This window comes from Pleurodeles waltl, chromosome 4_1 (genome assembly GCF_031143425.1).
Source record: "Pleurodeles waltl isolate 20211129_DDA chromosome 4_1, aPleWal1.hap1.20221129, whole genome shotgun sequence".
NCBI lineage: Eukaryota > Metazoa > Chordata > Amphibia > Caudata > Salamandridae > Pleurodeles > Pleurodeles waltl.
Window position 1 is genome coordinate 992338622 of NC_090442.1, and position 1153433 is coordinate 993492054.

A 1153433-nucleotide genomic window follows, 5' to 3' on the forward strand; every position below is an offset into this window, starting at 1 on the left:
CTTCTGTTTGGTCATCCTGTAAGAGGACCACTTGCCCTTGTTAAAGAAGGCTGGGAGAGACCTCTCCATGAGCCTAAACAAGACATAGTGGACTATGTACTTGGCCTTCGCTCTAGAATGGCAGAGTACATGGAAAAGGCAACCAAAAACCTTGAGGCCAGCCAACAGCTCCAGAAGTTTTGGTATGACCAAAAGGCTGCACTGGTTGAGTTCCAACCAGGGCAGAAAGTCTGGGTTCTGGAGCCTGTGGCTCCCAGGGCACTCCAGGACAAATGGAGTGGCCCTTACCCAGTGCTAGAAAGGAAGAGTCAGGTCACCTACCTGGTGGACCTGGGCACAAGCAGGAGCCCCAAGAGGGTGATCCATGTGAACCGCCTTAAGCTCTTCCACGACAGGGCTGATGTCAATCTGTTGATGGTAACAGATGAGGATCAGGAGGCAGAGAGTGAACCTCTCCCTGATCTTCTGTCATCAGACCCAAAAGATGGTACAGTAGATGGAGTGATCTACTCAGACACCCTCTCTGGCCAACAGCAAGCTGATTGTAGGAGAGTCCTACAACAGTTTCCTGAACTCTTCTCCTTAACCCCTGGTCAGACACACCTGTGTACCCATGATGTGGACACAGGAGACAGCATGCCTGTCAAGAACAAAATCTTTAGACAATCTGACCATGTTAAAGAAAGCATCAAGGTGGAAGTCCACAAGATGCTGGAATTGGGAGTAATTGAGCGCTCTGACAGCCCCTGGGCTAGCCCAGTGGTCTTAGTCCCCAAACCTCACACCAAAGATGGAAAGAAAGAGATGAGGTTTTGTGTGGACTACAGAGGGCTCAATTCTGTCACCAAGACAGATGCCCATCCAATTCCAAGAGCTGATGAGCTCATTGATAAATTAGGTGCTGCCAAATTTCTAAGTACCTTTGACTTGACAGCAGGGTACTGGCAAATAAAAATGGCACCTGGAGCAAAAGAAAAGACAGCATTCTCCACACCTGATGGGCATTATCAGTTTACTGTTATGCCCTTTGGTTTAAAGAATGCCCCTGCCACCTTCCAAAGGTTGGTGAATCAAGTCCTTGCTGGCTTGGAGTCCTTTAGCACAGCTTATCTTGATGATATTGCTGTCTTTAGCTCCACCTGGCAGGATCACCTGGTCCACCTGAGGAAGGTTTTGAAGGCTCTGCAATCTGCAGGCCTCTCTATCAAGGCATCCAAATGCCAGATAGGGCAGGGAACTGTGGTTTACTTGGGACACCTTGTAGGTGGAGGCCAAGTTCAGCCACTCCAACCCAAGATCCAGACTATTCTGGACTGGGTAGCTCCAAAAACCCAGACTCAAGTCAGGGCATTCCTTGGCTTGACTGGGTATTACAGGAGGTTTGTGAAGGGATATGGATCCATTGTGACAGCCCTCACTGAACTCACCTCCAAGAAAATGCCCAAGAAAGTAAACTGGACTGTGGAATGCCAACAGGCCTTTGACACCCTGAAACAGGCAATGTGCTCAGCACCAGTTCTCAAAGCTCCAGATTATTCTAAGCAGTTCATTGTGCAGACTGATGCCTCTGACCATGGGATAGGGGCAGTTTTGTCCCAAACAAATGATGATGGCCTTGACCAGCCTGTTGCTTTCATTAGCAGGAGGTTACTCCCCAGGGAGCAGCGTTGGAGTGCCATTGAGAGGGAGGCCTTTGCTGTGGTTTGGTCCCTGAAGAAGCTGAGACCATACCTCTTTGGGACTCACTTCCTAGTTCAAACTGACCACAGACCTCTCAAATGGCTGATGCAAATGAAAGGTGAAAATCCTAAACTGTTGAGGTGGTCCATCTCCCTACAGGGAATGGACTTTATAGTGGAACACAGACCTGGGACTGCCCATGCCAATGCAGATGGCCTTTCCAGGTTCTTCCACTTAGAAAATGAAGACTCTCTTGGGAAAGGTTAGTCTCATCCTCTTTCGTTTGGGGGGGGGGTTGTGTAAGGAAATGCCTCCTTGACATGGTTGCCCCCTGACTTTTTGCCTTTGCTGATGCTATGTTTTGAATTGAAAGTGTGCTGAGGCCTGCTAACCAGGCCCCAGCACCAGTGTTCTTTCCCTAACCTGTACTTTTGTATCCACAATTGGCAGACCCTGGCATCCAGATAAGTCCCTTGTAACTGGTACTTCTAGTACCAAGGGCCCTGATGCCAAGGAAGGTCTCTAAGGGCTGCAGCATGTCTTATGCCACCCTGGAGACCTCTCACTCAGCACAGACACACTGCTTGCCAGCTTGTGTGTGCTAGTGAGGACAAAACGAGTAAGTCGACATGGCACTCCCCTCAGGGTGCCATGCCAGCCTCTCACTGCCTATGCAGTATAGGTAAGACACCCCTCTAGCAGGCCTTACAGCCCTAAGGCAGGGTGCACTATACCATAGGTGAGGGTACCAGTGCATGAGCATGGTACCCCTACAGTGTCTAAACAAAACCTTAGACATTGTAAGTGCAGGGTAGCCATAAGAGTATATGGTCTGGGAGTCTGTCAAACACGAACTCCACAGCACCATAATGGCTACACTGAAAACTGGGAAGTTTGGTATCAAACTTCTCAGCACAATAAATGCACACTGATGCCAGTGTACATTTTATTGTAAAATACACCACAGAGGGCACCTTAGAGGTGCCCCCTGAAACTTAACCGACCATCTGTGTAGGCTGACTAGTTTTAGCAGCCTGCCACAAACCGAGACATGTTGCTGGCCCCATGGGGAGAGTGCCTTTGTCACTCTGAGGCCAGTAACAAAGCCTGCACTGGGTGGAGATGCTAACACCTCCCCCAGGCAGGAATTGTCACACCTGGCGGTGAGCCTCAAAGGCTCACCTCCTTTGTGCCAACCCAGCAGGACACTCCAGCTAGTGGAGTTGCCCGCCCCCTCCGGCCCGGCCCCCACTTTTGGCGGCGAGGCCGGAGAAAATAATGAGAATAACAAGGAGGAGTCACTGGCCAGTCAGGACAGCCCCTAAGGTGTCCTGAGCTGAGGTGACTCTAACTTTTAGAAATCCTCCATCTTGCAGATGGAGGACTCCCCCAATAGGGTTAGGATTGTGACCCCCTCCCCCTGGGAGGAGGCACAAAGAGGGTGTACCCACCCTCAGGGCTAGTAGCCATTGGCTACTAACCCCCCAGGCCTAAACACGCCCTTAAATTTAGTATTTAAGGGCTACCCTGAACCCTAGAAAATCAGATTCCTGCAACTACAAGAAGAAGGACTGCCTAGCTGAAAAACCCCTGCAGAGGAAGACCAGAAGACGACAACTGCCTTGGCTCCAGAAACTCACCGGCCTGTCTCCTGCCTTCCAAAGATCCTGCTCCAGCGACGCCTTCCAAAGGGACCAGCGACCTCGACATCCTCCGAGGACTGCCCCTGCTTCGAAAAGACAAGAAACTCCCGAGGACAGCGGACCTGATCCAAGAAAAGCTGCAACTTTGTTTCCAGCAGCTTTAAAGAACCCTGCAAGCTCCCCGCAAGAAGCGTGAGACTTGCAACACTGCACCCGGCGACCCCGACTCGGCTGGTGGAGATCCGACGCCTCAGGAGGGACCCCAGGACTACTCTGATACTGTGAGTACCAAAACCTGTCCCCCCTGAGCCCCCACAGCGCCGCCTGCAGAGGGAATCCCGAGGCTTCCCCTGAACGCGACTCCTTGAACCTAAAGTCCCGACGCCTGGGAGAGACCCTGCACCCGCAGCCCCCAGGACCCGAAGGACCGGACTTTCACTGGAGAAGTGACCCCCAGGAGTCCCTCTCCCTTACCCAAGTGGAGGTTTCCCCGAGGAATCCCCCCCTTGCCTGCCTGCAGCGCTGAAGAGATCCCGAGATCTCTCATAGACTAACATTGCGAACCCGACGCCGGTTCCTACACTGCACCCGGCCGCCCCCGCGCTGCTGAGGGTGAAATTTCTGTGTGGACTTGTGTCCCCCCCGGTGCCCTACAAAACCCCCCTGGTCTGTCCTCCGAAGACGCGGGTACTTACCTGCAAACAGACCGGAACCGGGGCACCCCCTTCTCTCCATTCTAGCCTATGCGTTTTGGGCACCACTGTGAACTCTGCACCTGACCGGCCCTGAGCTGCTGGTGTGGTGACTTTGGGGTTGCTCTGAACCCCCAACGGTGGGCTACCTTGGACCAAGAACTAAGCCCTGTAAGTGTCTTACTTACCTGGTTAACCTAACAAATACTTACCTCCCCTAGGAACTGTGAAAATTGCACTAAGTGTCCACTTTTAAAACAGCTATTTGTCAATAACTTGAAAAGTATACATGCAATTTTGATGATTTGAAGTTCCTAAAGTACTTACCTGCAATACCTTTCGAATGAGATATTACATGTAGAATTTGAACCTGTGGTTCTTAAAATAAACTAAGAAAATATATTTTTCTATATAAAAACCTATTGGCTGGATTTGTCTCTGAGTGTGTGTACCTCATTTATTGTCTATGTGTATGTACAACAAATGCTTAACACTACTCCTTGGATAAGCCTACTGCTCGACCACACTACCACAAAATAGAGCATTAGTATTATCTATTTTTACCACTATTTTACCTCTAAGGGGAACCCTTGGACTCTGTGCATGCTATTCCTTACTTTGAAGTAGCACATACAGAGCCAACTTCCTACATAAATCACAGAAGGTTTCCTGAAGCACACAAGAAGTCATGGAAGAAGATTATGCAGGAACCAGAAGAGACTGCAAGACACCAACAATGGATTCCTGGACCTGAAGACGTGTGGAAGAAGGGAACCAAGTCCAAGAAGCACTGAAGAGTCCAGGGAGAACAGGAGCCCCTGCTAACCCTGATGAAGGTGCAAAAGAAGAACCACCGGTGAGAAGACAAAGGGGGTCAGGGCCAACGACCACGAGAGCACCGCCAACAGGCTGGCGGTGCTCTCAAGGGCATTCTGACCGCGGCGGTTTGGCCGCGGTCAGAAAGGGAAAACCGGCGGTCTCCCGCCGGTTTTCCGCTGCCCTATGGAATCCTCCATGGCGGCGCAGCTTGCTGCGCCGCCATGGGGATTCTGACACCCCATACCGCCATCCTGTTCCTGGCGGTTCGCCCGCCAGGAACAGGATGGCGGTATGGGGTGTCGTGGGGCCCCTGGGGGCCCCTGCAGTGCCCATGCCAATGGCATGGGCACTGCAGGGGCCCCCGTAAGAGGGCCCCCAAAGAATTTCAGTGTCTGCCTAGCAGACACTGAAATTCGCGACGGGTGCAACTGCACCCGTCGCACCTTCCCACTCCGCCGGCTCCATTCGGAGCCGGCTTCCTCGTGGGAAAGGGTTTCCCGCTGGGCTGGCGGGCGGCCTTCTGGAGGTCGCCCGCCAGCCCAGCGGGAAACACAGAATCACCGCAGCGTTCTTTAGACCGCAGAGCGGTGTTCTGTCGGGGGAACTCTGGCGGGCGGCCTCCGCCGCCCGCCAGAGTTAGAATGACCCCCAAAGTCAGTTATGCACCAAAGAAGAAAGATGTGGGTTCCTGGTTGGTGCAGAAGATGTCCCAGATGGATGATTAAAGTCTGGTTTGCATCGCTGGATTCTGCCAATAAGCCTTGGCACACAAAAAACTCACGGTTGGCGGAAGATGGCGCTACCTGGGACCAGGAGGGACTTAGTGGTCTCTTCTAAAGAGGGGGAGACAAAGGGGGCTCTGAGCAACTCAGAGAGCCCTCAGAAGACCAGGCAGTGTGCATAGGAAACCAACAGCATGGGGACAAAGAAGGTGCAAATGGAGGCCCACTCAGCATGACACAAAGGGATCCCATGCTGCCGGAGAACCACTCAGGAAGTTGGGCGTCACAGGATGGAGTGCTGGGGATCTATGCTGTACTGTGCACGAAGAACTTTGTGGAAGGTTGCACACAAGTCTTGTCAACTGCAAGTCATGCAGTACATGGGGTACTGTCTTGCGAGGGGAGGCAAGCTCTTATCTCCACCAAAGTTGGACAGCTGGACCTTGGGACTGTAGGGGTCACTTTAGTCCACCACCCTCGTTGCCAGATCCACTCTCGTCATCTGGAGAGGTGCCTGCTGAAGCAGGGAAGTGACTCCGTCACTCCACTGGAGATTCCTTCAGTTCTTCTGGTGCAGGCTACGCAAGTAAGCACCTATCAGGTGAGGGCTCTGACATCACCTGCTGGCACTGGCCACTCAAATGCTCCCAGAGTACTCCACCACCTTGGAATCCAAGATGGCAAAACCCAGGGACAATCTGGAGGAGCTCTGGGCACCACCCCTGGGGTGGTGATGGACAGGGGAGTGGTCACTCCCATTTCCTTTGTCCAGTTTCACGCCAGAGCAGGGACTGGGGGTCCCTGCACTGGTGTAGACTGGATTATGCACGGAGGGCACCTTTTGTGCCCTTCAAAGCATTTCCCTCCCATGCCTGTAACACCTATTTCCAAAGGGAGAGGGTGTAACACCCTCTCCCAAAGAAAACCCTTTGTTCGGTCTTCCTGGGCTTCAGCTGCTCAAGGAGTAGGAGGGTAGAAACCTGTCTGTGAAGTGGCAACAGCTGGGGCTGCCTGGAAAACCTCAGAAGGCAGTACTGGGGGTCCATAGTGGAGACCCCAGAGTGCATGGGATTGTACAACCAATGCTAGAATCAGCCCTGGGATACAGTTCCCAGTTGTCCGGCACCTTACATGGCCATATTTAGGGTTACCATTGTGAAGCTGGACATAGGTATTGACCCATGTCCAGTGCACGCGTAAAATGGCGTCACCACACTCACAAAGTCCGGGGAAATGTTCCTGGATGACTTGGGGGAACCTCTGCTAGTGCACAGGTGCCCTCACATACAGGTACTTTGCACCCTGCCCTCAGGGCTGGAAGGCCTGACATACTGATGACTTATAAGTGACCTGGTGCTGTGTAAATGGTGCATGCACCATTTTACACAGGCTGCAATGGCAGTCCTGTTGAATCCTTTGCATGGGCTCCCTATGGGTGGCAAAAGTAATGCTGCAGCCCGTATAGATCCCCTGGAACCCCAGTGCCCTGGGTACCTAGGTACCATATACCATGGACTTATAAGGGGTGACCAGTATGCCAATTTGCAGTGAAATACTGGGTTACTGTTATGTAGTGATCAATTTAGGAACAGAGAGAGCATGAGCACTGGGGTTCTGGTAGCAGGACTCCACTGACATAGCCAAGCATACTTTCAAAAACAGTGAAACATACTGACAAGCAGGCCATAAACCATAAGCACTGGGGTACTGACTAGCAGGATCCCAGTGACACAGTCAAAACACACTGACATCAGGCAGAAATTGGGGAGGGAGGCATGCCAAAAAGAGGTTAGTTTCCTACAACAGTGTCACTATGGTGACAGATTAACTGGTTTCCCCAGGACAGTATTTGGTTGGACAGACACATCCATTGACCAATATTGACAATATAACTAAGTTCCATCCCATGGCTGTTGTGACCTTAGAATGGGGAGGGGTTACTGTCCTGAAACAGGTAGTGGTCTCTTCTACAATCCCAGTTGACTGTCTGCTAGGGAATGACCTGTAGTCCTCAGCTTGGGCTGATGTAGACCTCTAAATCCATGCAGCCATGCTGGGAAACCCTGAGATGGTGTGTGAAGACTAGAGCACAAAGCATTGCACAGGGTGAGAAATAAGCATTGGAGCTGGAATAATGCCCAACAGTCCAAGAGAAAGGGCACAAAGACTGGGGGACCAACTTCTGTACAGCAAAAAGCACAAGCCTCCTCTTCTCAGAAAGAAGTCTTAATATCCTCTGAGGGAACTGAGTCAATGGAACTTGAACCTTACCAGAGAAAGCTCTTGGGCCCAGGAAGACCCTCTAGAGACCAGCTGTGCCAGGGACAGATGACCTGTTCCACTTCTGAAGGCCTGCGGCAGCAAGCTAGCTAAACAGTAAAGGGAGATGTCAGTAGCTCCCACAGGGTCTATTGGGAGGAGGGACTCTTGTACACTGAGGCCAGCGACCCCAAACCTGGTGCCACAAGGCGAGTGGTAGTGTCTCAGCAGTTCAGGGAATTTCATCCTTACTCTAGCACATGACATCCCCCTAGCTGAGCATCTGGGTCAAACTAAAACACGGAATAGGCTAGCCAGCTACTTTCTACTGGCCCAACATGTCACCCAAGGTGAATGGGTTTTGCAGCTCCTGTGTCACCTGCCAAGCCAGTGGCAAGGAAGGTAGCCACCCAAAGGCCCCTCTAATTCCACTCCCAGTGGTTGGGGTTCCCTTTGAAAAGTTTGGTGTGGACATAGTGAGTCCACTTGAACCACACACAGCTGCAGGAAACCAATATATACTGGTAGTAATGGATCCTGCTACCAGGTATCCTGAAGCAATTCCCCCTAGGTCTATTACAGCAGTAGCCAAAGCCCTCATTGGTATCCTTACAGGGGTAAGGTTTCCTAAGGAGGCGGTTGCTGACAAAGATGCCAACTTCATGTCAGCTTACCTAAAACACATGAGGAATGACTATGGGGTAACTTAAAAGTTCACCACACAATACCCTCCACAAACCAATGGATTTGTTGAAAGGTTCAACAAGACATTGAAGGGCATGATTATGGAACTCCCTGAAAAACTCAAAAGGAGTTGGGATGTCTTTTTTCCATGCTTGCATTTCACCTAGAGTGGATCTTCAGAAGGGAGTAGGATTTTCCCCCTTTGAACTTCTGTTTTTCCACCCTGTTGGGGGACCACTTGCACTTATGAAGGAGGGTTGGGAGAGACCTCTCCACAAACGTAAGCTCGACTTGGTGGGCTGTGTACGAAGCCTCTGCTCTAGAATGGCACAGTACATGCAAAAGGCATTCAAAAATTGTGAGGCCTGGCAACAGCTCCAGAAGCAGTGGTATGACCAAAAGGCAGCACGGGTGGAGTTTAAACCAGGGTAGAAGGTGTGAGTTCTAGAGCATGTGGCTCCAAGGCACTCCAGGACAGGTGGAGTGGCCCTTACCCTATCCCAGAAAAGAACAGTGAGGTCACCTACTAGCAGAACACCCAAAAGGGTGATCCATGTGAACCGTCGCAAGCTTTTCTGTGACAGGGCTGATGTAACCATGCTGATGGTTACTGGCGAGGATCAGGAAGCAGAGTGGACATCTCCCTCACCTCCTCTCTCACAAACCTAAAGATGAGTCAGTTGAAGGAGTTGTCTACTCACACACCCTCACTGCCCAACAGAAGGCTGACTGCAGGCAAGTTTTCCAGCAGTATGCTTAGCTCTTCTCCTTAACCCCTGGCCAGACACACCGATGAACACATGATGTGGACATTGGAGACAGTTTGCTTGTCAAATCAAAGATCCATTGGCAGTCTGACCAAGTTAAGGAGAGCATCAAAGTTGAAGTCAACAAGATGCTGGCTTTAGGGGTTATTGAACACTCTGACAGCCCCTGGGCTAGCCAGTGGTCTTAGTCCCCAAAATTCACCCCCATGTTGGAAAGAAAGAAATGAGGTTTTGTGCGGACTACAGAGATCGCAACTCTGTCACCAAGACAGATGCTCCCCCTATTCCAAGGCCTGATGATAGACAAATTAGGTGCAGTCAAGTTTCTCAGTACCTTTGACTTGACTGCAGGGTACTGGCAAATTTTCAGGGCACCAGAGGCAAAAGAAAATGCAGCATTCTCTACACCTGATGGGCATTATCATTTCACTGTTATGCCCTTTGTTTTAAAGAATGCCCCGGCCACCTTCCAAAGTTTGGTGAATCAAGTCCTTGCTGGCATGGATGTCCTTCATTGCAGCATATCTAGATAGTATTGCTGTCTTTAGCTCCTCCTAGCAGGATCACTTACTCCATCTGGGGAAGGCTTTTGCAGGCTATGCACTCTGCAGGCCTAACTATCAAGGCATCTAAATGCCAGACATGTCAGGGCACTGTTGTATACTTGGGCCACCTTCTAGGTGGAGGCAAGTGCAACCCTTACAACCCACGACCCAGACAATTCTGGACTGGGAAGCTCCTACCACCGAAACTTAAGATAGGGCATTCCTTGGCTTGACTGGATATCAAGGAGGTTTGCAAAGGGGTATGGACCTATTGTGACCCACCTCACAGAACTGACCTCTAAGAAGATGCCCAAGAAAGTAAACTGGACAGTTAGTTGTCAAAAGGACTTTGACATCCTGGAAGAGTCAATGTGCTCATCACCAGTTCTCAAAGCTCCAGTCTACTGTAAGCAGTTAATTGTGCAGACAGATGCCTCTGAACATTGGATAGGAGCAGTCCTGTCCCAAACCAATGATGGTGGCCATGACCAGCCTGTTGCTTTTATTAGCAGGAGGTTACACCCCAGGGAACAGCGTTGGAGTGCTATTGAGAGGGAGATATTTGCTGTGGTTTGATCCCTGAAGAAGTTGAGACCTTACTTGTTTGGTACTCACTTCAGTGTTCAAACTGACCACAGACCTCTCGTATGGCTGATAAGGTAAGAACCCTAAACTATTGAGGTGGTCCATCTCCCTACAGGGAACAGACTTTACAGTGGAACATAGACCTGGGACTGTCCATGCCAAAACAAATTGACTTTCCAGGCTTTTCCAATTAGACAATGAAGACTCTCTTGGAAAAGGTTAGTCTCATCCTCTTTTGTTGGGAGGGGGTTCTGTAGGAAACGGTCCCTTTTGGCATGGTTACCTCCTGATGTTGATGCTAACTTGACTGAGTGTGTGCTGGGATCCTGCTAACCAGGCCCCAGCACCAGTGTATTTTCCCTAAAACTGTACCATTGTTTCCACAATTGGTACAACCCTGGCACACAGCTAAGCCCCTTGTAAAAGGTACCAGTGGTACCAAGAGCTCTGTGGCCAGGGAGGGTCCCTAAGGGCTGCAGCATGTATTATGCCACCCTAAGGGCCCCCTCACCAAACACATACACACTGCAATAGCAGCTTGTCTGTGCTGTTTGGGAGAAAAGGGTAATGTCGATGTGGCATCCCTCTCTGGGCGCCATGCCTGCCAACCACTGCCTGTGGCATAGGTAGGCCACCCCTCTAGCAGGCCTTACAGCCCTAAGGCAGCATACACTATACCACAGGTGAGGGCATAGCTGCATGAGCAATATACCCCTACAGTGTCTATGTTCATTCTTAGACATTGTAAGTGCAGTGTGGCCATATTAAGTACATAGGCTGGGAGTTTGTCATTATGAACGCCACAGATCCATGATGGCTTTACTGAAGACTGAGACGCTTGGTATCAAACTTCTGAGCACAATAAACTCAAACTGATGCCAGTGTTGGATTTATTGTAAATTGCACACAGAGGGCATCTTCGAGATGCCCCTTGTATTTCACCCAACCTTTTAGTGTAAGGCTGACCAGTCTGTGCCAGCCTGCCACCAACAGATGAGTTTCTGACCCCATGTGGTGAGAGCCTTTGTGCTCTCTGGGGTCAGGAACGAAGCCTGCTCTGGGTGGGGGTGCTTCACACCTCTCCCCTGCAGGAGGCTCAAGCCTCCTGTTACAGTGGCCCATGGCACTCCAGCTAGTAGAGATGCCTGCCCACCAGACCAAGCCCCACTTTTGGCAGCAGGTCCGGCTGGAAAGTTAGGAAAAACAAGAAGTGACCACTGCAGCTTGGACCACCCATAGGGTGTCCAGAGCTGAAGGTGACCCCCTCATCGCAGAATCCTTCATCTTGCTTTGAAGGAGAGTAGCCAATAGTGATAGGAATGTGCCCCCGCCCAAAGCAGTGGGCACAGGAAGGGTGTAGCCACCCTTAGGGACAGTAGCCATTGGCTACTGCCTTCTGACCCTTGTAACCCCCCCCCCCCCTAAATCTAGCATTTAAGAGCATCCCTGAACCTTGCTCTTCAGGTTCCTGGCAACCTCAAGAAGAAGAAGAAGAAGAAGAAACACTGAAGAGCCCCAGCAGTGAAGTCTCCATACAACAAATGACTTGTCCCCAGCACTACTGGCCTGTCTGCAGTTCAAGACTCCTGCTACAAAAAGGCAATGCAACCTGTAGGACCAGCAACTCCTACAAATCCCCAGAGGAATGCCTGTCCAGCACAGAGGACAAAGACCTCCAGAGGACAGCTGCCCTGTCCAGAAGAAACATCTAAAAAGAACTCCACAGCCACGCCAGACCTGAAAGCCTTGCCCACTCTGCACCTGATGCCCATGGCCCGAGTCCAGGTGGCCCACCGGTCCAGAGAAGGTCCCCAGGGGTTCCAACTTCGAGTCCACCCTGGGTTAACCCCTCCTGGCCAACACGACAACGCCTGCATTCTAAATTCGGAGGACCCCCTGACCGTGACCAGATCCAACAAAGATTTCTGATGCCCAAAGACACCCCTGCATCTGCAGCCCCCTGGCCTTGGGGAATCCAACCAATGTTCCAGCAGGCTCCTCTCCTACCTATTCAGCCTTTGGGTTTTTGCAGCTGACTCTCTGGCCCAAACCTGCATCATCTTTGTGGCCCCCGAGGATACCCCATTGAAAAGCATTGGGCGCCCCACGCTGTGTTTGCACCATGCACCCGGCCACTCCTGTGTCACTGAGGGTGTGTGGTTGGTGCTGACCTGTGATCCCCCGGTGCTCATCTAATCTCCCCAGGTCTGTGCTCTAAAGTCACGGGTACTTACCTGCAACCTGTTTCTTTCCGAGTGTCCCCAGTCCTCATAGGTTTCCATTGAAAACCCAACACCAACTTTGACCTCTGCACCCGGGTGGCCCTGTGTTGCCGGTGGTGCACTTTTGGGGTCAACTTGAACTTTGACCTGTGGACATCCTAACCTCCGAAGACTGGGATCGTAAGTAGAGTACTTACCTGTAAACTGTGCTAACACTTTTTCTCCCCTAGGACTTTATTGGTTCCTATGAGAAATTGCACTAAGGGTCCGATTATGAGTTTGGTAGACGGGAACACCCGTCCACCAAACTCCCAACCAAGTGGTTACCGCGTGCTGGCTACCTCCCTGCTGGCCCCATTTAGACTTTCCAGCTGGGCTGACCGGCGGAAACCAAGGTTTCTGCCAGTCAGCCCAGCGGGAAAGTGGCAGCAGCATTGTTGCCAGATCATAATCGAGCCAGCGGCAATGCTGTCGCCTCCAGGGGGCACCAGCACCCTCTGTGCAGTACTAGGGTACTGGGCAAGGGGATCCATGCGCTGGCCATGCCACGGCATAGGCAGTGCAGGGGCTCCCCCATGTGAACCCCTGCACCTGTTCTCCACCAGTCTTTCATGGCAGTTTCACCTCCATGAAAAGGCTGGTGGAGAACCAGGTTGTAGTCATCAGGGTGGCAATGACTTCAGAGCCGCCCTGGCTGACTCCAACCTGCACGTCAGAATCTCCACAACCTCTGCTGTCCGACAGCCACCGCCACACTCATAATTAGACCAAAAAATGTCTACTTTTGAAATTGAAAAGTGTTACTTATTTGTAAACTGTTTTGTCTGAAAAACCTAAACAAACTGCATTTGATATATAAGCTTGATACAAACTTACAAGTGTACTTAGCTGCAACACAAATCCTTTTGGTTTTAGAAATAAAGTAGCAGAATATATTTTTGCTATATAAAAACATTGGCCTGGAGTTAGTCATTGAGTATGTGCCTCATTTCTTGACTGTGTGTACAACAAATGCTTTGCACTACAATCTGATAAGCCTAACTGCTCGACCATACTACCACAAAAGAGAGCATTAGTATTATCTACTTTAACCTCTGTTAAGCTTTTGAGGATCCACTGGACTCTGTCCTCACTATACCTCATTTTGTTATAGTATATATAGTCAGCTTCCTGAAGGTATCATTCCTGTCCTCAATATTTTCATTTTGGGATACCAGGACAAGAGCAAACTGAGGGGACAGACACGTCTGAGTTGAGCATGATATGTAGATTGCTCACTCCTGTGTGAGTGAACATCATTTGCGAGATGGTACACAAATGTGTTTGGGCAAGCGCAAAATGGCCTGTTGGTTTGAGTTACAGAAATAGGGCCTCCTGGTAGTTGTAGTCATGTCACTTGCTGACTCCCCACACTACACAAATGTTAAACTCCCAAGGGAGGGTACATCATTTGAGATATGGCACACAACTGTGTTTGGGCAAGTGCAGAATGGCCTGTTGGTTTGAGTTACAGAAACAGGGTCTCTAGGTTGTTGTATGCATGTCACTTTTTGGCTCCTGGCACTACACAAATGCTAAACTCCTGGGTGCATGAACATCAGTTGTGAGGTGGCAAACAGGTGTATTTGGGCATGTGCACAAAGACCTGTTGGTCTGAGTTACAGAAACAGGGCCTCCTGGTAGTTGTAGTTATGTCACTCTCTCGACTTCCCAACACTTGACAATGTTAAGTCTTCAATATCTGTTGCCACACTGCAGTTAGGTTGGACCATACAGTTACATGTTGACTCATACCATGGGTCCTGGGATGATCTTTTGATATTTAAACACTTGCAGACCCCATTCCGTGTAATGGGGATTGATACATATGATGTTATGTACAACAATACACATTGACAAGCCTAAATCTCTGCTACTCTGGGTATTGCATGATAGGAAGTAGATGAACAACCCAGTGGCAAAAGATGTGATGTGAGTATCCAGGACACTGCATGTTTGTGTGTTTTAACTTACCAGACTCCGCTCCCTCAGGAATTCCTGTCAAGGCCTCTGGATCCATGACGGCCGAGACCTTCTCCTCCCAGGGAAAGAGTTGTAATGGGACACTGGGAGGACCATCACCAGTCTTATTGGCCTCCATGTGTTGCCTGGAGGCAAAGAAATGTGCCTTCCCCCTCAGGTTGTTCCACCTCTTCCTAATCTCCTCCTTTGTGTGCAGGGTGGTACATACAGCAGTCACTCTGCGGACTATCCTTTGCCACATTTCCATTTTCCTACTGAGAATGGTATGCTGGACTTGGGCTCCAAACAATTGTAGCTGTACTCATATAATTTCATCCACCATGACTCGCAACTCATCTTGAGAAAAACAGGGATTTTTATGATGTGACATGGATGTAAATAAACGTGGGTGACAGGGACTTACTTAACAAAAGAAGTGATATAAGGAGTAAATGGTCAAAAGTGTGTGAAAGGTGTTAAATAGGATGGTGAAAAAAGGAGTATCTTATCTATCAAGAATAAAATGGTCTCTGGTTTCTTTCTGGCAGTGCTGTAGTTGAGAGGAAAAGGATCATGGTCTGGGAAAGGGGCGTGTTTTATAGTGTTATTTGCAGGTGTCTCCACTGAGCCAGTGTATGTCAGCTGTGTTGTTTTTGACTCCATCCAATGGGCACTTGTCTGTTGCTTTGCTGAAAGTGTACCGTGGCGGCCAACCGCTGTTAGCTAACCGCCGCAAGGAGACCACCAAGTCAAATGGGCTGATTGGGTCCCCGTGGCCATCACGGCGACGGACTGCACACCTCCAATATGACAGGCCGCTGCACAGCTGGCGGGCTGCCATTTGTATTGGCATCTGGCAGTTCAGCCCGGATACATCATAATATGGCCATCTGGAGACCGCCACCACAGCAGTCTTTCTATCCTACCGCCAAACTCATAATCAGGTCCTTACTATTGTAGGGAAGGAAGGATCAGCATATCCTCAGTCAGTAGATAACTAAGGGCCTGATTCCGACTTTGGCGGGCGGCGGAGGCCGCCCGCCAAAGTCCCGCCGACAAATGACCGCACCGCGGTCAAAAGACCGCGGCGGCCATTCTTACATTTCCGCTGGGCCGGCGGGCGCTCTCCAAAAGAGCGCCCGCCGGCCCAGCGGAAATACCCCTGCAACGAGGATGCCGGCTCCGAATGGAGCCGGCGGAGTTGCAGGGGTGCGACGGGTGCAGTGGCACCCGTGGCGTATTTCAGTGTCTGCATTGCAGACACTGAAATACTTTGTGGGGCCCTCTTACGGGGGCCCCTGCAGTGCCCATGCCATTGGCAAGGGCACTGCAGGGGCCCCCACGGGCCCCGCGGCACCCCCTACCGCCATCCTGTTCCTGGCGGGAGACCCGCCAAGAACAGGATGGCGGTAGGGGGTGTCAGAATCCCCATGGCGGCGGAGCGCGCTCCGCCGCCATGGAGGATTCTGTAGGGCAGTGTGAGACCGCCGGTTTACCCTTTCTGGCCGTGGCTGAACCGCCGCGGTCAGAATGCCCTTGGGAGCACCGCCAGCCTGTTGGCGGTGCTCCCGTCGTCGGTGACCCTGGCGGTCACCGGCCGCCAGGGTCAGAATGACCCCCTAAATGTCCTTTGATTTGAAAGATGGCTCCTTAAAGTCCAGGGCCACTATGTGGTCATATGAAAAAAAACTTTGAAGCAGGAATATACTTGCTAAATGAAGTAGTTTTATTTTCCCCTCTGCAAAGGTGTAATTCCATTGTAGCATGTACTTATGTATGTATTTATGAATGTATGTTTGTAGTATTTGCAAATTGTGAATGTGACTAAAATGTAGCAGAGTGCTGTATATGGCCAAAGGCAAAGGTGTCAGTTAGTGGCAGCTGGATTCTGAGAGAGAATTATACGGTTACCCCACCATAATGTAGTGTTTTTTAAAGTGGTGTATCTTACTCTATTTCTCTAAATTGAAGCAGGATTGGGGATTTTTTTCCCAATCCTGAGCGCATGGATGGAGAAGGTATTTTGCCTTGTTTTTCCTTCTTTCCACTTCTTTGTCTTCAGCCTAATGGTATCCTGGCAACAGGTCTGCCAAAAGCAGCCAGGGGAGGGCCTTTGTCAGCCAGATAGACAGAGGAACTGGTCTTGATAGTTTTGTAGAAGAAACAGATGGTTTTGAGGGTGTTATGGTCTGACTAATGGAGCCAAAGGAGTTCCATAAAGATGAGGATGAGGTCTTGTTCTTCAAGCTCTTGGTGAGACATCCAGTGACATGTAGAATATCTTTAAGAGAAACCATAACGGAGTTTGGGGGACATGGAAAAGGTATTTACCACCATCCAGATGCAAGAAGTTGAATGGAAAGGAGGACAAGCTGGAAGTTTGTGGAGCTCTGTGAATGATAGGAATATTCTGGAATAATGAGGTGCCCCTGTCAATGAACAGATGCCTGTTGTATAGTTAAACTTAGAACTAGTAAAGGACATTGCCATTGAATGACATTCTGTACTTCAGGGTATGGATGAGGGTGGGATGGTCAAAGATGTAAAGGCATTGGAGTGGTCCAACAGCATTAGAAGATAAAGGTTATACTTATCTGTGGTGAAAAGGGTATAGTCTTTTATTTGTCAGATTAGATGTGATCTTGGAGTTGTGCATAGTACACTTTTTCGATGATCTTGCCAATGAAGGGTAGGTTAACAATCAAAAATATTGGGGGATGGAGGCCTACCTATAATGGTGTAGTCTCTTTTGTACACATGTAAAGACTAAGGCGGTCATTCTGACCCTGGCAGTCATGGACCGCCAGGGCCGGGGACCGTGGGAGCACCGGCAACAGGCTGGCGGTGCTCCCAAGGGCATTCTGACCGCGGCGGTATGGCCGCGGTCAGAAACGGAAAACCGGCGGTCTCCCGCCGGCTTTCCGCTGCCCTGAGGAATCCTCCATGGCGGCGCAGCTTGCTGCGCCGCCATGGGGATTCCGACCCCCTCACCGCCATCCTGTTCCTGGCGGTTTTGACCGCCAGGAACAGGATGGCGGTGAGGGGTGTCGTGGGGCCCCTGGGGGCCCCTGCAGTGCCCATGCCAATGGCATGGGCACTGCAGGGGCCCCCGTAAGAGGGCCCCTAAAAGATTTTCAGTGTCTGCCATGCAGACACTGAAAATCGCGACAGGTGCTACTGCACCCGTCGCACCCTTCCCACTCCGCCGGCTCCATTCGGAGCTGGCTTCCTCGTGGGAAGGGGTTTCCCGCTGGGCTGGCGGGCAGCCTTCTGGCGGTCCCCCGCCAGCCCAGCGGGAAACACAGAATAACCGCGGCGGTCTTCTGACCGCGTAGCGGTATTCTGTTGGGGGAACTTTGGCCGGCGGCCTCCGCCGCCCGCCAATGTTAGAATCACCCCCTAAGGGCCTAATTTATAATATGGCAAATGACCCATTGTTCCACCAGGGGATCGGCATAAATTACTCTGTCCTCATGGTGGACTGCCCACCAAATTTATAAATGGCCACCAAGCAGGTGGAAATTTATAATGAATTGACAGGAACTGCATTCACTGTGGTTCCTGTCACTGTATTTCGCTGTTTAGTACAGATGTGTATCAGCATAATGAAGCCCTACATCAAACAGCTTTCTTATTTTATTTTCAAAAAGAAAATCCCGAAATAGAGTTTTCTTTTTGAAAATAAAACAAGTGATGTTTCCCATCTCAAATTGAGTCATCTCCTATGGAGAGGGGGGCATTATTTAAATGTTACTGTCTCTCACCACCAGGGTTTGTCTGGTGGTGACACAAAGTAATAAAAATAGCTGCATGTCCACCTATCCTGATTGGGTGGGTGGACATATAGCCATTTCTCCAAATTCCCATTCCCCGGCGGGCCATTGGAGATGTTTGGTTATAGTGGTGACGGAGTAGTCACCGGGATTGCCAAATTTATGGTCCCCTCATCTAATCCAGGCAGGCAAACCATTATGTTGATGGTAAGTGTACTCCGTTGCGACGGAGTATTCTTACTGCCAACATATAAAGTAGGCCCTGAGATGTCAATGTATTATTGGAGGCTGGATTTTTTGTAACATCTGAAACAACTTTGCCACAAAATTACGTTGGGTATGAAATTGGAAGTCAACATGGCTGCTGGTCGGAGGTGTAATAAATAGTGCGGGGAGGGGGGGGGGGGGCAATACAAAGAAAGTGGATTGCGGTTCTTTCTTTAAAGACCGGTTATATTCTTGCAATGGCTTAGACTCTAAGCAAAAGGCAAATCCTTCCAGTGTGGGCCTATTCGGTTCAAGCTTAGGTGGATCCCGACTAACATTTGGAGTGGCTTACAATATTTATTACTCACTTGACCTATGAATTGTATCAAATTTAATAAAACAACATAAAAACTAAACGTTCACAAGCACTCCCAAACATCTTCTTGAAAAAGAAACAAAAACACATTGCACACAGATGGTCATTCTCCCTGCGGATCTCCATTGCCAAGTGCAAGGTTAAGAGTGTGAAACTCGCTTCAAATTAAGGCTTATTTTACCAAATGTGTACAATGAACAAAAGAGTTTAATGTTTAACTTACGAAAACATCAAGAGCCTGCAGCTCTCCACACCCAAGTATTTTATTTCCTTACTTTTAGCCAAGGTTAACTTCCACATGTGCAATACAATTTGAGCCTGTTTAAAATAAAATATCAACTACAAATAAAGTGTTGTGCATGTCACACCTCTCTAACTTTCATACATTTTACAACGTAAACTGGTGTTCACATATGGGAAGGATTCCCGTGGTATCCATTCAGTGCCTGCCAAAATAAATTACATTACACGCTTTCTCACTCGCCCCTTTCAAGGAATGTTATGGATTCCTTACAGTGAAGGTCATAGTTGATGAATGAAATGGAACTCTGCTTTCAGGTCCAGTTGGAATGTTACAAAAAGGCATAGAATGAATGTATAATGTATTCTTTCACAGCAGCAAGCAGGCAACAGCTGTAAAGTATCTGATCATCCTTGCACCCAGAGTTCAATGTCAATACAAGCAATAATATGACAAAGAAAGTACAACTGAAAAACACATTACAGAGAACTGCGGCTACAAAGGAACCAGAACAACATCTGTTACATTAGCATTAGAAAGCCCGCCTAAACAACTGTTATAATCAATTCATTCATTTACATCGAAAATGTATTTCATAATCCCGGTTTTTCCATGAACAACCTAACAATAACCGTGACCCTAAACTGTGACCTTATCATTATCCCTTATAATACTGCCTAACCTCCTTAGTTGTAGCATCCTTAATACTTACAGTGGCATGTTTATTCGTTTTAACTATTTCCAGAATAAATATGCATTGTTAGGTACAGCAAAATGAATTCATTGTTCTTTTATAATAGAGATGTATTTTCTGTTAAAGATTTCATTATAATGGCATAATATCTCCCCCAAATGCCTGTATCTACACTTTGATATCTGGGAAATAAAATGTTGTTTAATAATGCTGGTGTGCCTGTGCTAAAGGAACGCCAACATTAAATATATTTATGCTGAGGAGTTATGAGTCTGCATTACCCACTGGCAGTCCCCACTGAGTAGTTATACTTAAGATCATGTTTCCATAGGAAATGGAGTTCTTACTTTGCTAATAACTTTGGTGCGTTTGACAAATTTTCACAAAACTTTACCCAAAACGTCTCCTCGACCTCAGATTACCCCCAAAACATTCCAGGAATGAGCTGTCAAACAAGGACTGAGAGAAAGGAGACATCCATGCAGTTTCCTGTAGGAACTTTAGACATAGCTACAGCCAAAATGGCTGAACAGAAATACACTGGATTTGAAAGAAATCAAGATCTTTACCCAGATAGCGTGCTTTTTTGGTCTGCGTTATTCAAGACCTTTTCATTTTACAAAAAATATATGTATCATATATTTATTTAAAGGGACTTTCAGCCACCACTCTGTTGTATTGCAGTTGCCCCCACCAAAGGATGACACAGGAGATGCGCAGTAGAATTTTTGCATTGGGGTTGCCATAGAATGTGACCCCTGCGTGGTGGTCTGTCAAGAAGGTGTATGGCTTCCCTTAGATAAACATGAGGTAGTGCTTGCAAGCCCAGGCTAACCCTAGGGTTTCTTTCTGCAGTTGGGGGTTTGCTCGTTCTACTTCCAACAGGTTGCTGCTTGCATATGCAACGATGTGCCTTGGTGAGTCTCTTCCGGGCTTGTTTTGTGTGAGAATGGCTCCTAACCCCACTAGACTGGCATCTATGGTGAGCTACGTGCATAGGGATGCATAAAAAAATGCTAAGTGGTCCATGGCTGTGATGGCCTTCCGAATGTTCTCAAACACCTTGTCACAGTTCGAGGTCCAGCAAAATGTCTGCACTTGTTTGATCAGTTCACAAAGTGGGTGGCTCACTGTGGCAAAATCTTTGTAACGAGCACAGTAGCTCGCCAAACCCAGAAATTACCTCACTTCTGCTACATCCACTGTCCATTGCAGAGCGTTTCTACCTTGCTGGGGTCTGGCCGCATCCCTTTCTGGGAGAAGATGTGTCCAAAGAAAACAAGTTCTCTCTTTCGCAGCTCGCATTTGTCTTCATTCAGTGTCAGGCCAGCAGTTTCCAACTGCCTGCATACCTCCTGCTTTGCCGAGTCGTGCTCATCATCTGTGCGACCAAATACTAGGACATCACCGCTATAATTTAGACAGTTCTTTACACACCGAATAATTTGTCTCACCATGTCCTGAAATATTTATGCTGTTGATGACACCCCAAAGCTTAATCGTTTGTAACTAAATAGTTCTAAGTGAGTGGAAAATGTGGTGATGTAGTGGGACTGCGGGTCTAATTGCAGTTGATGCTAGCCCTTCAATAGGCCAAGATTGGAGAATACAGAGGCCCCAATGAGGCAGCTGATCATGTCATTTAGGTGTGGGCCTTGGTGTTGTTCTCTTTCAATGGCTGTGTTCAGTAGGCACATGCTAATGCAGATTCGGATTTTCTACATGTTTTTCTATGGCACAGCCAAAATGGGGGACACTCAGGGAGTTACTCGATGATGTCTTGCGCTGGCAGGCTCTTTAGTTATTCCTCTACCTGCAGCTGTAGGTGCAAAGGGACTCAGGGGGGATTTGGAGCCATTGGCTTGATCGCTTTGTTGACGTGAAGGGTGACTTGCGTGTCTTCAGCCTTCCAAGTCCTTTGAGGATTGCAGGGTGTTCTCGTAGGATGTTGTGATGCTCAGCCATGTGATACATCATGGCTAGTAGGCCCATCACTTGCGCAGTGACATTGCTGAGCAGACACAGCGTTGGAACGTGTCCCCATAGGACATGTACCTCTTCTCGCACAGATGTGTCATTATATGTGGGTGTCTGTGTGAATTTCCCCCCGTTTGCTACGGGGCATCTCGCACCCATGTAAAAATGTCAACAGTGGAAGGCAACAGCCTACTTCAACGTGCATATAATGTTGCATGTGGCTCCAATGTCAAGAACAAAGCGTACTGTGTGATTCCCGACCTGCAGATCTGCTGTTGCTGTCTTCTTTATTTGATATTTGTCAACTATTGATGTGTCGCGCATGATGACTTGATGTCATTCTTAGCCAGGCAGGTTGCCTCTTCTCTGTCTTGATGTGTCCGCTCATGCAGACGCTTGCAAAGTGGTTATCGTGGTTGCATTTCTGGCATTTGTGTCCCGTGGCAAGTACCAACATGCGGATATTCCAGGTCCCAGCAATAGCACGTCCCTTCTTGTTTTACCTTCTGAGTAGCAGAGGTTTGTCATGTCTACTGTGGCTGACGGCCATGCAGTGAGCCTGTTCCATTGTTCGTACTCTGTATGGCATGCAATGTGGCCCTGGCTTCTGACCTTGCCAAGGTCAGTATTTTGTACAACATGTAAGAGAAGAAGAACCACGGCACATCCCAGGATCAAGATGAGAAAACTTTATTTCTTTGTGTTACAACAGGGTAGAAATCCTCTGATATCATGAAATGCACTGGATGAATGATATGGAAGCACTATACAACTTTCATATTTTTGTACAAACAGCCGACACGTGTTTCGTCATCCTTGACTTTTTCAAGGCTTTGTAGTGTGCGTACTGGATGGTCAATCCTGATAAGAATCCAAGAAAAAACTGAACCGCACAGGATGGTGTGTAAGTTGTAAGGTGGTTAAAGTTCAATGACTGGGACCATGGTAAGTCTAGAATACACTACTTCTTCTCTTACATGGACTGTGACCCTTGGGTGACAGCTTACTGCACCCTGTGGCTGGGTGTATTACCACTTGAGCATCTCCTCGTGTCTAATTGGACATACCATCATGAACTTTTAATATTTATGACAATAGAAACTTTGGATGTGCGCACCGTATATACACAGCCACAAAATCACTGTTGATATCCATTTTGTACAACATGTATGTTTCTTTCAGTATTTTTGTGTGGAATCCAGTTAAGTGGCATCCTTCGATGATGCACACCCCGATGGCTGCCTCATTGTCGAATTTGTGAAAACTAGTCACCTACTGCAAATCTGACAGTCATAGCAAATTTGTCAAGTGATTCATCTGCTCGTTGACATGCTGTGTTGAACATGTAGCATTCGAAGTCAGCATTTCGCTGGGGGTCGAAACTGTCCATGAGGCATTTTATTAGGTGTTTGTATGTAGTGATGGACTCAGGCGGGAAAGTAGGGGGCATATTTATACTCCGTTTGCGCCGGAATTGCGTCGTTTTTTTTGACGCAATTCCGACGCAAAACTAACTCCATATTTATACTTTGGCGTTAGACGCGTCTAGCGCCAAAGTCCATGGAGTTTGTGTCATTTTTTAGCGTGGACACCTACTTTGCGTTAATTGTATGCACGGTAGGCGTTCCCGTCTAAAAAATTTACAATACGGCATGTGCGCCGTATTTACACTCACGGGCAAAATTCACGCCCGGGAGTGGGCGGGTCAAAAAAAATGACGTACGGCCGCTTTTGTGCCGTTTTTTAGCGCCTGCAAAAGGCAGGCGTTAAGGGACCTGTGGGCTCTGAAGGAGCCCAGAGGTGCCCTCCCATGCCCCCAGGGACCCCCCCTGTCACCCTTGCCCACCCCAGGAGGACACCCAAGGCTGGAGGGACCCATCCCAGGGACATTAAGGTAAGTTCAGGTAAGTGTTTTAAAAAAAAAAATGTGTGGCATAGGGGGGCCTGATTTGTGCCCCCCTACATGCCACTATGCCCAATGACCATGCCCAGGGGACAGAAGTCCCCTGGGCATGGCCATTGGGCAAGGGGGCATGACTCCTGTCTTTGCTAAGACAGGAGTCATTTCTATGGGGGTTGGGAGTGAAAAAAAAATGGCGCAAATCGGGTTGAGGCGAAAAAATTGCCTCAACCTGACTTGCCCCATTTCTTCACGCCCAAGCCCCATATCCCCCAACGCCGGCGCTGCCTGGTGTACGTCGTTTTTTTTTTACGCACACCAGACGGCGCCGGCGGCTAACGCTGGCTAACGTCATTCAATAAATACGGCGCCCGCATGGCGCTTCAGAATGGCGTTAGCCGGCGCTAATTTTTTTTACGCAAAACTGCGTTAGCGCAGTTTTGCGTCAAAAAGTATAAATATGGGCCTAGGTCTTCAACGTCATCCCGTACCAAATTTAGAAACTGGTCCCTTGTCTGTTCATCTGTGTGATTTTTGCAAGTAGCTCGCAGATAGTGTTCAAACTGCCTGATTCATTTCTCCCAGCAAGCACCCTTTATTTGAGAGTCAGAAAGGTCAAACGGCAGAGGGCGCCTGCAAATTACACTCGGAAATCTGCCTTCTTTGCATTTATCAGTCATGGTCAGGGAGGCTGCTTTTGTCGAGGCTGCAATTTTAGACTGCGTGATGGTGATGTACAGCTGTTGTCACATTGCTCTTTGCCAGGGGTCTCACTTCTACTGATTTTTTTAGTCAATGTCTGTACACACGCTGTGATACAGCAGTGTTTATATAGATTTGTCATGCATATCCTGCGTTCATATAGCCACAGGATGTTTGTTACTGGCTATAAGTGCAGATTCTTTGGCATGCCTGACTTCAAAATGGCTGCTGCAGTAGTTTCTATTGCATGCCTGATTTTAAAATGGCAGCTGCAGTAGTTTCTATGATGTGCCTGACTTTAAAATGGCCGCTGAGGGTTCTAGGGAGATCATTGATTAACATGCCTGACTTAAAGATGGCTGCCAATGAGGCCACGTTCTTGTGAGATCTCACGTAGGCTGGAGGTCATACACGGGAGAGACGGGGGAGGTTTAATGACAGGTACAGTCTAGCGGTGCTTACCATTGAACTCCTCAGTTGTGGACGCATAGCCAGAGGCATTCAAGGTTGCGTTGATGTCTGCAGAACAAATCAATCAATCAATCAAAGATTTATAGAGCGCACTAATCACCCATTAGGGTCTCAAGGCGCTGGGGGGGAGCTACTGGTCGTAGAGCCATGTCTTGAGGCGTTTCCTGAATGTCAAGAGGTCTTGGGTCTGACGAAGGTGGAGCAGTAGGGAGTTCCAGGTCTTGGTGGCTAGGTGAGAGAAGGATCTTCCTCTGGCGGTAGTGCGGTGGATGAGGGGGATGAAGGCGAAGGCAAGGCTGGCGGAGCGAAGATTGCGGGTGGGAGTGTGGAAGGTGAATCTGTCTTTGAGGTAGGCTGGGCCTGTGTTGTGGAGGGCCTTGTGTGCGTGGATGAGGAGTTTGAAGGTGATCCTCTTTGATACTGGTAGCCAGTGAAGGTCTCTGAGGTGGGGGGAAATGTGGTCACGGCGTGGGATGTCCAGAATGAGGCGGGCAGATGCGTTCTGGATTCTTTGCAGTTTTGTTAGGAGTTTGGTTGTTATTCCTTCATATAGTGCGTTTCAGTTGTCCAATCGGCTGCTGACTAGGGCGTGGGTGACAGTTTTCCTGGTTTCAACGGGAATCCACTTGAAGATTTTGCAGAGCATGCGGAGAGTGTTGTATCAGGAAGACGAGATGGCATTGACCTGCTGAGTCATGCTGAGTGTGGAGTCCAAGATGAATCCTAGGTTACGTGCGTGGGTGGTGGGTGAGGGCACGGTTCCTAGGGAGGTGGGCCACCAGAAGTCATTCCAGGTTCAGGGGTTTGTGCCAAAGATGAGGATTTCTTTCTTGTCTGTGTTTAACTTAAGGTGGCTTGATTCCATCCAGCTGGCGATGGCGTGAAGTCCGTTGTGGAGGTTGTTCTTTGCAGTTGTAGGGTCTTTCATGAGGGAAAGGATGAGCTCAGTGTCGTCTGCGTAGGAAACTATGTTGAAGTGGTGGGTTCGTGCGATGTTGGCGAGGGGGGCCATGTAAATGTTGAAGAGCGTGGGGCTGAGCGAAGATCCTTGGGGAACGGTGGGAGGCAGACACTCTGGGTTCTGCCTGAGAGAAATGACGAGATCCAGTTGAGTGCCTTGTCGCGGATTCCAGCGTTGTGGAGGCGTGTGCGGAGAGTGTGATGACATATTGTGTCGAAATCTGCGGAGAGGTCCAGGAGGATGAGTGCTGCTGTTTCTCCTTCATTGAACATGGTCCTAATGTTGTCTGTGGCAGCAATGAGTACAGTCTCAGTGCTGTGGTTTCTACGGAATCCGGATTGGGAGGTGTTGATTACCTTGCTGTCCTCCAGGAACCGGAATATTTGGCTGTTTACAATTTTTTCGATGACCTTGCCTGGGAAGGGGAGGAGGGAGATCGGATGATAGTTTATGGGGTAGTCTGGGTCTGCCGTTGGTTTCTTTAGCAGGGCGTTGATTTCTGCGTGCTTCCATCTTTCTGGGAAGGTGGCTGACTCGAAGGAGCTGTTGATGGTTTTGCAGAGGTGGCGGGCGATGATGATGTTTGCCTTATTGAAGATATGGTGTGGGCAGGGGTCCAATGGTGATCCGGAGTGGATGGAGGCCATGGTGGTGGCAATGTCCTCTATGTTGACGGGGGTCCAGGTATGGAGGAGGTGGGTGCTGCTTGGAGTGTTGGGCTCTTGGGTGTTTGGAGTCAGCTGGTGGGTCTGGGGTTTGAAGCTATTGTGGATTTCTTCTATCTTTCGACGGATGTGGGTTGCCAGTGAGTTGCAGAACTCCTGTGATGGCGGGGGTTCGTTGGAGCAGGTCCTGGGGGTCGAGAGCTCATTGACGATGCTGAAGAGCTATTTAATGTTGTGAGCGTTGGCGTCGATGCGGTTTTTGAAGTCTTTCCTTTTGGTGGTGCGGATCAGTTGGTGATGTTTGCGTTGGGCATCCTTGAAAGCGATGTGGTTGGAGTTGGTAGGGTCAAGGTGCCAGGTTTTTTCCATTCTGCGACATAGCCGTTTGGATTCCTGTAGTTCTGGGGTGAACCAGCTGGCCTTGATTCTGTGGGAGGTGTTTGGGGTTTTTTTGAGCGGTGCGAGGGTGTTGGTGCAATCTTCTATCCAGCGATGCAGGTTGGTGGTGGCTATGGTGGGGTCCAGGGTCCCAGGGAGTGGGGCCCGGGAAAGAGTGGAGATCAGTTGATCCCTTGTTATTTTGCTTCAGTTGCGTCAGGGGAGTTGTGTGCGGTGGTGGTGAGTGAGTGGTTTTTGGTAGGAGAAGTGGATGCAGTGGTGGTCTGTCCAACTGAGTTCGGTGGTGTGGCTGAAAGAGACGTGGTTGCCTGCTGAGAAGTTGGGGTAGAGTGTGTGGCCTGCGGAGTGGGTGGGTGTAGTGACGAGTTGCTTGAGGCCGAAGTTGTCAAGGTTATCGATTAGGTTGGTGGTGTTGATATCGTTGTTATTTTCTAGGTGGAAGTTTACGTCACCAAGGAGGATGTAGTCTGTTGAGGTGAGGGCTTGGGAGCTGATGGCATTGGCGATGTCGTCACAGAACTGCGGTCTGGGTCCAGGGGGCCTGTAGACCAGTGTTCCTCTGAGTGTGTTGTTGGCGTTGATGTGGATTTTGAAGTGGAGGTGCTCGGCGGAGTTGATGGTGTCATAGGAGTTGATGGAGACTCTTATGGTGTTTTTGTGGACTGTGGTGATTCCTCCTCCTGGTCTGTTGATTCGGTCTCTTCTGGTGATCTTGTAGTTTTCAGGTATGGCTATGGCTACGTTTGGTTCTGAGGCCGAATTCATCCAGGTTTCGGTGAGGAATGCGACGTCGGGCGAGTATGTGGTCAGGAGGTCCCAGAATTCAATTGCATGTTTGTGGACGGAGCGGGTGTTAAGTAGGATGCATCTTAGGCAGTTGTCTGTTTTGATTTGGAGTTTGGAGGTTAGGTTGCAGGGGAAATTGCAGGCTTTGCAGGAGAAGGGTCCTTTGGTGCGCGTCGGTGTGGACTGGAAGCAGATGGAGGAGCGTCCTGGATTAAGGGCGTGGAGTTCGTTGGCAGTGTAAAGGTGTTTGGTGGCGTGGGAGGCGTGTTGGCCAGGGGGTCTGGAGCTGGGTGCGGTCTTGGCGCGGACAGGCGCAGACGGGCTTGCCTTTGGTGTGCCTTCGATGCGCCAGCGGCACGTCCGCACTGCGGCCAGCATAAGAGGGGAGGTAGGAGGGAGTGGCAGCTGGGAGGAGGGAGCGAAACCTCCAATGGGAGTGCGGGGCGGGGCAGCAGGAGTCAGGAGTGAAAAGAGCTCCGAGGAGGAGGGAGGGGGGCGGGGCCTTCCAGGAAAGGAGAAGCCAAGAAGCCCAAACAAGCCCAGACAAGCCCAAAACAATGGCAGCACTTACTGGAGCAGTGGTGAGGAGGAAGCGACTTGCCTGCAAGGAGGAGCATGTCTTGGTTTCGCTCCGATGCAGGGAGTGTGTTGTGGTGTGCAAGTCCTCCATCATCGCCAGTTGTCATGTCGCAGTTGCCCCCACCAAAGGACGACATAGGAGACCATAAGGGGTGCAAATTCTGTATTTCTTTCTTTCTCTTTTCTGCCCCTGGCGGGCACATCTGTCATCGCCTAGTGCTGGGCCAGTAGTGCTGTAGTTGTGACCGGAATCCTGCCTTGGTCTCCAGTGACCAGAAGCGGTGCCCAATGACCACACGTACACCTGGTGTGCTGTGGTCCTAGTGCCCTGTGTCGACACGCTCTTCACCCATTGGTCTGTTGTTCTGTAATTCACATAGCATACCACACTGGGCAGAGGTTCACCCTTCTTAAGCCTCTGGTTAATGTCACTTTGAGTGACTGCATTTGCTCTTTCACAAAGTGCACAGTCGCACACAAGGAGTTCCCTTTAGTCCCAGTGTTGCCTGATGTGATAGCAAAGCGATTTTGAAGGGAGCACAGGGCATATTCCAGCTTTATCTGTTCCTATCTCTTTCCAGTGCTGTTGTAAATTCCTTTTGAAGTGAACTGCTGCCATTTCACAGCATACCATTTTGTATTAGTGGACTCTGTTTCACCAGACATTCTTTGATAAACTATGTCCTGGAAGAAAACCAAACTTTATGGTGTTTAGTTTGTAGCACACTTGTTACAGTTTTAGTTAAACATAAATGGGGTGTCATTTGGGTTTTAGTATCCAATATTTTATATTGTGAATCATCTTTCCTTCTTTCTTTTTCACATTTTTCTTTCCTTCTGCACTTTTTTCTTTCTTTCTTTTTTGCCTTTGTTTTCTTTCCTTCTTTCCTTTATTCTGCCCTTCTTTTTTCTCCTTTCCTTTTTTCTTTCTTTCTTGTTACTTTCATTCTTTGAATTTTACCTTCTTTCAGCTGTTGTTTGATTCTTTCTTTTTTCTATTTTCCTTTTTTTTTCCTTCTTCCTTCCTTGCATCCTTCCTCCTTATCTACTTTCTTTCTTTCTTTCCGGCAATTTGTTCCTTATTTCTCATCTTCCTTCTTTCCTTCCTTTCTTTTTTGCCTTCATTACTTTTTCTTTCCTTCTTTCCTCTCATTTTTTGCACCTTTATTTATTGTCTTCCTTACTTTCCCCTTTTCTTTCCCCTTCTTTTTTTGCCCTATTTCCTTCTTGCTTCCTTTCCTTTTGCATTATTTCTTTCTTATTTACCTTGTTTACTTCTTTATGTCCTTCATTATTTTTTTATTTCTTTTGTCTTTTTTGCCTCAAACCTTTTGTCTTTCCTCTTTTTCAGTTTTGCCTTCTTTTATTCTTTCTTTCTTTTTGCCTTCTTTCTTTCTTTTGTGCCTTCTTTTGGTATTTCTTTCCTTTCTTTTTCTTTTCGTCTTTTCATTTTGACTTCTTCCCTTCTTTCCTCCCTTCTTTCTTTCTTTTTGGTTTCCTTTCCTCCTTTTTTGCCTCCCTCCATCCCTTCCTTTTTTGTGTGCCTTCCTTCTTTTTTTGTGTGTGCCTTCCTTCAATGTTAGTCCATTTTTGTCATTGGTTGGCTTCACTGTGAGTTATGGCATGCTGTCTTTTCACAAAGAGCACAGCCACAGAGAAGGTAGTTCCCTTCAGTGCTGGGTGTTTAAAGGTAATGTGTATTTTTATGAAACCAACAAAACACTGTTGCCTTTAGCCATTGTTTTTTTTTGTTGATTTAACAAGAGCAAGGCAGCTTCCCGAAAAATGTTTTGCAAAGTCCATGACAAAAAAAGAATTGCCAAAAGGCTGCTGGCCAACGCCAGACTTATAGACTTTGCTAATGTTTGTTGTGATTTAGTGTAAAGCCATTCAGTATTTTTGTAGAAACTAAGGGGCATATTTATACTCTGTTTGCGCCGAATGTACGTCAAAATTTGTGACGCACATTCGGCGCAAACACTGCCCCATATTTATACTTTGACGTCCGACGCAGCGGGCATCAAAGTTCCACCATTTGCGCCATTTTTTAGAAGGGTGAACCAGCCTTGCGTTAATTATATGAAAGGTAGGCGTTCCCTTCTAAAAAAAGACTTTAAAGCCTGTGCCCCATATTTATACTGTGACGTCATTTTGACGCACAGGAGGGGGCAGGCCTTAAAAAACGGCGCCCAGCCTGATGGGCGCCGTTTTTTAACGCCTGGGTCAGGGCAGGCGTTAAGGGACCTGTGGGCTCAGAAGGAGCCCAGAGGTGCCCTCCCATGCCCCCAGGGACACCCCCTGCCACCCTTGCCCACCTCAGGAGGACACCCAAGGATGGAGGGACCCATCCCAGGGAAGTTAAGGTAAGTTCAGGTAAGTTTTTTTTTTCGTTTTTGTTTGTGGCATAGGGGGGCCTGATTTGTGCCCTCCTACATGCCACTATGCCCAATGACCATGCCCAGGGGACATAAGTCCTCTGGGCATGGCCATTGGGCAAGGGGGCATGACTCCTGTCTTTGCTGGAATGGCGTTAGCCGGCGTTAAACTTTTTGACGCACAACTGCGTTGGCGCAGTTGTGCGTCAAAAAGTATAAATATGGGCCTATGGTTCAAAATGTATGTAAAAAGTTTCAATTTGATTAGATGCCACAACGTCAACAAAGACTCATTTCCGATGTCCTTAAAAAAGTATGAAAAGAAAAGGTAGGGAACGCGCCCATCTCTGAGGGACAAACCATTATGTTTATTTTCCTTTTAACAGTATAGTGGATCCACAGATCCATGATAACATTTATAAATGAAGGAAGGCAGCTCTCCTCAAGTAAGAGCTTCCCGATGTGAGTCATAGCCTGGGAGGAGGGGGGCAGTCCAATTTTGTTTTAGGGAGGAGGATACAGCACACCTTCCAGGGCCACTTGAAGCCCCAGGGACCACATCCCTTGGGGCTGCTATAATATTTTTGGGTAGCGTATCGTGCAGCCTCCCTCCTCGAGCCTTTTGAAGGCTCTGTGCTGGTCCCCTCCCTGAACCTTTTGACGGCCCCTGGGACCCTTTCCCAAGAGGTGTACTTCAATCATGAAAAACCAAAAAACAAAATGGTAGCTGGCGTTTTCTTTAAAAATATTATGAGCCTGGAGTGGGTTAGGCCCTGGGCGTCATAAATGTTTAGGCCCTTATTTATACTTTTTTAGCGCCGCATTTGCGTCGTTTTTTGACGCAAAATCAGCACAAACTTCCAAAATGCGGCGCTAAAAAAGTTAAGGGGCATATTTATACTCCGTTTGCGCCGAATTAGCGTCGTTTTTTTCGACGCAAATTCGGCGCATAACTAACGCCATATTTATACTTTGGCGTTAGACGCGTCTAGCGCCAAAGTATGGGCAAATAGCGTCATTTTTTTGCGTGAACGCCTTCCTTGCGTTAATGAGATGCAAGGAAGGTGTTCCCGTCTAAAAAAATGACGGCGACGCAAATGCGTCGTATTTATACTCCCGGGCAAAAATCACGCCCGGGAGTTGGCGGGGCCGAAAACCCCGCATTTGCGCCACTTTTTAACGCCTGGGTCAGGGCAGGCGTTAAGGGACCTGTGGCCTCAAAATGAGCCCACAGCTGCCCTCCCATGCCCCCAGGGACCCCCCCTGCCACCCTTGCCCACCCCAGGAGGACACCCAAGGATGGAGGGACCCACCCCAGGGACATTCAGGTAAGTTCAGGTAAGTATAAAAAAAAAAATTGTAATATTTTTTTTTTGGCATAGGGGGGCCTGATTTGTGCCCCCCTACATGCCACAATGCCCAATGACCATGCCCAGGGGACATAAGTCCCCTGGGCATGGCCATTGGGCAAGGGGGCATGACTCCTGTCTTTACTAAGACAGGAGTCATGTAAATGGCGTCTGGGCGTCGTTTAAAATGGCGCAAATCGGGTTAAGACGATTTTTTAGCGTCAACCTGACTTGCGCCATTTTTAAGACGCCCTAACGTCATTTTTCCCTACGCCGGCGCTGCCTGGTGTACGTGGTTTTTTTCCACGCACACCAGGCAGCGCCGGTCTGCTTGCGCCGGCTAACGCCATTCAATAAATACGGCGCCCGCATGGTGCTTCAGAATGGCGTTAGCCGGCGCAAAATTTTTTTAAGCTAAACTGCGTTAGCGCAGTTTAGCGTCAAAAAGTATAAATACGGGCCTAAATACGGTTAATATTTGGGTGGGGGGCATGCATGCAGCACCACTCCCGAAGCCTAATACTGCCTCAGAGACCTCATTAGCCGAAGCATTTTCTTTAATGTAGGGGAAGTGGGTATGCACCCCCTCTCCCTTAGTGGAATACAGCCACAGATTCCAAGCCCCTTAGGCTTAATATCTCAGCAGAGGCAGAAGAAAAAACTGTTCTTGCCAGGAAGCAAACTTGAAATGCCGGCTTCTGCCAGTACCAAGAAGCGTGCTGGCAGGGGAGCAGCCCCAGGTGCAGAGGCCATGGGCCTCCTGCGCAGTCTTTATGGCAGCACAGGAGTGGGCTCTCGGTGCTCCCCCAAAAAAACAGAGCTGTTGGGCAGAGCACTTTAGTGACATATATGTTTTTTTTTAAATATTTTTGTTGGGTGATGCTCTATCTTTAAAAATACTTGCAATACAGTACAGTGGTCAGCTATGTGAACAAGGTTCTTTAAATAACCAAAAAGCGTCAGGGCAGCACGTGGCAAAAACGAGCAAGTTAGCAAATATAGCACAACTCTGGTGTGTTGGTAGCTTTTTTCATGAGCAGTGGGGAAAATAAAAAATAATATATATGTAGGGAACACAGCATGTGAATTAAAAAATCTAATTTTTGACACACACAAACAAATAAGAGCAAAGACAGAAAATATCCAGTGGCGAGACACTTAAAATTAAAACACAAGAGTAAATTGACACAATTAAAGTTTTGTGGAATTGATATGGGGAAGAAAAAGAAAATAGAAAAAAAAACGCAACCACTGGGATCATGGTATATGCACTCAATAAGGCTTGAACCAAGGTGTGTAACCTTTTGTGCATTTGATGTTAGAAACAATGGGTTAGAAACAAGACTATGGCATAGCAAGATCTGTGATGATCCTGGGCTATGGCAAAAACAATCTTAGGAAACAAATGGGTTTCAGGAACGAATGGAGACACAATGGGGGTATACTTCCTAAAATCTTGCGCCGGGTTCGCATAACAAAAGTGATGCAAATCGATGCAATTTCTTTTAATCTATTTTCTTTCCAGCGCGTCATTTTGTAGGCACAAACTAGTGTGTTGTGCGTGCCAACAAAATGACACCGCCAGTTATGTCAAAAACTTTATTTTTAATGTATTAGCCATGCGGTACAGCATCGGCGATGCTGCGCCGCATTGCTACAACATTTGTAAAGCCAATAGGCCAAAGGGCGAAAATTTTTGACCTTGCCAATGAGTGTTTCCCCTTTTGTCACCATGGACTTCATTCTGTAATTCTAAGATGCTTATTATTGGTGATTGTTAGACATACAGAACTTGTTGAACTGTTTTGTCATCTTCACTGTATGGTCCCTTTTATATGAATGCCAACAAACATGCCTTCTGGCAAAACCAATACATTTTACACACAAGGTCAAAGCAGGTGGTGGCTTTACTTCGTAATGTCCATTTATACTTGCATCTCTTTAAATCAGATTCCAACACAGTTTTCTTGTGTCATTTACCTGACATGCCAGCTGTGGGGCCATTCTACCGTAGGTCACTGTCTGAGCATTTTTAAAAGAAGCCTCTATCTGGGGCAAAACAGTAGCGCTGGTTTTGCTTGATACCATAGATCATGGCCACTTGATTTATGCAATTCTGCGGTCACAGCTTTTTCCACGTTATGGATCAGCTACACCTGCCATAAAATCCATCATCCGATGGATTATGTACTTGCAGCTTTGAAGCAAAAAAATGTAGAAACAAATTTATCATTATTTGAGACAACAAAGCACACCAACCTTCTACGCTGCATCAAATGGAGTGTGCAGGAATGGGCCATATTTGTTAACATATGGTACATTCCTGCTCTCTCACTATGCTAGTGCATTAAATGCTTCCTAGCACTAACACAGGCACTCTTGCACCATGATGCAAGGGTGCCTACATTGCAGGCAGGATTGTTTTTATGTATTAAGGGACACCTCCTGCACACAAACAATCCTTAGAGGCTTTTTCCTCTTTCTAAGTGTGCTGCAGAATTTCTCCTCATTGCACCTCTGTTGGGAAGATGTTCAATTTTGACACATTCCCAGGTTTACTAATCTTGAAAATCTGGGAGTGCGGCAAAAAGCATGGATGAGTGTGTGGATACACTCACTGTACACCCATGTAACGTCTTCCCCGCATAGACTAATGCAAGGCAGTGACTTGCACTATCTTGCATTATTCCAGATTTACTAAGCCACGCAGGGCCTCACAAGGTGGCTTTGCATGGCATGGTAAATCTGATTTAAGGATTGTGTTGCCCTCGCGTTGTCGCTTAGGTTCTCATTATCCTAATGAGACTACTGGATTAGAGTGGCAGAATCACTTGTATTGCAGGGGACTGAGTCTGATCCCGCACCATGTGACACCAGTCGGACAAATCTGGGTTTCTTCTGGCTAACTAGCAGTGCCACATCTCCACCCAAGAGCAAGGATGACTGGGGAACTGGGTGCATAACATAAATTACTCCTCAGGGGAATTGTGGTCACTCAGATCGCATCCATATCTCTCAGTTACTTTAGTGTCACATATGCAAGGACAATCAGAGGCAGAGCATAGTTCAATAAGGTTTCATTGAAGTAAATGTGTAGGAAGTTGGCTCTGTATGTGCTATTTCAAAGTAAGGAATAGCATGCACAGAGTCCAAGGGTTCCCCTTAGAGGTAAGATAGTGGCAAAAAGAGATAATACTAATGCTCTATTTTGTGGTAGTGTGGTCGAGCAGTAGGCTTATCCAAGGAGTAGTGTTAAGCATTTGTTGTACATACACACAGACAATAAATGAGGTACACACACTCAGAGACAAATCCAGCCAATAGGTTTTTGTATAGAAAAATATCTTTTCTTAGTTTATTTTAAGAACCACAGGTTCACATTCTACATGTAATATCTCATTTGAAAGGTATTGCAGGTAAGTACTTTAGGAACTTTAAATCATAAAAATTGCATGTATACTTTACAAGTTATTGACAAATAGCTGTTTTAAAAGTGGACACAGTGCAATTTTCACAGTTCCTAGGGGAGGTAAGTTTTTGTTAGTTTTACCAGGTAAGTAAGACACTTACAGGGTTCAGTTCTTGGTCCAAGGTAGCCCACCGTTGGGGGTTCAGAGCAACCCCAAAGTCACCACACCAGCAGCTCAGGGCCGGTCAGGTGCAGAGTTCAAAGTGGTGCCCAAAACACATAGGCTAGAATGGAGAGAGGGGGGTGCCCCGATTCCGGTCTGCTTGCAGGTAAGTACCCGCGTCTTCGGAGGGCAGACCAGAGGGGTTTTGTAGGGCACCGGGGGGGACACAAGCCCACACAGAAATTTCACCCTCAGCGGCGCGGGGGCGGCCGGGTGCAGTGTAGAAACAAGCGTCGGGTTCGTAATGGAAGTCAATGGGAGATCTCGGGATCTCTTCAGCGCTGCAGGCAGGCAAGGGGGGGATTCCTCGGGGAAACCTCCACTTGGGTAAGGGAGAGGGACTCCTGGGGGTCACTTCTCCAGTGAAAGTCCGGTCCTTCAGGTCCTGGGGGCTGCGGGTGCAGGGTCTCTCCCAGGCGTCGGGACTTTAGGTTCAAAGAGTCGCGGTCAGGGGAAGCCTCGGGATTCCCTCTGCAGGCGGCGCTGTGGGGGCTCAGGGGGGACAGGTTTTTGTACTCACAGTCTTAGAGTAGTCCTGGGGTCCCTCCTGAGGTGTTGGATCGCCACCAGCCGAGTCGGGGTCGCCGGGTGCAGTGTTGCAAGTCTCACGCTTCTTGCGGGGAGCTTGCAGGGTTCTTTAAAGCTGCTGGAAACAAAGTTGCAGCTTTTCTTGGAGCAGGTCCGTTGTCCTCGGGAGTTTCTTGTCTTTTCGAAGCAGGGGCAGTCCTCAGAGGATGTCGAGGTCGCTGGTCCCTTTGGAAGGCGTCGCTGGAGCAGGATCTTTGGAAGGCAGGAGACAGGCCGGTGAGTTTCTGGAGCCAAGGCAGTTGTCGTCTTCTGGTCTTCCTCTGCAGGGGTTTTCAGCTAGGCAGTCCTTCTTCTTGTAGTTGCAGGAATCTAATTTTCTAGGGTTCAGGGTAGCCCTTAAATACTAAATTTAAGGGCGTGTTTAGGTCTGGGGGGTTAGTAGCCAATGGCTACTAGCCCTGAGGGTGGGTACACCCTCTTTGTGCCTCCTCCCAAGGGGAGGGGGTCACAATCCTAACCCTATTGGGGGAATCCTCCATCTGCAAGATGGAGGATTTCTAAAAGTTAGAGTCACTTCAGCTCAGGACACCTTAGGGGCTGTCCTGACTGGCCAGTGACTCCTCCTTGTTTTTCTCATTATTTTCTCCGGCCTTGCCGCCAAAAGTGGGGCCTGGCCGGAGGGGGCGGGCAACTCCACTAGCTGGAGTGTCCTGCTGGGTTGGCACAAAGGAGGTGAGCCTTTGAGGCTCACCGCCAGGTGTGACAATTCCTGCCTGGGGGAGGTGTTAGCATCTCCACCCAGTGCAGGCTTTGTTACTGGCCTCAGAGTGACAAAGGCACTCTCCCCATGGGGCCAGCAACATGTCTCGGTTTGTGGCAGGCTGCTAAAACTAGTCAGCCTACACAGATAGTCGGTTAAGTTTCAGGGGGCACCTCTAAGGTGCCCTCTGGGGTGTATTTTACAATAAAATGTACACTGGCATCAGTGTGCATTTATTGTGCTGAGAAGTTTGATACCAAACTTCCCAGTTTTCAGTGTAGCCATTATGGTGCTGTGGAGTTCGTGTTTGACAAACTCCCAGACCATATACTCTTATGGCTACCCTGCACTTACAATGTCTAAGGTTTTGTTTAGACACTGTAGGGGTACCATGCTCATGCACTGGTACCCTCACCTATGGTATAGTGCACCCTGCCTTAGGGCTGTAAGGCCTGCTAGAGGGGTGTCTTACCTATACTGCATAGGCAGTGAGAGGCTGGCATGGCACCCTGAGGGGAGTGCCATGTCGACTTACTCGTTTTGTCCTCACTAGCACACACAAGCTGGCAAGCAGAGTGTCTGTGCTGAGTGAGAGGTCTCCAGGGTGGCATAAGACATGCTGCAGCCCTTAGAGACCTTCCTTGGCATCAGGGCCCTTGGTACTAGAAGTACCAGTTACAAGGGACTTATCTGGATGCCAGGGTCTGCCAATTGTGGATACAAAAGTACAGGTTAGGGAAAGAACACTGGTGCTGGGGCCTGGTTAGCAGGCCTCAGCACACTTTCAATTGTAAACATAGCATCAGCAAAGGCAAAAAGTCAGGGGGCAACCATGCCAAGGAGGCATTTCCTTACACAACCCCCCCCCAAACGAAAGAGGATGAGACTAACCTTTCCCAAGAGAGTCTTCATTTTCTAAGTGGAAGAACCTGGAAAGGCCATCTGCATTGGCATGGGCAGTCCCAGGTCTGTGTTCCACTATAAAGTCCATTCCCTGTAGGGAGATGGACCACCTCAACAGTTTAGGATTTTCACCTTTCATTTGCATCAGCCATTTGAGAGGTCTGTGGTCAGTTTGAACTAGGAAGTGAGTCCCAAAGAGGTATGGTCTCAGCTTCTTCAGGGACCAAACCACAGCAAAGGCCTCCCTCTCAATGGCACTCCAACGCTGCTCCCTGGGGAGTAACCTCCTGCTAATGAAAGCAACAGGCTGGTCAAGGCCATCATCATTTGTTTGGGACAAAACTGCCCCTATCCCATGTTCAGAGGCATCAGTCTGTACAATGAACTGCTTAGAATAATCTGGAGCTTTTAGAACTGGTGCTGAGCACATTGCCTGTTTCAGGGTGTCAAAGGCCTGTTGGCATTCCACAGTCCAGTTCACTTTCTTGGGCATTTTCTTGGAGGTGAGTTCAGTGAGGGCTGTCACAATGGATCCATATCCCTTCACAAACCTCCTGTAATACCCAGTCAAGCCAAGGAATGCCCTGACTTGAGTCTGGGTTTTTGGAGCTACCCAGTCCAGAATAGTCTGGATCTTGGGTTGGAGTGGCTGAACTTGGCCTCCACCTACAAGGTGGCCCAAGTAAACCACAGTTCCCTGCCCTATCTGGCATTTGGATGCCTTGATAGAGAGGCCTGCAGATTGCAGAGCCTTCAAAACCTTCTTCAGGTGGACCAGGTGATCCTGCCAGGTGGAGCTAAAGACAGCAATATCATCAAGATAAGCTGTGCTAAAGGACTCCAAGCCAGCAAGGACTTGATTCACCAACCTTTGGAAGGTGGCAGGGGCATTCTTTAAACCAAAGGGCATAACAGTAAACTGATAATGCCCATCAGGTGTGGAGAATGCTGTCTTTTCTTTTGCTCCAGGTGCCATTTTTATTTGCCAGTACCCTGCTGTCAAGTCAAAGGTACTTAGAAATTTGGCAGCACCTAATTTATCAATGAGCTCATCAGCTCTTGGAATTGGATGGGCATCTGTCTTGGTGACAGAATTGAGCCCTCTGTAGTCCACACAAAACCTCATCTCTTTCTTTCCATCTTTGGTGTGAGGTTTGGGGACTAAGACCACTGGGCTAGCCCAGGGGCTGTCAGAGCGCTCAATTACTCCCAATTCCAGCATCTTGTGGACTTCCACCTTGATGCTTTCCTTAACATGGTCAGACTGTCTAAAGATTTTGTTCTTGACAGGCATGCTGTCTCCTGTGTCCACATCATGGGTACACAGGTGTGTCTGACCAGGGGTTAAGGAGAAGAGTTCAGGAAACTGTTGTAGGACTCTCCTACAATCAGCTTGCTGTTGGCCAGAGAGGGTGTCTGAGTAGATCACTCCATCTACTGTGCCATCTTTTGGGTCTGAGGACAGAAGATCAGGGAGAGGTTCACTCTCTGCCTCCTGATCCTCATCTGTTACCATCAACAGATTCACATCAGCCCTGTCATGGAAGAGCTTAAGGCGGTTCACATGGATCACCCTCTTGGGGCTCCTGCTTGTGCCCAGGTCCACCAGGTAGGTGACCTGACTCTTCCTTTCTAGTACTGGGTAAGGGCCACTCCATTTGTCCTGGAGTGCCCTGGGAGCCACAGGCTCCAGAACCCAGACTTTCTGCCCTGGTTGGAACTCAACCAGTGCAGCCTTTTGGTCATACCAAAACTTCTGGAGCTGTTGGCTGGCCTCAAGGTTTTTGGTTGCCTTTTCCATGTACTCTGCCATTCTAGAGCGAAGGCCAAGTACATAGTCCACTTTGTCCTGTTTAGGCTCATGGAGAGGTCTCTCCCAGCCTTCTTTAACAAGGGCAAGTGGTCCCCTTACAGGATGACCAAACAGAAGTTCAAAGGGTGAGAATCCTACTCCCTTCTGTGGCACCTCTCTGTAAGCGAAAAGCAGACATGGCAAGAGGACATCCCATCTCCTTTTGAGTTTTTCTGGGAGCCCCATGATCATGCCTTTTAATGTCTTGTTGAATCTCTCAACCAAGCCATTAGTTTGTGGATGGTATGGTGTAGTGAATTTATAAGTCACTCCACACTCATTCCACATGTGCTTTAGGTATGCTGACATGAAGTTGGTACCTCTGTCAGACACCACCTCCTTAGGGAAACCCACTCTGGTAAAGATACCAATGAGGGCCTTGGCTACTGCAGGGGCAGTAGTCGACCTAAGGGGAATAGCTTCAGGATACCTGGTAGCATGATCCACTACTACCAGGATATACATATTTCCTGAGGCTGTGGGAGGTTCTAGTGGACCAACTATGTCCACACCCACTCTTTCAAAGGGCACCCCCACCACTGGAAGTGGAATGAGGGGGGCCTTTGGATGCCCACCTGTCTTACCACTGGCTTGACAGGTGGGGCAGGAGAGGCAAAACTCCTTAACCATGTTGGACATATTGGGCCAGTAGAAGTGGTTGACTAACCTCTCCCACGTCTTGGTTTGTCCCAAATGTCCAGCAAGGGGAATGTCATGGGCCAATGTTAGGATGAACTTCCTGAACAGCTGAGGCACTACCACTCTCCTAGTGGCACCAGGTTTGGGGTCTCTGGCCTCAGTGTACAGGAGTCCATCTTCCCAATAGACCCTATGCGTTCCATTTTTCTTGCCTTTGGACTCTTCAGCAGCTTGCTGCCTAAGGCCTTCAAGAGAGGGACAGGTTTCTTGTCCCTTACACAGCTCCTCCCTTGAGGGTCCCCCTGGGCCTAAGAGCTCAACCTGATAAGGTTCAAGCTCCAAAGGCTCAGTTCCCTCAGAGGGCAGAACTTCTTCCTGAGAAGAGAGGTTCCCTTTCTTTTGCTGTGTTGTAGTTGGTTTCCCAACTAACTTTCCTGTTCTCTTGGTAGGCTGGGCCATTCTTCCAGACTCCAGCTCTACTTGTTCACCCTGTGCCTTGCATTGTGCTCTTGTTTTCACACACACCAGTTCAGGGATACCCAGCATTGCTGCATGGGTTTTTAGTTCTACCTCAGCCCATGCTGAGGACTCCAGGTCATTTCCAAGCAGACAGTCCACTGGGATATTTGAGGAGACCACCACCTGTTTCAGGCCATTGACCCCTCCCCATTCTAAAGTAACCATTGCCATGGGATGTACTTTTCTCTGATTGTCAGCGTTGGTGACTGTGTAAGTTTTTCCAGTCAGGTATTGGCCAGGGGAAACCAGTTTCTCTGTCACCATGGTGACACTGGCACCTGTATCCCTCAGGCCCTCTATTCTAGTCCCATTAATTAAGAGTTGCTGTCTGTATTTTTGCATGTTAGGCGGCCAGACAGCTAGTGTGGCTAAATCCACCCCACCCTCAGAAACTAGAATAGCTTCAGTGTGGACCCTGATTTGCTCTGGGCACACTGTTGATCCCACTTGGAGACTAGCCATACCAGTGTTACCTGGATGGGAGTTTGGAGTGGAACCTTTCTTGGGACAGGCCTTGTCTCCAGTTTGGTGTCCATGCTGTTTACAGCTATGACACCAGGCCTTTTTGGGATCAAAGTTTTTACCCTTGTACCCATTGTTTTGTGAAGAGGCTCTGGGCCCACCCTCCTGTGCAGGTTTTTGGGGGCCTGTAGAAGACTCTTTACTAGTTTTAGTTTTGGTTGTCTCATCACCCTTCCCCTGGGGAGTCTTTGTGACCCCTTTCTTTTGGTCACCCCCTGTTGAAGTCTTGGACACCCTTGTCTTGACCCAATGGTCCGCCTTCTTTCCCAATTCTTGGGGAGAAATTGGTCCTAGGTCTACCAGATGCTGATGCAGTTTATCATTGAAACAATTACTTAATAGGTGTTCTTTCACAAATAAATTGTACAGCCCATCATAATTACTTACACCACTGCCTTGAATCCAACCATCTAGTGTTTTCTCTGAGTAGTCTACAAAGTCAACCCAGGTCTGGCTCGAGGATTTTTGAGCCCCCCTGAATCTAATCCTATACTCCTCAGTGGAGAATCCAAAGCCCTCAATCAGGGTACCCTTCATGAGGTCATAAGATTCTGCATCTTTTCCAGAGAGTGTGAGGAGTCTATCCCTACACTTTCCAGTGAACATTTCCCAAAGGAGAGCACCCCAGTGAGATCTGTTCACTTTTCTGGTTACACAAGCCCTCTCAAAAGCTGTGAACCACTTGGTGATGTCATCACCATCTTCAAATTTTGTCACAATCCCTTTGGGGATTTTTAACATGTCAGGAGAATCTCTGACCCTATTTATATTGCTGCCACCATTGATGGGTCCTAGGCCCATCTCTTGTCTTTCCCTTTCTATGGCTAGGAGCTGTCTCTCTAAAGCCAATCTTTTGGCCATCCTGGCTAACAGGAGGTCATCTTCACTGAGAGCATCCTCAGTGATTTCAGAAATGTGGGACCCTCCTGTGAGGGACTCACTATTTCTGACTAACACAGTTGGAGACAGGACTTGAGGGGTCCTGTTCTCCCTATTTAGGACTGGAGGAGGGACATTGGCCTCCAAGTCACTAATTTCTTCCTCTGTGATGTCATCATCAGAGGGGTTGGCTTTTTCAAACTCTGCCAACAGCTCCTGGAGCTGAATTTTGGTAGGTCTGGAGCCAATGGTTATTTTTTTGATATTACAGAGAGACCTTAGCTCCCTCATCTTAAGATGGAGGTAAGGTGTGGTGTCGAGTTCCACCACCTGCATCTCTGTATCAGACATTATTCTGCTAAGAGTTGGAATACTTTTTAAAGAATCTAAAACTGTTTCTAGAATCTAATTTCAAACTTTTAACAAACTTTTAAACTCTAAAAGACAATGCTAAACAGGGACTTAACACACAAGGCCCTAGCAGGACTTTTAAGAATTTAGAAAAATTTTAAATTGCAAAAATGAATTCCTAATGACAATTTTGGAATTTGTCGTGTGATCAGGTATTGGCTGAGTAGTCCAGCAAATGCAAAGTCTTGTACCCCACCGCTGATCCACCAATGTAGGAAGTTGGCTCTGTATGTGCTATTTCAAAGTAAGGAATAGCATGCACAGAGTCCAAGGGTTCCCCTTAGAGGTAAGATAGTGGCAAAAAGAGATAATACTAATGCTCTATTTTGTGGTAGTGTGGTCGAGCAGTAGGCTTATCCAAGGAGTAGTGTTAAGCATTTGTTGTACATACACACAGACAATAAATGAGGTACACACACTCAGAGACAAATCCAGCCAATAGGTTTTTGTATAGAAAAATATCTTTTCTTAGTTTATTTTAAGAACCACAGGTTCAAATTCTACATGTAATATCTCATTTGAAAGGTATTGCAGGTAAGTACTTTAGGAACTTTAAATCATAAAAATTGCATGTATACTTTACAAGTTATTGACAAATAGCTGTTTTAAAAGTGGACACAGTGCAATTTTCACAGTTCCTAGGGGAGGTAAGTTTTTGTTAGTTTTACCAGGTAAGTAAGACACTTACAGGGTTCAGTTCTTGGTCCAAGGTAGCCCACCGTTGGGGGTTCAGAGCAACCCCAAAGTCACCACACCAGCAGCTCAGGGCCGGTCAGGTGCAGAGTTCAAAGTGGTGCCCAAAACACATAGGCTAGAATGGAGAGAGGGGGGTGCCCCGATTCCGGTCTGCTTGCAGGTAAGTACCCGCGTCTTCGGAGGGCAGACCAGAGGGGTTTTGTAGGGCACCGGGGGGGACACAAGCCCACACAGAAATTTCACCCTCAGCGGCGCGGGGGCGGCCGGGTGCAGTGTAGAAACAAGCGTCGGGTTCGTAATGGAAGTCAATGGGAGATCTCGGGATCTCTTCAGCGCTGCAGGCAGGCAAGGGGGGGATTCCTCGGGGAAACCTCCACTTGGGTAAGGGAGAGGGACTCCTGGGGGTCACTTCTCCAGTGAAAGTCCGGTCCTTCAGGTCCTGGGGGCTGCGGGTGCAGGGTCTCTCCCAGGCGTCGGGACTTTAGGTTCAAAGAGTCGCGGTCAGGGGAAGCCTCGGGATTCCCTCTGCAGGCGGCGCTGTGGGGGCTCAGGGGGGACAGGTTTTTGTACTCACAGTCTTAGAGTAGTCCTGGGGTCCCTCCTGAGGTGTTGGATCGCCACCAGCCGAGTCGGGGTCGCCGGGTGCAGTGTTGCAAGTCTCACGCTTCTTGCGGGGAGCTTGCAGGGTTCTTTAAAGCTGCTGGAAACAAAGTTGCAGCTTTTCTTGGAGCAGGTCCGTTGTCCTCGGGAGTTTCTTGTCTTTTCGAAGCAGGGGCAGTCCTCAGAGGATGTCGAGGTCGCTGGTCCCTTTGGAAGGCGTCGCTGGAGCAGGATCTTTGGAAGGCAGGAGACAGGCCGGTGAGTTTCTGGAGCCAAGGCAGTTGTCGTCTTCTGGTCTTCCTCTGCAGGGGTTTTCAGCTAGGCAGTCCTTCTTCTTGTAGTTGCAGGAATCTAATTTTCTAGGGTTCAGGGTAGCCCTTAAATACTAAATTTAAGGGCGTGTTTAGGTCTGGGGGGTTAGTAGCCAATGGCTACTAGCCCTGAGGGTGGGTACACCCTCTTTGTGCCTCCTCCCAAGGGGAGGGGGTCACAATCCTAACCCTATTGGGGGAATCCTCCATCTGCAAGATGGAGGATTTCTAAAAGTTAGAGTCACTTCAGCTCAGGACACCTTAGGGGCTGTCCTGACTGGCCAGTGACTCCTCCTTGTTTTTCTCATTATTTTCTCCGGCCTTGCCGCCAAAAGTGGGGCCTGGCCGGAGGGGGCGGGCAACTCCACTAGCTGGAGTGTCCTGCTGGGTTGGCACAAAGGAGGTGAGCCTTTGAGGCTCACCGCCAGGTGTGACAATTCCTGCCTGGGGGAGGTGTTAGCATCTCCACCCAGTGCAGGCTTTGTTACTGGCCTCAGAGTGACAAAGGCACTCTCCCCATGGGGCCAGCAACATGTCTCGGTTTGTGGCAGGCTGCTAAAACTAGTCAGCCTACACAGATAGTCGGTTAAGTTTCAGGGGGCACCTCTAAGGTGCCCTCTGGGGTGTATTTTACAATAAAATGTACACTGGCATCAGTGTGCATTTATTGTGCTGAGAAGTTTGATACCAAACTTCCCAGTTTTCAGTGTAGCCATTATGGTGCTGTGGAGTTCGTGTTTGACAAACTCCCAGACCATATACTCTTATGGCTACCCTGCACTTACAATGTCTAAGGTTTTGTTTAGACACTGTAGGGGTACCATGCTCATGCACTGGTACCCTCACCTATGGTATAGTGCACCCTGCCTTAGGGCTGTAAGGCCTGCTAGAGGGGTGTCTTACCTATACTGCATAGGCAGTGAGAGGCTGGCATGGCACCCTGAGGGGAGTGCCATGTCGACTTACTCGTTTTGTCCTCACTAGCACACACAAGCTGGCAAGCAGAGTGTCTGTGCTGAGTGAGAGGTCTCCAGGGTGGCATAAGACATGCTGCTGCCCTTAGAGACCTTCCTTGGCATCAGGGCCCTTGGTACTAGAAGTACCAGTTACAAGGGACTTATCTGGATGCCAGGGTCTGCCAATTGTGGATACAAAAGTACAGGTTAGGGAAAGAACACTGGTGCTGGGGCCTGGTTAGCAGGCCTCAGCACACTTTCAATTGTAAACATAGCATCAGCAAAGGCAAAAAGTCAGGGGGCAACCATGCCAAGGAGGCATTTCCTTACACAACCCCCCCCCCCCAAACGAAAGAGGATGAGACTAACCTTTCCCAAGAGAGTCTTCATTTTCTAAGTGGAAGAACCTGGAAAGGCCATCTGCATTGGCATGGGCAGTCCCAGGTCTGTGTTCCACTATAAAGTCCATTCCCTGTAGGGAGATGGACCACCTCAACAGTTTAGGATTTTCACCTTTCATTTGCATCAGCCATTTGAGAGGTCTGTGGTCAGTTTGAACTAGGAAGTGAGTCCCAAAGAGGTATGGTCTCAGCTTCTTCAGGGACCAAACCACAGCAAAGGCCTCCCTCTCAATGGCACTCCAACGCTGCTCCCTGGGGAGTAACCTCCTGCTAATGAAAGCAACAGGCTGGTCAAGGCCATCATCATTTGTTTGGGACAAAACTGCCCCTATCCCATGTTCAGAGGCATCAGTCTGTACAATGAACTGCTTAGAATAATCTGGAGCTTTTAGAACTGGTGCTGAGCACATTGCCTGTTTCAGGGTGTCAAAGGCCTGTTGGCATTCCACAGTCCAGTTCACTTTCTTGGGCATTTTCTTGGAGGTGAGTTCAGTGAGGGCTGTCACAATGGATCCATATCCCTTCACAAACCTCCTGTAATACCCAGTCAAGCCAAGGAATGCCCTGACTTGAGTCTGGGTTTTTGGAGCTACCCAGTCCAGAATAGTCTGGATCTTGGGTTGGAGTGGCTGAACTTGGCCTCCACCTACAAGGTGGCCCAAGTAAACCACAGTTCCCTGCCCTATCTGGCATTTGGATGCCTTGATAGAGAGGCCTGCAGATTGCAGAGCCTTCAAAACCTTCTTCAGGTGGACCAGGTGATCCTGCCAGGTGGAGCTAAAGACAGCAATATCATCAAGATAAGCTGTGCTAAAGGACTCCAAGCCAGCAAGGACTTGATTCACCAACCTTTGGAAGGTGGCAGGGGCATTCTTTAAACCAAAGGGCATAACAGTAAACTGATAATGCCCATCAGGTGTGGAGAATGCTGTCTTTTCTTTTGCTCCAGGTGCCATTTTTATTTGCCAGTACCCTGCTGTCAAGTCAAAGGTACTTAGAAATTTGGCAGCACCTAATTTATCAATGAGCTCATCAGCTCTTGGAATTGGATGGGCATCTGTCTTGGTGACAGAATTGAGCCCTCTGTAGTCCACACAAAACCTCATCTCTTTCTTTCCATCTTTGGTGTGAGGTTTGGGGACTAAGACCACTGGGCTAGCCCAGGGGCTGTCAGAGCGCTCAATTACTCCCAATTCCAGCATCTTGTGGACTTCCACCTTGATGCTTTCCTTAACATGGTCAGACTGTCTAAAGATTTTGTTCTTGACAGGCATGCTGTCTCCTGTGTCCACATCATGGGTACACAGGTGTGTCTGACCAGGGGTTAAGGAGAAGAGTTCAGGAAACTGTTGTAGGACTCTCCTACAATCAGCTTGCTGTTGGCCAGAGAGGGTGTCTGAGTAGATCACTCCATCTACTGTGCCATCTTTTGGGTCTGAGGACAGAAGATCAGGGAGAGGTTCACTCTCTGCCTCCTGATCCTCATCTGTTACCATCAACAGATTCACATCAGCCCTGTCATGGAAGAGCTTAAGGCGGTTCACATGGATCACCCTCTTGGGGCTCCTGCTTGTGCCCAGGTCCACCAGGTAGGTGACCTGACTCTTCCTTTCTAGTACTGGGTAAGGGCCACTCCATTTGTCCTGGAGTGCCCTGGGAGCCACAGGCTCCAGAACCCAGACTTTCTGCCCTGGTTGGAACTCAACCAGTGCAGCCTTTTGGTCATACCAAAACTTCTGGAGCTGTTGGCTGGCCTCAAGGTTTTTGGTTGCCTTTTCCATGTACTCTGCCATTCTAGAGCGAAGGCCAAGTACATAGTCCACTATGTCCTGTTTAGGCTCATGGAGAGGTCTCTCCCAGCCTTCTTTAACAAGGGCAAGTGGTCCCCTTACAGGATGACCAAACAGAAGTTCAAAGGGTGAGAATCCTACTCCCTTCTGTGGCACCTCTCTGTAAGCGAAAAGCAGACATGGCAAGAGGACATCCCATCTCCTTTTGAGTTTTTCTGGGAGCCCCATGATCATGCCTTTTAATGTCTTGTTGAATCTCTCAACCAAGCCATTAGTTTGTGGATGGTATGGTGTAGTGAATTTATAAGTCACTCCACACTCATTCCACATGTGCTTTAGGTATGCTGACATGAAGTTGGTACCTCTGTCAGACACCACCTCCTTAGGGAAACCCACTCTGGTAAAGATACCAATGAGGGCCTTGGCTACTGCAGGGGCAGTAGTCGACCTAAGGGGAATAGCTTCAGGATACCTGGTAGCATGATCCACTACTACCAGGATATACATATTTCCTGAGGCTGTGGGAGGTTCTAGTGGACCAACTATGTCCACACCCACTCTTTCAAAGGGCACCCCCACCACTGGAAGTGGAATGAGGGGGGCCTTTGGATGCCCACCTGTCTTACCACTGGCTTGACAGGTGGGGCAGGAGAGGCAAAACTCCTTAACCATGTTGGACATATTGGGCCAGTAGAAGTGGTTGACTAACCTCTCCCACGTCTTGGTTTGTCCCAAATGTCCAGCAAGGGGAATGTCATGGGCCAATGTTAGGATGAACTTCCTGAACAGCTGAGGCACTACCACTCTCCTAGTGGCACCAGGTTTGGGGTCTCTGGCCTCAGTGTACAGGAGTCCATCTTCCCAATAGACCCTATGCGTTCCATTTTTCTTGCCTTTGGACTCTTCAGCAGCTTGCTGCCTAAGGCCTTCAAGAGAGGGACAGGTTTCTTGTCCCTTACACAGCTCCTCCCTTGAGGGTCCCCCTGGGCCTAAGAGCTCAACCTGATAAGGTTCAAGCTCCAAAGGCTCAGTTCCCTCAGAGGGCAGAACTTCTTCCTGAGAAGAGAGGTTCCCTTTCTTTTGCTGTGTTGTAGTTGGTTTCCCAACTAACTTTCCTGTTCTCTTGGTAGGCTGGGCCATTCTTCCAGACTCCAGCTCTACTTGTTCACCCTGTGCCTTGCATTGTGCTCTTGTTTTCACACACACCAGTTCAGGGATACCCAGCATTGCTGCATGGGTTTTTAGTTCTACCTCAGCCCATGCTGAGGACTCCAGGTCATTTCCAAGCAGACAGTCCACTGGGATATTTGAGGAGACCACCACCTGTTTCAGGCCATTGACCCCTCCCCATTCTAAAGTAACCATTGCCATGGGATGTACTTTTCTCTGATTGTCAGCGTTGGTGACTGTGTAAGTTTTTCCAGTCAGGTATTGGCCAGGGGAAACCAGTTTCTCTGTCACCATGGTGACACTGGCACCTGTATCCCTCAGGCCCTCTATTCTAGTCCCATTAATTAAGAGTTGCTGTCTGTATTTTTGCATGTTAGGCGGCCAGACAGCTAGTGTGGCTAAATCCACCCCACCCTCAGAAACTAGAATAGCTTCAGTGTGGACCCTGATTTGCTCTGGGCACACTGTTGATCCCACTTGGAGACTAGCCATACCAGTGTTACCTGGATGGGAGTTTGGAGTGGAACCTTTCTTGGGACAGGCCTTGTCTCCAGTTTGGTGTCCATGCTGTTTACAGCTATGACACCAGGCCTTTTTGGGATCAAAGTTTTTACCCTTGTACCCATTGTTTTGTGAAGAGGCTCTGGGCCCACCCTCCTGTGCAGGTTTTTGGGGGCCTGTAGAAGACTCTTTACTAGTTTTAGTTTTGGTTGTCTCATCACCCTTCCCCTGGGGAGTCTTTGTGACCCCTTTCTTTTGGTCACCCCCTGTTGAAGTCTTGGACACCCTTGTCTTGACCCAATGGTCCGCCTTCTTTCCCAATTCTTGGGGAGAAATTGGTCCTAGGTCTACCAGATGCTGATGCAGTTTATCATTGAAACAATTACTTAATAGGTGTTCTTTCACAAATAAATTGTACAGCCCATCATAATTACTTACACCACTGCCTTGAATCCAACCATCTAGTGTTTTCACTGAGTAGTCTACAAAGTCAACCCAGGTCTGGCTCGAGGATTTTTGAGCCCCCCTGAATCTAATCCTATACTCCTCAGTGGAGAATCCAAAGCCCTCAATCAGGGTACCCTTCATGAGGTCATAAGATTCTGCATCTTTTCCAGAGAGTGTGAGGAGTCTATCCCTACACTTTCCAGTGAACATTTCCCAAAGGAGAGCACCCCAGTGAGATCTGTTCACTTTTCTGGTTACACAAGCCCTCTCAAAAGCTGTGAACCACTTGGTGATGTCATCACCATCTTCAAATTTTGTCACAATCCCTTTGGGGATTTTTAACATGTCAGGAGAATCTCTGACCCTGTTTATATTGCTGCCACCATTGATGGGTCCTAGGCCCATCTCTTGTCTTTCCCTTTCTATGGCTAGGAGCTGTCTCTCTAAAGCCAATCTTTTGGCCATCCTGGCTAACAGGAGGTCATCTTCACTGAGAGCATCCTCAGTGATTTCAGAAATGTGGGACCCTCCTGTGAGGGACTCACTATTTCTGACTAACACAGTTGGAGACAGGACTTGAGGGGTCCTGTTCTCCCTATTTAGGACTGGAGGAGGGACATTGGCCTCCAAGTCACTAATTTCTTCCTCTGTGATGTCATCATCAGAGGGGTTGGCTTTTTCAAACTCTGCCAACAGCTCCTGGAGCTGAATTTTGGTAGGTCTGGAGCCAATGGTTATTTTTTTGATATTACAGAGAGACCTTAGCTCCCTCATCTTAAGATGGAGGTAAGGTGTGGTGTCGAGTTCCACCACCTGCATCTCTGTATCAGACATTATTCTGCTAAGAGTTGGAATACTTTTTAAAGAATCTAAAACTGTTTCTAGAATCTAATTTCAAACTTTTAACAAACTTTTAAACTCTAAAAGACAATGCTAAACAGGGACTTAACACACAAGGCCCTAGCAGGACTTTTAAGAATTTAGAAAAATTTTAAATTGCAAAAATGAATTCCTAATGACAATTTTGGAATTTGTCGTGTGATCAGGTATTGGCTGAGTAGTCCAGCAAATGCAAAGTCTTGTACCCCACCGCTGATCCACCAATGTAGGAAGTTGGCTCTGTATGTGCTATTTCAAAGTAAGGAATAGCATGCACAGAGTCCAAGGGTTCCCCTTAGAGGTAAGATAGTGGCAAAAAGAGATAATACTAATGCTCTATTTTGTGGTAGTGTGGTCGAGCAGTAGGCTTATCCAAGGAGTAGTGTTAAGCATTTGTTGTACATACACACAGACAATAAATGAGGTACACACACTCAGAGACAAATCCAGCCAATAGGTTTTTGTATAGAAAAATATCTTTTCTTAGTTTATTTTAAGAACCACAGGTTCAAATTCTACATGTAATATCTCATTTGAAAGGTATTGCAGGTAAGTACTTTAGGAACTTTAAATCATAAAAATTGCATGTATACTTTACAAGTTATTGACAAATAGCTGTTTTAAAAGTGGACACAGTGCAATTTTCACAGTTCCTAGGGGAGGTAAGTTTTTGTTAGTTTTACCAGGTAAGTAAGACACTTACAGGGTTCAGTTCTTGGTCCAAGGTAGCCCACCGTTGGGGGTTCAGAGCAACCCCAAAGTCACCACACCAGCAGCTCAGGGCCGGTCAGGTGCAGAGTTCAAAGTGGTGCCCAAAACACATAGGCTAGAATGGAGAGAGGGGGGTGCCCCGATTCCGGTCTGCTTGCAGGTAAGTACCCGCGTCTTCGGAGGGCAGACCAGAGGGGTTTTGTAGGGCACCGGGGGGGACACAAGCCCACACAGAAATTTCACCCTCAGCGGCGCGGGGGCGGCCGGGTGCAGTGTAGAAACAAGCGTCGGGTTCGTAATGGAAGTCAATGGGAGATCTCGGGATCTCTTCAGCGCTGCAGGCAGGCAAGGGGGGGATTCCTCGGGGAAACCTCCACTTGGGTAAGGGAGAGGGACTCCTGGGGGTCACTTCTCCAGTGAAAGTCCAGTCCTTCAGGTCCTGGGGGCTGCGGGTGCAGGGTCTCTCCCAGGCGTCGGGACTTTAGGTTCAAAGAGTCGCGGTCAGGGGAAGCCTCGGGATTCCCTCTGCAGGCGGCGCTGTGGGGGCTCAGGGGGGACAGGTTTTTGTACTCACAGTCTTAGAGTAGTCCTGGGGTCCCTCCTGAGGTGTTGGATCGCCACCAGCCGAGTCGGGGTCGCCGGGTGCAGTGTTGCAAGTCTCACGCTTCTTGCGGGGAGCTTGCAGGGTTCTTTAAAGCTGCTGGAAACAAAGTTGCAGCTTTTCTTGGAGCAGGTCCGTTGTCCTCGGGAGTTTCTTGTCTTTTCGAAGCAGGGGCAGTCCTCAGAGGATGTCGAGGTCGCTGGTCCCTTTGGAAGGCGTCGCTGGAGCAGGATCTTTGGAAGGCAGGAGACAGGCCGGTGAGTTTCTGGAGCCAAGGCAGTTGTCGTCTTCTGGTCTTCCTCTGCAGGGGTTTTCAGCTAGGCAGTCCTTCTTCTTGTAGTTGCAGGAATCTAATTTTCTAGGGTTCAGGGTAGCCCTTAAATACTAAATTTAAGGGCGTGTTTAGGTCTGGGGGGTTAGTAGCCAATGGCTACTAGCCCTGAGGGTGGGTACACCCTCTTTGTGCCTCCTCCCAAGGGGAGGGGGTCACAATCCTAACCCTATTGGGGGAATCCTCCATCTGCAAGATGGAGGATTTCTAAAAGTTAGAGTCACTTCAGCTCAGGACACCTTAGGGGCTGTCCTGACTGGCCAGTGACTCCTCCTTGTTTTTCTCATTATTTTCTCCGGCCTTGCCGCCAAAAGTGGGGCCTGGCCGGAGGGGGCGGGCAACTCCACTAGCTGGAGTGTCCTGCTGGGTTGGCACAAAGGAGGTGAGCCTTTGAGGCTCACCGCCAGGTGTGACAATTCCTGCCTGGGGGAGGTGTTAGCATCTCCACCCAGTGCAGGCTTTGTTACTGGCCTCAGAGTGACAAAGGCACTCTCCCCATGGGGCCAGCAACATGTCTCGGTTTGTGGCAGGCTGCTAAAACTAGTCAGCCTACACAGATAGTCGGTTAAGTTTCAGGGGGCACCTCTAAGGTGCCCTCTGGGGTGTATTTTACAATAAAATGTACACTGGCATCAGTGTGCATTTATTGTGCTGAGAAGTTTGATACCAAACTTCCCAGTTTTCAGTGTAGCCATTATGGTGCTGTGGAGTTCGTGTTTGACAAACTCCCAGACCATATACTCTTATGGCTACCCTGCACTTACAATGTCTAAGGTTTTGTTTAGACACTGTAGGGGTACCATGCTCATGCACTGGTACCCTCACCTATTGTATAGTGCACCCTGCCTTAGGGCTGTAAGGCCTGCTAGAGGGGTGTCTTACCTATACTGCATAGGCAGTGAGAGGCTGGCATGGCACCCTGAGGGGAGTGCCATGTCGACTTACTTGTTTTGTCCTCACTAGCACACACAAGCTGGCAAGCAGAGTGTCTGTGCTGAGTGAGAGGTCTCCAGGGTGGCATAAGACATGCTGCAGCCCTTAGAGACCTTCCTTGGCATCAGGGCCCTTGGTACTAGAAGTACCAGTTACAAGGGACTTATCTGGATGCCAGGGTCTGCCAATTGTGGATACAAAAGTACAGGTTAGGGAAAGAACACTGGTGCTGGGGCCTGGTTAGCAGGCCTCAGCACACTTTCAATTGTAAACATAGCATCAGCAAAGGCAAAAAGTCAGGGGGCAACCATGCCAAGGAGGCATTTCCTTACACAACCCCCCCCCCCAAACGAAAGAGGATGAGACTAACCTTTCCCAAGAGAGTCTTCATTTTCTAAGTGGAAGAACCTGGAAAGGCCATCTGCATTGGCATGGGCAGTCCCAGGTCTGTGTTCCACTATAAAGTCCATTCCCTGTAGGGAGATGGACCACCTCAACAGTTTAGGATTTTCACCTTTCATTTGCATCAGCCATTTGAGAGGTCTGTGGTCAGTTTGAACTAGGAAGTGAGTCCCAAAGAGGTATGGTCTCAGCTTCTTCAGGGACCAAACCACAGCAAAGGCCTCCCTCTCAATGGCACTCCAACGCTGCTCCCTGGGGAGTAACCTCCTGCTAATGAAAGCAACAGGCTGGTCAAGGCCATCATCATTTGTTTGGGACAAAACTGCCCCTATCCCATGTTCAGAGGCATCAGTCTGTACAATGAACTGCTTAGAATAATCTGGAGCTTTTAGAACTGGTGCTGAGCACATTGCCTGTTTCAGGGTGTCAAAGGCCTGTTGGCATTCCACAGTCCAGTTCACTTTCTTGGGCATTTTCTTGGAGGTGAGTTCAGTGAGGGCTGTCACAATGGATCCATATCCCTTCACAAACCTCCTGTAATACCCAGTCAAGCCAAGGAATGCCCTGACTTGAGTCTGGGTTTTTGGAGCTACCCAGTCCAGAATAGTCTGGATCTTGGGTTGGAGTGGCTGAACTTGGCCTCCACCTACAAGGTGGCCCAAGTAAACCACAGTTCCCTGCCCTATCTGGCATTTGGATGCCTTGATAGAGAGGCCTGCAGATTGCAGAGCCTTCAAAACCTTCTTCAGGTGGACCAGGTGATCCTGCCAGGTGGAGCTAAAGACAGCAATATCATCAAGATAAGCTGTGCTAAAGGACTCCAAGCCAGCAAGGACTTGATTCACCAACCTTTGGAAGGTGGCAGGGGCATTCTTTAAACCAAAGGGCATAACAGTAAACTGATAATGCCCATCAGGTGTGGAGAATGCTGTCTTTTCTTTTGCTCCAGGTGCCATTTTTATTTGCCAGTACCCTCCTGTCAAGTCAAAGGTACTTAGAAATTTGGCAGCACCTAATTTATCAATGAGCTCATCAGCTCTTGGAATTGGATGGGCATCTGTCTTGGTGACAGAATTGAGCCCTCTGTAGTCCACACAAAACCTCATCTCTTTCTTTCCATCTTTGGTGTGAGGTTTGGGGACTAAGACCACTGGGCTAGCCCAGGGGCTGTCAGAGCGCTCAATTACTCCCAATTCCAGCATCTTGTGGACTTCCACCTTGATGCTTTCCTTAACATGGTCAGACTGTCTAAAGATTTTGTTCTTGACAGGCATGCTGTCTCCTGTGTCCACATCATGGGTACACAGGTGTGTCTGACCAGGGGTTAAGGAGAAGAGTTCAGGAAACTGTTGTAGGACTCTCCTACAATCAGCTTGCTGTTGGCCAGAGAGGGTGTCTGAGTAGATCACTCCATCTACTGTGCCATCTTTTGGGTCTGAGGACAGAAGATCAGGTAGAGGTTCACTCTCTGCCTCCTGATCCTCATCTGTTACCATCAACAGATTCACATCAGCCCTGTCATGGAAGAGCTTAAGGCGGTTCACATGGATCACCCTCTTGGGGCTCCTGCTTGTGCCCAGGTCCACCAGGTAGGTGACCTGACTCTTCCTTTCTAGTACTGGGTAAGGGCCACTCCATTTGTCCTGGAGTGCCCTGGGAGCCACAGGCTCCAGAACCCAGACTTTCTGCCCTGGTTGGAACTCAACCAGTGCAGCCTTTTGGTCATACCAAAACTTCTGGAGCTGTTGGCTGGCCTCAAGGTTTTTGGTTGCCTTTTCCATGTACTCTGCCATTCTAGAGCGAAGGCCAAGTACATAGTCCACTATGTCCTGTTTAGGCTCATGGAGAGGTCTCTCCCAGCCTTCTTTAACAAGGGCAAGTGGTCCCCTTACAGGATGACCAAACAGAAGTTCAAAGGGTGAGAATCCTACTCCCTTCTGTGGCACCTCTCTGTAAGCGAAAAGCAGACATGGCAAGAGGACATCCCATCTCCTTTTGAGTTTTTCTGGGAGCCCCATGATCATGCCTTTTAATGTCTTGTTGAATCTCTAAACCAAGCCATTAGTTTGTGGATGGTATGGTGTAGTGAATTTATAAGTCACTCCACACTCATTCCACATGTGCTTTAGGTATGCTGACATGAAGTTGGTACCTCTGTCAGACACCACCTCCTTAGGGAAACCCACTCTGGTAAAGATACCAATGAGGGCCTTGGCTACTGCAGGGGCAGTAGTCGACCTAAGGGGAATAGCTTCAGGATACCTGGTAGCATGATCCACTACTACCAGGATATACATATTTCCTGAGGCTGTGGGAGGTTCTAGTGGACCAACTATGTCCACACCCACTCTTTCAAAGGGCACCCCCACCACTGGAAGTGGAATGAGGGGGGCCTTTGGATGCCCACCTGTCTTACCACTGGCTTGACAGGTGGGGCAGGAGAGGCAAAACTCCTTAACCATGTTGGACATATTGGGCCAGTAGAAGTGGTTGACTAACCTCTCCCACGTCTTGGTTTGTCCCAAATGTCCAGCAAGGGGAATGTCATGGGCCAATGTTAGGATGAACTTCCTGAACAGCTGAGGCACTACCACTCTCCTAGTGGCACCAGGTTTGGGGTCTCTGGCCTCAGTGTACAGGAGTCCATCTTCCCAATAGACCCTATGCGTTCCATTTTTCTTGCCTTTGGACTCTTCAGCAGCTTGCTGCCTAAGGCCTTCAAGAGAGGGACAGGTTTCTTGTCCCTTACACAGCTCCTCCCTTGAGGGTCCCCCTGGGCCTAAGAGCTCAACCTGATAAGGTTCAAGCTCCAAAGGCTCAGTTCCCTCAGAGGGCAGAACTTCTTCCTGAGAAGAGAGGTTCCCTTTCTTTTGCTGTGTTGTAGTTGGTTTCCCAACTAACTTTCCTGTTCTCTTGGTAGGCTGGGCCATTCTTCCAGACTCCAGCTCTACTTGTTCACCCTGTGCCTTGCATTGTGCTCTTGTTTTCACACACACCAGTTCAGGGATACCCAGCATTGCTGCATGGGTTTTTAGTTCTACCTCAGCCCATGCTGAGGACTCCAGGTCATTTCCAAGCAGACAGTCCACTGGGATATTTGAGGAGACCACCACCTGTTTCAGGCCATTGACCCCTCCCCATTCTAAAGTAACCATTGCCATGGGATGTACTTTTCTCTGATTGTCAGCGTTGGTGACTGTGTAAGTTTTTCCAGTCAGGTATTGGCCAGGGGAAACCAGTTTCTCTGTCACCATGGTGACACTGGCACCTGTATCCCTCAGGCCCTCTATTCTAGTCCCATTAATTAAGAGTTGCTGTCTGTATTTTTGCATGTTAGGCGGCCAGACAGCTAGTGTGGCTAAATCCACCCCACCCTCAGAAACTAGAATAGCTTCAGTGTGGACCCTGATTTGCTCTGGGCACACTGTTGATCCCACTTGGAGACTAGCCATACCAGTGTTACCTGGATGGGAGTTTGGAGTGGAACCTTTCTTGGGACAGGCCTTGTCTCCAGTTTGGTGTCCATGCTGTTTACAGCTATGACACCAGGCCTTTTTGGGATCAAAGTTTTTACCCTTGTACCCATTGTTTTGTGAAGAGGCTCTGGGCCCACCCTCCTGTGCAGGTTTTTGGGGGCCTGTAGAAGACTCTTTACTAGTTTTAGTTTTGGTTGTCTCATCACCCTTCCCCTGGGGAGTCTTTGTGACCCCTTTCTTTTGGTCACCCCCTGTTGAAGTCTTGGACACCCTTGTCTTGACCCAATGGTCCGCCTTCTTTCCCAATTCTTGGGGAGAAATTGGTCCTAGGTCTACCAGATGCTGATGCAGTTTATCATTGAAACAATTACTTAATAGGTGTTCTTTCACAAATAAATTGTACAGCCCATCATAATTACTTACACCACTGCCTTGAATCCAACCATCTAGTGTTTTCACTGAGTAGTCTACAAAGTCAACCCAGGTCTGGCTCGAGGATTTTTGAGCCCCCCTGAATCTAATCCTATACTCCTCAGTGGAGAATCCAAAGCCCTCAATCAGGGTACCCTTCATGAGGTCATAAGATTCTGCATCTTTTCCAGAGAGTGTGAGGAGTCTATCCCTACACTTTCCAGTGAACATTTCCCAAAGGAGAGCACCCCAGTGAGATCTGTTCACTTTTCTGGTTACACAAGCCCTCTCAAAAGCTGTGAACCACTTGGTGATGTCATCACCATCTTCAAATTTTGTCACAATCCCTTTGGGGATTTTTAACATGTCAGGAGAATCTCTGACCCTATTTATATTGCTGCCACCATTGATGGGTCCTAGGCCCATCTCTTGTCTTTCCCTTTCTATGGCTAGGAGCTGTCTCTCTAAAGCCAATCTTTTGGCCATCCTGGCTAACAGGAGGTCATCTTCACTGAGAGCATCCTCAGTGATTTCAGAAATGTGGGACCCTCCTGTGAGGGACTCACTATTTCTGACTAACACAGTTGGAGACAGGACTTGAGGGGTCCTGTTCTCCCTATTTAGGACTGGAGGAGGGACATTGGCCTCCAAGTCACTAATTTCTTCCTCTGTGATGTCATCATCAGAGGGGTTGGCTTTTTCAAACTCTGCCAACAGCTCCTGGAGCTGAATTTTGGTAGGTCTGGAGCCAATGGTTATTTTTTTGATATTACAGAGAGACCTTAGCTCCCTCATCTTAAGATGGAGGTAAGGTGTGGTGTCGAGTTCCACCACCTGCATCTCTGTATCAGACATTATTCTGCTAAGAGTTGGAATACTTTTTAAAGAATCTAAAACTGTTTCTAGAATCTAATTTCAAACTTTTAACAAACTTTTAAACTCTAAAAGACAATGCTAAACAGGGACTTAACACACAAGGCCCTAGCAGGACTTTTAAGAATTTAGAACAATTTTAAATTGCAAAAATGAATTCCTAATGACAATTTTGGAATTTGTCGTGTGATCAGGTATTGGCTGAGTAGTCCAGCAAATGCAAAGTCTTGTACCCCACCGCTGATCCACCAATGTAGGAAGTTGGCTCTGTATGTGCTATTTCAAAGTAAGGAATAGCATGCACAGAGTCCAAGGGTTCCCCTTAGAGGTAAGATAGTGGCAAAAAGAGATAATACTAATGCTCTATTTTGTGGTAGTGTGGTCGAGCAGTAGGCTTATCCAAGGAGTAGTGTTAAGCATTTGTTGTACATACACACAGACAATAAATGAGGTACACACACTCAGAGACAAATCCAGCCAATAGGTTTTTGTATAGAAAAATATCTTTTCTTAGTTTATTTTAAGAACCACAGGTTCAAATTCTACATGTAATATCTCATTTGAAAGGTATTGCAGGTAAGTACTTTAGGAACTTTAAATCATAAAAATTGCATGTATACTTTACAAGTTATTGACAAATAGCTGTTTTAAAAGTGGACACAGTGCAATTTTCACAGTTCCTAGGGGAGGTAAGTTTTTGTTAGTTTTACCAGGTAAGTAAGACACTTACAGGGTTCAGTTCTTGGTCCAAGGTAGCCCACCGTTGGGGGTTCAGAGCAACCCCAAAGTCACCACACCAGCAGCTCAGGGCCGGTCAGGTGCAGAGTTCAAAGTGGTGCCCAAAACACATAGGCTAGAATGGAGAGAGGGGGGTGCCCCGATTCCGGTCTGCTTGCAGGTAAGTACCCGCGTCTTCGGAGGGCAGACCAGAGGGGTTTTGTAGGGCACCGGGGGGGACACAAGCCCACACAGAAATTTCACCCTCAGCGGCGCGGGGGCGGCCGGGTGCAGTGTAGAAACAAGCGTCGGGTTCGTAATGGAAGTCAATGGGAGATCTCGGGATCTCTTCAGCGCTGCAGGCAGGCAAGGGGGGGATTCCTCGGGGAAACCTCCACTTGGGTAAGGGAGAGGGACTCCTGGGGGTCACTTCTCCAGTGAAAGTCCGGTCCTTCAGGTCCTGGGGGCTGCGGGTGCAGGGTCTCTCCCAGGCGTCGGGACTTTAGGTTCAAAGAGTCGCGGTCAGGGGAAGCCTCGGGATTCCCTCTGCAGGCGGCGCTGTGGGGGCTCAGGGGGGACAGGTTTTTGTACTCACAGTCTTAGAGTAGTCCTGGGGTCCCTCCTGAGGTGTTGGATCGCCACCAGCCGAGTCGGGGTCGCCGGGTGCAGTGTTGCAAGTCTCACGCTTCTTGCGGGGAGCTTGCAGGGTTCTTTAAAGCTGCTGGAAACAAAGTTGCAGCTTTTCTTGGAGCAGGTCCGTTGTCCTCGGGAGTTTCTTGTCTTTTCGAAGCAGGGGCAGTCCTCAGAGGATGTCGAGGTCGCTGGTCCCTTTGGAAGGCGTCGCTGGAGCAGGATCTTTGGAAGGCAGGAGACAGGCCGGTGAGTTTCTGGAGCCAAGGCAGTTGTCGTCTTCTGGTCTTCCTCTGCAGGGGTTTTCAGCTAGGCAGTCCTTCTTCTTGTAGTTGCAGGAATCTAATTTTCTAGGGTTCAGGGTAGCCCTTAAATACTAAATTTAAGGGCGTGTTTAGGTCTGGGGGGTTAGTAGCCAATGGCTACTAGCCCTGAGGGTGGGTACACCCTCTTTGTGCCTCCTCCCAAGGGGAGGGGGTCACAATCCTAACCCTATTGGGGGAATCCTCCATCTGCAAGATGGAGGATTTCTAAAAGTTAGAGTCACTTCAGCTCAGGACACCTTAGGGGCTGTCCTGACTGGCCAGTGACTCCTCCTTGTTTTTCTCATTATTTTCTCCGGCCTTGCCGCCAAAAGTGGGGCCTGGCCGGAGGGGGCGGGCAACTCCACTAGCTGGAGTGTCCTGCTGGGTTGGCACAAAGGAGGTGAGCCTTTGAGGCTCACCGCCAGGTGTGACAATTCCTGCCTGGGGGAGGTGTTAGCATCTCCACCCAGTGCAGGCTTTGTTACTGGCCTCAGAGTGACAAAGGCACTCTCCCCATGGGGCCAGCAACATGTCTCGGTTTGTGGCAGGCTGCTAAAACTAGTCAGCCTACACAGATAGTCGGTTAAGTTTCAGGGGGCACCTCTAAGGTGCCCTCTGGGGTGTATTTTACAATAAAATGTACACTGGCATCAGTGTGCATTTATTGTGCTGAGAAGTTTGATACCAAACTTCCCAGTTTTCAGTGTAGCCATTATGGTGCTGTGGAGTTCGTGTTTGACAAACTCCCAGACCATATACTCTTATGGCTACCCTGCACTTACAATGTCTAAGGTTTTGTTTAGACACTGTAGGGGTACCATGCTCATGCACTGGTACCCTCACCTATTGTATAGTGCACCCTGCCTTAGGGCTGTAAGGCCTGCTAGAGGGGTGTCTTACCTATACTGCATAGGCAGTGAGAGGCTGGCATGGCACCCTGAGGGGAGTGCCATGTCGACTTACTTGTTTTGTCCTCACTAGCACACACAAGCTGGCAAGCAGAGTGTCTGTGCTGAGTGAGAGGTCTCCAGGGTGGCATAAGACATGCTGCAGCCCTTAGAGACCTTCCTTGGCATCAGGGCCCTTGGTACTAGAAGTACCAGTTACAAGGGACTTATCTGGATGCCAGGGTCTGCCAATTGTGGATACAAAAGTACAGGTTAGGGAAAGAACACTGGTGCTGGGGCCTGGTTAGCAGGCCTCAGCACACTTTCAATTGTAAACATAGCATCAGCAAAGGCAAAAAGTCAGGGGGCAACCATGCCAAGGAGGCATTTCCTTACACAACCCCCCCCCAAACGAAAGAGGATGAGACTAACCTTTCCCAAGAGAGTCTTCATTTTCTAAGTGGAAGAACCTGGAAAGGCCATCTGCATTGGCATGGGCAGTCCCAGGTCTGTGTTCCACTATAAAGTCCATTCCCTGTAGGGAGATGGACCACCTCAACAGTTTAGGATTTTCACCTTTCATTTGCATCAGCCATTTGAGAGGTCTGTGGTCAGTTTGAACTAGGAAGTGAGTCCCAAAAAGGTATGGTCTCAGCTTCTTCAGGGACCAAACCACAGCAAAGGCCTCCCTCTCAATGGCACTCCAACGCTGCTCCCTGGGGAGTAACCTCCTGCTAATGAAAGCAACAGGCTGGTCAAGGCCATCATCATTTGTTTGGGACAAAACTGCCCCTATCCCATGTTCAGAGGCATCAGTCTGTACAATGAACTGCTTAGAATAATCTGGAGCTTTTAGAACTGGTGCTGAGCACATTGCCTGTTTCAGGGTGTCAAAGGCCTGTTGGCATTCCACAGTCCAGTTCACTTTCTTGGGCATTTTCTTGGAGGTGAGTTCAGTGAGGGCTGTCACAATGGATCCATATCCCTTCACAAACCTCCTGTAATACCCAGTCAAGCCAAGGAATGCCCTGACTTGAGTCTGGGTTTTTGGAGCTACCCAGTCCAGAATAGTCTGGATCTTGGGTTGGAGTGGCTGAACTTGGCCTCCACCTACAAGGTGGCCCAAGTAAACCACAGTTCCCTGCCCTATCTGGCATTTGGATGCCTTGATAGAGAGGCCTGCAGATTGCAGAGCCTTCAAAACCTTCTTCAGGTGGACCAGGTGATCCTGCCAGGTGGAGCTAAAGACAGCAATATCATCAAGATAAGCTGTGCTAAAGGACTCCAAGCCAGCAAGGACTTGATTCACCAACCTTTGGAAGGTGGCAGGGGCATTCTTTAAACCAAAGGGCATAACAGTAAACTGATAATGCCCATCAGGTGTGGAGAATGCTGTCTTTTCTTTTGCTCCAGGTGCCATTTTTATTTGCCAGTACCCTCCTGTCAAGTCAAAGGTACTTAGAAATTTGGCAGCACCTAATTTATCAATGAGCTCATCAGCTCTTGGAATTGGATGGGCATCTGTCTTGGTGACAGAATTGAGCCCTCTGTAGTCCACACAAAACCTCATCTCTTTCTTTCCATCTTTGGTGTGAGGTTTGGGGACTAAGACCACTGGGCTAGCCCAGGGGCTGTCAGAGCGCTCAATTACTCCCAATTCCAGCATCTTGTGGACTTCCACCTTGATGCTTTCCTTAACATGGTCAGACTGTCTAAAGATTTTGTTCTTGACAGGCATGCTGTCTCCTGTGTCCACATCATGGGTACACAGGTGTGTCTGACCAGGGGTTAAGGAGAAGAGTTCAGGAAACTGTTGTAGGACTCTCCTACAATCAGCTTGCTGTTGGCCAGAGAGGGTGTCTGAGTAGATCACTCCATCTACTGTGCCATCTTTTGGGTCTGAGGACAGAAGATCAGGGAGAGGTTCACTCTCTGCCTCCTGATCCTCATCTGTTACCATCAACAGATTCACATCAGCCCTGTCATGGAAGAGCTTAAGGCGGTTCACATGGATCACCCTCTTGGGGCTCCTGCTTGTGCCCAGGTCCACCAGGTAGGTGACCTGACTCTTCCTTTCTAGTACTGGGTAAGGGCCACTCCATTTGTCCTGGAGTGCCCTGGGAGCCACAGGCTCCAGAACCCAGACTTTCTGCCCTGGTTGGAACTCAACCAGTGCAGCCTTTTGGTCATACCAAAACTTCTGGAGCTGTTGGCTGGCCTCAAGGTTTTTGGTTGCCTTTTCCATGTACTCTGCCATTCTAGAGCGAAGGCCAAGTACATAGTCCACTATGTCCTGTTTAGGCTCATGGAGAGGTCTCTCCCAGCCTTCTTTAACAAGGGCAAGTGGTCCCCTTACAGGATGACCAAACAGAAGTTCAAAGGGTGAGAATCCTACTCCCTTCTGTGGCACCTCTCTGTAAGCGAAAAGCAGACATGGCAAGAGGACATCCCATCTCCTTTTGAGTTTTTCTGGGAGCCCCATGATCATGCCTTTTAATGTCTTGTTGAATCTCTCAACCAAGCCATTAGTTTGTGGATGGTATGGTGTAGTGAATTTATAAGTCACTCCACACTCATTCCACATGTGCTTTAGGTATGCTGACATGAAGTTGGTACCTCTGTCAGACACCACCTCCTTAGGGAAACCCACTCTGGTAAAGATACCAATGAGGGCCTTGGCTACTGCAGGGGCAGTAGTCGACCTAAGGGGAATAGCTTCAGGATACCTGGTAGCATGATCCACTACTACCAGGATATACATATTTCCTGAGGCTGTGGGAGGTTCTAGTGGACCAACTATGTCCACACCCACTCTTTCAAAGGGCACCCCCACCACTGGAAGTGGAATGAGGGGGGCCTTTGGATGCCCACCTGTCTTACCACTGGCTTGACAGGTGGGGCAGGAGAGGCAAAACTCCTTAACCATGTTGGACATATTGGGCCAGTAGAAGTGGTTGACTAACCTCTCCCACGTCTTGGTTTGTCCCAAATGTCCAGCAAGGGGAATGTCATGGGCCAATGTTAGGATGAACTTCCTGAACAGCTGAGGCACTACCACTCTCCTAGTGGCACCAGGTTTGGGGTCTCTGGCCTCAGTGTACAGGAGTCCATCTTCCCAATAGACCCTATGCGTTCCATTTTTCTTGCCTTTGGACTCTTCAGCAGCTTGCTGCCTAAGGCCTTCAAGAGAGGGACAGGTTTCTTGTCCCTTACACAGCTCCTCCCTTGAGGGTCCCCCTGGGCCTAAGAGCTCAACCTGATAAGGTTCAAGCTCCAAAGGCTCAGTTCCCTCAGAGGGCAGAACTTCTTCCTGAGAAGAGAGGTTCCCTTTCTTTTGCTGTGTTGTAGTTGGTTTCCCAACTAACTTTCCTGTTCTCTTGGTAGGCTGGGCCATTCTTCCAGACTCCAGCTCTACTTGTTCACCCTGTGCCTTGCATTGTGCTCTTGTTTTCACACACACCAGTTCAGGGATACCCAGCATTGCTGCATGGGTTTTTAGTTCTACCTCAGCCCATGCTGAGGACTCCAGGTCATTTCCAAGCAGACAGTCCACTGGGATATTTGAGGAGACCACCACCTGTTTCAGGCCATTGACCCCTCCCCATTCTAAAGTAACCATTGCCATGGGATGTACTTTTCTCTGATTGTCAGCGTTGGTGACTGTGTAAGTTTTTCCAGTCAGGTATTGGCCAGGGGAAACCAGTTTCTCTGTCACCATGGTGACACTGGCACCTGTATCCCTCAGGCCCTCTATTCTAGTCCCATTAATTAAGAGTTGCTGTCTGTATTTTTGCATGTTAGGCGGCCAGACAGCTAGTGTGGCTAAATCCACCCCACCCTCAGAAACTAGAATAGCTTCAGTGTGGACCCTGATTTGCTCTGGGCACACTGTTGATCCCACTTGGAGACTAGCCATACCAGTGTTACCTGGATGGGAGTTTGGAGTGGAACCTTTCTTGGGACAGGCCTTGTCTCCAGTTTGGTGTCCATGCTGTTTACAGCTATGACACCAGGCCTTTTTGGGATCAAAGTTTTTACCCTTGTACCCATTGTTTTGTGAAGAGGCTCTGGGCCCACCCTCCTGTGCAGGTTTTTGGGGGCCTGTAGAAGACTCTTTACTAGTTTTAGTTTTGGTTGTCTCATCACCCTTCCCCTGGGGAGTCTTTGTGACCCCTTTCTTTTGGTCACCCCCTGTTGAAGTCTTGGACACCCTTGTCTTGACCCAATGGTCCGCCTTCTTTCCCAATTCTTGGGGAGAAATTGGTCCTAGGTCTACCAGATGCTGATGCAGTTTATCATTGAAACAATTACTTAATAGGTGTTCTTTCACAAATAAATTGTACAGCCCATCATAATTACTTACACCACTGCCTTGAATCCAACCATCTAGTGTTTTCACTGAGTAGTCTACAAAGTCAACCCAGGTCTGGCTCGAGGATTTTTGAGCCCCCCTGAATCTAATCCTATACTCCTCAGTGGAGAATCCAAAGCCCTCAATCAGGGTACCCTTCATGAGGTCATAAGATTCTGCATCTTTTCCAGAGAGTGTGAGGAGTCTATCCCTACACTTTCCAGTGAACATTTCCCAAAGGAGAGCACCCCAGTGAGATCTGTTCACTTTTCTGGTTACACAAGCCCTCTCAAAAGCTGTGAACCACTTGGTGATGTCATCACCATCTTCAAATTTTGTCACAATCCCTTTGGGGATTTTTAACATGTCAGGAGAATCTCTGACCCTATTTATATTGCTGCCACCATTGATGGGTCCTAGGCCCATCTCTTGTCTTTCCCTTTCTATGGCTAGGAGCTGTCTCTCTAAAGCCAATCTTTTGGCCATCCTGGCTAACAGGAGGTCATCTTCACTGAGAGCATCCTCAGTGATTTCAGAAATGTGGGACCCTCCTGTGAGGGACTCACTATTTCTGACTAACACAGTTGGAGACAGGACTTGAGGGGTCCTGTTCTCCCTATTTAGGACTGGAGGAGGGACATTGGCCTCCAAGTCACTAATTTCTTCCTCTGTGATGTCATCATCAGAGGGGTTGGCTTTTTCAAACTCTGCCAACAGCTCCTGGAGCTGAATTTTGGTAGGTCTGGAGCCAATGGTTATTTTTTTGATATTACAGAGAGACCTTAGCTCCCTCATCTTAAGATGGAGGTAAGGTGTGGTGTCGAGTTCCACCACCTGCATCTCTGTATCAGACATTATTCTGCTAAGAGTTGGAATACTTTTTAAAGAATCTAAAACTGTTTCTAGAATCTAATTTCAAACTTTTAACAAACTTTTAAACTCTAAAAGACAATGCTAAACAGGGACTTAACACACAAGGCCCTAGCAGGACTTTTAAGAATTTAGAAAAATTTTAAATTGCAAAAATGAATTCCTAATGACAATTTTGGAATTTGTCGTGTGATCAGGTATTGGCTGAGTAGTCCAGCAAATGCAAAGTCTTGTACCCCACCGCTGATCCACCAATGTAGGAAGTTGGCTCTGTATGTGCTATTTCAAAGTAAGGAATAGCATGCACAGAGTCCAAGGGTTCCCCTTAGAGGTAAGATAGTGGCAAAAAGAGATAATACTAATGCTCTATTTTGTGGTAGTGTGGTCGAGCAGTAGGCTTATCCAAGGAGTAGTGTTAAGCATTTGTTGTACATACACACAGACAATAAATGAGGTACACACACTCAGAGACAAATCCAGCCAATAGGTTTTTGTATAGAAAAATATCTTTTCTTAGTTTATTTTAAGAACCACAGGTTCAAATTCTACATGTAATATCTCATTTGAAAGGTATTGCAGGTAAGTACTTTAGGAACTTTAAATCATAAAAATTGCATGTATACTTTACAAGTTATTGACAAATAGCTGTTTTAAAAGTGGACACAGTGCAATTTTCACAGTTCCTAGGGGAGGTAAGTTTTTGTTAGTTTTACCAGGTAAGTAAGACACTTACAGGGTTCAGTTCTTGGTCCAAGGTAGCCCACCGTTGGGGGTTCAGAGCAACCCCAAAGTCACCACACCAGCAGCTCAGGGCCGGTCAGGTGCAGAGTTCAAAGTGGTGCCCAAAACACATAGGCTAGAATGGAGAGAGGGGGGTGCCCCGATTCCGGTCTGCTTGCAGGTAAGTACCCGCGTCTTCGGAGGGCAGACCAGAGGGGTTTTGTAGGGCACCGGGGGGGACACAAGCCCACACAGAAATTTCACCCTCAGCGGCGCGGGGCGGCCGGGTGCAGTGTAGAAACAAGCGTCGGGTTCGTAATGGAAGTCAATGGGAGATCTCGGGATCTCTTCAGCGCTGCAGGCAGGCAAGGGGGGGATTCCTCGGGGAAACCTCCACTTGGGTAAGGGAGAGGGACTCCTGGGGGTCACTTCTCCAGTGAAAGTCCGGTCCTTCAGGTCCTGGGGGCTGCGGGTGCAGGGTCTCTCCCAGGCGTCGGGACTTTAGGTTCAAAGAGTCGCGGTCAGGGGAAGCCTCGGGATTCCCTCTGCAGGCGGCGCTGTGGGGGCTCAGGGGGGACAGGTTTTTGTACTCACAGTCTTAGAGTAGTCCTGGGGTCCCTCCTGAGGTGTTGGATCGCCACCAGCCGAGTCGGGGTCGCCGGGTGCAGTGTTGCAAGTCTCACGCTTCTTGCGGGGAGCTTGCAGGGTTCTTTAAAGCTGCTGGAAACAAAGTTGCAGCTTTTCTTGGAGCAGGTCCGTTGTCCTCGGGAGTTTCTTGTCTTTTCGAAGCAGGGGCAGTCCTCAGAGGATGTCGAGGTCGCTGGTCCCTTTGGAAGGCGTCGCTGGAGCAGGATCTTTGGAAGGCAGGAGACAGGCCGGTGAGTTTCTGGAGCCAAGGCAGTTGTCGTCTTCTGGTCTTCCTCTGCAGGGGTTTTCAGCTAGGCAGTCCTTCTTCTTGTAGTTGCAGGAATCTAATTTTCTAGGGTTCAGGGTAGCCCTTAAATACTAAATTTAAGGGCGTGTTTAGGTCTCGGGGGTTAGTAGCCAATGGCTACTAGCCCTGAGGGTGGGTACACCCTCTTTGTGCCTCCTCCCAAGGGGAGGGGGTCACAATCCTAACCCTATTGGGGGAATCCTCCATCTGCAAGATGGAGGATTTCTAAAAGTTAGAGTCACTTCAGCTCAGGACACCTTAGGGGCTGTCCTGACTGGCCAGTGACTCCTCCTTGTTTTTCTCATTATTTTCTCCGGCCTTGCCGCCAAAAGTGGGGCCTGGCCGGAGGGGGCGGGCAACTCCACTAGCTGGAGTGTCCTGCTGGGTTGGCACAAAGGAGGTGAGCCTTTGAGGCTCACCGCCAGGTGTGACAATTCCTGCCTGGGGGAGGTGTTAGCATCTCCACCCAGTGCAGGCTTTGTTACTGGCCTCAGAGTGACAAAGGCACTCTCCCCATGGGGCCAGCAACATGTCTCGGTTTGTGGCAGGCTGCTAAAACTAGTCAGCCTACACAGATAGTCGGTTAAGTTTCAGGGGGCACCTCTAAGGTGCCCTCTGGGGTGTATTTTACAATAAAATGTACACTGGCATCAGTGTGCATTTATTGTGCTGAGAAGTTTGATACCAAACTTCCCAGTTTTCAGTGTAGCCATTATGGTGCTGTGGAGTTCGTGTTTGACAAACTCCCAGACCATATACTCTTATGGCTACCCTGCACTTACAATGTCTAAGGTTTTGTTTAGACACTGTAGGGGTACCATGCTCATGCACTGGTACCCTCACCTATGGTATAGTGCACCCTGCCTTAGGGCTGTAAGGCCTGCTAGAGGGGTGTCTTACCTATACTGCATAGGCAGTGAGAGGCTGGCATGGCACCCTGAGGGGAGTGCCATGTCGACTTACTCGTTTTGTCCTCACTAGCACACACAAGCTGGCAAGCAGAGTGTCTGTGCTGAGTGAGAGGTCTCCAGGGTGGCATAAGACATGCTGCAGCCCTTAGAGACCTTCCTTGGCATCAGGGCCCTTGGTACTAGAAGTACCAGTTACAAGGGACTTATCTGGATGCCAGGGTCTGCCAATTGTGGATACAAAAGTACAGGTTAGGGAAAGAACACTGGTGCTGGGGCCTGGTTAGCAGGCCTCAGCACACTTTCAATTGTAAACATAGCATCAGCAAAGGCAAAAAGTCAGGGGGCAACCATGCCAAGGAGGCATTTCCTTACACAACCCCCCCCCAAACGAAAGAGGATGAGACTAACCTTTCCCAAGAGAGTCTTCATTTTCTAAGTGGAAGAACCTGGAAAGGCCATCTGCATTGGCATGGGCAGTCCCAGGTCTGTGTTCCACTATAAAGTCCATTCCCTGTAGGGAGATGGACCACCTCAACAGTTTAGGATTTTCACCTTTCATTTGCATCAGCCATTTGAGAGGTCTGTGGTCAGTTTGAACTAGGAAGTGAGTCCCAAAGAGGTATGGTCTCAGCTTCTTCAGGGACCAAACCACAGCAAAGGCCTCCCTCTCAATGGCACTCCAACGCTGCTCCCTGGGGAGTAACCTCCTGCTAATGAAAGCAACAGGCTGGTCAAGGCCATCATCATTTGTTTGGGACAAAACTGCCCCTATCCCATGTTCAGAGGCATCAGTCTGTACAATGAACTGCTTAGAATAATCTGGAGCTTTTAGAACTGGTGCTGAGCACATTGCCTGTTTCAGGGTGTCAAAGGCCTGTTGGCATTCCACAGTCCAGTTCACTTTCTTGGGCATTTTCTTGGAGGTGAGTTCAGTGAGGGCTGTCACAATGGATCCATATCCCTTCACAAACCTCCTGTAATACCCAGTCAAGCCAAGGAATGCCCTGACTTGAGTCTGGGTTTTTGGAGCTACCCAGTCCAGAATAGTCTGGATCTTGGGTTGGAGTGGCTGAACTTGGCCTCCACCTACAAGGTGGCCCAAGTAAACCACAGTTCCCTGCCCTATCTGGCATTTGGATGCCTTGATAGAGAGGCCTGCAGATTGCAGAGCCTTCAAAACCTTCTTCAGGTGGACCAGGTGATCCTGCCAGGTGGAGCTAAAGACAGCAATATCATCAAGATAAGCTGTGCTAAAGGACTCCAAGCCAGCAAGGACTTGATTCACCAACCTTTGGAAGGTGGCAGGGGCATTCTTTAAACCAAAGGGCATAACAGTAAACTGATAATGCCCATCAGGTGTGGAGAATGCTGTCTTTTCTTTTGCTCCAGGTGCCATTTTTATTTGCCAGTACCCTCCTGTCAAGTCAAAGGTACTTAGAAATTTGGCAGCACCTAATTTATCAATGAGCTCATCAGCTCTTGGAATTGGATGGGCATCTGTCTTGGTGACAGAATTGAGCCCTCTGTAGTCCACACAAAACCTCATCTCTTTCTTTCCATCTTTGGTGTGAGGTTTGGGGACTAAGACCACTGGGCTAGCCCAGGGGCTGTCAGAGCGCTCAATTACTCCCAATTCCAGCATCTTGTGGACTTCCACCTTGATGCTTTCCTTAACATGGTCAGACTGTCTAAAGATTTTGTTCTTGACAGGCATGCTGTCTCCTGTGTCCACATCATGGGTACACAGGTGTGTCTGACCAGGGGTTAAGGAGAAGAGTTCAGGAAACTGTTGTAGGACTCTCCTACAATCAGCTTGCTGTTGGCCAGAGAGGGTGTCTGAGTAGATCACTCCATCTACTGTGCCATCTTTTGGGTCTGAGGACAGAAGATCAGGGAGAGGTTCACTCTCTGCCTCCTGATCCTCATCTGTTACCATCAACAGATTCACATCAGCCCTGTCATGGAAGAGCTTAAGGCGGTTCACATGGATCACCCTCTTGGGGCTCCTGCTTGTGCCCAGGTCCACCAGGTAGGTGACCTGACTCTTCCTTTCTAGTACTGGGTAAGGGCCACTCCATTTGTCCTGGAGTGCCCTGGGAGCCACAGGCTCCAGAACCCAGACTTTCTGCCCTGGTTGGAACTCAACCAGTGCAGCCTTTTGGTCATACCAAAACTTCTGGAGCTGTTGGCTGGCCTCAAGGTTTTTGGTTGCCTTTTCCATGTACTCTGCCATTCTAGAGCGAAGGCCAAGTACATAGTCCACTATGTCCTGTTTAGGCTCATGGAGAGGTCTCTCCCAGCCTTCTTTAACAAGGGCAAGTGGTCCCCTTACAGGATGACCAAACAGAAGTTCAAAGGGTGAGAATCCTACTCCCTTCTGTGGCACCTCTCTGTAAGCGAAAAGCAGACATGGCAAGAGGACATCCCATCTCCTTTTGAGTTTTTCTGGGAGCCCCATGATCATGCCTTTTAATGTCTTGTTGAATCTCTCAACCAAGCCATTAGTTTGTGGATGGTATGGTGTAGTGAATTTATAAGTCACTCCACACTCATTCCACATGTGCTTTAGGTATGCTGACATGAAGTTGGTACCTCTGTCAGACACCACCTCCTTAGGGAAACCCACTCTGGTAAAGATACCAATGAGGGCCTTGGCTACTGCAGGGGCAGTAGTCGACCTAAGGGGAATAGCTTCAGGATACCTGGTAGCATGATCCACTACTACCAGGATATACATATTTCCTGAGGCTGTGGGAGGTTCTAGTGGACCAACTATGTCCACACCCACTCTTTCAAAGGGCACCCCCACCACTGGAAGTGGAATGAGGGGGGCCTTTGGATGCCCACCTGTCTTACCACTGGCTTGACAGGTGGGGCAGGAGAGGCAAAACTCCTTAACCATGTTGGACATATTGGGCCAGTAGAAGTGGTTGACTAACCTCTCCCACGTCTTGGTTTGTCCCAAATGTCCAGCAAGGGGAATGTCATGGGCCAATGTTAGGATGAACTTCCTGAACAGCTGAGGCACTACCACTCTCCTAGTGGCACCAGGTTTGGGGTCTCTGGCCTCAGTGTACAGGAGTCCATCTTCCCAATAGACCCTATGCGTTCCATTTTTCTTGCCTTTGGACTCTTCAGCAGCTTGCTGCCTAAGGCCTTCAAGAGAGGGACAGGTTTCTTGTCCCTTACACAGCTCCTCCCTTGAGGGTCCCCCTGGGCCTAAGAGCTCAACCTGATAAGGTTCAAGCTCCAAAGGCTCAGTTCCCTCAGAGGGCAGAACTTCTTCCTGAGAAGAGAGGTTCCCTTTCTTTTGCTGTGTTGTAGTTGGTTTCCCAACTAACTTTCCTGTTCTCTTGGTAGGCTGGGCCATTCTTCCAGACTCCAGCTCTACTTGTTCACCCTGTGCCTTGCATTGTGCTCTTGTTTTCACACACACCAGTTCAGGGATACCCAGCATTGCTGCATGGGTTTTTAGTTCTACCTCAGCCCATGCTGAGGACTCCAGGTCATTTCCAAGCAGACAGTCCACTGGGATATTTGAGGAGACCACCACCTGTTTCAGGCCATTGACCCCTCCCCATTCTAAAGTAACCATTGCCATGGGATGTACTTTTCTCTGATTGTCAGCGTTGGTGACTGTGTAAGTTTTTCCAGTCAGGTATTGGCCAGGGGAAACCAGTTTCTCTGTCACCATGGTGACACTGGCACCTGTATCCCTCAGGCCCTCTATTCTAGTCCCATTAATTAAGAGTTGCTGTCTGTATTTTTGCATGTTAGGCGGCCAGACAGCTAGTGTGGCTAAATCCACCCCACCCTCAGAAACTAGAATAGCTTCAGTGTGGACCCTGATTTGCTCTGGGCACACTGTTGATCCCACTTGGAGACTAGCCATACCAGTGTTACCTGGATGGGAGTTTGGAGTGGAACCTTTCTTGGGACAGGCCTTGTCTCCAGTTTGGTGTCCATGCTGTTTACAGCTATGACACCAGGCCTTTTTGGGATCAAAGTTTTTACCCTTGTACCCATTGTTTTGTGAAGAGGCTCTGGGCCCACCCTCCTGTGCAGGTTTTTGGGGGCCTGTAGAAGACTCTTTACTAGTTTTAGTTTTGGTTGTCTCATCACCCTTCCCCTGGGGAGTCTTTGTGACCCCTTTCTTTTGGTCACCCCCTGTTGAAGTCTTGGACACCCTTGTCTTGACCCAATGGTCCGCCTTCTTTCCCAATTCTTGGGGAGAAATTGGTCCTAGGTCTACCAGATGCTGATGCAGTTTATCATTGAAACAATTACTTAATAGGTGTTCTTTCACAAATAAATTGTACAGCCCATCATAATTACTTACACCACTGCCTTGAATCCAACCATCTAGTGTTTTCACTGAGTAGTCTACAAAGTCAACCCAGGTCTGGCTCGTGGATTTTTGAGCCCCCCTGAATCTAATCCTATACTCCTCAGTGGAGAATCCAAAGCCCTCAATCAGGGTACCCTTCATGAGGTCATAAGATTCTGCATCTTTTCCAGAGAGTGTGAGGAGTCTATCCCTACACTTTCCAGTGAACATTTCCCAAAGGAGAGCACCCCAGTGAGATCTGTTCACTTTTCTGGTTGCACAAGCCCTCTCAAAAGCTGTGAACCACTTGGTGATGTCATCACCATCTTCAAATTTTGTCACAATCCCTTTGGGGATTTTTAACATGTCAGGAGAATCTCTGACCCTATTTATATTGCTGCCACCATTGATGGGTCCTAGGCCCATCTCTTGTCTTTCCCTTTCTATGGCTAGGAGCTGTCTCTCTAAAGCCAATCTTTTGGCCATCCTGGCTAACAGGAGCTCATCTTCACTGAGAGCATCCTCAGTGATTTCAGAAATGTGGGACCCTCCTGTGAGGGACTCACTATTTCTGACTAACACAGTTGGAGACAGGACTTGAGGGGTCCTGTTCTCCCTATTTAGGACTGGAGGAGGGACATTGGCCTCCAAGTCACTAATTTCTTCCTCTGTGATGTCATCATCAGAGGGGTTGGCTTTTTCAAACTCTGCCAACAGCTCCTGGAGCTGAATTTTGGTAGGTCTGGAGCCAATGGTTATTTTTTTGATATTACAGAGAGACCTTAGCTCCCTCATCTTAAGATGGAGGTAAGGTGTGGTGTCGAGTTCCACCACCTGCATCTCTGTATCAGACATTATTCTGCTAAGAGTTGGAATACTTTTTAAAGAATCTAAAACTGTTTCTAGAATCTAATTTCAAACTTTTAACAAACTTTTAAACTCTAAAAGACAATGCTAAACAGGGACTTAACACACAAGGCCCTAGCAGGACTTTTAAGAATTTAGAAAAATTTTAAATTGCAAAAATGAATTCCTAATGACAATTTTGGAATTTGTCGTGTGATCAGGTATTGGCTGAGTAGTCCAGCAAATGCAAAGTCTTGTACCCCACCGCTGATCCACCAATGTAGGAAGTTGGCTCTGTATGTGCTATTTCAAAGTAAGGAATAGCATGCACAGAGTCCAAGGGTTCCCCTTAGAGGTAAGATAGTGGCAAAAAGAGATAATACTAATGCTCTATTTTGTGGTAGTGTGGTCGAGCAGTAGGCTTATCCAAGGAGTAGTGTTAAGCATTTGTTGTACATACACACAGACAATAAATGAGGTACACACACTCAGAGACAAATCCAGCCAATAGGTTTTTGTATAGAAAAATATCTTTTCTTAGTTTATTTTAAGAACCACAGGTTCAAATTCTACATGTAATATCTCATTTGAAAGGTATTGCAGGTAAGTACTTTAGGAACTTTAAATCATAAAAATTGCATGTATACTTTACAAGTTATTGACAAATAGCTGTTTTAAAAGTGGACACAGTGCAATTTTCACAGTTCCTAGGGGAGGTAAGTTTTTGTTAGTTTTACCAGGTAAGTAAGACACTTACAGGGTTCAGTTCTTGGTCCAAGGTAGCCCACCGTTGGGGGTTCAGAGCAACCCCAAAGTCACCACACCAGCAGCTCAGGGCCGGTCAGGTGCAGAGTTCAAAGTGGTGCCCAAAACACATAGGCTAGAATGGAGAGAGGGGGGTGCCCCGATTCCGGTCTGCTTGCAGGTAAGTACCCGCGTCTTCGGAGGGCAGACCAGAGGGGTTTTGTAGGGCACCGGGGGGGACACAAGCCCACACAGAAATTTCACCCTCAGCGGCGCGGGGGCGGCCGGGTGCAGTGTAGAAACAAGCGTCGGGTTCGTAATGGAAGTCAATGGGAGATCTCGGGATCTCTTCAGCGCTGCAGGCAGGCAAGGGGGGGATTCCTCGGGGAAACCTCCACTTGGGTAAGGGAGAGGGACTCCTGGGGGTCACTTCTCCAGTGAAAGTCCGGTCCTTCAGGTCCTGGGGGCTGCGGGTGCAGGGTCTCTCCCAGGCGTCAGGACTTTAGGTTCAAAGAGTCGCGGTCAGGGGAAGCCTCGGGATTCCCTCTGCAGGCGGCGCTGTGGGGGCTCAGGGGGGACAGGTTTTTGTACTCACAGTCTTAGAGTAGTCCTGGGGTCCCTCCTGAGGTGTTGGATCGCCACCAGCCGAGTCGGGGTCGCCGGGTGCAGTGTTGCAAGTCTCACGCTTCTTGCGGGGAGCTTGCAGGGTTCTTTAATGCTGCTGGAAACAAAGTTGCAGCTTTTCTTGGAGCAGGTCCGTTGTCCTCGGGAGTTTCTTGTCTTTTCGAAGCAGGGGCAGTCCTCAGAGGATGTCGAGGTCGCTGGTCCCTTTGGAAGGCGTCGCTGGAGCAGGATCTTTGGAAGGCAGGAGACAGGCCGGTGAGTTTCTGGAGCCAAGGCAGTTGTCGTCTTCTGGTCTTCCTCTGCAGGGGTTTTCAGCTAGGCAGTCCTTCTTCTTGTAGTTGCAGGAATCTAATTTTCTAGGGTTCAGGGTAGCCCTTAAATACTAAATTTAAGGGCGTGTTTAGGTCTGGGGGGTTAGTAGCCAATGGCTACTAGCCCTGAGGGTGGGTACACCCTCTTTGTGCCTCCTCCCAAGGGGAGGGGGTCACAATCCTAACCCTATTGGGGGAATCCTCCATCTGCAAGATGGAGGATTTCTAAAAGTTAGAGTCACTTCAGCTCAGGACACCTTAGGGGCTGTCCTGACTGGCCAGTGACTCCTCCTTGTTTTTCTCATTATTTTCTCCGGCCTTGCCGCCAAAAGTGGGGCCTGGCCGGAGGGGGCGGGCAACTCCACTAGCTGGAGTGTCCTGCTGGGTTGGCACAAAGGAGGTGAGCCTTTGAGGCTCACCGCCAGGTGTGACAATTCCTGCCTGGGGGAGGTGTTAGCATCTCCACCCAGTGCAGGCTTTGTTACTGGCCTCAGAGTGACAAAGGCACTCTCCCCATGGGGCCAGCAACATGTCTCGGTTTGTGGCAGGCTGCTAAAACTAGTCAGCCTACACAGATAGTCGGTTAAGTTTAAGGGGTCACCTCTAAGGTGCCCTCTGGGGTGTATTTTACAATAAAATGTACACTGGCATCAGTGTGCATTTATTGTGCTGAGAAGTTTGATACCAAACTTCCCAGTTTTCAGTGTAGCCATTATGGTGCTGTGGAGTTCGTGTTTGACAAACTCCCAGACCATATACTCTTATGGCTACCCTGCACTTACAATGTCTAAGGTTTTGTTTAGACACTGTAGGGGTACCATGCTCATGCACTGGTACCCTCACCTATGGTATAGTGCACCCTGCCTTAGGGCTGTAAGGCCTGCTAGAGGGGTGTCTTACCTATACTGCATAGGCAGTGAGAGGCTGGCATGGCACCCTGAGGGGAGTGCCATGTCGACTTACTCGTTTTGTCCTCACTAGCACACACAAGCTGGCAAGCAGAGTGTCTGTGCTGAGTGAGAGGTCTCCAGGGTGGCATAAGACATGCTGCAGCCCTTAGAGACCTTCCTTGGCATCAGGGCCCTTGGTACTAGAAGTACCAGTTACAAGGGACTTATCTGGATGCCAGGGTCTGCCAATTGTGGATACAAAAGTACAGGTTAGGGAAAGAACACTGGTGCTGGGGCCTGGTTAGCAGGCCTCAGCACACTTTCAATTGTAAACATAGCATCAGCAAAGGCAAAAAGTCAGGGGGCAACCATGCCAAGGAGGCATTTCCTTACAAAATGCATCTTAAATAATAAGGCATGTATTACAATAACTAGGACGTTGAAGTACAATAAGATTAAGATTGTGACAAGGAAAGTAAAACACAAAAATTACGCTACCATGTTGTCACTAGAATTTATAAGGATAGTTCCTACCTAAGCTATGTTAGAACACAGCATGTTAAGTTCTAATTCTGTCTTTCAGGTTCCCCATGGAGAGACATCATCCCTCATACCTGAGCAAGAGGCCTGTAGTGTACATAAGCAGCTGCAGCAAAGCAATCAGCATACAGTCATGGTCACCTAGCTGGAATCTCCCTCTAACGTACATGGGTCAAAGTAGTGTTTTTATAATAAAACATCTGATGTTCCAAGAAAGGATACCCACATAAGAGTGTGTATGTTTCTGTGAACATTGGAGACAAAGCGTACCACTTTTGCCGGCAACCTATCTTACTGCAGCCTTGAGAAAGCAGAAAGTGAAAGAAATGTCTTGTTTAAGAACGCAGTGCTGACCTAGGCGAAGAACACCATAGATAGAGAAAATAAAACAAGACCACAAATGTGGCTACTGTTAAAATAATATAATAAAGCTGAATAAAACATATCTAGGTTAAAGTGCACAGCGGCAGGCCTAGTTTGCTAAAATAACGTGTATAAAGTTATAGCGAAATTGGCTACACAACAGCGCCACCCTGTGTGACGCAAGGGCAATGCATTCCTGCAGCCTGGTGGGTTGATATGAAATGACTCAGGCTCATTGTAAGGGTTAACCCGGCACCTCTCATTCGCTCAACCTTGTATTAAGGAGTTAAACTGACACAAGTGAAGTGAAATTGTTGCCCAGACAGTGTTATCATGTGCAAAAATCACAAACAAGTAACAATACTGCCACAAAATATGCCGTGTTACGCCATCTTTTCTTGCCGCATGATTTAGTCAGTCGTTCTGCATAATTTGGCCCTCCTTTGCTGCATAATTCCAGAGACCCCGCCACAGGCACAGTGAGATAGTAACTATGAGGTGGGGTGGGACACATCTTTCATTACCCTAGCACAGTGGTTTTCAAACATGTTCATGCCGCATCCCTCCAGTGAGAAAAAATAAATCATCGGGTCCCCCCTTCAGAATTTTTCAGAACTATTCTATTAAGCTGGCAAAGTTTAAATAAGTCTAGACTTACTTAAACATTGCAGTTAAGTCTGTTACCTTTTTACAGATGCAATTAAAAAAATTCTGCTTGAAACAAAGGACTATTATCTGCATAATCTTTCTTTTGGCCAGAGCCTGGCACCCCCCCACCCCCACCCGGGTTCACTTGAGGCCTCCCAGTTTGAAGACCCCTGCCTAGCACCTAAATCTGCAAGAGCGGGTGCAATTGCAGGGGGACGCATCACTTTAGTTGGCTAAAGTGTCAGTTGGGCCCAGATGTGGCTATAGATGCGATCTGTTCCTCTGCAGCAAGGCTGATCAATGTAGACTCAATTAGCAACTCCTGTACCCTCAATCCCTGGCATTTTTACATGAGGGATTTGACCTTCGACCCTCGTGGATGTATTATAAATCGCTGTGAATTCCTTCTCAGGTATTTCACAGCGATGCTCTAGGACAGCACATGTTACCACCTAACATGTGGCATTTATATTCCATACCGGACCGATGCAAGCCTGATCAAAAATTAGTTGTCAAAATTTAAAATGTGGTGGTCAAACTGTGTGGAGATTTTACGGTGTACTAGACTGAGGAAGCTGTAAGAAATTTTTTGCTTTGTCAAGAGAAGAGAGCTGCACTCCCTGGTGGGTGTGGCCAAAGACCTGGTCCTTAGTCCACGATCTACTCCCATGAACTATTGGAAGGGGACAGGCTTCCGTTCTCGCTCAACGTGAGAGCCTGTGACACATTGGTGTCTATTTTAAGGAGACACTAGGATGATACCATCATCTGCACAATTGGTCTCAGATATTTGTAATCTATAATTAAGAAATGGTTTCAAACTAGTAACTCAGTTGGCCCTCAAATAAGCCCGAATATTCATTGGGGTAGGTAGATGTTACCACCGTCACACAGCCCAACTCTAACGCCCAGTGTGACAAGTGAAAAGTGACTAGTCGACTTTTGCAGAAGGTTCCACTGCGTGGCAACATACGCAGCTGCTGTAACGTGTTAATTCTTTTGATATAGAAACAAAGTATTTGTTGTTAAACTCTGAAAATTATAAATTATGTGGCAACTAAGAACATGATGCAGTCACCGAATAACATAACTCCAGTGGTCCGGTTATATAACACGCTAGCTTCTGGGGGTGAAGGAAAGGGCCATGTTAGGTGATTCTTATGTGGCCTGTGTGCTAGGGCTTGAATTAGGTCTGTATATTTATGAATGTTGGTTATCCGGTCATGTGATGATATGTACCTCAGTTTGTATGCATCTGATTATTTGAGATTCATGAAAGACCTGGGGTTTTGTGCGTGTTATTTGTGAGGTATGTTTGTAATATGCTTGTGATTGAAATATGACTGTGTGAAAGATTCGTCTGTAAAAGGAGCCCTGAATGTGCATCAAGAGCCATATTTAAACTTTTTTTTATGCCACATTTGCATCATTTTTTGACAGAAAAGTGGCGCAAACTTATAAAATACAATTATGGCCCTGATTTATACTTTTGACACTAAACTGCGCTAACGCAGTTTAGCATCAAAAAGTATACCGCCGGCTAGTGCCATTCCAAGATGCCGGCCGGGTGTCTTAATTATGGAATGGCGCAATCCCGCGCAAAGGGTGGGCTAAAGTCATGGAGAACAACATTAACCAGGTGGGGGTTGTGGTATGGGAGAAGGGGGGTTTGCACCAAAAAATTACATTAGGCTGATTAGAGTAAAAAAAGATTACTCTAACCAGCCTAGCGTCATTTCTTGATGCAAAAGCTACCATACCACATGACTCCTGTCTTGTACAAGACAGGAGTCAGGCCCACCACCCCAGTGGCCAGCACAGGGGACAAGGGACCCTGGACATGGTCATTGCACCCAGTGCCATGTATGGGGGCACATTTCAAGGCCCCCAATGGCACTTAAAAAAATATTCAAAACTACTTAGCTCTACTTACCTATGCTTACCTGGGATGGGGTACCCCATACTCTGCTGTCCCTGTGGTGTGGCTGAGGGTGTCCTTGGGACCTGGGGAGGGCACCAGTGGACTTATTCCATGGTGTTCCACCATGGGAATAGGCCCACAGGTCCCCTAACGCCTGCCCTAACCCAGGCATTAAATAATGGCACTAAACAAGCTTAGAGCCATTATTTAGGCCCGCCTCCCTCATGTGCAACATTTCTGCACGGGAAGATAAATAAGGCACATGGGGCCAGATGTAGGAAAGGATTTGCAACTCGCAAACAGCAAAAACTGCCGTTTGCGAGTTGCAAATCGCATTTTCCTATGCAGAAATGCATTCTGCGAGTCGGACCGACTCGCAAAATGCATTTCAGAATCGCAAATAGGAAGGGGTGTTCCCTTCCTATTTGCGATTCCTAGTGGTATGCAATACCATTTGCGACCGCATATGCGGTCGCAAATGGTGTTGCAGTTACCATCCACTTCAAGTGGATGGTAACCCACTCGCAAATTGGAAGGGGTCCCCATGGGACCCCTTCCAGTTTGTGACTGGACCCAAAAACATTTTTTCAGGGCAGGGAGTGGTCCAAGGGACCACTCCCTGCCCTGAAAAAATACCGAAACTAAAGGTTTCGTTTTTTTTTTTAAGTGCAGCTCGTTTTCCTTTAAGGAAAACGGGCTACACTTAAAAAAAAAAAACTGCTTTATTTAAAGCAGTCAGGAACACGGAGGTCTGCTGACTACAGCAGGCCTCCATGTTTGCGAGTGCCCATAGTCGGTATGGGGCCGCAATTTGCGACCCACCTCATGAATATTCATGAGGTGGGTCATTGCGACCCCATAGCGACTCGCAGACGGTGTCTGAGACACCGTTCTGCATAACATTTTGCGAGTTGCAAATAGCGAGTCGCTATGACTCGCTATTTACAACTCGCAAAATGTTTCTTTGCTACATCTGGCCCATGGACCTTAGAGTAATTTTTTTGTCTAGGAACGCTTACATTGCATCTCATTGACACAAGGAAATTTTCCACAGGAAAAAAATGACTTTATCTCAAATATTTTGACGCTAGACGGGTCTAGCGTCAAAATCTAAAATATGGAGTTCAGTTTGCGCTGAAATAGCATCAAAAAAATGACACTATTTCAGTGCAAACAGAGTATAAATATGCCCCTATATTTTGTAAGTTTGCGCCGCTTTTCCGTCAAAATATGATGCAAATGTGACGCAAAAAAAGTTGAACTATGGGCCCAAATGGGAATGCACATGGCACAATTTGTAGGAATAGGTGGGTCGGTATGGGAAACGATGATAAATGAGTGGTCCACATTTGCAACAAGATCTGTGCAAAATAGGAGCCTGCAAGCAAAACGTGTGTGTGAGATGTGTTTAATGTGGCCAGATGTTGAAAGGATGTGAGAGGCTTGGATTTCTCATTTGAAAAGTGGATGAATGTTTGAGTGCGTGCACAGTTGGGATCCTGGTTTCTGTGTATGTGTTTAGAGATGCAAATGTCTTGTGATATGTTTGAGGAGAGCCTGTCATGTGGCACATTGGTTTGTGAAAGTTTTATCTTTCTAAGAAATGTCGTTCAGTGGTATATGTGGTATATGTGAGAGACAGTGGACAGTGTGTATTGGGTTTCAAGTTGTAGAAGATATTAACTTGATTCAAATTGCAAGTGCATCCAGTGGCTCGTGCTGCAGAACTAATATGTGGTAGTACTCCTTTCAAGTGTTTTTTCAAGGCTGTTCTCGAGATATGCTTTGTGTAGAGTGATATATCTTTTAGCAGGATAAAGCCCAGGCACAAAGAGATGTGCACCTGACTGTTATCAGCCCAGCTGCAAACTCGAATCAGGTGGGCAACACCAAAGGATCCCTTTCACCTTGCGCAAGAAACTCTTCAGTCCCAGACATTACCCCTACCCTTCACCAAATGGCAGTGCTTAGGAAAACTAATCAGAAAATCCCTGCTAATAAAAGTCCACATGTAATTTCTAAATGTATCCCTGTGTCCATCCTCCTCGCTTCATGTCTCAATTTCCAACATTCACAAAGCAATGAAGGCAATACACATCTGTCTGAGAAAGCAATCTTAATCCTCCATCTTGCACCATTTCACACCAGGAGCATCTAAGTGGATCTTACTTTATTTCTTTAATGGTTTACCATCAGATGACATTTGCATTGGTATTTTCAGAATCTCCTTTTGATGTGTGTGTTATTTACCCCATAGAGTTTCTCTTGTTGCTATGATCATGAGGTGACTGCTTTCTTCAGGCTCAATGTAAAGTTCTCTTTATTTCCCTCCGCATGTGCCCAGCAATTACGTTATGCTTCCAACCCTTGAGCTCATCAGATCTCCTTATTGAATTGGTGGTCTAGCTGTAGGCTTGCAGCAGACAGACTGTTCGCTTGATTCTATATTATGTACTAAAAATTACGTAATATAGAGCTATCTCATATGCAAATAATGTTTCTTTCTAGTCTTGCAACCTCAGATTGCATGCTGTGTCAAAAAGCTTTCTATATATCCCTAAAACCCCCCATGAAAAAAGTATCTTCCCTTAACACTTTTAACTGTTGCCTGTCCTTTTTTCTTTGCAATGACCCTTTCTTTCCCTTACATCCTTGGAACACCTCCTCTATCTAAGCACAGCCTACTCTAAATTACACATATGTGCCTTAATCTCTACAAATGTATTTTTGCAAATTGGTCATGCCTCATTTCAAAGAACACAACATCTCCATATTTGAAAGCCATAGCCCTGCAACCTAACAATACATAATTTCCTCTAGTTTATCTATTAATCCCACCAACCAGCTGCATGAACTCCCATACCTCCCCACTAATAACATGATCTACCACAAATGAATTGGAGTAACCAACATTAACCAATACCCACTGGATTAAACACTAATCTTGAGTCCCAAAAACAGTGCTGCCTGGTATAATGCATTTAAGTGTTTTATCAGGGCTAATTAGTGTCATATAAATGCAATTACAACACAATACAATATGAAGCCCAAATCAGAGTTCTACAGCACCATGGAATAACAGTGTCAAGTGTGCATGCAGAACAAGCATGTTTTCCTCTGGCCAAAGAAAGTGCTCCATGCCAAAGAGTATATGGCACACGTGCTGTAGTATACCACATCACGACTGACTGCCGGGAGGCAGAGTTAGTGTTGGAATGAGATGTCCCAGCATGGTAAGCAGACATTTACCCTTATGCTAGTGAGTCACCTGCATGTGATATCTGGTGTTCTGAATTTTGTGGTGCAGCTCATATGCTAACCCAGCATGTTTGCTGAAGCACAGGCATGTCCTTTGACTCATGGGTCTACATCCTGGCTCTGAGACTTGGAGGGATGCACCAAGCTGACAAGGGGCGCCTGTCCAAGTCCTGGGTTGTTGGTATTATGAGGTAGTGGCAGTGTACTGTTTTTATAATTCTCGCACTAAACAAACATTTTTTCTCCAATTTTAAAGATGTGTGACACATACTGTCCCCACCAGTGCAAAGTTCTGCTTATATGAGACATCAAGACGCTTGCACTGATATTTTATGTGAATGTTGAGAATGTGTTGTGTAAAGCGTGTATGAATGTTGGACTCTGCAGGATATGAGTGTGAGATTGCTGAGAGTGGTGGGGTCTTCAAAGGATTGCCCCTGATTTTCTCTGGCACAAGATGAAGGTTATGGCACAGCCTCTCCAGACAATAGAAGCGTTTAACCTGCTTTCTTGGTCGGGAGGGTGTTACCATAGACACAGAAAGACAGAGACCGGGCTGCCTTTAGAAATTCTAAGGTGACCATTTACCACAGGATTGTTGAGTAGTCCTTCCTGAGCACAGCTGTTTGTGTTTATGGTGGGTAAATTGGTCTGAGGCAGCAGATTTGAACACAGGAAATGTTCACGGCTGAGCTTGGCACTTTTGTCTTTCTCTGAATGTTCCTTCAGAAAGGCTGATAATACCCAGGTGCAGAGGTTTGAAATGTCCTTGTGCTTATCACCGTTTACAAAGACTGTGTTTGCACTGCTGAAAGAACAGGTGATTTAAAAAGAAACTATGGCAAACCAGATGCTGGGCATGACAGAGGGATCAACATACATTGTCTGGAAACTGCATATAAAAGTGGGACCCAACCTACCCCACTGGGTTCCAGTTCCTAGTTCTTCAAGACCTAGCAAGGAAGTACTGCACAATGCGCCCGAAGGAGTGCTAAGATCAAAGGTTGATGTCTACCTGGTAACCTGCAGTGGCGGCTCCACTGCTGTGGCGGAGGAGCGTCACCTCTCTGCCATCAACAGAGATTTCTTAGACCTTACACTTTATACTAAAGGCGACAAAATCTGCTCTAAACTATACAAAAAAAAACACAGCATGTAATGCCATCCTACATGCAAGCAGCTCACACCCGGCCTCTCAAATCAAGGCCATACCATATGGAGAACTCACCTGAATCAGGAGAAACTGCAGTGAAGATACTGTCTTCCATGAGGAATCAAAAGGAATGAACACACGATTCCTACGGAGGGGCTATTCACCTAATACTCTAGCACGAGCTAGTAACAGAATCAATCATGTTAAAAGGTCAGATCTTCTGGTGACATCTACTAAAAAGAGTGACTCACCCAGACCTCCATCTTTTATTACCCCCTTTAATGCACTCAGTTCCAACATATAAAAGATTTTTCACAAACACTGGCCCTTTCTCCTGGCAGATGGTTTTCTCAAAACCAGTCTCCTACTTAAACCTAACATCACTTATAGCAGGGGAACGGCCTTATGTAATCACTTGTGCCATAGTTTTCTTCCACCTAAGCAAATAGAGACTTGGATACCGACAGCACCACATGGTTCTTACAAATGCACCACATGGTTCTTACAAATGTGGTAACTGCAATATGTGCTGTTTCATCAAAGATAAGCTTACTGAATTCCAATACAATACACCAGTTACGTACAAGATTAACACATTTATCAATTGTAACACCAAATTTGTTGTTTACTGTATAATCTGTTCTTGTGGTCTCATCTATGTGGGTAGTACCATCCGACCACTTAAGGAGAGATTACAAGAACACATCAGGGCCATCCGCAATAACAATGTCAACTATCCTTTTGCGGTCCACTACAATGCCAAACATGGACGACAAGAAATACTGGGCATTAGCATACATGGTATTGATTCAGTTAACACACCACCCACAGGTGGTAATAAAACGTTACTGCTTAGACAATTAGAAAGCAGCTGGATCATTAGACTCAGAGCGGTGGAGGAAGGCATTAATGTGGACAGAGATCTATATACCTTTCTTTAATACCCTTTTTTACAATACTCATCCGATTACACTCTTGAAACTATGGTATTTGTCTGGATGAGTCTCTGACTGGTCACCACTGTTTTATTCTACTTCAAGAAAACGAATTGACATACAATGTGTTTCTTTGCTCACCTACATTTTTGCCAGGAGACTGTGCCTTGTTGGATATTTATTTACTCTTGTCTTACTGTTTGATTTCCACTGTTACTTCTGCATTGTTGTTAACAATTCATTGTTGTATCTCCAATAGTACATCTATGATGCTCTGTATTTATTCTCATCACTTTTACATTTGACTTCTACACCTCTCTTGGGCCACCATACTATTTGTTTGTATCATTATTCTCTATGTAATCATACTCTGTTATAAAATGGCCGCCACTTTCGGGCTTTCAAATCTCCTGACTTTACACACGGAGTCTGTTCTCCATTTCTACCTAGCCTGTTTAACCAAGCACAGCCTTTAAATAGATTCGGACACACTCACAGACATACACACTACTTTATCCCGACGCGACCAGCACGGGTGTATTTCAACAACACTTGAGGTAAGAAACGACAATGTTTGCTGGTCTCTGCGACTACCGGCTTACCCACAGGGGGAACCGTTACGTTTTTTCCACGTCTAAGGACTTAGTGGTTTGGGCACCTTCACTCGTTTCCCAAGCCGATCCTCTCATTTTACTTAGTGCCGTTTTTCTACACGTAACTGCCGTTACCCGCCTTATTGTTATATTTTTTACTTGACTTCTCTTCCACTATTTTGTACTTGACTTCTCTTCCAATGCTATTTAATGCTTGGGCACTATTAGGTTTTTGTACCGACACTAAGAGTAATACGGACGCCGCTTTTTCCAAGCGGCGCCAGTCGGGCAGGCTCTGGCTTAGTAACTTTTCCATGCCGAGCCTTGATTTATAACAACACGCGTTTAATTTTACTTTTTCGCCTACACGTGGTTTCTGGCATTTCAATCGGCTTCCAGTATGCCTCACACATGGTAACTTTACCACAGAGGCCATTACGGGACCTCTACAGATTCCGCTGCTTATAAGTGGCTTTAGTTGGGCAGGCTCTAGCTCAGATACATTTTTTTGCTGAACTTGGATATATAGCATTACTTTTTATTCTTCCTTTTGTTTGGTTTAGCATTTCTAATGGCATCTCATTTGGCTTTCCCCGGATGCCTATCACATGGAGACATTCATACTTTAGTCAACATTATGTATTTTTTGTTGTTTATTACTTATTAGACACAAAGGGGGTCATTACGAACTTGGAGGGCGGCTACCGCCGCCCGCCAGGCGGTAACCGCCGTGCGGCAGCCAATGCGGCCGTACTTACGCGGCCCCCATTCCAACATTCCCGCTGGGCCGGCGGGCGCAAACCAAGTTTGCGCCCGCCTGCCCAGCGGGAATGAGGCCACAACATAGGAGCCGGCTCCTAATGGAGCCGGCGGTGTTGCGGCCGTGCGACGGGTGCAGTTGCACCCGTCGCGCTTTTCACTGTCTGCTATGCAGACAGTGAAAAGCTGTCCGGGGCCCTGTTAGGGGGCCCCTGCACTGCCCATGGCAGTGGCATGGGCAGTGCAGGGGCCCCCAGGGGCCCAGGACACCCCTTACCGCCAGCCTCTTCCTGGCGGTGCAAACCGCCAGAAACAGGCTGGCGGTAGGGGGGTCATAATCCCCAGGGCAGCGCTGCTTGCAGCGCTGCCCTGGCGGATTATCACCGCCGGGGCTAAAACGGCGGGAAACCGCCGGCCCCGGCGGTGCGACCGCGGCTCTACTGCCGCGGTCGTAATAAGGGCCTCCGTACCGCCAGCCTGTTGGTGGTACGGACGCCACATTACCACCTAATTGTTGTTTGCTCCATTTACCTTAGGCTTATCATGGCCACCATTGATCTTTGCAACGTTCATTGACTGCACCTAGAGAACAAAAATTACTACCACCAGTCCATTTTATGGTTTAACCATATCCTGGTATACATTACGCAAATCCAAAGGTACCTGACACTTTCTTGACATTCACGTTTTAATTAACTTTCACTTATAGCTCAGCGCAATTCGCACTTTTATTTTTTCTCTAGATCATGATGCACCTGCACGTTCTCCCTTGTACCTCCCCGTATGTTCCTACTATTGGGTTGACTTGGCTGTCCTCCTTAACAAACCTGATCTGATCAGCTGGTTATGGGACCTTTATGGGCACTCTAATTTTTGGGTTCTTTCTTCATATGTTATCTACGCATCCCTCCATATAATTTATATACTATACACTTGTGCACACTTTCTCGGGTTCTCTTTCACTACCATTTTGCAAAGGATAAAGATATCTGATTATTCCATGTACGATGTCCACTTGATCGATTTATAACTATTGTTCATCTATGTTTTCACAGCCTTGACAATGTCTTGAAGACGAAACATGTGTTGCCTGTTTTGCTGTACGGACTTTTTGTTATTTGTGGTCATCTGATTGTAACCTTGACCATTCATTTTCATCTGGCTGCTCTGGATACATGGACTTACTGTACAACGTTCTCTTTGTGATTGTGACTTGGATGACCCATTTGCATCTATAATAAATTCCTCTGCACCAACTTTCCTGATCGGACATCTACTTAATTCCTGAACATTGTCTGGATTTACGATACGGGTGTGCCCTGGCCACTCTGTTCTCGCTAATTAGGCAACCACCCACTCCTCAGTGTGTGGCCCTCCGACACCTGTTGGTGGCAGGTGTTTAGCTAGCCTGGCACCCACCATTGTTTCACCTATTTGACTTTGTTCTGAACAATCATTGGATATACTTTGTGCTGATGTGCGAGCACCTGTTGGCATTCTCCACCTCCTGCTTTTGACTTGCTGAGATATGTGTCTCCCTTAAAGCACTCCCTCAGATGACTGACAAGCCGAACCATGCCTTGGGTAATGTTATGAAAAGCTACCAAGACATGACAAAGATGCACTAGGAACATCTACACCTTGGCAGTGAAGTTGGTAAAGGCAATAAGCAAAAAATGCCAAGGTTACTCTTCAGGTTAATCTATATACACGATTCTAAAGAGGCATCTCAACCTCGGAGAGATACACCAACTGGCTACCTCACACCTCTGCCACAACCTCCTACACCGCCTTAAGCTCCACCTGCTTTACCTGTACCACCATAAAAGCAACTTCCACCAACTCAATCACCGACAAGACAAGCATACTCTCAAACAATTTCACCACCAGTATTACTCAGGAGGGGAGCTAGGATAAAATATCCTTTATTGTACAATTTGCAAATTCTATCCCTAACTCAGCGCGTGAAAACCACTTTGAAAAATAAATTACTCTCTAACATTTTGGTGCAAAACCTGTGGCATATTTAATCTATATTGAATGTTTGAGTTGGAATTTACAACATAGTATAGACTTACCTATACCTTGGTCTTTGTTTACCTTTAAAGTGCATTTGATGTAAAAACATCATTATGAGTTATGGTAAATTCAGCAACCAAACTAGCAGCTCCATAAAAACATGAGTTAAATAGTCGATCCTGCACTTGCATACCCTGACCTCTGTTCTGTACCCTACTCCGGATACCTGGATGTGGGCATAGATCATTACCAAGTTCTAAATCTATATGTAAGCCATTTTACATGGCAATGTAGTGCTACATGCAACAGGCTACAGCAATCTTGCACGCAACTTCCAGGGGGTACACAAGCTTCTCCCTGCACAGTAAAGACACCTGAATCGTGACTTAAGATTCCCAAAAGTTCATTCAATTTTGTCTTGTGTACATATGTGTGCCCTATTGTACTTCTGTTGTGGTGCTGTGGTTGGACATCTGTATGGTTTGAGGAGGTGGGGAGAGAGCATACACAGCATAACCTGCAGCAAAGGTGTAATTTTTTTTAAAGTGGCCTTTTTACTAAATGCACGTCATGTGTATCTGCATACAGTGGGTGTGAGGGTAATGTGTGTGTATTGTGCTGTAGGGATTAATGAGTATATTTCAGATGCCACTCCAGCTGTACATTTTGCCCCAGTGAAAGAAGTCACTACATAACAATGAACCACATGTCTGAATCCCCAGTAATCAAGCAATGTGCAAGAGGTGACTACTGGAAGATGTAGCTTTTGGGTGTGCTTCCAGGAAAGGCAGCATATGCATCTGTGAAACAGTCCCAGGCGTTGCAGACAGCTTCTAGGTTGATGGAGTGCCAGTGGTGTCAGCTGCAGAAATGGTGTGCTTTGTGGTGAGATGGCTGAAGTGCCACATGGGTACAGCCAATGGCCCCTACCTCATGATGGAGGTGAGCAAAGGCATACAATTTCTTTGCCTTTCCACTAGTGACTTTGGTAGTGAATAGATGGAACTATGGGTAACACCTGAAAAAGTCAAGGCAATGCCCTGAAGGGTGATGCAATCAAGCCACTCTAATATTTCATGTTTCTGATAGCAAGCACGTACATGCCCCACAAAGGGAGGCACGGCTAAGTGAGAGCACTCCAGATTTCAGTAACAGCATCCCCTCCCCAAGACAGTCGAAAAAGGGATGAAGAAAATTACATCAATGTAGAATATCATCAATCACACCCCTCAAATCAAGACTGTAGGCACTGAAATATAGCAATATTGTTATATTGATGTCACCCATCAATAAGCAGTTTTCTGCAAGAGCGTCAAAGCAGCTGAGCTAGTTGAGAGAATATTTATTCTGTATCCAGCAGTGGTGTTTGGCCTGCATCAAGAGCTGAGTCTCCAGTTCCAGAAAACCCGGACAAGGCCAGCTCATTCAGGATTGCTACCTCAAAACAAAAAAAAAGTAGCTCCTATGCTACCAGCTGTTGCCACCCTTCCAGCCCATCCCAAACATTCTCAGGTGAGGTAAAATGCTATGACGTCTGTTCCACCAATATTCCGAGTAGAGCAGGGAATCACATCATACTTCAGGCCCTTCTTCACCAATTCTCCTTTCATCTTCAAAGGTTATACATTGATTGTACACAGCCTGCATAAAGTACAGAAAAAATGGAAAAATTGTGTTGTGTCAATTGTGCCAAGTTTCAAGAGTTCACAAAATCTTTCAGCAAATAGAATCATATGATGTCTCGAAAGTCAAGGATGTGGCTTCCTATCACTCTGGGTTGTTCCGTAGGTCTCTGTGGTTGGACGGTACTCATTAACTCCACTCCACTGAGAAGAGTTTTGACAGTTATTTCATCATCAGGTGGTCAAGGATAAGTGGTTCAACAAGCAACTCTACCACAGTCCCTCTGCCCCTTCAGGTACCCCCACCAGGTGAATGTTATTCATTTGGGTGTGATCCTCTGCATTCTCAAATCAGCTTGCAGGGCATTAGGCATCTTTTTTAAGTTGCTTGATTTCTGTTGATGGTCAAGTTGCTATAGATTTTGATATGTCTTTGATTGGTTTGTCTGCAATTGGAGTGATTGTTCATAGCATATATTTTGTTTTATGCCCTTGCACGATTTCAGGACTCCTCACTGGCTAATACATATGTGTGTATATACGTTGGTTTTCAGATAGTATTTTCTGCTCCCACAGGACTGCACTGATGTAACATTGTCACAAAAAGAAAAGGTAGACATTTTGCTGAATGTAGTGATGTTTTCTTTTAAAAACAAAAACGTTGGGGAGAGGGTCAATATTATGAAAATACTAATAATAATTGGTGTCTACACAGGGTAAATTAACGACATTACCTGTAATGCATACCTTTTGGCATGCCTAAATCCAACATGGATTATTATGCCCAATTGGGCTTTTAATGTGATGAATATGTCTGTGCAATAATGTTAGAAATGGGGTCTCTAGCTGGCAGAGGTGTACACCCTTGTCCAAATAGGGATCACAATCCAAGTCAGGGTAAATCACACACAATCCAAATGATCCTGTGCCCACCCTCTGGTAGCTTGGCTCTGAGCAGTCAGGCTTAACTTAGAAGGCAATGTGTAAAGTATTTGTGCAATAAGTCATGCAATAACACAGTGAGAACACTACAAAAAGACACCCCAGAAATTTAGAAAAATATAGAATATTTATCTGATTAAATTAGGGTCAAAACGATCAAGGTTTGATCATCACAAGTTGAAATATCACTTTTTGTAATGATAAGAGTGTCTTTATTTCTTAAAAACAACGACTATCTCTTGCAAGCACAAAGTACCTGGTTTGCGTCAAAATTACACGCACGAAGATGCATGACGAGGAAATGCATGCAAAAAGGTAGGTGTGCATCAGATTTCCAGGCGCACACAGACAATGCATGGATTCTTTTCCACGCGGCAAGGGCTTTGCGTTGAACTCCGGCACACAGACTTGATTGAATCCTCATTGCGATGCGGGATCTGTGGACGCCCAGGGACGATGTGTGAAAATCCTTGACATGCGGGACAAAGTCACAGCTGTTGCATCGATCTGGTGGACGATGTGGTAGAGGTTCAGCTGCACGGTTGGCGTTGCATCGATTACTCTTGCAGGAAGTTGGGGTGCCTCATTTCGGCTCGGCAATACGTCAATCATGTGGGCTGTGCATTGAAGTTCCAGTCGTAATATTGACGCTGCGTCAATCTCCACTTGGGGAACTGAGCTGTGGTGTTCCGCTTCGGCAATGCAGTGATTTTCTCACCGCTGGACAGGCTGTGCGTCGATTCCAGCAGGCTATGCATCAATTTTCGCTGCAAAAGGAGTTTCTTTGCAGAGATGAAGTCTTTTTGACCCTGACCCTTCAGGAAACAGGAGGCAAGCTCAATCCAAGCCCTTGGAGAGCACTTCTCAGCAGAGCCAGAGGTCAGCAAGGCAGCAGGGCAACAGCACGGCAGATGTCCTTTTCAGCAAAGCAGTCCAGGTGAGTCCTTTGGGCAGCCAGGCAGCTTCTTCTGAAAGATTGCAGGTTCTGGTGCAAGAAGTGTCTGATTTGGTAGGGTCAGGGACTCAGTTTATATACCCAAAAGTGCCTTTGAAGTGGGGGAGACTTAAAAAAGTGGTTTTGAAGTGCACAAGGTCCCCTTTCATTATAACCCTGTCTGCCAGGGTCCCAATAGGGGGTTTGCAGTCCATTGTGTGAGGGCAGGCCACTGTCCTTTGAATTGTGTGTCAGGTCCTCCACCCTTCCAGCGAAGGAAGCCCCATGCAGTATGCAGATGTCTGCAGGTATGATTGAGCATCCTGTGTATGTGATTGTCTGGGTGAAATGCACAAGGGAGCTGTCAACCAGCCCAACCCAGATGTGGATTGGAGACAGGTTGTACAAAAGTGGCATTTCTAAAATAGTAATATAAAATCCAACCTCATCAGTCAGCAGGATTTTGTATTACCATTCTGGCCATACTAAATATGACCTGTCTACCCTTTTCTGATCAGAATCTACCACTCAAACAATATATAAGGGTAACCCTAATGTTAGCCTATGAAAGAAGCGGTCCTCACAGCAATATAAAAAGGATTTAGGAGTTTTCCACTACCAGGACATATAAAACACACAGGTATATGTCCTGCCTTTTACCTACACAGCAGCCTGTCCTATGGGTTGCCTAGGGCCCTCCTTAGGAGTGACTTATATGTAGAAAAAAGGGTGTTTAAGGCTTGGCAAGTACTTTTGAATGCCAAGTCAAAGTGACGGTGAAACTGCCCACACAGGCCTTGCAATGGCAGGCCTGAGAAATAGTTAAGGGGCTACTTATGTGGGTGACACAATCAGTGCTGCAGGAACACTAGTAGCATTTGATTTACAGGCCTTGGGCACATGCAGTGCATTTTACTAGGGACTTACAAATACATTCAATATGCCAATTGGGTATGAGACAATGTCACCATGTTTTTAAGGGAGAGAGCATATGCACTTTAGCACTAGTTAGCAGTGGTAAAGTGCGCAGAGTCCTAAAACCAGCAAAAACAGTGCCAAAAAAGTGGAGGGAGGCAGGAAAAAAACTGGAGGTGACCACTCTAAGGCTGTCAGGTCTAACAAATAATATTTGCTATATTGTGTGAGAGTAAGATTGTTAAAGAGCATGCTTAGAATTAACTTATGGCATAAACACCGACCTCTAACCCAAATAATAATTATCATATTTTAAATGAATTCACCTGGTAGTGTTGATCTAGGAACTGATGTGTTGATGTTTTCAACTCCAATCACCACCTGTGGCTGGAGGGTTGACTCAATTAGGACTTTGCTAGGTGAACCAGTTTGGATTCTGTGCTGAGGCCTCCTCCTGTAGTCCTTTTATCTTGCCTCCTGCTCACTACTCTCTGGCTGGTCCTCCTGGTGCCCTTGTAGCATCCCTCCTGCTTGCTTCTCTGCCTTTGGTCTGGGGGCAGAGGTTATATCATTACTTCCTGTTTGTTACCCTCATTGCATTTGTATGGTATTGTAGCTGCTTCTATATCTGTTTTTAGTGGCCACGTGTATTGTCATACAGGCCTTCCCAAACGTTTGTAATTTTCAGCTACACACTGCTGAACCAGGATCTGCCCTTCCTGGATGCTAAAATCACGTATTTTTTTCTTCCTGCTACGGTTTACCACTAGTTAGGTCAAGTGCGCAAGCGCTTTTACCTGTAGTAAGCATTGTGGGCTTTTAACCATGGCCACCCATCACTTTCACTCATTCGTGGGCTTGCTTTTCAAAAATCCTTTGTTATCATAGGTAAATGCTTTACATTTGTCCCTCCTTGGGGCAGTTTTGTTACCGCTTTGCAGACTGCCCGTTACATGGATAATGGCACGATTGCAGATACGTCTGACTGAGAACAGACTTCTTTATCTTTTTGTGTCTCTCCTCCGCGTTCATGCTCATAGTGGCGATAGCGCTTCGAATCGGCTGGCTTATGTCAACTTTTCTACTTTTTATTTTCAATTTAAGTAGCAAGAAAAGTCCAGTTAGGAATTTACAACGCTTATAGCTCTATCCCTAGCAAACGCGAGACCCATTGCATTGCAAATGCTTGTTTTGATTTTGTCTTTATGCTGCTGTGGAACTGGACTTCTGCTTCTCCCATTGGCTCCCTGACTCCCTGTCTCTGCAGCAGTGCTCCATGCCGACTTCCTATTTGCAGCTAAGATTTGCAATTTGCAACTTAAATTCCACAAATTATCATCCATACCGAACACCAAATTTAAATTTGCCTAACAAATCCTATAAAATCTAAATTTGGTAATAAAGGGGAGTTGTACATATTATGTTGTGCTTCAGTAATTGCATTTACTAAATCACACTTTCATGAATTTATAAATCAGATACAAAACTCAAGCCAGCAATGCAGATATGTAGGAATAAAGGCCCTCATTACAACATTGACGGTAAAAGCCGCTTACCGCTGTGCAGAAGACCGCCAACACACCGCCGCGGCCGCGGAAATCCGCCACAGCTATTATGATCCACAGCTCTGAATCCGCCAAAATTCAGACACCCATAGAAGTCCGCCACACCAAAGGTCAGTGATAAACTGGCGAAAAGAAAACCTCCACCGTCACGCCAACAGAAATACGCCCACACTATCACGACACACGAATCCACACGGCGGTCTTTCAACCGCAGTATTCCATTGGCGGTACACACCGCAGCGCTCAAAATACACACACTTTTACAAAACACAGCCACATTGGACAATTCAAAATACCCACACCTGATACACATACACACACCACTCCCACACACCCATTACAATATAAAACACACACCCACATCACCCACAAACCCCTACGATGCAATTACCGAGAGAAGGCCAGAGAGAGACACCACAAACAACTTCCAAACATCCACAGGCACACAATACCATCACCCACATAACTTCCACGCACCTCACACAACACACCACTAAATATCACCCCACTTATCACTACACATGCCACCCCACACATCACCCACACCACCCTGTGGCACGGCAAAGACACCCCAGGTTCTCTGAGGAGGTGCTCAGGGTCATGGTGGAGGAAATCGTCCGGGTAGAGCCACAGCTATTCGGATCACAGGTGCAGCACACCTCCATAGCTAGGAAGATGGAGCTATAGCACAGAATAGTGGACAGGGTTAACCCAGTGGGACAGCACCCAAGAAATCGGGATGACATCAGTGTAGGAGGCTGGACTGGCTTGTAGTGAGTACCAAGGGGTACTTGCACCTTGCACCAGGCCCAGTGATCCCTTATTAGTGTATAGGGTGTCTAGCAGCTTAAGCTGATAGATAATGGTAGCTTAGCAGAGCAGCTTAGGCTGAACTAGGAGACGTGTGAAGCTACTACAGTACCACTTAGGGTCATATGCACAATATCATAAGAAAACACAATACACAGTTATACTAAAAATAAAGGTACTTTATTTTTATGACAATATGCCAAAGTATCTTAGAGTGTACCCTCAGTGAGAGGATAGGAAATATACACAAGATATATATACACAATAGCAAAAATATGCAGTATAGTCTTAGAAAACAGTGCAAACAATGTATAGTTACAATAGGATGCAATGGGGAAACATAGGGATAGGGGCAACACAAACCATATACTCCAAAAGTGGAATGCGAACCACGAATGGACCCCAAACCTATGTGACCTTGTAGAGGGTCGCTGGGACTATTAGAAAATAGTGAGAGTTAGAAAAATAACCCTCCCCAAGACCCTGAAAAGTGAGTGCAAAGTGCACTAAAGTTCCCCTAAGGACAAAGAAGTTGTGTTAGAGGAATAATGCAGGAAAGACACAAACCAACAATGCAACAACTGTGGATTTCCAATCTAGGGTACCTGTGGAACAAGGGGACCAAGTCCAAAAGTCACAAGCAAGTCGGAGATGGGCAGATGCCCAGGAAATGCCAGCTGCAGGTGCAAAGAAGCTTCTACTGGCCAGAAGAAGCTGAGGTTTCTGCAGGAACGAAAAGGGCTAGAGACTTCCCCTTTGGTGGACCGATCCCTCTTGCCGTGGAGAGTCGTGCAGAAGTATTTTCCCGCCGAAAGAACGCCAACAAGCCTTGCTAGCTGCAAATCGTGCGGCTAGTGTTTTTGGACGCTGCTGAGGCCCAGGAGGGACCAGGAGGTCGAAAATTGGACCAGCAGAGAGAGGGGACGTCGTGCAAGACAAGGAGCCCTCTCTAAAGCAGGTATCACCTGGAGAAGTGCCAGAAACAGGCACTACGAGGATGCGTGAAACGGTGCTCACCCGAAGTCGCACAAAGGAGTCCCACGTCGCCGGAGACCAACTTAGAAAGTCGTGCAATGTAGGTTAGAGTGCTGTGGACCCAGGCTTGGCTGTGCACAAAGGATTTCCGCCGGAAGTGCACAAGGGCCGGAGTAGCTGTAAAAGTCACGGTTCCCAGCAATGCAGCCCAGCGAGGTGAGGCAAGGACTTACCTCCACCAAACTTGGACTGAAGAGTCACTGGACTGTGGGGGTCACTTGGACAGAGTCGCTGGATTCGACGGACCTCGCTCGTCGTGCTGAGAGGAGACCCAAGGGACCGGTAATGCAGCTTTTTGGTGCCTGCGGTTGCAGGGGGAAGATTCCGTCGACCCACGGGAGATTTCTTCGGAGCTTCTGGTGCAGAGAGGAGGCAGACTAACCCCACAGCATGCACAAGCAGGAAAACAGTCGAGAAGGCGGCAGGATCAGCGTTACAGAGTTGCAGTAGTCGTCTTTGCTACTATGTTGCAGGTTTGCAGGCTTCCAGCACGGTCAGCAGTCGATTCCTTGGCAGAAGGTGAAGAGAGAGATGCAGAGGAACTCGGATGAGCTCTTGCATTCGTTATCTAAAGTTTCCCCAGAGACAGAGACCCTAAATAGCCAGAAAAGAGGGTTTGGCTACCTAGGAGAGAGGATAGGCTAGCAACACCTGAAGGAGCCTATCACAAGGAGTCTCTGACGTCACCTGGTGGCACTGGCCACTCAGAGCAGTCCAGTGTGCCAGCAGCACCTCTGTTTCCAAGATGGCAGAGGTCTGGAGCACACTGGAGGAGCTCTGGACACCTCCCAGGGGAGGTGCAGGTCAGGGGAGTGGTCACTCCCCTTTCCTTTGTCCAGTTTCGCGCCAGAGCAGGGCTAAGGGGTCCCCTGAACCGGTGTAGACTGGCTTATGCAGAATTGGGCACATCTGTGCCCAAGAAAGCATTTCCAGAGGCTGGGGGAGGCTACTCCTCCCCTGCCTTCACACCATTTTCCAAAGGGAGAGGGTGTAACACCCTCTCTCAGAGGAAGTCCTTTGTTCTGCCATCCTGGGCCAGGCCTGGCTGGACCCCAGGAGGGCAGATGCCTGTCTGAGGGGTTGGCAGCAGCAGCAGCTGCAGTGAAACCCCAGGAAGGGCAGTTTGGCAGTACCAGGGTCTGTGCTACAGACCACTGGGATCATGGGATTGTGCCAACTATGCCAGGATGGCATAGAGGGGGCAATTCTATGATCATAGACATGTTACATGGCCATATTCGGAGTTACCATTGTGAAGCTACATATAGGTAGTGACCTATATGTAGTGCACGCGTGTAATGGTGTCCCCGCACTCACAAAGTTCAGGGAATTGGCTCTGAACAATGTGGGGGCACCTTGGCTAGTGCCAGGGTGCCCTCACACTAAGTAACTTTGCACCTAACCTTTACCAGGTAAAGGTTAGACATATAAGTGACTTATAAGTTACTTAAGTGCAGTGTAAAATGGCTGTGAAATAACGTGGACGTTATTTCACTCAGGCTGCAGTGGCAGGCCTGTGTAAGAATTGTCAGAGCTCCCTATGGGTGGCAAAAGAAATGCTGCAGCCCATAGGGATCTCCTGTAACCCCAATACCCTGGGTACCTCAGTACCATATACTAGGGAATTATAAGGGTGTTCCAGTAAGCCAATGTAAATTGGTAAAAATGGTCACTAGCCTGTTAGTGACAATTTAGAAAGAAATGAGAGAGCATAACCACTGAGGTTCTGGTTAGCAGAGCCTCAGTGAGACAGTTAGGCACCACACAGGGAACACATACATATAGGCCACAAACTTATGAGCACTGGGGTCCTGACTAGCAGGGTCCCAGTGACACATAACAAACATACTGAAAACATAGGGTTTTCACTATGAGCACTGGGCCCTGGCTAGCAGGATCCCAGTGAGACAGTGAAAACACCCTGACATACACTCACAAACAGGCCAAAAGTGGGGGTAACAAGGCTAGAAAGAGGCTACTTTCTCACACAACCCCCCCCCCCAAACGAAGGACAATAAGGCTAACCTTGGCCAGTTGAGACTTTATTGTCTAAGTGGTGATAAGTAGAGAGTAGCTCTGCAATAGACTGGTTACTCCCTTTATCATCCACTATATGGTTACTTCCCTGTGGGGATGTAAACCACCCTGTTTGAAGTTTTTTAGCTAAGCAACAATGTGAAGATGTATTTTCAGAGTTTCTATCAGTAAGTTTTAGTTTAGAGCAGTGGGAATTGTCCACTGAACCTATTTGTAGTGATGGAAATGCCAGACAGGGATGCTGTCTCAGAAAAGCCATAGCTGGGCAAAAACTTTGTCCATATGGCTGGAAGAGAGAACAGGGATGCTGTTTCTCTTGGGTTGGAGCAGGGCAGGGATGCTGTCCTATGAGCTCCACACTAGGGCAGGGATGCTGTCCTAAGTGTTGTGAGGCAGTGCAGAGTTTCTGCACTAAAGTTTCTCTGGGAGGGTTGGAGGGATGCTCCATGTTAACTAAAATGGTGCTCTTTTTGTCACCAATGTCAGTTATCCCACAGAGAGGTACTTCTACCTCAGGGACTACAGTTTTGCCAACTGATGATTCCCTTGGAACAGGTGCCACCCCAGGAGAGGTTTCTCCCACCACAGGAATGGTATCCTGAATGGTAGGGTGGTTAGGGGATACTGTGATACCCTTTTTACCTGTTGTTGGAGAGGGATCCTGAGTTTTCAGGCCTTCTCTCCTTTGCTTTTTCATTTCAGTAGAAATGAGAGGGAACAATTCCTCTGGGATGCCCAGCATGGCTGCATGGGCATAAAACTCTACATCAGCCCAACCTGAGGCCTCTAGGTCATTACCTAAGAGACAGTCTACAGGTAAGCTAGGTGATACCACCACCTGCTTAGGGCCAGTAACTCCACCCCAACTAAACTGAATTATAGCTAAGGGAAGAAACTTAGTGGAGTTATGGACATCAATAATCTTATACTGTTGTCCAATGATGTGTTGATCAGGGTGCACTAGGTTTTCAGTCACCAAAGTGATACTGGCACCTGTGTCCCTGTAGGCCAAGGCCTCAACACCATTTATTGAAACTGTCTGCCTGTACTTATCCATTGTAAGGGGACAAGCAGCCAGTGTGGCAAGGCCAATGCCACTAGGTGTGACAGAAACTGTCTTGGGACTGACTACCCCAGTTTCTATGATGGACCCATAAGTGAACCCAACTACACCCTTTGCTTGACTGTTGCCAGCAGTCCCACCACTAGTACCACTACTGCTAGGGGCACTAGAGCTTGATGTATTAGTGGTGGTAGGCTCAGGGGGTTTACCTGGACAGGACTTATCCCCTGGCCTATGGCCTCTATTTTTACACACAAAGCACCAAGGCTTTTTAAATTGTGTAGGTTGAGAAGAAGAGGAAGAATTTGTTTTATCTCCACCCCCTGAAGAGTGTTTAAGATTTGAAGTGGGATCTTTGGTTTTACCCTTATCCCCATGCTTATCTTGAGATTTTTCACCATCTTTCTTCTTAGTGTTCTCTTTGTCACCCCCTGTATGAACTTTTCTGTTCACCCTTGTTCTGACCCATTTGTCTGCCTTCTTTCCCAATTCTTGGGGAGAGGTCAGATCAGAGTCTACCAAGTACTGGTGCAACAAATCAGACACACAATTATTAAGAATATGCTCTCTCAGGATCAAGTTATACAGGCTGTCATAATCAGTAACTTTACTGCCATGTAACCACCCCTCCAAGGCCTTCACTGAATGGCCAATGAAATCAACCCAGTCTTGTGAAGACTCCTTTTTGGTCTCTCTGAACTTTATCCTGTATTGTTCAGTGGTTAAGCCATAACCATCCAGGAGTGCATTCTTAAGAACTTGGAAATTATTAGCATCATTTTCTTTCACAGTAAGGAGCCTATCCCTACCTTTTCCACTAAATGATAGCCATAGGATAGCAGCCCACTGCCTTTGAGAGACATCCTGTACAACACAGGCCCTCTCAAGTGCAGCAAACCACTTGTTAATGTCATCCCCCTCTTTATAAGGGGGAACTATCTTGTGCAGATTCCTGGAATCATGCTCTTTTGCAGGATGACTATGGGGAATACTGCTGCTGCCACCATGGGTTTCTAAACCCAGTTTCTGTCTCTCCTTCTCTACTTCTAAAGTCTGTCTATCCAAATCCAGCTGTTGCTTCTTGAGCTTCAGTCTGGTTTGTTCCACTCTCAATCTATTGAGCTCCCTTTCTAACAATCTGTCATCAGGGTGGGTGGGAGGGACATGCCTTGAAACAGAAGTATGGTGAGAATGGACAGAAGGAGACCTGTCCCTTACAGAAGCCACCCTAACAGCTTGGCTAACAGAAACATCACTACCAGTATGGTGAGAATAAATGCTTTTGCTATGATGTGAGACAACACTATTTATATGGTGTGGCTCATCATCATTACCAACTATGCTAGACTGTCTAGTAATGGGCAGGCTAGGAAGTTTCTTTCCTGAATCTTTTCCTGGGGGAGTCCCTGGATCAGATTGAGAACCATTAGCTACTTTTTCAACAGATGGGGCACTTCTAGCCTTATCCTGTTCTCTAAGCATGTTAAGTAACAGTTCCAAGGAAGGATTCTTCCCTACACTCAAACCTCTCTCTACACAGAGACTCCTTGCTCCTTTCCAGCTAAGGTGGTCATATGCAAGTTTGGACAGATCAACATTTTGGCCTGTGCCAGACATTTTTAGAGAGAGTTAAAGTGATAGTAAAAGATAAAAAGTTTGTCAGAGCTTTTAGAAAGACAGAGAAAAAAAACTTTTTAAACTTTTTAGAACTTTTTAGAAAGTTAGAAGTACTTTTCAGCACTTAGAAAAGAGTGAAAAGAGGAAATGCAAAACTTTTTGGCTATGTGTATATACACTGACCTTGTTTTGTATATTTTTCTTTTATGAAAAGTACAATGACAAGAGTGGTAAGTAGTCTCAAAGCACTTATCCCACCGCTGCCACCAATGTAGGAGGCTGGACTGGCTTGTAGTGAGTACCAAGGGGTACTTGCACCTTGCACCAGGCCCAGTTATCCCTTATTAGTGTATAGGGTGTCTAGCAGCTTAGGCTGATAGATAATGGTAGCTTAGCAGAGCAGCTTAGGCTGAACTAGGAGACGTGTGAAGCTACTACAGTACCACTTAGTGTCATATGCACAATATCATAAGAAAACACAATACGCAGTTATACTAAAAATAAAGGTACTTTATTTTTATGACAATATGCCAAAGTATCTTAGAGTGTACCCTCAGTGAGAGGATAGGAAATATACACAAGATATATATACACAATAGCAAAAATATGCAGTATAGTCTTAGAAAACAGTGCAAACAATGTATAGTTACAATAGGATGCAATGGGGAAACATAGGGATAGGGGCAACACAAACCATATACTCCAAAAGTGGAATGCGAACCACGAATGGACCCCAAACCTATGTGACCTTGTACAGGGTCGCTGGGACTATTAGAAAATAGTGAGAGTTAGAAAAATAACCCTCCCCAAGACCCTGAAAAGTGAGTGCAAAGTGCACTAAAGTTCCCCTAAGGACAAAGAAGTCGTGTTAGAGGAATAATGCAGGAAAGACACAAACCAACAATGCAACAACTGTGGATTTCCAATCTAGGGTACCTGTGGAACAAGGGGACCAAGTCCAAAAGTCACAAGCAAGTCGGAGATGGGCAGATGCCCAGGAAATGCCAGCTGCGGGTGCAAAGAAGCTTCTACTGGCCAGAAGAAGCTGAGGTTTCTGCAGGAACGAAAAGGGCAAGAGACTTCCCCTTTGGTGGACGGATCCCTCTTGCCATGGAGAGTCGTGCAGAAGTGTTTTCCCGCCAAAAGAACGCCAACAAGCCTTGCTAGCTGCAAATCATGCGGTTAGTGTTTTTGGACGCTGCTGAGGCCCAGGAGGGACCAGGAGGTTGAAAATTAGACCAGCAGAGAGAGGGGACGTCGAGCAAGACAAGGAGCTCTCTCTGAAGCAGGTAGCCCCCGGAGAAGTGCCAGAAACAGGCACTACGAAGATGCGTGAAACGGTGCTCACCCGAAGTCGCACAAAGGAGTCCCACGTCGCCGGAGACCAACTTAGAAAGTCGTGCAATGCAGGTTAGAGTGCCGTGGACCCAGGCTTGGCTGTGCACAAAGGATTTCCGCCGGAAGTGCACAGGGGCCGGAGTAGCTGCAAAAGTCGCGGTTCCCAGCAATGCAGCCCAGCGAGGTGAGGCAAGGACTTACCTCCACCAAACTTGGACTGAAGAGTCACTGGACTGTGGGGGTCACTTGGACAGAGTTGCTGGATTCGAGGGACCTCGCTCGTTGTGCTGAGAGGAGACCCAAGGGACCGGTAATGCAGCTTTTTGGTTCCTGCGGTTGCAGGGGGAAGATTCCGTCGACCCACGGGAGATTTCTTCGGAGCTTCTGGTGCAGAGAGGAGGCAGACTACCCCCACAGCATGCACAAGCAGGAAAACAGTCGAGAAGGCGGCAGGATCAGCGTTACAGAGTTGCAGTAGTCGTCTTTGCTACTATGTTGCAGGTTTGCAGGCTTCCAGCGCGGTCAGCAGTCGATTCCTTGGCAGAAGGTGAAGAGAGAGATGCAGAGGAACTCGGATGAGCTCTTGCATTCGTTATCTAAAGTTTCCCCAGAGACAGAGACCCTAAATAGCTAGAAAAGAGGGTTTGGCTACCTAGGAGAGAGGATAGGCTAGCAACACCTGAAGGAGCCTATCACAAGGAGTCTCTGACGTCACCTGGTGGCACTGGCCACTCAGAGCAGTCCAGTGTGCCAGCAGCACCTCTGTTTCCAAGATGGCAGAGGTCTGGAGCACACTGGAGGAGCTCTGGACACCTCCCAGGGGAGGTGCAGATCAGGGGAGTGGTCACTCCCCTTTCCTTTGTCCAGTTTCGCGCCAGAGCAGGGCTAAGGGGTCCCCTGAACCGGTGTAGACTGGCTTATGCAGAATTGGGCACATCTGTGCCCAAGAAAGCATTTCCAGAGGCTGGGGGAGGCTACTCCTCCACTGCCTTCACACCATTTTCCAAAGGGAGAGGGTGTAACACCCTCTCTCAGAGGAAGTCCTTTGTTCTGCCATCCTGGGCCAGGCCTGGCTGGACCCCAGGAGGGCAGATGCCTGTCTGAGGGGTTGGCAGCAGCAGCAGCTGCAGTGAAACCCCAGGAAGGGCAGTTTGGCAGTACCAGGGTCTGTGCTACAGACCACTGGGATCATGGGATTGTGCCAACTATGCCAGGATGGCATAGAGGGGGCAATTCCATGATCATAGACATGTTACATGGCCATATTCGGAGTTACCATTGTGAAGCTACATATAGGTAGTGACCTATATGTAGTGCACGCGTGTAATGGTGTCCCCGCACTCACAAAGTTCAGGGAATTGGCTCTGAACAATCTGGGGGCACCTTGGCTAGTGCCAGGGTGCCCTCACACTAAATAACTTTGCACCTAACCTTTACCAGGTAAAGGTTAGACATATAGGTGACTTATAAGTTACTTAAGTGCAGTGTAAAATAGCTGTGAAATAACGTGGACGTTATTTCACTCAGGCTGCAGTGGCAGGCCTGTGTAAAAATTGTCAGAGCTCCCTATGGGTGGCAAAAGAAATGCTGTAGCCCATAGGGATCTCCTGGAACCCCAATACCCTGGGTACCTCAGTACCATATACTAGGGAATTATAAGGGTGTTCCAGTAAGCCAATGTAAATTGGTAAAAATGGTCACTAGCCTGTTAGTGACAATTTAGAAAGAAATGAGAGAGCATAACCACTGAGGTTCTGGTTAGCAGAGCCTCAGTGAGACAGTTAGGCACCACACAGGGAACACATACATATAGGCCACAAACTTATGAGCACTGGGGTCCTGACTAGCAGGGTCCCAGTGACACATAACAAACATACTGAAAACATAGGGTTTTCACTATGAGCACTGGGCCCTGGCTAGCAGGATCCCAGTGAGACAGTGAAAACACCCTGACATACACTCACAAACAGGCCAAAAGTGGGGGTAACAAGGCTAGAAAGAGGCTACTTTCTCACAATCAGGAAGAGGTGGAATGACCTACGGGGGAAGGTGCGTTCCGTGGTCTCAAGACACCAACTTGCGGTTCAGCGGACTGGCGGCGGACCCCCACCTCCTCCCCTACAACTAACAACATGGGAGGAGCAGGTGTTGCCGATTCTGCATCCTGAGGGCCTCGCAGGAGTATATGGAGGAATGGACTCTGGTAAGTCAAATCTTAACTATTACATCCCCCACCCTACCTTCATGCCATCACATACCCCCGCCCCCACCCTCACCCTCACCTTCACCCCCATCACTCCAACTCCTCACAAATGTCCCAACATCACAAACCACACATCCTAACACCAAGCCCTGCATGCAACAACAAAGCATGGACACCCATCACCAAAGCATGGCCACTGCACATACCCACACACACCCCTAAACCACCATCACTCAAGGTCTCACACAGGAATGCAAGCACTGGGGTACACGGTCACCCACCTATTGCACACCATGGCACACACACATGTAATAAACATCCTTTTATACCCCTGCAGGACCCCTACCCAACGTCAACGGACAGGAGGGTTCACACATGTCCACACCACCAACAGAAGAGGCCCACAGTGATGACAGCAGCTCTGTCCAACTGGATCTAGATGACCAGCCCGGCCCATCATGGACCTCGGGACAGTCGGTTCCCCTGACACAGTCACAGGCCCTTACAGAGCTTCCCCCCTCTGGAAACACCAGCACAGCACCCACCCAGCGGGCCCATAACCTCTGTCCCCAGGACACGTCAATCAGCAGTGTGTCCACCACTACAGGGAACCCAGGCTAACCCACCACCCCAACAACAACAGGGACCTGGGGGCAGTGGTAGTGGGCACACGGTCCAGGGGACAGAGGCCCAGGAACATAGGGGAACTGGGAGGGCTGCTGTACGAGAGAGGGAGGACAGGCCAAGGGAACCCACTCTCCAAGAGGACCTCTCCAACATCATGGGAGCCTACCACCACTCCCAGGAGACAATGGCAACGGTACTGGCCAAGTTTTAGGAGACCCAGCGCCTGCAGGAGGAACAGTATTTAGGCTTCAGGGAGGAACTCAGATCCATCAATTCCACCCTGGGCACCATCGTAGGGGTGCTGAAGGAAGTACTCAACACCAGGAGGGACACTGTGGCACAACAAGGGACCCCTGACACTAGCCTGGACGATGAACTGCCCACCACCTCTGCTGGCGCTAGTGGACAGGAGGCACCGCCACAGGACCACCACACCAGCACCCCACCCCCTGCAGAGGGAGAACCACCCCGCAAATGGTCCCTGAGATCCAGGACAAAGACAGAGAACGATGCCAAGACCCCCGCCAAGAAATGAGACCATCTTTCTGTCCCACTTTGTCACCCTGTCCATCCTCAAACTGTCCCAGCTCCGCTTCCTATGCCCATTTGGGCAATGCACCTGTGAGACTAATAGACTGGACTCTGCCATGGACATTCCTCCACCATCACCCCTGACCATTTTACAACCCCCTCCAATATTGAGCACTTAAATAAAGTCCCTTGAAGCACAAAACAATCTGGAGTCATTCTGTGATTTCGAAATAGTGTATTAGCAATTACAGTGGCAAAATGCTATATCAAATGTAATGTCAACATACCTATGTCACACAGCTCTAGTCCATGAGGAAACAAAGCAGATGTCACACTGTGGGACACACATCTGTGAAATCGTAAGGGAAAGTGACAACTCAGTGACCATACACTGGGTGAAAATGACAGACAGTAGAGAGGTAGTAGTGTTAAAGTACATGTAGTAGGCAGGTTTGTATGCTTACCTGTGTCTCACTGGAAATATTGCAGGATCACAGAGTTCCTGTTGTCGATGTCCTCTTCTTCTGCTTCCTCGTCTTCACTGTCCACAGGCTCCACAACTGCAACAACACCGCCATCTGGACCATCCTCCTGCAGAAAAGGCACCTGTCATCGCAAAGCTAAGTTGTGAAGCATACAGCAGGCCACGATGATCTGGCACACCTTCTTTGGTGAGTAGAATAGGGATCCACCTGTCATATGGAGGCACCTGAACCTGGCCTTCAGGAGGCCAAAGGTCCGCTCTATTATCCTCCTAGTTCGCCCATGAGCCTCATTGTAGCGTTCCTCTGCCTTTGTCCTAGGATTCCTCACTGGGGTCAGTAGCCATGACAGGTTGGGGTAACCAGAGTCACCTGCAAATGGCGAGGGACAACTGTTAGACACACACTAACCTGTTGGGATATCCCCAGACCCAGACAACCATTCCCACTGACTTGCTTCTAGGTGCTCACCTAATAGCCACACACGGTGCCACTGGAGTTGACCCATCACATAAGGGATGCTGCTATTCCGCAGGATGTAAGCGTCATGCACTGAGCCAGGGAACTTGGCATTAACATGGGAGATGTACTGGTCTGCCAAACACACCATCTGCACATTCATGGAATGATAACTCTTCCGGTTTCTGTACACCTGTTCACTCCTGGGGGGGGGGGTACCAACGCCACATGGGTCACATCAATGGCACCTATGATGTTGGGGATATGTCCCAGGGCATAGAAGTCTCCTTTCACTATAGGCAAATCCTCCACCTGAGGGAAAACGATGTAGCTCTGCATGAGTTTCAGCAGCGCAGACAACATCCTGGACAACACGTTGGAAAACATAGGCTGGGACATCCCTGATACTATGGCCACTGTTGTTTGAAATGACCCACTTGCAAGGAAATGGAGTACTGACAACACCTGCACTTGAGGGGGGATTCCTGTGGGATGGCGGATAGCTGACATCAGGTCTGGCTCCAGCTGGGCACACAGTTCCAGGATTGTGGCACGGTCAAGCCTGTAGGTGATGATCACATGCCTTGTCTCCATTGTCGACAGGTCCGCCAGCGGTCTGTACACCGGAGGATGCCGCCATCTCCTCACATGTCCCAGCGGACGGTGCCTATGAAGGACAACAGCGAGCACAGAGTCAACCAACTCAGAGGTACGTACCCACAGCTTACACAGAACACGAATCATAATCCGAAATTTGGCCTGTATGAGTGTTGAGGCAAGGCCTAGGTATGTGTGACACAGTTAAAAATCAAGCCATGTGGGCCCCTGAAATGGCGGCTGCCTGACCTGTAAAGTGGGACAATGGGATGTGAGGTAACTGCGCTGGTGTGGAACACCGTCGCGGTAGGCGGGCGAAGACCGCGGCGCAACGCTGCATTGGTTAACATTGGACCCTATGGGTCCCAGGAGCCAATGGCGATGTACGCCAGCGGTGACGGTACGCACCGCCGCGGACGTGACCGCCATTTTCTATCTGTTCAATCACACGATATCTGATCTTCGATAGGAGAGGACCTACACTGCAAGTGCTGCTGTGACCTCGGTCTGGAAGAGACAATGGCTCAAGCATCTGGGGAAAGGGCCCCTGCCTTCTCATCGGAGGAGTTGGAGAAACTCGTGGATGGGGTTCTCCCCCAGTACACGTTACTCTACGGTCCTCCAGAAAAACAGGTAAATACACTGGGAGCCTGCTGTATGGGCTATGCCTGTGTGGAGTAGGGTGAATGAAAGATGGGGGGGAGATTGAGTCGTGCATGAAATGACGGTGAGTGCATGTGCATCATGGCAAGGGTAGGGATGGGGGCCAATGACTGTGACGGTGCATTTGGTAATAACTTTTCTTTTCACCCTGTCCAATTCATGTAGGTCAGCGCCCACCAGAAAAAAGATATTTGGCATGCCATTGCCAAGGACGTCGGACCCTGGGGGTCTACCACAGACGGAGCACCCACTGCCGTAAGAGATGGGAGGACATTCGCCGCTGGAGCAAAAAGACGGCGGAGGCCCAGCTGGGGATGGCCTCCCAACATGGGAGGGGTGCCCGTCGCACCATGACCCCCCTGATGTTCAGGATCCTGGCTGTGGCGTACCCGGAGTTGGATGGGCGCTTGAGGGCATCACAGCAGCCACAAGGGGGTGAGTACACTCTCATTCTGCTGATTTTGCGCGCAGTGGAGGTGTCTCGGTGGGGGAGGTGGGCTGTGGGTTTCCTAAGGCCAGGGCGAGTGTGCTAGTTAGGTCCACTTGTTCTGGCAGACCTTGTGGCAACCCACCCCACCTGTGTACAGTGCCAAGTACACCTAGTCAGGCTCCTGTGTCATCCATGTGTGCAGATGTTGTCCATAGCCTTGTAGGCCAAGTCCCAGGGATTGAACAGTGGAGCTCAAGTGTGCGGCGTAGTGCAGGGGGCTTCTGTGTCTGTCGTGTCCGCCAACGGTAGCGGTAATGCATGCACTCAATGTGTCTTTCTTCTGTGGTTCCCCCCCCTTTTTGTGGTCTCCCTGTTCTTGTGTCCATTAGCATTATCAGATGGAGGAGCAGTGGCACCGAAGCAGGAGGGTTGCTGCATCCCACATGGCCCTGGAGGGCGACACTACGGACTCGGAGTTCACGAGTGTGACGGAGGGGGAGGGGAGCTCCATGGCAGGGACAGGAGCTGACACCAGTGACACAGATTCGTCCTCTGATGGGAGCTCCCTTGTAGTGGCGGCAACATCTGTGCCCCCGCATCTACAGGTACAGCCGCCACCCCCTCTACCAGCACAGCCCTCCCAGCAGCCCCTCAGCCTTTGCTCCGTGCCCGCTCACCCAGGAGGGTTGGCATCACCTTCGCCCCAGGCACCTCAGCCCCTGCACCAGTCACCCCTGCTGCCCTCAGTGAGGAGGCCATTGACCTCCTCAGGTCCCTCACTGTTGGGCAGTCTACCATTTTGAATGCCATCCAGGGTGTAGAAAGGCAGTTGCAACAAACAAATGCATTCCTGGAGGGCATTCATCCTGGTCAGGCGGCCCTTCAGCGAGCTTTTCAGACTCTGGCCTCAGCACTGATGGCAGCCATTGTCCCTGTCTATAGCCTCCCCCCTCCAACTTCCTCCACCCAGACCCAATCTCCTGTACCTCAGCCAATCCCAAGCACACGTTCAGACCAGCATGCACACTCGTCAATACACAAGGGAAGCTCTGGCAAACATAAGCACCACACATCCCACAGGCACTCATGCAAGCATCACACACATGCAGACACACCAACATCCACTGCCTCCACTGTGTCCCCCTCCTCCTCGTCTCCCTCCTCCCTCCCAGTCTCGTCTACACTCACACCTGCATGCACTACATCTACAGCCACTACTTCCATCACCAGCACACACACCACCACACCCCGCTCACCTGCAGTCACCACCCCCACTGCCATTCACACGTCCCCTGTGTCCTCTTCCAGTGTGTCTGTGACGCCACCTCCCAAGATACACAAACGCAGGCACACACCTACCCAACAGCCATCCACCTCACGACAGCCTCCAGCGCATGCACCTTCACCCAAAGTCACCAAACGAACACCTCCTACAACCACAACCTCTTCCTCCACTCCCAAACCCCCTCCAGCTACCCATCCCAGTGTTCCCCAAAAACTTTTCCTGTCCAAGCTTGACCTCTTTCCCTCACCTCCCCCACCCCGTTCATCTCCTAGGGCCCTACTCTCCAGGTCCCAACCTAGCACCTCAGCCACAACATCTCCGGGACCAGTGGTGCCTGTAGTCACCGGAATCTGGAGTGCACCACCCACCAGGGCAGCCAGTGTGGCACAGAGCCACAGCACGGACAGTCCCCCACCTGTCAAGCATCAAAAGTTGGCCAGTGCCCGGCGGGAGAGGGGGAAGACTCCAGCCACCAAAGCCGCTCCCAGGGGTACAGGTGGGAGTGTGGAGTCAGCTGCGACACCTTCCAAGGTGGGGAAAGGCCACAAGAAAGTCAGCAAGTCTGGGAAGAGCAGCACGGCAGAGAAGACCGCCAGGAGGCCACCGCCACCAGCCATGCTGCCCTGGAGGCCACCGCCACCAGCCCTGCTGTCCAGGAGGCGACCACCATCATCCCCGCTGCCCAGGAGGCCACCGCCACCAGCCCTGCTGCCCAGGAAGCGACCGCCACCAGCCCTGCTGCCCAGGAGGCCACCGCCACCAGCCCTGCTGCCCAGGAGGCCACCGCCACCACCAGCCCAGCTGCCCAGGAGGCGACCCCCATCATCCCCGCTGCCCAGGAGGCCACCGCCACCAGCCTTGCTTCCCAGGAGGCCACTGCCAGCACCAGCCCAGCTGCCCAGGAGGCGGCCGCCATCATCCCCGCTGCCCCGGAGGCCACCGTCACCAGCCCTGCTGCCCAGGAGGCCAACGCCACCAGCCCAGTTGCCCAGGAGGCCAACGCCACCAGCCCAGCTGGGCCATGAAGGACCGCCAGCACCAGCCCCGCTGGGCCAGACAGGACCGCCAGCACCAGCCCCGCTGGGCCAGACAGGACCGCTAGCAGCTGAGTCACTACAAAGGACCCCGCCGCACCAAGCACCGCTGAACAGGGCAACGCTGCCACAAGCACCGCTGAACAGGGCACCGCCGCCACAAGCACCGCTGAACAGGGCACCGCCGCAACAAGCACCGCTGGACAGGGCACCGCCGCAACAAGCACCGCTGAACAGGGCACCGCCACAACAAGCACCGCTGAACAGGGCACTGCCGCCACAAGCACCGCTGGCCCATGAGCGCCAAGGGCACTGATGCTACTGAGTCCGTCACGAGCAGGATGAAGCACTCTGGGCACAAAGCCCCTTCCAGAACCAGTGGAGTATCACATCCACTACCTCTGTCCTTGGCAGGATGAAGCACTCTGGGCACAAAGCCCCCTCCAGAACCAGTGGAGTATCACATCCACTACCTCTGTCCTTGGCAGGATGAAGCACTCTGGGCACAAAGCCCCAAAGCCCCCTCCAGAACCAGTGGAGAAAGGCATCTCCTGAGAGACTGTGGCTTTGCACTCCCCAGAATGGAGCAGTGGGCAACCCACCCACTGTAGAGACTTGAGAGACTGTGGCTTTGCACTCCCCAGGATGGAACAGTGGGCATGTGGCCCCCTCGTGGATTTGGTGTTGTGCACTCAACCGGCTGAGGTGCCCCCCTTTCCCTTCTCCCTGAGGTGCCTGTTTTATTGCTATCTGATGCCCCTGCAGTGTTCTCTCCGTCATATTTGGGGTTTGAGTGTTGACCTCGCCCATACCGTGTGGACCCAGTGTTCCACAGACTTCAATGGAGCACTACCTGGACTGGTTCCATGGCGTCCTGATTGCTTGTGGGGTGTGTAGAGGTGAGCGTTTTCCCTTCGAAGTCCTGTTTCCGCCGTGTTTTTGTCCGCGGTGAATCCGCCCCGGAAAAGGTGGCGGATTGGTAGGTTGTGATACTGTGGGAGGTACATTGTCCTCCGCCTGTCTGTTGGCGGTGACCGCCAAGCTGTTTGTTTGTACCGCCGTGGCAGTCTGAGTGTTAAAGTGGCTGTCTTTGTTGGCGGTTTCCGCCACGGTCGTGATTCCATTTTTTCCGCCGGCCTGTTTGCGGTTTTACCGCCGCTTTAACACCGACCGCCAGTGTTGTGATGACCACCGAAATGTTTTAACTCAATCATACAATGTAGATATTTAAGAACAAAATCTGCCGATTTCAGTGGAAGCCAACCTTATAATAACAGATTTTAAGTCCCAGGAGTGACAATCGTTTTTTGTGTTAATTGCATTTTCCAGGGTTTGTCTGAAAATATTGTGGGATAGTGAGCAGCAGGAAAAACAAATTAAAACGTGCGTGAGATTACTGGAATGGCAGAGAAATGTAAAGTTCACCTAATTGTGCAGACCGAAGATGAAAGGCCCAGACGGACCATTTAGAACAATAGCCAGCATTTGAGGATCACTTTTAATTACTGTCAAACTTTAGAGAAGGAAGTCGTCTAGACAGCGTTTTACAACATTGGAGACGTGAATAAAGTTTAGTTTGCTGCTGAAATACAAGCAACCTGCAGAGACAACTGCAAGCTGGAACTTCCCAGCAGCTGGATTAAAGAGATGAAGTCATCAAAAACCACAAACACATCAAATCACATCACAGCTCTAAATGGTGCATTTTTGGAGCACATTATCAGATTTAGGTAAATTATTCCACAGAGTCAGGTATAAGCTTTACTGTTTTAGAAAACACAAGATACTACCACTGATTGCATTCTCCAGTCAGTTGTTGTACGCAATGACACAAACGTTCACTGCACGTTTGACAATCATTGTGCAGTCTTGTACGCTGCATTCGTCTCTCCCAGAAATGCGCAAAAAAGAAAGACAGGAAAACCTCTGCAGATCCAGCTGTGCAACCGCTGAGTGCCTGCTGACAGATTTTACCACCAGATGTTCTTTATAAAGGGAATGCGAGGCCCTGGGAACAAATGTCAAGAACATCTAAAGCTTGCATACTTTTCCTCTCATTTCTTTACCTTCCGCCACAAGTGTAATGCTTAATCATATAACTGTAACTCAAGTTTAGAGCTGCCTTCTGTCATCCATGCACCTCAGAATCATAACCACTAACCACTTGTTTGCCAAGCACTTTGGAACTTCAACAAGAGGTATGAAAATATAATAGAATTAATACAGCACAGTCTTTGTGGGGCAGTGTGGGGTCTGCGGCGATGACATTTTACTGCTAAGGACATTCAGCCTGCACACTCCCATGGCACACAGCGCTGCTCCTTACCTGCAGGCGGCTCAAAGTGCAGTAGGGCTCAGGCTTCTGCAGTCCACATGTCGAGGACGCCCTCAGCTGCTGCGCTGGGCCAATGAAAATATTCTTTCAGTTTTCAAGCCAACATGTATTTCACCAGGGCTGGATAGGAAACCCAAAGCAGCCCTGGCAAATTTTGTCCGACGAGACCCCATTGGGTGCATAGCGAGAAAGCCTGACCACTACAATGGGGTTTTGGGAGTTCTCCTCCCCCCAAGAAAATGTGGGAAAAATGGCAAAACTTTGCATTCTACAACACATTTTTCATTTTATATTCAATTGTATCAGTTTTTAAAGCACAGTAAATGTCGACCTTACAGAGCACCAGAATACAGTAAGCTTTATTGGAGTTCTTCAATGATTCCATCATCATCACCCACTAGCAGTGCCTCTCATCTCTCCATAGCGCATCTCATTAGTTTTATAGTGCCTTTCTTAACCGCCTAGGGTGTAGGAGCATTTTACATTGTGCGCACATACAGAAACAATGAATCAGACATGTGTAAATCAATGTATAGAAAACGCTGACAAAGGGGACTACAAGATGTAAGATTCACGTCATCCATAGTGGTAGGCATTGTTTAAGAGTGCTTGGTCTGGGGAAGCATAAACTCAGGATTCAAAACATAACACTGTTGTTAGGCTTGACTTTACTGATAGCAATCTATTTCTATGCAAACAAACCCTTTTTAACAAAATTCAGATAATCAAAGACTGGGAAAAGCCTAATTTTCAAACCTGCACTATTCAGTTTGTATGCACCTCTTTGACGGCAGTTCATAGCTCACTGTGCTAGATTATGATTGCAACCTATGAACTTCATCGTAACTAAAAGAGCTCTGTGACAAAAGCAGTATCCCACTGAGCTACGAACATAAAATACTGCTCTGTGATCCACATATTATATGCTGTTTGCAGCAGGCATATTAACTCTCTGTGCTACCTGAAATGAGTCAAACCTGTTACTAGACAAAACCCGATCTCTCTCCAGCAGGTACATTAATCTCCAGATTTATCTTGGGACTTTTATAGTTGCCTGAAAACTGTTTGGAACACTACAGTGCTTTGAAAACTGCTGCACTGCTACAAAACCAGTCCCCAGTAACAAACGTGACCCCCCCAACTTTCCAGCCTCCCGGGTAAATGCCCGATGCCCGGTGCAGCCAGTCCAGCCTTGACAATCACCCACCATCAAGCAGGACATACACTGGACCACATTCAAGCAAAACCTAATCATGTAATGATTGATTCCATTATGGAACTTCCCTGGACAGGTCACAGGGTGATATTTTTTCAACTGCTTTGGGAAAGGCTAAGACTTTTTATCAATTCGCTATTAAAGCTTCTTAAAGGTCATGGCCCAGAATCAACACTGATTAATTAAAAAGTCTTCTTGAAATTACACAACTAGACGTGCAGTTAAACAACATTATCTGCTTTATAAGTAATTTCAATAACTTCTCATTAAATCAGTATATTGTGTCATGGGAACACCCCATTCGAGTCAGTAGGTTCAAGGGAACACAGGCAATATGAGGAAATATTCAAAACCTGTTTCACCTGATCCAATATTTATGAGGAAGTGTTGTCTTGACCTTTTATACTGATCATCTACCTCCAGAAGGGGCAGCGGGCTCCATTCCATTGACTCTTTCCAGCCCACTGCCCACCCACTAATGCTGACACAGCCACGCAATGAACTAACCAAACAGTCTCACTGCCAAGAAGGCCATCCAGACCTATTGAGTGATGAGGTCATTGAGATGTGTCCCACTTCTGGGGTGATTAGCCGTGGGCATAAGTAGGGACCTTATGTTAAGTGCCCCTGTAGGACATGTTTGTAGAGGCACATACTCTCTATTTAGTAAGTTCAGGTTCTTCCAATACTGTAGTCTGCTTGCAATGTAATGTTTGGATCCAGATGGACAGTCCTCAACACATTAGAGTGGTGTTGGTGTTGAGAAGCACTTGATCCTCACCACCTGGGTTGAAGCAATGATATTATCTATTGAACCATCATGTGCAACCAATTACTGGTTGGAGGTCGTGACAGGCTTCAGATGGTTTGGTGGCAGTGCTTCTTGTACCTGAGAATGGAAACTATTAAGGCATTGGATCTTTTGCTTTCAGCATATTAAAGTCACATCATTAGATAGGTGCAAATAGAGTAATGCTGGGGACACTAGTGGGTGGGCAGAAGAATCATTGTCCTGCTCTCTAATATATCCTGAAAGCTTTGCCTACTCCTTTGGCTAGGAATGGGTCTCATTGACATAATGGCTAAAGGTATTTTTTTCATGCCATTTGAGGCCTGTTTCCACAAATATTTTCAATATTTGTTTTTTCAAAGTTCTATTGAAATGTTAAACTTTCCCCAAAGATGTGAGATCAGTGTGAAAATATTATGGATGTCTATGACTTTATGCAGTTTCTGGATTATTGATGACACAAAACGAGTCCCTTTGTCACTTCTAATCATAACTGGTAATGTGAAACTTAGGATAATGTCCCACATCAGTCTTTTGCAACAGTAGTTGCATCAGCCCATTCACACGGGAAAGCTTCCACCCATCCTGAGAACATAGCGACAATAACCAACATGTATTGATAAGAACAGCAATAGATCATGTGAATAAAGTTGTTATGTCTTTAAAGGGACCCCATATAGAAGGATGGGCTGCATGGGTTGTTTTGATACTCTCTGCAATATTACATTCTTCACAATAAGTGCAGCAATGGCAGTATCGCTGAGAAAGAGTGGGAAAATAAGGAGCAACCCAAGGAGTAGCAGTAGCATGAATCAGGTAATTCCTGCTAACATGGGCAATGTTGTGATACAAATTAAGTAAATTGGCTAACACACATCTTAGAGCATCAATTTAACCATTCTTGATTAATCCTAGACCACAGGTAGACCATCATGATGCCTGAGTCACCCATCTCTAGATTTTATTCCCACTTTCAGGTGTCTAATCCTGTATGATCGAAAGGTCATGTAAAGTAGGCATAAGGGTGCCAGTAGTTTCAAACAGATACAATGTTACATCAGAATCAGGCTGCGAGGTAGCACTTTTCCCTTCAGTATCAGCCATGGCATTTCTAGAGACACCTCATCCTGTGAAGTCTGGAGAGCAGCACATTTGACTACTGCTATCTCCCCTGGAAGCTAAAGAGCAGAAGGCTTTTTTTCATACACCCCATTATTTGGTTGTGTTCCCCGTGAAGTAAGGCACCCCCTCTGCAGCCTGAGGAGTCCTGCATAGCTCCGAAGGCACATTTAGGATGGTGAAGCTTGAGTGAGTGAAATCTGGGAGGAACATATCTGAGGTAAACATCAGCTTTCTACTCCTTCATGCTCTGTTCATACAATACTTCCTACCACCAACCTTCACTCATTATTTCTAAGGCAAGATCCATCAACATAGAACCCAGTATCATAATCAGGCAGAAGTATGTCATTGAATTACATTTTATCCTTAAATTGGTGGGATGTAGTCATGAACCAGTCATGGAGTTCGCCACCCTGTGAAGTAAGGAACAACGAGAGAGCATTTAGCACTGACATTTTAGAACTGTGAAATTGAGACAGACACTAATAACATTTCATATTTTGACAATCTCGACAAAGAAAGATGTTGCATTTTAGTTGTCGGCTATAGAAGGACATCGAGTGTAAATCTGGTTCAGTGTTGGGTGATCTTACTACAATATTTTCAGGAACTTCAACCAGGTTGGCTGCAGCCTCCACAATACATAAACATTTGGACACTCCAACAACTACAGCACCCAAAGCACATGAAAAATCAGCAATCAGTTTCTTTTTGTAATTTGATCTTGTGCTAGTACCCTTAGGGCAAAGCCATCGATTTCATGACAATACAATGTGAGTGCTTTGGAATAATGAGGCAAACCTAGGGCTGAAGGTGAAAACAAAACTGTTTTAAGAGGCGAGAGCATTTTCTACTTCTATGGATCAAGGCAAAGGCTGGAGGGGGTGTGTTCTTTTGGAACCCTGAAGTGGTTAGAAAAAAACTTGCAGTGCCCAAAATTCTTTGATGACAATAGCCTGTCACATAAGGGTTCACAGTTTTAACAGGACAGGATATATTACAAATAGCATAGAGGCAATTAGTGGACAGATTTCAATCTCTGGCCTAAATATTGTACACAAAGCGGAATAGAAATATTCTTTTGATGTTTATGCCTATGTTTAGCTAATTCACTGAACAAATACAATGAATCATATTTTCATTGGTTCACAAAGTCTGAAGCAACCAACAGATTGTCTAAATGCTGGATAAAGGTAGTACCACATGGAAAACTAGAATGTCTAAATCTTTTTTAAAAGATGGTGAAAATATGGAGGGCTGCTCATTATACCCCTGGAGTAGTCAAGTCTATGTTATCATTTTCCCTCAAATGACAGAGCAAAGAAGAAATTACTTTCAGGGTGTTTAGGTGAACGACATATCAACATCAGTAAAACTGATAGGTATGGGCAGGATGCATGTAAGTATTGAACAAAGTTAAGAACAGCAACAAAACTAGCTAGTATAACAGAATTAGTAGATCTCAGATCTTTCACAAAACAATATGATCTTTCACAAAACAATATGGGGCATATTTATACTCTGTTTGCGCCGGAATTGCGTGGTTTATTTTGACGCAATTCCGACGCAAAACTAACTCCATATTTATACTTTGGCGTTAGACGCGTCTAGCGCCAAAGTCCATGGAGATTGCGTCATTTTTTAGCGTGGACACCTACTTTGCGTTAATGATATGCAAGGTAGGCGTTCCCGTCTAAAAAATTTACTCCGAGGTATGTGCGCCGTATTTACACTCCCGGGCAAAATTCACACCCGGGAGTGGGCGGGTCAAAAAAAATGACGTCCAGCCGCTTTTGCGCCGTTTTTTAGCGCCTGGTCAGGGCAGGCGTTAAGGGACCTGTGGGCTCGGAAGGAGCCCAGAGGTGCCCTCCCATGCCCCCAGGGACACCCCCTGCCACCCTTGCCCACCCCAGGAGGACACCCAAGGCTGGAGGGACCCATCCCAGGGACATTAAGGTAAGTTCAGGTAAGTATTTTTTTTAAAGTTTTTTGTGGCATAGGGGGGCCTGATTTGTGCCCCCCTACATGCCACTATGCCCAATGACCATGCCCAGGGGACAAAAGTCCCCTGGGCATGGCCATTGGGCAAGGGGGCATGACTCCTGTCTTTGCTAAGACAGGAGTCATTTCAATGGGGGTTGGGAGTCGGAAAAAATGGCGCAAATCGGGTTGAGGCGAAAAATTTGCCTCAGCCTGACTTGCCCCATTTTTTGGCGCCCAAGCTCCATATCCCCCTACGCCGGCGCTGCCTGGTGTACGTCATTTTTTTTCACGCACACCAGGCAGCGCCGGCGGCTAACGCCGGCTAACGTCATTGAATAAATACGGCGCCCGCATGGTGCTTCAGAATGGCGTTAGCCGGCGCTACTTTTTTTGACGCAAAACTGCGTTAGCGCAGTTTTGCGTCAAAAAGTATAAATATGGCCCTATGTTTTCTTCCCACGCTTTTTAGTTGGTAAAATTCAAGTGCTACCAATGCTGGTACAAACAACTAATACACCATGCTCTAATAGTGAAGCAATAACGGGAAAACTCTCCTCTTCAGTTTCTTGTTGGATGGGAAGTTTCTTCATAGGGTTTGGACAACTTTTGACAGGGTTAGTTACAGTACATCCTACTTCACTGGTATAAAAGAGGGCCTGTTCTAGAACATTGGGCACTTCTTCAGAAGGGACGGACTTTCAGCAGCATCAGTAATATGAGAACATAAATTTAGCAACATCCAAAAAAGACACCATTGTTAGTGCAATATATAGTGCAATTCAACTTACACAGATAGTCCTTCCCTGTAAATTGGGAGCGTGGGTAGGGCCCAAAAGGAATGTGTGATACAGACATAACACTGAAATCATGGTGTGTGTTTCTGTGATTCGTAATGCCAACTGTATCAATGTTTTGCATGGGTGAGGAAGAAATGGAAAATCGATTTTTTTTTTAAGTAGATTGGCCGGAAAGGCATTAGGGAGACAACCATTGATACCATACTGAATGTATGTCTTTTTCTGATCCACAGGAATTAGGGTGTGCATGAGGAAATTTGCTTCTCTGCTATCTAAATAGGTCAGGTACCGGTTTTGATAAAGGGGGGGGACATTTAGGAGAAGGGATACTTGACTGCTTGTGTTGATCAGAGGACTTCTGAATTTGGTCCAAACAGTCCCTCTATCGATGCCACAAATACCCTCAGATAAAAAGGGTCTCTCTCCTGGTGGGCCAAACTCTCCTTCTCTTTCTCCTGCCCTCTCCCAACTCTTTCAACTCCTTCTCCTTTCCCCCACTCTTTGATGCCTTTTAAAAAGATTGCCACTTAAGGCACATTAATTTAATTTCTCTAGCATCTTTAAGTCCCCAAACTGGAATTAACTATCAAAACCAACTTTCATACATGTTATTATTTTTACAGCCCACACAAATATTGTGCAGTTGCTTCTGCAAATGTTGCAACAACCCTTGAGCAAAAGCTGCCCTACAACCCCAGTGGCAGTTTCAGTCGCATAGACAATCGTAGATGTTGGTCGAGGATACCATTCAATAGATCCAAATAATCAGCAAGTGATTCACCCTTATTTTGTTTACAACTATCCATTTTCACCTAGCCTTTCTTGGTGAGATATTTGTCAGTTATTGACCAATGCATCTGTAGCAGTGGTCACTTAGCTTTGGTTGTTACTCTGTCTCAACCTTAGCAGATGTTAAAACTCAGTCATTGGTTAATATGAGCACAATTGGAATTATATAACTCAAACTTTGTTTATACTTCCTCCCTAGACTTAGAAGGATTCTCTCAGATTTTGGGGAACTGTCTAATGATGTTTAGAAGGTTGGAGGGGAACAGGTTATATGAATGGTAACCTGTATCCATCCTCCAGGTGCTGCCTTAAAGATTTCAGTGTGTCTGGAGCATAATCTAAAATATCTACATTAGATCTATATCCCGTTTTTGGTTTCTGGCTCGATTCTCTCATGGAGACTGTCTTGGGTAATACTCAGGTCAGTCATATGTCCCACCTGTGAGTATAAGTGGGCTGTTGTGGTGTTGCACTTCTGTCTTTCCTCTTTCTCTCTGCACTACTGTTCCCCAAGCCAGCTGTGCCCACTGCCCCCATCCTCCTAGAACACCATCTACAGTCACCAGAGAAATCCTCTTCTGTATTGTGCTTGACCTTAGCAGTGATTTGAGTAAAAAGGGAAGGGTAAGGCTATAGACTCAGTAAGCAAGCTTTAATTCTACCCTTTGTATGACTGATTTCATAGGTCAACTTTTCTTGATTGTCCTTAAAACCCCCAGCTTCAGATGCTTGCCAGTGTTTCAGAGCTTCCTCACAGCGATCCAGGAAGTCTGCCATTTTCCTGGTGAAAAGTTGTTTGTAGATGCCTCCAATCTGCTTTTAAGGTTAGCTATTTGTTCTAAATAAAGGTACCTTCATCCGGAAAACACGTTTCTGTCCTCCTGTCTTCCTCAATGCACTTATCCCAGTTCTGTAAATACTTGCACATTTATTTTGCCATACTGGAGATGCATAAAGTCAGTGGGAGTTTCCTTTTGTGGGATCTTGGCGGTTTTAGATATACTGGTTGCCATTTTTAGGTCTGAATATGCTTTTCTTTATATTTCTTCACCCCATACAATTATTCTGTGTACATCATATACAGATGAGACATGCTTTGTGAAGAACAACTTACAAACTCCCCATATACCCTCTTTCCTCCCATCCTGACCTTTTTTTCCCCTGGCCCTCCCAGTGCTCCAAAACTATGCAGTGTCCCAATTTTAGTGTTCTTGAGTTTCTCTGGCAGCCCAATTCGGGTCCCATTGGGGTGCGTTGTTAGCGAACAGTAGTACAATAGTCCTCCAGCTTCAAGGAGTATATGGGTTTTAGTCCTCGAAGATGCCTTGGGCAAGTCAGATCTCTAAAGCCTCTGCTAAAGTAGGCTAACATGGTTGCCATTTTTAGACTACTTTACCAGGTGCGGCCCGTCCTTTAGGATGGAGGGGCCAACCCCCCCACCTTTTGCCCCTCAAGAAGAGTGTCTATCAGGCTGAAAAATGGTTGATGCAGAAAGCATCAGCCATTGACACTCTCCCTGGGCGCTTCAGTTTTAAGCCCTGAAGTGCCCAGGGCGAGTGTCAATCAGTGACACTTCGTCACAGAGTGGGGTGGGGTCAGCCAATGAGGGAAGGCAGCAGTCCCAACCCTCCTGGGACCTGGAGGCTGAAGGTAAGTGTGTGTGTGTGCGTGTGAAGTTTTAAATTGAATGTTTGGTGCGCGCGTGCATGTTTGAGTGTAATGAGTGTTGTTAATGGATGTGCGTGCGTGTGTGAAAGAATGAGTGTGTGCGATCTCTTAAAATGAATGTTTGGTGCGTGCGTGCATGTTTAAATGTTATGAGTGTTGTTAATGGATGTGCGTGGATGCGTGTCTGTGTGTGAAAGAATGAGTGTGTGTGTGTGTATCCCACCTGTCCCCCTCCCTCCTAAAGCTGCCGGCCGCCAATGGGCAAAAGTGACGTAACACGTAAGAACGTAGTCCCCAACAAGAATGATAAATAATGCAAAAAAAGGCAGAGAATGGGCTGAAGTGTGGACTATCTGGAAGTATGCTTGCAATGGTAGGTAAGAATAAACGTTCTGTTTTTAAAAATTATTTAATCACTTAAGAAAGTTGGATCTGAAGTTAAATGTAAATTTTGCCTCAAAGGCAAATGATCCAATCACTCTTTATTCCGAAAATGCACCTGTTGGACCTGGCTTTTTGACAGGGTCATCCCCAAACTTTTTGCCTCCTTCCTCCTATTTTTTCTGACCTGTTGTTGTTGGCTTTTGACCTCTGGGCACTTTACCACTGCTAACCAGTGCTAAAGTGCATATGCTCTCTGTGTAAATGGTACTATTGATTGGGTTATCCATGATTGGCTATTTAATTTACTTATAAGTCCCTAGTAGAGTGCACTATATGTGCCTAGGGCCTGTAGATTAAATGCTGCTAGTGGGCCTGCAGCACTGGTTGTGCCACCCACTTCAGTAGCCCCTTAACCCTGTCTCAGGCCTGCCATTGCAAGGCCTGTGTGTGCAGTTTCACTGCCACTTCGACTTGGCATTTAAAAGTACTTGCCAAGCCTAGAACTCCCCTTTTTCTACATATAAATCATCCCTAAAGTGTGCCCTAGGTAACCCCTAGAGCAGGGTGCTGTGTAGGTAAAAGGCAGGACATGTACCTGTGTAGTTATATGTCCTGGTGGTGTAAAACTCCTAAATTCGTTTTTACACTACTGTGAGGCCTGCTCCCTTCATAGGCTAACATTGGGGCTGCCCTCATACACTGTTGAAGTGGCAGCTGCTGATCTGAAAGGAGCAGGAAGGTCATATTTAGTATGGCCAGAATGGTAATATAAAGTCCTGCTGACTGGTGAAGTCGGATTTAATATTACTATTCTAGAAATGCCCCTTTTAGAAAGTGAGCCTTTCTTTGCACTAAAATCTTGTTGTGCCCTTCAATCCACGTCTGGCTAGGTTTAGTTTACAGCTCCTTGTGCATTCACTCAGACACACCCCTAACACAGGGTACTCAGCCTCACTTGCATACATCTGCATTTTGAATGGGTCTTCCTGGGCTGGGAGGGTGGAGGGCCTGCCCTCACACAAAGGACTGCCACACCCCCTACTGGGACTCTGGCAGACAGGATTGAACTGAAAGGGGGCTTGGTGCATTTCTTAGACACTCTTTGAAGTCACCCCCACTTCAAAGGCACAACTTAGTATAAAACAGGGCCTCTGCCCTACCTCATCAGACACTTGCTGGAGAAGAAACCTGAACCAGAAACTACATCCTGCCAAGAAGAACTGCCTGGCTGCTCAAAGGACTCACCTGTCTGCTTTTCTACAAAGGACTGCTGCCTTGCTGTTGGCCTGCTGCCTTGCTGAACTGCCTGGCTGCTCAAAGGACTCACCTGTCTGTTTTTCTACAAAGGACTGCTGCCTTGCTGTTGGCCTGCTGCCTTGCTGAACTCTTGTCTGGCTGTAAAAGTGCTCTCCAAGGCCTTGGATAGAGCTTGCCTCCTGTTCCCTGAAGTCTCAGGACCAAAAAGACTTCTCTCTTCCACTTGGACGCTCCGTGCGCCGAAATTTTCGACGCACAGCTTGTTCCGCGGCAAGAAAAACGCCGCACACCGACGCTGATCGACGCGACGCCTTCGGGACGACCGAGACTTTGACGCACGGCCTAGCAAGGACAACGCCGCCCGACTTCCTTGGAGAAATCGACGCAACGCTTGCCGTGGGATCAAAACTTTGACGCACGGGCTCGCAAGGACAACGCCGCCCGACTCCCCAGGAGAAATCGACGCAACGCCTGCCGTGAGATCGAAACTTCGACACGCAGCCCCTCAGAATGACGCGCAGCCGGAAAACAAGCTGGAAAATCCACGCACAGACCCGGGACATCTGGTACTCCCCGCGATCCACAGAAAGAGACTGTCCGCGCGCCGGAAAACGACGTATGACTTCCCGCGTGGAAAATAACGACGCAAGTCCGTGTGTGCTGAGGAGAAATCGACGCACACACCAGTTTTCCACGTATCTCTTCTCCTGTGGCCCTCTGAGGAGATTTTCCACCAGAAACCAGGTACTTTGTGTTTGAAAGAGACTTTGTTTGCTTTCTAAAGACTTAAGACACTTTATATCACTTTTCAGTGATATCTTTACAAATTCATATTGCAACTTTGATCGTTTTGACCTGCAAATACCCAGATAAATATTATATATTTTTCTAAACACTGTGTGGTGTATTTTTGTGGTGTTATATTATGGTATTGTATGATTTATTGCACAAATGCTTTACACATTGCCTTCTAAGTTAAGCCTGACTGTTCGTGCCAAGCTACCGGAAGGTGAGCACAGGCTGATTTTGGATTGTGTGTGACTTACCCTGACTAGAGTGAGGGTTCTTGCTTGGACAGAGGGCAACCTGACTGCCAACCAAAAACCCCATTTCTAGCATTGGTGATCAGCGGTGAGGATAGGACTTGTGTTTGTGCAGTGACATACAGTAGCTAAGTATTTCACTACCTACCCACAGTTGAAGGTCAACTTGATTTTTCATCTTTTTTGGCTTTTGATTCTCTGATGTCCTCCTGGATATACTATTGATATTTTGGACTTTGGATTTTGGTTTTTGCTGGTAAGATCTTATCAGAATGGGATTGCTTACCTACTCATTCTTTGTTCGTACTGACCACCTCACTAAGGCTGACCTAAGGAAGCTTTGCAGAAAATGGGGCCTTCCTGTAGCAAGGAGATCTACTAAGGCGGAGATGCTACATAACTACATAGTCTGGGGGGAGGAAAGATGGGCAGAGAGAGAGGCAGCAAGAAACCAAATGACTAAGTACCCCTCAGATGAGGAGGAGGACTACGCACATGAGGAGGAAGACTGCTCACATGAGGAGGAAGACTACTCAGATGAGGAAAGAGACCCAGAGATAGATGAATGGCTCTGAGGTCAAAGGCGACAGGAGCAACAATTAGAGGAGTATCTTGCAAGGGTTGAGGCAAAAAGACTCTTAGCCCTGGAAGAAGAAAAGATTGCAGCTCAAGAGCTGAGCTGTAAAGAGCTGAAACTGGAGGCGGAAGGGCTGAGTCCAGTTCAGATGGTGGCAGCAAAAATCTTGCATCCGGTACTGCTGAAGAAGGGCACAAGCCCAGAGATGTGGTGCCCAACTTGAAGAAGGGAGTTGACACACCCCAGGTGGATCAAGAGTATGAGGTAGTTTCCGTTATGCACAGGGTCCCTGAGAAGGATTGGGGAACTGGCACAGGGAGTCATATTCCTACTGGGGGGAGGGACACTTTCCTGACTCTAGCAGAGAGTGACAGAGAAAAGGGTTCCCCCCTGGTGGACGTCCTGGATATAGAGTGTAGAGACATCCCAGAAGAGTATGGGTTGAGTGTCAGAGACAGGCAGATACTGTCTCACCAGTCTCAGGAGGGTGATGTAGAGTGCTTTTCCAAGGCTGAGTTACTGGATGGTTGGGTGAAGGGTACTGTGGTTAAGACATGTGAAGGGCAGAGGGATGTAATTGCTGGAGAGCATATGTCTGGTCCTTATTTTCCAGAGCTACGCCAACACCAGGTGGAGTGTGAGTTCTCTGACCCCAGGGAACTTACAATGGAGGCAGACTTCTGGGTGAGTACCAGAGAGTCTGAAGAGGCATTTGGGGGTGCTCCTGAAGGGAGTGGTCTAGGTGGTTCCCAACTGAGTGAGGTGGGAAAGGATTGTAGTGTCCCAGGTAGGTCCCAGGTCCTAGAGGGTTCCATGAGGGAACACTAGGAGGGAAGCCTAGCCTGTACCGTAGGGCCACCTTTTGAGGGAAGCCCCGCAGTGTCAGAAGAACTTGGGGGGGTGACTGTAGCCAGCATCCCAACAGTTCTGGTGTCTGGCAGTACCACTCCTAGTGAGGGGGTGCAGAAGTCCAGACATAGGGTTGAGAGGGGGTTCCAGACCCCAGTGGAGGACCTTGAGAGTCAGGGGTCAGCTCTGAGAGCAGAGCCCCCCAGGAATGACCCAGGTGAAACTGTTTCTGGTTTAGGGGAAACCCAGACTCTGCCGGATGGGCAGAGGTCGGGAGACCTGCGCCAACCAGACTCTTGTGTGGCCCTTGGGGACGGTGTGTCCCTTGTGGGGGGTGAGAGTGCCCCCCAGGAAGTCCTGGCATGCCAGGCAAAGATTCAACCTCAGGGTGGTGACTCTGGGTTGGATACCCAGGTTCAGAGGTTAAACTCTGACCTGGTGGGAGGTAGGTGTGCCTCCCAAGAAGTCCTGCTGTGCCAGGCAATTGTCCAACCTCAGGGTGTTGACTCTGGGTTGGATGGCCAGGTTCAGAGGTTAAACTCTGACCTGGTGGGAGGTAGGTGTGCCTCCCAGAAAGTCCTGGTGTGGCAGGCAATTGCCCAACCTCAGGGTGGTGACCCTGGGTTGGAGAACCAGGCTCAGAGGTTAAACTCTGACCTGGTGGGAGGTAGGTGTGCCCCCCAGAAAGTCCTGGTATGCCAGGCAATGATTCAACCTCAGGGTCATGACTCTGGTTGGATACCCAGGTTCAGAGGTTAACCTCTGACCTGGTGGGAGGTAGGTGTGTCTCCCAGGAAGTCCTGATATGCCAGGCAATTGTCCAACCTCAGGGTGTTGACTCTGGGTTGGATGGCCAGGTTCAGAGGTTAAACTCTGACCTGGTGGGGGGTAGGTGTGCCCCCCAGAAAGTCCTGGCGTGCCAGGCAATTGTTCAACCTCAGGGTGGTGACCCTGGGTTGGAGAACCAGGTTCAGAGGTTAACCTCTGACCTGGTGGGAGGTAGGTGTGCCTCCCAGAAAGTCCTGGTGTGCCAGGCAGTTGCCCAACCTCAGGGTGGTGACCCTAGGTTGGAGAACCAGGTTCAGAGGTTAAACTCTGACCTGGTGGAGGGTCAGTGTGCCCTCCAGGAAGTCCTGGCGTGCCAGGCAATTGTTCAACTTCAGGGTGGTGACTCTGAGTTGGATGGCCAAAGTCAGAGGTTAAACTCTGACCTGGTGGAGGGTCAGTGTGCCCTCCAGGAAGTCCTGGCGTGGCAGGCAAATGTTCAACTTCAGGGTGGTGACTTTGAGTTGAATGGTCAGGTGCCGAGGTTAAACTCTGACCTGGTGGGGGGTAGGTGTGCCTCCCAGAAAGTCCTGGTTTGCCAGGCAGTGATCCAGTCTGAGGGTACAGACCCTGGGCTGGAAGACCAGGTTCAGGGTGTCCCCCCGGACCTGGAGGGAGGGGCTACTGATAACAGTGCCCCTACCATGTTGTCTTCTGAGGAGGCCACTCCTAGTTGGAGGGTGCTGGACCCCAGAAGGGAGGGCAGGGGGAGGGAAGCCTCACTCCGGGCCCTAGTCCAACCTGAAGGTACAGACCCCAGGTTGGAGGGCCAGTTGCAGGTTAACAGCCCTGCACTGGTGGAGGAATGGTACAGGGTGACTTCTATAAGCACCCTGACCATGTTGGACTCTGGGGGTACCGCTCCAGGAGGGAGGGTACAGAGCCCCAGAGGGGAGGACCAGGTTCAGGCTGTCATCCCTGACCTGGTGGAAGGGAGAGTGGTTAAAGGGTGCCCAGCACCTGGGGCTACCGCCCCCACTCCCCACAGCCACAGTGGTGGGAGAGCTTTGAGAGGCCTGGGGCCTGGCTCTCATCCCTGGCAGCTGTCAGTAACCACTGTGGCTTGCTGTCCGGGTGGACAGAGTTATCCCTGGGGGGGGGACAAGTGTGACACCCCGGGGGGTAGAGTGGGCAACACCACTGTGTTGGTCATGGTGGTACTATCCTGCTCCTGGGACACATCTGTGAGCAAAGTAAGGTTAGGTGCTGCACAGATGGGATCCGCAGGAAAGGAGAAAGGTTCCCCATGGGTTGGCTTAGTGGGCCCTGAGAGTATGGACAGAGGGATCCAATTGGAGTCAGGAAGGCGAAGAACTGGAGCATGCCCCTGCTGTTGTGGGCCTGGGTCCTTGTTCTGTCGCCTCAAACAGGGAAGTACATCAGGATAGTGATTGTTCTCCCCTGGCTTTAGGCTGGTAGGGGGTCATGTTGGACCTGGCTTTTTGACAGGGTCATCCCCAAACTTTTTTGCCTCCTTCCTCCTATTGTTTCTGACCTGTTGTTGTTGTCTTTTGACCTCTGGGCACTTTACCACTGCTAACCAGTGCTAAAGTGCATATGCTCTCTGTGTAAATGGTACTATTGATTGGGTTATCCATGATTGGCTATTTAATTTACTTATAAGTCCCTAGTAGAGTGCACTATATGTGCCTAGGGCCTGTAGATTAAATGCTGCTAGTGGGCCTGCAGCACTGGTTGTGCCATCCACTTCAGAAGCCCCTTAACCCTGTCACAGGCCTGCCATTGCAAGGCCTGTGTGTGCAGTTTCACTGCCACTTCGACTTGGCATTTAAAAGTACTTGCCAAGCCTAGAACTCCCCTTTTTCTACATATAAGTCATCCCTAATGTGTGCCCTAGGTAACCCCTAGAGCAGGGTGCTGTGTAGGTAAAAGGCAGGACATGTACCTGTGTAGTTATATGTCCTGGTAGTGTAAAACTCCTAAATTCGTTTTTACACTACTGTGAGGCCTGCTCCCTTCATAGGCTAAAATTGGGGCTGCCCTCATACACTGTTGAAGTGGCAGCTGCTGATCTGAAAGGAGCAGGAAGGTCATATTTAGTGTGGCCAGAATAGTAATATAAAGTCCTGCTGACTGGTGAAGTCGGATTTAATATTACTATTCTAGAAATGCCACTTTTAGAAAGTGAGCATTTCTTTGCACTAAAATCTTGCTGTGCCCTTCAATCCACGTCTGGCTAGGTTTAGTTGACAGCTCCTTGTGCATTCTCTCAGACACACCCCAAACACAGGGTACTCAGCCTCACTTGCATACATCTGCATTTTGAATGGGTCTCCCTGGGCTGGGAGGGTGGAGGGCCTGCCCTCACACAAAGGACTGCCACACCCCCTACTGGGACTCTGGCAGACAGGATTGAACTGAAAGGGGGCTTGGTGCATTTCTTAGACACTCTTTGAAGTCACCCCCACTTCAAAGGCACAACTTAGTATAAAACAGGGCCTCTGCCCTACCTCATCAAACACTTGCTGGAGAAGAAACCTGAACCAGAAACTACATCCTGCCAAGAAGAACTGCCTGGCTGCTCAAAGGACTCACCTGTCTGCTTTTCTACAAAGGACTGCTGACTTGCTGTTGGCCTGCTGCCTTGCTGAACTGCCTGGCTGCTCAAAGGACTCACCTGTCTGCTTTTCTACAAAGGACTGCTGCCTTGCTGTTGGCCTGCTGCCTTGCTGAAATCTTGTCTGGCTGTAAACGTGCTCTCCAAGGGCTTGGATAGAGCTTGCCTCCTGTTCTCTGAAGTCTCAGGACCAAAAAGACTTCTCTCTTCCACTTGGATGCTCCGTTGACGCACAGCCTCGCAAGGACAACGCCGCCCGACTTCCCAGGAGAAATCTACGCGACGCTTGCTGTGAGATCAAAACTTTGACGCACGGCCTCGCAAGGACAACGCCGCCCGACTCCCCAGGAGAAATCGACGCAACGCCTGCCGTGAGATCGAAACTTTGACGCGCAGCCCTGCAGAACGACGCGCAGCCGGAAAACAAGCAGGAAAATCCACGCACAGACCCGGGACATCTGGTACTCCCCGCGATCCACAGAAAGAGACTGTCCGCGCGCCGGAAAACGACGTACGACTTCCCGCGTGGAAAATAACGATGCAAGTCCGTGTGCGCTGAGGAGAAATCGACGCACACACCAGTTTTCCACGTATCTCTTCTCCTGTGGCCCTCTGAGGAGATTTTCCACCAGAAACCAGGTACTTTGTGTTTGAAAGAGACTTTGGGGGTTATTCTAACTTTGGAGGAGGTGTTAATCCGTCCCAAAAGTGACGGAAAAGTGACGGATTTACCACCAGCCGTATTACGAGTCCATTATATCCTATGGAACTCGTAATACGGCTGGTGGTATATCCGTCACTTTACCGTCACTTTTGGGACGGATTAACACTCCTCCAAAGTTAGAATAACCCCCTTTGTTTGCTTTCTAAAGACTTAAGACACTTTATATCACTTTTCAGTGATATCTTTACAAATTCATATTGCAACTTTGATCGTTTTGACCTGCAAATACCCAGATAAATATTATATATTTTTCTAAATACTGTGTGGTGTATTTTTGTGGTGTTATACTATGGTATTGTATGATTTATTGCACAAATGCTTTACACATTGCCTTCTAAGTTAAGCCTGACTGTTCGTGCCAAGCTACCGGAGGGTGAGCACAGGCTGATTTTGGATTGTGTGTGACTTACCCTGACTAGAGTGAGGGTTCTTGCTTGGACAGAGGGCAACCTGACTGCCAACCAAAAACCCCATTTCTAACAGCGCCTGTGTGCTATTTACACCTGCTACCAAATACTGAGTTTTTTTTTCTCAACTGTTATTTAGCATGAGTTATAAACCCTTTTTTTTAACGTGTAGATGAGCTTCTTGTTCAATATGGCTGCCAAGCCACTACCATTTGGAAATATAAAACAAGCGGCACAGAAGGAAAGCGCCCGATCAGGCTTTCGCGCTTATCTTGTAATGCCAGGAGAGCGAGACGAACAAAACAAAAGAAAGTTGTGCGGCATCCCGAAGCGGCATCCATGATTAAAAATGAAGCACGGTGGCCGTGAATCGGACGTCGCACTGATGTTAACAAAAAGTAACAATGGGACTTGTGCACAAAATAACAATTAATACGAATTAATAAAAAAATTGCAGCTCAGCAACATGGTGTAGGAAAGTAGCATCTTTTTAGCATGGTTACCCGCACTTTTTGCCTGATGATACTATGTTTGGACTGTATTCGCTGAGATCCAGCTAAACAGGACCCCCGTGACTGTGCTCTCTCCCTTTAAATTTGATTGTTTGGACTTCACACACCCCACCTTTGGCATACTAGTGCCCCCCATATAAGCTCCTAATATATGGTACCTAGGTATCCAAGGCATTAGGGCACCAAGGGTTCCCCATGGGCTGCAGCATGTATTACGCCACCCATGGGAGCCCATGTAAAATGTGTCTGCAGGCCTGCCATTTCAGCCTGCATGAAAAAGTGCCTGCACCAGGTCACTGTAAGTCACCCCTATGGTAGGCCCTCCTAGCCTAGAGGGCAGGATGCAGGTATCTGTGTATGAGGGCACCACTGCATGAGCAGAGGTGCCCCCACGGACTCCAGCTCCATTTTTCTGGACTTTGTGAGTGCGGGAAAGCCATTTTACCCTTGTACTGGACATAGGTCACTACCTATGTCCACCTACATTATGGTAACTCCAAACCTGGGCATGTTTGGTATCAAACACGTCGGAATCATACCAGAGTACTGTTGCCAGTATTAGTTGTATTATTCCATGCACTCTGGGGGGCTCCTTAGAGGGCCTCCAGCATTGCTACTACCAGCTGGTCTGCATTGGTTTTAAATTGAAGTGTAGAAACCAATTTTAGAATTACTGAGCTGATCTTGCAATAATTCCGCGTGAATTCCTGTCCCCTAAAGCAGGCAGAGGTTAAGGGCAAAGTTGCCAAATAGAACTGTCTTAACCTCCCAAGGTACAGAAGATGTACTTACATGATATGTGTGGCTCAGCTTTTTGATTTTGGTTGTTACTGACAGAGATGGAAATGGTGGGTGGAAGACTCACGCATAAGCAGATTTTTGTGTAACTTGTGAATCTTTCACACCTACGTCATTGGAGAAGGGTTTTGGCTCCGCCCACTTGTTGGGATCCACGAGTACATATTTCGATTGGGCAGAAGTTGTGTTCCACAAACAAAAGTGCCTTCTCTCCACACATCTATGATCATTTTGTACATTTATAAGCTGTCTGAGGTTAAAGGGGCACCAATAACATTGTACTGATATTAAAGTGTTTTAGATAACTAGATAATGTATAGTGTTTTTGTCCAGCAGCAGCACAGATGGGAGAACGGCAGTCATTACCCTACATGAATTTTAAGTCTGGCTTAAAAGTACATTCATAAGCTAGACCTATTGGCATTGCCAAGATTTGCTTTTATATAGCTTTGTCTGCCCAAAGGATGTAAAAGTGATTTGCTCAGACAAGATCACAACAATGGAGATGAGTACTTGACTGGCTCCTGAAATGGTGTCTCTTCTGGAAAGCTGAACTTGTTGCACGGTGAAGGTTAAATCATCACTGCCTCAGGTACTCTGAGTACAGGCACTGAAAGTTCCTGCTCCCCTTTTACGTCAGCTTTGACCATTTTCATCGTATATTTCATAACTCCCCCGTCTGACTCGTAAATACCATTTGTAGTTTTCAAGAAAGGTTTGTTAAATATTTAGGAAACCTTACATGCGTAGTGAAGGTCATAGGTCATAGATCACACTTAGAGAAAAGTTGAACACGTTAAATATTTTTGAGACAGTCTGAACCTGGCCCTTCACAAAGAGAGAGGAGAGCTTCTCCATGTGTAACTTCCTCAGCAGAACACCATGTCGCATGAAATTGTAGTTCCTTAATTAATTCTGTATTTTGATGTATTCTCTAATGCATGTTTACATTTTGAATTCTGGCATAACAGGATCCTAAATAAAGTTAAATTAAAAACCTAACGTTGTCGTGAAAGCTGGTAATGGAACTACTTTTAATACTCCGAAGACGTGGGTTCATGCATGATTAAGCTCCCAAATTTTACTGTTTGGACGGCTTTGTTTTTGGATTCCCGCTGGGAGTGAGACAGCCAAATGGAGACACACTGGTGCCCTACATGTGGGGTGGGGGCAGGCACTCATAAAAAAGGTACTTGACAGCAGGTTTGTATTGGTTACAAGAAAGGGTAGGTTTTGAAATCATCAGAGCTGCATCAAAGGTACACGAAGTTTCCTCTATAGCTTTCCTGCGCGTTCGTATTTTTGCACATTTGTCTCATGGTGTCCTTGGAGGTCAGAGACATTACAGCAACCTTCAAGTTATGCCAGCAGGCTGCCAGGTGAAGTGGTGCCTCCTCTCTATCCCTCTGTCCATAGAGTAAAGGAGCTCTGGTCAGTTTTTTGGGAACACTGTCCTAAGTCTCCTAGGCATGGGAAAAGTGACCTCTGGTGAGGTGTTTGTGAAGATTAAGGCCCATATTTATACTTTTTGATGCAAACCTGCGCTGTCAAAAAGTTTAACACCAGCTACCGCCATTCCAACGTGCCAGCCAGGCATCCTATTTAAGGAATGGCGGTAGCCGGCGATGCGGCCTGGTTAGCATCAAAATAAATTACTCTAACCGGGCAGCGGAGGCGTAGGGAAGACTGGGGGTTGTGCATTGATAACGCGTCCCAACCTAGATAATTTACTCACTCAGGGACTCGTTTTAGGCCAATGAATCTTTTGACCCTGATTGAAGTCTCCTTAAGACGAGATAACTAATCAACATGTCAATTAATAGGTCAATAACCTCATCAATATTCACAATAGCAAATCAATCGAATTAATCAGTGACGTCAATAAAATTGAAACACACCATGACCTTTCAGTCATGAATAACCACACAATATTTTGTAAGATTTATTATATTTATTCCCTATTGATTACACTCTACTAGCAAGTTTATTAGTCTCAAAACCAGAAAACACATCAACAATGTCATAATATGGCAACTCGAATAAGATTTCATCAAAGCTCAGATCATAAACATTAGAACATAGCACGACGTCAACATGGATTAACTTTAGCAGAGTATCATTAGAGAATTATTCAACAAAGCATAGATTCAGTCATTTGTCTATTTGCGTCTGGTTAGTGAACTCCTTAACTAACCTTGAATCAGCATTAGCATGTTGGGCTTCATGCAAAACAATTTAGCAACACAAATTTTGAATATATCTAACTATGGTCTCTATCAAAAGAAGCAGTTGGTACCTAGAAAGAAAGGCAAATAGACAATTACAATTTCATCATCATATAGTTACCCTCCGTAATGAGTCAGCATACAGAGTCAGTCTTCGTGCTCAGGACATCAGTTGATTCGCCATCAGCCAGAAAACACAGCAAAGTTCAGCAAGACCGGCAATAAGGAATACCTCCCTCATAAGGAGGAAAAGTATAGAACGGGCTAGGCAAAGGTGAGGATGGTTTGAAGAGTCAAACAGCGAAGTCTTTAAGCAGAGTAACAAAGTGGCTGGGTGATAGCAAAAAGGCACGTAATGGCTAAGGCAAAGGAATGGCATGTAATGGCTGATTTCTCCTCTGGTCATGCGGTTAAATTAAAATTGTCGAACAAGTCTCTAATTTCCAATTGTTCAATATTTGGTGCATCATTATCTTTATCCAATAGTCCATCGGTCACCTCATTACGATTGTCACCCCATAACAGTTCTCACGTAGATTATTGGTTCCTGGGTTTGACGCCTCCAACGGGTAGAATGTCAGGTGAGGAATAAGTGACATTTGTTACTCAAGTCAGTAGTCCCATTGTCTTCCCTAGTCTAAATGACCTTGTACCTGTTGCGAATTACACTGTTGCGCTCCACAAGAATGTCTCCTTGAGCACATCGGGTTCTCATGAGAAGATTTACTACGGTTACACACACATTTCTAACTTCTCGAAAAGTACAGCTTCATGTCCTTCAGCAAGTCAGCACATTGCACGTTAGAAAAACACATTTAATATGAAACCGGGTAGCTAGGCCCGACTCATGCTAACTAAGGCCTAGTGATTAATTAGCAAAACCTTAACATATAACTCTTAATACTAATACAAAATCATACATTAGTACATTAATATTTCATTATTAGTCAATTTCATTAATCATCGAATACAATAGTGGCCACTCCCCGTGGGCACATTTCATACACATGCGTTAGCGTTTACATTTTCTATGCAATTTCACTAAGCATTATATTGCAAGCTTCTCATGTTAATTATTAGATTTTAATCACACTCCATCAGCGTCAAAGAATGGTGCAAGTCAGGTTAGAGTAAAAAAAATTACTCTAACTTGACTAGCGTCATTTTTTGACGGACAACCCCCATGGAAATGACTTCTGTCTTAGCAAAGACAGGAGTCAAGCCCTCCTGCCCAATGGCCATGCCCGGGTAACTTCTGTCCCCTGGTCATGGCCATAGGGCACAGTGGCATGTAGGGGGGCCGAAGTTAGGCCTCCTTATGCCACCTAAAAAAAAAAAATTACTGACCTCCACTTACAGTAGATGGTTCCCCCCATCCATGGGTCTCCTCCAGGGGTTGGCGAGGGTGGCAGGGGGTGTCCCTGGGGGCAGAGAAGGGCACCTGTAGACTGCTTCCATGGTCAGAAACCATGGAAATAAGCCCACAGGCCCATTAACGCCTGCTCTGACCCAGGCATTAAAAAACAGTGCAAATCCGGCTATGCGCCATTTTTTAAGGCCCGCCTCTTCCTGCGCGTCAAAATGACGTGGGAGGATAAATAAGGCGTACATGCCTTAGTAATTTTTTGCACGGGAACGCCTACCTTGCATGTTATTAGTGCAAGGTAGGTTTTTACGTACAGAAAATGACTCAAACTCCATAACTTTTGCGCTGGATGGGTCTAGCGCCAAAGTATAAATATGGAGTTAAGTTTCCACCAAATTTGCGTAAAAAAAAGACGCAAATCCGGCACAAACAGGGTATAAATATGGGCCTAAATACTTTTGGAGTTAGAGCTCTCATATGCATGAACCTTTGTGGTTAGGTTCTATGAAGTTTCTAGATAACTGTGTTATGTTCCCATGGAAGACTTATATTCTACTCTTGAACTATATGATAACATTCTGACAAAGCAAAGCCTAACTTTTCATTAATGCCTCTCTCAAGCTGTGTCAGGCCCATAATATAGTGGTATTGTGTTTTAAGGGGTTAAGTCTTGCTGGTAGACAGGCTGCCATCATAGGGGTACTGCTCTGCCTTAACACGCTGAGGGTGAAGTGTAGAGGGTAGTTGTTTCTCAGTTTGGAAGTCCATATTAAGGATTCTCAGAACAATAATAGAGAAAAAGACCCAAATTGTTATAATTGGTACGAGTACCTTCTGACTGGCCTCCAACCCAAATTTCTCTCACAAATACCCACTCACAATAAGACATTACTTCTTTCATGACGAGGCTAATATTTCACTAACTTCTTTCGTACCTTTTTTTGTAAAATGAAAGGGATTCTTTAAATCTTGAAAAAGGAAAAGCTGAGTGAAGACTTCTGAGCAGGTGTTTTAAATTAACATAATCACCACCCTGTCAGCCATTAGCGTGAGAACTATTCACACTATCTGAGAACTTCCAGAATCTAAGTGTCAGGAATAAAGACGTCACCGTTTTTATGAGAATGTTCCTCTTGGGGAGGGGAAGAGGAAGAGAACTTCCTGAGCCAATTGGCACGTGGTAAAGTGATTGTGAAGGCAGACTCAATAGTGTGACACAGAGACGAAAAAATAAGAGATTACTCTGGTTAATCCTCTCTGAGCCTTGGTCCTCTTGAGTCCTAAATAACAACCAGAGAGGTGGCTCAACTCGTAACACAAAACTTATTACTGTGTGTGCAACCACACATACCAGTATTTAATGCTCTTTGGGAGCTTTGTAGGCTAAGTACACTTGTTTTCAGAAACGCACCACATTGGCAGTGCTTCTTGGTCTCTGCCATATACTCTGACAAAACCTTATAGAACAAAAAATGCCTTTATGGGATTAAAAAATGTTTTTATCTCCTCTAATGCACGGGTTATAAAACAGTAAAACCTTGTCAGTGAAATATTAAATTACAGCTTCAATCTGTGGCCATACGGGGCGAGGGAAGGAGGGAGCTAAGCCCACTTGACCAAACCCCCTTTGGAGAAAAGACAGAAGTAAATACCGCTAACGTCCTTATTGTTGACTAGTTGTTTCAAAGCTCATGATACGTTCATCAAGTGCTTGGTCTAAAACTTATGATTTTGTAAGAAGGAAAGATTCTCACCTGAAACTTTAAGACCTTCTTGATCCTGTCACTCAGTCGGCCAGCCTTTGCTGTCACTGGTGCTTCATGAAACCAACATGAGTGTCTCACAAAGTTCCTGTTATCTAGGTCTTTCTGCTGAGCTGATTAACAGACCTTGGTTTCCAAACCTAATGGACAAACAGGCCCCACCCGAGTGGTCAGGCCGGCAGATGACATTTAGTCATTTTAATTGGACAGGCTACGCTCAGTGACCTCTGAATCATTTTTGAAAAAAGAGATCTTGCATCCCACAATTCTTTAGTTGAACCAACTTTAAGGTGTCCACATCATTCAATGTCAGTGCAGCTTCATGACACTGGGCATCCCATAGATGGCAAACAAGGGCAAATGAAACAGTTACCGCTCAACAGGATTTGATGACCATATCTCTGAACTTTATCATCAATTACCCCAAATTCTTTAAAGATATACACTATATTTATATTAGTGTTTCCCAAACTGTGGGTCAGTTGATTTTTGTTGGATTGCGAAAGCCCAAGAAACAGATAAAGATGACTTTAAATTCTGTATTTATCTTGTCACATTCACTACACTTCAAAGACAGAGGTCAAATTTCAGACTGCGTTCCGGCAAATTGCTGCTTATTTTTTTCACATAGGGATTGGTGTTTACAAACTCCTTCCACTTTGTGGTCAGACAAAGAAAAGTAAAGTGAGTATTTTGTGACAACCTCGCTTTTTTGTAAGACACAACAAAATGTAAACAGTATATGAACTGTACACATTCAGCAGTTAGGAAAGCAAAATGAAGCACATTTTTTGTAATCCTGAAGTGTGGTGGAAACAAAGATTAAAATAACATCAAAACAGAATCAAGACACTAGGGCCTGATTTATACATTTTTATCACTGCATTTGCGTAATTTTTTTATGCGAAAGCGGTGCAAACTTACAAAATATAACTAACTATTGTAAGTTTGTGCCACTTTTGCATCAAAAAATGACTCAAATGCGACACTAAAAAAGTAAAAATCAGGCCCTTGGTGATGCACTTGTGATAAATATTCACTCAAACCCGAATTGCAGAATTATAATTTATGAGCAACATAGTTTAATCAGTAAAACTGTATGTCTGCAGGTTTAGTGGCAGTTTCAATAGAAAACTTGCTGTCTGTAAATGACAGTGCGCTACCACACAAAACTTTAGTTAGATTAAAAATGTGTCTGTGTAATTTCCATTAAAACTAAGTGAGTCGTGAAAGTTTATCAATCCAATAATTGGTTGTGGTTTAAAAAATTTGGGAAGTGCTGATTTATATGATGTCTTCTGTCCCACCTTCATCCAACTAGGAATCATTGTTTTAACTAAAAAACGTTTGACATATAAACCAACAATATGGTTTTAACAATATATTGCTCTATTGTGTCGGTTTAGAAAACTATTCAAGAACCATTATTTTCATCTTATTTTTGCTTGACCTTTTTTTGCTTTGCAACATGTCGATGCAAATTGCAGTGCAAGTGCACAATTTCTTACTGATCCACATCCACTTACAGCTTGCAAAAAATGAAAAATGAGGCAAACTGCAGCTGGTGCAAAATTACCAATTGAGTCTGTGGTCTGGGAATGTTAAGTATAGAAATGTAGTAGATATGAAAAATGTTCCTTTTGTACCACTGTTGTGAATGGTCCTCCCTATGGAGTCACATCCAAACCTTTTTCCTTCCTCCTCCTACTTTTGCTGGATGTTTTGTTTCTGTTGGCCTTAGGAGTATGTGCACCTTACCATTGGTAACCAGTGCTAATGTGCTGGTGCTCACTCCATAAAAGATGGTTTCATTGGTTTATACCCAATTGGAATATTTAATTTACTTGTACGTCCCTTGTAGAGTGATATTAAACCATCTAACAGAGCTTGTAAATTTAAATGCTACCAGTGGGCCTGCAGTGCTAACTGTGCTACCCACCTAAGCAGCCGTCTAAAAGGTGTCCCAGGCCTGCCATTGCAGCCTGAATGCAGTGTCACTCTCCCATGCCGACTTGGTATTTAAAACCCCTTGCCAAGCCTTAACCTCCCCTTTTATTACATATAGGTACCTTTTATTACAGGTAGGCCCCAGGTAGCCCAAAGGACAGGGTGCTGTCTATTTAACCCTTTCGCTGCCAGGCCTTTTCCCCCCTCAGGTGCCAGGCCTTTTTTTTGGCTATGTGGGGCAGATCGTGCTTAGGCCCTCATAACTTTTTGTCCACATAAGCAACTGTAGGAAGTTGGCTCTGTATGTGCTATTTCAAAGTAAGGAATAGCATGCACAGAGTCCAAGGGTTCCCCTTAGAGGTAAAATAGTGGTAAAAAGAGATAATACTAATGCTCTATTTTGTGGTAGTGCGGTCGAGCAGTAGGCTTATCCAAGGAGTAGTGTTAAGCATTTTTGTACATACACATAGACAATAAATGAGGTACACACACTCAGAGACAAATCCAGCCAATAGGTTTTGTTATAGAAAAATATCTTTTCTTAGTTTATTTTAAGAACCACAGGTTCAAATTTTACATGTAATATCTCATTTGAAAGGTATTGCAGGTAAGTACTCTAGGGACTTTGAATCATTACTTTAGCATGTATACTTTTTACATAAAACACAATAAGCTGTTTTAAAAGTGGACACAGTGCAATTTTCACAGTTCCTGGGGAAGGTAAGTTATTGTTAGTTTTCACAGGTAAGTAAGTCACTTACAGGTTTTAGTTTTTGGTCCAAGGTAGCCCACCGTTTGGGGTTCAGAGCCACCCCAAAGTTATCACACCAGCAGCTCAGGGCCGGTCAGGTGCAAAGGTCAAAGAGGTGCCCAAAACACATAGGCTTCAATGGAGAGAAGGGGGTGCCCCGGTTCCAGTCTGCCAGCAGGTAAGTACCCGCGTCTTCGGAGGGCAGACCAGGGGGGTTTTGTAGGGCACCGGGGGGGACACAAGTCCACACAGAAAGTACACCCTCAGCAGCGCGGGGGCGGCCGGGTGCAGTGTGCAAACAAGCGTCGGGTTTCCTTTAGTTTTCAATGGGAGACCAAGGGGTCTCTTCAGCGATGCAGGCAGGCAAGGGGGGGGCTCCTCGGGGTAACCACCACCTGGGCAAGGGAGAAGGCCTCCTGGGGGTCACTCCTGCACAGAAGTTCCGTTTCTTTAGGGGCTGGGGGCTGCGGGTGCAGGGTCTTTTCCAGCCGTCGGGAAATGGAGTTCAGACAGTCGCGGTCAGGGGGAGCCTGGGGATTCCCTCTGCAGGCGTCGCTGTGGGGGCTCAGGGGGGACAACTTTGGTTACTCACAGTCGTAGAGTCGCCGGAGGGTCCTCCCTGAGTTGGTTGTTCTCCACCAGTCGAGTCGGGGTCGCTGGGTGCAGTGTTGCAAGTCTCACGCTTCTTGCGGGGAGTTGCAGGGGTCTTTAAATCTGCTCCTTGTAACAAAGTTGCAGTTCTTTTGGAGCAGTGCCGCTGTCCTCGGGAGTTTCTTGTCTTTTTCGAAGCAGGGCAGTCCTCAGAGGATTCAGAGGTCGCTGGTCCCTTGGAAAGCGTCGCTGGAGCAGGTTTCTTTGGAAGGCAGGAGGCAGGCCGGTAAGTCTGGGGCCAAGGCAGTTGGTGTCTTCTGTTCTTCCTCTGCAGGGGTTTGTCAGCTCAGCAGTCCTTCTTCTTGTTAGTTGCAGGAATCTAAATTCTAGGTTCAGGGAAGGCCCTTAAATACTAAATGTAAGGGCGTGTTTAGGTCTGGGGGGTTAGTAGCCAATGGCTACTAGCCCTGAGGGTGAGTACACCCTCTTTGTGCCTCCTCCCAAGGGGAGGGGGTCACATCCCTAATCCTATTGGGGGAATCCTCCATCTGCAAGATGGAGGATTTCTAAAAGTTAGAGTCACTTCAGCTCAGGACACCTTAGGGGCTGTCCTGACTGGCCAGTGACTCCTCCTTGTTGGTTTCTTTGTTTCCTCCAGCCTTGCCGCCAAAAGTGGGGGCCGTGGCCAGAGGGGGCGGGCAACTCCACTAACCTGGAGTGTCCTGCGGTGCTGTGACAAAGGGGTGAGCCTTTGAGGCTCACCGCCAGGTGTTACAGCTCCTGCCTGGGGGAGGTGTTAGCATCTCCACCCAGTGCAGGCTTTGTTACTGGCCTCAGAGTGACAAAGGCACTCTCCCCATGGGGCCAGCAACATGTCTCTAGTGTGGCAGGCTGCTGGAACCAGTCAGCCTACACAGATAGTCGGTTAGGTTTCAGGGGGCACCTCTAAGGTGCCCTCTGTGGTGTATTTTACAATAAAATGTACACTGGCATCAGTGTGCATTTATTGTGCTGAGAAGTTTGATACCAAACTTCCCAGTTTTCAGTGTAGCCATTATGGTGCTGTGGAGTTCGTGTTTGACAGACTCCCAGACCATATACTCTTATGGCTACCCTGCACTTACAATGCCTAAGGTATTGCTTAGACACTGTAGGGGCACAGTGCTCATGCACTGGTGCCCTCACCTATGGTATAGTGCACCCTGCCTTAGGGCTGTAAGGCCTACTAGAGGGGTGACTTATCTATACCTGCATAGGCAGTGAGAGGCTGGCATGGCACCCTGAGGGGAGTGCCATGTCGACTTACTCGTTTTGTTCTCACCAGCACACACAAGCTGGCAAGCAGTGTGTCTGTGCTGAGTGAGGGGTCTCCAGGGTGGCATAAGACATGCTGCAGCCCTTAGAGACCTTCCCTGGCATCAGGGCCCTTGGTACCAGAGGTACCAGTTACAAGGGACTTATCTGGATGCCAGGGTGTGCCAATTGTGGAATCAAAAGTACAGGTTAGGGAAAGAACACTGGTGCTGGGGCCTGGTTAGCAGGCCTCAGCACACTTTCAATTCAAAACATAGCATCAGCAAAGGCAAAAAAGTCAGGGGGTAACCATGCCAAGGAGGCATTTCCTTACAGCAACCCACACCAAATTGGCACCCTTTTTTGTTTCAACATCCTAGGGATTCCAGAGGTACCCATAGTTTGTGGGTTCCCCTGGAGGAGACCAAGAAATCAGACAAAATGTAGCAAGAAATTATTTTTATTTTATTTTTTAATGGGGGAAAAGGGCTGCAGAAGAAGGCATGTGTTTTTCCCCTGAAAATGGCATCAACAAAGGGGTTGCAGTGCTAAAATAACCATCTTCCCAGCTTTCAGGAACAGGCAGACTTGAATCAGAAAACCAAATTTTTCAACAGTTTTGGCATTTTACTGGGACATACCCCATTTTTACTACTAAGCCTCCTTCCAGTTAGTGACAGAAATGGGTGTAAAACCAATGCTGGATCCCGGAAAGCCAAACATTTCTGAAAAGTAGATAAAATTCTGAATTCAGCAAGGGGTCATATATATATAGATCATACAAGGTTTCCTACAGCAAATAAAGCTGAAATAAAAATATTGAAATTGAGGTGAAAAGAACAGCCATTTTCCTCCACGTTTTATTCTGTAACTTTTTCCTGCGATGTCAGATTTTTAAAAGCAATGTACCGTTACGTTTGCTGGACTCTTCTGGTTGTGTGGATATATACGGCTTGCAGGTTTCGTCAAGAACCCTAGGTACCCAGAGCCAATAAATGAGCTGCACCTTGCAATGGGTTTTCATTCTCTACCGGTTATACAGCAATTCATTTGCTGAAATATAAAGAGTGAAAAATAGGTATTAAGAAAACCTTGATATTTCTGAAATGGGCACAAGCTAAGGTGTTGAGAAGCAGTGATTATTTGTACACCTCTGAATTCTGGAGTCCCCATACTAGCATGTGAATTACAGGTAATGTCTCAAACAGATGTCTTTTTTACACACTGTCTTACATTTGAAAGGCAAAAATGTAGAGAACCAAATAACACTTGTTCTTCTATTCTGTGTTCCCCCAGGTCTCCCGATAAAAATCGTACTTCCCTTGCATGGGTAGCCTAATGCCCACAACAGGAAAAGCAACATGAACACATCACATTTTCCTCACATTTCGGTGACAGAAAGTTCTGGAATCTGGTAGGAGCCACAAATTTCCTTCCACCCAGCATTCCCCCAAGTCTCTCAATATAAATGGTACCTCACTTGTGTGGGTAAGCCTAGTGCCCGCGACAGGAAATGCCCCAAAACACAATGTGGACACATCACATTTTCCCAAAGAAAATAGAGCTGTTTTTGGCAAAGTGTCTAGCTGTGGATTTTGGCCTGTAGCTCAGCTGGCACCTAGGGAAACCTACCAAACCTGTGCATTTATGAAAACTAGACACCTAGGGAAATCCAAGATGGGGTGACTTGTGGGGATATCACCAGGTTCTGTTACCCAGAATCCTTTGCAAACCTCAAAATTTGGCACAAAAAAAACACTTTTTCCTCACATTTCGGTGACAGAAAGTTCTGGAATCTGGGAGGAGTCACAAATTTCCTTCCACCCAGCGTTCCCCCAAGTCTCTCGATAAAAATGGTACCTCAGTTGTGTGGGTAAGCCTAGTGCCTGGAACAGGAAATACAACATGGACACATCACATTTTTGCATTGAAATCTGACATATTTTTTGCGTAGCTGTGGATTTTGGCGTAGTGCCCGCGAAAGAAAATGCCCCAAACACTATGTGGACAAATCAAAATTATCAAATACAAAACTACCTGTTTTTGCAGGGTCACCTGCGTTTTGGGTCCTGGGCTCAGCAGCCATATAGGGAAACCTGCCAAACCCAAACATTTCTGAAAACGAGACACCTGAGGGAGTTTAGGGAGGTGTGACTTGCGTGGATCCCCCAGTGTTTTCTTACCCAGCATCTTCAGCAAACCTCACATTTAGCTAAAAAATCACATTTTTCCCACATTTCTGTGTGGGATCACCGCACCGGGACAAATTTCCTACCACCCAACGTTCCCGTCAGTCTCCCGATTAAAATGATACCTCACTTGTGTAGGTGGGCTAAGTGCCTGTGACAGGGAAGACCCAAAAACATGTCAAAATTGAGGCGGAATCAAAGCGGGTCCAAAAGGGCAGTTTGAAAAAAAATTATTTTAGGCTGACAATGGGGCAGAATTTTTATCGGTACAGATGAGACAATGCTGGGTGGTAGGAATTTTGTGGATTCCTGCAGATACCAGAAGGTCCCATCACAAAAATGTGGGATAAATTTGTGATTTCTAGCAAAGTTGGAGGTTTGCAGGGCATTGTGGGTAAGAAAATGGTGCTGGGTGCATCTGAAGCATACCACTCTGGACCCACACAGATGTTTAGTTTTCAGATGTGTCTAGGTCTTGTGGATTTTTCTACATGACAGCGTCCCAAAGTCCAAAAAGTGCAGACCTCACCATTCCAAGTGGTATGATTTTGAGAGTTAGCCAAGCTCTCATGGCCCAAATGTAAAACCAAAACCCAAAATAATCAAATGTCCTCTTGCTTGCCATGGGATAAGATGTTTTAGTGTGCGGGGAAAGAACTAAAAGACTGTTACCCCCTTCAGTTGGGGTGGGGGCATAACCATGCCCATACTGGTTGGTAGCTACACCCCACTATTTTATATATTTTTTTAATTCCCTGGCATCTAGTAGGCTTTCAGCCCCCCCACCACCGGGGAGTGGATTAGGGGTAATTGTCCCATCTGCCCACCAGTGGGCAGAACAACTTTGGCCCCATTTATTTGAAGTGGGGGTATGGACATCTCCACCCTCTTTTTTGGATAAAAAAATCTTCCCTGGTCTCTGGTGGGGTATCTGCCCCCTTTGGGGGCAGATGGACCTTCACAAAATAGTCCGATCTGCCAGCCAGGTGGGGCAGAATACAGATAATGTTTCCCCCAGGGGAGCGGCCCTTGCCTAAGTGGTCACTTCCCACCTATAAAAAATAACCGATCTAATTACAATAGGCTGATCGAGGCAGCAATGGCCTAAAATAAATTTGCCCCCCCAGGAGTGGGACCCTTGCCTAAGGGGTCGCTTCCCTCATGTGAAACTGACCTAAAAATATCCCTGATGTCTAGTGTCCCAAGAGGGGCAGAAATTGCCTAAAGACAATTTGCCCTAAGGGAAAGCGACACTTGCATCGCAAACAGGCAGCAGAAATGCAGACAGAGACATGAAAGGAAAGGAAATGACTTTCCTTTCCTTTCATGCCTCTCTCGCCCACTCGACGTGATCGGAGGAAAAATGCTTTTGCATTTCTCTTCCAATCCGAGGGGGCAGCCTCTGATGAAGTCAGCGTGCGATCACACGCTGATGTCATCAGATGCCACAGTGGGGTTGGGGGTTCCACCCCTGCCCAGGGGAGGGGGTGCCAGGCCCTCAGGGGGAGTGCTAGCGCTTCCCCCAAGGACCCCTACCAGGACGTAAGGGTTATGTCCTCGGCACCCAAGCGGTGCTGCTGAGGACATAACCCTTACGTCCACGGCACACAAGAGGTTAAAAAGTAGGACATGCACTTTTACTTTTTATGTGTCTTAGTAGTGAAAAACTCCCTAATTTGTTTTTCACTACTGTGAGGCCTACCCCTCCCGTAAGAAAGCATTGGGGCGTCCTAATTATTCTTAAAAAGCTGTCATTCTTAATTGAAAGGAGGTAGATATGTCATGTTGGCACCTATGGACTTGTAATGATAAAACCTATTTAATGGTAAGGTCAAATTTATCATTAAAAGTTTGAAAATGCCACTTTTAGAAAGTTGGCATTTTCCTGCCCTTAGCCCTCTGTGCCAGCAGCATGTCTTAGGTCAAATGACTGGGTGTAACTGACAGTTAGGACTTTGTGAATTCCTCCTAGACAGTCACACAATAGTGAAATTAGCAGAACCTGAATGGCCCATTAACTGGCTTGATAGGGGGAGGGCATTGCTGAGCACAGCCCCACTGGCACCTGAATGGGCTGTGCCCAGTCTCCTCACAATAGGCCTAATAGGCCTAACAAACCTGTATTGTCCCTGTAGCCACCATGGAGCCAGGGTAGGGGAGACAGGAGACTCCGAGAACTTCAAAGAACCTCTCTGGAAACATCTCCCAACTTCTAGAAGCAGGGCACCAAAGTATAAAATAGGGCTCTCAGACCCACTCTTCAGTTCACTACTGGATCTGTGGAAGGTCTCTTAGAGGACTGCCTGCTGTTGTGACCTGCTGTATACTCTGCCAGACTTCTGCTGTTCCTGGAAGGGCCGGGTTGCAGCCTGGAGCCTGCCTTGAACCCTCAGAGGCCAACCCTGCTATTGAGCCCTGAATCTTTACCTGCACCCAGGACTTCGAGAAGAGACTCCAAGGGTTAGTTTGCTGGCCTCCTGTTCAGAGCCACAGGGACATAACAAGCTCCCACCATCTTGAACCTGCAACTGGACCCAGCCTGGGTGAGCCCTGTACCCCCACGTGGTCTACATACACACCTGGACCCTTGGTAGTGGTGCTAAAAGTGGCCAGGTGTCCGTGGTTGGCACTTTTATCGTTTAGGTGCTATTTTAAACCTTAAAAATTATAAATTCGTAACTCTGTTTCTACTGATTGGATTTTTGTTGTTTTGTTGTTAAATAATTTAGTAACATTTACTTGATTTTTCTAAATTGGTTTGGGATTTTTCTGGTTTTGTCACTTTATTTCTGTTTGTGTGCTACATAAATACATTACACATTGACCCTAAGTTAAGCCTGACTGCTTTTTGTGCCAAGCTACTCAGCGTTAAGCACCAGTTCATTTAGTGACATTTTTGGTCCTTCCTGCTGAGAAGAGCTGAGGTTGACAAAGTCCTGGCAGAGATGAGGAGAAGGGCTGAGGCTGAGAGAAACCTGCCATGGAGGTAGAACAAAGAAAAGCTGAGGATAAGAGAGCCTTGGAAGAGAAAAAAGTTCTTGCTGGCTCATGAACAGAGTCTTATTGAGCTGGACTTAAGAACCAAACAGCTGTTAGAGTTCAGCAATAGTGGCAGTGATACCCCAGTGTCTACAGGACAGCAAGTAGATTACACACCCTAGGACCTGGTGGCTGACTTTAATGTAGAGGAGTGATATAGGCAGGTGGTTTGAGGCATATGCAATAGCTCTAGAGGTACAGAGAATCCCTAAGTAGGATTGGGGAGCTCACCATTGGAGGCATATTCCTGGTGATGGTAGGGACGCACTACTTGCCCTAAAGAAGTGGGACAGGTTGAGATATTCCACCATGAAAGTGACCCTTGTCAAGAAATATGGATTCATCACAGAGAGTACAGGTTGAGGTTCAAGGGCAGTCAGAAACTGCTTACCGGTCCTGTGGAGATTTTATGGACTATTTTTCCAAGGTACTTGGGCCCATATTTATACTTTTTGACGCTAAACTGCGCTAACGCAGTTTAGCGTCAAAAAATTTTGCGCCGTCTAACGCCATTCTGAAGCGCCATGCGGGCGCCGTATTTATGGAATGGCGTTAGACGGCGCAATCAGACCGGTGCTGCCTGGTGTGCGTGGAAAAAAACCACGTAGACCAGGCAGCTCCGGCGTTGGGAAAAAATGACGTTAGGGCGTCTTAAAATGGCGCAAGTCAGGTTGACGCTAAAAAATCGTCTTAACCCGATTTGCGCCATTTTTTCGACGCCCAGACGCCATTTCATGACTCCTGTCTTAGTAAAGACAGGAGTCATGCCCCCTTGCCCAATGGCCATGCCCAGGGGACTTGTGTCCCCTGGGCATGGTCATTGGGCATAGTGGCATGTAGGGGGGCACAAATAAGGCCCCCCTATGCCACAAAAAAAATAAAAATATAAAAAAAATTATACTTACCTGAACTTACCTGTACTTCACTGGGATGGGTCCCTCCATCCTTGGGTGTCCTCCTTGGGAGGGCAGGGGTGGCAGGGGGGGTCCCTGGGGGCAGGGGAGGGCACCTGTGGGCTCATTCTGAGCCCACAGGTCCCTTAACGCCTACCCTGACCCAGGCGTTAAATTCAGGCGCAAATGCGGGTTTTTTTGACCCGCCACCTCCCGGGCGTGATTTTTGCCCGGGAGTATAAATACGACGCATTTGCGTCGCCGTCATTTTTTTAGACGGGAACGCCTTCCTTGCATCTCATTAACGCAAGGAAGGCGTTCACGCTAAAAAATGACGCTCTTTCTTCATACTTTGGCGCTAGACGCGTCTAACGCCAAAGTATAAATATGGCGTTAGTTTTGCGCCGAATTTGCGCCGAAAAAAACGACGCTAATTCGGCGCAAACGGAGTATAAATACGGGCCTTGATGTTCGGGTGAAGGATAGTGATTTAAACACCTAAGAGGAGCTGTACAATTTGATTGCCAGAGAACACGTTCAGTCACTGTTTTCCAGAGCTATGCCACCACCTGGTTGATTGCAGGTTTACTGACCCCAGGGAGCTTGCAAAGAAGGCAGACCACTGTGTGAGTACCAGACTGCCTAGGAAGGCATTGGGGAATGGGCTGAAGGAGGATTGCTCAGGTTCCCCCTATCAGAGTGGGGGGGATGTTACACAGTGGCCCAGACAGCTCCCGGTATAGTGTAGGGGAAAGGGGTCCCATGAGTCTTCCAAGGACAGGAGGGGAGGTTATGGTGGGCAGATACCCAGGATCCCCCATTTCCAACCCAAGGGCTTGGGCTACTCCCAGAGGGAGGGCAAGCAAGGGGACCTGGTCTATACCAAGGGACCATCCACTGTGGGGGTTCCAGTGTCAGGAGAACTGGGTGGGTGGATGCCAAAGGCATCCTGCCAGTTCAGTTTTCTGGAGGTAAGGCTCCACAGTGGGGGGTACAGAACCCCAGAAGGAGAGATAGAGGAGGCAGGACTCGCATCTGACTCCTATTTAGCCTCAAGGTACAGATCCAGGGCTGAATGGCTGCCAGTCGCATGATACCATACCCAAACTGGTGGGAGTGACTGTTGAGAAAGGGTGCAACACTCCTGGGGCTACTGCCCCCCACTCTGAGAAACCACAGAGGTCAGAGACCCCGGGATGGCCTGGGGCCTGATTGTTGACACTGACAGCTGTCAGTGGCCTCTATTGGTTGATGTCCTTATGGACAGAGATTTCCTTGGGTTGAGAACAAAAGTCAGATCCAAGAGGCGAAATAGGCCACATCACTTTGTATGCCATGGCAGTTCTCTCTGCCTACTGGGATGCATCTGTGGGCAAGTTAGGGTTAGGTGCTTCACAGATGAGGTCCACTGGTGAGGAAAAGGGTTCCCCATAGGTCAGTTCAGTGGCTCCAGAGAGTACAGACAGAAGGGTCCAACTGAGTTCAGCGAGGTATAGAACGAACAAGTGCCCCTGCAGTAGAAGGCCATTGTTCACGATCTACCACCTAATAGGGAAGACCATCAAGGTATTGATTAGTCTCCCCTGGCTTCAGGCTGGAAAGGGGGCTTGTTGGAAGTGGCCTTCACTACAGAGTCACCCCCAAATGGTTTGCCTTCCTCCTACTTTTACTGTTTTTTTTGCTTTGGTTGGCCTTAAGACTCTGTGCAAGTTACCACTGCTAACCAGTGCTGAAGTGACCTCTCCCTAAAACATGGTGTAATTGGTTTATGCCCAATTGGCATATTTAATTTACTTGTAAGTCCCTTGTGGGGTGGTATACCATATTCCCAGGGCCTGTAAATTAAATGCTTCCAGTGGGCCTGCAGCACTTATTGTGCCACCCACCTAATAGCCCTCTAAAACTTGTCCCAGGCCGACCACTGCAGCCTGAATGCAGGGTCACACTGCCATGTCGACTTGGCATTTACAACCCCTTTCTAAGCCTTAACCGCCCCTTTTATTACATACATGTCATCCCTAAGGTAGGCCCTACGTAGCCCATAGGGCAGGATGCTATGTAAATAAAAGGGAGGACATGTGCTTTTATGTTTTACATTTCCTAGTCATGAAAAACTCCCAAATTTGTTTCTTACTACTATGAGGCCTACCCCTCCCATAATTAACATTGGGGATTCCTTATTATATTTAATGAGCTGTAATCCCTAAATGAGAAGAAGCTGATATATTATCTTTAGTACATATGAACTTGTAATGATAAACCCTCTTTAATGGTGAAGTTGAATTTATCCTTACTATTTTGAAAATGCCATTTTTAGAAAGTTGGCATTTTCGTGCATTTAGCCCTCTGTGCCTGCAGCCTGTCTTAGGCCAAATGTCTGGGTGTAACTGACAGTTAGAACTTCCTCCCAGAAAGACAGTCACACAATAGTGGATTAGCAGAGCCTGAATGGCCCATTATCTTGCTTGATGAGGGACGGGGCTAAGCACTGCCCCTCGTGCACCTGAATAGGCTGTGCCCTGTCTCCTCACAATAGACCTAACAACCCTGTAGTGTCATTGCAGCCAGCATGGAGCCAGGGCAGAGGAGACACAAACTCCCAGAACTTCAAAGAACCTCTCTGGAAACTTCTCCCAACTTCTAGAAGCAAGGCACTAGGGTATAAAAATAGGGCTCTCAGATCCACTTTTCAGTTCACTACTGGACCTGTGGAAGGACACTTAGAGGACTGCCTGCTGATGTGACCTGCTGTGTATTATGTAAGACTGCTGCTGTACCTGGAAGGACTGCTTTGGTGTCTGGAACCTGCCTTGAACCCTCAGAGGCCAACCCTGATGCTGAGCCCTGCATCTTTGCCTGCGCCTAGAATCCCCAGACGTGACTTCAAGGGATAGTTTGCTGGCCTCCTGTTCAGAGCCACAGGGACATAACAGTCTCCCACCATCCGGAACCCGCACCTGGACCCATCCTGAGTGAGTTCTGAGCCCCCAAGAGGCCTCCATACACTCCTGGGCCCTGTTGTGTTGTGCTAAAAGTGACCAGATGTCCATGGTGCTTTTATTGTTTAGGTGCTATTTTGAACCTTAAATGTTGTTTCATTGTTAAATAGTTTAGTACAATTTACTCTATTTTTCTAAATTGGTATGGAAATTTTCATGTGTTGTGTTTCCACTTTATTACTGTTTGTGTGCTCCATATAAAATTCACACATTGACTCTAAGGTCAAATTACCCCAGAGATGCTACCATCAAATGATCCGGTTCACCAAACGTGCCGCTCTGGCTGACTGCATCAAAGACAGCAACAACACAAGCAAAGAAATGTACATCATTGTGAAAGATTTCACCTCTCAAGTGACCGCACCCAACTCAATGACCCCCCCCCTTGCAGGACCTCTGCAACAATCTCTCTCAATTCTTCAGCAAGAAATTCACTAGAGAAACAGATGCCTCATTGAATACCTCAATGACCACCAACAGCAAGAAAACTGCCCTCATAGCCAGCAAAGATGACTATTGACAGAGAGGATACAGTGGCACTCATCCTCCTGGACCTCTCCTTCGTGTTTCACATGCTCTCCTAACCCATCCTCATCCAATGCCTACATGACATTGGAACTCATAGACACATAGGCCCATATTTATACTTTTTGACGCAAACCAGCGCCGGCGCTGGTTTGCGTCAAACAAATTACCGCCGGCTAACACCATTCCAACGCACCAGGCGGGCGCCTTATTTATGGATTGACGGTAGCCGACGCCTGCGGCCTGGTTAGAGTAAAAAAAATTATTCTAACCGGGCAGCGCAGGCGTAGGGAAGAATGGGGGTTGTGCGTCAAAAAATAGTGCAAGTCAGGTTAGAGTCAAAAAATCATGTCACTAACCGGACTTGCGCCATTTTTTCACGCACAAACACTATTGAAATTACTCCTGTCTTAGCAAAGACAGGAGTCATGCCTCCCTGCCGAATGGCCATGCCCAATGGACTTGTGTCCCCTGGGCATGGCCATTGGGCATAGTAGCATGTTGGGGGACCAAGTTAGGCCCCCCTCTGCCACTAAAAAATTACTTACTCAACTTACCTGTACTTACCTGTGCGCCATTTTTTAAGGCCCGCCACCTCCTGTGCGTCAAAATGACATGGGAGTATAAATAAGGCGCACGGGTGTTTAAGTCATTTTTTGGACAGGAACGCCTACCTTGCATGTCTTTAACGCAGGGTGGTTTCCCGCATCCAGAAAATGAAGCACACTGCTGAATTTTTACGTTTGCGGGGTCAGGCATCAAAGTATAAATATGGTGTTAAGTTTGCGGCAAATTTGAGTCAAGAATTTTTACTCAAACTCGGCGCAAACAGAGTATAAATATGCCCCTTACTCCGATAAAACGTTGCAGTCAGTCTTGCACTGTACATTCCGCAGAGTTCCGTAAGGAACCTCCCTGAGCCTGACCCTCTTTAACATATACATGATCCCTCTGGCCAGCATCACCCACGCTTATCTCATCAATGTCAATATGCAACTCATTCTTTTCCACACAGATAAGATGCCCAGAATCCAAATTAAGTTCCGTGCCTCCATGACTGAAATCGCACAGTAGGTGAAGGCCATCTGTCTAAAGTGCACATCGACAAGACTGAAATCATAATCTTTGGGAAGAGCACTTCAACCTGGGACTCCACCTGTGGGACTCCACAAAGAACTAGAACTGGTTTCCACCTCTACTACTCATGTCAAGAATCTCAGCAAACTTGACGTGACCACCCCAGTCAATGCCATCACGGAATCATTCTTCCATACCCTGAAGATTCTGAGGAAGATTTTCAAATGCCTCCCAATCAGCACCCGGAAAACCATCACTCACGTCCTCTATGCCGGTATCAGTGAAAACTCACTAAAATGCTACAGACCATTTAGAACTCAGCAGCCAGAATGACACTCAACCTCCCATGACACACTCACATCTCACCACAGCTGAAGGAGCTCACCTGGCTTCCCATACACAAATGAGCAAAATTCTAATTCCTCACCCAAACTTTCAAGGCACTACATAACATTTGCCTAGCATACCTCAACACTTGCATCTGCTTTCACAAACCTTCCAGACACCTCTGCTCATCTGGTCTCCTACTTGCACACATCAAGCCTTCTCCTACATCACTCCTGAAGTATGGACCAACCTTCCACTACACATAGGAGCCTCTTCCTCACTTCTTGAATTCAACAAAAAGCTTAATATCTGACTTTTTGAGTGGTCCTAACTCACACCTTCTCCACACCAGGATAACCTCCTGGGTGAGAGTGCATTCTACAAATCTGCACAACATAAAAGAGAAAATCTTTAAGTATACTTTTGTAAACTGAATCTAAAGGGGGATCATTAATATAGTCAGTAGTTACCCTGAAAATCTGGTTTTGATCTGGCTCTCCTGGACAACGTTGGATTCCTCTAGTTCTAAAGCTGTACAGCATATAGTAGTCTTTAGTCTCTCCTATTTTCCTCCTGAACATATTAGCTGCACCAGTTCTTGTACATGATTTTACACTTTAGGCCCAAACTATGCAATTTATGAATATGCAAGTATTTGTGTAGAATGCAAAATACTTGCGACCTCTTAAGGCTTCTTCCCTTTTACTGATTACTGTTTTGGTAATACTTATGAGAGAAGCTACGCAGAGTTTCAAAGTTAAGATTTACTTGGGGAGGTGGAATGCAGTCAGGCTGCGGAGGCAAAATTATTTTTCATAAACATTAAAAAAAGGCTGAAAACACAGAATCCCTATGTTTCCATAAAACCTTTTTCATCATCATCACGTTCTTTCTCATCACTCTAGTAATTCATGCAGTAAACGTATATATTAAAGGGCTTCTGTTTTAAACGAAACCTGAAAACTGTAAGAAAATAAATAAGTGAAGAAGAGTTTCAAAAAAAGTTCACTTATAGCCAGGCACACATTCAATATACTGCTAAAACACGCACGCTAGTCACCTAGATGGTACATGCATGTTTATGTTTCCTCAACAGAGTGATTTTTTTTTTAGAAAATTGAGGCCCTGTTTACCCAAGATTACCCGCCAGGCTCCAGTAAAGCACGGATTAAGCGAAATCCCTGTTTTCAAAGCTTTTGGCAAATAACCCTCATTGATTCCACGGTTTATGTTTTAACACCTGTTACCGCAGATTGCAAGAGGTGACAGGCAGAAGACCACCAGCACGTAGTTTCTCGTGGAATGTGTGCTTTATCAGGAGATAAGCTTGGAATTCCAGAGTCTTTGGCTGGGACTTTATATATTTTCATTTGAAATCTGCTTCCCTTAAAACCTTTCCTACTTTTTAACCATTTTATCTTTCTTAGGCGTCTGTAGTTTGTATGTTTAACTCTGGTGCTGTTTCTTTTTTTAGGAAGCAGTCTTTAATTGTTTCTTCTTGTTTGCAACATACGGTTCGGTATATTTAATAACTCTGTATTGCAGTGAGAGAGCTAGCTTATATAATCTATATTAACATGAAATGTTTAGGAATTAATGTGTGATAATGCCGCATAGAAACAGATGTAGTGAATTTTGCTTAAACGTGCACTTGAAATGTGACCACGGGGAGTGGCCGCTAATCTATACGTGGACTAATAATGATAACTAACATGTTTATAAAATGTTATACTGAATAAGTTTTATACTAATTATTAATGATTGCGTTATTAAATTTGTGCTGAAATCCTTGTAGGCCTTAACCTAGCATGAGCGAAGCTTAGTTGCTTGGCTCTCATATTAAATGTATTTTTCCTATCTTGCAGTGTGCTGACTCGCAAAAGGACATGACCCCTTGTTTTTCTTCAAACTAGAAGCTGAATGTAACCATAGTAGATCCATTCCCACGAATTCCTCATTGCTTGTAGAAAATATTAAACAAAATGCAACAGTGTAGATTAATGTAATGTACAAGGTCGTTCAAACCGGTGAAGACAATGGAACTACTGACCAAAAGATGTGCAAATAATTACAGAAAGAAAAGATGAAATCATACCGGACGTGCTACCTCTGAAGACATCGAACATGAGAACCAATGAGAAGCTTGTAAAATAATATGGGGTGAAAGAATAATGACATAATCTGTTTTCCAATAGGGTAAAGATAGTGGGGTATAGCAAAGGTCCAATAGAATTTTGGGGGAATGTACAACGAAAAAGGGATAAAAACTCATGACACAGGGAGCCATTTAGGTGGCTTAGGGAATGCTATTGATTTTATCCAGAAACTTTGTCACTCTGTTTGGTGACTTACTGGTTCGTTTAGAACCATCATCATCCTTAGATTGCCCATATTACACTTTACCTCCTTATGAGGGAAGTGCCCCTTTTTTGCCCTAGAGCTGAGTTCTGACTGATGGCGATTTGACAGATGTCCTGAAGACGAAGACTGAACCAGTGTGCTGACCTAAACCTTGGAGGGTAATTATGACAATGCATTTGTGATTTGTCTGTTTGCTTTTCCTTTCTAGGTACCAACTGCTTACTTTTGACAGAGACCATAGTTAGATGTTTTCCAAATTGGTGTTTTAAATTGTTTTGCATGAAGCCCAACATGCCAATGCTAATTAGCGGTTAGGACAGGTGTTCACTACACTGACGCAAATAGACAAACGACTGAATCTATGCTTTGTTGAACTGACGTGTTATTGACACTCTGCTAAATTGATCTATGTTCACGCCGTGTTACGTTTTGATGTTTGTGATTTTTACCTTGATGAAATCTTATCAAAGTTGCCATATCGTGACTATGCTATTATGTTTCTTGGTTTGGAGATTAACGCATCTGCTTTTAGAATTGTAACCAATAGGGAATAAAACTCGTAAAATTCTATTAAACTGGTGTGGTTATTCATGACTGCAAGGTCATGGTAGTGTTTTGAATTGATTAATGACTTTGACTAAATTGAAATGTATTGTTGCGATAAATACTGATGACATTATTGACGTATTGATTGACATATTGATTAGCTATCTCGTCCTAAGGTGTCTCTCAACTGGGTCAAAAGATTCATTGGCCTAAAACGAGTCCTGATGAGTAATAAATTGTCATAAAGGGACGCGTTACCAGTTCTGGTAGCAGAGCAACGGTTTGGCCCTTTGGGGCCCTAGGACGGAGAATTATTGTTTAGATTGTTTTTCTGAGATAATGCAAATTGGAGATATGATGTGTTTCTAAATTCACCATGACTTTCCTGGGATCTCAGAGCCTGCCTAAGTGAGTTGGGAATGTTCTCGGCATCTTAGCATGAGTGGTGTAGGATTTGCGCTTGCTCAGCTTATGCATTTTGCAGGTGATTTGTGAAGTTTGTGTGTATTTAGGTCAGGTAATGTTCTTTTAGTAGGAGTGGGCGTACTCCGCAGTATGAGAGTAGAGAAGTCGGCATACTTCATATGAGTGTGGCGCTTTGGGCTCAAAATTATCCACGTGGTTGGTTGTTAATGTACGGACCCTTCGTGGTCTAAGACTCCAGAGTATATTGATAAGTGTAGGAGACACTTGGGTTTATGTTGTAATTTGTGCGGTTTAGTAGGTCAATTGGGCGTGGTTGACAAGTCGAGTTTGAGTCAATAGTGTGAGTGAAACCTTCGATGGAGATTTGGCAAGTTCTAAAGTGCACTAGGACAAACCATTGACAAGTCGAGAGTAGGATTTGCGGGTCGAATTCTGCTTGCGGGTGCGGGAACTGAGAAGGAGAGAGTAGCGGCCGAGGCTTCAAGTGAAATCTCTGTAAAGTTCTGAAGCGAATGTGCTACCCTTCCTGTAGTAAACCGGCAAATTTGAGTTGTTGTTGCTAAAAGTGCTTGCAGTAATTTTGCATTAGTTTCGTGTGAAACTAGTGAGGGGCGAACGAGCCGCAAGACTTTGTCAGCTGCAGTGTATGAGTGTGACGTCAGTGGTGCCGCGCTGAGATAGGTCAGTTGCCGAGAGGGGTCGCGCACGGATTTGCTGCCGTCCGTGAGAGACAATAGGTTGAGAAAGGTGGGTGAAGAGTATCCTGGGAATTAAAGTCACTTTCTGATTAAATACAAACAAAAGAAAAGACGCAAAGATGAACTTTATCAAGGCTTTTAGAAGCGCTCTGAAATGAGACGCATACATTTTGGCGAGTGAAGGGGAGCCTACAGCGCCTGAGGGTACTCCAGCTTATTTAGTCATGGAGGAAAAAGGTGTTGCGCCTTGCTTATGGATGAAACAGTGGCACAAACTGACGGAAAAGGAGGGATGATTGGCGTTTCCGGAACACGGAACGTTCAATACGAGAGTTCTAGAGAATGTGAGGTGGATGTTGAGTGTACAAAAGCCACCTCCGAGGCCGGCTTAGTACGAGGCTTTAGCAGTGGGGGATTTAATGGCTATTAAACAGAGACAACAGAAATTCAAAAGGAAAATGAGAAGGTCAGAAAAGACTTTAGCTGAGGCTAGGTGGCCAAATGAGAGCAAAATGTTGAGACGAGGAATAGTTGATGGACTTAAATTGTTTCCAGCAATAGCACAAGGAGACGAGACGCAGGGGAAGAAAGCCACCTGTAAGACAGACAAAGACTCTGTGTTGGACTTTTTGCCTTACGCAGGGTCATCCCCAGTCTTTTTGCCTCCTTCCTCCTGGTTTTTCTGACCTCTCGCTGTTGGCTCTAGGACTCTGAGCACTTTTTCACTGCTGACCAGTGCTAAAGTGCAGGTGCTCTCCCATCTAAAGTTGGTATGATTGGGTTATACCTAATTGGTATATTTAATTTACCTATAAGTCCCTTGTACAAGTGGTATCTCTATACCCAGGGCCTGTAAATTAAATACTACTAGTGGGCCTGCAGCGCTGCTTGCGCCACCCACTGAAGTAGACTTTCAAACCTGTCTCAGGCCTGCTAGCGCAGGGCCTGTGTGCGAAGTTTTCTGCCACAGTGACCTGGCATCTAAACTTACTTGCCAGGCCCAGAACTCCCCTTTTACTACATGTAAGTCACCCCTAAGGTACGCCCTAGCTAGCCCTATGGGCAGGGTGCCATGTATGTAGAAAGGCAGGACATGTGCCAAGTTGCGTGGCTTGTCCTGGTAGTGACAAACAGCCTAACTGGTGTCACACTGCTGTGAGTGCTGCCTTCTCATAGGATTGCATTAGAAATGCCCTGCCTTATGTGTAAGGGGTATTGTCTGATTTATGAGGGGTTGCGTAGGCGTGTTTGGTATGGTTGTGATGGTGATAATAAATGCTGCTTACTGGTGTGGGTGTATTTTTTATTACTATCACAGAAATGCCACTTCTAGAAAGTGCGCATTTATCTGTGCTTATGACTCTGGTGTTTTGCAGCTTGACTCCAATCCACGTCTGGGCAGAGTGACAGTTGGGGCTTTGTGCATACTTTTCATACAGCCTGTACACAGGGAGGGTGGAGGTGTCACAGAGGTGCATCTGCATACTGAATAGTTTTCCTGGGCTGAGAGAAGGGAGAGGCGTGGCACACCTGCATTTGTAAAGACTGTGCCCTGGCCTCACACAATAGGGTTGTTAACCCTCCACTGATGTTTGGAGCCTGTGCTGAAAGGAGAGAGGGGGCACTCCCAGAACCAGTTGTAACTGGCTGGAACCTCCTCTCCCTACCATTGTAAAACACTGTAAGAACTGACTATGAGTACAGGGGAATTTTCCCCACAATTTGGAGACTCTTGGAATCATCTTGGAACTGGACACCAAAGGCTGAAAGGACTCATCAGGAACCGCCATGGACTGCTGCTGCTGTGCTGACCTGTGACCTGCCTGGTCACTGTGAAGGACTTGCCACTTGCTGCCTTTCCCTTGTGCTGGCCTGTAGCTGGGCCCTCCACCTGAGGACCTTTGTAAGGAAATGCCTCCTTGGCATGGTTACCCCCTGACTTTTTGCCTTTGCTGATGCTATGTTTTGAATTGAAAGTGTGCTGAGGCCTGCTAACCAGGCCCCAGCACCAGTGTTCTTTCCCTAACCTGTACTTTTGATTCCACAATTGGCACACCCTGGCATCCAGATAAGTCCCTTGTAACTGGAACCTCTGGTACCAAGGGCTCTGATGCCAGGGAAGGTCTCTAAGGGCTGCAGCATGTCTTATGCCACCCTAGAGACCCCTCACTCAGCACAGACACACTTCTTACCAGCTTGTGTGTGCTAGTGAGAACAAAATGAGTAAGTCGACATGGCACTCCCCTCAGGGTGCCATGCCAGCCTCTCACTGCCTATGCAGTATAGGTAAGACACCCCTCTAGCAGGCCTTACAGCCCTAAGGCAGGGTGCACTATACCATAGGTGAGGGCACCAGTGCATGAGCACTGTGCCCCTACAGTGTCTAAGCAAAACCTTAGACATTGTAAGTGCAGGGTAGCCATAAGAGTATATGGTCTGGGAGTCTGTTTTACACGAACTCCACAGCACCATAATGGCTACACTGAAAACTGGGAAGTTTGGTATCAAACTTCTCAGCACAATAAATGCACACTGATGCCAGTGTACATTTTATTGTAAAATACACCACAGAGGGCACCTTAGAGGTGCCCCCTGAAACCTAACTGACTATCTGTGTAGGCTGACTGGTTCCAGCAGCCTGCCACACTAGAGACATGTTGCTGGCCCCATGGGGAGAGTGCCTTTGTCACTCTGAGGCCAGTAACAAAGCCTGCACTGGGTGGAGATGCTAACACCTCCCCCATGCAGGAGCTGTAACACCTGCGGTGAGCCTCAAAGGCTCACCCCTTTGTCACAGCACCGCAGGGCACTCCAGCTTAGTGGAGTTGCCTGCCCCCTCCGGCCACGGACCCCACTTTTGGCGGCAAGGCTGGAGGAAACAAAGAAAACAACAAGGAGGAGTCACTGGCCAGTCAGGACAGCCCCTGAGGTGTCCTGAGCTGAAGTGACTCTAACTTTTAGAAATCCTCCATCTTGCAGATGGAGGATTCCCCCAATAGGATTAGGGATGTGACCCCCTCCCCTTGGGAGGAGGCACAAAGAGGGTGTACTCACCCTCAGGCTAGTAGCCATTGGCTACTAACCTCCCAGACCTAAACACGCCCTTAAATTTAGTATTTAAGGGCTCCCCTGAACCTAAGAATTTAGATTCCTGCAACTAACAAGAAGAAGGACTGCTGAGCTGACAAACCCCTGCAGAGGAAGAACAGAAGACACCAACTGCCTTGGCCCCAGACTTACCGGCCTGTCTCCTGCCTTCCAAAGAAACCTGCTCCAGCGACGCTTTCCAAGGGACCAGCGACCTCTGAATCCTCTGAGGACTGCCCTGCTTCGAAAAAGATAAGAAACTCCCGAGGACAGCGGCACTGCTCCAAAAGAACTGCAACTTTGTTACAAGGAGCAGATTTAAAAACCCCTGCAACTCCCCGCAAGAAGCGTGAGACTTGCAACACTGCACCCGGCGACCCCGACTCGACTGGTGGAGAACAACCAACTCAGGGAGGACCCTCCGGCGACTCTACGACTGTGAGTAACCAAAGTTGTCCCCCCTGAGCCCCCACAGCGACGCCTGCAGAGGGAATCCCCAGGCTCCCCCTGACCGCGACTGTCTGAACTCCATTTCCCGACGGCTGGGAAAGACCCTGCACCCGCAGCCCCCAGCCCCTAAAGAAACTGAACTTCTGTGCAGGAGTGACCCCCAGGAGGCCCTCTCCCTTGCCCAGGTGGTGGCTACCCCGAGGAGCCCCCCGCTTGCCTGCCTGCATCGCTGAAGAGACCCCTTGGTCTCCCATTGAAACCTGAAGGAAACCCGACGCGTGTTTGCACACTGCACCCGGCCGCCCCCGCGCTGCTGAGGGTGTACTTTCTGTGCTAATTTGTGTCCCCCCCGGTGCCCTACAAAACCCCCCTGGTCTGCCCTCCGAAGACGCGGGTACTTACCTGCTGGCAGATTGGAACCGGGGCACCCCCTTCTCCCCATTGAAGCCTATGTGTTTTGGGCACCTCTTTGACCTTTGCACCTGACCGGCCCTGCGCTGCTGGTGTGATAACTTTGGGGTTGCTCTGAACCCCCAACGCTGGGCTACCTTGGACCAAAAACTGAAACTTGTAAGTGATTTACTTACCTGACAAAACTAACAAAAACTTACCTCCCCCAGGAACTGTGAAAATTGCACTGTGTCCACTTTTAAAACAGCTTATTGTGTTTTATGTAAAAAGTATACATGCTAAGGTAATGATTCAAAGTTCCTTGAGTACTTACCTGCAATACCTTTCAAATGAGATATTACATGTAAAATTTGAACCTGTGGTTCTTAAAATAAACTAAGAAAATATATTTTTCTGTAACAAAACCTATTGGCTGGATTTGTCTCTGAGTGTGTGTACCTCATTTATTGTCTATGTGTATGTACAACAAATGCTTAACACTACTCCTTTGATAAGCCTACTGCTCGACCACACTACCACAAAATAGAGCATTAGTATTATCTCTTTTTGCCACTATCTTACCTCTAAGGGGAACCCTTGGAATCTGTGCATGCTATTCCTTACTTTGAAATAGCACATACAGAGCCAACTTCCTACATTGGTGGATCAGCGGTGGGGTACAAGACTTTGCATTTGCTGGACTACTCAGCCAATACCTGATCACACGACAAATTCCAAAAATTGTCATTAGAAATTGATTTTTGCAATTTGAAATTTTTCTAAATTCTTTAAAGTCCTGCTAGGGCCTTGTGTTAGATCCTGTTTAGCATTTCTTTTAGAGTTTAAAAGTTTGTTAAAAGTTTGAATTAGATTCTAGAACTAGTTTTAGATTCTTAAAAAGTATTCCAACTTTTAGAAGCATAATGTCTAGCACAGATGTGAATGTGGTGGAACTCGACACCACACCTTACCTCCATCTACAGATGAGAGAGCTAAGGTCACTCTGTAAAATAAAGAAAATAACAATGGGCTCTAGACCTACCAAACAACAGCTCCAGGAGCTGTTGGCAGAGTATGAAAGAGCCAACCCCTCTGTGGATGGCAACACAGAGGATGAAGATAGTGAATTGGAGGAAGATTCCCCCCTACCAGTCCTATCTAGGGAAGACAGGGCCTCTCAAGCCCTGACTCCACAAATACTAGTCAGAGATGCTGGTTCCCTCACAGGAGGGACCAACTTCTCTGAAATCACTGAGGATAACTCCAGTGAAGAGGACATCCAGTTAGCAAGGATGGCCAAAAGATTGGCTTTGGAAAGACAGATCCTGGCCATAGAAAGGGAAAGATAAGAGATGGGCCTAGGACCCATCAATGGTGGCAGCCACATAAATAGGGTCAGAGATTCTCCTGACATGTTGAAAATCCCCAAAGGGATTGTAACAAAATATGAAGATGGTGATGACATCACCAAATGGTTCACAGCTTTTGAGAGGGCTTGTGTAACCAGAAAAGTGAACAAATCTCACTGGGGTGCTCTCCTTTGGGAAATGTTCACAGGAAAGTGTAGGGATAGACTCCTCACACTCTCTGGAAAAGATGCAGAATCTTATGACCTCATGAAGGGTACCCTGATTGAGGGCTTTGGATTCTCCACTGAGGAGTATAGGATTAGATTCAGGGGGGCTCAAAAATCCTCAAGCCAGACCTGGGTTGACTTTGTAGACTACTCAGTAAAAACACTAGATGGTTGGATTCAAGGCAGTGGTGTAAGTAATTATGATGGGCTGTACAATTTATTTGTGAAAGAACACCTGTTAAGTAATTGTTTCAATGATAAACTGCATCAGCATCTGGTGGACCTAGGACCAATTTCTCCCCAAGAATTGGGAAAGAAGGCGGACCATTGGGTCAAGACTAGGGTGTCCAAAACTTCCACAGGGGGTGACCAAAAGAAAGGGGTCACAAAACCTCCCCAGGGGAAAGGTGGTGAGACAGCCAAAAACAAAAATAGTAAAGAGTCTTCTACAGGCCCCCAAAAACCTGCACAGGAGGGTGGGCCCAGAGCCTCTTCACAAAACAATTCTGGGTACAAGGGTAACAACTTTGATCCCAAAAAGGCCTGGTGTCGTAGCTGTAGTCAGTCTGGACACCAAACTGGAGACAAGGCCTGTCCCAAGAAAGATACCACTTCTAACTCCCATCCAGCTAAAACTGGAATGGCCAGTCTCCAAGTGGGATCAACAGTGTGCCCAGAGCAAATCAGGTGCCACACTGAAGCTACATTAGTCTCTGAGGGTGGGGTGGATTTAGCCACACTGGCTGCCTGGCCCCCTAACATGCAAAAATACAGGCAGCATCTCTTAATTAATGGGACAAGTGTAGAGGGCCTGAGGGATACAGGTGCCAGTGTCACCATGGTGACAGAGAAACTGGTTTCCCATGGCCAATACCTGACTGGACAAACCTATCCAGTCACCAATGCTGACAATCAAACTAAAGTACATCCCATGGCAATTGTAACTTTAGAGTGGGGAGGGGTCAATGGCCTGAAACAGGTGGTGGTCTCCTCAAATATCCCAGTAGACTGTTTGCTTGGAAATGACCTGGAGTCCTCAGCATGGGCTGAGGTAGAACTGAAAACCCATGCAGCCATGCTGGGTATCCCTGAACTGGTGTGTGTCAAGACAAGGGCACAGTGCAAGGCACAGGGTGAAAAAGTAGAGCTGGAGTCTGGAAAAAGGGCCCAGCCTACCAAGAGAAAAAGAAAGTCAGCTGGGAAACCAGCTGCAACACAACACCAAAAAGAGAACCTCTCTTCTCAGGAAGAAGTTCTGCCCTCTGAGGGAACTGAGCCTATGGAACTGGAACCTTATCAGGTTGAGCTCTTAGGCCCAGGGGGACCATCAAGGGAAGAGTTGTGTAAGGGACAAGAAACCTGTCCCTCTCTTGAAGGCCTTAGGCAGCAAGCTGCTGAAGAGTCCAAAGGCAAGAAAAATGGAACACATAGGGTCTATTGGGAAGATGGACTCCTGTACACTGAGGCAAGAGATCCCAAACCTGGTGCCACTAGGAGAGTGGTAGTGCCTCAGGGTTTCAGAGAGTTTATTCTGACCTTAGCCCATGATATTCCCCTTGCTGGGCATTTGGGACAAACCAAGACGTGGGAGAGGTTAGTCAACCACTTCTACTGGCCCAATATGTCCCAGAAGGTTAAGGAGTTTTGCCTCTCCTGCCCCACCTGTCAAGCCAGTGGTAAGACAGGTGGGCATCCAAAGGCCCCCCTCATTCCACTTCCAGTGGTGGGGGTCCCCTTTGAAAGAGTGGGTGTGGACATAGTTGGTCCACTAGAACCTCCCACAGCCTCAGGAAATATGTACATCCTAGTAGTAGTGGATCATGCTACTAGGTAACCTGAAGCTATTCCCCTTAGGTCGACTACTGCCCCTGCAGTAGCCAAGGCCCTCATTGGTATCTTTACCAGAGTGGGCTTCCCTAAGGAGGTGGTGTCTGACAGAGGTACCAACTTCATGTCAGCATACCTAAAACACATGTGGAATGAATGTGGAGTGACTTATAAGTTCACTACACCATATCATCCACAAACTAATGGCCTTATTGAGAGATTCAACAAAACATTAAAGGGCATGATCATGGGGCTCCCAGAAAAACTCAAAAGGAGATGGGATGTCCTCCTGCCATGTCTGCTTTTTGCTTACAGAGAGGTGCCTCAGAAGGGAGCAGGATTCTCACCCTTTGAACTCCTGTTTGGCCACCCTGTAAGGGGACCACTTGCTCTTGTTAAAGAAGGCTGGGAGAGACCTCTTCATGAGCCTAAACAAGACATAGTGGACTATGTACTTGGCCTTCGCTCAAGAATGGCAGAGTACATGGAAAAGGCAAGTAAAAACCTTGAGGCCAACCAACAACTCCAGAAGTTGTGGTATGACCAAAAGGCTGCACTGGTTGAATTTCAACCAGGGCAGAAAGTCTGGGTTCTGGAGCCTGTGGCTCCCAGGGCACTTCAGGACAAATGGAGTGGCCCTTACCCAGTACTAGAAAGGAAGAGTCAGGTCACCTACCTGGTGGACCTGGGCACAAGCAGGAGCCCCAAGAGGGTGATCCATGTGAACCGCCTTAAGCTCTTCCATGACAGGGCTGATGTAAATCTGTTGATGGTAACAGATGAGGACCAGGAAGCTGAGAGTGAGCCTCTCCCTGATCTCCTCTCATCAGACCCTAAAGATGGCTCAGTAGATGGAGTGATCTACTCAGACACCCTCTCTAGCCAACAGCAGTCTGACTGTAGGAAGGTCCTGCAGCAGTTTGCTGAACTCTTTTCCCTAACCCCTGGTCAGACACACCTGTTTACCCATGATGTGGACACAGGAGACAGCATGCCTGTCAAAAACAAAATATTTAGACAGTCTGACCAAGTTAAGGAAAGCATCAAGGTGAAAGTCCACAAGATGCTGGAATTGGGAGTAATTGAGTACTCTGACAGCCCCTGGGCTAGCCCAGTGGTCTTAGTCCCCAAACCTCACACCAAAGAAGGAAAGAGAGAGATGAGGTTTTGTGTGGACTACAGAGGTCTCAACTCTGTCACCAAGACAGATGCTCATCCCATTCCTAGAGCTGATGAGCTAATAGACAAATTAGGGGCTGCCAAATTCTTAAGTACCTTTGACTTAACAGCAGGGTACTGGCAAATCAAAATGGCCCCTGGAGCAAAAGAAAAGACAGCATTCTCCACACCTGGTGGGCATTATCAGTTCACTGTTATGCCCTTTGGTTTAAAGAATGCCCCTGCCACCTTCCAAAGGTTGGTGAATCAAGTCCTTGCTGGGTTGGAATCCTTTAGTGCAGCTTATCTTGATGATATTGCTGTCTTCAGCTCCATCTGGCAGGATCAGCTGGTCCACCTGAAGAAGGTTTTGAAGGCCCTGCAATCTGCAGGCCTCTCTATCAAGGCATCCAAATGCCAGATAGGGCAGGGAATTGTGGTTTACTTGGGACACCTTGTAGGTGGAGGCCAAGTTCAGCCACTCCAACCCAAGATCCAGACTATTCTGGACTGGGTAGCTCCAAAAACCCAGACTCAAGTCAGGGCATTCCTTGGCTTGACTGGGTACTATAGGAGGTTTGTGAAGGGATATGGATCCATTGTGACAGCCCTCACAGAACTCACCTCCAAGAAAATGCCCAAGAAAGTAAACTGGACTGTAGAATGCCAACAGGCCTTTGACACCCTGAAGCAAGCTATGTGCACAGCACCAGTTCTAAAAGCTCCAGATTACTCCAAGCAATTCATTGTGCAAACAGATGCCTCTGAACATGGGATAGGGGCAGTTTTGTCCCAAACAAATGATGATGGCCTTGACCAGCCTGTTGCTTTCATTAGCAGGAGGTTACTCCCCAGGGAGCAGCGTTGGAGTGCCATTGAGAGGGAGGCCTTTGCTGTGGTTTGGTCCCTGAAGAAGTTGAGACCATACCTCTTTGGTACTCACTTCCTAGTTCAAACTGACCACAGACCTCTCAGATGGCTGATGCAAATGAAAGGTGAAAATCCAAAACTGTTGAGGTGGTCCATCTCCCTACAGGGAATGGACTTTATAGTGGAACACAGACCTGGGACTGCCCATGCCAATGCAGATGGCCTTTCCAGGTTCTTCCACTTAGAAAATGAAGACTCTCTTGGGAAAGGTTAGTCTCATCCTCTTTCGTTTGGGGGGGGGGTTGTGTAAGGAAATGCCTCCTTGGCATGGTAACCCCCTGACTTTTTGCCTTTGCTGATGCTATGTTTTGAATTGAAAGTGTGCTGAGGCCTGCTAACCAGGCCCCAGCACCAGTGTTCTTTCCCTAACCTGTACTTTTGATTCCACAATTGGCACACCCTGGCATCCAGATAAGTCCCTTGTAACTGGTACCTCTGGTACCAAGGGCCCTGATGCCAGGGAAGGTCTCTAAGGGCTGCAGCATGTCTTATGCCACCCTAGAGACCCCTCACTCAGCACAGACACACTGCTTACCAGCTTGTGTGTGCTAGTGAGAACAAAATGAGTAAGTCGACATGGCACTCCCCTCAGGGTGCCATGCCAGCCTCTCACTGCCTATGCAGTATAGGTAAGACACCCCTCTAGCAGGCCTTACAGCCCTAAGGCAGGGTGCATTATACCATAGGTGAGGGCACCAGTGCATGAGCACTGTGCCCCTACAGTGTCTAAGCAAAACCTTAGACATTGTAAGTGCAGGGTAGCCATAAGAGTATATGGTCTGGGAGTCGGTTTTACACGAACTCCACAGCACCATAATGGCTACACTGAAAACTGGGAAGTTTGGTATCAAACTTCTCAGCACAATAAATGCACACTGATGCCAGTGTACATTTTATTGTAAAATACACCACAGAGAGCACCTTAGAGGTGCCCCCTGAAACCTAACCGACTATCTGTGTAGGCTGACTGGTTCCAGCAGCCTGCCACACTAGAGACATGTTGCTGGCCCCATGGGGAGAGTGCCTTTGTCACTCTGAGGCCAGTAACAAAGCCTGCACTGGGTGGAGATGCTAACACCTCCCCCAGACAGGAGCTGGAACACCTGGCGGTGAGCCTCAAAGGCTCACCCCTTTGTCACAGCACCGCAGGGCACTCCAGCTTAGTGGAGTTGCCCGCCCCCCTCCGGCCACGGCCCCCACTTTTGGCAGCAAGGCTGGAGGAAACAAAGAAAACAACAAGGAGGAGTCACTGGCCAGTCAGGACAGCCCCTAAGGTGTCCTGAGCTGAAGTGACTCTAACTTTTAGAAATCCTCCATCTAGCAGATGGAGGATTCCCCCAATAGGATTAGGGATGTGACCCCCTCCCCTTGGGAGGAGGCACAAAGAGGGTGTACTCACCCTCAGGGCTAGTAGCCATTGGCTACTAACCCCCCAGACCTAAACACACCCTTAAATTTTGTATTTAAGGGCTCCCCTGAACCTAAGAATTTAGATTCCTGCAACTAACAAGAAGAAGGACTGCTGAGCTGACAAACCCCTGCAGAGGAAGAACAGAAGACACCAACTGCCTTGGCCCCAGACTTACCGGCCTGTCTCCTGCCTTCCAAAGAAACCTGCTCCAGCGACGCTTTCCAAGGGACCAGCGACCTCTGAATCCTCTGAGGACTGCCCTGCTTCGAAAAAGACAAGAAACTCCTGAGGACAGCGGCACTGCTCCAAAAGAACTGCAACTTTGTTACAAGGAGCAGATTAAAAAACCCCTGCAACTCCCCGCAAGAAGCGTGAGACTTGCAACACTGCACCCGGCGACCCCGACTCGACTGGTGGAGAACAACCAACTCAGGGAGGACCCTCCGGCGACTCTACGACTGTGAGTAACCAAAGTTGTCCCCCCTGAGCCCCCACAGCGACGCCTGCAGAGGGAATCCCCAGGCTCCCCCTGACCGCGACTGTCTGAACTCCATTTCCCGACGGCTGGGAAAGACCCTGCACCCGCAGCCCCCAGCCCCTAAAGAAACTGAACTTCTGTGCAGGAGTGACCCCCAGGAGGCCCTCTCCCTTGCCCAGGTGGTGGCTACCCCGAGGAGCCCCCCCCTTGCCTGCCTGCATCGCTGAAGAGACCCCTTGGTCTCCCATTGAAACCTGAAGGAAACCCGACACGTGTTTGCACACTGCACCCGGCCGCCCCCGCGCTGCTGAGGGTGTACTTTCTGTGCTAATTTGTGTCCCCCCCGGTGCCCTACAAAACCCCCCTGGTCTGCCCTCCGAAGACGCGGGTACTTACCAGCTGGCAGACTAGAACCGGGGCACCCCCTTCTCTCCATTGAAGCCTATGTGTTTTGGGCACCTCTTTGACCTTTGCACCTGACCGGCCCTGAGCTGCTGGTGTGATAACTTTGGGGTTGCTCTGAACCCCCAACGGTGGGCTACCTTGGACCAAAAACTGAAACTTGTAAGTGATTTACTTACCTGACAAAACTAACAAAAACTTACCTCCCCCAGGAACTGTGAAAATTGCACTGTGTCCACTTTTAAAACAGCTTATTGTGTTTTATGTAAAAAGTATACATGCTAAAGTAATGATTCAAAGTTCCTAGAGTACTTACCTGCAATACCTTTCAAATGAGATATTACATGTAAAATTTGAACCTGTGGTTCTTAAAATAAACTAAGAAAATATATTTTTCTATAACAAAACCTATTGGCTGGATTTGTCTCTGAGTGTGTGTACCTCATTTATTGTCTATGTGTATGTACAACAAATGCTTAACACTACTCCTTTGATAAGCCTACTGCTCGACCACACTACCACAAAATAGAGCATTAGTATTATCTCTTTTTGCCACTATCTTACCTCTAAGGGGAACCCTTGGACTCTGTGCATGCTATTCCTTACTTTGAAATAGCACATACAGAGCCAACTTCCTACAACCTTGTCTTAAGATTCTTCTCCCCCATCAATTTCTTCACGAGGGGTGCTTCTCCGTGGTTACGGCTGCCATAGCACTGATTGCAGCGCGCTTATGGAGACTTGGGAGCTCGTAGGCGCCTTGCTGCATTGTGCCCCTTTAAATAAGACTACCGAAGCAGCCCGGGAAGCTGGAAGAACACTCGCGCACCGCATCGGGTGCAGGCGAGTGTCTGCTCAGGCCCCAGGAGGGGTCTGATCTTCTTGTGGCTTCACGGCAGGACCAGGGGAAGGTGCGGGGAGTGCCCCCTTCCCCCTGGCCTCTGCGTTAGGAGCAGGACGCTCCTTTTCCTGCTGTTAGGTAAAACAGTCATTATTGTGCCCCCCCCCAGCTTGGTGGAAGGGCCAGTGGAGGCCCGGGGGGGCCCCCAGAGATCACGGGTCCCGGGAGGGGCCTGTCATTAAACCGGAGGGGGTGCGTGGTGCCCCCCTCCTGCCCTAAGTTGTTTTTGCTGGCTTTGGCCCCCCTCGTGAGGGCCGGTTGAGGCCCTGGGGGGCCCCCAGTAATCACGGTCCCCAGAGGGGCGCTGTCTATAAAAGAGAGGAGGTGCATGTCGCCCTCCTCTGACCCCAGAGTATAAGGGAGGCCCCCGTTTTGCGCATAGGAGCGCCGGGGGCCCCATTGTTCGCCTTCTAGGCACTGGAGGTGCCTTCATCCAACCAGGTACTGTTTAAAGGACCAATATAGTTGCAATCTAAAGTTCTTTCTACACACTTTTGTTTGATTCATATATTACCTACCTGCGTTTGATGTTTTTACATATGTGTATGCAAATGTTCCTTTTATGGACATGCTTGCTAATATGTTTTTCTAACTTGCCATATGTTTTCTAATGTTTCTACTATGGGCATTTTATGATATTCTTATGACAAGTGCTGTGATGTAATAACGTGTTTTCCTGACTACTGCTTATGTTGCAGAATACTGAGTAACCTGTGTGTAATGTGTGACTACTGCTAGGTTGCAGAGTAACTAATGTGTAACGTTCTGACAACTGCTAAGGTAGCAGGATAGTACTTGTGAGAAGGTAGCCTCTTTCTAGCCTTGTTACCCCCACTTTTGGCCTGTTTGTGAGTGTATGTCAGGGTGTTTGTCACTGTTTTCACTGTCTCACTGGGATCCTGATAGCCAGGCCTCAGTGCTCATAGTGAAAACACTATGGGCCTGATTCTAACTTTGGAGGACGGTGTTAAACCGTCCCAAAAGTGGCGGATATTCCACCTATCGTATTACGAGTTCCATAGGATATAATGGACTCGTAATACGGTAGGTGGTATATCCGCCACTTTTGGGACGGTTTAACACCGTCCTCCAAAGTTAGAATCAGGCCCTATGTTTTCAGTATGGTTGTTATGTGTCACTGGGATCCTGCTGGTCAGGACCCCAGTGCTCATAGGTTTGTGGCCTATATGTATGAGTCACTGGGACCCTGTCACACAGGGCCCCAGTGCTCATAGGTGTGCATGTATATGTTCCCTGTGTGGTGCCTAACTGTCTCACTGAGGCTCTGCTAATCAGAACCTCAGTGGTTAAGCTCTCTCATTTCTTTCCAAATTGTCACTAACAGGCTAGTGACCATTTTTACCAATTTACATTGGCTTACTGGAACACCCTTATAATTCCCTAGTATATGGTACTGAGGTACCCAGGGTATTGGGGTTCCAGGAGATCCCTATGGGCTGCAGCATTTCTTTTGCCACCCATAGGGAGCTCTGACAATTCTTACACAGGCCTGCCACTGCAGCCTGAGTGAAATAACGTCCACGTTATTTCACAGCCATTTTACACTGCACTTAAGTAACTTATAAGTCACCTATATGTCTAACCTTTACCTGGTAAAGGTTAGGTGCAACGTTACTTAGTGTGAGGGCACCCTGGCACTAGCCAAGGTGCCCCCACATTGTTCAGAGCCAATTCCCTGAACTTTGTGAGTGCGGGGACACCATTACACGCGTGCACTACATATAGGTCACTACCTATATGTAGCTTCACAATGGTAACTCCGAATATGGCCATGTAACATGTCTATGATCATGGAATTGCCCCCTCTATGCCATCCTGGCATAGTTGGCACAATCCCATGATCCCAGTGGTCTGTAGCACAGACCCTGGTACTGCCAAACTGCCCTTCCTGGGGTTTCACTGCAGCTGCTGCTGCTGCCAACCCCTCAGACAGGCATCTGCCCTCCTGGGGTCCAGCCAGGCCTGGCCCAGGATGGCAGAACAAAGAACTTCCTCTGAGAGAGGGTGTGACACCCTCTCCCTTTGGAAAATGGTGTGAAGGCAGGGGAGGAGTAGCCTCCCCCAGCCTCGGGAAATGCTTTCTTGGGCACAGATGTGCCCAATTCTGCATAAGCCAGTCTACACCGGTTCAGGGACCCCTTAGCCCCTGCTCTGGCGCGAAACTGGACAAAGGAAAGGGGAGTGACCACTCCCCTGACCTGCACCTCCCCTGGGAGGTGTCCAGAGCTCCTCCAGTGTGCTCCAGACCTCTGCCATCTTGGAAACAGAGGTGCTGCTGGCACACTGGACTGCTCTGAGTGGCCAGTGCCACCAGGTGACGTCAGCGACTCCTGCTGATAGGCTCCTTCAGGTGTTAGTAGCCTATCCTCTCTCCTAGGTAGCCAAACCCTCTTTTCTGGCTATTTAGGGTCTCTGTCTCTGGGGAAACTTTAGATAACGAATGCATGAGCTCAGCCGAGTTCCTCTGCATCTCTCTCTTCACCTTCTGATAAGGAATCGACCGCTGACCGCGCTGGAAGCCTGCAAACCTGCAACATAGTAGCAAAGACGACTACTGCAACTCTGTAACGCTGATCCTGCCGCCTTCTCGACTGTTTTCCTGCTTGTGCATGCTGTGGGGGTAGCCTGCCTCCTCTCTGCACCAGAAGCTCCGAAGAAATCTCCCGTGGGTCGACGGAATCTTCCCCCTGCAACCGCAGGCACCAAAAAGCTGCATTACCGGTCCCTTGGGTCTCCTCTCAGCACGACGAGCGAGGTCCCTCGAATCCAGCGACTCTGTCCAAGTGACCCCCACAGTCCAGTGACTCTTCAGTCCAAGTTTGGTGGAGGTAAGTCCTTGCCTCACCTCGCTGGGCTGCATTGCTGGGAACCGCGACTTTGCAAGCTACTCCAGCCCCTGTGCACTTCCGGCGGAAATCCTTTGTGCACAGCCAAGCCTGGGTCCACGGCACTCTAACCTGCATTGCACGACTTTCTAAGTTGGTCTCCGGCGACGTGGGACTCCTTTGTGCAACTTCGGCGAGCACCATTTCACGCATCCTTGTAGTGCCTGTTTCTGGCACTTCTCCGGGTGCTACCTGCTTCAGTGAGGGCTCTTTGTCTTGCTCGACGTCCCCTCTCTCTTCAGGTCCAATTTGCGACCCTCTGGTCCCTCCTGGGCCCCAGCAGCGTCCAAAAACGCCAACCACACGATTTGCGTGTAGCAAGGCTTGTTGGCGTCCTTCCGGCGGGAAAACACTTTTGCACGACTCTCCAAGGCGAGAGGGATCCGTCCACCAAAGGGAAAGTCTCTAGCCCTTTTCGTTCCTACAGAAACCTCAGCTTCTTCTGTCCAGTCGAAGCTTCTTTGCACCTGCAGCTGGCATTTCCTGGGCATCTGCCCATCTACGACTTGCTTGTGACTTTTGGACTTGGTCCCCTTGTTCCACAGGTACCCTAGATTGGAAATCCACAGTTGTTGCATTGCTGGTTTGTGTCTTTCCTGCATTATTCCTCTAACACGACTATTTTGTCCTTAGGGGAACTTTAGTGCATTTTGCACTCACTTTTCAGGGTCTTGGGGAGGGTTATTTTTCTAACTCTCACTATTTTCTAATAGTCCCAGCGACCCTCTACAAGGTCACATAGGTTTGGGGTCCATTCGTGGTTCGCATTCCACTTTTGGAGTATATGGTTTGTGTTGCCCCTATCCCTATGTTTCCCCATTGCATCCTATTGTAACTATACATTGTTTGCACTGTTTTCTAAGACTATACTGCATATTTTTGCTATTGTGTATATATATCTTGTGTATATTTCCTATCCTCTCACTGAGGGTACACTCTAAGATACTTTGGCATATTGTCATAAAAATAAAGTACCTTTATTTTTAGTATAACTGTGTATTGTGTTTTCTTATGATATTGTGCATATGACACTAAGTGGTACTGTAGTAGCTTCACACGTCTCCTAGTTCAGCCTAAGCTGCTCTGCTAAGCTACCATTATCTATCAGCCTAAGCTGCTAGACACCCTATACACTAATAAGGGATAACTGGGCCTGGTGCAAGGTGCAAGTACCCCTTGGTACTCACTACAAGCCAGTCCAGCCTCCTACATTGGTTGTGCAGTGGTGGGATAAGTGCTTGAGACTACTTACCACTCTTGTCATTGTACTTTTCATAAGAGAAAAATATACAAAACAAGGTCAGTGTATATACACATAGCCAAAAAGTTTTGCATTTCCTCTTTTCACTCTTTTCTAAGTGCTGAAAAGTACTTCTAAACTTTCAAAAAGTTCTTAAAAGTTTAAAAAAGTTTTTTTTTTTCTGTCTTTCCAAAAAGTTCTGAAAACTTTTTCTCTTTTTCTATCACTTTAACTCTCTCTAAAAAAATGTCTGGCACAGGCCAAAGTGTTGATCTGTCCAAACTTGCATATGACAACCTTAGCTGGAAAAGAGCAAGGAGTCTCTGTATAGAGAGAGGTTTGAGTGTAGGGAAGAATCCTGCCTTGGAACTATTACTTAACATGCTTAGAGAACAGGATAAGGCCATAGGTGCCCCATCTGTTGAAAAAGTACCTAATAGTTCCCAATCTGATTCAGGGACTCCCCCAGGAAAAGATTCAGGAAAGAAAATTCCTAGCCTGCCCATTACTAGACAATCTAGCATAGATGGTAATGATGATGAGCCACACCAAATAAATAGTGTTGTCTCACATCATAGCAAAAGCATTTATTCTCACCATACTGGTAGTAATGTTTCTGTAAACCAAGCTGTTAGGGTGCCTTCTGTAAGGGACAGGTCTCCTTCTGTTCATTCCCATCATAGCTCTGTTTCTAGAAATGTCCCTCCCACCAACCCTGATGACAGAATGTTAGAGAGGGAACTCAATAAGTTGAGGGTGGAACAAACCAGACTGAAGCTTAAAAAGCAACAGCTGGATTTGGATAGACAGTCTTTTGAATTAGAGAAGGAAAGACAGAAGTTGGGTTTAGATACCCATGGTGGCATCAGCAGTATTCCCCATAGTCATCCTGCAAAAGAGCATGATTCCAGGAATCTGCACAAGATAGTTCCCCCTTATAAGGAGGGGGATGACATTAATAAGTGGTTTGCTGCACTTGAGAGGGCCTGTGTTGTACAGGATGTCCCTCAAAGGCAGTGGGCTGCTATCCTATGGCTATCATTTAGTGGAAAAGGTAGGGATAGGCTCCTTACTGTGAAAGAAAATGATGCAAATAATTTTACAGTTCTTAAGAATGCACTCCTGGATGGTTATGGCTTAACCACTGAACAGTACAGGGTAAAGTTCAGAGAGACCAAAAAGGAGTCTTCACAAGACTGGGTTGATTTCATTGACCATTCAGTGAAGGCCTTGGAGGGGTGGTTACATGGCAGTAAAGTTACTGATTATGAAAGCCTGTATAACACAATCCTGAGAGAGCATATACTTAATAATTGTGTGTCTGATTTGTTGCACCAGTACCTGGTAGACTCTGATCTGACCTCTCCCCAAGAATTGGGAAAGAAGGCAGACAAATGGGTCAGAACAAGGGTGAACAGAAAAGTTCATACAGGGGGTGACAAAGATGGCAATAAGAAGAAAGATGGTGAAAAATCTCAAGATAAGCATGGGGATAAGGGTAAAACCAAAGATCCCACTTCAAATCTTAAACACTCTTCAGAGGGTGGGGATAAAACAAATTCTTCCTCTTCTTCCCAACCTGCACACATTAAAAAGCCTTGGTGCTTTGTGTGTAAAAATAGAGGCCATAGGCCAGGGGATAAGTCCTGTCCAGGTAAACCCCCTGAGCCTACCACCACTAATACATCAAGCTCTAGTGCCCCTAGCAGTAGTGGTACTAGTGGTGGGACTGCTGGCAACAGTCAAGCAAAGGGTGTAGTTGGGTTCACTTTTGGGTCCATAGTAGAAACTGGGGTAGTCACTCCCAAGACAGTTTCTGTCACACCTAGTGGCATTGGCCTTGCCACACTGGCTGCTTGTCCCCTTACAATGGATAAGTACAGGCAGACAGTTTCAATAAATGGTGTTGAGGCCTTGGCCTACAGGGACACAGGTGCCAGTTTCACTTTGGTGACTGAAAACCTAGTGCACCCTGATCAACACATCATTGGACAACAGTATAAGATTATTGATGTCCATAACTCCACTAAGTTTCTTCCCTTAGCTATAATTCAGTTTAGTTGGGGTGGAGTTACTGGCCCTAAGCAGGTGGTGGTATCACCTAGCTTACCTGTAGACTGTCTCTTAGGTAATGACCTAGAGGCCTCAGGTTAGGCTGATGTAGAGTTTTATGCCCATGCAGCCATGCTGGGCATCCCAGAGGAATTGTTCCCTCTCATTTCAAGTGAAATGAAAAAGCAAAGGAGAGAAGGCCTGAAAACTCAGGATCCCTCTCCATCAACAGGTAAAAAGGGTATCACAGTATCCCCTAACCACCCTACCATTCGGGATACTATTCCTGTGGTGGGAGAAACCTCTCCTGGGGTGGCACCTGTTCCAAGGGAATCATCAGCTGGCAAAGCTGGACTCCCTGAGGTGGAAGTACCTCTCTGTGGGATAACTAACATTGGTGAGAAAAACAGCACCATTTTAGTTAACATGGAGCATCCCTCCAACCCTCCCAGAGAAACTTTAGTGCAGAAACCCTGCACTACCTCACAACACTTAGGACAGCATCCCTGCCCTAGTGTGGAGCTCATAGGACAGCATCCCTGCCCTGCTCCAACTCAAGAGAAACAGCATCCCTGTTCTCTCTTCCAGCCAGATGGACAAAGTTTTTGCCCAGCTATGGCTTTTCTGAGACAGCATCCCTGTCTGGCATTTCCATCACTACAAATAGGTTCAGTGGACAATTCCCACTGCTCTAAACTAAAACTTACTGATAGAAACTCTGAAAATGCATTTTCACATTGTTGCTTAGCTAAAAAACTTCAAACAGGGTGGTTTACATCCCCACAGGGAAGTAACCACATAGTGGATGATAAAGGGAGTAACCAGTCTATTGCAGAGCTACTCTCTACTTATCACCACTTAGACAATAAAGTCTCAACTGGCCAAGGTTAGCCTTATTGTCCTTCGTTTGGGGGGGGTTGTGTGAGAAGGTAGCCTCTTTCTAGCCTTGTTACCCCCACTTTTGGCCTGTTTGTGAGTGTATGTCAGGGTGTTTGTCACTGTTTTCACTGTCTCACTGGGATCCTGATAGCCAGGCCTCAGTGCTCATAGTGAAAACACTATGGCCCTCATTCTGACCTTGGCGGTCTTTTCGCAAGACCGCTGAGTTACCGCCGCGGTGAAGACCGCCGACCGCGGCGGTGTGCCGCTGTGCGCATTCTGACCGCTGGGAGCGTTCCGCCGGAAAACCGCCAGCAGCCACACTGGCGGTCGGCGGGAAAGTGGAGACTGGTCAACCTCCACCGCCACGCCAGCAGAACACCGCCCACAGAATTACGACCCACATTTCCGTGTGGCGGTCTTCTGTTGGCGGTCTTCTGTTGGCGGTCACGTCCCTATGGCTCCCGTCGCCTCCCGGAGGACCAACGCACAAGGTAAGTTGATCGTCCGTGAGGGGAGGGGGTGGGGGGGTGTTGTGTGATGTGGGCGTGCATGGGGGTGTGCGTGTGAGTGTGTAGAGGGGGTGTGTGAGTGCGTGTATGCGGGCGGGGGGTGCTGCTGTGTCTATGGGTAATGTGTGCTGTTCGGCAGGTGCGCATGTCGGCATGTATGTGTGCGGGTATGTGTCCCCGTTGTGTATGTGTGTGTAGGGGGTGTGTATATGTGCATGTTGGGGGTGTGTGCATGTCGGGGTACATGTATGTGCATGTCGGGGTGGGGGTGGGGAGGGGGTTCGTACCACCTCTGGGGGGTGGCAGGGGGGTGGAGGGTGTGGGGGGAGGACTCGGGTGGGTAGTGGGGGGTGGGGGAGACCCCTATCAGTGCCAGGGAAGGAATTCCCTGGCCCCGATAGTGCTTACCGCCATGGTTCGCACGGCGGTTCCCGCCCGCAAGAAACCGCGGCGGTAGGCAGGGTCATAATACCCTTGGCGGTCTTGGGACGACCGCCGGGCCGGAGTGCGCAAACTCCAGCCCCGCGGTCATGACCGCCGTGGCGGTCGGAGTGGAGAAGTAGCGGTCGGTCGCGGTGGGGACCGCCGCGGTCAGAATGCCATTTTTAATACCGCCGGTCTGTTCGCGGTCCGACCGCCGTCTCTCCGCCGACCGCCAGGGTCAGAATGAGGGCCTATGTTTTCAGTATGGTTGTTATGTGTCACTGGGATCCTGCTGGTCAGGACCCCAGTGCTCATAGGTTTGTGGCCTATATGTATGTGTCACTGGGACCCTGTCACACAGGGCCCCAGTGCTCATAGGTGTGCATGTATATGTTCCCTGTGTGGTGCCTAACTGTCTCACTGAGGCTCTGCTAATCAGAACCTCAGTGGTTATGCTCTCTCATTTCTTTCCAAATTGTCACTAACAGGCTAGTGACCATTTTTACCAATTTACATTGGCTTACTGGAACACCCTTATAATTCCCTAGTATATGGTACTGAGGTACCCAGGGTATTGGGGTTCCAGGAGATCCCTATGGGCTGCAGCATTTCTTTTGCCACCCATAGGGAGCTCTGACAATTCTTACACAGGCCTGCCACTGCAGCCTGAGTGAAATAACGTCCACGTTATTTCACAGCCATTTTACACTGCACTTAAGTAACTTATAAGTCACCTATATGTCTAACCTTTACCTGGTAAAGGTTAGGTGCAAAGTTACTTAGTGTGAGGGCACCCTGGCACTAGCCAAGGTGCCCCCACATTGTTCAGAGCCAATTCCCTGAACTTTGTGAGTGCGGGGACACCATTACACGCGTGCACTACATATAGGTCACTACCTATATGTAGCTTCACAATGGTAACTCCGAATATGGCCATGTAACATATCTATGATCATGGAATTGCCCCCTCTATGCCATCCTGGCATAGTTGGCACAATCCCATGATCCCAGTGGTCTGTAGCACAGACCCTGGTACTGCCAAACTGCCCTTCCTGGGGTTTCACTGCAGCTGCTGCTGCTGCCAACCCCTCAGACAGGCATCTGCCCTCCTGGGGTCCATCCAGGCCTGGCCCAGGATGGCAGAACAAAGAACTTCCTCTGAGAGAGGGTGTGACACCCTCTCCCTTTGGAAAATGGTGTGAAGGCAGGGGAGGAGTAGCCTCCCCCAGCCTCTGGAAATGCTTTCTTGGGCACAGATGTGCCCAATTCTGCATAAGCCAGTCTACACCGGTTCAGGGACCCCTTAGCCCCTGCTCTGGCGCGAAACTGGACAAAGGAAAGGGGAGTGACCACTCCCCTGACCTGCACCTCCCCTGGGAGGTGTCCAGAGCTCCTCCAGTGTGCTCCAGACCTCTGCCATCTTGGAAACAGAGGTGCTGCTGGCACACTGGACTGCTCTGAGTGGCCAGTGCCACCAGGTGACGTCAGAGACTCCTGCTGATAGGCTCCTTCAGGTGTTAGTAGCCTATCCTCTCTCCTAGGTAGCCAAACCCTCTTTTCTGGCTATTTAGGGTCTCTGTCTCTGGGGAAACTTTAGATAACGAATGCATGAGCTCAGCCGAGTTCCTCTGCATCTCTCTCTTCACCTTCTGATAAGGAATCGACCGCTGACCGCGCTGGAAGCCTGCAAACCTGCAACATAGTAGCAAAGACGACTACTGCAACTCTGTAACACTGATCCTGCCGCCTTCTCGACTGTTTTCCTGCTTGTGCATGCTGTGGGGGTAGCCTGCCTCCTCTCTGCACCAGAAGCTCCGAAGAAATCTCCCGTGGGTCGACGGAATCTTCCCCCTGCAACCGCAGGCACCAAAAAGCTGCATTACCGGTCCCTTGGGTCTCCTCTCAGCACGACGAGCGAGGTCCCTCGAATCCAGTGACTCTGTCCAAGTGACCCCCACAGTCCAGTGACTCTTCAGTCCAAGTTTGGTGGAGGTAAGTCCTTGCCTCACCTCGCTGGGCTGCATTGCTGGGAACCGCGACTTTGCAAGCTACTCCGGCCCCTGTGCACTTCCGGCGGAAATCCTGTGTGCACAGCCAAGCCTGGGTCCACGGCACTCTAACCTGCATTGCACGACTTTCTAAGTTGGTCTCCGGCGACGTGGGACTCCTTTGTGCAACTTCAGCGAGCACCATTTCACGCATCCTCGTAGTGCCTGTTTCTGGCACTTCTCCGGGTGCTACCTGCTTCAGTGAGGGCTCTTTGTCTTGCTCGACGTCCCTTCTCTCTTCAGGTCCAATTTGCGACCTCCTGGTCCCTCCTGGGCCCCAGCAGCGTCCAAAAACGCCAACCGCACGATTTGCGTGTAGCAAGGCTTGTTGGCGTCCTTCCGGCAGGAAAACACTTCTGCACAACTCTCCAAGGCGAGAGGGATCCATCCACCAAAGAGGAAGTCTCTAGCCCTTTTCGTTCCTGCAGAAACCTCAGCTTCTTCTGTCCAGTCGAAGCTTCTTTGCACCCGCAGCTGGCATTTCCTGGGCATCTGCCCATCTCCGACTTGCTTGTGACTTTTGGACTTGGTCCCCTTGTTCCACAGGTACCCTAGATTGGAAATCCACAGTTGTTGCATTGCTGGTTTGTGTCTTTCCTGCATTATTCCTCTAACACGAATATTTTGTCCTTAGGGGAACTTTAGTGCATTTTGCACTCACTTTTCAGGGTCTTGGGGAGGGTTATTTTTCTAACTCTCACTATTTTCTAATAGTCCCAGTGACCCTCTACAAGGTCACATAGGTTTGGGGTCCATTCGTGGTTCGCATTCCACTTTTGGAGTATATGGTTTGTGTTGCCCCTATCCCTATGTTTCCCCATTGCATCCTATTGTAACTATCCATTGTTTGCACTGTTTTCTAAGACTATACTGCATATTTTTGCTATTGTGTATATATATCTTGTGTATATTTCCTATCCTCTCACTGAGGGTACACTCTAAGATACTTTGGCATATTGTCATAAAAATAAAGTACCTTTATTTTTAGTATAACTGTGTATTGTGTTTTCTTATGATATTGTGCATATGACACTAAGTGGTACTGTAGTAGCTTCACACGTCTCCTAGTTCAGCCTAAGCTGCTCTGCTAAGCTACCATTATCTATCAGCCTAAGCTGCTAGACACCCTATACACTAATAAGGGATAACTGGGCCTGGTGCAAGGTGCAAGTACCCCTTGGTACTCACTACAAGCCAGTCCAGCCTCCTACAGTACTGATATGTGATGTTTGGTCTGATAATTGCCTTGTGTACAATACAGTATATTTTCATATAATCTGGTGTTTTGTTTCCTTTGTGGCGGGGATATTGCATCACATGTGTTGTGTGTGTTGTGCAAACGCTTTACATATTGCCTCTGGGTTAAGCCTGACTGCTCGTGCCAAGCTACCAAGGGGGTGAGCAAGGGGTTATCTTGGACGTGTAACTCCCTTGCCCTGACTATAGTGGGTAAGTTCTGCCTGGCTGAGGTGCATACCCTAGCCAACCAGAAACCCCATTTCTAACATTGGTCGTCAGCGGTGAGGATAGGACTTGCGCTTGCACAATACCATTGTGACTCATTATTTCACTACAAGGATTGCGTTTCGACCATCACATGTTTGGCTTCTCTTAACTTTCTCTCTTTGGTCATTTTTCCTGTTTTCAGTTCTCACGCTTGGGTATTGTGGTTGTCACAGTTGAGTTATTTGTACCTTTTCAAGATGGGGCCTACCTTTGATTTAGAGGACCTGCCGTTTTACACGCAGGAGGAATTAGAGGGGTTCTGTAGAGAGAGAGGGCTGCCTGTAGAAGGGGACCTGAGGAGATCTCTGAATTTTTTTGAAAGGTTTGTGACATATACCCAAGGAGGGAGTGTGCTTAGGGGGTACCCAGAGGATCCCGAGTGTAGCAAGGGTTCCCAATGGGAGGGCTCCCAGACCTCATCCCTAGAGAGTGCTAGAGAGACTGATCAGGAGGGTGAGAATGGCCGGTTGGGGACGCCAGTTGACAGAGAAGGCCCCAGTGATAGGGAGTCCCTTGCTGGGTCCAGTGTAAAAAGCAGGGATACCTCTCATTCCTTGACGCCTGATGAGATAAGAGATAGGCGGGAAGAGAGGGACCTGAAGTTGCAGTTAGCGCGCCTAGCTGTTGAGGAGAGAAGGGCTGAGTTAGAGAAGGCCTTAGTACAGGAGAGAATGGCAGAGGCAGAGAGGGCCTTTGCCAGAGAAAGACTCGCTCTAGAGCGCAGTCTGAAGGTTCTGGACTCACCAGCACTGCAGGTGGAGTCCAGTGGTGGCAGCAATGTACAGTGCTGTAGCAAAGATGTTCCTCGCATACCCATAGATCTGGTACCTAGGTTCCAAGAGGGGGGTGACATACGTCAGTGATTAAAGGAATATGAGAGGGCTCTGGTGGAGCGCAGGATCCCTGAGAAGGATTGGGGAACTGGCCTAGGGAGCTTTATTCCTGAGGAGGTGAGGGATGCCCTACTGACTCTAGAAGAGTGTAACAGGGAGGGGTACTCCACTGTAAAAAATGCACTGATTGTGAAGTATGGTTTTTCCCCTGAGGAATACAGAAAAAGGTTTAGGGGTGGTACGAAACTGTCCCACCAGTCTTGGGAGGAGTTTGTGGAGGATTGCTGCATTGCACTAGATGGATGGGTGAAGGGTAGCACAGTAAACAATTTTGAAGGGCTGTTTAATCTGATTGTCAGAGAGCACCTGCTTCGTTGTTGTTTTTCAGAGTTACGCCAACACTTGTCAGTGTGTGAGCTCTCTGACCCCAGGGAGCTTGCAAAGGAGGCAGACTTCTGATTGCGTACCAGAGGATCTGGTGTGGCATTAGGGGGTGTTCCTAATGAGAGTGGTCTAGGTGTTTCCCAACCAGGTGTGGTGGGAAAGGCTTGTGTCCCAGGTAGGTCCCAGTGTATTGGGGGGGGTAAGGCACACCATGTCCAGTCTCAGAGGAGAGGGAATGGGGTTGGGCTGAGGCTCAGGGTACCTGAGCTCCAGTCCCAGGTCCTGGAGGGTTCCATGAGTGAACGCCAGGAGGTAAGCCTAGCCTGTGCCGTAGGGCCAGCTGTTCAGAAGGATCCCATTTTGTCATTAGGACTTGGACGGGTGGCTGGTGATAGCGTTCCGCCGGTCCTGGTGTCTGGTAGTCTCGCTCTACAGCGGAGGAGCCGGAAATCCAGGCATAGGCTTGACAGGGGGCTGCGGGCCCCAGTGGAGAACCTGGAGGGTCAGGGGTCAGCTCTGAGAGCAGAGCCCCCCAGGAATGACCTTGGTGAGGCCATTTCTGGGCTGGGGGGAATCTAGACTCTGTCAGATGGGCAGAGGTCAGGAGACCTGCACCAGCCAGACTCTTGTGTGGCCCTTGGGTAAGGTGTTTCACTGGTGGGGGGTAGGTGTGCCCCCCAGGAAGTCCTGGCGCACCAGGCAATGATTCAACCGCAGGGTGGTGACTCTGGGTTGGATGATCAGGTTCAGGGGGTAAACTCTGACCTGATGGGGAGTACGTGTGCTCCCAAGGAAGTCCTGGTGCGCCAGGCAGTGGTTCAACCGCAGGGTAGTGACTCTGGGTTGGATTGCCAGATTCAGGGGGTAAGCTCTAATCTGGTAGGGGGTAGGTGTGCTCCCAAGGAAGTTCTGGTTCGCTGTGCAATGGTCCAGTCTAAGGTGTCGTCCCTGGACTAGATAGACAGGTTCAGGGGGTAAACTCTGACCTGGTTGGGGGGGTGGTTAGTGTGCTCACCCCCCCCTGTGAAACTTCTGGTGGCTTCTCTCGAGGTGGGGAGACGCAGGACTCTGGAAGTGGGGTTCAGGGAGGGGGAAGCCCGCCCCGGACCCCAGTGCAACCCAAGGGTGTCGTCCCTAGGTTGGGTGGTCAGTCGCCAGGTAGTGATCCTGGGCTGGTGAGAGAGTTGTGCAGGGCTGCTGTACCCAGCACCCTGGCAAGTGTGGATTCTGGTGATACCCCTCCTAGGAGAGGAGGGCGGGATCCTAGACGGAGGGGCAGAGGGAGGAGACCCTCACCTCTAGCCCCTGTAGAACCTATGGGTGCGGACCCTAGGTTGGCGGATCAGTGGCAGGGTAGAGCCCCTGAACTGATTGGAAATGGAGTGGAGACAGGTTGCTTTGCACCTGGGGCTACCGCCCCCCACTCGTTATGGTTTCAGAGACCAGAGGCTCCTAGATGGCTTGGGGCCTGGTTCTGGCCATTGGCAGCTAGAGAATCCCCGTGGGTTGGTCTAGGCTGCCTGGGAAGCATTGACAGAGAGATCCAAGTGGAGTCAGGAAGGTGTAGAACTGGAACATGCCCCTGCTGTTGTGGGCCTGGGTCCTTGTTCTATCGCCCCAATCAGGGAAGTACATCAAGGTATTGATTGTTCTCTCCTGGCTTTTGGCTGGTAGGGGGTTGTGTTGGACTTTTTGCCTTACGCAGGCTCATCCCCAGTCTTTTTGCCTCCTTCCTCCTGGTTTTTCTGACCTCTCGCTGTTGGCTCTAGGACTCTGAGCACTTTATCACTGCTGACCAGTGCTAAAGTGCAGGTGCTCTCCCATCTAAAGTTGGTATGATTGGGTTATACCTAATTGGTATATTTAATTTACCTATAAGTCCCTTGTACAAGTGGTATCTCTATACCCAGGGCCTGTAAATTAAATACTACTAGTGGGCCTGCAGGGCTGCTTGCGCCACCCACTGAAGTAGACTTTCAAACCTGTCTCAGGCCTGCTAGCGCAGGGCCTGTGTGGGCAGTTTTCTGCCACAGTGACCTGGCATTTAAACTTACTTGCCAGGCCCAGAACTCCCCTTTTACTACATGTAAGTCACCGCTAAGGTACGCCCTAGCTAGCCCTATGGGCAGGGTGCCATGTATGTAGAAAGGCAGGACATGTGCCAAGTTGCGTGGCCTGTCCTGGTAGTGACAAACAGCCTAACTGGTGTCTCACTGCTGTGAGTGCTGCCTTCTCGTAGGATTGCATTAGAAATGCCCTGCCTTATGTGTAAGGGGTATTGTCTGATTTATGAGGGGTAGCGTAGGCGTGTTTGGTATGGTTGTGATGGTGATAATAAATGCTGCTTACTGGTGTGGGTGTATTTTTTATTACTATCACAGAAATGCCACTTCTAGAAAGTGCGCATTTATCTGTGCTTATGACTCTGGTGTTTTGCAGCTTGACTCCAATCCACGTCTGGGCAGAGTGACAGTTGGGGCTTTGTGCATACTTTTCAGACAGCCTGTACACAGGGAAGGTGCAGATGTCACAGAGGTGCATCTGCATACTGAATAGTCTTCCTGGACTGAGAGAAGGGAGAGGCGGGGCACACCTACATTTGTAAAGACTGTGCCCTGGCCTCACACAATAGGGTCGTTAACCCCCCACTAATGTTTGGAGCCTGTGCTGAAAGGAGAGAGGGGGCACTCCCAGATCCAGTTGTAACTGGCTGGAACCTCCTCTCCCTACCATTGTAAAACACTGTAAGAACTTACTATAAGTACAGGGGAATTTTCTCCACAATTTGGAGACTCTTGGAATCATCTTGGAACTGGACACCAAAGGCTGAAAGGACTCACCAGGAACCGCCATGGACTGCTGCTGCTGTGCTGACCTGTGACCTGCCTGGTCACTGTGAAGGACTTGCCACTTGCTGCCTTTCCCTTGTGCTGGCCTGTAGCTGGGCCCTCCACCTGAGGACCTTGTCTTAAGATTCTGCTCCCCAGGGGCAGGGTGCTGTGGCCCCTGACCCCTGCATCCATTTCTTCACGAGGGGTGCTTCTCCGTGGTTGCGGCTGCCATAGCGCTGATTGCAGCGCGCTTATGGAGACTTGGGAGCTCGTAAGCTCCTTGCTGCATTGTGCCCCTTTAAATAAGATCACCGCAGCAGCCCGGGAAGCTGGAAGAACACTCGTGCACCGCATCGGGTGCAGGCGAGTGTCTGCTCGGGCCCCAGGAGGGGTCTGATCTTCTTGTGGCTTCACGGCAGGACCAGGGGAAGGCGCGGGGAGTGCCACCTTCCCCCTGGCCTCTGCGTTAGGAGCAGGACGCTCCTTTTCTGCTGTTAGGTAAAACAGGCATTATTGTGCCCCCCCCAGCTTGGTGGAAGGGCCAGTGGAGGCCCGGGGGGCCCCCCAGAGATAACAGGTCCCGGGAGGGGCCTGTCATTAAACCGGAGGGGGTGCGTGGTGCCCCCCTCCTGCCCTAAGTTGTTTTTGCTGGCTTTGGCCCCCCTCGTGAGGGCCGGTTGAGGTCCTGGGGGGCCCCCAGTAATCACGGTCCCCAGAGGGGCCTGTCTATAAAAGAGAGGAGGTGCATGTCGCCCTCCTCTGACCCCAGAGTATAAGGGAGGCCCCCGTTTTGCGCATAGGAGCGCCGGGGGCCCCATTGTTCGCCTTCTAGGCACTGGAGGTGCCTTCATCCAACCAGGTACTGTTTAAAGGACCAATATAGTTGCAATCTAAAGTTCTTTCTACAGACTTTTGTTTGATTCATATATTACCTACCTGCGTTTGATGTTTTTACATATGTGTATGCAAATGTTCCTTTTATGGACATGCTTGCTAATATGTTTTTCTAACTTGCCATATGTTTTCTAATGTTCCAACTATGGGCATTTTATGATATTCTTATGACAAGTGCTGTGATGTAATAACGTGTTTTCCTGACTACTGCTTATGTTGCAGAATACTGAGTAACCTGTGTGTAATGTGTGACTACTGCTAGGTTGCAGAGTAACTAATGTGTAACTTTCTGACAACTGCTAAGGTAGCAGGATAGTACTGATATGTGATGTTTGGTCTGATAATTGCCTTGTGTACAATACAGTATATTTTCATGTAATCTGGTGTTGTGTTTCCTTTTTGGTGGGGATATTGCGTCACGTATGTTGTGTGTGTTGTGCAAACGCTTTACACATTGCCTCTGGGTTAAGCCTGACTGCTCGTGCCAAGCTACCAAGGGGGTGAGCAGGGGTTATCTTGGATGTGTAACTCCCTTGCCCTGACTAGAGTGGGTAAGTTCTGCCTGCCTGAGGTGCATACCCTAGCCAACCAGAAACCCCATTTCTAACACTCTGGTAAACCTAAAGAGACTAAGAGATCTTGGATAGAAGAAGATGATTCAGACGATGAAGAATTCCTAAATCAGATATTACATGATCGCCCGCCACCTTATGCGGTAAGCGACAATGTCCCGAGCACTAGTGCGGCTCCTGGGAACCAGACGCAGGGGAAGGGAGTTACCGATACAGTACAGACTAGTGATACGGGTTTGATAGAGAATGGTGTCAGTGTACCCACTGCACCAGACATGCAGATACAGTTGCAACCTCCACCGCAGATACAGAGAATCTACCCAGACGTCCCAGTACTAGAGACTACTACAAATCTGAAAAATGCCGCCTGACCCAATATATACAAAATCAAGGTTAGTGCAGCTTGAGACAACTCCACAATTGCTGCCCCAGCCGCAGCAACAGCTGATACCAGGATATAATCCAGCAGCAGGACCTCCATTAATACCTGCCCCGGCTTCAGAGAATCAAACTTTTGGAGTTGCTACTCCACAGAGTTTGGGACCAGGTCAGACACCAGCTGCCATATCATTGCCAATTACTGTCGGTCCACCGGTGCCATTGTATGTGCAAGGCAAGCCTGGCATGTGTGATCAGGGAGTAATGACCCAAGATGCAATAAGAGGAGGGTCCATAGGAACTCCCCAGTTAATGGCCCCAGGAGAGCAATTAATTGAAAGACCAAGGTCTTTACTAGACCTTAGCCCGGTTGAAGCACCGTTGGAGGTAATGAGACAGGCAGGGCTAACTCCGCAGTCAATAAGTACAAATGCTTCACAGTCGCCAATGATGCATGCAGGGAATATTTCACTGCAAGGTTTTACGGTACAACAAGTGAATGAGTGGTTCGAAAAAACTTACGCTCGAAAGACCGCAGCAACTGTAAAGAAGTTAGAAAGGTCTGAGAAAGATGAGTACCTGAACTTTATGAGACTGGCCGTGGAGGCTGCTGGGGGTGAACAGATTAGAGTCATACACAAAAGCAGAATTGAGGTATCTGTGCCCTAAAATCACTAAAGAAGTAGGTAAGGTACATCAGAGGTTGGCGAATCTGGCAGACAAATACAATATTGACATTGAGAATACTAAACATTTGAAGAGAAGTTACAGACTAGACTTTGACTCAAAGGACTTCGAGCACATGAGGTCTGCCGGAATGAAAGCACCTCTAAAAGAAATACTGCAAAGTGCTCAGATCTGGGGAGCCTTAGAAAAGTGGAAAGGCAGATAGGCAAAGAAAAGAGACAAGGAGAAAAGTGACAGTCCGGGATCAAGTCAAACTAAAGCTTCACCAGATACAGGATCAGTAAAGATGTTGCAGATGAGAGAAACAGCTGGTGGGGTTCTGATCCATGTACCGTGGACTAGGGGAGACATTCTGTAATTCACAAATGATTATCCCCGGTTGAGGGAGAAGCCGATAGAGTGGTATCAGCAGACAGATAGGTTTGTGAAGCTTGCGAAGTGTCTCTGGGAAGAGTTAAATACCTTGTTTGAGATCATTGTTCCGCCCGACTTATGGCTTGAGTGCAAGAGAGGTGTAGACTGGCTGACACAGGAGCCGGCAAGCGATAATGCGACCGGAGCACCCTCTGAGGAGGTGATGAAGTACTATCACAAAGTGATTGAGTTTTTGAAGCAGAAAGTGTCGCCGAAAGTGACAGATTGGCAGAAAATCGACTGGACCTATCAGGAGGTTAAAGAATCGATCCATGCTTACTATGAGAGGTTGTTGATAGCGTTCAACCATTACAGTGGTACTGAGACTATTGAGCCGAAAGACATGAACCATCTCATGTTCAGATTTGTTGAAGGGCTGAGACCAGAGGTTAGCCAGATGATTAAGAATCATTTGATCTGTTGGCAAGTGAAGCCGATTGATGAGGTGTTGCAATATGCGAAATACTGTAGTGACGAGATTGAGCTGAAGCAGAGAAAGTTGAAGGAGAAAGTGATGGTGATGCAGATAAGGGCAGCACAGGTAGGTATGCAGGGAAATGGAATCCAGCAGATGATACAGCAGCAACCGCAAGGGAATGGTGTGTTTCAGGCGCAACCGAGAGGTCGAGGTTTTGTGAATAGCGGTCCAGACTTGAACACTGTTGTAGTCCAAAATGACGTACTAGAGATGAAAAAGATGTCACCATGTCACACGTGCGGGGGCGTGGGGCATTGGAAGCGGGAATGCCCGAATGTGGTGCATGATGGTGTCGTTCAACAAAGCACAAATGTTGGTACATTTAAAAATGTGAGAGGTACAAAATTGAGAAGTCAAAATCCGAACTTCCAAAATAACATGGTTTAGATGCAGGGGTTACAGCCCATGCAGCAAATGCAATTTCAGTGTGTTCAACCAGCACAAATGCAGCAAGTACCACAGCAGGTTCCCATGGTACCTAGACAGCAAATGCAATTACCATTAACTCCAATGGGACAGCAACAGGTGATGCTTCCTCAGCAGGTCACAGGTCAAGTAATGAGCCAAAATAATACAGTACAGCAATTCCCATTGTGTGGTGAAGATGGAATGAATGGGGAATGATCGGATGAGAGTTCAGACAGTGAAGAGTGCAGGCTTGCAGCGTCCTTAGAAGAGGACCAGAGGGGACCCTATGTAGAGGAAAAGGTGATGGGTCACAAGGTTTCATTCTTGGTTGACACCGGAGCTACACGCTCTACAGTCAGAAGTGCAGAGGTTCCGAAATTGCCACTTTCAGGCCGTACTATAAGGGTGTTAGGAGAAGCAAACCAGTATTTGACAAACCCGACCACAGATCCGGTGCAAGTTGAGATTGGCAACTTCCAGGGACTGCATAAATTTGTAGTCTGCGATTCAAGTCCCGTGTCCCTACTGGGAAGAGACTTATTGTGTAAGACGAAATGCTCAATTACCTGTTCCAATGATGGAATTGAGGTGCAGACAAACAGTGATGATGAAGGGGATGATCGTCAGTTCTCAGAGTTAGAGACAGAAACCGCAAATGAGGATTACCCTTTGATAACCTTATTCCCGATGCTTACAGTGACTGACTTACCAGCTGAGTTACAGGGAACAGTGACCGAGAAAGTGTGGGACTTGACAGGAAAAGAAGTGGGGCTGATAAAAGGAGTGGAACCAGTTAAAGTACAAGTGAAACCAAATGCAGTGTTTCCCCAGGTGCCACAGTACCACATGGCACAAGATGTCCTTATTCAAGTGTTGCAAATAATTGTGGATTTTGTAAAGCAAGGAGTTCTGTTAGAGGTATTGAGCAGCCCATGTAATTCACCAATAATGGGTTTGAAAAAGCCTTGTGGGAAGGTTTGAATTGTGCAGGACTTGAGGAAAATAAACGAGATTGTAGTAAAATGTTGCCCCATAGTGCCGAACCCAGCAGTGATTTTGTTTCAGGTTCCGTGTGATGCAGAATGGTTCACCGTTGTAGACTTGTAACAAGCTTTCTTTTCGGTGCCTCTTTATGAGGACAGCCAGTTTTTATTCAGTTTCAAATTCCTGGACAAGGTGTACAGTTGGTGCAGAATTCCTCAAGGGTTTTCTGAGTCACCGTCCATCTTCAATCAGATATTGAAGAAGGACTTGAAGTCATTGGAACTGTCTTTCAGTTCGACTCTGGTGCAGTACATTGACGACTTACTGATTGCGTCCAGAACAAAAGATGACTGCAGGAATGACACAATTGCCCTATTGAACCATTTGGGAAAGAACGGACATAAAGTGTCTCCAAAGAAGTTGCAGTACTGTCAAAGAGAGGTGAAGTACTTAGGACACTTGATTGAGAAAGGGTCCAGGAGAATATCAAAGGAAAGGGTGACAGCTATTTTGCAGATGAACCCCCCGACAACAAAGAGGGATGTCAGGATGTTTCTGGGAATGGTGGGCTACTGTTGCCAGTGGATACCCAACTTTTCAATTATCTCTAAACCATTGATAAAGCTGACAGGCAAAGAAACTAAGGATGAACCGTATACCAAAGCTTGAGTCATTCATGGAATTGAGAGAGTGCATGTGCAGGGCACCAGCTTTGGGTATGCCTGACTACACAAAGCCTTTTCTACTGTTTTGTCATGAACGTGATGCTTGTTCTTTGTCTGTCTTGACCCAGGTCCATGGAGGCGCAAACCGTCCTGTAGCATATTTTTCAGCTACCTTGGACCCAGTCGCAGCAGCCTTACCGGGTTGTTTGCGCGCAGTTGGTCAAAGCCTCACACAGTGTGAAGGCATAGTAATGGGACATCCCTTAACAGTAATGGTTCCGCATTCAGTTGAAATCCTGTTGACTCAAACTAAAACTCAGCACATGACAAATGCCCGACTTACCCAATATGAGACAATTATTTTGGGGTCACCAAATGTCTCCTTGAAGCGATGTACTGTATTGAACCCGGCAACTCTACTTCCTGTTGAAAATACTGAAATTAATAATGAAGAGGAAGTGGAGCATGATTGTCTTGAGGTAACAGAACTATGTACCAAGCCCCGACCTGACATTCAAGATAAGCAGTTAAAAGAAAATGACTGCATTATGTTTGTTGATGGATCCTGTTTGAGAGACTCAGTCGGAATGCTGAGAGCCGGTTATGCGGTGTTTACAATAGCTGGTATTATTGAAGCTTGCTGGCTCGAGAGAGTGTATTCCTCACAAGTGGCAGAGTTCATTGCCCTTACTAAGGCATGCCACGCAGCTGAAAATCTGAAAGTCACTATCTATACTGACAGCAGATACGGATTTGGAATTGTACATGATTTTGGCCAATTGTGGTCACAGAGGGGTTTTATGACCTCTTCTGGTTCTCCAGTGAAAAATGGCGAACAAATTAAGGATTTGTTACATGCGATTCAGTTACCTCTTGAAATTGCCATTGTGAAATGCAATGCTCATGTTAAGTCACAAGACTTTGTGTCAATGGGAAACGGCTATGCAGATCAAGTCGCAAGGTTTTGCGCATTGAACTGTATATCATTCAAGGATCAGTGGGAATTGTTACCGCAAACTGAAAATGAAACATGCTTGAACTTTGCATTAAGGGTGGTTGATACACTAGATTAGTTAAAATCACTACAGGGTCGTGCTAGCAGAGAGGAAAAATGCTCCCAGCAGAGAATGCAATGTGTAGAGAGAGATGACGACTTGTGGGTCTCAGAGGACGGGAAGCTGGTTTTGCCAAACAGTCTTCTATAACAATTTGCAAGGCTTTATCATGGACAGGCCCATCTTGGGAGAGATGCAATGATCAGGTCATTCAAAATTGACTGGTTTAACCCTAAATTCAGACAAGCCGCAGAGGTTACCTGTCACAGGTGCATCATCTGTCAACAGATGAATGCCTTAAAAGGGACTGTGGTAACGTTGAGCCACATAGGGAGAACTGGTGGTCCATTTAGCAAGATGCAAATGGATTTTATTGAGATGCCTGTTTGTGGAGGATTGAGGTACATGTTGGTGATTGTGTGTGTTTTCAGCCATTGGATTGAAGCTTACCCCACACATAGAAGTGACAGTCTCACAGTTGCAAAGCTGTTGCTTAGAGAACTAATACCCAGGTTCGGTTTTCCAGTCTCTTTAGAATCAGATAGGGGCAGACACTTCGACAATGAGGTGATTAAGCTCTTGTGTGCTGCATTAGACATTGAACAGAAGCTGCATTGTAGCTACCGCCCTGAAGCATCAGGAATAGTAGAACAAATGAATGGTACCTTGAAGTTGAGAATGGCAAAAATGTGCGCAGCTATCAATATGAAATGGCCAGATGCATTGCCCTTAGTGCTGATGTCGATGAGAAACACCCCTGATAAGAAGACAGGACTATCACCCCATGAGATCCTTATGGGCAGAGCTATGAGGCTGCCCGCAGTACCTGCAAATGCTCTTGTGAATATCACGGATGATATGATGTTGGACTACTGCAAAGATTTGGCTGATGTGGTTCGCTCTTTTACCCACCAGGTGGAAGCCAACAAATTGCCACTGATCAGTGATCCAGGTCACACCCTGCAAACCGGTGACTGGGTGGTTGTCAAGAAACACGTGAGAAAGTTGTGTTTGGAGCCACGCTGGAAGGGGCCATATCAAGAAATACTGACAACAACCACAGCTGTGAAATGTGCAGGCGTTCCAAACTGGATACATGCCAGTCACACAAAGAAGGTAACATGTCCGAATGATGAGAAACTTGAAGTTTCCGACTCAGCAATTCCAGAGAAGGAAGTCTCAGGGCCAGAAAATAGCCAAGGGGGAACTGAAACTGCAGGAGAAACCACTGAGAACAGCCTAGTCCCTCAAACAGTAAATGAGTTCGAGAGAGGTGACAGTGAGCTTATCTCAGTAGAGGCAGCAGGAGAACTAAATCAAGGAGAGGTTCTCCCAGAAGTAGACGGATACGGGTTAGAACTTGAACCTATTACAGACCCAGAAGAAGAAGAAGGGGAAATAGTAGAGAGAGGCCAAAGCACACAGGCATCCCCTGAGCCAATTGCAGGTCCGTCAAGAGAAAACACCATAGCACAAGAGGAGGGTGCTGTTCAGCATCCTGAAAGGCCAAGCAGGAAGAAGACGCACAAAGGTGATAATTGGCCAGAGAAGCAGGCTGCGAAAGAAAAGGTTGTGCCAGGTGAAACAATAGCAGAAGAAACTGATACATCCTGAGTAGAGGATCTAAGTGAAGGAGAATTACAAAGTGAACGCAGGTTGAAAAGAAAAAGAACTGCAAATAGAAGGTACGCAGGTCCTGAATGGGCATATGCAACGACATCTGAATGGCAACAAGAATTCCTAGCGTTCTGTTTTGATCGAGAAGTACCAGGCCAATACTACAGTACCTGAAATCAATCAGAGAAAGAGACTGTGTTAAAACTGAAAATGAAAAAGAAAATTGAAAGCTGAAAAGCTGAGAAAGAGACTTATAAATTACCGGATGTGACACTGATAACCTGAATTGACTTTGAAACCCGATTATGACAAGCTGCTAACCTGATTGACAAAAGGGTCCCGGAGTGAGTGAAACGCTGTGAATACACGCAGAGAGAAAGAAAGACTTTGCATTAAAAAAAAAGGAGCTTTTAGTTTTCCTCAAGTTGATTGTTTGTTTTGAGATATTCTGCTATCTGATTCTTTACAAACCATGGCTCATAATAGAGGTAGTAGCAAGAAAGGTAAAGTGTGTGGTTGGTTAAGTGTTATATTAGGTATTGTGTGTGCAATAATATTTGTAGGTGTGATTGCGGGAATGCCGTGGTTGGATAAGAAAGCGACTAACAATGCTTCAAAACCTGAGACTACAACACTAACACCGTGGGAAAGGTTTGAGCAAGATACAAAACACTTGCATGAGGGAACTAACTCAAAATGGGAACTCTCCACTAACGTCTTCTATCGCTTGCTGAATGAGTATGTTGAGACCATGGATGCGAAAAACTGTTATGTGTGCACAAAGATTCCTTCATCAGTGCAGGAAGGGGTCACATATCAGAGCCTTCCACTGGCATACGGGATAATTTGTAGCTTGCTATTAACAAGATTCTATAATCAAGAGCATGTTCAATACTTTTATTCAAATTTGGATGTGGTGTTTTCTTTTGTGCCAGTGATTGAGTTTCTGAACAAATTGGCTAAAGAGCATAGTATAAAAATAGTTAGAGGCTTCTTCGAACCGACACTTACATTTGGAACAGCTTATGCACACCGCAACAATCTGACTTGCTTATTAACACCTGTAGCGAAAAGCTTCTTAGATCACACTGATGATAGACGCAAAGCTTTGAAAGAGAGACTAGAAAAGGGGCTAGAGAAATGCACATATGCAAATAAATATGCTTACACAGCAATAAAAACACAAGGCAAATTAGCTATAGATGCATTACATGTAGGAAGGCTTTGTATATATAGGCCGAAATCTGAACATGACACTTTATTTGTGGGAACGAGTGAATGCAGGCATGTGTTTTTGTTTCAGAGTAAATGGACGTTCATGTTAAATGGACAGGATCCAGCGATCCCTGGGATCTATTATATCTGTGGACTTAGGGGCATATTTATACTCTGTTTGCGCCGGAATTGCGTCGTTTTTTTAACGCAAATCTGACGCAAAGCTAACTCCATATTTATACTTTGGCGTTAGACCCGTCTAGCGCCAAAGATCTTGGAGTTAGCGTAATTTTTTTGCGTGGACACCTACCTTGCGTTAATGATATGCAAGGTAGGCGTTCCCGTCTAAAAAATGACTCCAAGGCATGTGCGCCTTATTTAAACTCCTGTCCAAAAATGGCGCACGGGAGTGGGCGGGTCAAAAAATATGACGTCCAGCTGCTTTTGCGTCATTTCTTAACGCCTGGTCAGGGCAGGCGTTAAGGGACCTGTGGGCTCGGAAGGAGCCCAGAGGTGCCCTCCCATGCCCCCAGGGACACCCCCTGCCACCCTTGCCCACCCCAGGAGGACGCCCAAGGATGGAGGGACCCATCCCAGGGAATTTAAGGTAAGTTCAGGTAAGTATTTTTATTTAAATTTTATTGTGGCATAGGGGGGCCTGATTTGTGCCCCCCTACATGCCACTATGCCCAATGACCATACCCAGGGGACAGAAGTCCCCTGGGCATGGCCATTGGGCAATGGGGGCATGACTCCTGTCTTTGCTAAGACAGGAGTCATGTCAATGGAGGGTGGGAGTAAAAAAAATGGCGCTAATCGGGTTGAGGCAGATTTTTTGCCTCAGACCGACTTGCCCCATTTTTTTACGCCCAAGCTCCATTTTCCCCTACGCCGGTGCTGCCTGGTGTGGGTCTTTTTTTTTTACGCACACCAGTCAGCTCCGCCGGCTAACGTCGTTCCATAAATAAGGTGCCCGCATGGCACTTTGGAATGACGTTAGCCGGCGTTAACATTTTTGACGCACAACTGCGTTGGCGCAGTTGTGCGTCAAAAAGTATAAATATGGCCCTTAATGCTTATTACTGTCTCCCTAAGGGATGGTATGGGACATGTTATTTGGGGATAGTTTTCCCAAAGATTTACCAGATCGATGACTTAAAGCAAATACCTAAAGAGTCTGAATTACAACATGCTAGACAAAAACGCGAGACAGCGGCTGCTGTCGTTGGTAAGATATTTGGAGCCATAATTCCTTCAGTAGGGGTTATCTTAAACTCCATAAAGATTCGAAAGTTGTCTACTATTGTGGATAACATGCTGACAAATTTTACAGGGGCTATACTCCTGATGGATACTGAACTTGCTGCGGAAAGAGCTATGACTCTTCAAAATCGGCTTGCTTTAGACATTCTTTTAGCAAAGAGCGGCGGAGTCTGCAAGATGCTCAACGAGCGTCATTGTTGCTCATATATACCAGATAATAGTAAAAAGAAGAGAGGTATGCTTACTAACCTAGAGATAGTGCAGATTTGAAGCATTTAAAGGAACCTGGAGTGTGGGAGAAAGTGGGAAAAGGAATTGCCAGAGTAGGGAGCTGGTTTAGCAACATTTAGAATGGGGTTCTAGCAGAAATATTAGAAGGTCTATTAAGTGTTCTGGCCTGTTTATTAAGTTTATGGGGAAAACTTGCAAAATTAATGACAACATTTGAAGAAATTGGACAAAGAGAAATAAGAAAAATTAGGAAAGTGAAAGGGAGAAAATGTTTAACAAAATTTGGGAAAGTTCACACAAGGGACAAGATGTTGAAATGCGCATTATGCGCAAGGTGAAAAATTAAAGTGTAAGGTCGAAAGGGAAAGGTTTGTGTGATGACGAATGTCATCAGAGGAGAGACTGAGAGAGCGTAGCTTATATAATCTATATTTACATGAAATGTTTATGAATTAATGTGTGATAATTCTGCATAGAAACAGATGTAGTGAATTTTGCTTAAACGTGCACTTGAAATGTGACCACGGGGAGTGGCCGCCAATGTATACGTGGACTAATAATGATGACTAACATGTTTATAAAATGTTATACTGAATAAGTTTTATACTAAGTATTAATGATTGCGTTATTAAATTTGTGCTGAAATCCTTGTAGGCCTTAAGCTAGCATGAGCCGAAGCTTAGTTGCTTGGCTCTCATATTAAATGTATTTTTCCTATCTTGCAGTGTGCTGACTCGCAAAAGGACATGACCTCTTGTTTTTCTTCAAACTAGAAGCTGAATGTAACCATAGTAGATCCCTTCCCACAAATTCCTCATTGCTTGTAGAAAATATTAAACAAAATGCAACAGTATAGATTAATGTAATGTACAAGGTCGTTCAAATCGGTGAAGACAATGGAACTACTGACCAAAAGATGTGCAAATAATTACAGAAAGATGAAATCATACCGGACGTGCTACCTCTGAAGACATCGAACATGAGAACCAATGAGAAGCTTGTAAAATAATATGGGGTGAAAGAATAATGACATCATCTGTTTTCCAATAGGGTAAAGATAGTGGGGTATAGCAAAGGTCCAATAGAATTTTGGGGGAATGTACAACGAAAAAGGGATAAAAACCCATGACACGGGAGCCATTTAGGTGGGTTAGGGAATGCTATTGATTTAATCCAGAAACTTTGTCACTCTGTTTGGTGACTTACTGGGTTGTTTAGAACCATCCTCATCCTTAGATTGCCCATATTACACTTTACCTCCTTATGAGGGAAGTACCCCTTTTTTGCCCTAGAGCTGAGTTCTGACTGATGGCGATTTGACAGATGTCCTGAAGACGAAGACTGAATCAGTGTGCTGACCTAAACCTTGGAGGGTAATTATGACAATGCATTTGTGATTTGTCTGTTTGCTTTTCCTTTCTAGGTACCAACTGCTTACTTTTGACAGAGACCATAGTTAGATGTTGTCCAAATTGGTGTTCTAAATTGTTTTGCATGAAGCCCAACATGCCAATGCTAATTAGCGGTTAGGACAGGTGTTCACTACACTGACGCAAATAGACAAACGACTGAATCTATGCTTTGTTGAACTGATGTGTTATTGACACTCTGCTTAATTGATCCATGTTCACGCAGTGTTACGTTTTGATGTTTGTGATTTTTGCCTTGATTCAATCTTCTCAAAGTAGCCATATCGTGACTATGCTATTATGTTTCTTGGTTTTGAGATTAACGCATCTGCTTTTAGAATTGTAACCAATAGGGAATAAAACTCATAAAATTCTACTAAACTGGTGTGGGTATTCATGACTGCAAGGTAATGGTAGTGTTTTGAATTGATTAATGACTTTGACTAAAGTGAAATGTATTGTTGTGATAAATATTGATGACATTATTGACGTATTGAATGACATATTGATTAGCTATCTCGTCCTAAGGTGTCTCAACTGGGTCAAAAGATTCATTGGCCTAAAACGAGTCCTGATGTGTAATAAATTGTCATAAAGGGACGCGTTACCAGAGGCATATGCTGAGGTTACAATACTGGTTAGTAAACATGAGTATCCAATCCTCACGTGCACACTTCTATGTAATATACCTTTTTCCGTCTCAAAATGTTCCCGAAGGAACCCCAGATCTTTCACTGTTTATTTGGGACCACTATTGCTATGTATATCCCTGTTCCGTGTATCTACACCTATTCATTTCTCGAAGCCAGCCTGTAAATTATGGAGTTCTGTAAATCCATTGGCGGGCAGTGTCCCTTTTTGGCCAGTAGACATCCTATCCTGATTAGATTTTCTGTGTGATGTGTGCCCCTTATGATTCTGTGAGGGCAAACACCATCATTTAGACACCCCAAAATTTATCTTATTTGGATCTCCCACAGTTCACAGGATCGGAGATGGTGTCAACCTAAATTTCATGAGGCAATGTAACCATGCGTTAAGGCACCTTTCCAAAAATCAAATCAGCAGAATAAAATAGCTCATGAAGAACAGGGTTTAGAACTGAGTTCTAGATCAATGAAAATGTGAAGGTTTTTTTTTTTTTTTTTTTTTTTTTACAAAAGTTTTTAATAAACAGTACAGAGTCAATGCCGTGAAGGCTCTCAGGTGCAGAGTTATACAGAGTAGGCAAAAATCAGGAAAAGGGAAGTCTTTTGGTTCACCCCCAAAATCAAGGGGTTCTTATGCACAATTCTTGAATAGAAAGCTAGTAATACTACAGACTAATTGTGGTGTGAGCAAAAGTATAATTTATTTAGCACATCACAGCACAAGTAAATAAACTTAATTGCTTTAACACATAAGCTTATACCATTTTCTCCATTGACTATTCGTCATCCTCTATGCTACTGTCATCCGCATCTTCCTGCACAAAAGCAAAATATGAAACATTGACAATAAGACTTTCTTCAAGTTAATAGGTCCAGTATAGAAACAGAAGATTATGGTTACAAGCAGAAATTTCATATCCACACCATGGAAAGTTAATTGTGTGCAAAACAATACAGCAATGAAAATAAACTGCGACCTCAACTTGAGTGTTAGCTGCGGAGCCTGTGTAGAGAGGATTTGCGCAGGGGGGGAAGCAGGAAGCAGTGACAGAGATGTCATCCATATTCTTCAAAGTGGACTTTTCACAGATATGTAATCTAGCTAAAATACATTGATAACTTAGGGCCAGATGTACCAAAGGTTTGCGACTCGCCAACGGGCAGAATCGCAATTTGCGACAGTGCAAAATCGGAAATGGGATGCAAAAAGCCCATTTCCGACTCGCAAAAAGCGATGGGACCCGTTTGCGAGTCGCATCCGTTGCGACCCCATTTTGCGACCCGCAAATAGCAAGTCGCAATTTGCGAGTCGCAAACCTTATGCAATTGCAACTCGCAAATTGCGACTAGTCGCAAAAAGCCCAGTTTGCATGTCCCATTTACCACTAACTCAGAGCAGGTGGTAACCATTACCAAAGTATAAAAGGGGACCCAGAAGCCATCTGGGTTATTCAAGATGGCGGAGATATACCTGATAGCAGTGAGGAGGAGAGTCTACGCAGCCCAGCAGAGGAGGAGGAGGGGCCACAGACAGGAGAAGATATATAGAACCAGGCAGACTCTTTTTCAGCAAACTGAAGAGGAGATCTATGACAAATACCGCCTTAGCAGCGCAGCCATTCTAGAATTAATAGATTTACTCAAACCACAGCTAGAACACCAGACTCTGCGTGGCTGCGCCATACCTACGCATGTGCAAGTACTATGCTCACTGCACCTCTTGGCCTCAGGGAGCTATCAGGGGGTCATTGCTGTGGCAGGTGGGGTATCCCAAAGTGCAGTGTCAAGGTTCCTCAGGGCCTTCCTAGATGCCTTAGTCACGCACATGTCTCACTTCATATACTTACCAAGGAATGAGGCAGAAATGAACAGCACCAAGCTGGACTTTTACAGGATTGCCCACTTTCCCCATGTCATAGGGTGTGTAGATGGGACACACATTCAAATATGCCCCCCTGCAAATCTGGAACACATTTTTCCGCAACAGAAAGTGTACCCACTCACTCAACATACAGGTTGTTTGTGATGCCCATTATGTCATCACGGACATCGTAGCTAAGTTTCCAGGCAGTACCCATGACTCATACATTTTTAGGCATAGTGGGATACATCAACGCCTGGAACGTGGGGAATTCGGAGACGGTTACCTCCTAGGTAGAGCCACAGACACTTGCAGACATACACACAGGTCACTGTGCACGACTATCTGGACTTCCTAACAGTGTACTTTTGTGCCCAACAGGTAACAGTGCCTATGCTCTCAGGCCTTGGATCATGACTCCGTTTTTAACACCCAGCACTGAATCAGAGAGGCAATACAACAGTGTGCATAAGAGGACCAGGAACCTGATAGAGCGCACCTTCAGACTCCTGAAGGCAAGATTCAGATGCCTCCACCGCAGTGGAGGCGCCCTCCAATACACCCCCATTACCGCATTCAAAATTGTGGTCGCATGCGCCATCCTCCACAACATAGCCACCCGACGTGGGCTACCTCTCACCCCTGCAGACCCAGATCCTGATGATGAAGAGCAAGAACAACCACATCGCCATCATGGGGATAGGAGTCTAGCTAATCAAGGCAGACTGAGACGGGAACACATTGCAACACAATATTTTGGACGGTACGTGTCAACTCCCACCATACTCACCTATTGACCAAAAACTCCATTTGTTAAGTGGAACAAAAATAACTGTTTTATTACTGTAATTAAGAAACTATATACAAGTCGAAATTGTCCATGGGCAGGAAAATGCCAACCAGTCATGTGGCACATTAACGCCATGTGCCACATTTAATGGTCCTGGGTGTTCTCTATGATCTTCTGCCCCTCCTGCCAGCCTGGCTGGTCCCTGCTGCGTCCGTGGTGCTCTGCCTACCACTCTTGAGCACCCTGCTGTCAGTGGCAGAGACACTGCTCACTGTTGAGCCCTCCTCACTGTCTTGGGGTGTTTCCCCTGTGGCCCTCGACATTTCCCGTGTCTCCATAAGTTCGATGATGTGGGTGAGACGTCCCAGGCCCCTGGCAACATCCCCAGCAAAATGGCCCATCTCTACTTGCAGCCCAACTGTCCTCCTCGACAGGCCTGTTGTATTCATGGCGAGCCTGCCGATCGATGTGGCCATCCTGTCCAGTCTGTGCATTATCTGCCGATCTCTGCGCCGCCCAGCCTCTGCCTGGGCCAGCAGTCCTCCCGCCAGTTCCCTAATGGCAAGGGCAAGGTCCCCAGTGTTCTGGCACATCATGTCCATGCGTCTGTTGAGGTGCTGCATGCTTGCATGGTTGTTTCGCACAAAGCGGTGCAGCACACCACTAATCCTGCCCAAAATTCTGTTCTGCAGGCGCTGACCACGCAGCAGATGTGCCTCACTGGTGGTTGGAGGAAGTATCCCGAATGCAGACTGCAGCCCAGATGGTCTTGACCTGCGACGCCTGCGCAGCGGTGGCTGCCCTGTGCTCCCACCTGTGTCCTCCCTGCCTGTTGCTGGGGCAGCTTCTTGCGTGATTGTTGCAGCAGGTGTGGCTACTGCAGGGATGCTGCTGACCGTGCAGGTGGGGGTGCTGGCGGGTCCTGGGGTGTCCTCCTGGGCCTGGGTGCTTGGGGTGTTGGGGTGTCTTGCTGGAGACCTGTGGGACATGGGGAACAGACTGTCAGTGTCTACTATCTATTGCACACATCCTAATAAACATTTGCCTATGAACTGCCTATTTGACTACATTTCCCATAATGCATCATTCTGGCAATTTCTACGCTGAAATGGAGCTATTTTGGTTGTGCATGCACCTGTGTACATGGTGGGTGGGGGTATGGCATTGATAGGGGTACAGGCTTATCACATGGTACTCACCGGTTGATGTGCTGGGCTCTGAGGTGTCCAGGTCCCCAAATCCACACACTGCCTCCTGCTCCAATGTTTCTTCCACCCTTTCTTCCAGGGGTGTGGGTGGTGGCACAGATGATGGTCCCCCTCCTGTGCCTCTCATCTCCCGGAGCCTTTCAGCCACCCTCTCCTTGGTCCGGGAGCGGAGGTCATACCACCTCTTCTTAATGTCCTCGATTGTCCTGTGGCTCACACCCAGGGAATTGACTTTATCCTGAATGTCCTGCCAGAGTATTTTTTTTGTGGCCTCAGGAACATTGAGGGCTGCTCTCCCAAAAAGCTCATCATGGTGCTGACAGCATTCCTCTGTCAGCACCACCAGCTCCCTCTCAGAAAATTTGAGCTTCCTCTTTCTTGGGGTTCCCTCCATGGCAGCTGCTGTTTGTTGTGTGTGAAGACTGGCAGTTATAAAAGGGTGTGGTCCTCCCTCCTCCCAGGTGTATTTGTAAACTTCCTGGCTGTGATGTCATCATCATGTGCCAGGAAGTGTTTCCAGAGTGTTCTGGTGTGCTTTCTGGAGTGTTCTGCTGCACCTGCAAGCAATTTTCAAGGTAATCGCAATTTGCGACACCTACTCGCTAATTGCGAGTTCGTTTTTTGCACACTCGCAAAAAGCGACCTCGCAATCTGCGGACTCGCACACTGCGTTGCGAGTCCGGCTGCGAGTCGCAAATTCGGATCGTTTTTTTTTCTGGCATTACATATTGCGACTCGCATTTTGCGAGTCGCATCAACTCGCAAAATGCGAGTCGCAATTTTTATTTTTGCTACATCTGGCCCATAATTTCTATACATCAAAAGAAATTTGTTTGAAAGACAATTACTCTATACGAGTCTGTAGTTGTATAAACAGAGTGAAAGTGCACATTAATCATTGATAATGATATGCAAAAATATCTTTTAAATACTTTAGCCAATCCCAAATGGACCACTTTCAGGAAAGCATCTCAGTGCTTGATCGGCACAATTGAGCAATCTTTGGGTACTTCCTTGAAACATGGAAAAATTGCAGTTATCCATTCTACATATGGGTCAATTTCACAATTGGAATTTAGTAAACCACTTTGGAGGGATGTCATACCTTATAGGTGGAACATAACCTGGATTAGAAGGTAGTATAACAACATTACTAATTTGTAAAAAGCCATCCTGCCACTCCTAGTCCCACCCTGGTTCTCACCTCCTCCTCCTTCTGGGCCCGTAATGTCCCAAAATGATCAGGTCACTATTACTGAGTGGTACATTTGCGATATTCTGTGCCTGCCAATAGGATCTATATTTACACTTCCAGCAGGATGAAGTCTGGGAATGTAGTGAATTTACCTTGGCATTCTAACAATGCATGTTTCAACTGAAGATATCAGGAGATTTGGAAATCGTGAAGACCATATTCATTTGACAGTGCCTCAAAGGATCCCTAATGACCCCAAATGACACCCATTCTATAGATCCTGGTTAGATCCCACTGTTGGAATCCCTTCAATGCCAGCACCTCTGGGAGCTGCATTCCCTGCCATGATGGTGTTTCGGGTGACGTACTGTTATTGATTGAAGAGACAAACTAATACCTCTTTCCAGGAAAGTAATGATACTCTGGTGTGCACAGGAAGAGAAACAGGAACATGCAACCCACAGAAGGAGTCTATTAATATAGGACACATGAATTAATCCAACTCCAACTAGATCTCGGGGTCATCCCTAGGCCCAAATATTTAATCATTTATAACTGGCAACTGAGCAATCTTTTGAATAAATATGTGTCGGCCAGGAGCAGGCCACCATAAAACAATGACCAATGCAATTATTCCTGGACATTCCTGGGGCTTTCCCACACCATAGAAAGGGACAAGCACCAGCTCTAACAGCAACGAAAAAAGAGATCTGGAATTTCAGATGGGTGGTTTTAAAGGACATATAGAAGCCTCGTGAGAGAGATCATCTTGACCATGCCACTCGGCCCAGAGCAGAGATTGGAAGAGATATCCCATGTGCTGAGGTCCTTTCTAAAGCCAGTCAAAATGGGAGTTATATTGAATTCCCAACAAGTTTTGGGGGTCATGGTGATTTTCAATGGAACATTCCTGTAACTGAAGCCAGCGCCTTCCCAGTACTATCATTCCACCCTCTTCTGATTGAAATTAGGGTACATCTGTCCCAGTTCACCCTGGGCCGGAGGCCTCCCATACAGAAAGAATTGTGATCAATATCTCACCCGGTGACTGTAGGTGGCAGAGTAAGAGCAGCATGTTGTCTTGAAGCAGACATACCTTTTCCTTCCTTCTAAAAGGTGTGTATTCAGCAGCCCTGAGGTTAGTTGGGCTTCAGCCATCTTCCTACGATCGTGCTTGACGTCCATGAGTCTTCGACCTGTTACTTTTTAGGCCGAGTGTGCAAGTGCTTTGACCTGTTGTAATGTATCTGTGGGCTTTTATCCACACCCACCACACTCCTATCACTATCACTCATTTGTGGACTTACCTTTCAAAAACCCTTTGTTATCATTGGTAAATGCTTTACATTTGTCCCTCCTTGGGGCGGTTTTGTTACCTCCCTGGACAACAACCCTGTTACATGGATAATTGCACGTTTACTGATACGTTTGACTGCAAGCGAACATCTTTCTCCTTTTCTGTCTCCTTCGTGCTCATGCTCATGGCAGCCATGGCGCTTTGAATCCACTCACTTATGTCAACTGTTTTACTTTTCATTTTCAGTTTATGTGCAATGAAGGTCCAGTTAGGAATGTACAGCACTAATAGCTCTAACATGAGCAAACACAAGACCAATTGCATTGCAAATGCTTGTTGATTGTTTGCAGAAGGCCTCATCTCTCATTGCCTCTCCTCGCGTGTCTGTCAGTTAGTCAGACGTTTCTCATATATAGAACTGCTTGCCGTCTATCCTCTGTAGGAGCTGGCACACCACATGTTCTCCATCCCAGGCCTCAGTTAGCAGTCTGAAGTCCTACCATGGCATCCACCCCTCATATTCGCTGCCCCAAGCGGCACCTAAAATCTGAGTCTCTGCTCACAGTCTGCCTTAATTTTAAAGACATTTAAAGTGTGCAGTTCTGCCAGAGTGCCCAGGCTGGATACACATACCTCCTTCTCCGATTGCACCTTTACAGAGCACCAGCGTATATCGGAACCCAGCAGTAGTTCAGGACATGGCAGTCGCTTTTCCTCCTCTAGTGCCATCCAACATGGAAACATGAGGCCCTGAGAGTCGATAGGCTGCAGCCAAAAGGTGATCCTTGTTTCTGTGCTTTCAAAGAATCCTGCATCACAGCAGGCATCATCTCCATACAATGGGTCATATTTATCAGATTTTCACGCAGTGCAGCAAGCCACCTTGCTGCACTGTGCTGCATGAATGGGAAAGGGCAGGAATGTTCAGTATTTAGCATTATAAGGCGTTTTCATGTCGTTTCCTTGTGCTTGCGGCCTTTTGGCTGCCTAGCGCCAATGCAGGCTCCCTTGTGCCGTGGTGCAAGGGTGCATGCGATGCTGACAGGATTGTTTTTGTGCAGGGAGAGACACTTTCCTGCACAAAAACACTACTCTGAGTAGTTTTCCTCTTTCTACGTGTGCTGCAGAATGTTAAATAACTAGGAAAAATAGAGATATTTCCACTCGTTACACCTCACCTGGGGAAGTGTAGGATTTTGACGCATTCCTAGGTCTACCAGTAATGGTAAAACTGGGAATATGCCAAAATCCATGGATGGATGCATGGGAACACCCATACTCCACCCATGGAATGCCTACCTGGTGCAGAGTAACGCAATGCAGCAATTTGCGTTGAGTTACTCCTGATTTACCAAGATATTCAGGGCCACGCAAGGTGGCCTTGCGTAGCTTGCTAAATCTTACCTAGTATGGCGCAAGTGTGTTGCAACACTTTGATAAATATGCCCCCATGTATCTGGTCTTATCATTTTGGGCCTTTCTGCCATCCAGCAATCTCAAGCGGACGCACCATTCTTATCTTATAGCACTGATCTCATGCGGGACATTTTCGATTTCTTCTTCCAAAATAAAGTGCACACTCTCACCACTGCCTCAGGTCTCACTTGGGTCAGATTGTATTTTTGGGTACAATAATTACAGGGATTGGTATAGATGGTTGCAGTGCTTAATTTGTAAATAAAAAGGTGCCGGTGCCCAAAGCCCTTATCTTAAACATGCGGCTGCTGCAATTAAATGTGCGAACACGTAATTCTGAGGCAGCGTAATCCTGAAGCCATCTCAGGCCTTGTCAATCCATTTAAAGCCACTCCCGGTCCCTTCAGCTCACCCCTGCAGCTTTCTATCATTGTGACGCTTTTTCGTTTTCATCTTCCCCCATCTTTCCCAAATGTGTCTTTTGCTCACAGCAAATGTTTGAGGCAGAAGACTAAGCCCCGGCCCTCAAAAATAAGTGCCGGTGCTCAGCACCGGTAACAACAAGCACAAATTAAGCACTGGGTGGTTAGGATGTCGGGTAGGAGATGTGGCAATACGTGTCTGCCATTGTGGCTTGATAGCTACGTCCCTTTGATGCCAGTTTCAACTAAGGAATTATGAATGCATTTATGAATTCTCTATCCTACTCCCATATATGTTAATACAAGAGAACATTATAAATATTCATCCGTCTGTAAAAAATGCTACACTTATAGGCGGCCTGATTCACAAAAGGTTTTAATGAAGTGAATAATTTAAAACCTAAGGCCTCTGGGCACCTGTGTCTCTAGGAAAGTCGTAGATATCCATAAGAGCTTAAGGGCATATTTATACTCTGTTTGCGCCGGAATTGCGTCGTTTTTTTTTACGCAATTCTGACGCAAAACTAACTCCATATTTATACTTTGGCGTTAGTCGCGTCTAGCGCCAAAGTCCATGGAGTTTGCGTCATTTTTTTGCGTGGACACCTACTTTGCGTTAATGAGATGCAAGGTAGGCGTTCCCGTCTAAAAAATTGACTCCGAGGCATGTGCGCCGTATTTACACTCCCGGGCAAAATTCACGCCCGGGAGTGGGCGGGTCAAAAAAAATGACGTCCAGCCGCTTTTGCGCCGTTTTTTAGCGCCTGGACAAGGCAGGCGTTAAGGGACCTGTGGGCTCGGAAGGAGCCCAGAGGTGCCCTCCCATGCCCCCAGGGACACCCCCTGTCACCCTTGCCCACCCCAGGAAGACACCCAAGGATGGAGGGACCCATCCCAGGGACATTAAGGTAAGTTCAGGTAAGTATTTTTTTTTGTGGCATGGGGGGCCTGATTTGTGCCCCCCTACATGCCACTATGCCCAATGACCATGCCCAGGGGACATAAGTCCCCTGGGCATGGCCATTGGGCAAGGGGGCATGACCCCTGTCTTTGCTAAGACAGGAGTCATTTCAATGGGGGTTGGGAGTAAAAAAAAATGGCGCAAATCGGGTTGAGGCGAAAAATTTGCCTCAGCCTGACTTGCCCCATTTTTTGGCGCCCAAGCTCCATATTCCCCTACGCCGGCGCTGCCTGGTGTACGTCATTTTTTTTCACGCACACCAGGCAGCGCCGGCGGCTAACGCCGGCTAACGTCATTGAATAAATACGGCGCCCGCATGGCGCTTCAGAATGGCGTTAGCCGGCGTTAGCGCAGTTTTGCGTCAAAAAGTATAAATATGGCCCTAGGTGATTAGAAAGTGATGAAGATTTCCGTAGGGATATTTTCTGATGTGAGATTCCTGTGGAATTGTGTGTCCTTGCTTGGATTTTATGCAACTGTGCTATAAAAAGCGTTCCTGTCAGCTTTGTTGTAGGATTTTCTCCATAATGAGTCAAGTCTTTTCAAGAGAATTGTTTGCGTTTTAAGGGTACGGGTATATCATTTGTTTGAAGGATTTTTTATGTAGTTTTTCTTTCTTGAATAGAGCTTATTTAATTTAAGTTAAGCCCACAGGTCCCTTAACGCCTGCCCTGACCAGGCGCTAAAAAACGGCGCAAAAGCGGCTGGACGTCATTTTTTTTGACCCGCCCACGCCCGGGAGTGTAAATACGGCGCACATGCCTCGGAGTCAATTTTTTAGACGGGAACGCCTACCTTGCATATCATTAACGCAAAGTAGGTGTCCACGCTAAAAAATGACGCAAACTCCATGGACTTTGGCGCTAGACGCGTCTAACGCCAAAGTATAAATATGGAGTTAGTTTTGAGTCAGAATTACGTCAAAAAAAACGACGCAATTCCGGCGCAAACAGAGTATAAATATGCCCCCTACTATCTTAGCGTTGGGAAACACTCACATTGTGCCCTCACAAGAACTGCCCGGCACTTATTAATTTGTTTCTTAAGAAAATCTTTCAAAAGAATAGCGCTAATTTAGATGCGGGCTTAACTTTGCCAGAGGCATCGAAAAGTGGGAGCTCATTATCTAGCTGCCATAGCCTACTGAATTTAAACTACAAATGAGCATTGTGAAAACCTGATAGCCGACAACAAGCCTTCCAGTACTCACGAATGCTAGCTGTGTTCTGGAAAACAATCAAAGAGCAGGCAGCACCATATTTAACAAAAATCATAAATACCGCTCTCTCCCCAGGGACTCCAACTAAGTGCTCTAAATGAGTCACTGCGAGGCCTCTATTGAAAAACACACTGGATCCTATTGTCCTGCTAACTACAGACGTATTTCTACATCACCTTATATTTCAAAATAGAGGAAATCCATGTTCCACCAATGACAAAAACCTGTCGTGACTCAAAAGCTACTTTACGCCATGGAAGCCGGTTTCGGTCAGATACGGTTACAGAGCTGGTTTTCGCTTCCCTCACAGACAATATAAGGATGATGAACAGAAGTGATGCAAGAGTTTTTATTCTTTTGGACCTCTCTAACACCTTCCGCATCATCGACCATAATATCCTATTACATGTCTTAGGCTCCTAATCTTTTTTTCTGGACATGTTTTGGTATAAATGTCTTCATTTCTTACTGGTAATCTCAAAACAATTCAACTAGGCTCTTCCACTCCTCGTCTACGCCTTCACTATCGGCAATTTGTTCTTACCTGTGCTAATTTGTATATACTCTCCTGCTCAACACGTTTAATGTCAAATCATTTTTTTACACTGGTGGTACCCAACACATCATCAACCTTCAGGACACCATCATTGACTCTGCCTCTTAACTTCCCAGCACCTCTCGAAGAGACTCAGTTAAGGGTGACCAGGAACATTTTGAAATTGAATCCCTCCAAATCTGAAACTCTGTCTATACAAAACATTAGTACTTCCTGGACAGTCAAGTCTTACCACCATTACAAGATAAATGTCCCAAACCTCTTTAGGCAGTTTGCAACTTGGTCACCATTCTAGACTCACAACTGACCCTCGAAACACATGCTGCTTGTATCTACTGTACTTTGGATTATAGCAATTTAATCCAATTATGGTTTCCTAAAAATATCATTGTCTACAGATATCTAAAATACTGTTGTAATTCTTTTTGGGTAAAAAATATTCCACCAACTACACTGGGTAAAATGATCCTATTCAAATCTGTTTGCATTCTCCATGCAGTACTGTACAATAGAGCCCCGATATTTGTAATAAGTAAATGTCATAAGGATGCCCCTTATCTTCCTAGGTTGACAATTTGCTGGTGAAAAAGAGAATCTCCACAAATGGGGTGGTGGTTCTACCAGTGCCCTCCGGAAGCAGTGGGCAAAGGAGGAGAAAATAATTGCCTTGGTGTCCTTAGTTCTCAACAGTGATTCCATCACATTGGCAACTGCCCCCTCTGGTGCAACCAGCGATGATTTTGCCAACAAGTCTGCTATCTAGATTTGGACGAATCTGAAGTTTGTAATAATCTTTAATGCTCAATTGGTGACATCAATAGTAAATAATCAATAAATTCACCTTAATATTTCATATAATAGCATGATTTAAACATTCGGCAACCATGTCTACTAGTGCAATATTATTGTAATAGTATTTATATAGCGCTTACTACCTCTGACGAGGCGTCGAAGCGCTTTTCGGCGAGTAGCACACTACTCCGGAACCCAACAAGAATTAGTGATGGATTAGTATTGGGAAATATGAGTACAGTTTTAGTATTATTATGAGTTAATTTGAGCCGCGGATATGAAAGTTTGTTAGTTAGATTGACTGGAATAATGGAGGGGTGGAGGAGGAAAGAAATCCAGTAATGTTAATTGGGAGTATATCCCTCATTTACTCATCCCAAAGACTTGGGATGAGTAAAGGGGGATGGAGGAGGGAAGAGTCTGTGGAAGGGTTAGGGAAATCATAGTAGCAGGGTGAGATAAATGAGGGCGAATTTAGTAGGGTTGTTTGGGAGGTCATGGTATAGAGTGAGGTTTGGTGAGTTAGATGTGGAAGCGGAGGGAAGAGCTTAGGCAGAGTAATTTAGGAGATGAAAGTAGTAGAATGGATTTGGGATGAGTCAGAGTGGGAACGGAGGATAGATTGATAGAGGCATGACATATGATGATGGGTAGATAAGTGTGATAAGATGAGAACAGGGAGTCATAGATATCTAGTATAACAACCCACCCAGGAGCCATGCAATGACCCACGAACATGCCAAGCACAGAACAACATACACACATACATACATACATATATATATATTTATACATACACACACACATACATACATGAATACACACACATATGCAGATACAATACATAATTAGAATTCATGGGTAAATATACTTAGTCAAACAGGTTTAAAGAGTGTGTGTGTGTGTGTGTAGTTTATTGTTATGACATAGTAGCGATACATATTTTCAAAAGAACAATACATAACTAGAAAAATACACATAATCAGAAAAAATATTTATCAACATAGGCATATGCAGTCCATACTTGTTTGAATATGGTGGTTATGAAGGAAAGAGCCAACTCTTGAGTAGTTTCTGAAGACAAGAAAGTTATCTGTGGCTCTTATAGTTGGGGGTAATGAATTCCATAGTTTGGCTGCTTGAACGGAGAAGGATGTTCCACCTATAGTCTTTTTCTTGTATGGTGGTGTTCTAAGGCGGGTGCCAATCTTGAGCGGAGGTTTCTTTGTTGGATGTATTTGGTTATTTTGTTTCTGATAAAAAGCCGTCCTGTTCCATGTATAGCTATGTGAGTGATACAAAGCAGCTTGAAAGTGCATCTTCTGGCAACGGGTAACCAGTGTAGTGCTCTCAAGGCAAGGGAGATGTGAGCTTGCGGCTTTACATGTAATAGTAGCCTGGCTGAGGAGTTCTGAATACGTTGTAGTTTTTTCATAATAGATAGAGATGATCCATGGTAGAGGCCATTGGCATAATCCAGTTTGGATAGTACAAGCGAGATAGTAGCTTGCACGTTGTGTGGAAATCCGAGGTGGGGAAGATGCATCGTAGAGTCTTCAAGGTGATGAAGCTTGTTCATGCTAATTTGTCCACTTAGGCATCCATAGTTAACTTGGAATCCATGGTGATTCCAAGGTTTTTAACTTCCTTGGATAATTGAGGAGGTGGTCCGTGATCGTCAGGCCAGAAGCACAGAGGGCCATAACTTTTCCAGTCACCACATGAGTATTTCTGTTTTGGAGGTATTTAGTTTGAGATGGTTCCAGATCATCCACTGATAAACGGCTCTGAGGCAACTGAAGATTTCTGAGTTTTCAATGTTTTTGGGGCATTCTAATTTAAGTAGTATTTGTGTGTCATCTGCATAGTTGTAGCATGTGAGATGGAAATCATTGGTCAGTTCTGGTCACGATATCATGTAGATGTTGAAAAGCAAAGGTGAGATGATTGATCCTTGGGGGACCCCTGTTTTTGTGAGGTAGGGTTTGGACGAGAAGGGGGCGAGTAGATGATATTAGATCTTTTTTGAAGATAGGAAGTAATCCAGTCGAGAGCTGTCCCTTGTATGCCGGCTTCGTGGAGTCTTTCAATTAGGGTGTCATGGTCAACCGTATCAAAGGCAGCCGAGAGGTCCAAGAGAAGTAGTGCAGCAACTCCATTGCGGTCGACTGTGTTTTTAAGATCATCCCAGATTGCTATGAGTGCCGATTCAGTGCCTCTTCCTGGGCGGAATCCAGTTTGGCTGTCTGAAAGTATAGAATTGTCTTCAATGAATTGTGACATCTAGGCGAATGCTGCTCTTTCTATCAATTTGCCCAGGAAAGGTCCATTTGTGATTGGTATGTAGTTGTTGGGGTCTTGCAGGTCTAGGTTTGTTTTCTTTAATAACAGTCATATGTATGTCTTTTTCAGGTCTACAGGAAAAGTTCCTGTAGTTAAAGAGTTGTTGATGATTCTTCTTACAGCTGTGGCAGTAGAAGTAGATAAAAGAATGTTCTTGAAGATTTGTGGTGGACAAGGGTCAGCAGGGCAACCGGAAGGCCTGCTTGCTTTGACCAAATCCATAAATTCACTTTGGGATATTTGTTGGAAGGACTGTAGAAGCTGGGTTGGTTTATTCTTAGAGGGTATTTTAGGAAAGGGGTTGGTGCTGATGGTTTTCTTCTGTTTTAAATAGGAGTCTAACGTGTCTGCCTGGGTTGTGTAGTGAGTGGCCAATTTGTTTGTTAAATTTTGAGTAGTGGGATGACTTCCTTCCATGCATGTAGGTTTTCGAAATTCATTGAGAATTTTATAAAATTTGTTGGTTGTAGATTTAACATTTTGAATTCTGTCTGAGTAGTACCTTTTTTAGCTTTTTTGATTGATGATTTGTATATTCTGTTAAGTTTGTGTACCTGCAGTTTGTCTTGACTATTTGTTTTGAGCCAGGACCGCTGCAACTTTCTGATTTGTTGCTTTATCTTTTTAAGTTCTGTGTTTCTCCAAGGTGTTGGTTTTCTTTTGTCGTGTTTAGTTTTTCTGAGTGGTATTAGGATATCAAAAGCTTTCTGTAGCCACTCATAACGTTTTGGCACAGAATTAATTGTATCTAGATCTGTGCTGGTTGTTAGTTGTGTTTCTAAGTCATCCAAATTGAGTTTAATCCATGGTCGATAGGTGCATGTATGTAAGTAGTTGTGGGGTGTGTTGATTTGTGGAGTTTTATGTTGGAAAGTTATTAAATGGTGGTCTGACCAAGTGATTGGCGTGATGCTATGAACGGTAACTAGTTCAGGCTTAGCAAAATTGACATCTAGGATGTGTCCAGTGATGTGTGTGGGATTGTGTACAATCTGATGTAGGTTCAATGCGACTAGGCCAGTGGTGATAGCTTTTGGATGGGGCATATTGGGTTTGTCAAACCAAATGTTTAGATCCCCCAAGAACGCATAGGTTGGAGTATTGTGCAATAAGGTTTGAGCATGTATCTAGAAAAGCATCTGGGAATGTGGAGTTGTTAGGTGGAGGTCTGTAAAGGAGGAGAAAGTTACAGGAGGAAAATGGAGTAGGGTGGCATCTAGCGTGGAGGGCTTCATAACCTTGTATGGAAATGTTGTCTGTTTTACTGAGGTTTGTTGCCTGTTTGACTATAATATCTAGTCCACCTCCTCTCTTGCCTATACAGTTTTCTGTGATGGTTTGATAGCCCGGAGGAAGGGCTTCGTGCAACACTGGGGCCATGTCATCTCCCACCCAGGATTCAGTTATGAATAGTAAGTCAGGTTGTGTGTCTGTGAGCAGGTCGTGGATGTGGTGCTTGTTTTTTGAGAGTGATCGAGCATTTATGAGCTGGCCGTTTAGAAAAGGTGTGTTAGTGGTAGTGTTGTTTTGTTTAGGAGAAGGGTGAGTAGTATAATATGAGCTTGAAGCAGGAGTGTGCTTGTGGTAGGTGTTTGTGAAGAGTGAGAAAGTAGGGGTAAAGATAGGACGGGACTTGTATTCTTTGTGTAGTCCTGAGGGTGGGAGTGGGTGTGACGATAAGTATAATGAAAGTTTGTGTTGATTTGATGTGCTGATGTGTGTGGTCTGTATTGTTTTTGTGGAATAGTGAGAGGGGGTATTGATGTCGTTGTTTTTGGTGAGGGATTTGTATGTGAGATAGTGCTGGTGAGTGGAATTAGAGTGTTAGATGGGGTGTTGATGTGTTTTGGAGATGAATGTGCGAGGTGTGTAAGGGGCGATGGATGTGTGTCAGGGGAGTTAGTGTTAATTGTGGTGACTGGAAGAGGTAATATGTGTGGTGGAGTGAAGTGTGGGGATTGTATGGTTATATGGTATTGGTGAACAGAGGGGAAGGGTGTTTGTAGATGGTGTGTTGGAAGGCTGGGTTTGGGCATTGTTATGATGAAAGGTGGTCTGTGTGGAGCAAACAGTGGAAAGTGTTGTTGGTTAGTATGAGCAGGGAGTGTGTATCTGGAAGGCTGAGACTGAGAGAAATGTATAGTGTGGTTTTGTGTTGTGTGGGTGATGGCAGGTTGTGTTAGTGGGTGGACAGAGTAGTCTTTGTTGGGAGAATGCAGGTGTTTGACTGTTGTAGTTGTGGAGGATATGTGTATTTGTATTGTATAATGGGTATTGTGTTGAGTGATGGGACATTGCAATCTCTCTGCGGTCAGTTTGTGATGCATGAGTTGGATATCTTTGCAGATAATGTGTTTGCATGTTGATGGATGTGTAGGGACTGAAATCATTCCGGGTCAATTGAGGATTGGGCAGCATTTGTGTCCCTAGTCCCTACCAGGCCCAAACAGGCAACTGCCCTTGTCCTCGATGCCCGTCTGAGACGCCCTGAGTCCTAGGCTTAAATAGCCCTACTGGCCAAAAGGAACCTGGTCATAACCCTAACCAATCCGATTTCTAACCCTGATTCAGACAACTAATGGGAGACCCAGCCCTAATCACCAATCATACCCCTAATCCTGGCCACCAATCACAGCCCCAGCCCTAGAACCAGCAGCCAATCAGATTCTCAGCCCTATCCACCAATCACAGCCCTAGAACTAACAGCTAATCAGAATCTCAGCCCTATCCACCAATCACAGCCCTAGAACCAACAGCCAATGAGAATCTCAGCCCTATCCACCAATCACAGCCCTAGAACCAACAGCCAATCAGATTATCAGCCCTATCCACCAATCACAGCCCCAGGCCTGGAGCCAGCAACCAATGGAAAGACCAGCTCCCAACAACCTATCACAACAACATATGCAACAACCAATAGGAACTTATATAAGGAGCAAGTTAACTGAAGTCCAGTCCCTGTGGCCAGGGAGGAGGCAGCTGCTGCTCTATTCGGAATCTCCTTGGATACAGACAGGCTGAATCCACACTTCCAAGCTAGCAGAGTCTACTTTCCAGGTAAGGGAGAGATTGTTTAAAAACCAACACTGAAATACTGCTGGTCGCGCGCTCAGAAATAAAATATTTTTAAGGCAAAAAAACAGGGGGAACAGACAGTTTCTAAACACAATTTAAATCACAGAAACAGATTAAAACAGCCTCCTAAAACACACTCTGCAAGGTGTATGTAGCCTTTTTACTTAGAAAGGGGGGGGGGTGATGAAGTAATGTGCCACAAACTAGAAAGGTAATTCGCACAGTCACAGCAAAAATGAAATTGAAATTAAACACCACTTTAAAAGGCCAAGCTTCCTGAAACCCAGAAAAACAGGCACAGGTAGCTGAAATAAACACCTTTGAACAAATAATACTATTTACCCAGAAACGTCTGGAGGCTCCTTACCTAGGCCTTTTAGCAATCCCGAACACTGGGCTGAGCTGGTCATGAATTGATCACGCTTTTGGCAAAACATCATCCTTCCACCTGTATTCTTGATGTGTGTGAAGCTTACTGCCGTGAAGTACCAATTTTATCTGTAAAACGAAGCTTTAACTGCCACTGCACCTGACCTGTCCAGAGTGACAATGCTTTTAGTAGTGTTGCACATTCTTTTATTAGGTAGGTGAAGGAGAGAGGGTATATATCTGCAGTGGGCACAGAAAGGTTTCAAGTGTTACTTTCTATACTGAAGGGACCAAATGTCCAGGAATCATCAAGACTAGCCTGGAAACACTGTGACCAGTCTTTAAGTGATAGGGGCTACGGGTAGTTTGCTTTTTCCTGTCTGGCAGGTATCAGCAGACTTTCGTCCCCTAATGCTGATCAAGGCAGATTGTGGTAATATCTTTGCAAAGGGGAGGGTCAGTAAGATGGTACCAAGTGCCAAGGAATCAGGAAGGCTAGTCTGAAACATTGTGACCAGCCTTAAGGTACTGAGCAGTAGATTTATTTATCCCTAGAATGTGGCCACAAGGCCAAAGGTCAGACTTCTTGGATGAACAAGACAAGCAAAGGCTCTGCTCTCCCAGGGCAGACCTGAGCTGCAGTATCCAGCAGGCTTAGTCAACAGTCTCTGTTGGGTGGAGGCAGGAGTTCCCTAGGACAAGAAATGACATCTAATGGCACTATTGTTTCAGATTACAGATCTTTTGCTAGAGATGAGAGCAGAGTTAATGGGGGGGGGGAACAATTGGACCAGACAGAGAAGATCTAAAGGAAGTTAGCTTGTGGAGGCACATATTAAAAAGTGTTTTTCACAAGGCTCGCAGGTCAGAGTTATAGTTGGGCTAAGACTGAACATAATGGGAACTACTAAATCTGTGCCATGCTGCTGTCCTAGTCGACAAAATGGAAGCAGGATAAGTCTCATTTCACCAAATTGCCTCTTTTTAACCCAGAAATGTCATTCAATACTAACAATGATAGTATACAGTGTCTGGGAGAATATGTTACAGGGCCAGCAGGATGTCTCCTTATGTAAACTAGAAAGGGATGGGGTCTCTAAGATAGATAAGTATTAGGCCCACATGGAGGGATGACTACAGAAGCGTAACATGAGGCAAGCCAATCCACTCTTGCATTGTGAGGGTAGTAACCGAACAAGTGTGTTTTGTCTCTCACTCTTGCCTGTGCAGCGTGGGAATTTGGCTAATGTCTAAGCCAAGACCAGAATTTGACTCGCCCAACTGGTGTTTTCTGCTTTTTGGGTGTTTTGCGAACTTGAGAGGGGCCTCAGGTGTGAACCCCTGCTCAAAATGTTGGCTTCCTTTGGCCTAGCACTTCCGTCCTCATTCATGGGGTGTATGTGTTCAGCAGTAGGCTGTATCCTCGCCTTAAAAAAACATAACAAGCGAATGGCTACTGCTCAAAGCACCAATTTTTCAATTCTATTACGCGTTCAGCAGCATCTCTACTTGGCATGTTGCATTTTGTATTTCATAGCCTTCTGTGATTACCCCTTCATTTTTGGCATACATTCACTGAGCAGCCTGCTGCAGGTGGTATCTGTATTTTGTTTAATCCTTATTACAGTTATAATTATGATGATAATTATCTCTGTCACATGTCACATAGTGTCACCCATCACACCTCCAGGCACTGGGTCCCATAAGATGATAACTACATCGTGGTGATCATCATGCACAGGAAAACAAATCCCACATAGACCCAAAACTAAAACAACACCCTTCCAACGCCATACCCATCATACTGTAGCTTACTATTCACATGGGCAAGCACTTCAGTGAGCACATATGGCTAGTAAGCTCTATATAAATATTAAAACACAATACAAATACAATAAACAAACAATGGACGTGGATGTAAACAGAAGGGTCTTTTTGTAATCTCGAGTCCAATAGGAAATGGTATTAACCTTGAATGCACAATATTGAGTGCAGTTGTTTGGAGTATTTCTTTTATCAATGAGTGGTCTTTTATATCAACTTCACAAAAACAAGTACTTTTTTTTGTTAAATACCAAGTTTTATTTATTTTTCCATTGCCTTCCCATTACCTTTTATTGGGAGGTTCTCCATCATGAAACTCCTCTACGTACCAAGAATATTTACCCTTATTGCGGCATAGCCCCAAACTCATATATGCTGCCTTCGCACATTATTTTGTTTTGCTTCGTGTATGGCACTGTTGTTTCCTCTTGTCCAGTACCCCCATGCATCATCCCTTTCCTTTTCACAAAAGCCTTGCACAGCCTTCCTTCCATTCCCCCAAGCTTTCCCCAACCAGTCTGTACTTCTCCCTCTGCAGTACCATTGCCCCTTTATGGCCAATGGCTCCGTCATTGATATCTTCCTCAGAGACTAGACAGTAGACAGACTCTCAGCTCCAGTGTCTCCTGGCCAACTTCGCCTCGTTATCTGGGTCATCTAGTGTAAATGTTCAGCAGTAGGCACTATTCCCGCCTAACTCATGCTCGCTCATGTTACCAAAGGAGTGGAATACCCTCAATGCATGTTACCATCTCGAGTACTGGGCCTTCAGTTGTCAGACACACATAACCCTTTGGTGCTTTCTGGCAGATTTGGTGCCGTGCGGAAGCCTATAAATAAGAGAGGGACCACCAAGCAGTAACGAATGCAACAGCAAAGGTACCAATAAGCACACCAACTTCCAACACAAGAAATCAGACAGAACATGTTACTCTAAAAGTATGTCTAGCACCCAATCTACTGGGGTCTCTATAGGCACTGATATGAGTAAGGCAGAGAATTATCCCTACAGAAGTTACTGGTATACCAGTTTGAACAACCACGTGTCGAGGTCCCATCTAAACCTCATCATGGAGGTACGTAGGTACGTAGGTGGACAGTTTCACAGCTTAGGTGCACACACAGAAAAGAAATGCCATCCTGCTCTAACTTTCCGAAAACTAGGACTTTTAACAAATGGCTCCTGTAGATCTCAATCATCTCGCAGGAAGGAAATCATCCGTTCCTCCTTAACGAATCAAGCCGCCTTACAATGTAAAGGTTTGTGTACAAGAGATAGGACTTAAACTGGATCTTCGGTTTAATTAGCTGTCTGTAAATGAGACAGAATAGGGCGGTATGAGCTGTGCTTTATTTATAAAATAATAAGTGCTGAGTCTCCAAAGTTCTGCTGATGGGTCAGAGGCTTGCGCTATCCTATGTCAGGAGTTCTGGATGCCAAGGATGCATAACCTTGATTCCTCCTTATGCCTCTTTCATCCACCCCCAGACATTCCCTAATCCGTTATCCCACTCTATTAGGTTCTTTTCCACTGCTTTCTTTATTACTATTTTTCTGAATTTTTCTTCCTTCTTTTTCCACCTTTTATGTTTTTCTTTCTCTAGAGCTGCATCAAAGTCTGATGAGGAAAAATAAGCGCCGGTCCCCAATTATGAGTCCCGGTGGACTCTGCCTGCAAACCACCAGCTAAAATTGAGCACCGATATGATTACATTTTCTGCCGTCTGCCACACAATGAGCTGTGGTTTCTGTGCTGTGTGCAAACTTTTGATTAGGTTCAAGGCATTTCCAGATAAGCCACATTGGCATACTGGAGCCTAAATCCGATCAGAGCCTGCATTCCTGATCCAGGCAAGGTGACATTTTACACCAAATGTGCAGTTGGTGGCAGCATGCTGATACGGTTGCGGATACATGGTTGACCATGGATAGTTGTGAATCTATCTTCATCCCCAAGCTTTTCACCACTGGATGGGGGCGAACCCAATTCCAGAGGTCAGTACTTACTGGACTAGAGAGCACCACGATTATTCCCTACATGGACCTCAAGGTTTTTTTTGTATTATGTTTCAGCATATTGGTCTCCATTCATTACCTGATGAGCAGCAGTTTTTGTTGGTATTCCAAAAGAAAATCCGGTTTGTTGTCCATCCTCAACAGAATATGGGTATCATCTGCATATATGCATGCTTTAACTAGTGCTATTAGTCTTCTATTCATTTTAGAGAGATAGGGTGAGAACAGGAGCCTTATTGGTCCCCATAAGATGTACTGACTGTCTATAAGATATCAGGAGCAAACAGCATTGCTTGGAAGAGCTCAGACAAAAATGAGCTAAACCACTTTAAGGCCGAGCTCTCTAATCCTACCGTCCTAATATGCTCCACAAGAATGGCATGAACCACAATGCAGGATTCACTGTGCATACCTACAAACTATGTTCATAACAGCACTGACCACCATGACAAGCTACATGCTAACATCCATAAGAACACACTGGGAAAGAATTCTGAACACTATTATTATAATTAAGCATTTATATAGCGCATGTTTCACCCAAAAGGTATTACGGCACTAGGGACCTTAGGAACCAAAGAACAGTAGTAGCACAGTCCAACCAGCCAGGAACCGAGCTTTTTGACACCTCCCCCCCTCCACACTGTGGTTACCCAATAAACCGGCGTTTTTTTTTTTTAAGTGCGGCAACTGAACAAGACTACATCTTTCTCTTTTAATACTCCCACTACGTTTCCAGTGAAGGAATTTATAAATTGCAACACAAGGTACACTGTGTACGTGATAATATGCGTATGTGGCCTTATATACGTTGGCAGTACCATACGCCCCCTGAAGGAACGCATACAGGAGCACATCAGGGCTATAAGGAACCTCACACCTAACTATCCACTGGCTATACACTTTGCCTCTGCACATGGAGAGTCAGACATCCCTAGGATTAGATTTTTCGTATTCAAACATATCACCCCTTCTCCCAGAGGGGGAGATAAGACCAAAGAATTCTGAAAGTGTGAGGCTAGATGGATTCTTCAGTTACGGGCTGTTGAGAAGGGTCTAAACACGGACAAGGAACTACATGTTTTCCTCACCTGAATCCATTTACCATTTACTATACAGTGTCTTAACTGCCTCCCGAGTTCATTTCAATAAATTACGGGTTTTGTTGCCGTCTTCGTCTCTTATATACAGATGTAACATCATGTCCTATACAGTTTCCACTGATGTACTAACTATTACCTTTCACTTTACAATGTTAGCGTATCTGACTCTGCAGGCATACTCTGTTTACTCCCATCACTGTACAATGTTGTCTAAGTTACACCTTCTACATCTCTATGTTGCACTTACTATGTTTGGTTACCATTTGCGGACTTTATTGTGCTTTCTGTATGTTACTATGTACACCATCTTGGCTCCGTCAACTTTTCCAGTTCTATATACGATGTGTTCTTCACACTGTGCTGCATTTTTACAACACTTGGCATCTAATTTTGCAATGATGTACGGGCCCCTATATTGGTACTTTGTTGTAACATCTGATCCACACTTAACATGTTCTTTGATAACTGTGTGTTTATTATTCTGATGACACACTCTGTTTATACTCACCACTGTACATACTGGCTGGATTCACTATCCACGTTTGGTACTGTTAAGTTTTACCCTCGTTTATCTTTGCTTTACTTACTATTGTTATCACCATATTTATGACACAATGGTCTGTAATATATTACAGTGTACACTTCTTGGCTCTGCTGATTTCTGCAAGACTTGCATGTATATACTAATACCAGAGGTTCTAGGTTTACTATATATCTCTCCATACTGCTTTTATATGCACAACAATTAGCTTACATTTTACACTGATATACGGGCCCTCTAGGATGAGCCCCAGTGTGACGTCTGACCCACACTTAGCACATGCCCCTATGACTGTACATATATGTTATCCACCCCTAATTCCCATGGTTTCTTTCACACATAGATAAGGGTGTACTTTTACTTTCATCCACTTCTATGTTGCTTAGTGACTGTTCCGACTTATTGGTCGTTATTTATCTCACCATGGTTCCCCCAATATGGCCGCCACTTTCTGCCTCTATGGACTTTTCGGGGTTCCTGTGCTACAATTTTGGCATAGTCACGGGACCCCACTCCCCTCACCCCCTCTTCTTTCACAGTATTCCTCTCCTTATTTAAACCCCGGCTGGTGTCTCCCCGGACCGGCACCACTTTGGACTGTTTTGCACATTTCGTTCACTCGGTGAGTAAGACTTGCATTTCTCATTAATCTTAAATTTATGTACCATAGACAACGCGCCGTCTCACTGTTACTTTTTCTTCGGTACATTTGGTAGTCTATGTACTCCATTTCTACTGTTTAATGCCACACAACTTCCATGAATTATCTCGTCATTCCCCTCCATGTACTTTTCGAGGCGCCGGTTTTCACCTCATAGCCACCTCCGCACGCTTTACTTTTTACCCCCGCATTTCCTACCTTACCGGCTTTGTATATGTTAGCAGCACCTACAGGTGGCTCCAAGCCCCACCTTTTCATCTCACTTCCTAGGACGCCCATTTCGCCACACATTCCCCAAGCCCCACCTTTTCATCTCACTTCCTAGGACGCCCATTTCGCCACACATTCCCTACTGCATTTCACCGCTTTCACTGGCACCCACTCTACCTTTACTTCCCACACTTATACATTAACGTTCTTGCCCCCGAGCCTCATGCAGCTTATGATTGGACGTAGTTCACTGTTATTAACTCCAGCCTTGCAACTCAGGCCTTTCAGCTCTCACCACACTGTATTGTCCTTTGTTACCCACCATTATCCGTGTCTTACACGTATGTATTCACTTCTGTATGCGCTTTTCCTTCACCTGCTCAACAACCGTTGGCTTCTTACTCACCTGTGTGCCCATCTCGTCTTTCCACTCTCACTATCATTCATGTTTCTGTTAGAACTATCTATGGCACCTTTCTTTTATCACCCACACTCTACCATTCATGACAACAATTTTTGATACATTCGTGCCTTTCACCTTTTTAGGACTTACCAAAGTCCACGTCTCTCCCTCAACGTGGGGCTGTACACTGATTACTGCCGGTTTACACCCCCGGGGACACTTTTCCTGTTACCTACTGATCTTCCGAGAACTTGGATTTACACTTGATATCAGTACTTAAAGGTACCTTTGTTCTTAAGTTACCCCTTCACTTTCTTATCACTTACCTCATGGCGAACAGCATTTACTTATTTATTCTTTCTATGTTTCCCAACATCAGCTTTCCCCGATACGTCTTATACGCACTCCTGGGAATTATCGCTCATTTCTACAGCCTTTTTTAGGTAGGCGTTTCTTCCTTTTACTCTGTACTTACCCTTTTCTACCTACTGTCTGACCACCGTTCTCTACCTTTGCGGCTTACTACCGTACTCACTCCTGGTTACGACTACGCTTATCTGGGGTCTTACATTTGTTCTATACTTTATAGGTCACCTTGGTCTCCACATGCTATTTTTCATCAGTCTTTTGATACCATCACACATTTGACTAGGGGTTTTTGATTCACCTTTTCACACGTGTGTAGTTTGCCATGTTTCTTTACACTAATACACTGTTGTATCACTCTCTTGAATACCTCTGTTCCAGTATACGTGTACATCTCATAAAAGCGATTACTATATGTATTTTCAGCCTTGATAAAGTCACAAGTGTGACAAAACACGTGTCGACTGAATATATTGGGATTGTACTGGCTGTACCTTTTGGATGTAACTGTGAAGTGATGACTACAGTCCAATTAAATGATCTACTGGAACTCAACAAGGACTCTGCCTTACTTATTACTGGATTTACGACATGCAATGTGCATATTTATTATAATTGAGCAATACGCTATATGAGTGCGGTGGTTTTCTTTGTTTATACCTAGAAACTATGTTCATAACAGCACTGACCACCATGACAAACTACATGCTAACATCCATAAGAACACACTGGGAAAGAATTCTGAACACTATTATTATAATTAAGCATTTATAGAGCGCATGTTGCACCCAAAAGGTATCACAGCACTAGGGACCTTAGGAACCAAAGAACAGTAGTAGCACAGTCCAACCAGCCAGGAACCCAGCTTTTTTCTGAGGGACAGCAAGTCCTCCACTATTCTAAGGGGGACCGGGTGCTGATTCCATAGTTGTGCTACACTGAGAAGGCCCGCCCTCCCATTCTTGATTAATTAACATTGGGAACGCAGGCTAGGAGTTAAGATTCCTCCTCTGGACATATCTGGAGAAAACAATTCTGCAGAGGGACTGGTCCAAGTTCATGTAAAGCTTTAAAAACAATACTTTAAGATTTGAAAGCTATTCTCTGCTTAATCAGTAGCCAGAGAAGCTACTTTAAGGCATCTGAGGTTAAGGACCTTTTGGCACGATTCAGGGCCAGCTTTGCCTCAGCAGTCTGTACTCTATATAGTCTGTTTATTAAATATTCTGGAGCCCCAAGCAGAAGAGGGTTGCAATAGTCAAGCCTGCTCAGGGTCACACTAGAGATAATTAAAGTTTTTGCATCGGGGGCATGGCTTTGGCAGTGACCAACATGGCCGCTCAGTGTTAAAGCTCCCGTCGGATCGGAGCCCACATTTGGCAGAGCCTTGTAATTGTGAATGAAAAATGCCCATCCACTGACTCAGCTCAATCCTGATCGACTGGTGGGGGCGGTGGTGCGGACCGAATGCCCACTGACAACTGGCAGAGCCGTGGATGATCTGTGGCCTACACCCAGGCCCTGCACCTCAGAAGACCCACAGCAACAGGGCTTGAAGCACAGGCCATAAGAGCTGCATGGTGCAGCTCATATTCACAACCAGCTCCCCCTCTCCCCGCTTTTACCAGTCTATGGCCCATATTTATACTCCCTCTGCGCCGATTGTGCGTCAAAACTTTTGACGCACAATCAGCGCAAACGTTGCCCCGTATTTAAACTTTGACGCCCGAGCCCGCGATCGACAAAATTCCACTGTGTGCGCCATTTTTTGGATGCGGCAACCCGCCTTGCGTTAATTATATGCAAGGTAGGCGTTCCCGTCCAAAAAATGGCTTAAACGGTCGTGCATCGTATTTATGCTTTCGGGCAAAAATGACACACGGCCGGGAGGCGGAGCCAGAAAATGACGCACAGCCCGGTTTGCGTCAAATTTTAACGCCTGGGTCAGGGCAGGCGTTAAAATGGGGCAAACACACCTGTATTTAATCAGAACACACAGAACAAACAGCAGAGGAGCAGAGCAGCAACAGGGAGCCATGGAGGTGATTCTAATCCAGCGTGCACGCAGACGCAGAGCCCAGCAGCAACAACAGCAGCAGCTACAACAACACCAGCAGGGACCCCAAAGGCAGCGCAGAAGGCAGGAGAGGATATTCCGCCCAAGAACAACCCTTCAGGGCCTCAGGGAACACAACATCATACGGAAGTACTGGTTGAACTGGCAGGCCATTCAGCAGCTGCTACAAAACATTGAACAGCAGTTGGCCCCCACTTTGGTGACACCCCGCACCATCCCAACAGAAACAAAGCTGCTTGCCATACTTCATATGCTGGCAAGTGGCTCTTTTCAAACAACTGGTGCCCTGGTTGGCGGAATATCACAACCATCATTCTCCGCCTTTTTCCCAAAGTACTGGATGCCATCATTCAACTGACACCTGCCACATCTTCTTCCCTAACACACTGCAGATACAGCAGGAAACTAAACAGGGGTTCTACGCAATCAGTGGCTCCGCACACGTCCTTGGTGAAATCGACTGCACACATGTACGCCTTGTGCCACCTGCTGCAACTGAACACCTCTACCGCAACAGGAAGCACACACATTCCATCAACGTGCAGGCCATAGTCGATCACCGGGGATTGATCATCAACATCGTGGCTAAATTTCCTGGGAGTGTACATGACTCATACATCTTCCGTCACTGCACCATCAATGAATACTTCCAGGATGGACGGTATGGCAATGGACTACTTGTTGGTAAGTACAAAAACCTACATATACATACACTGCACAGCAACCCTCTAGGACACACAACACATACACCACAACAGCAACATGTGAACAGGAACACACTGAGGTCGTGACATTGCTAGCCATGTTTCTTAAGTCACCATGGAACCTGTCACACATTGGAAATTACTGTACAGCCTAATGTGAAGACGTCAATGAGTGTGGTTGCCTAAATGTCACCTTGCAAATTGTAAGTGTCCCAATGACCTTTACATTAATACATTGCCTAAGTCTAAAGGTATGGGATGTCCAGGGTACTTTGATATGAACGTGTTAACAACACTTTAAATTTTAACTGTGCATGGAACTATCATCTCACCCCCAGTGAAGACACACGGACACCTGTATCACAAGTCACAATGCTAGGGAGGGCACACTGTACTGCAAATCCCAAAACATACTGCTGACAAACGGTTAGCAGACAAAAACTCGTTCAGCCAAGGAAACAACACAATGCAGATGGTATAGCCTACAAGCATAGGATGTCACATTAGTACACAAAAGAGTCACAGACAACACAAGACAACTACTGCCATTAAAGGTCTTTTCAATAGTGCCAGCTACATCAACATGATCCCATTCATTTTTTCTTGCAGCTGATCAGGGTTATGGCATCCAGCCATGGATTATGACACCATTTGGCAACCCGAGTACAGCTGCAGAGCGTGCATACAACGAGGCCCATAGGAGGACACGCAGCATTGTCGAGAGGACCTTCGGCATCCTCAAGTCAAGGTTCCACTGCCTCGAGATCACTGGTGGTAGCCTCCTATATTCCCCCGAGATGGTCTGTAGGATCATCCTCACATGTGCAATATTGCACAACATTTGCATCAGAAGAAACATTCCCCTCCTGGAACCAGAGCCACACATGCCTGAAGAGGAGGAAGAGGAGGATGCTGGCCTGCAACAGGAGGGGGAACTACAGAACACATCTGCTGGTATACGCAGGCGGCAACAGATTGTAAATAATTTCTTCTGAATATGATCACCTTCACCACTTTAGTTAACTAATTTAAAAAAACACCTATTATAATCACCATATCATGGTCTGGCTATTCCTTAATACACACTTTCATCTCTACTTATCAGAATAAGAGTGTTGCCTCATGGAGCATTGCTGAGATACTGAGTAGGACATGGAACATCCCAGAGCTTATGTGATGCCTAACATACAATGGTCACATACACACACACTCTTAATGACATATATCATGTACATATCTACTTTGAAGGCCTATAGCAGAGGACCACAACTATTTCACACATACATGTTGAAAGCAAGGTCCAACACAGCATGGTGGTGTATGGTTTCTCACTTCATCAGATTATTCCCTCAGGATGGGCAGAGTATGATGCAATCATGGTCACTGTGCAGATTTCTCTAACTACATAATAGCTGGACAGTTGTATTGACAAGCTACGTTATTTGACAGTAGGGACATTTCAATTATCTACAGCGCAGTTGATATGTCACATTACCCAGAGACAGATTTGTTGTGTAAGTGCTATTTATTGAAAAGTGCTGTAGTGCTATATGTACATTGTTCATGATTGTGAGTCCATTACAGTGATATCTTCCAGTGTGATCCAACACAAGGGTTTGCCAAAATGCTTTTGTCATGCTGGGGTTGCTGTTTCAGACAGTGCAGAGGGACAGACTTAGCCAATGAGTAGGAGAGAGACAATCACTGGGCTGGGTGACAAGTTATACAGTGGTTAGCAGAACAGTGCTTGAGTACAGTTGTTGTAAGACTGTCATGTTTCAAAACGCAGGACTTTGGTAATAGTTGGCCATGTGGCAGGGACTAGTGCTTCCGGGTACTTTTCCTTGTGAATGTGATCTGTTCCATGTCTTCTTCTTCTGATGTGTGTGTTGCCTGCTTTGTCCTTGTTGTTGTTGGTTGTGAAGGGGCAACACACACCTCAGTGTTAGAAGATGTGGAGTCAGACATCCCAGTCGCTGCTCCCTGTGAAGGTCTTAAGGGCAGTACTGCTGCAAGGAGGGCCTGCTGGTTCTTGAGAATAGCAGCCATATCCAATGGTAGGCAGCCAGGTCGGCCCTGAGGGGTTCAATGTTGCATTTGTGCACGCGTTGACAGGATTGCTGTTGTAGGTGTTGGGCCAACTGTATTACAGCTGTGCTGATTTCCGTCTGGGTTTTATGCAGTTCCTGCAAGATAGATGTTAGGGCTTGCATAGCTGCTGCCTGATCTGCAGATGACATCATGCACAAACGCATCCCCTCAAGGCTGGCTGCCATAGTTTGCATCCCCACCCGCACCTCCTTGGCCAACTCCCGCTGTACTCCATCTACAGTTCTCTCAAAGCTGGTGCCAGTGTCGTCTGAGTCCTCAGCTGTATTGGAGCTGGCAGGTCTTACAATTGGGGTGGTGGGTGGTTCCTCTGCGATGGCTGCTTGTTCTGTGCTCCTCCTTGTAACTCAAGGTGGGGTCTGGAGGGTTTCAAGGACCTTTTGGATAGTCTCCTGGGGAATGCTTATCAGCTCGTCATCCATGTCATCAGGGAAATCTGGGACAGGCATATCGGCAGGAAATCCATCTTCCTCTGCAATGAAACAGGGTACAATTAGTGTGTCTGTGTTGTGACAATTTTGACGTGACGTGGTTGCCTTTTGATGAATTCACTTTGTGATCTTGTTTTGTATTAATATCTGCAGTCCTTCAGATAGGCATTGTTTCAGGCCTATGGCCCACCTGTGTGTCACATGTATGTTATTGAGTTATCAGACTTGTCAGCCTCATCGCCTCTAGGTGTTGGTTTATGCCAAATAGAGAATTGCCACCTTCTTGTCCTACTCGACCCTCCGTGTAGATCCATTCTCATGGTGAGACCTTTCACTGGCTGTGGGTGTTCTGATGGCACCAGCAGCACACTTAACTATCAGGACCTGCCCCAATCCCTGATCGTTCACATCGACTTAAATGTAATTGACATGTTGCATATCCTATGCATGGCAATGTTATGATCTGATATGGATGTTGACATTGTTAATGGGTCCTGCTGATGTTGGGTAATGTGTGTTACATTGCATTGCCCTGATAGTCGTATCAGTGTCCTATTTCGTCCTCTGACTGTGCAGGTGTTTTTCAGTGACCAGTTACATGTGTCCCCTCCTGAATGCTGTTGTCTGAGCAGTATGACATTTGGGATGTTGCCTTGTTACCCAGGCACAGGATGGACCCTGACATATGCAGCATGGGTGTGTCCTTAGTGCTGTGTCGCTCCTATTGTTATTTACTTTGGCTGATGTTTGTGACAACTATGGGCATTGACATTTGAGTGCTCTGGGGCCTTTGTCTTGTTTCAGGGGATTGTTGCAGATGTCATCCTCACCCCCTAATTTAGGTGTGTATGTTCCATGGGGAGGTTACTGCCATTGGCTACTTGAGCTGCACACAGATCAGAGGTGGTTGTGGCAACTGTTGTCGCAGTTACATTGCAGTTCTCGGTTTGACTAGAGGATTGCTAATAGGGCCCTAGTTAATGTAGGAGGTATGTTGGCTGACGAGTGCCAGGATGTCAGTTTGACGTAGTGACCTTCCCTCCTGTCGTGGCTTTCCTTTTGCTCCATCGTTGTCATGACAGCATGCCCCCATGGGACTGTTGTTGGTGTTGTGTAATGGTGTGCCCCAGGTCTTCTCAGAACGGGCCATACTCCCATGCCGTGCCCCTTTACCCATGCCACTCCATGTATTAGATGACTTCCATGCATTTAGTGGTCGGTATCCCCCCCCATGCTCACAGTTGACATTATTGCATTATAATTCCCCATGCGACTTACCCTGCATGTGCGTTGTGTCCTGGTAGTCTGCGCTGTCCTGTCCTTGAATCCCTGTGACAATCTCCTCAGGGATGACGGCTGCGACCATCTCCTCCATGTGGTCCAGGGCCTCCTGGTGTGCTGGACTCCCCCCTCCAGTCTGCAGTGCTGCCTTCCTTTTCCAGGCCATCTTTTCCTTGGTCCTGCGTTTGCAGCCATGCCAGCGTTTCTTGCACTCGATGACTGTTCTGCGTACTTCTGCCACACTGTTTATCTTGTCAACAATTTGTTGCCATATAGCCTCTCTCCTACTGATTGGCAACTTTGATGTGACAAACAGTTGGTGCTGGTGTTCCGTCACCTCTTTAACCAGGATTTCCTGCTCCTCTGCACTGAAGCAACACTTTCTTTTCTTCTTAAAAGTGTCCTGGTTCTTGTGTGGGTCCTCCTGGCTGGTTCCTGGTCTGCTGTCATCTTCCTGGGGTCTGTAGTGGCATCTGGGATCCATTTTGGCTCTCCTCTGGTGAAATGGCTGTGTTTTTTTACGCTATTGCGTCAAAAAAAACGGCGCATATCCGGTTTGCGGTGTCGTAAATCGACCCACAGTCATTTCCGCCGCATTAACGTCATTTTCCTTTACAACTTGACGCCGCGGTGTGCGTAAAAAATAATGACTCCCACCTGTTGTTTGCGCCGCTGTGCATCAAAGTATAAATCTGATGCCTGCACGGCGCACCAAAATGGCGTTAGCCGGCAGTAATATTTTTGATGCAAAACTGCGCCAGCGCAGTTTTGCGTCAAAAAGTATGAATATGGGCCTATGTGCTTTGGGCCAGCTGTTACTTCAGCTTGCCTTCTGACAATGCTGGGAAGAGCTGATCTTTGGACCCGCCACGTTCCTCGCTGGGCCCGCTGACATGGCGGCCTGCATCTGGGCCGGCTGCCTCCTCTGGGACACACCCACCCAACTTCATGGGATGACTGGATTATGGAGCCCATGCCCTCGCCCTAACAGGTATGGACTCCTCACCTAGGCCCCCGTGATGAACATACTGCCATTATAGTGCTGTGCGACCAAGGGCACCTTGGTAACCATCATCCTGAGGAACGCATTGTATAATTACCCTGCTTACCCCCTGCTAATGAGACGCTCACATAGCCTCACTGCTGCACTGCTACCCGTCACACAGACAGCATGGGGATCGCAGCCTAAACCTCTTCTAGTCCGAGGGGACCAGATTGCCTGCCGACTGTGCCCACACGACCGGGCACTGTGACCCGAAGTGGGGTCTGCACTCACTGCTATGCTGGGGGCTCGTTGGAGGGCTACATGAAAGATTGGGCACCTAAAAGCTCTCCACCTTTATCTCACACAGGCTCAAAAACGCTCCATGACAGAACAATAAAGGGCAAGGGGGATTCCAAGCAACACAAACCCACATTTGACAGGCATAAACAAACACTGCAACAAGGGGCGCCCATGATGGTGGAGCCGGAGGCTCATGGGGGAGAAAGCCACTACGATAATGATAGAACTTCATGCTGGCTTTAAGGCACTAGACGGTAGGTTCTACAGAATAGCTTGCCGCCTTGACTGCATGGGCTAGCGTCTTGACAAACAGGGTGCGCGGTTGGTGCATGCAGAAGACCGGATATCCAAAACCGAGGATGCTTCTGTCGCGAAAAGTGGAGGCCTTAGAATCCCAACTGCACACAGTCGCAATAAAAACAAAGACCTCGAAGTATGAAGTTAGCGCAACAACATCCGTATCTTGGAGGTTCCATAAACAACAAACAAGGGCACATGGACCTTTCTGTTGAATGCCTGCTTACTGACCTGTTCGACCAACCCAACTTCTCCTCCACATATGTTGTAGAACACGCCTACAGGTCACTCATGGCGTGTCCGGTGCCTGGAGCCTACCCATATCCCTATGTCGCCTGCTTTCTGAACTTCAGAGAGCGTGACACAGCACTCTGCCTGGCTCGCAAAGAGGCCCCATCGCAACATCAAGGTGCTACAATCTCCATTTATCCCAATTACACAGTGGCAGTGCAGGAGGACAGGTGGAAGTTCTAAGATGCTAAATCTGCTCTCAGGAAACATGGACTCCGTTATGACATGCTGTACGCTGCCAGGCTGCGTGATGATGTCCAAGATGGACTTTTGCAAGAAATACTCAAGATTATCCCCGCATCAGGACCGTTTGTCATCCAGTCACTCTCCGACGCACGCCCCTGGCGCACCTAGCCAAGAATTTATTTGCATGACATGAACTTAAACTGAGAATGCTGACCACAGACAACCAGCGCCCTCTTTCCCAGTGGTGGGTCTGATGCTGGATACACACTTTACAGCAGCTCCCCAGAACACACTTGCTTTACTGAGTCAGAGTGTCTGGCCTATTCAACATGGGATCCATCCACGGTAGCGTTGTTACCCCTCCATAGTTGACACCATGTTATATGATGTATTGGGTTTACTTTGTTTAGTTGTACTTTGGGTGTCACCTGTTTACTTCTCTGTTGTTCACCCGTGCACACACGCACAACATCTTCACACCACTTTTCACCAACTAGATGACTGACACACCACAGACACCACTGCCAACACTGGATGTTACCCTACTGTCCTGGAATATCAGGGGCCTCAACAATCCGCATAAAGGAAAGGAGGTTTTACAGTACTTGACCCATCATAGCACACAGATCATCTTCTGACAAGAGACCCATACCACCCACTTCTAACTGTACATTTGCTAAGCAATGGGGACTCCACCGTTACTTTTTGAATTACAGCTCTTATTCCCTCAGGGTTTGCAGTCTGATCCATCAAAACCTGCCCTTTCATCATCAGCACACAATAATGGACGCAGAAGGCAGATATCTCCCAGTGAGGGGCATCCTGGCATGCCACAAGTTGCTCTACTCAATATATATGCACCTAACATTGCCACCCCTGAATTCTTTCACTCAATCCAATCCCACATTCACAGAGAACCAGCTGACCATTTGATACTAAGGTGGGATTTCAACTTGCTTCAGGATACAGACCTGGATACCACATCTACCCACCCATCCACAAAGAGGCAATCTCAGCTAATACGCTAGGATATTTGCAAAACTCACTTGCTGTGTGACTCCTGGTGCCTATCCCCACCAAAACACACCCATATACATTTTATTCTGCCCCACAGTACCATGCATCCTGCTATGTGGTCTGCAATGCCTAAATAGGGGTGGCTTTTTAATATTTAAAGGATGTTTTTCTCCTGTTAAAAAGGGTTATTGTGGCAGCTGGGACTGCAGGCTTTAATCCGCAGTTGACAGTCTACCGTGGTAGGCCTGGAGTCATGTTTGCCTGGTCACACTAGTGAATGCCACAGTGATGTTGTATTAAATAGGTGGCATTTAACTTTCCATGTCATGGGTGTATTTTGGGCACCATATACTACGGCGCATAGGAAAGGTAGACGTGCAAATTAGGCAGTAGCCAATTTTGACATGTTGTAAAGGTCAGAGCATATGCAATCTGTAGGTGGCTGGTCCAGTGTGTGGTGGACACCTATGATGTTAAACCTTATACTGGGTCCAGGGAACCCTTATTAGATAGTGTTGCAGTGTCTAGGTAGCCAGGGCTCTCTAGTGGTAGCTGTGGTGAGCAGCCAAGACTTATCTAGAAGGAGCATGAAGCACTTGCAATACCACAGTAGTCAACAGTAACTTATCACACATGAAAGGAACCACACAATGTTGCAAAAATTACAGGAACCCCAAACTAGATTTCTATAGGCAAGCCCCCTTATAGAGGTAAGTACACACAAAATATACACATGTAAGTATTAGGAAATAGCACAAAATAGCAAGGATCCTATAGGGCAGCCAAACCATATACTAAAAAAGTGGAATGCGACAATGGCTCCCCCACCAAAGGATATGGAGTAGTTAGCCATGGGTTGGGATAGAGTGGAACCCCAAGAGGTAAGTATCTAGAAGAACCTGAGCGACCAGGAGAGCAGGGGTAAGTTACCTGGTCATCCCATAGGCTAACATAGGGACTTGTAAATGAAATATTGCAAGAACGGGATCAGGCCAGTGGAATCCAATGGTAGATTCTGGATAAAGAGGACCTGCAAAAGACTGGGACAGAGTCCAGTCCACGCAGGAGTGTCCAGGTGGGGTAGGAGGCAAAGCCTAGCCTTCTGTGGGTGAAGATCCTGGTCAACGGTGGTGGATGAAGTCCAGCTGCGAAGTCCAGGAGCTGCAGAGGAGTTGAAGTCAAGAGCTGTCCCTCGATGGTCGCTGGATTGCAGATGAGTCAGTGATCAGGAGGACTACCAACAAGCAAATGGAACTGTTGGAGATTTGCAGCGCTGAAGAGGACCAGCAAGGTCTGGGGGACTCAAGCCTTGGAGGGGAGTCTGGCCTGACCCTCAGAAGACAGAGGAGCTAGCAGTTGGAGCCCTCACGAGCAACCCACTGGCAGCAGGCACAATAAGTTACAGTGAGGCCCAGGCAGCACACCTGAAGAGGAGTTCCATGTTGCTCGAGCAGAAGTGTGGAGACTGTCCTTGCAGAGGTAAACTCCTGGGGGCCGGGGCTACTTGGAGCCTGGAGATATCTCAGAGCAGGAGTCAACAAGCCTTGGTTGCTGCAACAGTTGTGGTGCACAGGGTTTCTGTCTTGGCGGAACACGGAAGGACTCACTGTCTCCCAAGTTGGACAGAAGGCAGGGAGGATCCAAGGGACCCCTCAGAACCACCACCTGTGTGGGAGATGCTTCACAGGACAGCAGATCCCAGCAGCCAGATGTTGTTGCTTAAGGAGCCTGAAGATGCAGGAGAGTGACTCCTTCACTTCAAGGGAGATACCTTTTTGCTTCTTTTGTGAAGCTGAGAGGATGCACACCCATGGAAGTGTTGCAAGGTGCTGACAGGAGCTGTGGAAACAATGTTGCAAAGAGAGGTCGTCTTGGTTTTGCAGTGTTGCTCGGTTCCAGTGAAGTCCAGCAACAGTTCTGGCAGCCAGAAGCAGGCAAGGTCATTGCAGAGGAATCCTGGTGGAGTCTTGCATGCTGAATCGGGGGACTCACTCACAAGGGAATCCCTAAATAGCCCAAAAAGGGGCTTGGTCACTTTGCAAGGTGACCACCTATGAGAGGGGGTCACTGATGTCATCTGCCTAGCCTGACCAGTCAGATGCTCCCAAAGGCCTCTGTCTATCTTGTTGTCAAGGTGGCAGAATCAAGTGGCCACATGGAGGAGCTCTGGGCACCATCCCTGGGGTGGTGATACACAGGGGAGTGGTCACTCTCCTTTCCATTGTGCAGATTCGAGCCAGAGCAGGAATGGGGGTCCCTGCACTGGTGCAAACTGGATTATGCAAGGACAGCAACAGATGTTCCCTTCAAAGTAAACTGGTGGCATGGGAGGCTACCCCTCCCAGCATTGTACCACCTATTTTCAAGGGAAAGGAAGTTTCACCATCTTTGTTCTGCCTTCCTCTGCTTGAGCTGGTCAAGCAGCTGGAGGGTAGAATCCTGTCTGAGGTGCTGCAACAGCATGGGCTGCTTGCAGAACCTGAAAGACTGGTAGGAGCAATACTGGGGGTTCCTCTAGGGAGCCCACAGAGTGCATGGAGTCATGCCACCAATACTGGCGTTAGTATGGAGGTATGATTCCAACATGTTTGATACCAAATATGCCTAGGTTTGGAGTTACCATTATGTATCTGGACAATAGGTAGTGACCTATTCCCCTCACTTACGAAGTCCTGGGAATTGAAACTGGCATTCATAGGGGCACCTCTGCTCGTGAAGGGGTGCCCACACACACAGGGACCTACACCCTGCCCTTAGGACTGGAAGGGCCTACCAGAGGGGTGACTTACAGTGACCCAGTGTAGTGAACAGCAGTGAAAGGGTGGTGCATGCGTTGAGTGCATTTCCATAGTCAAGTCGGCTGCTGATGAGGGCCTGCATCACTGTCTTCCTAGTCCTGATGGGAAGCCACTTAAAAATCCTGTGGAGCATGTGGAAGCAGGCTGTGGAAATGGCATTGACCCGGCGTTTCATATAGAGTTTTCTGGCAAGAATGATTCTGGGGTTGCCGGCGTATATTTTTGGTGTGGGTGGTGGGGTGGTCCGAGCTCTGCTAGACAACTAGGAGTTGTTGCAGCAGGTTGAGTGTCCATGTTGAGCTTCAGGCAGTTGTCCTTCATCCAGGCGGAAACGTTATTCATAAAGTTGTGGAAGTTGGTCTTTGTCTTAGTAGAGACTGTGGAGAGCGAGAGGACGAGCTGCGTGTTGTCAGTGTAGGAGATGATGTTGATGTTGTACGATCTCACAATGTCTGCGAGTGGTGTCACGTACATGTTGAAGAGTTTTGGGCTTAGGAAGGTATCTTTGGGGACAACCCAGATGGTGTGCTTGACCTGTGAGGTGAAGGCAGACTCTGTGGGTTCACCTCCTCCTGGCATTTTGCTCGGTCTGATATTCACTAGTAAAAAAATAAAATTGAAGGTATTTTTCCTTTGTTTTCCACTATGAAAATTCTTAATCCTCGTTTGCCTCAACGATGCCTTTTTTTGTTCACACTCAAACAGTTACACTGTTGAGGTGACAGAATACCTCTGTGTGATGAACAACTTTCTGAGGAAACATTTCAGTGAAGAGATCTCTCAGCTTGCAATGCCACTCATCCTTACTTCAAACGTATTTACAGTTTTCTTTTTAGTTGATATTGTACCAATGACATACATGTGAATAAAAACAATAACTTGGAATGCTTTCAAATTGTTAATACTGCATCACAAGCATTATGGGGGTCATTCTGACCGCCGGGGCCAGGGTCGGCGGGAGCACCGCCGACAGGCCGGCGGTGCCCCGCAGGGCATTCTGACCGCGGCGGTTCGGCCGCGGTCAGATGCGGAAAACCGGCGGTCTCCCGCCGGTTTTCTGCTGCCCGTGTGAATCCCCCATGGCGGTGGAGCGCGCTCCGCCGCCATGGGGATTCTGACACCCCCTACCGCCATCCTGTTCCTGGCGGGTCTCCCGCCAGGAACAGGATGGCGGTAGGGGGTGCCGCGGTGCCCCCGTAAGAGGGCCCCAAAAAGAATTTCAGTGTCTGCCTAGCAGACACTGAAATTCGTGACGGGTGCTACTGCACCCGTCGCACTCCAGCAACTCCGCCGGCTCCATTCGGAGCCGGCTTCATCGTTGCTGGGTCTTTCCCGCTGTGCTGGCGGGCGGCCTTTTGGCGGTCGCCCGCCAGCACAGCGGGAAAGCCAGAATGGCCGCCGCGGTCTTGTGACCGCGGTGCGGTCATTTGGCGGTAACCGCATGGCGGGCGGCGACCGCCGCCCGCCGCGGTTAGAATCACCGCCTATGTGTTTTGTGCTTTTCCTACAGCACACTGTTCACAAATTCTTTGGTTTTTTAGAAAGCGGTCTTCGGTATATTGTTGCTAGTCATTGTGAGTTTGATCAACATTTGTTCCTTGTCTCCTTGAACTGAAATATATTTCTCCCGTTCTTACTCCGTTTCTCTTGGTGTCTAGACCCCTTTCTGAGGGGCATATTTATACTCCGTTTGCGCCGAATTTGCGTCATTTATTTCGACGCAAATTCGACGCAAAACTAACTCCATATTTATACTTTGGCGTTAGACGCGTCTAGCGCCAAAGTTCATGGAGTTAGCGTCATTTTTTTGCGTGAACACCTTCCTTGCGTTAATGATATGCAAGGTAGGCGTTCCCGTCTTAAAAAATGACTCCGATGCTATTGCGTCGGATTTATACTCCCGGGCAAAAATGACGCCCGGGAGTGGGCGGGACTAAAAAACCCGCATTTGCGCCGGATTTTAGCGCCTGGGTCAGGGCAGGCGTTAAGGGACCTGTGGGCTCAGAATGAGCCCAGAGGTGCCCTCCCAAGCCCCCAGGGACACCCCCTGCCACCCTTGCCCACCCCAGGAGGACACCCAAGGATGGAGGGACCCACCCCAGGGAAGAAAAGGTAAGTTGTGGTAAGTATTTTTTTTAATTTTTTTTTGTGGCATAGGGGGGCCTGATTTGTGCCCCCCTACATGCCACTATGCCCAATGACCATGCCCAGGGGACAGAAGTCCCCTGGGCATGGCCATTGGGCAAGGGGGCATGACTCCTGTCTTTGCTAAGACAGGAGTCATGTTAATGGCGTCTGGGCGCCAAACAAAATGGCGCAAATCGGGTTAAGACGATTTTTTTGCCTCAGCCTGACTTGCCCCATTTTTGGACACCCAAACGCCATTTTTCCCTACGCCGGCGCTGCCTGGTGTACGTGTTTTTTTTTCACGCACACCAGGCAGCGCCGGTCGGCTAACGCCGGCTAACGCCATTCAATAAATACGGCGCCCGCATGGCGCTTCAGAATGGCGTTAGCCGGCGCTAATTTTTTTGGCGCAAAACTGCGTTAGCGCAGTTTTGCGTCAAAAAGTATAAATATGGGCCTGAATGTCTAGTTTCTCACTTACCAGCCCAGTGTCCCACTGCACCAGAATTATCTGGCACAATGCCCTCAGTACCACTGTTGTCCCTGTTACCAACGCTAGGATGCTCCCACTCTACCAATGGAGGAGATGGGCCAGTCTAGACCCCTACATCGAAAACAAACATTTACCTCTAAAGCTAAGCATTGGATAAAGAGATGGGAGGAGGGAGAGTCAGGTGACAGCCAAGGCCAGCTTTTAGCAAGGGCAATCTGGACCCAGGCCCAAGGCGCCAACCTTTATAGGGTGCACTGAGTGGTCTGTATGAAATCAGTCTCAGGCATGCAGTCAGGCTCAGGCAGCAGTTTCTCTCGGACATGGCTCCAGTCAAGGCTGGACTGGGAAACAAAATCAGCCCTGGCAAAAATTTTCAGCGCAGCCCTGCTCCCGTCCTCCTTGCTCTCTCATCTCTCTCTCCCACTTTCTCTTTCAACAACCCCCCCACACACACACCTCCCCTTGCTGACTTTACCTAAGGAAGCTGAAGAAAGTGGCAGATGTGCCAACAGTAGCTCTCTTCCCTAAAAAATGGCTTCTAAAGTCTCCAGCCAAAGGGGGAAATTCCAGATGAAAAAACAGGCAGCCCGGGCCTGACTCCAATTATTCTGCCTAAATTGTTTTTAATCTTTTTCCTTCTAGCATGCTGTAGGCAGAGTGTTTAACATCTAGCACCCCCACAATCCCCCTCCTACCTCCCTCCCACCTCATACCATCGCACATGTTCACACCTTATTTTTCATTCACCGACAACAACTGTGCACCAGTGTGAAGGAGGTGAGATTTTGGGCAATTAAAGTGAATTGAGGGAGGAGCAGAAATTATTGTATTCATAGGCCACTCACTGCTGTGAGCTACCAACTGACTTGTGAACAGAAAAGGGACCTAATTACTAGCTGGTGTTTGGGTGTCAAATTTGATTCTGCCCAGGGTGCTATCTATGCAAAGGGCAGCTCTCCAGCTAGATATGTGCATGCCCTGCCCATTTCTTTCGGAGCGCTGAGATTTTTGGGAGGAAGGTGACCTAGGGACTTGAATGAGATGTTCTCATTGGCATGCTGAAGGGCATAGGCAAAGTGGGCCATTGTCCAGGATGTCCACCTTTCAAGGTCCCCCTGCTAAAGTGAGTGGGATAGCTGAAATGTTTGCCATAATAACACTGCTCATAAAAAGCAGCTCAGTTTTCTAATTTGAGAGCTGAGCAGGCTTACTAGAAACTTAGGGCTCGATTTACTAAGGGTTTGTGCAGTGAAAAATCTAGCAGAGTGACTCAAAGCAGCACAAACTCCTGCAAAAGTATTTACTTTCCAGTATAAAAGCTATTGTGTGCTGAAAATGAGCTCTTTTTCAGCAAAATAGCAGTTTGCCCTGTTTTGTACCACCTTGCGCCTAGAGGGGGAATTACTTGGATGTTACTTGGTCAAAGCACAAGACCCATCTAATAAGATAGCCAATCTTGGCTTGGTGTCAAAAACATTACGCCTCCTCAAAGCAGGCGTTCACATGGAGAAATGTTTTCATTTATCCAAACATTCCACACATTGAATGTGTGCTGTACTGTACAGCACACACAATGTGTGACTATTTAAGAATTTGTGTAAGAATAGAACTTTGACTGGAACGATATGGTTCCACTACAAATTCTAATAGATAACCCACATGCACAGCTTCACCATGGTTCAAGAGTTGTATGTGGCTCTAGGCAGCCTGTTTGTATTCTGGCATGGAGGAAGTGAGCAGCAGCTGGTCATTGTTAATAATGTAATGTAATAATGTATAGCTTTTTCCCCCTTGCACAATGCAGCTTAGCAAATTCATACTTATCCCAAACATGGTGTCCTAAAATATATCTTGCGTTGGGTCCTACAAATTCTTAAAATGTAACTGCCCAATCATTCAACATTCCCTAGGCACTCTGGCCTACAGTGAGAATTTTCTGGGCCTGAGTCCACGTTGCTGGTGTGCCTGCTCTCTTGAGGTGATTTTTGTAAAAGCTTTGATAAGGCTATGTTAGTGAGTTGTGATTGGGTTAGAGTCATGATGGAGGGCGCAGGTAACAAAACTATCTCTTTCTTCTGAAGAATAATTTGGAGAACAGAGCAGAGCCTATAGTAGAGTCCTCTATTCCAAATGCTAGTCCACCTTTGGCGCACAAATGCAACCCTATTTTAACACTGTTCCCTCCGCTGATGGTAACAATCAGAGGCCTTGTAATGCCAGGTTTGCTTGAAAACATCAAAAAGCAACTGGAAAGGCCTCCAAGTTTTTCAAGTAGTAGATGTGGTTTTCAACACCTGGATCGGGGGGGGGGGATACTGCGCTTTGTGAACATGATTGATTTCAGACAACTGGAAGGAGAATGAGCAGTAAATTACAGAACTACCGGGAAGTGGGAGTTTTTGCCTGAGGGGCACAGCTGAGACCTTTGTTTGCCTTAAGAGAAGTACTCTTCAAATAGCTCTGAAAGCTCTCTTTAACTTTATCACACAGAAAGATATAATTGTAAAGGGCACATTGTAAAATCCTCTACATTAGTAGCATCCAAATGTATGTAAAACTATGAGTACCTAGGATAATGTGTAGTGCATATGTCAAAACCCACGTTTTCACGTTTGATATGTTATAAAACTCATTTTTTATTAAGAGTAATCCAAAATCCAATTAAAATCTAGTATGACTATCCGAAATAAATGGTATTTTATGGTAACATATTAAAGTATAAACCAAAGCAACTTGTATACACCTCCCGTCATACAACAAAATGTGCATGTGTTCAGGTTCACACTACCCCAGAGAGAAGGATCTTGTTAGAAAGGATTAGAAACTAAGTGGCGTTTTGTCATCTCTTGGACAGGGGATTCAAAACACACGTTTTGAAGATGTGTTTTAGGATGCCTGTCCTCTGCTCCGGTTGGAAATAGCTGTGTCGTCATGCACTTTAGGTTTCTTCTTAATAAACCAATGTCTTTTTCCTCCAGTAAATCGACATTCATGAGTCCAGCACAGACATAAATTCACAAACGTGGCAGGGGTAACGAAAGTGAAGTTACTAGGCATGTAGGCCTACGATGGCACTATAGGAAGTTATCCTATGTGACCTTTGACTAGGATGACATCACATGGCATGATGTCATGTGTCACTTGGTCATGATGCCTTCACAGGATTTAACCTCATGTGACCTTTAAAAACGCGTCTAGTGAGGGTTTCCTCTAAACAGGCACATTTTTTCATATTATTAAAAAACCAACATGGCAAAGCCAACATGACTCGCTTTGGAGACCTATTGATTCTGCCAACAGCATGAAAGCAGATGCTGTACAGCATAAAGAAAGATTAAAAACGATAACCAAAAAGACGCAGCCCCTAGTCCATGTCATTTTGTAGGAGGGTGCATGCATTAAACACACATGCGAGCCTACAAAATAACGCTGCCCAGTTGCCACGTCTTCGCGTTTTTTTGTTTTTACCAGAACAGGTCTGCTCAAACAATGAATACATGCATGAACTGTAACTGACTTTCATGCCTCTATTTAAAATGAAATATCTGTAAGTGTGTACAGTGCAGTAATATAGGGATCCGAGTACCAAAATAAAATACTGATCACAGCTTGGATGCGACAGTCATGACTTTTAAAGTGCAGTAGTAGTAGTAGTAGTAATCTTTAGTTAATAAAAACCATAACAATCAGCACTTAATATTCAATATATAATATTCTATAAAATTCCATAAAATAATTAGTACTAAAATCCTACCAAAATAGTGCAATAGTCATATTTATAAAACTAAAGTGCAACGTGCTGACTTTTTGACAGCTTTCAATTCTAAAGCAGTACAGGGACAAGACTAACCATTGACATACTTTTAAAACACATGGGTGGTCATTATGACCTTGGCGGTCCTGCACCATCACGCCTGTGGTCGCGGTCAGACCACTGACAGGGTGGCGGTGCAGGGCCACCAAATAATTACATTGCTATTGAACTGGCTGCATCGCAGCCAGTTCAACATTCTGTACTGCCAGGGTGGTGGGACCGGCTGGCCGAAGGTTGACCACCTTCGAGGAGGCGGTCCAATTAACATTGCCTGCGGTATTTTGAGTATACTTACCACCAGGGATTCCGTGGCAGCAACCCTGCCACGAAATCCCTGGTGGTACGGATACTGGCAACAGGAATACTCAAGCAGCGAAAAAAGGCCCTCCCTCCCCCCCGTTCTGACTCCCCCATCCACACATCACACTTTCATACATACACGCACACATCCACACTCTCCCTCATTCACACACACATGCACACACGGCCATGGCCCCCTCACCCTCCACATACACACACACATTCTCCCCCCACCCCCTGCATGCACGCATTCACACAAGCACACAGACACTTGAACACACACAACACCACCTGCCATCCTTCTCCATTCACACACACACCCCCATTCATGCACACAACACTCAACCCCCCCCCCCCCCCCCCCCCCTGTCGGTCGATCACCTTATCTGGTGGTTGTCCAGGAGGGTACGGGGTCCATGGCGCTTGCTCCACCGCCAGCGCCCCGCCAACACAACACTACCACGCCGTCTCCAATGTTGTAATACGCAGGCGGGGTTGTGGTGACGTGGTGGTAGCGACGGAGCAAGCTCCACTACACCGCCGACTGCCAGTATGGCTGCTGGCGGCTTCCCTGCCAAATAGTGGCAGAAAGCAGCCAGCAGCCATAATATGGTGGTCTAAAGACCGCCAACACTGGCGCTCAAGTCGCAGCCGTGACTTCGGCAGTCCACGAAATAGACCACCAAAGTCATAATGAGGGCCATGATGTCCAAGACCTAGTTGATACTACAAACTAAAACAATACTTATATCAACTCTTCAATGTAAGCTAAGATTGAACAAAAAATAGTTGCAATAAGTTTTATTTGCATAATGTGTTAGCTTAGCTGGTTGGCTTTATTAGATTTTTACTGCTGGATTGTCGGTGCATAGACTAAAGGTGTTTACCTTTGTGCTAGTTTAGCCTATACCGCAATATTAAAGATGTCTAAAACAAGAGGCCGGATAAATACCGCCCAAAGTCCTGCTATTATGCCTATGGAGATTAGAAATGTGTCTGTATTTAATTGATTAGCTGGGTCATCTTTTAATTGTCCTCCTACGCACTATAATACAGCATGCAATTTAACCTTCTGTCAGCATTACCATACTATTATACCTAGGGGCTATTTAACCAGGCTCGTTTTTTTTTTTAATTATGACACACTACGCTACTGAGAGGTGCCTATACTTAAGAAATTGCTTGCTTGTGTATGAAAAAACAAAAACTTAACCAATCTCGTGTTCAGTTGGGGATTAGCTGGGTTAAGGCTTCTTATAATTGCCCCTCTACATGTTCTAATACCACATTCAATAAAAGCTTTTTTCAACAGAGTAGCCTGGAACATATACAACTGAGGACATATACAGATCAGATGTATACGATCTTCTTGCTTACAACCACGGAGTTTGCATGAAACATCACCACTGTATCTTCATGATGGCTGTTCGGCCAAAGTTGGAAGCTCACCAAACCTAATTAACATCAGTTTTCTTTTCAACTATGTCAGGAAAGTTAAAGACAAATACACAGCAGGTTTCAAAGTTTCATATTGTTTGATTACCATCCATGCATGTGAACGGCTGAAGTGCAGTAGCATTCAGATATTACTAGAATGAAGCACCAATAGTAGTCAGCGGCTCGGGGAGACCAGCAACATGGAGATGGGATAGCATGGAGAAGAGCCCTAGGAACAGAAGCATGCAAACAAACAAGAGGAACATAGGGAGCAGGGGCACAGAAGCACATGCCCCTGAGATGGCCACACAAGCCAAGGTTGATGCCAGAAGCACACAGGTGAGAGTCAGTGATGCAGGGGGCACAGAGGCTTATGGGTGAGAGTTTGGGTAGGCATAAGAGAGAGAGATACAGAGCATGGAGAGGGAGATAAGCACTTGAAGAAGCACATGAGGGAGACAGCCTGTAAACAAATGCACTCTCATGGAGGGCTTCAACAAAAATAAAAAAGTAGCACCTAGAATGTGAGCGGTGGAATTACACAAGTACTTCGGAAATGCTCCAGCAGGGGGCCAAAGCAAGAAGAGGAAATGATCCCAGCACACGCTGATCAACGAGAAGCAAGCAAACGCAAGTGATCATTAGGCCAACCAGTGCTAAGCAGCTGGCAAGCTCTAAGCCCACTATAACCTAACAAAATGATTCATAAGAAACTGTTGATCTGCTGTCTCAGGCAAGACCTAAAAATCACACTTAGGTATTTAGTAAGGATTTCTATGAGAGGACCAGTCTGAATTATAACCACTCCCTCCCTCTGTCTGTGCCCCTGGTCAATATGTCCTTGTGTCTCCAGTTAACTCATAAAAATATAGATATGGTAAGTTAAACTACTTTATGTTTGGCAGTATCGGGCTTGGGTGATCAGTGCAGATCAGCATTTCGTTTAGAAGAAAATTTGACCTATCAATGTAGAACGAAACATTTCGTGCTGGTCTAAAGTAGTACGGCACATGGTGTTGAAAAAAGTCTATAGCTAATTAGTACATATAAACAGGCAGATATTACCCTTATTGGTCAGCAGCTGAGTGGGTATTATATACAACAAAGCTGTCATTTTTTCATAAATGTAATACGTATTTCTAACTTCATGTACCACTTAGTGGCCACAAATATAGTTATAGACTGCACATAGGTTTGGAGCTTGTGTTTCCAATCCATGATGTTCCTAGATAGCAAAGGTCTGCTGTCATCATAACAAAACTACAAGTTGAAAAATAAGACATTTTAGGGTGACGTTGTCTAATATGGGAAATAAAAGGGATGTTTTTGTAATGCTGCATTTTTCTGTATACTATGGATTCCTCACAGACTTTTTAGGCTTCACTTGGGAATGCACTGGCATACCAGCCAGTGGTGGCCAGTAGTGAGATGATTAGTGCTAAGTGTACCAAAAGCAAAAGGAAAGCCAGAGGTATTAGCCCTCAACATTGGTGACCACTATGCCTTTCATAAAGCCCATGGAGGTGATCTTTCTTCATTTTGTTTTGTTCATCATCAGAGCTGTTTTCTAATGGCTGGGTGACATCCTCAAAGTGTAATTCTTTTTTTTCAATGAGCATGACTTACGCCTCACATCTCAGAAAATGTAGCAGTTCCAAAAAATGTGTTTGTCCGTGTGTACGCCCATTTTTACTCATACTCCTGTGTGGCAACTGCCTGTGGGTTCTTTCCAGTCCACTCATCACAAATTGAGTCATTGCCTTAATACTTTCTGGGATGGGGAAATTGAGGATGGGCTTGTGTTTGTGTGTATATGTGTGTGTATGTGTGTCCTTATTTAATACCAATAAAATAGTTCTGTTTAACATACTATAAATAAAGCACTCCTTGTTGTACATTATAAGGATATTGTAAGTCACCAAGGAGTTTTATAACCATGTAAAGGAATAAGTTCAAAGATCCTTTATAAGGTTATGGAACTTCGAGGTAACTTGCAATATCCTTATTATGTATGTCACGCTACATGGTCACGTCATCGCCTTTCCCACAATCCACTTAAAACCTTGGTGCATAGTTCTTTCATGCGAAAGAATGAGCAAGTTTTTCAAATATGAACCTCTAGTGCAAAATGAAACCCTAGTCTTGCTGACATTCCTTTATATGGTTATGGAACTCCTCGGTGACTTGCAATATCCTTATACAACAGGGGGTACTGTATCCCTTATTTAATAGTCGAGTTCAGACGTCTTTTCTTTATATTCAGCAACTGGGTGTGAAACAAGTGGCCGATTATAAAGAAATTAGATACTGCTTTTTATACAGAAATTATAGAATCTCATGTATTATATTTGTATAAAAAGGCTAGTGTTCTTTTTTCTGTGCAATGTCAGTGTGCTTACAGAAGCTTCACCAAAGGTCAACTTGGTCAGAAAAATCCCGCAAGCGTTTGCCATTTTTCAAATAGAACAAAAGTAAAAAGTAAACTTTCCCAGAAAACAAAATTTGATACATTTTCCATCTGGGCTGGGTTTAGTTAGACTAAAAACAAGGAGGAACTGGACTATGCTTAACAGGGGAAGCAGATATTTCAGGAAGAACTGCAAAAGGTTCACTTGACGGAAATAACTGTGTGGAGGATGCACTGTTGGACTGACATCACTGAGAGCCATGAGAACCCAGAAGCGCATCTGGTCAGGAGGAGAAGAGCAACATCTAGGTCATGAAGCTACATCGTTTCCTTTCATCGTAAGAGAGTATTGCCCCCGAACTATCAATCAATCAATCAGTACTTGCAAAGTGCGGCTTATCACACATAAGGTTATCCGGGTGCTAGGCTGCTAGGCTAATTTGAAGAGCCAGGTCTTGATTCTCTTTCTGAAGTCCGTCAGCGAGGGTGATGTTTGGATAATGGAGGGGGAGGGCATTCCAGGACTTGACCGCGAGGTGAGAGAAGGTGACTTGCAATATCCTTATATAACAGGGAGTACTGTCTCCCTTATTTAATAGTCGAGTTCGGACGTCTTTTCTTTATATTCGGCAACTGGGTGTGAGACAAGTGGCCGATTATAAAGAAATTAGATACTGCTTTTTATACAGAAATTATAGAATCTCATGTATTATATTTGTATAAAAAGGCTAGTGTTCTTTTTCTGTGCAATGTCAGTGTGCTTACAGAAGCTTCGCCAAAGATCAATTTGGTCAGAAAAATCCTGTAAGCGTTTGCCATTTTTCAAATAGAACAAAAGTAAAACGTAAACTTTCCCGGAAAAAAAAATGGATACATTTTCCATCTGGGCTGGGTTTAGTTAGACTAAAAACAAGAAGAAGGAACTGGACTATGCTTAACAGGGGAAGCAGATATTTCAGGAAGAACTACAAAAGGTTCACTTGACGGGAATAACTGTGTGGAGGATGCACTGTTGGACTGACATCACTGAGAGCCAAGAGAACCCAGAAGCGCATCTGGTCAGGAGGAGAAGAGCAACATCTAGGTCATGAAGCTACATCGTTTCCTTTCATCGTAAGAGAGTATTGCCCCCGAACTATCAATCAATCAATCAGTACTTGCAAAGTGCGGCTTATCACGCGTAAGTTTATCCAGGTGCTAGGCTGCTAGGCTTATTTGAAGAGCCGGGTCTTGATTCTCTTTCTGAAGTCCTTCAGCGAGGGTGATGTTTGGATAATGGAGGGGGAGGGCATTCCAGGACTTGACCGCGAGGTGAGAGAAGGTGACTTGCAATATCCTTATACAAAAGGGGGTACTGTCTCCCTTATTTAATAGTCGAGTTCGGACGTCTTTTCTTTATGTTCGGCAACTGGGTGTGAGACAAGTGGCCGATTATAAAGAAATTAGGGCCAGATGTAGGAAAAAGGGAAATTGCGACTTGCAATTTGCGAGTCCGTGCGACTCGCAAATTGCAACTTGCAATTTGCCATGCAGAAAGGTGTCTCAGACACCTTCTGCGACTCGCAATGGGGTCGCAAAGACCCACCTCATTAATATTAATGAGGTGGGTCGCAGTTTGCGACCCCATTGCGAGTATGGGCACTCACGGGGATGGTGGCCTGCTGGAGACAGCAGACCACCATGTCCGTGACTGCTTTTTAATAAAGCAGTTTTTTTTTTCTATCTGCAGCCCGTTTTCCTTAAAGGAAAACGAGCTGCACTTAGAAAAAAAAAAACGAAACCTTTTGTTTCGGTATTTTTCAGAGCAGGCAGTGGTCCATAGGACCACTACCTGCTCTGAAAAATTGTTTTTGTGATCATTCACAAAGGGGAAGGGGTCCCATGGGGACCCCTTCCCATTTGCGAATGAGTTACCATCCACTTGAAGTGGATGGTAACTGCGAGTTCATAGCGTTGCGAGTCGCAAATAGGAAGGGAACACCCCTTCCTATTTGCGAGTCGGAAACGCATTTTGCGAGTCGGATCCGACTCGCAAAATGCATTTCTGCATCGCGGAGAGGCTTTTGCGTCTCGCAAATGGCGTTTTTCGCCGTTTGTGAGTCGCAAAACCCTTCCTACATCTGGCCCTTAGATACTGCTTTTTATAAAGAAAGTATAGAATCTCATGTATTATATTTGTATAAAAAGGCTAGTGTTCTTTTTCTGTGCAATGTCAGTGTGCTTACAGAAGCTTCGCCAAAGGTCAACTTGGTCAGAAAAATCCCGTAAGCGTTTGCCATTTTTCAAATAGAACAAAAGTAAAAAGTAAACTTTCCCAGAAAAAAAAAATTGATACATTTTCCATCTGGGCTGGGTTTAGTTAGACTAAAAACAAGAAGGAGGAACTGGACTATGCTTAACAGGGGAAGCAGATATTTCAGGAAGAACTGCAAAAGGTTCACTTGACGGGAATAACTGTGTGGAGGATGCACTGTTGGACTGACATCACTGAGAGCCATGAAACCCAGAAGCGCATCTGGTCAGGAGGAGAAGAGCAATGTAAGGAAATGCCTCCTTGGCATGGTTACCCCCTGACTTTTTGCCTTTGCTGATGGTATGTTTTGAATTGAAAGTGTGCTGAGGCCTGCTAACCAGGCCCCAGCACCAGTGTTCTTTCCCTAACCTGTACTTTTGTTTTACACAATTGGCACACCCTGACATCCAGATAAGTCCCTTGTAACTGGTACCCCTGGTACCAAGGGCCCTGATGCCAGGGAAGGTCTCTAGGGGCTGCAGCATAGCTTATGCCACCCTGGGGACCCCTCACTCAGCACAGACACACTGCTTGCCAGCTTGTGTGTGCTGGTGAGAACAAAACGAGTAAGTCGACATGGCACTCTCCTCAGGGTGCCATGCCAACCTCACACTGCCTATGCAGTATAGATAAGTCACCCCTCTAGCAGGCCTTACAGCCCTAAGGCAGGGTGCACTATACCATAGGTGAGGGCACCAGTGCATGTGCACTGTGCCCCTACAGTGTCTAAGCAAAACCTTAGACATTGTAAGTGCAGGGTAGCCATAAGAGTATATGGTCTGGGAGTCTGTCAAACACGAACTCCACAGCACCATAATGGCTACACTGAAAACTGGGAAGTTTGGTATCAAACTTCTCAGCACAATAAATGCACACTGATGCCAGTGTACATTTTATTGTAAAATACACCCCAGAGGGCACCTTAGCGGTGCCCCCTGAAACCTTAACCAACTACCCGTGTAGGCTGACTGGTTCTAGCAGCCTGCCACACTCGAGACATGTTGCTGGCCACATGGGGAGAGTGCCTTTGTCACTCTGTAGCCTGTAACAAAGCCTGCACTGGGTGGAGATGCTATCACCTCCCCCAGGCAGGAGCTGTAACACCTGGCGGTGAGCCTCAAAGGCTCACCCCCTTTGTTCCAGCACCACAGGGCACTCCAGCTAGTGGAGTTGCCCGCCCCCTCCGGCCACGGCCCCACTTTTGGCGGCAAGGCCGGAGGAGATAATGAGAATAACAAGGAGGAGTCACTGGCCAGTCAGGACAGCCCCTAAGGTGTCCTGAGCTGAAGTGACTCTAACTTTTAGAAATCCTCCATCTTGCAGATGGAGGATTCCCCCAATAGGGATAGGAATGTGACCCCCTCCCCTTGGGAGGAGGCACAAAGAGGGTGTACCCACCCTCAGGGCTAGTAGCCATTGGCTACTAACCCCCCAGACCTAAACACGCCCTTAAATTTAGTATTTAAGGGCTCCCCTGAACCTAAGAATTTAGATTTCTGCAACTTACCGAAGAAGAAGACTGCTGAGCTGAAAACCCCTGCAGAAGAAGAAAGAAGACACCAACTGCTTTGGCCCCAGTCCTACCGGCCTGTCTCCTAACTTCTAAAGAAACCTGCTCCAGCGACGCTTTCTCCAGGACCAGCGACCTCTGAATCCTCAGAGGACTGCCCTGCTTCAAGAGGAACAAGAAACTCCAGAGGACAGCGGCCCTGTTCCAAAAAGACTGCAACTTTGTTTCAGAGGAGCAGATTTAAAGACCCCTGCAATCCCCGCAAGAAGCGTGAGACTTGCAACACTGCACCCGGCGACCCCGACTCGACTGGTGGAGAACCAACACCTCAGGGAGGACCCTCCGACGACACGGAGACTGTGAGTAACCAAAGTTGTCCCCCCTGAGTCCCCACAGCGACGCCTGCAGAGGGAATCCCGAGGCTCCCCCTGACCGCGACTGCCTGACTCTAAAATCCCGACGGCTGGAAAAGACCCTGCACCCGCAGCCCCCACCACCTGAAGGATCGGAACTCCAGCGCAGGAGTGACCCCCAGGAGGCCCTCTCCCTTGCCCAGGTGGTGGCTACCCCGAGGAGCCCCCCCTTGCCTGCCTGCACCGCTGAAGAGACCCCTTGGTCTCCCATTGACTCCCATTGGAAACCCGACGCTTGTTTGCACACTGCACCTGGCTGCCCCCGCGCTGCTGAGGGTGTACTTTTTGTGTGAGCTTGTGTCCCCCCCCCGGTGCCCTACAAAACCCCCCTGGTCTGTCCTCCGAAGACGCGGGTACTTACCTGCTGGCAGACTGGAACCGGGGCACCCCCTTCTCTCCATTGAAGCCTATGCGCTTTGGGCACCACTTTGAACTCTGCACCTGACCGGCCCTGAGCTGCTGGTGTGGTGACTTTGGGGTTGCTCTGAACCCCCAACGGTGGGCTACCTTGGACCCCTATCTTAACCCCGTAGGTGGTTTACTTACCTGCAAAACCTAACAATATTTTACCTCCCCCAGGAACTGTGAAAATTGCACTAACGGGGTCATTCTGACCTCGGCGGTAAAAGGCGCTTACCGCCGGTCAGAAGACCGCCATAACACCGCCGCGGCAAACCGCCACGGTCATTCTGACCCGCAACTGCCAAACCGCCGAAAACCCGACATCCTCAATAATCCGCCACACCAAACGTCAGCGAAAAAATGGCGCTGACCAAACCTCCACCGTCACGCCAACAGAAATACTCCCATACCATTCCGACCCACAAATCCACGCGGCGGTCTTTCAAACGCGGTATTCCATTGGCGGTACACACCGCCGCGGTCAAAATACACACACCCATAGAAAACTCAGCCACATTGGTCAGTTCGAAATACACACACCTGATACACATACTAACACCACTCCCACACACCCAACACAATATAAAACACACACCCACATCACCCACAAGCCCCTACGACCTGAAATCAGGAGGAACGGTACATGGGGTTCAGGGAGGAACTGAGGAACATCGGTTCCGCAATGGGGACCATCGTCCTGGCCCTTACCCAGATCGTCACCACATTGCGGGACCATGTGGCACCCCAAAGGGCCACTGTCACTAGCCCAGGCCAGGAACAGCCTACCACCTCCGCCGGCGCTAGTGGACAGGAGGCCCCCACACAACGACAGGCCACCAGAACCCCACCTCCTGCAGAAGAAGAACCACCCCGCAAGCGGAACCTGAGATCTCACAAGAAGACAGAGTAGGATTGCAAGACCCCCGCCAGCCTAAGATACCCCCTGATGTCATCCCACTGTCCCACATTGTCACCCTGTCCAACCTTGAACTGCCCCTGCTCCATCCTTCCACAGGCATATGGACAATGCACCTGTGCGACTGAGAACTGGACTCTGCCATGGACATTACTCCACCCCCACCCATCCCAGCTTCCCAATCATTTACCTATATCTAGCACTTTAAATAAATCACTTATTCCACTTAAATAAACAGGAGTCTGCTTGTATTCTTAAATGTATTACACATAACGGTTCAATAATGTCCAGTTACTTTGTGATGACAACATACCAATTTCAATAAGCTTTAGTCCATGGGCAAACAAAGCTGAAGTCAGGCAGTGGGTCATACAGCTCTGAAAAGGGAAGGGATAGTCACAAATCAGTTAACAGGAACTGGGGGGAAACAGACAGTGGAGACACATGAGGCCTTAAGTAAATGTAAATTGGGGTGGCTGTTTCTTACCTGTGTGCTACTGAAAGTATTGTTGTATGACTGTATCCCTGTTGTCCGTGTCGTCCCCTCGTCTTCCTCCTCTTCACTCTCCACAGGCTCCACAGCTGCAACAACACCACCATCTGGACCATCCTCCTGCAGAAAAGGCACCTGGCGTCGCAATGCAAGATTGTGAAGCATACAGCAGGCCACAATGATCTGGCACACCTTCTTTGGTGAGTACATGAGGGATCCCCCTGTCATATGCAGGCACCTAAACCTGGCCTTCAGGACCCCGAAGGTCCTTTCTATGATCCTCCTAGTTCACCCATGGGCCTCATTGTACCGTTCCTCTGCCATTGTCCTGGGATTCCTCACTGGGGTCAGTAGCCACGACAGGTTGGGGTAACCAGAGTCACCAATTAGCCACACACGGTGTCTCTGTAGCTGTTCCATCACATAAGGGATGCTGCTATTTCGCATGACATACGCGTCATGCACTGACCCAGGGAACTTGGCATTTACATGGGAGATGTACTGGTCAGCCAAACAGACCACCTGGGCATTCATCGAATGATAACTTTTTCTGGTTCGGTACACCTGCTCACTGTCTTTGGGGGGAACCAAAGCCACATGGGTCCCATCAATGGCCCCAGTGATGTTGGGGATATGTCCAAGGGCATAGAAATCACCCTTCACTGTAGCCAATTCGCCCACCTCAGGGAAAATAATGTAGCTCCGCATGTATTTCATCATGGCAGACAACACTCTGGACAAAACCTTAGAAAACATAGGCTGAGACATCCCAGATGATATGGCCACTGTTGTCTGAAACGACCCACTTGCCAAAAAATGGAGTACTGACAGAACCTGCACCAGAGGGGGAATCCCTGTGGGTTGGCGGATGGGGGACATCAGGTCTGGCTCCAGCTGGGGACATAGTTCATGTATATTTGCTCTGTCAAGCCGGTATGTAAGTATGATATGTCGTTCTTCCATTGTCGACAGGTCCACCAGCAGTCGGTACACGGGAGGATTCATCCTTCTCCTCGCAAGTCCCAGCGGACGGTGCCTAGGAAGGACAACATGGAACACAGATTCAAGCAACCCACAGGTTCGTTCACACAGCTTGCACAGTACACGAATCGCTATGCATGGAACGGCTTGTATGAGTGGCAATGCAAGGCCTAGGCCTGTGTGACGCAGTAGAAATCATGCCATGTGGGCCCTTGAAATGGCGGCTGCCTGACCTGTGAAGTGTGACAGTGGGATGTGAGGTCACTGCGCTGGCGTGGCACACCGTGGCGGTAGGCGGTCAAAGACCGCGGCGCAAAGCAGCATTGGTTAACATTGAACCCTATGGGTCTCAGGAGCCAATGACGATGTGCGCTGGCGGTCGCGGTACGCACCGCCGCGGGCGTGACCGCCATTTTCTATCTGATTAATCACTCGAGACCTGATCATCCACAGGAGAGGACCTATACTGCAAGTGCTGCTGTGACCTCGGTCTGGGAGATACAATGGCTGCTGCGACTAGGGAAAGGGCCCCTGCCTTCACTTCCGAAGAATTGGAGAAACTTGTTGATGGGGTCCTCCCCCAGTATGCGCTACTCTACGGTCCTCCAGACCAACAGGTTAGTACACAGGGTGCACGCTGAATGGGCTATGCCTGTGTTGAGTGGGGTGTATGTAAGATGGTGGGGAGGGGAGCGAATGAGGAGTGCAACGCACGACAGATGGGAACATGTGCCACATGGCAAGGTTGGGGAGGGGGGGCCACTCACATCCACCATGCAGAAAAGTGATGAGATTTCCTTTCCCACCCTGTGCATGTCAAATAGGTCAGCGCCCATCAGAAGATCGACATTTGGCGTGCCATCGCCAAGGACGTCCGGGCCCTGGGGGTCCACAACAGACGGGGCACCCACTGCCGAAAGAGGTGGGAGGACATCCGCCGCGGGACCAGAAAGACCGCTGAGTCTCTGCTGGGGATGGCCTCCCAACGTAGGAGGGGTGCCAGCCGCCAATTGACCCCCCTGATGTCCCGGATCCTGGCGGTGGCCTACCCCGATTTGGATGGGCGCGTGAGGACATCACTGCAGACACAAGGGGGTGAGTATCAGCACATTCTGCTATCTTTGCGCGCAGTGGAGGTGTCTGGGTTGGGGAGGAGGGCTGTGGGTAACTCAAGGCCAGGGCGCTTTCTGTAGGCTAGTCCCCTCCGTTAGCCATGGCCCTGTGCCCCCGCCCCCCACCTCTGTAGGGTGCCAAGTACAGCTATCCATGGTCCTGCATCACCCATGTGTGTATTTGTCGTCCATAGACCTGTAGGCCTAGTCACAAGAACTGAGTAGAGTACCCCGATTGCGCAGCGTAGTGCAGGGGGCTTCTGTGTCTGTCCTCTCCGCCAACGGTGTTGCCAATGCATGCACTCAACCGGTCTTCATTTCTCCCCCCACCCATTTTCTTTTTCTTCCTGTGCATGTGTGCATTAGCATCATCAGGCGGAGGAGAAGTGGCATCGGCGCTCGAGGGAGCTGCATCTCACATGGCCCCGGAGGGCCATGCAACCGACTCCGAGTTCAGCAGTGAGACGGAGGGCGAGGGGAGCTCCACAACGGGGACCCGTGGAGATGTCAGCGACACCGACACGTCCTCGGAAGGGAGCTCCCTTGCGTTGGCGTCAACATCCGTGCCCACCGCAACTACAGGTACAGCCGCCACCCAGCGCACCAGCTCCGCCCTCCAAGCAGCCCCTCAGCGTTCGCCCCGTGCCCGCTCACACACCAAGGCGGGCATCTCCTTCGCCCCAGGCACCTCAGGCCCTGCCCCAGTTACCCCTGCTGCCCTCAGTGAGGAGGTCAATGACCTCCTCCGGACGCTCATTGTTGGGCAGTCTACCCTTCTGAATGCCATCCAGGGGGTGGAAAGGGAGGTGCATCGGAGCAATGCATACCTGGAGGGCATTCATTCGGGTCAGGCTGCCCATCAGCGATCGTTCAACGCTCTGGCCTCAGCACTGACGGCAGTCATTGTCCCTGTCTCCAGCCTCCCTCTTCTAACTCCCTCCACCCAGTCCCAGTCTCCTGTTCCTCAGCCTATCCCATCCACACCATCAGACCCGCCTGCACACACCTCAACACCCAAGGGCAGCTCATCCAGACATAAGCACCACAGATCCCACAAGCATTCACACAAACAACATCCAGATGCAGACATGCCAACAGTCACTACCACCTCTGTGTCCCCCTCCTCCTCGTCTCCCTCCTCCCTCCCTGTGACGTCTCCACTCACACCTGCATGCACACCACCATCAGCCAGTACTTCCATCACCAGCACACCCTCCATTACAGTCAGCACACGTGCAGTCACCACCCCCACTGCCATTTACACGTCCCCTGTGTCCTCTACCACTGTGTCTGTCACCCCCTCTTCCAAACCACACAAATGCAGGCAGCCACCCACCCAACAGCCATCCACCTCACGACAGCCTCCAGCCCAAGCACCTGCACCCAAAGACAGCACACTTGACTCTCCTACAACCACATCCTCTTCCTCCACTCCCATACCCACTGCACCTACCCTTCCCATTGCTCCTAAAAAACTTTTCCTCTCCAAAATTAACCTCTTTGCATCACCTGACCCACCCCCTCCATATGGTAAGAGTCCAAAGAGCACCTCAGCCACCACCAGCCCTGCATCTGGTATCACCATAGTGCAGGGCTATTGGAGTCCACCAGATCCTAGGGAAGGAACATCGGCCAGCAGCAAGGGGACAGCCAGCCCACCCCCTGGGAAGAGGACAAGAAAGATTAAGGGCCGGCGCAAAAAGCCTGAGACGGCTGCCACCAGGGAGAGTGGCCTTGCCACGTCACCTGCCACATCATCTAAGGGAGGCAAGGGCCAGAGAGCTGCAGCGAAGGAGGGCAAGGGCAGCAGGGCGGAGAAGACATGCAGCAGCCGAGCGCACCAGGAGGGCCCCACCAGCCCCATACCGGGTGTGACGAACGACACCCAGGGGCACAAGGCTCCATCACAGGAGGGCCCCGCTACCGCAAGGTCGGAGGGCGACTAAGCGGGGAGTCTTGGCCAGGTCTGGCTCCCTTGAAAGACAGGACAAGCACCGCTGAAGAGGGCCCCGCCAAGACAGGCACCGCTGAACAGGGCCCCGCCGTGAAAAGCACCGCTGAAGAGGGCCCCGCCAAGACAGGCACCGCTGAACAGGGCCCTGCCGTGAAGAGCACCGCTGAAGAGGGCCCCGCCGTGAAGAGCACCGCTGAAGAGGGCCCCGCCAAGACAGGCACCGCTGGACAGGGCCCCGCCGTGAGGAGCACCGCTGAAGAGGGCCCCGCCAAGACAGGCACCGCTGAACAGGGCCCCGCCAAGACAAGCACCGCTGAACAGGGCCCCGCCGTGAAGAGCACCGCTGAAGAGGGCCCCGCCAAGACAGGCACCGCTGAACAGGGCCCTGCCATGAGGAGCACCGCTGAAGAGGGCCCCGCCAAGACAGGCACCGCTGAACAGGGCCCCGCCAAGACAGGCACCGCTGAACAGGGCCCCGCCAAGACAGGCACCGCTGAACAGGGCCCCGCCGTGAAGAGCACCGCTGAAGAGGGCACAGCCATCTCAAGCACCGCTCCGCTGGGCCCTTCCTGTCAAGCACCGCTCCGCTGGGCCCTTCATCTCAAGCACCGCTCCGCTGGGCCCTTCATCTCAAGCACCGCTCCGCTGGGCCCTTCATCTCAAGCACCGCTCCGCTGGGCCCTTCATCTCAAGCACCGCTCCGCTGGGCACCGCTGTCTCAAGCACCGCTCCGCTGGGCCCTTCATCTCAAGCACCGCTCCGCTGGGCCCTTCATCTCAAGCACCGCTCCGCTGGGCACCGCCATCTCAAGCACCGCTCCGCTGGGCACCGCCATCTCAAGCACCGCTCCGCTGGGCACCGCCATCTCAAGCACCGCTCCGCTGGGCCCTTCATCTCAAGCACCGCTCCGCTGGGCCCTTCATCTCAAGCACCGCTCCGCTGGGCCCTTCCTGTCAAGCACCGCTCCGCTGGGGCCTTCCTGTCGAGCACCGCTCCGCTGGGGCCTTCATCTCAAGCACCGCTCCGCTGGGCCCTTCATCTCAAGCACCGCTCCGCTGGGCCCTTCATCTCAAGCACCGCTCCGCTGGGCCCTTCATCTCAAGCACCGCTCCGCTGGACCCTTCATCTCAAGCACCGCTCCGCTGGGCCCTTCATCTCAAGCACCGCTCAGCTGGGCCCTTCATCTCAAGCACCGCTCCGCTGGGCACCGCCGTCTCAAGCACCGCTCCGCTGGGCCCTTCCTGTCAAGCACCGCTCCGCTGGGCCCTTCATCTCAAGCACCGCTCTGCTGGGGCCTTCCTCTCAAGCACCGCTCCGCTGGGCACTGCCGTCTCAAGCACCGCTCCGCTTGGCACCGCCGTCTCAAGCACCGCTGGTCCATTGACAGTGCCGGTTCTGTGTCGAGCAGGTGTTCACGAAGCACTCTGGGCACCATGCCTCCTCCAATACCAGTGGAGTCGGTTATCCATCTGATGGACTGTGGCTTTGCACTCCCCAGGATGGTACAGTGGGCATGGAGGCCCCTCGTGGATCTGGCGTCGTGGACTCATGTGGCTGAGGTGCCCCCCTTTCCCTTCCCCCTGAGGTGCCTGTTGTTTTATCATCTGATGCCCCTGCAGTGTTCTCTCCAATGGTATCCGGTCTCCTGTGTGGGCTTTGCTCATGTGTTTGTACACATTGGCCCACGGACTATGGATATTGAACGGACTGTGCAGGACTTATTGACTATGTTTATACTTTGCACTATGTTCATTATTTCTTTTATATATTTCATATGGCATATTTACCATGACTTCAATGAACCTATTTTATACATAAATTTTAAACTTCATTTGAATTATGTCTTTGCATTCTTCCAGGGGGTTTGGGGGGTGTCACTCTGACTTGTTGCTCTGCATTGGTGTGTAGGTATTGGGGGGGTGGGTTGGGGGGTGGGTGTATCGCGTATGTGTGTGCCCGTAAGCTTTCCTCCTCCCCCCTCCCCTGTGTCGTAGGTGCAGTACTCACCATTGTCGTCTGCGCCGGCGTTCGTACTCCTGGTAGATGAGCAGGTAGACAATAGCGGGTAGGATGTGTAATTCGGGCTCCATGCTGTCCTCCTTCCTCGTGGAGTGTGTATAGGTGAGCGTTTTCCCGTTCGTAGTCTGTTTCGCCCGTGTTTTTATCGGCGGGGCTCCCGCCCCGGAAAAGGTGGCGGATTGGTGAGTTGTGATAGGGTGGGCGGTACATTGTCTGCCGCCTGCCTGTTGGCGGTGACCGCCGCACTGTTTGTCGGTCCCGCCGTGGCGGTCGGAGTGTTAATGTGGCGGGCTGTGTTGGCGGTTCCCGCCAGGGTCAGAATTCAATTTTTTGGACCGCCTGCCTGTTGGCGGGTTGGCCGCCGCTTTATCACCGACCGCCAGGGTTAGAATGACCCCCTAAGTGTCCACTTTTAAAACAGCTATTTGTGTTTTATGTAAAAAGTATATATGCTACTATAATTATTCAAAGTTCCTAAAGTACTTACCTGCAATACCTTTCAAATGAGATATTACATGTAGAATTTGAACCTGTGGTTCTTAAAATAAACTAAGAAAGTGTGTGTTCCTCATTTATTGCCTGTGTGTATGTACAACAAATGCTTAACACTACTCCTTTGATTAGCCTACTGCTCGACCACACTACCACAAAATAGAGCATTGGTATTATCTCTTTTTGCCACTATCTTACCTCTAAGGGGAACCCTTGGACTCTGTGCATACTATTCCTTACTTTGAAATAGTGCATACAGAGCCAACTTCCTACAAGCAACATCTAGGTCATGAAGCTACATCATTTCCTTTCATCGTAAGAGAGTATTGCCCCCGAACTATCAATCAATCAATCAGTACTTGCAAAGTGCGGCTTATCACGCGTAAGGTTATCCAGGTGCTAGGCTGCTAGGCTTATTCGAAGAGCCAGGTCTTGATTCTCTTTCTGAAGTCAGTCACCGAGGGTGATGTTTGGATAATGGAGGGGGAGGGCATTCCAGGACTTGACCGCGAGGTGAGAGAAGGTGCATCCTCTGCTGTGGCTACTGCGAATGCGAGGAGTCTGTCCCAGAGCAAGGGAGGTGGAGTAAAGGTTTCTGGATGGTTGGTGGACGTTCAGGCAGTGGTTCAGGTATGCTGATCCTTGGTCATCGAGGGCTTTGTAGATGTGTGTCAGTAGTTTGAATTGGCATCTTTTCTAGACAGGGAGCCGGTGGAGGTTCCTTAGATGATAGGTGATGTTGGACCATTTGGGCAGCATGCGGATCAGTTTGGCAGCAGAATTCTGTATTGTCTGGAGCCTTCTCATAAGTTTGGTGGTGGTTCGTGTGTACCGTGCGCTGCTGTAGTCCAGGCAGCTGGTGATTAGGGTTTGTGTGAATGTTTTTCTGGTGCTTGTAGGGAGCCATTTGAAGATTCTTCCAAGCATGCTAAGAGTGTGGAAGCTGGCAGAGGAGACAGTGTTGATCTGTTGTTTCAAGGTGACTTTGCTGTCCAGGTCATTCCTAGGTTGCGGGCATTGTCTTTTGGTATGGGGGAGGGTCTGAGTTCCACAGGCCACCAGGTGTCATTCCAGAGGGAGGTATGGTTGCCAAAGATCAGCACTTTTGTCTTGTCTGTGGTGAGCTTCAGACAGTTGTCCTTCATCCAGGCTGCAATGTTCTTCACTTGGACATGTCTGAGCCTGAGTTACAAGTCATCAACATTTAGGAGTACCATACAAACTTCCTAAAACATCCTACTATCGCCCTATCTCTACCGATCCGACTCCGTGCTTACAACGCAAGATTCGCGGCATGATAATGGAAGCAGAAGCAGCCGGATGGATTACTCAACAAGAAGCGGAATTCCTTGATACAAAAAATCCTAGGATTCCATACTTTTATTGCCTCCATAAAATCCATAAGGGTCTTCCTCCCCCGGGACGCCCCATAGTGTCTGGGATTGATTCACTTTTAGAGCCCCTGTCTAAATTTTGTGACTTCTTCCTACAACCCATTGTCCAGAAAACATCTACCTTTTTGAAGAACACAAAAGACACATTGGTTTTATTAAATGACATCAATGAAGCAGGTACTACAGACATATTAATATGTCTAGATGTAGAGGCTCTATATACTAATATTCCGCAAGAGGCCACACTCGCCGCTGTGGAGGAGATACTCCTAACAGACACTTGGATCTATAACACCCCTGTGAGCTTTATTATGCAATGTGCAGGTGTGGCTCTCCAAGAGAACTTTTTTCAATTTGAGAAAAACCTCTTTCATCAGATACAAGGTACATCTATGGGGAGCACTTTCGCACCTAGCCTGGCCTGCCTATATATGTTTACCTTCGAGCAACGCCACATTTTGACTCCTGACCAACCTTTCTTTTCCAACATCAAACTGTGGCGCCGATATATAGATGATATCCTAGTGATTTGGAAGGGCGATATGGATCGTGCTATTGCCTTCACCCAGTGGGTCAACACTTTGGATACCCACCTTCGTTTCAGCTCCACCATCTCTGACAAGGAAGTATCCTTTCTTGACCTACAAATCACACTCAGAGATGGATATCTTAACTCGTCCGTATACCATAAACCCACGGATAGAAACAGTCTTTTACTTTACAACAGTTATCATCCAAAAGCCCTGCGAGATAATTTACCTTTTGGGCAATTCCTGAGGATACGACGTAACTGTTCAGATAAAAATGATTTCCACACACAAGCTAACACTTTATGTCGGAAACTTTGTGAACGTAACTATCCTGTATCTAATATTCGACAGGCAAAGAAAAGGGCCAGCAACATCCCTAGGGAAATATTATTGACTAACAATATTCGTACACAACAACCGAGATTAACCTGTGTAACCACGTTCACCCCTCTTAGTAATCAAATAAAAGGGATTGTCCGTAGGCTCTGGCCCATCCTCACTAGTGCAGGCGCTACATTAGAACGCCCTCTATTTGCCTTCAAGAGAACCCCTAACATTAAGGACCTAGTTGTCCATACGAGACCTACGACAAACCGGCCCCTTGACAACACTGGCCCTAGTCAATGGCTGAAAGTGGTCGTGCATTGCTCGACTTCTACAGAAGTAAGTGCCCCCTTTATTGTTAAAACTCTCGACTTTTATTTCTAGAGTCTCGTTGCTACATGGTCTAGTAGCACTAGCCATGTTTCTTTGATGTTACGCGTGTGTGCCCGCGTTTGCATGTGGCCACCTAGGAGAATGCCTCTGGGCGCTTGGGCGCCGTATTATTAGGAGAAACGCGCTATTGAATTTGCGCACTCTCCCATTTCTCCCTGTCAAATTAGTGAGACGCATTGTAACACTCACGCGCTCACTCCTTTTCAGCACAGCCTTTTTTCGTGGCTATGAACGCGTTAAAAAATGGCGCGCGTTCCTAAATTTATACCGCCTACGGATTTTGTGTAGTTTTGGCATGTAGACCAGCATTTCATCTGCGTCGATTTTTTCGAACTATCTATAACTATAACGCACTGTTGAGTTCTTTCCTTATAATACTTATGATAGTTTTGTCTTGTGCCACTTTTGCATTTTTTCCTTTCGTTCTTTGATGTGTGTCTCAATACGGAACTTTCTTTTTTCATAAATGCCTGTGCAATACCATATGGATTTTTGTCTAAACTAATGCTTATGTCATCAATAAGATGGTCGTTACCTCTATAATGTGATTGCTTCCTTTATGATTTATTCAATCTGATGCAATTTACCTGACATAATATGAGGTCTGGTACTATTATTTTCAAAAAGGAGTTTTATCTTGAATAACTCACTCTATCTTTTGTGGTCATAATTAATGTGTTGCGCAAACAAATTTTATGACTATCATATGTAACAGTTATGTTTGTGTTTTCTGTTTGTATAAATAGACCATAGTGGATTTTTAGAGCCTGGTACCACCCCGATGAGGCCCTACCATTAGTTTTTGGAGGGTAAGCAATGTGGAACTCTTTTCATTGCCAAGTTGGCTTTTGCACATTTTCAATAATGTTATCATTATATAACTTTTCTTCGTCACATGGCACTTTTGGGGTCCCTCACCTACGTATGGGGTTTCACAACATAGGATATTGTGAATACATTGTCCTTGAGAATTATGTTATGTTTTAACCTTGGTTTCTTTCTTTCCAAATTTTCTAAGGTTTTGATTTCTTTATTTTAGGGATTATCCATTGTTTAAAGGATTAGGTATGTACTTAGGTCCTGATGAATCGCATAAGATCATGTTTGATATCAGACATGTTGGAATCATGCAACTACACCAATTCCAGTGCTGGTTGCATGATCCTATGTACTTCGGGGGTTCTTTTGAGATTCCTAGTTCTGCCTTTGCAGCCGTACGGGGGCTGGTTGCCATCCCACGCTGCTGCAGATTCCAGACACTTTATGCCCTCCTGCTGATGAGCCTAATTCAAGCAGGGGAAGACAGAACAAAGGATTTCCTGCAATAGGGAGGTGTGACCACCTCTCCTTTTGAAATAAGTGTCTCTGGGTTGGGGAGGAGGGTGGCCTCTGAGCACCACCAGACTGCTTTGAAGGACTCATTTGGTGCACTCCTTGCATAATCATGTTTGAACCAGTTCAGGATCCGTTGGTTCTCACTCTGGCACGAAAACACAGAGGACAGGGGAGTGAACACCCCCCTGTTCAGCTCCTACCCTAGGGAGGTGCCTAGAACTATCAGGTGGATGGTTGATTCTGCCATCTTGGAAAGAAGGTGAGCATAGGCCCCTGGGGGCATCTGACTGTTTAGGCCACATAGATGACGTCCCTGACCCCCTCTGATAGATGGGTCACTAAAGAGAGTGACCAACCCCTTTTTAGGGTTACCTAAGGGCTCCCCCAAGGGTGGGTTCTCATATTCCCAAGCAAGACTCTTCAAGGAACTCTCTGCAAGACATCTTCTGCTCCTAGCCTCCGAAACCGCTATTGTCCCGCTTTTGGAATTGAAACAATGCTGTATCCAATTGGGAGGGCTCCGACTGCAACATTGTTTCTCCAGCTACTGTAAGATTTCTGCATCCAAGAAACAAGAAGGAATCTCCCTTGGAGTGAAGGAGTCACTCCCCTGCATGTGCAGGCACCTCAAGATGAAGACGACTGGCTGGTGGATCCTGCTGTTCCACATACAACGAAAAGGCTCTATTCACAGGTGGTGGTTCTGTGGTCCTCCTTGGGTCCAACTTGTCTGCTGACCAGCTTGGGAGACTGTAGATCCCTGCTCCAGCCACTGAAATGGAACTCCTTTTTACCATGACTGGTGCTCTTGCCAAGGCATGTTGGCTCTTCCTCTAAGAGATCTTTGAGCTCCAAGAAGCCCCAGACCCCAGCACTCTACAACTCTAAGATCAGCTTCCGCTCTGCAGCTCCTGTGATGTGGAACTCCTGTTTTTGTGCTGTTAAGGCCTCTCTGTGTGTTGCCATGTGCCTGCTGTCAGTGGGTCCCTTCTGGGGGCTCCTCTGACTCCGGCTGGCTTTTCTTCCTGCTTTATGACTGCTCTGACTCCCTTCTCAGGGTCGAGTCACTAGGACATTGCTGGTTCTCCAAAACCTTCAATATTCCTTACATCAGCTATTTGCATTTGCCACATCTTGTTGGTGGGCCTGCCGGCTACTGATCCTCCTGCAGTCCGGTGCCCAACGTGGGACAGCTTGTGGCTGACTCCAAGGATCTCTTACATTCCCCTGGACTTCGCCCTTCCCCATCCTGCAGGAACTTAACCTCCAAAAGGGTGGGCATTGCCTTTTTGCACCGCCTGGACATCTCCAAGTGGTTTGGACACGGTCACCTTACTTTTTCAGGTTCTTCATGTCCTGAATCCACGCTTGGGTTCCCCCGGCCTAGTCCACGGGTCGTGACAGCAGCTGGATAACCAAGGCTTCCATTGACTCCAATGAGGGTTTCCGATGCCACTTCATCCCTAAGCCTCCAGACTCCCTGGTGTAGGTACTCTGGTCTTCTGGGTATCCACACATAGGGGCTCTTTCCAACCTTCTTTGTGCCAACTGGTTTCCTTGGGGTCCACTGGAAATGGTCCTGAATCCATAAAAATCCACTGTGACACTCCTGTGTTAGCCTACGGACATGAAGCACTATAACAACGCCCAACTCGGGCGCCTGTGGGACTTCTGGTACTTACCTCTGGTGATTTCTTACTCCTCCAGCCCCTGGAATTCTAACACACTTACCTTGGTTGGGCACCTCCATTCTTAGACCACTTTCTTAGTATATGGTTTGGTCCCCCCATAGGGCCCCATGTATTTCTATGCCATTCCTGTTTGCTTCTCAGTGTATATTCCAATGTTCGTAAAGCATTAGTGCTGTAATAAAGAATTAATTATTTTTGCAACACCTAGGGCCATATTTATACTTTTTGACGCAAAACTGCGCTAACGCAGTTTTGCGCCAAAAAAATTAGCGCCGGCTAACGCCATTCTGAAGCACCATGCGGGCGCCGTATTTATTGAATGGCGTTAGCCGGCGTTAGCCGACCGGCGCTGCCTGGTGTGCGTGAAAAAAAACCACGTACACCAGGCAGCGCCGGCGTAGGGAAAAATGTCGTTTGGGCGTCCACAAATGGGGCAAGTCAGGCTGAGGCAAAAAAATCGTCTTAACCCGATTTGCGCCATTTTTTTACGACGCCCATCCCCCATTGAAATGACTCCTGTCTTAGCAAAGACAGGAGTCATGCCCCCTTGCCCAATGGCCATGCACAGGGGACTTCTGTCCCCTGGGCATGATCATTGGGCATAGTGGCATGTAGGGGGGCACAAATCAGGCCCCCCTATGCCACAAATTGTTTTTAAAAAAAATACTTACCTGGACTTACCTTAATGTCCCTGGGGTGGGTCCCTCCAGCCTTGGGTGTCCTCCTGGGGTGGGCAAGGGTGGCAGGGGGTGTCCCTGGGGGCAGGGGAGGGCACCTCTGGGCTCATTCTGAGCCCACAGGTCCCTTAACGCCTGCCCTGACCCAGGCGCTAAAATCCGGCGCAAATGCGGGTTTTTTAGACCCGCCCACTCCCGGGCGTCATTTTTGCCCGGGAGTATAAATACGACGCAATAGCATCGCAGTCATTTTTTAAGACGGGAACGCCTACCTTGCATATCATTAACGCAAGGAAGGTGTTCACGCAAAAAAATTACGCTAATTCCATGGACTTTGGCGCTAGACGCGTCTAACGCCAAAGTATAAATATGGAGTTAGTTTTGCGTCGAATTTGCGTCGAAAAAAACGACGCAAATTCGGCGCAAACGGAGTATAAATATGCGCCCTAGTGTGGTTCTTTCTTGTGTGAAAGTTACTGACTGGCTACTGTGGTACTGCAAATGCTTTACACTCCTCCTAGATAAGCTTTTGCTGCTCAGCACAGTTACCCCTAGAGAGCTTTTGCTATCTGGACACCTAAACACTAATACTAAGGGTTGCCTGGACTCACTATAGAGTGCCACACCATAGGTGTACACCATAAACTGAGCCAACCTCCTACATTGGTGGTACAGCGGTGGGATAAAACACTTGCATTAGCTTTACCACTTCGTCATCAGTGACTTTCAATAAGAAAGATCACTACTGACAGTTGGGTACATACTGTGCTAGTAACTTCAGGCACTTCTAAACGTTTTGCTTGGGTAGTCAGGGGTGTAGCATAGCCCTTCCTCCAAACTTTGTAAAAGTGTAAAACTTTAGAGTAGGGAGGTATACTACATACACTACTCTAACACTTTGGCCCTCCTTACGAGTTTGGTGGTCTTCGGGCAAAACCACCATGCAAAATGGCGGCACTGTACTGCTAGTGTAGGCGGTATAGCGGTCACCGGATTACGAGTCACAAAACACAAACCGCCCAAAAACAGACACAAAACCAACACCACCAGGACAACCCACAGTGAAAGAGTGACTGATCAACTGCTGGCCCCACCACGCCGACACCATTCTGACCGTCATATTTACAGGCAACCTCCAGCACAGCTGTACATGCACGGTGGTAAACCGCTGGTGGTTCGCACCACGGAGGTACAAAAAGGCACCACCAAACGTAGCCAACACCACATTGGCTACACCTGAAACTCGTACACACACCACCACACACGCCACCATATAAAACCTACACACACACACACACAATCCCTAGCAACAACTACAAGCAGCCACAGACACACTCGACACGAAGCACACCCCAAACACAACAATAACAATCACACAGCACACATTGTACAAATTACCACCACAGCCCACCAGCAGCCATAGCCAAACACCCTCACATCACCACACACCCTGCACTGCACTGCACCCTACACGCACACCACATACCCACCCCACAACATGTCACGCCAGAAGCACCCACTGTTCACTGACAATGAGTTGCAGGTCATGGTGGACGAGATCATCAGAGTAGAGCCACAGCTCATGGGAGTCTAGGTACAGCAAACATCGATATGCAGGAAAACGGGGTTATGCCAGAGGATTGTCGACGGGGTTAACACAGTTGGCACCTACACACGCACAAGGGAGGACATCAGGAAGTGGTGGAAGGACCTCAAGGAGAAGGTCCGTTCTATGGCGTCCAGGCATCAGATAGCCATCAACATGACTGGCAGTGGGCCCCCACCTCCTCCCCTTCAGTTAACATCCTGGGAGGAGAAGGTCCTGGACATCAGCGGAGGGCTTGACTCTGGTAAGTCAACAATACCCCCCATGCACCACCTACCCCTGCCCAGCATGCCTCCCCACCACCCACCACCCTCCAGCCTACTACAACCCACCCCACTGCACCCGAACCAAACACACCACACCCTTCCTCTGCATGCCACACCACCCCTCTCCCACCATCCCTACTCACTCACTCCCAATGTACAGATGACAACCACAATGTGAATAACCACAGCTCCCACAATCCAGCAAAACGCACACAGCAACACACCACAGACCCACTGCACAATGGAACATCTGCATGGACAACCATACCACAGCCCACACCTACTGGCTGCCACGACTTTGTCCCAACACATGGCAATGGCAGCAATGCCAACTACCATCCACAACCCCTCATGCCACATGGAAACCATGCCACAAACCTCTACACCAAATCAATGTCTGCAGTGTAGCAGCTGTCATTGCCATCACTGGAAAGCAAGTTGAGCCACTGCATGCATCACAACAGGGACATAAAACTACAGTAACACAACTAATATCTAGCATTTCCATCCACAGGTACCCCTGCCACTGCCACCCTGCAGAGGATGCCAGGCTCAGACAGCCCTCCCCAGTTTGAAGGCCCCACTGGTTGTCTGGATGGGGACGATTTCCCTAGCCAATCTGGGGCCACTGGACAGTCCACCAACAGCAGACCCACCCTTGACACACCCAATGCCAACAATATCAGAGCCAACCCCTGAACCCCAAACCTGTGCCCCAGGGACCTCACAATCAGAGATGTGCCCCATAGTACAGGGCCAGAGTCAAAGGCACACACCCCAAACAATGAAGGCCCTGCTGCTACTGGGGGTGGGCACACGGTGCCAGGGGCACAGGGGGCCAGGGGCAGTGGGAGGGGAACCATGGTCCAAGGTTCAGGCTGCCACACCAACTGACTGCCCAGGATGCCCTCAACCGAGTCCTGGGTGTATACCAGCAGACAAATGACACAGTGGCCCAGATCCTCACTACCGTGCAGGAGACCCAGAAGCTGCAGGGGGAATAGCATCAGGAGCCCATGCAACAGTGGCAGGCCCACAATGCCACCATGGCCTCCATAACGGGTGCTCAAGGACCTGACCACCATCATTTGTGAGTCCACCACCTAGCAGCAGGCCCCTTCCACTGGCCACATCCCATCAAAGCCCTCCACGTCAACGGCAGCCAGTGGTATGGAGGCCCTGCCACAGGACCTGCAGGACACCAACACCCCTACCCCTGTAACTGAGGGACCCTCACGCAAGCAAGGTCGTCCAACTAGACATCCAGGCGGACATGATGCCAAGACCACAACCACCGCCAGGAAGTGACCCTCTCCTGAACATTCTACCTTGTGTGTGACAAAACCCCTGCTGACTGACCACTCTCATGTCTTTGTTTTCCCATGGCCAGCATACTGGACCTGGACTACCCACAGCTGGCCTCACCACTCCGATTATCTCACCCGCCATGACCCCACTCATTACCCCTCCCAAATTAACACCATTGAGCACAGTTACTGCTTACGTCTTTATTTGTCATGATTACGAATGGAACTGCCAATACATGTGCAACTGGCAACCCATCGCCCAGCACATGCATGGGAGGGTGAGAGAGGGGGAGCAAAACGAAGCAAGGACGATTGTGGAGCAACCAGTAGCTGGAGATATGTGTTACGGGAGGCAAGAGGTCAGGCAGGGACCAGAGTACAACACTACAATGTCCTGAAAGTAGATCAAGACAGAGACAACAATCACTATAGGAGTCACAGATGCCAACTCAACACAAATGCACCAAGGTAGATATGGCAGTCAAATCCACAATCATATGGCCAGTACCAACGCACAAAAACAACACATACCAGCCCAATGGTTCCACCCTCACATCACCCAGCGTCACACCTGACCCCATACTCACTGCCACCAACAACATTGTAGCACTGCCACCCAATGTCGACTGCCAGGATAGATGCTGCACAGATGAAACAACCCTGTGTGGCACACTCATAGCCCTTGAACTGGCAGCTCAGGGAACATTGTACATACATGTTGATGGCACTAGTGTACCACCACAACAGCTGCCTGACTATAGGCCTGACCTGTACACTGTGACTACCTAAATCAGTGGCACATGTGACACCCACCCCAACCCACCCAGAGGCAAAGTTGCAACCAATACCGTCAATGGTCACAGACAACAGGTGGTAGCAGGGACAAGGCAGACAGTTGTAGAGGACACATACCAGACAGTTGAAATATACCTACATCTCAGTAGAAGTACTGTCGAATCAGCTCTACCCTGGAGTCTTCTGCATCCTCATCATTCTCCTCTATATCACTCCCCATGTCCTCTTCATCAGCCACTGGTGCAGCTACCCCTTCCTCTCCATCCAGGCATGGGATGTGATGCATCAGGGCCAGATTGTACAGCATGCATCAGGCCACAATGATCTGGCACACCTTCTATGGGTTGTAGAGCAGGGCACCCCCGGTGATATGCAGACACCGGAATCTGGCCTTCAGCAGACCGAAGCACCTCTCAATGACCCGTTTGGTATGACCGTAGCCCTCATTGTAATGATCCTCTGCATCAGAGGTTGGATGCCTCACGGGTGTCAGGAGCCAGGGCAGGTTGGGATAGCCAGAGTCACCTGTGTGCACAGAGGTAAGAGGCATGTTAAGATTGGGAGGGCGATAGGGCAGGGACACCAGAGTGCAGAGAGCTGAGGGGCACACATATGCAGGGGTACATACCGATGAGCCAGGCCCGCTCCCTCGTAAGTAATGCCATCATGTGTGGGACGCTACCGTTCAACAGGATGAAGGAATCATGCACAGAGCCTGGGAACCTGGCGTCACCTGGGAGATGTATTGGTCTGCAAAACACACCACCTGCACATTAACCGAATGAAAGTTTTTGCGGTTCCTATTGACCTGTTCACTCCTACTGGGTGGCACCGGGCAATGTGGGTGCCATCAGTGGCCCCAATGACATGAGGGACATGTGACACTCCGTAGAACGCAGCCTTGACAGTGGGCAATTCTGCACTTTGGGAGAACTGGATGTAGCTGCCCAGACTTTGAGAAGAGAACATAGTACATCCCTCAGGATGTTGCTAAACATGGGCTGCGACATCCCTGCTGCCAGGCCCATTGTTATCTGTAAGGAGCCTGAGGCAAGGTAGTGGAGGATTGACAACACCTGCAATGTGGGAGGAATGGCATTGGGATGGCAAATGGCAGGCAACAGATTCGGCTCCAACTGGGCCACCAGTTCCATGGTGGTCTCACGGTTCAGGCGATCGGTCTGGATGACATGATGCTCCTCCAGGGTGGAAAGGTCAATTAGGGGCCTGTACACCAGTGCATTCCTCCTCCTCAACCTTACATTGTACCTGGGAACAGGAGAGAGTTGGTATTATATTGTGCACCATAGACTGTGTAGACTGTTGATGTGGCCATAGGTCACCAAATGTCACCCATGACGCACTAACACTTCCCCCATAATACACACTGGACATGTAATAGGGCCCCAGCCTTCACCCAGGAAGATTTGGAGCGGCTCGTGGATGGGGTCCTGCCCCTCTATGGACAGTTGTATGGGGCACTAAAGCAGCAGGTGGGCCCAGTGTCATTGTCCTGTATGTGACTTGTGCGCATGGGGGCCTTGGTAGGGCCTGTAATGTCCAGAAGGTCTCACAGAAGCAGTAGGCAGCTATCCTGTGGCTCTTCTTTGCAGACAAAGGCAGAGACAAACTTTTGGCAGTTAGATAAGAGGATGCAAGCAACTACAAAGACTTGAAGGAGGCTCCGATTGATGGGGTTGGGCTCACAACTGTGGTGTATAAGATTAGGTTTGGGGAAACTCAGAAGGAGTCCTCTCAAGTCTGGGTAGAGTTTGTTGACTGTGCAGTTAAGGCTCAGGAAGGCTGGCTACATGGTAGTATTGTGTATAACTTTGAAGGGCTGTAAAATCTAATCATGAGGGAGCATATCCTTAATAACTGTGTGTCTAACAAACTGCACCAATACTCAGTGGACTCTGATATGTCCTCTCCCCAGGAATTGGAAAATAAGGCAGACAAATGGGTTCGCACCTGGGTGGTTAAGAAAACTCACAGTGGGGGTGACGGGAACAATAAGAACACTTCTAAGTCCCAAGAGAAAGATGGGGAGAAGCCTAGAGACAAAAAGAAAGAAACTCCTTCAGCCCCCAAAAACCTGTCAAAGAGGGTGGGACTCAAGTCACTTCTCCCAATAAAAGTGGGTACCAGGGTAAGAAATGGGATGCCGCCAAGGCATGGTGCTGTGACTGTGAGGAGACAGGGCACCAAAGGACTCTGCCTGTCCTAAAACAAACCCACTAACCAACCCAGGGGTTGCCAGTATAGCCATAATGGATGCTTCCTCAGATGAGAAGGCCCTCATCTTTTCTGATAGTCAGAAGCCTTCTGTTTGCAGGGCCCTAGAAGTTAATGAGAACAAAATAGTACCCCAATCACGTTGGGAGCTGCAGAAAGGTACTGACTGAGTTGAATCAATCAGTACTTGGTCCCTGCTCCACATTGAGGAATGGAAATGATGCTTGGCCTGCAGTGACTAATTACGAGGCTGTAAAGAAGAGTGCCACGCAAACCATCAAATGGTAAGTGACAGATGCTCCAAGCCCTTTACTGTACACAACAGTTTTGCAAGCGAGACGCATGTGCTTGTGCATACCCTTGCAGGCTTGACCTTAAAAAGTAGTTCCATAAAAGTGAGTAGTGGAGATATGTCATCCATTTAAAAGTATGTTAAAGAGGATAGGCTCCAAAAGAGAGACAAACACAAAAAGAGAAAGGCAAGCCATTGAATATGAAGCAAGCAAATGAGGGTGACAATAAAGCTAACTAACAGTAAGGAATGGACAGGAACCATCTTTAAGTTCTTGGTAAGCCCACAGTGGGTCTTTACAACCAGACAGACACCTTGTGTTGCCTGGTAGACGAGATTTAAAAAAAGCAAAATAAAACTGGGATAAAGGCGGTTGAAACACTTGTATACAACAATGGAAAATAATAGAGAAAATAAACAGCGGGACAAACTAAGTAAAAAACGGACCGGGTAGGAAATAAAAGTGTGCTTCGCAATTTAAAATTACATGGCTACAGAAAACTAAGGCAAAATGTCAGAAAAGAAAAAAAAAAACTATGGAACACAAAAAATATGTACCAGGATGTGAAAGGAACAAAAGGATGAAATATGAACAACGACGTTTATAGAGACATCCGAGTAAAAGGAGCTAAAGAATAAAAGAGGAACACCAAATTGTTCCAAAAAGGGTGATGTGTCAAAAACAAGAACGAGTAAATAAGGAAGAAATAGGGAAATTAGAAGAAAATACTGAAGCAGAAACGTCTTAACTGGAATAGAAAGGAGAAGCAGAGATGAAACCAAAACGAGGAGAAAAAATGAAGGCCCACAACCAAAGGGCGATCGAGGGGCCGGAGGGAAACCTCGCCGAGGCCCGGAGTAATAAAGCATGCTGAAACGTGGTGCGAGGACAATGGCGGGGGGGGACCGGAAGTGGTCTCCCCTGGTAACGGCCCCTCCCCCCCCCCCCAACAGCTTGCACCCCGAGCAGAAGCGGGGAAAAGGAGGAGGGCCGCCAAAAGTGTTGGGCCAATGGGGGCCCATGGCAATTTTCAAATCCCCCCGTTTGCACCGGGGGACAGCCTTAAAATGGGGCTGCCCGGACCGGAACCCCTCATCTTTGGGGTGGCCCGTGCAGCGCGAGGAGCAAAGAACAGGACCGACGACCCTGACGACCACCTAACTCCTACCTTGCACACGGGGGACCGCCCAGTCGGGTGACGCGACTCTGGATTTGCATCGAGGAAGGAGCACTGACTTCACATATACGGGAGGCGTTACTGCCGGTGAGCGTGACCGCGAACAGGAACACCCGCTGCCCAAACCTCAGCCCTCCCACCAGTCAACAAAGGAGCGCCGACACCGGGGAGCCACACAATCGGGAGGCGCTACTGCCGGTGAGTGCGACCGCGAGCGGGGACTCCCGCTGCACAAATTTCAGCCCTGCCACCAGGCAACAAAGACTCACCTGCCAGAGCCACACGCAGAGCGTCTGCTTGGGGAAGCCGCCGGAACACGCCGGCTCGTCACCCTGCACGTGGGACCGCCTCCGGGCGGCGCGACCTCGGGCAGCAATTTAATCAGCTGGCGCAAACAAAATAGAAGCCATCCAACACATCCCTAAAAAGAAGCAGCAGAAGGAGCGCCGCCTGTACCGCGTGCCGTTTCCTTGGCAACAGGAGCCGTGCGTTTGGTATTTCCGGCTCCGCTTGGTGTTTCTTTGGCAACAGGAGCCGCGCGTTTGGTATTTCCGGCTCCGCTTGGTGTTTCCTTGGCAACAGGAGCCGCGCGTTGGTATTTCCAGCTCCGGCGTGCGTTTCTGTTTTGATTAGGCGGCACAGCCTACAAGCCCAGCGTTTTCCGCACGCATACAGGACCGGATTAAAACATTTATTAAATAAGAGAGGGGCGGCATAATTGGACCAGTGGAAGGGAGCAGATCAAAGAGAGAAGAAGCCTACAGCACAGTCAAACGCCTTTAAAGTACATTTTGCAACAACTGTAGCAAGGGACAGCCCTCAGGGCGACGCGACCTGGCTACAACCACAGACACCAACTAAAACCGGGGACAGCCCTCTGGGCGACGCGACCCGAGTTACGCAAGCGAGACTGTAACAGGGGACAGCTCAATTGGGGCGACACAACCCTGTTACAGGAGAACCTAAAAGTAGGGCAAGGAAGCCAAGTGCCAACATGGCAAACCACAGCGAAAGCCACGAGATCAACATCGAAGAAATCATAAAGGCGGCAAGAGAAGCGGCGGCAAAGCGCAGCAAAGAGTGGATCCTGAAGCAGATCAAGGGGGACCAAGCAAGCGTGATGCCAGCACAAGAAGGGCACGACAATGTAAGGAAATGCCTCCTTGGCATGGTTACCCCCTGACTTTTTGCCTTTGCTGATGCCAAGTTATGATTTGAAAGTGTGCTGAGGCCTGCTAACCAGGCCCCAGCACCAGTGTTCTTTCCCTAACCTGTACCTTTGTCTCCACAATTGGCACACCCTGGCATCCAGGTAAGTCCCTTGTAACTGGTACCCCTGCACCTCTCAGCACAATAAATGCACACTGATGCCAGTGTACATTTTATTGTGAGATACACCCCAGAGGGCATCTTAGAGATGCCCCCTTGTTGAAGTAAGCCTCAACAATGCCTACTAGTGCAAGGGATCGCCCTTCTCTGCACAAAGTCCTCAGACCATATAGGAAGAAGTTGGCACAGAAACTGAAATAAAAGACAAAGTTTATTAAACCTCATGAGGTGGTACAGTTCAAACAGCACCCTTTGGTAATGTTTGAAGTAGCACACTGAACTAAGAGAGCATGGTCCTTTTATACTCACGCAGGGGCTAAACGAAGGTGGTACAATTATAGAAGCAAGACTTACATACATGTAAGGTCATATGGAAATGCACAGTCGACAGATAGGAGGGGCTAACATTTTCAAGGACTAGTTGACACATTACTGTCTGTTACTGATTACTAACAGCTGCAGATCTTACTGGGCATGTACGAAAGTGGGAGATGCTAAATATAACTTGTCACTAGACAGATTTTCAAGAGTAGTTAACAGAATGGTAGGACAGAGCACATGGCGAGCACATGGCAGAGAAAATGGCTGCCATGAATACAAACTGGATTCCGCCAAATGTTCACAATAGTTGCTAAATACAAGATGTCTTCTGCTAATGCTTAATCTAATCGCTATTAAATTACAACAGATGACCCTTTCAGCATTAGCTGAAGACATTCGTCTTTCTGGGATAATCTAAATATTCATCTTGTATATTTATGCTCATCATTTCAGCTATTTCCTTATCTAACATGTGTTGTGCTTTCATTTCTGTAATATTTCTTTTGGTAGGCATACAAGCAGTAATACACATGGAGCAGAACATTGGACCACACTGAATACAGATACAGCATGTGAAAAATATTGCAATCATTACACACAGGATAGTCAGTAGTTTCCAGTCCCAAGCGGAAACAAGAGCCCAAAACCATCCAGAAAAAGTCCAAGTACCAGTTTCTGTGTGGATTTCTGCCGCAATTTTATGCAATTTAGATATTGCATCATATACTGAAGGTGAGTGCTCTGGAATAAAAACACAGCAACTACTACCGATGATGCGACATGCACCACCTCGATCAGCTAATATCACATCTAGTACCATACGATTTTGGAGCGCTACAATCCTCGCAATTTGGAGCTACTCTGTAATATTCCCAAGTGCCAGAGCTGCCTGATTGGTAACAGCTTCCACAACCCTAGCCAATCGTCTCACTTTCCTACTGTTTAACGCAGCACCCACAAAGGAGAACAACCCTAAATTAAAATCAACATATTGTTGCAGGCTAGTATCTGTTTGGTCTACCTCATTTGTACTTATTGTCCTTTTAAATCTATTTTTAATGATGTCATTGAACAGTTTAAAATCTCGGTGATATGATGCTGGGGCCAAAAACACAGGGGGTAATAGAAAAGATACATAACACACCTGACCACCCAACAGGTAGTTGGTAATATCCATAGTTACCACAAACAAAATATGTTTTATGTGAAGCTGTAAAACTACTATTATTTACACCCTCAATAGTTAAAATCAAGGTACAATCGCTTATCCCTACTGGAATTCGCCCAATGCTACGTATACATAAATCTGCTTTAGTTTTTGTAACAGAAATCACAAATTGTTCTTTCTTGTCAGAGTCTCTTATATTTGTGAAGACATATGGTATTGAAACATTGTCCGGTTGATACTCTTCCTATTCCCATTTAGTTCCTTTGGCTTGGGGATACCCATCTTTGTCTTGGTAGCATACTTTATTAAGGCGAAAAAGAAGTCCGCCTTCTGTACGTTTTCCAGATGCAAACAAAAGCGTATACCAAGCTTGACAAGAACCATTGTGTGAAAAAGGAAGAGGAATGAAAGGTGTTCCTCCTTTCTTTTGATACACAGATATCATTCCACATACCCAACAGTTAGTAGTATTTGTAGCATTATGAGTATGATGCAACATCTGAATTAAAGTATTATTGAAGTACGATTGACGGTGCTTCTGCTCCTGTTAGGGAAGCGTAAAGTAATAGTGATCCTCTGGTACTGGAGTAGTGGCAACAAAAAACTCACGAGCAGGAGCCTTCTTTTCAACAAACCAGGTGATTATTGCTATAACCACCAAAACAACAACAAACCCCATAGTACTAATGATCAGTTTGTTATTCATTTGTAGCAACAGTGATAATCGACCCTTTCAGAAATTAATTAAAAACAATCATTGGAGCTCTTATCCCTGGGCAGCCGCTGATTTTTTCACCACAGGCCAAGACGGGTGTCACTACTCTAATGCATGGCTGCTCCCCCCCCCCTTGCTACATTGGCTCTCCGTTTCACTAACCCAGGGCGGTAGCTCAACCAGTTTTCTCCAGCACTACGGGGTCTTTCCTCGGTCTCAAATTATATCACAACACTCCAGAAATTGTATGGTCCGGGAAGAACTCCGCAGATTCGTCAGGTGATATAGCATGGCCTTTCTCCGTAGTCAAAATCTCTCGATGATCGGTCAGCACAGCAGGTTCCACCAAAGTAGGTAGCACTCTCTTGCAGTGAGTACTATGAACCCAATTCTTTCGGTTCGTCACTCGAACTGCTGTCCTTGTTGCAAGGAGCACCTGTTCTGGGCCTCGCCACCTTGGTTCCAAGCTGCTTGATCTTTCAAAGGACTTAATCATCACCTGGTCACCAGGTTGGAGTTCATGGCCTTCGCCTGTAGATCTGTCAGGAAGTGCTTCTCGAACCTGTTGATTAATAGAAACCAAATTGTCAGTTAACTGTGCCAAATAATCATTCATCAGGACACAAGGTATTTCATTTTTTTTGTAAACAAATTTTATTGCATTTCTTAACGGCAATAAGTAGGAAATTCAACACTTGTGAGTACATAGCAATAAAAAATTAAAAAACAACTTTTACATACTCATAAGACCAGTGATCTCCAACCTACTCATTCCCACTTATCTAGCATTCTATTGTCATGTTATCTACCCTACTCCCCATCCCTCTACCTCCCCAACTGTACCCTCCCCCCAGTGATGATGCTAGTAGTATGCCTAGATTGTCGTTTTGTGTGTAGATGTGATATGAAGGAGTCAGCCCTCTGCTCTTAACGTGTACGTGGTTCTCCGAATAGCCTACACCTAGAATCTCACCTCTGGGTCATCTTGCACTGCAACTATTTGTTGGGACTATTGACAGTTTCAAAATGGCATCTTATCGCCCTTCGCTTAGAGGGACTGGTTCAACCCGGCTTTCTTCTTTAAAGGAATCAAGTATTGCATCCCAGGATTGTGCCGCCCCCAGGGGCCGTCTACCCATTCTCTCCTCACTATGAAGGACAGAGCTCTCACATCCAGCCCATCTAATTAGCTCTCTGGACCATTGGGACAATCTTGGTCCAATCGGCTTTTTCCAGGATATCGCTATTTCCCTCTTGGCCAACACGAAGGCCAGATCCCTGAATCTGTTGGTTATTTTGTACTTAGCCGTGCGTGGAAACCACCCTAGCAAACATTGCCCTATCGTGCAAGGGGCTTCTCTTCCCATTGCTCCAGATACCAGTCTACACACCCCTGCCCAAAATCCTTTCCCAACAGGGCAGTTCCAGAACATATGTCCAAATTCAGCCCTGTCCAACCCGCACCTCGGGCATCCCAATCCCTCCACCCCAAAGTATCTGCTGATCCGTTCAGGAGTGAGATAAGCCCTATGTAGGACATAAAAATTAATCAGCTTAAATCTGGCATTGCGAGTCATCTTAGGGAAACCACCAAGCATACGCTCCCAATCCTCGTCGGATATAGCTGTGCCCAGGTCTACCTCCCAGGACGATTTGAGCTGAGACAAAGGTGTGGCCATATCCTCCCGAATTCTGTTGTAAAGGTTAGAAACTGCTCTGAAGGCCCCCGAAGAGGTCACCAAATATGTACAGGTTGTTTGTGTTGCGGGCCCCCCAGTTCCTGTTAACCAATGTTTTCTGATACTAGCCGCCACAGAGCCAAATAATAAAAAGTGTCCCTTCTGTAGATTAAATTGTGACCGCAGTGCTTCAAATGACATCAGTGTTCCCTCCCTAAACAGTGCTCCCACCGACTGTATCCCAGCTTCCACCCAGGACCGGAGGCCGCCCCAGTCTCCACGATGAGGTAAAGCCCTTAAGGACATGATGGGCAGGTCCGGGGAGTAAGGAGTCCTTACTTTGATTTTACGCAAAAATCTCCTCCAACATCGCGCAAGGACTTCAAACTCAGGGGAGTCATTCTTCCCCATACTCGGGTACCCTAGTAACAGTTCGTATAATCTAGCTTCTGGGGGAGTAAACGCCTTAACCCTCAACCCTGTTGCAGCCCTGCTGGATATCCATTGTGCCAACCATTGAAGTTGCGCTGCCAAGTAATAAGCCTCAAAATCCGGGACTGCTAGGCCACCATCTATTGAACGCCTCTGTAGTTTGGACAGAGCAACTCGCTTTCGACTGTCTCCCCAGATAAATGCTATGACCATGGTCTCCAGTTCTGTAAATATGGCCTTAGGAACCCATACCGGCAGGACTGTGAAATAGTACAGGAGACGAGGCAGTACCACCATCTTAAGGATGGCTACCCTCCCCGCCACAGATAAAGGCAAGGTTTGCCAAAAAGCCATGTTGGATCGGGTAGAACTCAGTGCGCCTCCAATATTGCTGTCGGTTATATCCTGTGGGTCGTGAAAAACCTTGACCCCCAAGTATGAGAGGCATCTTGGAACCCACTGGACATTTCCCAATTCTAATGGAGGCGTTACTGTAGCATTCAAAGGAAACAAGCCGGTCTTACCCCAATTCACCCGTAGACCAGAAAGCTCACCAAACTGCGAAAGCAACTGTTGGGCCCGGGGTAGGTCTCTGTGTATATCGTCTAGGAAAATCAATAGATCGTCTGCATACAACGCTATTTGATGTCTCTTGTCCCCTGCCACTATACCAGGGCCCCCTCTCTCCCCCCGCGCCGCCGCCGCCAACGGCTCCATAGCCAGTGCAAACAACAGCGGCGAAAGGGGGCATCCCTGTCTGGTACCCCGTTCAACGACATAGGGGTTGGATATGATCCGTCCCGTACGTACTCTAGCAATGGGTTTAGTATACAGCAGTCTGACCCAGGCAATGTATTCCGGTCCAAATCGAAGATGGGACAACACTGTATAAAGGAATGACCACTCCAAGCTGTCAAAGGCCTTTTCTATATCGACTGCGAGGACTCCGGGGGCTGAGCTGGACGATTTTCGATCATTCATGACTGCTATAAATCTGCGTATGTTATCCGCTGTGCTGCGCCCCGGGATGAACCCCGCCTGATCAGTATGAATTAGTGTTGTCATGTGGGGGAGCAGTCTGGTGGCCAGAACCTTACTGAGGATCTTGTAGTCCAGGTTCAGCATGGATAGAGGTCTGTATGCCCCAGCTTCCGTTGGATTTTTCCCTGTTTTAAGCAAGGGTATTATTACTGCCTCCCTCGCTGTTGCCGGTAAGATTCCCCTATCTCTGGCAGATTGATATAGAATCTCGAGTCTAGGAGCTAACTGATCTATATATGCGGCATAGAATTCGATGGGAAGACCATCTGTACCCGGAGTCTTTCCCCTCGATAGCTCACTAATGGCCTTCCGAATCTCTGGTTGTGTAATGGGGCCCTCAAGTTGTGGTGTAGCATCTGGCGGCAGTGTCTGCAACTGCAGTCCGGATACATAATTATCGATAGAGCTACCGTCTGTACAGAGAGTGCTTTTATATAATCGTTCATAAAAGGCCATCAGGTGAGAGTTAATTTGCTCCTGCCCGTAAAGGGAATTCCCATCCTCCGAGATCATTTCCAGGATGGGCGACGTCTTATGTGTTTGCGATACCACCCAAGCTAACATCCGACCTGCTTTGTCTCTCTCCTCATGTGCCCGTGTAATATAGTTTTGGTAGTCAAAACATCTAAGGCGCTCCTCACAGTCAGCCACCGTTGCTCTAAGCTCTAAGATAGAAGGCTGAAGGAGCGGATTTTCAGGCCTTTTTTTCTCCATCTCCCGCAGTTCACTCTCTGCTTTTTCAGTATCCCTAAGTAAAGACCTTCGGACCCCCACAGCACCCGCAATACAGCGCCCTCGCACTACCACCTTAAAAGCGTCCCATTCAATCAATGGGTTATTTGTCGAAGCCTCATTATCTATAAAGTAATGGACAATATGCTGTCTTAGCTCTTCCTGAAAGGGTTCGTCTTCTAGGGATTCAATCTTCAGCCGCCAGGTGGGGATGCGGGAAGGGGGTGAACCCCAGCCTATCTCCAATAAAAGAGGATTATGATCGGAGATAGTGCGGGACAGGTATTCAACATTATGCACTCGAGGGGAAATGTCTGGCGAGCAGAAAAACACATCTAAACGGACATGGAGCTCGTGCCAAGGGGAGAAGAAGGAATAGTCTCTGGCCCCCGGGTGCAGCTTTCTCAGGACATCCACAAGTCCCCAACTCGCCTGCCAGGAAGAAAATAATCTTGCTACTCTCATCAACGGAGAATCGTGTAACGGGGGGTGGGAGCGATCTCTAGAAGGATCGGCCACACAATTAAAATCGCCCCCCATCACGAGGGGGAACTGCATATAGGCGGCCAAGTGGCCCGATAAGCGAGTGAAGAACTCCCCCTGATCCCCGTTCGGGGCATAGACATTAATCAACGCCAGATCCCTTCCCTCCAATCGCCCTCGGATTGCTACAAAACGACCCTCCGGGTCTATGAGCTTGTCCAAAAGTTGGAATGGGACCCCAGCTCCGATCCATATCAAAGTACCCCTGGCAAATGCAGAATAAGAGGTATAGTATGTCTGGCCTCTCCACCTTTTCTGCAGAGCAAGCCCTTCAGACTGGGTTAAGTGTGTTTCTTGAAGCAGCGCAATCTGAATCCCCCTCCGCTTCAAATGAGAAAATACCTTATATCTTTTAGCCATTGTGTGCATACCCCGTACATTCCATGATAAAAATTTATAATTGCCTAATGACGCCATAGCTGTGTTTCAAGCCCCATCTGTGTCCAATCCCGTGTAGGGCTAGCATTTACCACTAGGAACCCTGTTCTCACTTCACACACCATCAGTAGATCAGTGATAGCTACCCACCATTCATCACTCCCCCTAAACATACCCCAAAAATTAACACCCCAACTCCCTCTCCCCAGGACAAAAGTTAAAACAGCTCTCATCCAAACGACTCAAAATCTTAACTAGCTTATTGTAATTGGGGTTACTCCAAGTTCTTCGAAGGAGTGGGCCATCCCTCTGATCCCCACTACCGGATTACAGGGTGTCGTAGTACTTGTGGACCCATTTTCTCGCCCATCTGGTGAGGATAACCTCCACAGCAACAGCCAGTGCTCCCTCCTCACTAAGCACCACGATGTCCGCCACTGGAAACCTTCATTACTAGGACAACTGCCACAAGAGCAGTTTGGTATGAGGGCTTTCATATGATACAGTCAGAGGTGCCCGGAGTTATGACTGGTCCCGATCCGTCGGATACCCGAGAGGACTCTGACTCATGCTCTGAATCAGATGGTTCACAGTTCGCTGCAGACTGCACTTGTGACCCGCGATCCGAGCCGTTCAATGAAGCTGCTGCCTCCATGGCTTTTCGCCTCTCCGTTTGCATCTCCCCATGCGAAGGACTGTTTACAGTACGGGCCGTTTTGCGTTTAGCCTCTCTCTTCCGCCCATGACCGGGGACTTGTCCCGGAGGACCATTCCCCTCTTGTGGAAGCTGGTCAAGCCATTGCCATACCTCTTCCGCCGTAGTGAAAAACTGTGTCCCTTCTTTGGTTACTACTCTAAGTTTTGCCGGGAACATCATGCCATATTGCAGACCTAATTGGCGCAGTTTCTGTTTTGCAGCACTGAAGGTGGCCCTTTGTTTCTGAACTTCCCGGGAAAAGTCTGGGAAAATACGAACCTTGTGGTTGTCCATTGTACGATCCCCTTTGGTTCTGCTTTGATGCAATAGGTAGTCTCTGTCTCGGTAATGGAGCAGCTTGGCTATTATTGGCCTCGGGGGGTTCCCGGTGGGGGAGGGCGTGCCGGTACTCTATGAGCCCTTTCAATGGCAAAAAAGGGAGAAAGTCCATCGCCCGCTAAGCCCTCTCGAAGCCATTGCTCGAGGAACTCCGCCAGGCCTGTTTGAGGGACACTTTCAGGCATTCCAATCACCCGAATGTTATTGCGCCGTGACCTATTCTCGGCATCTTCTGCTCTTAGTTATAAGGTCCTAATTCTGGACTCCAGCAATTTTGTGGCCTTAGTAGAATCCTTGACCTCCGGGAAGAGCTCTTTAAGTTGTCTGTCTGTGGTGGACACCTTTTCAGCCAGGCGGCGGTGATCGTCCCGTAGTACTGTAAAATCCGTAGCTAATGCATCAATTTTCCCCTCCAGTGCTACCCGGGAAGCCGTTATAGCTTGCAAGACATCTTGAAGTGTGGGATCGGTATGTTCACCCCCCGAGGCGTCATTTCTGTGTTCGGGCGTATCTGCCTGTGTCTCAACTGTGGTCCCCTCTTTTTGTTCTGTGTCTCTTCGGCGACCGGTTTTACCCATTTTCTGAGGTGTAGCTTCAACAACGGCTGTTCAATGGTCATTAAACATTTATTCTTTCATCCCAACTCGGTGCCCTGCTCCGCCAGGGGGATCTCCAGTCCTTCATTAATAAATTGCTGTTTCCAGCACACTATGCCCGCGTGTGAGATTTATCGCCTCTTGTTACCAGCCATCCTCCTCACTCTAGACTACTGACCATTCCCGAGGGGTATTTCACTCCAGAAGGATGGGCCCCTCACTCCCTCCTCCTAGTCAGGGTGCAATCACATCAAGCCCAATTTCTTCACCGGTCATGGGGGGTACCTTCAAGTCTGACTGGCTCTCATCCTGGATTTTGGGGTCGCCTGCGCTCTTATGCTCTCAGCACCGCGCAATTGGGGGAATCTCTGCAGCACGGGGTCCTTGGTGCCGCTTCACCGTCTCGTCCGTGAGTCAGGGTGCGATCTCATCCAGCCCGATTACTTCGCTGTTCATGGGGAGAACCTTCAAGACGGAGTGGCTCTCAACTTGAATTTGGGGATCTCCTGCGCTCTTGTGCACACAGCGCCGCGTCATCAGGGGGAATCTCCGCAGTACTGGGACTTTTGCGCCGCTTCTCTGTCTCGTTCGAGTTCGCCCCTTCTAACCATTAGCTTCGCCTTTCTCGCTCCAGCCCCCTTCCGGCGGACCAAGGAGTCGGGCCGCACCGGAAAAGGCCCCTCGGATCCACTGCGTCTCTCTCAAGCAGTCGTCGCCAAAGGTAGGTTGTCTCTGGAGCCCCAGGAGAGATCCCGGCGCTATCGCCCCTTATCGAGTCCCATCCGATTCAGCCTTAGGGCGTGGGACGCCGCGCCGCGAATGCCCCGCGGTCCCTATTTGGTCTCCGCCGCAGTACTGGACCTCTCTGTTCGTCGCTATGAGTCCCCAAAAGTATCCCCTAGTGCACCCTTCGTTCTCTGACTCCCGGGGGGATACCCTGGAAGGGAGCAAGAACCTGCCTTTACTGGGTCCTCCGCCTCCAAAAACGCCGTTCAAGTCGCGGCCGCCATCTTCTTTTTTTCTCTCCCTTCCTCGCGGCACTCCGTCGGGCGCTAATTCGGCCCCGAAATTCTCCTTTTTCCGGGGTCGGACCCCGCCAAATGAGTCTCCGGACCCCCCCGACCCTACTGATAGTCCGTGGGGCGTGCAGGGGGTCCACCTCCTTTCAGACTGGACCGGAGTGGGGATCACTGGTAGGAGCCTCACGGAGAGGCTTCCACTGCCATCGGCGTCAGGCCACGCCCCCCGACACAAGGTATTTCATATACAGAATTTGGCTTAGGAACTCCCCAAATGTTCATTGGCCTTCCAAACACTATTTCGTAAGGAGTAAGGCCGATTCGAGAGTGTGGCACTGACCTAATAGACAATAATGCCAACGGTAATGCATCCGGCCAAGTTAAGGATGTGGAAGCCTCTATCTTTGCTAACTTCCGCTTCAAAGTAGCATTATACCTTTCCACCAACCCTGCTGATTGTGGGTGGAAAACCGCATGGAACTTCTGTTTGATCCCTAATCCTTTCAGGAGATACTTAATAACTTCCCCAACAAAATGAGGTCCGTTATCATTCCATAAAAGTCTGCAAACACCAAACCTAGGGAAAAATTATTTCAAAAGCACCTTCGCTGTGGTAATGCCAGTATTATCCTTTGTGGGGTACGCCTCTATCCATTTACTGAAGGCACATACCACCACCAACACATACTTTAAATTGTTGCAGCCTTCAAGCTGAATATAATCCATTTGTAGAACTTCAAAAGGTGCAGTTGGTGTAGCAAACCCTCCCACAGGAGTACGTGTCCCTTTTCCAGTATTGTATTGTAAACAGATCAAACAAGACTGTACTACTCTCGTAGCTGTACTGGAAATTTCTGGATGCTCCCAAACTTGTGTAAGCAACTTCGTTATTGTTGACGCTCCAACATGTGCCAGCCCATGTGCCATCTGAACCATAGGTTGTACACAATCTATAGGCAATTTCCATTTATCCATCTGCTTATTCCGCCAACAGCCCTCATCATCCAATTCTCCTTCTTCAGACCATTGCTCACGTTCTTTCACAGAAGCAGATTTCTGTATATTTAATACGTCTTGTCTAGCATTATGCCAACGTTCAGCTTGTGACTTCACTACATGCATACAAGTAGTACTTTGCTGCATCGCAGTCTCACGTGCTACGCGGTCCGCAAGGGCATTACCTTGCCCTATCTTATCGGTCACTTTCTTGTGTGCACTACATTTCACAATAGCTAGTTTCTTTGGATATGTCAATGCAGTCAAGAGGTTATGCACTAATTCTCCGTGCATTATCTGCATCCCGTGGGATGTGAGAAAGCCTCTCTCCTTCCAAAGCAAACCAAAATCATGAGCCACTCAAAAATCATAGCGGCTGTCTGTATAAATGTTCACACATAAGTCAGTACTAAGCTCACATGCTCATGTCAAAGCTATTAGTTCAGCTGTTTGAGCTGACTTCTGTGGTATACGAGCTGTCTCCACTACGGTGTGTATTGTGGTGATTGCATATGCAGCTGAGGTCGTACCGTCTGGCAACTTCAAACAAGACCCATCAACCCACAATACGACCCTTTGTCTGTTCTTCGGTAAGGAATATACAATCATGTGTTTCTTGTGACTGAGGCTGAGTCACCGGATATGGCAACAAAGTGGCTGGATTAAGTGTTGCACATCTCTTCAGTGTAATGTGAGGAGCCAGCAATGTCAATTCATATCCTGTCAGGCGAGCGCTAGTTAAATGTTATGTCTTTGTTTGATTTAAAAGAGCATCACCCGCATGGGGTACTAACACCAACAGCTTATGTGACAAAACTATCCCTTCACTCTGACGTATTGACACAGCTGTTGCGGCAACTGAACGAAAACACCCAGGCAACGCTCGATCGACAGGATCAAGTACTGCTGAAAAATATGCACAGGGACGCTGCTTATCGCCATATGTATGTACTAAAACTGACAATGCACATCCATCTTTCTCATGTACGTAAAGTGCAAAAGGCTTCATGTAATCTGGAGTACCTAACACTGGTGCTGAACAAAGGGCTTGTCGTAGCTGCCGGAAAGCAGTCTCACATTCATCTGTCCATGGGAGGGGCATTGGAGTATCTTTAGTCAAAAGTGCTAGCAAAGGTTTGACAATGTGTGAAAACCCTAATATCCATTGCCTACAAAAAGAAGTAAGACCAAGGAATGCACGCACATCTTTCTGAGTAGAGGGTACTGGTGTGTCTAAAATTGCTTGAATACGATCTGATGTAAGTGCACGGCCCTCCTTAGACAAAAGGTGACCTAATAGGTTACCTTTGGTCTACAATATTGCAATTTCTTTCGTGACACTTTATGATGGTGTGAAGCAAGAAAAGAAAGTAAGGACAAAGTGCACTTTTCACATTGCTCAGGGGTATCAGCTGCCAACAAAATATCATCGACATATTGTATGAGAGCCACACCTTCAGGCAAAACAAAAGAATCAAGTTGTCATTTTAACCTTTGACTATAAATACTAGGACTTTCAGTATAGCCTTGAGGAACTCTGCAAAATCTATCTGATTATTTATTCAAAGTAAAACCAAACAAATATCGGCTATCAGGATGAATAGGGATAGAAAAGAAAGCATTCTTCAAGTCTATCACAGAGAACGTAGTTGCTGTCGGGGGAACCAAAGTAAGAAGTGTTGTGATGTCAGACACCACAGGATATTGTGGTATCACAATCTTATTGACTTCTCGTGAATCAATAATGATTCGGTAAATCCTAGTATCAGTATCCTTTTTCAGAACAGGAAGAATCGGACATTATACAGAACGTCCTCAACAACTCCAACTGCAATAAGATCATGCACAATTCGTGTGAGTGCTTCTTCGCCCTCCTGTGAAATTTTGTATTGAGGCAAACGTGGCAATATAGCTCCCTCCTTGACACTAATATTTACCGGTGGAATAATCATTTGTCCCACATCAGTATCTGAAGTAGCCCACAAAGTACTAGGGAGTGAAGCTAATGCAATATCCTCTTTAACAAGACAAACTCTTTCCATCACAGGATGATTATCATTTAAAATAACACGCACCCCTTCAGGAGAGCATCGTATTGTAGCCCTGAAATACTTGAGCATATCAAGACCCACAATATTGTCTGGGGTATTTGGAGAAAGCAAAAATGGACATGGAGCAGTAAATTTATCAACATGGAATGCAAGTGGTTGTGACAATGGGCTAGGGGAAGGTGTTCCATCTAAACCTATCGATGTAATGGTTAAGCCAGACAGGGGAGCCCTTGGAATCAATTGTTTAGACAAGGCGCTACGAGTAGCTCCTGTATCAACCAGAAACTGATCAGTAGAACCCAAAACATGTGCCTTAACATAGGGACCCCTCTGATCTACTGGAACTTCAACTGATTCCTTACCCCATCCTAGGCAATCCTATGCATAAGCAGAATCTTGGAAATCAGGCTGCACTTAGTTAGACATCTGGTATTGGTTCCGTGTATCAAAAGTGTTAAACCCTTCCTGCCCTCGTACATTAGCATCAACCCTAGCATGATCATTCGTGCTTCTTCTAGGCCCTGAATATCCTGAGCGATTTCTCATTTGTCCCCGACCACGTGAACACTGCGGAACACGTAGTGCTTGACAATCGGCAGCCCAATGCCCAAATTTCTTACAATACGCACACTGATCAACAGACAAATTCGAACGAGTGTAAGAAGAACCATAAGATCCACGTCCACCTCTATCACTACCTCTAAAAGGCGGACCATAAGCTTGAGCCAACATAACCTTCGTCTTTAATTCTTTAATCTTTTTATCCTCGCTACCTTTTGCTTCTAATTCCTGACGTTCATAATACTGAGCCATAGTCAAAAGAGAAACCAGAGTAGAGGTAGTCCATGAACTTTCACTAGCTTTTAGGCGACTAGCTATTCTTGGTAACAGATTTGCGACATATTTATCGACAAACAAATGTCTGCCTGTATCATCTGACAATAACTGGACGCTAACATCATGAAATGCTTCTTCAAAGCGTGTAAAGAAATCAGAGACCGATTCAGCTGCCTTTTGCTTACAAGACGCTAAAACAGTCCAATCTATCTTTTTAGGGGGAATAATCGTTTTTAACTTAACTAATATGGCTGCGGGAAGATCTGATATGGCTTTTTCGCAGGTTCCCTATCCCCGTCCATCTGTTCTAATTCTTTCCATGACGCCCCAAAAACTACACGATCATCAACTTTACAAACAGTTCTCCACATATCTGGCGGTAATATCAATCCGAAAAATAAATCAATGTCAGCCAAAGTCATAGTACAAGAAATAATTGCTCCCTCAACTTCCTCATAAAAGGCGGCTGGATTTTTCCGCGGGTCAATGCTGTTTTAAGTGCCATTACATCTGCCCCATTCCAAGGAGTATACACCCAATTATAAATAAAATAACCCTTAGCATCAACAGAAGTTTTAACATCACTTGTACCCAATCCTTTAGGAGGAACATACAAAGGCGCGGCCTCCCGCATTGGTTTTGCGTGAACTATCATAGTCTTATCTGTTCCGAAGATGGAAGCTTGTACCCCGCCGGTCTGAGATGTCCGTGCAACTACGTCCACGGCCCTTTTCTCCTCTTGCAAACGGACTGCTACAACACATAATTTCACCAAACGCCTGATTGCATCAGCCACCTGGGAGAAAACATAAAGACCATCACGCATTTGCTTATGATCAGCTGCTACATCATTGGGCTCTAACTCATCAGAATATTTCCGATATAGTTCAATAACTTCTGTGCCAAATGCCTCAGTAAAATATAGCTGCTCCTTTTCAGTCCACCCTTTCATGTTGTCTAAAAGTTCAGAAGCAGAGACAACTCTACGAATTGTTTTACGAGCAACAGATCTAAGCTCAGACGCACGGTCAGCAGGCAACATAGAGCGACTGTCTTGTATCTTCTGTTGCTCCGAACCGGAGACCTTAGCTAACTCATGAGGGGCAGAAGGAACGACATACGGAGGTTGAGGGCGATCTAGTAACAAAAAATCATCGTGTGGTTTATTAAGGATAGGATAGAGAGGTTGCCTAACGGTGTATTGGCCAGTTACCTGTAATTTACGTTATTTCTCTGCTAGCTCCTTTAAGTCATTTATTTCTTTCTTTCTCATTTCCAATGCTTTCACATATACATTCTTCCGCTGCTCTTTCTCAAGCAAGGCTTGCTCACGCTTCACTCGTCCACGCTCTTCTTTCTCCCACATTCGTACACAGTCAAACATATCTTGCCTAGACCTTCGCTTACACATACATTGTTCCACATACTCAATCTTTCGCAAATCAAATGACCCATGCATAGGCCAACGTAACTCAGGATCCGCACGAGTGTATTTATTCCATAATGTGCTGTACATTATAGAAGAAAGACCATGTTTAACATACATATCTCTACTGGGCGTCCCCTCTGGGGGTGCCGGTTGCGATTCTTCCAGTCTCAAATTGGTACCATTACAAAAGCAACACATCCTACGAAGTGCGCTAAAAACAGGCATGCCAAAAATAGTGCAGAATATGCAATATTATAATCAAAGTAGCACTTAAGGTGCCGTTCAAATCAAAATTAAATTGGAGAAAATTCTCCTCATTACCTGCCTATATAAATAGCAATTTATATATCAATTCAAAGGACACAAATTGACTAGTCACCCAAAACACGAGAGCCACAGTAAGTAGTGCTAAACTTCATTACCAAACAAAGGCATCAAAACCCCCCATAAGTGCCGTAAAATGGCTCTTACCAATCACAGGGTGTCCAGGTTCCAACTGCCAAGTTCTAAAATCGACCTAATGGTCACTGCATGATGAATGAACAAAAAGGATCTCAGTCGAGGACCGGTGCCACCTGGATGGTCAAATCAGAAAGAAGGGAAAAACGCAGTGGTTGGCAAGACTCGGGTCTCCTCAGGCATTTATCGTCCGCAGCGAGATCCCAATCCTTCGTCGCGACCAATCCGTCGGGCGTCCGATTAGCTGATGAGTCCCTGTTCGGGCGCCAATTTGTTGAAGTAAGCATCAGCAAGGCCTACTTGTGCAAGGGGGTCACCCTTCTCTGCACAAAGTCCTCAGACCATATAGGAAGAAGTTGGCACAGAAACTGAAATAAAAGACATAGGGGGTCATTTTGACCTCGGCGGTCTTTTTTAAAGACCACCGAGGGACCGCTGTGCGGAAGACCGCCAGTGGTGGCGGTTTGCCGCTCGGCCTATTATGACCGTTGGCAGCTCTCCGTCCTTTTACGGACGGAGAGCCGCCAGCAGGCATACTGGCGGGAGGCGGAGAAGTGGAGGTTGCTCCACCTCCACCGCCACGCCAACAGAACACCGCCCAGCGAATCACGTCCTGTGATTCGCCATGGCGGTGTTCTATTGGCGGTGTGGTGTCGGCGGAGCTGCCCCCATGGCTCCCGTTCCCTCCCAGAGGATCGTCGGACCAGGTAAGTCGATTGTCTGTGAGGGGAGGGGGGTGTTGTGTGTTGTGTGGGTGCATGGGGGTGTGCGTGTGTGTATGTAGAGGGGGTGTGTGAGTGCGTGTATGCTTGTGGGGGTGTTGTGTGTATGGGAAAGAGTGCGTGTATGTCTGTGGGTATGTCTGTATGGATGTGTGCGTGAATGTTTGAATGTAGGTGAGGGTGTCTGACTGTGTGTGTGGATGTAGGCATGTATGTCAGCGTGTGTGCGTGTAAGTGTGTAGGTGGTGCCTGCGTGCGTGTCGTGTGGGTATGGGTGATGTGATGTTGGGGGTCGGGGTGGGGAGGGGGGCCCTGCCACCTTTGGGGGGGTGGTGGGGGGTAGGGGAGGGAGTTGGGGTGGGGGGCGGGGTAGACCCCTATCAGTGCCAGGGAAGGAATTCCCTGGCACTGATAGTGATTACCGCCATGGATTTCATGGCGGTTCAAACCGCTGGAAATCCACGGCGGTAAGCCGGGTCCAAATACCACCGGCGGTCTAGTGACGGCCGCCGGGCTGGAGACCCAGGTCTCAAGCCCAGCGGTCGTTTACGCCCTGGCGGGCGGAACGGAGAACCGGCAGATGACCATGGCGGTAACCGCCATGATCATAATTCCACAAAGTAAGACCGCCAGCTTGTTTGCGGTCTTACTGCCGGTTCTCCGCCTTCCACCAGGGTCATAATGACCCCCAAAGTTTATTAAACCTCATGAGGTGGTACTACAGTTCAAACAGCACCCTTCGGTAATGTTTGAAGTAGCACACTGAACTAAGAGAGCATGGTCCTTTTATACCCACGCAGGGGCTAAAAGAAGGTGGTACAATTATAGAAGCAAGACTTACATACATGTAAGGTCATATGGAAATGCACAGTCGATAGTTAGGAGGGGCTAACAGTTTCAAGGACTAGTTGACACATTACTGTCTGTTACTGATTACTAACAGGTGCAGATCTTACTGGGCATGTGCGGAAGTGGGAGATGCTAAATATAACTTGTCACTAGACAGATTTTCAAGAGTAGTTAACAGGGAGGTAGGACAGATCACATGGCGAGCACATGGCAGAGAAAATGGCTGCCATGAATACAAAATGGATTCCGCCAAATGTTCACAATAGTTGCTAAATACAAGATGTCTTCTGCTAATGCTTAATCTAATCGCTATTAAATTACAAGACCCTGAAAACATACCCGACTTCCACTGTGGGCTGACTAGTTTTGCCAGCCTGCCACACACCACACATGTTGCTGGCCACAGGGGGAGAGTGCCTTTGTCACTCTATGGCTAGTAACAAAGCCTGTACTGGGTGGAGGTGCTTCTCACCTCCCCCTGCAGGAGCTGTAATAACTGGCGGTGAGCCTCAAAGGCTCACCCCCTTTGTTACAGCGCCACAGGGCATTCCAGCTAGTGGAGATGCCCGCCCCCTCCAGCCACGGCCCCACTTTTGGCGGCAAGGCCGCAGGAGATAATGAGAAAAACAAGGAGGAGTCACTGGCCAGTCAGGACAACCCCTAAGGTGCCCTGAGCTGAGGTGACTCTGACTTTTAGAAATCCTCCATCTTGCAGATGGAGGATTCCCCCAATAGGATTAGGGATGTGCCCCCTTCCCCTCAGGGAGGAGGCACAAAGAGGGTGTAGCCACCCTCAGGGCTAGTAGCCATTGGCTACTAACCCCCAGACCTAACCACACCCCTAAATTGAGTATTTAGGGGCCCCCAGAACCAAGGAAGATGGATTCCTGCAACCTAAGACGAAGAAGGACTGCTGACCTGAAGCCCTGCAGAGAAGACGGAGACACCAACTGCTTTGGCCCCAGCCCTACCGGCCTGTCTCCCCACTTCAAGAGAAACTGCAACAGTGACGTGCTCCCCAGGTTCCAGCCACCTCTGAAGCCTCAGAGGTCTACCCTGCATCTAAAAGGACCAAGAGCTCCCAACAGCGGCCCTGTTCGAAATAAACCAAAACTTGCAACAAAGAAACAACTTTAAAAGGACTCCATGTTTCCCGCCGGAAGCGTGAGACTTTCCACTCTGCACCCGACGCCCCCGGCTCGACCTGCGGAGAAACAATACTACAGGGAGGACTCCCTGGCGACTGCGACCCTGTTAATAGCCAGAGTTGACCCCCCTGAGCTCTCCCAGCGACGCCTGCAGAGGGAATCCAGAGGCTCCCCCTGACCGTGACTGCCTGCTTCCAAGAACCCGACTCCTGGTAAAGACACTGCACCCGCAGCCCCCAGGACCTGAAGGATCCGACCTCCAGTGCAGAAGCGACCCCCAGGTGGCCCTCTCCCTTGCCCAGGTGGTGGTTACCCCAAGCAGCCCCCCCTTGCCTGCCTGCTTCACTGAAGAGACCCCTGGGTCTCCCATTGAAACCTATTGCGAAACCGACGCCTGTTTGCACACTGCACCCGGCCGCCCCCGTGCTGCTGAGGGTGTACTTTCTGTGCTGACTTGTGTCCCCCCCGGTGCCCTACAAAACCCCCCGGTCTGCCCTCCGAAGTCACAGGTACTTACCTGCTGGCAGACTGGAACCGGGGCACCCCCTTCTCCATTGAAGTCTATGCGTTTTGGGCACCACTTTGACCTCTGCATCTAAAAGGACCAAGAGCTCCCAACAGCGGCCCTGTTCCAAAGAAACCAAAACTTGCAACAAAGAAACAACTTTAAAAGGACTCCACGTTTCCCGCCGGAAGCGTGAGACTTTCCACTCTGCACCCGACACCCCCGGCTCGACCTGCAGAGAAACAACACTACAGGGATGACTCCCCGGCGACTCCGACCCTGTGAGTAGCCAGAGTTGACCCCCCGGAGCCCTCCCAGCGACGCCTGCAGAGGGAATCCAGAGGCTCCCCCTGACCGCGACTGCCTGATTCCAAGAACCCGACGCCTGGTAAAGACACTGCACCCACAGCCCCCAGGACCTGAAGGATCCGACCTCCAGTGCAGAAGCGACCCCTAGGTGGCCCTCTCCCTTGCCCAGGTGGTGGTTACCCCGAGGAGCCCCCCTTGCCTGCCTGCTTCACTGAAGAGACCCCTGGGTCTCCCATTGAAACCTATTGCGAAACCGACGCCTGTTTGCACACTGCACCCGGCCGCCCCGTGCCGCTGAGGGTGTACTTTCTGTGCTGACTTGTGTCCCCCCCGGTGCCCTACAAAACCCCCCTGGTCTGCCCTCCGAAGTCACGGGTACTTACCTGCTGGCAGACTGGAACCGGGGCACCCCCTTCTCCATTGAAGTCTATGTGTTTTGGGCACCACTTTGACCTCTGCACCTGACCGGCCCTGAGCTGCTGGTGTGGTAACTTTGTGGTTGCCCTGAACCCCCAACGGTGGGCTACTTTGGACCCAACTTTGAACCCTGTAGGTGGTTTACTTACCTGCAAAACTAACAATTACTTACCTCCCCCAGGAACTGTTGAAATTTGCACTGTGTCTAGTTTTAAAATAGCTTATTGCCATTTTTGCCAAAACTGTACATGCTATTTTGCTGATTCAAAGTTCCTATGGTACCTAAGTGAAGTACCTTTCATTGGAAGTATAGATTGTAAATCTTGAACCAGTGGTTCTTAAAATAAACTAAGAAAAGATACTTTTCTATATAAAAACCTATTGGCCTCGAATTGTCTTTGAGTGTGTGTTCCTCATTTATTGCCTGTGTGTGTACAACAAATGCTTAACACTACCCTCTGATAAGCCTACTGCTCGACCACACTACCACAAAATAGAGCATTAGAATTATCTCTTTTTGCCACTATCTTACCTCTAAGGGGAACCCTTGGACTCTGTGCATGCTATTTCTTACTTTGAAATAGTACATACAAGCCAACTTCCTACATTGGTGGATCAGCGGTGAGGTACAAGACTTTGCATTTGCTGGACTACTCAGCCAATACCTGATCACATGACTAAATTCCAAAAATTGTCATTAGAAACTGATTTTTGAAATTGGAGCTATTTTTCAAAAAATTGTAAAGACCTGCTAGGGCCTTGTGTTAGTCCCTGTTAGCATTTCTTTTAGAGTTTAAAAGTTTTGTAAAAGTTTGAATTAAGTTCTAGAGATAGTTTTAGATTCTTAAAAAGTATTCCAACTTTTAGAAACAAAATGTCTGGTGCAGAAGAGAGAGTGATGGAATTCAACCTCACCCCTTACCTGCATCTTAGGATGTCAGAGTTAAGGTCTCTCTGTAAAATCAAAAAGATAAAGACTGGTTCAAACCCTACCAAAGTACAGATCCAGGAGCTCTTGGCAGAGTTTGCTAAAAACAACCCCTCTGATGATGGCATCACAGAGGGGGACACTAGTGAGCTGGAGGAATTCCCACCTCCAACCCTAGATAGGGAGAACAGGGTTCCTCCAACCCTGACTCCAGAAGTGATAGTCAGAGATGCTGCTTCTCTCACAGGAGAGTCCAGCAACTCTGGAAGCATTGAGGACAGCCTCAATGAAGATGACCGCCTGCTAGTCAGGTTGGTCAAAAGATTGGCTTTGGAAAGACAGATCCTAGCCCTAGAAAGGGAAAGACAAGAGATGGGCTTAGGTCCCATCAATGGTGACAGCAACATAAATAGGGTCAGAGATTCTCCTGATATGCTAAAAATCCCTAAAGGGATTGTAACTAAATATGAAGATGGTTATGACATCACCAAATGGTTCACAGCTTTTAAGAGGGCTTGTGCAACCAGAAACGTAAACAAGTCTCACTGGGGTGCTCTCCTTTGGGAAATGTTCACTGGAAAGTGTAGGGATAGACTCCTCACACTCTCTGGAAAAGATGCAGAATCATATGACCTCATGAAGGCTACCCTGATTGAGGGCTTTGGATTTTCAACTGAGGAGTACAGGATTAGGTTCAGGGGGGCTCAAAAATCCTCGAGCCAGACCTGGGTTGAATTTGTTGACTTCTCAGTCAAAACACTGGATGATTGGATTCATGGCAGTGGTGTAAATGATTATGATGGGCTGTACAATTTATTTGTGAAAGAACACCTGTTAAGTAATTGTTACAATGATAAACTGCATCAGCATCTGGTAGACCTAGGACCAATTTCTCCACAAGAATTGGGAAAGAAGGCGGACCATTGGGTCAAGACTAGGGTGACCAAGACTTCCACAGGGGGTGACCAAAAGAAAGGGGTCTCAAAGACTCCCCAGAGGAAGAGTGTTGAGACATCCAAGGGAAAAAGTAAAGAGTCTTCTACAGGGCCCCAAAAACCTGCTCAGGAGGGAGGGTCCAACGCCTCTTCACAACCAAATTATGGGTACAAGGGTACAAATGTTGATCCCAAAAAGGCCTGGTGTCATAGCTGTAATCAGCAGGGACACCAAACTGGAGACAAGGCCTGTCCCAAGAAAGGTTCCACTTCAAACTCTACTCCAGTTAGCACTGGAATAGCCAGTCTCCAGGTGGGATCAACAGTGTGCCCAGAGCAAATCAGGGTTCACACTGAAGCTACATTAGTCTCTGAGGGTGGGGTGGACTTAGCCACACTGGCTGCCTGGCCCCCTAATATGCAAACATACAGGCAGCAACTCTTAATTAATGGGACTAGTGTAGAAGGCCTCAGGGATACAGGTGCCAGTGTCACCATGGTGACAGAGAAACTGGTTTCCTAAGGTCAATACCTGGCTGGACAAACTTATCCAGTCACCAATGCTGACAATCAGACTAAAGTACATCCCATGGCAATGGTAACTTTAGAGTGGGGAGTGGTCAATGGCCTGAAACAGGTGGTGGTCTCCTCAAATATCCCTGTAGACTGTTTGCTTGGAAACGACCTGGAGTCCTCAGCATGGGCTGAGGTAGAACTCAAAACCCATGCAGCCATGCTGGGTATCCCTGAACTGGTGTGTGTCAAGACAAGGGCACAGTGCAAGGCTCAGGGTGAAAAAGTGGAGTTGGAGCCTGGAAAAAGGGCCCAACCCTCCAAGAGAAAAGGAAAGAAGACTGGGGAACCAGCTTCAACACAACCAGAGAAAGAGAACCTCTCTTCCCAGGAAGAATTTCTGCCCTCTGAGGGAACTGAGCCCATGGAGTTGGAACCTTATCAGGTTTAGCTCCTAGGCCCAGGGGGACCCACAAGGGAACAGTTGTGTAAGGGGCAAGAAACATGTCCCTCTCTTGAAGGCCTTAGGCAGCAAGCTGCTGAAGAGACCAAAGGAAAAATCACTGGAACCCAAGAGTCTACTGGTAAGATGGACTCCTCTACACTGAGGCAAGAGATCCCAAACCTGGTGCCACTAGGAGAGTGGTAGTGCCTCAGGAGTTTAGGAAGTTCATTCTGACCTTAGCTCATGATATTCCACTTGCTGGGCATTTGGGACAAACCAAGACTTGGGAAAGACTAGTTAACTATTTCTATTGGCCCAACGTGTCCCAGAAGGTAAAGGAGTTTTGTGTCTCCTGTACCACCTGTCAAGCCAGTGGTAAGACAGAGCAAACGTGTCAACCAGGGGCGAAGTACAACCGCAGACCGAAGCAAAGAAGAGGCAGAGGCACGCGAGCAAAGGGGACAAAAAAGGGGACAAGAAGTAAACGGGCGAGCTTCCCGAGCCTGGACCAAGCAAACGAGCGAAGGCGAATATGGGTGAGCAAATTAACGCAATTGTGCAAGAATGTTTGAAATCAATGGCGCCATTGCTATTTGCGAAGCCAGGGGAGGCGCATGACACAGAGGGGCCTGGGGGAGGAGAACCCAGGGGGGATGCAACCCACAGCGACATCAGGGAAAGGGGAGCCCCAGCCGCTAAAGCAGCTACCCCACCAGATCATTTCCCATCACCCAGCAGGGGAGAAGAAGAAACAACGGCCATGGGTAACAAAACATCCCCAACCCAAGCCTGGGGAGGGGATACCGAAGGGAGTAGGCGCAGGCAGGACAGCTCACGATCAGAAGGTTTAACGCCAGATGCATACAAAAGGGGGAGCCTTGGGAGACCCTACATGGTGGCCAGAGCGCCCGGCCTCGCAAGCATGATACCGTTGGCAGTAAAGGAGCGAATTTGGCGCAGAGAATTCATTGATATATTTTCACTACTAGAAATTCAGGTGGAGGGCTTAGACCTAACCACAGTAGATAAGAAGGAGGAAGATAGAAGGGAGAGAAACAGGGTTAAGAAGGAAAATAATTTTGACAACTGGCTAGACGCTTTCAGGATCATGGCATGCATTACAGTCGAAAAATTCCCTCACTGCGCAAAAGACTTATGGCTCTACGAGTCTAAGATACATGAGGCACAAAGGCAATTCGCTGGGGACGCATGGCTCGATTATGACAAAAGTTTTAGACTAAAAATGCAGGCCCATCCCGAAATGGAATGGGACGAAGAAGATGTGGCAGGATATATGCATAAAATGATGGTAGCAAGGGAAGCCAGGAGCTGGGCCAACAAAGGTGAACAGCCCTTTCGAGGGAGTTTCCATAAAGGTAGACAAGAGAAAGCAAAACCCTTCTATAAAAAGCCACAGTACTCACAGTGGAAAGGGCCTCAGGCAGGGAAAGGTGCAACAGCAATATGCTGTAAATACGACAAGGACGAATGCACTTGGGGGCGGCATGCAAATTTAGACACGTATGCTCCACATGCGGAGGCGGGCACCTCGCAGCCAAATGCAGCAGAGGAGGAGCTAACAGCCACAAGAAAGAAAAAGAAAAGAAGAAATAGCCAGGGCGACATGTCAGCCTGGATGGGGAGAACAGTAGAATTGGCTAGATCCCCCATGAACACAGGCTATTTAAGGCAGCTAGCCAACGATTACAACAACAAAAAAGACGCAACACTATTATGCGAAGGCTTTGAACAAGGCTTCAGAATCCCTTCCAAATGCAGAAACCTCAAAACAGAGCCCAAGAACCTGCGCTCAGTGGGGGACTACCCAGGAATTGTAAAGATCAAGATCAACAAGGAGATAGCGCTAGGGAGGGTAGAAGGCCCGCTAACTGGCCCCCCTCTGCCCGGGTTAATAATTTCTCCTCTGGGGGTTGTACCCAAAAAAGAACAAGGCAAATTCAGGATAATCCACCATCTATCCTACCCCGAAGGCCATTCGGTAAATGACGGTATTGAACCAGACGATTGCGCGGTAGGGTACGCATCAGTGGAGGACGCAGTTGACATAGTGCGCACCAAGGGGCAGGGCGCCCTAATGGCGAAGGCGGACATAGAGTCAGCTTTCAGACTACTCCCTGTCCACCCTGAAAGCTATCACCTCCTAGGTTTCAAGTTTGAGGGGATGACATATTTTGACAAAGCACTGCCCATGGGATGCTCCATTTCCTGCGCATACTTTGAGAAATTTAGCACGCTCATCGAATGGCCACTGCACAAACAACATCCAAGTGGGGGAAACTCCACTACCTGGACGACTTCCTATTTGTAGGTCAGCCCGGAGGGCAGGAATGCCAGAAAGTATTAGAGGCTTTCCAGAAGCTAACCAATAGGCTGGGGGTCCCACTAGCCAAAGAGAAAACCACAGGCCCCACCACCAAGTTAGTTTTTCTGGGCATCGAACTAGACTCAGTGGCTGGTACATCCCGCATCCCCCATGACAAGGTGGAGGACCTAGCAAAGGACATAAGGGGGCTCCTGGTCAAACAGAAGGCAACACTGGGCGAGTTGCAACAGCTGATTGGCAAACTCAACTTTGCAGCAAAGGTCATCCCGGTAGGTCGGGTATTCGCCAGGCGGATTTCACACCTAACCAAGGGTCTGGTGAAAAAGCACCACCACGTCAGATTGAACAAAGGGGTCAAACAAGACTTGGCTACCTGGCTTGACTTTTTGGTGGACTTTAATGGCACACTCATATGGAGGGAAGGCTGGGTGTCCGCTAAACAGTTACAACTGTACACGGATGCAACAGGCAGCACAGGCTCTGGGGCCTCACTAAAAGACAAATGGTGCGCAATGAAATGGCCTCAGAGATGGACAACGTTAGGAATCATGAGGAACATCACGCTCCTAGAGCTATTCTCCATCATAGTGGCCCCAACGATATGGAAAGATCACATGAAGGACATGAAACTCACACTATGGTCAGACAACCAAGCAGAAGAACACGCAGTGAACAAAGGGTCTTCACGATGCTTGCTAGTGCTGAAGCTACTGAGATACATGGTGAGAATGCAACTAGCGGGAAACCTGGATATTAGGGCGAGGCATGTGCAAGGCATGGTTAACAGTAAAGCAGATGCACTCTCTCGATTCCAGATGGGGAGATTCAGGAGCCTAGCCCCCGGAGCGGAACGAGAGATGACGCCTTTCCCCCCCAACCTGTGGGGGCTGGTGGGGGGGACCTAGCAGTACTGATAGCCCATGCCCTAGCGCCCAAACCAGCAAAAAGATATGCAACACACGCAGCGTGAGTACAAGAGGTCACGGGCCTGCAAGATTTCATGTGTCACGGCGAAGCGCAAGAAGCAGAAGCAGTAAAGAAATTCATACACTGGGCTTTCTCTAAGAAAAAATCAAAAGCATGGGCGCAGGCGCACCTATCAGCTGTGGCGCATTTTAGTAAATTAGCAACAAGCAGAGACCCTACCAATTCACACTACATAAGAGCAGCAATGAAGGGGTGGCGCGGGCTAGAGGGGCACACAAAGGACCAGCGGCGTCTGATAGAGTTCAGCACACTGAAGCAACTCGTGGGAGCACTCAAGAGCCTGTGCAGGAATAATTTTGAGTACACCCTTTTCAAAGCGGCATTCTCCCTAGCATTCTTTGGGGGCATTTAGGATAAGCGAGCTGGTGGCCCCCTTCAAAACAAAGAGCTCCACAGCGTGCCTACAATGGCAGGACGTACTGATAAAACAGAAGCACATGCAAATACTCCTAAGAAGATCAAAAACTGACCAATTCGGAAAGGGGGCAAAAATTGAGCTAAGATGCCTGGACGGGCAAGAAGTCTGCCCAGTGTGCAGCGTGCAGGAGTTCCTCAAAATAAGGCCCGAAGGGCAGGGCGCGCTTTTAAAATACGAGAACAGGGAATGTTTGAGCATATTCCAATTCAAAGCTGTGCTCAAAGGGGCGCTTTCCAGGGCTGGGCTCACAGCAAGTGAGTTTGGCACGCACTCTTTCCGGATAGGGGCAGCAACAGCTGCAGCCCAACGCGGAATGTCTGAAACAGGCATAAAGACAATTGGCAGGTGGAGCTACAACTCCTACAAAGGTTACATAAGAAAGCGACAAACGAGCAAGCTGGAATAGAAACCTCTCCACTGTCACCTTCCTCTCACAGGTAAAGAATACAGAACAGCATGGGTCATCAGGCATTCTTTCATGAGGAGGGCACGGGATTGGTGGTTTCAAAGACTTTCCACAATGGAACAACGCCCGAAACGGACAAGGGTATTTTGGTTTGGCTTCCCAGGCATGAAGTGGGGACATCTCCAAGCCAGGCTGGAGGAGATCATAGCTGCACAGGGGAAAGGGCCTGACGTGCTAATAATACATCTAGGGGGCAACGACCTAGCACGACTAGGGAGGAAAAGTTTACTAGAAAGCACAAGGTCAAACCTCACAATGGTTGCAAGGCACCTGATCAAATCAATGTTGATCTGGTCTGAAATTATCCCTAGGCAGAAATGGAGGGGGGGGCAAGTCCATAGGGGCACTGGACCAATCTAGAAAGAAATTAAACATAGCAGTGAAAAAAATGTGCGCCCAAAACGGTTGGGAAAGCATCAGACACAGGCTCATCAACCTACAGAGACCAGAATATTTTGCGAAAGACGGGACACACTTGTCTCCCCAAGGAATGGAAGTGTTCTGGAAAAATCTGTGGGCGGCACTGCAACCCGCAGGCTGCGAATAGAGGGAGCTTGACGGGGGAGCCGCCTGTTGGGCGACAACCCAAAGACGGCGTGGCGGAGAAGGTCAGATCAAAAACATTGAAGGCCACACCCAACACAGCAGGGTGGCAGGGCTACTTACCTTGGGATGCCTCACGGCAGGGTAAGTCAGTCAGGGGAGATACTCGAAACACAGCGCTCGCAGCCCGGGTCCACCGGAGAGCCAGGACTAAACAAGGTAGCTAACGCCAACGCCAAGGGGCAAATAGGGGCAAATACGTAAAGGACTAAACGGGAGAGTGATGCTTGGCTAATTAGCAATGGACAGTTGACATGCAGATATAAAAGATGTGGGGGGGGGGCTGTTAAGATGTAAATGTGTAATGACAAACCGTAATAATGCAATAATAACCCAAGGGCTGTCAGGCTCATGGGTGAAAGATGATTTATGACAAATGCATTACCCTCCCCCACTTGGCACATCCCTGACATGCCCTAATGATTTATGACCCTCATAAAAGCAGGGCAAGCAAGATGCAAATCGATGTTCAGTTGTAAATAAACTGCGGCCAAAATTCCCAAACAGAACCAGTGTCATGTACGAATTATTTATGCTATGTATATTACGGGAATGGGCCGACTGAAAGGGTTTAAAGAAAACAAATGTCTGGGTTCCGCCCCTCCGTGGGGCAAGGGTTCGCACCTGTTGCCTCTATTACACTGAAGTTCCTGTGTATCGCCCTCCTCCGGTTATCTCCTTAACCGCCCACCTATGCTTTACAACTCTGACGACCGCTGGTTGTGGGACTCAATCGACGGTCTCCAGAATTCATCCCCTGAGGGGGTGCCTGCGCCGGCCTCAAGGCGTAACCATCTGCGCGCGCGCGAGACCCTCCCACCCGTAGGTTTGGGGCTTGTGCTCGGGTTACTGTGGACGCGGAGTTAGAGCAGAAAAGAGCTTAGCCCGGCAGGACACAGCGCCCTCTCTGCCACCCGCACCATGGGGCTCCTCCAGGCGCCGCTATGCGGCTTCATAGGTAAGAACGAAGGGGTAAACTATGCATGCACTGGGGGTCCCATAGAGAGGGTGCATGCTGCCCACAGGAGGCCCTGCAGCTGGGCTTAGTCACCATGTGCTTACCTGGGGCAGTGGCTGGTCTACGAGGAGGGTGGGGGGGCGGATGTCTTAGGTGAGACCCGGGACAGAGGCTGTCTGAGTATGCGACCTAGTTCTTTGACTTGTACGGCCATGTGGGGAGACCTGAAACAGAGACTGCTGCTGCCTTTGGGTGAGACTTAAAGAGCTGTGAGCTCGGATGCTGCTGCTTTGTGGACGGATTTGGAGCAGGGGCTGCAGGCTTTGGGTATTGTTGCCTCAGGCTGATATCGGCGCGAGGGGCTGTATGCCTGTGAGAGACCTAGAGTGACTTTGTTACCGGGACACAACTTTTCCAGTTCTAGTTTTTTATTAATATATCATAGCACTCTGGGAGTTGTAGTCTTGGCTCATTTTAATTGCGTCAGTGAATAGGACCAACACAGTGATATGTGAAAGCAAAGTCCAGAAATGGAAAACAGAAGTTCAAGTGACACTGAACCACCTGGGCACACAATGGTGAGACGTGAGGTAGACACTGTAAGTGCCCTGGGTGAGACCTGGTTCAAGGGTTCCTGCTACTGTGGTGTGAAATTGGGACCAGTTGATGCCTTAGAAGGAGCCTTCCTGTAGCACGGCCTTCTGCTGTCTTGGGGTGAGACCTGGAGCTCAGCCTCTGCTGCTTTATGGTGAGACTTGGAGCTGGTGCTGCCTTGGAATGAGACCCTGAGCAGGGACTAGCTGCTTTGGTGTGAGATCTGTATAAGGGAGTATAGGTGTCTTGGGCGGCCCTGAAGCTGGGGCCGAGTTGTCCTAGGATGAGACTGCGATCTGCCGCTTTAGGATAATTCCCAGAGTTTGAGTTATTCTGCTTTGGGTGAGGACTGGAACAAGAACTTAATACCGTTTCCTTGGTGTGAGACTTGAAGCTCGGATTCTTCTACTTTAGTGTGAGACTTGGAAGTAGGAGATGCTGCTTTGAGAGACACCTGAGGCAATTACTGTAGCCTTATAGTGAGATTTGGCGGAGACTGTAGTTGCCTTCGGGGGAGACCCGGAGCAGGGCCGTAGGTGCCCTTGATGAGACTTTAAGTTCTACTGCCTCGTATTGAGACCACGAGCTGCTGTCACATTTGGACGATGCCCGAAGCATCGGTTTTCTACTGGCAGCACGTGGGTGCTTGTTGCGACAGGGCACCTCTTCTACACCCTTCAAGGCAGGACTCGCAGCCGTGGATGCCCCCATTCCCCCACGAGGCCCCCTTTTATCCATATGCCCCCTTTTATCCATATGCCCCCTTTTACCCATATGCCCCCTTTTACCCATATGCCCCCTTTTACCCATATGCCCCCATTTACCCCATCCGGCGTGGCACGCCCACCACATTCAGTCCCGTCGCTGCCAGTACTCACAGCCCATTTCCTGAACATGCCTCTGACCTCCTCCAGGGGTCGTCTGGGTGCTTCCTGCTCTCTTCCCCCCCGTTTCTCCTGGTTGGGGGAGGGAATGGGCATGAGAATTGCCTTTTGGTGCTCCTTAGGGGTGTCACGCAGCGGGGCTAGATATTCCTCAGTGGGAGGTAAACGGAACAATCATATCCGTGCCAGAGTAAGTGAGCTTCCCGTCCCACATAAACAGACAGATGCCAGCTGCCCAAAGATGAGAGACCGTCTGGTTTAACGCTCGGAGCACCATTCCCGGAGCACAGGGCAGCCTTTGTAAGGGGCTCAGGGGTGTGCCCCGCTCCTGAGCCGTCTGCCCATGGGACTCTACGTTCTCCAGCCAAAGCCCCCTTTCACTGATGTGAAGCCATGTTTGGTGTCACTGGGCTAATGCGCCCACTGCAGGGGTCTGTTTTTCGTTTCCTTGTCGGAGTCTCTGCGGATACGTCCAGTCGTTCGTCCTTCAAATGTGAATACCAATGAGTTGAGTAACACATATATTATATATGAGGGTGCCAATAAATCTTCAGGTTAAATGTACACTTTACAAGGACACGTGTGGGCCACATAATCACATTAACACCAGTGTGCAGCGCGCGTCTCTGCACCCGGGAATGAAGAGGGCCCTAGGACCTGGCTGAAGGTCACTCCAGGGTCCAACAGCTCCCTCCTTCCCTCCCTTGGAAGTGGAACATAACTTTCGCCTCACTCGTAGAGCTGACTTTCATGAATGTCTCCTGGAAATGCATTCCGCGATCCTGCAATCAGGAAAGCTGCTCTGCGGGCCCTAATCCCCACAGCAGGCGCCGGTCCCCGTGGGTGCATCTGGCTTTAATCGGGGACATGGGCGGGAGAGGAGGGACACTTAACTTTCTGCATTCCAGCTCGGGGGCTTCTCGGCGCCAAGCGGAGCAGAGAAGTGCACGCTATTACCTCCCAGAATGTTCATTGTTTCAGATTTGGCTGATTTAATTGTATTTTGCTAGAGGTTATAACATTCTTTAACCTCCTGCCTGCATACCTACAAGTCGTTTCTTTCTCCCCTTCTAGTGAAACCTTGTTGCTTCACCAACTGTTATTTGTTCCCCTGCTCGAAAAGTCGTCACCGCTTTTAGATTAACTTTTCATCAATCTGCGCTGCGGGGGCGCGCTGTTATTCATTGTTTGCCTTTGTTCAGGGGCTGAATTCTTGTGTGTTTAGCAGGTTAATGTGTCCGTTGTTTGCTGAGTACGAGCTTTCCTACGTGAGTCGCCTGCCCCATCCCCCACCAAAAGAAGGTGTTTCCCCCATACTCTGCTGTGTCCCCATCCCACCCACTGCTGTGGCTAAAACCCCTCCATCCCATGGTCTACTTTGGTATGTCCCTCCCCCACCCTGCCTGTTGTGGCTACATCCTCCCCCATTCTTCCCATTTCGTGTGTGTGTTTGGGCTTGCATGCCACTCTTTTTTTGCAGGTGGTTGCCTGTTTCCATTTTCGCTATGCGAATTTTAGCAATCTGCGTCCTTTGGGGGGTGTTGCTGTTAGGCGCGCTTTGCCTTTGTGCAGTGTACCTGTTTGCTGCCTTTTGCTTCTTTCTTTGGGGATTACAGCTAGACCACTCCTATGCCTGCCGTGGATTTTATTGTTGTCACCCCTCTCCCCCGTGTCTTCTTACTTTCGCTGTACACTGTGCTGTAGGACCACACTCTGACATGCAGATGTTACTCTTGCATAAACCCCTCCAGACGGCCCATTCCCGTAAATAAAAGTAGTACATGACTCTGTTATTGGTTTGGGAAATGTTGGCCGCAGTTTATTTAAAATTGATTTACAGCCTGTTTGCCCTGCTTTTATGAGGGCCATAAATCATTCCGTCATTTCAGATGCATGTGCAAAATGGGGTAATGCGTTGTCATAAATCATCTTATCACCCATGAGGTTAAAGACCCTTCCCTGACCCAAAGAAGATGAGGGGTTCTGGTCTGGCCAGCCTTTAAGGCCTTAGCCTTGCCCCAGGCGTGTCAGGGGAATTTCAAACAATGCAGAGGCCCCCCATTAGACCACATAAAGTTTATTGCCCCCCTCCTTCTGCTTCCGCCCGGAGCGAGGTGGGGGCGACACAAGGGGAGACCACTTCTGGTCCCCCACCATTGTTTGCGCTCTGCGTTTTGGTGCAAATTGTTACTCGAGGGCCTCTGCGGGGTTTCCGCTCCGGCCCCTCAAGCGCCCTTCGGTTGCGGGCCTTTTCTCCTTTATGCTGTACCTTTACTGAATTAGTCCTGTTCGCCTTTTTTCTGTGTCTTTGGGTGTTTGGTTAAAGCCTACCAGACAGCACAGCTTTGTGGTATGGAAAGACTTATTGGGGACATTCGGAAAGCTTCCCTAGTAGCGCCTCCCGCTCATTGCTTACCATTGACTGTGTGTTAACTCAAAGTTACTTGCCTTCTTTTTGCTGTCTTTATTTGTTTTAGGCTGTCTAGTATGTCTGTCCCTCCAGTTGAACATGGCCTGTTTACTGTATTCTTCCACTAGTGCTTGCTTTCTGTAAACATACCTTTAAAATGTGTTCTTATCTTGTCACATTAGCTGTGTATTCAAAGACTAAGGTCTAAGGTCGGGCTCTGTCTTCTGAGCGAGCTTGGTGTTTACTTTTCTTTTTCTGACTTCAAAGTGAGGCGATTTATGTGGGTTTTGGTGGTGTGCTGGAGGAAGGCTATACAATGTTATTTTATTTTTCTAGTACACAATACATTTTAAATATCTGTAAATGAACTGTGCAACTATTTCGGATGGTATCAAATTTAAGAAAGCACTAGTGCAGCACATTTTATTGTAATTTTGAAGTGTGGTGGAAACAAATATTTAGGTACAATCAAAACAAATAATTTCACTAGATGATGCCATTTCTACACATTGTGCGCTATATAGGTGTATCAATAAAACTGTATGTCCATGCAACTGTAATGATAGTTCCAATAAAGAATGTGTTGTCTGGAGTGGCAGTGCGCTATTACACCATGCGTAACTCCAGTCTACGACACACCACATGACTCTACTCTATGCCACTGCCCTCTGACACTTCACTCTACCCCATGACACTCCACTCTGACACTCTTCACCATTCTACTCCACTCTGTGCCACTCTGTTGTAGAACGCACCACCCAAGAATACTCTTCACCCCTCTGCTTCACTCCACTCTACTCCGCTGCACTCTGCCACAACACCCTACTCTGCTTTATTCCCCTCCGCTCTATGCCTGTCAGCTCTAGAATACTCTACACCCTTCCACTTTACTCCACTGTACTCCCCTCCACTTTGCTCTACTCCACCCTGTGCCACAGCACTCTACTCCACTCTTTCTCTACTTTGTACCTCCACTCTACGCGTCTCCACTCTACCCCGTCCACTCTACACCATTCTACTTCGCTCCACGACACTGTAAGCCACTCCACTGTACTCCAGGCAACTCTCCTATACCAACGTTTAACCATGCTGAACAACAGCCACACACATTGCCAAAGCCAAAAGGTCTTGCACAGGGGAAACCTATTGGCTTTGCCAATGCTTATTCCTTTTTACATCATCTTGTTGGCCAGGGATGTTAAACCTCCAGCCTCTTGTGGCCACAAACTGAGTTCTCCATCTCAACTTTGCGGGACTGGGGCTGCTCTCTGCCCTTACTAGTAGACGCTTTCCTCCCTACACTCTTTCCCTACTGTCTGTCACATGCTTTTCTACGTCCACCACCATCCACTCTGGCCCTTCCTCCTCCCTTCAGAGTCTTCTGTAGTTCCCTCCTCCCCTTCATGGTCTCCTCTCAATTAGGCATCAGGCGTTTCGATGGGAGGCTGGAAAGGTGTGGGGGGGGGGGGGGCGCTTTTATTAAAGGGGGCTGTTTCTGTAGTGGTGCAGCAGTTTTGAATCCTGCTTAGTTCCTTTATATAGCCAACAGTTTCCAGGCAACAATAAAAGTGCCCAAGATAACTCTGGTGATTAATGTACCTGCTGGAGAGAGATCTTTTTGTCTGGTGTCAGTTTTGACTCATCTAAGGTAGCACAGAGGGTTAATATGCCTGCTGCAAAGAAAGTGCACTATGCAGATTACAGAACAATATTCTATGTGCATAGCTCAGTGTGATACTGCTTTTGTCTCACAGATCTTGTTGCTGTGCAGTTCATAAATTACACTCCTAATCTAGCACAGTGAGCTATGAACTGTCATCAAAGAGCTGCATGAGAACTGCATGGTATAGATTAGATAATTGTTTTTTCCCAGATTATGATTATCCTAACTTTGCTAAATAGGGTTGTTTTTTTGGGTAGAAGTAAATAGTCATTAGTAAAGCCAACCCTAACCACAGTGATACGATCTGAATCCCGAGTTTATGTTTCCCAAGACCAAGCAGTCTTTAAAAATGCCTACCAGAATGGATGGCATGTGAATCCCTCTCCTTGTAGACTCCTTTGTCAACATTTTCTATACACTTATTTACACACGTATGATTCATTGTTTCTGTGTGTGTGATGTAAAGTGTCCGAAACACCCTACACTGGTAAGGGAAGGCACTTGAAAACAAATGAAATCCATGTGAGCTAAGGGGAGATGAGAGGCTTTGTTAGAGAGTGATATTGAAGAGCCCCAATAAAGATTACCATATCCTGGTGCACTGTAAAGTCATCATTTTACTATGCTTTTAGTGGTCCGCTCGCTCCTGCTGTATGTACCCGATGGGGGCCGGTCTAACAACATTTTCCAGGGCTGATTTGGGTTCCCAGCAGTGACGTAAAAAAAGCCCCTACGGCACCTGTGCTGCGATTGCTCCCCCCCATTCCACCCGTCACTGTCTACAGACGAATGGGTCCCTGGCCCGAGAGCTCCTGACTGGGTCCGGAGAGTGGGGGCCCACTATATATTTTGCTGCCCCACGGCAAGTTTTGTCACGCCACTGTTTCCCAGTCCGGCCCTTTTCCTTTCCCGCCCTGTGAGGCTCCTAGGTGCTCCTACTTGAGGTCTGATCTCCAGAGCCAGGGGCGTGACGTTGTAAACCTACAACCCCTAGTTTGCACTGTTAGTTCTGTGGCAGCGGTGTGCCTCGTTCTCAGCGCAGAGCTGCAGCGCTTCTGTTATCTTTGGGCACTGACGCGAGACAAGGAGCCGGGCGCAGTTTATAGGCTCCAATAAACTGATTACAGGAACAAACCAGTTAACTGCCACATAACATCAAAGTGCGGAAATAACTGAAGTCCTTCCAGCCTAAGAAGCATTTCTTGTAACTGAAAGGAACGCATACTCTGTTTCTAAAAGTGGAGGGGGTCGGAGGCGTATAAACAAAGTGTACGTTAGAAAAAGTCAGTGGTAAACGTCGACCTGAAAGGTCCCGACCAGAACAAGCTTAAACTCTTAATTTCGCGCTTCGATGCCACAAAGGAGGCCACTTGGGTTAGGTTTGCTGAGCCTACTTACCTTAATTTGCACGCACACATAAAACACTGGTTAACCTGTGCCCTTTTACTGACGCATTCTTTAATGCCCACATTTTGCCACGGTCCCCCAACACAGATCCCATACTGAATGAATATAGTTTTTTTTAAGAACTTTGTTTTTATTAGTTTTTACCAAACACAATACAACCAAACAGTGCCATAGAATTGTTTCAGGTTACAGAAATGGTTGGAGCTCTGAGATTTCCGAGCCCAACAGGTATATAATATGAGGCATCAGTTCTAAGATGTTAAATGAGAAATAGTCATTTATACATAGACCAAATCATCGCGCCAAAACAATATTTCCGATCCACCATAGGAGGTTAATACACATTTGATCGCCCTACTTTACCCCGATTAACACCACCTTTCGATATTTATTCCTCGTCTCACCAGGAGAGTCAATGCTGGACTCTTTGCTATCTGCTAAGCGCTCAAGCAGTTGTCCCCATGCTAGAATCTCAGCAGCTGCCCTTTCATCTGTGCGTGTTTGTTTCATGTGATGTTTTTCTGCCAACCCGGACGCCGCTGGATCTTTCCATTGCTGTACAAGGGGCCTTCGGGTTCCCATCCATCCAGTTGCTACCCATCTCTTTGCAAGCAGTAGGGCCAGCTGGGCAAATTGAATGGGATTTTTCATTCCGTGGGTCTGGCTAACACGCCCAGCAAACAGGTTTTCGGGGTGTACCGGAGTCGCTGGCCTGTGGCAGCCTCTATTCTAGAGATCACCTCCACCAAGAAGTCCTGGACCTCTAGGCAAATCCATGCTAGGTGCAGATATGTGGTCACAGCCTCTCCGCACTGCCTGCATTTTGCTCCCTTCTTAGGATAGATCTTATTCAGTAACCGTGGTGTTGATAATTAAAATGTAGTAGTTTGAACCTGTTATTACTTGAGACTGTGCGGACCAGCTCAGAGGCCTGTCCCCATTCAGCATCTGATATTTCTTCTTGCATAACCCTCTCCCAAGCGCCATGTGCCACACACACTGTTGGTTGGTAGTCGTTCCTAAGTGCCTTATAGAGCAGTGTGATCAGGTGTTGCCCCTCCCTCATCTCAGAAGTCCCCCCAATACTTCTGACTCCATGGGGCATCTGGAAAATCTCTCTATACTTCGTGTGCCACCCTCTCCAGCTTGCCATAGTGCAGAAATTGTCCCTGACCCACTCCGAAGGTCTCCTGCGCTTCCTGAAAGGAAATTAAATGGTACCCTGGGTAAATGTCTCCCGTCAAGATGCAGTCGCCCTCCCTCCATTGTTCCATAAACATGGATTCTTCAATGGCCCTGAAGGGCGCTATGTCCCATAATTTCAGTTCCCTGTCAAAGGGTGTTCTTCTAATGATCCTGTGTACCACCTGCTCCCACAAAGTGGCAGTCGCTTTTACTATAGCGGCATTGGGTGTGACAATCCACCCCCCTTCATCAGGACAATGTATTCCCTCCCAACAAACCCCCAAATAATCTCTTTTCCCACCCATACAATTCTGACAACCACCTGGCCGTGTGTTGTGACCGTGCCTTGTATAATATAGCTGTACATCTGGTACCGCCAGGCCTCCCATCTTCTAGGTTCCTTCTCAAAGTATTGAGGGAAACCCTGCTACTGTGACCAACCCAAATCAATGACACTAGTAGCCCTCCAAGCTTACGAAAAAGGCAGAACCAAATGGAAACAGGGTATTCTGTACAAGGTACATGCAGCGGGGAGAAACATAATCTTTTCCACCATTACTCTCCCCATCATAGAAAGTGGAAGCCTATTCCAAAAAGTGACAGAACTCGACAGACCTCCTACTACTCTCTCCACATTGAGGCAGTGACAAGCTTCTTTTGTGCGAGCAATCCGAATGCCTGTTTATCAGAAACCCTCCACTTCCTTCCATAGCTCCACCTTCGGCGATTGGTCCCCCTCCCCTGAGGGAACATCAAGTATTTTCAGGTGTTTATCTGAAGCCCTGAGTGCCTACGGAACCTTACCATCTTCCGCATCAGTATTGGCACTGTCTCTTCTGGGGATCTGGTATAAATTAGGACATCATCAGCGTACAGAGAGATAACATGAGTCTGCGTCCCCAATCGAATTCCATAACGATTGATATTGCAACACATCAGTATGGCAAGTGGCTCAATTGCTGGAGCGATCAGGAGTGGCAATAAGGTACACCCCTGCCTAGTTACCATACTTGCCTCCAAGGGTGCAGAGAGTTGGCCCCCAACCTTGACCCAAACAGTAGGGTCTGTATGTAATGGGCAAATCCAGGCACAGAAATTGGGGCCCAAATCCCATTCCACTTAATACTGATAACAGGTACTTCCATTCAACCATGTCAAAGGTCTTTTCTAAGTCCAATGACACCACGGCTGAATCTTGTTCATCTCAGATGTCTTGTGAAATACGTGGGCAAAGCACCTAAAATTAAGTGTAGTGCTTCGTGCCAACATGAAACCACTTTGGTCCTCATAAATGAACTCCGGTATCACTCCCCTTAATCTAGTCGCTAGGACTTTGCAAAGGATTTTGACATCTGATGTGAGCATCGTAAGAGGTCTATAAGCGGACAGGTCCGCAAAATACTCCCCACTCCCCCAGCTTATGCATTAGGCAAATAATCCTTTCGAGCTTTGAGGCTGTTAATATTCTCTTATCCAGTGAGTCCTGAAACACCCCTAATAGACTAGACAGGAGCGTAGCTTTGTATGTCAGATAAAACTCCTCCGGGAGACCATCCCTGCCTGGAGCCTTAAATTTATTGAGTGATTTTACCGCTTCTTCCAGTGTGATGTCCTTCTGTAGCTCCTGTCTCTGGTCTGCATCCCTAAATGAATATAGTAAAGTCCAGATTTTTAAGGTAGCGCTTCAAGCAAACCAGAAGGACTGAGAAGTTCATCTACTCAGTGCTTCATAGGTACTAGGCCTCAAGATGTTGAATAACACTAGTCTTAATGTACTGGCCTATACTTTACTGCTACAAACCATTGGCAAAGCTGATATGCCCCAAAAACGCAACCTATTGGTTTTGCCAGTGCTTGTGGCAGAGTTATCAATAAGGGAAGTTCACAATTTTGAGAGCTGCATTCTAATCTGCCCGCAAAGGTGGGGAAATGGTTCCTAAGCAAAGAAAACACTTATTTTTAAAGCCCCGATGCGCTAGAAGCAGAAACCAAAGGCGTCTGTAGCCCACAGGCCCATTTCTCTCAGCTACGTTTTCTGTCTATCATTGCACAGGGCCACCTACTCTCACAGTTAAACCTGAAGTGCTGCTTTTGGCCTGTGCTGCCAGAGGCAGCCTTCTCTCAGGCAGTAGAATTTTGAGACAATGTCGATGCAACATGTTAGCCCAAAAGGCCACTAGGAGGAAAGGAGACAGCAGGGGGAACGCAGAATGAAAAACACTTCACTAGCCGCAACCTTTAGGCAACACTTTTTTTTTTTTATATTTCAGTGAAGGCAAATAACAATCAGGTCCAGGAACCTTTCTGAAGTTTTTTTTTTTTAAAGTTAATGCAACTTGTTAAATTTAAGTAAGCAATATCTCCCAGATCCTGAAGCCTAGCTCCTTTTACATCCGATAGCTATTACCACCCGGAAGTCACAGCCCCTCCTTACTTTGTCCTCACTTTAGCCGTACCAGTCCTATTATTACCCTATCTATCCCCACACACTCTTCTTTATAGTTCAGTAATCATAACCAGGCCCTAGCTGCTCCAACAGCCTCATTGCCTTCTCTTCAACTCCAAAACTACCCTCTCACCTGCAGCGCTGTCACTCTCGAAGTTCCAACACATTCCCACACTCGCCCCCTGCTCAGGAAAGCAGATCTGCTTCTCAAGCATCCAGCTGCAAGGCCCATGATTCACACGCCTACCTATCCTGCCCAGCACCTCATGTTCTTCCCCAGCCATCCTCACTCACCCTTAGACCTTTTATTACCTCGAACAACCCCATCCTATTAAAACCATCCTCTAAGACTACCTCACCTGTCATAACAAAAGACATACTGCAGTTTGGTAAAACTTCTACTGAATTGAAAATCAACGATTTCTCTGTCCTATTCATATCCTTGGCGAAGGATCTCAAGGAGGCGCCTAACATCACCCACCTCATTTCTAAGTTATATCCCATACATCAGCCCAAGCTTGCATGGCACCGCACTCACTCAGCGCCTCACTTCCTCATAGGCAAGTAAGTCATCCATCAATAGCCACACCCAAGACACTCCCTGGATGTTATATGGAGCCCTGCATATGGAGAGCTGTCACTTCTCTCTCTAGAAGAGACATTGAAGAACTCCTAGCTGACTATGGCAAAAGGAACCTGGTCAGAATACTCCATAGTGGCACTCTCACCCCTTCCATTAAAAGAAGAGTAAGAAAACTTCAACCCACTCCTGGAAAACGGTGAAGGCCACCACAGCAAGAATGAAATTCAAACTTCCTCCACAATCGATCCAGCTTCACTCAATGCTAAAATGCCTCCAGCAAAACTGATGACCGGCAGTTAAGCACAATCTAGAAATAGGAGATCTGATTGTGGAACATGTCCTGGACGTCACTTTCCTAAGGAAAACCCGGCTTTATGAAACAATCAACCAGCCCTTGATTTATTGGTCCCAGAAGGATCATCCTTCGGAATTCTCCAAACATGTGGGAAGTGGCAACAATCTTGAACGACTCCGCCAGAAAGATCACTAAGAAACATCTATCATTTGAATGTCTCTCAGTAGAGCTCAAGATGATTGATTGGTGTCCCGTTTAAACTGTACTTTATATTCCCCCCCGCTATAACTCAACATTTGATGATGCTTTCTTCGAATTTATCACTGATAATGTGATCAGATCAGTCAATAACATACCTCAGGGACATTAGTCTCCATTGGGGTAATCACTATGACACCACAGATTCTCTCCTGTTACCTAAACAACAATTTGTTCACTTCTGCTTAAAACAGCTCACTCAACGAGTTACTCTAGAACACATCATTGCAAAAAAGAACACACAAAGACGAAGATCTTCGCAATCCTCTCAACTGACTGTTGTGATCACTCTCCAGTTATAATCTCCACAAACGTGCCGAATATTGTTATCATCAACAAGCAACTGAAAAGACAAAAAATGGAACAGATCCCTAAGAAATCTGGACAGAAACTGGCTCATCTCTGCTCTGGAGTACAGAATTCCTCACATTTCGAATGAATCAGATCTCAATGTGGCGACTAACCAAAACGTGGAATCTGTGTTTAGGATTCCTCACACCCTGGCTCATAAAACATTGAAAAGGCTGAAAACCAAAAATTCTGTCTCTTTGTTATCAAAATAACTAAGCAAAGAAAGAAAAGCCCAGTTAAACGAAACTACATAGCATATCTTTAGGGATTAAGTGCAGCTCATCAAGAAACAGGTTAATCAAGCAAATAAATGCCCTAAGGAACTATTTGCCGGAACGTGAAGTATATTGATAAATAAACGTAGGGAAAAAAGAGAATTAAAAAAAGCAATAATAGTTAATTATGCATAATTGTTACAGACAGTATATTGAATGTGAACTATTTTATTCACTTAAATTATTTCTTCTTGTTAATACATTTTGATTTATGATAATTTCCAAGGCTTTAAGTGTGCAAATCACAAACGTGAAGGTTTTATTCAACCACATAATATTTAGTGTATTTTCAATAATGAAACATGGCAACAACTTTATTTTTTTATAAATATTTGTTTTATAGTCATTTAATTTAATCTGAATTGCAATGCTGAATTTATTTAATTTACAAAAATTAAAGCGCAATGTCCAGGTCCCAGTAATAGCTGCAGAAAGTAAACAGTGCTCTTCAAGATTAACATGTGAATGAATGGAAAAACAAAACTAAGAAATCGCATAGGATGAAACTAAATCACGACAAGCCAATTTTAAGGAAAGATAGTTTTAAGGAAATACAAATAAACCAAACATTAAAGGAAACATTTTAAATAAAAGATAGTTTTAAGGAAAAATACATTAGTGACTAGTGAAATGTTTTGCGGTCCGGGGTTGGTAACATGCAGGGATGATGGGTTTTTGGGAGCCAGGAGTTGGTGCAGTTCAGGCATAGAAAGGGTTTTTTGGGGAGTTTCTTTGGGTATCTGAAATGGGTGGAGTTTAGGGATGTTGAGAGGTTTTTAGGGCTAATGGAGGAGTGGAGTTTAAGGGATGAGTGGAGTTTAGGGCTGATGAGGGGACTTAAGGTTCTGTGATGGGTAGAGTTTAGGAGTGGCGAAAGTTTAGGTGGGGGTGAGAGATTCTAAGGATTCAGGAATGGATGGAGGTTAAACAGTAGTGTACCAAAGATGCACTGGGTCCTATTGCCAGCAAGGAAATGGCCCTTCTGACCGATGTTGGAGTACGGAAATAAAGCATTGTCAAGGATCAGTGAACCCCTCAGGGCTCTGAGCCCTGGTGCACTGCGCCTGCCACACCAATTGTAATTATGCCCCTGAGTTTAAACATAGAAAGGGGTTCAGGGATAGGTAGAGTTTAGGGGTGCTGAGAGATTTTTTAGGAGTCATGGATTTGTGGTGTTTAAAGGTGGTGAGGATTTCTTTAGGGTTCAGGGATGGGAGGAGTGTAGGGGTAGAAAGGACTTTTAGTGTTCAGGGATGGGGGTAGTTTAGGCGTAGGGATGGCTGTGCTTTAGACATAGTCACTTTTTAAAGTTTATTTGGGTGTAGTTTAGGGGCTGTGTAGGATTTTAGGGTTTTGGTGGGTGTAGTGTAGGTGTAGTTAGGGTGTATCATGGTTAGGGATGGATGATGTTTAGGGGTTGTGACGTGTCAGTGATAGACGTTGCTTAGACCTGGTGAGGCGGACAGCAGCAAATTAAAACCATGCAAATTAATTGTTTGATAATGTAAAAGCTATAAATCTGAAATAAGGTCCCTGAAGTAAAGCACTGAAATAAATAACTCCAGCAAAACTGTTAGTGAAAGTAAGACCTGCAACCATTGCATATACATCCTTAGAAAAATAAGAATGCAAAAGCCATTTCGAATAAAAACAAATTCTATGAATTGGTTTCTATTAAATCGTAAATGCCATTCATTCTGAAAATGTTCATTGAACAGTTTTAAGTGAAATGGTTTCGCAGTAATGGTATTCCATTACAACCTTTTTCTATGCAGTCACATGCAACCCATCAAGACATGTTTTATCTTCTGTTCTTGCAGTGTTGGCTGGTGATCTTTGAAGTGATGGGGCCAAAAAGATGCCTTCAATTGTATGTAGAGCGCAAGCAAAGCAAATGAGCCCAGCCTCTTATAGGGAAAGTATTCGAATAAGAGGGTGAAGGGGGATTAGAGAGGAGGGGTTGGGTGGAGATTAACATCTGGTAAGGAAATTTTGAGAAAAATTAGATCCAACAGTGCATTTCGAAACACAAGTTCAACATAGAATTCTTATAAAGCCACAGACTCTGGAAGGGCATTAATTAAATATCTAAATCCTTTCACAGTGTGTGTGCCAGGCCAATAAAATCTGACACCCTAAATGATTTAACACAGTTTTTCCAAAATATGCAGTAGGTGCCCCATAGCTTGTACCAGTATTTTGTCATGAGTGACCTCCCATATGCTATGCCTCGCCAGGACAAAAATGACATACATTATGCCAGAATTGTGCCATTAGTGCAGCCCATACACCACGGGTGTGTTGCCTTTAGCACACATGCCTTTACAGTGAAAGCTAGGTATATTTAAGGCAAGTGTGTTTATATATTAGGGTTTGGGGTGGGTGTGGGTATTGTGTGTTAGGGTGGTAAGTTCGTTTTTATGGTTTCGGATGGGTAAGGGTATAGGATGGTGAGGTGTTTTTATGGTGTATGTGTGGGTAAGGGTAGAGAGTGGTAAGGGTGGTTTTAGAGTTTAGGGGTGGGTAATGGAATAGGGTGGTAAGGCTACAAAAAAAAGGGCAGGGATCTGGGGGGACGCCACTGCTCTCTACACCACTGCACTCTGACACACTCTACTGTTGGAACACAAACACAACACATTTTTTGTTATTTTTGAACAGTGCTGGAAACAAATACTTAAGTATGATCAAAACAAATCATTACACTAGGTCAATGGTTCCCAACCTTTGACTTCTGTGGACCCCCACTTTATCAATACTGGAACCTGGGGACCCCCACTGAATCGTTATTTGAATCAGGGACCCTCCCCCCCCCCACTGGGTCATTACTGAAAGCTGGATACCTAATCTAAGCTGTCGCAGACCCCCTGATGAGGCTTCACCGACCACCCAGGGGTCCCTGGACTACAGCGGACCCCCTGAGGAGGCTTAGCAGACTCCCAGGGGTCCCCAGACCACAGGTTGGGAACCACTGCATTAGGTGATGCCATTTCCACACACTATCATCTGTCCACTATATAGAGTTATTAGTAAAACAGTATGTTTGTGCAAATGTACTGGTCATTTCATTTGAAAATGTGTTGTCTGTAATAGCAGGGTGCTACCACACCATGCATTTTCCACTCCACTCTACATCACTGCACTCTACGCCACTTCAAGCTACGCCATTCCAGTCTAGGCCACACCAATCTACTCTGCACTCCTCCACTGTACTCTATGCCACTCTGCAACACTGCACTCAATGCCAATGCACTTTACTCTATAGCACTCAACTCTACGCCCCCGCATTCTACACCAATCCACAGTACGCCACTCTAATCTACTCTGTACCACTGCACTTTACACCACTTTATTCTACACCATTACACACTCTGCGCAACTGCACTCTACCCCTGAAACAATCTACTCTACACCATTGCACTCCATTCTACACCACTCAACTCTACACCACTGCACTATGGGCTCTTAAATATGCCCCTAAGGGGCTGTAGGAAGTTGGCTCTGTATGTGCTATTTCAAAGTAAGGAATAGCATGCACAGAGTCCAAGGGCTCCCCTTAGAGGTAAAATAGTGGTAAAAAGAGATAATACTAATGCTCTATTTTGTGGTAGTGTGGTCGAGCAGTAGGCTTATCCAAGGAGTAGTGTTAAGCATTTGTTGTACATACACATAGACAATAAATGAGGTACACACACTCAGAGACAAATCCAGCCAATAGGTTTTGTTATAGAAAAATATATTTTCTTAGTTTATTTTAAGAGCCACAGGTTCAAATTTTACATGTAATAGCTCATTTGAAAGGTATTGCAGGTAAGTACTCTAGGAACTTTGAATCATTACTTTAGCATGTATACTTTTCACATAAAACACAATAAGCTGTTTCAAAAGTGGACACAGTGCAATTTTCACAGTTCCTGGGGGAGCTAAGTTATTGTTAGTTTTCACAGGTAAGTAAGTCACTTACAGGTTTCAGTTTTTGGTCCAAGGTAGCCCACCGTTGGGGGTTCAGAGCAACCCCAAAGTTATCACACCAGCAGCTCAGGGCCGGTCAGGTGCAAAGGTCAAAGAGGTGCCCACAACACATAGGCTTCAATGGAGAGAAGGGGGTGCCCCGGTTCCAGTCTGCCAGCAGGTAAGTACCCGCGTCTTCGGAGGGCAGACCAGGGGGTTTTTGTAGGGCACCGGGGGGGACACAAGTCAGCACAGAAAGTACACCCTCAGCAGCGCGGGGGCGGCCGGGTGCAGTGTGCAAACACGCGTCGGGTTTTCAATGGAAGTCAATGAGAGATCAAGGGATCTCTTCAGCGTCGCAGGCAGGCAAGGGGGGAGCCACCACCTGGGCAAGGGAGAGGGCCTCCTGGGGGTCACTCCTGCACAGAAGTTCCGTTTCTTTAGGGGCTGGGGGCTGCGGGTGCAGGGTCTTTTCCAGCCGTCGGGAAATGGAGTTCAGACAGTCGCGGTCAGGGGGAGCCTGGGGATTCCCTCTGCAGGCGTCGCTGTGGGGGCTCAGGGGGGACAACTTTGGTTACTCACAGTCGTAGAGTCGCCGGAGGGTCCTCCCTGAGTTGGTTGTTCTCCACCAGTCGAGTCGGGGTCGCCGGGTGCAGTGTTGCAAGTCTCACGCTTCTTGCGGGGAGTTGCAGGGGTCTTTAAATCTGCTCCTTGTAACAAAGTTGCAGTTCTTTTGGAGCAGTGCCGCTGTCCTCGGGAGTTTCTTGTCTTTTTCGAAGCAGGGCAGTCCTCAGAGGATTCAGAGGTCGCTGGTCCCTTGGAAAGCGTCGCTGGAGCAGGGTTCTTTGGAAGGCAGGAGACAGGCCGGTAAGTCTGGGGCCAAGGCAGTTGGTGTCTTCTGGTCTTCCTCTGCAGGGGTCTTTCAGCTCAGCAGTCCTTCTTCTTGTAGTTGCAGGAATCTAGTTTCTAGGTTCAGGGAGAGCCCTTAAATACTAAATTTAAGGGCGTGTTTAGGTCTGGGGGGTTAGTAGCCAATGGCTACTAGCCCTGAGTGTGAGTACACCCTCTTTGTGCCTCCTCCCAAGGGGAGGGAGTCACATCCCTAATCCTATTGGGGGAATCCTCCATCTGCAAGATGGAGGATTTCTAAAAGTCAGTCACTTCAGCTCAGGACACCTTAGGGGCTGTCCTGACTGGCCAGTGACTCCTCCTTGTTGTTTTCTTTGTTTCCTCCAGCCTTGCCGCCAAAAGTGGGGGCCGTGGCCGGAGGGGGCGGGCAACTCCACTAAGCTGGAGTGTCCTGCGGTGCTGTGACAAAGGGGTGAGCCTTTGAGGCTCACCGCCAGGTGTTACAGCTCCTGCCTGGGGGAGGTGTTAGCATCTCCACCCTGTGCAGGCTTTGTTACTGGCCTCAGAGTGACAAAGGCACTCTCCCCATGGGGCCAGCAACATGTCTCTAGTGTGGCAGGCTGCTGGAACCAGTCAGCCTACACAGATAGTCGGTTAGGTTTCAGGGGGCACCTCTAAGGTGCCCTCTGTGGTGTATTTTACAATAAAATGTACACTGGCATCAGTGTGCATTTATTGTGCTGAGAAGTTTGATACCAAACTTCCCAGTTTTCAGTGTAGCCATTATGGTGCTGTGGAGTTCGTGTAAAACAGACTCCCAGACCATATACTCTTATGGCTACCCTGCACTTACACTGTCTAAGGTTTTGCTTAGACACTGTAGGGGCACAGTGCTCATGCACTGGTACCCTCACCTATGGTATAGTGCACCCTGCCTTAGGGCTGTAAGGCCTGCTAGAGGGGTTTCTTACCTATACTGCATAGGCAGTGAGAGGCTGGCATGGCACCCTGAGGGGAGTGCCATGTCGACTTACTCATTTTGTTCTCGCTAGCACACACAAGCTGGTAAGCAGTGTGCCTGTGCTGAGTGAGGGGTCTCTAGGGTGCCATAATACATGCTGCAGCCCTTAGAGACCTTCCCTGGCATCAGGGCCCTTGGTACCAGAGGTACCAGTTACAAGGGACTTATCTGGATGCCAGGGTGTGCCAATTGTGGAATCAAAAGTACAGGTTAGGGAAAGAACACTGGTGCTGGGGCCTGGTTAGCAGGCCTCAGCACACTTTCAATTCAAAACATAGCATCAGCAAAGGCAAAAAGTCAGGGGGTAACCATGCCAAGGAGGCATTTCCTTACAGGGGCATATTTGAAAAAAGTGGTGCTGCACACAGTGCTGCACCACTTTTCTTGCACCCCTTTTCTTGCACCCCTTAGTGCTCCTCTAATGCCACCATGTGTGTGCTGTATTTAAAATACGGCACAACATGGCGGTAATTAGGGGACTAGTGGCAGAATTTTTACGATAGTCCGGTCTTTGCAGGATTAGCATTAAAAAAAAATGATGCTAATCCTGCAAAGCACCCAGAGGCCCATTGTAACCAGCAGATGCCTCCTTTTAACGCCTGCTCTGAGCAGGCGTTAAAAGTGCCAGAAAAAAAACTATGCACCATTTTTTTGCCCCCCATCAAACGGGGGAATGTCACCTTTGCATACATTATGCTTGGCGCAGGCATAATATAGCGCAAAGGGATAACTTGTGGATTTTAAGAGCTGGAAAGAGAAAAGTGGGGGAGAAAGAAAACATTGAGAGTAAACCGAGTAAAGGAAAGAACAGAGTAAGATGGGTGAAACAGACCCTCCCAAATGAAATGGCAGCTAAAAATAGATTTAATTGGCTCCCCCACGTCCTCAAACAGAAGTCACTGTAGAACTGCAGGGGGCACTGCAGAACAGCAGGAGGTGCATTAGCAGAGTTCTGTGTGAACCCCAATACAGCAATACTGGGGCGTTTCAGATCAGGATTGGGGTATAGACAGAGCTTTGTCCAAGATCAGTGCTAGAATAACAGGAAGGCAGCGGGTGAGGAATGAGAAACGGAGTGCTGTGTAATTCTTGGTATTGGAATAATGGGGCGCTGCAGCTTAGGGTTGAGGTGCACTGACAGTGGTATGTGGGCTGCAGTACTGGAATTGTAACGGGCACACAAGGTCAGAAGTGAGGTATGTTAATGGAGCTATGTGTGGAACCTTGTATTGGTGTGCCAGTGTTGCCAAGTGTTAGCCTGGAGGTGCCCTGGTAAAGCTGCGAGTGGGGCCCAGCATTGGAGTGGCTTGCCTTTGAACCACAGGACGGACAAGATGCGTGTGTGTGAGCCTTAGTACTAAGAAGAATGTGCACTGAATGTTAGAATTGATGGATTCTCTCAGAGCTGTGGTGGTTCCCATCAACAGTGGCATTGGATGTTAGACTTGAGGTGCACTGGCAGAGCTATGTTTTGCTCTTTTGGGTCCAGTACTGGCTTGGCTGTGGGACTGAATATTAGAATTGAGCTGCTGTGACAGAACTGTATGTGAGTGGGGTCCCAGTATAGGAACAGAGGTGACCTCACTGGGGTAGAATTGAGGTGTACTGATGGAGCTGCGCCAGAGGTCCCAGTACTGGAACAGCAGAGTGTACTGACTGTAAGAACTGAGGTGCTTTGGCAGACAGCATGTGTGGGGTGCTGGCACAGCTGAGGGGATTTGAGTGTGTGAACTGAGGTGCACTGATGGCGCTGAAAGTGGGATCCCATTATGGAGCAGAAGTGGGCACTGACTCTAATGATTGCGGAGCCCTGGTAGACCTGGGTGCCTAGGCGATAAGCAATTACAAGCGATCCTCTGCCCTGGAGACCACAGGCAGGCACACTTGGTTAAAAAAATCCAAGCCAAAGAAGGGCGGGAGCCAGGGAGCTAAGTGAGGGTGTAGAGTGCCCACAAAGACCACATGTTACCAAGATAACAGTCTGATTTATAGCCTTGTTTAAATCGAAGCTCAGAGCAAGAATGCTCTTCAAATGAAAAGGAAAGCTTCCCTGGACAGGAGCAGGAAACAAAGATTTTAAGAAAGAAAACAGTTAAACAGGACAAGGCTTAACTATACAGTAGTTGGTCCCTGCTCGCACACAGAAAAAGGAGGGACAAAGAGGCATGACTGACCACTAACAAGCAAGGATTTTTAAATGACACTGAACCCAACAAATGAAACTGCTGGAAGCCCACAGAAGAAGTATACTTAAATGTATACAAGAGGTGTTTACGCTCGACCTCAAAAGTTATGCAGACAGCTGAACTGCCAACCAAGACTGAAACTTTTTATTTTTTATTTTTATTGAAGTGTCAAGACTTTGGATTAAAGTCTTGACACTTCAGTTAAGAAAACATGTTTGTCTTGCTTGGCAGTTTAGCTGTCTGCATGAACTATTGCTAATCATTTCTTTAAAATATAAACAGAGTGGACCTTGGCTCCACCCAGAGGAGTATTTCTCTTTCACCTCATGCTATTAATCGACTGTTAGGTGTAACATTCTGCGTCCTAGTGCTTTCATTGCAATGCATATTAGACTGTTTAAAAACTCAAAAGTACACTACATCATTACACATTGAAATTTTTTATTTCTTTAATGCACTGTAAACAGAAAGCAGTTGTTTTTTTTTTCTTTTTTTTTCCAGTTTTTTCTCCACTGCAGCAGACTTTTTTAGATCTTGACTACGAAGACCTACTGTGTACAAAACCAGTTCTTATCATTGACTTTGGTTCAGCTGAATGCTTAACATTTTTGGGCTTTCTTGTCAATCGTATTTGTTTGCCACTTATTCAGTGGCTTTACTTCCTCGTCTTGTGTTTTCCTTCCAATGAAGCATACCTTCTTTACAAACATTTATATTGAAATGAATTTATTCTTTTACACCATGGGTACTTGCAAACATTTTCCCAGGGGCCAAAAAGTTTGGTCTGTGATGTGACCGAGGGGTGCATTCATGCCAGCCTTCAGGGGATCTGCGTGAAGGGGATGAAGGGTGTTGCTAGTAGGCAGGGTGTAGGGGAAGCAAAGTATAAACATATAGTGGGTGAACAGAACAATGTGAAACCAGAAAACCTAGGATTCATCCCAGCTTCCCCACTTAACCAAATTGTGTGATTCTAGCTAATTGGTTTATTTCTATTTCCCTCCTTTTTCTTCATTATCACACATAAGAGGGCTGTAAAATACAGGACTTCAGGATCTGCGCCCTACAAAACCTTGTCCTGTGTTTGGTTTAATAAACTATGATGGTGTTCTGGTATAATAGGAACCTAGGCCACCCAAAGAGTGCACATAACAACTGTCTTGCGCCTTAGTTCACTAGTCACATTGTTGGCGGGAGGAGGGGAAGAGGTGAATGCTCCTAAATTAATTTTTTAAACTATCACTTAAAGGAATACATCTCAATGCACATATGTAACCTAAGGTGCTGGGGTGAAACGGTTCTGTTTGTAAATTAAAAAAAAAAAAGCTTTGAATTTTGAAGTGACTTTTGCTACAAGATGTTGTTAAAATGAAGCTATTGCTTTCTTTAACTTGGTTCACTTTGAAATAAATGATTGCCTGTTTATTTAACATCTTTTTATGCTAGTCGGGTAAATAGCAGTCTAGTGCTGCTGTTGAGCAGGGGACCGCACTTTGAGTATCACTCTTCTACATCAGGGAATTCGTTTTTTTAATCCTTTTATACCTTTATGGGGGTGTATATGCTTTATTGTTCTCACCTTGGTATGCTGCTCCTTATTCCCATCCTCACTTTGCAATCTGTGCTGCTCCCCACACTTTCAAGGTTGCCTGTTTTGTCCATTCCTCCTTGTCCAGTGGCTTTTTTTAAAAGCTCTTCCGTTGAATGTCTTACCCTCCCTGCTCCGACTTCCTTCTTCTGCTTGGTTCCTTCTCCTGCTTGGCGGCATTTACTTGCTCACTCGGCCTGCTCCACTATTGCTCCCCCATCACGTCCTTTTAGTCTTGTTTCTTTTGTAGCAAAAAACCCACAATACTTTGTATTTTCTTGTTTTGAGGGCCAAGCAGCTATAATTTGCTTATGCTCACGTTTTACATTTTTTCCATTTACTCCTCCAAGATAGCTGTCCGGCATCTTGGAATAGTAAATTATAAAATAAAAATAAAAACATTCTTGCAGTACAATGGTTCATCTATGCACATGTGATGACGCATGCACACATACGCCTAATTGCACTGGGGCTTTTTACTTCTCACATACAGATGACCCAAAGGAGACCTGTTGTCGACAATACCAATAAAATTGACACTTGGGTTAGACCATTGCTTTCCATTTGTTGTCTTTCTTACAATTCCCGTTGCTTTCCTCTGTTTTTGAAAGCTTTCCTTCCTTTTCTTGTGTTTCTTCCTTCCCTGGAGCACAGGTTCTTTACTATTCCTTTGATAGGATGAATTGTATCACACTGCTTACATTCAGGGGACTTATTTTTTCTTTTTCTTTGTGCACTCCCTGCAAGTGCCTGTGTGTTCATGCAAGCTCCCTTGTGTGCTGCTTCGCTTGTCAAACTCCACGATTTCCATGTTGATCCTCCTCTCCTAGCTTGTCTGTTCGCCACACCCTCCCTGCTTGTTCCAGTTTTTATTGTCTTTAAATTATTTTTTTTCTGTACATCTCTCACACACCTGCTTCATTGCTTCCCACACTGTTGCACCACTCATCAGCGCATGCATAACCTCCCCCATACTCTCCAGTATTGCTCCCCTCCTCTCTGCCTAGGTTTAAATTTACTGCTCTAAGTTGGCCATCATAAAATGGTAAATAAAAACCGAATACAAAAGGCTGTCCAATGTTATGATGTATAGGCGCAAATGTGTAATGACATGAACAGGTTTGTGGTGGCACTTGATGATTGAATGCAAAAATTAGGAATTACCAATGTGCACAGCTACTCTGAAGAGTGTCTCTGCGCTAGACCTGCAAAAGGATTGTTGCTGCATTATAACATATATGTGCCCATTGATTGATTATGCATCTGCATCATCACTTTTTTTTTTAAATGTGTCTAATGCTGGGCAACTTTGGGAAAAACTCTTAGCTAAGCCTGGAGGTCTGCATTTCTCATCAAAAGGTGAGATCTATTGGTTTTGACAAAAAGCTTGTTTTTTTCAGACGATACTGTTTAGTACTGACGGTAGGCATTTTTTCTTTTTTTTTTCTTTTGACTAATGCTGAAAAGCATCAACAAAAACCATAGTACACTTTCCTCACTAGTCGAAAATCCATTACCCAGTCAAAGAAGGATTTCCCCTTTAAAGCAGTTTTTTTGCTGTAGGTACTTCCAGAGCACCCTTGGAGTGGTATACGCGTTCAAGTCCAGTTTACAGGAGTCAGCTGTCCACTGTGCTCTGGGCTGTGGACCGAGTCTGGCTAGAGGGGCATTACTCATTAAACCTGTACCTTCAAAACCACGGTTGCGGTTGGGATTTTATGGTGGTAAGTGTGTTCATAGGTTGGAGTAACCCACAATAGGCACATGGATTTATTTAGCGCACTCCCTACTGGTCAGAACAAGGGGGGCATGGCCTCCTTTTTAATCAGCAGTAGCTCTAGAACTGTGGCAGCTTGGTAGTTGGGTCCAACACTGCTAGAATCGGGTAAATCTCTGCCTGCTAATACAAAAGGCAAAATAACAGGTTTCTCCAGGTCTCATAGGGTGGCAGAGGATGGGGGTCCAGACAATGCACAGGGTATGTCTGGGATGATGCGGGCTCCCCTTCTTAGTTGATGATGCTAACAAAGCAGCTCTTTGAGCCAGATACCATAGTGTGATTTCTGGCAGCTGGGTGCATCAGCGTTTCTCTTCATGCTGCTGCACGAGACCTACTGGGTGACTAGTTGAATTTTTGAACACAGTACTTACATTCCTGGCAAGTATTAGAGCCTCCACGTTTGAATTTCCATGTGCACTTCCAAACTTGGGCTGCGATTTCACAGGCTCCCTGCCCTGTTGTTCCTCCAGAAACTGCTTTAGGTTACCTGGAGGAGATGCTTAATGGCCATCTAGACATCCATTTCATAGGACGGATGGTGATCCTTGTACTAAAATTGCATTTCTGTTTACATTCCTCAAAGTCTATAGCACAAACAGTTTTCCACAATCTCTGCCACTGATTCAGAAGGTCAGACAGTTACAAATATTCTAACTTTGTATCTTTCTGTTTGGCGTTTCTAGTTCGAGACTCCGGTAAAAAGCTTCAGATATTAACAGGGCTACTCTGAAGTTCCCTGATTGGTAAACATTGGTCACATGATTATTGTTAGCTGGATTCCCAGGAGCTACCCATAGCAGCAATACACACACACCTGGTGTGCCTAGTGATGCACATGCACCAACTTGACTCATCAGTAATTAACGTTTATTTCCTGCTATGGTATGTCTGACTATGGTGTTCTTCATTGTGGCGAGGTATCCTACAGTGGAGTAAGTAGGCATGATGCAAGACCCAGCTAGACAGGCACTGTGGATTAGCAGGTTTACTGAGTTCCATCTGCTCAGTGCAACAGCAGAGTCCAGCCAATTTTGGGGTGCGTTTCATGCACTCTGCAGATGCAACCTCGACTGTTGCTAACTGTAACAAGGAACAACCAAAGAAAAGTGCTCGTATTTTACAACCACTTCAAGTGATGTCAATTGATAGGCAGCATTCTCTTTGATGAAGTGTCTCCGATCTTATGTCTCTAAAATCCTAAGGTTACCAGAAGAGTCATTGCTAGGGAGATAAGGGGTGTTCATCTGAGGAGTGGAGAACTATATGGCAATCACAAAAGAGGCCGGGTGTGTGGTGTCTGTAGACAATTGGTTTGTTTTTAACAATTTTCTATGGCCAATCTGGAACACACTCAACGCGGTGCCGGTTTTTTTAGGCTTGCTCAATGGATTCAGTTATTCACATGATTGAGATGAGGTGCTGATAACGAAAGAACTAAACCTTTGTCTGTAAACACAGATGTATGCCATGGCTGTGTCTTGGCACACACATGGTTTACATTGCATATTAATCCGGTTGTAGCATTTCAGGAGCATTGCTTAAACGATGCACCAGTTTTAGGTGGAAACAATATTCCAGTATTCTAACCCAACTATTTGCTGATGATCATCTCACAAACATCGAAAGATCTCCAAATTGAAAAACTGAACAGGTTTTCGGAGTTTAAAAAGAGAGAGAACGTGGTCTACAACTGTGTCAATGACCAAAGTTATGGCAGTCCAGCTGTGTAAATCACGTAGGCTTAATGTGAAATGAGAGAAGCCCATTTTGGAAATGATCACTGATATTGATTACCTGGACATTAAGTTGGCATTATACATAAAGCGGCATAAGCAGATTTCTAAAAGTAATGCTTGAAACGCAGCACTGGTGCTACCCTGTGATTTGCAACAAGGCTTGAGAGGGGTAGCGAGTGGAAACCACATCTTGTGGACTTTATAAAGACTTGGCACAAGATATCAAAGCTATATATTGGAGGTGGGTTGAAACTAAAAACATTAAGCAACCAAAGATTGGGGAGGTTGATGCCTTCTTATTGAACAAGTGTGCCTCAGTGAGCGTTACTTAGAAGTTGTTGAACCCCGAGGTGGCTGTATATTCAATTTCACTTTGCCACATTTCCTTAATCCTCATTAACCCAGTTTTGGGGGTCTCAATATTATCACGGTTTAGGTACTGAATTATCTTGGGTGCATTTCTTTGTTTTTCTGCCCTATGTTTAAGCACAGCTTAACGGGTGGCTGCTACAAATCCTAGGCAACATTGGAATAATGGAGTTCCATGTGTCTCTTATAATGCATACATTTGACACTTAAGTGCCGAGATCCGTTGCTATAGCAAGAGACCTGATCTTTGCCTGGAGCATTTGTCGTAGACTTTTTAACCTTTGCCAGTATGCCACTACTGACAAATCTCAGTCAGTCTGGCCTTGATAAACTAATCCATTTGATTATGATTTTCCAAATCATTTTGTTCAATCTTTTCTCCTGGTGATATGTAATGTGGTTTGCACAGTGCACTTAAGTAAGTTTTTTTGTTGTTGTTTTTTTTTTGTTTAAAAAATAACGATTTTTAACTTTTTCAAATAACGATTTTGTAAGGAAATATTTCTTGAATGTTCCATATGTTTTTTATACATTTTATAGTCGAATAGGCAGTTATTACTTGAATTACAAGGTTGCACGTTGATTTCACATGAGAGATGAGATATTACTCAGAAGTTGTTTACTATTCCTAAATGACGGGTGGGGAAAATAGATGCGGTAATAAAACAGGATAGAAGATTTAGGTAGAAGCTGGTGCATTTATTGTTTTACATAATTGTTAAAATATTGTTTTTGATGATTGGTGAGATTTTTGAACAATTGTTTGAAATTGTGAGAATGGGCTGAGTTCAAATTTGTGAGTCTCACCCTTGAAACTGGTGTTTTATTTGGTGCAATTGATATTGTCATTGAAGTTTAAGGAATAAGCTTGCTTTGGTTTAGCTTGGGGAAATATGAGTATTATTTCGAAGGGGATTGAGCTTGTGGCTTTGCATTTTAAATTCTCAAAGAAGTTGTGGAGATGTTTTTAAACAAAAATTCCACTTATTTTAAAGGTAGCACCTTTACTGATTGAGTTGTTTTGTGACTCAAGCGTTGCTAGTTATAGGTGACTCACCTCTGAAGACCAGAGAAAAGTTGTGTTGTGTGTGTCAGAGTTTTGTGTTGCATTATATTACTGGGAGACTGACGTCCGTGATAGTCCTAATGTTTCTAAGAGTGATGCGGGCCTCTAGAGCTTTATAGGTTAGATTATTTAGAAGTGTTTTCTAGAACCCCTGGCAGAAGACAGTGCTGTGGTGATGGATGGTTAACATCCATGAGTGTATTTTAGAATAATAGAAGTAAGTGATAGGATCAGTGAACCTTGAAGTACTTTATGCACAATATCAACAGGCAGGAGATGCTTCGGTGTAGTATATTACTGCCTTTCTACATGGGGAAAAAGTTGTAGGCAAAGTCAGAATGAGTTATTCTGTGAATTGATCAATGAAGTCCGTATTTTGGAGAAGGATGGACAATGATATACAGCTACAATGTTTTCCATGTGGGTAGATGGGGGATTATTTCAGGAATTCAAACATGTTTAAAGTTATGGAGTTAATATGTTTACTTTGGAAATTATTCCTGTATGTCATTACTTGTCTCTTGTGATTTACTTTTGTCTATTCATGAGTAAATTAAGGGTTCTTAAAGGACTATTTGTATGGTTATTTGTTGGGAAAAGTCATATTAACAGGTTCCAGTAACATTACTAAACTTAGATAGATTTGTCTGCTTTGAATATGACCTCCACATAGGTTTCATCCAGGGGTCTGTCCCTCTATTCTGACAGGGCAGTTTAGGTTCCTCCTGCTACAAAGTGGCGAGCTTCTTCAAGGTCCCTGTCCTTGTTATAATGTCCGCTTGTTCTGATGCAGCCAGATTCTAAAGTCCAGAGGAATCCCAACTACTGACTTTAAGCAGGAGGAGGGGTGTATTTATCCTACCTATTGGGGATTCAAAGACCATCCAAGATACTAGCAGTCTTCATAGTCAAAAATCCTCTTCCAGTCAAAGGAAAGTGCCTTGCTTTCACCTCCCTGGGCTTCTGAGACATAAAAGCAGAGGTCTAGCTTTTCAAATTAGTCAATGTTCTCTGAGATTACTCAATTGGCTTAGTCCAACTTTCCCTTGTTGCAAGGCGGTGGTCAGTTCGAAACAGGAAAGAGGGGCTGGCAGGTTTCACTGAAAACTGATTTGCAAGTATTGATTGGCTCGGCTCACCAGATAGCTACAATTTCCGGTCATAAACCCAAAAATAAAGGAAATGCAGGTTATCGTCTTCACAGAGGAATCAGGCAATGGGTGGGGAATCCACCGTTATGTAAGGCTCCGAAAATGCGTCCTCTCTGGACATCATACCATTCAAGTTATGGGGGGGCCTGTCAGATTCCATGGGTGCAGTATCAGAAGGTCCTTTCCTCTCCTGGGGACAGGTAAAACGCCTCTACCCTCACTCCAGTCATCTGACTTCCAACACGTTACTTTGTTGCCTGTATGAGTGGGCAGTAGCCTAATTTGACTATGAGCTGGAGACACTTAGGCTACACTCTCTTACCAGTCGAACTGAGGCTGTACTGTTGATTGTTGTGACAGAATTGCAGACTGTCGACTGTACTAGTGGTAAGTTTAAGGCAGGCCAGGAAAGAAGCTAATAGGACAAGCATGCACAGATCTTCCAAGCCATGCTTTGGACTACTTTCCCTTCAATTTCCCTATAGAAGAGCATTTTGCTAGGTATTTATCCTACTTTCAGCGTGGCTCTAGCTTTTTCTCCTTGCTGGATTTAATGGACGCAGCAACCACATCTGCCACACTAGGAAGATTATAACTAGTTAACCAGTTACAACTGAGGTAATTAGTTGTAGGTGGTTAGCTAGATTGAAAAGTATAAGTTGCTGCATTAAGCACTTTCCCATATTATGTCTTGTGATAATAAATGGTAAAAATTATCTTTTCTATATGGTACCTACATTTACTACCACACTAATGATTTATAGCCAGTGGTAATAATTATCCTGAAACAAGTGTGTATTATTAAATTAATCTGCTAAATCAGGCCCTGAAATAAATCCTTACAGGATTATCTGATACTGTTTGTTTTTTGCCATCTTCCTCCCAATGAAGAGTTTTCTTCAGAAATTTGTGCCTTAATGTAAACACTTGAGGCTAAATACAAAGGGATGTTAATTAACAACGTGATATGAAATATTAGAAATGTCTTTGCTTGTCTGACACAATACCTTTCATGGTAAATAAAGTTGCACTGATGCCCTTTTTGATTTTGCTGGTGATTACAGCCTCTTATATGACACATTATGAATTTGCATTACCAGTAATCCCTCTTACCGGTGAGTCTGTTTTCTCTGACTACTCATTAGTTCTTTTGAAATTTTTCTCTTAAGTTCATTGTTTATTGGATAATACAATTTAAATAAGATTTTTAAAATAATAGTCTGGTAGGAACACTTATATATACCCAGTCCTGACTGGCGACTGATAATCCCATTATTCAACGGCTGTCTTTGCACCTATGATAACTAAACGGTTATTAACTTTCCATCATATGTCAAGTAAGGTGCCATCTATATTAAGATTCTAGGCCACATATAGAGTACATACAACCTCTGACTTGCCTCTTAGTATTTTCATGGCATTGGTGTCATCAAGGGCAGATATTTTTCTAAGTTTATGTTTTAAAACTATTACTTTCAGTAAATTCTTCCCACGGCATTGACATAATATGATGTAGAAGGTGAAACGCTTACACATGTTAAATAACTTTGAATTTTGAGGAGCCTTCATCATATTTTTACATGATGTTTCATGTATGATTTATTTACATGCCAAATCTTTTCAAGGCTTGGCTTGTGCACGGACCTTTATAGCCAAGCCGTACCCTTCGCTCTACAATGCCTATTCATTTGTTGTCTCGCCCAAGTGTAGGAGGCTGGCCTGGTTTGTAGTGGGTAACTTGAGTACTTACACCTTAGACCAGGTCCAATTATCCATTATTAGTGAAGTAGCAGTGTTCTAGCAGCTTAGGCTAATAGGGGTAGCTATAGCAGAGCAGCTTAGGCTGAACTAGGAGACGTGCAAAGCTCATGCAATACCACTTATAGTTACACAGTACTTATGCACAAGTAAAGACAATACTCAGTGTTAAGAAAAATAAAGGTATTTTGGGTGACACAGTACCAAAAATATCTTAGAGACAATACTCCTTCTGGAGGTAAGTATTATACACAATATATACACTAGACACCAAAATTAGACAAGTAAATAATCATAGAACAATGCAAACAGTAGGAAATCCTATAGAATGCAATGGGAGAAAATAGGTCTATGGGCAACACAAACGATATACTAAGACAGTGGAATGTGAATCACAAATTCCCCCCCCTAGACAAGTGTAGTGTGTGCAGAATCGCTGGGAGAGTAAGAATATAGAAAAGGTAAGTAAATTACCCCACCCCAGACCCCAGAAAAGCAGGAGGAAAGTACTGCAAGTTTCCTTAGGACACACTACACCTCGTTTTGGGGATTTTGCAGCAGCCAACCAAGTCTGCAAAGAGCAACTGCTGGATTATTGGACCTGAAGACCTGCAAAGGAAGGGGACCAAGTCCAGAAGTCAAAAGAAGTTCCAGGAAGGACAGGAGCCCCTGCCAACCCAGAAGAGGGTGCAAAAGAAGAGTCCCTGGTTAGTTGAAGACTGCATAAATGCACCCTAGGGAGATGCCAGCGGGTTCCTGTATGATGCAAAAGATGTCCTACAGCGTGAAGATCGTTGCAGGTGAGATTTCGTGTTGGAAGGCGCCAACAAGCCTTGGCTACAACAAAAGTGCGTTTTCCGTCAAAATGGTGCTGGATGGACCCAGGAGGGACCTGGGGCCTCAACTCTGTGTGAGGAGGAAGAGGGGGCTCTCGGCACTTTAGAGAGCCCTAAGGATGCCAGCCAGCACCCCCAGGAGCCACAGGATCCGGGTTCAAAGGAGGTGCAAAACACAGTTGATGCAGCACAACAAAAGGTGGTCCCACGCCGCCGGAGAACAACTCAGCGAGTTGAGCGTCGCAGGATGGAGTGCTGGGGACCTGTGCCAGGCTGTGCACGAATGAATTTTGTAAGAGTTTAGAGGTCTCAGGAGGCGGAGAAGACGCAGTACACAGGGGTACCATCGCTCTTGGAGAAGGCAAGGTCTTACCTCCTCCAAATTGCGTCAGCAGGACCTCAGGACAGACTATGTCGATGATGTCCACCCTCTGTGTCCTTAGGAGCACCCTCGTCTCTGGGAGTGGAGTCCCAGGGTACAGGTCGTCATCTTGGAAGGTGCCTGCTTGGAGCAGGGGAGTGACTCCGTCACTCAACGGGAGATTTCTTTGGTTCTTCGGGTGCAGGATGAAGACAGGGAGTCCCCAGAGCATGCATACTGTGGAAACGGTTGCAGTTGCTGACTTGGAGCTGAGGTTGCTGAAGAAAAGTGTCTCTTGTAGACACTTAGTTGCAGTTACAGAATTTCTTGGAGCAGGTTGCGGTTGATCCGAGTTCAGAAGAGTCTGAAGTTGTTGCAGAGGATTCCTAAAGGAAACTTGCAAGCAGAATCTGAAGAGAACCCACAGGAGAGACCCTAAATAGCCCTGAGAGGGGAATTGGCCACCTTATCAGGTATGGACCTATCAGGAGGGGTCTCTGACGTCACCTGCTGGCACTGGCCACTCGGAGCCCTCCAGAGTGCCCCCACACCTTGCAAAGCAAGATGGCTGAAGTCTGGGACACACTGGAGAAGCTCCGGGCACCCCCCCTGTGGTGGTGAGGACAGGGGAGTGGTCACTCCCCTTTCCTTTGTCCATTTTCGTGCCAGAGCAGGGGAGAAGGGGTCCCTGAACCGGTGTAGACTGGTTTATGCAAGGAGGGCACCATCTGTGCCCTTCAAACCATACCCAGAGGCTGGGGGGGGGGGGCTACCCCTCCCCAGCCTGTAACACGTATTTCCAAAGGGAGAGGGTGTTCTCCGAGGAAATGCTTTGTTCTGCCTTCCTGGGACTGGGCTGCCCAGACCCCAGGAGGGCAGAACCCTGTCTGTTAGGTGCCAGCATCTTTAGCTGCAGTGCAAGCCTCAGAGCTGGTTTGGCAGTACTGGGGGTCCATAGTGGAGCTCCCAGGATGCACGGAATTGGCTCCCCAATACCAGATTTGGAATGGGGGGGACAATTCCATGATCTTAGACATGTTACGTGGCCACATTCGGAGTTACCATTGTGAAGCTACATATAGGTATTGACCTATATGTAGTGCACGCGTGTAATGGTGTCTCCGCACTCACAAAGTCTGGGGAAATGGCCCAGAACTATGTGGTGGCACCTTTGCTAGTACAAGGGTGCTCTCACACTTAGTAACTTTGCACCTAACCTTCAGCAAGTGAAGGTTAGACATATAGGTGACTTATAAGTTACTTAAGTGCATTGAAAATGGCTGTGAAATGGTGTGTGCACTATTTCACGCAGGCTTCAATGGCAGTCCTGTGTAAGGGTTTGTCTGAGCTCCCTATGGGTGGCAAAAGAAATGCTGCAGCCCATATGGATCTCCTGGAACCCCAGTGCCCTGGGTACCTAGGTACCATATACTAGGGGATCTAGTATGCCAATTGAAATTAGAAAATGAAGTCGCTGGCCTACAGTGACAAATTTAAAAGCACAGAGAGCATAATCACTGAGGATCTGATTAGCAGAGCCTTAGTGACCCAGTTAGGCACTACACATTAGGCCACAAACTATAAGCACTGGGGTCCTGGCTAGCAGGATCCCAGTGACACAGTAAAAACACACTGACACACACTCACAAACAGGCCCAAAGTGGGGGTAACCATGCTATAAAGAGGCTACTTTCTCACACCAAGTGTCATTAAATTAATTGTGAAATCACTTAATGATGACTGCTGGGCAGTGTGTGTTGGCTGCCATGTGTAAACCGGAATATGTAGAGCTTTTTATGTTGTTTTTATTGACCACATACCACCACTGTCACTAAATAGTCAACCTCTGGAATGTTTGTTGAATTCATTCTATAGTTCTCAAATTAGCAAATTTCACGCATCATGATATGCCTATTTGCAGGAGTATCCATGTATTTGGTTGTTGAGCTGTTGAAACTAGCTCACGTTTTGATGCTTGCATAGTTTAATAGTCCAAATTTCATTCATTTTTTCATGATTACCAATTCCCTACTACTTCCACCCACTGAATAATTTTCTGCTATTTAACCCGTGTTTCCTCAGTACTGTGCCTCACGTGCCTTCACACACAAGCCCAGGAGCCAGAGTTCAGCTATGGCTGCGCGGAAGGAAGTTGCTACCCAGCTACAGGCGACCTTCTTATTGGCCGAGCGCAACAGCTGACGGCGTCCTCCACGTGCGGACTGCACAAGCCCGAGCCCTACTGTATTGTGAGCCACCTGCAGGTAAGGAACAGTACTGCATCCCTTGGGAGTGTGTGGGTTGAACGACCTCAGCTGCAGCATCTCATCACAGCACCCCCCCACCAGTCTCCCCTCCCACACTTGAGCTTCAAAAATGTTCCCATAGCCTCCCCAAGCACTTTATGGCGAACATCTGGCGGAGAAGCTGTCATCAGGCACTCATTGTTTGTACAGTTGGACCTGCGAGGATTTTTTTCTTTCTTTCCCTTTTGCACGTTACAGTCAACAGAGAAGCCCCCGTCCTTCCCTGGAAAGAGCAGTGGGAGGAGGGAAATATGCTTGCAAGTTTGCACACTGATTGTAAAACGCACAGCAAACAAATGTTTATGCTGTTGTGTCGAACAATTGCCAGAGAGTGCAGCCAGTGACTGTATCTTGTGTTTTCTAAAACAACGAACATTTTTTAAACTTTCTCTGTGAAATCATTTTGAACTACTTCGGATATGTTTTAGATTTAAATTCTTTAACGCTGGAATCGCGAGGTGTGTTTTTGAGGACTTCATCTCTTTAATCCAGCTGCTGTGACGCTTCAGCTTGCATTTGTCTCTTCCGGTTGCTTGTATTTCAGCAGCGCACTTAACTTTATTCACATGTCTCCAGTGTTGTAAAAAACTGTCTAGACGGCTTCCACCTCAGAAGTTTGACAGTAATTACAAGTGTTCCTCAAAAGCTGGCTATTGTTCTAAAATGGTCTCTGCGCGCTTTTCATCTTTGCCCAGCAGCGTTAACTGAAATATTGTTTTTTTCCTGTTCCGAGGTTCTTGATTACTTTTTACATTATTCAGCTTTCTCATCACTTGCCCTGCCGCATATTCAACAACCTAGCACAATACATTTAAAACAGAAGAATCCTGCCTATGGGACCTAGCATCATATTTTTAGAGCGGTAAATGGCACTCGACAGAATCGTTTCTTGAATATCTATGAAACAGGGCAGGTCCCTAGTAGGATGGACAGGCCGCGTTTGTTGGAGAGAGATTTTAATGCACACTGTGAGAGGACTTTGCATCTAGGCTTTCACGACCCCTTCGGAGTCATCTTGCCCAGTTGCATGAGATAGAAGGCATGCCTTTAAAACTTGTGTTTAGAGCAGTAAGGCACAGGAGATAATTTGTGAACGATTCCCTGATCCAAAGGCACAAACCTTGATGTTCACATACTGCCCAAGAACGACTCTTGAGAATTATGGATCTGCTCAGATACCCCTAAATGAACTAGGTTAAACACCAGGGGGAGTAAACTGCTTATTAACCCACTGACGCTAACTGTAATGGTAGAATGGAATTGTTGGATGATGGTTAAAGCGCATTGACCTAGCCTTCCAAGACAATCTGCCCAATGCCGAGAATTTAGGAGTGGAACAGAACCTGCTCCCTCCTTCTGTTATGGCTTATGCTGGAGAGTGGTTAAAACCAGTCCCAAGAGGGCCACCCTCAAGAACTCCAGTAACATTAGACGTTTCAGTACCATTGTAGCGTTGTGATTTTGAGATATCCTGCCCTTGTGCTTCTCAGTGCTGCCCTGTGTTTTTTAGAGAGAGCTCAACAGCATTGAGACTACTTGAGGTTCTCCTTTTTTTTGCCAAAATCTTATTTAACGTATACAGCCAATAACAGTGCATTATCCAGCAAAGATGGAGACTGCCAAACCTCCCTCCCCCCCCCACACACACAAGGGTCAAGAGCAGACATATGGTACAGTATGAATGCGCTTACAAAGATGGATAATACCTCAAAAACAGGTAATGATATTTGTGTTATGTGGTTCGACATAATTATACAATAAATGAGTACATAATGTAGAGAGCCACCCCAACCATCTCAATAATCCATTCCTCCTCTAGATCAAGGAAATGTGTTATGAACGGGATCAAGTATTTTAGCCCATTTCGTCAGGTCCTCGGGAGGGTCTCACTTAACTGTATTTTGTGATATCAGAGCTGGGCCCTGATGTAAGGGGTCACTCAATGCGAACCCCTTTTCTGAGAGTAACTACTGCTGACTTTTACTAGGCCAGGTAGCATTCACCATGCTAGTTCTATTATTCTTCATCAGCCCAAATAACTTTTTTCCTGTACCCCTTTCTATATACTGCTTCATCCTGCAAAAAGTCTGTACAGTCTATGATAACTGGGGTCCCGCATCTTCATCGTATCTGACTAAGTCTTGAAGTAAATCTGTTGATGAGTGAGTTTGTGCTGTCCATTGGACTACACAAATGTGTGTGCTGCACATGATGGGGGAGTCACCTTTGTGCTGGGATATTATCATTTAATGGTTCGCCAGCCTGTATGTCTAAGAGCTACCTCATAGGTAGTTGAGTTAGTCACCACAGACTCCTTTGTGTTTCCTCTGCTACAGTGAAACCCACCCTCCCCAATTTCCTGGATTCTACTCGTTTCCCAGTGAAGCTGCAAGTCTGCAGAAATCCAAAAATACCTATTCACCTGAAACAGCCAAACTAGTCTCAGGGTGGCCACCAAAATTAGTAACCCACTAAAACTTGCCTGCAATAGACAGAAATACTTCTATACTCCTTCAGGTTTAGTGAAAAATTGGAATATCTACAAAAAGTCTTTGACACACATACTCTCTGTAGCGTGTGCCACACAGCAGACTGCCCATTGCAGATTTTGGGGAAACTGCCAGATGTTGCTGGAAACCACACACTAGCTGCAGAAACCAAGACGCAAAGATCTCAAACTCTGTCATTTGTTTTTATTTGTTACAGTATCACAGTTTGATTGAAATTGCTTTGTTTTTTTAAGCAAGCGTAATAATTTTTCATGAGTATAAAATGCATTTTTAGCTTAATGCCACCTTGATTCAGAGTGATGATTGACTTATTGTTCAGCCTGCCTAGGTTACAACCTTGAAACTCAAATGTTGCTGATAGAAACACCTTCATTATTTGCATTTTGGTTTATTTAATGGTTCTCGTTTTGGTTTTCCTGTATTGTTATTGTTGGTGTGAAGTTTTTCATTTCTTACGTCCTTGAATCTGTGATGGTATCAATATTGTTTTTCTTGTTTAGCCATAACTGGCAAGATGATCTTTGTCAGTTGTATTCTGTGTTTATTGTTCATATCCATGTTAGCTTTCCACTGGTTTTATTGGTGTGAAGGCCTTAGAATGCCAAACCTTGGATTCTCTGCTGGCATTTGTTGGTTCCACCATTAGTCATTGTTGGTGTGGAGCCCTTGGAGCCCTTTACAGTCTTGCATCCTCAGGTATTTTTTGGTGATATCCATGTTGGTTTTTCCCTGTTGAAAAATTGTTGGTGTGAACGCTTTTGTTTCTTACATCCATGGTTCACTGGCGCTATCCATGCTGGTTTTCCTCTGTTTGATCATGGTGTAGCGGTGAGCCTACTATGATGATGAAGACTAAGGAGTGGCTATCGATAATGATTCCATCATCCTGAAATTTTGTAGATTCGATGGGAATGGAAAATGTTTTGTAGGTGTTGCGCTTTCTGTACTGAGCTACTTAAATTTACATGTTTTAGCTCTTTTCTAACCCCATAAGAGAGGTTGCCAAGAAGAGAAGGAGATTGAAAGTGTACTTATTTAAAAACAACCTGGACTTCTTTATATCATAACATTGTCGTTAGCAGTAGATTAACTCAGTTGAAAATTGGGTTCCCAAAGTATGCAAGCAATTTTGTCCATTTTTATTTATCTGAATTCAGAAAAAATATAGTGTCTTAAAGTGAGGGTAAGACACTCGAGAAGAAAAATACATTAAAATGATTTTGCAGCTTTTCTGATAAAAGGTGGAACTCGGTACTTATTTGTCAAGAAAAAAGCCCTTAAGTAGTGTTACACCTAAAGGGTTGGTATTATCACCTTTATTGTTCATCTCCTACATGGCATCAGATAGATTTAGTTACTGTAATGGGCATTTTTTTTCTTCCACCGGAAGCTTTTAGAGAGAATCATTTCTACTTTTTCAGTTCAAGAAAGTGTTCAAATTGTCGATTCATTATAACTACTAGATTATACTATTTTAACTGTGCATTTAGTACTTCCAACCGAATCCATTAAAATGTTGCAAATTGTTCAAAATGCACCAACCAAACTAATATTAAACATCAACAAATTCAGTTCCATCTCAGTAGTGTTAGCTTCACTCGATTGTCTGACAGTTCAGCAATTGATCAACTTCAAAGGATTGTGTGTAGTTCAAAAATCGTTGGAGAGGGAAAATATGACCCTCTAACAAGCCGTTTCTCTTTTACTTTCCGAAATGTAATCTGGAGATTCAAACAGGTGTTATTAGTAAAGGTACCCAGATTTTCCAGATCAAGGCTCAGAGACAGTTCAGTAGTTGGGGCAAAACTGTGGAACTCCCTTCTCTCCCCAATTAAAACCAAACGGTTGTTACTGAAATGTAGGAAGCTAATCAAGACCTGGCTTTTCATTCAATAGGATATGAATTATTTGTACATTTTCAGCTGTTACATTGATATTTTTTTCCCAGCACTAAGGTACTTTAGGATGTATGTGCTTCGTAAATATCATAATTAAAATAAGTGTGCTTTCAGTTATATACCATCAAAAAAATCCCTATTGCTTTGCTCTTACAAAAAAACCCTGTGAGGGTTGAGGTGCAACGCAGTGCCAGGAAAAGGGTGAATATTTAACTGGAGAAAGCAGCACACGAAGGACAGAACTAGAAAACACATGCAGTGTCATGGAATGCTTAATGAAAAAGAAACAAAGCAGTAGTTCTAACTGTGAGAAGTGAAAGAACGAAAGACAGCCAATCAAAAGAATCACAAAGTGGCTATGCTCCAGGAGAGGGACCAAAAAAATAAACCGCCATTGACAAAAAGCAACTAAATGACTGATCATAAAGCTCATCAGTGGTAAACAACGGGCGGGCTATATGCCTAATATAAGTTTGCAATAGATTTTTCACTATTAGCTTGCACTATGACTTTTCCATTGCTTGCTAGTCATTGCCTATCATTCATGTGAGATTTAAGCTTCGTACAGGACGTAAATAGTAAGATCCCTAAAAACATAAGCAGTGGTTTTTTTGCATTATTTTTACAGAGGGATGCTTGCATTGTATTAGTTGCAACAGCAACAAAGTGATGGATGTAATGCTTTGAATCATTCTTAAAAGCAAGAAGGACAGATGATGGACGGAATGCTAAATGAGGTAAACTTTCACCCCCCAGTCGCAGATCTAGGTTTAATCCATCATTTTGTTCGCTCCCCACGCCACCCACTTTGGACCCAACCTTATGCAAATCAGTCTTGACCCTGCTCCCCATGAGAACAGTCCAGCCTGAACTGCCAGGCTAGTTCCTCCCTGGGCCAGGAACAAGAATCCAGGACCGGTGTAAGGAAATGCCTCCTTGGCATGGTTACCCCCTGACTTTTTGCCTTTGCTGATGCTATGTTTTGAATTGAAAGTGTGCTGTGGCCTGCTAACCAGGCCCCAGCACCAGTGTTCTTTCCCTAACCTGTACTTTTGATTCCACAATTGGCACACCCTGGCATCCAGATAAGTCCCTTGTAACTGGTACCTCTGGTACCAAGGGCCCTGATGCCAGGGAAGGTCTCTAAGGGCTGCAGCATGTCTTATGCCACCCTAGAGACCCCTCACTCAGCACAGACACCCTGCTTACCAGCTTGTGTGTGCTAGTGAGAACAAAATGAGTAAGTCGACATGGCACTCCCCTCAGGGTGCCATGCCAGCCTCTCACTGCCTATGCAGTATAGGTAAGACACCCCTCTAGCAGGCCTTACAGCCCTAAGGCAGGGTGCACTATACCATAGGTGAGGGCACCAGTGCATGAGCACTGTGCCCCTACAGTGTCTAAGCAAAACCTTAGACATTGTAAGTGCAGGGTAGCCATAAGAGTATATGGTCTGGGAGTCTGTTTTACACGAACTCCACAGCACCATAATGGCTACACTGAAAACTGGGAAGTTTGGTATCAAACTTCTCAGCACAATAAATGCACACTGATGCCAGTGTACATTTTATTGTAAAATACACCCCAGAGGGCACCTTAGAGGTGCCCCCTGAAACCTAACCGACTATCTGTGTAGGCTGACTGGTTCCAGCAGCCTGCCACACTAGAGACATGTTGCTGGCCCCATGGGGAGAGTGCCTTTGTCACTCTGAGGCCAGTAACAAAGCCTGCACTGGGTGGAGATGCTAACACCTCCCCCAGGCAGGAGCTGTAACACCTGGCGGTGAGCCTCAAAGGCTCACCCCTTTGTCACAGCACCGCAGGACACTCCAGCTTAGTGGAGTTGCCCGCCCCCTCCGGCCACGGCCCCCACTTTTGGCGGCAAGGCTGGAGGAAACAAAGAGAACAACAAGGAGGAGTCACTGGCCAGTCAGGACAGCCCCTAAGGTGTCCTGAGCTGAAGTGACTCTAACTTTTAGAAATCCTCCATCTTGTAGATGGAGGATTCCCCCAATAGGATTAGGGATGTGACCCCCTCCCCTTGGGAGGAGGCACAAAGAGGGTGTACTCACCCTCAGGGCTAGTAGCCATTGGCTACTAACCCCCCAGACCTAAACACGCCCTTAAATTTAGTATTTAAGGGCTCCCCTGAACCTAGAAAAACAGATTCCTGCAACTAACAAGAAGAAGGACTGCTGAGCTGAAAAACCCCTGCAGAGGAAGAACAGAAGACACCAACTGCCTTGGCCCCAGACTTACCGGCCTGTCTCCTGCCTTCCCAAGAAACCTGCTCCAGCGACGCTTTCCAAGGGACCAGCGACCTCTGAATCCTCTGAGGACTGCCCTGCTTCGAAAAAGACAAGAAACTCCCGAGGACAGCGGCACTGCTCCAAAAGAACTGCAACTTTGTTACAAGGAGCAGATTTAAAGACCCCTGCAACTCCCCGCAAGAAGCGTGAGACTTGCAACACTGCACACGGCGACCCCGACTCGACTGGTGGAGAACAAACAACTCAGGGAGGACCCTCCGGCGACTCTACGACTGTGAGTAACCAAAGTTGTCCCCCCTGAGCCCCACAGCGACTCCTGCAGAGGGAATCCCCAGGCTCCCCCTGACCGCGACTGTCTGAACTCCATTTCCCGACGGCTGGAAAAGACCCTGCACCCGCAGCCCCCAGCACCTGAAGGAACGGAACTTCGGTGCATGAGTGACCCCCAGGAAGCCCTCTCCCTTGCCCAGGTGGTGGCTACCCCGAGGAGCCCCCCCCTTGCCTGCCTGCGACGCTGAAGAGATCCCTTGATCTCTCATTGAAAACCATTGTGAACCTGACGCGTGTTTGCACACTGCACCCGGCCGCCCCCGCGCTGCTGAGGGTGTACTTTCTGTGCTGACTCGTGTCCCCCCCGGTGCCCTACAAAACCCCCCTGGTCTGCCCTCCGAAGACGCGGGTACTTACCTGCTGGCAGACTGGAACCGGGGCACCCCCTTCTCTCCATTGAAGCCTATGTGTTTTGGGCACCTCTTTGACCTTTGCACCTGACCGGCCCTGAGCTGCTGGTGTGATAACTTTGGGGTTGCTCTGAACCCCCAACGGTGGGCTACCTTGGACCCAAACCTGAGACTTGTAAGTGATTTACTTACCTGACAAAACTAACAAAAACTTACCTCCCCCAGGAACTGTGAAAATTGCACTGTGTCCACTTTTAAAACAGCTTATTGTGTTTTATGTAAAAAGTATACATGCTAAAGTAATGATTCAAAGTTCCTAGAGTACTTACCTGCAATATCTTTCAAATGAGATATTACATGTAAAATTTGAACCTGTGGTTCTTAAAATAAACTAAGAAAATATATTTTTCTATAACAAAACCTATTGGCTGGATTTGTCTCAGTGTGTGTTCCGCATTTATTGCCTGTGTGTATGTACAACAAATGCTTAACACTACTCCTTTGATAAGCCTACTGCTCGACCACACTACCACAAAATAGAGCATTAGTATTCTCTCTTTTTGCCACTATCTTACCTCTAAGGGGAACCCTTGGACTCTGTGCATACTATTCCTTACTTTGAAATAGTGCATACAGAGCCAACTTCCTACAACCGGTTTCTGGGTATGCCCAGGAGTGGGTCCCATGCTCATGCTAGCCTGGCTGATTTAAAAAAAAAAAAAAAAAAAAAAAAACACACACTCAACTTTTACCAATGACTATAAACCTTCTCCATGTAGTGTAGGGAAGTGCCATTTTTCTAGCATAGCTACCCCCACTTTTTGCCTGATCTTTGTGTTAGACTGTAGTTCACTGGGATCCTGCTAATCAGGACCCTAGTGTCTGTGCTCCCTCCTATAAATTTGGTTGCTGGTAAATGTTTAACACCCACAATTGGCATACTGGTGCACCTATGTAAGTCACTAATATGTGGTACTTGGATACCCAGGGCATTGGTACACCAGGGGACGCCCATGCGCTTCAGCATGTATTGTGCCATCCACAGCGGCCCATGCAAACTGTGGCTGCAAGTCTGCCATTGCAGTCTGCGTGAAATGGTGCATGAACAACTTCACCACAGATAAAATACTTGTCTTATATCCTGGTCACTGCACATAGACACTGTAAGTTTCCCCTCTGGTAGGCCCTTCAGCCCCAGGGCAGAGTGCATGCCCCTAAGTGTGAGGGTACCCCTACATATCCTAGCCCCATTTCCTGGACTCTGTAAGTGTGGGAAAGCCATCTTAAGGTATGCAGTGGACACTGGTCAACACAAGTGGTCCAACTACATAGAGGCTTCTCCGAACCTAGGCATGTTTGGTATCAAACATGTTGAAATCATGCAACTAGCACTGGAATCGGTGTACTACTCTGGGGGTTCCTTAGAAGATCCCCTAGTTCTGCCTGTGCAGCCTCATGGGATCTAGCTGCCAGCCCACGCTGCTGCTGACCTCAGACACTTGCCTGCCCTCCTGCTGGCAAGCCTGTCTCAGGCTGGAGAGGCAGAATAAAGGATTCCCTGCAAGGGAGAGGTGTGACCACCTCCCACTGTGTATTATAACTCTAAGGACTGAGGTGGGGTGGCATCTGAGTGCCACCATACAGCTTTGAAGGGCACATTTTGTGCCCTCCTTGCATAATCCGGTTTGCATCAGTTCAGCAACCTGCAGGTCCTGCTCTGGTGCAAAACTGCACAAAGGACTGGGGAGTAACCTCCACCCCCGTCCAGCTCCTCCTCTAGGAAGGTGTACAGAGCTCTCCCAGGTGGCCACTTAATTCTGCCATCCTTGAAACAAGATGAGGAGGGGCCCCTGGGAGCATGTGACTGGTTAGGTGGGTCACTTAAGAGTGTGACCAACCCCCTTATAGGGCTACTTAAGGGTTCCCCTGTGGGTGGGTGTAGAAAGCGGGCCTGGTGTGTGATGGGTACCTATGGTACTTACACCTTATACCAGGTCCAGGGTTCCCCTATCAGTGAAATGTAGGCAGTGTCTAGAAGCCAGGCTTTCTAAAAGTAGCTGTGGATGAGCAGCCAAAACTTATGTAGAAGACATTCAGAGCTCATGCACTACCACTGTAGACACACAGCACTTACACACATGAAAGAAAACACTCAGCGTTACGAAAAAAAAGGGTTTTTATTACAGTAACACAGTACCAAAACACTAGATAGGCAACCCTCCAATAGGAGGTAAGTAAACATACTACATATATACACTAGTAATCAGTAATAGGCATAAAGTGTGATAGAAAACAGTGCTAATGCAAAAAGACAATAGTGACCCTAGGGGGAGCCCAAACCATGTACAAAAAAAATGGAATGGGAATGTAGGACCTTTACCTAGGTACATGGAATGTGTAGAGGGGAGCTGGGGGTACTAGAAAACTCCAAAGATAAGTACCACATTGCCCCCCAGCGACCAGGAACAAAAGAGTAAATAACTGGATTGTCCCCCAACCACCCAAACTGAAGAAAATGAAGAAAATGCAACACCCAGACAAGACTTTAAGAAACCAACAGTGGATTCCTGAAGAGGAAGACCTGTGGAAGAAGGGGACGTAGTCCAGAAGTCACAGAAGAGTCCAGGGGGAGCAGGAGTGTAGGAAAGTATCCTCTTTCTTGGCATTGTTACCCCCCTTTTTTTGCTTGTTGTCAGTGTGTTTGACTGTGGTGGGAACCTGCTAACCATAACCCCAGTAGTTTTGCATTCTCCTGTAAATTGTACCTTTTTCTTCACTCAGTTGGCATACTGGTCCCCCCATGTAAGTCCCTAGTGTATGGTACCTAGGTACCCAAGGCATTCGGATTCCAGGGGATCCCTGTGGGCTGCAGTAGTTATTGTGCCACACATAGGGAGCCCATGCAAAGAGTTCTGCAGGCCTGCTATTGCAGCCTGCGTGAAATGGGTGCATGCACCCGTTTTCAATACAGGTCACTGCAAGCCACCACTATGGAAGTCCCTCTCATCCCAGAGGGAAGGGTGCAGGTATCTGTGTATGAGGGCACCCCTGCACTAGCAGAGGTGTCCCTGTGGGCTGCAGTACTTATTGTGCCACACATAGGGAGCCCATGCAAAGAGTTGTGCAGGCCTGCTATTGCAGCCTGCGTGAAATGGGTGCATGCACCCGTTTTCAATACAGGTCACTGCAAGCCACCACTATGGAAGTCCCTCTCATCCCAGAGGGAAGGGTGCAGGTATCTGTGTATGAGGGCACCCCTGCACTAGCAGAGGTGTCCCCCAAACTCCAGGCCCACTTTCCTGGACTTTGAGAGTGCAAGGACGCCATTTTACGTGTGTACTGGACATAGGTAGTGACCTATGTCCAGCTACATAATGGTAACTCTGAACCTGGGCGTGTTTGGTATCAAGTATGTCGGAATCATACCCCATACTGTTACAAGTATTGGGAGTATGATTCCATGCACTCGGGGGGCTCCTTAGAGGACCACCTGCATTGCTACCACCAGTCTTATAGGGTTCTCTGGGCAAACAGCTGCTGCCACCCCTCAGAAAGGTTTCTGCCCTCCTGCTTGATCTGATCAAGCCCTAGGAAGGCAGAACAAAGGATTTCCTTTAGGAGAGGGAGGTAACACCCTCTCCCTTTGGAAATAGGTGTAACCGGCTTGGGAGGGGTAGCCTCCCCAAGCCACTGGTTTGCTTTGAAGGGAACATATGTTGACCTCAGTGCATAAACCAGTCCACACCAGTTCAGGGGCCCCCAGTCCCTTCTCTGGTGCGAAACTGGACAATGGAAAGCAGAGTGACTACTCCCCTGTCCATCACCACCCCAGGGGTGGTGTCCAGAGCTCCGCCAGAGGGTCCCTGGGTTCTGCCATCTTTAATCCAGGGTTGGCAGGGACCTCTGGGAGCATCTGAGTGGCCAGGTCAGGCCGGTAATGTCAGAGCCCCCCCTGATAAGTGCTTACCTGGTTAGGTGACAAATCCCCCATTCAGGGCTATTTAGGGTCTCTCTCTATGGTGGGTCCTCAGATTCGGCTTGAAAGAGTCCATCAGGACTCTTGTGCAACCTCTTCTTCGACTTTTGGCCACTGGAACTGCAACTGGACCCTACAGGAACCGACAACGCTGCAAACAACAAAGACTTGCCTGGCAACTTTGTTTCCAAGTCTCCTGCCAGCTTTGCAACATTTCCCTGGCCGTGCATCCTCAGAATAAAACCCCAGAAGGCTGGTAAGAGCAATGCTGAGGGTCCACTAAGGAGCCCGTAGAGTGCATGGAATCATACTTCCAATACTGGCAACAGTATTGGGTATGATTCTGACATGTTTCATACCAGACATGGCTAGCTTTGGAGTTACCATTATGTAGCTGGACATAGGTAGTCCTATGTCCAGTACATGCATAAAATGGTGTCCCCACACTCACGAAGTCCAGGAACATGTGACTGGAGTTCGTAGGGCTGCACCTCTGCTAGTGCAGGGGTGCCCTCACACACAGGTACTTGCACCCTTCCCTCTGGGCCAGGAGGGCCTGCCATAGGGGTGACTTATGGTGCAGTGACTTGTAGTAAAAAGGGTGTCTGTATCCTTTCACGCAGGTTGCAATGGCAGGCCTGCAGATAAACTTTGCATGGGCTCCCCATGGGTGGCATAATACATGCTGCAGCCCATGGAGAGTCCCTGGTACCCCAATGCCCTGCGTACCATATACTAGGGACTTACATGGGGGCAGCAGTATGCCAAGTGTGCGGTGTATGTGATTCAAGTAGCCAAGTTTAAAGGGAGAGAGCATAATCACTGGGGTCCTGGTTAGCAGGATCCCAGTGAACACAGTCCAACAAACTGACAAACAGGGAAAAAGTGGGGGTAACCATGCTAAAAAGAGGCTACTTTCCTACAGTGGGTCCTCAGATTTGTCGAGCAAGACTCTACAAAGTACTCTCACATCTTCTCCTGGCTTCCAGATCCGCTGCTGGTCTGCTTTGGAACTGAAACACGTCTGCTTCTGGTGAGAAGGTTCCCATTGCTACATTTGTTTCTCTGGATCTTGCAAGAGTTCTGCAACATCCAAGGCTGTGCATCCTCTAGGGTCACCAGGACTCGGTTTGCCCCTGAAGGACAAAGGAATCTCTTTTAGAGTGAAGGACTTCTTCCCCTGCATCCGCAGGCACCTCAGGACAATGTCAACCAGCTGGTGGGGCATGCTGTTGCACAGATATCAAAAGGCTCTGCTGGCTTCCTCCGAGTCCTGCTTGTCTTCTGACCAATTTGGGAGACTGTGGACCCCTGCTCCTGCCACTGGACTGGAACCACTACTGTTGCTCTTGCCAAGGCTTGTTGATTCTTCCTCCATAAGATCTTCAGGAGTCAAGAAGCCCCAGCCTCCAGCACTCTGCAACTTGAAGATCAGCCCCTGTCCTGCAACTCCTGCGACGTGGGGCTTGTGCTTTGCTGTGCTGCTGACAAAGCAAAAACAACAAGTGATGGACGGAATGCTGAACATTGTCAAACATTCTCCCCCAGTACAGTGATCTGGGCCTAAATCCATTGTTTTTTTGCTGCCCATGCCATTCCAGTTTGGACCCGGCCATATGCAAATCAGTCTTGACCCTGTTCCCCATGGGAACAGTCCAGCCCGAACTGCTAGGCCAGGTCTTCCCTGGACTGGAAACAAGCATCCTGGTACCGGTTTCGGGGTTTCACCCCTCATCAGCCAGGCTAGCTTGAATCCAGTGGCATGGGAAGCACGGGATAATAATGGATGGATTAAACCCAGATCTGTGACTGGGGGTGAATGTTTGATTGGTTCTGCATTCCGTCCATCCAGTTACGCTATCCCACAGCGTTGTGTTTTGCTTTGCTTTTGCCGCCCTAAGTGCGCCGGGTATGCCCAGACGTGGGTCCCGGGCAGTACGCAAGTACTCCATAAACTGGATAGGCCCAAAGACATTCAAAACTCAAAAATCTTCAGTTGCCTCAGTGACCTTGATCAGTGGATGACATTGAGCCCTCTCAAATTGAGTGCTTTCAAAACTGAAATAATCGCATGTGGTGATTGGAAAAATTATGACCCACTCTGCGCCTGACAATTGGGGACCACCTACTAAAGTACCCAAGGACGTAAGCAGCCTTTGGAATTACCATGAACTCCAAATTATCAAAGGTTGATAAGCTAGCAAGATCATGATTCATTACTAAGAAAACTCTTCCCCCCCACCTGGTATTTCCACACAAGGTCCAGGCTACTATCGCTCTTGTACTGTTTAAACTGGATTACGCCAATGACCTCTTGTAGGAGGCTGGTCTGGCTTGTAGTGAGTACCTTAGGTACTTACACCAGGTCCAGTTATCCCTTATTAGTGAAATGTAGTAGTGTTCTAGCAGCCTTCGATGAACTAGGAGACATGCAAAGCTCCTGCAATATAGTTCCACAGTACTTATACACAAAAAAAAAGGTACTTTATTTTAGTGACACAAGGCCAAAAATATCCTAGGGCAATACTCCTGGAGGTAAGTATTATACACAATATATCCACTAGACCCCAAAATCAGGTACGTAAATAGTCCTAGGATAGTGCAAACAATAGAAAATACCATAGAATGCAATAGGAAGAAATGGGCCATGGGGCAACACAAACTGTATACTAAAAGTGGAATGCGAATCACAAATTCTCCCCCTAGTGTGTAGAGGGTCGCTGGGTGTGTAAGAAAACCACAAAATACCCCACCCCAGAGCCCAGGAAAGTAGGAATAAAGTACTGCAAGTTTCCTCAGGACACACTACAAGTCATGAGTAGAGTTATTGCAAGACTGCAAGCAACGAATGGTGGATTCCTGGAACTGAAGACCTGTAAAGAGAGGAGTCCAAGTCCAGAAGTTGCAGAAGATTCCAGGAAGGACAGGAGCCCCTGCCAACCTAGAAGATGGTGCAAAAGAGGATTCTCCGGTTGGAAGAAGTCTGCAGAAGAGCACCAAAGAAGATGGCTGCGAGTTTCTGCGTGATGCTAAGATTGTCCTACGTGGAAATGTTGGATGCAGGTGTGTTGCAGCACTGGATTCGTCCAACAAGCCTTGGTTCAAGCAGTGTCGCAGATTGCGTCAAAATGGCGCTGCCTGGACTTAGGAGGAACCTCGGGGCCTCAACTCACACTGAGGAGGCAGAGGGGGCTCCCAACACTGGAGGGAACCCACAGAGGACCAGGCAGCACCCTTGGTGGTCCCAAGACACGAGGACAAAGAAGGTGCAAATTGCGGTTGCTGCAGCACTACAAAAGAAGGTCCCACGCCGCCGGAGAATAACTCAGCGAGTTGAGTGTCACAGGATAGAGTGCTGGGGACCTGGGCCAGGCTGTGCACCAAGGATTCTTGCAAATAGTGCACAGCGGCCTCAGGAGGTGAAGATGACGGGGTGCACAGGGGTACTGTCACATACGGGGTAGGCAAGCTCTTACCTCCTCCAAATTTTGACAGCTGGACTTTAGGACAGTCTGTCTTGAAGGGGTTCACCACCTGGGTTCCAAGGAGCACGCTCATTGCCAGAAGAGTCCAAGAGAACTCTTCTGGTCTTAGAAGGTGCCTGCTGGAGCAGGGAAGTGATTCCGTCACTCCACGGGAGATTTCTTTGGTCCTTCTGGTGGAGGGTGAAGACCGGGAGTCCCCAGAGCGTGCACACCGTGGAAACTGTTGCAATTGCTGGCTGAAGCTGAAGTTGCAGAGTCTAAGTAGTCCTTCTGGATACTTTTTTGCAGTTACAGCTGTTCCTGGAGCAGTCTGCGGTTGATCTGAGGTCAGAGGATGAAGCAGGAGTTGCAGAGTATTCCGGATGGAAACTTGCAAGCTGAATCTGAAGAGGAACCCACAGGAGAGACCCTAATTAGCCCTGAGATGGGGGATTGGCTACCTAACCAGGTATGCACCTATCAGGAGGGGTCTCTGATGTCACCTGCTGGCACTGCCCGCTCCCAGCCCTCCAGAGTGTCCCCACACCTTGGAAAACAAGATGGCTAACGTCAGGGACACACTGGAGGAGCACTGGGCACCACCCCTGGGGTGGTGATGGACAGGGGAGTGGTCACTCTGCTTTCCTTTGTCCAGTTTAGTGCCAGAGCAGGGACTGGGGGTCCCTGAACCGGTGTAGACTAGTTTATGCAAGGAGGGCCCCATCTGTGCCATTCAAAGCATTTCCAGAGGCTATGGGAGGCTACCCCTCCCAAGCCTGTAACACCTATTTCCAAAGGGAGAGGGTGTAACACCCTCCTCCCAAAGGAAATGCTTTGTTCTGCCTTCCTGGGTCTGAGCTGCTCAGACCCCAGGAGGGCAGAACCCTGTCTGAGGTGGCAGCAGCTGTAGCTGCAGTGCAGGCCTCAGAGAGCTGGTTTGGCAGTACTGGGGGTCCCTGGTGGAGTCCCCAGGATTCATGAAATGGACCCCAACCCCCCAATAACAGATTTGGAATGGGGGGACAATTCCATGATCTTAGACAACTTATATGGCCATATTTGGAGTTACCATTGTGAAGCTACATATAGTTATTAACTTATATGTAGTGCACGTGTGTAATGGCGTCCCTCCACCCACAAAGTCCGGGTAATTGGCCCTGGATAGCATGGGGGCACCTTTGCTAGTTCAAGGGTGCCCTCACACTTAGTAACTTTGCACCTAGACTTCAGTAAATGAAGGTTAGACATATAGATGACTTATAAGTTGCTTAAGTGCAGTGAAAATGGCTGTGAAATAGTGTGTTCACTATTTTGTGCAGGCTGCAGTCCTGTGAAAGGGTTTGTCTGAGCTCCTTATAGGTGGCAAAAGAAATGCTGCAGCCAATAAGGAACTCCTGGAACCCCAATGCCCTGGGTACCTAGGTACCATATACTAGGGACTTATAAGGGGGTTCAGTGTGCCAATTGGAATTGGTAAAAAGTCACTAAACTATAGTTACTAATTTAGAAGCAGAGAGAGCATAAGCAATGAAGTTCTGGTTAGCAGAACTTCAGTGAAACAGGTAAGCACTACTGACAACACACACATTAGGCCACAAACTATGAGCACTGGGGTCCTGGCTAGCAGGATCCCAGTGAGACAGTAAAAACACACTGACACACACTCACAAGCAGGCCAAAAGTGAGGGTAACCATGCTAGAAAGAGACTACTTTCTCACACCTCTACAGTGGATCATCTTTATCAACTATGAAAAGACTACTACTGATTCAGAACTTTGTTGACAAACTTTGCCCCTACATGTAAAGCCACAAGCCCACATCTCCCCTGCCTTGAGGGCCCTACATTGGTTACCAGTTGCCAGAAGATCCACCTTCAAGCTGCTTTGTATCAACAACAAAATAATACATGGCACAGGACCACTTTTCTTAAACACTAATGGACAGCATATCGAGTCCTTTTGTTAGATTGTTTTCTTTCCGCCGTCGGGTTTGGATGTGATTCCTTTCGCTCCGGTAGATCTCGGTTCTGTACTATCTAAACTTCTTTCTTCTTTCTATAAACATTGGTATAGTTTTTGATCGCGTTTTCTCACTTATATTCAATCCGTTTGTAATTGTCTGGGTCGATTAAATGCCCTTTCGGGTGACCGCGCCCTTCTTGGGTCTACTTCGACTCGTGGTTGTCGAATGATGTCAGGCTGATAGATTGGACTCTGTTTCGCTTTTGCCTTGAGTGTCACGCCAAATTCCCATACATCGACCAACACTCGGTGTGCACCCTCTGTCTCTCTCCGGATCACAAGGAGGAAAGCTGTGAAGCGTGTAGATCCTTCTGTTTGAAGAAAACTTTGAGGTATCGAAGAGTGTGCTGGTTGGAGATGGCATCCAAGTCGTCGGAACAAACGCCCAACATTTTCGGAGAGGAACCAGCTCGGGCTGCAGTTTCCATTGCAGATTCTGATTCAGACCCAGTCTCGGATGGGGACAGCCAATCAGTTCCGGCTGTGTGAGTGCATCAGAATCTTCCCATCACCAAAAGGCACCACTGCTTGCCGGCCATGGTCGGGCCTGAAAAATACATACTGATGACCAACCCTCGGGTTTGGCACCGAAAAAGACCACAGTGCATTCAGCACCGACCAAACATCATTCAACACCAGTTTCAGGATTGAGTCAAAGACTGGACACTTCCACCTCGGAGCCGAAACGCCGATCATCCATTTCAGGGTCGAAAAAACTACCATCTATTTTAAAGCTGACATTCTCGGCCCAACTAAAACATACGTTCTCCAAGCTTTTAGAGCTAAAACCTGTGGGAAGAAAATATGCTCCAACTACGGTGGCGTCTTTAAAAATAAAGGCCCTACTTGAAGCGATGGACGCTAAGCAGCAAATCCAAATCCATGAAGATACTGGAAGGATTATTGCTTCTCCTCCTTCTACAACTAAAAGGAAATTAACTTTCTAAGAGACTTTAGAAGCTGGGCCTCCACCTCCCAAGATATTTAAGCACGAGGAGAAACCAAAGGCAGTACATCAGCCTTCACCACCACATTCTCCTTTGCTTCCTGCTTCTCCACCACCAGATACTCCACCACATCACTGTCACCTACACAATTCTCTCCATAATCATCTGTTTCTACACATGAGGATGATTTAGGTGACCCTCATTACAGTATAGACACATAGTATTTATATGATCCTGACCCTGTTCATTCAATGATCCTGATTTATATCCCGCTAGGCCATCTCCACCTGAAAACACCACTGCCTACAATCGGGTCATAGCTAGGGCAGCTGAATATCACAACGTGCAGTTGCATTCAGATCCCATATAGGATGATTTTTTTTTATTTAACACACTATCAACTACTCACAAGGATTATCAGTCCCTACCAATCCTCCCAGGCATGCTTAAACAGGCAGATAACATTTTTAAGGAGCCAGTGAAGGCTAGGATTATTACACCAATGCTGGACAAAAAGTAAAAAACCTGCACCTTCAGATCCACTCTTTATCACACAACAATTGCCACCTGACTGTATTGTTGTTGGTGCGGCAAGGAAGAGGGCAAATATTCAGTCCACCATGGATGCTCCTTCCCCAGATGAGGAAAGCCACAAGTTTCATGCAGCAGGGAAGAGAGTAGCAACTCAAACTGCTAATCATTGGATAACTTCTAACTCTCAGGCTCTTTTAGTCAGATATGATAGAGCTCACTGGGATGAGATGGAGGAGTTCTTACAGTACCTTCCTCCAGACACCAAAAAAGGGCACAGCAGATAGTTACAGAGGGCCAGGCTATCTCAAACAATCAAATTAAATCTGCAGTAGATGCAGCAGACACAGCAGCAAGGGATATTAACACTAGTGTGGTCATCAGAAGGCATGCATGGTTAAGATGTCAGGGTTCAAACCTGATATACAAGAGGCAGTACTCAATGTGCCTTTTGATAAACAGCACTTATTTGGCCCAGAGGTGGATATCACCATAGAGAAATTGAAGAAAGACTCTGAGACGGCTATGGGTTTTCTTTACACTACACCTGCTCGGGGACTTTTCGTAGGCCCCAGTTCACAGGGGGTTTTAAACCATAAAACTCTGAGCCCTCTACATCCGAACAAAAGCAGGGCCAACAATATTACACCAGAGGATTCTACAAGGGAAACAACTGTAGAGGAAGAGGTAAATCCACCACCTCAGAGGTACTTCCACCTCAACTAAACAGTGACTTTCTGCACAGCCCCACACAGTATACATCTCCTGTGGGAGGAAGACTGGAAAATTTCTACCAACAATGGTACAACATTACATCAGATCAATGGGTGCTGTCAATTATCCAAAATGGTTATTGCCTAGAACTCATCTCTACTCCACCAGACATTCCCCCTCACTTGCACATGCTTTCTCTGGACCACTAAAATTTGTTAAAACAAAGTACAATCACTCCTACTCAAAGGTGCAATAGAGATGGTACCTTTACTTCAGCAAGGGACAGGAGTAGATTCTCCATACCCCCTTATACCAGAAAAGGATGGTACTCTCAGACCAATCCTAGATCTCAGACTCCTCAATCAGTACATCCTGTCAGAGCATTTCCACATGGTCACTCTTCAGGATGTTGTTCCCCTACTACAAAAACAGGACTACATGACAGCATTAGCTCTAAAAGGTGCTTACTTCCAAATTCCCATACAACTAGCACATCACAAATACCTAAGATTTGTGCTAGCAGGCAAGCACTACCAGTTCAAAGGCTACCCTTAGGAGTAACAACAGCATCAAGGGTATTCACCAAATGCATTGCAGTGGTTGCAGCATACCTCAGAAGGCAACATATACATGTCTTTCCCTATCTGGATGACTAGCTCATAAAAGCCAGCACCATTCAAACCTGTCAACAGCACACACAAAACACAGTTGATACCCTACACAGTCTAGGGTTCACAATCAGTTACCAAAAATCTCAGCTGCAACTAGTGCAAATACAACCATATCTGGGAGCAGTTCTAAACACTCAGTCAGCATTAGCGTACCCAAACCCACAGAGAATTCAAGCTTTTCACAATCTCATATCTCAGCTATAATACAATCACATTTACACAGTAAGGTTTATCATGAAACTGTTGGGAATGATGGCATTGTGCATAGCAATAGTACCGAATGCACGTCTAAATATGAGAGCCCTACAACAGTGTCTCTCGCAACAATGGTCCCTGGCACAGGGTCAACTTCACAATCTAGTGTTGTTGGACCGCCCCACTTACATCGCTCTGCAATTTTGGAATCACACCAGCTTATCAAAAGGGCGGCCATTTCAGGACCCTGTGCCATAGACAGTAATCACCACTGATACATCAATGATAGGTTGGGGAGCCCATCTCACCATACAGGGAGAATGGGACTCATTTCAACAGACTTAACACATGAATCACTTGGAATTGCTAGCAGTGTTCCTAGCACTCAAAGCATTCCAGCCACAGATCACCCACAAAACCGTGTTGATAAAGACAGACAACGTGACCACAATGTATTATCTGCAAAAACAGGGGGGGGCACACTCATTTCAATTGTCCCTTCTAGCACAGACAATTTGGAAATGGGCAATTCACAGACACATTCAACTACCAGTAGAAGATATCCCAGGGATACACAACCAACTAGAGGACCTCTTAAGCAGGACACAGCAACAAATACAAAAATGGGAGATTCACCCACCAGTGATTTAACAGTACTTCCTCACTATAATACTCATATCTCCCAAACAGACTGGATCTATTGACTCAAAATAAAGGTCAAATCGGGCTTCCCAATCCCAGTATGCTCAACCTGGCGATTTGGCTCCTGAGGTCATAGTTTGGATATCCACAGCTTCCAACAGAATGTATGGACATTTTAAAAGAAGCATGCAAACCTACTACCAGACAGTGTTCTGCAGCCAGATGGAAATAATTTGTATATTACTGTCAGCCCAAAACATTGATCCATTCAAAGCATCAGTACAGGATATTGTCTGTTATTTGCTTCACTTACAAAAAGCAAATCTTGCATACTCCGCTATTAAAATTCATCTATTAGCAATCGCTGCTTACCTACAAAACAGACAGTATACTTCTCTCTTTAGGATTCCTGTAATAGAAAGATTATTTCACCTAGAACTCCACCGGCTCATGCCTGGAATCTTAACTTCGTGCTCACAAGGCTTATGGGTCCACCATTTGAACCCATGAATTCTTTCACTCTGTGCAATTTCTCTCATGGAGGGTTGCTTTCCTAGTAGCAATTTACTTCCTTAAGGAGAGTTAGTGAAATTCAGGCTTTAGAGCAACCTTTCTTTCAAATTCACAAAAATAAAATAGTACTTAAGACTAACCCAAAATTCCTACCTAAAGTAGTTTCACCATTTCGCATCAATCAGTCAGTAGAATTGCCAGTCTTCTTTCCACAGCCAGATTCAATTGCCGAGAGAGCTCTTCACACTCTTGAAATCAAAAGAGATTTCGTGTACTATGTGGATAGAACAAAAGAATTCAGGGAATCTAAACAACACTTTGTAGCTTTCCAACAAACTCATAAGGGTAATCCTATTTCAAAACAGGTATCTGCCAGACTGATAGTAAAGTGTATTCAAACTTGCTGTCTTAAAGCTATTAGTAACTCCTAAAGCACATTCTACTAGAAAGAAAGGAGCTTCAATGGCTTCTTAGGGAATATACCAATGGCAGATATATGCAAAGCAGCTACATGGTCCACACAACACACATTTACTAAACACTACTATGTGGATGTGTTATCTCACCAACAAGCAAATGTTGGTTAAGCAGTGCTTGAAACACTATTTCAAACTACTCCAACTCCTACAGGCTATCCACTGCTTACTTTGGAAGGGGACTGCTTTTCAGTCTATGCAAAGCATGTGTATGAGCAGCAACACATGCCATCGAACGGAAAATGTTACTAAGCCAGTAGATATCTGCTCGTGGTATGTAGTGCTGCAGATTCACTTGGCCTTCCCTCCTCCCCAGAAGCCTGTAGCCATTGTAGTACTTTCTTTATGTAAATATGTATGTTCGATGGCATCTGTCGCTGTAGATACGCATGTTCTGCAATAGCTCGCCATCTGGTGTTGGGCCGGAGTGTTACAAGTTGTTTTTCTTCGAAGAAGTCTTTCGAGTCACGGGACCGAGTGACTCCTCCTTTTGTCTCCATTGCGCATGGGCGTCGACTCCATCCTCGATTGTTTTTTTTCCGCCATCGGGTTCGGACGTGTTCCTGTCGCTCCGAGTTTCGGAACAGAAAAAATAGTTAATTTCGGAAGATTTTCGTCGGTATTGTTGCGTTCGGGATCGGCATACCTACATTCAACACCGCATCGAAGATCGAAGAGCTCCGGTGCCCTTCGGGGTAATTTTGCGATCCTCCGTCGGGGCCTGGTCGGCCCGACCGCGTGCTGAAGAACGCCGATGGAACGGACCCCGTTCCGTTTCTGCCCCAAATGCCACAATAAATACCCCTACACAGACCAACACTTGGTCTGCAACCTGTGCCTGTCACCTGAGCACAGCGAAGACACCTGCGAGGCCTGTCGTGCGTTCCGGTCCAGAAAAACACTCCGAGACCGTCGAGCCAGAAGACTTCAAATGGCGTCCGCACCGACAGCCCGACGGGAGTTCGAGGAACAGGAAGAGGAAGGTACCTTCTCGATCCAAGACTCAGACTCCGAAGGATTCGACGATACACAAACCGTGAGTAAGACGTCGAAAACCACACAAAGAAACATTTACAAGGCCCAGGGGACGCCACTGCCACCAGGCCATGGCTCCACCCATAAATTCGGTGACCGACCGTCGGCACCGAAAAAGGCCAAAACAGTGCCGAGATCGTCCGACTCCGGTCGAGACACCGGCACGCAGCCTTCTCGGGACCGAGAAAGTGCTGGAGACAAGCCTCGACACCGAGATGCCGGTGTGGACACGGCTCGACGCCGAGACAGCGGCACCGAAACAGATCGACGCCGAGAGGTTTCGGCCCCGAAAAGGAAAAAAGTCACCTCGGAGCCGAAAAAACACGCAGACACAGTTTCGACGCCGAAACAAACTGCAAGCGACCCAGCTTCAGGCTCTTATACAGAAGAGCACTCGCTAACCTCCCAAATGCAGAAGCATAGGTTTGAGGAAGAGCTACAAGCAACGGATGCGGACCATACGCAAAAGCGTATCTTCATTCAGCAGGGGACAGGAAAAATAAGCACCCTTCCCCCCATTAAGAGAAAGAGAAGGTTGGAGTTCCAGACGGAACAAGCACCACAACCAAAAGTGGTGAAAAGAGTTACACCACCACCCTCTCCTCCGCCCGTGATTAACGTTTCACCAGCACAAACGCCATCACACTCCCCAGCTCACACCACCATGAGCCAGGGTGACCAAGACCAGGACGCATGGGACCTATACGACGCCCCAGTGTCAGATAACAGCCCAGAGGCATACCCTACAAAACCATCTCCACCAGAAGACAGCACCGCGTACTCTCAGGTGGTGGCTAGAGCAGCACAATTTCACAACGTAAGCCTCCACTCAGAACAGGTCGAGGATGATTTCCTGTTCAACACACTCTCCTCCACCCACAGCTCCTACCAAAGCCTGCCTATGCTCCCTGGTATGCACCGGCACGCAAAAGACATATTTAAGGACCCGGTCAAAAGTAGGGCAATCACACCAAGGGTGGAAAAAAAGTATAAGCCGCCTCCTACAGACCCGGCTTTCATCACAACACAGCTGCCACCAGACTCTGTCGTTGTAGGAGCAGCTAGGAAAAGGGCCAACTCTCACACATCTGGAGATGCACCACCCCCAGATAAAGAAAGCCGCAAGTTTGATGCAGCTGGTAAAAGAGTCGCAGCACAAGCTGCAAACCAGTGGCGCATCGCGAACTCCCAGGCACTACTTGCGCGCTATGACAGAGCCCACTGGGACGAGATGCAACATCTCATTGAACATCTGCCCAAAGACTTTCAAAATAGGGCAAAACAAGTGGTTGAGGAGGGACAGGCCATCTCCAACAACCAGATCCGCTCCTCCATGGACGCTGCAGATACAGCTGCACGGACAATTAATACATCTGTAACTATCAGAAGGCATGCATGGCTCCGAACGTCTGGATTTAAACCAGAGATTCAACAAGCAGTTCTCAATATGCCTTTTAATGAAAAAGAACTGTTCGGTCCAGAAGTGGACACAGCGATTGAGAAACTCAAAAAAGATACGGACACTGCCAAAGCCATGGGCGCACTCTACTCCCCGCAGAGCAGAGGGAATTACAGCTCATTCCGTAAACCGCCCTTTCGAGGGGGGTTTCGGGGTCAAAGCACACAAGCCAGCACCTCACAAGCCACACCGTCCAGTTACCAAGGACAGTATAGAGGAGGTTTTCGGGGACAATATAGAGGAGGGCAATTCCCTAGAAATAGAGGAAGATTCCAAAGCCCCAAAACCCCTACTACTAAACAGTGACTCACATGTCACTCACCCCCTCCACACAACACCAGTGGGGGGACGAATAGGTCATTATTACAGAGCATGGGAGAAAATCACTACAGACACTTGGGTTCTAGCAATTATCCAACATGGTTACTGCATAGAATTTCTACAGTTCCCTCCAAACATACCACCAAAAGCACAAAATTTAACAACACACCATTCCAATCTCCTAGAGATAGAAGTGCAGGCACTATTGCAAAAGAATGCAATCGAATTAGTGCCAAACACACAAATAAACACAGGAGTTTACTCACTGTACTTTCTGATACCAAAGAAGGACAAAACACTGAGACCAATCCTAGACCTCAGAGTAGTCAACACTTTCATCAAATCAGACCACTTCCACATGGTCACACTACAAGAAGTATTGCCATTGCTAAAGCTGCACGACTACATGGCAACTTTAGACCTCAAGGATGCTTATTTCCATATACCAATTCACCCATCGCACAGGAAATACCTAAGGTTTGTATTCAAAGGAATACATTACCAATTCAAGGTACTGCCTTTCGGATTAACAACCGCACCAAGAGTCTTTACCAAATGTCTAGCGGTAGTCGCTGCACACATCAGAAGGCAGCAAATACATGTTCCCATATCTAGACGACTGGCTAATCAAGGCCCATTCGTTAATAGAGTGCTCAAATCACACAAATCATATCATACAAACCCTCTTCAAACTAGGGTTCACCGTCAATTTCACAAAATCCAAGATTCGGCCACGCAAGGTACAACAATACCTGGGAGCCATAATAGACACATCAAAGGGAGTAGCCACTCCAAGTCCACAAAGAATTCAAAATTTCAACACCATCATACAACGCATGTATCCAACACAAAAGATACAAGCAAAGATGGTATTACAACTCCTAGGCATGATGTCATCATGCATAGCCATTGTCCCAAACGCAAGACTGCACATGAGGCCCTTACAACAATGCCTAGCATCACAGTGGTCTCAAGCACAGGGTCACCTTCTAGATCTGGTGTTAATAGACCGCCAAACTTACCTCTCGCTTCTGTGGTGGAACAACATAAATTTAAACAAGGGGCGGCCTTTTCAAGACCCAGTGCCACAATACGTAATAACAACAGATGCTTCCATGACAGGGTGGGGAGCACACCTCGATCAACACAGCATACAAGGACAATGGAACGTACATCAAACAAAACTGCATATCAATCACCTAGAACTTCTTGCAGTTTTTCAAGCACTAAAAGCTTTCCAACCAATAATAGTTCACAAATACATTCTCGTCAAAACAGACAACATGACAACAATGTATTATCTAAACAAGCAGGGAGGGACGCACTCCACGCAGTTAAGCATGTTAGCACAAAAAATTTGGCATTGGGCAATTCACAACCAAATTCGCCTAATTGCACAGTTTATACCAGGGATACAAAATCAACTCGCAGACAATCTCTCTCGAGATCACCAACAGGTCCACGAATGGGAAATTCACCCCCAAATACTGAACACTTATTTCAAACTCTGGGGAACACCTCAGATAGACTTGTTTGCGACAAGGGAGAACGCAAAATGCCAAAACTTCGCATCCAGATACCCACACAAACAATCCCAAGGCAATGCCCTATGGATGAACTGGTCAGGGATATTTGCTTACGCTTTTCCTCCTCTCCCTCTCCTTCCTTACCTGGTAAACAAACTCAGTCAAAGCAAACTCAAACTCATATTGATAGCACCAACTTGGGCAAGGCAACCCTGGTACACAACGCTGCTAGACCTATCAGTGGTACCCTGCATCAAATTGCCCAACAGGCCAGATCTGTTGACACAGCACAACCAAAAGATCAGACACCCAGATCCAGCATCGCTGAATCTAGCAATCTGGCTCCTGAAATCCTAGAATTCGGGCACTTACAACTTACCCAAGAATGTATGGAAGTCATAAAACAAGCAAGAAGGCCATCCACCAGGCACTGCTATGCAAGTAAATGGAAGAGGTTTGTTTGCTACTGCCATATTAATCAAATACAACCATTACACACAACTCCAGAACATGTAGTGGGTTACTTGCTTCACTTACAAAAATCTAACCTAGCTTTCTCTTCCATTAAGATTCACCTTGCAGCAATATCTGCATACCTGCAGACTACCTATTCAACTTCCCTATATAAAATACCAGTCATTAAAGCATTCATGGAGGGCCTTAGGAGAATTATACCACCAAGAACACTACCTGTTCCTTCATGGAACCTAAATGTTGTCCTAACTAGACTTATGGGTCCACCTTTTGAACCCATGCACTCCTGCGACATACAGTTCCTAACCTGGAAGGTGGCATTTCTCATCGCCATTACTTCCCTGAGAAGAGTAAGCGAGATTCAGGCGTTTACTATACAGGAACCTTTTATACAACTACACAAAAATAAAGTCGTCCTAAGGACCAATCCTAAATTTTTGCCAAAGGTTATTTCACCGTTCCATCTAAATCAAACAGTGGAACTTCCGGTGTTCTTTCCACAGCCAGATACCGTAGCTGAAAGGGCACTACATACATTAGATGTCAAAAGAGCATTAATGTATTACATTGACAGAACAAAGAACATCAGAAAGACTAAACAACTCTTTATTGCATTTCAAAAACCTCATGCAGGAAACCCAATTTCAAAACAAGGTATAGCCAGATGGATAGTTAAATGCATCCAAATCTGCTACCTTAAAGCTAAACGACAGCTGCCCATTACACCAAGGGCACACTCAACCAGAAAAAAAGGTGCTACCATGGCCTTTCTAGGAAACATCCCAATGCAAGAAATATGTAAGGCAGCCACATGGTCTACGCCTCACACATTCACCAAGCACTACTGTGTAGACGTGTTATCCGCACAACAAGCCACAGTAGGTCAAGCTGTATTAAGGACATTATTTCAGACTACTTCCACTCCTACAGGCTGATCCACCGCTTTTGGGGAAATAACTGCTTACTAGTCTATTGCAGAACATGCGTATCTACAGCGACAGATGCCATCGAACTGAAAATGTCACTTACCCAGTGTACATCTGTTCGTGGCATCAGTCGCAGTAGATTCGCATGTGCCCACCCGCCTCCCCGGGAGCCTGTAGCAGTTTGGAAGTTACCTTCAATTATTTATATATGTATCATCTCAACCTTAAATAAGTGCATACTTAGTCACTCCATTGCATGGGCACTATTACTACAATTCAACTCCTACCTCACCCTCTGCGGGGAAAAACAATCGAGGATGGAGTCGACGCCCATGCGCAATGGAGACAAAAGGAGGAGTCACTCGGTCCCGTGACTCGAAAGACTTCTTCGAAGAAAAACAACTTGTAACACTCCGGCCCAACACCAGATGGCGAGCTATTGCAGAACATGCGAATCTACTGCGACTGATGCCACGAACAGATGTACACTGGGTAAGTGACATTTTCAATACATTGCATGGGCATCTTCTTTTTTATATATATATATATATATATATATATATATATATATATATATATATATATATATATATATATATATATATATATATATATATATATATTATACACATTTCTTCAGTCTTTACCTCACCCTCCTGTGGGAAACCAATCTAACAAAGGACTCAGTGCTTATGCACACTATCAGCGAGAGGAGGAGTCACTCGATCTCGTGACCCGAAAAACACCTTGTAACACTCAGAGCCGAACATTAGATGGCGGACTTTAGCAAAGCATGTGAATCTGCAACACCACATGCCATGAACAGATGTCTACATTTTTCATATATATATATATATATATATATATATATATATATATATATATATATATATATATTAAATTTTATGTTTAACATTTACATCGGCCACTGCATAGTTTTCATTATAGTTTTATTTATGTCATAATAATATGTAAAACATTATCATAGCTGTTTTGTTCACAAGTGCTTTGCTATTGAAATAATGAGAAAAATATAAAATTAAAAATAGAATGAAATAGTTATTCAAATACACAAGTTCACCTCAAGTACAGCAACACTTGAAGCCTGAGTTTATACACTGCAACTTTAAATCTTGATATATTATCTTCCTTATACACGTATACCCTTTCTATGTGGTTATGTGCCTGTTTAGTTATTACTTTACTCCTACTGTCGAAGAAAAAAAAAAAAGAAAAACTTTGACTCTCTCCAGTGAACTACATTATCTCACCCTACACCTCTCTCACAATATTCTCTGCTTGCTGATTCATTCCAAACCTCATTCTACTACTACAATATCCCAAATAACCCTTTCTCGACTCTTCCCAAATAACGCTTTCTAGAGTCTTCCCTCCTCAGCTCACGTCAAACCTCATTTTAAAACCAGAATATCCCAAACAACCCTTTATAAATTATTCCCTCATGCATCCCTCCGTAGACTCGTCCCAAACCTCATTTTAGATCTAAGACCCTGTAGACTGGCATACAGACTTGGGTGAAGCCAATGGACTGACACCTCCCCAGATATTGACATGCTTTCTCCTCCTACCGTGGCTATGGAAGAGGGTTCTTCATATTCTGTAGTGGTGTAAAGAACAGCTGGTGTCCTAGACCTTGAGCTGCCTTCAGTGGCAGTCAGGGCTAACCTACTGACAAAGGTGCTTCAGCATGGAGCTTCATCTCCCGAATCCCTGCTCCCATTCCCCCAACTCAAATTTCCACACAAGGTCCAGGGTACTATCTCTTTTGCACTGCCTAAGCTGGATTATCCCTGTGACCCACAGTGGATCATTTATATCTACTATGAAAAAACTATAACACATTCAGAACTCGGCTGCCGGACTACTCCTACATGTAAAGCCTCAGACCCACATCTCCCCTGCCTTGAGAGCCCTACATTGGTTACAGACCTTCAAGCTGCTTTGTATCATCCACAAAGCAATACATGGAACAGGACCACTTTTCACCAGGAATACAATCACAAAATACATTCAACAAAGAAACCTCCACTCAAGATTGGCACCCCGCCTCAAAACCCCACCATACAAGAAAAAGCGATCAGTGGTACATCTTTCTCTGTTCAAGCGGCCACACTATGGAAATCATGACCCCCAAATATAAGATCCACAGATAACTATCTTATCTTCAGAAGACTACTCAAGACTTTCCTACATAATCACCATACTCAAACAGCAATGGACTGCATAATTTGAATATATGTTTATATATAGACATGTGTATTTCATTGTACAAATATGTATAAGAACTATTTTATCTTAAAATATATACATACTCTTAAGGCCTGTTTAACACATTTATACATTACTTACGGTTAAATGTATATATGTATGTATGTGTATATATATGTACGTATGTGTATATTATTCTATGCTTAACATGTTTTTAGGTCATTTCATAGTTCCTATATAAGTTGTTTGACTAGATGCTTATGAGTCTCTGTTTTTATTTAAACTATCATAATAGGTAAATAAATATTATCTTAACTATTTATCTGCAAGCATTTTGTAAGGAAATGCCTCCTTGGCATGGTTACCCCCTAACCTTTTGCCTTTGCTGATGCTAAGGTTTAATTGAAAGTGTGCTGGGACCCTGCTAACCAGGCCCCAGCACCAGTGTTCTTTCCCTAAACTGTACCTTTGTCTCCACAATTGGCACAACCCTGGCACTCAGGTAAGTTCCTTGTAACTGGTACCCCTGGTACCAAGGGCCCTGGTGCCAGGGAAGGTCTCTAGGGGCTGCTGCATGTCTTATGCCAACCTGGGGACCTCTCACTCAGCACATGCACACTGCCTCACAGCTTGTGTGTGCTGATGGGGAGAAAAAGACTAAGTCGACATGGCACTCCCCGCAGAGTGCCATGCCAACCTCACACTGCCTGTGGCATAGGTAAGTCACCCCTCTAGCAGGCTTTACAGCCCTAAGGCAGGGTGCCACAGGTGAGTGCATATGTGCATGAGCACTATGCCCCTACAGTGTCTAAGCAAAACCTTAGACATTGTAAGTGCAAACACAAACTCCACAGTTCCATAATGGCTACACTGAAATCTGGGAAGTTTGGTATCAAACTTATCAGCACAATAAATGCACACTGATGCCAGTGTGCAATTTATTGTAACATACACCCAGAGGGCATCTTAGAGATGCCCCCTGAATACCAATCTGACTTCTAGTGTAGGCTGACCAGTTTCTGCTAGCCTGCCACACACCAGACATGTTGCTGGCCACATGGGGAGAGTGCCTTTGGCACTCTGTGGCCAGGAACAAAGCCTGTTCTGGGCGGATGTGCTTCTCACCTCCCCCTGCCTCAAAGGCTCACCCCTTTTGTTACGGTGCCCCAGGGCATCCCAGCTAGTGGAGATGCCCGCCCTGCCAGCCACTGCCCCCACTTTTGGCAGCAAGGCTGGAGGAGATAATGAGAAAAACAAGGAGGAGTCACCCACCAGCCCCTAAGGTATCCTGAGCTGAGGTGACCCCTTGTAAAGAAATGGCTCCCTGTTGCAGTTACCCCCCACTTTTTGCCTGATACTGATGCTGACTTGACTGAGAAGTGTGCTGGGACCCTGCTAACCAGGCCCCAGCACCAGTGTTCTTTCACCTAAAATGTACTTTTGATTCCACAATTGGCACACCCTGGCATCCAGGTAAGTCCCTTGTAACTGGTACCCCTGGTACCAAGGGCCCTGATGCCAGGGAAGGTCTCTAAGGGCTGCAGCATATCTTATGCCACCCTGGGGACCCCTCACTCAGCACAGACACACTGCTTGCCAGCTTGTGTGTGCTGATGAGAACAAAACGAGTAAGTCGACATGGCACTCCCCTCAGGGTGCCATGCCAACCTCACACTGCCTGTGGCATAGGTAAGTCACCCCTCTAGCAGGCCTTACAGCCCTAAGGCAGGGTGCACTATACCACAGGTGAGGGCATATGTGCATGAGCACTATGCCCCTACAGTGTCTAAGCAAAACCTTAGACATTGTAAGTGCAGGGTAGCCATAAGAGTATATGGGCTGGGAGTCTGTCAAAAACGAACTCCACAGCTCCATAATGGCTACACTGAATACTGGGAAGTTTAGTATCAAACTTCTCAGAATAATGAACCCACACTGATGCCAGTGTTGGATTTATTAAAAAATGCACACAGAGGGCATCTTAGAGATGCCCCCTGTAATTTACCCAATTGTTCAGTGCAGGATTGACTGGTCTGTGCCAGCCTGCTGCTGAGAGACGAGTTTCTGACCCCATGCGGTGAGAGCCTTTGTGCCCTCTCAGGACAGAAACAAAGCCTGCTCTGGGTGGAGGTGCTTCACACCTTCCCCCTGCAGGAACTGTAACACCTAGCAGTGAGCTTCAAAGGCTCAAGCTTCGTGTTACAATGCCCCAGGGCACTCCAGCTAGTGGAGATGCCCGCCCCCTGGACACAGCCCCCACTTTTGGCGGCAAGTCCAGGAGAGATAATGAGAAAAACAAGGAGTCGTCACTGGCCAGTCAGGACAGCCCCTAAGGTGTCCTGAGCTGAGGTGACTCTGACTTTTAGAAATCCTCCATCTTGTAGAAGGAGGATTCCCCCAATAGGGATAGGAATGTGACCCCCCTCCTCTTGGGAGGAGGCACAAAAAGGGTGTACCCACCCTCAGGGCTAGTAGCCATTGGCTACTAACCCCCCAGACCTAAACACGCCCTTAAATTTAGTATTTAAGGGCTCCCCTGAACCTAAGAATTTAGATTCCTGAAACTACAAGAAGAAGAAGACTGCTGAGCTGAAAAACCCCTGCAGAAGAAGAACAGAAGACACCAACTGCTTTGGCCCCAGTCCTACCGGCCTGTCTCCTGCCTTCCAAAGAAACCTGCTCCAGTGACGCTTTCCAAAGGACCAGCTACCTCTGAATCCTCAGAGGACTGCCCTGCTTCAAGAAAGACAAGAAACTCCTGAGGACAGCGGCCCTGCTCCAAAAGACTGCAACTTTGTTTCAAAGGAGCAGATTTAAAGACCCCTGCAACTCCCCGCAAGAATCGTGAGACTTGCAACACTGCACCCGGCGACCCCGACTCGACTGGTGGAGAACCAACACCTCAGGGAGGACCCTCCGGCGACTCCAAGACTGTGAGTAACCAAAGTTGTCCCCCCTGAGCCCCCACAGCGACGCCTGCAGAGGGAATCCCCAGGCTCCCCCTGACCGCGACTGCCTGACTCTGAAATCCCGACGGCTGGAAAAGACCCTGCACCCGCAGCCCCCAGCACCTGAAGGAACGGAACTTCAGTGCAGGAGTGACCCCCAGGAGGCCCTCTCCCGTGCCCAGGTGGTGGCTGCCCCGAGGAGCCCCCCCCTTGCCTGCCTGCACCGCTGAAGAGATCCCTTGGTCTCTCATTGAAAACCCGACGCGTGTTTGCACACTGCACCCGGCCGCCCCCGCGCTGCTGAGGGTGTACTTTCTGTGTGGACTTGTGTCCCCCCCGGTGCCCTACAAAACCCCCCTGGTCTGCCCTCCGAAGACGCGAGTACTTACCTGCTGGCAGACTGGAACCGGGGCACCCCCTTCTCTCCATTGAAGCCTATGTGTTTTGGGCACCTCTTTGACCTCTGCACCTGACCGGCCCTGAGCTGCTGGTGTGGTAACTTTGGGGTTGCTCTGAACCCCCAACAGTGGGCTACCTTGGACCCAAACCTGAGTCTTGTAAGTGATTTACTTACCTGCTAAAACTAACAATAACTTACCTCCCCCAGGAACTGTGAACATTGCACTGTGTCCACTTTTAAAACAGCTATTTGTGTTTTATGTGAAAAGTATATATGCTATTGTAATTATTCAAAGTTCCAAATGTACTTACCTGCAATACCTTTCAAAGGAGATATTACATGTAGAATTTGAACCTGTGGTTCTTAAAATAAACTAAGAAAAGATATTTTTCTATAACAAAACCTATTGGCCTGGATTTGTCTCTGAGTGTGTGTTCCTCATTTATTGCCTGTGTGTATGTACAACAAATGCTTAACACTACTCCTTTGATAAGCCTACTGCTCGACCACACTACCACAAAATAGAGCATTAGTATTATCTCTTTTTGCCACTATCTTACCTCTAAGGGGAACCCTTGGACTCTGTGCATACTATTCCTTACTTTGAAATAGTGCATACAGAGCCAACTTCCTACACCCCTGCCTTGAGAAATCCTCCATCTTAAGTTTGGAGGATTCCCCCAATAGGATTAGGGATGTGCCCCCCTCCCCACAGGGAGGAGGCACAAAGAGGGTGTAGCCACCCTCAAGGACAGTAGCCATTGGCTACTGCCCTCCCAGACCTAAACACACCCCTAAATTCAGTATTTAGGGGCACCACAGAACCTAGGAAACCAGATTCCTGCAACCTGAAGAAACAAGAAGGACTGCTGACCTACAAGCCTACAGCGAAGGAGGGAAACGACAACTGCTTTGGCACCAGCCCTACCAGCCTGTCTCCAACTTCGAAAACCTACAACCAGCGACACATCCGACAGGGACCGGCGACCTCTGAAGCCTCAGAGGACTGCCCTGGACTAAAGGACCAAGAAACTCCCGTGAACAGCAGCCCTGTTCAAAACCAGCTACTTCTTTGCAACAAAGAAGCAACTTCCGAAGACTGCATGTTTCCTGACGGAAGTGTGAGACTTCTCACTCTGCACCTGACACCCCCGGCTCGTGATTCAGAGAACCAACACCTCGGGGAGGACTCCCGGCGACATTGAGACCGTGAGCAACCAGAGACGACCCCCCTGAGCCCCCACAGCGACGTCTGCAGAGAGAATCCATAGGCTCCCCCTGACCGCGACTGCCTGTAACAAGGGACCCGACGCCTGGAACCAGCACTGCGCCCGCGGCCCCCAGGACCTGAAGGAACCGAACCTCAGCTCAGGAGTGACTCCCAGGTGACCCTCTGTCTAGCCCAGGTGGTGGCTGTCCTGAGAAGCCCCCGCTGTGCCTGCCTGCACTGCTAGAGTGCCCCCCAGGTCGCTCCATTGTTTCCTATCTAAAACCCGATGCCTGCTTTGCCCTCTGCACCTGGCCGCACCTGTGCTGCTGAGGGTGTGTTTTGTGTGCCTACTTGTTCCCCCCCCCCTCCCTGCCTACCCCCCCCATCCCCAGTGCTCTACAAAAAAACCCTGGTCTGCCCCCCGAGGATGCAGGTACTTACCTGCTGGCAGACTGCAACCGGAGCACCCTTGTTCTCCATAGGCGCCTATGTGTTTTGGGCACCTCTTTCACCTCTGCACCTGACCGGCCCTGAGCTGCTGGTGTGGCAACTTTGGGGTTGCCTTGAACCCCCAACGGTGGGCTGCCTATGCCCCTGAACTGAGATTTGTAAGTGGTTTACTTACCTCCTAATCTAACCTTTACTTACCTCCCCCAGGAACTGTTGATTTTTGCACTGTGTCCACTTTTAAAATAACTTATTGCCATTACAAAGACTGTATATGATATTGCTTTTATTCAAAGTTCCTAAAGTATCTAAGTGAAGTACCTTGCATTTAAAGTGTTTAATGTAAATCTTTAACCTGTGGTTCTTAAAATAAACTAAGAAAATATATTTTTCAATATAAAAACCTATTGGCCTGCAGTAAGTCTTTGAGTGTGTGTTTCTCATTTATTGCCTGTGTGTATACAACATGTGCTGAACACTAGCCTCTGATAAGCCTACTGCTCGACCACACTACCACAAAATAGAGCATTAGAATTATCTAATATTGCCACTTTCTTTCCTCTAAGGGGAACCCTTGGACTCTGTGCACACTATTTCTTACTTTGAAATAGTATATACAGAGCCAACTTCTTACACATTTCACTAAAGAAATATTGAGGAAAGATAAAATGTTATGAAAGTACATAAATAAATTTTACTTCAAATACTACACTTGAAAGTCTGTGTTTATACAATGCTACTTTAAATCTCAATATATTTCATTCTGTACACATATTCCCTTACTACGTAATCATGTATCTATATACTTATTACTTTAGTCCTACTGTACAAGAGAAAAAAATAACTTTCAAAAGCTTTACTCTGTCTCACCATTACCCTATACCTCTAGCAATCTATCTTCTATCTCCACTCTGACTCTTCCCAAACCAATTCTACTACTATGATCTCAAAAATAACCCTTCCTAGATTCTTTCCTTCTCTGCCCCTCCTGGCTCACCCCAAACCTCAGTTTGCTAATATGATCTCCCAAACAACCCAACTAAATTCTCCTTCATGTATCCCTCCCAAACCTCATTTTACTACTACGATCTCCCTAATCCCCTTCTACAGTCTCTTCCCTCCTCCATCTCTCCTTTACTCATCCTAAACCTCATCTTATTACTGTGATTGCCCAATTAACACTTCTGGTTTCTTTCCTCTTCTATCCCAATTGCAGTTTCTGTGGTGCGCTATGTGGTTTGTAGATAACATGCGTGAGAACCAGAGTTCTGCTCGTATTTTGTGTTCTTCTTGACGCCTACATGTGAAACTGAAGGGAAAAAGAAAATGGATAGGATTCTTAAGCATAAATTGCAGCTGGGTGGATGGATAAGAAATGTGAACATGCGTTGTGGCCATGTGGGCAGTGCTTTGATGCTGTGTGTCTATGGCAGAGACTCATGACCATTTTACAGAAAGTATGTAGCTGCCTGCATGCATGTAGGGAAAAGTGAGAATAGATGCAGGCATATATGCATATATCTTCCATCTTTGTGGATTTGTGATATATAGTCAGGGCTACAGGAATTGTGCAGTAGGGGAATACCAAACTATGTGGCAGGGTTGACTACATTTGTTCACAATAGAAGGCAAATTGTGTGGCATAATGTGGCACGTTTAATGAATGTATTGCTTTATTATTTTTTCATTTTTAAATCTGGTAACACTGCCTGGGCAAAGATTTCACTTAGTACCAGTTTACTAAACAAATACAGGAATAAACAATCAAAAGTTTACCAGTTAACCTTTGCGAAGGGCTTTTGCTTTACAGGAGCAAGTGTTGGCATTTTTTAATAACTTTTAGTCCGATTGAACTAGAAGTCATTTTTTTGTTAAAATCTGCAGATTGTACAGCAAATGACGGTGCAAGCGTGAACTATGCAAAACCCATATTTTTGTAAATAACTACACAACCTCAGAATTGCATATTTGAAGTGGCCCTGTAAATAGTTAATGGCAAAAGAATGGGATTGTGGTAAAATACAACTCACCATTGATTGTGTTGTGCTGGGTATGTCGTGGCTTGAGCAGTAAATATTGAGGGTCGTACAAACTATAAGTCATGGTAACTCATAGATGTGGCACAGATCGACTTGCAATAATAGGCTTTCCACATCCATTCATGGTATTTGTGTCGGTGTTTTCTGAGGAAGGACAGAAGAGCATTACAATAGAATTTTAAGTGTAACTGATGTTCTACTTTACACTTTCAGGAAGAAAAAAAATGTTTTCTTTGCGATTCAAGGGAACCCTACAATGAGACCTACAACACAGATAGCCATCAGATAGAAAATGTGGTCACGACATTTGCTCCCAACCGGCTTGACATGTGGTGGCAATCGGAGACAGGTAATATATATTTCACCTTTTTAGTGTACTCCGGGAAGGACATTGTTCTTATGACTTTGTTGGTCAGTAATGTTTTCTTTGGGGTTGCACAGCTGTCTCAACTACTACACTAGAAGGCTTTGGTTGGTCCATGTATTGATATTATTGAAAACCGATTTCTCAACCAACACAAAGAAAAACACATTTTAGATAAACATGTTAATTAATTAGAATATAATAAAGGTAATATATTTAATGAGGCATGTGGAAATTAATGAACACACAAAGAAAAGAGCAGTCAGTCGTAACCGCTTCCAGTTTGTAAGATTTCAATGTAGAGTGATTAAACAACTTTTTAGACTAATTGACTCCCAATATTTCTTCCATGTATCCGTTTTCGTGAATTATGTGTTCTGCTCTATTTTCTTTAAATGTTGTATGTAAGATGTTAACTATTGCAAGTGATAAATCACTTCTGTGGATTTAAGGGCTTTCCTCCAAATAATATATGATAAGGCAAGCATAAGTACACGTAGGTGCAATGGAATCTGATGTTTGCAATGAGACATATTTTCTAAATGTATTATTGAGCTGTCCAGTGTGCAGTTTGGAAGATTCCTTAGATAGCAGAATTAATCTTTTCTGGATTCACATGCTATGCATTATTCCACAATCTAGTGGTTGGGTCTGGAATTCTCCACTATTTAGTAGTCCTTCGTCACTTTTAAGACATTTTTTGTGTGCATATTGGTGGGCATCGTTATCAGCTCCATTTTGTGTCCCTTGTAACATAGTCCCACTTCCTCCAGAAGCTCCCACCTTTGGTCGCTATCTTCAGATTATTTTTTTCCGCCGGAGTCTGGAAGCACACCAAAGGAACTCCAACACAGGTCATAAGTTCAAGACATAAATGTTACAGAAATCTCTGAAAAGTTCACTGGATTTGTTTTTCACCACTAACAGAGAACTGCAAAAGGAAGCCCTTGGGGCTCCCTGAGAGGCCACAATACAGAAAACACCTTTTCAGTTCTGCCAGAACTGCCATCACAAGTTCTCCCAAAGAGATAAGCATCCAGTCTGCAACCTTTGTCTCCCAGTCGAACACCGGAGTAAAGATTGCAACGCATGCTCAGCCTTCATGTTGAAGACGCTGAAAGGGAGAGACCGAGATGGGCACACCACAGTATGCACAGCCAGTAGACACCATCCCTGATGGACCTAGTCCTGTCCTGTGAGGAGAAAGACAATGTCACTGAGGGAGGAAGGATGTCAGATGCATAGGTAGAGATCGTTGACGTCGGAACAGGCGACGAAAAAGAAAATGAACGCGGTAAGGGACACTTTGATCTCGAAAAACATCTGAGTCAAGGAAATTTGACTTGCAGACATTGAAGGGAGCCTTGGCGCCGAAACTTTTCAACTTTTAGTTGAGTCACAATGGCAAGATCTCAAATCGATTTTCACCTGAGGAAGGGGTCGACTGTTATCCATCGAGGCCTTCGCCTCTGGATGACAATGGGATGTATAATCAAGTCATCAAACAGGCAACGGAAAAAACCCAATCGTGCTTCCTGCTGGAAACACTATTGCCCAGTCAGGCATGGAATCCATTTTGACCTATGCTCTATAGCATACTTGATCAAGGTATAAGGGTAAGGAGGCTTTTAAAGATCCTGCTATGTGCAGAGCTGTTACTCCAAGAGCTGAAAAGAATTATAAATACTCATCAAAAGATCCAACATACGTCAAGGGAACTGTCCCTGCGGATTCCATAATAACATCTAAGCCAGGAAGAGGGCAAACATTCCCTAAACCTCAGACCCTCCACCAGATAAAGAGAGCAAGAGAATTGAGCTCATGGGTCGCAGAGTAGAATTCAGTGCTGCAAATCACTGGAAAACTGCAAAGTCCAATGCCCTACTAAATAGACACGCACACCAGCACTGGGAAGAGAGGGGGAAACTCATGAAACACCCTCTGAGCAGTATTGGAAGAGGGCAGCACATTTGGCCGAAAGCAGTAAGAACATCGCTAACACCTGTTTAAAAGCAACCTTAGATGCAGCAAATTCCTCAATTAGACAATTAATGATGGGAGTAACCTTAAGGTGTCATTCATGGCTAAGAATTGCTGGATTTAAGCAAGAAGTCGAGGCAAACATTCTAAACACCCCCCTTCAATGGGGAGCAGTTACGGGGTGCCCTGTTGTCTTAATCAGTGGAAGAAAGACAATGAAACAACAAAGTCTACGCGGGCATTACAATTTTGGGGTGACATGCAAAGAGGCACCTTTGTACCAAAAAAGTCTTCTCAAGGGCGTTTCCAAGGGGGAAGTTACCAACAAACCTTTGAAAGCAGCAGCCAATCTGCATAGTCACAACAAGGCTGGCAATATCAGCAGGAGGGAGGTTAACCCTTTCAGGAAGAGGCAAGGGAAGAGGACAACATAGAGGCTCAACCTCCTCAAATAAGTGACTCATTAAAAGTATGCTTACTTCCACAAATTCCAAAAGAGAAAGTCTCATGTAAGCAGTATAAATTCCAACACAAAACACCTGAGGGTGAAAGAATAAAAAACTTTCTCCAGGAGTGAGGACAGATAACTTGAGACAAATGGATACTAAACACAATTCAATTTGCTTATTGCATAGAACTAACAAAATTACCACCAACAGCAGGACCAAGGTCCAAAGCCTGTTCCAGAGAAGAAACAGCTCTTCTCCTCAAAGAAGTCAAAGAATTACTGAGCAAGAAAGCAATGGAACGGGTCCCAAAACAAGAAATCAGCAAGGGAAACTATTCAATATATTTAAAAATTCAGAATTACAACCTTACAGGAGGTCATACTGCATCTACAGCAAGGAGACTACATAGCAACAAAAGGCCTAAAAGATGGCTACTTGTACATTCTAATGAACAGAAAACACAAGAAATACCTAAGGTTTGTGGTAAACAACACACATTACTAGTTCACAGCTCTGGCGTTTGAGATAAAATTAGCACCTAGAGTAATTACAAAATGTCTGGCGGCAGTAGCAGCTCACTGTAGGAGGAGGGGTATACCCATACCTCGACGACTGGTTATTAAGAACAAACTCTTACTTCAAATGAAAAGAGGACATCCAAGAAGTAATGGAGATCCCTTCACACACTTGGTTTCTCTTTGAATGTAGAAAGGTCCTCACCAGAACAAAAGAAAGTGTTCAAGAATCATCTCCAAAGAAGAGGAAGTGCACCCTGACAAGAAGAGGATTCAATTCCTACTGACAGAAATTCACCGCTACCAGAAGGGGCAAGCTCTGACAGCAAGGACGGTAGGAAAACTACTGGGGAAATTGGCATCATGCATCCCTCTCATTCCATATGCAAGACTTCACGTGAGACCAATCCAGGAATGGCTTCAAAATCTATGGTCACAGGCAACAGGAAGTTGGGAAGATCTGGTGGTTGTCATGCAAACAGTATGACAGAAAATAGCATAACAGAGCACACATTACACAGGGGAGAACGTTTGCACAGCCAGCTCCAACTGTGACGATAACCACAGATGCCTTGCATATGGGATTGGGAGCTCACATGGGCTCGCTCAAGATACAAGGTACATGGAAGGAACAGGATGCAGTGCACCACATCAATATACTGGAGCGGAATACAGTCTTCCTAGCTCTAAAAGCTTTGTCAAGACAAGTTTTGGGGAAAACAATATTGAGTCAAACAGACAACACAACAACAATGTTTTATGTAAACAAACAGGGAGGGACTCGGTCACCACACTTATCAAGGTTAGCTCAGCAAATAGGGAAATGGGCTCTACTATTGAAAATACATTTTCAAGCCATACCTCTCCCATGGATGAACAATGTCAAAGCGGACAAACTGAGCAAACAAGCCTCTTGCTCTCACGAATGGGAACTGAACCAGAAGGTTGTAAAAACAAAATCACAAATGGGGAAGGCCACCAATAGATCTATTAGCAGCTCAACAGAACTCAAAATGTCAAAGCTTCACCTGCAGACAGCCACACCTTCAGTCTCTGTGGAATGCACTATCGATAGATTGGTCAGGGACATTTGTGTATGATTTCCCCCAGTTCCTCTGTTACACACAGTAATCAGCAAATGCAGAAGGAGCTGGATTACTCTAATCTTAATTGCTCTGCAGTGGGCACAATAAACATGGTTCTCAGAACTAGTAGAACTATCACAAGGAAACTATCAAAAGTTACCAAGGTTACAGGATGTGTCGTCAATGAAAAATGAAAGAGTAATTCACGCAGAACCAGAAACTTTGAGTATAACCGTATGGCCCCTGAAGACTTAAAATCTGGGCATCTGGAACTGCTGGAAAAAACAATGGCAGTTCTAAGGGATGTAAAAAAGCCAACTACAAGGAAATGTTACATAAGCGTATGGAAGAGATACTCACAATGGTGTCTAAAAGGGGCATGAAGGACAACTATGCAAGGGAAAAACTATATGAAAATATTTAACTTACCTTCTTGAAGAAAGACTGACTTATGGTTTGCCAAGAGTCTACCTGGCAGTGATAGTAGTGTATACAAGAAGATATATTGGGAGACGTTTGTGCATATCACCAGTAATCAAAAGTTTCTTGGAAGGAGTGAAGAGAGTGGCACCATCAAAAAGGGTACCAGCTCCTATATGAAACTTCGATGTGGTTCTCACGCAATTGATGAAAAAACGAATCGAGCCTTTGCACAAATCAAACTTGCAGATGCTAACCTTAAAGGCAGCTTTCTTGGTGGCTATCTCATCGCTATGCAGTGACTGAGTGAGTTACAGGCATTCATAATTTAAGAACCCTATTTGCATATAAATGTTAGAATTGTCATGAGAACGCACCCTAAGTTCTTACCAAAAGTAATTTCACATTTTCACATGAATCAAACTATAAAAATTCCAAGTTGTTTTTCAAGAACCAAAATCTCAAGCAGAAAGTGCTTTACATACATTAGATGCAAGATTGGCCATTACTACATAGAAAGAACAAAAATTATCAGAAAAACTCAACTGTTTGTATCATTTGCAGATAGTTTCTGAGGAAGACCAGTAACAAAATACACAATTGCTAGACATATTGCACAAACAGTTTAGTTTGTCACACTCATGCGGGATATAATTTAACGGTGACACAAAAGGTACCTCCAACAAGAAAGGAAGGGAGCAACAATTGCCTTTCTAGCAAATAAACCTTTGCAGGACATTTGCGTGACAGCAACTTTTTCTTCAATATCCATGTTTATAAAACCTGTAATGAATAAGGAAGCTCAAGTAGGGCAAAGAGTTTTACAGCATTTGTTTACAAGTCCGTGTTCTTCTTCAACTCATCCACCACAAGGTAAGACACCGCTACAAAGTCAATGTATAGCATGTGAATCCAGAAAAGATTCATGCTCCAAAATACATAGGCCCTCATTCTAACCCCGGCGGTCTCAGACCGCCGGGGCCAGGGTCGGCGGGAGCACCGCCGACAGACCGGCGGTGCCCCGCAGGGCATTCTGACCGCGGCGGTTTGGCTGCGGTCAGAAAGGGTAAACCGGCGGTCTCCCGCCGGTTTACCGCTGCCCTTAGAATCCCCCATGGCGGCGCAGCTTGCTGCGCCGCCATGGGGGATTCTGACACCCCCTACCGCCATCCTGATCCTGGCGGTTCGCCCGCCAGGAACAGGATGGCGGTAGGGGGTGCCGCGGGGCCCCTGGGGGCCCCTGCCGTGCCCATGCCAATGGCATGGGCACGGCAGGGGCCCCCGTAAGAGGGCCCCACAAAGTATTTCAGTGTCTGCCTAGCAGACACTGAAATACGCGACGGGTGCAACTGCACCCGTCGCACCTTCCCACTCCGCCGGCTCAATTCTGAGCCGGCATCTTAGTGGGAAGGTTGATTTGCCCTGGGCTGGCGGGCGGCCTTTTGGCGGCCGCCCGCCAGCCCAGGGCAAATCCCAAAATACCCTCAGCGGTCTTTCGACCGCGGAGCGGTATTTTGGTGGGGGAACTTCGGCGGGCGGCCTCCGCCGCCCGCCGAAGTTAGAATCACCCCCATAGTTTCTTACCTGTAGGCATAGTTTTGCAACTTAAAAAAAATTCTAGATTCGCAAGAGAATCACCCACCTCTACAAGGAAGATAGAGAACAACAAAGGGGAGAAAAAAAAGAATCTGCAGAATGCAACCAAAGCGTAGGAGCTTCCGGAGGAAGTAAGACTATGTCACAAGAGACACCAAATGGAGCTAAAGTCGACGCCAACCAACAAACAAAAATAATTTAAAGTGCAGAAGTTCTGCTAAATAGTGGAGATTTCCAGACCCAACCACTAGATGGCGGAATAATGCATAGAATGTAAATCCAGAAAATTCTTCAAGCTACAAAACTTCACCTACAGGTAAGAAACTATTTTGAAAGATTTTTATTCCCCCCTTGTTTTTCCACTAAGGTTTTGTAGAAGAGCTCTCAAGGAAAATGGAAAGCGGTTGAGAATCTTACTGTGAAATCACAGAATTAAAATTTGGTGTGGTGATGGACGACTGACAAAAGAACAAAATGTGATTTTGCTGATGGTTTTTGAACCGGTTGGAGAATGTTTATTGGGAAGCTCTTTTTGTAGTAGACCACGTTGTTCAAGTTCTGTATGAACTGCAAATCAAAGTTTGCTGTAAAAAACAAATACCCAGTGTGCATACTCTGCCTCTCAAAAGACTATGTAGTCTGAGGATTGGAAGGCATGACTACTTTTCAAACCAAAGTATTAATTCATAAAGAAAAAAATCATGCTGGCACTTCTGGCTAAGATTAACCTGGCAGGTCAAATAAAGCTAGCATCACTAAAAGGAAGCGGTACATCTGTGCCGGGAATAGGGTTTCAGAGAAAGATTACGTTTCAGAAGAAGGTGAAGGAGAACATCACTCTGAATCTTAACTTTAAATTATCACTTCCCAGAATGTCCAGGCACAATTGTTGGTTCCCTAAAATACAGTAAAAAAAGATGAAAGACACTAAGGGGTGATTCCAAGCTTGGCAGGCGGCGGGAGCCGCCCGCCAAGCGGGAACTGCCAGAAGACCGTACCGCGGTCAAAAGACCGCGGCGGTCATTCTGGGTTTCCCACTGGGCTGGCGGGCGACCGCCAAAAGGCCGCCCGCCAGCCCAGCGGGAAACACCCTTCCACGAGGAAGCCGGCTCCGAATGGAGCCGGCGGAGTGGAAGGGGTGCGACGGGTGCATTAGCACCCGTCGCGAATTTCAGTGTCTGCTAAGCAGACACTGAAATTCTAAGTGGGGCCCTCTTACGGGGGCCCCTGCAGTGCCCATGCCATTGGCATGGGCACTGCAGGGGCCCCCAGGGGCCCCATGACACCCCATACCGCCATCCTGTTCCTGGCGGACGAAACCGGCAGGAACAGGATGGCGGTATGGGGGTCGGAATCCGCATGGCGGCGCAGCAAGCTGCGGCGTCATGGAGGATTCCCCTGGGCAGCGGAAAGCCGGCGGGAGACCGCCGACTTTCCGTTTCTGGCCGCGGCTGTACCGCCGCGGTCAGAATGCCCAAAGGAGCACCGCCAGCCTGTTGGCGGTGCTCCCGCGGACCACGTCCCTGGCAGTTTTTACCGCCAGGGTCAGAATGACCGCCTAAGTATACAGTGCTCCAGCTGAAAGAGTTTAGAGGGATGTGGAGAGAGAGAGAGAGAGGCCATCAAAACCCTTAGAAAACCAGTTGAAGCACTATGCAAAAAATAAGGCCCCCCGAAAGCCACCCATAAATGTTAAAAGTACAGTCAGTTGAAGAGCGTGTCCGAATCACAAATGTACCAAAATGGAGTTGCCGAAAAGTGTGGACTCTAATTCAGAGCATAATGGAGTTCAAACGGGTAAAGAGAAGTCATTGATAGAAAAGGAGAATAGCTAAAAAAAACAACTAAAGAAACCATGTAGGTTCTCATGGCAAGGTTGTTAAAAAAAAGCGCTCAATGCTGAGATAGCAGAAATCTTAATAAGAAGCACTTTTTTTTTTTTTTGTGAAGCTGCTTTCACTGCATACGAGTCTTCTAAACCTATAGACATTAAAAGGACACAAACTGTTCCTTCATCACTGATACAGAAGGTATAGGCAGTAAAATACACTTCTATTTACGAAACTCTCCAGCCTATTTCAGACACTAAATATCAGGAAATAATCTGTAATCAAAATGATAACAATCTGTAATACGGAGAAAGAGGAGAAAAGATTTGGCAAGCTATAGCAGCTGATTTTCCACAAGAGGAATTATCCAAGCAGAGTATGCTCCCCAGATAACATATGCTTACCTCTGGACATCATTAAGAGAGCAACGGACACCCAACGAAGTCTGAATGGATCTAGAACAAAGATGACTCTAATTTTCTACTTGAGACACTAAACCCACTATATAGGAGACATCAGTATTTGCGTTACCAGCAGTAGGGAAGTACCCTCTTTCTTGGCATGGTTACCCCCATTTTCTGCCTGTTGTCAGTGTCTTTGACTGGGTCTACTGGGATCCTGCTAACCAGGACCTCACTAGTTTTGCTCTCTCCTGTAAACTGTACCTTTTTCTTCCCACATTTGTCATACTGGCCCCCCATGCAATCCCTAGTATATACCTAGATACCCAGGGTATTAGGGTTCCAGGGGAATCCCTATGGGCTGCAGCAGTTATTCTGCCACTCATAGGGAGCCCATGCAAAGGGTTTTGCAGGCCTGCCATTGCAGTCTGCTTGAAACTGGTGCATGCAGCCGTTATCACTACAGGTCACTTCACCAGGTCACTGTAAGTCACCCCTGTGGCAGGCCCTCTCAGCCCAGAGGGCAGTGTGCAGGTACCTGTGTGTTAGGGCACACTTGCACTAGCAAAGGTGCCCCCACAAACTCCAGATCCATTTTCCTGAACTTTGTGAATGTGGGGATGCCATTTTACGACTGTATTGGACATAAGTCACTACCTATGTTCAGCAACATAATGGTAACTCCGAGTCTGGGCTTGTTTGGTATCAAACATGTCAGAACCATACCCCAATACTGTTGCATGTATTGGAAGTATGATTCCATGCACTCTGGGGGCTCCTCAGAGGACCCCCAGCATTGCTACCACCAGTCTTAAAGGGTTTTTCGGGCAGCCAAGCTTCTACCACCTCTCAGACAGGTTTCTGCCCTCCTGCTTCTTGATCTGATCAAGCTCAGGAAGGCAGAACAAAGGATTTCCTTTGGGATACGGAGGTAACACCCTCTTCCTTTGGAAATAGGTGTGCCTGGCTTTGAAGGGGTAGCCTCACCAAGCCACTGGTATGCTTTGAAGGGCACATTTGGTGCCCTCTGTGGATAAACAAGTCCTTGCCGGTTCAGGGAACCCCAGTTCCTGCTCTGGTGCGAAACTGGACAAAGGAAAGGGGAGTGACCACTCTCCTGTCCATTACCACCCCAGGGGTGGTGCCCAGAGCTCCACAAGAGGGTCCCTGGTTTCTGCCATCTTGTTTTCAAGGTTGGCAGGGAACTCTGGGAGCATCTAGGTGGCCAGTCTAGGCAGGTGACCTCAGAGCCCCTTCCTGACAGATGCTTATCTGGTTAGGTGACCAATACCCCTTTCAGGGCTATTTAGGGTCTCTCTCTTGGGTGGTCCTTCGGCTTGCAAGATTCCAGCTGGATTCCTCCGCAACCTCCACTGTGACTTTCTGGCCACTGGAACTGCGACTGGACCCTCCAGGAACCAACAACGTTGCAAGCAACGAGGAAGTCTATTCTGCAACTTTATCCATCTTTGGTGGAGGTAAGCCTTTGCCTCCCCCCTTGCACAAAGTCCTTTGCAGGCTTGTTGGCATCTCCTCCAAGGGATCTTCAGGTGCAGCAAGCACTCCTTCCTGCAAAGCATAGCCTCCTGCGTGGTTCTCCGGCAGCGTGGGATCCTCTTTTGTAGTACTGCATGGGCTCCTTCATCGCTTCCTGTGTCCCCGTCCTGTGGGACCCCTATGGGTACTGCTCTGCTTCTGTGGACTCTGCGATGCTGAGGGTTCCCCTGTGACTTACCCCTCCTGGGTTAAGTCCTCCCGGGCCTTGCTGGTCCCTGGCAGCACTGCTTTTCCACTAACCACGAGTTTACCTTTGCCAAGGCATGAGGGTGAAATTCCTGCACTGACACCCACCTGCAATCTTTGCTCCAGTGTGGGACATCATCTGCATCAATCAGGAACTCTTTTCCAGCTCCAGGGCTGCAGTGCTGACCTGTTCTTCAGCACCGTCTACCAACTCCTGCAAGTACAGCTGGGTGGGTAGTAGCTCCTACTCCTCCTGGACTCCACTGTGGCTCTTGGACTTGGTCCCCTCTCTACACAGGTCTTCTTTCTTCAGGAATCCACCGCTGGTTTTCTTGCAGTCTTCTCTGGGAGTCTTCTTTTTCTTCTTTTCTTCCTTTTGGGTAGTTTAGACAAAATCCAGTGGTTTACTCCTGCTTTCTTAGTTGCTGGGGGGTGATGTGTTACTTACCTCTCCGGTTTTCTAGTACCCCCAGCTTCCCTCTACACATTCCACTTACCTAGGTGGGGGTCCTGTGATCGCATTCCATTTTTTTAGTATGTGGTTTGTGCTCCCTCTAGGCTCACTTGATTATTGCTGTGTGCACTTTTTTCTAACCTTTTCTATGCCGATTTCTGATTGCTAGTGTATATATTTAGTGTATTACTTACCTCCTATTGGAAGGTTGCCCTTCTAGTATTTTGTGGTATTGTGTTCCAGAAATAAAGTACCTTTTATTTTTGTACAACTGAGTTTTCTTTCATGTGTGTATGCACTGTGTCAATATAGTGGTATTGCATGAGCTTTGCATGTCTCCTAGATATGCCTTGGCTGCCCATCCACAGCTACCTCTAGGGAGCCTGGTTCCTAGCCACTGCCTACACTTCACTAAGAGGGGATACCTGGACCTGGTATAAGGTGTAAGTAAGTACCTTGGGTACCCACTATACACAAGACCATCTTCCTACACCAGCTATAATTCAATGGGACAGAGGATTATAGTAGAAGGGCTAGAGCTGCTGCACCAAGAACTGAGGAAAAAAAAAATTCTTTGTTTCAAGATTCACAATACTTGAGGACACATGAGGGAGCAGACACTCTCATAGCTGTGAATGCAAGGAGAAGGGCAGTCAGTAGTCACGTATGGTCTATAGCTTGGAAAGGACAGTAAGATACTAGTGGCAGTAGGGAGAAATATGGAGGCAGCAGCAGCTACTCAGTGGAGTGTAGCCAGCTCCAGCTGTCTTTTTAAAAAGGTTTATACATCAGCAGTGGGAGGAGGTGGAAAATGAATGAGAAACATCCCAGAAGATTTGCAAAAAAGGTAAAGCTTCAGTGGATGAAGGGAACAATATCGTACACACCTGCCTGAAATCAGTGTTAAATTTTGCAGACACGGCCAACAGGTAGCTAATTACAGGCCTTGTGTTAAATAGTGAAGCCAGCAACATATTTTTTAGCTTCATACTGAACACCCCTTTAACAGGAGAACGTCTTTTTGGTCTTCAACCGTTCCCAAAGAGTTTACCTCCCTCCGTTTCGCTCAGTACCCACCAAGATCATCTGCGGCGTACCCCAAGGCTCATCACTCAGCCCGACACTCTTCAATGTCTACATGAGCCCCCTCGCCAACATCGTACGCAAGCACGACATCATCATCATCACCTCCTACGCCGACGACACCCAACTTATACTCTCCCTCACTAAGGACCGCGCCAGCGCCAAGACCAACCTACAAGAGGGTATGAAGGACGTCGCAGATTGGATGAGGCTCAGCCGCCTAAAGCTGAACTCTGAAAAAACGGAAGTCCTCATCAACACCCCGTCCGCCTGGGACGACTCCTGGTGGCCCACGGCCCTCGGCACCGCACCGGCCCCCGCAGACCACGCCCGCAACCTCGGCTTCATCTTGGACCCTCTTCTCACCATGACCAAGCAAGTCAACGCCGTGTCCTCCGCCTGCTTCCTCACCCTCCGCATGCTCCGCAAGATCTTCCGCTGGATCCCCGCCGATACTAGAAAAAACGTGACCCACGCCCTCGTCACGAGCCGCCTGGACTACGGCAACACCCTCTACGCTGGAACCACAGCCAAACTCCAAAATCGCCTGCAACGCATTCAAAACGCCTCGGCCCGCCTCATCCTCGACGTACCCCGCAACAGCCACATCTCCACACACCTGAGACACCTGCATTGGCTCCCAGTCAGCAAAAGGATCACCTTTCGACTTCTCACCCACGCACACAAAGCCCTCCACGACAAGGGACCGGAATACCTCAACCGACGCCTCAGCTTCTACGTCCCCACCCGCCTCCTCTGTTCCTCTGGCTTCGCACTCGCTTCCGTCCCTCGCATCCGCCGCTCCACGGCGGGTGGGAGATCTTTCTCCTTCCTGGCGGCCAGGACCTGGAACTCCCTCCCCACCAGCCTCAGGACCACCCAGGATCACTCCGCTTTCCGGAGACTCCTAAAGACCTGGCTTTTCGAGCAGCAGTAACCCCCTCTTTCCCCTAGCGCCTTGAGACCCGCACGGGTGAGTAGCGCGCTTTATAAATGTTAATGATTTGATTTGATTTGATTCAAGTAAATTCATCTTCAGAACAAACATAGAGCGCAAGTGAGAAGTGTAGGAAGCTGGCTCTGTGCACACTATATCTCATTTTGATATAGTATATACAGAGTCCAGGGGTTCCCCAGAGGCTTGACAGAGGCAATGATAGATAATACTAATGCTCTATTTGTGATAGTGTGGTCGAGCAGTTAGGCTTATCAGAGGTTAGTGTTAAGCATTTGTTGTACACACTCAAGCAATAGAAGAAACACACACTCAATTACTTAACTCCAGACGGATAGGATTTTATATAGAAAAATATGTTTTGTTTATTTCTAGAACCACAAGATTCAGTTTGCAGGTAAGTACATTAAATGAAAGGTACTTTGCATAGGTAAGTTCAGGACTTTGAATCAAATCGACAGTACATACAGTTTTCTTTAAAATGGCAAAAAGCTATTTTAAAAGTATACAGTGCAATTTTCAATAGTTCCTGGGGTAGGAAAATAAAGTACAGTTTTTAAGGTTAGTAACGAATTTACAGATTTAGGGGGTCATTACGACCCTGGCGGAAGGTGGAGAACCGGCGGTAAGACCGCCAACAGGCTGGCGGTCTTACTGCATGGAATTATGACCATGGCGGTTACCGCTATGGTCATCCGCTGGTTCTCCGTTCCGCCCACCAGGGCGGAGACGATCGCCGGGCTGGAGACCTGGGTCTCCAGCCTGGCGGCCGTCACTATACCGCCGACGGTATTTGGACCCGGCTTACCGCCGTGGATTTCCAGCGGTTTCAACCGCCATGAAATCCACTGTGGTAAGCACTAACAGTGCCAGGGAATTCCTTCCCTGGCACTGATAGGGTCTTCCCCTACCCCTCACCCCCACCCCCACCCTGACTCCCTCCCCTACACCCCCCGCCACCCCCCAAAGGTGGCAGGGCCCCTCTCCCCACCCCGACCTCCAACATCACATAACTCACACACACACCCGACACGCATGCAGGCACCACCTACACACACACACGCACACACCCCGACATGCATGCCAACATCCACACACAGTCAGACACGCACACCCATATTCAAACATACACACACACATCCATCCATACAGACATACCCACAGACATACACGCACTCATTCCCAAACATGCATCACCCCCACAAGCATACACGCACTCACACACCACCTCCACATACTCAGATGCACACCCCCATGCACGCACACAACACACAACACCCCCCCTCCCCGAACGGATGATCGACTTACCTGGTCCGTCGATCCTCCGGGAGGGGACGGGAGCCATGGGGGCAGCTCTGCCGACACCACACTGCCAACAGAACACCGCCACGGCGAATCACAGGACGTGATTCGCTGGGCGGTGTTCTGTTGGCGTGGCGGTGGCGGTGGAGGTAGAGCAACCTCCACTTCCTCGCCTCCCGCCAGTATGGCTGTTGGAGGCTCTCCGTCCGTAAAGGGACGGAGAGCTGCCAACGGTCATAATAGGCAGAGCGGCAAACCGCCTGCACTGGTGGTCTTCCGTACGGCGGTCCCTCGGCGGTCTTGAAAAAAGACCGCTGAGGTCAAAATGACCCCCTTAGTCTCTGGAGCATAGGTGGCCCACAATTGAGGGTTTAAGATAACCCCAAACAACCAGCAACAGGGGGAGGTTAGGTGCAGAGGTCAATCAGAAGCCAAAATAAAGTGGGCCCCTATGGAGACTGGGGTACTCCGGTCTGCTTGCAGGTAAGTACCTGTGTTGTCGGAGGGCAGACCAGGAGAGTTTAGAGGAGCACTGGCGGGGCCCAAGTAGGCACCAATCCCACACCTTCAGCGGCACAAGGGGCGGCCAGGTGCAGGGTGCAAACAGGGCATAGGGTTTCCAATGAAACTCTATAAGGGGTCCCTGGGAGTCACCTAGGCGCTGCAGGTAAGGTACTGGGGGGCTCCTCGGGCAAGCCACCAACTGGGTAGGGAGGAGGGCTGCCTGCTGGTCGTTTCTGCACCGGTGGTCTGTTTCTCTCGAGTCTTGGGGCTGCGGGTGCAGTGCTTCTTCAGGTGTTGGAAATCTTCGTCCTACGCAGTCGCGGTCAGGGGAGTCCTCCGGATTCCCTCTGCAGGCATCATCTTGGAGGGGTGGAAAGGTCAACCCAGGATGAACACTCGGTCAAAATCGCCTGGGGATCCTCTCTGGATGGTTGGGCCACCGGAACACAGGCCGTGGGTGTCGGGTGCAGAGTGGTTAGGACTCACACATTTGGAGTAAGATGGAAGTCTTCAGAAGCAGTCTTCTGTTCTTCTCTTGTAGACAGTGTTGCTGTCTTTGGGAGTTCTTGGACCTTCTAGGTGCAGGGCAGTCCTCTGTATTCGGACATTGGCTGCTGATCCTGCTGGATGCTTCGCTGTTGGTTTGCACATTCTCTGAAGCAGGAGACAGGCTGGTAGGGCTAGGGCCAAAGCAGTTTTTGTCTCCTTTTCTTCTCTGCTGGAGTTTCAGCTTAGCAGTGCTTCTTGTAGGTTGCCAGGAATCTGGTGAGCTGGGTTCAGGGAGGCCCTTAAATCCTATATTTAAGGGCATTTTAGGGGTCAGTGGGCAGTAGCCATTGTCTCTGATGGTGGCTACCCCTGCCTTGTGCCCACTCCCTTTAGGAAGGAGGTACATTCCTATCCCTATTGGTCCCTGTCCTCCAAAACAAGATGGAGGATTTTGCAGGGAGGGAAGGGGTCACCTCCGCTCTAGACACCTTAAGGGTGGTCCTGGCTGGGGTGGTCAATCCTCCCTGTTTTCCCTACTTTTCCCACTAGATTTGCTGCCAAAAGTAGGGCTTTGTCCGGGGGTGGGCATCTCCACTAGCTGGAGTGCCCTGGGGCACTGTAACCCGAGGCTTGAGCCTTTGAGGCTCACCGCCAGGTGTTACAGTTCCTGCAGGGGAAGGTGTGAAGCACCTCCACCCAGTACAGGCTTTGTTTCTGACCACAGAGTGCACAAAGGCACTCACCCTATGTGTTCAGAAACTTGTCTGGAAGTGGCACAGTCCGGTCAGTCCTACACTAGCAGTTGGACTAACATAGAGGGGACATCTCTAAGATGCTCTCTGGGTGCATGTGTCAATAAATCCCACACTGGCATCAATGTGGGTTTATTGTGCTGAGAAGTTTGATACCAAACTTCCCAGTATTCAGTGAAGCCATTATGGGGCTGTGGAGTTCGTAATAACAATCTCCCAGACCATATACTTAATATGGCTACACTGCACTCATAATGTCTATGAATGGACTTAGACACTGTAGGGCCATATTGCTCATGCTTCTATGCCCTCACTTGTGGTATAGTGCACCCTGCTATGGGACTTTAAGGCCTGATAGAGGGGTGACTTACCTATGCCACAGGCAGTGGTTTGTGGCAATGGCACCCTGAGAGGGGTGCCAAGTCGACATAGCCTTTTTCTCCCCACCACCACACACAAGCTACAAGGCAGTGTGCATGGGCTGAATAAGGGGTCCTGTAGAGTGGCATAACACATGCTGCAGCCCTTAGAGACCTTACCTGGCCACAGGGCCCTTGGTACCATGGGTAGCTTTTACAAGGGCCTTAACTGTGTGCCAAGGCTGTACTAATTGTGGAAATAAAGGTACAGTTTTAGGGAAAGAACACGGGTGCTGGGGCCTGGTTAGCAGGTTCTCAGCACACTAGTCAACACTAGGCAAAAAGTGTGGGGGGGTTAATCATTCTAACAGTGGCACTTTCCTACGAGAAGGCAATGGCAGCTTTATAAATGTGGCGTTAGTTTGAATAGAAGCGCTCCTCGTATTGTCTGGGTCGGGGAAATCAACAATCTGCAATACAGATTTAGGATCCACCCAATGCAGTTCCGGTCCAAGCTACATATTCATGGCAACAACTTGCATATTCTAAAGAAATCTTTCAAGGTAGGGGGTAAAAGTAGAGGCCAGGTCTACATAGGCTGTACCTTAAATAAAAAATGCTTTATTCTGCCTCTCTAGCAACAATCACCATTTGGGGGCAGACGGGAAGACTACCTTCTCAAATGATAATGGAATACTGGACCTATTCACAAACTCATCAAAATGCGGGGGTTCCAAACAGAGTGTGAGAGGAAGCAGAAGAGAGGGAGAAGTGACAGAACAGGAGAAGGGAATAATGAGAGAAAAGTGGTAAGGCTAGTGTGAGGGGCAAAAGAAGAGGAAAGTGCAGGGGAGAGAATGGAAGAAGTAGTTTTGGTCATGGAAGAGCCAGAAGAGAGAGAGAGTAACAAAAAATAGGAAGAAGAGGTTAAAAAGAAATTAGGAGATAGGCAGCTTGGTCAGTAAGATTTGGGTGGGTGGAGGGCTTCAGGTTTCCAAAGTATCATGCTGCGGTGTAATGTCACAATCGCTATACGATAAGCCGGGTACACGAGAGGGGCTAAAGGGGCAGTCGAAAGAGAGGAATGTGGATTGGTTAGAGCCTTATAGGAGAAAAAACAATGTTTTGTAAACTAACCAATTTATTGTGGTGCAACGAGTGCACTGACACTAGTGTCCATGGCTGTAAGGAGCACGCGACAATGTTTACAATTTAATACCGGCTGCAGGGGCATATTTTCCTTGTTTGTATTAGGGCCTGTGACACCCGGGTGATGCAGCTGGAAATGGCGGAATATGACGTCTGCATGACTGCAGAGAAAACGAGCTAAAAAGTGATAGTAGCACAAAGATCCAAAGAGCACCAAGCTTTTGCTTCGTTTTCTTATTGCACAGCGTCTTGACACCTCCATCTCTGAAGTTCAATTTCAAGTATTTACAACACAATATAACCAGATCCCTGGATCTTGCTCTCCTGGGCACAAAGAATCAATTTTTTGACCACGTTACCACCATCAGTCTCCTAAATATCCAGTGTACACAGAGAGGGAGAGACACATTTGAGCTACACCGTGTTCATGAATCACAGACACTTGAATTACTTAGGGTGCCGGATTTGCCGAGACAGTTCCGGTTTTTCACCAGCTGACCCAGCCTATTTCAGCAAATTTGGCTCATGTCCTGCTTTTTAGAGGGGGTCAACTGGAAACAGATACTTTTTATGTATTCTAAAGTTGTGCTAGGTAGCAGCTGTTATAAGTAAGCAATTTAATTAACAGGTATGATTCTAGTTTTCATAATTGCATTTTAATTATTTTCTTAGTGCCTCTTCTGTCTTCCTATGTTGATGAAAGCTGTCGTTCCACGCAGCTCCGTTGGTATAACATTGTAGTCCTTCTTCGTTTTTTGCAAAATGTCCCGTTTTTTGGTTCTCAAGACATGGTCACCCTAGAGTAGACTTAATAAAAGAGGGGAAATGGAAGAAATCTTTCATCGCCAAGGCAAGACTGAGTGTTTTATACTTGTAGTAACTATTAAATCTTATTCTTTATTTTATTATTCTGGCACGTTATAACATCAGAGTGCGGGGTGATAAGAAAAAGACAACCTAGCTTGCGTATATTAAGTTATTACACTCGTTTATTGGTGCCATCCACTTCATCAATTCCACTGGTTTGCCACCGGGTTTCAAGGCTTCATCCCCCCTCCCTCCCTCCCCCCTTCTCTTCCCGGGGCCTAGGATAGCACAAATGGAAGGGAGGGAGCTCTGTTATGAGTGACACGCTCTCTAAACTGCCCAGCCTAAAGGCGCCCGCAGCGCCTGCTGAAGCACTGGTGGCGCCCTGTGCAACAGACTTTGTTGGCGTCCCCCCCTCCCCTCCCCCCCCCCCCCACTGACCACCTCCTCGGATTTCCTATCCAGGGGCGTAGGAGACACTAAATTTCTGGGGGGGACAGGGACAACCTTGAGGTGGGCCCCTGCACAAAGTTTGCACCCAGAAGGGTTGTCGTGGTGGGGGGAGATGGGGAAGACGGTCGCTTCCACTCGAGTCCTGTGTGGCCTGCAATTCCCTGTCTGCTGGGCCCTTTGCTGCCTGTTAGGCAGCGATAGGCTCTGTAATGCTGTTCGCCTGTGTGAAGTCCTAAGAGGCCTGTACTGCCTGCTGGGCACAGTGCTTCCTGCCGATTCCTGTGCTGCCTGCCATGCACTGTGCTGCCTGTTGAGAGCTTTCTTTCTAGTCAGGCTGTGTCAGTCTCTGCCCCCCCCCCCGCCTGCCTGTGAAGGCCAGTAAGCCCTATGATTGCTGCTAGGTCCTTGTCTGACTGTCATGTGGCAGTGTCTGTGCTGCCGCCTTCCTGTGAACTGCTGTGCTGTCTGATAGGGCCGTCCTTAGTGCTGGTGGCGCCCTGTGCGACATTGTTTGTTGGTGCCCCCCAGTGACCACCTCTGCCACGGATTCCCTCACTACTATCCATCACCACTCTCTCTCAGATGCATTTCATTAGTTTTATAGCACCACTCATACCGGGAAATATCCCTTACAATGCAATCAATGCAATGCAATGCATTGACCATGCTGCCATTACCACAAATATGGGTCTAGCACACATGCCTTTACCACACATATCTTTACCACACATATGCGTGGTTACAGCATAGATAGCGGTCTAGCTGTCCGGGTGGAACAGGAAGAAGCAGAGGAGAGAGAGGTAAGTAGGGCTGTGGCCGGGTTTAGAGTGGGAGGTTGGGGTCATTTTTAGGGCAGGGTAGGGTCGGGGTAGTTTTTAGGACAGGGTGGGGTAGGTTTTAGGGGTCAGGAGGAGTGCATGGAGTTCAAGTAGTTTTAGGACAGTGTGGGGTAGGTTTTAGGGTACAGGGTGGGGGTCATGTAGTATTTAGTACAGAGCGGAGTAGGTTTTAGGGTTCAGGGTGGGGGCAGGGGCATCAAGGTAGTTTTTAGAGCAGTTCAGGGTAGGTTTTAGGGTTCAGAGTGGGGGTCGGGGTATTTTTTAGGACAGGGCAGGGTTACTTTTAGGGCTCATGGCAGGGGGTTTTAGGGCTCAGGGCAGGGGCAGTTTTAAGTGCCTGGATAGGTGGAGTATGGTATCAGGTGTAAGGGGGCAGGGTAGGGAGAATTTACCACGCATGTTCCTTTACCAAACATGCTTTTACAATGAAATTCGTTGTAAAGGCATGCGTAGTATCATTGTTGAGACCGCGATGTTAAGGCATGCACGATATACCCATGTGTTGTTCTATCATACATCCCTCATACCAGCCTAGGGTGTCAAAGCACTTTACATCACACAGACATTACGCAGAGACAATCATCATATATGTGTAAATCAGTGTATATGAAATGTTACATAAGACAGAGGACTACAAGGTGTAGGTGTCACAGGTCATCCATACTGGTAGCAGGTATAGTTTCAGAGTGCTTTATCTGGAGAAGCGCAAACTCAGAATTTAAAACATAACACCATGGTTGGGGGCTCTCTTTAATAATAAGAACTGCACTCAAATCAACTTGTTTTGCAACATTAAGTTAATCAAAAAGTGGGGGGAAGTCATGACGCTCTAATCTATACCTTGATGTTTGCATGCAGCTCTTTGATGAGTTCATTGCTCACTGTTCTATATTCAGTTTTCATTTATAAATTGCAGGGGACAAAAAAGGAGCTCTCTGGTGTAGAAAGCTGGCCTGGTGTGTGGTGGGTACCTATGGTATTATCACCTTATACCAGGTCCAGGTATCCCCTTATTAGTGAGGTGTAGGCAGTGTCTAGAAGCCAGGGCTCTCTAGAGGTAGCTGTGGATAAGCAGCCAAGACTTACCTAGGAGACATGCAAAGCTCATGCAATACCACTGTAGTCACACAGCACTTACACACATGAAAGAAACACGTGTTGCTAAAATAAAGGTTCCTTATTAGAGTAACACAAACACTAAAACACTAGATAGGCAATACTCCAATAGGATGTAAGTAGCACACTATCATATGTACAGCAACAATCAGAAGTTGGCATAAAAAGCAATAGAAAATAGTGAAAAGAAATAGGCAATACTGAAGGCCTAGAGGGGACCAGACCATATACTAAGAAAGTGAAATGCGAAAGCCGGGTCCCCACCCAAGGAAGTGGAATTGGTAGAGGGGAGCTGGAGGAACTAGGAAACCCCAAAGGTAAGTACCAGAGTGCCCCCCAGAGACCAGGAGAAAAGAGGTAAGTTACAGTTTTTTCCCTGACCCACCAAAAGGACTTCAGAGAAGGATATTGCAAAACGCAGACAAGACTGCAAGAAACTAGAGGTGAATCCTGGAAGAGTAAGACCTGGAAAAGAAGGGCACCAAGTCCAGTTTACGTAGGATGGTCCGGTCGTGGCAGGAGCCACTACCCACCCATCTGTGGATGCAGGAGTTGGTCGACGGGGAGACGAAGATGGTCAGCAATGCAGCACTGGAGCAGATGAAGAGTTCCTAGGTGATGCAGTCGACGTCCCGCGCCAGATGAAGAATTGCAGTCAGTCTGTGGTGTGGAAAACCCACCAACAAGCCTTGGCAAAAGCAAATGTCGCAGTAGGAGAAAAGTGGAGCTACCGGGGACCAGCAAGGTCCAGGGGGACTCAACCCATGGAGGGGAGTCTCAGGTGACCATCAGCAAGGCAGAGAGTCTGGTGGAGGAGAGACAGCCCCCACAGAAGACCTACAGGCAAGGAGCCCAGGAGCTGTAGAGAGGCCCACAGCACACCTGAAGAGAGGTCCCACTTCACAGGCGAAGCACATTGAGGGCTGTGCTTCACAGAGAAGAGTGCCGGGGGTAGCTGCAAGAGATGCAGTGCATGGGGGTACAGTCCTGCATGGGAAGGCAAGGACCTACCTACTTCAAAGTTGGGCAGCTGGTAGAGAGGACCAAGGAGACCACTCCAGACTACCACCCCTGATGCAGGATCCACGCAGCTCAGGAGGAGAGGAGAGGAGATCCACGCAGCCGGTTTTTGTTGCAGTTGGTGCCTGCGGATGCAGATAAGTGACTCCTTCACTTCAAGGAATTTTCCTTCTTTCTTCTCATGCAGACTGAAGACTTGCTAACCTCCGAGGAAGCACAGCTGGGCAAATGTTGCAGTTGCTGGAAGGAGTCGGAGAAACAATGTTGCGTGGCAAAGTCGTCGCTGGAGCTGCAGATTGTAGGTTCCTGTGAAGTCCAGTTGCGGTTCCAGTGGCCAGAAGTCAAAGTAAACGTTGCAGAGGAGTCCTGCTGGAATCTTGCACGTCAAATCTGAGGACCCACCCAAGAGGGAAACCCAAAATAACCCAGAAAGGGGGATTGGTCACCCAGCCGGGTGACCACCTAGGAGGGGGCTGTGATGTCACCTCCCTGACCTGGCCACTCAGATTCTCACAGAGGCCTCTGCCAACCTTAGATTCAAGATGGAAGAATCAAGTGGCCACCTGGAGCAGCTCTGGGCACCACCCCTGGGGTGGTGATGGACAGGGGAGTGGTTACGCCATTTCCATTGTCCAGTTTCACGCCAGAGTAGGGGCTGAGGTCCCTGAACTGGTACAGACTGGTTTATGCAAGGAGGGCACCAAATGTGCCCTTCAGAGCATACTAGTAGCTTGGCGAGGCTACCCCTCCCAAGCCTTGTAACGGAGAGGGTGTTGCCTCCCTCTTCCAAAGGAAATCCTTTGTTCTGCCTTCCTGGGCATGAGCTGCTCAAGCAGCAGAAGGAGGGCAGAAATCTGTCTGAGGGGTGGCAGCAGCGTGAGCTGTTCGGAAGACCCCATAAAGCTGGTAGGAGCAATGCTGGGGATCCTCTAAGGAGCCCCCAAAGTGCATGGAATCATACAATCAATACTGACAATAGTATTGAGGTATGATTCTGACATGTTTGTTACCAAACATGCCCAGGTTCGGAGTTACCATTATGTAGCTGGACATAGGTAGTGACCTATGTCCAGCACAAGCGTAAAATGGCGTCCCCGCACTCACGAGGTCCAGGAAAATGGAGCTGGAGTTCGTGGGGGCACCTCTGCTCCTGCAGAGGTGCCCTCACACACAGATACTTGCACCCAGCCCTCTGGGCTAGGAGGGCCTACCATAGGGGTGACCTGGTGCAGTGGCCTGAAGTGAGAGGGTGCATGCACCTTTTCACGCAGGCTGCAATGGCAGGCCTGCAGACACAGTTTACATGGGCTCCTATGGGTGGCATAATACATAATAAATGCTGCAGCCCATGGGAACCCCTGATCCCCCAATGCCCTGGGTACCATATACTAGGGACTTATAAGGGGCACCAGTATGCCAAGTGGGGGGTGTGTGTGGTCCAAGCAACCAAATTTAATGGGAGAGAGCACTGGGGTCCTGGTTAGCAGGATCCCAGTGAACACAGTCAAAACATACTGACAACAGGCAAAAAGTGGGGTAACCATGCCAAAAAGAGGGTACTTTTCTGCATCTGACAAAAGCAGAAACCCACTGACCTATTCACATTATATACACTTTGTGATCTGCATGTAGACGGCCTTTGTAGCAGGCATAGTAACCCTGTACGTTATGATGAGTCAAAACTTCCACTAGACAAAACTTCAGTCTCTCTCCAGAATGACCATTAATCACCGGAATTATTTTAAGATTTTTATTGTTGCCTGAAAACTGTTGGTGGCAAGGAACATCCAGCAGGTGCTTTTAAAGTCACAATATACTTGCAAACATAGCACCCCCATCCTAAGTCAGCACCCAGTGCGGCAGCACCGGTTGCATCGCCCTAGCTGCCTTACCTTGCCCTGTCCATCTCTTAGGCCATCTGGTTCTTCCTGGGACCCATGCTGTGTGCTGGTCTCTCCGCTGTCTATCCAGCAGTGCCAGGCTCTGTTCCACCATAGCCTGTGAAGTCCTGTAAAGCCTGTGAGCTGCCACAGTGCTGGCTTCGCATCCACAGGCCATTGGCAGGAAATGAGATTTACAGACAGCCCTTGCCCTTCAGAACGGGCTTTCACAAATACCAGGAAGGCTGAGGGAGAGACAGGGGACCGAACTGTTGGGGGGGGCAGGATGTCAACTTAGGGGACAATAATTAGCACTGGGGCAGGCAAGCTGGAGACAGAGGAGAGAAGAGAGTGAGAGGCGCGACAGAAAGGGGAGCCCTAACAAACACTGGCGCACAGGGTGCCACCCGCGCACTAAAGCCTGCCCTGCTCATATCTCACAGTAACTCAACAACACTGTTTTTAGAAAGGGAGATACTCTGCAACACAGCACTGGATTTAAAAAGAAAGGGAGTTACTTAGCAATAGTTTATTTAATTACCCAAACCTCCTTACCTTCTCACATCTTGCTGCTGTCTTCAGGGTTCTATCTTCAAGGGAAAGGAAGGGTCGGGCTCAGGAGGGACGGATGCACACAGCAATCAACAAAGGGCCTCTCCTCTCCCTTTGTTCTCAGAAGTGCAGACTGCAGGGGGCTGTGGGGCAAGGTGAGAAGGAAAAAGATGCAAAAAGATCCATTTGACATTTCCCCCAACGAAATTGAAGGGCTTGAAAAATGTTCCGATTGAGCATCCAATCGCTCCCATCTCGGAGGAAACGAGAGTTCCAGTCCGCAGTCGTATTGATGCTGCCCGGAATGTATTCCGCTATTACTGCAATTCTCTGATTGAGGCAAAAATGCCAGAATTCTTTCGCTATCTCCGCTAGGAGACGAGATCTGGTTCCGCCTAGCCGATTGATGTACCTCACTGCGGAGACATTGTCCATCCGCAGGAGGATGCAGCAATGAGCCCGGCGGGGAGCCAATGATTTTATGGCGAAAGATCCTGCCAGAAGTTCCAGGCAGTTGATGTGATAAGATAACTCCCCCGGGGACCAGCGGCCTCCTGTCTCCACCTGGCCGCACCGAGCTCCCCAGCCCCACCGGCTGGCATCCGACTCTATCACTATGTCTGGAGAGGAGGGAAAAATCGCTCTGCCATTCCATGCATCCATGTGGTCCAGCCACCACGAAATCTCTATCTTGGCTTCCTCTGAGAGGGGAACCAACTCTGAATACTGGAGGCCTCTCTGAAGGTGGCGAATCTTCAATCTCTGAAGAGCTCTGTAGTGTAGAGGCCCCGGGAAGATCGCCTGAATGGATGATGCCAGAAGGCCGACAAGGCGAGCTAATGTCCTCAAGGATATAGTCGGAGAGGCAAGCGCTCTCCTCAACTCCTTCTTGATCAAATTCCATTTGTTGATCGGGAGAATTAGTAATGATGTTAGAGAATCTATCTGAAAACCCAGAAAATCCATGCTCTGCGAAGGAATCAGGCTGGACTTCTCTGAATTCAGGACAAACCCGAGGTCTTGGAGTAATTTTATTGTCCAATTGAGGTGAGTCAGCACCAGATCTTTTTCCTGGGCCATGATGAGAATATCGTCCAGATAAATAATTAGGCGTACTCCTCTTTCTCTCAAATATTGCACCACTGGTCGGAGAAGTTTGGAGAAACACCAGGGCGCTGAGGAGAGGCCGAACGGAAGTACTTTGAATTCGAACCACTGGGAACCCCATTGGAATTGGAGGAAACGTCTGTGGGGAGCGAAGATTGGGACTGAGAGATAGGCGTCTTTGAGATCTAGTCGAACCATCCAGTCCTTGTCCCTCAAAAGATCCCTGAGAAGGTGAATACCCTCCATTTTGAAATGGCGGTACACCATCCAGGAATTGAAGTTCTTTAAATTCAGGACTAGTCTGGCTCCGCCGCCCTTCTTCTGCACCAAAAAGATAGTGCTGGTGAAACCTCGAGGGTGAGGTGATGATTCCACCACCGCTCCTTTCTGAATGAGAGAGAGAATCTCTTCTTTTATGAAATTGTGATCTGAGAGGGAAAAAAGGAGAGGCATAGGAAGGCTCGATTGTTTTGGGGTGGCGTAAAATTCTAGATGGAAACCCTGAACCGTCTGAAGAACCCAAGGATCTTGTGTAATGGATTCCCAAACCGGAAGAAACAAACGAATCCTGCCCCCCAATATGACTTCTGAGGGAAGAATGATTCTCACCTGAGTTTGTGCTGTCTTGAATGGAATTACCTCCACGATATCCTCTTGAGTTTCTACCTCGCCCTCTGTATCGGTTGGGATAGAAATTGCCTTGGTTTGAATAACCTCCTCTGTTACCCTGGGAAGCATACCTGGGGTTCTGGAATCTTCGGCCCGGCGCTCGACCCCTGAAGCGTCCGGCCCGAAGAAAAAGAGCATTGTTGAATACCTTTTTTATATTAGATTGGGCCTTATCCAGAGCTGTGAAAGTAGCCACGTATTTGCTCAAATTGGAGATGAATTTGTCTCCGAAGAGCATTCCATTAGCCGCCGCACCGGCTTCGTTAGTGGCCAACTCGGCAAGTTTCGGGTCCAAGCGAATTAGGAAAGATCGCCTGCGCTCCGCTGACATGGCGCAGTTTGCGTTGCCCAAGAGGCAAATAGCCCTCTGGGTCCATTGAAGAATAGCTTCCGTGTCCAAAGGGGTTTCGGTTTCTTTAGACTCTACCGCTAAGTCCAGAATTTTCGTAAGCGGACCGGATATGTCTAATAATTTGTCTTGACAGCCTTTCCAGGCGCGGTCTAGGCCCTTTTTTGGGTCCTTAGCGAATTTGCGGAGGAAGGATGCCATATTAGGGTCCAGCTCTGGAGTGTCTGCCACCTTGCCCGTAAGGGAGGGGCGGGGGCACTCAGATCTAAGCGTGTTGCGCACCTCCTTCTCGAAACTTTTGCGCAGCCTGTCCTGAACATAGTTCGCAACCTCTTGGTGAGGAACCCACTCAGTAGAGCGAGGGTGAATGATATCCTCCGGAGAGAATAAGAGGTTCTTGCCTTGATTAAAGTCCTCTTTAGGAGAGCTATGTTTCGTCTTGCGTCGCTTTTTGCACGGTTGGGGATCAATTTGTGATTCGTCTGAATCCGATTTAGAGGATGATGGGTCGTGATAGCTAGACTGTGACTGTAGGAAAGTACCATCTTGCCTGGCATGTTACCCCCATTTTTCACTGTATATATGTTGTTTTAGTTGTATGTGTCACTGGGACCCTGGTAACCCAGGGCCCCAGTGCTCATAAGTGTGCCTGTATGTGTTACCTGTGTAGTGACTAACTGTCTCACTGAGGCTCTGCTAATCAGAACCTCAGTGGTTATGCTCTCTCATTGCTTTCCAAATTGTCACTGACAGGCTAGTGACCATTTTTACCAATTTACATTGGCTTACTGGAACACCCTTATAATCCCCTAGTATATGGTACTGAGGTACCCAGGGTATTGGGGTTCCAGGAGATCCCTATGGGCTGCAGCATTTCTTTTGCCACCCATAGGGAGCTCTGACAATTCTTACACAGGCCTGCCACTGCAGCCTGAGTGAAATAACGTCCACGTTATTTCACAGCCATTTTACACTGCACTTAAGTAACTTATAAGTCACCTATATGTCTAACCTTTACCTGGTAAAGGTTAGGTGCAAAGTTACTTAGTGTGAGGGCACCCTGGCACTAGCCAAGGTGCCCCCACATTGTTCAGAGCCAATTCACTGAACTTTGTGAGTACGGGGACACCATTACACGCGTGCACTACATATAGGTCACTACCTATATGTAGCTTCACCATGGTAACTCCGAATATGGCCATGTAACATGTCTATGATCATGGAATTGCCCCCTCTATGCCATCCTGGCATTGTTGGTACAATTCCATGATCCCAGTGGTCTGTAGCACAGACCCTGGTACTGCCAGACTGCCCTTCCTGGGGTTTCTCTGCAGCTGCTGCTGCTGCCAACCCCTCAGACAGGCAGCTGCCCTCCTGGGGTCCAGCCAGGCCTGGCCCAGGATGGCAGAACAAAGAACTTCCTCTGAGAGAGGGTGTGACACCCTCTCCCTTTGGAAAATGGTGTGAAGGCAGGGGAGGAGTAGCCTCCCCCAGCCTCTGGAAATGCTTTGTTGGGCACAGAGGTGCCCAATTCTGCATAAGCCAGTCTACACCGGTTCAGGGACCCCTTAGCCCCTGCTCTGGCGCGAAACTGGACAAAGGAAAGGGGAGTGACCACTCCCCTGACCTGCACCTCCCCTGGGAGGTGTCCAGAGCTCCTCCAGTGTGCTCCAGACCTCTGCCATCTTGGAAACAGAGGTGCTGCTGGCACACTGGACTGCTCTGAGTGGCCAGTGCCACCAGGTGACGTCAGAGACTCCTTGTGATAGGCTCCTTCAGGTGTTAGTAGCCTTTCCTCTCTCCTAGGTAGCCAAACCCTCTTTTCTGGCTATTTAGGGTCTCTGTCTCTGGGGAAACTTTAGATAACGAATGCATGAGCTCAGCCGAGTTCCTCTGCATCTCCCTCTTCACCTTCTGATAAGGAATCGACCGCTGACCGCGCTGGAAGCCTGCAAACCTGCAACATAGTAGCAAAGACGACTACTGCAACTCTGTAACGCTGATCCTGCCGCCTTCTCGACTGTTTTCCTGCTTGTGCATGCTGTGGGGGTAGTCTGCCTCCTCTCTGCACCAGAAGCTCCGAAGAAATCTCCCGTGGGTCGACGGAATCTTCCCCCTGCAACCGCAGGCACCAAAAAGCTGCATCTCCGGTCCCTTGGGTCTCCTCTCAGCACGACGAGCGAGGTCCCTCGAATCCAGCGACACCGTCCAAGTGACCCCCACAGTCCAGTGACTCTTCAGCCCAAGTTTGGTGGAGGTAAGTCCTTGCCTCACCTCGCTGGGCTGCATTGCTGGGAACCGCGACTTTGCAAGCTTCTCCGGCCCCTGTGCACTTCCGGCGGAAATCCTGTGTGCACAGCCAAGCCTGGGTCCACGGCACTCTAACCTGCATTGCACGACTTTCTAAGTTGGTCTCCGGCGACGTGGGACTCCTTTGTGCAACTTCGGCGAGCACCGTTTCACGCATCCTCGTAGTGCCTGTTTCTGGCACTTCTCCGGGTGCTACCTGCTTCAGGGAGGGCTCTTTGTCTTGCTCGACGTCCCCTCTCTCTGCAGGTCCAATTTGCGACCTTCTGGTCCCTCCTGGGCCCCAGCAGCGTCCAAAAACGCCAAACGCACGATTTGCGTGTAGCAAGGCTTGTTGGCGTCCATCCGGCGGGAAAACACTTCTGCACGACTCTCCAAGGCGTGGGGGATCCATCCTCCAAAGGGGAAGTCTCTAGCCCTTGTCGTTCCTGCAGTATTCACAGTTCTTCAGCCTAGTAAGAGCTTCTTTGCACCAACCGCTGGCATTTCTTGGGCATCTGCCCATCTCCGAGCTGCTTGTGACTTTTGGACTTGGTCCCCTTGTTCCACAGGTACCTTCAGACAGGAATCCATCGTTGTTGCATTGCTGATTTGTGTTTTCCTTGCATTCTCCCTCTAACACGACTATTTTGTCCTTAGGGGAACTTTGGTGCACTTTGCACTCACTTTTCAGGGTCTTGGGGAGGGTTATTTTTCTAACTCTCACTATTTTCTAATAGTCCCAGCGACCCTCTACAAGGTCACATAGGTTTGGGGTCCATTCGTGGTTCACATTCCACTTTTGGAGTATATGGTTTGTGTTGCCCCTATCCCTATGTTTCCCCATTGCATCCTATTGTAATTATACATTGTTTGCACTGTTTTCTAAGACTATACTGCATATTTTTGCTATTGTGTATATATATCTTGTGTATATTTCCTATCCTCTTACTGAGGGTACACTCTAAGATACTTTGGCATATTGTCATAAAAATAAAGTACCTTTATTTTTAGTATAACTGTGTATTGTGTTTTCTTATGATATTGTGCATATGACACTAAGTGGTACTGTGGTAGCTTCACACGTCTCCTAGTTCAGCCTGAGCTGCTTTGCTAAGCTACCATTATCTATCAGCCTAAGCTGCTAGACACCCTATACACTAATAAGGGATAACTGGGCCTGGTGCAAGGTGCAAGTACCCCTTGGTACTCACTACAAACCAGTCCAGCCTCCTACATTGGTTGTGCAGTGGTGGGATAAGTGCTTGAGACTACTTACCACTCTTGTCATTGTACTTTTCATAAGAGAAAAATATACAAAACAAGGTCAGTGTATATACACATAGCCAAAAAGTTTTGCATTTCCTCTTTTCACTCTTTTCTAAGTGCTGAAAAGTACTTCTAAACTTTCAAAAAGTTCTTAAAAGTTTAAAAAGTTTTTTTCTGTCTTTCCAAAAAGTTCTGAAAACTTTTTTCTCTTTGTCTATCACTTTAACTCTCTCTAAAAAATGTCTGGCACAGGCCAAAAAGTTGAACTGTCCAAACTTGCATATGATCACCTTAGCTGGAAAGGAGCAAGGAGTCTCTGCATAGAGAGAGGTTTGAGTGTAGGGAAGAATCCTTCCTTAGAACTGTTAATAAATATGCTTAGAGTACAGGATAAGGCCATAAGTGCCCAATCTGTAGAAAAAGTAGCTAATGGTTCTCAATCTGATCCAGGGACTCCCCCAGGAAAAGGTTCTGGAAAGAAAATTCTCAGCCTGCCCATTACTAGACAGTCTAGCATAGTTGGTACAGAGGTTGAATCACATCATACTGATGATGTGCTCTCACATTATACTGGTAGCCAAGCTGTTAGGGTGCCCTCTGTAAGGGACAGGTCTCCTTCTGTTCATTCCCATCATACCTCTGTATCTAAAAATGTCCCTCCCACCCACCCTGATGACAGATTGTTGGAAAGGGAGCTCAATAGATTGAGAGTGGAGCAAACCAGACTGAAGCTCAAGAAGCAACAGCTGGATTTGGATAGACAGTCTTTAGAAATAGAGAGGGAAAGACAGAAAATGGGTTTAGATACCCATGGTGGCAGCAGCAGTATTCCCCATAGTCATCCTGCAAAAGAGCATGATTCCAGGAATCTGCATAAGATAGTTCCCCCTTACAAGGAGGGGGATGACATTAACAAGTGGTTTGCTGCACTTGAGAGGGCCTGTGCTGTACAGGATGTCCCTCAAAGGCAGTGGGCTGCTATCCTATGGCTATCATTTACTGGAAAAGGTAGGGATAGGCTCCTTACTGTAAAAGAAAATGATGCTAACAATTTCCAAGTTCTTAAGAATGCACTCCTGGATGGTTATGGCTTAACCACTGAACAGTACAGGATCAAGTTCAGAGATACCAAAAAGGAGTCTTCACAAGACTGGGTTGATTTCATTGACCAGGCAGTGAAGGCCTTGGAGGGGTGGTTACATGGCAGTAAAGTTACTGATTATGACAGCCTGTATAACTTAATCCTGAGAGAGCATATTCTTAATAATTGTGTGTCTGATTTGTTGCACCAGTACTTGGTGGACTCAGATCTGACCTCTCCCCAAGAATTGGGAAAGAAGGCAGACAAATGGGTCAGAACAAGAGTGAACAGAAAAGTTCATACAGGGGGTGACAAAGATGGCAACAAAAAGAAGGATGGTAAGTCTTCTGACAAGGGTGGGGACAAATCTAAAAATGAGTCTTCATCAGGCCCACAAAAACACTCTGGTGGGGGTGGTGGGCCCAAACCCTCCTCTAATCAGAACAAGGAAAAGAAACCATGGTGCTATTTATGTAAGATAAAAGGCCATTGGACAACAGATCCCAGTTGTCCAAAGAAAGGCACCACAGCTCCTACCACTACAACCCCTACTGCTACACCTAGTGTCCCTACTAATAGCAGTGGTGGTGGGAGCAAACCTACTAATAGCCAATCCAAGGGAGTAGCTGGGCTTACTTTTGGTAATTTAGTTGGGGTTGGTCTGATTAGGGAGACCACAGAGGCTACTTTAGTCTCTGAAGGGGCTATTGACTTAGCCACTTTGGTTGCTTGCCCCCATAACTTGGAGAAGTACAAGCAACTAACCCTAATAAATGGTGTTGAGGTCCAGGCCTACAGGGACACAGGTGCCAGTGTCACAATGGTGATTGAGACACTGGTGCACCCTGAACAACACATACTTGGACACCAGTACCAAGTAACCGATGCTCACAACATAACACAAAGCCACCCCATGGCTGTTGTAAATCTCAACTGGGGGGGGGTATCTGGTCCAAAGAAAGTTGTGGTAGCTTCAGATTTACCTGTAGACTGTCTATTAGGGAACGATTTGGAGACATCAGCTTGGTCAGATGTGGAGTTGGAGGCCCATGCAGCAATGCTGGGCATCCCAGGGCATATTTTTGCTTTGACAAGGGCTCAGGCCAAAAAGCAAAAAGGACAGGGAAGCTTGGATCCTGGAACAATGGACCAAGTGCTCCCTAAAGCTAGGGCTAGTAGAAGCAAACCACTTCCTACTATCCCTCCCTCTACAGTGGATTCTAATTCTGAGGAAGAAGAATTCCCTCCCTGTGCAGAACCTACACCAGAGGAGCTGGAAGCAGACACTGCTGAGCTTTTGGGTGAAGGGGGGCCTGCCAGAGAGGAGCTGAGTGTGGCACAGCAAACCTGTCCCACATTAGAGGGTCTCAGACAGCAAGCTGTCAAACAGGCTAATGGGGATGTCAGTGACTCACACAGAGTTTACTGGGAGGACAACCTCTTGTACACTGAGCAAAGGGATCCTAAACCTGGAGCTGCCAGGAGATTAGTGATTCCTCAGGAGTACAGAAAGTTCCTCCTAACACTGGCACATGATATTCCCTTAGCTGGGCACCTGGGTCAAATGAAAACTTGGGACAGATTGGTACCACTGTTTCATTGGCCTAGGATGTCTGAGGACACAAAAGATTTTTGTAAGTCCTGTGAAACCTGTCAAGCCAGTGGCAAGACAGGTAGCACTCCAAAGGCACCCCTTATCCCACTGCCTGTGGTTGGGGTTCCCTTTGAAAGGGTAGGGGTTGACATAGTTGGCCCCCTTGACCCTCCTACTGCTTCAGGCAATAGGTTTATCTTAGTGGTAGTGGACCATGCCACAAGGTATCCTGAAGCTATTCCTTTAAGGACCACTACAGCTCCTGCAGTGGCAAAGGCCCTCCTGGGAATATTTTCCAGGGTGGGCTTCCCAAAGGAAGTAGTATCAGACAGAGGAAGCAATTTCATGTCTGCATACTTAAAGGCCATGTGGAAGGAGTGTGGTGTAACTTACAAGTTCACAACACCCTATCATCCACAAACAAATGGACTGGTGGAGAGATTTAATAAAACTCTCAAAGGCATGATTATGGGACTCCCTGAAAAACTCCGCAGGAGATGGGATATCCTTCTACCATGCCTCCTTTTTGCCTACAGGGAGGTACCCCAGAAAGGAGTGGGCTTCAGCCCCTTTGAACTTCTTTTTGGACACCCTGTTAGGGGTCCACTCACACTTGTAAAGGAGGGTTGGGAACAACCTTTAAAAGCTCCTAAACAGGATATTGTGGACTATGTACTTGGCCTCAGATCAAGGATGGCTGAGTACATGAAAAAGGCCAGTAAAAACCTTCAGGCCAGCCAAGAGCTCCAGAAGCAATGGCATGACCAGAAGGCTGTTTTGGTTCAGTACCAACCAGGGCAGAAAGTGTGGGTCTTGGAGCCTGTGGCCCCAAGAGCACTCCAAGATAAATGGAGTGGTCCACACACAATTGTTGAAAAGAAGGGTGAAGTCACCTACTTGGTTGACTTAGGCACTGCCAGGAGTCCCCTTAGGGTGCTCCATGTCAACCGCCTGAAACCCTACTATGACAGGGCTGATCTCACCCTGCTCATGGCAACAGATGAGGGACAGGAAGAAGACAGTGATCCTCTACCTGATCTCTTCTCTTCCGCAGAACAAGATGCTCTTGTGGAAGGTGTAGTTTTGGCTGATTGTCTTACTGCTGAGCAGAAAGATAATTGCATAAATCTCCTAGGACAATTTTCAGAACTCTTCTCCATTGTGCCAGGCACCACTTCTTGGTGTGAGCACACTATAGATACTGGAGACAGTTTACCTGTCAAAAGTAAGATCTATAGGCAGCCTGACCATGTCAGGGACTGCATAAAGCAAGAAGTTCAGAAGATGTTGGAACTAGGAGTGGTTGAGCACTCTGACAGTCCATGGGCTTCTCCTGTGGTACTGGTACCAAAACCCAATTCTAAAGATGGAAAGAAGGAAATGAGGTTTTGTGTAGACTATAGAGGTCTCAACCTGGTAACCAAAACAGATGCTCACCCTATACCCAGGGCAGATGAGCTAATAGATACACTGGCATCTGCCAAGTATCTAAGCACTTTTGATTTGACTGCAGGGTATTGGCAGATCAAAATGTCAGAAGATGCTAAACCTAAGACTGCATTTTCTACCATGGGAGGACATTACCAGTTTACTGTAATGCCTTTTGGTTTGAAAAATGCACCTGCCACTTTTCAGAGGTTGGTGAACACAGTCCTGCAAGGGCTGGAAGCTTTCAGTGCAGCATATTTGGATGATATAGCTGTCTTTAGCTCCAGCTGGGACGATCACCTGGTCCACCTTTGGAAAGTTTTGGAGGCCCTGCAAAAGGCAGGCCTCACTATCAAGGCTTCAAAGTGCCAGATAGGGCAGGGTAAGGTGGTTTATCTGGGACACCTTGTTGGTGGGGAACAGATTGCACCACTTCAGGGGAAAATCCAAACTATTATTGATTGGATTCCCCCTACCACTCAGACTCAGGTGAGAGCCTTCCTAGGCCTCACTGGGTATTACAGGAGGTTCATTAAGAACTATGGCTCCATTGCAGCCCCTCTTAATGACCTCACATCCAAGAAAATGCCTAAAAAGGTATTATGGACAGCAAACTGTCAGAAAGCTTTTGAGGAGCTGAAGCAGGCCATGTGCTCTGCACCTGTCCTGAAAAGCCCTTGTTACTCTAAAAAATTCTATGTCCAAACTGATGCATCTGAATTAGGAGTAGGGGCAGTCCTATCACAACTTAATTCTGAGGGCCAGGATCAACCTGTTGCTTTTATTAGTAGAAGGTTGACCCCTAGAGAAAAGCGTTGGTCTGCCATTGAGAGGGAGGCCTTTGCTGTGGTCTGGGCTCTGAAGAAGTTGAGGCCATACCTGTTTGGCACTCACTTCATTGTTCAGACAGACCACAAACCTCTACTTTGGCTAAAACAAATGAAAGGTGAAAATCCTAAATTGTTGAGGTGGTCCATATCCCTACAGGGAATGGACTATACAGTGGAACATAGACCTGGGAGTAGCCACTCCAATGCAGATGGACTCTCCAGATATTTCCACTTAGACAATGAAGACTCATCAGGTAATGGCTAGTCTTATTGTCCTTCGTTTGGGGGGGGGTTGTGTAGGAAAGTACCATCTTGCCTGGCATGTTACCCCCATTTTTCACTGTATATATGTTGTTTTAGTTGTATGTGTCACTGGGACCCTGGTAACCCAGGGCCCCAGTGCTCATAAGTGTGCCTGTATGTGTTACCTGTGTAGTGACTAACTGTCTCACTGAGGCTCTGCTAATCAGAACCTCAGTGGTTATGCTCTCTCATTGCTTTCCAAATTGTCACTGACAGGCTAGTGACCATTTTTACCAATTTACATTGGCTTACTGGAACACCCTTATAATCCCCTAGTATATGGTACTGAGGTACCCAGGGTATTGGGGTTCCAGGAGATCCCTATGGGCTGCAGCATTTCTTTTGCCACCCATAGGGAGCTCTGACAATTCTTACACAGGCCTGCCACTGCAGCCTGAGTGAAATAACGTCCACGTTATTTCACAGCCATTTTACACTGCACTTAAGTAACTTATAAGTCACCTATATGTCTAACCTTTACCTGGTAAAGGTTAGGTGCAAAGTTACTTAGTGTGAGGGCACCCTGGCACTAGCCAAGGTGCCCCCACATTGTTCAGAGCCAATTCACTGAACTTTGTGAGTACGGGGACACCATTACACGCGTGCACTACATATAGGTCACTACCTATATGTAGCTTCACCATGGTAACTCCGAATATGGCCATGTAACATGTCTATGATCATGGAATTGCCCCCTCTATGCCATCCTGGCATTGTTGGTACAATTCCATGATCCCAGTGGTCTGTAGCACAGACCCTGGTACTGCCAGACTGCCCTTCCTGGGGTTTCTCTGCAGCTGCTGCTGCTGCCAACCCCTCAGACAGGCAGCTGCCCTCCTGGGGTCCAGCCAGGCCTGGCCCAGGATGGCAGAACAAAGAACTTCCTCTGAGAGAGGGTGTGACACCCTCTCCCTTTGGAAAATGGTGTGAAGGCAGGGGAGGAGTAGCCTCCCCCAGCCTCTGGAAATGCTTTGTTGGGCACAGAGGTGCCCAATTCTGCATAAGCCAGTCTACACCGGTTCAGGGACCCCTTAGCCCCTGCTCTGGCGCGAAACTGGACAAAGGAAAGGGGAGTGACCACTCCCCTGACCTGCACCTCCCCTGGGAGGTGTCCAGAGCTCCTCCAGTGTGCTCCAGACCTCTGCCATCTTGGAAACAGAGGTGCTGCTGGCACACTGGACTGCTCTGAGTGGCCAGTGCCACCAGGTGACGTCAGAGACTCCTTGTGATAGGCTCCTTCAGGTGTTAGTAGCCTTTCCTCTCTCCTAGGTAGCCAAACCCTCTTTTCTGGCTATTTAGGGTCTCTGTCTCTGGGGAAACTTTAGATAACGAATGCATGAGCTCAGCCGAGTTCCTCTGCATCTCCCTCTTCACCTTCTGATAAGGAATCGACCGCTGACCGCGCTGGAAGCCTGCAAACCTGCAACATAGTAGCAAAGACGACTACTGCAACTCTGTAACGCTGATCCTGCCGCCTTCTCGACTGTTTTCCTGCTTGTGCATGCTGTGGGGGTAGTCTGCCTCCTCTCTGCACCAGAAGCTCCGAAGAAATCTCCCGTGGGTCGACGGAATCTTCCCCCTGCAACCGCAGGCACCAAAAAGCTGCATCTCCGGTCCCTTGGGTCTCCTCTCAGCACGACGAGCGAGGTCCCTCGAATCCAGCGACACCGTCCAAGTGACCCCCACAGTCCAGTGACTCTTCAGCCCAAGTTTGGTGGAGGTAAGTCCTTGCCTCACCTCGCTGGGCTGCATTGCTGGGAACCGCGACTTTGCAAGCTTCTCCGGCCCCTGTGCACTTCCGGCGGAAATCCTGTGTGCACAGCCAAGCCTGGGTCCACGGCACTCTAACCTGCATTGCACGACTTTCTAAGTTGGTCTCCGGCGACGTGGGACTCCTTTGTGCAACTTCGGCGAGCACCGTTTCACGCATCCTCGTAGTGCCTGTTTCTGGCACTTCTCCGGGTGCTACCTGCTTCAGGGAGGGCTCTTTGTCTTGCTCGACGTCCCCTCTCTCTGCAGGTCCAATTTGCGACCTTCTGGTCCCTCCTGGGCCCCAGCAGCGTCCAAAAACGCCAAACGCACGATTTGCGTGTAGCAAGGCTTGTTGGCGTCCATCCGGCGGGAAAACACTTCTGCACGACTCTCCAAGGCGTGGGGGATCCATCCTCCAAAGGGGAAGTCTCTAGCCCTTGTCGTTCCTGCAGTATTCACAGTTCTTCAGCCTAGTAAGAGCTTCTTTGCACCAACCGCTGGCATTTCTTGGGCATCTGCCCATCTCCGAGCTGCTTGTGACTTTTGGACTTGGTCCCCTTGTTCCACAGGTACCTTCAGACAGGAATCCATCGTTGTTGCATTGCTGATTTGTGTTTTCCTTGCATTCTCCCTCTAACACGACTATTTTGTCCTTAGGGGAACTTTGGTGCACTTTGCACTCACTTTTCAGGGTCTTGGGGAGGGTTATTTTTCTAACTCTCACTATTTTCTAATAGTCCCAGCGACCCTCTACAAGGTCACATAGGTTTGGGGTCCATTCGTGGTTCACATTCCACTTTTGGAGTATATGGTTTGTGTTGCCCCTATCCCTATGTTTCCCCATTGCATCCTATTGTAATTATACATTGTTTGCACTGTTTTCTAAGACTATACTGCATATTTTTGCTATTGTGTATATATATCTTGTGTATATTTCCTATCCTCTTACTGAGGGTACACTCTAAGATACTTTGGCATATTGTCATAAAAATAAAGTACCTTTATTTTTAGTATAACTGTGTATTGTGTTTTCTTATGATATTGTGCATATGACACTAAGTGGTACTGTGGTAGCTTCACACGTCTCCTAGTTCAGCCTGAGCTGCTTTGCTAAGCTACCATTATCTATCAGCCTAAGCTGCTAGACACCCTATACACTAATAAGGGATAACTGGGCCTGGTGCAAGGTGCAAGTACCCCTTGGTACTCACTACAAACCAGTCCAGCCTCCTACAGTGACGATGATTGCATAGGGAAGGAGGATGAACTCTGGGGAGGCAGCAGTCCTCCATATGCATGGTCACGCAACACTGAAGTTGCCATTTGTGACAAAATTTCTGCAGAAGAAGTGCCACCCGAACGCTGTACTTTAAGATCCACCACCTCACCGGAATCTCCGGACTGCATGCGAGGTTGGCTACTTTCGCCTAAAAATTCCCTTCTAGCAAAATTAGATAGAGGTTGGGTAAAGGGCTTGAGGGCTTGTATTAATGCCCAGTTCACGGAATCTTGCACATGGAAACCAAGTGCTTCCACCAGTCTTTCCTCCAAATGTTGTTCTGAGGGAGTTTCTTTCAGTTGCTCATACTGCTCTTCCTCATCGGCGTAGTACGCCATGTTTAGGCTATATATAGCTTGGTCTGAAAGGAGGAGTTAACAGGGGGGGGCAAACCCTGAGCAGGTGAAAACTCTTGCAAAAAAGATTTGTATATTGTGGAGGGAGCCACCTGCCCTAAAACTCCTTAAAACTACTCAAAATTCACTAAATTAATTTAAATTAACTAAAGCCCCCTGAGCAAAGCTCTATAAAGTATTATTTCAGCCCCTACGGGCGCTCTGAGGCCGCAAAATGAGGAGAGACGCCACCCGCGAGCTCACGCTGCATCAAGCCGGTCGGAAAACCTTTCCGACCGGCAAAAATGCGTGCGCGCACACGTGGGCGTTAAAAGAGGACAGCGTCCTCCGACACGAGCGAGCGCTCGTTGTTACGGCCTGCTCCCACTCCACATAATCAAAACTTTTGGAGAGTAACGCGGGGAGCCGGAGCTCCGGAACAAGTTTACAATACAATAACACGTTTATAATTACATCGGTAAACACAGCAATTACTGATAAACGCGCTCGGTAATTCTAATCGTATAAACAACATTAGAGCGCAGCGTGCGTGACTTAACTGGCTGCTGGAGCAGCAAAGAAAGAGGAAGGACTGTTGTGTTCTGGCTATTTACGGACTGTATCGTGCCATGATTGGTGGGCTAAGGCTCATGGGATGTGTAGTTTTTGAAAAAAGTAATTATTGGCTGCTGTGTTTGTCAGTAAAGATAAGAGAAGCATAATCCGAAGCCTCCGGTCCTGACATAGAATCCCTTGTGTGCTGCAGCACAACAAAAGGGCAGAGGGCAAGTGTCCTGGAGGCAGGTCACAGGTCAAGTGCAGGGCCATATAGGTAGCGCTTTCATGCGCTAATGGCCCTGCGAATTACAGGAGAAGGGAAAATTCTTCTGTCCCCTCGTCCCCCCCACCCATGTCCCCCGTGTCCCCCCCACTCCAAAATCTGGGGGGGACATATCCCCCGCGTCCCCCACACTTCCTACGCCCATGTTCCTATCACCCGGCGATGTTCCCCCTCATCTCTCTATAGTCACCCTTTCACATACATTAATTTGTTTTAAAGCGCTTGTGTAAAGGCTGCCTTTACTAATCCACTCAGCTATCCGTAAAATATAGTTCTGCTCTTTGCAGCTAGCAAATTAACCCTCTCTGCTACTTTATGGCGAGTCAACGCTGCAGCTAGACAAAACTCCCATCTCTCTCCCTAGTAGGAACATTAATCACAAGAGATATCTTGACATTTTAATTTCTTCTTGATGGCTGGACGCACAAGGAACTTTTCAGCAGGTGCTTTTAAATCGCATGTTTTATAAGTTATTGCTAAACCCAGCGCCCTACTGAGGTCAGTGCCCCCCAATCCAGGCCAGCACCCGGTGCGGGCGCACCACGCACACCGCCCTAATGCCGGCCTGCACAAGCCGCCTCTGACTTCGTACCTCACTGCTCTCACACACCTAGTAGTCTATGAACAGGAAACTGATAAGAGGTGACCAATGGGCACACCACCAGGTGCCCCGTCTGCCCTTTTTAGTGGAGTTCGCCCACGCCTTATTAGACCGGGCCCAGGGGCCTTTACGACTTGGGGGAGGGGCCACGCTGATGTTCACTGGCGATTGTATCTTTGTAAATCGTATTTAGTTAAGGCTTTCTGTGCTGTAGATTCTTTCTATAGCTATTTTTAATTCTGTGTTTGTATTTGCCTAGATGATCAGTTACTTTACAGCTCTCTCGCTATTGTTGAAGTTTACATTGCACATTCTTTGTGTACCTTTTTGTAGGTTTGGAAAATGTAACAATCCAGCTGGATCTGGAAGCAGAGTTCCACTTCACCCATCTGATTATGACTTTCAAGGTAAGGAATCCACAAGCCAGTGGCGTAACAAGGCCCCCCTGAGCTCCAGGGGCCCCTTCAGCACAGTGCCCTGCCCCGAGAGCTCTTGATCGAGTTCGGAGGGGGACCCTCTCCATGTACTTTGCAGGGTAGCCTTCTCAAGCTTCGTTACGCCACTGCAGGAGGCGAGTATAGAAAGTGCGTAATTTATTTTCTTTTGGCATGCAGTAGATGGAGTCCTTAGGATATTGTTGCCATATGTGGGCGCCATTCAAGCTGTAAGTGATGTGACATTTAAACAGGCGTGTTATGCACTACGCTGCAGGAATTTGCAAAAGTTTATTCAATGATTGTACATAGTGAAGTTCTAAATAACAACTAAAAAAAACAAATGAAATAAAATGTTTAGGTAGGGAGAACTACAGACTCTTGACTTCTAAAAGTTAAACATTAAACGCTTTTCTTCATGATGCATATTTTTCCGAAATATGCCGCCTTTTGTAGTGTGCTTCACATTGGCAGCCATTCTTTGGCAGTCGAGTTTTTCAGCCAGGATGAACATCTGTGTACAATGTGCCTTTGTTTCCTTTCCAAGAAGATGTCTAAGAATGCCAGTGTACGTTTAGCTTTTAATATGTTCAATGAAACTCAAATCAAAATTGTACGTCAAGTGAGTAATCACCAGTGGTATTGAGCCTCACTGCAGTTGTGAGCCAGGATCTACCAAAGCGTGAACCAGATTTCCAGATATTTGCAGAATCTCTGGTTCTCCTCTATAATTTCACCCTATATATTGTCCCAATATTTGAAAAGTATATATGTTCGTTAATAATAAAATTTGAAAGCTCTATTCACTGTATTGTCCCTTCGTGTTTGACACCTTGAATCAGTAGAGGTGTTCACCACACCAACACAAATGGCACATACACACAACTCATACTCTCCCTCCCTTCCAGGCATCTTGTTTGTTTTTTCATTTCCCTAGAATAGTTTGCACTTTTTTATGGACGCCTAAATATTTTGGGTTTTCAATACCTTGTGTTCTGTTCATTTAAAGATTGTCTACCTTTTCAGATATTTGTTTCCTTTTTATATGTGAAAGCTCAATTGTTTTCATTTACCCATAGTGAGCAGTTTGTTTCATTTGAGGTTTTGTAGCAGAGAAGCTTAAAATTCTGAACCATCTTTTCTGATTTGAGACACAATACTTGTGCTCACCTTCTATTACTGATTGACGTGAAGCTATGTGAAAAATGTAAGCCTTTCATATTCAAGATCAGGTTCCTCCAAAAAGTAGCTCTGGACCCTTTAGAACTTTTTTTGGTTTGAAAAAAATATACTTATCCCGAAATTGACAAGCATGTATGAAAATGTGTATATTTTTGGAACTCTTAAGTTGATGTTTAGAGAGAAAAGGGTTTCCAAGATATATTTAAAGTGGTATTTGAGTGAAAAATCATGCAATATTATTAGTATTATTACCTTCGTGCCAGGGGCATTGAAGCTAGGACTTTTATGTATTACCCAGGTAGATGCATTCTACATTGAGGACGTTTTATTTTTTTATACTACTGCTGGCAACCTTGCCTGATGCACTTAGATGATCACTGCTGGTAATCTTATATGGGGTTGCCACTAATGTAATCTTGTCTGACAGGTGCCCTGTTACAAAACTAATATTAATAATTGCAGTTGCAAAGTTTTTTATTGAGCATGAGTAGCTCTAATTACAGAAATTGCTGGAGACACATATTCAAGACCCTTATGGTAAGTCACGTACAGATTAAATGAGGATGTAGGTTAAGCCAGTGGTTCCTAACCTGTGGTCCGCGGACCCCCAGGGGTCCGTGGCACATTCCCAGGGGGTCCGCAGGCCTGCGCTGGGAGGAAGGCACTTTTCCAGCTGGGGCCTCTGACAAACACGTAGGTGCGTGTTTTTATATTTATTACTTCCTTTGTTGAGCAGTTTTAAACGGACTGCAAAGCTCCTTGTACTTCAAAAATAAAAGTGTCAAGCTAACTCAAGTGATTAATGTATCTGTTGGAGAGAGATGGGAGTTTTGTGCAGTGGCAGTTTTGACTCAAAGGTAGCGCAGATGGTTAATATGCCTGCTGCAAAGTATGTGTATCATGCAAAAAACAGTATTTTATGAGCATGGAACAGTGGGTTACTGCTTTTGTCACAGAGATTCTTTTGTTACTATGCAGTTCGTAATCATAATTTAGCACAGTGAGCTGTGAACTGCCATTAAAGAGCTGCATGCATACCGCATGGCACAAATTAGAAAGTTGTTTTTTTCCTAGTCTTTCATTTTCCTTATGCTGCTAAAAAAGGATTGCTTGTGTAGAAATAAATTCTTATTGCTAACGCATTGCTCAATTTGTGCTTGTTGTTTCCGGTGCTGAGCACCGGCACTTATTTTTGAGGGCCGGGACTTATTCTTCTGCCTCAAGCATTTGCTACGAGCAAATCACGAGCAAAAATCACATATGGGAAAGACGGAGGAAGGGAAAAACAAAAAAGTGTCACAAAGGGAGAAAGTAGAAAGCTGCTAGAGTGAGCTGAAGTGACAGGGAGTGGCTTTATATGGATTGAAGAGGCCCAAGATTGTTCAGGATTCTGCTGCCTCAGGATTCAGTGTACCAACATTTAATTGCAGCAGCCGCATGTTTAAGAGGAGGGATTTGGGCACCGGCACGTTTTTATTTACAAATTAAGCACTGTGCTAACGTCATCGCTAATCACTGTGCTGTGTTCTGAATTCTAAGTTTGTGCTTCTCCGGACCAAGCACTCTTAGAAAATACCTACCAGTGTGGATGACGTGAATCCTACACCTTGTAGTCCCCTGTAAAGTGCCCTGACACCCTACAGTGGTATGAGAGGTGCTATAAAACAAATGAAGTACATGTGAAAGAGAGGCTAGGGAGAGCTGAGAGGCCCTTATGGTTTATTTCATTTCCACTTCACTTATTTAAATGAAAAAGCTTTCTCAGATCTAGCATCCCTAAAAATTAAAAACAGAAATCGCTCCGGGAATGTAGAATCGGACCTGAGGATTCACCTTTTCTAAATAGAACCCAACATTGAAAAGGTAGTTTCCGAGATGCAGCGTCAACCTTCCCAATAAAATGTTTCGATTTTTGCATCTTTTTTTCAATATAAAAGAATTTTATCTTTAGTAATATGAGTATTTGTTTGGTGTGTACTTGTTATATTTTTTGCGAATTACTGTTTTAATGTTTGAAAATTAAATCGTACAAATTGCTGGAGGTCCCCGGCTCCCAGTAATGATTCATTGGGGGTCCTCAGGAGTCAAAAGGTTGGGAACCACTGGGTTAAGCTAAGTGTTCCCACAGAAGGAGGACTTAGACAATGACATGTTCCTTTTAGTGTTCCCAGTTCTCAGCCTGACCATTCTTTCTCTTATAACTGGAAGACAATGCTCCATAACTCTTAGACTTTGTGGAATAGCAGACCATATAACACATGTTCCTTGCCTGGACCCACCTCTTAAACAACAGAGGCCCAACAAGTTTTCCATCTAATGGAAGATCATTGAGCACCACCTCTACCGGCTACCTTATCCCTGTCCTTCCTGTCTTCAGTCCACTGACAACTGCCTACAACCCATCACACCGTCAACCAGCTATTTTCCTGAACACTAGAAATAGCTCTATACATACCCCCCTGAGGCAAGGGCATTCTCCTATACACTATTCTAGACCAGAATGAGGGTATTCATGCAGGTGCATTCAATTTTGTGATCTATACCGTAGGCTTCTCGAATGAGGGAGAATGACATATCTTTCTTTGGAGATTCTTTTTCAGCTGCAAGGCTTTCTTTACATGACAACATATTGATCATGGATCGCTTCAAAAGGGCAGTCTATAAATCTAGGGACTGCTTAGTCAAGTACATAGTAAGAAGTTGCCAGTCTAAAGCCCTTCTACACCTCCAAGTCCACCTTCCGTTTTTTAATCTGAAATCTTGCAGCTATGTGGGAGAGTTGCCAAGGGTCTGCTTGAGGGGTTGAAAAGTACTTGAGCTAAAGCTGGCTGATTTTCCTCTGGTCCATTTGCCAGAGGCAAATGCTGTCCCTTCCATTACAAAAAAGGACACAAATCTGTGGCTTATGATGGGTTTCAGGATGGTTAGTATATTTTTTTTTAAATGTTGTTGAGAATGGAAAACCTATGGCAGTTAAGGCTTCTACCATTTGAATGAACATTACTGCAGGAATTTAACTGCCTAGCAGTGGTGGCTTCACTTCTCTTTATGGGATGGTCCTCGTGTCGACAGCTTGTTGATTAGGGCCCTTGTTCAGGTATGTGCTCCTTATGTGAGATATCTCTTCATCTGCCAGCAAAAGCAATCCCTCAAATCACTCTTTTGCATCAGACTTTGTGTGGTTTGTCGCGACATACAAATGGATTCCCTAAATCCATTGAAAGGACAACAGAAGAGTGATCTATAAAAATGGCAGAATCACTGAGAATTCCTCCGGATGGAATCCCCTTGCATTGTTTTTACCAGCTTGTATTACAGAAAGGAATCGGCCATATGCAAATTAGTTTTAGTCCTTTTACAAAAAGGTGGGCCAAACCAGACTACTAAGATCAACTGCTTTGTTTGCACTCCCTACGCCGGTTAAACCAAGATTGCCCCCCCTCCCAAACATTGTTAGCATTCTGTGGTGCTTAAAACGAGTATCATCAGGTTTTCCTCTAGTCTGGAGTTGTGACCTGGCTGAGGATGGAGGCCTCACTTTCTATTCTAAAATGTACATGTATTGCATAGCAAGATCTGCATAACTGAAGACAAAAGGCTACATTTGCAGCATCTATATACTGATGATAAACACAAATAATACGATGAAAATAAGTGTTGGTTGCTCTGGAAATATAATTTCATTAAAAGGGTGATGGTTGAAAAAAATATAGAGTAATTCAATTTTTCTTTTTCTATCCTTCAGACTTTTCGCCCATCTGCAATGATCATTGAAAGATCATCTGATTTTGGAAAAAAATGGCAGGTGTATCGATACTTTGCATATGACTGTGAGACATTGTTCCCAGGGATTTCGCCTGGCCCAATGAAAAAAGTTGATGATGTCATCTGCGATTCCCGATATTCAGACATCGAACCTTCCACTGAAGGAGAGGTTTGTATATTGCTTAGTAACATTGTGTTGGCATTCTTGCTTTTACATTTTTGATTATTGTAGTGTTGGGTAAATGACCGTTCATGCAACACATTTCACCCCATATTGTGAATCAATGTGAAAACAGATTTAAAAATACGGAGGTAAGCAGCATTTGATTACAAAAATGTACTCCTGGTTTTAAGAAACATCCTAAAACAAATATAAAGAAATACTTCTACGAAGAGGCATGCTTACATCAAGCCGTGCTAAGAAAATTTAGTTCGAGACCATAAAACATTCTTCCAACCTTGTGTAAGCAGTGTTTAATTTGAGTCCGTGGTTGCCAGTGGGGGGTCACCAACACTCATTTTTGGGATCCAACACTTATTTTTCCTCCTCAAACATTGACGACAAAACAAGACTGAGAAAACAAACAGGGGAAAAACAGTGGAAGAGAAAGATGGCAAAACCATCCCAAAGGAGTAAATGGGAACAAACAAAAGTGAGATAAAGTGATAGGACGTGTCTGCTACTGGATTAAAGAGGCATGAGGTGGATTCAAGGCTACACAGCCATTGAATATGGTGCACTGACCTTTACTAGTGAGCTGGGTTGTGGGTACCAGCACCGATACTAAAAAGTAAGCACTGCTGTAAAGTGAAAAGAGGGGGGCATATCTCACCGTGGATTTAATAGTTATTCTGGTGCGCAGCATGTGTGGTGTTTCAGGATTTACTGACTAACGTGCTGCTAGTGTTGCACTGTATCACATCCTTAATTTAAAAATAGATCCCTTAAAAGTACCTCTCCGTAAGGGCAAAAGGGAGATTTACATATGGACACTCTATACATACAGAATAACTGAGAGATCAATTAACAGCTCAGTGTCTTAATTCATGTAGCCACCCATTTGTTTCAACTTTTTAAATTGCAGTTGTCCAGCCTTGAGTGTTTTTGCATATTATCTGGGCATTGCTCAGAAAGTACACATTAACTCTTATGAGACAAGCACATGATGCTCATTTAACGACTCCCCTAAATATTTACAATCCTTTTAGAAATATCAGGAAATAACTATTGAAATAAAGAATGCAGGTTTTTAACTAGTGTCAGATACTGTGTGTGAGTGGTTAGTAACGTTGATTTTATTTTAATAAATGTAAATTCCAACCTTCCATTAATACATTACCTCACTAGATGAAAGCTTGACACCATTTAATTGATGAGCGTAAAAGTGACACTGGAGCAAAGCAAATAACTTTGTAAACTTCACAAAGCAATGACGCCTTTCTTAGATCCTTGGAACTTGCACACACATAACTTGTCCTTTATGAGCACATGGCTTCTCCTGATAGATTTTCTGGATTTTCTTTCCCAAGCATGACTCCGTAATGGGGTTCCTAGACCCGGTGGCACCAAGGGCTTTATCTACTTTCCTACCCAAAACAGCCAGATGTGCTGCAACCGCCCTCAACCCACTAAGCATTACTTCAGTGAGATGCGTTTTAAGTAACAATCAACCTATGAGATTTCACAGAGATAGTTAATGGAGCCCAAACTCTTTCTTTATGGAAAGCAAACTCAAGAACACTAGGAAACCAGGAATACATTTTCAATATTTAAATACAAAATTCTATCCTTGTGCATAGGTGAATAGTTACTTTTATAGAAAGAAACAAAATAATGGCAATAATACTTATAAGTAGGCTGAGCAATAAAAAAATATTGTAACATTATGATTGTATCATAAAACTTAATTATACTGATACCCCCACCGCAATTTCAGCTAAACTAAATGTCACTAAAAGGGGCCTACTTCTAGTTCCAGAGATGGGGCATGCCCACATGCCTCTTCTGAACAATAGATCCAATGTCCAGTGAAGTAGCAGCATCTGCTATTCTCGTCTTTGTCAGCAGGCAGATGAGCCTACCAAATGGAGGCTAGATGTGCCTCCCTATAGTCTTCAGCGAAGGAAGGTGGTTACAGGTCTGTATGGTCCTGCTGTCTCAAGTCTCTGCTATGAAATTCCTATCTCCCCTATTTCTCTGTGTTGTTAGTTTATATATTGTATCTGAACATTGAAGACCATTTTCAGAATAAGTTAGCAGAAAGGCCCTGGAACCCTTTCACTTTTTTACATTCTGTAAAATATTGCCCATTGTTAAACAATAAATGAAAAGTGAAGTTTTGCAGCATGAATCTTTTCTGCATTCACATGCTGTATATAATTCCGCCATCTAGTATTTGGGTCCGGAATATTCCCTTGTAACCGTTAAATCTTCTTATCTTTTTTTTTGTTGCTGGTCATCAACGGATTCACCATTTAGTACATTATTCAGCCTCCTGTGAAGTCATATGCCCTCTCCCTACGCTGTTTTCGTGGTCGCCGTCTTAAGACTAATTTCTTCCTGCAGTTGTTTCTGGATGCAAAGATGAAGGCTCGCCGGGTCGTGGAACAAAGTTGGAAGACTTCAAAGTTTTGTCAAGAATTTTGGGAAGAAATAAACAGAGGATTACCGAAGTAGGTACTGCTTAATTCCAATAATATCAGCGGGATCGCTGACTGGGTGAAGAGAATACCTGGAGAGGAGGATCCCTGTTTCGCACAATGAAGAAAACACCTTTCAAATTCTGCAAGTTCGCACAAAAAGACCAGCACCAAGTGTGTTACCTTTGTCTACTACTCGAACACCAAAATGAGGACTGTAAGGCGTGCACTTGGTTCAAAGCAAAAGCTTTGAAGGCATGAATGAAGCAGAGGCAGGCACACCACGCCGTGCAGGTGCAGAAACCGGCACCTTCCATGAAACACCTGGGACTTTAAAGTGATAGGATGTCAATATAGCCGAAGGAGCCAAAGGAGTAACCTGGGATGTGGAGCTAAGAATCGTCAACACCAAAAAAACAAAAGAGAAAACATTACATGTGACCCTAAAAATAACCCTGGGGGAGAACCTCTACTGCAGAGTCAAAAGCCACAAACAGAGCCCTGGCACCGAAAAAAACGTGACCAAAGGCAATATAGCACGAAAGATCCCCTCTGGTCCCCACATAGGAATACTGCAGGAGGAAAACAAAAAGAAAAGACTAAGATGTCGAGGTCGAGAATTTGCAACATTGAAAGATTCAAAAGGCGGGGAAACACTTGAAAAATCATTGGCAGAGACCACTAAAGAAACCTCAGCGTTGAAAAGAAAGTCGCAGACGATTGTCTAAGTCGAAGAACGAGCTGCTGAAATAAAGAAAAAAGCTTCTCAAGGCTGAAATGGCAGCATCAATACAAAAGAAGGGTTTCAACACCTCGTTTCGAGAATAGAGAATCCCCCATAAACCTCCTAAACAAAGGAATGAACGAGAAATAGGTTGAGGAGTTAGAACCACCCTTAACTCAAGAACCCCAAGAAGAGGAACAACAATTATTCTTCGAGGAAGAAGGGGAAGGAGGCGAAAGTATCGAGGTATTCCTTGAATATGAAGGCTCATTGGCAGGATGTAGAAACAGACTCTTCAGAAGAGGCATTTGACACATACCCCTCAAGACCTCCACCAGATCAAATCACCATGTACGGCCAGATAATAAAGGGAGCAGCTGATAAATATGGTGTTCAGCTTGAGGATTAGTAAACACAATCATGCTTCCTAAACAAAATACTAAATTCTTGCCCATGCTCCTTAGCATTCTTGGCCAGGAAAACTTTTGCCAATATGTGCTTAAAATCAGCACTGGACGCTGCTGACACAGCAAATCACCAGATGATGGAAGAAACTTCTTATATGCCATGCTTGGCTAAGAATATGCAGTTTCAAGCCTGATGTTCAAGCTAATATTATAAATGCACCATTTAATGGAGAACAATTATTTGGAAATGCAGTGGACAACACACTGCAACAAATAAAAAAAAAAGATAATGACACATGCAAATCAATGGGTGCCTTACAATTCTGAGGAAATGTATGAAGAGGAACTCCAATCAGCAGGTTAAAGGTTCGCAAAAACTGAAAGAGAAGTGTGGATCCCGACAAAAGATTCACGAAGGCCAGAAAGCATCATCGTAAGAACCAACAAAAGACCCCGAATGCAAGGGAGCGAGGGACAAGGCCAGAGTGTCAAAGACACTGGATCACGCAGGCCCCAAAAGGAAAGTTTTGATGTCGGACAAAGCAGACCTACGGGCACAACAGCTCGAAAGAAAGAAGAGAAAGCTCGAGACACAAATGGCCGCTCTCATCCAGAGAAGAAATTAATTAAATGATTCCTTGAAAAATTCCGTATCCCTGTGAAACCCCAGACAACTCCGGCTGTGGAGGATGCCAAATCGGCACTGGAGGCACCAGCAACCCCCTGAACCACACAAGGAAGAACAGAAAGAGTTCTTCAAAGCAGACTACAATGAATACGCTCGGGGTTTTGATGATTCCAGCCATTCCAGGACACATGGCTGGTTTTCCATGTCGATTCACCTGAAGAGAGTATAGATAATAACTATTGAGGCCATCTCCACCAGATGATCTGGCCATGTACAGCAGCCTGGTGAAAAGGGCTGCAGACACCTATGGGGTACAGCTGGTAGAGGAGGAGAAGGAAGCATCATGCTTCCTCCTAGCGATACTATTGCCAACTTAAAAGGGAAACCTTTACTTGCCCATGCTGCCCAGCATCCTGGATCAGGGCAAGGAGACCTTTAGAGAACTATCTAATGCATGGGCACTCATAGCCAGCGTGGAGAAAAAATACAAACACTCAACGTAGGACCCAAAATACATCAAGGGCAATATCCCTGCAGAAACAACGTGTTCACCTCCACGGGTCCACCACCCAAAAAGGAAAGTAAGAGGCTGGACCTGATGGGAAGAAAAATGGAAAGGGAGACTGCCACACAATGAAGGATAGCCAACTCCAGTGCCCTCATGAACCGCTACGGACAGCATCAATGCGATCATTCAGGAAGGGAAGGGCATCGCAAATGCATGCATAAAGTCAGCACTAGATGCAGCAGATATGGTCAGCAGACAGATGTGCACTGGTACCACCCTAAGGAGGCACGCCTTGCTCAGGATCTCAGGATTCAAGCCTGAGGTACAGGCATCTCTAATAAACATTCCCTTCACAGGGATGCCCTGTTCGGACGGGCAGTGGATGACACCCTGCAACAAATAAACAAGCATTTGCAATGCAACGGGTCTCGCGTTTGCTCATGTTAGAGCTGATCGCATTTAAAACGCCTTACCCGACTTTTCATCTATCGGCAAAAGTGCTTTTATGTACGTAACCCGAAAAAAAGAAATTAACTGTGTAAAGCACTCGACTTCTGCCAAGCGAAATCGCACTAGGAAAAAAGAGAAAAAGTAGTCCGCTATCCGACAGAAAACAGCGAGCCTCGCATGTTTTCTGTACTTGGTCGCTGCGCTCGAGGAGGACTAACCACCGGAAAAGGCATGACGTGTGCATGCCTTCCACTAATGAAAGCAAGCAGATTTTACTAGGCAAGCCCACGAACCAATGAAACACACTGACGTGACGTCGACAGGGCTCCGAGCCCTTTTCTAGTAACTAAAGCGTCTCGCTGCGATACGCATGCGCGAGCGCATGCAACGCATGCTCGACCCTAAAAAGGACAATGAAGCAGCAAGGTCAATGGGCGCTCAACAGTTCATGCCTTTTAATACAGAGCAGCAACAGGGATCTTCCTTCCAAACCACACAACCACAGCCTTATCAACAATGGCAGTACCCAGAAAGACTGCCCTTTCGAGGTAGGGCGAGAGGAAGAGGACCCCCTCCCAGGTTGCAGGATTTTCAAACAAGTGACTCGCAGGTCAGGGATGCCAAACACATAACACCTGTGGGGGGTAGAATCATGGGGTTCCTCCAAGAATGGAGAAACATCACCACAGACAAATGGATCCGAACTATCATCCGCTATGGATACTGCATAGAACTAAACAAATAGCACCCCCAAACACCCCCAAAGGCAAGGTCGTTCAATGAAAAATAACTAAAGCATCTCTGAATAGAGGTGAAAGAACTACTCTTAAAAGAGAGCCCTAGAACTCGCACAAACACTAGTGAGGGGTACAGGGAACTATTCACCATATTTCCTAGTGCCAAAACAAGATCTAATCTTAGGGCCAATCCTGGACCTCAGGTGTATAAACAAATTCATATGAACACAGCCCTTCAAGATGACAAGCTTATAAGAAGTAATCCCACTACTGCAGGAAGGAGATTACATGGCTCCCCTAGACCTAAAGGATGCGTACCTACATATCCACGTGACCCAAGGCCACAAGAAATATCTCCGGTTCATATTGGACAAGGAACACTACGAATTCATAGTGCTGCCCTTCGAAATAAAATCTGCGCCAAGAGTTTTTACCAAGGTTCCCTCTGCAGTAGCATCACACTTAAGAAAGCAAGGAGTCCATGTTTACCCATACTTTGATGACTGATTAATAAAGGCTCAATTAAGGAGCAAATGCAAGAGAAACGTACAAATGGTCATGCACATGTTCCAGCTCATGGGGTTTACAATAAACCCGAAGAAGTCATCACCTGAACCAGAACAGGTAAAGGTGTTTCTAGGAGCCACACTGGACTCCAGGAGGGCAAGGGTGTACCTAGTCCAGAAGAGGGTAGAGGCCATTGAGAGACAGGCTCGCCTGCATAAGAGAGGTTAGTCTTCGACAGTGAGGACTTTTATAAAACTCATGGACATGATGGCATCATGCATACCATTGATCCCTCATGCAAGATTATACATGCGACCCATTCAGAAATGGATCTACAGCAAATGGTCACAAGCCACAGGGAGCTGGGAAGATCTAGTGGTGGTCACAACAAAGGTACAAAGGGAAATACAATGGTAGAACATAACAAACATGAGCATAAGGAGAGCTTTCAGGACACCAACTCCAACTGTGACCGTACCAATGGATGCATCAAACAAGGGATGAGGAGCTCACAGCAGCCCTCAGAAGGTATGGGGCCTATGGAATGACTCGGATGCAGTCGAACTACCTAGAACTGAAAACAGTCTTCTTAGCCCTAAAACCCTTCCAAGCACACTTGACAGGCAGAACAGTTCTGATACAAATGAACCATACAACCATCATGTTCTACCTGAACAAACAAGGGGGAACAAAATCCTTTACCCTGTCAAACCTAGCCCAAGACACCTGGTACGGGCCAATACAGCACCAAATACCTCTCCAAATGATTCACATACCAGGAGAAACCACAGAGGCAGACAGTATTAGGAGAAAAGGGAACAGCTCACATGAGTTGGAATTAAAGCAAGAGGTCATCCAAAGAATATTTAACACCTGGGGCACACCAAGCATAGACCCATTCACCACAGCAACAAATGCAAAATGCCACACTTCACCTCCAGGTTTCCACACCCCCAGTCAAAGGGGAATGCCCTGTCAATAAATTGGTCAGGTAAATTTGTATACGCCTTTCCTCCAATTCTCCTAATCCACAGGGTGCTGGAGAAGGCCAGACACTCGAGGAGCAAAATCATCCTCATAGCCCGACAATGGGCAAGGCAGGCCTGGCACTCTGATCTACTGGACCTGTCCAAGGGGCAGATGATCTCATTGAAACCAGTGAAGGATCTACTGACAAAGCAACACAGGGAAGTCTGTCACCCAGAACTAGCCGCACTCAACCTAACAGCTTTGCTCCTGAATACTTAGAATTTGGCCACCTACAACTCCCTCTAAATACAATAGAAATCCTGAGGGAAGCAAGGAAACCAAGCACATGGAAATGCTACACACTTAAATGGAAGAGATACATCCATTGTTGACCAAACAACATCAAGATGGACTTAAGGACACACTGGGACACAGTACTAATATACCTCACACACCTGGTAGACAGTGGCCTCAGCTATGCATCAATAAGGGTACATCTGGTAGCAATAGTGGCATGCATTAGGAGCACATCAGGATCCAGTCTCTTTACATCCACAGTAGTAAAGAGATTCCTAGAAGGATCAAAGAGAGTGGCATCACGAAGATCAGCACCAACAATGTTGTGTAAATTGAACACAGTGTTAACACAATCGACGGCAGAACCATTTAAACCCATGCACAAATCAGATCTAAAGTCACTCCCCCTAAAGGCAGCCTTCCTGATAGCAATACCATCACTACGCGGAGTCAGCAAACTGAAGGCACTAACGGTACAGGAACCTTACGAACAGATACACAGGGACAATGTGGTCCTCAGAACTAGCCCTCAGTTCTTAACAAAGGAGGTAACACAGCTTCATGTTAATCAAAGCATGCTGCTATCAGCATTCTTCCAGGAGCCAAACAAAAGCAGAGAAAGCGCTCCACAGTCTTGAAGTTCAAAGGGCCCTAATATACTACTGACAAGACAAAAGCGTTTGGCAAGGGAAACCAGCTTTTCGTGTCATTTGCCAAAGCAAACAAGGGATCGCCGGTAACCAAAGCAACGATCACCAGATGGATTGTTGCCACCATCCAAATCTGCTTTGTAAAAGCAGGAGAACAGCTAACTACAAGACCCAGAATGCTCTCAAACAGAAAGAAAGGCATTACACTGGCGTACCTGGGCATCGCCACATACCTTTGCAAAACACTACTGTTTTGAACAAGGAAGCACAAGCAGGACAGAAGGTATTATGTCACTTATTTGCCAACTCATCTACATTTCACCACAGCCAGCACAGGAGGGAATACCGCGGTTTGCACAGCATGTAAATCCAGAAAAGGATTCATGCTGCAAAACATAATGGTTTCTTACCTGTAGAAATAGTTTTGCAGCTTAAAGAGTTTCTGGATCCACAGGCGACCCACCCACCTCCCCAGAAGAGGGATAAGAAGCAAGCAGGTAGGAGAAGAAGAACGAAGGAAAAAAGAGAAAGTTAGAACAAAGAAGTAAAAAGAAAAAAGAATCTGAAGATGGAGCCCACTCACAGGAATTCCCGGGTCGCCGTCTGACGTCACTAGCGATGGACTAAGCACCAAATGGTGGTCGACGCCCCAAAGAGTGAAGAAAAAAAAAAAGACTAGAACAACTTTCTTGACCCAACCACTATATGGTAGAATAATGCACAGCCTGTAAATTCAGAAAACCCTTCAAGCTGCAATACTACTCCTACTCGTAAGTAACGATTTGGTTATTGCTCCACAATAGCCAAGACAAACTTGGTACTCAGAACTAATACAAATGTCTCTGGAGGACAATCAAAAGGTACCTAACTGCCAAGATCTGCTGTCAAAGTAAAAGTGCAGAGTGTTCCATCTGGATCCAGAGTCCCTAAAACTAGCAGCATGGCTCCTCAAGACAAAGAATTTGGGCATCTTAACTTGCCTGAAAAGACAATGACAGTGCTAGAAGAGACTAGGAGGTCAACAATGAGAAGATGTTATAGAGCTAAATGGCAAAGATACTCAAACTGGATTCACGATTATCACACCAAATCACTTCAGATGTGGCAGTGCTGAAATACCTTACACATCTCCTAGATTGTAATCTCACTTATATATCTCATTAAAGGTTCATCTGGCAGGAATTGTGGTTTACACATGAGGATACACAAGAAGGAGCTTCTTTACATCACCAATCATGATACGCTTCTTAGAAGAGGCAAAGAGAATAGCACCACACGGGTAGGTGCCTGCACCAACATGGAATCTTACGTTAGTGTTAACACAATTTATGACAAACCCTTTTGAACCTCTACATAAGGTTACAATATAAATACTTAAGTTTAAAACTGCCTTTCTAGTGCCAATGACATTTCTCCACAGGGTAAGTGAGCTACAGGCACTCGGAGTACAAGAACCATACTTACAAATACATAAAGACAGAGTGGCCTTAAGGACAGACACTCATTTCCTCCCAAAGGTTATTTAACAATCTTATATTAATCAAACCATTCCAATTCCAAGTTTTTTTTTTTTTACAAGAACATGAAAATAAAGCAGAGAGAGCACAGAAAACTCTGGATGCAAGAAGAGCAATCATGTATTATATGGAAAGATCAAAGACATTTAGGAACACAAAACAACAGTTTGTTTCCTTCACAAACAACACATTGGGCAAACCAGTGAATAAAGGATCTATTGCCAAATGGATTTCACAAACTATACCAATGTGTAACACAAAAGCAGGAGTACAGCTATCCACCATGACAAAGGCACATTCAAAAAGGAAAAAAGGAGCAACTGTTTTTATTTTTAGCAAATACTCCGGTACAGGACATCTGCATGGCAGCTACCTGGTCATCAATTCACGTGTTAGTGTATAGACATTCAAATGAACAATTAAGGGCAGGTTCAACAGAAAGTATTGAAACACTTATTTACTAATTTAAATCTGTCTTTATCCCAAATACCACAATAGGGAAAAACTGCTACAGAATCAATGCACAGCATGTGAGTTTAAAAAAGATTCACACTGCAAAACAAAATGGTTTCTTACCTGTAACAGTAGTTTTGCAGCTTAAAGAATTTTCTGGATTGACAAGCGACACACCCACCTCCCTAAGAAGATGGGAGGAGGAAGAAGAAAAAAAAGAATCTGAAAATAAAACCATGAAAATAGCATAGGTATGACATCACAGGAGGCTGAATACAGCACCAAATGGTGGATCTGTTGTCGTCCAGCAACAAAAAAAAGAAGAAAAGAAAAGAACAAGGCTACTATGGGAATATTCTGGACCTACCCACTAGATGGCGGAATAATGCACAGTATGTGAATCAAGAAAATTCATCAAGTTGTAAAACTATTACAGGTAAGAAACCATCTCCTTATATGAAACCTTGTTCACTATTTAAAAAAAAAATCACTGGAAAGAAGAATGTGATCCATAGAGAAAAACATGAATATCTATATTCAAGCAGACGTAGGACCTTATTTAGATTTTGGTGGATGGAATACTCTTTCACAAAGGTGACTGATAACCTGTCCGCCATATTACAATGCGCTAGGATATAATATACTTGTAACACTGCAGACCAGATATTAGTCACATTTGTGACGGAATATCCCATCTGCCTATATCTAAATCCGGCCCTTAATTATCATGGTTGTAAGGAAATGCCTCCTTGGCATGGTTGCCCCCTGACTTTTTGCCTTTGCTGATGCTATGTTTACAATTGAAAGTGTGCTGAGGCCTGCTAACCAGGCCCCAGCACCAGTGTTCTTTCCCTAAACCTGCACTTTTGTATCCACAATTGGCAGACCCTGGCATCCAGATAAGTCCCTTGTAACTGGTACTTCTAGTACCAAGGGCCCTGATGCCAAGGAAGGTCTCTAAGGGCTGCAGCATGTCTTATGCCACCCTGGAGACCTCTCACTCAGCACAGACACACTGCTTGCCAGCTTGTGTGTGCTAGTGAGGACAAAACGAGTAAGTCGACATGGCACTCCCCTCAGGGTGCCATGCCAGCCTCTCACTGCCTATGCAGTATAGGTAAGACACCCCTCTAGCAGGCCTTACAGCCCTAAGGCAGGGTGCACTATACCATAGGTGAGGGTACCAGTGCATGAGCATGGTACCCCTACAGTGTCTAAACAAAACCTTAGACATTGTAAGTGCAGGGTAGCCATAAGAGTATATGGTCTGGGAGTTTGTCAAACACGAACTCCACAGCACCATAATGGCTACACTGAAAACTGGGAAGTTTGGTATCAAACTTCTCAGCACAATAAATGCACACTGATGCCAGTGTGCATTTTATTGTAAAATACACCACAGAGGGCACCTTAGAGGTGCCCCCTGAAACTTAACCGACTAACTGTGTAGGCTGACTAGTTTTAGCAGCCTGCCACAAACCGAGACATGTTGCTGGCCCCATGGGGAGAGTGCCTTTGTCACTCTGAGGCCAGTAACAAAGCCTGCACTGGGTGGAGATGCTAACACCTCTCCCAGGCAGGAAGTGTCACACCTGGCGGTGAGCCTCAAAGGCTCACCTCCTTTGTGCCAACCCAGCAGGACACTCCAGCTAGTGGAGTTGCCCGCCCCCTCCGGCCAGGCCCCACTTTTGGCGGCAAGGCCGGAGAAAATAATGAGGAAAACAAGGAGGAGTCACTGGCCAGTCAGGACAGCCCCTAAGGTGTCCTGAGCTGAGGTGACTCTAACTTTTAGAAATCCTCCATCTTGCAGATGGAGGATTCCCCCAATAGGGTTAGGATTGTGACCCCCTCCCCTTGGGAGGAGGCACAAAGAGGGTGTACCCACCCTCAGGGCTAGTAGCCATTGGCTACTAACCCCCCAGACCTAAACACACCCTTAAATTTAGTATTTAAGGGCTACCCTGAACCCTAGAAAATTAGATTCCTGCAACTACAAGAAGAAGGACTGCCCAGCTGAAAACCCCTGCAGCGGAAGACCAGAAGACGACAACTGCCTTGGCTCCAGAAACTCACCGGCCTGTCTCCTGCCTTCCAAAGATCCTGCTCCAGCGACGCCTTCCAAAGGGACCAGCGACCTCGACATCCTCTGAGGACTGCCCCTGCTTCGAAAAGACAAGAAACTCCCGAGGACAGCGGACCTGCTCCAAGAAAAGCTGCAACTTTGTTTCCAGCAACTTTAAAGAACCCTGCAAGCTCCCCGCAAGAAGCGTGAGACTTGCAACACTGCACCCGGCGACCCCGACTCGGCTGGTGGCGATCCAACACCTCAGGAGGGACCCCAGGACTACTCTGATACTGTGAGTACCAAAACCTGTCCCCCCTGAGCCCCCACAGCGCCGCCTGCAGAGGGAATCCCGAGGCTTCCCCTGACCGCGACTCTTTGAACCTAAAGTCCCGACGCCTGGGAGAGACCCTGCACCCGCAGCCCCCAGGACCTGAAGGACCGGACTTTCACTGGAGAAGTGACCCCCAGGAGTCCCTCTCCCTTGCCCAAGTGGAGGTTTCCCCGAGGAATCCCCCCCCTTGCCTGCCTGCAGCGCTGAAGAGATCCCGAGATCTCTCATAAACTAATATTGCGAACCCGACGCCTGTTCCTACACTGCACCCGGCCGCCCCCGCGCTGCTGAGGGTGAAATTTCTGTGTGGACTTGTGTCCCCCCCGGTGCCCTACAAAACCCCCCTGGTCTGCCCTCCGAAGACGCGGGTACTTACCTGCAAGCAGACCGGAACCGGGGCACCCCCTTCTCTCCATTCTAGCCTATGTGTTTTGGGCACCACTTTGAACTCTGCACCTGACCGGCCCTGAGCTGCTGGTGTGGTGACTTTGGGGTTGCTCTGAACCCCCAACGGTGGGCTACCTTGGACCAAGAACTGAGCCCTGTAAGTGTCTTACTTACCTGGTTAACCTAACAAATACTTACCTCCCCTAGGAACTGTGAAAATTGCACTAAGTGTCCACTTTTAAAACAGCTATTTGTGAATAACTTGAAAAGTATACATGCAATTTTGATGATTTGAAGTTCCTAAAGTACTTACCTGCAATACCTTTCGAATGAGATATTACATGTAGAATTTGAACCTGTGGTTCTTAAAATAAACTAAGAAAAGATATTTTTCTATACAAAAACCTATTGGCTGGATTTGTCTCTGAGTGTGTGTACCTCATTTATTGTCTATGTGTATGTACAACAAATGCTTAACACTACTCCTTGGATAAGCCTACTGCTCGACCACACTACCACAAAATAGAGCATTAGTATTATCTATTTTTACCACTATTTTACCTCTAAGGGGAACCCTTGGACTCTGTGCATGCTATTCCTTACTTTGAAATAGCACATACAGAGCCAACTTCCTACATTGGTGGATCAGCGGTGGGGTACAAGACTTTGCATTTGCTGGACTACTCAGCCAATACCTGATCACACGACAAATTCCAAAATTGTCATTAGAAATTGATTTTTGCAATTTGAAAAGTTTTCTAAATTCTTAAAAGTCCTGCTAGGGCCTTGTGTGTTAAGTCCCTGGTTAGCATTTCTTTTAGAGTTTAAAAGTTTGTAAAAGTTTGAATTAGATTCTAGAACCAGTTGTAGATTCTTAAAAAGTATTCCAACTTTTAGAAGCAAAATGTCTAGCACAGATGTGACTGTGGTGGAACTCGACACCACACCTTACCTCCATCTTAAGATGAGGGAGCTAAGGTCACTCTGTAAAATAAAGAAAATAACAATGGGCCCCAAACCTACCAAAATACAGCTCCAGGAGCTTTTGGCAGAGTTTGAAAAGGCCAACCCCTCTGAGGGTGGCAACTCAGAGGAAGAGGATAGTGACTTGGAGGACAATTCCCCCCTACCAGTCCTATCTAAGGAGAACAGGGTCCCTCAAACCCTGACTCCAAAAATAATAGTCAGAGATGCTGGTTCCCTCACAGGAGAGACCAACACCTCTGAAATCACTGAGGATAGCCCCAGTGAAGAGGACATCCAGTTAGCCAGGATGGCCAAAAGGTTGGCTTTGGAAAGACAGATCCTAGCCATAGAGAGGGAAAGACAAGAGATGGGCCTAGGACCCATCAATGGTGGCAGCAACATAAATAGGGTCAGAGATTCTCCTGACATGTTGAAAATCCCTAAAGGGATTGTAACTAAATATGAAGATGGTGATGACATCACCAAATGGTTCACAGCTTTTGAGAGGGCTTGTGTAACCAGAAAAGTGAACAGATCTCACTGGGGTGCTCTCCTTTGGGAAATGTTCACAGGAAAGTGTAGGGATAGACTCCTCACACTCTCTGGACCAGACGCAGAATCTTATGACCTCATGAAGGGTACCCTGATTGAGGGCTTTGGATTCTCCACTGAGGAGTACAGGATTAGGTTCAGGGGGGCTCAAAAATCCTCGAGCCAGACCTGGGTTGACTTTGTTGACTACTCAGTGAAAACACTAGATGGTTGGATTCAAGGCAGTGGTGTAAGTAATTATGATGGGCTGTACAATTTATTTGTGAAAGAACACCTGTTAAGTAATTGTTTCAATGATAAACTGCATCAGCATCTGGTAGACCTAGGACCAATTTCTCCCCAAGAATTGGGAAAGAAGGCGGACCATTGGGTCAAGACAAGGGTGTCCAAGACTTCAACAGGGGGTGACCAAAAGAAAGGGGTCACAAAGACTCCCCAGGGGAAGAGTGATGAGACAACCAAAACTAAAAATAGTAAAGAGTCTTCTACAGGCCCCCAAAAACCTGCACAGGAGGGTGGGCCCAGAGCCTCTTCACAAAACAATGGGTACAAGGGTAAAAACTTTGATCCCAAAAAGGCCTGGTGTCATAGCTGTAAACAGCATGGACACCAAACTGGAGACAAGGCCTGTCCCAAGAAGGATTCCACTCCAAACTCCCATCCAGGTAACACTGGTATGGCTAGTCTCCAAGTGGGATCAACAGTGTGCCCAGAGCAAATCAGGGTCCACACTGAAGCTACTCTAGTTTCTGAGGGTGGGGTGGATTTAGCCACACTAGCTGTCTGGCCGCCTAACATGCAAAAATACAGACAGCAACTCTTAATTAATGGGACTAGAATAGAGGGCCTGAGGGATACAGGTGCCAGTGTCACCATGGTGACAGAGAAACTGGTTTCCCCTGGCCAATACCTGACTGGAAAAACTTACACAGTCACCAACGCTGACAATCAGAGAAAAGTACATCCCATGGCAATGGTTACTTTAGAATGGGGAGGGGTCAATGGCCTGAAACAGGTGGTGGTCTCCTCAAATATCCCAGTGGACTGTCTGCTTGGAAATGACCTGGAGTCCTCAGCATGGGCTGAGGTAGAACTAAAAACCCATGCAGCAATGCTGGGTATCCCTGAACTGGTGTGTGTGAAAACAAGAGCACAGTGCAAGGCACAGGGTGAAAAAGTAGAGCTGGAGTCTGGAAAAATGGCCCAGCCTACCAAGAGAACAGGAAAGTCAGTTGGGAAACCAACTGCAACACAGCAAAAGAAAGGGAACCTCTCTTCTCAGGAAGAAGTTCTGCCCTCTGAGGGAACTGAGCCTTTGGAGCTTGAACCTTACCAGGTTGAGCTCTTAGGCCCAGGGGGACCCTCAAGGGAGGAGCTGTGTAAGGGACAAGAAACCTGTCCCTCTCTTGAAGGCCTTAGGCAGCAAGCTGCTGAAGAGTCCAAAGGCAAGAAAAATGGAACGCATAGGGTCTATTGGGAGGATGGACTCCTGTACACTGAGGCCAGAGACCCCAAACCTGGTGCCACTAGGAGAGTGGTAGTGCCTCAGCTGTTCAGGAAGTTCATCCTAACATTGGCCCATGACATTCCCCTTGCTGGACATTTGGGACAAACCAAGACGTGGGAGAGGTTAGTCAACCACTTCTACTGGCCCAATATGTCCAACATGGTTAAGGAGTTTTGCCTCTCCTGCCCCACCTGTCAAGCCAGTGGTAAGACAGGTGGGCATCCAAAGGCCCCCCTCATTCCACTTCCAGTGGTGGGGGTTCCCTTTGAAAGAGTGGGTGTGGACATAGTTGGTCCACTAGAACCTCCCACAGCCTCAGGAAATATGTATATCCTGGTAGTAGTGGATCATGCTACCAGGTATCCTGAAGCTATTCCCCTTAGGTCGACTACTGCCCCTGCAGTAGCCAAGGCCCTCATTGGTATCTTTACCAGAGTGGGTTTCCCTAAGGAGGTGGTGTCTGACAGAGGTACCAACTTCATGTCAGCATACCTAAAGCACATGTGGAATGAGTGTGGAGTGACTTATAAATTCACTACACCATACCATCCACAAACTAATGGCTTGGTTGAGAGATTCAACAAGACATTAAAAGGCATGATCATGGGGCTCCCAGAAAAGCTCAAAAGGAGATGGGATGTCCTCTTGCCATGTCTGCTTTTCGCTTACAGAGAGGTGCCACAGAAGGGAGTAGGATTCTCACCCTTTGAACTTCTGTTTGGTCATCCTGTAAGGGGACCACTTGCCCTTGTTAAAGAAGGCTGGGAGAGACCTCTCCATGAGCCTAAACAGGACATAGTGGACTATGTACTTGGCCTTCGCTCTAGAATGGCAGAGTACATGGAAAAGGCAACCAAAAACCTTGAGGCCAGCCAACAGCTCCAGAAGTTTTGGTATGACCAAAAGGCTGCACTGGTTGAGTTCCAACCAGGGCAGAAAGTCTGGGTTCTGGAGCCTGTGGCTCCCAGGGCACTCCAGGACAAATGGAGTGGCCCTTACCCAGTACTAGAAAGGAAGAGTCAGGTCACCTACCTGGTGGACCTGGGCACAAGCAGGAGCCCCAAGAGGGTGATCCATGTAAACCGCCTTAAGCTCTTCCACGACAGGGCTGATGTCAATCTGTTGATGGTAACAGATGAGGATCAGGAGGCAGAGAGTGAACCTCTCCCTGATCTTCTGTCATCAGACCCAAAAGATGGCACAGTAGATGGAGTGATCTACTCAGACACCCTCTCTGGCCAACAGCAAGCTGATTGTAGGAGAGTCCTACAACAGTTTCCTGAACTCTTCTCCTTAACCCCTGGTCAGACACACCTGTGTACCCATGATGTGGACACAGGAGACAGCATGCCTGTCAAGAACAAAATCTTTAGACAATCTGACCATGTTAAGGAAAGCATCAAGGTGGAAGTCCACAAGATGCTGGAATTGGGAGTAATTGAGCGCTCTGACAGCCCCTGGGCTAGCCCAGTGGTCTTAGTCCCCAAACCTCACACCAAAGATGGAAAGAAAGAGATGAGGTTTTGTGTGGACTACAGGGGGCTCAATTCTGTCACCAAGACAGATGCTCATCCAATTCCAAGAGCTGATGAGCTCATAGACAAATTTGGTGCTGCCAAATTCTTAAGTACCTTTGACTTGACAGCAGGGTACTGGCAAATAAAAATGGCACCTGGAGCAAAAGAGAAAACAGCATTCTCCACACCTGATGGGCATTATCAGTTTACTGTTATGCCCTTTGGTTTAAAGAATGCCCCTGCCACCTTCCAAAGGTTGGTGAATCAAGTCCTTGCTGGCTTGGAGTCCTTTAGCACAGCTTATCTTGATGATATTGCTGTCTTTAGCTCCACCTGGCAGGATCACCTGGTCCACCTGAAGAAGGTTTTGAAGGCTCTGCAATCTGCAGGCCTCTCTATCAAGGCATCCAAATGCCAGATAGGGCAGGGAACTGTGGTTTACTTGGGCCACCTTGTAGGTGGAGGCCAAGTTCAGCCACTCCAACCCAAGATCCAGACTATTCTGGACTGGGTAGCTCCAAAAACCCAGACTCAAGTCAGGGCATTCCTTGGCTTGACTGGGTATTACAGGAGGTTTGTGAAGGGATATGGATCCATTGTGACAGCCCTCACTGAACTCACCTCCAAGAAAATGCCCAAGAAAGTGAACTGGACTGTGGAATGCAAACAGGCCTTTGACACCCTGAAACAAGCAATGTGCTCAGCACCAGTTCTAAAAGCTCCAGATTATTCTAAGCAGTTCATTGTGCAGACAGATGCCTCTGAACATGGGATAGGGGCAGTTTTGTCCCAAACAAATGATGATGGCCTTGACCAGCCTGTTGCTTTCATTAGCAGGAGGTTACTCCCCAGGGAGCAGCGTTGGAGTGCCATTGAGAGGGAGGCCTTTGCTGTGGTTTGGTCCCTGAAGAAGCTGAGACCATACCTCTTTGGGACTCACTTCCTAGTTCAAACCGACCACAGACCTCTCAAATGGCTGATGCAAATGAAAGGTGAAAATCCTAAACTGTTGAGGTGGTCCATCTCCCTACAGGGAATGGACTTTATAGTGGAACACAGACCTGGGACTGCCCATGCCAATGCAGATGGCCTTTCCAGGTTCTTCCACTTAGAAAATGAAGACTCTCTTGGGAAAGGTTAGTCTCATCCTCTTTCGTTTGGGGGGGGGTTGTGTAAGGAAATGCCTCCTTGGCATGGTTGCCCCCTGACTTTTTGCCTTTGCTGATGCTATGTTTACAATTGAAAGTGTGCTGAGGCCTGCTAACCAGGCCCCAGCACCAGTGTTCTTTCCCTAAACCTGCACTTTTGTATCCACAATTGGCAGACCCTGGCATCCAGATAAGTCCCTTGTAACTGGTACTTCTAGTACCAAGGGCCCTGATGCCAAGGAAGGTCTCTAAGGGCTGCAGCATGTCTTATGCCACCCTGGAGACCTCTCACTCAGCACATACACACTGCTTGCCAGCTTGTGTGTGCTAGTGAGGACAAAACGAGTAAGTCGACATGGCACTCCCCTCAGGGTGCCATGCCAGCCTCTCACTGCCTATGCAGTATAGGTAAGACACCCCTCTAGCAGGCCTTACAGCCCTAAGGCAGGGTGCACTATACCATAGGTGAGGGTACCAGTGCATGAGCATGGTACTCCTACAGTGTCTAAACAAAACCTTAGACATTGTAAGTGCAGGGTAGCCATAAGAGTATATGGTCTGGGAGTTTGTCAAACACGAACTCCACAGCACCATAATGGCTACACTGAAAACTGGGAAGTTTGGTATCAAACTTCTCAGCACAATAAATGCACACTGATGCCAGTGTGCATTTTATTGTAAAATACACCACAGAGGGCACCTTAGAGGTGCCCCCTGAAACTTAACCGACTAACTGTGTAGGCTGACTAGTTTTAGCAGCCTGCCACAAACCGAGACATGTTGCTGGCCCCATGGGGAGAGTGCCTTTGTCACTCTGAGGCCAGTAACAAAGCCTGCACTGGGTGGAGATGCTAACACCTCTCCCAGGCAGGAAGTGTCACACCTGGCGGTGAGCCTCAAAGGCTCACCTCCTTTGTGCCAACCCAGCACGACACTCCAGCTAGTGGAGTTGCCCGCCCCCTCCGGCCAGGCCCCACTTTTGGCGGCAAGGCCGGAGAAAATAATGAGGAAAACAAGGAGGAGTCACTGGCCAGTCAGGACAGCACCTAAGGTGTCCTGAGCTGAGGTGACTCTAACTTTTAGAAATCCTCCATCTTGCAGATGGAGGATTCCCCCAATAGGGTTAGGATTGTGACCCCCTCCCCTTGGGAGGAGGCACAAAGAGGGTGTACCCACCCTCAGGGCTAGTAGCCATTGGCTACTAACCCCCCAGACCTAAACACACCCTTAAATTTAGTATTTAAGGGCTACCCTGAACCCTAGAAAATTAGATTCCTGCAACTACAAGAAGAAGGACTGCCCAGCTGAAAACCCCTGCAGCGGAAGACCAGAAGACGACAACTGCCTTGGCTCCAGAAACTCACCGGCCTGTCTCCTGCCTTCCAAAGATCCTGCTCCAGCGACGCCTTCCAAAGGGACCAGCGACCTCGACATCCTCTGAGGACTGCCCTGCTTCGAAAAGACAAGAAACTCCCGAGGACAGCGGACCTGCTCCAAGAAAAGCTGCAACTTTGTTTCCAGCAACTTTAAAGAACCCTGCAAGCTCCCCGCAAGAAGCGTGAGACTTGCAACACTGCACCCGGCGACCCCGACTCGGCTGGTGGCGATCCAACACCTCAGGAGGGACCCCAGGACTACTCTGATACTGTGAGTACCAAAACCTGTCCCCCCTGAGCCCCCACAGCGCCGCCTGCAGAGGGAATCCCGAGGCTTCCCCTGACCGCGACTCTTTGAACCTAAAGTCCCGACGCCTGGGAGAGACCCTGCACCCGCAGCCCCCAGGACCTGAAGGACCGGACTTTCACTGGAGAAGTGACCCCCAGGAGTCCCTCTCCCTTGCCCAAGTGGAGGTTTCCCCGAGGAATCCCCCCCTTGCCTGCCTGCAGCGCTGAAGAGATCCCGAGATCTCTCATAAACTAATATTGCGAACCCGACGCCTGTTCCTACACTGCACCCGGCCGCCCCCGCGCTGCTGAGGGTGAAATTTCTGTGTGGACTTGTGTCCCCCCCGGTGCCCTACAAAACCCCCCTGGTCTGCCCTCCGAAGACGCGGGTACTTACCTGCAAGCAGACCGGAACCGGGGCACCCCCTTCTCTCCATTCTAGCCTATGTGTTTTGGGCACCACTTTGAACTCTGCACCTGACCGGCCCTGAGCTGCTGGTGTGGTGACTTTGGGGTTGCTCTGAACCCCCAACGGTGGGCTACCTTGGACCAAGAACTGAGCCCTGTAAGTGTCTTACTTACCTGGTTAACCTAACAAATACTTACCTCCCCTAGGAACTGTGAAAATTGCACTAAGTGTCCACTTTTAAAACAGCTATTTGTGAATAACTTGAAAAGTATACATGCAATTTTGATGATTTGAAGTTCCTAAAGTACTTACCTGCAATACCTTTCGAATGAGATATTACATGTAGAATTTGAACCTGTGGTTCTTAAAATAAACTAAGAAAAGATATTTTTCTATACAAAAACCTATTGGCTGGATTTGTCTCTGAGTGTGTGTACCTCATTTATTGTCTATGTGTATGTACAACAAATGCTTAACACTACTCCTTGGATAAGCCTACTGCTCGACCACACTACCACAAAATAGAGCATTAGTATTATCTATTTTTACCACTATTTTACCTCTAAGGGGAACCCTTGGACTCTGTGCATGCTATTCCTTACTTTGAAATAGCACATACAGAGCCAACTTCCTACAATGGTGCAATCAATAATGACAGGGATAAGTCCGCATTTATATTTGACACCTATCTGTAAATCAATTGTGTTGGAAAGTACCCTTGTTTTGGCATGGGTACCCCCACTTCTTGCCTACTATCAGTGTGCTTAGACTGTTTTCACTGGTATCCTGTTAACCAGGACCCAGTGATTGTGCGCTCTCCCTCCAAATTTGGTTACCTTGGACCTTTGTGCACTCCACAGTTGCCATACTGGTGTCCCCTTGTAAGTCCCTAGTATATGGTACTTAGGTACACTGGGCACCGGGACACCAGTGATCCCCCATGGGTTGCAACATGTATTATGCCACACATGGGAGCCCATGCAATATGTGTCTGTAGGCCTGCCATTGCAGTCTGTGTGGAAAGGTGCATGTTCCCTTTCACCACTACACCAGGTCTCTGTAAGTCACACCTATGGTAGACCCTTCCAGCCCAAAGGGCAGGGTGCAGGTCCTTGTGTGTGTGGGCACCCCTGCATGAGCAGAGGTACCCCTACGAACTCCAAGTCCAATGCACTGGACTTCGTAAGTGCGGGGAAAACCATTTTACCCGTGTACTGGCCACATAAAGGTAACTACAAACCTGGGCATGTTTGGTGTATTACTTGCTGAAATTAAACCCCAATAATCTTGCCAGTATTGGTTGCACGATTCCATGTACTCTGGGGGCTCCTTAGAAGACCCCCCAGTATTGCTCCTACCAGTCTTACAGGGTTTGCGGACAGCCCATGCTGCTTCAGCACCTCAGACAGGTTTCTGCCCTCCTGCTACTTGACCAGCTCAGGCAGGGGAAGGCAGAACAAAGGATTTCCTGTAGGATGGTGTAGGAAAGTACCATCTTGCCTGGCATGTTACCCCCATTTTTCACTGTATATATGTTGTTTTAGTTGTATGTGTCACTGGGACCCTGGTAACCCAGGGCCCCAGTGCTCATAAGTGTGCCTGAATGTGTTACCTGTGTAGTGACTAACTGTCTCAATGAGGCTCTGCTAATCAGAACCTCAGTGGTTATGCTCTCTCATTTCTTTCCAAATTGTCACTAACAGGCTAGTGACCATTTTTACCAATTTACATTGGCTTACTGGAACACCCTTATAATTCCCTAGTATATGGTACTGAGGTACCCAGGGTATTGGGGTTCCAGGAGATCCCTATGGGCTGCAGCATTTCTTTTGCCACCCATAGGGAGCTCTGACAATTCTTACACAGGCCTGCCACTGCAGCCTGAGTGAAATAACGTCCACGTTATTTCACAGCCATTTTACACTGCACTTAAGTAACTTATAAGTCACCTATATGTCTAACCTTTACCTGGTAAAGGTTAGGTGCAAAGTTACTTAGTGTGAGGGCACCCTGGCACTAGCCAAGGTGCCCCCACATTGTTCAGGGCCAATTCCCTGAACTTTGTGAGTGCGGGGACACCATTACACGCGTGCACTACATATAGGTCACTACCTATATGTAGCTTCACAATGGTAACTCCGAATATGGCCATGTAACATGTCTATGATCATGGAATTGCCCCCTCTATGCCATCCTGGCATAGTTGGCACAATCCCATGATCCCAGTGGTCTGTAGCACAGACCCTGGTACTGCCAAACTGCCCTTCCTGGGGTTTCACTGCAGCTGCTGCTGCTGCCAACCCCTCAGACAGGCATCTGCCCTCCTGGGGTCCAGCCAGGCCTGGCCCAGGATGGCAGAACAAAGAACTTCCTCTGAGAGAGGGTGTGACACCCTCTCCCTTTGGAAAATGGTGTGAAGGCAGGGGAGGAGTAGCCTCCCCCAGCCTCTGGAAATGCTTTGTTGGGCACAGAGGTGCCCAATTCTGCATAAGCCAGTCTACACCGGTTCAGGGGACCCCTTAGCCCTGCTCTGGCGCGAAACTGGACAAAGGAAAGGGGAGTGACCACTCCCCTGACCTGCACCTCCCCTGGGAGGTGTCCAGAGCTCCTCCAGTGTGCTCCAGACCTCTGCCATCTTGGAAACAGAGGTGCTGCTGGCACACTGGACTGCTCTGAGTGGCCAGTGCCACCAGGTGACGTCAGAGACTCCTTGTGATAGGCTCCTTCAGGTGTTGCTAGCCTATCCTCTCTCCTAGGTAGCCAAACCCTCTTTTCTGGCTATTTAGGGTCTCTGTCTCTGGGGAAACTTTAGATAACGAATGCATGAGCTCAGCCGAGTTCCTCTGCATCTCTCTCTTCACCTTCTGATAAGGAATCGACTGCTGACCGCGCTGGAAGCCTGCAAACCTGCAACATAGTAGCAAAGACGACTACTGCAACTCTGTAACGCTGATCCTGCCGCCTTCTCGACTGTTTTCCTGCTTGTGCATGCTGTGGGGGTAGTCTGCCTCCTCTCTGCACCAGAAGCTCCGAAGAAATCTCCCGTGGGTCGACGGAATCTTCCCCCTGCAACCGCAGGCACCAAAAAGCTGCATTACCGGTCCCTTGGGTCTCCTCTCAGCAGGACGAGCGAGGTCCCTCGAATCCAGCGACTCTGTCCAAGTGATCCCCACAGTCCAGTGACTCTTCAGTCCAAGTTTGGTGGAGGTAAGTCCTTGCCTCACCTCGCTGGGCTGCATTGCTGGGAACCGCGACTTTTGCAGCTACTCCGGCCCCTGTGCACTTCCGGCGGAAATCCTTTGTGCACAGCCAAGCCTGGGTCCACGGCACTCTAACCTGCATTGCACGACTTTCTAAGTTGGTCTCCGGCGACGTGGGACTCCTTTGTGCAACTTCGGCGAGCACCGTTTCACGCATCCTCGTAGTGCCTGTTTCTGGCACTTCTCCGGGTGCTACCTGCTTCAGAGAGGGCTCCTTGTCTTGCTCGACGTCCCCTCTCTCTGCTGGTCCAATTTGCGACCTCCTGGTCCCTCCTGGGCCTCAGCAGCGTCCAAAAACGCTAACCGCACGATTTGCAGCTAGCAAGGCTTGTTGGCGTTCTTTCGGCGGGAAAACACTTCTGCACGACTCTCCACGGCGAGAGGGATCCGTCCACCAAAGGGGAAGTCTCTAGCCCTTTTCGTTCCTGCAGAAACCTCAGCTTCTTCTGTCCAGTAGAAGCTTCTTTGCACCCGCAGCTGGCATTTCCTGGGCATCTGCCCATCTCCGACTTGCTTGTGACTTTTGGACTTGGTCCCCTTCTTCCACAGGTACCCTAGATTGGAAATCCACAGTTGTTGCATTGCTGGTTTGTGTCTTTCCTGCATTATTCCTCTAACACGACTTCTTTGTCCTTAGGGGAACTTTAGTGCTCTTTTGCACTCACTTTTCAGGGTCTTGGGGAGGGTTATTTTTCTAACTCTCACTATTTTCTAATAGTCCCAGCGACCCTCTACAAGGTCACATAGGTTTGGGGTCCATTCGTGGTTCGCATTCCACTTTTGGAGTATATGGTTTGTGTTGCCCCTATCCCTATGTTTCCCCATTGCATCCTATTGTAACTATACATTGTTTGCACTGTTTTCTAAGACTATACTGCATATTCTTGCTATTGTGTATATATATCTTGTGTATATTTCCTATCCTCTCACTGAGGGTACACTCTAAGATACTTTGGCATATTGTCATAAAAATAAAGTACCTTTATTTTTAGTATAACTGTGTATTGTGTTTTCTTATGATATTGTGCATATGACACTAAGTGGTACTGTAGTAGCTTCACACGTCTCCTAGTTCAGCCTAAGCTGCTCTGCTAAGCTACCATTATCTATCAGCCTAAGCTGCTAGACACCCTATACACTAATAAGGGATAACTGGGCCTGGTGCAAGGTGCAAGTACCCCTTGGTACTCACTACAAGCCAGTCCAGCCTCCTATAGATGGGGAGGCGACTCCCTCTCCATTGGAAATAGGTGTTACGAGGATTGGGATGGGTAGCCTCCCCAAGCCACTGGTTTGCTTTGAAGGGCACATTCTGCCCTCCTTGCATAAACCAGTTTGCACCAGTCCAGGGACACCCGGTCCCTGCTCTGGCGTGAAACTGGACAAAGGAAAGGGGAGTGACCCCAGGGGTGGTGCCCAGAGCTCCTCCAGATGGCCACTCGATTCGGCCATCTTGATAACAAGATCTGTCGAGAGCATCTGAGTGGCCAGGACAGGCAAGTGACTTCAGTGACACCCTCTGATAGGTGGTCACCGTGCAAAGGGACCAAACCCCCTTTTAGGGCTATTTAGGGACCCCCTTTCGGGTGAGTCCCCGATTTGGCGTGCAATACTCCACCAGGACTCCTCTGCATCCACTGCTTCTGCTACTGACCAAGGGAACCGCAAATGGTCACTTCAGGAATTGAGAAGACTGCAACTCCAGAGACGACCTCACCTTGCAACATTGTTTCCCCGGCTCCATCCAGCGACTGACACATTTCCACAGCTGTGCATCCTCTGGGGTTGTCAAGACTTTAGCTGCACTAGGAAGCAAGAACAAATTTCCCTTGGAGTGAAGAAGTCACTCCCCTGCATCTGCAGGCACCTACAGCAACGATGACCAGCTGCATGGATCTGCTCTTCTCTGGAATGGCGTGGATCCTGCATCACAGGTGATGGTCTGGAGTGGTCCCCTTGGTCTTCTTTGCCCCCTGTCCATCTTGGGAGCCTTTGCCTGTCCTTGGAGGACAGTACCCATGTGCACCGCAACTCTTGCAGCAACCAAGGCTTGTTGTCTCGTGCTCCAAGGGATCTTAAGGCTCCGAGTAGCCCCGGCCCCCAGCACTTCATCCTTGCAAAGACAGTCATTCCTCTGCTGCTCCAGCGACGTGGGACTCCTATCCAGGTGTGCTGATTGGGCCTTACTGCAGCTTACTGTGTCTGCTGCCAGTGGGTTGTCTGTGGGGGCTTCAACTGCTTCTGCTGGCTCTCCCAACTGCTGGGGGTCAGCCTGGATTACCCTCCAAGGGTCGAGTCCTCTGGACCTTGCTGGTCCTCTTCAATCTTGCAACTCTTCTTTTGCCTCCTCTTGCATTTGCCAAGGCTTGTTGGTGGTTCTCCTAACCACTGACCATCTTGACCTGGCGACCAATATGGGACATCATCTGCTCCAAGGACTTCTCTGCAGCTGATGGCCTTCACAGCTGATCTTCATCTCTCCTTGTTGTCCCGGATCTTCATCCACAGAATGATGGGTAGTGGCTCCAGCCCCAACTGGACACTCAATCGTGGACTGCACTCTGTCTTCTTCTTTTGAAGGTCTTCCTTTTCTAGAATCCACCTTTGGGTTCCTCTGGTCTTGTCCTGTTCTTGCACAATCCATTTTCTAAGTCTTCCTGTTAGTCCTTGGGAAGGCCAGGTACTTACCTCTGCTCTCCTGGTCTCGGGGGGTCACTAAGGTACTCACCTCTTGGGGTCCCGAGTTCTCCCAGGTCCCCTCTAACTACTCCATATGCTTGGGTCGGGGACTTCACTTTGCATTCCACTATTTTAATATATGGTTTGGCCCTCCCCTAGGGCCCTAGCTAATTTCTACAATTCTTGCCAAGGCTTGTTGTTTCCTGTGCTAATTTCTAAATATATATATATATGTGTGTGTGTGTGTGTGTGTGTATATGTGTGTGTATATATATATGTTCGATGGCATGTGCAGCTGCAGATACACATGCTGTGCACATCCCGCCATCTGGTGTTGGGCTCGGAGTGTTACAAGTTGTTTTTCTTCGAAGAAGTCTTTTCGAGTCACGAGATCGAGGGACTCCTCCCATTTCGACTCCATTGCGCATGGGCGTCGACTCCATCTTAGATAGTTTTTTTTCCGCCATCGGGTTCGGACGTGTTCCTTTTCGCTCCGTGTTTCAGGTCGGAAAGTTAGTTAGAATCTCGGAAAAATCGTCAGTATTGTTTGCGTTCGGTATCGGGTTAGTTACAACAGATCGACACCGACTTTGGAAGAGCTCCGGTGGTCCTTCGGGGTTTTCTTCGATCCCCTGTTGGGGCCTGGTCAGCCCGGCCACGTGTCTCTTCAAGGCTGATGGAACGGACCCCATTCCGCTTCTGCCCAAAATGCCATAACAAGTATCCATATACAGATCAGCATCTGGTCTGTAACTTGTGTTTGTCGCCGGAACACAAGGAAGATACTTGTGAAGCCTGTCGAGCGTTTCGGTCCAGGAAGACACTAAGAGACCGAAGAGCAAGGAGACTGCAAATGGCGTCGGCGCCGACAGGACAAGAGCGTTTCGAGGAGGAGGAAGAAACATTCTCCATCCAGGAATCGGACTCGGATGAGATCGATCCCGAAGAAATGCCGAAAACTGTGAGTAAGACGTCGAAACACAAAACTCAAGAAAAAACCACCAAAGCCCAGGGGACGCCACCGCCAACAGGCCATGGCTTAACCCGAAAAATAGGTGACCGATCATCGGCACTGAAAAAGGGCACGCTGGTGGCGAAGTCATCCGACTCCGGTCGAGATACCACCACACAGCAATCTCGGGCCCGAGATAGTAGCTCCGAGCAGGTTCGGCACAGAGATAGCGGCACCGAAATGGGTCGGCACCGAGACACCACGACGCCGAAAGTAAAGAAGGTTTAGTCGGAACCGAAAAAAGCAGCCAAAAAGGTTTCGATACCGAAACACCTGGCCTCTGAACCAAAAACAAGTTCCTACACTGAGGAACAAGGACTGTCCACACAAATGAAAACACATAGATTTGGACAGGAATTAGAAACAATAGAGCCAGACTATACACAAAGAAGGCTCCATATACAAAAAGAAACAGGGAAGATCAGTACTCTCCCTCCAATTAAAATGAAACGCAAACTTGCCTTCCAAGAAAAAGACAAGCAGCCACAAGCAAAGGTGGCTAAACAAGTAACCCCGCCACCATCTCCACAATGCTCTCCGCAACCATCACCGGTAGCCACTCCACCAATGATGCAATCCCCAACTCATACAGGAATGAGTCAAGATGACCCTGTCGCCTGGGACCTTTATGACGCACCAGTGTCAGATAATAGTCCTGAATGTTATCCAGCTAGACCGTCGCCACCAGAGGATAGTACAGCCTACGCACAGGTGGTGTCGAGAGCAGCGGCATTTCATAATGTCAGCCTGCATGCTGAGCCCATTGAAGACAACTTTCTTTTTAACACACTGTCGTCCACACACAGCCAGTATCAAATTCTTCCTATGCTACCCAGAATGTTAAAACACTCCAAACAAGTGTTTGAAGAGCCTGTAAAAGGAAGGGCCATTACTCCAGGAGTGGAGAAAAAATATAAACCGCCACCAACAGACCCCGTGTACATCACACAACAGCTAACACCGGACTCAGGTCTAGTAGGGGCAGCGCGCAAGAGAGCGAACTCACATAGTTCAGGAGATGCACCACCTCCAGATAAAGAAAGCCGAAAGTTTGACGCAGCAGGCAAGAGGGTGGCGGCACAGGCAGCAAACCAGTGGCGTATTGCCAATTCACAGGCTTTGTTGGCCAGATACGATAGGGCCCATTGGGACGAAATGCAACACTTTATAGAACGTTTGCCCAAGGAGTTCCAAAAGAGAGCGCAGCAAGTAGTAGAAGGACAGAGTATCTCCAACAATCAGATACGGTCAGCAATGGATGCTGCAGACACAGCTGCTAGAACTGTCAACACAGCAGTAACAATAAGAAGACATGCATGGCTGCGTACTTCAGGATTTAAACCAGAAATACAGCAAGCTGTGCTCAATATGCCATTCAACGGACAGCAGTTGTTTGGGCCGGAGGTGGACACCCCGATCGAAAAACTTAAGAAAGACACTGACACGGCCAAAGCCATGGGCGCACTCTACTCCCCACAGAGCAGAGGCACATTTCGGAAAACACAGTTTAGAGGGGGGTTTCGAGGACAAAGCACAGAACCCACAACCTCACAAACAAGACCCACTTACCAGAGCCAGTATCAGCGGGGAAGTTTTCGGGGACAATATAGAGGGGGACAATTCCAAAAGAATAGAGGGAAGTTCCAAAGTCCCAAAACTCCTCAAAACAAGCAGTGACTTCCAAGTCACAAATCCCCAACACATAACATCTGTGGGGGGGAGACTAACCAAGTTTTACAAACATAGGGAGGAAATAACAGACACTTGGGTCCTAGCAATTATCCAGCATGGTTATTGCATAGAATTTCTCAAATTCCTTCCAAACGTCCCACCGAAAACACACAATATGTCAAAACAACATATAGATCTTCTAGGACTAGAAGTTCAGGCATTGATACAAAAAGAGGCAATACAATTAGTACCAAACCAACAGAAAGGGACAGGAGTTTACTCTTTGTACTTTCTCATACCCAAAAAAGACAAGACTCTGAGACCTATACTAGATCTCAGAACATTAAACACCTACATCAAATCAGATCACTTTCACATGGTGACATTACAGGACGTAATCCCACTGCTCAAACAACAGGACTACATGACAACATTGGACCTAAAGGATGCGTATTTCCATATACCGATACATCCTTCACACAGAAAATACTTAAGGTTTGTATTCCAAGGAATACATTACCAATTCAAGGTGTTGCCATTCGGGATAACAACTGCGCCAAGAGTTTTTACAAAATGCCTGGCAGTCGTAGCTGCACATATCAGAAGGCAGCAAATACATGTATTCCCGTACCTAGACGATTGGTTAATCAAAACCAACACGCTAGAACGGTGTTCACAACACACAAATTATGTCATACAAACACTCCACAAACTAGGTTTCTCAATCAACTACACAAAGTCACACCTTCTGCCGTGTCAAACACAGCAATACTTAGGGGCGACAATCAACACAGCAAAAGGGATTGCCACTCCAAGCCCACAAAGGGTTCAGGCATTTCAGAATGTAATACAGGCCATGTATCCAAAACAAAACATACAAGTCAAAATGGTGATGAAACTCCTAGGCATGATGTCCTCATGCATAGCCATTGTCCCAAACGCAAGGTTACACATGAGGCCCTTACAACAGTGCCTAGCATCACAATGGTCACAGGCACAGGGTCAACTTCTAGATCTGGTGTTGGTAGACCGCCAAACATACATCTCGCTTCAATGGTGGAACAGTATAAATTTAAACCACGGGCGGCCTTTCCAAGACCCAGTGCCACAATATGTAATAACAACAGATGCCTCCATGATAGGGTGGGGAGCACACCTCAATCAACACAGCATACAAGGACAATGGGACACTCAACAAAAACAGTTTCACATAAATCACTTAGAACTATTGGCAGTATTTCTGGCGTTAAAAGCTTTTCAACCCATAATAAGCCACAAAAACATTCTTGTCAAAACAGACAATATGACAACGATGTATTACCTAAACAAACAGGGCGGGACACACTCCACACAGTTGTGTCTCCTAGCACAAAGAATTTGGCATTGGGCGATTCACAACCACATTTGCCTAATAGCACAATTTATTCCAGGAATTCAGAATCAGTTAGCAGACAATCTCTCTCGGGATCACCAACAGATCCACGAATGGGAGATTCACCCCCAAATCCTGAACACTTACTTCCACATTTGGGGAACACCACAAATAGATCTATTTGCAACAAAGGAAAACGCAAAATGCCGAAACTTCGCATCCAGGTACCCACAAGATCAGTCTCGGGGCAATGCGTTATGGATGAGTTGGTCAGGGATATTTGCTTACGCTTTTCCCCCTCTCCCACTCCTTCCATATCTGGTAAACAAGTTGAGTCAAAACAAACTCAAACTCATACTCATAGCGCCAACATGGGCAAGACAACCTTGGTACACAACACTACTAGATCTATCAGTAGTGCCTCATGTCAAACTACCAAACAGACCAGATCTGTTAACGCAACACAAACAACAGATCAGACATCCAAATCCAGCATTGCTGAATCTAGCAATTTGGCTCCTGAAATCCTATAGTTCGGACACTTAGACCTTACACAGGAATGTATGGAGTTCTTAAAACAAGCAAGAAAACCTACCACTAGACATTGCTGTGCAAATAAGTGGAAAAGATTTGTTTATTACTGCCATAATAATCAAATTCAACCCTTACACGCATCTGCCAAAGATATCGTAAGATACTTACTACATTTGCAAAAGTCAAAGCTAGCCTTTTCTTCCATTAAGATACATCTTACTGCAATTTCAGCTTACCTGCAAATTACGCACTCAACTTCGTTATTTAGGATACCAGTAATAAAAGCATTTATGGAAGGACTAAAGAGAATTATACCACCTAGAACACCACCAGTTCCTTCATGGAACCTCAACATTGTCTTAACACGACTCATGGACCCCCCTTTTGAGCCCTTGCACTCTTGTGAAATGCAATACTTAACATGGAAAGTTGCATTTTAATTGCCATCACATCTCTAAGAAGAGTAAGTGAGATTCAAGCATTTATTCAAATACACAAGTATAAAGTAGTTCTACGAACAAATCCTAAATTTGTGCCAAAAGTCATATCACCGTTCCACTTAAATCAAACAGTAGAATTACCAGTGGTCTTCCCACAGCCAGATTCGGTAGCTGAAAGAGCACTACATACATTAGACGTCAAAAGAGCGTTAATGTACTACATTGACAGAACAAAACTAATTCGAAAAACAAAACAATTATTTATTGCTTTCCAGAAACCTCATACAGGAAATCCAATTTCTAAACAAGGCATTGCTAGATGGATAGTTAAATGCATTCAAACCTGTTATATGAAAGCAAAAAGAGAACTGCCTATTACACCAAGGGCACACTCAACTAGAAAGAAAGGTGCTACCATGGCCTTTCTAGGAAATATTCCAATGACTGAAATATGTAAGGCAGCTACATGGTCTACGCCTCATATATTTACCAAACACTACTGTGTAGATGTGTTAACAGCACAACAAGCCACAGTAGGTCAAGCAGTACTACGAACTTTGTTTCAAACAACTTCAACTCCTACAGGCTGAACCACCGCCTTTGGGGAGATAACTGCTTTCTAGTCTATGCACAGCATGTGTATCTGCAGCTACACATGCCATCGAACGGAAAATGTCACTTACCCAGTGTACATCTGTTCGTGGCATTAGTCGCTGCAGATTCACATGCGCCCACCCGCCTCCCCGGGAGTCTGTAGCCGTTTAGAAGTTGATCTTGAACATTTGTAAATTTGTAAATATATTGCTTTAAACTACATTATGTACATACGTATTCACTCCATTGCATGGGCACTATTACTAGCATACGCAACTCCTACCTCACCCTCTGCGGGGAAAACAATCTAAGATGGAGTCGACGCCCATGCGCAAGGAGTCGAAATGGGAGGAGTCCCTCGATCTCGTGACTCGAAAAGACTTCTTCGAAGAAAAACAACTTGTAACACTCCGAGCCCAACACCAGATGGCGGGATGTGCACAGCATGTGAATCTGCAGCGACTAATGCCACAAACAGATGTACACTGGGTAAGTGACATTTTCCATATATATATATGTGTGTTCGATGGTGTAAGGAAATGCCTCCTTGGCATGGTTGCCCCCTGACTTTTTGCCTTTGCTGATGCTATGTTTACAATTGAAAGTGTGCTGAGGCCTGCTAACCAGGCCCCAGCACCAGTGTTCTTTCCCTAACCTGTACTTTTGTATCCACAATTGGCAGACCCTGGCATCCAGATAAGTCCCTTGTAACTGGTACTTCTAGTACCAAGGGCCCTGATGCCAAGGAAGGTCTCTAAGGGCTGCAGCATGTCTTATGCCACCCTGGAGACCTCTCACTCAGCACAGACACACTGCTTGCCAGCTTGTGTGTGCTAGTGAGGACAAAACGAGTAAGTCGACATGGCACTCCCCTCAGGGTGCCATGCCAGCCTCTCACTGCCTATGCAGTATAGGTAAGACACCCCTCTAGCAGGCCTTACAGCCCTAAGGCAGGGTGCACTATACCATAGGTGAGGGTACCAGTGCATGAGCATGGTACCCCTACAGTGTCTAAACAAAACCTTAGACATTGTAAGTGCAGGGTAGCCATAAGAGTATATGGTCTGGGAGTTTGTCAAACACGAACTCCACAGCACCATAATGGCTACACTGAAAACTGGGAAGTTTGGTATCAAACTTCTCAGCACAATAAATGCACACTGATGCCAGTGTACATTTTATTGCAAAATACACCCCAGAGGGCACCTTAGAGGTGCCCCCTGAAACTTAACCGACTGTCTGTGTAGGCTGACTAGTTCCAGCAGCCTGCCACACTAGAGACATGTTGCTGGCCCCATGGGGAGAGTGCCTTTGTCACTCTGAGGCCAGTAACAAAGCCTGCACTGGGTGGAGATGCTAACACCTCCCCCAGGCAGGAGCTGTGACACCTGGCGGTGAGCCTCAAAGGCTCACCCCTTTGTCACAGCCCAGCAGGGCACTCCAGCTTAGTGGAGTTGCCCGCCCCCTCCGGCCACGGCCCCCACTTTTGGCGGCAAGGCTGGAGGGAACAAAGAAAGCCACAAGGAGGAGTCACTGGCCAGTCAGGACAGCCCCTAAGGTGTCCTGAGCTGAGGTGACTCTAACTTTTAGAAATCCTCCATCTTGCAGATGGAGGATTCCCCCAATAGGGTTAGGATTGTGACCCCCTCCCCTTGGGAGGAGGCACAAAGAGGGTGTACCCACCCTCAGGGCTAGTAGCCATTGGCTACTAACCCCCCAGACCTAAACACGCCCTTAAATTTAGTATTTAAGGGCTACCCTGAACCCTAGAAAATTAGATTCCTGCAACAACAAGAAGAAGGACTGCCTAGCTGAAAACCCCTGCAGAGGAAGACCAGAAGACAACAACTGCCTTGGCTCCAGAAACTCACCGGCCTGTCCCCTGCCTTCCAAAGAACTCTGCTCCAGCGACGCCTTCCAAAGGGACCAGCGACCTCTGCATCCTCTGAGGACTGCCCTGCTTCGACGACGACAAGAAACTCCCGAGGACAGCGGACCTGCTCCAAAAAGACTGCAACTTTGTTCCAAGAAGCAGCTTTAAAGAACCCTGAACTCCCCGCAAGAAGCGTGAGACTTGCAACACTGCACCCGGCGACCCCGACTCGGCTGGTGGAGAACCAACACCTCAGGGAGGACCCCCGGACTACTCTACGACTGTGAGTACCAAAACCTGTCCCCCCTGAGCCCCCACAGCGCCACCTGCAGAGGGAATCCCGAGGCTTCCCCTGACCGCGACTCTCTGAAACCTAAGTCCCGACACCTGGAAAAGACCCTGCACCCGCAGCCCCCAGGACCTGAAGGACCGGACTTTCACTGCAGGAGTGACCCCCAGGAGTCCCTCTCCCTTGCCCAAGTGGAGGTTTCCCCGAGGAAGCCCCCCCTTGCCTGCCTGCCGCGCTGAAGAGATCTCTTGATCTCTCATTGACTTACATTGCGAACCCGACGCTTGTTTTAACACTGCACCCGGCCGCCCCCGCGCCGCTGAGGGTGAAATTTCTGTGTGGGCTTGTGTCCCCCCCGGTGCCCTACAAAACCCCCCTGGTCTGCCCTCCGAAGACGCGGGTACTTAACTGCAAGCAGACCGGAACCGGGGCACCCCCTTCTCTCCATTGCAGCCTATGCGTTTTGGGCACCACTTTGAACTCTGCACCTGACCGGCCCTGAGCTGCTGGTGTGGTGACTTTGGGGTTGCTCTGAACCCCCAACGGTGGGCTACCTTGGACCAAGAACTGAACCCTGTAAGTGTCTTACTTACCTGGTAAAACTAACAAAAACTTACCTCCCCCAGGAACTGTGAAAATTGCACTGTGTCCACTTTTAAAGTAGCTATTTGTGAATAACTTGAAAAGTATACATGCAATTGAAATGATTCAAAGTTCCTAATGTACTTACCTGCAATACCTTTCAAACAAGATATTACATGTTAAATTTGAACCTGTGGTTCTTAAAATAAACTAAGAAAAGATATTTTTCTATAACAAAACCTATTGGCTGGATTTGTCTCTGAGTGTGTGTACCTCATTTATTGTCTGTGTATGTACAACAACTGCTTAACACTACTCCTTGGATAAGCCTACTGCTCGACCACACTACCACAAAATAGAGCATTAGTATTATCTATTTTTACCACTATTTTACCTCTAAGGGGAACCCTTGGACTCTGTGCATGCTATTCCTTACTTTGAAATAGCACATACAGAGCCAACTTCCTACAGTAACTAAATATGAAGATGGTGATGACATCACCAAATGGTTCACAGCTTTTGAGAGGGCTTGTGTAACCAGAAAAGTGAACAGATCTCACTGGGGTGCTCTCCTTTGGGAAATGTTCACAGGAAAGTGTAGGGATAGACTCCTCACACTCTCTGGAAAAGATGCAGAATCTTATGACCTCATGAAGGGTACCCTGATTGAGGGCTTTGGATTCTCCACTGAGGAGTATAGGATTAGATTCAGGGGGGCTCAAAAATCCTCGAGCCAGACCTGGGTTGACTTTGTAGACTACTCAGTAAAAACACTAGATGGTTGGATTCAATGCAGTGGTGTAAGTAATTATGATGGGCTGTACAATTTATTTGTGAAAGAACACCTGTTAAGTAATTGTTTCAATGATAAACTGCATCAGCATCTGGTGGACCTAGGACCAATTTCTCCCCAAGAATTGGGAAAGAAGGCGGACCATTGGGTCAAGACAAGGGTGTCCAAAACTTCCACAGGGGGTGACCAAAAGAAAGGGGTCACAAAACCTCCCCAGGGGAAAGGTTGTGAGACAGCCAAAAATAAAAATAGTAAAGAGTCTTCTACAGGCCCCCAAAAACCTGCACAGGAGGGTGGGCCCAGAGCCTCTTCACAAAACAATCCTGGGTACAAGGGTAAAAACTTTGATCCCAAAAAGGCCTGGTGTCGTAGCTGTAATCAGTCTGGACACCAAACTGGAGACAAGGCCTGTCCCAAGAAAAGTTCCACTCCAAACTCCAATCCAGGTAACACTGGAATGGCTAGTCTCCAAGTGGGATCAACAGTGTGCCCAGAGCAAATCAGGGTCCACACTGAAGCTACTCTAGTCTCTGAGGGTGGGGTGGATTTAGCCACACTAGCTGCCTGGCCGCCTAACATGCAAAAATACAGGCAGCAGCTCTTTATTAATGGGACAGGTGTAGAGGGCCTGAGGGATACAGGTGCCAGTGTCACCATGGTGACAGAGAAACTGTTTTCCCCTGGCCAATACCTGACTGGAAAAACCTATACAGTCACCAACGCTGACAATCAGACTAAAGCACATCCCATGGCAATGGTAACTTTAGAATGGGGAGGGGTCAATGGCCTGAAACAGGTGGTGGTCTCCTCAAACATCCCAGTAGACTGTCTGCTTGGAAATGACCTGGAGTCCTCAGCATGGGCTGAGGTAGAACTAAAAACCCATGCAGCCATGCTGGGTATCCCTGAACTGGTGTGTGTAAAAACAAGAGCACAATGCAAGGCACAGGGTGAAAAAGTAGAGCTGGAGTCTGGAAAAATGGCCCAGCCTACCAAGAGAAAAGGAAAGTCAGTTGGGAAACCAACTGCAACACAGTCAGAAAAAGAGAACCTCTCTTCTCAGGAAGAAGTTCTGCCCTCTGAGGGAACTGAGCCTTTGGAACTTGAACCTTATCAGGTTGAGCTCTTAGGCCCAGGGGGACCCTCAAGGGAGGAGCTGTGTAAGGGACAAGAAACCTGTCCCTCTCTTGAAGGCCTTAGGCAGCAAGCTGCTGAAGAGTCCAAGGGCAAGAAAAATGGAACACATAGGGTCTATTGGGAAGACGGACTCCTGTACACTGAGGCCAGAGACCCCAAACCTGGTGCCACTAGGAGAGTGGTAGTGCCTCAGTCTTTCAGAGAGTTTATTCTGACCTTAGCCCATGATATTCCCCTTGCTGGGCATTTGGGACAAACCAAGACGTGGGAGAGGTTAGTCAACCACTTCTACTGGCCCAATATGTCCCAGAAGGTTAAGGAGTTTTGCCTCTCCTGCCCCACCTGTCAATCCAGTGGTAAGACAGGTGGGCACCCAAAGGCCCCCCTCATTCCACTTCCAGTGGTGGGGGTCCACTTTGAAAGAGTGGGTGTGGACATAGTTGGTCCACTGGAACCTCCCACAGCCTCAGGAAATATGTACATCCTAGTAGTAGTGGATCATGCTACTAGGTATCCTGAAGCTATTCCCCTTAGGTCGACTACTGCCCCTGCAGTAGCCAAGGCCCTCATTGGTATCTTTACCAGAGTGGGTTTCCCTAAGGAGGTGGTGTCTGACAGAGGTACCAACTTCATGTCAGCATACCTAAAACACATGTGGAATGAGTGTGGAGTGACTTACAAATTCACTACACCATACCATCCACAAACTAATGGCTTAGTTGAGAGATTCAACAAGACATTAAAAGGCATGATCATGGGGCTCCCAGAAAAACTCAAAAGGAGACGGGATGTCCTCTTGCCATGTCTGCTTTTTGCTTACAGAGAGGTGCCACAGAAGGGAGTAGGATTCTCACCCTTTGAACTTCTGTTTGGTCACCCTGTAAGGGGACCACTTGCTCTTGTTAAAGAAGGCTGGGAGAGACCTCTTCATGAGCCTAAACAAGACATAGTGGACTATGTACTTGGCCTTCGCTCTAGAATGGCAGAGTACATGGAAAAGGCAACTAAAAACCTTGAGGCCAGCCAACAGCTCCAGAAGTTTTGGTATGACCAAAAGGCTGCAATGGTTGAGTTCCAACCAGGGCAGAAAGTCTGGGTTCTGGAGCCTGTGGCTCCCAGGGCACTCCAGGACAAATGGAGTGGCCCTTACCCAGTGCTAGAAAGGAAGAGTTGGGTCACCTACCTGGTGGACCTGGGCACAAGCAGGAGCCCCAAGAGGGTGATCCATGTGAACCGCCTTAAGCTCTTCCATGACAGGGCTGATGTAAATCTGTTGATGGTAACAGATGAGGATCAGGAGGCAGAGAGTGAACCTCTCCCTGATCTTCTGTCATCAGACCCAAAAGATGGCTCAGTAGATGGAGTGATCTACTCAGACACCCTCTCTGGCCAACAGCAAGCTGATTGTAGGAGAGTCCTACAACAGTTTCCTGAACTCTTCTCCCTAACCCCTGGTCAGACACACCTGTGTACCCATGATGTGGACACAGGAGACAGCATGCCTGTCAAGAAGAAAATCTTTAGACAGTCTGACCATGTTAAGGAAAGCATCAAGGTAGAAGTCCACAAGATGCTGGAATTGGGAGTAATTGAGCGCTCTGACAGCCCCTGGGCTAGCCCAGTGGTCTTAGTCCCCAAACCTCACACCAAAGATGGAAAGAAAGAGATGAGGTTTTGTGTGGACTACAGAGGGCTCAACTCTGTCACCAAGACAGACGCCCATCCAATTCCTAGAGCTGATGAGCTCATAGACAAATTAGGTGCTGCCAAATTCTTAAGTACCTTTGACTTGACAGCAGGGTACTGGCAAATAAAAATGGCACCTGGAGCAAAAGAGAAAACAGCATTCTCCACACCTGATGGGCCTTATCAGTTTACTGTTATGCCCTTTGGTTTAAAGAATGCCCCTGCCACCTTCCAAAGGTTGGTGAATCAAGTCCTTGCTGGTTTGGAGTCCTTTAGCACAGCTTATCTTGATGATATTGCTGTCTTTAGCTCCACCTGGCAGGATCACCTGGTCCACCTGAAGAAGGTTTTGAAGGCTCTGCAATCTGCAGGCCTCTCTATCAAGGCATCCAAATGCCAGATAGGGCAGGGAACTGTGGTTTACTTGGGCCACCTTGTAGGTGGAGGCCAAGTTCAGCCACTCCAACCCAAGATCCAGACTATTCTGGACTGGGTAGCTCCAAAAACCCAGACTCAAGTCGTCAGGGCATTCCTTGGCTTGACTGGGTATTACAGGAGGTTTGTGAAGGGATTTGGATCCATTGTGACAGCCTTCACTGAACTCACCTCCAAGAAAATGCCCAAGAAAGTGAACTGGACTGTAGAATGCCAACAGTCCTTTGACACCCTGAAACAAGCAATGTGCTCAGCACCAGTTCTAAAAGCTCCAGATTATTCTAAGCAGTTCATTGTGCAGACAGATGCCTCTGAACATGGGATAGGGGCAGTTTTGTCCCAAACAAATGATGATGGCCTTGACCAGCCTGTTGCTTTCATTAGCAGGAGGTTACTCCCCAGGGAGCAGCGTTGGAGTGCCATTGAGAGGGAGGCCTTTGCTGTGGTTTGGTCCCTGAAGAAGCTGAGACCATACCTCTTTGGGACCCACTTCTTAGTTCAAACTGACCACAGACCTCTCAAATGGCTGATGCAAATGAAAGGTGAAAATCCTAAACTGTTGAGGTGGTCCATCTCCCTACAGAGAATGGACTTTATAGTGGAACACAGACCTGGGACTGCCCATGCCAATGCAGATGGCCTTTCCAGGTTCTTCCACTTAGAAAATGAAGACTCTCTTGGGAAAGGTTAGTCTCATCCTCTTTCGTTTGGGGGGGGGGGGTTGTGTAAGGAAATGCCTCCTTGGCATGGTTGCCCCCTGACTTTTTGCCTTTGCTGATGCTATGTTTACAATTGAAAGTGTGCTGAGGCCTGCTAACCAGGCCCCAGCACCAGTGTTCTTTCCCTAACCTGTACTTTTGTATCCACAATTGGCAGACCCTGGCATCCAGATACGTCCCTTGTAACTGGTACTTCTAGTACCAAGGGCCCTGATGCCAAGGAAGGTCTCTAAGGGCTGCAGCATGTCTTATGCCACCCTGGAGACCTCTCACTCAGCACAGACACACTGCTTGCCAGCTTGTGTGTGCTAGTGAGAACAAAACGAGTAAGTCGACATGGCACTCACCTCAGGGTGCCATGCCAGCCTCTCACTGCCTATGCAAGTATAGGTCAGCCACCCCTCTAGCAGGCCTTACAGCCCTAAGGCAGGGTGCACTATACCATAGGTGAGGGTACCAGTGCATGAGCATGGTACCCCTACAGTGTCTAAACAAAACCTTAGACATTGTAAGTGCAGGGTAGCCATAAGAGTATATGGTCTGGGAGTTTGTCAAACACGAACTCCACAGCACCATAATGGCTACACTGAAAACTGGGAAGTTTGGTATCAAACTTCTCAGCACAATAAATGCACACTGATGCCAATGTACATTTTATTGCAAAATACACCCCAGAGGGCACCTTAGAGGTGCCCCCTGAAACTTAACCGACTGTCTGTGTAGGCTGACTAGTTCCAGCAGCCTGCCACACTAGAGACATGTTGCTGGCCCCATGGGGAGAGTGCCTTTGTCACTCTGAGGCCAGTAACAAAGCCTGCACTGGGTGGAGATGCTAACACCTCCCCCAGGCAGGTGCTGTGACACCTGGCGGTGAGCCTCAAAGGCTCACCCCTTTGTCACAGCCCAGCAGGGCACTCCAGCTTAGTGGAGTTGCCTGCCCCCTCCGGCCACGGCCCCCACTTTTGGCGGCAAGACTGGAGGGAACAAAGAAAGCAACAAGGAGGAGTCACTGGCCAGTCAGGACAGCCCCTAAGGTGTCCTGAGCTGAGGTGACTCTAACTTTTAGAAATCCTCCATCTTGCAGATGGAGGATTCCCCCAATAGGGTTAGGATTGTGACCCCCTCCCCTTGGGAGGAGGCACAAAGAGGGTGTACCCACCCTCAGGGCTAGTAGCCATTGGCTACTAACCCCCCAGACCTAAACACGCCCTTAAATTTAGTATTTAAGGGCTACCCTGAACCCTAGAAAATTAGATTCCTGCAACAACAAGAAGAAGGACTGCCTAGCTGAAAACCCCTGCAGAGGAAGACCAGAAGACAACAACTGCCTTGGCTCCAGAAACTCACCGGCCTGTCTCCTGCCTTCCAAAGAACTCTGCTCCAGCGACGCCTTCCAAAGGGACCAGCGACCTCTGAATCCTCTGAGGACTGCCCTGCTTCGACGACGACAAGAAACTCCCGAGGACGGCGGACCTGCTCCAAAAAGACTGCAACTTTATCCAAAGGAGCAGCTTTAAAGAACCCTGCAATCTCCCCGCAAGAAGCGTGAGACTTGCAACACTGCACCCGGCGACCCCGACTCGGCTGGTGGAGAACCAACACCTCAGGGAGGACCCCCGGACTACTCTACGACTGTGAGTACCAAAACCTGTCCCCCCTGAGCCCCCACAGCGCCGCCTGCAGAGGGAATCCCGAGGCTTCCCCTGACCGCGACTCTCTGAAACCTAAGTCCCGACGCCTGGAAAAGACCCTGCACCCGCAGCCCCCAGGACCTGAAGGACCGGACTTTCACTGCAGAAGTGACCCCCAGGAGTCCCTCTCCCTTGCCCGAGTGGAGGTTCCCCCGTGGAAGCCCCCCCTTGCCTGCCTGCAGCGCTGAATAAATCCCTTGATCTCTCATTGACTTACATTGCGAACCCGACGCTTGTTCTAACACTGCACCCGGCCGCCCCCGCGCCGCTGAGGGTGAAATTTCTGTGTGGGCTTGTGTCCCCCCGGTGCCCTACAAAACCCCCCTGGTCTGCCCTCCGAAGACGCGGGTACTTACCTGCTGGCAGACTGGGACCGGGGCACCCCCTTCTCTCCATTGAAGCCTATGCGTTTTGGGCACCACTTTGAACTCTGCACCTGACCGGCCCTGAGCTGCTGGTGTGGTAACTTTGGGGTTGCTCTGAACCCCCAACGGTGGGCTACCTTGGACCAAGAACTGAACCCTGTAAGTGTCTTACTTACCTGGTAAAACTAACAAAAACTTACCTCCCCCAGGAACTGTGAAAATTGCACTGTGTCCACTTTTAAAATAGCTATTTGTGAATAACTTGAAAAGTATACATGCAATTGAAATGATTCAAAGTTCCTAATGTACTTACCTGCAATACCGTTCAAACAAGATATTACATGTTAAATTTGAACCTGTGGTTCTTAAAATAAACTAAGAAAAGATATTTTTCTATAACAAAACCTATTGGCTGGATTTGTCTCTGAGTGTGTGTACCTCATTTATTGTCTATGTGTATGTACAACAAATGCTTAACACTACTCCTTGGATAAGCCTACTGCTCGACCACACTACCACAAAATAGAGCATTAGTATTATCTCTTTTTACCACTATTTTACCTCTAATGGGAACCCTTGGACTCTGTGCATGCTATTCCTTACTTTGAAATAGCACATACAGAGCCAACTTCCTACAGATGGCATGTGTAGCAATGTGTTACAATTTGTTTTTCTTCGAAGAAGTCTTTTCGGAGTCACAGGATCGAGTGACTCCTCCTCTCTGTCATACTGCGCATGGGCATTGACTCCATTGTTAGATTGTTTTCTTTCCGCTGTCTGGTTCGGACGTGTTTCCTCTCGCTCTGAGATTTTGATTCCGAAACTTCAGAAAACTCACTCGATCGTCTGTATTGTTTCGATCGCGTTTCCACCTAGCCTCAAAGCGATAGTACAGTCGGAATCTAGATTTTTGCCCTTATGAGCGTGTGCGCCCACCTCTGGCCTACCGCATGGAAGCCTGATGGATCGAACTCCTCTGTCCTCTGTGCCAGGCAAAATATTTCCCTATACAGATTAACACCTTGTTTGTAATCTGTGTCTTTCTCCCAATCACAAAGAAGATTGTGAGGCCTATCACTGCTGGACAGAACGTGAGTATGTCTGCCCCTACGCCCACTTATAAGAAACCATCGAAGGCCTTGGATACACTGCTGCCAGAGGGCCATGGTTCGACCCAAAAAAAGACTCTCGTCGACAGACCTTCGGGTTCGGCACCGAAAAAGGCCACTCCTCCATTGGCATTAGAGTCCAGTAAATCTGTGAAGTGTTCAGTCTCTAACTCGAGTAAGCGTCCTCACTCCTCAGAGTCAAAGCTTCTACGCCCTGCTTTGGAGCCGAAACAACTGACTTTATTTTCGGGACCGAAAAAGCTTCAATCTTCGGAACCAAAGAAATCTTATTCAGGAGAGCAAGGACTTTCGAGCCATCTCAAACAGAGTTCGAAATTACTGCATGAACAATCTTATAGACCTTCTGATGAGGACACTAAGATTCAGCCTATCCTAGAGGTTATCGATGAGAGACAATCCAAGAGTCACATCCTCAAAGAGACTGGCAGAATAGTTCTTGCACCTCCTCTGCAAACCAAAAGGAAGCTGGCCTTTCAGGAACAGTTAGATACTGCTAAACCACCAGCAAAAATGTATAAACCGAAGGAGAAGCCAGCACCTGCCCCTGCTGCTCCCCCTCATTCACTTCACCACCGCTTTCCTTTTCACCTCCGCCTTCTAGCCCACCACCTTTAACTTCACCAATGCATTTGCAGTATTCACATGTTGATACAGTGGATCCTAGTGATCTATATGAGCCAGATCCTATTCCTGACAATGACCCTGATTTATACCCCTCCAAGCCTTCTCCACCAGAGGACACTACTGCATACAAGCAGGTTGTTTCCAGGGTAGCTGCTTACCATGGGGTGCTTTATGCACACTGCACCCCTAGAAGAGGATTTCCTGTTTAACACTCTATCCTCCACCCCCTCTAGATATCAGTGCCTTCCTATGTTACCTGGTATGGGTAAACATGTAGATCAATTTTTTTGTGAGCCAGCCAAAGCTAGAGTAATTACTCTACGTATTGACAAAAAATACAAACCTGCGCCTACAGACCCTGATTATATCACACACCAAGTTCCACCAGACTCAGTGCTAGTGAGTGCGGCTAGAAATAGGGTTAATAGACAGTCATCAAGGGATGCTCCTCCCCCTGATAAGGAGAGTAGGATATTTGATGCAGCTGGCAAGAGAGTGGCCACAGAGGCGGGCAAACAATGGCGAATTGCAAACTCGCAAGCCCTGCTAGCCAGATACGATAGAGCCCACTGGGACGGGATGCAAGAACTCCTACGGCACCTCCTAAAGGAAGATCAAAAAAGTGCACAGTAGATTGTAGAAGAGGGTCAGGCTATAAGAAATAATCAGATACGGTCTGCCCTTGATGCTGCAGATACAGCAGCCAGAAGTGTCAACACTGCCATTACTATAAGAAGACATGCATGGCTACGTTCTTCTGGTTTTAAACCAGAAATCCAGCAGGCAGTGCTCATCATGCCTTTTGATAAAAAGCATTTGATTGGCCCTGAAGTCAATACAGCCATAGAAAAACTGAGGAAAGACTCAGACACTGCCAAAGCAATGGGAGCATTATACACAACACCGTATAGAGGCTGCTTTCACAGGCAACAGTTTAGCGGAGGCTTCAAGCCACAATCCACTGAGGCTTCTACCTCCCAGGCAAAGCAAGGACAACAGCAGCAGCAATACCAGAGAGGGGGATTTAGAGGGTCCCAGGGAGCTCCCTCCATCCCCCGCTCCTCTTATTGCGCAAGAAGCGGATCGCCACCCTGTGGTCAGGAGATCTTGTGTGGCCGCATTGTTGACTGTGGGGGAATACCAAGCAACTTTCACTTAACTTTTGCCATGTCTTGCTGCTCCTGTGAACATAGATCTGTCATTGCAGCAGCGAGCACTTCAAAGGCTGCCATCAGTGGGGGTTTTCTCTGCAGGCCTTAATCACCCCTGCATGCCTCCTCTGCAGATGCACAGCACACAGCAGCGGATAAATTGACTCTTTACCCACACCTGCTTGTACCTTTTCTACTTTCTGGCTCTGGTCCAAAGCCATTACTACATCACCTGTACGCTGTGACCACGCGGCCCCTCCGTGCCACACCATAACCAAAATTTGTGTGTCAAAGGTCGCGTTTGCACGATATTAGAAACCGCAGACATGTTATTACCCCACATTGCCTTCTTTAGACGCGAGGGAGCCTAGACAAGTATCTCTCTGTTGCTAACCACCATATAGAGTGCTGTTCTCTCAACCATCATCTACCTTCCCTGGACACTTGTAACAGCTGCAGCCTCCACTCTGCGCCCCAAATGAAACTTTTGAACCCACCTCTCTTCTGTGACATTCACCTCCACCGCTCAGCTTCTGCCCACTGGGGGTTGCTCGTGCTACCACACTGTACAGTTGGTGAGCATCGGCAAGCGGGCCCACGGCAGATCCATCAACACACTGTAATCACACCAACTACGCACAGATACAATGGGTCGACTACATGCTGGTGCCAATGGCACATCCTCACGCCTTTCAACAAATGCAGAACTGCAAACCGCAGTCACAAGCGAGGTCCATCATCCAGACCTTTCTGCTTCCCTTGGAGATAAACTGTATTCTCTTCTGGAAGCAGTGGAAAAACTCAAGACCTCACTGGCGCATGCATCCTTAGAAGGCAAAATTGCAAAGTGGCAATTGACCGAATGCTATTACACGCTGACCACCGCAAATTAGCTGAAAGAGTTGGTAATACTGAACAAATGATGCGATAATAGGTCACAGCACCAGATCTGAACAAAGGGCAAAAATTAAGTGCTGCACATGTTGCATAAAACATAGATGTCCAGATCGCAAGGAGCTGGAGCCTATTGCTCAAATTTGTGAGAATGTCACTCATTATTTCATCTAAGAGCATTGATTCTGTGTTCTTTAGATCTTGAATATTGGTATATAGATTTGTGTAAATACTTCTATCCTTGAACTTGGCCCAGATTCCGAGTCGGTGGAGTAAAATTAAGCATTGGAATTTCGTTCCATCTGATAATATTGCATTATGTTCCACACCTGGTAGAAAAACCAGACCCAATGCTTCTGGCTGTAATTCTGGTCAGAAGAATCGCATGAGGCATTGGATGCAGTGACAACCAAGCATTTCCCCCCTTTTTTTCTGATAACATGTGTTTACCTTTCCCTGTCCTTTCCTTGAACCCCCTATCGTCCTCCAACCCAACATGAGGTCCCCCACATACATTTACCACCTGCTCAGTGCAGGTAGTAAGTGCATGTGTGAATCCCCAAGGAAATGAGAATTAGATGTTTAACACCTAGAAAAACGGTCCCACAAAGCAAATCCCTATTCCATGGCAATTCAGCAGTATTGGAGTAGATTTACTGCATGCTAATGGTAAATATGCACACACACTTACCTTTCTCCCAGGACTTTATGACTAATAATCATGCCCTTAGAGTGCTAGCCTGGTCTCATATTTTTGTTCTTGCTTGATATTGGTAACTTGTGTGGCACTAACTTGGCTAACTTCATTGTGCTTATGTCCCTAGATTATCTACCGTGTCTTGGATCCAGTTTTCAGAATTGAAGACCCATACAGTCCTAAAATTCAGAGTAAGTCAGATGATTGGCAATGGTTGCATTCCAAACTTGCAATTTTTTCAGAAATATACTACATTAATTTAGGAAATTCACATAATTGTCCATTTTAAGCTTAATGATGCAGTTGCATTCTGGAATTATGTAGCAAAGAGAGTGCACACTTAGTTAATATCAATAATAACCAATAATAGCTTTTTGGTTGCAAGACATTTTAGGCAACAATATAAAATGGTCAATAATCCTTTTCACATGACTCTGAAATGCTTTATTGTAATTCTTGCCTGTTAATGCAGCATGTTTTATATATAAAAGTTGTTTGTGATTTAGCTGAAGCAACATTTGAAAATAACTTTTTTTTGTAATTTTAAGAAGCTAGAATCTTTAAGGGATGGTGTAAGGAAATGCCTCCTTGGCATGGTTGCCCCCTGACTTTTTGCCTTTGCTGATGCTATGTTTACAATTGAAAGTGTGCTGAGGCCTGCTAACCAGGCCCCAGCACCAGTGTTCTTTCCCTAACCTGTACTTTTGTATCCACAATTGGCAGACCCTGGCATCCAGATAAGTCCCTTGTAACTGGTACTTCTAGTACCAAGGGCCCTGATGCCAAGGAAGGTCTCTAAGGGCTGCAGCATGTCTTATGCCACCCTGGAGACCTCTCACTCAGCACAGACACACTGCTGGCCAGCTTGTGTGTGCTAGTGAGGACAAAACGAGTAAGTCGACATGGCACTCCCCTCAGGGTGCCATGCCAGCCTCTCACTGCCTATGCAGTATAGGTAAGACACCCCTCTAGCAGGCCTTACAGCCCCAAGGCAGGGTGCACTATACCATAGGTGAGGGTACCAGTGCATGAGCACTGTGCCCCTACAGTGTCTAAGCAAAACCTTAGACATTGTAAGTGCAGGGTAGCCATAAGAGTATATGGTCTGGGAGTCTGTTTTACACGAACTCCACAGCACCATAATGGCTACACTGAAAACTGGGAAGTTTGGTATCAAACTTCTCAGCACAATAAATGCACACTGATGCCAGTGTACATTTTATTGCAAAATACACCCCAGAGGGCACCTTAGAGGTGCCCCCTGAAACTTAACCGACTATCTGTGTAGGCTGACTAGTTCCAGCAGCCTGCCACACTAGAGACATGTTGCTGGCCCCATGGGGAGAGTGCCTTTGTCACTCTGAGGCCAGTAACAAAGCCTGCACTGGGTGGAGATGCTAACACCTCCCCCAGGCAGGAGCTGTAACACCTGGCGGTGAGCCTCAAAGGCTCACCCCTTTGTCACAGCACCGCAGGACACTCCAGCTAGTGGAGTTGCCCGCCCCCTCCGGCCCCGGCCCCCACTTTTGGCGGCAAGGCCGGAGAAAATAATGAGAATAACAAGGAGGAGTCACTGGCCAGTCAGGACAGCCCCTAAGGTGTCCTGAGCTGAGGTGACTCTAACTTTTAGAAATCCTCCATCTTGCAGATGGAGGATTCCCCCAATAGGGTTAGGATTGTGACCCCCTCCCCTTGGGAGGAGGCACAAAGAGGGTGTACCCACCCTCAGGGCTAGTAGCCATTGGCTACTAACCCCCCAGACCTAAACACGCCCTTAAATTTAGTATTTAAGGGCTACCCTGAACCCTAGAAAATTAGATTACTGCAACAACAAGAAGAAGGACTGCCCAGCTGAAAACCCCTGCAGAGGAAGACCAGAAGACAACAACTGCCTTGGCTCCAGAAACTCACCGGCCTGTCTCCTGCCATCCAAAGAACTCTGCTCCAGCGACGCCTTCCAAAGGGACCAGCGACCTCTGCATCCTCTGAGGACTGCCCTGCTTCGACGACGACAAGAAACTCCTGAGGACAGCGGACCTGCTCCAAAAAGACTGCAACTTTGTTTCAAGAAGCAGCTTTAAAGAACCCTGCAACTCCCCGCAAGAAGCGTGAGACTTGCAACACTGCACCCGGCGACCCCGACTCGGCTGGTGGAGGACCAACACCTCAGGGAGGACCCCCGGACTACTCTACGACTGTGAGTACCAAAACCTGTCCCCCCTGAGCCCCCACAGCGCCGCCTGCAGAGGGAATCCCGAGGCTTCCCCTGACCGCGACTCTCTGAAACCTAAGTCCCGACGCCTGGAAAAGACCCTGCACCCGCAGCCCCCAGGACCTGAAGGACCGGACTTTCACTGCAGAAGTGACCCCCAGGAGTCCCTCTCCCTTGCCCAAGTGGAGGTTTCCCCGAGGAGGCCCCCCCTTGCCTGCCTGCAGCGCTGAAGAGATCCCTTGATCTCTCATTGACTTACATTGCGAACCCGACGCTTGTTCTAACACTGCACCCGGCCGCCCCCGCGCCGCTGAGGGTGAAATTTCTGTGTGGGCTTGTGTCCCCCCCCCGGTGCCCTACAAAACCCCCCTGGTCTGCCCTCCGAAGACGCAGGTACTTACCTGCAAGCAGACCGGAACCGGGGCACCCCTTTCTCTCCATTGAAGCCTATGCGTTTTGGGCACCACTTTGAACTCTGCACCTGACCGGCCCTGAGCTGCTGGTGTGGTAACTTTGGGGTTGCTCTGAACCCCCAACGGTGGGCTACCTTGGACCAAGAACTGAACCCCGTAAGTGTCTTACTTACCTGGTAAAACTAACAAAAACTTACCTCCCCCAGGAACTGTGAAAATTGCACTAAGTGTCCACTTTTAAAGTAGCTATTTGTGAATAACTTGAAAAGTATACATGCAATTGAAATGATTCAAAGTTCCTAATGTACTTACCTGCAATACCTTTCAAACAAGATATTACATGTTAAATTTGAACCTGTGGTTCTTAAAATAAACTAAGAAAAGATATTTTTCTATACAAAAACCTATTGGCTGGATTTGTCTCTGAGTGTGTGTACCTCATTTATTGTCTATGTGTATGTACAACAAATGCTTAACACTACTCCTTGGATAAGCCTACTGCTCGACCACACTACCACAAAATAGAGCATTAGTATTATCTATTTTTACCACTATTTTACCTCTAAGGGGAACCCTTGGACTCTGTGCATGCTATTCCTTACTTTGAAATAGCACATACAGAGCCAACTTCCTACATTGGTGGATCAGCGGTGGGGTACAAGACTTTGCATTTGCTGGACTACTCAGCCAATACCTGATCACACGACAAATTCCAAAATTGTCATTAGAAATTGATTTTTGCAATTTGAAAAGTTTTCTAAATTCTTAAAAGACCTGCTAGGGCCTTGTGTTAGATCCTGTTTAGCATTTCTTTTAGAGTTTAAAAGTTTGTAAAAGTTTGAATTAGACTCTAGAACCAGTTTTAGATTCTTAAAAAGTATTCCAACTTTTAGAAGCAAAATGTCTAGCACAGATGTGACTGTGGTGGAACTCGACACCACACCTTACCTCCATCTACAGATGAGAGAGCTAAGGTCACTCTGTAAACTAAAGAAAATAGCAATGGGCTCCAAACCTACCAAAGTACAGCTCCAGGAGCTTTTGGCAGAGTTTGAAAAGGCCAACCCCTCTGAGGATGGCAACTCAGAGGATGAAGATAGTGACTTGGAGGGAAATTCCCCCCCTCCAGTCCTATTTAGGGAGAGCAGGGCTTCTCAAGCCCTGACTCCACAAATAATAGTCAGGGATGCAGGTTCCCTCACAGGAGGGACCAACAACTCTGAAATCACTGAGGATAACTCTAGTGAAGAGGACATCCAGTTAGCCAGGATGGCCAAAAGATTGGCTTTGGAAAGACAGATCCTAGCCATAGAGAGGGAAAGACAAGAGATGGGCCTAGGACCCATCAATGGTGGCAGCAACATAACTAGGGTCAGAGATTCTCCTGACATGTTGAAAATCCCCAAAGGGATTGTAACTAAATATGAAGATGGTGATGACATCACCAAATGGTTCACAGCTTTTGAGAGGGCTTGTGTAACCAGAAAAGTGAACAGATCTCACTGGGGTGCTCTCCTTTGGGAAATGTTCACAGGAAAGTGTAGGGATAGACTCCTCACACTCTCTGGAAAAGATGCAGAATCTTATGACCTCATGAAGGGTACCCTGATTGAGGGCTTTGGATTCTCCACTGAGGAGTATAGGATTAGATTCAGGGGGGCTCAAAAATCCTCGAGCCAGACCTGGGTTGACTTTGTAGACTACTCAGTAAAAACACTAGATGGTTGGATTCAAGGCAGTGGTGTAAGTAATTATGATGGGCTGTACAATTTATTTGTGAAAGAACACCTGTTAAGTAATTGTTTCAATGATAAACTGCATCAGCATCTGGTGGACCTAGGACCAATTTCTCCCCAAGAATTGGGAAAGAAGGCGGACCATTGGGTCAAGACTAGGGTGTCCAAAACTTCCACAGGGGGTGACCAAAAGAAAGGGGTCACAAAACCTCCCCAGGGGAAAGGTGGTGAGACAGCCAAAAATAAAAATAGTAAAGAGTCTTCTACAGGCCCCCAAAAACCTGCACAGGAGGGTGGGCCCAGAGCCTCTTCACAAAACAATCCTGGGTACAAGGGTAAAAACTTTGATCCCAAAAAGGCCTGGTGTCGTAGCTGTAATCAGCCTGGACACCAAACTGGAGACAAGGCCTGTCCCAAGAAAGGTTCCACTCCAAACTCCAATCCAGGTAACACTGGAATGGCTAGTCTCCAAGTGGGATCAACAGTGTGCCCAGAGCAAATCAGGGTCCACACTGAAGCTACTCTAGTCTCTGAGGGTGGGGTGGATTTAGCCACACTAGCTGCCTGGCCTCCTAACATGCAAAAATACAGGCAGCAGCTCTTTATTAATGGGACAAGTGTAGAGGGCCTGAGGGATACAGGTGCCAGTGTCACCATGGTGACAGAGAAACTGGTTTCCCCTGGCCAATACCTGACTGGAAAAACTTATACAGTCACCAACGCTGACAATCAGACTAAAGCACATCCCATGGCAATGGTAACTTTAGAATGGGGAGGGGTCAATGGCCTGAAACAGGTGGTGGTCTCCTCAAACATCCCAGTAGACTGTCTGCTTGGAAATGACCTGGAGTCCTCAGCATGGGCTGAGGTAGAACTAAAAACCCATGCAGCCATGCTGGGTATCCCTGAACTGGTGTGTGTAAAAACAAGAGCACAATGCAAGGCACAGGGTGAAAAAGTAGAGCTGGAGTCTGGAAGAAAGGCCCAGCCTACCAAGAGAAAAGGAAAGTCAGTTGGGAAACCAACTGCAACACACTCAGAAAAAGAGAACCTCTCTTCTCAGGAAGAAGTTCTGCCCTCTGAGGGAACTGAGCCTTTGGAGCTTGAACCTTATCAGGTTGAGCTCTTAGGCCCAGGGGGACCCTCAAGGGAGGAGCTGTGTAAGGGACAAGAAACCTGTCCCTCTCTTGAAGGCCTTAGGCAGCAAGCTGCTGAAGAGTCCAAGGGCAAGAAAAATGGAACACATAGGGTCTATTGGGAAGATGGACTCCTGTACACTGAGGCCAGAGACCCCAAACCTGGTGCCACTAGGAGAGTGGTAGTGCCTCAGTCGTTCAGAGAGTTTATTCTGACCTTAGCCCATGATATTCCCCTTGCTGGGCATTTGGGACAAACCAAGACGTGGGAGAGGTTAGTCAACCACTTCTACTGGCCCAATATGTCCCAGAAGGTTAAGGAGTTTTGCCTCTCCTGCCCCACCTGTCAATCCAGTGGTAAGACAGGTGGGCACCCAAAGGCCCCCCTCATTCCACTTCCAGTGGTGGGGGTCCCCTTTGAAAGAGTGGGTGTGGACATAGTTGGTCCACTGGAACCTCCCACAGCCTCAGGAAATATGTACATCCTAGTAGTAGTGGATCATGCTACTAGGTATCCTGAAGCTATTCCCCTTAGGTCGACTACTGCCCCTGCAGTAGCCAAGGCCCTCATAGGTATCTTTACCAGAGTGGGTTTCCCTAAGGAGGTGGTGTCTGACAGAGGTACCAACTTCATGTCAGCATACCTAAAACACATGTGGAATGAGTGTGGAGTGACTTACAAATTCACTACACCATACCATCCACAAACTAATGGCTTAGTTGAGAGATTCAACAAGACATTAAAAGGCATGATCATGGGGCTCCCAGAAAAACTCAAAAGGAGATGGGATGTCCTCTTGCCATGTCTGCTTTTTGCTTACAGAGAGGTGCCACAGAAGGGAGTAGGATTCTCACCCTTTGAACTTCTGTTTGGTCACCCTGTAAGGGGACCACTTGCTCTTGTTAAAGAAGGCTGGGAGAGACCTCTTCATGAGCCTAAACAAGACATAGTGGACTATGTACTTGGCCTTCGCTCTAGAATGGCAGAGTACATGGAAAAGGCAACCAAAAACCTTGAGGCCAGCCAACAGCTCCAGAAGTTTTGGTATGACCAAAAGGCTGCACTGGTTGAGTTCCAACCAGGGCAGAAAGTCTGGGTTCTGGAGCCTGTGGCTCCCAGGGCACTCCAGGACAAATGGAGTGGCCCTTACCCAGTGCTAGAAAGGAAGAGTCAGGTCACCTACCTGGTGGACCTGGGCACAAGCAGGAGCCCCAAGAGGGTGATCCATGTGAACCGCCTTAAGCTCTTCCATGACAGGGCTGATGTAAATCTGTTGATGGTAACAGATGAGGATCAGGAGGCAGAGAGTGAACCTCTCCCTGATCTTCTGTCATCAGACCCAAAAGATGGCACAGTAGATGGAGTGATCTACTCAGACACCCTCTCTGGCCAACAGCAAGCTGATTGTAGGAGAGTCCTACAACAGTTTCCTGAACTCTTCTCCCTAACCCCTGGTCAGACACACCTGTGTACCCATGATGTGGACACAGGAGACAGCATGCCTGTCAAAACAACATTTTTAGACAGTCTGACCATGTTAAGGAAAGCATCAAGGTGGAAGTCCACAAGATGCTGGAATTGGGAGTAATTGAGCGCTCTGACAGCACCTGGGCTAGCCCAGTGGTCTTAGTCCCCAAACCTCACACCAAAGATGGAAAGAAAGAGATGAGGTTTTGTGTGGACTACAGAGGGCTCAACTCTGTCACCAAGACAGATGCTCATCCAATTCCTAGAGCTGATGAGCTCATAGACAAATTAGGTGCTGCCAAATTCTTAAGTACCTTTGACTTGACAGCAGGGTACTGGCAAATAAAAATGGCACCTGGAGCAAAAGAGAAAACCGCATTCTCCACACCTGATGGGCATTATCAGTTTACTGTTATGCCCTTTGGTTTAAAGAATGCCCCTGCCACCTTCCAAAGGTTGGTGAATCAAGTCCTTGCTGGTTTGGAATCCTTTAGCACAGCTTATCTTGATGATATTGCTGTCTTTAGCTCCACCTGGCAGGATCTCCTGGTCCACCTGAAGAAGGTTTTGAAGGCTCTGCAATCTGCAGGCCTCTCTATCAAGGCATCCAAATGCCAGATAGGGCAGGGAACTGTGGTTTACTTGGGCCACCTAGTCGGTGGAGGCCAAGTTCAGCCACTCCAACCCAAGATCCAGACTATTCTGGACTGGTAGCTCCAAAAACCCAGACTCAAGTCAGGGCATTCCTTGGCTTGACTGGGTATTACAGGAGGTTTGTGAAGGGATATGGATCCATTGTGACAGCCCTCACTGAACTCACCTCCAAGAAAATGCCCAAGAAAGTGAACTGGACTGTGGAATGCCAACAGGCCTTTGACACCCTGAAACAAGCAATGTGCTCAGCACCAGTTCTAAAAGCTCCAGATTTTTCTAAGCAGTTCATTGTGCAGACAGATGCCTCTGAACATGGGATAGGGGCAGTTTTGTCCCAAACAAATGATGATGGCCTTGACCAGCCTGTTGCTTTCATTAGCAGGAGGTTACTCCCCAGGGAGCAGCGTTGGAGTGCCATTGAGAGGGAGGCCTTTGCTGTGGTTTGGTCCCTGAAGAAGCTGAGACCATACCTCTTTGGGACTCACTTCCTAGTTCAAACTGACCACAGACCTCTCAAATGGCTGATGCAAATGAAAGGTGAAAATCCTAAACTGTTGAGGTGGTCCATCTCCCTACAGGGAATGGACTTTATAGTGGAACACAGACCTGGGACTGCCCATGCCAATGCAGATGGCCTTTCCAGGTTCTTCCACTTAGAAAATGAAGACTCTCTTGGGAAAGGTTAGTCTCATCCTCTTTCGTTTGGGGGGGGGTTGTGTAAGGAAATGCCTCCTTGGCATGGTTGCCCCCTGACTTTTTGCCTTTGCTGATGCTATGTTTACAATTGAAAGTGTGCTGAGGCCTGCTAACCAGGCCCCAGCACCAGTGTTCTTTCCCTAACCTGTACTTTTGTATCCACAATTGGCAGACCCTGGCATCCAGATAAGTCCCTTGTAACTGGTACTTCTAGTACCAAGGGCCCTGATGCCAAGGAAGGTCTCTAAGGGCTGCAGCATGTCTTATGCCACCCTGGATACCTCTCACTCAGCACAGACACACTGCTGGCCAGCTTGTGTGTGCTAGTGAGGACAAAACGAGTAAGTCGACATGGCACTCCCCTCAGGGTGCCATGCCAGCCTCTCACTGCCTATGCAGTATAGGTAAGACACCCCTCTAGCAGGCCTTACAGCCCTAAGGCAGGGTGCACTATACCATAGGTGAGGGTACCAGTGCATGAGCACTGTGCCCCTACAGTGTCTAAGCAAAACCTTAGACATTGTAAGTGCAGGGTAGCCATAAGAGTATATGGTCTGGGAGTCTGTTTTACACGAACTCCACAGCACCATAATGGCTACACTGAAAACTGGGAAGTTTGGTATCAAACTTCTCAGCACAATAAATGCACACTGATGCCAGTGTACATTTTATTGCAAAATACACCCCAGAGGGCACCTTAGAGGTGCCCCCTGAAACTTAACCGACTATCTGTGTAGGCTGACTAGTTCCAGCAGCCTGCCACACTAGAGACATGTTGCTGGCCCCATGGGGAGAGTGCCTTTGTCACTCTGAGGCCAGTAACAAAGCCTGCACTGGGTGGAGATGCTAACACCTCCCCCAGGCAGGAGCTGTAACACCTGGCGGTGAGCCTCAAAGGCTCACCCCTTTGTCACAGCACCGCAGGACACTCCAGCTAGTGGAGTTGCCCGCCCCCTCCGGCCCCGGCCCCCACTTTTGGCGGCAAGGCCGGAGAAAATAATGAGAATAACAAGGAGGAGTCACTGGCCAGTCAGGACAGCCCCTAAGGTGTCCTGAGCTGAGGTGACTCTAACTTTTAGAAATCCTCCATCTTGCAGATGGAGGATTCCCCCAATAGGGTTAGGATTGTGACCCCCTCCCCTTGGGAGGAGGCACAAAGAGGGTGTACCCACCCTCAGGGCTAGTAGCCATTGGCTACTAACCCCCCAGACCTAAACACGCCCTTAAATTTAGTATTTAAGGGCTACCCTGAACCCTAGAAAATTAGATTCCTGCAACAACAAGAAGGACTGCCCAGCTGAAAACCCCTGCAGAGGAAGACCAGAAGACAACAACTGCCTTGGCTCCAGAAACTCACCGGCCTGTCTCCTGCCTTCCAAAGAACTCTGCTCCAGCGACGCCTTCCAAAGGGACCAGCGACCTCTGAATCCTCTGAGGACTGCCCTGCTTCGACGACGACAAGAAACTCCCGAGGACAGCGGACCTGCTCCAAAAAGACTGCAACTTTGTTTCAAGAAGCAGCTTTAAAGAACCCTGCAACTCCCCGCAAGAAGCGTGAGACTTGCAACACTGCACCCGGCGACCCCGACTCGGCTGGTGGAGGACCAACACCTCAGGGAGGACCCCCGGACTACTCTACGACTGTGAGTACCAAAACCTGTCCCCCCTGAGCCCCCACAGCGCCGCCTGCAGAGGGAATCCCGAGGCTTCCCCTGACCGCGACTCTCTGAAACCTAAGTCCCGACGCCTGGAAAAGACCCTGCACCCGCAGCCCCCAGGACCTGAAGGACCGGACTTTCACTGCAGAAGTGACCCCCAGGAGTCCCTCTCCCTTGCCCAAGTGGAGGTTTCCCCGAGGAGGCCCCCCCTTGCCTGCCTGCAGCCCTGAAGAGATCCCTTGATCTCTCATTGACTTACATTGCGAACCCGACGCTTGTTCTAACACTGCACCCGGCCGCCCCCGCGCCGCTGAGGGTGAAATTTCTGTGTGGGCTTGTGTCCCCCCCCCGGTGCCCTACAAAACCCCCCTGGTCTGCCCTCCGAAGACGCGGGTACTTACCTGCAAGCAGACCGGAACCGGGGCACCCCTTTCTCTCCATTGAAGCCTATGCGTTTTGGGCACCACTTTGAACTCTGCACCTGACCGGCCCTGAGCTGCTGGTGTGGTAACTTTGGGGTTGCTCTGAACCCCCAACGGTGGGCTACCTTGGACCAAGAACTGAACCCCGTAAGTGTCTTACTTACCTGGTAAAACTAACAAAAACTTACCTCCCCCAGGAACTGTGAAAATTGCACTGTCCACTTTTAAAATAGCTATTTGTGAATAACTTGAAAAGTATACATGCAATTGAAATGATTCAAAGTTCCTAATGTACTTACCTGCAATACCTTTCAAACAAGATATTACATGTTAAATTTGAACCTGTGGTTCTTAAAATAAACTAAGAAAATATATTTTTCTATAACAAAACCTATTGGCTGGATTTGTCTCTGAGTGTGTGTACCTCATTTATTGTCTATGTGTATGTACAACAAATGCTTAACACTACTCCTTGGATAAGCCTACTGCTCGACCACACTACCACAAAATAGAGCATTAGTATTATCTATTTTTACCACTATTTTACCTCTAAGGGGAACCCTTGGACTCTGTGCATGCTATTCCTTACTTTGAAATAGCACATACAGAGCCAACTTCCTACAGATGGCTACAGTGCAGTGAAGAAACCCCACTGCTGAATACTTGGCCATATCCAGTTGTATACACTAGACTGGTACAAGAGCTGCTTAAAAAACAGCAAGCAGCTCCTTAAAGAATGTATGAGTTTGACCTGTTAATCCCGTGGTAAACTATTTGATTTGTAGATTGTTGGGCCTGGTTGCTCAAAAAGGCCTGCCTTTCTCAACCAATCTATTGCTACATTCTGTAGGATTCCATTTTTTATGCCATGTTGCCTTTGATTTTTTTTTTGTTTTTTTTGTGGTTTATGGATAGCCAGTATTTTTTTTTTCTCTCTTGGGATATTGGACCTGCTAACCACGTTGTAAGCTCCAAGTGACCATTCCTAAACAGGGAAACAGTTTTTACTGTTTAATTGGCATAGTTGCTGGATATGTAAATTGTCTGTAAAGTGGACACAAATGGAGCAGGGCATCAGACTCAGATGTATCATGCATTTTTGCAGTGGCAAACGACCCGATCGGGCCTTTTTCCCCTTCAAAAATGCATTTCACTATGTATGAATTCTAATTTGCGATTCAGTAACTTGTTGGAATTGCGACTACATAACGATTTGGTATTAGGAAAGGGTGTGCTATGGCCGTCCCTTCCTAAAACCGAATCGCAGCAGTATGCAGGAATGTTTTGTGACCAAAATGCAGTCGCAAAACATTTGCATTTTGCCATTCACAAACTGGAAGGAGTGCCAAAGGGACCTCTTCCTCTTTGTGAATACATGCGAAAACCTTTTTTAAGAGCGAGGAAGGGTCCCATGGACCACTGCCTACTCATAAAAAGAAAACTTTTTTTATTTTTTAAACACATTGCGTTTTCCTTTAAAGAAAACGGTCTGCAATAAAAAAATAAAATAAAAAGTTGCTTTTATTTAAAAGCAATCCCAGACCTCGTGGTCTGCTGAGCTCAGCAGGCCACCATCCCTGTGACTTTAACATTTCTTAATGGGTCGCAAATTGCCTCATGAATATTAATGAGGTAGGTCACTTTGCGTCCCATTAGGAAACGCAAAATGAAACTCCATGAGTTTCATACATTTGAATAGTGATTCCCTGTAAAGAAATGGCTCCCTGTTGCAGTTACCCCCCACTTTTTGCCTGATACTGATGCTGACTTGACTGAGAAGAGTGCTGGGACCCTGCTAACCAGGCCCCAGCACCAGTGTTCCTTCACCTAAAATGTACTTTTGTATCCACAATTGGCAGACCCTGGCATCCAGATAAGTCCCTTGTAACTGGTACTTCTAGTACCAAGGGCCCTGATGCCAAGGAAGGTCTCTAAGGGCTGCAGCATGTCTTATGCCACCCTGGAGACCTCTCACTCAGCACAGACACACTGCTTGCCAGCTTGTGTGTGCTAGTGAGGACAAAACGAGTAAGTCGACATGGCACTCCCCTCAGGGTGCCATGCCAGCCTCTCACTGCCTATGCAGTATAGGTAAGACACCCCTCTAGCAGGCCTTACAGCCCTAAGGCAGGGTGCACTATACCATAGGTGAGGGTACCAGTGCATGAGCATGGTACCCCTACAGTGTCTAAACAAAAACCTTAGACATTGTAAGTGCAGGGTAGCCATAAGAGTATATGGTCTGGGAGTTTGTCAAACACGAACTCCACAGCACCATAATGGCTACACTGAAAACTGGGAAGTTTGGTATCAAACTTCTCAGCACAATAAATGCACACTGATGCCAGTGTACATTTTATTGTAAAATACACCCCAGAGGGCACCTTAGAGGTGCCCCCGGAAACTTAACCGACTATCTGTGTAGGCTGACTAGTTTTAGTAGCCTGCCACAAAGCGAGACATGTTGCTGGCCCCATGGGGAGAGTGCCTTTGTCACTCTGAGGCCAGTAACAAAGCCTGCACTGGGTGGAGATGCTAACACCTCCCCCAGGCAGGAATTGTCACACCTGGCGGTGAGCCTCAAAGGCTCACCTCCTTTGTGCCAACCCAGCAGGACACTCCAGCTAGTGGAGTTGCCTGCCCCCTCCGGCCAGGCCCCACTTTTGGCGGCAAGGCCGGAGAAAATAATGAGAAAAACAAGGAGGAGTCACTGGCCAGTCAGGACAGCCCCTAAGGTGTCCTGAGCTGAAGTGACTCTAACTTTTAGAAATCCTCCATCTTGCAGATGGAGGATTCCCCCAATAGGGTTAGGATTGTGACCCCCTCCCCTTGGGAGGAGGCACAAAGAGGGTGTACCCACCCTCGGGGCTAGTAGCCATTGGCTACTAACCCCCCAGACCTAAACACGCCCTTAAATTTAGTATTTAAGGGCTACCCTGAACCCTAGAAAATTAGATTCCTGCAACTACAAGAAGAAGGACTGCCTAGCTGAAAACCCCTGCAGCGGAAGACCAGAAGACGACAACTGCCTTGGCTCCAGAAACTCACCGGCCTGTCTCCTGCCTTCCAAAGATCCTGCTCCAGCGACGCCTTCCAAAGGGACCAGCGACCTCGACATCCTCTGAGGACTGCCCCTGCTTCAAAAAGACAAGAAACTCCCGAGGACAGCGGTCCTGCTCCAAGAAAAGCTGCAACTTTGTTTCCAGCAGCTTTAAAGATCCCTGCAAGCTCCCCGCAAGAAGCGGGAGACTTGCAACACTGCACCCGGCGACCCCGACTACTCTGATACTGTGAGTACCAAAACCTGTCCCCCCTGAGCCCCCACAGCGCCGCCTGCAGAGGGAATCCCGAGGCTTCCCCTGACCGCGACTCTTTGAATCCTAAGTCCCGACGCCTGGGAGAGACCCTGCACCCGCAGCCCCCAGGACCTGAAGGACCGGACTTTCACTGGAGAAGTGACCCCCGAGGAACCCCCCCCTTGCCTGCCTGCAGCGCTGAAGAGATCCCGAGATCTCTCATAGACTAACATTGCGAACCCGACGCTTGTTTCTACACTGCACCCGGCCGCCCCCGCGCCGCTGAGGGTGAAATTTCTGTGTGGGCTTGTGTCCCCCCCGGTGCCCTACAAAACCCCCCTGGTCTGCCCTCCGAAGACGCGGGTACTTACCTGCAAGCAGACCGGAACCGGGGCACCCCCTTCTCTCCATTCTAGCCTGTGTTTTGGGCACCACTTTGAACTCTGCATCTGACCGGCCCTGAGCTGCTGGTGTGGTGACTTTGGGGTTGCTCTGAACCCCCAACGGTGGGCTACCTTGGACCAAGAACTAAGCCCTGTAAGTGTCTTACTTACCTGGTTAACCTAACAAATACTTACCTCCCCTAGGAACTGTGAAAATTGCACTAAGTGTCCACTTTTAAAACAGCTATTTGTGAATAACTCGAAAAGTATACATGCAATTTTGATGATTTGAAGTTCCTAAAGTACTTACCTGCAATACCTTTCGAATGAGATATTACATGTAGAATTTGAACCTGTGGTTCTTAAAATAAACTAAGAAAAGATATTTTTTCTATATAAAAACCTATTGGCTGGATTTGTCTCTGAGTGTGTGTACCTCATTTATTGTCTATGTGTATGTACAACAAATGCTTAACACTACTCCTTGGATAAGCCTACTGCTCGACCACACTACCACAAAATAGAGCATTAGTATTATCTCTTTTTACCACTATTTTACCTCTAAGGGGAACCCTTGGACTCTGTGCATGCTATTCCTTACTTTGAAATAGCACATACAGAGCCAACTTCCTACATTCCCTAATTGCGATTCGCAGGGAATCGCAATTTAAAAAAAATACAACTAGCTATTAGTTTTGTGGGCATTTCCAGCACAGTTGGTTGCATATTACCACTGCAATGGAACAAATATGTCTTGTTGAGACTTACTGCTTTTGCATTTTGAACCTATGTTTAACCAACAAATTGCATTCTGTGTGTATGTATCGGGCAACTTTTTTTTAAACTGGAAAATTTGTGGCAATTTTCTTTATTTACGATTTCTATAGCCAACCTACACATTATTGCTTGCTAAAGCAACAACTGTTTTGAATGGTGTCAATATTTGTCTTGCTCACCCCTACAAAAAAAACGAGGTTTCTGAGAGCCAAACTTAATTTTGTATGAAAAATAAAGCATTACATTTGCTAACTGAAAGAATACAATTTGTGACCATTCAAATTAATATTTGTTAGAAAAGGATTAGTTATCATTCGGTAGAACCAGATACCTGATGGTCTCAGTACACAACATCTGCTCTTGCGTTTCTGCAATAACTTTGAGTGCAATGTGGTATTTCTAATGTAGAAACATTTTCAAAGCCCTATTTCTGGAATATAAAGCATTTAAAAGGAGCTAAACTAATAAACGCAAGTTTGAAATTAGAGGCAAAGACACCGATTTACGAGCTTCCAAATGTCTGCACTTGAAGATTATAGAAATAAAGAGCACAAGCATTCCAAATGGTGTATGACTGGAAGGATTGCTTTGGCTCTTTCCAACTAAATTTCTCGGATAAAACTTAAATATGTTTGCACTGGAATTAAATGTATGTTAGTGTGAAAAAATGCACGAGTAATTTACCTGTTTTTACCTCCTCAGATCTATTGAAAATCACTAACTTGAGAATCAAGTTTACAAAATTGCACACCCTGGGAGATGACCTCTTGGATTCCCGCCTAGAGATCAAAGAGAAATACTACTACGCCATTTATGATATGGTGGTTCGTGGTAACTGCTTCTGTTATGGCCATGCCAGTGAATGCGCACCTGTGAATGGATACGCTGACGTGGAAGGCATGGTAAATGATCTCTCTATTCCACATTTTGAAATTGTATTTGTAATCCCATTTACATAGCATGTATAGGTACTGAAGAGTTTTGTGATGGGCTACGTGCTGCTCCTGAACCCAAGGTTGGTAGTTCATGGTTATTAGTTATAGTTAGTTATTGGGAGGAGTCTTGTGTTCTTAGGACTCCATTCCATTCATTCATTCTGGTGTCCTTGTGCTAGCATACCTTAAGAGGAGTTAGGTGTGTTTATCAGTGGGGCGAGGGGGTTATGTGAGTTTATGCACATGGTTGTTGGGGTTAGTAGATTAGATGACTTTGAAGATGTTAGCTAATGATAGATTGCAGGGTTATGACTTTAAACGAAGGAGAGTTTCTGACCTTTGATATGATTTGTGGGCAATTTTCTGAAATATATTATAGAACATACATATGACTATGAGAAGGTTGAGTTGAGAGAGGGACTGGTGCGGAGGATAGAAAGAGATTGCCATTTGAAAGAAAAAAGGAGTGGTGACAATCAGAGGTTTTACGTAAAGATCATTTTTCATACTGAATTTAGAAATAATGAGGTTTCTTAGGATTCAAGACTGTAGAAGAATCAACATAATTTGTATGTAAAGACAGTGATATATTAGGTACTTCTGATTTTTAGAATCCGGCGAACAGCCTATCTACTCCATGCTCCTGCTAGACCACTGGTCCAGCAAAATCAGTTGATCAGCACAGGGGTTGTAAAGCATAAAGCAATAGCTGGATGCATATACTAGGAAATATCAAACGCTTTTGGCTGTGCTCGGAGGAAACAGTAACCTTATCATAAGAAAGAGAAGATATATGTGCAAATAGTGCTAATAATGGTAAGGAGATTCTGTAACTGCTGAGTGGATTTCTGAGGAAGTTCATCCTCCTGTGTGGATCATGATAATAATTATGAAAGCAGGATCATTTGGATGCCCCTTGGTTGTAGCACATACAACTTACCCAGAGAGCAGAACTTTATTACCTTCATTACTGTTGTGGAGATCCAGAGACCTATATGAGGCGACGATGACTGGGCTCCCTTTAGAAATTAAATGAAGTCCTGGTTAGCAAGGGGTTGCGTAATAAATGTCCTGAAGCACCACTCGCTAGTGAGTTGTAAAGGGAGGGTTGGACTACAGTAAGGTCCAGTCTTTTGTCTTTCTAGATCATAGGCGAAAACAGGGACCTCACACCTCTTTGTGCATGCACCAGGCTGGAGACTGGCCTGCTGTGAGGGACATCACTACACAGACTTTGTCTGGCGAACAGACAGGAAAGGACATTTACATACCACCAACAACTACAGTGTTTTTTTAGGTGTTAATTTGCTCAAAGGCTCATTGAGCCTTTCTATAACGATATCGGAAATGCTAATTACTTCCCTTCATGGGTCCTAGGCAGGTCTTCTAAATTAATTCACCATGTTATCCCCTTGCGGTTTCTACTGGTGATTTGTTTTCATGAACTATTTACATAATAACAGCTTCCAAATAGCGCCTGCGACTAACGTCCTGCTGACTTGTTCTGCTCTAAATAACACTTCGTTTCTTACCTTGTTCTGTGGCAGTATGCATATCTTTATGGACAGTAAAGGGGAAAATATGCAAAGCTGGCAAAATAAAGCCTGCATTTCACAGAAGCATTCAGCAAATAAGGAGCAACCTGTATTTTCTACCTTAGTGAAGGGGTGTAAAACTTCACATAACTTTAAAGCATCTTCTAGCTTGGGCTGAAGATTATTTCTGCGCTTATGGTGCAGTGTGTTGAGGTGGTTAAATTATACTATTTGAACTTAGCAGCCCTTCCCACATACATGTTCTGCAAAGGTTTACCAAAGTGATTAGCATTCACAGAGGGGGTGGACACCTAAACATTTGTTGTTGGCTTATGATGTCTGGGTAGTGCCATGTGCCCAACTTAACAGCTCTCAAACTAAGCACTAGAGCACAACTCCTGTGCAATATGAACTTGTGGAACTGAACTGAAAAACAACTAGGACATAGAATCCTCGTACCAATCACAGGCAAGAAGGCAACACATGAGAACCCCCTAAATAAAATGAATGCTCAACAGTTGGCACAGCCTCTAGTTTGACATATCCCCTTAATATGAGGTTGACGTTTTCCTGGTCCTGGTTTTTAAGCTAGCAGCCCACACATACTGGGACTTAGTTTCATTTTTCAGATTTTAAACCTGTTTCATTTGAAATTCTATAAAGTGGTAATGTGTGGTCTTTTGTAATTGTCAAGGTATTTCTCAAGACCTTGGCCTTTTAGTGACTGTTCCACGCTTGTGTAGTTTAGACATTCAGTGGAATGCAGTGAAATAAGGAGATGCTTGGAATGCACTTCTATGAAGTAATGTATATTTTGGAGCTAACACTTAGCTTACGGGACTCGTATAACAGGTTGCACACTTCGTTGCACCTATATGTAGTCTACCTTCCTGGTTGCACATTGACATGTATTATAACAGAACATCTCCCTGCTCTTTAGGTTTCTAAAAAAACAGACCTAAACAGTATAGCATGCCAAAAATGGCAGTGTAATGATGCATAGGAGTTCCTCATCTCTAAAAGCGCTGCTTGATACGGCTTAGATGTGTTTGTAGTACCACACTAATAGCCTCAAAATTAACTGTGTCACATGCTCTCAGGTTAGAAGTCACGATTTCACATTGTTGAAGCTTTGTAGTTCAAGAAGAACAAGTACAAAGCAATTCTTTAAGAGGCCATCCAGAACACCAAATGGACTTTAGTAGTGAAAAGAACTAGAGAATATGAGCCCACATTCTGACTAGGGTCCAGCAGGTTTTCTGTTTAGATGCTGGCCCTGCAGCCTCTTATGCTGCTCTTTGTTGGTGGTTGGAGATGGAATGAATGATGCTTGGGCCTGGCTCCCTCTCACCTTAGTTTGTAACAGGACATGTCTGAAAGCCTTGGCCAGGTTATGGGTATACTGCTGGCCACAGCACCCACTTACAGTCTACCTATAACCCACACACCATTTATAATGGCATTTCAAAGAACATATGACCAAAAAGACAGTATACCATTTTAGCCTGACGGTACTCCCTTTCACCACTCCATTTGAGGAAAATCTCAAGCTACAAGAGCAAAGTTCCTGATAGTTAAGGTAGAAGGTAAAGTTCTCATCCTGGACCACACCCTGCCTAAATGAGGCTCTAATGCATGTTGATGTTCAAACTATGAAAATCTTGGAGAGACTCTTAAAAATGCAGCCCTGCCTACCAAGTGTGTATGCCCCTAATTAGCATTTCCAAAGGTGTCTTTACTTACTGTAACCCATTTTCTGTGAGGTAACAAATGTGGGTGGAAGTTATAAAAATTCCTGTTTTGCAACATCAAGACTCTTCTACATTCACCTGCTGTCCGGAAGTCCCCTAACTAGTGATTTAGTCTGGACGTTTTAGGCAAAAAAAAAATTTCCTACTTGGTTAGTGTCAACATAGGCAGAGTCTGGGTATGACCTCTACCGTAAGCCCACAAAGTCCCATGACATGACTGATGTTGAGTAGTTAGGTGCATTGAGAGCACTTTCAAGGAAGCCACTGAAGGCTCCTCAAGATTACTCAAGGGAATGCTGAAAACTTTGAAGGACATCTGATTTTGACTCAAGATTAAGATTTTTGGGGGGATTTTTCAGGAAGTACTTCGATATGGTCAGAGAATGACTATTAATATAATAAGGGTCCCGGAAGTTACCTAATGCCATTCTAGCGTATGAGCACTGGTGTTTCCTAAAGCCATTTTAGAGTGTGAGCATGCTGTTAAATTCCCCCAGTCTGCCAGAGGAAGTTCACCCTTCACGAAGAATATCCAGTATTTGTTTTGTCTGCAGAGGGACCAACAGCCTGAGGGCCAAGACTCTAGTACACAGACAAGGTTTTACTTGCCAACTCAGCAGCAACAGATATGGCAGAGCTTTCATGACCTCAAAAGCAGAAGAGAAATACGTGATCAGTGGGTGGGATCTAATGATGATGATGATGTCAAGATTGAGGAGGCTTAGGGAGAACACCTGGACCTCTAGGAAACTCTTCAAAAGTTCTGCTCCTATAAAAGGTTTCTGAGAATGCAGTGCCCCAAAACAAAAAAAAACAGGTACCATCAAAAGACAAGACATCTCAGCTGCCGCTTAAGATGCTGAAGCCAAACCTTCTAGCAAAAAAATCAAGCACAATAAAATTTAGCCCTTTATTGCCTTAAGAAGGATGCAGTGAAAGGAACTCAAAATCCCCCCCATTCCTACCTACAAAGAAGAGCCACCAGTAAGAATCTGTCGAATGACTTTGGCTCTGAGGATGATCAAAAGGAGAATGAAACATTGGCACCACTAAGGTGGAAAAGTCTCATAGTCATAAATGGCTATGCCATCCTCATTGTTGATATTTCTTGTAAAGCTTGCAAATACCAAGCGGTGCATTGGCTCTAGAACTGCAGATACAAGAAAGAGGATACAGAGAAATGGAGCCCGACTGCTAAATCTAACAGAAGAATTAAGAAGAGGAAAGCAACCATGTTTTAAGAAGCTTTCTAAAACCGAACTGATTAGACTGACTTGTTAATTAAAAGGTAGCTTATTCCAGATTAGAGATGAGATATGAAAAAAGCCTCTACCTTCCCAGCATCACTTTCTAAATCTCATAACATTAAGAGACCTAGAAGATGATGAACTGAGAGATTTTCTTGGAATATACCAAGTACAGCGTTTTACAAAATAGGCTGGACTTTTGCCAAGTAGGAATTACTATACGTAGAGCTTTGAACACAACTCTTTTTCATACAGGAAGCCAATGCATCTCCTGCAATGCATCGGCCACTGATAAAAAAAAAAGTTGGACTTTTTTTTCAAGAGTGGTGCCGCTGCATTTTGTACACTCTTCAGTTTATTTAAAGAGTGCTTCTGAATGCCCAGATATAAGGCATTATAATAGCCCAACATTGATAAAAATGTGCCGTTTCATCCATGTCGTCACTGATTGACACCAGAAGGTCTATGTCATCAGCATAAGCCCTTGGCGTAAAGCCAAATGAGCAAATCAGCACAGTCAAAGATGACATATAAATGTTAAAAAGTGTAGGGCTGAACGAAGAGCCCTGGGGAGCACCACAAGGAAGCAAAAAACATGAGATAAAAAACACTTAAGACCCACAGACACCCCAGGAAGTTTAGTTAGATATTGACTTGGATGAGGAAGAATTTGTCCATACACACCAGGACATGGGGAAAGTTAGGTTTAAGTCACTTGAAGATGATTAGATAATATAGACGACCATACAAAAACTTTTAAGAAACAGACTGCCACTCAAGAAGTGATTGACACACATACGTCTAAACTCTCACCTTCATATGATCTCGGGTGGTAAAAAGAGCAGCAAAGGCTTTTAGGGTGCAGATGGAGGTGGAAAAGGAGGATACCAGCTCATTTTAAATACTTTTTTCCTTCTGCATAGGAAATACCAATGCTCGCCTATGCTTCCAAGTATACTGCAACAAGGAAGGGCGGTTTTTAGTAAACCAGCATGCCCCTTGATTGTTATGCCACAAATTGAGTGGTATAAGGCACACTCATAAGATCCTAAATATTTACGTTCTCATATGGCAACCGTCTTGCTCATTATGTATACAACCAGAAAGGGATCAATATCACTGGATTCCAAGGGAGCCCCTTCAGACAAGCTCAGTAAGAAACTGGATGCAGTGGGGAGGAAGATGTAAAGAAAGAGCTACCCAAAGGTGTATCACAAACTGATGTGCTCTCCAAAATAGGCATTCCTATCAGAAGTGAGAACACATGAAAGATCTTCTATCCCACCTTCCAGAAGAAATATCAGAAGGGAGCAAAAGCATTTGTAGAGGAGGGGCAATAATATCACAATTTGGGTTTATAATCTGCTCTAGACTCCTCAGCTACAGCAAGAAGACAGTAACATGTACTATGCCAAGAAGACGTGTGTGGCAAAGCATCTGCTATCACTAGTGTCTATGAAAAAGTCAAATCCAAAGTCGATGGGGGCCCAACTTGTTTTCAGGAACTCCGATTTAGAGTGTTGGAGGCTCAGACAGGAAAGAGCAGGGAATAACACCCTATACTCCAGACACAGGAATGGTTTTTCAACACCCATCTCTGACCGCAAACACAAGACCCCGTCCCCTTTTCTCATGACAGGAAAGGACAGAGGCAACACCACTGGTGGAGCTACCCCTAGTCAGTGATTCACCAATTTACTTCCCAGCACACACAACACCTGTAGGGGGAAGATCAATGACTTCCTAAGCACCTTGGAGTCCATTAACACCAGACAAATGGCTGCTCAACATTATAAGACATGTATATTGTATAGAATTCCTGAAGCCACCACCCCCCATGCCACCAAAAAGAACAAACCTACCAAAAGGATTACGAACAGGTACTACACCTGGAAGTACACCAAATGCTACAAATAAAAAGAAATAGAGAGAGTTCCCTAAGAGGAGATAAACCCAGGGGTCCACGAAGTTTAGTTTCTGGTTCAAAGTAAGACCCGATTCTACAGCCATTACTGGACCTACATTAATAATTGTTTTGCAGCTTGATGTTCTGCTACACTTACATGCAGCCCTCCTGGCTCCACATTTAGGGAACTTTGTGGAAGGGAGACAAAGGCAAAGAAAAACAAAAGAATCCACAGTGGTGGTAAACAAAGCAGGCATTGTTTGCTTATGGTCAATGTCCTATTCAAGCTCCGCCGATGTCCGCATCCACCAAAGTAGGAAAAAGATTTGTACTCTAACACGTCCGGATCCAACAAACAGATAGTGGTATTATGCACAGAATGAGATCTTGAAAATCTTCAATTTGAGGTATGCTGTGTTGTTTAAGGAATGTGTTACAGACTCGCAGGTCTTCCTTTCAAGTGTTTGATTTCTTTTCACTGAACTCCCTTGTTGGATAATACGTTGGTTGTACATAGGACAGAAGAACAGTTCTTTGACGCCTTTTTTGACTTCACCTCCTTGGACCAACTTAATTCTTAATTCCCTTCACTTCTCACCTCCCTCTTTCCTTCCACACCATCTGCCTCCCCCTTATCACCCTCACCCAGATCAGTGTCCATTCTGAAGCTGTCACTGGAAGTTCAGCAAAGTGTTCTGTATTCAGTGATGACACAATACGCTAAGTTACTGACAACTGTTTGGGGTTTCAGATCAGATGCATCTAGATTCCTTCTGGAATTCCAAAGAAATAGACCTTTTAGAATTCTGCATGGTCAATTACCAAAGACAAACACAACAAAAAGGAAGCACGCGGCGCATTTCTGATATTACAGCTATTATACACAACCAGATTCTAACATTTTAGAATCCATCCTTAAAACAAAAGTAAGAGGCATCTGACCACATTAGAGTTGCAAGGCCAGTCTTATGGCACAGGGCACCCTACATAAATTCATCTAATGTAACCCCGGACACCACAGGGTAAGTAAGATGCTGACAAGTCGGGGGATATAAAGAAAAATGTTTTGACATTTTGAAATGAGTTAAACAGTACAGCAATGTGTGCATATGTATTTCCTGCTAGATGAGGTAATGATTATTTTATAAAAAGATATTTCATTTTATTATCCTCTACTTCTGTTTTAATCAAGGTACATGGACACTGCATGTGCAGACACCATACCCAAGGTTTGAATTGTGAGCAGTGTATGGACTTTTACCATGATATGCCTTGGAGGCCAGCTGAAGGACGCAGTAGTAACGCTTGTAAAAGTAAGTTGAAGCCCCCTAACATGTTGTTGGTCTGTATTACTCATTCAGTTAAAAAACTGAAATGTGTTAGATCTGACCTGTTGATTTTTGAAGACCACTGTCTCCATTTGCCCTGTTTGAAGAAACTTGGCATTACTTTAATTACCTGTTTACCCGTTCTGGTGGACTTCCTGAAATACTTCAGAATCTTACAGCATGCAGATCAGGACTTACAAGGTAATTAATTAACCAACCTTTTTTTCTTGATAGAATGCAACTGCAACAATCATGCCGTCAAATGCCACTTTGATATGGCTGTTTACATATCGACGGGAAATAAGAGTGGTGGCGTTTGTGATGAATGCCAACATAACACAATGGGGCACAACTGTGAAAAGTGCAAACCCTTCTACTATCAGAACCCAGATAAAGATATTCGTGATCCTAACATCTGTGAACGTAAGTATATTTTCACCCCAGTTAAAAACAAGGGACGCCACTTACATTCATTATTCTTTTTCATATCCAAAGCCAATCTAGTACTTGAGAGTTAAACAAGCATATTGGGAGCCCTGTGAATCTAGAGTGGTGTGCTGTGTTAAATATATTTTGCCAACAGACATTCTCGGTTCAATTTACAGACATTTTTGCACATGATGGAAAAGCAAGGTATGTAAAAAAAGAAAGTAATCTGTGTCCTCCAAGACCGAGCCCAATTCAGATACTAGTTGGTGCGCATGACTCACTGCCAGAAAATCCACCAGATGGCTGGGTTTTTATTAGTCACATTCTAGTTTGAAACATTAAAGTACTGAGGAATGGATTTGGAGGTGAAGCATGAAAAATATAATAGCTTTTTGGGTGTTCACAAACATTTTTAGTGGCTTTTTGTACCATAATTGAGCACCTAACTTAATTTTGAGTGTTTGTGCGATTAGACAAACCCAATCCAGTCTTTAAAATTGTCTATTCTGGAAAATGGGACCAGGATAGTGCCTGTAGGTATGTAATTGTGGGTCTGCGCTCTTTTGAGATTGTGGTAGCTCAAGGGGATGCCGATTTTTGGATTGCAGTTTGCACTCCTGATGGCTGTAGTTATGTAATAGACTTGTTAGCTTTCATTGAGCAACTGCATGACTGAATAACTATTCCACCATTTGTGAGTAGGGCGGCATTTCGAATAGAACCCCTTGGTCATAGGCTACCAAAGGTATGTGTCTGTAGATGCTACTATGCAATCAGCTCTTCTACTGTTCGAGGGAAATGTTCTCTTTTTGGGAGCTAACAAAGCAAATCCCAGTATGAAACTAAAACAGGAAAGGAGGAGAGCTTGCTTTACAGCAGGAGGGAACCTTGCTTTCATTTCTAGATCAGTCACTGCCCATGTTTTATGTACAGTTATAGAGGAGGGAAAAGTGCTGAACAATTGTTTTGGAGACGGGTCTGAAGACAAGGTCAGAGAAATTCGAGTCCGATAAGAAGCAGGATGATTAGAGTGGTCTATGAGAAAGTTGTATGCACTTATATTTTCTTTCCAAGAACATATTGTATGTGGGCCTAACAAGTGTCTTGTTTGAACTTCAGTGTGGCTGTTGCATTCAGTACCACAAGAAAGTGATCCAGGAGTTAAGTCAAATGAGCCATGTGCTTTAATCTCCTGGGACTCACAGTGGGATTATAGGTGTGCCTGTCTTTTGTTGACTTGAAGCAGAATGTAGCCACAGTAAAAACTATGAGAGAATGAGCTGGTCATTCAGCTATGTCAGTTGTTGTGAACCTCGTGTGACCATAGACAGTGGGTAGATTTGCTTATAGCCACATTTTCTGGGCAGTCATTGGGCTCTATGTTCAGGCATATCCTGAGTGTCTACATGTTTATTAAGATACCAATGCAAGCTGTGTGGTGCGGAGACAGGTGGATGGTAAAGTTAGTCTGCCGAACAAAGAACGGCTGATAGATCAGCAAGAGAGGTGCAGCAAGCGCTCGTGGTAAACTTACATCTTATAGACTGTGTTTTTGGATTGGACAGTCTTGGCCCTGGAGGCTCATTGTACCTATGACCACCACTCACTTCCTGCATTGTGCAAAGGGAGAGCACAATGATCTTCCTTGTTCAGTAAAAATGTATGTGACTGTTGCATCCATTTGAACCAAACAACTCACAGTAAATTGTGAATGTCTGCCGTCACATTTTGTAAATACCTGTTTCCACACTTGATGATGGGCAAGTACATAATATTTGTATTTTTTGTAGGGTGTGACTGTGATCCTTCTGGTTCCCTGAATGGAGGAATTTGTGATGGTTATTCTGACTTTTCTGTTGGTCTGATTGCTGGACAGTGCCGTTGTAAATATAATGTGGAAGGAGAGCGCTGTGACCAATGCAGGGAAGGGTTCTACGAACTGAGCGCTGACAACCCACATGGATGTCAATGTAAGTACAATGTATATTTGTTTTGAGTATTGCAAGGCAGATTAAAATATTTTTATTAAGTGCATCATTTGTATTGTTGTAATTTAATCTAAAAAAGAAAAGCTGTACAGTCTTAAATAAGCAGTAGTGTGACAAAATCTAAGATGGGTGAGAGAACTGTTTCTGAGACAGTAAGCATAAATAGATATTTATAGATTGGGCCAGACTTGTGAGATCTTACACAGCTCTACTCATGAATGTGAGAAGAGCGACTATGCAGTAATTAGAGGGAATAGTGGGGTTTGCTATGGTGTCTTTAACTTAAGGAAGGGACACAGGTGACATTGTTTGCTTGGCAATGGTTCTCATAAAGCAAATAAATGAGTCAAAGGTGATGCTGGATGGTTATTGCACCATGAACAAAGGGTTGTAAAGGGAAGGGTGATATGAAAGTCAAGAGGTTGACATGAGTAGAAAAAGACGTGCCAATACAACATAGCTGGCTATGGATAGCTTGTTATTCCAGAGAGAATGAACTGGCTAAAAGCTTTATTAGTGTGAGTTTTGTAAGAGGTTAGAAGAAGAGTATATTTAGTTAGATGCTGGGGTAGTAAAGACAGCATTTGAGTGTTTCGAAGTCTAGAGATTACATCTGGTTGAGGGCTGAGGTGATGTAGTTACCGCTTTTATAGAGTAGGGCCTTCAAACATGGTGGTTTTTTCAATTTTGTAGATATGAGGCATGCAGAAAAAGATGGATGAAGGCATCCATGGCTGAGAGGGGGCTGGTGGATGTGAAGTTTTGGTTAGCATAGAAAACATTTAAAGTGGAGAGGTTGGCTCTGTGGATTGATTTTAAAGAGTCTGCTAGGGATTGTTCAAGAAGGTGAGATAAGAGGGGGCAGATCTATGAAAAACCAGGGATAAGGCAGTGAGATGTGGTAAACTGTGACTATGGCACAGAGATGGGCATGCGGATGAGGGGGAAATTGCAAGGCATGGGATCAAGTGCTGGAAGGGAGTGGCAGGAGGTGGTGGAGAAGAGTAAAATATTCAGAGGTTTGCTATTGGAATGAATGGTCAAAGAGTGGGTGCTCCTAAGTGTGTAGTTCAAAAGCAGCACATTACGTCAGTAGCTTTTGAGAATTATTATTTTTGTTAAAGTTGAAATCAATGGCCATTATGAAAGATGATAGAGGATTGATAATAGACAACCATAGGTGAGATCAACAAAGAGCATGTGGTAACATGCAGGCGATGAAGATGATGTACTCAAATTAATTTCGGGAGGGAAACCTTAGGAGATCTGGGGTTCTTTGCCAAAACACCAACCCTGACTTTCCAGCAAGCACAAGTTTTGAAAAGTAATTTAGCGGAGTCCAAGTTTACTATAAGACAGAGCAAGGTAGAGGGAATTTGTCCAACTGAGTGGAATAGAGGATGAATATGAAGTGGTTGCATACCCGGATTGTGCTATAGAAGGGAGAAGAAGTTGGGGTTCTGCAAGAGTAGGGATGGTGCTGAAACAGTATTGAATTTCAATGGCTGCTTCCTGGTTGGCCTGGCAGCTAGAGGTAGACCAGGAATAATGTTGGAAGGGTTATTTAGAAGTATGGTATCAAGGGGCATGGAAGGAGTTGTCGCAGAAAGAATTCAATGTCCTGTGGATAGCAGAAAACAAATTACTTGGAAGTAGTATGTCTTTCATATGCATGTATCTTGAAAAGGAGCATACCCTAAAATAAAAGGATATGTACCTAGAATTAGTCGTTGTATATATTAAAAACCATTGTATGGCATAATAAGTAGAATCATTTATGACCTAATAATGCCTTTTCTCTGCCTTTGTAAGCTTGCGAGTGCAATCCCTTGGGAACAGCTCCTGGGGGGAATCCATGTGATTCAGAAAGTGGAAACTGCTTCTGCAAACGTCTTGTTACAGGAAAACACTGTGACCATTGCCTGGTTAGTAACCTTGTTCAAGTATTACAATGATTTACTTACGTTCTTTCTTATTCTGTAACTATGCATGAACAAATGTTACCTTTAACCTATACACTGTAGAAATAATTTGAATTATTGAGAGCGCGGAATTGCCATCCAGTACAGTCTTTTACTGTTGGCTGTGGAGCGCTTTCCCACAGACCAGATTTTGTTCAGCAGTATCTTGTGTGTGTTCTGATCATTATGAATATTGCTTAAGAGGACTGGAAGCCCTTTTTTATAGAACATTGGCGACTGTGTTATGTTTTTTGTTAGTCTGAACCATTTCTGTAGTGCCTTTTGTTAGTTTTGTCAGAGTAAGTGAAAGGTGACTCTTGCAGCACCGTAGGAATGTGATTTTCCATTTCATGGCAAGTAGGGTTAAACTGAGTAGTGGTGTGGAGTACAGGAGGTCACATTGCTGGTTTTGTAGAAAAGCTGAATGTATCTAATGCTAAACATGTACTGTTGCTTAAAGGTGGTGAAAAATGTTCAGTTAATTTGTTTATTGAATCAATCAAGTAAAACGATGCCCTCTGTGTAACCTAAGCACTGTATTATTTGCTTGGCTTCAAGTGCTAATGTAGTCTGCAAGTTCGGACTGCTGTAGCATGCATCCCAGTGAGGGATTGCTCCTCTATCAAGTACTCGCAGGATGTTGTGCATGTTCTGGGTGCTTAGTATTGTTCAAGACTATTTCCCTATTACCTAAATTGCATTTTCATGCTGCATGAAAGTGTCGGATTATCTTTTGAGCATGTTCTTGCAAGTTGTGAATGAGAGTTGTTTACTGTCTACCTGTATTCAACATAGCCCTTTCATGCTGTGATAATTTTTTTAGTATATCTAGTTGTCTTTATGGTGTGTTCAGTGGAGATGCAGACAAGATGGGTTTTGCTAGAGCTTTCTGGCATATGGTGTACTACTTTCATTACCTAATGTTCGATTGTCAGAGGCTGTCTTAGTTACAGTATGTTCACATGTGTTTTGACCTGGAAGATACCCCCATTGTTTGTTTTGGCTCGAACATGAGATTAATAAAGGCATACAGAATTTACAAATTGATAGACTTTATGTGATCCTCTTATGAGACCCGGGTGGATAATGGAAAAGGTCGCACATCTTTCTACCCATATAAAAATACATGCGTTACCTCCTTTACATGGGATTAGTTGTCTAGAATTTCGCTATGGTATGTGTTTTGCACAACGGCAACTTGAAAAAATTCACTTTGCATTATGGCTTGTCATCTTTCCTGTTCAGGCCTGCACTGTGACTGTGATGCCAAACTTCATTTGATTGGTGGCCTGACTAATTCAGAGTGAGGCTAACAATAGTGAATTGGAGGTGTGAATCAGTGACAAGTCAGATTGCTCCAGTTTGGTTCTGTAACAGCCTATGGTTTTCCTGTTTTCAAGCAAACATGCTGTCCATGGGTGGTGATGACATGCTTCAAGATAATTTGAGAGAATTAGGCCAGAAGTGTGAAAATCAGAAGTGTGTAACCATGAGCAAACGGTGGCATGTCAGCTGATGTCTGGATTTTAGGAATCTGGATCCTATTTTATGAATTGCCTTTAGCATTATGCTTAGTTTCCTGAATGCTGTTCTAAAAAAATTATAGGTAAAGTAGTGGATGTAATGTGGGGTGATGTGATTTCATGTTTCAATGAAAAATAAAAGTCTGGCAGCTGACTTTTGTGCATGCTTAAGCCATGTATATCACTGTTATTGTTTTTATAGAGCACAACCTACCATTAGTGTGACATTGCTGGATGCAAAGACTATGTAGAAGCTGTTGTGCAAGACTTATAAAGGGGCAGTGTGTGTCGAAGTTTAGAAGGGACGGAAGTAACATTTAACAACTTAACAACATTGTTTGGTCCATCACGGAGAGGTTAGCACCCAAGTAGATGTGAAGATTCTTTGCTGTTTAAGAGGAAGTCACAGTTTGGTCTGCCTTTGTGGACCACGGACAGGGAGGTGGGATATTGGGTGATACAACCATGGTTTGTTAAATAACATGGTCTGCAGGCAACTTCAAATGTAGTTATTGCTTCCGTTAGCAATATTTAAAAAGTACAATATAACTGCACATTTAGTCCTCCGTGGAGCAAAGGAGGTCCCAATCTTATTTTATTCCACAAGTTCACAAACATCTTCCTGAATATTGTTTTTCAGCTCTTTAGTTTGACTGAAGACAGTGGGTGTGTCTGAACTAGGGCATTCAAGTATGCTCTGCTGTGCTCTGAGCTCAAAGAAAACTGAAATAAAGCTTCTACTTGAAAAGGGGTTACGTCATGTTCTTAACACAACTTAGCAAGCAGAGGTCTGCGTTTGAGTTTCCACCTTAGCTTAGCGTTCAATTTCAGAATGTAACTGTAGGAAGTTGGCTCTGTATGTGCTATTTCAAAGTAAGGAATAGCATGCACAGAGTCCAAGGGTTCCCGTTAGAGGTAAGATAGTGGCAAAAAGAGATAATACTAATGCTCTATTTTGTGGTAGTGTGGTCGAGCAGTAGGCTTATCAAAGGAGTAGTGTTAAGCATTTGTTGTACATACACACACGCAATAAATGAGGAACACACACTCAGAGACAAATCCAGGCTGTACGGAAATGCCTCCTTGGCATGGTTACCCCCTGACTTTTTGCCTTTGCTGATGCTATGTTTTGAATTGAAAGTGTGCTGAGGTCTGCTAACCAGGCCCCAGCACCAGTGTTCTTTCCCTAACCTGTACTTTTGATTCCACAATTGGCACACCCTGGCATCCAGATAAGTCCCTTGTAACTGGTACCTCTGGTACCAAGGGCCCTGATGCCAGGGAAGGTCTCTAAGGGCTGCAGCATATATTATGCCACCCTAGAGACCCCTCACTCAGCACAGACACACTGCTTACCAGCTTGTGTGTGCTAGTGAGAACAAAATGAGTAAGTCGACATGGCACTCCCCTCAGGGTGCCATGCCAGCCTCTCACTGCCTATGCAGTATAGGTAAGACACCCCTCTAGCAGGCCTTACAGCCCTAAGGCAGGGTGCACTACACCATAGGTGAGGGTACCAGTGCATGAGCACTGTGCCCCTACAGTGTCTAAGCAAAACCTTAGACATTGTAAGTACAGGGTAGCCATAAGAGTATATGGTCTGGGAGTCTGTTTTACAGGAACTCCACAGCACCATAATGGCTACACTGAAAACTGGGAAGTTTGGTATCAAACTTCTCAGCACAATAAATGCACACTGATGCCAGTGTACATTTTATTGTAAAACACACCACAGAGGGCACCTTAGAGGTGCCCCCTGAAACTTAACCGACTATCTGTGTAGGCTGACTGGTTCCAGCAGCCTGCCACACTAGAGACATGTTGCTGGCCCCATGGGGAGAGTGCCTTTGTCACTCTGAGGCCAGTAACAAAGCCTGCACTGGGTGGAGATGCTAACACCTCCCCCAGGCAGGAGCTGTAACACCTGGCGGTGAGCCTCAAAGGCTCACCCCTTTGTCACAGCACCGCAGGACACTCCAGCTTAGTGGAGTTGCCCGCCCCCTCCGGCCACGGACCCCACTTTTGGCGGCAAGGCTGGAGGAAACAAAGAAAGCAACAAGGAGGAGTCACTGGCCAGTCAGGACAGCCCCTAAGGTGTCCTGAGCTGAAGTGACTCTAACTTTTAGAAATCCTCCATCTTGCAGATGGAGGATTCCCCCAATAGGATTAGGGATGTGACCCCCTCCCCTTGGGAGGAGGCACAAAGAGGGTGTACTCACCCTCAGGGCTAGTAGCCATTGGCTACTAACCCCCCAGACCTAAACACGCCCTTAAATTTAGTATTTAAGGGCTCTCCCTGAACCTAGAAACTAGATTCCTGCAACTTACCTGAAGAAGAAGGACTGCTGAGCTGAAAAACCCCTGCAGAGGAAGAACCGAAGACACCAACTGCTTTGGCTCCAGACTTACCGGCCTGTCTCCTGCCTTCCAAAGAAACCTGCTCCAGCGACGCTTTCCAAAGGACCAGCGACCTCTGAATCCTCTGAGGACTGCCCAGCTTCAAGAAAGACTAGAAACTCCCGAGGACAGCGGCACTGCTCAAAGAGAACTGCAACTTTGTTACAAGGAGCAGATTTAAAGACCCCTGCAACTCCCCGCAAGAAGCGTGAGACTTGCAACACTGCACCCGGCGACCCCGACTCGACTGGTGGAGAACAACCAACTCAGGGAGGACCCTCCGGCGACTCTACGACTGTGAGTAACCAAAGTTGTCCCCCCTGAGCCCCCACAGCGACGCCTGCAGAGGGAATCCCCAGGCTCCCCCTGACCGCGACTGTCTGAACTCCATTTCCCGACGGCTGGAAAAGACCCTGCACCCACAGCCCCCAGCCCCTAAAGAAACGGAACTTCTGTGCAGGAGTGACCCCCAGGAGGCCCTCTCCCTTGCCCAGGTGGTGGCTACCCCGAGGAGCCCCCCCCCTTGCCTGCCTGCATCGCTGAAGAGACCCCTTGGTCTCCCATTGAAAACTGAAGGAAACCCGACGCGTGTTTGCACACTGCACCCGGCCTTCCCCGCACTGCTGAGGGTGTACTTTCTGTGCTACTTTGTGTCCCCCCCGGTGCCCTACAAAACCCCCCTGGTCTGCCCTCCGAAGACGCGGGTATTTACCTGCTGGCAGACTGGAACCGGGACACCCCCTTCTCTCCATTGTAGCCTATGTGTTTTGGGCACCTCTTTGACCTTTGCACCTGACCGGCCCTGAACTGCTGGTGTGATAACTTTGGGGTTGCTCTGAACCCCCAACGGTGGGCTACCTTGGACCAAAATCTCAAATCTGTAAGTGACTTATTTACTTGTAAAAACTAACAATAACTTACCTCCCCCAGGAACTGTGAAAATTGCACTAAGTGTCCACTTTTAAAACAGCTTATTGTGTTTTATGTGAAAAGTATACATGCTAAAGTAATGATTCAAAGTTCCTAGAGTACTTACCTGCAATACCTTTCAAAAGAGCTATTACATGTAAAATTTGAACCTGTGGTTCTTAAAATAAACTAAGAAAATATATTTTTCTATAACAAAACCTATTGGCTGGATTTGTCTCTGAGTGTGTGTACCTCATTTATTGTCTATGTGTATGTACAACAAATGCTTAACACTACTCCTTTGATAAGCCTACTGCTCGACCACACTACCACAAAATAGAGCATTAGTATTATCTCTTTTTGCCACTATCTTACCTCTATGGGGAACCCTTGGACTCTGTGCATGCTATTCCTTACTTTGAAATAGCACATACAGAGCCAACTTCCTACACAGGCCAATAGGTTTTGTTATAGAAAAATATATTTTCTTAGTTTATTTTAAGATCCACAGGTTCAAATTCTACATGTAATATCTCATTTGAAAGGTATTGCAGGTAAGTACTTTAGGAACTTTGAATAATCACAGTAGCATATATACTTTTTACATAAAACACAATAAGCTGTTTTAAAAGTGGACACAGTGCAATTTTCACAGTTCCTGGGGGAGGTAAAGTATTGTTAGTTCTTGCAGGTAAGTAAACCACCTACGGGGTTCAAATTGGGGTCCAAGGTAGCCCACCGTTGAGGGTTCAGAGCAACCCCAAAGTCACCACACCAGCAGCTCAGGGCCGGTCAGGTGCAGAGTTCAAAGTGGTGCCCAAAACGCATACGCTTCAATGGAGAGAAAGGGGTGCCCCGGTTCCAGTCTGCCAGCAGGTAAGTACCCGCGTCTTCGGAGGGCAGACCAGGGGGGTTTTGTAGGGCACCGGGGGGGACACAAGTCCACACAAAAAAGTACACCCTCAGCAGCAGGGGGGCGGCCGGGTGCAGTGTGCAAACTAGCGTCGGGTTTCCAATGGGAGTCAACGGGAGACCATGGGGTCTCTTCAGCGGTGCAGGCAGGAAAGGGGGGGGCTCCTCGGGGTAGCCACCACCTGGGCAAGGGAGAGGGCCTCCTGGGGGTCACTTCTGCACTGAAGTTCCGATCCTTCAGGTGCTGGGGGCTGCGGGTGCAGGGTCTTTTCCAGCCGTCGGGATTTTAGAGTCAGGCAGTCGCGGTCAGGGGGGGCCTCGGGATCCCCTCTGCAGGCGTCGCTGTGGGGGCTCAGGGGGGACAACTTTGGTTACTCACAGTCTCGGAGTCGCCAGAGGGTCCTCCCTGAGGTGTTGTTTCTCCACCAGTCGAGTCGGGGTCGCCGGGTGCAGTGTTGCAAGTCTCACGCTTCTTGCGGGGATTGCAGGGGTCTTTAAATCTGCACCTCTGTAACAAAGTCGCAGTCTTTTTGGAACAGGTCTGCTGTCCTCGGGAGTTTCTTGTTCCTCTTGAAGCAGGGCAGTCCTCTGAGGATTCAGAGGTCGCTGGTCCTGGAGAAAGCGTCGCTGGAGCAGGGTTCTTTAGAAGGCAGGAGACAGGCCGGTAGGACTGGGGCCAAAGCAGTTGGTGTCTTCTTTCTTCTTCTGCAGGGGTTTTCAGCTCAGCAGTCTTCTTCTTCGGTAAGTTGCAGGAATCTGATTTCCTAGGTTCTGGGGAGCCCCTAAATACTGAATTTAGGGGTGTGTTTAGGTCTGGGAGGGCAGTAGCCAATAGCTACTGTCCTTGAGGGTGGGTACACCCTCTTTGTGCCTCCTCCCTGAGGGAAGGGGGGCACATCCCTATTCCTATTGGGGGAATCCTCCTTCTACAAGATGGAGGATTTCTAAAAGTCAGAGTCACCTCAGCTCAGGACACCTTAGGGGCTGTCCTGACTGGCCAGTGACTCCTCCTTGTTTTTCTCATTATCTCTCCTGGACTTGCCGCCAAAAGTGGGGGCTGGGTCCAGGGGGCGGCATCTCCACTAGCTGGAGTGCCCTGGGGCATTGTAACACGAAGCTTGAGCCTTTGAAGCTCACTGCTAGGTGTTACAGTTCCTGCAGGGGGGAGGTGTGAAGCACCTCCACCCAGAGCAGGCTTTGTTTCTGTCCTCAGAGAGCACAAAGGCTCTCACTGCATGGGGTCAGAAACTCGTCTCTCAGCAGCAGGCTGTGTAGGAAGTTGGCTCTGTATGTGCTATTTCAAAGTAAGGAATAGCATGCACAGAGTCCAAGGGTTCCCCTTAGAGGTAAAATAGTGGTAAAAATAGATAATACTAATGCTCTATTTTGTGGTAGTGTGGTCGAGCAGTAGGCTTATCCAAGGAGTAGTGTTAAGCATTTGTTGTACATAGACAATAAATGAGGTACACACACTCAGAGACAAATCCAGCCAATAGGTTTTGTATAGAAAAATATCTTTTCTTAGTTTATTTTAAGAACCACAGGTTCAAATTCTACATGTAATATCTCATTCGAAAGGTATTGCAGGTAAGTACTTTAGGAACTTCAAATCATCAAAATTGCATGTATACTTTTCAAGTTATTCACAAATAGCTGTTTTAAAAGTGGACACTTAGTGCAATTTTCACAGTTCCTAGGGGAGGTAAGTATTTGTTAGGTTAACCAGGTAAGTAAGACACTTACAGGGCTTAGTTCTTGGTCCAAGGTAGCCCACCGTTGGGGGTTCAGAGCAACCCCAAAGTCACCACACCAGCAGCTCAGGGCCGGTCAGGTGCAGAGTTCAAAGTGGTGCCCAAAACACATAGGCTAGAATGGAGAGAAGGGGGTGCCCCGGTTCCGGTCTGCTTGCAGGTAAGTACCCGCGTCTTCGGAGGGCAGACCAGGGGGGTTTTGTAGGGCACCGGGGGGGACACAAGTCCACACAGAAATTTCACCCTCAGCAGCGCGGGGGCGGCCGGGTGCAGTGTAGAAACAAGCGTCGGGTTTTCAATGTTAGTCTATGAGAGATCTCGGGATCTCTTCAGCGCTGCAGGCAGGCAAGGGGGGGATTCCTCGGGGAAACCTCCACTTGGGCAAGGGCGAGGGACTCCTGGGGGTCACTTCTCCAGTGAAAGTCCGGTCCTTCAGGTCCTGGGGGCTGCGGGTGCAGGGTCTCTCCCAGGCGTCGGGACTTTAGGTTCAAAGAGTCGCGGTCAGGGGAAGCCTCGGGATTCCCTCTGCAGGCGGCGCTGTGGGGGCTCAGGGGGGACAGGTTTTGGTACTCACAGTATCAGAGTAGTCCTGGGGTCCCTCCTGAGGTGTCGGATCTCCACCAGCCGAGTCGGGGTCGCCGGGTGCAGTGTTGCAAGTCTCACGCTTCTTGCGGGGAGCTTGCAGGGTTCTTTAAAGCTGCTGGAAACAAAGTTGCAGCTTTTCTTGGAGCAGGTCCGCTGTCCTCGGGAGTTTCTTGTCTTTTCGAAGCAGGGGCAGTCCTCAGAGGATGTCGAGGTCGCTGGTCCCTTTGGAAGGCGTCGCTGGAGCAGGATCTTTGGAAGGCAGGAGACAGGCCGGTGAGTTTCTGGAGCCAAGGCAGTTGTCGTCTTCTGGTCTTCCTCTGCAGGGGTTTTCAGCTAGGCAGTCCTTCTTCTTGTAGTTGCAGGAATCTAATTTTCTAGGGTTCAGGGTAGCCCTTAAATACTAAATTTAAGGGCGTGTTTAGGTCTGGGGGGTTAGTAGCCAATGGCTACTAGCCCTGAGGGTGGGTACACCCTCTTTGTGCCTCCTCCCAAGGGGAGGGGGTCACAATCCTAACCCTATTGGGGGAATCCTCCATCTGCAAGATGGAGGATTTCTAAAAGTTAGAGTCACTTCAGCTCAGGACACCTTAGGGGCTGTCCTGACTGGCCAGTGACTCCTCCTTGTTGCTTTCTTTGTTCCCTCCAGCCTTGCCGCCAAAAGTGGGGGCCGTGGCCGGAGGGGGCGGGCAACTCCACTAAGCTGGAGTGCCCTGCTGGGCTGTGACAAAGGGGTGAGCCTTTGAGGCTCACCGCCAGGTGTCACAGCTCCTGCCTGGGGGAGGTGTTAGCATCTCCACCCAGTGCAGGCTTTGTTACTGGCCTCAGAGTGACAAAGGCACTCTCCCCATGGGGCCAGCAACATGTCTCTAGTGTGGCAGGCTGCTGGAACCAGTCAGCCTACACAGATAGTTGGTTAAGTTTCAGGGGGCACCTCTAAGGTGCCCTCTGTGGTGTATTTTACAATAAAATGTACACTGGCATCGGTGTGCATTTATTGTGCTGAGAAGTTTGATACCAAACTTCCCAGTTTTCAGTGTAGCCATTATGGTGCTGTGGAGTTCGTGTAAAACAGACTCCCAGACCATATACTCTTATGGCTACCCTGCACTTACAATGTCTAAGGTTTTGTTTAGACACTGTAGGGGCACAGTGCTCATGCACTGGTACCCTCACCTATGGTATAGTGCACCCTGCCTTAGGGCTGTAAGGCCTGCTAGAGGGGTGTCTTACCTATACTGCATAGGCAGTGAGAGGCTGGCATGGCACCCTGAGGGGAGTGCCATGTCGACTTACTCATTTTGTTCTCACTAGCACACACAGGCTTGTAAGCAGTGTGTCTGTGCTGAGTGAGGGGTCTCTAGGGTGGCATAAGACATGCTGCAGCCCTTAGAGACCTTTCTTGGCATCAGGGCCCTTGGTACTAGAAGTACCAGTTACAAGGGACTTATCTGAATGCCAGGGTGTGCCAATTGTGGATACAATGGTACATTTTAGGTGAAGGAACACTGGTGCTGGGGCCTGGTTAGCAGGGTCCCAGCACACTTCTCAGTCAAGTCAGCATCAGTATCAGGCAAAAAGTGGGGGGTAACTGCAACAGGGAGCCATTTCTTTACACAAGCCCCCCCCAGCCCACATGCCAGGAGACTCAGCCCAAGCTGGGAGAGTCTTCCTAGTCTGTCAGGCGAGGAAGAGTAGGAGAAATAGGCTGGTTAGTTGCAGGGCCTACTCTGCCTTACATCCTTCTGTTCAGGTCATTCCCTTTGGGGAACTGACCCACTTCCACAGTGATAGGACCTAGTCTGAATTGCCTCTTGTCTGCCTCTTCAATGTCTCCACCCATTCTTTTTATTTTGGGTTTAGAGGTATCCACCTCTGCTAATCTTATCTTAGCCAGGGTCATCCCTAGCTTACCCAAAGAGGTTACCCAGAGCTGGAGTAACCCCACCATGACCAACAGGGTCAGGGGGCCTAACTTGCTATTTGGCATGGGGTCTGACCACCATGCCAAGGATAGTGCAGCCATAAAGGCTAACACCCAGCAGAGGCCACTGACAGCTGTCAGTGCCCAGAACCACACCTTTAGCTCTTCACCTAAAAGGGAAGGGGCTAAGTTACAGGCCTCTTTGGGTTCAGGTTGCCTGTCTGCTGTATTAGAGTGGGGGGTTACCACATCTTGTAGTAAACACCCTTCTTCCACTCTTTCTTCTGTTAGCTGAGGAGCCACCCACTCAGGTTTAACAGTTGCCTGACTAGCCAGGACTTCTTGTGGGTCAGGTTGGACTTTATCAGGGCCATTTTTGGAGTTCTCCCCTACTGGAGCAGAATCTCCTTGGCTTGCTGTAACCTTGGCTAAAGGTTGTCCACCCTTCCTACTCTGTTTTCTTTTCTTCTTCTTCTGGGGCCTGCTTGCATTTACTGCAGAGGCAGGACTTCCAGAATCCTTGGGAGAGGACTGGCACTGGACCAGTTCCTCTCTTGGGCTCTGACTAACCTCTGGGTAGTCATTTCCAAGGAGACAATCAAGGGGGAGGTCTGTACTGACTACTACCCTTCTCCAGCTAAGAGTGCCACCCACTTCTATGGGTACTAAAGCCACAGGCCTCTTAGTGACCCTGTCTAGGCTAACTCTTACCCTGGCAGTCTCACCTGGGATGTACTGGTTTGAGAGCACCAGCCTGTCATGCACAATAGTGTGACTGGCACAAGTGTCTCTCAGGGCAGTGGTTGGGATTCCATTCACCAGTAGGTGGTGGAAGTGTCTACTTCCCTCTGGAATCTCCAACTCACCTGTTGGGCCCTGTTTCCAGTTGAAGGCTATGAAGACCTCCTCATCTGAGGAGTCATCTCCCATGGCTACACTGGTTACCCCTGGAATTTTGTTCTGGGGTTTGTTTTTGGGACAAGAAGTGTCCTTGGTGTGGTGCCCAGACTGTTTACAGTTGTGGCACCATGCCTTAGTGGCATCCCAGTTCTTACCCTGGTACCCACCTTTGTTTTGGGTTGTGTCTTGGGGCCCACCCACCTGTTCTGGTTTTTGGGGGCCTACAGAGGACTCTTTTTCTTTGTTTCTAGTGTCACCCACTTTCTCCTGGGGAGTTTTTGTAACCCCTTTCTTTTGGTCACCCCCAGTGGAAGTTTTGGTTACCCTAGTCTTGACCCAGTGGTCTGCCTTCTTTCCCAATTCTTGGGGAGAAATTGGACCTAGGTCTACCAGATACTGATGCAACTTTTCATTGAAGCAGTTACTTAAAATGTGTTCTTTCATAAACAAATTATAAAGCCCAACATAGTCACACACTTCATTTCCAGTTAACCAACCATCTAGTGTTTTTACTGAGTAGTCTACAAAATCAACCCAGGTCTGGCTCGAGGATTTTTGAGCCCCCCTGAATCTAATTCTATACTCCTCAGTGGAGAATCCAAAGCCCTCAATCAGGGTACCCTTCATGAGGTCATAAGATTCTGCATCTTTTCCAGAGAGTGTGAGGAGTCTATCCCTACACTTTCCAGTGAACATTTCCCAAAGGAGAGCACCCCAGTGAGATCTGTTCACTTTTCTGGTTACACAAGCCCTCTCAAAAGCTGTGAACCATTTGGTGATGTCATCACCATCTTCATATCTTGTTACAATCCCTTTGGGGATTTTTAGGATGTCAGGAGAATCTCTGACCCTATTTAAGTTGCTGCCACCATTGATGGGTCCTAGGCCCATCTCTTGTCTTTCCCTCTCTATGGCTAGGATCTGTCTTTCCAAAGCCAATCTTTTGGCCATCCTGGCTAACTGGATGTCCTCTTCACTGGGGCTATCCTCAGTGATTTCAGAGGTGTTGGTCTCTCCTGTGAGGGAACCAGCATCTCTGACTATTATTTTTGGAGTCAGGGTTTGAGGGACCCTGTTCTCCCTAGATAGGATTGGTAGGGGGGAATTGTCCTCCAAGTCACTATCCTCTTCCTCTGAGTTGCCACCCTCAGAGGGGTTGGCCTTCTCAAACTCTGCCAAAAGCTCCTGGAGCTGTATTTTGGTAGGTTTGGGGCCCATTGTTATTTTCTTTATTTTACAGAGTGACCTTAGCTCCCTCATCTTAAGATGGAGGTAAGGTGTGGTGTCGAGTTCCACCACAGTCACATCTGTGCTAGACATTTTGCTTCTAAAAGTTGGAATACTTTTTAAGAATCTACAACTGGTTCTAGAATCTAATTCAAACTTTTACAAACTTTTAAACTCTAAAAGAAATGCTAAACAGGATCTAACACAAGGCCCTAGCAGGTCTTTTAAGAATTTAGAAAACTTTTCAAATTGCAAAAATCAATTTCTAATGACAATTTTGGAATTTGTCGTGTGATCAGGTATTGGCTGAGTAGTCCAGCAAATGCAAAGTCTTGTACCCCACCGCTGATCCACCAATGTAGGAAGTTGGCTCTGTATGTGCTATTTCAAAGTAAGGAATAGCATGCACAGAGTCCAAGGGTTCCCCTTAGAGGTAAAATAGTGGTAAAAATAGATAATACTAATGCTCTATTTTGTGGTAGTGTGGTCGAGCAGTAGGCTTATCCAAGGAGTAGTGTTAAGCATTTGTTGTACATACACATAGACAATAAATGAGGTACACACACTCAGAGACAAATCCAGTCAATAGGTTTTGTATAGAAAAATATCTTTTCTTAGTTTATTTTAAGAACCACAGGTTCAAATTCTACATGTAATATCTCATTCGAAAGGTATTGCAGGTAAGTACTTTAGGAACTTCAAATCATCAAAATTGCATGTATACTTTTCAAGTTATTCACAAATAGCTGTTTTAAAAGTGGACACTTAGTGCAATTTTCACAGTTCCTAGGGGAGGTAAGTATTTGTTAGGTTAACCAGGTAAGTAAGACACTTACAGGGCTTAGTTCTTGGTCCAAGGTAGCCCACCGTTGGGGGTTCAGAGCAACCCCAAAGTCACCACACCAGCAGCTCAGGGCCGGTCAGGTGCAGAGTTCAAAGTGGTGCCCAAAACACATAGGCTAGAATGGAGAGAAGGGGGTGCCCCGGTTCCGGTCTGCTTGCAGGTAAGTACCCGCGTCTTCGGAGGGCAGACCAGGGGGGTTTTGTAGGGCACCGGGGGGGACACAAGTCCACACAGAAATTTCACCCTCAGCAGCGCGGGGGCGGCCGGGTGCAGTGTAGAAACAAGCGTCGGGTTTTCAATGTTAGTCTATGAGAGATCTCGGGATCTCTTCAGCGCTGCAGGCAGGCAAGGGGGGGATTCCTCGGGGAAACCTCCACTTGGGCAAGGGCGAGGGACTCCTGGGGGTCACTTCTCCAGTGAAAGTCCGGTCCTTCAGGTCCTGGGGGCTGCGGGTGCAGGGTCTCTCCCAGGCGTCGGGACTTTAGGTTCAAAGAGTCGCGGTCAGGGGAAGCCTCGGGATTCCCTCTGCAGGCGGCGCTGTGGGGGCTCAGGGGGGACAGGTTTTGGTACTCACAGTATCAGAGTAGTCCTGGGGTCCCTCCTGAGGTGTCGGATCTCCACCAGCCGAGTCGGGGTCGCCGGGTGCAGTGTTGCAAGTCTCACGCTTCTTGCGGGGAGCTTGCAGGGTTCTTTAAAGCTGCTGGAAACAAAGTTGCAGCTTTTCTTGGAGCAGGTCCGCTGTCCTCGGGAGTTTCTTGTCTTTTCGAAGCAGGGGCAGTCCTCAGAGGATGTCGAGGTCGCTGGTCCCTTTGGAAGGCGTCGCTGGAGCAGGATCTTTGGAAGGCAGGAGACAGGCCGGTGAGTTTCTGGAGCCAAGGCAGTTGTCGTCTTCTGGTCTTCCTCTGCAGGGGTTTTCAGCTAGGCAGTCCTTCTTCTTGTAGTTGCAGGAATCTAATTTTCTAGGGTTCAGGGTAGCCCTTAAATACTAAATTTAAGGGCGTGTTTAGGTCTGGGGGATTAGTAGCCAATGGCTACTAGCCCTGAGGGTGGGTACACCCTCTTTGTGCCTCCTCCCAAGGGGAGGGGGTCACAATCCTAACCCTATTGGGGGAATCCTCCATCTGCAAGATGGAGGATTTCTAAAAGTTAGAGTCACCTCAGCTCAGGACACCTTAGGGGCTGTCCTGACTGGCCAGTGACTCCTCCTTGTTGCTTTCTTTGTTCCCTCCAGCCTTGCCGCCAAAAGTGGGGGCCGTGGCCGGAGGGGGCGGGCAACTCCACTAAGCTGGAGTGCCCTGCTGGGCTGTGACAAAGGGGTGAGCCTTTGAGGCTCACCGCCAGGTGTCACAGCTCCTGCCTGGGGGAGGTGTTAGCATCTCCACCCAGTGCAGGCTTTGTTACTGGCCTCAGAGTGACAAAGGCACTCTCCCCATGGGGCCAGCAACATGTCTCTAGTGTGGCAGGCTGCTGGAACCAGTCAGCCTACACAGATAGTTGGTTAAGTTTCAGGGGGCACCTCTAAGGTGCCCTCTGTGGTGTATTTTACAATAAAATGTACACTGGCATCGGTGTGCATTTATTGTGCTGAGAAGTTTGATACCAAACTTCCCAGTTTTCAGTGTAGCCATTATGGTGCTGTGGAGTTCGTGTAAAACAGACTCCCAGACCATATACTCTTATGGCTACCCTGCACTTACAATGTCTAAGGTTTTGTTTAGACACTGTAGGGGCACAGTGCTCATGCACTGGTACCCTCACCTATGGTATAGTGCACCCTGCCTTAGGGCTGTAAGGCCTGCTAGAGGGGTGTCTTACCTATACTGCATAGGCAGTGAGAGGCTGGCATGGCACCCTGAGGGGAGTGCCATGTCGACTTACTCATTTTGTTCTCACTAGCACACACAGGCTTGTAAGCAGTGTGTCTGTGCTGAGTGAGGGGTCTCTAGGGTGGCATAAGACATGCTGCAGCCCTTAGAGACCTTTCTTGGCATCAGGGCCCTTGGTACTAGAAGTACCAGTTACAAGGGACTTATCTGAATGCCAGGGTGTGCCAATTGTGGATACAATGGTACATTTTAGGTGAAGGAACACTGGTGCTGGGGCCTGGTTAGCAGGGTCCCAGCACACTTCTCAGTCAAGTCAGCATCAGTATCAGGCAAAAAGTGGGGGGTAACTGCAACAGGGAGCCATTTCTTTACACAAGCCCCCCCCAGCCCACATGCCAGGAGACTCAGCCCAAGCTGGGAGAGTCTTCCTAGTCTGTCAGGCGAGGAAGAGTAGGAGAAATAGGCTGGTTAGTTGCAGGGCCTACTCTGCCTTACATCCTTCTGTTCAGGTCATTCCCTTTGGGGAACTGACCCACTTCCACAGTGATAGGACCTAGTCTGAATTGCCTCTTGTCTGCCTCTTCAATGTCTCCACCCATTCTTTTTATTTTGGGTTTAGAGGTATCCACCTCTGCTAATCTTATCTTAGCCAGGGTCATCCCTAGCTTACCCAAAGAGGTTACCCAGAGCTGGAGTAACCCCACCATGACCAACAGGGTCAGGGGGCCTAACTTGCTATTTGGCATGGGGTCTGACCACCATGCCAAGGATAGTGCAGCCATAAAGGCTAACACCCAGCAGAGGCCACTGACAGCTGTCAGTGCCCAGAACCACACCTTTAGCTCTTCACCTAAAAGGGAAGGGGCTAAGTTACAGGCCTCTTTGGGTTCAGGTTGCCTGTCTGCTGTATTAGAGTGGGGGGTTACCACATCTTGTAGTAAACACCCTTCTTCCACTCTTTCTTCTGTTAGCTGAGGAGCCACCCACTCAGGTTTAACAGTTGCCTGACTAGCCAGGACTTCTTGTGGGTCAGGTTGGACTTTATCAGGGCCATTTTTGGAGTTCTCCCCTACTGGAGCAGAATCTCCTTGGCTTGCTGTAACCTTGGCTAAAGGTTGTCCACCCTTCCTACTCTGTTTTCTTTTCTTCTTCTTCTGGGGCCTGCTTGCATTTACTGCAGAGGCAGGACTTCCAGAATCCTTGGGAGAGGACTGGCACTGGACCAGTTCCTCTCTTGGGCTCTGACTAACCTCTGGGTAGTCATTTCCAAGGAGACAATCAAGGGGGAGGTCTGTACTGACTACTACCCTTCTCCAGCTAAGAGTGCCACCCACTTCTATGGGTACTAAAGCCACAGGCCTCTTAGTGACCCTGTCTAGGCTAACTCTTACCCTGGCAGTCTCACCTGGGATGTACTGGTTTGAGAGCACCAGCCTGTCATGCACAATAGTGTGACTGGCACAAGTGTCTCTCAGGGCAGTGGTTGGGATTCCATTCACCAGTAGGTGGTGGAAGTGTCTACTTCCCTCTGGAATCTCCAACTCACCTGTTGGGCCCTGTTTCCAGTTGAAGGCTATGAAGACCTCCTCATCTGAGGAGTCATCTCCCATGGCTACACTGGTTACCCCTGGAATTTTGTTCTGGGGTTTGTTTTTGGGACAAGAAGTGTCCTTGGTGTGGTGCCCAGACTGTTTACAGTTGTGGCACCATGCCTTAGTGGCATCCCAGTTCTTACCCTGGTACCCACCTTTGTTTTGGGTTGTGTCTTGGGGCCCACCCACCTGTTCTGGTTTTTGGGGGCCTACAGAGGACTCTTTTTCTTTGTTTCTAGTGTCACCCACTTTCTCCTGGGGAGTTTTTGTAACCCCTTTCTTTTGGTCACCCCCAGTGGAAGTTTTGGTTACCCTAGTCTTGACCCAGTGGTCTGCCTTCTTTCCCAATTCTTGGGGAGAAATTGGACCTAGGTCTACCAGATACTGATGCAACTTTTCATTGAAGCAGTTACTTAAAATGTGTTCTTTCATAAACAAATTATAAAGCCCAACATAGTCACACACTTCATTTCCAGTTAACCAACCATCTAGTGTTTTTACTGAGTAGTCTACAAAATCAACCCAGGTCTGGCTCGAGGATTTTTGAGCCCCCCTGAATCTAATTCTATACTCCTCAGTGGAGAATCCAAAGCCCTCAATCAGGGTACCCTTCATGAGGTCATAAGATTCTGCATCTTTTCCAGAGAGTGTGAGGAGTCTATCCCTACACTTTCCAGTGAACATTTCCCAAAGGAGAGCACCCCAGTGAGATCTGTTCACTTTTCTGGTTACACAAGCCCTCTCAAAAGCTGTGAACCATTTGGTGATGTCATCACCATCTTCATATCTTGTTACAATCCCTTTGGGGATTTTTAGGATGTCAGGAGAATCTCTGACCCTATTTAAGTTGCTGCCACCATTGATGGGTCCTAGGCCCATCTCTTGTCTTTCCCTCTCTATGGCTAGGATCTGTCTTTCCAAAGCCAATCTTTTGGCCATCCTGGCTAACTGGATGTCCTCTTCACTGGGGCTATCCTCAGTGATTTCAGAGGTGTTGGTCTCTCCTGTGAGGGAACCAGCATCTCTGACTATTATTTTTGGAGTCAGGGTTTGAGGGACCCTGTTCTCCCTAGATAGGATTGGTAGGGGGGAATTGTCCTCCAAGTCACTATCCTCTTCCTCTGAGTTGCCACCCTCAGAGGGGTTGGCCTTCTCAAACTCTGCCAAAAGCTCCTGGAGCTGTATTTTGGTAGGTTTGGGGCCCATTGTTATTTTCTTTATTTTACAGAGTGACCTTAGCTCCCTCATCTTAAGATGGAGGTAAGGTGTGGTGTCGAGTTCCACCACAGTCACATCTGTGCTAGACATTTTGCTTCTAAAAGTTGGAATACTTTTTAAGAATCTACAACTGGTTCTAGAATCTAATTCAAACTTTTACAAACTTTTAAACTCTAAAAGAAATGCTAAACAGGATCTAACACAAGGCCCTAGCAGGTCTTTTAAGAATTTAGAAAACTTTTCAAATTGCAAAAATCAATTTCTAATGACAATTTTGGAATTTGTCGTGTGATCAGGTATTGGCTGAGTAGTCCAGCAAATGCAAAGTCTTGTACCCCACCGCTGATCCACCAATGTAGGAAGTTGGCTCTGTATGTGCTATTTCAAAGTAAGGAATAGCATGCACAGAGTCCAAGGGTTCCCCTTAGAGGTAAAATAGTGGTAAAAATAGATAATACTAATGCTCTATTTTGTGGTAGTGTGGTCGAGCAGTAGGCTTATCCAAGGAGTAGTGTTAAGCATTTGTTGTACATACACATAGACAATAAATGAGGTACACACACTCAGAGACAAATCCAGTCAATAGGTTTTGTATAGAAAAATATCTTTTCTTAGTTTATTTTAAGAACCACAGGTTCAAATTCTACATGTAATATCTCATTCGAAAGGTATTGCAGGTAAGTACTTTAGGAACTTCAAATCATCAAAATTGCATGTATACTTTTCAAGTTATTCACAAATAGCTGTTTTAAAAGTGGACACTTAGTGCAATTTTCACAGTTCCTAGGGGAGGTAAGTATTTGTTAGGTTAACCAGGTAAGTAAGACACTTACAGGGCTTAGTTCTTGGTCCAAGGTAGCCCACCGTTGGGGGTTCAGAGCAACCCCAAAGTCACCACACCAGCAGCTCAGGGCCGGTCAGGTGCAGAGTTCAAAGTGGTGCCCAAAACACATAGGCTAGAATGGAGAGAAGGGGGTGCCCCGGTTCCGGTCTGCTTGCAGGTAAGTACCCGCGTCTTCGGAGGGCAGACCAGGGGGGTTTTGTAGGGCACCGGGGGGGACACAAGTCCACACAGAAATTTCACCCTCAGCAGCGCGGGGGCGGCCGGGTGCAGTGTAGAAACAAGCGTCGGGTTTTCAATGTTAGTCTATGAGAGATCTCGGGATCTCTTCAGCGCTGCAGGCAGGCAAGGGGGGGATTCCTCGGGGAAACCTCCACTTGGGCAAGGGCGAGGGACTCCTGGGGGTCACTTCTCCAGTGAAAGTCCGGTCCTTCAGGTCCTGGGGGCTGCGGGTGCAGGGTCTCTCCCAGGCGTCGGGACTTTAGGTTCAAAGAGTCGCGGTCAGGGGAAGCCTCGGGATTCCCTCTGCAGGCGGCGCTGTGGGGGCTCAGGGGGGACAGGTTTTGGTACTCACAGTATCAGAGTAGTCCTGGGGTCCCTCCTGAGGTGTCGGATCTCCACCAGCCGAGTCGGGGTCGCCGGGTGCAGTGTTGCAAGTCTCACGCTTCTTGCGGGGAGCTTGCAGGGTTCTTTAAAGCTGCTGGAAACAAAGTTGCAGCTTTTCTTGGAGCAGGTCCGCTGTCCTCGGGAGTTTCTTGTCTTTTCGAAGCAGGGGCAGTCCTCAGAGGATGTCGAGGTCGCTGGTCCCTTTGGAAGGCGTCGCTGGAGCAGGATCTTTGGAAGGCAGGAGACAGGCCGGTGAGTTTCTGGAGCCAAGGCAGTTGTCGTCTTCTGGTCTTCCTCTGCAGGGGTTTTCAGCTAGGCAGTCCTTCTTCTTGTAGTTGCAGGAATCTAATTTTCTAGGGTTCAGGGTAGCCCTTAAATACTAAATTTAAGGGCGTGTTTAGGTCTGGGGGGTTAGTAGCCAATGGCTACTAGCCCTGAGGGTGGGTACACCCTCTTTGTGCCTCCTCCCAAGGGGAGGGGGTCACAATCCTAACCCTATTGGGGGAATCCTCCATCTGCAAGATGGAGGATTTCTAAAAGTTAGAGTCACTTCAGCTCAGGACACCTTAGGGGCTGTCCTGACTGGCCAGTGACTCCTCCTTGTTGCTTTCTTTGTTCCCTCCAGCCTTGCCGCCAAAAGTGGGGGCCGTGGCCGGAGGGGGCGGGCAACTCCACTAAGCTGGAGTGCCCTGCTGGGCTGTGACAAAGGGGTGAGCCTTTGAGGCTCACCGCCAGGTGTCACAGCTCCTGCCTGGGGGAGGTGTTAGCATCTCCACCCAGTGCAGGCTTTGTTACTGGCCTCAGAGTGACAAAGGCACTCTCCCCATGGGGCCAGCAACATGTCTCTAGTGTGGCAGGCTGCTGGAACCAGTCAGCCTACACAGATAGTTGGTTAAGTTTCAGGGGGCACCTCTAAGGTGCCCTCTGTGGTGTATTTTACAATAAAATGTACACTGGCATCAGTGTGCATTTATTGTGCTGAGAAGTTTGATACCAAACTTCCCAGTTTTCAGTGTAGCCATTATGGTGCTGTGGAGTTCGTGTAAAACAGACTCCCAGACCATATACTCTTATGGCTACCCTGCACTTACAATGTCTAAGGTTTTGTTTAGACACTGTAGGGGCACAGTGCTCATGCACTGGTACCCTCACCTATGGTATAGTGCACCCTGCCTTAGGGCTGTAAGGCCTGCTAGAGGGGTGTCTTACCTATACTGCATAGGCAGTGAGAGGCTGGCATGGCACCCTGAGGGGAGTGCCATGTCGACTTACTCATTTTGTTCTCACTAGCACACACAGGCTTGTAAGCAGTGTGTCTGTGCTGAGTGAGGGGTCTCTAGGGTGGCATAAGACATGCTGCAGCCCTTAGAGACCTTTCTTGGCATCAGGGCCCTTGGTACTAGAAGTACCAGTTACAAGGGACTTATCTGAATGCCAGGGTGTGCCAATTGTGGATACAATGGTACATTTTAGGTGAAGGAACACTGGTGCTGGGGCCTGGTTAGCAGGGTCCCAGCACACTTCTCAGTCAAGTCAGCATCAGTATCAGGCAAAAAGTGGGGGGTAACTGCAACAGGGAGCCATTTCTTTACAGGCTGGCAGAGACCAGTCAGTCCTGCACTGAACAGGCATCTCTAAGATGCCCTCTGTGTGCATTTTTTAATAAATCCAACACTGGCATCAGTGTGGGTTTATTATTCTGAGAAGTTTGGTACCAAACTTCACAGTATTCAGTGTAGCCATTATGGAGCTGTGGAGTTCGTTTTTGACAGACTCCCAGACCATATTCTCTTATGGCTACCCTGCACTTACAATGTCTAAGGTTTTGCTTAGACAGTGTAGGGGCATAGTGCTCATGCACATATGCCCTCACCTCTGGTATAGTGCACCCTGCCTTAGGGCTGTAAGGCCTGCTAGAGGGGTGACTTACCTATGCCACAGGCAGTGTGAGGTTGGCATGGCACCCTGAGGGGAGTGTCATGTCGACTTAGTCATTTTCTCCCCCCCAGCACACACAACCTGGCAAGCAGTGTGCCTGTGCTGAGTGAGGGGTCCCTAAGGTGGCATAAGATATGCTGCAGCCCTTAGAGACCTTCCCTGGCATCAGGGCCCTTGGTACCAGGGGTACCAGTTACAAGGGGCTTACCTGGGTGCCAGGGTTGTGCCAATTGTGGAAACAATGGTACATTTTAGGTGAAAGAACACTGGTGCTGGGGCCCGGTTAGCAGGGTCCCAGCACACTTCTCAGTCAAGTCAGCATCAGTATCAGGCAAAAAGTGGGGGGTAACTGCAACAGGGAGCCATTTCTTTACAGTAACCAATTATTTTAGTTTTGATTTTGCACAAGATTGAGGGATTGGGCTTCCAGACATTGCTGTGTGATCCACATCTTGTGAGTGGACTCCTCCTCAGTTGGATTAACCCAAACATGAAACTTACAATTGGTGTAGATGTCTATTAACACAGGTTTGCTAGTTAATGTCAATAACCATTGTTGATCACTGGCTGCCTTCAAGAGACAACAGTGGATTCAATAGCGGATCAAGTCGGTCAAGTCCAGCCAAATTTTAGTTTAGTGAATTGGCTTTTACCTTTTCTGCCATGAGGCATGTATGTAGACATGTTGCCCTTTCTGTGTGAAATTGTGACGGTTAGTTAGTATGTTCGCCTTCAATGACCTTGCTTTAGACTATCATCCTTCCAATTCTCTTCTAAGTAATCTGCCACAGAAAAATGTTTTTTTTTTTTTTATTGTAACCATAAACTTTACTTCAGAGTTCTAACCTTGGTTATACCAAAGACTGGCTGGACTGTCGCACTGGGGCCCTTTAAATCTTTTTCAAAACGTTGACATCTCTGCTGCATCATTCTTCACTATATGGTGCCTGATTGCATCCGTTCTCTCTTCCAGCATTAGGATCTAGATCATATATCAATCCCTACAATCCCTCCTTCAACGCGATCTGATAGAAATTATCAGAAGTACATAGTGCTTTATAAAAATCACAAAAAAGAAAGAAATAAAATAATTTATGATTCTTGTCATCCCTGCCATATACGTCTCTGTAAGGAAATGCCTCCTTGGCATGGTTACCCCCTGACTTTTTGCCTTTGCTGATGCTATGTTTTGATTTGAAAGTGTGCTGAGGCCTGCTAACCAGGCCCCAGCACCAGTGTTCTTTCCCTAACCTGTACTTTTGTTTTACACAATTGGCACACCCTGGCATCCAGGTAAGTCCCTTGTAACTGGTACCCCTGGTACCAAGGGCCCTGATGCCAGGGAAGGTCTCTAAGGGCTGCAGCATAGCTTATGCCACCCTGGGGACCCCTCACTCAGCACAGACACACTGCTTGCCAGCTTGTGTGTGCTGGTGAGGACAAAACGAGTAAGTCGACATGGCACTCCCCTCAGGGTGCCATGCCAACCTCACACTGCCTATGCAGTATAGATAAGTCACCCCTCTAGTAGGCCGTACAGCCCTAAGGCAGGGTGCACTATGCCATAGGTGAGGGCACCAGTGCATGAGCACTGTGCCCCTACAGCGTCTAAGCCAAACCTTAGACATTGTAAGTGCAGGGTAGCCATAAGAGTATATGGTCTGGGAGTCTGTCAAACACGAACTCCACAGCACCATAATGGCTACACTGAAAACTGGGAAGTTTGGTATCAAACTTCTCAGCACAATAAATGCACACTGATGCCAGTGTACATTTTATTGTAAACTACACCCCAAAGGGCACCTTAGAGGTGGCCCCTGAAACTTAAACCAACTACCCGTGTAGGCTGACTGGTTCTAGCAGCCTGCCACCCTCGAGACATGTTGCTGGCCACATGGGGAGAGTGCGTTTGTCACTCTGTGGCCAGTAACAAAGCCTGCACTGGGTGGAGATGCTATCACCTCCCCCAGGCAGGAGCTGTAACACCTGGCGGTGAGCCACAAAGGCTTACCCCCTTTGTTCCAGCACCACAGGGCACTCCAGCTAGTGGAGTTACCCGCCCCCTCCGGCCACGGCCCCACTTTTGGCGGCAAGGCCGGAGGAGATAATGAGAATAACAAGGAGGAGTCACTGGCCAGTCAGGACAGCCCCTAAGGTGTCCTGAGCTGAAGTGACTCTAACTTTTAGAAATCCTCCATCTTGCAGATGGAGGATTCCCCCAATAGGGATAGGAATGTGACTCCCTCCCCTTGGGAGGAGGCACAAAGAGGGTGTACCCACCCTCAGGGCTAGTAGCCATTGGCTACTAACCCCCCAGACCTAAACACGCCCTTAAATTTAGTATTTAAGGGCTCCCCTGAACCTAAGAATTTAGATTCCTGCAACTTACCGAAGAAGAAGACTGCTGAGCTGAAAACCCCTGCAGAAGAAGAAAGAAGACACCAACTGCTTTAGCCCCAGTCCTACCGGCCTGTCTCCTGCCTTCTAAAGAAACCTGCTCCAGCGACGCTTTCTCCAGGACCAGCGACCTCTGAATCCTCAGAGGACTGCCCTGCTTCCAAGAGACCAAGAAACTCCCGAGAACAGCGGCCCTGTTCAACAAAGACTGCAACTTTGCGCCTGCAGAGGGAATCCCCAGGCTCCCCCTGACCGCGACTGCCTGACTCTAAAATCCCGACGGCTGGAAAAGACCCTGCACCCGCAGCCCCCAGCACCTGAAGGATCGGAAGTCCAGTGCAGGAGTGACCCCCAGGAGGGCCTCTCCCTTGCCCAGGTGGTGACTACCCCGAGGAGCCCCCCCCCTTGCCTGCCTGCATCGCTGAAGAGACCCCTTGGTCTTCCATTGAAACCTATTGAAAACCCGACGCGTGTTTGCACACTGCACCCGGCCGCCCCAGTGCCGCTGAGGGTGTACTTTTTGTGTGAGCTTGTGTCCCCCCGGTGCCCTACAAAACCCCCCTGGTCTGCCCTCCGAAGACGCGGGTACTTACCTGCTGGCAGACTGGAACCGGGGCACCCCCTTCTCTCCATTGAAGCCTATGCGTTTTGGGCACCACTTTGAACTCTGCACCTGACCGGCCCTGAGCTGCTGGTGTGGTAACTTTGGGGTTGCTCTGAACCCCCAACGGTGGGCTACCTTGGACCCCAATTTGAACCCCGTAGTTGGTTTACTTACCTGCAAGAACTAACATTACTTTACCTCCCCCAGGAACTGTGAAAATTGCACTGTGTCCACTTTTAAAACAGCTAAATGTGTTTTATGTAAAATGTATATATGCTATTGTGATTATTCAAAGTTCCTAAAGTACTTACCTGCAATACCTTTCAAATGAGATATTCCATGTAGAATTTGAACCTGTGGTTCTTAAAATAAACTAAGAAAATATATTTTTCTATAACAAAACCTATTGGCCTGGAATTGTCTCTGAGTGTGTGGTCCTCATTTATTGCCTGTGTGTATGTACAACAAATGCTTAACACTACTCCTTTGATAAGCCTACTGCTCGACCACACTACCACAAAATAGAGCATTAGTATTATCTCTTTTTGCCACTATCTTACCTGTAAGGGGAACCCTTGGACTCTGTGCATACTATTCCTTACTTTGAAATAGTGCATACAGAGCCAACTTCTTACAGTCTCTTCTTGGTACCATTCTGTACATATTTCGATATGGAAGTCTGCCATGCCAGAACTTGAAGGTAATAGTCTCCACTATCTCGTAAATGCCTGATCCAATCCAATATTTGATATTTCTGTTGGTTGATAAATACCATCTTGAACAAATAATCCAGATGTGATTCCGAGGCCCCTTACTGTCACCTTCATTAGCAATAACATAAACATAAAACTGTTTTGTTGTAGATTTAAGTCTTATACAGAATTGTTTAAAATGCATTTTACACTGCTTTGTAAAAAAAAAAAAATATATACATTTATATTTTGAAACCTATAGTAATACATTTGAAGTTCAAGCTCAAAAAAGCCATTAACGCCAATGTGCCGTGCATAATGGTCTCTTTTAAGGACAAATAATGGATTTGTGTTATTTGCCACTTGAGATCATTAATGGTATTTGTTTTCACCAGCCGGAGCACTGGGGTCTCAGCAACGATTTAGATGGATGTCGACCTTGCGACTGTGACCGTGGTGGAGCATTAAACAATAAGTAAGCCAACTCTTTTCTTTTGCTTGTAGCCATTCACTTTCTGAATCCCTGCATGACAAATTGATCTTACAAATAAGATAAATTCAGTTAATTTTCTTCATGGCAGATTGTCAACTTCAAATGCTCACACAGAACCAAAAGTATTCAACTAGTCTGTTTATATAAAAGTCCTTTCAAAGTTTCTGTGGTTGTTGAAGGGTAGGACATCAAAAGCTTGCATTTTATAAACTTAGTGCGATTTTGCTTGTTGAATTTTATAATCTTATTTAAATTATTTTTGTGGCAAGAATATGTAGTGCGCATTACCAAATAAAATGCATAGTCCTTGTAGGTGTCCACCACTAGGAGACACCTGGTGAAACTGACATATACCAACAGGCTAACCCAAGTTATGCACAGAAACAAACTGGCCAAAGAAAGGCCTCCAGTCCACTGCCGCCGTCGAGCGCAAGTCGACATCAAGAAAAAAACATTGACGCAGAGCCACCATCTAACAAGGGGCTTACAGCCATGCTTCTCCTCAATTCCCTCTTGTCTGAAACACACTGAGCCTCTGCCTTCGGGGTCAAAATCTGCATATCTGAGTTCAGACCTGAAGTCAAAGCTGAATCCCTCCTCAGCGACTATCTCCAAAATCTTCGAGGCTCCCATCTTTAAGGGACCTGCAGAGGGACTCAACGCCAGGCAAAAGAGTCTGTATATTCATCCTGAAACAGGCAGGATTTTGCTGAATCTACCTCAGCCAAGGCCAGTTTTCATGCGAGCTCCCATTCTTAAAAAGCAGAGTCTTATGGTTGAGGAGGTACCTCGACACTCAGTGTACAAGAAATACAGGAACCACAAAGGTCCTCGACCACTACCTTCCACACCGAAGTGTGCACCACCTGCTCCATCATCACCCCTTCCATCACCATGGTCAGGAAACCACCACCCCCTTCACCAGCAACACCAGTGTAATCACTGCATCACACTCCCCTCCACTTCAATCTCTAGAAGGGTCAGTACATTATTTTCAGACCCAGCTCATATGAGGAAGGGCATATATGTTACACCCAATGGTACAGATGACGGAGATAACCCATAGGACTACAATAATGTGGGCCCCACCTGAGGACCAAGACCTGTAGCCTTATCCTCTTAAACCATCCGGATGATACTACAGCACACCGTGCAGTCATTCAGAGAGTAGTACCGCAGAGTCACCATGCATGTTGTAGAGCAGGCTTTTCAACAAGTAGTTTGTAAATAGCTCTTCTGTGTGCAGTCAATTCTACTAAAATACAAACCTTTGTGTTGGTGAGTTAATATGTGTATCCCAAAATTGGAAAGCCTGTATTTAGGAAGCAAATGTGTGTTTTTTCAGAGCATCAAAGCTGATTGTTAAAAAAAGAAATGGCTGAATTTCCCAAAAATATTATTTAAACCTGGTATTTGTGTGATTAATCATGCAGGATTGGAGAGGCATATTTTTATTATGAACCTTGTTGGCTGGGCATTGCAGCTATGGCTGTCATGTAGAGCCTTTTAGAGCCATTCCAAATTGAAAAAGCCTTTCTTTACATTACTGCTGATAACATTGCCTGATACACTGAGGTGAACACCGCTAGTAACCTCGCATCGGGTGGCCACTAATGTAATCTTCTCTAATGTGCTTACAGATATAATGAATATATTGGTTGCTTAGAGAAAAGGTTGAAGACCCTTTTCATAGAAGATGAGTACAACTTTTTGGTCCAGTTCCTACCCATTCACAAGAGTATGATCAAGTCCGCCCCTGATAATTTAATGGCCTGGTCAGGGTGAAGGTGATCCCACCATGTGCTGGAAAGAAATATAAAGCTTCTCCTAATGACCGTGTGTATAGTAGAGGCCAGGATCGCTCACATTCTTTGATAGTTGAGACTCCCAGAAAGAGAGTTTCAGCCCAGGCCACAGGTGACAACCAACCCTCAGGTAAGGAAAGCAAACACAGATGCTGCTGGTAACAAAGTAGCAGTAGGTGCGACATGGGCAAATTCAGTCATGTTACAGTCACTCATACAGTTCCTCCCTAATACATATATGAAAATGCGTGAGGAGATGTTTGCGGGGGGGAACCATACTGTGCCCTAGATGCCACAGACACTGCCTCCCACACCGTTAACGCTCGCAGGTGAGCTTGGATTTGTGTCTCAGGGTTTAAACCAGATGAACAGCACCACCGCAGCATCCCATTCAATAGGGAATATCATTTTGGACCCCAAGTGGATGAGATGGTGGAGAAAATGTTAAATAAAATACTGAGTACTGTGGAGTCAATGGGAGCCTTACAATCTAATACCGCAAGTGACTCTTTTCGTAGGCAATGTCCATGAGAGGGGAAAGAACCCACACCAGCTTTCCAGGCACACATAAAAGTGACAGAAGCAGGCTTGGCAATCCCCCCCGATTCTGGTAGGGTGTACTCAAGAGCACTGACTTACCTATGCTCCCCACCCCTGATCAGACAACACCTGTCAGGAGGAGACTGGGGGATTTCCACTCTGTGTGTGGAAATTACTTCAGCTCAGTAGGTGCTACTAGAAGTCCAACAGGGCTACTGCCTAAAATTTCTCAAAGAAGGCTAGAACCATAGGGCAGGGTGCACTGTAATTAAAAGGCTGGGCGTGTGTTTAAATGTTACATGTCCAACTGTGAGGTCTACCTCTCCCATAACATAACATTGGGTTGCCTTTATACATTTAATAAGTACTAAAGTTTGATTGGGAACAGGTAAACGTTTAATGTTTGGTCTCTGAGAAATTGTAATTAAAAATCAATTTAAATGATAAAGTTAAATTTTAAGTTACAATTTTGATAATGCCACTTTCAGAAAGTAGGCCCTATTGAGTGCCTGCAGCCTGTTCCTGGGTCACATGACAGAGTGTAATTGGCAGCTGGACTTTGTTTACTCCTTCCAAACAGCCACAGAGTAAAGGGATAAGATGTGCCTGGATGGGCCATCAACTGGCAGGATGGGAGACAAAGCTGGACACCGATCCACCTACACCTGAATAGTCTGTTCCCTGCCTTCACGCAATGGACTTAACATCCCTTCATTATTTATGCAGCCAGCTTGGAGCCAGGGCAGGGGGGATAAAAAACTTCAATTGGAATTCTCTAAAAATCTCTCCTACTTTAAAGAAGGCACAAGGAATAAAAATAGTGACATTTAGATGTAACTATTTAGCATGGAGTGATGATTTACCAGAAAGTCCTAAAGTACAATTGCAATGTAGAGCAATAATGTGAACTATGTGCATTAGTGAAGACAGCTAAACGTGAAATTGTTAATTCTAAGTTAGCCTCGTCCATGTTCAAATATGATTGTCTGTACATGGTATGTGGTGAATATAAGATAATTGAATAGTTTTAATATTTTCATTAAACTTAAAGAGGCAACATAACTGCTTGACACAGTACCACGATTTAGGGCCCTATAAATTAGATCCTTAACCTAAGGATTAGTATGAAAGACTAGGGCTGTACAAGTTCTTTAAGTAGTTTATTTTTATTATCCAGGCCTGCAGTCTGGTATCTGTGCATGTAATAATGAATTGAACTGAAAATGACCTGGGGTCAGAGAAGATCTCCAACCTTGCACTTTGAGTTTTGCATTTTGGTTACAGAATACTGTAGGATGAAAACCAACTAGTCTGGTTGCTTTTTAATGGTTCATAAATGTCTCCTGTTACAGTTGTTCATCAGAGACAGGTCAGTGTCAGTGCAGACCACATATGATTGGACGCCAATGTAGTCAAGTGGAGTCTGGATTTTACTTCATTGCCTTGGATCACTACACATATGAAGCAGAGGAAGCACATTTTGGGCCAGTGAGTAGATACACAGCTGGAAATACTCAACTTGCTGATTTTCAGTTGGGGGTTACTAAGAGGTTCCTGATTTATCTTACTTCTCCATAGGGAGTAAGTATCGTGGAGCGCCAGCACACCCAGGATCGAAGTCCTTCCTGGACCGGAGTTGGGTTTGTGAGAATGCCTGAAGGATCATATCTGGAATTCTATGTTAACAACATTCCTCATTCAATGGAGTATGATATAGTGTTTCGCTATGAACCACAGGTGAGATAACTAGTAAGACTGTTTAGCTGCATATTGATTTTGTGATTGAGAGCCTTATGCATTATAAATGTTTTCTCATCTTTCTAAGAATGGTAAATGAGCATTGTTGATTCCCTTAATTCTAAAACCATTGAACAGCACATTGTTGCTATTATTAGTTTTCTTATTAGTCTTAATGTACTTGTTCTGCTTATCATTCGTGTTTTTGCTGTTCTTTCATTCATATAATGTTTACCTGTTTGTATTGTTCAGCTTATGTTTCTTCTTGTTCAACATGTTCTTCTTTTGGTTCTTTAGCTTTACCATCTTGTTTTTGTACGTTTGTACCTCTGATGCATGTTGTGCAGAGTTATGGAATATGTAAGCACACAGTAGTGTTGGTTATTGGCTTACACCTGACCTGTAAGCTTGCGCTGTTTTTTTGTGGACTCTCATCTGCTATTTCACTTTCCAAATGAAAACACAGAAAATCAGTGTAAGGAAATGCCTCCTTGGCATGGTTACCCCCTGACATTTTGCCTTTGCTGATGCTATGTTTTGAATTGAAAGTGTGCTGAGGCCTGCTAACCAGGCCCCAGCACCAGTTTTCTTTCCCTAACCTGTACTTTTGATTCCACAATTGGCACACCCTGGCATCCAGGTAAGTCCCTTGTAACTGGTACCTCTGGTACCAAGGGCCCTGATGCCAGGGAAGGTTTCTAAGGGCTGCAGCATATCTTATGCCACCCTAGGGATCCCTCACTCAGCACAGACACACTGCTTGCCAGCTTGTGTGTGCTGATGAGAACAAAACGAGTAAGTCGACATGGCACTCCCCTCAGGGTGCCATGCCAACCTCACACTGCCTATGCAGTATAGATAAGTCACCCCTCTAGTAGGCCTTACAGCCCTAAGGCAGGGTGCACTATACCATAGGTGAGGGCACCAGTGCATGAGCACTGTGCCCCTACAGTGTCTAAGCCAAACCTTAGACATTGTAAGTGCAGGGTAGCCATAAGAGTATATGGTCTGGGAGTCTGTCAAACACGGACTCCACAGCACCATAATGGCTACACTGACAACTGGGAAGTTTGGTATCAAACTTCTCAGCACAATAAATGCACACTGATGCCAGTGTACATTTTATTGTAAAATACACAACTGAGGGCACCTTAGAGGTGCCCCCTGAAACCTAATCCAACTACCCGTGTAGGCTGACTGGTTCTAGCAGCCTGCCACACTCGAGACATGTTGCTGGCCACATGGGGAGAGTGCCTTTGTCACTCTGTGGCCTGTAACAAAGCCTGCACTGGGTGGAGATGCTATCACCTCCCCCAGGCAGGAGCTGTAACACCTGGCGGTGAGCCTCAAAGGCTTACCCCCTTTGTTCCAGCATCGCAGGGCACTCCAGCTAGTGGAGTTGCCCGCCCCCTCCGGCCACAGCCCCACTTTTGGCGGCAAGGCCGGAGGAGATAATGAGAATAACAAGGAGGAGTCACTGGCCAGTCAGGACAGCCCCTAAGGTGTCCTGAGCTGAAGTGACTCTAACTTTTAGAAATCCTCCATCTTGCAGATGGAGGATTCCCCCAATAGGGATAGGAATGTGACCCCCTCCCCTTGGGAGGAGGCACAAAGAGGGTGTACCCACCCTCAGGGCTAGTAGCCATTGGCTACTAACCCCCCAGACCTAAACACGCCCTAAAATTTAGTATTTAAGGGCTCCCCTGAACCTAAGAATTTAGATTCCTGCAACTTACAGAAGAAGAGGACTGCTGAGCTGAAAAACCCCTGCAGAAGAAGAAAGAAGACACCAACTGCTTTGGCCCCAGTCCTACCGGCCTGTCTCCTGTCTTCTAAAGAAACCTGCTCCACCGACGCTTTCCCCAGGACCAGCGACCTCTGAATCCTCAGAGGACTGCCCTGCTTCAAGAGGAACCAGAAACTCCTGAGGACAGCGGCCCTGTTCCAAAAAGACTGCAACTTTGTTTCAGAGGAGCAGATTTAAAGACCCCTGCAAATCCCTGCAAGAAGCGTGAGACTTGCCACACTGCACCCAGCGACCCCGACTCGACTGGTGGAGAACCAACACCTCAGGGAGGACCCTCCGGCGACTCCGAGACCGTGAGTAACCAAAGTTGTCCCCCCCCTGAGCACCCACAGCGACGCCTGCAGAGGGAATCCCGAGGCTCCCCCTGACCGCGACTGCCTGACTCTAAAATCCCGACGGCTGGAAAAGACCCTGCACCCGCAGCCCCCAGCACCTGAAGGATCGGAAGTCCAGTGCAGGAGTGACCCCCAGGAGGCCCTCTCCCTTGCCCCGGTGGTGGCTACCCCGAGGAGCCCCCCCCTTTCCTGCCTGCACCGCTGAAGAGACCCCTTGGTCTCCCATTGATTTGCATTGCGAACCCGACGCTTGTTTGCACACTGCACCCGGCCGCCCCAGTGCCGCTGAGGGTGTACTTTTTGTGTGAACTTGTGTCCCCCCCGGTGCCCTACAAAACCCCCCTGGTCTGCCCCCCGAAGACGCGGGTACTTACCTGCTGGCAGACTGGAACCGGGGCACCCCCTTCTTTCCATTGAAGCCTATGCGTTTTGGGCACCACTTTGAACTCTGCACCTGACCGGCCTTGAGCTGCTGGTGTGGTGACTTTATGGGTTGCTCTGAACCCCCAACGGTGGGCTACCTTGGACCCCAATTTGAACCCCGTAGGTGGTTTACTTACCTGCAAGAACTAACATTACTTTACCTCCCCCAGGAACTGTGAAAATTGCACTGTGTCCACTTTTAAAACAGCTAAATGTGTTTTATGTAAAAAGTATATATGCTATTGTGATTATTCAAAGTTCCTAAAGTACTTACCTGCAATACCTTTCAAATGAGATATTACATGTAGAATTTGAACCTGTGGTTCTTAAAATAAACTAAGAAAATATATGTTCGATGGCATCTGTCGCTGTAGATACGCATGTTCTGCAATAGCTCGCCATCTGGTGTTGGGCCGGAGTGTTACAAGTTGTTTTTCTTCGAAGAAGTCTTTCGAGTCACGGGACCGAGTGACTCCTCCTTTTGTCTCCATTGCACATGGGCGTCGACTCCATCTTCGATTGTTTTTTTTCCGCCATCGGGTTCGGACGTGTTCCTGTCGCTCCGAGTTTCGGAACGGAAAGATAGCTAATTTCGGAAGATTTTCGTCGGTATTGTTGCGTTCGGGATCGGCGTACTTAGATTCCACACCGCATCGAAGATCGAAGAGCTCCGGTGCCCTTCGGGGTAGTTTTTCGATCCCCCGTCGGGGCCTGGTCGGCCCGACCGCGTGCTGAAGAACGCCGATGGAACGGACCCCGTTTCGTTTCTGCCCCAAATGCCACAATAAATACCCCTACACAGACCAACACTTGGTCTGCAACCTGTGCCTGTCACCTGAGCACAGCGAAGACACCTGCGAGGCCTGTCGTGCGTTCCGGTCCCGAAAAACACTCCGAGACCGTCGAGCCAGAAGACTTCAAATGGCGTCCGCACCGACAGCCCAACGGGAGTTCGAGGAACAGGAAGAAGAAGGTACCTTCTCGATCCAAGACTCAGACTCCGAAGGATTCGACGACACACAAACCGTGAGTAAGACGTCGAAAACCACACAAAGAAACATTTACAAGGCCCAGGGGACGCCACTGCCACCAGGCCATGGCTCCACCCATAAATTCGGTGACCGACCGTCGGCACCGAAAAAGGCCAAAACAGTGCCGAGATCGTCCGACTCCGGTCGAGACACCGGCACGCAGCCTTCTCGGGACCGAGAAAGTGCTGGAGACAAGCCTCGACACCGAGATGCCGGTGTGGACACGGCTCGACGCCGAGACAGCGGCACCGAAACAGATCGACGCCGAGAGGTTTCGGCCCCGAAAAGGAAAAAAGTCACCTCGGAGCCGAAAAAACACGCAGACAAAGTTTCGACGCCGAAACAAACTGCAAGCGACCCAGCTTCAGGCTCTTATACAGAAGAGCACTCGCTAACCTCCCAGATGCAAAAGCATAGGTTTGAGGAAGAGCTACAAGCAACTGATGTGGACCATACGCAAAAGCGTATCTTCATTCAGCAGGGGACAGGAAAAATAAGCACCCTTCCCCCCATTAGGAGAAAGAGAAGGTTGGAGTTCCAGACGGAACAAGCACCACAACCAAAAGTGGTTAAAAGAATTACACCACCATGAGCCAGGGTGACCAAGATCAGGACGCATGGGACCTATACGACGCCCCAGTGTCAGATAACAGCCCGGAGGCCTACCCTACAAAGCCATCTCCACCAGAAGACAGCACCGCGTACTCTCAGGTGGTGGCTAGAGCAGCACAATTTCATAACGTAAGCCTCCACTCAGAACAAGTCGAGGATGATTTCTTGTTCAACACACTCTCCTCCACCCACAGCTCCTACCAAAGCCTGCCTATGCTCCCTGGTATGCTCCGGCACGCAAAAGACATATTTAAGGAGCCGGTCAAAAGTAGGGCAATCACACCAAGGGTGGAAAAGAAGTATAAGCCGCCTCCTACGGACCCGGCTTTCATCACTACACAGCTGCCACCAGACTCTGTTGTTGTAGGAGCAGCTAGGAAAAGGGCCAACTCTCACACATCTGGAGATGCACCACCCCCAGATAAAGAAAGCCGCAAGTTCGATGCAGCTGGTAAAAGAGTCGCAGCACAAGCTGCAAACCAGTGGCGCATCGCGAACTCCCAGGCACTACTTGCGCGCTATGACAGAGCCCACTGGGACGAGATGCAACATCTCATTGAACATCTGCCCAAGGACTTCCAAAATAGGGCGAAACAAGTGGTTGAGGAGGGACAGACCATCTCCAACAACCAGATACGTTCCTCCATGGACGCTGCAGATACAGCTGCACGGACAATTAATACATCTGTAACTATCAGACGGCATGCATGGCTCCGAACGTCTGGATTTAAACCAGAGATTCAACAAGCAGTTCTCAATATGCCTTTTAATGAAAAAGAACTGTTCGGTCCAGAAGTGGACACAGCGATTGAGAAACTCAAAAAAGATACGGACACTGCCAAAGCCATGGGCGCACTCTACTCCCCGCAGAGCAGAGGGAATTACAGCACATTCCGTAAAACGCCCTTTCGAGGGGGGTTTCGGGGTCAAAGCACACAAGCCAGCACCTCACAAGCAACACCGTCCACTTACCAGGGACAGTATAGAGGAGGTTTTCGGGGACAATATAGAGGAGGGCAATTCCCTAGAAATAGAGGGAGATTTCAAAGCCCCAAAACCCCTACTACTAAACAATGACTCACATGTCACTCACCCCCTCCACACAACACCAGTGGGGGGAAGAATAGGTCATTATTACAAAGCATGGGAGGAAATCACTACAGACACTTGGGTTCTAGCAATAATCCAACATGGTTATTGCATAGAATTTCTACAATTCCCTCCAAACATACCACCAAAAGCACAAAATTTAACAACACACCATTCCAATCTCCTGGAGATAGAAGTGCAGGCACTATTGCAAAAGAATGCAATCGAATTAGTGCCAAACACACAAATAAACACAGGAGTTTACTCACTGTACTTTCTGATACCAAAGAAGGACAAAACGCTGAGACCAATCCTAGACCTCAGAGTAGTAAACACTTTCATCAAATCAGACCACTTCCACATGGTCACACTACAAGAAGTATTGCCATTGCTAAAACTACACGACTACATGGCAACTTTAGACCTCAAGGATGCTTATTTCCATATACCAATACACCCATCGCACAGGAAATACCTAAGGTTTGTATTCAAAGGAATACATTACCAATTCAAGGTACTGCCTTTCGGATTAACAACCGCACCAAGAGTCTTTACCAAATGTCTAGCGGTAGTCGCTGCACACTTAAGAAGGCAGCAAATACATGTGTTCCCATATTTGGACGACTGGCTAATCAAGGCCCATTCGTTCATACAGTGCTCAAATCACACAAATCAGATCATACAAACCCTCTTCAAACTCGGGTTCACCGTCAATTTCACAAAATCCAAAATTCTGCCACGCAAGGTACAACAATACCTGGGAGCCATAATAGACACATCAAAGGGAGTAGCCACTCCAAGTCTACAAAGAATTCAAAATTTCAACACCATCATACAACGCATGTATCCAACACAAAAAATACAAGCAAAGATGGTATTACAACTCCTAGGCATGATGTCATCATGCATAGCCATTGTCCCAAACGCAAGACTGCACATGAGGCCCTTACAACAGTGCCTAGCATCACAGTGGTCTCAAGCACAGGGTCACCTTCTAGATCTGGTGTTAATAGACCGCCAAACTTACCTCTCGCTTCTGTGGTGGAACAACATAAATTTAAACAAGGGGCGGCCTTTCCAAGACCCAGTGCCACAATACGTAATAACAACAGATGCTTCCATGACAGGGTGGGGAGCACACCTCGATCAACACAGCATACAAGGACAATGGAATGTACATCAAACAAAACTGCATATCAATCACCTAGAACTTCTAGCAGTTTTTCAAGCACTAAAAGCTTTCCAACCAATAATAGTTCACAAATACATTCTCGTCAAAACAGACAACATGACAACAATGTATTATCTAAACAAGCAGGGAGGGACGCACTCCACGCAGTTAAGCCTGCTAGCACAAAAAATTTGGCATTGGGCAATTCACAACCAAATTCGCCTAATTGCACAGTTTATACCAGGGATACAAAATCAACTCGCAGACAATCTCTCTCGAGATCACCAACAGGTCCACGAATGGGAAATTCACCCCCAAATTCTGAACACTTATTTCAAACTCTGGGGAACACCTCAGATAGACTTGTTTGCGACAAGGGAGAACGCAAAATGCCAAAACTTCGCATCCAGGTACCCACACAAACAATCCCAAGGCAATGCCCTATGGATGAACTGGTCAGGGATATTTGCTTACGCTTTTCCTCCTCTCCCTCTCCTTCCTTACCTGGTAAACAAACTCAGTCAAAGCAAACTCAAACTCATATTGATAGCACCAACTTGGGCAAGGCAACCCTGGTACACAACGCTGCTAGACCTATCAGTGGTACCCTGCATCAAATTGCCCAACAGGCCAGATCTGTTGACACAGCACAACCAAAAGATCAGACACCCAGATCCAGCATCGCTGAATCTAGCAATCTGGCTCCTGAAATCCTAGAATTCGGGCACTTACAACTTACCCAAGAATGTATGGAAGTCATAAAACAAGCAAGAAGGCCATCCACCAGGCACTGCTATGCAAGTAAATGGAAGAGGTTTGTTTGCTACTGCCATATTAATCAAATACAACCATTACACACAACTCCAGAACACGTAGTGGGTTACTTGCTTCACTTACAAAAATCTAACCTAGCTTTCTCTTCCATTAAGATTCACCTTGCAGCAATATCTGCATACCTGCAGACTACCTATTCAACTTCCCTATATAAAATACCAGTCATTAAAGCATTCATGGAGGGCCTTAGGAGAATTATACCACCAAGAACACCACCTGTTCCTTCATGGAACCTAAATGTTGTCCTAACTAGACTTATGGGTCCACCTTTTGAACCCATGCACTCCTGCGACATACAGTTCCTAACCTGGAAGGTGGCATTTCTCATCGCCATTACTTCCCTGAGAAGAGTAAGCGAGATTCAGGCGTTTACTATACAGGAACCTTTTATACAACTACACAAAAATAAAGTCGTCCTAAGGACCAATCCTAAATTTTTGCCAAAGGTTATTTCACCGTTCCATCTAAATCAAACAGTGGAACTTCCAGTGTTCTTTCCACAGCCAGATACCGTAGCTGAAAGGGCACTACATACATTAGATGTCAAAAGAGCATTGATGTATTACATTGACAGAACAAAGAACATTAGAAAGACTAAACAACTCTTTATTGCATTTCAAAAACCTCTTGCAGGAAACCCAATTTCAAAACAAGGTATAGCCAGATGGATAGTTAAATGCATCCAAATCTGCTACCTTAAAGCTAAACGACAGCTGCCCATTACACCAAGGGCACACTCAACCAGAAAGAAAGGTGCTACCATGGCCTTTCTAGGAAACATCCCAATGCAACAAATATGTAAGGCAGCCACATGGTCTACGCCTCACACATTCACCAAGCACTACTGTGTAGACGTGTTATCCGCACAACAAGCCACAGTAGGTCAAGCTGTATTAAGGACATTATTTCAGACTACTTCCACTCCTACAGGCTGATCCACCGCTTTTGGGGAAATAACTGCTTACTAGTCTATGCAGAACATGCGTATCTACAGCGACAGATGCCATCGAACTGAAAATGTCACTTACCCAGTGTACATCTGTTCGTGGCATCAGTCGCAGTAGATTCGCATGTGCCCACCCGCCTCCCCGGGAGCCTGTAGCAGTTTGGAAGTTACCTTCAATTATTTATATATGTATCATCTCAACCTTAAATAGGTGTATACTTAGTCACTCCATTGCATGGGCACTATTACTACAATTCAACTCCTACCTCACCCTCTGCGGGGAAAAACAATCGAAGATGGAGTCGACGCCCATGCGCAATGGAGACAAAAGGAGGAGTCACTCGGTCCCGTGACTCGAAAGACTTCTTCGAAGAAAAACAACTTGTAACACTCCGGCCCAACACCAGATGGCGAGCTATTGCAGAACATGCGAATCTACTGCGACTGATGCCACGAACAGATGTACACTGGGTAAGTGACATTTTCATTTTCTATAACAAAAACCTATTGGCCTGGAATTGTTTCTGAGTGTGTGTTCCTCATTTATTGCCTGTGTATATGTACAACAAATGCTTAACACTACTCCTTTGATAAGCCTACTGCTCGACCACACTACCACAAAATAGAGCATTAGTATTATCTCTTTTTGCCACTATCTTACCTCTAAGGGGAACCCTTGAACTCTGTGCATACTATTCCTTACTTTGAAATAGTGCATACAGAGCCAACTTCCTACATTGGTGGATCAGCGGTGGGGTACAAGACTTTGCATTTGCTGGACTACTCAGCCAATACCTGATCACATGACAAATTCCAAAAATTGTCATTAGAAATTGATTTTTGCAATTTTAGCTATTTTTTTAAATTCTTAAAAGTCCTGCTAGGGCCTTGTGTTAGTCCCTGTTTAGCATTTCCTTTTAGAGTTTAAAAGTTTTGTGAAAGTTTCAATTAGAACCTAGAACTAGTTTTAGATTCTTAAAAAGTATTCCAACTTTTAGAAGCATAATGTCTAGTACAGAGATGAATGTGGTGGAACTCGACACCACCCCTTACCTCCATCTTAAGATGAGGGAGCTAAGGTCACTCTGTAAAATAAAGAAAATAACAATGGGCCCCAGACCTTCCAAACTACAGCTCCAGGGGCTTTTGGCAGAGTTTGAAAAGGCCACACCCTCTGAGGATGGCAACAAAGAGGATGAAGATAGTGACTTGGAGGAAAATTCCCCCCTACCAGTCCTGTAGGAAGTTGGCTCTGTATGTGCTATTTCAAAGTAAGGAATAGCATGCACAGAGTCCAAGGGTTCCCCTTAGAGGTAAAATAGTGGTAAAAATAGATAATACTAATGCTCTATTTTGTGGTAGTGTGGTCGAGCAGTAGGCTTATCCAAGGAGTAGTGTTAAGCATTTGTTGTACATACACATAGACAATAAATGAGGTACACACACTCAGAGACAAATCCAGCCAATAGGTTTTTAGATAGAAAAATATCTTTTCTTAGTTTATTTTAAGAACCACAGGTTCAAATTCTACATGTAATATCCCATTCGAAAGGTATTGCAGGTAAGTACTTTAGGAACTTCAAATCATCAAAATTGCATGTATACTTTTCAAGTTATTCACAAATAGCTGTTTTAAAAGTGGACACTTAGTGCAATTTTCACAGTTCCTGGGGGAGGTAAGTTTTTGTTAGTTTTACCAGGTAAGTAGGACACTTACAGGGTTCAGTTCTTGGTCCAAGGTAGCCCACCGTTGGGGGTTCAGAGCAACCCCAAAGTCACCACACCAGCAGCTCAGGGCCGGTCAGGTGCAGAGTTCCAAGTGGTGCCCAAAACACATAGGCTAGAATGGAGAGAAGGGGGTGCCCCGGTTCCGGTCTGCTTGCAGGTAAGTACCCGCGTCTTCGGAGGGCAGACCAGGGGGGTTTTGTAGGGCACCGGGGGGGACACAGGTCCACACAGAAATTTCACCCTCAGCGGCGCGGGGGCGGCCGGGTGCAGTGTAGAAACAAGCGTCGGGTTCGCAATGTTAGTCTATGAGAGATCTCGGGATCGTTTCAGCGCTGCAGGCAGGCAAGGGGGGGATTCCTCGGGGAAACCTCCACTTGGGCAAGGGAGAGGGACTCCTGGGGGTCACTTCTCCAGTGAAAGTTCGGTCCTTCAGGTCCTGGGGGCTGCGGGTGCAGGGTCTCTCCCAGGCGTCGGGACTTTAGGTTCAAAGAGTCACGGTCAGGGGAAGCCTCGGGATTCCCTCTGCAGGCGGCGCTGTGGGGGCTCAGGGGGGACAGGTTTTGGTACTCACAGTATCAGAGTAGTCCTGGGGTCCCTCCTGAGGTGTTGGATCGCCACCAGCCGAGTCGGGGTCGCCGGGTGCAGTGTTGCAAGTCTCACGCTTCTTGCGGGGAGCTTGCAGGGTTCTTTAAAGCTGCTGGAAACAAAGTTGCAGCTTTTCTTGGAGCAGGTCCGCTGTCCTCGGGAGTTTCTTGTCTTTTCGAAGCAGGGGCAGTCCTCAGAGGATGTCGAGGTCGCTGGTCCCTTTGGAAGGCGTCGCTGGAGCAGGATCTTTGGAAGGCAGGAGACAGGCCGGTGAGTTTCTGGAGCCAAGGCAGTTGTCGTCTTCTGGTCTTCCTCTGCAGGGGTTTTCAGCTAGGCAGTCCTTCTTCTTGTAGTTGCAGGAATCTAATTTTCTAGGGTTCAGGGTAGCCCTTAAATACTAAATTTAAGGGCGTGTTTAGGTCTGGGGGGTTAGTAGCCAATGGCTACTAGCCCTGAGGGTGGGTACACCCTCTTTGTGCCTCCTCCCAAGGGGAGGGGGTCACATTCCTAACCCTATTGGGGGAATCCTCCATCTGCAAGATGGAGGATTTCTAAAAGTTAGAGTCACTTCAGCTCAGGACACCTTAGGGGCTGTCCTGACTGGCCAGTGACTCCTCCTTGTTTTTCTCATTATTTTCTCCGGCCTTGCCGCCAAAAGTGGGGCCTGGCCGGAGGGGGCGGGCAACTCCACTAGCTGGAGTGTCCTGCTGGGTTGGCACAAAGGAGGTGAGCCTTTGAGGCTCACCGCCAGGTGTGACAATTCCTGCCTGGGAGAGGTGTTAGCATCTCCACCCAGTGCAGGCTTTGTTACTGGCCTCAGAGTGACAAAGGCACTCTCCCCATGGGGCCAGCAACATGTCTCGGTTTGTGGCAGGCTGCTAAAACTAGTCAGCCTACACAGATAGTCGGTTAAGTTTCAGGGGGCACCTCTAAGGTGCCCTCTGGGGTGTATTTTACAATAAAATGTACACTGGCATCAGTGTGCATTTATTGTGCTGAGAAGTTTGATACCAAACTTCCCAGTTTTCAGTGTAGCCATTATGGTGCTGTGGAGTTCGTGTTTGACAGACTCCCAGACCATATACTCTTATGGCTACCCTGCACTTACAATGTCTAAGGTTTTGTTTAGACACTGTAGGGGTACCATGCTCATGCACTGGTACCCTCACCTATGGTATAGTGCACCCTGCCTTAGGGCTGTAAGGCCTGCTAGAGGGGTGTCTTACCTATACTGCATAGGCAGTGAGAGGCTGGCATGGCACCCTGAGGGGAGTGCCATGTCGACTTACTCGTTTTGTCCTCACTAGCACACACAAGCTGGCAAGCAGTGTGTCTGTGCTGAGTGAGAGGTCTCCAGGGTGGCATAAGACATGCTGCAGCCCTTAGAGACCTTCCTTGGCATCAGGGCCCTTGGTACTAGAAGTACCAGTTACAAGGGACTTATCTGGATGCCAGGGTCTGCCAATTGTGGATACAAAAGTACAGGTTAGGGAAAGAACACTGGTGCTGGGGCCTGGTTAGCAGGCCTCAGCACACTTTCAATTGTAAACATAGCATCAGCAAAGGCAAAAAGTCAGGGGGCAACCATGCCAAGGAGGCATTTCCTTACAAGTCCTAACTAGGGAGAACAGGGCCTCTCAAGCCCTGTCTCCAAACATAATAGTCAGGGATGCTGGTTCCCTCACAGGAGGGACCAACCTCTCTGAAATCACTGAGGATAATCCCAGTGAAGAGGACATCCAGTTAGCCAGGATGGCCAAAAGATTGGCTTTGGAAAGACAGATCCTAGCCATAGAAAGGGAAAGACAAGAGATGGGCCTAGGACCCATCAATGGTGGCAGCAACATAACTAGGGTCAGAGATTCTCCTGACATGTTGAAAATCCCTAAAGGGATTGTAACTAAATATGAAGATGGTGATGACATCACCAAATGGTTCATAGCTTTTGAGAGGGCTTGTGTAACCAGAAAAGTGAACAAATCTCACTGGGGTGCTCTCCTTTGGGAAATGTTCACTGGAAAGTGTAGAGATAGACTCCTCACACTCTCTGGAAAAGATGCAGAATCTTATGACCTCATGAAGGGAACCCTGATTGAGGACTTTGGATTCTCCACTGAGGAGTATAGGATTAGATTCAGGGGGGCTCAAAAATCCTCGAGCCAGACCTGGGTTGATTTTGTAGACTACTCAGTGAAAACACTGGATGGCTGGATTCAAGGCAGTGGTGTAAATAATTATGATGGGCTGTACAATTTATTTGTGAAAGAACACCTGTTAAGTAATTGTTTCAATGATAAACTGCATCAGCATCTGGTAGACCTAGGACCAATTTCTCCCCAAGAATTGGGAAAGAAGGCAGACCATTGGGTCAAGACTAGGGTGACCAAGACTTCCACAGGGGGTGACCAAAAGAAAGGGGTCACACAGCCTCCCCAGGGGAAGGGTGGTGAGACAGCCAAAAACAAAAATAGTAAAGAGTCTTCTACAGGCCCCCAAAAACCTGCACAGGAGGGTGGGCCCAGAGCCTCTTCACAAACCAATTTTGGGTACAAGGGTAAAAACTTTGATCCCAAAAAGGCCTGGTGTCTTAGCTGTAATCAGCCTGGACACCAAACTGGAGACGAGGCCTGTCCCAAGAAAACTACTACTTCTAACTCCACTCCAGCTAACACTGGAATGGCTAGTCTCCAAGTGGGATCAACAGTGTGCCCAGAGCAAATCAGGTGTCGCACTGAAGCTACATTAGTCTCTGAGGGTGGGGTGGATTTAGCCACACTGGCTGCCTGGCCTCCTAACATGCAAAAATACAGGCAGCAGCTCTTAATTAATGGGACAAGTGTAGAAGGCCTGAGGGATACAGGTGCCAGTGTCACCATGGTGACAGAGAAACTGGTTTCCCCTGGTCAATACCTGGCTGGACAAACGTATCCAGTCACCAGCGCTGACAATCAGACTAAAGTACATCCCATGGCTATGGTAACTTTAGAGTGGGGAGGGGTCAATGGCCTGAAACAGGTGGTGGTCTCCTCAAATATCCCAGTAGACTGTTTGCTTGGAAATGACCTGGAGTCCTCAGCATGGGCTGAGATAGAACTGAAAACCCATGCAGCCATGCTGGGTATCCCTGAACTGGTGTGTGTCAAGACAAGGGCACAGTGCAAGGCTCAGGGTGAAAAAGTAGAGCTGGAGTCTGGAAAAAGGGCCCAGCCTACCAAGAGAAAAGGAAAGCCAGCTGGGAAACCAGCTGCAACACAACAACAAAAAGAGGACCTCTCTTCTCAGGAAGAAGTCCTGCCCTCTGAGGGAACTGAGCCTATGGAGTTAGAACCTTATCAGGTTGAGCTCTTAGGCCCAGGGGGACCCTCAAGGGAGCAGTTGTGTAAGGGGCAAGAAACCTGTCCCTCTCTTGAAGGCCTTAGGCAGCAAGCTGCTGAAGAGTCCAATGGCAAGAAAACTGGAACACATAGGGTCTATTGGGAAGATGGGCTCCTGTACACTGAGGCAAGAGATCCCAAACTTGGTGCCACTAGGAGAGTGGTAGTGCCTCAGGAGTTCAGAGAGTTCATACTGACCTTAGCCCATGATATTCCCCTTGCTGGGCATTTGGGACAAACCAAGACGTGGGAGAGACTAGTCAACCACTTCTACTGGCCCAATATGTCCCAGAAAGTTAAGGAGTTTTGTGTCTCCTGTACCACCTATCAAGCCAGTGGTAAGACAGGTGGACAGCCAAAGGCCCCCCTCATTCCACTTCCAGTGGTGGGGGTCCCCTTTGAAAGAGTGGGTGTGGACATAGTGGGTCCACTTGAACCTCCCACAGCCTCAGGAAATATGTACATCCTAGTAGTAGTGGATCATGCTACTAGGTATCCTGAAGCTATTCCCCTTAGGTCGACTACTGCCCCTGCAGTAGCCAAGGCCCTCATTGGTATCTTTACCAGAGTGGGCTTCCCTAAGGAGGTGGTGTCTGACAGAGGTACCAACTTCATGTCAGCATACCTGAAACACATGTGGAATGAGTGTGGAGTGACTTATAAATTCACTACACCCTACCATCCACAAACTAATGGCCTTGTTGAGAGATTCAACAAGACATTAAAGGGCATGATCATGGGGCTCCCAGAAAAACTCAAAAGGAGATGGGATGTCCTCTTGCCATGTCTGTTTTTCGCTTACAGAGAGGTGCCTCAGAAGGGAGTAGGATTCTCACCCTTTGAACTTCTGTTTGGCCACCCTGTAAGGGGACCACTAGCTCTTGTGAAAGAAGGCTGGGAGAGACCTCTTCATGAGCCTAAACAAGACATAGTGGACTATGTACTTGGCCTTCGCTCAAGGATGGCAGAGTACATGGAAAAGGCAAGTAAAAACCTTGAGGCCAGCCAACAGCTCCAGGAGTTTTGGTATGACCAAAAGGCTGCACTGATTGAATTTCAACCAGGGCAGAAAGTCTGGGTTTTGGAGCCTGTGGCTCCCAGGGCACTTCAGGACAAATGGAGTGGCCCTTACCCAGTGCTAGAGAGGAAGAGTCAGGTCACCTACCTGGTGGACCTGGGCACAAGCAGGAGCCCCAAGAGGGTGATCCATGTGAACCGCCTTAAGCTCTTCCATGACAGGGCTGATGTGAATCTGTTAATGGTAACAGATGAGGATCAGGAAGCTGAGAGTGAGCCTCTCCCTGATCTTCTGTCATCAAACCCTAATGATGGGTCACTAGATGGAGTGATCTATTCAGACACCCTCTCTGGCCAACAGCAATCTGACTGTAGGAAAGTCCTGCAGGAGTTTGCTGAGCTCTTTTCCCTAACCCCTGGTCAGACCCACCTGTGTACCCATGATGTGGACACAGGAGACAGCATGCCTGTCAAAAACAAAATATTCAGACAGTCTGATCAAGTTAAGGAAAGCATCAAGGTGGAAGTCCACAAGATGCTGGAATTGGGAGTAATTGAGCGCTCTGACAGCCCCTGGGCTGGCCCAGTGGTCTTAGTCCCCAAACCTCACACCAAAGATGGAAAGAGAGAGATGAGGTTTTGTGTGGACTACAGAGGACTTAATTCTGTCACCAAGACAGATGCCCATCCCATTCCTAGAGCCGATGAACTGATAGACAAATTAGGTGCTGCCAAATTCTTAAGTACCTTTGACTTAACAGCAGGGTACTGGCAAATCAAAATGGCACCTGGAGCAAAAGAAAAGACAGCATTCTCCACACCTGATGGGCATTATCAGTTCACTGTTATGCCCTTTGGTTTAAAGAATGCCCCTGCCACCTTCCAAAGTTTGGTGAATCAAGTCCTTGCTGGCTTGGAGTCCTTTAGTGCAGCTTATCTTGACGATATTGCTGTCTTTAGCTCCAACTGGCAGGATCACCTGGTCCACCTGAAGAAGGTTTTGAAGGCTCTGCAATCTGCAGGCCTCTCTATCAAGGCATCCAAATGCCAGATAGGGCAGGGAACTGTGGTTTACTTGGGACACCTTGTAGGTGGAGGCCAAGTTCAGCCACTCCAGCCTAAGATCCAGACTATTCTGGACTGGGCAGCTCCAAAAACCCAGACTCAAGTCAGGGTATTCCTTGGCTTGACTGGGTACTATAGGAGGTTTGTGAAGGGATATGGATCCATTGTGACAGCCCTCACAGAACTCACCTCCAAGAAAATTCCCAAGAAGGTAAACTGGACTGTAGAATGCCAACAGGCCTTTGACACCCTGAAACAAGCCATGTGCACAGCACCAGTTCTAAAAGCTCCAGATTACTCCAAGCAGTTCATTGTGCAGACAGATGCCTCTGAACATGGGATAGGGGCAGTTTTGTCCCAAACAAATGATGATGGCCTTGACCAGCCTGTTGCTTTCATTAGCAGGAGCTTACTCCCCAGGGAGCAGCGTTGGAGTGCCATTGAGAGGGAGGCCTTTGCTGTGGTTTGGTCCCTGAAGAAGCTGAGACCATACCTCTTTGGTACTCACTTCCTAGTTCAGACTGACCACAGACCTCTCAGATGGCTGATGCAAATGAAAGGTGAAAATCCAAAACTGTTGAGGTGGTCCATCTCCCTACAGGGAATGGACTTTATAGTGGAACACAGACCTGGGACTGCCCATGCCAATGCAGATGGCCTTTCCAGGTTCTTCCACTTAGAAAATGAAGACTCTCTTGGGAAAGGTTAGTCTCATCCTCTTTCGTTTGGGGGGGGGGGGGGGTTGTGTAAGGAAATGCCTCCTTGGCATGGTTACCCCCTGACTTTTTGCCTTTGCTGATGCTATGTTTTGAATCGAAAGTGTGCGGAGGCCTGCTAACCAGGCCCCAGCACCAGTGTTCTTTCCCTAACCTGTACTTTTGATTCCACAATTGGCACACCCTGGCATCCAGGTAAGTCCCTTGTAACTGGTACCTCTAGTACCAAGGGCCATGATGCCAGGGAAGGTTTCTAAGGGCTGCAGCATATCTTATGCCACCCTAGGGATCCCTCACTCAGCACAGACACACTGCTTGCCAGCTTGTGTGTGCTGATGAGAACAAAACGAGTAAGTCGACATGGCACTCCCCTCAGGGTGCCATGCCAACCTCACACTGCCTATGCAGTATAGATAAGTCACCCCTCTAGTAGGCCTTACAGCCCTAAGGCAGGGTGCACTATACCATAGGTGAGGGCACCAGTGCATGAGCACTGTGCCCCTACAGTGTCTAAGCCAAACCTTAGACATTGTAAGTGCAGGGTAGCCATAAGAGTATATGGTCTGGGAGTCTGTCAAACACGGACTCCACAGCACCATAATGGCTACACTGACAACTGGGAAGTTTGGTATCAAACTTCTCAGCACAATAAATGCACACTGATGCCAGTGTACATTTTATTGTAAAATACACCCCAGAGGGCACCTTAGAGGTGCCCCCTGAAACCTAATCCAACTACCCGTGTAGGCTGACTGGTTCTAGCAGCCTGCCACACTTGAGACATGTTGCTGGCCACATGGGGAGAGTGCCTTTGTCACTCTGTGGCCTGTAACAAAGCCTGCACTGGGTGGAGATGCTATCACCTCCCCCAGGCAGGAGCTGTAACACCTGGCGGTGAGCCTCAAAGGCTTACCCCCTTTGTTCCAGCACCGCAGGGCACTCCAGCTAGTGGAGTTGCCCGCCCCCTCCGGCCACGGCCCCACTTTTGGCGGCAAGGCCGGAGGAGATAGTGAGAATAACAAGGAGGAGTCACTGGCCAGTCAGGACAGCTCCTAAGGTGTCCTGAGCTGAAGTGACTCTAACTTTTAGAAATTCTCCATCTTGCAGATGGAGGATTCCCCCAATAGGGATAGGAATGTGACCCCCTCCCCTTGGGAGGAGGCACAAAGAGGGTGTACCCACCCTCAGGGCTAGTAGCCATTGGCTACTAACCCCCCAGACCTAAACACGCCCTTAAATTTAGTATTTAAGGGCTCCCCTGAACCTAAGAATTTAGATTCCTGCAACTTACAGTAGAAGAGGACTGCTGAGCTGAAAAACCCCTGCAGAAGAAGAAGAAAGAAGACACCAACTGCTTTGGCCCCAGTCCTACCGGCCTGTCTCCTGTCTTCTAAAGAAACCTGCTCCAGCGACGCTTTCCCCAGGACCAGCGACCTCTGAATCCTCAGAGGACTGCCCTGCTTCAAGAGGAACCAGAAACTCCCGAGGACAGCGGCCCTGTTCCAAAAAGACTGCAACTTTGTTTCAGAGGAGCAGATTTAAAGACCCCTGCAAATCCCCGCAAGAAGCGTGAGACTTGCCACACTGCACCCGGCGACCCCGACTCGACTGGTGGAGAACCAACACCTCAGGGAGGACCCTCCGGCGACTCCGAGACCGTGAGTAACCAAAGTTGTCCCCCCCCTGAGCCCCCACAACGACCCCTGCAGAGGGAATCCCGAGGCTCCCCCTGACCGCGACTGCCTGACTCTAAAATCCCGACGGCTAGAAAAGACCATGCACTCGCAGCTCCCAGCACCTGAAGGATCGGAACTTCAGTGCAGGAGTGACCCCCAGGAGGCCCTCTCCCTTGCCCAGGTGGTGGCTACCCCGAGGAGCCCCCCCCTTGCCTGCCTGCACCGCTGAAGAGACCCCTTGGTCTCCCATTGATTTACATTGCGAACCCGACGCTTGTTTGCACACTGCACCCGGCCGCCCCAGTGCCGCTGAGGGTGTACTTTTTGTGTGAACTTGTGTCCCCCCCGGTGCCCTACAAAACCCCCCTGGTCTGCCCCCCGAAGACGCGGGTACTTACCTGCTGGTAGACTGGAACCGGGGCACCCCCTTCTTTCCATTGAAGCCTATGCGTTTTGGGCACCACTTTGAACTCTGCACCTGACTGGCCCTGAGCTGCTGGTGTGGTGACTTTGGGGTTGCTCTGAACCCCCAACGGTGGGCTACCTTGGACCCCAATTTGAACCCCGTGGGTGGTTTACTTACCTGCAAGAACTAACATTACTTTACCTCCCCCAGGAACTGTGAAAATTGCACTGTGTCCACTTTTAAAACAGCTAAATGTGTTTTATGTAAAAAGTATATATGCTATTGTGATTATTCAAAGTTCCTAAAGTACTTACCTGCAATACCTTTCAAATGAGATATTACATGTAGAATTTGAACCTGTGGTTCTTAAAATAAACTAAGAAAAGATATTTTTCTATAACAAAAACCTACTGGCCTGGAATTGTTTCTGAGTGTGTGTTCCTCATTTATTTCCTGTGTGTATGTACAACAAATGCTTAACACTACTCCTTTGATAAGCCTACTGCTCGACCACACTACCACAAAATAGAGCATTAGTATTATCTCTTTTTGCCACTATCTTACCTCTAAGGGGAACCCTTGGACTCTGTGCATACTATTCCTTACTTTGAAATAGTGCATACAGAGCCAACTTCCTACAATCAGTTACAAACTCGTACTGAAATGTATTAAGGAAGCCAAAAAAGACCTAACCTGCAAGTTATAGCTCTTACAGCTGGTACATTTGTAATAAGTATTAGAGGATAAACAGGCATGATTTGTGAGCAGGGCTCTTAAAAGAAGTTATGGCCCATGTTCTGTGGAAGCAGATAATCTGTAGAAGTCTCCAGATTGTACCCAAGTGGCAACAGTTATGCTGTTCTTTAAAAGCCCTCTTCCACAGATATTGGATCACGTTGCAGGGTTGGCCTATACTAGGGGGGAAAGGTCTTTAATAACCAGTATAGTCTGAATCAAAAGGGCACACTGAGGGTAGAACGTTCTAAATTAAACAAAAGAAAAGCACAGCGATAAATATTGGAGCTAAATGCCTATGCCACTCATTTTCGACCTCGGATACTCTTAATGTCTTCAGAGAAGCTCATATCATTCTAGTGTTCCTGATCTAGTGAATCTTGTCATATACTTGCTCTTTCCTCTTTTCCTTCCTTTAAGTCGTGCTAATGTAACTGTAAAGAATAATGTTGAAATGCCAGCAGCTGGTGACTTAAATTGCAAGCAATACATCTGGACTGATGTATTAAAGAGTATTGCCTTAGGACATGGAATACAAGCTAATTAGACTATCCTTTCAGTTGCCAGAACAGTGGGAAGAGGCTGTGATCACAGTAATTCGCCCAGGTGAAATTCTTACCAGCAGCAGATGTGGAAATACCGTTCCTGATGATGATAATCAAGTTGTGTCTTTGCCGCCAAGTTCAAGGTCAGTAGGAAATGGCTACATTACCTTCAACTACTCTGGTGTTCTACACACTGTGTAGTGTGGTTTTTATTGCTGTTTACCACAGTTAATACTGTTTTTTCCCTTAGATATGTTGTCCTTCCACGACCAGTTTGCTTTGAAAAGGGACTGAATTATACCATTCGCCTAGAGTTGCCACGATATTCCTCATTGAATTTTGATGTTGAAAACCCGTACACACTGATAGATTCGGTAAGTATAATTCGCTTTAGTGCTGTTACCTATGTAAACACACTATGTAAACCTAATTCGGCAGCCTTTTATTTTAGAACTCTAATGGTCGACTCCGGGTTCAATGTATACAGATGTCTTTAAATATTTTGAATGTTACAGAAACAGGGTTGTCAAATGTGTACAATAATCCATTTATGGCCAGTACAAAGGTTTATTTAATAGCTACTTTTGGCAGGTGTCGTGGTAGTTAATTTTTTTTATGGGCCATGTAAAATCATGCTTTGCACATTTCAGTACTGATACACAGCTGCCAGGTTTCCCTTGTCCATTCAGAGTGTGCTTGTCCAGTCCAGGTTTATTTCTTTGAGTTCTGAGACTTGTAGTACTGTTTCATAGTGAAATAAACACGACTACAAGTACCAGAATTCAAAAAAGAAACCTAGATTGGGGCAGCACATTATACATGGATGTTGCAAACTGAGACTTGTAGTACTGTTTCATAGTGAAATAAACACGACTACAAGTACCAGAATTCAAAAAAGAAACCTAGATTGGGGCAGCACATTATACATGGATGTTGCAAACCTGACAGGTCCCCTACCATTATTTTAAGGATAGCTTTCTAAATTATTACATACTTTGTTTTGAGATTATTCATGCGTTGTGCTATTTTGCTGCTTCTATGCGAGTTGCACCAGATTTTGCTAATTGTGTTTCTCTCAAGTTGGATTTGTTTTGCCATCTCATACGGATGAAGTAACGGTCCTGAGTGGGTTTGGTGCTCAAGGCATTCTTCGTAGCTCTGAAGTTTTCTCCACTCCTTTGGTAAGATAGTGCTAGTATTTTCCCAAAACTGCACAGTTGTCTTTGAATACCTAAAGGTACACTCAGCCCATCCATACAAAGGAGCAGGATATGGGCCAATTAACAGGTCACTGTGCTAGAACGTCTCGTTTATACCTGTCCATATAGTGGCAGTCAAATTCATTCAAGCTGACAGGCAGCCTTTCAAGAATGGGAAGTGAACCACAATGCTGGCAGATCACTTACTGGTACATGTTCTCAATGGATGTGTCATGTGGAAGGATGAATGTGAATGCTTTATAAGTGGAGACAAGGAGCACTTTTGTGAGGGATGGCCACAGAAAACCTTTGTTTAATGGCATGTGTGGCTGTAGATACACATGCTCTGCATACGTCTGCCATCTAATGTTGGGTTCGGATGTGTACAAGTTGTTTTTCTTCGAAGAATCTTCTGGAGTCACAAGGTAAAGTGACCCCTTCTCTGAGTGATGGTGTACATGGACATCAACTCCACTGTTAAATCGTTTTTTTTTTTTTTTTTTTTGCCGTCATGCTTGGAAATGTTCTTGGTGCTCCTGTTCGAGACCACTTCAATCTCCGTTTGGACCATTGTACACAACCGTACGTGTCGGTATTGTTTTAGTTCGTGTTCATAACCATCCATCAAAAACAGAAAGAAAATCATTTGGAACCAGAATATAATGGGCTGCTGATGGAGGGGGCTCATTTTTGGCTCTGTCACAGATGCCATGTGTAAGGAAATGCCTCCTTGGCATGGTTACCCCCTGACTTTTTGCCTTTGCTGATGCTATGTTTTGAATTGAAAGTGTGCTGAGGTCTGCTAACCAGGCCCCAGCACCAGTGTTCTTTCCCTAACCTGTACTTTTGATTCCCCAATTGGCACACCCTGGCATCCAGATAAGTCCCTTGTAACTGGTACCTCTGGTACCAAGGGCCCTGATGCCAGGGAAGGTCTCTAAGGGCTGCAGCATATATTATGCCACCCTAGAGACCCCTCACTCAGCACAGACACACTGCTTACCAGCTTGTGTGTGCTAGTGAGAACAAAATGAGTAAGTGGACATGGCACTCCCCTCAGGGTGCCATGCCAACCTCTCACTGCCTATGCAGTATAGGTAAGACACCCCTCTAGCAGGCCTTACAGCCCTAAGGCAGGGTGCACTATACCATAGGTGAGGGTACCAGTGCATGAGCACTGTGCCCCTACAGTGTCTAAGCAAAACCTTAGACATTGTAAGTGCAGGGTAGCCATAAGAGTATATGGTCTGGGAGTCTGTTTTACACGAACTCCACAGCACCATAATGGCTACACTGAAAACTGGGAAGTTTGGTATCAAACTTCTCAGCACAATAAATGCACACTGATGCCAGTGTACATTTTATTGTAAAATACACCACAGAGGGCACCTTAGAGGTGCCCCCTGAAACTTAACCGACTATCTGTGTAGGCTGACTGGTTCCAGCAGCCTGCCACACTAGAGACATGTTGCTGGCCCCATGGGGAGAGTGCCTTTGTCACTCTGAGGCCAGTAACAAAGCCTGCACTGGGTGGAGATGCTAACACCTCCCCCAGGCAGGAGCTGTAACACCTGGCGGTGAGCCTCAAAGGCTCACCCCTTTGTCACAGCACCGCAGGACACTCCAGCTTAGTGGAGTTGCCCGCCCCCTCCGGCCACGGCCCCCACTTTTGGCGGCAAGGCTGGAGGAAACAAATAAAGCAACAAGGAGGAGTCACTGGCCAGTCAGGACAGCCCCTAAGGTGTCCTGAGCTGAAGTGACTCTAACTTTTAGAAATCCTCCATCTTGCAGATGGAGGATTCCCCCAATAGGATTAGGGATGTGACCCCCTCCCCTTGGGAGGAGGCACAAAGAGGGTGTACTCACCCTCAGGGCTAGTAGCCATTGGCTACTAACCCCCAGACCTAAACACGCCCTTAAATTTAGTATTTAAGGGCTCTCCCTGAACCTAGAAACGAGATTCCTGCAACTACAAGAAGAAGGACTGCTGAGCTGACAAACCCCTGCAGAGGAAGAACAGGAGACACCAACTGCCTTGGCCCCAGACTTACCGGCCTGTCTCCTGCCTTCCAAAGAAACCTGCTCCAGCGATGCTTTCTAAGGGACCAGCGACCTCTGAATCCTCTGAGGACTGCCCTGCTTCGAAAAAGACAAGAAACTCCTGAGGACAGCGGCACTGCTCCAAAAGAACTGCAACTTTGTTACAAGGAGCAGATTTAAAGACCCCCTGCAACTCCCCGCAAGAAGCGTGAGACTTGCAACACTGCACCCGGCGACCCCGACTCGACTGGTGGAGAACAACCAACTCAGGGAGGACCCTCCGGCGACTCTACGACTGTGAGTAACCAAAGTTCTCCCCCCTGAGCCCCCACAGCGACGCCTGCAGAGGGAATCCCCAGGCTCCCCCTGACCGCGACTGTCCGAACTCCATTTCCCGACGGCTGGAAAAGACCCTGCACCCGCAGCCCCCAGCCCCTAAAGAAACGGAACTTCTGTGCAGGAGTGACCCCCAGGAGGCCCTCTCCCTTGCCCAGGTGGTGGCTACCCCGAGGAGCACCCCCTTGCCTGCCTGCATCGCTGAAGAGACCCCTTGGTCTCCCATTGAAACCTGAAGGAAACCCGACGCGTGTTTGCACACTGCACCCGGCCGCCCCCGCGCTGCTGAGGGTGTACTTTCTGTGCTACTTTGTGTCCCCCCCTGGTCTGCCCTCCGAAGACGCGGGTACTTACCTGCTGGCAGACTGGAACCGGGGCACCCCCTTCTCTCCTTTATAGCCTATGTGTTTTGGGCACCTCTTTGACCTTTGCACCTGACCGGCCCTGAGCTGCTGGTGTGATAACTTTGGGGTTGCTCTGAACCCCCAACGGTGGGCTACCTTGGACCAAAAACTCAAACCTGTAAGTGACTTACTTACCTGTGAAAACTAACAATAACTTACCTCCCCAGGAACTGTGAAAATTGCACTGTGTCCACTTTTAAAACAGCTTATTGTGTTTTATGTAAAAAGTATACATGCTAAAGTAATGATTCAAAGTTCCTAGAGTAATTACCTGCAATACCTTTCAAAAGAGCTATTACATGTAAAAATTTTAACCTGTGGTTCTTAAAATAAACTAAGAAAATATATTTTTCTATAACAAAACCTATTTGCTGGATTTGTCTCTGAGTGTGTGTACCTCATTTATTGTCTATGTGTATGTACAACAAATGCTTAACACTACTCCTTGGATAAGCCTACTGCTCGACCACACTACCACAAAATAGAGCATTAGTATAATCTCTTTTTGCCACTATCTTACCTCTAAGGGGAACCCTTGGACTCTGTTTCATGCTATTCCTTACTTTGAAATAGCACATACAGAGCCAACTTCCTACACCATGCTAAAAACCTGCATGCAGATCTACATTCGGTTTGCAACCTCTGCCTGTCTCCCGATCACAACGAGTAGAGTTGCGGGGCCTGTCGATCGTTCTGATGCAAAAAGACATTGCAGGGTCATTGAGAGCTTTGGAAAGAAGTGCAGTGCAACACACGTAGACCACACTCCATCTTCATCAGCTGAGCTTTATCATCAACATACAGAAATCACACCTTCAACTTTCACAGATCCAGTCATAACTAGGAGTTACATGCAACACACAGCTACGACTACCTTACCCAAAGGCAGTCAGTTTTGAAAATATCACAATCCTGCTGCAGCAGGTCTACCCCAATTAACAGATAAACAGTAAGAACAGTTTAGAGGATCTTGGGTATGATGGCAACTTGTACTGCAATAGTACCACATGCAAGACTGCACATGCGTCTGCTGCAGGAGTGTCTGGCAAGTCAGGGGTTTCAGTCGCAGGGTCAGATAAAGGATCAAGTGTTGGTAGACAGCCACAATCAATACACTCTGCAGTGGTGGAACACATGGGCGGTAGTTTCTCGACCCTGTTCCCCAGATCACTGTTACATCGGATGCATCTCGGACAGGATGGGAGGCTCGCCTACAAAATCCAGACTCCAAACACCAAGGGGGTCATTCCGACCCTGGCGGTCCATGACCGCCGGGGACCGCGGAAGCACCGCCAACAGGCTGGCGGTGGTTCCTGGGCCATTTATCGCCGCGGGTCAGAAAAGGGCAACTGCCGGTTTACCCCTGGCCCAGGGAATCCTCCATGGCGGCGCTGCTTGCAGCACCGCCATGGGGATTCCGACCGCCATCCTGTTCCTGCCGGTAAAGGATGGCGGGAACGGGTGTCGTGGGGCCCCTGCACTGCCCATGCCACTGGCATGGGCAGTGCAGGGGCCCCCTAACAGGGCCCCATAAAGATTTTCAGTGTCTGCTTTGCAGACACTGAAAATCACGACGGGTGCCACTGCACCCGTCGCACCCCTTCAACTCCGCCTGCTCCATTTGGAGCTGGCTTCATTGTTGAAGGGGGTTTCCCGTTGGGCCGGCGGGCGGCCTTCTGGCAGTCGCCCGCCGGCCCAGCGGGAAAGCCAGAATGGCCGCCGCGGTCTTTTGACCGCGGTGCGGTCATTCGGCGGTTCCCGCCAGGCGGGCGGCTCCCGCCGCCCGCCGGGGTCAGAATGACCCCCCCCAAGTCTTGCACTTCATATAGTTGGAACTTCGAGCCTTTCATCTACTACTCAAAGCTTTCCTAGTTCATTTAACAGGCAAGGTTGTTCTGGTCTGGACAGAGAACACAGCCATGATGTTTTATTTGCAGAACCAGGAGGGGGCACATTCTATACAGTTATCACACCTGTCTCAGACAATCTAGCATTAGGTAATAAGACACTGTATTCACTTTTTAGTGGAATACCTCAATAATCCCAGGGATGGACAACCACTTTGCAGACCTCCTCAGCAGGATACAGCAACAAGTCCACGAATGAGAACTCCACTCCTGAGTCCTCCTTCCATACTTTCACAGGTGGGGGATTTCCACACATAGACTTGTTCGCAATTGTAAACAGTGCAAAATGGCCAAACCTTGCCTCCAGGCTCCCACAGCCACTATCCAAGGCCAGTGCTCTATGGATGAATTAGTCTGGGATATCTGCCTATGCTTCCCCACCTCTCCCTCTTCTTCTATTTGTGGTCCAGAAGCTCAGGCAGACGTCTCTCACACTCATTCTAGTACCTCCCACTTGGGCACGACAACCATGATACACCACGCTACTCAAACTATTAGTAGTACCCCACAAGAAGCTTCCCCTACATCCAGAATTTCTCACTCAGAACCATGGACAAATCTGGCATCCAAATCCCAAAGAACTCAATCATGCGATTTGGCTCCTGAAGTCAGAGTTGGGATTCTTGAATCTTCCTCCGGAGTACAAGACCATTCTTAAGGAAGCACGCAAACCCACCACTAGAGCATACTATGCTGCTAAGTGGAAAAGATTTGTTTTCTATTATTGTGACAAACATATTGAACAATTTATAGCAACTGTTAAAGATACTGTCTGCTATTTACTTCATTTACAAACTTGTGGCCTAGCATGCACTTCAATATGTCTTCACCTTGCAGCAGTAGCTAGACACATGCAAAACAGACATTTATCATTGTTCAAAATATCTTTTGTTAAAGCTTTCATGGTAGGCTTAAATGGTAATTCCTCCCAGAGTGTCTTCTGCACCAGTTTGGAATCTCAACATTGTACTCGCTAGGCTTATGGGGCCACCATTTGAACTATTGCGTAACTGTCCACTACATGTTCGGTCCTGAAAGGTAGCTTTTTTAATATCAGTCGCCTCACTAAGACATGTTGGTGAGCTTCAGACATTAACTTTGTAAGAACCATTTTTTTAAAACATAAGGATAGGGTAGTCCTACGGACCAACCCATAATTCATACCCAAGGTGGGTTCTGCATTTCACCTGGACCAAGCAGTTGAATTACTAGTTTTCTTTCCACAGCCTGAGTCAGCTGCAGAAAGAGCTCTGCACACATTAGATGTGAAATGAGCTTTAATGTATTATATTAACAGAACTAAAGTTTTGTAAAACTAAACAACTCTTTGTTGCTTTCTCGCCTCCCCACACAGGAAAGGCTATATCTAAAGCAGGTATCTCAAGATGGATAATTAAATGTATCCTATCTTGTTACGCCAAAGCTAAATGAAGTTTGCCCACACCCCCTAGAGTACACAACTCATAGAATAGGAACATCTATGGCTTTCCTGGGTAACATACCATTAGCTGAAATTTGTAAAGCAGCTACATGGTCAACTCCACACACTTTTACTAAACACTACTGTGTGGATGCATCAGCACGTCAACAAGCAAATGTTGGACAGGCAGTGCTTTGTACTCTTTTTAAGACAACACCACCACCCATGGATTAGCCACAACTTGATGGCGGGCACTGCTTTAGAGTCTATGCAGAGCATGTGTATCTACAGCCACACTTGCCATCAAATGGATTATGTCACTTACCCTGTAAGCATCCGTTTGTGGCATGTAGTGCGGTAGATTCACATGCGCCCGCCCTCCTCTCCAGAAACCAGGGGACATTGTAGTATACATTTATATCTTATATGCATGGACATCTGTAAGGAAATGCCTCCTTGGCATGGTTACCCCCTGACTTTTTGCCTTTGCTGATGCTATGTTTTGATTTAAAAGTGTGCTGAGGCCTGCTAACCAGGCCCCAGCACCAGTGTTCTTTCCCTAACCTGTACTTTTGTATCCACAATTGGCACACCCTGGCATCCAGGTAAGTCCCTTGTAACTGGTACCCCTGGTACCAAGGGCCCTGATGCCAGGGAAGGTCTCTAAGGGCTGCAGCATATCTTATGCCACCATGGGGACCCCTCACTCAGCACAGACACACTGCTTGCCAGCTTGTGTGTGCGGGTGAGGACAAAACGAGTAAGTCGACATGGCACTCCCCTCAGGGTGCCATGCCAACCTCACACTGCTTATGCAGTATAGATAAGTCACCCCTCTAGCAGGCCTTACAGCCCTAAGGCAGGGTGCACTAATACCATAGGTGAGGGCACCAGTGCATGAGCACTGTGCCCCTACAGTGTCTAAGCCAAACCTTAGACATTGTAAGTGCAGGGTAGCCATAAGAGTATATGGTCTGGGAGTCTGTCAAACACGAACTCCACAGCACCATAATGGCTACACTGAAAACTGGGAAGTTTGGTATCAAACTTCTCAGCACAATAAATGCACACTGATGCCAGTGTAAATTTTATTGTAAAATACACCCCAGAGGGCACCTTAGAGGTGCCCCCTGAAACCTTAACCAACTACCTGTGTAGGCTGACTGGTTCTAGCAGCCTGCCACACTCGAGACATGTTGCTGGCCAAATGGGGAGAGTGCCTTTGTCACTCTGAGGCCAGTAACAAAGCCTGCACTGGGTGGAGATGCTAACACCTCCCCCAGGCAGGAGCTGTAACACCTGGCGGTGAGCCTCAAAGGCTCACCCCCTTTGTTCCAACACCACAGGGCACTCCAGCTAGTGGAGTTGCCCGCCCCCTCCGGTCACGGCCCCACTTTTGGCGGCAAGGCCGGAGGAAATGATGAGAATAACAAGGAGGAGTCACTGGCCAGTCAGGACAGTCCCTAAGGTGTCCTGAGCTGAAGTGACTCTAACTTTTAGAAATCCTCCATCTTGCAGATGGAGGATTCCCCCAATAGGGATAGGAATGTGATCCCCTCCCCTTGGGAGGAAGCACAAAGAGGGTGTATCCACCCTCAGGGTTAGTAGCCATTGGCTACTAACCCCCCAGACCTAAACACACCCTTACATTTAGTATTTAAGGGCTCCCCTGAACCTAAGAATTTAGATTCCTGCAACTTCCAGAAGAAGAGGACTGCTGAGCTGAAAAACCCCTGCAGAAGAAGAAAGAAGACACCAACTGCTTTGGCCCCAGTCCTACCGGCCTGTCTCCTGCCTTCCAAAGAAACCTGCTCCAGCGACGCTTTCCCCAGGACCAGCGACCTCTGAATCCTCAGAGGACTGCCCTGCTTCCAAGAGACCAAGAAACTCCCGAGAACAGCGGCCCTGTTCAACAAAGACTGCAACTTTGTATCCAGAGGAGCAGATTTAAAGACCCCTGCAATCCCCGCAAGAAGCGTGAGACTTGCAACACTGCACCTGGCGACCCCGACTCGACTGGTGAAGAAACAACGCTACAGGGAGGACCCTCCGGCGACTCAGACTGTGAGTAACCAAAGTTGTCCCCCCCCCTGAGCCCCCACAGCGACGCCTGCAGAGGGAATCCCGAGGCTCCCCCTGACCGCGACTGCCTGACTCTGAAATCCCGATGCCTGGAAGAGACCCTGCACCCGCAGCCCCCAGGACCTGAAGGATCGGAACTCCAGTGCAGGAGTGACCCCCAGGAGGCCCTCTCCCTTGCCTAGGTGGTGGCTACCCCGAGGAGCCCCCCCTTGCCTGCCTGCACCGCTGAAGAGACCCCTTGGTCTCTCATTGAAAACAATTGGAAACCCAACGCTGAGGGTGTACTTTTTGTGCTGACTTGTGTCCCCCCCGGTGCCCCACAAAACCCCCCTGGTCTGCCCTCTGAAGACGCGGGTACTTACCTGCTGGCAGACTGGAACCGGGGCACCCCCTTACCTCCATTGAAGCCTATGTGTTTTGGGCACCTCTTTGACCTCTGCACCTGACCGGCCAAGAGCTGCTGGTGCGGTGACTTTGGGGTTGCTCTGAACCCCCAATGGTGGGCTACCTTGGACCCCAATTTGAACCCCGTAGGTGGTTTACTTACCTGCAAGAACTAACATTACTTTACCTCCCCCACGAACTGTGAAAATTGCACTGTGTCCACTTTTAAAACAGCTAAATGTGTTTTATGTAAAAAGTATATATGCTATTGTGATAGTTCCTAAAGTACTTACCTGCAATACCTTTCAAATGAGATATTACATGTAGAATTTGAACCTGTGGATCTTAAAATAAACTAAGAAAATATATTTTTCTATAACAAAAACCTATTGGCTTGGAATTGTCTCTGAGTGTGTGTTCCTCATTTATTGCCTGTGTGTAGGTACAACAAATGCTTAACACTACTCCTTTGATAAGCCTACTGCTCGACCACACTACCACAAAATAGAGCATTAGTATTATCTCTTTTTGCCACTATCTTACCTCTAAGGGGAACCCTTGGACTCTGTGCATGCTATTCCTTACTTTGAAATAGCACATACAGAGCCAACTTCCTACAACATCTCTTTCTAACACTTTACGGACCTTCCATTCTCACCCAATTGTGGGGTGGGGTCAATGCCCACGTGCACTACCACGGAGAGGAGGGGGTCACTTTACCTCATGACTCCAGAAGATTCTTTGAAGAAAAACACGTTGTACACAGCCAGATCCAACACTAGATGGCAGAAGTATGCAGAGCATGTGAATCTACAGCACTACATACCACGAACAGATACATACAGGGATAATAACATAATCTTTCTTCTTAATCATTTAAACTGGGGAATAGTTTGGTAGTAGTGACATTAAGTATATGAATAGACTATCAAATATTTTTGTTGAAGACCTAGTTTACACAGACCTTTGCTACACTCACCCATGATATCTCTTCCTTACTCTCTGTGGATTTTTTTTTTTCTATATATTCAGCACTATGTTAATTACCAGGAGCAAGGACTCTGCTAACCAGGCCCAAGCACCAGTGTTCTTTCCCTAACCTGTACTTTTGTTTCCACAATTGGCACACCCTGGCATCCAGATAAGTCCCTTGTAACTGGTACCCCTGGTACCAAGGGCCCTGATGCCAGGGAAGGTCTCTAAGGGTTGCAGCATGTCTTATGCCAACCTGGGGACCCCTCACTCATCACAGACACACTGCTTGCCAGCTTGTGTGTGCTAGTGAGGACAAAACGAGTAAGGGTGCCATGCCAACCTCACACTGCCTATGCAGTATAGATAAGTCACCCCTTTAGCAGGCCTTACAGCCCTAAGGCAGGGTGCACTATACCATAGGTGAGGGCACCAGTGCATGAGCACTGTGCCCCTACAGTGTCTAAGCAAAACCTTAGACATTGTAAGTACAGGGTAGACATAGGAGTATATGGTCTGGGAGTCTGTCATGCACGAACTCCACAGCACCATAATGGCTACACAGAAAACTGTGAAGTTTGGTATCAAACTTCTCAGCACAATAAATGCACACTGATGCCAGTGTACATTTCATTGTAACATACACCCCAGAGGCACCTTAGAGGTGCCCCCTGAAACCTTAACCGACTATCCGTGTAGGCTGACTGGTTTTAGCAGCCTGCCACACTAGAGACATGTTGCTGGCCACATGGGGAGAGTGCCTTTGTCACTCTGTGGCCAGTAACAAAGCCTGTACTGGGTGGAGGTGCTTCACACAACCCCCTGCAGGAACTGTAACACCTGGCGGTGAGCCTCAAAGGCTCACCCCCTTTGTTACAGCACCACAGGGCACTCCAGCTAGTGGAGTTGCCCGCCCCCTCCGGCCACGGCCCCACTTTTGGCGGCAAGGCCGGAGGAGATAATGAGAAAAACAATGAGGAGTCACTGGCCAGTCAGGACAGCCCCTAGGGTGTCCTGAGCTGAGGTGGCTCTGACTTTTAGAAATCCTCCATCTTGCAGATGGAGGATTCCCCCAATAGGGATAGGAATGTGACCCCCTCCCCTTGGGAGGAGGCACAAAGAGGGTGTACCCACCCTCAGGGCTAGTAGCCATTGGCTACTAACCCCCCAGACCTAAACACGCCCTTAAATTTAGTATTTAAGGGCTCCCCAGAACCTAGGAACTCAGATTCCTGCAACTAAGAAGAAGAGGACTGCTAAGCTGAAAAACCCTGCAGAGAAGACGGAGACACCAACTGCTTTGGCCCAGTGACCTCTGAATCCTCAGAGGACTGCCCTGCTCTAGAAGGACCAAGAACTCCCGAAGACAGCGGCTCTGTTCACCCAAGACTGCAACTTTGTAACAAAGGAGCAACTTTAAACCAACTTGCGTTTCCCGCCGGAAGCGTGAGACTTGCTACTCTCCACCCGACGCCCCCGGCTCGACTTGTGGAGAACAAACACTTCAGGGAGGACTCCCCGGCGACTGCGAGACCGTGAGTAGCCAGAGTTGCCCCACCTGAACCCCCACAGCGACGCCTGCAGAGGGAATCCCGAGGCACCCCCTGACCGCGACTGCCTGCTCCTCAGATCCCGACGCCTGGTAAAGACTCTGCACCCGCAGCCCCCAGGACCTGAAGGATCCGAACTCCAGTGCAGGAGTGACCCCCAGGAGGCCCTCTCCCTTGCCCAGGTGGTGGCTACCCCAAGGAGCCCCCCCCCCCCCTTGCCTGCCTGCATTGCTGAAGAGATCCCTTGATCTCTCATTGACTTCCATTGAAACCTGAAGGAAACCCGACGCGTGTTCGCACACTGCACCCGGCCGCCATCTTGTTTCCAAGGTTGGCAGGAAACTCTGGGAGCATCTGTGTGGCAAGGCCAGGCAGATGACGTCAGAGCCCCCTCCTGATAGGTGCTGTAGGAAGTTGGCTCTGTATGTGCTATTTCAAAGTAAGGAATAGCATGCACAGAGTCCAAGGGTTCCCCTTAGAGGTAAGATAGTGGCAAAAGAGATAATACTAATGCTCTATTTTGTGGTAGTGTGGTCGAGCAGTAGGCTTATCAAAGGAGTAGTGTTAAGCATTTGTTGTACATACACACAGGCAATAAATGAGGAACACACACTCAGAGACAATTCCAGCCAATAGGTTTTTGTATAGAAAAATATATTTTCTTAGTTTATTTTAAGAACCACAGGTTCAAATTCTACATGTAATATCTCATTTGAAAGGTATTGCAGGTAAGTACTCTAGGAACTTTGAATCATTACTTTAGCATATATACTTTTTACATAAAACACATTTAGCTGTTTTAAAAGTGGACACAGTGCAATTTTCACAGTTCCTGGGGGAGATAAAGTAATGTTAGTTCTTGCAGGTAAGTAAACCACCTACGGGTTTCAGATTGGGGTCCAAGGTAGTCCACCATTGGGGGTTCAGAGCAACCCCAAAGTCACCACACCAGCAGCTCAGGGCCGGTCAGGTGCAGAGGTCAAAGAGGTGCCCAAAACACATTGGCTTCAATGGAGGTAAGGGGGTGCCCCGGTTCCAGTCTGCCAGCAGGTAAGTACCCGCATCTTCGGAGGGAAGACTAGGGGGGGTTTGTAGGGCACCGGGGGGGACACGAGTCAGCACAAAAAGTACACCCTCAGCAGCGCGGGGGCGGCCGGGTGCAGTGTGCGAACACGCGTCGGGTTTCCAATTGTTTTCAATGAGAGACCAAGGGGTCTCTTCAGCGGTGCAGGCAGGCAAGGGGGGGCTCCTCGGGGTAGCCACCACCTGGGCAAGGGAGAGGGCCTCCTGGGGGTCACTCCTGCACTGCAGTTCCGATCCTTCAGGTCCTGGGGGCTGCGGGTGCAGGGTCTTTTCCAGGCGTCGGGATTTCAGAGTCAGGCAGTCGCGGTCAGTGGGAGCCTCGGGATTCCCTCTGCAGGCGTCGCTGTGGGGGCTCAGGGGGGACAACTTGGGTTACTCACAGTCTTGGAGTCGCCTGGGGGTCCTCCCTGTAGCGTTGTTTCTTTACCAGTCGAGTCTGGGTCGCCGGGTGCAGTGTTGCAAGTCTCACGCTTCTTGCGGGGATTGCAGGGGTCTTTAAATCTGCTCCTCTGGAAACAAAGTTGCAGTCTTTGTTGAACAGGGCCGCTGTTCTCGGGAGTTTCTTGGTCTCTTGGAAGCAGGGCAGTCCTCTGAGGATTCAGAGGTCGCTGGTCCTGGGGAAAGCGTCGCTGGAGCAGGTTTCTTTGGAAGGCAGGAGACAGGGTGGTAGGGCTAGGGCCAAAGCAGTTGGTGTCTTCTTTTCTTCTTCTGCAGGGGTTTTTCAGCTCAGCAGTCCTCTTCTTCTGTAAGTTGCAGGAATCTAAATTCTTAGGTTCAGGGGAGCCCTTAAATACTAAATTTAAGGGCGTGTTTAGGTCTGGGGGGGTTAGTAGCCAATGGCTACTAGCCCTGAGGGTGGGTACACCCTCTTTGTGCCTTCTGCCAAGGGGAGGGGGTCACAAGCCTATCCCTATTGGGGGAATCCTCCATCTGCAAGATGGAGGATTTCTAAAAGTTAGAGTCACTTCAGCTCAGGACACCTTAGGGGCTGTCCTGACTGGCCAGTGACTCCTCCTTGTTATTCTCATTATTTCCCCCTGCCTTGCCGCCAAAAGTGGGGCCGTGGCCGGAGGGGGCAGGCAACTCCACTAGCTGGAGTGCCCTGCGGTGCTGGAACAAAGGGGGGGAGCCTTTGAGGCTCACCGCCAGGTGTTACAGCTCCTGCCTGGGGGAGGTGTTAGCATCTCCACCCAGTGCAGGCTTTGTTACTGGCCTCAGAATGACAAAGGCACTCTCCCCATGGGGCCAGCAACATGTCTCGAGTGTGGCAGGCTGTTAAAACCAGTCAGCCTACACAGGTAGTTGGTTAAGGTTTCAGGGGGCCTGCTAGAGGGGTGACTTATCTATACTGCATAGGCAGTGTGAGGTTGGCATGGCACCCTGAGGGGAGTTGTAAGGAAATGCCTCTTTGGCATGGTTACCCCCTGACTTTTTGCCTTTGCTGATGCTATGTTTTGAATTGAAAGTGTGCTGAGGCCTGCTAACCAGGCCCCAGCACCAGTGTTCTTTCCCTAACCTGTACTTTTGATTCCACAATTGGCACACCCTGGCATCCAGATAAGTCCCTTGTAACTGGTACCTCTGGTACCAAGGGCCCTGATGCCAGGGAAGGTCTCTAAGGGCTGCAGCATATATTATGCCACCCTAGAGACCCCTCACTCAGCACAGACACACTGCTTACCAGCTTGTGTGTGCTAGTGAGAACAAAATGAGTAAGTCGACATGGCACTCCCCTCAGGGTGCCATGCCAGCCTCTCACTGCCTATGTAGTATAGGTAAGACACCCCTCTAGCAGGCCTTACAGCCCTAAGGCAGGGTGCACTATACCATAGGTGAGGGTACCAGTGCATGAGCACTGTGCCCCTACAGTGTCTAAGCAAAACCTTAGACATTGTAAGTGCAGGGTAGCCATAAGAGTATATGGTCTGGGAGTCTGTTTTACACGAACTCCACAGCACCATAATGGCTACACTGAAAACTGGGAAGTTTGGTATCAAACTTCTCAGCACAATAAATGCACACTGATGCCAGTGTACATTTTATTGTAAAATACACCACAGAGGGCACCTTAGAGGTGCCCCCTGAAACTTAACCGACTATCTGTGTAGGCTGACTGGTTCCAGCAGCCTGCCACACTAGAGACATGTTGCTGGCCCCATGGGGAGAGTGCCTTTGTCACTCTGAGGCCAGTAACAAAGCCTGCACTGGGTGGAGATGCTAACACCTCCCCCAGGCAGGAGCTGTAACACCTGGCGGTGAGCCTCAAAGGCTCACCCCTTTGTCACAGCACCGCAGGACACTCCAGCTTAGTGAAGTTGCCCGCCCCCTCGGCCGCGGCCCCCACTTTTGGCGGCAAGGCTGGAGGAAACAAAGAAAGCAACAAGGAGGAGTCACTGGCCAGTCAGGACAGCCCCTAAGGTGTCCTGAGCTGAAGTGACTCTAACTTTTAGAAATCCTCCATCTTGCAGATGGAGGATTCCCCCAATAGGATTAGGGATGTGACCCCCTCCCCTTGGGAGGAGGCACAAAGAGGGTGTACTCACCCTCAGGGCTAGTAGCCATTGGCTACTAACCCCCCAGACCTAAACACGCCCTTAAATTTAGTATTTAAGGGCTCTCCCTGAACCTAGAAACTAGATTCCTGCAACTTACCTGAAGAAGAAGGACTGCTGAGCTGAAAAACCCCTGCAGAGGAAGAAGAGAAGACACCAACTGCTTTGGCTCCAGACTTACCGGCCTGTCTCCTGCCTTCCAAAGAAACCTGCTCCAGCGACGCTTTCCAATGGACCAGTGACCTCTGAATCCTCTGAGGACTGCCCAGCTTCAAGAAAGACTAGAAACTCCAGAGGACAGCGGCACTGCTCCAAGAGAACTGCAACTTTGTTACAAGGAGCAGATTTAAAGACCCCTGCAACTCCCCGCAAGAGGCGTGAGACTTGCAACACTGCACCCGGCGACCCCGACTCGACTGGTGGAGAACAACCAACTCAGGGAGGACCCTCCGGCGACTCTACGACTGTGAGTAACCAAAGTTGTCCCCCCTGAGCCCACACAGCGACGCCTGCAGAGGGAATCCCCAGGCTCCCCCTGACCGCGACTGTCTGAACTCCATTTCCCGACAGCTGGAAAAGACCCTGCACCCGCAGCCCCCAGCCCCTAAAGAAACGGAACTTCTGTGCAGGAGTGACCCCCAGGAGGCCCTCTCCCTTGCCCAGGTGGTGGCTACCCCGAGGAGCCCCCCCCTTGCCTGCCTGCATCGCTGAAGAGACCCCTTGGTCTCCCATTGAAAACTGAAGGAAACCCGACGCGTGTTTGCACACTGCACCCGGCCTCCCCCGCGCTGCTGAGGGTGTACTTTCTGTGCTACTTTGTGTCCCCCCCGGGTTCCCTACAAAACCCCCCTGGTCTGCCCTCCGAAGACGCGGGTACTTACCTGCTGGCAGACTGGAACCGGGGCACCCCCTTCTCTCCATTATAGCCTATGTGTTTTGGGCACCTCTTTGACCTTTGCACCTGACCGGCCCGGAGCTGCTGGTGTGATAACTTTGGGGTTGCTCTGAACACCCAACAGTGGGCTACCTTGGACCAAAAACTGAAACCTGTAAGTGACTTACTTACCTGTGAAAATTAACAATAACTTACCTCCCCCAGGAACTGTGAAAATTGCACTGTGTCCACTTTTAAAACAGCTTATTGTGTTTTATGTAAAAAGTATACATGCTAAAGTAATGATTCAAAGTTCCTAGAGTACTTACCTGCAATACCTTTCAAAAGAGCTATTACATGTAAAATTTGAACCTGTGGTTCTTAAAATAAACTAAGAAAAGATATTTTTCTATAACAAAACCTATTGGCTGGATTTGTCTTTGAGTGTGTGTACCTCATTTATTGTCTATGTGTATGTACAACAAATGCTTAACACTACTCCTTGGATAAGCCTACTGCTCGACCACACTACCACAAAATAGAGCATTAGTATTATCTCTTTTTGCCACTATCTTACCTCTAAGGGGAACCCTTGGACTCTGTGCATGCTATTCCTTACTTTGAAATAGCACATACAGAGCCAACTTCCTACAGGAGTGCCATGTCGACTTACTTGTTTTGTCCTCACCAGCACACACGAGCTGGCAAGCAGTGTGTCTGTGCTGATTGAGGGGTCCCCAGGGTGGCATAAGATATGCTGCAGCCCTTAGAGACCTTCCCTGGCATCAGGGCCCTTGGTACTAGGGGTACCAGTTACAAGGGACTTACCTGGATGCCAGGGTGTGCAAATTGTGGATACAAAAGTACAGGTTAGGGAAAGAACGCTGGGGCCTGGTTAGCAGGCCTCATCACACTTTCAATTCAAAACATAGCATCAGCAAAGGCAAAAAGTCAGGGGATAACCATGCCAAGGAGGCATTTCCTTACAACTGGTGGTAGCAATGCTGGGTTTCCAGGGAAGGTCTCTAATGGCTGCAGCATTTATTATGCCACCCCTCACTCAGCACATGCACACTGCCTCACAGCTTGTGCGTGCTAGTGGGGAGAAATGACTAAGTCAACATGGCACTTCCCTCAGGGTGCCATGCCCACCTCTCACTGCCTGTGGCATAGGTAAGCCACACCTTGTAAGGAAATGCTCCCTTGGCATGGTTACCCCCTGACTTTTTGCTTTTGCTGATGCTATGATTTGAAAGTGTGCTGGGACCCTGCGAACCAGGCCCAGCGCCAGTGTTCTTTCCCTAAACTGTACCTTTTTCTCCACAATTGGCACAACTCTGGCACTCAGGTGAGCCCCTTGTAACTGTTACCCCTGGTACCAAGGCCCCTGAAGCCAGGGAAGGTCTCTAAGGGCTGCAGCATGTCTTATGCCACCCTAGGGACCCCTCACTCAGCACATGCACACTGCTTCACAGCTTGTGTGTGCTGGTGGGGAGAAAATGGCTAAGTCAACATGGCACTCCCCTCAGAGTGCCATGCCAAACTCACACTGCCTGTGGCACAGGTAAGGCACCCCTCTAGCAGGCCTTACAGCCCTAAGGCATGGTGCACTATACCACAGGTGAGGGCATATGTGCATGAGCACTATGCCCCTACAGTGTCTAAGCAAAACCTTAGACATTGTAAGTGCAGGGTAGCCATAAGAGTATATGGTCTGGGAGTCTGTCAAACACGAACTCCACAGCACCATAATGGCTACACTGAAAACGGGGAAGTTTAGTATCAAAGTTCTCAACACAATAAATGCACATTGATGCCAGTGTGGGATTTATTGTAAAATACACCCAGAGGTCATCTTAGAGATTCCCCCTGAATACCAGTCCGACTCCTAGTGCTAGGCTGACCAGTTTCTGCCAGCCTGCCACAAGCAAACAAGTTTCTGGCCACATGGGGTGAGTGCCTTTGTCACTCTGAGGCCAGGAACAAAGCCTGTACTGCATGGAGGTGCTTCTCACCTCCTCCTGCAGGAACTGTAACACCTGGTGGTGAGCCTCAAAGGCTCATGCCTTTTGTTACAGCACCCCAGGTGATTCCAGCTAGTGGAGATGCCCACCCCTCCAGCCACTGCCCCCACTTTTGACAGCAAGGCTGGAGGAGGTAATGAGAAAAACAAGGAGGAGTCACCCACCAGTCAGGACAGCCCCTAACGTGTCCTGAGCTGAGGTGACCCCTGCCTTTAGAAATCCTCCATCTTGAGTTTGGAGGATTCCCCCAATAGAAATAGGGATGTGCCCCCCTCCCTTCAGGGAGGAGGCACAAAGAGGGTGTAGTCACCCTCCAAGACTGCCCCCCCAGACCTAAACACACCCCTAAATTTAGTATTTTGGGGTGACCCTGAACCCAGGAAATCAGATTCCTGCAACCTACAACAAGAAGGACTGAAAACCTGAAAGCCCTGCAGAGACAACGGAGACGACCACTCACTTGGCCCCAGCCCTACTGGCCTGTCTCCAGACTCAAACAACCTGCACAGTGACGCATCCGACAGGGAACAGTGACCTCTGAGGACTGCCCTGAACCTGAAGGACCAAGAAACTCCTGAGAACAGCAGCAGTGTTAAAAAAAACTGCAACAACTTTGCAACTTTAAAGCAACTTTTAAAGAACTCTGGGGGTTATTCTAACTTTGGAGGAGGTGTTAATCCGTCCCAAAAGTGACGGAAAAGTGACGGATTTACCACCAGCCGTATTACGAGTCCATTATATCCTATGGAACTCGTAATACGGCTGGTGGTATATCCGTCACTTTACCGTCACTTTTGGGACGGATTAACACTCCTCCAAAGTTAGAATAACCCCCTCTGTCTTCCCGTCAGAAGCATGAGACTTCTCACTCTACACCCGATGCCCCCCTGCTCGAGTTCAGGAGAACTAACATTGCAGAGAGGACTCCCAGGAAACTACAATGACGTGAGTACCCTGAGTCGACCCCCCCTGCCCCCCACAACGACGCCTGCAGGGAGGATCCAGAGGCTCCCTCTGACCGAGACTGCCTGGTAACAAGGAACTCGATGCCTGGACCAAGCACTGCACCCGCAGCACCCAGGACCAAGAGGAACCACCTACCAGTGCAGAAGTGACCAGCAGGCAGCCCTCATCCAAACCCAGTCGGTAGCTGGCCAGAGAAGCCTTCCTATGCCCTGCCTGCATCGCCTAAGTGACCCCCGGGTCCCTCCATTGCTTTCAATAGGAAACCAGACGCCTACTTTGCCTACTTCACCTGGCCACCCCTATGCCGCTGAGGGTGTGTTTCGTGGGCTTGTGGGTGTCCCTCACAGTGCTCTACAAAACCCCCTGGTCTGCTCCCCGAGGATGCAGGTACTTACCTGTAAGCAGACTAGGACTGGCGCACCCCTTCTCTTCATAGGCGCATATGTGTTTTGGGCCTTCCTTTGACCTCTGTACCTGACAGGCCCTGTGTTGCTGTGGACCTGGTATAAGGTGTAAGTACCTTGGGTACCCACCACACCCCAGGCCAGCTTCCTACACATAGGATTTGCCCCAGTTCACCTTGACATCAGCCAGAGCTCTGAAGCAGTCCACAAGATCTTATAAGCCCATCAGAAAATGGGCATGGTCACACAAGTAAATCAACATGTCATCAACATAAAGAGAAATGATATGCCAGTCCGTACCTACCCATATGCCCCAGGAAGGATCCCACCATCATATTGTGACTGTAGGAAGCTGGCCTGGTGTTGGGTGAGCACCTATGGTGTTATCACCCTAAACCAGGTCCATGTATCCCCTGTTAGTGAGGTGTAGTCAGTGTTTAGGAAGCCCAGTTCTCTAGAGGTAGCTATGAATGAGCAGCCAAAGCTTATCTAGGAGACATGCAAAGCTTATTCAATACCAGTGTAGTTACACAGCAGTTACACACAGTGTTACAAAAAAGGTACTTTATTATAGTAACACAAATACTAAAATACTGTACAGGCAATATTCTACTAGCAGGTGAGTAAACACACTATTATATATTCCTTAGGTGTCAGGAATGAGCATGGAAAGTAATAGAAAAACAGTACAATAACAATAGTCAATGGTGACCCTAGGGTGACCCAAACCATATGCTAAAAAATGGAATGCGAACGATGGACTCATACCCAGGTAAGTGGAATCTGTAGATGAGAGCTGGAGGAACTAGGAACCCCAAAAGGTAAGTACCAGAGTACCCCCCAGCAACCAGGAGAGAAGATGTATGTACCTGGCTTTCCCCAAAACCAACAGGAGGAATTTGGAAAAGGATTGTTCAAGACCCAACCAAGACTGTAAGAACCCAAAGGTAGATCCTAACAGAAGAGGACATGCAAAGGAAAGGGGCCAAGTCCAGTTCCAGTTGGAGTGTTTTGTGGTTGGAGCAGGAGACACTACCCACCCTTCTGTGGATGCAGGGCCAAGTCAACGGGGAAGGCCAGGAGTTGGTTAAGAAGTACAGGAGCAGAGGAAGAGTTGCAGAATTGATGCAGTCGATATCCCGCATTGCAGTCAGTCAGTGGTGTGGAAAAGCTGCCAACAAGCCCTGGCAAAGGCAAGAGCCGCAGAAATGAAGTTACAGAGCTGCTGGGGACCAGGAAGGTGGGAGGGCCTCAACCCAAGGAGGGGAGTCCCAGACGATTGTCAGGAGAGCAAGAAGCCATAGATGCATCCCCCACAGGCAACTCACAGGCAGCAGACACAACAGTCGCAGTGAGGCCCACTAAGCACACCTGGAAATGAGTCCCACGTTCCTAGAGCAGAAGGCAGGAGACCACGTGTTGTAGGGAAGAGTGCTGGAGGCCAGGGCTGCACAGGGCCTCAAGATCTCTTAGAAGAAGAGTCTACAAGCCTTGGTAGCTGCAAGAGTCGCAGTGCACAGGGTTACCGTCCTGCAAGGACTCACCACCTCCAAACTTGGACAGCTGGTAGATGGGACCAAAGGGACCACTTAGTGCCACCACCTGTGTTGCAGGATCCACACAGTTGCAGGAGAGAGGACCCACATAGCCGGTTGTCGTTACAGTTGGTGCCTGCGAATGCAGGTTAGTGACTCCTTCACTCCAAGGGAGGTTCCTTTTTGCTTCTTGGTGCAGACTGAAGACTTGCTGCCCTCAGAGGATGCACAGCCAGGGAAATATTGCAGTTGCTGAAAGGAGCCAGGATACAATGTTGCAGAGCAAAGTCGTCGCTGGAGCTGCAAATTGTAGGTTCCTGTGAAGTCCAGTTACGGTTCCAGTGGCCAGAAGTCAAAGTAAACATTGCAGAGGAGTCAGGCTGGAATCTTGCACATCGAATCTGAGGACCCACCCAAGAGGCAGACCCTAAATAGCCTTAAAAAGTGGACTGGTCAGCTAGCAGGGTGACCACCTAACAGGAGGGGCTGTGGCGTCCCCTTCCTGACCTGGCCACTCAGATGCTCCCAGAGGCCTTTGCCGACCTTGAATTCAATATGGCAGAATCAAATGGCCAGCTGGAAGAGCTCCATCCCCCAGCATTGTTCAGTTTTGTGCCAGAGCAGAGACCAGGGGTCGCTGGACTGGTGCAAACCGGTTTATTCAAGTTGGGCCCCAAATGTGCCCTTCAAAGTATACCAGTGGCTTGGGGAGGCTACCCCTCCCAAGCCATGTGTAAGGAAATGCCTCCTTGGCATGGTTGCCCCCTGACTTTTTGCCTTTGCTGATGCTATGTTTTGAATTGAAAGTGTGCTGAGGCCTGCTAACCAGGCCCCAGCACCACTGTTCTTTCCCTAACCTGTACTTTTGATTCCACAATTGGCACACCCTGGCATCCAGATAAGTCCCTTGTAAGTGGTACCCCTGGTACCAAGGGCCCTGATGCCAGGGAAGGTCTGTCTCTAAGGGCTGCAGCATGTCTTATGCCACCCTGGAGACCCCTCACTCAGCACAGACACACTGCTTGCCAGCTTGTGTGTGCTGGTGAGAACAAAACGAGTAAGTCGACATGGCACTCCCCTCAGGGTGCCATGCCAACCTCACACTGCCTATGCAGTATAGATAAGTCACCCCTCTAGTAGGCCTTACAGCCCTAAGGCAGGGTGCACTATACCATAGGTGAGGGCACCAGTGCATGAGCACTGTGCCCGTACAGTGTCTAAGCAATACCTTAGACATTGTAAGTGCAGGGTAGCCATAAGAGTATATGGTCTGGGAGTCTGTTTTACACGAACTCCACAGCACCATAATGGCTACACTGAAAACTGGGAAGTTTGGTATCAAACTTCTTAGCACAATAAATGCACACTGATGCCAGTGTACATTTTCTTGTAAAATACACCATAGAGGGCACCTTAGAGGTGCCCCCTGAAACCTTAACCGACTATCTGTGTAGGCTGACTGGTTCCAGCAGCCTGCCACAGCCGAGACATGTTGCTGGCCCCATGGGGAGAGTGCCTTTGTCACTCTGAGGCCAGTAACAAAGCCTGCACTGGGTGGAGATGCTAACACCTCCCCCAGGCAGGAGCTGTAACACCTGCCGGTGAGCCTCAAAGGCTCACCCCTTTGTCACAGCACCGCAGGACACTCCAGCTAGTGGAGTTGCCCGCCCCCTCCGGCCACGGCCCTCACTTTTGGCGGCAAGGCCGGAGAAAATAATGAGAAAAACAAGGAGGAGTCACTGGCCAGTCAGGACAGCCCCTAAGGTGTCCTGAGCTGAGGTGACTCTAACTTTTAGAAATCGTCCATCTTGCAGATGGAGGATTCCCCCAATAGGATTAGGGAAGTGATCCCCTCCCCTTGGGAGGAGGCACAAAGAGGGTGTACCCACCCTCAGGGCTAGTAGCCATTGGCTACTAACCCCCCAGACCTAAACACGCCCTTAAATTTAGTATTTAAGTGCTTCCCTAAACCTAAGAATTTAGATTCCTGCAACTTACCTGAAGAAGAAGACTGCTGAGCTGAAAAACCCCTGCAGAGGAAGAACAGAAGACACCAACTGCTTTGGCCCCAGTCCTACCGGCCTGTCTCCTGCCTTCCAAAAGAAACTTGCTCCAGCGACGCTTTCCAAGGGACCAGCTGTAGGAAGTTGGCTCTGTATGTGCTATTTCAAAGTAAGGAATAGCATGCACAGAGTCCAAGGTTTCCCCTTAGAGGTAAGATAGTGGCAAAAAGAGATAATACTAATGCTCTATTTGTGGTAGTGTGGTCGTGTGGTCGAGCAGTAGGCTTATCAAAGGAGTAGTGTTAAGCATTTGTTGTACATACACACAGGCAATAAATGAGGAACACACACTCAGAGACAAATCTAGCCAATAGGTTTTGTTATAGAAAAATATATTTTCTTAGTTTATTTTAAGAACCACAGGTTCAAATTTTACATGTAATATCTCATTTGAAAGGTATTGCAGGTAAGTACTCTAGGAACTTTGAATCATTACTTTAGCATGTATACTTTTTACATAAAACACAATAAGCTGTTTTAAAAGTGGACACAGTGCAATTTTCACAGTTCCTGGGGGAGGTAAGTTTGTTAGTTTTGTCAGGTAAGTAAATCACTTACAAGTCTCAGGTTTGGGTCCAAGGTAGCCCACCGTTGGGGGTTCAGAGCAACCCCAAAGTTATCACACCAGCAGCTCAGGGCCGGTCAGGTGCAAAGGTCAAAGAGGTGCCCAAAACACATAGGCTTCAATGGAGAGAAGGGGGTACCCCGGTTCCAGTCTGCCAGCAGGTAAGTACCGCATCTTCGGAGGGCAGACCAGGGGGGTTTTGTAGGGCACCGGGGGGGACACAAGTCAGCACGGAAAGTACACCCTCAGCAGCGCGGGGGCGGCCGGGTGCAGTGTGCAAACACGTGTCGGGTTTCCTTCAGGTTTCAATGGGAGACCAAGGGGTCTCTTCAGCGATGCAGGCAGGCAAGGGGGGGGCTCCTCGGGGTAGCCACCACCTGGGCAAGGGAGAGGGCCTCCTGGGGGTCACTCCTGCACAGAAGTTCCGTTTCTTTAGGGGCTGGGTGCTGCGGGTGCAGGGTCTTTCCCAGCCGTCGGGAAATGGAGTTCAGACAGTCGCGGTCAGGGGGAGCCTGGGGATTCCCTCTGCAGGCGTCGCTGTGGGGGCTCAGGGGGGACAACTTTGGTTACTCACAGTCGTAGAGTCGCCGGAGGGTCCTCCCTGAGTTGGTTGTTCTCCACCAGTCGAGTCGGGGTCGCCGGGTGCAGTGTTGCAAGTCTCACGCTTCTTGCGGGGAGTTGCAGGGGTCTTTAAATCTGCTCCTTGTAACAAAGTTGCAGTTCTTTTGGAGCAGTGCCGCTGTCCTCGGGAGTTTCTTGTCTTTTTCGAAGCAGGGCAGTCCTCAGAGGATTCAGAGGTCGCTGGTCCCTTGGAAAGCGTCGCTGGAGCAGGTTTCTTTGGAAGGCAGGAGACAGGCCGGTAAGTCTGGGGCCAAGGAAGTTGGTGTCTTCTGTTCTTCCTCTGCAGGGGTTTGTCAGCTCAGCAGTCCTTCTTCTTGTTAGTTGCAGGAAATCTATTTTTCTAGGTTCAGGGGAGCCCTTAAATACTAAATTTAAGGGCGTGTTTAGGTCTGGGGGGTTAGTAGCCAATGGCTACTAGCCCTGAGGGTGAGTACATCCTCTTTGTGCCTCCTCCCAAGGGGAGGGGGTCACATCCCTAATCCTATTGGGGGAATCCTCCATCTGCAAGATGGAGGATTTCTAAAAGTTAGAGTCACTTCAGCTCAGGACACCTTAGGGGCTGTCCTGACTGGCCAGTGGCTCCTCCTTGTTGTTTTCTTTGTTTCCTCCAGCCTTGCCGCCAAAAGTGGGGGCCGTGGCCGGAGGGGGCGGGCAACTCCACTAAGCTGGAGTGTCCTGCGGTGCTGTGTCAAAGGGGTGAGCCTTTGAGGCTCACCGCCAGGTGTTACAGCTCCTGCCTGGGGGAGGTGTTAGCATCTCCACCCAGTGCAGGCTTTGTTACTGGCCTCAGAGTGACAAAGGCACTCTCCCCATGGGGCCAGCAACATGTCTCTAGTGTGGCAGGCTGCTGGAACCAGTCAGCCTGCACAGATAGTCGGTTAGGTTTCAGGGGGCACCTCTAAGGTGCCCTCTGTGGTGTATTTTACAATAAAATGTACACTGGCATCAGTGTGCATTTATTGTGCTGGGAAGTTTGATACCAAACTTCCCAGTTTTCAGTGTAGCCATTATGGTGCTGTGGAGTTCGTGTAAAACAGACTCCCAGACCATATACTCTTATGGCTACCCTGCACTTACAATGTCTAAGGTTTTGCTTAGACACTGTAGGGGCACAGTGCTCATGCACTGGTGCCCTCACCTATGGTATAATGCACCCTGCCTTAGGGCTGTAAGGCCTGCTAGAGGGGTGTCTTACCTATACTGCATAGGCAGTGAGAGGCTGGCATGGCACCCTGAGGGGAGTGCCATGTCGACTTACTCATTTTGTTCTCACTAGCACACACAAGCTGGTAAGCAGTGTGTCTGTGCTGAGTGAGGGGTCTCTAGGGTGGCATAAGACATGCTGCAGCCCTTAGAGACCTTCCCTGGCATCAGGGCCCTTGGTACCAGGGGTACCAGTTACAAGGGACTTATCTGGGTGCCAGGGTGTGCCAATTGTGGAATCAAAAGTACAGGTTAGGGAAAGAACACTGGTGCTGGGGCCTGGTTAGCAGGCCTCAGCACACTTTCAATTCAAAGCATAGCATCAGCAAAGCCAAAAAGTCAGGGGGTAACCATGCCAAGGAGGCATTTCCTTACACAACCCCCCCCCCCCCCAAACGAAAGAGGATGAGACTAACCTTTCCCAAGAGAGTCTTCATTTTCTAAGTGGAAGAACCTGGAAAGGCCATCTGCATTGGCATGGGCAGTTCCAGGTCTGTGTTCCACTATAAAGTCCATTCCCTGTAGGGAGATGGACCACCTCAACAGTTTTGGATTTTCACCTTTCATTTGCATCAGCCATCTGAGAGGTCTGTGGTCAGTTTGAACTAGGAAGTGAGTACCAAAGAGGTATGGTCTCAACTTCTTCAGGGACCAAACCACAGCAAATGCCTCCCTCTCAATGGCACTCCAACGCTGCTCCCTGGGGAGTAACCTCCTGCTAATGAAAGCAACAGGCTGGTCAAGGCCATCATCATTTGTTTGGAACAAAACTGCCCCTATCCCATGTTCAGAGGCATCTGTTTGCACAATGAATTGCTTGGAGTAATCTGGAGCTTTTAGAACTGGTGCTGTGCACATAGCTTGCTTCAGGGTGTCAAAGGCCTGTTGGCATTCTACAGTCCAGTTTACCTTCTTGGGCATTTTCTTGGAGGTGAGTTCTGTGAGGGCTGTCACAATGGATCCATATCCCTTCACAAACCTCCTATAGTACCCAGTCAAGCCAAGGAATGCCCTGACTTGAGTCTGGGTTTTTGGAGCTACCCAGTCCAGAATAGTCTGGATCTTGGGTTGGAGTGGCTGAACTTGGCCTCCACCTACAAGGTGTCCCAAGTAAACCACAGTTCCCTGCCCTATCTGGCATTTGGATGCCTTGATAGAGAGGCCTGCAGATTGCAGGGCCTTCAAAACCTTCTTCAGGTGGACCAGGTGATTCTGCCAGGTGGAGCTGAAGACAGCAATATCATCAAGATAAGCTGCACTAAAGGATTCCAACCCAGCAAGGTCTTGATTCACCAACCTTTGGAAGGTGGCAGGGGCATTCTTTAAACCAAAGGGCATAACAGTGAACTGATAATGCCCATCAGGTGTGGAGAATGCTGTCTTTTCTTTTGCTCCAGGGGCCATTTTGATTTGCCAGTACCCTGCTGTTAAGTCAAAGGTACTTAAGAATTTGGCAGCCCCTAATTTGTCTATTAGCTCATCAGCTCTAGGAATGGGATGAGCATCTGTCTTGGTGACAGAGTTGAGACCTCTGTAGTCCACACAAAACCTCATCTCTCTCTTTCCTTCTTTGGTGTGAGGTTTGGGGACTAAGACCACTGGGCTAACCCAGGGGCTGTCAGAGTGCTCAATTACTCCCAATTCCAGCATCTTGTGGACTTCCACCTTGATGCTTTCCTTAACTTGGTCAGACTGTCTAAATATTTTGTTTTTGACAGGCATGCTGTCTCCTGTGTCCACATCATGGGTACACAGGTGTGTCTGACCAGGGGTTAGGGAAAAGAGTTCAGCAAACTGCTGCAGGACCTTCCTACAGTCAGACTGCTGTTGGCTAGAGAGGGTGTCTGTAAAGAAATGGCTCCCTGTTGCAGTTACCCCCCACTTTTTGCCTGATACTGATGCTGATTTGACTGAGAAGTGTGCTGGGACCCTGCTAACCAGGCCCCAGCACCAGTGTTCCTTCACCTAAAATGTACCATTGTATCCACAATTGGCACACCCTGGCATCCAGATAAGTCCCTGGTAACTGGTACCTCTGGTACCAAGGGCCCTGATGCCAGGGAAGGTCTCTAAGGGCTGTAGCATGTATTATGCCACCCTAGAGACCCCTCACTCAGCACAGACACACTGCTTACAAGCCTGTGTGTGCTAGTGAGAACAAAACGAGCAAGTCGACATGGCACTCCCCTCAGGGTGCCATGCCAGCCTCTCACTGCCTATGCAGTATAGGTAAGACACCCCTCTAGCAGGCCTTACAGCCCTAAGGCAGGGTGCACTATACCATAGGTGAGGGTACCAGTGCATGAGCACTGTGCCCCTACAGTGTCTAAGCAAAACCTTAGACATTGTAAGTGCAGGGTAGCCATAAGAGTATATGGTCTGGGAGTCTGTTTTACACGAACTCCACAGCACCATAATGGCTACACTGAAAACTGGGAAGTTTGGTATCAAACTTCTCAGCACAATAAATGCACACTGATGCCAGTGTACATTTTATTGTAAAATACACCACAGAGGGCACCTTAGAGGTGCCCCCTGAAACTTAACCGACTGTCTGTGTAGGCTGACTAGTTCCAGCAGCCTGCCACACCAGAGACATGTTGCTGGCCCCATGGGGAGAGTGCCTTTGTCACTCTGAGGCCAGTAACAAAGCCTGCACTGGGTGGAGATGCTAACACCTCCCCCAGGCAGGAGCTGTGACACCTGGCGGTGAGCCTCAAAGGCTCACCCCTTTGTCACAGCCCAGCAGGGCACTCCAGCTTAGTGGAGTTGCCCGCCCCCTCCGGCCACGGCCCCCACTTTTGGCGGCAAGGCTGGAGGGAACAAAGCAAGCAACAAGGAGGAGTCACTGGCCAGTCAGGACAGCCCCTAAGGTGTCCTGAGCTGAGGTGACTCTGACTTTTAGAAATCCTCCATCTTGCAGATGGAGGATTCCCCCAATAGGGTTAGGATTGTGACCCCCTCCCCTTGGGAGGAGGCACAAAGAGGGTGTACCCACCCTCAGGGCTAGTAGCCATTGGCTACTAACCCCCCAGACCTAAACACGCCCTTAAATTTAGTATTTAAGGGCTACCCTGAACCCTAGAAAATTAGATTCCTGCAACTACAAGAAGAAGGACTGCCTAGCTGAAAAACCCCTGCAGAGGAAGACCAGAAGACGACAACTGCCTTGGCTCCAGAAACTCACCGGCCTGTCTCCTGCCTTCCAAAGATCCTGCTCCAGCGACGCCTTCCGAAGGGACCAGCGACCTCGACATCCTCTGAGGACTGCCCCTGCTTCGAAAAGACAAGAAACTCCCGAGGACAGCGGACCTGCTCCAAGAAAAGCTGCAACTTTGTTTCCAGCAGCTTTAAAGAACCCTGCAAGCTCCCCGCAAGAAGCGTGAGACTTGCAACACTGCACCCGGCGACCCCGACTCGACTGGTGGCGATCCCACACCTCAGGAGGGACCCCAGGACTACTCTGATACTGTGAGTACCAAAACCTGTCCCCCCTGAGCCCCCACAGCGCCGCCTGCAGAGGGAATCCCGAGGCTTCCCCTGACCGCGACTCTTTGAACCTAAAGTCCCGACGCCTGGGAGAGACCCTGCACCCGCAGCCCCCAGGACCTGAAGGACCGGACTTTCACTGGAGAAGTGACCCCCAGGAGTCCCTCTCCCTTGCCCAAGTGGAGGTTTCCCCGAGGAATCCCCCCCTTGCCTGCCTGCAGCGCTGAAGAGATCCCGAGATCTCTCATAGACTAACATTGCGACCCCGACGCCTGTTCCTACACTGCACCCGGCCGCCCCCGCGCTGCTGAGGGTGAAATTTCTGTGTGGACTTGTGTCCCCCCCGGTGCCCTACAAAACCCCCCTGGTCTGCCCTCCGAAGACGCGGGTACTTACCTGCAAGCAGACCGGAACCGGGGCACCCCCTTCTCTCCATTCTAGCCTATGTGTTTTGGGCACCACTTTGAACTCTGCACCTGACCGGCCCTGAGCTGCTGGTGTGGTGACTTTGGGGTTGCTCTGAACCCCCAACGGTGGGCTACCTTGGACCAAGAACTGAACCCTGTAAGTGTCTTACTTACCTGGTAAAACTAACAAAAACTTACCTCCCCTAGGAACTGTGAAAATTGCACTAAGTGTCCACTTTTAAAACAGCTATTTGTCAATAACTTGAAAAGTATACATGCAATTTTGATGATTTGAAGTTCCTAAAGTACTTACCTGCAATACCTTTCGAATGAGATATTACATGTAGAATTTGAACCTGTGGTTCTTAAAAATAAACTAAGAAAAGATATTTTTCTATATAAAAACCTATTGGCTGGATTTGTCTCTGAGTGTGTGTACCTCATTTATTGTCTATGTGTATGTACAACAAATGCTTAACACTACTCCTTGGATAAGCCTACTGCTCGACCACACTACCACAAAATAGAGCATTAGTATTATCTATTTTTACCACTATTTTACCTCTAAGGGGAACCCTTGGACTCTGTGCATGCTATTCCTTACTTTGAAATAGCACATACAGAGCCAACTTCCTACATTGGTGGCAGCGGTGGGATACAAGACTTTGCATTTGCTGGACTACTCAGCCAATACCTGATCACACAACAAATTCCAAAATTGTCATTAGAAATTGATTTTTGCAATTTGAAAAGTTCTCTAAATTCTTAAAAGTCCTGCTAGGGCCTTGTGTGTTAAGTCCCTGTTTAGCATTTCTTTTAGAGTTTAAAAGTTTGTAAAAGTTTGAATTAGATTCTAGAACCAGTTGTAGATTCTTAAAAAGTATTCCAACTTTTAGAAGCAAAATGTCTAGCACAGATGTGACTGTGGTGGAACTCGACACCACACCTTACCTCCATCTTAAGATGAGGGAGCTAAGGTCACTCTGTAAAATAAAGAAAATAACAATGGGCCCCAAACCTACCAAAATACAGCTCCAGGAGCTTTTGGCAGAGTTTGAAAAGGCCAACCCCTCTGAGGGTGGCAACTCAGAGGAAGAGGATAGTGACTTGGAGGACAATTCCCCCCTACCAGTCCTATCTAGGGAGAACAGGGTCCCTCAAACCCTGACTCCAAAAATAATAGTCAGAGATGCTGGTTCCCTCACAGGAGAGACCAACACCTCTGAAATCACTGAGGATAGCCCCAGTGAAGAGGACATCCAGCTAGCCAGGATGGCCAAAAGATTGGCTTTGGAAAGACAGATCCTAGCCATAGAGAGGGAAAGACAAGAGATGGGCCTAGGACCCATCAATGGTGGCAGCAACATAAATAGGGTCAGAGATTCTCCTGACATGTTGAAAATCCCTAAAGGGATTGTAACTAAATATGAAGATGGTGATGACATCACCAAATGGTTCACAGCTTTTGAGAGGGCTTGTGTAACCAGAAAAGTGAACAGATCTCACTGGGGTGCTCTCCTTTGGGAAATGTTCACTGGAAAGTGTAGGGATAGACTCCTCACACTCTCTGGAAAAGATGCAGAATCTTATGACCTCATGAAGGGTACCCTGATTGAGGGCTTTGGATTCTCCACTGAGGAGTATAGAATTAGGTTCAGGGGGGCTCAAAAATCCTCGAGCCAGACCTGGGTTGATTTTGTAGACTACTCAGTAAAAACACTAGATGGTTGGTTAACTGGAAATGAAGTGTGTGACTATGTTGGGCTTTATAATTTGTTTATGAAAGAACACATTTTAAGTAACTGCTTCAATGAAAAGTTGCATCAGTATCTGGTAGACCTAGGTCCAATTTCTCCCCAAGAATTGGGAAAGAAGGCAGACCACTGGGTCAAGACTAGGGTAACCAAAACTTCCACTGGGGGTGACCAAAAGAAAGGGGTTACAAAAACTCCCCAGGAGAAAGTGGGTGACACTAGAAACAAAGAAAAAGAGTCCTCTGTAGGCCCCCAAAAACCAGAACAGGTGGGTGGGCCCCAAGACACAACCCAAAACAAAGGTGGGTACCAGGGTAAGAACTGGGATGCCACTAAGGCATGGTGCCACAACTGTAAACAGTCTGGGCACCACACCAAGGACACTTCTTGTCCCAAAAACAAACCCCAGAACAAAATTCCAGGGGTAACCAGTGTAGCCATGGGAGATGACTCCTCAGATGAGGAGGTCTTCATAGCCTTCAACTGGAAACAGGGCCCAACAGGTGAGTTGGAGATTCCAGAGGGAAGTAGACACTTCCACCACCTACTGGTGAATGGAATCCCAACCACTGCCCTGAGAGACACTTGTGCCAGTCACACTATTGTGCATGACAGGCTGGTGCTCTCAAACCAGTACATCCCAGGTGAGACTGCCAGGGTAAGAGTTAGCCTAGACAGGGTCACTAAGAGGCCTGTGGCTTTAGTACCCATAGAAGTGGGTGGCACTCTTAGCTGGAGAAGGGTAGTAGTCAGTACAGACCTCCCCCTTGATTGTCTCCTTGGAAATGACTACCCAGAGGTTAGTCAGAGCCCAAGAGAGGAACTGGTCCAGTGCCAGTCCTCTCCCAAGGATTCTGGAAGTCCTGCCTCTGCAGTAAATGCAAGCAGGCCCCAGAAGAAGAAGAAAAGAAAACAGAGTAGGAAGGGTGGACAACCTTTAGCCAAGGTTACAGCAAGCCAAGGAGATTCTGCTCCAGTAGGGGAGAACTCCAAAAATGGCCCTGATAAAGTCCAACCTGACCCACAAGAAGTCCTGGCTAGTCAGGCAACTGTTAAACCTGAGTGGGTGGCTCCTCAGCTAACAGAAGAAAGAGTGGAAGAAGGGTGTTTACTACAAGATGTGGTAACCCCCCACTCTAATACAGCAGACAGGCAACCTGAACCCAAAGAGGCCTGTAACTTAGCCCCTTCCCTTTTAGGTGAAGAGCTAAAGGTGTGGTTCTGGGCACTGACAGCTGTCAGTGGCCTCTGCTGGGTGTTAGCCTTTATGGCTGCACTATCCTTAGCATGGTGGTCTGACCCCATGCCAAATAGCAAGTTAGGCCCCCTGACCCTATTGGTCATGGTGGGGTTACTCCAGCTCTGGGTAACCTCTCTGGGTAAGCTAGGGGTAACCCTGGCCAAGATAAGGTTAGCAGAGGTGGATACCTCTAAGACCAAAATAGAAAGAATGGGTGGAGACATTGAAGAGGCAGACAAGAGGCAATTCAGACTAGGTCCTATCACTGTGGAAGTAGGTCAGTTCCCCAAAGGGAATGACCTGAACAGAAGGATGTAAGGCAGAGTAGGCCCTGCAACTAACCAGCCTATTTCTCCTACTCTTCCTCGCCTGACAGACTAGGAAGACTCTCCCAGCTTGGGCTGAGTCTCCTGGCCTGTGGGCTGGGGGGGGCTTGTGTAAAGAAATGGCTCCCTGTTGCAGTTACCCCCCACTTTTTGCCTGATACTGATGCTGATTTGACTGAGAAGTGTGCTGGGACCCTGCTAACCAGGCCCCAGCACCAGTGTTCCTTCACCTAAAATGTACCATTGTATCCACAATTGGCACACCCTGGCATCCAGATAAGTCCCTGGTAACTGGTACCTCTGGTACCAAGGGCCCTGATGCCAGGGAAGGTCTCTAAGGGCTGTAGCATGTATTATGCCACCCTAGAGACCCCTCACTCAGCACAGACACACTGCTTACAAGCCTGTGTGTGCTAGTGAGAACAAAACGAGCAAGTCGACATGGCACTCCCCTCAGGGTGCCATGCCAGCCTCTCACTGCCTATGCAGTATAGGTAAGACACCCCTCTAGCAGGCCTTACAGCCCTAAGGCAGGGTGCACTATACCATAGGTGAGGGTACCAGTGCATGAGCACTGTGCCCCTACAGTGTCTAAGCAAAACCTTAGACATTGTAAGTGCAGGGTAGCCATAAGAGTATATGGTCTGGGAGTCTGTTTTACACGAACTCCACAGCACCATAATGGCTACACTGAAAACTGGGAAGTTTGGTATCAAACTTCTCAGCACAATAAATGCACACTGATGCCAGTGTACATTTTATTGTAAAATACACCACAGAGGGCACCTTAGAGGTGCCCCCTGAAACTTAACCGACTGTCTGTGTAGGCTGACTAGTTCCAGCAGCCTGCCACACCAGAGACATGTTGCTGGCCCCATGGGGAGAGTGCCTTTGTCACTCTGAGGCCAGTAACAAAGCCTGCACTGGGTGGAGATGCTAACACCTCCCCCAGGCAGGAGCTGTGACACCTGGCGGTGAGCCTCAAAGGCTCACCCCTTTGTCACAGCCCAGCAGGGCACTCCAGCTTAGTGGAGTTGCCCGCCCCCTCCGGCCACGGCCCCCACTTTTGGCGGCAAGGCTGGAGGGAACAAAGCAAGCAACAAGGAGGAGTCACTGGCCAGTCAGGACAGCCCCTAAGGTGTCCTGAGCTGAGGTGACTCTGACTTTTAGAAATCCTCCATCTTGCAGATGGAGGATTCCCCCAATAGGGTTAGGATTGTGACCCCCTCCCCTTGGGAGGAGGCACAAAGAGGGTGTACCCACCCTCAGGGCTAGTAGCCATTGGCTACTAACCCCCCAGACCTAAACACGCCCTTAAATTTAGTATTTAAGGGCTACCCTGAACCCTAGAAAATTAGATTCCTGCAACTACAAGAAGAAGGACTGCCTAGCTGAAAAACCCCTGCAGAGGAAGACCAGAAGACGACAACTGCCTTGGCTCCAGAAACTCACCGGCCTGTCTCCTGCCTTCCAAAGATCCTGCTCCAGCGACGCCTTCCGAAGGGACCAGCGACCTCGACATCCTCTGAGGACTGCCCCTGCTTCGAAAAGACAAGAAACTCCCGAGGACAGCGGACCTGCTCCAAGAAAAGCTGCAACTTTGTTTCCAGCAGCTTTAAAGAACCCTGCAAGCTCCCCGCAAGAAGCGTGAGACTTGCAACACTGCACCCGGCGACCCCGACTCGACTGGTGGCGATCCCACACCTCAGGAGGGACCCCAGGACTACTCTGATACTGTGAGTACCAAAACCTGTCCCCCCTGAGCCCCCACAGCGCCGCCTGCAGAGGGAATCCCGAGGCTTCCCCTGACCGCGACTCTTTGAACCTAAAGTCCCGACGCCTGGGAGAGACCCTGCACCCGCAGCCCCCAGGACCTGAAGGACCGGACTTTCACTGGAGAAGTGACCCCCAGGAGTCCCTCTCCCTTGCCCAAGTGGAGGTTTCCCCGAGGAATCCCCCCCTTGCCTGCCTGCAGCGCTGAAGAGATCCCGAGATCTCTCATAGACTAACATTGCGACCCCGACGCCTGTTCCTACACTGCACCCGGCCGCCCCCGCGCTGCTGAGGGTGAAATTTCTGTGTGGACTTGTGTCCCCCCCGGTGCCCTACAAAACCCCCCTGGTCTGCCCTCCGAAGACGCGGGTACTTACCTGCAAGCAGACCGGAACCGGGGCACCCCCTTCTCTCCATTCTAGCCTATGTGTTTTGGGCACCACTTTGAACTCTGCACCTGACCGGCCCTGAGCTGCTGGTGTGGTGACTTTGGGGTTGCTCTGAACCCCCAACGGTGGGCTACCTTGGACCAAGAACTGAACCCTGTAAGTGTCTTACTTACCTGGTAAAACTAACAAAAACTTACCTCCCCTAGGAACTGTGAAAATTGCACTAAGTGTCCACTTTTAAAACAGCTATTTGTCAATAACTTGAAAAGTATACATGCAATTTTGATGATTTGAAGTTCCTAAAGTACTTACCTGCAATACCTTTCGAATGAGATATTACATGTAGAATTTGAACCTGTGGTTCTTAAAAATAAACTAAGAAAAGATATTTTTCTATATAAAAACCTATTGGCTGGATTTGTCTCTGAGTGTGTGTACCTCATTTATTGTCTATGTGTATGTACAACAAATGCTTAACACTACTCCTTGGATAAGCCTACTGCTCGACCACACTACCACAAAATAGAGCATTAGTATTATCTATTTTTACCACTATTTTACCTCTAAGGGGAACCCTTGGACTCTGTGCATGCTATTCCTTACTTTGAAATAGCACATACAGAGCCAACTTCCTACAGTGTCTGAGTAGATCACTCCATCTACTGAGCCATCTTTAGGGTCTGATGAGAGGAGATCAGGGAGAGGCTCACTCTCAGCTTCCTGGTCCTCATCTGTTACCATCAACAGATTTACATCAGCCCTGTCATGGAAGAGCTTAAGGCGGTTCACATGGATCACCCTCTTGGGGCTCCTGCTTGTGCCCAGGTCCACCAGGTAGGTGACCTGACTCTTCCTTTCTAGTACTGGGTAAGGGCCATTCCATTTGTCCTGAAGTGCCCTGGGAGCCACAGGCTCCAGAACCCAGACTTTCTGCCCTGGTTGAAATTCAACCAGTGCAGCCTTTTGGTCATACCACAACTTCTGGAGTTGTTGGTTGGCCTCAAGGTTTTTACTTGCCTTTTCCATGTACTCTGACATCCTTGAGCGAAGGCCAAGTACATAGTCCACTATGTCTTGTTTAGGCTCATGAAGAGGTCTCTCCCAGCCTTCTTTAACAAGAGCAAGTGGTCCCCTTACAGGGTGGCCAAACAGAAGTTCAAAGGGTGAGAATCCTACTCCCTTCTGAGGCACCTCTCTGTAAGCGAAAAGCAGACATGGCAAGAGGACATCCCATCTCCTTTTGAGTTTCTCTGGGAGCCCCATGATCATGCCCTTTAATGTCTTGTTGAATCTCTCATCAAGGCCATTAGTTTGTGGACGATATGGTGTAGTGAACTTATAAGTCACTCCACACTCATTCCACATGTGTTTTAGGTATGCTGACATGAAGTTGGTACCTCTGTCAGACACCACCTCCTTAGGGAAGCCCACTCTGGTAAAGATACCAATGAGGGCCTTGGCTACTGCAGGGGCAGCAGTCGACCTAAGGGGAATAGCTTCAGGATACCTAGTAGCATGATCCACTACTACTAGGATGTACATATTTCCTGAGGCTGTGGGAGGTTCTAGTGGACCAACTATGTCCACACCCACTCTTTCAAAGGGGACCCCCACCACTGGAAGTGGAATGAGGGGGGCCTTTGGATGCCCACCTGTCTTACCACTGGCTTGACAGGTGGGGCAGGAGAGGCAAAACCCCTTAACCTTCTGGGACATATTGGGCCAGTAGAAGTGGTTGACTAACCTCTCCCACGTCTTGGTTTGTCCCAAATGCCCAGCAAGGGGAATATCATGGGCTAAGGTCAGAATAAACTCTCTGAAACCCTGAGGCACTACCACTCTCCTAGTGGCACCAGGTTTGGGATCTCTTGCCTCAGTGTACAGGAGTCCATCTTCCCAATAGACCCTATGTGTTCCATTTTTCTTGCCTTTGGACTCTTCAGCAGCTTGCTGCCTAAGGCCTTCAAGAGAGGGACAGGTTTCTTGTCCCATACACAAATCTTCCCTTGAGGGTCCCCCTGGGCCCAAGAGCTCAACCTGATAAGGTTCCAGATCCATAGGCTCAGTTCCCTCAGAGGGCAGAACTTCTTCCTGAGAAGAGAGGTTCTCTTTTTCTTGTTGTGTTGCAGCTGGTTTCCCAGCTGACTTTCCTTTTCTCTTGGTAGGCTGGGCCATTCTTCCAGACTCCAGCTCTACTTTTTCACCCTGAGCCTTGCACTGTGCCCTCGTCTTGACACACACCAGTTCAGGGATACCCAGCATGGCTGCATGGGTTTTCAGTTCTACCTCAGCCCATGCTGAGGACTCCAGGTCATTTCCAAGCAAACAGTCTACTGGGATATTTGAGGAGACCACCACCTGTTTCAGGCCATTGACCCCTCCCCACTCTAAAGTTACCATTGCCATGGGATGTACTTTAGTTTGATTGTCAGCATTGGTGACTGGATAGGTTTGTCCAGTCAGGTATTGGCCAGGGGAAACCAGTTTCTCTGTCACCATGGTGACACTGGCACCTGTATCCCTCAGGCCCTCTACACTTGTCCCATTAATTAAGAGCTGCTGCCTGTATTTTTGCATGTTAGGGGGCCAGGCAGCCAGTGTGGCTAAATCCACCCCACCCTCCGAGACTAATGTAGCTTCAGTGTGACACCTGATTTGCTCTGGGCACACTGTTGATCCCACTTGGAGACTGGCCATTCCAGTTTTAGCTGGATGGGAGTTAGAAGTGGTATCTTTCTTGGGACAGGCCTTGTCTCCAGTTTGGTGTCCAGACTGACTACAGCTACGACACCAGGCCTTTTTGGGATCAAAGTTTTTACCCTTGTACCCAGAATTGTTTTGTGAAGAGGCTCTGGGCCCACCCTCCTGTGCAGGTTTTTGGGGGCCTGTAGAAGACTCTTTACTATTTTTGTTTTTGGCTGTCTCACCACCTTTCCCCTGGGGAGGTTTTGTGACCCCTTTCTTTTGGTCACCCCCTGTGGAAGTTTTGGACACCCTAGTCTTGACCCAATGGTCCGCTTTCTTTCCCAATTCTTGGGGAGAAATTGGTCCTAGGTCCACCAGATGCTGATGCAGTTTATCATTGAAACAATTACTTAACAGGTGTTCTTTCACAAATAAATTGTACAGCCCATCATAATTACTTACACCACTGCCTTGAATCCAACCATCTAGTGTTTTTACTGAGTAGTCTACAAAGTCAACCCAGGTCTGGCTCGAGGATTTTTGAGCCCCCCTGAATCTAATCCTATACTCCTCAGTGGAGAATCCAAAGCCCTCAATCAGGGTACCCTTCATGAGGTCATAAGATTCTGCATCTTTTCCAGAGAGTGTGAGGAGTCTATCCCTACACTTTCCTGTGAACATTTCCCAAAGGAGAGCACCCCAGTGAGATTTGTTCACTTTTCTGGTTACACAAGCCCTCTCAAAAGCTGTGAACCATTTGGTGAAGTCATCACCATCTTCATATTTTGTTACAATCCCTTTGGGGATTTTCAACATGTCAGGAGAATCTCTGACCCTATTTATGTTGCTGCCACCATTGATGGGTCCTAGGCCCATCTCTTGTCTTTCCCTTTCTATGGCCAGGATCTGTCTTTCCAAAGCCAATCTTTTGGCCATCCTGGCTAACTGGATGTCCTCTTCACTGGAGTTATCCTCAGTGATTTCAGAGAAGTTGGTCCCTCCTGTGAGGGAACCAGCATCTCTGACTAGTATTTGTGGAGTCCGGGCTTGAGAGGCCCTGTCCTCCCTAGATAGGACTGGTAGGGGGGAATCTTCCTCCAAGTCACTATCCTCATGCTCTGTGTTGCCATCCACAGAGGGGTTGGCTCTTTCATACTCTGCCAACAGCTCCTGGAGTTGTTGTTTGGTAGGTCTAGAGCCCATTGTTATTTTCTTTATTTTACAGAGTGACCTTAGCTCTCTCATCTGTAGATGGAGGTAAGGTGTGGTGTCGAGTTCTACCACATTCACATCTGTGCTAGACATTATGCTTCTAAAAGTTGGACTACTTTTTAAGAAACTAAAACTGGTTCTAGAATCTAATTCAAACTTTTACCAAACTTTTAAACTCTAAAAGAAATGCTAACAGGGACTAACACAAGGCCCTAGCAGGACTTTAAAGAATTTAGAAAAATTTCAAATTGCAAAAATCAATTTCTAATGACAATTTTTGGAATTTGTCGAGTGATCAGGTATTGGCTGAGTAGTCCAGCAAATGCAAAGTCTTGTACCCCACCGCTGATCCACCAATGTAGGAAGTTGGCTCTGTATGTGCTATTTCAAAGTAAGGAATAGCATGCACAGAGTCCAAGGGTTCCCCTTAGAGGTAAGATAGTGGCAAAAAGAGATAATACTAATGCTCTATTTTGTGGTAGTGTGGTCGAGCAGTAGGCTTATCAAAGGAGTAGTGTTAAGCATTTGTTGTACATACACACAGGCAATATATGAGGAACACACACTCAGAGACAAATCCAGCCAATAGGTTTTGTGATAGAAAAATATCTTTTCTTAGTTTATTTTAAGAACCACAGGTTCAAATTTTACATGTAATATCTCATTTGAAAGGTATTGCAGGTAAGTACTCTAGGAACTTTGAATCATTACTTTAGCATGTATACTTTTTATATAAAACACAATAAGCTGTTTTAAAAGTGGACACAGTGCCTTTTTCACAGTTCCTGGGGGAGGTAAGTTATTGTTAGTTTTAACAGGTAAGTAAATCACTTACAAGTCTCAGGTTTGGGTCCAAGGTAGCCCACCGTTGGGGGTTCAGAGCAACCCCAAAGTTATCACACCAGCAGCTCAGGGCCGGTCAGCTGCAAAGGTCAAAGAGGTGCCCAAAACACATAGGCTTCAATGGAGAGAAGGGGGTGCCCCGGTTCCAGTCTGCCAGCAGGTAAGTACCCGTGTCTTCGGAGGGCAGACCAGGGGGGTTTTGTAGGGCACCGGGGGGGGGACACAAGTCAGCACAGAAAGTACACCCTCAGCAGCGCGGGGGCGGCCGGGTGCAGTGTGCAAACACGCGTCGGGTTTCCTTCAGGTTTCAATGGGAGACCAAGGGGTCTCTTCAGCGATGCAGGCAAGGGGGGGGGGCTCCTCGGGGTAGCCACCACCTGGCCAAGGGAGAGGGCCTCCTGGGGGTCACTCCTGCACAGAAGTTCAGTTTCTTTAGGGGCTGGGGGCTGCGGGTGCAGGGTCTTTCCCAGCCGTCGGGAAATGGAGTTCAGACAGTCGCGGTCAGGGGGAGCCTGGGGATTCCCTCTGCAGGCGTCGCTGTGGGGGCTCAGGGGGGACAACTTTGGTTACTCACAGTCGTAGAGTCGCCGGAGGGTCCTCCCTGAGTTGGTTGTTCTCCACCAGTCGAGTCGGGGTCGCCGGGTGCAGTGTTGCAAGTCTCACGCTTCTTGCGGGGAGTTGCAGGGGTCTTTAAATCTGCTCCTTGTAACAAAGTTGCAGTTCTTTTGGAGCAGTGCCGCTGTCCTCGGGAGTTTCTTGTCTTTTTCGAAGCAGGGCAGTCCTCAGAGGATTCAGAGGTCGCTGGTCCCTTGGAAAGCGTCGCTGGAGCAGGTTTCTTTGGAAGGCAGGAGACAGGCCGGTAAGTCTGGGGCCAAGGCAGTTGGTGTCTTCTGTTCTTCCTCTGCAGGGGTTTGTCAGCTCAGCAGTCCTTCTTCTTGTTAGTTGCAGGAATCAATTTTTCTAGGTTCAGGTGAGCCCTTAAATACTAAATTTAAGGGCGTGTTTAGGTCTGGGGGGTTAGTAGCCAATGGCTACTAGCCCTGAGGGTGAATACACCCTCTTTGTGCCTCCTCCCAAGGGGAGGGGGTCACATCCCTAATCCTATTGGGGGAATCCTCCATCTGCAAGATGGAGGATTTCTAAAAGTTAGAGTCACTTCAGCTCAGGACACCTTAGGGGCTGTCCTGACTGGCCAGTGACTCCTCCTTGTTGTTTTCTTTGTTTCCCCCAGCCTTGCCGCCAAAAGTGGGGGCCGTGGCCGGAGGGGGCGGGCAACTCCACTAAGCTGGAGTGTCCTGCAGTGCTGTGACAAAGGGGTGAGCCTTTGAGGCTCACCGCCAGGTGTCACAGCTCCTGCCTGGGGGAGGTGTTAGCATCTCCACCCAGTGCAGGCTTTGTTACTGGCCTCAGAGTGACAAAGGCACTCTCCCCATGGGGCCAGCAACATGTCTCTAGTGTGGCAGGCTGCTGGAACCAGTCAGCCTACACAGATAGTCGGTTAGGTTTCAGGGGGCACCTCTAAGGTGCCCTCTGTGGTGTATTTTACAATAAAATGTACACTGGCATCAGTGTGCATTTATTGTGCTGGGAAGTTTGATACCAAACTTCCCAGTTTTCAGTGTAGCCATTATGGTGCTGTGGAGTTCGTGTAAAACAGACTCCCAGACCATATACTCTTATGGCTACCCTGCACTTACAAGGTCTAAGGTTTTGCTTAGACACTGTAGGGGCACAGTGCTCATGCACTGGTGCCCTCACCTATGGTATAGTGCACCCTGCCTTACGGCGGTAAGGCCTGCTAGAGGGGTGTCTTACCTATACTGCATAGGCAGTGAGAGGCTGGCATGGCACCCTGAGGGGAGTGCCATGTCGACTTACTCATTTTGTTCTCACTAGCACACACAAGCTGGTAAGCAGTGTGTCTGTGCTGAGTGAGGGGTCTCTAGGGTGGCATAAGACATGCTGCAGCCCTTAGAGACCTTCCCTGGCATCAGGGCCCTTGGTACCAGGGGTACCAGTTACAAGGGACTTATCTGGGTGCCAGGGTGTGCCAATTATGGAATCAAAAGTACAGGTTAGGGAAAGAACAATGGTGCTGGGGCCTGGTTAGCACGCCTCAGCACACTTTCAATTCAAAACATAGCATCAGCAAAGCCAAAAAGTCAGGGGGTAACCATGCCAAGGAGGCATTTCCTTACACCAGCGACCTCTGAATCCTCTGAGGACTGCCCTGCTTCAAGAAAGACTAGAAACTCCCGAGGACAGCGGCACTGCTCCAAAAGAACTGCAACTTTGTTTCAAGGAGCAGATTTAAAGACCCCTGCAACTCCCCGCAAGAAGCGTGAGACTTGCAACACTGCACCCGGCGACCCCGACTCGGCTGGTGGAGAAACAACGCTTCAGGGAGGACCCTCCGGCGACTCTACGACTGTGAGTAACCAAAGTTGTCCCCCCTGAGCCCCCACAGCGATGCCTGCAGAGGGAATCCCCAGGCTCCCCCTGACCGCGACTGCCTGAACTCCATTTCCCGACGGCTGGAAAAGCATTTTGGCACTAGGCAAGAGATCCCAAACCTGGTGCCACTAGGAGAGTGGTAGTGTGTAGGAAGTTGGCTCTGTATGTGCTATTTCAAAGTAAGGAATAGCATGCACAGAGTCCAAGGGTTCCCCTTAGAGGTAAAATAGTGGTAAAAAGAGATAATACTAATGCTCTATTTTGTGGTAGTGTGGTCGAGCAGTAGGCTTATCCAAGGAGTAGTGTTAAGCATTTGTTGTACATACACATAGACAATAAATGAGGTACACACACTCCGAGACAAATCCAGCCAATAGGTTTTGTATAGAAAAATATCTTTTCTTAGTTTATTTTAAGAACCACAGGTTCAAATTTAACATGTAATATCTTGTTTGAAAGGTATTGCAGGTAAGTACATTAGGAACTTTGAATCATTTCAATTGCATGTATACTTTTCAAGTTATTCACAAGTAGCTATTTCAAAAGTGGACACAGTGCAATTTTCACAGTTCCTGGGGGAGGTAAGTTTTTGTTAGTTTTACCAGGTAAGTAAGACACTTACAGGGTTCAGTTCTTGGTCCAAGGTAGCCCACCGTTGGGGGTTCAGAGCAACCCCAAAGTTACCACACCAGCAGCTCAGGGCTGGTCAGGTGCAGAGTTCAAAGTGGTGCCCAAAACGCATAGGCTAGAATGGAGAGAAGGGGGTGCCCCGGTTCCGGTCTGCTTGCAGGTAAGTACCCGCGTCTTCGGAGGGCAGACCAGGGGGGTTTTGTAGGGCACCGGGGGGGACACAAGCCCACACAGAAATTTCACCCTCAGCAGCGCGGGGGCGGCCGGGTGCAGTGTAGAAACAAGCGTCGGGTTTGCAATGTTAGTCTATGAGAGATCAACGGATCTCTTCAGCGCTGCAGGCAGGCAAGGGGGGGCTTCCTCGGGGAAACCTCCACTTGGGCAAGGGAGAGGGACTCCTGGGGGTCACTTCTCCAGTGAAAGTCCGGTCCTTCAGGTCTTGGGGGCTGCGGGTGCAGGGTCTTTTCCAGGCGTCGGGACTTAGGTTTCAGAGAGTCGCGGTCAGGGGAAGCCTCGGGATTCCCTCTGCAGGCGGCGCTGTGGGGGCTCAGGGGGGACAGGGTTTGGTACTCACAGTCGGAGAGTAGTCCGGGGGTCCTCCCTGAGGTGTTGGTTCTCCACCAGCCGAGTCGGGGTCGCCGGGTGCAGTGTTGCAAATCTCACGCTTCTTGCGGGGAGATTGCAGGGTCTTTAAAGCTGCTCCTTGAGACAAAGTTGCAGTCTTTTTGGAGCAGGTCCGCTGTCCTCGGGAGTTTCTTGTCTTTTTCGAAGCAGGGCAGTCCTCAGAGGAGTCAGAGGTCGCTGGTCCCTTGGAAGGCGTCGCTGGAGCAGAGTTCTTTGGAAGGCAGGAGACAGGCCGGTGAGTTTCTGGAGCCAAGGCAGTTGTCGTCTTCTGGTCTTCCTCTGCAGGGGTTTTCAGCTAGGCAGTCCTTCTTCTTGTAGTTTGCAGGAATCTGAATTCTTAGGTTCGGGGAAGCCCTTAAATACTAAATTTAAGGGCGTGTTTAGGTCTGGGGGGTTAGTAGCCAATGGCTACTAGCCCTGAGGGTGGGTACACCCTCTTTGTGCCTCCTCCCAAGGGGAGGGGGTCACATCCCTAATCCTATTGGGGGAATCCTCCATCTGCAAGATGGAGGATTTCTAAAAGTTAGAGTCACCTCAGCTCAGGACACCTTAGGGGCTGTCCTGACTGGCCAGTGACTCCTCCTTGTTGCTTTCTTTGTTCCCTCCAGCCTTGCCGCCAAAAGTGGGGGCCGTGGCCGGAGGGGGCGGGCAACACCACTAAGCTGGAGTGCCCTGCTGGGCGGTGACAAAGGGGTGAGCCTTTGAGGCTCACCGCCAGGTGTCACAGCTCCTGCCTGGGGGAGGTGTTAGCATCTCCACCCAGTGCAGGCTTTGTTACTGGCCTCAGAGTGACAAAGGCACTCTCCCCATGGGGCCAGCAACATGTCTCTAGTGTGGCAGGCTGCTGGAACTAGTCAGCCTACACAGACAGTCGGTTAAGTTTCAGGGGGCACCTCTAAGGTGCCCTCTGGGGTGTATTTTGCAATAAAATGTACACTGGCATCAGTGTGCATTTATTGTGCTGAGAAGTTTGATACCAAACTTCCCAGTTTTCAGTGTAGCCATTATGGTGCTGTGGAGTTCGTGTTTGACAAACTCCCAGACCATATACTCTTATGGCTACCCTGCACTTACAATGTCTAAGGTTTTGTTTAGACACTGTAGGGGTACCCTGCTCATGCACTGGTACCCTCACCTATGGTATAGTGCACCCTGCCTTAGGGCTGTAAGCTATACTGCATAGGCAGTGAGAGGCTGGCATGGCACCCTGAGGGGAGTGCCATGTCGACTTACTCGTTTTGTCCTCACTAGCACACACAAGCTGGCAAGCAGTGTGTCTGTGCTGAGTGAGAGGTCTCCAGGGTGGCATAAGACATGCTGCAGCCCTTAGAGACCTTCCTTGGCATCAGGGCCCTTGGTACTAGAAGTACCAGTTACAAGGGACTTATCTGGATGCCAGGGTCTGCCAATTGTGGATACAAAAGTACAGGTTAGGGAAAGAACACTGGTGCTGGGGCCTGGTTAGCAGGCCTCAGCACACTTTCAATTGTAAACATAGCATCAGCAAAGGCAAAAAGTCAGGGGGTAACCATGCCAAGGAGGCATTTCCTTACATAGTGCCTCAGGGTTTCAGAGAGTTTATTCTGACCTTAGCCCATGATATTCCCCTTGCTGGGCATTTGGGACAAACCAAGACGTGGGAGAGGTTAGTCAACCACTTCTACTGGCCTAATATGTCCCAGAAGGTTAAGGAGTTTTGCCTCTCCTGCCCCACCTGTCAAACCAGTGGTAAGACAGGTGGGCATCCAAAGGCCCCCCTCATTCCACTTCCAGTGGTGGGGGTCCCCTTTGAAAGAGTGGGTGTGGACATAGTTGGTCCACTAGAACCTCCCACAGCCTCAGGAAATATGTACATCCTAGTAGTAGTAGATCATGCTACTAGGTATCCTGAAGCTATCCCCCTTAGGTCGACTACTGCCCCTGCAGTAGCCAAGGCCCTCATTGGTATCTTTACCAGAGTGGGCTTCCCTAAGGAGGTGGTGTCTGACAGAGGTACCAACTTCATGTCAGCATACCTAAAACACATGTGGAATGAGTGTGGAGTGACTTATAAATTCACTACACCATATCATCCACAAACTAATGGCCTTGTTGAGAGGTTCAACAAGACATTAAAGGGCATGATCATGGGGCTCCCAGAAAAACTCAAAAGGAGATGGGATGTCCTCCTGCCATGTCTGCTTTTCGCTTACAGAGAGGTGCCTCAGAAGGGAGTAGGATTCTCACCCTTTGAACTTCTGTTTGGCCACCCTGTAAGGGGACCACTTGGTCTTGTTAAAGAAGGCTGGGAGAGACCTCTTCATGAGCCTAAACAAGACATAGTGGACTATGTACTTGGCCTTCGCTCAAGGATGGCAGAGTACATGGAAATGGCAAGTAAAAACCTTGAGGCCAACCAACAACTCCAGAAGTTGTGGTATGACCAAAAGGCTGCACTGGTTGAATTTCAACCAGGGCAGAAAGTCTGGGTTCTGGAGCCTGTGGCTCCCAGGGCACTTCAGGACAAATGGAGTGGCCCTTACCCAGTACTAGAGAGGAAGAGTCAGGTCACCTACCTGGTGGACCTGGGCACAAGCAGGAGCCCCAAGAGGGTGATCCATGTGAACCGCCTTAAACTCTTCCATGACAGGGCTGATGTAAATCTGTTGATGGTAACAGATGAGGACCAGGAAGCTGAGAGTGAGCCTCTCCCTGATCTCCTCTCATCAGACCCTAAAGATGGCTCAGTGGATGGAGTGATCTATTCAGACACCCTCTCTAGCCAACAGCAGTCTGACTGTAGGAAGGTCCTACAGCAGTTTGCTGAACTCTTTTCCCTAACCCCTGGTCAGACACACCTGTGTACCCATGATGTGGACACAGGAGACAGCATGCCTGTCAAAAACAAAATGTTCGATGGCATCTGTTGCTGCAGATACACATGTTGTGCACAGTCCGCCATCTGGTGTTGGGTCGGAGTGTTACAAGTTGTTTTTCTTCGAAGAAGTCTTTCGAGTCACGAGACCGAGGGACTCCTCCTCTTTGCTTCCATTGCGCATGGGTGTCGGCTCCATCTTAGATTGTTTTTTTTCCGCCCTGGGGTTCGGACGTGTTCCTTTTCGCTCCGGGTTTCGGGACGGAAAGATAATCAAAACTTCGATAAATTACGTCGGTATTGTTTCGCTCGGGATCGGGATAGTTAGAATCGACACCGAATCGTGAAGAGCTCCGGTAGCCCTTCGGGGTAATTTCGATCCCCCGTCGGGGCCTGGTCGGCCCGACCGCGTGTAACATCGACACCGATGGAACGGACCCCGTTCCGATTCTGTCCTAAATGCCACAATATATATCCATATACGGACCAACATTTGGTCTGTAACTTGTGCCGGTCACCCGAGCACAAAGAAGAAACTTGTGAGGCCTGTCGTGCGTTCCGGTCCCGAAAAACGCTCCGTGACCGTCGAGCCAGAAGACTACAGATGGCGTCCACGCCGACAGAGCACCGAGAGTTCGAGGAACAAGGAGAAGAGGAGGAAGCCTTCTCCATCCATGAAACGGACTCGGATGAATTCGACATCGACGAAACTGTGAGTAGGACGTCGAAAAGCACACAGCACAAGAAAATAGACAAGGCCCAGGGGACGCCACTGCCAACTGGCCATGGCTCAACCCATAAAGGTGACCGTCCATCGGCACCAAAAAAGGCCGAACTGGTGCCCAGATCGTCCGACTCGGGTCGAGACACAGGCACGCAACATTCTCGGGACCGAGAAAGTGTTTATGAAAAAGATTGGCGCCGAGAAGGCGGAGCCGACGCTGCTCGACGCAGAGACAGCGGCACCGAGGATGATCGACGCCGAGAAGGCTCGACTCCGAAAAAGAAGAGATTCGCCTCGGAGCCGAAAACAAAAAAGGACACAGTTTCGGTGCAAAAACAACAAGCAACCGAACCCACTACCGGCTCATATTCAGAGGAACAATTGTTCGGACCAGAGGTTGACACGGCGATTGAGAAGCTGAAAAATGACACGGACACAGCCAAGGCCATGGGGGCGCTCTACTCCCCGCAGAGCAGAGGCACTTTCGGCACCTTCCGTAAAACAACATTCAGAGGAGGGTTTTTGTGGTCAGGCCACACAAGCCAGCACCTCACAATCAACACCGTCTACCTACCAGGGACAGTACCAAAGGGGAGGTTTTCGGGGCCAGTACAGAGGAGGACAATTCCCTAGAAACCGGGGGAAATTTCAAAGCCCCAAAACCCCAACAACCAAACAGTGACTTACAAGTCACGCAACCCCTCCACATAACACCAGTGGGGGGAAGACTAAGTCAGTTTTATCAATCATGGGTGGATATAACAACAGACACTTGGGTCTTAGCAATTATCCAACATGGTTATTGCATAGAATTTCTACAGATCCCTCCAAATATCCCACCAAAAACACAAAAAATGTCAAAACAGCATTTAGACCTCCTAGAAATAGAAGTTCAAGCACTACTGCAAAATGAATCAATAGAACTGGTACCATGTACAGAAATAAACACAGGAGTCTATTCACTGTACTTTCTAATACCCAAAAAGGACAAAACACTGAGGCCAATCTTAGATCTCAGAATACTAAACACCTACATCAAATCAGACCACTTTCACATGGTCACGCTACAGGAAGTGTTACCACTGCTAAAGCAACAAGATTACATGACAACCTTAGATCTCAAAGACGCGTATTTCCACATACCGATACATCCTTCGCACAGGAAATACCTAAGGTTTGTATTCAAGGGAATACACTATCAATTCAAAGTCTTACCGTTCGGTATAACAACCGCACCAAGGGTGTTTACTAAATGCCTAGCAGTAGTAGCCGCACACATCAGAAGGCAGCAAATACATGTATTCCCGTATCTAGACGATTGGCTAATCAAGACCAACTCGCTAACAAAGTGTTCACAACACACAGAGTATGTCATACAAACCCTCTACAAACTCAGGTTCTCCCTCAACTACACAAAATCAAACATTGTGCCGTGCAAAATACAGCACTACTTAGGAGCGGTAATCAACACAACAAAAGGATTAGCCACTCCAAGTCCACAAAGGGTTCAAAATTTTCACAAGGTCATACAGGCCATGTATCCAACACTAAAAATACAGGCGAAAGTGGTTTTAAAACTCCTAGGCATGATGTCCTCATGCATAGCCATTGTCCCAAACACAAGACTGCACATGAGGCCCTTACAACAGTGCCTAGCATCACAATGGTCACATGCACAGGGTCACCTTCTAGATCTGGTGTTGATAGACCGCCAAACATACATCTCGCTTCTATGGTGGAACAGTACAAATTTAAACAAAGGGCGGCCGTTCCAAGACCCAGTGCCACAATACGTAATAACAACAGATGCTTCCATGACAGGGTGGGGAGCACACCTCGATCACCACAGCATCCAAGGACAATGGGACGTACATCAAACAAAACTGCATATAAATCACCTCGAATTACTAGCAGTATTCCTGGCGCTAAAAGCATTTCAACCCATCATAACCCACAAATACGTTCTTGTCAAAACAGACAACATGACAACAATGTATTACCTAAACAAGCAAGGGGGAACACACTCGACACAGCTATGTCTCCTAGCACAAAAGATATGGCAATGGGCAATTCACAACCACATTCGCCTAATAGCACAGTTTATTCCAGGGATCCAAAATCAACTAGCAGACAATCTCTCTCGATCACCAACAGGTCCACGAATGGGAGATTCACCCCCAAATCCTAAACACTTACTTCAAAATTTGGGGTACACCGCAAATAGACCTATTTGCAACAAAGGGGAACGCAAAATGCCGAGACTTCGCATCCAGGTACCCACACAGACAGTCTCAAGGCAATGCCCTATGGATGAACTGGTCAGGGAAATTTGCATACGCTTTTCCCCTTCTCCCTCTCCTTCCATATCTAGTAAACAAATTGAGTCAAAACAAACTCAAACTCATATTAATAGCACCAACATGGGCAAGACAACCTTGGTACACAACACTACTAGACCTGTCAGTAGTACCACACGTCAAGTTACCCAACAGGCCAGATCTGTTAACACAACACAAACAGCAGATCAGGCATCCAAACCCAGCATCGCTCAATCTAGAAATATGGCTCCTGAAATCCTAGAATTCGGACATTTAAACCTCACTCAAGAATGTATGGAAGTCATAAAACAAGCTAGAAGACCATCCACTAGACACTGCTATGCAAGCAAATGGAAAAGGTTTGTTTGCTACTGCCATAATAATCAAGTTCATCCATTACATGCATCCCCAAAAGATGTAGTGGGATACTTACTACACTTACAAAAGTCAAATCTAGCCTTCTCTTCCATAAAAATACACCTTGCAGCAATATCTGCATACCTGCAGATTACCCATTCAACTTCACTGTTTAGGATACCCGTCATTAAAGCATTTATGGAGGGCCTAAGAAGAATAATACCACCAAGAACACCACCGGTTCCTTCATGGAACCTTAACATCGTCTTGACAAGACTCATGGGACCACCTTTTGAACCCATGCATTCTTGTGAAATACAATTCTTAACCTGGAAAGTTGCATTTCTCATTGCCATCACATCTCTAAGAAGAGTAAGTGAAATTCAGGCATTTACAATACAAGAACCTTTTATCCAAATACACAAAAATAAGGTTGTACTAAGAACCAATCCTAAATTCCTACCAAAGGTTATTTCACCGTGCCACTTAAATCAAACGGTAGAGTTACCAGTGTTCTTCCCACAGCCAGACTCAGTAGCTGAAAGGGCACTACATACGTTAGATGTCAAAAGAGCACTAATGTACTACATCGACAGAACAAAGGAGGTTAGGAAAACAAAACAACTGTTTATTGCATTTCAAAAACCTCATACAGGAAACCCAATATCAAAACAAGGTATAGCCAGATGGATAGTTAAGTGCATCCAAACCTGCTATCTTAAAGCAAAGAGACAACTGCCCATTACACCAAGGGCACACTCAACCAGGAAAAAAGGCGCTACCATGGCATTCCTAGGAAATATTCCAATGCACGAAATATGTAAGGCAGCCACATGGTCCACGCCTCACACATTTACTAAACACTACTGTGTAGACGTGCTAGCCGCACAACAGGCCACAGTAGGTCAAGCCGTATTGAGAACTTTGTTTCAGACTACTTCCACTCCTACAGGCTGAGCCACCGCTTTTGGGGAGATAACTGCTTACTAGTCTATGCACAACATGTGTATCTGCAGCAACAGAAGCCATCGAACTGAAAATGTCACTTACCCAGTGTACATTTGTTCGTGGCATTGGTCGCTGCAGATTCACATGTGCCCACCCGCCTCCCCGGGAGCCTGTAGCCATTGGAAGTTATCTTCAACATTTGTACATTTGTATATATATATATTTCTTAACCTTAATTTGTACATACTTATTCATTCCATTGCATGGGCACTATTACTAACACACACAACTCCTACCTCACCCTCTGCGGGGAAAACAATCTAAGATGGAGCCGACGCCCATGCGCAATGGAAGCAAAGAGGAGGAGTCCCTCGGTCTTGTGACTCGAAAGACTTCTTCGAAGAAAAACAACTTGTAACACTCCGACCCAACACCAGATGGCGGACTGTGCACAACATGTGAATCTGCAGCGACCAATGCCACGAACAGATGTACACTGGGTAAGTGACATTTTCAATTCAGACAGTCTGACCAAGTTAAGGAAAGCATCAAGGTGGAAGTCCACAAGATGCTGGAATTGGGAGTAATTGAGTACTCTGACAGCCCCTGGGCTAGCCCAGTGGTCTTAGTCCCCAAACCTCACACAAAAGAAGGAAAGAGAGAGATGAGGTTTTGTGTGGACTACAGAGGCCTTAATTCTGTCACCAAGACAGATGCCCATCCCATTCCTAGAGCTGATGAGCTGATAGACAAATTAGGGGCAGCCAAATTCTTAAGTACCTTTGACTTAACAGCAGGGTACTGGCAAATAAAAATGGCCCCTGGAGCAAAAGAAAAGACGGCATTCTCCACACCTGATGGGCATTATCAGTTCACTGTTATGCCCTTTGGTTTAAAGAATGCCCCTGCCACCTTCCAAAGGTTGGTGAATCAAGTCCTTGCTGGGCTGGAATCCTTTAGTGCAGCTTATCTTGATGATATTGCTGTCTTTAGTTCTACCTGGCAGGATCACCTGGTCCACCTGAAGAAGGTTTTGAAGGCTCTGCAATCTGCAGGCCTCTCTATAAAGGCATCCAAATGCCAGATAGGGCAGGGAACTGTGATTTACTTGGGACACCTTGTAGGTGGAGGCCAAGTTCAGCCACTCCAGCCTAAGATCCAGACTATTCTGGACTGGGCAGCTCCAAAAACCCAGACTCAAGTCAGGGCATTCCTTGGCTTGACTGGGTACTATAGGAGGTTCGTGAAGGGATATGGATCCATTGTGACAGCCCTCACAGAACTCACCTCCAAGAAAATGCCCAAGAAGGTAAACTGGACTGTAGAATGCCAACAGGCCTTTGACACCCTGAAGCAAGCTATGTGCACAGCACCAGTTCTAAAAGCTCCAGATTACTCCAAGCAATTCATTGTGCAGACAGATGCCTCTGAACATGGGATAGGGGCAGTTTTGTCCCAAACAAATGATGATGGCCTTGACCAGCCTGTTGCTTTCATTAGCAGGAGGTTACTCCCCAGGGAGCAGCGTTGGAGTGCCATTGAGAGGGAGGCCTTTGCTGTGGTTTGGTCCCTGAAGAAGTTGAGACCATACCTTTTTGGTACTCACTTCCTAGTTCAAACTGACCACAGACCTCTCAGATGGCTGATGCAAATGAAAGGTGAAAATCCAAAACTGTTGAGGTGGTCCATCTCCCTACAGGGAATGGACTTTATAGTGGAACACAGACCTGGGGCTGCCCATGCCAATGCAGATGGCCTTTCCAGGTTCTTCCACTTAGAAAATGAAGACTCTCTTGGGAAAGGTTAGTCTCATCCTCTTTCGTTTGGGGGGGGTTGTGTAAGGAAATGCCTTAAAGTTGGGCCCCAAATGTGCCCTTCAAAGTATACCAGAGGCTTGGGGAGGCTACCCCTCCCAAGCCATGTGTAAGGAAATGCCTCCTTGGCATGGTTACCCCCTGACTTTTTGCCTTTGCTGATGCTATGTTTTGAATTGAAAGTGTGCTGAGGCCTGCTAACCAGGCCCCAGCACCAGTGTTCTTTCCCTAACCTGTACTTTTGATTCCACAATTGGCACACCCTGGCATCCAGAGAAGTCCCTTGTAAGTGGTACCCCTGGTACCAAGGGCCCTGATGCCAAGGAAGGTCTCTAAGGGCTGCAGCATGTCTTATGCCACCCTGGAGACCCCTCACTCAGCACAGACACACTGCTTGCCAGCTTGTGTGTGCTGGTGAGAACAAAACGAGTAAGTCGACATGGCACTCCCCTCAGGGTGCCATGCCAGCCTCTCACTGCCTATGCAGGTATAGATAAGTCACCCCTCTAGTAGGCCTTACAGCCCTAAGGCAGGGTGCACTATAACATAGGTGAGGGCACCAGTGCATGAGCACTGTGCCCCTACAGTGTCTAAGCAATACCTTAGACATTGTAAGTGCAGGGTAGCCATAAGAGTATATGGTCTGGGAGTCTGTTTTACACGAACTCCACAGCACCATAATGGCTACACTGAAAACTGGGAAGTTTGGTATCAAACTTCTCAGCACAATAAATGCACACTGATGCCAGTGTACATTTTATTGTAAAATACACCACAGAGGGCACCTTAGAGGTGCCCCCTGAAACCGTAACCGACTATCTGTGTAGGCTGACTGGTTCCAGCAGCCTGCCACAGCCGAGACATGTTGCTGGCCCCATGGGGAGAGTGCCTTTGTCACTCTGAGGCCAGTAACAAAGCCTGCAGTGGGTGGAGATGCTAACACCTCCCCCAGGCAGGAGCTGTAACACCTGGCGGTGAGCCTCAAAGGCTCACCCCTTTGTCACAGCACCGCAGGACACTCCAGCTAGTGGAGTTGCCCGCCCCCTCCGGCCACGGCCCCCACTTTTGGCGGCAAGGCCGGAGAAAATAATGAGAAAAACAAGGAGGAGTCACTGGCCAGTCAGGACAGCCCCTAAGGTGTCCTGAGCTGAGGTGACTCTAACTTTTAGAAATCCTCCATCTTGCAGATGGAGGATTCCCCCAATAGGATTAGGGAAGTGACCCCCTCCCCTTGGGAGGAGGCACAAAGAGGGTGTACCCACCCTCAGGGCTAGTAGCCATTGGCTACTAACCCCCCAGACCTAAACACGCCCTTAAATTTAGTATTTAAGGGCTTCCCTGAACCTAAGAATTTAGATTCCTGCAACTTACCTGAAGAAGAGGACTGCTGAGCTGAAAAACCCCTGCAGAGGAAGAACAGAAGACACCAACTGCTTTGGCCCCAGTCCTACCGGCCTGTCTCCTGCCTTCCAAAAGAAACCTGCTCCAGCGACACTTTCCAAGGGACCAGCGACCTCTGAATCCTCTGAGGACTGCCCTGCTTCAAGAAAGACTAGAAACTCCCGAGGACAGCGGCACTGCTCCAAAAGAACTGCAACTTTGTTTCAAGGAGCAGATTTAAAGACCCCTGCAACTCCCCGCAAGAAGCGTGAGACTTGCAACACTGCACCCGGCGACCCCGACTCGGCTGGTGGAGAAACAACACTTCAGGGAGGACCCTCCGGCGACTCTACGACTTTGAGTAACCAAAGTTGTCCCCCCTGAGCCCCCACAGCTACGCCTGCAGAGGGAATCCCCAGGCTCCCCCTGACCTCGACTGCCTGAACTCCATTTCCCGACGGCTGGAAAAGACCCTGCACCCGCAGCCCCCAGCACCTAAAGGAACGGAACTCCTGTGCAGGAGTGACCCCCAGGAGGCCCTCTCCCTTGCCCAGGTGGTGGCTACCCCGAGGAGCCCCCCCCCTTGCCTGCCTGCATCGCTGAAGAGACCCCTTGGTCTCTCATTGAAAACCATTACAAACCCGACGCATGTTTGCACACTGCACCCGCCCGCCCCCGCGCTGCTGAGGGTGTACTTTTTGTGCTGACTTGTCCCCCCCCCGGTGCCCTACAAAACCCCCCTGGTCTGCCCTCCGAAGACGCGGGTACTTACCTGCTGGCAGACTGGAACCGGGGCACCCCCTTCTCTCCATTGAAGCCTATGTGTTTTGGGCACCTCTTTGACCTTTGCACCTGACCGGCCCTGAGCTGCTGGTGTGATAACTTTGGGTTTGCTCTGAACCCCCAACGGTGGGCTACCTTGGACCCAAAACTGAAACCTGTAAGTGACTTGCTTACCTGTTAAAACTAACAATAACTTACCTCCCCCAGGAACTGTGAAAATTGCACCGTGTCCACTTTTAAAACAGCTTATTGTGTTTTATGTAAAAAGTATACATGCTAATGAAATGATTCAAAGTTCCTAAAGTACTTACCTGCAATACCTTTCAAATGAGATATTACATGTAGAATTTGAACCTGTGGTTCTTAAAATAAACTAAGAAAAGATATTTTTCTATAACAAAACCTATTGGCTGGATTTGTCTCTGAGTGCGTGTAGGAAGTTGGCTCTGTATGTGCTATTTCAAAGTAAGGAATAGCATGCACAGAGTCCAAGGGTTCCCCTTAGAGGTAAAATAGTGGTAAAAATAGATAATACTAATGCTCTATTTTGTGGTAGTGTGGTCGAGCAGTAGGCTTATCCAAGGAGTAGTGTTAAGCATTTGTTGTACATACACATAGACAATAAATGAGGTACACACACTCAGAGACAAATCCAGCCAATAGGTTTTTATATAGAAAAATATCTTTTCTTAGTTTATTTTAAGAACCACAGGTTCAAATTCTACATGTAATAGCTCATTCGAAAGGTATTGCAAGTAAGTACTTTAGGAACTTCAAATCATCAAAATTGCATGTATACTTTTCAAGTTATTGACAAATAGCTGTTTTAAAAGTGGACACTTAGTGCAATTTTCACAGTTCCTAGGGGAGGTAAGTTTGGATTAGTTTTTCCAGGTAAGTAAGACACTTACAGGGTTCAGTTCTTGGTCCAAGGTAGCCCACCGTTGGGGGTTCAGAGCAACCCCAAAGTCACCACACCAGCAGCTCAGGGCCGGTCAGGTGCAGAGTTCAAAGTGGTGCCCAAAACACATAGGCTAGAATGGAGAGAAGGGGGTGCCCCGGTTCCGGTCTGCTTGCAGGTAAGTACCCGCGTCTTCGGAGGGCAGACCAGGGGGGTTTTGTAGGGCACCGGGGGGGACACAAGTCCACACAGAAATTTCACCCTCAGCAGCGCGGGGGCGGCCGGGTGCAGTGTAGGAACAGGCGTCGGGTTCGCAATGTTAGTCTATGAGAGATCTCGGGATCTCTTCAGCGCTGCAGGCAGGCAAGGGGGGGATTCCTCGGGGAAACCTCCACTTGGGCAAGGGAGAGGGACTCCTGGGGGTCACTTCTCCAGTGAAAGTCCGGTCCTTCAGGTCCTGGGGGCTGCGGGTGCAGGGTCTCTCCCAGGTGTCGGGACTTTGGATTCAAGGAGTCGCGGTCAGGGGAAGCCTCGGGATTCCCTCTGCAGGCGGCGCTGTGGGGGCTCAGGGGGGACAGGTTTTGGTACTCACAGTATCAGAGTAGTCCGGGGGTCCCTCCTGAGGTGTTGGATCGCCACCAGTCGAGTCGGGGTCGCCGGGTGCAGTGTTGCAAGTCTCACGCTTCTTGCGGGGAGCTTGCAGGGATCTTTAAAGTTGCTGGAAACAAAGTTGCAGCTTTTCTTGGAGCAGGTCCGCTGTCCTCGGGAGTTTCTTGTCTTTTCGAAGCAGGGGCAGTCCTCAGAGGATGTCGAGGTCGCTGGTCCCTTCGGAAGGCGTCGCTGGAGCAGGATCTTTGGAAGGCAGGAGACAGGCCGGTGAGTTTCTGGAGCCAAGGCAGTTGTCGTCTTCTGGTCTTCCGCTGCAGGGGTTTTCAGCTGGGCAGTCCTTCTTCTTGTTGCAGGAATCTAATTTCCTAGGGTTCAGGGTAGCCCTTAAATACTAAATTTTTTAAGGGCGTGTTTAGGTCTGGGGGGTTAGTAGCCAATGGCTACTAGCCCTGAGGGTGGGTACACCCTCTTTGTGCCTCCTCCCAAGGGGAGGGGGTCACAATCCTAACCCTATTGGGGGAATCCTCCATCTGCAAGATGGAGGATTTCTAAAAGTTAGAGTCACTTCAGCTCAGGACACCTTAGGGGCTGTCCTGACTGGCCAGTGACTCCTCCTTGTTGCTTTCTTTGTTCCCTCCAGCCTTGCCGCCAAAAGTGGGGGCCGTGGCCGGAGGGGGCGGGCAACTCCACTAAGCTGGAGTGCCCTGCTGGGCTGTGACAAAGGGGTGAGCCTTTGAGGCTCACCGCCAGGTGTCACAGCTCCTGCCTGGGGGAGGTGTTAGCATCTCCACCCAGTGCAGGCTTTGTTACTGGCCTCAGAGTGACAAAGGCACTCTCCCCATGGGGCCAGCAACATGTCTCTGGTGTGGCAGGCTGCTGGAACTAGTCAGCCTACACAGACAGTCGGTTAAGTTTCAGGGGGCACCTCTAAGGTGCCCTCTGTGGTGTATTTTACAATAAAATGTACACTGGCATCAGTGTGCATTTATTGTGCTGAGAAGTTTGATACCAAACTTCCCAGTTTTCAGTGTAGCCATTATGGTGCTGTGGAGTTCGTGTTTGACAGACTCCCAGACCATATACTCTTATGGCTACCCTGCACTTACAATGTCTAAGGTTTTGTTTAGACACTGTAGGGGTACCATGCTCATGCACTGGTACCCTCACCTATGGTATAGTGCACCCTGCCTTAGGGCTGTAAGGCCTGCTAGAGGGGTGTCTTACCTATACTGCATAGGCAGTGAGAGGCTGGCATGGCACCCTGAGGGGAGTGCCATGTCGACTTACTCATTTTGTTCTCACTAGCACACACAGGCTTGTAAGCAGTGTGTCTGTGCTGAGTGAGGGGTCTCTAGGGTGGCATAAGACATGCTGCAGCCCTTACAGACCTTCCTTGGCATCAGGGCCCTTGGTACTAGAAGTACCAGTTACAAGGGACTTATCTGAATGCCAGGGTGTGCCAATTGTGGATACAATGGTACATTTTAGGTGAAGGAACACTGGTGCTGGGGCCTGGTTAGCAGGGTCCCAGCACTCTTCTCAGTCAAGTCAGCATCAGTATCAGGCAAAAAGTGGGGGGTAACTGCAACAGGGAGCCATTTCTTTACACAAGCAGCCCACAGGCCAGGAGACTCAGCCCAAGCTGGGAGAGTCTTCCTAGTCTGTCAGGCGAGGAAGAGTAGGAGAAATAGGCTGGTTAGTTGCAGGGCCTACTCTGCCTTACATCCTTCTGTTCAGGTCATTCCCTTTGGGGAACTGACCTACTTCCACAGTGATAGGACCTAGTCTGAATTGCCTCTTGTCTGCCTCTTCAATGTCTCCACCCATTCTTTCTATTTTGGTCTTAGAGGTATCCACCTCTGCTAACCTTATCTTGGCCAGGGTTACCCCTAGCTTACCCAGAGAGGTTACCCAGAGCTGGAGTAACCCCACCATGACCAATAGGGTCAGGGGGCCTAACTTGCTATTTGGCATGGGGTCAGACCACCATGCTAAGGATAGTGCAGCCATAAAGGCTAACACCCAGCAGAGGCCACTGACAGCTGTCAGTGCCCAGAACCACACCTTTAGCTCTTCACCTAAAAGGGAAGGGGCTAAGTTACAGGCCTCTTTGGGTTCAGGTTGCCTGTCTGCTGTATTAGAGTGGGGGGTTACCACATCTTGTAGTAAACACCCTTCTTCCACTCTTTCTTCTGTTAGCTGAGGAGCCACCCACTCAGGTTTAACAGTTGCCTGACTAGCCAGGACTTCTTGTGGGTCAGGTTGGACTTTATCAGGGCCATTTTTGGAGTTCTCCCCTACTGGAGCAGAATCTCCTTGGCTTGCTGTAACCTTGGCTAAAGGTTGTCCACCCTTCCTACTCTGTTTTCTTTTCTTCTTCTTCTGGGGCCTGCTTGCATTTACTGCAGAGGCAGGACTTCCAGAATCCTTGGGAGAGGACTGGCACTGGACCAGTTCCTCTCTTGGGCTCTGACTAACCTCTGGGTAGTCATTTCCAAGGAGACAATCAAGGGGGAGGTCTGTACTGACTACTACCCTTCTCCAGCTAAGAGTGCCACCCACTTCTATGGGTACTAAAGCCACAGGCCTCTTAGTGACCCGGTCTAGGCTAACTCTTACCCTGGCAGTCTCACCTGGGATGTACTGGTTTGAGAGCACCAGCCTGTCATGCACAATAGTGTGACTGGCACAAGTGTCTCTCAGGGCAGTGGTGGGGATTCCATTCACCAGTAGGTGGTGGAAGTGTCTACTTCCCTCTGGAATCTCCAACTCACCTGTTGGGCCCTGTTTCCAGTTGAAGGCTATGAAGACCTCCTCATCTGAGGAGTCATCTCCCATGGCTACACTGGTTACCCCTGGAATCTTGTTCTGGGGTTTGTTTTTGGGACAAGAAGTGTCCTTGGTGTGGTGCCCAGACTGTTTACAGTTGTGGCACCATGCCTTAGTGGCATCCCAGTTCTTACCCTGGTACCCACCTTTGTTTTGGGTTGTGTCTTGGGGCCCACCCACCTGTTCTGGTTTTTGGGGGCCTACAGAGGACTCTTTTTCTTTGTTTCTAGTGTCACCCACTTTCTCCTGGGGAGTTTTTGTAACCCCTTTCTTTTGGTCACCCCCAGTGGAAGTTTTGGTTACCCTAGTCTTGACCCAGTGGTCTGCCTTCTTTCCCAATTCTTGGGGAGAAATTGGACCTAGGTCTACCAGATACTGATGCAACTTTTCATTGAAGCAGTTACTTAAAATGTGTTCTTTCACAAACAAATTATAAAGCCCAACATAGTCACACACTTCATTTCCAGTTAACCAACCATCTAGTGTTTTTACTGAGTAGTCTACAAAATCAACCCAGGTCTGGCTCGAGGATTTTTGAGCCCCCCTGAATCTAATTCTATACTCCTCAGTGGAGAATCCAAAGCCCTCAATCAGGGTACCCTTCATGAGGTCATAAGATTCTGCATCTTTTCCAGAGAGTGTGAGGAGTCTATCCCTACACTTTCCAGTGAACATTTCCCAAAGGAGAGCACCCCAGTGAGATCTGTTTACTTTTCTGGTTACACAAGCCCTCTCAAAAGCTGTGAACCATTTGGTGATGTCATCACCATCTTCATATTTTGTTACAATCCCTTTGGGGATTTTTAGGATGTCAGGAGAATCTCTGACCCTATTTAAGTTGCTGCCACCATCGATGGGACCTAGGCCCATCTCTTTTCTTTCCCTTTCTATGGCTAGGAGCTGCTTTTCCAAAGCCAATCTTTTGACCATCCTGGCTAACAGGGGGTCATCTTCACTGGAGTTATCCTCAGTGATTTCAGAGGTGTTGGTCTCTCCTGTGAGGGAACCAGCATCTCTGACTATTATTTTTGGAGTCAGGGTTTGAGGGACCCTGTTCTCCCTAGATAGGACTGGTAGGGGGGAATTTTCCTCCAAGTCACTATCCTCTTCCTCTGAGTTGCCACCCTCAGAGGGGTTGGCCTTTTCAAACTCTGCCAAAAGCTCCTGGAGCTGTATTTTGGTAGGTTTGGGGCCCATTGTTATTTTCTTTATTTTACAGAGTGACCTTAGCTCCCTCATCTTAAGATGGAGGTAAGGTGTGGTGTCGAGTTCCACCACAGTCACATCTGTGCTAGACATTTTGTTTCTAAAAGTTGGAATACTTTTTAAGAATCTACAACTGTTTCTAGAATCTAATTTCAAACTTTTAACAAACTTTTAAACTCTAAAAGACAATGCTAAACAGGGACTTAACACACAAGGCCCTAGCAGGACTTTTAAGAATTTAGAAAAATTTCAAATTGCAAAAATCAATTTCTAATGACAATTTTGGAATTTGTCGTGTGATCAGGTATTGGCTGAGTAGTCCAGCAAATGCAAAGTCTTGTACCCCACCGCTGATCCACCAATGTAGGAAGTTGGCTCTGTATGTGCTATTTCAAAGTAAGGAATAGCATGCACAGAGTCCAAGGGTTCCCCTTAGAGGTAAAATAGTGGTAAAAATAGATAATACTAATGCTCTATTTTGTGGTAGTGTGGTCGAGCAGTAGGCTTATCCAAGGAGTAGTGTTAAGCATTTGTTGTACATACACATAGACAATAAATGAGGTACACACACTCAGAGACAAATCCAGCCAATAGGTTTTTATATAGAAAAATATCTTTTCTTAGTTTATTTTAAGAACCACAGGTTCAAATTCTACATGTAATAGCTCATTCGAAAGGTATTGCAAGTAAGTACTTTAGGAACTTCAAATCATCAAAATTGCATGTATACTTTTCAAGTTATTGACAAATAGCTGTTTTAAAAGTGGACACTTAGTGCAATTTTCACAGTTCCTAGGGGAGGTAAGTTTGGATTAGTTTTTCCAGGTAAGTAAGACACTTACAGGGTTCAGTTCTTGGTCCAAGGTAGCCCACCGTTGGGGGTTCAGAGCAACCCCAAAGTCACCACACCAGCAGCTCAGGGCCGGTCAGGTGCAGAGTTCAAAGTGGTGCCCAAAACACATAGGCTAGAATGGAGAGAAGGGGGTGCCCCGGTTCCGGTCTGCTTGCAGGTAAGTACCCGCGTCTTCGGAGGGCAGACCAGGGGGGTTTTGTAGGGCACCGGGGGGGACACAAGTCCACACAGAAATTTCACCCTCAGCAGCGCGGGGGCGGCCGGGTGCAGTGTAGGAACAGGCGTCGGGTTCGCAATGTTAGTCTATGAGAGATCTCGGGATCTCTTCAGCGCTGCAGGCAGGCAAGGGGGGGATTCCTCGGGGAAACCTCCACTTGGGCAAGGGAGAGGGACTCCTGGGGGTCACTTCTCCAGTGAAAGTCCGGTCCTTCAGGTCCTGGGGGCTGCGGGTGCAGGGTCTCTCCCAGGTGTCGGGACTTTGGATTCAAGGAGTCGCGGTCAGGGGAAGCCTCGGGATTCCCTCTGCAGGCGGCGCTGTGGGGGCTCAGGGGGGACAGGTTTTGGTACTCACAGTATCAGAGTAGTCCGGGGGTCCCTCCTGAGGTGTTGGATCGCCACCAGTCGAGTCGGGGTCGCCGGGTGCAGTGTTGCAAGTCTCACGCTTCTTGCGGGGAGCTTGCAGGGATCTTTAAAGTTGCTGGAAACAAAGTTGCAGCTTTTCTTGGAGCAGGTCCGCTGTCCTCGGGAGTTTCTTGTCTTTTCGAAGCAGGGGCAGTCCTCAGAGGATGTCGAGGTCGCTGGTCCCTTCGGAAGGCGTCGCTGGAGCAGGATCTTTGGAAGGCAGGAGACAGGCCGGTGAGTTTCTGGAGCCAAGGCAGTTGTCGTCTTCTGGTCTTCCGCTGCAGGGGTTTTCAGCTGGGCAGTCCTTCTTCTTGTTGCAGGAATCTAATTTCCTAGGGTTCAGGGTAGCCCTTAAATACTAAATTTTTTAAGGGCGTGTTTAGGTCTGGGGGGTTAGTAGCCAATGGCTACTAGCCCTGAGGGTGGGTACACCCTCTTTGTGCCTCCTCCCAAGGGGAGGGGGTCACAATCCTAACCCTATTGGGGGAATCCTCCATCTGCAAGATGGAGGATTTCTAAAAGTTAGAGTCACTTCAGCTCAGGACACCTTAGGGGCTGTCCTGACTGGCCAGTGACTCCTCCTTGTTGCTTTCTTTGTTCCCTCCAGCCTTGCCGCCAAAAGTGGGGGCCGTGGCCGGAGGGGGCGGGCAACTCCACTAAGCTGGAGTGCCCTGCTGGGCTGTGACAAAGGGGTGAGCCTTTGAGGCTCACCGCCAGGTGTCACAGCTCCTGCCTGGGGGAGGTGTTAGCATCTCCACCCAGTGCAGGCTTTGTTACTGGCCTCAGAGTGACAAAGGCACTCTCCCCATGGGGCCAGCAACATGTCTCTGGTGTGGCAGGCTGCTGGAACTAGTCAGCCTACACAGACAGTCGGTTAAGTTTCAGGGGGCACCTCTAAGGTGCCCTCTGTGGTGTATTTTACAATAAAATGTACACTGGCATCAGTGTGCATTTATTGTGCTGAGAAGTTTGATACCAAACTTCCCAGTTTTCAGTGTAGCCATTATGGTGCTGTGGAGTTCGTGTTTGACAGACTCCCAGACCATATACTCTTATGGCTACCCTGCACTTACAATGTCTAAGGTTTTGTTTAGACACTGTAGGGGTACCATGCTCATGCACTGGTACCCTCACCTATGGTATAGTGCACCCTGCCTTAGGGCTGTAAGGCCTGCTAGAGGGGTGTCTTACCTATACTGCATAGGCAGTGAGAGGCTGGCATGGCACCCTGAGGGGAGTGCCATGTCGACTTACTCATTTTGTTCTCACTAGCACACACAGGCTTGTAAGCAGTGTGTCTGTGCTGAGTGAGGGGTCTCTAGGGTGGCATAAGACATGCTGCAGCCCTTACAGACCTTCCTTGGCATCAGGGCCCTTGGTACTAGAAGTACCAGTTACAAGGGACTTATCTGAATGCCAGGGTGTGCCAATTGTGGATACAATGGTACATTTTAGGTGAAGGAACACTGGTGCTGGGGCCTGGTTAGCAGGGTCCCAGCACTCTTCTCAGTCAAGTCAGCATCAGTATCAGGCAAAAAGTGGGGGGTAACTGCAACAGGGAGCCATTTCTTTACAGTGCGTGTTCCTCATTTATTGCCTGTGTGTATGTACAACAAGTGCTTAACACTACTCCTTGGATAAGCCTACTGCTCGACCACACTACCACAAAATAGAGCATTAGTATTATTTCTTTTTGCCACTATCTTACCTCTAAGGGGAACCCGTGGACTCTGTGCATGCTATTCCTTACTTTGAAATAGCACATACAGAGCCAGCTTCCTACACCATGTAACTCCTATTTCCAAAGGGAGAGGGTGTTGCCTCCCTCTCCCAAAGAAAATCCTTTGTTCTACCTTTCTGGGCTTGAGCTGCTCAAGCAGTAGGAGGGCAGCAGCACAGGCTGCCCGGGAAAGCCCTGTAAACTGGCAGGAGCTAAGCTGGGGGGTCCTCTAAGAAGCTTTCATAGTGCATATAATCATACAACCAATACTGGCAACAGTATTGGGGTATGATTCCAATAAGTTTAAGGTTCTGAGTTACCATTATGTAGAAGGGCATAGGTCCAGTACATGGCTAAAATGGCTTTCCTGCACTTACGAAGTCCAGTAAAATGGAGATGGAGTTCCTAGGGGCACCTCTGCTCATGCAGGGGTGGCCTCTCACACAGGTACTAGCACCCTGCCCTCTGGGCTAGGAGGAGCTACCATAGGAGTGACTTGAGGTGAAAGGGTGCAAACACCTTTTCATGCAGCCTGCAGACACATTTTACATGGGCTCCCATGGGTGGCATAATGCATGCTGCAACCCATGGAGAACCCTGGTGCCCAAATGCCTGAAGTACCTTGGTACCATATACTATGGATTTATATGGGGGCACCACTGTGCCAATTGTGGGGTGCACAAAGTCAGGAGCAACCAAATTTAATGGGAGAGATCAAAGTCACTGGTGTCACAGTTAGTAGGATCTCAGTGAACACAGTCTAAACACACTGACATCAGGTAAAAAGTGGGGGTAACCATGGCAAAAAGTGGGTACTTTCCTACAGTCACCATACTAAAGTACCTTTATGTTTGTAACACTGTGTGGTTCTTTCATGTATGTTAGTGCTGTTTGACTGTAGTGGTATTGCATAAGCTTTGCATGTCTCCTAGATAAGTCTTGGCTGCTCATCCACAATTACCTCTGGAGAGCCCTTGCTTCCTAGACACTGTCTACACCGAACCAGTAGGGGATACCTGGACCTGGTATAAGGTGATAACATCATAGGTGCTAACTACACACATCAATGGAGTACTAAGGGAATTTTAAGCTACAGTTTGATAAATTAAAGCATCTATTAAAAATGACTTTAAAAATTAAACATTTTGGGAATTGCCATACATAATAATAAAAAAGAGCACAATTTTATCGACAGTTTCAACTCAACATTAATGTAGTCCGCATTACTACTACCTTACTACACACTAAGTAGTAGTCAATTATATCAATGAAACCAAAAAATTGAGACAATAGTTTGTAGCCTGATCACCACTATTTAGAGGTAAATCTTTTAAAAAAAAATTAGATTGCAAAACTTTGGACCATAACTGGGGCAGTTCCACACAATAGAAGGTATTTTCTTGAGCATACTTAGGAAGTGGGTCCATGTGAGATATTTACAGAGCCACCCTCTATTTACTACATATACTTACTAAAAGTTGTTCTTTAGATGTCCAGGCAAAGAAGGAGACACATGTAGAACAACAGATTTGAACACACAAAAGGTGCTAGGAGCAATGCCGCTAACGGTAGCATTCTAACCCATCGTTCTTTTGCGCACCATGCAGTCCCAGTTTGGACAAAGTTTGGACACAGTTGTATGCAAATCAGTCTTGACCCTACTCTAATAAGAACATGCCAGCCCAAACTGCCAGGTTGGTTCTCCCCTAACCGGAGAACATACAGCCCACAACCGGTTCCCCCTGATTCGGGCTGATCAGTCAGGTGATAGTACGTGGATTAAGACAGGAAGGGGGGGCAGGAGGGAGGGCCCTTTCTAGACCAATATTTCTGTTTTATTGATTAAGTTGCTGATAAAAGTGATTTATTTTTCTAAATGTTGTGTTGCCATTTTCACAGATGGTTCTCATGCCCCACTGCAAGTCTCTGGATATCTTCAGTATGGGAGGTTCAAGTGATGATGTGATGACGAACAGCGCCTGGGCTACTTTTCAGAGATATCGATGTCTTGAGAACAGCCGAAGTGTTGTTAAAACGCCCATGACAGATGTCTGCAAAAATATAATCTCGAGTATCTCTTCCCTCATGCACCAGGGTGCACTGGGTAGGTTGAACGAAGGACTTTAAGTCAAACATCCTGCTGATGAGTTTTTAAAATAACTACAAAAAATGCCATTTCCTTTACGTGACAAACAACAATGAACACAAATATTAGACATTTTAAACATAAAAATTTTGTATCTGATATTGCCCAAAGACTACAAAGGAATCTTGTCATGACTACGTGTAAATGTAAACTCATAATTTGTTGTCAATGCTCTCAAACTGCTATTCAATCAAAATGCTTTTTATTTTTATTTTACTTACCTTAATAATGGATTGGTTATAAATGTTCACATACATCGAATTTTTCTTCAGCCTGCGAGTGTGATCTTCAAGGCTCCTTGAGTTCCGTGTGTGATCAGAGTGGAGGACAGTGCCAGTGTCGTCCTAATGTTGTCGGAAGAAAGTGCGATAGATGTGCCACAGGAACATTTGGTTTTGGGCCCAATGGATGTAGACGTATGTACATATTTAATTGTGTTCTGTAATATTTAATTGTATAATTTTCTGTCAAACTCAACTGCACATTTCATCTGAATGTGAAGTGTTCTCAACTATAGGATCACCATGCTTTTTCAAGCATGTTTTTAGTCTATTTGTCATTGCCATCAAAGCTTGGGAGGAAACGTTCAAGAAATTAACTTGAAAAGAAGATAAGATTTTAAAAGAGCTATGACATGTTAATCAGGGTAGTACTTGAGGATTACTTTAATGTATTTTTTGTTCACGCAGTGCGTGAAAAATATGTATTTCCCCTTATCCATAGCCCAGACCTTGCCTCCTTTTTAGCCTTCTCAAGAAACTGCTGTAGGAAGTTGGCTCTGTATGTGCTATTTCAAAGTAAGGAATAGCATGCACAGAGTCCAAGGGTTCCCCTTAGAGGTAAAATAGTGGTAAAAATAGATAATACTAATGCTCTATTTTGTGGTAGTGTGGTCGAGCAGTAGGCTTATCCAAGGAGTAGTGTTAAGCATTTGTTGTACATACACATAGACAATAAATGAGGTACACACACTCAGAGACAAATCCAGCCAATAGGTTTTTATATAGAAAAATATATTTTCTTAGTTTATTTTAAGAACCACAGGTTCAAATTCTACATGTAATATCTCATTCGAAAGGTATTGCAGGTAAGTACTTTAGGAACTTCAAATCATCAAAATTGCATGTATACTTTTCAAGTTATTGACAAATAGCTGTTTTAAAAGTGGACACTTAGTGCAATTTTCACAGTTCCTAGGGGAGGTAAGTATTTGTTAGTTTTACCAGGTAAGTAAGACACTTACAGGGTTCAGTTCTTGGTCCAAGGTAGCCCACCGTTGGGGGTTCAGAGCAACCCCAAAGTCACCACACCAGCAGCTCAGGGCCGGTCAGGTGCAGAGTTCAAAGTGGTGCCCAAAACACATAGGCTAGAATGGAGAGAAGGGGGTGCCCCGGTTCCGGTCTGCTTGCAGGTAAGTACCCGCGTCTTCGGAGGGCAGACCAGGGGGGTTTTGTAGGGCACCGGGGGGGACACAAGTCCACACAGAAATTTCACCCTCAGCGGCGCGGGGGCGGCCGGGTGCAGTGTAGAAACAAGCGTCGGGTTCGCAATGTTAGTCTATGAGAGATCTCGGGATCTCTTCAGCGCTGCAGGCAGGCAAGGGGGGGGTTCCTCGGGGAAACCTCCACTTGGGCAAGGGAGAGGGACTCCTGGGGGTCACTCCTCCAGTGAAAGTCCGGTCCTTCAGGTCCTGGGGGCTGCGGGTGCAGGGTCTCTCCCAGGTGTCGGGACTTAGGTTTCAGAGAGTCGCGGTCAGGGGAAGCCTCGGGATTCCCTCTGCAGGCGGCGCTGTGGGGGCTCAGGGGGGACAGGTTTTGGTACTCACAGTATCAGAGTAGTCCTGGGGTCCCTCCTGAGGTGTCGGATCTCCACCAGCCGAGTCGGGGTCGCCGGGTGCAGTGTTGCAAGTCTCACGCTTCTTGCGGGGAGCTTGCAGGGTTCTTTAAAGCTGCTGGAAACAAAGTTGCAGCTTTTCTTGGAGCAGGTCCGCTGTCCTCGGGAGTTTCTTGTCTTTTCGAAGCAGGGGCAGTCCTCAGAGGATGTCGAGGTCGCTGGTCCCTTTGGAAGGCGTCGCTGGAGCAGGATCTTTGGAAGGCAGGAGACAGGCCGGTGAGTTTCTGGAGCCAAGGCAGTTGTCGTCTTCTGGTCTTCCTCTGCAGGGGTTTTTCAGCTAGGCAGTCCTTCTTCTTGTAGTTGCAGGAATCTAATTTTCTAGGGTTCAGGGTAGCCCTTAAATACTAAATTTAAGGGCGTGTTTAGGTCTGGGGGGTTAGTAGCCAATGGCTACTAGCCCTGAGGGTGGGTACACCCTCTTTGTGCCTCCTCCCAAGGGGAGGGGGTCACAATCCTAACCCTATTGGGGGAATCCTCCATCTGCGAGATGGAGGATTTCTAAAAGTTAGAGTCACCTCAGCTCAGGACACCTTAGGGGCTGTCCTGACTGGCCAGTGACTCCTCCTTGTTTTTCTCATTATCTTCTCCGGCCTGGCCGCCAAAAGTGGGGGCCTGGCCGGAGGGGGCGGGCAACTCCACTAGCTGGAGTGTCCTGCTGGGTTGGCACAAAGGAGGTGAGCCTTTGAGGCTCACCGCCAGGTGTGACAATTCCTGCCTGGGGGAGGTGTTAGCATCTCCACCCAGTGCAGGCTTTGTTACTGGCCTCAGAGTGACAAAGGCACTCTCCCCATGGGGCCAGCAACATGTCTCGGTTTGTGGCAGGCTGCTAGAACTAGTCAGCCTACACAGACAGTCGGTTAAGTTTCAGGGGGCACCTCTAAGGTGCCCTCTGTGGTGTATTTTACAATAAAATGTACACTGGCATCAGTGTGCATTTATTGTGCTGAGAAGTTTGATACCAAACTTCCCAGTTTTCAGTGTAGCCATTATGGTGCTGTGGAGTTCGTGTAAAACAGACTCCCAGACCATATACTCTTATGGCTACCCTGCACTTACAATGTCTAAGGTTTTGCTTAGACACTGTAGGGGCACAGTGCTCATGCACTGGTACCCTCACCTATGGTATAGTGCACCCTGCCTTAGGGCTGTAAGGCCTGCTAGAGGGGTGTCTTACCTATACTGCATAGGCAGTGAGAGGCTGGCATGGCACCCTGAGGGGAGTGCCATGTCGACTTACTCATTTTGTTCTCACCAGCACACACAGGCTTGTAAGCAGTGTGTCTGTGCTGAGTGAGGGGTCTCTAGGGTGGCATAATACATGCTACAGCTCTTAGAGACCTTCCCTGGCATCAGGGCCCTTGGTACCAGAGGTACCAGTTACAAGGGACTTATCTGGATGCCAGGGTGTGCCAATTGTGGAAACAATGGTACATTTTAGGTGAAAGAACACTGGTGCTGGGGCCTGGTTAGCAGGGTCCCAGCACACTTCTCAGTCAAGTCAGCATCAGTATCAGGCAAAAAGTGGGGGGTAACTGCAACAGGGAGCCATTTCTTTACACAAGCCCCCCCCAGCCCACAGGCCAGGAGACTCAGCCAACGCTGGAAGAGTCTTCCTAGTCTGTCAGGCGAGGAAGAGTAGAGGAAATGGCTGGTTTGTTGCAGGGCCTACTCTGCCTTACATCCTCCTGTTCAGGTCATTCCCTCTGGGGAACTGACCCACTTCCACAGTGATAGGACCTAGTCTGAACTGCCTCTTGTCTGTGCTTTTTATGTCTTCACCCATTCTCTCTATTTTGAGGTCAGAGGTATCCACCTCTGCTAATCTTATCTTAGCCAGGGTCACCCCTAGCTTACCCAAAGAGGTTACCCAGAGCTGGAGTAACCCCACCATGACCAACAGGGTCAGGGGGCCTAACTTGTTATTTGGCATGGGGTCAGACCACCAGGCCAAGGATAGTGCAGCCATAAAGGCTAACACCCAGCAGAGGCCACTGACAGCTGTCAGTGCCCAGAACCACACCTTTAGCTCTTCACCTACAAGGGAAGGGGCTAAGTTACAGGCTTCTTTGGGTTCAGGGTGCCTGTCTGCTGTATTAGAGTGGGGGGTCACCACATCTTGTAGTAAACACCCTTCTTCCACTCTTTCTTCTGTTAGCTGAGGAGCCACCCACTCAGGCTTAACAGTTGCCTGACTAGCCAGGACTTCTTGTGGGTCAGGTTGGACTTTATCAGAGCCATTTTTGGAGTTCTCCCCTACTGGAGCAGAATCTCCTTGGCTTGCTGGAACCTTGGCTAAAGGTTGTCCACCTTTCCTACTCTGTTTCCTTTTCTTTTTCTTCTGGGGCCTACTTGCATTTACTGCAGAGGCAGGACTTCCAGAATCCTTGGGAGAGGACTGGCACTGGACCAGTTCCTCTCTTGGGCTCTGACTAACCTCTGGGTAGTCATTTCCAAGGAGACAATCAAGGGGGAGGTCTGTACTGACTACTACCCTTCTCCAGCTAAGAGTGCCACCCACTTCTATGGGTACTAAAGCCACAGGCCTCTTAGTGACCCTGTCTAGGCTAACTCTTACCCTGGCAGTCTCACCTGGGATGTACTGGTTTGAGAGCACCAGCCTGTCATGCACAATAGTGTGACTGGCACAAGTGTCTCTCAGGGCAGTGGTTGGGATTCCATTCACCAGTAGGTGGTGGAAGTGTCTACTTCCCTCTGGAATCTCCAACTCACCTGTTGGGCCCTGTTTCCAGTTGAAGGCTATGAAGACCTCCTCATCTGAGGAGTCATCTCCCATGGCTACACTGGTTACCCCTGGAATTTTGTTCTGGGGTTTGTTTTTGGGACAAGAAGTGTCCTTGGTGTGGTGCCCAGACTGTTTACAGTTGTGGCACCATGCCTTAGTGGCATCCCAGTTCTTACCCTGGTACCCACCTTTGTTTTGGGTTGTGTCTTGGGGCCCACCCACCTGTTCTGGTTTTTGGGGGCCTACAGAGGACTCTTTTTCTTTGTTTCTAGTGTCACCCACTTTCTCCTGGGGAGTTTTTGTAACCCCTTTCTTTTGGTCACCCCCAGTGGAAGTTTTGGTTACCCTAGTCTTGACCCAGTGGTCTGCCTTCTTTCCCAATTCTTGGGGAGAAATTGGACCTAGGTCTACCAGATACTGATGCAACTTTTCATTGAAGCAGTTACTTAAAATGTGTTCTTTCATAAACAAATTATAAAGCCCAACATAGTCACACACTTCATTTCCAGTTAACCAACCATCTAGTGTTTTTACTGAGTAGTCTACAAAGTCAACCCAGGTCTGGCTCGAGGATTTTTGAGCCCCCCTGAATCTAATTCTATACTCCTCAGTGGAGAATCCAAAGCCCTCAATCAGGGTACCCTTCATGAGGTCATAAGATTCTGCATCTTTTCCAGAGAGTGTGAGGAGTCTATCCCTACACTTTCCAGTGAACATTTCCCAAAGGAGAGCACCCCAGTGAGATCTGTTTACTTTTCTGGTTACACAAGCCCTCTCAAAAGCTGTGAACCATTTGGTGATGTCATCACCATCTTCATATTTTGTTACAATCCCTTTGGGGATTTTTAGGATGTCAGGAGAATCTCTGACCCTATTTAAGTTGCTGCCACCATCGATGGGACCTAGGCCCATCTCTTTTCTTTCCCTTTCTATGGCTAGGAGCTGCTTTTCCAAAGCCAATCTTTTGACCATCCTGGCTAACAGGGGGTCATCTTCACTGGAGTTATCCTCAGTGATTTCAGAGGTGTTGGTCTCTCCTGTGAGGGAACCAGCATCTCTGACTATTATTTTTGGAGTCAGGGTTTGAGGGACCCTGTTCTCCCTAGATAGGACTGGTAGGGGGGAATTTTCCTCCAAGTCACTATCCTCTTCCTCTGAGTTGTCACCCTCAGAGGGGTTGGCCTTTTCAAACTCTGCCAAAAGCTCCTGGAGCTGTATTTTGGTAGGTTTGGGGCCCATTGTTATTTTCTTTATTTTACAGAGTGACCTTAGCTCCCTCATCTTAAGATGGAGGTAAGGTGTGGTGTCAAGTTCCACCACAGTCACATCTGTGCTAGACATTTTGCTTCTAAAAGTTGGAATACTTTTTAAGAATCTACAACTGGTTCTAGAATCTAATTCAAACTTTTACAAACTTTTAAACTCTAAAAGAAATGCTAAACAGGATCTAACACAAGGCCCTAGCAGGTCTTTTAAGAATTTAGAAAACTTTTCAAATTGCAAAAATCAATTTCTAATGACAATTTTGGAATTTGTCGTGTGATCAGGTATTGGCTGAGTAGTCCAGCAAATGCAAAGTCTTGTACCCCACCGCTGATCCACCAATGTAGGAAGTTGGCTCTGTATGTGCTATTTCAAAGTAAGGAATAGCATGCACAGAGTCCAAGGGTTCCCCTTAGAGGTAAAATAGTGGTAAAAATAGATAATACTAATGCTCTATTTTGTGGTAGTGTGGTCGAGCAGTAGGCTTATCCAAGGAGTAGTGTTAAGCATTTGTTGTACATACACATAGACAATAAATGAGGTACACACACTCAGAGACAAATCCAGCCAATAGGTTTTTATATAGAAAAATATCTTTTCTTAGTTTATTTTAAGAACCACAGGTTCAAATTCTACATGTAATATCTCATTCGAAAGGTATTGCAGGTAAGTACTTTAGGAACTTCAAATCATCAAAATTGCATGTATACTTTTCAAGTTATTCACAAATAGCTGTTTTAAAAGTGGACACTTAGTGCAATTTTCACAGTTCCTAGGGGAGGTAAGTATTTGTTAGTTTTACCAGGTAAGTAAGACACTTACAGGGTTCAGTTCTTGGTCCAAGGTAGCCCACCGTTGGGGGTTCAGAGCAACCCCAAAGTCACCACACCAGCAGCTCAGGGCCGGTCAGGTGCAGAGTTCAAAGTGGTGCCCAAAACACATAGGCTAGAATGGAGAGAAGGGGGTGCCCCGGTTCCGGTCTGCTTGCAGGTAAGTACCCGCGTCTTCGGAGGGCAGACCAGGGGGGTTTTGTAGGGCACCGGGGGGGACACAAGTCCACACAGAAATTTCACCCTCAGCGGCGCGGGGGCGGCCGGGTGCAGTGTAGAAACAAGCGTCGGGTTCGCAATGTTAGTCTATGAGAGATCTCGGGATCTCTTCAGCGCTGCAGGCAGGCAAGGGGGGGGTTCCTCGGGGAAACCTCCACTTGGGCAAGGGAGAGGGACTCCTGGGGGTCACTCCTCCAGTGAAAGTCCGGTCCTTCAGGTCCTGGGGGCTGCGGGTGCAGGGTCTCTCCCAGGTGTCGGGACTTAGGTTTCAGAGAGTCGCGGTCAGGGGAAGCCTCGGGATTCCCTCTGCAGGCGGCGCTGTGGGGGCTCAGGGGGGACAGGTTTTGGTACTCACAGTATCAGAGTAGTCCTGGGGTCCCTCCTGAGGTGCCGGATCTCCACCAGCCGAGTCGGGGTCGCCGGGTGCAGTGTTGCAAGTCTCACGCTTCTTGCGGGGAGCTTGCAGGGTTCTTTAAAGCTGCTGGAAACAAAGTTGCAGCTTTTCTTGGAGCAGGTCCGCTGTCCTCGGGAGTTTCTTGTCTTTTCGAAGCAGGGGCAGTCCTCAGAGGATGTCGAGGTCGCTGGTCCCTTTGGAAGGCGTCGCTGGAGCAGGATCTTTGGAAGGCAGGAGACAGGCCGGTGAGTTTCTGGAGCCAAGGCAGTTGTCGTCTTCTGGTCTTCCTCTGCAGGGGTTTTTCAGCTAGGCAGTCCTTCTTCTTGTAGTTGCAGGAATCTAATTTTCTAGGGTTCAGGGTAGCCCTTAAATACTAAATTTAAGGGCGTGTTTAGGTCTGGGGGGTTAGTAGCCAATGGCTACTAGCCCTGAGGGTGGGTACACCCTCTTTGTGCCTCCTCCCAAGGGGAGGGGGTCACAATCCTAACCCTATTGGGGGAATCCTCCATCTGCGAGATGGAGGATTTCTAAAAGTTAGAGTCACCTCAGCTCAGGACACCTTAGGGGCTGTCCTGACTGGCCAGTGACTCCTCCTTGTTTTTCTCATTATCTTCTCCGGCCTGGCCGCCAAAAGTGGGGGCCTGGCCGGAGGGGGCGGGCAACTCCACTAGCTGGAGTGTCCTGCTGGGTTGGCACAAAGGAGGTGAGCCTTTGAGGCTCACCGCCAGGTGTGACAATTCCTGCCTGGGGGAGGTGTTAGCATCTCCACCAAGTGCAGGCTTTGTTACTGGCCTCAGAGTGACAAAGGCACTCTCCCCATGGGGCCAGCAACATGTCTCGGTTTGTGGCAGGCTGCTAGAACTAGTCAGCCTACACAGACAGTCGGTTAAGTTTCAGGGGGCACCTCTAAGGTGCCCTCTGTGGTGTATTTTACAATAAAATGTACACTGGCATCAGTGTGCATTTATTGTGCTGAGAAGTTTGATACCAAACTTCCCAGTTTTCAGTGTAGCCATTATGGTGCTGTGGAGTTCGTGTAAAACAGACTCCCAGACCATATACTCTTATGGCTACCCTGCACTTACAATGTCTAAGGTTTTGCTTAGACACTGTAGGGGCACAGTGCTCATGCACTGGTACCCTCACCTATGGTATAGTGCACCCTGCCTTAGGGCTGTAAGGCCTGCTAGAGGGGTGTCTTACCTATACTGCATAGGCAGTGAGAGGCTGGCATGGCACCCTGAGGGGAGTGCCATGTCGACTTACTCATTTTGTTCTCACCAGCACACACAGGCTTGTAAGCAGTGTGTCTGTGCTGAGTGAGGGGTCTCTAGGGTGGCATAATACATGCTACAGCTCTTAGAGACCTTCCCTGGCATCAGGGCCCTTGGTACCAGAGGTACCAGTTACAAGGGACTTATCTGGATGCCAGGGTGTGCCAATTGTGGAAACAATGGTACATTTTAGGTGAAAGAACACTGGTGCTGGGGCCTGGTTAGCAGGGTCCCAGCACACTTCTCAGTCAAGTCAGCATCAGTATCAGGCAAAAAGTGGGGGGTAACTGCAACAGGGAGCCATTTCTTTACAACTGCACTTTAATTTTTTGAGTGGGTCTTTTCTGCTTGTGGTTCGAGAACTCAGAAGTTACCCTGTCCACACCACCCTACATGCTTCCACCTTGATAATGTTCCATAAAGTTACAGTACAACTAGACATTCTACCTAAATATAGTTGTAATTCCAGATCTGATACATCAGTGATAACAAGTATAACTTGATGGAAAAATAGATTGAATTGAAAATTACTGAGCAAAATAAAAAGTTAAATTGCTAACTTGTCTTTAGTGCCCAATCATGTCACTGGTTCTTAAATGCATTTTGTTGCTGTTCTGTGTTACATCTCACTCTGTTAAATTCTTGGTCTGCCTCTGTGCTTGAAAAAAATATTCCAGGCGGGTGAAGAGTGCTGACCTCAACAGTCCTCCCCCAGTTCCAGTTGGTCCTTCTCCTACTGTGGTCTGTGCTGGGTGTTCCTGTTATCTAAGGGCAATTCACGACATATATTTTGGTTGAAAAATATGTAGCGTTGGCTGTCACCATTGCTTCTCTGTGGTATTTCCCTGACTTTCCCAAGTCTGGGAAACCCTCTGGCATTTTTAGAACTTCCACTGCTATTTTCTTTATGCCTTAAGACGCCATTTATTTTGATTTTTCCGAACTTCTGCATTGCAACATTCTGAAGCTGGCACATTAATCCGCACTCTTCTGTGCACTGTCAGCAAATCCTGCTGTTGGTTTGTTGCCCATAGTCGTGTGAGTGCAAGATACACACCACATACGGTAATTAGGGTACGACCATCACTTTCTTTCATTTCGAAACAATCATAGTTCTTTTTCTCTGCCACGGTCCCTATTCGAGTGTAGGTATCACTAAAGACTGCTATTTATCCCATCAACCGACACATCAGATACACCTGACACATGCTAACAATCTGCAAAGGAACATTCCAGACATGTTGAATGTTCATGCATACTACATGCCAGCCCATACTCATGCTGTGCATGCCTGACAGTGCGGTATCTTAGCAAAATGCTGGATTTTAATTTGAGCACACTTGTGTCAGGACATTAGTGAACTCATAAATACAATAGAATAAACTGCTCACGGGGTGATAAAGGACCAGTATTAAAATAGTGAACTTGGTGGGACATGAAAAAACAAATATTAAAACTATCCTACCCCAGGAAGTCTGTTGACCCAGACTCCCATTATATCATCATACACATTTGCTGCGATAGTGAGGTTTGAGGCCTCAGCGAACTTTTTCTCTGTGTTTGCTTCAATAATTGGGATCGTTTTTAGAAATTCAGTAATTGACATGTTGGGTGACCCTAATTAGAAACTTGATTTTAGCCAGGTTAATTAATGTGGACTGTTTCTAACATCCCTGGCCATGTTAGATTTAATACAGACTGGCATTTGTCTCTGTTTGATACTAATAGTGACTTTGTTGGCTCAATATTACTATTACAGCAACAGCTGATTAATAATAATAATCATCACTGCAGTGCTTGCAGACGCTGAACTACTGCAACTTTCACACTACTCACTATTCATGAAGAACTTGTACATTCAACCCTGTTCTCAGCAAGCCTTTCTTCCATCAAGCCAGGTGTTTCCCTTGTTTGACCTCATCCTTACCATCACTTCCTTCCACTGCATCATTAAGGCCATGTGTATAGTGCAGTTGTGTAAAGGCTCTTATGCTGAAGTACTTATTTAGACCAGTATCCTGTATTTCCTAAAAACTGCCAACAATTTAGTGCTGTCTTTCCGAGTCCATCTCTCACTGTGGAAATCTGTGGAGGTGTGCAGTTAACCTGCAAGTACTTACAACTTAACAGCTGATGACCGGTGTGAGTAGAAAACAAACAGAATGCTCAAAAGGAATGCACCATTGAGTGCTTCTTTAATGAGACTGTGTAACCCTAATGACAGGTGGTGTGCCTCTTTCTAATAGGCTTGGAAGTGAGAGGTCTGGGTTTCAAGACCCCCCCCCCATGGGCCTGGATTTGAAAACCTAACTGTATGAATGTCCATATACGTGGATGAGGTATTTATACAGATTAAACCTAGATTAAAGGCAGTGGAGCACTATGCATGATCAAAGGCAAAGAGAGCCAAGGTATGAGTGGAAGGTTAGCTGGCTTCGAAGAGTAAGAGACGACTGTTATGACATCTTCCCAGAATTGATAGGAGAGTCCACCAGTACAACATCATCTTTAAGTTTCAAAATAACTGCTGCGAAAATATATGAAAATGTGAGCCAAACATTCTTAGTTTTAACTTTGAATATACTTGTTATACAACAAACCATGCTGTACAGCCTGTACTCTAAGGCCACTTGTCTATTATAAAGATTTCCCTTGTCAACAACCAATTATACTTACTCTTCATGCTCTCAATAAGAGGATTTTATATTCACCATGTTGACATGTTAAACAAAAATCAATCGTACTTTAAAAATCAGCAACAAGGTGAGCATCATTATTGCTATCACTAAAACATCAAACATGTAATGTATATGTTAAGACATATAACATAAACCATTTATATTTGACAAACATCAAATTGGTGACTTCCATGAATAGCATTTGTATATTTAGACACGAAGTAAAACACATGTACATTGACTATGCATTTAACATTCAAGCTTCTGACATGTATGTCGATTGTTTGGTTTCCTAATCATGCGATTAATTTAAAATACATAAACATAGTAGGTGAGCACCTCATTTAGTGCAGTTCCATTTTAGAGCACTAATGTGGTGCTTAGAATTGATGCAGGCCTCCTTACTGATTTAGATGCAGAGAAACCTTGTGTCTAAATGGCACCCCGTCTCTCCTCATAAACACCTACGGGTTTTAAATTCCTAAATCTGAGACATATATTGAATGAGATCTTGGGGCCCAAAAAGTTGAGTTTAAACTCAGTATACTCAGTCTTTGCATCATCATTACTGTGTGTTGACGATGTTTTGACCGTATCGCAGTTTTTGTAACTGGATTTAAATGTTGACTCTTGGTTTGGTGTGGTACCTCATGGGAACTCGGTCTTCTTGAAGAATAGCTTGTCTTGTAAACCTTCTGCAGACAGGGAATGCGGGCCTCATGCCACAACTTTTCTGCAGAGACTGGCTGAAGGACAAGCTTTAGTTAGTCTTCTCTCTCCATCGTGTGCTTTCTTTACCATCTATATAGCACTGGTGGCCTTTGTAGCTGGATTAAATGAACCTCAACATGACACAGTACCTTAAAGTTCACAGACATGCTGGATAGCCCATCTGCGTTATTATAAATCTACATGTTACAAGATATAATGCACTTGTAATAAGGCGGGCGTGACAGTCACATTTGTGCCAGAGTAACCAGTTCGCTGAACTCTACATCTGGCCTACAGTCTCCTTGAAATAATTCTTGCAGATGGGGATATGCGCTTTTGTTAACATAGGATAGCATGCACAGTGAGGGAAGAATATATTCAAATATTTTCCATATACTTTACAAACAAAACAAAAATAGAGGATTGGTCTTCTTCAGTATTTTCCATGAACAAAAGGCTTAACTAAGCTTGACTAAGCTACTAATATAAAAAAAGACAGTACAATGAAATGGAGAAGACATAGAATGAAGTCCAGGAACATGATGTAAATCGCAGCTTTTTATGGCTTCGTTAGTAGCATTACTTGCTATACAAATATCATTAGGAATTAAAGCTCTGACTTTCTTATGTCCCGCAGGACCTCTTGGTTCGTGGTAAAAGTGACAGTGCACAAGCAAAGACTGTCCTATTTTTTGATTACTGCCATACTAATGTAAAACATAATGTGACAAACAACAAATACAAAAGCAATGGTGGTATGGGAAGAATGCAGAAAAAGCAACAGGGGGAGATGGCTCATAGTGGCACTGTACAACACTGAGAAAACAGGGCAGGTGCCAGTGAGCTCTAAATACTCCCTTCATAATGACAAGTATGGTATCACGGCACCTGGAGAAAGGAACGAGGCTTGAATATATTTATTAGTGCATTACTGGGTGTTACAAAAGGCATTATGAGAAAATAAGGTTGAAGGGCCGCAACAAGGGTGAAGGGCATTCAACTTATGATGATAAAGCCTCTTGGAACTTTCATTAAACTTTTATTTTATATATTTTTTGGTTTGGTCTTCACTAATCCTTATAATGGTTTATATATTAGCTTAGCAAACAGATTTCTAAAACGACAACACACTCCATGTAAAAATGCTATTAGAACAAAATTGCTGTCGGTACCAGGGGCATAGCAAAGTTCATCTGAGCCTTTAGTTCAAAATATATGATCATGGGCAATAAACATCCTAAACATGAATATTGTTGATTGCTGGAAAGGGTGGCACCAAATCAACATTACTTTGAGTTTCATTGAGCAGAAAAAAACTGATTCAGATTTGCATTGGTTGATTATTGCATAACATAGTAAACAGTTGTGGAAAGTAGGCCTTTACTGCCAACTATGCCCTCTTTATTTGTTGTCATTTTCTTTTCTTGAACATAATTTTGTTTCTTTCTCTCCTCTTTCTTTCCTTAGGCATACAATGTAGTTCTGTTAGTATTAGCATTAATGGTAGTAGTAGCAGCTGCAGTAATAGTGGTAGTGTTAATAGTTTGAACACCCGCTGCTGGGAAACCACCATCAGCTCACAATTAGTGATGAGGCTTTTAGTGACTGTGTTGGCCAGCACAGCAAGATCATTCCATTACATTTTCCAGTCTATCCGAGCCTATAGGACCTGCCATATAATCTTGCTGCAGTACTGAGGTACAATAACTAGGCAGTGGGACTTTATCGGGTCTGAACTGGAACCTTCTGTCAGCTAATCATCCCACCTAACTTCTCTACAGGCACTATGGCAGTGCTGTGATAAAAGGCGTTACAGAAGTGAAAGGGTTTTGCTGTCTCTTGGCCTATTCTACCATGGTCCTCTGTGTGCCGTGTTGATCTTCTTTGTGCACTTCCTGCTCCTGAACCAGAAGGAGGTTTGTGGAAGATGGTGGAGTGACTGTTGGGTGCCTCTTAGTATTGGCATAGTTGTGGTTGAAGTACCAGGAGCTGGTCCTGCTGCAAGTCAGGCTTCAGGTTAGTCAGTCTTATTTATCTAGGAAAAAGGACACAACAGCCTGCAAGAGAGAGAAGGACTGCATGGTCTAAGCCATAAGATGTCTCTGCAAGAGTTTGCAGAGAACGCACAGTGGTCCCAAAAGCTGACTACCCTGTGTGATGGGGCAAATGGGCAGGAGTAGAGATCGGACAGGGGGATGAGCCAAATCCTCATCCAATCCATCTCTACTACTGTGAACAAGCAGCTGGGAGAAACAAGTTGTGCTGAGCTGGTCCGTAAGAAAGATCTGACAGAGAACCATGCTGTGTCCAAGTGAAATGCAGCCAGACTGTAGGAAGTTGGCTCTGTATGTGCTATTTCAAAGTAAGGAATAGCATGCACAGAGTCCAAGGGTTCCCCTTAGAGGTAAAATAGTGGTAAAAATAGATAATACTAATGCTCTATTTTGTGGTAGTGTGGTCGAGCAGTAGGCTTATCCAAGGAGTAGTGTTAAGCATTTGTTGTACATACACATAGACAATAAATGAGGTACACACACTCAGAGACAAATCCAGCCAATAGGTTTTGTTATAGAAAAATATCTTTTCTTAGTTTATTTTAAGAACCACAGGTTCAAATTTAACATGTAATATCTTGTTTGAAAGGTATTGCAGGTAAGTACATTAGGAACTTTGAATCATTTCAATTGCATGTATACTTTTCAAGTTATTGACAAATAGCTACTTTAAAAGTGGACACAGTGCAATTTTCACAGTTCCTGGGGGAGGTAAGTTTTTGTTAGTTTTACCAGGTAAGTAAGACACTTACAGGGTTCAGTTCTTGGTCCAAGGTAGCCCACCGTTGGGGGTTCAGAGCAACCCCAAAGTCACCACACCAGCAGCTCAGGGCCGGTCAGGTGCAGAGTTCAAAGTGGTGCCCAAAACGCATAGGCTAGAATGGAGAGAAGGGGGTGCCCCGGTTCCGGTCTGCTTGCAGGTAAGTACCCGCGTCTTCGGAGGGCAGACCAGGGGGGTTTTGTAGGGCACCGGGGGGGACACAAGCCCACACAGAAATTTCACCCTCAGCAGCGCGGGGGCGGCCGGGTGCAGTGTAGAAACAAGCGTCGGGTTTGCAATGTTAGTCTATGAGAGATCAAGGGATCTCTTCAGCGCTGCAGGCAGGCAAGGGGGGGCTTCCTCGGGGAAACCTCCACTTGGGCAAGGGAGAGGGACTCCTGGGGGTCACTTCTCCAGTGAAAGTCCGGTCCTTCAGGTCCTGGGGGCTGCGGGTGCAGGGTCTTTTCCAGGCGTCGGGACTTAGGTTTCAGAGAGTCGCGGTCAGGGGAAACCTCGGGATTCCCTCTGCAGGCGGCGCTGTGGGGGCTCAGGGGGGACAGGTTTTGGTACTCACAGTCGTAGAGTAGTCCGGGGGTCCTCCCTGAGGTGTTGGTTCTCCACCAGCCGAGTCGGGGTCGCCGGGTGCAGTGTTGCAAGTCTCACGCTTCTTGCGGGGAGTTGCAGGGGTCTTTAAAGCTGCTCCTTGAAACAAAGTTGCAGTCTTTTTGGAGCAGGTCCGCTGTCCTCGGGAGTTTCTTGTCTTTTTCGAAGTAGGGCAGTCCTCCGAGGATTCAGAGGTCGCTGGTCCCTTGGAAGGCGTCGCTGGAGCAGAGTTCTTTGGAAGGCAGGAGACAGGCCGGTGAGTTTCTGGAGCCAAGGCAGTTGTCGTCTTCTGGTCTTCCTCTGCAGGGGTTTTCAGCTAGGCAGTCCTTCTTCTTGTAGTTGCAGGAATCTAATTTTCTAGGGTTCAGGGTAGCCCTTAAATACTAAATTTAAGGGCGTGTTTAGGTCTGGGGGGTTAGTAGCCAATGGCTACTAGCCCTGAGGGTGGGTACACCCTCTTTGTGCCTCCTCCCAAGGGGAGGGGGTCACAATCCTAACCCTATTGGGGGAATCCTCCATCTGCAAGATGGAGGATTTCTAAAAGTTAGTCACTTCAGCTCAGGACACCTTAGGGGCTGTCCTGACTGGCCAGTGACTCCTCCTTGTTGCTTTCTTTGTTCCCTCCAGCCTTGCCGCCAAAAGTGGGGGCCGTGGCCGGAGGGGGCGGGCAACTCCACTAAGCTGGAGTGCCCTGCTGGGCTGTGACAAAGGGGTGAGCCTTTGAGGCTCACCGCCAGGTGTTACAGCTCCTGCCTGGGGGAGGTGTTAGCATCTCCACCCAGTGCAGGCTTTGTTACTGGCCTCAGAGTGACAAAGGCACTCTCCCCATGGGGCCAGCAACATGTCTCTAGTGTGGCAGGCTGCTGGAACTAGTCAGCCTACACAGACAGTCGGTTAAGTTTCAGGGGGCACCTCTAAGGTGCCCTCTGGGGTGTATTTTGCAATAAAATGTACACTGGTGTAGGAAGTTGGCTCTGTATGTGCTATTTCAAAGTAAGGAATAGCATGCACAGAGTCCAAGGGTTCCCCTTAGAGGTAAGATAGTGGCAAAAAGAGATAATACTAATGCTCTATTTTGTGGTAGTGTGGTCGAGCAGTAGGCTTATCCAAGGAGTAGTGTTAAGCATTTGTTGTACATACACATAGACAATAAATGAGGTACACACACTCAGAGACAAATCCAGCCAATAGGTTTTTATATAGAAAAATATCTTTTCTTAGTTTATTTTAAGAACCACAGGTTCAAATTCTACATGTAATATCTCATTCGAAAGGTATTGCAGGTAAGTACTTTAGGAACTTCAAATCATCAAAATTGCATGTATACTTTTCAAGTTATTCACAAATAGCTGTTTTAAAAGTGGACACTTAGTGCAATTTTCACAGTTCCTAGGGGAGGTAAGTATTTGTTAGGTTAACCAGGTAAGTAAGACACTTCCAGGGCTTAGTTCTTGGTCCAAGGTAGCCCACCGTTGGGGGTTCAGAGCAACCCCAAAGTCACCACACCAGCAGCTCAGGGCCGGTCAGGTGCAGAGTTCAAAGTGGTGCCCAAAACACATAGGCTAGAATGAAGAGAAGGGGGTGCCCCGGTTCCGGTCTGCTTGCAGGTAAGTACCCGCGTCTTCGGAGGGCAGACCAGGGGGGTTTTGTAGGGCACCGGGGGGGACACAAGTCCACACAGAAATTTCACCCTCAGCGGCGCGGGGGCGGCCGGGTGCAGTGTAGAAACAGGCGTCGGGTTCGCAATGTTAGTCTATGAGAGATCTCGGGATCTCTTCAGCGCTGCAGGCAGGCAAGGGGGGGGTTCCTCGGGGAAACCTCCACTTGGGCAAGGGAGAGGGACTCCTGGGGGTCACTCCTCCAGTGAAAGTCCGGTCCTTCAGGTCCTGGGGGCTGCGGGTGCAGGGTCTCTCCCAGGTGTCGGGACTTAGGATTCAAAGAGTTGCGGTCAGGGGAAGCCTCGGGATTCCCTCTGCAGGCGGCGCTGTGGGGGCTCAGGGGGGACAGGTTTTTGTACTCACAGTCTTAGAGTAGTCCTGGGGTCCCTCCTGAGGTGTTGGATCGCCACCAGCCGAGTCGGGGTCGCCGGGTGCAGTGTTGCAAGTCTCACGCTTCTTGCGGGGAGCTTGCAGGGATCTTTAAAGCTGCTGGAAACAAAGTTGCAGCTTTTCTTGGAGCAGGTCCGCTGTCCTCGGGAGTTTCTTGTCTTTTCGAAGCAGGGGCAGTCCTCAGAGGATGTCGAGGTCGCTGGTACCTTTGGAAGGCGTCGCTGGAGCAGGATCTTTGGAAGGCAGGAGACAGGCCGGTGAGTTTCTGGAGCCAAGGCAGTTGTCGTCTTCTGGTCTTCCTCTGCAGGGGTTTTCAGCTAGGCAGTCCTTCTTCTTGTAGTTGCAGGAATCTAATTTTCTAGGGTTCAGGGTAGCCCTTAAATACTAAATTTAAGGGCGTGTTTAGGTCTGGGGGGTTAGTAGCCAATGGCTACTAGCCCTGAGGGTGGGTACACCCTCTTTGTGCCTCCTCCCAAGGGGAGGGGGTCACAATCCTAACCCTATTGGGGGAATCCTCCATCTGCAAGATGGAGGATTTCTAAAAATTAGAGTCACTTCAGCTCAGGACACCTTAGGGGCTGTCCTGACTGGCCAGTGACTCCTCCTTGTTGCTTTCTTTGTTCCCTCCAGCCTTGCCGCCAAAAGTGGGGGCCGTGGCCGGAGGGGGCGGGCAACTCCACTAAGCTGGAGTGCCCTGCTGGGCTGTGACAAAGGGGTGAGCCTTTGAGGCTCACCGCCAGGTGTTACAGCTCCTGCCTGGGGGAGGTGTTAGCATCTCCACCCAGTGCAGGCTTTGTTACTGGCCTCAGAGTGACAAAGGCACTCTCCCCATGGGGCCAGCAACATGTCTCTAGTGTGGCAGGCTGCTGGAACCAGTCAGCCTACACAGATAGTCGGATAGGTTTCAGGGGGCACCTCTAAGGTGCCCTCTGGGGTGTATTTTACAATAAAATGTACACTGGCATCAGTGTGCATTTATTGTGCTGAGAAGTTTGATACCAAACTTCCCAGTTTTCAGTGTAGCCCTTATGGTGCTGTGGAGTTCGTGTTTGACAGACTCCCAGACCATATACTCTTATGGCTACCCTGCACTTACAATGTCTAAGGTTTTGTTTAGACACTGTAGGGGTACCAGGCTCATGCACTGGTACCCTCACCTATGGTATAGTGCACCCTTCCTTAGGGCTGTAAGGCCTGCTAGAGGGGTGTCTTACCTATACTGCATAGGCAGTGAGAGGCTGGCATGGCACCCTGAGGGGAGTGCCATGTCGACTTACTCATTTTGTTCTCACTAGCACACACAGGCTTGTAAGCAGTGTGTCTGTGCTGAGTGAGGGGTCTCTAGGGTGGCATAAGACATGCTGCAGCCCTTAGAGACCTTCCTTGGCATCAGGGCCCTTGGTACTAGAAGTACCAGTTACAAGGGACTTATCTGAATGCCAGGGTGTGCCAATTGTGGATACAATGGTACATTTTAGGTGAAGGAACACTGGTGCTGGGGCCTGGTTAGCAGGGTCCCAGCACACTTCTCAGTCAAGTCAGCATCAGTATCAGGCAAAAAGTGGGGGGTAACTGCAACAGGGAGCCATTTCTTTACAACTGGCATCAGTGTGCATTTATTGTGCTGAGAAGTTTGATACAAAACTTCCCAGTTTTCAGTGTAGCCATTATGGTGCTGTGGAGTTCGTGTTTGACAGACTCCCAGACCATATACTCTTATGGCTACCCTGCACTTACAATGTCTTAAGGTTTTGTTTAGACACTGTAGGGGTACCATGCTCATGCACTGGTACCCTCACCTATGGTATAGTGCACCCTGCCTTAGGGCTGTAAGGCCTGCTAGAGGGGTGTCTTACCTATACTGCATAGGCAGTGAGAGGCTGGCATGGCACCCTGAGGGGAGTGCCATGTCGACTTACTCGTTTTGTCCTCACTAGCACACACAAGCTGGCAAGCAGTGTGTCTGTGCTGAGTGAGAGGTCTCCAGGGTGGCATAAGACATGCTGCAGCCCTTAGAGACCTTCCTTGGCATCAAGGCCCTTGGTACTAGAAGTACCAGTTACAAGGGACTTATCTGGATGCCAGGGTCTGCCAATTGTGGATACAAAAGTACAGGTTAGGGAAAGAACACTGGTGCTGGGGCCTGGTTAGCAGGCCTCAGCACACTTTCAATTGTAAACATAGCATCAGCAAAGGCAAAAAGTCAGGGGGCAACCATGCCAAGGAGGCATTTCCTTACACAACCCCCCCCAAACGAAAGAGGATGAGACTAACCTTTCCCAAGAGAGTCTTCATTTTCTAAGTGGAAGAACCTGGAAAGGCCATCTGCATTGGCATGGGCAGTCCCAGGTCTGTGTTCCACTATAAAGTCCATTCCCTGTAGGGAGATGGACCACCTCAACAGTTTAGGATTTTCACCTTTCATTTGCATCAGCCATTTGAGAGGTCTGTGGTCAGTTTGAACTAGGAAGTGAGTCCCAAAGAGGTATGGTCTCAGCTTCTTCAGGGACCAAACCACAGCAAAGGCCTCCCTCTCAATGGCACTCCAACGCTGCTCCCTGGGGAGTAACCTCCTGCTAATGAAAGCAACAGGCTGGTCAAGGCCATCATCATTTGTTTGGGACAAAACTGCCCCTATCCCATGTTCAGAGGCATCAGTCTGCACAATGAACTGCTTAGAATAATCTGGAGCTTTTAGAACTGGTGCTGAGCACATTGCTTGTTTCAGGGTGTCAATGGCCTGTTGGCATTCCACAGTCCAGTTCACTTTCTTGGGCATTTTCTTGGAGGTGAGTTCAGTGAGGGCTGTCACAATGGATCCATATCCCTTCACAAACCTCCTGTAATACCCAGTCAAGCCAAGGAATGCCCTGACTTGAGTCTGGGTTTTTGGAGCTACCCAGTCCAGAATAGTCTGGATCTTGGGTTGGAGTGGCTGAACTTGGCCTCCACCTACAAGGTGGCCCAAGTAAACCACAGTTCCCTGCCCTATCTGGCATTTGGATGCCTTGATAGAGAGGCCTGCAGATTGCAGAGCCTTCAAGACCTTCTTCAGGTGGACCAGGTGATCCTGCCAGGTGGAGCTAAAGACAGCAATATCATCAAGATAAGCTGTGCTAAAGGACTCCAAGCCAGCAAGGACTTGATTCACCAACCTTTGGAAGGTGGCAGGGGCATTCTTTAAACCAAAGGGCATAACAGTAAACTGATAATGCCCATCAGGTGTGGAGAATGCTGTTTTCTCTTTTGCTCCAGGTGCCATTTTTATTTGCCAGTACCCTGCTGTCAAGTCAAAGGTACTTAAGAATTTGGCAGCACCTAATTTATCTATGAGCTCATCAGCTCTAGGAATTGGATGAGCATCTGTCTTGGTGACAGAATTGAGCCCTCTGTAGTCCACACAAAACCTCATCTCTTTCTTTCCATCTTTGGTGTGAGGTTTGGGGACTAAGACCACTGGGCTAGCCCATGGGCTGTCAGAGCGCTCAATGACTCCCAATTCCAGCATCTTGTGGACTTCCACCTTGATGCTTTCCTTAACATGGTCAGACTGTCTAAAGATTTTGTTTTTGACAGGCATGCTGTCTCCTGTGTCCACATCATGGGTACACAGGTGTGTCTGACCAGGGGTTAAGGAGAAGAGTTCAGGAAACTGTTGTAGGACTCTCCTACAATCAGCTTGCTGTTGGCCAGAGAGGGTGTCTGAGTAGATCACTCCATCTACTGAGCCATCTTTTGGGTCTGATGACAGAAGATCAGGGAGAGGTTCACTCTCTGCCTCCTGATCCTCATCTGTTACCATCAACAGATTCACATCAGCCCTGTCATGGAAGAGTTTCAGGCGGTTCACATGGATCACCCTCTTGGGGCTCCTGCTTGTGCCCAGGTCCACCAGGTAGGTGACCTGACTCTTCCTTTCTAGCACTGGGTAAGGGCCACTCCATTTGTCCTGGAGTGCCCTGGGAGCCACGGGCTCCAGAACCCAGACTTTCTGCCCTGGTTGGAACTCAACCAGTGCAGCCTTTTGGTCATACCAAAACTTCTGGAGCTGTTGGGTGGCCTCAAGGTTTTTGGTTGCCTTTTCCATGTACTCTGCCATTCTAGAGCGAAGGCCAAGTACATAGTCCACTATGTCTTGTTTAGGCTCATGAAGAGGTCTCTCCCAGCCTTCTTTAACAAGAGCAAGTGGTCCCCTTACAGGGTGGCCAAACAGAAGTTCAAAGGGTGAGAATCCTACTCCCTTCTGTGGCACCTCTCTGTAAGCAAAAAGCAGACATGGCAAGAGGACATCCCATCTCCTTTTGAGTTTTTCTGGGAGCCCCATGATCATGCCTTTTAATGTCTTGTTGAATCTCTCAACCAAGCCATTAGTTTGTGGATGGTATGGTGTAGTGAATTTGTAAGTCACTCCACACTCATTCCACATGTGTTTTAGGTATGCTGACATGAAGTTGGTACCTCTGTCAGACACCACCTCCTTAGGGAAACCCACTCTGGTAAAGATACCAATGAGGGCCTTGGCTACTGCAGGGGCAGTAGTCGACCTAAGGGGAATAGCTTCAGGATACCTAGTAGCATGATCCACTACTACTAGGATGTACATATTTCCTGAGGCTGTGGGAGGTTCCAGTGGACCAACTATGTCCACACCCACTCTTTCAAAGGGGACCCCCACCACTGGAAGTGGAATGAGGGGGGCCTTTGGGTGCCCACCTGTCTTACCACTGGATTGACAGGTGGGGCAGGAGAGGCAAAACTCCTTAACCTTCTGGGACATATTGGGCCAGTAGAAGTGGTTGACTAACCTCTCCCACGTCTTGGTTTGCCCCAAATGCCCAGCAAGGGGAATATCATGGGCTAAGGTCAGAATAAACTCTCTGAACGACTGAGGCACTACCACTCTCCTAGTGGCACCAGGTTTGGGGTCTCTGGCCTCAGTGTACAGGAGTCCATCTTCCCAATAGACCCTATGTGTTCCATTTTTCTTGCCCTTGGACTCTTCAGCAGCTTGCTGCCTAAGGCCTTCAAGAGAGGGACAGGTTTCTTGTCCCTTACACAGCTCCTCCCTTGAGGGTCCCCCTGGGCCTAAGAGCTCAACCTGATAAGGTTCAAGTTCCAAAGGCTCAGTTCCCTCAGAGGGCAGAACTTCTTCCTGAGAAGAGAGGTTCTCTTTTTCTGACTGTGTTGCAGTTGGTTTCCCAACTGACTTTCCTTTTCTCTTGGTAGGCTGGGCCATTTTTCCAGACTCCAGCTCTACTTTTTCACCCTGTGCCTTGCATTGTGCTCTTGTTTTTACACACACCAGTTCAGGGATACCCAGCATGGCTGCATGGGTTTTTAGCTCTACCTCAGCCCATGCTGAGGACTCCAGGTCATTTCCAAGCAGACAGTCTACTGGGATGTTTGAGGAGACCACCACCTGTTTCAGGCCATTGACCCCTCCCCATTCTAAAGTTACCATTGCCATGGGATGTGCTTTAGTTTGATTGTCAGCATTGGTGACTGTATAAGTTTTTCCAGTCAGGTATTGGCCAGGGGAAACCAGTTTTTCTGTCACCATGGTGACACTGGCACCTGTATCCCTCAGGCCCTCTACACTTGTCCCATTAATAAAGAGCTGCTGCCTGTATTTTTGCATGTTAGGGGGCCAGGCAGCTAGTGTGGCTAAATCCACCCCACCCTCAGAGACTAGAGTAGCTTCAGTGTGGACCCTGATTTGCTCTGGGCACACTGTTGATCCCACTTGGAGACTAGCCATTCCAGTGTTACCTGGATTGGAGTTTGGAGTGGAACTTTTCTTGGGACAGGCCTTGTCTCCAGTTTGGTGTCCAGACTGACTACAGTTTCGACACCAGGCCTTTTTGGGATCAAAGTTTTTACCCTTGTACCCAGGATTGTTTTGTGAAGAGGCTCTGGGCCCACCCTCCTGTGCAGGTTTTTGGGGGCCTTTAGAAGACTCTTGACTATTTTTATTTTTGGCTGTCTCACCACCTTTCCCCTGGGGAGGTTTTGTGACCCCTTTCTTTTGGTCACCCCCTGTGGAAGTTTTGGACACCCTAGTCTTGACCCAATGGTCCGCCTTCTTTCCCAATTCTTGGGGAGAAATTGGTCCTAGGTCTACCAGATGCTGATGCAGTTTATCATTGAAACAATTACTTAACAGGTGTTCTTTCACAAATAAATTGTACAGCCCATCATAATTACTTACACCACTGCCTTGAATCCAACCATCTAGTGTTTTTACTGAGTAGTCTACAAAGTCAACCCAGGTCTGGCTCGAGGATTTTTGAGCCCCCCTGAATCTAATCCTATACTCCTCAGTGGAGAATCCAAAGCCCTCAATCAGGGTACCCTTCATGAGGTCATAAGATTCTGCATCTTGTCCAGAGAGTGTGAGGAGTCTATCCCTACACTTTCCTGTGAACATTTCCCAAAGGAGAGCACCCCAGTGAGATCTGTTCACTTTTCTGGTTACACAAGCCCTCTCAAAAGCTGTGAACCATTTGGTGATGTCATCACCATCTTCATATTTAGTTACAATCCCTTTAGGGATTTTCAACATGTCAGGAGAATCTCTGACCCTATTTATGTTGCTGCCACCATTGATGGGTCCTAGGCCCATCTCTTGTCTTTCCCTCTCTATGGCTAGGATCTGTCTTTCCAAAGCCAATCTTTTGGCCATCCTGGCTAACTGGATGTCCTCTTCACTGGAGTTATCCTCAGTGATTTCAGAGGTGTTGGTCTCTCCTGTGAGGGAACCAGCATCTCTGACTATTATTTTTGGAGTCAGGGTTTGAGGGACCCTGTTCTCCCTAGATAGGACTGGTAGGGGGGAATTTTCCTCCAAGACACTATCCTCTTCCTCTGAGTTGCCACCCTCAGAGGGGTTGGCCTTTTCAAACTCTGCCAAAAGCTCCTGGAGCTGTATTTTGGTAGGTTTGGGGCCCATTGTTATTTTCTTTATTTTACAGAGTGACCTTAGCTCCCTCATCTTAAGATGGAGGTAAGGTGTGGTGTCGAGTTCCACCACAGTCACATCTGTGCTAGACATTTTGCTTCTAAAAGTTGGAATACTTTTTAAGAATCTACAACTGGTTCTAGAATCTAATTCAAACTTTTACAAACTTTTAAACTCTAAAAGAAATGCTAAACAGGATCTAACACAAGGCCCTAGCAGGTCTTTTAAGAATTTAGAAAACTTTTCAAATTGCAAAAATCAATTTCTAATGACAATTTTGGAATTTGTCGTGTGATCAGGTATTGGCTGAGTAGTCCAGCAAATGCAAAGTCTTGTACCCCACCGCTGATCCACCAATGTAGGAAGTTGGCTCTGTATGTGCTATTTCAAAGTAAGGAATAGCATGCACAGAGTCCAAGGGTTCCCCTTAGAGGTAAAATAGTGGTAAAAATAGATAATACTAATGCTCTATTTTGTGGTAGTGTGGTCGAGCAGTAGGCTTATCCAAGGAGTAGTGTTAAGCATTTGTTGTACATACACATAGACAATAAATGAGGTACACACACTCAGAGACAAATCCAGCCAATAGGTTTTGTTATAGAAAAATATATTTTCTTAGTTTATTTTAAGAACCACAGGTTCAAATTTAACATGTAATATCTTGTTTGAAAGGTATTTCAGGTAAGTACATTAGGAACTTTGAATCATTTCAATTGCATGTATACTTTTCAAGTTATTGACAAATAGCTACTTTAAAAGTGGACACTTAGTGCAATTTTCACAGTTCCTGGGGGAGGTAAGTTTTTGTTAGTTTTACCAGGTAAGTAAGACACTTACAGGGTTCAGTTCTTGGTCCAAGGTAGCCCACCGTTGGGGGTTCAGAGCAACCCCAAAGTCACCACACCAGCAGCTCAGGGCCGGTCAGGTGCAGAGTTCAAAGTGGTGCCCAAAACGCATAGGCTAGAATGGAGAGAAGGGGGTGCCCCGGTTCCGGTCTGCTTGCAGGTAAGTACCCGCGTCTTCGGAGGGCAGACCAGGGGGGTTTTGTAGGGCACCGGGGGGGACACAAGCCCACACAGAAATTTCACCCTCAGCAGCGCGGGGGCGGCCGGGTGCAGTGTAGAAACAAGCGTCGGGTTTGCAATGTTAGTCTATGAGAGATCAAGGGATCTCTTCAGCGCTGCAGGCAGGCAAGGGGGGGCTTCCTCGGGGAAACCTCCACTTGGGCACAGGAGAGGGACTCCTGGGGGTCACTTCTCCAGTGAAAGTCCGGTCCTTCAGGTCCTGGGGGCTGCGGGTGCAGGGTCTTTTCCAGGCGTCGGGACTTAGGTTTCAGAGAGTCGCGGTCAGGGGAAACCTCGGGATTCCCTCTGCAGGCGGCGCTGTGGGGGCTCAGGGGGGACAGGTTTTGGTACTCACAGTCGTAGAGTAGTCCGGGGGTCCTCCCTGAGGTGTTGGTTCTCCACCAGCCGAGTCGGGGTCGCCGGGTGCAGTGTTGCAAGTCTCACGCTTCTTGCGGGGAGTTGCAGGGGTCTTTAAAGCTGCTCCTTGAAACAAAGTTGCAGTCTTTTTGGAGCAGGTCCGCTGTCCTCGGGAGTTTCTTGTCTTTTTCGAAGCAGGGCAGTCCTCAGAGGATTCAGAGGTCGCTGGTCCCTTGGAAGGCGTCGCTGGAGCAGAGTTCTTTGGAAGGCAGGAGACAGGCCGGTGAGTTTCTGGAGCCAAGGCAGTTGTCGTCTTCTGGTCTTCCTCTGCAGGGGTTTTCAGCTAGGGGCTGTCCTGACTGGCCAGTGACTCCTCCTTGTTGCTTTCTTTGTTCCCTCCAGCCTTGCCGCCAAAAGTGGGGGCCGTGGCCGGAGGGGGCGGGCAACTCCACTAAGCTGGAGTGCCCTGCTGGGCTGTGACAAAGGGGTGAGCCTTTGAGGCTCACCGCCAGGTGTTACAGCTCCTGCCTGGGGGAGGTGTTAGCATCTCCACCCAGTGCAGGCTTTGTTACTGGCCTCAGAGTGACAAAGGCACTCTCCCCATGGGGCCAGCAACATGTCTCTAGTGTGGCAGGCTGCTGGAACTAGTCAGCCTACACAGACAGTCGGTTAAGTTTCAGGGGGCACCTCTAAGGTGCCCTCTGGGGTGTATTTTGCAATAAAATGTACACTGGCATCAGTGTGCATTTATTGTGCTGAGAAGTTTGATACCAAACTTCCCAGTTTTCAGTGTAGCCATTATGGTGCTGTGGAGTTCGTGTTTGACAGACTCCCAGACCATATACTCTTATGGCTACCCTGCACTTACAATGTCTTAAGGTTTTGTTTAGACACTGTAGGGGTACCATGCTCATGCACTGGTACCCTCACCTATGGTATAGTGCACCCTGCCTTAGGGCTGTAAGGCCTGCTAGAGGGGTGTCTTACCTATACTGCATAGGCAGTGAGAGGCTGGCATGGCACCCTGAGGGGAGTGCCATGTCGACTTACTCGTTTTGTCCTCACTAGCACACACAAGCTGGCAAGCAGTGTGTCTGTGCTGAGTGAGAGGTCTCCAGGGTGGCATAAGACATGCTGCAGCCCTTAGAGACCTTCCTTGGCATCAGGGCCCTTGGTACTAGAAGTACCAGTTACAAGGGACTTATCTGGATGCCAGGGTCTGCCAATTGTGGATACAAAAGTACAGGTTAGGGAAAGAACACTGGTGCTGGGGCCTGGTTAGCAGGCCTCAGCACACTTTCAATTGTAAACATAGCATCAGCAAAGGCAAAAAAGTCAGGGGGCAACCATGCCAAGGAGGCATTTCCCTACACAGACCTATTCAAATATTTGATAATAGTGCTGCACCTGAACCTGTATTACCAATTTACTGAAGGGAAGAGTCAAGACCTTACTGATATGTAAAATAAGTAAAACAAATTAAAAGTGGCGCGATGGCATTCTGGGAGGAGAGTTTTTACAATTTGGGCCACCGGAGCTCTCATGCATCAGTTCCTCATGAGGTTTCCACTCTACAAATACTTTTCCGTACATTCATGTATACAGAATTGGTTTTCTACTGTTCTATAGGGAGGTACAATATAGCACACTCTACGTGAAGGTGATCATATATATGCAGTAATGCTAGCCATTCAATGTGTTCAGCCTGCTGAACTATTTTGATACAAGTCACCAAGCACATGCCCTCTAAAACTGGGGATAATGCATTCTGTAATACCAAAAAATACCACTCCATTAAGAAAATACAAAGCATGTAGGGAAATCAAGCGATGAATTCTTTACTCGTTTTGATCCTGGAGCCCAGTCAGACTGAAACCTGTCCTGGGTTGCTTGTGTTTCGGTTCAGAGAAGACCTGGCTTGGCAGTAAGGGGGGGGAATGTTCCTACTGAAGCAGGATTAAGACTGATTTGCATATGGCGGGGTCTACTCAGAGGAGGTATGGTGGGCAAAAGAATGATGGATTGGAATAGTACATAGGGTGATTGCCAGTAGTTAGACTTGTTGCAAGCATTCCTTCCATCACCTTTTTGTGTGTTTCATGTGAGTAACATTAGCCTGACTCATCCTCTCAGTGGCTCTAAATTAGAAGCTTTAATACTTTAGTGCCAGGCACCACAGACCTAGACCCCATAGTCCTACTGCTTGGCCTTATGGGTGTGCAAACATGTAACTGAGTGGATATAGATTTTCAATAAATATATGGCAATAAAACTTTAACTCTTCTCTTGTCCTTTATTCTACTTTCTTTACTGCTAACGTTCCTGAATATGATTCCACTTGTGTAATTACCACAAACTTCATGTGCAATATTTGAAATCTGGATCATATAGTAATTAGTTCTGTAGGAAAATGGGTTCCTGTTGCAGTTAGCCCCCACTTTTTGCTGATACTGATGCTGACTTGACTGAGAAGTTTGCTGGGACCCTGCTTACCAGGCCCCAGCACCAGTGTTCTTTCACTAAAAATGTACCATTGTTCCAACAATTGGCGCACCCCTGGCACACAGGTAAGTCCCTTGTAAAAGGTACCAGTGGTACCATGGTCCCTGTGACCAGGGAAGGTCTCTAAGGGCTGCAGCATGTGTTGTGCCACCCTTAAGGACCCCTCACATAACACATGCACACTGCCATTGCAGATTGTGTATGTTGGTGGGGAGAAAAAGGCAAAGTTGACATGACGTCCCCCTCAGGGTGCCATGCACACAAAATACTGCCTGTGGCATGGGTAAGTCACCCCTCTAGCAGGCCTTTCATCCCTAAGGCAGGGTGCACTATACCACAGGTGAGGGCATAGCTGCATGAGCAATATGCCCTTACAGTGTCTAAGTCTATCCTTAGACATTGTAAGTACATTGTGGCCATATTAAGTATATGGTCTGGGAGTTTGTCAAAAACTAACTCCACAGCTCCATAATGGCTACACTGAATACTGGGACGTTTGGTATCAAACGTCTCAGAAAAATAAACCCACACTGATACCAGTGTTGGATTTATTAAAAAAATGCACACAGAGGGCATCTTAGAGATGCCCCCTCTATTTTAACCAATCCTTCAGTGCAGGACTGACTGGTCTGTGCCGGCCTGCTGCTAAGAGACGAGTTTCTGACCCCCCAGGGTTGAGAGCCTTTGTGCTCTCTGAGCCCAGAAACAAAGCCTGCACTGGGTGGAGATGCTTAACACCTCCCCCTGCAGGAATTGTAACACCTAGCAGTGACTCCCAAAGGCTCAAGCTTCATGTTGCAATGCCCCAGGGCACTCCAGCTAGTGGAGATGCCCCCCGCTGGACACAGCCCCCACTTTTGGCGGCACGTCCAGGGGAGATAATGAGAAAAACAAGGAGTCACCCACCAGTCAGGACAGCCCCTAAGGTGCCCTGAGCTGAGGTGACCCCTGCCTTTAGAAATCCTCCATCTTGGTTTTGGAGGATTCCCCCAATAGGAATAGGGATGTGCCCCTCTCCCCTCAGGGAGGAGGCACAAAGAGGGTGTAGCCACCCTCAAGGACAGTAGGCATTGGCCACTGCCCTCCCAGACCTAAACACATCCCTAAATTCAGTATTTAGGGGCACCCCAGAACCTAGGAAACTAGATTCCTGCAACCTGAAGAAACAAGGAGGACTGCTGACCTACAAGCCTGCACAGAAGGAGGAAGACGACAACCGCTTTGGCCCCAGCCCTACCGACCTGTCTCCAACTTTGAAAACCTGCTCCAGCGATGCATCCGACAGGGACCAGCGACCTCTGAAGCCTCAGAGGACTGCTCTGGACTAAAGGACCAAGAAACTCCTGTGAACAGTGGCCCTCTTCAAAACCAGCTACTTCTTTGCAACAAAGAAGCAACTTTCAAAGACTGCACATTTCCCGCCGGAATCGTGAGACTTCACACTCTGCACTAGAAAGGCTCGCGATCCAGAGAACAAACTCCTCAAGGAGGACCGCCTGGCGACTGCGAGCCAGTGAGTGACCAGAGACGACCCCCCTGAGCCCCTACAGCAACACCTGCTGAGAGAATCTAGAGGCTCCCCCTGACCGTGGCTGCATGTAACAAGGGACCCGACACCTGGAACCAACACTGTACCCACAGACCCCAGGACCTGAACGAACCGAACGTCAATGCAGGAGTGACCCTCTGCCTTGCCCGGGTGGTGGCTGTCCCAAGAAGCCCACCCGTGCCTGCCTCCACCGCTAGAGTGACCCTGGGTCCCTCCATTATTTCCTACCTGAAACTCGACGCCTGCTTTGCACACTGCACCCGGCCGCCCCTGTGCCTCTGAGTGTGTTTTGTGTGCCTACTTGGGTCCCCCCCAGTGCTCTACAACCCCCCCCTGGTCTGCCCCGAGGACGCAGGTACTTACCTGCTGGCAGACTGGAACCAGAGCACCCCTGTTCTCCATAGGCGCCTATGTGTTTTGGGCACCTCTTTGACCTCTGCATCTGACCGGCCCTGAGCTGCTGGTGTGGTAGCTTTCAGGTTGCCTGAACCCCCAATGGTGGGCTGCCTATGCCCCAGAACTGAGACTTGTAAGTGTTTTACTTACCTCCTAATCTAACCTTTACTTTCCTCCCCCAGGAACTGTTGATTTTTGCAGTGTCCACTTTGAAAATAGCTTATTGCCATTTTTACAAAGACTGCACATGATATTGTTTCCATTCAAAGTTCCTAAAGTATCTAAGTGAAGTACCTTACATTTAAAGTGTTTTATGTAAATCTTGAACCTGTGGTTCTTAAAATAAACTAAGAAAAGATATTTTTCAATATAAAAACCTATTGGCTTGGAATTGTCTTTGAGTGTGTGTTCCTCATTTATTGCCTGTGTGTGTACAACAAATGCTTAACACTACCCTCTGATAAGCCTACTGCTCGACCACACTACCACAAAATAGAGCATTATAATTATCTAATTTTGCCACTATCTTACCTCTAAGGGGAACCCTTGGACTCTGTGCACACTATGTCTTACTTTGAAATAGCAATACAGAGCCAACTTCCTACAGTACTATCTTTCCAGAGATTCAAGCCACATAAAGTGCAGTTGAACAAGACTTTTTTTTCAATATCAATTGGGTAACTTCGTTTCTTAATCCACATCATCTTGTGTTATGCCAGTGTGTAAAATGGTGCTTGTTTTCAGTCTGTGTTCTTCTGTTTCTAGCCTGTGAATGCAACATGCAAGGATCTTCCCATTCCTTTTGTCACCCTGTGACTGGCCAGTGCCCTTGTGTACATGGTGCATTTGGTCGACAGTGCGATCAATGCTTACCTGCCTACTGGGGATTCCCAACCTGCAGACCATGCAGTTGCAACGGACATGCAGAAGATTGTAATCCATACACTGGTGAATGTCTGAATTGTGGAGACCACACTGAAGGTCCCAACTGTGAAAGGTAAACTATGTGAATCGTTGATGGTAATCTGTCATTTGTAGGGATGGTCTTAGATGAAGCCTTATTTAGGTTTTTATAGGAAGCTACTAAAGATTGACTTATTTGGTCCACCTTAGATTGAAGCCAATACCATTTGTTGGCTTGTACATAGTTAGGACTCCTATTATTTTTTTCTGACCTTATCCTTCTTATGCTATAATAGGTTTTTTCTGATCTGTATCTATTTATTTTTCTGTGCTATTGCATGTCAAATGTTGAGTTGTCTGGTGTATTCAAAATTAACTTTCTTTCGGTAAACATTTGTCTTGTTTTGTACACAATTTAACAATCATTTTTTTAATTGTACTTGTGTGTAGCAGAAGAAATGTCCTTGTATGAAAAATCGCTCGCTAAAAAGAGACAGTAAAGTAGAAGAGACACTTTAATGGTGTCCAGATTTCACATGGTACCAAAAAAACGAGTTTTGAGGTATGTCAAAGGAGCCATAACGAACAGCTCAGCTGCACCCTTCAATGAAAGCAGTGTTTTTTATTTAACTTTCAAATCTCTATTGAAGTCGCCTGTTAATTATTTAGCAGTCTGTGTGAAATAAGCTTAAGTTCTGGAAGCCCTTTCACATCCTTAACTGGTACCATGTGTTTTTCCAATTTGGGAATGGGACTTGCTCTCTTTTTCCTGCCGTCTTCTGAAGAGTTTGGAATGGAGGGTAAACCTGCACAACATGCTTCATTGCTTATCATGCCCCCCAGTTACTGCCGATCTGTTCATTTTCCAGAATGTGCCAAATGCCATGGTTTGTGAGCAGTGTGTGTTTCTGCCCAAGTGTCAGGGATAGTACACCGTCTAAGGACACTCAGTGCACCAAACTCCATCACATAGTATTCTGTAAACTTACTGGCTGAGCTGAATATTTAACACTAAATTCTCACTAATTTTAGCCTTTCCAGGTGCAATTGTCAGTAATGCTTGGCCTGTTAATGGAAATGCATGCACTTTTTCTTGCAGTAGGGTATTTAATTTGTTTAATGTTGGTGCTTGGCCGTATCTGTGCCTTTGCACATAGCTTAGCCTATTCTTTGGTCAATCGCTTTGCTAAACAATATACCCATGACCTCACAGAATCTCTTAGTTTACTGTTTTCACAAGCATTTTGATGTTCTGCATTAGAGTCAAATTAAGTCCGGCAACAGCAGCTGTAGTTTTGTTTAAAATAAATAAACTACCCAGTGCATCTCTGGTTAAAATACTACTTCTGTTCTTCACCTAATTTGGCAGAAACTGTAACGATGGAAGCCTAGCCTTCCTCTGGTTCGCAGGGGATTGTACACGCAACTATTTCTCAATGGATGGGATTTTTTTCAATCTTTTAGATGCCTTCCTGGCTATTATGGAGATCCTTTGTTAGGATCCGGGGACCACTGTCGCCCTTGCCCTTGCCCAGATGGTCCAGGAAGTGGAAGGCAATTTGCAACTGGCTGTTTTCAGGATCGATCTACCTTGCACGTTGTCTGCACATGTAACACAGGATATTCAGGTAAATATTTTGCCTGCAAATCATCATAAGCGTTAACATATACATGTCTGTTAGCATTACTGCTGAAAATCCAAATCTTTTCTGCACTCTATCATGCTCTGCATAATGTTTTCATATATTTAAACATTGCTTTAAATGACTCATTTGGAGTTTGATGGATGAGTGACATCTGCCAAGCTCTGAGTGTAATCCGTAGTCGTGAATTCTCACAGTAATTACATTTTAATTGATCTTGTACTGTTATGCTGAATTTCTTGCATTGAGCAGTGGTGTCTAGAGTCCAGAGTATTCTGCATGTTTGTAAGTTAAGTAAGTTTATTGAAAGAATCAACAAAAAGTGATGATATGTTTTCTCAGTCCCTATTTTGATTAAAAAAAAGTTCAAGCTTTAACTGCATAGCCCAACATAGGAAAGGAAGCAATGTGACTGAGCAGATTCAGCCTATGTAATGGACATTGGCTTGCTGCATAGTCCATGCAAATAAATAGCAAGCATTTGCAAAGTCAGTAATGCCTAGCTGTTGGCTTTGTCAGTGTTTTTCTCCACATGTGTGCATGCATCAAGAAGCATGCCACATGCATTTCTGGCAATCTTGGAAAGTGATTTTTGTTAAAGAAAGTCTACTCCAAAAACATCACGTTGCGTACACATGCATCAGGATATATGCACACACATGCATCTTGTTTTACTTGTGGGCTTGTGTTCTCTGGGAACCTTGTCACACAAGAAGGTAGTGTGGGCATATTAAATCAATCAATCATGGGATTTATAAAGCGCACTACTCACCCGGTAAGGTCTGAAGGCGCTAGGGGTGTGGGGGGAGCTACTGGTCGAAAGCCAAGTTTTGAGGTGTTTCCTGAAAGATAGAAGGTCTTGGGTCAGGCGGAGGTGGAGTGGTAGGGAGTTCCAGGTCTTTGCGGCAAGGTGAGAGAATGATCTTCCTCCGGCGGTTGTGTGGCGGTTGCGAGGAACGTAGGCGAGGGCGTGGTTGGCAGAGGGAAGGTTGCGGGTGGGGGTGTGAAAGGTGAGTCTGTCGTTGAGGTAGGCGGGTCCTGTGTTGTGGAGGGCCTTGTGTGCGCAGATGAGGATTTTGAAGGTGATCCTCTTTGACACTGGTAGCCAGTGTAGGTCTCTGAGGTGGGGTGAGATGTGGTCGCAGCGTGGGATGTTCAGAATGAGACGGGCGGATGCGTTCTGGATTCTTTGCAGTTTTGTTTGGAGTTTGTTTGTTATTCCTGCATGTAGGGCGTTTCCGTAATCCAATCTGCTACTGACCAAGGCGTGGGTGATGGTTTTCCTGGTTTCGATGGGAATCCATTTGAAAATTCTGCGGAGCAGGCGGAGGGTGTTGTAGCAGGAAGAGGAGATGGCATTGACCTGCTGAGTCATGCTGAGTGTGGAATCCAGGATGAAGCCCAAGTTGCATGCATGAGAGGTGGGTGAGGGTGCGGGTCCTAGGGAGGTGGGCCACCAGGAGTCGTTCCAGGCTGAGGGGTTGGTGCCGAAGATGATTAATTCTGTCTTGTCTGTGTTTAACCTGAGGTGGCTTCATTCCATCCAGCTGGTGATGGCGTTGAGTCCGTTGTGGAGGTTGACCTTTGCGGTAGTGGGATCTTTCGTGAGGGAGATGATGAGCTGAGTGTCGTCAGCGTAGGAGATTATGTTGATGTGGTGTGTTCGTGCAATTTTCCGAGGGGGGCCATGTACACGTTGAAGAGTATGGGGCTGAGTGAAGATCCTTGAGGGACGCCACAGGTGGTGATGGTGGCTTCTGATAGGAACAGCGGGAGGTGGACTCTTTGGGTCCTGTCCGTGAGAAATTACGAGATCCAGTCCAGGGCTTTGTTGCGGATTCCAGCATTGTGGAGGCATGTGCGGAGAGTGTGATGGCATACCGTGTCGATCTGCAGAGAGGTCCAGGAGGATGAGTGCTGCTGTTTCTCCTTTGTCGAGCATGGTCCTGATGTCGTCTGTTGCAGCAATGAGTGCAGTCTCGGTGCTGTGGTTTTTGCGGAATCCGGATTGGGAGCTGTCGAGTGCCTTGTTGTCTTCCAGGTACCAGGATATTTGATTGTTCATGATTTTTTTGATGACCTTGGCTGGGAAGGGAGGAGGGAGATAGGTCAGTAGTTCTTGGGGTCGTCAGGGTCTGCCTTGCGTTTCTTTAGCAAGGCGTTGATTTCTGCATGCTTCCATCTCTCTGGGAAGGTGGCTGATTCGAAGGAACTGTTGATGGTGTGGCAGAGATGGGGGGCGATGATGGTGTTGGCTTTGTTGAAGATGTGGTGTTGGCAGAGGTCCGATGGTGATCCGGAGTGGATGGTGGCCATGGTGTTCGCGGTGTCTTCTGTGTTGACCGGGGTCCAGGTGTGGAGGAGGTGGGTGTTGCTTGGCCCGTAGGGCTCGGGGTGTTTGTAGTTAGCTGGTGGGACTGGGAGTTGAAGCTGTTGTGGATTCCTTCTATCCTTTGACAGTAGTGAGATGCGAGTGAGTTGCAGAGCTCCTGTGATGGCAGGGTTTTGTTGGAGCAGGCCCTAGGGGTGGATAGCCCAGAACAGATGAAGAACAGAGGAGATCCAAAAATTCTTCAATGGAGTCCTTGTTGTGCCCAGGTAGACCCGTATATGAGATGGAATGTGGGAGTCAGTGGGAAGTAACATGTCAGGAGCTCCATGTAGAAAGTCCACGTGGAGTGTCACTTGCTTGACTAGGGTGCAGTACCAGGAGAGCTTATGGGTAACAGCAAGACCTCCTTCCTTCCTATATGCGTGCTCCACATAGTGGATACAGTCTAGCTAGTCTAAGGTTTTGTGTTGAGGTGGGGTTCAATTTCACATGGAGAAGAAGCTTTGAATATCCTACCCCAACCAGGAATTGAAAGCATTTTACGGAAAACTATTTTTTCTTCACTTAACTAGTAAAATGCTTTCCAAAACATCTGAACTGAATAACCAGTTAGGAAATATTTGGAAGATACAAGATGGTCCCAATTTTCAAGTTTTCTGATTGCCCATCTCAACTCTACAAAACCTTTTAAGTGCTCTGTACAATTATTGTACAAAATATGGACTTATTTAATGAATTCTCCGACCTCCTCACCATCTTGTCCATTTGACATGCCCACACCACCCTCTTAAGTGACATCAAGCTCCCAGAGAACACAAGCTCAAAAAAAAGAAACCCTCCTCTACCTTATTGACACACTCAATGTGGTACAGTACATAATCCAATCAACACACTCCAAAGGCTAAGTACTTGCCCTCTTCTCAATGTTCACAAACAATCCAAAGCAAACCATCCATACCTATATAATGAACTAACCACCTCACCTTCCATAGCTCCCTGCTACTCTTCTACCAACTAACTGAGGCCAAATAAAAAGACATGGCCAAACTTTCAGCTGCTTTTAAGACGTCTCCATTGACATCATCATGCTTCGACTCATCACTCAACTTGCCAATGTTATGTCTGACACCAACACCCTTCTGAACGACTTCAACACTATTTTGAAAACTATTCGCACATCCAAAACCTTCAGCACATCACAATAAATGTTCCCTCTCTATACTTGGAAGAAAACAGAAACTCCCAATGACTTTGTGCTCTTGCAGTCCCTCTGCACAACAGACGCCGGTCAGCACCTCAGAAAAAGTACTATACCAACACCATCGGTGAAGCCACAAATAGATTCAGAATGCAATTCAAGATAATCAAGGACTTCATCAAGAATATGCCTAACCCTCCTATCCCTCGCTCTGCAGACAAGTACAATTCCATCAACCTCTTCTGCAGTGAAATAATATAGAATATCTCACAGCACATTGAAAACACTGTCTACTTTTCACTTTACACTGACTCCTTCTAGTAGAATTCATAATGTCCATCCTTCAAAATCTCTCTTGCCGATTCCCATGAAGACAGTGTCTTACACTCGTCCTTCATCAAAGCTCTTTCTGGCGAAGCTCTGTCGCCCATGCTCACCACCATCAATTCCTCATTGCTCAAGTTATTTTCCCAGAAGCTTTCAGGACCGGTCAGACCTTCCCCCTCTTAAAGAAAACTACTCTACAGCTTGCCTAATATTGGCCCATCACTTACCTACCCTTCATTGACGATCATTGGAAAATAACTCAACTCCAAGATCACATCCATGGTAACTGTCTCCTGCACGGCTACCAGTCTGGCTTCAGATCATGCTGAAGCACAGAAACTGCTACGTTACACATTGTAGAGTATGCTCTTTTGAGCACAGATGAAGATGATCCAAATTCCCCTCCTAATATTGCTGGACATAATCGATCATCCCACCCTCATCCACATCATTGAGTCTCGAATGGGATTCATGGAATGTCCTTCACTAGTTCTCCTCCTACCTTTCCAACCAAAACCAGTTTGCTCAGATGGGCACTCCAAGGCCCCTGCAAAGTCCACCAGGGTTTCATACGGTCCCCTGTCATCTTCAGCCTCTACATAGAGCCCTTTTGGGATATTTACACAGTTAATAGCTTCAAGATTGACATGTATGCCTGCGATGCACAACTCTATTTGAAAGGCTCCTCTGCTCCAGACATTCAATGTCCCAAACACTTCCTGCACCTCATCCTGACCTGGACATCATCCAGAACCGAACTCTGAAGCTCAACCCCACCAAGACAGAGAATTTATTTGCCAAGAACAACAAGCAAGAAATAAGACAAACCTGTCTCAATGATAATAACCTTGATGTCTTCCGACCTCGACTTTCACTAAATTCTAAATCCGCTTGATTCACCGAAGAACTCGCATGCAAGAGGAACTTTGTCAAAAATCAAAGACGGCCCTGTACCAGCGCTCTTTTAAAAGGAGAGGTGAGACAATTTCTATTAGAAGCAACTTAAGAACTGCTGTTCAAGCCCATATACTCTTACAGGTGTATGGTGCCCTGCTCCATTGCCCTCCAACCTCCACACTGCCACTGCTTAAGGGCATTCACAGAAGAGCACAGCTCATTCAGAGCCTGAAGAAATACACATCACCCCCATTAGGGTGCAACTTCATTGGTGTCACTTGCTGTAAGGAAATGCCTCCTTGGCATGGTTACCCCCTGACTGGTATTTCCTATGCACAGGGAAAAAAGTATTTAAATGAGCAGGTATCCTCCTTTTCCAACTCCCATCTGCCCCCTAAAAGCCTTTGCTGCTCTTTTTACCACCCGAGATCATTTGAAGGTGAGAGTTTAGACGGATGTGTGTCAATCACTTCTTGAGTGGCAGTCTGTAAGGAAATGCCTTCTTGGCATGGTTACCCCCTGACTTTTTGCCTTTGCTGATGCTAAGTTTTGATTTGAAAGTGTGCTGAGGCCTGCTAACCAGGCCCCAGCACCAGTGTTCTTTCCCTAACCTGTACTTTTGTTTCCACAATTGGCACACCCTGGCATCCAGGTAAGTCCCTTGTAACTGGTACCCCTGGTACCAAGGGCCCTGATGCCAGGGAAGGTCTCTAAGGGCTGCAGCATATCTTATGCCACCCTGGGGACCCCTCACTCAGCACAGACACACTGCTTACCAGCTTGTGTGTGCTAGTGGGGATAAAAAGACTAGGTCGACATGGCACTCCCCTCAGGGTGCCATGCCAACCTCACACTGCCTATGCAGTATAGATAAGTCACCCCTCTAGCAGGCCTTACAGCCCTAAGGCAGGGTGCACTATACCATAGGTGAGGGCATAAGTGCATGAGCACTGTGCCGCTACAGTGTCTAAGCAAAACCTTAGACATTGTAAGTGCAGGGTAGCCATAAGAGTATATGGTCTGGGAGTCTGTCATGCACAAACTCCACAGCACCATAATGGCTACACTGAAAACTGAAGTTTGGTATCAAACTTCTCAGCACAATAAGTGCACACTGATGCCAGTGTACATTGTATTGTAACATACACCCCAGAGGACACCTTAGAGGTGCCCCCTGAAACCTTAACCGACTATCCGTGTAGGCTGACTAGTTCTAGCAGCCTGCCACACACCAGACATGTTACTGGCCACATGGGGAGAGTGCCTGTGTCACTCTGTGGCTTGTAACAAGGCCTGTACTGGGTGGAGGTGCTTCACACCTCCCCCTGCAGGAACTGTAACACCTGGCGGTGAGCCTCAAAGGCTCACCCCCTTTGTTACAGCACCACAGGGCACTCCAGCTAGTGGAGTTGCCCGCCCCCTCCGGCCACGGCCCCACTTTTGGCAGCAAGGCAGGAGGAGATAATGATAAAAACAAGGAGGAGTCACTGGCCAGTCAGGACAGCCCTTAAGGTGTCCTGAGCTGAGGTGACTCTAACTTTTAGAAATCCTCCATCTTGCAGATGGAGGATTCCCCCAATAGGATTAGGGATGTGCCCCCCTCCCCTCAGGGAGGAGGCACAAAGAGGGTGTACCCGCCCTCAGGGCTAGTAACCATTGGCTACTAACCCCCCAGACCGAAACATGCCCCTTAAATTTAGTATTTAAGGGCTTCCCAGAACCTAGGAACTCAGATTCCTGCAACCTAAGAAGAAGAGGACTGCTAAGCTGAAAAATCCTGCAGAGAAGACGGAGACACCAAATGCTTTGGCCCCCGCTCTACCGGCCTGTCTCCCCACTTCTAAAGACACTGCTCCAGCGACGCTTTCCACAGGGACCAGCGACCTCTGAAGCCTCAGAGGACTGCCCTCCATCTAGAAGGACCAAGAACCCCTGAGGACAGCGGCTCTGTTCACCAAAGACTGCAACTTTGAAACAAAGAAGGAACTTTGAAACAACTTGTGTATCCCGCCGGAAGCGTGAGACTTGGAACTCTGCACCCGACACCCCCGGCTCGACTTGTGGAGAACAAACACTTCAGGGAGGACTCCCCGGTGACTGCGAGACCATGAGTAGCCAGAGTTGCCCCCACCCTAAGCCCCCACAGCGACACCTGCAGAGGGAATCCCGAGGCTCCCCCTGACCGCGGCTGCCTGCTTCTAAGATCTGACGCCTGGTAAAGACTCTGCACCCGCAGCCCCCAGGGCCTGAAGGATCCGACCTCCAGTGCAGGAGTGACCCCCAGGTGGCCCCCTCCCTTGCCCAGGTGGTGGCTACCCCGAGGAGCCCCCCCCCTTGCCAAGGAGGCATTTCCTTACACAACCCCCTCCCCAAACGAAAGAGGATGAGACTAACCTTTCCCAAGAGAGTCTTCATTTTCTAAGTGGAAGAACCTGGAAAGGCCATATGCATTGGCATGGGCAGTCCCAGGTCTGTGTTCCACTATAAAGTCCATTCCCTGTAGGGAGATGGACCACCTCAACAGTTTTGGATTTTCACCTTTCATTTGCATCAGCCATCTGAGAGGTCTGTGGTCAGTTTGAACTAGGAAGTGAGTACCAAAAAGGTATGGTCTCAACTTCTTCAGGGACCAAACCACAGCAAAGGCCTCCCTCTCAATGGCACTCCAACGCTCCTCCCTGGGGAGTAACCTCCTGCTAATGAAAGCAACAGGCTGGTCAAGGCCATCATCATTTGTTTGGGACAAAACTGCCCCATCCCATGTTCAGAGGCATCTGTTTGCACAATGAATTGCTTGGATTAATCTGGAGCTTTTAGAACTGGTGCTGTGCACATAGCTTGCTTCAGGGTGTCAAAGGCCTGTTGGCATTCTACAGTCCAGTTTACCTTCTTGGGCATTTTCTTGGAGGTGAGTTCTGTGAGGGCTGTCACAATGGATCCACATCCCTTCACAAACCTCCTATAGTACCCAGTCAAGCCAAGGAATGCCCTGACTTGAGTCTGGGTTTTTGGAGCTGCCCGGTCCAGAATAGTCTGGATCTTAGGCTGGAGTGGCTGAACTTGGCCTCCACCTACAAGGTGTCCCAAGTAAACCACAGTTCCCTGCCCTATCTGGCATTTGGATGCCTTGATAGAGAGGCCTGCAGATTGCAGAGCCTTCAAAACCTTCTTCAGGTGGACCAGGTGATCCTGCCAGGTAGAACTAAAGACAGCAATATCATCAAGATAAGCTGCACTAAAGGATTCCAACCCAGCAAGGACTTGATTCACCAACCTTTGGAAGGTGGCAGGGGCATTCTTAAAACCAAAGGGCATAACAGTGAACTGATAATGCCCATCAGGTGTGGAGAATGCTGTCTTTTCTTTTGCTCCTGGGGCCATTTGAGCTGCCCAGTCCAGAATAATCTGGATCTTAGGCTGGAGTGGCTGAACTTGGCCTCCACCTACAAGGTGTCCCAAGTAAACCACAGTTCCCTGCCCTATCTGGCATTTGGATGCCTTGATAGAGAGGCCTGCAGGTTGCAGGGCCTTCAAAACCTTATTCAGGTGGACCAGGTGATCCTGCCAGGTGGAGCTGAAGACAGCAATATCATCAAGATAAGCTGCACTAAAGTATTCCAACCCAGCAAGGACTTGATTCACCAACCTTTGGAAGGTGGCAGGGGCATTCTTTAAACCAAAGGGCATAACAGTGAACTGATAATGCCCATCAGGTGTGGAGAATGCTGTCTTTTCTTTTGCTCCAGGGGCCATTTTGATTTGCCAGTACCCAGCTGTTAAGTCAAAGGTACTTAAGAATTTGGCAGCCCCTAATTTGTCTATCAGCTCATCAGCTCTAGGAATGGGATGGGCATCTGTCTTGGTGACAGAATTAAGGCCTCTGTAGTCCACACAAAACCTCATCTCTCTCTTTCCTTCTTTTGTGTGAGGTTTGGGGACTAAGACCACTGGGCTAGCCCAGGGGCTGTCAGAGTACTCAATTACTCCCAATTCCAGCATCTTGTGGACTTCCACCTTGATGCTTTCCTTAACTTGGTCAGACTGTCTGAATATTTTGTTTTTGACAGGCATGCTGTCTCCTGTGTCCACATCATGGGTACACAGGTGTGTCTGACCAGGGGTTAGGGAAAAGAGTTCAGCAAACTGCTGTAGGACCTTCCTACAGTCAGACTGCTGTTGGCTAGAGAGGGTGTCTGAATAGATCACTCCATCCACTGAGCCATCTTTAGGGTCTGATGAGAGGAGATCAGGGAGAGGCTCACTCTCAGCTTCCTGGTCCTCATCTGTTACCATCAACAGATTTACATCAGCCCTGTCATGGAAGAGTTTAAGGCGGTTCACATGGATCACCCTCTTGGGGCTCCTGCTTGTGCCTAGGTCCACCAGGTAGGTGACCTGACTCTTCCTCTCTAGTACTGGGTAAGGGCCACTCCATTTGTCCTGAAGTGCCCTGGGAGCCACAGGCTCCAGAACCCAGACTTTCTGCCCTGGTTGAAATTCAACCAGTGCAGCCTTTTGGTCATACCACAACTTCTGGAGTTGTTAGTTGGCCTCACGGTTTTTACTTGCCTTTTCCATGTACTCTGCCATCCTTGAGCGAAGGCCAAGTACATAGTCCACTATGTCTTGTTTAGGCTCATGAAGAGGTCTCTCCTAGCCTTCTTTAACAAGAGCAAGTGGTCCCCTTACAGGGTGGCCAAACAGAAGTTCAAAGGGTGAGAATCCTACTCCCTTCTGAGGCACCTCTCTGTAAGCGAAAAGCAGACATGGCAGGAGGACATCCCATCTCCTTTTGAGTTTTTCTGGGAGCCCCATGATCATGCCCTTTAATGTCTTGTTGAATCTCTCAACAAGGCCATTAGTTTGTGGATGATATGGTGTAGTGAATTTAAAAGTCACTCCACACTCATTCCACATGTGTTTTAGGTATGCTGACATGAAGTTGGTACCTCTGTCAGACACCACCTCCTTAGGGAAGCCCACTCTGGTAAAGATACCAATGAGGGCCTTGGCTACAGCAGGGGCAGTAGTCGACCTAAGGGGGATAGCTTCAGGATACCTAGTAGCATGATCCACTACTACTAGGATGTACATATTTCCTGAGGCTGTGGGAGGTTCTAGTGGACCAACTATGTCCACCCCACTCTTTCAAAGGGGACCCCCACCACTGGAAGTGGAATGAGGGGGGCCTTTGGATGCCCACCTGTTTTACCACTGGCTTGACAGGTGGGGCAGGAGAGGCAAAACTCCTTAACCTTCTGGGACATATTGGGCCAGTAGAAGTGGTTGACTAACCTCTCCCACGTCTTGGTTTGTCCCAAATGCCCAGCAAGAGGAATATCATGGGCTAAGGTCAGAATAAACTCTCTGAAACCCTGAGGCACTACCACTCTCCTAGTGGCACCAGGTTTGGGATCTCTTGCCTCAGTGTACAGGAGTCCATCTTCCCAATAGACCCTATGTGTTCCATTTTTCTTGCCTTTCGACTCTTCAGCAGCTTGCTGCCTAAGGCCTTCAAGAGAGGGACAGGTTTCTTGTCCCTTACACAACTCTTCCCTTGAGGGTCCCCCTGGGCCTAAGAGCTCAACCTGATAAGGTTCCAGCTCCATAGGCTCAGTTCCCTCAGAGGGCAGAACTTCTTCCTGAGAAGAGAGGTTCTCTTTTTCTTGTTGTGTTGCAGCTGGTTTCCCAGCTGACTTTCCTTTTCTCTTGGTAGGCTGGGCCTTTCTTCCAGACTCCAGCTCTACTTTTTCACCCTGTGCCTTGCACTGTGCCCTTGTCTTGACACACACGAGTTCAGGGATACCCAGCATGGCTGCATGGGTTTTCAGTTCTACCTCAGCCCATGCTGAGGACTCCAGGTCATTTCCAAGCAAACAGTCTACTGGGATATTTGAGGAGACCACCACCTGTTTCAGGCCATTGACCCCTCCCCACTCTAAAGTTACCATTGCCATGGGATGTACTTTAGTCTGATTGTCAGCGTTGGTGACTGGATAAGTTTGTCCAGCCAGGTATTGGCCAGGGGAAACCAGTTTCTCTGTCACCATAGTGACACTGGCACCTATATCCCTCAGGCCTTCTACACTTGTCCCATTATTTAAGAGCTGCTGCCTGTATTTTTGCATGTTAGGAGGCCAGGCAGCCAGTGTGGCTAAATCCACCCCACCCTCAGAGACTAATGTAGCTTCAGTGTGACACCTGATTTGCTCTGGGCACACTGTTGATCCCACTTGGACACTGGCCATTCCAGTTTTAGCTGGATGGGAGTTAGAAGTGGTATCTTTCTTGGGACAGGCCTTGTCTCCAGTTTGGTATCCAGACTGACTACAGCTACGACACCAGGCCTTTTTGGGATCAAAGTTTTTACCCTTGTGCCCAGAATTGCTTTGTAAAGAGGCTCTGGGCCCACCCTCCTGTGCAGGTTTTTGGGGGCCTGTAGAAGACTCTTTACTATTTTTGTTTTTGGCTGTCTCACCACCTTTCCCCTGGGGAGGTTTTGTGACCCCTTTCTTTTGGTCACCCCCTGTGGAAGTTTTGGACACCCTAGTCTTGACCCAATGGTCCGCCTTCTTTCCCAATTCTTGGGGAGAAATTGGTCCTAGGTCTACCAGATGCTGATGCAGTTTGTCATTGAAACAATTACTTAACAGGTATTCTTTCACAAATAAATTGTACAGCCCATCATAATTACTTACACCACTGCCTTGAATCCAACCATCTAGTGTTTTTATTGAGTAGTCTACAAAGTCAACCCAGGTCTGGCTCGAGGATTTTTGAGCCCCCCTGAATCTAATCCTATACTCCTCAGTGGAGAATCCAAAGCCCTCAATCAGGGTACCCTTCATGAGGTCATAAGATTCTGCATCTTTTCCAGAGAGTGTGAGGAGTCTATCCCTACACTTTCCTGTGAACATTTCCCAAAGGAGAGCACCCCAGTGAGATTTGTTCACTTTTCTGGTTACACAAGCCCTCTCAAAAGCTGTGAACCATTTGGTGATGTCATCACCATCTTCATATTTAGTTACAATCCCTTTAGGGATTTTCAACATGTCAGGAGAATCTCTGACCCTATTTATGTTGCTGCCACCATTGATGGGTCCTAGGCCCATCTCTTGTCTTTCCCTTTCTATGGCTAGGATCTGTCTTTCCAAAGCCAATCTTTTGGCCATCCTGGCTAACTGGATGTCCTCTTCACTGGAGTTATCCTCAGTGATTTCAGAGTTGTTGGTCCCTCCTGTGAGGGAACCAGCATCTCTGACTATTATTTGTGGAGTCAGGGCTTGAGAGGCCCTGTTCTCCCTAGATAGGACTGGTGGGGGGGAATCAACCTCCAAGTCACTATCATCATCCTCTGAGTTGCCATCCTCAGAGGGGTTGGCTCTTTCAAACTCTGCCAACAGCTCCTGGAGCTGTAGTTTGGAAGGTCTGGAGCCCATTGCTATTTTCTTTACTTTACAGAGTGACCTTAGCTCCCTCATCTTAAGATGGAGGTAAGGTGTGGTGTCGAGTTCCACCACATTCATATCTGTACTAGACATTATGTTTCTAAAAGTTGGAATACTTTTTAAGAATCTAAAACTAGTTCTAGGTTCTAATTCAAACTTTTACAAAACTTTTAAACTCTAAAAGAAATGCTAAACAGGATCTAACACAAGGCCCTAGCAGGTCTTTTAAGAATTTAGAAAAATTTCAAATTGCAAAAAATCAATTTCTAATGACAATTTTGGGAATTTGTCGTGTGATCATGTATTGGCTGAGTAGTCCAGCAAATGCAAAGTCTTGTACCCCACCGCTGATCCACCAGTGTAGGAAGTTGGCTCTGTATGCACTATTTCAAAGTAAGGAATAGTATGCACAGAGTCCAAGGGTTCCCCTTAGAGGTAAGATAGTGGCAAAAAGAGATAATACTAATGCTCTATTTTGTGGTAGTGTGGTCTAGCAGTAGGCTTATCCAAGGAGTAGTGTTAAGCATTTGTTGTACATACACACAGGCAATAAATGAGGAACACACACTCAGAGACAAATCCAGCCAATAGGTTTTGTTATAGAAAAATATATTTTCTTAGTTTATTTTAAGAACCACAGGTTCAAATTTTACATGTAATATCTCATTTGAAAGGTATTGCAGGTAAGTACTTTAGGAAATTTGAATCATTTCATTAGCATGTATACTTTTCACATAAAACACAATAAGCTGTTTTAAAAGTGGACACAGTGCAATTTTCACAGTTCCTGGGGGAGGTAAGTTATTGTTAGTTTTAACAGGTAAGCAAGTCACTTACAGGTTTCAGTTTTTGGTCCAAGGTAGCCCACCGTTGGGGGTTCAGAGCAACCCCAAAGTTATCACACCAGCAGCTCAGGGCTGGTCAGGTGCAAAGGTCAAAGAGGTGCCCAAAACACATAGGCTTCAATGGAGAGAAGGGGGTGCCCCGGTTCCAGTCTGCCAGCAGGTAAGTACCCGCGTCTTCGGAGGGCAGACCAGGGGGGTTTTGTAGGGCACCGGGGGGGACACAAGTCAGCACAAAAAGTACACCCTCAGCAGCGCGGGGGCGGCCGGGTGCAGTGTGCAAACACGCGTCAGGTTTGTAATGGTTTTCAATGAGAGACCAAGGGGTCTCTTCAGCGATGCAGGCAAGGGGGGGGCTCCTCGGGGTAGCCACCACCTGGGCAAGGGAGAGGGCCTCCTGGGGGTCACTCCTGCACAGGAGTTCCGTTCCTTTAGGTGCTGGGGGCTGCGGGTGCAGGGTCTTTTCCAGCCGTCGGGAAATGGAGTTCAGGCAGTCGCGGTCAGGGGGAGCCTGGGGATTCCCTCTGCAGGTGTCGCTGTGGGGGCTCAGGGGGGACAACTTTGGTTACTCACAGTCGTAGAGTCGCCGGAGGGTCCTCCCTGAAGCGTTGTTTCTCCACCAGTCGAGTCGGGGTTACCGGGTGCAGTGTTGCAAGTCTCACGCTTCTTGCGGGGAGTTGCATGGGTCTTTAAATCTGCTCCTTGAAACAAAGTTGCAGTTCTTTTGGAGCAGTGCCGCTGTCCTCGGGAGTTTCTAGTCTTTCTTGAAGCAGGGCAGTCCTCAGAGGATTCAGAGGTCGCTGGTCCCTTGGAAAGCGTCACTGGAGCAGGTTTCTTTTGGAAGGCAGGAGACAGGCCGGTAGGAGTGGGGCCAAAGCAGTTGGTGTCTTCTGTTCTTCCTCTGCAGGGGTTTTTCAGCTCAGCAGTCTTCTTCTTCAGGTAAGTTGCAGGAATCCAAATCTTTAGGTTCAGGGAAGCCCTTAAATACTAAATTTAAGGGCGTGTTTAGGTCTGGGGGGTTAGTAGCCAATGGCTACTACCCCTGAGGGTGGGTACACCCTCTTTGTGCCTCCTCCCAAGGGGAGGGGGTCACATCCCTAATCCTATTGGGGGAATCCTCCATCTGCAAGATGGAGGATTTCTAAAAGTTAGTCACTTCAGCTCAGGACACCTTAGGGGCTGTCCTGACTGGCCAGTGACTCCTCCTTGTTTTTCTCATTATTTTCTCCGGCCTTGCCGCCAAAAGTGGGGGCCGTGGCCGGAGGGGGCGGGCAACTCCACTAGCTGGAGTGTCCTGCGGTGCTGTGACAAAGGGGTGAGCCTTTGAGGCTCACCGCCAGGTGTTACAGCTCCTGCCTGGGGGAGGTGTTAGCATCTCCACCCAGTGCAGGCTTTGTTACTGGCCTCAGAGTGACAAAGGCACTCTCCCCATGGGGCCAGCAACATGTCTCGGTTGTGGCAGGCTGCTGGAACCAGTCAGCCTACACAGATAGTCGGTTAAGGTTTCAGGGGGCACCTCTAAGGTGCCCTCTGTGGTGTATTTTACAATAAAATGTACACTGGCATCAGTGTGCATTTATTGTGCTGAGAAGTTTGATACCAAACTTCCCAGTTTTCAGTGTAGCCATTATGGTGCTGTGGAGTTCGTGTAAAACAGACTCCCAGACCATATACTCTTATGGCTACCCTGCACTTACAATGTCTAAGGTATTGCTTAGACACTGTAGGGGCACAGTGCTCATGCACTGGTGCCCTCACCTATGGTATAGTGCCCCCTGCCTTAGGGCTGTAAGGCCTACTAGAGGGGTGACTTATCTATACCTGCATAGGCAGTGAGAGGCTGGCATGGCACCCTGAGGGGAGTGCTATGTCGACTTACTCGTTTTGTTCTCACCAGCACACACAAGCTGGCAAGCAGTGTGTCTGTGCTGAGTGAGGGGTCTCCAGGGTGGCATAAGACATGCTGCAGCCCTTCGAGACCTTCCCTGGCATCAGGGCCCTTGGTACCTGGATGCCAGGGTGTGCCAGTTGTGGATTCAAAAGTACAGGTTAGGGAAAGAACACTGGTGCTGGGGCCTGGTTAGCAGGCCTCAGCACACTTTCAATTCAAAACATAGCATCAGCAAAGGCAAAAAGTCAGGGGGTAACCATGCCAAGGAGGCATTTCCTTACAACAGCCCCCTATGCATCAGGACTGCCTCAGTGCAACTCAGTGTGAAAGAGTTGAAAACACACACCAAATTACAATACTGTCACAATGAACTTCTCCTGAAACTCAGCTACTCCTTTTAATACTCGTTGACTCTATGCTTGCCTTCGACTGTGTACAGCACCTTTTGGCTAGCCTTGTGCAATACAAACACCTCCTACGCACACTCATACATACATGCATATTATAAGAGGATAAAAGTGTGCTCTACTTTCCAACAACTGGTTCTGTGGTATTTACTCCCATTGATCACATCAGTAACTTTAAAATACTAAATAAAAAAAAAATCACATATCCAAGTTATGGCTGCATGGATCAAAAACAAAGTGTTCGATGGCATCTGTCGCTGTAGATACGCATGTTCTGCAATAGCTCGCCATCTGGTGTTGGGCCGGAGTGTTACAAGTTGTTTTTCTTCGAAGAAGTCTTTCGAGTCACGGGACCGAGTGACTCCTCCTTTTGTCTCCATTGCGCATGGGCGTCGACTCCATCCTCGATTGTTTTTTTTCCGCCATCGGGTTCGGACGTGTTCCTGTCGCTCCGAGTTTCGGAACAGAAAAAATAGTTAATTTCGGAAGATTTTCGTCGGTATTGTTGCGTTCGGGATCGGCATACCTACATTCAACACCGCATCGAAGATCGAAGAGCTCCGGTGCCCTTCGGGGTAATTTTGCGATCCTCCGTCGGGGCCTGGTCGGCCCGACCGCGTGCTGAAGAACGCCGATGGAACGGACCCCGTTCCGTTTCTGCCCCAAATGCCACAATAAATACCCCTACACAGACCAACACTTGGTCTGCAACCTGTGCCTGTCACCTGAGCACAGCGAAGACACCTGCGAGGCCTGTCGTGCGTTCCGGTCCAGAAAAACACTCCGAGACCGTCGAGCCAGAAGACTTCAAATGGCGTCCGCACCGACAGCCCGACGGGAGTTCGAGGAACAGGAAGAGGAAGGTACCTTCTCGATCCAAGACTCAGACTCCGAAGGATTCGACGATACACAAACCGTGAGTAAGACGTCGAAAACCACACAAAGAAACATTTACAAGGCCCAGGGGACGCCACTGCCACCAGGCCATGGCTCCACCCATAAATTCGGTGACCGACCGTCGGCACCGAAAAAGGCCAAAACAGTGCCGAGATCGTCCGACTCCGGTCGAGACACCGGCACGCAGCCTTCTCGGGACCGAGAAAGTGCTGGAGACAAGCCTCGACACCGAGATGCCGGTGTGGACACGGCTCGACGCCGAGACAGCGGCACCGAAACAGATCGACGCCGAGAGGTTTCGGCCCCGAAAAGGAAAAAAGTCACCTCGGAGCCGAAAAAACACGCAGACACAGTTTCGACGCCGAAACAAACTGCAAGCGACCCAGCTTCAGGCTCTTATACAGAAGAGCACTCGCTAACCTCCCAAATGCAGAAGCATAGGTTTGAGGAAGAGCTACAAGCAACGGATGCGGACCATACGCAAAAGCGTATCTTCATTCAGCAGGGGACAGGAAAAATAAGCACCCTTCCCCCCATTAAGAGAAAGAGAAGGTTGGAGTTCCAGACGGAACAAGCACCACAACCAAAAGTGGTGAAAAGAGTTACACCACCACCCTCTCCTCCGCCCGTGATTAACGTTTCACCAGCACAAACGCCATCACACTCCCCAGCTCACACCACCATGAGCCAGGGTGACCAAGACCAGGACGCATGGGACCTATACGACGCCCCAGTGTCAGATAACAGCCCAGAGGCATACCCTACAAAACCATCTCCACCAGAAGACAGCACCGCGTACTCTCAGGTGGTGGCTAGAGCAGCACAATTTCACAACGTAAGCCTCCACTCAGAACAGGTCGAGGATGATTTCCTGTTCAACACACTCTCCTCCACCCACAGCTCCTACCAAAGCCTGCCTATGCTCCCTGGTATGCACCGGCACGCAAAAGACATATTTAAGGACCCGGTCAAAAGTAGGGCAATCACACCAAGGGTGGAAAAAAAGTATAAGCCGCCTCCTACAGACCCGGCTTTCATCACAACACAGCTGCCACCAGACTCTGTCGTTGTAGGAGCAGCTAGGAAAAGGGCCAACTCTCACACATCTGGAGATGCACCACCCCCAGATAAAGAAAGCCGCAAGTTTGATGCAGCTGGTAAAAGAGTCGCAGCACAAGCTGCAAACCAGTGGCGCATCGCGAACTCCCAGGCACTACTTGCGCGCTATGACAGAGCCCACTGGGACGAGATGCAACATCTCATTGAACATCTGCCCAAAGACTTTCAAAATAGGGCAAAACAAGTGGTTGAGGAGGGACAGGCCATCTCCAACAACCAGATCCGCTCCTCCATGGACGCTGCAGATACAGCTGCACGGACAATTAATACATCTGTAACTATCAGAAGGCATGCATGGCTCCGAACGTCTGGATTTAAACCAGAGATTCAACAAGCAGTTCTCAATATGCCTTTTAATGAAAAAGAACTGTTCGGTCCAGAAGTGGACACAGCGATTGAGAAACTCAAAAAAGATACGGACACTGCCAAAGCCATGGGCGCACTCTACTCCCCGCAGAGCAGAGGGAATTACAGCTCATTCCGTAAACCGCCCTTTCGAGGGGGGTTTCGGGGTCAAAGCACACAAGCCAGCACCTCACAAGCCACACCGTCCAGTTACCAAGGACAGTATAGAGGAGGTTTTCGGGGACAATATAGAGGAGGGCAATTCCCTAGAAATAGAGGAAGATTCCAAAGCCCCAAAACCCCTACTACTAAACAGTGACTCACATGTCACTCACCCCCTCCACACAACACCAGTGGGGGGACGAATAGGTCATTATTACAGAGCATGGGAGAAAATCACTACAGACACTTGGGTTCTAGCAATTATCCAACATGGTTACTGCATAGAATTTCTACAGTTCCCTCCAAACATACCACCAAAAGCACAAAATTTAACAACACACCATTCCAATCTCCTAGAGATAGAAGTGCAGGCACTATTGCAAAAGAATGCAATCGAATTAGTGCCAAACACACAAATAAACACAGGAGTTTACTCACTGTACTTTCTGATACCAAAGAAGGACAAAACACTGAGACCAATCCTAGACCTCAGAGTAGTCAACACTTTCATCAAATCAGACCACTTCCACATGGTCACACTACAAGAAGTATTGCCATTGCTAAAGCTGCACGACTACATGGCAACTTTAGACCTCAAGGATGCTTATTTCCATATACCAATTCACCCATCGCACAGGAAATACCTAAGGTTTGTATTCAAAGGAATACATTACCAATTCAAGGTACTGCCTTTCGGATTAACAACCGCACCAAGAGTCTTTACCAAATGTCTAGCGGTAGTCGCTGCACACATCAGAAGGCAGCAAATACATGTTCCCATATCTAGACGACTGGCTAATCAAGGCCCATTCGTTAATAGAGTGCTCAAATCACACAAATCATATCATACAAACCCTCTTCAAACTAGGGTTCACCGTCAATTTCACAAAATCCAAGATTCGGCCACGCAAGGTACAACAATACCTGGGAGCCATAATAGACACATCAAAGGGAGTAGCCACTCCAAGTCCACAAAGAATTCAAAATTTCAACACCATCATACAACGCATGTATCCAACACAAAAGATACAAGCAAAGATGGTATTACAACTCCTAGGCATGATGTCATCATGCATAGCCATTGTCCCAAACGCAAGACTGCACATGAGGCCCTTACAACAATGCCTAGCATCACAGTGGTCTCAAGCACAGGGTCACCTTCTAGATCTGGTGTTAATAGACCGCCAAACTTACCTCTCGCTTCTGTGGTGGAACAACATAAATTTAAACAAGGGGCGGCCTTTTCAAGACCCAGTGCCACAATACGTAATAACAACAGATGCTTCCATGACAGGGTGGGGAGCACACCTCGATCAACACAGCATACAAGGACAATGGAACGTACATCAAACAAAACTGCATATCAATCACCTAGAACTTCTTGCAGTTTTTCAAGCACTAAAAGCTTTCCAACCAATAATAGTTCACAAATACATTCTCGTCAAAACAGACAACATGACAACAATGTATTATCTAAACAAGCAGGGAGGGACGCACTCCACGCAGTTAAGCATGTTAGCACAAAAAATTTGGCATTGGGCAATTCACAACCAAATTCGCCTAATTGCACAGTTTATACCAGGGATACAAAATCAACTCGCAGACAATCTCTCTCGAGATCACCAACAGGTCCACGAATGGGAAATTCACCCCCAAATACTGAACACTTATTTCAAACTCTGGGGAACACCTCAGATAGACTTGTTTGCGACAAGGGAGAACGCAAAATGCCAAAACTTCGCATCCAGATACCCACACAAACAATCCCAAGGCAATGCCCTATGGATGAACTGGTCAGGGATATTTGCTTACGCTTTTCCTCCTCTCCCTCTCCTTCCTTACCTGGTAAACAAACTCAGTCAAAGCAAACTCAAACTCATATTGATAGCACCAACTTGGGCAAGGCAACCCTGGTACACAACGCTGCTAGACCTATCAGTGGTACCCTGCATCAAATTGCCCAACAGGCCAGATCTGTTGACACAGCACAACCAAAAGATCAGACACCCAGATCCAGCATCGCTGAATCTAGCAATCTGGCTCCTGAAATCCTAGAATTCGGGCACTTACAACTTACCCAAGAATGTATGGAAGTCATAAAACAAGCAAGAAGGCCATCCACCAGGCACTGCTATGCAAGTAAATGGAAGAGGTTTGTTTGCTACTGCCATATTAATCAAATACAACCATTACACACAACTCCAGAACATGTAGTGGGTTACTTGCTTCACTTACAAAAATCTAACCTAGCTTTCTCTTCCATTAAGATTCACCTTGCAGCAATATCTGCATACCTGCAGACTACCTATTCAACTTCCCTATATAAAATACCAGTCATTAAAGCATTCATGGAGGGCCTTAGGAGAATTATACCACCAAGAACACTACCTGTTCCTTCATGGAACCTAAATGTTGTCCTAACTAGACTTATGGGTCCACCTTTTGAACCCATGCACTCCTGCGACATACAGTTCCTAACCTGGAAGGTGGCATTTCTCATCGCCATTACTTCCCTGAGAAGAGTAAGCGAGATTCAGGCGTTTACTATACAGGAACCTTTTATACAACTACACAAAAATAAAGTCGTCCTAAGGACCAATCCTAAATTTTTGCCAAAGGTTATTTCACCGTTCCATCTAAATCAAACAGTGGAACTTCCGGTGTTCTTTCCACAGCCAGATACCGTAGCTGAAAGGGCACTACATACATTAGATGTCAAAAGAGCATTAATGTATTACATTGACAGAACAAAGAACATCAGAAAGACTAAACAACTCTTTATTGCATTTCAAAAACCTCATGCAGGAAACCCAATTTCAAAACAAGGTATAGCCAGATGGATAGTTAAATGCATCCAAATCTGCTACCTTAAAGCTAAACGACAGCTGCCCATTACACCAAGGGCACACTCAACCAGAAAAAAAGGTGCTACCATGGCCTTTCTAGGAAACATCCCAATGCAAGAAATATGTAAGGCAGCCACATGGTCTACGCCTCACACATTCACCAAGCACTACTGTGTAGACGTGTTATCCGCACAACAAGCCACAGTAGGTCAAGCTGTATTAAGGACATTATTTCAGACTACTTCCACTCCTACAGGCTGATCCACCGCTTTTGGGGAAATAACTGCTTACTAGTCTATTGCAGAACATGCGTATCTACAGCGACAGATGCCATCGAACTGAAAATGTCACTTACCCAGTGTACATCTGTTCGTGGCATCAGTCGCAGTAGATTCGCATGTGCCCACCCGCCTCCCCGGGAGCCTGTAGCAGTTTGGAAGTTACCTTCAATTATTTATATATGTATCATCTCAACCTTAAATAAGTGCATACTTAGTCACTCCATTGCATGGGCACTATTACTACAATTCAACTCCTACCTCACCCTCTGCGGGGAAAAACAATCGAGGATGGAGTCGACGCCCATGCGCAATGGAGACAAAAGGAGGAGTCACTCGGTCCCGTGACTCGAAAGACTTCTTCGAAGAAAAACAACTTGTAACACTCCGGCCCAACACCAGATGGCGAGCTATTGCAGAACATGCGAATCTACTGCGACTGATGCCACGAACAGATGTACACTGGGTAAGTGACATTTTCATTATATGATGATTAAAACTTCCATCAAACTATTTCAAATAAATCTTCAACGCTTACAAGGCCACAACAGCGCTAAAGAGCCACACCAGTGGCCATAAATTGCTATACAACTAACAACACAAACCAACAATAAAAATGGTTACATATTTGTTAAGGGGACCTGCAAATGTTCCTGTCTACTTTATTGACTACAGTTAAAATGTTTGTGCAATCCTACAACTAGTCAACTAAATCTTTTTTGACTACTACAAATAGAAAAGACTTAATAACCATGTCTGTGCACAGCATACCTATGTACTAGTTACGAAGGAAAAACTATTTGAGGCTTTGTATTTAAACCTGCACATTCTCCAGCGTTTATTGCTGGCAACTGCTACAAAGATAGAGTCCAACATTACACGATAAGGCATGCCTTGCTTGTTTACAGATATTAGAGTGCTGACGCCACTGCAAAAAGCATTTCCTAGAGAAAGTCTCGGGGGGAGCCAGACAGTGCTCCCAGGCAGGCTATCTTCTAGATAATGTGGTGTGCTCAAGGCTTTAAAACATTTGCCTCTCTTAGGGATATGTCTCCAAACTTACGTAAATGCTAGACCAAGAAACTAGATAATAAAACATTGTTTTGAAACCCAAGGCAATTAACTTAGATATTTACATTTATTTCAGGAGGGTTGCATTTTTTGTCTATTCGTAGTACTTACTGGATGAGAACTGTTATATGCTCGTAATTTGAAAGTAATGCCCATTAAATCAAACTCTGCACGTACATACCAGAAAATATAAACTTGTATAGATGTGCTGGAATATTTAAGTTAGGTCAATACATACTATGTTTATTCAGAGTATTATCAAGTGCTGCACAAATAGGTCGTTGACCTCTTGTGTTATGAGGTTTTCGATTGGTACAGCTTCAAAACTTTGATTTAACAAATATAAACGCTATAGATAGGCTAGGAAAATATCAGGAAATCAGAAAGAATTGGTAAAAAGGAAGGAAGAAGGAAACAATAAGTTGCATAAATAAGTGAACATGGAAAAACTGAGAAATGAAAATTTCAAAGGAGGGCATGGCAAGTTAACCTAGATAGAAAAAAATATGAATAAAAAAGGCAATAAATAAGTTCAACGGGTGAACAAAAAAGAAGGGGACAACAGAAAGAAAAATTCCACCCACCAGGGCAGTTATTTTTTTCGGGTAATTAAATCAATCTAAGACACGTTTGAAAAAATAAATTTCATTTGCAGGATTTCAGGGATGATGTTTTCCTCTGTTTATATGAAGCATCACTGTGTCCGACAACAACTTATTGTCCTGTACTTGCATTTTATAGGAGCCCGATGCGATGAATGTGACTCTGGATATTTTGGAAATCTGCTTGAGGCTGGAGGTTTCTGCCAGCGTTGCCAGTGCAACAACAACATTGACATGACTGATCCAGAGGCCTGCGACAAGCTTTCTGGAATGTGCCTGAAGTGCCTCTATCACACAGAGGGCCAGGACTGCGGCTACTGTCAACTTGGTTATTACGGCGATGCGCTCAGGCAGGACTGCCGAAGTAAGCAACAACTTGTTCCGTTTTTGGTGACCATTTATATGGATCCAAAAATAGAATTTTGCAAGTTTTCTTTGCCAGCATTGTGATGAATCTGTTGCTCTGAACAAAACTTGGGTGTTGTCTTTGGTCTGGGGCACAGGAAAGGGATGAAGATTTCCTCAATTTTCAAATATTCTAACCTGTTTCATACCTTTGTAGACATTGTACCATTAATCTCTATTTTTAATCATGAGCATTTTTAGCTGTGGACGCAAGTATCACACTAGTTGATCCCTACACAGTGGGTGAATTAACTTGGCCATTAAAACTTTCTCATCAATGTTCACATATTTTGTAAAATATTCTTGCCCCCTGTTTTCTAAGCTATATGGTTAAGAAACTAGGTCAGTGGTTCTTTGTCATCTGGATTTGAAAAGACCCCAAGTGAATCACTACTTAAAGCTGGGTCCCCAGTCCTAAGCTATTTCTATGAGTTGAACCAAAAAAAATACAAAAAAGTATAAAAAGAGGAATTAGATCAAACAAAAACTTACATATGGAAAAAAATCAAATAACAAACAAATTTATAGTAATAGACTCTTTAATGGGAAGAGTGGAAGTGTTCATTTTTTTTAAAAACAATTCTAGCATGTTACTTTTTGCTCCTAATGCATGCTTTTTTGTCTGTGGTGCTTCAATTGAGGCTACTTTTTTTTGTTTTTAGCTATCCTTGTGCTGCTCCCTCAAATCAATCTAAGGATAGCAACTTAATTGGAATCGCAAATTCCTTATCATTTAATGAACATTTTCAAATGTTCAAGTTTATATTAATTGTTACTGCATATATGTACGTGTATAATTAATCTGCTTATAATATTTAATTTTATAAACTCTCATGTACCCCCTGAATAGGTGTTGTGGACCGCCTCACCACCCCACCCTCTCCACAAGGGGTACAGGGACCACAGGTTAAGAACCACTGAAATATAGTGTATTTTATGGCTTTCTGAACATAAGGTGGTTAATCATTGTTCATACTTGGGGGTGAACATAATCTTCATTGCCTAGAAAAACGTATGCATCCTGCAGTATTATTATTTTTTTTTTTTTTTGGTGGGCCTGCCCAGTATTGGTTTTATGGTGAACTCTACAATGTGCACCAATGTTTTTTCATTGCAGTTTTTCAGCAGCACACTAACCAATGGTGATGAAAGGATCACCCAAAGTACTCTACAACCTGAATAAAAATGTTAACTGCCAGTCATCCAAGATTAAGAGGTGTCTGGTGTTGATGGCTGTAGAATTCTAGTGCAGGTGTAAGGGATCTCTCTTTTTTTTAAAACCAGCAATACTGTGTGGAAACTGCCTATTGCCTTTCCTGTAATTTGGGTCCACTGCAAATCCTTATGTGTGGGACATTTACGAGTATTGTGTGGATTGTGTATGTGTTAACCAAATGAATTGTGGTGTCTGTTTGGTTACTGCATGCATGACTGCCAAAAAATGGTTGTTCCCTTGCACATTTTCCTTGCCCAGGTGTATGCAAGCCTGCATAACCCTGTGCTTTGATGCCCTCCCTAAAATAGCCTTTCCCACCCCTTTATACTCTTCCTATTTTGCTGATGTTGCCTAACATTGTCTGGAGTAAATTCATATTAACACATTGGCAAGTTCAAACTGGGAATACCTCCCAGGGAACATAAAAACAAGAGGACAAAGAAGGAGGATGCACTACAGTGGGAGAAGAACTTTAAATATAAGACAGGAGATTGTTTTAGCCTCCATGCCTTTGCCTAAAAGTGGAATAAATACTGGGACTATTAGAACCTTATGTTTAGTTTGAACATTTAGTAAAATGTTTTGTTAGGCAAACACATTGATTGGAGCAGCACATTTGCTCGTGATTGCTCTCCCTTAGACTTGCATGAAGCATGGATTCCAACAACTTAACTTGTGTGCGATATGGGGCTGGACTGCTCTGTAAGGACAGAAGCTGCCACTGTGACTGGTAGACCCTCACAAGGCACCCCAGGTGACTGAAGACTTGCATGGAGTTCTCTTCAAGGAATCAAGATTGCCCAGAGGTTATGAGATACCTGGAGCCCAGTCAAGCATTGTCTGAAAATGAGGAGACACCTTTTTGAATTATACTTGTGCATGTGCACTTTGTCAGACCCATTATGTACTATTAGGGTTCCTATATTTGCTCTTGCCAAAGCCCAAAGGGTCATGAAGGGTTTGCATCTTCACACAATAGACACAGGGTCTGGTCCTATTAGCTGGTTCTGTTATTATTCTGTAACTGCGTGAACCCTCTTTTTCAAGCCGTTAATGTATTTTATTCAGGGTTGTTCCCTAACACACTTTGTTAAATCAAAATGAAAATATATTTTAGTATTAATCCAAGTTGAAATTTCCAGTAAACACTAGCAGTCACCACCAGAAAAGAAATCTGCAGACATTAGACAGCAGAAAGACATGAAGGTGTTATTTAGAAAGAAAAGAATTTGGTAAAATAAATACAACTATTCAAGGCAATTAAGGGAAAGGTTCTTGACCGATTTCATTTGGCTGAGTGAATTACGAAGTAAATCACATTATACTATTTGTGTTCAAGAAAGCCTTCCTAACTCTCACAAGGATCCAGGGCCAACCTTGTTACGCATAGAAGAGCTTCCCAACAAGCTCAAAACGACCTCTGAGGAGCTCTGTGAACTGAGAAAATCAGGTGTCTTTTCTCTGAGTAAGGGATAGCTTTCCTCAAGAACGTTTTGCCTACCCACAGTACATTTTCAGAGCAACTACAAGGGATTTGGTACAAACATTGTTGTTCTGTTTTTTTTACTACAGGTTGGATGCTTGGGTACATCAAGAAGTGCCAAAGATGTATTAAAAACTGATTGAGCCTGTAACCTTCCCTCAACTGTTCTCCATATTCTGGGACTACTTTGTACTCTGTCTAGTTTGCAACTCTGTTAAAGGTTCAAACTGAAACAGCTTGGTTTGCAGTCTTATAAACTACCTTAGATTTGAGCAGTATAATCCAAAAGGAAGAGCACTCCCAGTTATTGACTGTGATGGAGCTAGGGGACCTAAAATTAAGACCATGGCTCTACCCATTAGCTATCAGCGTGTACCAGAGCCCATCCCATAAGCCACCATCTTCACTAAGATTTGTAAACCCTGTTTAAGAGAGAGCAATTTTCTCTCATGATTTTCTAAAAAGGAATAGTGGAAGATGCTCCAGAAGCAAACATGAGGCCATATTTTCTATAACTTCTTTAGCATCATCCTCAGTCATGTGAGAAACACTTGACTGGGTCTCGTGTTGTGCTTTTCTACACTGACCTGTTTGTAAAATCAGCAGCAGCAGACTCATCTGATTCACCACTGTTCTACTGCAGCTTCACCACTGAGTTGTGTGAACATTTAGGTTGCTAATGCTCTATAGTCACAACAAAGTAAGGCACTCCTTAAAGCCATTTTTTAATAAATGTAGGACTGAAATCATTGGAGACTGCAGTAAATGAACAAAATGATGGGTTTACTTTTGTCATAGAAATTATGGTTAGTGCTCTAGAAAGCTAAAATAAGGACATACTTTCTATACATTCTCAAGTATCTTCCTCTTCCTTGTCAGAAAGTGTGGCATGGTGATTGAAACATGTACAGCTAATACCAGCAGCAGTCACTTGACCCAGCCAACATATTATAATCAAGACAAATCTGAGGCACTCCTCAATGCTGTTTTTTTTTAAATAGGCATTTTTAATATAAAGCCCATCCAGTGAAACATTCCTTAATAAATCACCACTGAGGAAAGGATGTTGGTGTATTTTTTTTTTATGGTGAAGCTGTTAAACAGCTGTCTCAATAACAGAAAGAATCTGAAGGTTGTTTCTAGGTTTGGGGGATTTGAGTTTTCAGTCTTAGTTAAAGTGGGGTTCTTATTACACACACAACCCTTATCTGGACCCATCATTTTTATATTTCAGATCTCTATACTATGTTGCAAAATAATGTAGAACATGAAAAACAATATCAAGCTGCAAGATCATTATCGAAGTTACATAATGTGTCTGTTTCTTCTGCAATCATCTATATAAGATATAATGGATTGTGCTTTGTTTTCCTTATCCACTGCTTCAGATCCGAATGGTGTTACAAGCATTGTTTACATGATGTCAAAGCAGAGCATTGAAAACTACCCACTATCTTTATGCAGATACAAACAAGGCTGTAATTATTTGAGCAATATACTTTATTTGCTTGTTAAGGCATTAGGGTTTCAGCTTCTAATTGAAATCATTACTCTTTTCCATTTAAAGCGCCAGCAAACACATGACCTTTTAATTACAGCTGAAAGTCTGAGATTTCCTGACATGCATCCATTGAGCATACATGCCAACAGACCCGATTCACAAAGGAGACTTCAATTTTTTTTTTTTAAGTCTAAAAATGGCTTTATTCTTGCTGGCTCCCACCTGAAATTTTCTCTCCTTTAATAGAAGTCTAATAAATACATTCTCCTGATTATTTTTTGAAACCTTCCACTTGTCTCTACTAAAATGTTGTCATGTATGCTTGTGTAAAGTACTGATTTGCCCCAGCCACGCCCTTCAGTCTCATCAGAAAGCTCTAGTGGTACTCCTGACATTCCAATAGGTTTGCCCCACTCTCCCACTGGTCAGCAGGGGGGAATGGAAATATCTGTGCAATCGGAAACCAGAGACTCATGCGGTCATCAATTTTTGAAGAACCTATGTTTGACTGCCTTTCATCTGATCCAAAAATGCTCCTTCAAGAGACTTCAACATGGCCGAAGATCTTTGGGGATCCAGTGTCCTTGACTGAAGTAATGACAGCCCTCAACTCCAAGCTAATTGTATTTATCTGCAATTTAGGAAGCTACTCAAAATCCAACTGGGCCCAACTGCACCAAGGGGATCAATAGAAGAGTGTTATTTTTGAGACCTCTCCTAGTGTTTACCATTGACTTTGTATTTTGATTCCTCTCTTTGAGAGCTCCCCAAGATAAGGTGTTGACACAGTACTAAATGAACAAATAAGAGAACTTGGGGAAAAACTTTGATTAATTTACTTTTCTGTGATGGTCATCAGTTTGTTGCAATGACCTGTAACATGCTTACATATTCATATACTAGCACCTTAAGATTTCAGGTTTATCACAATTTGCAGGCAACAATGCTCTGGTGTTCCAGAAAGCTGTGCCATCCCAGAAAAGAGAATTGCTGCAAGGGGGTCACTAACATGCCAAACCTCATTTTTTGTGTTTTCACACACTCATTTTTTGTGTTTTCACACACTCTCATAGCTAGCTCAGAAATATAGTAAAATGTGGTGCTTGTAATGCATGCATTTGTTTTCCTCCAATTGAATCTTTCCAAGCCGCACTTTCGCTCTGTTATCAAGTCATACCTAGTTGTAAGGAAATGCCTCCTTGGCATGGTTGCCCCCTGACTTTTTGCCTTTGCTGATGCTATGTTTACAATTGAAAGTGTGCTGAGGCCTGCTAACCAGGCCCCAGCACCAGTGTTCTTTCCCTAACCTGTACTTTTGTATCCACAATTGGCAGACCCTGGCATCCAGATAAGTCCCTTGTAACTGGTACTTCTAGTACCAAGGGCCCTGATGCCAAGGAAGGTCTCTAAGGGCTGCAGCATGTCTTATGCCACCCTGGAGACCTCTCACTCAGCACAGACACACTGCTTGCCAGCTTGTGTGTGCTAGTGAGGACAAAACGAGTAAGTCGACATGGCACTCCCCTCAGGGTGCCATGCCAGCCTCTCACTGCCTATGCAGTATAGGTAAGACACCCCTCTAGCAGGCCTTACAGCCCTAAGGCAGGGTGCACTATACCATAGGTGAGGGTACCAGTGCATGAGCATGGTACCCCTACAGTGTCTAAACAAAACCTTAGACATTGTAAGTGCAGGGTAGCCATAAGAGTATATGGTCTGGGAGTCTGTCAAACACGAACTCCACAGCACCATAATGGCTACACTGAAAACTGGGAAGTTTGGTATCAAACTTCTCAGCACAATAAATGCACACTGATGCCAGTGTACATTTTATTGTAAAATACACCCCAGAGGGCACCTTAGAGGTGCCCCCTGAAACTTAACCGACTATCTGTGTAGGCTGACTAGTTTTAGCAGCCTGCCACAAACCGAGACATGTTGCTGGCCCCATGGGGAGAGTGCCTTTGTCACTCTGAGGCCAGTAACAAAGCCTGCACTGGGTGGAGATGCTAACACCTCCCCCAGGCAGGAATTGTCACACCTGGCGGTGAGCCTCAAAGGCTCACCTCCTTTGTGCCAACCCAGCAGGACACTCCAGCTAGTGGAGTTGCCCGCCCCCTCCGGCCAGGCCCCACTTTTGGCGGCAAGGCCGGAGAAAATAATGAGAAAAACAAGGAGGAGTCACTGGCCAGTCAGGACAGCCCCTAAGGTGTCCTGAGCTGAGGTGACTCTAACTTTTAGAAATCCTCCATCTTGCAGATGGAGGATTCCCCCAATAGGGTTAGGATTGTGACCCCCTCCCCTTGGGAGGAGGCACAAAGAGGGTGTACCCACCCTCAGGGCTAGTAGCCATTGGCTACTAACCCCCCAGACCTAAACACGCCCTTAAATTTAGTATTTAAGGGCTACCCTGAACCCTAGAAAATTAGATTCCTGCAACTACAAGAAGAAGGACTGCCTAGCTGAAAACCCCTGCAGAGGAAGACCAGAAGACGACAACTGCCTTGGCTCCAGAAACTCACCGGCCTGTCTCCTGCCTTCCAAAGATCCTGCTCCAGCGACGCCTTCCAAAGGGACCAGCGACCTCGACATCCTCTGAGGACTGCCCCTGCTTCGAAAAGACAAGAAACTCCCGAGGACAGCGGACCTGCTCCAAGAAAGGCTGCAACTTTGTTTCCAGCAGCCTTGAAAGAACCCTGCAAGCTCCCCGCAAGAAGCGTGAGACTTGCAACACTGCACCCGGCGACCCCGACTCGGCTGGTGGAGATCCGACGCCTCAGGAGGGACCCCAGGACTACTCTGATACTGTGAGTACCAAAACCTGTCCCCCCTGAGCCCCCACAGCGCCGCCTGCAGAGGGAATCCCGAGGCTTCCCCTGACCGCGACTCTTTGAATCCTAAGTCCCGACACCTGGGAGAGACCCTGCACCCGCAGCCCCCAGGACCCGAAGGACCGGACTTTCACTGGAGGAGTGACCCCCAGGAGTCCCTCTCCCTTGACCAAGTGGAGGTTTCCCCGAGGAACCCCCCCCTTGCCTGCCGGCAGCGCTGAAGAGATCCCTAGATCTCCCATTGACTTCCATTACAAACCCGACGCTTGTTTCTACACTGCACCCGGCCGCCCCCGCGCTGCTGAGGGTGAAATTTCTGTGTGGGCTTGTGTCCCCCCCAGTGCCCTACAAAACCCCCCTGGTCTGCCCTCCGAAGACGCGGGTACTTACCTGCAAGCAGACCGGAACCGGGGCACCCCCTTCTCTCCATTCTAGCCTATGTGTTTTGGGCACCACTTTGAACTCTGCACCTGACCGGCCCTGAGCTGCTGGTGTGGTGACTTTGGGGTTGCTCTGAACCCCCAACGGTGGGCTACCTTGGACCAAGAACTAAGCCCTGTAAGTGTCTTACTTACCTGGTTAACCTAACAAATACTTACCTCCCCTAGGAACTGTGAAAATTGCACTGTGTCCACTTTTAAAACAGCTATTTGTGAATAACTTGAAAAGTATACATGCAATTTTGATGATTTGAAGTTCCTAAAGTACTTACCTGCAATACCTTTCGAATGAGATATTACATGTAGAATTTGAACCTGTGGTTCTTAAAATAAACTAAGAAAAGATATTTTTCTATATAAAAACCTATTGGCTGGATTTGTCTCTGAGTGTGTGTACCTCATTTATTGTCTAGGTGTATGTACAACAAATGCTTAACACTACTCCTTGGATAAGCCTACTGCTCGACCACACTACCACAAAATAGAGCATTAGTATTATCTATTTTTACCACTATTTTACCTCTAAGGGGAACCCTTGGACTCTGTGCATGCTATTCCTTACTTTGAAATAGCACATACAGAGCCAACTTCCTACATTGGTGGATCAGCAGTGGGGTACAAGACTTTGCATTTGCTGGACTACTCAGCCAATACCTGATCACACGACAAATTCCAAAATTGTCATTAGAAATTGATTTTTGCAATTTGAAAAGTTTTCTAAATTCTTAAAAGACCTGCTAGGGCCTTGTGTTAGATCCTGTTTAGCATTTCTTTTAGAGTTTAAAAGTTTGTAAAAGTTTGAATTAGATTCTAGAACCAGTTGTAGATTCTTAAAAAGTATTCCAACTTTTAGAAGCAAAATGTCTAGCACAGATGTGACTGTGGTGGAACTCGACACCACACCTTACCTCCATCTTAAGATGAGGGAGCTAAGGTCACTCTGTAAAATAAAGAAAATAACAATGGGCCCCAAACCTACCAAAATACAGCTCCAGGAGCTTTTGGCAGAGTTTGAAAAGGCCAACCCCTCTGAGGGTGGCAACTCAGAGGAAGAGGATAGTGACTTGGAGGAAAATTCCCCCCTACCAATCCTATCTAGGGAGAACAGGGTCCCTCAAACCCTGACTCCAAAAATAATAGTCAGAGATGCTGGTTCCCTCACAGGAGAGACCAACACCTCTGAAATCACTGAGGATAGCCCCAGTGAAGAGGACATCCAGTTAGCCAGGATGGCCAAAAGATTGGCTTTGGAAAGACAGATCCTAGCCATAGAGAGGGAAAGACAAGAGATGGGCCTAGGACCCATCAATGGTGGCAGCAACATAAATAGGGTCAGAGATTCTCCTGACATGTTGAAAATCCCTAAAGGGATTGTAACTAAATATGAAGATGGTGATGACATCACCAAATGGTTCACAGCTTTTGAGAGGGCTTGTGTAACCAGAAAAGTGAACAGATCTCACTGGGGTGCTCTCCTTTGGGAAATGTTCACAGGAAAGTGTAGGGATAGACTCCTCACACTCTGGACAAGATGCAGAATCTTATGACCTCATGAAGGGTACCCTGATTGAGGGCTTTGGATTCTCCACTGAGGAGTATAGGATTAGATTCAGGGGGGCTCAAAAATCCTCGAGCCAGACCTGGGTTGACTTTGTTGACTACTCAGTGAAAACACTAGATGGTTGGATTCAAGGCAGTGGTGTAAGTAATTATGATGGGCTGTACAATTTATTTGTGAAAGAACACCTGTTAAGTAATTGTTTCAATGATAAACTGCATCAGCATCTGGTAGACCTAGGACCAATTTCTCCCCAAGAATTGGGAAAGAAGGCGGACCATTGGGTCAAGACAAGGGTGTCCAAGACTTCAACAGGGGGTGACCAAAAGAAAGGGGTCACAAAGACTCCCCAGGGGAAGGGTGATGAGACAACCAAAACTAAAAATAGTAAAGAGTCTTCTACAGGCCCCCAAAAACCTGCACAGGAGGGTGGGCCCAGAGCCTCTTCACAAAACAATGGGTACAAGGGTAAAAACTTTGATCCCAAAAAGGCCTGGTGTCATAGCTGTAAACAGCATGGACACCAAACTGGAGACAAGGCCTGTCCCAAGAAAGGTTCCACTCCAAACTCCCATCCAGGTAACACTGGTATGGCTAGTCCCCAAGTGGGATCAACAGTGTGCCCAGAGCAAATCAGGGTCCACACTGAAGCTACTCTAGTTTCTGAGGGTGGGGTGGATTTAGCCACACTAGCTGTCTGGCCGCCTAACATGCAAAAATACAGACAGCAACTCTTAATTAATGGGACTAGAATAGAGGGCCTGAGGGATACAGGTGCCAGTGTCACCATGGTGACAGAGAAACTGGTTTCCCCTGGCCAATACCTGACTGGAAAAACTTACACAGTCACCAACGCTGACAATCAGAGAAAAGTACATCCCATGGCAATGGTTACTTTAGAATGGGGAGGGGTCAATGGCCTGAAACAGGTGGTGGTCTCCTCAAATATCCCAGTGGACTGTCTGCTTGGAAATGACCTGGAGTCCTCAGCATGGGCTGAGGTAGAACTAAAAACCCATGCAGCAATGCTGGGTATCCCTGAACTGGTGTGTGTGAAAACAAGAGCACAGTGCAAGGCACAGGGTGAACAAGTAGAGCTGGAGTCTGGAAGAATGGCCCAGCCTACCAAGAGAACAGGAAAGTCAGTTGGGAAACCAACTGCAGCACAGCAAAAGAAAGGGAACCTCTCTTCTCAGGAAGAAGTTCTGCCCTCTGAGGGAACTGAGCCTTTGGAGCTTGAACCTTATCAGGTTGAGCTCTTAGGCCCAGGGGGACCCTCAAGGGAGGAGCTGTGTAAGGGACAAGAAACCTGTCCCTCTCTTGAAGGCCTTAGGCAGCAAGCTGCTGAAGAGTCCAAAGGCAAGAAAAATGGAACGCATAGGGTCTATTGGGAAGATGGACTCCTGTACACTGAGGCCAGAGACCCCAAACCTGGTGCCACTAGGAGAGTGGTAGTGCCTCAGCTGTTCAGGAAGTTCATCCTAACATTGGCCCATGACATTCCCCTTGCTGGACATTTGGGACAAACCAAGACGTGGGAGAGGTTAGTCAACCACTTCTACTGGCCCAATATGTCCAACATGGTTAAGGAGTTTTGCCTCTCCTGCCCCACCTGTCAAGCCAGTGGTAAGACAGGTGGGCATCCAAAGGCCCCCCTCATTCCACTTCCAGTGGTGGGGGTTCCCTTTGAAAGAGTGGGTGTGGACATAGTTGGTCCACTAGAACCTCCCACAGCCTCAGAAAATATGTATATCCTGGTAGTAGTGGATCATGCTACCAGGTATCCTGAAGCTATTCCCCTTAGGTCGACTACTGCCCCTGCAGTAGCCAAGGCCCTCATTGGTATCTTTACCAGAGTGGGTTTCCCTAAGGAGGTGGTGTCTGACAGAGGTACCAACTTCATGTCAGCATACCTAAAGCACATGTGGAATGAGTGTGGAGTGACTTATAAATTCACTACACCATACCATCCCCAAACTAATGGCTTGGTTGAGAGATTCAACAAGACATTAAAAGGCATGATCATGGGGCTCCCAGAAAAGCTCAAAAGGAGATGGGATGTCCTCTTGCCATGTCTGCTTTTCGCTTACAGAGAGGTGCCACAGAAGGGAGTAGGATTCTCACCCTTTGAACTTCTGTTTGGTCATCCTGTAAGGGGACCACTTGCCCTTGTTAAAGAAGGCTGGGAGAGACCTCTCCATGAGCCTAAACAGGACATAGTGGACTATGTACTTGGCCTTCGCTCTAGAATGGCAGAGTACATGGAAAAGGCAACCAAAAACCTTGAGGCCAGCCAACAGCTCCAGAAGTTTTGGTATGACCAAAAGGCTGCACTGGTTGAGTTCCAACCAGGGCAGAAAGTCTGGGTTCTGGAGCCTGTGGCTCCCAGGGCACTCCAGGACAAATGGAGTGGCCCTTACCCAGTACTAGAAAGGAAGAGTCAGGTCACCTACCTGGTGGACCTGGGCACAAGCAGGAGCCCCAAGAGGGTGATCCATGTAAACCGCCTTAAGCTCTTCCACGACAGAGCTGATGTCAATCTGTTGATGGTAACAGATGAGGATCAGGAGGCAGAGAGTGAACCTCTCCCTGATCTTCTGTCATCAGACCCAAAAGATGGCACAGTAGATGGAGTGATCTACTCAGACACCCTCTCTGGCCAACAGCAAGCTGATTGTAGAAGAGTCCTACAACAGTTTCCTGAACTCTTCTCCTTAACCCCTGGTCAGACACACCTGTGTACCCATGATGTGGACACAGGAGACAGCATGCCTGTCAAGAACAAAATCTTTAGACAATCTGACCATGTTAAGGAAAGCATCAAGGTGGAAGTCCACAAGATGCTGGAATTGGGAGTAATTGAGCGCTCTGACAGCCCCTGGGCTAGCCCAGTGGTCTTAGTCCCCAAACCTCACACCAAAGATGGAAAGAAAGAGATGAGGTTTTGTGTGGACTACAGAGGGCTCAATTCTGTCACCAAGACAGATGCTCATCCAATTCCAAGAGCTGATGAGCTCATAGACAAATTAGGTGCTGCCAAATTCTTAAGTACCTTTGACTTGACAGCAGGGTACTGGCAAATAAAAATGGCACCTGGAGCAAAAGAGAAAACCGCATTCTCCACACCTGATGGGCATTATCAGTTTACTGTTATGCCCTTTGGTTTAAAGAATGCCCCTGCCACCTTCCAAAGGTTGGTGAATCAAGTCCTTGCTGGCTTGGAGTCCTTTAGCACAGCTTATCTTGATGATATTGCTGTCTTTAGCTCCACCTGGCAGGATCACCTGGTCCACCTGAAGAAGGTTTTGAAGGCTCTGCAATCTGCAGGCCTCTCTATCAAGGCATCCAAATGCCAGATAGGGCAGGGAACTGTGGTTTACTTGGGACACCTTGTAGGTGGAGGCCAAGTTCAGCCACTCCAACCCAAGATCCAGACTATTCTGGACTGGGTAGCTCCAAAAACCCAGACTCAAGTCAGGGCATTCCTTGGCTTGACTGGGTATTACAGGAGGTTTGTGAAGGGATATGGATCCATTGTGACAGCCCTCACTGAACTCACCTCCAAGAAAATGCCCAAGAAAGTGAACTGGACTGTGGAATGCCAACAGGCCTTTGACACCCTGAAACAGGCAATGTGCTCAGCACCAGTTCTAAAAGCTCCAGATTATTCTAAGCAGTTCATTGTGCAGACTGATGCCTCTGAACATGGGATAGGGGCAGTTTTGTCCCAAACAAATGATGATGGCCTTGACCAGCCTGTTGCTTTCATTAGCAGGAGGTTACTCCCCAGGGAGCAGCGTTGGAGTGCCATTGAGAGGGAGGCCTTTGCTGTGGTTTGGTCCCTGAAGAAGCTGAGACCATACCTCTTTGGGACTCACTTCCTAGTTCAAACTGACCACAGACCTCTCAAATGGCTGATGCAAATGAAAGGTGAAAATCCTAAACTGTTGAGGTGGTCCATCTCCCTACAGGGAATGGACTTTATAGTGGAACACAGACCTGGGACTGCCCATGCCAATGCAGATGGCCTTTCCAGGTTCTTCCACTTAGAAAATGAAGACTCTCTTGGGAAAGGTTAGTCTCATCCTCTTTCGTTTGGGGGGGGGGTTGTGTAAGGAAATGCCTCCTTGGCATGGTTGCCCCCTGACTTTTTGCCTTTGCTGATGCTATGTTTACAATTGAAAGTGTGCTGAGGCCTGCTAACCAGGCCCCAGCACCAGTGTTCTTTCCCTAACCTGTACTTTTGTATCCACAATTGGCAGACCCTGGCATCCAGATAAGTCCCTTGTAACTGGTACTTCTAGTACCAAGGGCCCTGATGCCAAGGAAGGTCTCTAAGGGCTGCAGCATGTCTTATGCCACCCTGGAGACCTCTCACTCAGCACAGACACACTGCTTGCCAGCTTGTGTGTGCTAGTGAGGACAAAACGAGTAAGTCGACATGGCACTCCCCTCAGGGTGCCATGCCAGCCTCTCACTGCCTATGCAGTATAGGTAAGACACCCCTCTAGCAGGCCTTACAGCCCTAAGGCAGGGTGCACTATACCATAGGTGAGGGTAACAGTGCATGAGCATGGTACCCCTACAGTGTCTAAACAAAACCTTAGACATTGTAAGTGCAGGGTAGCCATAAGAGTATATGGTCTGGGAGTTTGTCAAACACGAACTCCACAGCACCATAATGGCTACACTGAAAACTGGGAAGTTTGGTATCAAACTTCTCAGCACAATAAATGCACACTGATGCCAGTGTACATTTTATTGTAAAATACACCCCAGAGGGCACCTTAGAGGTGCCCCCTGAAACTTAACCGACTATCTGTGTAGGCTGACTAGTTTTAGCAGCCTGCCACAAACCGAGACATGTTGCTGGCCCCATGGGGAGAGTGCCTTTGTCACTCTGAGGCCAGTAACAAAGCCTGCACTGGGTGGAGATGCTAACACCTCCCCCAGGCAGGAATTGTCACACCTGGCGGTGAGCCTCAAAGGCTCACCTCCTTTGTGCCAACCCAGCAGGACACTCCAGCTAGTGGAGTTGCCCGCCCCCTCCGGCCAGGCCCCACTTTTGGCGGCAAGGCCGGAGAAAATAATGAGAAAAACAAGGAGGAGTCACTGGCCAGTCAGGACAGCCCCTAAGGTGTCCTGAGCTGAGGTGACTCTGACTTTTAGAAATCCTCCATCTTGCAGATGGAGGATTCCCCCAATAGGGTTAGGATTGTGACCCCCTCCCCTTGGGAGGAGGCACAAAGAGGGTGTACCCACCCTCAGGGCTAGTAGCCATTGGCTACTAACCCCCCAGACCTAAACACGCCCTTAAAATTTGTATTTAAGGGCTACCCTGAACCCTAGAAAATTAGATTCCTGCAACTACAAGAAGAAGGACTGCCTAGCTGAAAACCCCTGCAGAGGAAGACCAGAAGACGACAACTGCCTTGGCTCCAGAAACTCACCGGCCTGTCTCCTGCCTTCCAAAGATCCTGCTCCAGCGACGCCTTCCAAAGGGACCAGCGACCTCGACATCCTCTGAGGACTGCCCCTGCTTCGAAAAGACAAGAAACTCCCGAGGACAGCGGACCTGCTCCAAGAAAAGCTGCAACTTTGTTTCCAGCAGCTTTAAAGAACCCTGCAAGCTCCCCGCAAGAAGCGTGAGACTTGCAACACTGCACCCGGCGACCCCGACTCGGCTGGTGGCGATCCAACACCTCAGGAGGGACCCCAGGACTACTCTGATACTGTGAGTACCAAAACCTGTCCCCCCTGAGCCCCCACAGCGCCGCCTGCAGAGGGAATCCCGAGGCTTCCCCTGACCGCGACTCTTTGAACCTAAAGTCCCGACGCCTGGGAGAGACCCTGCACCCGCAGCCCCCAGGACCTGAAGGACCGGACTTTCACTGAAGAAGTGGCCCCCAGGAGTCCCTCTCCCTTACCCAAGTGGAGGTTTCCCCGAGGAATCCCCCCCTTGCCTGCCTGCAGCGCTGAAGAGATCCCGAGATCTCTCATAGACTAACATTGCGAACCCGACGCCTGTTCCTACACTGCACCCGGCCGCCCCCACGCTGCTGAGGGTGAAATTTCTGTGTGGACTTGTGTCCCCCCCCGGTGCCCTACAAAACCCCCCTGGTCTGCCCTCCGAAGACGCGGGTACTTACCTGCAAGCAGACCGGAACCGGGGCACCCCCTTCTATCCATTCTAGCCTATGTGTTTTGGGCACCACTTTGAACTCTGCACCTGACCGGCCCTGAGCTGCTGGTGTGGTGACTTTGGGGTTGCTCTGAACCCCCAACGGTGGGCTACCTTGGACCAAGAACTAAGCCCTGTAAGTGTCTTACTTACCTGGTTAACCTAACAAATACTTACCTCCCCTAGGAACTGTGAAAATTGCACTAAGTGTCCACTTTTAAAACAGCTATTTGTGAATAACTTGAAAAGTATACATGCAATTTTGATGATTTGAAGTTCCTAAAGTACTTACCTGCAATACCTTTCGAATGAGATATTACATGTAGAATTTGAACCTGTGGTTCTTAAAATAAACTAAGAAAAGATATTTTTCTATATAAAAACCTATTGGCTGGATTTGTCTCTGAGTGTGTGTACCTCATTTATTGTCTAGGTGTATGTACAACAAATGCTTAACACTACTCCTTGGATAAGCCTACTGCTCGACCACACTACCACAAAATAGAGCATTAGTATTATCTATTTTTACCACTATTTTACCTCTAAGGGGAACCCTTGGACTCTGTGCATGCTATTCCTTACTTTGAAATAGCACATACAGAGCCAACTTCCTACACTATGTGTATGTACAACAAATGCTTAACACTACTCCTTGGATAAGCCTACTGCTCGACCACACTACCACAAAATAGAGCATTAGTATTATCTCTTTTTGCCACTATCTTACCTCTAAGGGGAACCCTTGGACTCTGTGCATGCTATTCCTTACTTTGAAATAGCACATACAGAGCCAACTTCCTACATTGTTGGATCAGCGGTGGGATACAAGACTTTGCATTTGCTGGACTACTCAGCCAATACCTGATCACACGACAAATTCCAAAATTGTCATTAGAAATTGATTTTTGCAATTTGAAATTTTTCTAAATTCTTAAAAGTCCTGCTAGGGCCTTGTGTGTTAAGTCCCTGTTTAGCATTGTCTTTTAGAGTTTAAAAGTTTGTTAAAAGTTTGAAATTAGATTCTAGAAACAGTTTTAGATTCTTTAAAAAGTCTTCCAACTCTTAGCAAAATAATGTCTGATACAGAGATGAATGTGGTGGAACTCGACACCACACCTTACCTCCATCTTAAGATGAGGGAGCTAAGGTCTCTCTGTAATATCAAAAAAATAACCATTGGCTCCAGACCTACCAAAATTCAGCTCCAGGAGCTGTTGGCAGAGTTTGAAAAAGCCAACCCCTCTGATGATGACCTCACAGAGGAAGAAATTAGGGACTTGGAGGCCAATGTCCCTCCTCCAGTCCTAAATAGGGAGAACAGGACCCCTCAAGTCCTGTCTCCAACTGTGTTAGTCAGAAATAGTGAGTCCCTCACAGGAGGGTCCCACATTTCTGAAATCACTGAGGATGCTCTCAGTGAAGATGACCTCCTGTTAGCCAGGATGGCCAAAAGATTGGCTTTAGAGAGACAGCTCCTAGCCATAGAAAGGGAAAGACAAGAGATGGGCCTAGGACCCATCAATGGTGGCAGCAATATAAATAGGGTCAGAGATTCTCCTGACATGTTAAAAATCCCCAAAGGGATTGTGACAAAATTTGAAGATGGTGATGACATCACCAAGTGGTTCACAGCTTTTGAGAGGGCTTGTGTAACCAGAAAAGTGAACAGATCTCACTGGGGTGCTCTCCTTTGGGAAATGTTCACTGGAAAGTGTAGGGATAGACTCCTCACACTCTCTGGAAAAGATGCAGAATCTTATGACCTCATGAAGGGTACCCTGATTGAGGGCTTTGGATTCTCCACTGAGGAGTACCGGATTAGGTTCAGGGGGGCTCAAAAATCCTCGAGCCAGACCTGGGTTGACTTTGTTGACTACTCAGTGAAAACACTAGATGGTTGGATTCAAGGCAGTGGTGTAAGTAATTATGATGGGCTGTACAATTTATTTGTGAAAGAACATCTGTTAAGTAATTGTTTCAATGATAAACTGCATCAGCATCTGGTAGACCTAGGACCAATTTCTCCCCAAGAATTGGGAAAGAAGGCGGACCATTGGGTCAAGACAAGGGTGTCCAAGACTTCAACAGGGGGTGACCAAAAGAAAGGGGTCACAAAGACTCCCCAGGGGAAGGGTGATGAGACAGCCAAAACTAAAAATAGTAAAGAGTCTTCTACAGGCCCCCAAAAACCTGCACAGGAGGGTGGGCCCAGAGCCTCTTCACAAAACAATGGGTACAAGGGTAAAAACTTTGATCCCAAAAAGGCCTGGTGTCATAGCTGTAAACAGCATGGACACCAAACTGGAGACAAGGCCTGTCCCAAGAAAGGTTCCACTCCAAACTCCCATCCAGGTAACACTGGTATGGCTAGTCTCCAAGTGGGATCAACAGTGTGCCCAGAGCAAATCAGGGTCCACACTGAAGCTATTCTAGTTTCTGAGGGTGGGGTGGATTTAGCCACACTAGCTGTCTGGCCGCCTAACATGCAAAAATACAGACAGCAACTCTTAATTAATGGGACTAGAATAGAGGGCCTGAGGGATACAGGTGCCAGTGTCACCATGGTGACAGAGAAACTGGTTTCCCCTGGCCAATACCTGACTGGAAAAACTTACACAGTCACCAACGCTGACAATCAGAGAAAAGTACATCCCATGGCAATGGTTACTTTAGAATGGGGAGGGGTCAATGGCCTGAAACAGGTGGTGGTCTCCTCAAATATCCCAGTGGACTGTCTGCTTGGAAATGACCTGGAGTCCTCAGCATGGGCTGAGGTAGAACTAAAAACCCATGCAGCAATGCTGGGTATCCCTGAACTGGTGTGTGTGAAAACAAGAGCACAATGCAAGGCACAGGGTGAACAAGTAGAGCTGGAGTCTGGAAGAATGGCCCAGCCTACCAAGAGAACAGGAAAGTCAGTTGGGAAACCAACTACAACACAGCAAAAGAAAGGGAACCTCTCTTCTCAGGAAGAAGTTCTGCCCTCTGAGGGAACTGAGCCTTTGGAGCTTGAACCTTATCAGGTTGAGCTCTTAGGCCCAGGGGGACCCTCAAGGGAGGAGCTGTGTAAGGGACAAGAAACCTGTCCCTCTCTTGAAGGCCTTAGGCAGCAAGCTGCTGAAGAGTCCAAAGGCAAGAAAAATGGAACGCATAGGGTCTATTGGGAAGATGGACTCCTGTACACTGAGGCCAGAGACCCCAAACCTGGTGCCACTAGGAGAGTGGTAGTGCCTCAGCTGTTCAGAAAGTTCATCCTAACATTGGCCCATGACATTCCCCTTGCTGGACACTTGGGACAAACCAAGACGTGGGAGAGGTTAGTCAACCACTTCTACTGGCCCAATATGTCCAACATGGTTAAGGAGTTTTGCCTCTCCTGCCCCACCTGTCAAGCCAGTGGTAAGACAGGTGGGCATCCAAAGGCCCCCCTCATTCCACTTCCAGTGGTGGGGGTTCCCTTTGAAAGAGTGGGTGTGGACATAGTTGGTCCACTGGAACCTCCCACAGCCTCAGGAAATATGTATATCCTGGTAGTAGTGGATCATGCTACCAGGTATCCTGAAGCTATCCCCCTTAGGTCGACTACTGCCCCTGCAGTAGCCAAGGCCCTCATTGGTATCTTTACCAGAGTGGGTTTCCCTAAGGAGGTGGTGTCTGACAGAGGTACCAACTTCATGTCAGCATACCTAAAGCACATGTGGAATGAGTGTGGAGTGACTTATAAATTCACTACACCATACCATCCACAAACTAATGGCTTGGTTGAGAGATTCAACAAGACATTAAAAGGCATGATCATGGGGCTCCCAGAAAAGCTCAAAAGGAGATGGGATGTCCTCTTGCCATGTCTGCTTTTCGCTTACAGAGAGGTGCCACAGAAGGGAGTAGGATTCTCACCCTTTGAACTTCTGTTTGGTCATCCTGTAAGGGGACCACTTGCCCTTGTTAAAGAAGGCTGGGAGAGACCTCTCCATGAGCCTAAACAGGACATAGTGGACTATGTACTTGGCCTTCGCTCTAGAATGGCAGAGTACATGGAAAAGGCAACCAAAAACCTTGAGGCCAGCCAACAGCTCCAGAAGTTTTGGTATGACCAAAAGGCTGCACTGGTTGAGTTCCAACCAGGGCAGAAAGTCTGGGTTCTGGAGCCTGTGGCTCCCAGGGCACTCCAGGACAAATGGAGTGGCCCTTACCCAGTACTAGAGAGGAAGGGTCAGGTCACCTACTTGGTGGACCTGGGCACAAGCAGGAGCCCCAAGAGGGTGATCCATGTGAACCGCCTTAAGCTCTTCCATGACAGGGCTGATGTGAATCTGTTGATGGTAACAGATGAGGATCAGGAGGCAGAGAGTGAACCTCTCCCTGATCTTCTGTCATCAGACCCAAAAGATGGCACAGTAGATGGAGTGATCTACTCAGACACCCTCTCTGGCCAACAGCAAGCTGATTGTAGGAGAGTCCTACAACAGTTTCCTGAACTCTTCTCCTTAACCCCTGGTCAGACACACCTGTGTACCCATGATGTGGACACAGGAGACAGCATGCCTGTCAAGAACAAAATCTTTAGACAATCTGACCATGTTAAGGAAAGCATCAAGGTGGAAGTCCACAAGATGCTGGAATTGGGAGTAATTGAGCACTCTGACAGCCCCTGGGCTAGCCCAGTGGTCTTAGTCCCCAAACCTCACACCAAAGATGGAAAGAAAGAGATGAGGTTTTGTGTGGACTACAGAGGGCTCAATTCTGTCACCAAGACAGATGCCCATCCAATTCCAAGAGCTGATGAGCTCATAGACAAATTAGGTGCTGCCAAATTCTTAAGTACCTTTGACTTGACAGCAGGGTACTGGCAAATAAAAATGGCACCTGGAGCAAAAGAGAAAACAGCATTCTCCACACCTGATGGGCATTATCAGTTTACTGTTATGCCCTTTGGTTTAAAGAATGCCCCTGCCACCTTCCAAAGGTTGGTGAATCAAGTCCTTGCTGGCTTGGAGTCCTTTAGCACAGCTTATCTTGATGATATTGCTGTCTTTAGCTCCACCTGGCAGGATCACCTGGTCCACCTGAAGAAGGTTTTGAAGGCTCTGCAATCTGCAGGCCTCTCTATCAAGGCATCCAAATGCCAGATAGGGCAGGGAACTGTGGTTTACTTGGGACACCTTGTAGGTGGAGGCCAAGTTCAGCCACTCCAACCCAAGATCCAGACTATTCTGGACTGGGTAGCTCCAAAAACCCAGACTCAAGTCAGGGCATTCCTTGGCTTGACTGGGTATTACAGGAGGTTTGTGAAGGGATATGGATCCATTGTGACAGCCCTCACTGAACTCACCTCCAAGAAAATGCCCAAGAAAGTGAACTGGACTGTGGAATGCCAACAGGCCTTTGACACCCTGAAACAGGCAATGTGCTCAGCACCAGTTCTAAAAGCTCCAGATTATTCTAAGCAGTTCATTGTGCAGACTGATGCCTCTGAACATGGGATAGGGGCAGTTTTGTCCCAAACAAATGATGATGGCCTTGACCAGCCTGTTGCTTTCATTAGCAGGAGGTTACTCCCCAGGGAGCAGCGTTGGAGTGCCATTGAGAGGGAGGCCTTTGCTGTGGTTTGGTCCCTGAAGAAGCTGAGACCATACCTCTTTGGGACTCACTTCCTAGTTCAAACTGACCACAGACCTCTCAAATGGCTGATGCAAATGAAAGGTGAAAATCCTAAACTGTTGAGGTGGTCCATCTCCCTACAGGGAATGGACTTTATAGTGGAACACAGACCTGGGACTGCCCATGCCAATGCAGATGGCCTTTCCAGGTTCTTCCACTTAGAAAATGAAGACTCTCTTGGGAAAGGTTAGTCTCATCCTCTTTCATTTGGGGGGGGGTTGTGTAAGGAAATGCCTCCTTGGCATGGTTGCCCCCTGACTTTTTGCCTTTGCTGATGCTATGTTTACAATTGAAAGTGTGCTGAGGCCTGCTAACCAGGCCCCAGCACCAGTGTTCTTTCCCTAACCTGTACTTTTGTATCCACAATTGGCAGACCCTGGCATCCAGATAAGTCCCTTGTAACTGGTACTTCTAGTACCAAGGGCCCTGATGCCAAGGAAGGTCTCTAAGGGCTGCAGCATGTCTTATGCCACCCTGGAGACCTCTCACTCAGCACAGACACCCTGCTTACCAGCTTGTGTGTGCTAGTGAGGACAAAACGAGTAAGTCGACATGGCACTCCCCTCAGGGTGCCATGCCAGCCTCTCACTGCCTATGCAGTATAGGTAAGACACCCCTCTAGCAGGCCTTACAGCCCTAAGGCAGGGTGCACTATACCATAGGTGAGGGTACCAGTGCATGAGCATGGTACCCCTACAGTGTCTAAACAAAACCTTAGACGTTGTAAGTGCAGGGTAGCCATAAGAGTATATGGTCTGGGAGTTTGTCAAACACGAACTCCACAGCACCATAATGGCTACACTGAAAACTGGGAAGTTTGGTATCAAACTTCTCAGCACAATAAATGCACACTGATGCCAGTGTACATTTTATTGTAAAATACACCCCAGAGGGCACCTTAGAGGTGCCCCCTGAAACTTAACCGACTATCTGTGTAGGCTGACTAGTTTTAGCAGCCTGCCACAAACCGAGACATGTTGCTGGCCCCATGGGGAGAGTGCCTTTGTCACTCTGAGGCCAGTAACAAAGCCTGCACTGGGTGGAGATGCTAACACCTCCCCCAGGCAGGAATTGTCACACCTGGCGGTGAGCCTCAAAGGCTCACCTCCTTTGTGCCAACCCAGCAGGACACTCCAGCTAGTGGAGTTGCCCGCCCCCTCTGGCCAGGCCCCACTTTTGGCGGCAAGGCCGGAGAAAATAATGAGAAAAACAAGGAGGAGTCACTGGCCAGTCAGGACAGCCCCTAAGGTGTCCTGAGCTGAAGTGACTCTAACTTTTAGAAATCGTCCATCTTGCAGATGGAGGATTCCCCCAATAGGGTTAGGATTGTGACCCCCTCCCCTTGGGAGGAGGCACAAAGAGGGTGTACCCACCCTCAGGGCTAGTAGCCATTGGCTACTAACCCCCCAGACCTAAACACGCCCTTAAATTTAGTATTTAAGGGCTACCCTGAACCCTAGAAAATTAGATTCCTGCAACTACAAGAAGAAGGACTGCCTAGCTGAAAACCCCTGCAGAGGAAGACCAGAAGACGACAACTGCCTTGGCTCCAGAAACTCACCGGCCTGTCTCCTGCCTTCCAAAGATCCTGCTCCAGCGACGCCTTCCAAAGGGACCAGCGACCTCGACATCCTCTGAGGACTGCCCCTGCTTCGAAAAGACAAGAAACTCCCGAGGACAGCGGACCTGCTCCAAGAAAAGCTGCAACTTTGTTTCCAGCAGCTTTAAAGAACCCTGCAAGCTCCCCGCAAGAAGCGTGAGACTTGCAACACTGCACCCGGCGACCCCGACTCGGCTGGTGGCGATCCAACACCTCAGGAGGGACCCCAGGACTACTCTAAGACTGTGAGTACAAAAACCTGTCCCCCCTGAGCCCCCACAGCGCCGCCTGCAGAGGGAATCCCGAGGCTTCCCCTGACCGCGACTCTTTGAATCCTAAGTCCCGACACCTGGGAGAGACCCTGCACCCGCAGCCCCCAGGACCCGAAGGACCGGACTTTCACTGGAGGAGTGACCCCCAGGAGTCCCTCTCCCTTGACCAAGTGGAGGTTTCCCCGAGGAACCCCCCCCTTGCCTGCCGGCAGCGCTGAAGAGATCCCTAGATCTCCCATTGACTTCCATTACAAACCCGACGCTTGTTTCTACACTGCACCCGGCCGCCCCCGCGCTGCTGAGGGTGAAATTTCTGTGTGGGCTTGTGTCCCCCCCGGTGCCCTACAAAACCCCCCTGGTCTGCCCTCCGAAGACGCGGGTACTTACCTGCAAGCAGACCGGAACCGGGGCACCCCCTTCTCTCCATTCTAGCCTATGTGTTTTGGGCACCACTTTGAACTCTGCACCTGACCGGCCCTGAGCTGCTGGTGTGGTGACTTTGGGGTTGCTCTGAACCCCCAACGGTGGGCTACCTTGGACCAAGAACTAAGCCCTGTAAGTGTCTTACTTACCTGGTTAACCTAACAAATACTTACCTCCCCTAGGAACTGTGAAAATTGCACTGTGTCCACTTTTAAAACAGCTATTTGTGAATAACTTGAAAAGTATACATGCAATTTTGATGATTTGAAGTTCCTAAAGTACTTACCTGCAATACCTTTCGAATGAGATATTACATGTAGAATTTGAACCTGTGGTTCTTAAAATAAACTAAGAAAAGATATTTTTCTATATAAAAACCTATTGGCTGGATTTGTCTCTGAGTGTGTGTACCTCATTTATTGTCTATGTGTATGTACAACAAATGCTTAACACTACTCCTTGGATAAGCCTACTGCTCGACCACACTACCACAAAATAGAGCATTAGTATTATCTCTTTTTGCCACTATCTTACCTCTAAAGGGAACCCTTGGACTCTGTGCATGCTATTCCTTACTTTGAAATAGCACATACAGAGCCAACTTCCTACACCTACGATTTAAAAAAAAATTGTTTTACACATTTCATGACAAATATTCCCCTGCCGCGAAGGAACAGCAGAGGTACATTCCAGGGAGCTTAATATGAATGGCTGTTTCAGGAAATTGCCGCTAACACCTTTTGCTTCTGTTTGTTGTGTCAGCCCTTCCGCATCTTTCAGTATTTTGACTGGTCCATGTAGTAACATATTTTTTACTTTTTTCTGCACAATTTTTACTTTGCTATCTAAAAAGCCTGTGCTACGAGTATTTTTAGTGCAACGAAAGGAGCACCACGCATGGTTTTTAGTTTTCATGACCCCAGAGATCTTTTTTCAGATGTAAAAATGGTTCCTGAACGTAATAATTGGGATAGTTGGTTTGAAGTTCATAATCTAGAAAACTGCTGTCCAACTTTTGTCCATGAAGACTGAATTCCAGTAGATTTTCTGAAGAACTGCTGACCATGTAATTTAGGTACATTCCGATCGATACATTGTAAAGTGTCCTATGTGATAGTCGTGAAAATCTTAGACCCAGCTTCCCTAGAACTACCTTGGACCCCCTGTCTAGACATGTTAGCAAGAGCCTCACAGAACCTATGCTCTCATGGTTCAAGCACGTATATCTAAGTTGTTTACATGAGTATTTTTGAAGCGGCAGGATTTACATTTGCATTATTGGTTTCTGTAAAATCGTTGGTGTAAATTACGATAGGTTTTAGCCATTCCAGAAATAGAAAGAAACATATTTTCACTGTTCTTTTCTCTGAACGAACCTCTAACCTTTAGCTTCTATTCCTGTTTTTATCATTGCTCTCCTTAGTTTACCTGTTTGCATCTTTTCTTTCCAGAGTGTGTTTGCAATTACCTGGGTACTGTGCAGGAACACTGCAGTGGAGACGGTTGTCAGTGCAATCAAACTACTGGTCAGTGCCAGTGTCTTCCAAATGTGATTGGCCTGAACTGTGATCGCTGTGCACCGAACACTTGGAAATTGGCTAGTGGAACTGGTTGTGAGACATGCGCCTGTGATGCTTCTCATTCATTGGGCCCATCCTGCAATGAGGTAAATGAATATACACAATGTCAAAGTGTTTCGAAAGTGTCACTGGAAAGCCTAAAGTCATTGCATATGTTAGGTATGTTTCATGCACAGGACTGCTGGCTGTCGCAGGCCCTTTCCTGAGGACCATGGGTGCTGAGACACCACAAAACGAGCACCAATGTAGAAAATTAGATGTCAACACACTATAAATTATTGCACGTTTTTATTAAAGTAGCTTTAGGAGTTTAGTTCTTTAAGATTTATTTAAGCACATGTTGACAGCCAACTAGCATCACTCTCACCTACAGTGGGTTTCATCGTCATATGTATGTATGTATTATGTTGTGAGTCCTGCCTGGGATGCATCTCTTGCTGAATCTGTTTAATGATTGAGGATGAGCTGCACTCGGCACCTACGAATCTGAGTGGAGCAGCCCTTCAAAAGAGAGATGCCAAACATACATGCACAGAATGGATAGGTGGGTCTCTAATCGTTTGAAATAGCTAAAACCTCTTCTTTAAAATACAAAGTTGAAATCTTTTTGCATATTTAGATTATAACTTGTATGTTAACATAATAGCCGGTAAATCATGAGATTGCCAGTTGCTAAGCACTGGTAATTGTGCAACTTAAATCCTTTTCTGGATTCACATGCTGTGCATCGCATCTACTTACTAGCCAGATTCCCGTCTTGTCTTACTTCTCCTTTCTCTGTATTTTTTGTTGTTGTTGTGGGTGTCATTGACCACCAATTGGTGGTAAGTCGATATCCTGTGTAACGTCGGATGTGCACCCTGGAAGTTCCTTTAGATTCTTTTTTTCTGCCATTGAGTCTTGAAGTACTGCAGATGAGCTCTGAAGTTTTTCTTCAGTCATTGAAAAGCACCAAGGTTTTTTCAGTTTTTTTCCACCAAGAAACACAGAAGATCGCCAGGAAGAACAACACTCAAAGGCTAGAAACAGGGAACCTTCCTAACCCCAACAGGTACCCCACCGGCTAACACATGTGGGCAGAGACTGCAGAGACATGGAGAACACCCATTTAACTTTTGTCCCAACTGCCATCACATGTTAGCACAGAGCGACCCCAACGAGGTGTGCAATTTGTGGGTCATGAAAGACCGAAGCGTCAAGGACTGAGAGGCCTCCACAGAATTCGTCCTGAATACCTTGAAGGCATGACTGAAACAACTGGCACACCAGGCCATGGCCAATGCCCAAAGAAACCAGGAATCCCTCAAGGACCTAGGCCTCTCCAGTGAAGAGGACGAGGGGAACCGTCAGAGGGAGAAGTCTGAGATCAAAGAGCATGCTATTGCTGCTTAGTGGATGGAGGACGCAATAAGAGCTTCCTCCCCTACACACTGATGCCATCCCAGAAAGCAAACCTCTATCTGCCTATCCTTCCTAGCATCCTGCACCACAGTAAAAATAATTTCAGGGAATCAGTCACGGCAAGGGCTGGTACTCTTTGAGTGTAGGAAAACAAACACTTCACACAAGACCCCCAGTACATTAGGGGTAATGTACCATCAGACTCCATCATAGTGGCACCCGCCAGAAAGAGAAACAATGTGCCACATTAAACTGGTCACCACCTGAAAAAGAGGGCAAAAGAATGGATCTGGTGGGAAAGAAGATGAAAAGTGAAGCATACATGCAGTAGAGAATTGCAAATTTGAATGCACTTCTCACACAGCCACCAACATGGGAGGAGATGGAAGGCCTCATGCAACACCTTACAAAGGATTTTAAAGACAGGGACAAGGCAATACTCCAGGAGGTTGAGAACATTGCCAACTCCTGCAAGTCGGCATTGGATGCAGTAGACAGTGCAATCAGACAGATGTGCACTGGTACCACCATCAGGAGGCAGTCATCGCTGAGCATCTCTAGATTCAAGGCAGAGGTGCAGGCATCATTGATCAACATGCCTTTCACAGACAAGGCACTATAGCAGATAAAGGAGGACAACCAGATTGCCAATCCTCAGGCTTTGCAGTTCAGGGGATTCTTCAGGAGGAGAGTAGGGATGCCCAAAAGGAGGCCAGTATGCAGAGGAGGATTATCACCAGACCTATAAGAGCAACAAAAAGGCTTCAACCGACAAGTCACACACCAGCCCAGCCAAGAACAGTGGCAGCACCAAGAGAAGCAGCCTTTTTGGGGAAACCAAGTGATGGAGGCCAGCCCACAATAGTGGGGTGGCAGGCAATCAAGGGAATCGCTATGGCTGCAACCCCACCACATAACACCGTGGGGGAAGAATAGGAAGTTTCCTCTCGGATTAAAGGTCAATTACCCCAGGCAACTGGGTTTTAAACATAATATGACATGGTTACTGTAGGAAGTTGGCTCTGTATGCACTATTTCAAAGTAAGGAATAGTATGCACAGAGTCCAAGGGTTCCCCTTAGAGGTAAGATAGTGGCAAAAAGAGATAATACTAATGCTCTATTTTGTGGTAGTGTGGTCGAGCAGTAGGCTTATCAAAGGAGTAGTGTTAAGCATTTGTTGTACATACACACAGGCAATAAATGAGGAACACACACTCAGAGACAAATCCAGCCAATAGGTTTTGTTATAGAAAAATATATTTTCTTAGTTTATTTTAAGAACCACAGGTTAAAATTCTACATGTAATACTTTGCATGAAAGGTATTGCAGGTATGTACTTTAGGAACTTTGAATAATCACAATAGCATATATACTTTTCAAATAAAACACATATAGCTATTTTAAAACTAGACACAGTGCAATTTTCAACAGTTCCTGGGGGAGGTAAGTATTTGTTAGTTTTTGTAGGTAAGTAAACCACCTACGGGGTTCAAGTTTGGGTCCAAGGTAGCCCACCGTTGGGGGTTCAGAGCAACCCCAAAGTTACTGTAAGGAAATGCCTCCTTGGCATGGTTACCCCCTGACGTTTTGTCTTTGCTGATGCTATGTTTTGAATTGAAAGTGTGCTGAGGCCTGCTAACCAGGCCCCATCACCAGTGTTCTTTCCCTAACCTGTACTTTTGTATCCACAGTTGGCACACCCTGGCATCCAGGTAAGTCCCTTGTAACTGGTAACTCTGGTACCAAGGGCCCTGATGCCAGGGAAGGTCTCTAAGGGCTGCAGCATGTCTTATGCCACCCTGGAGACCCCTCACTCAGCACAGACACACTGCTTGCCAGCTTGTGTGTGCTGGTGAGAACAAAACGAGTAAGTCGACATGGCACTCCCCTCAGGGTGCCATGCCAGCCTCTCACTGCCTATGCAAGTATAGATAAGTCACCCCTCTAGCAGGCCTTGCAGCCCTAAGGCAGGGTGCACTATACCATAGGTGAGGGCACCAGTGCATGAGCACTGTGCCCCTACAGTGTCTAAGCCAAACCTTAGACATTGTAAGTGCAGGGTAGCCATAAGAGTATATGGTCTGGGAGTCTGTCAAACACGAACTCCACAGCACCATAATGGCTACACTGAAAACTGGGAAGTTTGGTATCAAACTTCTCAGCACAATAAATGCACACTGATGCCAGTGTACATTTTATTGTGAAACACACCCCAGAGGGCACCTTAGAGGTGCCCCCTGAAACTGTATCCAACTATCTGTGTAGGCTGACTGGTTCCAGCAGCCTGCCACACTAGAGACATGTTGCTGGCCCCATGGGGAGAGTGCCTTTGTCACTCTAAGGCCAGTAACAAAGCCTGCACTGGGTGGAGATGCTAACACCTCCCCCAGGCAGGAGCTGTGCGGTGAGCCTCAAAGGCTCACCCCTTTGTTCCAGCACCGCAGGACACTCCAGCTAGTGGAGTTGCCCGCCCCCTCCGGCCACGGCCCCCACTTTTGGCGGCAAGGTCGGAGAAAATAATGAGAATAACAAGGAGGAGTCACTGACCAGTCAGGACAGCCCCTAAGGTGTCCTGAGCTGAAGTGACTCTAACTTTTAGAAATCCTCCATCTTGCAGATGGAGGATTCCCCCAATAGGGATAGGTATGTGACCCCCTCCCCTTGGGAGGAGGCACAAAGAGGGTGTACCCACCCTCAGGGCTAGTAGCCATTGGCTACTAACCCCCCAGACCTAAACACGCCCTTAAATTTAGTATTTAAGGGCTCCCCTGAACCTAAGAATTTAGATTCCTGCAACTACAAGAAGAAGAGGACTGCTGAGCTGAAAGACCCCTGCAGAAGAAGAACAGAAGACACCAACTGCTTTGGCCCCAGACCTACCGGCCTGTCTCCTGCCTTCTAAAGAAACCTGCTCCAGCGACGCTTTCCCCAGGACCAGCGACCTCTGAATCCTCAGAGGACTGCCCTGCTTCAAGAAAGACAAGAAACTCCCGAGGACAGCGGCACTGCTCCAAAAAGACTGCAACTTTTTTACAGAGGAGCAGATTTAAAGACCCCTGCAAATCCCCGCAAGAAGCGTGAGACTTGCAACACTGCACCCGGCGACCCCGACTCGACTGGTGGAGAACCAACACCTCAGGGAGGACCCTCCGGCGACTCCGAGACGTGAGTAACCAAAGTTGTCCCCCCTGAGCCCCCACAGCGACGCCTGCAGAGGGAACCCCGAGGCTCCCCCTGACCGCGACTGCCTGACTCTAAAGTCCCGACGGCTGGAAAAGACCCTGCACCGCAGCCCCCAGCACCTGAAGGAACGGAACTTCAGTGCAGGAGTGACCCCCAGGAGGCCCTCTCCCTTGCCTAGGTGGTGGCTACCCCGAGGAGCCCCCCCCTTGCCTGCCTGCACCACTGAAGAGACCCCTTGGTCTCCCATTGACTCCCTTTGGAAACCCGACGCCAGTTTACACACTGCACCCGGCTGCCCCCGCGCTGCTGAGGGTGTACTTTTTGTGTGGACTTGTGTGTCCCCTGGTGCCCTACAAAACCCCCCTGGTCTGCCCTCCGAAGACGCAGGTACTTACCTGCTGGCAGACTGGAACCGGGGCACCCCCTTTTCTCCATTGAAGCCTATGTGTTTTGGGCACCTCTTTGACCTCTGCACCTGACCGGCCCTGAGCTGCTGGTGTGGTAACTTTGGGGTTGCTCTGAACCCCCAACGGTGGGCTACCTTGGACCCAAAACTGAACCCTGTAGGTGGGTTACTTACCTGCAAAACCTAACAATACTTTACCTCCCCAGGAACTGTGAAAATTGCAATGTGTCCACTTTTAAAACAGCTATTTGTGTTTTATGTGAAAAGTATATATGCTACTGTAATTATTCAAAGTTCCTAAAGTACTTACCTGCAATACCTTTCAAATGAGATATTACTTGTAGAATTTGAACCTGTGGTTCTTAAAATCAACTAAGAAAATATATTTTTCTATAACAAAAACCTATTGGCTGGATTTGTCTCTGAGTGTGTGTTCCTCATTTATTGCCTGTGTGTATGTACAACAAATGCTTAACACTACTCCTTTGATAAGCCTACTGCTCGACCACACTACCACAAAATAGAGCATTAGTATTATCTCTTTTTGCCACTATCTTACCTCTGAGGGGAACCCTTGGACTCTGTGCATGCTATTCCTTACTTTGAAATAGCACATACAGAGCCAACTTCCTACAGTTACCACACCAGCAGCTCAGGGCCGGTCAGGTGCAGAGTTCAAAGTGGTGCCCAAAACGCATAGGCTTCAATGGAGAAGGGGGTGCCCCGGTTCCAGTCTGCCAGCAGGTAAGTACCCGCGTCTTCGGAGGGCAGACCAGGGGGGTTTTGTAGGGCACCGGGGGGGACACAAGTTAGCACAGGAAGTACAACCTCAGCAGCACGTGGGCGGCCGGGTGCAGTGTGCAAACACACGTAGGGTTTTCAATTGGAATCAATGGGAGACCAAGGGGTCTCTTCAGCGATGCAGGCAAGGGTGGGGCTCCTCGGGGTAGCCACCACCTGGGCAAGGGAGAGGGCCTCCTGGGGGTCACTCCTGCACTGGAGTTCCGATCCTTCAGGTCCTGGGGGCTGCGGGTGCAGGGTCTTTTCCAGGCGTCGGGATCTGAGAGTCAGCCAGTCGTGGTCAGGGGGAGCCTCGGGATTCCCTCTGCAGGCGTCGCTGTGGGGGCTCAGGGGGGACAACTTTGGTTACTCACAGTCTCGGAGTCGTCGGGGAGTCCTCCCTGAAGTGTTTTATCCACAAGTCGAGCCGGGGGCGTTGGGTGCTGAGTTGCAAGTCTCACTCTTCTGGCGGGAAACGCAGTCTTTTTAAAGTTGCTCCTTTGGAAACAAAGTTGCAGTCTTGGGTGAACAGGGTCGCTGTTCTCGGGAGTTTCTTGGTCCTTTTAGAGCAGGGCAGTCCTCTGAGGATTCAGAGGTCTCTGGTCCTGGGGAAAGCATCGCTGGAGCAGTTTTCTTCCGAAGGGCGGAGACAGGCCGGTAGAGCTGGGGCCAAAGCAGTTGGTGTCTCCGTCTTCTCTGCAGGGTTTTTCAGCTCAGCAGTCCTCTTCTTCTTAGGTTGCAGGAATCTGAGTTCCTAGGTTCAGGGGAGCCCTTAAATACTAAATTTAAGGGCGTGTTTAGGTCTGGGGGGTTAGTAGCCAATGGCTACTAGCCCTGAGGGTGGGTACATCCTCTTTGTGCCTCCTCCCAATGGGAGGGGGTCACATTCCTATCCCTATTGGGGGAATCCTCCATCTGCAAGATGGAGGATTTCTAAAAGTTAGTCACCTCAGCTCAGGCCACCTTAGGGGCTGTCCTGACTGGCCAGTGACTCCTTGTTATTCTCATTATTTCCTCCGGCCTTGCCGCCAAAAGTGGGGCCGTGGCCGGAGGGGGCGGGCAACTCCACTAGCTGGAATGCCCAGTGGTGCTGGAACAAAGGGGGTGAGCCTTTGAGGCGCACCGCCAGGTGTTACAGCTCCTGCCTGGGGGACGTGATAGCATCTCCACCCAGTGCAGGCTTTGTTACTAGCCACAGAGTGACAAAGGCACTCTCCCCATGTGGCCAGCAACATGTCTCGAGTGTGGCAGGCTGCTAAAACCAGTCAGCCTACACGGGTAGTTGGTTAAGGTTTCAGGGGGCACCTCTAAGGTGCCCTCTGGGGTGTATTTTACAATAAAATGTACACTGGCATCAGTGTGCTTTTATTGTGCTGAGAAGTTTGATACCAAACTTCCCAGTTTTCAGTGTAGCCATTATGGAGCTGTGGAGTCCGTGGTTGACAGACTCCCAGACCATATACTCTTATGGCTACCCTGCACTTACAATGTCTAAGGTTTTGCTTAGACACTGTAGGGGCACAGTGCTCATGCACTGGTACCCTCACCTATGGTATAGTGCACCCTGCCTTAGGGCTGTAAGGCCTGCTAGAGGGGTGACTTATCTATACTGCATAGGCAGTGTGAGGTTGGCATGGCACCCTGAGGGGAGTGCCATGTCGACTTACTCGTTTTGTCCTCACCAGCACACACAAGCTGGCAAGCAGTGTGTCTGTGCTGAGTGAGGGGTCCCCAGGGTGGCATAAGATATGCTGCAGTCCTTAGAGACCTTCCCTGGCATCAGGGCCCTTGGTACCAGGGGTACCAGTTACAAGGGACTTACCTGGATGCCAGGGTGTGCCAATTGTGAAAACAAAAGTACAGGTTAGGGAAAGAACACTGGTGCTGGGGCCTGGTTAGCAGGCCTCAGCACACTTTCAAATGAAAACATAGCATCAGCAAAGGCAAAAAGTCAGGGGGTAACCATGCCAAGGATGCATTTCCTTACAGTTACTGCATAGAGCTTCCAAGACATTGCCTCCTGTTCCCCGACCCGAACCCCCCCCCCCCAATAGCAAATTTCACTAAGGGAACAAGAACTCATACAATTGCAGCAGGAGGTCAAAGCAAGCCACAGAAAGAGTCCCCCCCCTACTTCCCAAGGACGACAGGAAGAGTTATCTACTCGGCGTCCTTCCTAGCACCACAACAAGACTTAAAACTGAGACCAATCCTAGACCTTAGATACATAAGCAGGTTAGGTTATGTTATGTTAAGGTTGCTTATCAAGCGCAAACAAATCACCCAAAATAGGGTCTCTCAGCGCTGTTACATTTCTACAGGTTTCGATGCAGGAGTATTACACTAGGTAAATAAATTTAGTTGAGGTTAAAAAGCAATGTTTTGAGCTATGTTTTAAACCATTTGAAGTAAGTACATGCACAAAATGTAACAGAAGCTTATTCCAATGCGGAGGGGCCAGAAATAAAAATGAACGACCCCCATGTCTGGTGCTATGGATGCGTTGTGGCTGCAGCAGCAGTTTACCACTGGATCTGAGACTCTGAGTGGGAGCATACAGCTGCAATTTGCTCTGCAGATAAAGAGGCCCACTTCCATGCAAAGATTTATGTGCAAGGCAAAGGAGTTTAAGCAGAGAGCACTTTTTTATAGGCCGCCAATGAAGAGTACTAAGAATGGGTTCAGAAGGTGATCGAGACGAAAGGTTACATATTAGATGTTCCACAGTATTTTGGACCACCTGAAGTTAGAAGACAGGCCTTCATTAATACATTACCGTAGTCCAGGCGACCAACCATGAGAGCCTGAATAAACAACTTTCTTGACTGAAGAGCCATATGATATAATATAAACACAACATTTCAAGATTACTAGTCTACAAGAAGTGATCTTACTCCTAAGGAAGGGAGAATACATGGCCACCATAGACCTAAAGGATGCCTACCTCCACATGCCACTGAACCAAAGACACAAGTGGTGCCACAGGTTCATCTTAGTAAAGATATACTACCAAATCAGAGTGCTACCTTTCAGCATTAAATCGGCATAGAGTGTTCACAAAATGCTTAGCAGCAGTATCTGCACACCTGGAAAGATATAGTATACACATCTACCCATACCTGGATGACTGGCTGGTAAAGGAAAGCTCCAAAAGTGCCATCAAGACATACAAATTGTCATCACCACACTACAACAGCTTGGCTTCAACTAAAACATGAAAAATCATCTCACCCAGAACAGGTGACGTTTTCCTGGGAGCCACACTGGACTTGAGGGCGGCACACACATGCCGAGCTCCTAAAAGGATGAAAGCAATAACTGAGGAAGCTCTCCTGGCAGGGTCAGTCTCGGACAGTAAGGACTGCCATGAAATTAAAAGGGATGATGGAATTCTCCAATGCCCTCGTACCGCAAGAAAGACTGCATATGCAACCCATACGGGAATTACTCTGCAACAAATGGTCACAAGCCACAGGGACCTGGGAGGATCTAGTAGTTGTCACTGCAATGGCTCAGAAGGAGAGAGAATGGTGGAACCCAGTGAGAATGGGGATCGGGAGATACTTCAGATTTCCATCTCACAGGGTGGTCATAGCAACAGACACATCCCACAAGGCTGGGAAGCGCACATTGAGTCATGCATTCCATTAGTACCATTTGCCATATTACGTATGAGGCCCATACAGGAGTGTTTCATGAACCACTGGTCATAGGTGACAAATGATTAGATTATTTACTGGTTGTTAAAAACATGTTGCACAAAGAGTTTGCAATGCTGGACAATAGAAAACATAACAATAGGCATTGTCTTCAGACAATCACCAGAGTGACCATGACATACATAGGGTAAAGAGCACACATGGGGACCTCAGGATCAGAGGACAATAGACCTCAGAAGAAGCAGTAGCAGTAGACTACATAATTGTTCTGGACTTGAAGGAACAGACTACAACAGAAAGGATCGAACAACCATTAATTAGTTTTATGGAACTACTAGCCTCCAAAGTATATGACTCCGATTTAATTACACTTGTCAGCCATAGTTTCATTCTTCCGGGGGGGCCTGAGGGAAATCATTTTACCACACAGTTGATTAAAAGGTTCATAGAAGGAACAAAGGGAATATGCCTTCAAAGGTACAGTCTTAACTTTCAATCAACAAATGAATACCAGTGTGGCCGAAAGGGATCGGACCATTCACTCCAGAGGGTCTGGAAAATTTTTTATGGGAGGGGGGAAATAAGGGAGAAGAATGTCCCCGAAAGGGTGAATCGGGGATACACACTCCCTTTCTCAACTTAGTATCAAAATAGAGTATCCCTAAGCCCTACAATAAACGATGATACCATTGGTATCACCAGCTCGTCTGGTGTCGTCCCTATCCAGAAAAGATTTATTTTCTTTTTTAAGTGACCCTCAACCACTCTAGTAGTGGCATGCTTTACCATTGGGCCTAGCCGAGCTCTTAAAAGCAGGGGTGGGCTCTACCAACTTGAGCGGGAGCTCTTATGAAGGTCCTTCCCAGAGTTATAAAGATAAAAATTCCTTATTGTTCGTAAAGATTACCCTTTATTTAGAGTGACAATAGGTATGATTTAAAAACACAACACAAAAAGGGTTAATATGTCAATATGTTTCAGCCATTGCGAAGGCCATTAAGGTCCTCGGATTTCATCAGGACGTATATCTCAAGTGTGGCCCTGGTTAGTTGAAACAGCTTATTAACTTATTAGTTGTTTCAACTAACTGGGGCCACATGGGATCCAAATTTGGATATTTCATAGAATAGGTAAAGACTCCACATGTAAGGAGACCAAGGCACACTCAATGGTAGAAACATCTCACCTAATCAAAGAAGTAGAGGAATTATTGGTGGAAAAAAGCAATAGAAAGCGTGTCCAAGAAAAAGATCAACCATATTTCTTAATTCCAAAACAAGATGGAAACCTATGGGCAATTCTACACCTAAGGTTCATAAACAAATTTACACAGACACAAAAATTCAAAATGACAACTCTAGAAGAGGTCATTCTGCAGATGCAAGTGGGAGACTACCTGGCAACAAGAGAACTAAAGGATGCATAGTTGTACATCCCAATAAATCACAAACACAAATAAATGTGTCTTTTGTAGTGAACAACACACATTACCAAGTACTGGCTTTCAAAATTGGCACCAAGAATTTTCACAAAATGCCTGGCTGCAGTAGTCGCATATCTGAAAAGGCAAGAAATACATATATATCCATACCTAGACAACTGGCTAATAAGAGCAAACTCTTCAAGTAAATGCAAAACAGATATACAGAAGTTGATATATCTACACTATTCAAGCTAAGATTTTCAATAAATACAGAAAAATCTTCAATAAAGCCAGAACAGGAAAAGATCTTTCCAGGAGCAAGACTCACACTATAAAAGTGAAGGCTTATCCCTTCAATCAAATCTATACCACAAGAAGCTCACAGATACCGTGACAGTCTGACACTCAAGACTGTGAGGAAGACGATGGGAAAAACGGCATCTTGAATACCTCCCACCACACATGAGACCAATCCAGGAATGCCTACAAGCACAATGGTCACAAGCCACAAGGAGTTTCATAGATCTAGTGGTTCTCAGACAAAAAATACAGGAAGAGATAACGCGGTGGGACTGAGTGCATTTAACAGTGGGAAGACCTTTTACATAACCAACTCCAACAGTGACCATTACTACAGATGCCTCACATATGCTTTGGGGAGCACATATAGGCTCTCTCAAAGGCAGGGGTGTTTGGAAGGATCAAGAAGCAATACATCATATCAATGTTTGAAGCCAAAAACAGTGTTCTGACCCAAACAGACAATACCACAACAGTGTTTTATATCAACAAACCGGGAGGAAAACAATAATTTGTTCTATCAAAGCAAGCACAGGAAATCTGGAAGTGGGCACAACAGATGAAAATACACTTAACAGAGATTCATCTCTATAGGAAAGTACCCTATTTCTTAGCATGGTTACCCCCATTTTCTGCCTTTTGTCAGTGTGTTTGACTGTGTCCACTGGGATCCTACTAACCAGGACCCCAGTGGTTATGTTCTCTCCCTTAAAACTTGTTAACTGTACCTTTTTCTCCCCACATTTGGCATATCGGTCCCCGCATTTAAGTCCCTAGTGTATGGTACCCAGGGTATTGAGGTACCAGGGAATGGGCTGCAGCATGCATTATTCCACCCATGGGGAGCCCATGCAAAATGTTCTGCAGGACTGCCATTTCAGTATGCATGAAATAATGCATGCACCCTTATCAGTATAGGTCACTGCAAGTCGCCCCTATGGCAGTCCCTTCTAGCCCAGAGGGCAGGGTGCATGTACCTGTGTGTGAGGGCACTCCTGCACTCGCAGAGGTCCCCCACGAACTCCAGTTCCATTTTCCTAGACTTCATGAGGTTGGGGACCCAATTTTGTGTGTACTGGACATGGGTCACTATGTCGTAGTTTGGACTCTTTCTCTGGGCAAGACTGCTGATTTAAGGATGACAGTACTTAAGTTTGTTAGGTGACTATGCCTATCCTACAACAAGTCGCAACTGTCGTCCCAATCCTTCCGGCTCACTAGCAGCACCTCACCAAAAACAATCCCAATAGTAAAAGGTGATTTGTGGCAGCCTTTATGCATGGACTCAAGAACAAGACATCTCAGGGAGTGTTGTGGTTAAACAGAGATTACCCCTTTCTCACAGATACATTATGTCTCAACCAAACACAGGCAATAACGAAGATGCAGTAAAGTTTAAATAGTTTTTATTAAACACAACTGCAATTTACGATATTTTGCAGGGGCTGCGATGATTAGGATAATGAACAGTGCAAGAAACAGAATTGTGAAGAAGAGAGTCATTATTACAAAGACCCCCACCCTCTTGCAATAGCATGTAATAGACATAAGAGGTGTAATATGCCCTAATACCCTAACATGATAGGCCTAACCTCCTACTTAAAGGAGAGCTGGGTTTGTTAAACCTAATCTGCCAATGCCATGTCCTTGAGAGGAGCCCCCAACCCTCGTTACCTTGGAATGAGGTCTCTATCTCAGACTCCGCTGGGACACGAAGACTGGGTCAGCGTCAAGACGACATGCAGCATCGATATCAGCGATGGTGGTGATGCCCTCTGGTTGGAATCCCTCTGATTATCTGTCTAAAGTGTGATGTATTTATACAGATCTACCAGGACCCCTGACGTAGGTGTGTTCCCAAACAGTAGATAACAGACATGCTTGGGGCGGCAATTATTATAAACAAATCCCCCGAAAGTATAGAGAGGGAAAGTCCCTAAGTGTGAACACCTACTGTTTGTTGTCTTTGTCACTTGATCTTGACGCCTTAGCGCGGTGGCACTGATAATGCAAAGCATAACAAGTGGCCTAACTACAGGGAGTGCAGAATTATTAGGCAAGTTGTATTTTTGAGGATTGATTTTATTATTGAACAACAACCATGTTCTCAATGAACCCAAAAAACTCATTAATATCAAAGCTGAATATTTTTGGAAGTAGTTTTTAGTTTGTTTTTAGTTTTAGCTATGTTAGGGGGATATCTGTGTGTGCAGGTGACTATTACTGTGCATAATTATTAGGCAACTTAACAAAAAAAAATATATACCCATTTCAATTATTTATTATTACCAGTGAAACCAATATAACATCTCAACATTCACAAATATACATTTCTGACATTCAAAAACAAAACAAAAACAAATCAGTGACCAATATAGCCACCTTTCTTTGCAAGGACACTCAAAAGCCTGCCATCCATGGATTCTGTCAGTGTTTTGATCTGTTCACCATCAACATTGCGTGCAGCAGCAACCACAGCCTCCCAGACACTGTTCAGAGAGGTGTACTGTTTTCCCTCCTTGTAAATCTCACATTTGATGATGGACCACAGGTTCTCAATGGGGTTCAGATCAGGTGAACAAGGAGGCCATGTCATTAGATTTCCTTCTTTTATACCCTTTCTTGCCAGCCACGCTGTGGAGTACTTGGACGCGTGTGATGGAGCATTGTCCTGCATGAAAATCATGTTTTTCTTGAAGGATGCAGACTTCTTCCTGTACCACTGCTTGAAGAAGGTGTCTTCCAGGAACTGGCAGTAGGACTGGGAGTTGAGCTTGACTCCATCCTCAACCCGAAAAGGCCCCACAAGCTCATCTTTGATGATACCAGCCCAAACCAGTACTCCACCTCCACCTTGCTGGCGTCTGAGTCGGACTGGAGCTCTCTGCCCTTTACCAATCCAGCCACGGGCCCATCCATCTGGCCCATCAAGACTCACTCTCATTTCATCAGTCCATAAAACCTTAGAAAAATCAGTCTTGAGATATTTCTTGGCCCAGTCTTGACGTTTCAGCTTGTGTGTCTTGTTCAGTGGTGGTCGTCTTTCAGCCTTTCTTACCTTGGCCATGTCTCTGAGTATTGCACACCTTGTGCTTTTGGGCACTCCAGTGATGTTGCAGCTCTGAAATATGGCCAAACTGGTGGCAATTGGCATCGTGGCAGCTGCACGCTTGACTTTTCTCAGTTCATGGGCAGTTATTTTGTGCCTTGGTTTTTCCACACGCTTCTTGCGACCCTGTTGACTATTTTGAATGAAACGCTTGATTGTTCGATGATCACGCTTCAGAAGCTTTGCAATTTTAAGAGTGCTGCATCCCTCTGCAAGATATCTCACTATTTTTGACTTTTCTGAGCCTGTCAAGTCCTTCTTTTGACCCATTTTGCCAAAGGAAAGGAATTTGCCTAATAATTATGCACACCTGATATAGGGTGTTGATGTCATTAGACCACACCCCTTCTCATTACAGAGATGCACATCACCTAATATGCTTAATTGGTAGTAGGCTTTCGAGCCTATACAGCTTGGAGTAAGACAACATGCATAAAGAGGATGATGTGGTCAAAATACTCATTTGCCTAATAATTCTGCACTCCCTGTATAAACAAGGCAGCCATCTTATATGAATTAAATAATTAAATGGGCTAAGACAGAGCAAGCTAAGTAGGTAAAAAGTCACTAGGTGACGGGGGCACGAGTCTGCAAGCCAAAGGCTAAGCTAACTCCGGTTATCCCATTAAAACAAACTAGGATTCACTACAGCTACCTATGTCCAGCTTCATTATGGTAACTCCTAACCTAGGCATGTTTGGCATCAACATGTCGGAATCATACCCCAATACTGTGGCAAGCATTGTAAGTATGATCCCATGAACTCTGGCAGCTCCTTAGAGGATCCCCAGCATTGTTACCACCAGCCTTCTAGGTTTTTCCAGGCAGCCCAATGTGCTTCCACCCCTACTGGGTTTCTTCCTTCCTGCTCTTGATCTGATCAAGCTCAGGAAGGCATAACCAAGGATGTCCTTTGGGAGAGAGAGGTAACACCCTCTCCCTTTGGAAATAGGTGTGACTGGCTTTGGAGTGGTAGCCTCCCCAAGCCACTGGTGTGCTTTGAAGGGCACATTTGGTGCCCTCCATGCATAAACCAGTCCACACTAGTTCTGGGACCCCCAGTCCCTGCTCTGGCATGAAACTGGACTATGGAAAGGGGAGTGACCACTCCCCTGTCCATCACCACCCCGGGGGTGGTACCTAGAGCTCCTCCAGAGAGTCCCTGGTGTAGGAAGCTGTCTCTGCATACTATATCTCATTTTGATATAGTATATACAGAGTCCAGGGGTTCCCCAGGGGCTTAACAGAGGCTAAAGTAGATAATATTAATGCTCTCTTTTGTGGTAGTGTGGTCTAACAGTTAGGCGTATCAGAGGGTAGTGCAAAGCATTTGTTGTACACACACAGTCAATAGAAGAAGCACACACTCCATGACTTAGCTCCAGACCAATGGTTTTTATATAGCAAAAATATATTTTCTTAACGTTATTTCTAGAGCCACAAGATTCAAGTCGCAGGTAAGTACTTCAATAGATTCGTATTTCACACATATATCAATAGTACTTTTTTGAAATTGATAAGTTATACAGTTTTTGAAGTATTGGCAATTATCTGTTTTAAAAGTTGACAGTGCAATTTTCAGAAACAGTTCTGGGGAAAGAAATGTTAGTACGATATACAGGTAAGTACTTGACTTACACTTCCAGGGCAGGGGTTTAGGAAGTCCACAGGTTGGGGTTCAAGCTAACCCTAAACATCCAACAACACGCGGCCGGCCGGGTGCAGAGGTCAAAATTGAGGCAAATTTAAAATGGGCTCCCATGGAGACTGGGGGCACTCGGAATCAGGCCTGGCTGCAGGTAAGTACCCGCAACTTCGGAGGGCAGACCTAATGGATTTAGAGGAGCACTGTGGGGGCCACACGTAGGCACAGAACAAACACTTTCAGGGGCACTGGGGCGGCCAGGTGCAGGATACAAACAGGGCGTCAGGTTTCCAATGATTTTCTATGAGGGGACCCTGGGGGTCACTCATATGCTGCAGGCAAGGTATAGGGGGTCGACTTGGACAAACCGCAGGCTGGACAGGGAGGATGGCCACCTGCTGAACTTAGCTGCACTGGAGGTCAGGTTCTCCAAGGCCTGGGGCTGCGGGTACAGTGGTCTTTTAGGCGTCAGATATCTTCGTCCGGAGCTTTTGCGGTCAGCGGGGTCCTCGTGATTCCCTCGTCAGGTGTCATGGAGGTGTGGAGAGGTCAAAGCAGAGTGGGCACTAGCTCACTGTTGCCTGGGGACTCTCTCTCTAGCTGGTTGAGCCACCTGGTCACCGGCCACAGGCATCTGGTGTAGAGTGGTCAGGACTCGAGGATCAGGGGAGGCTCTGGAGTCCCTTGGTGTAGTTTCCCTATGGACAGGGCCGCTGTCCTCTGGGGTTCTTTGTCCTTTGGGATGCAGGGCAGTCCTCTGGAGCTTGGCAGAGGTCGCTGGTCCTGCTGGAAGGGTCACTTTCTTGTTGCAGGTTCTTTGAAGCAGGAGACAGGCCGGTAGGGTTGGGGCAGAGTCGGTTTGCGTCTTCATTCTTCTCTGCTGGAGGTTCAGCTTAGCGGTCTTCTTTCTTGTCAGGAATCTGGTGAGCTGGGTTCAGGGAGGCCCTAAAATCCTGGATTTAGGGGTGTTTCAGGAGTCAGAGGGCAGTAGTCAATGGCTACTGTCCCTGAGGGTGGCTACACCCTTCATATGTCCACTCCCTTTGGGGATGGGGCACAAACCTAACTCTATTGGTCCCTGTCCTCCAAACCAAGATGGAGGATTCTGCAGGAAGGGGGTCACCTCAGCTCTGAACACCTTAGGGATGGTCCTAGCTGGGGTGGTCACTCCTCCATGTTTTCCCTAATTTTCCTGCCGGACTTAATGCCAAAAGTGGGGCTTTGTCTGGGGGGTGGGTGGGCAACTCCACTAGCTGGGTGCCCTGGGGCACTGTAAGAGGAGGTCCAACACCAGGTGTTACAGTTCCTGCAGGGGGAAGGTGTGAAGCACCTCCACCTAGGGCAGGCTTTGTGTCTGACCACAGAGAGCACAAATGCTCTCACCCCATGTGGTCAGAAACTTGTATGAAAGTGGCAGGCTGGCACAGACCGGTCAGTCCTGCACTAGCAGTTTGGCTAACATACAGGGAGCATCTCTAAGATGCCTTCTGAGTAAATTTCTCAATAAATCCCACACTGGCATCAATGTGGGTTCATTGTGCTGAAAATGTTGATACCAAATGTCCCAGTATTCAGTGAAGCCATTATGGAGCTGTGGCGTTCGTAATGACAAACTCCCAGACCATATACTCAATATGGCTACACTGCACTCACAATGTCTATGAATGGACACTGTAGGCAACCTGCCTTAGGGCTGTAAGGCCTGGTAGAGGTGTGACTTACCTATGCCACAGGCAGTGGTTTGTGGGCATGGTACCCTGAGAGGGGGTGTGATGTTGACTTTTCCCTTTTCTCCCCACCGGCACACAAGCTGTAAAGGCAGAGTGCATGTGCTTGGTGAGGGGGTCACCCTGGGTGGCATAATCCATGCTGCAGCCCTTGTGGACCTTCCCTGGCCACAGGACCCTTGGTACCATGGGTACCTTTTACAAGTGACTTAACGGTGTGCCATGGGTGTGCCAATTGTGAAAACAAAGGTACAGACTTTGGGAAAGAACACTGGTGTTGGGGCCTGGTTAGCAGGATCCCAGCACACTTTTTAAAGTTGGCATTAATAGCAGAAATAACGTGGGGGGGTAACCATGCCAACAGTGGCACTTTCCTTCACCTGGGTTCTGCCATCTTGAATTAAATTCTGGCAGGGACCTCTGGGAGCATCTGAGTGGCCAGGCCAGGCAGGTGACCTCAGAGCCCCCTCCTGCTAGGTGGTCACCTGGCTAGGTGACCAATCCCCCTTTCAGGGCTATTTAGGGTTTCTGTTTTGGGTGGGTCCTCAGATTCAGCTTGTAAGGTTCCAGCAGGACTCCTCTGCAACCTTACTTCGACTTCTAGCCACTGGAACCGCGACTGGACCCTCCAAGTACCGACAATCTGCATCCATGAAGAAGACTCTTCTTGCAACATTGTTTCCACGGCTCCTTCCAGCTTCTGCAACATTTCCCCGGCTGTGCATCCTTCGAGGATGGCAAATCTTCAGCCTGCACCAGAAGGACTAAGGAATCTCCCTTGGAGTGAAGGAGTCACTCCCCTGCATCTGCAGGCACCTGCTGCAACGAGAACCGGCTGCATGGATCTCCTCTCATCCTGAGCTGCATGGATCCTGCATCACAGATGATGGTCCAGAGTAGTCCTCTTGGTCCTCTCTTCCAGCTGTCCACCTTTGGTGGAGATGAGCCCTTACCTTCCCACGCAGGGCAGTACCCCCTGCATTGCGTCTTTTGCAGCTGCCAAGGCCTGTTTGCATCTCCTCCAAGGGAACTTCAGGCTACATGCAGCTCCAGCCCTCCGCACTCCTTCCTGCGATGCACAGCCCTCTGCATGGTTCTCCTGAGGAGTGGGACCCTTCTTCTGTGTGCTGCGTGGGCTCCTTCTGCAACTTCTGTGTCCCCGTCCTGTGGGTGTTGCCTTTGCACCTGTGGGCTGAGTTGCTAAGGGTCCCCTCTGGCTCCCACCCTTAAGTTGAGTCCTCCTGGGCCTTGTTGGTATCCAGCAGCACCGCTTTCCACCAACCGCGATATTTGCCTTTGCCAAGGCTTGTTGGTGAAATTCCTGCACCAACACCTGACTGTAATTCTCCTGCCAGCGTGGGACATCGTTTTCATCCCTCAGGAACTCTTCTCTGACTCCAGGGCAGCAGTACTAACCTTCTTCTCAACACAGTCTACCAACTCCTGCTACTACAGCTGGGTGGCTCCTACTCCTCCTGGATTCCACTGAGACTCTTGGACTTGGTCCCCTCTCTCCACAGGTCTTCCTCTCCAGGGATCCACCGCTGGTTTCTAGCAGTCTTGTCTGGGTGTCTTTTCTTTTCCTTCCTTTTGGGTGGTTTGGGGAAATTCCAGTGATTTACTCCTGTTTTCCTGGTCACCGGGGGGTTACTGTGTTACTTACCTCTATGGTTTTCTAGTACTCCCTGCTCCCCTCTACACATTCCACGTACCTTTGGGGGGGGGGGGTCTTGTGATCACATTAAAAATTTTTAGTATCTGGTTTGGGCTCCCCCTAGGGTCACTATTGTCTAACTGCATTTGCACTGTTTTCTAACCTTTTCTATGCCTATTACTGTTTACTAGTTCATGTAGTTAGTGTATTGCTTACCTCCTCTTGGAGGGTAGCCCTTCTAGTACTTTGTGGTATTGTGTGACCAAAAATAAAGTACCTTTATTTTTGTACAACTGAATGTTTGCTTTCATGTGTGTAAGTGCTGTGTGGCTATAGTGGTTTTACATGAGCTTTGCATGTCTCCTAGATAAGCCTTAGCTGCTCATCCACTGCTACCTCTAGAGAGCCTGGCTTCTAGACACTGCCCACACTTCACTAATAGGGGATACCTGGACATGGTATAAGGTTTAAGTATCTGAGGTACCCACCGCACACCAGCTTCTTACAATCTCCCAGGAAAAGACAATGTACAAGAGGACATATTAAGCAGATAAGCGTGATCGTCCCACAAGTGGGAGCTCAATCAAGCAGTACTCACAGATCTTCGAACAGTGGGGAACAGCAGAAATAGACTTATTCGCAAGACAAGCAATCGTGTCCAGACACCCATACCACCAATCACTGGGGAATGCCCTGTTGAAATACTGGTCAGGGAAATTTGCTTACTCTTTCCCCCGATACCCTTGTTACACAGGGTAATCAACAAATGCAAGCACAACAAGGTGAAGCTGATACTTATTGCCCCAAAGTGGGCTAGGCAGACTGTGTCCTCAGACTAAATACAAATGGCACAGGGCAATATTCAAAGATTACCAAAACAGCAAGACCTGCTCTCAATGCAAGGTAGGAGAGTGCTCCATCCGGTATCAGAGCTAAAGTTGACCGCATGGCTGCTGAAGACAGAGTTTGGACATCTAGACTTGCCAGAAAAAACAATGGCAGTTCTAAGAGAGGCGAGTAGGCCAAATACTAGAAAATGTTATATGGTAAAGTGGGAAGGATATTCCAGGCGGTGCCAAAAATGGGGCTAGTTACAGCAAAATACTATGGTCATTACAGTCCTAAAGTACCTTACACATCTTCTAGACTGCAAGCTCACTTATGCATTGTTAAAAGCTCATCTAGCAGCAATTGTGACATATACAAGTTGAGATATAGGAAAAAGCTTCAGTACACCAGTCATATAACGCTTCCTAGAAGGGACAAAGGGAATAGCACCACCCAGACAGGTACCACTACCTACATGGAATCTTAATCTTGTTTTAACACAACTCATGAGAAAGCCCTTTGAACCTCTACACCGTACTTCATTGAAGATGCTTACGCTAAAAACAGCCTTTTGTGGTTGTAGTGACATCACTCCACAAAGTAAGTGAACTACAGGCGCTTACAATCCAAGAGCCATACCTGCAAAAAACAGGTATAAAGTAGTTATGAGAACAGACCCTCATTTCCTACTGAATGTAATTTCAAATTTTCATGTAAATCAAACTATTCAAATTACAGGTTTTTTACAAGAACCAAAAAATCAAGCTGAAAAAGTGTTACACACCATAGATGTAAGAAGAGCAATCATGTCCTAAATAGAAAAGACAAAGTCGATTAGGGAAACAGAATAATTATTTGTTTCCTTTGCAGACAACAATCGAGGCAAACCAGTGACAAAAGGTACAATTGAAAAATGGATTTCACAAACCATTCAATTATGCCATGCAAATGTAAAAGTACAGTTAAACAACAAACCAAAAGCACATTCGACAATGAATAAAGGAGCAACCACTGCCGTTCTAGCAAATATACCCTTATAGGACATTTGCATGACGGCTACTTAGTCACCAGTTCATACGTTTACAAAACATTATTGCATAGACATTCAAATAAATAACGAAGCTCAAGTGGGACAGAAAGTGCTCAAACATCAATTTGCTAATTTGAATCCATCTTCAGCCTAATCTCTGCAAGTGAGGAAAAAAACATTACAAAATCTGTGCACAGCTTGTGAATCCAGAAAAGATTCACACTGCAAAATGAAATGGTTTCTTACCTGTAGGAGTAATTTTGCTGCTTGGGGAATTTGTTGTGACCCACCCACTTAGCCCAGAAGACCAGAAGATGAGAAAAAGGAAGAAAAAAAAAAGCAATCTGAAGATGGCGGCCACAAGAGGAGCTTCCAGAGAGGCCATTTGACATCACTGGCGGCTGGATGAGGCTCCAAATGGGAGATACTTTGCTGCCCAACAACGTAGCAAAAAAAAAAGAGAGAAGGACTACTACTACAAGGAGAGTATTCTGGACCCAACCACTAGTTGGTGGAATAAGACAAAGCATGTGAATTAAGAACATTCTTCAATCTGCAAAACTACTACTACAGGTAAAAAAAACATCATTTTGTTCTGTGACTGAAGAGCCAGCCAGGGCGGCTCCTCCGCTAAGGCGGAGGAGCGTCGCCCGACTGGATTGTGGGAAAAATAAAATGGCAATAACACTATGTTATTATCATTTAAAAAAATAAATAAATGGGAAAAGGTGCGGGCTGGGCTGGAGGGGGGTGTGGAGGAGGAGTATGTGCACTATAAAGCGTGCATGTCTGTTTGGCCACCCGTGTTGGGCCGGCCAAACAGACATGCGCACTTTGTATGTTCTCTACCCAGCTGAATTGCACAGCTGAGTGGAGAACATGCCCAGGATTCACTATCAGTTTGAGTGGCGAAGCAGCTGCTTAGACCAGTCACGATGCTGGTGACAGCAGCATCGTGATTGGCTGGGAGCCTGGGAACAGGAAGAGGACGAGGAAGGAGGGGAGATGAATGTGTCTCCCCCACAGGTAAGCTTCTTCTTTTTTTTCTTTTTTTTTTTTTACCCTCAAACACACACACCCAGTTCCCCCCTCTGCTACCCCCTCCCCAGCCCCACCTTCCCCCGCCCCCATTGAGTGGCAGCTGCCACTGCTGAAGAGTAAACTTGTGCACGTCTGCCCTTGGAGATATTCATCTCCTAAAGAATGGCCAGAGGGGATTGTGGCAAGTCACGCAGGGCAATAGCCCCTGGACAAAGACGTTAGTGAGTATTTGATTGTCCAACCTTTTGGAAGTCCTAAGAGAGTCAAGTTTCCTCAGATGCCATCTGCAGGACAATGAGTAGGTGTGCCTTGAATCAGAACTAGCCTCCAACCAGGCCTCAATGGTCCTAGGCCATGGGATTAAATTATATCTTGGTCACTGATGAATACTCGCTCATCGCAAAGTTTTAAGGCATGTGTAAAGTGGGCTCTGGCCCACGGCCTCAGCCTTTCAGTGGGCACCCAATTGTGCCAGTTCTGTTCTGCATAGAGTCTTGCCCTGATGACCTTGAATAATTCTTAACTAGATTGTTTTAAATACCGTTTTTCTTTAACTTTTTTAGGGTCGAGCCTGCGAGTGCATGTGCTAGCACAAGCGTCTCGCATGCAAGACACTGTTGCGTTCAGTAAAGGCTTGGAGCCAACCTGTTGCTCACCATTTGTTGGTTAGCATGGTACTCTTCTTTACAGCCTCGTAATTCGTCAAGACATGATGTGTGAGAGTCTATTACAGACCTTTTGCAGAAAAATGTTGTGTTTGTTTAATGGAGCATCCATAAAAATAAATACATCTTTTAGATCAAAACAGGACCTAACATGAAAATGGAGAGTATCACAGAGATTATTTGCAATAATATTTGTGAGGTGCTGCTGTGTTACATTATTAAAAACACAAGTCACTATCCCTAAATATTAGATGTAAACACATTTAGAATTTGGACGAGTGTGCGTGTGCACTGTCAATGACCTGGCCAAAGAGGGCATGAAAGAGCAGAAAATGGATCATAAATTCAAGGCTGTTCGGAGCATGGGCCCCCAAAATACATTTGACCCAGGGCCCCCAAAATCCTTAGGATGTCTCTGCTATTTTGTGCCTCCTTTTATAAGATGAAGGCACCGCCACGTATTCCAATGTATATTGAGCACCTACACTTCCAGCATCAACATTTCTGAGCTTTCTGGCACTGCTAAAGTAAGATTAGGAAAAGCATGGTCCACGTTTGGTAGCATGTCAAGTACAAGACCCTCAAAACTGATGGGATACAGGTTAACAATACATACCAAACAATATATTCAAAACATTAGGAAATAAAGCAATTTCTATCCAGAGGTAAGCATTCAAATGTAATTAGAATTTATGATATTAGCATTTGTATAGCGTATTTCTGCCATACTCTAGTAGTGCTCTCAGGAGACAGGATGGTCCCATTTTGCAGGGGATTCTATTTTCTCGCTAGTAAAATAAGTGGTGAGAAACAGTCTCCTTAGGCACAAGTTCACACAAACCCCAAGAGACTTAAAGCCTATTAACAGTGAGGTACCTGGTAACATTTGTAAGACTGTGGTGCTGCAGCTTACTTAGAACACTGATAGTGATGCTTTCAGAATAAAGATGTGAGAAAATATGTAACCAAGGATGCCCTTCGTCAGAGAAAGACTGTGCCATAACAAAAGGACTGCAGTCACTGTTGGAAAATCATAAAGCATTTGAAAAGTCATCCTTCTAAATACACTGCTCCAGCGACGCTCTCCCCAGGGACCAGCGACCTCTGAATCCTCAGAGGACTGCCCTCCATCTGGAAGGACCAAGAACTCCCGAGGACAGCGGCCGTGTTCACCAAAGACTGCAACTTTGAAACAAAGAAGCAACTTTGAAACAACTTGCGTTTTCCGCCGGAAGCGTGAAACTTCACACTCTGCACCCGACGCCCCCGGCTCGACTTGTGGAGAACAATCACTTTAGGGAGGACTCCCCGGCGACTGCGAGACCGTGAGTAACCAGAGTTGCCCCCCCCCCCCCCGAGCCCCCACAGCGACGCCTGCAGAGGGAATCCCGAGGCTCCCCCTGACCGCGACTGCCTGCTTCTAAGATCTGACGCCTGGTAAATACTCTGCACCCGCAGCCCCCAGGACCTGAAGGATCCGAACTCCAGTGCAGGAGTGACCCCCAGGAGGTTCTCTCCCTTGCCCAGGTGGTGGCTACCCCGAGGAGCCCCCCCTTCCCTGCCTGCATCGCTGAAGAGGCCCCTTGGTCTCCCATTGAAACCTATTGAAAACCCGACGCGTGTTTGCACACTGCCCCCGGCCGCCCACGTGCTGCTGAGGGTGTACTTTCTGTGTGGACTTGTGTCCCCCCGGTGCCCTACAAAACCCCTCTGGTCTGCCCTCCGAAGGCACAGGTACTTACCTGCTGGCAGACTGGAACCGGGGCACCCCCTTCTCCATTGAAGCCTATGAGTTTTGGGCACCACTTTGATCTCTGCACCTGACCGACCCTGAGCTGCTGGTGTGGTAACTTTGGGGTTGCTCTGAACCCCCAACGGTGGGCTACCTTGGACCCAAACCTGAACCCCGTAGGTGGTTTACTTACCTGCAAAAACGAACAAACTCTTACCCCCCCCCCAGGAACTGTTGAAAATTACTGTGTCTAGTTTTAAAATAGCTATATGTGATTTATGTGAAAAAGTGTATATGCTATTTTGCTAATTAAAAGTTCCTAAAGTACCTACCTGCAATACCTTTCATTTGAAGTATTACATGTAAATCTTGAACCTGTGGTTCTTAAAATAAACTAAGAAAATATATTTTTCTATACAAAAACCTATTGGCCTGGAATTGTCTCGGAGTGTGTGTTCCTCATTTATTGCCTGTGTGTGTACAACAAATGCTTAACACTACCCCCTGATAAGCCTACTGCTCGACCACACTACCACAAAATAGAGCATTAGAATTATCTCTTTTTGCCACTACCTTACCTCTAAGGGGAACCCTTGGACTCTGTGCATACTATTCTGTACTTTGAAATAGTGCATACAGAGCCAACTTCCTACACTTATTCATTGAGTACACTGGAAATTCCATACAAGTGGCACTTTGTGCCATTAGCAAATGCAAATATCATGACATAACCCAGTGCTGATTTTTGCTGCGCTGCTTTTTTCAGACTTTTTTCCCATTAGAACTATCCTATATTTTATCCAGAACCTAGCTTGTAGAACAATACCAGATGTACCTGCATGACACTCAGCGGTGACAGCAATCATTGTCAAAATACTGCGAAAGCTGCAGGTGCTTCAAATATGCCCCAAATATGAGAGACATAGCTATATGGAGGTGTACTTTATCGGTCAGATGCTTTTATAGGTCTTCTTTCGGACCATTCCATGTGATGAAACAAAAATGAACTTAGTCACCATTTGAAAAACCTCTGCAGTTTCTAAACACCATAGCAAATCATACACATTGTTATAGTTGTACATTTAAAAGGAGACCAATGGAAAACTTTCTAAAGTGTTTCTATTAACCCTCTATTGCTACATGCATGGCAGCGAACCCTACGTGCATTATGGTGGGCTGAAGAAATTTGGGAAGTTGGCTCTCGGGTTGAGAAAGTCAGTTTGGATGTTCAACTCAAATGAATGTTATGAGAAACATTGACCATTTCAGTGGAGCAATTTGTGTCAGTCAATGAACTAATTAAATGTGTGGCTGATATAGTGAAAAGTCATAATCTGGGCTTAGTGCCAGAAGCAATCTTGGCATTTCAAAAGGTGTATCAATTGTTTGTTCCACTCTTATGGTTTCCTTCCTGTACTCATGATAATCAGGTGTTCACTTACATTTCTTTAGGTAATTTAAATGTTGTTTGTTTGAAGCGGTACAACATGGAAACTGTCTTTGGAAGATTTTGGTTTGGTAATCAGTTTTAAGATAACATGTAAGCTATTGTATTTAATTGTAAAGTATTTGACCACAGCTTGCTACTTTCCAAAAAGGAAATCTTTTCTTTTGCATCTTGAAATACATTCAGCACATTAAGTGACTTTGGTGTGAAAGATAAGAGAATTCTTGTTCTTTTTATTACGTATGGGTTATGCTGCCTTTGGAACTTTGTGAACTTTTTAATATCTGACTTTTGTTTGCTTTAATTAAGGTTCAATTCAGGATTTTTATTAACTGCCAGTTTGACCATGGCTAAACATGCAACTACTTGAGAGAAGTCCTATCAAAAGACAAAAGTAACACCACTACCTATATTCACCAGACAATTCTTTTTTAATTTTTTAAAAGGACTGTCTAACACACGCACACACACACGCACACACACACACACACACATATATTTGTGGTGTACTTCACCATTGAGTCTTGTGTCCAACACCACTATTGGTGCTAGATGAACTAAATCCTTCTATTGGAGGGGGCATTTTGATGGTTGGCCTAAAGGTAATGTTAGGGGTCTGGGAATACTGCCAAATTAAAATAGCCTGCAGGTGAACCCAGAAACTAATTTCATTAATGGGGCACAGTTGGCTAGTTTCAGAACAGGACAAGATGTCATAAGAAGTTTACTTATTGACTCCAACATCCTTGGGTCAACTTGTTTCATCTGGGTAATGTATGCCCAAAAGCTAACCTGGCTTCCATCAGGACCAGAGCAGATCATTTTATGACTTCATAAATTAATGACAATTCTTAGTAATCTGTATGTCTGGTGCGCCACACATGCACTCTAATTAAACCCAATCGTACGTTACTTCACCATCAGTATTCCAGTATCTAGAACTTATGGAGATTTCGTGCACCCGGCCTTTTCACCTAATTAGGTCCTGCAGCTCACACATCTAGCCTAGCCTTGTTTAAACTTGCATTGTCAGTGACTGTGTAGGGGAAAAATCTAGTAAGAGTTTATAACCCAACCTACAGCAGATATTATAGATTGCCACTTTTGATATAGGCTGAAAGAGTACATCTTTCAAAATTGGTGCTGCTACAAGTCCAGCAATCCGAACTCGGATAAAATCTGAATTGAGCTTTCACTTTTGTCAATTTTAATTCTATGATGTTTGCTATACTGGTTTTCATGGGCTTATGCTTCACGTACATAGTCGTAGCCCCTTTAAGATGGCTAATTGGTATGTACTTAATACCTGCTAACCGAAGTCTCAAGAGGAAGCTAATAAAGAGGTTCCCTTGCTCAGGTAGGATTTTGTCTTCAACTGTGTTGCTCTTGGCCATGTCACCTTCTTTGCTCAACCATCACCCCACATAATAAAGTTGTTCTAATGTTTTTTTCAGTTGCATGCTTGATTTCAACAAGTGCTCTCTCTTTTATTGTAACACACTGCATCATTTAAATTGAGCATACATGTTTGGTTCAGAAGTAAAGCCAATATAATATATAATTCTCAACAGTTTACTGGGAACTGTCGGTGCATGCCAGGCTTTGGAGGACGCACTTGCAGCGAGTGCCAGGAGCTGTACTGGGGTGATCCTAGTTCAGAATGTCAAGGTGAGGAGGTTATTTATTGCCAGTAAAGCTATTTATGTTATGTTGTACTGTGGAAATAAAAGCTTTGATGGAAAATATGCCCTTAAATTAAAACCCCACCTCATCCTCTCTGAATCTTGCTCAAACACTGTGAAGTGGGTGAATAAAACAAGTTATACTCCTGTAATAATTTAGCTTTGCTAATTTTCATTGTGTCTTTTGGATTAAAAAAATCTCTCCTATAAGTTTATTTCTAATTATATGTTTGATTTAATTTGGTCTGATCCATGATATTGAAGAATTTTGTTGCATAATACTACATATATTAGTTATTTTACTTCATTTTCAACAACCGTAACAAGCAAAAGAATCTTGGACTTCTATAATTTGTCAACCATTTAAGAGAAAAAAATAATGAACTATTATAATTTATTGTTCCACCTGAGCACCCTATTGCCTCCATTATCCATGAAGAACCACTGATTCCTACATGCTACTGCATGCTAAAACTAATAATGTAACATATTGCGTATATAAGAATGTTGTCCATAGCAATTATTTCCATTCAGCTCTCGATCATTTATGACACATATCCATTATCATAGCACTCACCCCTGAACCACACCAAGCAGTCACATGCTATAACCCTTCTTCATGGTTTCTGTTAACAAATGCGACACAGGTATCCTCAGATCTCAAATTTATATCCATGCCCTTGTAGGTTATTGTCCTGTTTTACATATAAAACAAAAACTGTAAAAGCTTGGTGCTGTTCGATGTTGTAGATTTTCATCAATTTTCTAGCCAAGCTCAACTTTGGTAATCATATAGCTGAGAAAGGCCACTAGTTGCCCAGCCCAGTGATCCAATTTCCTAATGATACATCATCAGACTTAACCCCCACTCCCCCCATCCACACCCCTGCCGCCACCCTAAGCCTCTTTTTGGCTATTTGAGATAGTTCACACTTAGGTCCCTGAAACTTTTGTCCACATAAGGTATCCATGCCAAATTTGTGTCCTTTTTTTCCCAACATCCAGGATATTCTAAAGGTGCCAAGGGTTTATGGATTCCCCTGGTGGGGAGCGAGTAATTAGCCAAAATACAGCTAAAATATTTTTTTGTTGTTAAAAATGGGGTAAAAGTGCTGCAGAAGAAAGCATCATTTTTTACCCTGCAAATGGCATCAACAAAGGGTTTGCAGCGCTAAAAGCACCACCTTGCCATCTTTCAGAAACAGGCAGATTAGAAACAGGAAACCACATTTTTCAACTCAGTTTTGGCATTTTTCCTATTTTAAGCACTTTCAACCTCCTTCCAGATACTGTTAGAAATGCATGTGAAACCAATGGTGGATCCCAGAAAGCTATACATATCTAAAAGTAGACACCATTCTGAATTCATCATGGGGGTATTTATGTAAATCCTTCAAAGTTTTCCTATAGACAGTAACAGTTGAAATAAAACAATACTGACATTGAGTTGGAAAAAAACTCAATTTCTGTCTGTTTTCATCTGTAACTTTTTCCAGCTATGGCAGATTTTCGAAAGCAATATACTGTTATGTCCGCAGGACCCTTCCATTTGTGGGGGTATATAGGCCTTGTAGGTTCACCAAGAACCCAAGGTACCCAGATTCAATAAATGAGCTGCACCGTGAAATTGGGTTTTCATTGTGGACCGTTTATACAGCAATTAATTTAGTAAAATAGAAAGCGTGAGAAATAGGTATCGAGTAAAACCTATGTATTTCCGAAATGGGCACAAGATGTAGAGTTTAGAAGTGGTGGTTATTTGCACATCTCTGAATTTGAGATTATGTATTACAGGGCATTTCTCAAATTGACTTCTTTCTTACACAGCCTTACATTTGGAAGGCACAAATGCAGAGAAAGACAACTGGTAGTAACACTTGTTCTGCTATTCTTTGCTGCCCCAAGTCTCCCAATAAAAATGTTACCCCACTTGTGTAGGTAGGCCTAGTGCCCGCAACAGCAAACGCAACATTGCACATCACATTTTTTCACTAAAAACCGATGTTTTCAGCAAAGTGCCTATCTGTGGATTTTGGGCTCTAGCTCAGCTGGCACTTAGGGAAACCTAACAAACCTGTACATTTTTTAAAACTAAACACCTAGCGGCATCCAGGATGGGGTGACTTGTGGGGCTCTCACCTGGTTCTGTCACCCAGAATCCTTTGCAAACATCAACATTTGCTAAAAAAACACACTTTCCTCGCATTTCGGTGATGCAAAGTTCTGAAATCTGAGGGGAGCCACAAACGTCCTTCCACTAAGCATTCCCCCAAGTCTCCCAATAAAAATGGTACCTCACTTCTGTGGGTAGGCCTAGCGCCTGTGACAGGAAATGGCCCAAAACATATTGCAGAGTCATCAAAATGATCTATCACAAAACAACCTGGTTTTTCAAGGGGGTAACCTGCGTTTTTGGTCCCAGGTTTGGCGACCATCTAGGGAAACCTACCAAAACAGTTCTGAATACTAGACACCTTGGGTCAGAGGGATTTCCTGCTTTTGTGCCAAGGACTGAACGGTTTGGACCTCAGCACACGAGCACCGCAGTTGAGGACAGAGCTGTTCCGTTCTCAGCACAGAAGAGGATAAGATGTAGCTAAATCCTCCATCCCCAATCTGCAGGCTGTTCTCCTAAAATCATATATTTTCTGGCAGTAGCAGGACAAGATAGAACTGCTAAAAATCATGGGTTATATATCTTCCTTCCCCATTTGACATTTTAGACAAGAGCAAAAGCAGTCTTACCCCGTTTGCTCTCTCATTCTAGGGCTTACGAATAACTGAAAATTGCATCATAGTATTTAATCTTGGAGATGTTGCTGTTACTAACATTGTAATTTTAGCAAGTGGTTGTACGAGACCTGGTTTAGGTGGCCACAGAGAAGTCAGAGTTCCTGGGCTCCAATTGTAATTGTAAGCAACTAGTATTCCTGGGCAAACCACAATGTTAGACCCCAAACTGGATTATCAAGTACTTGACTCTCAGGGTAGTGGGCAAGAATTTCAAGACTTATTCAAAGAGGTGATGAAAGTTAGACGCACAGCACACACCAACATTTTTAATCAGTGCTTTATGTTTATAAAAAGAAAAATACTTTAGTACACATATACTCAATTCTAAGCATAAATAAGAATAGACAAACAAAACCTCAAGCTCATTCTGAGCCCCAGATCTAAGCCCAGATAGCAATATAGTGGAGTCTATGGCCAGTACTAAGCCTTAGGAGATATTTATGAATAGTTCCTGACTTCAGGCACACAGAACCAAACTCACTTAGGGAGTGTAGAAAGCTGGGTTCTGGTTGCAACCCCCTGGTGGTGGAATTTAGGAACTCTGGACAGGGTGATGCCCACTCCCCACAGGAAGTGGTCATCTAGGGGGTTTAGTGACCCAAAGGATAAGTAACCCATTGACTAATACCCCTCACTTCCCTTAACGCCCCCTAAATTGAGTATAAATTGTGTATTTAGGGGGACCATCTGATACCAGGTAGAAACATTTTCGCTGGGCATAAAAGTCAGAGTGGACAAGAAGTCTGCTGAGCCAGAGAACTGCAGAGCACAACGGACTTGGTGCCAACCCTGCTAGCCTGCCTGATGCACCCAACCCGCGACGAGCAACTGACCTTTCCTGCCCCTGCAACTTCCAATGAACCGGAAGGAGCTGCCAGTGAAGAAGAACTCCCTTGGAGTAGAGAAGCTGCTCCCCTGCATCTCCAGGCACATAAGAAAGAACTGTGAAGTCCGGGACCTCCAAAACCCTGATGCTGGACAGCATCACTGCACCGAGCTGTCTAGGCCGAGTTGAAGTGGGCCAATAGTACCAGCATGGTTGCCAGACCCTTCAGAGAGGAATCCCATCCTGAGCTTGCCCTCAGTGGACTTCCCAACAGCCTCTGCAGCCTGATTCTGCAGACCCCCCACCCACTTCACCGTGACAGAGACCGGACAGTCCACTGCAACTCTGCACCCAGATGTCCCAGACAGAGGAGAAGAGGACCACTGGTCCTCCAGGCTTGTGTGACCCAAGCCCACTTTTTGGTTCAGCCAGACTGGACCCTCAGTCCCCACCCGCAACCTGTTTATGTGGGCCCCCTTGCACTGTTACCAACTCCGGTGATGGTAAACCCAATGGTCCAAGCCATCTCTGCACCCGGACACCCCGGACTGAGGAGAAAAGGACCATTGGTGTCCCTACGTCCTTGAGCATCGCAAGAACTGAACCTCCTCGGTGGTTTACCCTGACTCGACTCTCAGTCCACCCCGCAGCAAATTTGTAACTGGACCGATCCCCATGGACTTACACAGGGCTCCCAATGCTGAACTGCAACCACTGCACCCAACTGCCGCAGTGCTGCCCAAGATGACATGTTAGTGTGACTTTGGACCTTGCCCCATACTTAACGCAAGTGGAGGAGTTTGGTCTCATAAGTCGCTGTACTACACCTGTATGCAGTGCTTGTTCTTTTTCCATAGAATAACATTACCACATCTGAAAAATGCACGGCATATGTAGGAAGTTGGCTCTGTATGTGCTATTTCAAAGTAAGGAATAGCATGCACAGAGTCCAAGGGTTCCCCTTAGAGGTAAAATAGTGGTAAAAAGAGATAATACTAATGCTCTATTTTGTGGTAGTGTGGTCGAGCAGTAGGCTTATCCAAGGAGTAGTGTTAAGCATTTGTTGTACATACACATAGACAATAAATGAGGTACACACACTCAGAGACAAATCCAGCCAATAGGTTTTGTTATAGAAAAATATCTTTTCTTAGTTTATTTTAAGAACCACAGGTTCAAATTTAACATGTAATATCTTGTTTGAAAGGTATTGCAGGTAAGTACATTAGGAACTTTGAATCATTTCAATTGCATGTATACTTTTCAAGTTATTGACAAATAGCTACTTTAAAAGTGGACACAGTGCAATTTTCACAGTTCCTGGGGGAGGTAAGTTTTTGTTAGTTTTACCAGGTAAGTAAGACACTTACAGGGTTCAGTTCTTGGTCCAAGGTAGCCCACCGTTGGGGGTTCAGAGCAACCCCAAAGTCACCACACCAGCAGCTCAGGGCCGGTCAGGTGCAGAGTTCAAAGTGGTGCCCAAAACGCATAGGCTATAATGGAGAGAAGGGGGTGCCCCGGTTCCGGTCTGCTTGCAGGTAAGTACCCGCGTCTTCGGAGGGCAGACCAGGGGGGTTTTGTAGGGCACCGGGGGGGACACAAGCCCACACAGAAATTTCACCCTCAGCAGCGCGGGGGCGGCCGGGTGCAGTGTAGAAACAAGCGTCGGGTTTTCAATGTTAGTCTATGAGAGATCAAGGGATCTCTTTAGCGCTGCAGGCAGGCAAGGGGGGGCTTCCTCGGGGAAACCTCCACTTGGACAAGGGAGAGGGACTCCTGGGGGTCACTTCTGCAGTGAAAGTCCGGTCCTTCAGGTCCTGGGGGCTGCGGGTGCAGGGTTTTTCCAGGCGTCGGGACTTAGGTTTCAGAGAGTCGCGGTCAGGGGAAGCCTCGGGATTCCCTCTGCAGGCGGCGCTGTGGGGGCTCAGGGGGGACAGGTTTTGGTACTCACAGTCGTAGAGTAGTCCGGGGGTCCTCCCTGAGGTGTTGGTTCTCCACCAGCCGAGTCGGGGTCGCCGGGTGCAGTGTTGCAAGTCTCACGCTTCTTGCGGGGAGTTGCAGGGTTCTTTAAAGCTGCTTCTGGAAACCAAGTTGCAGTCTTTTTGGAGCAGGTCCGCTGTCCTCGGGAGTTTCTTGTCGTCGTCGAAGCAGGGCAGTCCTCAGAGGATTCAGAGGTCGCTGGTCCCTTTGGAAGGCGTCGCTGGAGCAGAGTTATTTGGAAGGCAGGAGACAGGCCGGTGAGTTTCTGGAGCCAAGGCAGTTGTTGTCTTCTGGTCTTCCTCTGCAGGGGTTTTCAGCTGGGCAGTCCTTCTTCTTGTTGTTGCAGGAATCTAATTTTCTAGGGTTCAGGGTAGCCCTTAAATACTAAATTTAAGGGCGTGTTTAGGTCTGGGGGGTTAGTAGCCAATGGCTACTAGCCCTGAGGGTGGGTACACCCTCTTTGTGCCTCCTCCCAAGGGGAGGGGGTCACAATCCTAACCCTATTGGGGGAATCCTCCATCTGCAAGATGGAGGATTTCTAAAAGTCAGAGTCACCTCAGCTCAGGACACCTTAGGGGCTGTCCTGACTGGCCAGTGACTCCTCCTTGTTGCTTTCTTTGTTCCCTCCAGCCTTGCCGCCAAAAGTGGGGGCCGTGGCCGGAGGGGGCGGGCAACTCCACTAAGCTGGAGTGCCCTGCTGGGCTGTGACAAAGGGGTGAGCCTTTGAGGCTCACCGCCAGGTGTCACAGCTCCTGCCTGGGGGAGGTGTTAGCATCTCCACCCAGTGCAGGCTTTGTTACTGGCCTCAGAGTGACAAAGGCACTCTCCCCATGGGGCCAGCAACATGTCTCTAGTGTGGCAGGCTGCTGGAACTAGTCAGCCTACACAGACAGTCGGTTAAGTTTCAGGGGGCACCTCTAAGGTGCCCTCTGTGGTGTATTTTACAATAAAATGTACACTGGCATCAGTGTGCATTTATTGTGCTGAGAAGTTTGATACCAAACTTCCCAGTTTTCAGTGTAGCCATTATGGTGCTGTGGAGTTCGTGTTTGACAAACTCCCAGACCATATACTCTTATGGCTACCCTGCACTTACAATGTCTAAGGTTTTGTTTAGACACTGTAGGGGTACCATGCTCATGCACTGGTACCCTCACCTATGGTATAGTGCACCCTGCCTTAGGGCTGTAAGGCCTGCTAGAGGGGTGACTGACCTATACTTGCATAGGCAGTGAGAGGCTGGCATGGCACCCTGAGGGGAGTGCCATGTCGACTTACTCGTTTTGTTCTCACTAGCACACACAAGCTGGCAAGCAGTGTGTCTGTGCTGAGTGAGAGGTCTCCAGGGTGGCATAAGACATGCTGCAGCCCTTAGAGACCTTCCTTGGCATCAGGGCCCTTGGTACTAGAAGTACCAGTTACAAGGGACTTATCTGGATGCCAGGGTCTGCCAATTGTGGATACAAAAGTACAGGTTAGGGAAAGAACACTGGTGCTGGGGCCTGGTTAGCAGGCCTCAGCACACTTTCAATTGTAAACATAGCATCAGCAAAGGCAAAAAGTCAGGGGGCAACCATGCCAAGGAAGGCATTTCCTTACACAACCCCCCCCCCCAAACGAAAGAGGATGAGACTAACCTTTCCCAAGAGAGTCTTCATTTTCTAAGTGGAAGAACCTGGAAAGGCCATCTGCATTGGCATGGGCAGTCCCAGGTCTGTGTTCCACTATAAAGTCCATTCCCTGTAGGGAGATGGACCACCTCAACAGTTTAGGATTTTCACCTTTCATTTGCATCAGCCATTTGAGAGGTCTGTGGTCAGTTTGAACTAGGAAGTGAGTCCCAAAGAGGTATGGTCTCAGCTTCTTCAGGGACCAAACCACAGCAAAGGCCTCCCTCTCAATGGCACTCCAACGCTGCTCCCTGGGGAGTAACCTCCTGCTAATGAAAGCAACAGGCTGGTCAAGGCCATCATCATTTGTTTGGGACAAAACTGCCCCTATCCCATGTTCAGAGGCATCTGTCTGCACAATGAACTGCTTAGAATAATCTGGAGCTTTTAGAACTGGTGCTGAGCACATTGCTTGTTTCAGGGTGTCAAAGGCCTGTTGGCATTCCACAGTCCAGTTCACTTTCTTGGGCATTTTCTTGGAGGTGAGTTCAGTGAGGGCTGTCACAATGGATCCATATCCCTTCACAAACCTCCTGTAATACCCAGTCAAGCCAAGGAATGCCCTGACTTGAGTCTGGGTTTTTGGAGCTACCCAGTCCAGAATAGTCTGGATCTTGGGTTGGAGTGGCTGAACTTGGCCTCCACCTACAAGGTGGCCCAAGTAAACCACAGTTCCCTGCCCTATCTGGCATTTGGATGCCTTGATAGAGAGGCCTGCAGACTGCAGGGCCTTCAAAACCTTCTTCAGGTGGACCAGGTGATCCTGCCAGGTGGAGCTAAAGACAGCAATATCATCAAGATAAGCTGTGCTAAAGGACTCCAAGCCAGCAAGGACTTGATTCACCAACCTTTGGAAGGTGGCAGGGGCATTCTTTAAACCAAAGGGCATAACAGTAAACTGATAATGCCCATCAGGTGTGGAGAATGCTGTTTTCTCTTTTGCTCCAGGTGCCATTTTTATTTGCCAGTACCCTGCTGTCAAGTCAAAGGTACTTAAGAATTTGGCAGCACCTAATTTATCTATGAGCTCATCAGCTCTAGGAATTGGATGAGCATCTGTCTTGTTGACAGAATTGAGCCCTCTGTAGTCCACACAAAACCTCATCTCTTTCTTTCCATCTTTGGTGTGAGGTTTGGGGACTAAGACCACTGGGCTAGCCCAGGGGCTGTCAGAGCGCTCAATTACTCCCAATTCTAGCATCTTGTGGACTTCCACCTTGATGCTTTCCTTAACATGGTCAGACTGTCTAAAGATTTTGTTTTTGACAGGCATGCTGTCTCCTGTGTCCACATCATGGGTACACAGGTGTGTCTGACCAGGGGTTAAGGAGAAGAGTTCAGGAAACTGTTGTAGGACTCTCCTACAATCAGCTTGCTGTTGGCCAGAGAGGGTGTCTGAGTAGATCACTCCATCTACTGAGCCATCTTTTGGGTCTGATGACAGAAGATCAGGGAGAGGTTCACTCTCTGCCTCCTGATCCTCATCTGTTACCATCAACAGATTCACATCAGCCCTGTCGTGGAAGAGCTTAAGGCGGTTCACATGGATCACCCTCTTGGGGCTCCTGCTTGTGCCCAGGTCCACCAGGTAGGTGACCTGACTCTTCCTTTCTAGCACTGGGTAAGGGCCACTCCATTTGTCCTGGAGTGCCCTGGGAGCCACAGGCTCCAGAACCCAGACTTTCTGCCCTTGTTGGAACTCAACCAGTGCAGCCTTTTGGTCATACCAAAACTTCTGGAGCTGTTGGCTGGCCTCAAGGTTTTTGGTTGCCTTTTCCATGTACTCTGCCATTCTAGAGCGAAGGCCAAGTACATAGTCCACTATGTCTTGTTTAGGCTCATGAAGAGGTCTCTCCCAGCCTTCTTTAACAAGAGCAAGTGGTCCTCTTACAGGATGACCAAACAGAAGTTCAAAGGGTGAGAATCCTACTCCCTTCTGTGGAACCTCTCTGTAAGCAAAAAGCAGACATGGCAAGAGGACATCCCATCTCCTTTTGAGTTTTTCTGGGAGCCCCATGATCATGCCTTTTAATGTTTTGTTGAATCTCTCAACTAAGCTATTAGTTTGTGGATGGTATGGTGTAGTGAATTTGTAAGTCACTCCACACTCATTCCACATGTGTTTTAGGTATGCTGACATAAAGTTGGTACCTCTGTCAGACACCACCTCCTTAGGGAAACCCACTCTGGTAAAGATACCAATGAGGGCCTTGGCTACTGCAGGGGCAGTAGTCGACCTAAGGGGAATAGCTTCAGGATACCTAGTAGCATGATCCACTACTACTAGGATGTACATATTTCCTGAGGCTGTGGGAGGTTCCAGTGGACCAACTATGTCCACACCCACTCTTTCAAAGGGGACCCCCACCACTGGAAGTGGAATGAGGGGGGCCTTTGGGTGCCCACCTGTCTTACCACTGGATTGACAGGTGGGGCAGGAGAGGCAAAACTCCTTAACCTTCTGGGACATATTGGGCCAGTAGAAGTGGTTCACTAACCTCTCCCACGTCTTGGTTTGTCCCAAATGCCCAGCAAGGGGAATATCATGGGCTAAGGTCAGAATAAACTCTCTGAACGACTGAGGCACTACCACTCTCCTAGTGGCACCAGGTTTGGGGTCTCTGGCCTCAGTGTACAGGAGTCCATCTTCCCAATAGACCCTATGTGTTCCATTTTTCTTGCCCTTGGACTCTTCAGCAGCTTGCTGCCTAAGGCCTTCAAGAGAGGGACAGGTTTCTTGTCCCTTACACAGCTCCTCCCTTGAGGGTCCCCCTGGGCCTAAGAGCTCAACCTGATAAGGTTCAAGTTCCAAAGGCTCAGTTCCCTCAGAGGGCAGAACTTCTTCCTGAGAAGAGAGGTTCCCTTTTTCTGACTGTGTTGCAGTTGGTTTCCCAACTGACTTTCCTTTTCTCTTGGTAGGCTGGGCCATTTTTCCAGACTCCAGCTCTACTTTTTCACCCTGTGCCTTGCATTGTGCTCTTGTTTTTACACACACCAGTTCAGGGATACCCATCATGGCTGCATGGGTTTTTAGCTCTACCTCAGCCCATGCTGAGGACTCCAGGTCATTTCCAAGCAGACAGTCTACTGGGATGTTTGAGGAGACCACCACCTGTTTCAGGCCATTGACCCCTCCCCATTCTAAAGTTACCATTGCCATGGGATGTGCTTTAGTTTGATTGTCAGCATTGGTGACTGTATAAGTTTTTCCAGTCAGGTATTGGCCAGGGGAAACCAGTTTCTCTGTCACCATGGTGACACTGGCACCTGTATCCCTCAGGCCCTCTACACTTGTCCCATTAATAAAGAGCTGCTGCCTGTTGTAGGAAGTTGGCTCTGTATGTGCTATTTCAAAGTAAGGAATAGCATGCACAGAGTCCAAGGGTTCCCCTTAGAGGTAAAATAGTGGTAAAAAGAGATAATACTAATGCTCTATTTTGTGGTAGTGTGGTCGAGCAGTAGGCTTATCCAAGGAGTAGTGTTAAGCATTTGTTGTACATACACATAGACAATAAATGAGGTACACACACTCCGAGACAAATCCAGCCAATAGGTTTTGTTATAGAAAAATATATTTTCTTAGTTTATTTTAAGAACCACAGGTTCAAATTTAACATGTAATATCTTGTTTGAAAGGTATTGCAGGTAAGTACATTAGGAACTTTGAATCATTTCAATTGCATGTATACTTTTCAAGTTATTCACAAATAGCTATTTTAAAAGTGGACACTTAGTGCAATTTTCACAGTTCCTGGGGGAGGTAAGTTGTTGTTAGTTTTACCAGGTAAGTAAGACACTTACAGGGTTCAGTTCTTGGTCCAAGGTAGCCCACCGTTGGGGGTTCAGAGCAACCCCAAAGTCACCACACCAGCAGCTCAGGGCCGGTCAGGTGCAGAGTTCAAAGTGGTGCCCAAAACGCATAGGCTTCAATGGAGAGAAGGGGGTGCCCCGGTTCCAGTCTGCCAGCAGGTAAGTACCCGCGTCTTCGGAGGGCAGACCAGGGCGGTTTTGTAGGGCACCGGGGGGGACACAAGCCCACACAGAAATTTCACCCTCAGCGGCGCGGGGGCGGCCGGGTGCAGTGTTAGAACAAGCGTCGGGTTCGCAATGGAAGTCAATGAGAGATCAAGGGATCTCTTCAGCGCTGCAGGCAGGCAAGGGGGAGCTTCCTCGGGGAACCCTCCACTTGGGCAAGGGAGAGGGACTCCTGGAGGTCACTTCTGCAGTGAAAGTCCGGTCCTTCAGGTCCTGGGGGCTGCGGGTGCAGGGTCTTTTTCAGGCGTTGGGACTTAGGTTTCAGAGAGTCGCGGTCAGGGGAAGCCTCGGGATTCCCTCTGCAGGCGGCGCTGTGGGGGCTCAGGGGGGACAGGTTTTGGTACTCAGTCGTAGAGTAGTCCGGGGGTCCTCCCTGAGGTGTTGGTTCTCCACCAGCCGAGTCGGGGTCGCCGGGTGCAGTGTTGCAAGTCTCACGCTTCTTGCGGGGAGATTGCAGGGTTCTTTAAAGCTGCTCCTTTGGATAAAGTTGCAGTCTTTTTGGAGCAGGTCCGCTGTCCTCGGGAGTTTCTTGTCGTCGTCGAAGCAGGGCAGTCCTCAGAGGATTCAGAGGTCGCTGGTCCCTTTGGAAGGCGTCGCTGGAGCAGAGTTCTTTGGAAGGCAGGAGACAGGCCGGTGAGTTTCTGGAGCCAAGGCAGTTGTTGTCTTCTGGTCTTCCTCTGCAGGGGTTTTCAGCTAGGCAGTCCTTCTTCTTGTTGTTGCAGGAATCTAGTTTCTAGGTTCAGGGAGAGCCCTTAAATACTAAATTTAAGGGCGTGTTTAGGTCTGGGGGGTTAGTAGCCAATGGCTACTAGCCCTGAGGGTGGGTACACCCTCTTTGTGCCTCCTCCCAAGGGGAGGGGGTCACATTCCTATCCCTATTGGGGGAATCCTCCTTCTACAAGATGGAGGATTTCTAAAAGTCAGTCACCTCAGCTCAGGACACCTTAGGGGCTGTCCTGACTGGCCAGTGACTCCTCCTTGTTTTTCTCATTAACTCTCCTGGACTTGCCGCCAAAAGTGGGGGCTGGGTCCAGGAGGCGGGCATCTCCACTAGCTGGAGTGCCCTGGGGCATTGTAACACGAAGCTTGAGCCTTTGAAGCTCACTGCTAGGTGTTACAGTTCCTGCAGGGGGGAGGTGTGAAGCACCTCCACCCAGAGCAGGCTTTGTTTCTGTCCTCAGAGAGCACAAAGGCTCTCACCGCATGAGGTCAGACACTCGTCTCTCAGCAGCAGGCTGGCACAGACCAGTCAGTCCTGCACTGAACAATTGGGTAAAATACAGGGGGTATCTCTAAGATGCCCTCTGTGTGCATTTTTTAATAAATCCAACACTGGCATCAGTGTGGGTTTATTATTCTGAGAAGTTTGATACTAAACTTCCCAGTATTCAGTGTAGCCATTATGGAGCTGTGGAGTTCGTTTTTGACAGACTCCCAGCCCATATACTCTTATGGCTACCCTGCACTTACAATGTCTAAGGTTTTGCTTAGACACTGTAGGGGCATAGTGCTCATGCACATATGCCCTCACCTGTGGTATAGTGCACCCTGCCTTAGGGCTGTAAGGCCTACTAGAGGGGTGACTTACCTATGCCACAGGCAGTGGGAGGTTGGCATGGCACCCTGAGGGGAGTGCCATGTCGACTTAGTCATTTTCTCCCCATCAGCACACACAAGCTGGCAAGCAGTGTGTCTGTGCTGAGTGAGGGGTCCCTAGGGTGGCATAAGACATGCTGCAGCCCTTAGGGACCTTCCCTGGCATCAGGGCCCTTGGTACCAGGGGTACCAGTTACAAGGGACTTACCTAGGGGCCAGGGTTGTGCCAATTGTGGAAACAATGGTACATTTTAGGTGAAAGAACACTGGTGCTGGGGCCTGGTTAGCAGGGTCCCAGCACACTTCTCAGTCAAGTCAGCATCAGTATCAGGCAAAAAGTGGGGGGTAACTGCAACAGGGAGCCATTTCTTTACACAAGCCCCCCCCAGCCCACAGGCCAGGAGACTCAGCCAAAGCTGGGAGAGTCTTCCTAGTCTGTCAGGCGAGGAAGAGTAGAGGAAATAGGCTGGTTTGTTGCAGGGCCTACTCTGCCTTACATCCTCCTGTTCAGGTCATTCCCTCTGGGGAACTGACCCATTTCCACAGTGATAGGACCTAGTCTGAACTGCCTCTTGTCTGTGCTTTTTATGTCTTCACCCATTCTCTCTGTTTTGGGGTTAGAGGTATCCACCTCTGCTAATCTTATTTTAGCCAGGGTCACCCCTAGCTTACCCAAAGAGGTTACCCAGAGCTGGAGTAACCCCACCGTGACCAACAGGGTCAGGGGGCCTAACTTGCTATTTGGCATGGGGTCAGACCACCATGCCAAGGATAGTGCAGCCATAAAGGCTAACACCCAGCAGAGGCCACTGACAGCTGTCAGTGCCCAGAACCACACCTTTAGCTCTTTTCCTACAAGGGAAGGGGCTAAGTTACAGGCTTCTTTGGGTTCAGGGTGCCTGTCTGCTGTATTAGAGTGGGGGGTTACCACATCTTGTAGTAAACACCCTTCTTCCACTCTTTCTTCTGTTAGCTGAGGAGCCACCCACTCAGGCTTAACAGATGCCTGACTAGCCAGGACTTCTTGTGGGTCAGGTTGGACTTTATCAGAGCCACTTTTGGAGTTCTCCCCTACTGGAGCAGAATCTCCTTGGCTTGCTGGAACCTTGGCTAAAGGTTGTCCACCTTTCCTACTCTGTTTCCTTTTCTTTTTCTTCTGGGGCCTACTTGCATTTACTGCAGGGGCAGGCACTCCAGAATCCTTGGGAGAGGACTGGCCCTGGACCAGTTCTTCTCTTAGGCTCTGACTAACCTCTGGGTAGTCATTTCCAAGGAGACAATCAAGGGGGAGGTCTGTACTGACTACCACCCTTCTCCAGCTTAAAGTTCCACCCACTTCTATGGGCACAAAAGCCACTGGCCTACAAGTGACCCTGTCTGGGCTAACTCTTACTCTGGCAGTCTCACCTGGGATGTACTGGTTTGAGAACACCAGCCTGTCATGCACAATAGTGTGACTGGCACAAGTGTCTCTCAGGGCAGTGGCTGGGATTCCATTCACCAGTAGGTGGTGGAAGTGTCTACTTCCCTCTGGAATCTCCAGCTCACCTGTTGGGCCCTTTTTCCAGTTGAAGGCTATGAAGACCTCCTCATCTGAGGAGTCATCTCCAATGGCTACACTGGTTACCCCTGGGATTTTGCTAGGGGGTTTGTTTTTGGGACAAGAAGTGTCCTTGGTGTGGTGCCCTGTCTGTTTACAGTTATGGCACCATGCCTTAGTGGCATCCCAGCTCTTACCCTGGTACCCACCTTTGTTTTGGGTTGTGTCTCTGGGCCCACCCACCTGGTCTGGTTTTTGGGGGCCTACAGGGGACTCTTTTTCTTTGTTTCTAGTGTCACCCACTTCCTCCTGGGGAGGCTTTGTAACCCCTTTCTTTTGGTCACCCCCAGTGGAAGTTTTGGTTACCCTAGTCTTGACCCAGTGGTCTGCCTTCTTTCCCAATTCTTGGGGAGAAATTGGACCTAGGTCTACCAGATACTGATGCAACTTTTCATTGAAGCAGTTACTTAAAATGTGTTCTTTCATAAACAAATTATAAAGCCCAACATAGTCATGCACTTCATTTCCAGTTACCCAACCATCCAGTGTTTTCACTGAGTAGTCAACATAATCAACCCAGGTCTGGCTCGAGGATTTTTGAGCCCCCCTGAATCTAATTCTATACTCCTCAGTGGAGAATCCAAAGCCCTCAATCAGGGTACCCTTCATGAGGTCATAAGATTCTGCATCTTTTCCAGAGAGTGTGAGGAGTCTATCCCTACACTTTCCTGTGAACATTTCCCAAAGGAGAGCACCCCAGTGAGATTTGTTCACTTTTCTGGTTACACAATGTAGGAAGTTGGCTCTGTATGTGCTATTTCAAAGTAAGGAATAGCATGCACAGAGTCCAAGGGTTCCCCTTAGAGGTAAAATAGTGGTAAAAATAGATAATACTAATGCTCTATTTTGTGGTAGTGTGGTCGAGCAGTAGGCTTATCCAAGGAGTAGTGTTAAGCATTTGTTGTACATACACATAGACAATAAATGAGTGTAAGGAAATGCCTCCTTGGCATGGTTGCCCCCTGACTTTTTGCCTTTGCTGATGCTATGTTTACAATTGAAAGTGTGCTGAGGCCTGCTAACCAGGCCCCAGCACCAGTGTTCTTTCCCTAACCTGTACTTTTGTATCCACAATTGGCAGACCCTGGCACCCAGATAAGTCCCTTGTAACTGGTACTTCTAGTACCAAGGGCCCTGATGCCAAGGAAGGTCTCTAAGGGCTGCAGCATGTCTTATGCCACCCTGGAGACCTCTCACTCAGCACAGACACACTGCTTGCCAGCTTGTGTGTGCTAGTGAGAACAAAACGAGTAAGTCGACATGGCACTCCCCTCAGGGTGCCATGCCAGCCTCTCACTGCCTATGCAGTATAGGTAAGACACCCCTCTAGCAGGCCTTACAGCCCTAAGGCAGGGTGCACTATACCATAGGTGAGGGTACCAGTGCATGAGCATGGTACCCCTACAGTGTCTAAACAAAACCTTAGACATTGTAAGTGCAGGGTAGCCATAAGAGTATATGGTCTGGGAGTCTGTCAAACACGAACTCCCCAGCACCATAATGGCTACACTGAAAGCTGGGAAGTTTGGTATCAAACTTCTCAGCACAATAAATGCACACTGATGCCAGTGTACATTTTATTGTAAAATACACCACAGAGGGCACCTTAGAGGTGCCCCCTGAAACTTAACCGACTATCTGTGTAGGCTGACTAGTTCTAGCAGCCTGCCACAAACCGAGACATGTTGCTGGCCCCATGGGGAGAGTGCCTTTGTCACTCTGAGGCCAGTAACAAAGCCTGCACTGGGTGGAGATGCTAACACCTCTCCCAGGCAGGAATTGTCACACCTGGCGGTGAGCCTCAAAGGCTCACCTCCTTTGTGCCAACCCAGCAGGACACTCCAGCTAGTGGAGTTGCCCGCCCCCTCCGGCCAGGCCCCACTTTTGGCGGCAAGGCCGGAGAAGATAATGAGAATAACAAGGAGGAGTCACTGGCCAGTCAGGACAGCCCCTAAGGTGTCCTGAGCTGAGGTGACTCTAACTTTTAGAAATCCTCCATCTTGCAGATGGAGGATTCCCCCAATAGGGTTAGGATTGTGACCCCCTCCCCTTGGGAGGAGGCACAAGGAGGGTGTACCCACCCTCAGGGCTAGTAGCCATTGGCTACTAACCCCCCAGACCTAAACACGCCCTTAAATTTAGTATTTAAGGGCTACCCTGAACCCTAGAAAATTAGATTCCTGCAACTACAAGAAGAAGGACTGCCCAGCTGAAAACCCCTGCAGCGGAAGACCAGAAGACGACAACTGCCTTGGCTCCAGAAACTCACCGGCCTGTCTCCTGCCTTCCAAAGATCCTGCTCCAGCGACGCCTTCCAAAGGGACCAGCGACCTCGACATCCTCTGAGGACTGCCCCTGCTTCGAAAAGACAAGAAACTCCCGAGGACAGCGGACCTGCTCCAAGAAAGGCTGCAACTTTGTTTCCAGCAGCTTTAAAGAACCCTGCAAGCTCCCCGCAAGAAGCGTGAGACTTGCAACACTGCACCCGGCGACCCCGACTCGGCTGGTGGCGATCCAACACTTCAGGAGGGACCCCAGGACTACTCTGATACTGTGAGTACCAAAACCTGTCCCCCCTGAGCCCCCACAGCGCCGCCTGCAGAGGGAATCCCGAGGCTTCCCCTGACCGCGACTCTTTGAACCTAAAGTCCCGACGCCTGGGAGAGACCCTGCACCCGCAGCCCCCAGGACCTGAAGGACCGGACTTTCACTGGAGAAGTGACCCCCAGGAGTCCCTCTCCCTTGCCCAAGTGGAGGTTTCCCCGAGGAATCCCCCCCTTGCCTGCCTGCAGCGCTGAAGAGATCCCGAGATCTCTCATAGACTAACATTGCGAACCCGACGCTTGTTTCTACACTGCACCCGGCCGCCCCCGCGCTGCTGAGGGTGAAATTTCTGTGTGGACTTGTGTCCCCCCCGGTGCCCTACAAAACCCCCCTGGTCTGCCCTCCGAAGACGCGGGTACTTACCTGCAAGCAGACCGGAACCGGGGCACCCCCTTCTCTCCATTCTAGCCTATGTGTTTTGGGCACCACTTTGAACTCTGCACCTGACCGGCCCTGAGCTGCTGGTGTGGTGACTTTGGGGTTGCTCTGAACCCCCAACGGTGGGCTACCTTGGACCAAGAACTGAACCCTGTAAGTGTCCTACTTACCTGGTAAAACTAACAAAAACTTACCTCCCCCAGGAACTGTGAAAATTGCACTAAGTGTCCACTTTTAAAACAGCTATTTGTCAATAACTTGAAAAGTATACATGCAATTTCGATGATTTGAAGTTCCTAAAGTACTTACCTGCAATACCTTTCGAATGAGATATTACATGTAGAATTTGAACCTGTGGTTCTTAAAATAAACTAAGAAAAGATATTTTTCTATATAAAAACCTATTGGCTGGATTTGTCTCTGAGTGTGTGTACCTCATTTATTGTCTTGTGTATGTACAACAAATGCTTAACACTACTCCTTGGATAAGCCTACTGCTCGACCACACTACCACAAAATAGAGCATTAGTATTATCTCTTTTTACCACTATTTTACCTCTAAGGGGAACCCTTGGACTCTGTGCATGCTATTCCTTACTTTGAAATAGCACATACAGAGCCAACTTCCTACAATGAGGTACACACACTCAGAGACAAATCCAGCCAATAGGTTTTGTTATAGAAAAATATCTTTTCTTAGTTTATTTTAAGAACCACAGGTTCAAATTTAACATGTAATATCTTGTTTGAAAGGTATTGCAGGTAAGTACATTAGGAACTTTGAATCATTTCAATTGCATGTATACTTTTCAAGTTATTGACAAATAGCTACTTTAAAAGTGGACACTTAGTGCAATTTTCACAGTTCCTGGGGGAGGTAAGTTTTTGTTAGTTTTACCAGGTAAGTAAGACACTTACAGGGTTCAGTTCTTGGTCCAAGGTAGCCCACCGTTGGGGGTTCAGAGCAACCCCAAAGTCACCACACCAGCAGCTCAGGGCCGGTCAGGTGCAGAGTTCAAAGTGGTGCCCAAAAACACATAGGCTAGAATGGAGAGAAGGGGGTGCCCCGGTTCCGGTCTGCTTGCAGGTAAGTACCCGCGTCTTCGGAGGGCAGACCAGGGGGATTTTGTAGGGCACCGGGGGGGACACAAGCCCACACAGAAATTTCACCCTCAGCAGCGCGGGGGCGGCCGGGTGCAGTGTAGGAACAGGCGTCGGGTTCGCAATGTTAGTCCATGAGAGATCTCGGGATCTCTTCAGCGCTGCAGGCAGGCAAGGGGGGGATTCCTCGGGGAAACCTCCACTTGGGCAAGGGAGACGGACTCCTGGGGGTCACTTCTCCAGTGAAAGTCCGGTCCTTCAGGTCCTGGGGGCTGCGGGTGCAGGGTCTCTCCCAGGCGTCGGGACTTTGGATTCAAAGAGTCGCGGTCAGGGGAAGCCTCGGGATTCCCTCTGCAGGCGGCGCTGTGGGGGCTCAGGGGGGACAGATTTTGGTACTCACAGTATCAGAGTAGTCCTGGGGTCCCTCCTGAGGTGTTGGATCTCCACCAGCCGAGTCGGGGTCGCCGGGTGCAGTGTTGCAAGTCTCACGCTTCTTGCGGGGAGCTTGCAGGGTTCTTTCAGGGCTGCTGGAAACAAAGTTGCAGCCTTTCTTGGAGCAGGTCCGCTGTCCTCGGGAGTTTCTTGTCTTTTCGAAGCAGGGGCAGTCCTCAGAGGAGGTCGAGGTCGCTGGTCCCTTTGGAAGGCGTCGCTGGAGCAGGATCTTTGGAAGGCAGGAGACAGGCCGGTGAGTTTCTGGAGCCAAGGCAGTTGTCGTCTTCTGGTCTTCCTCTGCAGGGGTTTTCAGCTAGGCAGTCCTTCTTCTTGTAGTTTGCAGGAATCTCATTTTCTAGGGTTCAGGGTAGCCCTTAAATACTAAATTTAAGGGCGTGTTTAGGTCTGGGGGGTTAGTAGCCAATGGCTACTAGCCCTGAGGGTGGGTACACCCTCTTTGTGCCTCCTCCCAAGGGGAGGGGGTCACAATCCTAACCCTATTGGGGGAATCCTCCATCTGCAAGATGGAGGATTTCTAAAAGTCAGAGTCACCTCAGCTCAGGACACCTTAGGGGCTGTCCTGACTGGCCAGTGACTCCTCCTTGTTGCTTTCTTTGTTCCCTCCAGCCTTGCCGCCAAAAGTGGGGGCCGTGGCCGGAGGGGGCGGGCAACTCCACTAAGCTGGAGTGCCCTGCTGGGCTGTGACAAAGGGGTGAGCCTTTGAGGCTCACCGCCAGGTGTCACAGCTCCTGCCTGGGGGAGGTGTTAGCATCTCCACCCAGTGCAGGCTTTGTTACTGGCCTCAGAATGACAAAGGCACTCTCCCCATGGGGCCAGCAACATGTCTCTGGTGTGGCAGGCTGCTGGAACTAATCAGCCTACACAGACAGTCGGTTAAGTTTCAGGGGGCACCTCTAAGGTGCCCTCTGTGGTGTATTTTACAATAAAATGTACACTGGCATCAGTGTGCATTTATTGTGCTGAGAAGTTTGATACCAAACTTCCCAGTTTTCAGTGTAGCCATTATGGTGCTGTGGAGTTCGTGTTTGACAGACTCCCAGACCATATACTCTTATGGCTACCCTGCACTTACAATGTCTTAAGGTTTTGTTTAGACACTGTAGGGGTACCATGCTCATGCACTGGTACCCTCACCTATGGTATAGTGCACCCTGCCTTAGGGCTGTAAGGCCTGCTAGAGGGGTGTCTTACCTATACTGCATAGGCAGTGAGAGGCTGGCATGGCACCCTGAGGGGAGTGCCATGTCGACTTACTCGTTTTGTCCTCACTAGCACACACAAGCTGGCAAGCAGTGTGTCTGTGCTGAGTGAGAGGTCTCCAGGGTGGCATAAGACATGCTGCAGCCCTTAGAGACCTTCCTTGGCATCAGGGCCCTTGGTACTAGAAGTACCAGTTACAAGGGACTTATCTGGATGCCAGGGTCTGCCAATTGTGGATACAAAAGTACAGGTTAGGGAAAGAACACTGGTGCTGGGGCCTGGTTAGCAGGCCTCAGCACACTTTCAATTGTAAACATAGCATCAGCAAAGGCAAAAAGTCAGGGGGCAACCATGCCAAGGAGGCATTTCCTTACACACAAGCCCTCTCAAAAGCTGTGAACCATTTGGTGATGTCATCACCATCTTCATATTTAGTTACAATCCCTTTAGGGATTTTCAACATGTCAGGAGAATCTCTGACCCTATTTATGTTGCTGCCACCATTGATGGGTCCTAAGCCCATCTCTTGTCTTTCCCTTTCTATGGCTAGGATCTGTTTTTCCAAAGCCAATCTTTTGGCCATCCTGGCTAACTGGATGTCCTCTTCACTGGAGTTACCTTCAGTGATTTCAGAGAGGTTGGACCCTCCTGTGAGGGAGCCAGCATTTCTGACTACTATTTTTGGAGTCAGGGTTTGAGAGACCCTGTTCTCCCTAAATAGGACTGGTAGGGGGGAATTTTCCTCCAAGTCACTATCTTCATCCTCTGTGTTGCCATCCTCAGAGGGGTTGGCCTTTGCAAACTCTGCCAACAGCTCCTGGAGCTGTAGTTTGGAAGGTCTGGGGCCCATTGTTATTTTCTTTATTTTACAGAGTGACCTTAGCTCCCTCATCTTAAGATGGAGGTAAGGTGTGGTGTCGAGTTCCACCACAGTCACATCTGTGCTAGACATTTTGCTTCTAAAAGTTGGAATACTTTTTAAGAATCTAAAACTGGTTCTAGAATCTAATTCAAACTTTTACAAACTTTTAAACTCTAAAAGCAATGCTAACAGGGACTAACACAAGGCCCTAGCAGGACTTTAAAGAATTTAGAAAACTTTTCAAATTGCAAAAATCAATTTCTAATGACAATTTTGGAATTTGTCGTGTGATCAGGTATTGGCTGAGTAGTCCAGCAAATGCAAAGTCTTGTACCCCACCGCTGATCCACCAATGTAGGAAGTTGGCTCTGTATGTGCTATTTCAAAGTAAGGAATAGCATGCACAGAGTCCAAGGGTTCCCCTTAGAGGTAAAATAGTGGTAAAAAGAGATAATACTAATGCCCCATTTTGTGGTAGTGTGGTCGAGCAGTAGGCTTATCCAAGGAGTAGTGTTAAGCATTTGTTGTACATGCACATAGACAATAAATGAGGTACACACACTCAGAGACAAATCCAGCCAATAGGTTTTGTTATAGAAAAATATCTTTTCTTAGTTTATTTTAAGAACCACAGGTTCAAATTTAACATGTAATATCTTGTTTGAAAGGTATTGCAGGTAAGTACATTAGGAACTTTGAATCATTTCAATTGCATGTATACTTTTCAAGTTATTCACAAATAGCTATTTTAAAAGTGGACAAAGTGCAATTTTCACAGTTCCTGGGGGAGGTAAGTTGTTGTTAGTTTTACCAGGTAAGTAAGACACTTACAGGGTTCAGTTCTTGGTCCAAGGTAGCCCACCGTTGGGGGTTCAGAGCAACCCCAAAGTCACCACACCAGCAGCTCAGGGCCGGTCAGGTGCAGAGTTCAAAGTGGTGCCCAAAACGCATAGGCTTCAATGGAGAGAAGGGGGTGCCCCGGTTCCAGTCTGCCAGCAGGTAAGTACCCGCGTCTTCGGAGGGCAGACCAGGGGGGTTTTGTAGGGCACCGGGGGGGACACAAGCCCACACAGAAATTTCACCCTCAGCGGCGCGGGGGCGGCCGGGTGCAGTGTTAGAACAAGCGTCGGGTTCGCAATGGAAGTCAGTGAGAGATCAAGGGATCTCTTCAGCGCTGCAGGCAGGCAAGGGGGGGCTTCCTCGGGGAACCCTCCACTTGGGCAAGGGAGAGGGACTCCTGGAGGTCACTTCTGCAGTGAAAGTCCGGTCCTTCAGGTCCTGGGGGCTGCGGGTGCAGGGTCTTTTCCAGGCGTCGGGACTTAGGTTTCAGAGAGTCGCGCTCAGGGGAATCCTCGGGATTCCCTCTGCAGGCGGCGCTGTGGGGGCTCAGGGGGGACAGGTTTTGGTACTCACAGTCGTAGAGTAGTCCGGGGGTCCTCCCTGAGGTGTTGGTTCTCCACCAGCCGAGTCGGGGTCGCCGGGTGCAGTGTTGCAAGTCTCACGCTTCTTGCGGGGAGATTGCAGGGTTCTTTAAAGCTGCTCCTTTGGATAAAGTTGCAGTCTTTTTGGAGCAGGTCCGCTGTCCTCTGGAGTTTCTTGTCGTCGTCGAAGCAGGGCAGTCCTCAGAGGATTCAGAGGTCGCTGGTCCCTTTGGAAGGCGTCGCTGGAGCAGAGTTCTTTGGAAGGCAGGAGACAGGCCGGTGAGTTTCTGGAGCCAAGGCAGTTGTTGTCTTCTGGTCTTCCTCTGCAGGGGTTTTCAGCTAGGCAGTCCTTCTTCTTGTTGTTGCAGGAATCTAGTTTCTAGGTTCAGGGAGAGCCCTTAAATACTAAATTTAAGGGCGTGTTTAGGTCTGGGGGGTTAGTAGCCAATGGCTACTAGCCCTGAGGGTGGGTACACCCTCTTTGTGCCTCCTCCCAAGGGGAGGGGGTCACATTCCTATCCCTATTGGGGGAATCCTCCTTCTACAAGATGGAGGATTTCTAAAAGTCAGAGTCACCTCAGCTCAGGACACCTTAGGGGCTGTCCTGACTGGCCAGTGACTCCTCCTTGTTTTTCTCATGAACTCTCCTGGACTTGCCGCCAAAAGTGGGGGCTGGGTCCAGGAGGCGGGCATCTCCACTAGCTGGATTGCCCTGGGGCATTGTAACACGAAGCTTGAGCCTTTGAAGCTCACTGCTAGGTGTTACAGTTCCTGCAGGGGGGAGGTGTGAAGCACCTCCACCCAGAGCAGGCTTTGTTTCTGTCCTCAGAGAGCACAAAGGCTCTCACCGCATGAGGTCAGACACTCGTCTCTCAGCAGCAGGCTGGCACAGACCAGTCAGTCCTGCACTGAACAATTGGGTAAAATACAGGGAGTATCTCTAAGATGCCCTCTGTGTGCATTTTTTAATAAATCCAACACTGGCATCAGTGTGGGTTTATTATTCTGAGAAGTTTGATACTAAACTTCCCAGTATTCAGTGTAGCCATTATGGAGCTGTGGAGTTCGTTTTTGACAGACTCCCAGCCCATATACTCTTATGGCTACCCTGCACTTACAATGTCTAAGGTTTTGCTTAGACACTGTAGGGGCATAGTGCTCATGCACATATGCCCTCACCTGTGGTATAGTGCACCCTGCCTTAGGGCTGTAAGGCCTACTAGAGGGGTGACTTACCTATGCCACAGGCAGTGGGAGGTTGGCATGGCACCCTGAGGGGAGTGCCATGTCGACTTAGTCATTTTCTCCCCATCAGCACACACAAGCTGGCAAGCAGTGTGTCTGTGCTGAGTGAGGGGTCCCTAGGGTGGCATAAGACATGCTGCAGCCCTTAGAGACCTTCCCTGGCATCAGGGCCCTTGGTACCAGGGGTACCAGTTACAAGGGACTTACCTAGGTGCCAGGGTTGTGCCAATTGTGGAAACAATGGTACATTTTAGGTGAAAGAACACTGGTGCTGGGGCCTGGTTAGCAGGGTCCCAGCACACTTCTCAGTCAAGTCAGCATCAGGCAAAAAGTGGGGGGTAACTGCAACAGGGAGCCATTTCTTTACACCTGTATTTTTGCATGTTAGGCGGCCAGGCAGCTAGTGTGGCTAAATCCACCCCACCCTCAGAGACTAGAGTAGCTTCAGTGTGGACCCTGATTTGCTCTGGGCACACTGTTGATCCCACTTGGAGACTAGCCATTCCAGTGTTACCTGGATTGGAGTTTGGAGTGGAACTTTTCTTGGGACAGGCCTTGTCTCCAGTTTGGTGTCCAGACTGACTACAGTTTCGACACCAGGCCTTTTTGGGATCAAAGTTTTTACCCTTGTACCCAGGATTGTTTTGTGAAGAGGCTCTGGGCCCACCCTCCTGTGCAGGTTTTTGGGGGCCTGTAGAAGACTCTTTACTATTTTTATTTTTGGCTGTCTCACCACCTTTCCCCTGGGGAGGTTTTGTGACCCCTTTCTTTTGGTCACCCCCTGTGGAAGTTTTGGACACCCTAGTCTTGACCCAATGGTCCGCCTTCTTTCCCAATTCTTGGGGAGAAATTGGTCCTAGGTCTACCAGATGCAGTTTATCATTGAAACAATTACTTAACAGGTGTTCTTTCACAAATAAATTGTACAGCCCATCATAATTACTTACACCACTGCCTTGAATCCAACCATCTAGTGTTTTTACTGAGTAGTCTACAAAGTCAACCCAGGTCTGGCTCGAGGATTTTTGAGCCCCCCTGAATCTAATCCTATACTCCTCAGTGGAGAATCCAAAGCCCTCAATCAGGGTACCCTTCATGAGGTCATAAGATTCTGCATCTTTTCCAGAGAGTGTGAGGAGTCTATCCCTACACTTTCCTGTGAACATTTCCCAAAGGAGAGCACCCCAGTGAGATTTGTTCACTTTTCTGGTTACACAAGCCCTCTCAAAAGCTGTGAACCATTTGGTGATGTCATCACCATCTTCATATTTAGTTACAATCCCTTTAGGGATTTACAACATGTCAGGAGAATCTCTGACCCTATTTATGTTGCTGCCACCATTGATGGGTCCTAGGCCCATCTCTTGTCTTTCCCTCTCTATGGCTAGGATCTGTCTTTCCAAAGCCAATCTTTTGGCCATCCTGGCTAACTGGATGTCCTCTTCACTGGAGTTATCCTCAGTGATTTCAGAGTTGTTGGTCCCTCCTGTGAGGGAACCAGCATCTCTGACTATTATTTGTGGAGTCAGGGCTTGAGTACCCCTGCTCTCCCTAAGTAGGACTGGAGGGGGGGAATTTCCCTCCAAGTCACTATCTTCATCCTCTGAGTTGCCACCCTCAGAGGGGTTGGCCTTTTCAAACTCTGCCAAAAGCTCCTGGAGCTGTACTTTGGTAGGTTTGTGGCCTATTGCTATTTTCTTTAGTTTACAGAGTGACCTTAGCTCTCTCATCTGTAGATGGAGGTAAGGTGTGGTGTCGAGTTCCACCACAGCCACATCTGTGCTAGACATTTTGCTTCTAAAAGTTGGAATACTTTTTAAGAATCTAAAACTGGTTCTAGAATCTAATTCAAACTTTTACAAACTTTTAAACTCTAAAATAAATGCTAAACAGGATCTAACACAAGGCCCTAGCAGGACTTTTAAGAATTTAGAAAACTTTTCAAATTGCAAAAATCAATTTCTAATGACAATTTTGGAATTTGTCGTGTGATCAGGTATTGGCTGAGTAGTCCAGCAAATGCAAAGTCTTGTACCCCACCGCTGATCCACCAATGTAGGAAGTTGGCTCTGTATGTGCTATTTCAAAGTAAGGAATAGCATGCACAGAGTCCAAGGGTTCCCCTTAGAGGTAAAATAGTGGTAAAAAGAGATAATACTAATGCTCTATTTTGTGGTAGTGTGGTCGAGCAGTAGGCTTATCCAAGGAGTAGTGTTAAGCATTTGTTGTACATACACATAGACAATAAATGAGGTACACACACTCAGAGACAAATCCAGCCAATAGGTTTTGTTATAGAAAAATATATTTTCTTAGTTTATTTTAAGAACCACAGGTTCAAATTTAACATGTAATATCTTGTTTGAAAGGTATTGCAGGTAAGTACATTAGGAACTTTGAATTATTTCAATTGCATGTATACTTTTCAAGTTATTGACAAATAGCTACTTTAAAAGTGGACACAGTGCAATTTTCACAGTTCCTGGGGGAGGTAAGTTTTTGTTAGTTTTACCAGGTAAGTAAGACACTTACAGGGTTCAGTTCTTGGTCCAAGGTAGCCCACCGTTGGGGGTTCAGAGCAACCCCAAAGTCACCACACCAGCAGCTCAGGGCCGGTCAGGTGCAGAGTTCAAAGTGGTGCCCAAAACGCATAGGCTATAATGGAGAGAAGGGGGTGCCCCGGTTCCGGTCTGCTTGCAGGTAAGTACCCGCGTCTTCGGAGGGCAGACCAGGGGGGTTTTGTAGGGCACCGGGGGGGACACAAGCCCACACAGAAATTTCACCCTCAGCAGCGCGGGGGCGGCCGGGTGCAGTGTAGAAACAAGCGTCTTGTTTTCAATGTTAGTCTATGAGAGATCAAGGGATCTCTTTAGCGCTGCAGGCAGGCAAGGGGGGGGCTTCCTCGGGGAAACCTCCACTTGGACAAGGGAGAGGGACTCCTGGGGGTCACTTCTGCAGTGAAAGTCCGGTCCTTCAGGTCCTGGGGGCTGCGGGTGCAGGGTCTTTTCCAGGCGTCGGGACTTAGGTTTCAGAGAGTCGCGGTCAGGGGAAGCCTCGGGATTCCCTCTGCAGGCGGCGCTGTGGGGGCTCAGGGGGGACAGGTTTTGGTACTCACAGTCGTAGAGTAGTCCGGGGGTCCTCCCTGAGGTGTTGGTTCTCCACCAGCCGAGTCGGGGTCGCCGGGTGCAGTGTTGCAAGTCTCACGCTTCTTGCGGGGAGTTGCAGGGTTCTTTAAAGCTGCTTCTGGAAACCAAGTTGCAGTCTTTTTGGAGCAGGTCCGCTGTCCTCGGGAGTTTCTTGTCGTCGTCGAAGCAGGGCAGTCCTCAGAGGATTCAGAGGTCGCTGGTCCCTTTGGAAGGCGTCGCTGGAGCAGAGTTCTTTGGAAGGCAGGAGACAGGCCGGTGAGTTTCTGGAGCCAAGGCAGTTGTTGTCTTCTGGTCTTCCTCTGCAGGGGTTTTCAGCTGGGCAGTCCTTCTTGTTGTTGCAGGAATCTAATTTTCTAGGGTTCAGGGTAGCCCTTAAATACTAAATTTAAGGGCGTGTTTAGGTCTGGGGGGTTAGTAGCCAATGGCTACTAGCCCTGAGGGTGGGTACACCCTCTTTGTGCCTCCTCCCAAGGGGAGGGGGTCACAATCCTAACCCTATTGGGGGAATCCTCCATCTGCAAGATGGAGGATTTCTAAAAGTCAGAGTCACCTCAGCTCAGGACACCTTAGGGGCTGTCCTGACTGGCCAGTGACTCCTCCTTGTTGCTTTCTTTGTTCCCTCCTGCCTTGCCGCCAAAAGTGGGGGCCGTGGCCGGAGGGGGCGGGCAACTCCACTAAGCTGGAGTGCCCTGCTGGGCTGTGACAAAGGGGTGAGCCTTTGAGGCTCACCGCCAGGTGTTACAGCTCCTGCCTGGGGGAGGTGTTAGCATCTCCATCCAGTGCAGGCTTTGTTACTGGCCTCAGAGTGACAAAGGCACTCTCCCCATGGGGCCAGCAACATGTCTCTAGTGTGGCAGGCTGCTGGAACTAGTCCGCCTACACAGACAGTCGGTTAAGTTTCAGGGGGCACCTCTAAGGTGCCCTCTGTGGTGTATTTTACAATAAAATGTACACTGGCATCAGTGTGCATTTATTGTGCTGAGAAGTTTGATACCAAACTTCCCAGTTTTCAGTGTAGCCATTATGGTGCTGTGGAGTTCGTGTTTGACAAACTCCCAGACCATATACTCTTATGGCTACCCTGCACTTACAATGTCTAAGGTTTTGTTTAGACACTGTAGGGGTACCATGCTCATGCACTGGTACCCTCACCTATGGTATAGTGCACCCTGCCTTAGGGCTGTAAGGCCTGCTAGAGGGGTGACTGACCTATACTTGCATAGGCAGTGAGAGGCTGGCATGGCACCCTGAGGGGAGTGCCATGTCGACTTACTCGTTTTGTTCTCACTAGCACACACAAGCTGGCAAGCAGTGTGTCTGTGCTGAGTGAGAGGTCTCCAGGGTGGCATAAGACATGCTGCAGCCCTTAGAGACCTTCCTTGGCATCAGGGCCCTTGGTACTAGAAGTACCAGTTACAAGGGACTTATCTGGATGCCAGGGTCTGCCAATTGTGGATACAAAAGTACAGGTTAGGGAAAGAACACTGGTGCTGGGGCCTGGTTAGCAGGCCTCAGCACACTTTCAATTGTAAACATAGCATCAGCAAAGGCAAAAAGTCAGGGGGCAACCATGCCAAGGAGGCATTTCCTTACAGCATACTTTTGCAAACTCTAGAAATTCTATATTCCAAAAGTGATCACCTGACTCTGGTGACCTTGGTATCTAAATTTATATAAAACTATGTGTTATTTTCATAAACTAGTGTTGGATTTCTTTATTGAGTGTGTGTCTCACTTAATGTATTTGTGTGTGCCTTTCATACTTTGCACTACCCTCTGGTTTGCCTAACTACTCAACCACACTACCACAAAAGAGAGCTTTTTGGGTGTGATTTGTGCCTCTGGGGGTTGCCTGGACTCTTTCCACAGTATACCTCATTTTGGTCCACTATTTAAAGAGCCAGCTTCCTACAGGGAGCACTGGTTAGGCTCAGTGACTTGAATTGTGATGATTGACACATGCTAGTGTGTACAGACTGGCAATCACAATTAAAGTGCCCAATTTTGGCCTCTGTTAGGTATAGTTGTGTGCAGCTGGAATTCTGCCACTGGGCAAGGTGCTAAAATAAAATGGAAGCGTAAAACTTAATTTCCTTTGAGATTTGTGCTACTGTTCGAAGTTGCAGTGTTTTTATGAGGTTTTGATACATCTGTTATGAAACCTCTTTAACCTAAAGTGATGCCTGTAGGAGGATGGCTGTCTATGTAGTGTACCAATGCAGGGGACCAGTATCCAGATAGTCCAGAGGACCTGTATTGGCTTACAGGTCTTAAATTAAAAATAACACCAGCGAGGGCTAAGGATGGGGTAGGTCATGGGTTGAGTATGTTCCTGCAAACGCAGTACCTTCGACATGACACAAAATGAGTGTTCCTTTAGTCACTTGCATGGGGCCAGTTAGGGTGCCCTAGTTGGCCAGCTTTTGAAATTGAAGGTACGCTAAAGTTTAGTTTCTTCACACCTGGGGTGTGACCACAAAAATGCCTTCAGACTAGGATACCCCTCCTTGAGTAGATTAAGGATTTGGTCCTGAAGAATTGCTCTGATCCTTCTGGTTATCAAACAGGCAAGAAACATGTTGACCTCCCTTTGACTACACACCTTTAGAGCCAGTAGGATCATTGTACCTATTTCTGGCCAGTGTCATTTTAATCATAACAAGGATTCCTGTATATTAAGAGTTTGGGAAACTCCTAAGTTATGCACCCACTCCAATCTACTCACATTATCACATCCCTAACATTTTGCACCGCACTCTTCACATCAGCAAATAATTAAGAAGATCTCTGGCAAAGAGCACTCTTCTGTGGCTCGTTGGGCATGACTGTGCCGGACCCATGAAGAGCTAGTGGATGATGAAGCATGACATCCCTAGGGATGTGTGAGGGCCCTTGATCCTGAGTGTAAGGAAATGCCTCCTTGGCATGGTTGCCCCCTGACTTTTTGCCTTTGCTGATGCTATGTTTACAATTGAAAGTGTGCTGAGGCCTGCTAACCAGGCCCCAGCACCAGTGTTCTTTCCCTAACCTGTACTTTTGTATCCACAATTGGCAGACCCTGGCATCCAGATAAGTCCCTTGTAACTGGTACTTCTAGTACCAAGGGCCCTGATGCCAAGGAAGGTCTCTAAGGGCTGCAGCATGTCTTATGCCACCCTGGAGACCTCTCACTCAGCACAGACACACTGCTTGCCAGCTTGTGTGTGCTAGTGAGGACAAAACGAGTAAGTCGACATGGCACTCCCCTCAGGGTGCCATGCCAGCCTCTCACTGCCTATGCAGTATAGGTAAGACACCCCTCTGGCAGGCCTTACAGCCCTAAGGCAGGGTGCACTATACCATAGGTGAGGGTACCAGTGCATGAGCATGGTACCCCTACAGTGTCTAAACAAAACCTTAGACATTGTAAGTGCAGGGTAGCCATAAGAGTATATGGTCTGGGAGTTTGTCAAACACGAACTCCACAGCACCATAATGGCTACACTGAAAACTGGGAAGTTTGGTATCAAACTTCTCAGCACAATAAATGCACACTGATGCCAGTGTACATTTTATTGTAAAATACACCACAGAGGGCACCTTAGAGGTGCCCCCTGAAACTTAACCGACTATCTGTGTAGGCTGACTAGTTCCAGCAGCCTGCCACACTAGAGACATGTTGCTGGCCCCATGGGGAGAGTGCCTTTGTCACTCTGAGGCCAGTAACAAAGCCTGCACTGGGTGGAGATGCTAACACCTCCCCCAGGCAGGAGCTGTGACACCTGGCGGTGAGCCTCAAAGGCTCACCCCTTTGTCACAGCCCAGCAGGGCACTCCAGCTTAGTGGAGTTGCCCGCCCCCTCCGGCCACGGCCCCCACTTTTGGCGGCAAGGCTGGAGGGAACAAAGAAAGCAACAAGGAGGAGTCACTGGCCAGTCAGGACAGCCCCTAAGGTGTCCTGAGCTGAAGTGACTCTAACTTTTAGAAATCCTCCATCTTGCAGATGGAGGATTCCCCCAATAGGGTTAGGATTGTGACCCCCTCCCCTTGGGAGGAGGCACAAAGAGGGTGTACCCACCCTCAGGGCTAGTAGCCATTGGCTACTAACCCCCCAGACCTAAACACGCCCTTAAATTTAGTATTTAAGGGCTACCCTGAACCCTAGAAAATTAGATTCCTGCAAACTACAAGAAGAAGGACTGCCTAGCTGAAAACCCCTGCAGAGGAAGACCAGAAGACGACAACTGCCTTGGCTCCAGAAACTCACCGGCCTGTCTCCTGCCTTCCAAAGATCCTGCTCCAGCGACGCCTTCCAAAGGGACCAGCGACCTCGACATCCTCTGAGGACTACCCCTGCTTCGAAAAGACAAGAAACTCCCGAGGACAGCGGACCTGCTCCAAGAAAGGCTGCAACTTTGTTTCCAGCAGCTTTTAAAGAACCCTGCAAGCTCCCCGCAAGAAGCGTGAGACTTGCAACACTGCACCCGGCGACCCCGACTCGGCTGGTGGCGATCCAACACCTCAGGAGGGACCCCAGGACTACTCTAAGACTGTGAGTACAAAAACCTGTCCCCCCTGAGCCCCCACAGCGCCGCCTGCAGAGGGAATCCCGAGGCTTCCCCTGACCGCGACTCTTTGAATCCTAAGTCCCGACACCTGGGAGAGACCCTGCACCCGCAGCCCCCAGGACCTGAAGGACCGGACTTTCACTGGAGGAGTGACCCCCAGGAGTCCCTCTCCCTTGATCAAGTGGAGGTTTCCCCGAGGAACCCCCCCCTTGCCTGCCTGCAGCGCTGAAGAGATCCCTAGATCTCTTATTGACTTCCATTACAAACCCGACGCTTGTTTCTACACTGCACCCGGCCGCCCCTGCGCTGCTGAGGGTGAAAATTCTGTGTGGGCTTGTGTCCCCCCCGGTGCCCTACAAAACCCCCCTGGTCTGCCCTCCGAAGACGCGGGTACTTACCTGCAAGCAGACCGGAACCGGGGCACCCCCTTCTCTCCATTCTAGCCTATGCGTTTTGGGCACCACTTTGAACTCTGCACCTGACCAGCCCTGAGCTGCTGGTGTGGTGACTTTGGGGTTGCTCTGAACCCCCAACGGTGGGCTACCTTGGACCAAGAACTGAACCCTGTAAGTGTCTTACTTACCTGGTAAAACTAACAAAAACTTACCTCCCCCAGGAACTGTGAAAATTGCACTGTGTCCACTTTTAAAGTAGCTATTTGTGAATAACTTGAAAAGTATACATGCAATTGAAATGATTCAAAGTTCCTAATGTACTTACCTGCAATACCTTTCAAACAAGATATTACATGTTAAATTTGAACCTGTGGTTCTTAAAATAAACTAAGAAAAGATATTTTTCTATATAAAAACCTATTGGCTGGATTTGTCTCTGAGTGTGTGTACCTCATTTATTGTCTATGTGTATGTACAACAAATGCTTAACACTACTCCTTGGATAAGCCTACTGCTCGACCACACTACCACAAAATAGAGCATTAGTATTATCTCTTTTTACCACTATTTTACCTCTAAGGGGAACCCTTGGACTCTGTGCATGCTATTCCTTACTTTGAAATAGCACATACAGAGCCAACTTCCTACATTGGTGGATCAGCGGTGGGGTACAAGACTTTGCATTTGCTGGACTACTCAGCCAATACCTGATCACACGACAAATTCCAAAATTGTCATTAGAAATTCATTTTTGCAATTTGAAATTTTTCTAAATTCTTAAAAGTCCTGCTAGGGCCTTGTGTGTTAAGTCCCTGTTTAGCATTGTCTTTTAGAGTTTAAAAGTTTGTTAAAAGTTTGAAATTAGATTCTAGAAACAGTTTTAGATTCTTTAAAAAGTCTTCCAACTCTTAGCAAAATAATGTCTGATACAGAGATGAATGTGGTGGAACTCGACACCACACCTTACCTCCATCTTAAGATGAGGGAGCTAAGGTCTCTCTGTAATATCAAAAAAATAACCATTGGCTCCAGACCTACCAAAATTCAGCTCCAGGAGCTGTTGGCAGAGTTTGAAAAAGCCAACCCCTCTGATGATGACCTCACAGAGAAAGAAATTAGTGACTTGGAGGCCAATGTCCCTCCTCCAGTCCTAAATAGGGAGAACAGGACCCCTCAAGTCCTGTCTCCAACTGTGTTAGTCAGAAATAGTGAGTCCCTCACAGGAGGGTCCCACATTTCTGAAATCACTGAGGATGCTCTCAGTGAAGATGACCTCCTGTTAGCCAGGATGGCCAAAAGATTGGCTTTAGAGAGACAGCTCCTAGCCATAGAAAGGGAAAGACAAGAGATGGGCCTAGGACCCATCAATGGTGGCAGCAATATAAATAGGGTCAGAGATTCTCCTGACATGTTAAAAATCCCCAAAGGGATTGTGACAAAATTTGAAGATGGTGATGACATCACCAAGTGGTTCACAGCTTTTGAGAGGGCTTGTGTAACCAGAAAAGTGAACAGATCTCACTGGGGTGCTCTCCTTTGGGAAATGTTCACTGGAAAGTGTAGGGATAGACTCCTCACACTCTCTGGAAAAGATGCAGAATCTTATGACCTCATGAAGGGTACCCTGATTGAGGGCTTTGGATTCTCCACTGAGGAGTACCGGATTAGGTTCAGGGGGGCTCAAAAATCCTCGAGCCAGACCTGGGTTGACTTTGTTGACTACTCAGTGAAAACACTAGATGGTTGGATTCAAGGCAGTGGTGTAAGTAATTATGATGGGCTGTACAATTTATTTGTGAAAGAACACCTATTGAGTAATTGTTTCAATGATAAACTGCATCAGCATCTGGTAGACCTAGGACCAATTTCTCCCCAAGAATTGGGAAAGAAGGCGGACCATTGGGTCAAGACAAGGGTGTCCAAGACTTCAACAGGGGGTGACCAAAAGAAAGGGGTCACAAAGACTCCCCAGGGGAAGGGTGATGAGACAACCAAAACTAAAAATAGTAAAGAGTCTTCTACAGGCCCCCAAAAACCTGCACAGGAGGGTGGGCCCAGAGCCTCTTCACAAAACAATGGGTACAAGGGTAAAAACTTTGATCCCAAAAAGGCCTGGTGTCATAGCTGTAAACAGCATGGACACCAAACTGGAGACAAGGCCTGTCCCAAGAAAGGTTCCACTCCAAACTCCCATCCAGGTAACACTGGTATGGCTAGTCTCCAAGTGGGATCAACAGTGTGCCCAGAGCAAATCAGGGTCCACACTGAAGCTACTCTAGTTTCTGAGGGTGGGGTGGATTTAGCCACACTAGCTGTCTGGCCGCCTAACATGCAAAAATACAGACAGCAACTCTTAATTAATGGGACTAGAATAGAGGGCCTGAGGGATACAGGTGCCAGTGTCACCATGGTGACAGAGAAACTGGTTTCCCCTGGCCAATACCTGACTGGAAAAACTTACACAGTCACCAACGCTGACAATCAGAGAAAAGTACATCCCATGGCAATGGTTACTTTAGAATGGGGAGGGGTCAATGGCCTGAAACAGGTGGTGGTCTCCTCAAATATCCCAGTGGACTGTCTGCTTGGAAATGACCTGGAGTCCTCAGCATGGGCTGAGGTAGAACTAAAAACCCATGCAGCAATGCTCGGTATCCCTGAACTGGTGTGTGTGAAAACAAGAGCACAGTGCAAGGCACAGGGTGAACAAGTAGAGCTGGAGTCTGGAAGAAAGGCCCAGCCTACCAAGAGGAAAGGAAAGTCAGTTGGGAAACCAACTGCAACACAGCAAAAGAAAGGGAACCTCTCTTCTCAGGAAGAAGTTCTGCCCTCTGAGGGAACTGAGCCTTTGGAGCTTGAACCTTATCAGGTTGAGCTCTTAGGCCCAGGGGGACCCTCAAGGGAGGAGCTGTGTAAGGGACAAGAAACCTGTCCCTCTCTTGAAGGCCTTAGGCAGCAAGCTGCTGAAGAGTCCAAAGGCAAGAAAAATGGAACGCATAGGGTCTATTGGGAAGATGGACTCCTGTACACTGAGGCCAGAGACCCCAAACCTGGTGCCACTAGGAGAGTGGTAGTGCCTCAGCTGTTCAGAGAGTTCATCCTAACATTGGCCCATGACATTCCCCTTGCTGGACATTTGGGACAAACCAAGACGTGGGAGAGGTTAGTCAACCACTTCTACTGGCCCAATATGTCCAACATGGTTAAGGAGTTTTGCCTCTCCTGCCCCACCTGTCAAGCCAGTGGTAAGACAGGTGGGCATCCAAAGGCCCCCCTCATTCCACTTCCAGTGGTGGGGGTTCCCTTTGAAAGAGTGGGTGTGGACATAGTTGGTCCACTAGAACCTCCCACAGCCTCAGGAAATATGTATATCCTGGTAGTAGTGGATCATGCTACCAGGTATCCTGAAGCTATTCCCCTTAGGTCGACTACTGCCCCTGCAGTAGCCAAGGCCCTCATTGGTATCTTTACCAGAGTGGGTTTCCCTAAGGAGGTGGTGTCTGACAGAGGTACCAACTTCATGTCAGCATACCTAAAACACATGTGGAATGAGTGTGGAGTGACTTACAAATTCACTACACCTTACCATCCACAAACTAATGGCTTAGTTGAGAGATTCAACAAGACATTAAAGGGCATGATCATGGGGCTCCCAGAAAAACTCAAAAGGAGATGGGATGTCCTCTTGCCATGTCTGCTTTTCGCTTACAGAGAGGTGCCACAGAAGGGAGTAGGATTCTCACCCTTTGAACTTCTGTTTGGCCACCCTGTAAGGGGACCACTTGCCCTTGTTAAAGAAGGCTGGGAGAGACCTCTCCATGAGCCTAAACAAGACATAGTGGACTATGTACTTGGCCTTCGCTCTAGAATGGCAGAGTACATGGAAAAGGCAACCAAAAACCTTGAGGCCAGCCAACAGCTCCAGAAGTTTTGGTATGACCAAAAGGCTGCACTGGTTGAGTTCCAACCAGGGCAGAAAGTCTGGGTTCTGGAGCCTGTGGCTCCCATGGCACTCCAGGACAAATGGAGTGGCCCTTACCCAGTGCTAGAAAGGAAGAGTCAGGTCACCTACTTGGTGGACCTGGGCACAAGCAGGAGCCCCAAGAGGGTGATCCATGTGAACCGCCTTAAACTCTTCCATGACAGGGCTGATGTGAATCTGTTGATGGTAACAGATGAGGATCAGGAGGCAGAGAGTGAACCTCTCCCTGATCTTCTGTCATCAGACCCAAAAGATGGCACAGTAGATGGAGTGATCTACTCAGACACCCTCTCTGGCCAACAGCAAGCTGATTGTAGGAGAGTCCTACAACAGTTTCCTGAACTCTTCTCCTTAACCCCTGGTCAGACACACCTGTGTACCCATGATGTGGACACAGGAGACAGCATGCCTGTCAAAAACAAAATCTTTAGACAGTCTGACCATGTTAAGGAAAGCATCAAGGTGGAAGTCCACAAGATGCTGGAATTGGGAGTAATTGAGCGCTCTGACAGCCCCTGGGCTAGCCCAGTGGTCTTAGTCCCCAAACCTCACACCAAAGATGGAAAGAAAGAGATGAGGTTTTGTGTGGACTACAGAGGGCTCAATTCTGTCACCAAGACAGATGCTCATCCAATTCCAAGAGCTGATGAGCTCATAGATAAATTAGGTGCTGCCAAATTCTTAAGTACCTTTGACTTGACAGCAGGGTACTGGCAAATAAAAATGGCACCTGGAGCAAAAGAGAAAACAGCATTCTCCACACCTGATGGGCATTATCAGTTTACTGTTATGCCCTTTGGTTTAAAGAATGCCCCTGCCACCTTCCAAAGGTTGGTGAATCAAGTCCTTGCTGGCTTGGAGTCCTTTAGCACAGCTTATCTTGATGATATTGCTGTCTTTAGCTCCACCTGGCAGGATCACCTGGTCCACCTGAAGAAGGTTTTGAAGGCTCTGCAATCTGCAGGCCTCTCTATCAAGGCATCCAAATGCCAGATAGGGCAGGGAACTGTGGTTTACTTGGGACACCTTGTAGGTGGAGGCCAAGTTCAGCCACTCCAACCCAAGATCCAGACGATTCTGGACTGGGTAGCTCCAAAAACCCAGACTCAAGTCAGGGCATTCCTTGGCTTGACTGGGTATTATAGGAGGTTTGTGAAGGGATATGGATCCATTGTGACAGCCCTCACTGAACTCACCTCCAAGAAAATGCCCAAGAAAGTGAACTGGACTGTGGAATGCCAACAGGCCTTTGACACCCTGAAACAAGCAATGTGCTCAGCACCAGTTCTAAAAGCTCCAGATTATTCTAAGCAGTTCATTGTGCAGACTGATGCCTCTGAACATGGGATAGGGGCAGTTTTGTCCCAAACAAATGATGATGGCCTTGACCAGCCTGTTGCTTTCATTAGCAGGAGGTTACTCCCCAGGGAGCAGCGTTGGAGTGCCATTGAGAGGGAGGCCTTTGCTGTGGTTTGGTCCCTGAAGAAGCTGAGACCATACCTCTTTGGGACTCACTTCCTAGTTCAAACTGACCACAGACCTCTCAAATGGCTGATGCAAATGAAAGGTGAAAATCCTAAACTGTTGAGGTGGTCCATCTCCCTACAGGGAATGGACTTTATAGTGGAACACAGACCTGGGACTGCCCATGCCAATGCAGATGGCCTTTCCAGGTTCTTCCACTTAGAAAATGAAGACTCTCTTGGGAAAGGTTAGTCTCATCCTCTTTCGTTTGGGGGGGGGTTGTGTAAGGAAATGCCTCCTTGGCATGGTTGCCCCCTGACTTTTTGCCTTTGCTGATGCTATGTTTACAATTGAAAGTGTGCTGAGGCCTGCTAACCAGGCCCCAGCACCAGTGTTCTTTCCCTAACCTGTACTTTTGTATCCACAATTGGCAGACCCTGGCATCCAGATAAGTCCCTTGTAACTGGTACTTCTAGTTCCAAGGGCCCTGATGCCAAGGAAGGTCTCTAAGGGCTGCAGCATGTCTTATGCCACCCTGGAGACCTCTCACTCAGCACAGACACACTGCTTGCCAGCTTGTGTGTGCTAGTGAGGACAAAACGAGTAAGTCGACATGGCACTCCCCTCAGGGTGCCATGCCAGCCTCTCACTGCCTATGCAGTATAGGTAAGACACCCCTCTGGCAGGCCTTACAGCCCTAAGGCAGGGTGCACTATACCATAGGTGAGGGTACCAGTGCATGAGCATGGTACCCCTACAGTGTCTAAACAAAACCTTAGACATTGTAAGTGCAGGGTAGCCATAAGAGTATATGGTCTGGGAGTTTGTCAAACACGAACTCCACAGCACCATAATGGCTACACTGAAAACTGGGAAGTTTGGTATCAAACTTCTCAGCACAATAAATGCACACTGATGCCAGTGTACATTTTATTGCAAAATACACCCCAGAGGGCACCTTAGAGGTGCCCCCTGAAACTTAACCGACTGTCTGTGTAGGCTGACTAGTTCCAGCAGCCTGCCACACTAGAGACATGTTGCTGGCCCCATGGGGAGAGTGCCTTTGTCACTCTGAGGCCAGTAACAAAGCCTGCACTGGGTGGAGATGCTAACACCTCCCCCAGGCAGGAGCTGTGACACCTGGCGGTGAGCCTCAAAGGCTCACCCCTTTGTCACAGCCCAGCAGGGCACTCCAGCTTAGTGGAGTTGCCCGCCCCCTCCGGCCACGGCCCCCACTTTTGGCGGCAAGGCTGGAGGGAACAAAGAAAGCAACAAGGAGGAGTCACTGGCCAGTCAGGACAGCCCCTAAGGTGTCCTGAGCTGAGGTGACTCTAACTTTTAGAAATCCTCCATCTTGCAGATGGAGGATTCCCCCAATAGGGTTAGGATTGTGACCCCCTCCCATTGGGAGGAGGCACAAAGAGGGTGTACCCACCCTCAGGGCTAGTAGCCATTGGCTACTAACCCCCCAGACCTAAACACACCCTTAAATTTAGTATTTAAGGGCTACCCTGAACCCTAGAAAATCAGATTCCTGCAACAACAAGAAGGACTGCCTAGCTGAAAACCCCTGCAGAGGAAGACCAGAAGACAACAACTGCCTTGGCTCCAGAAACTCACCGGCCTGTCTCCTGCCTTCCAAAGAACTCTGCTCCAGCGACGCCTTCCAAAGGGACCAGCGACCTCTGCATCCTCTGAGGACTGCCCTGCTTAGACGACGACAAGAAACTCCCGAGGACAGCGGACCTGCTCCAAAAAGACTGCAACTTTATCCAAAGGAGTAGCTTTAAAGAACCCTGCAACTCCCCGCAAGAAGCGTGAGACTTGCAACACTGCACCCGGCGACCCCGACTCGGCTGGTGGAGAACCAACACCTCAGGGAGGACCCCCGGACTACTCTACGACTGTGAGTACCAAAACCTGTCCCCCCTGAGCCCCCACAGCGCCGCCTGCAGAGGGAATCCCGAGGCTTCCCCTGACCGCGACTCTCTGAAACCTAAGTCCCGACGCCTGGAAAAGACTCTGCACCCGCAGCCCCCAGGACCTGAAGGACCGGACTTTCACTGCAGAAGTGACCCCCAGGAGTCCCTCTCCCTTGCCCAAGTGGAGGTTTCCCCGAGGAAGCCCCCCCTTGCCTGCCTGCAGCGCTGAAGAGATCCCTTGATCTCTCATAGACTAACATTGCGAACCCGATGCTTGTTCTAACACTGCACCCGGCCGCCCCCGCGCCGCTGAGGGTGAAATTTCTGTGTGGGCTTGTGTCCCCCCCGGTGCCCTACAAAACCCCCCTGGTCTGCCCTCCGAAGACGCGGGTACTTACCTGCAAGCAGACCGGAACCGGGGCACCCCCTTCTCTCCATTGCAGCCTATGCGTTTTGGGCACCACTTTGAACTCTGCACCTGACCGGCCCTGAGCTGCTGGTGTGGTGACTTTGGGGTTGCTCTGAACCCCCAACGGTGGGCTACCTTGGACCAAGAACTGAACCCTGTAAGTGTCTTACTTACCTGGTAAAACTAACAAAAACTTACCTCCCCCAGGAACTGTGAAAATTGCACTGTGTCCACTTTTAAAGTAGCTATTTGTGAATAACTTGAAAAGTATACATGCAATTGAAATGATTCAAAGTTCCTAATGTACTTACCTGCAATACCTTTCAAACAAGATATTACATGTTAAATTTGAACCTGTGGTTCTTAAAATAAACTAAGAAAAGATATTTTTCTATAACAAAACCTATTGGCTGGATTTGTCTCTGAGTGTGTGTACCTCATTTATTGTCTATGTGTATGTACAACAAATGCTTAACACTACTCCTTGGATAAGCCTACTGCTCGACCACACTACCACAAAATAGAGCATTAGTATTATCTCTTTTTACCACTATCTTACCTCTAAGGGGAACCCTTGGACTCTGTGCATGCTATTCCTTACTTTGAAATAGCACATACAGAGCCAACTTCCTACACCAATCCTAGACCTCAGAGTAGTGAACACTTTCATCAAATCAGACCACTTTCACATGGTCACACTACAAGAAGTATTGCCATTGCTAAAACTACACGACTACATGGCAACTTTAGACCTCAAGGATGCTTATTTCCATATACCAATACACCCATCGCACAGGAAATACCTAAGGTTTGTATTCAAGGGAATACATTACCAATTCAAGGTACTGCCTTTCGGATTAACAACCGCACCAAGAGTCTTTACCAAATGTCTAGCGGTAGTCGCTGCACACATAAGAAGGCAGCAAATACATGTGTTCCCATATCTAGACGACTGGCTAATCAAGGCCCATTCGTTAATAGAGTGCTCAAATCACACAAATCATATCATACAAACCCTCTTCAAACTAGGGTTCACCGTCAATTTCACAAAATCCAAAATTCTGCCGCGCAAGGTACAACAATACCTGGGAGCCATAATAGACACATCAAAAGGAGTAGCCACTCCAAGTCCACAAAGAATTCAAAATTTCAACACCATCATACAACGCATGTATCCAACACAAAGGATACAAGCAAAGATGGTACTACAACTCCTAGGCATGATGTCTTCATGCATAGCCATTGTCCCAAACGCAAGACTGCACATGAGGCCCTTACAACAGTGCCTAGCATCACAATGGTCACAAGCACAGGGTCACCTTCTAGATCTGGTGTTAATAGACCGCCAAACTTACCTCTCGCTTCTGTGGTGGAACAACATAAATTTAAACAAAGGGCGGCCTTTCCAAGACCCAGTGCCACAATACGTAATAACAACAGATGCTTCCATGACAGGGTGGGGAGCACACCTTGATCAACACAGCATACAAGGACAATGGAACGTACATCAAACAAAACTGCATATAAATCACCTAGAACTTCTAGCAGTTTTTCAAGCACTAAAAGCTTTCCAACCAATAATAGTTCACAAATACATTCTCGTCAAAACAGACAACATGACAACAATGTATTATCTAAACAAGCAAGGGGGGACGCACTCCACGCAGTTAAGCCTGCTAGCACAAAAGATTTGGCGTTGGGCAATTCACAACCAAATTCGCCTAATAGCACAATTTATACCAGGGATCCAAAATCAACTCGCAGACAATCTCTCTCGAGATCACCAACAGGTCCACGAATGGGAAATTCACCCCCAAATTCTGAACACTTATTTCAAACTCTGGGGAACACCTCAGATAGACTTGTTTGCGACAAAGGAGAACGCAAAATGCCAAAACTTCGCATCCAGATACCCACACAAACAGTCCCAAGGCAATGCCCTATGGATGAACTGGTCAGGGATATTTGCTTACGCTTTTCCTCCTCTCCCTCTCCTTCCTTACCTGGTAAACAAACTCAGTCAAAACAAACTCAAACTCATATTAATAGCACCAACTTGGGCAAGGCAACCCTGGTACACAACGCTGCTAGACCTATCAGTAGTACCCTGCATCAAATTGCCCAACAGGCCAGATCTGTTGACACAGCACAACCAAAAGATCAGACACCCAGATCCAGCATCGCTGAATCTAGCAATCTGGCTCCTGAAATCCTAGAATTCGGGCACTTACAACTTACCCAAGAATGTATGGAAGTCATAAAACAAGCCAGAAGGCCATCCACCAGGCACTGCTATGCAAGTAAATGGAAGAGGTTTGTTTGCTACTGCCATATTAATCAAATACAACCATTACACACAACTCCAGAACATGTAGTGGGTTACTTGCTTCACTTACAAAAATCTAACCTGGCTTTCTCTTCCATTAAAATACACCTTGCAGCAATATCTGCATACCTGCAGACTACCTATTCAACTTCCCTATATAAGATACCAGTCATTAAAGCATTCATGGAGGGCCTTAGGAGAATTATAGCACCAAGAACACCACCTGTTCCTTCATGGAACCTAAATGTTGTCCTAACTAGACTTATGGGTCCACCTTTTGAACCCATGCACTCCTGCGAAATACAGTTCCTAACCTGGAAGGTGGCATTTCTCATCGCCATTACTTCCCTAAGAAGAGTAAGCGAGATTCAGGCGTTTACAATACAGGAACCTTTTATACAACTACACAAGAATAAGGTCGTCCTAAGGACCAATCCTAAATTTTTGCCAAAGGTTATTTCACCGTTCCATCTAAATCAAACAGTGAAACTTCCAGTGTTCTTTCCACAGCCAGATACTGTAGCTGAAAGGGCACTACATACATTAGATGTCAAAAGAGCATTGATGTATTACATTGACAGAACAAAAAACATCAGAAAGACTAAACAACTATTTATTGCATTTCAAAAACCTCATGCAGGAAACCCAATATCAAAACAAGGTATAGCCAGATGGATAGTTAAATGCATCCAAATCTGCTACCTTAAAGCTAAACGACAGCTGCCCATTACACCAAGGGCACACTCAACCAGAAAGAAAGGTGCTACCATGGCCTTTCTAGGAAACATCCCAATGCAAGAAATATGTAAGGCAGCCACATGGTCTACGCCTCACACATTCACCAAGCACTACTGTGTAGACGTGTTATCCGCACAACAAGCCACAGTAGGTCAAGCCGTATTAAGAACATTATTTCAGACTACTTCCACTCCTACAGGCTGATCCACCGCTTTTGGGGAGATAACTGCTTACTAGTCTATGCAAAACATGCGTATCTACAGCGACAGATGCCATCGAACTGAAAATGTCACTTACCCAGTGTACATCTGTTCGTGGCATCAGTCGCAGTAGATTCGCATGTGCCCACCCGCCTCCCCGGGAGCCTGTAGCAGTTTGGAAGTTACCTTCAACTATTTATATATGTATCATCTCAACCTTAAATAGGTGCATACTTAGTCACTCCATTGCATGGGCACTATTACTACAATTCAACTCCTACCTCACCCTCTGCGGGGAAAAACAATCGAAGATGGAGTCGACGCCCATGCGCAATGGAGACAAAAGGAGGAGTCACTCGGTCCCGTGACTCGAAAGACTTCTTCGAAGAAAAACAACTTGTAACACTCCGGCCCAACACCAGATGGCGAGCTATTGCAAAACATGCGAATCTACTGCGACTGATGCCACGAACAGATGTACACTGGGTAAGTGACCTTTTCATTTTCTATAACAAAACCTATTGGCTGGATTTGTCTCTGAGTGTGTGTACCTCATTTATTGCCTATGTGTATGTACAACAAATGCTTAACACTACTCCTTTGATAAGCCTACTGCTCGACCACACTACCACAAAATAGAGCATTAGTATTATCTCTTTTTTACCACTATTTTACCTCTAAGGGGAACCCTTGGACTCTGTGCATGCTATTCCTTACTTTGAAATAGCACATACAGAGCCAACTTCCTACACCATGATAATCCCCTTGCTGGGCATTTGGGACAAACCAAGACGTGGGAGAGACTAGTCAACCACTTCTACTGGCCCAACATGTCCCAGAAAGTTAAGGAGTTTTGTGTCTCCTGTACCACCTGTCAAGCCAGTGGTAAGACAGGTGAACATCCAAAGGCCCCCCTCATTCCACTTCCAGTGGTGTGGGTCCCCTTTGAAAGAGTGGGTGTGGACATAGTGGGTCCACTTGAACCTCCCACAGCCTCAGGAAATATGTACATCCTAGTAGTAGTGGATCATGCTACTAGGTATCCTGAAGCTATTCCCCTTGGGTTGACTACTGCCCCTGCAGTAGCCAAGGCCCTCATTGGTATCTTTACCAGAGTGGACTTCCCTAAGGAGGTGGTGTCTGACAGAGGTACCAACTTCATGTCAGCATACCTGAAACACATGTGGAGTGACTTATAAATTCACTACACCCTATCATCCACAAACTAATGGCCTTGTTGAGAGATTCAACAAGACATTAAAGGGCATGATCATGGGGCTCCCAGAAAAACTCAAAAGGAGATGGGATGTCCTCTTGCCATGTCTGCTTTTCGCTTACAGAGAGGTGCCTCAGAAGGGAGTAGGGTTCTCACCCTTTGAACTTCTGTTTGGCCACCCTGTAAGGGGACCACTTGGTCTTGTTAAAGAAGGCTGGGAGAGATCTCTTCATGAGCCTAAACAAGACATAGTGGACTATGTACTTGGCCTTCGCTCAAGGATGGCAGAGTACATGGAAAAGGCAAGCAAAAACCTTGAGGCCAGCCAACAGCTCCAGAAGTTTTGGTATGACCAAAAGGCTGCACTGGTTGAATTCCAACCAGGGCAGAAAGTCTGGGTTTTGGAGCCTGTGGCTCCCAGGGCACTTCAGGACAAATGGAGTGGCCCTTACCCAGTGCTAGAGAGGAAGAGTCAGGTCACCTACCTGGTGGACCTGGGCACTAGCAGGAGCCCCAAGAGGGTGATCCATGTGAACCGCCTTAAGCTCTTCCATGGCAGGGCTGATGTGTATCTGTTGATGGTAACAGATGAGGATCAGGAAGCTGAGTGAACCTCTCCCTGATCTTGTATCATCAAACCCTAAAGATGGTTCAGTAGATGGAGTGATCTATTCAGACACCCTCTCTGGCCAACAGCAATCTGACTGCAGGAAGGTCCTGCAACAGTTTGCTGAGCTCTTTTCCCTAACCCCTGGTCAGACACACCTGTGTACCCATGATGTGGACACAGGAGACAGCATGCCTGTCAAAAGCAAAATCTTTAGACAGTGTGATCAAGTTAAGGAAAGCATCAAGGTGGAAGTCCACAAGATGCTGGAATTGGGAGTAATTGAGCACTCTGACAGCCCCTGGGCTAGCCCAGTGGTCTTAGTCCCCAAACCTCACACCAAAGAAGGAAAGAGAGAGATGAGGTTTTGTGTGGACTACAGAGGACTTAATTCTGTCACCAAGACAGATGCCCATCCCATTCCTAGAGCTGATGAACTGATAGACAAATTAGGTGCTGCCAAATTCTTAAGTACCTTTGACTTAACAGCAGGGTACTGGCAAATCAAAATGGCACCTGGAGCAAAAGAAAAGACAGCATTCTCCACACCTGATGGTCATTATCAGTTCACTGTTATGCCCTTTGGTTTAAAGAATGCCCCTGCCACCTTCCAAAGGTTGGTGAATCAAGTCCTTGCTGGCTTGGAGTCCTTTAGTGCAGCTTATCTTGACGATATTGCTGTCTTTAGCTCCAACTGGCAGGATCACCTGGTCCACCTGAAGAAGGTTTTGAAGGCTCTGCAATCAGCAGGCCTCTCTATCAAGGCATCGAAATGCCAGATAGGGCAGGGAACTGTGGTTTACTTGGGACACCTTGTAGGTGGAGGCCAAGTTCAGCCACTCCAGCCCAAGATCCAGACTATTCTGGACTGGGCAGCTCCAAAAACCCAGACTCAAGTCAGGGCATTCCTTGGCTTGACTGGGTATTACAGGAGGTTTGTGAAGGGATATGGATCCATTGTGACAGCCCTCACAGAACTCACCTCCAAGAAAATGCCCAAGAAGGTAAACTGGACTGTAGAATGCCAACAGACCTTTGACACCCTGAAACAAGCAATGTGCACAGCACCAGTTCTAAAAGCTATAGATTACTCCAAGCAGTTCATTGTGCAGACAGATGCCTCTGAACATGGGATAGGGGCAGTTTTGTCCCAAACAAATGATGATGGCCTTGACCAGCCTGTTGCTTTCATTAGCAGGAGGTTACTCTCCAGGGAGCAGCGTTGGAGTGCCATTGAGAGGGAGGCCTTTGCTGTGCTGTGGTCCCTGAAGAAGCTGAGACCATACCTCTTTGGTACTCACTTTGTAGTTCAAACTGACCACAGACCTCTCAGATGGCTGATGCAAATGAAAGGTGAAAATCCAAAACTGTTGAGGTGGTCCATCTCCCTACAGGGAATGGACTTAATAGTGGAACACAGACCTGGGACTGCCCTGCCTCCTTGGCATGGTTACCCCCTGACTTTTTGCCTTTGCTGATGCTATGTTTTGAATTGAAAGTGTGCTGAGGCCTGCTAACCAGGCCCCAGCATCAGTGTTCTTTCCCTAACCTGTACTTTTGTTTTACACAATTGGCACCCTGGCATCCAGGTAAGTCCCTTGTAACTGGTACCCCTGGTACCAAGGGCCCTGATGCCAGGGAAGGTCTCTAAGGGCTGCAGCATATCTTATGCCACCCTGGGGACCCCTCACTCAGCACAGACACACTGCTTGCCAGCTTGTGTGTGCTGGTGAGGACAAAACAAGTAAGTCGACATGGCACTCCCCTCAGGGTGCCATGCTAACCTCACACTGCCTATGCAGTATAGATAAGTCACCCCTCTAGCAGGCCTTACAGCCCTAAGGCTGGGTGCACTATACCATAGGTGAGGGCACTAGTGCATGAGCACTGTGCCCCTACAGTGTCTAAGCCAAACTTTAGACATTGTAAGTGCAGGGTAGCCATAAGAGTATATGGTCTGGGAGTCTGTCAAACACGAACTCAACAGCACCATAATGGCTACACTGAAAACTGGGAAGTTTGGTATCAAACTTCTCAGCACAATAAATGCACACACATGCCAGTGTATATTTTATTGTGAAATACACCCCAGAGGGCACCTTAGAGGTGCCCCCTGAAACCTTAACCAACTACCCGTGTAGGCTGACTGGTTTTAGCAGCCTGCCACATTCGAGACATGTTGCTGGCCACATGGGGAGAGTGCCTTTGTCACTCTGTGGCCAGTAACAAAGCCTGCACTGGGTGGAGATGCTATCACCTCCCCCAGGCAGGAGCTGTAACACCTGGCGGTGAGCCTCAAAAGCTCACCCCCTTTGTTCCAGCACCGCAGGGCACTCCAGCTAGTGGAGTTGCCTGCCCCCTCCGGCCACGGCCCCACTTTTGGCGGCAAGGCCGGAGGAGATAATGAGAATAACAAGGAGGAGTCACTGGCCAGTCAGGACAGCCCCTAAGGTGCCCTGAGCTGAAGTGACTCTTACTTTTAGAAATCTTCCATCTTGCAGATGGAGGATTCCCCCAATAGGGATAGGAATGTGACCCTCTCCCCTTGGGAGGAGGCACAAAGAGGGTGTACCCACCCTCAGGGCTAGTAGCCATTGGCTACTAAACCCCCAGACCTAAACACGCCCTTAAATTTAGTATTTAAGGGCTCCCCTGAACCTACGAATTGTGATTCCTGCAACTTACCAAAGAAGAAGGCTGCTGAGCTGAAAACCCCTGCAGAAGAAGAAAAAAAGACACCAACTGCTTTGGCCCCAGTCCTACCGGCCTGTCTCCTGCCTTCCAAAGAAACCTGCTCCAGCGACGCTTTCCCTGGGACCAGCGACCTCTGAACCCTCAGAGGACTGCCCTGCTTCCAAGAGACCAAGAAACTCCCGAGAACAGCGGCCCTGTTCAACAAAGACTGCAACTTTGTATCCAGAGGAGCAGATTTAAAGACCCCTGCAATCCCCGCAAGAAGCGTGAGACTTGCAACACTGCACCTGTCGACCCCGACTCGACTGGTGGAGAACCAACACCTCAGGGTGGACCCTCCGGCGACTCCGAGACTGTGAGTAACCAAAGTTGTCCCCCCTGAGCCCCCACAGCGACGCCTGCAGAGGGAATCCCGAGGCTCCCCCTGACCGCGACTGCCTGACTCTAAAATCCCGTCGGCTGGAAAAGACCCTGCACCCGCAGCCCCCAGCACCTGAAGGATCGGAACTTCAGTGCAGGAGTGACCCCCAGGAGGCCCTCTCCCTTGCCCAGGTGGTGGCTACCCCGAGGAGCCCCCCCCTTGCCTGCCTGCACCCCTGAAGAGACCCCTTGGTCTCCGATTGAATTCTATTGAGAACCCGACGCTTGTTTGCACACTGCACCCGGCCGCCCCCGCGCTGCTGAGGGTGTACTTTCTGTGTGGACTTGTGTCCCTCCCGGTGCCCTACAAAACCCCCCTGGTCTGCCCTCCGAAGACGTGGGTACTTACCTGCTGGCAGACTGGAACCGGGGCATCCCCTTACCTCCATTGAAGCCTATGCATTTTGGGCACCACTTTGAACTCTGCACCTGACCGGCCCTGAGCTGCTGGTGTGGTGACTTTGGGGTTGCGCTGAACCCCCAACAGTGGGCTACCTTGGACCCCAATTTGAACCCCGTAGGTGGTTTACTTACCTGCAAGAACTAACAGTTCGGTGGCATGTGTAGCTGCAGATACACATTGTAGGAAGTTGGCTCTGTATGTGCTATTTCAAAGTAAGGAATAGCATGCACAGAGTCCAAGGGTTCCCCTTAGAGGTAAAATAGTGGTAAAAATAGATAATACTAATGCTCTATTTTGTGGTAGTGTGGTCGAGCAGTAGGCTTATCCAAGGAGTAGTGTTAAGCATTTGTTGTACATACACATAGACAATAAATGAGGTACACACACTCAGAGACAAATCCAGCCAATAGGTTTTTATATAGAAAAATATCTTTTCTTAGTTTATTTTAAGAACCACAGGTTCAAATTCTACATGTAATATCTCATTCGAAAGGTATTGCAGGTAAGTACTTTAGGAACTTCAAATCATCAAAATTGCATGTATACTTTTCAAGTTATTCACAAATAGCTGTTTTAAAAGTGGACACTTAGTGCAATTTTCACAGTTCCTAGGGGAGGTAAGTATTTGTTAGGTTAACCAGGTAAGTAAGACACTTACAGGGCTTAGTTCTTGGTCCAAGGTAGCCCACCGTTGGGGGTTCAGAGCAACCCCAAAGTCACCACACCAGCAGCTCAGGGCCGGTCAGGTGCAGAGTTCAAAGAGGTGCCCAAAACACATAGGCTAGAATGGAGAGAAGGGGGTGCCCCGGTTCCGGTCTGCTTGCAGGTAAGTACCCGCGTCTTCGGAGGGCAGACCAGGGGGGTTTTGTAGGGCACCGGGGGGGACACAAGCCCACACAGAAATTTCACCCTCAGCAGCGCGGGGGCGGCCGGGTGCAGTGTAGAAACAAGCGTCGGGTTTTCAATGTTAGTCTATGAGAGATCTCGGGATCTCTTCAGCGCTGCAGGCAGGCAAGGGGGGGATTCCTCGGGGAAACCTCCACTTGGGCAAGGGAGAGGGACTCCTGGGGGTCACTTCTCCAGTGAAAGTCCGGTCCTTCAGGTCCTGGGGGCTGCGGGTGCAGGGTCTCTCCCAGGCGTCGGGACTTTAGGTTCAAAGAGTCGTGGTCAGGGGAAGCCTCGGGATTCCCTCTGCAGGCGGCGCTGTGGGGGCTCAGGGGGGACAGGTTTTGGTACTCACAGTATCAGAGTAGTCCTGGGGTCCCTCCTGAGGTGTTGGATCGCCACCAGCCGAGTCGGGGTCGCCGGGTGCAGTGTTGCAAGTCTCACGCTTCTTGCGGGGAGCTTGCAGGGTTCTTTAAAGCTGCTGGAAACAAAGTTGCAGCTTTTCTTGGAGCAGGTCCGCTGTCCTCGGGAGTTTCTTGTCTTTTTGAAGCAGGGGCAGTCCTCAGAGGATGTCGAGGTCGCTGGTCCCTTTGGAAGGCGTCGCTGGAGCAGGATCTTTGGAAGGCAGGAGACAGGCCGGTGAGTTTCTGGAGCCAAGGCAGTTGTCGTCTTCTGGTCTTCCTCTGCAGGGGTTTTCAGCTAGGCAGTCCTTCTTCTTGTAGTTGCAGGAATCTAATTTTCTAGGGTTCAGGGTAGCCCTTAAATACTAAATTTAAGGGCGTGTTTAGGTCTGGGGGGTTAGTAGCCAATGGCTACTAGCCCTGAGGGTGGGTACACCCTCTTTGTGCCTCCTCCCAAGGGGAGGGGGTCACAATCCTAACCCTATTGGGGGAATCCTCCATCTGCAAGATGGAGGATTTCTAAAAGTTAGTCACTTCAGCTCAGGACACCTTAGGGGCTGTCCTGACTGGCCAGTGACTCCTCCTTGTTTTTCTCATTATTTTCTCCGGCCTTGCCGCCAAAAGTGGGGCCTGGCCGGAGGGGGCGGGCAACTCCACTAGCTGGAGTGTCCTGCTGGGTTGGCACAAAGGAGGTGAGCCTTTGAGGCTCACCGCCAGGTGTGACAATTCCTGCCTGGGAGAGGTGTTAGCATCTCCACCCAGTGCAGGCTTTGTTACTGGCCTCAGAGTGACAAAGGCACTCTCCCCATGGGGCCAGCAACATGTCTCGGTTTGTGGCAGGCTGCTAAAACTAGTCAGCCTACACAGATAGTCGGTTAAGTTTCAGGGGGCACCTCTAAGGTGCCCTCTGTGGTGTATTTCTCAATAAAATGTACACTGGCATCAGTGTGCATTTATTGTGCTGAGAAGTTTGATACCAAACTTCCCAGTTTTCAGTGTAGCCATTATGGTGCTGTGGAGTTCGTGTTTGACAAACTCCCAGACCATATACTCTTATGGCTACCCTGCACTTACAATGTCTAAGGTTTTGTTTAGACACTGTAGGGGTACCATGCTCATGCACTGGTACCCTCACCTATGGTATAGTGCACCCTGCCTTAGGGCTGTAAGGCCTGCTAGAGGGGTGTCTTACCTATACTGCATAGGCAGTGAGAGGCTGGCATGGCACCCTGAGGGGAGTGCCATGTCGACTTACTCGTTTTGTCCTCACTAGCACACACAAGCTGGCAAGCAGTGTGTCTGTGCTGAGTGAGGGGTCTCCAGGGTGGCATAAGACATGCTGCAGCCCTTAGAGACCTTCCTTGGCATCAGGGCCCTTGGTACTAGAAGTACCAGTTACAAGGGACTTATCTGGATGCCAGGGTCTGCCAATTGTGGATACAAAAGTACAGGTTAGGGAAAGAACACTGGTGCTGGGGCCTGGTTAGCAGGCCTCAGCACACTTTCAATTGTAAACATAGCATCAGCAAAGGCAAAAAGTCAGGGGGCAACCATGCCAAGGAGGCATTTCCTTACACAACCCCCCCCCCAAACGAAAGAGGATGAGACTAACCTTTCCCAAGAGAGTCTTCATTTTCTAAGTGGAAGAACCTGGAAAGGCCATCTGCATTGGCATGGGCAGTCCCAGGTCTGTGTTCCACTATAAAGTCCATTCCCTGTAGGGAGATGGACCACCTCAACAGTTTAGGATTTTCACCTTTCATTTGCATCAGCCATTTGAGAGGTCTGTGGTCAGTTTGAACTAGGAAGTGAGTCCCAAAGAGGTATGGTCTCAGCTTCTTCAGGGACCAAACCACAGCAAAGGCCTCCCTCTCAATGGCACTCCAACGCTGCTCCCTGGGGAGTAACCTCCTGCTAATGAAAGCAACAGGCTGGTCAAGGCCATCATCATTTGTTTGGGACAAAACTGCCCCTATCCCATGTTCAGAGGCATCAGTCTGCACAATGAACTGCTTAGAATAATCTGGAGCTTTGAGAACTGGTGCTGAGCACATTGCCTGTTTCAGGGTGTCAAAGGCCTGTTGGCATTCCACAGTCCAGTTTACTTTCTTGGGCATTTTCTTGGAGGTGAGTTCAGTGAGGGCTGTCACAATGGATCCATATCCCTTCACAAACCTCCTGTAGTACCCAGTCAAGCCAAGGAATGCCCTGACTTGAGTCTGGGTTTTTGGAGCTACCCAGTCCAGAATAGTCTGGATCTTGGGTTGGAGTGGCTGAACTTGGCCTCCACCTACAAGGTGTCCCAAGTAAACCACAGTTCCCTGCCCTATCTGGCATTTGGATGCCTTGATAGAGAGGCCTGCAGATTGCAGAGCCTTCAAAACCTTCCTCAGGTGGACCAGGTGATCCTGCCAGGTGGAGCTAAAGACAGCAATATCATCAAGATAAGCTGTGCTAAAGGACTCCAAGCCAGCAAGGACTTGATTCACCAACCTTTGGAAGGTGGCAGGGGCATTCTTTAAACCAAAGGGCATAACAGTAAACTGATAATGCCCATCAGGTGTGGAGAAGGCTGTCTTTTCTTTTGCTCCAGGTGCCATTTTTATTTGCCAGTACCCTGCTGTCAAGTCAAAGGTACTTAGAAATTTGGCAGCACCTAATTTATCAATGAGCTCATCAGCTCTTGGAATTGGATGGGCATCTGTCTTGGTGACAGAATTGAGCCCTCTGTAGTCCACACAAAACCTCATCTCTTTCTTTCCATCTTTGGTGTGAGGTTTGGGGACTAAGACCACTGGGCTAGCCCAGGGGCTGTCAGAGCGCTCAATTACTCCCAATTCCAGCATCTTGTGGACTTCCACCTTGATGCTTTCCTTAACATGGTCAGACTGCCTAAAGATTTTGTTCTTGACAGGCATGCTGTCTCCTGTGTCCACATCATGGGTACACAGGTGGGTCTGACCAGGGGTTAAGGAGAAGAGTTCAGGAAACTGTTGTAGGACTCTCCTACAATCAGCTTGCTGTTGGCCAGAGAGGGTGTCTGAGTAGATCACTCCATCTACTGTGCCATCTTTTGGGTCTGATGACAGAAGATCAGGGAGAGGTTCACTCTCTGCTTCCTGATCCTCATCTGTTACCATCAACAGATTCACATCAGCCCTGTCATGGAAGAGCTTAAGGCGGTTCACATGGATCACCCTCTTGGGGCTCCTGCTTGTGCCCAGGTCCACCAGGTAGGTGACCTGACTCTTCCTTTCTAGCACTGGGTAAGGGCCACTCCATTTGTCCTGGAGTGCCCTGGGAGCCACAGGCTCCAGAACCCAGACTTTCTGCCCTGGTTGGAACTCAACCAGTGCAGCCTTTTGGTCATACCAAAACTTCTGGAGCTGTTGGCTGGCCTCAAGGTTTTTGGTTGCCTTTTCCATGTACTCTGCCATTCTAGAGCGAAGGCCAAGTACATAGTCCACTATGTCCTGTCTAGGCTCATGGAGAGGTCTCTCCCAGCCTTCTTTAACAAGGGCAAGTGGTCCCCTTACAGGATGACCAAACAGAAGTTCAAAGGGTGAGAATCCTACTCCCTTCTGTGGCACCTCTCTGTAAGCGAAAAGCAGACATGGCAAGAGGACATCCCATCTCCTTTTGAGCTTTTCTGGGAGCCCCATGATCATGCCTTTTAATGTCTTGTTGAATCTCTCAACCAAGCCATTAGTTTGGGGATGGTATGGTGTAGTGAATTTATAAGTCACTCCACACTCATTCCACATGTGCTTTAGGTATGCTGACATGAAGTTGGTACCTCTGTCAGACACCACCTCCTTAGGGAAACCCACTCTGGTAAAGATACCAATGAGGGCCTTGGCTACTGCAGGGGCAGTAGTCGACCTAAGGGGAATAGCTTCAGGATACCTGGTAGCATGATCCACTACTACCAGGATATACATATTTCCTGATGCTGTGGGAGGTTCTAGTGGACCAACTATGTCCACACCCACTCTTTCAAAGGGCACCCCCACCACTGGAAGTGGAATGAGGGGGGCCTTTGGATGCCCACCTGTCTTACCACTGGCTTGACAGGTGGGGCAGGAGAGGCAAAACTCCTTAACCATGTTGGACATATTGGGCCAGTAGAAGTGGTTGACTAACCTCTCCCACGTCTTGGTTTGTCCCAAATGTCCAGCAAGGGGAATGTGTAAAGAAATGGCTCCCTGTTGCAGTTACCCCCCACTTTTTGCCTGATACTGATGCTGACTTGACTGAGAAGTGTGCTGGGACCCTGCTAACCAGGCCCCAGCACCAGTGTTCTTTCACCTAAAATGTACCATTGTTTCCACAATTGGCACAACCCTGGCACCTAGGTAAGTCCCTTGTAACTGGTACCCCTGGTACCAAGGGCCCTGATGCCAGGGAAGGTCTCTAAGGGCTGCAGCATGTCTTATGCCACCCTAGGGACCCCTCACTCAGCACAGACACACTGCTTGCCAGCTTGTGTGTGCTGATGGGGAGAAAATGACTAAGTCGACATGGCACTCCCCTCAGGGTGCCATGCCAACCTCCCACTGCCTGTGGCCTAGGTAAGTCACCCCTCTAGTAGGCCTTACAGCCCTAAGGCAGGGTGCACTATACCACAGGTGAGGGCATATGTGCATGAGCACTATGCCCCTACAGTGTCTAAGCAAAACCTTAGACATTGTAAGTGCAGGGTAGCCATAAGAGTATATGGGCTGGGAGTCTGTCAAAAACGAACTCCACAGCTCCATAATGGCTACACTGAATACTGGGAAGTTTAGTATCAAACTTCTCAGAATAATAAACCCACACTGATGCCAGTGTTGGATTTATTAAAAAATGCACACAGAGGGCATCTTAGAGATACCCCCTGTATTTTACCCAATTGTTCAGTGCAGGACTGACTGGTCTGTGCCAGCCTGCTGCTGAGAGACGAGTGTCTGACCTCATGCGGTGAGAGCCTTTGTGCTCTCTGAGGACCGAAACAAAGCCTGCTCTGGGTGGAGGTGCTTCACACCTCCCCCCTGCAGGAACTGTAACACCTAGCAGTGAGCTTCAAAGGCTCAAGCTTCGTGTTACAATGCCCCAGGGCACTCCAGCTAGTGGAGATGCCCGCCTCCTGGACCCAGCCCCCACTTTTGGCGGCAAGTCCAGGAGAGATAATGAGAAAAACAAGGAGGAGTCACTGGCCAGTCAGGACAGCCCCTAAGGTGTCCTGAGCTGAGGTGACTCTGACTTTTAGAAATCCTCCATCTTGTAGAAGGAGGATTCCCCCAATAGGGATAGGAATGTGACCCCCTCCCCTTGGGAGGAGGCACAAAGAGGGTGTACCCACCCTCAGGGCTAGTAGCCATTGGCTACTAACCCCCCAGACCTAAACACGCCCTTAAATTTAGTATTTAAGGGCTCTCCCTGAACCTAGAAATTAGATTCCTGCAACAACAACAAGAAGGACTGCCTAGCTGAAAACCCCTGCAGAGGAAGACCAGAAGACAACAACTGCCTTGGCTCCAGAAACTCACCGGCCAGTCTCCTGCCTTCCAAAGAACTCTGCTCCAGCGACGCCTTCCAAAGGGACCAGCGACCTCTGAATCCTCTGAGGACTGCCCTGCTTCGACGACGACGACAAGAAACTCCCGAGGACAGCGGACCTGCTCCAAAAAGACTGCAACTTTATCCAAAGGAGCAGCTTTAAAGAACCCTGCAATCTCCCCGCAAGAAGCGTGAGACTTGCAACACTGCACCCGGCGACCCCGACTCGGCTGGTGGAGAACCCACACCTCAGGGAGGACCCCCGGACTACTCTACGACTGCGAGTACCAAAACCTGTCCCCCCTGAGCCCCCACAGTGCCGCCTGCAGAGGGAATCCCGAGGCTTCCCCTGACCGCGACTCTCTGAAACCTAAGTCCCGACGCCTGGAAAAGACCCTGCACCCGCAGCCCCCAGGACCTGAAGGACCGGACTTTCACTGCAGAAGTGACCCACAGGAGTCCCTCTCCCTTGCCCAAGTGGAGGTTTCCCTGAGGAAGCCCCCCCTTGCCTGCCTGCAGCGCTGAAGAGATCCCTTGATCTCTCATTGACTTCCATTGCGAACCCGACGCTTGTTCTAACACTGCACCCGGCCGCCCCCGCGCCGCTGAGGGTGAAATTTCTGTGTGGGCTTGTGTCCCCCCCGGTGCCCTACAAAACCCCCCTGGTCTGCCCTCCGAAGACGCGGGTACTTACCTGCTGGCAGACTGGAACCGGGGTACCCCCTTCTCTCCATTGAAGCCTATGCGTTTTGGGCACCACTTTGAACTCTGCACCTGACCGGCCCTGAGCTGCTGGTGTGGTAACTTTGGGGTTGCTCTGAACCCCCAACGGTGGGCTACCTTGGACCAAGGACTGAACCCTGTAAGTGTCTTACTTACCTGGTAAAACTAACAAGAACTTACCTCCCCCAGGAACTGTGAAAATTGCACTGTCCACTTTTAAAATAGCTATTTGTGAATAACTTGAAAAGTATACATGCAATTGAAATGATTCAAAGTTCCTAATGTACTTACCTGCAATACCTTTCAAACAAGATATTACATGTTAAATTTGAACCTGTGGTTCTTAAAATAAACTAAGAAAATATATTTTTCTATACAAAACCTATTGGCTGGATTTGTCTCTGAGTGTGTGTACCTCATTTATTGTCTATGTGTATGTACAACAAATGCTTAACACTACTCCTTGGATAAGCCTACTGCTCGACCACACTACCACAAAATAGAGCATTAGTATTATCTCTTTTTACCACTATTTTACCTCTAAGGGGAACCCTTGGACTCTGTGCATGCTATTCCTTACTTTGAAATAGCACATACAGAGCCAACTTCCTACATTGGTGGATCAGCGGTGGGGTACAAGACTTTGCATTTGCTGGACTTCTCAGCCAATACCTGATCACACGACAAATTCCAAAATTGTCATTAGAAATTGATTTTTGCAATTTGAAAAGTTTTCTAAATTCTTAAAAGTCCTGCTAGGGCCTTGTGTTAGTCCCTGTTAGCATTTTCTTTTAGAGTTTAAAAGTTTGGTAAAAGTTTGAATTAGATTCTAGAACTAGTTTTAGTTTCTTAAAAAGTATTCCAACTTTTAGAAGCATAATGTCTAATACAGATGTGAATGTGGTGGAACTCGACACCACACCTTACCTCCATCTACAGATGAGAGAGCTAAGGTCACTCTGTAAACTAAAGAAAATAGCAATGGGCTCCAGACCTTCCAAACTACAGCTCCAGGAGCTGTTGGCAGAGTTTGAAAGAGCCAACCCCTCTGAGGATGGCAACACAGAGGATGATGACAGTGACTTGGAGGGTGATTCCCCCCCACCAGTCCTATCTAGGGAGAACAGGGCTTCTCAAGCCCTGACTCCACAAATAATAGTCAGAGATGCTGGTTCCCTCACAGGAGGGACCAACAACTCTGAAATCACTGAGGATAACTCCAGTGAAGAGGACATCCAGTTAGCCAGGTTGGCCAAAAGATTGGCTTTGGAAAGACAGATCCTAGCCATAGAAAGGGAAAGACAAGAGATGGGCCTAGGACCCATCAATGGTGGCAGCAACATAAATAGGGTCAGAGATTCTCCTGACATGTTGAAAATCCCCAAAGGGATTGTAACAAAATATGAAGATGGTGATGACATCACCAAACGGTTCACAGCTTTTGAGAGGGCTTGTGAAACCAGAAAAGTGAACAAATCTCACTGGGGTGCTCTCCTTTGGGAAATGTTCACAGGAAAGTGTAGGGATAGACTCCTCACACTCTCTAAAAAAGATGCAGAATCTTATGACCTCATGAAGGGTACCCTGATTGAGGGCTTTGGATTCTCCACTGAGGAGTATAGAATTAGGTTCAGGGGGGCTCAAAAATCCTCGAGCCAGACCTGGGTTGATTTTGTAGACTACTCAGTGAAAACACTGGATGGTTGGGTAACTGGAAATGAAGTGTATGACTATGTTGGGCTTTATAATTTGTTTATGAAAGAACACATTTTAAGTAACTGCTTCAATGAAAAGTTGCATCAGTATCTGGTAGACCTAGGTCCAATTTCTCCCCAAGAATTGGGAAAGAAGGCAGACCACTGGGTCAAGACTAGGGTAACCAAAACTTCCACTGGGGGTGACCAAAAGAAAGGGGTTACAAAGCCTCCCCAGGAGAAAGTAAGTGACACTAGAAACAAAGAAAAAGAGTCCCCTGTAGGCCCCCAAAAACCAGACCAGGTGGGTGGGCCCGGAGACACAACCCAAAACAAAGGTGGGTACCAGGGTAAGAGCTGGGATGCCACTAAGGCATGGTGCCATAACTGTAAACAGACAGGGCACCACACCAAGGACACTTCTTGTCCAAAAAACAAACCCCCTAGCAAAATCCCAGGGGTAACCAGTGTAGCCATTGGAGATGACTCCTCAGATGAGGAGGTCTTCATAGCCTTCAACTGGAAAAAGGGCCCAACAGGTGAGTTGGAGATTCCAGAGGGAAGTAGACACTTCCACCACCTACAGGTGAATGGAATCCCAGCCACTGCCCTGAGAGACACTTGTGCCAGTCACACTATTGTGCATGACAGGCTGGTGTTCTCAAACCAGTACATCCCAGGTGAGATGGCCAGAGTAAGAGTTAGCCCAGACAGGGTCTCTAATAGGCCTGTGGCTTTTGTGCCCATAGAAGTGGGTGGAACTTTTAGCTGGAGAAGGGTGGTAGTCAGTACAGACCTCCCCCTTGATTGTCTCCTTGGAAATGACTACCCAGAGGTTAGTCAGAGCCTAAGAGAAGAACTGGTCCAGGGCCAGTCCTCTCCCAAGGATTCTGGAGGTGCTACCCCTGCAGTAAATGCAAGTAAGCCCCAGAAGAAAAAGAAAAGAAAACAGAGTAGGAAGGGTGGACAACCTTTAGCCAAGGTTCCAGCAAGCCAGGGAGATTCTGCTCCAGTAGGGGAGAACTCCAAAAATGGCCCTGATAAAGTCCAACCTGACCCACAAGAAGTCCTGGCTAGTCAGGCAACTGTTAAACCTGAGTGGGTGGCTCCTCAGCTAACAGAAGAAAGAGTGGAAGAAGGGTGTTTACTACAAGATGTGGTAACCCCCCACTCTAATACAGCAGACAGGCACCCTGAACCCAAAGAAGCCTGTAACTTAGCCCCTTCCCTTGTAGGTGAAGAGCTAAAGGTGTGGTTCTGGGCACTGACAGCTGTCAGTGGCCTCTGCTGGGTGTTAGCCTTTATGGCTGCACTATCCTTGGCATGGTGGTCTGACCCCATGCCAACTAACAAGTTAGGCCCCCTGACCCTGTTGGTCATGGTGGGGTTACTCCAGCTCTGGGTAACCTCTTTGGGTAAGCTAGGGGTGACCCTGGCTAAGATAAGATTAGCAGAGGTGGATACCTCTAACCCCAAAATAGAGAGAATGGGTGAAGACATAAAAAGCACAGACAAGAGGCAGTTCAGACTAGGTCCTATCACTGTGGAAGTGGGTCAGTTCCCCAGAGGGAATGACCTGAACAGGAGGATGTAAGGCAGAGTAGGCCCTGCAACAAACCAGCCTATTTCCTCTACTCTTCCTCGCCTGACAGACTAGGAAGACTCTCCCAGCTTTGGCTGAGTCTCCTGGCCTGTGGGCTGGGGGGGGCTTGTGTAAAGAAATGGCTCCCTGTTGCAGTTACCCCCCACTTTTTGCCTGATACTGATGCTGACTTGACTGAGAAGTGTGCTGGGACCCTGCTAACCAGGCCCCAGCACCAGTGTTCTTTCACCTAAAATGTACCATTGTTTCCACAATTGGCACAACCCTGGCACCTAGGTAAGTCCCTTGTAACTGGTACCCCTGGTACCAAGGGCCCTGATGCCAGGGAAGGTCTCTAAGGGCTGCAGCATGTCTTATGCCACCCTAGGGACCCCTCACTCAGCACAGACACACTGCTTGCCAGCTTGTGTGTGCTGATGGGGAGAAAATGACTAAGTCGACATGGCACTCCCCTCAGGGTGCCATGCCAACCTCCCACTGCCTGTGGCCTAGGTAAGTCACCCCTCTAGTAGGCCTTACAGCCCTAAGGCAGGGTGCACTATACCACAGGTGAGGGCATATGTGCATGAGCACTATGCCCCTACAGTGTCTAAGCAAAACCTTAGACATTGTAAGTGCAGGGTAGCCATAAGAGTATATGGGCTGGGAGTCTGTCAAAAACGAACTCCACAGCTCCATAATGGCTACACTGAATACTGGGAAGTTTAGTATCAAACTTCTCAGAATAATAAACCCACACTGATGCCAGTGTTGGATTTATTAAAAAATGCACACAGAGGGCATCTTAGAGATACCCCCTGTATTTTACCCAATTGTTCAGTGCAGGACTGACTGGTCTGTGCCAGCCTGCTGCTGAGAGACGAGTGTCTGACCTCATGCGGTGAGAGCCTTTGTGCTCTCTGAGGACCGAAACAAAGCCTGCTCTGGGTGGAGGTGCTTCACACCTCCCCCCTGCAGGAACTGTAACACCTAGCAGTGAGCTTCAAAGGCTCAAGCTTCGTGTTACAATGCCCCAGGGCACTCCAGCTAGTGGAGATGCCCGCCTCCTGGACCCAGCCCCCACTTTTGGCGGCAAGTCCAGGAGAGATAATGAGAAAAACAAGGAGGAGTCACTGGCCAGTCAGGACAGCCCCTAAGGTGTCCTGAGCTGAGGTGACTCTGACTTTTAGAAATCCTCCATCTTGTAGAAGGAGGATTCCCCCAATAGGGATAGGAATGTGACCCCCTCCCCTTGGGAGGAGGCACAAAGAGGGTGTACCCACCCTCAGGGCTAGTAGCCATTGGCTACTAACCCCCCAGACCTAAACACGCCCTTAAATTTAGTATTTAAGGGCTCTCCCTGAACCTAGAAATTAGATTCCTGCAACAACAACAAGAAGGACTGCCTAGCTGAAAACCCCTGCAGAGGAAGACCAGAAGACAACAACTGCCTTGGCTCCAGAAACTCACCGGCCAGTCTCCTGCCTTCCAAAGAACTCTGCTCCAGCGACGCCTTCCAAAGGGACCAGCGACCTCTGAATCCTCTGAGGACTGCCCTGCTTCGACGACGACGACAAGAAACTCCCGAGGACAGCGGACCTGCTCCAAAAAGACTGCAACTTTATCCAAAGGAGCAGCTTTAAAGAACCCTGCAATCTCCCCGCAAGAAGCGTGAGACTTGCAACACTGCACCCGGCGACCCCGACTCGGCTGGTGGAGAACCCACACCTCAGGGAGGACCCCCGGACTACTCTACGACTGCGAGTACCAAAACCTGTCCCCCCTGAGCCCCCACAGTGCCGCCTGCAGAGGGAATCCCGAGGCTTCCCCTGACCGCGACTCTCTGAAACCTAAGTCCCGACGCCTGGAAAAGACCCTGCACCCGCAGCCCCCAGGACCTGAAGGACCGGACTTTCACTGCAGAAGTGACCCACAGGAGTCCCTCTCCCTTGCCCAAGTGGAGGTTTCCCTGAGGAAGCCCCCCCTTGCCTGCCTGCAGCGCTGAAGAGATCCCTTGATCTCTCATTGACTTCCATTGCGAACCCGACGCTTGTTCTAACACTGCACCCGGCCGCCCCCGCGCCGCTGAGGGTGAAATTTCTGTGTGGGCTTGTGTCCCCCCCGGTGCCCTACAAAACCCCCCTGGTCTGCCCTCCGAAGACGCGGGTACTTACCTGCTGGCAGACTGGAACCGGGGTACCCCCTTCTCTCCATTGAAGCCTATGCGTTTTGGGCACCACTTTGAACTCTGCACCTGACCGGCCCTGAGCTGCTGGTGTGGTAACTTTGGGGTTGCTCTGAACCCCCAACGGTGGGCTACCTTGGACCAAGGACTGAACCCTGTAAGTGTCTTACTTACCTGGTAAAACTAACAAGAACTTACCTCCCCCAGGAACTGTGAAAATTGCACTGTCCACTTTTAAAATAGCTATTTGTGAATAACTTGAAAAGTATACATGCAATTGAAATGATTCAAAGTTCCTAATGTACTTACCTGCAATACCTTTCAAACAAGATATTACATGTTAAATTTGAACCTGTGGTTCTTAAAATAAACTAAGAAAATATATTTTTCTATACAAAACCTATTGGCTGGATTTGTCTCTGAGTGTGTGTACCTCATTTATTGTCTATGTGTATGTACAACAAATGCTTAACACTACTCCTTGGATAAGCCTACTGCTCGACCACACTACCACAAAATAGAGCATTAGTATTATCTCTTTTTACCACTATTTTACCTCTAAGGGGAACCCTTGGACTCTGTGCATGCTATTCCTTACTTTGAAATAGCACATACAGAGCCAACTTCCTACAGAATGTCATGGGCCAATGTTAGGATGAACTTCCTGAACAGCTGAGGCACTACCACTCTCCTAGTGGCACCAGGTTTGGGGTCTCTGGCCTCAGTGTACAGGAGTCCATCTTCCCAATAGACCCTATGCGTTCCATTTTTCTTGCCTTTGGACTCTTCAGCAGCTTGCTGCCTAAGGCCTTCAAGAGAGGGACAGGTTTCTTGTCCCTTACACAGCTCCTCCCTTGAGGGTCCCCCTGGGCCTAAGAGCTCAACCTGATAAGGTTCAAGCTCCAAAGGCTCAGTTCCCTCAGAGGGCAGAACTTCTTCCTGAGAAGAGAGGTTCCCTTTCTTTTGCTGTGTTGCAGTTGGTTTCCCAACTGACTTTCCTTTCCTCTTGGTAGGCTGGGCCATTCTTCCAGACTCCAGCTCTACTTGTTCACCCTGTGCCTTGCACTGTGCTCTTGTTTTCACACACACCAGTTCAGGGATACCCAGCATTGCTGCATGGGTTTTTAGTTCTACCTCAGCCCATGCTGAGGACTCCAGGTCATTTCCAAGCAGACAGTCCACTGGGATATTTGAGGAGACCACCACCTGTTTCAGGCCATTGACCCCTCCCCATTCTAAAGTAACCATTGCCATGGGATGTACTTTCCTCTGATTGTCAGCGTTGGTGACTGTGTAAGTTTTTCCAGTCAGGTATTGGCCAGGGGAAACCAGTTTCTCTGTCACCATGGTGACACTGGCACCTGTATCCCTCAGGCCCTCTATTCTAGTCCCATTAATTAAGAGTTGCTGTCTGTATTTTTGCATGTTAGGCGGCCAGACAGTGTGGCTAAATCCACCCCACCCTCAGAAACTAGAGTAGCTTCAGTGTGGACCCTGATTTGCTCTGGGCACACTGTTGATCCCACTTGGAGACTAGCCATACCAGTGTTACCTGGATGGGAGTTTGGAGTGGAACCTTTCTTGGGACAGGCCTTGTCTCCAGTTTGGTGTCCATGCTGTTTACAGCTATGACACCAGGCCTTTTTGGGATCAAAGTTTTTACCCTTGTACCCATTGTTTTGTGAAGAGGCTCTGGGCCCACCCTCCTGTGCAGGTTTTTGGGGGCCTGTAGAAGACTCTTTACTATTTTTAGTTTTGGCTGTCTCATCACCCTTCCCCTGGGGAGTCTTTGTGACCCCTTTCTTTTGGTCACCCCCTGTTGAAGTCTTGGACACCCTTGTCTTGACCCAATGGTCCGCCTTCTTTCCCAATTCTTGGGGAGAAATTGGTCCTAGGTCTACCAGATGCTGATGCAGTTTATCATTGAAACAATTACTTAACAGGTGTTCTTTCACAAATAAATTGTACAGCCCATCATAATTACTTACACCACTGCCTTGAATCCAACCATCTAGTGTTTTCACTGAGTAGTCTACAAAGTCAACCCAGGTCTGGCTCGAGGATTTTTGAGCCCCCCTGAATCTAATCCTATACTCCTCAGTGGAGAATCCAAAGCCCTCAATCAGGGTACCCTTCATGAGGTCATAAGATTCTGCATCTTGTCCAGAGAGTGTGAGGAGTCTATCCCTACACTTTCCTGTGAACATTTCCCAAAGGAGAGCACCCCAGTGAGATCTGTTCACTTTTCTGGTTACACAAGCCCTCTCAAAAGCTGTGAACCATTTGGTGATGTCATCACCATCTTCATATTTAGTTACAATCCCTTTGGGGATTTTCAACATGTCAGGAGAATCTCTGACCCTATTTATGTTGCTGCCACCATTGATGGGTCCTAGGCCCATCTCTTGTCTTTCCCTCTCTATGGCTAGGATCTGTCTTTCCAAAGCCAATCTTTTGGCCATCCTGGCTAACTGGATGTCCTCTTCACTGGGGCTATCCTCAGTGATTTCAGAGGTGTTGGTCTCTCCTGTGAGGGAACCAGCATCTCTGACTATTATTTTTGGAGTCAGGGTTTGAGGGACCCTGTTCTCCCTAGATAGGATTGGTAGGGGGGAATTTTCCTCCAAGTCACTATCCTCTTCCTCTGAGTTGCCACCCTCAGAGGGGTTGGCCTTTTCAAACTCTGCCAAAAGCTCCTGGAGCTGTATTTTGGTAGGTTTGGGGCCCATTGTTATTTTCTTTATTTTACAGAGTGACCTTAGCTCCCTCATCTTAAGATGGAGGTAAGGTGTGGTGTCGAGTTCCACCACAGTCACATCTGTGCTAGACATTTTGCTTCTAAAAGTTGGAATACTTTTTAAGAATCTACAACTGGTTCTAGAATCTAATTCAAACTTTTACAAACTTTTAAACTCTAAAAGAAATGCTAAACAGGATCTAACACAAGGCCCTAGCAGGTCTTTTAAGAATTTAGAAAACTTTTCAAATTGCAAAAATCAATTTCTAATGACAATTTTGGAATTTGTCGTGTGATCAGGTATTGGCTGAGTAGTCCAGCAAATGCAAAGTCTTGTACCCCACCGCTGATCCACCAATGTAGGAAGTTGGCTCTGTATGTGCTATTTCAAAGTAAGGAATAGCATGCACAGAGTCCAAGGGTTCCCCTTAGAGGTAAAATAGTGGTAAAAATAGATAATACTAATGCTCTATTTTGTGGTAGTGTGGTCGAGCAGTAGGCTTATCCAAGGAGTAGTGTTAAGCATTTGTTGTACATACACATAGACAATAAATGAGGTACACACACTCAGAGACAAATCCAGCCAATAGGTTTTTATATAGAAAAATATATTTTCTTAGTTTATTTTAAGAACCACAGGTTCAAATTCTACATGTAATATCTCATTCGAAAGGTATTGCAGGTAAGTACTTTAGGAACTTCAAATCATCAAAATTGCATGTATACTTTTCAAGTTATTCACAAATAGCTGTTTTAAAAGTGGACACTTAGTGCAATTTTCACAGTTCCTAGGGGAGGTAAGTATTTGTTAGGTTAACCAGGTAAGTAAGACACTTACAGGGCTTAGTTCTTGGTCCAAGGTAGCCCACCGTTGGGGGTTCAGAGCAACCCCAAAGTCACCACACCAGCAGCTCAGGGCCGGTCAGGTGCAGAGTTCAAAGAGGTGCCCAAAACACATAGGCTAGAATGGAGAGAAGGGGGTGCCCCGGTTCCGGTCTGCTTGCAGGTAAGTACCCGCGTCTTCGGAGGGCAGACCAGGGGGGTTTTGTAGGGCACCGGGGGGGACACAAGCCCACACAGAAATTTCACCCTCAGCAGCGCGGGGGCGGCCGGGTGCAGTGTAGAAACAAGCGTCGGGTTTTCAATGTTAGTCTATGAGAGATCTCGGGATCTCTTCAGCGCTGCAGGCAGGCAAGGGGGGGATTCCTCGGGGAAACCTCCACTTGGGCAAGGGAGAGGGACTCCTGGGGGTCACTTCTCCAGTGAAAGTCCGGTCCTTCAGGTCCTGGGGGCTGCGGGTGCAGGGTCTCTCCCAGGCGTCGGGACTTTAGGTTCAAAGAGTCGTGGTCAGGGGAAGCCTCGGGATTCCCTCTGCAGGCGGCGCTGTGGGGGCTCAGGGGGGACAGGTTTTGGTACTCACAGTATCAGAGTAGTCCTGGGGTCCCTCCTGAGGTGTTGGATCGCCACCAGCCGAGTCGGGGTCGCCGGGTGCAGTGTTGCAAGTCTCACGCTTCTTGCGGGGAGCTTGCAGGGTTCTTTAAAGCTGCTGGAAACAAAGTTGCAGCTTTTCTTGGAGCAGGTCCGCTGTCCTCGGGAGTTTCTTGTCTTTTTGAAGCAGGGGCAGTCCTCAGAGGATGTCGAGGTCGCTGGTCCCTTTGGAAGGCGTCGCTGGAGCAGGATCTTTGGAAGGCAGGAGACAGGCCGGTGAGTTTCTGGAGCCAAGGCAGTTGTCGTCTTCTGGTCTTCCTCTGCAGGGGTTTTCAGCTAGGCAGTCCTTCTTCTTGTAGTTGCAGGAATCTAATTTTCTAGGGTTCAGGGTAGCCCTTAAATACTAAATTTAAGGGAGTGTTTAGGTCTGGGGGGTTAGTAGCCAATGGCTACTAGCCCTGAGGGTGGGTACACCCTCTTTGTGCCTCCTCCCAAGGGGAGGGGGTCACAATCCTAACCCTATTGGGGGAATCCTCCATCTGCAAGATGGAGGATTTCTAAAAGTTAGAGTCACTTCAGCTCAGGACACCTTAGGGGCTGTCCTGACTGGCCAGTGACTCCTCCTTGTTTTTCTCATTATTTTCTCCGGCCTTGCCGCCAAAAGTGGGGCCTGGCCGGAGGGGGCGGGCAACTCCACTAGCTGGAGTGTCCTGCTGGGTTGGCACAAAGGAGGTGAGCCTTTGAGGCTCACCGCCAGGTGTGACAATTCCTGCCTGGGAGAGGTGTTAGCATCTCCACCCAGTGCAGGCTTTGTTACTGGCCTCAGAGTGACAAAGGCACTCTCCCCATGGGGCCAGCAACATGTCTCGGTTTGTGGCAGGCTGCTAAAACTAGTCAGCCTACACAGATAGTCGGTTAAGTTTCAGGGGGCACCTCTAAGGTGCCCTCTGTGGTGTATTTCTCAATAAAATGTACACTGGCATCAGTGTGCATTTATTGTGCTGAGAAGTTTGATACCAAACTTCCCAGTTTTCAGTGTAGCCATTATGGTGCTGTGGAGTTCGTGTTTGACAAACTCCCAGACCATATACTCTTATGGCTACCCTGCACTTACAATGTCTAAGGTTTTGTTTAGACACTGTAGGGGTACCATGCTCATGCACTGGTACCCTCACCTATGGTATAGTGCACCCTGCCTTAGGGCTGTAAGGCCTGCTAGAGGGGTGTCTTACCTATACTGCATAGGCAGTGAGAGGCTGGCATGGCACCCTGAGGGGAGTGCCATGTCGACTTACTCGTTTTGTCCTCACTAGCACACACAAGCTGGCAAGCAGTGTGTCTGTGCTGAGTGAGGGGTCTCCAGGGTGGCATAAGACATGCTGCAGCCCTTAGAGACCTTCCTTGGCATCAGGGCCCTTGGTACTAGAAGTACCAGTTACAAGGGACTTATCTGGATGCCAGGGTCTGCCAATTGTGGATACAAAAGTACAGGTTAGGGAAAGAACACTGGTGCTGGGGCCTGGTTAGCAGGCCTCAGCACACTTTCAATTGTAAACATAGCATCAGCAAAGGCAAAAAGTCAGGGGGCAACCATGCCAAGGAGGCATTTCCTTACACACATGCTGTGCATAGTCCGCCGTCTGGTGTTGGGTCGGAGTGTTACAAGTTGTTTTTCTTCAAAGAAGTCTTTTCGAGTCACGAGACCCAGGGACTCCTTCCACTTCGGTTCCATTGCGCATGGGCGTCGACTCCATCTTAGATTGTTTTTTTTCCGCCATCGGGTTTGGACGTGTTCCTTTTCGCTCCGTGTTTCGGGTCGGAAAGTTAGTCAGAATCAACGGAAAATTCGTTGGTATTGTTTCGTTCGGTATCGGGATAGTTAGGGCAAATCGACACCGAGCCTTAAAGAGCTCCGGTAACCCTTCGGGTATTTTCGATCCCCCGTCGGGGCCTGGTCGGCCCGACCGCGTGCAACATTGAGACTGATGGAACGGACCCCATTCCGATTCTGTCCTAAATGCCACAGTAAATATCCTTATACAGACCAACATTTGGTCTGTAACTTGTGCCTGTCCCCCGAGCACAAGGAAGAGTCGTGTGAGGCCTGTCGCGCGTTTCGGTCGAGAAAAACGCTCAGGGACCGAAGAGCCAGGAGGTTGCAGATGGCTTCCAAGCCGACAGGACAACAAGGGTTCGAGGAAGAAGAAGAAACTTTCTCCATCCGCGATTCGGATTCCGAAGAATTCGACGTCGACGAGCAACCAACCGTGAGTAAGACGTCGAAAGAAAGAACACACGAAAAAACAGACAAAGCCCAGGGGACGCCACTGCCAACAGGCCATGGCATAACCCATAAAGTAGGTGACCGTCCATCGGCACCGAAAAAGGGCGAACTGGGGCCGAAGTCATCCGACTCAGGTCGAGACACAGGCACGCAACACTCTCGGGACCGAGAGAGTGGTGCAGAAAAGGCTCGACACCGAGATAGCGGCACCGAAGCTACTCGACACAGAGACAGCGGCACCGAAGCTGCTCGGTACAGAGATAGCGGCACCGAAGATGGTCGGCACCGAGAGGCAAAGACACCGAAACAGAGAAAGATCTCGTCGGAGCCGAAAACAACTAAAGACACGGTTTCGGTGCTAAAACACCCGGCAACCGAACCAAAAACCAGTTCCTACTCAGAGGAACAATCACTGTCCTCCCAACTAAAAAGACACAGGTTTGAGGAGGAATTACAAACTACAGAGGTAGATCACACTCAAAAGCGGATCTTTATCCAAAGGGGTACAGGGAGAATCAGCACTCTTCCCCCAATCAGAAGAAAAAGGAAACTTGACTTCCAACAACAAGACAAGCCACCACAAGCAAAGGTGGTAAAGAGGGTAACTCCACCACCCTCTCCACCACAGTCAACTCATGTATCACCGGCACAGACTCCACCACAATCACCAGCTCATACCACCATGAGCCAGGATGATCAGGCAGCATGGGACCTCTATGATGCTCCAGTATCGGACAATATTCCAGAGCCGTACCCAACTAAACCCTCACCACCTGAGGACAGTACAGCATATGCACAGGTGGTAGCTAGGGCAGCCGAATTTCATAATGTATCTCTACATTCGGAGCCTATTGAGGATGACTTCCTCTTTAACACCCTGTCCTCCACCCACAGCCATTATCAAAGCCTTCCCATGCTCCCGGGAATGCTAAGGCACGCTAAACAGATTTTCAAGGAGCCTGTTAAAAGCAGAGCAATAACTCCAAGGGTGGAGAAAAAATACAAGGCACCGCCCACAGACCCTGCTTTTATTACATCACAACTGACACCAGATTCAGTAGTCATAGGAGCAGCTCGTAAAAGAGCCAACTCGCAGACATCAGGCGACGCACCACCTCCGGACAAGGAGAGCCGCAAGTTTGATGCAGCTGGGAAAAGGGTTGCAGCACAAGCTGCAAATCGGTGGCGCATCGCCAACTCGCAAGCACTCCTAGCGCGATACGACAGGGCCCATTGGGACGAGATGCAGCATCTCATCGAGCACTTCCCCAAAGAATTCCAGAAACGAGCGAAACAAGTGGTTGAAGAGGGGCAAAATATCTCCAACAACCAAATACGTTCTTCTATGGATGCAGCAGATACAGCTGCAAGAACAATAAATACTGCTGTGACAATAAGGAGGCACGCATGGCTGCGCACATCTGGCTTCAAACCTGAGATACAACAGGCAGTGCTGAATATGCCGTTCAATGAACAGCAGTTGTTTGGCCCAGAAGTGGACACTGCAATTGAAAAATTAAAAAAGTACACTGACACAGCCAAAGCCATGGGCGCACTCTATTCCCCGCAGGGCAGAGGCACATTTGGCACATTTCGCAAAACAACTTTCAGAGGAGGGTTTCGAGGTCAAGCCACAGAAGCCAGCACCTCACAAACAAGACCACCTACCTACCAGGGACAATATCAAAGGGGTGGCTTTCGAGGCCAATACAGAGGGGGCCAATTCCCAAGAAACCGGGGAAAGTTTCAGGGTCCCAAAACCCCTCAAAATAAACAGTGACTCACAGGTCACACAACCCTTTCACACAACACCAGTGGGGGGGAAGACTAAGCCAGTTCCACAAATCATGGGAAGAAATAACAACAGACACTTGGGTCTTAGCAATTATCCAACATGGTTATTGCATAGAATTTCTCCAACTCCCTCCAAATGTCCCACCGAAAACACACAATATGTCAAAACAGCATATATACCTTCTAGGACTAGAAGTTCAAGCATTACTGCAAAAAGACGCAATAGAATTGGTACCAAAAACACAAAAGAACACAGGAGTTTACTCATTGTACTTTCTAATACCGAAAAAGGACAAAACTCTGAGACCAATATTAGATCTCAGAACACTAAACACCTACATCAAATCAGACCACTTTCACATGGTCACGTTACAAGACGTAATACCACTACTGAAACAGCAAGACTACATGACAACGTTAGATCTAAAAGACGCGTATTTCCATATACCGATACATCCCTCGCACAGGAAATACCTAAGGTTCGTATTCAAAGGAATACATTACCAATTCAAAGTTTTGCCATTCGGAATAACAACAGCACCAAGAGTCTTTACAAAATGTCTAGCAGTAGTAGCTGCACATATCAGGAGGCAGCAAATACACGTGTTTCCGTACCTAGACGATTGGTTAATCAAAACCAACTCGCTAACAAAGTGTTCACACCACACAGATTATGTTATACAAACCCTTTACAAACTAGGTTTCTCCATCAACTATGCAAAGTCACACCTTTTGCCGCGTCAAACACAGCAATACTTAGGAGCGACAATCAACACAACAAAAGGGATAGCCACTCCAAGTCCACAAAGGGTTCAAAATTTTCACAAGGTGATACAAGCTATGTATCCAACACAAAAGATACACGCAAAGATGGTATTAAAACTCCTAGGCATGATGTCCTCATGCATAGCCATTGTCCCAAACGCAAGATTGCACATGCAGCCCTTACAACAGTGCCTAGCATCACAATGGTCACATGCACAGGGTCAACTTCTAGATCTGGTGTTGATAGACCGCCAAACATACATCTCGCTTCTATGGTGGAACAGTACAAATTTAAACCAAGGGCGGCCTTTCCAAGACACAGTGCCACAATACGTGATAACAACAGATGCTTCCATGACAGGGTGGGGAGCACACCTCAATCAACACAGCATCCAAGGACAATGGGACGTACATCAAACAAAGTTTCATATAAATCACCTAGAATTGTTAGCAGTATTTCTAGCGTTGAAAGCATTCCAACCAATGATAACCCACAAATACATTCTTGTCAAAACAGACAACATGACGACAATGTATTATTTAAACAAACAGGGGGCAACACACTCGACACAGTAGTGTCTCCTAACACAAAAAATATGGCATTGGGCAATTCACAACCACATTCGCCTAATAGCACAGTTTATTCCAGGGATCCAGAACCAGCTAGCAGACAATCTCTCTCGGGATCACCAACAGGTCCACAAATGGGAAATTCACCCCCAAATCCTAAACACTTACTTCCAAATTTGGGGAACACCTCAAATAGATCTATTTGCAACAAAAGAAAACGCAAAATGCCAAAACTTCGCATCCAGGTACCCACACCGCAAATCTCAAGGCAATGCTCTATGGATGAATTGGTCAGGGATACTTGCGTACGCTTTTCCCCCTCTCCCTCTCCTTCCATATCTAGTAAACAGATTGAGTCAAAACAAACTCAAACTCATACTAATAGCACCAACATGGGCAAGACAACCTTGGTATACCACACTACTAGACCTGTCAGTAGTACCTCATGTCAAACTACCCAACAGGCCAGATCTGTTAACACAACACAAACAACAGATCAGGCATCCAAACCCAGCATCGCTGAATCTAGCAATTTGGCTCCTGAAATCCTAGAATTTGGACACTTAAACCTCACACAAGAGTGTATGGAGGTCATAAAACAAGCTAGAAGACCATCCACTAGACACTGCTATGCAAGTAAATGGAAAAGATTTGTTTGTTACTGCCATAATAATCAAGTCCAACCATTGCATGCATCTCCAAAAGATGTAGTAGGATATTTACTACATTTACAAAAATCAAATCTAGCTTTCTCTTCCATAAAAATACATCTCGCAGCAATATCTGCTTACCTGCAGATTACTCATTCAACTTCCCTATTTAGAATACCTGTCATTAAAGCGTTTATGGAGGGCCTAAAGAGAATAATACCACCAAGGACACCACCTGTTCCTTCATGGAACCTCAACATTGTCTTGACAAGGCTCATGGGTCCACCTTTCGAACCCATGCATTCTTGTGAAATGCAATACTTAACGTGGAAAGTTGCATTTCTCATTGCCATCACATCTCTAAGAAGAGTAAGTGAAATACAGGCGTTTACCATACAAGAACCATTTATTCAAATACACAAAAATAAGGTCGTTCTAAGAACAAATCCAAAATTCTTACCAAAGGTTATCTCACCGTCCCACTTAAACCAAACAGTGGAATTACCAGTGTTCTTCCCACAGCCAGATTCAATAGCTGAAAGAGCACTACATACATTAGACATCAAAAGAGCGCTAATGTACTACATTGACAGGACAAAAGAAATTAGGAAGACAAAACAACTATTTATTGCCTCCCAAAAACCTCATACAGGAAATCCAATTTCAAAACAAGGTATCGCCAGATGGATAGTAAAGTGCATCCAAACCTGCTATCTTAAAGCAAAAAGAGAACTGCCTATTACACCAAAGGCACACTCAACCAGAAAGAAAGGTGCTACTATGGCCTTTCTCGGAAATATTCCAATGACCGAAATATGTAAGGCAGCAACATGGTCTACGCCTCATACATTTACTGAACACTACTGTGTAGATGTGTTATCTGCACAACAGGCCACAGTAGGTCAAGCCGTACTAAGAACTTTATTTCAAACTACTTCCACTCCTACAGGCTGAACCACCGCTTTTGGGGAGATAACTGCTTACTAGTCTATGCACAGCATGTGTATCTGCAGCTACACATGCCACCGAACAGAAAATGTCACTTACCCAGTGTACATCTGTTCGTGGCATTAGTCGCTGCAGATTCACATGCGCCCACCCTCCTCCCCGGGAGCCTGTAGCCGTTTAGAAGTAGATCTTGAACCTTTGTACTTTGGTTCTTAAAATAAACTAAGAAAAGATATTTTTCTATAACAAAAACCTATTGGCCTGGAATTGTCTCTGAGTGTGTGTTCCTCATTTATTGCCTGTGTGTATGTACAACAAATGCTTAACACTACTCCTTGGATAAGCCTGCTGCTCGACCACACTACCACAAAATAGAGCATTAGTATTATCTCTTTTTGCCACTATCTTACCTCTAAGGGGAACCCTTGGACTCTGTGCATACTATTCCTTACTTTGAAATAGTGCATACAGAGCCAACTTCCTACACCCTCATATAAGTCCCTAGTATATAGTACTTAGGTACCCAGGGCATTGGGGCACCAGGGGTTACCCATGGGCTTCAGCATATATTGTGCCACCCATGGGAGCCCATGCAAAATGTCTCTGAAGGCCTGCCATTTCAGCCTGCGTGAAAAGGTGCATGCACTCTTTCACTACAGGTCATTATAAGTCACCCCTATGGCAGACCCTCCTAGGCAAGAGGGCAGGGTGCAGGTACCCGTGTGTGAGGGCACCCCTGCATGAGTAGAGGTGCCCCTATGAACTCCAGCTCCATTTTCCTTGATTTCGTAAGTGGAGGGAAGCCATTTTACCTGTGTAATGGACACAGGTGTCCAACTACATAATGGTAACCCCGAACCCGGGCATGTTTGGTATCAAACATGACGGAACCATACCCCAATACTGTTGCCAGTATTGGTTGTATGATTTCATGCACTCTGGGAGCTCCTTAGAGGACCCCAAGCATTGCTCCTACCAGTCTACTTGGGTTTTCTGGGCAGCCTGCGCTGCTGCCACCCCATAGACAGGATTCTGGCCTCCTGCTGCTTGACCAGCTCAAGCAGAGGGAGGCAGAACAAAAGATTTCCTTTGGGAGAGGGAGGCAACACCCTCTCCCTTTGGAAATAAGTGTTACATGGATTGGGAGGAGGTAGCCTCCCCAAGCCACCAGTATGCTTTGAAAGGCGCATTTGGTGCCTTACATGCATAAACCGGTTTGCACCAGTCCAGGGACCCCTGGTCCCTGCTCTGGAGTGAAACTAGACAATGGAAAGAGAGTGACCACTCCCCTGTCTATCACCACCCCAGGGGTGGTGCCCAGAGCTCCTCCAAGTGGGCACTTGATTCTGTCATCTTGAATCCAAAGTGGCCAGAGGCCCCCTGGGAGCATCTGAGTGGCCAGGTGAGGCAGGTGGCGCCACAGCCCCCTCCTTATAGGTGGTCACCCTGCTAGGTGACCAGTCCCCCTTCCTCAGCTATTTAGGGTCTCCTTTCCGGGTGGGTCTTAAGATTTGACGTGCAAGATTCCAGCAGGACTTCTTTGCATCTTTTACTTCATCTTCTGGCCACCAGGAGTGCAACTAGGCCCTCCAGGAACCAACAATATGCAACTCCCTGCAACATTGTTTCTCAGGCACCTTCCAGCAACTGCAACATTTCCCTTGCTGTGCATCCTCTGAGGGCGACGAGTCTTCAGCCTAAGCAACTAGGAATGTCCCTTGGAGTGAAGGAGTCACTCACCTGCATTCGCAGGCACCAACTGCAATGATGACCAGCTGCGTGTTCCTCAAACCTCTGGAACTGCGTTGATCCTGCATCACAGGTGGTGGTCTGGAATGTCCCCTTGGTCCTCTCTACCAGCTGCCCAACTTGGGGGACGGTAAGCCCTTGCCTCTCCTTGCAGGACAGTAACCCTGTGCACCGCGACTCTTGCGGCTACCAAGGCGTGTTTGTTCTTCCTTCAAGGGATCTGCAGGCTCTGTATAGCCCGACCTCCAGCACTCTTCCCTGCAAAGCACAGCCTCCTGCCTGCTGCTCCAGCGACGTGGTACTCCTCTCCAGGTGTGCTGAGTAAGCCTTACTGCGACTCCTGGGTCTGCTGCCTCCTCCTCTTCTTGTGACTCTCCCAACTGCTATGGGTCACCTCGGACTCCCCTCCTTAGGTCAAGTCTCCTGGGCCGTGCTGGTCTGCTTCAGCTGTGCAAAACCACCTTCACCGGCTCTTGCTTTTGCCAAGGCTTGTTCATGGTTTTCCAGCACCACTGACTGACTGCATCAAGACCGCCGACATGGGGCATCATTTGCATCACTCCTGGAGCCCCTTTTCTGCTCCTGTGCTGTACTGCTGACTTTCTTCATCCACAGTCGACCTGGTTCTGAATCTACAGAAGGGTGGGTAGTGGCTCCTGCCACAGCAGGATACTCCAACTCGAACTGGACTTGGTCCCCTTCTTTTGCAGGTCCTTTTCTGTCAGGCACCACCTTTGGTGTCATTCAGTCTTGTCTTGCACAGTCCTTCTCCAAAGTTCTCCTGTGGGTTTGGGGAAAAACCTGGTACCTTTTGGGGTCCCTAGTTCCTCCAGCTCCCCTCTACTGATTCCCCTTCCTTGGGTGGGGGACTGCCTTTCACATTTGACTTACTTAGAATATGGTTTGGTCTCCCCCTAAAGCCTTCACTATTTGCTACTGTGTTCTATGCTAATCACTGACTTCTAATGTGTGTATAATAGTGTGTTTACTCACCTCTTAGTTGAGTATTGCCTAAACAGTATTTTAGCATTTGTATTACCTTAATAAAGTACCTTTACTTTTGTAACACTGTGTAGTTCTTTCATGTGTGTAAGTGCTGTGTGGCTGTAGTGGTTTTGCATAAGCTTTGCATGTCTCCTAGATAAGCCTTGGCTGCTCATCCACAGTTGCCTCTAGAGAGTCCTGGCTTCCTAGACACTGTCTACACCTCACTAATAGGGGATATCTGGTGTAAGGTGATAACACCATAGGTACTCAACACACACCAGGCCAGCTTCCTACACCCAGTGAGTGTGCCCAGTCATGTTTTCACACATGGTTTGCACCACATCATGCAGTCTACATGCAATTTGTATGGGGGTCCTTTAGGGTGGCATAATACATGTTTCAGCCCTTAAGGACCCATTTTAGTACCCATGACTTGGGTATCCGGAGTATCATTTACTAGGGACTTACAGGGCAGCTAAAATGTGGGCCAACTGAACACAGTTAGACCATTTCACTCACTTATGGAAAAGAACACTGGCACTGGGGCCTGGTTAGCAGGGACCCTGTGCACTGTTAGATTCAAAAACCTGCATCTAGTTGTTCAAATTGGACAGCCTGCAAAAAGCCTGGTTTACTACAGTATTTAACTGAAACCGTGGTTGCATTTGTGGACTATGCTAAAATTCTATTAAGAAACCTCGTGGTTATTAGGAGAGTGAATTCTCTATATAAAGTAATGTTTACATCTGTGCAGGTATAAATAGTGTCTTCTAATGACAGTTTAGCTGCATTGTGATAAGTAACTCAAATTTTAGCTTTGCGTTGTAGTAATCTTTGACTGTGTGTTTATTAGTGCAGTTGATCTAACTTAAGTGAATACTTGTGTCTGTATATGTATATATAACAGCGGCAGTCACATCTTTGTAATTATAATTAGGACCTGCTTACCATGAGAAGGGCATTTTTTGGTTTCCTAGTAACTTAGGTGTCGTTTGATGAATCGTTATGAAACTTCCACAAAAAATGGTTATTCACCTCAGCTCCTTCTTGGAAAGTCAAGTGGACACAGAGGGGAAAAAAGGAGGTTCCAAAACACAATTTCCTCCTGCAATTCCCATAGGGATTTTTATACAGTGCTACCCTGTAAATCCGTTCAGTAGTCTCTGAGAAATAAAGATTCAAAAAGTATGTATATCTGGATGGTTGGGCTCATGGGACTCTTGTGAAAGTCCCACGTGCACGCACCTTAAATAATGTATCAATCCAATTGATTGAAAAAAAACCAAAGGTTTTAGTGACGTTACAGTTGGGTATTCCAATAATATCTTACTTTTCATTAAAGTAAATTCCTAGAAATTCACTGATAAAAAAACAACGGTTAAGGGATGTTCTAGTTAGGTGAAAAGATAGCCCTTAAAACTAACAAAACCTCTGAAATTCACCAATTATAGTATATTGCATAATTATAGCTTGTGCCCTAAAGTAATTATAACTCTCAACCTCGCCATGCACTGCTTGTACCCTTACATATTACATCCCTCATGACCCTTTCAATGGCTGCATTGATGTCATCAATGTCATTTCAAATTTCATTAGAGATGTTATCTACGGAGGGCTCTAAGGCGATTATAACATACCACCACTAAAGGGCAGAATGTTTTAATAAATAAAACAAAGGCCCCACGGAGCCCGAGGGGACTGGAATCCCCTGGGGCTCTCTGAAGCCTTTGTGTGACAAGCATTTGAATGTTGGAGCTCGGGCTATTCCCAGCCACTTGTAGCCTGGAGCACTCCATTGTTTTCAATGGAGCTCCCAACATTCCAGTGTTCTAATAAATAAAATAAATTTGTGCTCAATCCCTGGTAGCATCATACATAGCCATAAGGCGTAAATTAAAGGCAATGTGAAAAGTATTTAAGCAGAGCATACACATTAGAAATGCTCACAAAAAAATTCCATTACCAATTTTAAAATAAAATAAAAGTTTAGAAGTAAAATAAGACCAACCCAACAAAAATCCAATAAGCTGGACCAGCGATTTATATTTTGGAACATTTAAGTGAAAATAGTGCCAAAAACCACAAAGTGCCAATGACAGTCTACGGTAGCAGTACCAGAACATTGGTGCAATTTAAGGCCAAGCACAATGAACCCCTCGTCAGATTCAAGTGTAGCTAGACAGGAGGTCAACCAACCGATCCTTGGAGTCCATTTATTTTTTCAAGGTACGTAAGGGAGTCCAGTCCTTCATAGCTCCTCTCAGGTCACAAACAGCAGGTCCAGTCCTTTTCTGATTTTCCACAGGTGCATTAAATGTTTTGAGGGTAAAAGTTCCAGGGGGCAACCCAACCCACGTTTTCAGCACTATTGCAACAATCCCACAATGTGCCCCTCACCCTCAACAGCCCCATGAATGTTTGAATTTCAGATTAACAGTTAATACATCTATAAATCTTGAATGTTAATTTATGTAAAACTAGTGAATGGGTTTACACCTGAACACTAAAAGCATGCAGTCTGGGTAAAGATCAGCTTTCTGCCAATTTTGGTATAATTCTGTTCAGCCGTTTTGGCTGTAGTGCTGTCAAAAATTCCCTAGGGAAATTGTATGGGGAGAAAGTGTTTTGGGATCTCCCTCTCCCCTTTTTCTCAGGTCCTGCTTGACAGATCACCATGAAACTTTCCATGAAGGAGATAAGGTGGTTGCTAGAGCTTCCAGGTGAAGGGCATTTTATGTCATTAATAACTGTCTCTGTTTGACTAATGTGCACAAAACAATAAAAAAAAAAAAAAATCATCCACCTTGACTCCTTCATGGAAAGATTTGTGCTGGTACACCAAGCAGGGGGACAAGAAAAAGGGAGTGACATTTTCCATTTTAATTCCTGTAGAAAATGTTGCTTTCTAATAAAATGGCTGAACTAAATTATAGCAAATTTGGGAAAAAGTTTAACCTTTACTCAGAGGGCATGATTTTTGTGATTTGGCATAATCCATTTAGCCATTTTTGAGGAATTAGTGTTTAAAGAGTGGCTGGGCTTGAACATGAAGGGCTAATGTTCAGAAAAAGTTAGGCAAAACTGGATGGGTAGTCGACCGAAAGTCCTGTGCTGCCGAAGAGTTAAAAAAATATATATATATTCCCTTCTGATTGGTTGAGGGAGTATTTACTCCAACTGGTCTTTTGATCTAATTGGTTGGTTGAAACGCTGAAGAAAATATTTGGGACTCGATCCCCATGTCCTGAAGAAAAGAATTAAAGGCCACACAAGAGAGCAAGGTGGTCACTAGCGGTAGTGCCAAGTGGGGAAGTCCCAAAGGAATCCTTTAAGTCCAATTAAAAAAACATAAGTTTTGGTTGCTAGTATCATTACCTTGATACTAAAAAAAACGTGCAGTAAACCACCGCTGTGTAGGCCCTAGCCAGTCCACTGCTTGTTGGTCCCAGTAGCTTAGGAAGCAAGAGCCTAAATGGCTTATTCTGGTAGCTGATGGGTCCATATTTGTTAAATGTCACATCTTTCATAGTGTGTATTTAAGCTTGCTTGTACCAGAACCTCTGAAAAACAGAGTTCTCCTAATACACTATGTGTCATAGCTGTGGTACTTAAAGTGGCTATTAATAAATGAGATTGTGACCAGGACACTCTCTGGCTCTAGGGTCATTTTTCACAAACCTTCTCCTATTGAGAGATGGGTAAGTGGGACACTTCACGTTGCTTAGGGCACTATCAATGTATTCTGAGAAGTACAGTCTCCAAAATGAAAACCTGATATTGCCTGAGATTTGTCTGAATAATGGGCATTAAAATGCAGTCAGTGTCATTGCCCTTTAAAGGTTCACATTTACAGAAGAGGGATCCATCCAGGCCTGTTGGAAATGAAGGCTGCAGGCAGCTACACATCTCAATGTGGTAGTGACATAAATGTTGTTGTATTTAGAGAGTTTCCCATAAATATAATTGTGCAGATTATTTAAAAAACCAGCATTGACAAAGCCAGTAGTTATTACTTTGTGTGACGTTAGCTGGCATTTTGGGCTTTGTCAATGCTTATTGCCAATGCTAAACAGCACTAACAAAAACAAAAAATGGATGTCACAATCTTGAGAATGTATGTATCAACACATGCACCGAGGTGGCCTTTTTTAACACCTTTAATTTACCATTGCTAGATGACAGTTACCTATATTTTGGGTGGAAATTAACCGATTTTAAAGGGTTGTGAAAGTGCATATATATACATAGAAAGAAGCTGTCCAGTAGGAAATTGCTGAGTCTTCCAAGAATGGCAGATAAGGTGAAAGGGGGATGAATGAGGAATGCAACTCAACACTATCTAGGTGAAGGTGGCAGTGGTAGAGCAACAGATGAACTGGAGAGTAGAAACACATCATAAAAAGCTGAGCAGGATGCAGAGAATTGGGGTGAGGAACGGATGAATGGAGCAACTCAGAGATCATGGGGAGGTGGGGACTAATAAGGGAAGTAGCACCTGAGAGACTGGGAAAGAAAACACATGCACTCCAATGAAGTGCTGAAATAAACAAAAGTTCCATGAATCAAAGCTGTCTGTAGGTGAGACCTATTTGGCATGTTTCAGAGTAAAAGTGAATTGGTACGTAGGGCTCAGTTCAGAGCTTGCTTACAGGAAAGCATCTGTAGACCTGGATCAGACCCTCCTCCACCCATGACATCGCCACGACGACACCCAGTGGCTACAAGATGATACTCCGCACCAACAAACAGGGAGGAGGTATTGCCATTGTCCAGAAAGAAACACTGCTGCACCGCCACCGAAGAAAACACTACACCTATCATGGAGCACCTTAACTTCCAGCTCCAAATAGGCCGAAGAATGACCATCAGAGGCACCCTTGCCTACAGAACCTCAGGACCACACCCCAAATTCTGCAACACCATACCCAAATTCATCAGACCCCCTAGAAATCCACTCCAGATACTATATTTTCCTAGGCAACCTCAACTTCCACCTCAACGGCCCAAAAGACACATACGGCACTAACATACTGGAAACGAGCAACATCAGCCTCACTCAGCTTGTCACCCGACCACACAGAACTCACGCAGAACTTGATCTTCACCGCCAGTGACGGATTTAAGTGCAGTCATGTCACCTGGACTGACCACGCCATTGTCCACTTCACCTTCACAGAATTCCCTGACACCAGCACCAAGCCACCCTGCTCTGCCCACCACAGCTGGAACAAAGTGACTAAAGCCCAATGGACTGACGCCCTCAACACCACCCAGCCTGACTCCGCAACCAACCTGGAAAAAGTTAACCAGGATCACTAATTGCAATGACAGAGTTCCCCCCGAACCCCCACCTCCCACCACCTTCCCGTTAAGCCTGCCAAGACCATGTGAGCCACCAAGCAAGTCAGATGATACACACCAGAACACAGGAACCAAAAACACAACTGCAAACAACTGGAAAGAAGATGGTGCACCAGCAGAGACCCCACAGACCGAGCTACCTTCATGTAAGCCCTGTAAAATACCACCAACATCTCAAGGACATGATAAGACGCACATTAGCAGACCACATGGATGCAACCACCAACAGCAAGGAACTCTTCATCATAGTCTTATTCATCTGCCCAATGTCCCCCTTCCCTCAAGGTTCATCCCTCAGCCCGACCCTGTTTAACACCTCTGTGAGACCCCTGGCCGACATTGTCATGGCCTCAACATCATATCTTAAGCAGACGACACCCAGCTCATCCTCTAGCGAATGGAAGATGCCCCCACCACCAGAACCAACTTCCACAATATCATGATTAATGTCTCTGACTGGGTGAAGACCAACTGCCTGAAACTCAACACGGACAAGATGGAAGTGCTGATTTTTGGGAACACCAACTCCCAAAGGGATGACACCAGATGCCCCGCCGAAATCGATCCCACTCCCTCTACAGACCATGCCTGCAACCTCTGCATCATCCTGGTCGGCAAACTCACCATGAAATGCCAGATCAATGCTGTCTCATCCACCTGCTTTCTCACCCTCCGCGTGCTCCAAAAAGACTTTTAGATGGATCCTTGTCTGTACCAGGAAAGCTGTCACTCAAGCCCTTGTCATCAGCCTCCTGGACTACAGAAACGCACTCTAAGCTGGAATCACCTCCCTCCTGAGGAGACTTCAGACAATACAGAACTCAGTAGCCAGACTGATCCTTGACCTCCCCAAAAAGACTTTCCTTACCCCCACCTCAGGAACCTTCACTGGCTCCCCAGTGAGAAAAGATGCCATTTCAAGATACTGACACACGCCTGCAAAGCCCTTCGCAACAGCATGCCTTCAAGACACGGGACCAGCATACAACCACCGTCTGAACTTCCACCAACCTTCAAGACACCTGCGCCCCACCGCCTTCGCACACATAAACTGCTTCTGCCAAAGCCACAGTGGAGGCCATTCCTTCTCCTACCTCGCCACCAGAGCCTGGAACAACCTTCCCCTACACCCTCGATCTTCACCCTCTGTCACTGACTCAAGACTTGGCTTTTCGAATGAGCCTGCGAGGCCCAGCGCTTGGATACCCTCACGGGTGAGTAGCTGTGCTTTAGAAATACCTTTTGATTGATTGATTGGGGGCTTATTGTTGGGGTGTTTTGCACTGGCTCCTAGGCGAAGGCGGTTTGGGGAACAGAGTCACTGGGCATTGGCAGGGACCATTAGCCATCAGTAATATCGTTTTGGCTGAAAACTGCCCAAACAGGATTACAAGTAGTGCAGCCTTAAAACATCAAGATTTCCTGTGTGTGATAATACTGCAATAACACTGGCAGGAATTATGGATTTATGTGTAGAAGTTGGTGTAGTAATACATTTTGGAATTAAATTCCTCATACTTTATAGCGATATTGTGGGAATCAACTTCTGATCGAACAAGAATTCTGGTTCCTGCAAAAATATATACCCCTGATATCACTAAGTTGGGTATTACTGTTACTTAGTTGTGGAGCACTCCCTATGAGGTCCATTGCATTTTGTCCATGGCACTCCTGACTTGGTAATGTTTCATCAGGTTTCCTTCAGCTGCAATCTGTTGGCAGGTTGACTAGGGAATGTTGGTTGAAAAAGGGTATTTCTAATGATTCCTCTTGCATTACATATTATTTATCGATGCACTTTATTTATTCATTCTGACTGGCTCTGCAATGCCTTTTCCCTTTGACCATGCTCCCATTTTATCTGATCAGTGTATGCTTTATTTTTAGATTGCTACTTTGCAAACCTGTAACAAGTACATGTTTGTTTCTTCCAGCTTGTGATTGCGATGCCAGAGGCATTCAGACTCCACAGTGCAATCGTACTACTGGTTTATGTATTTGTAATGAGGGAGTGGAAGGACCCCGGTGTGATAAGTGTGCACGTGGATACTCTGGTACATTCCCAGACTGTACACCATGCCACCAGTGTTTTACCCTTTGGGATACCCTTATTCAAGAAATGAGTAACCGGACACAGAAATTTCTCCAAAGAGCAAATGACCTGAAAGTAACTGGAGTCACTGGGCCTTATCAAGAGACCATCCACACAGTCGAAGAAAAACTGAAGGAAATCAAAAGCATTCTTGCACACAATCCGGCTGCACAGCCTCTGGAAAACATAGAAAATCTTTTTGAAGAAGCAGAGTGAGTATTTTGAAAATGTTAAATGTTATATTGTTTGATGTGGAGATTGTGTAATTGTAGGAAGTTGGCTCTGTATGTGCTATTTCAAAGTAAGGAATAGCATGCACAGAGTCCAAGGGTTCCCCTTAGAGGTAAAATAGTGGTAAAAATAGATAATACTAATGCTCTATTTTGTGGTAGTGTGGTCGAGCAATAGGCTTATCCAAGGAGTAGTGTTAAGCATTTGTTGTACATACACATAGACAATAAATGAGGTACACACACTCAGAGACAAATCCAGCCAATAGGTTTTTATATAGAAAAATATCTTTTCTTAGTTTATTTTAAGAACCACAGGTTCAAATTCTACATGTAATATCTCATTCGAAAGGTATTGCAGGTAAGTACTTTAGGAACTTCAAATCATCAAAATTGCATGTATACTTTTAAAGTTATTCACAAATAGCTGTTTTAAAAGTGGACACTTAGTGCAATTTTCACAGTTCCTAGGGGAGGTAAGTATTTGTTAGGTTAACCAGGTAAGTAAGACACTTACAGGGCTTAGTTCTTGGTCCAAGGTAGCCCACCGTTGGGGGTTCAGAGCAACCCCAAAGTCACCACACCAGCAGCTCAGGGCCGGTCAGGTGCAGAGTTCAAAGTGGTGCCCAAAACACATAGGCTAGAATGGAGAGAAGGGGGTGCCCCGGTTCCGGTCTGCTTGCAGGTAAGTACCCGCGTCTTCGGAGGGCAGACCAGGGGGGTTTTGTAGGGCACCGGGGGGGACACAAGTCCACACAGAAATTTCACCCTCAGCAGCGCGGGGGCGGCCGGGTGCAGTGTAGAAACAAGCGTCGGGTTTGTAATGGAAGTCAATGGGAGATCTAGGGATCTCTTCAGCGCTGCAGGCAGGCAAGGGGGGGGTTCCTCGGGGAAACCTCCACTTGGTCAAGGGAGAGGGACTCCTGGGGGTCACTCCTCCAGTGAAAGTCCGGTCCTTCAGGTCCTGGGGGCTGCGGGTGCAGGGTCTCTCCCAGGTGTCGGAACTTAGGATTCAAAGAGTCGCGGTCAGGGGAAGCCTCGGGATTCCCTCTGCAGGCGGCGCTGTGGGGGCTCAGGGGGGACAGGTTTTTGTACTCACAGTCTTAGAGTAGTCCTGGGGTCCCTCCTGAGGTGTTGGATCGCCACCAGCCGAGTCGGGGTCGCCGGGTGCAGTGTTGCAAGTCTCACGCTTCTTGCGGGGAGCTTGCAGGGTTCTTTAAAGCTGCTGGAAACAAAGTTGCAGCTTTTCTTGGAGCAGGTCCGCTGTCCTCGGGAGTTTCTTGTCTTTTCGAAGCAGGGGCAGTCCTCAGAGGATGTCGAGGTCGCTGGTCCCTTTGGAAGGCGTCGCTGGAGCAGGATCTTTGGAAGGCAGAAGACAGGCCGGTGAGTTTCTGGAGCCAAGGCAGTTGTCGTCTTCTGGTCTTCCTCTGCAGGGGTTTTCAGCTAGGCAGTCCTTCTTCTTGTAGTTGCAGGAATCTAATTTTCTAGGGTTCAGGGTAGCCCTTAAATACTAAATTTAAGGGCGTGTTTAGGTCTGGGGGGTTAGTAGCCAATGGCTACTAGCCCTGAGGGTGGGTACACCCTCTTTGTGCCTCCTCCCAAGGGGAGGGGGTCACAATCCTAACCCTATTGGGGGAATCCTCCATCTGCAAGATGGAGGATTTCTAAAAGTCAGAGTCACCTCAGCTCAGGACACCTTAGGGGCTGTCCTGACTGGCCAGTGACTCCTCCTTGTTGCTTTCTTTGTTCCCTCCAGCCTTGCCGCCAAAAGTGGGGGCCGTGGCCGGAGGGGGCGGGCAACTCCACTAAGCTGGAGTGCCCTGCTGGGCTGTGACAAAGGGGTGAGCCTTTGAGGCTCACCGCCAGGTGTTACAGCTCCTGCCTGGGGGAGGTGTTAGCATCTCCACCCAGTGCAGGCTTTGTTACTGGCCTCAGAGTGACAAAGGCACTCTCCCCATGGGGCCAGCAACATGTCTCTGGTGTGGCAGGCTGCTGGAACTAGTCAGCCTACACAGACAGTCGGTTAAGTTTCAGGGGGCACCTCTAAGGTGCCCTCTGTGGTGTATTTTACAATAAAATGTACACTGGCATCAGTGTGCATTTATTGTGCTGAGAAGTTTGATACCAAACTTCCCAGTTTTCAGTGTAGCCATTATGGTGCTGTGGAGTTCGTGTTTGACAGACTCCCAGACCATATACTCTTATGGCTACCCTGCACTTACAATGTCTAAGGTTTTGTTTAGACACTGTAGGGGTACCAGGCTCATGCACTGGTACCCTCACCTATGGTATAGTGCACCCTGCCTTAGGGCTGTAAGGCCTGCTAGAGGGGTGTCTTACCTATACTGCATAGGCAGTGAGAGGCTGGCATGGCACCCTGAGGGGAGTGCCATGTCGACTTACTCGTTTTGTCCTCACTAGCACACACAAGCTGGCAAGCAGTGTGTCTGTGCTGAGTGAGAGGTCTCCAGGGTGGCATAAGACATGCTGCAGCCCTTAGAGACCTTCCTTGGCATCAGGGCCCTTGGTACTAGAAGTACCAGTTACAAGGGACTTATCTGGATGCCAGGGTCTGCCAATTGTGGATACAAAAGTACAGGTTAGGGAAAGAACACTGGTGCTGGGGCCTGGTTAGCAGGCCTCAGCACACTTTCAATTGTAAACATAGCATCAGCAAAGGCAAAAAGTCAGGGGGCAACCATGCCAAGGAGGCATTTCCTTACACAACCCCCCCCCCAAACGAAAGAGGATGAGACTAACCTTTCCCAAGAGAGTCTTCATTTTCTAAGTGGAAGAACCTGGAAAGGCCATCTGCATTGGCATGGGCAGTCCCAGGTCTGTGTTCCACTATAAAGTCCATTCCCTGTAGGGAGATGGACCACCTCAACAGTTTAGGATTTTCACCTTTCATTTGCATCAGCCATTTGAGAGGTCTGTGGTCAGTTTGAACTAGGAAGTGAGTCCCAAAGAGGTATGGTCTCAGCTTCTTCAGGGACCAAACCACAGCAAAGGCCTCCCTCTCAATGGCACTCCAACGCTGCTCCCTGGGGAGTAACCTCCTGCTAATGAAAGCAACAGGCTGGTCAAGGCCATCATCATTTGTTTGGGACAAAACTGCCCCTATCCCATGTTCAGAGGCATCAGTCTGCACAATGAACTGCTTAGAATAATCTGGAGCTTTTAGAACTGGTGCTGAGCACATTGCTTGTTTCAGGGTGTCAAAGGCCTGTTGGCATTCCACAGTCCAGTTCACTTTCTTGGGCATTTTCTTGGAGGTGAGTTCAGTGAGGGCTGTCACAATGGATCCATATCCCTTCACAAACCTCCTGTAATACCCAGTCAAGCCAAGGAATGCCCTGACTTGAGTCTGGGTTTTTGGAGCTACCCAGTCCAGAATAGTCTGGATCTTGGGTTGGAGTGGCTGAACTTGGCCTCCACCTACAAGGTGGCCCAAGTAAACCACAGTTCCCTGCCCTATCTGGCATTTGGATGCCTTGATAGAGAGGCCTGCAGATTGTAGAGCCTTCAAAACCTTCTTCAGGTGGACCAGGTGATCCTGCCAGGTGGAGCTGAAGACAGCAATATCATCAAGATAAGCTGTGCTAAAGGACTCCAAGCCAGCAAGGACTTGATTCACCAACCTTTGGAAGGTGGCAGGGGCATTCTTTAAACCAAAGGGCATAACAGTAAACTGGTAATGCCCATCAGGTGTGGAGAATGCTGTTTTCTCTTTTGCTCCAGGTGCCATTTTTATTTGCCAGTACCCTGCTGTCAAGTCAAAGGTACTTAAGAATTTGGCAGCACCTAATTTGTCTATGAGCTCATCAGCTCTTGGAATTGGATGAGCATCTGTCTTGGTGACAGAATTGAGCCCTCTGTAGTCCACACAAAACCTCATCTCTTTCTTTCCATCTTTGGTGTGAGGTTTGGGGACTAAGACCACTGGGCTAGCCCAGGGGCTGTCAGAGCGCTCAATTACTCCCAGTTCCAGCATCTTGTGGACTTCCACCTTGATGCTTTCCTTAACATGGTCAGACTGTCTAAAGATTTTGTTTTTGACAGGCATGCTGTCTCCTGTGTCCACATCATGGGTACACAGGTGTGTCTGACCAGGGGTTAAGGAGAAGAGTTCAGGAAACTGTTGTAGGACTCTCCTACAATCAGCTTGCTGTTGGCCAGAGAGGGTGTCTGAGTAGATCACTCCATCTACTGTGCCATCTTTTGGGTCTGATGACAGAAGATCAGGGAGAGGTTCACTCTCTGCCTCCTGATCCTCATCTGTTACCATCAACAGATTCACATCAGCCCTGTCGTGGAAGAGCTTAAGGCGGTTCACATGGATCACCCTCTTGGGGCTCCTGCTTGTGCCCAGGTCCACCAGGTAGGTGACCTGACTCTTCCTTTCTAGCACTGGGTAAGGGCCACTCCATTTGTCCTGGAGTGCCCTGGGAGCCACAGGCTCCAGAACCCAGACTTTCTGCCCTGGTTGGAACTCAACCAGTGCAGCCTTTTGGTCATACCAAAACTTCTGGAGCTGTTGGCTGGCCTCAAGGTTTTTGGTTGCCTTTTCCATGTACTCTGCCATTCTAGAGCGAAGGCCAAGTACATAGTCCACTATGTCCTGTTTAGGCTCATGGAGAGGTCTCTCCCAGCCTTCTTTAACAAGGGCAAGTGGTCCCCTTACAGGATGACCAAACAGAAGTTCAAAGGGTGAGAATCCTACTCCCTTCTGTGGCACCTCTCTGTAAGCGAAAAGCAGACATGGCAAGAGGACATCCCATCTCCTTTTGAGTTTTTCTGGGAGCCCCATGATCATGCCTTTTAATGTCTTGTTGAATCTCTCAACCAAGCCATTAGTTTGTGGATGGTATGGTGTAGTGAATTTATAAGTCACTCCACACTCATTCCACATGTGCTTTAGGTATGCTGACATGAAGTTGGTACCTCTGTCAGACACCACCTCCTTAGGGAAACCCACTCTGGTAAAGATACCAATGAGGGCCTTGGCTACTGCAGGGGCAGTAGTCGACCTAAGGGGAATAGCTTCAGGATACCTGGTAGCATGATCCACTACTACCAGGATATACATATTTCCTGATGCTGTGGGAGGTTCTAGTGGACCAACTATGTCCACACCCACTCTTTCAAAGGGAACCCCCACCACTGGAAGTGGAATGAGGGGGGCCTTTGGATGCCCACCTGTCTTACCACTGGCTTGACAGGTGGGGCAGGAGAGGCAAAACTCCTTAACCATGTTGGACATATTGGGCCAGTAGAAGTGGTTGACTAACCTCTCCCACGTCTTGGTTTGTCCCAAATGTCCAGCAAGGGGAATGTCATGGGCCAATGTTAGGATGAACTCTCTGAACAGCTGAGGCACTACCACTCTCCTAGTGGCACCAGGTTTGGGGTCTCTGGCCTCAGTGTACAGGAGTCCATCTTCCCAATAGACCCTATGCGTTCCATTTTTCTTGCCTTTGGACTCTTCAGCAGCTTGCTGCCTAAGGCCTTCAAGAGAGGGACAGGTTTCTTGTCCCTTACACAGCTCCTCCCTTGAGGGTCCCCCTGGGCCTAAGAGCTCAACCTGATAAGGTTCAAGCTCCAAAGGCTCAGTTCCCTCAGAGGGCAGAACTTCTTCCTGAGAAGAGAGGTTCCCTTTCTTTTGCTGTGTTGCAGTTGGTTTCCCAACTGACTTTCCTGTTCTCTTGGTAGGCTGGGCCATTTTTCCAGACTCCAGCTCTACTTTTTCACCCTGTGCCTTGCATTGTGCTCTTGTTTTCACACACACCAGTTCAGGGATACCCAGCATTGCTGCATGGGTTTTTAGTTCTACCTCAGCCCATGCTGAGGACTCCAGGTCATTTCCAAGCAGACAGTCCACTGGGATATTTGAGGAGACCACCACCTGTTTCAGGCCATTGACCCCTCCCCATTCTAAAGTAACCATTGCCATGGGATGTACTTTTCTCTGATTGTCAGCGTTGGTGACTGTGTAAGTTTTTCCAGTCAGGTATTGGCCAGGGGAAACCAGTTTCTCTGTCACCATGGTGACACTGGCACCTGTATCCCTCAGGCCCTCTATTCTAGTCCCATTAATTAAGAGTTGCTGTCTGTATTTTTGCATGTTAGGCGGCCAGACAGCTAGTGTGGCTAAATCCACCCCACCCTCAGAAACTAGAGTAGCTTCAGTGTGGACCCTGATTTGCTCTGGGCACACTGTTGATCCCACTTGGAGACTAGCCATACCAGTGTTACCTGGATGGGAGTTTGGAGTGGAACCTTTCTTGGGACAGGCCTGGTCTCCAGTTTGGTGTCCATGCTGTTTACAGCTATGACACCAGGCCTTTTTGGGATCAAAGTTTTTACCCTTGTACCCATTGTTTTGTGAAGAGGCTCTGGGCCCACCCTCCTGTGCAGGTTTTTGGGGGCCTGTAGAAGACTCTTTACTATTTTTAGTTTTGGTTGTCTCATCACCCTTCCCCTGGGGAGTCTTTGTGACCCCTTTCTTTTGGTCACCCCCTGTTGAAGTCTTGGACACCCTTGTCTTGACCCAATGGTCCGCCTTCTTTCCCAATTCTTGGGGAGAAATTGGTCCTAGGTCTACCAGATGCTGATGCAGTTTATCATTGAAACAATTACTCAATAGGTGTTCTTTCACAAATAAATTGTACAGCCCATCATAATTACTTACACCACTGCCTTGAATCCAACCATCTAGTGTTTTCACTGAGTAGTCAACAAAGTCAACCCAGGTCTGGCTCGAGGATTTTTGAGCCCCCCTGAACCTAATCCTGTACTCCTCAGTGGAGAATCCAAAGCCCTCAATCAGGGTACCCTTCATGAGGTCATAAGATTCTGCATCTTTTCCAGAGAGTGTGAGGAGTCTATCCCTACACTTTCCAGTGAACATTTCCCAAAGGAGAGCACCCCAGTGAGACCTGTTCACTTTTCTGGTTACACAAGCCCTCTCAAAAGCTGTGAACCATTTGGTGATGTCATCACCATCTTCATATTTTGTCACAATCCCTTTGGGGATTTTTAACATGTCAGGAGAATCTCTGACCCTATTTATATTGCTGCCACCATTGATGGGTCCTAGGCCCATCTCTTGTCTTTCCCTTTCTATGGCTAGGAGCTGTCTCTCTAAAGCCAATCTTTTGGCCATCCTGGCTAACAGGAGGTCATCTTCACTGAGAGCATCCTCAGTGATTTCAGAAATGTGGGACCCTCCTGTGAGGGACTCACTATTTCTGACTAACACAGTTGGAGACAGGACTTGAGGGGTCCTGTTCTCCCTATTTAGGACTGGAGGAGGGACATTGGCCTCCCAAGTCACTAATTTCTTCCTCTGTGAGGTCATCATCAGAGGGGTTGGCTTTTTCAAACTCTGCCAACAGCTCCTGGAGCTGAATTTTGGTAGGTCTGGAGCCAATGGTTATTTTTTTGATATTACAGAGAGACCTTAGCTCCCTCATCTTAAGATGGAGGTAAGGTGTGGTGTCGAGTTCCACCACCTGCATCTCTGTATCAGACATTATTTTGCTAAGAGTTGGAAGACTTTTTAAAGAATCTAAAACTGTTTCTAGAATCTAATTTCAAACTTTTAACAAACTTTTAAACTCTAAAAGACAATGCTAAACAGGGACTTAACACACAAGGCCCTAGCAGGACTTTTAAGAATTTAGAAAAATTTCAAATTGCAAAAATGAATTTCTAATGACAATTTTGGAATTTGTCGTGTGATCAGGTATTGGCTGAGTAGTCCAGCAAATGCAAAGTCTTGTACCCCACCGCTGATCCACCAATGTAGGAAGTTGGCTCTGTATGTGCTATTTCAAAGTAAGGAATAGCATGCACAGAGTCCAAGGGTTCCCCTTAGAGGTAAAATAGTGGTAAAAATAGATAATACTAATGCTCTATTTTGTGGTAGTGTGGTCGAGCAATAGGCTTATCCAAGGAGTAGTGTTAAGCATTTGTTGTACATACACATAGACAATAAATGAGGTACACACACTCAGAGACAAATCCAGCCAATAGGTTTTTATATAGAAAAATATCTTTTCTTAGTTTATTTTAAGAACCACAGGTTCAAATTCTACATGTAATATCTCATTCGAAAGGTATTGCAGGTAAGTACTTTAGGAACTTCAAATCATCAAAATTGCATGTATACTTTTCAAGTTATTCACAAATAGCTGTTTTAAAAGTGGACACTTAGTGCAATTTTCACAGTTCCTAGGGGAGGTAAGTATTTGTTAGGTTAACCAGGTAAGTAAGACACTTACAGGGCTTAGTTCTTGGTCCAAGGTAGCCCACCGTTGGGGGTTCAGAGCAACCCCAAAGTCACCACACCAGCAGCTCAGGGCCGGTCAGGTGCAGAGTTCAAAGTGGTGCCCAAAACACATAGGCTAGAATGGAGAGAAGGGGGTGCCCCGGTTCCGGTCTGCTTGCAGGTAAGTACCCGCGTCTTCGGAGGGCAGACCAGGGGGGTTTTGTAGGGCACCGGGGGGGACACAAGTCCACACAGAAATTTCACCCTCAGCAGCGCGGGGGCGGCCGGGTGCAGTGTAGAAACAAGCGTCGGGTTTGTAATGGAAGTCAATGGGAGATCTAGGGATCTCTTCAGCGCTGCAGGCAGGCAAGGGGGGGGTTCCTCGGGGAAACCTCCACTTGGTCAAGGGAGAGGGACTCCTGGGGGTCACTCCTCCAGTGAAAGTCCGGTCCTTCAGGTCCTGGGGGCTGCGGGTGCAGGGTCTCTCCCAGGTGTCGGAACTTAGGATTCAAAGAGTCGCGGTCAGGGGAAGCCTCGGGATTCCCTCTGCAGGCGGCGCTGTGGGGGCTCAGGGGGGACAGGTTTTTGTACTCACAGTCTTAGAGTAGTCCTGGGGTCCCTCCTGAGGTGTTGGATCGCCACCAGCCGAGTCGGGGTCGCCGGGTGCAGTGTTGCAAGTCTCACGCTTCTTGCGGGGAGCTTGCAGGGTTCTTTAAAAGCTGCTGGAAACAAAGTTGCAGCCTTTCTTGGAGCAGGTCCGCTGTCCTCGGGAGTTTCTTGTCTTTTCGAAGCAGGGGTAGTCCTCAGAGGATGTCGAGGTCGCTGGTCCCTTTGGAAGGCGTCGCTGGAGCAGGATCTTTGGAAGGCAGGAGACAGGCCGGTGAGTTTCTGGAGCCAAGGCAGTTGTCGTCTTCTGGTCTTCCTCTGCAGGGGTTTTCAGCTAGGCAGTCCTTCTTCTTGTAGTTGCAGGAATCTAATTTTCTAGGGTTCAGGGTAGCCCTTAAATACAAAATTTAAGGGCGTGTTTAGGTCTGGGGGGTTAGTAGCCAATGGCTACTAGCCCTGAGGGTGGGTACACCCTCTTTGTGCCTCCTCCCAAGGTCTGCGTCCATTGTGGTTTCACCCCTTCAGTACTCCCTGACGATGCCTGCAGCCTCTGTACACAGCCCCCACCCCACTGGAACTGATCCGGTCAGAAAACCCAACACCTAAGGACACCTCTGCACCCGTCACCCTTTAGCTGTGGAGAAGAGGACTAAAGGTGCTTACCTGTGCTCAAGCATTGTGAGGCCTGAGCCCTGCTGTTGGTTCACCCCGACTGGCCTCCTGACCTGAGCTTGCAGCCCCTTTCTGCAGTAACCGATCTCTATAGGAAAGCATTGGGTACCTGACGCTGCTTTGCACTCTGCACCTGGCCACTCCAATGCCACTAAGGGTCTACTGTGAGTGCTGCCTTGGATCGTGCCCACTACACACCTTTAACCCCAAGAGACTGGTCTTGTAAGCTTCTGTACTCTACCGGTTTGCAGAACTTGTTTTTCCTCCCATAGGATAACATTGCAGAACTCAAACTGCATGTGTCCACTTTTTAGAGTAAAAAAGAATTTCTGTTTAAAATCGTACTTACCTGAACAATTGTTCTCTAATGCTTAAACATATCTAAATATACTTGCTATTTTTATAAATTGGTGGGTTCTCCTTTTTGAGTTGTCTCTCATTTATTGACTATTGTGTGTATTTGTAGATGTCTTGCAGTCCTCTGTGTTAAGCTTAAGGCTGCTCAACCACACTACCCCTAAAGAGAGCACTTTGGGATTCCCTAGCAAGCACTATCCACTCATTGAGGAAACCCTGGACCCCTTACACAGTATTTACATACCACATGAAGAGCCAGCTTCCTACAAGCACCTTAATAATAATCTGCAATTCTGTCCCACAGTTTGTTGAGCTCACTGAAGGAAACACATATAGGAGAAGAAAACATTTTACAAGCCATGCTGAAAACTTTCATACCAACAACAGTACCCACACAGGACAATATGCAGTATCCAATCACTCTTCTAACCATTTTAGCATCATTTATATGACTAACTCAGCCATTATAACAATCATGCACATCTGTAGTGATGAAATGGTTGACTGCACTACATTGGATACAATATATATAATTGTCTGATTTCATTTGGTTCTGGAAGTGTTTAATTGCATGTTTCTTTCCTGTGGTGAGAGTTGACATCCCCGAGTCAGTATGACTCACTGTAACATTGATAGCAAGTCTACAATGCTCTCCTAATGTGACCCCTTTTTCAGGTTCTTTTTTTTCCCTCTTTTGCCGGGAAAGTTGGATGGTCACATAAATCTAAATGGTAATGGCTTTTGCTACACAATGTTGACAGATGACCTTGTGAGGAGGAAAATTGCATGTTAAGACTACAGTGCTGATATATCAAATTATAAACCCTCAAAATTTATTGTAATTGCAAGTGGCTACTATAATTTTAAATATTGGATAGAAAGTGAAAAAAGGTGGAATGTTCTTGCTAGTTTCTCTTGTATCTTTTGATTCCATCTGTTCTCACAAAATCTGGCCGTGCCAGAGAAACACTGCTCCTCAGCAATAGGGCAGCTGTAGAAATACTGAATAATGCCACTGGTTTCTCTTTAAAATGGTGTCAAAAACCTGTTTTTTTAGTCAACATATCTTGAAATGTGTGTTCTATAATGCACTGTAAGGCAAACAAAACCATAAGCTGAAGATTCAGCTCATCCTCCTCCCACAGACCCATCTTTTGGGAAAGAAATGCAGTTAGGCTAGTGAACAAGAGATTATGTTGGAGAGAAAAAAAAGGGATTTAAAGTGGGTGAATTTGGTCCCCCTGGTACTTTGCCCCCAACAAACCCACACAGTGAAGACACAATAGGAAGTCTCCTTTACCATTTCCACCCCTTTCTTTGATGCCCAAGCTAGCCGACTTTGGCTAAGTAGTATCATAGGGGTGTGGAAGAGGCTCAGAAAGAAGGGCCAGGCACACCATGGTCGTGTCACCATCAGGAGTCAAGTGCCACACAGATGGGTCAGCTAAGTGATGTATGGTCCCCACCTAAAATGAAGGAGCAATATGAGCACCACAAGGCACACAAAGTAGTGGCTGTACAATCGCTGCTTCACAGTCGAAAATGATAATTTACAATTTGCCATGTCTTATGGTAAAGTTTCGAATCAAAGCACTTTTTTGTAATGTTGGATAGGAATGGGGCCAAGCGATGTGACAAGGCCCAGCTGTTGGTACTTTCCTTGTAGTCCAGTACTGCGATACAGCTGGCTTCTGTAAGAAGCCAAGGCCCAGAAAAAGGGTGACACATGTGGTCCTGTTAACTTTAAAAGCGATGGCCTGTACCCATTGGACAGCAACCGTTTTGCAGGATGCAACTCTTCTAGATTCACAGGCTGTGCATAATTCCCCAGGAGTATATGTTATTTTACCTAAGTGTTTGCTTTGGACATCAACCATAGCTGTATTTATGATTATTCACTCTCACATTGCTGTACATGGTCCGCCCCATCTCAAACTTGCAAGTAATGCAAGAAGAAATACAGATGTATCAAGTGTAGAAATTCAAGAAAGGCTGACTGTGTTGTGTAAATTCACTATTGTACTCTCAGGAATGTTCTGCATTAAATAACTTGGCAGGCTCTATGATAAACTTTAAACAATAGTGATGACACTCCGCAGATGATCCTTGCAAAGGTTGCGATCTGGGTTACGCCATTGATTCTCTACTTCTAGTCCGGCATTATGCTAAGCTATATGTGGTAAATGTAGAAAAGTGGATTATTATTTGTCGTGGGCAAATGTTCACCTCAAAGGATAAGGTCCACCACCTGCTAGATGTCACGATAAGGCTACCAACTGCTATATGTCACACAAATTAATTAAAATAAACCTGTCCTCAATCCCTAGGAATGTGATGTGAAGCATCAGGCTTAAATCAAAGGGAATGTGTTAAGTGCACTGTAGAAATAGTCACACAAATCACAGTAATGTTCCACAACAATTTTAAAATAAAGAGAAACCGTATATGAGAAAAATAAGACTAGAACAAAAATATATTAAGGAGAACCAGAGATATGAATTTTTAAAGATGCATGTGAAAACCTCACCAAAAAACAAAATGTGCTAATAATAATCTTTTGAAGCAGTAGACCGGTACCTAGGTGCAATGTGAGGCAACCACGAAAAAGTCCTGGTAAGAAACAAGTGGAATGGTCCTGTTGAGAGCCGGAAGTCAATGAGTTTGAAAACATTTTTAAGTCGAAACACAGAAGGGAACTTTTCACTTTTTGAGAAGAAAATCCTTCCCTGAGTGGCTCGCCACTGAAATTTTAGTCTCCGCTTTGGAACTGAAGGCCAGAGAATTGAAGCAGATTGAGCCTGCTGGAGTCCTGCTACTTTCAATATTTCTCATTCAAAATGTTACAAGTCCCAGAGCAGAATGGGATTTGGTCATGTTTTTTAGAGGTGCTGGGAGCATTGGCTAAGACAAAGCTGAAATTCAGTTTGATGCAGGTGACTGCTAGTGGAATACTTTAACCCGCAGGTCGCCCTGAGCATCTGGAAGAAAAGTTTTTCAGTCTCAGAACTTTTTTCTGATGCCCAAACAACCATAGGTGTACACTTTTAAGCCCCCCTGGACCTCAAAGAAGAGCACTTATAGACTCTCAAGGTGTCAATCAGATGCCTTCAGCAAAGTCCAGTGAAGGCCATTTGCTGCTAGTCAGCTGGAAAACTCCAAGAAAAGGCTTCTTGCAGCTTGATGTATCCCTGTAATCTCGCAGGAGGTCAGCTAATTGACATCTGAAGCCTGCCTTGTCCTGGATACAAGAGAGAGCAGCTCCCATCCCGCAGGCCTCCTCCGAGGTCACAGACAGCAGGTCTAGTCATCTTCTGATCCTCTGCAGGTCCAGAAAGTGTTGTAAGGCGTGTTCCTTTTGGTGCCACCTTAATGGTTGGCACTAACTAGTAGGTAGGTGTGCTTCCCTTCTCCTCTTTAGCCAGTGGCGTAAAATATCCAGTTCCACCCACTTTTTCAGTAGTTCCCGTTTGCCTTACAGCTGACAATCTTACATTGCCCTTAACTGTCAAAATTCTGAATGGGAACTCTTCTCCCATATGCAGAACCTGTGTGTCTACCCAGAGGTGTGGCCAGGGTACTTAGCAGCTCCCTCCTCTGTGGTTGCTCAAAGCCATTAGATTGGATTTTTATTAAATATAAAAATAAGTGTCCCAGTGTTAAAGTTCAAGATTCCCAGCTTGTTAGTCCGAAAAAAATGAGTGACCACCCATAAAGGGGTCACTTTGCAAAAGTAAACATTTTATCATCCTGGTGCTGAAACCTCACACCCATTGGCTTTCTCTATAATAGTTTCAGGTTTATGTTTACCCCATTTGTTTGCACATTTTCATCATGTCTATATGGACAGAGATATATTTTATTTTGTATTTTGTTTTATGATATGCCAACATGGCTATAATCGACATCTTTAAGCAAGGCACGATACAATAGAATATTGTGGTGTTGGGCCTAGACTGATTAAGGTATGAAGTTTATAAATGTTAGTAAAACTCTACTGATGATCAGTTGGTGGACAGAAGTCCCTAAATGTGGTTTACATGCCCCATTATGACCTGCATCATACAATCATTCACTCTGTCCCTCTGACAAGACAGAAGTCCTCAACTTCGGCTCCTTCCCCTCCGCATGGGATGACTCCTGGTGGCCTGCCACTATCGGAGCCGCTCCGACTCCCACCGTCCACGCACGCAACCTAGGATTCATCTTGGACTCCTCATTTTGCATGACCCAGCAAGTCAACGCCATCTCCTCCTCCTGCTTCAACACCGTCCGCATGCCCTGAAAGATCCTGAAAAGGCTGCAACGCATCCAGAACGCCTCTGCACGCCTCATCCTGGAGATCCCCACCACTGCCACATCACAAACCACCTGAGAAACCTGCACTGGCTCCCAGTCAACAACAGAATCACCTTCAAACTCCTCACCCACGCTCACAAAGCACTGCACAACACTGGACCAGAATACCTCAACAGACGGCTCTCCTTCTACACCCCGACCCGGCATCTCCGCTCTGCCGATCTCGTCCGCGCAACTTTCCCACGCATCCACAGAACTACAACCAGCAGTATATAATTCTTGAAGCTTGCTGCCAAAACATGGAACACTCTTCCCACCCACCTCCGCCAGACCAAAGACCTCCTTACCTTCAGGAAACTTCTCAAGACCTGGCTGTACGAGCAGTAGCAGCACCCCCCCCCCCCCCTCTTTCTCTCTTTCCCACCCCCTCTCCCCCTAGCACCTTGTGGCCCTCACGGGTGAGTAGTGTGCTTTCCAAATTCCTGATTGATTGATTGATTCTGAACATTGTCACTTTTTGCACCGGCTCTTCCTTTATTGCCTACTTTTAGAAAAATCTGTAAATCTCTGAATTAAGCTAAATAGCTTCCGCTTTCTTGATATGCAAACAGACTTCAACTCAAACTCTTTCTTAAAAAACAAAAACCTCAAAATTAGCCTTCTCCAACTCCTGGCTTCCACACATTCCTAGCTGCCCTCCAATTTTGAAAAGTCAGGGACTACAGACCATCCCTACAAACCACTACACAATTGCTTGGTCCAAATCTTTGGCTTACTGTGAGAAAATAGGCTTTTTGCAGGTTTCACCCCCCAAGGTATGCGTTATTTTGACTACTAGGCACTGGTGTAATGGCTCTGGAGTTCCCTGAACCCTGTTAATCAGGACTCTGTGCTTGAGCTCTGACCTTTAAAAAGGTAGATGGTTGAATGGCTTATTGCTAATTGTATAGTCTTGTACTTATAAGTGCATAATATATGCTACTGAGAGGCACCCAGGGCCTATAAGTTAATGTTCCATCAGGGTCTGCAGCACTTGTTGTGCCGCCCTGAATAGGAATGGCGCCCACATGAGTGTTAGCCCAAAATGATGCAAGCTTCAAAGGAAAAGCTGCCTTCGTTAGACACTTGGGAGAGGGGCTGCTCTATTGTTTAGGTGAGCAGGCTGGCAGTAGGGACAGAGAGGGAAAGCCAGTTGTCAAACTAGTTTTTCAGGGATGTGTTGCCTCCTTGGAAGCCACACCTTTTGGTTGGGCTAGGGAGCTCTGTATGCCAAGATTGGGGTTGTGCCATATTGGGATTGGGCAGAACAGGGGAAGTAGTCATTCAGAAGGATGGAACCTAATAGCCCATTGGTTAGTGACCACATCCTCCCCGAAGGCCTTTTCTGGGCATTTAAAGGGCACACAGAACTCTGATCTCATTGGACTGGAGAAAAGTACTGAAGAAGAACCAACCTGTTGCACCAAGGACCAGGTAAAGAGAGACTGCACCATCTTAGACTACCTGCTGTACCTTGTTGCTAGCAAAGGAGAAGGGTCAGTGCCTGTTGTGTCCTGCGCATGGAGTAGTTGATTCCTGAGCACGGCTGAAGCAAGAGATTACAAGGGCCAGTTGGCTGAACTCCTGTTAACAGTACAGGGCTACAACAGCTGAAGAAGCCTGCTAGGGTGAGTTTGTAGCCATTATTCTCAAATGGCTGCTCCTTGAAACAGTGAATCCCAAGGGGCCAAGATCTGACACATAAAAGTGGCCCCCTTGTATGCCTGACCCTGAAGAATCATCAGAGTGCAGCTAGATCACCCAGAAGGCTAGTTACCGCCATAGGAAGAAGACCGCTGAAACCGCTGTGCTGGGTAACTAGTAGCTCACTTGTGATTGGACGTCTACCCAGCTAGAGAGGGTTCGGAGGGATCATGACCTCTGTGCCCAGGATCTCCTCACCAAGCCCTCGGACTGAGGAAGACCCCGTTGAACCCCACAGCATCTTCAGCATCCTGTATCCCTTGCATCAGGACCATGCCCATAAAAGTTAATGGTAAGGAGCCACTGATACTGGAACTGAACTGAGGCTGCCTTTTGTGGAGAAGAAACTGTTTCTGTGGACCTTGCTGGTTCCCCTCACTGGAGTCTTGCCAGAGTTGGTCGTCTAAAGTAACTCCAAGCAGCCCCACTGATACTTACCCAAGTTTTCCTTGAAAAAAGGTTCTAAGTGTTACATTTGGTAAATTTGCCAGTGCTTGTTTGTGGTTAAGTAAAACTGCTGATTTGCTATATCTTGTATTTCTGTAACCCTGGGGTGGGTGTTTTTCAGTTTGGTGTTAAAAATTACACAAAAATCTAATCTATTTTCATAAATTGGTGTTGGATTTCTTTAGTGTTTTTTTTATTTTTTTTAAAATAATTTGTTTTGGTGTTGATTAAATGCTTTTCAGTTGTTCCTTTGTGTAAGTCTGACTGCTCAGACACAGCTACCCAGACTTGTGCTAACATTTAACAAACTAACCCTACTCACTACTGGTCCTAGAGGGGTTGTTAAGTGTACCACACAATGAGGTGCCACATCCACACAATATAATACACCCCATTTCCTCATACGTATTTTTTTTTTTAAATTATTTTATTTTGTAAAAGACTTTATATCACTTTGCAGCTGTTTCTAAATGTGCCTTTAGGGTGGAGGATAATCCAACATGAAGAAGCATTACAGCCAATGCTGACAAAAACCATAGCCACATAGAAAGTAAATCTGACGTGTATTTTCATCAAAATAGATTGATTGTTAATGTCATCAAATTAACTTAAGCCACAAACACACTCCTTTCATTAATGATTTCACATACTCGAAATTCCTTGCAGTCCTATTAGCCCGGAATTCCCTCTAAGCTGTCTGCATTTCTTTTTTAATGTACATTTTTTTTTTATAGTATACAGCCTTGGGAATCTGGGATTTAATAACACTATCCTCAAGTGCCACAATACCTTGTCCATTTCGAGTGAGACCAAAAACCTACTATTTATTTTCAACACACGTGAAAATGATCGGTATTGAATAGGACATTACATTTTTAGCAAAGGCTAAACTTAAGCACCCAAGCATCCTTTTCCAGTTTACCAATGCTCCCACTGTTGTTCCTACTGAAACACACTTTCATGTTCTTCATCATGTGTATTCTCACCAGTAGGTAAATGTGAAATTATACCAGAATTGAAAAATTCCAGGGCAGGAAATTATAGCAATGATTAACGGCAAGATTGATAAAATGGTCAGAAGAGTCAATATCAATATTGATCACCAGTCATCCAATACGTTGAGTGAACTGGTCAGGCAGTTGATTCGCAACACTGGATGATTGATAACATGGATACATGTTTCTCTTTTATCTCACATGGATAGGAAGAATCATATGTAACTATTTTTTGCCCATTTAGAGATATTTTCTTCATGGATTAGGAGATACTGGGGAATGATATTAAGTAGGTTCTGTTGTCTGTGTCATCACATACCTAGGTTTTGCAGTGTGAATCTTTTATGGCTTCACATGCTACACAAGTGAATCCATTATTGTCATCTATGGTGGGCTATGTCGACCACCATTTGGTGTTATGCCCATCCTCCTGTGACATCTTATGTATACCCTGGAATCCACTGTGATCACCATCTTTAGCTTTGTTTCCATCATTGGGTCTGAGAGTATAACTGAGAGCTCCAGAGTCATTGAAGCAGAAGATCCAGGTTTTAGTTTCTAACGAAAGTTCACAGAAACGTTTTGAAGAATCAAAGAATACTACAGGATTGCCAAAGGCCAAAAAAGGAAACTGAATTGGGACAGGGAGAATGTTCTAATGTTTAGGATGTTGAGGTAAAACCAGAAAAGGACTTCAAAACACAGTGAGCCAAAGAAACACCAGGTAAACACTTCAGGGGTGTTGTGAGGCTGAGCTGAAACCATCAAGCTGGAAGTCCTCAAAGAGTATCCTGCAGCCAAAAAACATCAGTGGTCGTGAAGTAGAAGCACAAGCATAAGGAACCTCACAAATTAAAGTCGAGACACCATTGGAAGAAAACCCTCTTAACTGGCCTCTACTCTGAAATGAAGTCACGCCTGTGGGAGGGAAAAGAAGAGGTTTTGATGTTCAAGATAAAGTACTGATGCTCAATGGTGGGGAAAAAAAACCTTGATGCCAAAAGGAAAAACAATTGACTCAAGGTTGAAATGGAGGATATAATAATGAGGAATAAGGAGTTGCATGACTTCTTGAAGGAATACGGGATTTCTAAGAAGACTCAGGGGGAAGAGGGAGAGGAGGGGAAGGGTGGGCCTCAAGAAGTGAAATGCACAGAGCTGGTCCCCACCTTGACACCACAGCCCCAAGAAGTAGATGAGGATTTTTTTTCTTCGACTATGAAGATAAACAAAAAGAGGAGCAGTATGGTGCAGTTCTATTTCTCCGAAACAGTAGCATCTAGGCACAGATTCCCCCATGTAAGGGCTTAGGTCGTATCCCTTGAGGCCCTCACCTCCTAAAGATATAGCAGAGGCAACACCTATGGGGTACACCTAGAGGAAGACCAGACAGTCATGCTTCCTACTTTAGAAACTTCTACCCTCAAAAGAAACAACCAGTTCCTACCAGTGCTGCCCAGCATTCTAGACCAGGGGTGTGTAGCTTTTAAAGAACAAGAAGTGGTTATGACAGTAACACCAAGAATAGAGAAGAAACACAGACACTCTTTTCAGGGCCCAATCTACATTAAGGGGAACACAGGGCTAATTACATCATTGTCACCACTGCTGGCAAGTGTTCTAATGTGCCTGCATATCCAATAAGGAGGTCAAGAAGGAGGAGGAAGTGGTAGGAAGAAAAATGGAGATGGCAGCCGTCATACAACGGAGCATTGTGAATTCAAATGCACTTTTCAGTAGATACAGCCACCAACAATGAGAGGAAATAGAGGAGTTTATGCAGCACCTCCTCGAGCAGTACAAGAAAAGCAAAGACCAAGAGGGAAAATCCATCGCCAATACATGCCTAAAGTCCACATTAAATTTGGTGGACACGGCATGTAGACAGCTTTGCTCAGGAACCATCTAAAAGGAGATGCCTGGCTAGTGGTGTCAGGTTCAGTACAGAATTACAAGCAGCAGTGGTCAGTATGCCTTTCAATGGTAAGAGCCTCTTCGGAACTGCAATTGATGCTTCCCTCCAAAGAATGAAATGAGATAAACAGACTGCAAATGTAATAGATGCTGTGCAGTCCAGTGGAGTATTCCGAGGAGGCCTCACTCCAAGGAGAATGTGTAGAATTGGAGGAATCGCAGCCTGTCGCCCCACGTGACCTTCATACCACAAGGCAGTTTCCAAAGCTCACAGGTGCAATGGCAATACCTAGTGTCAGCAAGACGGCCCTTGTGAGGATGAGCCAATGGAAGATGGACATAGCACCAAAGGGTGATCAACAATGATTCCCACACTTACTAAAAGACAGAGTTCCGGATCTAACCACTAGAAGGTGAAATAATGCACAGAAAGTGAATCCTAATAATTCTGCAAGCTGTAAAACTACTCCTATAGATAAGTAGCCATTTAGTTACATGATGATTCGTAAAAGGTCTGAAAAAACACATTGTTGATTCTCAAAACTTCAGTTTTTCTGTTCTGCAAGTTTGTATTTGTAAAAAAAACAGTACGTGGGTTTCATGGAGCCTTTTGCATCTTTCATAGAAATGCAGTTATCTCACTGTTGTGTTTAGATAGATGATCTAATTGTGATTGAATGTATTTTCGCTTCACTTGCAGCTATTAAATGTTTACCCGTCTTACTACTTTAGAGAAAAGTACAATTGGTGTTTATTTTGGTTCCAGTGAAATGTCACACTGGTTGATAATCTGTATGAACATCTGAATGCTGTTAGGAAAATATATTACTTGTTTTAAAGGTTACAGAATATTAACAAACATGAGAATTTTTATTGTGCTACTAGGAAGCTGAAAACAGATGTGTTGGAGAAGATAGTTTACGTAGAAAAAGAGCTGTCTGCGTTACAAACCAATGAGACGGAAGCAAAGCTGACTGATCTGCAGAAGGACGCGCAGAGTCTGGAGAGAGTGGTTAAAGAACTTGCAGATCAACTGGAGTATATTAAAATCTCTGATTTCCATGGTGAGTGTTCAAGGCTGTTGTGGCGAGTAGCTGCTGAAAAATCCGCACAATAAACCTGTATTTTAACAATATTAAGATACACTGGAATGCAGCTTTAACTGTGGACCACACATGAACCACTGCCCTGCAGCCTCTTCTTGAATTCACTGAAGACCATTAAAGGCAAACAGATTTAAGAATTACTTCTGCTCAGCAGTGGGGGGCCTACACCAAACACCAGCAAATACTCTGCACCTTTTCCTTTGACTCTTTTCCACTATAAGGGCCTCCAGCGCCATTGTTCTGCTAAGTTCCCAGAACACCATCTTATTTACCAAGTACCAAGCTGGGCAGATTTGTGGGAAGAAGCAGTGGCGTAGCGTGGGGGTGCAGGGGGGGCCGGCCGCACCGGGCGCAACATCTTGGAAGAGACTCGAGTGCTAAAATCCACGGGTTAGGGGCCGCAAATTACTTGCCTTGCCCCGGGTGCTGACAACCCACGCTACGCCACTGGGAAGAAGCACACTTCAGAGTTGTACTGTGAGTACATTGGGCTCCACATTGGCTGTGAAGGCGTGCATAGTTATTGCTCTATTTTTCTCCCCAAGGGGATAAGGAATAACGAGCTGTGTAATGAATACCATAGTTCATAGTGATTCTATATATATGGCACCTTGTGATTTCTGTATTATTCTAGTTCTGTCCTGTAGGTGCCATTCCCCATCAATATTTTCCTACTCCAGAGATTCTAAGCCTTCAGCAAAGCACTCAACAATACCAGATGGGCACACTGGATAAACTAACTGTTGGTCAGTTCACCTCCTTCCTTATTGGGCCAGTCATGCCAGGATGCTTCTGAGTGGAAATTCACGTGTAACTTGCGCCTTTCCTAGCTGTGCCCAAAACATGGGTCACCTCTGTAACAGAAAATGCTTTCATCTGATTAGGGAGTTTTGCTATTCCACAGTATTTAGTTACTGATATTCATTTCTCTGGCAGCAGGGCAAAAACCGGGCATCTCAACAGCCACATGGGACTCAGTAGGGGGACTTGACCATCGAGTGTGGGGTCTCCTTAAGAAACTGAGGACCACAGGAGTCCCCATGACCGATATTTCTGCCGCCGTTGAGTAATTTTCTTAACTTAAACTTTCAGCAGAAGAAAGCTCAGTCACCTTGCTGTCTAAAACCTATGCATTTACTTGTGGCTCTATGAACCCACATATCATCCTTGGGAGTGCTAATAAGCGATAGTTTCCAGTAAAATAGATTTGATATGGCAGTTATTAAAAACCTGTCTTAAAAATTACGCAAAATGTATTTGTAATAAAGTATCTTATGTTATTTTAAAGTGCTCAGTTAAATTCCTCTTGACTTGCACTAGTCATTACATGGTATATAACCTGTAAATATTCATAGAAGTTCATTCATAATTGTTTTCACTTTAAATGTTCCTGCTTGAATATAATAGTATTAGTTGTTTTAAAAAAATACCACATACTCATATCCATAGTTAGTTACACCAGTCAAAGCCTTTAGCTGGTTCTTCATGCAATTGCCACACAAGCAGATGCAATTTATGTATTTTTACTTTTTTCTAAGTGTTTAATGAATCTTAAAAGTGTGCACATACAGTAGTGGCCGGTAATTTGTCTAAGCAGGACCACGCACACTCGCACTCATCTACATGCACACTCACAAACACCCATCCATTCACAAGCACATACACAGACCCGTTCACAGCAAGGCGTGTCAAATATACATACATTCCCGCATACACACACACACCTATCAAAAAATAAAAAATCTTACTGGCACCGGCGATGATAGCAGGTGGCCAGAGCGAAGCCTCTGTGGTCCTTGGATGATGGGGGAAGAGACTGCCACCTCCTCTCATTGGTTGACCTTGTCGTGGGCCACCCAGTGAGAGCAGGACCTTCCATTACTGGTCACAGAATAGGATGGAGTCAGTGAGACTTGCTGACCCCACCCCATTGTGTAACGAGGCATTACTGATGGACAGTCATCCCATGGCACATCATGGCTTAAAACTGAAGTACCCAGTACTGAGTCCATCTGTGACATGGTCCCTCGTCGTCAGGGGGGAGGACCTCTCAGCGATTTGCCGGGCTAAGGTGGCCACGCCTACAGAGCTGTGAAATCTTCAGCTGGGAACAATTTAGCTAAGGCAGCCAGGAGCCTGTGAATTTATTTCATGTACAGCACTTGGCTGCCTGACCCAAACAGGGGGAGTCTGTCAGGCTGACCTTTGGCTCAGCCTGACAGGCACTTTATGTTTGGGTAAAAAACTGGGGGCATGGGGCCCCTATGCCCTTAACAATGGGCCATGCCTGTGCACGTATCTTTTTGTGAGTAACCTGTCAATTGCATGAAGGTTTGTCTGTAATGTGCCCACCTAGGGAAGCAATGCCTAACTAAGACTTTTTGTTGTGTAGGAGCTGTGGATAGTATAAATAACTACTACAAAATTTCTGTGGAGGCGGAAGAAAAAGTGAATGCATCTACTGTGAACCCGGGCAGTTTTGTGGAGCAGTCTGCTGCCAAGCGACAAGAAGCGGAAGACATTATAACTAAAAAACTTGTGAGCTTTGGAGAACAGCAAGAGGAGCAATCCAGGCTCCTGGACGAGCTTGGCGGCAAGCTTCAGAGTCTGGACCTTTCCGCACTATCTGAAAAAGTATGCTACTTTAATGCACAGTATCTTCAGTACAAAAATATGCCTGTTCTTGCAAACTTACAATGACATTGACCGGGATAAATAATAATATTCTGTATGATTTTGTTCTATTCAACTCAACAAATGAAGTTTGCTGTGCTTTTAACTCCTACAGTTTCTGTATTCCCTAGTGCCCACAGCTGCTCCTAAACGAAATAATTAACATGTTTATAATAGTTGTTTTTACTCTACAGATTCTTACTTTCATGACATTTCATAAATTATCACGAACCCCCTGACCTTTGTTACCCAACCTTCTTATCATAAGAGTACCGGGGAGTACCAGACGTGTGCAGATTTTTTGGTGGCCGCAGACCCTTCCCTCTGGAATCAACAATACCGATGAGTAGATCCAATACCGCAACACTACAGTGGATGCCTTAGGATTTAGGGACATACTGGCCTCGAGTCATTCTGCCAAAAGATGCAAATGGACACTGGTCCATATGATTTTCTGAATTAGCTTTTCTCACAATCAACAACATGTGTACACTCTGGGCACTTTCAAATGTGTTTTTAGCAACATTTGCAATCCGTGCTGAACTTGAAAAGTGGCAAATCTTTTTTCCATTTTTCAGCAAAATTATTAACAATAGGAATAGCTAGAGTGGTGGTGTCCACTCAAGCTGCGAAAGTTGGAAGGGTTTTACCATTCAAGTCAAATGAAGTGAATGGGAATATTAGTACCATTAAAGCCAGCCTGTTCTCATTGTTACCATAAGCTTGCTCTGCTTTGCGGAAGACAATGTGTTGGTGTGGGAAGGAGCCGGCTTTGTGGCAAAGCCCTGGAAACAAGCAGCACATAGCATGTAACATAACTGGTCCACTTTCTGACTCAATATCCTTGAGTTTCTATGTTAAATCTCTCTTATATGTTACTGAAAACTGGAAGTTTGTCATCGTTTTTTAAATGAATGTGATGTTTTAATTCACTGTGTGTATCTACTGTACACTGATTAACCTGTGACTGAGTGGCTGAAACTGATTAAGATGTAGTCTTGTTGAAGCGGTGTAGATCACTTTAATTAATTGATTAGGAGTACAATCCAATAATTATAATTCAATAACGTTAACATCTAAGAAAACAAAATGTGGCTCTGGCTTCGAATTGAAGCCAGAGATGTTCAAGTTTCAAAGATGAGACCTCGTAAAAGTAAATTGATCATGCCAATGTGTGAGATGATCTTTTGGACAATATTCCCAAGCAAGGAAGTCTAATCCGAGTTACCGGACCAGTTGCTTCAGTTTCTTTACTTCATATGCATCACCCACTTTATGCACCAGTTCAGTCTTGCAGGAATGGTGCTAGGCAGGATACCACAATACCCAAAGCAGCCTACCAGACATATATATAAGTACAATAGCCCCTTAGAGACAACACGGTCAGAGTGATTCCAGCACGTGCATCTACTAAAGGAGACGAAACAGGGAATGCAGCACGGTACTAAACACCATAAGTGTCAATAAACCCAAACTTAACTCAGTTTTAGATAAATATGTTGAATATTAACTGGCCTAGGTTTGCCAGCATCTTGCCACGTGTTTTAGGTATATTTGAGATGTACTCTTGTGTCACGTGTATTTTTGGATTGTGCATCTTTTATGTACAGATGTTTTAATCTATTTTATCTTATTTTTTTGTCATATAAGCGCATACAAACCATGTTTTTGGGTGTTAGTACTTCAATAAAGAAATCCCTGAATAGGCAGTATGCTTTTCATACTCCCACTTAGAAACATAAATTATATGTTTTGTTATTGCAGAGATGACTTTTTAGCATGCATATTGGAAAATGACAGCGCCACCTAGCCTCCACCCTGCTTTCCCTAACTAATACTTAAGCTTTGTCAGGACATTTTTTCTCTGAAAGGTTCCAGTTCCTTTCTTCTGTTAATATTGCATTAGCAGGATTAAAAGGGCAAACATTTCCAGTTGTTACTGGAGATTTAGCCTCGTCCTTGTAGCTTTCCAAACTAGGAGGAAAATATTCTTTTAAAACCTTTGCAACTCATTTTTCTTGAAATAGATAAAATAGTCGGTTTACATTATATCAGTACAAAACATTTTAACTCTGTGCCATTTTAAGTATTGGCTGCCATCTGTTAACTTTTTTGTTTTTGCTAATGTTATATTGCGTTTTCATGACATGCAGCCTTTTCTCTTGTAGACTTGTGGAAATCCACCAGGAGTTTTGTGCGCAGATGCAAAATGTGGTGGCCTGAGCTGCAGAACAGATGATGGCGAGAGAAAATGTGGCGGGCCCGATTGTGATGGTTTGGTCACAGTGGCTCGCAATGCATGGGTGACAGCTATGGACTTTGATAGAGAGATTCTGGGAGCTCTGGCTGAAGTGGAACAACTTTCCAACATGGTAAATAGTGGTTTTATTACTACAGTATACATTTTCATTTTAGAGCTCATGACGTTTTCAAACCGTAACAGAAATATTCATGACCGTTAAGCTTTGTCAAATGTCTTTATAGTGCAGATTATTTAGTCCCCATAAGCGTACTTAGAGAGTGAACATAAAATGCCTACCTCAGAACTAATCAAAGTTCGGACTTAGTGGCATTTTAAAATGCAATTAAGCTGCTTCATACTGGTAATGAGGTCTAGTTTCAAGTGTGGTCGGAAAAAGTTTTTATGGGTTCTAGTTTCTCTCTCTTCCCCACATGCCAGCTAGACTTTGGGTTACTTCCCCGTGCCCCAGTAACCCGGCCCAGAATTGGACCTGCTATTAAATGGTTTTATTACAAGCATTGTATGGGTTGTCTCCACAGAGCAACGTAAAACACAAAGTAATGAATCAACAGTGGAAGCAGTAGGCTCCTCCATGCAATTGGATGGGCACCTGGTGGTGTGCTCTGCCGGCCGGTGATGCTGGTGGCAGAGAACATCGCACGTTAAAAAAAATAATAGTCAGGACATTGCCATCCAAAGTGTAGCCTTGTCCCTGGGGTCTCCAAGGATTAGGATTTTGACAGTGCGGCTCAACTGTGATGAACCTAGGCACTAGACTTTTATATATGAAAATCTTTGGCTTAAGAATGTACGAATGGTATGAATCTTTGCACTATTAAACTATGTTTAATTGCATTAGTTATAATAACGGAGTACGTCAATGTATAAACACCTGTATTTTCTTCTGACTTCAGAGCACACCTATAATAGGAAAATTAAATCACTAATCACTTATAATAGTTTGTTACAAGTGATTAGTGACCTCTTAACGTCTGTTGACTAAGCAGGCGGCCACTTTTCCTCGGACAAGACGGTGTGAGGCTCACAACCTGGTCACAATCTCTGTGTACAGTTTTTAATCATTCTCCCTCCAAGTCTACCACAGTTCCCTTACATCTCTGAAAAAGGAATTACAGAGGCACAAATGACACCCCAAAAGCTCTCTTTAGTGGTAGTGTGAGTGAGCAGTTAGGCATATCAGAAGGTAGTGCTAAGCATGTGTTTCACACACAAATAACACATACTTTTATATGAATGTATATACCAAGATCATCACAATCAGGTAAGCACTTTTTCAGTTATGAATTTTTACAGTTTTCAAAAGTTGATGCACTTTTTGGGTGGGTAATGTTATCCTAAGGGGAGAAACAAGTACTGCATTCAGGCAAGTAGTAGCGACTTACAGGACTGTTCTCTGGGTATTAAGGTGAGTACGGGGGGCAAGGTCCAAGGCCACACCAACAGGTCACCTCAGGAGGCTCTGGAGCGTCCTGTGCAGAGGTGTGTTAAGGCATTGGGTGTCCTATTCACGTCAATGGGGAATGGTCCAGTCAGGAAGAGGCTGCAAACCGGGGGGGCAGTCCGGGGACCCACCGGATGGCTTGACCCTTTAGGTCCTCTGGAATGTAGGGACACCATTGGTCCACTTCGCGGGCTGTGGTGCTCAGGTGCAGTGGTGTCTTTTGGCATCAGATCCGATGATGGAGTTATTCACGGTTGGAGGAGGCTCTGTAGAAAGAGGCTGGAAGTCCAGTCTGGCTGAACCAACAAGTGGGCTCAGGTCTCATGATGTCCGGGGACCTGGGGCCGCCTTTGGTCCTCTTCTCCTCAGGCCGAGGCGGCCAGGTGCTGAGGTGTACTGAGGCGTTGGGTTTCTGTCACCGGAGGCACTCACTATAGAGGGGGCCTGCACAAGGAGGCTGCAGGCAGCGACAAAGTCCAGTCTTGGCAAACACAAGATTGGACTTAGCCTTGCAGGGTCGGCATTCACCTCTCTTGGACATGGGCTGTGGGGCAGGGGTGCACAGGCACTTTAAGGTGTCCAGTGGCAGAGGTCAGAGGCACTCCTTTTGTCTTGGTTTCTTCCGCATAGGGGCAAACAGGCCCGCTGGGTCACTGACCATGTGGAACCCACTGTCCCTGAAGTCCCTCGATGTACAGGTCAGTTTTGCTTGGCATTTGGACCCAACAAGCCTTGGCTGCTGTAAGGGGCCTGGTACCACAAGTATTGCCATAACTTATCTTGGTGCCTGCGGCTGCAGGGGAGTAGCTGCTCTCCTCCATGGGAGTTTCTTTGAAAATTATCAAAGCACTGGCAGCCTTTGGGGAGTCTGCACAGTGGCAGGACTAGTCGGTTGTTCCAAGAGGGTCGGGTGCAGCAGGCAGGCTATTGGGGCTGACGCCAAGTTAGTCGTACTCCTGGGTTCTCAGGTCATTAGTCATTTTTGTCCACTCCTTCTTTTGTGTCCATCAAAATCTGAAGTCCTGGTATCAGGGGTCCCCTAAATACTCAATTTAGTGGTGTTAAGGGGAATGCAGGTTGTAGCCAATGGGCTACTTACCCCTGGGATCCCTACAACCCCTAAATCACTTCCTTTTTGGGACTGGGCATTACCCTGTCCTAGAATTCCTAATTCCATTGCACTCAAGGTGGTGGAATTCCTAATTTTGTGTTCACTTCAGGTCTCCCTAGTGGCTTGTCTAGCCTGCAAGTTTAACACGCCACCTTATAGCTAATTTTTTCACCTGTCCAGATGCCAAATGGGCCCTGGTCAGGAGGGTCGGCATCCCCTCGCCTCTGAGAAAAGCCAGATTTGCATACCAAAGGCAGTGGGCTCTGCCATGGAATGCTAATTTACAGGTCATCTTGTTGGAAGGGGTGTATAACACCCTTTGCCAGAGCAGGCTTTGTTCCCAACCACCCGAGAGCGTGCGCTCTCACCCCTGGGGGTCATCTGTGGTGGTAGGCTGGTCAGAACCAGTCAGATAGCACACCAGTAGTTGGTAGGTTTTCAGGATACACCTCTAAGGTGCCATCTGGGTGCTTGTATTAATAAATCAAACACTGAAATCAGTGTGGGTTTATTAATACAAGTGTATGATACTAAACACCATAGGTTTGAGTGAAGACATTATGTAGCTGAGAAACTAATTTTGACCATAATAATAAAGCACCGTGCCTCAGGGCTATAAGGGGTGCTGTAGGGCTGCATTACAAATATTACATGCAGTGTTAGGGGACATGGCACACTAGTGTATGTGATATTGTGTTTTCACTTTTGAGAGCACCTTGTCACGCAGCCTGCAGTGACAGTTTGCACAAGTTTAGTGCTGGGTCTCTTAGAGTGGCACAAGCTGTGCTGCAGCTCTTAGGGACCCACTATAGTACCCATGCCCTAGGTGCCAGAGGTACCACTTACTAGGGACTTACAGAGGTGCTAAAGGCCTGGTCACTTGGGGATCAAGTTGCCAGTTGTCTTGTTTTTGGGGAAGGAACACTGGCATCGGGAACCTCATTAGCAGGAACCCAGTGCACTTCAAAGTCACAACAAATACCAGGCAAAAAGTGGGGGGGACTACTGCAACAAAAAACCCAGTTTCCTGCAGGGCCCCCTGGGTATTACAGTGGGAGCACAGTCCGATAATGAAGCATGCCACTTTGGTGTGTGAGGGCCTCTGCTACCCTGTAAGGAAATGCCTCCTTGGCATGGTTGCCCCCTGACTGTTTGCCTTTGCTGATGCTATGTTTACAATTGAAAGTGTGCTGAGGCCTGCTAACCAGGCCCCAGCACCAGTGTTCTTTCCCTAACCTGTACTTTTGTATCCACAATTGGCAGACCCTGGCATCCAGATAAGTCCCTTGTAACTGGTACTTCTAGTACCAAGGGCCCTGATGCCAAGGAAGGTCTCTAAGGGCTGCAGCATGTCTTATGCCACCCTGGAGACCTCTCACTCAGCACAGACACTCTGCTTGCCAGCTTGTGTGTGCTAGTGAGGACAAAACGAGTAAGTCGACATGGCACTCCCCTCAGGGTGCCATGCCAGCCTCTCACTGCCTATGCAGTATAGGTAAGACACCCCTCTAGCATGCCTTACAGCCCTAAGGCAGGGTGCACTATACCATAGGTGAGGGTACCAGTGCATGAGCATGGTACCCCTACAGTGTCTAAACAAAACCTTAGACATTGTAAGTGCAGGGTAGCCATAAGAGTATATGGTCTGGGAGTCCATCAAACACGAACTCCACAGCACCATAATGGCTACACTGAAAACTGGGAAGTTTGGTATCAAACTTCTCAGCACAATAAATGCACACTGATGCCAGTGTACATTTTATTGTAAAATACACCCCAGAGGGCACCTTAGAGGTGCCCCCTGAAACTTAACCAACTATCTGTGTAGGCTGACTAGTTTTAGCAGCCTGCCACAAACCGAGACATGTTGCTGGCCCCATGGGGAGAGTGCCTTTGTCACTCTGAGGCCAGTAACAAAGCCTGCACTGGGTGGAGATGCTAACACCTCCCCCAGGCAGGAATTGTCACACCTGGCGGTGAGCCTCAAAGGCTCACCTCCTTTGTGCCAACCCAGCAGGACACTCCAGCTAGTGGAGTTGCCCGCCCCCTCCGGCCAGGCCCCACTTTTGGCGGCAAGGCCGGAGAAAATAATGAGAAAAACAAGGAGGAGTCACTGGCCAGTCAGGACAGCCCCTAAGGTGTCCTGAGCTGAAGTGACTCTAACTTTTAGAAATCCTCCATCTTGCAGATGGAGGATTCCCCCAATAGGGTTAGGATTGTGACCCCCTCCCCTTGGGAGGAGGCACAAAGAGGGTGTACCCACCCTCAGGGCTAGTAGCCATTGGCTACTAACCCCCCAGACCTAAACACGCCCTTAAATTTAGTATTTAAGGGCTACCCTGAACCCTAGAAAATTAGATTCCTGCAACTACAAGAAGGACTGCCCAGCTGAAAACCCCTGCAGCGGAAGACCAGAAGACGACAACTGCCTTGGCTCCAGAAACTCACCGGCCTGTCTCCTGCCTTCCAAAGATCCTGCTCCAGCTACGCCTTCCAAAGGGACCAGCGACCTCGACATCCTCTGAGGACTGCCCCTGCTTCGAAAAGACAAGAAACTCCCGAGGACAGCGGACCTGCTCCAAGAAAAGCTGCAACTTTGTTTCCAGCAGCTTTAAAGAACCCTGCAAGCTCCCCGCAAGAAGCGTGAGACTTGCAACACTGCACCCGGCGACCCCGACTCGGCTGGTGGCGATCCAACACCTCAGGAGGGACCCCAGGACTACTCTAAGACTGTGAGTACAAAAACCTGTCCCCCCTGAGCCCCCACAGCGCCGCCTGCAGAGGGAATCCCGAGGCTTCCCCTGACCGCGACTCTTTGAATCCTAAGTCCCGACACCTGGGAGAGACCCTGCACCCGCAGCCCCCAGGACCTGAAGGACCGGACTTTCACTGGAGGAGTGACCCCCAGGAGTCCCTCTCCCTTGATCAAGTGGAGGTTTCCCCGAGGAACCCCCCCCTTGCCTGCCTGCAGCGCTGAAGAGATCCCTAGATCTCCCATTGACTTCCATTACAAACCCGACGCCTGTTTCTACACTGCACCCGGCCGCCCCCGCGCTGCTGAGGGTGAAATTTCTGTGTGGGCTTGTGTCCCCCCCGGTGCCCTACAAAACCCCCCTGGTCTGCCCTCCGAAGACGCGGGTACTTACCTGCAAGCAGACCGGAACCGGGGCACCCCCTTCTCTCCATTCTAGCCTATGTGTTTTGGGCACCACTTTGAACTCTACACCTGACCGGCCCTGAGCTGCTGGTGTGGTGACTTTGGGGTTGCTCTGAACCCCCAACGGTGGGCTACCTTGGACCAAGAACTGAACCCTGTAAGTGTCGTACTTACCTGGTAAAACTAACCAAAACTTACCTCCCCTAGGAACTGTGAAAATTGCACTAAGTGTCCACTTTTAAAACAGCTATTTGTGAATAACTTGAAAAGTATACATGCAATTTTGATGATTTGAAGTTCCTAAAGTACTTACCTGCAATACCTTTCGAATGAGATATTACATGTAGAATTTGAACCTGTGGTTCTTAAAATAAACTAAGAAAATATATTTTTCTATAACAAAACCTATTGGCTGGATTTGTCTCTGAGTGTGTGTACCTCATTTATTGTCTATGTGTATGTACAACAAATGCTTAACACTACTCCTTGGATAAGCCTACTGCTCGACCACACTACCACAAAATAGAGCATTAGTATTATCTCTTTTTGCCACTATCTTACCTCTAAGGGGAACCCTTGGACTCTGTGCATGCTATTCCTTACTTTGAAATAGCACATACAGAGCCAACTTCCTACATACCCTAACAGGGATGCCCGACTGAGTGGACACTTTTTCGATTTTGTGCATCAAGGGAGAATGAGTGCTGGACCGTATCCAATTCCTCTCACCCGCTCCTCTTTGGTTGTGACACAGTCTTTGTGTGCCTAAACGTGGGAGAATAAAACATATCATATTCCTCTACTAGAGTACCAGCCACCCTATCTTGGCATGCACAGGCTCAGCAGAATAGTGAAACGAAGAGTTTTAAGGAACAGTCAAATTGTGTTGGTTTTCAGAACATGCATATAGTACTGATAAAACAAATACAATTTTCAGCATAACAGGAGCAGGCAGAAGTAGGTAGGAACATTTTCAAAAAGATACTTTGAATTTATGGATAGCCATTACAAAAAATGTCTTTCAAAGCATTTAGATGAATAGAGATGTGTTTTTTGTAAATTGCTGTTCAATATCTTGTGTGAAACTGTTAGCCATTCCCTACTTTTAGCTTAAAATATACATGTTAATGAACTCGCTGAAAGCATTACACATGAAAGAGGGCTGCATGGCAGTTCTGTAAAGAATGAAGAAAAAATGCATCTGTAGATTTTAAGAAATAAAATACTCCCAAACGTATATAAAAAGGGTAGTCCAAGTCACCTTTGACTTCCACAACCTTGTAAAGGCACATGATCTGCGGCCTCATGCTTCTATATGGTCACCAACTATTTGGTCACTTGCAGTATCCTTGTAATGCACTGTTGAGGTACTTTAGCCCATATCTAAATATCTAATAAATCTGTATGTATATATATTACTTAAACTGCTGTTATGTAGTTACAGGAAAGCTATACATGGTCAAAACCATCCATACTTGCAGTACTTACGTTTATCCCTTAAAGGCAAGGGAAGGGAATGCACCTGTATATCCTAGGAACTCAAGCTGCCCCTCAAAAATAAAACCCAAATAGGGTAAATTCAATGTGAGGTACTTTTCTTTCCAGTCAATGGACCCTTTTGGGGTGGAATCAAGGTGGAATTGTACATGGTTGCTCCCTGTTTGTAATGATTGATGCAATATGGAATTGAATGCACAAGAGTAGTTATCAGTGATTCACATTTATGCAAGCACTTCCAGCCGTCAGTTTTGTGCCGTCTTCACCTTAATGTTGATGACATACATCCACTAGGTTGCAGAGTCAAAAGTCAGGGCGGATGAAGCCAAGCGCAGTGCACAAGAGATTCTATTAAAAACAAATGCAACCAAGGACAAAGTGGACCGAAGCAACGAAGACCTGCGGAATCTCATCAAGCAAATCCGTGACTTTCTAATGCGTAAGTGTTACTTTACTCCTCTTAATATTACACATTGATTATACACAGTACATGAAAGGCAACTGGCTTTCTCTGGATATAGCCATATCGCACTGGTGTGATGAAACATATTTTACTGTAAACTTATCATGAAATCTGCAGGGTAACTGTGGTAGCAACCAACGCCAGTTGGTGTCATCATGGTCATCTGATGATAACATTTTCCATCCAAAGATTTCCCAACTTGCTCTCTGTGTTTGCTAGTTAATACCCAGCAAAGCATCTGTTAGGTACAAGGGGTCCTAATGAGATGTCACGAGTGGTCGCAAATATTAATAATAGTGTTGAATCTTTAAACTGTTTCTTTACATTTGTAAACCTGCATGGTATATTGTGTTTTGCAGTTTTCTTTGAGAGCAGTAGCACAAGACCTTGATTTCAACATACAGAAGTGTACTAGTAGTTAGGCCTAGAAGTCTTTAGAATTTTTGTTGGTTTCCTAAAAAGGTCCCAACTATTTTAAAAACATGTCCACCTCAGAGGAAAGAGTTGAGGGGCTTAACTTCACTCTTTACCTGCATATTTGTCTGAAGCAGCTAAAGGACCCCTGCAAGCCTGGCAGAATTGGGCCTGGGTCTCGACCAACAAAAGCATAAAGCCAGGAGTTGCTTGCTGAGCTCGTTAGTGCCCAGACACTCCGAGAAAATGCAGAACACTATGGCGGAAGATTCAGACAATGAGGATAAGCCTGACAACAGTGCTCCAGCGGTGGATTCCCTTTCCAGTAACCCAAGGGGAGAGGAAAACAGTAGAAATCTCAACCCCAAAGCCTACCTGGCGGTAGGCCAGGCCTCCTCAGGTCCACAGAAGAACTAGAGGATTTAGACTTAGAACTGGAGAGACTAACCAAAAGAGTAGCCCTTGAGTCCAAAATCTTGGCCATAGAGGGAGAAGGGGGTTAATTGGATCTAGCACCCATGAATGGTGCTAGCAGCAAAATAAATAGGGAGGCATCTTTTAACCATAAGATTCCCAAAGGGACTGTTCACAAATATGTTGGGGGTGATGACATCACCAAATTGTTTACAGTCTTTAAAAGGACTTATAAAATGAGAAAGCTCAACCAAAGGTATTTGGGTTCTCTACTTTGGGAGCTTTTCTCAGACAAGTGCACAGATAGACTCCTGACAGAGGAAGATGCTGAGTCCTATGACCTCATAAAGGATACCCTGATTGAGGGCTTTGGACACCACTAAGGAGTATAGAAATAAGTTCAGTCATACTCTAAAAATCTGGAGTCAGTCATGGGCTGATTTTGTAGATTTTTCAGTCAAAACACTTGATGGTTATTTAAAAGGGAGTAAGGTGCAAGACTACAATGGGCTTTATAATTTACTTATGAAGCTGCCTCTGTTAAGTAACTTTACTTCTGAAAAATGGCATCAATACTTGGTGGACCTAGATTTGACTTCTCCCCAGGAGTTGGGGAAGAAGGCTGACCACTGGGTCAAGACTAGGATGTCTAAAATGTCTCATGGAGGGGGTGACCAAAAGAAAGGGGTTACTGACCCCGAAACACCCCACGCACCTTCCTGGGTAAGATGCAGGGCAGCCTAAAGAAAAAGATAAGGAGTCTTCTAAAGGCCCCCAAAACCCTGTTCAGGAGGGTGGGCCCGAGACACTACACAATCAAGGGGCAGGTACCAGAGTGTAAGAACTGGGATCCCGAAAAGGCTTGGTGTTTTAATTATAAAGCCAATTGACCCCAAACCGGGGACTTTTCCAGTCCCACAAAGGCTTCCTCTAGAGCACCCACAGTTTCCACTGGGGTGATGAGTCTCCAGATAAGATTCTTGATGTGCCCTGACCAGGTCAGAGAGCACATTGAAGCCACACGTGTCTCAGAGAGTGGGGTGGATGTAGCGATCCTGGCTGTCTGGCCCAGTAATTTGGAAAAATACAGACAACAGCCACATCTTAATGGGGTTAGAGTGAAAGCATTGAAGTATACAGGTGCAAATGTCAATATGGTGACTGAGACACTGATATCCCCAGAGTAGTATTTGATTGGCAAGACCTCTCCAGTCATTGCCACTGATAACCGGACTAAAGTTCATCCTATGGCTATGGTGTCCTTAGAATGGGGAGGGAGTATTGGTCAAAAGAAGATGACTGTGTCCTCTGCAATTGCATTGGAATGTCTGCTAGGAAATGATTTTCAGACCTCAGCATGGGCTGCGGTAGAGCTCAAGTCCCATGCAGCCATGCTGGGAATACCAGAATGGATGTGCGTAAAAACCAGAGCACAAAGCAAAGCCCAGGGTGAAAAGAGGAGTTGGCGCCTGGAATAGGGGCCCTAACCTCCAAGAGAAAAGGTAAGAAGTCTCGGAAGCCAACTGCTGAATAGCCACAAGCTCGGATTCCCTCTCCTCAGGGAGAAGACCTTTTGGAATCAGAGGGAATTGTGCTCCTGGAACTTGGGCCTTGGACAGCGAGGATCCTAGGCCCAGGGGGACCTGGGCCTTCTAAGGAAGAGCTGTGCCAGGGACAAAGTACTTATCCCACTCTGAAGAGCCTGCAAGTTGTTGACCAGGAAAAGGGAGATGTCATACAGAACCTATTGGGAGGAGGGACTCCTGTATACTGAGGCCAGATACCCCAAACCTGGTGCCATTAGGAGAGTGGAAGTGTCTCAGCAGTACAGAGAGTTCTTACTCTCTCTAGCTCATGAATCCCCTTAGCTCGGTATCTTGGCCAGACATAAACCTGGGGTAGGTTAGTCATCCAGTTCTATTGGCCAGGTATGTCCCAGAAGGTGAAATAGTTTTGCAACTCCTGTGTTACGTGTCAAGCCAGTGGCAAGACAGGTAACAACCCAAAGGCTCTCTTAATTCCACTTCCAGGGGTTGGGGTTTCCTATGAAAGGGTAGGGATTGACATAGTTGGTCCCCTTGACCCTCCAACAGCATCAGGTAACAGATTTATACTGTGGTAGTGGATCATGCCACCAGGTATCCTGATGCCACTCCACTTAGGACTGCCACTGCCACTGCCCCTGCAATTGCCAGAGTCCTTATCAGTATCATTACTAGAGTGGGTTTTCCTAAGGAGGTGCTGTCAGACAGAAATACAGACATCATGTCTAGCTACCTAAAAACTATGTGTGCAGAGTGTGGGGTGACATTTAAATTTACCACCCCATATCACCCACAAACCAATGGTCTATGGGTGAGTTTAACAAGATCATGAAAGGCATGATGATGGGGCTCCCTGGAAAACTCAGAAGGAGACGGGATGCCCTTTTGCCATGCCTGCTTTTTGCCTACAGAAAGTGCTACAGAAGTAAGAGGACTCTAGTACCTTTGAACTTGTGTTTGGTCATCCTGTAAGGGGTCCACTCTGTCTAGTGAAAGAAGACTGGAAGAGCCTTCTCAACAAGCCCAAGCAAGAAATTGTGGACTATGTGCTTAGCCTATGTTCAAGGATGGCTGAGTACATGGGTAAAGCGACCAAATACCTTGAGGCCAGCCAAGAGCTCCAGAAGCTCTGGTATGACCTAAAGGCTGCACTGGTGGACTTCCAACCAGAGCTGAAGTATTGAAGGCTGTGGCACATAGAGCCCTCCAGGACAAATGGAGTGGTCCCTACCCTATTCTTAAGAGGAAAGGTGAGGTTACCTACCTGGTTGACCTATGCACTTGCAGGAGCCCTCACCGGGTGATCCATGTGAAACACATGAAGCATTACTGCGACAGGGCTGATGTGGTCATGTTGATAGTCACTGATGACGATCACAAAGAAAAGAGTGAATCTCTCCAGACCTCCTCTCCCCCAGCCCTAAAGTTGAAGGAGCTGTCTTTTCAGACACCCTTAGGAAGCTGACCCTTTAGGTGGTATGTGAATACTGTGTAAAGGGTCCAAGAGTTCCCCAGTGAGTGGGCAGGGCTTCTGTGTAATCCAAAAGTGCTCTATTTAGGGGTAGTGTGGTCAAGCAGCCTTAGGCTTAACACAGAGGATTGCAAGGCATCTACAAATATACACACAATAGTTAATAAATGAGACACACGACTCAAGAAGGAGATCCACACTAATTTATAAACATAGGTGTCTTTATATATGTTTAGGCATCAAGAAAAATCATTCTGGTAAGCATGTTTTTAAAAGGAATTCTTTTCACTCTAAAAAGAAAGTGGACGCAGTGCAATTTCTGCGATGTTATCCTATAAGAGGAAAAACAAGTTCTGCAAACAGGTAGAGTACAGCGACTCACAAGACCAATCTCCTGGGGCTATGGTTAGTAGTGGGCAAGGTCCAAGGCAGAACACAGTACACACTCAACGGCATGGGGGCGGCTGAGTGCAGAGTGAAAAACAGCGTACATGCCCAATTCATTCCTATGGAGATTGGTCACTGCGGCCAGTAGGTCAGTCAGGTGGAGCAAACAGCAGGGCTCAGGCCTCCTGATGCTCTGGCATGGGTAGGCACATTTGGTCCTTTTCTCCATGGCTTGAGGGTACGGTTGCCGAGGTGTCGTTAGGTGTTGGGTTTTCTTTACCATGCTGGTCGCAGTGGGGGGAAACTGCGTTCAGAGACTGCAGGCATCCTCAGGGAGTCCAGGAGGGGTTAAACCATGATGGACTCTGTAGGAAGTTGGCTCTGTATGTGCTATTTCAAAGTAAGGAATAGCATGCACAGAGTCCAAGGGTTCCCCTTAGAGGTAAGTGTAAAGAAATGGCTCCCTGTTGCAGTTACCCCCCACTTTTTGCCTGATACTGATGCTGACTTGACTGAGAAGTGTGCTGGGACCCTGCTAACCAGGCCCCAGCACCGGGGCTTGTGTAAAGAAATGGCTCCCTGTTGCAGTTACCCCCCACTTTTTGCCTGATACTGATGCTGACTTGACTGAGAAGTGTGCTGGGACCCTGCTAACCAGGCCCCAGCACCAGTGTTCTTTCACCTAAAATGTACCATTGTTTCCACAGTTGGCACAACCCTGGCACCTAGGTAAGTCCCTTGTAACTGGTACCCCTGGTACAAAGGGCCCTGATGCCAGGGAAGGTCTCTAAGGGCTGCAGCATGTCTTATGCCACCCTAGGGACCCCTCACTCAGCACAGACACACTGCTTGCCAGCTTGTGTGTGCTGATGGGGAGAAAATGACTAAGTCGACATGGCACTCCCCTCAGGGTGCCATGCCAACCTCCCACTGCCTGTGGCATAGGTAAGTCACCCCTCTAGTAGGCCTTACAGCCCTAAGGCAGGGTGCACTATACCACAGGTGAGGGCATATGTGCATGAGCACTATGCCCCTACAGTGTCTAAGCAAAACCTTAGACATTGTAAGTGCAGGGTAGCCATAAGAGTATATGGGCTGGGAGTCTGTCAAAAACGAACTCCACAGCTCCATAATGGCTACACTGAATACTGGGAAGTTTAGTATCAAACTTCTCAGAATAATAAACCCACACTGATGCCAGTGTTGGATTTATTAAAAAATGCACACAGAGGGCATCTTAGAGATACCCCCTGTACTTTACCCAATTGTTCAGTGCAGGACTGACTGGTCTGTGCCAGCCTGCTGCTGAGAGACGAGTGTCTGACCTCATGCGGTGAGAGCCTTTCAAAGGGACCAGCGACCTCTGAATCCTCTGAGGACTGCCCTGCTTCGACGACGACAAGAAACTCCCGAGGACAGCGGACCTGCTCCAAAAAGACTGCAACTTTGTTTCAAGAAGCAGCTTTAAAGAACCCTGCAACTCCCCGCAAGAAGCGTGAGACTTGCAACACTGCACCCGGCGACCCCGACCCCGTTTTAAAAGTGGACACTTTGTGCAATTTTCACAGTTCCTGGGGGAGGTAAAGTAATGTTAGTTTTAACAGGTAAGTAAGTCACTTACAGGTTTGAGTTTTTGGTCCAAGGTAGCCCACCGTTGTGGGTTCAGAGCAACCCCAAAGTTATCACACCAGCAGCTCAGGGCCAGTCAGGTGCAAAGGTCAAAGAGGTGCCCAAAACACATAGGCTTCAATGGAGAGAAGGGGGTGCCCCGATTCCAGTCTGCCAGCAGGTAAGTACCCGCGTCTTTGGAGGGCAGACCAGGGAGGTTTTGTAGGGCACCGGGGGGGACACAAGTCAGCACAGAAAGTACACCCTCAGCAGCGCGGGGGCGGCCGGGTGCAGTGTGCAAACACGCGTCGGGTTTCCAATGGTTTCCTATGAGAGATCAAGGGATCTCTTCAGCGTTGCAGGCAGGCAAGGGGGGGGCTCCTCGGGGTAGCCACCACCTGGGCAAGGGAGAGGGCCTCCTGGGGGTCACTCCTGCACAGGAGTTCCGTTCCTTCAGGTGCTGGGGGCTGCGGGTGCAGGGTCTTTTCCAGCCGTCGGGAAATGGAGTTCAGGCAGTCGTGGTCAGGGGGATCCTCGGGATTCCCTCTGCAGGCGTCGCTGTGGGGGCTCAGGGGGGACAACTTTGGTTACTCACAGTCTTGGAGTCGCCGGAGGGTCCTCCCTGAGGTGTTGGTTCTCCACCAGTCGAGTCGGGGTCGCCGGGTGCAATGTTGCAAGTCTCACGCTTCTTGCGGGGAGTTGCAGGGGTCTTTAAATCTGCTCCTTGAAACAAAGTTGCAGTTCTTTTGGAGCAGGGCCGCTGTCCTCGGGAGTTTCTTGTCTTTCTTGAAGCAGGGCAGTCCTCAGAGGATTCAGAGGTCGCTGGTCCCTTGGAAAGCGTCGCTGGAGCAGGTTTCTTTTGGAAGGCAGGAGACAGGCCGGTAAGTCTGGGGCCAAAGCAGTTGGTGTCTAATGTTCTTCCTCTGCAGGGGTTTTTCAGCTCAGCAGTCCTCTTCTTCTTGTAGTTTCAGGAATCTAAATTCTTAGGTTCAGGGGAGCCCTTAAATACTAAATTTAAGGGCGTGTTTAGGTCTGGGGGGTTAGTAGCCAATGGCTACTAGCCCTGAGGGTGGGTACACCCTCTTTGTGCCTCCTCCCAAGGGGAGGGGGTCACATTCCTATCCCTATTGGGGGAATCCTCCATCTGCAAGATGGAGGATTTCTAAAAGTCAGTCACCTCAGCTCAGGACACCTTAGGGGCTGTCCTGACTGGCCAGTGACTCCTCCTTGTTTTTCTCATTATCTCTCCTGGACTTGCCGCCAAAAGTGGGGGCTGGGTCCAGGGGGCGGGCATCTCCACTAGCTGGAGTACCCTGGGGCATTGTAACACGAAGCTTGAGTCTTTGAAGCTCACTGCTAGGTGTTACAGTTCCTGCAGGGGGGAGGTGTGAAGCACCTCCACCCAGAGCAGGCTTTGTTTCTGTCCTCAGAGAGCACAAAGGCTCTCACCGCATGAGGTCAGACACTCGTCTCAGCAGCAGGCTGGCACAGACCAGTCAGTCCTGCACTGAACAATTGGGTAAAATACAGGGGGTATCTCTAAGATGCCCTCTGTGTGCATTTTTTAATAAATCCAACACTGGCATCAGTGTGGGTTTATTATTCTGAGAAGTTTGATACTAAACTTACCAGTATTCAGTGTAGCCATTATGGAGCTGTGGAGTTCGTTTTTGACAGACTCCCAGCCCATATACTCTTATGGCTACCCTGCACTTACAATGTCTAAGGTTTTGCTTAGACACTGTAGGGGCATAGTGCTCATGCACATATGCCCTCACCTGTGGTATAGTGCACCCTGCCTTAGGGCTGTAAGGCCTACTAGAGGGGTGACTTACCTATGCCACAGGCAGTGGGAGGTTGGCATGGCACCCTGAGGGGAGTGTCATGTCGACTTAGTCATTTTCTCCCCATCAGCACACACAAGCTGGCAAGCAGTGTGTCTGTGCTGAGTGAGGGGTCCCTAGGGTGGCATAAGACATGCTGCAGCCCTTAGAGACCTTCCCTGGCATCAGGGCCCTTGGTACCAGGGGTACCAGTTACAAGGGACTTACCTAGGTGCCAGGGTTGTGCCAATTGTGGAAACAATGGTACATTTTAGGTGAAAGAACACTGGTGCTGGGGCCTGGTTAGCAGGGTCCCAGCACACTTCTCAGTCAAGTCAGCATCAGTATCAGGCAAAAAGTGGGGGGTAACTGCAACAGGGAGCCATTTCTTTACAGACTCAGACTCTGGAGGGCTGGGGAACCTTTCTAACCATCTTCCTACAGGGAATGGACTTTACAGTGGATCACAGACCTGGAACTGACCATGCCAATGCATATGGCCTTTCCAGGCTTTTCAACTTAGACGATGAAGACTTTGTTGGAAAAGGTTAGTCTCATTCTCTTTCATTGGTTTGGTGGGGTGGGGAGAGGGGTGTGTTTTTAAAATGGTCACCCACCCCAACCCCTTTTTGCCTGGTATTTGATGCAATTTTGACTGAAATGCAATGGGTTCCTGCCAACCAGGTCCCCAGTGCCAGATCTCTTTCCTAAAACTGTGCAGTTGTTAACCATTTGGCAATACCCTTAGCACCCCTGTAACTCCCTAGTAAACGGTACCCCTGGTCCCTAGGGCATGTGTACTAAAAAGGGTCCCTAAGGGGTGCAGCCTGTATTGTGCTACCTCTCACCACATGTCATGACATGGCACACCCCCTGCCCTGATGCCCATTTGGCACCAGGAGGTGGGCAATTAGGTATGCTAGAAGGTATGGAGTACACCCAGGTCTGACGCACCCCTAAAGTGTGCTGCCTGATGTGCCCCACTCTAGGAAAATTCTGCCATCTTGGTGATGGCAGAATTAGGAACTCTGGCACAGGGTTATGACCAGTTCCCAAAGGAAGCAGTCATATGGGGGTGTAGTAACCCCAAAGGTAAGTATCCCATTGGCTACTATCCTTCACTCCCCAAAACACCACTAAATCTAGTATCTAAGGGAGCCCCTGGCACCAGGAAAGCAGACTCTACTGACCCAAGAAGAAGGAGGACACCAAAGAGACACCAGAAACAAGAACAGAGGCGCAGTGACTGACTTGGTACCAACCTTGCCAACCTGCCTGTTGTCCCCAACAATTGCACAAAAGACTACTTGTCCTGAAGCTGAACAGCCCCCAAAAGCCTGGGAGGGCTGCCAGCACTCTAGAAACAGCCAGCAACTCCCCTGGAGTAGCAGAGCTACTCCCCTGCACTCTGCAGGCATCCCCAAAAGACAGAGAGAGCTTTACCTGTGCTACCCCGCAGACAAAACCAACACTGCCCTCGAGCCCTGCAGTCCAAGTCCGAGTGAACCAATGGTGCCTGAAGAGCAGAGGCCTTCAAGAGTTAAGCCCCCCTGGGGTTTTGACCAGACTGGAGCCTTTTTCGGTAAGAAAGAAGAAACCATGAGAGCCCAGGATCGTCACAAACCCAACACCAGAAAGCACCACTGCACCTGAGCCCCCAGCCCGAGTAGAAGTGGGCCAACGGAGTTCTGAGTCCCTCGGGAGTTGAGCCCCCTTTAGGGTTTGTCCAGACTGGACCTCCTAAACGCCACCTGCAGCACCTTTTTTGCAGGAACACAGAAACCACTAGTGCCTCCCATGGCGCAACCCTGCCTGACAAAACACCATTGCACACAAGCCTCCCAGCCCAAATTGCAGGGGACCAAAAATTACCCTCTGTCCCCCAAGACCCTTGAGATCAGAGCCCCCCCTGTGGGTTCCACTGGACTGGCTTCCCAGTCCTTACTTGAAGCCTTTCTCCACCAGGGCTGCTTTCACATTGAAATAAACGGGGCACCTGATGCTTAAAAGCACCTCTGTACCTGGGTGCCTCGTGCCCCCTAGACGACCTGCTCATGCTGCCTTTGGCCTTGCACCATGCTCACCTTAAGTCCCGGAGAACAGTCCTATAAGATGTTGCTAAGTGATCCTATGCAGTATATGTTTATTCCCCATTGGATTACATTACCACGTTAAAGTCAATGAAGTGTATTTTCTGTATACTTAAAAAGTGATAACTCAAAGTACTTACTCAATTATGAAGTTCTAGGTGTCAAAACATATCTAAACATGTTATTGTTTTAAATTGGTGTGTATCTCCTTACAAAAGTGTGTGTGTATCATTTATTGGCTGTAAGCAGCAACTGTCTAACACTCCTCTCTGATAAGTCTGAGGCTGCTCGACCACACTACCCCAGATAGAGCACCTCGGAATTACTACAGCTAGCCCCTGTCCACTTCTTAGGGATACCTGGACTCTTTACAGAGCATACCTCTTTTTGGAATACTATATAAAGAGCCAGATGCCTACATAAAGTATTACATTTCCCGTTTTTTGCTTCTCATTTTGTATGTAGTTCCAAAAATGAATTAAAAAATGCCCTAAGATTCTCCAAGTGGTTCTTCAAATTATAGCTTTATTGCTTAAGAGAAAATGATGTTTGTTCCCCACTTTGCGCGTCTCAAAACTGTGACCAGAGAGAAACGTGTAAAAACAAGGAGGAGGACTTGATTTAATTTGCATGCCTTTTTTGTCCTCCGAATGTACGAAAAGGCTCCGAGTTGGAAGAAAAGATGAAACATAATAGGGGAATGGTGCCAAAACACTGACGCATTTAAACTTTAAGGGGGTGGCAAAAAAATTGAACCTTCCAGAGTTGTTTTAGCTGACATGTGGCGGGCCTGTTTGTGCAATGCTGAAAATATCTCTGATCTGAGAAAGTCAAAGCATGAGTTGGCTAGAGTATGAAACAAAAGGACAACATCCTTAATCATTTTATTGTGAATATTATTTGGTCTGTTCCCCCTCTCGCTCACTGCATGCATTTGTTAGGGTCTCCTGTTTTTAATTGACGTTCATAAAGTGTCTGCTCACGACTTGCACGGCTGTGTTTTTAGTTGTTTCTGTTTGCCTGCACCACTTTTGCAGTTTACACGTTTCTTTCATTAGTGAATTTCCTCATGTTGCTCCAGAACCTCCCTTCTCCATGGTAAGCGTTAGTTTGGAGATTATTTGTTTTTACTATAAAATATTTTGCTTTGAAGCATTGCTCCAACATGTCCTATTGTTTCCTTTCCTGTAGTAAGAAATGAAAAATCATAAATAATCCTGCCTGATTAGTATTTAACTTGTCAGCGGCCATGATGCTTTGTTGTGTGTATTGTTTCCTGGTAACATGTTTGACTTACATGGAAGTTTGCCTAGCTTATGGAAACGTCTACGCTATGAACTGTGCTGGGCTGTTTGTAAAGCCAGTAGCCATCACCAGCTAACTACTAATCTGTCCCAGTTGTTTGTGTCTTGGAACCAGATCATAAGAGCCTAATACTGTCTTTCTAGCCTAGAATCATGCAAGAAACCTTGTCCCATCCTAATAGTGTTTACTAGCGTCACATCTCCGTGGTGGTTTTCTTTCTTTTTTGTTAAGTCCGTCAAAGGCTTAAATTACCTTTTTATACCCTCTTTAACATTCCTTAGGTGCTGTAGTGTGTTGTGTGTTTTTTATGGCATGAATTCTGATTTTTTGAAACTGGAAATCTCCTCCTCGAGCATGACACATTAATAGAGACCGATTGGAAACCTTAACAAATCCTACAAAGTGCAGCCTGGGCTTTCCCCTTAGCAATTTCAAGGTAGATTCGAAATTGTTTTAAAATAACTGGAGGAATAAACTGTGCTAACTTTTCATGTTGCAGTGTTGTTTTCCTTAAAGTGAACCCTTTGTTGTTTGGGTGCATGTCCATCCTACTATTTGCTTTGCCATGTATAGACTTGTCCTGAAATCGCCCAAAAGAGGTGACCTCAACAGATGAGCTAAACCCATCTCACTTTACGTCCATATATACATGGCAAGCAAATCCCACTATATGCATACTCACGACTAGAATACAGTGAAAGTTTTAACTGGTTCCGTTTATATGAAAAAACAAATATCAGTAAATTATTTTTGTCGCATGAGACTGTAGTTCTTTGCATAATCCCTGCTCTCTAGATCCTGGGTCAGATTTCATAGCCTTGTTGGTGAAGCGAGGAGGACCTTCATCTAAGTGTTGTGATCTGTGTGGGTGTTACCTTTTGGCTTCTTGTTGAATTTTAAGTGGCGTTGACAGCTGGCTCCTCCCTGCACTTGAAACCATTGGTGTCAGCCTTTATGAAACCCAAACCTAAACCTACATTCTCCGAGATATCCACTGATCTCAGTAAACATGTTACAAGCTCCATCTTTAACCTTTCTCCTCTCATTCAGTGGGGGGCACAGCTAATCCCTCTGAAGTCCTTTCCTCATAGCTGAGCCCCGTAAATATAGAGATTTAGGACCTTCAAAGGTTCACAGTACACTATTCTAAATGCCAGTATCTTTTTGTGGGAGACCGCATGACTCTTGTCTTGGGAGCTCAGTTAGTGGGGTCTGAAGCACTGTTCCTCCAGGGGAGCTCTGCTCAGGTCTCTCCCTAACTGGCCTGACATAGAACCTTCTGTACAAATTTCTACAGTCTTTCCGAAGCTATGCAGTTTCACTTGTGTGCCACTCCCACACGTCATTTTTCCAATTCCTCGTCCCATCTTTCATTTTTTTCTAATTTTCTTCTTGATTATAGAACTTTTTAAGTTCCTTTTTGAGGTATAGCTGCATGCTTTCTGTTCCTATTTTAAAAAAACTATATTTAAAGATCAATTGTCAGTTACTTGTTATTGGTCTTCATGTGGCTGTCTCTAAGTTTTTTTTTTTTAATCTAACTTACTTTGCATAGTTTTTGTATTGTCAAGCTCTCTGGGTTAAAGCACTAGAATAAATCAACTAAAATAAATACAGTCGTTGGCTCCATTGAGCAGTCAGGTGTTGTAGGAAGTTGGCTCTTTATATAGTGTAAGGAAATGCCTCCTTGGCATGGTTGCCCCCTGACTTTTTGCCTTTGCTGATGCTATGTTTACAATTGAAAGTGTGCTGAGGCCTGCTAACCAGGCCCCAGCACCAGTGTTCTTTCCCTAACCTGTACTTTTGTATCCACAATTGGCAGACCCTGGCATCCAGATAAGTCCCTTGTAACTGGTACTTCTAGTACCAAGGGCCCTGATGCCAAGGAAGGTCTCTAAGGGCTGCAGCATGTCTTATGCCACCCTGGAGACCTCTCACTCAGCACAGACACCCTGCTTGCCAGCTTGTGTGTGCTAGTGAGGACAAAACGAGTAAGTCGACATGGCACTCCCCTCAGGGTGCCATGCCAGCCTCTCACTGCCTATGCAGTATAGGTAAGACACCCCTCTAGCAGGCCTTACAGCCCTAAGGCAGGGTGCACTATACCATAGGTGAGGGTACCAGTGCATGAGCATGGTACCCCTACAGTGTCTAAACAAAACCTTAGACATTGTAAGTGCAGGGTAGCCATAAGAGTATATGGTCTGGGAGTTTGTCAAACACGAACTCCACAGCACCATAATGGCTACACTGAAAACTGGGAATTTGATATCAAACTTCTCAGCACAATAAATGCACACTGATGCCAGTGTACATTTTATTGTAAAATACACCCCAGAGGGCACCTTAGAGGTGCCCCCTGAAACTTAACCGACTATCTGTGTAGGCTGACTAGTTTTAGCAGCCTGCCACAAACCGAGACATGTTGCTGGCCCCATGGGGAGAGTGCCTTTGTCACTCTGAGGCCAGTAACAAAGCCTGCACTGGGTGGAGATGCTAACACCTCCCCCAGGCAGGAATTGTCACACCTGGCGGTGAGCCTCAAAGGCTCACCTCCTTTGTGCCAACCCAGCAGGACACTCCAGCTAGTGGAGTTGCCCGCCCCCTCCGGCCAGGCCCCACTTTTGGCGGCAAGGCCGGAGAAAATAATGAGAAAAACAAGGAGGAGTCACTGGCCAGTCAGGACAGCCCCTAAGGTGTCCTGAGCTGAAGTGACTCTAACTTTTAGAAATCCTCCATCTTGCAGATGGAGGATTCCCCCAATAGGGTTAGGATTGTGACCCCCTCCCCTTGGGAGGAGGCACAAAGAGGGTGTACCCACCCTCAGGGCTAGTAGCCATTGGCTACTAACCCCCCAGACCTAAACACGCCCTTAAATTTAGTATTTAAGGGCTACCCTGAACCCTAGAAAATTAGATTCCTGCAACTTCAAGAAGAAGGACTGCCCAGCTGAAAACCCCTGCAGCGGAAGACCAGAAGACGACAACTGCCTTGGCTCCAGAAACTCACCGGCCTGTCTCCTGCCTTCCAAAGATCCTGCTCCAGCGACGCCTTCCAAAGGGACCAGCGACCTCGACATCCTCTGAGGACTGCCCCTGCTTCGAAAAGACAAGAAACTCCCGAGGACAGCGGACCTGCTCCAAGAAAAGCTGCAACTTTGTTTCCAGCAGCTGTAAAGAACCCTGCAAGCTCCCCGCAAGAAGCGTGAGACTTGCAACACTGCACCCGGCGACCCCGACTCGGCTGGTGGAGATCCGACACCTCAGGCGGGACCCCAGGACTACTCTGATACTGTGAGTACCAAAATCTGTCCCCCCTGAGCCCCCACAGCGCCACCTGCAGAGGGAATCCCGAGGCTTCCCCTGACCGCGACTCTTTGAACCTAAAGTCCCGACGCCTGGGAGAGACCCTGCACCCGCAGCCCCCAGGACCTGAAGGACCGGACTTTCACTGGAGAAGTGACCCCCAGGAGTCCCTCTCCCTTGTCCAAGTGGAGGTTTCCCCGAGGAATCCCCCCCTTGCCTGCCTGCAGCGCTGAAGAGATCCCGAGATCTCTCATAGACTAACATTGCGAACCCGACGCTTGTTTCTACACTGCACCCGGCCGCCCCCGCGCCGCTGAGGGTGAAATTTCTGTGTGGACTGGTGTCCCCCCCCGGTGCCCTACAAAACCCCCCTGGTCTGCCCTCCGAAGACGCGGGTACTTACCTGCAAGCAGACCGGAACCGGGGCACCCCCTTCTCTCCATTCTAGCCTATGCGTTTTGGGCACCACTTTGAACTCTGCACCTGACCGGCCCTGGGCTGCTGGTGTGGTGACTTTGGGGTTGCTCTGAACCCCCAACGGTGGGCTACCTTGGACCAAGAACTAAGCCCTGTAAGTGCCTTACTTACCTGGTTAACCTAACAAATACTTACCTCCCCTAGGAACTGTGAAAATTGCACCCTGTGTCCACTTTTAAAACAGCTACTTGTGAATAACTTGAAAAGTATACATGCAATTTTGATGATTTGAAGTTCCTAAAGTACTTACCTGCAATACCTTTCGAATGAGATATTACATGTAGAATTTGAACCTGTGGTTCTTAAAATAAACTAAGAAAATATATTTTTCTATACAAAAACCTATTGGCTGGATTTGTCTCTGAGTGTGTGTACCTCATTTATTGTCTATGTGTATGTACAACAAATGCTTAACACTACTCCTTGGATAAGCCTACTGCTCGACCACACTACCACAAAATAGAGCATTAGTATTATCTATTTTTACCACTATTTTACCTCTAAGGGGAACCCTTGGACTCTGTGCATGCTATTCCTTACTTTGAAATAGCACATACAGAGCCAACTTCCTACATATAGCGAACCAAAAAGAGGTACACTGTGTAAAGAGTCCAAGCAAACCCCAGGGGAATTAAAGAGGCACAAATTACACATCAAATGCTCTCTTTTGTGGTAGTGTGGGCGAGCAGTTAGGCATATCAGAGGGTAGTGCTAAGCATGCAAGGCACACATAGGTAGTTAGGAGAGTCATCTTGAGCCCTCCGCTACAGCAGGGGTGGGGTTCTTTATGGGCCTCTTCTGTCTGCAACTCAGCAGGCAAAAGCTCATCATTAATGCTGGAATACAGTTAAGAGAAGAGCAAGCAGTAGCAAAGAAACACAAAAACGAGGTAAATAGAACAGCGAAAGAATATTGGCAGAAAGGGCGAAAAGACTGAAAAATGGTTTATGAATGGGTGGGTGAGTGGGTGAATGAGTATGCGGATAATGAGTGGGTGAAAGGATGAGTGGATGATAGGTAGATGGACAGGTGAAAGGATGGCAAAGTAAAGGAATGGGTGGTTAGATGAGTGAGTGAATGGATAGGTGGTTGGACAGGTGAAAGGGTGACAGAGGGTTGGATGGAAGGGTGAATGAAAGAATGGCAGAGTAACGGGATGGATTGATAGGTCTTTGGACAGGTGAAAGGATGGCAGAACAAATGAATGGGTGGATCGTGGAGGACAGGTGAAAGGATGGCAGAGTAAAGGAATGGATGGATAGTGATGGAACGCTGGAGTAAAGGGATGGACTGAATGATGGATAGATGGGAGTGAATGGATAGGTGGATGGACAGGCGAAATTATTTCAGAGCAAAGGGATGGATGGATGGATAGATGAAAGGATGGCAGAGTGAAGGGATGAATGAATGAGTGGGTAAAACGATGATTAAATGGGTGGCAGAGTGGATGGATGGATGGCACATTGGATAGATGGATGATGGTTGGATGGTAGAGTGGATGGGTGGATGGATGGCAGATTTGATGGATGAATAGCACAGTGGGTAGATTGATGATGGCTGGATGGCAGAGTTGATGGATGGGTGGCAGAGCAATTGGATTGCTGGATGAATGGCAGAGTGGATGGGTGGATTGCTGGAAGAGTGGATAGATCAATGGCAGAGTGGATTGATAGATGAATGGTTGGCAAAGTGGATTGAAAGATGAATGGATGGCAGAGTGTCTAGATGAATGGATTGCAAAGTGGATGGATGGAGGGAGGGCTGAGCAGATGGAAAGAAGGATGGATGGATGACAGAGTGAATGGATGCGTGGACTGGTGGCAGATTGGATGAATTGATGAAATGGAAAAAGTTTGAATGATGGATGAAAGAATGAATGACAATATGAAGGTGAAGCAGGTGGATTGAAAGGTAAAAGAATGAATATACAGATGAATGGATAGAAAAGACAAGGAAACTGCTCTAGGGAGGGTTCGGCTCACTTGTTTTGCATACTTGGTGCATCAGCACTTTCATGTAAAGTGGGGACTATTTTAATTTTCTGGTTACTCCCTTGGCATTAAGTGAGACACACACTCAATAAAGAACTCCAACAGCAATTTGATACCAAGATTACCGGAATCAGGTGAGTACCATTCGAGTTAAGAATTTTTACAGTTTTCAAAAGTTTTTGCGTGCTGTAATGTTATCCTATGGGAGAAAACATGCACTGCCTTCGGGCACTTCACAGCGGCTTACAGGCCTGTTCTCCAGGATTTAAGGTGACTATGGGGTAGGGACCAAGGCCACACCAACAGGTCAACTTGTAAGTGTAGGAAAGTACCCTCTTTCTTGGCATGGTTACCCCCATTTTCTGCCTGTTGCCAGTGTGTTTGACTGTGTCCACTGGGATCCTGCTAACCAGGACCCTAGTGGTTATGCGCTCTCCCCTAAAACTTGTAAACTGTACCTTTTTCGCCCCGCATTTGGCATACTGGCCCCCCTATGTAAGTCTCTAGTATGTGGTACCCAGGGCATTGTGGTACCAGGGGATCCTCATGGCCTGCAGCATGTACTATGCCACCCATGTAGAGCCCAGGCAAAATGTTCTGCAGGCCTGCCATTGCAGTCTGCATGACAGGGTGCATGCCCCATTATCACTACCAGGTCACTGTAAGTCACCCCTATGGCAGGCCTTCCCTGTCCAGAGGGCAGGGTGCAAGCACCTGTGTGTGAGGCAACCCCTGCACTAGCAGAGGTGCCTCTACGAACTCCAGTTCCATTTTCCTGGACTTCGTGAGTGCGGGGACGCAAATGTATGGGTGTACTGGACATAGGTCACTACCTATGTCCAGCTACATAATGGTAAGTCCGAACCTAGACATGTTTGGTATCAAACATGCCGGAATCATACCCCAATACTGTTGCAAGTATTGAAAGTAGAATCCCATGTACTCTGGGGGATCCTTAGAGGACCCCCAGCATTGCTACCACCAGTCTTCTAAGGTTTTCGAGGCAGCCCAAGCTGCTGCCACCCCTCAGACAGGTTTCTGCCCTCCTGCTGCTTGATCCGATCAAGCTCAGGAAGGCAGAACAAAAGATTTCCTTTGGGAGAGGGAGGTAACACCCCCTCCCTTTGGAAATAGGTGTGACTGACATGGGAGAGGTAGCCTCCCCAAGCCAGTGGTATGCTTTGAAAGGAACATTTGGTGCCCTCCGTGCATAAACCAGTCCGCAAGGGTTCAGGGGCTACCAGTCCCTGCTCTGGTGCGAATCTCGACAATGGAAAGGGGAGTAACTTCGACTTCTGGCCAGTGGAACCGCAACTCGACCCTCCAGGAACCGACAAACTCTGCTACAACGAAGACTCTTCTCCAACTTTGTTTCCACGTCTCCTGCCAGCTTTGCAATATGTCCCCAGTTGTGCATCCTCAGTAGACTGCAACTCTTCAGCCTGCACAAGAAAGAGTGACTCCTCTGCAACCTCAGGCACCTACAACAAGCGATGACCGGCTGCGTGGATCTCCTCATCTTGAGCTGCGTGGATCCTGTATCATGGATAGTGGTCCGTTGTAGTCCTGTTGGTCCTCTCTGCCAGCTGTCCAACTTTGGTGGAGGTAAGCCTTTGCCTCCCCACGCAGGACAGTACCCCCGTGCACCGAATCTCTTGCAGCTGCCAAGGCTTTGTTTGCATCTCCTCCTAGGGATCTTCATGCGACCGGTAACTCCAGCCCCCAGCACTCTATCCTGCAAAGCACAGCATCCTGTGTGGTTATCCTGCAGCATCGGAACTTCTTTTGTAGTGCTGCGTGGGCTTCTTCTGCGACTCCTGTGTGCCAGTCCTGTGAGACTCTGGTGCTGCCTCAGCTTCTGTGGACTCTCTGCGATGCTGAGGCTCCCCTGTGACTGCCCCTCCTGGGTTGAGTCGCATGTTTGCCTTTGCCAAGACTTTTTGGTGGAATCCTTGCACCAACACCCATCTACAATCTTCCTTCCAGCGTGGGACATTATCTGCATCCAGCAGGAAAACTTTTCCGGCTCCAGGGCTGCAGTGCTGACCTGTTTATCATCACTGTCGACCAACTCCTGCAACTACAGCTGGGTGGGTAGTAGATCCTACTCCTCTTGGACTCCACTATGACTCTTGGACTTGGTCCCCTCTCTCCACAGGCTTTCTTTCTTCAGGAAACCACCTCAGGTTTTTTTGTAGTCTTGTCTGGGTGCCTATTTTTTCTTCTTTTCCTCCTTTTGGGCGGTCTGGGGAAGAGCCAGTGTTTTACTCCTGCATTCCTGGTCGCTGGGGGGTACTGTGTTACTTACCTCTGTGGTTTTCTAGTACTCCCAGCTCCTCACTACACATTTTACTTACCTAGTTGAGGGTACCTTATTCGCATCCCATTTTTTATTAGTATAGGGTCACTATTGATTATTGCTCTTAGCACTGTTTTCTAACCTTTTCTATGCATATTTTTGATTGCTAGTGTATATATTTAGTGTATTACTTACCTCCAAATGGTGGGTTACCCGTCTAGTATTTTGTGGTGATTTGTTCCAAAAATAAAGTACCTTTAATTTTGTACAACTGGGAGTTTTCTTTTCATGTGTGTGTAAGTGCTGTGTGACTACAGTGGTGTTGCATGAGCTTTGCATGTCTCCTAGATAAGCCTTGGCTTCTCATCCACAGCTACCTCTAGAGATCCTGGCTTCTAGACACTGCCTACACTTCAACAAGTGAGGATACCTGGACCTGGTATAAGGTGTAAGTATAGGTACCCACCACACACCAGGCCAGCTTCCTACAACAACACTCATACAAGACAAATAATGCTGAAATAGATTTGTTTATAGCACACAAACACTGAAAATGGCAAGACTACATTTTCATCATAACCACAAGAAAGATCACTCAGGAATTCCTTTGTAATAAATAGTTCAGTGAATTTTGCCTTTGCCTTTTCCCCCAAAATCACAATACCACAAGTTAATCTTAAGAGGAGTGGTCCATATATTGCATTTAGGCGAGTGCACGGTTACGCAACAGATTTGGTTATCAGTGCATCTGCATGCAAAAAGTGTTAACAAATAAATTGTTCAGCAGGATTGGGTCAGCTTTACTTATGACAACGTGGAACTAAGGTCATTTTGGAAGTTAGAACAACTTCCTTGGTGTAGGGAAATACTCAGTGAGGCAAGCTTGTGTGGCATTGGACTAACCAACCTCAATAGTGGAATGTTAAGTAATACACACATTGGTCAAATCTCTCTATTTGCTGCTATGTTACTGGTTTACAAATCTGGGTTTCTTTTGTGTCCTACTGAACACAAGAAAAAGCTAGAAGACTACACCCTCATTCAAAATTCAAATTGATCTTAACTCTTTAGCGAGCCTGAAGAGAAAACATCTTAGTAAGCTTGTCACCTTGGATTTAAGGAATTGAATGCAGTACTCTTTGTGGATAGTACAGTCTTGTAAGCCTGTGCATAGATTTCAGAGTTATACTCACTTTTAGTTTTGTGAGGGTGGCTCCAAGCGAAGCCTCTCGATGCAGCCCTGCCAAGCACCACGTACCAGGGGTTAGACTACTTCATTTTAGTGCTGCTGTATGCATCTCCACACATAGCGCTCAGAAAACATTCCACGAGGTGCACTTTACCAGGAGCTGCAGGAAGCCGCACTGACGGTGAGCTGAGCTCTGTCAGAGTACACCAGTATATGTATATTGTAAGGAAATGCCTCCTTGGCATGGTTACCCCCTGACTTTTTGCCTTTGCTGATGCTATCTTTTGAATTGAAAGTGTGCTGAGGCCTGCTAACCAGGCCCCAGCACCAGTGTTTTTTCCCTAACCTGTACTTTTGATTCCACAATTGGCACACCCTGGCATCCAGATAAGTCCCATGTAACTGGTACCTCCGGTACCAAGGGCCCTGATGCCAGGGAAGGTCTCTAAGGGCTGCAGCATGTATTATGCCACCCTAGAGACCCCTCACCCAGCACAGACACACTGCTTACCAGCTTGTGTGTGCTAGTGAGAACAAAATGAGTAAGTCGACATGGCACTCCCCTCAGGGTGCCATGCCAGCTTCTCACTGCCTATGCAGTATAGGTAAGACACCCCTCTAGCAGGCCTTACAGCCCTAAGGCAGGGTGCACTATACCATAGGTGAGGGTACCAGTGCATGAGCACTGTGCCCCTACAGTGTCTAAGCAAAACCTTAGACATTGTAAGTGCAGGGTAGCCATAAGAGTATATGGTCTGGGAGTCTGTTTTACACGAACTCCACAGCACCATAATGGCTACACTGAAAACTGGGAAGTTTGGTATCAAACTTCTCAGCACAATAAATGCACACTGATGCCAGTGTACATTTTATTGTAAAATACACCACAGAGGGCACCTTAGAGGTGCCCCCTGAAACTTAACCGACTATCTGTGTAGGCTGACTGGTTCCAGCAGCCTGCCACACTAGACATGTTGCTGGGCCATGGGGAGAGTGCCTTTGTCACTCTGAGGCCAGTAACAAAGCCTGCACTGGGTGGAGATGCTAACACCTCCCCCAGGCAGGAGCTGTAACACCTGGCGGTGAGCCTCAAAGGCTCACCCCTTTGTCACAGCACCGCAGGACACTCCAGCTAGTGGAGTTGCCCGCCCCCTCCGGCCCCGGCCCCCACTTTTGGCGGCAAGGCCGGAGAAAATAATGCGAATAACAAGGAGGAGTCACTGACCAGTCAGGACAGCCCCTAAGGTGTCCTGAGCTGAGGTGACTCTAACTTTTAGAAATCCTCCATCTTGCAGATGGAGGATTCCCCCAATAGGATTAGGGATGTGACCCCCTCCCCTTGGGAGGAGGCACAAAGAGGGTGTACCCACCCTCAGGGCTAGTAGCCATTGGCTACTAACCCCCCAGACCTAAACACGCCCTTAAATTTAGTATTTAAGGGCTCTCCCTGAACCTAGAAATTAGATTCCTGCAACTTACCTGAAGAAGAAGGACTGCTGAGCTGAAAAACCCCTGCAGAGGAAGAACAGAAGACACCAACTGCTTTGGCTCCAGACTTACCGGCCTGTCTCCTGCCTTCCAAAGAAACCTGCTCCAGCGACGCTTTCCAATGGACCAGAGACCTCTGAATCCTCTGAGGACTGCCCAGCTTCAAGAAAGACTAGAAACTCCCGAGGACAGCGGCACTGCTCCAAAAGAACTGCAACTTTGTTACAAGGAGCAGATTTAAAGACCCCTGCAACTCCCCGCAAGAAGCGTGAGACTTGCAACACTGCACCCGGCGACCCCGACTCGACTGGTGGAGAACAAACAGCTCAGGGAGGACCCTCCGGCGACTCTACGACTGTGAGTAACCAAAGTTGTCCCCCCTGAGCCCCCACAGCGACGCCTGCAGAGGGAATCCCCAGGCTCCCCCTGACCGCGACTGTCTTAGACTCCATTTCCCGACGGCTGGAAAAGACCCTGCACCCGCAGCCCCCAGCGCCTAAAGAAACGGAACCTTTGTGCAGGAGTGACCCCCAGGAGGCCCTCTCCCTTGCCTAGGTGGTGGCTACCCCGAGGAGCCCCCCCCTTGCCTGCCTGCACCGCTGAAGAGACCTCCTGGCCTCCCATTGAAACCTGAAGGAAACCCGACGCGTGGTTGCACACTGCACCCGGCCGCCCCCGCGCTGCTGAGGGTGTACTTTCTGTGCTACTTTGTGTCCCCCCCGGTGCCCTACAAAACCCCCCTGGTCTGCCCTCCGAAGACGCGGGTACTTACCTGCTGGCAGACTGGAACCGGGGCACCCCCCTTCTCTCCATTATAGCCTATGTGTTTTGGGCACCTCTTTGACCTTTGCACCTGACCGGCCCTGAGCTGCTGGTGTGATAACTTTGGGGTTGCTCTGAACCCCCAACGGTGGTCTACCTTGGACCAAAAACTCAAACCTGTAAGTGATTTACTTACCTGTGAAAACTAACAATAACTTACCTCCCCCAGGAACTGTGAAAATTGCACTGTGTCCACTTTTAAAACAGCTTATTGTGTTTTATGCAAAAAGTATACCTGCTAAAGTAATGATTCAAAGTTCCTTGAGTACTTACCTGCAATACCTTTCAAAAGAGCTATTACATGTAAAATTTGAACCTGTGGTTCTTAAAATAAACTAAGAAAAGATATTTTTCTATAACAAAATCTATTGGCTGGATTTGTCTCTGAGTGTGTGTACCTCATTTATTGTCTATGTGTATGTACAACAAATGCTTAACACTACTCCTTGGATAAGCCTACTGCTCGACCACACTACCACAAAATAGAGCATTAGTATTATCTCTTTTTACCACTATTTTACCTCTAAGGGGAACCCTTGGACTCTGTGCATGCTATTCCTTACTTTGAAATAGCACATACAGAGCCAACTTCCTACATATATAAAGTAACATAACGTGAGAATTAAGTGCTTTGATTATGCCAGAACGGTTGTGCACTAGAGTCTTGAGTGAAATGCATGTGTTGTTCACTTGCACCAAGAAGCTATTCAGCATCATACATATTGTACCAGCCCTGCCAAGTGCCACTCAGTTAATTTGGTGTACATTGTTTCACGGGGCTGATGGTGGGTGGTCTCTATGTGCAGGATCAGGTAATTTAAATTATCACGCATAAGGATACTTTAACCATGGTAATGTCACATAAAACCAACATGAACACTTGGCAGCCGTGTAGAGGATACGAATAATCATAGCATGCCAGTCAGTCATGAAGTTTTAGAAACAGTAGGCATGCAAACATGTATATCAAATACAACATATGGAGTCACGTGAGTGAAAGTGACAGTGGGTGGACTCTTTCTGAGTCATAAATAACTTGTGTGCTTTCAGTGAGAGGATGCTGCTACTGGGTGGACTGACTAATATTGAGTGACTTGTGAATTTTTTCCAATACCTATAATGGTGGCTTTCTGGCATCAGTTCTGTTTCCGTTACTGACTCCTCAGTCAACGTGTCATTCATTGCTTCATTTCAACAGAGGATGGCGCAGATCTTGACAGCATTGAGGTGGTCGCTAATGAGGTGCTGTCGATGAAGATGCCGAGTACACCCCAGCAGCTACAGAATCTGTCAGATGATATCCGTGTTCGTGTCGAAAGCCTCTCTGATGTTGAGACCATCCTACAACAGAGTGCTGGAGACATTGAAAAAGCTGAGTTACTTTTGACAGAGGCAAAACAAGCGAGGTAACCAACTGTGTGCATTATCGAACATGCTCAATAATGATTTTTATACAGAAATGTTGATATGTATTTTAAATAGACAATATGTTGGAAGCACAAGGGTGTAGAATGTTTCCTGAAAGTTGACAGTATCTTTTTTTGTTATCTTCAAAGGAAAACATTTTCCCCATTTTAGTAACCTTTTCTAAGAATTTATCATCAAAACATTGGGAGTAGGTGTTGCCAATCTGCATTGCTACCACCAGAATAAGGATGCTACCTTAGACAAAACAGTGAATTCAAGACATCTAGAATTTGTCCGTAATTGTAGTTCTTCTTAGAGGGAGCAGAAAGCTGCCAACTGGGTTCGCGCCACAGGGGTGACTTTCAACCAATCCCGGATTCTCAGCCAAAATAAGGAGGCATGCTGGGACCTTTTATTTTCAGTTTTCCCATGGCAAGTATGTGTGTACAACCGAATGAAAGTCATTCTTGTGGCATGAACTGAGCCTTGGGTGTATTTGCTCTTATGCCAGGTGTTTTCCCAGACAAGAGCTCTTGCATGGGCAGCAGGAAGCATACCTTTCTCTGGTACATGCAGCTGTAATACACCACCTACTTGCAGTGCGTAATTTGTAAAATAAATAGGGGCCAGATTCCTGCAACCTGAAGACAGAAGGACTGCTGACCTGAAAGCCTTGAAGAGATGACGAAGATGACAAAATTCAAAAGGAGATGTGATGTCCTCTTGCCATGTCTGCTTTTTGCCTACAGAGAGGTGCCTCAGAAGGGAGTAGGGTTTTCCCCCTTTGAACTTCTGTTTGGCCATCCTGTAAGGGGACCACTAGCTCTTGTAAAAGAAGGCTGGGAGAGACCTCTTCATGAGCCTAAACAAGTTATAGTGGACTATGTACTAGGCCTACGTTAAAGGATGGGAGAGTACATGGAAAAGGCAAGTAAAAACCTTGAGGCCAGCCAACAACTCCAGAAGATGTGGTATGACATGTGCCAATTATGGAAACAATGGTACATTTTTAGTGAAAGAACACTGGTGCTGGGGCCTGGTTTGCCAGATCCCAGCACATTCATAAGTCAAGTCAGCATCATTATCAGGCAAAAAGTGGGTGGTAACTGCAACACAGAGCCATTTTCCTACAACTGTGTTCACTGGGATCCTGCTAACCAGGACCCCAGTGATTATGCTCTCTCCCTTCAAACTTGGTTACTTGAACCACTTACACCCTACATTTGGCATACTGGTGCCCCCATGTACATTCCTAGTATATCGTACCCAGGTACTTAGGGCATTGGGGTACCAGGGGATCACCATGGGTTGCAGCATGTATTATGCCACCCATGGGGAGCCCATGCAAAGTGTATCTTCAGGCCTGCCACTGCAGCCTGCGTAAAAGGGTGCATGCACCCTTTTCACTACAGGTCACTGTAAGTCATCCCTATGGCATGCCCTCGTAGCCCAGAGGGTGGGGTGCAAGTACCTGTGTGTGAGGGCACCCCTGCACTAGCAGAGGTGCCCCCACGAACTCCAATTCCATTTTCCTGGACTTCATGAGTGTGGGGATGCCATTTTATGTGTGTACTAGACATAGGTCACTACCTATGTCCAGCTACATAATGGTAACTCCGAACCTAAGCACGTTTAGTATCAAACATGTCAGAATCATAACCCAATACTGTTACCAGTATTGGAAGTATGATTCCATGCACTCTGGGGGCTCCTTAGAGGACCCCCAGCATTGCTCCTACCTGCCTTCTGGGGTTTTCCGGGCAGCCCAAGCTGCTGCCACCCCTCAGACAAGTTTCTGCCCTCCTGCTGCTTGAACAGCTCAAGCCCAGGATTTCCCTTGTAAGAGGGTGGTTAAACCCTCTCCCTTTGGAAATGTGTGACTGGCTTGGGAGGGGTAGCCTCCCCAAGCCACTGGTATGTTTTGAAGTGCACATTTGGTGCCCTCCGTGCATAAACCAGTCTACAACAGTTCAGGGACCTACAGTCCTTGTTCTGGCGCAAAACTGGACAATGGAACTGGGAGTGACAGCTTCCCTGTTCATTACCACCCCATGGGTGGTGCTCAGCGCTCTTCCAGGGGGTCCCTGGGTTCTGCCATCTTGAATCCAAGGTTGGCAGGGACCCCCGGGAGCATCTGATTGGCCATGTCAGGCAGGTGACATCAGAGCCCCCTCCTGATAGGTGGTCATTTGGCTAGGTGACCAATCCCTCTTTCAGGGCTATTTAGGGTCTCTCTCTTGGGCGGGTCCTCAGATTCGGTTTGTAAGATTCCAGCAGAACTCCTCTTCAACCCCTACTTCTAGCCACTGGAACCGTGACTGGACCATCCAGGAACCGACAATCTGTATCCACGAGGAAGCAACAACATCATGTATATGGCATCTTGGTTACTGCCGGTCATGAAACCTTCTCTGCATCTCTCGCCGCTTTCCTCATGGCCTCGATCCTTTCGACATTAATGGTGTTCTCGTTCGATCTCTGACTCTGTCTTGTGCCAATTTAGCCTCCTTGGAGTTCCCCACTCGTTCGCACTGGAAAGGCCTAAGTCCTTGAGGGATAGCTGGGTTCTATGGGAAGCAACCATCGCTGTTTTAGCCATGTTTTCAAGCTCTTAGGGAGGATTTTTGCACAGGCCTTGCAGTCCTCTGCACTGTGGTCTTTAGGTAGGTACAAGTTTCACTCCTCAGGGGGGGGTGAACTTGTCGTGGCAGTTAAGGCAACATTTAAAGGGGGCTTTCCCCATGCCTATGCATTCCCTGACCATGTGGTGGTCACCAGCAGGGTCTCCTGTATGGGTCGAGAAGGGTCTCCTTCACCCTTCGAGCGTTGTGATTCCTGATGTTTCTCAGTGGTAAACACTTTGGTGTTTTTCACTTGTAGGAAGTTGGCTCTGTATGTGCTATTTCAAAGTAAGGAATAGCATGCACAGAGTCCAAGGGTTCCCCTTAGAGGTAAAATAGTGGTAAAAATAGATAATACTAATGCTCTATTTTGTGGTAGTGTGGTCGAGCAGTAGGCTTATCCAAGGAGTAGTGTTAAGCATTTGTTGTACATACACATAGACAATAAATGAGGTACACACACTCAGAGACAAATCCAGCCAATAGGTTTTTGTATAGAAAAATATCTTTTCTTAGTTTATTTTAAGAACCACAGGTTCAAATTCTACATGTAATATCTCATTCGAAAGGTATTGCAGGTAAGTACTTTAGGAACTTCAAATCATCAAAATTGCATGTATACTTTTCAAGTTATTGACAAATAGCTGTTTTAAAAGTGGACACTTAGTGCAATTTTCACAGTTCCTGGGGGAGGTAAGTTTTTGTTAGTTTTACCAGGTAAGTAGGACACTTACAGGGTTCAGTTCTTGGTCCAAGGTAGCCCACCGTTGGGGGTTCAGAGCAACCCCAAAGTCACCACACCAGCAGCTCAGGGCCGGTCAGGTGCAGAGTTCAAAGTGGTGCCCAAAACACATAGGCTAGAATGGAGAGAAGGGGGTGCCCCGGTTCCGGTCTGCTTGCAGGTAAGTACCCGCGTCTTCGGAGGGCAGACCAGGGGGGTTTTGTAGGGCACCGGGGGGGACACGAGTCCACACAGAAATTTCACCCTCAGCGGCGCGGGGGCGGCCGGGTGCAGTGTAGAAACAAGCGTCGGGTTCGCAGTGTTAGTCTATGAGAGATCTCGGGATCTCTTCAGCGCTGCAGGCAGGCAAGGGGGGGGTTCCTCGGGGAAACCTCCACTTGGGCAAGGGAGAGGGACTCCTGGGGGTCACTTCTCCAGTGAAAGTCCGGTCCTTCAGGTCCTGGGGGCTGCGGGTGCAGGGTCTCTCCCAGGCGTCGGGACTTTAGGTTCAAAGAGTCGCGGTCAGGGGAAGCCTCGGGATTCCCTCTGCAGGCGGCGCTGTGGGGGCTCAGGGGGGACAGGTTTTGGTACTCACAGTATCAGAGTAGTCCTGGGGTCCCTCCTGAGGTGTCGGGTCTCCACCAGCCGAGTCGGGGTCGCCGGGTGCAGTGTTGCAAGTCTCACGCTTCTTGCGGGGAGCTTGCAGGGTTCTTTAAAGCTGCTGGAAACAAAGTTGCAGCTTTTCTTGGAGCAGGTCCGCTGTCCTCGGGAGTTTCTTGTCTTTTCGAAGCAGGGGCAGTCCTCAGAGGATGTCGAGGTCGCTGGTCCCTTCGGAAGGCGTCGCTGGAGCAGGATCTTTGGAAGGCAGGAGACAGGCCGGTGAGTTTCTGGAGCCAAGGCAGTTGTCGTCTTCTGGTCTTCCTCTGCAGGGGTTTTCAGCTAGGCAGTCCTTCTTCTTGTAGTTGCAGGAATCTAAATTCTTAGGTTCAGGGGAGCCCTTAAATACTAAATTTAAGGGCGTGTTTAGGTCTGGGGGGTTAGTAGCCAATGGCTACTAGCCCTGAGGGTGAGTACACCCTCTTTGTGCCTCCTCCCAAGGGGAGGGGGTCACATCCCTAATCCTATTGGGGGAATCCTCCTTCTACAAGATGGAGGATTTCTAAAAGTCAGAGTCACCTCAGCTCAGGACACCTTAGGGGCTGTCCTGACTGGCCAGTGACTCCTCCTTGTTTTTCTGATTATCTCTCCTGGACTTGCCGCCAAAAGTGGGGGCTGGGACCAGGAGGCGGGCATCTCCACTAGCTGGAGTGCCCTGGGGCATTGTAACACGAAGCTTGAGCCTTTGAAGCTCACTGCTAGGTGTTACAGTTCCTGCAGAGGGGAGGTGTGAAGCACCTCCACCCAGAGCAGGCTTTGTTTCTGTCCTCAGAGAGCACAAAGGCTCTCACCGCATGAGGTCAGACACTCGTCTCTCAGCAGCAGGCTGGCACAGACCAGTCAGTCCTGCACTGAGCAATTGGGTAAAATACAGGGGGTATCTCTAAGATGCCCTCTGTGTGCATTTTTTAATAAATCCAACACTGGCATCAGTGTGGGTTTATTATTCTGAGAAGTTTGATACTAAACTTCCCAGTATTCAGTGTAGCCATTATGGAGCTGTGGAATTCGTTTTTGACAGACTCCCAGCCCATATACTCTTATGGCTACCCTGCACTTACAATGTCTAAGGTTTTGCTTAGACACTGTAGGGGCATAGTGCTCATGCACATATGCCCTCACCTGTGGTATAGTGCACCCTGCCTTAGGGCTGTAAGGCCTACTAGAGGGGTGACTTACCTATGCCACAGGCAGTGGGAGGTTGGCATGGCACCCTGAGGGGAGTGCAATGTCGACTTAGTCATTTTCTCCCATCAGCACACACAAGCTGGCAAGCAGTGTCTGTGCTGAGTGAGGGGTCCCTAGGGTGGCATAAGACATGCTGCAGCCCTTAGAGACCTTCCCTGGCATCAGGGCCCTTGGTACCAGAGGTACCAGTTACAAGGGACTTACCTAGGTGCCAGGGTTGTGCCAATTGTGGAAACAATGGTACATTTTAGGTGAAAGAACACTGGTGCTGGGGCCTGGTTAGCAGGGTCCCAGCACACTTCTCAGTCAAGTCAGCATCAGTATCAGGCAAAAAGTGGGGGGTAACTGCAACAGGGAGCCATTTCTTTACATCACTGTCTTGAAGAAATTTCTTAGAGCTCCTCTGTCATGCTTCCAGACCCAACAGCGAAAAAAAAGAATCTGAAGATGGCAACCACTCACAGGAACTTCCAGGATGCACGTCTGATGTCACTCAGGGTATAGAATTACCACCAAATGGCGGTCGATGATGCCCAACAGAGGGGGTAAAAATATAGAGAGAAGACAGACAAGATTCGATTATGGACCCAACCACTAGATGTACAGCTTGTGAATCTAGAAACTCTTAAAAGCGGCAAACTTACTCTTACTGGTAATTAACCTTTTTGTTATACCACATCAATTTTGAGATCTCTCACCAGGAAGCAACCTGCACCACAATAAAGCAGTAAAGCAGACCTGGCATGTTTGTATTCAGTGCTTCATTTTTTTCTGGTGCCTGCAGGATGTGAGTACCAGTACTCATTTTTGGGGAGCCAGTCTTATTTCTCATCTTCAAAATTTGATGTAGAGCAACGAAAATACAGTGAGACTAAACGATTGAAAAACAGTAACAAAAGTAGAGAGCAGGGATGAAAAGGCATGCAGGTATGAAATAGACACAGGATGTATAGGGTGATGGAAGTGACAGACAGGTGGAATCAAGACTGGGTATCCTTAAGATCTAGCAATCTTGGTATTCAACAGTGCTCATGGCAAACTCCAAAGAAAACTATAAGGAGGCCCTTCCAAGTGTTTGGTCACCTATTAATCATTGTTTGTAAGTAGCTGTATCTGCATAGCGCAGACTAAACTGGAAAGCAACTGGGCGCTATACCAATGTACAGTAACCTTGCTATCCTGTGTTTAAACCAAATGCTAAAATTGCTCATCAAAGTACCAATGATGCTATGTAAGGAAATGCCTCCTTGGCATGGTTACCCCCTGACTTTTTGCCTTTGCTGATGCTATGTTTTGATTTGAAAGTGTGCTGAGGCCTGCTAACCAGGCCCCAGCACCAGTGTTCTTTCCCTAACCTGTACTTTTGTATCCACAATTGGCACACCCTGGCATCCAGGTACCAAGGGCCCTGATGCCAGGGAAGGTTTCTAAGGGCTGCAGCATATCTTATGCCACCCTGGGGACCCCTCACTCAGCCCAGACACACTGCTTGCCAGCTTGTGTGTGCTGGTGAGGACAAAACGAGTAAGTCGACATGGCACTCCCCTCAGGGTGCCATGCCAACCTCACACTGCCTATGCAGTATAGATAAGTCACCATTCTAGCAGGCCTTACAGCCCTAAGGCAGGGTGCACTATACCATAGGTGAGGGCACCAGTGCATGAGCACTGTGCCCCTACAGTGTCTAAGCCAAACCTTAGACATTGTAAGTGCAGGGTAGCCATAAGAGTATATGGTCTGGGAGTCTGTCAAACACGAACTCCACAGCACCATAATGGCTACACTGAAAACTGGGAAGTTTGGTATCAAACTTCTCAGCACAATAAATGCACACTGATGCCAGTGTACATTTTATTGTAAAATACACCCCAGAGGGCACCTTAGAGGTGCCCCCTGAAACTTTAACCAACTACCTGTGTAGGCTGACTGGTTCTAGCAGCCTGCCACCCTCGAGACCAGTTGCTGGCCCCATGGGGAGAGTGCCTTTGTCACTCTGAGGCCAGTAACAAAGCCTGCACTGGGTGGAGATGGTAACACCTCCCCCAGGCAGGAGCTGTAACACCTGGCGGTGAGCCTCAAAGGCTCACCCCCTTTGTTCCAGCACCGCAGGGCACTCCAGCTAGTGGAGTTGCCGCCCCCCTCCGGCCACGGCCCCACTTTTGGCGGCAAGGCCGGAGAAAATAATGAGAATAACAAGGAGGAGTCACTGGCCAGTCAGGACAGCCCCTAAGGTGTCCTGAGCTGAAGTGACTCTAACTTTTAGAAATCCTCCATCTTGCAGATGGAGGATTCCCCCAATAGGGATAGGATTGTGACCCCCTCCCCTTGGGAGGAGGCACAAAGAGGGTGTACCCACCCTCAGGGCTAGTAGCCATTGGCTACTAACCCCCCAGACCTAAACACGCCCTTAAATTTAGTATTTAAGGGCTTCTCTGAACCTAAGAATTTAGATTCCTGCAACTACAAGAAGAAGAGGACTGCTGAGCTGAAAAACCCCTGCAGAAGAAGAAAGAAGACACCAACTGCTTTGGCCCCAGTCCTACCGGCCTGTCTCCTGCCTTCTAAAGAAACCTGCTCCAGCTACGCTTTCCCCAGGACCAGCGACCTCTGAATCCTCAGAGGACTGCCCTGCTTCAAGAGGAACAAGAAACTCCCGAGGACAGCGGCCCTGTTCCAAAAAGACTGCAACTTTGTTTCAGAGGAGCAGATTTAAAGACCCCTGCAATCCCCACAAGAAGCGTGAGACTTGCAACACTGCACCCGGCGACCCCGACTCGACTGGTGGAGAAACAACGCTACAGGGAGGACCCTCCGGCGACTCCAAGACTGTGAGTAACCAAAGTTGTCCCCCCTGAGCCCCCACAGCGACGCCTGCAGAGGGAATCCCGAGGCTCCCCCTGACCGCGACTGCCTGACTCTGAAATCCCGACGCCTGGAAAAGACCCTGCACCCGCAGCCCCCAGGACCTGAAGGATCGGAACTCCAGTGCAGGAGTGACCCCCAGGAGGCCCTCTCCCTTGCCCAGGTGGTGGCTACCCCGAGGAGCCCCCCCCTTGCCTGCCTGCACCGCTGAAAAGACCCCTTGGTCTCTCATTGAAAACAATTGGAAACCCGACGCGTGTTTGCACACTGCACCCAGCCGCCCCGCGCTGCTGAGGGTGTACTTTTTGTACTTACTTGTGTCCCCCCTGGTGCCCTACAAAACCCCCCTGGTCTGCCCTCCGAAGACGCGGGTACTTACCTGCTGGCAGACTGGAACCGGGTCACCCCCTTCTCTCCATTGAAGCCTATGTGTTTTGGGCACCTCTTTGACCTCTGCACCTGACTGGCCCTGAGCTGCTGGTGTGGTAACTTTGGGGTTGCTCTGAACCCCCAACGGGGGTAAACTAAGAAAATATATTTTTCTATACAAACACCTATTGGCTGGAATTGTCTGAGTGTGTGTTTTCTCATTTATTGCCTGTGTGTATGTACAACAAATGCTTAACACTACTCCTTTGATAAGCCTACTGCTCGACCACACTACCACAAAATAGAGCATTAGTGTTATCTCTTTTTGCCACTATCTTACCTCTAAGGGGAACCCTTGGACTCTGTGCATGCTGTTCCTTACTTTGAAATAGCACATACAGAGCCAACTTCCTACATTGGTGGATCAGCGGTGGGGTACAAGACTTTGCATTTGCTGGACTACTCAGCCAATACCTGATCAGACGACAAATTCCAAAAATTGTCATTAGAAATTGATTTTTGCAATTTGAACTTTTTTTCTAAATTCTTAAAAGTCCTGCTAGGGCCTTGTGTTAGTCCCTGTTAGCATTTCTTTTAGAGTTTAAACGTTTTGTGAAAGTTTGAATTAGAACCTAGAACTAGTTTTAGATTCTTAAAAGAAATTCCAACTTTTAGAAGCATAATGTCTAGTACAGAGATGAATGTGGTGGAACTCGACACCACCCCTTACCTCCATCTTAAGATGAGGGAGCTAAGGTCACTCTGTAAAATAAAGAAAATAACCATGGGCCCCAGACCTTCCAAACTACAGCTCCAGGAGCTTTTGGCAGAGTTTGAAAAGGCCAACCCTTCTGAGGATGGCAACACAGAGGATGAAGATAGTGACTTGGAGGAAAATTCCCCCCTACCAGTCCTATTTAGGGAGAACAGGGCCTCTCAAGCCCTGTCTCCAAACATAATAGTCAGAGATGCTGTTCCCCTCACAGGAGGGACCAACTTCTCTGAAATCACTGAGGATAACTCCAGTGAAGAGGACATCCAGTTACCCAGGATGGCCAAAAGATTGGCTTTGGAAAGACAGATCCTAGCCATAGAAAGGGAAAGACAAGAGATGGGCCTAGGACCCATCAATGGTGGCAGCAACATAACTAGGGTCAGAGATTCTCCTGACATGTTGAAAATCTCTCAAGGGATTGTAACTAAATATGAAGATGGTGATGACATCACCAAATGGTTCACAGCTTTTGAGAGGGCTTGTGTAACCAGAAAAGTGAACAAATCTCACTGGGGTGCTCTCCTTTGGGAAATGTTCACTGGAAAGTGTAGGGATAGACTCCTCACACTCTCTGGAAAAGATGCAGAATCCTATGACCTCATGAAGGGAACCCTGATTGAGGGCTTTGGATTCTCCACTGAGGAGTATAGGATTAGATTCAGGGGGGCTCAAAAATCCTCGAGCCAGACCTGGGTTGACTTTGTAGACTACTCAATAAAAACACTAGATGGTTGGATTCAAGGCAGTGGTGTAAGTAATTATGATGGGCTGTACAATTTATTTGTGAAAGAACACCTATTAAGTAATTGTTTCAATGATAAACTACATCAGCATCTGGTAGACCTAGGACCAATTTCTCCCCAAGAATTGGGAAAGAAGGCGGACCATTGGGTCAAGACTAGGGTGTCCAAGACTTCCACAGGGGGTGACCAAAAGAAAGGGGTCACAAAACCTCCCCAGGGGAAGGGTGGTGAGACAGCCAAAATCAAAAATAGTAAAGAGTCTTCTACAGGCCCCCAAAAACCTGCACAGGAGGATGGGCCCAGAGCCTCTTCACAAAACAATTTTGGGTACAAGGGTAAAAACTTTGATCCCAAGAAGGCCTGGTGTTGTAGCTGTAATCAGCCTGGACACCAAACTGGAGACAAGGCCTGTCCCAAGAAAACAACCACTTCTAACTCCACTCCAGCTAACACTGGAATGGCTAGTCTCCAAGTGGCATCAACAGTGTGCCCAGAGCAAATCAGGTGTCACACTGAAGCTACATTAGTCTCTGAGGGTGGGGTGGATTTAGCCACACTGGCTGCCTGGCCTCCTAACATGCAAAAATACAGGCAGCAGCTCTTAATCAATGGGACAAGTGTAGAAGGCCTGAGGGATACAGGTGCCAGTGTCGCCATGGTGACAGAGAAACTGGTTTCCCCTGGTCAATACCTGACTGGACAAACTTATCCAGTCACCAATGCTGACAATCAAACTAAAGTACATCCCATGGCTATGGTAACTTTAGAGTGGGGAGTGGTCAATGGCCTGAAACAGGTGGTGGTCTCCTCAAATATCCCAGTAGACTGTTTGCTTGGAAATGACCTGGAGTCCTCAGCATGGGCTGAGGTAGAATTGAAAACCCATGCAGCCATGCTGGGTATCCCTGAACTGGTGTGTGTCAAGACAAGGGCACAGTGCAAGGCACAGGGTGAAAAAGTAGAGCTGGAGTCTGGAAAAAGGGCCCAGCCTACCAAGAGAAAAGGAAAGTCAGCTGGGAAACCAGCTGCAACACAACACCAAAAAGAGAACCTCTCTTCTCAGGAAGAAGTTCTGCCCTCTGAGGGAACTGAGCCTATGGAGCTGGAACCTTATCAGGTTGAGCTCTTAGGCCCAGGGGGACCCTCAAGGGAGCAGTTGTGTAAGGGTCAAGAACCCTGTCCGTCTCTTGAAGGCCTTAGGCAGCAAGCTGCTGAAGAGTCCAATGGCAAGAAAACTGGAACACATAGGGTCTAGTGGGAAGATGGACTCCTGTACACTGAGGCAAGAGATCCCAAACCTGGTGCCACTAGGAGAGTGGTAGTGCCTCAGGAGTTCAGAGAGTTTATTCTGACCTTAGCCCATGATTTTCCCCTTGCTGGGCATTTGGGACAAACCAAGACGTGGGAGAGGTTAGTCAACCACTTCTACTGGCCCAACATGTCCCTGAAAGTTAAGGAGTTTTGTGTCTCCTGTACCACCTGTCAAGCCAGTGGTAAGACAGGTGGGCATCCAAAGGCCCCCCTCATTCCACTTCCAGTGGTGGGGGTCCCCTTTGAAAGAGTAGGTGTGGACATAGTGGGTCCACTTGAACCTCCCACAGCCTCAGGAAATATGTACATCCTAGTAGTAGTGGATCATGCTATTAGGTATCCTGAAGCTATTCCCCTTAGGTCGACTACTGCCCCTGCAGTAGCCAAGGCCCTCATTGGTATCTTTACCAGAGTGGGCTTCCCTAAGGAGGTGGTGTCTGACAGAGGTACCAACTTCATGTCAGCATACCTGAAACACATGTGGAATGAGTGTGGAGTGACTTATAAATTCACTACACCCTATCATCCACAAACTAATGGCCTTGTTGAGAGATTCAACAAGACATTAAAGGGCATGATCATGGGGCTCCCAGAAAAACTCAAAAGGAGATGGGATGTCCTCTTGCCATGTCTGCTTTTCACTTACAGAGAGGTGCCTCAGAAGGGAGTAGGGTTCTCACCCTTTGAACTTCTGTTTGGCCACCCTGTAAGGGGACCACTAGCTCTTGTGAAAGAAGGCTGGGAGAGACCTCTTCATGAGCCTAAACAAGACATAGTGGACTATGTACTTGGCCTTCGCTCAAGGATGGCCGAGTACAAGGAAAAGGCAAGTAAAAACCTTGAGGCCAGCCAACAGCTCCAGAAGTTTTGGTATGACCAAAAGGCTGCACTGGTTGAATTTCAACCAGGGCAGAAAGTCTGGGTTTTGGAGCCTGTGACTCCCAGGGCACTCCAGGACAGATGGAGTGGCCCTTAGCCAGTGCTAGAGAGGAAGAGTCAGGTCACCTACTTGGTGGACCGGGGTACTAGCAGGAGCCCCAAGAGGGTGATCCATGTGAACCGCCTTAAGCTCTTCCATGACAGGGCTGATGTGAATCTGTTGATGGTAACAGATGAGGACCAGGAAGCTGAGAGTGAGCCTCTCCCTGATCTCCTCTCATCAGACCCTAAAGATGGCTTAGTGGATGGAGTGATCTATTCAGACACCCTCTCTAGCCAACAGCAATCTGACTGTAGGAAGGTCCTGCAGCAGTTTGCTGAGCTCTTTTCCCTAACCCCTTGTCAGACACACCTGTGTACCCATGATGTGGAGACAGCATGCCTGTCAAAAACAAAATATTCCGACAGTCTGACCAAGTTAAGGAAAGCATCAAGGTGGAAGTCCACAAGATGCTGGAATTGGGAGTAATTGAGCACTCTGACAGCCCCTGGGCTAGCCCAGTGGTCTTAGTCCCCAAACCTCACACCAAAGATGGAAAGAGAGAGATGAGGTTTTGTGTGGACTACAGAGGACTTAATTCTGTCACCAAGACAGATGCCCATCCCATTCCTAGAGCTGATGAACTGATTGATAAATTAGGGGCTGCCAAATTCTTAAGTACCTTTGACTTAACAGCAGGGTACTGGCAAATCAAAATGGCCCCTGGAGCAAAAGAAAAGACAGCATTCTCCACACCTGATGGTCATTATCAGTTCACTGTTATGCCCTTTGGTTTAAAGAATGCCCCTGCCACCTTCCAAAGGTTGGTGAATCAAGTCCTTGCTGGCCTGGAGTCCTTTAGTGCAGCTTATCTTGATGATATTGCTGTCTTTAGCTCCAACTGGCAGGATCACCTGGTCCACCTGAACAAGGTTTTGAAGGCTCTGCAATCAGCAGGACTCTCTATCAAGGCATCCAAATGCCAGATAGGGCAGGGAACTGTGGTTTACTTGGGACACCTTGTAGGTTGAGGCCAAGTTCAGCCACTCCAGCCTAAGATCCAGACTATTCTGGAGTGGGCAGCTCCAAAAACCCAGACTCAAGTCAGGGCATTCCTTGGCTTGACTGGGTACTATAGGAGGTTTGTGAAGGGATATGGATCCATTGTGACAGCCCTCATAGAACTCACCTCCAAGAAAATGCCCAAGAAGGTAAACTGGACTGTAGAATGCCAACAGGCCTTTGACACCCTGAAACAAGCTATGTGCACAGCACCAGTTCTAAAAGCTCCAGATTACTCCAAGCAATTCATTGTGCAGACAGATGCCTCTGAACATGGGATAGGGGCAGTGTTGTCCCAAGCAAATGATGGTGGCCTTGACCAGCCTGTTGCTTTCATTAGCAGGAGGTTACTCCCCAGGGAGCATCGTTGGAGTGCCATTGAGAGGGAGGCCTTTGCTGTGGTTTGGTCACTGAAGAAGCTGAGACCATACCTCTTTGGTACTCACTTTGTAGTTCAAACTGACCACAGACCTCTCAGATGGCTGATGCAAATGAAAGGTTGTAGGAAGTTGGCTCTGTATGTGCTATTTCAAAGTAAGGAATAGCATGCACCGAGTCCAAGGGTTCCCCTTAGAGGTAAGATAGTGGCAAAAAGAGATAATACTAATGCTCTATTTTGTGGTAGTGTGGTCGAGCAGTAGGCTTATCCAAGGAGTAGTGTTAAGCATTTGTTGTACATACACATAGACAATAAATGAGGTACACACACTCAGAGACAAATCCAGCCAATAGGTTTTTGTATAGAAAAATATCTTTTCTTAGTTTATTTTAAGAACCACAGGTTCAAATTCTAAATGTAATATCTCATTCGAAAGGTATTGCAGGTAAGTACTTTAGGAACTTCAAATAATCAAAATTGCATGTATACTTTTCAAGTTATTCACAAATAGCTGTTTTAAAAGTGGACACTTAGTGCAATTTTCACAGTTCCTAGGGGAGGTAAGTATTTGTTAGGTTAACCAGGTAAGTAAGACACTTACAGGGCTTAGTTCTTGGTCCAAGGTAGCCCACCGTTGGGGGTTCAGAGCAACCCCAAAGTCACCACACCAGCAGCTCAGGGCCGGTCAGGTGCAGAGTTCAAAGTGGTGCCCAAAACACATAGGCTAGAATGGAGAGAAGGGGGTGCCCCGGTCTGCTTGCAGGTAAGTACCCGCGTCTTTGGATGGCAGACCAGGGGGGTTTTGTAGGGCACCGGGGGGGACACAAGCCCACACAGAAATTTCACCCTCAGCAGCGCGGGGGCGGCCGGGTGCAGTGTAGAAACAAGCGTCGGGTTAGTAATGGAAGTCAATGGGAGATCTAGGGATCTCTTCAGCGCTGCAGGCAGGCAAGGGGGGGGTTCCTCGGGGAAACCTCCACTTGGTCAAGGGAGAGGGACTCCTGGGGGTCACTCCTCCAGTGAAAGTCCGGTCCTTCAGGTCCTGGGGGCTGCGGGTGCAGGGTCTCTCCCAGGCGTCGGGACTTTAGGTTCAAAGAGTCGCGGTCAGGGGAAGCCTCGGGATTCCCTCTGCAGGCGGCGCTGTGGGGGCTCAGGGGGGACAGGTTTTTGTACTCACAGTCTTAGAGTAGTCCTGGGGTCCCTCCTGAGGTGTTGGATCGCCACCAGCCGAGTCGGGGTCGCCGGGTGCAGTGTTGCAAGTCTCACGCTTCTTGCGGGGAGCTTGCAGGGTTCTTTAAAGCTGCTGGAAACAAAGTTGCAGCTTTTCTTGGAGCAGGTCCGCTGTCCTCGGGAGTTTCTTGTCTTTTTGAAGCAGGGGCAGTCCTCAGAGGATGTCGAGGTCGCTGGTCCCTTTGGAAGGCGTCGCTGGAGCAGGATCTTTGGAAGGCAGGAGACAGGCCGGTGAGTTTCTGGAGCCAAGGCAGTTGTCGTCTTCTGGTCTTCCTCTGCAGGGGTTTTCAGCTAGGCAGTCCTTCTTCTTGTAGTTGCAGGAATCTAATTTTCTAGGGTTCAGGGTAGCCCTTAAATACTAAATTTAAGGGCGTGTTTAGGTCTGGGGGGTTAGTAGCCAATGGCTACTAGCCCTGAGGGTGGGTACACCCTCTTTGTGCCTCCTCCCAAGGGGAGGGGGTCACAATCCTAACCCTATTGGGGGAATCCTCCATCTGCAAGATGGAGGATTTCTAAAAGTCAGAGTCACCTCAGCTCAGGACACCTTAGGGGCTGTCCTGACTGGCCAGTGACTCCTCCTTGTTTTTCTCATTATTTTCTCCGGCCTTGCCGCCAAAAGTGGGGCCTGGCCGGAGGGGGCGGGCAACTCCACTAGCTGTAGTGTCCTGCTGGGTTGGCACAAAGGAGGTGAGCCTTTGAGGCTCACCGCCAGGTGTGACAATTCCTGCCTGGGGGAGGTGTTAGCATCTCCACCCAGTGCAGGCTTTGTTACTGGCCTCAGAGTGACAAAGGCACTCTCCCCATGGGGCCAGCAACATGTCTCGGTTTGTGGCAGGCTGCTAAAACTAGTCAGCCTACACAGACAGTCGGTTAAGTTTCAGGGGGCACCTCTAAGGTGCCCTCTGGGGTGTATTTTACAATAAAATGTACACTGGCATCAGTGTGCATTTATTGTGCTGAGAAGTTTGATACCAAACTTCCCAGTTTTCAGTGTAGCCATTATGGTGCTGTGGAGTTCGTGTTTGACAAACTCCCAGACCATATACTCTTATGGCTACCCTGCACTTACAATGTCTAAGGTTTTGTTTAGACACTGTAGGGGTACCATGCTCATGCACTGGTACCCTCACCTATGGTATAGTGCACCCTGCCTTAGGGCTGTAAGGCCTGCTAGAGGGGTGTCTTACCTATACTGCATAGGCAGTGAGAGGCTGGCATGGCACCCTGAGGGGAGTGCCATGTCGACTTACTCGTTTTGTCCTCACTAGCACACACAAGCTGGCAAGCAGTGTGTCTGTGCTGAGTGAGAGGTCTCCAGGGTGGCATAAGACATGCTGCAGCCCTTAGAGACCTTCCTTGGCATCAGGGCCCTTGGTACTAGAAGTACCAGTTACAAGGGACTTATCTGGATGCCAGGGTCTGCCAATTGTGGATACAAAAGTACAGGTTAGGGAAAGAACACTGGTGCTGGGGCCTGGTTAGCAGGCCTCAGCACACTTTCAATTGTAAACATAGCATCAGCAAAGGCAAAAAGTCAGGGGGCAACCATGCCAAGGAGGCATTTCCTTACACAACCCCCCCCCAAACGAAAGAGGATGAGACTAACCTTTCCCAAGAGAGTCTTCATTTTCTAAGTGGAAGAACCTGGAAAGGCCATCTGCATTGGCATGGGCAGTCCCAGGTCTGTGTTCCACTATAAAGTCCATTCCCTGTAGGGAGATGGACCACCTCAACAGTTTAGGATTTTCACCTTTCATTTGCATCAGCCATTTGAGAGGTCTGTGGTCAGTTTGAACTAGGAAGTGAGTCCCAAAGAGGTATGGTCTCAGCTTCTTCAGGGACCAAACCACAGCAAAGGCCTCCCTCTCAATGGCACTCCAACGCTGCTCCCTGGGGAGTAACCTCCTGCTAATGAAAGCAACAGGCTGGTCAAGGCCATCATCCTTTGTTTGGGACAAAACTGCCCCTATCCCATGTTCAGAGGCATCAGTCTGCACAATGAACTGCTTAGAATAATCTGGAGCTTTGAGAACTGGTGCTGAGCACATTGCTTGTTTCAGGGTGTCAAAGGCCTGTTGGCATTCCACAGTCCAGTTCACTTTCTTGGGCATTTTCTTGGAGGTGAGTTCAGTGAGGGCTGTCACAATGGATCCATATCCCTTCACAAACCTCCTGTAATACCCAGTCAAGCCAAGGAATGCCCTGACTTGAGTCTGGGTTTTTGGAGCTACCCAGTCCAGAATAGTCTGGATCTTGGGTTGGAGTGCCTGAACTTGGCCTCCACCTACAAGGTGGCCCAAGTAAACCACAGTTCCCTGCCCAATCTGGCATTTGGATGCCTTGATAGAGAGGCCTGCAGATTGCAGAGCCTTCAAAACCTTCTTCAGGTGGACCAGGTGATCCTGCCAGGTGGAGCTAAAGACAGCAATATCATCAAGATAAGCTGTGCTAAAGGACTCCAAGCCAGCAAGGACTTGATTCACCAACCTTTGGAAGGTGGCAGGGGCATTCTTTAAACCAAAGGGCATAACAGTAAACTGATAATGCCCATCAGGTGTGGAGAATGCTGTCTTTTCTTTTGCTCCAGGTGCCATTTTTATTTGCCAGTACCCTGCTGTCAAGTCAAAGGTACTTAGAAATTTGGCAGCACCTAATTTATCAATGAGCTCATCAGCTCTTGGAATTGGATGGGCATCTGTCTTGGTGACAGAATTGAGCCCTCTGTAGTCCACACAAAACCTCATCTCTTTCTTTCCATCTTTGGTGTGAGGTTTGGGGACTAAGACCACTGGGCTAGCCCAGGGGCTGTCAGCGCTCAATTACTCCCAATTCCAGCATCTTGTGGACTTCCACCTTGATGCTTTCCTTAACATGGTCAGACTGTCTAAAGATTTTGTTTTTGACAGGCATGCTGTCTCCTGTGTCCACATCATGGGTACACAGGTGTGTCTGACCAGGGGTTAAGGAGAAGAGTTCAGGAAACTGTTGTAGGACTCTCCTACAATCAGCTTGCTGTTGGCCAGAGAGGGTGTCTGAGTAGATCACTCCATCTACTGTGCCATCTTTTGGGTCTGATGACAGAAGATCAGGGAGAGGTTCACTCTCTGCCTCCTGATCCTCATCTGTTACCATCAACAGATTCACATCAGCCCTGTCATGGAAGAGCTTAAGGCGGTTCACATGGATCACCCTCTTGGGGCTCCTGCTTGTGCCCAGGTCCACCAGGTAGGTGACCTGACTCTTCCTTTCTAGCACTGGGTAAGGGCCACTCCATTTGTCCTGGAGTGCCCTGGGAGCCACAGGCTCCAGAACCCAGACTTTCTGCCCTGGTTGGAACTCAACCAGTGCAGCCTTTTGGTCATACCAAAACTTCTGGAGCTGTTGGCTGGCCTCAAGGTTTTTGGTTGCCTTTTCCATGTACTCTGCCATTCTAGAGCGAAGGCCAAGTACATAGTCCACTATGTCTTGTTTAGGCTCATGAAGAGGTCTCTCCCAGCCTTCTTTAACAAGAGCAAGTGGTCCCCTTACAGGATGACCAAACAGAAGTTCAAAGGGTGAGAATCCTACTCCCTTCTGTGGCACCTCTCTGTAAGCGAAAAGCAGACATGGCAAGAGGACATCCCATCTCCTTTTGAGTTTTTCTGGGAGCCCCATGATCATGCCTTTTAATGTCTTGTTGAATCTCTCAACCAAGCCATTAGTTTGTGGATGGTATGGTGTAGTGAATTTGTAAGTCACTCCACACTCATTCCACATGTGTTTTAGGTATGCTGACATGAAGTTGGTACCTCTGTCAGACACCACCTCCTTAGGGAAACCCACTCTGGTAAAGATACCAATGAGGGCCTTGGCTACTGCAGGGGCAGTAGTCGACCTAAGGGGAATAGCTTCAGGATACCTGGTAGCATGATCCACTACTACCAGGATATACATATTTCCTGAGGCTGTGGGAGGTTCTAGTGGACCAACTATGTCCACACCCACTCTTTCAAAGGGAACCCCCACCACTGGAAGTGGAATGAGGGGGGCCTTTGGATGCCCACCTGTCTTACCACTGGCTTGACAGGTGGGGCAGGAGAGGCAAAACTCCTTAACCATGTTGGACATATTGGGCCAGTAGAAGTGGTTGACTAACCTCTCCCACGTCTTGGTTTGTCCCAAATGTCCAGCAAGGGGAATGTCATGGGCCAATGTTAGGATGAACTTCCTGAACAGCTGAGGCACTACCACTCTCCTAGTGGCACCAGGTTTGGGGTCTCTGGCCTCAGTGTACAGGAGTCCATCTTCCCAATAGACCCTATGCGTTCCATTTTTCTTGCCTTTGGACTCTTCAGCAGCTTGCTGCCTAAGGCCTTCAAGAGAGGGACAGGTTTCCTGTCCCTTACACAGCTCCTCCCTTGAGGGTCCCCCTGGGCCTAAGAGCTCAACCTGATAAGGTTCCAGCTCCAAAGGCTCAGTTCCCTCAGAGGGCAGAACTTCTTCCTGAGAAGAGAGGTTCCCTTTCTTTTGCTGTGTTGTAGTTGGTTTCCCAACTGACTTTCCTGTTCTCTTGGTAGGCTGGGCCATTCTTCCAGACTCCAGCTCTACTTGTTCACCCTGTGCCTTGCATTGTGCTCTTGTTTTCACACACACCAGTTCAGGGATACCCAGCATTGCTGCATGGGTTTTTAGTTCTACCTCAGCCCATGCTGAGGACTCCAGGTCATTTCCAAGCAGACAGTCCACTGGGATATTTGAGGAGACCACCACCTGTTTCAGGCCATTGACCCCTCCCCATTCTAAAGTAACCATTGCCATGGGATGTACTTTTTTCTGATTGTCAGCGTTGGTGACTGTGTAAGTTTTTCCAGTCAGGTATTGGCCAGGGGAAACCAGTTTCTCTGTCACCATGGTGACACTGGCACCTGTATCCCTCAGGCCCTCTATTCTAGTCCCATTAATTAAGAGTTGCTGTCTGTATTTTTGCATGTTAGGCGGCCAGACAGCTAGTGTGGCTAAATCCACCCCACCCTCAGAAACTAGAGTAGCTTCAGTGTGGACCCTGATTTGCTCTGGGCACACTGTTGATCCCACTTGGAGACTAGCCATACCAGTGTTACCTGGATGGGAGTTTGGAGTGGAACCTTTCTTGGGACAGGCCTTGTCTCCAGTTTGGTGTCCATGCTGTTTACAGCTATGACACCAGGCCTTTTTGGGATCAAAGTTTTTACCCTTGTACCCATTGTTTTGTGAAGAGGCTCTGGGCCCACCCTCCTGTGCAGGTTTTTGAGGGCCTGTAGAAGACTCTTTACTATTTTTAGTTTTGGTTGTCTCATCACCCTTCCCCTGGGGAGTCTTTGTGACCCCTTTCTTTTGGTCACCCCCTGTTGAAGTCTTGGACACCCTTGTCTTGACCCAATGGTCCGCCTTCTTTCCCAATTCTTGGGGAGAAATTGGTCCTAGGTCTACCAGATGCTGATGCAGTTTATCATTGAAACAATTACTCAATAGGTGTTCTTTCACAAATAAATTGTACAGCCCATCATAATTACTTACACCACTGCCTTGAATCCAACCATCTAGTGTTTTCACTGAGTAGTCAACAAAGTCAACCCAGGTCTGGCTCGAGGATTTTTGAGCCCCCCTGAACCTAATCCTGTACTCCTCAGTGGAGAATCCAAAGCCCTCAATCAGGGTACCCTTCATGAGGTCATAAGATTCTGCATCTTTTCCAGAGAGTGTGAGGAGTCTATCCCTACACTTTCCAGTGAACATTTCCCAAAGGAGAGCACCCCAGTGAGATCTGTTCACTTTTCTGGTTACACAAGCCCTCTCAAAAGCTGTGAACCATTTGGTGATGTCATCACCATCTTCATATTTTGTCACAATCCCTTTGGGGATTTTTAACATGTCAGGAGAATCTCTGACCCTATTTATATTGCTGCCACCATTGATGGGTCCTAGGCCCATCTCTTGTCTTTCCCTTTCTATGGCTAGGAGCTGTCTCTCTAAAGCCAATCTTTTGGCCATCCTGGCTAACAGGAGGTCATCTTCACTGAGAGCATCCTCAGTGATTTCAGAAATGTGGGACCCTCCTGTGAGGGACTCACTATTTCTGACTAACACAGTTGGAGACAGGACTTGAGGGGTCCTGTTCTCCCTATTTAGGACTGGAGGAGGGACATTGGCCTCCAAGTCACTAATTTCTTCCTCTGTGAGGTCATCATCAGAGGGGTTGGCTTTTTCAAACTCTGCCAACAGCTCCTGGAGCTGAATTTTGGTAGGTCTGGAGCCAATGGTTATTTTTTTGATATTACAGAGAGACCTTAGCTCCCTCATCTTAAGATGGAGGTAAGGTGTGGTGTCGAGTTCCACCACCTGCATCTCTGTATCAGACATTATTCTGCTAAGAGTTGGAATACTTTTTTAAGAATCTAAAACTGTTTCTAGAATCTAATTCAAACTTTTAACAAACTTTTAAACTCTAAAAAGACAATGCTAAACAGGGACTTAACACACAAGGCCCTAGCAGGACTTTTAAGAATTTAGAAAAATGTCAAATTGCAAAAATGAATTTCTAATGACAATTTTGGAATTTGTCGTGTGATCAGGTATTGGCTGAGTAGTCCAGCAAATGCAAAGTCTTGTACCCCACCGCTGATCCACCAATGTAGGAAGTTGGCTCTGTATGTGCTATTTCAAAGTAAGGAATAGCATGCACCGAGTCCAAGGGTTCCCCTTAGAGGTAAGATAGTGGCAAAAAGAGATAATACTAATGCTCTATTTTGTGGTAGTGTGGTCGAGCAGTAGGCTTATCCAAGGAGTAGTGTTAAGCATTTGTAGTACATACACATAGACAATAAATGAGGTACACACACTCAGAGACAAATCCAGCCAATAGGTTTTTGTATAGAAAAATATCTTTTCTTAGTTTATTTTAAGAACCACAGGTTCAAATTCTACATGTAATATCTCATTCGAAAGGTATTGCAGGTAAGTACTTTAGGAACTTCAAATCATCAAAATTGCATGTATACTTTTCAAGTTATTCACAAATAGCTGTTTTAAAAGTGGACACTTAGTGCAATTTTCACAGTTCCTAGGGGAGGTAAGTATTTGTTAGGTTAACCAGGTAAGTAAGACACTTACAGGGCTTAGTTCTTGGTCCAAGGTAGCCCACCGTTGGGGGTTCAGAGCAACCCCAAAGTCACCACACCAGCAGCTCAGGGCCGGTCAGGTGCAGAGTTCAAAGTGGTGCCCAAATCACATAGGCTAGAATGGAGAGAAGGGGGTGCCCCGGTTCCGGTCTGCTTGCAGGTAAGTACCCGCGTCTTTGGATGGCAGACCAGGGGGGTTTTGTAGGGCACCGGGGGGGACACAAGCCCACACAGAAATTTCACCCTCAGCAGCGCGGGGGCGGCCGGGTGCAGTGTAGAAACAAGCGTCGGGTTGGTAATGGAAGTCAATGGGAGATCTAGGGATCTCTTCAGCGCTGCAGGCAGGCAAGGGGGGGGTTCCTCGGGGAAACCTCCACTTGGTCAAGGGAGAGGGACTCCTGGGGGTCACTCCTCCAGTGAAAGTCCGGTCCTTCAGGTCCTGGGGGCTGCGGGTGCAGGGTCTCTCCCAGGCGTCGGGACTTTAGGTTCAAAGAGTCGCGGTCAGGGGAAGCCTCGGGATTCCCTCTGCAGGCGGCGCTGTGGGGGCTCAGGGGGGACAGGTTTTTGTACTCACAGTCTTAGAGTAGTCCTGGGGTCCCTCCTGAGGTGTTGGATCGCCACCAGCCGAGTCGGGGTCGCCGGGTGCAGTGTTGCAAGTCTCACGCTTCTTGCGGGGAGCTTGCAGGGTTCTTTAAAGCTGCTGGAAACAAAGTTGCAGCTTTTCTTGGAGCAGGTCCGCTGTCCTCGGGAGTTTCTTGTCTTTTTGAAGCAGGGGCAGTCCTCAGAGGATGTCGAGGTCGCTGGTCCCTTTGGAAGGCGTCGCTGGAGCAGGATCTTTGGAAGGCAGGAGACAGGCCGGTGAGTTTCTGGAGCCAAGGCAGTTGTCGTCTTCTGGTCTTCCTCTGCAGGGGTTTTCAGCTAGGCAGTCCTTCTTCTTGTAGTTGCAGGAATCTAATTTTCTAGGGTTCAGGGTAGCCCTTAAATACTAAATTTAAGGGCGTGTTTAGGTCTGGGGGGTTAGTAGCCAATGGCTACTAGCCCTGAGGGTGGGTACACCCTCTTTGTGCCTCCTCCCAAGGGGAGGGGGTCACAATCCTAACCCTATTGGGGGAATCCTCCATCTGCAAGATGGAGGATTTCTAAAAGTCAGAGTCACCTCAGCTCAGGACACCTTAGGGGCTGTCCTGACTGGCCAGTGACTCCTCCTTGTTTTTCTCATTATTTTCTCCGGCCTTGCCGCCAAAAGTGGGGCCTGGCCGGAGGGGGCGGGCAACTCCACTAGCTGTAGTGTCCTGCTGGGTTGGCACAAAGGAGGTGAGCCTTTGAGGCTCACCGCCAGGTGTGACAATTCCTGCCTGGGGGAGGTGTTAGCATCTCCACCCAGTGCAGGCTTTGTTACTGGCCTCAGAGTGACAAAGGCACTCTCCCCATGGGGCCAGCAACATGTCTCGGTTTGTGGCAGGCTGCTAAAACTAGTCAGCCTACACAGACAGTCGGTTAAGTTTCAGGGGGCACCTCTAAGGTGCCCTCTGGGGTGTATTTTACAATAAAATGTACACTGGCATCAGTGTGCATTTATTGTGCTGAGAAGTTTGATACCAAACTTCCCAGTTTTCAGTGTAGCCATTATGGTGCTGTGGAGTTCGTGTTTGACAAACTCCCAGACCATATACTCTTATGGCTACCCTGCACTTACAATGTCTAAGGTTTTGTTTAGACACTGTAGGGGTACCATGCTCATGCACTGGTACCCTCACCTATGGTATAGTGCACCCTGCCTTAGGGCTGTAAGGCCTGCTAGAGGGGTGTCTTACCTATACTGCATAGGCAGTGAGAGGCTGGCATGGCACCCTGAGGGGAGTGCCATGTCGACTTTCTCGTTTTGTCCTCACTAGCACACACAAGCTGGCAAGCAGTGTGTCTGTGCTGAGTGAGAGGTCTCCAGGGTGGCATAAGACATGCTGCAGCCCTTAGAGACCTTCCTTGGCATCAGGGCCCTTGGTACTAGAAGTACCAGTTACAAGGGACTTATCTGGATGCCAGGGTCTGCCAATTGTGGATACAAAAGTACAGGTTAGGGAAAGAACACTGGTGCTGGGGCCTGGTTAGCAGGCCTCAGCACACTTTCAATTGTAAACATAGCATTAGCAAAGGCAAAAAGTCAGGGGGCAACCATGCCAAGGAGGCATTTCCTTACAAAGGTGAAAATCCAAAACTGTTGAGGTGGTCCATCTCCCTACAGGGAATGGATTTTATAGTGGAACACAGACCTGGGACTGCCCATGCCAATGCAGATGGCCTTTCCAGGTTCTTCCACTTAGAAAATGAAGACTTTCTTGGGAAAGGTTAGTCTCATCCTCTTTCGTTTGGGGGGGGGGGGGGGGGGGTTGTGTAAGGAAATGCCTCCTTGGCATGGTTACCCCCTGACTTTTTGCCTTTGCTGATGCTATGTTTTGATTTGAAAGTGTGCTGAGGCCTGCTAACCACGCCCAAGCACCAGTGTTCTTTCCCTAACCTGTACTTTTGTATCCACAATTGGCACACCCTGGCATCCAGGTAAGTCCCTTGTAACTGGTACCCCTGGTACCAAGGACCCTGATGCCAGGGAATGTTTCTAAGGGCTGCAGCATATCTTATGCCACCCTGGGGACCCCTCACTCAGCCCAGACACACTGCTTGCCAGCTTGTGTGTGCTGGTGAGGACAAAACGAGTAAGTCGACATGGCACTCCCCTCAGGGTGCCATGCCAACCTCACACTGCCTATGCAGTATAGATAAGTCACCCCTATAGCAGGCCTTACAGCCCTAAGGCAGGGTGCACTATACCATTGGTGAGGGCACCAGTGCATGAGCACTGTGCCCCTACAGTGTCTAAGCCAAACCTTAGACATTGTAAGTGCAGGGTAGCCATAAGAGTATATGGTCTGGGAGTCTGTCAAACACGAACTCCACAGCACCATAATGGCTACACTGAAAACTGGGAAGTTTGGTATCAAACTTTTCAGCACAATAAATGCACACTGATGCCTGTGTACATTTTATTGTAAAATACACCCCAGAGGGCACCTTAGAGGTGCCCCCTGAAACTTTAACCAACTACCTGTGTAGGCTGACTGGTTCTAGCAGCCTGCCACACTCGAGACCAGTTGCTGGCCCCATGGGGAGAGTGCCTTTGTCACTCTGAGGCCAGTAACAAAGCCTGCACTGGGTGGAGATGCTAACACCTCCCCCAGGCAGGAGCTGTAACACCTGGCGGTGAGCCTCAAAGGCTCACCCCCTTTGTTCCAGCACCGCAGGGCACTCCAGCTAGTGGAGTTGCCCGCCCCCCTCCGGCCACGGCCCCACTTTTGGCGGCAAGGCCGGAGAAAATAATGAGAATAACAAGGAGGAGTCACTGGCCAGTCAGGACAGCCCCTAAGGTGTCCTGAGCTGAAGTGACTCTAACTTTTAGAAATCCTCCATCTTGCAGATGGAGGATTCCCCCAATAGGGATAGGATTGTGACCCCCTCCCCTTGGGAGGAGGCACAAAGAGGGTGTACCCACCCTCAGGGCTAGTAGCCATTGGCTACTAACCCCCCAGACCTAAACACACCCTTACATTTTGTATTTAAGGGCTTCTCTGAACCTAAGAATTTAGATTCCTGCAACTACAAGAAGAAGAGGACTGCTGAGCTGAAAAACCCCTGCAGAAGAAGAAAGAAGACACGAACTGCTTTGGCCCCAGTCCTACCGGCCTGTCTCCTGCCTTCTAAAGAAACCTGCTCCAGCGACGCTTTCCCCAGGACCAGCGACCTCTGAATCCTCAGAGGACTGCCCTGCTTCAAGAGGAACAAGAAACTCCCGAGGACAGCGGCCCTGTTCCAAAAAGACTGCAACTTTGTTTCAGAGGAGCAGATTTAAAGACCCCTGCAATCCCCGCAAGAAGCGTGAGACTTGCAACACTGCACCCGGCGACCCCGACTCGACTGGTGGAGAAACAACGCTACAGGGAGGACCCTCCGGCGACTCCAAGACTGTGAGTAACCAAAGTTGCCCCCCCTGAGCCCCCACAGCGACGCCTGCAGAGGGAATCCCGAGGCTCCCCCTGACCGCAACTGCCTGACTCTGAAATCCCGACGCCTGGAAAAGACCCTGCACCCGCAGCCCCCAGGACCTGAAGGATCGGAACTCCAGTGCAGGAGTGACCCCCAGGAGGCCCTCTCCCTTGCCCAGGTGGTGGCTACCCCGAGGAGCCCCCCCCTTGCCTGCCTGCACCGCTGAAGAGACCCCTTGGTCTCTCATTGAAAACAATTGGAAACCCGACGCGTGTTTGCACACTGCACCCGGCCGCCCCCGCGCTGCTGAGGGTGTACTTTTTGTGCTGACTTGTGTCCCCCCCCCCCCCGGTGCCCTACAAAACCCCCCTGGTCTGCCCTCCGAAGACGCGGGTACTTACCTGCTGGCAGACTGGAACCGGGTCACCCCCTTCTCTCCATTGAAGCCTATGTGTTTTGGGCACCTCATTGACCTCTGCACCTGACCGGCCCTGAGCTGCTGGTGTGGTAACTTTGGGGTTGCTCTGAACCCCCAACGGTGGGCTACCTTGGACCCAAATCTGAACCCTGTAGGTGGGTTACTTACCTGCAAGAACGAACAATACTTTACCTCCCCCAGGAACTGTGAAAATTGCAGTGTCCACTTTTAAAACAGCCTTTTGTGTTTTATGTGAAAAGTATATATGCTACTGTAATTATTCAAAGTTCCTAAAGTACTTACCTGCAATACCTTTCAAATGAGATATTACATGTAGAATTTGAACCTGTGGTTCTTAAAATAAACTAAGAAAATATATTTTTCTATACAAAAACCTATTGGCTGGAATTGTCTGAGTGTGTGTTTTCTCATTTATTGCCTGTGTGTATGTACAACAAATGCTTAACACTACTCCTTTGATAAGCCTACTGCTCGACCACACTACCACAAAATAGAGCATTAGTATTATCTCTTTTTGCCACTATCTTACCTCCAAGGGGAACCCTTGGACTCTGTGCATGCTATTCCTTACTTTGAAATAGCACATACAGAGCCAACTTCCTACATGCTACTACTGGAAAACAGGTGTTATCTGATTGTCTATGGTCATCTTTTCAAGTCTCCGCTTTGCCGTGGCTCAGGTTTCTCCTCTGAGAAGATAGGCACGTCCCTATGAATATTCAGCTGCTATTCTTCTGACTCTGCATCTGCTCAGCTCTTTTGCCACTTTGGGGGTGATCTTGTTAAAAAGAACAAACTTTCATCACTCTTAACTTTAAAGTTTCCAAATGTTTCTTATTAAGAAACAAACTCTTATTGTTTGGATTAAAATATAAATATAATTGCAGAAGCTAATGAGAGTTAACAACGAAGATGCTTATTTTCTCATTGTTTTGGGCTTAATATAAATGTATGTTTAACAGACAATGATTTTTTATATATATATTTATATATATTTTATATTTTTCCCCCACAGTGAAAGTGCCTCAGATGCTAAAGCCACAGCTGACATTGTAAAAGAGGCCTTAGAAGAAGCTGAGAAGGCTCAGATTTCTGCAGAGAATGCCATCAAGAAAGCAGATGATGACATTAGGGGAACCCAAGACCTCCTTTCATCAGTAAGTCTTGGTATTAAGTGGGTGAATTTCAGTTTTCCTAAAACAAAATCCTTTCTCACCAAACCTAATACCTTGTGTGTCATTGTATGTGCTACAGATTATCCAGACCACAGATCCATTCTGTATTTGGCTGTAATCTTAAAACACAATACCCATTTTGACAAAGTTGGCAATATGTATGTAGCAAGAAATACCCTATCACCTGTTGTAAGGAAATGCCTCCTTGGCATGGTTGCCCCCTGACTTTTTGCCTTTGCTGATGCTATGTTTACAATTGAAAGTGTGCTGAGGCCTGCTAACCAGGCCCCAGCACCAGTGTTCTTTCCCTAACCTGTACTTTTGTATCCACAATTGGCAGACCCTGGCATCCAGATAAGTCCCTTGTAACTGGTACTTCTAGTACCAAGGGCCCTGATGCCAAGGAAGGTCTCTAAGGGCTGCAGCATGTCTTATGCCACCCTGGAGACCTCTCACTCAGCACAGACACACTGCTTACCAGCTTGTGTGTGCTAGTGAGGACAAAACGAGTAAGTCGACATGGCACTCCCCTCAGGGTGCCATGCCAGCCTCTCACTGCCTATGCAGTATAGGTAAGACACCCCTCTAGCAGGCCTTACAGCCCTAAGGCAGGGTGCACTATACCATAGGTGAGGGTACCAGTGCATGAGCATGGTACCCCTACAGTGTCTAAACAAAACCTTAGACATTGTAAGTGCAGGGTAGCCATAAGAGTATATGGTCTGGGAGTCTGTCAAACACGAACTCCACAGCACCATAATGGCTACACTGAAAACTGGGAAGTTTGGTATCAAACTTCTCAGCACAATAAATGCACACTGATGCCAGTGTACATTTTATTGTAAAATACACCACAGAGGGCACCTTAGAGGTGCCCCCTGAAACTTAACCGACTATCTGTGTAGGCTGACTAGTTTTAGCAGCCTGCCACAAACCGAGACATGTTGCTGGCCCCATGGGGAGAGTGCCTTTGTCACTCTGAGGCCAGTAACAAAGCCTGCACTGGGTGGAGATGCTAACACCTCTCCCAGGCAGGAATTGTCACACCTGGCGGTGAGCCTCAAAGGCTCACCTCCTTTGTGACAACCCAGCAGGACACTCCAGCTAGTGGAGTTGCCCGCCCCCTCCGGCCAGACCCCACTTTTTGGCGGCAAGGCCGGAGAAAATAATGAGAATAACAAGGAGGAGTCACTGGCCAGTCAGGACAGCCCCTAAGGTGTCCTGAGCTGAGGTGACTCTAACTTTTAGAAATCCTCCATCTTGCAGATGGAGGATTCCCCCAATAGGGTTAGGATTGTGACCCCCTCCCCTTGGGAGGAGGCACAAAGAGGGTGTACCCACCCTCAGGGCTAGTAGCCATTGGCTACTAACCCCCCAGACCTAAACACGCCCTTAAATTTAGTATTTAAGGGCTACCCTGAACCCTAGAAAATTAGATTCCAACAACAAGAAGAAGGACTGCCTAGCTGAAAACCCCTGCAGCGGAAGACCAGAAGACGACAACTGCCTTGGCTCCAGAAACTCACCGGCCTGTCTCCTGCCTTCCAAAGATCCTGCTCCAGCGACGCCTTCCGAAGGGACCAGCGGCCTCGACATCCTCTGAGGACTGCCCCTGCTTCGAAAAGACAAGAAACTCCCGAGGACAGCGGACCTGCTCCAAGAAAAGCTGCACTTTGTTTCCAGCAACTTTAAAGATCCCTGCAAGCTCCCCGCAAGAAGCGTGAGACTTGCAACACTGCACCCGGCGACCCCGACTCGGCTGGTGGCGATCCAACACCTCAGGAGGGACCCCAGGACTACTCTGATACTGTGAGTACCAAAACCTATCCCCCCTGAGCCCCCACAGCGCCGCCTGCAGAGGGAATCCCGAGGCTTCCCCTGACCGCGACTCTTTGAAACCAAAGTCCCGACACCTGGGAGAGACCCTGCACCCGCAGCCCCCAGGACCTGAAGGACCGGACTTTCACTGGAGGAGTGACCCCCAGGAGTCCCTCTCCCTTGCCCAAGTGGAGGTTTCCCCGAGGAACCCCCCCCTTGCCTGCCTGCAGCGCTGAAGAGATCCCTAGATCTCCCATTGACTTCCATTACAAACCCGACGCTTGTTTCTACACTGCACCCGGCCGCCCCCGCGCTGCTGAGGGTGAAATTTCTGTGTGGACTTGTGTCCCCCCCGGTGCCCTACAAAACCCCCCTGGTCTGCCCTCCGAAGACGCGGGTACTTACCTGCAAGCAGACCGGAACCGGGGCACCCCCTTCTCTCCATTCTAGCCTATGTGTTTTGGACACCACTTTGAACTCTGCACCTGACCGGCCCTGAGCTGCTGGTGTGGTGACTTTGGGGTTGCTCTGAACCCCCAACGGTGGGCTATCTTGGACCAAGAACTGAACCCTGTAAGTGTCTTACTTACCTGGTAAAACTAACAAATACTTACCTCCCCTAGGAACTGTGAAAATTGCACTAAGTGTCCACTTTTAAAACAGCTATTTGTTAATAACTTGAAAAGTATACATGCAATTTTGATGATTTGAAGTTCCTAAAGTACTTACCTGCAATACCTTTCGAATGAGCTATTACATGTAGAACTTGAACCTGTGGTTCTTAAAATAAACTAAGAAAAGATATTTTTCTATATAAAAACCTATTGGCTGGATTTGTCTCTGAGTGTGTGTACCTCATTTATTGTCTATGTGTATGTACAACAAATGCTTAACACTACTCCTTGGATAAGCCTACTGCTCGACCACACTACCACAAAATAGAGCATTAGTATTATCTATTTTTACCACTATTTTACCTCTAAGGGGAACCCTTGGACTCTGTGCATGCTATTCCTTACTTTGAAATAGCACATACAGAGCCAACTTCCTACATTGGTGGATCAGCGGTGGGGTACAAGACTTTGCATTTGCTGGACTACTCAGCCAATACCTGATCACACGACAAATTCCAAAATTGTCATTAGAAATTGATTTTTGCAATTTGAAAAGTTTTCTAAATTCTTAAAAGACCTGCTAGGGCCTTGTGTTAGATCCTGTTTAGCATTTCTTTTAGAGTTTAAAAGTTTGTTAAAAGTTTGAATTAGATTCTAGAACCAGTTTTAGTTTCTTAAAAAGTATTCCAACTTTTAGAAGCATAATGTCTAGCACAGATGTGAATGTGGTGGAACTCGACACCACACCTTACCTCCATCTACAGATGAGAGAGCTAAGGTCACTCTGTAAACTAAAGAAAATAGCAATGGGCCCCAAACCTACCAAAGTACAGCTCCAGGAGCTTTTGGCAGAGTTTGAAAAGGCCAACCCCTCTGAGGATGGCAACTCAGAGGATGAAGATAGTGACTTGGAGGGAAATTCCCCCCCTCCAGTCCTACTTAGGGAGAGCAGGGCTTCTCAAGCCCTGACTCCACAAATAATAGTCAGAGATGCTGGTTCCCTCACAGGAGGGACCAACAACTCTGAAATCACTGAGGATAACTCCAGTGAAGAGGACATCCAGTTAGCCAGGATGGCCAAAAGATTGGCTTTGGAAAGACAGATCCTAGCCATAGAGAGGGAAAGACAAGAGATGGGCCTAGGACCCATCAATGGTGGCAGCAACATAAATAGGGTCAGAGATTCTCCTGACATGTTGAAAATCCCCAAAGGGATTGTAACTAAATATGAAGATGGTGATGACATCACCAAATGGTTCACAGCTTTTGAGAGGGCTTGTGTAACCAGAAAAGTGAACAGATCTCACTGGGGTGCTCTCCTTTGGGAAATGTTCACAGGAAAGTGTAGGGATAGACTCCTCACACTCTCTGGACAAGATGCAGAATCTTATGACCTCATGAAGGGTACCCTGATTGAGGGCTTTGGATTCTCCACTGAGGAGTACAGGATTAGGTTCAGGGGGGCTCAAAAATCCTCGAGCCAGACCTGGGTTGACTTTGTTGACTACTCAGTGAAAACACTAGATGGTTGGATTCAAGGCAGTGGTGTAAGTAATTATGATGGGCTGTACAATTTATTTGTGAAAGAACACCTGTTAAGTAATTGTTTCAATGATAAACTGCATCAGCATCTGGTAGACCTAGGACCAATTTCTCCCCAAGAATTGGGAAAGAAGGCGGACCATTGGGTCAAGACAAGGGTGTCCAAGACTTCAACAGGGGGTGACCAAAAGAAAGGGGTCACAAAGACTCCCCAGCAGAAGGGTGATGAGACAACCAAAACTAAAAATAGTAAAGAGTCTTCTACAGGCCCCCAAAAACCTGCACAGGAGGGTGGGCCCAGAGCCTCTTCACAAAACAATGGGTACAAGGGTAAAAACTTTGATCCCAAAAAGGCCTGGTGTCATAGCTGTAAACAGCATGGACACCAAACTGGAGACAAGGCCTGTCCCAAGAAAGGTTCCACTCCAAACTCCCATCCAGGTAACACTGGTATGGCTAGTCTCCAAGTGGGATCAACAGTGTGCCCAGAGCAAATCAGGGTTCACACTGAAGCTACTCTAGTTTCTGAGGGTGGGGTGGATTTAGCCACACTAGCTGTCTGGCCGCCTAACATGCAAAAATACAGACAGCAACTCTTAATTAATGGGACTAGAATAGAGGGCCTGAGGGATACAGGTGCCAGTGTCACCATGGTGACAGAGAAACTGGTTTCCCCTGGCCAATACCTGACTGGAAAAACTTACACAGTCACCAACGCTGACAATCAGAGAAAAGTACATCCCATGGCAATGGTTACTTTAGAATGGGGAGGGGTCAATGGCCTGAAACAGGTGGTGGTCTCCTCAAATATCCCAGTGGACTGTCTGCTTGGAAATGACCTGGAGTCCTCAGCATGGGCTGAGGTAGAGCTAAAAACCCATGCAGCAATGCTGGGTATCCCTGAACTGGTGTGTGTGAAAACAAGAGCACAATGCAAGGCACAGGGTGAAAAAGTAGAGCTGGAGTCTGGAAAAATGGCCCAGCCTACCAAGAGAACAGGAAAGTCAGTTGGGAAACCAACTGCAACACAGCAAAAGAAAGGGAACCTCTCTTCTCAGGAAGAAGTTCTGCCCTCTGAGGGAACTGAGCCTTTGGAGCTTGAACCTTATCAGGTTGAGCTCTTAGGCCCAGGGGGACCCTCAAGGGAAGAGCTGTGTAAGGGACAAGAAACCTGTCCCTCTCTTGAAGGCCTTAGGCAGCAAGCTGCTGAAGAGTCCAAAGGCAAGAAAAATGGAACACATAGGGTCTATTGGGAAGATGGGCTCCTGTACACTGAGGCCAAAGACCCCAAACCTGGTGCCACTAGGAGAGTGGTAGTGCCTCAGCTGTTCAGAGAGTTCATCCTAACATTGGCCCATGACATTCCCCTTGCTGGACATTTGGGACAAACCAAGACGTGGGAGAGGTTAGTCAACCACTTCTACTGGCCCAATATGTCCAGCATGGTTAAGGAGTTTTGCCTCTCCTGCCCCACCTGTCAAGCCAGTGGTAAGACAGGTGGGCATCCAAAGGCCCCCCTCATTCCACTTCCAGTGGTGGGGGTGCCCTTTGAAAGAGTGGGTGTGGACATAGTTGGTCCACTGGAACCTCCCACAGCCTCAGGAAATATGTATATCCTGGTAGTAGTGGATCATGCTACCAGGTATCCTGAAGCTATTCCCCTTAGGTCAACTACTGCCCCTGCAGTAGCCAAGGCCCTCATTGGTATCTTTACCAGAGTGGGTTTCCCTAAGGAGGTGGTGTCTGACCGAGGTACCAACTTCATGTCAGCATACCTAAAGCACATGTGGAATGAGTGTGGAGTGACTTACAAATTCACTACACCATACCATCCACAAACTAATGGCTTGGTTGAGAGATTCAACAAGACATTAAAGGGCATGATCATGGGGCTCCCAGAAAAACTCAAAAGGAGATGGGATGTCCTCCTGCCATGTCTGCTTTTCGCTTACAGGGAGGTACCACAGAAGGGAGTAGGGTTCTCACCCTTTGAACTTCTGTTTGGTCATCCTGTAAGGGGACCACTTGCCCTTGTTAAAGAAGGCTGGGAGAGACCTCTCCATGAGCCTAAACAGGACATAGTGGACTATGTACTTGGCCTTCGCTCTAGAATGGCAGAGTACATGGAAAAGGCAACCAAAAACCTTGAGGCCAGCCAACAGCTCCAGAAGTTTTGGTATGACCAAAAGGCTGCACTGGTTGAGTTCCAACCAGGGCAGAAGGTCTGGGTTCTGGAGCCTGTGGCTCCCAGGGCACTCCAGGACAAATGGAGTGGCCCTTACCCAGTACTAGAGAGGAAGAGTCAGGTCACCTACTTGGTGGACCTGGGCACAAGCAGGAGCCCCAAAAGGGTGATCCATGTAAACCGCCTTAAGCTCTTCCACGACAGGGCTGATGTCAATCTGTTGATGGTAACAGATGAGGATCAGGAGGCAGAGAGTGAACCTCTCCCTGATCTTCTGTCATCAGACCCAAAAGATGGTACAGTAGATGGAGTGATCTACTCAGACACCCTCTCTGGCCAACAGCAAGCTGATTGTAGGAGAGTCCTACAACAGTTTCCTGAACTCTTCTCCTTAACCCCTGGTCAGACACACCTGTGTACCCATGATGTGGACACAGGAGACAGCATGCCTGTCAAGAACAAAATCTTTAGACAATCTGACCATGTTAAAGAAAGCATCAAGGTGGAAGTCCACAAGATGCTGGAATTGGGAGTCATTGAGCGCTCTGACAGCCCCTGGGCTAGCCCAGTGGTCTTAGTCCCCAAACCTCACACCAAAGATGGAAAGAAAGAGATGAGGTTTTGTGTGGACTACAGAGGGCTCAATTCTGTCACCAAGACAGATGCCCATCCAATTCCAAGAGCTGATGAGCTCATTGATAAATTAGGTGCTGCCAAATTTCTAAGTACCTTTGACTTGACAGCAGGGTATTGGCAAATAAAAATGGCACCTGGAGCAAAAGAAAAGACAGCATTCTCCACACCTGATGGGCATTATCAGTTTACTGTTATGCCCTTTGGTTTAAAGAATGCCCCTGCCACCTTCCAAAGGTTGGTGAATCAAGTCCTTGCTGGCTTGGAGTCCTTTAGCACAGCTTATCTTGATGATATTGCTGTCTTTAGCTCCACCTGGCAGGATCACCTGGTCCACCTGAGGAAGGTTTTGAAGGCTCTGCAATCTGCAGGCCTCTCTATCAAGGCATCCAAATGCCAGATAGGGCAGGGAACTGTGGTTTACTTGGGACACCTTGTAGGTGGAGGCCAAGTTCAGCCACTCCAACCCAAGATCCAGACTATTCTGGACTGGGTAGCTCCAAAAACCCAGACTCAAGTCAGGGCATTCCTTGGCTTGACTGGGTATTACAGGAGGTTTGTGAAGGGATATGGATCCATTGTGACAGCCCTCACTGAACTCACCTCCAAGAAAATGCCCAAGAAAGTAAACTGGACTGTGGACTGCCAACAGGCCTTTGACACCCTGAAACAGGCAATGTGCTCAGCACCAGTTCTCAAAGCTCCAGATTATTCTAAGCAGTTCATTGTGCAGACTGATGCCTCTGAACATGGGATAGGGGCAGTTTTGTCCCAAACAAATGATGATGGCCTTGACCAGCCTGTTGCTTTCATTAGCAGGAGGTTACTCCCCAGGGAGCAGCGTTGGAGTGCCATTGAGAGGGAGGCCTTTGCTGTGGTCTGGTCCCTGAAGAAGCTGAGACCATACCTCTTTGGGACTCACTTCCTAGTTCAAACTGACCACAGACCTCTCAAATGGCTGATGCAAATGAAAGGTGAAAATCCTAAACTGTTGAGGTGGTCCATCTCCCTACAGGGAATGGACTTTATAGTGGAACACAGACCTGGGACTGCCCATGCCAATGCAGATGGCCTTTCCAGGTTCTTCCACTTAGAAAATGAAGACTCTCTTGGGAAAGGTTAGTCTCATCCTCTTTCGTTTGGGGGGGGGTTGTGTAAGGAAATGCCTCCTTGGCATGGTTGCCCCCTGACTTTTTGCCTTTGCTGATGCTATGTTTACAATTGAAAGTGTGCTGAGGCCTGCTAACCAGGCCCCAGCACCAGTGTTCTTTCCCTAACCTGTACTTTTGTATCCACAATTGGCAGACCCTGGCATCCAGATAAGTCCCTTGTAACTGGTACTTCTAGTACCAAGGGCCCTGATGCCAAGGAAGGTCTCTAAGGGCTGCAGCATGTCTTATGCCACCCTGGAGACCTCTCACTCAGCACAGACACACTGCTTACCAGCTTGTGTGTGCTAGTGAGGACAAAACGAGTAAGTCGACATGGCACTCCCCTCAGGGTGCCATGCCAGCCTCTCACTGCCTATGCAGTATAGGTAAGACACCCCTCTAGCAGGCCTTACAGCCCTAAGGCAGGGTGCACTATACCATAGGTGAGGGTACCAGTGCATGAGCATGGTACCCCTACAGTGTCTAAACAAAACCTTAGACATTGTAAGTGCAGGGTAGCCATAAGAGTATATGGTCTGGGAGTCTGTCAAACACGAACTCCACAGCACCATAATGGCTACACTGAAAACTGGGAAGTTTGGTATCAAACTTCTCAGCACAATAAATGCACACTGATGCCAGTGTACATTTTATTGTAAAATACACCACAGAGGGCACCTTAGAGGTGCCCCCTGAAACTTAACCGACTATCTGTGTAGGCTGACTAGTTTTAGCAGCCTGCCACAAACCGAGACATGTTGCTGGCCCCATGGGGAGAGTGCCTTTGTCACTCTGAGGCCAGTAACAAAGCCTGCACTGGGTGGAGATGCTAACACCTCTCCCAGGCAGGAATTGTCACACCTGGCGGTGAGCCTCAAAGGCTCACCTCCTTTGTGACAACCCAGCAGGACACTCCAGCTAGTGGAGTTGCCCGCCCCCTCCGGCCAGACCCCACTTTTTGGCGGCAAGGCCGGAGAAAATAATGAGAATAACAAGGAGGAGTCACTGGCCAGTCAGGACAGCCCCTAAGGTGTCCTGAGCTGAGGTGACTCTAACTTTTAGAAATCCTCCATCTTGCAGATGGAGGATTCCCCCAATAGGGTTAGGATTGTGACCCCCTCCCCTTGGGAGGAGGCACAAAGAGGGTGTACCCACCCTCAGGGCTAGTAGCCATTGGCTACTAACCCCCCAGACCTAAACACGCCCTTAAATTTAGTATTTAAGGGCTACCCTGAACCCTAGAAAATTAGATTCCAACAACAAGAAGAAGGACTGCCTAGCTGAAAACCCCTGCAGCGGAAGACCAGAAGACGACAACTGCCTTGGCTCCAGAAACTCACCGGCCTGTCTCCTGCCTTCCAAAGATCCTGCTCCAGCGACGCCTTCCGAAGGGACCAGCGGCCTCGACATCCTCTGAGGACTGCCCCTGCTTCGAAAAGACAAGAAACTCCCGAGGACAGCGGACCTGCTCCAAGAAAAGCTGCACTTTGTTTCCAGCAACTTTAAAGATCCCTGCAAGCTCCCCGCAAGAAGCGTGAGACTTGCAACACTGCACCCGGCGACCCCGACTCGGCTGGTGGCGATCCAACACCTCAGGAGGGACCCCAGGACTACTCTGATACTGTGAGTACCAAAACCTATCCCCCCTGAGCCCCCACAGCGCCGCCTGCAGAGGGAATCCCGAGGCTTCCCCTGACCGCGACTCTTTGAAACCAAAGTCCCGACACCTGGGAGAGACCCTGCACCCGCAGCCCCCAGGACCTGAAGGACCGGACTTTCACTGGAGGAGTGACCCCCAGGAGTCCCTCTCCCTTGCCCAAGTGGAGGTTTCCCCGAGGAACCCCCCCCTTGCCTGCCTGCAGCGCTGAAGAGATCCCTAGATCTCCCATTGACTTCCATTACAAACCCGACGCTTGTTTCTACACTGCACCCGGCCGCCCCCGCGCTGCTGAGGGTGAAATTTCTGTGTGGACTTGTGTCCCCCCCGGTGCCCTACAAAACCCCCCTGGTCTGCCCTCCGAAGACGCGGGTACTTACCTGCAAGCAGACCGGAACCGGGGCACCCCCTTCTCTCCATTCTAGCCTATGTGTTTTGGACACCACTTTGAACTCTGCACCTGACCGGCCCTGAGCTGCTGGTGTGGTGACTTTGGGGTTGCTCTGAACCCCCAACGGTGGGCTATCTTGGACCAAGAACTGAACCCTGTAAGTGTCTTACTTACCTGGTAAAACTAACAAATACTTACCTCCCCTAGGAACTGTGAAAATTGCACTAAGTGTCCACTTTTAAAACAGCTATTTGTTAATAACTTGAAAAGTATACATGCAATTTTGATGATTTGAAGTTCCTAAAGTACTTACCTGCAATACCTTTCGAATGAGCTATTACATGTAGAACTTGAACCTGTGGTTCTTAAAATAAACTAAGAAAAGATATTTTTCTATATAAAAACCTATTGGCTGGATTTGTCTCTGAGTGTGTGTACCTCATTTATTGTCTATGTGTATGTACAACAAATGCTTAACACTACTCCTTGGATAAGCCTACTGCTCGACCACACTACCACAAAATAGAGCATTAGTATTATCTATTTTTACCACTATTTTACCTCTAAGGGGAACCCTTGGACTCTGTGCATGCTATTCCTTACTTTGAAATAGCACATACAGAGCCAACTTCCTACACCTGTCTTTCCTAACTCCACAGTCTTCAGAGAACGAATGGGTAACCGTCATCCTGTTCATGCCACTCTGCTGAAGTCTGCTGTATGATGCTTCTTTAGAAGTGGACAGAGAGATCAGCAGCCCAGGCATGGTACAGATGCATCAAAGTTTCAATCCTCCTCCAGTATGTCCACCGGAAACACTGTATGCTTGCCATTTGTTTATGTTGGTGTCTGACTGGGTTGCAGCATAGTTAGTATTATAAATGGCTCAGGGTATATAAATATTTTTTTTTGTGCTAATAAATACTGCTTCTGTGAGCCAAAAAAGGGTGGGTGGGCAGTTAATCACATGCAGTGATGCAGCCCCAAGTCTTCAGGACACTAGACCTCAAATCTTTGAAGCAGGACAAACCGATGTTAAGCCCATTATATTACTGACCAGTCTGCAAGAGGCTCAATGGCTGCTGTTCCTTTTCATGCCCTGCTTCAGATTCTTCTAAAGCCCAACAATGTTATTTGCTAAGTGTCTTGCCAGAGTTAGGGTTGTCAATCTGACCTTTGGAACACAAATATAACCATCTTAGCCTCAAAGACAAAAAGGGCCTATACTATAACTCTGTCAGTCATGCGAGAATATGAAGAAACACTATCAAAAGCTAAAGAAAGGCTTACTTCTAAAAGATCACTTATTAGGCATGGGCTTTAAATGGAGTCCTAGAGGTTTCTAAGCAGCAAAGGAGTGTTAACCATTGATAGTCCCACGTAATGCTCATGATCATGCCTGAATATGTTGAACTTGTAGGGAGGACTGATAAGAATGTTATTTTAGGTTGTCTGCATTACTTTCGCTAACTGAACATGCAAAACATTCACTCACAGCATTCTGGCCATGCACTAATAAATCAAGGTCTCTTTCAAATTGTTGTAAGATGCGTTGATTTTCAATTAAAATCTTCCTTTTGTTTCTTGCTAGATTGAATCAGAGACAGCAGCTTCAGAGGAAACGTTAAATAATGCCACAGAGCGTCTTGCTCAGCTGGAGAAGAATGTTGAAGACCTTAAGAAGAAGACCATGTCAAATACAGACTCAGCTGAAAAGATAACACTGTCAGTGGATAATGTTAAACTGACTGCGGACGACGCTAAAAAGGTATACAGAGAGCGTGTGAGCTGTAGGAAAACAGCATGGTAATAGGTGCAGGTTCTTAATGCTGTCAGAAGGGATAGATAAATGAGTTCCGGAATAATCTAATGACACTGAATAGTTCATCCTTCATTTAGAAGGATTATGACATTTTGATGGTGCCATACTCTGGGAACTCGGACGTGTGCAAACATTTTTGCCATATCACATGTTTGTTGAGAACCAAATGGTGAAGTCATCCCCCTTGTAATGTCAGATGTATGCCCTGCAAGACCTTGTGCATTGTTGGATTCTTTTTTAGCTCTAGCACGCAAGCGCTTTGAACTGTTATAAGTATTGTGGGCTTTTAACTACACTCATCACTTTCACTTGTTCATGGGCTTGCCTTTTAAAAATCACTTGTTGTCATTGGTATTTGCTCTACGTTTGTCCCGACTTGAGGCTATTTTTGTCATGTCTTGCAGACTGCCCCTGTTACATGGATTTTTGCACGATTACTGATATAATTCAGCGTGGGCGAACTATTTCTTGTCTTTCCCCTTCTTGCTGCATGGCCCTCACAGCGCGAACAGGAACACCAACGTGAACTCGATCTGCAGTATTGAAGTGCTGGTCATATTGTTCACAGTTACCTAATAAGTTAGTTCTCGTGGATCTCCCCACTAAAACACTTGAGATTGGTAAATGCTTTACATGAAACAGATATCCTCTTAGCAAAAAAAAGATTAAGGGGAAAAGTTCTAGACCCAACCACTACTACAATATTCACTGCGCTCGGGAAAACTCAAACCACAATGCTTTGCAAGCATTCTTTTACACAACATATTTGCCCATAAATCAGCGTGTGGTGGTCCTAGGACAGTGGGCCCACCACTAAAACATTAAGCACAACATGCCCTTTCTGTGTAGGTCATCTCTGGGACCCAACACTAGGTTAGTGGGGACCCTAAAATAATAACCCCTCCCACCATTCAGTGTCCTTTAAAGCTGTCTCATGGCTGGAATTTTTGTTTTCCAGCTGGGGACAGCTTACTCTTTAAGGGTAAGGGCTGCTTTTTTTTAGCAACATTATTGCTAAAGGCCAGCCACCCGTGAAACTATGTAGTGCACTATGCTGTGTAGGGGCTTACATATATGGTTACTCTGCATTATTTATTACCATTTTCTTTTTGTGTGGTTATGCCCTCTAGGGGCTAACAATATAGTTACATGACCATGTTTCTTACAAATGCTATTTTTATTGTGATGTCCTCTAGGGGCTGTTATAAGCATTACAGTCATATCAACATTATTAAAATATGAGTGGCAGGGAAACTTACTCCATAATTCTTTGTAGGGCATTACTTTTACAAAACATTTGTGCTCATAACTCAGCCTATGATGGTCCTAGGACAGTGGGACCACCTTCACAACATTGATCACAATGTGCTCTTTCTGTCTACTTCATCTTGGGGTCCTCACACTATGTTAATGGGGACCCAAAATAATAAGCCTGCCACCGTTCAATGTCTTTTAAGATTTCTCATGGCTAGAACTTTTGTTTTACAGTTTGGAGAAGTTTTGTTTTAAAGGCCTTATTTGTAATATCATTGCAGTAGGCCTGCTTGCCCTAAACTGCCCTCTAGGGGCTAAGTATAGGGTTACACTGCATTACTTTCTTCTTGTTTTTTTTGCATGGGGCTATGCCCTCTAGGGGCTCACAATATGGTTACATGACCATGTTTCTTACAAATGATTTTGTTATGGTGCCCTCTAGGGGCTGTTTTGAGCATTAGTCTAATGCCAAAGGTTTATTTCTGATATCGACATAAATTATGATTGTATATGTTTTCATAATCTCTCCGTATTACAATTATGACCATAATTCATGCCAATTTAACATCCCCATACACTATGACTGAACACTCTTGATATGTTTGGATGACTTTCTAGTTAATTTCTCCTCTGTGGCTGTCTTTTTTTTTTTTTTTCTTTTTTTTTGTTAGCCAGCCAGCATCTCTCATGGTGGGGTGGTGAAAGTGGTAGTTTATTGAAATAAGCATGGCAGATTTAAATTAGGATGCTAAATGTCAACATTTACATTTTTGCTGCAGATAGAGGTAGAGGGTAAATGAAAGTGCTTTCGTTATATGCAAGGCCACTGTAATTATATGGCAGGAAAAGACGAAATTATGAGGCAGGGTTGACTAATTTATGTGACAAGAAAAGTCCAGTTATGAACTTACAATGCCAATAAGTCTAACTCAAACAAATGTGAGACCTATTGCATTGCAAATGCTTGTTTTACCAATAGGTATGGAAACAGGACAGAGGAGCTCCAATGCTCAAGGATGTACACTGAAGGATTGTTGAGGGAAATCATGACAAAAGAGACTGTTTAAAACACTGAAGAAAACCTGAAGGGGCACTGCCATTACCATTTTTTTGATAAGGTGGTCTGAGGGTGTGTATCCAGATTGCTATCGACCCCAGGAGAGATCAGAAGACTCTATTTAGATTAGACTTGTGCCTACTGAAAGACCACGGAGATGAGGATTGCAAAGTCTGCACCGAATTTCAGCAGAAACCTTTGTAAGTTTGAGAAAAGCAGCAGTGGGCCCATTATTCTAACAAATACAAGCTGATATTTTACAACTGTATAGTGGGTGTGATTTTGAAAAGAAAATTGGCTGGAATGTATTTTCTCCATTGACTTATAGTGAATTCTGAGGATATTTCGGCTGGAGACAGGTAAAATAAAGCCATTTTTGGTTAAAAAATCGGGAGTCTACCACCTGAATTGGGTCGATTGGCATGTATATTATGATGTGCCCACAGCAAAAGTGGCCTACACTCAAGGACATCAATCTGCCAAGTGATGATGAAAAGAACACAGAAAAGAAGGAATTGGCATACAGAGGGGGCTCTGACACTTTAGAGTCATCAACATTGAGAAACTGAATGTGGCGTGGAAAGCGAGGAAGGATGGCAAAGCTATGAGATACCAGCAAGTAACATTGCATACTTGTGTCAGAGCTCAGCCTGCTAAATTGTCCACAAAGTCCCCGATGAATCCCCTATGCTATAATACTTGACTATCAAAGGGTGGCAAAAGTATAAAAAGCCCCATGAGTCCAAAATCAAGGACACTGCAGGAGCCAGCCCCTCAGAGATAGCTTTGATGCAGAAAGGTGATTGAGAAAAGTTGAGAGAGCGTGAGGCAAAGGAAAATGAATCTCCAAAACAAAGAGCAATGCAAAATCAACACTCTGACAGTCAATGGTTGCTTGGGTTATGCCAAAATGGTTGTCATGTTACCAACCAAAAAATAATTACAATAAATAAAAAGGGTTTCTGTACAATCAGTCACAGGTGGCTAGAGATCTCTGGGAAGAGCAGAGAGAGCTTGAGCCTCCAACCATACTGGATTCGCGAAATGAGGTACCGGAAGGGTTTCTCTGTGGTGATAACAGCAACATCGAAGACATGGGCTTCGACAAAGAGGTGTGGCAGGGCCTCAACACCAGTACTATAGAGGAGACTGACCGTTGTAGCCAGATGATTTAATGGTATACCAGCTCCCTGCTGTAATGCGCTGCAGACCCATATGGAGTTCAGCTTGAAGAACAACAAGCGAAGGCCTGCTTCCTTCTATAAACCCTCATGCAAATCCAGAAGAAAAACCTCTATCGTCAAATGCTCCCAAACATCTTGGACCTAAGAAAGGATGCTTTTCGAGAGGCCACATCTTCAAAGTAGATGAGCCCTCGAGTAGAGAAGAAATGTAAGCACTTGGTATCAAATATATTTCTCAGATCAGTCCTCGACACTTCAGATGCTTGCAGGTCGGTAGATGTGTACTTGAACAGCTCTGAGGAAGCAGACCTAGCTCAGAGCTTCAGGTTTCAAGTCGGAAATCCGTTTGTCATCAGTATGCCATTCATTTTTGAGATGTGTCCAAATAAGCACCACTCAGAAAGCTATTATCACGCCCAACCTTTTCCTCCACCACCAAACCCGCCACGTTATGCCCCCTTGCCCGCTCTGCCAATCTTTCTCATGCTTCGTGTCCTCTTTCCTCACTTCACACCTCATTTCCCCTACTTGGTCATCTGTACCTGTTGTTTAAAGCCTTTGAAACGTTGTTACTTGTTGGACCCATACCATCCTTCTAGGACATGTAGGGTGAAGCAGAGTCACAGCAAGACCTTATGGTGCAACTGACAGTTGAGGGATGAAATTACTTGCACCCATTCTGAGCAAGTACGTCCCATTTTCAACCTAGGACAGTCGCTAAACTAAAGCTTTACAAATTGCTGACATCTACTACTTCCCATGTATTTGATTGTGAATGTCTTGAAACCTGTCATCTTGTATTCTTTATACCGAAGTAGCAATTTGCCTGGTGCATGCAGTCCATTCTGGCTTTTCAACTGTGTTGCCGGGCTGGAGAGAGTCTATCGCGCATGTGTGTTTGGCCGGCCTGAGCCGGCTGGCCAAATACATGCGCAATGATGGGAAGTGCTGAGCACCCACCTCACAGCTAATCACCGAGATGCACGCCCCATTTACAACGAACCCTCATTGTGAAAGTTTTGCAGCTTCTGCTGCTAGCGGGGGGCGGCGCTCCTCTGCCCTAACAGAGGAGCCGCCCCTGGCTACATCAGGGCTAGACGCCCCTGACGAAAACAGTTTGGCAACTGGTTTTCCCCTCTTCTTCCCGTGCCATCCTGTTTGCCTAAACAATGAGGCAGCCATCCTCCCTAGTGTGACACATCTGCTTTCAAAGGCTGCTTCCCTTTTGAAGCCTGCCTTTTGGGACTAACACCCAAGCGGGTTCCTGCAGGAGGGAAGTAACACCTCCCTGGCCTGAAATTCCTCATTGTTCACCGCTGGCATGTCTCCAGGATGGCAAAAAAGCAGTCTCTTGGAACAGACTGTGTGCCCAGAAAGGCACAGAAATTTTAAAGGAAACAAGGTGGAAGCTTTGCTAAAGCTGCACATTGCAACACGTTAGGCTAATTTCGACTTTAGATACAAGTTGGGCTTCATGTAACAAGGTGTTTGATACCTTGGGGTGCTCACTTTGACCGCACTTTTCAGGGGTAAGCACAGCTGAGGAGTCAGCGTTTAATCCTGCTCTTGACAATTTGGCAACCTAGGGCCTGATTTAGAACTCAGTGGACGACTTACTTTGTCACAACAGTGACAGACATCCTGTCTGCTGAAATCTAAATCCTATAGAACATAATGGGATTTTGATTTCTGCTGACAACATACATATGCGTCACTGTTGTGACGGAGTAACCCGGCCGCAGAGTTCTAAATTGGGCCCCTAGACTTTCCACAGTAAAAACAGTAGTTTTGCATGTTTACTGTCAGGACATTTAAGTGCATGTCCACCGTCCATCATGTCACACCCTGCCTTAGCACTTGGTAGGTATGCCGGGGGGGGGGGGGGGGGGGGGGGGGGGACTTAAACACACATACTGATGAAGTGGCGGCTTTGCCATTGCTTTCAATGGCAATGGCGTGATCACAGTGCAGGACTGTTCTACCAGTCTGCAGTGGCAGACTGAGGGACTTTTTTTTTTTTTTTTAACTTGGGAGACCGTCAGGGTGGTACAACCAGTGGTACCCCTCTTACTTACAATGCCATATCCTAGGGACTTACTAGTAAGTTATCCACTTCCGTTGGTTACGACCAATTTGACATACACCTTAGGGTATGGGCACTGGCACTTAGGTCTGGTTAGCAGATTTGGAAAACCAGCAGCATCTGTCGAAAAACGTAGGGGTGACTATACAAAAAGAGGCATCTCCTTACATTGATGCATTTACATGATGCACAATTTTCTTATGCTTCTCTACCAGTGTTCTTCTCTGCTATTATAGCAAAACTTGTTGAGAATAATGTCCGACGATGATCATGATGAATCTACATAGGAAGAAAGAGAGAACATTTTTGATACCTCCCATTTTAATAATACTGATAAATCAGTGTTATACTTAGGACCAAGCCCATATATACTTGATCAGTTGGAACATTGCGGGGCTTCGATCTAAAATAAATAACCCGGATTGGACGAGTTTTATATAATCTTTTGACATAATTTGCTTACAGGAAACTTGGTCAAAAGATACGTTCCTTTTGGATGGGTACACAACTCTTTACCAGCTGGCATTAACTTCTTCAATGGTAAGAGCGCGAGGAGGTCTTTTAGTTCTTGTATCCCTACGACTACCATTATTGAAGGCTTCTTTAATTTGGTCTTCACCTTATTTTATGATTGTCCTACTATCTATTAGGGGGTGTAAAGGTATTCTGATTTTCAATATCTACAACAATGTCCCACGTGGTCTCCTTAAAGGAATCCTAGAGGACCTAGTGGACTTTATCGATTCTTCCTCCGAATTACAGGATGAAGATTTAGTAGTCTTATGGGTCGGTGATTTTAATGCTCCCCTATGTTGTCCGGAAAATTTAGAACTGTGTGCTATTCCCATTGAAGGCAGAGTTAATCCACTTTATTCATTCACCTGAAGGAGAAGCTCTGAACTCCTTTCTATGTAACTTCAATCTGGTTCACGTTAGGGAGAAAGTGCCACTAGATTCTTTAAATGTTCCAACGTTCACAGGGAATTCTAAGGGGAGTACTATTGATTTTATTCTTATTGGCTCCCCTGATTATCATTTAATTTGTGATTTTAAGATAATCCCTCACTGTGCTAGTGACCCCAATCCCTTATGTATTAACCTAGACTTAATCATTGACCAGGTCTCTAGGGATAAGGGATTGAGAAGAAACATCACGTTCGATGGCATCTGTCGCTGTAGATACGCATGTTCTGCAATAGCTCGCCATCTGGTGTTGGGCCGGAGTGTTACAAGTTGTTTTTCTTCGAAGAAGTCTTTCGAGTCACGGGACCGAGTGACTCCTCCTTTTGTCTCCATTGCGCATGGGCGTCGACTCCATCCTCGATTGTTTTTTTTCCGCCATCGGGTTCGGACGTGTTCCTGTCGCTCCGAGTTTCGGAACAGAAAAAAATAGTTAATTTCGGAAGATTTTCGTCGGTATTGTTGCGTTCGGGATCGGCATACCTACATTCAACACCGCATCGAAGATCGAAGAGCTCCGGTGCCCTTCGGGGTAATTTTTCGATCCTCCGTCGGGGCCTGGCCGGCCCGACCGCGTGCTGAAGAACGCCGATGGAACGGACCCCGTTCCGTTTCTGCCCCAAATGCCACAATAAATACCCCTACACAGACCAACACTTGGTCTGCAACCTGTGCCTGTCACCTGAGCACAGCGAAGACACCTGCGAGGCCTGTCGTGCGTTCCGGTCCAGAAAAACACTCCGAGACCGTCGAGCCAGAAGACTTCAAATGGCGTCCGCACCGACAGCCCGACGGGAGTTCGAGGAACAGGAAGAGGAAGGTACCTTCTCGATCCAAGACTCAGACTCCGAAGGATTCGACGATACACAAACCGTGAGTAAGACGTCGAAAACCACACAAAGAAACATTTACAAGGCCCAGGGGACGCCACTGCCACCAGGCCATGGCTCCACCCATAAATTCGGTGACCGACCGTCGGCACCGAAAAAGGCCAAAACAGTGCCGAGATCGTCCGACTCCGGTCGAGACACCGGCACGCAGCCTTCTCGGGACCGAGAAAGTGCTGGAGACAAGCCTCGACACCGAGATGCCGGTGTGGACACGGCTCGACGCCGAGACAGCGGCACCGAAACAGATCGACGCCGAGAGGTTTCGGCCCCGAAAAGGAAAAAAGTCACCTCGGAGCCGAAAAAACACGCAGACACAGTTTCGACGCCGAAACAAACTGCAAGCGACCCAGCTTCAGGCTCTTATACAGAAGAGCACTCGCTAACCTCCCAAATGCAGAAGCATAGGTTTGAGGAAGAGCTACAAGCAACGGATGCGGACCATACGCAAAAGCGTATCTTCATTCAGCAGGGGACAGGAAAAATAAGCACCCTTCCCCCCATTAGGAGAAAGAGAAGGTTGGAGTTCCAGACGGAACAAGCACCACAACCAAAAGTGGTGAAAAGAGTTACACCACCACCCTCTCCTCCGCCCGTGATTAACGTTTCACCAGCACAAACGCCATCACACTCCCCAGCTCACACCACCATGAGCCAGGGTGACCAAGACCAGGACGCATGGGACCTATACGACGCCCCAGTGTCAGATAACAGCCCAGAGGCATACCCTACAAAACCATCTCCACCAGAAGACAGCACCGCGTACTCTCAGGTGGTGGCTAGAGCAGCACAATTTCACAACGTAAGCCTCCACTCAGAACAGGTCGAGGATGATTTCCTGTTCAACACACTCTCCTCCACCCACAGCTCCTACCAAAGCCTGCCTATGCTCCCTGGTATGCTCCGGCACGCAAAAGACATATTTAAGGACCCGGTCAAAAGTAGGGCAATCACACCAAGGGTGGAAAAAAAGTATAAGCCGCCTCCTACAGACCCGGCTTTCATCACAACACAGCTGCCACCAGACTCTGTTGTTGTAGGAGCAGCTAGGAAAAGGGCCAACTCTCACACATCTGGAGATGCACCACCCCCAGATAAAGAAAGCCGCAAGTTTGATGCAGCTGGTAAAAGAGTCGCAGCACAAGCTGCAAACCAGTGGCGCATCGCGAACTCCCAGGCACTACTTGCGCGCTATGACAGAGCCCACTGGGACGAGATGCAACATCTCATTGAACATCTGCCCAAAGACTTCCAAAATAGGGCAAAACAAGTGGTTGAGGAGGGACAGGCCATCTCCAACAACCAGATCCGCTCCTCCATGGACGCTGCAGATACAGCTGCACGGACAATTAATACATCTGTAACTATCAGAAGGCATGCATGGCTCCGAACGTCTGGATTTAAACCAGAGATTCAACAAGCAGTTCTCAATATGCCTTTTAATGAAAAAGAACTGTTCGGTCCAGAAGTGGACACAGCGATTGAGAAACTCAAAAAGGATACGGACACTGCCAAAGCCATGGGCGCACTCTACTCCCCGCAGAGCAGAGGGAATTACAGCACATTCCGTAAAACGCCCTTTCGAGGGGGGTTTCGGGGTCAAAGCACACAAGCCAGCACCTCACAAGCCACACCGTCCAGTTACCAAGGACAGTATAGAGGAGGTTTTCGGGGACAATATAGAGGAGGGCAATTCCCTAGAAATAGAGGAAGATTCCAAAGCCCCAAAACCCCTACTACTAAACAGTGACTCACATGTCACTCACCCCCTCCACACAACACCAGTGGGGGGACGAATAGGTCATTATTACAGAGCATGGGAGAAAATCACTACAGACACTTGGGTTCTAGCAATTATCCAACATGGTTATTGCATAGAATTTCTACAGTTCCCTCCAAACATACCACCAAAAGCACAAAATTTGACAAAACATCATTCCAATCTCCTGGAGATAGAAGTGCAGGCACTATTGCAAAAGAATGCAATCGAATTAGTGCCAAACACACAAATAAACACAGGAGTTTACTCACTGTACTTTCTGATACCAAAGAAGGACAAAACGCTGAGACCAATCCTAGACCTCAGAGTAGTGAACACTTTCATCAAATCAGACCACTTTCACATGGTCACACTACAAGAAGTATTGCCATTGCTAAAGCTGCACGACTACATGGCAACTTTAGACCTCAAGGATGCTTATTTCCATATACCAATTCACCCATCGCACAGGAAATACCTAAGGTTTGTATTCAAAGGAATACATTACCAATTCAAGGTACTGCCTTTCGGATTAACAACCGCACCAAGAGTCTTTACCAAATGTCTAGCGGTAGTCGCTGCACACATCAGAAGGCAGCAAATACATGTGTTCCCATATCTAGACGACTGGCTAATCAAGGCCCATTCGTTAATAGAGTGCTCAAATCACACAAATCATATCATACAAACCCTCTTCAAACTAGGGTTCACCGTCAATTTCACAAAATCCAAGATTCGGCCACGCAAGGTACAACAATACCTGGGAGCCATAATAGACACATCAAAGGGAGTAGCCACTCCAAGTCCACAAAGAATTCAAAATTTCAACACCATCATACAACGCATGTATCCAACACAAAAGATACAAGCAAAGATGGTATTACAACTCCTAGGCATGATGTCATCATGCATAGCCATTGTCCCAAACGCAAGACTGCACATGAGGCCCTTACAACAATGCCTAGCATCACAGTGGTCTCAAGCACAGGGTCACCTTCTAGATCTGGTGTTAATAGACCGCCAAACTTACCTCTCGCTTCTGTGGTGGAACAACATAAATTTAAACAAGGGGCGGCCTTTTCAAGACCCAGTGCCACAATACGTAATAACAACAGATGCTTCCATGACAGGGTGGGGAGCACACCTCGATCAACACAGCATACAAGGACAATGGAACGTACATCAAACAAAACTGCATATCAATCACCTAGAACTTCTTGCAGTTTTTCAAGCACTAAAAGCTTTCCAACCAATAATAGTTCACAAATACATTCTCGTCAAAACAGACAACATGACAACAATGTATTATCTAAACAAGCAGGGAGGGACGCACTCCACGCAGTTAAGCATGTTAGCACAAAAAATTTGGCATTGGGCAATTCACAACCAAATTCGCCTAATTGCACAGTTTATACCAGGGATACAAAATCAACTCGCAGACAATCTCTCTCGAGATCACCAACAGGTCCACGAATGGGAAATTCACCCCCAAATACTGAACACTTATTTCAAACTCTGGGGAACACCTCAGATAGACTTGTTTGCGACAAGGGAGAACGCAAAATGCCAAAACTTCGCATCCAGATACCCACACAAACAATCCCAAGGCAATGCCCTATGGATGAACTGGTCAGGGATATTTGCTTACGCTTTTCCTCCTCTCCCTCTCCTTCCTTACCTGGTAAACAAACTCAGTCAAAGCAAACTCAAACTCATATTGATAGCACCAACTTGGGCAAGGTAACCCTGGTACACAACGCTGCTAGACCTATCAGTGGTACCCTGCATCAAATTGCCCAACAGGCCAGATCTGTTGACACAGCACAACCAAAAGATCAGACACCCAGATCCAGCATCGCTGAATCTAGCAATCTGGCTCCTGAAATCCTAGAATTCGGGCACTTACAACTTACCCAAGAATGTATGGAAGTCATAAAACAAGCAAGAAGGCCATCCACCAGGCACTGCTATGCAAGTAAATGGAAGAGGTTTGTTTGCTACTGCCATATTAATCAAATACAACCATTACACACAACTCCAGAACATGTAGTGGGTTACTTGCTTCACTTACAAAAATCTAACCTAGCTTTCTCTTCCATTAAGATTCACCTTGCAGCAATATCTGCATACCTGCAGACTACCTATTCAACTTCCCTATATAAAATACCAGTCATTAAAGCATTCATGGAGGGCCTTAGGAGAATTATACCACCAAGAACACTACCTGTTCCTTCATGGAACCTAAATGTTGTCCTAACTAGACTTATGGGTCCACCTTTTGAACCCATGCACTCCTGCGACATACAGTTCCTAACCTGGAAGGTGGCATTTCTCATCGCCATTACTTCCCTGAGAAGAGTAAGCGAGATTCAGGCGTTTACTATACAGGAACCTTTTATACAACTACACAAAAATAAAGTCGTCCTAAGGACCAATCCTAAATTTTTGCCAAAGGTTATTTCACCGTTCCATCTAAATCAAACAGTGGAACTTCCGGTGTTCTTTCCACAGCCAGATACCGTAGCTGAAAGGGCACTACATACATTAGATGTCAAAAGAGCATTAATGTATTACATTGACAGAACAAAGAACATCAGAAAGACTAAACAACTCTTTATTGCATTTCAAAAACCTCATGCAGGAAACCCAATTTCAAAACAAGGTATAGCCAGATGGATAGTTAAATGCATCCAAATCTGCTACCTTAAAGCTAAACGACAGCTGCCCATTACACCAAGGGCACACTCAACCAGAAAAAAAGGTGCTACCATGGCCTTTCTAGGAAACATCCCAATGCAAGAAATATGTAAGGCAGCCACATGGTCTACGCCTCACACATTCACCAAGCACTACTGTGTAGACGTGTTATCCGCACAACAAGCCACAGTAGGTCAAGCTGTATTAAGGACATTATTTCAGACTACTTCCACTCCTACAGGCTGATCCACCGCTTTTGGGGAAATAACTGCTTACTAGTCTATTGCAGAACATGCGTATCTACAGCGACAGATGCCATCGAACTGAAAATGTCACTTACCCAGTGTACATCTGTTCGTGGCATCAGTCGCAGTAGATTCGCATGTGCCCACCCGCCTCCCCGGGAGCCTGTAGCAGTTTGGAAGTTACCTTCAATTATTTATATATGTATCATCTCAACCTTAAATAAGTGCATACTTAGTCACTCCATTGCATGGGCACTATTACTACAATTCAACTCCTACCTCACCCTCTGCGGGGAAAAACAATCGAGGATGGAGTCGACGCCCATGCGCAATGGAGACAAAAGGAGGAGTCACTCGGTCCCGTGACTCGAAAGACTTCTTCGAAGAAAAACAACTTGTAACACTCCGGCCCAACACCAGATGGCGAGCTATTGCAGAACATGCGAATCTACTGCGACTGATGCCACGAACAGATGTACACTGGGTAAGTGACATTTTCATTTTCATACAAATTCTGGCCTACGTCTGAAATGGGACTAAATAAACCCAATGACTTTCAATCAAGAAATTATAAGATCTAGGTTTGACTCCATTAATATTTGTTTATCCCAGCAGTCTGACCATGATCATATAGTTCAAGAATTTGAACTATTAAGTAATGGTATTTCGCATGCTCTTGTGGTGGACAAGCCTACCATGTGTTTGCCAGCCCATAGATGGTTTGATTCTGCGTGTTCAACTGCTCACAAAAAATTAAAAGATGCCCTTAAAACAGTTCCTTTTTACCGTTATTTATTCAAATTAGCTAGGGCTGAGTATAAGGCCACCTTGGAAAAAAGGAAATCAAAAATAAGGTCTAAGGCGTGGGAAGAGTTGCAGGCTGCGTCCGATCTGAAGGATACTTCAAAATTTTGGAAGGTGGTCAATCATTCATATTTTTCGGACAGTAACTGTAGGAAGTTGGCTCTGCTCTGTATGCACTATTTCAAGGTAAGGAATAGTATGCACAGAGTCTAAGGGTTCCCCTTAGAGGTAAGATAGTGGCAAAAAGAGATAATTCTAGTGCTCTATTTTGTGGTAGTGTGGTCGAGCAGTAGGCTTATCAAAGGAGTAGTGTTAAGCATTTGTTGTACACACACAAGCAATAAATGAGGAACACACACTCCGAGACAATTCCAGGCCAATAGGTTTTTGTATAGAAAAATATATTTTCTTAGTTTATTTTAAGAACCACAGGTTCGAGATTTACATGTTATATTTCAAATGAAAGGTATTGCAGGTAGGTATTTAGGAACTTTGAATTGGCAAAATAGCATATACAGTTTTCACATAAATGACATATAGCTATTTTAAAACTAGACACAGTGCAATTTTCAACAGTTCCTGAGGGAGTAAGAGTTTGTTAGCTTTTGCAGGTAAGTAAACCACCTACAGGGTTCAAGTTTGGGTCCAAGGTAGCCCATGTTGGGGGTTCAGAGCAACCCCAAAGTTACCACACCAGCAGCTCAGGGCCGGTCAGGTGCAGAGGTCAAAGAGGTGCCCAAAACACATAGGCTTCAATGGAGAAGGGGGTGCCCCGGTTCCAGTCTGCCAGCAGGTAAGTACCCACGTCTTCAGAGGGCAGACCAGGGGGGTTTTGTAGGGCACCGGGGGGACACAAGTCCACACAGAAAGTACACCCTCAGTGGCACGGGGGCGGCCAGGTGCAGTGTGCAAACAAGCGTCGGGTTTTCAATAGAAAGCAATGGGAGACCAAGGGGTCTCTTCAGCGATGCAGGCAGGCAAGGGGGGGGGGGGCTCCTCAGGGTGGCCACCACCTGGACAAGGGAGAGGGCCACCTGGGGGTCGCTCCTGCACTGTAGGTCTGATCCTTCAGGTCCTGGGGGCTGCGGTGCAGAGTCTTTACCAGGCGTCGGGTCTTTGAAGCAGGCAGTCGTGGTCAGGGGGAGCCTCTGGATTTCCTCTGCAGGCTTCGCTGTGGGGGCTCAGTGGGGTCAACTCTGGCTACTCACAGTCTCGTAGTCGCCGGGGAGTCTTCCCTAAAGTAGTTGTTCTCCACAAGTCGAGCCGGGGGCATCGGGTGCAGAGTGTCAAGTCTCACGCTTCCGGCGGGAAATGCGCGTTGTTTCGAAGTTGCTTCTTTGTTGCAAAGTTGCAGTCTTTGGTGAACAGAGCCGCTGTCCTCTGGAGTTCTTGGTCCTTCTAGATGCAGGGCAGTCCTCTGAGGCTTCAGAGGTCGCTGGTCCCTGGGGAAAGCATCGCTGGACCAGTGTCTTTAGAAGTGGGGAGACAGGCCGGTAGAGCTGGGGCCAAAGCAGTTAGTGTCTCCGTCTTCTCTGCAGGGTTTTTCAGCTTAGCAGTCCTCTTCTTAGGTTGCAGGAATCTAGTTTCCTAGGTTCTGGGGTGCCCCTAAATACTGAATGGTGTGTTTAGGTCTGGGAGGGCAGTAGCCAATGGCTACTGTCCTTGAGGGTGGCTACACCCTCTTTGTGCCTCCTCCCTGAGGGGAGGGGGGCACATCCCTATTCCTATTGGGGGAATCCTCCAAAATCAAGATGGAGGATTTCTAAAGGCAGGGGTCACCTCAGCTCAGGACACCTTAGGGGCTGTCCTGACTGGTGGGTGACTCCTCCTTGTTTTTCTCATTATCTCTCCTGGACTTGCCACCAAACGTGGGGGCTGTGTCCAGGGGCGGGCATCTCCACTAGCTGGAGTGCCCTGGGGCATTGTAACACGAAGCCTGAGCCTTTGAGGCTCACTGCTAGGTGTTACAGTTCCTGCAGGGGGGAGGTGTGAAGCACCTCCACCCAGGGCAGGCTTTTGTTTCTGTCCTCAGAGAGCACAAAGGCCCTCACCACATGGGGTCAGAAACTCGTCTCTCAGCAGCAGGCTGGCACAGACCAGTCAGTCCTGCACTGAACACTTGGGTAAAATACAGGGGGCATCTCTAAGATGCCCTCTGTGTGCATTTTTTAATAAATCCAACACTGGCATCAGTGTGGGTTTGTTATTCTGAGAAGTTTGATACCAAACTTCCCAGTATTCAGTGTAGCCATTATGGAGCTGTGGAGTTCGTTTTTGACAGACTCCCAGACCATATACTCTTATGGCTACCCTGCACTTACAATGTCTAAGGTTTTGCTTAGACACTGTAGGCGCATTGTGTTCATGCACCTATGCCCTCACCTGTGGTATAGTGCACCCTGCCTTAGGGCTGTAAGGCCTGTTAGAGGGGTGACTTATGCCATAGGCAGTGTGAGGTTGGCATGGCACCCTGAGGAGAGTGCCAGGTCGACTTAGTCATTTTCTCCCCACCAGCACACACAAGCTGGAAAGCAGTGTGTCTGTGCTGAGTGAGGGGTCCCTAGGATGGCATAAGACATGCTGCAGCCCTTAGAGACCTTCCCTGGTATCGGGGCCCTTGGTACCAGGGGTACCAGTTACAAGGGACTTACCTGGGTGCCAGGGTTGTGCCAATTGTGGAGACAATGGTACATTTTAGGTGAAAGAACACTGGTGTTGGGGCCTGGTTAGCAGGGTCCCAGCACACTTCTCAGTCAAGTCAGCATCAGTATCAAGTAAAAAGTGGGGGGTAATTGCAACAGGGAGCCATTTCCTTACAGTAACACTAAGGTTGATGATTGTCTTATTACAGAAGAGGTTTGGTTGAATCACTTTAGGAAAGCATTTGATCCAGATAATGACTTTCTGACTAAGGAGGATAATATTACCAATCGGATTAACACTGACTCTAATACAAACTCCCTAGATATTTCATTGATCTACATGAGATCCTTGGAGCCATTAATCGTTCAAAACAAGGGAAGGTTCCTGGCCCTGACGGTGTTACCGTTGATATCTTTAAATCTATGCCTAATCTTTGGGGTCCCCTAGTTACAAATGTCCTAAGAAGCGCTGTTAAACGTAATATACCCCCTTTTTGGAAACTGGCAATTATTATTCCTATATTAAAAAAGGGCAATAGACAAGGCCCTTCTTGTTACAGACCAATATCTTTGATTGATTCTACGGCCAAGATTCTGGGCAGTGTGATTTTATCTCATCTGGAGGATTGGGTGCTAAAGGCACAGATTGTATCTCCAATTCAATTTAGTTTTAGACCTGGTTTTAAACTTGCATCTCATTCTTAGTAAATACCTAACTGCCAAAAGGGAGTCAATTCATATGTCCTTTATTGATTTATCCAGCGCATTTGAGTTGCTATGGCAAATCATGGAAGCCCTGGGGTGTGATGCGACCCTGTTGGAACTTATAAAGCGTCTCCATATGGATATAAAGGTTTCAGTTCAGTTTGGCCCATCAGGACAGAGAACCACCCCATTTCCTCATTTAGGGGAGTAAGACAGGGATGCATTTTGGCCCCCTTTCTTTTTCTGATATATATAAATGGGCTTTATGACTTTTTGATAAAAAATGGGAAAGATGTACCAAAGGTGGGTCAGAGATTTCTTCCAGTTTTATTACATGCAGATGATGCTGTACTTATTGCACGCCCTGCAAATAGTTTACAAGGCCTGATGGGCCTCTTTTGAACTTCATGCTGGACCTTGATTTGAAAGTTAATTATTCTAAGACATTTGTTATGACATGTGGCCCCCGAAATACTAAATCTAAACAATTTACTATGGGGAGAAATATCATTAATAAGTTGAGGAATTTTTGTTACTTAGGTATGCATATAAGTTCTTCCATGTTATGGAATACTCACCTTAAATTTAAGACCCAACAAATGGCAAGGAACACTGCAGTGATCTTTCGTTTTACTAGTAAGCTTGGTCATAGACCGACTTCTCAGATCATGATGCTATATAATTCCAAGTGTGCCTCAGAAGCCCTATACGGGGCTGGTGTCTGGGGCCACATTAAAGTACCCACATTGAGAATAAATTTATGCGCAGACTACTGATGGTACCCAAGTGTATAGCAAACATCATTATCCACGAGGACGTGGGCCAATGCTTTTTAGAGGACACGGTCTCTATTGCCCCCCTTCTGTTGTGGATTAAATGTTGGACGAATCCAGCGGCAAGTCTTGTGCAGGAATGTATTACTGAGTGTATACAGTTGGCCAATTCGAACAGGATTCCCTGGCTCTCGTATTTGCGATAATCTTTTGACAAGCTTGGGCTTAGGTATATGTTTGAAGAACCACAACTGCTAACTACAACTGCAAGGTCTCTGCTGAAATCATGTCACTCTGAGCATACTTTAGACATAAGACTTCATAGTTGTTTGAAACTGAAATCTTTAGATTCTTATACTCCGATTGTTATGACCTTACGTATAGAACCTTATTTGACTTGGTTTTCATGTCCAAAAATATATTCTCTTTTAACTTTATTAGACTGAATTTGATTCATTTTAAGGTGGCCTTCCCCAATCGGAGTATCTGCCAAAAAGACTTACCACCTTGTCCCTGCGATTCTAGTTCAAAGCAGAGTACTTCTCACTTTTTTCTTTTTTGTTCCCTTTACGCTACCCCTAGAAACGTTTTCATCTTACCTATTTTACGTACATTAAGACAGATCCACTATAAGGAAGCCTTGATCTATTTTCAGAAATTATCAAATGTCAAAATTTGTTTTTGTTTTTAGGTATTAAACTTTATTAGATCATCTATTGCTATTAGGAACCAGTATTAACATTTTGTAATTTATTAATCTATTTATGCTATTTTTAAAATCTGTTTTGTCTAAAATTTTATATTTCATATTTCATATGTGGTATAGGATAGTCTTATTCTATATGAGTAAGGATTTCTACTATATTTTAGGGTATTTAAAATCTTTGGTACTATATTTTATGATACTAGTAAACGTTTTGATAAGAATTATTGGAATATCCGTGAAAGAGGAACTTGGATCAGACTATTTTGTCCTCTTTTTTGTAATCTATGTATGATATGATCTTTTGAGCTGCGTTTTAACTTGTCTCTTTATTCTGTTGCCTGCTCACTTGGATATGTGATTTTATCTGTACTTTTATGGCAATTGCCGAATAAAGATCTTTGACTGACTGACTATTGTAGCATGTTACTGTGACCTGGTTGGAAGGAACTTTTTTGCCACTCCAGTAATTAAAATATTCCTAGAAGGAGCAAAAGCAATTTCCCCACTGTAGGAAATTTATTGACTGTGTATGCAGCAAATGTCTAACAACCCCGCCTTGATTAGCTTAAGCTGTTCGACCACCCTACCACAAATAGAGCACTTTGGATTTTAAAAGAAAGCCTTGTCCACTTCTAGAGGATACCTGGACTCTTAACACAGCACACCTCTTTTTAGTTTTCTATATAAAGAGCCAGCTACCTACAGCTACACAGCTGCCAATCTGGGCCCTCACTCCCATATGGAATATCAGGTTTGGACTGGCGCGCAACTCGTATAACAGCCCTGTGAACTAATGCACAAAATAGGGCTTCAGTATCTGGCACTCAAAACAAACCTCAATAGAAATCATATCCTTTCATAGAATAAGTGATTTTCAGGCATTAACTGACCAAGAACTCTACAAATATACAAGGAATGAGGGGTCATGAGAATTATTCAACACTTTATCCCAAAGGTTGTGTCACATTTTCATGTGAACCAAACAATCTAGTGCCTACTTTCTTTTAACGTCAAAAAAATAAAAGCTGAAAAAAACTACACATGCAAGATGTGAGGATGGCAGTTGTTACAGGAGACTAAACCACCAAGGAAAACTGAAAGTTTTTTCATTGCACATGCAATAGTAAACAAGGATTTCCTAGTATCAGAAGGGGCTATTGCAAGATGAATAGTGCAAACAAAACAATCATGCAAAACACCCTGCCAGGAAAAACCCTTGATAGAAAACCCAGGGCTCATTCCACAAGTTAAAATGGTTCTAGCAAATGTTTCCATTTCTCCATCTGTGAGGTATGCATGGTCGCCACAGTCATCAGTTCACACTCTCCATGCAAACTGAGTGGCTGAGGTGAGCCACATTGTTCTCAAACACCTTTTTGCAGCCATGAATACACTTCACCCCATCCTCCCACAAAAGGTGAACACCTCTACATAGTCAATTATATGCATGTGCATCCAGCATAGATGATTTTTGTAAGATGAAAGTTAGTTACCTGTAACAATAATTTTGCAGCTTGAAGCTTTTCTTAATTCATATGTTCCCAAATCACCTCCCCTGTGAAATGAGTAGGTTTTTAGCAAAGTGGTAAATCCCTGGATAAATAAAACACACAATTAAGCATGCTTCACCATAGCAGGGGAAGCTTAATTTTAAGATAACTACTACTTCCTAAGGCATTTTAGGCTTGTATTCAGTGCCATAGATTGATAGCACTGCTCCATCGCTGGTCTACGAACAAGGAAAAAAATATGACAGTTTCAGACCCAACCAAGAGATAGCGGGGATAATGCACAGCATGTGAAACCAGAGAAGTTTAAAGCTGCAAAACTATTGGTACAGTTAAGTGTAACATTTTCCTTGCAGATCTTGTTCCAACACAACCCTTCTTCCCTCGTATTAGGAGAGTAAATACAGGTAAGTCACACTTATTTTATTATCGGACACTAAAGGTGTTTGACCACATCATTTGAATGGCATTTTTTTTCCGTGTGTCCATTTTCTTTCCCAGAGAACATTTTAAAGGGCATTGGTTCATCTATATAATAATCACTTTATGCTTGATTTTCTTAAGTTGTCATGGCTGGGCAGGCTCTCACCACTCCATTTTGTTTGTGCTTGAAACTTCAGGTCTTAGACGGTGAACTGAATGATAAGTTCAAATCAGTAGAAGACCTAATATCGAAAAACACCAAAGAATCTGAGAAGGGCAGGAGGAAAGCAGAAACTTTACAAAATGAGGCAAAATCCTTGCTGGCTAGTGCCAGTGGTAAACTTCAGCTACTCAAAGGTAGGTTGGTGTAAATTTGGCAAGGAAAACTTGCCAGTGAAGTAATACAGACCAAACACAGTAACATTTTTAAATGGTATAAATTGAAGTTGTTTATGGTTTCCCCTGTATGACATTTTAAACAAGAGAGACGTGGAAGAAGTTATGTCAGGGTATTTTACAATTTCCAGTGGCAGCTGTGCAAGTGATGTTGCTCGCTCACGCTGAAGTGGCCTTGAATCATGTGTCACTGTTTGAGTGGATCTCGAATACTTGCACACTTCCCCACCCTGACCAGTTCCATTTTGTAGTGTGTACCTATTCTAGATTCACATGCTGTACACTAATTAGACTCACAAATTGCTGTATTTTCTCACTCTTAAAAATGTGTGAAGCAGTTCGGCAACAACTCAGATGGTTTTGATCTCATGTATGCGTTAGCAGGGGTTCCCAATATACATTGACAAGAGCTGGATCCATGATATATTTTCTGGATAGACTGACTCTGTAGACAGATTGTACGCACGTTTATCTTATGTTACTATCCCGGATATTTGGGCTTAAACATGGAGTCCTGTACATAAGCTGGACTCCATTCTGCAATAGAAAATAATTAAATAAAAAAATCCATATTTTCCCATTTGTCACATCTATATTTCCCTCAAATTTAGAAACGTTGATTGGTCAAAATGAAACAAATAAGATTTTTTTTTGTAGGTTTCAAACTACTGTAGTGGAAAGCACGCATTTTTATGCATTCTTATCAGTTATCAAAATGTGTTCTGCATGCTACCTAAAACTGAAGAAGTTTGAGAAATGCTTCGTCACTTCAGAATATTTAATTTAACCTGAAAGTTTAGTTCAAATTCCTATTTATTTTGTATATTTTTATAAAATGCATATGTTTCTCTATTAGTCAAGACCTTCTAATTTTACTAAAATGTTATGTATGAAATGTTCACTTATCGGGGCTTTCTGCCAGCCCTTTACATCCATTGGTCTGTTATTGTTTGGTTCACAGTTATCGTCAGCCCTCTACAGCCAGGAACTAAAAGATCTGCCTTTTGTGAGCCAAAAACGTTTTTCCTTTTTGCCATTTTTTTATTTTTATTTTTTAGATTAAAGAGGACCAGGGAGCCTCTCCAACAAAGTTTATTGAAACACTTGACAAAAAAAACCAAAAAGAAACGTGCTTTCAATAAACCAAAAGGCAGACGGCACACGACATTCACTCTAGCTGGGTCTGCCTATTTCATCCAATGGCACTGTGAATGATGGCATTCTGCACTTTCATAGGGAGCACATTGACACACAATGTAGTTCCCATCAATGGAAGAGACTAAGCTTCTCCAACAAGAAGGTTTTGCAAAACAAATGTGTAAAACAAGAATTGACAAAGCCAAAAGACTGGCAGCCACCGCCTGTCCGATCGGCTTTGCCAATGCTTGTTTTATTTAATATTTCTGCCTATAATTTATTTTCTTCAAATTGTTCGAGTTTGCTGGGATGTATATCTGGCCTTGCACTATAGAGTTCATTGCAACATTAAGTTTGCCTTGTCTTTTGTGATACTGACCAGCATTATGAAGTGCCCTTTGAATTGGCCCACTTTTAAGATTTCAGTTTCCACTGTTTCAGTCAAACTGTTCAGCTGCACCTGCCCTCTAGATTGTGGTGGACATGAATGAGCTTTCTGCCGATATGAGCAAAACTAATAAGTCAATAGCAATCTAGAATATCATGATTTTGTTCCTTGGGAGAACTGAAGAGAAAGGGGGTGGGCCATACTTAGTGACTGAAATATATATTTTTTTCCATTTCAAATAAAAAAATGGACCGCGCACTACCTTTATTTGTCGTAATTAAGACCAGTAAATGCCTTTCAAGGTATCGCCCTCTTACCATGGGTGTGGGAAATTCGACAACCAAAAGCACTAACTCCTGACCCAGAGCAGCATGCCTTCTGTGCACTCATGAAAATCTTGCTGCGGATTAAACAGTTAATCGCTCTTTATACAAGTCATTCAGTTCCATGCCATGTGTACTTCATTTGTTGAATATTCTCCAGTCCTTTATTGTGATTTAATATCTTAGCACAATAACACATTTTCATGCAAGTTCAGTATCGTCATGAATCTTGATTAAACAATCAAACTGAAAAATCCTGATGTATTCCAGGCTCCTGCCCTGCTTCAGGGGAAATATATTTTTAAGATATAAACAATAAGGATAATCGGGGGCGTGGCTTGGCCACCGGGCAAGATGGCCGTCACATTGTGAGGCTCTGCCGGGGCCGGGCAATTTATGCGATATAACTTATCCTGCAGGCGGCGGTGAAGGGAGCGGACCCCTGAGACTTCCTCCTGGGGACCCCAGCGACGCTGCACGAGCCGGGTTTGGCTGCTGTGGGCGCCCGGGAGCTAGATTCTTGCTGAGAGGCCTGGCGCCGGCGGTCTCCCGCGCGCGCGCCGACTCCTGCGGTGTCGCGGAGAGGAGAGACGCTGCGGCTGCTCCCGGTCGGGTGGAGAGAGGACGGGAGTTCCGGGGGGCCTGATCGGCGGCCGCTTCGGACCGCGGCTCCCCCCCCTTTTCTTTCGCTGTGGGCTCCTGGTGTGTGCGGCGGCTGGGGACGCCGGCCCCCTGGGCCTTTCCCGCCTCTCGACCGGAGAGTCCGCTCGGGCTTTCCGATGCCCGGGCCCCCGACAGGTGCGAGTGGGGCCCGGTCGATAACAGGCGCTTTACGAGCGTGCTGAGACGGGTGAAGGTGAGGACCTGAATTCAAGGCCTGGTGGAGGGACGGCCTGGGGGGACCCCGGTTTGGCCCCCGGTCACCTACATACAAGCATCGCTGGAGCCCTGCGGACTGCTCCGGGAGCCCTGCACTACATTGACAGCACAGAACCAGGTAGAGGGCGATTGGGGGAGTGAGACAGGGGGCGGAGGCCCTGGCTAGTACGGCACCGTGCTCCTGAGTTCTCCCCTGGTTCTCGGGGCTTAAACATCCTGGTTTTGAAGTCTGGTGCCCGGCTGGCCCCCTTTCCCCCTGTGCTGTGTGAAACTCCCTGCTGCTGGTGGGACTTGTTGAACCCATTTATTGGAAACGGATTTGACCTGGGAGATGAAGAGACTGTTAGGTACGCCTGGGGGCCGACTGGTGGCCTGGTGAGGAGAACGAAGCAGCCGGCCAGGTAAATCTTCGGCGACAGAGACCCGCAGCCTTGGCTAGGTGCATTTGGACTGGCGCTAGTTGCACTATCCGTGAAATATTGCAAGATGGGTGTAGGAAGTTGGCTCTGTATGTGCTATTTCAAAGTAAGGAATAGCATGCACAGAGTCCAAGGGTTCCCCTTAGAGGTAAAATAGTGGTAAAAATAGATAATACTAATGCTCTATTTTGTGGTAGTGTGGTCGAGCAGTAGGCTTATCCAAGGAGTAGTGTTAAGCATTTGTTGTACATACACATAGACAATAAATGAGGTACACACACTCAGAGACAAATCCAGCCAATAGGTTTTTATATAGAAAAATATCTTTTCTTAGTTTATTTTAGGAACCACAGGTTCAAATTCTACATGTAATATCTCATTCGAAAGGTATTGCAGGTAAGTACTTTAGGAACTTCAAATCATCAAAATTGCATGTATACTTTTCAAGTTATTCGCAAATAGCTGTTTTAAAAGTGGATACTTAGTGCAATTTTCACAGTTCCTAGGGGAGGTAAGTATTTGTTAGGTTAACCAGGTAAGTAAGACACTTACAGGGCTTAGTTCTTGGTCCAAGGTAGCCCACCGTTGGGGGTTCAGAGCAACCCCAAAGTCACCACACCAGCAGCTCAGGGCCGGTCAGGTGCAGAGTTCAAAGTGGTGCCCAAAACACATAGGCTAGAACGGAGAGAAGGGGGTGCCCCGGTTCCGGTCTGCTTGCAGGTAAGTACCCGCGTTTTCGGAGGGCAGACCAGGGGGGTTTTGTAGGGCACCGGGGGGGACACAAGTCCACACAGAAATTTCACTCTCAGCAGCGCGGGGGCGGCCGGGTGCAGTGTAGGAACAGGCGTCGGGTTCGCAATGTTAGTCTATGAGAGATCTCGGGATCTCTTCAGCGCTGCAGGCAGGCAAGGGGGGGATTCCTCGGGGAAACCTCCACTTGGGCAAGGGAGAGGGACTCCTGGGGGTCACTTCTCCAGTGAAAGTCCGGTCCTTCAGGTCCTGGGGGCTGCGGGTGCAGGGTCTCTCCCAGGCGTCGGGACTTTAGGTTCAAAGAGTTGCGGTCAGGGGAAGCCTCGGGATTCCCTCTGCAGGCGGCGCGGTGGGGGCTCAGGGGGGACAGGTTTTGGTACTCACAGTATCAGAGTAGTCCTGGGGTCCCTCCTGAGGTGTCGGTTCTCCACCAGCCGAGTCGGGGTCGCCGGGTGCAGTGTTGCAAGTCTCCCGCTTCTTGCGGGGAGCTTGCAGGGTTCTTTAAAGCTGCTGGAAACAAAGTTGCAGCTTTTCTTGGAGCAGGTCCGCTGTCCTCGGGAGTTTCTTGTCTTTTCGAAGCAGGGGCAGTCCTCAGAGGATGTCGAGGTCGCTGGTCCCTTTGGAAGGCGTCGCTGGAGCAGGATCTTTGGAAGGCAGGAGACAGGCCGGTGAGTTTCTGGAGCCAAGGCAGTTGTCGTCTTCTGGTCTTCCGCTGCAGGGGTTTTCAGCTAGGCAGTCCTTCTTCTTGTAGTTGCAGGAATCTAATCTTCTAGGGTTCAGGGTAGCCCTTAAATACTAAATTTAAGGGCGTGTTTAGGTCTGGGGGGTTAGTAGCCAATGGCTACTAGCCCTGAGGGTGGGTACACCCTCCTTGTGCCTCCTCCCAAGGGGAGGGGGTCACAATCCTAACCCTATTGGGGGAATCCTCCATCTGCAAGATGGAGGATTTCTAAAAGTTAGAGTCACTTCAGCTCAGGACACCTTAGGGGCTGTCCTGACTGGCCCGTGACTCCTCCTTGTTTTTCTCATTATTTTCTCCGGCCTTGCCGCCAAAAAGTGGGGCCTGGCCGGAGGGGGCGGGCAACTCCACTAGCTGGAGTGTCCTGCTGGGTTGGCACAAAGGAGGTGAGCCTTTGAGGCTCACCGCCAGGTGTGACAATTCCTGCCTGGGGGAGGTGTTAGCATCTCCACCCAGTGCAGGCTTTGTTACTGGCCTCAGAGTGACAAAGGCACTCTCCCCATGGGGCCAGCAACATGTCTCGGTTTGTGGCAGGCTGCTAAAACTAGTCAGCCTACACAGATAGTTGGTTAAGTTTCAGGGGGCACCTCTAAGGTGCCCTCTGGGGTGTATTTTACAATAAAATGTACACTGGCATCAGTGTGCATTTATTGTGCTGAGAAGTTTGATACCAAACTTCCCAGTTTTCAGTGTAGCCATTATGGGGCTGTGGAGTTCGTGTTTGACAAACTCCCAGACCATATACTCTTATGGCTACCCTGCACTTACAATGTCTAAGATTTTGTTTAGACACTGTAGGGGTACCATGCTCATGCACTGGTACCCTCACCTATGGTATAGTGCACCCTGCCTTAGGGCTGTAAGGCCTGCTAGAGGGGTGTCTTACCTATACTGCATAGGCAGTGAGAGGCTGGCATGGCACCCTGAGGGGAGTGCCATGTCGACTTACTCGTTTTGTCCTCACTAGCACACACAAGCTGGCAAGCAGTGTGTCTGTGCTGAGTGAGAGGTCTCCAGGGTGGCATAAGACATGCTGCAGCCCTTAGAGACCTTCCTTGGCATCAGGGCCCTTGGTACTAGAAGTACCAGTTACAAGGGACTTATCTGGATGCCAGGGTCTGCCAATTGTGGATACAAAAGTACAGGTTAGGGAAAGAACACTGGTGCTGGGGCCTGGTTAGCAGGCCTCAGCACACTTTCAATTGTAAACATAGCATCAGCAAAGGCAAAAAGTCAGGGGGCAACCATGCCAAGGAGGCATTTCCTTACACAACCCCCCCCCAAACGAAAGAGGATGAGACTAACCTTTCCCAAGAGAGTCTTCATTTTCTAAGTGGAAGAACCTGGAAAGGCCATCTGCATTGGCATGGGCAGTCCCAGGTCTGTGTTCCACTATAAAGTCCATTCCCTGTAGGGAGATGGACCACCTCAACAGTTTAGGATTTTCACCTTTCATTTGCATCAGCCATTTGAGAGGTCTGTGGTCAGTTTGAACTAGGAAGTGAGTCCCAAAGAGGTATGGTCTCAGCTTCTTCAGGGACCAAACCACAGCAAAGGCCTCCCTCTCAATGGCACTCCAACGCTGCTCCCTGGGGAGTAACCTCCTGCTAATGAAAGCAACAGGCTGGTCAAGGCCATCATCATTTGTTTGGGACAAAACTGCCCCTATCCCATGTTCAGAGGCATCAGTCTGCACAATGAACTGCTTAGAATAATCTGGAGCTTTTAGAACTGGTGCTGAGCACATTGCCTGTTTCAGGGTGTCAAAGGCCTGTTGGCATTCCACAGTCCAGTTTACTTTCTTGGGCATTTTCTTGGAGGTGAGTTCAGTGAGGGCTGTCACAATGGATCCATATCCCTTCACAAACCTCCTGTAATACCCAGTCAAGCCAAGGAATGCCCTGACTTGAGTCTGGGTTTTTGGAGCTACCCAGTCCAGAATAGTCTGGATCTTGGGTTGGAGTGGCTGAACTTGGCCTCCACCTACAAGGTGGCCCAAGTAAACCACAGTTCCCTGCCCTATCTGGCATTTGGATGCCTTGATAGAGAGGCCTGCAGATTGCAGAGCCTTCAAAACCTTCCTCAGGTGGACCAGGTGATCCTGCCAGGTGGAGCTAAAGACAGCAATATCATCAAGATAAGCTGTGCTAAAGGACTCCAAGCCAGCAAGGACTTGATTCACCAACCTTTGGAAGGTGGCAGGGGCATTCTTTAAACCAAAGGGCATAACAGTAAACTGATAATGCCCATCAGGTGTGGAGAATGCTGTTTTCTCTTTTGCTCCAGGTGCCATTTTTATTTGCCAGTACCCTGCTGTCAAGTCAAAGGTACTTAGGAATTTGGCAGCACCTAATTTGTCTATGAGCTCATCAGCTCTTGGAATTGGATGAGCATCTGTCTTGGTGACAGAATTGAGCCCTCTGTAGTCCACACAAAACCTCATCTCTTTCTTTCCATCTTTGGTGTGAGGTTTGGGGACCAAGACCACTGGGCTAGCCCAGGGGCTGTCAGAGCGCTCAATCACTCCCAATTCCAGCATCTTGTGGACTTCCACCTTGATGCTTTCCTTAACATGGTCAGACTGTCTAAAGATTTTGTTCTTGACAGGCATGCTGTCTCCTGTGTCCACATCATGGGTACACAGGTGTGTCTGACCAGGGGTTAAGGAGAAGAGTTCAGGAAACTGTTGTAGGACTCTCCTACAATCAGCTTGCTGTTGGCCAGAGAGGGTGTCTGAGTAGATCACTCCATCTACTGTGCCATCTTTTGGGTCTGATGACAGAAGATCAGGGAGAGGTTCACTCTCTGCCTCCTGATCCTCATCTGTTACCATCAACAGATTCACATCAGCCCTGTCATGGAAGAGTTTAAGGCGGTTCACATGGATCACCCTCTTGGGGCTCCTGCTTGTGCCCAGGTCCACCAGGTAGGTGACCTGACTCTTCCTTTCTAGTACTGGGTAAGGGCCACTCCATTTGTCCTGGAGTGCCCTGGGAGCCACAGGCTCCAGAACCCAGACTTTCTGCCCTGGTTGGAACTCAACCAGTGCAGCCTTTTGGTCATACCAAAACTTCTGGAGCTGTTGGCTGGCCTCAAGGTTTTTGGTTGCTTTTTCCATGTACTCTGCCATTCTAGAGCGAAGGTGTAGGAAGTTGGCTCTGTATGTGCTATTTCAAAGTAAGGAATAGCATGCACAGAGTCCAAGGGTTCCCCTTAGAGGTAAAATAGTGGTAAAAATAGATAATACTAATGCTCTATTTTGTGGTAGTGTGGTCGAGCAGTAGGCTTATCCAAGGAGTAGTGTTAAGCATTTGTTGTACATACACATAGACAATAAATGAGGTACACACACTCAGAGACAAATCCAGCCAATAGGTTTTGTTATAGAAAAATATCTTTTCTTAGTTTATTTTAAGAACCACAGGTTCAAATTTTACATGTAATATCTCATTCGAAAGGTATTGCAGGTAAGTACTTTAGGAACTTCAAATCATCCAAATTACATGTATACTTTTCAAGTTATTGACAAATAGCTGTTTTAAAAGTGGACACTTAGTGCAATTTTCACAGTTCCTAGGGGAGGTAAGTATTTGTTAGGTTAACCAGGTAAGTAAGACACTTACAGGGCTCAGTTCTTGGTCCAAGGTAGCCCACCGTTGGGGGTTCAGAGCAACCCCAAAGTCACCACACCAGCAGCTCAGGGCCGGTCAGGTGCAGAGTTCAAAGTGGTGCCCAAAACACATAGGCTAGAATGGAGAGAAGGGGGTGCCCCGGTTCCGGTCTGCTTGCAGGTAAGTACCCGCGTCTTCGGAGGGCAGACCAGGGGGGTTTTGTAGGGCACCGGGGGGGACACAAGTCCACACAGAAATTTCACCCTCAGCAGCGCGGGGGCGGCCGGGTGCAGTGTCGAAACAGGCGTCGGGTTCGCAGTGTTAGTCTATGAGAGATCTCGGGATCTCTTCAGCGCTGCAGGCAGGCAAGGGGGGGGTTCCTCGGGGAAACCTCCACTTGGGCAAGGGAGAGGGACTCCTGGGGGTCACTTCTCCAGTGAAAGTCCGGTCCTTCAGGTCCTGGGGGCTGCGGGTGCAGGGTCTCTCCCAGGCGTCGGGACTTTAGGTTCAAAGAGTCGCGGTCAGGGGAAGCCTCGGGATTCCCTCTGCAGGCGGCGCTGTGGGGGCTCAGGGGGGACAGGTTTTGGTACTCACAGTATCAGAGTAGTCCTGGGGTCCCTCCTGAGGTGTCGGATCTCCACCAGTCGAGTCGGGGTCGCCGGGTGCAGTGTTGCAAGTCTCACGCTTCTTGCGGGGAGCTTGCAGGGTTCTTTAAAGCTGCTGGAAACAAAGTTGCAGCTTTTCTTGGAGCAGGTCCGCTGCCCTCGGGAGTTTCTTGTCTTTTCGAAGCAGGGGCAGTCCTCAGAGGATGTCGAGGTCGCTGGTCCCTTTGGAAGGCGTCGCTGGAGCAGGATCTTTGGAAGGCAGGAGACAGGCCGGTGAGTTTCTGGAGCCAAGGCAGTTGTCGTCTTCTGGTCTTCCGCTGCAGGGGTTTTCAGCTAGGCAGTCCTTCTTCTTGTAGTTGCAGGAATCTAATTTTCTAGGGTTCAGGGTAGCCCTTAAATACTAAATTTAAGGGCGTGTTTAGGTCTGGGGGGTTAGTAGCCAATGGCTACTAGCCCTGAGGGTGGGTACACCCTCTTTGTGCCTCCTCCCAAGGGGAGGGGGTCACAATCCTAACCCTATTGGGGGAATCCTCCATCTGCAAGATGGAGGATTTCTAAAAGTCAGAGTCACCTCAGCTCAGGACACCTTAGGGGCTGTCCTGACTGGCCAGTGACTCCTCCTTGTTGCTTTCTTTGTTCCCTCCAGCCTTGCCGCCAAAAGTGGGGGCCGTGGCCGGAGGGGGCGGGCAACTCCACTAAGCTGGAGTGCCCTGCTGGGCTGTGACAAAGGGGTGAGCCTTTGAGGCTCACCGCCAGGTGTCACAGCTCCTGCCTGGGGGAGGTGTTAGCATCTCCACCCAGTGCAGGCTTTGTTACTGGCCTCAGAGTGACAAAGGCACTCTCCCCATGGGGCCAGCAACATGTCTCTGGTGTGGCAGGCTGCTGGAACTAGTCAGCCAACACAGACAGTCGGTTAAGTTTCAGGGGGCACCTCTAAGGTGCCCTCTGAGGTGTATGTTGCAATAAAATGTACACTGGTATCAGTGTGCATTTATTGTGCTGAGAAGTTTGATACCAAACTTCCCAGTTTTCAGTGTAGCCATTATGGTGCTGTGGAGTTCGTATTTGACAGACTCCCAGACCATATACTCTTATGGCTACCCTGCACTTACAATGTCTACTGTAAGGTTTTGTTTAGACACTGTAGGGGTACCATGCTCATGCACTGGTACCCTCACCTATGGTATAGTGCACCCTGCCTTAGGGCTGTAAGGCCTGCTAGAGGGGTGTCTTACCTATACTGCATAGGCAGTGAGAGGCTGGCATGGCACCCTGAGGGGAGTGCCATGTCGACTTACTCATTTTGTTCTCACTAGCACACACAGGCTTGTAAGCAGTGTGTCTGTGCTGAGTGAGGGGTCTCTAGGGTGGCATAAGACATGCTGCAGCCCTTAGAGACCTTCCTTGGCATCAGGGCCCTTGGTACTAGAAGTACCAGTTACAAGGGACTTATCTGAATGCCAGGATGTGCCAATTGTGGATACAATGGTACATTTTAGGTGAAGGAACACTGGTGCTGGGGCCTGGTTAGCAGGGTCCCAGCACTCTTCTCAGTCAAGTCAGCATCAGTATCAGGCAAAAAGTGGGGGGTAACTGCAACAGGGAGCCATTTCTTTACACAAGCCCCCCCCAGCCCACAGGCCAGGAGACTCAGCCCAAGCTGGGAGAGTCTTCCTAGTCTGTCAGGCGAGGAAGAGTAGGAGAAATAGGCTGGTTAGTTGCAGGGCCTACTCTGCCTTACATCCTTCTGTTCAGGTCATTCCCTTTGGGGAACTGACCTACTTCCACAGTGATAGGACCTAGTCTGAATTGCCTCTTGTCTGCCTCTTCAATGTCTCCACCCATTCTTTCTATTTTGGTCTTAGAGGTATCCACCTCTGCTAACCTTATCTTGGCCAGGGTTACCCCTAGCTTACCCAGAGAGGTTACCCAGAGCTGGAGTAACCCCACCATGACCAATAGGGTCAGGGGGCCTAACTTGCTATTTGGCATGGGGTCAGACCACCATGCTAAGGATAGTGCAGCCATAAAGGCTAACACCCAGCAGAGGCCACTGACAGCTGTCAGTGCCCAGAACCACACCTTTAGCTCTTCACCTAAAAGGGAAGGGGCTAAGTTACAGGCCTCTTTGGGTTCAGGTTGCCTGTCTGCTGTATTAGAGTGGGGGGTTACCACATCTTGTAGTAAACACCCTTCTTCCACTCTTTCTTCTGTTAGCTGAGGAGCCACCCACTCAGGTTTAACAGTTGCCTGACTAGCCAGGACTTCTTGTGGGTCAGGTTGGACTTTATCAGGGCCATTTTTGGAGTTCTCCCCTACTGGAGCAGAATCTCCTTGGCTTGCTGTAACCTTGGCTAAAGGTTGTCCACCCTTCCTACTCTGTTTTCTTTTCTTCTTCTTCTGGGGCCTGCTTGCATTTACTGCAGAGGCAGGACTTCCAGAATCCTTGGGAGAGGACTGGCACTGGACCAGTTCCTCTCTTGGGCTCTGACTAACCTCTGGGTAGTCATTTCCAAGGAGACAATCAAGGGGGAGGTCTGTACTGACTACTACCCTTCTCCAGCTAAGAGTGCCACCCACTTCTATGGGTACTAAAGCCACAGGCCTCTTAGTGACCCTGTCTAGGCTAACTCTTACCCTGGCAGTCTCACCTGGGATGTACTGGTTTGAGAGCACCAGCCTGTCATGCACAATAGTGTGACTGGCACAAGTGTCTCTCAGGGCAGTGGTTGGGATTCCATTCACCAGTAGGTGGTGGAAGTGTCTACTTCCCTCTGGAATCTCCAACTCACCTGTTGGGCCCTGTTTCCAGTTGAAGGCTATGAAGACCTCCTCATCTGAGGAGTCATCTCCCATGGCTACACTGGTTACCCCTGGAATTTTGTTCTGGGGTTTGTTTTTGGGACAAGAAGTGTCCTTGGTGTGGTGCCCAGACAGTTTACAGTTGTGGCACCATGCCTTAGTGGCATCCCAGTTCTTACCCTGGTACCCACCTTTGTTTTGGGTTGTGTCTTGGGGCCCACCCACCTGTTCTGGTTTTTGGGGGCCTACAGAGGACTCTTTTTCTTTGTTTCTAGTGTCACCCACCTTCTCCTGGGGAGTTTTTGTAACCCCTTTCTTTTGGTCACCCCCAGTGGAAGTTTTGGTTACCCTAGTCTTGACCCAGTGGTCTGCCTTCTTTCCCAATTCTTGGGGAGAAATTGGACCTAGGTCTACCAGATACTGATGCAACTTTTCATTGAAGCAGTTACATAAAATGTGTTCTTTCATAAACAAATTATAAAGCCCAACATAGTCACACACTTCATTTCCAGTTAACCAACCATCTAGTGTTTTTACTGAGTAGTCTACAAAATCAACCCAGGTCTGGCTCGAGGATTTTTGAGCCCCCCTGAATCTAATTCTATACTCCTCAGTGGAGAATCCAAAGCCCTCAATCAGGGTACCCTTCATGAGGTCATAAGATTCTGCATCTTTTCCAGAGAGTGTGAGGAGTCTATCCCTACACTTTCCAGTGAACATTTCCCAAAGGAGAGCACCCCAGTGAGATCTGTTCACTTTTCTGGTTACACAAGCCCTCTCAAAAGCTGTGAACCATTTGGTGATGTCATCACCATCTTCATATTTTGTTACAATCCCTTTGGGGATTTTTAGGATGTCAGGAGAATCTCTGACCCTATTTAAGTTGCTGCCACCATTGATGGGACCTAGGCCCATCTCTTTTCTTTCCCTTTCTATGGCTAGGAGCTGCTTTTCCAAAGCCAATCTTTTGACCATCCTGGCTAACAGGGGGTCATCTTCACTGAGAGCATCCTCAGTGATTTCAGAAATGCTGGACCCTCCTGTGAGGGAAGCAACATTTCTGACTATCATTTTTGGAGACAGGGCTTGAGAGGCCCTGGTCTCCCTATTTAGGACTGGAAGGGGGGAATTGCCCTCCAAGTCACTAATTTCTTCCTCTGTGAAGTCATCCTCAGAGGGGTTGGCTTTTTCAAACTCTGCCAACAGCTCCTGGAGCTGAATTTTGGTAGGTCTGGAGCCAATGGTTATTTTTTTGATATTACAGAGAGACCTTAGCTCCCTCATCTTAAGATGGAGGTAAGGTGTGGTGTCGAGTTCCACCACATTCATCTCTGTATCAGACATTATTCTGCTAAGAGTTGGAATACTTTTTTAAGAATCTAAAACTGTTTCTAGAATCTAATTCAAACTTTTAACAAACTTTTAAACTCTAAAAGACAATGCTAAACAGGGACTTAACACACAAGGCCCTAGCAGGACTTTTAAGAATTTAGAAAAATTTCAAATTGCAAAAATGAATTTCTAATGACAATTTTGGAATTTGTCGTGTGATCAGGTATTGGCTGAGTAGTCCAGCAAATGCAAAGTCTTGTACCCCACCGCTGATCCACCAATGTAGGAAGTTGGCTCTGTATGTGCTATTTCAAAGTAAGGAATAGCATGCACAGAGTCCAAGGGTTCCCCTTAGAGGTAAAATAGTGGTAAAAATAGATAATACTAATGCTCTATTTTGTGGTAGTGTGGTCGAGCAGTAGGCTTATCCAAGGAGTAGTGTTAAGCATTTGTTGTACATACACATAGACAATAAATGAGGTACACACACTCAGAGACAAATCCAGCCAATAGGTTTTGTTATAGAAAAATATCTTTTCTTAGTTTATTTTAAGAACCACAGGTTCAAATTTTACATGTAATATCTCATTCGAAAGGTATTGCAGGTAAGTACTTTAGGAACTTCAAATCATCCAAATTGCATGTATACTTTTCAAGTTATTGACAAATAGCTGTTTTAAAAGTGGACACTTAGTGCAATTTTCACAGTTCCTAGGGGAGGTAAGTATTTGTTAGGTTAACCAGGTAAGTAAGACACTTACAGGGCTCAGTTCTTGGTCCAAGGTAGCCCACCGTTGGGGGTTCAGAGCAACCCCAAAGTCACCACACCAGCAGCTCAGGGCCGGTCAGGTGCAGAGTTCAAAGTGGTGCCCAAAACACATAGGCTAGAATGGAGAGAAGGGGGTGCCCCGGTTCCGGTCTGCTTGCAGGTAAGTACCCGCGTCTTCGGAGGGCAGACCAGGGGGGTTTTGTAGGGCACCGGGGGGGACACAAGTCCACACAGAAATTTCACCCTCAGCAGCGCGGGGGCGGCCGGGTGCAGTGTCGAAACAGGCGTCGGGTTCGCAGTGTTAGTCTATGAGAGATCTCGGGATCTCTTCAGCGCTGCAGGCAGGCAAGGGGGGGGTTCCTCGGGGAAACCTCCACTTGGGCAAGGGAGAGGGACTCCTGGGGGTCACTTCTCCAGTGAAAGTCCGGTCCTTCAGGTCCTGGGGGCTGCGGGTGCAGGGTCTCTCCCAGGCGTCGGGACTTTAGGTTCAAAGAGTCGCGGTCAGGGGAAGCCTCGGGATTCCCTCTGCAGGCGGCGCTGTGGGGGCTCAGGGGGGACAGGTTTTGGTACTCACAGTATCAGAGTAGTCCTGGGGTCCCTCCTGAGGTGTCGGATCTCCACCAGTCGAGTCGGGGTCGCCGGGTGCAGTGTTGCAAGTCTCACGCTTCTTGCGGGGAGCTTGCAGGGTTCTTTAAAGCTGCTGGAAACAAAGTTGCAGCTTTTCTTGGAGCAGGTCCGCTGCCCTCGGGAGTTTCTTGTCTTTTCGAAGCAGGGGCAGTCCTCAGAGGATGTCGAGGTCGCTGGTCCCTTTGGAAGGCGTCGCTGGAGCAGGATCTTTGGAAGGCAGGAGACAGGCCGGTGAGTTTCTGGAGCCAAGGCAGTTGTCGTCTTCTGGTCTTCCGCTGCAGGGGTTTTCAGCTAGGCAGTCCTTCTTCTTGTAGTTGCAGGAATCTAATTTTCTAGGGTTCAGGGTAGCCCTTAAATACTAAATTTAAGGGCGTGTTTAGGTCTGGGGGGTTAGTAGCCAATGGCTACTAGCCCTGAGGGTGGGTACACCCTCTTTGTGCCTCCTCCCAAGGGGAGGGGGTCACAATCCTAACCCTATTGGGGGAATCCTCCATCTGCAAGATGGAGGATTTCTAAAAGTCAGAGTCACCTCAGCTCAGGACACCTTAGGGGCTGTCCTGACTGGCCAGTGACTCCTCCTTGTTGCTTTCTTTGTTCCCTCCAGCCTTGCCGCCAAAAGTGGGGGCCGTGGCCGGAGGGGGCGGGCAACTCCACTAAGCTGGAGTGCCCTGCTGGGCTGTGACAAAGGGGTGAGCCTTTGAGGCTCACCGCCAGGTGTCACAGCTCCTGCCTGGGGGAGGTGTTAGCATCTCCACCCAGTGCAGGCTTTGTTACTGGCCTCAGAGTGACAAAGGCACTCTCCCCATGGGGCCAGCAACATGTCTCTGGTGTGGCAGGCTGCTGGAACTAGTCAGCCAACACAGACAGTCGGTTAAGTTTCAGGGGGCACCTCTAAGGTGCCCTCTGAGGTGTATGTTGCAATAAAATGTACACTGGTATCAGTGTGCATTTATTGTGCTGAGAAGTTTGATACCAAACTTCCCAGTTTTCAGTGTAGCCATTATGGTGCTGTGGAGTTCGTATTTGACAGACTCCCAGACCATATACTCTTATGGCTACCCTGCACTTACAATGTCTACTGTAAGGTTTTGTTTAGACACTGTAGGGGTACCATGCTCATGCACTGGTACCCTCACCTATGGTATAGTGCACCCTGCCTTAGGGCTGTAAGGCCTGCTAGAGGGGTGTCTTACCTATACTGCATAGGCAGTGAGAGGCTGGCATGGCACCCTGAGGGGAGTGCCATGTCGACTTACTCATTTTGTTCTCACTAGCACACACAGGCTTGTAAGCAGTGTGTCTGTGCTGAGTGAGGGGTCTCTAGGGTGGCATAAGACATGCTGCAGCCCTTAGAGACCTTCCTTGGCATCAGGGCCCTTGGTACTAGAAGTACCAGTTACAAGGGACTTATCTGAATGCCAGGGTGTGCCAATTGTGGATACAATGGTACATTTTAGGTGAAGGAACACTGGTGCTGGGGCCTGGTTAGCAGGGTCCCAGCACTCTTCTCAGTCAAGTCAGCATCAGTATCAGGCAAAAAGTGGGGGGTAACTGCAACAGGGAGCCATTTCTTTACAGAAGGCCAAGTACATAGTCCACTATGTCCTGTTTAGGCTCATGGAGAGGTCTCTCCCAGCCTTCTTTAACAAGGGCAAGTGGTCCCCTTACAGGATGACCAAACAGAAGTTCAAAGGGTGAGAATCCTACTCCCTTCTGTGGCACCTCTCTGTAAGCGAAAAGCAGACATGGCAAGAGGACATCCCATCTCCTTTTGAGTTTTTCTGGGAGCCCCATGATCATGCCTTTTAATGTCTTGTTGAATCTCTCAACCAAGCCATTAGTTTGTGGATGGTATGGGGTAGTGAATTTATAAGTCACTCCACACTCATTCCACATGTGCTTTAGGTATGCTGACATGAAGTTGGTACCTCTGTCAGACACCACCTCCTTAGGGAAACCCACTCTGGTAAAGATACCAATGAGGGCCTTGGCTACTGCAGGGGCAGTAGTCGACCTAAGGGGAATAGCTTCAGGATACCTGGTAGCATGATCCACTACTACCAGGATATACATATTTCCTGAGGCTGTGGGAGGTTCTAGTGGACCAACTATGTCCACACCCACTCTTTCAAAGGGAACCCCCACCACTGGAAGTGGAATGAGGGGGGCCTTTGGATGTCCACCTGTCTTACCACTGGCTTGACAGGTGGGGCAGGAGAGGCAAAACTCCTTAACCATGTTGGACATATTGGGCCAGTAGAAGTGGTTGACTAACCTCTCCCACGTCTTGGTTTGTCCCAAATGTCCAGCAAGGGGAATGTCATGGGCCAATGTTAGGATGAACTCTCTGAACAGCTGAGGCACTACCACTCTCCTAGTGGCACCAGGTTTGGGGTCTCTGGCCTCAGTGTACAGGAGTCCATCTTCCCAATAGACCCTATGGGTTCCAGTTTTCTTGCCCTTGGACTCTTCAGCAGCTTGCTGCCTAAGGCCTTCAAGAGAGGGACAGGTTTCTTGTCCCTTACACAGCTCCTCCCTTGAGGGTCCCCCTGGGCCCAAGAGCTCAACCTGATAAGGTTCAAGCTCCAAAGGCTCAGTTCCCTCAGAGGGCAGAACTTCTTCCTGAGAAGAGAGGTTCCCTTTCTTTTGCTGTGTTGCAGTTGGCTTCCCAACTGACTTTCCTGTTCTCTTGGTAGGCTGGGCCATTTTTCCAGACTCCAGCTCTACTTTTTCACCCTGTGCCTTGCACTGTGCTCTTGTTTTCACACACACCAGTTCAGGGATACCCAGCATTGCTGCATGGGTTTTTAGTTCTACCTCAGCCCATGCTGAGGACTCCAGGTCATTTCCAAGCAGACAGTCCACTGGGATATTTGAGGAGACCACCACCTGTTTCAGGCCATTGACCCCTCCCCATTCTAAAGTAACCATTGCCATGGGATGTACTTTTCTCTGATTGTCAGCGTTGGTGACTGTGTAAGTTTTTCCAGTCAGGTATTGGCCAGGGGAAACCAGTTTCTCTGTCACCATGGTGACACTGGCACCTGTATCCCTCAGGCCCTCTATTCTAGTCCCATTAATTAAGAGTTGCTGTCTGTATTTTTGCATGTTAGGCGGCCAGACAGCTAGTGTGGCTAAATCCACCCCACCCTCAGAAACTAGAGTAGCTTCAGTGTGGACCCTGATTTGCTCTGGGCACACTGTTGATCCCACTTGGAGACTAGCCATACCAGTGTTACCTGGATGGGAGTTTGGAGTGGAACCTTTCTTGGGACAGGCCTTGTCTCCAGTTTGGTGTCCATGCTGTTTACAGCTATGACACCAGGCCTTTTTGGGATCAAAGTTTTTACCCTTGTACCCATTGTTTTGTGAAGAGGCTCTGGGCCCGCCCTCCTGTGCAGGTTTTTGGGGGCCTGTAGAAGACTCTTTACTATTTTTAGTTTTGGTTGTCTCATCACCCTTCCCCTGGGGAGTCTTTGTGACCCCTTTCTTTTGGTCACCCCCTGTTGAAGTCTTGGACACCCTTGTCTTGACCCAATGGTCCGCCTTCTTTCCCAATTCTTGGGGAGAAATTGGTCCTAGGTCTACCAGATGCTGATGCAGTTTATCATTGAAACAATTACTTAACAGGTGTTCCTTCACAAATAAATTGTACAGCCCATCATAATTATTTACACCACTGCCTTGAATCCAACCATCTAGTGTTTTCACTGAGTAGTCTACAAAGTCAACCCAGGTCTGGCTCGAGGATTTTTGAGCCCCCCTGAATCTAATCCTATACTCCTCAGTGGAGAATCCAAAGCCCTCAATCAGGGTACCCTTCATGAGGTCATAAGATTCTGCATCTTGTCCAGAGAGTGTGAGGAGTCTATCCCTACACTTTCCTGTGAACATTTCCCAAAGGAGAGCACCCCAGTGAGATCTGTTCACTTTTCTGGTTACACAAGCCCTCTCAAAAGCTGTGAACCATTTGGTGATGTCATCACCATCTTCATATTTAGTTACAATCCCTTTAGGGATTTTCAACATGTCAGGAGAATCTCTGACCCTATTTATGTTGCTGCCACCATTGATGGGTCCTAGGCCCATCTCTTGTCTTTCCCTCTCTATGGCTAGGATCTGTCTTTCCAAAGCCAATCTTTTGGCCATCCTGGCTAACTGGATGTCCTCTTCACTGGGGTTATCCTCAGTGATTTCAGAGGTGTTGGTCTCTCCTGTGAGGGAACCAGCATCTCTGACTATTATTTTTGGAGTCAGGGTTTGAGGGACCCTGTTCTCCCTAGATAGGACTGGTAGGGGGGAATTGTCCTCCAAGTCACTATCCTCTTCCTCTGAGTTGCCACCCTCAGAGGGGTTGGCCTTTTCAAACTCTGCCAAAAGCTCCTGGAGCTGTATTTTGGTAGGTTTGGGGCCCATTGTTATTTTCTTTATTTTACAGAGTGACCTTAGCTCCCTCATCTTAAGATGGAGGTAAGGTGTGGTGTCGAGTTCCACCACAGTCACATCTGTGCTAGACATTTTGCTTCTAAAAGTTGGAATACTTTTTAAGAATCTACAACTGGTTCTAGAATCTAATTCAAACTTTTACAAACTTTTAAACTCTAAAAGAAATGCTAAACAGGATCTAACACAAGGCCCTAGCAGGTCTTTTAAGAATTGCAAAAATCAATTTCTAATGACAATTTTGGAATTTGTCGTGTGATCAGGTATTGGCTGAGTAGTCCAGCAAATGCAAAGTCTTGTACCCCACCGCTGATCCACCTATGTAGGAAGTTGGCTCTGTATGTGCTATTTCAAAGTAAGGAATAGCATGCACAGAGTCCAAGGGTTCCCCTTAGAGGTAAAATAGTGGTAAAAATAGATAATACTAATGCTCTATTTTGTGGTAGTGTGGTCGAGCAGTAGGCTTATCCAAGGAGTAGTGTTAAGCATTTGTTGTACATACACATAGACAATAAATGAGGTACACACACTCAGAGACAAATCCAGCCAATAGGTTTTTATATAGAAAAATATCTTTTCTTAGTTTATTTTAGGAACCACAGGTTCAAATTCTACATGTAATATCTCATTCGAAAGGTATTGCAGGTAAGTACTTTAGGAACTTCAAATCATCAAAATTGCATGTATACTTTTCAAGTTATTCGCAAATAGCTGTTTTAAAAGTGGATACTTAGTGCAATTTTCACAGTTCCTAGGGGAGGTAAGTATTTGTTAGGTTAACCAGGTAAGTAAGACACTTACAGGGCTTAGTTCTTGGTCCAAGGTAGCCCACCGTTGGGGGTTCAGAGCAACCCCAAAGTCACCACACCAGCAGCTCAGGGCCGGTCAGGTGCAGAGTTCAAAGTGGTGCCCAAAACACATAGGCTAGAACGGAGAGAAGGGGGTGCCCCGGTTCCGGTCTGCTTGCAGGTAAGTACCCGCGTTTTCGGAGGGCAGACCAGGGGGGTTTTGTAGGGCACCGGGGGGGACACAAGTCCACACAGAAATTTCACTCTCAGCAGCGCGGGGGCGGCCGGGTGCAGTGTAGGAACAGGCGTCGGGTTCGCAATGTTAGTCTATGAGAGATCTCGGGATCTCTTCAGCGCTGCAGGCAGGCAAGGGGGGGATTCCTCGGGGAAACCTCCACTTGGGCAAGGGAGAGGGACTCCTGGGGGTCACTTCTCCAGTGAAAGTCCGGTCCTTCAGGTCCTGGGGGCTGCGGGTGCAGGGTCTCTCCCAGGCGTCGGGACTTTAGGTTCAAAGAGTCGCGGTCAGGGGAAGCCTCGGGATTCCCTCTGCAGGCGGCGCGGTGGGGGCTCAGGGGGGACAGGTTTTGGTACTCACAGTATCAGAGTAGTCCTGGGGTCCCTCCTGAGGTGTCGGTTCTCCACCAGCCGAGTCGGGGTCGCCGGGTGCAGTGTTGCAAGTCTCCCGCTTCTTGCGGGGAGCTTGCAGGGTTCTTTAAAGCTGCTGGAAACAAAGTTGCAGCTTTTCTTGGAGCAGGTCCGCTGTCCTCGGGAGTTTCTTGTCTTTTCGAAGCAGGGGCAGTCCTCAGAGGATGTCGAGGTCGCTGGTCCCTTTGGAAGGCGTCGCTGGAGCAGGATCTTTGGAAGGCAGGAGACAGGCCGGTGAGTTTGTGGAGCCAAGGCAGTTGTCGTCTTCTGCTGCAGGGGTTTTCAGCTAGGCAGTCCTTCTTCTTGTAGTTGCAGGAATCTAATCTTCTAGGGTTCAGGGTAGCCCTTAAATACTAAATTTAAGGGCGTGTTTAGGTCTGGGGGGTTAGTAGCCAATGGCTACTAGCCCTGAGGGTGGGTACACCCTCCTTGTGCCTCCTCCCAAGGGGAGGGGGTCACAATCCTAACCCTATTGGGGGAATCCTCCATCTGCAAGATGGAGGATTTCTAAAAGTTAGAGTCACTTCAGCTCAGGACACCTTAGGGGCTGTCCTGACTGGCCCGTGACTCCTCCTTGTTTTTCTCATTATTTTCTCCGGCCTTGCCGCCAAAAAGTGGGGCCTGGCCGGAGGGGGCGGGCAACTCCACTAGCTGGAGTGTCCTGCTGGGTTGGCACAAAGGAGGTGAGCCTTTGAGGCTCACCGCCAGGTGTGACAATTCCTGCCTGGGGGAGGTGTTAGCATCTCCACCCAGTGCAGGCTTTGTTACTGGCCTCAGAGTGACAAAGGCACTCTCCCCATGGGGCCAGCAACATGTCTCGGTTTGTGGCAGGCTGCTAAAACTAGTCAGCCTACACAGATAGTTGGTTAAGTTTCAGGGGGCACCTCTAAGGTGCCCTCTGGGGTGTATTTTACAATAAAATGTACACTGGCATCAGTGTGCATTTATTGTGCTGAGAAGTTTGATACCAAACTTCCCAGTTTTCAGTGTAGCCATTATGGGGCTGTGGAGTTCGTGTTTGACAAACTCCCAGACCATATACTCTTATGGCTACCCTGCACTTACAATGTCTAAGATTTTGTTTAGACACTGTAGGGGTACCATGCTCATGCACTGGTACCCTCACCTATGGTATAGTGCACCCTGCCTTAGGGCTGTAAGGCCTGCTAGAGGGGTGTCTTACCTATACTGCATAGGCAGTGAGAGGCTGGCATGGCACCCTGAGGGGAGTGCCATGTCGACTTACTCGTTTTGTCCTCACTAGCACACACAAGCTGGCAAGCAGTGTGTCTGTGCTGAGTGAGAGGTCTCCAGGGTGGCATAAGACATGCTGCAGCCCTTAGAGACCTTCCTTGGCATCAGGGCCCTTGGTACTAGAAGTACCAGTTACAAGGGACTTATCTGGATGCCAGGGTCTGCCAATTGTGGATACAAAAGTACAGGTTAGGGAAAGAACACTGGTGCTGGGGCCTGGTTAGCAGGCCTCAGCACACTTTCAATTGTAAACATAGCATCAGCAAAGGCAAAAAGTCAGGGGGCAACCATGCCAAGGAGGCATTTCCTTACAATGGGCAAGGCAGATAAGCGACAGGCTAAACTCTCCTTCTCCGGAGGAGAAAAACACGGGGCCCCTCCCGCCTCCCAGCCTGGAGAGGCAGACACCGAAGGAGAGTCCCCAGAGATGTCTGTGAGATCCATGTTCATGGAACTTAAGACCAGCTTGGCAGGAATAGACGCTAAGCTGGACCATGTATCGGAGTGGCTTGACCGCATCAGAGCCCGGGTGGATGACCACGATGCCAGGTTTGAAAATCTGGAGACTCGCACATCTGAAATAAAGGATACACGCAGTGGTGATAGAGAACAGATTGCGCAGATGGAGCATCTCCTGGAGGTGATACGAAACAAAAATGAGGACCTGGAGGCCCGGTCCCGACGTAACAACATCCGTATCGTGGGGCTGCCGGAGGCAACCGACATGGGCCGCATGGAGGACTTCGTCGAGAATATGTTACAAGAGTTGTTTGCTGGCGAGCTCTATCGGCTGTTGGTGATTGAGCGGGCACATCGCTCCTTGGGCCCTCGTCCCCCTCCTGGCACTCCTCCACGTCCAATTATTGCACGACTATTGAATTACAGGGACCGATACTGTGCTCCGGTTAGCTAGGGAGAAAAGACCTCTAGTATATAAGAACTCCGAAATTTACTTTTTTCCTGATTATACCCCAGGTGTACAGGCCCAGAGGCGGGCTTTCCTGCCGACAAAGCGCCTTCTCAGCTAGGCTGGAGTTGGGTTTGCCCTGTTATACCCAGCTAAGCTGAGGGTGCGGCATGAAGGCAAAGTGCTGTACTTCTCGGATCCAAAGCAGGCAACTAAGTTCGCTAGACGATTACCCAAGCAGTCGGGGGCGGAGGGACCTGGGGGGGTGGGCGATGAGAACGCCTCTCTCAGTGACAATGATTAAGTGTCATGTGTGGGACTCCATTAAGTCTGAAGCTGTGGGGGCGTGTGGGTCCGCTCCGTGATCTGGCCCCTGATGTGTAGATGTTGCTTGCCCTTGGCCCCTCTCCCCTAGAATTTCTGGGTGGAGAGTCGATTGGCAAGCTTCTGCCCCCACGGATGAGTCCGGTCACAACCTGTTTTATGGTTGCACGGTGGGTTTTAGGGTTGGTTGGGTGGGTCACTACGAGGGTCCGATTGGGGGGCCTGGGTGGGTGGTGGGAGGATGGGGCTAATTTGGGAATGTTTCAGGTTCCATTTTTGTTAAGTTCTCGGCAGGTGGAGAGCTGTGTCCATGTGCAGTGTTGTATGTCTGCGGTTCTGGATGGGGGATGATGCTACCTCTGCTGTGAGATGCTTGACATGGAATGTGCGGGGACTTAATGATAACCGAAAGGCCCGGCTGGTGATGGCTTATGTTAAGCGTCATGGTATTGACATCTGTATGATACAAGAAACGCATTTGATGGCATCGACAGTTAGCAGGCTGAAAGCTGGCTGGGTCGGGGAGGCTCACTATTCTACATACTCTAGTTATGCTCGTGGGGTTGCAATCATTATCCGTAAGGGGCTGCAGTGGCGCACGTGTGAAATTATTTCTGACCCCAATGGCAGATACGTAATTCTGAGTGGAGTGTTGTTGGACAGGGCTTGCCGGTTAGTGGCTGTGTATGGGCCGAATGTGGATGACCCGGGGTTTTTCCTGGAGGTATGGCGCCTAGTGGAGTCGCTGGGAGCTGGAGCTGTGATCTGGGGCGGTGATTTTAATGTAGTCCTGGATGCTTGGCTGGACCGAGAGAGTGCGGCTAGGATGCAACATGCTTCTTCAGCGAGATCTCTGACAGCAGTAATGGATAGCGGTGCGCTGGTAGATCTATGGAGGCAGAGACATATAGGAGTGCGTGAGGGCACCTGCTTGAATTACTTCCATAGCAGTTGGTCCCGTATTGATCGATGGCTGGGCACTAGAGATGTGGAGGCTTGGACTAGAACAATAGACCATCTTCCCCGTACGCTGTCAGACCACTCACCGGTGTTATTAGATCTGGCGATACCTAGTGAGCTACAACCGATGGTGATGTGGCGGCTTCCCAAAGGTGCTCTCCGGGACGACATCTTCCGAGAGGAGGTACGGGAGGCGGTTCGGTTATTTTTTTAGGAGAATCGAGGTTCGGTGGACTCCCCCGGCACTGTATGGGAGGCATTTAAAGTGGTAATCCGTGGGGTGTGTCTTGCAAAACAGCATGGGATAGTGAAAGCTTTAAGGCGGGAGATGGCTGATATCGAAAGGAGGCTTGGTGATCTGGAACGGCGCTTAGAGGCGACATGTTCAAGCGAAGTACTTGCCGAAATCAGGCGTGGGGTGTCCCTATATGAGGAGGCCTCTCTACGAGAGGTTTGCTTCCTTGGGAGACTTGCACAGGCTCGCAGGTATGGCGAGGGAGAGAGAGCCGGGAGGACACTAGCGGGATTATTGCGTAGCCCCTGGGCCAGTAATTACGTTACGGAGGTGATAGATACTGAGGGTGGTAGGGTGACCGGATCAGGAGGCGTGATGCAGGTATTAGCAAAATATTTCTTGCAGCTATACGCGCCTCCGGTGGGTCTTAGGGAGGCAGATATGAAGGAGTATTTTGAGAATATTGCGCTAGTATGGTTTGAGGAGGCACACAGGATGTATCTAGATGTGCCATTCTCAGTAGAGGAGGTGGCGGCGGCGATTCAAAGCCTATCCGGAGATAAGTCTCCGGGCACGGACGGTCTAACCCCTGCTTTTTATAAAGAATATGTGGACATCCTTGCTCCCTATTTGCTGGAGGTGTATGAGGAGTCTCTGGCGACTGGGTCACTTCCGACCTCCCTCCGGGAGGCTTTAATAATAACTGTGTTGAAGCCTGGGAAGGACCCGACACGATGCGATTCGTATCGCCCACTTTCCATGATAAACATTGATAACAAGATACTTGCAAAAATGATAGCGACTCGACTACAACCACTACTCTCTAGAATGGTGCTTCTGGCTCAATCAGGCTTTATTCCTGGGAGATCCACGAGCCATAATCTGCGCACTTTCTTTGCGGTGCTGGGATCATTAGAGACAGACGATGATGTAGCTGCAGTGTTTCTCGATGCAGCTAAGGCCTTTGATTCCCTGGCTTGGGAATATATGTTTGCACTTCTGAACTGAGTTGGTCTCAGTGCGCGTTTTGTGAACTGGATCAGGTTGCTGTATACCCTGCCCACTGCCAGATTGCGCCTTAACGGAGGTGTATCGTCCCCATTCCCGGTGTCGCGGGGTACACGACAGGGATGCCCGCTGTCTCCGCTTCTCTTCGCGGCTGCAATGGAGCCTCTGGCGGCGGGACTGCAACAGAAATATAGTAATAGCGGCTTACAGTTCCGGCAACGCCCTGTCTTGATATCTCTATATGCAGAAGATATCGCGATATACGTGCGAAACCCCGGGCAGAAATTAGACATCTTATTAGATGAAATTGTTCGCTTCGGGAACTTTTCGGGGGTCACTATTAATTGGTCGAAATCAATGATCCTGCCGCTAACCCCTAGCGTGGAGAGATTTGACTCGCGATTCCCTTTGGTTTGGGCAGATGGGCCGGTGCGTTATCTGGGCATACACCTGTGCTGCGACGCGGAATCACTTTGACTTGCTAATTATGGGACGGCGCTGACATGGCTAGAGGGAAAGGTGGAGGTATGGAAAGCCTTGCCCCTTTCGTTGACTGGTCGCATTGCTATTGCCAAGATGGTGGTACTCCCTAAATTTTTGTATTTATTCGTGAATCTTCCTCTTCCACTCACTAAGGCCTATTTCCGGCGCCTGAGATCTGTGCTTGTTCGGCTGGCGTGGGCGGGGCGACAGTCCCGCATCGCTTGGGAGAAATTGACGCTGCCTTTTGAGCGGGGCGGATTGGCAGCCCCAGACCTGGAGCTATATTATCACTGTGCACAGGCGCATTTTGCGTACTATTGGCTGAATCCGACCCGTTATATGCCACACCTTGCACCGGAGAGTGATTCGGTCTGGCCTGACGGCTTGGTATGTGCGCTCGGCGGGCGGGTTCCCCCCCGTTCTGGAGGAGTTGACACGGTCTCCTGCACGGTGGGAGCATGGAGAGCGTTGATGCAGCGGGCTGGGATGCCTGCACCCTTTGCTCCATCGCTGCCTGTTATGGCAGTGGCTGATGCCCAGATGTTTCGTGATGGAGGGGTGCGCGGGTTTCTACGAGACGCTGGCTTGACGGTGCTGGGAGACTGGGTAGTGGACGGCCGGCTTTTGGATATTCATGATGCACTCTCGGACTGCGATGGCACCCTGTTGCAGTGTTTTTGTGCTCTCCGGGTCCGCGCCTTGCTGCGAGATCGTTTTTTTGAAGAGCCGGATGCTCCCTCGGAGTTTCGTGCTCTGGAGGCACTTTGTAGCGCGAGATCCCCCTCCAAGTTGATAACTAAGCTGTATAATGCTGTGCAGGAGCAGGGGAGTGGTATTGGGGTGCCCTCTAGGACTGCATGGGAGAGAGATGTGGGGGAGCCTATCCCGGAGGCAATGTGGCGCAGCTGTTGTGCTCATATGAGGACACTGTCCCCGAATTATAGACTGCGCTTGCTGCATTTCAAGTTTCTGCACCGACTATATTATACGCCCAAGAAACTGCATTCCATGGGGCTGCTGGCGGATACATGCTGCACTCGCTGCGGGGCTCGGGACGCAGGCTTCTTTCACCTGGCATGGGAGTGCGCAGAAGTGTATAAGTTTTGGGAGGAGATAAGACGGTCGATTGTTGAAATGACAGAGGTGGAGGTCCCCCTCTCCCCTAAGATAGCGCTGTTGGGATATATGGACGAGGTTCAGGGCCCGCATAGACGCTTGGTGGGCCTCCTCATGCTGCTGGCTAAGCGTAGAGTCGCAATGTGCTGGGGCCGGGGGAGACCCCCCCCGTAGGTCTGATTGGTTGCGAGATGCTGCTTTTTGTCATGATCAGCTCTTAGTATTCTGGGAACTTATGCCAGAGGGATCCCGCCCCAAAGATATCTGGGCCCCTCTAAATGAATATCTGGCGACGCAGACTGAGGGTGCTGTGTGACTGATGTCTCCCATCTGCGCGTTTCATACCCCCCCCGGATCATGCGAATTACCATGTTGTATGATAATCCTGCGCGATGTGACTGTTTGCTCCACCTGCCTGTTTTTAGAGGTTTTTTGCAACTGTTATTTTTTGCAGTTCTCCCTGCTCGACGATGTTGGATTAAATACCATCGGGTGTGCCTGTCCTTGCCCTACTCTGGGGTGGCAGACTTTTGCGCTCCTCCGAAGTAGAGGTGTCTTTTTTTGTTGGAACGGATCCCTTGATATCAGTATATAGAGAGAGATATTGGTAGAGACACGTCTGCGAAATGGGATACCACAGTAGTTATATGATTTGGAATGGCTCTCATATACCCTTACCCTCTCGTCGAGAGATCTGCTGTATTAATGTATGTTTTTTTTCTTGGTTTGTGTTTAAATGAATAAAACAATAAATAAATAAAAAAAATAAAAAAACAATAAGGATAATCAATGACTATAAATGGAGTCCCCAAGAAACAAGTACAAATATGTGGACACAAGATGTCAACCAGTGGTCACCTATAACCAGTAGCCATTATCTCATGCCGAAAGTCGTGACTTGATAAAGTTGTGACGGTGACTAAGCTACATGAACCAGCCTTAATGATTTAGATCCAACATGCTGACAGGCTGATTGCTATAAACAAACAATACCCTGTGAAGCTGTGAAGAAAAGATAATTCTGTTGGAGATCAACATGCGTGTGGAAAAACAGCAATTCATTCCGCATATTTAGTAACTCACGAGTGAAACAGTCAACGTCACCGCACACTTCCGAGCTGGCTCGTAATTAGTGATAAATCTATATATTCACTGTGTGTTAGTAACTCTGATTGAAACTCACTTCTGAGTTAGCTCTTAATGGAAAATCTATGCATTCACTGTGTGCTAGTTGTAGGAAGCTGGCTCTACTATATCGAAATGAGATATAGTGTGCACAGAGTCCAGGGGTTCCCCAAGAGGTTTTAACAGAGGCAATAATAGATGATACTAATGCACTATTTGTGGTATTGTGGTTGAGCAGTTAGGCTTATCAGAGGGTAATGTTAAGCATTTGTTGCACCCACACAAGCAGTAAGTGAAAACATACACTCAATGACAACTCCTGACCAATAGGTTTTTTATAGAAAAATATTCTTTCTTAATTTATTTCCAGAACCACAAGATTCATTTAGCAGGTAACTACATTAAATGAAAGGTACTTTGCATAGTTATGATCAGCAATTTGAATGGAATCAACAGTGTATACAGTTTTCTTTAAAATGGCAAAAAGCTATTTTAAAAGTGGACACTGCAATTTTCAACAGTTCCTGGGGTAGGTAAGTAAAGTACGTTTTTTGAGGTAACAAACAAACTTACGGGTTCAGACCCTGGGGCATAGGTAGCCCACTGTTGGGGGTTCAAGATAACCCCAAATACCCAGGACCAGCAACACAGGGCCGGTTAGGTGCATAGGTCAAACAGGAGCCAAAATAAAGTGGGCCCCTATGGAGACAGGCGGTACTCCGGTTCTGGTCTGCTTGCAGGTAAGTACCTGCGTATTTTTTGCATGGTATCAGAATTGTAAAGAAATGTCTCCCTGTTGCAGTTACCCCCCACGTTTTGCCTGATACTAATGCTGACTTGACTGAGAAGTGTACTGAGACCCTGCTAACCAGGCCCCAGCACCAGTGTTCTTTCACCTAAAATGTACCATTGTCTCCACAATTGGCACAACTCTGGCACCCAGGTAAGTCCCTTGTAACTGGTACCCCTGGTACCAAGGGCCCTGATGCCAGGGAAGGTCTCTAAGAGCTGCAGCATGTCTTATGCCACCCTAGGGACCCCTCAATCAGCACAGACACACTGCTTGCCAGCTTGTGTGTGCTGGTGGGGAGAAAATGACTAAGTTGACATGGCACTCCCCTCAGGGTGCCATGCCAACCTCACACTGCCTGTGGCATAGGTAAGTCACCTCTCTAGCAGGCCTTACAGCCTTAAGGCAGGGTGCACTATACCACAGGTGAGGGCAGAGGTGCATGAGCACTATGCCCCTACAGTGTCTAAGCAAAACCTTAGACATTGTAAGTGCAGGGTAGCCATAAGAGTATATGCTCTGGGAGTCTGTCAAAAACGAACTTCACAGCTCCATAATGGCTACACTGAATACTGGGATGTTTGGTATCACACTTCTCAGAATAATAAACCCACACTGATGCCAGTGGAGGATTTATAAAAAAATGCACACAGAGGGCATCTTAGAGATGCCCCCTGTATTTTACCCAATTGTTCAGTGCAGGACTGACTGGTCTGTGCCAGCCTGCTGCTGAGAGACGAGTTTCTGACCCCATGTGGTGAGGGCCTTTGTGCTCTCTGAGGACAGAAACAAAAGCTTGCTCTGGGTGGAGGTGCTTCACACCTCCCCCCTGCAGGAACTGTAACACCTAGCAGTGAGCCTCAAAGGCTCAGGCTTCGTGTTACAATGCCCCAGGGCACTCCAGCTAGTGGAGATGGCCGCCCCCTGGACACAGCCCCCACTTTTGGCAGCAAGTCCAGGAGAGATAATGAGAAAAACAAGGAGTCGTCACTGGCCAGTCAGGACAGCCCCTAAGGTGTCCTGAGCCGAGGTAACTCTGAATTTTAGAAATCCTCCATCTTGATTTTGGAGGATTCGCCCAATAGGAATAGGGATGTGCCCCCCTCCCCTCAGGGAGGAGGCACAAAGAGGGTGTAGCCACCCTCAGGGCTAGTAGCCATTGGCTACTAACCCCCAGACCTAAACACACCCCTAAATTCAGTATTTAGGGGCTCCCCAGAACCTAGGAACTCCGATTCCTGCAACCTAAGAAGAAGAGGACTGCTGAGCTGAAAAACCCTGCAGAGAAGACGGAGACACCAGCTGCTTTGGCCCCAGCTCTACCGGCCTGTCTCCCCACTTCTAAAGACACTGCCCCAGCGACGCTTTCCACAGGGACCAGCGACCTCTGAAGCCTTAGAGGACTGCCCTGCATCTAGAAGGACCAAGAATTCCCGAGGACAGCGGCTCTGTTTACCAAAGACTGCAACTTTGCAACAAAGAAGCAACTTTGAAACAACACACGTTTCCTGCCGGAAGCGTGAGACTTGGCAATCTGCACCCGACGCCCCCGGCTCGACTTGTGGAGAACAATCACTTCAGGGAGGACTCCACGGCGACTGCGAGACCGTGAGTAGCCAGAGTTGACCCCTCTGAGTCCCCACAGCGACGCCTGCAGAGGGAATCCCGAGGCTCCCCCTGACCGCGACTGCCTGCTTCAAAGACCCGACACCTGGTAAAGACACAGCATCCGCAGCCCCCAAAACCTGAAGGATCCGACCTCCAGTGCAGGAGTGACCCCCCAGGTGGCCCTCTCCCTTGCCCAGGTGGTGGCTACCCAGAGGAGCCCCCCCCCTTGCCTGCCTGCATCGCTGAAGAGACCCCTTGGTCTCCCATTGCTTTCCATTGAAAACCCGACTCTTGTTTGCACACTGCACCCGGCCACCCCGTGCCGCTGAGGGTGTATGTGTGGACTTGTGTCCCCCCCCGGTGCCCTACAAAACCCCCCTGGTCTGCCCTCCGAAGACGCGGGTACTTACCTGCTGGCAGACTGGGACCGGGGCACCCCCTTCTCCATTGAAGCCTATGCGTTTTGGGGACCACTTTGACCTCTGCACCTGACCGGCCCTGAGCTGCTGGTGTGGTAACTTTGGGGTTGCTCTGAACCCCCAACGGTGGGCTACCTTGGACCCAAACTTGAACCCCGTAGGTGGTTTACTTACCTGCAAAAACTAACAAACTCTTACTCCCCCAGGAACTGTTGAAAATTGCACTGTCTAGTTTTAAAATAGCTGTATGTCATTTATGTGAAAACTGTATATGCTATTTTGCTAATTCAAAGTTCCTAAAGTACCTACCTGCAATACCTTTCATTTGAAGTATTACATGTAAATCTTGAACCTGTGGTTCTTAAAATAAACTAAGAAAATATATTTTTCGATACAAAAACCTATTGGCTGGAATTGTCTCTGAGTGTGTGTTCCTCATTTATTGCCTGTGTGTATGTACAACAAATGCTTAACACTACTCCTTTGATAAGCCTACTGCTCGACCACACTACCACAAAATAGAGCATTAGAATTATCTCTTTTTGCCACTATCTTACCTCTAAGGGGAACCCTTGGACTCTGTGCATACTATTCCTTTCTTTGAAATAGTGCATACAGAGCCAACTTCCTACAAGAATGTCTTGGACTGATGTGCTAACCAGGGCTCCAGTTCCATTGCTCTCTTCCCTAAATTTGGCATACTTGTGCCTCCCTGTAAGTCCCTAGTATCTGGTACTTATGTACCCAGGGCTTTAGTACACCAGGGGTACCCCATGCGCTGCAGCATGTATTGTGCCGCCCATGGGAGCCCATGCAAACTCTCTGCAGGTCTGCCATTGCAGCGTGCGTCCTTTCACCACAGATATAAGGCTTGCCTTATATCCTGGTCACTGCACTCTGACACAGTAAGTCACCCCTCAGGTAGGCCGTTCAGTCCAATGGCAGGGTGCATGTCCCTAAGTGTGAGGGTACCCTTGCATGAGCAGGGTACCCCTACAAACCCCAGAGCCCATTCCCTGGGCTTTATAAATGTGGGGAAGCCATCTTAAGGCACCAGTGGTCCATAATGGCTTTTCCGAACCTAGGCATGTTTGGTAACAAACATGTTGGAATTATGTAACTATACCAATTCCGGTGCTAGTTGCATGATACCATGTACTCTAAGGATTCCTTAAACGATCCCCCCCGTTATGCCTATCCAGTCTTACGGGGTCTAGCTGCCAGCCCACACTGCTGCTGACCTCAGACACTGTTCTGCCCTCCTGCTGAATAGTCTGGCTCAGGCCGGACGGACAGAACAAAGGATTTCCTGCAAAGGAGAAGTCTGACCACCTTCCCTTTGGCATTAGGTGTCTAAGGGCTGGTGTGGGGTGGCCTCTGAACACCACCACACCTCTTTGAAGGGCATATTTGGTGCCCTTCCTACATAATCCGGGTGCACCAGTACAGGAACCCCTGGTTCCCGCTCTGGTGCGAAACTGCGCAAAGGACAGGGGAGTGACCACTCCCCTGTCCAGCTCCTCCCCTAGGGAGGTGCACAGATCTCTGCCGGGTGGCCACTTGATTCTGCCATCTTGAAAACAAGATGGGTAGAGGTCCCTGGGAGCATCTGACTGGTTAGGCCAGGTAGATGACATCCACAACCCCCTCTGATGGGTGGGTCACTTCAGAGACTGACCAACCCCCTTTTAGGATTACTAAAGGGCTCTCCCGTGTTTGAATCCTCATATTCGTCGAGCAAGAGTCTACAAGGAGCTCTCTGCAAGACAACTTCTGCTCCTGGCCTCTGGAACCACTGCTGTTCTTCTTTGGAACTGAAACAAGTCTGCTCCTGGTGTGAAAGCTCCCATTGCAACATTTTTCCTCCGGATCCTGCTAGAATTCTGTAACATCCAAGGCAGTGCATCCTCCAGGATCACAAGAACTCTGTTTGCACCTGAAAACACAAAGGAATCTCCCTTGGAGTGAAGGAGTCACTGTCCTGTATCCGAAGGCACCTCAAGACAACATCGACTAGCTGGTGGGGTCTGTTGTCCCATGGACATTAAAAGGCTCCACAACACAGGTGGTGGGTCTGTGGCCTCCTCTGAGTCCTGCTTGTCCTCTGACCAACTTGGGAGACTGTGGACCCCTGCTTCTGACACTGGACCAGAACCCCTGTGCACAGCAACTGTTGCTCTTGCCAAGGCTTGTTTACTCTTTCTCCAGGAGATCTTCAGGTGCCAAGAAGCCCTGGGCTCCAGCACTCTGTTACTTGAAGACCAGCCCCTGTCCTGCAACTCCTGCGCCATGGGACTTCTGTTCTGTTGTGCTGCTGGGACCTCCTTGTGACTGCCTGTGTCCATCGCCTGTGGGTCTCTCATGGGGGCTCCAACGAGTTCTGCTAGCCTCTCTGAGTGCCATCCCTGACTCCCCCTCAAGGGTGGAGTCTCTTGGACCTTGCTGGTCCCCAAAACTCTGCAAATTCTTCTTCAGCTCCAGCTTGCATTTGCCAGTGCTTGTTGGTAGCCTGGCTTGTCACTGACCCTCCTGCAATCTGGCAACCGACTATCGAGGGATAGCTTGCAGGCGGGTCCTGGGATCTTCTGCAGCTCCTGGGCCCCACAGCTGGACTTCTTTTTCCACAGATTTGCAGGAACTTCACCTCCAGGAGGGTGGGCATTGCCACCTGCACCACCTAGGCACGTCCAAGGGTAGTGGACTCTGTCCCCTCACTTTTCAGGTCTTCCACATCTGGAATCCGTACCTGGGTTCCACCGGCCTGGTCTATGGGTCGTGACAGCAGCTAGACAATCTGAGGCTTCCATTGACTTGAGAGAGAGTCCCTTCTCCCCTCTGCATCCGGGTTCCTGTTGAGACTCCTGTCTCCTGGGTATCCTGGGGTAGGGGCACACTCCATCCTTCCTCTTGTCTGCTGGTTTCCTCGGGGTTCACTGAGAAGGGTCCTGAATTTCACAAGCTCCATCCACTCCTCCTTGTGTTAGCCTACGGGATGACTGTGTGGATAACTACCTTGCACCTTGTCGCTGGGGACACTTACTGTACTTACCTTTGGTGTTTGCATCTACCCCTAGCTAACTACCTCACTTTCCTTGGTTGGGTTCCGTATTCCGCATTCCACTTTCTTAGTATAAGGTTTGCCCCTCCCCCCCCACAGGGCCCTGTGTATTTATGCTACTTCTGCTGGTTATTTTATTTTATGTGTATATTGTGTGTAGATCTCGCCATAGGGAGATATACCAATGCTAGTCTAGTAGTAGTGCTGTAATAAAGAATCCTTTATTTTTTCAGCGATTATGTGGTTCTTTCTTGTCAGTGAGTTACTGTCTGACTACTGTGGTATTGTAAAATGGCAAGGCAATTAAGAAGAGAACCATCTCCTGCTGGATCTTTCTCTGCATCAAGATCTGCTATGCACTGGCCAAAAACAGCCTCAGGAAGGACTGGATGCTCATTCTACCAAGGCCAAAGCTGCTACCACTCCATTGGCATGTGAAGTCAATGTCGTAGAATTTGCAAGACTGCTACATACGCATCCCTCTACACATTCACAAAGAATTATTCGTTGAATAGTCGGGTTCTCTGGGAGGGACGTTTTGCCTGCTCAGTCCTGCAGGGCTTTCTGGATTGAGTCCATTCACACACCCACCTCCACATAGGTATTCCTTTGGTATCCCTTCAAAAGGTGAGGAATCTGCAGCTAGAAGTCTCTATCAGAAGAACAAGTTACTTACCTACGGTAACACTTTATCTGGTAGAGACGTATAGCCGCGTATTCCTCACCAACCCTCCCTATTCTGTGATTGAACTCTATCCATTAATAAATCCCAAGTCTAGGAATCTGCACGCTGTTTACCAATTAGCTTTTTGGGTTCCAAATCTGGAGGCATGGGCAGTCTCAAAAACAAGTGTCAGTGTGCAAGAATAGTGCCTATAGCCCCACACATCATTTCTGGATCAAAACCTTCTGGCGCACAGAGGTACTGCTGACAAATTTTCAGCTCTAGTCTGCCGCCTGTGTAATATTCAATAGGTGAGGAATCTGCAGCTAGATTGTCTCTCCCAGAAAGAGAGTTACCAAAGTTAAGTAACTTATTCATCATTTTCACATAAACTGACAAATCTAAGATTCTGCAAGCATTTGGGATGTTCAGGTGTACTCTGTGTTCTTGCATCTCTGGTTACTGTGTTTCTCCATTGAGTCACAACTCTTCCTTCTTTGTTGTGTCATATTATTTTATATAGCATTACATGTAGTCTGAACTTTGTCTTTTTAGTTCTAATGAGACCACATTTATTTTACCAGCTCTCGAAAAGACCTACGAAGAAAATCAGAAAACGTTGGAAGAAAAAGCAAGACAGCTAGTGGAATTAGAAGAAACTGTGCGCTCACTCTTGCAATCTATCAGCCAGAAAGTTGCCATTTACAGCACTTGCTTGTAATCATGAAGTTAAAAATGAAAGCACAATTGTTGGGGCCAAATGTTTTATACCTTCATCCCTGCCAGCACACTTTAAATGCTGAACACTTTAGGCAGTAACTTAAAAGCGAAAAAGAGGGGTTACATACTTTTAGCAACCAAAATTCCAACTATTTGATGCCTTAAATGTTTTTACATTTTTAAAAAAAATAAAATGCATTGATTTTCAACCGTTCTGTTAAGTGCATTTAATGTTTATTGTTCTCTCTTCAGTTTACTCTTTTGTTAAATTGGAACATTTTTACAAGGCCCTGTCTGCCATTAGTATTGCCTCATAGCACTGCCCGGGACGCTCTTCAAGAGAATTGATACTGCTTGCTGGTCTGTCTTGGGTGGTGTATTCTTATTCAGTGAACTGATAGTGCGCGATTTTGGTGTTGGAGAGGTGTGATTGAGGAGCTTTACTAATTATGTAAACATATTATTCTTGCAACTTGCCTTACTGATCTGGTAGTTCAAGAACGGCAAACTGTCTTATTTCATTTTATGCGAAATGTTTGTGTGTTCTGTTGCTTGGTGGCACATGCTATTGAGTGCACCATTATATCCAAGTACTGGGTGTATTTGTGCTGGGCTGGATGTCTGATAAATGTTCAGTCGAAGATTTACTGATGGGTGTGCCGTGTTTGCACGGGAAATGCTTGTGGAGGTGTCATGATATGTATCTACATGGTATATTTGTTCTTTACTGTATTTGTGTAGTGTACTACATAGGCAAAAACTTCCAAGCAAGAAAGATTTTCACAAGCAGAATTCATTCGCTGTCCGTCCTGCAAAGCACCTGCATCTCACAAAATGTAATGCAGTTTTGCAGTTTCATAGTTTTGGGTTATTTATGAGCTTTTAGCATTTTAAGGTGTTTGTGCGATTTGTGTAACATTAAGAAAATTGTGTTTCATTGTTTTCTATCAGTGCCATTTTTCCTTCTCTTTCTGGGATGTGGAAGGGACATTTCACCAATCACAGATGTCTCGCTACAGCATTCTGCAACATAAAAAAGATGTTGCTTAAAACTAGTGATTTGTCTAATGTAGCGTTTGCTAAAACGAGGGTTGTAGATAAAATGGAAGTCAGGGCACTCATGAATCAAAAACAATTACATAAGATGTGTTTAGTGTCCATAAAATACTAATCAAGAATTTCGTTGTGAGACCGTGTAGGAAGTTGGCTCTGTATGCACTATTTCAAAGTAAGGAATAGTATGCACAGAGTCCAAGGGTTCCCCTTAGAGGTAAGATAGTGGCAAAAAGAGATAATACTAATGCTCTATTTTGTGGTAGTGTGGTCGAGCAGTAGGCTTATCAAAGGAGTAGTGTTAAGCATTTGTTGTACATACACCCAGGCAATAAATGAGGGACACACACTCAGAGACAAATCCAGCCAATAGGTTTTGTTATAGAAAAATATATTTTCTTAGTTTATTTTAAGAACCACAGGTTCAAATTCTACATGTAATATCTCATTTGAAAGGTATTGCAGGTAAGTACTTTAGGAACTTTGAATCATTTCATTAGCATGTATACTTTTTACATAAAACACAATAAGCTGTTTTAAAAGTGGACACTGCAATTTTCACAGTTCCTGGGGGAGGTAAGTTTTTGTTAGTTTTGTCAGGTAAGTAAATCACTTACAAGTCTCAGGTTTGGGTCCAAGGTAGCCCACCGTTGGGGGTTCAGAGCAACCCCAAAGTTACCACACCAGCAGCTCAGGGCCGGTCAGGTGCAGTGGTCAAGGAGGGGCCCAAAACGCATAGGCTTCAATGGAGAGAAGGGGGGTGCCCCGGTTCCGGTCTGCCAGCAGGTAAGTACCCGCGTCTTCGGAGGGCAGACCAGGGGGGTTTTGTAGGGCACCGGGGGGGGACACAAGTCCACACAAAAAGTACACCCTCAGCGGCACTGGGGCGGCCGGGTGCAGTGTAGAAACAAGCGTCGGGTTTTCAATGGAAATCAATGAGAGATCAAGGGATCTCTTCAGCGTTGCAGGCAGGCAAGGGGGGGCTCCTCGGGGTAGCCACCACCTGGGCAAGGGAGAGGGCCTCCTGGGGGTCACTCCTGCACAGGAGTTCCATTCCTTTCGGTGCTGGGGACTGCGGGTGCAGAGTCTTTTCCAGCCGTCGGGAAATGGAGTTCAGGCGGTCGCGGTCAGGGGGAGCCTCGGGATTCCCTCTGCAGGTGTCGCTGTGGGGGATCAGGGGGGACAACTTTGGTTACTCACGGTATCGGAGTCGCCGGAGGGTCCTCCCTGAGGTGTTGGTTCTCCACCAGTCGAGTCGGGGTCGCCGGGTGCAGTGTTGCAAGTCTCACGCTTCTTGCGGGGAGTTGCAGGGGTCTTTAAATCTGCTCCTTGAAACAAAGTTGCAGTTCTTTTGGAGCAGTGCCGCTGTCCTCGGGAGTTTCTTGTCTTTCTTGAAGCAGGGCAGTCCTCAGAGGATTCAGAGGTCGCTGGTCCCTTGGAAAGCGTTGCTGGAGCAGGGTTCTTTGGAAGGCAGGAGACAGGCCGGTAGGACTGGAGCCAAAGCAGTTGGTGTCTTCTGTTCTTCCTCTGCAGGGGTTTTTCAGCTCAGCAGTCTTCTTCTTGTAGTTTCAGGAATCTAAATTCTTAGGTTCAAGGGAGCCCTTAAATACTAAATTTAAGGGCGTGTTTAGGTCTGGGGGGTTAGTAGCCAATGGCTACTAGCCCTGAGGGTGGGTACACCCTCTTTGTGCCTCCTCCCAAGGGGAGGGGGTCACATTCCTATCCCTATTGGGGGAATCCTCCTTCTACAAGATGGAGGATTTCTAAAAGTCAGAGTCACCTCAGCTCAGGACACCTTAGGGGCTGTCCTGACTGGCCAGTGTGACTCCTCCTTGTTTTTCTCATTATCTCTCCTGGACTTGCCGCCAAAAGTGGGGGCTGTGTCCAGGGGGAGGGCATCTCCACTAGCTGGAGTGCCCTGGGGCATTGTAACACGAAGCTTGAGCCTTTGAAGCTCACTGCTAGGTGTTACAGTTCCTGCAGGGGGGAGGTGTGAAGCACCTCCACCCAGAGCAGGCTTTGTTTCTGTCCTCAGAGAGCACAAAGGCTCTCACCGCATGAGGTCAGACACTCGTCTCTCAGCAGCAGGCTGGCACAGACCAGTCAGTCCTGCACTGAACAATTGGGTAAAATACAGGGGGTATCTCTAAGATGCCCTCTGTGTGCATTTTTTAATAAATCCAATACTGGCATCAGTGTGGGTTTATTATTCTGAGAAGTTTGATACTAAACTTCCCAGTATTCAGTGTAGCCATTACGGAGCTGTGGAGTTCGTTTTTGACAGACTCCCAGCCCATATACTCTTATGGCTACCCTGCACTTACAATGTCTAAGGTTTTGCTTAGACACTGTAGGGGCATAGTGCTCATGCACATATGCCCTCACCTGTGGTATAGTGCACCCTGCCTTAGGGCTGTAAGGCCTACTAGAGGGGTGACTTACCTGTGCCACAGGCAGTGGGAGGTTGGCATGGTACCCTGAGGGGAGTGCCATGTCGACTTAGCCATTTTCTCCCCATCAGCACACACAAGCTGGCAAGCAGTGTGTCTGTGCTGAGTGAGGGGTCCCTAGGGTGGCATAAGACATGCTGCAGCCCTTAGAGACCTTCCCTGGCATCAGGGCCCTTGGTAATAGGGGTACCAGTTACAAGGGACTTACCTAGGTGCCAGGGTTGTGCCAATTGTGGAAACAATGGTACATTTTAGGTGAAAGAACACTGGTGCTGGGGCCTGGTTAGCAGGGTCCCAGCACACTTCTCAGTCAAGTCAGCATCAGTATCAGGCAAAAAGTGGGGGGTAACTGCAACAGGGAGCCATTTCTTTACACAAGCCCCCCCCAGCCCACAGGCCAGGAGACTCAGCCAAAGCTGGGAGAGTCTTCCTAGTCTGTCAGGCGAGAAAGAGTAGAGGAAATAGGCTGGTTTGTTGCAGGGCCTACTCTGCCTTACATCCTCCTGTTCAGGTCATTCCTTCTGGGGAACTGACCCACTTCCACAGTGATAGGACCTAGTCTGAACTGCCTCTTTTCTGTGCTTTTTATGTCTTCACCCATTCTCTCTATTTTGGGGTTAGAGGTATCCACCTCTGCTAATCTTATCTTAGCCAGGGTCACCCCTAGCTTACCCAAAGAGGTTACCCAGAGCTGGAGTAACCCCACCATGACCAACAGGGTCAGGGGGCCTAACTTGCTATTTGGCATGGGGTCAGACCACCATGCCAAGGATAGTGCAGCCATAAAGGCTAACACCCAGCAGAGGCCACTGACAGCTGTCAGTGCCCAGAACCACACCTTTAGCTCTTCACCTACAAGGGAAGGGGCTAAGTTACAGGCTTCTTTGGGTTCAGGGTGCCTGTCTGCTGTATTAGAGTGGGGGGTTACCACATCTTGTAGTAAACACCCTTCTTCAACTCTTTCTTCTGTTAGCTGAGGAGCCACCCACTCAGGCTGAACAGTTGCCTGACTAGCCAGGACTTCTTGTGGGTCAGGTTGGACTTTACCAGTGCCACTTTTGGAATTCTCCCCTACTGGAGCAGAATCTCCTTGGCTTGCTGGAACCTTGGCTAAAGGTTGTCCACCCTTCCTACACTGTTTTCTTTACTTTTTCTTCTGGGGCCTACTTGCATTTACTGCAGAGGCAGGAACTCCAGAATCCTTGGGAGAGGACTGGCACTGGACCAGTCCCTCTCTTGGGCTCTGACTAACCTCTGGGTAGTCATTTCCAAGGAGACAATCAAGGGGGAGGTCTGTACTGACTACCACCCTTCTCCAGCTAAAAGTCCCACCCACTTCTATGGGCACAAAAGCCACAGGCCTATCAGTGACCCTGTCTGGGCTAACTCTAACTCTGGCTATCTCACCTGGGATGTACTGGTTTGAGAACACCAGCCTGTCATGCACAATAGTGTGACTGGCACAAGTGTCTCTCAGGGCAGTGGCTGGGATTCCATTCACCAGTAGGTGGTGGAAGTGTCTACTTCCCTCTGGAATCTCCAACTCACCTGTTGGGCCCTTTTTCCAGTTGAAGGCTATGAAGACCTCCTCATCTGAGGAGTCATCCCCAATGGCTACACTGGTCACCCCTGGGATTTTGCTAGGGGGTTTGTTTTTGGGACAAGAAGTGTCCTTGGTGTGGTGCCCTGTCTGTCTACAGTTATGGCACCATGCCTTAGTGGCATCCCAGTTCTTACCCTGGTACCCACCTTTGTTTTGGGTTGTGTCTCGGGCCCACCCCCCTGGTCTGGTTTTTGGGGGCCTACAGAGGACTCTTTTTCTTTGTTTCTAGTGTCACCCACTTTCTCCTGGGGAGTCTTTGTAACCCCTTTCTTTTGGTCACCCCCAGTGGAAGTTTTGGTTACCCTAGTCTTGACCCAATGGTCCGCCTTCTTTCCAAATTCTTGGGGAGAAATTGGTCCTAGGTCTACCAGATACTGATGCAACTTTTCATTGAAGCAGTTACTTAAAATGTGTTCTTTCATAAACAAATTATAAAGCCCAACATAGTCATGCACTTCATTTCCAGTTACCCAACCATCCAGTGTTTTCACTGAGTAGTCAACAAAATCAACCCAGGTCTGGCTCGAGGATTTTTGAGCCCCCCTGAACCTAATCCTGTACTCCTCAGTGGAGAATCCAAAGCCCTCAATCAGGGTACCCTTCATGAGGTCATAGGATTCTACATCTTTTCCAGAGAGTGTGAGGAGTCTATCCCTACACTTTCCAGTGAACATTTCCCAAAGGAGAGCACCCCAGTGAGATTTGTTCACTTTTCTGGTTACACAAGCCCTCTCAAAAGCTGTTAACCATTTGGTGATGTCATCACCATCTTCATATTTAGTTACAATCCCTTTAGGGATTTTCAACATGTCAGGAGAATCTCTGACCCTATTTAAGTTGCTGCCACCATTGATGGGTCCTAGGCCCATCTCTTGTCTTTCCCTTTCTATGGCTAGGATCTGTCTTTCCAAAGCCAATCTTTTGGCCATCCTGGCTAACTGGATGTCCTCTTCACTGGAGTTATCCTCAGTGATTTCAGAGAGGTTGGTCCCTCCTGTGAGGGAACCAGCATCTCTGACTATGATTTGTGGAGTCAGGGCTTGAGAGGCCCTGTCCTCCCTAGATAGGACTGGTGGGGGGGAATCACCCTCCAAGTCACTATACTCATCCTCTGTGTTGCCATCTTCAGAGGGGTTGGCTCTTTCAAACTCTGCCAACAGCTCCTGGAGCTGTAGTTTGGAAGGTCTGGAGCCCATTGCTATTTTCTTTAGTTTACAGAGTGACCTTAGCTCTCTCATCTGTAGATGGAGGTAAGGTGTGGTGTCGAGTTCCACCACATTCACATCTGTATTAGACATTATGCTTCTAAAAGTTGGAATACTTTTTAAGAATCTAAAACTAGTTCTAGGTTCTAATTCAAACTTTCACAAACTTTTAAACACTAAAAGAAATGCTAAACAGGGACTAACTCAAGGCCCTAGCAGGACTTTTAAGAATTTAGAAAAATTTCAAATTGCAAAAAATCAATTTCTAATGACAATTTTTGGAATTTGTCGTGTGATCAGGTATTGGCTGAGTAGTCCAGCAAATGCAAAGTCTTGTACCCCACCGCTGATCCACCAATGTAGGAAGTTGGCTCTGTATGCACTATTTCAAATTAAGGAATAGTATGCACAGAGTCCAAGGGTTCCCCTTAGAGGTAAGATAGAGGCAAAAAGAGATAATACTAATGCTCTATTTTGTGGTAGTGTGGTCGAGCAGTAGGCTTATCAAAGGAGTAGTGTTAAGCATTTGTTGTACATACACACAGGCAATAAATGAGGAACACACACTCAGAGACAAATCCAGCCAATAGGTTATGTTATAGAAAAATATATTTTCTTAGTTTATTTTAAGAACCACAGGTTCAAATTCTACATGTAATATCTAATTTGAAAGGTATTGCAGGTAAGTACTTTAGGAACTTTGAATCATTTCATTATCATGTATACTTTTTACATAAAACACAATAAGCTGTTTTAAAAGTGGACACTGTGCAATTTTCACAGTTCCTGGGGGAGGTAAGTTTTTGTTAGTTTTGTCAGGTAAGTAAATCACTTACAAGTCTCAGGTTTGGGTCCAAGGTAGCCCACCGTTGAGGGTTCAGAGCATCCCCAAAGTTACCACACCAGCAGCTCAGGGCCGGTCAGGTGCAGTGGTCAAGGAGGGGCCCAAAACGCATAGGCTTCAATGGAGAGAAAGGGGGTGCCCTGGTTCCGGTCTGCCAGCAGGTAAGTACCTGCGTCTTCGGAGGGCAGACCAGGGGGGTTTTGTAGGGCACCGGGTGGGACACAAGTCCACACAAAAAGTACACCCTCAGCGGCACTGGGGCGGCCGGGTGCAGTGTAGAAACAAGCGTCGGGTTTTCAATGGAAATCAATGAGAGATCAAGGGATCTCTTCAGCGTTGCAGGCAGGCAAGGGGGGCTCCTCGGGGTAGCCACCACCTGGGCAAGGGAGAGGGCCTCCTGGGGGTCACTCCTGCACAGGAGTTCCGTTCCTTTCGGTGCTGGGGGCTGCGGGTGCAGAGTCTTTTCCAGCCGTCGGGAAATGGAGTTCAGGCAGTCGCGGTCAGGGGGAGCCTCGGGATTCCCTCTGCAGGCGTCGCTGTGGGGGCTCAGGGGGGACAACTTTGGTTACTCACGGTCTCGGAGTCGCCGGAGGGTCCTCCCTGAGGTGTTGGTTCTCCACCAGTCGAGTCGGGGTCGCCGGGTGCAGTGTTGCAAGTCTCACGCTTCTTGCGGGGAGTTGCAGGGGTCTTTAAATCTGCTCCTTGAAACAAAGTTGCAGTTCTTTTGGAGCAGTGCCGCTGTCCTCTGGAGTTTCTTGTCTTTCTTGAAGCAGGGCAGTCCTCAGAGGATTCAGAGGTCGCTGGTCCCTTGGAAAGCGTCGCTGGAGCAGGGTTCTTTGGAAGGCAGGAGACAGGCCGGTAGGACTGGAGCCAAAGCAGTTGGTGTCTTCTGTTCTTCCTCTGCAGGGGTTTTTCAGCTCAGCAGTCGTCTTCTTCTTGTAGTTTCAGGAATCTAAATTCTTAGTTTCAGGGGAGCCCTTAAATACTAAATTTAAGGGCGTGTTTAGGTCTGGGGGGTTAGTAGCCAATGGCTACTAGCCCTGAGGGTGGGTACACCCTCTTTGTGCCTCCTCCCAAGGCGAGGGGGTCACATTCCTATCCCTATTGGGGGAATCCTCCTTCTACAAGATGGAGGATTTCTAAAAGTCAGAGTCACCTCAGCTCAGGACACCTTAGGGGCTGTCCTGACTGGCCAGTGACTCCTCCTTGTTTTTCTCATTATCTCTCCTGGACTTGCCGCCAAAAGTGGGGGCTGTGTCCAGGGGGCGGGCATCTCCACCAGCTGGAGTGCCCTGGGGCATTGTAACATGAAGCTTGAGCCTTTGAAGCTCACTGCTAGGTGTTACAGTTCCTGCAGGGGGGAGGTGTGCAGCACCTCCACCCAGAGCAGGCTTTGTTTCTGTCCTCAGAGAGCACAAAGGATCTCACCGCATGAGGTCGGACACTCGTCTCTCAGCAGCAGGCTGGCACAGACCAGTCAGTCCTGCACTGAACAATTGGGTAAAATACAGGGGGTATCTCTAAGATGCCCTGTGTGTGCATTTTTTTATAAATCCAATACTGGCATCAGTGTGGGTTTATTATTCTGAGAAGTTTGATACTAAACTTCCCAGTATTCAGTGTAGCCATTATGGAGCTGTGGAGTTCGTTTTTGACAGACTCCCAGCCCATATACTCTTATGGCTACCCTGCACTTACAATGTCTAAGGTTTTGCTTAGACACTGTAGGGGCATAGTGCTCATGCACATATGCCCTCACCTGTGGTATAGTGCACCCTGCCTCAGGGCTGTAAGGCCTACTAGAGGGGTGACTTACCTGTGCCACAGGCAGTGGGAGGTTGGCATGGTACCCTGAGGGGAGTGCCATGTCGACTTAGCCATTTTCTCCCCATCAGCACACACAAGCTGGCAAGCAGTGTGTCTGTGCTGAGTGAGGGGTCCCTAGGGTGGCATAAGACATGCTGCAGCCCTTAGAGACCTTCCCTGGCATCAGGGCCCTTGGTTCCAGGGGTACCAGTTACAAGGGACTTACCTAGGTGCCAGGGTTGTGCCAATTGTGGAAACAATGGTACATTTTAGGTAAAAGAACACTGGTGCTGGGGCCTGGTTATCAGGGTCCCAGCACACTTCTCAGTCAAGTCAGCATCAGTATCAGGCAAAAAGTGGGGGGTAACTGCAACAGGGAGCCATTTCTTTACAGACCGGAAATCGTGAAAACAGGAATCTTCAATTTATTCTTGACACATCTTATGTAATTGTTTTTGATTCATGAGTGCCCTGACTTCCATTTTATCTATGTTCGGTCTCTTCGGAAACCTCAGAGGATTAGGGAAGATCCTCTTGCCAGGAGCACCGTGCCCTATCTGCTATGTATTTCTATTACCTTGTGGATTCATTGTGAGCGCCCAATTTCTATGTTCTTTCTTCCTGGTTGCTAGTGCTTTGGTTTTAAAACGAGGGTTGTAACACAAATATTTGTGGATTGCTGAAGTCCTGTTATACGTAAGTAAGCAGATGTTTGGTGGCATGTCTGGCTGTAGATACACATGCTGTGCTACAAGTTGTTTTTCTTTGAAGATGTTTTTGGAGTCACTGGATTAAGTGACTCCTCCCTCTTGGTGACAATGTGCATGGGCATGGAGTCCTTTGTTCGATTGTTTTCTCTCCTCTGTCTGATTTGGACGTGTAATTCTTCTCTCTGTCTTCGATGTACTTCTGTCTGGGACTAACCCTCCATCTTTTCTGTTCGATGGTATTGTACATTTGATCAGGGTTTTCTGCCTCTCACATCAACCGTTTTCACGTGTATCGGTTCCAGTTTTTCGATCGTACACCCTTCGGGGCAAAGACCCGTCAGGCCTTGAAACTCTTGGCAACAGAGAGAATGTAAGCCCGATGGAACATACGCCATTTTGGTTTTGCCCTCAGTGCCGTTCAAAGTACCCACACACCGATCGTCATTGAGAGTGTAACTTATGCCTCTTGCCAGACCATCAAGAGGCTACCTGTGAGGCGTGTCCATCCTTCCAGTCCAAGAAGATGCCCAAGACTGAAGAGCGCGTAGGCTAGAGATGACACGCAGCTCTCCAGATGGCACACCGGATGTCTTTTGGGAAGAACGTGCGCAGGAGGAGCCCCACCAGGAAGCCATCTCCATCAATGATTCAGATTCAGACATCAAATCTGTTGAGAGCGAAGAACTGACTTTGGCGTAAAGTGTATGTACAGTGGCCCCACCTCCTACCATAAAACCTCCAAAAAGACCCCATACCACGGTCACTGCACTACCACTGCATTCAAGATATGGTTGGTCTCGGAAAGACATTTCGGGTGCCCCGCAAATCAACTCGACACCGAAAACATTGAAAACTGCAGTTGCATCTTTGGCTCTGACCTCATCTACTTCTTTCCGACCTCCCACCAGCAAGCACTTGGCACCGATCGGTTGCAAGCCAGCAATCTTTGGATCCAAGCTTGTCACCAAAAAAGATCTGACCAAAATTTTGGTGATAAAAACAAAAGAACATGTTCCTTCAGAGCATTTGGGCTAACGCAGGTTTGCGTAAAAAAGTATAGCACCAACTTGCGCTATTCTAGGATGCCTGCCAGGTGCCATATTTATGGAATGGTGCAATCTGGTGCAAAGGGTGGGCTAGCGTCAACAAAATTGATGTTAGCCGGGTGGGGGTGGCGTTATGGGAGATGGGTGTTTAGCACCAAAAAATTACGCTAGGCTAGTTAGAGTCAAAAAGATGACTCTAACCAGATTAGCATCATTTCATGGCGCTAAACCTACCATGCCACATGACTCCTGCCTTAGAAAAGGCAGGAGTCATGCCCACCACCCCAATAGCCAGCACAGGGGAGAAGGGTCCCCTGGCTTGGCCATTGCACCCAGTGCCATGGACGGGGACCCATTTCAGGGCCTCCAATGGCACTTAAAAAAAGAAATGAATAAAATACTTACCTGTACTTATCTATACTTACCTGGGATGGGGTCCCCTATCCTTCGCTGTCCCTCTGGTGTGGGTGGGGGTGTTCCTGGGGAGGACACCTGTGGGCTTATTCCATGGTGTTCCACCATGGAAGTAGTCCCGCAGGTCCCCTAACACCTGCCCTGACCCATGCGTTAATAAATGGTGCAAAGCAAGCTTCGCACCATTTTTTCACCCCTCCTCCCCCATGCGTGATTTTTGCACGGGAGGATAAATAAGGCGCTATGGCCTTAGAGTAATTTTTTGCCCAGGAACGCCTCTCATTGACACTAGGTAGTTTTCTGCAGGCAAAAAATGACTAACTCCAATATTTTGGCGCTATACATGTCAAGCGCCAATATATAATTATGGAGTTAAGTTTGCACTGGATTTGCGTTAAAAAAACAAAAAAAGGTTAATCCGAGGCAAACAGAGTATAAATATGCTCCTTGGACTCAAGCCACTCCTCCACCACGCCTTCACCTATTCAACCAGTATTAGAGACAATGGACTTTAGTCAAGGCAAAATAAGGCTATTCAACAAGAAAAAGCATAATGAGCATCACGCCTTTACTAAGCCTCATGATGAGGGATCCTATACAGCAGTAAATCCAATGGGAAAGTGTAGGATATCTTCTTCTTTATCAGTCAAGTAACAGTCGCAAAAAGGAGCAGTGAGAGAAGTACTGCTAATATTCGGATGTGCCAGCGCAGACAGAGCAAAATATATATTCAGGAAGACACACAGCAAATTGTAGCTTCCCCTACAGTTACTTCTAAAAAGAAGCTAACCTTCCAGGAGGCACTGGACACCTCACCACCTTAAAAGCTCCCTAAGGAAAAGACTGCTTCCACAGAAGAGCTTGTTCATCCTCTTCCTCCCTCTTCTCTTTCTCCTCCTACTTCACCTCCCCCTCAATCTTCCACGTCTCCAACTAATGGAGATCACACTCCACAAGGTTCACCATTATTTCAGGAACACTATTTAGAAGAAATAGCACCAGATCAGGCTCCCTGGGATTCTTATGATCCCTACCCAATTATTAATACTGATCCAGATTTGTATCCCACCAGACCTTCCCATCCAGACGATACTACCAGCTAGCAATAAGTCATTGCTAGGGCAGCTGCGTACCATAATGTACCTTTACACAAAGATCCTATTGAACGGATTTTCAATTTGACACATGGATCAGCACACACGGGGACACTCATTATCTCCCTATGCTCTCAGATGTGATGTGGTTAGATTTAAAGGTCAATTCAAGGGGAAAGTAACCTAGACTTCCACAGTGATTAAATGACTAAAGACAATCTTTGTGCAAAACTAATGTTCTATCAATCAAAATGTATTACGTCCTATATTTCTTTGAACATGTTATTCCAGACATTTGCATACAAATTCAGTTTGTGCATGTTATTCTGAACATAAAGTTTGCATTCGTCTAGATAGGTGCTCCTAGTAAAAACAGTGAAGGTGATAAAAGTGCAGATAAGTGAAAGTGACATATACAGTATGCACAAAGGATGGTTAAGAAAAATATTATGAACTTCTAGTGGCTCCTTCAGTCCAGGAAGCCCTGAAGTCTCACCAGATTTCTTTATATTTATATAATCCACTCTTAGATATATGTCGAAGTTTTGACCCCTGGTACAGATGAATCAAAAGGGGTTCATCATCAGGACAAAGGAATTCCAGTCGGTACCACGTATGGGTAGTGTAAATTACTGGATTACTAAAGGTCTGGGTTAACAGTTTGTAACATAAATGGTTCAGGGGATACAACACTCACCTAAACTCCAGTGTGAGAAGACAATCTGGTGGTCACGGGCATCTTCCTGATAGGAAAATGACATTGCTTGTGATAATCAATTTGCATGGTAATAGTATAGATAGTGATCATAACTGGATCTATAAAGACTTACGGGTAATGGAATAGTCCCAAGGTCTTGGGGTCTGTAATTGTCCAGTAGATGGTATGCAGTCCAAAAAACCCAGAGAGCGCCGGTAATATATGACATCTGGGGCTCAGGTTATCTAAAAAACACAATAGTGGTGTATACTAATTGTGATGAGTGTTAATCAAAGAATAAAGATGGAATAAAATATTTTTTTTAAAAGGGAAAGTGGGAACACTTACTTATAATATAAGGCTGATGATGTGGCATTCAGCAAGCCAGGGTAAGTCATGACCAATTATTTGGCATTGCCTGGGCAATTCAAGGACTCCTGGATGTGTACATGATGTATCGTGTATTTACAAGTAAAGCCGCACCTATTGCGGACGATTCAACTTAAAAATGCAAAGCGTCTGTTGGACCTGGCTTTTTGACAGGGTCATCCCCAAACTTTTTGCCTCCTTCCTCCTGTTTTTTCTGACCTGTTGTTGTTGGCTTTTGACCTCTGGGCACTTTACCACTGCTAACCAGTGCTAAAGTGCATATGTTCTCTGTGTAAATTGTACTATTGATTGGTTTATCCATGATTGGCTATTTAATTTACTTGTAAGTCCCTAGTAGAGTGCACTATATGTGCCTAGGGCCTGTAGATTAAATGCTACTAGTGGGCCTGCAGCACTGGTTGTGCCACCCACTTCAGTAGCCCCTTAACCTTGTCTCAGGCCTTCCATTGCAAGGCCTGTGTGTGCAGTTTCACTGCCACTTTGACTTGGCATTTAAAAGTACTTGCCAAGCCTAGAACTCCCCTTTTTCTACATATGTCACCCCTAATGTGTGCTCTAGGTAACCCCTAGAGCAGGGTGCTGTGTGGGTAAAAGGCAGGGCATGTACCTGTGTAATTATATGTCCTGGTAGTGTAAAACTCCTAAATTTGTTTTGACACTACTGTGAAGCCTGCTCCCTTCATAGGCTAACATTGGGGCTGCCCTCATACATTGTTGAAGTGGCAGCTGCTGATCTGAAAGGAGCAGGAAGGTCATATTTAGTATGGCCAGAATGGTAATACAAAATCCTGCTGACTGGTGAAGTCGGATTTAATATTACTATTCTAGAAATGCCACTTTAGAAAGTGAGCATTTCTTTGCACTTAAATCTTTCTGTGCTCTTCAATCCACGTCTGGCTATGTTTAGTTGACAGCTCCTTGTGCATTCACTCAGACACACCCCAAACACAGGGTACTCAGCTTCACTTGCATACATCTGCATTTTGAATGGGTCTTCCTGGGCTGGGAGGGTGGAGGGCCTGCCCTCACACAAAGGACTGCCACACCCCCTACTGGGACCCTGGCAGACAGGATTGAACTTAAAGGGGACCTGGTGCATTTCTTAGACACTCTTTGAAGTCACCCCCACTTCAAAGGCACAATTTAGTATAAAACAGGGCCTCTGCCCTACCTCATCAGACACTTGCTGGAGAAGTAACCTGAACCAGAAACTACATCCTGCCAAGAAGAACTGCCTGGCTGCTCAAAGGACTCACCTGTCTGCTTTCTCCAAAGGACAGCTGCCTTGCTGTTGGCCTGCTGCCTTGCTGAACTCTTGTCTGGCTGTAAAAGTGCTCTCCAAGGGCTTGGATAGAGCTTGCCTCCTGTTCCCTGAAGTCTCAGGACCAAAAAGACTTCTCTTTTTCATTTGGACACTTCGTGCGCCGAAAATTTCGATGCACATCTTGTTCCGCGGCGAGAAAACCGCTGCACACCGACACTGATCGACGCAACGCCTTCGGGGCGACCGGAACTTCGGCGCACGGCCTCGCAAGGACAACACCACCTGACTTCCAGAGGGGAAATCAACGCGACGCCTGCCGTGAGAGCGAAACTTCAAAGCACAGCCCTGCGGAACGACTCGCAGCCGGAAAACAAGCAGGAGAATCCACGCACAGACCCCGGGACATCTGGTAATGCCCGCGACCCACAGAAAGAGACTGTCCGCGCGCCAGAAAACTACGCACGACTTCCCCACGTGAAAAATAACAACGCAAGTCCGTGTGTGCTGGGGAGAAATTGACGCACACACCATTTTTCCACGTGTCTTTTCTTCTGCGGCCCTTTGCAGAGATTTTCCACTCCAAACCAGGTACTTTGTGCTTGAAAGAGACTTTGTTTGCTTTTTAAAGACTTAGGACACTTTATATCACTTTTCAGTGATATCTTTATAAATTCATATTGCATCTTTGATCGTTTTGACCTGCAAATACCCAGATAAATATTATATATTTTTCTAAACTCTGTGTGGTGTATTTTTGTGGTGCTATATTATGGTATTGCATGATTTATTGCACAAATGCTTTACACATTGCCTTCTAAGTTGAGCCTGACTGCTCGTGCCAAGCTACCAGAGGGTGGGCACAGGCTAATTTTGGATTGTGTGTGACTTACCCTGACTAGAGTGAGGGTTCTTGCTTGGACAGAGGGTAACCTGACTGCCAACCAAAAACCCCATTTCTAACATTGGTGATCAGCGGTGAGGATAGGACTTGTGTTTGTGCAGTGACATACAGTAGCTAAGTATTTCACTACCTACCCACAGTTGAAGGTTAACTTGATTTTTCATCTTTTTGCTTTTGGTTCTCTGATGTCCTCCTGGATATATTATTGATATTTTGGACTTTGGATTTTGTTTTTTGTCTGTGATACCTTATCAGAATGAGAATGGGTATCTACTGTGTGTCATTCTTTGTGCCTACTGAATCCCTCACTAAGGCTGACCTAAGGAGGCTTTGCAGAAAATGGGGCCTTCCCATATCAAGGAGATCTACTAAGATGGAACTGCTAGATACCTACATAACCTGGGGGGAAGAAAGATGGGCAGAGAAAGAAGCAGCAAAAAACCAAATGACTAAGTACTCCTCAGACGACGAGGAGGACTGCTCAGATGAGGAGGAAGACTACTCAGATGAGGAAAGAGAACCAGTGAGAGATGAATGGCTCCTAGCTCAAGAGCGGTGGATGGAAGAGCTAGATGAGCAGCTTGAGAGGGCTGAGGCAGAGTGAGCCTTAGCCCAGGAAAATGAAAGGATTGCAGCTCAGGAACTGAGCTGTAAAGAGCTGAAACTGGAAGACGGAAGGGTTGAGTCCAGTTCAGATGGTGGCAGGAAAAATCTTGCAACCAGTGCTGCTGAAGAAGTGCACAGGCGCAGAGATGTGGTGCCCAACTTGAAGAAGGGAGTTGACACACCCCAGGCGGTTCAAGGGTATGAGGTAGTTCCCGTTATGCACAGGGTCCCTGAGAAGGATTGGGGAACTGGCACAGGGAGTCATATTCCTACTGGGGGGAGGGACACTTTACTGCCTCTAGCAGAGAGTGACAGAAAAGGGTTCCCCCGGTGGACGTCCTGGATATAGAGTGTGGAGACATCCCAGAAGAGTATGTGTTGAGTGTCCGGGACAGTCAGATACTGTCCCACCAGTCTCAGGAGGGTGATGTAGAGTGCTTTTTCAAGGCTGAGTCACTGGATGATTGGGTGAAGGGTACTGTGGTTAATACATGTACAGGGCACAGTGATGTAATTGCTGGAGAGCATATGTCTGGTCCTTATTTTCCAGAGCTACGTCAACACCAGGTGGAGTGTGAGTTCTCTGACCCCAGGAAGCTTACAATAGAGGCAGACTTCTGGGTGAATACCAGAGAGTCCGAAGCGGCATTTGGAGGTGCTCCTGAAGGGAGTGGTCTAGGTGTTTCCCAACCAAGTGAGGTGGGAGAGGATTGTAGTGTCCCAGGTAGGTCCCAGGTCCTAGAGGGTTCCATGAGGGAACGCCAGAAGGGAAGCCTAGCCTGTAACGTAGGGCCACCTGTTGAGGGAGGCCCGCAGTGTCAGAAGAACTTGGGGGGGGGTGACTGTAGCCAGCATCCCACCAGTTGTGGTGTCTGGCAGTACCACTCCTAGTGAGGGGGTGCAGAAGTCCAGACAGAGGGTTGAGAGGGAGTTGCGTACCCCAGTGGTGGTCCTGGAGAGTCAGGGGTCGGCTCTGAAAGCAGAGCCCCCCAGGAATGACCCAGGTGAAACCGTTTCTGGTTTGGGGGAGATCCAGACTCTGCCGGATGGGCAGAGGTCACGAGACCTGCGCCAACCAGACTCTTGTGTGGCCCTTGGGGACGGTGTGTCTCTTGTGGGGGGTAAGTGTGCCCCCCAGGAAGTCCTGGCATGCCAGGCAATGGTTCAACCTCAGGGTGGTGACTCTGGGTTGGATGACCAGGTTCAGGGGTTAAACTCTGACTTGGCGGGGGTAGGTGTGCCCCCCAGAAAGTCCTGGTGTGCCAGGCAATTGCCCAACCTCAGGGTGTTGACTCTGGGCTGGATAACTGGGTTCAGAGGTTAAACTCTGACCTGGTGGGAGGTAGGTGTGCCTCCCAGAAAGTCCTGGTGTGCCAGGCAATTGTCCAACCCCAGGGTGTTGACTCTGGGTTGGATAACCGGGTTCAGAGGTTAAACTCTGACCTGGTGGGGGGTACGTGTGCCCCCCAGAAAGTCCTGGGATGCCAGGCAATGGTTCAACCTCAGGGTGGTAACTCTGGGTTGGATAACCAGGCTCAGAGGTTAAACTCTGACCTGGCTGGGGGTAGATGTGCCTCCCAGAAAGTCCTGGTGTGCCAGGCAATTCTCCAACCTCAGGGTGGTGACCCTGGGTTGGATAACCAGGTTCAGAGGTTAAACTCTGACCTGGTGAGGGGTCAGTGTGCCCTCCAGGAAGTCCTGGCGTGCCAGGCAATTGTTCAACCTCAGGGTGGTGACTCTGAGTTGGATGGCCAGGTTCAGAGGTTAAACTCTGACCTGGTGGGGGGGTAGGCGTGCCCCCCAGAAAGTCCTGGTTTGCCAGGCAGTGATCCAGTCTGAGGGTACAGACCCTGGGCTGGAAGACCAGGCTCAGGGTGTCCCCCCGGACCTGGAGGGAGGGGCTACTGTAGGAAGTTGGCTCTGTATGTACTATTTGGGGGAATCCTCCATCTGCAAGATGGAGGATTGCTAAAAGTTAGTCACTTCAGCTCAGGACACCTTAGGGGCTGTCCTGACTGGCCAGTGACTCCTCCTTGTTATTCTTATTATCTTCTCCGGTCTTGCCGCCAAAAGTGGGGGCCGTGGCCGGAGGGGGCGGGCAACTCCACTAGCTGGAGTGTCCTGCGGTGCTGGCACAAAGGGGTGAGCCTTTGAAGCTCACCGCCAGGTGTGACAGCTCCTGTCTGGGGGAGGTGTTAGCATCTCCACCCAGTGCAGGCTTTGTTACTGGCCTCAGAGTGACAAAGGCACTCTCCCCATGGGGCCAGCAACATGTCTCGGTTGTGTCAGGCTGCTGGAACTAGTCAGCCTACACAGATAGTCGGTTAAGGTTTCAGGGGGCACCTCTAAGGTGCCCTCTGGGGTGTAGTTCACAATACAATGTACACTGGCATCAGTGTGCATTTATTGTGCTGAGAAGTTTGATACCAAAATTCCCAGTTTTCAGTGTAGCCATTATGGTGCTGTGGAGTCCGTGTTTGACAGACTCCCAGACCATATACTCTTATGGCTACCCTGCACTTACAATGTCTAAGGTTTGGCTTAGACACTGTAGGGGCACAGTGCTCATGCACTGGTGCCCTCACCTATGGTATAGTGCACCCTGCCTTAGGGCTGTAAGGCCTACTAGAGGGGTGACTTATCTATACTGCATAGGCAGTGTGAGGTTGGCATGGCACCCTGAGGGGAGTGCCATGTCGACTTACTCGTTTTGTTCTCACCAGCACACACAAGCTGGCAAGCAGTGTGTCTGTGCTGAGTGAGGGGTCCCCAGGGTGGCATAAGATATGCTGCAGCCCTTAGAGACCTTCCCTGGCATCAGGGCCCTTGGTACCAGGGGTACCAGTTACAAGGGACTTACCTGGATGCCAGGGGGTGCCAATTGTGGAATCAAAAGTACAGGTTAGGGAAAGAACACTGGTGCTGGGGCCTGGTTAGCAGACCTCAGCACACTTTCAATTCAAAACATAGCATCAGCAAAGGCAAAAAGTCAGGGGGTAACCATGCCAAGGAGGCATTTCCTTACAGCTACTGATAACAGTGCTCCTACCATGTTGTCTTCTGAGGAGGCCACTCCTAGTTGGAGGGTGCTGGACCCCAGAAGGGAGGGCAGGGGGAGGGAAGCCTCACCCCGGGCCCTAGTCCAACCTGAAGGTACAGACCCCAGGTTGGGGGGCCAGTTGCAGGTTAACAGCCCTGCACTGGTGGTGGAGGAATGGTGCAGGGCGGCTTCTATAAGCACCCTGACCATGTTGGACTCTGGAGGTACTGCTCCAGGAGGGAGGGTACAGAGCCCCAGAGGGGAGGACCAGGTTCAGGCTGTCATCCCTGACCTGGTGGAAGGGAGAGTGGTTAAAGGGTGCCCAGCACCTGGGGCTACCGCCCCCCACTCTCCACAGCCACAGTGGTGGGAGAGCTTTGAGAGGACTGGGGCCTGGCTCTCATCCCTGACAGCTGTCAGTAACCACTGTGGCTTGCTGTCCAGGTGGACAGAGTTATCCCTGAGGAGGGGACAAGAGTCGCACCCCGGGGGTAGAGTGGGCAACATCACTGTGTTGGTCCTGGTGGTACTATCCTGCTCCTGGGATACCTCTGTGGGCAACGTAAGGTTAGGTGCTGGACAGATGGTATCCGCAGGTAAGGAGAAAGGTTCCCCATGGGTTGGCTTAGTGGGCCCTGAGAGTGTGGACAGAGGGACCCAGTTGGAGTCAGGAAGGCGAAGAACTGGAGCATGCCCCTGCTGTTGTGGGGCTGGGTCCTTGTTCTGTCACCTCAAACAGGGAAGTACATCAGGATAGTGATTGTTCTCCCCTGGCTTTAGGCTCGTGGGGGGGTCATGTTGGACCTGGCTTTTTGACAGGGTCATCCCCAAACTTTTTGCCTCCTTCCTCCTATTTTTTCTGACCTGTTGTTGTTGGCTTTTGACCTCCGGGCACTTTACCACTGCTAACCAGTGCTAAAGTGCATATGCTCTCTGTGTAAATTGTACTATTGATTGGTTTATCCATGATTGGCTATTTAATTTACTTGTAAGTCCCTAGTAGAGTGCACTATATGTGCCTAGGTCCTGTAGATTAAATGCTACTAGTGGGCCTGCAGCACTGGTTGTGCCACCCACTTCAGTAGCCCCTTAACCTTGTCTCAGGCCTGCCATTGCAAGGCCTGTGTGTGCAGTTTCACTGCCACTTCGACTTGGCATTTAAAAGTACTTGCCAAGCCTAGAACTCCCCTTTTTCTACATATGTCACCCCTAATGTGTGCCCTAGGTAACCCCTAGAGCAGGGTGCTGTGTGGGTAAAAGGCAGGACATGTACTTGTGTAATTATATGTCCTGGTAGTGTAAAACTCCTAAATTTGTTTTGACACTACTGTGAAGCCTGCTCCCTTCATAGGCTAACATTGGGGCTACCCTCATACATTGTTGAAGTGGCAGCTGCTGATCTGAAAGGAGCAGGAAGGTCATATTTAGTATGGCCAGAATGGTAATACAAAATCCTGCTGACTGGTGAAGTCGGATTTAATATTACTATTCTAGAAATGCCACTTTTAGAAAGTGAGCATTTCTTTGCACTAAAATCTTTCTATGTCCTTCAATCCACGCCTGGCTAAGCTTAGTTGACAGCTCCTTGTGCATTCACTCAGACACACCCCAAACACAGGGTACTCAGCCTCACTTGCATACATCTGCATTTTGAATGGGTCTTCCTGGGCTGGGAGGGTGAAGGGCCTGCCCTCACACAAAGGACTGCCACACCCCCTACTGGGGCCCTGGCAGACAGGATTGAACTGAAAGGGGACCTGGTGCATTTCTTAGACACTCTTTGAAGTCACCCCCACTTCAAAGGCACAATTTAGTATAAAACAGGGCCTCTGCCCTACCTTATCAGACACTTGCTGGAGAAGAAACCTGAACCAGAAACTACATCCTGCCAAGAAGAACTGCCTGGCTGCTCAAAGGACTCACCTGTCTGCTTTCTCCAAAGGACTGCTGCATTCTGTTGGCCTGCTGCCTTGCTGAACTCTTGTCTGGCTGTAAAAGTGCTCTCCAAGGGCTTGGATAGAGCTTGCCTCCTGTTCCCTGAAGTCTCAGGACCAAAAAGACTTCTCTTTTTCATTTGGACTCTTCGTGCTCCGAAAATTTCGACGCATAGCTTGTTCCACGGCGAGAAAAATGCTGCACACCGACACTGATCGACGTGACGCCTTCGGGGAGACCGGAACTTCAATGCACGCCCTCGCAAAGACAAAGCCGCCCGACTTCCAGAGGGGAAATCGACACAACGCCTGCTGGGAGAGCGAAACTTCGACGCACAGCCCCACGGAACGACACGCAGCCGGAAAACAAGCAGGAGAATCCACGCACAGACCCCGGGACATCTGGTAATCCCCACGACGCACAGAAATAGACTGTCCGCGTGCCGGAAAACGACGCACGACTTCCCCGCATGAAAAATAATGACGCAAGTCCGTGTGTGCTGGGGAGAAATCGGCACACACACCATTTTTCCATGTATCTCTTCTTCTGCGGCCCTTTGCAGAGATTTTCCACTCCAAACCAGGTACTTTGTGCTTGAAAGTGACTTTGTTTGCTTTTTAAAGACTTAAGACACTTTATATCACTTTTCAGTGATATCTTTATAAATTCATATTGCATCTTTGATCGTTTTGACCTGCAAATACCCAGATAAATATATATTTTTCTAAACACTGTGTGGTGTATTTTTGTGGTGCTATATTATGGTATTGTATGATTTATTGCACAAATGCTTTACACATTGCCTTCTAAGTTAAGCCTGACTGCTCGTGCCAAGCTACCAGAGGGTGGGCAGAGGCTAATTTTGGATTGTGTGTGACTTACCCTGACTAGAGTGAGGGTTCTTGCTTGGACAGAGGGTAACCTGACTGCCAACCAAAAACCCCATTTCTAACAGCGTCCATTTTGGAGCGAGCAGTCAGTCGAGTGATTGGTCCATTGAACAACCAATCACAGGGCAGGATCTAGGTTGGCAGAATGGCAGTCGGAATACACTGCTGACCTCCGGAGGACCGCGCATAGAAGATTCTCCTTCTGGTCCGCACCACTAGAATGTGTGCGCAAATCGGGCGCGGGGTCTGTGAGTCAGTCTCCTGTCTAGCCGATGTACAAACACTGCGCGGGATAAAGAGTCTATTGGGGACTCAGACGGTCTGGATACAGATTGTCAATACCCCTCAGGACATTGAGGGGTGTGATTCGATTGGGCTAGTGTTCATGCTGATCAGTGAAACATGCAAATTAAAATTGAATACACTGGATTAGCGTATTATGCGATGCGAGTACAAATGTACAGGAGGGCCGCATCGGGTGATATGTGTTAATAACAATTTGTGTAATTGTTTATTAGGTAAAGAAACGTTAGCTCATATACATGGAATATCGAGCAGTATAGCTATTATTTATACATTATCGGGAAACACATCAATGAGTGCAGTAACATAGTTTGAAAGCATCAATTATTGGTTATGCAGAGAAACATGGAAGGTCATCTGTACAATGCTGTCGCACATGAATTATCCGGTGGAACGAGTAATGTTTGTTACAATATGGAAAAACACATCAAGGAATACTGTAGCATATATATTAAGTTTGCATAGTATATTGCGTCTGTTACTGCCTGGCAGTGACTGGGCAGGAAACGACTGGTGAAAAGTTTGGAATACTGGACAGAGTCTGGGGAGGGGGCCCTGAAGGTCTTGGAAATGGAAAAACCGCATGTGCGTATCTAATGGGGATGTCTCTCAAAGGGAAGAGTGATGCCAATCACAGTTGTGTTCAGTCCTTCTCTGAAAGTGCCACGTTTCTCTATCCAGAATAATTCTCGTTTTGATAAGATGTACTCTTTGTCTCCACCCCTTGGTCCCAAGGAGATTTGTTCCACTATTTGCCATTTGATATCTTCACACTTATGTTGTAGTGTTACATAGGGGGTCATTACAACATTGGCGGTAAAAGCCGCTTACCGCCGTGCAGAAGACCGCCAATACACCGCCGCGGCGGCGGGAACCGCCACAGCTATTATGACACACATCACGGAATCCGCCAAAATTCAGACACCCACACAAGTCCGCCACACCAAAGGTCAGCGATAAATATGCAGAAACAAATCCTCCACCTCCACTCCAACAGAAACACGCCCATGCTATTACGACACACAAATCCACGCGGCGGTCTTTCAACCGCGGTATTCCATTGGCTGCGCTCAAAATACACACACATCTACAAAACAACGCCACATTGGACAATTACAAATACACACACCTGATACACATACACACACCACTCCCACACACCCAACACCATGTAAAACACACACCCACATCACCCACAAACCCCTATGACCACAAATTAGAGACGAAGGCCAGAGATAGACAGCACAGAATAGATAACACCATCACACAGAGGCACACTACACCATCACCCACACAACATCCACGCACAAAACACCACATACCACTACACTCACCATACTCATCAACACATACACCACCCCACACATCACACACAACACCCCATGTCACGCCAAAGACACCCCTGCTTCTCCGAGGAGGAGCTCAGGGTCATGGTGGAGGAAATCATCAGGGTAGAGCCACAGCTATCTGGCTCACAGGCATAGTACACATCCATAGCCAGGAAGATGGAGCTATGGCAAAGAATAGTCGACAGGGTCAACGCTGTGGGACAGCACCCAAGAAATAGGGAGGACATCAGGAAGCGGTGGAACGACCTACAGGGGAAGGTGCGTTCCACGGTATCCAGGCACCACATCGCGGTACAGCGGACTGGCGGCGGACCCCCACCTCCTCCCCCACAACTAACAACATGGGAGGAGCAAGTCTTGTCCATCTTGCATCCTGAGGGCCTCGCAGGAGTCGTTGGAGGAACGGACACTGGTAAGTCAAATCTTCACTATCATATCCCCCACCCTACCTGCATGCTATCACACACCCCACCCTCACACCCTCCCCTATCACCCTAACTCCTCACTAATCTACCCATAACACCAACCACCCATCCCAACCCGAGGACCTGCATGACACAACTAAGCATGGACACCCATCACTAAAGCATGCCCACTGCACCGGCCCACAACACCCCCCAACCATCACCACACAAGGCCCCACACAGGAATGCCTGCACTGTGGTTCACGCACACCCAACCATTGCACACCATGAAACACACACATGCAATAATCATGTACTTATACCCCCGCAGGAACCCGAAGGAACGTCACCACACCAGAGGGTCCAGACAACACCACTCCACCCCCATAAGAGGCCCACAGTGACGACAGCAGCTCTGCCCTACTGGATCTTGATGACCAGCCCAGACCATCGTGGGCCTCAGGACAGTCGGTTCCCCTTGCCCAGCCACAGCCCAACACCGAACTTCCTCCCTCTGGTAACACCAGCACAGCACTCACCCAGCGGGCCCATACCTCCCTACCCAGGACAGGTCAATCAGCGGTGTGTCCACCACTACAGGGCACCCAGGGTAAACCACCACCACCCCAACAACAACGGGGACCTGGGGGCAGTGGTAGTGGGCACACGGTCCAGGGGACGGAGGCACAGGAACTGGGAGGGCTGCTGTGCGACAGAGGGAGGACAGGCCAAGGAAACCTACTCTCAAAGAGGCCCTATCCTCCATCATGGGAGCATACCACCACTCCCAGGAGATGATGGCAACAGTCCTGGACAAGTTGTAGGAGACCCTGCGTCTGCAGGAGGAGCAGTATTTGGGGTTCAGGGAGGAGCTCAGGACCATCGGCTCCGCCCTGGGCACCATTGTAGGGGTGCTGACGGACATTCAAAAGACCTTGAGGGACACCGTGGCACTCCAAGGGGCCCCTGACACTAGCCAGGACGATGAAATGCCCACCACCTCCGCCGGCGCTAGTGGACAGGACGCCCGCCACAGGACCAACACACCAGCACCCCACCCCCTGCAGACGGACAACCACCACGAAAGCGGGCCCTGAGATCCAGGAACAGGACAGAGCAAGATGGCAAGACCCCCCACCAGGAAATAAGACCAGCCTGATTGTCCCCCCACTGTCCCACTTTGTTACCCTGTCCAGCTTGGAACTGCCCCAGCTCCACTTCCAATGGCCAGATGTGCAATGTACCTGTGAGACTAATAGACTGGACTCTGCCATGGACATTCATCCACCATGACCTCTCCCCATTTCACAACCCCCCTACATTTTTATGCACTTCAATAAACACCCTTGAAACCTCAATAATATTGGAGTCCGTCAATGATTGTGAACTTTGTATTGTCAATTACAGTGTTAAAAAAGGTTACCCATTGGAAGGTCAACATACCAATGTCACACATCACAAGCCTTTCAAGGGTGCAAGGTGTTGACACGTAGGTTACCACATTACTGAAACTGAAATGGAAGGGGACAACTCAGTTACCAAATAGGGAGTGAAATGTAGGTACAGGATAGAGGTAGACGTGTGAAATGTAATATAATGTGAAACATGAAATTGTACTCACCTGTGTCTCATTGAAAATATTGCTGTATGACTGACTCCCTGTTGTCGTTTTCATCTTCATCAGCTTCATCCTCATCACTGTCCACAGGCTCAACCGCTGCAACAACACCGTCATCTGGATCATCCTCCTGCAGAAAAGGCACCTGGCGTCGCAATGCCAAGTTATGGAGCAGGCGATGATGATGTCGCACACCTTCTTCGGTGAGTAGAATAGGGACCCACCTGTCATATGGAGGCACCTGAACCTGGCCTTCAGGAGGCCGAAGGTCCGCTCGATCACCCTCCTAGTCCGCCCGTGGGCCTCATTGTACCGTTCCTCTGCCCTGGTCCTGGAATTCCTCACTGGGGTCAGTAGCCAGGACAGGTTGGGTCAACCAGAGTCCCCCAATAGCCATACACGGTGCCTCTGGAGTTCACCCATCATATCAGGGATGCTGCTATTCCGCAGGATGTAGGCATCATGCACTGAGCCAGGGAACATTGCATTTACCTGCGAGATGTACTGGTCTGCCAAACAGACCATCTGGACATTCATGGAATGATAACTCTTCCTGTTCCTGTACACCTGTTCATTACTGCGGGGGGACCAGAGCTACATGGGTCCCATCAATGGCACCTATGACGTTGGGGATATGTCCAAGGGCATAGAAGTCACCTTTCACTGTAGGCAAATCCTCCACCTCAGGGAAAATGATGTATCTCCTTACGTGTTTCAGCAGGGCAGACAACACACTGGACAACACGTTGGAAAACATAGGCTGGGACATCCCTGATGCCATGGCCACTGTTGTCTGAAAAGACCCACTTGCAAAGAAATGGAGCACTGACAACACCTGCACGTCAGGGGGGATTCCAGTCGGATGGCGGATTGGTGACATCAGGTCTGGCTCCAACTGGGTACATAGTTCCCGGATTGTGGCACGGTCAAACCGGTAGGTCACGATGACATGTCGCTCTTCCATTGTCAACAGGTCCACCAGCGGTCGGTACACCGGCGGATTCCGCCATCTTCCAATATGTCCCAACTGACGGTGCCTAAGAAGGGCAACAGCGAAAAAACTGTCAGCATTCCTCCAGGTATGTACCCACAGTCACACACAAGACTACACCAGACAATTAACCCATCCGTGAAAGGTTTTGAGTGTAGGCCTCGGTATGTGTGACGCAGTAGTAATTGAAGCCATGTGGGCCCCTGAAATGGCAGCTGCCTGACCTCTAAACTGGGACAAAGGAATTGTGGGGTAACTGCGCTGGCGTTGGACACCGTCGCAGTAGGCGGTCGTAGAGCGCGGCGCAATGCTGCATTGGTTAGCATTGGACCCTATGGGTCCCAGGAGCCAATGAACAGGTGCGCTGGCGGTGATGATGCGCACCGCCGCGGACGTCACCACCATTTTCTATCTGTTCAATCACTAGATACCTGACCTTCGACAGGAGAGGACCTACACTGCTAGAGCTGCTGTGACCTCGGTCTGGAAGCGACGATGGCTGCTGCGTCTGGGGAAAGGGCCCCTGCCTTCACTGCACAGGAGTTGGAGAAACTTGTGGATAGGGTCCTCCCCCAGTATACGCTACTCTACGGTCCTCCAGACCAACAGGTTAGTACACAGGGAGCACGTTGTATGGGCTAGGCCTGGGTGGACAGGGCTGGGTGGATGAGGGAAGGGGGCAGAGTACATAGAACAGTCATGCATGGGGATGAATGGGCCACAGGGATAGAGTTGGGAGGGGGCCAATTACAACGACGGTGCTGTAGGTAATGACTGTTCCTCTTTCCTTGTGCATGTCATGTAGGTCAGCACCCACCAGAAGAGGGACATTTGGCGTGCCATCGCCAAGGAAGTCCGGACCCTGGGGCCCACCAGAGACGGGCACCCACTGCCGGAAGAGATGGGAGGACATTCGCCGCTGCAGCAAGAAGACGGCGGAGGCTCAGCTGGGGATGGCCTCCCAACGTGGGAGAGGTGCCCGTCGCACCATGACCCCCCTGATGTTCCGGATCCTGGCGGTGGCCTACCCGGAGTTGGATGGGCGCTTAAGGACATCACAGCAGACACAAGGGGGTGAGTACAACCTCATCCTATGGACTTTGCGTGCAGTGAAGCTGTCTGGGTGGGGGTGGTGGGCTGTGGGTGTCCCTAGGCCAGGGCGAGTTAGGTAGGCAAGGCCCCTCCATTATGTAGGCCATGTGGCACTCTACCACAGCTAAAAAAAAAAAGGCAAATTGATGTATAGTTGCCTCTTTGCCATCCATGTGGGCAGATTTCTACCATTGCCATGTAGGCCATATCCCAGAAATTGCATGTGCAAAGGGCAGGAGCACGGCGTAATGCAGGGGGCTGCTGCGTTTGTCTTGTCCGCCAACGGTAGCGGTATGCCATGCACTAACACTCTCTTTCTTCTGTCTCCACGCTTTTTCTGCTCTCCCTGTCCTTCTGTACATCAGCATCAACAGGCGGAGGTACAGTGGCACCGGAGCACGAGGGAGCTGCATCCCACATGGCCATGGAGGGCCACACCACAGACTCTGAATTCACCAGTGGGACGGAGGGCGAGGGGAGCTTCACGTCGGCCACAGGATCACCAAACAGCGACACGGACTCGTCCGCCGATGGGAGCTCCCCTGTGGTGGCGGCACCATCTGTGCGCCCCACTTCTACAGGTACAGCCGCCACCTACCCTACCAGCACCGCCCTCCCAGCAGCCCCTCAGCGTTTGCCACGTGCCCGCTCACCCTGGAGGGTGGGCCTCACCTTCGCCCCAGGCACCTCAGGCCCTGCCCCAGTCACCCCTGCTGCCCTCAGTGAGGAGGCCATTGACCTCCTCAGGTCACTCACCGTTGGGCAGTCTACCATTGTGAATGCCATCCAGGGTGTAGAACGAGAGTTGAAACATGGTAATGCATTCCTGGAAGGCATTCATTCTGGTCAGGCTGTCCTTCAGCGAACCCTGCAATCTCTGGCCTCAGCACTGATGGCAGCCATTGTCCCTGTGTCCAGCCTCCCCCCTCCAACTTCCTCCACCCAGACCCAATCCCCTGTACCCCAGCCCATCCCAAGCACACCTACAGACCAGCATGCACACAAGTCAACACACACAAGTAGCTCAAGCAAACATAGGCACCACACACACCACAGGCACTCACACAAGCATCAGACCCATACAGACACAGCAACATCCACTGTCTCCACTGTGTCCCCCTCCTCCTCTTCTCCCTCCTCCCTCCCAGTGTCGTCTACACACACCTGCATGCACCACATCTACAGGCACTAGGAATCGCACCAGGACACCCAGCACCACAAGCCGCTCACCTGCACTCACCACCTCCACTGCCATATACACGTCCCCTGTGTCCTCTCCCAGTGTGTCTGTGACGCCCCCTCCCAAAGTACACAAACGCCGGCAATCACTCACCCAACATCCATCCACCTCACGACAGCCTCCAGTACCTGCACCCAAAACAGCTAAAGTGACACCTCCTACAACCACCTCCTCTTCCTCCACTCCTAGAGCCCCTCCAGCTACCCATCCCAGTGTACGTCAGAAACTGTCCCTATGTCAAATTGACCTTTTTGCCCCCACCCCTCCTCCAATTCATCAGTCCCGTCGTAGCGCCTCAGACAAAAAGCCTCCAGTACCAGTGGTGCGTGTACCAGGTTTTTGGAGTGCCCCGTCCACCAGGGCAGGCAGTAGGACCCGGAGCCAAGGCACTGTCAGCCCACCCCCTGTAAAAGCTCCGAAATTGGAGAGTGGACGACGGGACCGTGTCAAGACTCCTGGTGGGACAAACAGTGAAATGGGATCCAAGGCGATTGGTGAGTCATCTGTAACTCAAAAGAAGGTGGGGAAGGTCCTGAGGAAGTCTCCCCAACCTGTTGTGAGTGTCACGGCGGACACTGGTCCAGAACCACCGCCAGAGTCATAGCCCAGGAGGGTCCAAGTATCGTTACTGGTCAGGAGACCACCGCCAGAGTCATAGCCCAGGAGGGCCCAAGTATCGTTACTGGTCAGGAGACCACCGCCGAAGTCACAGCCCAGGAGGGCTCAAGTATCGTAACTGGTCAGGAGACCACCGCCAGAGTCATAGGCCAGGAGGGCCCAAGTATCGTTACTGGTCAGGAGACCACCGCCGGAGTCACAGCCCAGGAGGGCTCAAGTATCGTAACTGGTCAGGAGACCACCGCCAGAGCCATAGGCCAGGAGGGGCCCAAGTATTGTTACTGGTCAGGAGACCACCGCCGGAGTCACAGCCCAGGAGGGCTCAAGTATCGTAACCGGTCAGGAGACCACCGCCAGAGTCATAGGCCAAGAGGGCCCAAGTATCGTTACTGGTCAGGAGACCACCGCCGGAGTCACAGCCCAGGAGGGCTCAAGTATCGTAACTGGTCAGGAGACCACCGCCAGAGTCATAGGCCAGGAGGGCCCAAGTATCGTTACTGGTCAGGAGACCACCGCCGGAGACACAGCCCATGAGGGTCCAGAATCCCACAGCCCCGCTGGGCAATGATGGAACGTCAAGCCACACACCAACGTCCAGTTTGGAGTTCGTCATGCCACACACCAACGTCCAGTGTGGAGTTCGTCATGCCACACACCAACGTCCAGTGTGGAGTTCGTCATGCCACACACCAACGTCCAGTGTGGAGTTCGTCATGCCACACACCAACGTCCAGTGTGGAGATAGTCATGCCACACACCAATATCCGTACCAGAACCGCCATGGCAAAGCACCGCTGAACAAGGCCAAGACCGCCATGGTGAAGACCACTGAACAGGGCAAAGACTGCCATGGCAAAGCACCGCTGTACAAGGCCAATACCGCCATGGTGAAGACCGCTGAACAGGGCAAAGACCGCCATGGTGAAGACCGCTGAACAGGGCAAAGACTGCCATGGCAAAGCACCGCTGAACAGGGCAAAGACCGTGTGGGTATGAATAGTCCGGCACACAAGGCATCGTTCTCCCATGTGCAGCTGGGACTGTGACAGGACATGTACTTTCACAGGGAGACTCATCCAGTCTGGGCACCAGTCCCACCCAGTACCAGTAGAGAACTGCATCTACTTGCGAAGATGTGTCTTTGCACTCCCCAGGATGGCACAGTGGGCAAGCCACCCACTGTAGAGACTTGAGAGACTGTGGCTTTGCACTCCCCAGGATGTAACAGTGGGCAAGCCAACCACTGTAGAGACTTGAGAGACTGTGGCTTTGCACTCCCCAGGATGTAACAGTGGGCAAGCCACCCACTGAAGTGACTTGAGAGACTGTGGCTTTGCACTCCCCAGGATGTAACAGTGGGCAAGCCACCCACTGTAGAGACTTGAGAGACTGTGGCTTTGCAATCCCCAGGATGGCACAGTGGGCAACCCACCCACTGAAGTGACTTGAGAGACTGTGGCTTTGCACTCCCCAGGATGTAACAGTGGGCAAGCCAACCACTGTAGAGACTTGAGAGACTGTGGCTTTGCACTCCCCAGGATGTAACAGTGGGCAAGCCACCCACTGAAGTGACTTGAGAGACTGTGGCTTTGCACTCCCCAGGATGTAACAGTGGGCAAGCCACCCACTGTAGAGACTTGAGAGACTGTGGCTTTGCACTCCCCAGGATGGCACAGTGGGCAACCCACCCACTGAAGTGACTTGAGAGACTGTAGCTTTGCACTCCCCAAGATGTAACAGTGGGCAAGCCACCCACTGTAGAGACTTGAAAGACTGTGGCTTTGCACTCCCCAGGATGGCACAGTGGGCAACCCACCCACTGAAGTGACTTGAGAGACTGTGGCTTTGCACTCCCCAGGATACATCAATGGGCATGGAGCCCCGTCGTGGATCTGGCTTCGCATTCATCTGGCTGAGGTGCCCCCCCTTCCCTTCCCCCTGAGGTGCCTGTATTGTTTCTATCTGATGCCCTGGCAGTGTTCTCTCGGATTTTGGTCAGGTATCTATTGTGGGCGTCGCCCATGCATTTTTGGACTGTTGGTGCACGGACATTGTTGTGTACATATCTGCACTACTTCTTGTATTGTACATTTATTTTTGACAGATTTCGTGATATATATATCTGTATATTTTTTAATGAGTAGTATATTGGCACAATACAAAGTTTGACCGCTATTCGCTTTGTCTTTGCATTCTTCCGGGGGGATTGTGGGTTGTTACTGTGATTTTTGTGAAATGCATTGGTGTGTATGTTGTAATATGCGTGGGTGCGGGTGTTTGGTGGGTATCCCCGTAGCTTTTGCCTCCCAGTGTCGTAGGTGCTGTACTCACCAGTATGTTCTGCGCCTACGTCGCTGTTGGTCGTAGATGAGCAGGAATGCAAGGGCAGGGAGTATTTGTAGTTCCGGATCCATGGTGTCCTCGTTCCTCGTGGGATGTGTTGAGGTGAGCGTTTTCCCATAGCAAAAGCTGTTTCCGCCGTGTTTTTATCCACGGTGAATCCGCCCCGGAAAAGGTGGCAGATTGGTGTGTTGTGATAGTGTGGGCGGTACATTGTGTTCCGCCTGTCTGTTGGCGGTGACCGCCGCGCTGTTTGTCTGTACCGCCGTGGCGGGCGGTGTGTTAAAGTGGCTGTCTTAGTTGGAGGTTTCCGCCAGGGTCGTAATTTCCTCTTTTTGTCCGCCGGTCTGTTTGCGGTATTACCGCAGATTTAACACCGTCCGCCAGGGTTGTAATGACCACCATAGTGTTCAACCAGCGGAGCGCCTGGCTTTTTCCACTTGATCCTACTTTTATGTTGTAGGATTCTGCACTTAACCTTTTGTGTAGTCTGACCTATATATAGCAGTCCGCCGGGGCACCAGATGGCATAGATGACATCATGTGTATTGCAGTTAGTGAATTTTGGCAGAGTGAATGTATAATTTTTATGACAAAATCCTGTGGTATTGAAGGTCATTTTGTACACTAAACAGTTACTGCATTTGTAGTGACCAATTACTGCTGGTAAATCCCATAGTGTATTGGTATTTCTTTTGGGTGTTTGTGGGAGGAGTGCACAAGTAAGTACAAATGAGCTCCATGTGACCCTTTATCAGATCACGAGTGGCGCCAGACTCTATAGTGGCTACTACCACCAGGAAAACAGCTGATATCCAGGCCACTGGAGACTCCCCCGCCTGACAAAGAAAGTAAAAAGATTGATTTGGCAGGCAAAGGAGTAGCTGCACAAGCTGCTAATCATTGTCAGATAGCCAATTCCCAAGCTCTGCTCTCTAGATATGATGGAGCCCACTGGGATGAAATGGAGAATCTCCTCCAATATCTCGCAGAATAGCATTGCAAACGTAACCAACAAATTGTTTCGGAGGAGCAAACTATTGCCGGCAACTCAATTAGATGTGCCCTGGATGCTGCAGACACTGCATCACGAGGCATAAACACATATGTCCTAATCAGAAGACATTCATGGCTTAGGTGCTCAGTGTAGGAAGCTGGCCTGGTTTTGGTGGACACCTATGGTCCAGGTATTCCCTATTAGTGAAGTGTAGGCAGTGTCTAGGAAGCCAGATCTCTCTGGAGGTAGCTGTAGATGAGCAGCCAAGACTTCTCTAGGTGACATGCAAAGCTTATGCAATACTGTAATCACAAAGCACTATCACACATGGACGGACCACACATTGTTTAAAAAATAAAGGTACTTTATTATGGTAACACAAATACTAGGATACTAATGGGCAGTCCTCCCCCCCCCCCCCCCCCAAACTGGAGGTAAGTGAACACACTAGCTATATACACACTAGCAATCAGGAAGGAGCATAAAAACAACAAGCATTGGCAAAAGTATTAGAAACAGTGTAGGCCCTAGGGTAGGGCCAAGCCATATACTAAATAAGTGGAATGTGAGATTCAGTCCCCCCCTCCCAAGAATGTGGAATCGTTAAAGCAGAGCTGGAGGAACTAGGAACCCTAAGAGGTGAGTACCAGAGCGACCCCCAGCGACTAGGAGAGCAGAGATAAGTACCTAGGTTTCCCCAAAGCCAACAGGAGGACTTATGAAAAGGATTGTGCAAGACCCAGATCAGACTGGAAGTACCCAAAGGTGAATTCTTGCAGAAGAGGACCTGCACAGGAAGGGGAACAAGTCCAATTTGTGATGGAGTGTCTGGTTGTGGCAGGAGGCACTACCCAACTTTCTGTGGATGCAGGACCAGGTTTACGGGGGACGAAGACCAGCTATGTAGCACCGGAGCTGAAGAAGAGTCCCTGAAATGATGCAGACGGTGACCCACGTCGGCTGTCTGGTTGTAGTGGGTCAGTGGTGCAGGAAGGCCACCAACAAGCCTTGGCAAATGCAGAAGAAGAAAAATAAGTTTTTGCAAGGCTGAAGAAGACCAGCAAGGCCCAGGGGACTCAACCCAAGGAGGGGAGTCCGAGGAGACTCTTAGCAGTCAGGAGAGGCAACAGAACAGGATGCAGCCCCCACAGGCAACCTAATGGCAGCAGGCACAGCAAGTAGCAGTGAGGCCCACACAGCACCCGTGAAGAGGAGTCCCACGTTGCTGGAGCAGCAGAGAGGAGACTGTGCTTGGCAATAAGAAATGCTGGGGGCAGGCTACACAAAGCCTGAAGATTCCTTGGAGCAGGCGCAAACAAACCTTGCTAACTACAAGAGTCACAGTGCACCTGGATGCTATCCTGCAAGGAGAGTCAAGGGCTTACCATCTCCCAGTTGGACAGCTGGCGGAGAGGACTAAGGGGACCACTCCAGACCACCACCTATGATGCAGAATCCACGCAGTTCCGGAGGAGAGCAGATCCATGCATCCTGTCATCATTGGGTTGGTGCCTGCAGATGCAGGGGAGTGACTCCTTCACTCCAAGGGAGATTCCTTCTCACTTCTTGGTGTAGGCTGGAGTCTCGTCAACCTCGGAGGATGCACAGCTGGGGAAATGTTGCAGTTGCTGGAAGTAGCCAGAGAAACAATGTTGCAAAGCGGAGTCGTCGTTGAAGTTGCAGATTGTTGGCTCCTGAAGAGTCCAGTTGCAGTTCCAGTGGCCAGAAGATGAAGTAAACGATGCAGAGGACTCCTGCTGGAATCTTGCATGTCGAATCTGAGGATCCACTCAAAAGGGAGACCCTAAATAGCCCAGGAAGGGAGATTGGTCACCTAGCAAGGTGTTCACATGTCAGGAGGGGGCTGTGACGTCACCTGCCTGACCTGGCCACGCATATGCTCCCAGTGGCCTATGCCCATGTTGGATTCAAGATGGCAGAGTCAAGTGGCCACTTGGAGGAGTTCTGGGCACCACCCGGGATGGTGGTGGACAGGGGAGTGGTCACTCCCCTTTCCTTTGTCCCGTTTCATGCCAGAGCAGGGACAGAGGTTCATTGGACTGGTGCAAACTGGTTTATGCATGGAGGGCACCAAACGTGCACTTCAAAGCAAACCAGTGGTTTGGGGAGGCTACCCCTCCCAAGCCACATAACACCTATTTCCAAGGGAGAGGTTAACTCCCTCTCCCACAGGAAATTCTTTGTTTTACCTCCCTCTGCCTAAGCTGGTCAAGCAGCAGGAGGGCAGAAACCTGTCTGCAGAGTGGCTGCAGCACAGGCTGCTCAGAAAACCCCAGAATACTGGTAGGAGCCTTACTTGGGGTCCTCTAAGGAGCCCCCAAAGTGCATGGAATCATACAACCGAAACTGGCAGCAGTACTGGGGTATGATTCCAAAATGTTTGATACCAAACATGCCCAGGTTCGGAGTTACCATTATGTAGCTGGACACAGGTAATGATCTGTGTCTAGCACATGGGTAAAAAGTGTCTTCCTTGCACTTACGAAGCCCAGTGTAGTGGACCTGGAGTTCGTAAGGGCACCTCTGCTCATGCAGGGGCTCCCTCACACACCGTTACCTGCAACCTGCCCTCTGGGTTAGGAGGTCCTCCCATAGGGATGACTCACAGTGACCTGGTGAAAGGGTGCATATACCTTTTCACACAGGCTGCAACAGCAGGCATGTAGACGCATTTTGCATGGGCTCCTATGGGTAGCATAATAACATGCTGCAGCCCAGGAGCACCTCCTGATGTAGCAGTGTCCTGGGTACCTAAGTACCATATACTACGGACTTACATGGGTGCACAGGATGCCAATTGTAGGATGTAAAGGGTGAGAAAGCGATCACATTTAGAGAAGAGAGAACAATCACTGGGGTCCTGGTTAGCAGGATCCCAGTGAAAAGAGTCTAACCACACTGATAACAGGCAGAAAGTGGGGGTAACCATGCCAAAAAGATTGACTTTACTACACAACCTCGCCCCCCCCCCCCCCAAACGAAGTACAATAAGACTAACCTTGTCTAGTTGAGTATTCATTGTCTAAGTGGAAATATCTGAGAGTCCCTTCGAATTGGAGTGGTTACTCCCAGGTCTATGTTTCACTGTACTGACCTTTCCGTTTAGGGAGTTGGACCACCTAAACAATTTGGGATTTTCACCCTTCATTTGTTTAAGCTAAAGGAGGGGCTTGTGGTCTGTCTGAACAAGGAAGTGAGTGCCAAACCGGTATGGCCTCAGCTTCTTCAAGGCACAGACTACATCAAAGGCCTCCCTCTCAATGGCTGACCAATGCGTCTCTGGGGTCAACCTTCTAAATATAAAAGCAACAGGTTGATCCTGGCCCTCCTCATTTAGCTGTGAAAGTACTGCCCCTATACCTAACTCATAAGCATCTTTCTGGATAATGATTTGTTTGGCATAATCAGGGCTTCTTAGAATTGGAGCAGAGCACATGGCCTGTTTTAGGTCATCAAAGGCCTTCTGGCGGCTAGCTGTCCACAAGACTTTCTTTGGCATCCTTTTGGATGTGAGGTCATTTCACATCCAAGCAATGTAGTCATATCCTTTAATGAACCTCCTGAAGTACCCAGTCAGGCCTAAGAAGGATCTTTCTTGGGTCTGAGCACTAGGGGCAATCCAAACCATGATTTTCTGGATTTTGCCCTGGAGTGGCTGCATTTGGCCTCCACCTACCGGGTGGCCCACTTAAACAACTTTGCTCTTCCATATCTGGGACTTTAATACCTTGATAGTGAGGCCTGCTGTTTTCAGGGCCTCAAGTACATTTCCAAAGTGGACCAGGTGATCCTCCCAGGAGGAGCTAAAGACAGCTATATTATCTAGATATGGTGCACTAAAGCTTTACAGGCCTTGAAGAATTTTGTTCAACAACCTTTGAAATGTTGCAGGGGCATTCTTGGAACTAAAGGGCATCACTGTAAAGTGATAATGCCCACTAGGTGTTGAGAATGCTGTTTTAGGTTTGGTATCCTCTGATAATTTGATCTGCCAGTATCGAGCAGTCAGATCAAATGTACTGATATACTTGGCAGCAGCCAGAGTATCTATCAGCTCATCTGCCCTAGGGATTGGGTGAGCATCAGTCCTGGTGACTGTATTAAGGTCAACACAGAATCCCATCTCTTTATTACCATTTTGAGAGTGAGGCTTGGGTACCAAGTCTACAGGACTAGCCCAAGGGCCGTCCAAAGGCTCAATGACTACCAAGTCCAGCATCTTTAACATTTCCGCTTTGATGTATTCTCTGACATAATTAGGGTGCCCATATATTTTACTTTTTTAAAGGCAGACCGTCACCTGTTTCACTGGTGTATTCACAACAGGTGGTTTAACGAGGGATCAGGGGGAACAGTTCAGAGAACTGACCCAGAAGATTTTTACAATTATCCTTTTGCTGGTCAGAGAGGCAGTCAGCAAGAACTACTCCCTTTATTGAGTTATCTACTGGGTTGTGGGAGAAGAGGTCAGGGAGAGGGTCACTCTCTTCTTCCTGTCCTTCATCACTGGCCATGAGCAAAGTCATGTCAGCAGTGTCGTACTAAGGCTTCAGGTGATTCACATGAAGCACCCTGTGGGGGCTTCTGGGACTGCCTAGGTCAACTAAGTAGGTGACCTCACCTTTCTTTTCCACAATAGTGTGAGGACCACTTCACTTAACTTAGAGTGCCCTGGGAGCCACAGGCTTCAAAACCCACACCTTCTGTCCCGGCTGGTAAACAGTTAGCACAGCCTTATGGTCATGCCACTGCTTTTGCAGTCCTCGGCTGTCCTCAAGGATTTTAGATGCCCTCTTCATGTATTCAGCCACTCTGGATCTTAGGCCTAGCACATAATCTACTATGTACTGCTTGGAGTGTTTGAGAGGTTTCTTCCAACCCTGCCTCTCAAGGGCAGCTGGGCCCCTAAAAGAATAGCCAAACAAAAGCTCAAAGGGGCTATAGGCTACTCCTTTCTGTGGAACCTCCCTGTAGGCAAAGAGGAGGCAATGCAGTAGGACTTGCCATCTCCTTTTGAGTTTCTTTGAGAGTCCAATGATCATGCCTTTTGTGGAATCTTTCAACTAACCCATTTGTTGGGTGGTGTATTTATGTTACACCACACTCCTCCCACATGGCTTTAAATTATGCAGACATGATGTTGGCACCTCTGTCTGACACTACCTCCTTAGGAAAACCCACACTGGAAAAGAATCCCAGGAGGGCCTTGGCCATTGCAGGAGCTGTAGTGGTCCTAACGGGAATTGCTTCTGGGTACCTGGTATCATGGTCCACTCCCACCACTATAAACCTGTTCCGAAATGCAGTTGGAGGGTCCAGGTGGCCAACAATGTCCACCCCTACCCTCTCAAAGGGTACTCCAAACACTGGTAGTGGAATTAGGGGGGTTTTGAAGTGCCACCTATATTGCCACTGGCTTGATGGGTAACAAAGGAGCGACACAACTCCTTTGTACCTCAGACATGTGGGGCCAGTGAAAATGAGGAACACATCTGTCCCAAGTTTTGCTTTGCCCCAAATGACCTGCAGGGGGAATGTCCTGTGCCAAGGTCAACAAAAAGTCCCTAAACTTTTGGGAGTGACCAACCTCCTGGTGGCTCCATGTTTGGAGTCCCCTGCCTCAGAATAAAGGAGGTTATTGTCGAAGTAGACCCTATGGGTCCCACTGGCATCCCCTGTTTCCTGAGCTGCAGCTCGCTGCCTCAGACTTTCTAGAGTAGGACATGACTTTTTTTCTAGGCTTCATTCCTCCCTGATGGGTCCTCCTTCACCCAAGAGCTCAGCTGTAACAGCATTAAGCTCCTCTTGTGTTAGTTCCACCCAAGGAACAGGTTACTCTCCCTCAGGAGTGGGATCTTCATAACTCTTAACAGGGGGTAACTTTTTACCCTGCCTGCCTCTCTTTCTCTGAGCTTCCTGGGCCAATTTTCCAGGTTCCAGTGCTCCTTGCTCTCCCTTCTTCTTGGCCTGTGTGCTGGTTAAAGCAAAAATGTGCCCAGGGATACCAAGCATTGATGCATGGGCTTCCAACTCCACTTCAGCCCAAGCTGTAGTCTCTAAATAATTTCCTAACGGACACAGGTAGATCACCGGACATCTCACATTTCTTTGGGTCAGTATTCCCCCCCCCCCCCCCCTACCTAGGTGTCCAGAGCTGAGGTGACCCCCCTCCCTACAGAGTCTTGGTTTGGAGGATGGGGACCAATAGGGATAGGAATGTGCCCCCTCCCCAAAGGGAGTGGGCACAAAGAGGGTGTAGCCACCCTCAGGGACAGTAGCCATTAGCTACTGCCCCCTGACCCTAACACCCACCCTAAATCTAGAATTTAAGGGCCTCCCTGAACCCAGCTCACCACATTCCTGGCGACCTACAAGAAGAAGGACTGCTAAGCTGGAAACCCCAGCAGAGAAGAAGGAAGACTACAACTGCTTTGGCCCCAGCCCTACCGGCCTGTCTCCTGCTTCAAAGAACCTACAAACAGAACAGCAACGCATCCAGTGGGCCCAGTGACCTCTGCCAACTCCAGAGGACTGCCCTGCACCCAAAAGTAGCAAGAACTCCTGAGGACAGCGGCTCTGTCCCAGAGAAACTTTTTACCAAGGACTCACACCAGATGCAGGAGTCCTGATCCCTGTGCACTCGACGCCCACGGCCCGTGTCTATGTGGTCCACCCAGCAAGAAAGGGACCCCGATGATTGGCAGCAGGAGCCCAACCTGGGTTGACCCCTCCAAGACCCCACGACGACACCTGCAGAGAGAATCCAGAGGACCCCCCCTGACCATGAGCTCCGGACAAAGATATCCGATGCACCGGCAGCCCCCAGGCCTTGGAGAACCTGACCCCCAGTGCAGCATCAACCAGCAGGTTGCTGCCCTGTCTGACCAGTGGTGTGCCCGAGACACCCCCCCCTGACCTTGCCTGCAGCCTCTGAGTGACCCCATGGGGTCCCCCCATAGACCTGCATTGGAAACCAGACATCCTGTTGGTACCCTACACCCGGCCGCCCCTGTGGCGCTGAGGGTGTGTGTTTGGTGCCTACTTGTGGCCCCTCCAGTACTCTTCTAAACCACCCTGGTCTGCCCTCTGAGTCGTGGGTACTTACCTGCTGGCTGATTGGATTCTGAGTACCCCACCGTCCGGCTCCATAGCAGCCAACGTTAATTTGGTTTCTCTTTGACCTCTGCACCTTGTTGCTGGTAGTGGGTGTTTGGGGTTAACTTGAACCCCCAACAACAGACTACCTAAGACCCATAGATAGGAACTGTAAGTCGAATACTTACCTGTGAAACTGTTCAATCTTTCATTCCCACAGGAACTTTTGAAAATTGCACTGTGTTCACTTTTAAAATAGCTGTTTGCCATTTTAAAGAAAACTTTAATCATTGTCGATTCCATTCATAGTCCTGATTATAACTATGCACAGTACCTTTCATTTTATGTACGTACCTGCAAACTGAATCTTGTGGTTCTAGAAATAATTATCAAAATATATTTTTCTATATTAAAACCTATTGGTCTGGAGTTAAGTCATTGAGTGTGTGTTTCTTCTATTGCTTGTGTGTGTACAACAAATGCTTAATACTACCCTCTGATAAGCCTAACTGCTCGACCACACCACCACAAATAGAGCATTATTATTATCTATTATTGCCTCTGTCAAGTCTCTGGGAAACCCCTGGACTCTGTGCACACTATGGCCCTCATTATGACATTGGCGGTAAATCCCACATACCGCCACGGTGACGACCACTAACATACCGCTTCGGTGGTGAATATCGGTTCGCCATATTGTGACGCACACACACCAATCCGACAGAATACTGCCACATACACTAATCCGCCAGCCCAAAGTTCAGTGCTAAAGTGGCTGTACCCAACACCCATACCATCACGCCAACAAAACAACAACCACTACATCATGACCCACGAATCGCCACGGCAGACATTCAACAGCGGTAAACCATTGGCGGTACACACCGGCGCGCTTAGAATGGGCACCCAAATACAAAACAACACAACACTGGCCAATTCCAAAGACAAACACCTGAAACTCAAACATACACCACACCCACCCACCCACCCACCCACCCACCCACAACACTATAAAACACCCACCCACATTACACACAACCCTTTACGAATACAAATCATTGCTGCCAGAATGACACCAAGATCACTGCGACAACTAGACACACACACCACATACACCCATACATCCCTCACGCACACCACTACGCACACCCAACCACAGTACCTAACACCCACACACTTACACACACCACACATCACCCATGTCCCTACAGTCACCCGTGTTTCACAGATGAGGAGATGAGGGTCATGGTAGAGGAAATATGGTAGAGCCACAGCTGTTTGGAGCACAGGTACTGCAGATATCCATGGCAAGGGAAGATGGAACTATGGCGGAGACTCATGGGCAGGGTGAACGCTGTGGGGCAGCATCCAAGAACAAGGGACGACATCAGGAAGAGGTGGAACAACCTACGGGGGAAGGTACGCTTCATAGCAGCAAGGTACTAGCTCACCATACAGAAGATACCCACCTCCTCCCCCACAGCTCACAGCATGGGAGGAGCAAGTCTTAGCATTACTGCATTCTGAGGGACTCACTGGAGTTGCCGGAGGACTGGACACTAGTGAGTCAACATTTATTACTCATCACCCCCCTGTACTTGCATGCCATCACACCCCCTCACCCTCACTCCAATCATACCACTCCACCCCACACACTGCACCTACACATATGACTAACCACAATGCCCAGCCCTGCATGCAATACCAATGCATGGACAGCCCTCCCAGCCCTACATGGACACCCATCACTAAAGCATGCACAGCATAGGGGAACTAACAATCCCACAATACATCAATATACACAATCCAAGGTGGCAGGGAAACAACAACGATAGACTGGAAGCTAGGGATGTATAGTATGTCACAGGCATGAAGCATAATACATCACTTACATCCCCGCAGGTCACCCAGCCAATGTCAGCGGAGAGGAGGTGCCACGATAAACTATTCCCCCAACAGAAGATGCCCCCAGTAATGACTGTAACTCTGGACTTCAGGATCTGGATCAACAACCTGGCCCATCAGGGATCACCTGGCAGTCTGTCACCCTAGCCCACTCACAGTCCACCACAGTGCCTCCCCCATCAGTATCCAACACCACAACACCCACCCAGCGTACCCACACCTCTGTCCCCAGGACACATCAATCAGCAGTGTGCCCTCCTGTATGGGGACCCCAGTACACACCCAAGACAATCAGGGGCCTGGGGTCAGTGGCAGTGGGCACACTGTTCAGGGGACAGAGGCACAGGGCAACAGGGACACTGGGAGGACCGCTGTGCGCCAGGAGGAGGACAGGCCCAGGAAACCGACTCTCTATAAGGCACTCACCAAGATCCTTGGTGCCTACCAACAATCCCAGGACATGATGGACCAGATCCTTGACAACATGCAGGAGACCCAGCAGCTGCAGGATGAACACCATCAGGAGATCAGGGAGGACTTGCAGGCTCTCCACACCACCACGATCTCCAGGGTGGGCATCTCCTTTGCCTCAGGCACCTCCTCCCCTGCCCCATTCAGCCCTGCTGCCCTCACAGAGGAGGCTACTGACCTCCTGAGATCCATCTTTGTAGGGCTGTCAACCATTGTGAATGCCATCTAGGGGCTGGCATCCCAGATGCAGCAATGCAATGCATTCCTGGAGGGCATCCACAGTGGATTGGCGGCCCAACTGAGATCGATTCAGGCTCTGGCGTCCTGATGGCAGCCATTGTCCTGTTCCTACCGTCGCCCCTCTAACTACCACTTCCTAGTCTCCTCAGCCCCAACCCATCCCATGTACACATACAGACCAGCATGCACACAAGACAACACACAAGAGTGGCACAGTCAAACACAGGCACCGCACTTCAGCCTACAAGCACTCATGCAAACACCTCACAGTTGCACACACAACCACATCCACTGTCTTCCCCCTCCTCCTCCTCCACCTCCCTCACAGTCATGTCCACACTCACACCTGCACGCACTGCTTCAACAGCCACCACCAGCATCACCACACCAAGCAGCCCACACACCTCACTTGCAGACACCTCCACAAACATCCATCCATGCGTCCCCTGTGTCCTCTCCCATCCTGTCTCCCCACTCCTAAAGGACACAAACGCAGGCACATAGACACCCAACAGCCATCCACCTCACATCAGCACATTCCCCAAGCACCTGCACACAAGTCCAGCAGACATACACCTCCAACAAACACTCCCTCAACCTCCACTCCCATCTCTCCTCCCTCATCCCAACCCACTGTCCCTAAAAAAAACTTTTCCTTGCCCAACTTGACCTCTTCCCTTCCACCCCCCGTCCTGCCCATAAGAGCAGGGTCCCAACGACCCAGCCCAGCACCTCAGCCAAACAGTCCACGGGGACAGTGGAGGTACCTCCTAGTCGTGGAGGCAAGACCGTGCATGATCCCACTCCACCAGCCAGGAAGGGGAAGGATCCCACTCCAACTGCCAGGACAGCACACATAGCAGCTCTCGCCTCCAACCGAGGCTGCCAGGGAGGCACCTTCCACAGCTGAGGCTCAGCAGCCCTCACCTCCAATGGAGGCTGCCAGGGAGGCACCTTCCACAGCGGAGACTCAGCAGCCCTCACCTCCAATGGAGGCTGCCCAGGAAGCAACTTCCACAGCTGAGACACAGCAGCCCTCACCTTCCGCAGAGGCTGGCAAGGTATCACCACCACCAGGGGTCATGGAGCCCTCACCTCCAGCTGAGACGGTGCAGCCCTCACCTCCAGAAGCGGACATGTAGGCCACCCTCCAGGGACAGCGGTGCAAGGAGTCCCCTCCAGGAGCAGTGGGCGAGTTCCCCACCTCAGAGACTGTGACCTTGCACACCCCAGCCAAGGGACATGTATCCTCCCTCTAGAACTAGTGGCCAAGTTCCCCACCTCAGAGACTGTGACTTTGCACTCTCCAACAAAGGGAAATGGGCATGGAGCCCCCTCCAGAAGCAGTGGGCGAGTTCCTGACTTCAGCTGAGGTGCCCCCACCCCCTTCCCCCCGAGGTGCCTGCCCACTTCAATAATGATGCCCCTGCACAGTTCTGTGAGGATGTCGTCAGGAATTTAGTGGAGCCTTGGACTGTGCCTAGTGGCCATGTGAGCCCTTAGTACTTTGGACTGGAAATTGGCCCTTTGTGGACAATTGTACATATCTGGTTCATGTGGTGGCTTTTGTCTTGCTAATACATTTTTAGTACTTCCAAACTCTAGTCCTTGTTTTATTATGCTGTGTTGTGTGCCATTGTTTTTCCTCTGCAACTAGTTGTGTGTATGGCATGTGTGTGTATAGTGTGTGATGTGCGTGTGTGTGTCACTCTCCTTTTCCTCCATCCCTCCTTTGAGTGCTAGACAGCTGTACTCACCATCGTTGTCTTCGTCGGCGTTGGTGTACCAGGTGGAGCATGGCATAGAAGAGCATCAGGAAGACTTGCAGTTCCGGTTCCATGGCGACGTTTTTCTTCCCTGTGTCTCTGATGGTGAGTCTTTCATCTTCTATGCAGTGTTCCGCCAGGCTTTTGATGGCTTTGGTTCCACCCTGGATATCGTGGTGGATTGCATGGTCATGATATGGTGGGCGGTACCTTGTCTTCTGTCTGGATGTTTATGGCTACCGCCATGGTGAGTGGTGTTAACGCACTGGCGCATGGTGTGGTACAAGGCTGTCTATGGGAGTTATCACCACCATAGTCATAATTTGGCTGTAATTACCGCCAGCCTGTTGGCGTTATTACTGCCAATTTATCACTCAACGGCATTGTCATAATGACCACCTATATCTCACTTTGATATAGTATATACAGTGCCAGCTTCCTACATAAGGGCAAAATACAAACATGTGGAGGTGGTCTGCCTTTACTAGACCACATTTTCTACAACACGTGTTCCCTGCATCCCTTTGTTTTGCTAACGTCTTTGGGGTCCAATAAACCCTTTGAAGGGCAAGAAGGCGGTTTCTTCTTAGGTGTGCAGGCTTTACCACTTGATACAAGAGACTCCAAGATACTTGTCATAGAAGGATGATATCTACATTTGAAGTGATATCCCCCCACAGAGTAGCTGGGAGGTCTAGATTTGGATCCAAAATATGCAAAAGTAGGTCATAACAGACCGCCCCTTCCTTCTTATGATATGGTCCTTCAACCAACATCTCCTCCAATCTGTTTGTGTCCATACCCTCTTTTCACAAGGACTGGACCCAGCTTTGCAGTCGATAGTATTTAAACTTAGATAGCTTCCCCTATGTCTTTACCAAACGTTTCTCCCGTGAATACAGTTTCCCGTTCTGTAACATCTGGCCCCAGTCTATAATGCCTGCTTCTCTCAGGGGTAGCACTAAGCCATCTTTGATACTCTGGGGTGCCCAGAGAATCCCACACAGGGGCGTAGTTGCTATAATATGCCAAATTTGTTTCTCTCCTTATATTGGCCCATAGCTGAGTGACTGCCTGTAGGACTTTCAGTCTCACCCTTTTGGAAAACTTGGGGTGACCGGATTTATACATGAATTTCGATCCTCCACCTCCTTCAGCATGGTTTCTCTTAACTGATTTCTCCCCTACCCATTCCTCTCAGACAGCAGATCTCTCATATATTTTAATTGAAAGGCCCAGGCATATAGTTGGATGTCCTGAAGCGCTATTCCCCCTTTATCATATTTCCTTCCCAACTTCCTTCTTGCAATTCTAGCTCCTTTAGATGCCCAGATAAAGGAGTCTGTTTTCCCTTGTAATTTTTGGGGATCCAGGACCTCTTAAAATGCAGATGAAGCATATTAAATAAAAAGGCAAATTTCTGCAGAGTGGACATTTTTATCAAATTGGCTCTTCCATACAGAGATAGTGGGTGATTGGCCCCGCTTAAGAGCAACCTATTAACCTCTTTCATGGCACTACTGAAATTCACATCAAATGTTTCTTCCGGAGTCCAAGAATCCTAATGCCCAAATACTTAAATTGTTTTTTTTTTTTTATCAATCTATGTCCTTCCTCTATGTTCCATGCCATGATTTCCATTTTAGACATATTTACTGCATACCCCGACACCTGCCCAAATGCTGTTATCATGAACTCCAAGCTTTCCAAGGTGGGACATAGGTCACTTGTGTACACCATGATGTCATCCCCGTACAATTATATTTTCTTTTCCTCACCTTCATAGACAAAGGGTGTGATCGTCTGATCTTTCCTAATCTTTTCTGCCAGGGGCTCAATATATAAATCAGACAATAGAGGGGAGAGTGGACAGTCCTGTCTGGTCCCCCTGGTGATCTTGATGTCTGCAGTTAAGTTCCCATTTAGCAGGATTCTGGCCTTCTGAGTCTTCTAAATCTCCTTGAGAATCCTGTGAAAATTGTCACCTAAATTATAATGTTCCAAAGGGATATTCAAATACTCCCAGTTTACCCTGTCGAAGGCCTTGGTAGCATCCAGTGTAATTATCGCAAGAGGGACGTTGTTTGCTACTGCCAGATCTATAGATCCAATTAATTCATGAGATAGATATCTCCCCTTTAAGAACCCCTTCTGGTCCTCAACTTTCAATTTCCCCGCCACGTTACCCAACCTATTTGCCAAGATGTTTGAGAAGAGCTTATAGGCGTTATTTAGCAGTGAAATTGGCCTATATGACTCACACACAAAGGATCTTTTCCTGGTTTTAGAATCAATATAATCACTGCCTCATCCCAAGATTTCGAAAGGGGATACCGCCTCTAAGAATTCCATAAAAAACTGGGTCAAAACTGGATTTATTTCTTCTTTCATTTGCTGATAGAATTCATTTCACAACTCATCTGGCCCTGCAGCCTTCCCCTTCTTGCCCTTACTAATTCCCGGCCACACCTCCTCCGATGATATAGTCTACACTAACTCTTCCTTCTCCTCTGTGAGTTTTATCTGAAGCTCATCTAGCCATTCAGATCTTTGGGCCTTTGTTGTCTGTATATAATGTCCCAAAAAAATCTACAAAGGCCTGTTGTACTTCTATTGTATCCTTCAGCTTTTTATCGGTAATATTACATCTTGTCTCTCTTGCCTCATTTCTTATTAGATCTGCCTTAATTTTCCATGGCAAGAGTTTTCCTGCACTTTCACTGTTCTCAAAATGCTCTATTTTGCTTGCCTCTCATCTGGCCTTAACCCTTGCTTCTATGACAGCAACTTTTCGCTGTTTTACATAGGAAGGTCCATTTGCGGTAACATCTTGCTTTTGTCATGCACATCAAACCAACAATCCGTATTACTGTTATACTTTACAGATACTCTGTTACTTAATTCTTTAGTCATTTTAATTGCCATTTAGTGTTTGTTAGTCAGAATTACTAATATAGTAACATTCCTACTTTAAGTGGTTATTCATTCTGTGATTACTTGTTATCATTTCGAATTATGTGTCCTCATAACAGTCTTAACTCAACTTCAAACTATATATAAACTTAATGGCTTATGTGGGTGGGCCTTCGCATCTTTAAGGGGGAGACTCGGCCGGGGCACTTCAATGGTCGGGGATGGGCAGCCATCTGTTCTCCCCCCCCTTCCAGTAGATATGTTGCTGTTTGTGACCAATCCATCTCTTCCCCTTGTCTTTGGGTGCGGCCTGTTAGTGTGTCCGTCAATGCCCCAGTTCTAGTTCCAAGGGCCTTCCCCAGGGGCCAAGTCTGGTTGGTGTATTGGCCAACTCATCCTACCCCCTCGGGAGCTATCTATCTCTTCATCAGGTCATCCCAGCTTGTCACTAGGTCTTCCCATTCCGGGCAATGGGGGTCTGGCGAACTCCCCTGGCTTCCCCCGCTTTTAATACCTGCAGTTCAGCCCTGGTCCATCTCGCAACATCGCCTTTCCATTCAGCCAACGAGGGTTGACTGGAGGCCTTCCAACCCCTTGTGATCAATCTTTTATACAGAGCCACAGTCAGGTCCAAGAAGCGGCCCCTCAGCTTCCCCTGTAGGGCACCCGCCCTGAGGCCCAGTAAGCACACAGCAGGCGTTGGCTGCAATTCCATCTCAAATAATTCTGACAGGACTGCCATCATCTCCCCCCAACCAATCTGGAGTACTGGGCATCCCCACACCATGTGGTCAAAGTCGGCTTCCCCGTCACTACATCTGGGGCATGTCCTGGGGGTCCCCCCATATATATGGAACAGTCGGTGGGGAGTGAGGTACGTCCTATGTAGGTAATTGTATTGGATGTATCTTAATCTTGTGTTGCGTGAGATCGTCCGGGGGCTAGCCAGTGCTCTGTTCCATTCTTCCTCAGACATATCCCGCCCAATTGTTCTCGCCCACCTTTCTCTTAACGGGTGCAGAGGGTCTAATGCAGCCTCAATCTGGGCTCAGTATATTTTAGCAACCAAATGGGGTTCCTCCCCTGAGGTCATCAGGAGATGTAAAACTCCGTTGGTAGTGGGCTCCGCATTAATTGTATCCCAATGGTCTTTCAAGGTGTGCACTAACCTCCTATGGAGTAAAAACTGTCCCCGAGGCACTCCCCCCCGATAGGTCAGTGAAGCTCCTCAGCACCCCCTCTTTGAAAAGCCCCCGCACTGTCACTACTCCTGCTCTCGTCCACGGTCCCAACCCCAGGCCCCCCTGTCCTTTCCCTCCCGGGTCCAGTGCAAGGACCGATAGTGGCAGAGCCGGGGAGTATGGAGGGCCCACTCCAACCCTTCTCATGCACTGTTTCCAGCATTTCATTGCAACACTGTTCATTATATTGTCCCCTATGGGGGGAATCTTCCTGCCTGCCATACTTGCCACGATCCGAGCTATGTCTATTTCGCCGTAGGCAGTGCACAAATCCAGATGTCCCCTGCCCACCAACCAACCGGCCACCCATTGTATTTGAGATGCTAGATAATATGCCTCAAAGTCAGGGGCACCCAGTCCACCCATACGAGTCGGCCTGCAAGTGGTATTCAATGCAGTGCGTCTATGGCTGTCATCCCATATTAACTCCCTGAGCAAAGCGTTCAACTCGCGAAACCACGCCGAGGGGACCAGTAGTGGTAAGTTAGCGAAGTAATAGAGCAGACAAGGAAGCATAATCATTTTAGATAGCGCTACTCTGGCCATTATTGTTAACTTTAGTGAGCGCCAGAACCCAACTGAGGACCCCAGGGATCGGATTGCCCTGCCAAGGTTACCATCCCGGAGATCTCTTAGTTCGTGGAACATTTGAGTGCCCAGATATTTGAAGGTTCCGCGGGGCCCATCTCATGTCCGCGGTGCATGCTTCGGGCGCGCTCCTCCTAGCCGCATAGGAAATTAGAATGTCTTTCCTCGGTTGAGGCGGAGCCCCGATAACACTCCAAAGTCTTCCAGGAGCTCCAGAACCCATGGTAGTCCATCAGCCCCGTCTCTCAAATAAACTAGTATATTGTCGGCATACAAAGAGACAATGTGTTCAGTTGGTCCCCATTCAATTCCCTTACCTACACCTTCCCGCCGCAGTCGGGATGCCAGGGGTTCAATTGCCAGGGCAAATAATAATGGGGACGGGGGGACAGGGGGCATCCCTGTCTGGTTCCACTAAATACTGGGTATGTGTAAGGAAATGCCTCCTTGGCATGGTTACCCCCTGACTTTTTGCCTTTGCTGATGCTATGTTTTGATTTGAAAGTGTGCTGAGGCCTGCTAACCAGGCCCCAGCACCAGTGTTCTTTCCCTAACCTGTACTTTTGTTTACACAATTGGCACACCCTGGCATCCAGGTAAGTCCTTTGTTACTGGTACCCCTGGTACCAAGGGCCCTGATGCAAGTGAAGGTCTCTAAGGGCTGCAGCATATCTTATGCCACCCTGGGGACCCCTCACTCAGCACAGACACACTGCTTACCAGCTTGTGTGTGCTGGTGAGGACAAAACGAGTAAGTCGACATGGCACTCCCCTCAGGGTGCCATGCCAACCTCACACTGCCTATGCAGTATAGATAAGTCACCCCTCTAGCAGGCCTTACAGCCCTAAGGCAGGGTGCACTATACCATAGGTGAGGGCACCAGTGCATGAGCACTGTGCCCCTACAGTGTCTAAGCCAAACCTTAGACATTGTAAGTGCAGGGTAGCCATAAGAGTATATGGTCTGGGAGTCTGTCAAACATGAACTCCACAGCACCCTAATGGCTGCACTGAAAACTGGGAAGTTTGGTATCAAACTTCTCAGCACAATAAATGCACACTGATGCCAGTGTACATTTTATTGTAAAATACACCCCAGAGGGCACCTTAGAGGTGCCCCCTGAAACCTTAACCAACTACCCGTGTAGGCTGACTGGTTTTAGCAGCCTGCCACACTCGAGACATGTTGCTGGCCACATGGGGAGAGTGCCTTTGTCACTCTGTGGCTAGTAACAAAGCCTGCACTGGGTGAGATGCTTATCACCTCCCCCTTGAAGGAGCTGTAACACCTGGCGGTGAGCCTCAAAGGCTCACCCCCTTTGTTACAGCACCACAGGGCATTCCAGCTAGTGGAGTTGCCCGCCCCCTCCGGCCACGGCCCCACTTTTGGCGGCAAGGCCGGAGGAGATAACGAGAAAAACAAGGAGGAGTCACTTGCCAGTCAGGACAGCCCCTAAGGCAACCTGAGCTGAAGTGACTCTGACTTTTAGGAATCCTCCATCTTGCAGATGGAGGATCCCCCCAATAGGGATAGGAATGTGACCCCCTCCCCTTGGGAGGAGGCACAAAGATGGTGTAGCCACCCTCAGGGCTAGTAGCCATTGGCTACTGCCCTCCCTGACCTAAACACACCCCTAAATTCTGTATTTAGGGGCTCCCCTGAACCTAGGAACTCAGATTCCTGCAACCTAAGAAGAAGAGGACTGCTGAACTGAAAAACCCTGCAGAGAAGACGGAGACACCAAGGGCCGTATTTATACTCTGGTTGCGCCGAATTTGCGTCGTTTTTTTCGACGCAAATTCGACGCTAAACTAACGCCAACTAACGCCATATTTATACTCTGGCGTTAGACGCTTCGGGCGCCAAAGTGCCCGGAGTGTGCGTCATTTTTTAGCGTGAACCCCTTCCTTGCGTTAATGATATGCAAGGGAGGCGTTCCCGTCTTAAAAAATGACTCCCAGGCCTTTACGTGGTATTTATACTCCCGGGCAAAAATGACGCCCGGGAGTGGGCGTGGCCAAAAACGGCGCTTTTGCGCCGCTTTTTAACGCCTGGGTCAGGGATGGCGTTAAGGGACAAGTGGGCTCAAAATGAGCCCAGAGTGCCCTCCCCTGCCCCCAGGGACCCCCCCTGCCACCCTTGCCCACCCCAGGAGGACACCCAAGGACTGAGGGACCCATCCCATGGACATTAAGGTAAGTTCAGGTAAGTATTTTTTTTTGTTTTTTTGTGGCATAGGGGGGCCTGATTTGTGCCCCCCTACATGCCACTATGCCCAATGACCATGCCCAGGGGACAGAAGTCCCCTGGGCATGGCCATTGGGCAAGGGGGCATGACTCCTATCTTTACAATGATAGGAGTCATGTTGATGGGGGATGGGCGTCGAAAATAAATGGCGCAAGTCGGGTTACGATGATTTTTTCGACGTAACCTGACTTGCCCCATTTTAAGACGCCCATGCGCCATTTTCCCCCTACGCCGGCGCTGCCTGGTGTACGTGGTTTTTCTCGCGCACACCAGGCAGCGCCGGTCTGCTTGCGCCGGCTAACGCCATTCAATAAATACGGCGCCCGCATGGCGCTTCAGAATGGCGTTAGCCGGCGCAAAACTTTTTGACGCTAAACTGCGTTAGCGCAGTTTAGCGTCAAAAAGTATAAATATGGGCCCAACTGCTTTGGCCCCAGCCCTACCGGCCTGTCTCCCCCCTTCTGAAGAAACTGCTCCAGCGACGCTTTCCCCAGGACCAGCGACCTCTGAATCCTCAGAGGACTGCCCTGCTCTAGAAGGACCAAGAAACTCCTGAGGGCAGCGGCTCTGTTCATCCAAGACTGTAACTTTGTTTCCCAAAGGAGCAACTTAAAGACAACTGCGTTTCCCGCCGGAAGCGTGAGACTTGCAACTCTGCACCCGACGCCCCCGGCTCGACTTGTGGAGAAACAACACTTCAGGGAGGACTCCCCAGCAACTACAAGACTGTGAGTAGCCAGAGTTGCCCCCCCTGAGCCCCCACAGCAACGCCTGCAGAGGGAATCCCGAGGCTCCCCCTGACCGCGACTGCCTGCTTCCCAGATCCCGACGCCTGGTAAATACTCTGCACCTGCAGCCCCCAGGACCTAAAAGATCGGAACTCCAGTGCAGGAGTGACCCCCAGGAGGCCCTCTCCCTTGCCCAGGTGGTGGCTACCCCGAGGAGCCCCCCCCTTGCCTGCCTGCATCGCTGAAGAGACCCCTTGGTCTCCCATTGAGTTACATTGGAAACCCGACGTGTGTTTGCACACTGCACCCGGCCGCCCCCGTGCTGCTGAGGGTGTACTTTCTGTGCTAACTTGTGTCCCCCCCCAGTGCCCTACAAAACCCCCCTGGTCTGCCCTCCGAAGACGCGGGTACTTACCTGCTGGCAGACTGGAACCGGGGCACCCCCATCTCCATTGAAGCCTATGTGTTTTGGGCACCACTTTGAACTCTGCACCTGACCGTCCCTGAGCTGCTGGTGTGGTAACTTTGGGGTTGCTCTGAACCCCCAACGGTGGGCTACCTTGGACCCAAACTTGAACCCCGTAGGTGGTTTACTTACCTACAAAAACTAACAAATACTTACCTCCCCCAAGAACTGTTGAAAATTGCACTGTCTAGTTTTAAAATAGCTATATGTGATTTATTTGAAAAGTATATATGCTATTGTGATTATTCAAAGTTCCTAAAGTACTTACCTGCAATACCTTTCATTTGAAGTATTACATGTAAAATTTGAACCTGTGGTTCTTAAAATAAACTAAGAAAATATATTTTTCTATACAAAAACCTATTGGCCTGGAATTGTCTCTGAGTGTGTGTTCCTCATTTATTGCTTGTGTATGTACAACAAATGCTTAACACTACTCCTTTGATAAGCCTACTGCTCGACCACACTACCACAAAATAGAGCATTAGAATTATCTCTTTTTGCCACTATCTTACCTCTAAGGGGAACCCTTGGACTCTGTGCATACTATTTCTTACTTTGAAATAGTGCATACAGAGCCAACTTCTTACAGTATGCACTAGATATCGTCCTGCCTGTCTTCACTCTTGCTAGTGGGGACAAATGCAATAGGTCCACCCATTTTACCCAACCCTCCCCAAGTCCCATTTTCAGCATCATAGCTCTCAAGAAATCCCACCTGATCGAATTGAAGGCCTTCTCAAAGTCCACCGCAAGCAAGACCCCCGCTGGCGGCTTTAACTCGTTAGGCATGTGCAGAACGGCGAAGATCCGCCTCAGGTACCGGGAGGTGTTACAACCAGGAACAAAGCCGTTCTGGTCCACATGCACAAGTGTGGTCATGAGAGGGAGCAACCGGCCAGCCATGATCTTACTTAGGATCTTAAAATCGCTGTTTAGCATCGATAAAGGACGAAAGTCCGTCAGCGATGCTTCCTTGGCGTTTGTCTTGGGGAGTGGCACCACCAAGGCCTCACACAATGTGCATGGTAACTTCCCACAGTGTAATGTCTCCGAGTACATTTCCACAAGTTTGGGTGCCAACAGAGATTCATATTTCTTATAAAAATCCATAGGGAGACCATCTGTACCAGGGGTCTTCCTGGGGGCTAATTGCTCTATGGCCTCGCCTATCTCCTCCGCTGTCACTGGCCCCCCCCAGGCTATCTCTCTCTTCTGGGTTCAATGTTGAAAATGGGATGTGCTGTAGAAATTTATCAAAGGCCTCCGGACCCAGGTCACCAGGCCTTCCATACAGCCGTGTATAATATTCCCTAAATGCATCATTTATGGGGCCTGGTCTGAGTCTGCGGTGTCCCCCCCATCTAGTACACTCGTAATGGGCTCGCTATATCCGCCTGGGCGCACCAGCCACGCCAGCAGTCTCCCCGATCTGCCCTCCTCCGATAGTAGGGATACCAGGTATTTTTGCCTGCTATGGCACCTGAGCTGCTCCTCAATCCGGGAGTGCTCTCTGCGGACCCGGTTATATTCCTCGTTTTCCTGAGCTGCAAGACCCTGTCTCAGCTCCCCTTCATGCATGTCCTTCTCTAGGGTAACCAATTCTCTTTCGAGTGTACGTTTCACCCCCACCGACTGCCCCAGGCAGAAGCCCCTCATCGCCACTGTAGGAAGTTGGCTCTGTATGTGCTATTTCAAAGTAAGGAATAGCATGCACAGAGTCCAAGGGTTCCCCTTAGAGGTAAGATAGTGGCAAAAAGAGATAATACTAATGCTCTATTTTGTGGTAGTGTGGTCGAGCAGTAGGCTTATCCAAGGAGTAGTGTTAAGCATTTGTTGTACATACACATAGACAATAAATGAGGTACACACACTCAGAGACAAATCCAGCCAATAGGTTTTTGTATAGAAAAATATCTTTTCTTAGTTTATTTTAAGAACCACAGGTTCAAATTCTACATGTAATATCTCATTCGAAAGGTATTGCAGGTAAGTACTTTAGGAACTTCAAATCATCAAAATTGCATGTATACTTTTCAAGTTATTCACAAGTAGCTGTTTTAAAAGTGGACACAGTGCAATTTTCACAGTTCCTAGGGGAGGTAAGTATTTGTTAGGTTAACCAGGTAAGTAAGACACTTACAGGGCTTAGTTCTTGGTCCAAGGTAGCCCACCGTTGGGGGTTCAGAGCAACCCCAAAGTCACCACACCAGCAGCCCAGGGCCGGTCAGGTGCAGAGTTCAAAGTGGTGCCCAAAACGCATAGGCTAGAATGGAGAGAAGGGGGTGCCCAGGTTCCGGTCTGCTTGCAGGTAAGTACCCGCGTCTTCGGAGGGCAGACCAGGGGGGTTTTGTAGGGCACCGGGGGGGACACAAGTCCACACAGAAATTTCACCCTCAGCGGCGCGGGGGCGGCCGGGTGCAGTGTAGAAACAAGCGTCGGGTTCGCAATGTTAGTCTATGAGAGATCTCGGGATCTCTTCAGCGCTGCAGGCAGGCAAGGGGGGGATTCCTCGGGGAAACCTCCACTTGGACAAGGGAGAGGGACTCCTGGGGGTCACTTCTCCAGTGAAAGTCCGGTCCTTCAGGTCCTGGGGGCTGCGGGTGCAGGGTCTCTCCCAGGCGTCGGGACTTTAGGTTCAAAGAGTCGCGGTCAGGGGAAGCCTCGGGATTCCCTCTGCAGGCGGCGCTGTGGGGGCTCAGGGGGGACAGGTTTTGGTACTCACAGTATCAGAGTAGTCCTGGGGTCCCGCCTGAGGTGTCGGATCTCCACCAGCCGAGTCGGGGTCGCCGGGTGCAGTGTTGCAAGTCTCACGCTTCTTGCGGGGAGCTTGCAGGGTTCTTTAAAGCTGCTGGAAACAAAGTTGCAGCTTTTCTTGGAGCAGGTCCGCTGTCCTCAGGAGTTTCTTGTCTTTTCGAAGCAAGGGCAGTCCTCAGAGGATGTCGAGGTCGCTGGTCCCTTTGGAAGGCGTCGCTGGAGCAGGATCTTTGGAAGGCAGGAGACAGGCCGGTGAGTTTCTGGAGCCAAGGCAGTTGTCGTCTTCTGGTCTTCCGCTGCAGGGGTTTTCAGCTGGGCAGTCCTTCTTCTTGTAGTTGCAGGAATCTGATTTTCTAGGGTTCAGGGTAGCCCTTAAATACTAATTTTAAGGGCGTGTTTAGGTCTGGGGGGTTAGTAGCCAATGGCTACTAGCCCTGAGGGTGGGTACACCCTCTTTGTGCCTCCTCCCAAGGGGAGGGGGTCACAATCCTAACCCTATTGGGGGAATCCTCCATCTGCAAGATGGAGGATTTCTAAAAGTCAGAGTCACCTCAGCTCAGGACACCTTAGGGGCTGTCCTGACTGGCCAGTGACTCCTCCTTGTTGCTTTCTTTGTTCCCTCCAGCCTTGCCGCCAAAAGTGGGGGCCGTGGCCGGAGGGGGCGGGCAACTCCACTAAGCTGGAGTGCCCTGCTGGGCTGTGACAAAGGGGTGAGCCTTTGAGGCTCACCGCCAGGTGTCACAGCTCCTGCCTGGGGGAGGTGTTAGCATCTCCACCCAGTGCAGGCTTTGTTACTGGCCTCAGAGTGACAAAGGCACTCTCCCCATGGGGCCAGCAACATGTCTCTAGTGTGGCAGGCTGCTGGAACCAGTCAGCCTACACAGATAGTTGGTTAAGTTTCAGGGAGCACCTCTAAGGTGCCCTCTGTGGTGTATTTTACAATAAAATGTACACTGGCTTCAGTGTGCATTTATTGTGCTGAGAAGTTTGATACCAAACTTCCCAGTTTTCAGTGTAGCCATTATGGTGCTGTGGAGTTCGTGTAAAACAGACTCCCAGACCATATACTCTTATGGCTACCCTGCACTTACAATGTCTAAGGTTTTGTTTAGACACTGTAGGGGCACAGTGCTCATGCACTGGTACCCTCACCTATGGTATAGTGCACCCTGCCTTAGGGCTGTAAGGCCTGCTAGAGGGGTGTCTTACCTATACTGCATAGGCAGTGAGAGGCTGGCATGGCACCCTGAGGGGAGTGCCATGTCGACTTACTCATTTTGTTCTCACTAGCACACACAGGCTTGTAAGCAGTGTGTCTGTGCTGAGTGAGGGGTCTCTAGGGTGGCATAAGACATACTGCAGCCCTTAGAGACCTTTCTTGGCATCAGGGCCCTTGGTACTAGAAGTACCAGTTACAAGGGACTTATCTGAATGCCAGGGTGTGCCAATTGTGGATACAATGGTACATTTTAGGTGAAGGAACACTGGTGCTGGGGCCTGGTTAGCAGGGTCCCAGCACACTTCTCAGTCAAGTCAGCATCAGTATCAGGCAAAAAGTGGGGGGTAACTGCAACAGGGAGCCATTTCTTTACACAAGCCCCCCCCAGCCCACAGGCCAGGAGACTCAGCCCAAGCTGGGAGAGTCTTCCGAGTCTGTCAGGCGAGGAAGAGTAGGAGAAATAGGCTGGTTAGTTGCAGGGCCTACTCTGCCTTACATCCTTCTGTTGAGGTCATTCCCTTTGGGGAACTGACCCACTTCCACAGTGATAGGACCTAGTCTGAATTGCCTCTTGTCTGCCTCTTCAATGTCTCCACCCATTCTTTCTATTTTGGTCTTAGAGGTGTCCACCTCTGCTAACCTTATCTTGGCCAGGGTCACCCCTAGCTTACCCAGAGAGGTTACCCAGAGCTGGAGTAACCCCACCATGACCAATAGGGTCAGGGGGCCTAACTTGCTATTTGGCATGGGGTCAGACCACCATGCTAAGGATAGTGCAGCCATAAAGGCTAACACCCAGCAGAGGCCACTGACAGCTGTCAGTGCCCAGAACCACACCTTTAGCTCTTCACCTAAAAGGGAAGGGGCTAAGTTACAGGCTTCTTTGGGTTCAGGTTGCCTGTCTGCTGTATGGGAGTGGGGGGTTACCACATCTTGTAGTAAACACCCTTCTTCCACTCTTTCTTCTGTTAGCTGAGGAGCCACCCACTCAGGTTTAACAGTTGCCTGACTAGCCAGGACTTCTTGTGGGTCAGGTTGGACTTTATCAGGGCCATTTTTGGAGTTCTCCCCTACTGGAGCAGAATCTCCTTGGCTTGCTGTAACCTTGGCTAAAGGTTGTCCACCCTTCCTACTCTGTTTTCTTTTCTTCTTCTTCTGGGGCCTGCTTGCATTTACTGCAGAGGCAGGACTTCCAGAATCCTTGGGAGAGGACTGGCACTGAACCAGTTTCTCTCTTGGGCTCTGACTAACCTCTGGGTAGTCATTTCCAAGGAGACAATCAAGGGGGAGGTCTGTACTGACTACTACCCTTCTCCAGCTAAGAGTGCCACCCACTTCTATGGGCACTAAAGCCACAGGCCTCTTAGTGACCCTGTCTAGGCTAACTCTTACCCTGGCAGTCTCACCTGGGATGTACTGGTTTGAGAGCACCAGCCTGTCATGCACAATAGTGTGACTGGCACAAGTGTCTCTCAGGGCAGTGGTTGGGATTCCATTCACCAGTAGGTGGTGGAAGTGTCTACTTCCTTCTGGAATCTCCAACTCACCTGTTGGGCCCTGTTTCCAGTTGAAGGCTAGGAAGACCTCCTCATCTGAGGAGTCATCTCCCATGGCTACACTGGTTACCCCTGGAATTTTGTTCTGGGGTTTGTTTTTGGGACAAGAAGTGTCCTTGGTGTGGTGCCCAGACTGTTTACAGTTGTGGCACCATGCCTTAGTGGCATCCCAGTTCTTACCCTGGTACCCACCTTTGTTTTGGGTTGTGTCTTGGGGCCCACCCACCTGTTCTGGTTTTTGGGGGCCTACAGAGGACTCTTTTTCTTTGTTTCTAGTGTCACCCACTTTCTCCTGGGGAGTTTTTGTAACCCCTTTCTTTTGGTCACCCCCAGTGGAAGTTTTGGTTACCCTAGTCTTGACCCAGTGGTCTGCCTTCTTTCCCAATTCTTGGGGAGAAATTGGACCTAGGTCTACCAGATACTGATGCAACTTTTCATTGAAGCAGTTACTTAAAATGTGTTCTTTCATAAACAAATTATAAAGCCCAACATAGTCACACACTTCATTTCCAGTTAACCAACCATCTAGTGTTTTTACTGAGTAGTCTACAAAATCAACCCAGGTCTGGCTCGAGGATTTTTGAGCCCCCCTGAATCTAATTCTATACTCCTCAGTGGAGAATCCAAAGCCCTCAATCAGGGTACCCTTCATGAGGTCATAAGATTCTGCATCTTTTCCAGAGAGTGTGAGGAGTCTATCCCTACACTTTCCAGTGAACATTTCCCAAAGGAGAGCACCCCAGTGAGATCTGTTCACTTTTCTGGTTACACAAGCCCTCTCAAAAGCTGTGAACCATTTGGTGATGTCATCACCAGCTTCATATTTTGTTACAATCCCTTTGGGGATTTTTAGGATGTCAGGAGAATCTCTGACCCTATTTAAGTTGCTGCCACCATCGATGGGACCTAGGCCCATCTCTTTTCTTTCCCTTTCTATGGCTAGGAGCTGCTTTTCCAAAGCCAATCTTTTGACCATCCTGGCTAACAGGGGGTCATCTTCACTGAGAGCATCCTCAGTGATTTCAGAAATGCTGGACCCTCCTGTGAGGGAAGCAACATTCTTGACTATCATTTTTGGAGACAGGGCTTGAGAGGCCCTGGTCTCCCTATTTAGGACTGGAAGGGGGGAATTGCCCTCCAAGTCACTAATTTCTTCCTCTGTGAAGTCATCCTCAGAGGGGTTGGCTTTTTCAAACTCTGCCAACAGCTCCTGGAGCTGAATTTTGGTAGGTCTGGAGCCAATGGTTATTTTTTTGATATTACAGAGAGACCTTAGCTCCCTCATCTTAAGATGGAGGTAAGGTGTGGTGTCGAGTTCCACCACATTCATCTCTGTATCAGACATTATTTTGCTAAGAGTTGGAAGACTTTTTAAAGAATCTAAAAACTGTTTCTAGAATCTAATTTCAAACTTTTAACAAACTTTTAAACTCTAAAAGACAATGCTAAACAGGGACTTAACACACAAGGCCCTAGCAGGACTTTTAAGAATTTAGAAAAATTTCAAATTGCAAAAATGAATTTCTAATGACAATTTTGGAATTTGTTGTGTGATCAGGTATTGGCTGAGTAGTCCAGCAAATGCAAAGTCTTGTACCCCACCGCTGATCCACCAATGTAGGAAGTTGGCTCTGTATGTGCTATTTCAAAGAAAGGAATAGCATGCACAGAGTCCAAGGGTTCCCCTTAGAGGTAAGATAGTGGCAAAAAGAGATAATACTAATGCTCTATTTTGTGGTAGTGTGGTCGAGCAGTAGGCTTATCCAAGGAGTAGTGTTAAGCATTTGTTGTACATACACATAGACAATAAATGAGGTACACACACTCAGAGACAAATCCAGCCAATAGGTTTTTGTATAGAAAAATATCTTTTCTTAGTTTATTTTAAGAACCACAGGTTCAAATTCTACATGTAATATCTCATTCGAAAGGTATTGCAGGTAAGTACTTTAGGAACTTCAAATCATCAAAATTGCATGTATACTTTTCAAGTTATTCACAAGTAGCTGTTTTAAAAGTGGACACAGTGCAATTTTCACAGTTCCTAGGGGAGGTAAGTATTTGTTAGGTTAACCAGGTAAGTAAGACACTTACAGGGCTTAGTTCTTGGTCCAAGGTAGCCCACCGTTGGGGGTTCAGAGCAACCCCAAAGTCACCACACCAGCAGCCCAGGGCCGGTCAGGTGCAGAGTTCAAAGTGGTGCCCAAAACGCATAGGCTAGAATGGAGAGAAGGGGGTGCCCCGGTTCCGGTCTGCTTGCAGGTAAGTACCCGCGTCTTCGGAGGGCAGACCAGGGGGGTTTTGTAGGGCACCGGGGGGGACACAAGTCCACACAGAAATTTCACCCTCAGCGGCGCGGGGGCGGCCGGGTGCAGTGTAGAAACAAGCGTCGGGTTCGCAATGTTAGTCTATGAGAGATCTCGGGATCTCTTCAGCGCTGCAGGCAGGCAAGGGGGGGATTCCTCGGGGAAACCTCCACTTGGACAAGGGAGAGGGACTCCTGGGGGTCACTTCTCCAGTGAAAGTCCGGTCCTTCAGGTCCTGGGGGCTGCGGGTGCAGGGTCTCTCCCAGGCGTCGGGACTTTAGGTTCAAAGAGTCGCGGTCAGGGGAAGCCTCGGGATTCCCTCTGCAGGCGGCGCTGTGGGGGCTCAGGGGGGACAGGTTTTGGTACTCACAGTATCAGAGTAGTCCTGGGGTCCCGCCTGAGGTGTCGGATCTCCACCAGCCGAGTCGGGGTCGCCGGGTGCAGTGTTGCAAGTCTCACGCTTCTTGCGGGGAGCTTGCAGGGTTCTTTAAAGCTGCTGGAAACAAAGTTGCAGCTTTTCTTGGAGCAGGTCCGCTGTCCTCGGGAGTTTCTTGTCTTTTCGAAGCAGGGGCAGTCCTCAGAGGATGTCGAGGTCGCTGGTCCCTTTGGAAGGCGTCGCTGGAGCAGGATCTTTGGAAGGCAGGAGACAGGCCGGTGAGTTTCTGGAGCCAAGGCAGTTGTCGTCTTCTGGTCTTCCGCTGCAGGGGTTTTCAGCTGGGCAGTCCTTCTTCTTGTAGTTGCAGGAATCTGATTTTCTAGGGTTCAGGGTAGCCCTTAAATACTAATTTTAAGGGCGTGTTTAGGTCTGGGGGGTTAGTAGCCAATGGCTACTAGCCCTGAGGGTGGGTACACCCTCTTTGTGCCTCCTCCCAAGGGGAGGGGGTCACAATCCTAACCCTATTGGGGGAATCCTCCATCTGCAAGATGGAGGATTTCTAAAAGTCAGAGTCACCTCAGCTCAGGACACCTTAGGGGCTGTCCTGACTGGCCAGTGACTCCTCCTTGTTGCTTTCTTTGTTCCCTCCAGCCTTGCCGCCAAAAGTGGGGGCCGTGGCCGGAGGGGGCGGGCAACTCCACTAAGCTGGAGTGCCCTGCTGGGCTGTGACAAAGGGGTGAGCCTTTGAGGCTCACCGCCAGGTGTCACAGCTCCTGCCTGGGGGAGGTGTTAGCATCTCCACCCAGTGCAGGCTTTGTTACTGGCCTCAGAGTGACAAAGGCACTCTCCCCATGGGGTCAGCAACATGTCTCTAGTGTGGCAGGCTGCTGGAACCAGTCAGCCTACACAGATAGTTGGTTAAGTTTCAGGGGGCACCTCTAAGGTGCCCTCTGTGGTGTATTTTACAATAAAATGTACACTGGCTTCAGTGTGCATTTATTGTGCTGAGAAGTTTGATACCAAACTTCCCAGTTTTCAGTGTAGCCATTATGGTGCTGTGGAGTTCGTGTAAAACAGACTCCCAGACCATATACTCTTATGACTACCCTGCACTTACAATGTCTAAGGTTTTGTTTAGACACTGTAGGGGCACAGTGCTCATGCACTGGTACCCTCACCTATGGTATAGTGCACCCTGCCTTAGGGCTGTAAGGCCTGCTAGAGGGGTGTCTTACCTATACTGCATAGGCAGTGAGAGGCTGGCATGGCACCCTGAGGGGAGTGCCATGTCGACTTACTCATTTTGTTCTCACTAGCACACACAGGCTTGTAAGCAGTGTGTCTGTGCTGAGTGAGGGGTCTCTAGGGTGGCATAAGACATGCTGCAGCCCTTAGAGACCTTTCTTGGCATCAGGGCCCTTGGTACTAGAAGTACCAGTTACAAGGGACTTATCTGAATGCCAGGGTGTGCCAATTGTGGATACAATGGTACATTTTAGGTGAAGGAACACTGGTGCTGGGGCCTGGTTAGCAGGGTCCCAGCACACTTCTCAGTCAAGTCAGCATCAGTATCAGGCAAAAAGTGGGGGGTAACTGCAACAGGGAGCCATTTCTTTACAGCCACCTTGAGTGTTTCCCATTCCGTAGCCCTAGAAGCGGTGGAACCCCTGTTTACCTCGATATGTTCTGCCAGGTGGCAGCGCAGGGCCTCTCTGTATGCCTGATCCTCAAGTGCTGCGGGGTTTAATCTCCACGACGGTATGGGGGGGCCTGTCCTCTGATGCCCTCAACGTCAGCAACAGGGGATTATGGTCAGTTAACGTGCGGGCCAGGTATTCAGAGCGTATCACATTACTCGTCAGCCCGCTGTGCATACCACTCTATCAATTCTAGTGTGCACCCGGTGGAGGCCTGAGTAATACGAGTATCTCTGACATTTGGGTGTTGCTCTGGCCAGACATCTGTCAGCCCCCAGGTGCTCAACCATTCGCACAGTCTTTTGGCTGTTTTTGTTGCCGCTGCCCCTTGCAGTGGCGGGGTTGGCCTATCCGCGTTTATGTCAAGTACTGCATTGAAGTCTCCCCCAAATAATAGTTGTCCAGTGCATTGGTGGGTGAGGTGGCTCGATAAACCTGTCATGAAGGAGACCTGGTCCTGGTTAGGGGCGTAGATGCAACTCAGGACTATCGGGGTACCATGTAGCTTCCCCTCCAGAATCACAAATCTGCCCTCCCGGTCTATTTTGAAAGCGTCTACTGTAAGCGGGACCCGAGCTCTGATCCATATTAGCACACCCCTTGCGTAAGCCGAATACTCTGTGGCAAACACCTGCACCCTCCATCTGCGCCTCAGTTTTTCTCCCTCCCCTGATGCCAGATGGGTCTCCTGAAGCATTGCCACCTGTACCCCCCTTCTCTTAAGGAAGGAGAGAATTCTGTGTCTCTTAGCCGGCGTGCCTATAACCCTGACGTTCCATGTTAAGAGATTGTAGTCTGCCATCTCTGTGTATCAGTCTGAAAAAAGTGTCCCCGGTTCTCCTGGGGCTCGGATTTGCCCCTTCGCATATTCAGCCTTTTGCTATAGCCGGGCTTCACCACCCACTTTGCCATTTTAACTTGTAACTGTGTTCCCGAACTCCCAAACCCCAGGGCGCCTCCCAAACTGTAGGTTGCCCAGTAACCTGGGCAACAGTGCAACTTGTTCAAACGTGTGCCAGCAGTACTCGCCAGCCTGGCTAGGCAGGCGAGATTCTGATCAGGGGGGCAGCCAGGTCCGGAGGGGCCGCTTGTTCTCACGTTGTGCTGTATCTCCAGGGCCTTTTGCGGCTTTGGATTAGCCAAGTTCATCAGCCGTCTGCGGAGTCACCTTCGGGGCACGAGCCGAGCACTCCATCTCTCCGGCAGAGGACACCAGTGTGTCGTCCGACTCCCCCTCGGAGCCCTCCTGGGGAGACGCCTCTCCTCCCATGGGGGCCGCCGCCTCCAGGGCCGCTTTCCTGCCCTTTTCTTTCTGTGTTTGCGTTGGCGTTAGTCGTGGGCGATCTCAAGTTCTCCGTCCCCTCGGGGCCCGGCAAGGCCCATCTCCAGCCAGGTCCCCTCGCGCGAACACCCCGCTTGGGACCCATGTGCCTCCAACCAATCCCATGCCTCCTCTGGAGACTGGAGGAACGTGGTCTTCCCTTCCAACATCATTCTTAATCTGGCCGGATAGAGCAGCGAGTACTGAATTCTCTCCTCTCTTAGGGCCCTCTTGACTGCCAGAAATGATGCGCGTTTGTTCTGAACCTCCAGTGTAAAGTCTGGGAATAGTGTCACCTCCCTGTTCGCTACTTTAAACGGGCCAGACTCTCTGGCCTTCTGCAAGAGAGTGTCTCTGTCTCTATAGTGTAATAGTTTGGCGATCACAGCACTGGTAGGTCTATCAGGGGCAAGAGTCCTCGATGGCACCCGATGGACCCGCTCAAGCATGTAAAAAGGAATCAGGCACCAGGTGCAACTGTCGTGTTGAACCACTTCTCCAGAAATTCCATCATATTCATCCCCTCGGCCCCCTCCGGGAGGCCCACCACGCATACGTTGTTCCTCCTGTTCCTGCCTTACGCATCCTCAGCTCTCTTTTCAAGTCGTGCCACTCTGTCAGCAAGGGAAGTCACTTCAGCCGCCAGATCTTTTTGCTTCGGTACAATGTCCGCCAACGTGGATTCCGTTTCTTTGACTCTGTCCACCAGTTTATGGTGATCCGCTCTTAGTAGACCCACATCAACCGCGACTTGGTTGATGTCCCGTTGTAATGTTGTCTTTGGGTCTTCTATCGCACCTAGGCCCGTATTTATACTTTTTTTGCGCCGAATTTGCGTCGTTTTTTGACGCAAAAACGGCGCAAACTTGCAAAATACCATCGTATTTTGTAGGTTTGCGCCGTTTTGCGTCAAAAAGCGGCGCAAATGCGGCGCTAAAAAAAGTATAAATACGGGCCCTAGTATTTTATCTAAGGTGTCCTGTACTTTAACTTGCGCATGGTCCTTTGCGTCCGCTTCTTTGTGCCCCGGCGGTACCGCGGGGTCCATGGTTCTATTCTTGTGACGGTTCTTGGGGGACATCAACAAATCAGGGGTCGCACCCCCGAGGCCCCAGCAACGGTTCAAACGTTATTGTGTGTGCCTCTCCGTCCTTGCCACCTCTCCTTGGTCTTAGTAGGTCGTTCCGTAGCCCCCAGGTGGACCCAGGTAGGTTCCAGCCACCCTACCGGTCACCTCTGATTTCCGGTTACGTAGCCGGGGGCCCCCCGTTGTCGGTTCATGGCAACCTGCCACTCTTTTCAGCTCCGGTGGTCCTATTCGCTCCGCTGCGCACTGCGTGTCTAGTGTTACGCCCCTCCACTCGGGCCCTTTAGTGCGTCGTGGTTTCGGTTCGGTTGCCCTTCCCCGTGGTATCTCAGCCACTTCTTCACTGTTCCCCCTGCATTGCCAGCGTCTCGATCATGCTCGCTCACTGACCTCTCGGGCTCCATCTGCAGTGCTGCTCGCATAGGGGGCCGCCGGCATCTTCTCTGGGCTTTCGCTCTCACTCGCTGGTTAAATCCTGCCCGGAGGGTTGCCCCCTGTCCCCAGTCAAGCCCCGAGGGACCACAGCTCAGTGCGTTCGCGAGTCGGTTTCTGTCCCAAGCTGGGGCGCTCTCTCATACGCCTCACCGGCCTCCAATGGTTCTGCAGTGGCCCCCAGGGTCCCGCCGGGGTCCCCCGGCAGCCGGGTCCCCCGCCACTCGCTCCTCGCTCAGGGCACTAGCCCCCTCTTGTCGATGTGGCAGCCGGTCCCGGCTCGGTTCAGCCGCACCACCTCCCGGCGTCTTCGCGGGCCGTCCCCAGCGTTTACAGGGGCCGCGCCCGCATCCCACTGCAGCGCCGCCCTACCGCTTCCAAAGGCAGGCCCCCCGGTCCCCCACCGGCCGCCCCAACACCTCCAAGGCAGCAGGGAGACCCGGCTGGGGTCCAAGCCGCCTCCGGGCCTTCGCCCCTGCCCCGTGGCGGCTCGCCCCGCAACTCGAGGCCGCGGCTTCGATCACGGAACTAGGCCACTGGTCCCTCTCCGGCCGGCCGATCCGGTTCCGCCCAAGAGCTCCTCCCAGAGTCACAGCAAGGGCACAGAAGCTCCCGGGCCAGCCCCCAACTCGGCGCTCTCGCTTGGGCCCGAATCGGCCCGGAGATGGCACGCTTCTACTCGACTTTCAAGTCGGCCCCTCCGGAGCGAGGGATTTAGGCGTGCGCCATCTCCGGACCCTTGGCCACGCCCCCGAATAGCCTTTCATTCCATAATCTCTTTCAACCAAGCCTTTTCATTAACCTGCTGTTCTAAAAGCCTTTTTTCCAAAAATGTATTCGTCTGCTCCAACTCCTACACTGCCTTCCTATATTCCCTATTTTTCTGGGCTGAAAGGCTAATCAATATGCCCCCATGTGAAGGCCCTAAAAGAATCCCAAACCACATGTAACGCTGTGGAGTTGATTAACCTAAAAAAACTTGCTGGCAGTAGCTCTAAGAATTTCTAGCACTTGCTGATCTGTCAAGAGTGAGCAATCTAGAGTCCACCTCCTCACCCTGTTGCCTGGGTTACACTTCATCTCCAAAACTACTGTGACATGATCAGATAAGTGGCCCGCTATATGTCGAATATGTTTTATGTCTGCCTTAAGTGAACTGTCTATCAAAAAATAGTCTATTATTGATTGATGTCTATATTTTTTGTTGTGGAATATATAACCCTTCTCTAGGCCATGGTTCTCCCGCCGAATGTCAGACAGCGCTAATTGTTTCATTAGCGATCTAATATACATCTGTGATTTTTGGCAACCTTGTGATCTGTTCTTACTTGATTTATCAAACAAGTTATCTAATGCCACGTTAAAGTCACCTGATATTATTATTGGGTGTGGGTATCTAACAATTCGCAACATAGATCTTGGAGAGGCTCTGGATCATCTGTATTTGGGCCGTAATATCCCACCATCGTATAAGTCTTCTCAAAGACTTTAACCTTTGCTATGACCTACCTTCTCTTTCTATCAGATTTCTAATCCAAAATAGCGGCATCTGACTGATTCTTAATAACGATAAGCACTCCCTTCGAGTGACTGGTATGATCCGTGCAGACCATCTGCTTAACCCATCTCTGAGATTTAAAGATCTCTACACATTCCTTTCTTGTAAGATGTGATTCTTGTAGGACTACTATCAGGGCATGGAAATCCCTTAAATATTGAATGATGTTTTCTCTCCTGGACCTTACTTGAAGCCCATTCACGTTCCAGGATAGAATTTGGATATCTTTCCTATCGTCTATCATTTTTTATTTTTCCCCTTTTGCCCTTTTTTTCACTTTTTTTCACTTTTTTTTTTAGTTTTACTGTGTCTACATTTGGCCATAGCATCCTCCTGAAGATCCCAAAATGTTATGAGACACGCATTTCTTTTTTGGTTTCCCACTAATGCTCCCCACCATGTGCACCCTGTGCTCCCCCCCGCCCATTCGCCCCTGGAGAACCCTTCCCTGCTCTTGTTTGGCTGTAATACCAATTTGGGGCTCTATCGGAGCTATCTAGGTGCATAAGTAGGGGTGGGGATGGAAATACCAAGACAGAAGTGGTTATTAACAAGTCAGCGAGAGATAGAGGAGAAAGCATCCACGCTTAGTGTTGCGTATGACTTGTTCTAAACATCGCAAGTAGTTTATCTGCCTCTTCCCAGTCCTTCAAATTATATATTTTGATGTTCAGCGTGACTTTTAAGGTTGCTGGGAATCTCAGCTGAGCCCCCCAATTTCTTAAACTCATCCAGCCTCTTTCCTAATTCCCACTGCTTATTTGAGGTGGTATGGGAGATATCTGACCTGATTTCAAAGGATCAGTCCTTCCCACTCAATGTTCCCAATTTTAGAGCCTTGTTCAGGATATTCTCTTTAATAGAGTATGTAAGAAAGTTCACTAAGATCCTTCTGGGCTTACTCTTGTTAGCCAGCCTCCGGAACGGATTCCGATGTACTCTTTGAATTTCTTTGACTAAAGTCCTCTGAACCTTCCCAGGCCCCACTGTGGATGAGTAGCTCAACTGCTAGCACCTTTATATCCTCCTCTTCTTTTTCTTCCAGGACATTCATCAGTCTAATGATGTTCCTCCTTGTGTTATTTTCCAGAGATTCAAACTTGTCCAGGCTTTCCTTATATTTTGCCTTTAGTCTATCTACCTCCTGCCTCTCCCTGGAGGTAACTTCCTTTAATTCTTCTATTGAGACCTCCAAGGCTCGAGTTCTTTGAGACAGCACATCCAATTTTTCGGCTAGCCCTTCACACACTCCCTGAATCTCTTTCTGGTTTGCCTGGGACACGATAAAGCCGTTCCTTACTTCCTTTGCTAGAGACTTCAATAATTGCTCCAGTGAGCTGGCCTTTAAGTCCTGCAAACCACCACCTTCCATGGGGACATCATGTCGGGGTTCCTGGTCTCCCTTTCCATTTCCCTCTTCACCTAGAGTCTCCTGATTACTAACTACATCACAGATTGGCTGTGTCTGGGCCTCCGCCATGCTTATCATTGTCAAATTTTTGCAGCTTTCCGTCTCTCCTATCTCCGCCAGACATTGATATCAATTTGGGGCCAGCGGTATTTGATCCTTCGCTAATCTGCATTTATTCCCTTTGTCTCCTTTGTTCTAATCCATTTTCTGGGCTGGTCCCTTCTCAACGTACAATAAAGATGCAGATATTATGGTGTTCTCTGCTAGTCCCCCCTGACTCTAAAGAAGGACCTAGGTAGGAGGTGATTCTCAGTTGTTTCCTGTTGGATGTCGGATCTGCCTCCCCCCCCTCACTGATGGCTGATCCTTTAATCCTTTATGGGTGAGGGAGACCTTTACTTTCCTGATACTAGGTCTTCTCACTTGCAGATCCCCCTGGAGAGGTTGCTCCCAGACCTTATCAAGGGGCTCCCCCTGCCCTAACTGATGCCCTCAGTGTGTATCTATTCAGAACCTCACCTTTTGCCTTCTGGGGTCCAGCCCCCTCCTTACCTCGTGAGTCACGGCTCTGCTTCTCCGCCACTGCCCTTGGCAATGGCTCTTCCAGGATCCTTTCCTTACTCTTCTGAAGCACAGATGTCCGTTGTTTCCCTTCTGAGGGCTCAGTTGCCACAGGAACTGCTAACTGGCTGTTCATTCCCCTTAGTATGACCCTGGAAGTGAGTCTACGCACCTTCCTCACTTCCTGGGCTACCCTGCTCCAGCGTTATCCATCGTCGTACTCTCCCACTCCCCCGCTGGAGTCCATCATTCACCTGCTGCACCGCCCACTCGGCTTCCGGTGTCTGCTCATTAGACTAGGAAATCAACTGGTAAATCACATTTCAGATGCTAACTGACAGCCATGTTCTCCGAATCACGGTATCCAGTATTGTGCGCCGCTTGGTTGCATGTTGTCACCAAGGTTTCTTGTGGGCCTGATGAAGACTCCTCCTTGTTTGATTTGTCCCCAACTTTGTCTTGATTCTTCAATGAATCCTTCTTGTGGTCAGTTTTACTACCCACGCTGGTGTGAACCCATTTGTCTGCCATCCTTCCCAATTCTTGGGGATTGGAAGATCTGAGTCCACCAGATACTGGTGCAGTTTATCAGATATGCAATTGTTAAGAATGTGCACACTCACAAGAAGATTGTACAAGCCGTGATAATCATGCACATTGCTGCCACGCAACCAGCTTTCAAGGTACTTGACAGAGCTGTCCACAAAATATATCTAATCCTGGGAGGGCTTCTTCCTAGTCTCCCTGAATTTGATTTTATATTCCTCTGTGGTTAAGCCAAATCCATAAAAGAGTGCATTCATAAGTGCCTGATAATTATCTTCATCTTCCTCCCTGACAGTGAGGAGTTTGTCTCTGCCTTTGTCAGAAAAGGAAAGCCACAACATACCTGCCCACTGTCTTTGAGGGACCCTCCTTACCTTACAGGCTCTCTCCAAGGCAGTGAACCACTTGTGAATGTCATCCACAACCTTGTAAGCTGCGACAATTTTACTTAGGTTCCTGGAGTCATAGGATTCCTCCCTGACCCTGGTGTCCCCTGCTACCACCATGGGGTGTAAGCCCCAAATTCTGTCTTTCCCTTTCTACTGCCAAGGCCTCCCTAACTAAGGCTAACCGTTGCTGCCACAGCACCAGTCTGGCCTCCTCTAGTCTATTTTCATAATTCCCTATCTAGGGTCTCCCCTTTTGAGCTACAGTGGTAAGTTTCATCAGATACTGCTGAGACGTGGGATTGGGCAGAGGAGGACCTACCTCTCCTTCTGGAGACCCTTTGCACTAACCCCGGGAGTAAAAGTGACCTACTGGTGTGTCCCTCCTTCTCACTGCCATGAGTGTTCTCTGCAGGACTGTGTTCCCCAGTTTCTTGCTGATCCTCTACAGTGAAATTTAGGTCTACCCTATCTAATACTGGATACTCAGTCTCTACCCCCTGCCTTTCCTGGCCTGCAGTGCTCTGGCTATCAGCCTGGAGGAGCAATCCTAGGAGCAGAGATTTGTTGGCATTTCTCCCGGTCTTCAGCTTCCTAGAAGCACACCTCTCCCTCAATCCCTAGAAAGTAAGGCCCTTAAACTGAGAGACTGGGGCCTGAGCTATGTTTTCTACTGAAGACATTTTCCCTAGAGAAGTGTGGGTACAACTAAGTAAGCAAGTAACCAGAGTTTAGAGAAAGGGTTATGCCAGACCTCCATCTTACCTAAACTAGATGTCTAGTGATCCTAACTTCCACGTGTAGTGTATCCTATAGACTACTGGTGGGCTTTCCTGTGGAAAGTTACCAGTGTCAGAGTGGTAAGGCAATGGCAAGTGTTTTAACCCACCACTGCACCACCGATATTGGAAGCTGGCCTGGTGTGTGGTGGACACCTCTGGTGTTTGCCTCTCTTACCAGGTCCAGGCAACCCCTATTAGTGAGACACTGTCTAGGAAGCTAGGGCTCTCTAGTCATAGCTGTGGTGAGCAACCAAGTCTTATCTAGGTGGAGTGTAAAACACTTGCGAAACAAAAGTAGTCACACAGTAACTTCTCACAAGAAAGAAACCATACAGTGTTGCAAAAATAAAGGTACTTTATTACAGTAATACTGTGTATGAAAGTTCCCTCTTTCTTGCCAGGGTTATCACCATTTTCTGCCTGTTGTCAGTGTGTTTGATTGGGTTCACTGGGATCCTGCTGACCAGGACCCCAGTGATTGTTCTCTCCTCCAAAGTTGGTTGGTACTAACCTTTTCTCCCCACAATTGGCATACTGCTGCCCCATGTAAGTTCCTAGCATATGGTACCTAGAGACCCAGGGTATTGGGTTCCAGGGGATCCCTATGGGCTGCAGCCGTTACTCTGCCTCCCATAGGGAGCCGATGCAAAGTGTTCTGCAGGTCTGCCATTGCAGTCTGCATGAACCAGGTGCATGTTCCTGGTTTGACTACCAGTCACTGCACCAGGTCACTGTAAGTCACCCCTATGGTTGGCACTCTCAGTCCAGATGGCAGGGTGCAGGTACCTGTGTGTGAGGGCACCCCTACAGTAGCAAAGATGCTCCCATGAACTCCAGTCCTATTTTACTGGACTTTGTGACTGCGGGGACGCCATTTTATATGTTTATCGGACATAGGTCACTACCTATGTCCAGCTACATAGTGGTAACTTTGAACTTGGGCATGTTTGGTATCAAACATGTTGGAATCATACCCCAATGCTGTTGCAAGTATTGAAAGTATTATTCCATGCACTCCGGGGGTTCCTTAGAAGACCTCCAGCATTGCTACCACCAGTCTTACAGGGTTTTCTGGGCAGCCCAGCTACTGCCACCCCTCAGACAGGTTTCTACCCTCCTGCTGCTTGACCTGATCATGCCCAGGAAGGCAGAACAAAGGATGTCCTTTAGGAGAGGGAGGTAACACCCTCTCTCTTTGGAAATAGGTGTGACTGGCTTGGAAGGGGTAGCCTCCCAAAGCCACTGGTTTGCTTTGAAGGGCACATTTGGTGCCCTCTGTGCATAAACCAGTCCACACCAGTTCAGGGACCCCAGTCTCTGCTCTGGCATGAAACTGGACAATGGAAAGGGGAGTGACCACTCCCCTATCCATCACCACCCCAGGGGTGTGGTGCCCTGAGCTCCTCCACAGGGTCCCTAGGTTCTACCATCTTGATTCCAAGGTTGGTAGGGAACTCTGGGAGCATCTTAGTGGCCAGGCCAGGCAGGTGACGTCAAAGGCATCCTCTGTTAGGTAGTTACTTGATTAGGTGACCAAGCCCCATCTTTGAGCAATATATAGAGTCTTCCTCTGGGGTGGGTCCTCAGATTCGGTTTGCAAGATTCCAGCAGGACTCCTCTGCAACCTCTGCTTTGACTTCTGGCCTCCGGAACCGCGGCTGGACCCTCCAGGAACCTACAAGCTGCAGATCCACGAGGAATACTCTTCTGCAACATTGTATCCAGAATTCCTGCCAGCTATGCAACATTTCCCCAGCCGCGCACTCCCAGATGACTGCAACTCTTCAGCCTGCACAAGAAGAAGAAGAAGAAGAAGGAATCTCCCTTGGGGTGAAGGCATTACTCCCCTGTAATTACCTGGCTGCAACGACGACCGGTTGCGTTGATCTCCCCTCATCCTGAGTGGCGTAGGTCCTGCATCACGGGTTGTAGTCCGGAGAGTATCCCTTGGTCCTCTCTACCAGCTGTAGCACTTTGGTGGTGGTAAGTTCTTTCCACTCCACGCAAGACAATACCCCAAGCACCGTGTCCTTTGCAGCTGCCAAGGCTTGTTTTCTTCACCTCCAAAGGGAACCTCAGGCGACGTGTAGCTCCTGCCCCAGGCACTCCCTCCTGCAACTCCTGGGCCTCTGCATGGTCCTGACGTGGGAGCAACCTCTGTAGTGCTGCGTGCGCTGATTCAGTGACTTCTGTGTCCCTGTCCCGTAGGACACCTCTGGGTGCTGCTTCTGCTTCTGTGGGCCTTGTGCGACGCAGAGGGTCCCCTGTGACTCCCCCTCCTTGGTAGAGTCCTCCTGGACCTTGGTGGTCCCTGGCAGCACCCCTTTTCCTCCAACCGCTAGTTTGTCTTTGGCAAGACTTGATGGTGGAAATCCTTCACCAACACCCATCTGCAATCCAGCTTTCAGCATGGGACACATTGCTGCAGTGCTGACCTGTCTTCCTTCTTCGTCGACCAGCTCCAAAAGGTACCGCTGTGTGGGTAGTATCTCCTACTCCCCCTGGACTCAACAGACACTCTGGACTTTGTCCCCTCTCTCCACAGGTCTCCATTTTCAGTATTCCACAGCTGGTCCCTTGCAGGCTGTTCTTTGTGTCTTTTCTTTCTACTTTTCATCCTTTGGGATGGTTTTGGGGGAATCCAGTGTTTTACTCCTGAGTTCCTGGTCACTGGGGGCACTATATTAGTTACCTGTGTGGTTCCCTATTACTCCCAGCTCCCCTCTACATGATTACTTACCTAGGTGGGAGCCCTGTGCTCTCATTCCACTTTCTTAGTTCTTAGGCTCTCCCTAGGGCCACTTTTGCTTATTGCTATTTTACAATGCTTTCTAACCTTTTGATGCGGTTTACTGTTTATTAGTGTGTGTATGTATGTATGTATGTGTGTGTGTGTGTGTGTGTATATATATATATATATATATATATATATATAGTATTTACTACTTACCTACTGTTGGAGTATTGCCTCTCTAGTATTTTCTGATACTGTGTTCCAAAAATAAAGCACTTTTATTTTTTGTCCAACCAATTGTTTTCTTTCTTGCATGCAAGTACTGTGTGATTGTAGTGGTATTGCATGATCTTTGCACGTCTCCTAGATAAGCGTTGGCTGCTCATCCACACAGCTGCCTCTAGAGAGCCTGGCTTCTAGACACTGCCTACACTTCACTGAGAGGGTATACCTGGACCTGGTGTAAGTACCATAGGTACCCACCCCACACCAGGCCAGCTTCCTACACACTGAACATGATTACTTATTGGCAGTCCCCCAAATGGAGGTAAGTACACTATATATATATATATATATATATATATATATATATATACACACACACAGCAAGTATTAGGAATTAGCATAGAAAAACAAGCATTGGCAAGAAATGGCAGAAAATAGCTAGGGCCCTATAAGGGGGCAAAACCATATCATAAACAGTGAAATGCAAAGTGAGGTCCCTCATTCAAGGATGTGGAATATTTAGGAGCTGGAAGTACTTGGGACCCCCAAAGGTGAGTACCTAGATGATCCCTAGCGACAAGGAAAGCAGAGGTAAGTTACCTAGCTTCCCCAAAGACTAATAGGGGGACTTGGCGTAGGAAGGTTGCAAGAGCAAGACCAGCCCAGTGGAACCCATTGGTGGATCCTGGTAGAAGGGGACCTGCAAGAGAAGGGGACAGAGTCCAATCAACGCAGGAGTGTCCAGAAGGGAAGGAGCCACTGCCTACCCTTCTGTGGGTGAAGATCCAGGTCAACAGTGGAAGATGAATATCCGCTGTGGCGCACAGGAGCTGCACAGAAGTCCCTGAAGTCATGCAGAAGATGCCCCACGCTGGTCCCCGGGTCACAGATGGGTCAGTAGACAGGAGAACTACCAATAAGCGTTGGCAAGTGCAAATCTGGACAGAAGAGGATTTGCACAGCAGAAGAGGGCCAGCACGGTACACGGGACTCAACCCTTGGAGGGGAGTCCAGGCTGACCTTCAGCAGACAGGAGAGCCAGCAGCAGCAGTCGTAACCCCAACAGGCAACCCACTGGCAGTAGGCACAGTAAGTAAGTTGCATTGAGGCCCAGTCAGCACACCTGCAGAGGAGTCTAACGTCGCTGGAGAAGCAGAGGAGAGACTGTCTTTGCAAGGATGATGGGGCTACTTGGAGCCTGAAGATCACTCCGAGCAGGAGTCAACAAGCCTTGGTTGGTGCAAGTGTCACGGTGCACAGGGATTCTGTCCTGCAAGGACAGATAAGGGGTCACCGTCTCCCAAGTTGGACAGAAGGCAGACAAGACCAAGAGGACACTCAGAATAACTGCCAACTCTATAGGAGCACCCAGGCAACTCCAATGGAAAGCAGATCCCACCAGCCGGATGTTGTTTCCTTAGGTGCTTGCGGCTGCAGGGGAGTGACTCTTACTCCAAGGGAGATTACTTCTTCCTTCTTTAGTGCAGCTTCAGTCTTGCTAACCCCAGAGGATGCACAGCTGTGGAAATGTTGCAATTGCTGTAAGGAGCTTGAGAAACAATGTTGCAAGGCAAGGTCGTCTCATGAGTTGCAGGCTTGTTTGGTCCTGTGAAGTCCAGCACTGTTCCGGTGGCCAGGTGCAGAAGTCGTCGATGCAGAAGACTACTGGTGGAGCCTTGCATGCCAAATCTGGGGGCCCACATGCAAGGGAGGCCCTAAATAGCCCTAGAAGGGGGGGTGGTCACTCTGCAGGCTGACCACCTATCAGAGGGGGGGTCACTAACATCAATCACCTGTCCTGACCAACCAAATGCTCCTAGGAGCCTGTGCACATCTTGTTTCCAAGATGGCACAATCCAGTGGCCTCCCAGAAGAGCTGGGGGTGGTGATGGACAGGGGAGTAGTCACTCCCCTTTCCTTTGTGTAGTTTTGTGCCAGAGCCGGAATCGGGGTCCCTGAACTGGTGCACACTAGATTATGCAAGGAGGGCACCAAATGTGCCCTTCAAAGCAAGCCGGTCGCATGGTTTTAACACCTATTTCCAAGGGAGAGGGTGTTGCATCCCCTCTACCATGGGAAATCCTGTGTTGTGCCTTCCCCTGCTTGAGCTGGTCAAACAGCTGGAGGGCAGAAACCTGTCTGAGGGGCTGCAGCAGCGTGGGCTGCCTGCAAACAATGGAAGTCTGCTAGGAGCAATACTTGAGGGGTCCTCTAAGGAGCCCCAGGGTTAATAGAATCATGTCACTGATACTGGCATTAGTATTAGGGTATGATTCTGACATGTTTGATACCAAACATGGCCAGGTGTGGCGTTACCATTATGTAGCTAGCCCACAGGTAATGACCAGTGGCCAGTACACAGGTAAAATGGCTTCCTCATAGTTACGAAGTCCAGTGCATTCGAACTGGGTTTCTTAGGGGCACCTCAGGTCATGAAGGGGTGCCCACACACACAGGGATCTGCACCCTGCCCTATGGGCTAGGAGAGAGCACTATAGGTGTGACTTACAGTGACCTGGTGCTGTCACCAGCAGTTGAAGGGTGCATGCACCTTTTCATGCAGGTTGTAATGGCAGGCATGCAGGCACAGTTTGCATGGGATCCCATGGGTGGCATAATACATGCTGCAACCCATGGGTACCCGTGGTGTACTGATCTCCTGGGTACCCAAGTATCACATGCTAGGGACTTACAAGGGTGCACCTGTTGGTTCATTCAGGAGCACTCGCCATCAGGGGATCCTGCGAGTTGAGGCTGAGGGTGTCTTCAGGGAGTCCAGCAGGGGGACGACCTAGGGTGGACTCGAACTCAGGGGACCCGGGGGACATTGTTGGCACCAATGACCCACCTCAGATGGGGTCAGGGACCACAGATGCAGTGGTTGCTGGAGGTGTCGGGTTTTCTCTCACCACTCGGCTGCGGTAGAGGGAGAGTCCATGCAGAGGCTGCTGGCATCTCAGGTGAGTCCAAGATGGGTGAGACCACATTGGAACCTGTCTCTGGGCAGCTGGGGAAACACGTTGGCACCATTTGTGGGCTTCACATCAGGTCATGGACGTCGGATGCAGTGGTCAATTCAGGTGTTGGGTCTTTGGGATTCCAGCAGCTGCAGAGTCCTTTCCTTGAAGATTTTGTTGCAGAGCAGGTCTGCTCCTCAGGGGAGACTTGAGTCTTTATGAAAGCCAGGACGAGTTGGCTTCTTGGACAGAGTCTTTTAGGTCAGCAGGCAGTCTGGCATGGTCAGCTGCTTTTTCTTTTCCCCTTCTGCGGGTGCAACCCTTCTTTGTCCTCATCCTCGTAGGTCTTCAGGACCTGAATTCTAGGGATCGGAGGTGCCACCTAAATACTAAATTTATAGGTGTTAGAGGGAGTGCCAGGTGGTAGCCATTGGGCTGCCCACCTTAAGGGTGATTACACGCTTTCTGTGACCACTTTGGCTGGGAAGTGGGCATAATCCTAACCCAAGTGGCCTAATTCCTTCCAAATAAGATGGAGGAATTTAAAAAGTAGTGTCCACTTCAGCTAGTCCACCTTAAGTGTGGGACTGGCATAAAGTGGGCACACCTCTTAATCTGCCTAATTTTCCTGCCTCTGCAGCCACCAAAAGTAGAGTCAGGTCAGGGTGGTCAATCATCTCCGCCATCTGGAGAAATCTGGGTTACATTACAAAGGCAGCTAGGCCTTTGAAGCTCCCTCTACTGGAATGCCCATCCTGCCTGGGTGAGGTGATAACACCCCTGCCAAGTGCAGGCTTTTGTCTCTGGCCCTCAAGAGTGATGACTCTCATCTTGGGGGTCCAGAAACGGGTCTGTGGTGGCTGAACTGATCAGTACCAGTCAGTCAACCCACTAGTAGCTGGTAGGTTTTCAGGGGGCACCTCTAAGGTGGCCTCTGGGTGCAGTTATTAAATCCCTCACTGGCATCAGTGAGGGTTTGTTAATCTGAGATGTTTGATACCAAACATACCTATAGTCAGAGAAGCCATCATATAGCTGGAAACTCGTAGTGACCAGTGCCCAACACAAGCATTTAAAATGGCTTCCCTGGTCACTCACTATGTCTGAGAATCGACAAAGACATAGCAGGGTCAGATCTGCTTGTGGAGATGTGCCCTCACATATAATATAATGCACCCTGCCTAAGTGCCGAAAGGTCAACTAGAGGGGAAGCTTATTATATGCATTGTTAGGGGACATGGTACACAGGCTGTGTGCCATGTTGTGTTTTCAATTTTGGGAGTACCTTGTCATACAGTCTGTAATGGCAGTCTGCATAAGGCTGGTGTTGGGACCCTCAGAGCGGCACAAGTTGTGCTGCAGCTCTGAGGGGCCCTCTTCAGCACCCATGCCCTAAGCACCAGGGGTATCATATATTAGGGATTTACAGGGGGCTGAAGGGTCTAGTCACTCGGGGATCAAGTGACCAGGTGACTTGTTTTAAGGAAGGGGCACTGGCACTGGGGACCTGGTTAGCAGGAACCCAGTGTAGTTCAGTCAAAGTTGCATCTAAAAACTGAGCAACAAGTGGCTACAATCAGAGCCCAACTCCCTACAGCTAGGGACTTAGAGGGTGCTAAAGGTTTTTCCAATTTGGGGAAACAACTGAGCAGTTTTAGGGGAAAGAGATCTGAAACTGAGAACCTGGTTAGCAGGATCCCAGTGCACTTTCAGCCCACATTACATCAGATACCAGGTAAAAAGTAGGAGGCTAACCTTACCAAAAAGCGTGCTTTCCTACACATGCATCTGCTTGGTATGATGGCTTCATGCATGGCCATATGCCTTGTGCCAGACTCAACATGTGTCTGTTGCAGGAGTGTTTTGCACAACAATTTGTTTACCAACTGTGGTCTTGCAGCTGCTGCCTGCAGCCTCTTTGTGCACGCCCCCCCCACCGCTAGTGACCCGGTGACAAAATCCTGACAATTCAGGATACCTCTGCACCCGGCCTCCCCGGCCTGAGGAGAAGAGGACCAAAGGTGTCCCTACATTTCCAAGCATCGTGAGACCTGAATCCCCTTGTTGGTTCAGCCGGACTGGTCCCCCATTCCCAGCTTGCAGCATCTTTCTAACCGGACCATTCCCCATAGGATAATATTAGGGCACCCAATCCTGAAGTGCACCTCTGCACACCGATGGTCCATTGCCTCCCGAAGTGACCTGTTGGTGCTAATGTGGACCTTGCCATTACATACCTTACCTCCATAAGAACAGTCCTGTAAGTCATTGCTAAGTACCCGAATGCAGTATATATTCCTTTTCCCATAAGATAACATTAGGGCATCCAACACTGAAAAGCACCTTTGCACCTGGATGGCCCAGTATCTCCTGAAGTGACCTGTTGGTGCTGTAGATGACCTATACTTACTTTAACTCCAGAACAACAATTCTGTAATTCATTGCTAAGTGCCCAAATGCAGTATATGTTCCTTTTTCCCTAGGATAACATTAGGGCACGTGACCCTGAAAAGCACCTCTGCACTCGGATGCCCCCCTGTGGTTCCAAGGTGGCCTGTTGGTGCTGCCTTGGACCCTGGCCCATACTCACCTTAAGTCTGGAAGACTGGTCCTGTTTGTCGCTGTAAAGTACCTGTATACAGTATATGCATTTCCTACATAGGATAACATTACCATATCAGAAACTTCACCAATTGTTGATTTTCAGACCTGTGAAAATTCATAACTCAAAACATACTTACCTGATGATGATGATCTTGGTGCCTAAAATGATATAAAGATAATTGCTATTTTTATACATTGGGGTGGATCTCCTTATTGAGTTGTGTGTACCATTTATTGACTGTGTGTGTATATCAAATGTCTAATACTCCTCTCTGATAAGCCTAAGGCTGCTAATCCACACTACCTCCTAAGAGAGCACCCCTGGATTTGTAGACCAAGCCCATGCCCACTTTTAAGGGAACCCCTGGGCTTTTTGCATGGTATACCTCATTTTGGTATACCATGTAAAGAAGCAGCTTCCTACATTCAGGCGTGAACTTTAGAAGAACCTTTCTTTCAACTATATATTAATATAGGGTGATAATGCATACCCATCCTAAAATTCTTCCACAGGTGCTGTCTCAATTCCACCTTAATCTATTGAATTGCCAGTCTTTTTACCCCCACCTTGATTCAGTTGCAGTACAGGCCCTACATACCCTAGGCGTAAAACGAGTGCCTATGTTTTATACTGATTGAAGATGATCATTAAAGAAAAGACAACTCCTCTTTGTTGCCTTTTCAAATCCACACCAAGGTAGGGCCATTTCTAAATCTGGTACTGCAACCTGGATTGTCAAACGCAATGCTAAAGCAAAAATAACTTTACCTATCCCTCCTAGAGCTCATTCCACTTGCAAAAAAGGAGCTTCAATGGTCTTCCTAGGGGATCTAAGCCTGTTATTTCAAACAAGTGTAACCCTCAGAGGTTAGACACTGCTTATCGAGGACTGCTTTCAATCTATGGTAAGCATATGTATCTACAGCCACACATGCCTTGAACTGAAAATGTTACTTACCCAGCAAGCATCTGTTCATGGAATATAGTGCTGTAGATTCACTTGCGCCCACCCTTCTCTATAGACCCCTGTATTTGTCACAGTTACTTTTTCACATCTGCCTATCTTTCACCAGAAAATCCCCAAGATATGAAAAATAGCTCTCAGCAGACTGGCTAGTGTCAGTGTCTAATCTGCTGTAACTGAAGCTCCAGGTGAGCTACACTGAAGAGCAGAGAATGCACTGCTGGTTTGTAGGAATGTGGCCCCTCTGACATGGTCACCTCCCCACACACTTTTTATTATTGGTACTGAGGCTTTTTCATATGAAGGTCACAGTGTTCCTGCTAACCAGGTCCCAAGTGCCAGTGCTTTTTCCCTAAAACAAGGTAAAAGGTCTAATTGTTTACAGTTGGCACACCCTTTAGTACCTCTGGTAAGTCCCTAGTCGAGGGAACCTCTGGTACCTAGGGCTTGGGTACTAAAGAGAGTCCCTAAGGGCTGCAGCATGTGTTGTGCCTCCCTAAGTGAACCCCCCATACAAATTGCACACAGCCTGCCTTGCAGACTGCGTGTCATGGTGTAAGCAATGAGTGTTAACATGACATGGCACACTCACTGTGTGCCATGTCCCTAACTCACTGCGTCTAATAAATCTAAGTTCACCCCTACAGTAGGACTTAAGAGCCCTAAGGCAGGGTGTATTATATTTTATGTGAGGACATATCTGCATTGGCAGAAATGTCCCTATGTTGTCAGTTTGATTAATAGAGGTTACAAGTGAACAAGAGAAACCATCTTAAGGTATGTACTGGGCACAAGTCATTATGAGTTACCTAGCTATATAATGGCTTCACTGAAACCTTTGGTGTTTGGTATCAAAAACCTTGTCTTAATAAATCCATACTGATGCATGTGTTGGATTTATTAAGAAGTGCACCCCGAGGGCACCTTAGAGGTGCCCCCGTAACCTACCAGACTCTTAGTGTGCTGGCTGACTGGTATCAACCAGCCTGCCACTACAGACACGTTTCTTACCACTGGAGGAGAGAGCCCTCACTCTGCCTGCTCTGAAGGAAGGTGCTTTCACCCCCTCAAGCAGGATGTGTAGCAAATTTGTAAACCAAGGCCAGGGGCTTCAAAGTCCCTGCTGCCCCTGCCCTGAGACCCTTTTGGCACCAGGACAGGCAGGAAATTAGCTATGCAAGGAGGCGTATCGCACTACCAGGCTAGTTACACCCCTAAGGTGGGCAGCCTGATGTACTCCATGAAGGAAGGGTTACACCATCTTGTTGTTGGTGGAATTAGGAATTCTGGGACAGAGTTATACCCACTCCCCACATGAAGTGGTCCTACAGGGCGTGTAGTCACCCCAGAGCTAAGTAACCAAGTGGCTACTACCCTACACTCCCCGAAAAGCTCCCAAATTGAGTATTTGGGTGGCCCCCTGACACCAGTAAATTAGATTTATCTTACTGAAGAAGGGGATGACAAAGAGCCAACCAGTACAAGAACTGTGGACCAGTGTGGACCTTTGGCGCCAAATCCTGCCTTACCTGCTGCTAACCCAAAGATGGGCTGGACCAAACTCGTCCTGCAGCTGTGCATCCTCTAAACGCCCCAGAGGGCTGCCAGAACTTAACAAACCAGCCAGCATCTCTTTTGGAGTGGAGGAGCCACCTCCCGAATCCTGCAGGCACTGACCGTGACTTCTGCTCTATTTATCTGCTGACCACTGGGTCCACAGATGCAGCAGTCACCCAGAAGGAGGTCACCATGGTCCAAGAGGACAGACCTGTCTCCGCACCAAATTCGGAGCCATCAAGCCTATCGGGAGTCACCCTGCACCAATACCTAGGGTGATAGAGCAGGTGCACGCACCAAGGATTGTTTGTGTCTAGACCAGACACCATCTCCGCAAAAGACAACCTGACCACTGAGGGGCAATGGAAGTGATGAGTCTGACCGCAAGAGTGGCCCTGTTTTTTTATCTCCCTGTCTGCAGGTTTAGCTAAAACCCATGAGTGCCTTCGATGCACAGGACTGACCAACCAACCTGCACCCGAGCGTCCCGGGTCCATGACTGTTGACTGTGCCTTCTTGCTCCCAGGACCCTTACACACTTGCCCCCAAGTTCCACTCTGCTCCCCACTGCCCCCCTTCATCAACCATGCAGTGCACAAGGCACCTGACCCATCCAGCACCTCTACACCTGGATTCCCCAGGGCTAGTAAAACTGAACTGCTGGTGGTTCTTGTGACATTGGCTGCTTACCACAGCTGCGACATAAACGGGACCCTCGAGATACCTCTGAAAATACCTGTATGCAGTATATGTTATTTTTCCCACTGAAAAGCATTACAGCATAAAAGTGAATTTGTGTGATTTGCTTACCTTAGTGTGCAAAGAAATATTACGAACTGTACTTACCTAAATTTGAATATTTTTCGTGTCTAAGCCGAAACTGCTATTCCACACTACCACAAAAAGAGCATTTAGGGTTATTACTTTAACCTCTGTCAGCCAATAAGGACGCCTGTACTATCTGCATAGTGTACCCCTACATTTGGTACACTACATAGCCAGCTTCCTACATTTGTGGATCAGCGATGAGATCTGGGCCTAGACCAAACAAGGCACAAATCCAGGAGTTGCATGCTAAATTTGATAAGGTCCATGCAAGAGAAGAAAACACTGACAGTGTAGATGAAGCCACAGTCAGTGAAGATGAGCCTACCAACAGTGCTCATGGGGAGGATTCTCCTTCCAATACCCCAGAGAGAAAGAAAACAATAGCAACCTCTACCCTAAGTTTGTACCTGGAGGTAGGCCAGGCCCCCCAGACCCACAGAAGAACTAGAGGATCCAGACTTGAAGCTGAATAAACTACCCAAGAGAGTAGCCATTGAGGCCAAAATCCTGGCAATATGAAAAGAAAGGGCTGAGTTGGTTCTGACACCCATGAAAGGTGGCCGCAACAAAACAAATAGGGGGAGAAATTAATTGTTTGAACCTAAAATCTCCAAAGGGATTGTCCCCAAATATGTTGAGGGTGGTGACATCACAAAAAGGTTTGCAGCCTTTGAGAGGGCTTGTAAAATGTGAAATCTCAATCAAAAGTATTGGGGATAGATTCCTGACACTTAGGGGCATATTTATACTCTGTTTGCGCCGAATGTGCATCAAACATTTTGACGCACATTCGGTGCAAACCATGCATCATATTTAAACTTTGACGGGTGAGCCAGCGAACGCCAAAATTCCGCTGTGTGCATCAAATCTGGATGCGGGAAACTGCCTTGCGTTAATGACATGCAAGATAGGTGTTCCCGTCCAAAAAATTACTTAATACGCCTGTGCACCTTATTTATGCTACAGCGCAAGAATAACGCACGGCCCAGAGGCGGAGGCGGAAAATGACGCACAGCTCGATTTGCGTAAAAAAATAACGCCTGGGTCAGGGCAGGCGTTAAAATGGGGCAAACACACCTGTACTTAATGAAAACACACAGAAGCAACAGCAGAGCTCCAAAAGGAAGACATGGAGGTGCTTTTCATCCAGCATGCAAGCAGACGCAGATCACAGGAACAACAGCAGCAACTTCCACAACAGCAGCAGGGACCCGAAAGGCAATGCAGAAGGCAGGAGAGGATATTCCGCACCAGGACAACCCTTCTGGGACTCCGCCAACAAGACATCATTCAGAGGTACAGGCTTAACTGGCAAGCCATTCACCAGCTGCTGCGCAACATTGAGCCACAGCCGGCACCCAGCTTGCAGACACCCCACACCATTCCACCAGAAACCAAGCTGCTAGCTGTACTACACATGTTGGCAAGTGGCTCCTTTCAAACCACTGGCACCCTGGTTGCTGGGATCTCACAGCCATCATTCTCCGCCTTCCTACCAAAGGTACTGGATGCCATCATCTCCCTCACACCCCACCACATCAGCTTCCCCAACACACAGCAGAAGCAGCAGCAGACAAAACAGGGGGTTTACCAAATTAATGGCTTCCGACACGTCCTTGATGCCATTGACTGCACACATGTACGCATTGTGCCACCTGCTGCAACCAAACATTTATACAGCAACAGGAAGCACATACACTCCATTAATGTGCAGGCCATTGTCGCTCACCGGGGTTTGATCACCAACATCGTGGCAAAGTATCCTGCGAGTGTACATGATTCATTAATCTTCTCTCACTGCACCATCAATCAACACTTCCAGGATGGACGATATGGAAATGGCTTACTTGTTGGTAAGTACAGAAACCTACTTACATACACACAGCACACCAACCCTCTAGGACACACAACACATACACCACAACATCGACACATGGACAGGAACACACTAAGGTTGTGACACCGCTAGGCATATTTGATATCCTCACCCAATGGGAGACACACCTAGGGACAAATGACTTTTCCAAATAACAACAGATGCCATTCGACAGACACAAGGAAAACATTTAAAACAACACAATGACAAAGACATGGACCCAACTGGCAGTACATTTGGGAAGATTAATCTTTCAATATCACATCAATAACACTCAATCCAATACCCTTCAAACCAATACGTACTGTGTAAGGGGTGTGTAATGTTTTTTGCTGCAGGTCAAACACCATGACACACATAGCATGATGATGGCTTCAATGAAGGTCACGTGCAGTCATTGAGGCTGTACCAATATCTCACATCACTCCTGCTCTCACATTGCCCACTACCAAGAAGCAAGTGGACTGTGCGAAGAACACACATTGATGGGACAATATTGAAAGTGCACATTCCAACACATACGCATTGTGAAAAATTAACACACACACACAACAGATGTACTGGCATACGGACCTTCTGAAACTCTAAATGACAACCTCACAACCAAGTTAGCCATCTCAACTAGAACATGTTCAGTAGTATAGGTACATGTTACAACCTGAGTCGACTTGGCAAGCGCAGAAAAATAGGTCTGCAGTGAACTTGTCACACATGTGAAATTAGTGCATAGTCAATTGTTAACACTTCAATGCTCACAACGTACGGAGATGTTTTGCACATTGTCACCTTGCAAAATCTAAGGGTCTCACTGATGGTTAAATAATTCTATTGCATATGTGAAATTGTATGGAATGTCCAGGGTATATAGATGCAACCGTGTTACCACCACGGTCGAATTGATTCTGTGTAAGGAAGTACCAGTTATGACACAGGGACACCTATTTCACAAGTCACAATGCAAGGGAGTACACACTGTACTGCAACTCTACAAAAATACTGCTGACATCCGGTCAACAGCCAGACACCCGTTCAGATAAGGAAACAACCCAATGCTGATGGTACATCCTAGAAGCCTAGGATTCCACACAATAACACAAACACCGATGAGTCACAGACAACACAAGAGAACAACTGCCATGCAAAGTGATATTTATGGTGAAAGGTACATCAACATGTTCTCACTCGTTTTCTCTTTCAGCTGATCATGGGTATGGGATCCAGCCATGGTTCATGCCCCCTTTTGAAAACCCAAGCACTGCAGCACATTGTGCCTATAATGAGGCACATAGGAGGACACACACCATAGTCGAGATTCCCTTTGGCATCCTGAAGTCCAGATTCAGGTGCCTCAACATCACCGGAGGCAACCTCCTATACTCACCAGAAATAGTGTGCAAAATAATTTTGACCTGTGCCATCCTGCACAACATGTGTGTAAGAAGGAACATTCCCCCATATGAACCCGACCCACAAATGCCTGAAGAGGAGGAAGAGGAGGATGCTGTCCATCAACGTGAGGGGGACCATCCAAACACAGCTGCAGGATTGCGTTGGAGACAACATATTGTCCAAAGTTTCTTTTAACTCTACTCACCCATCACCATTGTCTTACCATATGTAAATAAACACCTATACTAATCACTATATCAAGGTCTGGATAATCATTTTTGCATAACATTATCTCTAACTATCAGAATCAGAGTGTAGCCTCATGGAGCATTGCTGAATGCTGAAATACCGATTAGGACACAGAACATTCCCAAACTAGTGTGATGCGTATAGATGTACAGCCACATTCACTCACTCTGTAAATGACATATATCCTGTACATTTCATTTGAAGGGCAATAGCAGAGGACCACACCAATTTCACACATACATGTTGGCAACATGGTTCATCGCAGCATATGGCACACAACTAAGACACAATCAGTCAATAAGGTAAAAAAATGCCTCATACATGAGGCAGTGGATGTGCTATTGCATTGGTAACAGGAATGTATGACCAGATGCTTGACAGCAGTAAGTCTTACATCACCTATCTTTGCATGGACTATGTGTGACTAGATTTCCATATAAGTAGCAAATTCATAGCACAAGTGCACCAGGTATGACTAAGTCCAGACACACCCATGTTCCCTGTCTCACCCCACCCTTCTTCAGAGGTCCCTGAAATGGGAATATGTGTCCCCAGATAATCCCTCCTCTACACACTCCCAGACTCCCAATGTAAATCCAGTGTGCTTCCCTCTTTAGTATGGTACGCCATAGTCATTGTACTTCTGTCTGCATGGACGTCAGGTTAAATAATGCACTGGCTTGTAGTCTGTAGGACCTGTAATCACCTGTACATTGCTTCCCATGTGAAAGGTACTGTTGGCCCTTTGAACTTGAATCTCACCTACAGGACTTGTGAGAGACTTGTGAGAGACTGATGCTGCACACAGCTGTGAGCACCTCCATGGAGACCAGCCATTTGAACATGCACTGCCCTTGCAGCTGCTTGGAACAGCATAGATGCAGCCATTTTATCTATAACACTGTTATGCATTGCCGAATAAATCAGCTATGTAACACAGCCCTTGGGTTATGTGTTACGTTCCAACACACAGGTCAAACAAAGTTTTCCGTTTCCACAGTCTTGTTCCACCTTTGACCAGTCTCAGTCTGACCACTGTGTATTTACCTTGTGGATCCTGATTGACCCTGCATCCTGTTAGCCTGACTGGCTCCTGTCTTTGGGTTACCCTTAAGGTTCCTTGGGCCTACGTTTTTATTATAGTGCTTTCCCAACCCTCATATTCCTCCTGGGGTATTGTGTCAGGTGGGTCTACAATGCATACTCAAATATATTGTATAGCATAATCAGTTTATTTATTGTACCATGGGGGTGAACTTGTCTCCAAATAGCCGAATCATGGCATATCCCTTGACTGGGTTTTATGTACCATAGCTGTATGCATGGATTGGGTATGGTGCCTCCAGCACAACAAACAACATCAGATAATGTGCATGAAATGTCTACACATGTTAGGACCCAGACAGTCCACACGCTAATTCATATTGCTCCCAACATATTGATGGGGCTTCTGTGGTGAATAGCTGTGAGATTAAGCAGCACAGAGGCACTGATGTTCCCAGATGCAGTGGGAATTTTAGAAGCCTACCTGTGTACAAATGTTGTGAGGACACCTGCTGGTAGAAGAATCCTGAGACATTAACTTTGTCAGCACACCAAGGTTGCCCTGTTGACAGTCTCATAACACGTCTGCAGTGACAGGGTTGGACCAAACCCATGTGTGTTCTCAAATCCTCATTGGCTTTCATTCTATTGATCTGCAGAGGATACTTTGTGAAATAGGAAATTGCTCCACAGACTCATGACTAGACCTGCACGTAACTGTGACAACATAGACCCCAATAATTATACAGGTTAAACATTGGCCCACACACATGAACCAGACACCTCTGTGCATTTTACCACTGGAACTATTTGAACACGTGCTGCTTGGTCTGCTGGTCCTCCACTGCCACAGGAGAGACATGGCTCAGTTATATGACTCAAACTGTGGCGTAACATTACAATTGTGTAGTATATTTGGGACTTGGTGTCACAAACACGGTACCCACATAGTATGATCCCATGCCTGACTCATGGTGGGTTAACAAACAAGTGCCTAGGAAGTAGTATCCAACATTCCAGGACATGTGATGGCTAAGTTTTGGAACATTGACATGAACAACTGTCTGCTATCTATCCAGTGCATGGTTTGTCATTGGTGGTGTTTGTGTTCCAAAAAACCTAGGAAGTGCACACAGCAGTTGTTGCTATGTGTATGACTAACACATGTCCTCTCTCATTTCCACACTGACTTGCATCTGAGGGTTGGACACAATGGCCCATATTTATACTTTTTTAGCGCCGCATTTGCGACGTTTTTTGATGCAAAAGCGGCGCAAACGTACAAAATACAAGTGTATTTTGTATGTTTTTGCCACTTTTGCGTCAAAAACTGATGCAAATGCGGCGCAAAAAAAGTATCAATATGGGCCATTGACTCCACATGCATACAAGCAGATTTGCAAAAATTCACCTTGTGATGCTCACACAGTGGGTCAACAACAATAGTAGTAGCCAAATCACACACATTGACCAATAGGCATTGAGTTATTGTAGTGAGTTGCGTCGCCTTGCTATCCTCTCAACGCAAAACATGCCCAAACTGGGTAATACATAATTGTATCCCACACGTTTGGCCATCTATTGCGTCAGTGAAGAGTGAAAATCCGCTACACCAAGTAGAGGATCATGGTCCGCAGAAGTATGATCTGTCATGTGCCCATACACCGTAATTCCCGATGTGGGTGCAATCAGCCCATCTCTGTATTGTCACAACTGTCATGTCCCATTAAAAATGAGAAATGACCCAAACCCAGTTAATGACAGACATTTTGATGCATACGCGTAAAAAAAAGACGCACATGTGTCTATAAATGACGCATATGCTTTGAAATATAACGCACAATGCCATGAAACATCCATTGGCCATGAGCGGTAATTCCCACACCGTACCCCCGGAAATTGGTTAAGTATGAAACATATTTAACAATATGGATGCGGGGTTATTTCTAATAATGTGCGTTAAAAAAAATGATGCACAAACTGTAAGCGTCATAATATTTTGATGCATAACAAGAAAAACGCACCTCATATGAGGCAGGAAGTGATGTAATAGGATATCCTGTTTACAGATTTGGTAGAGTGGATGTATTTTCACTTTCACTTTGCAGTCTGTGATATTTCCTGACTGCGTGGCTGTGTTTAGACTTGTCTCTTTGCGCATTTTGTGATTTTGTATCCAGTGTGGTTTTTAAATTGTCTTTTTGTGTATAATAACTGGCTGTGGTATCCTGTCTGAGTGTTTTTTTGTTAATTTGTGTTGTCAACATTTGTCTTTGTTGTGTTGGGAGTTTGTTGTGGGTAGTGGTAGTTTGGGTATAGTTGGGCTGTGTTTTTAGTTATTTTGCATTTTCCTGTCCTACATTCCTTCTATTCTCCTTTGTACCCCTTTATCCCCTCTTTATTTTTGGTGCAATAATGTTGGGTAGGCCTCGTCTTGGCAGGATGGGAGAGGAGGAGCTGGGTGGATTTATTTGGCTGGTGTGCCACTTCCTACCCTTAATAATAGAGGCAGGTGGTTGTGTGATCCAAGGCTATCACACAGAGGCAAGGAGGCTCCGGTGAGCAAAGGTGTTGTTCCATCTGCAGAGAATATACAACACACCGCAAAATGACCACCAGCTGAATCACCGCTGGGCTGACCTTGTTGCCAGGGGGCAAGACCTGCTGGACCACCTGAGGATTGTCATTGGTGGCCCTGTTGGTGAGTACAAATCAGACTAATGTGCACGTTTAAATGCTCTGTAATGACAGTAGCTGATTTGTTCATAATCTGCCGGCAATGTTTTTGAACATGTGGAATGCTAGTGAAACATACAGGGCCATATTTCTACTTTGTTAGCACCGCAATTGCGACCTGTTTTGAAGCAAGAGCAGCGTAAACGTACAAAATACAATTGTATTTTGTAAGTTTGTGCCGCCTTTGTGTCAAACAGCAACACAAATGCGGTGCTAAATATGTATATAATATGGGCTACAGTTGTCTGTGAGGTATACAAATTTCCTACACATTACCGTCATTTGTTAACACAACAGCTAGACTAACTTTCTAAACACAACAGGAGCCTGAAAATTTGTGCTGGCTTCACGTCAATTGATGATGGCAATGTGGCTCAAACATATGTTTCATGTGTGGTTGGTGAGTGTATCAGGAAACATATCTTGGAATGCCAGAAATGTTCAAGATATATTGTGTCCCTTAATTGTTTTCGGATACATGTCTGAACTGGATTCTGACACATACGTAACAAGTTATAGCTTACCTCAGGTAACATCTTAGACTGATATTTTGAGTTTGTAGGGCCACATTTCAATTAGGGATGGCTGGCAAAAGGTATGCACATGGGTTCATATCTCTATGGTTGGTGCAACTCACCATAGCTGTGGCACATCAAATGAAGAAAATTAAACACATTGAGGGCTAACAACTGTCCATGGCCCTCTGTACATTGTACCTGTGTGTCTAAAATTGGTCTTAGTCACAATATCTGGGTGACTGGTATTGCAGTCCTCAGGGAAAGTGGCTTTGCATGTCTCTCATGGATACACATGATGAGAGGAATACACTCCATGATTTTGTCTGCTCACTAATGAAGGAGCATGTTTGCCACCACATGATAGTTAGGGCCACTGCATGTGTGCAGATATGTGTGCATCACTCAATGGAGTCCCCGGGTCCGTACATGTTTGCGGTGGTATGTAGGATGCAGTATCATCATGTCTGGGAGGCTTTACTTTCTGAGTTAATATTACACATAGTATTTGTATTTGGAAGTGCTGTACAGTGCACAGAAATTGAGCACATTTCTCCCTTCCATGCCTTACAGGTGGACCTGCACGCCTACACTATCGGAGAGGTGGCTCGATTTGCGGACCCAGACATCTCCAGTAAGTGTCGATATTTCTGTTCTGTGTTGTGTTTACTGATGATGTGTGATTGACTCCTGTGTGTTGGACACATAGCAAGGTGTGATGCGCTGATCAATCATCTGTTTTGTTCCTTGAGTGGAGTATCATTTTTTCCCCATCTTTGAGTTGGCCAGTCCTTATTGTATTGTCATAATTTGGGATTCTAGGCCAGTCCTGTAGGCACGACAATGTTAATAGGGATGAGTTATGTGGATAAAACTTGAAATCTGAAAATGTAGCAGTGGACCATATTAATGAATCAGTCAGCCAGTCAGACCCTGATTCTCCCAGAATAGGGATGCCAAAGTCTTACCCACAGACTTCAGCTTCCCTATTCACTAATGAACATGTTTGACTGTATGTTTAACTTCCTAGCAACATGTAGCTCCACATGTTGTGCTACGAGTATGAGGCACTTGAGTACAATGGCCTAGGTATGCATTCAGCTCATGGCCAGAGGCGTTCTTGCATCTATCTGTTTGTTGTAAGTAATGGGTTACTGGTAGGAAATGATGTTGACAATGGTCTGCATTTCCAAAGATAAGTGTTGATGAGATTGTCCAAGGTTTGGGTGTATCCTATTTGGAGTTCCTCCTTACCTGTGGTGTGCTGGCCAAACCCATGTACAGCTTTCCAAAGCTTCCTGGGTGTCCTTGTTGTTAGGAATTATTAGTTGCTTGTCCACACCCCCCCCCCCAGGCATAGGCGCAGGTTTGTGAATAGTGTACCTAGGACTGATGATCCAAGTTTGGTACACAGACATGCAAATCTGTAAATCACTTGTCCAAACCTAGGATACCCACTCATGATTAGCACTTGCATTCTATAGTGGCAATTCCATTTACAACTCGCAGATCTGAAACAGGCCATATCACCATATAGATCACAGATTTGCCCTGAGGAAGTACATGCCAACGCAGCCTATACATGTCCTATCTAGCAGCACAGCAATGCTCTAAAAGATGTGCATCAACTTAAATGACCTATGCATCATTGTTCAGCCATTTGTCACGTACAAAAATGCTGCAAGTCCTCCACAAGTGACAGGCCAACTAATGACTATCTTCTGGATGACAATCAAGGGCCACAAGTTCTGTGATTTGTAAATGGAATTGCCAGGATGTACTGCTGTTGCGAATCATGAGTGGGTATCGGAGGTTTGGACAAGTGATTTACAGATTTACATGTCTGTGTACTAAACTTGGATCATCACACTTAGGTACACTTTTCATAACCCTATGCCTGTGCCTCGGGGGGATGGAGAAGCAACAAATACTTTCAAACATCTAGGACACCCAGGAAGCTTTGGACAGCTGTACATGGGTTTGGGCAGTCCACCACAGGTAAGGAGGATGTCCAACTAGGATACATCTAAACCTTGGACAATCCCATCCACATTTATGTTTGTAAATGTGGACAATTGTCAACATCATTTAATACCACTAATACCTGTCTTACAACAAGCAGATAGATGCAAGCACACACCTGGCAATGAGCTGCATGCACACCTATGACATTGTACTCAAGTGCCACATACACGTAGCACAATATGTGGAGCTACATGCTGCTAGGAAGTCAAACATACAGTCGAACATGTTCATTAGTGAACAGGGAGGCTCAAGTCTGTGGGTAAGACTTTGGCATCACTATTCTGTGAGATTCAGGGTCTTACTTGCTGACTAAAGTCAAGGATCCCTAATATATAAGGGGCTAGATAGGTATGCTAGACAGTGAGCAGATACTTAAGATGCACACAGGGCCTACCTAGTTAAACTGTTGAGGTAAGGCCCTATGGAGAAGAGGCGGTTAGCCTCGAGTCTGGGAACATGCGAAGGGGAGTTGCCACTTACTCCAAAGGCAGCATCTCATTGATACACTCCCAATACTCTCTTGTGTTATAACAATCCGAGGCATCCACAGCCTTCTGAGAGAGTCCCTTCCCCCATCTGCATATGGATCTCTGGTGTAGGTGCTCCTGTCTTCTGGGTATCCTGGGGTAGGGGCACTCTTCATCCATCCTCTTGCCTGCTGGTTTCCCCGGGTCTGCTAAGAAGAGTCCTGAATTCCAAAAACTCCAACCTCAGCTTTCTGTGTTAGCCTATGGACAAATCTTACTCCTAGTTGTTGGGGTCACCTACTGTACTTACTGCTGGTGTTTCTAACTGCTCCCAGCCCCCCAGGCTAACCACCACACTCACCTTTTTAGTATATGGTTTGGCCTTCCCCTAGGGCTCTGTATAATACTATGCTATTTTTGCTGGTTATTTTGTGTGTATAATTGTATGTGAGGTCTCCAAAGGGAGCTATACCAATTTCAGTTAAGTAATGGTACTGTAATAAAGTATCCTTTATTTTTGCAACACTTGTGTGGTTCTTTCTTGTTTCTAAGTTATTGCCTGAGTATTGTGGTATTGCAAGTTCTTTAGATTTCAGTTAGATAAACTTTAACTGCTCACCTTAGCTACCCCGAGAGCTTCTGCTATCTGGACACCTATTCACTGTCACTAAGGGTTGCCTGGACTCAGTATAGGGTGCCACACCATAGGTGTACACCATAAACTGAGCCAGCATCCTGCAGGGGGCCTTTAGAAGACTCTTTGGGTTTCACCCCCTTTGTGCCCACCATCTTTCCCTTGGTGGAGGGGATTAGCAACCCCTTTCTTTTGATCACCTCCACCAAGGGCCTTCTTGGACACCCTTGTCTTGACCCAGTGGTCAGTGTTCTTCCCTAGCTCTTGAGAAGAGACTAACCCCAGATCCACTAGGTAATGATGCAATTTTTCAGAAGTACAGTTACTCAACAAATGCTCCTTAATAATTAAATTAAAAAGCCCATCTTAATATTGTGTCTTACTTCCTTTCAACCAGCATCCTAGTGTTTTGACTGAAAAGTCCACAAAATCTACCCAGGACTGACATGAGGTTTTGTGAGTTTCCCTGAACTTAATTCTGTACTTCTCAGTGGTGAGTCCAAAACCCTCAATCAGGGCATCCCTAATGAGGTCGTAGACCTCAGCATCTTCCTCATTAGGGCCCATATTTATACTTTTTGATGCAAAACTGCGCCAACGCAGTTTTGCATCAAAGATATTACCGCCGTCTAACGCCATTTCTTTGCGCCGTGCGGGCGTCAAATTTATACTTTGACGCACAGCGGTGCAAACCACAGGTGTGAGTCATTTTTGTTTCCTCAAACCAATGCGTCATGTTGTAAAGGAAAACAACGTTAACGTGGCGAAAATTACTGTGAGCCGGTTTACGACGTCAAAAAGCGCCGCAAACACTGCAAAATGTGCAGAGACAAAATGGATCCCAGATGCTTGGACAGACTCTAAGAAGATGACAACAGACCAGGAACTAGCCAGGAGGACCCACACAAGACCCAGGAGAGGGAGAAGAAGAAAAGAAAGTGTCGCTTCAGTGCAGAGGAGAAGGAAATTCTGGTGAAAGAGGTGACGGAACAACAGCACCAACTTTTTGTCACCTCAAAGTTGCCAATTAGTAGGAGAGAGGCAATATGGCAAAAATTGTTGACACGATAAACAGTGTGGCAGAAGTACGGAGAACAGTCATTGAGTGCAAGAAACGCTGGCATGACTGCAAGCGCAGGACCAAGGAAAAGATGGCCAGGAAGGCAGCACTGCAGACTGGTGGTGGGAGTCCAGCACTGCAGGAGGCCCCAGACACATGGAGGAGATGGTGGCAGCCGTCATCGCTGAGGAGATCGTCACAGGGACTCAAGGACAGGATAGAGCAGACTACCAGGAGACAACACAGATAAAGGGTAAGTCGCATGGGGAATTTAAATTCACAAATGTTAACTGCAAGAGGGGGGATCACACCTACTACACAATGCATGTAAGTCATGATATTCAGGGAGTGGCATTGGTATAGGGGCACAGCACGGGGGCATGGGCTGGTCAGAGGAAACCTGGGGCACAGTACTACACTACACCAACAAGGTAAAGCCAGTCCAGGAGGGTAGGGTACAACATAAATCTGGCCTGCTGTCAGACGACAGCTGGTATTCTCTCTACATGAACTAGGGCTCAATTAACAGTCTCAGGCCATATCTGCAAGTGGAATTTAACATTGACAACAGTTGCCACTACCACCTCTGATGTGTGTGCAGGACAAGTAGCTAATGGCAGTAACGTCCCCATGGATCATACACACCCAAATTAGAGGGTTCAGGATGACAACGTTATCAATCCCCTGTAATCAATAAGAATGTTCCAATCCTAACAAATGTGATTGTCCATAGTTGCTACAAACATCAGCCATTGCCATAAACATTATGAGGTACACAGCACTAATGTCATACCCATGCTGCATATGTCAGGGTCCACCCTGTGCCTGGGTCACAATAGCTCCAATGACACCATGCAACATCCCAAATTTCATACTGCTCAGACAACAGCATTGTGGGGGAGGACATATGTCACTGGCTAGTGAAATTCACCCTCACAGTCAGAAGAGGAAATAGAACACTGCTAGGACCATCAGTGCAATCCAATGTAGCACACATTCCCCAACATCAACATTACACACCACCAATGCTGACATCTGTAGTGTGCTATGCCAATGTTATACATAGTATATGCTAGGTCTCAGCAACATATAGCTGGATGTGAAATATCTGAGACTGGCTCAGTTCCAGATTGGTGTGGTGCAAGTGCCATCAGAACAACCACAGCCAGTGCAAGGCCTCACCATGAGAATGAAAGTAGACAGAGGGTTGAGTAGGACAAAAAGGTGGCAATATACAATTTGCCCAGAACCAACACCCAGAGGATGTGACGCTGACAAGTCCCCAAACTGACCACACAAGATGTGACATATGGTGGGGAGTAGGCCTGGGAGAATGCTAATATTATAGACAGGAACAATGAACAGGAACCTATATCAATCACAATGTTCAACAAATAAGAAGGCAGGCATGTCACATTACAAATCCAACAACACATACACACTAATTGTACAATATCTCATTGCAGAGGACTATGACTCTCCTGGGAATATGCCTGTCCAGGACTTCCCTGATGACATGGATGACGAGCTGACAAACATCAGCCAGCAGACCCTCCAAGATGTTCTTGGAACCCTCCAGACCCCACCTTCAGTTGCAAGGAGGAGCACAGATACAGCAGCCATCACAGAGGACCCACCCACCACCCTAATTGTATGACCTGCCAGCTCCAACCCAGCTGAGGACTCTGACGACACTGGCACCAGCTTTGAGACTACTGTAGTTGGAGTACAGCGGGAGCTGGCCAAGGAGGTGCGGGTGGGGATGGAAAATATGGCAGCCAGTCTAGAGGGGTTGCGTTTGTGCATGATGTCAACTGCAGAACAGGCAGCAGCCATGCAAGGGCGAACATCAATCTTGCAAGAACTTGAAAAAAGTGTGAAGGAAATCAGCACAGCTATAAGAGAGTTGACACAACACCTCCAACAAAAAACTTTTCAACGTGTGCACGAATGCAATATTGGCCCCCTCAGGGCCGACTTGGCTGCTGCCTACCACAGTGATGTGGCTGCTATTCTTAAGAACCAGCAGCTCCTCCTTGCTGCAGTACTGCCTTTAATAGCCCCACAGTTGGCAGCTACCGGGATGTCTGACTCCACGTCTTCAAACTCTGAGGTGTGTGTTGCCCCTTCACAACCACCACCACCAAGGACAGAGGAGACAACATACACATCAGAAGATGAAGACGTGGAACAGATCACCTTCGCCCGTAAGAGTACCCGGTAGCACAAGTCCTCGCCAAATGGGCACTTATATCCTAGGTCCTGTGCTTGTCAAAATGCGAGTCTTGCAACAGCTGCTCACATGCACTGTTCTCAAGCCCACTGTTTACTTTGACTCTATGCTTTGTGATTGTCTCTCACTACCTCATTGGCAAGTCATGTTCCTCTGCACTGTGTGATACTTCACCCCAGCATGTCCAATGACATGTCCCATTGCACCTGTGTAGTATCACAATAGAATGCTTCACACTAATGGACTCACAATCCTGGACTATATAAATATTGCACTACAGCACTTTAAAATAAATAGCACTTACACAACCACTTTGTCTCTGTGTAATGTGACAGATCAACTGTGTAGGAGATTAGTGATGTATGTCACATGTCAATGGCCATAGAATGTCAATACAACTGCATTGGAAGATTGTGGGCTGATAACTATGCACTGGGGTCTGGGTTGTGTAATCATCTGCGCTTGCTGAGGGTTATTTCTGAAGTAAATAGAAAAATAACAGTATAATGCTGTGTTGGACAGAAAAAGTCCACTTCAAGGGATGTTTAAGCAGAAAATCAATGTGTTCAAATTTTCATTCTAGACAATCTTTAGGTATGTGACATCTGACTCTAAACTTTCATCACACACACAATCCATACAGCAGGAATGGATGTGTATGAGTGTATGGACAAATATGTAACCTGGCAGTACAATGTATGAAATGATAGGTGTGAGTTAGGTATACTATACTACATAAGATTATACCATCGAGGACCGGGGCCGCGTAGGAGCTCCCGTCATGCTCCGCGGCTAGCCACAGGCTCAGAGGGAAGGACGCGCATCGGCAATCGGCCCCGTTCTGGTCGCGCCGCGTCTTTGAACTCCGAAAGAGTTTGAGGTCGCCAATCTCACCATGGGGGGTCCCGCTCCCCCCTTTTTTTTTTCTTTTGGAATGGATTGGAACGCTGCCCCTTCATTTTGACTCCCGCCGCATGTGGAAATTCGACATTGCTCCGAAACTGCTTCTGACGCTGAAGAAGCTCTGCAGGTGCCTGATTTGACTGTTCTGCCCTGAGGAGAGGAGAGAGGAGGTCAGTTCTCTTTAAAAGAAAGGGAGGTGAGGCAGGGGCTACGGATTACTATAGACTTTGCTAGTGGGGGCAGTCTCGTTCTTTTTCTGTTTTTTTAAAGCTCTGTATTTTGAACCAGTTTATACTGCTGTGGTCAATGTTTAGTGCGCTCTTGGTGCAGTACACTGTGAGTTTTGGAAATCGCTTGTTAAAAGAAAGACACCCTCCCTGGTGTAACTTTAGCACAAGTCTGGCACGTGGCCAGTAATTTTCATCTGAAAACCTAGAGTCAGCTGGACAAGGAGGGAGAGAAAGGGGGCTGGGTGTCGTTTGTCAGGGCAAGGAGCAACGCTATATAATGCCCCGATCTCCGCATTATTTTCAGGGAAAAGGACGCCTTGCCTCTAGGGCTCCTAAAACAACACGTACTGTTAAAGCAAAGCACCCAGTCCCATCCGACAATCATCTGAATATGGATTTACTTCAAATATTGCCCTTCCGCTGACCACTGACTTAGCTCTTAGCACTATTTCTCCCCGCAGCTTACCGCCTTCTATGACTTGTATGGTGGATCAGAATCTTGGCTGTGACTCTTTGCTCGTAGAGGCTAGAAACCCGGACCTGGACTTGGACTTAAATTTGCGATCAGTTAACAAAGTAGGTCCACCCCTGAACCAATCAACCTCCAGTTGTAACTCGGAAGCTAATCACAGCCAAGCTCTGGATATGGGCGCAGTACCCAAGTTGATGTATCCCTTGTTTGGTGGATCCGTGAAGGGTCATAAAGATGTTGCTCCCCCACTGACTGACTCTATCTGTGCTCCACAGGCAAACAGCTCCCTACTTGATTTATCTTGCGAGCCAATTTGTGTATCAGGGATCAGTACTGCAATTGGGCCTCCTCCGAACTCCTCTGTCAAAGGACCCTCTAAGCTGGCCCAAGATCAGTTGAACTTACAAGTGGGCTTTTCCTCTCATGCACTTAGAGACAAGGCAAGCACTGATATCCCCTCAGAAAGCCTGCTCCTTCAGACCTTAACTGAGTTAAACACTTTGAAAATTTCACAAGATGAAGCAAACCAGAGAACGGAATCACAATTAAATTTAATTTGTAGTAATATACAGCAACTTATCTCGCGTATCAAGGAGGTTGAACAGCGAGTGTCTGATCTGGAGGATATCAACGTCACTTTGGAACCGTCAGTGGCAAAATGTCAAGCAGATCTTTTAGACTTACAGATTTGGCTAGATGATGAGGAGAATCGCTCACGCAGATCTAATTTGAGATTTACAGGAATTCCTGAAGGGCGTGAAAATGGGCAGACTTTCACAGACTTAATCACTGATCTTATCCTATATCATGTTCTTTTAGAACCAGTGGATAAACATTTAGATCTTACCATCATGCGGGCCCATCGGGTCCCTGCAGTACAGCCACCCAATGCAAAGTATCCTCAAACAATTTTTGTAAACTTTGGTGACTTTCGTGTCAAGGAACGCATCCATCAACAAGCGATTAAGAGTAAAATACTCCAGATCCCTGGTGACTATGCCTTAAAAGTTTTCTCAGATATTTCGGTGGCGGCTGCACATCGGAGGAGAGAACTGAAGGGGATGATTCCGGCATTTCAAAAAGCTGGTGCTCCGGCAGGACTTGCACAGCAATCTAAACTCAAAGTGTTTTTTCAGGGACATTCTAATCTAGTTCATACAGTTGATGCTGCTAAGACTTTGTTGCATTCAATTCAAAAGCAGTCAGGGCAGAAGAGGGGAGGGGAGGAGGGGAACAAATATGAATAAGAGAGGGGGAGATGTGGGCACATTATGCACTAAGAAGGGTAATTTTGCTTGAGAATGGTGGATTTCACAGAGTGTAAACATAATGCGTTATCATGGCACTTATATTCCAGTCCCTTTGTAGTCTATGGCATAGGGGGCCATGCCACGGCACCCGATTAGGGAAGGATGGGGTCAGTGGGTGAGGGGTGGTCCCGGATTGCCGAGACAGGAGGGCTCCAGGTGTCGGCTACCTGAGGGATGGGATGGGGGCTTGGGATGGGTGGTAAGGGGTACAGGATCCTTTTTTTCCATACTAAATTGTAGCTATGTGCAATGCAGAATGATCAAGGTTACAAGGTGGGTGATATTATTTGGACCAGGCCAAGGCTCATATTCTCTGGTGGGTTCAGATCACTTACTTCTTTGGCGATCTTTTATAAGAAATCAATTGCAATGTTGAACTCCTCACTAAGAATAGTTTTCTGGAATGTTAATGGGCTAAATAATCGAAGGAAAAGGTCTACAATTGAAGAGAGGGTAATTGCTCTAAATTCCTCTGTTATTTTATCACAAGAAACTCATATCCCAGCTAAAAAAGTAACGGGCTCCCACATGTTTAAAAAAAAGTGTCGATTTCAAGGTGGTTGCCGCAGCCCCAGCTGCTCACAGAGGGCGTGGCGGTCTTTTTAGCTAGAGGCCTCGGTGCTCGGGCACTTGATTTTCTTTGTGATCCCGAAGGACGATGGTGCCGGGAGCACTGTTTAATTGTCAAAGAAAGATTTATTTTTATTAGTTTTTATGCACCCTTATTAGATGACCCGGCCCCTCATGTGGGACTGTTTCAATCCCTTTTGCAACTTTCAGGTAAAATTATTATTGGTGGGGATTTTAACTTTCTTCAGGATCCAGTCATGGACACCACTGTTAGGGGTAAGAAACAACACAAACCTAGAGTTGCCAAAATCCTTAAAGACTATGCCAAAGTGCTGATGCTCTGTGACCCTTGGAGAATGAGTGCCCCAAATGAGAGAGAGTACACATGCATCTCAACTCGGTTTAAAAGCGCCTCCAGCATTGATTTATTTCTGATATCCAAAACATTGTGCTTTAAGAACCAGCCGGTGAGGCATTCTGGCTCATCTGACCATGCCTCCCTGGTGCTGGAAGTGTCTCTTTTTCAGAATGCTCCATGCCTCAGCCTAGAAGGTGGGTGTTTAACCAGCAACTCCTTCAAGAGGAGGGATGGGTACAGGTCTCTAAGGTCGAAATAAGTGAATGTTTCAAAAGCAATCAGGGATCTTCCACTCCAGCTATGGTTTGGGATGCGTTTAAGGCCTTTTTCAGGGGTTTGGTATTCGCTAAGGAGGCAGCAGCTAAATCTTCTCAGAGACAACAAGCCAAGGCTCTGGAAGAAGCACTGCAGAGGTGTTTAACTATTTACCTTCACACCCCCACGGAAAGCAATAGACAGTCTTTTGAATTAGCTAAAAAGGCACTGGCCAACAATCTTTTTAAGAAGGTTGACATAGGATGTCAGACCTATAGACAAAAGGTATATGAAGAGAGTAATTTTACAGGCAATGTTTTGGCCTGGCAAGCTTGAGATCGAATTGCTCGTAATATGATACATGCATTGAGGTGCCCTGTCACCGGGGTTAGGCATACTGAGCCCAGAGTTGTGGATAAAATCATGCTAGAACATTATAGGCGAATTTACAGCCATACTCCAGATATTTACCTCAAGACAATTATGGATTTCTTGGGGAAATTGGATGTTCCTAGACTCACAGAAGAAGACAGTGATGCTCTAATACAGTCATTTATGAAGTTAGAACTCCTTGAGGTTGTCAAGAACCTTCCCATGGGGAAGGCTTGTGGACCTGATGGCTTTCCGGCTGAATTTTATAAAGGTTTCATCAAGGTATTTATCGACGATTTTTTGTCTTTAAATAATGGCTTGTTTAAGGGCGAGCAGATCCCCAGGTTTTGGTACTCAGGGAATGTGGTTAGCTTTCCCAAAAAGAATAAGGACAGGGAAGAACCTAATGCATATCATCCAATTTCTTTGCTAAATACAGGCTATAAGATTGTCACGAAACTTCCGGCTAACAGGCTTAACAGGGTTATCAATAAACTAGTGCACCCCGATCAGAACGGGTTTATTGCTGGTCAGCAACTTGCAACCAATACGCACTATTTAGCCGAGACTCTTGATTATTTCGCTTCTAATAAAATTTCTGCCATCATTCTTTTATTAGATATGGAAAAAGCATTAGATTTTGTTGTGTGGGACACACTGTTTGCAATATTGTCTAGCTATAAGGTGCCCTCTCAGGTCTCTGCATTAATCCAAAGGCTGTAACTAAACCCTGAAGCCAATATCATAATTAATTCCACTTGTGTTGGTCAACTTCAAGTTTGACGTGGGACCCGGCAAGGGTGCCCCCGGTCCCCTATTCTCTTTGCCCTCTTCATTGAGTCTTTAGCGATTAAAATCAGACAAAATAATCGGATTCATCCCCCGTTGAAGTCAATGGGGAAGATCAAACTTTAGGCTGATGATATTATTATGTTTTTAGATGAAGAGCGATCCTCCCAGGAAGTGGCTTTTAAGGTGTTTGCCAAATTTGAGCAAATTGGTGGCTACAAGATTAATATGAGTAAAAACTATATTATTCTGTGTGCTACTTCTTCTATTAGACTGTTCCCCGAATTAAAGCATTGTGTGAATACTAGGGCAAAGAGATACCTTGGCATTAATTTTTCAGCCAACATTGGAGACCTGTATGATCTTAACTGCGTTCCTTTGCTCTTGAAAACCCAGGCCCTGTTTGCACGCTGGGGGCCTCTCCCCCTCTCTATACTGGGCCAAATTGCATTGATCAAAATGTCAAAATTACCATTATTTAACTTTCTGTTTTCGACTACCCCTTGTGTATTAACATCCATTTTTTTCAAGAAACTGGAGTCTATGTTTCGTCCATTTATTTGGCAAAATCAGAAGGCAGGGCTGCATTAAGGGGCATATTTATACTCCGTCTGCGCCGAATGTGCGTCAAAATGTTTGATGCACATTCAGCCATATTTAAACTTTGACGCCCGTGGGCGACGAAATCCCACAGTGTGCGTCATTTTCTAGATGCGGGAAACCACCTTGTGTTGTATTTATGCTACCGGGCAAAAATCCTGCACGGCCGGGAGGCGGAGTCAGAAAATGACTCACAGGCCGATTTGCATAAAAAATTAACACCTGGGTCAGGGCAGGCGTTAAAATGGGGCAAACACACCTGTATTTAATCAGAACACACAGAAGCAACAGCAGAGAAGCAAAAGGGAAACATGGAGGTGCTTCTCATCCAGCATGCACGCAGACGCAGAGCACAGCAACAACAACAGCAGCTACCACAACACCAGCAGGGACCCCAAAGGCAACGCAGAAGGCAGGAGAGGATATTCCGCACCAGGACAACCCTTCATGGCCTCAGGGAACATGACATCATCCAGAGGTACAGGTTGAACTGGCATGCCATTCAGCAGCTGCTGCGCAATATTGATCCACAGTTGGCACCCAGCTTGCTGACACCCCCGCACCATCCCGACAGAAACCAAGCTGCTAGCTGTACTACACATGTTAGCAAGTGGCTCCTTTCAAACCACTGGCACCCTGGTTGCTGGGATATCACAGCCATCATTCTCCACCTTCCTGCCCAAGGTACTGGATGCCATCATCTGCTTCCCAAACACACAGCAGAAGCAGCAGGAGACAAAACAGGTGTTTTACCTCATTAATGAATTCCCACACGTCCTTGGTGCCATTGACTGCACACATGTACGCCTTGTGCCACCTGCTGCAACTGAACACCTATACGGCAACAGGAAGCACACACACTCCATCAATGTGCAGGCCATTGTGCATCACCAAGGATTGATCACCAACATCGTGTCAAAGTATCCTGGGAGTGTCCATGACTCATTCATTTTCCGTCACTGTACCATCAATCAACACTTCCAGGATGGACGATATGGCAATGGACTACTTGTTGGTAAGTACAGAAACCTACTTATATACACACTGCACAGCAACCCTCTAGGACAACCAACACATACACCATGACAGCAACATGTGAACAGGAACACACTGAGGTTGTGAAACCGCTAGGCATGTTTGATAGGTCTGCAGTGAACCTGTCACACATCTGAAATTAATGTACAGTCTAATGTTAAGACATAAATGATCACAACATATGGAGAGGTTTGGCTAATTGTCACCTTGCAAAATGTAAGCGTCTTACTGATGTTTAAATTAATCCATTGCATATGTCTAAAAGTATGAGATGTCCAGGGTACATAGATGCTAACGTAATACCACCACTGTCAAATTGAATTTGTGTATGGAACAATCATCTCACCCCCAGTGAAGACACAGGAACACCTGTATCACAAGTTACAATGCTAGGGAGTGCACACTGTACTGCAAATCCCAAAACGTACTGCTGACAATCGGTCAGCAGGCAAACACTCGTTCAGCCAAGGAAACAACCCAATGCAGATGGTACATCCTAGAAGCCTAGGAATCAACACAATAACACAAAAGAGTCACAGGCAACACAGGACAACTACTGCCATGCAAGATGATATTAATGGGGCAAGCTACATCAACATGATCCCAATCATTTTCTCTTTCAGCTGATCAGGGTTGTGGGATCCAGCCTTGGATTATGACACCATTTGGGAACCCAAGCACTGCAGCAGAGCGTGCCTACAATGAGGCACATAGGAGGAAAGGCACCTTAGTCGAGAGGACCTTTGGCATCCTCAAGTCGAGATTCAGGTGCCTTGACATCACTGGTGGCAGCCTCCTATATTTACCAGAAATGGTCTGCAAGATCATTTTAACATGTGCCATCCTGCACAACATTTGTGTACGAAGGAACATTCCCCTATTAGAACCAGAGCCACAAATGACTGAAGAAGAGGATGATGCTGTCCTACAACATGAGGGGGACCTACAAAACACAGCTGCTGGATTGCATGGGCGCCATCGTATTGTGAACAATTTCTTTTGAAACAACTCACCATCACCACTGTATCAACCTATGTAAATAAACACCTATAATAATCACTATATCATGGTCTCGGTAATCATTTTTGCTCACCTTTATCTCTAACTATCAGAATAAGAGTGTAGCCTCATGGAGCATTGCTGACATACCGATCAGGACACAGAAATTTCCAAAGCAATTGAGATGTGTATTATACAACAGTCACATTCACACACACTGTAAATGACATATATCCTGTACATTTCACATTTGAAGGCCAATAGCAGAGGACCACACCTATTTCACACATACATGTTGGCAACATGGTTCATTGCAGCATATGGCACACAAGTAAGACACCATCAGTCAATAAGGGGAAAAAAAAGCCTCATACATGAGGCAGTGGATGTGCTATTGCATTGGTAACAGGAATGTATGACCAGACCCTTGATAGCAGTGAGTCGTACAGCACCTATCTTTGCAAGAACTATCTGTGACTAGAATTCCATATAAGCAGAACATAGACAGCACAAGTGCCACACCTATGACAAGCATTGCACACATGACATTCCATGTACATGTCAGCCCATGTCCTAAGTCCTGACACTCCCATGCTTCTGGTCTCACCCCACCTGCCTTAAGAGGTCCCTGGAATGGTAATATCTGTACCCAGATAGTCCCTCCTCTACACACACACAGACTAACAATAGTAATCCAGTGTGCTTCACCCTTTTGTATGGTATGCCATAGTCATAGTACATCTGTCTGCATGGACGTCAGGTTAAATAATGCACTGGCTTGTAGTCTCTAAGCCCTGTTCTCACCTGTAGTTTGCTCCCCATGTGAAAGGTACTGTTGGCCATTTGAACTCAAATCTCACCTATAGGACTTGTGAGAAACTGATGCAGCACACACCTGTGAGCACCTCCATGCAGACCACCCATTTGAACATGCACTGCCCTTGCAGATGCTTGGAACTGCATAGAAGCTGCCATTTTGTCGATTGCACTGTTATGCATTGCTAGAAAATTAAGCAGTGTAACACAGCCCTTGGGTTTATGTGTCACCTTCCAAAACACTGGACAAACACAGTTTTCCATGTCAACTGTCCTGTTCTTCCTCCGACCAGTCTTAGTCAGACCACTGAGTATGTACCTTGTGAAATTGCTGGATCCTGATTGACCCTGCATCCTGTCAGCCTGCCTGCCACCTGCCTGTGCATTACCCTAAAGGTTCCTTGTGGCTACATATGTATCATACTTGCTTTCCCAACCCTCACATTCCTTCGGGGGTATTTTGTCAGGTGGTTCATCAATGCATACTAAAATAAGTTACTTAGCATAATCTGCTTATTTATCGTACCATAATTGGGAACTTGTCTCCAAATACCTAAATCATGGCATATCCCTTGTCTGGGTCTCATGTATGCATGAGCGACAAAGTGTGACAGTGTACCATGGCCGTATGCAGGCATTGGGTATGGTGCCTCCAGCAGAACCAGCAACGTCAGATAATGTGCATGAAAAGTCCACACATGTTAGGACGCTGACAGTTCACATGCTGAATCACATTGCTCACAACATATTGATGGGACTGTGTGCATGCTGAATAGCTGCAAGATTAATCAACACAGAGGCTATGATGTTCCCAGATGCAGTGGGAACTTTACAGACCAACCTGTGTACAAATATAATGACACCTGCTGACACATGACTCCTGAGATATGATCTCACTCAGCACACCAAGGTTGCCCTGTTGACAGTCTCATAACACGTCCGCAGTGACAGGGTGGGACCATCCCCATGTAGGTTCTCATGTCCTCATCGACTTTACTTCCATTGATCTCAGAAGGATACTCAGTAGATACAGGAATAGCCGCCACTGACTCATGATGAGACCTGGACGTAACTGTGACAACATAGACCCCTAAAAATATACAGGATCAACATTGGACCACAAACATGAACCAGACACCTCTGTGCAATTGATCACTAGAAATATGTGGCCACGTGCTGCCTCGTCTGCTGGTCCACCACTGCCACAGGAGAGTTGTGGCTCAGTCATATGACCACAACTGTGGCGTAATAGTACAGATGTGGGTCACCTTTGGCTGTCTGTGCCAATTACATGGTACCCACTTAGTCTGTACATGTGCCTGACTCATGGTGGGTTCACCAAAAAGTGCCTAGGAAGCAGTTTCAAATTTCCAGGACATGGGATGGGCAACTTTTGGACCATTGACATGAACAAGCGTCTGCCATCTATCCGGTGCATGCTTTGTCATTTGTGGTGTCTACGTTACCCAAAATCTTGGAAGTGCACACAACAGATGTTTCTACATGCATGACTAACACATGTCCTCTCTCATTTCCATACTGACTTGTATCTAAGGTTTGGACACATTGACTTCACATTCATACAAGCATATTTTCAATAATGCATCTTGTTATGCACACACACTGGGTCAACAACTACATTAGTATCCAATGCACACACATTGAGCCATAGTCATTGAGGTATTGCACTTATGTGCGTCACCTTGCTATCCTCTCCTGATGCCAAACATGCCCAATTTGTGCAATACATATATGTGGGCCACACATATGGCCATCTAGTGCCTCTGCCAAGAGTGAAAATCCTGTTAAGGAAGTAGCGGATCATGGACCTCAGCAGTATGATGTCTCACATGTGCCCACATACCGTCAAGACCAAAGTGGGTGCAATCAGCCTATCTCAGTTGTGTCACAAATGTAACATTACATTAAAATGGCAAAATGACCCAAACACAGTTTATGCCCTGAAATATTTACGCATATGCGTAAAAAAATGATGCACAAGCGTAAAAAAATGACGCTTGTGCCCGAAAAACTGCGCATTATGCCCTGAAAATTGGTTAAGTGTTAGACAATTTCCAAATATATGGATGCGGCCTCATTATTACTCCTGTGCGTCAAAAAAAATGACTCACATACTGTATGCGGCCATTTTATGCAGGAAGTTAGGTAATAGGATATCCTGTTTACAGATTATGTACAGTGGGTGTACTTTCACTTTGCAGTCTGTGATTCTTCTAGACTGTGTGGCTGTGTTCTGAGTTTTGTCTAGTCAAATCATGCTTTTGTCTCCTGTGTGGTCCATTACTTGTTAGTTTGTGAATTAAATATTGTTGTTGTATCCTGTCTGAGTGTTTATTGTGCACTATTGTCCAGTATTGTATTGTCTTTGTTGTTTGTGGGAGTCTGTTGTGGGTAGTGATAGTTTGGGGATAGTTGGGCTCTTTTAGTTGTTTAGTTTACTTTTTCTTATTCTACTTTCCCCCTATTCTCCTTTGTTCTTCTTTATGCTCTATTCCCCTTTTTCTGTGCTAAGATGTTGGGTAGGCCACGTCTTGGGAAGATGGGCGAGGAGGAGCTTGGGGGGGTTCATATGGCTGGTATGCCATTTCCTCCCCCTCATGATTGAGGCAGGTGGGCAGCTGATACAGGGGTATCACACCGAGGCATGGAGAATCCGGTGGGGAAAGGTTCTGCATCACTTGCAACGTGTATATCGGAGCCAGAGGAATGACCACCAGCTGAAGCACTGCTGGGCTGACCTCATCTACAGGGAGCAAGATCTGCTGGACCACATGGGAATTCTGATTGGTGGCCCTGTTGGTGAGTACAAATCATGTAAATGTGCACGAATAAATGCTCCGTAGTGACATCAAATGATTTGTACAATATCTGCCGGCTATGTTGTAGAGTGTGTGGAATGCTTTGGAAACATAAAGGGTAATTGAAGGACTCTGTTAAGGACCACAATTGCTAGCTGTCAGGAAGCAAGTGCTCTGCAAACTTACTGAATACTTTTGCTTAATGTAAGTTGGTACTGCCTTTGTGTCAGACAGCAACACAAATCAGGAGCCAATTATGTACATATAGGTCACATTTGCCAGTGAGGTATAGATTTTCCAAAACATTACCTACCTTTGTTGATGCAACAGCTAGACCGACTTTCAAAACACTACATGATGCAGAAAATGAGTGCAGGCTTCATGTCAATTGATGATAGCAATGTGGCCCAGACATATGTCTCATGTGTGTCTGGTGAGTGTGTAAGGAAAGCGATCACGGAAGTTCTATAAATGTTAGGGATTATTGTGGTCCTTCATCATTTCGGTTACATGTCAGATCTGGATTTGGAGACATAGGGAAAAAGTGCAAGGTGCCCTCAGCTAACATCTTACACTGGTATTTGGTGTTTGTTTTTCCACCTTTCGTTTAGGTATGGCAGGCCAAAGGTATGCACATGGGATTATATCTCTATGGTTGGTGCAACTCATCATAGTTGGGCCACATCAAATGAAGAAACTGTAACAACACGAGGGCTTACAAATGTCCCTGCCCATCTGTACATTGTACCTATGTGCCATACATTTGTCATGGCCACCATAGCTGGTTGACTGGTAATGCACTCCTCAAGGAAACTGGCTTTGGATGTCTCTCTTGGATACACATGATGAGACGAATACACTCCATTATTATTTCTGCTCACTAATGAAGGAGCATGTTTGCCACCACATAATAGTTAGGGCCACTGCATGTGTGCAAATATGTGTGTAAATTTCACTGGAGACCCATGGTATGTAAAAGTTAGCCATGCTATATCGGATGCAGTATCATCATGCCTGAGTGGATTTACTTACCTATGTAATCTTACACATAGTATTTGTCTTAGGAATTGTTGGTAAGTGCACAGAATTTGAGCACATTTCTCCCTTCCATGCCTTACAGGTGGACCCGCACCCTACACTGTGGGCGAGGTGGCTTCATTCAAGGACCCTGAAAACTCCAGTAAGTGTTGATATGTATGTTATGTGTTGTGTTTGCTGGTGATGTGTGATGGACTCCTGTGTGTTAAACAAATGGCAAGTTGTGATGCGCTGGCCCATCATTTGTCTTGTTCCATGAGTGGGATTTCATTTTCTCACCATTTTAGCGTTGGCCAATGCTTATCCTATTGTCTTATTTAGGGATTCTAGGTCAGTCCTCTAGGCCCGCAATGTGAATGGGGATGAGTCATGTGGATAACATTTGTATCAGCAAGAGTCGCACTGGACCTAATCTGTGACTTAGTCAGCCTCTCAGACCCACATTCTCCCAGAATGGAGCTGCAAATTGCTTACCAACAGACTTCTGCTTCCCTATTCACTAATGTACCTTGAACTTCCCAGCAGAATGTAGCTCCACATGTAGTGCTACGAGTATGTGGCACTTGAGTGCAATGGCCTAGGTGTGCATGCAAATCATGGCCAGGGGTGTTCTTGCATCTCTGTGTTAGTAGTAAGTCATGGCTTACTGGAAGTATATGATGTGGACAAAGGTCTGTATAGCCAGACGTGTGGCGCTGGGATTGGTCAAGGGTTTGCTGTCTCCTATTTTTAGGTACACCTTACCTGTGGTGTGTGTGTTGAGCCAAACACATGTCCAGCTTTCATAAGCTTCATGGCTGTCCATGTTGTTTGAAATTGTTAGTTGTTTCTCCACCCCCCCACCCTCAAACACAGGCATGGGTTTGTGAATAGTGTACCTAGGACTGACTGATGATACAAGTTTGGTACACAGACATGTAAATCAGTGAATCTTTGGTCTGAACCTACTATACACACTCAGGTTTAGCACATGAGTACTAAACTAGCAAGTCCATTTACAACTTGCAGATTATGTGGCCCTAGATTTCCATCCTGTACACTGGCATTTTTAGCCCTGGCATTGGCGGAGGATCTGCTGCATGATTGTTAGCTGACAACTGGCAGAACTCTGATGCCAAAACATGCCAGTTGTTACCCATCTTGTAGGGCTTGGATGTGCTATGTGTGATACGACCTTTGTAGGCTGGCCTGCCATGTACTTCCTCAGGAGCATTCAATGATCTGTATGATGATATGAGCTGTTACAAGTACAGTAGATGTATTGTCTGATTTACTTCTTGTACCATTTCACACAATGCAGTTCCTAATGTAATTTTTTTCATTTGTCTTCACAGCTGCTAATATGACACCCATCCAGGTGCAGGAATTCCAGAGGCGGGAAATGCGGTACCAGCATATACTGCAGGTAGAGTCGGGGTACAGAAGGATGGCCCACAGATACAGGAACGAACGGGCCTCCGGAGCCTGGAGGGCATTCCCACAGGTTGGCCCTTCTTTGCGCACCACAGCCACCACCAGCACCACTACCTCTACCACCCAGGTGGCACCACCAACAGCTGTGACCGTTGTGGCACCAACATCAGGAAGTGCTCCAGGCCCTAGCACTGGACCACCTTCAGGGCAGCCCACAGGCATTGACCATACACGGCCCCACACTTCCTCAGCTGGCACACAGACCACCTCAGCTGCAACAATTGACCCTGCTGCTTTTTTGGACATGCAGCGCAAAATGGACTGTGTCCTCAGAAAAATGAGTCTCCTGCGGCAGGATGTTCGCCATATCAACCGGCGGGTGCCGTCCATTAAGCGGACCCTCCAGAGGGCCAACCTCTAGACATTTATGATGGACATGATTCCCTCCCCTCCCTCCTCTTTCCTTATTCTTATACTTTGTGGGTTTAGGGGGCTTAGTGTTAGGTTAGTATAGGCTGTTAGTTTAGTTAGTGTTAGTGGGTTGGGGGTCCTGATTATTTCAATTGTTTCTTTTTGAGTGTGTGGGTGGGTGGGTGGTGGGTCTATGTTGGGGCCCTTGTGTGTTTTGAAAAACAAAATTAAAAAATAAAAATAAAAATAAAATGATATCTTTTTTTTTTAAACAAAAAATATATATATGTTTAGTATAGGATAGTATGTGTTTAGGTTAGTATCTGTTGTTCTCCATGTGTCCTGTCTCATAAGAGGGGTCAGGGGTTGATTTTTAGAACGTTTTGTTACATGTGATAAGTAAGTTTAGTTTAGGTTAGTTAGGGACAGTTGCAGGGTAGATTTGGGTAGGTAAGGCTTTTCCCCGAGTTTTCTCTTCTGTTATTACCGTTTAATAAATATGTAGTGAACCCTTTACAGTATGTGTGAAATGCTTGTAGATCAGGGCCTTGGCATAAGTTTACATGAATTCTGTTGTATTACATTTGTGTCCTATGCTGCAAACAAATCCCAACTGAGCTGTAACATTGGCAGCTACCCCAGAGCTACCTTGCAAAGATTTGACCATTCATTGCAACCACCAATCACAGTTACTATGGATCCCAACGTGTTTTTTTCAATAAGTATGTTTTCAATGTCACATTCTGTGCTTCCAGATTTGGTATTGGGGACACTGTGTTATGTCTGACTGCAGTGTTGATGTTCAAGGAAACCCTTATTAGCTGAGTGGTAGTAAGCACTCTTGTAGTATCGTGTTCATGACTCACATAGATCATTTGTGGCACTGTTCAGCATGATTACTTATTTGGATGTACACTCAGACACCTTCATTCATGTAGTTTGTTGACTGTTTGCTTAGATTTGTGAGCAATGTTATATGTGTTAGTATTGCATGGTGGCAATATTTTGCTGCCACTATTTAATGGCTGAGATATCCCTTGAGGAAGCATTATGCTGTCCAACACAGCATTATGGTGTGTGGTTTATCTTTTCATCAGATATTACCCTCAGGAAGGGCAGAGTATGGTGCAATCCAGGCCACTGTGCAGTTAGCAGACTAAATTATTTCAGGACAGTTGTATTGACAAGCTATGTAATTTGACAGGAGGCAAATTTCAGTGATCTACTGCACGGTTGATGTGTCACATTACATAGAGACAAAGTGGTTGTGGAAGTGCGATTTATTGAAAAGTGCTGTAGTGCTATATGTACATTGTCCATGATTGTGAGTCCATTATAGTGACATCTTCCACTGTGATCCTACACAAGTGCTAAAGGAAAATGTATTTGACATGCTGGGGTGATGTGTCAGACAGTGCAGAGAGACAGGATTTGCCATTGAGTAAGTGAGAGACAAGCACTGGGCAGGCTGACAAGATATACAGTGGTTTGCAGAACAGTCATTGAGTACAGTTGTTGCAAGACTGGCATGTTACAAAGCGCAGGACCTTGGTAATAGGTGGCCATGTGGCAGGGACTAGTGCTTCCGCGTACTTTTACGTGTGAAGGTGATCTGTTCCATGTCTTCTTCTTCTGATGTGTGTGTTGCCTCCTCTGTCCTTGGTGGTGGTGGTTGTGAAGGGGCAACACACACCTCAGTGTTTGAAGACGTGGAGTCCGACATCCCGGTCGCTGCTACCTGTGAAGGTGTTAAGGGCAGTACTGCTGCAAGGAGGATCTCCTGGTTCTTGAGAATAGCAGCCACATCACGATGGTAGGCAGCCAGGTCGGCCCTGAGGGGTTCAATGTTGCATTCGTGCACGCATTGACAGGATTGCTGTTGTAGGTGTTGGGTCAACTGTATTACAGCTGTGCTGATTTTCTTCAGCCTTTTTTCTACTTCCTGCAAGATAGTTGTTCGCCCTTGCATAGCTGCGCCTGTTCTTCAGTTGACATCATGCACGAATGCACTCCCTCTAGGCTGGCTGCCATAGTTTGCATCCCCACCCGCACCTCCTTGGCCAGCTCCCGCTGTACTCCAACTACAGTTCTCTCAAAGCTGGTGCCTGTGTCACCTGAGTCCTCAGCTGTATTGGAGCTGGCAGGTCTTACAATTGGGGTTGTGGATGGGTCCTCTGTGATGGCTGCTTGTTCTGTGCTCCTCCTTGTGACAGAAGGTGGGGTCTGGAGGGTTCCAAGGACATCTTCGAGGGTCTGGTGGCTGATGTTTGTCAGCTCGTCATCCATGTCATAAGGGTAGTCCTGGACAGGCAGATCCACAAGAGATCCATCGTACTCTGCAATGAAATAGGTTACAATTAGTATATCTGTGTTGTGGCATTGGTGATGTGACATGCCTGCCTTGTGATTTCACATTGTGATCTTGTTTCCTGTTTGTTGCCCCAGTCTTTCAGATGGGCATTCTCCCAGGCCCATGCCCCACCTGCACGTCACATGTATTGTGGTAAGTTATTAGACTTGTCGGCATCATCTCCTCTAGATGTTGGTTTAGGCCAAATAGTGATTTGCCACCTTCTTGTCCTACTCAACCCTCCATCTACATCCATTCTCATGGTGAGACCTTTAACTGGCTGTGGTTGCTCTGATGGCACTAGCAGCACACTTAGCAATCTGGACCTGCCCCAGTCTCTGATCTTTCACATCCACTTATATGTAGTTGAAATGTAGCGTATCCTATGCATTGCATTGTTATGGCACGATATTGATGTTAGCATTGGTAATGTGTACAGGTGATGTTGGGGAATGTGTGGAGATTGGATTGCCCTGATAGTCGTAGCAGTGTCCTATTTCCTCCTCTGACTGTGCAGGTGTATTTCAGTGACCAGTTACATGTGTCCCCCCCCTCAATGGTGTTGCCTGAGCAGTATGACATTTGGGATGTTGCATTGTGACCCAGGCACAGGATGGACCCTGGCATATGCAGCATGGGTGTGACCTTAGTGCTGTGTAGCTCCTACTGTTGATGACTTTGGCTGATGTTTGCGGGAAGTATGGGCATTCACAATTGACAGGACTGGAACATTTGTCTTGTTTCAGGGGATTGTTAAAGTTGTCATCCTCCACCCACTAATTTAGGTGTGTGTGATCCATGGGGACGTTACTGCTATTGGCTACTTGACCAGCACACAGAGCGGAGGTGGTAGTGGCAACTGTTGTCACTGTTACATTCCAGTTGTCGGTATGGCTAGAGGTTGTTAATTGGGCCCTAGTTAATGTAGGAGGTATAGTGGCTGACGTGTGACGGGATGTCAGTTTGACATTGTGCCCTTCCCTCCTGACGTGGGTTTACCTTTGCTCCATCGTTGGCATGGCAGCATACCCCCATGGAACTGTTGTTGGTGTTGTGTTATGGTGTGCCCCAGCTTCTTTCTGTACAGGCCATGCCCCCATGCCATACCCCTTTACCCATGCAACTCCATGTATAGCATGACTTCCATGCATTTTGTGGTCGGTATCCCCCCCCCTGGTTGTAGTTAACATTAGTGCGTTTTAATTCCCCATTCGACTTACCCTGCATGTGTGTTGTCTCCTGGTAGTCTGCAATTGTCCTGTCCTTGAATCCTTGTGACGATCTCCTCAGGGATGACAGCTGCCACCATCTCCTCCATGTGGTCCAGTGCCTCCTGGTGTGCTGGACTCCCACCTCCAGTCTGAGGGGCTGCCTTCCTGTTCCTGGCCATCTTTTCCTTGGTCCTGCGTTTGCAGTCATGCCAGCTTTTCTTGCACTCGATGACTGTTCTGTGTACTTCTGCCACACTGTTAATCTTGTCAACAATTTGTTGCCATATTGCCTCTCTCCTGCTGATTGGCAACTTTGAGGTGACAAACAGTTGGTGCTGGTGTTCAGTCACCTCTTTCACCAGGATTTCCTGTTCCTCTGCACTGAAGCAACACTTTCTTTTCTTCTTCAAACTGTCCTGGGTCTTGTGTGGGTCCTCCTGGCTGATTCCTGGTCTGTTGTCATCTTCCTGTGGTCTGTACAGGTATCTGGGATCCATTTTGGCTCTCCTCTGCTGAAATGGCTGTGTTTGCAGGGAATTTTGACGCTATTGCGTCAAAAAATGCCATACATCCGGTTTGCGGTGTCGTAAATCGACCCACAGTCATTTCCGCCGCGTTAACATCGTTTTGCTTTACAACTTGACACTGCAGTGTGCGTAAAAAAAATGACTTACATCTGTGGTTTGCGCCGCCGAGCGTCAAAGTATAAATTTGACAACCGCATGGCGCACCGAAATGGCGTTAGCCGGCTGTAATATTTTTGACGCAAAACAGCGCCGGCGCAGTTTTGCGTCAAAAAGTATAAATATGGGCCTAGTTGTGCCAGAACCAGGCGCTGAACCGGATTCAAAGTCAGCCGACTTCAAGATTGGGAGCAAGATGGGTGGCTTTGTGAAGTGCCACTGCACTTTGTGAGGCGATTGGGAACGGCACAAAGGAGAGAAACTCTGCTTCAACTTGTGTTTTTTATACTTATTGGAGGACTTGAAGTGCAATGAAGACCAGCCTTTACAGCAACACAGTCGACTCCAGGAATAGGAGCTGTACTGGGATCGAGCCTTGGTCTTGAAGCAGTCCCGGCTCAGCAACTTCTTGTGTTTGGCAATGTAAGTTTCGCCTCATGTTCTCTGATGGCCTTTGGGTTCATTGATGTGCAGTCACCGCAGGTCTTGGAGGCATGGCCTGACCCCAGACAACATAGGCAAACCTGGTGGTGATTTGTTACAGACATCTGCTTATGACAGGTTTTAAATCCTGTAAGCACTATCATCCTAGGTGGTGAAATCTCCTGCACGCAGGGCAAATCTTCTAAGAAAAGTAGAGGAGGAAGGGCATCTGAGAGGCAAGAGAAGCTTCAGATTACCTTTGGTGGCTCAGAAAATAAAAAACTGGTGTCAGTGCACAAGAGTGTCACCTGTGTAGGACCAGCACGTCATTTCAGAAGTGAAACAACATCAGTGGGGAGCCACATGAAACCACTTTCTGGTGGAAAGTTTTCGGATCCAGTCTGACACCTGGGAAATATTCAAAAGTTGAACAATCTGCAGCTAGAAGTTTCTATCAGAAACATGTTTTTTCTGTCACTTTCCTTGTATCTGTTACCTCTTGGTGTAGCCTTTCACTGACTTTTGTGACTGCTTAGGTCTGCCTATCGCTTGCTTGTAATTTCTCATTTTTATTACTCCTTGTTAGGAAATCCCTCTTTTTCCATTTTCACCCCCTAGTTTTAAGACTAATGCTACTGGTTTTTCGACTCTGAGAGTGCCCTGAGGCCTGCTAAGTAGACCTCAGTGCCAGTGCCCTGAGCCTAAACAGTATGTTGTATTGGCTCTACCCAACTGGAAATGGCTAACTTACCTGTAAGTCCCTAGTAAATGGTAATCTGCTACAGTGCAGCACTGAGGGCCAAGGAGCAACACACAGAGCTGTACCTGAGTTTGCTGAGCCCCGGAGGGCTGTCAGAGAGCTGTAGGGACCCTTAGAAGGTGAGTTAATGACATAGGAAAGATTAGCCTGTGACCACAGCAATGGGAGAGTCCAGTGGCAACTGGACTAAGGTCAGACTGGAATGAACTTTTTGGGACATCAACCCTGCACCGAAGACCCCCACCATCTTAGTGTACTGAGAAATCCCTGCAGGAAGCCCCCCTCTCAACCATGTGGCAACCACAGCAATCTTCACCCTTTGTATCAGGACCACTCCGTAGGAATCCACTGAACGCAGATAAAGTGCCTGGAGCTGCTAGGAAACTGCTTCTTCTGTGAAGGTAACTGTTCTTGAGGACCTTGCTGGTCCCCATGACTAACTCTCTGCCGGAGTGGTTGCCCCAAGTACCTTTAACAGACCACATTGACATTTACTTAAGTTTCCCTTGAAAAAGTTTCTAAGTATCTGTAGGAAGTTAGCTCTGTATATACTATCGCAAAGTGAGAGATAGTGCGCACAAAGTCCAAGGGTTCCCCTTAGAGGTTGATAGTGGCAAAATTAGGTAAAACTAATGGTCTATTTTGTGGTAGAGCTGTAGGTGTATCAGAGGGTAGTGTTAAGCATTTGTTGTACACACACAGGCAATAAATGAGAACACACACTCAAAGACTTAACTTCAGGCCAATAGGTTTTTATATAGAAAAGTATTATTTTCTTAATTTATTTTAGAACCACAAGATTCAGAATTCAGGTAAGTACATAAATTGTAAGGTACTTGCCATAGGTAAATATGGAACTTTGAACTAAAACAGTAATGTACACAGTTTTGGCAAAAATGGCAATAAGCTATTTTGAAAGTGGACACAGTGCAAAAATCAACAGTTCCTGGGGGAGGTAAGTTTTTCAGGTAAGTAAAGCACTTACAAGTTCAGTCTCCTGGGCTTCTCGGGCCAGCCACTGACTGGGCACGGATGAGGGCCGCCTGCTGGTCACCCCTGCACTGGTAGTTGGTGTTATCTTGGGCCTGGGGGCTGCGGTGCAGTGCTTCTTCCAGGTGTCGGGTTCCTTTGTTACTGGGCAGTCGCAGTCAGGGGGAGCCTCTGGATTCTCTCAGCAGGTGTCGCTGTGGGGGTGCAGGGAGGTCATCTCAGGGTGTCCACATCGTTTGGGTCACCTGGGGGGTCCTCTCTGCGGTGTTGGCTCTTCTGGACAGGAGCCGGGGGCGTCAGATGCAGAGTGTGGAGACTCACGCTTCCGGAGTGAGGCTGGAGTATCTTTAAAGATGGTTTCTTTGTTGCAATTTTGGACAGAGTCACTGTCCACTGGAGTTTCTTGGTCCTTTAGGTGCAGGTCAGTCCTCAGAGGTCACTGGTTCTGCTAGATGCGTCGCTGTGCAGGTTCTCTGAGTCTGGAGACAGGCTGGTAGGGCTGGGGCCAAGTCAGTTGTCGTCTCCGTCATCTCTGCGAGGCTTTCAGGTCAGTAGTCCTTCTTGTTTCAGGTTGCAGGAATCAGGTTTCCTGGGTTCAGGGTCGCCCCTAAATACTCAATTGGCTACACCCTCTTTGTGCCTCCTCCCTGTGGGGAAGAGGGCACATCCCTAATACTATTGGGTGAATCCTCCAAAACAAGATGGAGGATTTCCTAAGGCAGGGGTCACCTCAGCTCAGGGCACCTTAGGGGCTGTCCTGACTGGTGGGTGGACTCCTCCTTGTTTTTGTCATTATCTCCTCCGGACTTGCTGCCAAAAGTGTGGGCTGTGTCAGGAGGGGCGGGCATCTCCACTAGCTGGAGTGCCCTGGGGCGCTGTAACACCAGGCTTGAGCCTTTGAGGCTCACTGCCAGGTGTTTCAGTTCCAGCAGGGGGAGGTGTGAAGCACCTCCACCCAGTACAGGCTTTGTTCCTGGCCACAGAGTGACAAATACACTCAGCCCATGTGGCCAGATACCTGTCTGGATGTGGCAGGCTGGCAGAAACTGGTCAGCCTAGCACTAGTAGTTGGGCTGGTATACAGGGGGCATCTCTCAGATGCCCTCTGTGTGCATTCCTCAATAAATCTCACACTGGCATAAGTGTGGATTTATTGTGCTGAGAAGTTTGATACCAAATGTCCCAGTATTCATTGTAGCCATTATGGAACTGTGGAGTTCGTGTCTGACAAACTCCCAGATCATATACTCTTTGTGGCTACCCAGCAGTTACAATGTCTAGGAATTGGCTTAGACACTGTAGGGGCATAGTGCTCATGCAACTATGCCCTCACCTGCGGTATAGTGCACCCTGCCTTAGGGCTGTAAGACCTGCTAGAGGGGTGACTTACCCATGCCACAGGCAGTGGGTTGTGGGCATGGCACTCTGAGGTGAGTGCCATGTCGACTTAGTTTTTTTCTCCCCACCAGCACACAGAATCTGTGAGGCAGTGTGCATGTGCTGAGTGAGGGGTCCCCAGGGTGGCATAATACATGCTGCAGCCCTTAGAGACCTTCCCTGGCCACAGGACCCTTGGGAACAGGGGTACCATTTACAAGGGGCTTATCTGTGTGCCAGGGCTGTGCCAATTGTGGAGACAAGGGTACAGTATAGGTAAAGAACACTGGTGCTGGGGCCTGGTTAGCAGGGTCCCAGCACACTTTCAATCATAAACAGCATCAACAAAAGGCAAAATGTTAGGGGGTAACCATGCCATAAGAGGCATTTTCCTACAGTATCCAATTTGTTGGCTTTGCCAAGACTTGTTTGTGGTTCAAGAAACTTGCTTTAATTTATTATTGCTTGTAAAATCTATATCTCAGAACACTCTGGTGGATCTTCTCTGTTCTACTGTCTAAATTCTTATAAAAATATAACTGTTAGAAATGGGGTCTTTGGATGGCAGTCAGGTTACCCCGTTCAAGCAAGGACCCTCACTCTAGTCAGGGTAAAGGAGAATCACCCTCAGCTAACCCCCGCTCACTCCATTGGTAGCTTGGCACGAGCAGGCAGGCTTACCTTCCAAGTACTAGGTGTAAAGTATTTGTACCAACACACAAAGTAACTTAATGAAAACACTACAAAATGACAACACAGGTTTAGAAAAATAGAGAATATTTATCTAAACGAAACAAGACAAAAACGAAAAAACTCCACCATACACAAGTCAAGTAATTAATTAAAAAGCAAAAAGAGTCTTTTAAAGACAACGCTAACGCTGTCAGTGTGAAAATGTACCTGGGTCGCGTCAAAATCACCCGCACGGGCGAGTGTGCCTCGAAAAAGGTAAGTGGCGCATCGTTTCTATAGCAACTCTCGGAGGTTGCATCAGAAATTTCCCTGCACGGTGATCTGTGTGTGGATTTCCAACCTTGGTCCACCAGCTTCACCTGTCAAGGCACCAGGAACTGGAAAGGGCAGCACTTGGCAGGGCAGGAGTCTCAGCAGAGGCTCCAGGTGCTGGCAGAGAGAAGTCTTTGCTTTCCCTGGGACAACAGGAGGCAAGCTCAGTTTCAAGCCCTTGGAGAGTTCTTCACAAGCAGGAAGGCACACAAAGTCCAGTCTTTGTCCTCTTGCACAGGCAGAAGCAACAACTGCAGGATAGCTCAACAAAGCACAGTCACAGGCAGGGCAGCTCTTCAGCTCTTCTCCAGTCAAAGGCTCCTCCTGGTTTCCAGAAGTGATCTAAAGTCTGTGGTTTTGGGTGCCCTTCTTATACCCATTTTGGCCTTTGAAGTAGGCATACTTCAAAGAAAAGTCTCTCTTGTTTGTGAAATCCTGCCTTTCCCAGGCCAGGCCCCAGACACACACCAGGGGGTTGGAGACTGCATTGTGTAAGGGCAGGCACAGCCCTTTCAGGTGTGAGTGACCACTCCTCCCCTCCCTCCTAGCACAGATGGCTCATCAGGATATGCAGTATATATCCCAGCTCCCTTTGTGTCACTGTCTAGAGAGAGGTACTAACAGCCCAACTGTCAAACTGACCCAGACAGGGAATCTACAAACAGGCAGAGTCACAGAATGGTTTAAGCATGAAAATGCTCACTTTCTAAAAGTGGCATTTTCCAACACACAACCTTAAAATCAACTTTACTAAAAGATGTATTTTTAAATTGTGAGCTCAGAGACCCCAAATTCCACATGTCTATCCGCTCCCAAAGGGAATCTATACTTTAATCATAATTAAAGGCAGCCCCCATGTTAACCTATGAGAGGGATAGGCCTTGCAACAGTGAAAACCGAATTTAGCAGTATTTCACTGTTAGGACATATAAAACACATTAGTATATGTCCTACCTTAATCATACACTGCACCCTGCCCATGGGGCTACCTAGGGCCTACCTTAACGGTGGCTTACATGTAAGAAAAGGGAAGGTTTACGCCTGGCAAGTGGGTACACTTGCCAAGTCGAATTGGCAGTTTAAAACTGCACACACAGACAGTGTAGTGGCAGGTCTGAGACATGATTACAGGGCTACTAATGTGGGTGGCACAGCCAGTGCTGCAGGCCTATAGTAGCATTTGATTTACAGGCCCTGGGCACGTTTAGTGCACTCTACTAGGGACTTACCAGTACATCAAAAATGCCAATCATGGATAAACCAATCAACCATACAATTTACACAGAGAGCATATGACTTTAGCACTGGTTAGCAGTAGTAAAGTGCTCAGAGTTCAAAAGCCAACAGCAAAAGGTCAGAAAAAATAGGAGGCAGGAGGCAAAAAGATTGGGGATGACCCTGCATAAGGAAAAAAGTCTGACAATAACCAATTTTTATAAATTGGTGTTGGATTTTTTGTGTCGTGTCGAGATCTTCAGTTGTCTTGGTGTTGTTTAAATGTGTATGACTAGTTCCTGTGTAAACCTTGCTGGTCAGTGCCCCAGCTACGCAGTGTTGAGCGGAGGGTTTTTCAGACAAAACCTACTATACATTAAGGGGTTGGTAAGTGTATTACACAGTGAGGTCACACAACCACACCATTTAATACATCCCATTTCCTCTCACTCTTTCAACATCCCCTTTTTTTAAAATTCCTACTACTTCTGTTGCTTCTCATTTGTGTACTTCATTGACTCCATTTATCTGCTTCTTGTACACCCTGATGAGCACATCCTCTAATTTCGGTAAAACCTTTTCTGGTAGAAGGTCTATCTGCAGAAGCCGCACTATGTGAATTTCACCGGAGGTGCAAGCCTGGATCCGGAAATTTTCGTAAAAAATCATTTGCCTGTCATGTTGCTCTGCGTTGGGTCCTTCATGTTTCAGACATGACGTCGGGAGCACTATGGACCAGATTTAAAGAAAGGTGACGCAGCGCAATCCTGCGCCAAAATTGGCAGTGCTGCGCTGTGCCACTTTAGAAATGCAGGAATGCGCTGTATTTAAGGGAATACGGCGGACCCCTTTGTTTCCCCCTGTGCTGGTGCTAAATTTAGCTGCCAGCGCCAATGCAGGCATCCTTGCACCATTGTGCAAGGATGTCTGTGTTGAGGTGTGTGATTGTTCATGTGCTGGAAGGTGTCCATTCCTGCACATAAACAACACTAAAGGCGCTTTGGCACTTCTGTGTGTGCTGCACAATGCAGCGCACACAGAAGTGCCAAAGTGTGATTTTCAAATGATTGTTTATGTGTAGGAAGGGACACCTTCCCGCACATAAACAATAACTTCTGGTATTATGCTTTTTCTATGCGTGCAGCAGAATGCAGCTCGCATAGAAAAAGCAAAAAATGAGGAGGAATAAAACTATTCCTCCTTGTTGCGCCTTGCTAACGCGACCCCTGGGGGTGCCGTTAGATTTTGGCGCTGCCTCAGGTTTACAAAATTTCATAGATCTGAGGCAGCGTCAAAATGCAATGGGTGCTGCTGTGGCACGCCCACAGCAACACCCATTGCACGCCCCTTCCAGGCACAGTGCAGCTTGTAGCGGGGCCATGTTTACAAAGTGGCGTTAAGCCACAAAAAGTGGCTTAACTCCACCTTGTAAATACAGCGCTGTGCTTAATACCATAGGAGAGTCACAAAAAGTGACGCTCCTGTGGCGCTGGGGGCCTATAAATACGGCCCTATATATGCACAACCTCAGCGCACTGATGTCAGTTTGTTTCTAAGGTCTGTCCGCGCCAAGAGACGTGCAGCCGTTGAAATCAATTTATGGCAGTATGTAGCCCTTAGGTTGGAATCCTATTAATGGACTATATGAGTCCTGTAAGGAAATGCCTCTGTTTGTATCGTCACCTTCTAAGTTCTGGACTGATGCTGCTCATTTTTTGACTCAGTGTGCACTGAGGCCCACTTACCCAGACGTTAGTGCCTGTGTCCTAACCTTGAAAGATGTATGTTTGATTGGCTTATTCCCAATTGGCAAAAGCTGACTTACTTGTAAGTCCCTATTATATGGTACCCAAAGTCTGTAAGTTAGAGAGCCACCCCAAGGAATGTAGCACTGGTTGTGTCACCCTGGACGTCCCAAAGGTAAAACATGGCTCTTAGACTGCCACTGCAGACTGGAAGGGCAATTTCAAACTGCTAATTTGACTTTGCCATCTAAGGTTAAAGACAGAGGTCAGATATCACTAGGTCTGTCTTTCGAAGGAGCTTGTTTACTTTTCTTTCTCTGACTTCAAAGTGAGGGAGTTTACGGGACAATCCTGCGGAGTACCCATGTGAGAGGAGAGGGTGTAGGAAGGTTTTTTCCTAGCACACAGCAAACACATGAACTGTGCTGATGTTTCAGAAAACGTCAAAATTAGTGTAAATAAAGCAAATTTTTTGGCTGTTCTGAAGTGTGGTGGAAACAAATATTTGAATATGCTCAAAACACATCAATACAAAAGATGAGGACATTTGCATACATCGTTTGTGCGCAATAAAACTGTATTTCGGTGCAAATGTAATGGTAATTTCATTTTTAATTACATTTGTATTAGATACTTTATAAACCATCCATACTAAATTCATTACGAGTGTCACACAGAGAGGGAAAATAGGAGCAACAAAGAAGAAACACAACATACCATCAACACCTCAAAAGAAAGTGCATAAGTGCAATAGCAAAACAAAAAGAGGGACTGGGAGAATTGTGGTCCAGTGTACTGTCTCCCAAAACCTAGATATGAAAATAGAAAAAGTACACTGTTCCAATATATGCACATGCAGGGAGGGAGTGTCAGTATTGTCAGGAGAGCCCTCAAGAATCCACTAGGATGCTAAGCATCATCATTGGGCTATCTCCTCATCAGACCGGTACTGCAATGTCTGGTGGACCACCCCACACAAGGTGGTGGCACTCAACCTAAATTAATACAGCAGAAATGATAAGGTCTGCAAAAAGTACTGACAATAGATAAAGAAGGAGAGACAACCGATTAAAATTGACTCTGAGACTTAGGCATCACGATTTAATAACTCAGAAAAAGGTTCAGGCCAAGATTAAAAAAGGAAAACAAGTGGAGTTAGTACGGGGAATAATGTCCCACTGTACTCCATGAAAAAAGAAAAGGTAGTGTACCTAATCCTAACATAGTGTGGTCAATAGCAAGTGCAATAGCAGCCTAAGGTACAGCGAACACAATAAAGCATACGCATCAGAAACACCAATTAGAAAAGAAAAAAATTGAAACAAACAATGGCCAACATTCAGCATTTCATTAAAATATATAAATCCCCAAAACTATCACCAGCATTAAATAATCATAATACAAGAATCCCCTGGATCCATTTCGGGCCACCGATACCTAAAGTGCTTTGATTGCATAAAATGCTTGTTATACCTAGAATGCTGAAGGGTACCTGCATCAGTACTGTAAAAAAGGTCTATGAGTGCAAAACAGATGTAATTTCACCTCTCCAACTTCACACCGTAACTGGACAATTGGAACTAACCCACTCCGCAAGCAGTCCCCAAGTTTTCTTCCCCTTCCACCTACCATTTCTTCCCTTGCGCGATACAGCGCATTCTCCATAATTGAGCCATGTGGCCGCTGTACAGAAATGACACACAGCCGTTACAATAAAAATTAAAGACCTTCTCTCAGTGGCGTCTGGTGTCTCCTGTACCCCCCCCCCCCCACTCCCCCAAAAGAGCATAATTCTCGGAGTAAGTATAACATTGAAATTTTATAAGTCACTCAAAAATTGTGAAATCTCAAATTTAGCGGATCCAGCTTTGGGCAAGTTGAAAACATGTGTAATAGATCCGCTTTTGAAAACTGACAGAGCGGGCAGCGTGTCCCTTCAGTGCCCCCCCCCCCCCCCCCCAATTTAGCAATCTTTGCAGGGTTAATACATAAATCAAAAATCGACTTTCAGTGCTGCACCTGAATCCCCGACGAGCGAAGTATAGTGTGGCTGAGCTCCAGAGATTCATAAAAGCTAAGATATTCGTATCAAGTCTTAATTGCCACTTGCCATTATGCTTCTCTAAATCATCAAGTTGTCCAGAGCTAAGAAATTAATGTTACAGGGTAATTGAACACTCCCCAGCCCCTGTCAATACCTCCATAAGCGTAGCATTAGAGAACACCCAACTGGCCCAATAGTTTTCTTACATAGAAAGTCACGAATTTAAAGGTACTTGAAAGAATCACTGTGGTCTAAATCATACCGACCCTGGAGATCCTCAAAAGATGCAACACCGCGCCCCTGAAAAAAATCCCCTAATCTCTGGAGTCCCTTTTGCCCCCATCTAGCCAGACACCCATCTCGAAATATATCTGGTAGAAGGGTATTATTAAGGATGGGTAGGACCAATTAAACCTACCTAACAGAGCTTTTTTCCGCCAGAAGGTCCAGCCCCTAAACGCAGCCTCCAGCACCTTAAATTGGACTTTTTAGTAGTAGTTGGGCTTTACCAGCGTTAGCAAGCTACTATTCCACATTGAGTCTATTAGCAACTCGTAAATATTTGTGGGCATATTTATACTCTGCTTGCGCCGAATGTGCGTCAAAAATTTTGATGCACATTCGGCGCAAACCCTGCCCCATATTTATATTTTAACGCCCGACCCCGCAGACGTCAAAATCCCACTATGTGCGTCATTTTTTGGAAGGGGGAACCTGCCTTGCGTTAATTATATGCAAGGTAGGCGTTCCCTTCACCAAAAATGACTTTAAGGCCTGTGCGTCTTATTTATACTCTGGCGTCATTTTGACGCACAGGAGGGGGTGGGCCTTAAAAAACGGTGCACAGCCTGATGGGTGCCGATTTTTTACGCCTGGGTCAGGGCAGGCGTTAAGAGACCTGTGGGCTCGTAAGGAGCCCAGAGGTGCCCTCCCCTGCCCCCAGGGACACCCCCTGCCACCTTTGCCCACCCCAGGAGGACACCCAAGGATGGAGGGACCCATCCCAGGGAAGTAAAGGTAAGTTCTGGTAAGTATTATTTTAAATCTTTTTAAGTGGCATGTAGGGGGGCCTGATTTGGGGCCCCCTACATGCCACTATGCCCAATGGCCACGCCCATGGCCCTTGGTGTATAATCAATGGCTCCTTGCCCGGCCTCTTTTATTTGATAAGAGGCCTCATATATTGGTGGGCAGTGGCCAGCTGATATAACTTCAAATTCGGAAGGGACAATCCGCCCCTTTCCCTAGGTAAGGACAAATACTTACTCGCCCTCCTAATCTTGCCATATGACCAGATAAATCTAGTAATCAGGGTATCCATAGATGTGAACCATGAGCTTTCAAATTCTACAGGAATAGCTCTGAATAGATAAAGAAGTTTGATACAAATAAACCTTTAACAATATTGTACTGGCCCATTAAAGAAAAATGCGAATGATTCCATCTAGCAAAAATCCTGTTTCACTTTCCCCATAATCGGTGTCAAATTTAACTTTACTATCTGATCCACTTTGGTGCTAATACAGATCCCCAAATACACCGTATGCTCTACCGTCCAGGCATCTTGAATAGGAGTGTGGCTATTTACAACCAACTGTGTTTTACCACTATTCAAAGAATACCCCGAGAATTTCCCAAATTTATAAACCCCTGCTTCAATTTCTCACAGTGAAGCATCCGGATTATCTGTTACAACTGCTACATCATCTTCATAAGCTAGGATTTTTGTATCCCAGTCATAGCACCTTACTGGTAGCATGGCTGGATTAGATTCTAGTGGGCGAAGGAAGGGATCAATGTATAGGGGAGCAGGGGCAGCTCTGCCTGGTACCTCTTTCAATATGTATAGGGCCAGACTGGCCACCCATCAGTTGACGGCAAGCAACAGGCTTATAATAAAGAGCCTGCACATCTTTGACAAAGCGTCATCCTAACCCAAACAAACCCATGACTTTGTATAGATATTCCTAATTGACTGTCTAATGCTTTCTCAGTTTCCAAGAGGGCCAAAGCCATGGGCTCGCTCACGACACTAGTAGCATCAAAGAGTGTTATAACCTTACGAATGTGATAGGGGATGTCTCTCCCCGGAACAAAGCTGTGCTGGTTTGCTGAAACCAAATTACTGATAATAGGACTCAACCGAGAGACAAGAACTTTGAAATAAATCGTGGCATCGCTATTTCTAAGCGTTATAGGCTGATATGACCCTGGATCATATGGGGCTTTTCCTTTCTTTAAAAAGACTACTAGACTAGCTGTTGACCAAGATTCTGGGGGCCTTTGACCCTGTTGCCCTTGTATAAAACATTCTAACATAACCGGAAGAAGTGCCATACTAAGGGGCATATTTAAGAGCCCCTAGCGCCTCCGGAGCTCCACCTTTCTTGATGCTCTGGTGGTGCAATGCCCTGTGTCGTATTGACAAGGAGGTGTTAAGCCACCCTTGCATTTTGACACTGCCTCAGATTTACAAGGTTTCATAAACCTGAGGCAGCACCAAAATCTAACGCCACCCCAGGGCTTGGGTTAGCAAGGTGCAACAAGGAGGAATACTTTTATTCCTCCTCATTTTTTGCTTTTTGTGTGTGTGCTGCATTCTGCAGCACACATAGAAACAGCAAAATGCCAGAAATGATGGTTTATGTGCGGGAAGGTGTCCCTTCCTGCACATTAAACAATCATTGAAAAATTAGTCTTTGGCACTTCTTTTAGTGATTGTTTATGTGCAGGAAGGTGTCCCTTCCTGCACATAGACAATTTAGGCCCATATTTCTACTTTTTGACACAAACCAGCACCGGCGCTGGTTTGCTAATGCCACTACTACGGGCCAGGTGGGCGCCCTATTTAAGGATTGACATTAGCCGTTGCTGCGGGCTGGTCAGAGTAAAAAAAAAAATGACTCAAACCAGGCAGCACCGGCCTTGGGGAAAATGGGGGTTGTGCGTAAAAAAATGGTGCAAGTCAGGTTTGAGTAAAAAATCATGGCTCAAACCGGACTTGCACCATTTTATGACACACAACCCCCACTGAAATGACTCCTGTCTTAGCAAAGACAGGAGTCATGGCCCCTTGCCCAATGGCCATGCCCAGTGGACTTCTGTCCCCTGGGCATGGTCATTGGGCACAGTGGCATGTAGGGGGACCCAAATTAGGCCCCCCATGCCATGTAAAAAAATAAAAAAATGATACTTACCCCAACTTACCTGTATCCACCTGGGATGGGTCCCCCCCATCAATGGGTGTCCTCCAGGGGTGGGAGAGGATGGCAGAGGGTGTCCCTGGGGGCAGGGAAGGGCACCTCTGGACTTCTTCTATGGTCAGAGACCATGGAAGTGAGTCCACAGGTCCCTTAACGCCTGCCCTCACCCAGGCGTTATAAAACGGCGCACATCAGGCTGTGCGCCGTTTTTTAAGGCCCGTCCCCTCCTGTGCATCAAAAATACGCAGTAGTATAAATAAGGTGCACAGGCCTTAAAGTCATTTTTGGGCCGGGAACGCCTACCTTTCATGTCATTAACGCAAGGTGGTTTCCCACATCCAAAAAATTACACACACAGAGGATTTTTGACATCAGCGAGGTCGGGCGTCAAAGTATAAATATGGGGCAAAGTTTTCGCTGAATGTGCGTCAAATTTTTTGACGCACATTCGGTGCAAACAGAGTATAAATATGCCCCTAAATCCCTTCAACGCAGACATCCTTGCACGATCGTGCAAGGATGTCTGCATTGGTGTTAGGCAGCTCAGTTTGGCACCATCACAGGTGGAAACGCAGGGGTGCACAGTATTCTGGTAAATACGGCGCGTCCCTGCATTTAAAAAGTTTTGCTTCGCTGCCAATTTTGGTACAGCACTGCGCTGCGCCACTTTTTAGTAAATCTGGTCCAAAAAATCGTATAAAATTCTAGAGAAATTATATCCGCACCCACAGCCTTCCCTGAGGGCAGTTCTTAGATTGCAGATTGTAGTTCTTCAGTAGTGAATTTTGCTCCTAAACCATTGCACTCCTCCTAGGTGATTCTATCCGATCTCACTTTACCCAAAAACAATCCCATATATTGTTCACCCTTTAGTGAAAGCACTGTAAATTTCTTTATAATACTTCTGGAAAACCTTTCTAATACTCCGTCTGTGCGTCAAAAATTTTGACGAACAATCGGCGCAATCAGCGCAAACGTTGCCCCGTATTTAAACTTTGACGCCCGAGCCCGCGGAATACAAAATGCCGCCGTGTGCGTAATTTTTTGGATGCGGCAACCCGCCTTGCGTTAATCATATGCAAGGTAGGCGTTCCCGGCCCAAAAATGGCTTAAAGGGCCGTGCGTCGTATTCATGCTTTCGGGCAAAAATGACGCACAGCCGGGAGGCGGAGCCAGAAAATGACGCACAGCCCGATTTGCGTAAAAACTTAACGCCTGGGTCAGGGCAGGCGTTAAAATGGGGCGAACAGACCTGTATTTAATCAGAACACACAGAACAAAGAGTAGAGCAGCAGAGCAGCAACAGAGAGCCATGGAGGTGATTCTAATCCAGCATGCACGCAGACGCAGAGCCCAGCAGCAACAACAGCAGCTACAACAACACCAGCAGGGACCCCAAAGGCAGCGCAGAAGGCAGGAGAAGATATTCCGCACAAGAACAACCCTTCAGGGCCTCAGGGAACACAACATCATACAGAGCTACCGGTTGAACTGGCAGGCCATTCAGCAGCTGCTGCGAAACATTGTACAGCAGTTGGCCCCCACTTTGGTGACACCCCTCACCATCCCAACAGAAACAAAGCTGCTTGCCGTACTTCACATGCTGGCAAGTGGCTCTTTTCAAACAACTGGTGCCCTGGTTGGCAGAATATCACAACCATCATTCTCTGCCTTTTTTCCCAAAGTACGCCATAGTTCGACTGACAGCCCGCCACATCTGCTTCCCTAACACACTGCAGAAGCAGCAGGAAACTAAACAGGGGTTCTACGCAATCAGTGGCTTCCCACACGTCCTTGGTGCAATCGACTGCACACATGTACGCCTTGTGCCACCTTCTGCAACTGAACACCTCTACTGCAACAGGAAGCACTCACATACCATCAACATGCAGGCCATAGTCGATCACCAAGGATTGATCACCAACATTGTGGCTAAATATCCTGGGAGTGTACATGACTCATACATCTTCCGTCACTGAACCATCAATGAACACTTCCAGGATGGACGGTATGGCAATGGACTACTTGTTGGTAAGTACAAAAACCTACTTATATGCATACTGCACAGCAACCCTCTAGGACACACAACATATACACCACAACAGCAACATGTCAACAGGAACACACTAAGGTCCTGACATCGCTAGCCATGTTTCTTAAGTCACCACCATTGAACCTGTCACACATCGGAATTTACTGTACAGCCTAATGTGAAGACGTCAATGAGTGTGGTTGCCTAAATGTCACCTTGCAAATTGTAAGTGTCCCAATGACCTTTACATTAATACATTGCATAAGTGTCAAGGTATGGGATGTCCAAGGTACTTTCATATGAACGTGTTAACAACACTTTAAATTTTAACTGTGCATGGAACTATCATCTCACCCCCAGTGAAGACACACGGACACCTGTATCACAAGTCACAATGCTAGGGAGGGCACACTGTACTGAAAATCCCAAAACATACTGCTGACAAACGGTTAGCAGACAAACACTTGTTCAGCCAAGGAAACAACACAATGCAGATGGTATAGCCTACAAGCATAGGATGTCACATTAGTACACAAAAGAGTCACAGACAACACAAGACAACTACTGCCATTAAAGGTCTTTTCAATAGTGCCAGCTACATCAACATGATACCATTCATTTTCTCTTGCAGCTGATCAGGGTTATGGGATCCAGCCATGGATTATGACACCATTTGGCAACCCGAGTACAGCTGCAGAGCGTGCATACAACGAGGCCCATGGGAGAACACGCAGCACTGTCGAGCGGACCTTCGGCATCCTCAAGTCAAGGTTCCGCTGCCTCGACATCACTGGTGGTAGCCTCCTATATTCCCCCGAGATGGTCTGTAGGATCATCCTCACATGTCCCCTTCTGGAACCAGAGCCACTCATGCCTGAAGAGGAGGAAGAGGAGGATGATGGCCTGCAAAAGGAGGTGGAACTACAGAACACAGCTGCTGGTATACGCAGGCGGCAACAGATTGTAAATGATTTCTTCTGAATATGATCACCTTCACCACTTTAGTTAACTAATGTAAATTAACACCTATTATAATCACCATATCATGGTCTGGCTATTCATTTTTGCACACCTTCATCTCATCAGAATAAGAGTGTTGCCTTATGGAGCCTTACGGAGCATTGCTGAGATACTGAGTAGGACACGGAACATCCCAGAGCTTATGTGATGCCTAACATACAATGGTCACATACACACAGACTCTTAATGACATATATCATGTACATATCTCCTTTGAAGGCCAATAGCAGAGGACCACAACTATTTCACACATACATGTTGAAAGCAAGGTCCAACGCAGCATATGGCACACAACTATGACACCATCACTCAATAAGGGGAAAACAAGCCTCATACATGAGGCAGTCAATGTGCTTTGGCATCACTAACAGGAATGTCTGACAAGACCCTTGACAGCAGTTAGTCCAACTGCATCCAATATTTGCAAGGAATATCTGTGACTAGAGTTCCATTGAAGCAGAACATAGACAGCACAAGTGCCACACATATGACATGCATTGCGCACATGACATTCCATGTACATGTCGGCCCATTTCCTAACTCATTACACACCCATGCACCTGGTCACAACCCACCTGTTGGAAGAGGTCCCTGGAATACTAAGATGTGTACCCTGATAATACCTCCTATACAAACACAGACCAACATTAGCAAACCAGTGTGCTACACCCTTTCCTATGGTATGCCATTGTCAAAGAACATCTGACTGCATGGATGTCAGGTCAATTTATACACTGTCTTCTAGTTTCAAAGCCCTGTTAGCACATGTAGATTGCTTCCCCTTGTGAAAATGTCTGTTGGCCGTTAGAATGCAAGTCTCACCTACAGGACTGGTGAGAAACAGATGCAGCCCACACCTGTGATCACCTCCATGCACACCACCCATTACAAAAAGCACTGCCCCTGATGATGCCTGAAACAGCATAGGGGTTGCCATTATGTCAAATACATCGTCAACCGTTGATAGTAAGTAAGCCGTGTAACACAGCCCTTGGGTTCATTTGTCACCTTCAAAAACACAGGACATACACAGATTGACATGTCAACTGTCTAGTTTGTCCTCCAAACAGTCTCAGTCAGAGCACTGATTATGTAACTTGTCCAGTAGCTGGCTCCTGAATCATCTTGCATTTTGTCAGCCTGACTGGCAACTGTCTGTGCGTCACACTAAAGTATCCCTGTGTCTACATATGTACCACACTTGCGTTACCAAACCTGCCATTCATCAGGGGGCATTGGGCATTGGCTTCTACCATGCATACACAAATACATTGTATAGCATCATCTGCCTTTTAACTGTACCATTTGAGTTAAATCCTCTTGGAAATGCAAAAATCATGGCCCATCCCTTTTCTGGGTTGCATTTATGCATGAATGACAAAGTGTGACAGTGTCCCAGGGTCATAGGCAGGGCTTGGGTACGGGGCTTTCAGCACAACCAGCAACCTCTGATAATGTACATGACTAATACACAAATGTCAGAACCATGACAGTTCACACACAGCATCACAGTGCGCACAACATAGTGATGGGCCGTGTGTGGTGAATAGCTGCGAGAATAAACAGCACAGAGGCCATGATGTTCCCAGATGCAGTGGGAAGTGCAGAGGCCAAACTGTGTACAAATGTTGTAATGACACCTGCCGGAACATGACTCCTGAGATATGATCTCACTCAGCACACCAAGGTTGACCTGTTGACAGTCTCATAAGACGTCTGCAGTGACAGGGTGGGACCATCCCCATGTAGGTTCTTATGTCCTCATTGGCTTTACTTCCATTTATCTCTGAAGGATACTCAGTAGATACAGGAATAGCCGTCACTGACTCATGATGAGACCTGGATGTAACTGTGACAACATAGACCCCTAAAAATATACAGGATCAACATTGGACCACACATGAACCAGACACCTCTGTGCAATTGATCACTGGAAATATGTGGCCACGTGCTGCTTCGTCTGCTGGTCCACCACTGCCACAGGAGAGTTGTGGCTCAGTCATATGACCACAGCTGTGGTGTTATATTACATTTGTGGTTCACCTTTGGCTTTCCGTGTCAATAACATGGTACCCACTTAGTCTGTACATGTGCCTGACTCATGGTGGGTTCACCAACAAGTGCCTAGGAAGCAGTATCCAAATTTCCAGGACATGTGATGGGCAAGTGTTGGACCATTGGCATGAACAAGCGTCTGCCATCTATCTGGTGCATGCTTTGTCATTTGTGATGTTTACGTTACCCAAAAACTAGGATGTTGCTACATTTATGACTAACACATATCCTCTCTCATTTCGACACTGACTTGCATCTGAGGGTTGGGCACATTGACTTCACATTCATACAAGTATATTTGCAATGATGCATCTTGTGATGCACACACAGTGGATCAACAACTACATTAGTAGCCAATTCACACACATTGAGCCATAGGCATTGAGGTATTGTACTTATGTGCGTCGCCTTGCTATCCTCTCCTGACGCCAAACATGCCCAATTTGTCCAATACAGATATGTAGGCCATAAGTTTGGCCATCTATTGCGTCAGTCAAGAGTGAAAATCCTGTAAACGAAGTAGCAGATCATGGTACGCAATAGTATGATGTTTCACATGTGCCCATACACCGTCATGACCAAAGTGGGTGCAATCAGGCTATCTCAGTTTTGTCACAAATGTAATATAACATTAAAATGGTAAAATGACGCAAACCCAAATAATGGCTGAAATTTTTACGCATCCGCATAAAAAAATTATGCACATGCGTCAAAAAATTACGCTTATGCCCGAAAAACAACGCATAATGCCCTGAAAAAACCATTGCCCCTGAGCTGTATCTTCCACACTGTACCTCATAAAATTGGTTAAGTTTAAAACTATTTCCAAACATATGGATGCAGGCTCATTTCTACTCCTGTGTGTTGAAAAAAATGACGCGCAGACTGTATGCGTCCATTTTTTTGACGCATAACGATAAAAATGGCCGTCCTTTTAGCCAGGAAGTGATGTAATAGGATATCCTGTTTACAGAATATGTACAGTGGGTGTACTTTCACTTTCACTGTGCAGTCTGTGATACTTCCTGACTGTGTGGCTGTGTTGAGAGTTTTGTCTGGTCAAATTGTGCCTTTGTCTCCTGTGTGGTCTATTTATTGTCTTTTTGTGAATAAAAACTTGTTGTTGTATCCTGTCTGAGTGTTTTTTTTGTATACAATTGTGTTGTAAAGTATTGTCTTTGTTGTGGGTAGTGTTAGTTTGGGTATAGTTGGGCTGTGTTAGTTGTTTAGTTTAAGTTTTTCCTATTCTACTTTCCCCCTATTCTCCTTTGTTCCCCTTTATCCCCTATTTATCTTTTGCTGCTAAGATGTTGGGTAGGCCTCGTCTTGGCAAGATGGGTGAGGAGGAGCTGGGTGGTTTTATATAGCTGGTGTGCCATTTCCTACCCCTTATGATTGAGGCAGGTGGGCGGGTGATACAGGGGTATCACACTGAGGCACGGACGCTCCGGTGGGCAAAGGTCTTGAATCACCTGCAACGGATTTATCGGACACCAAGGAACTACCACCAGCTGAAGCACCGCTGGGCTGACCTTATCTCCAGGGAGCAAGATCTGCTGGACCACCTGGAGATTGTGATTGGTGGCCCTGTTGGTGAGTACAAATCATGTAAATGTGCATGATTAAATGCTCTGTAGTGACATCAGATGATTTGTACAAATTCTGCTGGCAATGTTGTTGAGTGTGTGGAATGCTTCTGAAACATACAGGGTCATATATCACTTTGTTAAGGACCACAATTGCTAGCTGCTAGGAAGCAAGAGCTCTGCAAACTTACTGAATACTTTTGCATGATGTAAGTCAGTGCTGCCTTTGTGTCAAACAGCAACACAAATCAGGTGCCAATTATGTATAGATATAGGTCACATTTGCCTGTGAGCTATAGAAATTTCCTATTCATTACCAACATTGGTTGACGCAACAGCTAGACTGACTTTTGAAACACTACATGAGGCTGAAAATGAGTGCAGGCTTCACGTCAATTGATGAAAACAATGTGGCCCAAACATATGTCTCATGCGTGTCTGGTGAGTGTGTAAGGAAACAGATCACGGAAATTCCCCAATTTTTTTTTTCCTGATTATTGTGCCCCTCCTTCATTTCGGATACATGTCAGATCTGGATTTGGACACATAGGGAACAAGTTCTAGCTGCGCTCAGCTAACATCTTAGACTGGTATTTGGAGTTTGTTGTTCCACCTTTCGTTTAGGGATGGCTGGCCAAAGGTATGCACATGGGTTCATATCTCTATGGTTGGTGCAACTCATCATAGCTGGGCCAAATCAAATGAAGATACTGTAACAACATGAGGGCTAACAACTGTCCCTGCCCCTCTGTACATTGTACGTGTGTGTCATAAATTTGTCATGGTCACAATGGCTGGTTGAATGGTAATGCAGTCCTCACGGAAAGTGGCTATGGATGTCTCTCTTGGATTCACATGATGAGACGAATACACTCCATGATTATGTCTGCTCACTAATGAAGGAGCATGTTTGCCACCACATGATAGTTAGGGCCACTGCATGTGTGCAGATATGTGTGTAACACTCACTGGAGACCCATGGTGTGTACATGTTAGCCGTGCTATATCAGATGCAGTATCATCATGTCTGAGTGGCTTTACTTACTTATGTAATCTTATACACAGTATTTGTCTTTGGAATTATTGTACAGTGCACAGACATTGAGCATATTTCTCCATTCCATGCCTTACAGGTGGACCAGCACCCTACACTGTTGGCGAGGTGGCTAGATTCGAGGACCCAGGCAACTCCAGTAAGTGTTGATATGTCTGTTATGTGTTGTGTTTGCTGGTGATGTGTGATGGACTCCTGTGTGTTGGACACATAGCAATGTGTGATGCGCTGGCCAATCTTTTGTTTTGTTCCATGAGTGGAATTTCATTTTATCACCATCTTTGAGTTGGCCAATCCTTATCCTATTGTCTTATTTATGGATTCTAGGTCAGTCCTGTAGGCCCGCAATGTGAATAGGGATGAGTCATGTGGATAACACTTGAATCAGAAAGAGTCGCTTTGGACCTAATGTTTGATTTAGTCAGCCAGTCAGACCCAAATTCTCCCAGAATGGGGCTGCAAAATGCTTACCCACATACTTCTGCTTCCTAATTCACTAATGTACTGATTAAACTGTAGGTTGAACTTCCTAGCAGCATGTAGCTCCATATGTAGTGCTATGAGTATGTTGCACTTGCGTGCAATGGCCTAGGTGTGCATGCAATTCATGGCCAGGGGTGTTCTTGCATCTCTGTGTTTGTTGTAAGTCATGACTTACTGGTAGTAAAAAATGTGGACAAAGGACTGCATTTCCAAACGTGTGGCGCTGGGATTGGTCAAGGGTTTGCTGTCTCCTATTTGGAGATACTCCTTACCTGTGGTTTGTGTGTTGAGCCAAACACATGTCCAGCTTTCCTAAGCTTCCTGGGTGTCCTTGTTGTTTGAAATTGTTAGTTGTTAGTCCACCCCTACCCTCAAACACAGGCATGGGTTTGTGAATAGTGTACCTAGGACTGATGATACAAGTTTGGTACACAGACCACTGTAAATCAGTGAATCTTTTGTCTGAACCTAGTATACACACTCATGTTTTGCACATGAGTACTATACTAGCAAGTCCATTTATAACTTGCAGATCATGTGGCCCTAGATTTCCAACCCATACAAATACATTTGTAGCCCTGGCATTAGCGGAGGATGTGCAGCATCATTGTTAGCTGACAACTGGCAGAACATAGATGCCAAAATCATGCCAGTTGTTACCCATCTTGTAGGGTTTGGATGTGCTATGTGTGATAGAGCCTTTGTAGGCTGGCTTGCCATGCACTTCCTCAGGGACTATCAATGATCTTTATGATGATATGAGCTGTTACAAGTACAATTGATGTATTGTCTGATTTACTTCTTGTGCCATTTCACACAATGCAGTTCCTAATGTTAGATTTTCTATTTGTCTTCACAGCTGCAAATATGACACCCATCCGGGTCAGGGAGTTTCAACGGCGGGTAATGAGGTATCAGCACATACTTCAAGTAGAGTCTGGGTACCGAAAATGGCCTGCAGATACCGGCACGAACGGACCTCCGGAGCCTGGAGGGCATTTCCCCAAGGCGGCCCTTCTTTGCTCACCACAGCCACCACCAGCACTACCACCACTACCACGCAGGTGGCACCACCAGCAGCTGGGACCATTGCGGCAACATCCTCAGCAAGTGCTCCAGGCCCAAGCACAGCACCACCTGTAGGGCAGCCCACAGCCATGGACACTACATGGCCCCACACTTCCTCGGCTGGCACCCAGACCACCCCAACTGCAGCCATTGACCCTGCTGCTTTTGGAAATATGCAGCGTAAATTGGATGTGTCCTGTGGAAGATGAGTCGACTGCGGCAGGAGGTGCGACATGTCAACCGGCGGGTGCGGTCAATCAAGAGGACCCTCCGGAGGGCCAACCTGTAGCAGTTTTGACGGACATGATTCCCTCCCCTCCCTCCTCTTTCCTGATTCTTATACTTTGTGGGTTTAGGGTGCTTAGTGTTAGGTTAGTATAGGATGTTAGTTTAGTTAGTGTTAGTGGGTGGGGTGTCCTGAATATTTCTTCTGTTTCTTTTTGTGTGTGTTGTCAATGTTGGTGTTCTTGTGTGTTTAAAAAAAAAAAAAATAATACAAAAATATATAGATATATATATATATATTTGTTTAGTATAGGATAGTATGTGTTTAGGTTAGTATCTGTTATCCTCTGTGTGTCCCATCTCATAAGGGGGCTGAGGGGTTGATGTTTAGAAAGTTTTGTTAAATGTGATAATTAAGTTTAGCTTAGGTTAGTTAGGGATAGTTGTGGGTAATGAGTAGTTAGAGTAGATTAGGGTAGGTAAGGCTTTTCCCCAAGTTTTCACTTCTGTTGTTACTGTTTAATAAATATGTAGTAAACCCTTTACAGTATGTGTGACATGCTTGTAGATCAGGGCCTTGGCATGAGTGTACAATTTTTCTTTTGTATTACATTTTGTGTCCTATGCTGCTAACAAATCCCAACTGTAACATTGACAGCTACCCCAAAGATACCTTACAAAGATTAGACCATTCATTGCAACCACCAATCACAGTTACTATGGATCCCAACGTGTTTTTTTCATAATGTATGTTTTCAATGTCACATACAGTGCTTCCAGATTTATGATTGGGGACACTGTGTTATGTCTGACTACAGTCTGATGTCCAAGGAAACCCTTATAAGGTGAGTGGTAGTAAGCTTTCTTGTATAGTGTACATAACTCACATAGATCATTTGTTATACTGTTCAGCATGATTACTTATTTGGATGTAAACTCATACACCTCCATTCATGCAGTTTGGTGACTGTTCGCTTACATTTGTGGGCAATGTTACATGTGTTAGTTTTGCATTGAAGCAACATTTTGAAGGCACTATATTATCATTTAGATATCCCTTGAGGAAGCATTATTCTGTCCAATACTGCATTATGGTGTATAGTTTCTCTTTTCCTCAGATATTACCCTCAGGAAGGGCAGAGTATGGTAGAATCCAGACCACTGTGCATAGTTATCAGCCTACATTATTTCAGGACAGTTGTATTGACAAGCTATGATATTTGACAGGAGGCAAAATTCAGTGGTCTACTGCACGGCTGATGTGTCACATTACACAGAGACAAAGTGGTTGTGTAAGTGCTATTTATTGAAAAGTGCTGTAGTGCTATATGTACATTGTCCATGATTGTGAGTCCATTATAGTGACATCTTCCATTGTGATCCTACACAAGTGCAAAATGACATGTCATTGGACATGCTGGGGTGAAGTGTCAGACAGTACAGAGGGACAGGATTTGACAATCGTTTAGTGAGAGACAATCACAGGGCAGGCTGACAAGATAGACAGTGGTTTGCAGAACAGTGCTTGAGTACAGTTGTTGCAAGACTGGCATGTTACGAAGCGCAGGACCTTGGTAATAGGTGGCCATGTGGCAGGGACTAGTGCTTTCGGGTACTTTTACGTGTGAAGGTGATCTGTTCCATGTCTTCTTCTTCTGATGTGTGTGTTGCCTCCCCTGCCCTTGGTGGTGGTGGTTGTGAAGGGGCAACACACACCTCAGTGTGTGTAGACGTGGAGTCAGACATCCCGCTAGCTGCTACCTGTGGGGGTCTTAAGGGCAGTACTGCTGCAAGGAGGATCTGCTGGTTCTTAAGAATAGCAGCCACATCACGATGGTAGGCAGCCAGGTTGGCCCTGAGGGGGTCATGATTGCATTTGTGCAGGCAGTGGAAGGTTTGGAGTGCGAGGTGTTGTGGCAACTCCCTTACTGCAGTGGCGAATTCCTTGACAGTTTCTTGTAGTCCTTGCAGGATGGATGTTAGCACTTGCGTGGATGCTGCCTGATCTGCAGATGACATCATGCACGAACCCACCCCCTCTAGGCTGGCTGCCATAGTTTGCATCCCCACCCGCACCTCCTTGGCCAGCTCCCGCTGTACCCCAACTACAGTTCTCTCAAAGCTGGTACCTGTGTCGTCTGAGTCCTCAGCTGTATTGGAGATGGCAAGTTGTACAATTGGGGTTGTGAGTGGATCCTCTGTGATGGCTGCTTGGTCTGTGCTCCTCCTTGTGACTGAAGGTGGGGTCTGGAGTGTTCCAAGGACATCTTGGAGGGTCTGCTGACTGATGTTTGTCAGCTCGTCATCCATGTCATCAGGGTGGTCCTGGACATCCGCAGGAGATCCATTGTCCTCTGCAATGAAATAGGGTACAATTAGTGTGTCTGTGTTGTGGCACTAGTGATGTGACATGCCTGCCTTGTGATGATTTCACATTGTGATATTGGTTCCTGTTCATTGATCCAGACTTTCAGATGGGCATTCTCCCAGGCCTATGCCCCACCTGCATGTCACATGTATTGTGGTTAGTTAGTAGACTTGTCAGCATCACATCCTCTAGGTGTTGGTTGTGGCCAAATAGTGAATTGCCACCTTCTTGTCCTATTCAACCCTCCCCTACTTCCATTCTCATGGTGAGACCTTTCACTGTCTGTAGGTGCTCTGATGGCACTAGCAGCACACTTAACAATCTGGACCTGTCCCAGTCTCTGATCTTTCACATCCACTTATATGTAGTTGAAATGTAGTGTATACTACGCATAGCATTGTTATGGCACGATCTGGATATCAGCATTGGTAATGTGTACAGCTGATGTTGGGGAATGTGTGGTACACTGGATTGCCCTGATTGTCGTAGCAGTGCCCTATTTCCTCCTCTGACTGTACAGGTGTATTTCAGTGACCAGTTACATGTGTCCTCCCCCTCAATGCTGTTGTCTGAGCAGTATGACATTTGGGATGTTGCATTGTGACCCAGGCACAGGATGGATCCTGACATGCAGCATGGGTGTGACATTAGTGCTGTGTAGCTCCTAATGTTGATGACATTGGATGATGATGGCGGCAACAATGGGAATTCACATTTGACAGGACTGGAACATTTGTCTTGTTTCAGGGGATTGTTAGCGTTGTCATCCTAAACCCTCTAATTTAGGAGTGTATGATCCATGGGGACGTTACTGCCATTGGCTACTTGACCAGCACACACAGCGGAGGTGGTAGTGGCAACTGTTGTCAATGTTCCATTCCAGTTTTCGGTATGGCTAGAGGTTGTTAATTGGGTCCTAGTTAATGTAGGGGGTATAGTGGCTGACGTTGACGGGATGTCAGTTTGACATTGTGCCCTTCCCTCCTGGCGTGGCTTTACCTTTGCAACATCATTGGCATGTCAGCATACCCCCGTGGAAATGTTGTTGGTGTTGTGTTATGGTGTGCCCCAGCTTTTCTCTGTACGGGCCATGCAACCGTTACCCATGCCACTCCATGTATATGATGACTTACATGCATTGTGTAGTAGGTATTTCCCCTCCCCCGGTTGCATTTAACATTAGTGCATTTTAGTTTCCCATGCGACTTACCCTGCATCTGTGTTGTCTCCTGGTAGTCCACGCTGTCCTGTCCTTGAATCCCTGTGACGATCTCCTCAGGGATGACGGCTGCGACCATCTCCTCCATGTGGTCCAGGGGCTCCTGGTGTGCTGGACTCCCACCTCCAGTCTGCAGTGCTGCCTTCCTGTTCCTGGCCATCTTTTCCTTGGTCCTGCGCTTGCAGTCATGCCAGCGTTTCTTGCACTCAATGACTGTTCTGCGTACTTCTGCCACCCTGTTAATCTTGTCAACAATTTGTTGCCATAGTGCCTCTCTCCTACTGGTTGCCAACTTTGACATGACAAACAGTTGGTGCTGGTGTTCCGTCACCTCTTTTACCAGAATTTCCTGCTCCTCTGCACTGAAGCAACACTTTCTTTTCTTCTTCTCCCTGTCCTGGTTCTTGTGTGGGTCCTCTTGGCTGGTTCCTGGTCTGTTGTCATCTTACTGGGGTTTGTACAGACATCTGGAATCCATTTTGGCTCTCCTCTGCTTAAATGTCTGTGTTTGCGGGAAATTTTGACGCTATTGCGTCAAAAAACGCTGTATATCCGGTTTGTGGTGTCGTAAATCAGCTCACAGTCATTTTTGCAGCATTAACGTCATTTTCCTTTACGACATGACGCTGCGGTGTGCATAAAAAAAAATGACTTACTCCTGTGGTTTGCGCCGCCGTTCTTCAAAGGATAAATTTGACGCCCGCACGGCGCACAGAAATGGTGTTACCTGGCAGTAATATTTTTTACGCAAAACTGCCTCGGCGCAGTTTTTGCGTCAAAAAGTAGATATATGGCCCTAAGTATATTATACGCCGATAGAGTAAAGGGGGGGGGTTATCACTACCCAATTTTAAAGATTACTACTTTGCCTTTTTCGCACATTATTTCACTAATTTTAAAGCTAATCAACCTATAGGCTGCTTATTTACTAAAGACTTTCGTGAATTAATATGCAGGGAGCACGATATTCTGAATCCAGCACTATTGGTGAAATCACTATAATATTCTTAAATGGCTCTTTAAAAGAAACTCAGATTTTTTTTAGAAGATATTCAATCCCATATTTGCATTTTCTTACTCCTCTCACACAGTTTACGCTACGTTCTGGCTCTCTGCTCAATTCAGATTTATTAAGGAGATAGGATCATGCAGGGTTTAGTAAAATTGGGGATTTTCGCATCAATGACAATTGAGAAACTCTCTTAAACATTCAGATGGTCGTCCAAAATGATCTTCTCTTGGTGGAATCCTATAGTACTATGCTTCATAGTTTAAGGGATCTGTCTATTGATTTAATTATTAACACAGGTGTTAGTTGCTGAACTGGTCGACCCTCCTGGGATAAGGCGTGCGGGTGCATGGAGAAGGTTACTCCTAAGGCTGATCTTGGGGCAAAGGCGGCAAGAAAATGGGCCCGCCGGGAGGGTCTCCATCTGTCAATGGAGTGCTGGGAGAGGATCAATCATTTAAACATCACAGTACTTAGAGGTGCGAATTGGCATCGGATTATATTTTTTAGTAAATGACTATTATATCGAACCCCGCAAGCCTTAACCCGTGTGGTGCCTAGCTGTCCTGATCTCTATTTTCGCTGTAAGGTAGTAGGGGTGGCTCGTTGGATACATGTGACTGGTACATGTCGACTTATACAAGAATACTGGGATGGAATATTCAAGATACTAACAACTATTGCTCAGGTCATTATAACTCCCAGTATTTGGTTGATGTGTTTGGGCTTCGACCCCGAGGCAAGGCTCCCACCCAGTTGGGAAAAACTCATTTTTATTGCCACTGTGATTGCCAGATCTCTCCTGTTAAGAAACTGGCGATCTGATTTAACTCCCTACCCTCAAGAATTGCTGAGTAAAATGGTGCAAGTCAGAAATCAGGAAATGAGATATGCTAGGAAAATGGGCGGTGGTAAAAAGTTTTCTCTGATTTGGGGCAAATTCTTTTTAGACAATCATGGGTAATCTTTTTTAGGTTAAATCACTAAACGAATCTGCGTGGCTACCTAGCCTGATTCTAATCATTTAGAGTTATCTTTTTGGAAACTATTGAGAATGTTATTTAAGACAATAGTATGGATTTGTAATGTTTTTTGTTATCTCGGTGGAACCTGATAAAAATTCAATAAAAAAAAAAACGATTATACCATCACTCACCTTATCAGGGTTCACATGAACATCAGGCTGCAGGCAGATGTACCACAGTGCCCAAGATTCCAAATCTGGTCTCAAACTATGACGGATTGAAAACATACATCCAAACTTCCCAACACATTGGGAACCATAGTAACCTTGAGTGGTGGGTGCAATGGATGGCAGATGCATAGAGAAGCAGCTTTGGAGTAGCTGCCAATGTGACAGCTCAATTGGAATTGAGAATAACCATGTCAATAATGGGATTTGGATGCAGGATGGAACAGAAATGCTAATACGGATTTGACACTGTTCAATCATGCCAAGGCCCTGATCCCCAAGCATATGACACATACTCTAAAGGAGTACCTAGAAAAACAATAAAAAAAGGATACTAAAACTAGGGGAAACACCTTAACTAACCAAACCTATCCTAACTACACATTACCCACAACTGGCCCTAACTACCCTAATCTAAACTTACTAAACACTAAAAATCAACCCCCCACCCCACTTATATGACGGGACACATGTAGGACAACATATACTAACCTAAACACATAGGCCCTCATTCTGACCCTGGCGGTCGGCGGAGAGACGGCGGTCGGACCGCGAACAGACCGGCGGTATTAAAAATGGCATTCTGACCGCGGCGGTCCCCACCGCGACCGACCGCCACTTCTCCACTCCGACCGCCGCGGCGGTCATGACCGCGGGGCTGGAGTTTGCGCACTCCGGCCCGGCGGTCGTCCCAAGACCGCCAAGGGTATTATGACCCTGCCTACCGCCGCGGTTTCTTGCGGGCGGGAACCGCCGTGCGAACCATGGCGGTAAGCACTATCGGGGCCAGGGAATTCCTTCCCTGGCACTGATAGGGGTCTCCCCCACCCCCCACTACCCACCCGAGTCCTCCCCCCACACCCTCCACCCCCCTGCCACCCCCCAGAGGTGGTACGAACCCCCTCCCCACCCCCACCCCGACATGCACATACATGCACCCCGACATGCACACACCCCCAACATGCACATATACACACCCCCTACACACACATACACAACGGGGACACATACCCGCACACATACATGCCGACATGCACACCCGCCGAACTAAACACATTGCCCATAGGCACAGCAGCACTCCCCGCCCGCATGCACGCACTCACACACCCCCTCTACACACTCACACGCACACCCCCATGCACGCACACATCACACAACACCCCCCCACCCCCTCCCCTCACGGACGATCAACTTACCTTGTGCGTTGGTCCTCCGGGAGGCGACGGGAGCCATAGGGACGTGACCGCCAACAGAAGACCGCCAACAGAAGACCGCCACACAGAAATGTGGGTCGTAATTCTGGGGGCGGTGTTCTGCTGGCGTGGCGGTGGAGGTTGACCAGTCTCCACTTTCCCGCCGACCGCCAGTGTGGCTGCTGGCGGTATTCCGGCGGAACGCTCCCAGCGGTCGGAATACGCGCAGCGGCATACCGCCGCGGTCGGCGGTCTTTACCGCGGCGGTAACTCGGCGGTCTTGCGAAAAGACCGCCAAGGTCAGAATGAGGGCCATACTATCTTATCCTAAACAAATATATATTTTTGGGTCTTTTTTTATATATTGTTTGGGTATTTTTTTTATTTTTATACACATAAACCCCAACATCATCCCCCAGCCACGCACCCACAAAAAAAACACATGTTAAAATTATAATACCTCCACCCCCCAAACCACTTACACTAACTAAAATAACAGCCTATTCTAACCTAACACTAAGCCCCCTAAACCCACTAATATAAGAACCAGGAAAGAGGAGGGAGGGGTGGGAATCATGGCTGAGGGCCCAACATTCACAAGTTTGCCCTCCGCAGGATCTTCTTTATCCCACGCAGTCTCCTGCTATTGCGGGACACCTCCTGCTGCAGTCTGTCCATCCTGTACAACATCCGTTGCATGTCATGTCGCATGTTCATAAATTCCGCATTGTCTATGACTGCAGCAGGGGTGGTCTGTGTGCCACCAGTAGATGATTCTGCTGGTGCCTGTGCCATGCTTGGAGGGGGAGGTGCAGGAGCTGCTGTTAGTGGGCCAAGAGCGGATGATGTAGAGGGACCTGCAATGGCTGCTGTCATCCTTGGTGCGACTTGGGTCGGAATGGTGGTGCTGGTAGTGGTGCATGTTGTTGTCAAGGATGGCCCCCCTTGGACAAATGCCCTCCAGACCCCTGTGGCTCTCTCATGTTGATAGCGCCATGCCATGTGGCGGAACCCAGACTCCACATCCAAAATGTGGAGGTAACGCATCGGCCTCCTCTGGAATTCTCAGATCTGATTGGCATCCATGTTGGCAGCTGTAAAAAAAGAGAAAGCCACACATTAGTTACCTCATTGTGTGATACATCTACTGATGATATTCAAACACTTTCTCAAAATTAGCTTTAACAGCCCAAATCACAGTACAGATCATAGATTGTCCCTGAGGAATTACATGCCAATGCAGCCTACACATCTCCTATCTAAAAGCACAGCAATGCTCAAAAAGGAGTGTATCTACTTAAATGATCTATGCATCATTGTTTTGCCATTAGTCACATAACAAATGCTGGAAGTAGTCCACATGTGACAGGCCAACTAATGACTATTTTCTGGATGACAATCAAGGGCCACATGATCTGTGATTTCTAAATGGAATTGCCAGGACGGCATGCAGTTGCTAATCATGAGGTGGTATCCTAGGTTGGCACAAATGCATGTTGGAATTACATGTCTGTCTTCTACACTGGGATCCTCACACCTAGCTACACATATTTCATAAACCTAACCCTGTGCCTCAGGGGGTGATGCACATGCAACACATACTTTCAAACATCAAGGACAGCCAGGAAGCTATGGACAGCTGTCCATGGGTTTAGTCAGTACACCACAGGTAAGGAGGGCTTCCAGCTAGGATAGACACAAACATCGGACAATCACATCTACATTTATGTTCCTAAATGTGGACAATTGTCCACATCATTTGATATCACTGATACCTTTCCAAAAACAAGCACGTAGATGCAAGCACCCATCTGGGCTTGAGCTGCATGCACACCTATGACATTCTACTCAAGTGCCACATAAACTTAGCACAGCATGCGGAGCTAGATGCTGCTAGGAAGTCAAACATACAGTCCTACATGTTCACTAGTTAACAGGGAGGCTCATATCTGTGGGTAATACTTTGGCATCACTGGTCTGTGTGAATCAGGGTATGACTTGCTGACAAAAATCATGGAAATGGCTACCTCCAAAATTTTCATTGGCATAAATGTAGCAACAAATATCACCCTGTTCACCTGCCCGTGCCTACAGCGCAGCAGTAGATTCCCAAAATATGACTCTACGCCACTGATTGTCCAACTCAAATATGGAAAAACAAGTCAAACTCCAGTCAAATCACATATCAGATCATGTGCCAGCACTTCATACCTTGATATGTGTCCGACACACAGGAGTCAATCACACAACAGCTGCAAACACAACACAGAACTAACATATCAACACTTATTAGATATGTCTGGGTCTGCAAATCGAGCCACTTTTCCAATTGTGTAGGGGGCTGGTCCACCTGTAAAACATGGAAGGGAAAAATGTGCTCGATGTCTGCGCACTGTACAACACTGGGAACAAAAACTCACTGTGTGTTACATCATATACGATAGACCAGCACCTCAGGCATGTAGACACCCCGACAGACATACCACTGCAAACATGTATTGACCCTGTCACTCCAGTGAGTGATACACACACATATGCACACGTGCAGTGGCCCTAACAATCATGTGGTGACAAACATGATTACTCAATTGTGTGCTGATTCATTTATAGAGGGTACTCCATTTCTTCATTTGTTGTTATGAGAGACATGCCAAGCCACGTTGCTGGTGCACTGCAATACCAGTTACTCAGGTATCGTGGCTTGTGCATCAAGGGACAATCAGTTACTGTGTGATGCTCATGTGGGTTGAGAATAGCTCATGAATTATTATGCTTTCTGTGGTCCATTATATGTGTGCCTGTGTTGTCTGTTGGTTACATATGCCACATTGCCAGTATACCCAGAGCTGTATATTCCCCCTATGACACCATGATGGCAGGGATCCTGTGTGTTCCTTGATGACAATCTTACGCTAAACATGGATTAGCCATTTATCTAAATCAAAACAACAAAGAAATATATGCTGACAGTGTCTATTTTGATCATCCGTGACAGAATGCATTGGCACAGGTGAAGTCATTGCACCTGAAATGTGTTACTCATTGCCCTGTGTACCTACATCAGGTATTTTAAATCACAGTTAGCCACATTAATCATCTTACATTTGCCAAGTTGGGTGATCTGTGGGTATACAACAAACTGACACTGTCCCCTAATTGAAACATGGTTTAGGAAATGTCCTACTGTGGCAATCTTGATCAGGTAGGTCTCAATTTGTGTGCACCTTGGGAATGTCAGCAGTCACAGGAATGCTGGTCTGCTGATCTTAGCATACACGCATGTCTGTGATAGCTTTCATACTGAGAAGTTAACTATTGTACATATGCTGCACTAGATCAGCAGGGATGTACCAAACGTAAACTAGCAAACTATTTCATCACTTTATATGTATGATGGAAGCGGTCAGGGGTCCCTTGCACAACATCATGCAAGTAATAATTTGTGACCATGCATTCACCAAGTTCATGTATCCCATGAATACCCATTAACTTATGAGAATTGCATGGCTATAAAGTGAGACAGATGGCAAATGCATCAGCTCTGTTCCAGAAATTGTGCCCAAGGCAAATTAAAACACACAGGAACAATGAACAGAGTTCCAGATATTTTACTTTTCTTCAATGTGTAGCATTTGCTTCATGTTTTACGCTACAGCTATGGAAAGTAGCACCAAACATTTAGATATTATCCTGTGTGCATTACTTAGGCATCCATTTCTAATTTATATGCTGCACAAACCAAGTCAAAGTATCAGCCTAAGATGTTACTAGAGGTTAGGAAGAACTTTGGCCCATATTTATACTTTTTGAATGTCGCATTTGTGTCATTTTTTGACGCAAAAGCAGCGCAAACTTGCAAAATACAATTGTATTTTTTAAGTTTGCGCTGTTTTTGCATCAAAAAGCAGCGCGAACACTGCGCTAAAAAAGTATAAATATGAGCCTTTGTACGTATGGCCAGGAATACAGTTCAGACATGTATTCCAAATAATTGGGGACTACATTCATTCCTTGCTTTAGCATGTAAAATACATCTCATTCCTGGTACACTCACAGACCATGAATCAAACATAAGTTTGAGCCGCATTGCCCTCATCTATTGATGTCAAAGCAGCACTAATTGACAAGATCAAGTTGTGTTTTGTAAGTTGGTGCAGCTTTTGCGTCAACAAATGACGGTAATGTGTAGCAAATATTGTATAAAGCAGGGCCACTGTATATTTAACTTGCATTCCACATGTCCCCAAACTCTGCATGTAGCATGTCAACAAATCTGCTAGTCACTGCAGAGTATTTAAATGTGCACATTAGTCTGAATTGTACTCACCAACAGGGCCACCAATCACCACACCCAGGTGGTCCAGCAGGTCTTGCTCTCTTGCAACAAGGTCAGCCCAGTGATGCTTGAGTTGGTGGTCATTGCGCTGTGTGTTGAATATTCTCTTCAGGTGGTACAGCACCTTGGACCACCTGAGCCTCCTCGCCTCCGTGTGATACCCCTGTATCACCCTGCCACCAGCCTCTAACATTAGGGGTATAAAGTGGCACACCAGCCAAATGAAAACACCCAGCTTCTCCTCACCCATTCTCCCCAGACGTGGCCTTCCCAAAATGACAAAAAGTTAAAGGGATAGGAAAGGGAAAATAGGAAAAACAGGGAAAGAAGCTAGGAAAATGAAACTTAAAGAACCCACAAACACCCCAACTAACCATACCCACTGCACACTCCCAACAGTACAAAGACAAAATTAGACACAAAAAATGACAAAAACACACTTACACTGATTTACTGAGACAATTGCAAATACAACAGATGACAAATGGAATGGCACACAGGACACAAAAGCACAATTTGGACAGACAAAACTCACAGCACAGCCACACAGTCTAGAAGATTCACAGACTGCAAAGTGGAATTGAAAGTACACCAACTGTACCATTTCTGTAAACAGGATACCCTAATACATCACTTCCTGTCTCAAATGCGGTGCGTTTTTATTATGATGCGTGAAATATTTATGCCGCTTACGGACTTTGCATCAAAATCTTTTGACGCAATTGCTTAAAAATTTCCCCCATTCAAAGATCAATATATTTTTCATGGATAACCAATTTCATGGAGTGCAGTGTTGGAATTACTGCTAGGGACCAATGGATGTATAATGGCTGTGAATGTCATTTTTCAACGCATATGCGGCAAAATAGCTGTTTTTAACTGTGTTTGTGTCATTTTTCTCATTTTTACCGTACATGAAATGTTTGTATGCATGTGTTGTAAATGTGGATAATCATCAGATGCCATTCATTGTGGTACATCATTCAGGATATGTGTTTGTCATACCCGTAGCGTCTAATGCTGTGTGAACTTCCCTGACTTGGGGGACAAAACATCTCCCATGACAAACTATGCACAGGATAGATAGAGGATGGTTGATAATGGCAATGTTACAAGGGTAAGCCATCACATGTACTGGAATGTTGGATACCACTTCCTGGTCACTTGTTTGTATATTACCCATGAGTCAGGCATTTGAACATGCTAGGTAGGTACAGTGTTTGTGACACAGAGTCCCAAAAACAATCCAAAAAAGTTATGTTACACCACATTTTGAGTCATAAAAATGACCTATGTTTCTCCTGTGGCAGTGGAGGAAAAGCAGACCATGCTGCATGTGTTCACATATTTCCAGTGGTTCATTGCACAAAGGTGTCCAGTTCAAGTGTGTGGCCATGTGTACCCTGTGTCAGTATTGGCCTCTATGTTGTCACAGTTACGTGCAGGTCTAGTCATGAGTCTGTGGAGCCATTTCCTGCATTAACAGAGTATCCTTCAAAGCAGAGTTGACCTGAAGGCAAAGATAAATTGACAACACACATGGGGATAGTCCAGCTATGGCACTGCAGAACGTTTATAAGGCTGACAACAGGGCAACCTTGGTGGTCTTAAAAACTTTATGGCTCAGTAATAGGAAACAGGCAGGTTTCTTCACAACGTTTGTACACAGGGTGGCCTCTAATATTCCCAATTACAACAGGGAACATCAGTGCTTCTGTGCTGATTAATCTCACAGATAGTCACCACACAAGCACCATCAATAGTTTGTGTCACTCGTGAATACATGAAACTCAGACAAGGGATGGGGCTGGATTTGGCTATTTGAATACATGTCCCAGACCATAATACGATAAGTAAACTGATTAAACTATACTATACATTTGAGGATTCATCGTACCAGACACAATACCCTAAGAAGTAAGGGACGGCATGGAAAGCAACTATGAGACAAATGTAGCCACAGGGAACCTCTATGGTAACGCAAAGACAGGAACCAGTTTGGCTAACAGGATGCAGGGTCAGTCAGGAACAAAAATGAAAAAGGCAAATACACAGTGAGCAGACTCTGGCTGGGAAAAGCTGGAACAACACTGTGGGAACTAAGAACTGTACTTGTGCTATGGGCTGCAATGTTACACAATACCCCAAGGCCTGTGTTACACAAGTGATTTATACTGCAATGCACAACAAGGATATCCTGAAAATGTCAGCTTCTAAGCAGTTCCAGGCAGCAGCAAGGGCTTGGCTGGGCTGCATGGAAGTGCTCACAGGCATGTGCAACTTCAGTCTCTCACAAGTCATGTAGGTGAGAATCTAGTTCAAAGGGCCAACAGTACCTTTCACATGGGAAGCAATGGACAGCTGATTACAGGTCCTACCAACTACCAGGCAGTGCATTAGCGGACCTGAAGTCCATGCAGACAGATGAACTATGACTATGGCATGCCACACTAAAGAGGGAAGCACACAGGAGTCAGAATGGGGGTCTGGGTGTGTGTAGATGAAGGTTATCAGGGTACAAATAGTCCATTTACAGGGCCCCCTAGAGAAGGGTGGGTAGAGACTGAAAACATGGCAGTGGCAGGACTTATTACCTGGGATGGACTGCGCAGGGGTTGTCTTGTGAGGAATGCTTGTCATACCCGGGGCACTTGTGCTATCCATTTTCAGCTTAGATGGACTTCTTGCCACATATGCTCCTTGCAAAGACAGCTGATGTCACACTTACTGCTGTCAAGGGTGTGGCCATAAATTCCTGTTACCAGTGCAATAGCACATCCACTGCCTCATGTATGAAACACTATTTAACCTTACAATTGATGGTGTCTTTGTTGTGTGTCATGTGCTGCAATGGCCCATGTTGGCAACATGGATGTGTCTCAGAGATGTAGTCCTCTGATTTTGCCCTTTACATGTGAAATAGACAGGAAATATGTCATTTTTACTGTGTGTGATGCTGGGTGTACATTCATACCCATCAAATGTGATGTGGCTTTTTCAGTATCCTAATCTGTAGTTCTGCAATGCTCCATGAGGCTAAACTCTGATTATGATTCCTAGGGATCATGTGATGCATAAATAATTACACAGACCATGATTGAGTGATGAAGTGAGGTGTTTAATGACATATGGTAAGAAAGTGGTGATGGTGACTATAGTTAAAAGAAGTTTTGTACAATGTGTTGTCTCTGACGCAATCCTGCTGCAGTGTTTGGATGGTCCCCCTCATGTTGCCGAACAGCATCCTCCTCACCCTCCTCTTCAGGCATTTGTGGGTCTGGTTCATAGAGGGGAATGTTCGTCCTTACACAAATGTTGTGCAAGATGGCACAGGTCAAAATGATCTTGCACACCATTTCAGGGGAGTATAGGAGGCTGCCTCCGGTGATGTCCAGACACCTGAATCTTGACTTCAGAATGCCAAAAGTCCTCTCTACTATGGTGCATATCCTCTGATGCGCCTCATTATAGGCACGCTCTGCTGCAGTGCTTGGGTTTGCAAATGGGGTCATGATCCATGGCTGGATCCCATATCCCTGATCAGCTGAAAGAGAAAATGAGTGTAAATATTTGGATGTTGCTTGCACCTTGATTATAACTTTGCATGGCAGTTGTTATCTTGTATCATCTGTGACTCATCTGTGTTTGTGTTATTGTGTGGGATCCTAGGCTTCTAGGATGTTCTATCAGCATTGGGTTGTTTTTTTATCTAAACTGGTGTTTGGCTGATTGACTGGATATCAGTGGTATATTTGTAAACTTACAGTACATTGTGTATCTCCCATGCATTATGTCATGTGAAAGAAGTGTCCATGTGTCTTCACTGGAGGTGACATGATACTTCCACACAAAGAATCGATTCCACTGTGGTGGAAACACAGTTGCACTATGTGGCTGAATATCCCATTCAATTCAACATATGTAATAGCATGTGAAAAACAACAGTGAGGCCCTTTGATTTAGCTAGGTGACAATGTACAACACATCTCCATAAGTGTGCAGCACTGAAGTGTTAACAATTTACGATGCACAAATATCCCATGTGTGACAAGTTCTATGCAAACCTATTTTTGTGCCCTCTCCGAGTTGGCTCATGTGCAAACGTGTACCTACACTATTGAACCTGGTCCAGGTAAGCTGGCTAACTTTGTTGTGGGGGTGAAGGTTTGAGTGTCAGAAGGTCCATATGCCTGTACATCTTTTGTGTATATGTGTAAATGTCTCAATCCGTAGGTGTAGCAATGTGCACTTTGCAATAATGTCACATCAATATGTGTTCTTAGCACAGTCCACTTCCTTATTGCTAGCGGGCAATGTCACCCCAGGAGTAATGTGAGATGTTGGTACTGCCTCAATGATTCTGTGTAATCTTCATTCGAGTCATCATCATCATCATGCTATGTTTCTCATGGTGTTTGACCTGCATCAAACCACATTACACACCCCTTCCACAGTACATGTTGGTTGGAAGGGTGTGTAATTGAGGGTTATTGATGTGATATTGAAAGATTCATCTTCCAAGTTGTACTGCCAGCTAAGGCCATGTCATTGTCACTGTGTGGTTGACACTCCTTGTGGCTCTGGAGTGGCATCTGTTCTTATTCGCATCTGTCATTGGTCCATAGGTGTGTATCCCATTAGGTCAGGATATCAAACATGACTAGCAGTGTCACAACCTCAGTGTCTTCCTGGCCACGTGTCAATGTGGTGGTATATGTGTTGTGTGTCCTACAGGGTTGCTGTGCAGTGTGTATATAACTAGGTTTCTGTACTTACCAAAAGTAGGCCATTTCCATATCGTCCATCCTGGAAGTGTTGATTGATGGTGCAGTGGCGGAAGATGAATGAATCATGTACACTCCCAGGATACTTGCTCTGGTAAGCCACAATGGCCTGCACATTGATGGAGTGTGTGTGCTTCCTGTTGCGGTATAGATGCTCGGTTGCAGCAGATGGCACAATCCGTACATGTGTGCAGTCAATGGCACCAAGCATGTGTGGGAAGCCATTGATATGGTAGAAGCCCTGTTTGGTCTCCTGCTGCTTCTGCTGTGTGTTGGGGAAGCTGATGTGGCAGGGTGTGAGGGAGATGATGGCGTCCAGTACCTTGGGTAGGAAGGCAGAGAATGAGGACTGTGAAATCCCGGCAACCAGGGCACTAGTGGTTTGAAAAGAGCCACTTGCCAACATGTGGAGGACAGCTAGCAGCTTGGTCTCTGGTGGAATGATGTGGCGTGTCTGCAAGCTGGGTGCCAACTGTGGCTCAATGTGGCGCAGCAACTGCTGTATGGCATGCCAGTTTAATCGGTACCTCTGGATGATCCCGGAGGTCCTGAAGGGTTGTCCCAGCCCGGAATATCCTCTCCTGCCTTTGCCGTTGCCTTTGGGGTCCCTGCTGGTGTGGTGGAAGCTGCTGCTGTTGGTCCTGTGCTCTTCGTCTTCGTGCGTGCTGGATGGCTAGCACCTCCATGTCTTCCTTTTGGAGCTCTGATGTTGCTACTGTGGGTTTTCCTTTAGTAATGGTGTGTTTGCCCTATTTTAACACCTGCCCTGACCCAGGCGTTAACTTTTTATGTAAATCAGCTGTGCGCCTTTTTTTTACTCCGCCTCCCAGCTGTGCGGGATTTTTGCGCGGTTGGATAAATATCGCGCACCGGTGTTTAAGTCATTTTTGGACGGGAATGCCTATCTTGCATGTCATTAACGCAAGGCGGTTTCACGCATCCAGAAAATGACGCACACTGTGAAATTTTGAAGTTCGGGTGATCGGACGTCAAAGTATAAATATGGTCTTAGTTTTGCACTAAATTTGTGTTAAAAAAATATGCCCCTTACTGTCCAAAGCAAGTGGGACTCCAGCCACCAGTGTCTCCACGTCAGTTACCCAGAACTACCAGCTGTTCAAGTTGTGTTGAAAGCTTTCTTTCCCCACCTGGTTGGCAAAGTAGTCCTCATCAAAACAGGCAATGTGACAGCCATGTGTTATCTTCAAAACCAAGGTGCCCCCAATCTCCCCAGCTTTCTCACTTAACCCAGCACGTTTGGCAGTCAGCTCTTTAACACAAGATGCATCTGCTAGCTGGGCACTTTTTGGGAGTGAGCAATGACTTTGCCCACCTACTCAGCATGATACTTCAACAGGTCCACGAATAGGAACTCCACCTGCAAGTCCTCCTCCAGTTCTTCTGCCAATGGGGCTTGGCATGGCAGAAAACACCAAATGCCTAAGCTTCGCCTCCAGGTTTCCAGATCCAAAGTCCAGGGGAAATGCACTATAAATGGGTTGGTAAGAGATAGTTGCCTACACTCTTCCTCCTCTCCCACTGCTCTCTTTTTCTGGTTCGGATGCTTCAGCAGATGTCTCTCACCCTCTGTAAGGAAATGCCTCCTTGGCATGGTTGCCCCCTGACTTTTTGCCTTTGCTGATGCTATGTTTACAATTGAAAGTGTGCTGAGGCCTGCTAACCAGGCCCCAGCACCAGTGTTCTTTCCCTAACCTGTACTTTTGTATCCACAATTGGCAGACCCTGGCATCCAGATAAGTCCCTTGTAACTGGTACTTCTAGTACCAAGGGCCCTGATGCCAAGGAAGGTCTCTAAGGGCTGCAGCATGTCTTATGCCACCCTGGAGACCTCTCACTCAGCACAGACACACTGCTTGCCAGTTTGTGTGTGCTAGTGAGGACAAAACGAGTAAGTCGACATGGCACTCCCCTCAGGGTGCCATGCCAGCCTCTCACTGCCTATGCAGTATAGGTAAGCCACCCCTCTAGCAGGCCTTACAGCCCTAAGGCAGGGTGCACTATAACATAGGTGAGGGTACCAGTGCATGAGCATGGTACCCCTACAGTGTCTAAACAAAACCTTAGACATTGTAAGTGCAGGGTAACCATAAGAGTATATGGTCTGGGAGTCTGTCAAACACGAACTCCACAGCCCCATAATGGCTACACTGAAAACTGGGAAGTTTGGTATCAAACTTCTCAGCACAATAAATGCACACTGATGCCAGTGTACATTTTATTGTAAAATACACCCCAGAGGGCACCTTAGAGGTGCCCCCTGAAACTTAACCGACTATCTGTGTAGGCTGACTAGTTTTAGCAGCCTGCCACAAACCGAGACATGTTGCTGGCCCCATGGGGAGAGTGCCTTTGTCACTCTGAGGCCAGTAACAAAGCCTGCACTGGGTGGAGATGCTAACACCTCCCCCAGGCAGGAATTGTCACACCTGGCGGTGAGCCTCAAAGGCTCACCTCCTTTGTGCCAACCCAGCAGGACACTCCAGCTAGTGGAGTTGCCCGCCCCCTCCGGCCAGGCCCCACTTTTGGCGGCAAGGCCGGAGAAAATAATGAGAAAAACAAGGAGGAGTCACTGGCCAGTCAGGACAGCCCCTAAGGTGTCCTGAACTGAGGTGACTCTGACTTTTAGAGATCCTCCATCTTGCAGATGGAGGATTCCCCCAATAGGGTTAGGATTGTGACCCCCTCCCCTTGGGAGGAGGCACAAAGAGGGTGTACCCACCCTCAGGGCTAGTAGCCATTGGCTACTAACCCCCCAGACCTAAACACGCCCTTAAATTTAGTATTTAAGGGCTACCCTGAACCCTAGAAAATTAGATTCCTGCAACTACAAGAAGAAGGACTGCCTAGCTGAAAACCCCTGCAGAGGAAGACCAGAAGACGACAACTGCCTTGGCTCCAGAAACTCACCGGCCTGTCTCCTGCCTTCCAAAGATCCTGCTCCAGCGACGCCTTCCAAAGGGACCAGCGACCTCGACATCCTCTGAGGACTGCCCCTGCTTCGAAAAGACAAGAAACTCCCGAGGACAGCGGACCTGCTCCAAGAAAAGCTGCAACTTTGTTTCCAGCGGCTTTAAAGAACCCTGCAAGCTCCCCGCAAGAAGCGTGAGACTTGCAACACTGCACCCGGCGACCCCGACTCGGCTGGTGGCGATCCAACACCTCAGGAGGGACCCCAGGACTACTCTAAGACTGTGAGTACCAAGACCTGTCCCCCCTGAGCCCCCACAGCGCCGCCTGCAGAGGGAATCCCGAGGCTTCCCCTGACCGCGACTCTTTGAATCCTAAGTCCCGACGCCTGGGAGAGACCCTGCACCCGCAGCCCCCAGGACCTGAAGGACCGGACTTTCACTGGAGAAGTGACCCCCAGGAGTCCCTCTCCCTTGCCCAAGTGGAGGTTTCCCCGAGGAACCCCCCCCTTGCCTGCCTGCAGCGCTGAAGAGATCCCTAGATCTCCCATTGACTTCCATTACAAACCCGACGCTTGTTTCTACACTGCACCCGGCCGCCCCCGCGCTGCTGAGGGTGAAATTTCTGTGTGGGCTTGTGTCCCCCCCGGTGCCCTACAAAACCCCCCTGGTCTGCCCTCCGAAGACGCGGGTACTTACCTGCAAGCAGACCGGAACCGGGGCACCCCCTTCTCTCCATTCTAGCCTATGTGTTTTGGGCACCACTTTGAACTCTGCACCTGACCGGCCCTGAGCTGCTGGTGTGGTGACTTTGGGGTTGCGCTGAACCCCCAACGGTGGGCTACCTTGGACCAAGAACTGAACCCTGTAAGTGTCTTACTTACCTGGTAAAACTAACAAAAACTTACCTCCCCTAGGAACTGTGAAAATTGCACTGTGTCCACTTTTAAAACAGCTATTTGTGAATAACTTGAAAAGTATACATGCAATTTTTATGAGTTAAAGTTCCTAAAGTACTTACCTGCAATACCTTTCGAATGAGATATTACATGTAGAATTTGAACCTGTGGTTCTTAAAATAAACTAAGAAAAGATATTTTTCTATACAAAAACCTATTGGCTGGATTTGTCTCTGAGTGTGTGTACCTCATTTATTGTCTATGTGTATGTACAACAAATGCTTAACACTACTCCTTGGATAAGCCTACTGCTCGACCACACTACCACAAAATAGAGCATTAGTATTATCTCTTTTTGCCACTATCTTACCTCTAAGGGGAACCCTTGGACTCTGTGCATGCTATTCCTTACTTTGAAATAGCACATACAGAGCCAACTTCCTACATTGGTGGATCAGCGGTGGGGTACAAGACTTTGCATTTGCTGGACTACTCAGCCAATACCTGATCACACGACAAATTCCAAAATTGTCATTAGAAATTGATTTTTGCAATTTGAAAAGTTTTCTAAATTCTTAAAAGACCTGCTAGGGCCTTGTGTTAGATCCTGTTTAGCATTTCTTTTAGAGTTTAAAAGTTTGTAAAAGTTTGAATTAGATTCTAGAACCAGTTGTAGATTCTTAAAAAGTATTCCAACTTTTAGAAGCAAAATGTCTAGCACAGATGTGACTGTGGTGGAACTCGACACCACACCTTACCTCCATCTTAAGATGAGGGAGCTAAGGTCACTCTGTAAAATAAAGAAAATAACAATGGGCCCCAAACCTACCAAAATACAGCTCCAGGAGCTTTTGGCAGAGTTTGAAAAGGCCAACCCCTCTGAGGGTGGCAACTCAGAGGAAGAGGATAGTGACTTGGAGGACAATTCCCCCCTACCAGTCCTATCTAGGGAGAACAGGGTCCCTCAAACCCTGACTCCAAAAATAATAGTCAGAGATGCTGGTTCCCTCACAGGAGAGACCAACACCTCTGAAATCACTGAGGATAGCCCCAGTGAAGAGGACATCCAGTTAGCCAGGATGGCCAAAAGATTGGCTTTGGAAAGACAGATCCTAGCCATAGAAAGGGAAAGACAAGAGATGGGCCTAGGACCCATCAATGGTGGCAGCAACATAAATAGGGTCAGAGATTCTCCTGACATGTTGAAAATCCCTAAAGGGATTGTAACTAAATATGAAGATGGTGATGACATCACCAAATGGTTCACAGCTTTTGAGAGGGCTTGTGTAACCAGAAAAGTGAACAGATCTCACTGGGGTGCTCTCCTTTGGGAAATGTTCACAGGAAAGTGTAGGGATAGACTCCTCACACTCTCTGGACAAGATGCAGAATCTTATGACCTCATGAAGGGTACCCTGATTGAGGGCTTTGGATTCTCCACTGAGGAGTATAGGATTAGATTCAGGGGGGCTCAAAAATCCTCGAGCCAGACCTGGGTTGACTTTGTAGACTACTCAGTGAAAACACTAGATGGTTGGATTCAAGGCAGTGGTGTAAGTAATTATGATGGGCTGTACAATTTATTTGTGAAAGAACACCTATTGAGTAATTGTTTCAATGATAAACTGCATCAGCATCTGGTAGACCTAGGACCAATTTCTCCCCAAGAATTGGGAAAGAAGGCGGACCATTGGGTCAAGACAAGGGTGTCCAAGACTTCAACAGGGGGTGACCAAAAGAAAGGGGTCACAAAGACTCCCCAGGGGAAGGGTGATGAGACAACCAAAACTAAAAATAGTAAAGAGTCTTCTACAGGCCCCCAAAAACGTGCACAGGAGGGTGGGCCCAGAGCCTCTTCACAAAACAATGGGTACAAGGGTAAAAACTTTTATCCCAAAAAGGCCTGGTGTCATAGCTGTAAACAGCATGGACACCAAACTGGAGACAAGGCCTGTCCCAAGAAAGGTTCCACTCCAAACTCCCATCCAGGTAACACTGGTATGGCTAGTCTCCAAGTGGGATCAACAGTGTGCCCAGAGCAAATCAGGGTCCACACTGAAGCTACTCTAGTTTCTGAGGGTGGGGTGGATTTAGCCACACTAGCTGTCTGGCCGCCTAACATGCAAAAATACAGACAGCAACTCTTAATTAATGGGACTAGAATAGAGGGCCTGAGGGATACAGGTGCCAGTGTCACCATGGTGACAGAGAAACTGGTTTCCCCTGGCCAATACCTGACTGGAAAAACGTACACAGTCACCAACGCTGACAATCAGAGAAAAGTACATCCCATGGCAATGGTTACTTTAGAATGGGGAGGGGTCAATGGCCTGAAACAGGTGGTGGTCTCCTCAAATATCCCAGTGGACTGTCTGCTTGGAAATGACCTGGAGTCCTCAGCATGGGCTGAGGTAGAACTAAAAACCCACGCAGCAATGCTGGGTATCCCTGAACTGGTGTGTGTGAAAACAAGAGCACAGTGCAAGGCACAGGGTGAACAAGTAGAGCTGGAGTCTGGAAGAATGGCCCAGCCTACCAAGAGAACAGGAAAGTCAGTTGGGAAACCAACTGCAACACAGCAAAAGAAAGGGAACCTCTCTTCTCAGGAAGAAGTTCTGCCCTCTGAGGGAACTGAGCCTTTGGAGCTTGAACCTTATCAGGTTGAGCTCTTAGGCCCAGGGGGACCCTCAAGGGAGGAGCTGTGTAAGGGACAAGAAACCTGTCCCTCTCTTGAAGGCCTTAGGCAGCAAGCTGCTGAAGAGTCCAAAGGCAAGAAAAGTGGAACACATAGGGTCTATTGGGAAGATGGACTCCTGTACACTGAGGCCAGAGACCCCAAACCTGGTGCCACTAGGAGAGTGGTAGTGCCTCAGCTGTTCAGGAAGTTCATCCTAACATTGGCCCATGACATTCCCCTTGCTGGACATTTGGGACAAACCAAGACGTGGGAGAGGTTAGTCAACCACTTCTACTGGCCCAATATGTCCAACATGGTTAAGGAGTTTTGCCTCTCCTGCCCCACCTGTCAAGCCAGTGGTAAGACAGGTGGGCATCCAAAGGCCCCCCTCATTCCACTTCCAGTGGTGGGGGTTCCCTTTGAAAGAGTGGGTGTGGACATAGTTGGTCCACTAGAACCTCCCACAGCCTCAGGAAATATGTATATCCTGGTAGTAGTGGATCATGCTACCAGGTATCCTGAAGCTATTCCCCTTAGGTCGACTACTGCCCCTGCAGTAGCCAAGGCCCTCATTGGTATCTTTACCAGAGTGGGTTTCCCTAAGGAGGTGGTGTCTGACAGAGGTACCAACTTCATGTCAGCATACCTAAAGCACATGTGGAATGAGTGTGGAGTGACTTATAAATTCACTACACCATACCATCCACAAACTAATGGCTTGGTTGAGAGATTCAACAAGACATTAAAAGGCATGATCATGGGGCTCCCAGAAAAGCTCAAAAGGAGATGGGATGTCCTCTTGCCATGTCTGCTTTTCGCTTACAGAGAGGTGCCACAGAAGGGAGTAGGATTCTCACCCTTTGAACTTCTGTTTGGTCATCCTGTAAGGGGACCACTTGCCCTTGTTAAAGAAGGCTGGGAGAGACCTCTCCATGAGCCTAAACAGGACATAGTGGACTATGTACTTGGCCTTCGCTCTAGAATGGCAGAGTACATGGAAAAGGCAACCAAAAACCTTGAGGCCAGCCAACAGCTCCAGAAGTTTTGGTATGACCAAAAGGCTGCACTGGTTGAGTTCCAACCCGGGCAGAAAGTCTGGGTTCTGGAGCCTGTGGCCCCCAGGGCACTCCAGGACAAATGGAGTGGCCCTTACCCAGTACTAGAAAGGAAGAGTCAGGTCACCTACCTGGTGGACCTGGGCACAAGCAGGAGCCCCAAGAGGGTGATCCATGTGAACCGCCTTAAGCTCTTCCACGACAGGGCTGATGTGAATCTGTTGATGGTAACAGATGAGGATCAGGAGTCAGAGAGTGAACCTCTCCCTGATCTTCTGTCATCAGACCCAAAAGATGGCACAGTAGATGGAGTGATCTACTCAGACACCCTCTCTGGCCAACAGCAAGCTGATTGTAGGAGAGTCCTACAACAGTTTCCTGAACTCTTCTCCTTAACCCCTGGTCAGACACACCTGTGTACCCATGATGTGGACACAGGAGACAGCCTGCCTGTCAAGAACAAAATCTTTAGACAGTCTGACCATGTTAAGGAAAGCATCAAGGTGGAAGTCCACAAGATGCTGGAATTGGGAGTAATTGAGCGCTCTGACAGCCCCTGGGCTAGCCCAGTGGTCTTAGTCCCCAAACCTCACACCAAAGATGGAAAGAAAGAGATGAGGTTTTGTGTGGACTACAGAGGGCTCAATTCTGTCACCAAGACAGATGCTCATCCAATTCCAAGAGCTGATGAGCTCATAGATAAATTAGGTGCTGCCAAATTCTTAAGTACCTTTGACTTGACAGCAGGGTACTGGCAAATAAAAATGGCACCTGGAGCAAAAGAGAAAACAGCATTCTCCACACCTGATGGGCATTATCAGTTTACTGTTATGCCCTTTGGTTTAAAGAATGCCCCTGCCACCTTCCAAAGGTTGGTGAATCAAGTCCTTGCTGGCTTGGAGTCCTTTAGCACAGCTTATCTTGATGATATTGCTGTCTTTAGCTCCACCTGGCAGGATCACCTGGTCCACCTGAAGAAGGTTTTGAAGGCTCTGCAATCTGCAGGCCTCTCTATCAAGGCATCCAAATGCCAGATAGGGCAGGGAACTGTGGTTTACTTGGGCCACCTTGTAGGTGGAGGCCAAGTTCAGCCACTCCAACCCAAGATCCAGACTATTCTGGACTGGGTAGCTCCAAAAACCCAGACTCAAGTCAGGGCATTCCTTGGCTTGACTGGGTATTACAGGAGGTTTGTGAAGGGATATGGATCCATTGTGACAGCCCTCACTGAACTCACCTCCAAGAAAATGCCCAAGAAAGTGAACTGGACTGTGGAATGCCAACAGGCCTTTGACACCCTGAAACAGGCAATGTGCTCAGCACCAGTTCTAAAAGCTCCAGATTATTCTAAGCAGTTCATTGTGCAGACTGATGCCTCTGAACATGGGATAGGGGCAGTTTTGTCCCAAACAAATGATGATGGCCTTGACCAGCCTGTTGCTTTCATTAGCAGGAGGTTACTCCCCAGGGAGCAGCGTTGGAGTGCCATTGAGAGGGAGGCCTTTGCTGTGGTTTGGTCCCTGAAGAAGCTGAGACCATACCTCTTTGGGACTCACTTCCTAGTTCAAACTGACCACAGACCTCTCAAATGGCTGATGCAAATGAAAGGTGAAAATCCTAAACTGTTGAGGTGGTCCATCTCCCTACAGGGAATGGACTTTATAGTGGAACACAGACCTGGGACTGCCCATGCCAATGCAGATGGCCTTTCCAGGTTCTTCCACTTAGAAAATGAAGACTCTCTTGGGAAAGGTTAGTCTCATCCTCTTTCGTTTGGGGGGGGGGTTGTGTAAGGAAATGCCTCCTTGGCATGGTTGCCCCCTGACTTTTTGCCTTTGCTGATGCTATGTTTACAATTGAAAGTGTGCTGAGGCCTGCTAACCAGGCCCCAGCACCAGTGTTCTTTCCCTAACCTGTACTTTTGTATCCACAATTGGCAGACCCTGGCATCCAGATAAGTCCCTTGTAACTGGTACTTCTAGTACCAAGGGCCCTGATGCCAAAGAAGGTCTCTAAGGGCTGCAGCATGTCTTATGCCACCCTGGAGACCTCTCACTCAGCACAGACACACTGCTTGCCAGTTTGTGTGTGCTAGTGAGGACAAAACGAGTAAGTCGACATGGCACTCCCCTCAGGGTGCCATGCCAGCCTCTCACTGCCTATGCAGTATAGGTAAGCCACCCCTCTAGCAGGCCTTACAGCCCTAAGGCAGGGTGCACTATACCATAGGTGAGGGTACCAGTGCATGAGCATGGTACCCCTACAGTGTCTAAACAAAACCTTAGACATTGTAAGTGCAGGGTAGCCATAAGAGTATATGGTCTGGGAGTCTGTCAAACACGAACTCCACAGCCCCATAATGGCTACACTGAAAACTGGGAAGTTTGGTATCAAACTTCTCAGCACAATAAATGCACACTGATGCCAGTGTACATTTTATTGTAAAATGCACCCCAGAGGGCACCTTAGAGGTGCCCCCTGAAACTTAACCGACTATCTGTGTAGGCTGACTAGTTTTAGCAGCCTGCCACAAACCGAGACATGTTGCTGGCCCCATGGGGAGAGTGCCTTTGTCACTCTGAGGCCAGTAACAAAGCCTGCACTGGGTGGAGATGCTAACACCTCCCCCAGGCAGGAATTGTCACACCTGGCGGTGAGCCTCAAAGGCTCACCTCCTTTGTGCCAACCCAGCAGGACACTCCAGCTAGTGGAGTTGCCCGCCCCCTCCGGCCAGGCCCCACTTTTGGCGGCAAGGCCGGAGAAAATAATGAGAAAAACAAGGAGGAGTCACTGGCCAGTCAGGACAGCCCCTAAGGTGTCCTGAACTGAGGTGACTCTGACTTTTAGAGATCCTCCATCTTGCAGATGGAGGATTCCCCCAATAGGGTTAGGATTGTGACCCCTCCCCTTGGGAGGAGGCACAAAGAGGGTGTACCCACCCTCAGGGCTAGTAGCCATTGGCTACTAACCCCCCAGACCTAAACACGCCCTTAAATTTAGTATTTAAGGGCTACCCTGAACCCTAGAAAATTAGATTCCTGCAACTACAAGAAGAAGGACTGCCTAGCTGAAAACCCCTGCAGAGGAAGACCAGAAGACGACAACTGCCTTGGCTCCAGAAACTCACCGGCCTGTCTCCTGCCTTCCAAAGATCCTGCTCCAGCGACGCCTTCCAAAGGGACCAGCGACCTCGACATCCTCTGAGGACTGCCCCTGCTTCGAAAAGACAAGAAACTCCCGAGGACAGCGGACCTGCTCCAAGAAAAGCTGCAACTTTGTTTCCAGCGGCTTTAAAGAACCCTGCAAGCTCCCCGCAAGAAGCGTGAGACTTGCAACACTGCACCCGGCGACCCCGACTCGGCTGGTGGCGATCCAACACCTCAGGAGGGACCCCAGGACTACTCTAAGACTGTGAGTACCAAGACCTGTCCCCCCTGAGCCCCCACAGCGCCGCCTGCAGAGGGAATCCCGAGGCTTCCCCTGACCGCGACTCTTTGAATCCTAAGTCCCGACGCCTGGGAGAGACCCTGCACCCGCAGCCCCCAGGACCTGAAGGACCGGACTTTCACTGGAGAAGTGACCCCCAGGAGTCCCTCTCCCTTGCCCAAGTGGAGGTTTCCCCGAGGAACCCCCCCCTTGCCTGCCTGCAGCGCTGAAGAGATCCCTAGATCTCCCATTGACTTCCATTACAAACCCGACGCTTGTTTCTACACTGCACCCGGCCGCCCCCGCGCTGCTGAGGGTGAAATTTCTGTGTGGGCTTGTGTCCCCCCCGGTGCCCTACAAAACCCCCCTGGTCTGCCCTCCGAAGACGCGGGTACTTACCTGCAAGCAGACCGGAACCGGGGCACCCCCTTCTCTCCATTCTAGCCTATGTGTTTTGGGCACCACTTTGAACTCTGCACCTGACCGGCCCTGAGCTGCTGGTGTGGTGACTTTGGGGTTGCGCTGAACCCCCAACGGTGGGCTACCTTGGACCAAGAACTGAACCCTGTAAGTGTCTTACTTACCTGGTAAAACTAACAAAAACTTACCTCCCCTAGGAACTGTGAAAATTGCACTGTGTCCACTTTTAAAACAGCTATTTGTGAATAACTTGAAAAGTATACATGCAATTTTTATGAGTTAAAGTTCCTAAAGTACTTACCTGCAATACCTTTCGAATGAGATATTACATGTAGAATTTGAACCTGTGGTTCTTAAAATAAACTAAGAAAAGATATTTTTCTATACAAAAACCTATTGGCTGGATTTGTCTCTGAGTGTGTGTACCTCATTTATTGTCTATGTGTATGTACAACAAATGCTTAACACTACTCCTTGGATAAGCCTACTGCTCGACCACACTACCACAAAATAGAGCATTAGTATTATCTCTTTTTGCCACTATCTTACCTCTAAGGGGAACCCTTGGACTCTGTGCATGCTATTCCTTACTTTGAAATAGCACATACAGAGCCAACTTCCTACACCCTCATTCTGGGGGCTCCCATCTGGGCTCACCAGCCCTGCTTTATGACTCTGCTTGAACTCTCAGTGGTTCTGAACAAGATGCTTCCCAACAGACCGGACCTTCTCATCCAGAACAATGGAGAAATCATGCACCCAGACTCCAAGTCCTCAGTCTTGCAATCTGGCTCCTGAGGTTCTAGAGTTTGGGTACCTTATTCTTGCATCTGAATGCATGAGCATTCTCAAGGAAGCACACAGGCCCTACTGCCTGTGCATGTTAGGTGGCACAGTGGGAGAGATGTGTGTACTACTGTCACTCAAACCACAGCAACCCTTTAGTAACCAAATGCAGAATATTGTCTGCTGTATACTTCCCTTACAGGTATCTGGTTTGGCCTTAACTTCTATCTGGCCGTAAACAACTGCTATGGCCACATATCTTCAGAACAGACAGCACATTTCACTATTCAATATTTCAGTCATCGAGGCTTTCATGGAGGGTCTTCAGAGTGTCATTCCTTGTCATTTTTCCTGCATCTTGAATCAGTTGCAGAACATGCTCTCCATACTTTGGACACTAAGCAAGCCTTCAGGTACTACATTGACAGGACTAAAGCACTTAGAAAAACACAGCAGCTCTTTGTTGCTTTCTCCAAACCCCACAAATGGAAAGCCCTATTCAAATCAGGAACTGCAAAAATGGATAGTACAATGCATCCAGACATGCTGTGCTAAGGCTAAGAGGACATTAACCATTCCTCCTAGAGCCCACTCTGCTCGCAAAAAAAAGAGCCTCCTTAGTTGTAGTTCAAAACATTCCAATAGCTGATATTTGCAAAGCTGCTACCTGGTTGTAGGAAGGTGCCTCTTTTGGACATGGTCACCCTTACTTTTTGCTCACTGGTAATGAAGTTTTTCAACTGAGGTACACTGGGTCCCTGCCAAACAGATCGTCAGTGCCAGTGCTCTTTCCCTAAAACAAGGTAAAATGTGTACAATTGGCACACACACCTGTACCTCTGTAAGTCTCTAGTAAATGGGCCCCCTGGTACTAGTGCCTGGGTGCTGGGTAGGATCTCCAAGGGCTGCAGCATACATTGTGCCACCCTCAGTGACCTCCCTAAAACAAGTTGAAAACAGCTGCAATTGAAGACTGTGTGCTGGTGCAAGCCAGGCGACTCCATAAGATCAGCGCAACCCTTGTGTGCCATGCCTCACTGACTCCATCTAAATATATGTAAGTTATCCTTACAGCAGGACTTGGAGCCCTAAGGCAGGGTGTATTAAATTCTATTTGAGGACATATCTGCATGAGCAGATATGCCCCTGGGATGTCTATTTCGATTATTGGATATTGCAAGTGAGCAAAGAAGCCATCTTATGGTATGTTCTGGACAGTCGTCATTAGGAGTTCCCCAGCTACACAGCGGCTTCACTGAAACCTATGGTGTTTGGTATCAAGCACCTTGTCTTCATAAATGCAGGCTGATGACAGCCATGGATATGTTAGGGCATGCACCCAGAGGGCACCTTTGAAGTGCCCCCTGAAACCTTCTAGTCCATTAGTGTGCTGGCTGACTGGTACCAGCCAGCCTGCCACCACAGACATGTTTCAAACCCCTTGGGGTAAAAGCCCAGACTTTCAAAGGACAGAAACAATGCATGCTTCAGAGGAAGGTTTTATCACCTACACCTTCAGGATGGCTAGTGAATCTATATACCAAGGCAAGGGACTTCAAAGACCATGCTGCCTTTGGTATGCGACCCCGGCTTCCCCAGGCCTGGTACTTGCCTCCCCCTGCCCTGAGGCCCACTTGGCACCAGGACAGGTGTGAATATTAGTTATGCAGTAGTAAAGTCCCACCTTTGGTCGAGCCACACCCCTATGGTGGGATACCCAAAGTGGACACTCAAGGAAGGATACACCATCTTGATTTTAGTGGAACTTGGAATTCTGAGACTGGGTTAGCCCTACTTCCCACAGGAAGTGGTCATATAGGGGGTGTGGTCATCCCAAGGGTAAGTGGCCCATTGGATACTACTCTACACTCCCCTAAATTGAGTATTTAGGTGGCCCCTGACACCAGAGGAGCAGATTCTCCTAATCAAAGAAGAGGACAAAGAATAGACGAAGGAGCGAAAACTGTGGACAACTGGTGGACTTTTGGCAAGAAACTCTGCCTGCCCACATATCTGCTCCTGTGCTGACAGTCACAATATCCCGACTCATCCTGAAGCTCTAGGGACTCCGAAAGACTTGCCAACCCATCAGCATCTCCCTTGGAGTGGAGGAGCCACTTCCCTGCTTCTTACAGGCACCAACCATAATGTCCTGTTCACCTTTCCGCGGACCACCTGGTCCACTCACGGAACAGCCACCCAGGAATAGGTCACTGTGCTCCAAGAGACCATTCCCATCTCCCCACCAGGTGAGAAGACATCAGGACCAACTGAAGCCGTCCTACACCAATACCTGGGGTAACGGACCCCTTGCAGCAACCAAGGCTCTTTGAAGTCCAATCTGGATTCCAACGTCCCATCAGAAGACTATCCATAAAGGGATGTCAGCACCACAGAGGACACACTCCAAGGTAGTCCAGCTGTCCTATTTTGCCCCTCTTCTTTTAGGTCCACCAAAAAACAGTGGGTGCCTTGACAGAGGAGCTCGGATGACAAAGATCCGCTGCACCAGAGCTCCACGGCTGGGTCCACAACATCAGATGGTGTTTTCTTGCTCCCAGGATTCCCACTAACTGAGCCTCCTGTTGGGAGCTCCCAGATTTGTCCCAGAGCCCTCCTTGGAGTCTCTTTCTAGGTGCCCCCCTCAGCGCCAACTGTGCTGTACGCAAAACACGCAACTCCACTATCACAACTGCACCCAGATACCCCAGGGCAGGTAAAAATGTATCGCTGGTCTTGCTTGTGCCCTTGCACCCCCAGCAAACTACAGTCCACAGGGGGCCGCCGAGAACTGTTTGCAAGGGCCCCTTTACAGTAAAAGTACTTTGAAACTTTTACCATGTAAAAGCGCATTCGAGTAAAAGTGTTACTTACTTGCTAAATGGATACAACTGCAACACTACTTATTCTCTTTGAAGTTCTCTGATGCTTAGCACTACCCTCCGATAAGCCTAACTGCTCGCCCACACTACCACAAAAGAGAGCTTTTGGGATTATCACTTTCACCCCTGTAAACCAATAAGGGTCGCCTGTACTATCTGCTTAGCTTATCCCTACATTTAGTGCAATACATATATAGCATCAAACACAAAAAAAAATAGTTTGTCTTGCGGGGCTTGCTGGAAGGTGTGAGGCATATAGGGCAAACGTTTGTGCTCTCCCTTTTTACATTAACACACAAAGAACAAACTTGCACTTGTCCTAGAAAGGGCCTGCCTTTTGGCTATACCACCCAGTTTTATCAGGGATTCCTCTATTGTGGATGGGTTTCTAACTCCTGGCATGACAACAAGGGTTATTAAATTTTTTCTCAGGCATTTTACTTACATGTCAATGAGGGAGGTCACAGAAGTCACCCTTTTGCATGGGCACGTTTGTTCTTTGTGTGTTACACTATATAGGAAGTGGGTAGAATGGTGCATCTTGGTATAACTAGATGCAACACTTCACAAGAAGTAGTCATCAGCAGGGAGGTAGCTGGTAGCGCATTGGCTACCAACTGTGTCCTACTGTGAGTGCATTGTCTGAGCATAAAAGGGGATCTCTTGCACCCTGAATTCAGATCTTGACTGGACTGGGAGAAGGACCAAAGAAAGACTACCCTACTGCACCAAGGAACTGGCAAAAAAGAGACTGGCCAAGCTTGGACTACACCTGCTGAATCTGGTAACCAGCAAAGGAGAAAGCACAGTGCAGACTGTGCCTGCTGTTTCTTGCTGGTGGTGGAGTCGGATTCAAGGGTCATTTGACAGACCTCCTGTTCACAGCACAGGGTCACAGCAGCTGAAGAAGCCTGCTGGGGCAGGTTGGTAGCCCACACCTTCAAGCAGTGGCCTCTCATTGTCGTGCAGCACCAGAGACCAGGACCAGAAGCTCAAAGTTGCACCGGAGTATGCTGGACCTGGGAGAGTTGTCAGAGTGCAGCTTGGTCACCCAGAAGTCAAATTATTGTCCAAGTAAGTTTTTAGCTGTGACCATGATACGGGGCGACTAGTACCCCAGAAGCAACTGGACCTCTACCAGAACTGAGAGGACTTCAAGGGACATTGACTTCGGTGGCCAGGACCACCTCACCAAGTTTGTGAACTAAGGAGTAGTGCAGGCAGTTCCCCGTTGACTGCATCATATCCACAGCATTCTATATCCCTTGCATCAGGACCACTTCAATAAGAACCTATTACGGAGGCATAAAAGTACCTGGAACTTCCTGAAGGCTGCTTCTTCCTTTGAGGTAACTGTTTCTGTGGACCTTGCTGTTCCCCCTGACTAGCTTCCTATTGGAGACAATAACTTTAACCTCAAATGAGAATTGCCCAAAGTTTTTCTTCAAAAAGTTTCCAAGTGTCAATTTTGTTGAATTTGCCAATGCTTGTTCATGGTTAAGTGAAGGCAATGCAGCAAAGGTAGAAGAAGAAAAAAATGTAAGAGAAATAAACGTATTTCTCCTTGTTACACCTCACCTGTAAAAGTGTAGCCTTTTGACACATTCCCAGTTTTATTAGACCTAGTAAATCTGGGAATGTGCCATCATCCGCAGGTGGATTTGTGGGAACACCCACGCTCCACCCATGGAACACCTTTCCAGGGCAGAGTAATGCAGGGCAGCCACTTGGCACTGTCTTGTGTTGCTCCATATTTGCTCAGTGTAGGAAAATGGTCCTTGTTGCAGTTACACTTTTTGCCTGATAGTGATGATGACTTGACTGAGAGTGTGCTAAGACCCTGCTAACCAGGCCCCAGCACCAGTGTTCTTTCACTAAAAATGTACCATTGTTTTCACAATAGGCACACCCCTGGCACACTGATAGGTCCCTTGTAAAAGGCACCAGTGGTACCAAGGGCCCTGTGACCAGGGAAGATCCCTAAGGGCTGCAGCATGTGTTGTGCCACCCTAAGGGACCCCTCACCTAACACATGCACACTGCCGCTGCAGCTTGTGTGTGTTGGTGGGGAGAAAAAGGCAAAGTCGACTTGGCATTCCCCTCAGGGTACTATGCACACAAAACGCTGCCTGTGGCATAGGTAAGTCACCTTAAAGCCCTAAGGCAGGGTGCACTATACCACAGGTGAGGGCATAGCTGCATGAGCAATATGCCCCTACAGTGTCTAAGACCATTCTTAGACATTGTAAGTACAGTGTGGCCATATTAAGTATATGGTCTGGGAGTTTGTCAAAACGAACTCCACAGTTCCATAATGGCTACACTGAATACTGGGAAGTTTAGTATCAAACTTCTCAGAATAATAAACCCACAGTGATGCCAATGTTGGATTTATGAAAAAATGCACACATGGGGCATCTTAGAGATGCCCCCTGCATTTTATCCAGTCCTTCAGTGCAGGACTGACTGGTCTGTGCCAGCCTGCCACTGAGAGAAGAGTTTCTGACCCCCTGGGATGAGAGCCTTTGTGCTCTCTAAGGCCAGAAACAAAGCCTGCACTGGGTGGAGGTGCTTCACACCTCCCCCTGCAGGAAGTGTAACACCTAGTGGTGAGCCTCAAAGGCTCAGGCTTTGTGTTACAATGCCCCAGGGCACTCCAGCTAGTGGAACTGACCAGCGGCCAGACAAAGCCCCCATTTTTGGCAGCAAGCCCAGAGGGATAATTAGGAAAAACAGGGAGGAGTTGCCACCTCAGCCATGACCACCCCTAAGGTGTCCAGAGCAGAAGTGACCCCCTCCTTGCAGAATCCTCCATCTTGGTTTGGAAGATCAGGGCCAATAGGGATAGGAATGTGCCCCCCTCCCCAAAGGGAGTGGGCACAGGAAGGATGTAGTCACCCTCGGGGACAGTAGCCATTGGCTACTGCCCTCTAACCCTACAAATGCCCCTAAATCTTATATTTAAGGGCTCTCTGAACCAAGCTAGTCAGATTCCTGATGACCTCACAAGGAGAAGGACTGCTTAGCTGAAACCCCAGCAGAGAAGGAAAAGAGACAACAACTGACTTGGCCCTAGCCCTACCGGCCTGTCTCCTGCTTCAAAGACCCTGAAGAAGAAAGGCGACACATCCTGTAGGTCCACCGGCCTCTGAAAAACCTCCAGACGACTGCTTGCATCACAGAGGATCAAGAATCCCCGTGGACAGCGGCCCTGTCCAAAGAAGAAACCTCTTCTAAAGGACTCCCATCTCACTACAGAAGCATGAGTCAAGACTCCCCGCGGGACCTCACCTGCAGCCCCTGAGTGACCCCCCCGGTCCCCTCATAGAGTTTCATTGGAAACCTGACGCCCTGTTTGCACCCTGCACCTGGCTGCCCCAGTGCCGCTGAGGGTGTGGGATTGGTGCCTACTTGGGGCCCCTCCAGTGCTCCCTCTAATCCCTCCTGGTCTGCTCTTTGAGCCGCGGGTACTTACCTGCTGGAGGACCGAATTCCGAGTACCTACTGTCTCCATAAGAGCCCATGTTAAAATTGCTCTACTTTGACTTCTGCACCCGGCTGGCCCAGTGCAGCTGGTAGTGGGTGTTTGGGGTTGACTTGAACCCCCAACGGTGAACTACCTATAACTCAGAGACTAGAACTGTAAGTCGTGTACTTCCCTCTAAACCTGTACTTTATTTTCTTCCCCCAGGAACTGTTCTGAAAATGCAGTGCCCACTTTTAAAATAGATATTCTCTGTTTTCTTAAAAACTGTTTACTTGACTTGTCACAGTGTCCTTTCATCGGGATCCGCATGTCGCTGAACAAAAGGCCCACCTTCCGGCGTTACCAACTCAAAAAAGCTATTATAGCACAGAGTTATGGTGAAGCCAGTCGGGGGGAAGGGAATTAAAACATAAATTTGCATTTATTCATTCATAGAAATGCAACATATCACATGGAGACCCCTTCTGAAATGAGGGCAAAACCCCTTCTTTGAAAATGGGGGCATATTTATACTCTGTTTGTGCCGAATGTGCGTCCAAAATTTGGACACACATTCGGCGCTAACCGTGCACCATATTTAAACTTTGACGCCCGCGGACGTCAAAATTCCTCTGTGTGCGTCATTTTTTCAATGCGGGAAACTGCCTTGCGCTAATGACATGCAAGGTAGGCGTTCCCGCCCAAAAAATGAGTTTGAGGCCTGAGCGCCTTATTTATACTCCAGCGTCATTTTGACACACAGAAGGGGGCAGGCCTTAAAAACGCCTTAACGCCTGGGTCAGGGCAGGCGTTAAGGGACCTTTGGGCTCACTTGCATGGTCTCTGACCATGGAAGGAGTCCAGAGGTGCCCTTCCCAGCCCCCAGGGACACCCCCTGCCAACCTCGCCCACCCCTGGAGGACACCCATGGATTTTTTTTAAGTGGCATAGGGGGACCTAATTTGGGCCCCCCTACATGCCACTGTGCCCAATGACAGAAGTCCCCTGGGCATGGCCATTGGGGAAGGGGGCATGACTCCTGTCTTTTCTAAGCCAGGAGTCATTTCAATGGGGAGTGTGCATCAAAAAATGGCGCAAGTCCGGTTTGAGGCATGATTTTTGCCTCAAACCTAACTTGCACCATTTTTTGACGCACAACCCCCATTTTCCCCTACGCCGGTGCTGCCTGGTTTGAGTCATTTTTTTGACTCAGACCAGTCCGCAGCGCTGGCTAACGTCATTCTTTAAATAAGGCACCCGCATGGCGTGTAGGAATGACGTTAGCCGGCGGTAAAAATTTTGGCGCAAACCAGCCCCGCGCTGGTTTGCGTCAAAAAGTATAAATATGGGTCATGGAACAAGAATAAACTATCACCTCAGAAACAAATGATGGCAAGAGCTTTGGATAATGATTACACTCAGAGTATCAATCCTGTAACATCTCTGAATTCACAACATAAAACCTAAACCACAAAATAAAATCATGACCTAGAAAATCTCAAAGAATGAAATATGCTTTTCACATCTTAAGCTTTTTAAAGAACAATAAAAACTATGATTTGCTTATCTCCAGAAATGCTTTCCCATTCACAATAAATGCCAAAACGTTTTACTCATTGAACTTGAAGTGCTTTACTCAATAACACCAGGAATCGCTTTTACTCAAGTAGCCTGAATCACTTAGATTGTTGTGTCAAGAAACTTTTACTCTTGTGAATTGAAGCGCTTTGATTGTCATGCCAAGAGCGCTTTAAACCTGAGGACTGAAGCACTTGAATTGTTATGCCAAGAGCGCTTTACATGTGAACTGAAGCGCTCGAATTGCCGTGCCAAGAGCGCTTTACATCTATGAACTGAAGAGCCTGGATTGTCGTGCCAAGAGCGTTTTACCTCTGTGAACTGAAGCGCTTTAATTGCTGTGCCAAGAGCGCTTCACATCTGTGAACAAAACACTTTGAATTGTTGTGCAAAAGAGTGCTTTACATCTGTGAACGGAAACGCTTTGAATTGCTGTGCACAAAAGCGCTTTACATCTGTGAACTGAAATGCTTTGAATTGCTGTGCCAAAGAGCGCTTTACATTTAAAATGCCTTTGATCGTTGCACCAAGGACGCTGTACTCTAGAAACTGGAAACGCTCTGCTCATTATGCTAAGGGGCGCTTTACCTTTTGGAAGTAATGACTTCCACCAAAACTGGATTCAACAAGGCCTTACCGCTACGAGTATGACCTACTCGTGTTTGAATGCACCATGGGAACAAGGATACTTTGGTTGGACGACACTCTGCCATTCAGGAACTCTGTTCTTCTCCAGAGAAACCCCCACGAGGTCTGGCTGCATCGAAGTCTTCAAAATAGTGATCAACGTGCTTGGGTGTGGCTGGGCTTTATAGGTCTGCCACACCCCAAGATGGCTGCTGGCTCTAAAAACATGGGAATTGTAGTTCCTTCATAGAATAGCACTGATAAGTGCATCTTGTCCACCAATGTCCTGAACCTGCAGCTCTATGAGCTTTGCCACAGGTCAGACAACACTGATGGTCACCTTTGGAACAAGAGGGGATGACAAGTGGTGCGCATAAAGCGCAGCAGAGTCGCACAGCGGAGTTTCGGGCGAGACCTGGATCGCGCCTGGCCTTATTCTTGACATTACACCCCTCTCCCAAGCGCGGTCCAGGGCCTGGTTTATCAGGATGGAGAAGGTGAAATCGTCGCACCAAACGTGGTGCATGGACATGTCTTGCAGGTTCCTAATAGTCATTTTCCGGTCCGTATCCTTTCCAGGACGCCAAGTACCAAAGGGAAGATCCTCTATATTAAGAGTCTAGAATAGATCGTATCTCATAATCACAATGACCTTGGACTAATAGAGGAGCAGGTTGTGTGGCACTTGAGGGCGAAGCAGGTTTAAGAAGCGAAGTGTGAAACACCGGATGAATTTTCAAAGACGATGGTAATTTTAGCTTATATGTTACTGGGTTTACTTCTCGTATTACTACATAGGGCCCTATGAATTTTGGATGAAACATATTTTTATTTTTTAATACAAAGTTTTTTGTGGATAACCAAACTCAGGGGCAATTTATACTCTGTTTGCGCCGAATGTGCGTCAAACATTTTGACGCACATTGGCGCAAACCTTGCCCAATATTTAAACTTTGACGCACAACCCGCAGATGTCAAAATTCTTCCAGATGCGTCATTTTTTGGATGTGGGAAACTGCCTTGCGTTAATGACATGCAAGGTAGGCGTTCCCACCCAAAAAATGACTTGAAGGCCTGTGCGCCTTATTTATACTCCTGCGTCACACAGGAGAGGGCGGGCCTTAAAAAACGTCGCACAGCCTGATGTGTGCCGTTTTTTAACGCCTGGCTGAGGGCAGGCGTTAAGGGACCTGTGGGCTCACTTCCATGGTCTCTGACCATGGAAGGAGTCCAGAGGTGGCCTTCCCTGCACCCAGGGACACCCCCTGCCACCCTCGCCCACCCCTGGAGGATACCCATGGATGGGGGTACCCATTCCAGGTAAGTACAGGTAAATATTTTATTTTTTTAAAGGGGCATAAGGGGGCCTAATTTGCCCCCCCCCCCCACAGGGGGCATGACTCCTGTCTTGGCGAAGACACGAGTCATTTCAATGGGGGTGGTGCGTAAAAAAATGGCGCAAGTCCGGTTTGAGGCATGATTTTTTGACGCACAACCCCCATTTTCCCCTACGCCGGCGCTGCCTGGTTTGAGTCTTTTTTTTTTACTCTGACGAGTCCGCAGCGCCGGCTAACGTAATTCCTTAAATAAGGTGCCCGCATGGCACGTAGGAATGGTGTTAGTCGGCGGTAACATTTTTGATGCCAACCAGCACCGGCATTGGTTTGCGTAAAAAAGTATACATATGGGCCTCTATCTTTGATTGAATACTGAGGACTAGGCTGGTGGTTTTTGTCATATTGCAGTATATATTTTTTCTTTGCTTGATGAAGATTTGTTTGCAATTGTGCATGTATCTTTTTCATGTGTGTTAGCATATCCATGACGGCTGGAGTGGTTTGAGTAGATGTAGGTAAGGTAACTGGCAAAATGTGCGGATGACGCCCATATAAGCCATAGAAAGGAGTTGAGTTTATTGAAGAGTGGGGAGAGTTGTTATAAGCCAATTCTGCAAGCCACAAAAGATCCAGCCAGGTTGTAGGAGACTTTGTTGCATAACATCGTAAATATTGTTTCAGAGTTTGGTTTAGTCTCTCTGTTTGACCATCCGTCTGTGGAGGATAACTAGCAGATAAAGTCGAATCAATTTGTAGAGCCTTACACCACTGTTGCCAAAAACGTGCAGAAAATTGTGTTCCTCTATCAGAGAGGATAACTCTTGGAAGTCCGTGAAGTCGAACTATGGGGCATATGTATACTCCGTCTGCGCCGATTGTGTATCAAAAATGTTGACGCACAATCAGCGCAAACGTTGCCCCGTATTTCAACTTTGACGCCCGAGCCGGCGGACAACAAAATTCCGCCGTGTGCGCCATTTTTTGGATGCGGCAACCCGCCTTGCGTTAATTATATGCAAGGTAGACGTTCCCGTCCAAAAAATGGCTTAAATGGCCGTGCGTTGTATTTATGCTTTTGGGCAAAAATGACGCACGGCCGGGAGGCGGAGCCAGAAAATGACGCACAGCCCGATTTGCGTCAAAATGTAACGCCTGGGTCAGGGCAGGCGTTAAATAGGGGCCAAACACACCCGTATATAATCAGAACACACAGAACAAACAGCAGAGCAGCAACAGGGAGCCATGGAGGTGATTCTAATCCAGTGTGTACACAGACGCAGAGCCCAACAGCAACAACAGCAGCTACAACAATACCAGCAGGGACCCCAAAGGCAGCGCAGAGGGCAGGAGAGGATATTCCGCCCCAGAACCACCATTCAGTGCCTCAGGGAACACAACATCATCCAGAGGTACCGGTTGAACTGGTAGGCCATTCAGCAGCTGCTGCGAAACATTGAACTGCAGTTGGCCCCCACTTTGGTGACACCCCGCACCATCCCAACAAGAAACCAAGCTGCTTGCCGTACTTCATATGCTGGCAAGTGGCTCTTTCCAAACAACTGGTGCCCTGGTTGGCGGAATATCACAACCATCATTCTCCGCCTTTTTGCCCAAAGTACTGGATGCCATCTTTGGACTGACACCCGCCACATCTGCTTCCCTAACACACTGCAGAAGCAGCAGGAAACAAAACAGGGGTTCTACCTCATCAGTGGCTTCCCACATGTCCTTGGTGCAATCGACTGCACACATGTACGCCTTGTGCCTCCTGATGCAACTGAACACCTCTACCGCAACAAGAAGCACACACATTCCATCAACGTGCAGGCCATAGTCGATCACCAGGGATTGATCACCAACATCGTGGCTAAATATCCTGGGAGTGTCCATGACTCATACATCTTCTGTCACTGCACCATCAATGAACACTTCCAGGATGGACGGTATGGCAATGGACTACTTGTTGGTAAGTACAAAAACCGACTTATATACACACTGCACAGCAACCCTCTAGGACACACAACACATACACCACTACAGCAACATGTGAACAGGAACATACTGAGGTTGTGACATCGCTAGCCATGTTTCTTAGGTCACCATTGAACCTGTCACACATCGGAAATTACTGTACAGCCTAATGTTAAGACGTCAAAGATCACAACGTGTGAAGTGGGTTGCCCAAATGTCACCTTGCAAAATGTAAGTGTCCCAATGACCTTTACATTAATCCATTCCATTAGTCTGAAGGTATATGAACGTGTTAACAACACTTTAAATTTTAACTGTGTATGGAACTATCATCTCACCCCCAGTAAAGACACACGGACACCTGTATCACAAGTCACAATGCTAGGGAGGGCACACTGTACTGCAAATCCCAAAACATACTGCTGACAAATGGTTAGCAGACAAACAATCGTTCAGCCAAGGAAACAACACAATGCAGATGGTACATCCTACAAGCCTAGGATGCTACATTATTACACAAAAGAGTCACAGACAATACAAGACAACTACTGCCATGAAAGGTCATTTCAATAGTGCCAGCTACATCAACATGATCCCAATCATTTTCTCTTGCAGCTGATCAAGGATATGGCATCCAGCCATGGATTATGACTCCATTTGGCAACCCAAGTACTGCTGCAGAGCGTGCCTACAACGACGCACATAGGAGGACACGCAGCATTGTCGAGAGGACCTTTGGCATCCTCAGGTCAAGGTTCCGGTGCCTCGACATCACTGGTGGTAGCCTCCTATATTCCCCGGAGATGGTCTGTAGGATCATCCTAACATGTGCAATATTGCACAACATTTGCATAAAAAGGAACATTCCCCTTCTGGAACCAGAGCCACACATGCCTGAAGAGGAGGATGCTGGCCTGCAACATGAGGGGGAACTATAGAACACGGCCGCTGGTATATGCAGGCGGCAACAGATCATCAACAATTTCTTTTGAATATGATCACCTTCACCACTTTAGTTAACAAATTTAAATAAACACCTATTATAATCACCATATAATGGTCTGGCTATTCCTTTTTGCACACCTTCATCTCTACTTATCAGAATAAGAGTGTTGCCTCATGGAGCATTGCTGATATACTGAGTAAGATACTGAACATCCCAGAGCTAATGTGATGCCTAACATACAATGGTCACATACACGCACACTCTTAATGACATATATCATGTACATTTCTCCTTTGAAGGCCAATAGCAGAGGACCCCAACTATTTCACACATACATGTTGAAATCAAGGTCCAACGCAGCATATGGCACACAACTAAGACACCATCACTCAATAAGGGGAAAAACAAGCCTCATACATGAGGCAGTCAATGTGCTTTGGCATCAGTAACAGGAATGCCTGACCAGACCCTTGACAGCAGTAAGTCCACTGCATCCAATATTTGCAAGGAATATCTGTGACCAGAGTCCCATAGAAGCAGAACATAGACAGGACAAGTGCTACACATATGAGCAGCATTGCACACATGACATTCCATGTACATGTCAGCCCATTTCCTAACTCCTGACACACCCATGCACCTGGTCACAACCCACCTGTCTGAAGAGGTCCCTGGAATACTAAGATGTGTACCCTGATATTCCCTCCTCTACACACACAGACCAACATTAGCAAACCAGTGTGCTACACCCTTTCCTATGGTATGCCATTGTCATAGAACATCTGACTGCATGAACGTCAGGTTAATTTATACACTGTCTTCTAGTTTCAAAGCCCTGTTAGCACATGTAGATTGCTTCCCCTGTGAAAATGTCTGTTGGCCCTTAGAATGCAAGTCTCACCTACAGGACTGGTGAGAAACAGATGCAGCCCACACCTGTGATAACCTCCATGCACACCACCCATTTAAAAAAGAACTGCCCCTGCTGATGCCTGGAACAGCATAGGAGTTGCCATTATGTCAAATACACCGTTAAGCATTGATACTAATTAAGCCGTGTAACACAGCCACTGGGTTCATTTGTCACCTTCAAAAACGCAGGACATACACAGTTTGACATGTCAGCTCTCTAGTTTGTCCTCCGTACAGTCTTAGTCAGACCACTGATTATGTAACTTGTCAAGTAGCTGGATCCTGAATCACCTTGCATTCTGTCAGCCTGACTGGCAACTGTCTGTGCGTCACACTAAAGTATCCCTGTGTCTACATATGTACCACACTTGCGTTAGCAAACCTCTCATTCATCAGGGGGTATTGGGCATGGACTTCTTTAATGCATACACAAATACAGTGTAAAGCATCATCTGCCTTTTAACTGTCCCATTTGAGTTACATTCTCTTGTAAAAACAAAATTCATGGCCCATCCCTTGTCTGGATTGCATTTGTTCATGAATGACAAAGTGTGACAGTGTCCCAGGGCCGTAGGCAGGGATTGGGTACGGGGCTTTCAGCACAACCAGCAACCTCTGATAATGTCCATGAAAAATACACAGGACCATGACAGTTCACACACAGAATCACAGTGCTCACAACAAGGTGATGGGCCGTGTGTGGTGAATAGCTGCGAGAATAATCAGCACAGAGGCTATGATGTTACCAGATGCAGTGGAAAGTGCAGAGGCCAACCTGTGTACAAATGTTGTAATGACACCTGCCGGAACATGACACCTGAGACATTATCTCACTCAGCACACCAAGGTTGCCCTGTTGACTGTCTCATTACACCTCTTTAGTGACAGGGTGGGACCATCCAAATTTTGGTTCACATGTGCACATCCACTTTACTCACATTGATCAACCAAGGATACTCAGTAGATACAGGAATAGCTGCCACTGACTCATGATGTGTCCTGGACTGAACTGTGACAAATGACACCCCAAACAATATACAGGATCATCATTGGACCACACACATGAACAAGACACCTATGTGCAATTGATCACTGGAAATATGTGGACAGGAGCTGTCTTGTATGCTGGTCCACCACATCCACTTGATAGTTGGGGCTCACTTCTATGGCCTCAACTGTGGTCTCATCATACATTTGAGATTCACCCTTGTCTGTCTGTGCAAACAACATGGTACCCACTTCCTCAATGCATGTGTATGACTCACTGTGGGATTCACCAACTAGTGCCTATGAAGCTCTTACCAATACTCTAGGACATAGGATGTAGAAAATGTGGACCATTTACATGAACAAGCGTCTGCCATCCATCTGGTGCATGCTATGTCACATGTGGTGTCTACGTGACCCTAAATCTTTGAAGTCCACTTTACGGGTGTTGTTACATGTATGACAAACACATGCCCTCGCTCATTTCCAAAATGACTTGCATCTAAGGATTGGACACATGGACGTCACATTCATACAAGCATATGTACAAATATGCTTCATGTGATACACACACACTTGGTCAACAAATACATTAGTTGCCAAAGCACACACTTTGAGCCCAAGGCATCTAGGTATTATACATATGTGTGTCACATTGCTATCCTCTCCTTATGCCAAACATGCACAATTTCTTCAACACATATATGTAGGCCACACTTATGACCAACTATTGCTTCAGCCAACCGTAAAAATACTGTGAAGGGAGTAGCGGATCATGGTCCACTGCAGTATGATGTCACACATGTGAACATACACCATCAACACCATACTGTCTTCAATGAGCCTATCTCTGATGTGTCCCAAATGTAACATAACCAGAAAACAAGAGAATTTGCCCAAAACCAGTTAATTCACTGTAATTCTGACATCCCTAGCGTTATGCGTCATTTTTTGTCTACCAAAACTGTATTTGCGTCATTTATTTTGACGCACAGGAGTGAAATTTAGCCCGCATCCAGATATTTGTACAGGCCATGTACTATTATGTGGATGCGGGCTAATTTTCACTTCTGTGTGGCAAAAAAAATGAAGCAAATACAGTTTTGTTAAACAAAAAATGACACATAACGCGAAAAAGGCGGGACTTTTCATACAGGAAGTGATGTAATGGGATATCCTGTTTACAGGTTATGTACAGTGGGTGTACTTTCACTTTCACTTTGCAGTCTATGATCCTTCTAGACTGTGTGGCTGTGTAGAGAGTGTTGTCCTGAGATTTTGTGCTTTTTTGTCCTGTGTGCTATCTGTATTGTCAATTTGTGAAATAAATATTGTTGCTGTATACTGTACTTCTGTGTTTTGTCTACATTTGTCCATTTATCTTGTGTTTTTGTTGTTTGTGGGAGTCTGTTGTGGGTAGTGTTAGTTTGGGGATAGTTGGGCTCTTTTAGTGGTTGTTTACTTTTCATATGTCTTTGTACCCCTACTTTCCCACTTTTTCCCTTTCTATTTCTTTTACCCCTATTCCCTTTCACTTCCAATTATGTCACGTAGGCCATGTCTTGGCAGGATGGGGGAAGAGGAGTTGGGGGGGGTTCATCTGGCTTGTGTTGCATTTCTTGCCGCTCATGATCCAGGCAGGGGGCAGGGCGATACAGGGGTATCCAACAGAGGCGCGCAGAATCCGGTGGGGAAAGGCGCTGCATCACCTGCAGCGTGTGTATGCCAGCCAGAGAAGTGAACACCAGCTGAAGCACCGGTGGGCTGACCTCATCACCAGGGAGCAGGACCTCTTGGACCACCTGGGAATCATGATTGGTGGCACTGTTGGTGAGTACGAATCATGTTAATGTGCACGATTAAATGCTCTGTAGTGACATAAGGGGATTAGTACAATGTCTGCCAGCTAACTTGCTGACTGTGTGTAATGCTGGGGAAATATAAAGGGATAATTGATGCACTATGGCAAGGATCACAATTGCTAGCTGTCAGGTAGCACGTGCTCAGCAAACTTACCGGATACTTTTCCATGAAGTAAATTGGTGCGGCCTTTGTGTCAGACAACCAAACAAAATAGGAGCCAATCATGTCTATATAGGGCACTTTTGACAGAGAAGTAAAGATGTACCAACATATTGGCTAACTTTGTTGACGCAATAGCTAGACGGACTTTAGAATCACTACATGATGCAGAAAATGAGTGCTGGCTTCACGTCAATTGATTATAGCAAAATGGCTCAGACATATGTCTCATGTGAGTCTGGTGAGTGTGGAAGGAAAGCGTTCACAGAAGTACTATGAATGTGTGGGATTATTGTGTTCCTTGATCTTTTTGGATACATGTAAGATCTGGATTTTAAAACATTGTGAAAAGGTGTAAGGTGCCCTTAGCTAACATCTTAGAAGGATTGTTGGAGTTAGTTGTGCCACATTCCAAATATGGATGGCAGTCCAAGTGTATGCACATGGCTTCACATCTCCATGGTTGGTGCGAATCACCATAGCTGGGTCACATCAATTGAACAAACTGTAACAACAGGATGGCTTACAAAAGTCCCTGCCCCTCCCTCTGTACATTGGACCTATGTGTCATTAATGTGTCATAGCCACAAGGCATGTTTGATTGGTAATGCAGTCCTCAAGTAACCAGGCATTGGATGCCTCTCTTGGATGCACATGATGAGATGATTACACTCCATATTTTTTTCTGCTCACCAATTACGGGGCATGTTTGCAACCACATGATAGTTAGGGCCAATGTATGTGTACAGATATGTGTGTAACTGTCACAGGAGACCCATGCTATGTACAAGTTGGCCGTGATATATCAGATGCAGTACGATCATGTCTGAATGGCTGCCAGTTCCTTATTCAGCCTACACATTGTATATGTTTATGAAATTGTTGCGCTGTGCACAGATTTTGAGCATATTTCTTCCTTCCATACCTTACAGGTGGACCGGCACCCTACACTGTGGGAGAGGTGGCGACATTTGAGGACCCCGACCACTCCAGTAAGTGTTGATATGTCTGTTATGTGTTGTGTTTGCTGGTTATGGACTCATGTGAGTTGGACGCATAGCAAGTTGTGATGCCTACGTAATTATGAAACAGTAGGTAGAACCTCCTAGCAGCATGTACTTCCACATGTAGTACTACAAGTATGTGGAACTTGAGTGCAATGGCCTAGGTGTGCATGCAATTCATGATCATGGATGTTCTAGCAACTCTGTGTCTGATGTAAGTCACGCCTCACTGGAAGTATATGTTGTGTACCAAGTTCTGCATTTCCTGACATGTGTGGCCCTATGAGTGCTCCAGGGTTTTCTGACTCCTAATTGTTTATAGACCTTACCTGTGGTGTGTCTGTAGAGACAAACATGTGTGGAGTTTTCTATACACTCCTCGGTGTACATGTTGTTGGCAAATTATAGTTGTTTATCGACCCCCCCCAAACACGGGCATGGGTTTGTGAATGGGGTACTTAGTACTGATGCTACCAGTATGTTACACATACATGTGAATAAGTGACGGTTTGGTTGCAAACTAGTATACACACTCAGGTTTGGCACTTGGTACTATACTGGCAAGTCCAGTTACAACTTGCAGACCATGTGGCTTTAATTTTGCTTTCTGTACACTGACATTTGTAGCCCAGGTCTTGGCGGAGGATATGCAGCATGATTCTTAGCTGATAACTGCCAGAACTCAGATGGCAAGTCAAAGCCAGTTGTTACCCATCTTGTAGGTTATGGATGTGCAATGTGTGATGTGACCTTTGTAGTCTGGCCTGATATGTACTCCCTCAGGGACATTCAATGATCTGTATTGTGATATGAGCTGTTACAAGTACAGTAGATGTATTGTCTGATTAACTTCCTGTGCCATTTCACACAATGCAGTTACTAATGTAGAATATCTGTATTTGTCTTCACAGCTGCTAACATGACTCCAGACCAGGTCGGTGAATTTCAGCGCTGGGCCATGCGATACCAGCACATCCTGCTGGTGGAGTCGGGGTTCCGGAGGATGGCCCGGTGATATCGCCACGAATGGGCCTCCGGGGCATGGAGAGCCTCCCCACAGGGTGGGCCTACTTTGCCCACCACAGCCACCACCAGCACAGCCACCAATCCGAGCCAGGTGGCCCCACCCACAGCTGCCACTGTTGGTCCGGCATCTGCTGGACTTCCAGGCCCCAGCATTGCCACCGGTGCAGTACAGCCCACTAGGCCTGGCACCACACCCACACAGACCTCCTCCACCGGTACCCAGACTGCCACTGCTCCATCTGTTGACCCTGCAGCCTTCAACCGAATGAACCGTAAGATGGACAAAGTGCTGCGCAAGTTGAGCCACCTGAGCCGGGATATGCACCACATTAACTGGCGTGTTAAGTCCATTAAGAGGACCCTCCGGAGGGCCAACCTCTAGACTTTTTGATATGGACATGATTCTCTCCCCTCCCTCCTCTTTCCTTGTTCTTATAGTTAGTGGGCTTAGGGGGCTTAGTGTTAGGTTAGTATAGGCTGTTAGTTTAGCTAGTGTTAGTGGGTGGGGGTGGAGGTCCTGATTGTTTCTATTTTTACTTATTACATGTGTTTGGCTATGTTGGGGTTCTTGTGTGTTTGAAAAAAAAAATTCCAAAGAAACAAAAATCTTTTTTTTTTTAAAAACAAAAAAAATATATATTTGTATAAGATAGTATAGTATGTGTTTAGGTTAGTATGTGTTGTCCTCCATGTGTCCCGTCTCATAAGGGGGGTGTGGGGTAGATGCTTAGAACGTTTCATTACATGTGATAAGTAAGTGTAGCTTAGGTTAGTTAGGGACAGTTGTGGGTAATGAGTAGTCAGGGTAGATTAGGGTACGTAAGATTTTTCCCTCAGTTTCCTCATCTGTGATTAGCATTTAATAAATATTTGGTAAACCCTTGATAGTATGTGTTGAATGGTACTGATTGTGGGTTTGGATTCAGTGTACATCAATTTTGTACTATAACATCTGTGTCCTATGCTACAAACAAATCCCAACTGAGCTGTACGATTGGCAGGTAGCCCAGAGCTACCTTGCAAAGTGTCGACCCTTCGTTGCAACCACCAATCACAGTTAATATAGATGACAATGTGTTTCTGTTGATAAGTGTGTTTTCAAAGTCACAAACAGTGCTTCCAGACTTGGTATTGGGGAAACAGTTTTAGGTCTGACTGCAGTGTGATGATCATGCACACCCTTATAAGATGAGTTCTCATTGGCAATCTTGTATTCTTGTCTTCATGACCCTCATACATCATTTGTGACACAGTTCGGCATGTTTACCTATTTGTATGTTAACTCAGACACCTTCATTTATGCAGTTTTTGTAGTGTTTACTTAGATAAGTGTGGCATGTTATTTGTGTTATTTTTGCATGTTGACAACGTTTTGCCGCCACTATTTGATGACTTAGCTATCCCCTGAGGAAGCATTCTTCTGTCCAACACAGCATGATGGTGTATGGTTTCTCACTTCATCAGATTTGTCCCTCAGGATGGGCAGAGTTTGATGCAATCATGGGCACTCTGCAGAATTCTCTAACTACATATTATCAGGACGGATGTATTGACAAGCTACGTAATTTGACAGTAGGCACATTTCAGTTATCTACTGCACAGTTGATATGTCACATTACCCAGAGACAAATTTGTTGTGTAAGTGCTATTTATTGAAAAGTGCTGTAGTGCTATCTGTACATTGTCCATGATTGTGAGTCCATCATAGTGACATCTTACATTGTGATCCTACACAAGGGGTTACGGAAATGCTTTTGACATGCTGGGGTTGATGTTTCAGACAGTGCAGAGGGACAGGATTTGCCAATGAGTAGGAGAGAGACAATCACTGGGCTGGGTGACAAGATATACAGTGGTTTGCAGAGCAGTGCTTGAGTAAAGTTGTTGCAAGACTGGCAAGTTACAAAGTGCAGGACCTTGGTAAATGTTGGCCATGTAGAGGGAATAGTGCTTCCGGGTACTTTTCCTTGTGAATGTGATCTGTTCCATGTCTTCTTCTTCTGATGTGTGTGTTGCCTCCTCTGTCCTTGTTGTTGTTGGTTGTGAAGGGGCTACACACACCTCAGTGTTAGAAGACGTGGAGTCCGACATCCCGGTCGCTGCTCCCTGTGAAGGTCTTAAGGGCAGTACTGCAGCAAGGAGTGTCTGCTGGTTCTTGAGAATAGCAGCCACATCACGATGGTAGGCAGCCAGGTTGGCCCTTAGGGGGTCATGATTGCATTTGTGCATGCAGTGGAAGGTTTGGAGTGTGAGGTGTTGTGGCAACTCCCTTACTGCAGTGGTGAATTCCTTGACAGTTTCTTGTAGTCCTTGCAGTATGGATGTTAGGGATTGCATAGCTGCTGCCTGATCTGCAGATGACATCATGCACGAACGCATCCCCTCAAGGCTGGCTGCCATATTTTGCATCCCTACCCGCCTCTCCTTGGCCAGCTCCCGCTGTACTCCAACTACAGTTCTCTCAAAGCTGGTGCCAGTGTCTTCTGAGTCCTCAGCTGTATTGGAGGTGGCAGGTCTTACAATTGGGGTGGTGGGTGGATCCTCTGCGATGGCTGCTTGTTCTGTGCTCCTCCTTGTGACTGAAGGTGGGGTCTGGAGGGTGTCAAGGACCTTTTGGATAGTCTCCTGGGGAATGTTTCTCGGCTCGTTATCCATGTCATCTGGGAAATCTGGGACAGGCATATCCACAGGAGATCCATCTTCCTCTGCAATGAAACAGGGTACAATTAGTGTGTCTGTGTTGTGGCAATTTTGATGTGACGTGCCTGCCTTTTGATGAATTCACTTTGTGATCTTGTTTTGTGTTAATTTCTCCAGTCCTTCAGATGGGCATTCTTCCAGGCCTATGGCCCACCTGTATGTCACATGTATGTTATTGAGTTATCAGACTTGTAAGCCTCATCGCCTCTAGGTGTTGGTTTATGCCACATAGAGAATTGCAACCTTCTTTTCCTACTCAAGCCTCTGTGTACATCCATTCTCATGGTGAGACATTTCACTGGCTGTGGGTGTACTGATGGCCCTGGCAGCACACTTAACAATCAGGACCTGCCCCAATCTCTGATCCTTCACATCCACTTAAATGTAATTGACATGTGGCATATCCTTTGCATGGCAATGTTATGATCTGATATGGATGTTGACATTGGTAATGTGTACTGCTGATGTTGGGGAATGTGTGTTACATTGGATTGCCCTGATAATCGTATAAGTGTCCTATTTCCTCCCCTGACTGTGCAGGTGTATTTCAGTGACCAGTTACATGTGTGTCCCCCTCAATGCTGTTGTCTGAGCAGTATGACATTTGGGATGTTGCATTGTTACCCAGGCACAGGATGGACCCAGACATATGCAGCATGGGTGTGTCCTTAGTGCTGTGTAGCTCCTATTGTTGTTTACATTCGCTGATGTTTGCGACAACTATGGGCATTGACATTTGAGGGTACTGGGGACTTTGTCTTGTTTCTGGGGATTGTTGAAGTTGTCATCCTAACCCCCTAATTTAGGTGTGTATGATCCATGGGGAGGTTACTGCCATTGGCTACTTGAGCTGCACACAGAGCAGTGGTGGTAGTGGCAACTGTTGTCGCAGTTACATTCCAGTTGTCGGTATGGCTAGAGGTTGTTAAGAGGGCCCCAGTTAATGTAGGGGGTATGGTGGCTGACGTGTGCCGGGATGTCAGTTTGACGTTGTGGCCTTCCCTCCTGGCGTGGCTTTCCCTTTGCTCCATCATTGGCATAACAGCATGCCCCCATGGGACTGTTGTTGGTGTTGTGTAATGATGTGCCCCAGGTCTTCTCAGAACGGGCCATGCCCCCATGTCATGCCCCTTTACCCATGCCACTCCATGTATTAGATGACTTCCATGCATTTAGTGGTCGGTATCCCCCCCTGCTCACAGTTGACATTATTGCATTATAATTCCCCATGCGACTTACCCTGCATGTGCATTGTCGCCTGATAGTCTGCGCTGTCCTGTCCTTGAATCCCTGTGACGATCTCCTCAGGGATGACGGCTGTGACCATCTCCTCCATGTGGTCCAGGGCCTCCTAGTGTGCTGGACTCCCCCCTTCAGTCTGCTGTGCTGCCTTCCTGTTCTTGGCCATCTTTTCCTTGGTCCTGCGCTTGCAGTCATGCCAGCGTTTCTTGCACTCGATGACAGTTCTGCGTACTTCAGCCACACTGTTAATCTTGTCGACAATTTGTTGCCATATTGCCTCTCTCCTACTGATTGGCAACTTTGATGTGACAAACAGTTGGTGCTGGTGTTCCGTCACCTCTTTAACCAGAATTACCTGCTCCTCTGCACTAAAGCGACACTTTCTTTTCTTCTTAAAAGTGTCCTGGTTCTTGTGTGGGTCCTCCTGGCTGGTTCCTGGTCTGCTGTCATCTTCCTTGGGTCTGTAGTGGCATCTGGGATCCATTTTGGCTCTCCTCTGGTGTAATGGCGGTGTTCGAGATTTTATTTACGCTATTGCATCAAAAAACGGCGCATATCCGGTTTGCGGGGTCGTAAATCGACCCACAGTCATTTCCGCTGCGTTAACGTCTTTTTGCTTTACGACTTCACGCTGCAGTGTGCGTCAAAAATAATGACTCCCACCTGTGGTTTGCGCCGCCGTATAGTATAAATATGACGCTAGCACGGCGCACCAAAATGGCGTTAGCCGGCGGTAACATTTTTGACGCAAAACTGCGCCGGCGCAGTTTTGCATCAAAAAGTGTAAATATGGGCCTATATCTTTTAAGATGATAGTCGCTAAGGTGTCGGAAGTTGGGAGTCCTTTACAGGCAATGAAATGAGCATACTTCGTAAGACTGTCTATTACAACTAGAATGGTTGTAAATTGTTTTATTTGAGGAAGACCAGTAATAAACTCCATAGAGATGTGTTCCCATGGATGATTGGGAATGGGTAGAGGTATCAGTAGACCTTTGGGCTTGCTATGTTCGCTTTTGCATCTTGCACATACTTCACATGATTGTAACATTTGCTTAAGGTCGTGAACGAATGGAGGCCACCAAAAATACCTTTTCAAGAGGTCTATGGTTTTTTGAGGACCTGGATGACCTGCCAGAGGATGCTTGTGTAACCAATGAAAAGCTGTTTCTCTTAGCTCCTCAGTAGGCAGAAATACTTGAGATTCGTGTAGAGGTAAGCCTTGTTGAATAGACCTCTTGGTGTCTTGTTGTAACCATTCTTACCAGTTAATGATGTGAAAATGATTACGAATGAGATCCCAAAAAAAATCTGCAGCTACTAAACACAACACTTTTGAAGGCGTAATAATAGGCATGGGTTTTGTTCAGTAGGCGTGATTGAAGAATCTTGTCTAGATAATGCATCAGCCGTACGATTATCTATTCCTGGTCTACAAGTCACTATGAAATCAAATTCTGCAAAGAATAGTATCCATCTTAGGTGTCTTGGAGTTAGTAGTCTTGCAGAACTTAGAAATTGTAAATTTCTATGATCAGAATACACACTTATGGTGTGTTTTGCTCCCAACAGATAATGTTTCCATTCTTTAGAAGCATTACGGATGGCTAGTAATTCTTTCTCTGCTATGGTGAAATTCTGTTATGCTTCATTCAATTTTCTTGACGCATATGCTATGGGGTGCAATTGTCCAGTTTCTCGATGACGTTGAGACAGGATGCATCAGCTTCCACGATGAATGGTTCTTCCACATTAGGGTGAACTAGAATGGGAGCGGTAGTAAAAGCCTTTTTTAAATCTTGAAATGCTTTCTCTGTCTCTTGGGACCAGTTGAAGACGGCCTTTTTTCTTAGCAATTTGGTGATTGCTGCCACTTTTTTAGAGAAGTGATGGATGAAGCGTCGATAAAAATTTGGAAAACCCAAAAAACATTGAATATCACGTACTGATTTTAGTGTGGGCCATTCAGATACAGCTTGAAATTTTCTTTCTGTCATCTGCATGCCGTCAGGTGTTAAAATGACTCCTAGAAATTCAACTTCTTTGGTATGGAATTTGCATTTACTTAGCTTACAAAACAGATTGTGTTTTTGTAGAGTTTTTAATACTTTTTTAACATGTTCTTCATGTATATCTTGAGAGTTTGAATAAATCAAAATATCATCAATATAAACGATGACAAAGATGTCTAGATATTCTCTCAAAACATAATTTAGGAAATATTGAAAGGCTGCTGGGGCATTACACAGACCAAACGCCATCACTAAATACTCAAAGAGGCCATAACGAGTCTTAAAAGCCATTTTCCACTCATCACCCTCTCGAATTTGAACTAGGTGATAAGCACCTCGTAATTCAAGTTTAGTATAAATGACAGCGGATTTTACCTGATCTAACAAGACTGGTATGAGAGGTAGTGGATATTTATTTTTAACTGTGATCTTATTTATCGCTCTAAAGTCAATACAAGGCCTCAAATGGCCATTTGCTTTAGGTACGAAAAACAGTGGAGAAGCTGCTGGAGATCATGATGGCCGAATTAGCTTGTTAGCTAAACATTGATCAAGGTATTCTCGTAGGACTTAATTTTCTTTTTCTGATAGTGCATAAATCCTTCAATTTGGTATTTTGGCTCCAGGTACAAAGTCGATCTGACAATCATACGGCCTGTGAGGTGACAATGAGCTTGCTTTCTTTTCACTTGAAACATTGGTATATTCTGAATACTGTGATGGTAAATCAATTTCCTTCTCCATTGAAGTAGCTATGGAGTATTGAAGATTTCCTTCTTTATTTCGTCTTGATTGAAAACATTTCTTTGAACAAGATGGAGAAGGAAAACGCAAAACCTGGTTGCGCCAGTCTATGCATGGATTATGTAACATTAACCACGGCATTCCTAAAATAAAACCATGTTGAGGTGCTTGGATTATATCAAAGCGAATTATCTCACAGTGGTTCTGATTCTCTTCATTTTTGCAAATCATTTGTATTCGTGAGGTTTGTTTAGTAACGGGGCCTCCTGCCAACTCACTTCCATCAACTTCATACACCACTTCTGGAACCTTTTTCTTGACACTGGGTATATGCAGGTTTAGTGCAGTTTGTTGGTCCACAAAATTTCCTGTTGCCCCTGAATCAATTAGAACTTGAACATTATGCCTTTTTCCCCGCACAGTCATTTGTACTAAGATTCGGAAATGTGCATGAGCACACTGAAGGGATTGTCAATTTGCCCAAGAGATCCCCTTCATTTCTTCTTCGGCACTTTAGTTTTCCTGTGAATCTTCCAAAGCAATTGGAAATTGGAAATTGGAATTTTCCAAAGCAACCACTATATTTTTCTTTGTCACAACTGTTGGATCAATTTTGCTTTTGGGTTTCTTTTGGCATTCTTTTACAAAATGACCCTTTTTCCCACAATACAGACACTGACCATTTTTTCAACGCATTTCTTTCTTCTCTTTGGTCAGTGGTGGGCGAACAGTTCCGATATCCATTGGTTCTATCATAGAATCTGAAGATAATTGAAAGTGTTTGGATCTTTCCATTTGCCAGTTTGTTTTTTCCCATCTTTTCCTTATTCCTTTTCTTTCAGAAAGTCTGTGATCTATCCGTAGGGTTAGATTAATTAAATCAGTGCAAGTTTCTGGTTGTGGTTCAACTTGGGCCAATACATCTTTTAGTTAATCTTTTAGCCCTTGATAAAATACTGCTGACCTTTTTTCCTCAGGCCAAGCAGTTTCCACCACTAACCGGTTGAAGTGTAACAAATACATTATCGGGTCTTTATTTCCTTGACGTAATTCTAGTAGTTCTTTGTCTGCAGACATAGGGCCTGATTCTAATGTTGGCGGGCGGCGGGAGCCGCCCGCCAAGCGGGAACCGCCAGAAGACCGTACCGCGGTCGAAAGACCGCGGCGGTCATTCTGGGTTTCCCACTGGGCTGGCGGGCGACCGCCCGCCAGCCCAGTGGGAAACAGCCTTCCCACGAGGACGCCGGCTCCGAATGGAGCCGGCGGAGTGGGAAGGTGCGACGGGTGCAGTGGCACCCGTCGCGTATTTCAGTGTCTGCATAGCAGACACTGAAATACATAGTGGGGCCCTCTTACGGGGGCCCCTGCAGTGCCCATGCCATTGGCATGGGCACTGCAGGGGCCCCCAGGGGCCCCGCGGCACCCCCTACCGCCATCCTCCCGCCAGGAACAGGATGGCGGTAGGGGGTGTCAGAATCCCCATGGCGGCGGAGCGCGCTCCGCCGCCATGGAGGATTCTCAAGGGCAGCGGAAAGTCGGCGGTACACCGCTGACTTTCCGTTTCTGCCCGTGGCTGAACCGCCGCGGTCAGAATGCCCAGCGGTGCACCGCCAGCCTGTTGGCGGTGCTACCGCGGTCATTCGCCCTGGCGGTTTTTACCGCCAGGGTTAGAATGACCACCATAGTGATTGCGCGTCTGTCAAAAACCTTTACGAATTCTTCTACAGAACAACGCCAGTTATATAAAAGAGGACTGTCTAATCGGGCTAATGGCACTGCCCAAGTAGCGGCATCACCATTCAGATATGATATGAGGAATGCAATTCTAGATTGTGCGTCCGGAAAGGCACTAGGCAGACACGTAAAATGTAGTTCCGCATGTGTCAGAATTTTTTTAACCTTATTGGGGTCCCCAGAAAACCTCTCTGGTGCAGCTAAAGTAATCTGTGTCGGCACATTCACAGCTATGTTGGTAGGTGCGGGAGGCTTAGTACGAGACTCAGATTCAGAAGCATCTACCTTACTCTGTAACTGAGTTACTTTATTCACTAAATCAGCTGTAACATTTTTTGAGTCTGTCAAATCCCTTTGCATCTGAGTGACTACTTGCATAAGGGTATCTAGGGTGGGCATTTTGCGCATCTCCCGTACAGACCAAGAGGAAAGTATAAAACTTGTGGTCTCACTATTCTGTCACAGTGTCCTTTCCTCTGGATCTGCACGTCGCTGAACAAAAGGCCCACCTTCTGGCGTTACCAACTCAGAAAGCTGTTATAGCACAGAGTTATGGTGAAGCCAGTCGGGGGGAAAGGAATTAGGGTAGGGAACAACAGGTAGAGAGGTCTAAAAAGAAAAAGGTTAAAACAAATATGCATTTATTCATTCATAGAAATGCAACTTATCAATAGACACTTGACTAAATGCGTCTCCGAGATATCAGATGGAGACCCCTTCTGAAATGAGGGCAAAGCCCCTTCTTTGAAACATGCAACAAGAATAAACTAGGACCTCAGAAACAAGAGATGGCAAGAGCTTTGGTCTATGAGTACACTCAGAATATCAATCCTGTAATATCTCTGAATTCACAACATAAAACTTTGATCATGACCTAGAAAATCTCAAAGAATTAAATATGCTTTTCACATCTTAAGCTTTTCAAAGAACAATGAAAACTATGATTTGGTTATCTCCAGAAATGCTTTCACATTCACAACAATAAATGTAAAAAAGTTTTACTCGTTGAACTTGAAGCGCTTTACTTATTAACATCAGGAAGCGCTTTTACTCAGGTAGCCTAAATCACTTAGATTGTTGTGCCAAGAACCTTTTACTCTTGTCAATTGAAGCTTTTTGATTGTCGTGCCCAGAGCGCTTTAAACCTGAGAATTGACGCACTTGAATTGCTATGCCAATAGCGCTTCACATCTGTGAACTGAAGCACTTGAATTGTTGTGCCAAGAGCGCTTTACATCTGTGAACTGAAGCACCTGAATTGCCGTGCCAAGAGCGCTTTACATCTGTGAACTGAAGCGATCGAATTGCCGTGCCAAGAGCGCTTTACATCTATGAACTAAACTGCCTGGATTGTCGTGCCAAGAGCGCCTTAACTCTATGAACTGAAGCGCCTGAATTGTCGTGCCAAGAGCACTTTACCTCTGTGAACTGAAGCGCTTTAATTGCTGTGACAAGAGCGCTTTACATCTATGAACTGAAGCACTTGAATTGTCGTGCCAAGTGCGCTTTACATCTGTGAACAAAACGCTTTGAAATGTTGTACAAAAGAGCCGCTGTACTCTAGAAACTGGAAACGCTCAGCTCGTTATGCTAAGGGGCGCTTTACCTTTTGGAACTAATGACTTCCTCCAAACTTGGATTCAGCAAGGCCTTACCGCTATGAGTACGACCTACTCGTGTTTGAATGCACCATGGGAACAAGGATACTTTGGTTGGACGACACTCTGCCATTCAGGAACTCTGTTCTTCTCCAGAGAAACCCCCACGAGGTCTGGCTGCATCGAAGTTTTCAAAATAGTGTGCAACGTGCTTGGGTGTGGCTGGACTTTATAGGCCTGCCACACCCCAAGATGGCTGCTGCCTCTAAAAACATGGGAATTGTAGTCCCTTCATAGAATAGCACTGATAAGTGCATCTTGTCCACCAATGTCCTGAACCTGCAGCTCTATGAGCTTTACCACCGGGCAGAAGACGCTGATGGTCACCTTTGGAACAAGAAGGGATGACAAGTGCTGCGCATAAAGCCCTGCAGAGTCACACTGCAGAGTTTCAGGCGAGTCCTGGACCGCGCCTGGCCTTATTCCTGACAGACTAAAGTGAAACAATATTACATTGATATCTGTGTTGAGTACTTACCTGCAATAGTAATTATTTATTAACTGAGTCTTGTGGTTCTAGTAATAAAGTAAAAAAATATATTTTTCTGTATAAAAACCTATTGGTCTGGAGTTATGTCATTGAGTGTGTGTTTCTTCTATTGCTTGCATGTGTACAACAAATCCTTAACACTACCCTCTGATAAGCCTAACTGCTCGACCACACTACCACAAATAGAGCATTAGTATTAACTATTATTGCCTCTGTCAAGCCTCTTGGGGAACCCCTGGACTCTTTGCACACTATGGTGGTCATTCTGACCCCGGCGGTAAAATGCACTTACCGCCGGTCAGAAGACCGCCATAACACCGCCGCGGCCGCGGAAACCCGCCACGGTCATTCTGACCCGCAGAAGGCAAACCTCCGAAAATCCGAAAGCCACAACCGACCGCCAGACCAGCGGTCGGCGGAAAGGTGGAGGTGACAAAACCTCCACCGCCACGCCAACAGAAATACGCCCATGCCATTACGACCCACGAATCCACGCGGCGGTCATTCAAACGCGGTATTCCATTGGCGGGACACACCGCCGCGGTCAGAATACACACAAACGAACAAAACCCAGCCACATTGGACGATTTGAATCCCACACACCTGATACACATACACACACCACTCCCACACACACAATACAATATAAAACACCCACCCACATCACCCACAAACCCCAACGCAAAAAAATTCTGAAAGAAGGCCAGAGCGAGACACCAGCATCCACAAACTAACAGCCACAGCCACTCAACACCATCACCCACACACTATCCACACACAAAACAACACACACCACCACACTCAACACACTTAACTACACATACTCCACCCCACACATCATACACACCACCCCATGGCACCCCAAAGACAACCCCGCTTCACAGACGAAGAACTCAGGGTCATGGTGGAGGAAATCGTTCGGGTAGAGCCCCAGCTGTTCGGCACACAGATACAATACACCAGCATTGCCCGGAGGACGGAGCTATGGCAGAGGATTGTCGACAGGGTCAACGCTGTGGGACAGCACCCCAGAAATCGGGAAGACATCAGGAAGCGATGGAACGACCTACGGGGGAAGGTGCGTTCCATGGTATCCAGGCACAACATCGCCGTGCAGAAGACTGGCGGAGGACCCCCACCTCAACCCCCACAATTCACATCATGGGAGGAGGAAGTCTTGAACATCCTGCATCCTGACGGCCTCGCAGGAGTCGGCGGAGGAATGGATACTGGTAAGTTGAAGCTTCACTACTGCTTCCCCCCCACCTGCATGCCAAATCATACCCCAACCCTCACCACCATCCTCGAACCCCACCCTCACCCCCACCCCCACCACCATCCTCACCCCCACCACCATCCTCACCCCCACCCCCAGCACACCTATTCCCCGCCAATGTCTCACCATCACAACCCACACATCCCAAAACCTAGGCCTGCATGCGTCCACTAAGCATGGACACCCATCACCAAAGCATGCCCAATGCATATACACATCCCCCCCACAAGCCACCCTCACCAAAGCCCCCACACACGAATGCCAGCACTTGGGGACACGAGAACCCACAGATACACCCATATGCCACACATTGAAACTATAACCATACCTCTATACCCCTGCAGGACCCGACCGTCAACACACCGCGGCGGAGGGGCCAGAATTCTCCACACCCCCCACCCAAGAGGCCGTCAGCGATGACAGCAGCTCTGTCGACCTGGACACCGATGACCAGCCCGGACCATCGGGGACCTCTGGACAGTCGGTTCCCCTCACACAGGCCCAGGCCACTACAGACCCAAACCCCTCTGGGAACACCAGCACAGCTCCCACCCAGCGGGCCCATGCCTCTGTCTCCAGGGCGCGTCAATCTGCGGTGTGTCTACCACTACAGGGCACCCAGGATAACCCACCACCCCAACAACAACAGGGACCTGGGGGCAGTGGTAGTGGGCACACCGGCCAGGGGGCAGAGGCCCAGGGAAACAGGGCAACTCGGAGGGCAGCTGTGCGACAGGGGGGGGACGGGCCCAGGGAACCCACTCTCCACGAGGTCCTCACCACCATCATGGGAGCATACAACCGCTCCCAGGAGACGATGGCGACGGTACTGGCCCGGTTCCAGGAGATCCAGGTACTGCAGGAGGAACACTATCGGGGGTACAGGGAGGACATCAGAGCCATCAACACCACCCTGGTTACCATGGTAGGGCTGCTGCAGGACCTCGTCAACACCCGGGCGGACACTCAACAACACCCAAGGGCCCCTGCCACTAGCCTGGACCAAGAACAGCCAACCACCTCCGCCGGCGCTAGTGGACAGGAGGCCCCCGCACAGCAGCAGCCCACCAGACCCCCACCTCCTGCAGGAGAAGAACCACCCCGCAAGAGGGCCCTGAGATCTCGCAAGAAGACAGAGTAGGATGTCAAGACCCCCGCCAGCAATGGATACCACCTGATGTCATCCCACTGTCCCACATTGTCACCCTGTCCATCCTTGAACTGCCCATGCTCCATCTCTCCACAGGCCTCTGGACAATGCACCTGTGTGACTGTTACTCTGGACTCTGCCATGGACATTCCTTCACCATAGCCCCCACCCACTTGAAACCACCCATCCCATTTTGAGCACTTAAATAAATATCTATTTTGCACAAAACTATCTGGAGTCTGGCTGTGATTTCAATATATTGTAATTGACATGACAGTGCAAATATGTCCTTGTACATGGTGAAGTCAACAAACAGCTGCCACAAAGCTGTAGTCCATGGGGAAACGAAGCACAGGACTCGTAGTGGGGACCCCAGATCTGAAATAGGGAGGGAAAAGCCACAACTCAGTCATCATACACTGGGGCAAATAGACAGGCAGCAGAGATGCAGGAGAGTAGTTCACATTTACTAAATTATCTTTGAAATGTTACCTGTGTCCTATTGGAAGTACTGTTCAATGATTCTGTCCCTGTTGTCTGTTTCAGCCCCGTCGTCTTCCTCCTCGTCACTCTCCTCAGGTTCCACAGCTGCCACAACACCACCGTCTCGACCATCCTCCTGCAGGAAAGGCACCTGGCGGCGCAAAGCCAGGTTGTGAAGCATGCAGCAGGCCACGATGATGTGACACACCTTCTTAGGTGAGTACATTAGGGATCCACCTGTCATATGCAGGCACCTAAACCTGGCCTTTAGGAGGCCAAAGGTGCGTTCGATCACCCTCCTAGTACGCCCATGGGCCTCATTGTACCGTTCCTCTGCCCTGGTCCGGGGATTCCTTACTGGGGTCAGTAGCCACGACAGGTTGGGGTACCCAGAGTCCCCCACTAGCCATACACGGTGTCTCTGTAGCTGTTCCATCACGTAAGGGATGCTGCTATTCCTTAGGATGTAGGCGTCATGCACTGACCCTGGGAATTTGGCATTTACATGCGAGATGTACTGGTCAGCCAAACACACCACCTGGATGTTCATTGAATGGTAATTTTTTCTGTTCCTGTACACCTGCTCCCTGTCTCTTGGGGGAACCAAAGCCACATGGGTCCCATCAATGGCACCAATGACGTTGGGAATATGTCCAAGGGCGTAGAAATCACCCTTCACTGTAGCCAATTCGCCCACCTCAGGGAAAATGATGTAGCTCCTCACGGATTTCATCAGGGCAGACAACACTCTGGATAACACCTTCGAAAACATGGGCTGAGACATCCCAGAAGCAATTCCCACTGTTGTCTGAAATGACCCACTTGCCAAGAAATGGAGTACTGACATGACCTGCACCAGAGGGGGCATCCCTGTGGGTTGGCGGATGGGGGACATCAGGTCGGGCTCCAGCTGGGCACACGGTTCATGGATAGTGGCACGGTTAAGACGGTAGGTCAGGATAATGTGGCGTTCTTCCATTGTCGACAGGTCCACCAGCGGTCGGTACACGGGAGGATTCATCCGTCTCCTCGCCCAACCCAGCGGACGGTGCCTAGGAAGGACAACATGGAGCACACAGTCAAGCAACCCACAGGTACGTACTCACAGCTAGCACAGTAAACGATTCTCTATGCAGTGAATGGCGTGTCTGAGTGGCTATGCAAGGCCTAGGCCTGTGTGACGCAGTTGAAATTGAGCCATGTGGGCCCTGGAAATGGCGGCTGCCTGACCTGTGAAGTGTGACAATGGGATGTGAGGTCAATGCGCTGGCGTGGCACACCGCGGCGGGCGGCGGGCGAAGACCGCGGCGCGAAGCCGCATTGGTTAACATTGAAGCCAATGGGTTTCAGGAGCCAATGGCGAAGGGCGCCGGCGGTGGCGGGACGCACCGCCGCGGTACGCACCGCCGCGGACGTCACCGCCATTTTCTATCTACTTATCCACTAGCGACTTGAACTTTCACAGGAGAGGACCTATACTGCAAGTGTTGCTGTGACCTCGGTCTGGAAGGGACAATGTCTGCTGCGCCTGGGGAAAGGGCCCCTGCCTTCACTGGAGAGGAGTTGGAGAAACTTGTGGATGGGGTCCTCCAGCATGTTGGGCCTGGCGGGGGGCCTGGCGGGGATGGGGGGCATGTTGGGCCTGGCGGGGGGCATGGCGGGGGGCCTGGCGGGGATGGGGGGCATGTTGGGCCTGGCGGGGGGCCTGGCGGGGATGGGGGGCATGTTGGGCCTGGCGGGGGGCATGGCGGGGGGCCTGGCGGGGATGGGGGGCATGTTGGGCCTGGCGGGGGGCCTGGCGGGGATGGGGGGCATGTTGGGCCTGGCGGGGGGCATGGCGGGGGGCATGGTGGGTATGGGGGGCATGTTGGGCCTGGCGGGGGGCATGGCGGGGGGCCTGGTGGGGATGGGGGGCATGTTGGGCCTGGCGGGGGGCATGGCGGGGATGGGGGGCATGTTGGGCCTGGCGGGGGGCATGGCGGGGGGCCTGGCGGGGGGCCTGGCGGGGATGGGGGGCATGTTGGGCCTGGCGGGGGGCATGGCGGGGATGGGGGGCATGTTGGGCCTGGCGGGGGGCATGGCGGGGGGCCTGGCGGGGATGGGGGGCATGTTGGGCCTGGCGGGGGCCTGGCGGGGATGGGGGGCGTTGGGCCACTGGCAAGGAAAATGCTGACAAACTTGAACGTGGTATTTCTCCCTCCCTGTACGTGTCACATAGGTCCGCGCCCATGAGAAGATCGGGATTTGGCGTGCCATCGCCAAGGAAGTCCGGACCCTGGGGGTCCACCATCGACGGGGCACCCACTGCCGCAAGAGGTGGGAGGACATCCGCCGCGGGACCAAGAAGACCGCCGAGTCTCTGCTGGGGATGGCCTCCCAACGTAGGCGGGGTGCCTGCCGTCAACTGAGCCCCCTGATGTTCCGGATCCTGGCGGTGGCCTACCCTGATTTGGATGGGCGCGTGAGGGCAGCACAGCAGACACAAGGGGGTGAGTACAAGCATTATCTACTCTGTTGTCGCGCAGTGGAGGTGTCTGGGTGGGGGAGGAGGGCTGGGGGTCCCCCTAGGCCAGGGCGATATCTGTAGGCTGGGCACCCCCGTAAGCCCCTGTGTCCCCAGCCACCACCCTCAGTAGTTTGTCAGTACAGCCATCCCTGGGCCGTGTCATCCATGGGTGCAGTTGTCATCTCTAGGCGTGTAGGGCATGTTCCACAGAATGCGTAGCGGACCCCAAGTGCGCAACTTAGTGCAGGGGGCATCTGTGTCTGTCATGTCCGCTAACTGTACCGGAGATCCATGTACTCAATATCCCTTTATTTCTCTCTCCCCCCCCTTTTTGTTTGTCTTTCTGTGCTTGTGTGCATCAGCATCATCAGGCGGAGGAGAAGTGGCATCGGGGCAGGAGGGAGCTGCATCTCACATGGCCCAGGAGGGCCATGCCACAGAGTCAGACTGGACCAGTGAGACGGAGGGCGAGGGGAGCTCCACGACGGGGACGACTGGACCCTGCAGCGACACGGACACGTCCTCGGAAGGGGGCTCCCTTGCGGGGGTGGCACCATCCGTGCCCCCGCCATTACAGGTACAGCCGCCACCCAGCGCACCATCTCCGCCCTCCCAGCAGCCCCTCAGCGTTCGCCCCGTGCCCGCTCTGCCAGGAAGCCGGGCATCTCCTTCGCCCCAGGCACCTCAGGCCCTGCCCCTGTTACCCCCGCTGCCCTCAGTGAGGAGGTCATTGACCTCCTCCGAACGCTCATTGTTGGGCAGACTACCCTTTTGAATGCCATCCAGGGGGTGGAGAGGGAGGTTCATCGCAGCAATGCGTACCTGGAGGGCATTCATTCGGGTCAGGCTGCCCATCAGCGATCGTTCCAGGCTCTGGCCTCAGCACTGACGGCAGCCATTGTCCCTGTCTCCTGCCTCCCTCTACTAACTCCCTCCTCCCAGTCTCCTGTTCCTCTGCCTGTCCCACCCACACCATCAGACCAGCCTGCACACACCTCAACACCCAAGAGAAGCTCATCCAAACATAAGCACCACAGATCACGCAGACATTCACACACGCAACATTCCGATGCAGACATGCCAACAGTCACTACCACCTCTGTGACCCCCACCTCCTCGTCTCCCTCCTCCCTCCCTGTGACGTCTACACTCACACCTCCATTCACCTCACCATCAGCCAGTGTTTCCATCACCAGCACACCCTCCACTCCAGTCCGCACACGTGCAGTCACCACCCCCACTGCCATTTACACGTCCCCTGTGTCCTCTCCCACTGTGTCTGTCACCCCCTCTTCCACACCACACAAACGCAGCCACCCACCCACCCAACAGCCATCCACCTCACGACAGCCTATCCCTCCTGCACCTGCACCCAAAGACAGCAAACGTGACTCACCTACAACCACATCCTCTCCCTCCACTCCCATTCCCACTGTACCTACCACTCTCCATTGTCCCAAGAAACTCTTCCTCGCCACTACTAACTTCTTTCCTGACCCTGAGCCCCCCCCTCCTTCTCGTCGGGGTAAGAAGAGCACCTCAGCCACCACCAGCCCTGCAGCCCCCTTGACAAGGGTGCAGGGGTATTGGAGCCCGCCAGCCCGCATGTCTGGATCTTCGCCCAGCAGCAAGGGGACAGTCAGCCCACCCCCTGGGAAGAGGAGCAGAAGGCGGAAGGGGCGCCGCAGGAGCCCGCCTTCTACATCCCCCCCGGACACCACCCAGAGACAGTCACCAGCCACAGCTCCAAAGGGAGGAAAGGGCCACAGGCCCACGACTAAGGAGGGCAAGGGCAGCAAGTCGGAGAGGTCAGGCAGCAGGCCTGCTGCCCAGGAGGAGCCCACAACCCCCATAGCCGCTGCCCCGGGAGGAACCGGCACAGCTGCCCCGGGAGAGCCCACCACCCCCATAGCCGCTGCCCAGGGAGGACCCAGCCCAGCTGGCCAGGAGGGCCCCACCACCCACAGCCCAGGTGGGCATTGAAGGAGCACCATCCCCGCTGCCCAGGAGGGCACCACCAGGCAATGAGCAGTTGGCCATAGACCGGCCGCCGTCTCCAGAACCGCTGAACTGGGCCCCGCCGTCTCAAGAACCGCTCCGCTGGGCCCCGCCGTCTCAAGAACCGCTCCGCTGGGCCCCGCCGTCTCAAGAACCGCTCCGCTGGGCCCCGCCGTCTCAAGAACCGCTCCGCTGGGCCCCGCCGTCTCAAGAACCGCTGAACTGGGCCCTTCAAGGCAAGGAGCGCTGAACTGGGCCCCGCCGTCTCAAGAACCGCTCCGCTGGGCCCCGCCGTCTCAAGAACCGCTCCGCTGGGCCCCGCCGTCTCAAGAACCGCTCCGCTGGGCCCCGCCGTCTCAAGAACCGCTGAACTGGGCCCTTCAAGGCAAGGAGCGCTGAACTGGGCCCAGCCGTCTCAAGAACCGCTCCGCTGGGCCCCGCCGTCTCAAGCACCGCTCTGCTGGGCCCCGCCGTCTCAAGCACCGCTCCGCTGGGCCCCGCCGTCTCAAGAACCGCTGAACTGGGCCCTTCAAGGCAAGAACCGCTGGCCCTTTGGCAGACGTTGCAGGGCAGGATCTATCTCGGGCAGGGCTGCAGGATGTCCTCTGGCCAACTTGCCTCCTCCAGTGGCAGTGGGGTCTGTTATGGACTGTATGGACCGTGGCTTTGCACTCCCCAGGATGGCCCAGTGGGCAGGCCACCCACTGTATGGACTGTATGGACTGTGGCTTTGCTCTCCCCAGGATGGCCCAGTGGGCAGGCCACCCACTGTATGGACTGTTTGGACTGTGGCTTTGCTCTCCCCAGGATGGCCCAGTGGGCAGGCCACCCACTGTATGGACTGTATGGACCGTGGCTTTGCACTCCCCAGGATGGCCCAGTGGGCAGGCCACCCACTGTATGGACTGTATGGACTGTGGCTTTGCTCTCCCCAGAATGGCCCAGTGGGCAGGCCACCCACTGTATGGACTGTTTGGACTGTGGCTTTGCTCTCCCCAGGATGGCCCAGTGGGCAGGCCACCCACTGTATGGACTGTATGGACAGTGGCTTTGCACTCCCCAGGATGGCCCAGTGGGCAGGCCACCCACTGTATGGACTGTATGGACTGTGGCTTTGCACTCCCCAGAATGGCCCAGTGGGCAGGCCACCCACTGTATGGACTGTATGGACTGTATGGACTGTGGCTTTGCACTCCCCAGGATGGCCCAGTGGGCAGGCCACCCACTGTATGGACTGTATGGACTGTGGCTTTGCACTCCCCAGGATGGCCCAGTGGGCAGGCCACCCACTGTATGGACTGTTTGGACTGTGGCTTAGCACTCCCCAGGATGGGCCAGTGGTCATGGAGTCCCCTCGTGGATCTGGCGTCGTGTACTCAAGTGGCTGAGGTGCCCCCCCTTCCCTTCCCCCTGAGGTGCCTGTCCTTTTTTCTTTCTGATGCCCCTGCAGTGTTCTCTCCGTGGAGTTCTTGTCGTGGGACTGGGCCTTGCCCCTTTGCACAGGACCCCTGTGATCCACGGACAGTGGTTGGACTACATTTAGTAGCTGTGTATATTTTGTACATAGTTTATTTATTTATTGGGATTACTGGTGTACATATTTCAATATATCTGCCCGTTTATGATCTCTTATTTTGGTCTTTGCATTATTTCGGAGGGGGGTGGTTTGTGGGTTGTGACAGTGATCTGTGGGAATGCATTGATGTGTGTGTTGTAGTGGGTGTGGGTGGGTGGGTGTGTGCCGGTAATCTTTTCCCTCCCCTGTGTCGTAGGTGCAGTACTCACCGATGTCTTCCGCGCCGCCGGGCGTGCTCCTGGTATATGAGCAGGTATAGGAGTGCGGGGATGACCTGCAACTCTGGTTCCATACTGCCGGAATCTCGCGTGGAGTGCGTAGAGGTGAGCGTTTTCCCGTTCGTAGTCTGTTTCCGCCGTGTTCTTATCGGCGGTGCTCCCGCCCCGGAAAAGGTGGCGGATTGGTG

General features: G+C 47.6%; 1 protein-coding gene and 1 long non-coding RNA gene across 3 annotated transcripts; one reads left to right on the forward strand and one right to left on the reverse strand.

Annotated features, from left to right (window-relative positions):
- The first annotated feature begins 220992 nt into the window (after positions 1 to 220992).
- On the forward strand, positions 220993 to 949023 carry LAMB1 (laminin subunit beta 1). 2 transcript variants are annotated; one of them, XM_069229822.1, is made up of 34 exons: positions 220993 to 221078; positions 261123 to 261185; positions 334152 to 334333; positions 371112 to 371247; positions 411052 to 411125; positions 416080 to 416268; positions 462888 to 462951; positions 478314 to 478513; positions 486178 to 486298; positions 486548 to 486736; positions 488533 to 488712; positions 490543 to 490655; positions 515770 to 515849; positions 519565 to 519700; positions 519791 to 519949; positions 540060 to 540187; positions 540295 to 540418; positions 605871 to 606075; positions 606390 to 606533; positions 637179 to 637410; positions 638781 to 638944; positions 661761 to 661985; positions 686644 to 686858; positions 714376 to 714472; positions 796934 to 797303; positions 817509 to 817687; positions 820122 to 820363; positions 822571 to 822774; positions 830166 to 830310; positions 854160 to 854367; positions 881831 to 881972; positions 893573 to 893749; positions 913688 to 913847; positions 948679 to 949023. In XM_069229822.1, the coding sequence occupies exons 4-34, from the start codon at positions 371226 to 371228 to the stop codon at positions 948813 to 948815; spliced, it is 5025 nt and encodes a 1674-aa protein (XP_069085923.1). In that variant the 5' UTR covers positions 220993 to 221078; positions 261123 to 261185; positions 334152 to 334333; positions 371112 to 371225; the 3' UTR covers positions 948816 to 949023. The 2 variants fall into 2 exon arrangements, with proteins under 2 accessions (XP_069085923.1, XP_069085922.1); XM_069229821.1 differs by lacking the exons at positions 220993 to 221078; positions 261123 to 261185 and adding an exon at positions 300911 to 301066.
- Positions 273286 to 302886, reverse strand: LOC138288312 (uncharacterized). Its single transcript, XR_011202374.1, has 2 exons — positions 302539 to 302886; positions 273286 to 275853 (listed from the first exon to the last, which is right to left on the reverse strand). It is a non-coding gene; the product is annotated as an uncharacterized lncRNA (long non-coding RNA).
- Positions 949024 to 1153433: the final 204410 nt, after the last annotated feature.

Coding starts and splice junctions, on each gene's coding strand:
- LAMB1 (XM_069229821.1), top strand. CDS start 301,030: ATGGGGCTCCTCCAGGCGCCGCTATGCGGCTTCATAG. Junction 606,534..637,178: donor TGGGCCCAATGGATGTAGAC/GTATGTACATAT, acceptor TTCTGTTTCTAG/CCTGTGAATGCAACATGCAA. Junction 817,688..820,121: donor TAAAATCTCTGATTTCCATG/GTGAGTGTTCAA, acceptor TTTGTTGTGTAG/GAGCTGTGGATAGTATAAAT.